We start from the raw sequence: 1,153,433 nt of genomic DNA on the forward strand, positions 1-1,153,433 counted from the left end.
AACACATATTTCTGGGATTATTAGGGAGGTTTCTGATGTACTCTGCCCATGACAGTGATGCTCAAAGAAGCCCAATTTCAAACTTCCCTAACATCTCTCCCTGTCCATAGTGCTGAGTGAGTCACTTCACTCCTCATGCAGGAAAACTGCCTATTTTCTTTTCCAGTGGAAAGGACCTACAACCACCACCTCACCAAGTGACTAGCAAAACAAACTGGTCAGCATGAAAAGGAGGGAAGAGAAGTCTCTTAAATGGTGCCTTGCTTTAGAGGCACCATTTGACCTCTCTGTCAATGACTTACTCTGAGTTCTCAGAATGATTTATGGGCCTAAGGATACCTACATACCTTAATTTTCTAGGGGAAAAAACCCACAAACTAGATGACGAAAGCATTCACATCACAACTTTTCTTTCTCTCCTGCATTTTTTCCTGTTCACTCTGGCCTTACCACTGGCACACCTACCAAGAAGTCAGAAATGTAGGTACATCTTTTGATGACTTAAACTCGTATTTCCCCCAATGGCATATTTCAAAACACACCTGAGAGGTTCTTCTCTATTCTTGATGAAGTTCCACCTTTTATTTACACACTGGTGGCCAGAGGAAGGAGACAAAGCTCCTTCTGCAAATGCAGTGTCTCAAAAATCCCCCTGAAAGGAGCACTCTGCCTTCTCCTCCCCTCTCTGGGGGCTATGCCTATGTTTTCCCCCAGCAGTTGCCTCAAGACATCTGTATAATGCAGAGACAGGGCTGTGCCCACATTTCACCTGCATGAGAGTGACCTACCTGTTGCAGAGTTCTGCTCTTCCTCCCCTCCCACATTCAGTGAATCAAAAAATGCATGAATAATTAGCTCAAAGTCATGTGTGGATGCCACCTCACTGTGCTCATGTCTGTCTCTTGCTGGCCCTGTGAGTCACAGATCATTTCCATGTAAACCTCATGAGAAGGGAGGGACAAGCCTTCCCTGTGATTCCTACACATACCAACTCCTGTTTAGTCTTCCCTACTGACTGACAGGTTAGACACTGGGGAAAAACAGTGTTGGATCCCTCCAGGCAAAGGAGAGGGAAATAAAGCACCTCTTCTCTCATCATCTCACCCTTGGTGAAAGCTCCAGCTGGATAACAGAGATGGATTCAACAGAACTGACTGTACATATTTCAAAGGAAACCAGTGATTATGAGTTCATTTTGTGCAGGGCCTGAGTGTGCAGCTGATTGGCATGTGGCTACACTGATGGAGGGAACACCTCACCTGTGAATCCCACCAGCAATGAGACATCCCTTCAGTCCTGAGCCACGTCATCCATGTGCCCAGCCATGCCTCAAAGCAGAACTGAGCACCTCATGAGCTTGAAGGTCAGGAATGCAACCACCACCAGCAGACACATCAAACACAATATACATTTTATTGGTTTAATTTCCAAGGCAGTTAAAAACCAGATGAAAAAAAGATTTACATAGCATAATCTCTACAATTTATGAAGAATAATCACATTTTTATGCAGTCCTTTGTCTTGATTTTCTTGACAGAAAGATGACCTAAAATTTTTAGTATACTTTGAAGGACATCATTGAAAGTATATAAATTGTAAACTAATCTGAAATATCTCAGTCATATCAGAAAACACAGAGCTCAGAAACTTATCCTAAAAATGCTGATTTCTGTTTTGTGATTTCAGTCTCCTGGCTATTTTTAGAGCTTTTAACAGTCACCATTTTTACCTTGGGATTTGAGAAGGGGCTAAGTCTCATAGATAATGGAATGTGTCTGAATAATTAATTGCAAGTAAATAAGCATTTGGTTTTCAAACATATAGAGGACTTTCTAGATATAAAACTCTGGAAATACGGTATTAAGTACATTTATTATCCATATAAGGCAAACATATATCTGCAATTATTATTTAATTATTAAAAGGTTAATTTGGCAGTAATTGGAGTATTTAGATCAGAGCCTACATTCATATAAAGTGGTCTTATTTTCTATATACTTGGAAAGTTAAGAAATAAACCCTTATAGAACATACAATTTTTTAATATAGTGTTTCAAAGTGTTTATGTCCCTTTTGTATCTGCAGTCCTTGGGGTTGCAGTATGCTAAATGTCTTCTTCCTCTGAGTTATTTTTTCACATTATTGGAGGCTTGTTCTTTCTGCAAACGTATAGTGCATGCCACTTAAAAGTGACTTTTTGTACTTCAAGATTTTCCACAGAGTTTTGTCGCTGAGAAGAATTTGCCTTCATCGATGGAAAGACATATCAGTTCTGGCAGGAACATTCCACTTACTAGAAGGGAAATATTATCTTTTATTTAGCTGAAAGATTCCTTACGTATCTTCCATCAATCTGAAGTGTTGTGACATTTCCTACCACTGTACCACAAGGATGTTCCTTCTGGGAAATGCACAGACTATATTAATGACTGTGTTCATACATCAGACAAAATCTTTCTTTTCCCCCTGTAAAATGGCAAAATTATTCTTGATCTAATATAACCAAGCCACAGTAGAGAGAATGTGTAATTGACTGTAAATAATAGGTCAAAATGACCAAGCATGACATTTTAAAAGTTCAAATCCTCTCATCCATAGTTATCATACATTGCATTATGGATATTCACAAACAGTATTTGTCAAGCTACCGTGTACCAAAGTGACTTATTTTGTACTAAATGCAAAAATGAGTGAAACAGAACATTTTGAGGTTGCTTTCAATTTCCTTTTCTAACTTTTGTGCCATTTTAAACAAATTACACAGTGGTGAGGTGAAGAGGACAGAGCAGAGCACTGGAGATCACCAAAGGTCAGCATACAACAGGTCTCTTCATATTAAATCTGTCAGAGCTATGCTGGCCTTCTACCCAACAAAGCAATACTCTGCATAACAGAAAGTGAAGCAGTTAAGAGATTTAGATACCAGGAAACTGCTTTTCAAGGTTCCAAAAGAGCCTGCTCATTACAACCTCAGATAATTGACTTTTAGAGAGATAAACTCAAAGCAGGCATCAAGGAGCAGACCTTGGGCTCTGAAGTGGAAGGTACAACTCTCAAAACTGATTTTCAGTTTACATACATATGAAAAACCTCTCTCTTCCCATGTATTTTATGGCAGATGGTAAGAAACAGATAATGTTTCTTCTCATTTCCATTACAAAGCTCTGCTGAGAGACTGTTCCAGCTGAAGTGAGTAAAACCAGTTCTTCAAAAGAACAAAAGAAAAAAGAAACCATACATTAAAAAAAAGGAGGAAAAAAAGGAAAGAGAAAAAGAAGAGAGAGCATTTTTGAATTCTGATTTGTGCAGTGGGTGATGAGCTTCCTTTTCCCATTCTCTGCTGCTCTGTGGTAGTCGCTCTTCTTTCAGAATGACTGTTTGACCAACTCTTTCACAGAGCCGCCTGCCTCCCTCCGGGGATATGCTCAAACAACTCAAGGATTGCTTCAGCCAGAAGCGCTTTCACACAGCTGGAGCCAAAATTGCCCCTAAATCATACTGGATGAGAGTTTTGACGGTGCTTTTAGCGGGGTCAAAATTTCGCTTCCCAGATGGCAATAGAGCAGCCAGTCTAGGAGAATTTTGCCTTCCAGGAGGACTTCCTGGAAGCATGAAATCATCCCATAGCTAGCTGGACACATGTTGAGGGTCATAAAACACCTGGCCTCAATGTATTCAGTCTTGATTTACATCAACTTTCCACATGGATTTTCTTCTTTGCTCCATGTCTTCCTTTATTTATTTTTTGTAATTTTCGCAGTAATTGATACTTCAGACTAAGGTTTCAGACATTTGCTCTCATAAATCAGAAAGCATGAGTTTTTTTTAGGAGATGCCAACAGCTGTTTAAGAAGGGCACTATGAAATGAACAAAGGGTAAGAAAAAAGAATGCTTTGACCTGTTTGTGATGGAGAGCAGTCAAACTCTCAAGAGTTCCCTCAAGTGGCCATTAGAGATTGCTGAGGACAAACAAAGTTTGTATAGAAAATGACTGTATTACTTGAAAAATCTCTAATTAGAGGTAATGTGTCAGCATCCACAAATGTAAAAGGAAACAAGAGTGTGGAACTCATAGAGCCATGAAATGACTTGGGTGGGAAGGGACCTTAAAGACCATTTAGCTCCAACTCCTCTTCCATAGGCAGGGACATCATTACATAAAAAATCCTAGGGAAGACATCACATAAAATAAATCAGATGGAAAAGTAACAAAGGGAAGAGAAAGAAGTTGAGAACAAATGGATGGAATTCCTTCACAGGGAACGTGTATTGCAAATGAGTCCTCATTATCTTTGTGCTGTGTTAATGTTCTCATACACTACTCACACAGACTTCTCAATAATCCCCCCTTTTCCATTGCTTTCACGCTGTCTACACATCACCTTCAGTTTCCTTTTGGAAAAGCTGAATGCACTACTACTCTCATGCCACTCTTCCACTGTTCTCTTCCCACCCACATTGTTTCTAAAATATGTCTTGCATCCTCTTCTAATTGGGGTTTTGACAAAGCAGTAGAAGGAAGCAGTGTATTGTTGTGTTTACTTTCCTTCATTGAGATGTGGCTTTCTGACAACAAACTTGGGCTTGTTTTGGGAGTCATCCACCAGTAAGACTTGATCAAACCTGTTGAACCCTGAAGCAATTGTGCAAAATAGAGTTATGGCTGCTGCAACATAATCACAAGCAAATACATGTAGGTGAGCTGTAATTATCAACAGTTTTGCCATCTGATAACATTTACAGCAAACAGAAAATTACCAGAAGCAAATGAGTGGAAGCTTTTTCTTTTTTTTTTTTTTTTTTTTGCATAACTGACTACTGACTTTTCCCTGTAGTTGCATAAAAATTTCATCTCCACCAGAGAGTCTATCCTGAACATTTTTCTTCACTGGATGTTGGAGGTTGAATTTCTGTATTCTCCTTCAGCACTGGAAGTACTTGAGACCCAACTGATAAAGTATTTGAAAAGGATGAGGAAAAGGGCTGGTTCATCAGGTATATGCCAAAGTTTGTCTGAAAAAAAGCAAAATATTTATTAAGATGCAATATGTGTTAAAGTAATCAAATCTATAGAGGATCCCACAACCTAGATATGTTTAGAAGAAATATATTGCTTTAAGAATAAGGAGGTATGCACTATGTCCATGTAATTAACAACATTCTTAACTCATTAATTATAATAGACTGGTAAACAGAAGCTAATGCCATGCTATTCAAGAAGAATAACTTAAGTAAGGGGACAGTATTTCATCATGAGCTGCATAGTATCGTGTATGTAATTCACACTCCCTCACAATCCTGTTATTTAATGTCTGCTCTGGCTCCTTGACAAATGCAGTTAATGTATTGTCACAAACAAAGGCTCTGCAGCATGGGAACACTGGTATGTTCCAACAGTAAAGAAGTCTTGCATCTCACACCATGAATGATTCACTTTGTTAGCAGAACTTTATTCTGCCTAGCTTCTGTGAGTTTCCCTTCATTTGTTTTTATGAATATTCTAGTATGTTTTACAGAAAATATTCAGAAAATTCATTTTAGTGTTGCTTCCACTTGTTAAGTGTCATTATCTGTGAATCCATCCTGCATAAATATTAGAAATACTTAGAATATCTCTTTGGGATACTGAGTAATATAGAAAAGAAAAACTGACTATCCACTTTGCCCACTGGCCATGCAACTCTCACAGGCACCAAAGACCTGATCTGAGTGCCTGCATTCTTATATGAGGTCTTGATCTCAAGGAGTTGAGTGTTACAATTGTGGGTGTGATCTGGAAATGTCACAGGAAGAGACTGGTGTGGTTCTGTGGTTTTGTTTTCAAGCAGTGGATAATTTAGAAACATGCAAGAAAAAGTTTAGTCATCTCATGACAATATTTTCCAAAGAATTAGATAATAGTTAATCAAAAAATACGTAAAGTAGGAAAAAAAAAAGGAACACTGAAGACCTTGTTAAATTGATAACAGATTTTGAGACCTCAGAAAGTCTTTGCTCTTTAAACCAAGGACCTTGGAAACCTGATATTAATTTTCTTGTCTCTTCTTGCAGGTTTCAAAAAAAGTATTTTGATTTGGTAGACTACAGCCAAAATGTACAAGTAAATAAATAAGCAAACTAAATACAAAATTCTATTATCCTTTTCTATTTCCTGATCACATTTACCGCCATTGTTCAGATCAATGATTCTGCAATTGAGTGAATTACATTTAGAGCAGGTTAAAAAAATAGTAGGCAAAAGAGATTTCAATAAAGAAAAAAAAAATAGATGAATTTAAAGGGGCATATTTCACAGATTAAATATGAAGGCAGTATGTTGTCTCCTATTCTTGCACTGTGTAATTAAAGAAAGATGAAGCAATGAGGTAACAGAGAACATCTCCTTAGTGGTAAGAGAAAGGTAAGTTTGAGACCTACCCCCAAGTAAGAGAGATGCTGTAAAGCAGACATCTATCCAAACATGGCCTCAAACCCTGAATTTGGCTATTTCTGCTTCATTTGTAATCCTAAACATCAATGAGAAAAACGGCCCCTAAGCTTAGATATTTTTGGCCACCTCTGCTATTCCTCCATCCCACTGGCATGTGACATCAGAGGGCACCAGCTGGACCTCTCAGGCCTATCCCACTGCTGGCACTTTCTGGGTACCAGTGGCTGTGTTGGTGTCAATGCTTGGTGCACACCTTGGCAAATCCTTGTGGTCAATGTTCTAAAATTGCTGCTGAGGAATGACTGCAGCACTGTAAGATCCCATCCCTCTAGCACAGTGATTCTGTTGGACCAATCGTGATGCTGTAATGGTGTCAGTAACTGTTTCATGTGAAATATTAAAGTTCATAGTCTAATTTTTCCATTTTTGCTTTCCTCTCATTCATTGGCAAGTTTCTCTATTGGCATAAATGTTGTGTTCTTCAGCCTTGTGGTTGATAAGCTGGATTCAATTCCTATATCCTAATACAAAAATGACAGTTGCCATGATTTTGTTTGTTTTTTTTAAATCAGGCCATTATAAAACAAATATAGTAAAATTAATACTAGTTCATGCTACACCACATTTCACACAGGAAGGAATTTTTTAACTCATCCATGTAAATGAGCTTATTTGATGCGTGAGAAGTTTTTTATTTATATTTACTGTATTGTCATCTTGATGTATCTTAAAATAAGACTAAAATAAATCTGGGCAGATTGTTCACTGTGAAGAACTTAATTTACCAATTTTTGTTATTGAAAATCATTTAGCAGGATTTTTTTTTTAACGCACCTTAAAACATCTAGATTTACTTAAGAAAATGCATGTCTGAATGCATCTTTTCTTCAGGAGTTCTCAAATGCTGTTTTAATACTGGTCCTTAGTATTTTCTTTCTCTGACTGGGCATCTCAAGTCTCAGTGTTTTTCTCAGTGAGTAATGCCTAAGGAGTTTCCAAGGTGATGATACACTGATGGTGTATCACACATATTTTAGTACTAATGCCTGTTTGGAATCACCAACCTCTTTTTTTCTTGTGAATGTTATTAAAACCAAAATTTAGCCTGTAATTGACAGAAGTGGATTTAAGATCTTTTAAGTAAATTTCCCTGCTTTTTTCAATAATTACAAATAATGACTCAGCAAGTACTGATAACAGTAATCACACACACACCCCTGACAAGCAGCCACAAAAGCTTCATCTGCCACTTCAGCTCTCTTTCAAGAGGAAGATAAAACGCAGAAATCCTCACATTTCTGATGAAAAATGAGGCTTTCAGATACAGAGATTACAGCTTGCAGAGTTATTACAGTGAACCTCATAATCTCTGCCTGCTACCTTTTCCTGACTTCAAGGACATTTTATTCTGCATATAATCTTCTCAGAACACTCCAAGAACTGGGCAGGGAGTGCAGGACCATGAGCACCATGGCTTTATCTGGCAGTCAAGACTCTTCCCATCAATGTAAAATGTTACAGGAACAAAAAAAATTAAAGCTTCTTGATTAGGAAAAAGTAAACCACTTCACTGCTGGGAGAAAGAGAAAAAAACATACATATTCTTGCCAACAGTGAATCATATGATAGTCATCACACTCACTTAAAGGAGGAGCTATGAAATGCTGTCATTCTTGCATGTTGTTTCAAGTTCATTTACTGGATCAAGAGTAATATGTTCTACTCAGAAATTCACTGACAAATACCCTGTGTACACTATCACCTTCTGCAAGACAGAAATGTGAGGGGCTTCATCGGACAAAGGCCTGAGGTGAGATGTCTTTGAGCTACGACTCCTAAAGAATCAGTTAACACAGACTGGAACCTGGTAGAGAAATATTTTGCTAGAATGTGTAACAAGCACATAAATCATACTGCATGCTAACACTTAGCTTTGGATGGATGAGTTCTGGATTTTACCTCTCAGCTGCCATATTCCAATAGATAAATTTACCTGTCCAGGTCTTTTCATTTGTTCATACAAAATAACATAAACTCCCTCTCATCCAAAGATTTGGTAGATGCAATTATCAAAATTGATTTTTTTCATGTAATAATGTTTTATTAGCTTTGGATTTACCAGAATGTAAAGCCTTACAAAATAGGAGAAGAAGTACTCACTTCTGACCTGCTGATTTTTTATATTGGAAAAAGGCAAAATTTTAAGCTGGCATAAATAAAACCCCATATTGCTCTGTTGAAAATATCTGGACTGTAGAATGCTTCCTTAAGAACTGCTATTCCTTTGCTCTACCTTAACTAAATGCATTTTCCAGTTCAGTCACTGATGAGAAAAGAGAACCATATTATTTCAGAGGCCTATTAATTACAACAATCACTGTTCTCAAATGTTCCAGATATTTGAATGAAAAGCATTGCATGGTGTAAAGCCCTGTGTTACTGTGAAAATGATAATGATGCATCAGATATGAGAGGTAATTTGCTATCCTTGCTAACATTTCACTAAGCAATCCAAAGGCATGGCATCTAATTCTGCAGGAAAAGAAGCTCTCCCAAGGCACAATGAGATACATAAAGGAGGATCAACAGGCCCCACAAAAAAAGACAGCTTTTTAGTGTACGAAGGCATGTGCAAACATAATGGATTTCCCTTGATGTACTGTTATCCATACATTTAGACCAGGGCAGACTGCTAATGCAATAATTCCCTTTGCTACCTCGCCAGCAAGTCCCAGCTTATAGCACTGCTGCAAATCTACCCACAGGGCTTCCACTACCATTAGTGCTAAACTGCATCTGCAAAACACCAAAGAGAGGCAGGAATGTTGTGTTCTCCCTTTCCCATCCATGTGTGTTTTGTGTCAGGTGGTGAGGCATGTGAAACAGCATGTGGCCATTTGCTTAATGGAGTTATCTAGTCTTTCCTCATCTCCTGCAGTAACAGAGAGCACTCTGTCGCAGGAGGAGAGCTCATCTTTCCTTTCCAGTCAAGAATTACAGAAGGAATCCTTTATGAGTGTTTCTTCAGAAAGCAGAGCTCAAGTTTACTTTATAGAGGTGTTTACATTTTGTGTCAAACAATGACATAAAAGGTTTCATAAAAATCAGCTGGCAAGGCTTCAGCACCATGCTTTGCATTTATCTGGAAAGATGCAAATTGCTTGGGTGGCTAGTTACAGTAGCTGGTCCTGACTTTCAGCTGCAATCCATCTACGCAAAGGCTCCATCTTTCAATTTGAAGCACTAGCTTCTAAGAGTCTCAGAGGAATGAAGAAAAATAGGATTTTAGAAATAAATATTGAACTACCTCCTACCAGCCTTACATTATTTAGCTCATTATTGAAGTTCATTGGCAGTGCTGCTATTTGGACTACGTGTTTGATAAATTTCAATATAATTTTTTCAGGTTGGTGTTCTTAGAAAAAACAATCTAAAATGGTAAATATTGACATCTGGGTCTCTTTTCTATCTGCAGCATCTTTAATGTTTTGGCAATCAACTTGCTACAGCAGCTTTCCAAAGACCTGGGAAACGATCTTAAATCTTATTTTTCTGCAATAGTTTTTTTGTATTTTGAATCAGATTATTGACAGATGGGAGCACACACTGCTGATTTCCTTCACTAAATCTGCATCTGATTTAAAAAAAAAAAAAGAAAATTAAGTGTATTAGATGACTCCTTAGCAGAAAAGCACATGGTAGAGAAATGAGTCACCAAAGGATCAGCTCTGCGATTTAACACAGTCACATGAACTTGATGTTCTTTCTCTCTCCCCACTGTGAGCTGTGAAAGGTTTGGATCAGTGTCCTCTGTTAGGTCTGCTGAGCACACTAAAAATGCCACAGTCCTTCCTGGGTGCTGCTCAGAGATAATCAGCTAGTGCCCATCACCACTGGGGCGACCTGCAGAAGGAATGGGCTCGGAGATCTCCTCAGAACAGACCAGGCAAATCTACCAGCTCAAACTCTCCCTTTCAATTGTCAGCTAAGCTCACCCTCCTGCAGAGCAGGGCATGCTCACATCTGCCAGCAGCGCTGAAGGCTGGGAAAAAACAAAAAAGGCTGAATGCCCGTGACTGTGCAGCATGAATATGGGCACAGCTGAGGCAGAGAGAGCTCTCCCCCGCGGTGATCAGCAGCGCCTGCCTCCTCTCGCAGCGCGGCTTTTATCAGGTGCCAGCTCCTTCTGGAAAGGCTGGATTGCTCCCTTTGCCTTAGTCCTGTTTGAATGAGCCACTTGGTTCTAGCAGTGCATCATGAAAATCTCTTCATAGCTGAGTTAATCAGAATGAGAGAGGAGCTCATCTTTGCTGTGGGAAACATGCAGAAGATGCTGTGCCTCTCCTGAGAATCTACATCCTGAGTAAGGTTTTTTTTGCCATTTTCTCACTGAGTACAGAGTGCTATTTACAGAGGTTTCAAGTCATAACCCAGTAAAACCCATATGGGCATAAAAAGTCCTCTGCATACTCCACCTCATGTGGCAGCAGGGAGCATCCCTGTCCCGAGTGTCCCAGATGCAGCAGCTGTGGCTCACCATTACTCGTAAAGGGCCCCTGTCCTCAGGCTACCCACTGTGGCCAGGACTTCATCTCGCACAGGCTCATGTACTGTGGGGACCTGGAGCAGAGCCTGCTGTGCAAGCCTAAGTCACCTCAGGTCAGCGGGAAGCTGTGCCTCGACAGCCGGCCCTGCTCCGACATGGAGCCACAGGAGCTATTCACCAAGGACAACAGCCAACGAAAAGAAAGCCTTTTGTCTGCTTAATGAGTCACTGAGACGAATCAATTTTTTTTTTTTTTGTCCAGACATAGAATGCAGTATTTGTAACTTGTTTGTGCATTGTCTGGTTGAATGATTTTCAGCCTATTTGTTATTGCTCTGTGCTGGTGCTGTGCCCCGTCTCTGGTGTTTGGCGGGTACTGGCAAAGCTCCCGAGCCCTACTGCTTGAGACACTTTAACAACAGGAGCTTAACCAACAGGAAGCAATGAATTTTGAATAAGGATTTTCAGCTAAATAAATACGTAGGAGGAGATTTGTGGAGCCTTTGGGATGCCGAACTGTCTAGCCATCATCTGAGTGCTCTCAATTCCAAGAAGCAACACAACCTAAGGAAGCAGGACCTCAAATAAACACCTGTATTTCTCACTTACTTTTTGGTCTCTTTGCTAAGCAATTACTCTCTACTTTGACTATATTCACATCTCCTCTGTTTTTCCTACTAACTAATTTCTCAGGGTCAGAATAAAGTTTAGTCTTATACACCAACTGTATAAGTTCAAACACTTTCTGATTTTTCAGCCTATTTCTTTTCTTAAATACATCAGTGCATCAGCTTGTGTTTTTAAGACCAAAATAAACACACTGTAAAGAAATACATATGAAATAAAAGCAAGCACAGTTAAAAATAATGCATATTAATAGTCCATTTCTAATTAAAAATCTATTAAGCATTTTATAGAAATAAACCATGCCATATCTGGGTTGTAAGTGCATCCTCTTTTTGCAGAAAAAATCCAAAGGGTAACAACTTAGCTATGAATATTCGCTCAGCAGATATTTCACTACCCATGCAATAAAGTCACTACATCTTTCATTACAGCTATTCTGAAGTACTGTACTGACCTTTCTACCTCTGGCAGCAGACAGGGACTGCAGAATTTCTTTGTTTCGTTCCCCAGACTGTTGATCAATGCAGATTATTTGACATCTGCTACATGGACCCACAACCTGAAATTTGAGTTAAAGAAAGTTCATGGCTGTTTATCAAAGCAGTACAGCATTGAACAGTTTCTGACTATCATAATATATTAAACACATACCTTTTGCATACCTTTTCTGTGGTTTTTGAAGCTTTCATTATGTAAAAGGTCAAGTCTGTTCACCTAATGTAGTAAGTCTAAAGGCAAAAGTCTCAGTGAATTTTTAATTCACTTTTTTCTTTTTTTAAGGAAAACTTTCTCAGAGACAGAATCTGAGAAATACCAGACATTTACATATTTGTATTTCCTGATGGCTCCACTTCTTCTGTGGGTTAGCAGGGCTGCTTGCCCAAAGAACTGAATACAAAATTAGGCCAATGCCTCAGGATTCAACCCAAGGAGGATTTTCTTGGGACTGGGAAATGCACAACATGTTTCTTATATGCATGGCACTTTTAGATACTCAGAATGTAAAATATTTAAATATACAAGTTTACCTAATCAGAAGAAATAATTTATCCTCTATTCATCCTCTATTACACTTGATGTTAACATCATATGTAGTTGTTCTTAAAGCTAATTGTTGTTTGAACTAAAGTATGTTTTTAGGGGGGAAAAACCCCAACCCTGCAACAAATTTCTTCTTAGAGCTTTAAAATGGAGAAAGACAATATATTGCACTTTCACTTAACATCGTATCTCTAACTTTAGCAAAGCTGTACATTACAGAAATTGTGTCTTACAGTATATACCAGTATACATATTCTACTTTTGTAAAATGTGCCATAAATTTCAAATAGGGTAAATAATTTAACTGTACACTTAGAACATTTTATGTACTGATCTGAAGTGGCATTTCAGGTTTTTGAGATGCATCTAGACTGCTCGTATAACTCTTCAGCATAATCATCAACATCAAACATCAGCTCTTTTAGAAAATCATTTTCCACAGCTCCATTTTTTAAATTAAAAGAACAAGACAGAGAAGGAAATTTTTTTCCTGCTTTACTTTGTTCAACAGCTTCTACCATTTTTGTGGCATAAAGAAACATTAACATAATTTCTACTGTTACTACATCAGTATCTGGAAAAGGACCTAGCAGAGATGGGAAAAGACAATGCAAGTTACATAAGCCTTTCTATTTTTGCCTTGTATTCCTAAAGTATATCAATGCCAGAAATAGGCATGCCTTTTATTTTGCAGTTTTACAGTAACTTATCAACAGGATCCTCAGCTGAACTCCCCAATGTAACTGCAGCCTCCAACAAGCTATACACCATGGATTTTGTTCTTTTTGTTCCTCATTTCTTACTTGTAGCAATTTTTCCTCAATTTTCTGTAACTTATATTGCAACTTACTGATCAAAGTACACATAAGAAGAGAGCAGATAAGCAATATTTTCCACCCTTGCTAAAAAAGTTTTTTATAGCATGCTGACTAGAAAAAAAAGAGTGATGCCTATCACATCTTCTAGATTTGACCTCAGTACTCCTGTCATTCACACTTAAATTATAATCTCTAAGAAAACAACAAATAAGCCACTTTCACAACCTAGGCAAAGCATCTTCAAATACATATTTCATATCTCTTGGCCAGACAAATTCAGCAGAACATTTAATACATGTGTGCATCATTCCCTTAGGTGTCATGTAGCTTTTACAGATTCTTTGTTAAGAGCTTTTCTTGAAAGAATGTATTTACAAACAAGGTCTGCCTCCGTAGCATTTTCCTTACAGTACCAAGGACATTATGTTGTGAGCTATGAGGATAGCAAAAAACCCTACCAGGCTAGAATTAGAAACATTCCTTGAGTGAAGACTAGGATAAGATGTATACAACAGAGGGCAATAGACCATGATTGTTCACTTGTGTTCATGTTCAGTCTTGGGCCATCAGTTGCTTGATTTGCAGTGACGTGAGGTTATATTTGCACTACTGTGCAAAACAGCCACAAGTATTCTCTGCTGATGTGCTGGCTAAATATGTGCTGTAAATTCTGCCTAAAAAAACTGATTATTATTCAGTTCAGATAGATAAAGATAAGAAATGCTATGAATTATGAAATTCAATAGAGGTGTGGAGAAATATGGCAAAACCTCTTAAATATATTGAAGTATGTTTGTCACAGGACACATCACTTTTTTTTTCCCCACAGTTCATAAATTTTGCCTGCACAAAGTGTACTGCCCATATTCTTTGATTCAGGAATCAAAGCCTTGTAAAAATTGGTTTGTCTCCAGGAATCAAAATGCTTTGTGATACACTGGGGCACAGCCAAGAGAGAAAAGGTCACACCTGGAATTGCAGAGCACCTATTGAAATTTCAGTCCACTCCTCCTCTTCAAAGGACTCTGGTGCACTGATGACAATGTTGGCACGGAAACGCCGGATCAATTCCTCTATTTCCAATGGCTCCTTCAATCTGTCTCACAGAGTTGACAGAGCAAAAGAAAAATTAAGATTATTAACTAATTTTGCACCAGATGTTTCTGCTGTAAGACTCTGGTGGTTCATGTGATTAGCAAACACTTCTCCAGAATAACCTGGACCAAGTTTTATTACAAAGGCTGTGGGAATGGCACAAGGTACTCAACTAAAGTTTTTAACCTCTCAGCCATAATATATAACCTTCTAGGTGGCTTCTTCAGAAGTGTAATCTGCAACTATAGGTATGAAAACATGTAGAGAGGTGATTGTGAACCATGCATATGAGAAAATTCCCAAATTGTTATCATATGTAAGGCTAATGGTAACAAGTGAAAAGATCTTTTTAGTTAGTAATCATTTGACTTGTTAAATATTGCAAAAATAGAAGCTTCTAGAACCAAAGGCATATAAAATTTTATTCTGCACATGCTGCAATGAGAGAAGGGACAAAACCAGTAGTTGCTGAAGGTGAAAAAGGCCAGTAAAATAATTTTATGAGAGATATATCCCTCATATTATTATTATTTGCCTTTGGGAGGCAGCAGATTGCACCAAACGATAGGTGTTTTAAAAAAAAATTAATCTCTGTGTGGTGATATCTCCCCCTCTTTACAAGCATTTGAGCTGCCAGAGTGTAGATTTGTGTCAGTGTGGAGAATGTATATGAGACGGAAAGAGGAGCAGACTGTATACAAATATCAGAAATCTTGCAATCTTGCTGCATCTTTGAATTGCCATTCTTCACTCTTCTTCTAAAGGAGAACTTGAACAGGAGCAGAAAAAGAAAGACAGTGTAAATTTGACAGAGGGCTCTCTCAGTGCCACAGTTAGTGGCACTGAGAGAAGAAACTTCTTTTTGCATTAGCTGTTAAGGACATGAACCATTTTTGATACTCCATAAACTGTACTCTGACAACTTAGGGATATGACATCCTACAGCAGAGGCAGAAACCTGGGTAAGAAGTGAAGAGAGGTATTTCTGTTCCAAAAGAAAAAAAATGAAGAAAAAAGTAAGGACATACAGCTTAAAATGTATTTTAGTTAGAGAAAAAACATGCAAAATCAAAGTACAGGGAAAACTTCACATCAAGCAGTCTTGGCAGAGGTGGCCTGTTAGGTGAAAAAAAAGTGCTTGGTTTTATTTAAAAAAGTCTGGATGATCTTTTCTAGCAGACAAATCTGCGTGAGGATAAACAGCCTGTGCAGTTTCAGTCAGACCACAGGAGCCCAGCTCCACCAAGCCCCAGTGTTACAAGGGCTCCAGCAGCCTGGGGGTAGAAGGTGGGATGAGAAGCTGCAAGGCTACAGGTTTTCCCTCAAGATCCCACAGTTAATCCCATGGCTGAGACACAATTGGTAATGAATGCAGGAGGTGGGAGCCAACAGGAAGCGTAGATTATGCCAGTGCTCATACAAACAAGAAGGAAAACAGCAGTTACTTGTGGACACATTCAATTATGCTGCTGTGCTTCCCAGCTTTGCTGTGGTCTCTTGGAGTTTGGCTGCAGTGGAGCCTCTAGTTTTGACTGTGTTTTGCAAAATCTAAGTGCCTGACACCCAGCCATCACTGGGGGCATCAAAATCCCAGTAACCTCAGAGCTGGGCCTGCAGTGTCCTGAGACAGCTGCTTAAAAAACTTCAAGCTTCTGCTTATCTACCCCTTGCTGCTGAACTCAAAGACTGCAATGCCCCTACCCCGACCTCTCTGCCTTCAACCTGCTCGGACTCACATCCAGAATACCTCACCTCTCTTGCACCTCCCCCAGCCCTCAGAAATGCTTGTAATTACTTGGCAACACGTATCTGAGTAAATTTCCATTCTTTCTTCTCCCACAAAACATGCATTGGTTGGATGGAGTGGCAGGTACCTTCATCCTGCAAATCCTAACACGGACCTGCTTTGAACATCAGTGTAATATGCCAAAGTCAGCCTAGGTGCTTTGGATTTTCACAGCAGTGGGCTCTGCAAGAATACATTGCCTATATTTAACAGGCAAACTTGAAAATTAATATTTATATCCTCAGGGTTACAGTTCTAACAAGAACATTTGAGTACTAGGCCGGGCCATAGGGATTTGCACGGAGGTGACCTGTAATGGAAACAGCAGAGAGACAAATGTCTGCAGGTACATGTAGCCCTCCAACAGTACACTGGATTCTAATTTTTAATTGAATTACTGTTTCTGTTTTAGATCACCTCTAAAATGCCAAGTGCAAACTGAAGATTAGTTTTTACTTATGGAAGATACAAAGTGAAATTAAAAAAATTTAATTGAAAATTGAAGTTGTTTTGCAAAATTTAGCAGGTTTCATTTAAGCAAAACCAAACTCAAATGCCAAGAAGCTAAATAATACTTCTAAAAACCCTCCAATATTTAATAAAGACCCAGAAGTGCAGTTCTTAAAAGTACATTGGATAGTTCAATATTTGGGAAGTCCATACTCCATGATTTAGTAACAGTGCAGAATAAGGATGCTGTATATCTGAATTTATTTCTCCACAGTACGCAGGGAAAGCACTGCATGGCAAAATGCATGGAAGGGAGGAAACTTCCAACTCGGACTGCAGAGTGGGAAGCCAGATGCTTCTCAGTCACCATTGCAGCTCTGGTCACATTTGAGGAAGAGGAGATTATAAGCCTAGTTGTGCTGGAAGAAATTAGGTGTAAAATCAGTGATTGATCTGATGTTGAATGTCTTATTGAAGTTCATTCTTCTCCTGTGTCCTCACTTGCTGCTTCTTACTCTTCATCTTTGCACTCAAATCCCATATCTGAAAGGTTCCTCACTGAGTCTTATCATGGAAAAAGCCCATCCTGAGTAAGGGATGTCTGCAAGAAGTGCCCTCCCAAGGAGATGCAACCCAGCCAGTCAAGCCTCACAAGAAGACATTAATTGTCACTGAGAAAGGGTAGTCAAAACACTGAGACATTGACAGCTTCAAACCTTTTCTACAATAATTTCCCATGATATTCTAAAATTGCTCAATAGTCTGCTCCTGAAGAAGGAAAATCCTCAGACAATGCAAGCCCCAGTGATCTTGGTGATTCGTTCAGTCAGTGGATTTTAAATCCTGAAGCTATATACATATCCTCCTGCAGATATGTATACAGATACATATATCCTCTTCTACTCAAAGCAGGAATTTTCAGTGCAGGGGATGTGTTTGGTGGGTGACTAAGAGAAGAGAAGATGACTCCAGGAAGAAGCAAAAGTTTTAAGAGACAGGAAAAGAGGGCTCAGATACAATTGCTGGGATTGTGAGATGCACAGACATAATGCAGGACTTGAGGGAAGATTTCTTGTGGAATTTGAACCTTTCCTAGTTACAGTCAAGAAACAAAAATTTTCTGTAGTCAGTATATGAAAATTTGTTTGGTAATGGGTTTGTAAACTTTGAATTATGGACTGACTCAGTGTTTTATTTCCTGCTTCTATCTCCCACTTTTGTATAAGTAAAGCCAAATTAAATTAAGAAATAAAATTATTCCAGTCCTGAAAATACTTTCAAAGTATTTCTGTTGTGCATATTTACTCTAAATCTTAATAGTTCCCATGGGAGAGAAATAGTTCAGCCAGACTTTATATTTTTACCTGCCAGACAATTTATGTTGAGAAAACCTCTTTATCCTTGTTCTTCTGACAAACAGAAGTTGGCTGGTTCTCAGTATTTTTTCACCAAATCATTTGTCAAAAATTTCATTTAAATTTTCCTAAAGATGACTGGTGGACAGATGATGCTCATGCATTTAATCCAAATTCTTAAAAATCATAAAATAATTAGTAATTATAGCAGTTTAGTAGCTGTATTTTTTTGAATGTAGAAAAGTAACTATCTCTACATTTCCACATAAAACACCTATATTGGCATCTTATGCAAGATCCTGGAATGAAAGATCACTGAGAGACATTTGGAGGCAGAAGCATCTTACCTTGCAGAAATGTGTTCTTTCAGCTGCAGAATGCTTGCTACATTTATCAGGAGGTATTGTGCTTCATTCACAAGAGACAGTGAGAGGTTTGTAGCAGATGACAGACCTAAAAAAAAATAAAAATCAATCCAACATTCTAAAATCATCATAAAAATTAGTAATTTCACCTCATCTTTCTTTGACTTTTTACTCATTCTCATTGCTTGTTTATTCATTTGGTTCCAGGCACTAAGGAAATATTCCAAGGATGCCCTCCAACCTGCAAATGGTTATGATGCAATGCAGTTAGAAACTGAGATAGACGTGAGACTTTACCAAATTTGTAAAATAGTTTACAAGAGCAATATCTATGCATTTTCAATACTCTTTCAATTATTTTTGTAATGAAATTTAATCTCTGAATAAATTATTTGATTCTTCACAATCATTTTTCTAAATGGTCTCTTTGTGTTTCCAGGCAAAATCATGGTCATGATAATAACTTCCCCCCAATACTGGTTCCTCTGTACATTTTCACCAAATTTAACAAGTAGAAGGGAATTAAAAAGTCAGTTTGGGTATAACATAACACCTAGATCTATACTGGATAACCCTTTATCATACCTGTACACTCAATGTGAAGTCCATGAGCCTGATTTTTGCATAGGGAATCACAAATATTTTTAAGGATGACAACATACCTTTTGTATTTTTATGATGTGACTTGCTTTTCATGTCTGAACTTTGTCTTATCAAGCGACAAGGACGACCAAGAAACGCAGAGAGCCAGCCAGCAATTCTTTCTCCACAGTCATATGTTTTTACTCTATTACAAGAAGAGAGGAAGTTTAAATTTGATTGGCCAAACATTAATTTGCAAACCAGAAGTCAAATTGTGAAGACGTTTATTCTGCTTCCTTCAATACGAAGTACAGAATCCATACTGTCTGATGAATTTCTGATGTGAAGATCTGCATGACTCTAATCCCTCATTTCTTCAAGTTTACTCCTTTCCTCTTGAAATTGACTTTCACAAGATCTAATCTAGTTTAGTATGGAAAATTACTATAGAATAAAGGATTAATCATGACATTGAAGACACTGACTCTGAAATACAATAAGTGGTTGCCCATATAACACTATTACAAAACAGTATTATGAAATAGTCACACTCTAAAACAGAGAGGAATGATCTAAGTTCAATTTAAGACTGCTCTGCTGTGTGTAATTTTTAGTGATCCCATCAGGTACAATGATGTTACCTCTCCAATTTAAATCATGTTTGTACTAACATTTCATATTAAAACATAGCTCCACTAACAGAGGCCAAGCATCTCTCTAAAGATGACTTCCATTACTTGTAAAATGTCTAGTGAGTCATGCAAGCTGGCAATAGAATTGCCTTCTTTACCTGGATGTAGTCTTTCCTAGAGGGACTTTGAAATCATCTCTCTCAATCCAAGAAGGCCACTGATGCTGTTTGACATTAGGTTCCTCAGCCCTGAGTAAACTTAATGTCGTTTAAATCTCCCAGACATCTCATTTAAATCAGTTGTCTGGTTTTCACTCACAGATAATGGAAAGAAATAAGTAGTTCCCATCTATATTAGACGTCAGGATGGGACGACTCTCACTGTGGGAATGTTCAACTCTCTAGTGACCACATAAAGAGATTTGACTGATACCTAACTCTAAATGTAAGATGAATGTGACTTCCTATGCTGACCTAGGAAACATACCTATAGCAAGGAAAGCGAAGTAGTTGCGTTCCTATTCTCACCCTGATGTCTATCCAGCCTAAGCAGTTGATCTGCATGGAAACCATCTGCTTTGTGAAACAAGAAAACAGCTAATCACAGCAAAAGGGGCTAAATCCCAGGACTGAGAGGAAATTGGCTCAGCTTTACAAACTGCTCTGTTGTTTTCAAATGAATTTCACAGGTACAAAGCCAGCAGAAGTGAAACCAAGGAGATTTTATAATCCTGCATGGATCTGGTATCTCTTCAGTGCTTATTCTGGATTTTGAATTATGGTGCAGCTCTGCATCCCTCTCCCCACTCAGAGTGGACAGATGTCAACCAGAGCTGCATCTAGCCAGTGATGCCCTAGAACTGGAATGGTGTTCTGGTATGAGTATGAGATGCAGGCACCGTGTCAAGAAAGAGGCCAAAAGGTGAGTGTCCACATGAGATTTCAGTCTGAACTGTGTTAGGGAGAAGGCTGTTCATGAGAACACATGACTCTTCCATGGTAACAGTGCAGGTGAAACAAATTCCTCCAATATTTTTTTCCACCTTCACAGAGGTTCTAGGGGTGTTTAAAATCTCTCTTGAGCCAATTGCCTCTCGCAGCGTGTTGGAAATTAATACTGTATAAATCAGGAAGAAAGTTTTGCCCTCTCTGTATACACTTATTGTTTTGAGTCACACTGGCTGAGTTAGAGATTCACACCATCCTTGATATTTCATCAAATGCCACTGTGTACTTTTTGTACTCCAAATCACGTGTTTTCAAATTGCTTTCCCTTATTGTCAGACCATTTTCTGAGCAAGTACCATCATCTCTTCAAGGTCTTAGTCAAAGTCATTCTGTTGTAGCTCAATTCGACTTGTTTTCTGCTTGTGTTTATTTTTGTGGAGTATAACTTTACATCTGTCAGCATTACATTTCATTTGGCACATGTCAGGCAATTTATAAAAGAGAGCCTATTTCTCTCTTATTTCACTTGCTGTTTGCCTTGAGTTTCCCACTCATCTTTCTATTATGTCATTTAGCTTCAGTGCATTACAACTGGTCCCTCTAGCAGGGTAATTTACAGAACAAGAAACAAGGACAGATGAAGTCTGAATATTGATCCCATGGGATATAATACAACAGGCTCAGTTCACCTTGTTCTTAACTACATCTTTGTCTTCTACCACTGCTACACTTCCCTTGATCTCTTTGATTTTGCAACCTGTCAAAGAGGAGGTTGTGTCCCTCCTTATTTCAGTAGAGCAGCAACCTTCAGAATTTAGGGTCTTCTTCAGCATCAATCCTATCAACATTGCTTCTACTTTCATCATTTATGTCACTGGTAGACATTGTACCAGAAAGCCAGGTCCCTCTGATGTGAGCAGCCCCCTCTGGGATGAAGGCTAACGCTGATGAATTGCTTCAGAAGGGAAATTTGGGCTCATTAAACTTCCGCGGCTGCTGCGAAATTAAACTTCTTCACATGACTGCTTGCAGATTCTACATCATGTGCTTTTCTCAGTTATCTCAGTCTAAATTCAGAGTAAGCCAACAGAACTGGGTGAAATAACAGCATCAGAGCACAGAACTAATAAATAGAAAATACATTCACTGGGCATTTCCTTCTAATAAAAGCCTTTTAACAAAGACTTTTGGCCCCACTGCTCACCTTAAACATGTTGCAGAAAAGACCCCGACCACAAATCACCTCCTGTCCTCTTGCAAAGCACTGTTTTTCTCATTATTTTTGGCCCTGGAGGCTCCTCTGCTGAAACACTGGAAACTGGAATAAATGGCTATTGGGTCTCTGAGCAGTTTCAGAGCCTCATCAGTGTTGTTCAACTCATCCTGCTTTACTTCTTTTCTTGTTTATTTGCTAGTCACAGTCCACTCCTTGCAATTTGCTTTCACAACCCCTTTCTTTTTCATTCTGTTCTTTCCTTCCTTCACAGAACTCTTAAGAAAGTTTCCCATGAAAACTTCCAATTTGATACAATAAAAATGACATAGTCAGTTACATGAAAGAGAAGCTACAATAAACAGTATGGCAAAAAATTTTATGCACACAGAGAGAAAGATAACTCAGGCTGTTTTATGGCTTGTAATAGATGGGCTTACCATGGGGAGGCTAGGGATGAGTCAACACTAAGGGAAGTGGGACAGATGGTTAAAACAAATGACTCTTGGGTGGGTTCCACTACCTGAGGAAAATACACTTCTGAGGAAAAGATCCTCTTTATCATCTGAATAGCTAGTCGAAAAGAAGGAGAAGATAATTTTCTGCATGGCTCCATGGGGAAATTGCCGGGTCTTCTGCTTGTTAGTTTATGTGTTACTCAGAGAAGCAAATGTAGAGGGCTACAAAAAATTAGTATACCTTGGTGAAAGGAAGACATAAATCTTTAAGTGCCTCTTTTAGTTGGACTTACCAAGAGACTCATTGAAAAGAAACACAGTAGATAATGCAAATGTACTTTAGGAAGGCACTTGATACACTGCCACTCAGAAAACTTAATGAGACTGCAGGAAGTTCTTAGAAAATATGATGAATAAACACTTAAGTTTATGGATAGGAAATAATTTTATTCCTAATGTTATATTCACTGAAGTGGTATGTCTACTGATTAGAATTAATGTTATTTAACTTACGTACCTGCAGTCAAGATTGTTAAGGGGACACTGAACAACATGGGTGGTCAAAACAAAATTAAAAAGGATTGCAAATATGGAAAGCTGTTTATAACTTTAGAAGGTTCTAGCAGTTTTAAATCCATGCGGTATGAAATGGGCAAAGCTGCTAACACCATCACTATTAAATGTGGGAACTGAATTCAAGTCCTTCTGAGAGGTAACTGGGGACACCTCCTTTTCTCATGCTTGGAGCAAGTAAATAAAAAGATCTCACAAAGTCAGTTTACTGTACTGTCGTTCCTCTCCTTTTTTCATGTCTCAAAATTTTTTACTATTTTCTATCAGACATGTTGGGCATCCCAACTTATTTAAATAGGACCACTCTCCTTGTTCACTAATCATTCATTGCTTTCCACCAGTTTTTCAAGGACTTCAGTCTGTGTGTACATTCTGTCTATGTTCACATCCTGAGTGCCACTACAGTGATTTTCAGCTTCAGTACCTCTCTGCTCTCCCTTACCTGTGTGAACAGACCTTACTCTCACAGGTCACAGCCTCTTTTCCAGTATTATCTTCTAGTGGCACAGATATGGGGTCCATGCCTAGGTGGGAAGACAGAAAGTCATATTTAAATAAAAAAATTATGAAGAATGATAGGATCATGAAAAACTTGCTATTTTTGCTTCTTTGCACAGTCACAGCAGCTTCACTAACAGCAAATTAAAAAAAAAAATCTTTTTTCTTTTTGCTAGAATTATATTCTCTGCCGGCAGGTGGCTCCAAATGATAAAATAAAGTGCCAAGGCTGCAGATGACCTTGGCACTCAAAGTATATTTAAAAAATACACAGTTTCAGCTTTGAGTAATTTCCTTCTCTGTTTATCTCAGGCAGCAAAACTGGCACGGAATTATGGCCTCAGTCACGGTTTCTGTTGAAAGGATGGTTCCTCTGACAAGTCAGGAGATGATGTTAAACACTGTCATGTTGGAGTAGAGGGATTGAGTGATCTGAAAGATGAAAGATGGAGGAGGAGGGGAAGAAAAAAAGAGGCACAGTCTTTTCAAAAAAGAAATATACTGTGAGACAAAACTATGATAATTTAAAGACAAGACAAAATGTATGGAAAACTGCAAATGAGACAATTATTCCCATCTATTCATCTCCAAGTTTAAACCAGCTGAGGATTCCCTGGTAATGATCTATTTTAACTTCTCCCACATTCTTCCCATCTTGAACAGAATGAGCCAAAGATACGGAAAGAATACTGTAGTTTGCTAGAACCAAAAAGAAAAGCTGTACTACTTTTCTTTCTGTTAATTGAAAACAATAATCTTAAATGAAGAACAAAGTGTTTTACTGGGTGACTGCAATAAATCCAGCTTTTCCATTACACTGCAACATTGCAACATATATTAACCAAAACTTTTACTACCCCCCATTTCCCAGAATTATAACTACATATTTTGATATTATACAACATTGTAAAACAAAAAAGAAATCATGCTCTACCAGCTCTGTGATACGGTGAAATCAAGTTGGCTTATTTTCTTCTGAAGAGTAATAAAATGTAGTTCAGATTAATTGTAACACCACTATCAGCTCTGTTTCATGCATGTTTTACAAAATAGAAAGTGGTCTACCTCTTCTTTTGTTAATTATGTTAGTATATGTCATAAGTGACGACAGAGGGGCGAAAAGTTGGGTTCACTTAAGAAAATAATGCATGTAAAAAATGCTTTGAACTACCCTGTAACAACCTGAAAAAAAGCCAATGTTATTATCTTATCAACTAGAACCCTTGGGCTTTGAAACAATTAAACATTAGAATCATTCCTTCTGGAAAAGACGAGTTTGAAATATTTCATCCTGCAGCACTTTTAACTGTTACATCTTTCAAATACTTCCTAAGAAAGTCATACTCACAAAATTTCCTAAAATAGAATTTCAGGGCTTTAAAAAGGCTTTTATACACCAGCAAGTGTATCACATTTTTATTGAACAGTACACATTTTATACTGATGTTTAGGTCAGTTAAACATTGTTAATTACAATTTTATTCTGTCTTTAAGGCAAAAAAATAAAGTAGAATATTGCCAGTTACTAAAGTGCAAAAGCTGTCATTCTCCATGGTAATTTGCTTGATAATAAAATTCACAGATGTGCTCACAGTATTAATATAAAAAAATCTTATCGTTATAGCTCCTATTTTCAGCCAATGAGAAAAATTAGAGATCTGTTATTTCAATAGACTGAAATATAAACCATTCATGTATATTCTTTCATCAGTGTATGCACTTAATTCCCATTATTTTTATTGGCAGTAACACATGACTATTTGAAGGCACAATAAACTCCATAAAGTGCAATTAGCTGCTCAGTTTTGCTAGCATCTTTCTACTCCAATATTTTAAGATGCCTCCTCAACACTCAGAATTTCTCCCACTGCGCAGTGACAAACTAATGCTCAACTTGCCAGATTAATGCTTTTTGTTAGCTAAAATGGAAAGAGAGAAATTAGTCTTTTCCAGAAATATATTCTCAGCTGAATTCTGTTTGGCTACACATTTGTGTAGGTCAGGAACAAGTGCGATGTAATCTGTGCTCCCATGTATTTGATGGAGGAGGACACTGAGATTTCCCTTGATTCTCACTCCAGTAATAGGGTTTCTGGAAATGAAGGCACTTGCTCCTGCTCACCTTTCAGTTACTGGGAGCCAAACCTCTAATAACTTCATTCAATACACATGAAATTCTTTCTCTCCATGAAGTCTGATTTAGAGTTAGGTACACTGATTTTCTCAAAGTGGGTTCTGTGATAGCAAGGCTTTGTTACACTCTGAACAGTAAACAAAATAGGGAATGCCTGTTAACAACCACATTGCCTAAGAAAATAATTCTGACAAAATTAATAAATGCAGTTTCTCAAAATTAAAATCTCACTCTCTTTGAGGAAGAAAAGTACAGCCAGTGAGAGAGCACGCACAAGCCCTTCCTCTCCCTCTGCTCTCACTTAACCCCTTTGTCAGAGATCCGGGAAACACCTGGAGCTCTCCAGCTGCCATGCAAGCCAACTAATTTTGCAGGCATGCCAGGCAAAGATCCTAAGCCTTCAGGCAGCTTTGGGCTTGTGTAGAGCCTCACTCTGCCATCCTTGCTGCCCACAGTGGACGGGTGGCACGATTGCACATCTGGGTTGGTCAGACAGCAAGGTCTGCCCTCCACAGCTGGGGCTACAGAGACACCCAACATGCAGGGGTTAAAGAACAGCCCTGAAAAGGGTGTCTCAGCACAGAGAATTCAGCAAAAGGTGTTAAAGTAGTTACAGTCACACTAAATCATGCTGACAAATTTTTGTTGGACAGAGAAGACAGAGAATAATTAGCCACATTGAAATAAAATAGCCATAAACAAATTTTCTGGTAATGAAAAGTTCTAGAGGGAGAAGAACACGTGTGCCTGGAGGGGAAGAGAGAACAGACTCATTATGTTTTAAAAGTGGCACAGATAAAGCATTCACCATAATCTAACAGTGTAACAGCAAAACGCTCCTAAAAACCTCTGTGTGCTCCAGCTACGCGGGATCCGGCACACTTGGCTTTGGGCACTTACCAGAGCCCCTATTCCAGTAGCACACTTGCCTTAGGCTCTCTCTTTTGGAGAGAGCCCCTCCAGCCAGCAAAGCTTGCCCAGGGCAGAGGTGTGAGCCACAGGCTGTGCTCCCAACAGGAAAAGCATGGATAGCAGCGGGGCTGGCAGGGAAAGCACCGCGGGTACGGCTCCTTGCAGAGGCAGGCAGCTGGACTGCGCTGTCACCATCACCTGCAGCACTGGGCCTGCACAGTCACCGAAGCAAGGGCATGGCAGAAATGGAGAGAACAGAGAATCACAGAATCACAGAAGTTCAAGGCTGGAAGAGACCTATAAGATCATCAAGTCCAGCCCATGTTCTAACTATTCAACTAGATGATGGCAGCAAGTGCCACATCCAGTCTTTTTTTGAACTCTTCAAGGGATGATGACTCCACCACCTCACTGGGTAAATGATTCCAGTATCTGACCACTCCTTCTGTAAAATATTTCCTTCTTAATTCTAACTTACATCTCGCTTGACGCAGCTTGAGACTGTGTCTTCTTGTTCTATCTGTTGTCGCACAACAGAAACTCAGCACAGGGACTGTGAGGGCAGGGGGAGGAGAGTTGGAGGGAACAAAGCTCAGCTTGGAAAGATGCATGCAGCTGTGGCTGAGTAAAGGCGGTTCGGGTGGGTGGCCTTCCATGTGGATGAAGGAGCGAAGCAGGAGGAGACCTGGAGGCAGCTGTCAGTCACCAGGCCAAGAGCTACAGATCTGAAATAGCATCGGCCACCAACACAGGCAGCCAAGGTTCTGAGCTTCAGAATAACCAGCTTGGCTCAAGTGGGTTCCACTGCTCCCCACCACATAGATCACTGCTCACAGGCTGTGCTTCACAACAACTGGCCTGGCTCCAGTGAGTTCCAGTGCTCCCCACCCCATGGATCACTGCTCTCAGGCAGCATTCAGCTTCAGGCCCCACATTTGCAACCAACTACAGACAGGCTGGAGGTGTGGTGACAAAAACAGCAGGGATTAACGTGGGATTTGTGAGGAAAGAGTCAATTTATTAAATTAAATTTGTCTGCCATGAAATTATTTAAGTGGAAGACATAACACTGACCCATGTTTGTGAAGGGATAAAAGATAAAGATTAAAAATTTAACACCAACAAACAAATAATGGATTTGGACTGCAGGTAAGAAGAAAGAAAACCTAATAAATATTGGAACAACTTCCTACAGTTTTATGTGCTCAGCCTTATCCTGCTGGTTTGTGTGTGCTCCCATCATTGTGCCATATTAGGAGCAGTAAGCTCTGGAATAGACTCCCCAAGGAAAAGACTCCCATTATCTCACTGTCAAGAACTTTAAAAAATGCCACAGATTGCAAGACCAATCAGCAGGACTACTAGAAAAGAGGCCCCAGATCACCTCATGGGCTGGGACTTTGGTAGCTGGAGTCATTATACAAAGAATAAAATTACTCCATTCTTACACACTGGCTGTACCAAAGCAGGCTGTAAATAAATGGCAATGACATTGCCATTAGAGCACACTGATCAATTACTTTTGGGTAGAAAAATGATCGATGGACTTGGACAATCACTTCTGTGGGGAAATGGTTCTCACTTTCATAGGAAGGAAAGGCAAATGACAGTGAAAATTCCAAAAAAGACACACAGCAAAATGTAGAATTTAAAGGCAAATTTCACCCCAGCACTAACTGTGGCAAGAGACTGTAAATCTCAGTGTGAAATGCGTGCCTTGACTGTCATTTTTGTCTGGGAAAACTTCCTCCTGACTCCCTGAAGTATGACAGGTGTTACTGACAGGTGTTATTGACAGGTGAACATACTAATGGGTAGGCACTTGTCTGAACGAGTGCTAGCAAGGAAAAAAAAATGAAGAACAGACTCAGAATGGTCAGAAAGGAAGTGAGATGGTAAGGTGGTAAGGAAACAAATCTCTAGAAATAATTAGTTCTGAAGCACACGATAAATTAAAAGTTGTGGGAGAAGGCGGTCTGTGCAAGTCTACTACAGAAATTTGAGGTGCAAGGTGCTCCATGTAGAATTGAAATGAATTAATGATAGATTTTCAAGGAAATAGGGCCAAGGAAAGAGAGGAAAGCAGCAGTGTATGTGTCAGTGAGCAAGTCTGGGATCCCTAAGAAGAGACTAGTTTGTGTTTGGGATTGGAAACAGAAAATAGCAAATAGAAAATTAGTTGAAGTATCAAAATGTACATTTGAGAAATCTATTTCAGAGAAAAAGAATCAACAGGTCAGACTTAATTCTATGGAGAGTGCTCAGACAGTTGGAGATGACAGCAACCCTAATTTACACACAGAAAGGAGACTGTGGTTACAGATCCTCTCGTATGGCTTTCTAAAAAAGGGTGAAAAATCTGAAGATAGGTTCCCTTGTTTTGCTCTGGCTGCTGAAAATGTGGGCACGTGTATTACTAGTGGTTAAGACATTATGGGCTGAGTAAATGTGGGACCCCAGGGAAATGATGAACACCATTCAGACACAAGCAAACTCAGCATTAGTAATGACTTCTGTCAATTCAAACCTGTTCCAGTGTTCAGAGGCAATGGCACTGTTATGAAAATAAATAATTTTCACCCCTGAGTAGTAAAGGGCTTTCTGTAACACTTTACATATTTTTTCATGTTTTTCTCCTCAGCAGTGAATAAAAAGGATTTTGATAATTCACAGGAAGCTCAAACACCATAAAATATTTGCCTGCTAGTGCAAGTATTTAATTGAGTTAAATAATGTCTGGTCCTTATTTTAATTCATACTAATTTCCACTGAAGACTTTACCCCTCTAATCCCACAGCTGGAAGGAGGAAGAGAGATCCAAAATGGGAAGGTTTTTGTCCAAGTTGTTTAATGTTAAGACTCCTATTCCTTTACCTTTGCAGGATTAACAATCCCTTCAGGCTATGGGACTTCATGCTGTGGAGAGACACCAGTCAGTAAATTTCCATACCTGTCTGTTCCTTTCTCCATCCTGGAGCATTCACTTAGTGATTGCACATAGGGAGTCACCGTCTATTCTCTGCCTGCCCAACAATAAATTAGGAAGCCTCCCAGGGCTGCATCTAACAGGTTGGGCTTTGTTGCCCTCAGCTGGCACAGAACTTGTCCCTGAAGTCACAAGTAAGCATGCACAGCATTCAGTAGTTTGGTGGGAGCATGCAGGTGTCCCTGCCTAGAAATCCAACACTAATAATGAAGGCAAGGGAAGGATATTGTTTACCAACCTTCTGCCTGAATGACCATAATTTTTTGCTTCAGATCAATTGAAGGGTTCACAAGACACAACCTTGGCTCCTGCTTCTGAGTCATGCAGACTCCATTCTGGTTTACAACCATCCAGTTGCGGTCATACAGCAAACCCTGGTTTCCTACTGGCCATTCTGTAACCTGGGAAAGCATTAGGAGGGGGTACAAGGGTTTAAAAGAATGTTTGCTGCATTAATAGATTCATGCTGAAAGGAAAAGAGAAGGAAAAGAATCCATTCATCAAAGATAAAGATATCACTGCACAATGCTGACAAAAAAAATCAAATTACTGAAAGTTTTACATATTATCATACAGTTTAACAGAGCTATAAAAATAAACAGTCCAAGAAACACTCTGAAAACTGTCTTCAATTTTATAACTCATCCATTTTTAGGACCTATTCCTCCAGAAATTTTCATTTAACTTACAAAGCACAGAAATTTTATGGGTATTTTATGAATTGAGGCAAAACCAAACAAACAGAAAGCAGGAAAACGGTGAAATTCAAAATTCTGAAAAAAATTGTTTTTCATAAAATGGGACCACTTTACAATTAATCCATTTGAGAAAATCTCTGTCACTGAAGCTTTTGCTTTTACTGGGAGAATAATAGTTTCTTTAAATTCCCTTACAACAAAACACATTGTCTTCTTTGCTATCTGTTGTTCCATTATGTCTATAACAGCCTTTACATTGAATAGCCCATACAAGAAGATTGTCCTTGCTTTCACATACATTTTTCTGGTGAAAAGAACATCTCTTTCTGATGCTACACAGATGGTAATCTTGAAATCCAAAAAGAGAGCAATTTTAGTAATGCCTTTGGGTGACATTAATATCTGCTTTCTTCTCCAGAATGTTAAAATATTAATACCATTCTTGTAATATAAAGCTGGCCACCAACATATTCTTCAGCTCACGTATGCTTTCTAGTCACAGTTGAATGGGGAGAAAAGTTTACAGCTGAACTTTGATGAATTCTTATAGAAAAGCTGAGCACATCTCACATGAATTAGCCAACAAAAGACTTCAGAAAAACCCTATTGAGTAAAAGATATGTCAAGCACAGCCTGATGCCATGAAGAACAGCATGTCTGGAGGCACTAGTTAGATTAATTAAAAATCATATTTTTGTTTATCATGTGATCAACCCAAAACTTGACAGAACCTAAAATATCTCATATAAACTTGTCCTGTTTTTATAGAAGCCTGCAGCAGCAGTTTGACACTGACTGCCTGACTATAGAAAGCTAAGGGCAGGCATGGGAGAACTGAAAACTTAAAGCATCAAAACTGAAATAAAAACAATTTCACCACAGCGCAGTCAACTATACTGAACACAGAAAATAGAAAAATAAAAATTAGGAGAAGAAGTATGTTCTATCAACCCCCTTGATTTATAATATTATTTGCCATTCTTTTATGCAACTGTGAATGAAAATTCTGTGATAAGAGAAATTTTAGGTCTGACAATGTCGTCTGAAATCACATTATCCAAGTACCTCAAACTGTCAGCACCTCAGCTATGTGAACCTTTGCCCTGTCTTTTTTAGGAGAGGAATCAGCCCAAACACTGCAATATCAGCTGAAGAATACACTTTTGTTCTTAGTGGAAATTATTCTTTGGAGAGACAGCATTTTTGGTTATCCTGTATAATTAGACTACAAAATGCATTTGAACAGCTGGTGATCATCTGAGAGCTGCAAGAATTTCCTGCTAACAAATGTCCCTTCCAAAAAAGAAGATCATTAATTGGTAATACATCCTCCCATGAATCCAACAGATCTCTACAGGATTTGATTGATATAGAGAGCAGAATAAACTAAAAAAGCAGAAAAACAGAAGAAGACCACAAAGTTTCTCAGTTCCCTATTGCAACATTCAGTTGTTTTGGTTCCACTTCAGGACAGCAATCTTATTCAGGAAGTAGCTTAAGTGTTTGCTTACCCTTCACTGAAGGCAAGAGGCTTTATGAGGAAAATAAATCTTCTCTTTAATCAGAGCTCCAGGAAGTTCTTGCATGCTGACAGGCATTAAAGGATAAGCCTAGCTAACTAGCAGATATTTGGAAATAATCAACACCTTCCACTCAAGATATTTCTGACAGGTCCAAATTAATGGCAACTAACACCATGCTACACTCAAACCACAAATGTGATGCAGTCCATGACTACAGGTCCTCAACCCATTTTTCCCTCTTCCTCTGGGTATTTGCCATTGTGGTGCGAGTCACACACTGTGCCCTGCAGTGAGTCCCTGCCCTGTGATGGATATTCTCTGTGCACTATCAGGTGCCCAGCTTCCTCTCCACTTTTCAGCTCACTGTATTGCACATGTTGCTGGCAAAGGAAGTTGCAATAACAAAATAACTGTGGCTGCATCAGATGGAGAGTCCCAGACAGCTCTGAACAGCCAGAGCTTTTTTTGCTGCTAATATTGACACTGGAGATGAGCAAGGAAGAACACATTCATTTCTTCTCTCAGCACTTAGGCCTGTGCAGAGCACATCCTGCCCTTATTTCACAGGGGCTGAAGGGATTGTTAAAAAAAGTAAAACAGAGCAGTTAGCATACGTGGCAGTGAGCAGTAGTGCGTTGTATAGCCTGTAATGTGATTCCCTGAAGTTGCCTGGCCATCTCTGGCTACTGGGACAAATTAAAATGAGAGGACAGAAGGAAAGCAGGGAGTGCATGGTTTTACTGATGGATACCAGCACACACCTTCATTCCAAGCATGCCAGGTGATTATGCATCCCAGGTTCATTCAATGTTGGTCTCCTCTACCTGTCATAAGGATCATTGCATAATACAGCCAGTACTTGGTATTCTCCCATCTGCTTTAGTCCATCTTTTCCTATCACAAAATGAAAATATCCACTGCAAAAACGTGTGGTGTTGTTTGGTTTTTTCTTTATTTCAGATTTTTCTGAAAAATATTTTGTGTTGCACTTCTCCCATAGTTCACAGTAATGTCATCATGAAGGCCAACACAGTTTTTGAACACATTAAAGGAATCACTGAAAAGGCTTTAAATTATCTAAGTTTAAAAAAATTAATGGTCTTACATATGATTTATCCACTGACCACTAGGAACATGCATTGTATTTTAAATTAAAAGCTAGTTCATCTTCTCTGTTGAGATGCAATTTTTTATACTCTGAAATCTACTGTAAGAATAATAAAGTTATTAATTAGTTATTAGTTTAAATTGCTAACCTCTTTCACTGGGCACATTGCATTATATAATTATGCAAAAGTCATCAACATGAGAGATGTTCCTGTTTAAAAATGCATGTTTAAAACACATTTTTATGCTGGAAAAAATAAAGTGGCCTGGGATAGAGGTCACAACTCCTCTGCTTTTCTCTATTTAATAAAATAATTGTAGGAAAAAACCCCAAATTTGAGAAGCTGAGCTAGAAAACTCTGCCCTCTGCTTCCTGCACCATGTGTACAGAATCCATGAGATAACAATGGCCAGGAACACTCCATACAATTCTGCAGAAACCACCTGACCTGCAGCGAGCTGACAATCTTCATGCCAAGTTTCATCCTCCCAGCTGCCAAAGCACTCTGCACTCTCATTTTCTCTGGAGGTCAAGAACCTCTCATACTAAACCACTTAGAATAGAACAGAGAAATCAGAGTTTAGGAGAGGAGGAGATTATGTGACTCTAAAGAGGAGATCAAACAGCTGTGAGTTCGCACTCACATCCTCCTCAAGTTTGTCCTCCTGCCTCTAATCATCTATCCTGCAACCAGCAACTCTGTGGGCAGATTTCAGTGGCAGATGGGCTGAGTCCTGCTCACAGTTATCTGGAATTTTCCACTGCACACATTATTTTAGGAAAACTCAAGTAATCATGTAGTTACAATAAGCCCTAGTTACAGCACATGCTAAAGGTCTGACCTCCCATACCAGCAGGACGCTTCCACTTGAACCCACAAATCCATGAGCTTCTGATCTCAAGTATCAAAGTATTGGAAGGTGAATGAATTTACTACAGCTCAGCATTTGAACCACTTCTACCTTTTCACATCAGCTAACTGAGTTACCCTATAACTGATAAACATGGAGATCAAGGTTTTAATTGGGAAAATACTGCTCTACATTTCCAGCAACTACAAAGCATCTAAAGCTATTTCAGATGATTCGCAATTCTTGGATTCCAATCAATGACTAAGGCTACATGATTACTTTAGAATTACTTCAGAAGTTTATGCATTTCCTGAAGTAAGGAGATAATAAAATGTTAAGTGTGAAGTCTATGAAAAAAACACACTAAACAAATAGCAAAAGAATAGATTCAGTCTTTTCAAGATAAATAAAATCAATATTTTAGAAAGCAAAATTATTTCCAGGACTTGATTCCATTTAATTGTGGTAAGGTTTCTTTAGCATGTCTTGCTTCACACTCCAGTGCATGTGACATACATTGTTTTCCTGTTTCAAGGTGATACAGGCTGAAGCTGCAGTAATGACATATAAAAACATATATATATAGATACATATTGGAAGTTCGTGCACTCTGCAGGGTCTGGGTCCTGGCAGCCATTACTTTCTATTCTACTCTTTCTCATTGGGAGAAGACTAAGCCACTTTGTGATTTAGAGTGGGATAATTGAGCTTTAAAGTTCCTTTTACAAATGGTGGTCTGTAAGATGGTATTTTTATCTCTTCTATAGGCAGACAGTGAGACTGGCAGATCTTTCACAGGCTGCTTATAAATGTATGACAGGTCTAGAAGTGCCAGTCAGACTTTTAGGAAGAAAAACCAAGAAGAATATCTGGTGGACAGGAAAAGTCACAAAAGCAAACATATTTTTTGCAGGGATTTACTTCAATATAAAAACCCCATCAAAATCAAAATACTCTTTTGACTTCAACTCCTGGCCTGCTCCCCCAATGCAGTGAAAGCCCTTTCCCAGTGGATAACATCAAATTCCCAGTTGTTAGGTCGATTTCTACTGTCCTTTTGCATGCACTCAGGTACCTTATATAAACCACATGGAAATCATGTGGAAATGCACAAAAAATACTGTTTAAGTAGAGGAGAAGAAAAGCTAATGCTCTTTATAGTCAAATTCCAGTCCCTTCCAATACCATACACTAAATCATCTATTTATTTAATTTTCTGTAACTCTTTGGTAATACAGGCTCTGACAGTGCTTAGATTACAGGCCTTTATTGTGGCTGAGGCTTTGTCATAAAAAAATCAAAACAGACTTCAAAAATTACTCTAGACATGCAAAATTAAACCTCATTATGTAGTTGCAGTTTTTATATCTGTTTTTAAATTATTCAGATCAGCTAGTGCTAGCTGCATAATCAAAGTTGCCTTGGATTCCTCTTGCAGTCAATGAAAAGAAACAGAAATATCTGGGAAGATTTATTTCTCCTACTGCAGATGCCTACTTTATGCTAAAATGACTAAGCAGGTATCCATCTCTCACTCCTTACAGAACAGCGCTGAGCTGTAGAGGTGGAAGCTGAGTTGAGTCCTGTTTTCACTCTGGGCTCATTAACTCATGCCTGGCACAAGCACTATGCATGAGGCATGGGGGCTTCCCCCCTCCATGGAGAACTGCAGTCCTGTCTGCAGGGGAGTACCAGGTTCCTGCAAATTTATCACCTAAAGCTGTTTCCCCTCACAGAGCTTGAAGAGGAGAAATCTGGCTCAGCTTGTGGAGAAACATAAACTGTTTTTCATGCTGAGGTATGTCTTACCTGCTCCTGGGCACAATCACTTCAAAGCCTTCCTAGTGCTGAATGTTGCGGCATGTATCTCACAACACCAGCCTGCATGTCAAAAACAGAACTTAACCCCACAGGCGCATGAGTACTGCCAACATATTTCAGCAGCTTCCATACTGGGCTTCTCTAATACAGCTATGAAAACTGCAACACTTCAACAAAGGTTAAAAAATTTTCACATTAAATGGGCAATTAATTTGATTTTCTAAACAGTTTGATCTAGTGGGAGGTTAATAAGGGGTGGAAATTGTTTGTTCAGGTCCCATTTGATGCTCAGGATTGTGTCTCTGAATTAAAGACATCCTAAGCCAACCCAAATTTAAAAATACAGATGTTTGGTTGATCATTTAATAGTGTTTAATTGTCCAACCCCTCTGCACTGAGAAAGAAAAAAAAAACCAAAACATGATCAAATCAGCTGAGAAGCCCTGTTTGAAATTCAGGAGATTCGTTACTGGATTTGACCCCAATTTTCTCTCAGATGTCAGACACTGACCTACACCAGTAAGTTTTCGTAGGGAAAGTTATACCATTATTGACATTCATTAAATCACTTCCCAGTATGGTACTAAGCAGAGTGACATCCTAGGTCATGTGTGGGCCATACACCTATTTCATCATGCATTATTAAAAAAAAAAAAAAGTCACAGCTAAGGTGATGATATTATTAACTTGGTAAAAAAGCAATTAAAATCTTCAAAGAGTGAACTTTCAAATAGCACAGCAACACTTAAATGTCATATTTCTGTTGCAAATGTATTTTTAATGATAACATTTCTTTGTAATGTAAATCAGCCGCCTCTCAATTATAACATGTTAATCAAGTTACTTCTCAATTGCTGCCTACCCTTCAATGCCTACAAGTCCATCACATGTCATTCTGTAAAAGCATACTAATTATTTGATTATAATTTAGTCAAGTTTTGCAAATCCAACTATTTTCTTCAACTCACATTAAGTGCAGATTTGCCTATTGTGGGGGAGGGTAGAGCAGAAGACACATTTAACCCTCCCCTGTAACTTCAGCCTAATCCAAAATCCTTCAAGGTAGCCTAACATGTGGGACTTGATCCCAGAACCTGGAAAAAAGGAAACATGGGTACCCACACCCGTCTTCCTAGTATCTCATACACATGGGTCTGATGAAAAACACAAGGCTGAGCTGCACAAGTACTTCCAAATGGTTCAAAGCACATACCTCAAACGCAGAGCAGGATTTGATTGGGTAGAGGTAAATTTTGGCAACAGTGATGGGCTTGCCGCCTTTTCTACACGTTGGCACTGCAGTCTCAGAAACAGCTGCCCTCATGCTTTCTGCCTCAGGCTCTGGTGGCCAGCTGCCAGTTGTCTCTGCCTCAGACGGAATATTCCTGAGTCCTCTGTCAGGGATTTGCAGAATTGGAGACAATTTATCTGCCTTGTTAAAAGAAAGGTGGTCATCTGGAACAGACTCTGTCGGCAGCTTCGTAACAGACTGGAGAGGAATCTCAGCATCCGAGTTGGAGAGTCTGGTGGCTATGATGAAATTCAAAAAAGTCTGTGCATCTTCAAAAGAAGACATGTAGCCAAAGGATATTCTCACAGAACCAGTGGGACGTCCATCAAGTAGGTCTATGTTATCTCCACAGACATGGCCAGCCTAGTTTGAAATAGGAAGAAAACCAGAGAGCTGTCACGATACTTTGCTTTATTTCTCTCTAATTTTACCTGGTTATTAATGAGTCTCTTAATTCTAACCTGAAAAACTGTTATAAAAAAATAGAAGGTTAACTCATCAATACAATGAGAAAATGAAGAAAATACCCTCAATCATCTTATGATTTACTTAGACCATGAAGATAATTTTGAGCTGCTTGTCCTATTCTACTCTAGAGGAAGAGATACTTCCCAAAACCATATAAAGAATCCCTTAAAGGTTGTGTGTCCCATGATGGTCAGCTCAGACAATCTCCAGGGATACTCCAGTCTCACCTGCATAGTTCACTGGGACTCAAAGTGTGATGTTATGTTCAGATAAGAAAATAAACCATGAGATGGTTGATTTTTTGGGGGAAGTTTTCTTGATATTCACTAGTCAGAAAAGCACCATTTTATACCAGTGGCTTTATCATGGCTTGTGTTTAATAGTCCAAACAGGAGAGAACTAACTCATTTGGCATAGCAGCAAAGCAGAGACTTGAATCTAGAGCTCAGACATCCTAAGTGACATAGGAATATCCAACAAATCTGTCTTGCTGATCCAGTCAACATATTGATTTTAGGATAAAGAGAACTAGTCTTCCCTCCAACACTTCCTCCTTTGAAGAGCACAAGTTTCCACTTGAAAAAATCTTGATGAAAAATTGTTTGAATATCCTATAGTGACCTCCATGTTGATACCCATCTGATAGGTCTCTCAGACAAGATTTTATGGAAATATCTCCCTTAAGGGCAAAAGTTTCTCATTCTTTAAGTGAGTCATTAAGTGCTGCAAGCTAGAGTCCCCCTTTGTTCCTCCACTTAATAGTAGGTCACCAATGGACTTAAGATTTAGTCCAAACTCAGCATCCTATTCCCTAAGTGCAGTAGCTGTTGGGTATTTTCTCTCAGAATTTAATTTATTTACACATTTCTGTCATATTAAAAATGGACAATTGAATAGTTTATTTACATGAGGTCTGTTTTTTTAAGCAAGAAATGTCACAGGACAGTGAACAAAGATGCCATTTAAGCAAGGAGAAATAAAAACCCCACATTATGTCAAAGCATGCAACACAATAGTAAATATTTTAATGCAGTGTGAAGTAGTTTTTATCCTTGACAACAGAGCAGAAGCAATATTTTCAAAATTAGGTTGCATCTGTTAATATACCCTTCTGCAACCCTTCTGCCAGGTATTGCTTGATTGGCTGAGGAGAGAAGTTCCTACTGTGCAAATAAGTAAGCGAGCTCCTACATAACATTCTAAGAAAACTAACCACACTTCTCCAGGGACACTTGAAGACAGAAAGTCCTCCCTCACAGGCATTTTATCATGTACAACTTCATCAGGGAAGGAAGAATACAGCCAGCACCCTGGGAAAAGACGAAACTGAAGTATATGTGCAAATAATGTGATAAAAGATGCCTCCCTCTACACAGTAATGTTGTCAGTAACTCATCCTGACCCTTCTCAAAGCACTGATGGGAATGGAATGTCCCCAGATAATGACTGTGTAACTGTACCACCTCATTATACAACCTTTGGTGATTAAGTGTCTCTCCACAAATTTAACTTTGGCCTATCCCCATTTAAGTGACACAGACCTAAAAGAAGTCACTCACTCCTTAGCAAAATCCTCCTTGTATAAGGAGATCCAGGAGCATTGCAGCTGGTTATTTGGCATTTTTCACTTCAACAAAAGGGTAGACTGTTTTTTGTTTCCTCAGAGGAGAGCGCATCCAATGCAAGTGAAAGCACCATTTGCCCAAGGAAGGTATCAAAGAGCTGCAGAAGCCTTTAAGAACTGGTGCTATCAGTCCTGCATGTAAATGTGCTTGCAAAATTATCTATATGTCTCTGGGAGCTATAATATCATTATAGCCATTAGATTTTTTTTTACCTTTGAAAGAACACCATTAATAAAGTTTTTGATTGTTCTGAATTGATTTACTGCAATTTCAAACTCTGACAAATATGCAGACAGGAAGCCTCCTCCACTTCAGTGTAATATATCCTGCTATACATCTTTTAATGACAGCTTATGGAAAACATTAGTAATCTTGAAAACAATCTTTACATTCATATTCCAAAATTCTAACACACCAGTAATCTAAGTAGATTTCATCTAAATTTGCTTCATTCTCTGAGATTAACTGCATATTTGCCTTTACTGTTTCCTGTCCAATTTGTGTATGTATTTTAAATTGTAACATCCAACAGCAACAGGTCTACAATTCTTGAGGATTAGTATGTACAATAATTAATTAGGATACTTAAAGAAAAACATGAGAGAAATTGTCCAGGAAATTCTATTCTGCTGGAAGTCTTGATATCATGCAATTCCAAAACCAAACAATTGGTTTTCTATTCTCCAGTGAAATAATAACAAGCAACACATACTTCTCTGCAACCATCAAATGATTTTGTTTCAATACCTCATTTCAATGAGCCGAGTTTCAATCATTAGTTCCTTAACAAGGCAAAGCAGTTGAATGCTTAAAAAACCAAGTCAAATTTAACTTCATTTTTAAAGTCACAGGGACTCAAAACCATGGAATGTGATGCACTTTAGGTCTTAACTTCTAACCACATTCAAAGACTAACCTGCAGGTTCCTTTGGATGTCCTCATTGCTTATGCCCAGATGCATCTGGCAGGCTCCAGTGTTACAGAAGCAGCCTGTGCGAACGTGTATGTTGTGGAGACTCGCCATGCTGTCCACCTTCCCAGCAGAAGACACAGGAGAAGAATGAAAAACAGACATTTTAAAGTTGTGGTCAACAAGATACAGTGTTTTAAAGGTAGAAATCCATGGAAGTAAATTATTTGTCTAAACAATTAACAACGTACTGCAGCTTTTACCATTCCCATACAAATTTTGCATTTTTCAACTTTGTTACTTCAGCCAGAAGAAAGCAGTGGTAGGAGCAGAGATGTTTACCTTAGCATTGAGCAACTACTCCACAAAAAACACACACAATCAGGTCAACTAGGTCCTGAGCCTATGAATGCCAGTACATCTGCTGAATTTTAAAGCTGCGAACAGGTTTATTCACATCAGTGCTGCTAATTACAGACCTGCAGCCAGGTGTTACTCGGTGTCTTGACAGAGCCACTACCTGCAACTGCCTCTGAAGAGACTGAAGAGAAGCCTGGGGCACCTTTTCAGGTAGCTAAAGAAAGCCCTGTGCTTCAAGGATCCAAAACTGCAAGTTCTTATTACAGAAACTGATGGCATCTATGGGATTTTGGCACACAGCTGCTGGAAGGATCATCCCCTCAGTAAGCAGTAACATTTGCCAGGACAGGGAATGAACTGGAATGTCTCATTGAGTTTTGTACATACAACCCCCAATCTCCCAAGTCCCCGGTGCATTTCTTCCTCATGCTGTTCGGTATTACACCATTACTTTATCATCCACTGAATAATGAATGGGCAGAAATAAAATACTTGATGACAAACTGGCATGAATAAATTATGGGAAGGAATGAAAATGATGTGCAAAGACAACAGAAGAATGTGCTCATATGTGCCTCATATGGAGACATATATATGCAGGCACTGGGAGGACAGCACTGCAAGGGATACAGATTGTCAGGGTTTCAGAGCACACCTAAGAAACACTACAGGGATCCTCTTAGCACAGCTAAGAAACCATGGAACCTCACTGCAAAAACCTGGAAATGCTTTATATTGATCTCAAAAAGCAAGAGCAGCAGCTGATAAGATTAGCTGAGCTACCACCAGCTATTTCTTTGATGAAAAATGATGAGCATTCCTGGTCAGGACTGCAAGAAAGGACAGCAAATAAATGAATGAAATCTGACCCCCACCTCTACCACAGACTCCCAAAACAACCTCGCACAACTTGCATTAACCCCTTTTGTTCCTTTTATTGAAAAGGAGAGCTGAGAGCCCTGCCAATGACCACGCTGCAGACTCAGGGGACTCTGCTGTACCAGGGTCAGAATCCTCCATGCAGGAAGCTCAGGCTCAGCTGGATGCACAGCAACAGCTCAGCCTAAAGGGGCAGGAAAGGGAGTGTCAACCAACTCACACTAACCACTTCCCTAACTGTGAGATCATGCTTCATCTGAGGTAACAGTACAAATCTTCAACCCAGCTTTTGTAGCTGGCTAAATCTCTACTGGCTTTTATTATTTTTAACATAAATTCCCTCTGTACAGAACAATGGCCCAGCACACATACCAAACACTTTCTGGTATAATTCAGTCTATTTTCTGTCTTGATATGTCAATCTTCTATCTTCTGATATCTCTGAGTTTCACTGTGTGCACCAAGCACCTTTAAAGTCACTATGTCAGTGGCTAGAAAACCCAAGCCTTCTGTTAGAACTTACTCCATGCTGAAATAATTCAACCTAAATAGTATTTAACTCTGCTAAAAGCAGTTAAGAATTATTGGGGTTTTTTTCATATGTGGGACATAAGGGTCTCTGCACAAAAATGTGCTGTATACAAAAAAATTCTACATTGCTATAGCATACAAGTTCTCAAGTTCACATTTCAATGTGTTCTGTGCCACTAGTTCAGTTCAAAATTGTTTGAATTTCCAACACAGACATAATCAAAATAACTCCATATATACAGACCTGGAAAGTAGAGAATACAGTCAGCCCCAAGATCCCTATTGATGATTAATGCCTTGGAGAATATCTTGTGTTTAAAACATTTTTCTCAAATTTAAGTTTTAGTAAGAGGCATCTGTTGAGAGAGACTGTTGTGGTGTCGCTAGCTTTGTTTTGTCAGAAGACTTCAATATGGCAACAGTGACATTTTCTTGATGTCTTTTTTAATTTAGATGAGAAAAGTTGTCATTCTGCCATAGCATGGGTTTGTCATGGTGCTAGTGACTTGTGGGCGGATCTGTCATTCTGTTAATCATGACAAGCAAGGCAAAAATCATGACATACTTCACTGCTGAAATTGTGCAGTGTTTGGGCTTATTTATCAGTATACAAAAACCTTCAAAATACAGAATCTTTTTACTATTCATACTTTTTAAAAGGAATGTTCCTGGGGCAGCCTTGTCAATCAAAATGTACGTAGTGTAATACAGTTTTCATGACACATCTTCAAGGAATTCCAAACAGGATCTTTAATTTTTTTAACATTTTGTCAAATGAATTATTCCTGCTCTTTAATGAACAGCAATTTCACTTAAGCCATGCAATCCAATCCTTACCTACAATGATACTTTAGTTGTAGTATATATCAATCTGTATACTGGACCAGGATTACTGAGACATAAAAACATGATCATTAGAGGAATATGGGAATTGTGATTCAGGAGAAAAAAAGTAAGTTATGAATAGCTTTAGTATTAACTGAAGTTCATGATCACCAATGTGATAAAGTGCACAGATCTTGGGAATGTGTTGCACACTTTTCACTGGAAACAATGGCACCATGTAAAGAACCAGTAAAGTCAGCACTGCAAAAATATCTGTCCCTTGAATAGATGCTTGGTTTTCCCTTGGACATATGTTTTGATTTCTTCTCATTTATTTTCACCCTAGAAATACACTACTTGGGGAGTTAATTTAATCTCTCTCTGCAGTGCTATCACATAGCAAAACAAATAGAACATAAAACATCTGTTACAGTTATTTTGATGAAGAAAAGCTTCCTTAAATAAAACAAATCTTTAAAATTGCCATAAGGAGCAATAATGGATATTGAACTCAGGGTTATGAAATATAGAATGTCACTTGCAGCTCTGTCTGTAACAGCAGAGGGTGACCTTTGGGAGCCAGGAATGAATTCATCAATGAAGGCACAGAAGCATGAATGGTACTAATGGTAAGTACACAGCCTCATGTACTTGGATTGTCAGTTTTGGTGATTCCCTGGATCTGATACTTGGAATTATTGTGCCTTGGTTTTTAAGAGATTAAAGACTACAATTAAACTGCAAAACAAATGCAGAAATCTTGCAGCATTTTACTGATTTCAGTCAATGAGGACATGGTAATCAAGCCGTCATGCTATCTTGGCGTCCCTTCTGTCTCTCAGAGCCCCTTGGCATTCATTACTTTTTTTGAAGCTCTTTACTGTGGGCCTGGCCCTGTAGACTTCTTCACACCCCAACACTTCTGATGTCACATTGTCTTGATTTTTGACAAGCAAAATGTGATTTTCACACTTCCAAGTCATGGTCTTCAAATTTAACAAAGATACGTAAAGGAAGTTTGCCTAAACCAATTTTTTAAAACAGTTAATTTTTTTCCATTAATGAGCTTTTCTTTAGTGTTCCCAGATTGATCAATTTGGGTTTTTTTTCAGAGTGCTCTGTCTGATAAATACAATTTTTTTTTTTTAAATATAAAAAATATTGAAGTGGAGAGCTTTCAGTTTAATGCATTGCCCTACAGCAGTCCCCTCTTGGAAATCTGGTATTTCAGTTGATACTCATCAGCTGGAAAGCTCTGAGAAGAAATAAGATTCTGGTCTGTTCTGCTTTCCCATTTCCTGTCACAATGCACTGGTGACTTCTCTGTGTTTGCTAAATGACTGACTCTGCCAACAATTCACTTCAGGGCTTCTGAGGCACTCAGTGAAAGCTGGAAGTTTTTCTTGGGCATCAGTTTCATTACAATAAGTCTGAGAATGATACTCGCTGTAGGTATGTAAATGCTAAATGAGAGTAAAGATTTACAAATAGCACATAATTGTGCATTATTCCTAATCAACGAAGTCTAACTCTTTCACCAAGAATGATGAATGCTTTATAAACCCCTGCTGAAGTCATTCCCATAGGATGCAGTTCTGTAGTTGTTATTCAAGCAAGTACTTATTTGTGTAAGTTATCACAAGAATTATTCACATGAATAAAGGAACTTTTTATAACATATCATGAAGTGTTCTGAAAAAAAAATCATATAATTCAATACTGGTAAGTACTGTCCTTCAGGAATTGGGATTAGGACTTCTCATTCTGCTTTCTACAATGCCAATGCCCAAACCAGAGCAGTTTGTCTGTCTGATGGATTTGCTCATTACAAGAATTTCATTGCATACCACTGATGGCTGGTTATAAAACAGGCTTCAAGATGCTGTTCTCCACATTCACTGGTAAATTAATTCACTGATTCATGGCATGGAATTGGAGAGAAAGTAAGCTAGCTCTTTCTGTCATCCAGCGTTTGACTGTGAAACGCTGTTGCTGATGCAAATGCATACTTAATCTTGTTAAATGCAATTTAATAAGAAGTAGGTCAGAAGGAAAAAAAAAATCAGCACTTGTTTCCAAACCATTTAGTGTGGGGGTAGGGGGGAGAAGGAGGAATTTTACTTGAGTTACAGTATCATTAACTGTTTTAACTGCATAGTTTTCTACAACAAAGGCATTTTTTTTCCATCTCAGAGAAATAACTTCTATGTGGGCAGATTCTCTCAGTATTGAGTAATCTCATCCTCTCCTTTTTGCCTCTCTAGTTGTTGACAGTGGTTTAAATTAACCAAAGAGAGGACGTATATCTCTTCTTAGTCTTCATCCATTCATCATTTTGACCAAAATCCCTTTGGTAGAAGGCAGTGAAGTATTAGACAGAGATATTGAAATGTATTAATATTGTCAAGTTCAGTGTCCTGAATATACTTGTTCAGTATAAATGCTGTCTTATCAGGAACTTTACAGACAATGTGATAATTTTCTCAGCTAGTTTTAAAGACAGTCAAATAGCAGGTAAGATTGCATGGGAGAGAAGCAAGCTGGAAATATTGACATAATTCAAAATATGTGGTTTGTCACTCTGCAGGAATTCTCACTTAGGAGATGGCATACACATAGTGAACTGCAGGTTCTTCATGCATAAAGGAGTAACAATAATTTTACATTTCTGACAACCAGAATCTAGAAGATTTCTTGAGGATAGGGTGGCTATAAAAACAAAATGAAACAATGAAACACAGTCCTGTTAATGGATGACCTAACATTTTTTTCAACTTTTTTTTTTTTCTTTCCTGCTGATTATGCAAGTGAATTTGAATCCAGCTATTTGAAACAGAACAGACTGATGAGTAAGCTAAACATCTTGGTTTTCTTTTTTTGGTTTGGTGCCCTAATGACCACAGGTCTCTCCAACCAATGACACCTTCTCTTCTGGTTTTTTGGGGTTTTTTTTTCCCCCTCCAGTTCAAACTGCATTCACTGACAATGAAAACCTGGTTCACTAAAATGATATCAGGGAAAGGATAGATTTCAGGAAGAAAGCAAAGCAAAGGAACTCAAGCCCTCAGTGGCTTCATAACTGACTTCAACAAAGCATCCTCTTGTGAGCCATAGAAAAACATCTGTATCTCTCCATCCCATTGAGCATCCCCAGGTATTTTGTAGGCTAAAGGCTTTCAGTCAAATTGCTGCTAGTCAGAAATGTTGAAGCCAGAGGAAAACTACACAGAAGACTAAGCTATAACTAATATCAAGAGGGATAAAGGGGAATGTAGCAGACATCTACAAGTGGAAACAATGCCTAGGAATAAAAATGTGCAGTGCATGCTACTGAAAGTCCAGTGACATAGGTTTAATTCACGTCACAGTCAAAATCTTCTCTACCATTTCCTATTTATTTTAAGGCTCTTAAATCCTCTTCTGTCTGTATTTAACCCCTGAAAACGGGATAATAGAACATAGGGAGGTTGTGGGGTCAAATTCCCATATTACTTTAGTTAGGGTCAAAGGATCCTATACAGTGGTGGGGTGGGGAAGAGGGATGTGGGGGCAGGAAGATGCAAACAAGGAAGCAGAATAACAGAGAAGGTGGGGCCAGTCTCTTTTTGTCTTGAAAGGCTTCAGATGGTGGACTGAAACTAGACACTGCATGCATTCAAAGGCAGCTGATGTGCCTTTACCGACATCAAGGACAAGGGAATCCAGTGTAAGCTCTCAAAAGTGCAGTTCTTTTCCTGGTACCATGTGGGTTTTTCCCACATTTCTCCCATGTGACAAGGTCTGTAGTTTAGAGTCACAGTTTGGCCCTGTTACCAAACAGAAAATGTTTAGCCTCCCTCATTCATCTTGGATTCTTTCATCTGAACAACTATGAGCATCTTTCTTTTATCTCTTTTCGTTTCCTTAGCAACGTGCAAGGACACTCCAGAGAAACAGTGTCAGACAACACCTTCAGTCTAGTCTTTCATGAGGCTTTCTAACCTTTATCAGCTATGATGTGCAGTTTAATAGTAGGCAATTTCAGGCACACTAACTCACATGTGTCTTTGTCCCCCTGCAATGAGATAAAACAGAAAGAACTCAGCCTGTACTCTGCCACTACTACCTCAGCAGGAAGAGAGTTTCATTACCTGCTAACCAGATTTGCATTTCTCACATTGAGCCTCTGAAGTACAGCACCTCCTTATGTTCAGTCAGTGATCAACTATTATGATTATGTTCAGACCTAGATCAATGAAGCTGCCTCCTATATTGTGAGCTCCTTTTTGCAAGGGTTGTCTTTGAGCACCCAGTGCCATGTCACAAAAGCAAAGATCTAGATTGTAAGGATTTCTTGCCAGTTTGAAGAAACAAGGTGCCATTTATTGACACGTCAGTGTGGTTTACTGCATTGCTGCTATCTTCCTGGTCCAAGACATCCACAATACAATTGGAAACTAATTGGAACCAAGGAAATCAGTATATGTTCAACAGGAATCTTCACAACAATCTTTTTGTCCTTATAATCTTGTTTGCATTCTATTGTGCAGGTCCATCTGCCATTCCTGGCTTCCTGAAATCAATGGCTAAATCCATAGCTAAAATCAATAGTGAGTAATCAACTCAGCAATTTTTAGGTAGCTGTTGGGAAGATGGCCAAAAACCCCATTAAGCAAGTTAGAGAACATTTTTCTTTCCCTGAGTCATCAAAATTAATATAATGAGTGGTTATGCTTCTAAAAGCATTAGTGTAACTAGCTCAGAGTCATATGACCATTTCTGCAAAGCCATTCTTAGTTGGAATTAAAAATTGCTGGATTTCCATTTTCTGTGGCCCAGATGAAAAAATGCTGCACTTACAAAACTGAATGATTGTTTTACACGGAAGTAAAAAGAAATAGATGGGGAAAAAATGCTAAAAAGACTAAATATAAAGAGCAACAAAAATGTCTTGATTAATAACTTTCTGTGAAGATTTATTTCAAATAGGTTAAATGTAGTAGGAGGTTTCCCTCCTCATTGTCCATTTTCTCCTGCAGGGATGTGGTATGAATTTCCAGACAAGTACTGATAAGTAGTAACAGGCTCTGGTCAGTCTGATCCAAATGATTTGGTATTAACTTCCTGTACATGGGAAATGCTTTAGCCCATTTTTTTCCTCACTCCTGTAATTCACATGTTGCCATTGCTCTAATTCTGTACACCATGTGTACAGTGGGCTCGAGATGATCTTCCAGTAAAACTAAAAATATTGTCTAAGACACAAACAGCAATTACTTTAAGAACTCAACCCACTTCAGGTATTGCCTGGTCCCTTTTATCAGGTAACGATAAGCAGTGATATGAATATGCATTGAACCAGCTGTGTGTATATACAAATGCATCCGCCACTTGGTATCTGAAGATTTGACAGTATTTAACATATTTTCTCTCCACTCCTGTGAGGTGAGTGTAAATTGGGAAGATAAGGCATTGAATCCCTCAAGGTGACACTGAAAACCTATAACAGAGGGAGGGCATTTCTCCTGGCTGTTGCCAGGTCCTGGTTACTAATCTAAGTCCAGCTGAACAATTCCTTAAGATATTACTAAAGGAACAGGAAGCTTTAAAAGAGAAGGTTGTGAAACCAAAGCAGTGTACTTACAGTATGAAAGCACTTCCAGAACTGGCTATCACCATGATGTTTACCTAGAGCAGCTACTTTTTTGTGCATTTCCCATCCTGCCTCACACCACTTTGTCCTGTGTTACTTTTGTTTGCAGACCTGTCCAAATATAAGCAGATGGAATAAGTTCTACCTGCATACACTGCTCTGTCTCTTCCCTTGTCACACCTCACCCATACAACACTGCTTCATGCTTCTGGTCCAATTCTTCCCCTGTCTTGGATTTCTGAAATCCTCTATTTCTGCTTTTCTGTCCAAACTGGTGTCTCTTTCTTTGCCCAATACATGTAATAATGGAGTCATTCTGCAGTGAGAAAAATTGAGTTTAAATACTTGGAAATATTTTGCAGTAGTGAACGTTGTACTGCATGTAAAATGTAAAAATTGCTGCCATCTCTGAGAGTGTAATTATGGTGTGGTTGATTGTTTCTTGCTTTAATGAAGTCCCAGAACAAATTGCCTCTGATAAGAAAAGTTTAAGTAAAGATGACCATGCAATTCTAAGATATATTTTTCTCCCTCTGCATCTCAAACCACAGGGTTGAATTTAGCTCGGCTGCTAAGCTGCTTATGAGAAAATTCACTAACATAGAATGCTTTGGATAGAGAAGGAAAATTGAGACTAAAAAGAAAATGAAACTTTGTTTATCGGTGGATTCTCATTCTGATTTTGCCTTCTTTGCCTTCTTCAAGCAAGGTGCTAATAACACCAAGGTTGTGGGTTTTATTCTGTATGGGCCATTTACTTAGGGTTGGACTTGATGATCCTTGCAGGTCCCTTCCAACTCAGAATATTCTGTGATCTGGAACTAAAGATTATACTCCTAACATACACTGCTAGCAGAAAGAGGCTACCAGAGTACAGAAGGTGTCACAGTGAGTGGTTGGATGTAAGTGATTTGAGGCCACAAATTCCAATGGAAGACCCTGGTCTTCACTATTGAATGATAGAAAGCAAGGGAGAAAAGGAAAAACCCAGTGGGTCATCAAGTCAATCCTTACTTTACATTAACTTAAGGGTAGCTGAGATGGAGGAAAGCGGTCATCAAACTGTTTTATAGATTTAGACTGAAGGGATGCACACTAGAAGTTGTCTCTTGAGAAATGTTGATTTTTTTCCTTTTAATTGAGAAGTGGGTGAAGAAAGTCAACTCAAAGTCTAGACCTCCCTTCACTCTATCTGGATTGATGAGGGTGAGCCAGGACATGCTAATGTATGCTCCTAGGCAAAACTGATTATAATATATGTGAGCAGGGTTCTCAGTCTCAAGAGGTAAAACTCATTCATATGCAACACTGCAGAAGAGCCTTCCTTAGGCAAACCAAAATGTTTACATTCTCTGTCTCTGGCAGCTATTCCTGTTTTAGCAGTTTGTCTATCACACACAAGTGTGAAGTGGTAGGCAAGAAGGCTGAGACTGCTAATGGACTGATGCTCATTCCCTTCCTGACAGGATCCTAGGGGACATGGCAAGCATATATGTACACTAAGGGAACTTTTGGAAGTGAGCCTATCACAGCAAGTTACTTGTGCTTTAGGTTCAGGCTCCAAGCTAAGGAGTGATGAAATTGCAGAGTAGAGATGGATGCTGGAAATCCACAGCTGAAATGTGAAATGCTGATCATTTTTCAAAAGACAGTCATGATGGTTTGCTCACTTTTTAAAGCCCATTACTGGCTCTATTATGCACAGGAGGAGAAAAAAAATATTGTCTCAGAAGATCAGAGTGGAAAAAGAAAAAGTTTGGTAAAGGAAGGGCTATTTTTCACTACTAGCATAACACTGAACTGAAAGTCGTGGCTGGGCAAGAGCTCTCCAGTGTATACAATTCAACAAATATTTCAGGTAAACTTCCATCTGGCCATCTGTCACCTCTTTACCTTCTTCTGGCTTCCAAACTGACTTTACAGAATAAAATGTGAAGAGATTATAAAATCACTCTGAAATTATCTACTGAATATACAAAGAGAACTTCACAGATCTCATCTCTCTTCTCTTCAAAACAAAGAGAAGATTTCATAAATTATATTAGCATAAAAGGTCTCCCAGAGCAGAGATGGTGATGTTTCTTCACATCTGCGAGTGTGAAGAGAACATACAACATTTGCACTTTGACCCAGTTTATAAGAAATTCCCTTTTTTTGCATATGATTGTTGTTTCAAATCTATGTTGTTTTCTTATGACTGTTTCCATTTCTTTGACATTCAAATCAGGTTGGACTTCATAGAGTCCTATGCAAGTTTTTGCTGAAAAAAAAAAAGATGGCAAGGATGCAAACTGAAGCTGAGTCATTGCTGTCAGTGTTCAAGAGGCTGGAAAGGACTTGGGGATGGCAGAACACATGACATTCATATATGCTGAAAGCTGCAGATATTCACTGTTAATGAATGAGCTGATGATTCTCTGTGCGAAGAGTTTGCTGCATTAGCTCAGCACCAGATATAAATGTGTAACACCATCTTTTGTTACATCACAAGCCCTCTTTCAAGTCTAGGGCTGATTGCTTCTCTTGTTCTGGTAGCCCCACAAGGAGGCAGAAGATTGACAGTGTGCTGCTTTAATGTCGACTCTTCTGCTTCTATCCTGCAGAGGTCCTTCATCTCTAGCCCTGCGCTTTCGCACCTTTCCAAATTACCAGTCTGTCATCCGTCCACACTTCATTAGCAGCAAAAACTCTAATGCTGGGGAATTATCCATTCTTGACTAGACAACTATAGATGAAGAAGCCATTTGGCAAAAAGGCCATCTTTATGTCCTGGACCTGTCAAGTACTCGCCATAACTCAATCCGTGATCACAACAGGGGCTTTTTGATGCTGCAGTGCAAATAAACATTAAACAAAATGACAGAGGTGCTACTGCAGAGGACAGGCATCTTGTGTGAAAAGAATACAGGTCTCCTCCCAAGTGATTTCAAGAACAAATTACTACCAATAGTAGTCTGTGAGACAGCTTTACTGAAGGAAATAATTTTCATGGAAAGTATGTGGTGCAGCTCAAAGGAGGAAATTTAATGCAGTTTTAGTGCTCAAAGATGAGAGGTTTATGGAAATTTCAAAATGGTAGTAGTTTAATTCCTAGATAAAGAAATGTTTCATGAAAAATCTAAATTAAAACCATAGCTTCTGAGTGACTATTGTTGTTTGGGGTCCACAAGTCCCTCTTATTTAATTGTTTTAATTACCATTTGGAGTAAAAAACTCTAAACTAGTAATTAACTGTCAATTAAATAATGATACATATAGGATACAGGACAAGTTTATTCCAAGTATAATATTCTACGACAGTATTACCCTTCAACAGTCACAAAGAAACACTTAAATGAAAAAGCAATAGCAATTCAACCAACTTCCATAGTTATTTCACTCCTACCCTATCATTTCTTAACATCCAAATATTCTATATAATCTATATTGGGACAGGAGGCTGTAAAAATTGTTGCCATCTCTGAGAATGCAATCATGGTGTGGTTATTTGTTTTTCACTTTAATGAAATGCCTTCATTTGCTCTTCAGAGCTGCAATGAAGGTTTTACTCAAAGATGAACCTGAGATTGTGGCTGTTTCCTCTTGGTGCAATTGACCCTGTGTATGTAATTCAAGAGTGTTTGTGTTTACTGGCACAATCTTGTTAGCTCTGGTAATTAAGCTGATAACACTGACAAATGGATTTCAACCATATGAGCAGGTAAGAATAACTTTCTTCCCCATTGCTACACAGACGAAAGACATAATTTTTTCTCTGTTCTCATTTTTCAGCAGTGGTATTACATGTCATGTATTTCACTACACGCCTTTCACATGTTAAATATCTTGGGCTTAGTTCAGAGTTTTGAATATCATGCCAATTATGCAAATCTTGAGGCTTAAATGTAAGCTTGGTGTCCTCTGAAGACAGTGTCTACTTATGAAGTCTTTCTTGCCAATCTCAAGTGTTCAAATAAACTGCTCCAAGCCTCCTCATAATATTTTCTCTGGAATCAGTTGGCCATATTGTCCTTTTCAAGCTACCAAATGCTAATGCCTAGTCACACTGTGCCCTACAATAGGCAATGGGCACATAACAATTGCCTGTCAGAGAGGCAAATAGAACTGGTTTGATGCCTGATTATAAGTAATGAATTATAGATGGGATATCATCCATAAAGTAATAGGACATTAGGTCTTTTCTTTCTCTTTTAATGTGCAAAGATAACCCAAGTCATTAACTGGTGTCCACTCGTAGTAGGCAAATGCCATGCAATTTTCCCTTCATAAAAAATTTCCCAAAATGTTTTCTGGGAGCCTTCTCAAATTGTGTTCTGCTGACTCCGCTGGATTGATTGTGGATGCCCTGTGAATCCACATGAATATTCAGGCCATAGACACCTCCAAAGCAGAGGCCACTATTTCATTTCCAAACAATTAACAAAAGTACTGGATTTAACTTTGATTTGAATAAACCTATATGAATTTAGACATGCATGCAGGTATAAAGAGATTACATAGTCAGTTTGATGAAGCTTACTTTCTGTTGTATGTATTTTCTTTGTAATCATAAAAAAGAGGCAGCAAAGGTTTTTTCTCCCCCATAACTTCTATAAGGTGTTTATGAAAGAATTTCATTCCATAAGAAAGAAGCCAATTATATATATATCACACATGTCATAGCTTTGGAAAGAATAGTGCTTGTTAATTTCTAAAAGTCATTAAATTGCACATTATTTTAATTAAACAAAGTACTCTAACAGGCACTGCAGACGAGACGAGGACGCATTTCAAAATTTTATAGCTCTTCATTCCACATATGTTAGAAATCTTCAGAATCTGGTGAACAGCACAATCCAGATGATACAGATCAATAAAGAAGCTTTTTATGAGCAGCCACTGTAGCAAACAGGCACAATGGATTCATAAGACTATGAAAGAATTTTTAACTTGTGGATACGGTTGAGTTTTAAAAAGTGAAACATGGATCAGCCAATTTTACTAAGAAGTTGTGAAAATAAGAAATCAGAATAGAGGTTTTGATTTTAATCAAAAAACAGAAGCAACACTGAAGTGTTTGGGGAGTTTTACAAACCCAGTTGTGTTAATATCTCCAATCTTTTCTGAACATTGTCACACATATTGAGGGCTACATAAATGACTAATTAATTCCTAAAATGTGGACTGCTTTGAAATGAAATGTGGTGAACATTTGCTGCTTTTTGATAGCATTGGCTAAAAAAGATGTGTATGAAGAAGAACTTATTGAGTACTCTACATGTGACCATCCCATGTTCATCAGGTAAATGCCTTACAAAAATGTAAAACTCCACACTTTCAACTACAAAACAAATGCTTCATTCCTGTTCTCTCTAGTGAAAAATGGATCTCTTCCTGTATTCTTGTAGACATGTCTCCATGTTCTCCTCATTATCTTATTCTCTCAGGAAGCCAAGGGAAAAAAAAAAAAAAAGAAGCAAGCAAAACAAGAGCACTGTGGTTTCTCTGCCTTCTGCTGATGAGCAAGTGAGCAACTGTCCCCTGAGTGACCCGCTGCATACACGGTGCACAGCCACGCACTCTCTGCTGAAGGGAGAAAAGCCTAATGAAGCTTCATCTCAAAAATACTTGCTGTTCTTAATGGATAAAGGCTACAAAAAGCTGCTGAGAAAGACAGCATTTAAGAATTTCTTGAGCTTGAATCTCACTCTTTACACTGATCATTCAACTTTATTCCATGATTGCTCAGAAATATTACAAGAATGTAATTGTTACAACTGAAGGGAAAAGAGAACTCTTTCATTTGTGACTGCAATATTCTGAGATCTAATTTCACGTGTATGTCAAAGCTCCAAGGCAGTCTCTTTATCAGCTTTTCCAGACTTGCTCTTCAATTCCCGATTTTGAGTACTCTAGAGAAGGAAGCCAGCAAAATATCAAACTGCCTAGTCAATGTATCCTGTTAAAACAGCCTACTTCCAAACTTCCTACTTGTGGAGTAATAAATCTGTAAGATATTGCCTCTGGCTATTACGTATTTTGTATTGTGCTAGCACTATTTATTGGATTCTTTTCTACTGCTTTAAAAATGGTGTGTATTTGTGGTGCAGAGCTATGGAGAAACACTCAAAACCTCAGAAAGGAGTACTGTGAATAAAAAATTTATTTTAGGACAAGGAATTCATTGTGAGCATGCTTAAATGAAAGTACAACTGTAAACTCAGGTTAAGACAAGAGAAAAACATACCTGTGCAAAGCCGAGCACTTGTCCATTTTCATCGAGCACATTAAAATTGATGATTGGACCTTGGGCATCAGGATTGCTGAAATCTGTGTCACTGTAAATACGGACTACAGGAGTCCCATTGGCATATTTCAAGTTAGACAGCACAGTGTAGGTGTAGTGAGCTAATGCAAAGGTATGCTGCTTTATTTTCTCCATTCCACCTGCAAAAGAAAAGTGCACATATATGTCAGGTGTAATATTTTTATGGCAATGTAAAAAGAAGGATGATTTTTCAGAATGGCGTGGTGAGAAGTAATTAGTACAAAGTTGATATTTTCATTTTTCTTTAAATGCATATACAATTTTTAAGTCTTTCTTTCCTTATGTAGAAGTTTTAGAAGTGGTGTTGCACCAAGGACTTATCTATGGTTAATCTACTGTAGAAAGCTAAAGTTTCACTCAAATGGTTTACAGAAATGACAAGATTTATACTTCCAGTCTATACTTAAAACTAAGATGTTCTGGTGCAAATTAATTGAAAAACAAGTTTTTCTCCAGACCTAACTCTGGAGATCATGGGAACACAGTACAGAAAGCAAACTGTTATGTCTGAGATAAAAATAATAAAATTCTAAATGTAATGACAAAATATAAAAAAAGTCATTTTACAAGGAATTTACTTGAATAATGAAGAATTATTCTTCCAAGACTTCTTTATGTAGAAGAAAAAGGGCAGTGTGAATTCTTGGCCTGGGAAAAGCATAAAGAGTAATTTTTTTTTTTTTTTTGCTACACTGTGCAGTCTGGAAAAGAGATCTGCAGAGAATTCCTGACAGATGAAGATCTCCAAAATCTCTGCTCTTTGAGGAGAGGTTGTGTCTTTGCTAGATGTACCTATTGAAGGAACTTCCATTATGCAGACTGTGAACTGCACTATGGTGGGTGTAAACCATGTGGAAAGAGTAAAAACAGGTGAAGAATCAGCAAAGACCTCTTGAGGTAGCAGAGTATTTTTCTTTCTGAGTTTTGGACCCAGAGTGTTTTCTGTAATGCTGAGTATCCTATTTGAGGCTAGTGAGCATGTTTCACATTTTATTTTACCTTTTTTTATTAATCTTTGTAACTATCAATCTCACACTTACTTCTGTGCATATTACTTTTATATCTGAGTGTCTGGAAAGTTCCACACTTGAAAATTCATAATCTTGTTGACTTTTCTGCCTTTATTAATAAAAAGACTGTAATTTATAAATGTATATAAAGGAAAAAAGTAAGACACATTTCTTCTGGCATGCAGAAAAACTGCAGCAGCATCTGTTATTTAGCTTTTTTTTGAGTTTCTCTATTATGTGCTATTTCCTTTAGATAAGCTGGGAGGTCATATATTAAAAGCATAGTAACAGATTAGATATAAGGTAGAAACACATTTTTTTGGTGCTGAATAATAATAAAGAGGAATAAGATATTTAATTAGACACTAACATGCAAAGCACTTGCAAGGAAGCATGCCAGAAGTGAATCAGTGCAATTTCTAGATGTTAGCCACAGTAAACTTGGTAAGCATCTCTAGAACATTTTGGTCTGAAAAATGATTTGTATTTTTAGAGTCTCTGAGAATAAGGATGGACTAGTCAGAAATGTCCTAGTCATTGCTGGGTAGAAGTTAAGAGTCTTGAAACAGCAAAAAAGGAAATCAAAACCACACACACACACACAAAGTTATTTCTGAGCATTTTCCAGAAAGTAGCTGTCTTAAGAGAAGTGACTGCCTTGTCAGCTTCTGAGATGTGTCTAATCTCCTGATTCAGAGCTTTTCCAAACTGACAGGAATCTTTTAATAGAAGATTAAACTACTGTCCTTCTGCCTGGTTGAAAAAATCACTTATTCAGAAATTTCAGTCACTCATTCACAGCAATCATCCCTGCTATCATTTCTATGTTGTTTTCAGCTATTTTCTTTTAAAGTTTCTTAATCACATTTCCTTGTTCATTAGCGAAAAGCTGATGAGCCTGTTAATTATTTATTCTGACAAATCCAAATGCAATAGCCTGCAGTTGCCTTTCTGCCGTGTGATTGGAGAAAGGAAGCTGTGTTGCCAGGGTCCCATATTTTTAAGTAGCAGAATAGGTGGTAATTAGGTCTGATGTCACAGAAAACCTTGTGGAAAAACTGCCAACAATCTGAAATTTATTCTGACAGAAAAAGGATCTATTCAGAAAATAGCTGTGATTTATTTTTATTTTGTTCAACAAAATTATCTGTACTGTGTATTTTATAAATACAGTGCTTACCTCATCTCCCTTCTAGGAGTAAGAATGTAAGGAAGAGAAAATAAAAGCCAGAAAAAATCTCTGTTTGAGAATAAAAGTAGTAACACATGATAAGCCTTTTGTAAGACTTACAATTCAGAGAAATCATCGATACTTCACCTCAAGAAGGTGCTAGGAAAGACTCAAGTGCCCTGAATTTTTCTCAGTTTAGTGTTTTTATTCCCTACATCTGCATTATTTCATTAAGGGGAATTGTCTCTAGTTGCTTCCATTTTTTTAAATTATGAACAATTTAGGCATTCTGTAATTTGGATCAGAATTAATCCCACATCTAAATTACTTTAGATGAAGTCTATCTAATACCATCCACAGTATTTATGTGTGTAATTTGTGTAGGAACACATTCAGCACAGAGAATGCTCACAGACCACAACCTGCACTCATCAGGAACTTCGTGGTAAACTTTTTGAGCAGAAGAGAGTGACAGAGCAAGCTTCTACTTGCTTTTGTGAACAAACCTCCTTGCCAAAGTATTCTAGCAAACCTGTGGAGATGTTGGTACACCTCATATTGCTGATGTATGTTTGTACACTACAGCATTCTGATAGCTCAGCACCATCTCAGACCTACCAAATTATACCTCAGACTGGATATTTTTATGGAAAATAATACTGTTCAAGTATGGAACATTCAGAGTGCCACTCCACTGAATAGCCCACAGATAAATTTATAGTGTCAGCTCTTCCACAGGAATTGCATGTATGCATATGCCTCTCCACAGAGACTGTGGGACAGTTAAGTCATATTTAACAGAAGGAGAAGTTATGCCACACTTACAAGAGGGTACAAACTGTGTGCATTCAAAGTATTCACAATTGTTATCATGGTGTAGGAAATCCACTGCTTGTCTTGCTTGCTGATAACATCTTGTATTTGCATAACCTCTGTCTTGTTAGCTGCTTATTCTGTGCAAAATAGAGTAAGATATTTTTTTTTTCCAGTGGAATTTTATCTAATCAGATAAGTCTGAGATATACAGATGTCCAATAAATATTCAGAAAAGAATTATTCTGGGTTAGCATGGACCTCGTTTTGCATTACATAATGGCACACATATAATGGCATATTATCTCCTTTCTGAAAGAACCAGGATTTCAGCAGCCCAAATGTCCAAATGTTAGCTCTTCCTGAAAGAGCTGTAGACAAATAAGCATATGTCAACACCTATAAAAGATTTTGAAGATTTTGAATAAATAGATTAAGATAAAACAGAGACTGGAAAGGAGCCTCTAGAATGAAAGATCTGGTGCTTAAGGTTTTCAGGCTGTACTCAGAAACCTCTGTGATCTGCATTCAAATACATTTTTTGTCTCTCTTATTATGAGAAGCTAAATACTGGAGATAAAGAAGATGAGAGATATAAAACAAATTCACAGTTATTGTTCTAACTCAGTGTGAAAAAGCTACAGAAATTGAGGTTTAAGGGGGACGAATTTTCTATCACTCCAGTAAATCCAAGCTCACATATATGTTTGGATAAGAGAAAGATCAATGTGATTCACTATCTGTCAGCATCACCTAATAGATAAATGCAAGGCAGAGAAATAATGAGCTGAAATCTCAGCAAACCAATCAGCAGGGAGTGAAACCATGATGTACCACCTTCTGCTGAATCCCAAATGAGGCAGATCACCATGCAGGACCAGTGAGTCAATGTGCTAATGAAGCCATGGAACCTGGAAATCCTGTCAAACATTTGGAGTCTTTCCTTCACTTCCTTCAAGAAGCGTACATTAGGATTAATTTCTGAGGTTTTTTTTGGTGTTCTTTTCTGCATAGGACTGGATGTCTCTGACTGAGGTCTGTCACCTATTTAGTGCTATTCTTCCCACTAAAAAACTTCTTGAGGATGAACTTGGTAATTTTTGGTGAATTTGAGTGTTTTAGCTTAAAACCACATTAAACAATGTATTCTAACCACTGCTATTCTTTAGCACTCCTGTTTTAAATAAAATGCTGCAAAGATGAAAATGAAATATTCTTAAGATGATCCAACTCCCTGTCCCCAAAGTGCAATGCTGAAATGTTAAAAATAGAATACAAGAAAAGAAAATGAAGAGAAGAAAATATAATCAATCAGCTTTGTAGAGCTTCCACATTTATAAAAAGTAAAAATTAAATATACTCACTCCTGGTGAGTTTTTTCCCCTAAATTATGAGAATAGTTGCCCTAAGAAAGACCAAATCTAGCTACAGCCTGTTTCCCAGAGTGAGGAGTAACAGATGCATAGAGGAAAAAAAATATGAAAAAGGTATGTAATTTCTCATCAGTTACAATGAAGTAAACAAAATATATATATATATTTTAAAAAATCTCAAGATATTAAAATGTCCTTATGGGTTGTCTAACAGAACCAAACTGAATTAAAAAACTAAACAGTTTTTGAAACAGAACTAGGGGTAGAAAAACCACTCGGAATTTGAACATTACAATTAATACGTTAACACTTCCTTAGTGTCAACAGAAAAAAGCTCCTCTGATGTAAAAAAACTGAAATATTGGTCATAACTGTTACCAAAATCTCATTAATTTAATCCAAAATAAACCACTGTAAATGGCTTACCTGCCAATTAATAAAAATATCTATCATCCACACCCACAGAAAAGGCACAAGGCATGGACAGATTGCAAACCCCTCTTTCACTCTGACTCACATGACCAGTTCAATCAACTTGATCCATAAAACAAGTGTAATAAAAATTATTTTGGGGAACACAAAGTGGGGTGGATCATGACTGTTTCTGCAGCTAACGTGACTGCATTTGAGAGCAAGAAGGGTAAAATCTGTGTCCCCAGTTGTCATTGGTACCTCAAAAAAAAATAATGCAGGCTTATTTCTAAAGTTAAGAGGTAACAAAAAGAATTACATAAAAAGAAAATTTTGGTTATGAAACAATGTGGGTTTTTTCCCTGAAAAGTACATAGTATGGTTTGAAAGTACATAATCAACTGGCAAGAATCCATATCACAAGATCAGTGTCCAGACTGAAACTTTAGCTGGACTCCTGAAACCTAATTATGTACTTTCTGTGTGTCCAACATAGAGAGCTGTGTTACACTCTCAACACAGCTAAATCCATGCAGAATTCAATGGGTAATAGGGGGACCTTTTACTCTCTCAACACTAATTCTTTGCATAATAGCCTAAATCCTTTTATTCTCCTCCTTCTCCCACACCATCTCAATAGTTTAAGACTGTGGGAAGCAACTGCTTAATCGTCTATTCAGAATGTTATACTGAAACCAAACATGAAACACATATTCAGTGTTTATCTTAATGAACAGAAGGCTCTTTGATGCCCCATCTCCCACTTCTTTAGAGCAGCAAATTCAAGCTCTGTTTTCACACAGTGAGGGGAGTTCGAAGTCTCTGTTCTAAAAAAAATGAGCAGTGCATTCTGAAATAAGAAGCTCCTTATTTCCAAACATCATAATAAGAAATACTTTGCTTTTAAAAAAAAACATTGTGGGAGTTGCATGAAAGCAGGGAAGTTGTACATGCCAGCTGTCTGACCCAATTCTAGTATAAATATTTTAATTACAGGTACAATTAAATTTCAGTTAACTGCTTCTTAGACTAATAGCTATCTAAGAATTCAAATAAGCTTAAAAATGTAAGATACATTTAGTTTACTGTTTGAGCGTATTTCTGTTCATCCTTTCTTTCCTTCCATGTGGCCATGCCTTACTCTCAGCAAAGGTAGTAATTTCAAGATTACTTTTCAAACCATAAAACCAGCAACATAAAAGATGACTGGGGAGTCTCTCTCAAAAAGGCAGAGTGCCTTACACACCTCATGGAAGCAGCATTCCTACTGTACCTCCAGAGTGCTGGATGACATGAGCCCACAGAGATTTCTGTGAGAACAGCAGGATCATCCCTAAAAGTATGTATTTATGTGATACTCACATTTTACCTCTAAAGGCTTTATCTCCCAAGGTTTTTCTCAGTCCAGCAGAATAACTTCTGCACATGATTCTGTCATCTTAAGGACGAAATGCAAGAGAAGCTTGTACTATAAAAGCACATGAATTCTCCTGGCAGCTGTTAGAAACCTGAATGTTACATCCAGGCCTGTTTTCTTCTTTATTATGAAATGTCTCTGTCCTTTGTTTAATGGAGCCTTCTGTACACAATTCCTTGAAGTCAGCACGGGGAAGCTTAACTGCTGCTTGTTCCCTGGAATTTTTAACTCTCCACAATTAGTCTGCTAATACAATGCAGAGCATAAAGCTCTTTCTTTGTCTCACAGCTATATAAAGGGAATTTAGAAAATGTAAGATGAGGCAGTAAGTCTTAGGTTTTCAAGCCAATAAGACTGATTTGACCCTGATTTTGCATGAACAATTATTTATTAATTTTTAACTTACTTGTTCAAGTCAGGAGCAACTTTCTGATCACTGTAACATAGCTGGAGGAGAATCTTTGTCATCTGCTCAGCTAAACTGATACTATCATCAGATCTGCAGTTAAGTTGAATTCTTCCAAAAAATAACTTTCCTATAAGATCCAGCCACCAGTGCTACTTGATAGTATCATGATTTTCTAACATCTTCAGTTTTGTGAGTTGTTTGTTTTCGTTTTCCCCTGAGGGGAGGTGCAGACCAATGGATACAAACAACTTGCACCAAAAATAGACTGAATATAAAGAGAAATCCAAATATTGGGGGGTGGGAGTTGTGGGAGGAAATTTTTCCCTCAGCATCAAGAGAACCCTTTGAAATATTCTGAAAACCCTGACAGCTTCCTTCTTTTCCTTCCTAAGATGACAGTTCCTAATCTAAAGCCTTGCTAGGATATAAATCAGTTCTGCTTCAAAGCTCACCCTGCCTGCATTAGGTGAAGAAGAAGAATGGCCAACGCTGTGCCCAGAACTCACACCTCAGAACCCCTTGGTTTGACTCTACCTTCCTACAGGTTTTGTATTAGCAAAACATTTAACATACCATTTTTGGAATCTCTCTGTTAGTGAAATACTTTAGTGTTCACTGCAGCATATTGATTTCTGTACAGCTTTTACCTTACTTGTAATTTTGGTTGGATGCCTTTCCTCTTTTTCTCTGACAATCTATGACCCAAGGCTTTTCCTGCCAATATATGAAGTAGAGGGAGGCTCCATCCCTGCTTTTGTGCAGCCTTTTTATCCTGCTCTTTCTAAGGCTCCACAGAACTTTCCCATCACGATGAAACAGAAAATACCACAAGTTTGTTTAATTATAAGAATCACAATACACTGAAAGAAAAGTTTCCAGAGAAAAAATCTTAAAGCATGATGCTGAATAGTGATGGAACAAGAAAAAAGATCAATTTCCTCATTCTCAATTTGTGAAATTCAGGAATACAGGAAATTAGTAAAATAATTTCTATCATTTTTTTTCTGAAAAGAACAAAATTTTTCTTAGTGAAATTTTTGATTTATTGTTATTAATACTTTTTAATAGCCTTAAAGGATGCTTTGCTATTTGTTTTGCATTCTCAGACCAGGTCTCTGCTGGTACTGTAATAATAGCAATAATAACAATAACAACAACAATAACAATACTACTACTACTACTACTACTAATAATAACAACAACAATAACTACCATGGAAGGAAGGGTGTCATTGACGAAACAATGGTAATAAAGCAAATAAAATGAATAATAAAAATTTATTAAGAAGTGTTCTGAATTCTGGACCCTCATGCTAAACTGAATCACACCAGGTCTTCTCCCAGGCTTTTTGACCAGGCTAACGTTGTTTTAACAATTATTTACACTAACACCACCAGAGAGACCTATAGTTTACATATAATCTGCCCTGAGGTCACAGCATGAAGTCTGTTGTATATCAGTCACTGTTTTTTTGAGGACCAAAAGGTGACCCACCAACATACCTTGCCTCCTGCGGCTGTCTCTTCTGACTGCACGTGGCAGGCTCAGACCTCTTGAAGTTCATTGCTGAGTTTGTGAACACACAAAACATTCCACAGATAGCAAAAGGAAAAACTGAGAGCAAAAAGTGGCTACTTTGGCACAGTGTTACACACTCTCAACGCACAGGTTTCAGCAATGACTGTATAGTTCCAGCCTCACTTCTCAAGAGTTCATGCAATAAAAGTGAGATGCCAGTTCTTCTTACAGTATAACCATTGCTGGGGGATGCTCAGGAATTGCTCTGTAAAACAGCACCAGGTTTTTTTATAAGCAGAATGTCCTGCAGTGTTGGCTGACACAAATTAACTTTTGGGAGGTTTTTATTACACTGTTCATTCCTCTCAGCTTCTGAAACCCACTGCACCTAGAAGATTGTGTGGTCTCTGTCAAGGGGCTGATGAGCAATAAGGAAGTGTGCTGGATCAAGACTGAACATTTGTAATTTTGCAAGCACGGAATAGGTATTTTACTCAATTGTAAGTTCAATGAGCAGATCTACTAAACAGAAGACTAGAAGAGCAATCTAAGGTAGAAAATGTTGATATTATAAATTAATTTATTGCAGTTTTTGCTTAGTTATGAAGACTGTAGGTAGTGTGCTTGTGAAAAAAAAAACACTCTTGGCCTTATATCAGCTTCAATAAGCTGTAGAGCCACAAATCAGTCAAAATCCATTCTTCAGATTCAGTTTAGAAGAGTTGAAGTATTGAAGACATGAGCAATTCCTACGTGCACCACTTGCTGTAAATCAAGCTCCACTGTGACCCCGGGAACTGCCTCTGAAGAGAGACTTGGGCAAGTTAAAAGAAAACACTGATGCGAGCAAGGCGCTGGTGAAGGATGAGTGCTGCCAGCACAGAGGGAGCCCCTGACAGGGAAAAGAAGCAAGGCAGCAAGCACTGAGGAAGCCCTGGCCTCTTCCCATGGCAACCCATTACATTATGAGCTCTGCAGAAGGAAGGGAAAAGGAGTAGATGCTGCTGCAGCTCTGTCAAATGAAGGACTTTGCAGATAAGCTGTAAACAAATAGCTTGAAAAAAGACATTTTCCTCATAATTTCAGTTTCAAGTATTTTTTACAACAGCAATGCTTTAGAAATGAAGGTCCAGTTCAAGGTACTATTCACGAAATTCCATTTTTAGGTAACAAGGAAAAGGCAAAACAGCAAAGGTTTCCTTCCTACAAGGTAGGGATGAAGCTACAACACTCATGACATGTGGAGGGGCCCAAATTCACTTATGTCTTCCCTCGAGAGGCTTCACACTCTAGTTTGTCACTACCCATAACAACAAAAAAACATCTTTTACTTCCCTGGTTTCTTTGGAGCTCTCAGTTTTTGGAATGCTTTTTCTTAGATCCACCAAAGTGTTAATAGTAGCTACTGCTCTTCAGACTGTTCTATGAGATTCAGATTTTAAAATGTTAAAGAAGACTATTAGGGCAAATGAAGGAAAACAACAGAAACAACAGCTCTTCTTGTGGCTTTTTTTTTTTTTTTTGTTATTCAGTATTACCTGCCATGCATTTCTTCCTTTCTTTTATGCAGCATATTTTACAAAGACATCTACAATGCTTTTATTTGTAAATGGAAATATTCAGGAGAGAATCAATTGAAGGAAAGAAGGACACAGATAATCCTTATTATTTTCCTTTTCATTCTTGCCCCACCAAGTGCAGTCTTGCTATTGTAAATGACCACAAAAAGAACTTCTTATTTGAAGCACCATGAAAAGAAAGCGCTCAGAAATGACTCACATTGTGTATGGCCATTATGCCTAACAGGCACTGAGGGTTACTACTGTTGGCAAAGAAAGTTGGCACACACTTAGCTCCATGACCTTTGGTCACACAGAGGTGCGGCACAACACGAGATATGCAAATGCCATACTCACAGCAAAGGATCTCTTTTCATACCTTAGCCTTGAATGACAAAACTTGATGAAATATGTTCATATTTCTCTTTTTTTTTTTCCTTCTTGAAAGATGCTTAATACATGAGATAACTTAAATGGCTGCAGTGGCAAACAAGGCACCCTTGTAGAAAACGCTGTCTTGGTTTGGAGTCTCTAGCTGACCAGTCAGAAGCCCTGGCTTGCAGTTGAAATTACTTACACCTATTAAAGATTATTATTATTTAGTCTATTTCATTTATTAAGTGCAACAGATATTCTTATCTGAAATGAACTAATCAGAATGGCTGTCTCAGGCTGCCCAAGCTTCTTATACTTCTCTTGACCCAAACTCTCTAATATGTCATTGACTCAACCTTTCTGGCCTCACCACAGCTCTGGTAGTCTTACATACCCAGGTGACAGTCCTACAAGAATTCCATCACCCTGCCGAAGTACTTTGCAGGAGAGAGAAGATGCCTAATTCAAACAGCAAATTTGAGACCAATTAGAAGTGGGGAGAATAATCAAACTGTTCAAACATTTGACTGCAAACCCAACAGGAAAACTTGTATAACTAAGAGGTGTAAATTTAAATGCATGGCATGCATTCAAAGGCTGTATGTACCAAACATTAGTGTGGCTGGCATTTCATGCAGAGCTGGTACATTAATTTATCTCTCCAAAACCCTTCTGCCTTCTTGGATATGGTAGGATAAAGGGCAAACAATATGCAAGCACTCAGCCCTGTTTCCTTTCACAAGGGCAGTAATAGTCCCACAATTTTGTGGGTTCCCATCTGCAACATCTTTTACTAGTACTCAGTAGCATTCTTCCATGAAACTCCTCAATAATTTTTAAGAGTTCAAGAACATCTTCAATGTTTCTTAAAAATGGTTTGAATTTACTGAGCAGTAAATTTTCAACAGTGAAATTTCACTAAATTGGTGAGACCAAAAGGCAACTGCAAGGACATCAACCATAGTGTGTTACTCTATTCTAGGGTGACCAAAAGTGACAGCAGGATCAGATGAAGCATTTATCACATAGTATTAGCTTGGACTGTGATATGGCATCTAAACCCTTTCCCCTTTCATTATAATACCTGTTGTAACTCTCACCAGGGAGCCTTCTCAAAGGAGAAGGCATCAACACAAACTATGAAGGGAGGTCAGAAGATGCAGGATGAGCTGGCCTTTTATGGCAATGGGAGGCAGTGACCTTAAACTCCCAGGAGAGACAAAGCAGCAGCGACAGCTGCACTACAAGTCCCCCTTCAGCAAGCTGCTCAAACTTCAGCAGTCCGGAACTGGCCTGGGAGGTTTTTTTTACAGCAGTTAGCAATTTTCCTTTTTCTTGTCTTCTCACATACTTTGACAACCACACTCTCCAGAGTACGAGGAAGCTTATGTGACATATCTCTTGCTTTCAAGTCTTTGTAACAATATTGTGTTCTGTCCGTTTTTCTTAATTTCTTCCTAGTTACTCTGATACAAAAAAATTCCACATAGTGTTGAGAAGTGATAGAAAAGCCTACATTTTGATATAAAGAGAGACTCTCTAATGTCTCAGACAGTTCTATTCTCTCACATGCCATCAGAAGATAGAAGTTTCACAGGATTAAAATAAATAAATTGATAAGTAAAGAAATGATGGCTCAAGCACTTCTTTCCTTCTCTATGTCTGATCATGCAAGAAATAAATTGATTAACATCCTGAAGTCATCTATGATGAATCACGGAATTTTTAAGATCAGTAGAAGCTGTGTTGAATCATTTCACCTATCTTAGACACAGAAGAGAAAAGGAAAAAGGAAAGTACTATAAATTGAAGGGTCAGAAAAATTAGTTTTATGGTCCTGCAGAGACTTGACTCACCTATAAGGTCAGACCAATCAATCAAAAAAATAAAAACCTTTCTTTTTGAGGACTTGACAACGTGAGTCCTGCCAAACGTACTCATTACAGCTCTTCCCTTTTTTCTTTCTTTATCAGAATGATGCTGTCAAGTTCAGTATGTGATCTAATATAAAAGCTTAGATCCTTCTTTATCAGAGCAGATAACAAGAAGTGTTGGTAGCAAGACAGCATGTTGATTATTTCTGACTAAAAGCTGAACTTTGAAGGCTCGCTTTGCTCAATAGCCAGAGACAGCAACTGTAGTCTTTATTTTCTTCTGAAACTACCAAGCTTTGACTTAAGTCATACCACACTTTCTTATAACATATGATGAGCTCTGTTACAAAGGATTAATTTGTTTCCCGCATCTCATACAGTTCTTTTTTTCCCCCTCATTTCCACAACTCTTTATGGATAATATTTAAGGTATGTGTGATATGTTTGTAATTTTATCTGGAAATACTCAGATAAAATAAACACATCACTATACTGCTCAGCTCTTTTGGCTTTTTGGCTATGCTGCTATTACTTTCCTGCAGACTTTGTCTCTTCATCTATAGGCACAGAAGAGATGAAGGAGGGTGTCAGGGGCATCAGCACTTTAATGTCAGCTGCTTGTAAGCCAGGTTAGTCAGTAATGTATTCAGAGCCTATTAAAGCTGACAGGATCCTCCACAGATGTAAAGCTCTCCTGCAGTAACCAGCAAGAACATTTTTCCTCTGTGATGCTGAGATGCAGATCCCTCCTTCAAAATGTTTTGAAATTCTTCCATGCTAACTGAATGCACCCCATTGGACTTCATCTCTTTAGTTTTAATATTTTGTTTGCAGCAGAGACAGTGAGTATTTGACCCAAAGAGGCTGGATCAGTCTGTTTCACACAGCTGCTTGTCAAGCTGACATTTATTCAAAACTCTTCCCATCAGAAGAAAATGATCTAGTACCACCACAAAATGGCAAAATGCCAAGAGACAGATTTGAGAATTTTGACAATCTGCTTCCATGAACAGGAAGATATTATCAAGAATAATTTATGAAAAGGAGAGCAAAATCTATCTTTAAAACCACTTAACACAACCATAAAAATATATTGCTTTTAAATGCCTATGATGTTATTCAATTAATGAATTGCTATCAATACCCTCAATTTAAAAATTCCTATTTATAAGATTCTCAGGCTCTATTTTACACCCTTTTTATTTCCATGCTCCCCCTTTCACTCACCTCCAACTCTTCTGAATCATTAAAGAAAATAATGAATTTCACCAGAACCACAGGACACCTATGCTAGGAGCAGGGCCTGGGATGTGCTGCCAGGGCTTGGAGATGCCCAGAGACCACCATGACACTGCAGGACTGGCACCCTTGTCCTGGGGGTACTGAAGGTGCACAGAGCCCTGGGGTGCCCAGCTCCCAGGAGAACAGCTCCCTCTCTCAGGAGGCAGCACTTGGCAGAGGATGCCAAAGACAGCCATGGAGATCCTTTTGGAGAACACCAACTCCCAGCCTGCTGAGGGGCTGCCAAGCCTCCAGAGGAGGTACCAGGAGAAGGATGGGGCAGGAGGGAGAGGCCACTGATGGCATGGGGCCTCACTGAGCTCTCTGGATGCTCAGGCCAGGCATGCCAGCACTGGGGGGGCACGCTGTGCCAAGGCAGCCACTTTCACCCCACGCCTCTTCCCACACATGGGCCAGGGGCAGCAACATGCAGTGCCTCAGGACAGCCATGGCCAGGCCTCATCCCCGCAAGGGGACAGGCTGCCACTGCTCCCAAAGACAGAAAACTTGCAGGTACCTAAGCTGAGAGAAAGCACAGGTTTAACTCTCAGAAAGTATTTTTATTATCTCTAAGCAGGTGACAGCCACTGCAGGTATAAGAACTATTATCCTTTCTTGACTCCAGCTTTCAGTCATCTTTAAATTTCCTAAGCTTTGAAATGAAGATCTTCTTAATACCAGAGAAAGAGGCTTTGCATATGAAACAAATTATTAAACTCACATGAGATGCATCCATTTTGGAGATGAGGGATTGCATGAAAGAGAGACACACTGTCATCTTTTCCTTCTTGTCACTTTCATATTAAAACAAACGCTGTATCATTATTGGGACCGGTTTGTCCAAGGTCACTCAATTGTTCAGCATTTACAAGCTGGCAGCTCATCACAGGCAGAAGCAGCACATATAATCATTATTGATGCTGGCAGTCTCCACCCTTGCTAATACTACTCGTTCTGTCAGCCAGTCCCTGGCTTGTCGCAGGCAAATGGAATTATTCTTTGAGCTGTGCCTCAGATCTGCAGCTCAAGGGAGCTGTTTGATGCTAGACCACAATTAAGTACCAAATGGTGTCATACCTATTTATGGAACATGCCAGGTCAACAGCTACTGATCAATTAGGCTCAACTCCTCCCATCCACAGCTCAACACGAATGTCATGTCGTGTGGTGGGCATCTCTGAGGGAAAGCCCCTCACCTCCTCCCACGTGTGAAATGGCTGAAGAGCTGCCTTCTGATGCCATTGTAGTCCCCAGAGGGGACTCTCCCTTGGATGGCATTGATCCCATCTTCCAGCTTTGGGTGAACGACTCCATTACTCAGTTCCCACTGTGAGGCAGAATTTTACAAGCTATAGGAATTCCTGGCTCCAGAGCCTTGCAGAAAATGCCCTCTGCTCTGTAAACTTCCACAACTTTTCCCCTGATTTTATTAATCCTCCTCAAAATTTGTATTTGTAATTGGAACTGCTGAAATTTGACACTATGTAAATTACAATTGTATTTATTAACATGAAACAAGGTATTTGAGTTTTCAGCCCAAAACTTTAACTAACTTTAAAGCATGATCTTTTTGGAGATGACAAAGAATTCTGCTTAAAACTCCAGAGATAAATGATTCAATAATATTTTTTAAATTACTGAATGCTATTTTAGTTTGTGTAGCTCACTAAATATGCCAAAGTGGCAAACACACAGATGATACAGAGAGAGAACAAAATATATATTGCTGAACTTGCTTGTTTGCTAGGAACTGCTGTTCCATCAAAAAAAAAAATCCCATGAAGTTCACTTTCTAATGTTAGTAGAACACAGAAAAGCCATCGACTACTAAAATGCCATAGCTATGCTTCTCTTTGGTACCTTGACAATTCAAAATTACCATTGATCTAAACCACTTCTTGCTAAGAACCAATACATAAAACATATCTCTGTGAGTATTTCTTTTTGCTGAGGGAAACACTAAAATCCAATAACAGATGAAAGCACTTGTTTTGTGAAGATCTGCTGGGCTTCTGTTAGAGAAACACTTTTTAGAAAAAGAATTTGGGAAAGGGACATAAGCATATTTATGTAGATGTACATAAGAAATTTTAAGTTTGATGGAAAAACAGGGGTGTATTGCAGATAAAGTTTCTATAAGTTCACTCTAAAATGAAGATATTCTGTTTAAAGAAATTACTGCATCAGCACTAGCCTCTTAAATTGCTTGAAAATAAAAACTTCATTAGGACCTCAATCCTGGCAGTAACTAATTAAACATCATTAATAACTATATGCCTATAAGAGACTACTTACATAAAAACCTAGCAAAGTAAAATCTCTTTGGCTACCCTGCAGTTACTGTCAAAGTCCAGATAGTTTAAGAGAAAATTTTTCCTTTTTAGAGGGAGGCATTTCAGGCTTTCATATGGGATTCCATATCGAGTTCATTTTTGTCTTCTAATTACTAGTGTATGGTTACAAATGCAATAGAAAAGCTTTTATTTTCTATTAAATCCTTGATAGCTTTTTCAGGAAGGGCTAAACTCTAAATATTTAGGATTAGTTTAAATGATAATTTTTTACTACACCCATAAAGAGCTTACAGGCTCCATCTTCTTCCCTTGCTACCATTCCCATAGGTATAGCATAGATTGATTCTTCTCTGAATGGTACAATGATCTCATGTACCACAAAAATAATCCACTTCCTGATTCTGTGCTCATGGAAATAAATGAGAAATTTTGGTAGCAATTTAAATTATTCCTTAAAGATACATAGTCTACATACTCAAATGCCTGTTATTACCCAGTTGCTGATGTCCTTGTCCAGCTTTTCAGAAATGCTCCCCAGCACAGCTAGGATTAGTGATTGCAAAAATTAGGGTTTAACCTTACAAGAAAAATTCAACTTGAGGTACAAAAATCAGGTTTCAAGCATTACCTTCTTCAAGCTCAGAAGTGGTCCATCCCAGCAAGCAGGAAACATAGTTAAGGCAGCAGACTTACAAGGAGCTCCCCACTAAACTAAACCAAACCACAAGAAGTAGAAAAGTAAAAACAGGAGCAGGTGACCCAGGAGGAACACAGAACCATGGTTCAAACATGCATGGATGCAATCAGGAATTTGGTAAGGAATGTAACTGGTTACAAGAAGCATTTCTACAAGCAGAATTCTCATCGAGCAAGGACACAGAAATGGGTAAAGGTCTCAACATCTTCCATTACTCATTTTTTACTGGTGAGCCTTCCTTTGGGAATCCCAGGCCTTCAGCTCAGAGGAAAAGCCTAGTCCAAGGACAACATACCATCAGTGGTACAGGATCATCTTACAGAAAATAAACAGGGCATAAACAACTTCATGGGCCCTGATGGGATGCTCCCACAAGTGCCAATGGAGCTGGTTGCTATTGCTATTGCAAGGCCAATCCTGATAATCCTTCAAAGAGCACGGTGATTGAGAGAATTTCCTAAAGACTGGGACTGGAGGAAAGCAAATGTCATTCCTATTCTCAAGAAGGGCAAGAAGGAAGATTCAAGGAATTATAGGTGGTCAGCCTTACCTCTGCCTCGGTGAAGGTAATAAAGCAAATGAGTCCAGAAATCATTTTCATACATGAAGGACAAGAAGGTGATCAGGAATAGTCATCAAAGATTTACAAAGAGTGAAACGTGCTTAACCAACCTCAAAGCCTTCTTCAATGAGATGACCAGTGTGGCAAATGAGGGAAGAACAGCAGATGCTATTTATCTTGACTTTATTATTTTTTGACACTCTCTCCCATAAAACCCTCACAGAACATCTGATGAAGTATAGGTTAGATAAATTTACAATGAAGTGGAACTGAAAAATGGCTTAACTTCCAGGCCTGAGAGTAGTGATCAATGGCACAAAGTCCACCCCAGGTGTTGATACTGAGTCCTTTGCCATTGAAAAACTTTATTAATGACTTGGACAATGGTGCAGCATGCATAGTCAACAAATTTCCAGATGACACAACTAATGATTGCACAGCCAACCGAGGGATCTAAACAAGATGAAGAATTATAAAGAGAAATTAATGAAGCTCAATGAAGAGAAATGCAAAATCCTACGTTTGGTTAGGAACAAACCCAGGCAGCAGAATTAGTTAGGGCCTGACTGGCTGGAAAGAAGCAGCTTTGCTAGAAAAGGGTCTGTGTGTCCCAGTGGACAGCAAGCTGATCACCTCATGGCAAAGGAGGTTAATGGTATCCTGAGCCGCATTAATTGAGGTTATCCCTCCCCTCTATTCAGTGCTGGTGAGGTCACCTCTGCAGTGCTGTGTCCAGTCCTGAGCTCGTGTCTTAGGTTGGAAATGGGGATGGGTATTCTATTCCTACCTGTTAGAGGCGGGGCAGCTCCACAGTCCAAGATGTAGTGGAGTGAGTCTAGTGAAGGATTACAAATGTGAATAAGGGACTACACCATCTCTAATATGAGAAGCTGAGAGAGATGGAACTGTTCAGTCTGGAGGATAGATATTTCAGGTGGGATCTTTTTGATATGCATAAATATCCAAAGGGAAGGTTGTAAAAAAGATGAAGCCAGGCTCTTCTCAGTGGTGCCCAGTGACAGGACAAAAGGCAATGGGCACAAACTGAAAAAGTGGAAATTCTGCATACAAAAAAAACTTGCCAGAAAGCATTCAACCTTGCACTGGGAGAGATCTTTTTCTTCATTCCATTGAGCAAAACATTTAGTCCCTCTGTGGATCTAGAAGAGACATATGGACTCATTCAAGCAAAAAGGCCTGCCTAGTTATGCTGCTAGTTTAGTTTTTCAGTGATAGATTCATTCTTCTCTTATATGGACACAGTGACTAACAGTTTTAATAACCTGTGAGCAGCCAGACTTGATTATGACTCTCTTCATTGCATTATAAAATCCAGTCTCTCTGAAGGGAAAGCAGGGTTTCTACACAACTGTTCAAGAAATGAAATTCCTGTTATATATGAAACTCTAATATATTAAAAAGTGGTTCTGATTTGAAATGCAAATATAAAGTGATGAAATTCCTGTAAAGTGAAAATTTTCAAAAATCACCACAAAGTTAATGCCCATGAACAAATATCTTCTCTTATAAACAAGTTTTAAAGAAGTAGTTGCTGGAGTTGCTGAAGATGTAGAACTCATTGTCCTAGAGATATCTTTCCACCACGTACCTTCTGAGTGATGTAACTGAAAAACTCACCATGTTGGTTAGTTCTGACTTCTGAAAACTTCTAAAGTTAAAAAACTCCACATCTCATTAATATTTGACAGCATTTACCAAGATGTATTAAAAAATAGCATCTTTAAAAATACAGGAAAATCTATGACAAATTAAAATATTTTCATTTTCTGGGTACACAATCCACATTTTCTAGGTACAAAATCAATGAGATTTCTTTGAAAAGAAAAACAAACCCAAAAGCTCAGAAATGTACATTTCCAAAAAGGGTTTAAATTTCATAAAAATTAAATGTCAGAAAATAATTTGGTTAATAAATATATTGCTATCCGATACATCTGCAAGCAAAGGCTGTGTCAATGTCATCAAGGATCTTTGCAGAAGACTCAGCTCTTTCTAGAGTTACCACTCTGAGATTTGGTAGACTCTTAGTCGGCCTCAACATACTAACAGAAGGAAAATCCATTTCAGGATTTAACAGTTGAAGCAATGGTCTACAATTCCTCGGGACTTGTCACAAACCATCATGGGCTTGAGGAACAAGGAAGACTACTGTCAACTTTTCCTTCCTGACTACTGCCAACTTCTCCTTCTGGCTGTAACCTATGTGGCTCATCAAACAGGAACAAAGCTCATGTGTGAGCACATAAGGACTTCACATGAACTTCCTGGGAGGAGGGACTCACAGTGTAAGATGCCATTTCATAACATTTCATGTGGCCCTTGAGAATTTTCCACATTTACTGAAAGAATAGCTTCAGTGCACAGAGGTTGCTTGGACACCTAAATTCATTATTGCTGACTTAAAGGGGAAGGTTTGTAAAGGGACTTCTGGAGGAAAACATTAGTAGGTCCCATTAAAGCCAGGAAAAAAAAAATCTGAGACTAATAAAATTTCTTCCTTTTCAGAGGAGTTCTCCCCTATGATGAACGATAGAGTAACATCTCTATTTTCTGGTTAAATCTTCCAGTAAAATCTTCTCATAAAGATCTGTAGGCTATAGATAAGTGGATATAAACTATGCTAGCTCCAAGGCTATATAAGTTGTAATGAATTCTGCACAGCCTCAAAATAAAGGTGTCCTAATCTCATTTGTTCCTTCATTTTTAATTTTTTTACTTTCATATGCTTTAAATTCAGTACTAAGCACAGGTCACCCAGACTTGCATTCCACCTGCATCAGCTCATGAAACCCATCCTGAGGTTTGTTATTTGGCTTGTTATTTATAAATTCATTTACTCAAATAAGTAGTAACCTATTCAAAGTATCATGAAATCTTGGTGTTAAGCAGGCTTAATTAAGCTTTGAATACCCAATTATCATTATTTGGAGGAGGCAGTTATAATTTACCTGCAACAGTATAGTATGGTAAATTCAAAAATTTCTGCTACTGCTAGTCAAATTACATTGATATACTAATAATTAATAAGACCAGAGGAAAAGAAACCCAACAGTAAGAACAACAACAACAAATTCTCCCTAAAGGTAGTGTCAGAAGTTCCAGCAATAGGAAGACAAATCTCAGCACTTCTAACTACTTAAAAGTAATGTCAGCCTCTGCCATCAGACAGTGATAACAGAGCCTAGTGCTGCCCTCAGCAACCTCAGCTTGAACATTCTCTCAAAGGTCCTTACAAAATTTAAATGCTTATTCCATCATCACTAGCTGCTAGACACAGAAAACTAACAAAATCTGCTGAAAAATCAATCCCCTGATCACAGACTGTTGATGCACATCCCCAAAATATCTGCCCAATAAAAAACCACATCCACACAGACTAATACAGAGCAGGCAATGCTTATTCCTGTTGTTTTTCCCAAACGTGCACCCTTCATCCCCAGAACCACAGGACCCACACAATTATTAAAACCTGCCATTTTACATGCTTTATGCCGCTCCTACCTACCCTCTCACAAACATCAGTAGATCCAATCCAGGTGTCTCAGACTATATCCATTCCTTTTCAAGGATGCAGAGAAAGCAAGTGAGGAGACAGAAACTCAACAGCTCATCTGGGTGAAAGAAATTCTGCAGCAACTTAAGAGAACACTTCTGCCAGGTAAATGGTTTTGGGAATGTTGGGATAAGGAGTTCAAAGCAGCCCTTTTGTCAGATATATGAAGGCACCATTCTTCCCTACTCCTGGTTTGTCTATTGGTTTTTCCTGGTTTTGTTTGGGATTTTTTTTGTTTGTTTTGTTTTTCATTTTTGAGGGTTTTTTTAAAGTATGTAGTGTTACATTGGCTTTTAGGTAGAAGGAAAGAATTGATGATGTTGCCAATCTTTTAATTTTCTTCCCCTTGGCCTCCAAGGCCTCAATTCCCTTTAAAATTTGAGGCCAGGAAAATCTTGCAAAAGCTGCTCCTAACTTCCTTCTGATGTGATTATATGTCACAAACACAAAAAGGTAGTCAAAGATTGTTAGCAGGGAAAATGGCAAGCAATGTCTAAGTGTCTCTTCCATCCTGTGCTGTAAAGCAGCTCTGGATGATTTCTTTAAATCTCAAGGCATTAACACTGCTTCATAGCCATTCTGCCAGTTTCATTAATTGCACTTCTATTCCAATCATTTCATAAGCGGACTGTACTTATAATCTGGCTATTTATCCTAATGTTTGATGTTTCTGAGTCACATAAATACATTATGTTTGAATGCAGAGAAGTACTTTGCATGACAAATTTGAGATTTCTGCCGGAAATGTTTGACTGAAATTTATTTTTGCTATCCATAGGGAATAAGCCTCTGCATTATTTGATTGTTATTCACATTTTGGTAATCGCATTACAAACCTCTACAAAGAAATGAAATGGCAATGTGCCTCTTTTTTTTTCCTCTAAGAGCAAACGTCTCCCTCTCCCTTCCAGATGCACAGACCTTGAAAAGGCATTAGAAAATTAAAAAGCCAACAGAAATGAAATAATGTATCTATGTTTGAATATTCATTAAAATACGACATTGCTTAGTCACTGCTCGCCATTTGGATGGTGCAGGGTGCTTAGGCAAGCTTAATGCAACAATGGGAATTCAGTCTTGTTTTTAAAGGGTGGGTGGAGACTTCAGTGGACAGATTCCTAATGGTGCTCAGCTGTACTAATTCCATTAATATTTTTAGGCCATAGATCACCTTACATCAGTTGGTGATCTGACTTTATGTTGTAAATAAGACTTCATCAAAACAGTAATAGATCTCATTTCTGGGAGCTATTCAGATCCATCCTAATACTTCCCATTCTCTCCAGCAGCTGCTCTACCAACAGTGCTTTATACTGAAGGCCACATGTTTTGTCTAATGGAGTTTTTTGCCCTTTGTTACTGTGGTATTACATATGCTCTTCTCTCCCAGAAACTTCTAGCAACTCCCACACTGCCAAAAAATTTACCACACTTTATCTCATTCTGTCTAGCCATTATCAAACATCACAAGCACAAGAAAGGATGACAAAAAAACATCATTGGGTACTAAAACCCATGAGCCAAATTTATTTCTTGTTTCACCTCACAAATTGCAGCAATCTGTTAATTGTGTCCCCCAGTGCTTTTAGATTTTATGAGCATCAAATCACAGCAAGTTTTTTTCCACTGGAATTTGATGGAAAAAAAAAAAAAGAAAAAAAAAAAAACAAACCACAAACCAAAAAATAGAACAATAGAACAAACAAAATTAAACAAAAATGCTGCCTCTTCTCTTACACTTTCTAACATAAATTTTCTAATTGGAATGTCTGATGTACTTCCCAGCCCCTAGCCCTTTGGCAGCACTTCAGAATCTCCTCTGTTCTGTTACACTGCCCTGAAACTCCTACTGCCGGTGCTTCCACCAAGTAACTAGCAGGAACCCTCATCTTCTGTACTTGCAAAAAACAGGAAGACAAGTTATGGTGGAATGGAGACTCAGGAGAACACGCAGCCTCCCACCCCAAGCACAGCTGCTCTGCTGAACCAGTTGTGCCTGTGCTCAGGGTGAAGAGGAAGGAACTGCACAACACCATGGGCACGTTTTCAAGCTGTGACCCAGCACCTCAGGCTCAGCCCTACCCCAGGACAGCACGTGACAGATGTAGGTCCTTGAAAGACATCATCTCATTTATAATATTTATACCACAAATCAGGAAGCCAGCCACATACCCTTCTCACAATTCCTTATGCTAAACATACAGCATGACTTGAGATCTTTCATATTGGACAGGGAAATAATTTGGAGGCCAGTCAAAGTCAGCCCTCTGAAAATTGCCAGTTATATTTTAGCTTGTTGCAAGGTAAAACACAGCTGCAAACTCCACACAACATAGACACACAAAATTACCTATATAGAACTGCAATTTTATAGGAGCAAAAATCTCAGAACATAATGAAAAAGTTAAGGTTTCTTCTCAAAATCTCATGATGTTGGGTCAAATCGTGCACCCCTTAATGGGGGTGCTCAAGTCACAGTGAGGCTGATTCAACCTTTTGCATTGTCAGTATGTGATGGAGGTAGAGAGCTATCTAGTTTGCTTAGCTGATACTTCCTGAAAAGGGTAAGAATTCCTTCCAGACTTGCTAACAACGTAATGGCCACTAGTCGTGTAGTGTGTATTAATGCCAAAGACAGATAAGTGGCTTAGTAATTTAATGAAAGTGATTAATAGAAACATGCCAACCCATTTAACTGAGTAATGATTATCTTCACATCATGTTTCTCGCAATTAAACTTGCACAATCCAAACATCCACATGCATTACCCACATCAAGAAAAAGATATTCTGGAGTTTGAACTTCATTGTTTTCCTTAATAATTGGATGTACCTAGCAGTTTAACTGCCCAGATCAACAGTGCCTTTTTGCTAGCTCAAGGCCCTCTCATCGATCTTCTGCACACATGGTAAATTATTCAGACAATAACAGCTTGCAGACCCCAAATCCTTTTAACGTTATTGTTCTTATTGAATCAAGTGGCATTGGAACAATTGGATTGTCCTCATAGTTTCTTTTCCTGATTCCACCCTCTGTTTCTTGAACACTGGCCTAATTCTGCTGGTGACTTTCTTCTAAGAATACCAAATGCTCTGTGGAACAGCAGGAACAGGAGGCATTATGGGAATGCTCTAAACATGGCAAATGCTATGAAACCAAAGATATGTGGGAAAACATGGAGACTTGTGTTCTGCTAAACAGTGTTTTCAGTCCATAGAGGCTTCCCTTTTTTTTTTTTATAAGAGAGCCACATCCCTAAAGGATGCCATTGATTATTTTAGTCTCTGTTCATGTGAGCACTCATTTGTGCTGCTGCTTATTGCTGAGCACCCTCCAGTTCTGTGGATGTACTTGTGTGGTGAGGCAATCAAGACTGCATTACACATTTTAGATTATAAGAAACATCTGATTTATAGGGTGGCACCTAAGTATCTTCCACATTATTCTCCAAGATAGCCCATGGAACCTCTGTTCTCCACCCACACTTCGTGAATATATAATTACCAGGGGCTTTATGTCTCTACTGCCTTTGGAGCTCACTCTTTTTTTTTAGCTTCTACTGACATAAAATTCAAACCTCTGCCTCACAGCCTCTTTCAGCCTACGCAGCACTCTGGTTACAGAAAACAAAATTCTGGCACCCACAGCCCTAACAAGGATTGTGAATTCAAGCATTCGGCTGGAGAGTTTAGTGATTTTTATTTTTGGAGACAGAGGTGGATGAAACTTCAGTTAGTAGGTTGGGCTGCCACCTGTCTGAGCTCACAGTAGGTACACTGACTACTCAGCCTCTAGACATCACATCTGGCCAAGATTCAGAGGGGAGGGCAGTGGGTGGGGGGTGTCTGGGAACAGAAATTTCTTAATCACTTAATCAGCAGTGATGACAGTGAATTAGCAGCTTGTGCAAACCAGAGCCTAAGTAAAATCTGAGTTCTCTCTAGAAGACCTTATTTATCTGAAAATAAAAATAAAAAGCAGATATTCTCACACCAGACAATAAAAACAGGAGAAGAAAGAAATTACAACAAAAAAAATTTCTAATGATACTTTTTCCAATTGAAACTGGGTTGAAAAAACAGTTGAAGACATCTCCAATAACAGATGTGGTATCATTTCCAAAATCTTACAAAAACAGCAACAATGAAACTTCCACTAATGTCAAGAGGGAAAAATAAATGTAAAAAATTTAAGAAGGTGCCTGGAAGCACACTGAAAAGGCACTGGCCTGTTGTTTTCAGTTGTCTATATAACAATTTTTGGTATACTTCAGAAAGTAAATTACCCACACTTGGGCCTTTACCTCTACTAATTAGAAACTGAGTTTCACAGCTTAACATAGAGCCACAAGAAGGAAAATGAATTATAATTTTCATGATTATGTGAACTACATTGAAAAAAAAACCCTTTTAAGGCAGACTTCCACCTCTCTCCCAAAACAGGCTCAAACACAAATGTGTGAGCACCCAACCTACCCTGTTGTCTACTCATTCACCTAGAATCAATTTGATCCAATTTTTCTTTAGTATAGAAGAAAGATCGTACCACTGTAGAGAGTTGCCAAAATTTATGGAAACTTATTTTTACAAATAAAACCAGCTCAATAACTCTGATCCCCAGCCTTGCTCTCTAATTTCTAGGATGAAGTTATTTTAAGGTATGAACAAGCCATGTCCAAGGAGCAAAACTAGTTCAACTGTTACAGGACCGTACTCTGAAGATATCTGTCAAACCCACCTGTAAATGATAGCTTTGCAAGCAACACCTCCATGTACATTGCCAAAGATTATTGGGTAGGTGGCATCAACTACCACGTCTCCAATAAACACCAATAAACTTTGGCAGTTTATATCATACAATCATAGAACCTCATCATTTTATTGCAAAACTCTCATACCTTCTTGGTGATTTCTCATGTGCAACTGCTCACAGCACTGACTCCCTCTTATCCACAACTCAACCAACAAACTCCAACTCTCTCCTCACCCAGCTCACCCACTCTTTTGTAGCACTCCTCTTCTTATTGGACACAGCTGTGGCCTCTTAAGGGCAGGCCTGTTCCTAATCTTTGGTGATTAGTACAGCTGCAACTCCTCAGGTGTGAGACTACCTTCTGCATTATTTTCTTACATTCTATCCCTCCACAGAACCATTAAGGTTGGAAAAGGTCTTCAAGACTGACTACAACCATCAGCCCATCACTGCCAAATCCATCACCAAACCATGTTCCTAAGCACCGCACCTGTCTTTTTTGAATACTTCCAGGGACAGTGATTACAAAACTTCCCTAAGCAGCCTGTTGAAATGCTTCAACATCATGACTGAAACACTGAGTTTTGCTGCTGGACACTCAGAAGCAAATAGCTTTTTTTCCTTGAAGGTCTTGCCAGTGTAGTTATGGTAGCAAAGTCCTCCTAACATATAGTTCAACCAGCTCCTGTGACAATACTCGACCTAGTCTGCTTGGGGAAACAACTAAGGAAAGGAGAAAGGAGGGAAAAACAACCAAAAAATATTTTTCCAGCTATTACAGAATTGCAACAATTGCAATTAAAGCAGCTTACAAATGGAGATTCTTTGCCCAGTAAAGTCTTCCTTTCATGGAAATTGGGATGTGGATGAAAATGGAAAAATAGGGGGTGTGATATGGATGAACAGATGTGTGGATCTCTGATCTGGAATTAGGCAGGTACACACAGAGTCATGAAAACATAACAGAGCTGAAATGGCATTTCAAATGTATATAAACTTAGAGTAATATAAAATGAATGCTTGTAGGATTGTAGCACACAAATGTCCAAAGTAGGTTCAGTAGGATGAGTAGGTTCAGAGAATAAGTACATTTTACTTGAATTAAGCTAATCTGAATAAAATTCACTTATTTGAGCACCTCAAATAAGACCTTTAAATATATTTTACTAGTAGTGATTGTGAGAAAAGGAACACACTCCAACTGGATGGATGAGATGCTACTTAGTGTCTTGAATCCACAGGTTACCCAAAAAGGCAAAGTCTAATTTTGAAATATTAAAGCCCGTTTGTTGGGATCATGTAATCAATCATTTGTGTCTTTTCAGTTCTGCTTTTGCACCTCTGCAAGGCTATGCCTGTCCCAAGGTATGTGAGTGTCTCCCAGGGGGGGTAGCAAGGCTGGACTGCAGAAGCTGCCAGGTGCGTTCCCAGGGGTTCCTTGAGGACCTAAGCCCAAGGGGGACTTGCTGGTAGCTCTGTTTGTGTGAGCCTTGTTCCACCCTGACGGCCTCTGGGTGCTTAAACCACAACTAGAGCAGGTAGCGCATAAGAGCCGAACCCTCGCCTGGAATGGTTCTATTGAGAGCCATTAACAACTGGGCAAAGGTGACAGCTGAGGCAGATCTGTATTGAAAAAATAAACTGCGAGTGTGGAGCAAGCATTAGACATGAAACCAGTCCCTGTAGGCAAAACAGCTCTCCCAATTATACCCTGTGGTTTCCTTCTTTCCATTTTATATTGACTGAATCTAAATCAATGGAGACTGATAACAATTATTAGGTGATTTAAAATGTTCTGTTCATCTATAATGGATCATAAACTCATTTTCTCTGATATGCACATTTCTGCTAAAAGTAGCTGGTTGTTCAACAGGAAGCAATATTAGTGAGAAAATAGGAAAAAATTATTTTGCTGTTATTGATTTTGTATCTGTGGATACCCTACTTAACGCTTCTTCCAAAATAATACATTTAATGCTGCAGCACATCTAAAAGCTTCAATGTAGTCATTTCCATATTAGCAAGTCTCTCCTTCAGAGATGTAAGAAATGGCATTGTAGGACCTGAGGAGGAGAATGCCAGTTAGCAATTTGCCAGTAGATGTCTCTGCTAAACACACTGAAGGGAAAATACTCAGTTTGAAACTCCAGTGAAATGCAAGTGGAAGTTTGCATACTTCAGGTGAAGAGCAGGCTTGGACCAACTAGGTCACTAGTCCTTTCTGAAGACTATTTTTACATAGTCACAACAAAAATGGCATTTACTTAAAACTCAGTGACTCTCAACTTAGTTAAATATTGAATTTGTCTCCTGATATTATCTCACTCAGTAAGGAGACTCAAGAAAGGCTAAGCTTATACATAAACATTCATGACAGAAATTATGAGTGTAGAGTCATCTGGAAAAACATTTTTATCATTTAAATCCTAACTTTTGTGAAAACGAGCAGTCCTTCCTACTTCCAACAGAGAACTTCTTTATTAAATATTTTTGCATCAAGCTAAAGTACCATTATATGGAAAAAAAATTAGTTTTAGGCTGAAACAGCGCAATGCATGGTAGAATAATTGTGTCCCTGATGGAAAACATTCAGAGGTTCTCATATTTTCTTTACATCTATATGTTATTTGGCAATGGTCTTATTTGCAAAAGCAGAGCTTCTAAGCAAAGAAACTAAGATTAGTTTCTCATAATTGGCACTTGCCGTTAACATACAGCATGATTTTCTGATTAATAATGAAAAAAAAAAGATCTCAAAAGGCACAGATCAGCTGGAAAAGCATCTGCTTAAAATACACACACATAATTAGGAGAGGACGTCAAACAGACTTGATTACATATTTCATGGGTATGTGTCAAAGAGTGTAAAGCATTTGACTTAACCCCAGGGTGACTTCAAGAGGATTTACTCTGTCTAGTGTTTGTGATTAGCACCATATAATCTGGATCTGCTGAACAAGTGGAGTTTTACATGATATGCAAATTTCATTTCACTTTAATTTAGCCCCTTTGGATTTAGCATAAAATCTCTGTGTTGCATGAAGGGCTGAAACAGCTGGATCCAGTTAACTAGGAAATTAAAAATGCACTAAATGAAATAAGATAATCCTTGCCATGGTAGCCAGCACACACTAGAGTGGAACCCTGAGATCTCTGAGGGGTGACTGAAGGGAGCACTGCTAACACCAGCCAGATCATTTCCACAAACACCAAAACACTGATCCTTCTCTAGTCCCAATGTGCTCTAATTTTTCATAAAACTGAATTATTTCACCACCATGCAAAGGTTCATTTTCCAGGTGCATGTAAGTAAGGAAATCGTTCACCTTATCAGTAAAGGAAATTAGCACCCACTAAGTAACATTTTATTTCCTTGTTAGCATATCAAGATGTGGCAAAAAATAATTAGCAATACATTACCCTGTTTAAAATTAAATGGAATTAATTTATTTGTAATTTAATTTGCCATTCCCTTCCAGGTTTTGGTTGGAGCTACACAAAGAGAATTCTTGAATATTTCACATGCATGTTTTAAGAATACAGCTGAACAAGACTTTTTTTCCCCATTTCAAAAGAGTATTCTAAGAATAACAAGGTCCCTCACCTAATCTACCACTTGAGGCATCAAAAAGTCTTTGGAAGATCTTCACCCATGTCTAAAAGCTGCCACTTCTGTTCTCCTTTGAAAAAGATGGTTTCATAGTACTTTATCTCTTAGCAGTGATAATGACAACTTTGTAATGAAAATGACAAGTCCTTCAGGTCCTAACTGTATCTGACACAGAAAATGATCTTGGGAAAAAGTTATTACAGACAGAAAGTGCTTCTTATCCAAGATATCCTTTGGCCATATGTAGGCAATGCTGCATCATTGCACTGCAATGAGTAGATCTGTTTCATTACACTTCACTGCTGCTAATATTCCTGTGGCTTTTATTGAAGACTTGGTCTTATTGTCTCTCAAAGGGGGGTACAGCAATTTCTCCTGCTTTATTTCCTGTAAGTGATGGATTTCACCAGGTTACTTTAGGCAGAACTGGGAACAGATTTTGTATCTATGGTATAAAAAGTAGCCCCCATCTATTAATCCAAACTTGCCTTCCAAACACATTGTATGTGCTTGGCTGTATTTCTAGGCAGTTGCACAAGATGCCTCACCTCCTTGCTCATTTTGTAATACTGCCTCTGTAATTGTTTTAATTTCATCCATAGCCATTAGTAAATGCATGCTCACTTAAGCATGTTCTTTCTAATAAATTAACCACAGTCTCAACAATGGCATCTTTTGATGCAAAAGAACCAACTGAGCTTTCTTTCCTCCTAATCGGCTATAACCAGTCACTTGAATATTAAAATCACCACAGACTTCTGAAATCAGATGTACACACACATTCTTCATATAAGACATCTTTTTTTCACCACAACAGGCACATTTGCATCCTGGAGACAGAATCTATTTTGCCTTTGCACGATAGTTTGCTGTCAGACTGTGAGCCTTTCTCCCTCAGAGAAAGCAACATCTACCTGAATAAACCTGGATTTGAAGCATGAAATATATGTTGGGAATCAGAAATCACTCCTAGAGTAATGGACAGATAAAGGCTTCACAAACAGAAAGCCTCCCCTCAGGGTTCTTCCAGAACATTTCCTGTCATGCTTTACTGGTTTATTTCAGTCACAGGAAATGTAGAACCTGCCCTGCTCAAAAGAAGCTGCAGATCTAAGGGAAGTAAAAAAAATCCCAAAACACTATTTCCACCTTAACTAATCTGGTAGTTCAGCTTGCTAGTTCCAAAGGGATCATTAGCAGAAAAGTTATATAAAATTAAAGAAATGCCCTATACCACACTAAGCTAATCATCTAAGCTCCTTTAATAGACAAAGAAAAGAGCTGATATTGCTGGCTTTAACTCCTCTCATTCTAAACTTCAAAGAATTTAGAGGGATCAGGCTGGTGAAGTAACTGTCTGTTCCACTGATTTCAGTGGGAATCAAAATGGTAGCTCAGACATAATTTGTTGACAGCAAGATAAGGTAAATGACATCCAGATTTTAAATGCAGATCTGAAAACATATTTGGTTACCTAACTCCCTGCTCCCCTTAAGATTAGTATTTATGTGATTTAATAAATGTCAAGTAAATTTTGTGCCCAAGGAAAGGAACTCAAGTATCCCAATTCCTCGCCTATCTCCCACATTAGACTTTCCATGGCCCCACTGACTTCAGTGGAAGCATTCAGCAGTGTCCACACAGATGAAACACAAGTGAAAGTCCTCACAGTGAAACACAATCTCATGTTGCAAATCTAAAAGGGAACAAGTGCAGGCAACTCCTCTGTAGAGGTTCTGACTCATCAGTAGGCCATGGCTGAGTTTTACAGCAGCCATCTGATGTAAGGCAGGAAACTCACCATTTTGATTATAATCCCACATGTAGAAAGAAAGATACACATGCTTGCAAAATATTTAGACTGTACAGTTGGTATTCACATTAGTGAACCCCCAAATCCATTACAACTATGAATGAAGCCAGCACTAAGGATGAAAGCAGTAAAATACACAAGCAACATGGTCCAAGTTCAGGTGATGTGACCAGACAAGAGTAGGATGAAGCCACAAACTCTACACAAAAGAAATCCCAGAAATCCCTGACAATTGTACTTAGAAGACCATTGGTTTTTTCTGGCCCCTAAACTGGATGACTTATATAACCTTAAGTGTTTAAACACAATACACCTGAGAATCTGTGCAGTACTATTAAATGCAGGCTGCCAAACATCCCATCACTGACTGCAAACAGTCCTTAATGGAGCAGAGCAAAATACAGCAAAAGTTCCAAAGACACAGTTAAAAAACTAAGTTACCATCACCATTTGACATCTTGCACTACATTATGCTTTGGCTGTTTTGTGGTGCAATTGTCTTTATGAAAGCCAAAGAAACCTTTACTCTAACAGCCAATCAAGCATATGCTGAATTAGAAGCAACTTTCAATTCATCATCCTTAGGAGACTTAGACTGCATTTTAAAATTTTTTCCCATACACATTATATTTTCTTCTGAAGTGAATTAATGTTTCCTGAACAGACATTATATAATCAAAGTAAACCTTATAACAGTAAGGCACAAATGATGTGTCTTAGTTTCATTTTTAAAGCAGATGAAAATTTACTAATAAAAATACATACCATAAAACAAAAGTTTAAAAATCATATAGACATAAGACCTCTGGGAATGGTTTAAATACACATGCACATCATTATGCAATTCTTGCAGGAAATTGTTCTAAATGGAAGTTGAGACAGGTCAAGGATGTATTCAGATGATATCAGAGTGAGAAACTGATCTGTATGTTTCACAACACTGACTAACACTGAAACTCTGAGTTACTTTCCATTAGTGATTTTCTTCCCTATCTTCAATAATTACACCAGAATACTCCAGCTAGAGCATATCCCCAAAGAACTTCAGCAGTGCTTTTATTACACATTAGGACACGATTAATAATAACATAACTTTGTTTATTTTGCTTGTTTCTACTCTAGGCTGTTTCCAGTCCAGAATGAGAATCATTGTTTGTGTTTGGGGAGTGCAAAGCAAGTGCTCCAGTAGCTGCAGCAAAGTGAGATTCAAAAGTGACTCACATTTGACAGTGCATTTTGCCACTGAAAACTCTGACAGTTGAAGTGGAAGAAATATGCATAAAGAGGCTTAAAACAAATCTGCAGTCCTTATGGACTACGAAGTGCTTCTACAGCATGCAACGGCTTTGTTGTATACACCCAAGTGCTAATAATCTCTGTTCAAAGGGAACACTGTGCCTTTGACAGAAATTAAATAATCTGCAAAACTCCATGTTGTCAATGATATTCAGGGGAGAAAAGGATGGTGAGAGGAAATGGCAACTGCAAATCCCTGAATTTCTTGTTGCATCAGTTGTGCCAGGAACATTGAATGTCCACACAAATTGAAGAGCAGGGTCCCCAAAACCTTTGTCTCACAGCCAGAAGAGCCAAGAGACCTGATATTGCTGAGCCACCCTTCACATCAGCTTTGAAAAGTTGACGCATAAAAATGCATTTTATGATGGAAAAAATCCAAACATCACCATAGTTTGGCTATGTTCTACTATCGCCTTTGAGTGGCTTGTTTCATTTCCCTTCTGTATGATTAAATTCTAATTAACAAAAACATATCACATGGAAATTTTTGTGATTATGTAAGCATAATCACAAAGGTTTTAACATGAACATGTTTCAAGTTCCTACTTATCTGGAACAAAAGCTCAATTCATCTTTGGTCATGGAAAATGGTCTAGGACCAGCCTAACTTTGCAGAAAATTCTTGGATCATGTGGTGATTAAAATCCTTTCTAGAATTCCATTTTTTCTTCCACTATGGATTTCTCCAATCTCTTATATCTGTAAAGAGGCAGTGCTGGCACTTCTGCTTTTCAATGTGGCACTCCAGAATTTGACTGGAGACTACTAAAGTACCTAGACTGTACCAGCAGTGCTGAAGTTTTAAAATTATGGTATTTGTCAAAACCATTTTTTATTTAATTTTTCAATTTTCTCCTCTCCAATACAGGTTTCTTCTTGTTTGCTCTTTTAGTTGATGTTTTCCCATCTTTCTACATTTTAGCACTGTAGGAAAAAATGTTTTTAAATTTTTAAAATAAAAATATTCCCAAATTTTTGATTTTCATTCTTTATGAAAGGATTGTAAGTATGAAAATTTGAGCCAGTTCATATTTTTGATAACTGAAAGACCTCAACACTATTTTTTTATGCCACTCTTCTATTGTGTCATCCGTTGATACCCACTTCATTCAGATTCAGGGCTAAGTGTTCCCCTCAGTCTAGTATTAAGAGAATTTTCAATTGTTTAGCTAAAATTGGCACCAATAAGATGGATGAGAAATGCAACAGAGGAGGTGCTATCATAAAATCTCACATTCATGGCAGGCAATGCTCCTACACATTAAACCAAAGCCCTCTTCACAAGTGAACATGTTTTTTTTTAAGAGTGCACATTTTTGAGAAGCATTCTGTACTACAAGAACATATACTAAAGGCTGGTTACTGATCCCTGGTCTCCATGTTGAGCAACATAAAATAAAACATCCTTACTTGTTGGATTTAGTCAGGCTATTGATGTGGATGAAAACTGCTATTGATTTCCACATGAACTAGACCTGAAGCTTCTAACAGAAGAAGCCTTGCACTGGGAGGAAGAAGAAACCAGAATCCTTCAGATTAATCATGACAATAAACCTCCACAGACACTAGCTGAAATTACACTAACCTGAAAAGTACATAGCCAGTGTCTCTCTGGACTCGGGCATCTTTTACATCATTATGCACTTTATGACTTTATATAGGAAATCGAAGAGTGCACTGGAGAAGGAAGGTTCAGACATTACACATTAAGTAATACACGTACTTGATCAAAAAACCATTTCAGGAACATCCTTTGTTAACCTGGCACATTGTACATGTGGAAACATGCCACAGTACATCTGCACAGCCTGTGGTGCCAGCTTCCCTGCCCTGTTCAGGAGAGTCCCTGCCCCATGGCAGCAAACACAGAGAGATTGTGCTTTTGGGGTGCTGAGCCAGACAAGAGCAGTCTGTCCTAGAGGGAATGTGCCTTCTCACAGCACATGAGTACCACCCTTCACATACAGGTTCTGGCTTGAAGTTTTATTTGGGACTTCAGCATTGGCTCCAGGGGCTTCAAAGGTTGACTCAAACAGTGTGAGTCACTCAGCCACTTTTTAGCGTTACTTTCCTATTGCATCTTTGTCAGTGTGAGGCAGATGAGATGTTCTCAAATCTTGCATATCCAGAACAGTCTGGACCCTTTTTTTCCTTTCAAAACCAGGCCAATAGGGAGCATGTGAATAAGCCAGTTACACTGAAGTCTCATCTTCACAATGATGAACATAGATAGTAAAACTAGAAAGGAAAATTAAGGTAGAGCCATAAGAAATATGATCAGACCTGTGCCCTGAGCATAAATCCAGAACTGCAGTCTTCAGTATTAGAGTTATATTAACTGACCTGTGAGTTTTTCCAGAACATCAAATCCATGCTTCAGAGCAATGATATCAAGAAAAGAGACTGTGCCATCTTCAAACCTAAAGAATGGAATAAATGAGCACAGTAAATACAACATGCAGCTATGGTATTGATTTTAAATCTATTTTAAGAGTTACTATTTTTATATTCAGTGATTCTAACGTGCAGAGTGGGAACTCTTCCCTTAGAAATTAATCTGCCAGTCTTGTAGTGTCCTGTGGCAGAAAAATATTTTCTTCAAAGCAATAGAGGTTCACATAAACAGTTGCTTGCACATAGAAGTATATAATTTTCTCCTACATAGAGTAACTATGTACTAACCTACATTAAAGTAATGGTTGACAGTTATGTGTCATGAGCTAATGTCAAAACCCTAATTTACCTTCTGAGAATTTAGGGAATAGGTGGAGATGTGTCCAGCCCCCCACCACCCAATGTAATTACACAGTTGAGTCAGAAGGCTCCAGGAATCTGGTGCCAAGAAGAATCAGACAGAGATCACTAACAAATCTCCCTCTGTGTGCTTCTCCTGGAAATTAATTTTTAACTGACCTGCAACTAGAGCATTATACATGGATGGGGGGAGGGGTACACTCCATACCATCATCTTTTAAAGGAAACACCAAATAGAAGCAAAGCCACTGAATTTTATGAACTACTCCAGCCATTCCCACAGTCCCAGAGGCAAAAGTGAAGCTCTGAGGTGAGATTGTACTCAGGAATTGATGCACAAAAGTATTCAAGGGACCAGAAGAGACACCAGGGAAGCATCAAAATGTTTAATTTAGGCTTTGTGTGCACCACAGTCCACAAGAAGTTTTAAGGAGAAATCATTCATTTTGCTTCACCACAAAGAAGAATGCAGAATAATGCAACTGATGAAGTCAGAACTGTACAGAACTCAATACTTTGCAAGGCTGAACCTGGGGTCACAGCAAGTCTCTCAGGAAGGAGCTATGCCCAAAACTGTAACAGTTAATGCTGGAAATGAACCCACCCTAAATCTCATCATTCAAGTTTAAAATTAAATTTCAACCATGAGGATGAGACCTCCAGAGGGACCTGGTGTTCCTTGGATATTTCTTGGAAAGATCAGATGATATCTACATTGAAGAATTAGTGGACAAGGTGGAACATAAGACACACGCTTTTGGGCAAAAATACTTTAAATACATGTTTTATACCAGAAAATAGGGGATTACATTTTTTTTTTTGGGTGCATAATTTTTCATACTGCATGTTAAAAGCTTTTTGTGCCACAATTAAATATGTCTTGTGAAAAGGCTCAAAGTTTAAAAATGTCATCTATCAAATGCCTTTTCTTTAATAAAATAAACATCAATAGAATAAAATAATAGCTCTCACTTCTATCATAACTTTTCTTACTTCCTATTTTATTTTTCTATAGTTATCAAATATTTTCAACACTGCAAGTGACATCAGCAGGTGAAGAACATATTAACCTTCCAAAAATCTTTGGTAAAGGGCCACACAAAAGAAAAATGCAAGAGTATTGTGTATATACGATAATTCGTTCAGCAGCAACAAAAGAAGATAGAGGCAGCAAATAATTATAAACTATGTGATAAGAGAAAAGTGGTGCAGCACTACAAGGATGAATGATCCAAAAGAGAGCACTTATGTTCACATATTTTAACATAGCATACGCCAAAGAATCCATCCTAGAAATGTCTGAATCTTCCCTACTAATTATTAATAATTGATATTGAACTTTAGAAGAAATCTTGCTGGTTGTCAGTGATGAAATGTAAAAGGGTCATTTGTGATTCGATAGAGGCCTAACACCAGGAATATTATCACAGAGACCTGTGGACCAGTATCTGAGGGAAGCATTACTCTGCCAAAAAAGCCATAAAATATCTGGGAGGATGAGGAAGAAAAGATAAGGCAGAGGCTAACAGTTGTTTTGGAATTGAGCACAGAAACCTTTTGCTCTGGTTGCAGAAAAGGTCACAGCGGTCCCACATGTCTGCCAAGGAGAGATTACAGAGACGGTCCCTGAGGGGGAACTGACCTGCTCTGCTCAGTTACTCACAGTGGCCAGCAAAGCAAACAAAACACTGGGAACTGGACCAGAGCAGAGACACTGGCACTGCGCCCATCAAGGAGACTGCACAATTCCCAACAATTTTATCACTATCATAGTGGTAAAATTGTAGAAAAGCACTTGAAAGGGCAACAAACGTGCCAACCTAGATTATCAAAGACATCTGAGTTGCACCCATAGCAAAAGAGGAGACAACAATTGTATTTCTGTATATCAGATTTGATTATTAGCTAAGCAGACAACTGAAGTACATCCAATGCTACACAATAGGAGATATGCATGGACCATGTCACTTCACTCTTCTAAGATCTTAAATATTTTTATGAAAATAATTCAGAGCTTAGGAGTCTTTTCTCAAATTAAAGAAAGTAAACAGAGCTGTGGGCTTTTGGTCAAACCTTATGCTCCAGAACAGGCCAATTGTTGTGGCATGATATACATCCTGCATTTAGTCCTTCCATATCACAAACAAAAGTATCTCCTGAGACCTCCATGGCAAGCACCAGAAGACACAAAAGAAATGAAAATAATGCTAAAAATATCTGCTCAAAGATACGGGCAAGTCATCTCTCTTTCTACAATTTAGACATGGACTATTTTGCAACATTCCTCTCTTCTGTTTTGTTTGTTCATAGGGCCCCCTCTATTCTTACATTACCAGCTTTCCTGTTCTGATTAACAAAGCAAGAATATGTTGTTATTCCTATAATATGTATATCTACACTACTTCCAGTGCACTTGACTCTCATAAATCCTCCAGATTTAGTGAATACCTGGTGTTCAGCTTCATGTCAAAATTTTCAGGAATACTGTATCAATTCTGATATTCAGCACATTAAGCCTTAAGTGCTATAGCAGTAGTGCCATGGCCAAACATGATGCTATGAAGGGCAGCTGCTCCCTTCTTGGGACACAAAGAGCTCTCCCTCAAAATATTTAACTGTATTAAAGATTGAGAGGAAACATGCTCCTTAAATTGCAAAACACTGTCTTCAGTGGTTTTTTCCTGTTTGGTGCAATTGATGCTTCAAATGAACTGTTTCCCCACTCAGTGGCAGTTGCAGTGTTAGAATAATCAGTTCAGGATGAAGTTCATTTGAATGCTAGTCTGGAAGCCACTTCCTGTAGTAATCAAGATTTTGCAGCTGATGATGTATAAAGGATACTTACAAAGGCTAATACTGTGGAATACCAACCCAAGGAACAAGAAGCTTACCTCTCTTATCTAGTTCTTATTATAATTGATCTCACTTAATCATGTCTGGGATGAGCTCAGTTGCTTAGCTGATTGTGTTTGTGAAGCGCTAATAGCATTTCACATCCAATTGCTATCTGACAAACTGACTAAGCAACTCGCGGCATAACAAGGAACAGAGCAGCGTGCCTAACATCTGTCCAGGAGTTATGAAGCTGATGAGCTGCTCTCCCTTTCCAAGTCACACAAAAAATCTGCTTTTGGAAGAAAAATTTTTTGAGTCACAAGAGGAAAGTATTGCTATACAGTGAGCAGTCCTGCCTTTAGGATCCTCTTAGGGATGGAGATGGGCTAATCTTTCTTTGAATCTTTATTCAACTGGTTATTATTACTTCTCTGTTACACTTCTGCATATAAATGCTATTTTCTAATGTCACCATCCCACACTTCAGGGTAACTGAAACACAGAAGGAAACTGTGACATCTTGGGCAGTTTCAATTAATCCTGCCCTTAGCCAGGGCACCTTTATGCAGAAATAGAATGACAAGAATTCTGGCCTGGACAGATGTGATTTGAAATAAACTGCTGAAGGGCTAAAAGAAACCCTTCATGTTTGAAAATAGGACTTAGAGGAAATTTGTTGGAAGGCAAAAATATTACCCTGGAGTTTTACAGCACTGACTTAAGACTTCAGAAATTCCCTCAAGACCAATCAACCAATGCTAAGGTGGTGAAATATCTTTCATAATATAAGGTATTCTGCATATAAGAAGTATACAAGGGCTGGCTTTTAGGTGTTTTGGTTGGAAGCATCTGCTTCTGGACTGGGAATGCTGACTTGAGTGACTGAGTTGTTTGAGGGTTTTTTTTTGTTTTGGGCTTTTTTCAATTCATTTGTGCAGATAGAGTAAATCTAGATGTATAGACATTCTATCTGTGCACAGTCACAGATTCACAGAATACCATGTTAGCGGGAACCTCAAGAATCATCTGGTCCAACCTTTTTTTGCAAAAGCGTGGTCTAGACAAAATGGCACATTTTGTGCACTACATCTTAAAAGTGTGCAATGTTGGGGAATTCATCACTTCCCTGAGGAGACTATTCCAATGGCTGATTGTTTTCATTGGGAATGTCCAGTCAGAATCTCCTCAGGAGTAGCTTGTACTCATTATGCCCCATATTTCCCATGTGATTCCTTGAACAAAAGGGAGTTTCCATCTTCTTTGAACCCACCCTTTAAATACTGGAATAGAGTGATAAGGTTTCCCTTCTAAAATCTAACCATTTGTCTTACTAGTCACCTTCAGCATGCTCAGCAGGATCCCAAACTCCCCAATACTGTGATCAAAAAAACATTGCTAACTGAGATATAAATGAAAGCAGTTTTTCTTGGTTTTTGTGGAGCAAATCCAGCAGTGCCTCTTTGCCAGCAGGCACAGCTAACATATGTATAAAGAAGTGGTTCTCCACACATTTCCAAAACTTGATAAATGATATGTTAGCTATTGTTCTTCCAATAAATGTTTAGGGTGTTGAAGTCACCCATAAGAACAGGGTTCTTGGTGATTTGAAGCTCATTTAGGCAACCCAAATATTGCTTTGTTGGCCTTACTGCCTTGGTTTGGAGGTGAATAGCGGAGACCTCCTGTGAGATCCCCCTCGAAGATGACTCCTGTGATCTTGAGCCAGAGGCATTAGATAAGGCTTCCATAATCACTGCTTCTGTCCATTCAAGGCTCTCTTTAACTTGGAGTGTGACTCCTCCTCCTCTTCCCTGCCTGTCTTTATGAAAGAGCCTTCAACTATCAATTACAATACTCTGCTCATGCCAGTTGTCCCACCATGTTCGAGTTATTCCTACAATATCATAACTTTCTGACTGGGCATGCAGCTCCAGTTCCTCCTGTCTGTCTCCCAGGCTGCACGCACTGATATGTATACACTTGGTACATGGTGTTCTAGTTCTCACCTTGGGAGGCAGCTAAGGAACACTTCCATATGTGCAGTTCCTATCCAGAACACAGGCCAGAGCACTGAAACTTTGATAAAAATCCCATCACAAGGTCAAAAACAATCCTGCTCATTTGAGAGCATTGCTGAGTCAATGCAAAGTGCAGCGAAGGAGCGCGGGGGGAACATCACTGTCAGCCAGCTGCCACTTTCCCTTACACCAGGGTAATGACTCCATTCAGGTCAAATGAACAGAAGTCATTCCCGAGTTTCTACAGCAGGTAAAAGAGAAACCAAATCCATAGAGAATGCATATTTCTTGAATAAGCTGCTTTTCTTTCTTATTTTTTTCTTTTTCTTTTTTTTAAACACTCCTCAAGAGTGGAGCTGCCCTTTGAAGTGAAATGTTACATGAGTTCCTTTCATCTTTTCAATTCATTTATTTTCATCTAATTAAAAAATACAACAATGCAGAGAGGTTCTTGGTATGCTTTTAAAAGTAGTTCATTCAGATGCTAGTTTTCAGCTCTAACAGACACTCCATATCACCACCACATGAAACATCTGTCCCGGCAAATTCAATTTTTACATTTTATATTTTTTCATGTTTATTATAAAGCCACATTTTCTGGAATTACAACAGCACCAAGGTTATACAGTATGAAGCTCATGGCTGTAGGAACAGACTTTTTTCAGTCATATTCATGTTCTTAGGTTAGTAATTGCCATCTCTGATATTAGCAGGGGAACAGATTTTAATTGGTCTCACTGCTTTCCAACATCAAAACCAACATTTGCAGAAGGACCGATATTTGTTTTGCTTTTCTTTAATTCAAAATATATCATTACTAGGCTACAAAACCTTTAGGGCCCTGCTCTGCTCTTTAGAACTTTCATCAACTCCTCCAGAGACAAAGTTCTCAGGTACTTTTCCAGGGTATTTGTGTGTCTCCAGAGGACAGGATTCCCTTTGCCTGGCTTTGTCTCCCACAGGTGATACTCTTCATTTTTAGCAATTTGCTAATTGACTGTATCAGTCACTTTCTTAATTGAGGGAAATCCTGGTCACATTAACACTAAGAATTGAACTTTAAGGCAGCATCTCTCAAGCCCAAGCATTTGTCTGTGGGCTTTTTGATCCTCTACTAATAAAATCTTTGGAATATGATATGACCAACAGATGACTAACCTCAGGTACACACTCAATTTTGACTAAATACTTGTTGCTTCAATGGCATTCACTTTGTTTCACACAGTGAATGCCACTGAAGCAAGTAAATAAAATTAGGAGGTAGCCTGTTGTTACAGACACATATGCTACCATTAAACCATTCTTTCGTAATTATCTAACATTTGTTTCATTACCTGCACTGGAGCATACTATAGAAAGCCAAGAATTTAAATGGTAGGAGGGCAGTAATAGATGTTAGACCTCTGAATAATACACCTATCTCACCACTTCAGCAGCCCCCTTTTTACCTCTGTTAGTGGCACATTACACAATCATGAACAGTGATTTCTTCTCATTCAATGAAAGGAGATCCAGTGCCCTAAAACCAGCCACTTGTGGAGGAGAAAATTGAATTAATAAATCAATCCATTTTTATTTTTCACATGTCTCTGTGCATCTCTCCCTTACGTACAATTTGATAAACTCCTAGCTGGTAACTTTGCTCACTATATATATCTAGAAAAATCTTCCCCATTTGCACTGAAAAGATTAGCAATCCTTAAGCCTGTTACTCAAATTGGTCTGAGCGACACACTGTGATTTTGTAGATTATCAGCTCCTCAGAGCTCTGAAACAATGAATAAATTATATCTCAGGGATAACATACTCCCCCTGGCAACCCCTACAAGGACCCTCCAAAGTAAAATAATGACAAAATTACTTTCTTTTTTCCTCACTAGAAGTCATTCGTTGCAAATCAACCAAGGCACTGCATGTCACAGGCCAAAAGTTCTGTTCCAAGTTCACAAAATGGGCCAATATATTTTCATTGCATTGCTGTGGCAGATGGGGAGAAACAAAAATAATCTTTCTCTTGTAAATTCCATTATACAAAAGGATATTTCCTTGAGGTATATTAAATTTAAGTCTTTAGGAACATGAGGCCTGCTGGTTAACTACCCTCAAAGAATAATATGTTCAACTATCAGCTTGTTAGCTAGCAATTTATATTCATTCATCTTGACTTGTAACTTATTAATGTCAACAAGAACCCCATTAAGGTGCAATTCAGTGTGAGCAGGCGTATTGCAAATGATTTCTGTATCTGTCTGAGTATTTAACATTTGATATGCATTATACTCCCATGATTATATATCAATAATCCAAATGTTCACACCTCTGCTTCCCATGGGAAAGTAATATCCACATATAACCCCAAGTAATAGTTAAAGTGAGCAATTTGCAAAGTGTATTTGCATAAACTGTTCACTGATCAGCTATGAGTAATGAATCATTAATAAAAATTCAAAGCCCCTTCTTTGATTTTCTCCTTAGGAGTTAGGAAAGGATGAAAGAAATTCTGGAAGTAAATTTTTCATAGGCAAGAATCTGACCAGCCGTAACAATTTTTCTATGTACATTATAAACAGATTTGTTTATTTCCTCATGAAGATTGAGATGTAATCTTTCATCCTTAAACAGGTAGATTTGGGATAAAGAATAACTTTGTAATTAACTGCTAAAGATTTAAATTGAAGTATCAGTTTAAAAATTGGCAGACAAAAATGGATCCACTTGAACATAAATTCAGTCTTAAAAACCTACACCTAAAAATACGACTGTGTAATGGTGAGTGCCAGTGAGGCAGGCCCAGAGCAGTGACCTTGGATAAGGTTAGCAGTAACTTATCCTCTGATAATGGAGAAAAATCCCTGTGAGTGCTTTCCAATGGGTGGTCTCCATTCCGTACAAAGGTCTGTGCCTCGAAGAAGGGGTTGCTGAGATGTATGAACTTTATTTTGGCTTCAGATATAAGTGAATTCAGCAAGACTTCTGAAGCATTTTATTTGCTCAGTTGGGGAGTGTGTTACTGATAAATAAAGCTTTATAAAGCCTTACTTATTGGTAACATGTACGGGTGGGTGCGGGTGTAAAAAAACTTCTCTGATGTCATCCACTTCTTTCTCTAGCAAAAAAATTCTTTCCAGAGGTAATTTTCACAGCCATTGCATAGCCAAGATTAGCAGAATGCATTGGGAGCTGTGAATTAGGACCATCATGTTAAATCACTCTGTGTTGAGCACATTTGGGAAAGATGTGCTTGTCTTTTGTGGCAACCCAAAAACTAATGTAAGGAACTTCAAATGTTGTTACTGTCTGTAAGACAGAGGCCCAATGTGTGCTCAGCAATGTGAGGGACCTGGATAGGCCAATTGTACAAGATTTAACAGGGTGAAACAGCGAGCCCTGTGGCCCTGTGCTAGGGTCACAACAAACCCAGGCAGTGCTACAGGCTGGGGGCAGACTGGTTGGAAAGTAGCCAGTGGAAAAGGTGGGGATCAGGGATTGTTTAGCCTGGAGAAAAGGAGGTGTTGGGGGAATCTTGCTGCTCTTTACAGCTTACCTGAAAGGAGGTTGTGGCCAGGTGGGGGGTCAGTCTCCTCTCCCAAGGAACAAACAACAGGACAAGAGGAAAGAGCCTCAAGTTGCACAATGGGAGGTTTCGATTGGATATTGGAAAAATTGCTTTATGGAATGGGTTGTCAAGCTTAGGCACAGGTTGCTCAGGGAAGGAGTGGAGTCACCGTCCCTGTTATTTAAAAGCTGTCTAGATGTGGCAGAGAGTGGCATGGTTCAGTGGTGGACTTGGAGGTGCTAGACTAATTCAGATAAAGTACAAGCAGGAAATAATTTTTGTTTTTGCAAAATAGAACGAGTTAGGTGGATTTCAGAAGCTTTCATGAATGTGCTGAATATTTCATAGGTGTCAGCAAGAATAATGCTATCAGTGCTTTTGTCTTTTACTTCTGATTTGAACATGCATGTATGTGAAATTATTGTAGTTGGTGGCATACAGCAACTACAAGTACTAACAAGTGAGCACTAATCAGCTAAAGTCAGTTTAACGTAGGCTATATATGTAGGAACAACACTGTGTATCCAGAAAGGCTGGCAGCTTGACAGAACTGGCATTATTAAATTACTGCTATGAAACAGCTTAGGTTCAGAATACGGTTTTACTGGCTAGTTTGCATTTTGAGACCTTTGTGGTAACAGTGAAATCATCAAAGAAGAATGGGACAAGACAAATACAAGGAAGACTTTAGCTAATAAAACATTCTAAGGTGTATGAGTAGCCTTATTATGCCTAGGAGATACAATCAACTAAGACTTTCACAAGTAAAAACCCTTACTGCTTCTGCACCTCTTTCATGCTTGAAAAAAATTAAAGAATTGTATAGTAAGGTCTGCTACACCAAATCAGGTGCATCCTGGTAACTACCTGGTTTACTGCAAGCTGTTTTTCCTCTTTGGGACTATAATATTCAGATTTCTTCCAGTGTTTTTTTTATTTTTCAGCATTGCTGTGAGGCCTGCTAATACTTCGTACTACCTTGTAGTACCTCAGGTAGTCAACAGGTAGTACCTCAGTGATGAAGACTGGAAAGTTAAGAAGTAAGCAACTTTTCTTTCCAAGGATCAACTTTAACTGATTTTCCAAGCATGGACTGGGTATTGGGAGGTACAAATTTCCAGAAAATTGAATTCACAGCAGTGATACTGTTTTAGAAAGTACTCCTAATTTCTTACTGTTTTAAGCAGTTTGCAGTTTATACTGAATAAAGTCAAGAACCCTTTCCATGCCCCTCCTCCAACAGAAGCACAGTGATGGAGACCCCAGGAATTTCATGTCCTCATATAATCAAAGTTGTCCTGGACCTGCATTGATAAGGTCAGTAACTGGAGGAAGTTCTGAAAATCCCCCAGTCATCCTAATCCAGAAGAAAGCATCATCCGAACTAACAATTCCTTCAAGAAGCCAGGAAAATTCTGGCATGTTACCAGGCATTGCTGATGCTTGAGGAAGGGAGCCCAGGGAGATGACTCCTGTCCCTGACTTTGACAGAAAAGAGCATGAGTCACGCAGATGAGGAAACAACAGGGTAAAGGAACAGCAGAGGGCTAGGAGTGTGTGCATCAAAAGAGAAATAAAAATCTTAATATTCATAGAAGCATTTGTTATGCAAGCAATGTCATCCCCAGCTATCACCCAAACAGAAAACAGGATAATGAGCGAGTAAAAACGGCAGAGATGTTTATATGCTACAACAAAATACATGGGCTACAAAATGGAGGGATTACAGCCACTCTAGGACACAACCTTATTAGCATGGGGTAGAAAAACAATCACAAAAAGAAATCATGCTAAAGAAAACACAGATAAATACAGGAGAGACAGTGATGAACAAAACGGAAATGTTTTGAATTGAAATGCCTTTGGTGAGATGTTCAAAACAAGAAGGGCTAGTAGCTAAGATTCTGCTATAGGCTATGTAGATATATAGGAAAAAAAGTTTTTGGGTCCAAGAGATACTTTTTTATCACTCTCACAGAAATAAAATCATTTTTATTAAAGCAAAACCAAGATAACAGAAATGGTCACATTCAAATACTGTTTAATATCAGAGCAAAACCCAAAAACCCCCTTCTAAAACAAATTAATTACCTGAAAATGGCTTTTACAAACTGTTATACAATACACAATAGGAGACTTTGACTTATTGAAACCTTTGTCAGAGGAATTACTGGCTTATGTGTAACAGATGGATAAACAATCTCAAATAATATTTTGAATGGGACGGGGGCAAAATGAGACATTAATGAAGCTACTTGGCCAGGAAAACAGAACTGAAATAATCAAATACTTAGATAAAGAGGAGATTTACAGTTACTTGATGTTGAGGTTAAAAAATAGATAGAATTTGCATCCCAAAAGTATGAAAGAAATAAAGAAAATGAACTTTTACAGAAAGCCTCCAGTAATAACCTGCACAAAAAAAACCCCCTCTTATAAGAAATGTTAGTACTTCTTATTAATGATGACATGAAATCAGAAGTGCTGCTCAGGGAAGGAAGCTACTGTTGGAAAGACAGAAAAAATAGGGATAAAGTGAGAATTCCCAGGAGCCAAGCCCTGACAAAACAAATCTAATTGTACAGTGAACTATTCTTTATATGCAAACAATGGAAAATATTAAGGATTTATAATAACATATAAATATATTAAAAAAAAAGAAAAAGAAAAAGAAAATTATTATGATTGTTATTCAAGAAGCAAAGAGCTGGTGGAAAAGTCTGAAAACTACCTGAGTACTTGGACTCAGATTTTAAGAAGGACTGATGAAAAGCAGGTCAGGAGAGGGTGACTCATGGCTGAAAGTGCGTGGAAAGTATCAAAACTGAAGTTATTGCAACTGGTGTGGAAACTCATTTCAAAGGTTTTAATGTAGTTGAATACAGGCAGACAGATGAACTATGTCCCAGAATTATAAAAAATTGCCATGAAGAAGTCCCTAAGACAACACAGGCCCGTAAGCAAATTTTTCAGACCAAGAATGGAAACCAGAAAACACAATATTTCTACCGAAGAAAGGGAAGCAGAGTTATCCAGGGTACAATACATCTGTTAGCTTGAACTCAGTGTTATGTACTTTCTGAAAACAAGTCCTGAATGAAAGCACAATTAAATGAGTAAATAAAAGCATGTTAAAATGTATCATGGATTGTGCCAATGGAAAATAAATCTCAGAGAGGCTGCCATTTTAAAAGCACATTAATTTTCTAGGTAAAGATTTTTTTAGGTAAAATGCAGAACCAATTTATCTGGATTTCAGTAAAACATTACCTCTAGTGTCATATGATGAACTGTTATAGAACAAAGAATATTAGAAGAGTGGAACAGTAGGCCAAGAAATTGTGCTGAAAGGGGTACTATTATGCTTGGAAAAGGTTTCCCATTTAATTCCTTGAGCACTGGCTTTGGGACAAGTATCTCTTTTAGTAGTCTCAGTCATGATCCTGGCATATAAGGCTGGAATGTGAAAATAAATTGGGCTGCTGAAGTCAAATCTGGAGGCTGTCAGTGCTGGAGATGGGGGCTGTATAATGGGTGCAGTAGGAAACAGATAATGCTGAAAACCCTAAAAACAGAAATGGGATTAAATGTATAATATGCTATAATGTATGATAAGTACATCATCATGCATAAGCCCTATTATGCACCGAGGGATTACTGACATTAACTTCTGCCATGAACTGGAGGACTGTCATCCAAAATATTAGATTTGTCAGTCTATCAGATCAGCTATCAGCTATCAGGATGACAAACAGGAAAACATGCTAGGACTTATGGATAGAAAAATAAGAACACCAATGATAAAGATTTGATAAGATTTTCTGTGGCAGGCTGTATATGATGAACAGAGAAAAGGAAAGCACATCTTAGAGAAGTGTTTGGTTCACTTATTATGGAAATTCAAATCTAAGTAGAATTGCTTGGTAGATCTAAAGATGGAAAAGGTGGGTAGTAACCAGGAAGGAAAAACAGCTAAAAAATGTAGTTAAGTGACCAAACTGTCCACAAGGTAGTGTAGACTGCAAACTGAAAATTTGTAAACATCCAAGACATGAGATCATAGAACCATTTCCGAAGATAAGAAGCGGGACCAAACCAAAACCAACATATCCTCCTTCCCCTCTTCCATCCCCCTCATTCGGCACACAAGCTCAGTATAAAGAGGGGATTATATAGTGTGCATGTATTTGACCATGAATAGGTTGATTACATGACCCATAAAGTTTTTGCCCCCCTCCGAGAATCCAAAAAAAGAAAATGCCAAAATAGCAACTCCTTTTACTGTCTGAAATTGCATATGAAAATAACAACTGCACAAGTTTGTTACTTTGGGAACCCCTGAAAACCCTGGAGTCATCCCTCTTGATGGTTTTCCTGTGACCAAATCAATTCCATTTGACATGCAATTAGGGTGACACCATCTTGCTCAACATCAGCTGTGTAAGAGACTACTGAGATAAGAGCAAAAGAAATGCTCGTACTGACAGGGCTTCCCTTCTTATAAATTTGTGTGCAGATTCTGCCAGCCTGAGAGTGTGGTGTATTGACTAGTTCCCTATGCTTCCATAAGGAGGGTCTCTGCTGATGGTGGTGAGGAATAAATAGATAATTTTATTTACATTGATCATCACAGAAGTAAAAGGTGATCTTGACAGCTGTACAATTTTATAAGATTATGTTAACACAGTAAACGTGGAAATACACACTTGCATTCATGTTTTCTTTCACTTAAGAGTACAGGAAATCTCTCTGCTTCATTCAGACACAACAGACTCATGAAGAATGAAAAATTGTAAAGTGACATTGTAATATAAAACACTCATTTCAAAAACTCAGCATGCACCAATACAGTGAGTCATCTATTGCTTCTTATGAACAGAAGCACTTTTAAAATTCAGCTCTCAATGAGTCTATAATTCTCCTGGACAAAAATATATTGAGGTTTTGTAAATGCTATAGGCAGTGTTGCAGTAAGTGTAAGAGAAAATATTTGCATGCAAGTTTCACCAAATTGCACCCACCACCAGAGAAAAATTGGTATGTTTTCTGTAAAAAAACCTTCTCATAGTTCATTTACAACCAAAGACTAAGCAGGGCTGAAATGAACCTACTTTCCCTTCCACTAGTTTGATTTTTCAGATAGAGCATACAGATATTTCAGGGAAATGCAGCCAGATAACTGATGCTTGTAAAAGAATAGGCAGTGAAGATATTTGGTGTGAGTAGAAATACCCAATAGGAGAACCAGGTGACATTGCTCCAAATACAGTACATATAGTTGACAAAATGTACATATCTTCTCGTCAGACTTGCTAACCACTGGAAATGGTAGAAAGCAGGTAACTTTGTATGCAGGGAATTCCTAATATACAGAGGAAAGTATACTCGGAATTGAAAGTATGCTTAGTACTACACAAGAAATAAAGTACTTTGCTAAAACAGAGTCTTAAAAAGATAGCAAAGAGAGCAAAAAATTCATTCTGGAGTTGCCATGAGCTCTGACTGGGCCAATAGGGTGCTGTGGTGGTGCGCCAGAGCACAATGGGAAGCAGCACAAAGCATTACTACCCTCAGCTTAGTTATCAGACTCCCAGATTGCCCAACACAAAGGAAAAGAGTTTGCACCAGCAGAATGGGAACTCCCCAAAGGCAGCAAGTTCTGCCGTGAAAAATAAATGTGAATTTGGAGTGAAAAGGTACACAGAGTTGCTATTCAAAAATAAAATATAAAATTTTTAGGGAAATACAGGAAACTTATTAGTATGAAGGCTGAAATACCACCCAGAGAGTATGTTTGGTAGTCAGAAGGATCCCTGATTTAAAATTTAGTTCAACACTAGTCTTCTATGTAAGACAGCAGAAATCTGGAACGTCATATGTTACCTTAAAATGACACAACCAGTAGGTCTCTGAAAAGTTTTGCCTTTAAAATGATTATTCACATAATGAATTCCAAATGTATTTCAGATTTTTAATCTCTTAATATATGTAAAAAACCCCATATAAAAACCTAATAAGACTGTCAGCCCATTCAGTATTTTGATATATCAGCTATGCCTTCAGAAGACTTCTTTCCTTCACCCTCCCTTCCCCGAGTATGTTAATGTTTGCTTTACTGGTTATAATTACTGAAAAAAATCCAGTTGAGATTAGATTTCAGTTATAATTAATGATGAATGTGTCAAAGTATTATGATGTTGTTTATCACACTGCTTGCAATGTAATTTAGTGCAATAATACTAAGGCTTGCTATGTGACAGTTATTTAGCATTTAAGTCTTCTTAAGATGCTCTGCAGAGTATCCTGAATGTTAACTATGGAAAGATTATTTTATACAAAAGCAGCTTCAGGCAAAATGTAGCGACAACTTGCTAGAGCCCAGCAAAAGCTCTTAAATCTTATGTCATCTACAAGCTGAAACATAATAATTAAATAATCTAGACATGTTGTAAAGCTAATGAGAAATCCAAAGGATAAAATTAAAAACTGACATTAATAGGGCAGCTTAACCATATGAGGGAATAAACAGTCTTTGTTCTTTCTGGTACAATTTCTGAAGAAATATCTTTCTTTTCAATGTGTACATACACACAAAAGATTGAAACCTCAGATCCTGGGGGAAAGAAAAAATTAATAACTTTGGATGCCATAGACAGACAGCTCAGGGTATTTTAAGGCAAGTCTTAGCCGTTCTAGTTTGTTGTGTTGGGGGTGTTTTTGTTGGTTTGTTTTTGTTTGGCTTGTTTTTTTCTCTTTGTAGCCACTACATTAATTTTCTTTTCACTTCAGACGTGGTCCGAAGAATTTTCTACTGTCAGGGGGTCCCCGTTGTGTATTTACTTGAATGCTTGTGAATCTTGTCACTGGCAACGAATGTGCACGCTTGCCCTGAGGAGCTGTGTCCCAGCACAGCACAGAGCTGCTGTACATGACCTCAGATTGAAAAGGAAAGCAGTAGTTTTACATATATGGACTGTGATAACCTTAAACAAAGGTAACTAACTGCTACGTGCTTTTACCAGGGAAATATCAGGCATGGTGGGAAACAAGAATATGTTAATTATTTTCATGGTTAGCATAGCTAAAATGAAAAAGTCTCAACATTCAGTCCAAATCTAGATGCAAGGTCTAGTTTAAGAAAACCTGTACACACACATAGAAAATCAGTTCACTTGGGGAAATTGTTTTCAAGCTGCAGCATGCTGAAAACATCTATAAAATTCAAACTTCTCAACAGAATTTATTTACTTTGTTTTGGTTTCTCACTGTGCCATATTGTATTCTGTGTACATATGACAATGCACATAAAATTTACTAACATGTTGTAATCTTATCCTCCTAAACCCAAACACACTTGAGGGCACAGTTATAGGCTCTGATTAAAAAAAAACAGTTGTCCACAAATTCTTCTGAAAACAAACCTAATGCTGAAAGTGCTGCCATTCTTGTAGAAAAAAATCTAAATTGTCCTTGCTTTGGTATAAACCTAGAAATAAATATTACTAATATCTTACTGACATATGTGAACTACAAAAAATCTAAAATTTCTTTTTGACTTGTAGCTTATGAAAATAATTGTTTTCATAGCAACCATACTCTCTAGCTTTTATGGTATTTAGCAAACTACTGCTCTTTAGGCTATTTTCTGGCTAATACTTTATATTTTTGGGGGAAGGGACACATCTGATAATACACTGTTAAGAACATTATAACTAATGTAATTTTGCATTTGCTAATGTTTCTAAAGCTACATTTGTTATTGGAATTCAGCTCTGCAGACATGACGTTTAATACTACTAGACTAAAGTATTTGTTCAATTAACCAACATAGCATCCATTAAAATTCTGGTGTTCAAACTCAGCAGAGCCATTTCAAAGACTCCCTTGAGAAAACCAGAATAAATTAGTGAGATAAGTGGAAGATTTTTGAGAGGTACAACGTTTGATATAGGCACATTCATCATCGACAAAAAAAACGTGGGAAATTTTAAGCTATGCTAAAGGAACTTTTTTTCCACCTTCTGTTACCATAATAACAAACACCAATGATGGAACTGAAGACAACTACCCACAGAGATGGATATTGATTGACAAGAGAGATCCTGGCAAAATTCCACTCTTAAGAAGCACTTGGCCACAGGCCTGGAGAGTCTGGCCACTAATTTTAAGTGGAGCCTTTGAGCTTTTGAATTGTTCTAATGACACTCCTGCTAGCAGCAACAATTTCTGTGGACAAATTTATCATGGACTGTAATCAGAATTTGTGACTCCTTTTTCCCTTCCTTCCTCCCTCTGCACGCAGGGAGATGTTGCCAAGAAGAGTGCGCAGGTAGGTTGAGAAAAAGCACCACGCTGCCTTTTTCTGCTCATAACACCCATGATCACAGAGGGAGAAGGTGCCTGGGGAATTTTCTGGAGAGACTGGCAGATACAAATTACTGGCTGCTACCACGAGATGTTCTCATGGAATACTGATGCCTTCGTCTAAGTTCACTGTTCTTCAGAAATTGCACTTCTCCTTGGTCTAACAGGTGCCATCTGCTGTGCTGCCTTTACTTGCACTTTTTTCTCCAAAAGATTGAAGCTATTTTTTAATTTTAAAAAATAACATAAAAATGAAGTTTTTCATTGAAGTTATGGGAGTCCTATTGACTTCCCTGCTTTTGGGCAGATACATGGCACTTTGCTCAGTTTCCAAGTTAAATCATGCAGATCATTCATTGATGTGAAGAAATGTGAGTTGAGTAATTTCAGATTTCTTTCCTATATACCTGGGAGATATAAGTCATCAATGTTTATCCTGATCAGAATAAATTGGGCACTTTCCAAACAATTGCTCACCAGCACCAGCTCAGGAACACATTCAACCATTCAGCTCCTCCAGCAACCTCACATCACTCTGCATGGTGGATCAGCTCTGTGCTAACCATTGTGAGCAGGTTATAAATTAATACCTTGTGTCCTTCCACAACACCTTTCATTAGCATAGATGCTAATGAAATACAAGCAATGTACATTAACCTAAATGCTACTGTAAATTTATCTTCATTTACATTTTCCTCAGCCACTAAATAAAATCAAATCTTAGTGAAGCTCAGACTGACCTTTTTGAATACACTTACCAAAAATAAATACTGCTCTCCTGCTTTACAAAAGTGAACTGGAGCTTAAGCAGACAAGAGCTGCAGTTTCAATTTTGAGATACAAAAATGGGAGCTGCATTTGGGTTCTGTTTTCAAATGCTGGGAGTAGCTACTGTTCTGCCAACTGACCAATGATGGATTTCAGAGTTTAACAAAGGCATTGTTAAACACATTAAACACATAACAGTTTGGGGAAAATAAAATCTGTGTCCAGTTTCAAAATCTATGTTAAGCAGCAAGGATACATATCCTAAAGTACAACAAAAAATTTATGGAAATTGAAAAATAGAGATTAGCATATACACAAATCAATTCTAAGTATTTCCTTTAGACACAAAATGATAGAACCATAATGGTTGGAAAAACCTCTGAGATCACGTCCAACTGCTAACCCAGCACTGCCATGTTCACCACTAAAACATACCCCCAAGTGTCACATCCACCACTGTGACACTTGATGCCTTTTGAACACTACCAGGGTTGGTGATCCACCACTTCCCTGGGCAGCCTATCTCAATGCCTGGCCAACATTTCAGTGAAGAAATGTTTCCCAATTATTAATCTAAACCTCCTCCAGAACAACCTGAGGCCATTTCCTCTCATCCTGTTGCCTGTTACCTGGGAGAAATCACACTGAATCACACGCTATTAGTCCTTTACAGAGTCACAGCACACCGGCAGATTGCAGACTGAATAATGAAGAACAAATAATCAGTATTGTGTACATCTAAGACACAAAGCTGCACAGAGCGACTGTCTAAAAACAGAATGTCATCTGGAAAAGGACAAGAATTCCCTAAAGTGAGTAGAGAAATGAAAATATTTAGTCTCAGAGCCTCTGAAAAGCACAAATTAACATGACTGCTTAACATACGCGAGGAATGCTTAAAGTATCAAGGGACTATTTGAAGGCAACATGAAGAAGATACCAAATAAATGCATTATAAACAACAATAGCACCACACACACTCTGCTGTATGTAGCCTTTTTTGTCAGCAAAACTGTACCATTTGAGAGGCCCGTGAGCAGGTAACATGGTCTTGCTAATATAATTTGAGCACTTTGAGTCAGACACAGAGGCAACGGATGACCACAGAGCATTTCTTGACATAAAATGAAAAAGTAAACAATCCTCTTTTTTCTACTTGCTTCTCCACTTTTTCTTTTCAGAAATGAATCCTTCCAAAGCAAGACAGTGCAGGTGCAGCTCTTGTGAACAGCAGGTATGTACATACTTGCTCTTAGCAAACAAAGCAAGCTGGCATATCTTAGCTGTTCTACCTCCTCAGGTGCCTTGGTACATACTGATTAGCCTAAGGCTAATATTTATGCTAAATAAGGGCATAATGCTAAGTAAGTCTCTGCACTGTTCCCTCTCAGAGACAATGGGTCCTCACTCCGTGTTCTGGAAGACTGTGCTTCTCTGGAAAAGCATCCACTGTATTTAGTCAATCCAGCAGCCATAAATCTCTTTTATTGCACAAGTACAAATTAACTATGCTTGCCCAGGAAAAATAATTTATATTTAAGGAAGTAGCATTTTTAGGAGTGAACAGTCTTTCTAACTCGATGAAGGGTAAACTCCACACACACGCAAAATTCTCATCTAGGAGGCTGCTTTGAAGTTGAATCACCTGAACTGTATTATTTTCTGGTGATAAAACTCTTCTTTCAAAGGACATACATTGTAAATGACAGAAAAATCCATGTTTACTTCCAACACAGTGAGCTAAAATCTCATTCTTCAATAATGAACACATTATGGCAAGAGGAGGTTAGAGATAAACTAAATTGAATATACTGTAATTATATATAATTGTAATTGTAATGGTAATTATTTTTCTTAATTTGCGTCTTTATCAAATGGCTGAGGAAATATTTATAATGTAATTGTTATGCACACTGGCAGAATCATAATTTACACTGTAAATACAGAGCATTCTCTGAAGCTTTTCTTAAGAGTGAAGTATAATCAGGGGATTGCAAAACAAAACCAGAAAAAACAATGGAGTGAAAACAGAATAATGAGCCAACAGTTCCTTAGAATAATCTTACAAGGAAGATCATAAAAATGTAATTTATAAAAAAACCCTGCAAAACAGTCACACTTAGTCTGAATGTTGACATTTTCTACCCATGCAGGGTTTCTGCAAACAGGATTATTACTGATGCATCTCATACATGCCAAGGAGGTCTTATTCTCTTAGGATGCTGCTATAAGGCAATGCTGAAAGCGAGAAGACAAACTTTGAACTTCTCAGTCATAAAGAAATCCTCATTTTAAATGGTAATCAAATTGCCAGGATCAAAAGGATTCAGGGTTTTATCACTCCATTGACTATATTTTTCCTGCAATCAGGAAAGCAATTGAAATAAAAATATTAAGACAGAATGATGGAAATAGTACAAGGTAACACTGTCTTTTCAGATCTGCTGAGAGACTGAAAGAAGACCCAGGAGGGACCTCAGCTTCCAAATCTAATTGGGGCTGTAGATATATACATCATTAAACAAATAAAGAAAACACGACTGACACCATGCCTCACTGATTTTTAGTTGCCTGAGGTTGCAGAACCCAGTTCATCTTTGAATGAAAAATGGTGTCTAAAAATTGAAGTACATGGAAATTAAAAACCCAAAAATCATAGATCTAAATACTACTGCTATTTTTCTTCTTCCTTTTAGGATTAGGGTTTATTCTGCAGTATCTTATAAAGGAGATTATCTTTCTTTTACTGTGCAATTTAGTTTAAGTCATGCAAAGAGTATTTTAAAGGATGTTTTTCCTTTTTTTCTTCTGCAAACTGAAACAGATGCCAAAGATATTTTCCCCTATGGAAATCTGAAAAATGGTACTGTCATTGCTTTACTTTTTCCTGCAGATCAGTAATGCATATAGCGATTATATCACCATGGGTTGTCAAATCACTGAGGTATATAAAGCCATAAAGTCTCTGTTGCAATTGATAACTATATGTTCCAGTAAAAAGGTAGTTATACTGTTCTTTCTTTCAAATTTAAGAACCAGATTTCATCCCCTCCAATAAGACTGTTCTCTAGAAATCAAACATTGTTAGAGTTTTTGTTTTGACTTAGAGAGAAATGGACAAGGAGCAGAGGATAAGCATCAGGATGTCTGTGATGTCTGTGTACTTTCAGTAGAGCACCAGCAAACACTGCCTGATTTAATGGTGTCTAAAGCTTGTAATGCAAGTTTTATAGAAAGAGATAAACAGATTTCCCAGCTGTAGTGGCTAGTCCCATTAATAAGGTTACTTCAACTCATGAGTCTTGCCTCACTTGCATTTTAGACACTGTGACTGCAGCAACTCTCATGACCTCGGAGCCTCGGGGGCAAGAATTTGGCTGAACACTTCTAATTACAGCACTGTGCACTGCCTGAACCACAGGAGCAGGCTTAAAACTTGCTCCTCCTTTTGAAAAGGAAAGAGATGTGTTCAATGTTTGGGTTTTCCCTTTTCCCTAAAAGAAAACATTGTATTAGAGGATTTTTCATGTATTTAGCTTTAGAATAGACATGGAACAGACACAAGAAAAATCCTGCATTAATATTTAAGTTATCTTGTATTAATGCTTAAAAAAATAGCAGTGTATGCCTGAAAAGTTAGCAGTTTGAAATGATTAATCAGCTGTTATTACAGATACAGTGAAGATTCACGTTATTTATTCTCAGGGCAGCACCACCCAGATTTTCTGGATCACAAAGAGCCCTAAAAGCATCAAGCATCAACCACCACCAGTTTACAGAGTAGATATGCTGATGTTTTCTTTAACATCAAGTTCTTCTGACATTTTCAAACCTTTATTCTGTAGCTATAATCAGCAGGTACCTCAGCATAGCCCAGAGAAAAGGTGAGAAGAGACTTGGCTTCTGTTTTTACCTTCTGTACAGTTAAGCCTACAGACACGCTGACAGCAAGGCAGAGCAAATCAGCAAGATAAAAAATAGTTAGGAAGAGACTATTGTAGCTATTGCTCATCCTCTGATGGTGCACTGATCAGCCTTGTTTGCCAGGTCACTGCCTCAGACACAGTTTGGCTAGACAGAATTCAAAGGCAAAGGATGTCAGACAAGGCTCACGCACAGAACCGTGTGGAATTGAGAAATTAACCTGTCACGAGACAGAGGGTCCCACTTCTCTGTTACTCTGAGTGCTGGCTACAGTCTTGGCTCTCTAGTAGTCTCGGAAGAAGAATGAGTTCTGAATGTAAGATGGAAGAAGAAATACTTGTCATGCAATATGCTGCATCCATCCCTATGGCTTAGACTTTCTTTGGCAAGTAGTTCCATGAAAAAGCTAGTGGCATGCTCTCCTTGTTTGTATGTATACCGTTTTCCTTTCCATACATGTCATTTGCACCTGGAAAATGAATTGTTAGTGTAATTTGCAGACATAAATATAGTGAATATTCTTCCTCCACCCCCTTCAGAACATCCACACAAAAGCAAAGTTCACAGGCTTGTCAAGTGCTTTCACATCTTTTGTTAGGCCACTATGGATTAAAAAATGTCTCTGATTGAACCTCGTATGATATTTAATGATGATTGGGCTTTCCTTGATAAATTCTTTGTGTACCTGAGGAAAAAATAATTCAGAAATGTTAAATTAATGGATTATTAATTGTTAGCTTGGGAAAGCAGCAGAGATAAATTTACTTAAATAAGATGTTCTGCTGAGAATTCTTATGATTGGATGAATTTCTAATACTCCTGAAGTCACCTAAACAGCTGAAGGTAGATCTCCCTGGTTGTTATTACTGCTTCATTAACTACAAAATGGCTTCAAGATTCACATTCCCACCTTTGGACCATAATTTAAATAAACCAGTCTAGGATATGAAATCTTTATCTTTGACTCACAGATGTGATTGCCAAGCATTTGTGTTCATCAGACTAGAAGGGAGATTAAATGAGAACTTATTCCATCAACCCTGCACGAAAGAAGTATATGTAAATTTACATTTTCTTGCACAGGGAAAACTGAAATAGACCTATATTTGCTATACTTCAACCTTAGTTATACACTAAGTTTGATTTGTCAAATAATCTGAGTTTCTGAAAATTCCATATAGTTCATCTTAGAGGTGCACATCCACTAAGGTGTGCATAGTATCACTTGTAGGATTTAGTGACAATATTAACAGCATGAAGGTATTAGAGAAATTTTTAGGGAACACAAAATTAATATATCTACAGTCCTATGTACAGTTCAAATGAATGAAGCCAACAGTTCCTTAGACCCGCCTGCAGGTGGGTTTATACTGTGGACATTAATCTAAATTTCTTTACAGAAAAATCTTTCTTAATCATAATTTGTTTACAGAAAATATTTAGGATGTCTGCTACAAACTGGCACACAAACAATTTTGAAGACTATTCTCCTTCAGCAAGAGAAGAATAGTACAATTTGATTAACATTTTTTATGGAAGCTGAACACAGTCATATGTCCACACATGACTGAAGGTAAAATTTTGGCTGAAGGTAAAATTTTATAGCAGTTTCATCCATAATGTTTATCTGTGCTCTGCTGTGGACTTAGATAAGCAGCACAAGATAAAGAATACAAACAAGAAAATGACAAAGGAACTCAACCTTCTTGAAAATGAAATCATGTTATTAAGCTAAAACAGGCTTCATTATATCTTACTGTTTAAAACATTTTGCATGCCATGTCCCTTACCAAGTTTTGCTTAGCAACACCACAGCATCTAGCCTCCACTAAAATTTAAAATTGCACCTTGCTCTTCTGTGTGTAAAACTCATTATAAATCCCACCAGTTGGTATCAGAGAACAAGAAGAGTTACAGCTGCATGAACTTTTTACATGTAGAATGTACACTCACATGCAGTCACAGTTTGGAGTTCCCATGGTTATTTGTCTACTGGTGAGTCAACTATAGTTTTGGGTTATGTATGCCCTTAGAGATATATATACACTCATATACATAAAATGACAAATTCTTCAGAAAAATCAGATGCACGGTCCTGCTTATTTTTGTCCTAATTTAAACACCACATTAAATGCCAGGACTGCAATTCCTATAAAGAGTTAGAGAGGTGATATTTCTGTTCATCAACAATTCTGCAGCAATCTGCCTAGGGAAATCATCTAGAAATGTCTAGATAGAGAATTGCTGAGATCCATGTACTTTTAAAAAATCTATTCACTTGATTGAAATTGACTAAATTTGGCATAAGAAATGTAACCAGAGGTCTCTTGTTGAATTGGGTCAACAGGCCTGCACACAGCAGTTCTGTCACTCCTCCCAGACAGCTTATGCTATTCACACTTACTGTGTCATGTTTTTGAATGCCAGCAAAGGCTCTTCCTGGGCTTTTAGCACAACAGGGCACAACCTTTCTGGGGCTACATGTACTGTCCTAGCAAAGAGCCATACTAATGTATGTGATGTGTAAAACCTTATTTTGAAAGATTTTTGCCACACAGAGAGGGGATTTGAATTATACTAGAAAAATGTTACAAATATTTATCATTAAAATGATTAGAGATAACTTGATGTCTACACACAGGTATTTGGCAGTGAAGGATGGGTTGTGCAGGACTCTGTTTTAGGTCCTGTGCCCTTCAATATCTTTATAAGTTACTTGGACGAAGGACTGGAAGGGATACTAAGCAAGTTGAGAGATGACACAAAATTGGAAGGAGCTGTTGACTCCCATGAAGGCAGGAAGGCCCTGCAGAGAGATCTCAGCAACTCAGAGGACTGGGCAATCACCAACTGTATGAAGTTTAAAAATCCAGAAAAGTGCTAGATTCTACGCTGGACATGGGACAACTGTGGATGTACAGACAGACTGGGGAAGGAGATGCTGGGAAGCAGTGCCAAGGAAAGGGACCTGGGGGTCCTGATCAAAGGCAAATTGACCATGAGTCAGCAGTGCTCTGGTGGCCAGGAGGGCCAAGCATGTCCTGGGGTGCATCGGGCACAGGATCAGCCAGGCAAGGGAGGGGATTGTCCTGCTCTGCTCTGCACTGGGGCAGCCTCACACTGAACTCTGAGTGCAGTTTTGGGTAAAAAAATATTAAAAAGATATTAAGTTTTTTGAGACCGTCCAAAAGAGGGCAACAAAGATGGTGAAGGGCCTTGAGAGGAAGCCAAATGAGGAGTGGCTGAGGTCATTTGGTTTGAGGTCACTTGAAGGAGACTGAGGAGACACATCATGGTTACAAATTCCTCATGAGGGGAAGAGGAGGGGCAGACACTGATCTCTTCTCTGCGGTGACCAGTGACAGAACCTGAGGGAATGGCCTGAAGTTGTGTCTGGGAAGGTTTAGGTTGGATATTAGTAAAAAGTTCTTCACTCAGAGGGTGGCTGGACACTGGAACAGTCTCCCCAGGGAAGTGGTCACAGCACCAAGGCTGAGAGAGTTCAAAAAGCATTTGAACAATGCTCTCAAGAATATGTCACAGGATCAGGAGACGGACTTGATCATTCTTGTGAGTCTCTTTCAACTCAGCCTATTCTGTGATTCTTGATTTCTTATATGTATACACATGCTTTACTTAACTGGATAAAAGCTCATGCAAGGTTTATAATTTATCTTTCTCAAGACAAAGTCAAAAAATCTAGGGCTAACAATGGCTATTTATTTTGAAACTGTTCTTCTAAACTAACCTGTTATGATAAAACACAGAAAAATGTATATACAGAAAACCCAAGACCTAAATATGGTATTACATGAACAACACCCTTTTTTAATATGGATGGAAACTTCAAAGCACTTGCCTTCATTCATATACTGACAGCAGAAAACTCAAAAAACATACTCTATTTTCTAGGAAGAGTTAACTGAGTTCCTGTTACTTGGCATCAATTTATTGATTTGCTTAAGAGGACAGACTTTGCCAGATCTGTCAGTGACAAAATCATCACACCATTTTTCCCACTTAAACTGGACATATATTAGTGTAGCTAACTTAAGATCAATCAAGATACTTCTAATATAAAGCCAAAATGAGTGATAAGAAGAGTTAGATTCATACTAACCACTTGTTAGAAGTGAATGTTACGGGGAAAATCCATCCAATCTATATCACTGAACTTAAAGACTGTTGGCATCAGCAACAATTAAAAAAAAAAAATAGAAAGGGCCACTTCAGAGTACAACTGAAAACATAATGGTAAAATGTCTGCCATAAAGTATGAAATAGGAGATACAATCCTTTCAGCATATATACTTTCCCTGCTGTAACTTTAAAACTTTTTATCATTAAATTCACTAAAAATAAAGCTGTTACAATCATTTGACACAGTTATTAAGCCATAGCAGATGTTACTTGATAATATAAATGCATAGATATTAAAAAGTAGATTATTATAATGCTAGAGAATCCCTCTGAATTTTTTAATTGAACATGAACAGACACTAATGTGACAGCCAAGTGTTTAATCAAATCTGTGTATTTCCATTTTTGGAAACCATTGCTTATATGTGAAAGTTAAGGAAGACTGTAAAATCCCTTTTTCTCAAGAGCATCAATATTTTCCTTTTTCTTCTCAATTAAATCTGTTTGAGAAGCCTGTAGACGTTTCTTTCGCGGGTTCCCAAGAGCACAACAGCCAGATGCACTCTTGCATATATTTGACTAGTAAGAAGATGAAAAAAAAGAACCTAGACCAAACCCATGCTTGTACTTGTAACATTCAAATATTAGGTTGAGTGTTGTCATCCAAACATGTAAACTACTCTATTTCTACACATCTCTTTTTTACCACTAGGAAGATAGTGAACACTAAGCTTTTTTAAAAAAGTGACTCCCTGTAGCTTAGCTACAAATAAAATATAAAACAATATGGGTATCAAATAAGAAGCCACATACTCTGAGTACTAAAATTAAGATAGTTCTGTAGGTTTTTTGCTATGAACAGACACATCTTTATGGCATTTCATCTTGCTCTCTTGCATTCTGATGTTGTTTAGACTAGAAAAACATATCCTTTTCTTAAATGATAAGACGCCTCTGCTGATACTGAAAAGAATAAGTCTGATTATGAATACCATTCCAAAAACAGATTTTAGAAGCATGATTATGAGGGGAAGAAAGTCACCAAACTGGAAAAAAAAATCAGTGAAGGTGAAGAGCTCTTTCAAAAGGTCAAATCTGCAATTGCCACATGATATGCCACATGGAGATGTCTCAGTTTCCTTTGCTGGAGCCTTTACAGTGAGTTCATGGATCTCAAGGGATCCATGCACATCACGCTGAAACCCACTGATTTTTAGTCCTTTCCTGCTGGGCAAGCAAGAAATGGGCAAATAAAACTAAGCAAGAATGATTAACATCAATTCACGATATTACAATGTATATTACATTATAGTAGAGGAGATGTTTCGTCATTCATGGTCAGGCATTTCTTGACATAACCTTAGCAGCACTTTCTATTAGAGGAGCATACTTCTTCATTATGCAATGATTATTTCCATTAAGGACAAAATGTTAAAGGAAACTACCTTGTCCCATCCCATTTTGGAAAAACTAAATTTGGAAGGCATTCAGTCAGGGATTTTAAATGCCAGGCACTTTACCATGCCTTCCTCTGCCCACTGTCCACAAAAAAAAAATTAAACTAAATCCATACAAGTAGTATGGGGACAGGAATTTCTGTGAGAAGGGAGAATATAAGTATTTCTTAAAAGTTTTGATTCCAAAAGGATCAATACAGAAATACACCAATGCAATTAGTATAAACTTATTTGACTTAAAGTATAAGCTGACACCTCTGCTGAAGCTCAAGAAGTTTTTGAACCAGAGACTGATTGAAATAAATAAGCCTCAGTGCTTTTTTGAATTGGAGAACAGATTCCCCTCCCCACAATTTTCACTGCTGTGCATTACTCTTTTTAAAACCCAACACAGCACTATCTCCTAAGCCTAAGAGTTGTTTCAACTGCAAAATGACACAACTGCTGAAACCAAGAAGGTTTAAAATGAAGGGTTTGTGCAGCCAGACAACCTTGCTCCTGGGGTGTGTGTCTCTGGAGAGGCACCCCTGGTCTGTCACAGGGCTGCACTTGCAAAGGCACCAGCTCACCATCAGACCTAGCAAATGGATTGGTGTGGGGCTCACAGTCTTGGTTACTTTGCTCTACCTGGACACTGAGAGTGCCATGTGGCATTCAGCTCTCATCCACGAGTGGGAAATTAAACTACATCTTCACAGATGTGAGCATGCACGTGTGAGTCTGGAATCCCCGTGTGGGCCCGCGTGTCCTATTCTGCAGCGCAAAGTGAACCCAGCTGGCAGAAGGACTGGGTGGCACGGCAGCCATGCACAGCAGGATCCTGCAGTTTGGACTCATTTATTCATCAAAACAGAAAATCTAGGAAACCACAGATTACAATGGCTTCTTGGAAGCCCATGATGGCAGCATCCACGCAGAAGACATGCCAGGAGCTTTGGCACATGCTGAAGGAAAAGGCCTTCATCCAAAGCTCATGACAGCTTCCAACAGGCCCACACCACTCATCTGTGGGTCAGAGATGCATGAGGAGACAGAGACATTGAGCTGCATTTCTTGGATTTCCCCATCTGCTCCTAACATCCCAAGCCCTCCCTATCCTGCCTAGAAGAGCCCCCTCATGTGGATGGGTCAGCTCCCAGGGCAGATTTGCCTCTCCCCATTCAGAGCTGCCACCCTCGCAGCAGCAACCTCACATCACCAAATCTGGGGCTTGGGGCTGGCACCCTTACAGACACATTGCTTCAACATTTCCTGCATTTTTTCCATGTCCATTCTGCTTGTTCTTATTTCTATTAGCTCACACCTTTCTCCTGCCCACATAATCTCATGTTTTATAAAGTTGTAAAATAGAAGATATAAACACTTTGTCATAGTCATTTCTTGCCCTGATGACCTTCCTTCTTAGGAAGGAACATGGAAAAATGCACACACACACACACACACACACACACCCCCCCCACACACACACATGAAAACCATTCTTCCTTCCCTGTTCTCCTCAGAAACTAAGAGAAAAAAACTAAGGCTTTCCTGTGATAGGAGGAAAGATTTGAGAAGGATTCCTTCCTGTTTGGGAGGTTCTGAAGAGGTCCAGGGACATGCTCTGTGCAGGACTAGACCTGTGGGCAGGCACATGCTGCTGCCCAGACCTGGTGCTTTCTGCACATCTCAGGCTGCACCATGTAAAATGAGACCTAACTCACTCCAAAGAAGCCAAAAAAGTTTCAGCAGCCAATTCAGAACAATTTCAGCATTGCCTTGGAAAGTATTTAAGTGCACACACAGATGCCAGAGGATTCAGGGCACATAAAAACTAGGTTAAAATAATGTTAAATATCTAAATTGACCCCCTGATAGCAGTTACAGCTCTTCCATATGTCTGCCTTAGCTCATGCTTTTGTCTCTGAGACTTCAGGAGTCAAATAAAGAGCATTATACTAATTATGTACTATACCATGGAGTATTTACAGCAATTCCTGTTACTAAGAACTGCCTGAGGTAAAGAGAGAGAAAAAGCTTTAATTCCTGCACTTTGAAGTAAATCAATCCCTTAACATTAATTAAATACAACTTGTATATTGCAAATACTGTCTGGGTCAAAAAGCCAGTCTCACCCTTTTACATCCAGCATTGCGACATTTTAAGCAGACAGTACAAATGGCAAAGAAAAAAATGTGATTTTTTTGTGCCAAACAAGTTATCATTATATATACTCATATATCAAACAGGCTAATTAATCACAAATATAAAATCTACAAAGCATAATTAAAAATGTGCCATAAATTTATGAGTAGAAAACCAATTCTGTAAAGTCACAATAGCTGGTGCTAGAAATTTACAAAGCCTTTTAGAGAAGTATTAGGGAAAAGGTTTGATTCTAAATAGGAGCAGAAGAACTCCATAGGGTAAAACTATGTTATGTCACTTTGTTAGCCACAATGACTTCAAAGATACATCCTGGTTCAAGCAAAATTTTTACTGTATTTGATCAAAGGCAAAATCAAATTCTGATAGAGACCACAATTCCGTTTTTCCTTGCTATCATCCCAAAACACTTTATATTTTAAGAAAAATGCATTTTACATTGAGCACCACATTTTTCTTTTTAAAAAAATGAATGTGCTGTATCTCTCTAGCAGTTTATAAGGTTTATTTCATAAATTAATAATTTGGTTTCTATTCATACAGTGGGATGGAGTTTCCCAACAAGAGATTGGTGCTTGCTGTGATTTACATGTGCCTCTCTGTGGTAGGCATGTGGCTACACTGGGCCCATGATTTCTACTGGCTTTCAATGGCACTTGCAAAACAAAATATGAAACATGACTAGTTAGATCAGCCTACTTCCAAGTAAGAGAATCTATAGTACAGTTAAAAAATTCTTTGTATTTCTGGGTTTTATTGATTTCATTATGCTGAACATTTCTAAAAAGCATGCAAGATCCACGGCTTCCCCTGCCTGAGGAAAACACCTCCTGTATTTGTTTCCACACTGTAGATAGCACCCTGGTATTTGGACACTCCAGGAGTGTGCAAATGAATAGAGGTGGGGCTGGCTGTATAACAGAAGCCACCTCTGCCAACTCTATTGCCTCTTCAAAGTTTTACCTATATTATTGCTTCTGTTTGGGCGATTATCCACTAACCTAAGTCAAAAAACATGTTTTCAAGTGACTGGTTGTGCTCTACAAGCATTTATCAGGTGCACTGCTTTCAGTTTATCCCAGATTCAGCATATTTAAGGTGAATCCCATAGTGAATCAAGATCAAAAGTGATCCCCTGAGGATAGCATTTGGGTCATTGATGTAGAATTTTCAGTTTATTCTGACTACGCTGGGGAATGAAACAACTTCAGTATTGAAAAAAATCACCCAGAGGATTAGACTGCAAAATGATACACGGATGCCTTCATAATCATGGGACTTGGAGTAAAAAAAAAAATGAGCAAAACTTCCCTTTGCATCAAATACTGAAGAATTTGGCTGGCTGCAGTGATGGCTGGCAGAAAAACACAGCAAATGTCAGCTGCCACTTTGGATGTCCTGAGAGGTAACAAAACAGACTGCACGAAGCTTGCCAGCAGATACTTAACACTTCAGCAGAGAAGGGAAAGAGTAACTGGTTAGTTGAACCTTCTTACAGTTACCCTTTTATTTTTCCACAGCTCTTGTCTTGAAACACAGTTATAAAAGTTGTCAGAATTAATTTCTATCAGTTAAATGAAAGGACTTTGCCTTTCAGACACAGGGAGCAACTAGTGAGAGTGCTATGTAATTCTTCTCAAGGACCTCTGACCTCTCATCTCTGCAGGACAGGGTGGCACTGGGAGCTGAGAGGAAGGAAAAGACTTGTTCACTGTCTTGATCCCTGTTACAAGTCTCTATTAGGAGCTGCAACATGTCTGCCAGGTGCAGAAGCCATTCTCATGGTGCAAACACCCATTAAAAATTAGATGAAGATCCTGTCGCTTCCGAAGTATCTAATCTGAAATCCATCACTGCAATTTGAAAGGGTGCTTGTTCAGAAAATTCTCCCATAAGTGGCCCTGGAAATTCTCCCATAAGTGGCTCTGGTTGGAGATCTCTAAACATTACAAAAATGCAGAAGCAGCATAGCAAAATGCTTAAACAAAACGTGGTTTTGACAGGGTGACACTTAGTCCACTTACCACATTAAAGTAATTATGGGCAGATGGCCAGAGTCCTCATGTGTGGAGCCAATGAGCATGTGCCAGACTACAAGGTGAGCTTGCACACAAAGACTGTGCTCTTCTCAGCACAGTCCAGGCCCTGGGTGATTTCTCAGCACTATGAAGAACTTTGGTGGAATAAGCCAGCACCCGTCAGTATATTCTTTCTTTCTAGGCTGACAGAAACGATCATGCTAAAGAGATTGCTTCAGGCAGATCAGCTTTATTTGCCAAAGGATTCTCAAGCTGCTGCATCCCCACCACCCAGCCTCAGGATTTTGTCTCAGCTCCAGCTCTTGGGACCCTAGTTTTCATCCCTAGCTTTCTGCCTCTATTTTCCATTCCTTGCTTCCTTCCCTTCTCCTCAGCACACACAAACCCAGAATGCAACTGAGGACCCAAACCATGTCAGTATACACTACATAAGCATGTACAGAGTTGTCCCAGAGATCTCTAGCCACAGCACCAAGAATTAAGAAACTTCATTTGGCTAAGTGCAATGCGTAATAGACTACAAAAGTGTAGGTGCTGTTTTGGGATTGTTAAATTATTCAAGTAGCAGAGGTGAGAGTCACTAAAACTTGTCAGGGACAAAGTCGTGTCACCTGGATTTCCAAAGTTTTGAAAGTGAATTTGGAAATGAACAACATACAACACCTAATGCTCTAGATATTTCACACTGCTAGACTCAGATGCAGATACCCAATTTGGAGATAACACAATAGCTCCTTTTCCCTTAGTCATAAATTCCAGCATGATCAGATTCTGAATAGCACTCCCAGATACAAAAGAAAAATAGGGCAGATGATGAATATTTTATCGCTGAATTCCTGCTATCCATAATCATATTATTTTATTATCTCATGCTATGCAGAAAAAAAAAGGGAAATGAGGCTAGATTTGTGAATGATAATAGTAATTTGTCAAGCTGTTTGATACAAGGATGAAAATACAATAAACATGATTTTAAAAGTTGAGATGGGAAGATTGGCTACTGACATGAAATGGAAAAATGTGGAAGTGATTCAAGGGTATTAAAGAAATGTAAAAGAGAGTGTGGTACATTAATTTATATAGCAGGAACAACAAAGTACAAGGAACACTAGCAAAAGCTGTATCTATTAAGAAAAATGGCAACCATTTTGACAGTCCTGGGATGGAAAGATGGATAAACTGTATCCCCTTACATGTTTCCACTTATGTTTCACCTTGACTTCGAAAAAGCTATTTTCTTAGTACACTGCTCTTGGATTATGTGTGAATGGGGAATACCTTCTGCTAGCGGCACTCAGACACATATATTCAAATCTCCTTTTCCAATGACATTTGCTAGAGTTCAAGTTTTCTTATGAATTACCACATGAAATGACATGTTTTAGCGTATTCAAGCCAAATACTAATCACACACTGTAAAAAAGCATTTTCAAAAAAGAAGAAAATTAAAAATAAAACCTTTTGGAATTACAAAGACACCTCTGAAGAGACAATGCAGATGGGAGAGGTGCACAAAATCAATCACAGAAGCACAGAGGCTGGAAAGGACCCTTGGGAATCTCAAATCAACCCCCGGCATAAAGCATGTCCAGTGGGAGCAGGTTGCTCAGGGCTTTTGCCAGTTGGGTTTGGATGCCTACAAGGACAGAGGTCCCTTACTGCGATATGGCAGGGATAAAACCTGACTAGAGCTGCTGTTCATGTGACAAATAATTACCCAAGTGTTTCAGCCACTAGCAAAGAAATGGAAATATGGCCCACAGATAAGGTAATCACATTAACTCTGGCTATGGTGACCTGGCATTTCATTTGAAGTGTAGTAGTTCTGTTCCTAACTGCTCTGCCTGTATTTCATTATTGGGAAAACAGAACAAAGCAAAACCCATAGCAGCTAAGAGAAAAAAAAAATAAAAAGGTGATATAGCTTGAATCACATTGATTGAGAATGTCAATGCAACACGTTGTTTTTACTCTTCAAGAAAGTTGTCCTCATTCCTGACCTACGTTTGAAAACATCAAGCTTCCCCAGGCAGAACTTTAAGTCTTCACAGTTATGGACTGCATCAGTAATGCCCTAAACATGAACTTCTAAATATTGGCTTTTCAAATAACAACCAAAGGATCAGATGATGCCAAGTATAAATATTGACCTATGAACAATGACTTAGACTGTCTGCATGACACTTTGGTGTTTAATGGGAGCTAGTATCCAGCTGTCAGTTTTGATTATTTTAGTTTTAATCCCTCATACCAAAGATTACACATTGTGTACCCAGAAGCAGAAGCCAATTTCCTTTGTTTCTAACTCTGTAGTAGAAGACGGGTAAAGCAGGCCTTTCTTCTGAACTCAGTAAAAAAGCCCTTGAAACAGTGGGAGCCACAGATACATGAAAGATTTATAATTAGTCAACTTTTGAAAACTCTTGTAAAAGATACAGAAATAGAGTACCCCTCCAGGTTCCCACACACCTTTCCCTTCCTAATTAGAGAAAGTATAAAAGCACAACTGAGATCTAAAACAGATTTCAGATGTTTTCATCTGCTATGCAGTCTCAGGAGTCATGTATCAATTACCTCTAGAAAAGCTGCTTGGAAACTAGAGCCTGCCCAGGTGAAATTAAAGGGAGTTTTATCCTTGGCTCGCAGATGATGCAGGAGCACCCTGGGATCCCATGATTTCTACGCCCTGTTATCCTGAATTTCAGTGAGAGTTGTGCTTCAAAGCCTTTATGGTTTGAAAAGTCAGAAACAGAGGTCTGAATGGCAATGTTTCCCTGTTCTTTTTATTTCTATATTAAAAGATTAACTGGACATTCACTGTACCAACATCCAATTCAGAAATAATGCATGGTCTCATCTAGCAAGAGCCAGGTGAATGCAGCCAGCCTCTGCATTTACCAGTCCAGAACCAGAGCCCCCCAGCAGCATTCACCAGAAGAGGTGCAATACATGAAGCATCATTTTGCACACAGTGAAAGGTCAGATATTCACATCATGGGAGATGCAGGGCATCGTGCTTCTGAATACACATCCATAAACAACTGAAAGGAATGAAGGGCTTTTTTTACCACTTCCTCTATTCACCTCTAGCCTTTCCCAAGGGCTATGATTTTATATGTATCTATTTATCAATATATATATATCATATTTGTTACAATACTGTGGGATAAAGCCCTGGCAGGAAGAGTGAGGCAAGAGAGCTGGTTAAGATTCAAGGGTCATCTATTCCAAGCTTAGGAATGATGCATTTTAATAAAGAGGAAGTCAGGCAAAAATGCCAGGAGGCCTGCATGGATAACAAGGAGCCTCTGAACAAACAAAAACACAGAAAGGAAGGCTGCAGGGGGTGGAAGCAAAAACAGGTAACCTGGGAGGAATACAGAGGGGTTGTCTGAGCCGCTAGACATCAGGCTAGGAAAGGTAGAGCCCTGAGAGAATTAAATTTTGACAGGGACATCAAAGGAAACAAGAAAAACTGTACATTAGTAGTAAAAGGAAGAATGTGGGCTCTCACCAGAAGGGATCAGGACACCTGGTTACCCAGGATATGGACAAGGCTTTTATTCAATGACTTTTTTGCCTCTGTCTTGACTGGCAAGTACTCCAGCCACACTGCCCAAGTTACAGAATGAAAAGGCAAGAACTGGAGAAATGAGGAAAACTGTAGGAAAATAACAGATTTGAGACCATCCAAGGAATCTGAAGGTGACCAAGTTCATGGCATCTGATGAGATGCATCTGTGGGTCCTGAAGGAACTGGTGGATGAAGTGGCTAAGCCACTCTTCATTGTATTTGAGAAGTCATGGCGGCCAGGTGAAGTTCCCAGTGACTGGAACCCCCACCTTTAAAAACGGAGGAAAGGAATACTTGGGGAGCTACATGTTGGTTAGTCTCACCTTGGTGTCCAGCCAGAACATGGAGCAATCACACTGGCAATTATGCTAAGGCCCAAGTTAAATAAGAGGGTGATTTCTGCCAGCCAACATGGTTTCACCAAGGGCAAACCATGTCCAACATTTTTAGGTGGCCTATTATGATGGTGCTACAGCTTTGGTGGATAAGGGACAAGCAAGTGACCTCATCTACCTGGACTTGTGGAAAGCACTTGACACTGTCTTGCATGACACTCTTGCTCCTAAACTGAACAGGCATGGGTTTGACAGATGGAGCCCCCAGTGGATGAGTGAATGGGTTGGCTGGATGATGACATGTAAAAAGCTGCCACCAATAGCTCGATGTCCAAGTGGAAATCAGTGATAGGAGTTGTTCCTCAGGGGTTGATATGGGGACTGGCACTGTTCCCCATCTTTGTCAGCGACGTAGGCAGTGGAACCGAGTGCAGCCTCAGCAAGTCTGCCAATGACACCAAGCTGTGTGGTGCAGCTGACACACTGGAGGGAAGGGATGCCACAGGGCCCTTGGCAGGCTTGAGAGGTGGACATGCGTGAATATCATAAATCTCAACAATGTCATGTAAAAGGTCCTGCACATGGTTCAGGGCAGTCCCAAACACAAATACAGGCTGGGTGGAGAATGAACTGGTATCAGCCTTGGGGAGAAGGACTTGGATGTGTTGATTGATGAGAAGTTCAACATGAACCAGCAATGAGTGTGCTGGCAGCCCAGAAAGACAGCCATGTCCTGGGATTCATCCAGAGCAGTGTGGCCAGCAGGTTGAGAAGGGGATACTGCCCCTCTGCTCTGCTCTCATGAGACCCCCCCCCAGAATGCTGCATCCAACTCTGAGGCATGCAACATGGAAAGGAAATGGATCTGTTTGAGTGAGTCCAGAAGAGGGTCATGAAAATGCTCAGAGGACTGGAGTACCTCTCTTACAAAGACCGGCTGAGAGAGCTGGGGCTGTTCAGCATGGAAAAGAGAAGGTTCAGGGAAGACCTTACAGCAGTCTCCCTTACCTGAAGGAGGCCTACAAGAGAACTGGAGAGAGACTTTTTACAAGGGTGTATACTGACAGGACAAAGGGAAATTCAAATGGAAAGGGGGAAGGTTTAGATCAGATATGAGGAAGAATTTTTTTACTGTAAGAGTAGTGAGGCAGTGGAAAAGGTTGCCCAGAGAAGTTCCTCAATGCCTCATCCCTGCAAGTGTTCAAGGCCAGGCTGGAGGGGCCTCTGAGTAATCTGGTCTAGTGGAAGGTGTCTTGGCCCACAGCAGGGTGCATGGAACTAGACAATCTTTAAGGTCCTTTCCAACACAAACTGTTCTATGATCCTGTGATGAAATGCTGATCTCTAGCATTTCCTTTGTGCAGATGTGAGACAGGTAGAAAGACCCTTAACTGCAAGTTGTTGCTGACACGAAGGAGAGGGGCAGAGAGACCAAGCATCACTAAGAGTGGCACTTCAGTGTGTTCAGGAACTGGTGAAGCTTACCTTACTTCAGCGTGTTCAGGAACTTAAGGTGAAGCTTGCCTTATTGCCCTGCATTTTCTTATGTGTGAATGTTTGACCTCCTTTAGGTGTTCTCTATTTTCTGTAGGAGAGCTTCGGAGCTATTTCAGAACCTCAGCCAAGGAATAAGAGCACTGCAAGCGTTCATTGTAGGTAATGTATTTTACAGAATTTTTTATTCTGATAAAGCTTGTCTTGAAGGTAAAGCACTGCACATTTCCAGTGAAATACATAGAACTAACTTTGCAATTTCACTGAGGGTAGTTACGCTGTGTGATAAACCTTGCTCTGGCTGCTTTGGGTGAGGAGTTTCAAAAACAATCAAGTTTCTACTGAGGTACCTTAAATTCAAATTAAAAAATGCATGGATTGACCTTTATGTCACTGAATGAAGCCTAAAATGTCACAGAATGAAGCCTTATATTTTTAGCAGTTTTGGCAAACTAGATCAGGAAAGGAAGGTAGATATTTCAGATGATGTTCTTTAGCTAAGAAAAAAGAATAATAAGACAAACCGTGTCAGATGTGAGATACCTATCCAACTGCATAAAAAGAACATGCATCATAGCCCAGTGCATATGCCAAGCCTGAGACATTTGTCTAATGCAAATGATACTGCAAATAATATCAGTAAAAAATCAAAAGCAAAAAATTTGTTTTGTTAAACAAAGTCTTACCTTTCTGCTATGGATTTCCTGGGGAAATAAAAATCCTGTCCTGCGAGATAGGCAGCTGCAGTTCCACCTCCGAAATAGATTTTCCTCAAGAGGGGAGCAATCCTGTTGTTTACCAATAATGCTCCTAAACCAGTTGGGAATCCAAAGATTTTATAGAATGAGATGGGGATAAAGTCAGCTTGGTGAACTCCCAGGTCTAATGGAGAAGTGCTCACGTACGAGGCTGCATCTAGTAGAACAAACCACTTCCCTGGTAGTTTGATGGGGCAGAGTCTTCCAGATTTTATGTCCTGTATCCATGAAAGGGGATATTTGGTACCAGAGAAATTGCTCTGAGCTGGGTAAGAGAATAGATGAGGTGTTGTGCAGTTTTGTTCTTCAGCTGGTAACCTGCTTTCTGCTACCAAAATTTCCTTTGGTTTTATTGGAACAGACAAGACATTCATTGAAGCAGTTATGCCCCTCATACCAACTACAGATGTGTGGCTGTCAGTTAGGTAACAAAATCGACTGCTGGGCTGCTTTGTGCCTTCAGGTATCCAAGGGAATGATTCTGCTATCAGTTTAAGTGCAGCTGTGCATCCAGATGTGAAAATGATGGTGTAATCCTCAGCAGTAGTGTGAAAGTGTTGCAATATTCTGAAAAATAAAAAGAAAAATATCTATTTATTTTGTGATTTTTGTCTTTTATTGCTATGTGATATATTTTGGCATTCCTCACCCTAAGTTCTACTCAGACATTAGATATGAATAGAAGTAGACAAGTTTTGCCAAACTGTACAATAAACTTCAACAAGGATACCTGAATCATTCTGCCCACAAGAGACTCTTTTTAGTGCTGAAGTGAACGTGGCTGTGTTCTTAAGAAGCCAATTTGCCTGGCTCCAAATAGAATGGCCAGTCTGGTCCCTCAGTGGGATCACAATCAAGCCTGCATATAATTAAAATTACACTGTCCTTCAGAGAGACCAGTTTTATTTGCAAACTGTGAGGGTTTCCAGTTTACAAAATATTTACAAACAAAATATGTTTCAGTTAAAATAATCTACTTAAGTAGTGGACATCCAAATTAAGGGTCACAGTATTCAACAGGGAAACCTTAGCAAACAGCTTTGCTCCTTGCTTGTGTTGTTAACAATAGAAACAGAAGGTAGCAAGAAGCAACCACAGATTTCCATGGGCCTTATGCACATAAAGCTGTAATCTCTGTACTCCACAAAGGTAGTGCAAAGCAGAAGAAATCTGATGTTTTCCAATGAGCCAGTCTATGAAAAGCAAACTGGCCTCTGGAGGCATGTCTGGGCTACACATTCTTTGATGTCTTGACAGCACCTTGCTGGCCCTAAACCACCTTTTGTGAACACCATCTAACACAGATGTGGCACCCATGCTAGGTTGTGCATCTACTACAGCTTTGCAGTGAGCAAGATGAATCATTACAGAGATTGAGGAACAGCTTCAATTCAGTCACCTTTCTCACCTTTTTCACTTGATGCACTTTCTCTGAATTAACTTTATAAAACTCCTACTAAAATAAACAGAAAATGTAACAAATATCTGAGAGACATCCGCTTTAGTGAATAAAGCAGAGCAAAGAAAATTGAACCAGAGCATACATGTTACTGCTCAGAAATGCTTTCCAAGCAGCTGGCATTTGATCTATTGAATTCCAAGATAAAGACCAGCATTTACAATCTATGAACTCTGGTTTCCAATGGGTATCATTAAAAGTTTGCATGTTTTATACAACAGAATATTCCCTTGCTAGAAGACGCAGAAAATTAAGATTGAAGTGCATTTAAATATAAGTTGCACAAAAGATTATGTGACAAATTTGAGTTAAAAATCCTGATAGGACAGTGATGAAATTCCTTAAAATTTTATTCATCCACTCTGAAACACAAATGCTACAGGCAAAGGATTTTAGAACTGGGTGGTGGGTGCAGCAAATATTAAACACTGGAAAAGAAACAATTGCAATGGCTTTGATGATGTGCACTAAAAAACTACCCTAAAAAGGCCTAATGAAATGATATTATGAATACTTTTTCTCAGTTGAAAAAAACTCTTAAGGTACTGGGAAGTACAGGATGCAACAGATGGATTCATAGGCCCAAATGAGACTCAGCTTTCTTCAAACTTAAATTTTTGAGAACTGATGAAAATGGTAGGTATTTTATGTCTTCTAGAAATGAAGAAAAAACTGCAGCTGTTATGAAGAAGCAGGTCATGGATTTAGGCTTTAAACATTCCAAGAAACAATTTGAAAGAATTCATAAGAATCTTTCTGAAACAAACTTGCCAGGGGATAGTTGCTGCAAGCATTCACAGCTCTGGACATAAATTTTAAAGACCGTCTTCATAGAAACCAAATTTTCCCTTAGAGTTTAGAAGTCCCATAAGGGACAGGAACAATCACTGACTTTTTTGTATCAGGTATTGAGGTGATATATATCAGCCTGCCTCATTCATTGCTGTGACCTGAATCCCTCCCCTTTCCCCCTACACAGAGCCGTGCAGCCTTTCCCTCCACCTCCTGCTTTGCAGCATGTGTATGTCACATAGGACACCTGAAACCCTTAACCCAGGCGGCTCCAGGGCTAACGCTCAGAACCATGCCCTGAACTTCAGCCCTGATATCATTCTGCCTTTATTCTTCTTTCCTTCCATTTACCTAGATACAGAAAATGTGGAAAGCAGAAAAGGAAAGAGTCCTAATTTCATCTTCAGGGACAGAGAAGGAAAGCATTATACCTCTGTTTTTAGGGGAAAGGAATGGTGGGAAGTGGATTAGAAAGGAAGTTGGGTCTTTGTGGTTGTGGGCATAATTTTCTATGTATTATATGATGTGGCTTATTTTTGTATGCTCTACAGTCATCTAGGATAGATTTTTGGAATATATCATCACACTGATATAAACAAAACTGCAAAAAGGTAGTGCACTTCCAAGAAAAATCAACAACAACAAAGTATCCAACTTGGTCTATTTTTACCTCTGTGAGCTGTAGGACAAGTTGTGTATTCACATGCATGTGTACATACAGAATACATTTTGAGCTAAAAAACTTGATTACAGGAGCAAATTCTTAATATGCAACATCTTGTCATAAGAGTCAGCTAAAAAGAGCAACAACAAAAAGCAAGCTGAAGGCTATTATCAAGTCTGCTCCTCTTTTACTCTCGAAATGTCTCTGTTCCCCTCCCCACTTAACCTCTTTGTGCCACACAGGCTCAATGCAGGGTGAGACACAGCGGGTAAAAAGTGAAATCTTGCATAATAATGGCACCTGGAATTCTCCACTGGAATTGTACTGGCTTACCACAGAACTTAATTTGACCAAAAGACTATAAATGAGTATAGCTGGAATGCAACAATGGTGGAATGGGATTTAATAACGGGATGCTGTCATCCAACCATGAAAATCAGAGCCAGTGAGTACTTTTATTAAACATTTTAAGAATTCTACAAAACAATAAATACTATTTTGGATTGTTTAGGCTCACAAATAGTGACAGCTCTATGTTTAATTCATAAATGAGTGAGACAAAGCTCATTGGTATTTTAACTATATTTAGATTTAGTTCATTCAAATTCAGAAATAACAGAACAGTTCTGAAATAAAATCTCTGACACAACACTGTTGCATTATCTATTCAGTTCAGTACTAAAAATTGACTTTCACACGAAAAAATTCAAGCTTTATGGTTAATTTTCAGAAGTTTCCAAATAAATTAGAGGCTTTTTTTTTAAAGCTATTTCAGTTCCTAGAGTTAGAAAACAACGAACTTACATTTCTAATTTACTTAGATAGGAAATAGATTCTTTGGTGACTCAAATTAGCTACCTATTGAATTTTGAGTCTCCAAATGCCTTATAAAATTGCTGTGACTCCAGTACTTGCAAAAGAGGTGGAATTTTTCAGGTCAGACTTACATTTTGATTGAACTATTTCTAACCTTGAAAAGAAAAATAAATAAATAAAGCAATAGCAATGAGTTCAGGGATTTTTTTCCTCCAGAATGACTTCTGACATGCAGACCAGAAAAGCTGCAAGAACCTCAGAATAAGGTTTATAAAATGAATACCACAAACTCTTGAACTAGAGCAGCACTGCCATGATAAAATCAGAGTACTCTGGGATAGAAAACTGCAATATGTCTCAATGACTTCTGCAGCCCACAGTCCTACATCCTCTGTTTTGACATGGATATTGGGAAGCACTGGCTATTACACACAAAATTCCTAATGCTGTCTGTCTTTGTGCAAGACTTTCCCCATTACAGTGAAATGCAGTGCACCTTTATTACACTCCAGGAAGATTTATAGCCATATATAAGGTCGCCGTTGGCAGCAGGACTAAAGACTCGCAGTGGTAAACTGATAACTTGATCTACTACAGCTGACAGCTGCAAAGAGCAGTAGCATTTTACAGTATTACAAATTCCCACTTTTCAAAGGACTCTTTGGAGGAAATGACTAAGAGGGTAATTGTTTCATGAAACCTATGGATACCACTGTGCCATCACTTGTGAGATGGCAGAAAGGCTGAGGAACCAGTCCCTTGCTGTCTTACTGGCAAGGTGAGGGAGGAAGCTGCAAGCTCCTGTTCTCCTTGTTTTCTCAATGTTCCCAGGAGCACAGATTGTGGCACAGATCATGCAACCTGTCCAGAGAGAAGGCACAGAAAATGCCCTCAACTTGACCACACTTCGCTGTGTATGTTTGTATTCTGAGACCTCTCTGTTTGCTGGTGTATAATCATTTGTAAAAGTTGCCAGGAGAGTTTTGTATCGTTACAACAACAGCTGAGCCAAAATGCCTTTCCTCTTCAAAGCAAACACTGGCAAAGAAAGTCAATTTTCAACACAACCAAGCCTGCTGTCTCATTTTATATGCTCCATACACACAAAATTAGTAATGAGTTCTATACTTAAAGATTTCTATAATCAAGTCATATATTTAGATGGAATAGCCACATCATCTAACTCATCTAATCCAAAAGCCCAAACTAATAGTTTAATTAGAACTATCACTCCACAGCGCCACTGGCAGCTCTGCAGAAGGTAAAGGACACTATTTGTTCAGCTACCTTAGGGACAGAGTGACACCCAAAGTTAGATGAAAGAGATGCTCTCCAAAGCTGCTGCCTGGCTGCCCTTCCCTCATGCAAGAAGCCCCACGTTCCTCCTTGCCATCAGCTCTTTGTAGCTTCCAGCAGATCAGTAGCAAACAAACTTATTCCCATACTACACCATTTCCATTACAGACTCCCAAAATTCAGCTCATTGACATGGCTTTTCTTCCATGCTGCTAGGCTTAAAATAGTTCTAAAAAAAGTTATACATCAATTTCTCTCTATACAAATCTACCTTTCGAAAACAGCTGTAAAAAGCTGAAAAGCAACTTATATTGTTAGGTTTTCTTCTCTCCATACTTTAATTCCAATTGATACAAACATTTCTATCTCTAGTTAGAAATTTCAAAATACAGTCAATGAATTTGTGGTTTATATCTTTTATATTTGTATTCACAATTTTATTTAGATAGTATGAGTTTTCATAAATATGAGTACAATGCTTCTCTAGTCAGTAGCTGATCTATATAAAAAACCCTTATAAAAATTTACATATGACAATTTTAACAGGAGATTCAGAGTCAAAGACAGAAGCATAGTTACCTATTCAAGTTTAGGTAGCCCTTCATAAAGGAAATTTTCCAGCTGCACATTTACATCTAATTTTTTTTTATTTTAGTATTTTTTCAGTGTCATGCTATCCAGACTCACAAATCCAGTTTGGACTTTTATTGAGAGATGCTTACCTTGGACCTTAGAAATACCATCATATTGTTTTCTGCTTTATGGAAACTCTGAAAAGATGTAACATGCTATTGTTCAATAAATAGGTTTTGTAAGAATGAAATTTAAAAATTACTTCAGAGTCATAAAATACTCTTTTTTTGTTTAATTTTGTTTAAATGTACCTTTTTTTAATTTAAATTCTGTAACTGGCATTTTAAGCCTTTCTGCACAGAAGTGCAAGTCGAAGTGGAGAGTGGCTGAATCTACATTTCTGAGTAAGAATGTTTTAACATTCCCCATTTATTAAACAAGAGTCAGATGCAGCTAACAAAGCAGTCAATGGAATAGCTCCCACCAACTTTTGTGAGAGCTCCTAAGGTCCTGTAAACTGCTGTGCCTGTTACAGACACTCTGAGGCTTAACCCCTGCTTTCAGGCTTAACTTCACATGCAGCTGTATGTATTTTCCTCTCTACATATACAGAGAAAAAAGGAAAAGAAAGTGTGGCTGTCTTCATTCAAGCCATCACAGAAGGATACCACAGAAAATATTCCAGTTTATGAATTAAGAAGACAGGGTTTGCAGGTAGGAAATATTTTTTATCTTATTTCATAAAGACAAGGTCTAAATCCAGTATGTCACAGCACCAAGTTATATTCTTAATGTCAATTCTGAATTCAAATAAAAGCAAACTAAAATCCATAAATTCTTTAAAGAATCATATATATTCAAGTAAGGAAAAAATTACCTAGCCTGTCTCCCTTCAGAAAAACATAACTTAATGGAAAAAATAAAACCCTTTTAAAGGTTCAGGTTTGGGGTTTTTTTGTTTGGTTTGTTCCTTTATTTATTTTTCTTACATCAGTGTTTTCATCAGAAATCTATACCATATAATCTGCAACCTGGGTAGCTAATCCAGTGGAGATCCACCAAATTGAAGGATCTCCCTATGGATTAATACCAGCATGAGAAAGAGCAGTGGGATAAATAATCTTTTACAGTTCTCTCTCAGAGTTTCCTCAGTCAGTCCCCATTTCTGTTTCAGTTTTCTTTCTCATACTGACAGTGTACAAATTTAGATTTTTCAGAGTACATGCTAACTGTGAAATAGTTGCACATTGCCTTGTTTATCCTCAGTAGTTACATACACATAAACTTCTTTTCTGACCATTTTACTTGAAAGGCACTCATTCTGAACCCAGCTTCTTCTCATTACTGCTTGCAGAAGAGTGTTTAGGATCCTACCCATTGACATGACTGTTGTTTATTTGCTTGTTGGAGACAAAAAAAAAATTATTAGATGGAATGCACCTCATAAGTTTCACTTGGCATAGGCAGGTGATGGAAAAATCCCCCCTTCTATTGGAAAGCATTACTTTCTGTAGGCATTCACACTCAGCCATCTGAAATGAAGCATTATAATCCCTTACACTTATTCCCCTGTCCAGTTCACTGGAGACACACAGGAAATACCCGTTTGCTTACAAAGGGTCATAGCCAACAAATCCCCTCTCCAGCTGCACCAAGCTGGCAGCTCAGCAGAACGCCTGGAGTTTCCCCTCACATAACAGTTTTAGGAGAGCAGGGGATCTTTTTTGTGGCCACAAAACATCTTCCTGCAGGAAAAGATGCTTTGATGAACAAAGCCTATGAGAAGCACACACCCTGACTGAGAGGTGTTGACCCTCATTACTCATTTCAAAGTGCACATCCAGAAGGTGTTCAGTGTCACACCTGACACCCTGGCAGAGCAAACTACAAATAAGGGTGGTATTATGGCTCTGCATGTAATCAAAAGAGCAAAACAGTCAGAAGGACTCATGAAACTCACAAAATCCGATGCTGCAAGCGCCCTGTTGGTAGAGTTTGTTCTTACACACAACTGTATCTCCTCTCACTGACAGAAATCTCTAACGCCTGTAACTTTCTCAATGTGGCAGAAACCCCATGGTAACTGTTTTCTTTGAAATTAACTGCTATTTTTCTGTGTAGAGAGGGAAGATCAATAGCTACATGATTTTAAAACCACTTTGTGGATATTTTTTCTGAGAAAGATCAGCCAGATCTGTTTACTTCAGTACTTGAACAAGTGCCAAAGATTTGTAAAAACACCCATGAAAACCTAGTATTTTCATTAATTACAACACAAATGACTGAAAATTTAACCATAGGTTCTTTCAAGGAAAATTCACCACCTGGTATTCAAGTAACTAGGAAAGAAATGTAAAAAATAACCGGTATTTTAGGCAACCATTTAAGGAGGACTAGCCATAAACACCAAACAGGTCATGAAAATACATTTCAAACTGTATTTGCACAAACTAATTTCCCAATTGAAAAAATAAAAATTAAAATGAATCAGTTTTGAAATCATTCACGTCCTAGAATTCAAGCTATTTCTGCAGGAAATCTTAGGAGTCACTAGGAGGAAGCTAAAAACAAACACAAGAAGGTTTTGTGCATGGACTAGCATTTCACCTCAGCTGGTGGTCTAGGCAACTCCACCATGAGATGTTTTCAATACAGTATTTTCTTCATAGGTTACACCAAACACCCATAAAAAAATTACTGTATTTTCCTCTTACCTAGCACAGAGCATAAGTTTGATATTTAGGCATCCCTTGAACAGAAACAAACACAACAAGATTTGCTTCAATGGTGAACATTCAAGACAGCACAATACCAGCCAGAGGTGCATTTCTACCATGAATATGTGCAATATCCTATTGACAGGCTACAGGAACAAATTAAAGGTGTGCATATGGAAATTTACATCACCGAAAGACATCTACACTGTGGATACCAGAGCAAATCCCTCTTTAAAGCCACCCAAAGACCACAGGCTCTGCATCAAGAAGCTCATCTGACCTAAGCTAGAGATCTGCCTTAGTCTCACCCTGGGCATTACCAAACCCTTCCACTGCATGCCAAAGGCACCAAAATGCCTTGTGCACCATACACAGTTATGCTCACCCAGCTTAACCTCAGCATCTTTGGAGTGCAAACATCCCTCTTGCCAATCTTACTTAGTAAGCTCTGATCTCTGACCTTTCCACATGTTCTGAGCTCCTGCTGGGACACTCAGTGTTGCAGTGCTGAATTAATGCTGCTACTGCCAGCAAGCATCACTGTCACAAGGCCTGCCTACCTGCCACAGAGATATTTGCTGGTAACTGGTCAGAAGTTACTGCACATTTTCTTTTCTGATTCTTGGAAACTGGAGCATAACACTTGGCTACTTTCAGCAGCATAACAAATAAAAATTTGTAAAGGTTTTTTCAGAAAAAAACCCAGCCCACTCAGGTGTTCTGATGGTTCCACACTCTCAGGTTTTCACAGTGGCTAACCTTTTAAGTAACGTCAGATAAGAAATTAAATATTCTTCACTGTGCTAAAAAAACTTTATAAGCTAGCCTTTTTTCCCCCTTAAATAACATACAATTGCTTTCAGTCTTTTTTAAACATTATTCTTTGTTTAACTTTCATTTAGTGGAATTTGTTTCCAGATCAGATTTGGCCTTTAAACTGTATACATCTGTGATCTCTTCAGATATGGTTTGTTCTTTCTTCTGTAGTAGTTTTGTAGCCATTTTAAAGACTGCAGCAATTTTTTTCCTGAAACAGTGTGTCACATAACCCAGACACTCTGACACTGGCCAATCTCTTTTTCCTGTAAGTGCCAGAGAATGGACATGTGACAATGAGTCCATGACCAGTTTACAAAATGGATTCGCTGTCAAGTAAGCTTGACTTGCACGTTTCCTGATATTTTAGACTGTAAGCCATGAGTAACGAAGCACAGCTGCAAAAGTATAACCCAGCAGCTCTCACACTCTCCAGCAACAGTTTGGCTTATTCTGTGGCGTGTGAGTCAAGCACAGGCTTATGTTCACTGAGTCTGCCATTACTTATTTAGCCTTTTTGGGCTGATGTTGCCTGGGACTAAGGTAGGTTTGAAATGCAGGAGAGCAGGTGTGTAGACAAGCCTGTGCCTCTCCCACATACCACAGTTTCTCCACACCTGCTCCAAGCAAGTCCATCCCTGAGCCTTCCTGAGTGCCAGGGATCTAAGCACAACAGTTGTGACAAGGTGTGTGGGTCCCCAGCACTCCCACATGGCTAACAACCTTCTTCCACCATCTTCCATCAGAAGGTTGAGGAGTCAATCACTCTGATTTGTGGTTATCAGAAAATGGATACACTTGAGTCTGTAGCTTGTGAAGAATACAGCTGCTGACCTTCCTGGTAGGATGAACCACTTGGAAGACACCTTCCCAATGCTGACATCTATTTGATGGTTTCTACTCCAATTCCTCCTCTGAAACCAGGCCTTGATCCTAATCTTGAAACATATAAACTACAAATAAAGTATGATCATATCAGAGATCACACATGCATTGCCAATTCTTTAACATTAATATGTTTCTCTGGAGTAATTGCAAAACACAACATGAAAGGAAACAAAGACAAAACGCTTTCATGTTAAAATGAGTCAACTACATAAAATGTACCCATAGTGGTGATGAAGTACTCTGATTCCAAAATTCCAGAAGCTCAGAAACTGACTGTTTCCAGCATAAACCCTTGGAACCACCTCTACAATATATTGTCACAGTGTGATTGATGGTCTAACTACAAAAAATCATCAGACCCCCTGCCAGAGCTTTCTTGCTCAAAAGGAAAAAAGAATTATGAAGAAAGGATAAATTTTTGCATTTCATAAAAGTGAGTTCACATTTACTTGAAAAATGTGGCCCAGAACTTTGGAGGTACTCAGGTGCTTAAGAGGGAATTACATGATTTTGTGAATCTGGGTCTCAGTTACTATGGTGACAGCATTTGGTAAGTGCTTACAAATATATAGATCTTATTTCATCAAGGGTAGTTTTTCAAGTACTGTGCTTTTGTCTGGAAATTACTTTACATGAATATGTTACTCTGAAATCACCTCAGTCTGCTTTCAAAATACATAGGACTTACATATATCTATTCATGTATTTCAACAGTATTTTACTTTATGTGGCATAGTATCCCAGCAAATTTGGACTTATCCTCCATAGCAGTTTGTACTTCACCTTGTTGTGGGTGAAAAGCCACAAGTGAAGCCTGGAAGAAGGCTGGCCACCATTTATTTGCCATTTGTTCTTCATGTGATATGATGTCCCACTTCAGCAGCATTGCTCTGATTCTGCTTCCTAGGAAGAGCATTGAGGCATTTTACACAAAGCTGCAGACACTTCCTCAAGGGCAGTGACAATAATATGAAGAGAACAGGCAGTAAGTCTCGGCACATGAACTCCTGAAACCTGCAAGGTGCATACTTTGGTAAAACACTGGACTATCTGATTGCTTGTGAGTTAGAAACAGCACAGTGTCACAAATTCTTAGTGAAACCATCTTGGTGACTCTAATTACAGAAATATTCAAGAGTGAAAGGCTTTTCTGCTTGTTTGATGCATGCTGCTCCCACATTCTTGTGTTGGCTCAGACAGCCCCAAGATTTCCCAGAAACTATGAATGGAGGTTTCCTCATATGGGAAACATCATTTCTGCCTGTCAAGGCTCTCTTCATTCACCTTAAATTCTCACAATTGAGCTTCCAGTGCTCCTGGCAGTTGACAGAGAAACTGTTTGACACATGATGGATGCAACAAGGCATAAACGGCTGTTGAGGGATAGCCTTAAAACAAAGTTGGTGGCAATCTAAAACAGCAGGGAAAAAGGAACAATAAAAGCATTTTAAGGAGGTCACAACTGACATTTTTAGAATCATAAAATAAAAGCAGTTAACAGGAAACTTAAAACCCATAGGATTGCAAAACATCCATATAAAAGCCATTGCTTTATTAATTGAAGACAAAATATGAATAAAAACTCAGGAGTCAGATCCTGCATATGTGAGAGAGAGCTAAGAGAAGTATTTTGTGACTTGCTGCAATCCTTCCCATCTTTTCTGAGGATCATTCTGTTCAAACCAAAACGAACGTGACAATTATAACCTGAAACTAATGTTGTTTGAAGTGTCCCATTAGCTAATCCTGATATAAATTTAAGACACTACTGATTGGAAAATTCACACCAGAAGATGCATATGAAATAACCCTTCCTTTTTGAATACCTTAAGACACAAAAGGTGACTAAAAACATGTACTAACAGCCACAATTTTATATAATCCTTTGACACTTCAATCTCATATTGTAGAGCTTCTAGGCAGAAAATTTGAGTCAGAAAATGTAGTGGCTGCCCTGAATTTCTCTTTTTGTCACTATCTAGCCTCTAGGAGGTAGAAACCTGACTCAGGAGGCCAGGAAATCCAGATGTGAAATGGTTGATTCATATATGAAAATACACACCTATGTTGACTATATTCTGGGAAACATTCTGAAAGGAAATTCATCACTGAATTACAATCTAAATTGTAATTTAGAGCAAATTACAAGAAGAAGTAATACTTAGGAATGTATTTATGGCATTCCAAGTGTGCCACCCTGCATGCCACCCTGCATAGCAAAGCCACAAAAAAACCCCCAAAAAACCCACAAAACACCAAAACCCAAAAATAACCCAAACAAACAAACAAATAAAAAATTAGTTAGGGAAAAATTCTCAAAATGAGCAGAGGACTATGCACATGTGTAGGATATTACACAAGATGGCACACCATGCTGAGCTGAAACAAAATACTCAGCATCTTGTGGGAAAAGAGCCACAGATCACACCTGCAAAATAGTGATTATGTTGACTTTTCAAGTCAAGTTTCTTTTTGTTTCTTTCATAACAAAAGTAGAAAGAAACCAAAAGCTCAGTATGGAAAAACCTCAGCATGTTTAACTTCTTTTAAGTGCTATTTTAAATGGAATGATTAACAGTTTAAAACTTTTGCAAAATTTTCTCTTTCCTATTCCAGATATCAATGACCTGAAAAAAAAAACCCAAAATAATGTGTTGCAACTGACAACTGAAATCTGCACTTGAGTTGACATCTTATGCTGAGCTAGAAAAGCAGGAATACCCATTCTTCTTGAATACATGTAGATACACTGAAATTGCCTCATTCAAACTTGGATAATTTCACAGTACTGTCCATGTTCATGCACTGACAAAAGATTTGTTCCTCACTACATTATTTCCTAGTTTTGCCGTTCAGGGAAGGGGTTAATTAGTCTCATTTTCATTGGTAAATATGTGGTCATTTTAGCAGAACTAATGGTTGTGACAGCACTGATGCAATTCCTGTCAATGTATGCATGTGTAGGGCCAGGTGTGTTGTTACATGTTAACAGCTGCATAAAAGGAAGCCCTCTACCCTTGATTATATTTCAAGGTAAACTATGGTCTAGAATTTATTGCTACTGGGATCCAAAAGTTCTGAAAGTGTATTCAAGCTAAAACAAAAGCCTGGGTACATTCATGTATTATCTTATAAAGTGATGAAACCCTTTTGGGAAAAATGTAATTAAGTGAATAAATCTTTCACTAGACATAGATTTAACCTATAACCCTTTTGCATTAGGGAATATAGGCATTCTATAAATTCACCAAAATTGGAAAGCTTTATTAATGGCTGGAAAAAATACACTCCACAACAAACAGAAATTGCAACAGCCTCTGTGTTACCCTGCACCACCACATTACCGTAAATTAGTTATTGTGAAAGTGATCTCTTCTCAAATACAAACCAGAGGGGATGGGAGCAGTAAGATCTGATCAGGGTTTTAGAGATCTACTAAAGCTGTTCTCCACAACCCTCAGATCAAATTCCAGCAGGATCAAGTAACATTTCATGTTTGAAGCAGGAGAACAAAATTAAAAGTTGTTTAATAAGTTTACTCAGTTAAAATCTACTCTCTTTCTGGTCTGTACTTTTAAACTCTACCTATCATAATTTCAATACCATTTTGGCAGATTTGACACACCTTTGATGCTTTGATATTAGCTTTGGTAACATCTAATATCACGAGGAGCAGAATGAAAAGTGAATATATTTGATGAATATTTATTCAAAGTTCTAAGGACACTCATGGTGTGTATGTCTCTGCCCTTTGTACATGGCTTTCTGCAAACATTCCAGCAAATGCACAGCAAGCATAAATGATTACAAAATGTTCTAGGAAGGTAAATACTCAACTTGTAATTGTACATTAGAACTCTGATTCTAAGAGCTATGTTCTAAAGGCCAAAGGCAGAAGCTTACACACAGGCTGTATCTCATTAAAAGGTTCAAATTTTGAATTAAAAGACCTCAAAATTAATTTCTAGCAAGCAAGAAGCTTGTCAGCAAATTATGTCATGAATAACAAACCATGCTGAAGAACAGTCTTATTTTTATGGACAATTTCCAGAGTAAATGATAAGAAATTCCCAACACAGAATAAATAATTATATTTTTTGCCCAGCTCATGGTCACCAGCTCACTAGGAATTTGTCCAGAAATAGTATCAAAAGGCAACCTTTTTTCAGAAGCCATACTTAAAGACAATTAAATCCCAGAAGGATGTGTGAAAGTCCATTGTACTGCAGTAGGTATTTTTAGCTATCACACTTCAGATTTCATTAAGTGTTTGTTCAATGTGACAGAGCACCAGGAGGTAAGTGCTCTGGTGTATCATTTCACACTTTTTAATCATCGTCTAGACCATCTGGCTGCAACTCAAAACTGCATGTCCCTAAAACAAAGGTAGATGCATGAATTGTCAAGAGACGCCATCAAAGTAAAGTTACCTACGAGTATTAGCAGAAGAAGTCAGAAACAGAAGTGGTCTGCTATAAAAAGCAGAAGGGCTCATTCCAAATGTACTTTGCTTGTGATTCAAAGACAATTAAATGTGAAGGGTACAAGATACTTTATGTGTTGGTGCTCATTCGCATTAAAGTTTATTGGGCTCTTTTTCATTATGCATAATTTTTCAACAAAGAAAAGGGCAAGAATTCCATAGATATTTTCAAACTTAGAGTTTGATTGTTTTGAAACGCTGACATTTCTCTATGTACCAATATTTTCATAGCTATATAAAATAAAGGTATAGTTACAGCCTCTTGCACAAAAGCTTCAAGAAAGCAAATTTGATCAAATTATTAGGCAAGACCTTGCTCTGTTGAGATTGGGCAGCTATCAATCAGGCTTTTATTCAAGAGGAGCAGATGTTGATTGCTATGCCAGTGGTCATTACGGTATGTTTGGCACTGCATGTTTTGCTACATATTTAGACAGGCTGAGTTGATGGGCTGGGGACAATGGCATGAGGTTCAGCAAAGTGAAGCGCCAGGTCCTGCACTTCAGTCTCAAAAACCCTGTGCAGTGTTACAGGCTGGGGACAGAGTGGCTGGAAAACTGCCCAGCTGAAAAGAACTTGGGGGTGCTGGTCGACAGCAGCTGAACATGAGCCAGCATGTGCCCAGCTGGCCAAGCAGGCCAATGGCATCTGGCCTGTACCAAAATCAGTGTGGCCAGCAAGACAAGGGCAGTGATTGTCCCCCTGTACACAGCACTGCTGAGGCTGCATCTCAAGTCCCGTGGCCAGTTCTGGGCCAAAGACATTGAGGTGCTGGAACATGCCCAGAGAAGGGTAAGGGAGCTGGTGAAGGGTCTAGAGAGTGAATCACATGAAGAGTAGCTGAGGGAGCTGGGGTTGTTTAGCCTGGAGAGAAGGAAGCTCAGGGGTGACCTTACAGCTCTCTACAACCACCAGATAGGAGATTGTAGCCAGGTCAGTCTCTTCTCCCAGGCAACCAGTGACAGGACAAAAGGAAATGGCCTCAGGCTGTGACACGGGAGGTTCTTGTAAGACATCAGGTATAATTTATTCACTGAAAGATGCTTAAGCATTGCAACAGGCTACCCAGGGAAGTGGTGGAGTCACCATCCCTGGAAGTGTTCAAGAAATGACTGGACATACAACTTAGTGCTATGGTTTAGTTGACAAGGTGCTTTTCAGTCAAAGATTGGACCTGATGATCTTAGAAGTCTCTTCCACCCTTAATGCTTTTGTGATTCTCTAAGTCTGTATGGCTCAGAGTAGATTTGGCCACTTTACTTCTGGTCCTCAACTCTTGCTACTCATTAGAGAGCTGCTATCAAGCTCACCAGCAAAATGTTAGAGCTGGGCAAAGGCACTCAGTGATTCATTCACCTGTCTTACCATTTTGTGTATACCACTGTCCCTATAGAAATATCCATTCTGGTTGGGCTCCTACAGTTAGAGGCAGGAAGCTAAGAGCCCTTGCTCTGTGCTCCCAAAATGTCCTATTCTAAAAGATCCTAGTTGTGTTTTTGTTCACCTTGTCTTTCCCACTAGACAAAATCAATAGTTAACTTTACAACAAAACAGCAGAAACTATGAAGAGTGGGATACATTTGGTGGACAGTCCTGCTCCAGGGTGTTGCACTTCCCAGGGAGCTTCTGAGGTTAAAAATGTGTTTCTGCGCACTGTCATGAACTGTGCAATTTCTGTACTCTACTGAGACCTCCCTCCCAACCATTTACTCCTGCTGAAACAACCACCACCACTTCTAGTGTACTCACTGCACATTTTGGCTAGAGGTCTGGTTGTATCAATGTCACATTGCTAGTAGCAACCCAGAAATAAGATCATTACAGAAGAATATGAAAGATAGAAAGCTCTGTTGATATTTATTGACTCTTGAGTTACTGCTTCATGTAGGGGTGCAGTGCCAGTGATACACCACCTTTGTACCATATAAAGAACTTCAAAAGCTCTCAGAATACACTTCTGAAGGCAATACACCCACAATGGTTGGCAATAAAGTAGATTCTGCTGCAGCATGTCAGTTTTCGTCTGACAGATGTTGGGCAGGTTTTCCAATTCCCTGCATAGAGTTACTGATTGATTTGTTTCTTTTCTTGAAGCAGGAAGGTTACTGCTTCCTCTGCTGCTGTCTTCCCCTCCTCCCTCTCATTTGGCAGCTATTACAGAAAACTCCTGCAGCAACAGCTATCACTTCAAATCCTGTCTATTTTTCACTGGAAGCAGCAGATGTACCCATAACACTTCACTAAAGTTAGAAAGGGAGGGTTGACATGACATATCTGTACTGCAAGTGCACTGCAGGTTTATTGGGTGCTTAAGCCTTGGTAAGGAGAGTATTTAAGCATGTTTTTAACTCTCCATGTTTACCCATTGTTTTCAATTTGTCTGCAATTACACACATACCTAAGAACCTTCTTGAACAGAGACATTACACAGTAAATTTTTCACATTCATCCTTCTTCCTCAACCCCCACAAATGATTCAAATGCCATAAATATCATAACATTTTTATAGGCTATTCAACAGTTCTCTACTCAATGTTGAGCCATACTGACTATTTTTGTTTAACCACAGGGTCAAGCAGGAAAACGAAAGTACTCTGCCCTCTTACTGCTTGTAGGCTGGCAGAAGAGGGGGAGATATTGAGCAGACTTGTAATGGATTTTGGCATAGCCTTTTTTATTCTTTTTTCACATGAATGTTCTGTTCTGGAGGTCTCTGAGAAAGAGATTCTAGATAAAGAATTAGATTCTAGATAAATAATTGGTTTATAATATTCCATCAAGCTGCAGTGCAGATGTCTTCAAAGATCTCTGTGACTACACATTTCTTTAAATGTAAGTGGGAAGGTTAATTTTTTATTATAATAACTCCACATAATAAGCAATAATGACAATTATAATAATTTATTATTGTTTTATAACTAATGAAATATTTCAATTAATATTTTTCATATTATTGCACTTTTAGTGCAAATTTTAGCAAATCTGTAACTGTTTCCATTGCCTTCATGCTTCACTTAACATGTGATGGTGAGATTAAAAGATAAGGACTGAGCTTAAAAAAAAAAAATCCCCAATACCATCACCCAGAATTTCAGTTCCTCTTACCATGAGCTTGGAGTACAGACACACAATTGGTCACTGTTGTTTAATTATTTGCATTCTGTTACTACACAAGAAGCTCGGCTCACCCACAGGATGCTGCTGTGAGAGATGCTGTATTCACACAGAACAAACTAAATTCCCCAAGGAACTTCAGGATGGCTCTGATTGCCTTCTAAAAGCTTGTGTGTGCTGCAGAATTGGCAAGGTTTACAGCACAGCCTTGAAAAACACTTTACAACCAGGCAGACTGCATAAAGCAAAATCAAACACAAATTGTGTTTTGCTTAGATACACATCTGTGTATATGCACAGACCAAAAAAAAATCCCTTTAAGCTAGGGGAAAAAACATGTAAATAAAAAGAAAATTATTCCAGAATAGTTGTAAAGCTTTACAAGATCTTAAAAGCTATGCAAAGGAATAGAGCTTCTGTGTGCTCCCCAGATAAAGCTAATTGACTGTCGATTTAAGAGAAAGAAAAAGCCTTACAGTCTTGTGATATCAACTTCATTCACTGCATAAGACTTCTTATGGACATATGGAGACCATTTGTGACTTTATTGTCCTTATTGTTCTCCTGAGGATTAAGCTTTTTGTGATTCTCAGATATTGCTCAGCCATATTACAAAGGAAGAAAAAAATATACATCTGCCACAAGCTTGCATTCCTTTACGACCAACAGAGGTACTGTTATTTTACTCTGAATGAGAAATCAAAGAGAAATTAGCTTTTAAGTCATGATACATAGGTGCTAAAAAGGTTTATATTTTGTACAATAACTCAAGAAGCATTTTTACTTATTATATTGAGTAAAAACTGAGCCATGAGGGAATTTAAAAACTTAGGAGATTTTTTTCCTCCCCTTGATCTCTCTTTTCCCTTTGTGCCTTTGCAGAATACATGGTATCTGATGCTCAGAAACCCAGGTCAGAAAAGGACAAGCACTGCAATGTTCTTGTACATATCCTGTTGCTCTTTTGCAACCACTGCTCTGTGCAGCAATTGAGGTACACTGCACTTTGATCCTCTGCTATTCTTGGAAAGCTACAGGCTGAGGCCCTGGCATGAGCTAAAGTCTTTGCCATTTCTCTGTAACGTTTAGACACTTACATGATTAAGTGTTGTATCTCAGATGTTACCAACTGACATTCTTGCTAGCAATTCCATGAAATTTTTGCCAAATAAACGCTGCTTAGATAAGAAAATGTTGACAAGTCTGAACATTTATTTCTGTAAGGCTTCTCATAACTTTCTCTAATGTGTTCCAGACACATTACCAGCATTATTTAATTTCAAACATTTCTTTCAATAAAGTGTTTCAAAGAGAAATAAATAAGTAATTAACTGCTTTGAACCCTCAAAGCATTAACTAAACTACACTTACACAACCTTGTAATGTCCCAAGGCATGCCTGTTTCCATGTGTCCACCAGGACAAAATATCTAATGTAACTCACTTAGCATGCTCTTCTCTGCCTTGGACATCACTTCTTTCCCCCATTCCCTGCTAGTTCAAATTGTCCTGCAAGAAACACTTCTCCCTTTGACACTTTGACCAACTCACTGTCCCCAGGTACCTCTCTCCATCTCAACTGAAACAAAAAGGGAATTTTCTTCTCCACTGCCAAGGTTTTGATTCTTGACTCTGTGCCACAAACCTCACCACTTTAGCATTTTCAAACAGCCTCATTCCTGCTCTAGCAAAAGCTTGTAGCAAGCACCTACTAGCAGAATATCCATGTACGGATATTTGATTACAATTCTCCCTTGTTGCCTTCCACCTTCACTATCCTCCAAAATAAATTTTCTTTCAACAAGTGGGGTATTACCACTGTTACTTCTTATGTTGATTTCTCTTGTCTGCTGGGTCTACTATGGTCCCTTAAACATCTGTGCCCACCTGCAGTTCCTGCTCTTAAAACTAGATAATAATTTTTTCAGGAAAGAGACTACCTTCCCCAGACACTACCTAATACATCAAGCACCACTGTATGCATCAGATATTTTATGCACTATCAGAGCAAAAAGAAAAGAAGATGCATGGTAAACATTTGTATCCTAAATGTTGAATACAATCCAAAATTCACAAATAGCATGAAGATTTTGGATGCCTGATTTGGTAGCTCTTCTGAAATTAAGGCTTAAGTAACACACCTATAACACCTACTAATGATGATAACAGTTTGTCACTCTCAACTATCTTTTAATTAATAGCTGACTGTATTTTAAACTGATTGTACTTTAGCTGATAATTTTATTGAAATTATTCATCCAAGAAATCAGACAGAGGATGTGTGAAAATCTCCTCTTTTCAAATTACTACATAAAGCCAACTTCCATCAGCAGTACAATCTGAAATGTTTTGCAATCAACATTGCGAAAGGGGTACTTATTAGTACCCATAAAAAAAATAAAACATTTTTATTTGAAAGTTACCTGGAAACCTATTTTTTAAACCATGAAACTTAGCTGCATCTCTGCTCTCAATGTCAGAAAGCAAGAGATATATGAATGGGCACAACCAGAAACTATGAAGATAAAATATTTTGCAAGAATATTTTGCAAGCATTAATAAAACATGAGTAACTGACCAAAAAGTCACACACAGACACACAGAAAGGAAAAGGTTCACTAAAGAAGCATTTTTTTGAGATTACGGTATAGTGGTTTCAAGTGTTCAAGAAAATAATACATTACAACAAAATGTACTGCTAGAATGAAACATCCACAAGGAAAATGAAGCTTACTAATGACAAATCACTGTTATATAAAAGCAACCAGATTAAAAGAATACTCTGCTAAAAGATACACTTAATTTTTCCTGCTACAACAAAAATACCATCAGAATAAACATTCTGCAGTACAGAAAACCCTATCTCTTCCAAGAAGCCTCTGAAATGCTAAACTATTATTTCTAGACACCAGATGTAATTAGAGTACAACCACTTTAAGTGCAGTCTAAGCTGGATTAATCAATAATGCATCAACTCCATGCTCAAAATAGCAGGCCACTGTCACCGGGGATTAGCAGGTATCACATCTGGGAAAAAGTGCACACAGAGCATTTACAATTCACCAAATATATGACAGATCAAAGCACACAGCCTTTACAGATCCCAAGATAAGCTACATCTAGTAGGAGAGTAATGGAGCACTTTGAGTGAGGCCAAGCAATTCTGCCAAGTGTAAGCAGTAACCCAGCTCCTGCCTTGGGGGCTTGGTTAGCTCCATAACGTTTTGGCAAGTGAGTAAAATTCCCTTTTAGATATGCGTACACAAAAGGGAATATGGGCCTGACAGCCAAGAAGGCAAGCAGTATCCTGGGCTGGATTACCTAAAGCACAGCCCACCATCCTCTTCCATGAAGCAATCAGCAGGAGCACTGAGGTTTCAGGCCTGCAGCACAGAAAAGACAGTGATCAAGTGCAGCAAGTTCAGTGGAGGAACATCAAGGCTGAGCACATGACCTGCAGGGGTTCTAGCCTCTCAAGGTGAGGACTTAGGGGGATCTAACAGCAGCCTTCCCTTACCTGTGAGGAGGTTGTTAAGAAGACAGAGACAAGCTCTTCACAATGGCACAGCGTGAGGATGTGCGGCAAAGATATTAAATGAAATGAGAGAGGATCAATTTGGATAGAAGAAAAAGCTTTTCCTATGGGGACAGCAAAGCAATGAAACTTTGCCAAGAAGTATTATACAGACTGGAGTTCTCAGAGGTTTACAAATGGATGTGGCTTTCAAGAACTGTATGGTTTTCACCATGTACCAAACACTTTCTCCTTCCATTCTCAAGGTCCTCTACATTTAAAGCACAAGGGATGACTGATATCTTTGGCACTGTTTTCTTTTGCACTTTTCAGAAACAAGAAAGCCAGAAGTAGAGCAAAAACGCCTTCCAAAGTAGATAATTTTGTTGTTGCAAGTGTGAAAATGGGTTTGATATATGTCACACAACAAGTAAAATAAAAATAGTTAAGTCTTAAATAATTAAGAACTTGAAGTCTGGCTGCTAACTCTAACTGGATGTGCTGCTGTTTTGTTTTATTTTTTTCCAAAGCTGACAGTGCAAACCACTTGTCTAAAAATATTTAGTTTACAAGAACATAAAAAAAACGAGCTAGAAATAAAAAACAACACCAAAAACCAAACACCCCCATGCTGTTATTTTTTGTGCTCCTGTAATTAAAAATAAAGCCTGATAAAAAAAAAAAAAAAGCCCTGTTCTGAACAGCAGTTAAACACATACCTAGTTTTAAATGTGGGCTTGTGTCCCACTAGAGACTTAAGATTTTAATGGATGCTTATGCGTTAGTCCAGACAGTAAGAGAAAAATGGAATTATCTTCTGGAGTGGAGGCCTGACATTGTTTACCAGAAGGGAAGTTTAAGTTGACTAAGAGCAGGTTATTAAAATCTGTCCATGTCTGTGTGGGTCCTTCTGGCACCTACCACCAGAGCTATCTGCAAGTCCTACAGAAGAAAAGACAAGGCAGCAAAAAGGCCAGTGGCTCTAGCTTTCCAAACCAAAGCATTTAAAATCATAATTTACTTTTTGTTCACCTCTTTCCCTTCTGATTGCTTCAGCTCTGTCTGCCAAACACAAAATCCAAGGTAAAGGGTTTTCTATGGCCTGAGGTCCATGCGTGAGTATATATTTCTTCCTCAGTCAGTCCTTCAGAGGAAATATTGTTTTGAACAAATAAAATTATGAAGAAAATATGCTACCAATCCACATTTTGTACAACAGCTCCTTAGTGTATTTTTTTGCTTAGTTTCCCAGGTTTCTTTGTATCACCTTGGTGTGCAAGTATTGTAAAAATTTGAATCCAAATACAAAATATGTGGTAGTTTTTGCATGTGCAAGGTGAGGAGTTCTGATAGCAAATGAAAATTTAAACACAGACCATCGCAGATTTGCAAAAGCCAGAAAAATTGGTTACTTTGTGTAGTTTGCAGGAAGATTAAAATATCACATCCTAATCAGTCTCTGAAATACAATTTTTACAGTTTTTAACTGTCTTTTCAAGGAAAAAAAAGGATGTTTTTACTGCACTTTGCACAGTTTTCTGTGAAACATCTCACCAGTAGGCATGATTGACTGAATTGGCTTGTTGCTGCTTAAACAAACTGAGAATTGACTGGCTGATTTTAATTCCTAATACCACTCTAAAAAGTCCTGGCTAATTACAGTTTTGCAAATGTAGAAAAACCTCATGCAGAGTTCCACAGACATTAAGTTGAAACCTGATGGCACCAATGGTTTATTGATTAGGCAAATGTCTTACACAAAAAATATATCTGTATGTAGGAGAGAGCCCTAAAAGAAATATTGCATGTTCTTTCAATAGAAATAGGAGGGAAGCAGCCAAGAAAATAGCACGGTATATGAAGAAAAACTATACAAGAGATGGCACAAAAAAGATTTATTTTTAAATGCCTAGAGCAAATACCACATATTCTTAATCCCCAAGCCACCTCCACTTTACAGACTGTTATACAATCAAAGTATTTTGTACTTTTTGTTTATAGGGATTCAACCAATGAAGTATTTACATGTGATTAAAAATGTCATTTTTCAGACTCACAAATTTTACCTAAGGTCAGGACCACTCTTGATGGAAATCATGCAGGTCCATCCCTCAGATCCAGCAAGTTAAGCACAAGTTGTTGGATATAAACCCCACCAAAAACAGACACTGACATCACTTGAGGATGAGGCTTTGGTTTGCACAGGTAAGCAAGAGGAGAGGGATTCTGCAAGCATCCTCATTATGAAGGAGATGCATTAAACAGCCCCACTAGCACAGGGTAAGCTGTGCCTTCCGAGTTTCAAAAAGGTTTGACAGCTAGGAAGTCAAGGAAGAAGACAGTTTAGCTGTACACATTTTCACATTTGGATCATATTATTTGTTTTCATTAGGTAAAAAGTTTTTCAACACTTACAGAGATAGCTTGACATAGCAATAAATTCAGAACCACTAAAAGTCTCCCTTGATTTCACCTTGAGATGGAAGGGGGTAAACCACTAAGTACTTCACAAAGGACTTTGGCTGCTGGACTTGCTGGGAGATACAGAAATACAGGATCTCACAAAAAAGTTCAGCACAGAGAGACAACATTTCCTTCTTTGGCAGCATTAGCTGTATAATGGATATCAAAGGTCTGCATTTATTTAAAAAGGTGTTGTTGATGCATCAAAAGTTTTTATTAACAATAACATGGCTTGGAAAGTAATGTGTTAAAAATTTAAAATTATTCCACTGCTTTCTTCCATGGCTTACCTACAATCAGCACTGCTATTTACCCATGTTTAACCAATTGGTAGTCCTATTCAGAAATGTCAGCAAGAAATATGATTACTTGAAAGGAATCACATTTGTATAACATTAAATCAACAGCTAATTAATGTAGCAAATAACCACTGCATTTTTATTATAATCATTCTAAGTGTAATGGTTATAACAACAGTAAATTTTATTACACAGATATATCTCTGTTTTGATAATGTTGTTAAAACATAAGTATCTGACTGACTGTTTCCTGTATTAGAATATGCAAAAGCCTAATATCGTGTTCTTCCACCTGTTTGGGTTATGATATTAATTTGTTTGAGTGTTGAGATGCACCCCTGAAATTATCATGAGCATTAGCTGATAAAGAAAGAGAAAAAGACATATTAATGGAAGACACAGTAATGCAGTGCCACAGCATGCTCATGCATAATGCAAACAGCCATTTATTTCCCTCAAGTAATAATAAAAAGGTTCATAAAGATGCTAAGCTCTGCTATTGTGCCTGTAGAGCCCCATTGTAGCACGTGTACATGTAGCCAAGAGGCATGGAAAACCTCCAGAGCAACCAAACAGGCCAAAAAATTAAGAGTCCTAGAAATAAATACCTTATCATGTACAGGCCACCTTCTCCAAAAGAACAAGCTATGGTCTTGTCTCTCTCTGGTACTGACCAGCACTGAGACCCACTGCACTCTCTGGTAAACCTCTTTTATTTGTCCAGAACACCAGGAATATCTAAACTCATGCCAAAATATCTCCATATCTCTAAGGTCCTCAGAACTGTGGGCATCTATCCATTACCCTGTCCAAATGCAGAGGGATATAACATCCTCCCACTGCTCACAGTGGTATTTCTCCCGAGAAAGAAAGAAAATGAAAAACACAATTTCAATCTGCCCATATGTAGAAGCCTAGAAGATAAGAGGGCTAATGCATTTGTCTCAAACACCAATGGCCAGATACTTGTGGAGCCAACCCAGAACTATTGGTAATAACAGTGTGAGAAAGAACAGGATGTGACTGGAGAGGGTGATCATATGGAGGTAGGGCTGCACTTTTCTGGTACCAACATCCTTGTTCTGGCTTCTGAAGACAAGCGCAGCACAATACAATACAAGAGAAGCAGGCATGGACTGTCAACCAATAGCTGATCCAGTAGGGGGGAATCAAGATCACTGAAGACCCCTGAGGCTCTCCAACCCATTTCCACAAATGTCTAGAGGAACGGACAGTGCATGATAGCTAATTTGCACAGAAAGCAAGACACTAACCTCCAGCTGAGTGTGTGCAACCAGTGCATTTGTGTGGAATTCCGGACATATACTGCACAGTAATATTAGCAGCATGAATACAGGTCCAGTGATTATTCCTATTGCCCAGCACTCAAAGGATGTTTGGATTTCTGTGTTCAGTTTTGTGTCTTCGGTATTTGTAGACTGCATTGAGTCCAGCAGTGGCCCACTAAAATGGCTAGGAAGTTGAAGCACCTGTCCTATAAAGAAAGACTGAAAGATGGTATTCTCTCAGCCTGGAGAAGAGGAGAGACACTTCAGGAAATCTCATTACCATCTTCATTAATTAAAGAGAGAGGAGTTAAAGACAAAATAAAGCCAGACTCTTCTCAGATATACACGGTACAGAATAAGAGGCAACAATCACAGATGCAGGAAGGAAAATTTGGATCAAAGATAAAGAAGAAAGTATTTCCCAAGAGGGCAGCCAATCACTACAACAGGTTTCTCAGAGAGTCTGTGTCATCTCCATCCTTGGGGATAACTCAAAACTAGTCTGGACACAGTCCTGAACAACCTATCCTATATTGAAAGGTAGCCCTGTTTGGTGCCACATGCCATTCCAGAGATCCCTTCTAATCTGAATTATTATATGAATCTGCATGTCATAAGGGAAACTAGGGAAAAATCATTATGAAATGCTCTAAGGTGGGACATTGCTGCTCCTTTGTAGAACAATAAAAACTGAACTGATGCTGGGGAGAAGGAAAGAAGGCTGTGTAAAAAATCTGGATTTGTAGAACACTGTTTAAAAAATGGCAGGATAAAAACTGCACAGATGTTTGAGAATAAACAGGTTACAAAAACACTGTGGCCACAACAACAGAATTCCTGCCAAAAAACAACCTCCAACTAGGAAAAAAACTGAGAGGACTCAAGAGCCAAAGGAATTGGGGAGGCTTGCAGAAAATCAGCTCCTTGCATGGTAAAGGCATTAAAAGTCATTGAGGTCAGTTTAAAATTGATCCATTGTCACTTTATGGGCAGCAAGTGACAGGACCGCTGGGTGGCTGCAATGTGATCGCAGCCGCTCGGTCCCGTGAGCAGCGTGAGGCTGCACTCTGCCACGGCTGCAAGCAGCAGGCAGCCTCTTGCTGGAAACCCTACTAAGAGAAAATTGCCGCTGTTGATCCTCATGCTGCTGTTCAATTTGATGGGAATTTTTACTGCATAAATGACTGCAGGACCATAGCCTACATTAAAAAAGCATAAACATAATAAAACATGCTTTAATTTCACAATCATATGGCTCCCACTTGTTTATAACCAACAGGAAATCTGTGTCAAAGGGCAAATTTGGCTCCCAGCTTACTGTTGCGTTACCTAGTTGCTCTTATAAAAATGAGGAAACAAAGGAAAAAAGGAAAACGTCATATACAATCATGGATACATTTCCATTTCTGACTTGGAGATGACCTTTTATTCTGATAAATTTCTGGGCTGTCAAATACTGGTAACAATATATTTATTACATAGAAACTGATGTGCTGGCAACACCTTTTTCAAAAAACCTCTGTCCCAGCCAAATGTCAAAGTCTGTTATTTCATGTTAAATGAATTTATTCAATTCTCTTGCAAGTCAGTGCACAGCCTGACCTTAGGCAGCAACTGCAATAAGGAAGCTTGTACAAGGAAATAATCTGCATTACATAGCTAGTCTAGTACCAAGGGTACAATAAGTTCATAACTAACTTTCATCACCATTTATCAACAAACATGCTGATAAATCTCTAATGAATATTCTACTAATATTCAACTTCAGTGAGAATTCTAGGCGCTAAAACACTTTTCTGCTGCTTTTTTTGTATGCAGCAATGGAAAGGAGAAAACAAGAAAAGTTGGCACACACACAACTCTCCCCTTGAAGGCAGCTCAGCTACATGCACAGTACTCAGCTGTGCTGAGCTTCCCTTGATAGATCTAGTCATCTAATTATTGGGAACATTTCCTCTCATCCTACATGGAAATTTAAAAATTAGCTATCTGTTTTCTTGGGTGCTGTTGCAATATCAAAGAAGGTGACAGATCTTGTCACACTTCTTCAGACATTGTTCTGACATTGGGAGTAGAAGGAAAAAGAAGAAATGAGAGATTTTGCTGTTCATTACGGTTTTTTTGCCTCCTCTGGTGCCTCTGTTCCATCACTATCCTTGAGGGAAAACATCTGTTACCTTACCAAGAATTTGCCTTCCTTCTTAGATCTGTTTCCCTCTGAAACATCTTTAATTTTGCTGCACTGGCATTTTATATGTCCTTTATTCTTTCTCTCCTTTCAATATGCTTAGGTTTTAACCTGCACAACTTTATTTTTCACCTTCATCCTAAAAAATAGTACAGAAAGAGCTGTGAAATGTCTTCTTAGGGGCAAGAACTGTATTTTTTTTCCTAGTCAGCGGAAGGATTTCTATCAGCATCTAGAGAGATTTCATGCAAGGTATGCATGTACATATGCTACATGCAAGTTGTACATTTCTTGTTGCAAAAGAGCTCACTCAGCTTTTTACCTGGGCATATATTTAAAAATACTTTGCTCTGTTTTTATTCCAAGCTTAAAATCTACTCCACCAATAACCAGAAAAGTTGAAATAAGGGGCAAAACTTTACAACTGCTTTTAATATCTAAACTAGATATTAAAAGTGAACAGGTGCCTCTGATAACCAAGAGCTTGGGACAGAAGACTGAAAAAGCCAAGCCCCAAGGATGATTTTGACTTTTATGGTGAATTTTAGTTCTAAGCTATAGTTGTATCAAGTCCTTCAAAGTTATTAAAAGTTGCTCCTCTTAATCAAAAGCATTAATTTATTAATTATATTTTGCCACCAGCATTGATAGCTATCCTAGCCAAATCTAAAGGCTCAGTCATTTTGCTTCAAAGCTGTAAGGTTCTTATATTGTGAAATCAATTTGTCTTACTTGTAGATAATTATATAGTAGCAAGTGACATAAACTAGACAAGATGTATTGATTCCAATAGGATAAAAACTCAGCCATGTTCTCTGTGATTGTTCAATATACAAAAACCTCTCACAAGGCCACCATCATCTTGCAGCTTGAAAATTATGGTAAATGTTAAAATGAGGTCAAGGGTGATATACACATCAATACTTCTCTCTTTAGAAAAAGACTTTAGACCTATAAATAGTTCCAAGGACAACCATAACTGTTAAATGGGTAAGGACAATGGCACAAACTTCAGCCAAAGTGCCAGATTCAAAAATTACTAAAGTTTATGTTACTAACAAAAGGCATTTTTATTAACCCCCAAATTATAAAATATCTCAATCCTTGGATTACTGTGAAAAGTGAGCAAAGTGTCTTGACAGCCATTGCAAGTCTATGTGGCAAAACTAAGTCCCTGGAAATGCCACCTGCAACTCTGAGCTCTTATTGACAGCTCAGTAAAAAGAATACAGAACTTTTCAACATCCAGTACTCTTATCGCCAGCAACTAGATTTCAGTGTTCCATGAAGATGGAGATGTATCTGTTCCTTGCAGAAAGAGATCATTGCTGTAAATAAATAAAAAACTGTTGATAGACATAAAATGTAATCTCATTACATGGGTAAGTCTTAAAGTTAGCTCTTCAAATTTCAAACATATTTTATCTTTTCTTTGCTACTTAGACAATGAATCACATATATATATATTGGTTATGACTGAACATGGAATTCACAATCACTGTTCCCAAATACAGAAGAACTAAAAATTCTTTCAAGGAAATAGAAGTCCTGTATCATTCTGAGCAGACATGTCCACATAGTGATTGAATGATGTTTTTAATTACAGCTGAGCTAACAGGAATCCTTCTTAGGTATCAAAAGACACTGACTACTTACAGCACCTGATGCAATAGGAAAAAGAATGATTTTCATGACAGGTAATTTGTACATGACATAAGGTGTAAATTATAAAACCCATCTCATGTAAAGAGACCTTATTAGAAAACAGAAACATTTTAATGGATATGGGACAACTTAATTTGCAAAGATGACAATTTCTTACCTTATTGCTTAAAGACATTAAAAGTCAAAATGTACAGAAATTCAAACAATTCCCCTTTCCCTTCCCATGTCTTCTTTTTGTCCTGAATTATTCCATTATGCTACCCAGAGAGGCACTTCCAGCAGTTTGTTAAAAAATAAGAGAAAATCTTACTGATCATAGCTGGTTAAGAGGGAAAATATTTCCTAAGAATGCGCTGTGACCTGTCACCTTCCATGCAAAGGGAAGAGCTATGATATTCTCAAGACCCTAAACAATGGTTTCAGGGTGTTATTTGAAGCTGATTTCCCCACTTATTTACTTTTCTATATAAAAAGCATGTCAGGTCAAGCCTGAAGTCTTACAGAGGTACATTGTTTTAGAGTAGAAAAGTGACCATAACATCCAAGGCATTAAGAAAAACAACTTGTCAGCTGCCACAGAATGCTACAGGGCATTCAGTGGTCACCAATTTATTTTTTTCTTCTGTCAACAGCCATCTGCAGATGGTCTTACTAAAACCAGAAGCTTTTCTTTACTTTCAGAATATATCAATCATACCACAACAGACAGAGAGTATCTTTCCCGGTGAAAAAGATTTTTCGTTGATGGCCATATGAAAACTATCAATTTCCAGCTGAATCCCTACAAATCTATAGGACCCGATGGGATTCATCCAAGAATCCTCAAGGAACTGGTTGATGGCACCACAAAGCCTCTCTCAATGATTTTTGAGTGGTCTTGGCAATCCAGAGTGGTCCCAGCTTACTGAAAATCATATAAGTGTTGTCCCAGTTCTCAAGGAGAGCAAAAAGCAGGACCCTGGAAACTACAGGCCTGTCAGTGGCACTTCAGTACTTGTTAAAGTTATGGAGGAGATTATTCTGGAACATATTGAAAAACACCACTCATTGGCCACAGCCAGCATGGGTTCATGAAAGAAAGTTCTGCTTCTCAAACCTGATTTCCTTTTATAACAGGATAACCAACCTAGATGATCAAGGGAAGCCAGTTGATGTAAACTTTCTGGATTTCTGTAAAGTGTTTGATACCATCTCTCATGACATCCTCAAGGACAAACACACAGCACACATCTGGATAAAAATATCATGCAATGGATGAGCAACTGGTTCACAGGTTGGGCTCAAAGGGTCACAGTGAACGGGGAGATGTTAGACCGGGGACCTGTCACTAGTGGGGTTCCACAGAGTGCTCGCTTAGGGCCTGTGCTCTTCAACATCTTCATAAATTACTTGGACACAGAATTAAGGGACACTGAGCAAGTTTGCAGACACTACAAAACTGGGAGGAGCTGCTGATTCCCTTGGAGACAGGGAGGCTCTGCAGGGAGACCCCAAAAAATTAAGAAGTCTGGGCAATCACCAACTGCATGAAGTACAGCAAGGGAACTGCTGGATTCTGCACCTGGGATGGAGCAACCCTGGATGCATGGACAGACTGGAGAAGGAGATGCTGGGAAGCAGCATCATGGAAAGGGACCTGGGGGTTCTGATCAAAGGCAATTTGAACACGAGTCAGCAGTGAACTGGCAGCCAGGAGGGCCAAGCATGTCCTTGAGGGGATCAGGCACAGCATCAGCCAGGCAAGGGAGGGGATTGTCCCTCTCTCCTCTGCAATGGCGCAGCCACGAGTGCTGTGTGCAGTTTTGGGTGTCACAATACAAAAAAAGATATTAAGCTATCAGAGAGCATCCAAAGGAGGGCAATGAAGAGGATGAAGTGCCTTGAAGGGAAGCCAAATGAGGAGCAGCTGAGGTCACTTGGTCTGTTCAGCCTGGAGGAGAGTGCGGAGAGACCTCATCATGGTTACAAATTCCTCATCAGGGGAAGATGAGAGGCAGGCACTCGTGGCTTCTCTGTGACAGAGCCCAAGGGAATGGCCTGAAGTTGGGTCAGAGGAGGTTTAGGTTGGATATTAGTAAAAAGTTCTTTACCCAGAGAGTAGCTGGACACTGGAACAGGCTCCCCAGGGAAGTGGTCACAGCACCAAGCCTGAAAGAGTTCAAGAAGCATTTGGCCAACACTTTCAGACACATGGTGTGACTCTTGGGGATGGTCCTGTGCAGGAATGAGTTGGACTTGATGATCCTTGTGGGTCCCTTCTAACTCAGAATATGTGGTAATTCTGTGATTCTGCAATAAATTTCAGAGGACTGATTTTCAGCACTATGGTATATTTATATATACACTAATTAATGTAATTCAAAGAAAAATATTAGAAGAAATTAATTATTATAAAGATTCTTTTGATAAGAGGCTTAAGTAGGAGATTTGAGATTTTGACTTTTTCAGTAAACTTGCAAACAAGCTTTGCACATTTCACTGTTTGATGTGACACATTTCATACAGTGTGGATTATGCTTCAGGTGAACATTATCTTTCTTCATATGCATTTTCCTTGATTTCTGTGGAAACCAAAATCCACTGAATTCCACTATTATTGTAAGAAAACAGTAAAAAACAGGTGTCAGGGTCTCTAAGCTATCTCCCCATCTCAGAAATCTGTTCTGTGTTCTATAGGAGAATCTTCACTACTTATTGTAAAAGTTTTAACTTATTTTAGTCCATAGTTCCTTTGCCTCTCAGATACAGCCTGTAAACTCAAGGTCTTTCCTGCTATTCAATTGTCTACATTGAAAACAAACAAAAGTGTAGACTACAGTTTTTTTACATGCATCTTTTCTTTCTGGTACATGCACATGTCAGTTTTCCTCAATTGGCTGAACAATCTCTTTTGACTAAAATCCCCCGCTTATTTATGCTAGCAGCAGAAGTGCAGCATATGTCAGTTATATCCCTGCATCTCAAGCCTTTTTGAGTCACTCATTCCAAATTACAGGCCTTTATTCTGTAGAAAGAAAATCTGCTTTTCATGTCTGGGTGCAAAACTTTTAAAACATAAATGAAAACAAGAACTGTGCAGTGCTAAATCAAATGCCTATCAAAAATCTCATATGTCAAGGGCTCTTTCTTCCAATTAAACTCAGAAAATGGTCTCAAGCAAACAAAATTTGTTTACCATGAGTTTGATTTGCACATAGATTTACATTAAGAAAGTTGCTATCCTTTAATACTGTACTGATTGAATCTTTCAGATAGATATCAGAGGAGATGTCAAGCTTTATGGGTACAAAGTTGTTAAAGTTTCACAGGAGAAAATAATACTTTTGAACAAAGCCTGGGCATTGCAAATGACACACCTGGAGTCCCCCAACAAGCTACATAAATGGTAGAATGGTTCTGTATATATTTTCCTCTTCAATAAGGTTGTTATTAGGTTCACTTTTTATCTACCCGAGCCATCTGCGAGTTGAAGAACTTAGTTCCTAATGTGTGTAATTTGAAATCCATCATTTTTCACAATGTGAGCAATCAGACTTGAATTATTTAGAAATTATCAAATGCAAGCTGCCTCAATGCTTTGAAGAGTAAGAACAAGAAAGGAGAAGAAAGCATATCCAATCACTGGACTAAGTAGGCAAAATCAAAGGTACACAAGGTCATGGTGACTAAACGCTGATCTCATTTCATTGCCCAGACCAAAATGCCCAGGTCACAGAGACAGTGCAAATTAGCTCACAAAAAATCCATTGTTACTTGCAATGTGGTTGTCAATCATTAACTTGTATCACTCTTCATAACCCCAAGTTTTCATAGGTATTTCCCAACTAACTGTGTGCTCTTCCCCCCACCATATAAGAGTGGAAAAGAGAACAAAAAGTTAAAATGTAGACCTATTGCAGACTGGGGTTTTTTACCCTCTTAACAGCTATAAAAAAGATGTAATGCAGTTCAGCAGCACAAGGAACAAGAATGATCCTCAGCATCACTGTTACCTAGCAAACTCCATAAAGTCAAATAATTTATACATATAGAGAACAGTAGGCACAAATTTCACAGTTAGGAAAACACCATCAATGCTTTGCATATATTGTCCTACTAAAAGTATACAGGTATAAATATAGTTATTGTAAAGGTTTAATTAAAATTAAGTAAAACCTTTATACACTTTGCTAGCTTAAAGACAAAATGTGGGGAAGAAGGTCTAAGAGTTCAACCACTGGTTAGGAACTCAGAAAATAGCAGTTCATTTCCATAAACCTCATGCATCACAGTCTTAGTAACTTCAGACAGTTATTTCAGAAGGGCTATTATGATGGCAAAAGCATTACTGCTTGTGAACTCTCCTTCCCCACAGATTTCATGAGAACAAACAATAGAAACATCAATACAAACTGAGCTTAAACATCAACTGTATGTGTCACGCTTTGCAAGGACATAGCACACTCTCAAATGACTTAGAGAGCAATTCTGAGTACTGACAAGGCCCTAGGTCTTGTTAACTGCACTTGTGTATAGACTTTACAGAATTTTAGGAACATTTATTTCACAGCAAACCATCAAAAGCAGTATGGGCTACTTGTATAAGCATAAGATATTTATTATTATAAAACATCAATCTGTAACCTTGGTCTTGAACTGCCCAAAGATGAAAGAGACACTCCTTCCATAACACTTGTTGTGATATAGTTTGGCTGTACATATTTTTAAAATTAAATCTAATATATTATTTTCCACTCAAGTATCTTACAATGATAAGAAGTATCCCCTTATTAAGCTTCAAAATACCTCTCTAACTCAGTGAGATATTATCTTCACATTTTACACATAGGAAAAAAGGTTCCAAGAAGCTGAAACAGAGCCCTAGCATCACATAATTCGGTGTATCAAGAAGAATTCTAATTGCTGCAAACTCCAAATCTATGATTAGCTCTCTAACTTTTAATGTGAGTGATTTTTTAATGTTGCTAATCAATAATCTCACAGAAGATTTGAAATACCTGGAATATAACAAAATCTAGAAACTGCAAACTTTTAAGATATATTATCAATGACAGTAATGATCAACTGAGTATCTTGTGCTACATCTCAGGGACAATGTAATATAAAAATCTCAAAAAGGTCTGAAGGAACAGGTTACTTCAAAGTAATTTGACCTAGCAAGCTACAGAATGCAAAGCAGCTTCAATACAGAAACCTCACTTAAGACTACAAGATAGTGTTTTAATTATGTAGCACAATGGCTATACAGGTTTGGAGGATTTAATGTAACAGAATTAAATTTCAGTAACTCATTGAAGTGTACACTTGCTGAATTAAAACAGGTTATCCAGAGAAGCTGTGGATACCCCAGGGCCCAGGAACTGTTCAAAGCCAAGCTGTACGGGGCTTGCATCACCTGTTCCAGAAGGTGCCCCTGCCCATGGCAGGAGGGTAGGAACTGGGTGACCTTTAAATGCCCTTCCAACCCAAACCATTCTAAGATTCTATGATTCTATATTGAGTTTCTTTTGCACTGCTGTGTTGAGTATATTATCTACAGTATCATATTTCTGGTTTGTATCTCAACTTCACACATACCCTAAACCTGCACTGGTGGATCACCACCAATGCCACAACACTCTGCCACTACCATATTTTACCACTAGAAGAAACACCTTAGGCAGATGTATGTTAATGAGACTACAACCAACATACTCCCCTTCCTCTCCAGTACTTATTATTCACTGAAGTGCATTCCTGCTTTACAATGTTTTTAAGTATATTAAATGTACTAACAATGCAGCTGGCACATTAGTAGCTGTCCCAAGGATGAATTTAATTCTGAGTGTGAACAGCAAAGTATACACAAGGGAAGGTTGTATTTACATGCACAAACACACCTAATGCTAATTAGGCAGAATACTGGAGAGACTATAATTCCTTGCAACATTTTGTATTCTACATTTTGCCAGTGTAGCTGGGGCTCCTTCACACTCATATGTGTAAATACTTTCCTTTAATAACTGGGGGGTTGTAGGTAAGAAATATATTCCCTCTTTTAATTTTCTTCCCAGACTTCTCAAAAAATGAAATCTTTTTAAATAGATCCAAACAGAGATAGAAAATTATTCATTAGATATATCAATTTCTTTGCTTCTGATAAGAGGACTGTCCTTTGCAAATCAGAGATTTCGCTGAAGCTTTCCCTATTTAATTAGCACTGGCTGAGGTGTAGCCCTAAGACAATGCGAGGAACTCCAGTACAGGTGAGGTTATCTTTCCTCTTTCCCATACCCACTGTCTTCATTTGTAGTGAGGAAGGTGTTTGTGAAAATAAGAAGTGAGCAGATAGACCTCTAGGTTTAATCTTTAACACCAAAGTCCATCTTGCACTGTTGAGAGCTGGGGCAAAATTTTACCCTTTCATGGCTTGTACAGCTAAGGGTAACTGCAAAATTACAGCCCTTTGCCTCATCTTATACCACCACTTACAAAGCTATCTAGGACATTCTCTTAAGGGAAGAACATTTTAAAATATCCTAAACTCTTGCCACAATTCTAATATGTGGGAAAGCTTTACAGCTATATGTTACTGCATATGAAAATAACAGTGTCTGATTGTCTAACAAGTTTCTTTCTACTATATGCATTCAATAAACAGCTTTATTTCTCCAATGATTTTAATTGTTAAAAAAAAATCTTTAAATTCAAAAGAAGCTAAGGAACACCCTTTTAACACATAGATATGATGCTGTCATCACTTGTTCTTCCCTGAAGTGGCTACAGCACAGAAAAAAACCCAATGAACAGGCTTCTGCAACTAAGAGCTCTTCTCATTTTCACTTATTCAGCAGAGGGATGCATGGTACCACCATATATTCCCATCTCACTACGTAAACCATCAGCTTTGCACTGAGAATTATATTTTCTCTGACTAACTGGTATTTCATAGCCTCTGAAAAAGAAAGCTCTAAGTAGCTGTGTGAAGGGGAACAAAACTAGTTTTAGACCTTCTTTGTTACACCCTGGTTTTTTGTGAGCAAAAGGCTGGACTCCCAATTTTCTGAGCAAAAGGTTTTTTAAGGTTGGACTCCAAACTGAATAATGTGGCAATTGTGTAACATTTGAAGGACAGAGAGTGCACTATGTTTTGTCTCCACTCATATGTACTATAGTTATTAAGATTAAACGTAACATAGCTGTTTGTACTTATGGAAAACTTACTGTCCCAGAGTTGGAAGGGAAAGAAATGCAGTGACAAAGAACAGCCCTGTTTTCCCCCTCTCCTCCCCCATGAATCATAGGGGGCATGGGTAGTCCTAAATCTACCAACTTCTTACGGTTTCCATTGACTGCAATGAATTGTCTTTGATCCTGAACAAGCAGTAATGGTGCTTGAGATGACTGTGTCCCACAAACACAGACAAGCTTTGCATTGAATATTCTACATTTTCTTGTTTTTCTCAGAAGTAGACTGTTTTACACAAGTCATTCCTCCCTCAGGTTACTGCAACACAGTACAGTGACTATTTTTGCCACTTTTAGAAGTACAACAGTAAAAACAGCTGTCAATATCAATCTTGGTTCAATCATTTCTACCTGTCATTGGAAAAAAAATCCTTTCTTATATTCTTTTTCTTCTTTTGCTCTAAAGTTCTGCATAACAAAGGTTACCAAATTCTGGATCAGACATTTAATAAAATGTCTGGTTTTTTTCTATAAATAGAATTATAGCATCAGAAATGCATGCAGTAAATAATGCTTTTTGGATTCTGGGACTGGAATCACTTCACCTAAGTTTAACATCTAAACATAAACTAGTCATCCCTAAAAAAGTAGATTTATGCTACCTACCTTAGATACCATTCTCAACCTGAGATAGTCAAAATAAGGTAACTAAACTGACCAACTTGTAGAGTACAAAAACTCAGGTCAGGACTGACATTGAAGTGTTGGAGCAAGTCCAGAGAAGGGCAGTAAAGGGTCCAGAGGGTAAGTCCTATGAGGAGCTTACAAAAGATAAGGAGAGCAGAGGAAAACGATATTGGTACTGGCAACATACCTTCATGCATCCCAAAATGCATAACACCTGCACAGATTGCAGTGCAAAAGTCAAATTGAATAGTCTACCTCTTACAGCATGTCCAAACTACATGCTTTGTAGAAATACTTTCTGACAACTGAAGTTAGCAAAAGAAATCAGAGTCCACTTGCAGCAGCAGAGATTCTCTGGCCTTGTGCATGTGGAACAGACTATAAAACCAAAGTGAACATTTCTCATGAAGGATGTTGATCCCTCATAATTCATATACACAGACTAATGGCTATTACAAAATTATGTAAACAGTGCAATTGCTACCATCCAATCCTTTGTGCTCAAAGCTGCATGGCATTTATTTTGTGTGATCAATCGGAGATGCTTACATGTAGATAATTAAATTCAAAATCGGTGATAAAAGGAAGAAAAGTCCAGATCAATTCCCACTGGATAAAAACCCAGACACCACATCAATTTATTTATCCACTATGAAAAACAGTTTTAGATATTACAGACATTTGTGGCATAAAATATTCTACCAGAACAGTGCACTGTGCTTGGCAGCAAAGCAATTCCAGTGACTTAAGCAGAAGAAAATTGACATTGATACTGCAATTGCTGCAAATGGGTACAACTCTCTCATAGTATTATGAGTCTGTGCAATTACTACAGTACGAAAACTTCACAGGTAACTGTTCCAAATGCTGAAAAGGAAAGGTTTGGGGAGAATGGATTTTCTTGAACACACACTGGTTAGATTGTTTGTGGCTTTGTTTTCCATGTTTCACAAAGGATAAGACCAAACACCCTAGGAAAGATGAAAGGAATCCCCAGAACAGCTAAAACCCCATTAAAAAATGAACCACAGTTTCTTATTATGCAAGACAGAGACCAGGAAGCTCATGCTAACTCCAGTATCACATAAACTAGCTGAAAGACACAATGTGCCTCTTCTTTCTCCACTTAGTACTTCTTTTCCATATAACTAATAATAATTGGATAAAAGAGGTGTTTAGGGACCAAGTCTCTTTACCAATGGTTAGTGGCACCCTCAGGGAAAAAAAAAAAGTGAAGTTTCAAACCCATGGGCCAAATCAGGTAGAAAAGACTGCTTAGGAAAATATACTTGGCGACTACATGCTAGACACACTTGCATAGGATGTACTTCATATTTTTCTACTTCATACATTCCCTTGCCTCTGATTATCCAACCTCAATTCTCTGCGGTTGGTGTAGCTTTTCTGTCCTGTTGTTAGAAGCAAATCAGCACAATAAAAACTCACAAAGGATCATAAAGACAAACCCCAGTGGTAATTACAGCCTTTTGGGGGGATAGGGAGAACTTTATGCCATGTCACAACCTCTGGCAGGATCTCTACCTCAAGCTCTTCCTGACGATGCTGTCAAATTTCAGATCAGTACAACTGAGGGAAAAAGGTCTCAGAGACTGCTGGAACAGGAAAAAATAAATATTGAGTTTCTCAGCTGCAGTTGAAATAGACTCACATAACTACATCCAGTGAGAAAAAAGTGAGCAAGATGCTGCTATATGTCAACCCTTAGGAGCCAAGCCAGGCAGTCAAGCAAAATGCTCATTTGAGCCTAATAACAAGCTACAGTGCTCTTTACTAGTAGTTGTCAATCCAGAAGCATTCAAAACCAAAAAGGGGGATACCACAAGTCTCCTAATATTTACAGAGACTGTGTCAGGTTTTCTCTTGGGAGTGGAAGTCACAGCTGTGGGCTTTAACACCCACAATCTCACAATTTCACAGTCAATACAAGCACCATTCCTCTTGTACCCAAGAGACACAAGTTTTTTTGCAGACATAAGACAGAGAGCCACATGCAAGACCCCAGAGACCCATGGAGGCAAAAAAAGCTGGAATCCTAAATTCTGTTCCAGTGTTTTAGTTTGTCTTGTTATTACTAGGTTAGCAGTTTATGCAGAGTACTTTTGAACATCTGCTGCCATGGCACAATTCTCATGTCCAAAGCAAGCTTTTCAATTTTTTTCAAGGCAGGCACCAGGTAAGAACTTGAAGGCTGCTGCTTTTCTAGCAGCTCTTCAGAAGAAGCAAGGCTGATCTGACAATCTATTTTACATAGACAATGTCAGGATATAAGTGAGCTCATAGAGTTGTTTTTTGTTTTAACTGGAAAATATGTTGTGAAGTGCCTGACAGCGAAATCAGTGAAGAGGGGCCAAGGAGTTAAAACAGTCAGGTAAAACCAATGCAGTCTATGAAATGAGAAAATAATACTTTGGATACCAAACAAGCAGGAAAAAGACTGAAGACCATAGAAAACAGTGATGAATGGCACTATATCTTTACTTCTTAAAGTGTAACTCTTCTCTGGGCAATAATAGTATGAGATCAGTCTTCTCTCATGTCATGAAGTAAGAGGACAGAAAAGAATGTCCTAAGTCCTAAAATGTGGAGCCCAGCATTAAGAGGATGTGAAAATGGCTGAAAAACTTCTCAACCAGATTTTCTTATAAAACTTGGGTTTAAAAGGTGTGCTAGTGAAATGGAGAAAAATATAACCAATAAAAATAAAATCATGGCAGCCACATAGCACTATAGAAGCCCTCGGGGTTTTCAAAATTATTTTAGGGCCTCTCATCTCAGTCTGCTCCTATTTCTGCTCTCAGAAATAGAATTGCATATGTAAAGACCAAAGAGTTTTATTTCTCAGTAGCCTACCACCCACAGATTTGAATTTGCTGGGTTTTTTTCCCCTTTACATTACCAGCCTTCTAGGCACACCACACACATTACACAGGTATAAAAGAGCACAAAACCAGGGTTCTGCATATAATGCTGCTCTGCCTTACAAAGCTCTTTCCTGTAGTCAAATCACCTGCCTACAGCAGTAGAAAGAAAACATAATAATCCCTTTGCATTGTTATGAAATCAGCAGACAAACCCGTAAGAACATATCTAGAGTGGAGAGCCTGAGGAAAAGGGAGGAAACACTCATATCAAGAAATGTAGAAAATATATGATTAAATTTGTTAGAATCCTACTTCTAGTCCATTAGTCAATTTGGCTCAGTACAAACTGCTGCTGGGATCCAGAAAAAAGTACAGAAACTCACTGTTGAATTTTTGCATCTGACTAGCAGTTCTTCTCTCCTGACTTGCATCAATTTCTCTCTTTTTAGTTTTGTTTCAGAGAATTCAGCTATATGCTTTTGTGGTCATTTTTATCAGCAGCCCTAGCTTACTGTATTCACTGCAGGTAGCTTATGCAATTTATGTTTTTAATTTTTCTGCAAAGCACCTAGTACAATGGTGAGAGGCTCCATTTAAAATTACCTACATAAATAAGCAAATATACCACCATTAGCATAACAGATTGCGCTCAACAAGTCATAAACACTGTAAGTTCAGAAAGTTTAGTGGCAGTGAGACTACCAATGCATGGAGGTACATGTATTCCTTTTCTAATAGGTCTAACGAACCTTAAGTTGTTGCATAACTCAATAATAATCTTCTCACAATTTTCTAGGAAGAATTTAGGATTCTCATTTTCTTCTTTACATTCTATCAGTAGCTTTTCCTCAGAAACACACTTGCTTCTGCTAGACCCAAAAGCTTTGAAGCTACAAATAGCCGAAATCCATCTACCACAACTCCTCTGGCACAATTAACAGTGAGAATAATGTATGGGACCAGCCAAGAACAAAATTTCCTTATGCACAGCCTTTAGAAAGCTGATCTCTACCAAGTGATAGCCAGAATGTTGGATTTTCCAGCCCCAGATCCTCAAATCAGTGCAAGCCTCAAGCAATTTGAACATCCAGTCCGAGCACTGACAGAAGGCCACGTTCCAGGGCAGTACTCACCATCTTACAGCTCCACTCTCAGAGACAGGAGCCCAGCCTAGCAGGGACCTGAGCCATGCCACGTGCCACAGGCATTATTATCATGAGCTGCTGCAAGTCTGGTTTTCAACACATCCATTTGCCTGCCTTGCCGCCTGCCCAAAATGACCTGTTTTCACCACAGCTGGTATTGTGCACATGTGTGTGTCCCCACTGCTCCAGCTCCACATTTGGCATTTGGTGGGGTCCAAATGACTGCCAGCAGCTCCAGTCTGCTGGTTCCAGAGGTGTACCTCCGGAAAAGGCACGGAAGGAGCCCATGGGAGACAGTAACAGCACGTGACCAAAGCTGGTAGAGCTTTATTTACGTGACAACTCATCTCCCAGTTCCCTTAAAAGCTGTCTTCAAACACAGAATGCCCCATCAGGTAAGTCTGCTGACCTCTGCTCACCAAATAATGCTTTGCTGTTTTTTTTCCTTTCCTTCTAAAAAGTGACACTGATCTGTATGCTACAAAGAATAAATCATGAGGGCAATTCTTTCACTGTAGTTGTAAAAACAAGTTTAATAACACTTATATTTTGCTGTGATTAAACCTTCACAGAGAGTTGCCATTCACAAATTTTAAATTACTTACAATATGCTGTGAACCTCAGTGACTATATTCTAAGCCATCAAGTTCACACTCGCTCTCCTTCTGTAGCAACCCACGTATGCTTGAGAGAAATTGCTTCTGAACATGCCTAATTTCAAAGTCTTCATTTTATACACTGCATGTAATCAAAATTTTTATTAAACATTGCCAAGCAATCTGTCTCATTTAAAATGAACATCTCAGAAAATGTAAAGGTCCATTAAGCTGTTAATTGTGCAGTATAACTCCGAATTCTTGAAAAGTTACTTTGAATATTGTTTTCCCAAACGCTTGATTTCATATTTAGCTAGTTCTACTGCCATAGTTACTATATTGGTCAGGTATATGATGAGAAGTCAGTATAGCCACATGAGCAAAATTCTTACATCTAGAAAGAGGGAACAAAAAGAGAGTGTTTAATTTCCATTTCTCTTGTTTGAGTTTTATACAGGGAATTTCACTATATAGGTACAAAACACAAATCTGTTAATGTAGAAATATAAGTATACCCTAAAGGCATAGTGATTCTGCTACAGTAATGGTTTTAGTGATTTGATAGCTCAAATTCTTTGCAAGTAAACGTCAATTAGACTTGAAAATGAAAGTCAAGCAAGTGACATATCAAATATATATATGCTGCTGGTTTTAAATTACTTATAATGGAGATGAAAAAATACTTTAGGCTGTGAAAATAAAACTGAGATGACTCCAAAACACATAAACCACATATAAACATATTCAAAAAGATTGCTCCCTATTATAAATGGTTTTGAAACAGTTTGAATGCAGGTCTTTGTGTGCAAAAAAACCCCTCCAGTGAAACATTCAAATTTGACTATTCCAAACTCAAGAAGCAGCAACTCTTTTTTTACATAACAGCTAATTAATTAGATCTTGCTTCCTATCATGTATTTTTGCCAAATAAAATTGTATTTCTTATCCTTAAAGGACTCTATCCATCTTCGCCTTTTGTTTGTAGCAATGTGAATCATATGATACTGAAAGTTAAGGAGAAAAAGGATGAAGCACATACTAATTTTTCTAAAAGACTTGTAACTCAAAGCACAGTATTCAATATTACATGAATGTTGACAGTTATTTTTCCTCTTTCTCTGTTCCTATTCAATTTGGTGTACACACCTTCTCACAACACTGAAAATGAAGTAATTAGCACTGCTAAGTGTGAATTTATTACATCTTGAAGAAGACTTTGTCCGGGGACTCTCCCTCCTCTAAGCCTTATGACCCTTCTATAGGAACTTAGTCAGCCAACTGGCTTTCTAGCATCTTATCACAGCTACATAGTTTAAAAATGGCAGGACACCCAGCCAGAATTTGTGATCAATCCCTCTCCACTTGGCAAGGCCTGTGACAGCTCTGAATTGCCAGGCATGAATTCCTCATTTACAGCAACACACTTCGTTGCATTGTCCACAGGGTGCAGCCAGAAGCAAAATCCTTCTCGGTATTCCAGATTCCAGCAGCAGATACCAGGTGCTTTAGCCCTATTGTTGATGCTCAAGTGTTTACAGCTCTGATTTTCTTGGCCAACAACCAGGGGGAAGTTTACCTCAGCTCTTTTTCACACAATTGAAAAAGAAATACCTGAGGAAATCAATAGGGCCCGAAATTTACCAAAGAAAACAACAGGAGTATTTTGTTGAACACAAAAAGTTTTGAAATATATCAGCACTATCTTTCAAATTATAATAGTTGTTCAGGGCCTGAGACTTCAGATTAAGAGAATTAAATTTCCAAAATTCAGTGGAGTGTGTGCTTATTTAATTAAAAGCAGACAGAATTTCATTTGCACTTCATTGTTAAGAATACCACCTATAATACCACATTTTAACAATGCAGCTTAACTCCAATTTATACTAAAAGCATACTTCATCAAATTCATTCTGAAGTTCATTAGAAAAGCTAAATGCCAGTACTATTTGCTATGGCAATCCCATCCAATTTAGATGTTTAAACAGGCAAACACGGTCAGATAAACTCACAGCAGAGTGCGAATGTTCTATGGTTTTTCAGATGAAGTCTTCTGTATCTGAACCTCTACTGCGAGCTGCATGATATAACCTTGATTTTAAATTTTCACAGGTAAGGCTCAAGGCATTGAAAAACTATCTTGCTTGTGTGTGTGCCTATAAAGTAAACCAGTTTATTTTATTTTCCTCTCAGAAATGAAGCAGCATTAACTCATCACTGTGGCTATGTCCCACACAGCAAGGAGAGAAAGTTACCCTTGTGCACCGCCTTCAGACAATGCATATGTAGGGTTAACACAGAACTTTCCCCCACCCAAAGGGCAGAGAAGGAGACCTAAAACAAGCAAGAGCATACCATTTACTATGACAGTCACTCAAGACAGCTGACAAGTGTTCCTGGAATGCTGGAGGCCTCCCTCCTTCATCTAAGCCATTTTATCAGCCAAGTAGGAGGGAGGAGAGGCACTGCCCCTACCTATTTTGGTTAAGGCATGTGTGGTTAGCTGAATTATACTATGGTTTTGTAGGTTATTTCCTCGGCTGAGGTAACCTGCTGCTGAAAGATTTACGAACTCCTTTCAGCTGACCTGCAACACACTGAGCTCATCACAAACACAGGCAGTTTGTGCTGGAGTCATGGACAGTAATGCAGAAATAACCTGCTGGTAGCACATTCTTTACATAGCTGGAACATGACCGAGAAGAGTTAGAAGGTCTGTTTCAATCTAGGCTCTGCCTAGTCACTGCCTTCATACACTGTCTCAGCCACAACACTTCAGAGGACCATCAACTGGTCTCATTCCAGCTTCAAAGCATGGTAACACCGACATTACTAACCAGGCAGGCTGCAATAACAATTATTGTATGTTGTAGTGTGTTTGTTAAGTTTATTGTATTGCTCCCCCATTTTGTATTGTTCCCCCCGTTTTATGTAAATGGTTTTGCCCTTCCCAGTTTTCCCGCCATTGGCATTAACTGTCAGTTAAGTTATATAATTCCTCCTCCCCCTTTATTTCCTTATATGTGGACTTTCTCTCCTCCCTGGGCCCAGTCAATCACCCCCCACTCCTCCTAGCTTTCCAGAATCTTCTCCTCTCTGGGGGTTGTGGTTGGCTGAGGTCCCGGGGCCCCTCCCTTGCCTTATGCTTATTGGTTCTTTTACGCTGTGTTTCATGATAAGTTCACTCCCTAGTCTCCCCCTATTGGTTACTTGTATACCCCTCCTTCGTACACCCACCCCCTTTATAACCTTGTTTCACCCCTCCCCATTTGGGGCGTGTGACTTGTTGTCGTCTTGGGTCGCGCATTAAACCTGACTTGACGCCATCGAGAGTCCAGCTCCTTATTCCCCGTCGCGTTGGCACCGAGATCGGTCCGCAGGCGAGCACAGCCCGAGGCCCACAGACGCCGAGGGGTGCTCGCATTGGATTGCAGCTGGGTGTCGGCCTACCCTCTGCTAGCCGAACACTGACCCCCCAGGCCAGATACACGCTTGCCGCAATTGCAAATGTCTTATTAAATGATGGCAGATAAAATTCAAATTATCAAAACTGTCCATAAATACCTTTTGCTGGGAAGGAACCATTCCTCAAGCATGTTACTGAATTATTACATTGTGTACAGGATATTGATGGAGTTCGCATTAAGTATTTTAGCATAAAGTTTTACATACGTGGCTGGCTGTTTGTTCCTTGGAAGGCCAGACAGGCACTTCCCAGCAAACTTGTACATGGGGACTTTGGGGTTTGCAGTGCATTGGTGTGGGACTAAAGGCTTTACAGCCCGGCAAGATGAGCACGGCAGCTATTGTTCAACAGAACATTTTGGATTCTTGTTTTCACCTTCCACAAGAAGACAGATAAGTGTGAAATAAAATAACTTTCAGCTTTTATGATTTTACAGCAAGACTGTATGCATCTTGGGACAAGCTCTTACCAGCAGGCTGATCTCTTTCTCCTTTTGCAAGTTAGCTGGACAGTCATTGAACTGGAAGTTTCACACCCAGCTTACCAGAGAGTCACACTCTTAAAAGAAGATGTAATTCAACACATACAAGATTTTGGCACCAGGATTTTGGAACCAACAGGTCAGCAACAATTTTTTTAGCAGGGGAAAAGTAACTAGGATTGTGCCTCACACCTCTGCTGCAGAGTGCTTCCCTTGTTAGTACAGAAGCCTCAGCCCTATATTCTAGAGGTCAGTTTTAATATTGTTCTTATCTTCCATCCTTTTGTGGTTTTGTGTTAATTTTTTTTCCTTCTTGTAAAGCAATACTGTTTTCATACATAGTTTACTCACAAGTCAGAAATACCTGGTCTGTGACCACTGACAGATATTGCAAAAAAGTGTTTCATGTGTCTAAAATCTCCTTTTTATCACATGACAGGTTTGGCAAAAAAAAAAGTATTGAAAATTTAAATTCTTTTATTAAGGTAAAAACAGACAAACTAAAAGAAGCGGTGAGTGGATGGCTGAGAAAACCTGTGTGTTGGAAAGATCATTTGAGAAACATTGTCTGCGATCACTGGATTCATTACAAGACTAAGGCATCTCCATAAAACCCAAAGTACATACATCAAAGTCCTCTAAACAGTCTCACTATCCAAAAGCTTGAAATAAATTCTAAATTATTCACAACATGGTATTGAGCTGGCGCTCAATAATATCAATGATGCAATTTTCTTCTGCCTTGACACAAACCAAATACACTAATAAAACCTAGCAAATTAAACCTGGATTCACTAAGTGTTATTAACCTTAATATAAAGGACACAGTTCTCTTAAAAGTCTTGCTTTGTTTATCATTCATATTCTTTGTTTATCATTCATATTTTACCATGACTCGTGCTGCTTCTTAAAGGCAGTCTTCAATTTCAAGGACACCATCTTTGCTTACAACCTTCAAACCAGAAATAAAGTTTAAAACAGGTAAGAAACTTGAATCAATGCAATCAGCAGAAAAACAATAGAAAGAATAATGAAAGTTAGAAGGAACTGATTAATATTGCCAGCATACACTACAAAGCTCTACGTGAGTTTTAGGTACTTATTTGCTATTATTTCAAATTACCAATTAAAGTTAGTGCATTTAGCTTCAAAGAACAGAATGCTTAAAGTGATCAAGTTTAATCAAATTATTTTCTCTTCTTTAAGTCATTGTGGTACCCCTAAACAAAAACTGTCTGTACAAAATCTCACAATCTTCTTTGATTTTTGCTCCATTCTTGTAAGTATCAACCAGTTTATGGACCACATTATCACTTCCAGCCTAGCATGAAGTTTCATAACAAAAACAAACAAGAAAGCTCACGTTCCAACAAATTTATTACACTCTAGAAGAATTCCCAGAAAGATGTGCTTTCTTTCTGTCTGGAAATCCATTGTGCCACCAGATTTCCTCTATTTGTTTGAAATGCTCATGCCATTTTCTTAGCTTTACAGCACTTTTGTTCTTCCCATAGCACCCAGAACACTTGTTGAGGTCACACTACAATTTCAAGAATCTTTCATTCCATCTCAATTACCAAACCCTCAATTGCCAGGCTACAAGATTTACTTCAACAACCCCATTCTATTTTGTCACACACTTCAGACAGATTAGGGTAATTTGGATCAAGCCCAAGGACAAAGTCATTGAGATTGGCATGGGGGATGAAAATTGCATTTTGGAAGTAGCATCTAGAGGAGTTTACCTTGTTCAGCTTATGAAAACAGGTCTCCACTACTCAAATACATCAGAAGGGGTTAATAGTAGAACAGACCACAAAAGCCTACAAGCAACACAAAATTTGGGTGTAGGAACAAAAGGACATTGGTTTCTCAAGACCCACTGTAAGATGGAGAATTCTGCTCCTCATAATGGGGAAAGATCATCAACAGTAGATGAAAAGTACTCTGTAATAGCTGGAGATGAAACACAAAATCCTGAAGGTTACATGCATTCCCATACTCTTTAACCATATCAGCTGGGATATGTTTCTGACCTGGCTTTCCTGAAACCTGGCACCCTAAAACCCCTACTGGGCACACACAGACTCATTCCATCCCTGTCCAGGTCAAGGTGGCTAGGTTATACCACACCCTCACCTCCTGACAGTCACTGCTCATCTTTCCAAACTTCTCAGTTTTTTTCTGCTGCTGCAGTGCTCGTTGGCTCTGCTCCCTGTGGTGTTTAACACATCCCCTGGGTAGCCTGGAAGCTGTGCAGCTGTCTGCCTTTTGCCACAGAAAAGTTTTCATCAGGGCAGCCATGACCTCAGCAACAGGCTGTTACACATTTAATGAACAGAGCTAGCTGGCACTGCCTGCGGCCAGGTGCAGTCTCAGTGCTGGGGGGAGGAAAAAACTGCTAAGAGACATGGGATATTAACTGAGAATTTCAGCAAGACAGCACGTCGGAGAGGGCAGCAAAATAAAATAAAAAAAAACAAAAACAAAAAACCAAAAACAATAAAGAAATGCAACAGCTTTAGGACTACAGCATCAAGCATGGCTGCTGTAAACAACCTGCTCATTAGAGAAGGGGAGCTGAAGGCTTGTGCCGTCATTTGACAAAGTAAATGTGTCTGCTTGGTGTATAAGAAGATCAGATGAGCTACAGATAGTCTGGAACAATGCAGAGAGGAAATTGGCATTATCACAGATGAGAAGGCAGCCATAGTTACACTTGATGTATCAGGGGCAGAAGATAATTCTAAGGTTACATCAGAAAAAAGAGTAAAAAGAAATGTGATGAAATCATTCAAACACTGCAGAGGCACCTACCCCAAAGTTACTACTACTTGCACATCATATCTGCTTCTGGAGAAAAAAAAAATAGCAGAAGATCCTGAATACATTGCTATATTCAGGAGATGAAAAGTTCACTAGTAGTTAAAATATATATATATTCATAATTTAAATAGTAAGTCATTAATTAGTTATCCCCCATTCATAATAATAAAAACATAGGCAACACTAATAGCTATGGACTTAGGTGAACTTTAAAATATAACTACTTCAGTGGATATCAGTGTTTAAAGTATTCGAAGTCCTGATCACTAAGGATCATGCAGTGGGGGCAACAAAAACAGTACCAAAGTGCCAAGGGAACAGAACAGTAAGTAGAGTCAGAACAGGGAGTCAGAATTTTGAATGGGAGCAAAAAGATCATAGTGCAAATGATGACTTTTTAAGGACTCAAATCTGCTATCAAAAGTGCAGCAAGGAGGGGCTCAGATGGAAAATAAAGGATGAGTGCAAAACACTGTCTGGCAGCAGCAATGACACCAGGAATTTCAGATGGATTGAGACACATATGGCAGGAACCATGGAAGCCCTTGGGAATGTTTTAGTGTGTCCTCAACAGCTTAATTATAACAATAAATGAAATACTCATATTGCTTTGCAAGTGGAATGAATAAGATTCAAAATGGAGCTCAAAACTGGGTTTGCTAACTTCTCAGAAAGATTATTAGAGACTATTTTAAAAGGCCCAGAAATAAATTATCTCTGTGTTTCTAAAAATATAGATGAATTAGTATTTCCCAAAGTTATGATTTTAAACATGAAAATAAGGTATGAACAGCACAAGTTAAAATTTTTCAGTCATGCACTTCTTGCTGCAGGATCATTGAGTCAGTTTCAGATGGAGCAAAACAGAAAGTGTCCATAGGCTTCAAAAAAATAAGACATGAAAAAAATCAGCCGAATTTTGAATAACATACATAATTGAAGATGGATTTCCAAATTTCTTGACTTCAGTCAGATGGAGCACCTCTCCAATGCTACATAACTTGTGCTGAGAAACAGCAATGCACTGAAGCCAAAACAAAGTTGTCAAGCATAACAGGTGCACACAGGGGATGGCAGAAATTATATTTGTGCTAAATATCTGGTCTTCCAAAAGCCTCACTTGAAATACAAATAATAATGTAAGCCCCTAATGAAGTTGTCAGGCTCCCCTGGAGTTGGCAAAGGAGCTGCTAGTGCTCCCAGCAGCCAGGAAGGACAATGTTACTGCTCCTTGAACATCCAAGGCAATGCAAACATCACCAGAAACGTCATCCACTGGTGTCTCACAATGCTGCTTCCTAGGAAAAGCAGCTGCACACCCAGAAGAGGCAGGAACACTATATTTCTTCTGTAAGTATTGTATAGCCTTGGGAGGGGAAAAAAAGCTTCCATATAAATCCTGAAAAAGACAAAGAGACTGATAAAATAAAAAAAAAAGGAATTTGCATTGGAGAAATTTCACTATTTTTTTCAGTGTTTTGTTCCAGTTGGACTATCTCATTCATCAGCTCATGTGCCCTTTCAAAGACCTCCCCATGGGCACAGAGGCCATTGGGTCCCTGCCAGAAAAGCAGCTGAGGATGCATCAAGGCTGTGTGCATTTAAAAAAATGAGAACTAAACAAGCACCTGAATCCAAGTAAGCCTGTACCACTCTCCCTACTCTGAATGTTATCTAGAGAGCAATGGCACAAAAAGATCTCATTTAAACTTAGTCTTCATAACTGCTTAGTCACAAACATATTATAAAAGCAGAGTCCTGAGGGTTTTTTTTCTGAATCAGAAAGAAATTAAAAAGGTTGCATCCAGTCCTTTTCAGACCTCAATGTAAAACATTTTAGCCACCCATACTAATAAAACTCAGAATTTCCCAGAAGCATTTAATCCTTTTTCTTCATAAACTAGCAATCTTGACCTCCAGCTTTTAATTTATTTTACTGAAGAATTTGTTTCTTTCAATAAATGAAGAATTCCAGATTTGACTCTTTATGCAACAAAGATTAGTCAGGGAGCATGACAGTGCATGTATCAATTTTATTTGCTACTCTCCATATATATGAAGGTATATAGCTGACTACCAGAAGAGTAACAGAAGGCACTAGCAATTCCTTTCTAAAGCTTCAGGTCATCAAGTTAATGATTAATGAATTTATTAAAATAGAGCTGAAAATCCGGGAGCAAAGTTCCAAAGTAAAACAAAGTAATTTTACTTGTTCTTAAAACAGTCTCCTAGCTCATTCAAAAATGACCAGTTACCCTGACCAGAAGCTTTTTGCTACCTTGCAGAAGACTGCAAAGAGTAAACCCTCCAAAAGTAATAGATTGACTCATGGAAACAACTGTTTATAAAATGGAGTCCTTTGCAGAAAAGGCTAGGTGTGGCTGAGGGAAAAACAAGAAGGATTTGCACCAAAGCCCCTGCTGTGGTGTCACTCAGCACATGACAGAGCCCACAGTGGGGTCATCAGACACTCACTAGGGGCACACTTGGAGTGTTTAATTGCACGCCTAAATAATTTCGTGAACCACAAGGAAAAGATCAGTCCTTTTGCCTAAACTCTTCCAAAAAACCTATCCATTATTCCTAATTATCTTCTAATGCCTCTCTCATTTGCATGTACAGCATCACTGCAGTGAGCACGGTGACCTTTTGCTGGACTTCTGCAACTGTGGTGCTTCAGAGTTGTCCCACTGAGCAGTGGGATCAGGAAAAGCAGTGATTGCAAATGGTGTTCTAAAAGAAGCACACAAAGGGGCTGAACCACCCTAGATTGGAAATAAGGTTTTCAAGCTGATGGGTGTCACTAAGGAGGACAAGATGCACTGCTCAGATGTCACTCATCCATACGGTCTCCCGTCAATGACCTTTGCAAGAAGAACAAATCAATACTAAGAAGATACTGTATCTACTGCTTCTTACTGTGCAGGAAAGGTCAAGCCATTTTCATGTATGTTTTAGTTCCAACATTACTGTTTTCAGATATGGAACTGCTTAAACTCAGGAATTAAAAAAAAAAAATCTCTATCTTGAACAAAGCACCATTTCAAAATGTGTTAACTTAAGGAAAGGCTTGGAAGGGAAACATTTCTTAAGCAAGGTATGATGCTTGCAGAAGAAATGTAAAGTTCTATCTTGCTATCATGAAATGTTCTCAAAAATACAATGCAAATGAAATTATAAAGAGCACTTATGAGACTGCTTCCTTAGCATAATCTGGTACCACTTGTGTGTTTTACCACAGAAACAAATATATTTTTAAAACACTGAGCCATTTACAGTCGTTTTGTGCATGCCCATGTTTTTGATTCCATGTACTGATTAATCTCTTCTTACAGCTCACTAGATAGCATATTTTGAGAGAAGCTCTTACAGAAAGACATGTTTTGGCCCTATATTTTAACTTGATCCCATTTATCTCCTTTTAGCTTCAGTGACAAAATTCTATAATTTACATTTTGCCATGGTCTAGGAGATGCTTGATAGCAAAATCATAACTGAAATTTCTGGCCTTTTTAAAAAATATATATTTGAATTCCCAAAGCATTATTCAGCTTAACACTTCATAGGACCTGAAAGTTCAAGGATGAACATCAAAATTCTATTACAACACTGTGCATACATGAAAAAGTATCCTGTTATATATCTTAAACATACCACAGATTTCAAATTCAGTTGGGTTCTGGTTAGAGGACACTGATGACTATTTGATATCGCAAGCGCAAGATCCACAAGGACAATGTGTTAAAATATTCAGAAATCTAGTATTTTAAAATGCTTGCATATGGGAAAAGGGTCATTTAATACTCAGTGTAATGAATTTCTGAGTTACATTAACTGCAGCATCATACAGAGATATTGTACTCCTGTTCTCTAGCTGTGTGGAAGTGGAGCAATGGCAGTGCCATACATCCATAAGCAAAGTAATAAAAAAGGATCTATAATCTTTGGACACATACATGTAATGCATTTATTTAAGGTTTATTATATTTCTTGTTTCCTCTTTCAGCACCACTCATGGTTAATGTTGAGTATGCACAATGCTTAAAATCACTCAGCTGCCCACATTAAGAAAAGAGAAGCAATATTTTAAAGAATAAAATAGTTATTTCTAATTTTATTGCACTTGAATTGGTTAAGAGGTAAAGCATCTTTTTATAATTTTGTAAATCAGAGAAAACATCCATTGACTCAGTTATTTATTCATGTTATTCTATTGCAAAGCCACATTCTAAGAATGGTTTCTCTCTGTCAAGCAGATATGAAGGTAAAACCAAATCCCTCAGCTTTGCACCATTGAACAGCATACACTGACAGATGAGGAAAGTCTATTCTAATGCTGCTGTTACCCATATCAGCAAATATAAATCTGAAATTAGGTTTGGTGTTAATTTTTAATTAGTTGATTGTGCAATCACTTTGGAAAATCAAATTTAAAAAATAATTTAAAAAAAACCAACATTGTCTTGGAATCAAACACTGAAAAAAGCTATACTTCAGACTGCAACATGTGCCAAAACCAAATTACAAGCTAGCAACTAATTTTAAGATTTCCAAAACTACCTGCTGAATTTCACTGAGGAAATCCAATCCACTGTGATGCAGGACAGAGCTGCCTGTCTCCCTGTCTTGTCATACTGCTTATTTTGATTAGTTGCAATGGCATAGAGGTATAGATTTTTAATATACTTTTATTGCATTTTGGATAGCTGACTTATTGACAGTAGGTTTGGGGCATTTTCTTCCTGAATTTTTATGACTATATCTTTTTGACAACTATGCTTTTAAATTTTTTATTGGGAGTTTAAAAATGGCTGCATTTCTTTAGGGACCAGTGAAAAATTTTATTAGGTGTAATATCAAAAAATGTTCATTCAGATGCAGAGGACATTTTAAAAAAACCAAACACACAAAAACCCCCTCAATACTAACATTGGTATGTTCTTGTCATCTCCCATTCCGCCCTTAAAGAGTCTCAAGCTCTTTTAAAGCAGCATCCAAAATAAAACATGCTGAAGATGGAAGTTATTTTCAAGTGATCTAGGTTTTTACACAGTGAAAGCCTATTTCCTTACTCTCTAACAACAAAGCACACACAGTACAATAGTAATTATTCTAAAAACAGTTCCACTTCCTACTGTGCCTTCATAAGCAGAACTGTGAAACAGCAACATTGCAAGAGCACTCAGTAAATGGAAATCAGAATGCTAACTCTGCATGCGAGCACACAGGTCTGATCAAAAGACTCTGCAGACTGTGGGTATTGCTGTAACTGGCTGTAAGTGTCTGCTTCTGAAGACAGCAATTCCTCATGTATTCCAGCGACCTGAGTGGGTCGCTGGGGTGGTGAGAGAGAAGGGCGAGAATCTTGTTTCTTGATCAGAAGGCTGGATTTATTGATATATGATATATAATACATTATTACTGTACTAATAGGAATAAAGAGAGAAGTTTCAGAGGCTGCAAAGCTAAGCTAAGAATAGAAAGAATCTAAAAACAAGAGAATTCTCTGTCCCTGTGTTCCAGAGAGTTTGCCCTGTGATTGGCTCTAATATTGTACACATGGAACATGAACCAATCACAGGTGCATCCTATTGCATTCCACAGCAGCTGATAACAATTGTTTACATTCTCTTTCTGGGGCCCTTGCTTCCCAGAAAATGCAGAAATCTGAAAGAAAGGATTTCTGTGAAAAATGTCTGCGACACTCATGGATAGTCTCTTTCATTTCATTTGGCCATACATTAATAGGTTGTCATCCTGCACAGCATTAAGAGAGGGCTGTGGCAGAAGCAAAAAGAAATGCTTTCTCCAGAAAGTTGGTGATGGGAAGGGGGAAACAGATTGTAGCCAGCAGCAGCATCCAACCAGAAATTCTTGAGTTTTTTACACTGCCATACAAACAGTCAGAGAAAATGCAGCAGAAAGGTATAAAACAGATTTTCTTCATTACAACTATGAACACTACAATGCTATTGATCTGAATTCTGTGATGTATTTTGGAGAAATACTTACTTTCAAGGAAGACGATAAAATAGGAATCCATTACATTCTTTACTTGCCTTAAGTGCGTCATTAAAAGCAGGGAAATAAACTCAAAGCATCCATATTCTGTGATATAAATATATTTTACAAAGTAGCAAGAGTTTTCTGAAACAAATCCCTAAAACCAGTAACCAAGTGCCTAAGTGGTATATTTCATCATGGTGTCAATCATGACAAATCACTTGCAAGGTGTGTACCTTCAGCACACTCCATCGTGAGCTTTCAAAGGAATACTTTGTTTAGAAAATCAGTTCATTTTCTTGCCCGTACCCAGAAGCCCCAACACTCAATTTTACCTTTTTTTCTTTCTACTCTTAAAAGTTATACTGAAAATGCTTTAAAAGGTATTTTATTACTCCAATGGAAGTAAGTACCTGCTGTAAAACAACGTACACATTCCCATAAGGTTTTTGCAAATTCCCACAAGCCATTACACCCTATTTAGTTTTATCTGAATTTTAACATGTCTTTGCACCTAGTCCCACCTTACTATCTTACCATACCATCTTACTAATAATCACTTCTGAAATTCCAAGTCCTACATCTTAATTAAAACTGTGGACTTGTATTACAGCACTAAATTAACTACAGGACTTTGAGGATTTGGGCATCTGGGAGGAAAATAATTGATATGATCCAAGACTTGATTGGATCATACCCAAATACCTTGTATTTTAAGAGTGAGGTGTTTCCTTTAGGTATTACAGATGATCCTTAGAAAATGGTATCACATCGAAGTCATCAAAACAATGCAGGCCTAACCAAAATGAAAACTATCAAGTGCATCATACAACATCTGAAATAAAGATTATTCTACCTGTATCGAACATGCTCAATTGTGTCATATGTCAGCTTGCTGCTGATATTCTGACTATGAGGGTTGCCTAGGAGACAAAAGAGATACAGAAATTAATCATTAATCACAATTTTGCTATTAAATTTCTCTTTCATCAAAGTATTACACCAAGAGAGCCTAAAAGATGATAAAGATTCAGTGCATACTTCACAGCAATTCCCTGTAGCCCCTCAGGGAAGAGAAGGGACATACAACAGGACAAAGCAACTATGACAGACCTAGAAACTTCAGCTGGATCTCTTACTAATATTTAGGCAGTTCCCCTAAAAAGAAAATGAAACTGCATATGCACAAACATACTAGAAAAACTACAGACAGAATGCACATTCATAAACGTATCTGTGCAGTAGGTAAGAAGCAAAAGACAGGATCTGGAGATAACAGACAATCATGATGAGAGAGAAGAACTAATCCTTGGGTTTTAGTGTCTGAAATTCAAATAATTCATTGAAATATAAATTTTATTGCAAAATTAGTAGCCACCTTAGCCCAGCTCAGCACAAGCATATATACCAATTAAGACAGAATGATTTTATCTTCTTGAGCAAAAATGATTAAAGCAATATTCAGCCAGACACAGCACACTTTCCTATTAGCAAATACTTAGAGAACATGTAAAAACAGTTTGGAAAGGGAATAAGGAAAAAGTTGCTGTACTAACACAGTGTCTGCAGTAGGCTCCAATATTAGCTACTCTTTTCAAAATCTAAAAGTTACGCTATTGAAAGTTGTTGAGTGAAGGTGTTGAAAATAATAACTTTAGAGTTCAAATCCAAAACTTAGATTTTTCATGTCAATGATGTTCCATTTCTGTAATTTCCAATTCAAATATTTTCAATTTAGAAGTGAGACTATATCTTACTTATATTACTTTCCCTTATTTACACATGCAACAGCTAAACTGCAGTTCTTTGGGCCTGTGGATTGTCACCAAGAAAATAAAAAACCTGCAAGTCAAACTCCCCCTTCATTCACATCTGTATTTGTTAAATGACTCTTCCTATACTGTCCTTAGACAGCATTTACTGTCCTTAGAGTGTGAGAGGTAACTGGGAAAAAAAAATATTGACCATGCTGGAGCTCTTGTTATAATTTTAGATTAAAATACCAATAAAAATATACAATTTTTTTCTCCTATAGCATTATAGGTACTATGCAAATCTGCTCCAAATTGGCAGTACTACTATTTCTATTCACAAACATTCAGTTGGTTCACAAATTATTTTCTTTTTTGACACAGATGGTACTTATTAAAAGGGTTGATCCCAATGTTTGAAATAACTAAGATCAGAGTGCAGACATTTCACTTTACAATGTCTGTGGTGACAGAACGTTAATTTTTGTATCACTGGCATGCACTTGAATAGGAGACCTTCAATGTAATCAAATCAATGTATTTTATTATAACAGAAAAAAAAAGCCCCTATCTCTATAAAGAATAAAACTTATTTGTAGTGGAACTCAAATTTATGCTCTGGATCCCAGCCTTGCCAACATTCAGGAAAGAATAGGGGGAAATGACAAAATGGCACATGGAGAATGAAAACTACCCAAAACTCTCAAGTGGCTTGCCCAGGTGACAAACACACGTGCACCAGTACTGAAGTGAACAAACATTTTCTTGTAAAGCAGTGGTACCTAGTTCCCAAGTGAGGAATCCCTTTGTTCCACGTATCAGGGAGCACCAGAAACACACAAAACTAGGAAAAAGGACACATGACCCACATATAGTAACACACCATAGGAAATTTGATTACTTCAGTGGGACTTCTCACAGCATAATACTGTACAGTATATTTTTTTTCTGGTTGAGCATGACTCACTTTAATGTAAATTGTCTCACACAGTATCAGTATTTCTTATACAACGGATGCTGCTGACTTTGTATAAAAATCACTCAGTGTGTGATTCTCGGCTAGATAAGAACATGAGAGAGAAATGAAAGGTTTAGGCAGAGGATCTGGGGATGAAGTACTTACAGGTGGTGCTGCAATAGTCAAATCTCAACCCAGATATTACACAATTCTGTAGATACTTTTACTCATATTGCTTTGCACAGGATTGCTTTGGCAATCGTTTTTCTGAGTAGGCACCCAAGTCTGTCAGAGCAGAGCAAAGTCTAATAGTACCTATTCTGTGCCTAAATTCACTCAGGATCTTTGAGCTATGCTTTCTTTTTAATAAAATTCTTAGACAGAGTCACAGTATAAGTTCTTTGTGATGACTCTGTCTGAAACGGAGGTTGGTTCTGGATTCTGGTCCTTGTATAAGAAACTAGGTTTGCATTTTTGTGTGGAGATAAACCACAAAGAATGAACAGTGCTTATATCTAAAATGTATATCTTTATCCCAAGCCTGGCGCCCTAACAGAGCCATGCAACAGAGCCATGTTTGCTTTGATCTTTCTTCTTTACCAATATAGACAGGTCTTTGGCCACCAGAGAATGAAGCCAGGGGTGACACAAAAAGCCTATGCCTCCTTTGTAAAAACACCGGTCTTTCAACTACCCTACAGCAGCATTAAAAAGCCTGCAGAAGGTCTCTTCCAAGAAGCTCAGTTTTGAATGATTTAGATGGAAAGTTGAGAAGACTCATGGGAACGTTGCTTTGCACTTACCATAAACATTGTTTCTGAGGTCATCAGTAAAAGCTTTAAGTAGACTCTCCGGGAAAAGTGCTGAACCAGCATGGTCGAGGTAAGTAATCCCTAAAATACAAACACAATTACTAGTTTCAATTTTTAAAAGATTTTCAATGCCGTTTTCTCACATAGATTACATTGTGAAGTGCACCATCCAAATACCTCTTTTCATCCACTAGCAGAAAATTTTTAAAAAGGATGAAACAATAGAAGGCAAACATTTTGATTACCTGTGTGTAATTTTTAATCAAAACCAAAGAGGTCCTTCCTTTCATGCTTAGATTACACAATCCTTGGAAGATAAAAATCTTTTGCTTGGCCTGTACAAAAATGAGCAAGTTCTTGTCTTCAGCCATAGTACCTTGCTACTTCTAGGCACTATGTATTATGAAAACTACTATTACCACAATACTAATAATTATTATTAACAGCAACACTGATAGTGACATCTCCTTGCTGACAGGTGATGCAACTCTCTCTTAAGAACTGACAAGACGTAAATCGTTTCTGAAGACCAAAGACAGGACTAGTAGAAGTTTTAATGTATTTAATCATGTCTCTCCACTCTGCTACACTCAACATTCAATTAATTTTTAAAACCTACTTTTATATTATTAAGTTATTGTAAAACTTTTAAATAAATGCTTATTGGAAATGAAGGCTTTTTTATGTTTGGCCATTTTAGATTTCTTAAAGTTTAGCAATTATTCTTCCATTTCTCCAGTGTGTTTCATGCTCTTTATTAGTTTTCTTATTTCACTTACCTTAAGTACTTCAACCTATTTCAAATTTTAATAATGATGAATATGATTAAGATTAGAATTTATTAAGTATTTTAAAGGTCTTCCCTTTCCACATGGATTTAAAATTGAGTTAAGCTTTAAATGAAACATCTCGACACTTGGAAATATATAATATTATATATTATGTCACTCTACCAGTGATCCAGTGGGTAAAGCTGTGAGGCAGGGCTAATAATAAAACCAATCCAGACATCCACCCTTTATTTTCAAAAAAGAAGAATCCTCTCCTGCCTTAAGATTTCCTCACTTTGAGTACCTAGCAGAAGTAGAATTCTTAATGATGGCTTGAAGTCAGTCAAGTGTTTAAGGTGCATGGACAAAACCAAGGGTCAAAAAAAATAAGGGTCAACTTATAGCTGTACAGGTTTTTGAGGTTTTTACTTATTTAAAAAAGATGAATCCTAGGAAGATTCTCCCAAGCAGTATGAAGCAGCACACAAGCATTCAGGGGTCAAAACGCATATGGAGGTCTGTCCCGCTCAGTTCCCAACAGCTGCTCAGCTCTCTGCAGGAATGCAGGGCTTTGGAGGGAGAGAGCACACGGCCCTCCAGCAGGACACATGCTCACCATGGCCACCAGTAGCTGAGGCAGGTCCTGAGATGGAGCTAAAGCATGGAGCAGCAGCCCTGACCTCCACCAGCTGCCACAGCAGCAGTCAGGGCAACAGGCAGCCCATGGTCACTGGCTACAGCTGGGAGAGGTGGGAAAGGCAGGGCAGGGGCTGAGAATGGGAAGAGGCAGCCCTGAGCCAGACACAGGTGGAAGAACTGCTGTTCTGGAGGGGAACACCCTGGCTAACAGACTTCCAACAAAGCCTCCACAGAGGCGCCATTTGGCTCTCATGGGCACCAGGAGCACAGCCAGGTGATGCTCCTCTGGGAGCAGCTTCTGTGTTTGGGCCTTTCCAGCTCCCAGGATGGAAACAGCACTGAAGTCATTATACAGTTCTACAGCATGAGCAAAAAAACAGGCAACCAGCTGAGGCTCCTCAAACACAAACCATCCACTGACAAAGGACAGGAACTTCCCATCCTGACCAACATTCCTGTGAGACAATGTGGACTAAAAGACGTCTAGGTAAAGGCCCCTTAAGTGGTTTCTCAAGTTTGATTCCTTATGCAGCTCATGATGAAGGACAATATTGCAGTTCTGTGAAATGGAAGTATAAAAAGCAGCTAGTAATTTTTTAAACTCCTCCTCTGGGTATAATACTTTTAAAATCTGTGAGGAAATTTGGCTGAGGAAGGAAATATTATTAATTCTTAAACTTTTATATTTAATGCTGCTGTTTAATTGAAAACATAGAACAGCATTTAATACTCTCTCCCACTGCCCAAAAAAAGAAATGGGCTCCCTCATCTTTTGAGGCTGCACTGAAACAAATATCTTCATTGCTATTGCACTTTTATGATGTAGTTTTTCCTTGCTGTCTTATTTCAACCAAATTGTATTTTTAAAGAAAAGAAAAAAGTGGCACATGTATAACACAACAGAAAAAAACATATTAATAACTTTCATTGTGTTTTTCCCCTGGTTTAATAACATTTGCTATTTTATCTTTATTGAGTGCACATTAAGCAGAGATTTGTCAGTATATAGAGAACAATACAGTTCCCATTGTTTCACTGTGGTATTTAGTATATAGGCTGTCAGCAGTATGAAATGATACTGTTTATGGGAAATAACAGGAAAAAGAAAATATAATATGATCAACCAAAAGAACATTAAAATGCAATATCCATCAGGACATCGTTTCATTGCTCAGGGAAAATGCAAAATTAACTTTTAGTTTAATTTACATACTATTATGTTTGGAGTGTGTAACTGACTTCACCAGTCTAATAATATACCAACTATTTGATAAAATCATATTTCAGAAGTAGGGTTTTTTAATACAAGTATCAAAAACCATGCAATGTGTTAGCATTAGTCATGGAGAGTTATTCAGCCAGAGTATGGGTTCATAAGCTGCAATATTCATATGCTAATATCCTTGCAGATTAATTTTACATGGGGAACTCTTTAGGAACCAATACAAGCCAGTCTGTCCTGCTGGAAAAGTCCTAGCCCAGCTCTCTGATCTCCTTATGTGCTACAATTCACCTCTTAACACAGCATGTACCATATCTGTGTGCTCTTGGCCCCTTGCAAAAAACCTTCTTCACACACCTACATACAGCCTTATAAAAGCCAGTTTTATTGAACATTTCTATCTCTTAAAAGAAAAAAAGATAATTTAATTTGGAGCATTTCAATAGTAGAGTTTAAGGCCAAGCAAGAACACTCAACTGGCATGAAAGTCTGAAAACCTGAAAAACATACAAGGAAAAGAGAAACTACCAGATCAATCTTTGTGAGCCAAATGTCTGCTTCTGACAAAAGCACACTTGCCTAAAATGTGACTTCACGCAGCTTAGAAGAAATTGAAAGATGTCATTTGATGAACTGAAAGTTGAACTAAATCTTTTAGTAACTACTAAGCTGTGTAAATGTCTCCCCAGAGGACAGTCTCGAGAGGAAGCACAGAGAGCCACCTTGGAGGCAGGGTAGCCACCCTTCCTACCCCACAGGTAGCCACCCTTCCTGCAATGGCCTGGTGCCACAGGGCACCAAGTGACTAAGCTGTCTCCTACTTCACAACCTACCCATAAACCCATGTCTAGTCACCCAGCTCCTCTCTGGCTAAATGATTACTACTTTGGTATTATGAAATATGTTCTTTTAATCCTTGAAACTGTTATTGGTGCTACACATTTCTGAACTTTGTCTACGTATCACTTCCAAAAATAACCAATTTACCTACGCACCACCTGGACACTCTGTGTTCACCTCCTTAACCTTTTGTTATTCTGTGGTTCTACTACAGTCACCAAAACAAGCCCGCCTGAGCTCCACAGGTTATTTCTCACAGTCTTGACACTTCAAAATTCCTGCACTCCAGCTGATTATAGGCTGCCAGTTATATTGCCCAAAGTCTCATAATAAAGAATGAAATGTGTAGTTACAAGGCAGCAACTCTACAGAGTCATAAATTTTGATTGGTGGATATAATTGCTATTCAGTAAGATTACATACACAATATTACTTGGAAAGCAGATACAGAAAATGCCCTAGGGAGAGAATATATATCTTAAGTATGGCAATATTAACAAAACCAATATGAAATAAACACAAGCTGAAGGCAAAATTAAACATTATCTGTCAAAAGATAAATATCACATTTCCATACACCAAGCCATAAGTGGGAGAAAAACAAGTGACAAAATAGGGAGAAGTGGGCTCTCTACAGAGGTTGTAGACAAGTGTGATTTCATTTGGACACAGAGAGGTTTTAACAGATAGGATCACATCTAGGAGTACCTCAGACTCCTAGAATCACAGAACGGTTTGGGCTAGAAGGGACCTTAAAGATCATCTCGTTCCAACCTGCTATGAGCAGGGACACCTTCCATTAGCCCAGGTTGCCTGAAGTCCCATCCAACCTGATTTTGAACACTTCAAGGGATGGGGCATCCATGACATCCCTAGGCAATCTGTTCCAGTGCCTCATCATCCTCACATTAAAGAATTTCTTCCTAATATATAATCTAAACCTAACTCTCTTCCAGTTTCAAGCCATTTCCCCTTGTCCTGCCTGTTTTAGGTTGGGAATGGGGGTTTGTATTCTATTCCTATCTGTTAGAGGTGGGGCAGTCATCTTCTGTTAATTGGGCAGTTTTCTTTATTCCTTCTACAACCAATCCTCCCTCAGGAAAGATATCTTCTGTTAATGGGCCATTGAGTCTCACTGCATGACAGACAAAATTACATCATCCTATTGCGAGAAGCTCCACCCAGAGGAGGAGCCAAGCATTCCTAACTGGATATAATCATCGATTTTGGGATACCAGAGCAGCCTTTCTCACTGGATTCCCAGAGGAAGACTAGGCCCATCTACACCACTGCCAGACCTTCAGAGGAAGACTACACCTTTCTACAGCATCACTGCTCCAACAGAAGCACACCTGGCACTCCAGGAGGACTGCCGCCACCATTCTCATTGGAGTGTTACCAACACCCTGACCAACAGGGTATCAGGGTATCTGAATCTGTCAGTGTTGTTCTGTAGTACTTTTTTATTGTTAATTTTATTTTTTATTTTCTCCCCCAATAAAGTACTGTTATTCCTGTTCCCATATCTTTGCCTGAGAGCTCCCCCTTAAAATCAAATTTATAACAATTCAGATGGTGCGGGTTTACATTTTCCATTTCAGGGGAGGCTCCTGCCTTTCTTAGCAGATACCTGTCTTTTCAAACCAAGACACTGTCACTACATGCTCTTACAAAAAGTTCCTCTCATATTTCTTGTAGGCTTCAAATACCAGAAGGCTGCAATTACATCACCCCAAAGCCTTCTCTTCTCCAGGCTGAACAATCCCAATTCTCTCAGCCTTTCCTTATGGGAGAGGTACTCCAGTCCTCCAGTCATCTCGGTGGCCTCCTCTAGGTTGCACTAACAGGTCAGTGCCCTTCCTGTGTTGAGGACTCCAGAGCTGGATGCAGAACTGCAGGGGGGGGGGTCTCAACAGAGCAGAGCAGAGGGGCAGAATCACCTCTGTCACCCTGCTGGCCTCGCTGCTTTGGATGCAGCCTGGGATACAGCTGGCCTTCCAGGCTGTCAGCACACGTGGCCGGGTCACGTCCAGCCGCCAGGTTATTTTAGTAATCTAAGTCAGATACCCTTTGGAGTCAGCTCCTTCTTTCCAGTCACTGTGTAAGACTTAGCTCCGCCAAGGGATGCTCCTAAATTAAATAGCACAAAGTAGCTTTAACTATGTAATGTAGTACATACAGCATTTCTAAAAGTGCCGGAAGTTCCTGACACAGGGCATGGTATGACACAGGGTATGATATGCCTACACACTGTATGGACAGACAGACAAAGATCCTCATTATGCAAAACCATTAATAAAGTGCATTAACAGAAAACAAAAGTGGCTTGAGATTTGCCTTTTCTGGATATTTTCTGGATTAAACGTTTAATTAATATTTTTACCTGCACCTTCAGTTCCTTTTTGGCATCGATTTAGACAAAAACTATTACTTCAGAGTATGTTTTCTTAATAAAAACATGCCTCTCATCTAAATAGTCCTGTTCTGCTAGACAAGGTAATGTTTTATTTCCCTTGCTTAAGGCCAAGGAGCTCTTCAAAAGACCACAAAAGCATAGTGCTTGATGAACAAGGCCATAGATGCTCAAAGCCTGAATAGTTAGTATGCAGTTAAAGGAGTTCCTCAGCATGACTTGACTTAATTGCTGCAGGCCTGGTGAAGTAACGCAGCAGTCAGCCCACAGTCATGGGGCACATTCTGCCAGTCCACCAAATTCATCAATTCAAGTAATCACAGCTTGACCTGACTGCCAAATGCTGCTCCACACTAGGCTCTGACCAATCTGGATAATGGTACCAATATTCTAAGGACTGCTATCCAGTTACAGAATTCTGTGGGAAAATGGTGTTTAAATAATGTGTTTGAGTGTTTTACTTGATGGACTCATTACAAAAAGCAAAGCATGAAATTTGCAATTACATTTATCCATAATAAGCTCCCATTATTTTTTCCATGTGCTACTGGCTTGCATTATTTGCTCTCACTGCATTATTACCTACAGCAAAGTAGGCAGAACATCAAAACCCTTTACAGAGAATACCAGACACTCTCTTTGCTTGCTGTACTCCCCAGCAGGGGCTATACCAACTCTACAAAAGCTCTTCAGGTGGATGAGGTTATTCAGTGTCATTATGCACTGACACTGCTCTATGCATGAGTCTCTACTTGTAGGTTTCAGTTTACAGCCTACTGAGGAAGAGGGGAGCACAAAAGAAAGCAATGATTTCACATTTACTAAGAAATCACATCCAAACCTATGTATTCTTCACAGCTACAGGAAAAAAAAATAGAAATAAAAACTGCAAGCCATCAAATTTCATCATTTGCCAGCCTGTGTTAAGTAAGACTGCAGGAAAGGGATCAACCAGCACTCTCCTTCATCCTTACAGGCCTACCTGTAAGGCATAGCTTTACTCAGGGCATCACTGGGGCAGGAATAAATATTGACTGCACTCAGTGATGTTATTTCCACGGACAGCTTTAATGGGTTATGTGAGGCTGGTTGAAGTCTTATTTGTGGGCATGAACCAGAGGTATCCCAGCTTCATACAAATAACCTACTGCAGCCTGTTTCTCTGTCTTTGGATGAAATATACATCACAAGTGATTCATATTCATGCATTTCTTCAAACAACTACAATCTGCTCAGACAAAAAACAGCATTCACACCTCCCTAGAGAAGATATGATCATCTTTCAGTCTCTTTCTTTTTTCCCTTTCTCTCTGATGAAATTGATCATATGAAAGAAGAGTTGAAAGAGAGCATATTCCCCATTCTTCTATTACCAGAAAATGCTTTTGTTGGTTTTCCAGAAAATTTTACAGAAACATTCACATTTGTGTAGGAAAGAGGCAGTTTTGTGTAGGAAAGAGACTTCCCTCTTGAGATGAAAACACAATGGCAAAAAACAATGTTTAAGGTATCATAATAATTGTTTATAATAGCGGTCATTACCTAAACATTCTAGTAGCATACTCCTGCTTTTTTTCCTTCCTTTTCTTCCCATGAAACAGCCACAGACTTTTAAAAATGTTTAAAACTGACTTTTCTAGTCAGTTCTGTTTCTTGCTCTGTGACCTGAAATAATGGGCTTCATATGAAATCGGGGACAAAACAGTGACTCAATATTCTCTCCAAAATATATAAAATTAATTTTGAAGATATACAGAAAGCCTTTAAAATTATTTTATGTGTTCCAAAAGTACTAGAAGATAAAGTAAGTTCAAAACAAAAACCAACGAGTAACCCTTTGCCCTTAAAACTCATTTAATTACACAGAAATAATTCTTTATGAGCTTCTGGCAGCTGGAGCCTTGGGTTGAACTTCCAACCATAGCAATAATTAAAAACCCACATGAGAAGTGATACACACAATGAACACTCAATGAGAGAAAGCAAAAATCAATTGTTCCCACTGTTGAGGCCCTGCAGAAGTACTTCCTGGCCATCATTCCTTCCCAATGACAAGACCACATTAATGCCTTGTTTGGCAAATGTACCCCTACTTCTCTCTGCTGCATTTTCTGGCAAAGAAGCAAGGCTGCTAATGCAAACCAGTGGTAAATTATTCTCCAGTGGAAGTTCTTCATACAAGGCTCCCCACAGACATTTAGAGCCCTTCATTTCCTTCTACCATCCAGCAAAAAGTCCAGGAACAAATAGTGAAGATGAAGTTCAGGGATTTAAGAATAAGTAAAGCATAAATTTCTGTTCAGCATAAGGAAAATATGTAAAATCAAATGACCACATTACCAAGAGGAACTGTGCATAAATTCAAAGACTGCGGAATGAAGAGTGTGAGTGAGGACTTTAGCAAAAGCCACACTCATAAGATGAGAGGTCTAAAAAGTTTCTCCTGGTCCAAAAAGTTTCTCCTGGCCCACAATGGGCAGTCCTCTGCTACAACAGTCTTCAGTTAAGGTACGTCCATATTAAAAACAAGCAAGTTGGTTGTTAGTCTCTTTGCTCAAACCAGAACAGAGCTCCAGAATTGCATCTTCCTAGTAAGAAACTGCATCTCAACCTCTAGACTGTTTTTCCATGACCAGTGTATTCTCATAGCTCCTATGTCAGCATTGCTGTGATTTAATACTTATCTTCAGCCATTCAGCCTTAACAGGTATTTCTCCCTTGAAAACCCAGTAGCATCTCTCCACCTGCTCTGGCTAAAACTGCCGTGTTCTTTTATTCTTAATAAATGGTAATTCCAAAAACTCATTTCAATTCCAGCCATATCTCTTCCAGCTGGAAGCCCTTTCTCTGGGAACAACAGGGGATTGGAGAGCAGGAGTGGGGGAGCAGAACAGGCATTCCAGAAGATGATGTCAGAATTTTGGAAACCTAGAGCAGGTGTCCTTAACTTTTACTGGAAAAATACCTCGTTAGACCAACACATCCAGATTTCTTGGGTTACACTCCTAATTGTTATTCCTGATTTACACTCCTAAATGATTGTCGTGTAGTCAGAAAAAACAGCATTATTCAACCAGGGAGAGGTTTCAATGCTTGAAATGCCCACATAATGCATGACCAAGATCTCCTGTATCTCCTTTTACCCAGTGAGCAGCCCTCAACCAAAAGTGAAACCACAAACATGACACAGCAAGAATGGTGTGTAAAAATATTAAGCGTAGGAGTTTCAGTATCACTACTGAGTAAATACTTAAGACTTAATAGAAACAGTTTACTTTTAATGAGGCAGAAAAAATACTGAGATTTCATTAGGGAGATAGTAAGTATGCATGAAAAACTATGTATAAGCTTTTCTTCTGCATATGAATTGGGTTAATCTAGATATTTTTCCATCATAAACCTTTTGGCTCCGAGTGTCCACAGATTAATTTATACTTTATAGTAATTTAATCCAAACTGCTCTCTCGGGTGAAACTATTCAACTATAAATAGACCCACCTAAAAGGTAAGATTATACTCAATTGCTTTACCTCTATTGAAGTTAATTGACCACATGAGATACGCAGATATCAATAACAGAACTCATTAAATAACCTTATTTCTTATTTAGGGATTTTTTAAAATAAGAATTATTTTGTATATTTTTTGAGGACTGACTGTAATTTCTTGATACCTCCACAAAATTCTAATAAATCAGTAGAAAAAGCATCTCCTAATTGGAAAATAAAATTGTTTCCACTAAAAAAAAAATCTAACAGACACAAGTTTCTCTAAATAAAATTTAATAGGTATGCAATTAAATATTGGCATAAATGTTCTGTTACTACTTTATTTTACTCAACCTAAATTAGTTTCCACATGTTCCATTTTTAGGGGTATTCCCAAGCATAGATTCAAATACCCAACAACCATTTTCAGAAATGTTCTAGGAACGAAAAAACACATTTATCAAAAAATACTGTTATAGGAAACCAAAGGTTTTAATTCTGAAACAGTTTAGCAACTATAGAGATTTGTTAACTACTTCTGACAAAAATACCAGCTTGCTAATGAGTAGGTCTGAAAAGAGCAGTATATGATAGAAATGCTACTTAACAGACCTGCTTTAAATACAAATAATAGCATGCATCTTCCAGGTACTTAATTTATTTTAAAGTTCCTTGATGTCCGTATTAAACATTTCTAAAAGAAAACTAAAAATCTCTTGAGCTATTGGCACAAACGTGTAATTTACAACCATCTTCCTTAAAGAATGGCTAGCATGTGATACAACTTTTGGAAGTTTGGTGATCACTCTGAATCTGACTTTGGGCAGCAACAATCCACTGTTGCACACAGCCATAACGCTGTTTAGAAGGAGGAGTTTGTGGCCCTTCAAGAGACGCCACATTGCACAGGGTACTGATACTGCGCTTTCAGAGGATAGGCTCTCTGTACTCAAAGGGCTGCAACCCAACAAAAAAGGTCTTTTGCAAGGTCCAGTGACTTGAAAGGACCCCATGAAGAGTCTGATTGAATTTCTGCTGTACTACAGTGAATAACCGAAGCAGAACTTTGCCTTAAGGTCACAGAGACCTCAACTCTACAAAGAGAAACAAACTCCATTCAAACATGAAAACACATGGCAAGGTTTCCAGAGCCTTTGAAATAATTATGAGTAAATCTGAGCTAAACCATTAACAAATACACTATAACCAGCACTTCCTAAAAATACTGCACTGATCGCCTTTCTGGTTTTAGGCCAAGTTAAAGAGCTGGGTTACAATTTTTGCAGAAGCCCAAATGACCTTTGAAACAAGTGAAATTTTCTTTTCTTTAATCAAAAGCATTGGACTGCTTATACAGCTGCATCTTCATCTGGCACCTACAGAACACTTTCAGTCTCTAGAGTATGCGTGGACTCTCTAAAAGTCCAGATACCAATTTTAAAAGTGCAACATTTGTAATAACCCATAGGCAAGAGGAGTAGAAGTGCTATAATAACAGGCTAAAGTAACAGAATCTCAAAATCACACAAATCAATTTACTAGAGTCAGTTATATCAAATGAAGAACTGCTCCAGAGGTGTGTTTAAACATCCGGGTGATTCTTTATTTCCTCCTAGCACATATTGTACATATCTTATTTAAAAATATGCACAAATGTGCCTGTGTACGCAGTGCTGAGATGGGTATATGAATATATGTAAATAAGTATCCCCTTTAGAGGATAATTAGTGTTTTCCTGTTGCTTCTCGTAGCAGAGCATAAGGAAAAGCAGATGTGAGCCTGAAGACTCCCTTCCCTTACAGCTCTTTTTCCACTTTCTTTTCTCTAGCGCTTCTCCAATTGTACATTTTGATATTTTTGGCAAAGTCATAACGTAGAAGCCATCACATCTGCTTTCAATTAAAATCAACATCTACAGAACATCATCAACACTCAACAAAAACAACACCGACTTTCAGTAACAATATGCTAACCACAGTTACCAGTGAGTATCCTTGCACACTCAGGCACACTTCTAATTTGAATAAATTTGCATCCACTATAGAACTCCAGTACTGGGGACTGAGCTCAAATACTGCTCAGCTCAATGCAATTCTACTCAGTCAACTACTCCTTTGTATCTTTGTTTATCAGAATGCTCTATGTTTAAATGAAAGTAATATTTGGGACACCAGTGAAGTTAGTCCAATTTAAGTTATTACCAAGAGATATAAATAGCTGAGCATCATAAAAAACCCAATGACTACTGATGTAAACACACAGAATTTCATTTTTGGTAGCAACCTTACATTGGATACCTTTGACTACAAAAATGAGTTTCACCATTTTTCATTTTTAATTTTTTTAATGGACCAAGCAATAAAGCAATTACTACATCATGCCAGTTTTGATCAGCTTCACTAGGTCATAATATAATTTCTCTCAATCACAGGGCTTCTTTCAATACTAATGACTTTCAAAATTAAAGAGAATTATCATTTCATCATAAACAATTCAAAGTACTAAATACAAGTGGCCTCATTAACACTAGACTAGCTTTGAAAATGAGTAAAATATTATACATGGAAAAACAAATATTCCAGCTTCCCTAATCTCTGAAGTCTGAGCTTAAATTCACAACTCTGCCCCAACACCAGCTATTACACTTTGCCTCAGAGCATCTAAGAAAACATGATATATTTAAAAATCAAGGTCTTCCCCCACAAACTGCATAATTCTTGAATAAATGACAAGACCAGACACAACATTCATATAATATATCTTACTCAATTTCTGAGACAAGATACTTGAAAATGCTACCTAGATAAAACTACAGATGTCATATAGGCTTCCAGAAGTGACTACAGTCACATGGATTCCAAGTATGGGTAGAAATTCCCTCTGTGGTGCCTTCTCCATAACTAGCACAGTCACATGGAAGTGCTAGACCTGCTGGAATTCCTTAGGCAGGCCAAAGGCTGCTCTTCCTCTACAGACCATTTCTACAAATGCTGTACAACCCAGATGGCTGAACATGGCTGGTGACACATGAACAATTACACAAGCGAAGAAATTCAGGAACTGAATCCATAACGTGAAATGAGGATTGAGAGGTATTTTAAGTGAGGTGAGAATTATTTATGACAATTAATTATCTAATGAATAATGAACAGTATTACCATAATTGGAAAAGTAATAGTAATTTACTTTTATTTCAAAGCTAACTTATGCACTGTTAATTTTCAAATACATCCTCAGACTAGACTAGAGTTATATGGAGTTGCTATAACTAGAGGTAACATCTCAGAATAGTACTGAGCTTCTGTAATGAGTTCTTTTTATATCCTCAAAATTTCTACTTTTTGTTGAATTTGTGCTTGCAGAGATTTTTTTACCATATTCCCCCAAAGCAAGTATGTTTAAGGCAACAATAGCACATTTGGTTTCCATAACTTGCATTCTAAAGCTCCTTATTAAGATGAAATAAACTTCTGTTTAAAATAAAATAAAAAATAAAATTCTGTTTATTTTTAGCAAAACCGCATGAATATGTTTCACCAGGAAAAACCTAAATGCATCAACACCACTTTCTGAAATAGTGAGTAAAGGTCCCTAGTGGAGCACAGAAAGGCCAAGGTAGGGCTCAGGGCTTTGGAAACAGCCCTAAAAGGGGAGAGGAGTACACCTCTAAGCAAAGGAACAACAAAATCAAACTGGTTGAATAAAAATTTGTATGTTAGCATGCCCTCATTTGTGTCCTTAGTTACAGCTACCTCAAGAGGGATCCAATTTCTAAGGAACTGTAAGATCACAACTATTGTAAATCTGGTTGAGTAAGATATCTCAGTCTGCCCACCACATTTCAAATTAGACTACTAAAAATTCAAACAGTTATTGGGAAAAAAAGTATGGGTCACAATACTCTGAAACAGTGGTAACTCAAAGAATGCTTCTAACTCAGTGCATACAACAATTGGATTTACATGTTTCATTCCAGATCTACTTACTTTCCAAAACTTCTCTCCAAACTTATGCCATAAATACTGGAATGCAAGTAATCCCTATTATGTCATATAATCACCACCATAACAAAATAAATGTAATAATTAATCCCCAATAGTAAACCAAGAATGAGCCCAGGCAATCAGCTGTACAGAATGCTGGTTTCATGTGAGATAACTGCACTGAGGAAGTTTGTTTCCACATGGAAAGCAAGTATTCCTCAATATTTTGTACAGACACCAGATATCTGGTACTTTGCCTCCCCAGAAAATCAGGATAAAGTGAACCTTGTCAGATCAGCCATTGCACAGTGTACACAGAGTATTTTATTTTTTACTACAGAATAAACTACAGGGCTTGTCTTTCCCATTTCTTCTGACTGAGAGACAAGAAGAAAGGTATTAAGGGCAAATTTTTTTCCCTTGCCTACTCTGTGCTCTTTTTCTCCTACTCCCCCCTTCCAATTTGAAACAGTTTTCTTCCTTCTCCTATGAAAGATGATGCTTTGGGTTCTCACCACAGTGACAGTAAAATTCACAGATTTAGAGAGACACTCATCTATTTATATTTTTGTCTACATTTGTATATATACACGCATTGTAATGACTGCTCAGTGGAAAGACAATAAGAAACAATCAGTTTTGATAGAAATAGATTCTTCCCCACATAATTTTTTTCCTGTAGTGTTTCTTTTTTTTTTCTAATATACTACTGTCTACCAGCCAGGAACCCCAGCCAACATATATCCAGAGACTATATGTTAGACTAGACTGCTGTTTTCTTCTGAATCATTCCACATGGAATACACAGTGCAGTGAAGCAGACTCAACATATGCAACCCTGGCTATATCTCACTTGAATTAAAAACCTAAACAGTAAAGTTCCTCCTGTAGATTCAGCTATTTCTGCTCTACAACTAAGGGGAAATTCAATCTACAGTAAAAAAAAAACAAACAAAAAAACCAAACCAACCAACCATCCACTCCGCCCCCCCCCCGCCCCCCAAAAAAGAAGAAAAATAAAAGAATACCCAAACAAAAAAAAACAAACAAAAAAAGGAGACATGTTGTGACTAGAATGACCCCAAGTTCTGTAGCTGGATTCAACCAATCAAACAAACACCACATACACGCAGAATCTCTTATACTAAAGTAAAAGACCCAAGAGATTCCCTTCTATGCTTCAGCCCTCATACCTAGATTTTTATATTTTTAATATAAATATCAGTTTTACGTATTTGAGAAATTCTCATGCTATTTCAATACATGTAACAATCCAGATAATTTTAAAGACACAATACATTCTCTAAACATAAAATTTAGGAAGCAGTTGAAGAAGTGGGAACTAGGCAAAGACAGGTGTTCCCCAAAATTTCTGCATACCCCACTCTTTTTAAATCATTTCACATGCAAGACTGAGGAGAAATCATTGTAAATTAACAGCTACTTGATTAGGTTAGTGCCTAATTACATTCCTACAACTGGAATAAATGAAAACAAAAGTGATGGCTACTAGAGGCTGAATGCAACCACAAGGTATCCAGCATTCAGATTTGAAGATCTGATCAGACACTTTTGGATACATGACAGCTGTCATGAGATTATTTGGTACTGTTTCTCCCACTTCAGTGGGACTGAAGTTTATCCAGAAAGCATTGCAGTGTAATCCTTGTGACACTTTACAAGTACACCTATTCTTCTGTGTACTTGCAGAAATGAAAGAAAAACCGAATAAAGTTCTGATGGTAACAGCCCTTTAATCTCACAGGAGCCGTCACGCTCAGTGATGCAAAGCCTGGATAATCGACTGAGCGCCTTCAAACAAGTGTTACACACTGCGAACTTGACATCCAAAGGAAAGGAGGTTTTCATAGTTTTTTTTTTTTTTTTTTAATGGGTAACTTTAGCAGCCATGACCTAAAAAGCCTGATTTGCCTTTCATTATTGCTAATCAGGATATAAATATTCCAACAAAAGCTGGTGTTTTTAAATTTGACACTGGGGAGGCTGAAAGGGGAAGACTTATCCAAACCTTGAAAAACACCAGACTGAAAGGAAACTCACAAGAATAAAGTCTTGAACTAACTCATTGAATTTATACTTTTTCATCATTCATGAAGTACTCAACCTCATACTATTACAAGCTTCTAAGGACAACCAAGAGGATGAGTTGTAAGAGAGAGAAGTAGATGGCTTCAGTCCCTAGAGAGCATTTTACTGGAGTAGCCTCATCCTCTGGGCAAGATGATATTGAAAAACAAGGAATGGAGGGATGATTTATTTTTACACAGCCTACATCTCAAGGAGGCTGCCCTCAGTGCCACATGAAGGGTTTCTCTCCTGTCCTCCAGTCTCTCCCAGTGGATCAGCAGAAGCTGGGGCCAAGTCAGTGCTCCCTGGAAGGCAGCCCTGGTTCCACAGCCCTGTGGTGCTGTGATGCTTCCTGTGCTCTGCAGATGAGCTTCACCAAGCCTCAACATGAGGCAGCTCCTAACAATCCCATCATGACTTTCTCACTCATTCACAGAAGTTTGGTTTCTTTCCAATCCATAGTTCATGACTAAAGATCAGTTTAAATTCTATTTTCCAAACAAATATGCTTAGGCCTCTACAGAAATAAAGGATGGAAAGTTTAAAGTTCAACTTTAAAATAAGCTTTTGAACTTACTGTTGACACAGCTCTTTGTGACAGGAATAATGAATATTTTAAAGCTTATTTTTTGACCAAGACATCTGCCCCGTTCCCTCTTCTTCATGCCCTACCCCTTTCTTCAGCTCAGGGTTTTTACAGAGGCTTGGAGGAATGTAACTGAAGTGACTCAAACTCTTGATGAACCCTTTTGAAGGAAAATATTTAACAGCAACAAATTCTAATTGTTAGTATCTGAAAGGAAAAAAAGGTGCTTCCCAAGGAATAGACTTTCTTTATGTTGGAATTACAGTTGCAGTGTTCTGTTACAGGAGAACCACTTCAATGCATGGTAGTCTCCTCCATGCTGTAGAGCCATTAGCTATGTTTGAGTACATCAACAGCTGCTATTCTAATTGATGAAAAGCTAAATTTCCATGTAACCCAAAATCAGAACCTTTTCTCTTTCTGCAGAAGAAAAACAAATCATTAACGTTCTGATCATTAGACAAGTTAACCTATTACTCTGAAAGTGACCCTGAAGGACAAAGGACAGATAAAGATACTGGTGCTATGACTTTTAAATAAAATTCCAGTTTAGAGAGTTTCACCTGAGCATGAATTTTGAATAGCTTTACTGAAATCCACAACTCATTTATCAAAAACCCCTCAGATTTATGGCTGTGGTTTCAAGAAGACCTATATCAAAGACAATGGGGAAGGGAAGGGAAGGGAAGGGAAGGGAAGGGAAGGGAAGGGAAGGGAAGGGAAGGGAAGGGAAGGGAAGGGAAGGGAAGGGAAGGGAAGGGAAGGGAAGGGAAGGGAAGGGAAGGGAAGGGAAGGGAAGGGAAGGGAAGGGAAGGGAAGGGAAGGGAAGGGAAGGGAAGGGAAGGGAAGGGAAGGGAAGGGAGACTGATTCTTACCAAGACTCCAGCTTTGCAATTTAAGATTGGGTTTGGGGATATTTAATATATACAGAAAGTGACTTTCCTTTTACAACAGTTTTCTCCCTTCTGTATTTCTGATCTTGGTGAGTTTGGAGTGATACTAAGACAAGTCACAGAAGATATGTTGACTAAAACAGTAACGACTTGTAAAAAGAGGGCTTCATTTCGTTACCAGAAAATAATCTGTCAGGGACATGCACCTCAGTCACACCAGAAATGGAAAAAACTAAATGGAAAGGAGTTTGTGGGTCCCAATCACATGGGCTGCTCTGTCCCCAGAAAAAGTGAGCTGCAGTGTAGTTCAGAGGTGTCACACACTTATTTCCTTAGTCTCTCTTAAAAGTACACCTTCTGAGTTATCCCTTAAAGGTTATTTTTGCATTTTAATGTCTCTTGCATGCAATTTCATGCTACCCAAATCATAGCTCACATGGTTTTTAGTTTACTTCTTATGTAGTCCAAGTCGTCCAAGTCACTTCTGATGAATTTAAATGACACATATTTTCATGCACTTATAGTGGTATTAAATAATCTCCTTTTTAGAAGGGCAAAGAATCCTCCTGCATTTGTGATATCAGGCTGTCTTGGCAGCATTGTACCTGCCACTAAATATCCATGTTAAGGAAGTAAGAACAGGAACATTATCATATTGCTACACTTCATGACAACCTTCCATGATATCAAAGAACAATAGAGTTTTTAAGGCTGGAAAAGACATCCAAGATCATTGACTCCAAACTGTGACCAATCCCCACTTTGTGAACTAAAGCACAGCACTGTGCCACAATCCTGTCATTTCTTCAACACCTCCAAGGATGGTGACTCTGCCACCTCCCTGAGCAGCCAATTCCAGTTCTTCGGGAATTAACTCATTCATCAAACGCTTCATTTGTTGTGAACACAAACTCTATGACCAACAACAGAGTGCAATTACCTACATACAGTTTTGTCTGAACATTAGTTTGGTGAGCTTCCCAGCTAGGCATTACCAGCAAGTTTGTGTGTGGGGAGGAGAAAGCAACATGTCTGTGGATGATAAAAGCTTCTTTTTCATGCAGTCTTTCATTCTGGGCCATTCAGTCTGCTAGGTAGGGAATTCTTGCTAGGTATCCACTTGCATTTAGCTTTTTTTATCCAGTCTCATGAGAAGGCAAGGTGCATTATCAAAGCAAATTGTCCATCACAGCTGAGACTGGGGAAGGTAATATGAAAAGAAATGCCACTCTGGTCACTGGGCTTACACACGCCTAAATTGATTAAATATATAAGAAATATTTTCCTAGTGTGTGATGAATCAAAGATGATGACAGATTTAAAGAAAGTTGCATTCTGCCAGAGCAGCCAAGTAACATTTTGTTTTTAGACAATTCTAACTGTTTAACATTAAAATAAATTATAGGCAGGCATACAAATAATAAAAATGCAACTCAGAAACACATTTAATAAGATACACTCCTCAATAAATTGGGAAATGTATGGCACAGCAGATGAAGAGAGTATTTTACTCAACAGCAGTACAAAGTTTTTTTCTTCCTTTTTTTCTAATGAAAGGCAACATATGCTGGAACCCGTTGCTGATATCATCAGTTCCAAATTACTGAATTATGACATCTTTAATGTGCTGTGTGACATGAACATAAACATTTGAAAAATCTTGGGCTTCAATTTCTTCCTCCGGAAGAAATTAGAGGAGAAATTTTCTGATGACTGTGTAACTTCCCCTGACCCATTCATAAGTTTGCAAAGGGGTACACACAGTGATATTTGGTGTTTAATTGTGCAGTAATGAAATTAATTCACACACCATTAATTTAATTAATGAATATTTCTTCAAATAAGCTTCCTGTCATCTTTCCAAATTTTAATTTGGAACATTATTCTGCACATTGGCAGAAGAAATAAGCTTAGTTGTATAATCATCCCTCACAGCTAACGATGTCACCAAAATATCACATCCTTGTGATCACATCTCTCTTTTTTAAGAAAACCGTGACAAAACCCCTGTCCAGTCATGCTCTTAGATTTCTTTTAAAAGCATTTTAGATCCTGGTGCTCCAGGGACTAATCTGAATGAGCACAGAAAGATCTGTTTCTTACTTCTCATGTGAGAGCCATATTCCCGTGGCTGCTACAAGGAACCGTGAGTGAGTCAGGACGATGCTGAAAGCAAGAAGGAGAAATAAAAGACTGTGGAGGAGTAAGCCTTGCCTCCCAGCTTAATACATGTATTTCACATACTGGGGGGAAAAAGAGCAACTTTACACTTTCCTGCGTGCCACTCTCTCAAGAGCTGCCTAGCTGGGGTCACATCCCCACTGCAGGCATCTCACAGACCATCACTTCTCTACAGCAGAGCAGAAGGTGAAGGGGCAAAGAGCACAAAGGCACAGGATCTATCTGGGCTGATAGAAATAATGGCAGGAGCCTAACAACTTGACTCACTAGCAATTAAACTAATTAAGTCTGACTTTTAAATGCTTTGTGGCCTGTCTTTACACCTCCCTGCCCTACTATACCTGTTTATCTGTAACTGTGACCTCACTGTCCCACACCTTCAGTCTTGACACCATCCTTTTCCTAATTGTGACAGAAACCAGTCAGTGGTTCTCAATATGCAGATGTGGTAACACTAATAGCATGATTAACTTCAGAAGAGAAAATAATTATACCAACTCCAAGCTGACATATTCCTAAAAAGAATTTTATTTTGTTTCAGTCCCCTTTTCAAGTTCAGTAAGCAAAAAAAAAAAAAAAAAAAAAAACAAAAAACAAAAACCCCACCCCTTCAAAGTATTTTAGTGTCACACAAAGTAAAAGATCTGCATTGATGGCTTGGGCCAAGAACCACGAGTTATAAAAAGCCTGAGGCATTTGGACACTCATCCTACTTCCTAAATATCCTCTCAGAGTTAAGCATCCTACTGGCTTCCCGTTCTCCAAACATACTGGGCTGTCTACACATTTATCAATCTCATATCACCGCTTTTTACTATGCAGTGTTCTGCAGTATGGCTTTGCTAAATTCAATGACAGTGTCTTCACATCCAAGGAATGCCTCTGCAGCATTCCTCTGATCCCAGGCATGCAATGAATCAAGCTGATCAACAAAAGCTGACCTCTCACCTCTCCATTTGTCTGTTTGTCCTTACACAGGGAACACCCCTGAATTCTAACAAGCACTGCAGAAATGGGAATTCCTACCCTAACATCTTATGGAAATTTCAAGGGCATCAGATTCCAGGTTCTGATTTGGAAGAAGAAATTCCAGTATAAGTGCAGGAACACCAGAAGCAGATCACTTCTGCTGGAAACATTCATAAACACACTCTTTAATTAATAATCTTATATTTAACACTAAAAGAAAAAGTTAAAAATCCGTGATCACACAGAAACATATAGAAATAGGCTAAAAAGAAATCAATACACATCTCACATACAGCAACATCACAACAATCCAAGAGGACAAACAGGAGAATTTAAGAGGACGCAAAGGCAACAAGAGGAAGAAAGGTGCCGGTACAAACAGTAGAGCCACAAGCAACACCAGAGAAGACTCCGAGCACCTGCAGCCCTTTATTATTCTTCAATCCAGCCTTTGATACCCTTCACCTTACATGCCTTACACCTGTGTGCCCTCTGCACCCTTTGGCGATTGGTCAGCACACCTGGGCACTCCATGTCCCGTTACCTTCAGTGCTGCTCACCTGTCCTGCACACCTGCAGCACATTGGGGATGAGGCTACACCCCAGCCCCACTCCCAATTAACACAAACTGTGTGCCTTCAGCAGAAAGCACCACTGATGTGGGATTGTGCAGGAAAAAGACACTGGTGCTCTTCCAATTTTTAAGTAAGAGATAAAAAGTATCTTGTGCTCTTCTAAGTAGAACATCTGCCTGTTTCAATACTTTCAAATATTAATATACATCTTGTACAGGCATTAATTTAGAAGATAATGTATCTTTTAATTAAAAGTGCAACTTTTTAGGAAATGGGTGGCTGATACCCTGCAGCATATATGGAGTTCCATAAATTATCTTCCCAAATCTAATATTTTTTCACATCTACATATTGACTTAAAAAAAATCTCATGTCTATATATGATTATTCATTCTTGTAAAGAATCTAGTCCCAACTGATTAACTATTTATTTCTAAAATACCACTGAATATTTGGAATTCATGTCACCTGTATCAAGTTTAGAGAGTTTGGGGCTTTGCTTTCCTGCTCCACATTTCTTTTTTTTTCCACTGACTGAACTTGAAAGTAACTAAAACTGTTTTCCATGCTGAAATATTACAACGACAATATCATTGACTACTCTTCATTTAGAGCTATGTCCATCATTAACAGCAACTGAAAGATCAGTCCTGCACAGAGTAGACCATCTTATGAACCCTGAAATGCAACATAAGGAATTCCTTAACACTACTTGTTACTTCTGTGTAGGCAGAGGAAAACATCTGAAACTAACACACAGATATTGTTACTGCATTTGGGAATAAACACGCTTTATGCTCAACACATGCTTCCTCTTTGACAGCAGTTCTATAGATAAGAGCTAATGTAGATAATTGCGGCTGACCTGAAATCACCAGGAAGCATTAAGGCTTTACATGAGTATACATATTTTTATTTTTACAAAAAAATTTTCATTAGTTTTGCAGCTACACTTCCCATACTACCGCTTCTTTTCACAATTACCTTCTCCACCCACTGAATGTATCTTCCCAGATGCCTTCTAGCATTTCAGACTGTCCAACAGCAGCTTCCTTTGATAATTTTTTTCTTTCTTTTCCCCTCCAAATAAAAATAAATAGGCATTTCACAAAATCAAATCATATTCTGGTAGAGAGGCTACAGAGAATAGGAGCAGGTTACCAGAGATCTCACAGCCACTGAGGAGAGCGAAAGGGCCTCAACAGTGGTAGGAAGAGGAGTTCTCAGCTTTAAACATCAAATGGAAAGGTCTAGAAGATTTTCTCTCTGTTCAGGATGAGCTAGAGATGAGGAAATTCAGACTTTTTCTCCAGAACAGTTAGCATCTCTTCTAGGCTACATGGGATCTTCCAGTGAGACAGCAAGAAGCAGTCTCATCCTTCCCTACACATTGCTTTTGCTGCCTTTCTGTGGGAGATGCAAGCACTGGATTAACATTAACATATGCCAGTATCTGTATGTGGGAGAAATAATTTGTCCTTTCTGGAGATGCTGTCTCCACACTGGCCAGCAATGGGTGGGTGTGCTTCAGGGAACTCACAGTAAGCACTGCTCCTGACCATAAAATGGCACAGGCCCTGTTTCTGGTTTACGATAGTCTTCAAACAAAACTTAATTAAAATAAACTTATCCGTCACTATCAAACTGGTTTTTACAGAATAAGATCAAATTTGCCTCCTTGGTCAAAGCCCAGTACTGCTCAAAGAACTCAAAGGTTTGCTGAAAACTCAGTCACTTAGTATTCAAGAATAAGAAAAAACTGAGATTAAAAGGAAAAGATTCATCCACAGATAAAAATTATTAATAGTTAAGAAATCAGCAGAGTAACACATATAGAAGATAGCTACCAGATTGAACAGAATGGTCTTACAAAAAGCAAAACAAAACAAAACAAACAAGCAAACCAACCCCCCAAAAATAAGTCATTTTAGGATGCAAAAGATGTTCTTTATTTCTCCAAAATAAAGAAAAAGCCTCAGGCACAAGACTGGTATAATTTCTGGTTGACAAGGCAAGCCTACATTTGCAATCAAGAGGTGAGCACGACTCTCGAGGCTCACAGTCCACTCATCTTCACAAGTTTCATAAAGTGTGAGCACCAGTTACCTATCAACAGAATTACTCTGAGTTGACACACCAGAATGCATTTCTTAGTTTTGAAGTTCACCCAAAAAAACCTAGATTACCCTAAAGGTGACAAAACAGAATTTTCTATTCTCAGAGGACAAAGATGAACTTTGCTAACTGAGCTGCTGAGGACTTAACTGCAGCACACAGAGATCTGCTTTTCACATTCTTTTACTCAGAGGAAAAGTCACCATACAAATAATTACCAGCCATATGAGTAAAAAAGACCTATTTTTGTGTAAGGTCAGATCCAAAACCCAGCTGTTTCTCAACTGAAGAGTACAATAAGCCCTCGTACAGGTGACCAGTTCATGGGACATCATTGGAGTCTCAAAGACACAAAGGCCAATTCTGTTACTCAAAGCTCAGTTTGCCTTTCCTTTCTGTTTAACAGACAAATTTCATTATTATTGTTAGTTGTATGTAATCATACATATCACAAATGTTCATACTATTAAGGTAAGGCATGATGTTGAAGTACAGGCCAGTGACCAATTTGACATTAAATGGGACAGTCCATCTCAAGCTCACCTAAAGACAACCTTCAAATAGCCAGTATCCCTTAAAGAATACCTGATTCCTATTACATCCTGTTTTTTATTTGGAGAATGGATATCCACTGCTTAGTGCTCTTGGAAAGCTCCCACTCAACTACCACAGCTATATTAGACAAGAATACTGGCACAGAACTTAAAATGGAAAGGTATCTTGTGATTAAATGCTGTGTCCAAATCACATGTCAGCTTTTTCTTTTTTAAAACCATGATACAAACTGAAGCTGGTATTTTCCTTGCTCTGATAAACATCACAGAAGCATATTCATCCCCATTACTTAACAACAGAACCTATAAACTCCTGCTGATTTCTCTATCCGTTTCTAAAGCACAATTTAAAATCCTACACTGCAGATAAGGGTATACTGCTCACAAGATTAAAGTCAAGGTCACATATTGCACATACGCTGCTGCCTGTGAAACAGCGATCTGTTTCACAGACTCCACATATATTTTTAGAAAGGGCTGCTCTAGTCATCAGCTAACAGCCTTTGAATTACAGAAGCAAAGATAAACTTTGGCTTAAAAGGGAAAATGTAAGTCTTCTGTGCCAAAACAGACAGACCCCTGCTGATTTAAGGAAGTAAAGTAGTTCTTTTTATCTCTTCACAAAACCTGAAGGGGAAATCCCCAACACACTGAGAATGAACCTTACTTTCCTTCTGATGGAGCTAAGAATGAAACTCCCCAAGACATGATGCAACCACAGGTGGACCACCTTTGAGAAATGCTGGCTTCACAGTAGGCCTGGTAGCTAAGCTGGTGCTCCCTCCAGACATCTGTTGCACCTTCTGCTCAACAGGCACCTGTGCAGTTATTCATACTAAAGCTATAACAGAAGCACCAGCACCATGTAAGAAATGGTCTCTAACACAGAAAAGATTTCTGCCTCCCCCAGAGAACACCATTTGCACAGTATGTCATTAGTGGATGCCACAAAATATTAGTAATCAGAAAAAGTGAATACATTGATATGCAATAATTATTACCACATGAGGCTCATAAAAAGATGACACTTCTTAAATCAAACATTAGGCTTAATTCATGGGTATCTAGAAGGGGACTCAAAAAATTCTGTTCACACAAAACGTGAGCAGCAAAATCTGGATTTTTAACCAGCTTTAATGACCAAAAGATGTTTAAGGTATGCCCCAAATAAACAGGGCACAGGCTGAGAGTGTGAGGCTGTTCAGCCTGGAGAAGAGAAGGCTCCAGGGAGACCTTGTAGCCCCTTCCAGTACCTAAAGGAGGATTACAGGAGAGGTGGAGAGGGCATGTACTCACAGAACAAGGAGGAATGGATTCAAACTGGAAGAGAGAAGGTTTAGATTAGCTGTTTGGAAGAAATTCTTTACTATAAGGGGAGTGAGGGACTGAAACAGGTTGCCTGGAGATGTTGTGGACTCCCCATCCCTGGAGGTGTTCATGGCCAGCCTGGGTGGGGCTTTGGGTGACCTGATCGAGTGGAAGGTATCCCTGTCCATGGCAGGAGGTTGGAACTAGATGATCTTTAAGGTCCCTTCCAACTCAAACCATTCTATGATTCTATGATTCCTGTTAACTCCCTAAGATAGCACATGTTCTCTTTTGCCCAGGGGAACTAGTTAAGATTGCTCTTTACTAGAAGGGACAAAACTACAGCAGCTTTGTGCAGTAGGGAGACACAGAGCAGAGATCAATACCATGAATAGGTAGAAGTTCATAAAGTGAATCACTTTTTGTACAATCAGGACTTAGCCAAAGAGTTGATCCAAGGCCACCAGAGGTGTAAAACTTCTGCCTCATCGTACAACCTGCATGTTCTGGCAGGCCACTAAAAATGCTTGGGCAGCTAAATGCTAATTTTTGTAAGTCACTCAGAGAAGATTCATTTATTTACTATTGCTGCCACCAACCTGCACATTAGCCACCCTTTGCCTTTTTTCTGCAAGACAACAAAATTGAGAGCTTTAGAAGACTTTTCATTACATCAACATCAGTGTGTTGAGGCCTTTGGTAAGTGGGGGTACACAGCTAAATAAAAGGAGGCCAATAAATAAATAAAATCAGCATGCTTCTTGTCCAGCTCTGCTGTCAGCCAGCTCCTGAGCTCCTGGAGTCTGTCCTGGACTAGTACAATTAGTCAGCTTTGAGACCAAGAGACATGTTAGGCAGAGGACACTTGGTCTAGGAACCTGTCCCTGGGCACCTTTCATTTAGCACTGCTGGCATCACTTGAAGGCACCAGTTCCTGACCAGAGACGTGCCACTGTTTTTCAGACAAGAGGTCCCAGACAGGACACCACATGCATGCACAGCAATCAGTTACATTTCCTCACAGACACCAAGTTTCCTCACAGAGGCAACAAGCTTGCAAGATGAATGGATGGCAATTCATTAATTGGCTAACACGTTAAAATTCCAAGGGGGAAATCAGAAGGAATTTGCAACCTAGGTCACCTTAACATAGGTGATCACATGATTATGTCGTTTCAATTAGCTAACATTACTGAAGATTCTATTTTATACCCTGTATTTGTTCATCTCTTTCTCGAAATATACTAAGTTATCTACATCTTATTTCAGCAGGCTGCAGAACTCAGAAGACTACATGAGCAAAAACATTTTTAAATGGAGAAAAATTCCTAATGCTCTGCCTTTGCAGTAACCTCCCTTTGGGAACTAGACTAACCTATCGGACATTATTCATTAACAGATACACTTTATTTCAAAACCAGGGAGCCTCTGAGAAACAAGCCTGATTCTCGGGAGTTTTAAAAACTCATCTGCTTAAAGGCCTAAACAATATTTCAGTAACAAAATCGCCACTTTTCAGAATTTACGCCTAAATTTTGGAGAAGAAACTTCTGGTGTTCAAACTTTCACTGATGTAGCTACTACGTGTAATAATACACTGTGACACTGACTTACTAAATCTTCAAGTTCTTTAAAGTGCTGCTGAAGTTTTTTTCACATTCCTCTAGAAGCCAAGTATACCTCCATTCAATCTAAACACCTGCGCATGAGAAAGCCCACTCCTGTATCCAATCACCAAAATTCAGTGAAATTACAAAAATAAAAAGAGCAGCAACACAAACCTCTCAAGAGAAAGAGTGGCCTAAATAACAGTTATAGGGCATCCAAACTGATGCTAGTTACTCCACTCTCTACCTGGGGCTTTTTGTCGTAAGATTTTTGAAGTGCCAATACCATAAACTGTCACAGACATGTTTTATGAAAAATCGTTTCCATAGGATTTTTTCCTCCTGAGAAGCTGAGAGGCCTCATGAACAAAAAGTAAACAATGATTATCTGCTGCTGTGGAATGCAACAGGTGGATTATGTCATTGTTTCTAATTAATGGTGGATCACAGTCCAGCTGTCTTGGACTGTCTCAATCAGTCACAAGCCTTTGTTATCATTTCTTTTTCTATTCTTAGCTAGCCTTCCGATGAAATCCTTTCTTCTATTATTTTAGTATAGTTGTAATATAATGTGTATCATAAAATAATAAATCAGACCTTCTGAAACATGGAGTCAACATTCTCATCTCTTCTCTCATCCTAAGAACCTCTGCGAACACCATCACTATAAGCATTGATACTTCTTTAAACCAGACAAATTACTGTCATATAATCATATAACCATCACGATTATATTTGAAGTAGTATGCACAAGGATGTTTAATGCTGGGGGGATAGTAACCTATAAGAGTAAAAGTAGCTCACAAACACCTGTCTAACTATAAGCTTTCACTAGAAATGGGTTGATGTACTATTATAATGTCTCTCCTTCACCTCCGAACTCCCCTCTTCATATCCATATCGAAATCCTATTACTGAATCCATGGCACCTTTGAGGCATTTGTGCCGGAGGGAGGAGGACAGGGACGATCGGGAGGAGAAGGAGGAGAGCGAGAGCTGCCCCTCGTCTCCTCCCCGAGCCGCAGAAATCACTGCAGCGAGCTGAGCCTAGCACTCGCTGCCAGCGTCCCCGCCCCTGCCGCCGCTCCGTCACTCCAGAGCGCTCCGTCCCGCCCGGCGCCGATCCGAGCCGGGACTGGCCCGGGCCTCCCCGCCCCCGGCCCGCCCCCGGCCGGCCGGCCCGCCCGCGGTACCTCGCAGCCGGGGGAACTCGCGGTCCCGCAGCGCCCGGAGCCCGTCCCCGTGCCCGTAGCCGTACTCGCAGCCGGCGGGGCGGGCGTCGAGGAAGGCGCGGAAGGAGAGCGGCTCCCCGGCCATGGCTCTGGGCGTGCAGGGCCCGGCGCGGAGAGCAGCGCGGCTCCCGCCCCAGCGCAGCCTCCGCGGGCGCTGCGCTCTGGGCCCGCTCGGCACGGCCCGGCCCGGCCGGTCTGCTCCGCTCCGCCCGCCTCCCGCCCCGCCTGCCCCACATGAGCCGGGGCCGGTCCGGCCGCTGCTGAACCGGGCACTGGGGCGGCGCAGGGAGGAGTTTCCCGTAAGGAAGAAGTTTCCGAGGCGTTCACAGATCTGTTTGGAGGTGGCAGCAACAAGTGTGCCCTCCTGTTGAGGCATGCTGTTTAAAATACTTCATGGAAATCTCTCTCCCCTAAAATTTTCCAATTCAAGCTCAGATTTTCCTCGATGTCTCTTCCATTGCTGATAATAGCAGAGGTCGCTTTCTCACACCTTGCACTTGGGGTACAATACTCGTGCATCACGTCGAGCTGGCTCATTTGGCCATGGATGCTGTGTGGCCAATGCAAAGTACCACGGCCCAAAGCCAAAGGTGTGGAGTGGGCTGGTCACCAGGAGTAGAGAGAACAGGACTATTCTCCCGTGTAAAAACCATTCCTGAAAAATCCTCTGCTTTGTCAGATACACCATAACCATATACATAATCAAAAAACATCATAGCCAAAGGAATGTGTTTGTTGAGAGTTTTTTGTTTGTTTGTTTGCTTTGATTGTTGTTTCATTGTTGGGTTTTGTTTGGGTTTTTGTTGTTGTTTTGTTATTAATTTTTTCCTGACATACTACTCACAATGAATTTTTCTACTTCCTGTTCTGCAATCTGCAGAGCATTAAATGACCTCCAATGTTAGTCCAATACCAAAATAAAACTGCACATATTAGGATGGACCTACATCCAAAAACTGGTAAGGCAGACTCTCATTAGATTGCTTGAAATGCTACTACTGGGATGTCAGTGAAGTGGGAAACTACACAGAACAAACTTCAGCCCAAACTGACCTGTAAAGATTTTCACTCACAAAGTGGTATTGAAATAAAACCATGCAGAAAATTATAAAATAAGCCTGACATGAAATATAGCATGCTAACGTGCTCCCTGCTTTATATACTAGGAATTTTTGTCTAATTTAAACACATAGCCCTGGCTTCAGGGCATATATTTCTATAACACCATAAAAGTGTGTTTGTCCCTTTCTATTCATGATTGGGGCAGGTATATAGTGTATGACATCCCATTCAAAGGTGAAACTGTACACCTTTCAGCCAGCTGATGATTTTACCAAAACTAATTGCCAAATAAGGTATACCTTGAACATTTCTTTCCAGATGAACAAAGCATCATTGACAAAAAAAGACAGTTGCTATCAAATGGAGCAATGTTCTTGGCTGATCTCCTGAAGTCACTTTAAAAAAAACCAAAAACAAACAACAAAACAACAACCAAACCAAAACCTTGCACCAAACAGCTTTTTAAATTTTTTTCTGATACTATGCATTGCAATTTAGGAGAACCTAGGTGATCAGTATGATTTATTTTTTATTGCAAGTACATGTAGAAAATATTTGCTATATGTTTTTCTTAATATTTCTAGCTTCCTGTTATCAGTTTACAGAGCAATTTATTCACATTGATTGCTATGCATAGTTTCCTCACCACTTGCATATATTGTTTACATCAAATAGTTGTTTGCAATTCCCTATTGAAACTAGTTTTCCCCATCAAAACAGATGACAAAACACAGCTTTCTGATCTTACAATAAATGTGTCTTGAAGACCTAATTTCCATTCACATTTTTATATAAAATATGGTCCCTCACAACTGATTTGTGTCTCTTTTCTTTGTCCTGATTTTTGAAGATTTGCCCTTTGGAAGTAACACACACATGGAGACTACTAATTGGGAATGTGCTCTGTTTGCATACTGTAAGTAACCTCGTGATGAGCGCTGATTATTGGGTTTCCAATGAAGTGCTTAGTTAATCCATCATAAAGGCCGACCAGAGTCTTTAAACAATAGGAGGCATTCAGGCCACTCAATGTCAGTATAGAAGTTTTTGTGTTTGAAGATTAGTATAACTTCTAGAAAACTGACTAGGCTTTACTGTTAACTCTATTTCTGAGTTAAAAACTGGAGATTTCATAGAATTTCAACATGAAGCCACAACTTTCAGCTCTGAACTTGGTCACACCCAGCTTGCCTAACCACAACAGGACTATCCCAAGGCTTTGACAAAGCTTTTCTGACAAGGCTGCTATAAAATTCACAGGGTAATGCTGTAGAAAGCCCAGAGATAGGGCTTTGTCTCTGCCTTGGTCTACTGTATGAGCAGAAGAGGGTATCCTTCCCTTGTAGTGTCCTTACATATTAATTCTTGAAAACTGTGAGTCAGAGCTAATGGGCATGATTGGATATTGCATTAAAGAGTTGAGCAGTTTGGAACCATGTAACAGGAAGCACGCAGAATAATAAGAGCCAACATAATGCAGTAAATGTGAAAACTGCAAAATGGGTCTTGGAAGGGAGGGGCATTGCTCTCAGGCAGAACTTTTGCCAGCAGAAAGCCAGGTTCTCTTTGATCCTCCACTGACACTGAAAGCATTAGTGGAAATGAATGCTACAGCCATTAAATGATTGCACTGAGGTCAGCACAGCCTCACCTTTGTGCTTCTATGTTAGGAAAGGCATTTTTAACTCATTGCAGCCCAGATAACACTTGTTACATGTTCAGGACTGACATAATCCTTCTCGTTTATTCATTATACACAAAATTTAGTTCACCCTGCTATATTCTTTTGCACATTGCATCATGGAACAATAAAATACTGTTTTGCTCATTGTAGAGACAATGGGCAAAATGTATGCACTCAGTGCTCCAGTCTCTGATTAACTGCTTGATCTGAAAAAATGTGCAGGATCAGAACTCTGATGCTGTTGCTTCCTAACTGTAAACAGTTTGATTTGCGGCTTTGTTGACTATAAAGAAAACTTTATCTAACTCAGAACATGCTTGGAGTTAGTTACAGAAATTCCACTTATTATATAGCTCTTTGAGACCACCAGTTGTAAAAAAGCTACTATGGCACACAGAGCAAAAGCCAAGATTGTAACTGTTAGTTTATTCCTGGGGGGGGGGGGGGGGGGGAAAGCCAAACAAACAAACAAAAAAAAAACCAACTAAACCCACAAAACCACAAAAACCAAACTACGCTCAAGGAAAATACAAGACTTCTTCAACTTCTTCACTTACACCTGGTATTCTATTTTGCCCATAAATGGCTGTCTTTAATAATGAAAATGGCCAAATTTCTCATCAGGATTAGAGATGTCATTGTCAACTGTTTAGACACTTGGTCTGTGGCAATCTTCCACGCAGGGAAAAAGAAGTGAAAATCAGGACCTTACATACACAACCCGTCAGCAATTGTATTGCAGTTGTAGCAAAAGCAAGCATGAAAATACAGTTTTGCTGGCTTCAGTGGAAGGAGTCTGTTAATTTGAAGAACAGAAAATGCTTCAGCAGTCAAAAGACTGACTCCAGCTCTGAAGTAGGCTCATAAAGACACTACCGTGAGACTTGGGGTTTATTCCTAAATAACTTATTAGCAGAGCAATCACTGAGAAAGCTGTCCCTGCTTGATGGCTTGCTGCATGTCTCCCAACATTACCACTAAAAGCAACCATAGGTGCTTAGTGCCACCTCAGTAGCTGAGGAGAAGCACTGCAGGAAGGGAATGTGAGGGCAGACAGGGAAGCGACCCCTCACAGCACTGCAGGGTGCAGTAGGAAGGACACAGAGCTGGCAGAGTCATAATGACCCTGTAAGCCTCTGCATCCTCCAGTCCATTGTGGCCAACCACTTCCAGGACTGTACAGCCACATGCCTTAATCATTCCCCTATGAGGGCCAGCATTTCTAAACAAGTCCAGATCAACAGATTGAGAAGACTCCCGAGGCAGCAGGGCAGGTCATACCAGAAGCTTGAGCAGAAACTCAGGTGCCACAATGATTTGGTGGGGCAGGTAGGATGGGTTGTCTCTCAGTTCCCTGCCCTTTTTGCCCTCCCATTCCACTAATGCTCACCATTTCCTCACAGCTTCAGGCTACATGTGCTTCCTGCTTCTTCTTCCAGTCTATTTGCAGCACACCTTCTCTTTTAGTTGTCTTTAAATTTGGCTAATCTTTGCCTACCGATGGTGAATCCTGAGACAGATCCCCATTCCTGAAAAAAGTAGCAACTATTAAGACATGGGAAAAAAACCCTTAATAGTACAGGTGACATATTTTGCCCCATTTCCCCACTCCTCTTCAGGCCTGTGTTCTGAAACTTTAAGCTCTGGAACAGAGCCCGTTTTTCTACTGCTACTGACTACGTCTGTTCAGTGTTTGTTGCAATCAGCCCCTGTTCTGAGGCAAACCCCAGTCCCAGCTTAGGTAGCAGGTGATGAACATCTAACGGGTTTAGGCCATAAGCACTCACGCTTGATGGAAGTATTTAATTCCTGCAAATGTTATTATTAAATTTTATGTTCAAAGGTTTTAACAGCTGCTAAATATGAATTTTTGCAACAGCATGACAAAGCTTTGTGCTTCTAAAGGGAATCCAAAAGTTCAAAGGAAGACTTGATGACATAAGCCTCTGCTTTTAAAAGACTGATTGTGTTGCAAATATGACTGCATGGGTTTGACAAACAGTAGCTAGGCCATCTTTCATTAGTCATTCTGACTAAAGCAGACTTCACTAGAAACACATCTGCATGCAGCCCTTGTCATCCTAAAAGTCAGGCAGGGCACACTAGATAGACATGTGAGAAAAACAGGACCGAATGAAACACAAATTGAAACATGTTTTAACATGTTTAAAACATGTTTTAATACCTGATGTTTTTGGCAAACCTCCTATCCCATATGGAGATCAGAAATGAATATGTTTGGGATTCAGGTTTTCCTACTTGTCCTCACCCGTAACACCTGTCCAGACAGGGCAGTTTTATCACAAGTTACCTGTTACAGTACTGTCCACAGAAATCAACATGAGTGATAATGCAGGGTTAGGTTCAAAATTATGGTCTTCGTTTCATAACACATCCACCATGACTAGATTTGCAAATGCTTGCAGCATACAAATACTTTTTGCTTTTAATGTAATGTATCCAGAAAATATAAACACTTTCTATCTCTGACAGGGCTACAAGCTTCGTGGAGATATTTTACACTGAATTATTAATGTGGATTGGAGAGTATAATCTTGCTGGTTGAGGCTTAGTGATACCGACTTTAAATGACAAAATGGCTTTTTACAGTTACAAAATCCAAAACATTTCATATATATACACGAAAAAGTGCAAAGAAGATTTCTCTTCTGCATAGTAAATGCAACACATCCACATACAGGTTGTTTATAACCATGAAACTTATAATTTATACCTGTTATCACAAGCTACCAAAAGTCATTCCCAGCAGGTTAACTTTAACACACTGGCAACTTTGTAAAAGATTTAATTCTCTATCTCTTTGAAATAACATTAGAGATTTAAAAATATACCTAAATATGCAATAATGTTTCTCGTGCAACCTCCCATTTTTAAACTTTCCATTATCATTTGATTGTTCAGCTTTTAAGATTCAGAATTTTTGTGCAGACTAAAAACCAATATGAAACAAATATGTGATGAGCTACTGTTACCAGTTGAGCTTCATTACTTTCAGTATATTGCTTTATTTTTAGGGTATGCTCTGTGTCTGTAGGTAATACATTTGACATCTCTCTTCAAATACAAATTAAAGTATATTTTATGCTGTTGAACAACTGTCAGAGTTTAACCTAGGCTAGAAACTAAAGTTCAAACAGCCACTTGCTCTCTCCCTGCAGTGGGATGGGGAAGAGACTCAGAAGAGGAACATCAAGAAAACTTGTGGGTTGAGATAAAGACAGTTTAATGGGTAAAGCAAAAGCCATGCACACAAGCAGTGTGCACACAAAACAAGGTGTGCATTCACAATTTCCCATGAGCAGGCAAGCATTCAACCACCTCCAGGAAAGCAGAGCTCCATCATGTTTGATGGTAACTTGGGAAAACAAACCCCATCACTCTGAACATCCCCCACTTCTTCTGTCTTCCCCCTGCCTTATCTGCTGAACATGACATCAGCACAAGTCTCTGGGGCTGGATGGGGTGCACCCAAGGGATCCCAGGAGTGCTCACCAAAGCACTTTCCATCATTTACAAAATCACACAATAATCTGAGTTGGAAAAAGTGCAGAAGGATCATCAACTCTTTAAGTGAATGGCCCACATGGGGACTGAACCCATGAACCCCGGCATTATTTACTAGCAGCTTTGGCTAGCCAGGAAGTTCACAGGTGACAGGAAGTTAGCAAGTGCAACACTTATCTACAAGAAGGGTTGGAAAGAGGATGCAGGGAATTACAGGCCTGTCAGTGCCTGGGGAGGCCCTAGAGCAGATCTTCCTGAATGCCATCACATGGCACACACAGGACAATTAAGGGATCAGGCCCAGCCAGTGTGGGTTTGTACAAGGCAGATTGACTTGACAAACTGGATCTCCGTCTATGACAGTGTAACCTGACTGGAAGATCAGGGAAAGGCTGTGGAAAAGCTAGACTTTACTAAAGACTGCGGCATAATTTCCAACTGCATTCTCATGGAGAAATGGGCTACGTGTGAGTTAGACAGGTGCCCTCCTTACTTGGCAAAATAACTGTCTGGATGGCCGGATCTAGGAAAGGAAGTGACTGGAGTTACATTCACCTGGTGCCCGTCACCAGTGGTGCTCCCCAGTGCTTGGACCAGTTCTGTTTAAATCTTTATCCATGACCTGTGTGAGGGTATCATCAGTTGGAAAATGACACCAGGCTGGGAAGGTGTATTGATCTGCTGAAGGATGGAAAGGCTATAGAGAGGAATCTGGATAGGCTGGATAACGTGCCAAATGAGTTTCAACAAGATGACATGCCAGGTCCTGCACTTGGGTCACGATAACCCCATGCAGGGCTACAGGCTGGGGACAGAATGGCTGGAAAACAGCCCAGTGGAGAAGCACCTGGGGGTGCTTGTTGATAGCAGCTGAGCATGATCCAACAGTGTGCCCAGGTGGCCAAGAACACCAAAGGCATCCTGGCCTGCATCAGAAATAGTGTGGCCATCAGGACCAGGTAAGTGGCCATCGTGCTGTACTCGGCCCTGGTGAACCCACATCTCAAATCCTGTGTTCAGTTTTGGGCCACTCACTACAAGAATGACATTGAGGTGCTGGAGCATATCCATAGAAGGGTGATGAAGCAGGTTAAGGGGCTGAAGCACGAGTTTTATGTGGAGCAGCTGAGGGGCCTGGGGTTATTTAGCCTGGAAAAAAGGAGGCTCAAGCAGGATGTTACTGCTCTACACAACTGCCTTAAAAGAGGATGTGGACAGGTGGGGGTTAGTCTCTTGTCCCAGGTAAAAAGTTATAGGACAAGAGGAAATGGACTCATGTTGCACAAGAAAAGGTTTAGACTGGATATTAGGAAAAATTTCTTCAATAGAAGGTTATCCGATACTGGAACAGGCAGCCCAGGGAAGGGATTGAATCACTATCCCTCAAGGTATCACAAAGACAAAGTGTAGATGTGGCACTGAGGGACACAGGTCAGTGGTGGATTTGGCAGTGCTGGATTTATAGTTTGGTTAATGGTCTTGAAGGTCTTTTCATAACTAAATAATATTATGATAAAGTGTAAGCCCCGCTCAGCAGTAGCAAAAACATCTCTGTTATCAATACTGTTTCCAGGACAAATCCAAAATATAACTCCACAGTAGCTAATGAAGAAAATTATTTTAATCCCAGCCAAAACTAATTTTGGCATTTCTGGCAGCACACTGAGGTATTGTGAATAGTGGTTTTGGCCACAATTTTTTGCTATACATAATACTACTCCTAAAAATACTAATTTTCAAACAGAAGGGCCTTCATTTCAAAGACACCGTTGCTCTTTCTTTCTGAAGTGCAAATGGGTGGTGGGAAAAATGAAGATTACTTTTTTTAATTTAAAATAATCTTATTCTTAATGAATTTTGACAGTCTTTTTTGTGCATGCAGATGGTTTTCAAGCTATAGCAGACAGTTAACTAAGTAAAAATACCCTTTGCACTCACAGAATCCGACATTAGATCTAGCGGTTTGGGTTTTTTTCTTGAAAATGTTGGAAACACATTGTAAGAAGATATTGCCTCCAGTTTGGGTCTAGGAGCTTCATTTAAGTAATTATTGTTGATCTTTTGTCATTTTGGCCTTTTTCAAAGTGATTTTTACTATCCAGCAATTAAAGAAAAAATAAAAATCCATCTTGCATTTGATAGAATCTCAACTACCTAAAATTCTTCTGTACTAAATTCTGAGAAGCACTGCTGACATCATTCATAGCTTTAGAAATATTGCTTAGGAGTCTTATATTATGTAAGAGAGTAATTATGCCATCAGCAACGACCAGGAAGTTAGATGTGATACAACGATCAGTAGCCAGGTTTTCACACACCTATAAGCAATCTATTAGCTCAAACTGAGCTGGGAGAAAGAAACTATCAGATTAGTATGTATCTGTGATTCTGCAGCAGGGTGAAACAAATCCCATTAGAGAAAGGAGAGTCCCCTGGGCTTGAGAAAGTAATTATAAGACCAGAAAAAGGAAGGTCTTAGGTTGCTGTTGTGGCTTAACCCAGTAGGCAGCTGAGCACCATGCAGATGTTTGCTCAGTCCCCACCATGTGGGATGGGGGAAAGAATCAGGAAAAAAATTATAGTTGGTGGGTTGAGATACCGATATTTTCATGAGACAGAAGAGGAAAATACTTATTATAAAAGAATATACAGCACAAGTAGTGCAGAATCCAGTTGCTTACCACCCCCTGACCAGTGCACAGCCAGGCCATGAGCAGGGGGTTGCCACCCCCAGGCCAATCTCTTCCAGTTTTATTGCTGACCACGACGCTCTATGGAATGGAAGAGCAACTCATTTGCTGCTGGCACAGAAGTTTGACTCCCAGGGGTGTTTTAACACAAAGCAGTGCAGCATCTCAGGCTTCTGCCACTTAGAAGCAGTCATCTCCACAGGCCCTTTTCTCTAACCTGTGAGCAGATTAAGAAATGAGCCACAGAAATCAGCTCATCAGGAAGCAATATAAACTAATAGAAACAAACCACAGACAAATAAGCTTATAAGGAGGTACATTCTGTTCAGATAATCTGTTGGTCTCAAGTCTGGCTGAAAATAAACTGCTTCCTGCAGCTGGTGTTATGAACAAGTGCACTGACAAGTGATAAATCCTGAAAGTTGGTGCTTATAGGGTTGCATAACTGTGTCCAAATCCCCAATTCAAAAGAGGAACTTGAAATCCTACTGCACAAGGATGCTATTAACACAGTTCACAGGGTCTTCTGCAGTATAGGTTCCCTTAGTGCTTATAATCTCTTGCCAGAGTACATGCAATAAAAAAAATGTTGAGTTTCAGGGGACTTATCCAACCTGACCAATCTGACTCCAGAGTATTGTGCATCCTGAACCTTCTTCCCACTCTGTATTCACTATCAAATACATTTTAACTTAGCCTATTGTCTATTTCTGGATAAAAAAAAAGACTGTACCATTTCACAGAATCACAGAATTGTTTGAGTTGGAAGGGATCTTTGAAGCTCATCTTGTCTTCATCTTGAACCAGTCATCTGTCAAGTAGATCAGAATGTTCAGAATGCCATCCAACCTGGCCTTGGACAGTTCTAGGGATGGGGCATTTACTACATCTCTGAGCAACCTGTTCCAGTGTTCTACCACTCTCGTTTATGACAAAAGAGCTGCCTCTCAACACCACTGGTATCAGGGAGGGACACTAGAAGCACTTTCTTGGACTCCAAAGATTTCAGAGTTCAATTCATGTCTGTGGTTTGTAATATTCAAGAAATACATTGCCTAGCCAAAGAAAGGAATAATCACATTGACTCTGAGAAGCTGATAATGGAATTGAAATTAAATTACTGCACAATGAAACTTGTGCCAATTTACAGCTTGGAGTTTGGAGTCAGTTGTGCTACAACAACACGCCAAATCTTAAATTTCAAGCTATACCCTTTAAAAGTTTTCACTTAAATTTTTTATGCTTCCCTTTATAAAAAATTAAAAGAGAGGGAGTTTTTCTGCAATTAAGAAATACTCCATGAACTTTTAGGAGGGACTACGTGTTTCAAAAAGTTGGGAGGTAGCATTCTGTAATTGGAGTTGACACTTGGCATAGTGAACGTGCACACTTGACCCTGCCAGAGTGTCCCTCATCGTGCACGGGGAGACATCCTTCTACAGCATCTGACTGGCAGGCAGCAGCCCTAAGACAGCTCTCCAGCTTACTGAAATAGGTGGGTAGAGGAGCAGAAATAGTCAGAATTTATAGTGCACAACAAAGAATCAAGGGATTTGTGAAAAGGAAATGAAAAAGGAATTATTTCTGGATTTTGTCAAATTCATAGAAAACATTAACACCATGAGGAAATAGGAGAATTTTGCATAAAAGCAAAAGGGCAGGTAAAGAACAAAGCAAGCACCTTTTCAAGCAACAAAGTGACACTGACCTTCCAACTGTCATATAATGAAAAGGAGTTAATGTCAGACCTTGACAGGCTGATCTGAGAAACTTGTTATGCTGAAAGTGCTCAGATTTGGGGTTGGTATTTTTTGGTCTTTGCAAGGCCTCTTAGGCAGTAGCAGCTGAAGAAATAGAGGGAAAGGGAAGCTCTGTAAATAAAACAAAAAAGACAAATCAATCTAATAAATGCTGTGGTAGGGATATAATGAATATAAATGCAAATCTATCACCTACAGCAACAAGAAGTTGCTTCTGGGATTTCCCTTTGAATGGCTTAAAGTATCTCAACTTTTCCATATCTAGCCAAAACTCTGGTTAGGTGAATCTTTGTGTGCTGGCAATCTTGGTAGATTTGCTGTGTGGGCTTGGCAGCAGTGCTCTCACAGCCTTGTGCTGACATGTAAAGTTCACCATTTCTAAGAATCAGAGATTCTTGAATTTATAATGAGAAGTTACTTTCACTTTGGAAAAAATTTTGCTATACAGCTTCAAATTTTTCAGCAGCCAAGTCATCTGAAGTAACCCTGTTGTACATCATGTGAGTTCTTCAGTCAGAAGTCTGTGGCCAGTTAGTGACTGGAAAGATAATCTATTTGGCTCAATGAAATGCAACCAAGGCTTTTTGGGCTAATTTGTACTCTAACAATTTCTTGCTAGCAGCAATTTTTAATATTAACAAAAGCATTGATATGCAACTGCCTGCACCTAGTCAGAACGAACACCATGCAACAACCATAAATTACAACAAGTTACGTTTTTGTTCATTAAAATTTCATGTAAATAAAGAAATGTCACTTGTCTACATCCCAGTTTTATTGTGGTTAATAAAAAGAAATACTAGCTTGCAGCAAAAGAGAAAGTACCATGTCAATGTTTGTAAAATCGTTGTTGGCAAAGTAAATCATTTATTTGCAGTAATGCTCAACATTTTTGTCTCAGGATACATATCCAAAAATTGAAGAAAATAATGTGCAGAATGTCACATTTTTCTTATGAACAATTTGAAATATTACACAAGGAGACAAGTAAAACTCTATTAAATGGATACCGAGGCCTGTCTGAGATTTTGAAATTCCCAGATCAGTTTACTCTTTGGTAATTTCATTATCAAAGAGTACTTTGGTAATAACAAAATACAAGCTTGGGATCCTTATAGCAAGAAATTTTTAACATGTTTCAAGAGTCAGAGAAATCTTCAGGGTAGTTATAGATGAAGCCAGCCCCTTTCTTCACTTCACATACTTTCTCCCTTTTTACTCAGGAGAGAGAGAGATAGTTGCTCTTGTCTCTGGGAGAGAGAAGAAAATCTGTCTTGCTGTTAGAATTCAAAAAGTGAAATTCTTGGAATTTTTACTTCTTCAAACAAGACTTTGAAAAAATTAATAAAGATTCCAAACCTGTCATTCCAGGTTGCATAAACCCTTCTAGGCCTATGGCTGACAGATATTACACCTGCAATATTTATATTTCTTGACATGTAAGAGCACTGTATAATAAAGCCATTAATAACAACAGTTCTTTGGCTTACATACTGCTTCTCAACTGAAGTTTTTATTAAAAACAGTCCACAAAGCTTAACATTCACAAGGGATTTAAAGCCTCAGTACTCCACAGTGTAAACCAGCCCTACTATGAGGCAAAAAGAATAGCAGGGGTAAAATTCTAAATTATTTCAAAATATCATTGATTTAGTTTCCTTTTGCCTTTCTGTGGAGCATATATATATATATATATATATGTATATATATAAAACTTGTCTTTCTCAAGGACCAACCAGTGTTGTGGTCAGTAAGATAATGATTTTTGTTCCTACTCTGTTTTTCAGACAGAAAAGCCATGAGGTATGGCTGAGATACCATTGTATATTACCAAGCTGCCTTTGAGTTGATCAGATAGAATGATTTAGACACCAGCACAAACACAGACCTGCAGTATAAATTTTCCCTTCTCAGTCCTATACTTTGACCAGTAGATCACACTTGTGCTCCCTGGAGCCTAATGCCTTCAGCATTTTCACAGCTGTTGTGTAAAATATGGTAACCAAGACCACTTGTAGCACAGAAAGAAATGAAGTATTGCTACATGTATACCTCAAAGATGTGTACATTATTCTCTTTTATTATAATCTTTCACAACACAGCTAGTGGTGCTTCTTTGTATTGTGTTTTGAAAGAGGTTACATTTTTAAAGTAGAAAACTGATGCAAAGAAAAAATTTGGAGTATATTTCATATGGAAATTTCTGAAATCAGAAAACCACTTGTTTTTTAAAATTACTGGTGTTCATTGCTTCATTGCAAGAAAGTGAACGATTAAGGACATTTGTCAACTTCTATTGAGAATTAAATCTCTTCAAATAACAAGAGACTTGGTTGCCACAGTATCTGTCATAACTATTACACTACATCCTAACAGAATAATGAGCAACAATCATCTTCAGCTTGCACACAGGCAATAGTTATCCCTGAAAGCTTTCCAAATCTCAGTGCAGGTGGTGCCAGCAGAAAGGATCAGAAAGTGATGAGCGATGCGAGAGGATGCAGAGGAGTTATACTGGCAGACAGTCAGAGGATTTTGAACAGAGCTTTATCCCCATCATGTACAGCTTTGTCCTAAGTTTCTAAGCTGTGTACTGCAGCCAGGATAAAGCCACTCATTTAGGAAACGTTGCAGAAAATTTGAACACTGTGAACGAACTCCTTTCATAAATCCACTGGCACTAGAACCCCAACCAGGACTTCAAATCTTGTGTGAGCCTTGGCATTCATGAACCAACAACATTAATACATTTGTGCTACCACATATGACTTGCTAAATTAACATTATGGTATTTATTACAGTAAAGTAACTCCAGTCCTCATTGTTCCTTAACAGCAAAGCTATGTCTGAAAAGCATTTGTGGCAAAACTGTACACACTAACATTATAATATCTATTGCTGAGCAAGCTACTTAATTTAGGTTTTTGAGGGAATAACTCTGGTATAGTCTGTTTTTCTATTTTTAATGCTATTCCTTCATTTTTACTTTAAAGCACAACTCCTACCACTCTTAAGTGTTCACATTCCTGACACACAGCTCTCCTTACCTGCAAGCTATTGCCCTGCCTTCCACATGTGCTCACTGCACACACAGAATCTTGCAACTAATTTGAAGCTCCTTCCCTTTAAAGAGATGAAGAACAGATTGAGGACAAGAACACTCTTACTTCCAATGAGATGTAGTGTAAAGCAGAAGGCTTAGTCCTTACTCAGAAAGGCCCACAGGGCCTGAAGCAGAAAGCAAAATTCAGGCCTGAAAGTACAAGATCCAAATCTGAAAAGCCTTAATAACATATATTTCTTTACAGACTAAATATTTGTAAGATTGACAAAATCAGCATTCTACCGCATGCTGCCACGTACTGGCAAAGTCAGTTAATAATGCTGGAAGACAGAGAGAAATCAGCCAAAGGACAAAGGCCATACATGCAGTACATCCTCCATGAGGAGCTGCTGGCATGGCTGCCAGTGCTGCTGCGCTGGAGAACATGTCCCACTGCATGCTCTAACCCACATCCCTTCCCAGCAGAACAGCTGGGTGACCTGGTGACAGAAAGCACCAATTGCTTGGCCTCCTCAAGTGGTGTGCATATACAATCTAGAAGAAAGCCTTTATTTTTTTGGTAGCCTAAGTTCCTCGTGCAATACTTGAAGATGTCATTAGCAGTTCCTCTGAACTCATCTGTACTGAATTGTAAAAAAAGTCTCAATATTTTTTGCATTTCTGTCTGACAATAATTGGGGTTAATTGATGATAATGGTAAGGTAATTTGTTTTAACAGGCACTAAGGCCCATAACCCAAGCCTCTTATGACGGAAATGGAACAGCAGTCAAAATGTGGCATGAGAAATAACATGGCATCATCCAGTCATCTGCAAATGCCAGGGGTGGAGATTACATAAGTATTTGTATGCACTTCCTTGTGACTGCATGCAAACTATTTTAAATAAGGTGAGATCTTGTGCACTTATTACATTTTTGTTATTGACATTGCCCAAAATACAGCAACTTAGGATTTGCCAACAAACACTCCAGCATCAGGTTGGGAAGTTGGACCTCTTTGTCCAGGAAGGAACAACTCCTTAAACTATTGTTTAACACTAGATGAAGGGGTTGGTGACAAGTTAAATCTTTTACTTTTCTGTAGGTTCCTCCCCCCCCCTCCCCCGCCCTCTCCAAGATTTATGAAGCATCCCATCTGAGAATAGAAAGCAAAGTCAAAAGCAGAAGTTACCATTCTTCAGACTAGTACAGCAGCTTGAAATCTTGCAAAAATTAAATACTCTGTCTCACTTAGTCTTTCCACACAGCCCTCTCATTGCCTCCCCCATGAAGGGTTTCCTCATTGTAAGCCTGGAGCCTCTTGGGCTGAAATCAGGCTTTTTAGGGTTTGCCTCCCCAACAGTGAATTGAGGTGACCCATGACAGCTGCACCCACCAGCCACCACCCATGTTCCTGCTGATCAGCTGAGACTGGCCTACACATGGTGTGCTGGGAGCCACTTCCACACATTATTAAAAGTACTATTTTACTGCAATACTGGGGTGTGTGGGGGAGGAAGTGGAATCACCAAAAATCAGTATTAGTTCAGTTTTTAATGCAAGTACAGTAAAGTATAGAAATGGGTGAAACTATTAGTCTTTGAAATTCATCAGGGTGTAGGGAAAATCACATATTCTATTTGAACCTTAAGAGCAGCTTTAATTGTAGAGTCAGCACAGAGCAACCATCTCATACTAAGGTTAATGAAATCCACATTTTTAAAATCAACTTGTTCCAGAAAGCCTGACAAATATTTGAGATTGAGACACAAATATTTGAGAAGAAACAAGATTGTATTCTAAGGCTGAAGGGAAGATGAGTGTTCCTAGGACTACAGCATAGCAGTAACTTTTGAAATTCTTGGCTAGGCTGACAGAAGGTGACTGGGGGTGTAATCACAGTGTGACAAGGAAAGTTTACGGCTCGATGGCATAAAAGCCTGATCTTAAATTTTCCTAAAGTCTTTAAAACAGATATTAAAATAATAATGCAGGCAGCAAGCACTTGTAATCCCACTGAGCTCAATTACTTTTGAATGTGCTCAGCACTTTTGAACACTAAGCTATTTATTTACTTGTCTGTGTGCATGTACAGACACATTTCTGTATCTTGTTTTAGACAAGCAAACACAGGGTTTAATCTTTCCACTGTCTTACCCTAAAATGCTATTATATATCCTTTTAAAGGAATAGGCCTCCTTCATTTATTTTTTCATGGGAATAATCTGCATTTCAAACAGCAAGACAAACCAGAGACATCATTTTACAATTGCAGTGTCACCTACTTGAGCCTAGAGCATCAAAGCTGGATAGCCACTTCACATAGTTACAGACCCAACATGAGTGAAAGGTGATTGTAAGTCCAGTTTAGCCTTGAGACTGAGAAATGGGGTGACTCTTAGCAAGGTGCCCTATCTCTCACCCATTTTCCCCAAAGAGCTTTCAATGCACTGGTAACTGGACATAACTAAGTTGAATTGTTATGCAGCTATGTTACACCCCTGCCCTACTTACAGGAACACTGACTTCAGTCCAAGGATTTGTAAGTCTTGTGTGAATGCTGACACTGTTGCCCTGTAAAAGGAATTGGACGTCGCTACCATACAACACATTTCAAAGTCGCCAGGGAACTTTTTGGGAGGCATGGGTACACTGTCAATTGTTAGGTTCATCTAATATACTGTAAATTAATAGGCCATAAGACCAAAAGGAACTGGCTATAATCCTGTACCCACACTGTGCAATGCATATTAGACGAATCCCCTGAATTAATTTATGTCTAAATAAGGTTTTGGTGGAAAAACGGCCCCACAATCTTGATACGCCAATTTCCAGTTTTGTGCAATCCAAAAAAATCTCAGGCAAGCTGCTCCAATTTGCAATGACCTCTTGGCTAAAAATTAAAGAACATATCAGCTTTATCATAATAGATTATAATCAAGTATTATCATTGTTTTCCAAAATACACACAGGAATGCTAATAACCTAATATATTCAATACAATTTCTGTGTTTATATATACATATCTATCTAAAACATAATTTTCCAATGAAAACATCATAAATACAAAGTTTCATTAGAAACTGTGAGATGATATTCAGGCAAATTCTCTACATAGCTTAGTGTCATTTATGCTGCAGGAAGACCTTTAGCCTTATTGCTTGGGAAAAACCAGACATGAGCAATCAGAATCCTTAGAAAATGTCATCTTGATGCTGCCTCTTAACATTCCATCTAGCACATCATTCATCTTTCAACTCACTTTAGAGGCTACTCTGTAAGAAATATTTTCCAGAAATTTTGTGGATAGAAGATAATATACAATAGTGACTCTATTAATATTTATGGTTCCAGGAAACTCGTGGCAGAAGAGGTTTCCAAATTAAGCCAAATGTCTCCTTGAACCAGGCATCAAGAACATCAGCAGAAATGCTAATATGAACCCTTGCCAGTGGCACAGTCATGAATCTCCAGGCTTAGATTGAAGAGAATGAGCCCTTTTAGTATATTTAGAAACACCGAGTGTTGTGGCAAGTTTAAAACCAAAACCCCTTTCTCCTTGCTGTGTGAATAAAGTCTTTCCTTTTGCTGTTTATTTCTGGTTTTCAGTCAGGGAAGAACATCCCTGCAGCCTCTGATTTCAGTGTTTTTCAGAGCCTTTAGGAGCTGGAGGATTTAATTTTTATCACCAGCTCCAAACAGTGCCTGGCAGGAGGCATCTGCCGTGACAAGCTCTCTATCAGGAAAGCCCAAAGCACCCAAATTGTTCTTTGTATCTTCACTTTTGAGGGCCAGCTTTAATGTTAAAATAGAGTGCCACTTAAAAACTAAGTTGAAGACACTGACTTCCTCTGGGAATGGTTCAGATCTGCAGGTGTCCTTAAAAGGAATTCTTGATGCATTTTTACCAAGTCTGGTATTTCTTCATCTCCTTTGATTCTGAGGGTAAAACAGGCTGCTAAGGTGGGCTGGGTGGGGACAGGCAAGGAGATGGGTTCAAGTTCCCTGATTGTGATGAGATGGGCACTCACTATGCAGAGAAGGATGTAAGAAACTGAAAACATTTATTGTGCACTATTTCATCTGCAAGTTGATTAAACAGTTTCCAGGAAGTAGTTTTCTACTGAAAGATGCCAAGTCAGTGAAATTTAAATGTGTTTTGTAATATTATTATAAAATGCTGACAAAAAGTTATCACAGCATCTTGATACAGTAGCAACAGTTTGTTTTTAAACACACAAAAGCCAAATGTGCACTTAGAAGATGATATTTTCACTTTGATTGGTATTGTTTAAATTTCTCATCCTAATCTAGAAAAAAATTAAATTTTGATAAATCCTGCCATTAAAAAAAAAACAAAAAACATTCTGTTGTTTGACTAACTCAATTTAGTGTATCTCCATAAACACATCACAGATTTGTCTGGTTTGCAAATAATCTCTCCTTATGCCTTTCCTTATCCAATTCTTCATAATCCCAATGGGTTCTTTTTCAAGAATACTCATTAGTCAAGTGTTTTTTGCTAAATTTCATCCTGAGCTATCCTGCTTAGCCTAAAGGTTTCTGATTGTGCTTTATGTGACAGTTATCCTCTCCTTTGCCTTTGAAATGTTCTATGAATGGTTCTTAACAAACAATTCTGTTGATAAAGTACAAGAAAAAGAAATCAAAGCATTTCTCAGCAGTGGTACCTCTGCAGGGCAAACAGGAATAAAGCTCAGTGAAAATGTATTCATGTCACTCAAATTAGAAGATGGGAATCTGGAAGTGCTCTTTACAAGATATTGTGAGAAAAGCCACCAGTTTGGCATAATTTCATTTCAGGAAAGCACTATATTCCACAAGAAATAACTATCCCAGTAAAAGCAGATTTTGAGATCTAAATTACTATCTTCTGGCTTGTGAAAGTTGCTCTTATATTAATAGGTTGAATTTTTTAAAGAACATGTAGAAGTACAGAAAAAAAGTAGAAATATGGATAAACAATTTCTCTGACTAGAGCTTGCGTTGATACTAAATACTGAAAAGCCAATTATGTCTGGAGTAAATAGCTGCCTTTTTGAAAAGCTTAATCAATATGAGTAAAAATTTAGGGCCATTATCTTTGAGATATCTGAGTGTTACTGGTAAAAAAAATATATTGAATATGGCACCAACATCTTATTTGGTATAAAAATTTGAATTCTGTCCTAAAAACAATAGATTAAGAGGAAGAAATAGTCCAGTTGATAATCCTAGAAGGGTAATCTGAGTTTTTTAGCAAGCAGCTCACCTCTTCATGTTGTTTACAATCTGTAAGGAATGCTTCATTTCATTTTCAGCCTCACCACCTCAGTCCTGGGACATCTGAACAGGTGTCTGGCAACAAGCATGCTGTAAAGCTGAACTACAGCAATTCTGACCAATATTATTTCAGATATAATCTATCTTTATAGAGTATTAAACTAGGAAAATAGCAAAACTGAATTATATTCATTCACACGCTGATCCACTCTGGTTAGTCTTCAGGTTTTAATATTGTTTGATTTAACACATCTGATACCATCAACACATCACCGTTGTGCTGCAGAAAAACACAATACACAGGCAATATTTTAACTGACTGATATCAAGCTTAGGTTGTAAATTGGCTGTACCACAAGTTCCATGGAGAAAAAAAAAGTCACTAGTTTGACGCTGAGGTAATGGTTAAGAAGCAGAGAATGCCACAGGTACACAGTAAGGCCTGTTTTGTTCAGCAGATTTGATAGCAAGAGCACACCTCAGCAGATCTCTAGGGAGGTTCAGTCTAGAAAGACCTGATAAACTTGTGGACTGATCTGTGAGAGACCAAAATGTTAGAGGTGAATGGCTCAAGCAATCTGCCATTTGCAAAAGCAGTGGGTGCTTGGCTGATGATGTGCAAGGAAACAGCCCAGGTACAAGGGCAGGCGCAGCAGAGGATGACAATGATAAAGAAACCTTTCTTTAGCAACAAGCTGGTTTTGAGGAAGATGAGCCAGTAAGAGGCTGTTTGACACAGAGGCCAGTAAGCTTCTGTGAGGTGGGATAGTGCTTTTTGTCGTGCCAATGTCCTCCCCTACACAACTGGCTCAGATGTGAAAACTGCCCCTCCTGTTTACACACAAGCATGAGACTGTTCATCCCTTCTGATGGGGCATAATTGGCATTACTACTGTGACCTGACAGGCAGCTATAATGTCATGGAGGGTGTCATAATTCATCGAAGACTCCCAAAGTGTCCTCAGACTCATTTCCAGGGCTTTCTACTGGAGGACTGTACATGATCCATGGTGCTACATCAGACAATGTTAAACTCACCCCTAGGGGAGATATCTGGGTGTTTCCACATAGCCTGAGTATATATTAACACATTGAACTTCTCTTATCCTTTTTTCTTTCTCTTTTATCTCCTAGATTCTCCTTCTTGAATTATAATGTAAGCCAGACTAAAGAATTCCAGTCATTGCCTTAATAAGTGCCTTAAATTGTCTGGATAAATTGAAGTTCGCTATGTTAAAGCTTATAAAATAGCTTACTTTAGATGTTGTTTTAAAATTTGCTAAGTACCTTATTCTATCTTAATTTTCTAAAGTTTGCAAGTGAAAGTTTGTTATTGAAGCTCCTGAGAATTTTTTATTGTCTCCTGTGCACCACCCAGGGTGAATCAAACAACCTTCCCCTAAACCCGCTGAGCATATTGAGGTATAACATGAGCCAACAAATGCCTCAAGAAGCTCAGCAAAAAACCTAGAGAATTACACTGGAAATCAGGGAATCCCATCTGTCAGCCCAGCTGGAAGAGAACTGGATGAGGAGCAGACCTGCTAAAATGGGCTGGGGTATTTCAGTCAACACTAGGTAAAACATGAGCCAACTCTGTGCTCCCTATCAGTGCAGGAAACTGGTGCTGGACTGCATCAGGTGGAGCTTTCCTCTTTGCCATGGAGACTGCAGTTGGAATTTTGTGTGCTGGTTTCAGCATCCCTGTTAAAAAAATGGTGCTGAGGAGCTAAAGGAGGGTGCAATAGGTTGCTGTCAGGATGTCTGGGGACTAGAGCTGCTCCTCAGAAGCTGTGTGCCCAAACACACAGCTTAGTCTGGTGAAAAGAAGACTAAGGTTAATTTGCTAATAGCCCACAACTGCATGAAAGAGTTAAACGCCAATGGAACCGACCTCTTCCCAGCAATGGCAGAAATGTACAAAATTAGGGGAAATGGCCAAGGCCTTCAGCTTGAGGAGTCCAAATGGCACAACAGGAAAAATTTCTTCATGGGGAGAATAGCACAGCACAGGAACGAGTTAATTTTGGAAATGATGATGACTTTTGAAGGATTTTCTTCCTTGGCTAGAGAAAATCTTTGCTAAAAACATGTGGAGAACACATGCTCTGAAGTGGTTGAAGTAGGTGGTGCTTTGGGCAGCAGTTGCAGCAGACAGCCCATAACAGCCAGCACTTCTGTGGCTGTGCCATCAGCTGCTGATGGTCTGTCTGCAGCTCTTGTCAAGGACACAGGGCTGCCTTAACCCAGTTCTCCTCCCTCTTTTCCAGCTGAAAGAACTGTCATAACAGACAACTCTTCTTTCATCTCTCAAGACTGATCTAATTTTTCCAACACTAACACCAACCTACTTTGAGAGCATGTGAGGCAACACTTAAGGAGTGCCTCAAAGCAATCCTTGAAAAGCTCCCCGTCAGCAAAACAACTGCGCATCTATTCCTGCCACCTTCATTAATATGCTCTAGATTTAGTGAATTCTTGCTGATTTTAACAGGAGTGTTCATCATAGATCTAGGGTAGTAAGAAGGCCTTAATATAGATGGCCTCTATTTCCACCTCCGGGAAGAGTGAATGAAGGTTTTCACATATATAGCATTTAAATGTCATAGTAAAGACTGCTCCAGAAGCAGTTATTTTAGAAAAAAATTTGAAAGCATCTTTAGTTCTGTTCAGCTATGATTTTCCCTGGAGGAATCTTAATAGTCATAAAAATGTTCAAGAAAAATTTTGTTTCTTTTAAAGTTTCAGACTTCTTGAGTCTGCTTTTTGGACACTTTTCCAGGGAACAAGTTTCCTTAACAGGAAGGCAAAGAGGGGATTAATATACACTAAAGAGAAATTCTCTCTTCAAAATATAAAATAATTTCTGGTTTTGAAGTTTTCATTTATTTCTTTAAGGGATGACATAAAAATGCAGGACTAAACTTAACACAGATGTTTCAGTTGATACATTCTGAAGTATTCTTTATGGATAGAAATTTCACACAGGGTCTCTTGTTACCAACATGAGACAAGTATATCATTCAATCCTCTCATTGCTGTCATTAGTCAGAAAGTTATCCTCACACAAGATAATCCTACTTCATTCCACTTCAAAATTTCAAGCTCATGTTCAAAATCTTAAAAAAGTAACATTTATGCACAGCAATATATAATTGCTAATTTTTAGAAAATAGAAGGGATTTACTATAAGCTTTTTTTTCTGTATTAATTTCTATTTTTCATTACATGAAGTCTTGTCAAATATATCTGATCAGAAGTGGAAATATACAGTGCAAGCAATACCATTACTCCTTTTTCTTCCTGTTTTTAGAATATCCCTTCCTCCTTTGAGATTTGAGAAAGTGATGGCCTTACAGGTCCTATCAGCCATAAGTCTGCAAGGTTTTAGTATACAGTGTTCCAAACCAAAATGGAGGGGGAAAAGTTCAGTTATTCACTGTGCATAAGCTTAGAAATGCTTCTCTGCTGTGGTTTGACCCCAGCCAGACACCATGCCTTGCACAGATTCTTGCTCATTCTTCTAGCAACAGCTCCAGGGAGAGAATAAGAAAAGGTAGAAAGCACAGGGATTGAGATAAAGACGGTTTAGTAGGGAAAGCAAAAGGTGTGTACACAAGCAAAGCAAAACAAGGAATAAATTCACTGCTTTCCATGGGCAGGCAGGTGTTCAGCCATCTCAAAAAGAGCAAGGCCCCATCATGTATAACCGTGACTTGGGAAGACAAACTCCATCACTCCAAATGTTCCCCCTTTCCTCCTTCTTCTCCCCAGCTTTACATACTGAGCATGATGTCATATAACCTGGAATATCACTTTGGTCAGTTTGGGTCACCTCTCCTGGCTGTGTCTCCTCCCAGTTTCCCATTCACCCCAACTTCCTCACCAGTGTGGCAGCACAGAAAGCAGCAAAGGCCTTGGCTCTGTGTGAGCCCTGCTCAGCAATAACAAAAACATCTCTGCATTATCAACCCTGTGTCCAGCACAAATCCAAAACATGACATAAATTTACATTTAAAATCAGTTAACCTTAGTTTAATGACAAATTTTGGTCATTTTTCCACAAAAATAAACATAATTTTAATGAACTAGACATCAGCTGGTACAGTGCCTCAATTATTGAAACTTTGAACAATTACTCTGTTCTATTCCTTTCCTATTCTTCTTGAAAGAATTGCATTATTAGAAAATACTATGCTTTTCATTAAATATATCCTGAAAAGGGAAAGCTGGACCTCAAAGTGTGCCAATAGAGTAATTTGCCCCCCTTTTAAGTTCCACTTGCTTCTATGAAAGTGGAATCATACCTTCCTATTAAAAAAAGTCTAAATAGTTACTTGCGCTGTTTTCAAAAGACATAACAAAGTCAAAGAATTACAGCCACAAAGCATTCCTTTGCCCTCTGTAACACCTCTCAGTCCACTACAGCAAGTCTCAAATGGACTCACAGTGTCTGATATTCAGCATCTGCACTGGGCAGGGGAATTCAGAGTGTTGCAGGGAGCTTATGCCATTACCATGCAGAAGCAGGGAGGAACATTTGATCCAGCATTATTTCGGTTGTACAATTACCTTCTGCTAAGCTTGGTGTGTGGACGATAAAGGTATTTTAATCTGTTTTTAATTCCTTTGTTTCTTGCTTTATTTTAAGCTATTCAAGCTAAAACTATTTGAAGTAGTAAAGGCCAGCTACTATTAGTATTACATGCTTGTTAGGCCAGTATATCAAGTGCCTGCTGTATTCCTTTATCTGTGAACACAATACTTTGTGGAGTTTCAGTTGCTGAAACACCACTCCATAATTATGATGTTCAATCAATATTATGGATTGAAAAAAGAAGTAGCTTTTCTTCTGTTCCTTATCTTGTAATCAGAATAATGTTCAATTTTTATATATAGATGTGCTCTTGGTATTTGTGAGGCTTTTCTTCTTTCTTTCATTACTACATGCCAGAGTGTCACAGGATCATTCCAGTTTCATTCAAGGTGAAAAAATGCTGATCTCATAAGAAAACAAAATTGCAACCAGAAAAACAAAACAACAAAAAAAAACCTCTAAACAAACAAACAAAACACCAAATGAACTGAGTCAACAGAAAAAGCCATATATATTAAAGCTCAGCTGGGAACAGCACAAAATAGCTTTTATCCCCCATGATACTGTGGAGCCAGGTTTCTTGAAGACTGTAGACTTCAGGATAAAGGGGTGAAATATATACCTGCTCTTTGCTGTATTTTCTCACTACTCTGAGAGCATATATTTTGGTCCAGAGCAGATCTGTATCTCCCCACGGGCAAAACACAGTCCCATTACACCTCAGAAAGCCATGCTCCTTTCCTGTCACCCACAGGTCCCTCAGCTCACCTGGCTGCTGTTGTAAGTCTTATGCTAGTGAAGGTGTTGTCCAGAGATTGATTCCCCCAGTTTCTTTAACTAGAAGTTCTATTTGCTGCATATATCCAGCTGAACATGAGAGCAGGCTCTGCCTAATCAGAGGGGCCACCACTGTAACCAGGAAGGGAAGGTGAAAGCTTCCACCTTCACTTGAATAGGAAAGAAGTAATTCAGTGAGCATTGTAAAATGATACATGAGATTCTAGTAGAATACCTATTATTCTGTTATTGATTCATAGGTAGCACATCATAGGTAGGAAAATCAGGAAGGGGAGGTAAATCAAGAAGGAAGCAGCACTGGACAAGGATCAGGAGCTGTGCACCAAAGACTGCATTCAGCCAAGAGTTTAGTCCAGTCTGACTAAAGATCAAGTGAAATACAGCTTTATGAAAAGTGTTGAAGAAACTTTGTCATCAATTGTATAAATGCTCTTTTGTCCTACAGAAACTTGTTGGGTAAACATTACTAGGACAGCACTGATTTCTTTATCCTCATTATCATCTGTGTGCTCATAAATCCAGAATGGTGCCATAAAATAAAGATTTTAATAGTGATGCAAACACAATTGTATATGAAGGTTATGAAACAAAGATCCCACTTTCTCATGGAACAGAAGGTAGCTACTTTTGAAAACCTGAAATAACTAGGCACACTCTACTGTAGCTTGGAGTTTTGAAATAATGAGGAAAATCTGTAACACTGTCCCTAAATAAAGGGTAATACAGGACTCCTCACATAACTGGGACTTTTGTGTAGGCAACTGAATAGATAAAATATTTAGGGGTTGGAATAAAAAGAAACCTAAATAAGAGAGTCAGATTTATTTTAGAAACAGGGGTGAGTATAAAAATGGATATGGGCAGATGGAAGTGACTGAAAATCTCTCTAGGGAAAGGGTAATACTGTTAAAATAAATATTCTAAACTACTCTATATTTTTAGCACCTTTACTTCCAGTAATGTGGTGCAGTCGGTTGACTCTCCACTTTGGTTCTTTCTAAAGAGATTTCAAGATACAGCATTGCCAAAAGTATGTTCTGTCTCAGAAAACGATTAGTGACTTCTTTATTTGTGTCAAAATGATTCCTTGCAATGCTTGCAATCAAAAAAGGACACCACTATGACGGAATAATAATGATAGCTCTTTAGTTATTTTACCTAAGTAAAAGAAAAATAAATGGATTGGGTTTTTTTCTATTCACTGCATGAGGCATCTAACCATTAGAAATAGTTAGCAAGTAGGAAAAGGTAATCAATAGCAATGGTACAAGACATTATTAAAATTTGTTGAAATTGTTATTTTGAGGAAGTTTTAGTAATGCTGTTGCAAACTTCTCCATTTTATATTCACCTTCTCTAGGCATTGTCTGTAAGAATGTAAAAGCCTTTCAAAAAGAGAGAGTAAGGTTCCTAACTGGGAAGTGACGAAAGAAATGCCTAAAAGGTAACTACTGACAAAAGTCTAGTCCTTATTTCTCAGAGACATTAAGTTCTTGCCCCACCCCATCCCACTTGGGGTTTCTCCACTGAAGGTTTTAGCAAGTTCTCTGAATGTTGCATCTGGCCCTGCTGGGAGCAGCTAATGCAGGCAGAGCCTGTGGCATGCCCGTCTGAGCATCATTTGTCTGTAATCTGTGTAAGCAGGGTGTTATGGTTTGGGCCTGGCAAAGCCAGAGCCCCCATGAGTATACCTTCTCCCTGATGTCTGCTGTGAGATGTGACCGGGAAATAAGCAAAGCAGGCTCCAACTTAAACATAAAAAAAAGTTTATTAACTAAACTACACGCACAGTTACTAAACTACACACACACAAAAAAAAAAGAAACACAAGGAGAATGAAAACTACACAGAACCACTTCCCCCTCCTCCTCCAGATCCCCAGTACAATTCATTTCCCAAAATTATCCACACTCGGTCTGGCACCACCCTTTAGAAAAAATCAAATCTTCAGCTCATGAAGAGTAGACAGAGTCCTTCCTTGTACCACGGACTTCTTGTCACATTAGCACCACCCGGAGTCCTGCTATCTCGTGACATCTCCTTTCCATGCCAAGGTGCTCTCACCACCAGGCATGGGATGGGGCAGAGGCCTGCTTTCAGGGTGGGCCTTTTTAAGGATGCCTCGTCTCGTTCCAAGCAGAGCACACTCTCATCTCTGGGACCTTTGTCCCCCCCATTTCTTCTACACCCCCTGGGGCCAAGGGTTCTCAACACCAAACTCTCCTGGCTCCGAGCCTCCGCTTCCCCCTGCAATGCAGCCTCTGTATCACCAGGAAACAGTCCATGAATATACAACAAAAGAGTCCAGCAAAATTGCCACTCCATCTTCCTCCATTCCTTCAACATCTCTCTTTCTCTCTGCCAGACCCCCTTACTGGCCTATTTCTTCCTTCATCTTCCACTCTTATCCCTTTCCTAGGAAAGGTTATGTTCCGTGAAGTTCTCACTATCCACAAGGGTTAAAGGCTCTCCCAGGCCGCTGGGCTGCTCGCTGTCCCCCCATTCTCCTCCCAGCCGTGCTGCCGGCACATGACATCAAGTTTCAAGGTAACAGCACAGGCTGCATTCTCTCTCCGTCTCCAAAAAGGGGGGGCGGGGGGTAAACAGGTCGCTCGATGCTCCCCCACCCTTCCACCGAATCCGGGCCTACCGCAGATGGGCCACGTGGCTTTCCCCTCCCCCAGCCCAGCCAGCAACTGGGCCGGGGGACAGACCCAACGCCTTCCCGCCGGGAATCCCAAGAGGGCTCTGAAGGACAAGAGCCCTGCTTTTAACTCCTTGGGTTTGTGGTCTCAAGAGGCGGATCCAATGCCCCACTGGTCAAACCAGGTGCTCATCTTAAAATCTGACCACCCATTGGTAACCACAGCAAAAACAACATATCCCAGATGTCCCATTCCCGGTCAAACCATGACACAGGTTTTCCTTCTTTTCCAGATTCTTTAGGAGCAAATAGGAAAAGGATTTATTCCTTTAACACATGTAGCATAAAAAGTATTTGATGGAACCCCTGACAACTGATATCCCTGACATCCCCAATATGGCCTTACTCAAACCAGAGGTTTTGGATTCTGCTATGGAATTCCATAGGTCTTTGTCTTTTCCCAATATGCTTCCAGAGAACAGAGCTTCCGTCAAAGTCAAATCCAAATGCAGAGATGTACCTGAAGTTAAATTTGGCCTTAAATGCTTTCCTGTCTGGAGAAGGCAAATAGAAGCAGCATGGCAGTACAAAGGTTTGGCCGATGAAGTCAAAGCACACAGGAGACAGTAACTGTGATCTCTAATACTAGAATCTGTGTATTCATACAGTTGTGTTTGTGAGGAATTACTCCTGCTTTACACCTGTGACTAGTCTTAAAGCACATTCCAAACCAGGTATACAAACTGTGGACCCACTTCACCACTGTATTGCTCTACTTTGACATCTGTATCTACACCAAGAGACTGAGGTGAGCACTATGAGAAAATACACTAATTAAGCTCTGGGAATCTAACTTTGCTTTCCACTCTCATTTGTTGTTTTCCTAGAGAAAAAAAGACTGATGAAGCTTGAGATCATCCAGCTTCTTAAAGTCTGAAGAGTTTTGCAGACAAGATAGTGGTTTGGTCTGCCTATATTCTGAGTTTTGGTTTTGTTTTGCTCATAAAATGTGAAAATAAGTTTCTAAACAGGCAAATACAGATTTTTCCCACTATTTCCAATGTTGTTCATATGCTTTCTACTCTATTAATATTTCCCAGTTAAAGAAATAACCTATCACTGATCTGCTTGTATTTTAAAATTGGGTTACAGCTTATAGTCTGGTTTTATATAACACTACTTTTTACTTGTTTGGTAATGCAAGTCTTTCCACTTTCTCAGTAACTCCAGAGTTGAGTGAACCATGCAGCAAATTGTGATCACCCAAACACGTTACTGCCTGTTTGGAGAAATAGTTGCCATAAGTACCCCCTGAAAAATCACACTTTATTAGGTACATGTATAATGCACTAAACCAGATTATATAAACATGCCCTTTTAGTAAGGGACTTAAAAATCATCAGATTACATGCCTACAGAAGCAGGCATCCAAAATCATCATTTTCATCACAACAAAATTGTGCCTAAACTTGGCAGCAATATGTTAATCAAAAATCACCTGCTACACAGAGCAGAAAGCTCATGAAGTCTGTATTATCCAAATCATCACAGGATAAAATGCAGTTAATTCTCTATTTCTGTCCTTTGCTAAACATATTTCTATCACCCTCCAGAGTGGAACTTGCCCTTGTCCTGTCTGTCAGAGCTTTACAAAAAGCATCGTGCTTGCACCTTACATTTCAGTGAGACAAGCTCAGAATGAACCTGCTGACCAAACATTTATGCCCAAGGTAAAGAAAAACAGACTTCATATTCACAAAGTCACTGTCTAAAGGTGTTCAGATATTTCTGTTGCTCTTAATTTCCTGCTGAAGGAAACAGTCGTTTCATTGAAGCCTAAGGAAAACAAAAGATGTGTTTTGTCTTGAGATATCACTAGGATAAACATGATTAAATTATTTACCTGGCCACCAGAATTTAAGACATAATTTATAAGATAGCTTGATTGACTTGTGATAAGCAAAGTATTATATTTCTCTACATATTTGTATCACTACAAAATGTGCATGCCTTTGGGAGAGAAATAATTCTTGAGTTTAGTTACTCTTATTTATATTAAAATATGTAGATTTAAAGAGTTTATGTGGAATTTAAAGATAAATTGCATCAGATACTCCAGATGCTGGAAATAACTTACTTTGCCTGTCCTACAGCATTACTATTTGTTTATCATTTCAAAGTTCACAAGGTAATGGCTTCATTATCCCTTTATCTAATTTCACAGAGAAATGACAATTCCTAGCTGCTGAGGTCATGGCCCATCAAAAATTATACTGCCTCTAATTTTATATCCAATCTCTGGTAGATCTTAATTTGCTTATCTCAGTTCTCATATATTGACTAAATTGCTGAATTCCATTAAAATTTCTACCAGCTGTCCAAGATTTAAGACTGAACTACTGAATTGAGACTTATTGAATTAAGACATTATTGCCAATGTGAGCCAGTAAAACAATGATTAAAATATACAAGATGAATGTGCTTTTTAGTTTCCTGTACACCATTTGAATTCATCCTGAATGTGGCTTCGTACACTGTACATATGATATCTGATCACGTCAGTTAGTAAGGCAAAATCATCTCTCTATTTTTCCTTTGATCAAGATTTTTTTTCCTTTATACATTTACTGACCTCAGCTGCAAGAGCTGTAAGAAACAGAGGTAATATTAAAATTATTGTGCAAATTTTCATGAGTGGATTAGTGCAGTATTTTTCATGTTCTATTTTTCTGTATAATGCTTCAAACTGAACCATCTGAAATGTTATTCTGCAGTGCATACTGAAGACCATTCCTTCTGAAGAGTTATACTTAGTACAGAATTTAGCTTCCTGCTCTAACCTCCAAGTGTGCTCATATTCCCTACACAAAGAGAATGGCAGATACTCTGGTGACTGGTCAATCTCAGATCCACGTTTTCCATTTTGGCTGCTGCTGTCATATTTCTGTTATTAGAGGAGAGAAGGAGCTTGCACAAGCAGCAAATGCAGTGTTTCATAAAACCCAGTTGAATATTTATTGATTGGAGAAATGGGAGTATGGGGAAATGTGACATCTTCACGTCTTTTTTCATCCTGCATTCTTGCTGAGAGAGACTGTGGAACCTTAGGAGATCCTGCTTGAATAGATAACTCGCCAGAAGTTTTGTCTTACTCTGCTATCTTAGCACACTGCTAAGAGCTGCACTTATCTACTTCTCTTCCCAGAGAACTCTGGTTTCTGACAGCAGTTTCACTTCCAGCACCACTGGATTCCCATCAAGTAAGAGGACTATCAGCATAAGTTAAGAGGCAGTGATAGTTGCTGCCTCTTCTTTACTACCTACAAATCTCTGTATTTGCAAACAAATGTGTTGCAGCTAGATTTGTGGTCTCAGTGCCTGTTGACCAGCACCTGGGCTTCAGCACTTCATCGCAGCAAACCTAAGCTAAAGCACATGTCTGAAAGATCATTTCCATTCTCAAGAGCAGGTTCCAAAGGGGACATGCAGCCTTATTTTGTACTAGGGCATGAAGGTAGCTTCTGAAGGAAAGATGTAACAGAGAAAACAGATTTTCAAAGTATGCCCAGAAAGACTGATTCTTCACTTGAAGACTTAACTTCTCATTACCATTTTTCTTACATGGCAGAAATACACTGAAAGTCAAAGAATTTTGTAGCATTCATCAAAGAGAAAAAAAAAAACCAAACAAAAAACCACAAAATATACTTACCATCACCTCCCACAGTGCTGCTGCCTGTGTAAGCCTAAGACTCCAGAGATGATTAATCACAGGCCTTAAAAATCAGGTTATCATAAACTGTTTTAGATATCCTTGGTACTTCATCATCAGTGTGGTTTGGTTCAGCAGAGAGAGAATTTGGCATCAGAAAACAAACCCTGAGGTCACTTGCTTCTCATTGCCAGAGGTAGAACTTTGATTGCTTCTGTTCTTGTAACTCATTTGGTAGTTTGTTCAAAGTCTAGTAATGCATCACTTTCTGTCTGTGACTTCTGTCTGTGTCCAGTGACAGCCTCAGAAGTATCCTGTAATGATGCTTCCCACTGAACTATTTTAAGAAAGCGAGATCTTGCTACATGCTGACTTGGGTGACCAGGAAGAAAAGGAGGGAAAAACCACAGATGAGTAAAATATACTGCATATTTTAGCAGTATACTAAAGTCCAGCATACTGTATTGCTTATGCCCTTCTGTGTTGCTTCTCCAACTCATATCAGGATGTTTGAAGTCCCCCATAAGGACTTGGGCTTGTGAAGAGGAAGTTGCTCCTACTTGTCTATGAAGGGATTAACCTGCTCTGTCTTCCTTGTCAGGTGGCCCGCAGCAGAGCCCACTGTGTCACCTGTCCCTGCCCTCCCTTCAGTCCTGACCCATGAGCTCTCAGTCAGCTCCTCATCCATCGCCAGGTGGAGCTCCATATACTCCAGCTGGTCATCAACATTGACACAGAGAGTGAAACCCCTCCTCATCTCCCTTGATTGTCCATCCTGAAGAGCCTACATCCATCCATTCCAACACTCCAGTCCTGAGGGCCATCCCATTACACCTCTGTGATGCCAGTAACATCATATGCACATGCTTGCAGGGCTGTCTCTAACGCTTCTTATTTCCCAGGCTGGTGTGTTTGCTCTCATGAGCACCAGCTTCCAAGGCAGCTAACAAGAAACTCATTCCATGCAAGTATTTAATTAAAACAGAGTGTATGTTGTCCAGAAAATAATTTGTTTTTTGCTTCAAACTGACCATGAACAAGTAATCATTTATATTAGCAAATTCCTTAATGGAAAGCACTTGCCAACTAGTTTGGACATACCATATCTGATGTCAAACTGTTCCATTTTGTCTGCTTGCTGTTAATGGTTCACAACTAGTCCTAAGTTACCAGACAGTATTTGTAGATGTAAAATATATTTCTAATTTAAATATATTTAAACAAAAAGACGACAAAACAAATAGCAAATACTGAATTAATGAATAATGAACACCACATTTCTAGTAAGAACTGTTTGATGAAAAATCACTTGCACTAAGGAATCATGAATCATCATCCAGAACTCATTAACTCTTTTAAAAGTATCTGGTAATTCTTATCAACATCAAATAATACAACTAAAACCAGCTGGAGAATGAAGCAAGGCTATTTATTCAGATTGTCTTGATGAACCTACATTAATCCACTATTTATTGTCCCATAAGGATCTTCCTCCCCACTGCTACAAAAAGTTTTGGAATATCTTCTCTACTCGTGCTCAGGCCCCAGACAATTACAAACAAACATAATGTTATGCCTAGCACAACACAATTATTCAGAATCTGCTTTTAGACGTGAATAATCTGTTACAGGGCTCGCCAGAAACATGCAACATGTTTATTGAGGTTTTGAGTCTGTTCAGCAGCTACCTCAGCAAGCAGCTAGTCAGGATTTAAGTCATGTGCTGTTTACACCAAGGGCAGTGGTTTGCAGGCTGATGAAAACACTTCTGATTGTGTTGGGAACTTAAAAGCACAGGCATGCGACTTCAGCACATGCTGTCTGCTCCCTACTTCACTTTTACCTTCCATTTCACATCATCTGGTGGTTCTTTTCCTGTCACAGTTCATAGATGTTGAGAATACATATTCTTACATAGATTTTTTTTTTTGCTTTCCCCAAAATATCTTTTCATAACATAGATTTTTCTGCCCTGAAATTTTGCATTGGAAATGAGGGATCATAAGAATACAAAAAACCTTAAGAAAACCCATAGTGAGTTAGATAAAAGTTATAGGTAGCCTAGCACCAGCCTCCAGTCATATACTAATAACTCATGCCCAAGGAAGAATTGAGGGAGGCACATAGCAACAATTACCCAGCATCCTCCCTTAACCTCAGGTGCTAACTGCTTTAAGAGCTTCCTGAAGCAGAGATGGTGCCTTAAATATTTAATAACCTTAATTAGTCTGTCATCCCACAACATGCCCAATGCCTTTTCAAACTTTGAGGATTTTACTCTCTATTGCACTCTGTGGCAAGCTCAGCCACAGGCTTTGCCATGGGCAAATCTTTGGTATTAATCTGGTCCATGCTGGTTTTATTTGATGCCCTATAGCCCTTGTGTACACAAATCTTTTATTCATGTAAATATTTATATTCATTTTAATATATGTATATGCATAAACAAAAAAACTAGTATCACATCAAAATTTACTTTGTCAATGAGATGACTGTCATCTCTGTATCCAAAGGCAGATAGACTGGACAGAGATGATAGCAGGGCTCCAGCCGAGATCCCGCCTGCTGCTCTACCATGAGGACTGTAATCATCACTTTCTAGCATCACTCATGCCTATGGCCAAAGACAGTCTCCAGAACATTGCCTGTCCCCTCAAAGCTGCAGAATTCCAAGCCCTGTTTAAAAACTCATTCATTTATCCACTTAATAGAGCACCAGGCTATCTCAGGTCCTTTCAGGGTGACTCTGGATGCCTGTCAGACTGGAAAGCTCTGCAGGAGCACAGTGTGCTCCTTGCAGGGGAGGCAGGGCAGCGCCACCGCAGCCCACCCGCAGCCCACTTATATACTGGCACAGATGCATCTGTAAAACCCTCTGGGCAGCAAATCTGAAGATCAGATCCTGCTCTGCCATTACAAGTTAAAGCATTAGCTATGAAGTAGTGCAGATACCAAAAACACTTTTCTAGGATTGTGCAAGTGACGAAGTGAAAGCTATGCTGTGCTTTTCACAGGGCTCTCATCTGTCAAGGCCTGAATATGTGCAAAATATATTCAGGTCTGGGTCAGCATACCCCTCCCATGTTTGAAGACTCCCAGACACATCCTCTGACAAAATAAAGTATCAAATAAGGTTATTCAACTTAAGATCTGAAATTGAAAATACCCAAGGTTAAGTTTTTAAAATCTGCAAAGTAACATTTTTGAAATTAAAAATCTCACAAAAAACCTAGAGCTGGCTGCAGCACATTCAGGATACTGTCAATGGGCAAAGCCAAATGCTCTACCACAGCAGAGCCAGTAGCCATATGATTAGGCTACAGCAAAAGCCTTGGCATTTGGCCCAGTTCTGAACTGGGGAGGAGACTTTAACCAGCATTTACATAGCAGCCAGCACATTGCTTGCTCTGTGAACAGAAGCTCTGTTACTGACGATTGCTTTTCAGGAGATGCTGAGAAGATTTTGCTCAAAAGAGAGCAAGCGGGCTAAGATTGAACGAGAAAACAAGTTTATAACTTGCACTTCCATAAAGTCACTCAGGCTTAAATACTTCCCTTATTCTTGGAAAAAAAAAAAAACCCAAACACTTTTCTGTGTGCGTTTTAACTAGTAAGACATCAAAAGAAGATACTCCTAAATAAACACATGCCAGACTTTTAAGTTGTATATCAAATAAAGCAGTTCTCACTATGTGTAATATTGCAGAAAAAGTGTCAAGGGATGGAGAGCCTACCAAACACCATTATGTCCCTGTGATGAGCACTCTCCTGTCTAATTCCTCTGGGATTCTGTTGCTGGAAATACTGCTCTGATTAGGCCTGTTTACATGTTATCCATTTTCTGCAGATCCAAAGAGGAATACATTTTGAAAGTCTATGATTAAAGCTATTTTCTTTAACTTAGATGTTGATTCTACTTGTGATCTATTGCCTGCCATCCTTCTAAGGTACTTCCTGCAGAGATAGATTTGGAGGAAACGAGTATTTTATCTAGTTTGCCATGGAGAGTTATAAATGCATAAAAAGCAATCTTTGCAGCTTAAACTATATGAACAGGGAGGCATTCTAATTCTATACAGTCATGTAGAATTTGTTTTTATGTAGATTACACTACCTTGTTAACTACTATCATGTAAACAACATCATTAGTATTCTGGAGTATTTTCCTAGTAAAACTAGATCATATTCTGTTGCTTTTTCATGAGAAACAGCTATAATTTAATTTCATATGGGAGTGCAACAGTTGCTGCCATGTTAGTATACTTGGAACAAATTCTGCTGCCCCCTTGGACTTGGAAATAGTTCCACTAGCCTGGCTGGAAATGGTATAGAAAGGATTTTGTATTTGGACAAATACCACTTTGGTCAGAAGGAAAGAATAACTAAATATTTTAGTGCCATCTCTGAAGCTAAAAGGCACTTCAGTGCCCAGGCATATGATTCTGCTCTTTGGGGAAGGTGGAATCAGATAAATCAAATGTATAAATTCAGGAGCTCTTCTCAGGCAATTCACATTAACAGGTCCTATCCCACTACAGGAAGCCAGAAAAGCATGCTCTAGGTCTGCACAGAGCTAATGGTTTCCAGCAAGTTCAACGCATTTCTCATTTTGAACAAATCTCTGAAGTCTCATAAATCTAGGTTTACCATGTTTATAAAGCTGCAGACCTCCCAATTTGTTCTCTAATTAGGTTTTGTTATTGTTATCAGCTTATTCTTGCTATGAATGTTTTTGTATCACTTGAAATTGATGCTAATGCCCCCTGACATATGGCCTGACATGTATTAAGAATGCAGAAAACGAAATGACAGAACTAATTAAAAAACCATCTGTTCAGTTAATTTAGAGGTGTGCCAAACAGTTCAAATGAGACTTGGTCAGCAGTAAATCACATCCACCTGTACCATTTGCTTAGCAGTTAGAGTCACTAGTCATGTTATTTCCCTAGAAAAACTTCTACTATTCAATCCAGAGACTGCACACTGAGTAGTGGGAGCATGAAATCACAGCTAATAGTCTTGAACAAAAATGGTACACAAAAACGTAGTGTAAGCCTGCTAAATGAAAAAAAAGACCTACGACAAAATGCTGTACATCATGGAGACTCAGTCCATTAATTGTAATGACTGTGCCTACAAGACACGGAACAAATCACATCAGTATTACCTGTAGAGATATTGCAGCTCTTGACACAGGAAGAATTTCCCCCTTAATACCAATGGGCTGTACCTTTCTCTCCTGTAATCCAATCAAAGTTAACAGAGTTGTACCAAGAATACATTTGGTCCAATCTGATTATGGCACACTGAGCATGATATCTTATTGCCTGATGGCTATGTTCTTACCTTATTTTTCCAAAAGGCAATTTGAAAGAGAGGGGAAAAGAGAAGAGGGGCAAGGGTCTTAACTTCCTTTTCCAAAAGGCAATTTGAATTGGAAGGGAAGAGAAAAAGGGGCAAGGGTCTTACCTTCCATTTACAGATGTGTCGTTCTACTTGAGAGGAGGAGAGAAGACGGGCAAGGTTCTTAACTTCCTTTTCCAAATGGCAATTTGTACTAGAGGCTAAGATAGAAGAGGTGCAAGGGTGTTACCTTGCTTTTCCAAACGGCAATGTGTACTCGAGGGGAAGAGAGAAGAGAGGCAAGGTTCTTACCTGCCTTTTCCAAATGGCAATTTGTACTTTAGGGGAAGAGGGAAGAGGAGCAAGGATCTTCACTTCTGTTTTCAAACGTCTCATTATACTTAACGGGAGGCGAGAAGAGGGGCAAGGGTCTTACCTTCCTTTTCCAAATGGCGATTAGTACTTGAGGGGAAGACAAAAAAGGGGCAAAGATCTTACCTTTCATTTCCAAATGGAAATTTGTACTTGAGGGGAAGAGGGGCAAGGGTCTTAGACTCTGTTTTCAAACGTCTCGTTATACTTAACGGAAGGGGAGAAGAGGGGCAAGGGGTCTCTACCTTGCATTCTCAAATATCTTGCCGTACTTGAGGGAAAGAGAGAAGAGGGGCAAGGGTCTTGCCTTCCTTTTCCAAAAGGCAATTTGAATTGGAAGGGAAGAGAAAAAGGGGCAAGGGTCTAACCTTCCATTTACAAATGTGTCGTTCTACTTAAGAGGAGGAGAGAAGATGGGCAAGGTTCTTAACTTCCTTTCCCAAATGGCAATTTGTACTAGAGGCTAAGATAGAAGAGGTGCAAGGGTGTTATCTTGCTTTTCCGAATGGCAATGTGTACTTGAGGGGAAGAGAGAAGAGGAGCAGGGGTCTTACCTTCCTTTTCCAAATGGCAATTTGAACTTGGGAAGAAGAGAAAAGAGGCGCAAGAGTCCTATGTTCCTTTTCCAAATGGCATTTTGTACTTGAGGGGAAGAGAGAAGAGAGGCAACAGTCTTACCTTCTGTTTTTAAACATCTCGTCGTACTTAAGGGAGGAGAGAAGATGGGCAAGGGGTCTTAGCTTGCATTCTCAAATATCTCGTCATACTTGAGGGGAAGAGAGAAAAGAGGCGAGGGTCTTACCTTCCATTTCTAAATGGCAATTTGAACGTGTGGGAAAGAAAGAAGAGGGGCACGGGTCTTACCTTCCTTTTCCAAATACCAATATGTACTTGAAGGGAATAGAGAACAGGGGCAAGGGTTTTACCTTCCATTTCCAAATGACACTGTGTACTTGAGGGGAAGAGAAAAAAGGTGCAAGGTTCTTACCTGCCTTTTCCAAATTGCTATTTGTATGTGAGGGAAAGAGAGAAAAGGAGCAAGTATATTACCCTCCATTTTCAAATGTCTCATTGTACTAAACAGGAGGAGAGAAGAGGGGCAAGGTTCTTACCTTCCTTTTCCAAAGGGGTATTTGTACGTAAGGGGAAGAGAGAAGAGGGGCAAGGGTCTTACCTTCCTTTTCCAAATGGCAATGTGTACTCTAGGGGAAGAGAGAACAGGGTCAAGGATTTTACCTTCCTTTTCCAAATGGCAATTTGTACTTCAGAGGAAGAGAGAAAGGGGGCAAGGGTCTTACATTCCTTTCCCAAATGGCAATTTGAAATTGAGGGGAAGAGAGAAGAGGGTCGAGAGTCTTACCCTCCTTTCCCAAAAGGCAATTTGAACTTGTCTGAAAGAGAGAAGAGGGGCAAGGGGTCTTACCTTGCATTGTCAAATATCTCGTCGTACTTGAGGGGAAGAGAGAAGAGGGGCAAGGGTCTTACCTTCCTTTTCCAAATGGTGGTTAGTACTTGAGGGGAAGAGAAAAAAGGGGCAAGGGTCTTACCTTCCATTTCCAAATGGCAATTTGAACTTGAGGGGAAGAGAGAAGAAGGGCATGGACCTTACCTTCCTTTCCAAATGGCAATTTAAACTTGAGTGGAAGAGAGAAGAGGGGCAAGGGTCTTACCTTCCTTTTCCAAATGGCGATTAGTATTGAGGGGAAGAGACAAAAGAGGCAATAATCTTACCTTTCTTTCCCAAATGGCAATTTGAACTTGAGGGGAAGAGAAAAAAGGGGCAAAGATCTTACCTTCCATTTCCAAATGGCAATTTGTACTTTAGGGGAAGGGGGAAGAGGAACAAGGGTCTTCACTTCTGTTTTCAAACGTCTCGTAATACTTAACGGGAGGCGAGAAGAGGGGCAAGGGGTCTCTACCTTGCATTCTCAAATATCTCACCGTTCTTGAGGGGAAGAGAGAAGAGGGGCAAGGGTCTTACCTTCCTTTTCCAAAAGGCAATTTTAATTGGAAGGGAAGAGAAAAAGGGGCAAGGGTCTTGCCTTCCATTTTCAAATGTCTCGTCATACTTAGGGAGAAGAGAAAAAAGGGGCAAGGGTCTAACCTTCCATTTACAAATGTGTCGTTCTACTTAAGAGGAGGAGAGAAGACGGGCAAGGTTCTTAACATCCTTTTCCAAAAGGCAATCTGTAGTAGAGGCTAAGATAGAAGAGGTGCAAGAGTGTTACCTTGCTTTTCCAAATGGCAATGTTTACTTGAGTGGAAGAGAGAAGAGGGGAAAGGGTATTACCTTCTTCTTCCAAATGGCAATTTGAACTATTTGGGAAGAGAGAAGAGAGGCAACAGTCTTACCTTCTGTTTTCAAACATCTCGTCGTACTTAAGGGAAGAGAGAAGACGGGCAAGGGGTCTTACCCTGCATTCTCAAATATCTCGTCATACTTGAGGGGAAGGGAGAAGAGGGGCAAGGGACTTACCTTCCTTTTCCTAACGGTAATTTGAACTTGAGAGGAAGAGACAAAAGTGGCAAGCGTCTTACCTTGCTTTCCCAAGTGGCAATTTGAACTTGAGGGGAAGCGAGAAGAGGGGCATGGGTCTTACCTTCCTTTTCCAAATACCAATATGTACTTGAAGGGAATAGAGAACCGGGGCAAGGGTCTTACCTTCCATTTTCAAATGTCTCGTTGTACTGAACAGGAGGAGAGGAGAGCAGCAAGGTTCTTACCTTCCTTTTCCAAAGATCCATATGTACTTGAAGGGAATAGAGAACAGGGGCAAGGGTTTTACCTTCCATTTCCAAATGGCACTGTGTACTTGAGGGGAAGAGAAAAAAGGTGCAAGGTTCTTACCTGCCTTTTCCAAATTGCTATTTGTACATGAGGGAAAGAGAGAAAAGGAGCAAGTATATTACCTTCCATTTTCAAATGTCTCATTGTACTAAACAGGACGAGAGAAGAGGGGCAATGTTCTTACCTTTCTTTTCCATAGGAGTATTTGTACTTAAGGGGAAGAGAGAAGAGGGTCAAGGGTTTCACCTTCCTTTCCCAAATGGCAATTTCAAGTAGAGGGGAAGAGGGAAGAGGGGCGAGGGTCTTACCTTCCTTTCCGAAATGGCAATTTGAACTTGAGGGGAAGAGAGAAGAGGGGCGAGGGTCTTACCTGTCATTTTCAAATATCTCAGTGTACTTAACAGGAGGAGAGAAGAGGTGCAAGGGTCTTACCTTCCTTTTCCAAATGGCAATGTGTACTTGAAGGGAAGAGAAACAATGTGCAAGGGTCTTACCTTCCTTTTCCAAATGGCAATGTGTACTTGAAGGGAAGAGAAACAATGTGCAAGGATCTTACCTGCCTTTTCCAAATTGCAATTTGTACTTCAGAGGAAGAGAGAAAAGGGGCAAGGGTCTTACCTTTCATTTCCAAATGGCAATTTGAACTTGAGGGGAGGAGGGAACAGGGGCAAGGGTCTTACCTTCCTTTTCCAAATGGTAGTTTCAACTTGAGGGGAAGAGAGAAGAGGGGCGAGGGTCTTACCTTCAATTTTCAAATGCCTCATTGTACTTAACAGGAGGAGAGAAGAGGGGCAAGGGTCTTACCTTCCTTTTCCAAATGGCGATTAGTACTTGAGGGGAAGAGAAAAAAGGGGCAAAGATCTTACCTTTCATTTCCAAATGGCAATTTGTACTTGAGGGGAAGAGGGAAGAGGAGCAAGGGTCTTCACTTCTGTTTTCAAACGTCTCGTAATACTTGACGGGAGGCGAGAAGAGGGGCAAGGGGTCTCTACCTTGCATTCTCAAATATCTCACCGTTCTTGAGGGGAAGAGAGAAGAGGGGCAGGGGTCTTACCTTCCTTTTCCAAAAGGCAATTTTAATTGGAAGGGAAGAGAAAAAGGGGCAAGGGTCTTGCCTTCCATTTTCAAATGTCTCGTCATACTTAGGGAGAAGAGAAAAAAGGGGCAAGGGTCTAACCTTCCATTTACAAATGTGTCGTTCTACTTAAGAGGAGGAGAGAAGACGGGCAAGGTTCTTAACATCCTTTTCCAAAAGGCAATCTGTAGTAGAGGCTAAGATAGAAGAGGTGCAAGAGTGTTACCTTGCTTTTCCAAATGGCAATGTTTACTTGAGTGGAAGAGAGAAGAGGGGAAAGGGTATTACCTTCTTCTTCCAAATGGCAATTTGAACTATTTGGGAAGAGAGAAGAGAGGCAACAGTCTTACCTTCTGTTTTCAAACATCTCGTCGTACTTAAGGGAAGAGAGAAGACGGGCAAGGGGTCTTACCCTGCATTCTCAAATATCTCGTCATACTTGAGGGGAAGGGAGAAGAGGGGCGAGGGTCTTACCTTCCTTTTCCAAATACCAATATATATTGAAGGGAATAGAGAACAGGGGCAAGGGTTTTACCTTCCATTTCCAAATGGCACTGTGTACTTGAGGGGAAGAGAAAAAAGGTGCAAGGTTCTTACCTGCCTTTTCCAAATTGCTATTTGTACATGAGGGAAAGAGAGAAAAGGAGCAAGTATATTACCTTCCATTTTCAAATGTCTCGTTGTACTAGACAGGAGGAGAGAAGAGGGTCAAGGTTCTTACCTTTCTTTTCCAAAGGGGTATTTGTACTTAAGGGGAAGGGAGAAGAGGGGCAAGGGTCTTACCTTCCTTTTCCAAATGGCAATGTGTACTTGAGGGGAAGAGAGAAGAGGGGCGAGGGTCTTCCGTTCTTTTTACAAATGGCAATTTCAACTTGAGGGGAAGTGAGAAGAGGGGCAAGGGTCTTACCTTCCATTTTCAAATGCCTCGTTGTACTTAACAGGAGGAGAGGAGAGGGGCGAGGGTCTTACCTTCCTCTTCCAAATGGTGATCAGTACTTGAGGGGAAGAGAAAAAAATCGGGCAAAGGTCTCACCTTTGATTTCCAAATGTCAATTTGTACTTGAGGGGAAGAGGGGCAAGGGTCTTAGACTCTGTTTTCAAACGTCTCGTTATACTTAACGGAGCGGGAGAGGAGGGGCAAGGTGTCTCTACATTGCATTCTCAAATATCTCATAGTACTTGAGGGGAAGAGAGAAAAGGGGCAAGGGTCTTACATTCCTTTTCCAAACAGCAATTTGAACTTGAGGGGAAGAGAGAAGAGGGGCGAGGCTCTTACCTTCCTTTTGCAAATGGCAATGTGTACTTGAGGGGCAAGGGTCTTACCTGCTATTTTCCTATTGCTTGTTGTACTTGAGGGGAAGAACGAGGAAGGGCAGGTGTCTTACCTTCCTGCTCTAAAAGGCAATTTGAAATTAATGGGAAGAGAGAAGAGAGTCAATGGTCTTCCCTTCCATTTTCAAATGAGTCGTCGTACTTAAGGGGAAGAGAGAAAAGGGGCAAGGTTCGTACCTTTCATTTCCAAACGGCAATTTGAACTTGTGGGACAGAGAGAAGAGGGGCAAGGGGTCTCTACCTTGCATTCTCAAATATCTCGTCATACTTGAGGGGAGGAGAGAACAGGGCAAGGGTCTTACCTTCCTTTCCAAATTGGCAATTTGTACTTCAGAGGAAGAGAGAAGCGGGGCAAGGGTCTTCCGTTTCTTTTCCAAATGGCAATTTCATCTTGAGGGGAAGTGGGAAGAGAGGCGAGGGTCTTACCTTCCATTTTCAAATGCCTCGTTGTACTTAACAGGAGGAGAGGAGAGGGGTGAGGGTCTTACCTTCCTTTTCCAAATGGCAATTAGTACTTGAGGGGATGAGAAAAAACGGGCAAGGGTCTTACTTTCCTCTTCCAAATGGTGATCAGTACTTGAGGGGAAGAGAAAAAATAGGAAAAGGTCTTACCTTTCATTTCCAAATGTCAATTTGTACTTGAGGGGAAGAGGGGCAATAGTCTTAGACTCTGTTTTCAAATGTCTCGTTATACTTAATGGAAGGGGAGAAGAGGGGCAAGGGGTCTCTACCTTGCATTCTCAAATATCTCGTCGTACTTGAGGGAAAGAGAGAAGAGGGGCAAGGCTCTAACCTTCCTTTTCCAAATGGCAATTTGAACTTGAGGGGAAGAGAGAAGAGGGCCTAGGGTCTTACCTTCCTTTTCCAAATATCTTGTCATACTTGAGGGGAAGAGATAAGAGGGGCATTTTCTGCTTTACAGGCAGAAAACATACTAATTTAAAATCATTCATCTGGTTCGTTACATCTTTTTTATTTTATAAATAAATTAAAATATGCATGTCTCAGTCTCATGAGTAGCAGTCTGTCGTGTGTCTGAACTATAGTATCCCACATTAGGTATATTTCCTCTGCACCAAAGAAATTTTGCTAGAATAAGAAAAGCACCTATATGTAAAATAAGCTACTTGGACTTTTCTTCCTGTTCGTTCTGCAGCCAGCTTCCTGTCAGCATGTACCACTTTCATTTGCATTCCAGACTGCTGTTCACAGGGGGACTCCCTTAGCCAGGCACTTTGACTCTTGAAAGCTTCAACCAGTGGGCAGCTTGAAAGAGTTTAAAGCCAACAGCTCCAATGGGAAACAAAGTAGACAGCAGCCACCTGCTTTGAGCATGAATATAATACAACAGCCACTAATAAACAACAATACATCAGATAAAAATATATGAACTCATTATTTCTCACCATGGTTCCAGGCCAAGATTTTTATTACTTTTCACCAACTTCTGATTTTTCTTTACACAGTGTCATTTTGGAATGCTTGGGAATTTAACCATCTATAAGCAAATGAATAAAGTGCAAAAGTGCATAAACACTACAAGGTGCATAGAGCCAGAAAGGGGAGGTCCACCAGAAGTGGGATATCAGTGTGCAAGTTCCACAGACAGGGAACTTCAATATTACTTCCCTAAACATGGGCATTAGGAGGTACTCTCATGGATGCACATCCACACTTTTCTACGTTGCTACAATCAGGAGAATGGGCAGTGGGGAAGGGCACAGAAACCATATTTTCTTATTTTACTGTGATACTGGTTGTTGTATGTTCAAGTGATGTCTGGAATAAAAGCAGCTGGCTACGCACAGGGGTGTAAAAGAGTCTAGTAAGAAATTCAGTATTGATCCCAGAACGCGGGATCTGATTAGCACTTTAGCTATTTTCCATTGTTCACAGAAATAATAATTTATCATCCTTTTCAGTGACAGCAATTCACTGAGAGACAAAAGAAAATTTATGTCTCACTAGAACAAATCTGAGCTCTAGGAAGCAGCTTGGGAGTGGGGGGCATCACTGTTATTGACTAAAAAAAGGACAGGTTACTAAAACTGTAGGTTTCAAAAACTGTAATGATCTGTCAGTCATCTGAAAAGTAGCATCTCATCTTGCTATCTGTGTGTAACGTGACTTTTTGGATTGAAAGGGAGAGATTTACTAGATACTGCTTTCTTTTGGACCACTATGTTAGACAGACCTATGGGAATGATCTGAAGTTACAATTTTACCTTTGGTGTTTCTGGTCCAAGCCATCACTTCTACTATATAATCAAGTATCCTTAGGATTTTAAAATTGGACCCTGAATAATCTTTTCTGAGCTTTGTCTGCACACTTTTGGGGCACAGCTGACCCCAACCTATTCTTAAACACCTGGCCTGTGTTTTTGGCTGGCCTGTGGGAGATTTCCTTTGGAGCAGTCTTCACCATAAGCGCTGAAATTCAGAGAGGAGCTCTTTAATCATGAAGAAACAGGGAGAGCACAGAATTTGCACTCTCAGTCCCCAATGTAGAAGTCTTCCATATTCATGCATCATGTTGATGAGCTTGAGCAGGAAAAAGGAAACCAATTCTGCTTTGGTGGTGGGGTAGATCCAGTCTCCTGGCATCTGACCAGGGAATTTGAGCTTTGCTCAATATGAGACTGACCAAGTCCGTAGGAGAGACCAAGTCACCAGGGCCTTGATGGAGCACTGCAGCCAGATGATTGGGGTGTAAATAGATGTTTGTCTTGGATTCACATCCCAAAGAGAGGTTAAAAAGCAGGGCAGCACAGGAGATTGCTCTTCTGCCTTCTGGATGAAAGGCTTTAACATGGGAGCCCTTGCTGGGCTTTGTGCAAGGCTCCTGTCAGCAGCTGGGCTCCCACTTAGCCCTCACAGGTGCTTAGCACTCTGGTTCGGGGACCTTCATGTGAATTTAACTGCTGAGGTGTTTATGTCCAGCAGCAAATGTGGAGAAATATGGGTGCTTTAGGAATTAAGTTGATTCCAGGCCTTGGAGCTGTAACTAGTGGTAACTACCAGCCTATCTGACTGAAAGCCTTGTTCAGACACAAGTGGGATGGGGAAAATAATTTTATGCTTTAGAAGGTAAACTAATTAGTAGAGGTACAAGGAGAGAGAATGGGACAGCTCAGTCAAGATTAAAGTGAAGATCACTGAGCTTTCTTATGAGTTCAGTTACATTTCTCTATTATCACCTTACAAAAAAAGTTCTCCATCCCTAAAAAATAGAGTCATTTAACAATATATATGCTACTTTCCCACAATGATAGCATTTTGGTCATTTCTTATCAACTCTAGGAAAAGACTTGCACTATGACAGATTTATAGTGTCTATGTGGCCTGGAGGAAATTAGCATGCCATTACAATTTATGTTAATATTTGTTTCAATTCCCAAATATTTGCTGGGTTTTGGTTTGTTTTTGTTTTGTTTATCTGGGATAAATTAACTCTAATCAAATCAATAGCATGGGTGCTGAACTGTTTTGTAGCTTTCAGATCACTGTCATGATGACTCTTATCTAGAAATTCACAACTGACAAAGTTGTGAAGCTGAAGGGCTGCACTCATAATAGATCCAGTTCCTGTACTCCTTGGGCTCACAGCACTGGGTAGGGAATCACTATCTGATGAAACTTGAACATTTCCCTCATACAAAAGCAACATCCATACTCACTGCTAGGAAAAGACTCCATTCAGTAAGCTTGTACTCCAGTAAAAAAGCTACCAAGAATTAAAGTTTTTCCTCTGCAACCATGGTCAGGTCAAGGCTATCCACACCCACTGCCCCATCTGATCTTAAATGCCATTTTCAATGCTTTCCAGGTTTGCATGCCAAGACTGTTGAATTCTGACACTGTTTGAAACCCACTTAGAGAAGCCCCAAGAAGCTGAAACCGTCACAATTTTAGCCTAAACAATATTGGTAGACTTACAGTGGTTGTAAACCCATAAAACATTCTGAAAAGGCAGATTCAAGCCAGCTAAGTGAAGAATTCTGCTTGGAGTTCATTTAGCATTTTACTTTCTGCAAAATATTTCAAAATATTTTAATTATCTAGGAAAAGTTATGTCCTGTAAACTGCTGGAAAGCACTTTGTGGTTTTGAAGCAGAAGTATATCATCTGCATATTTCCAGCCTTTGTACATTGTTGACATTGCTTTACATTTCTACACCCCATGATGGACTAAAATCCAAGTTGCTCATTTTGGCTATCAATATGTTTATACTTTAAAGTTTAAAAAAAATTATGTTACTGTTATTAAATGTTAGATCCAATTTAACATTTACTCTCTGTAACATATTTATAGCAGCAAATAGGGGTATTTTTATTCATTTATGCATCATTTTGCCTAATGAGCTAAAACTTACTGACTCATTTTATTTTACTGAACGAAGATATTCATATGCAACAAGACTCATTTTGTTAAAAGAGTAAGCCTGGTAACCAAGAGTCACTGAGCCAAGAACTAAAAGCTGTGTGTGCAGCAGTATAATTCAGCATTTGGACAATGGATATATGATCCAAGCAAGTTATCCATTCTGAAGATAGCAAAGAGTTTGGTAAGGCAGGAAAAACAGTGTTCTGTATTTTCACATGTACCTTCTTATGTTTCTTTTCTGGCAGTTACATTCCTGACTGTAGCACATACTGTATATTGAATTATAACCAGAAAACCTGAATTTCCTGATCTAAAATTCTTTCTTCAATACTAAAAAAGCCTAATGAAAAATGTAGAAGGGCAAAGACAGAAAAAATACTGAAAGACTAGAAAACATGTAATTCAGTGAAAGACCTCTATCAGTTTATACTATCAGAAAGTACCATAAGACATGGCTTCATAAAAATCTTGTCTCCTTTGCAGGGAAAAAACAAAGGTTTAGGTGGTGGTTCTGCTAATACCTGAAAGATGATACTCAACAAATTTATATTTGAACCAAGATGTTTGAAAATTGGTCAACTACTGGAATAAGTTTCAAGGAGACATGACTTCCCCCCTTCTCTTTTCATCACTGTCAGGCAGAACTGGGCTGGTCAGGGATAATGTCTGGAGACCCTGCAGTGCCCACCACTCTCTGGAGAGCACACGGGCCACCCCCACAGTGGCCTCCATTTGCAGCCACTCACCCTGGCAGATGAGGCGGTGCCAAGCTAGGAATCTGAAAGCTTTGCTGGATTTCTCCAAAACTAAAGCTGCCAGCAACTGGGACCCTGCAAGCCCTTAGAGCCCCAAAAGCCACCTTTAATCTGATACCCAGACCCTGGAGAAATGACTTACTTCTTTTTCCCATGGAGAATGGCCTCCATTTGCAGCCACTGCTGCTGCCCTAAAGCACACCTTGGCTCCCTGCTCCTGTGAGGCAGACTCACCTACAACAATTCCAAAGCATGGGGAGAACACTCTCCAGCCTGCTGCTCAACAAAGCACCTATGTATCTTTCATCAAACATGAGTTACTCAGCTCAGTGCAGCTAAAGGAACCCAGACAAAAGAGAGCACTGATATTCAGAGGTCAGGCAGATGGGTTTGCTGTCAGCCTCAGTGCACAGCCAGTAGCTGCCATATCCTACCTCCTTCAGAGCAGTGTGGCCTCTGGTACAGACAAATATGCCACCCACCACTTCCACACAGGCTGCAAAACACTTGAGAGTAGCTTAGCCAAAGTCATGATGCCTAAACCAAGTATTTACAAAAACATATTCTAATCCCAGTGCAGAGAAGTCAGCCCTAGAAGCACAGTGTCATGACTATGATACAGAAACACTAAACACACGGAGGATGAGCAAGCCAATTCCTTGGGAATCATCTGCTGAGGCTTTTCCTCTGGGTAAGTTTCTGCCCAATTCTTTCTGCTCCATAGACTATTTAAGTGGAAACTGGCTTATTTGCAGAACCTGACTGCAAATGTAAGTTTTATTTTATTTTTTATTTAACGATGATGGAAGATTAAAAGTTTGAGAACACTCTGCCAGACCCATAAGGGATGGAAGTTCACTATAATTGCTGACTTGGAGAGCTATAATAAAGAGAAATTGAAGTCTAGATTGGGGGCTTTTTCAATTCACTGTGATGTGAAAAAGGCAGTTCATTTACTGTGCTAAAGATACATTCAGCTGTCTCAGTTGCAGTTCGAGCTTTGCAAAAGCCCAGAATAAACCTCAGTAACCACAGACAGGTACTATTTTGCATTACCCCATAAACCTTCACGTTCCGGGATTTGATATAATGGAAGGGAAAGACAAAAAATTCTCAAATTTTGCTTTCATCTGAGACTACCTTATGTTTAAGTTCGGGCAACACACTTGAAACAAAACATTGGTCCTAAGCTAGGCTCCCAGGCCTATTTTTTCTAAAAAGCACATTATAATGTTTAAAGATTTTGTGAGATTCAGACAAAGTTTGCTTAAAGTATTCTGGGATCCTCAGTAAACTGACTCTAGGGAAGAATACCCTATCATTCTTTAGTCTCATTTTGGTAATTTTTAACCTTTCATTCATTTCATACTATTCAAAAATACATATCCCCAGTGCTCTTATTGTTAAATATTTAGCCTAGCTGAATATTTTTAGCTCATTGATCATTTTACAGTACTGAAAGAGAAATTAACAACATCAAATGGCAGCCCCAAATGCTTTATCCATTTGAATAACTGACCACATTCATGCTTATTACAGAGGCAGATTTTTTCATCCCCCAGTTTCATTGTTGTGAAAATATGTATTTCATTTTAATCTTACTGGCTATTTTCATAAATAGGTAGGGAATTTTAACCTGGAATTCCCAACTATTAGACCACTGGATTTTTGCATACTCTCAGAATAGCCCATGGACCACTATGCAGCACCATCTGAATTATAATTTAGAAAAATATTTTTTTCTGTTCTGCAGGGTTTCAAAAGCCATAAGCTGCTACCTCAGCCTGATGGCTCTTGAAGTCCTATGAGTAAGATATATTTTTGAACAACTTTCAGGGTTTTGCTCCAAAAAGGCAAGGAGAGAAGGTTTTCGCAATACAGGGTGTTTCTCCTTGGATTGATGCTTCCTCATAATGGTCCATGTGCTTCTTTCTTTGTGACTCTCTTCCCTTATTTTTTCTAGCCAGTAATAATAAAGAAATAAAAGCTACACAGCAATAATAAAAAGATAGGCTATGCAAAATCCTTGAGGTACTCTTCAGATACATCCCCCGCTCTTTTTTTCTCTTGCCAATTATGATGTACTTAAGATTAAAGTGTGATTTTTTTCTTTGAAGAAGAGATGAATGTGTTTTCCCACTTTACTAATTACAACATGATATATGAGGCAGAAAGCTTTGCAAGAGGTAGCAGAGCATGCAAGCACAGATGAATAATAATTAGGCTCACATGTTTTAGAAATTGAGATTTTATTAGAAGGCTGTTATTTGAAAGTTTTAATGCTGTGTGTAAGTGCAGTTACTATAAGTGGGTTTTTTAAAATCCAATCAACCAAGTGCTGCTGATAATGTAGGGGCCTCTACTAACTCTCAGTAAATTCAAAGACTTCCACTCACTTCAAAGAGAGTTGACTCAAGCCCTAGTAAAAGAATTTGTTAAAGTGATTAGTGTCAGAGCTTTGTTTTAGACCTAAATTGTAACTAATCAGAAAAAATGTTTTTATAATAAAGATTTAATACACATCTGGGAATAAGAATTTCTCTCTCAGTTACTGCAAGAAATCCAACACTGAGGGACAAAGGATGGTCTTATTGCTTTGTTACAACCCATGGTATCTTCATTGTTGAAAAGTTTGTGCTGCATTCAGAAATGCAACATAAAAGAACAGTAATTGTGCTACCAATGTGTGCATCTCTAGGGACATGCTGGGAAAGCAGCTCCGGAAAGATGACTAACAAATTATACAAACCCATCTTTTCCAGCAGGGTATAAGACAATACATATCCTTAACTCCACTCACCTAACATTAAAAAGAAAAATAACCCATAAAATGTTGCTGGCCCCAAGTGAAATCACCTTTATTCTTACACATAGTGTTTCCTTGAATTATGAAGCTATTCAGCATGGCAGATTACACCAAGTAGGAGCACTGCACCCTTGGTTTGGCTGTGCCAATCTGAATTGCCCTTCTAGCTTTTAGTGGCCTATTCTCTGAATGCATTATTTAATCCAACTGGAGTTAGATGTTCGTCAGTGATGAACAGAATCATCCCAGTGCCTATTTCAGGCACTGCATCTCTTGCCTTCCCATTCTCCTTCTATGTTGTGTAGATCCAGCCAAAGCCTCAGTATTATTTTAATCCCTTTACCCTGCACACAAATCACTAGCCACAGGGAAACATGCAGGTCTCCATGAAGATCTGAGGGTCCACCAACACTGGCTAAATTTTAAAACCAGGGCCTCCAATATTTATTGCTTTAGGCCAAGCCTACCTTTTAGAATTACAGAACCAGTTGGTTGGCATGTCAGTTAAGCAACCGACATCCAGAAACATAGAAAATACTAATGCTGAAGAGAACTTAAAAAAAAAGCAGCCAAGAACACATTTGTGGTTATGGAATCACAATAATCGCAAGCTATGATTTATGGCTGTAATCAGTGTAAGCTTAAATTGCTAGTATGGACATATTCAGTTTGCAACCTATGGAGCAAACTCCTGCAAGCCTTTTATACAAACCCAACCAAAAACTAAGGAGGTCAGGCACCAACACTGGTGTAATAGTGGCAGCACAGAGCTCAGTGTGTTCTTTGCAGATCACAGAAAATCCTGGGATGAGACATGCAGTGTTGCAGGCATCCACCCTAGTCTAAAACTAGGTATGGGCACACAGCATCTTTCACATCTGCCCAGGTACAGCAACTGGAAATATACAAAAAAGTGCAACTCCACCAGTTCTTTCTTTATTCTGTGAGCATTCTCAAGTGTTTAGGGCTTTAAGAATAAAGAAAAGTCTGGAAATAAATAATAGCAATTTCTAAAACCCCCAAAAAACTCCAAACCAACAAAAAGCAACAAAAAAACCCAAACAAACAAAAAAAACCCCACCACACAAAACAAATAAAAAACCTCAAACCACAAAAAAAAACCCAGCCGAAAAGCACTGATTGTAGATATGTGCTTTAGTTACTGCGCTCAAATCCAAGCTACAGCCTTCTCAAATTCTGGTGGAAATTTGCTTTGGGATATAGTTCAGCCTGAGAGAGAGACCCAGAAGTGGAGCCTGGTGGAGCTGAGCAGAGACCTGCAGCTACAGTGTGAGAGGACCTGTACACCTGTGAGCACCAAGTAGTGGGCAGGATGAAACATTTGGGGTTGAACCCAAAAATGGAGATGATGCCCACAGCTCTGTATTTGGTTTTGTTGTAAAACCAGATCATCATAGTAGTTCCCAAAAGCATTTCTTCCTAAGAGGAACTCCCAGAACAGCAATGACACTGACAATTCTGCTGACATACAAGAGCTCTCTATTCCACCACCACCCCCACCTCTCTACAAGGAGATGTTTAACTCTGTTGGCAATCAAGGGCCACTCTGTATCTGTTTGCTGTAGGTTATCTATTGATTTTAACTGCTTAAAGTTTAACAGAGCTTTAGTAAATTTCATATTGATCTATTCAACTTAATCATGATTGGTTTTATGGGTTCTGTTAAAACATATAGTGGTCTGGTGTCCCAGTCAATATCTATATACTGTTTTCAATTAACTCACTTCAAAGGGGGAAAAAAAGTCTATGGAACATATACCCCTGGTTATTTATTTTGCTAGTCCAGGTCTCCACTACTTATGCAACTGACCAAATCAATTTTTAAAGCAATGTAATACAGATGCAAACTATCACTGAAATTCAGGAGAACTATTCTAGTATTAACTGCTTAAGGTTGCACTAAACATACAAAGCAATACAAACACCAATAATCTGTTTTAGTTCATTCTCAGTTCCATTTTCTCATAAGATTATGGTGCACACTTTTGTTTGCACTGCATTCTGGACCCCTCATAAAAAGAGTTCTGAGCTTACCAAGAGGACCAAAAGGAATTAAAAGATGGTGTTACACAGTACAACAGCTCTGCCAATAACAGGAAAGAGAAGATTTTTCTCAGTATATAAAAGGACTGCATAGCATGAGGGAAAGGAATCTTAATTTTTAAAGACTCAATGCCAAAGTATTTTTTTTAGATACCACATATCTTTGCTAGTTTTCATAGAAAATATTTTTCTTTTTTTATAAAGATGTGAAAAAAAAATTCTCTTCTCTCATTCAGGACCACACTAGTATTGTCAAAGACCTTTTTTTGGGTTTATTTCAACCAGTGAAAGTGTGGCCTGCCAGTTTCACATCAAGCTTATCACAGCTGGTACAAATCATTCCTGTCCATCACAGCTGCAGTACACTTCTGTCATCCTCTGAAATTTACAGAGAATGCTTTAATCATTTTACTGGCTTGTTCTGGTGTTCTGACAGTACAGAACTATTAAAAAAAAAGGAAAAGTTCTAAAACTAGGTCAGATGTATTGTTGGCATAATAAATCAGTTTGTTTAAAACCTGTTTTTATTCTGCTTTGCAGTTTTGGAAAGTGCTAATGGTATATAATTCAGAAATAAGCATTTAAGAAGAAACTCCTGATATTTTTCTCATTTCCTTCTTCCAGATTATAAATATTTTGAGTTCCATGATGCAAATTGCCACAGGCTGCTTCATAATTGGATACCACTTCTATTCAGAAGCATTACTTGGACAACTGTAGTGAAGAAAATCTAACATAATCCTAACCTAGATTTTAAAATAGCTAGTTTCCAGAAGACTCTTGTATTCACAGGTAAAGTGGTCAGTACATTTAATTTAGTTTGTGATTTCTGTATTTTCAATTTATTTTAAACACAGTTTATCTGTTCAAATATTGAGAATAACACTTTTAACCACATGAGTAAAACAAATCCAATTTTAAAACTACAACTCTTTTTGCAAGGGAGAGAGATATCAATTTGGCTTATAAGCCTTGAGGCAAACCTTACCCCTGCTAAAACACAGAAAGAATACTTAAGTTACATGAAAAAGTTTGTGTTGCCAGCATAAGGAATGAACCATTATGGAGCATCCATTTCTTCAGTAAGTCATGGAAAGAAAAGTCCAAAAGAGCCACAGAGCTGACAGGTAGCCCATTAAAACAGGGGTTTAGCAGAGATTTTTTTTGAAGGGATGAGTTCCTAGTTTTGATTGCAAATGCATCAGACACACATTCCAGTAAATTCATTCTGTTTAATTTCTGTAGTGAGAAAATGGACAGAACAAGAGCTAGAGGTTTTCTTATTTCTATTCAGTGTTAAACTCCTGGGTTTTGTTGTATTTTGTGCACATTTTATAATATCTGTTCCTCAGCTGGCTTTCTTAGGTGCTGTGTGATATTTTTATTTTCATTTAATTAGGAGTTAAAGTGAACAGAATTACAGAAGTTTCATCCCTCCATGTTTCCTATAGAGAGAAGTTGACCATACTGCACAGATCAGGAAGCTATGAAGTCAAACTGATAGGAGAGCCATTATCACTCAGAGCTCTTGTCTATCAGGTTTTTTGGCTTTCTTCTGGAAGTGAAAACTCAACTCTCTTATTACATTCTAAAGAGTTCAGAAAAGTGCATGTATTTTTGTAACTTGAACATCAACCTCCCTAAAACCATTAAAATTGCTTGCCAGAAAAGGGCTAAGGTTTTCCATGGAAGATCTAGGAAGCAATAAATATCACTGCCTAAATTCCTGTTAATGTAGCACACCCATTATTAAGGCTGTACAACCTGCTGATTTCATAGAATTATTTCTTTCAGCTTGATTTTTAAAATCTTATAAGTAAAACTTTTTTTCAAAATACATGAAAAGACATTTCAAATTAGCATTCCTAAAAAAAACCCAAACAAGCAGCAGGGAAATAAAAGCGCAAAGTAAATTCTCCAAGAGGAAGACAAAGCACGACAGTGTTGACTAATATGAGAAAAAGGACACTTCTTTATCTTATAGGTTTCGACTCAAAATAAGAAAAATATATCTAAACTTATAAAACCCCTATGGGAGTCAGATATGAAGGATGTGAACTGGCTGTTGTGGAAAGAGCCTTAAATATTACAACCACAGCAGACTATTTATGTCTTTTTCAAACACAAAACTTCCAAATCTTGTGAAACTCGCAGGTTGTTGTGGGGTTTTTTTTAAGAAAACCAACCAAACCAGTAATCCCTCATGATGAACCTATCAAGATCACAGAAGCTCCTGCAGGAAATGCAGGACAGGCTGAAGAAGTTTCTGCGGAAAGAGTCTGGAGAAATTTTAATGAAAGATTCCTTTGACAAAAATCTCATTCTAAAACCCTTTTAGACAAAGGTAGTCACAGGGCAACAATAAATATATGAGATAGAGGATGTGTAATTGATGACTCAGAAAAACTTCAAGCCAGGCTAAGGCTCTAAATCACAAGGGAAACCATACTGCAGGCACAAGAAAAAATACTGTCAGTTGTGGAAAAGGGGATTTGAGGTCTCATTGATAAGGTGTTGAAAATGAACTACTCAATTACCAGGCTCTTTTCACCTACTCTTTTCATAGCTAGATATCTTGTGAATACAAATCAACAGATGTGCATTTCTTGATTTAACAACAAAAAAGTGGCAATAAGCTTATGCCCTATTCTTCCTCCTTTCACATCTTCTCACATGCTCTTTTTAATGGCATAACCAGTTCCAGGAATCAAAACTTTTTGCTCAGAACTGAGACAAGATCAGGCATATTTTCTCTTAAAGTTTTAAAGGGTTTTACAGACATCCAGATGGAAGATCAGGCATATAAATTAGATGATCTTTGTCCTATTTCAGAAAACAGTGACTCAGTCTATCATAGAGCGACTCCTCAGATTATTTATCGGGATGCTTGTCTCCTAAGAAAAATGTCAGCAAGCTTCTACAATTACATTAGGTTCAGCAGAAAAAAAGTTGTAGGCTGTCCTGAGCAAGACGGCAGCTGAATTCTGCTCTACATTTAGCAACAACGACCCACAAAAAAAAAAAAAAAAAAACAAAAACTAAAAAAACCACTCACTTCTGCCTCCTAAACAAGACTAAAATATCTTAATGCAGATTACAAACTTTGTTAAGGAGACATTATTTACCATAAACGTAGCTGATGTGCTTGTTTTTCACAGCATGCACCACCCATCACAGTTGAGATGGTCACCATACACAAACTATCACAATACAATTTCAGAATGCTTCAAGCACATGCTCTCTCTTGCTCTTCAGCCCAACCTTTTATACTCTCCACCTTACATGCCTTACACCTGTGTGCCCTCTGCACCCTTTGGTGATTGGTCAGCACACCTCAGCACTCCATGTCCCGTTACCTTCAGTGCTGCTCACCTGTCCTGCAGCACATTGGGAATGAGGCTACACCGCAGCCCCACTCCCAATTAACACAAACTGTGTGCCTACACTTCTTATCCAAGGTGGCTCCTGCTGAGTCCCTTCTGAAGGACAGTGCCACCTCTCCCAAAGAAGGCAAGTCCGTCTCCCACCAGTCTGGATTGTGGCCTGGAGGTGTGGGACAGGCACTCTGTGGCTGTGCTCCCACCGGGACTGCATCCCCCGCCTGGAAAGGCTGAACCCAAGGGAGCCTCACTACAAGCCACAATCCACCTCTGCAACCTGGCACTACCTCTGATACCATTCCAAGGTCTCCATCACACACTCCTCAAAAGATGCTATGAGACTGTTGAAATATTTTTGACATGTTACATGTACATAAAATATTCAACAATAAATAAAAGAAATCCTAAACCTCCAGAACACAAAAGCCTCTCCCCTTCATTATAGGCATCTCCTTCAATCTCACAAATTATTCCCTAATAAACCAGGTGAATATGATTTAGATTTTTTTTTTTTTTTTTTTTACAGTATGAAAATCTTCAAGAGGAAACAGACAAGCAGTAATATCACCTGCAAATCCCTGACATGCTGAGAGAAACTCTTGGGACTGTGAGTAGCTCATATTGTGCCACCCAAATAAACTGAGTCATCCTCTCTCTAGACACTGTTATCTAATTCAGCCTGCATGATTTGACCTTGGAGTTCATAAAAGTGCATTGGAAAAGAAAAGATCTCAGCCTATAAACCCAACAAAAAAGCTGTCAGAAAATTTCTGAGAACTTTGAAGAGAAAATGCCTTTTTCTCTCTGGAGAGGAAATAGAATAGTTGGTCTGAGTCTTGTGTTTGCATACAATTGCTGCCACACTAAGTTTTTACCTTACTTATAGATGTACATCTACAGGTGTGCATTGTGTTTTACCAGCAAAGAGCTAGATGTCCTCTACTACAGCCCTGAACTCTGACACAGCATTACGTGCAAGATGCTTGAATACCAAAAGGGAAGGAAGAGTGCTGGAGGAGCAACAAGGCTGAGCACATGATATACAACACCACAACTTAGATTCAAACCATTCATTTGCAATCTAAAAATGCTTCCTTCAGCACAAAATATTTACCCCTAGTTAATTCTTTGCATAACCTTTAACAGCTTGTTTGTAACAATCTCTACAGCTGAAGTGCACAGCCACCTGATTAGGAAAATCCACATTCATTCCTCTTCATCACAAATCTCAGCATCACCTGTCTTGCTCCTGCTCTTCCTATCTTCATTCAAAAGGTCAAGAGGACCCAGTGGAAGGGGGTCTATACATCTTTGGGGCATTCACATTTTGTGGTTCTCTCCTGTCCTTACAGGATTTATTTTCCACTCTGCTGTAGCTGGCTGTTGCCATACAGACCTGAAGCACCATTTGTTGTATGACTCAGGGTTTCAAGCCTATATAAAGCAAAAAGCTAGACAGAAACTTGTTTTCCATAATGGCAAGAAAGGACACTAGGACAGCATTATGCAGCATTCAGAATACATATGGCCTTTTGCTTTAACTTGACACAGGCCAGACTTCTGCTTTTTCAGAAAGATTAATGGAGATAAGCTTCAGGGCTAGAAAGACTGTGCTAATGAGCTAAAAGTTCACAGCAGTTTAAATGAAAGCATAGTCCAGCTAGTTTACATTAGTTTTTTATGTAAACAAGCTTTCAATGCACAGAGGTAACATCTGAGATATCTGAAACCCTGTCAATAATTTATGCAAAGGCTATTAACCAGTTCCTCTGTTGTGTTCTAAGTTGTTATGTGTATTTCAATTATGGCATCACATTTTTATCTATGTATTTTTCTTCAATGAGAGCACATTTCTCTGTATTCTTCTTTTAAAAAGTTTATCTGAAACTCAGAAGCGTGACAGCAGCATACAACATAGGTCACAAAGCTCAAGCAGAATCAGAAAACTTGAAGTCATGCATGAAGACACTATTATCTTTTTCCTGTAAGTTTGTTGAAGTCAGGCAATAATTAACAAGGAAAAATATTTGGGAGGATAATTATTACCTTCTAAAGGAGGACAAAAATCCCAGCAGTAAACCAAATATTATCCAGGTAGGCAGCTGGTGTGCTAAGGAAAGACAGAGCAACAATTTCATCCAAATAACACAAAACTTAATGCCAGATGCACAGAGCTGGAAAGGTAAAGGAGAGCACCACCAGCATGTATAATGCTCTTTCAGGCATCTGCATTTTACAAAAGCTCAGAAGATGGTCAGGTGTGATCTGTCAACAAGGCTGTCTGTAGTTAAACACCATAAAGCAACTTCAGAAATTGCTATTGGTCCTGTCCATTAACTGCTGCATGTTCTTTTTAAGTTTAGGTGTTTTCTGTTCATTGGAATGTCACAGGTTCTTGCACACCTATAGAGAGAATCTTCTAATTTCTTAAGCGTTACAGATCCTGATACTTAATCCTATGCTAAACAGAGCTAGTGGCTTATATTAAGACAAAAACTTAAGATATGTTACTTGTAAGGATTATTGATGAGAACCTTTTGGTAGAAGACTGGGGTTTGGGTCATCCTCCTAAACTGCAGGTATGATTCAGTTCTCCTTAACTGATACTAAATGTTGGGAATTTAGCTGCTAGAGACTGGAAAAATACAAAACCGTGCCTAATTCCAAGTTCTGCACCTGCTAGATAGTGTGTCCTTGGGCCTAGCTGTAGTATAATAACAAATAGTGAAAGAGACATGAGAAAAGAGAGATGTAACCCCTAAGGAATGAGGAAGAGTTCATGGTATAGTTTAACCAATAGATTGCCTGGCATACAGAATATTCATAAGCTTATTATTTGCTGTATAAGTGTTTGATGCTTTCTTCAATAAACTGGACCTGTGATGAACCATCTGGTGTCCTGGTCCCCTTCCTACGACAATTAAATAGATCAGAGTCTCTCATCTGACCTTGAGCTTCTGCAATGATAGATATTATGCAGTCTTTCCTAAAAGTTTATCCTTTGTCAAATTTGCTTTGTACTGGGAAGTTTTCCCTGATATTGAAGTTACATTTTCCCTCTCTGCTTGAAGCTTTGGTTTCTTATCTTCCTCTCTAAATTAATCAACCATGACTGTAACATGCTTAATGTAGAAATTATATTTTGATCAACTAATTTCCTGACCAGACATGCCTAACTCTGATTTTTTCCTTGTACAATCTTATTTTACTCTTTATTGATACTTTGCTATCTCTAAATTGTTTTCAAATTGTCTGTCTTTCAAAATGTGGTACCCATAATCAAGCAAGGAAATCTGTGAGAGTAATGAGTTCTTACTCATAAAAGTGACAGGGTAGGGTAATATCACTCTTGCTTTCATATAATGCTGACAAAGAATTAATGTGTTGTTTAGATCCATTATCATCCTCACTGCTCAAACATCTTGTCACTATATCTTATGGCTGATTGAAAGTCAAAAGGTATCAAATGTGTGCTGCAGGTAGAGCTGTCAGAGCAACTGGTAGTCAGGATTTGATTCTAGAGAGTGCACACAGTCTCTGTCTTGTAAGTGAACTGAAAGGGTGGTAGAAAAACTAAGGCAGTTCTTCAAGAACCATGAAGGTGTGGGAGGCCCTTCTAACTGTGAGATTGGTCTGGAAGGAAGTAGGAAAGACAGGTGAAGAAGGAAGGGTAAAACCCAATGGAAAAAATAAAGTTTAAATAAATCTAAGCCAGGTGAAAAACGAAAATTTAGTTTGGGATATAAGATGCAAATTATACAGGCTCTTCCCCAGAACTTCCATCCAAATTTGCCAATATCCCTTCTCACTCCTGTATTTACATAGATAAATAAGATTGTTCCTGTGGAGTTCAGAGTTCATGCACTTGTAAAATAAACCCCAAACATGGCATGGGAGACGTCTGTGTTTATTTTCTCTCAATTTATATTTTTGGGCTCTCATATTACTGGTATTAAATCCCAGTCCTGTAAAGCCAGTCAGCTTTCCAACCAAGTGGTTTCCAACCAAGGAAATTTAACTTGTGTGGAATAAATTGGGATGTTTGTTATATCCACAGAGTTTCCATTATCTTCAATTTATGTTCTAAGTGACACTGAGCAAAATTTACAGCTGAAACTAAGTCAATGAGTCTTGTTGACATGCAGTGTAGCCCAGCCCAAGTAGACTATTATGGGAATAAAGCAATTTTATTTTTGCTAGTGAAGAGAACTGATAGAGACTGCAATGCAAAGATCTGCATTCACATCCAGGGAAGAGAGAGTACTTTAGGCTCCTATTTTTCCAAATAAAAATACACTTAGAGATTTTATTTCACTTTCATTTTACTTTATCTTACAGGTTGTATTTAAGTCATTCCCAGAACATGTTGCACTCTTTGATGTGTATTCTGTCTGTATTCAGCCCTCATTCTGTTCTCCAACTTGGTGTTTCAGTAAGATGCTGCTGAAATTGAGGGGCTGTGTGTTTTTCTCTCAGTGTTTTCTCTTCAACTTTGGTGTTGTTTTAACAGAGAGACACCCAGTATCTTCGTTTTGATGATGCTAATAAAACCGGAGTTCATTTTCTGTCATCTTTGCACTCTCTATTCTGCACAGTGGATGTCAGAGCATCTGGGCACTCTGCTCACTGCTCAGGTGTGCCAACATGAAGAGTCACACCTCAGATCCTTTGGCTATCCACCATGTGTGTTTAGATAATAGAGTTTGCTGGTAGTGTTTCCTGCAGGTAAAGTCACAGTAACAGACTGTCAGTGCCTGGAGACTCACCACCTCATACAGCATGAGTTATCTGTGTCAGCAAAAAGAGGATTAGTAAGAGCAGGTCTTTTTAAAGTTCAAATTAAAGGTTATTGGAAATAATCTTTCCATAAAATTCCTGAAAGCCTCAACACACGAGGGAGAGATTGAGACCTATGCTTTTATATCTGCTTCTTGTTAAGGATCATTTGTCATGACCTATTACCATGTCACAGATAATGCACTATGGGGAAATATTGTCTCCTATGGTGCTGTAGTGTGGCTAAGGACTTCAACCAACATATCCCTGCTGAGCTTCTTTGGCAGCTCATGTATATAATGCCAATGATTTACTGATATTTACTCGACATGCTCAGATTAGAGACAGATTTTAGGGATCACACTTAGCATCTGGTACCACCTATCAGTAGTCATCAAGCATCACAGCTTGTGCCATTATAATTGAGACAACTGGTTTTGTTTGCTTTCATTTTTCTTTTTTAAGTACTCCCTTTGCCCAGGTAGCTCTGTCTGAGCAGTTCTTTGCCAGGACAATTGATGCCCATTTTGGGCTGCACTGTTGCTCTGAGGTCAGCACAGTGGTGGGGCACTGAAGGCAGTTTTCAGAAATGACTGAGACCATGATAGAGCTGGAAGTCACAGGGTTTTGTAAGAAAGTTTCCACCTGAGGACATTCAAGCTGTAATTGCTGACAGTGCAGGTTGGATAAACTGAAAAAAAAATTTTTGGTGGCTTTTGGAAGAGACATGGATTTCCATGACTTTTTCAGAAATTTGGGAAACAGGGTTGCAGAATGTTATTGCATGTTCCTATGGTTTTCATGGTCTTGAGGAGAGAATTTAAGAGTTATATAAAAGAGTAAAGTTATTCCAAGAACCTCACCTAGAAATTCTTTTAGGAAATACCTCAGCCTCTGATTTGAAAGACTAGGAGTTGAACATGCCTATGCTGTTCTCAGTGAAAATCTTTTCACTGCTCCAATGGGCCAAAGATTGTGCCAGAAATAAAAAATTGTGTTGAAACATGGGTGATATGAGTTTGATACTATTGATAAAGGGGTCATTGGAGCTCCGATGAAAGCTTACTGCAGATCTTTAATTCTATAATTGTCCTTTACATTCTCCTATTGAAGTAGTATTCTTGTGTACAAATAATATATTCTTTAGAGACTATTTGACAATCACAGTAATTTAGAAGACAACATGGTATGAGGACTGTAAGGTAGTGAGGGTGACTCATTTTCTGCACATTCCCCTCCCCACATGGATATAGAAATAAATGTTCTGCACTGGAGTACTTGGCATGTACAATTATGCTGTTTGCTCAAGTACACTCTGTCTTGCAGTTGCAACTGTTAAGCCATTTTTCTCTTGATGGTTCCTTCAGTACATTTACCTTTCTTTAAAAACTGTGTGTGTTGTCAGGCTTGCAGCTGTAGACACTCTTTTCCTCCTTGAAATATTCTGGTCAGCATTTTTAACATATCTTTAAGAATTGGGCCCCCAATATGAAAAACAAAGAGAACTGCATACCTCACTTTCTTAAGCACATTTGAATATCCCATTCTTCTCTCATGCAAGGTCAGGACTAAAAGGGTAAAAAAATTATACTTTCAGGCCATCATCTTGCAAGAATTTCTTTATACCAGGTGAATTAAATATATGCAGGAACATTTGAAGTATGTGGATTTAAATGCAGATTTAATTGGGAAAAGACCTTTATACATGCAATGAAATGCCATTTTTAAGGAACATTTTAATACACTGGTTTTCCTGGCTTTCCCAGATATTTAGCAACAGAAAAAGCCAAACTTTTTAGCTCCGGTATAGCTTTGGATTAGTAAGCAGGCCCTGGACATACATTGTATTTTATATACCATGAACAGTTTCCTCTTTATTAATACAGCATGCAAGGCTTTCATTTCTTACTGAGGCCCATTTTTTTATTTCTCGCAGATTTTAAAATCTGTTGTGTTGGCACTTCACTTCTTGGAGACCACTGGTGTCATTTTCTCCAAATTGTTAGCGTAAACAGTCTGTAACTTGAGTAAGCCAAATGTGGGTGTATTAATCTTCCTAGTGCCAGCTAAGCAAGCCTGGCAAGACACACTTTAATTCTGATTTCAGAAGAGCAGTAAATAATAATCACTTTTTCCCCCCTTTTCAGTGCTGAAAGACCCAGATCCTTGTAAGTATGTTTGGCTCTTGTAAGTTAAAAGATGAATAGAAGATGAAGGAAATTCTTTCTATAATCATATACAGGAGCAAGGACGAGTGAGTTAGGATAGGAAAAGAGCAGCGTGGAATATTTTAAATAGTGGTCAAAAAGTAGACTGGCATACACAGTTGGCATCAGCGGTGTTAGTTAAAAGCTAACTGCACCACATCAAATAAAGCAAAACATGACTTAATGAGTATTCTGCAAGGTTAAAAAGTTAAAATCTGGGTACCGTTAGACATCAGTCAAGATATCTGCCGCTGTCCTTGGTGAGAAGCCTGTCTCACAAGCCTCTACATCAGCTTCAGCATATGGTTGCCTTGTGAGACATCCTCCTGTACAGTGCCCATGGGGTAGTCCAGGTCAGCTTCCTGCAGGACACTTAAGCCTGGCTTTCAGGACAGAGGGTGTAATTCAAGCCTCAGAGCTCTCTCTGTGTTAGCAGAAGGTGTGGTGACAGATTTCCCACTTCTTGAGTTGAATGTCAAGAGCTGTTACTTCCACAGCAATGTTCCCCTTCCCCCGCAGCCCATGGATAGAGCTCACTGGGTTTCTGGATCAGGATAGATGGCACAGAGATACAGGAGAGCAGGAGGCAGGGTGATGCCAAGGGAAGCATCCAAACTGTCCTGGCAGCAGTGTGCTTCAAACAAGGAAAATATGGAGAGTATTTGCTGTAATTTGCAAGGACATTGCTGGTGCTTCAGGAGCGTACATGGGCAACGTGCTACCCCCAAAACATTTGAAACCTCCAGGGAGATTATCAGCACTCTGGAGCCAATTTCATGCCTTCTCCTAGGAGGACAAATATCTCTCCTTGCATTTGTTACCAGGAAGCAGAGAGATCCCATCACATGCCCATTCCAGCAAAGCTCACACGTAACCTGAATCCCCATGGAATTACTAAGTCAAGCACTGTCTTTATGGATTTTATGCTCATATTCCACACTGTGTTTCAATGCTTTGCTGGGAGGGGGCCAGTGCTCCCTGCCATCTGAGCATGGTTACCAGGAAAAGCACAGCCTAACCTAACACCAGCTTTAGCCCCATAAAAACGTCATGGATCAATTCACCTACAGGCTTCAGTATGACCTCAAATAAATCAACTAAAGCTTTTCAGATCCAAGCACTCTTAATTACTGTTGATGTGAACAGTGAAATGGGTTGCTTGGTATCCTACACCTTCCCCAAAGTTTCAGTATTAACATCTATGGAAGAGGTTTGCAGACACACAGAGCCCTTGATTTTTATAATATGTTTTCCTTGACAGGAGATAATAAAATTCCTTGGGAAAATAGGGTTGAGTAATCTGTCCCAGAAGCTTTACACATAATAATTTACTACTGTAAATTATTTCAGGTTTCTCTGGCACATGCAGTACTCCACATCACGGAAGAGAACTGATGCACTCTATCAGGGCACTGGTGTTGGCATATGAGGTCAACAACCTATCTTAGGCTCTGAAATCATTGTTTTGCTTTTTGGTGAGAGGGTGCATCCTCCTTGGTCTGCAGCATCCATTCTCTTCCTAGCAAAACAAAATCCAGCTCCTTCTTTTTGGGCATGGTCAGCCAGCTCAAACCTTCTGCTCTCTGAATGCCATAGCTGCTGCTTTTCTATGGCCAACAGAAAAGCAAAGAGTGGGAAAGCTACTGCTGAGCCCTAGGAAAAGAATTTCTGGCAGGTAGGTAAACACACACTCTTTAAAATGTTGCTTTAAAATTTAACTGTAGCTACAGAGAGGTTTGTGTTTAAAAGAAAGCATTACCTTTTGCTGCTTGAAATCAATATTTAGCACTGCATTTCTCTGACATTCCTGAAAGGAATGCAAATAATCATGTATACACAAGCAAGAATGATCTGTCAATCACAGCTCATCCCTACTTTTTCTGGAAGTGAGCAAGGCCAGAATATGGGACAAGAGCCAATAAGAAAAATAATACTCCAGGAATCTTTAATGCTTACTGTAACCACAGCCTGAAGCATCAGCATTTCAGATATCAATAATTTACAGGAATAGATAATGACAATAGCTCGATTCAACTTCTCATATGCCCCACAGGAAACAAATCAACGCAGGTAAGTGGAGATACACTGCAGTGATTCTGAAATGCCAGATTTTGTAAATTTGGGTCTAGTACTGTTTCTGAAGCTTCTAAGAGATGTGAGGGGTGGGCTCAAATCTGTTGATGTGAAGTAGAGTCTTGCCATTTATTTCAACAGGCCTTTTAATGAGGCCCTTTGTGACATTTCTCAAGAGGCTTAAAGTACCCAAACCAAATCATCAGTTTAGTCTCCACTTTGTCCTTTTGCAAAACTCAGATACCTGGGGCATGTCAAGCAGCATACATTAAACCCAGACAAGACACGTTCCACTGAAATAAATGGGCATTTCATCATTGGTTTTGAGACTAATTTCCTGTGGTGGTGACATACAAACACAGGAACAAGAGGAGGATCCATAGGTGATTTAAGGAAAGTCTATATCCACTCTTCTTAAATGGAGAGTAAAACCTACTTTAAAACTGACAAATTCTGTCATTGATAGAGAAGTACATCAGCAGAAGGCTAATGTAATTGCATTTTTCTACAATGGCAATGTATTTTAAAATATCTTCAATTCATTCTCTTTTAAATAAAATACAGTGAAATAATAGAACAAGAGCAAAATTCTATCAAATTATGATGAAACTAGCCACTTTAATCTGCAGGTGACAGAACCAATAACACCTTCATGCTTTATTGAAATGTATTATATAGATGGCCTCAATTTCTTTATTCCCTCCGCTTCAGGACAGTTCACTGTTTAAGACTAAGAAGTAACAGCATGGTTCATGTTGGATTGATACTGGACAAAGTCATTAGAACAAGACAGAAAATTAATAATAAACAGTCTATTTTATGCCATTGTTTTCCACGTCTGACATGGGCATCGCTTTGTACTAATTTAATAGCTGTGTTGTCATCATTCTGAAATAGAATTATTTCTAATTCCTAGGTATCGTCTCTTGATTTGTGTGACACCTTGCTTAGGACCCAAGTAAATTCCAGCCTTGTACATTCAAATGCCAAGGGATTCAAATTAGTCATGAGATGGTTTTTGAAATCATGAGAATATAAATCAACTAAAACCCAGGGGGTTAAAATACATTTAAGTGGGCATTTGTATGCACTTGTGTGGCTACTGGGGCTTTATGAAACACCAGCAATATCATGAGCCCAGGCAACATCATGAAGCACTTAACAAACCTTAAGCTATTAAGACAAGGCCCGTTGCAAGAGAATCCCTATCTTAATAAACACACTCTGCCTGTTTGGGGACTTTGAGCTAGATTTTAAGATTTTCCTGTCCAAAACTAATAGGTGTTCTGGTTCATACTTAAGATACATTCACATGTTTACTGAAAAAGAAAGTATTTATCAAGAAGAAAATCAGAGAAAACCTCAAGAAGGCAGGACAGACTATTTGACATTTCAGAACTTCACCAGCTTTTATTTCTGTACTGAAACCATTACCACTGTGGCACTTCCACGGGGACGTAGCCAATGGAAGTGAGCAGGGGACAAGGCATCCCTGACAACCTGAATCAGGTCATTCTCAACCGGTGCCTCAGTGGTATGAAAGGGACTGATATTACTCTGTGTCCATGAGCTGCTGTAGACCCTAGGCTGGGGTGGACAAGGAAACAGAAGCAGTGGGACTGACTACACACGATTCTTTCTACTTATGCAGCCCAGCCTACCCAAAAGTAGCTGTTATCCCACCAGGATCCTGGCACATGATGGTCACACTGGGGGGAATGAGTCTCCCAGACACATTTTGGGTCTTTTTGCTTCCTACTTCTCTTCCCTGTGGCTAAAGCAGATGCCCAAAGGTGTCTAGGTGCTCTCTATTAGATTTGACTGTCCATCAAACAGAAAGTAGCTCATGAACAGCCACATGGACCAGAAACACACCTGAACCATCGGGTCTGACTTGAAACACAGGCTGTGCATGCTCCTATTACACACCAGGGGAGAGAGTATTTGAAAATCTAGGAAGAAGCAGCAGACTACAGAGCTCAGCACAGCAAAGATGTGCATCCTTGGGACTGGGCAACACCCTCTTAACTCCATGCTTGTTCCCATCTCCACATGTTGTCTGTCACCACAATTGAAAGCAATGAGATAGAAAGACCTGTGAAAGAGCCATTCTCTCTTAGTTGTTCTGAAATACTATGAAAAATGTGCCTCTAACAAAAAATACAAGTCCTTTGAAAAATATAGTGCAAAGCAAATAAGGAGCACTGTCCCACAGTGTCTCCATGGGAAAAGTCAAGAAAAATTGTGATGGGGAAAGAGGTTTCACCCAGCTATTTTTTTATCAATCACAAAGGTATCTCCTAATAAATCAAGGTAATTCAAACACAGTGAATTTACATTTCACTTCATTTCCTTTCAAAGTTGTTACCAGCAATGTAACAACATGGTCATTGTTTTAACTCCACAGGGATGTTGTCAAGGCAGTGTATCACAATACATAAAGTTAAAGACCCCATGTTGCCAAATTTATATCATCATGCAATTTAGTTCCCAGTGCCATAAATTTCAGGTGACAAGTTTAGCATTTTGAACAATTCATCTGGAAAAATGACAGTATGTTTACTTCTACCTTATTTCTCCTCTGAGTTCACATAATAGAAGTAACTGGAAAGCTATATCAGACTTGTAATGTAATAAACACGCCACTGCATAAGGTGTTTGGAAGCCTTTGACAAGGCAAACCCATAAATGTAGTCCTCAATAAATCTCAGGTCTGGTATAGCACCTGTTGACCGATGTCATTTCCTCTGCTTAAGTATTGTGCAAATGAGTTCTGGGGCAGATTTACAGGCAAAAGGAGAGAATTGAGAAAGGGGTTTTAGTCCCAGCCATTAATCTCAGTGCTGCAATGCCCTCTCTCTCTTTTCCAAATGACTCAGGGTAAGTCCAAAGCTGCTTAACCAGTTATACTGAGGCTCTGCCTTCCTCTGGCATGTGATGTGCATATAGACACATGTATTGTAGGCACCTTGTTCAGTGGCAGCTCTTATTTGTGAAAAATGCAAGTGGTACACATATATATTCAGTTCTTTTTGCTGGGTGATATAAACTGACCCTCAGTAATTTGTTATTAAGAAGCTCTAGCTTCACAGAACTGACATTATGACACACATAATATTTTCATAAACTGTGAAGGCTAATAAGTGTTATTATGGAGTAAGCACTTCTGTCTTTTCATGAAGTGCTTGGTAGGATTGGAGCTTCTCTAGAGGTAGGATATGATTAATATAACCTCAGCCTCAGATCTAAGAATACTTTGATTATTTGCCCAGATAATTAAAGCTGTTTACTTGTGCAATGAAAGGCCAATTTAAACAGATTGTGAACCTTAGCCTAGGGAGCATTCAAGAGTTCTGCAGCTTGTTACTGGCAAAGGATGAATTTTAATACTGACATAATTATTTCATCATAATGAACATACTGAGATTGGTTAAGATGCTTCCTAAAATTGGGATTATGATCTAAGTGTGCTGCAGATATACAGAAAGCTGTCAGCTATGTCTTGTGTCTAGAAATAAATCATTCTGTAAAGAAACGTGGAACACTAACTATAACCTTTAAAGAGCTCAGGGAATTATGTTAACAAATAGGAACATGAACCTGTGTGCAGCAAAACAGAGGGACCAAGTTACAATCATTTAGGGCATGCGCACATTAAACTGTATGATTACTTTTTTTCACAGGTTTTTGTCTTAGTACTGAGTTCATCCATATTCTCTTAGACCTCACGGGAGAATGAATTATTAGAGGCAGGCATGATAGCCAAAAGGCACAGGGTGTAAAATCTTTGCACAGGGCTGGCAGGAAAAGAAGAGGATGTGTTACAGGGCCATGTCTGTGTCAGGAGGTCATGCCTTTATCAGGTACAATGGAAATTTAACTTGCATTATTTCTGTTCCTTTGACTCTCTCTGCAGGCATTCATATTCAGAAGTAAGAGAGAATTTTTTTGGCATGGGATTAACCAGAAGAGCTGCTGGGGGTTGAGGGGGAGTGATATGGGCTGCCACTGCTCCTGAGAAGGATGCTGTGAGCTGCAAGGAGGGCTTGCATTAACAGACTGAGTGGATGCTCTTAATCCTCTTCAGTGCAATTGCCAAGGTTAGGGGAAGTGACCATTAAGCAACATCTCCTGCCTTCACGTGGGTCACAAATTCAAGGTTTTCTCTGTGTGTGCAGAATTTGCCATTGCCTTAAAATAAGTAAATAAGTGAATAAATAAATATTGCTGCAAGACTATGGAGAGGTCCAAGATGTCTCTCTGCACATTCGAACCACTGCTTATTTCTTGTGCCCTGTGAGGACTTCTATTTTTCACTGGCAGTGCAAGTCAACAGATATTGCATGGAAGGGTTTTTTCCCAGTTTCTATTTTGTTATTAATTCACACAAGCATTTAACTGATTTTGTTTTAAAGGCAAGAAAAGAGTGGAGGGAATCCTGACTGCAGTCCGTGTGCAGTTCCAATAAGACCTTTCATTTTCCCCCTCTAATTGTAGGCATAACCTGCAAAATGGGATCTCTACCCAGTGGCAGGGAAAGGTGTTCTGTGAAACAATATACTGCCATAGAGGGAAATTGCACAGAAAAAGGAAGATGGAAACAATAATCAGTAACATATAAAATTGTGGAAAAGTAGCAAAAATACATTTGGAAAGGAATATGTGAATTCTTGTGAGGACTATTTGATGTAGTTTACACATCCAGTGATTTTTAACAGGATGTACTTCTGATTGATTACTGTAATACAAAATTCCACCCAAGCACCATGTCGATTTATTATTTTTTTCACATAAAAAGACATTGCAGGAAATAGTTTTAAAATGTTCCTAACTTCAAGACACTGAATTTGCTCTTAGAAAATGTTACAAATGAACTTGCTGATGTAATATTTTGACCTTCTTACCACTCCTTTCTCCATATTCTTCATCTGGCTATAGGCCAGATGAAGCATACTCAGCTAGATTCTTTCCATTCTTGACAGCAGGAACCAAAGCAGCAGAGAGAATAAAAGCAAACAAACAAAAAACAAAACAAAATCAAAACCTGAGCTGTTAAGCGAATCAAGAAATATTTACTAAATGAGTCAGCAAGGTCTAGATCCTTGCTCTTCACAAAATCACGTGCTAAAATTACTCTGTTACAAGAAATCCTGTTAAAGAATTACATTTTTAGGTAGAAGTGTGAAAATCAAATATAGGGTTTTAAAGCCATTTGATCTCCCCTCCAAAATACTCTAATACTTTGCTAGAGAGCACTGACATGCTGAGATGCCATCCCCTTTGATTTTAAAATAAATGGGTAATGAGAAAAACAGAAAGCATCCCTAACCTCTAATTGCAAAATTCACTTTTCCTATTGTTCAGTTATTTAACGAAAAATTAAAAATCAGAGTGAACTTCTTATACATTAAATGTTTTAATTAGAGTAGGCTAAAGAGGTATCTGTCCTCAGAAGACCATATGGCTTAGAAGTAAGTAATTCCACATCACTGGTTTGCTGGCAATAATGGAGTGAGGCGGAAGAATGAATTCATTTTAAATCACATCCATAAGGGAATGAATTGTTCAGAATGTTCTTTGTGCCACACAATGACTGTAATTTTAAACTGCTAATACCTTACAATAAGACCCATAAATGGGTTATTTCTTGCTTTTCATGGGGCCAAATTCTGCTCTATTGATATTCTTGTGTAGCTGTTATTAAGATCAGTGAAAGTCGAGCCAACTTTTACAAGTGGGGTATTTGTTTGAAATCTTTTTGGATGTAGTCAGATAAAATTGGGCTGCCCAGCTCAGCAGTTCCTCTCTGTGTGCCACAGAGCACTTGCAGCATTGGGATGTGCAAAAAGGGGGTTCCTGCCTAACCACTCTCTTGTAATGAGCCTTTTGGGTCAGGGATTTTTCTTCAATTTCTTTTTTGCAGATCTGGTTAGCTCAATGGGTGTCTCCCTGTCACAGGTTGCCTGTGCTGGGCGCAGCTTGCCTGATGAGCAACTTTCCTGGAAAACAAAATGTGAGGATGTGTCTTTGAAGGATAAGATGCATCTGGCAAAGCTGAAAATAAAATTATTGATTTAAATAGTTCAAAGTGTTGCACATTCATTACCTAGAGAGAAAAACTATTGTTGTTGTTCCATGTTACTCATGGTACAGCCAAGCTGGAGGCCTTGATCTGCACGATCAAGAGGAAATTAAAATTCCCACTGTGTCTGGAGTTACGTTATCCACTAACAGCATCTACCCTGTTGGCTGATTTGGCTGGTTTATGCATGGGAGCAGGGATATGGGTACTCAAATACATTGAACTACAACAACCAGAGCTTTGAAGGACTGAAGCTTAAGGGACAGCACTGCACAGTTTCAGAATTTGCTTCCTAGTTTCAAGCCTGCCTGGATGGAGAGGGACCCTGAGGGCAGCTGGGCAGAGGGTGTGAGCTCATACCCTCATACTCACCCGGGGACAAGCTGCCCTGATGTGATGGCTGCCCACAAGCTCAGCAGGAACAGCCCGCCCCAGGGTACAGCCTGGATGTGAGAACATGTCCTAAATCCCACTGGGGTCACCAGTGAGTGAGCCCCTCAAGGTCTAGGTGCTGTTCAATCTGCAAAAGGGTCTGCCAAGCACCTACAGCTGTTAACTGATGCTCCTCACATTCTGCTTGGGTTGGTAACTCACCAGCCCAGAGGTGCTCAGCTTCTCTCTGGCAAAGGTCCCACAAACCCCCAGCCGTGGCCTGAGCAGCCCCAATCTGCGAGCCTGGATTCTCCGTACAGAATGAGGGGGGATGTCAGGCACCTCTACATTTGGGGAAAACAGCTCTACAGCTAAAAAATTTGAACGTAGGAGACCTCAGTTAAATTCAGTCCTCTTTCTGGAGGGATCTGAGTCCACCTCTAAGAACCTGTGAGCCATTATACCAAAAAGTAGACAATCAGAGAGCCATTAGTCATCTTCCCTGGCAGGACTGCTCCCTGGCATGTGACATAAAGAAAATACCTAGGCTGCAATGGCTGCTGTTTTAACTCTAAAAGCTACACTGTTTCGCTCAGTTTTCAACTAAATAAAGCCTTCACTGGGGTGGGTAGTGGCACTCAGGTTTCCATGGTTTACATTGCTAAAAAACAGGACCAGGTCTGACCCCCTTAGTAAACTGAATATTCAGTTTTTCTGTGCCAAGTGTAGAAGCTCATATGAGAACAACTTTGAGGTAATCAACTACTGTCAGGGGACAGAACCATTCCTTTTGTACCACTGCAGGAAACTTTTTCAGGGGGAAGTACTTTGGCTAAACCCTGCTAATGAATCAGCTGTGCCTCTGTGCAGGCATGGCCTTGAGATCTCCCTTCTACAAAAGATAAATGAGAGATCAGGATTATTAACTGTATTAATGTAGAGAAGCGGGCAGAGAAAGATGGCATGACCTAAAGGGGGGAGGTCCATAAGGATCTGAAAGAAATTATACTGATGTTTTCCTCCATCATTAATATTTGTTGTGTTCAGGTGTATTCTCCTTTGGAAGGATTCATACACCATGCAAATGTAATTTTTTTTCTCATATGGAAGCAGAAAACGTACATTATTTTTTTTTTCCTCTATTGTTTTCCATAAAATACATTTGTAAAAAAGTAGAATTGACTAGAAGAGCTCTGCAATGCTGTTAGTTCAGAGATAAGCGTCCTACTCAATTCCTTTCTGTAGCTAGACATGTCAAAATGATGGAAAGAGGCAGAAGAACAGTGGCAGAAATAGAAGTTTGATGGGCTAAAGTAACAGAACAGAAAAATTGGAAGAGGCTAAAAAACATTCAGTGATCTTTGTATACATATAGGCAGTTTAGAAACACTGTCCTACTTATAATATATCCATTGGAGCCTAATCAGCCCCTGAAATTCTGTTAAGAACAGCCCAAAACAACAGCTATGTTGTAAGAATTTGAGATAAGTTCATTTTTTTTTTAGTCCTTACAGAGACTGAAACTTTAGCTCATGTTCCACAGACCAAAGAATCTAAACTACCCTGGGAGGCTGCTCAAAAATGAGCAATACTTTTCTTCTTACGAGTGCTAAGCTCCATCAGGAATTGCAAACAAGCAGCTCTTCAGAAAGGGATCCCGAATGAAGCCTAGCCCAGTGACAGCAAGGATGGGCGCCTGGGTGGGCAGATGAGAGCCTGGCATGCCAGGAGCCCATATCTGAGCCAGGACAAGCTCAGCTCACAGAACAGTACCTGCCCTGTGCTTAGAAGTGACTGACCTTGATTCCAGCGCCTTTGTGGGGCACCCTCCTTTTTCTGCTCCCTGCCTCCACAGCTCCCATGTGAGAGACAAAGCACTGGGGCCAGAAGCAGCTACTGTTTGTGTCAGTTGGTGGAAATTGCCAAAGGAGGGGGCAAGTTTTGGATCCTCTGTTTCTCCCTCACCTATCCCTGCTTCACTGACTTGTTAGATTTCCCTGGAACTGTAATAAAGATTCACCTTAGTGATGGCTCCAGCCCAGTTTTAGTGAGAGAACCCTTCAGTTGCTAGTCACCTTTGCAAAAAATTACTTCAGCCAGACCAAACTATGTGGGGAAAAAAAGAATCACTTGGTCTTAACCAGTTCTCCTTGTTCACAGTGATGACTACAGAGCCTTCTCTTGGCAGAAAGAGAAGTCCCCTTTTTTTTGCCAGAATCATTGAGGTACATGAAGACTTCCCAAAAATAAGTGAGAGTCACAAAGGCACTGTCAGAGACAGAGGGAATGACCCTCATTCTCATTTGCCCTGAGGTTGATCTATATTCTGCTTCATGTGTGATGGACATCAGAGTGCACCTGAAAAAAATAAATGTGTTCATACCTTCCTAGCAGTGCTGGGCTGCTACACTGGGTCCTTGTGTGAATTGAAACAGCCCATCCGCCTCTCATCTGGAACTTGCACTGTGTTTTGCTTTTACTGGGCACAGGTGGTGGCCTAATGGAAGAAAATTTCAATACAACTGCGATGAACAGCTCATGGAGGAACACAGACCCTCACTGAAACTGGAACAAAATGTCTAAAGTCTGGGTCTCAGAAGTGCACCCTGTATCCTCTGCCAGGGCTTACTTGACAGAAAAACTGCCAACCATAGCAGTCAAATGTGCAGTACTTTGTCTTGCAGGAGCTGTTGCTGCCACACTCTGCAAACACACTCTCCCCAGGCAGCAATTGCAGTAGGTATTGTACAAATGCAGCAGTCAGCCCTAACATTCTGTGCCCAGATACAATTATTCAGCTTTGTCCTGCTCTGCCATCATTTTACGTAAGAAACCACTGGGAAGTTCAAATCTTCTGAAACTAGCCAGTGGTAGAGTGGAGTGATAGAGTGAGGATAAATAAAAGTGGTGGCTCTTGTACAGCCTTGATTCTGTCCCTGACCTTGACTTATTTTGGGATTGTCATTTTATTACTTTGTGCGTTTTCTGCCTGCAAACACTGCCTTTTCCTTGATGCTCTTTGGATGTTCTTCTTTCCAAATGAGTCTGCACCTCTGGGTCCTTGCAAAAAAAACATGATAAACAAACAACAGTAATAAATCGTGTACCTTGGAAAGTGTTTTAGCAACTCAGGAGTGGATTGGATAAATCCAGGCTCCCCTGTGCACTTTTTCCAGGGGAACAGTACGTACAAAGTAAGACAGATCTTGACCACATCAGTGAATCGGGATGGCTCCATCACCTGAGAAAGGATGAGCAACCTCCTTAACTCTGCAACATTAGTCAGCCCTGGAGATGATGGGGAGTATATTTAATAGTACTGAGCATCAATTTCCCAGAAGAGATAAACACTTCCAAGGAGGAGTGCAGCCACCACATGGTTCCCTCCTGGCTGATGGGAGCTGAAGAGCTGGCCCTCACTGTTGCTGCAGTAACGCAGCTGCTCTGAGTTGTTACTGACTTTTACCTGGTACCAGGAGTGCTGACACAAACCCAAAAGAGATTTTTAAAAGCCAACCAGAAAGATACAGCAGACGAAAAAGATAAGGGCTGGGAGCTAAGTCAGAAGCAATCAGGCCTCCAGCTTCATTGCTTTTTGTAGAAAATATGGGCTGTCATTGGAAAAGCTTAAAGTTGTATCTCAGAAATTTGTGCAACCGAGAAGCCTGATAAACACAAATTAGCCTTGCTTCTTACGATTTGAGAGTCAAAATTGATAGTTTTAATGCATTACACAGGTGGAATAAGAAGAAAAATTATGGCAATGGCATTTGGTATAATTTATTTTTATCAACCCACAGAAGCTTTTATTTGGGTGGAAATAAAATGCTGAAATGTTTTTTTCATGTTTCAGGTTTACATATTCTCAAAGAATAGATTCTTAACTTCCATTGTTAGGCATCTGGAAGGTTTTTATTTCATATTTAAGTAAAATATTTTATTTGCAATGTCTTCTGCAATTTTGTCTTTCTGCATCTATAAACCTAATTGAAGAATAAAGGTCATGAGTGTTAGTCACTCATGGAGAATGATTAACCATTATGCAATAGGTTCTTATATCCATTCTTAATATTCCTGTAAATTTGTTCATTTTATGGTAAATTTAAGAAGCACCTACATCCTGTTACCTTTTTCTTTTTTAAATGCTCTATAAACAGGCAAGGCTATAAAGCTAGTTGAAGTCTACACTGTTTGGTCTCAAAAATTCAATATGCTGCAGTAAGCAGGAAAGATTAAATTACTTGAGTTCAGTAGTTTAAAAATATTTTCCAATTCTCCTCTCTGAGAGGTTCAAGATTGTTCACATGACTTTCTCCTGCTGAATTATGACCACAGAATGAAAGCAATTACTCTTTCCTACCCAGTCCAGAAAAGAGAACTTGCACTGGAAGCAAACTGCTGAAGATGTACAGTCCAGCACTCCAGCAGTGAGAGGCAGACATCATCACATTTGCCACACGTGAGCATCACTGTATCAGTATCACCCTTTTACAGATGGGAAATCCTAGCACAGAGAGATTAAGGTAAAAAGTATCCTCTAATTCTGGTTGCTCTGTTTGAAATACCTTGAACCTACTTTTTCAAAGGATTTACTGTATACAGCAACTGTATCAAAAGACAGTTTCCATGGATTTCAGCAGCATTTGAAAGTTATCACTCTTTCTGCAAATGAGACCCTGAGGTATCAAATCAGATATCCAGAAAATGAAGAAAACACAGTAAAAAAGACCACAAGTGAAATACCTGCTTTATAGGATTTTTAATGCCTTTTTCTGCATTTTCCTTCTGTGATGCCTTTTTTCATTAGCTGCACCTCTTCCAAATCCTGCTTGTCTCCCAAATTCTGTGAGTGCTATCCTACAGAAAAGGAAGCTTCATTCCCAAAAAATTGCACACCACCAGCAAACTGAAAACTGAATATAAAATTAGTTTGATGCTTTCCTATATGAGCATTTTTTTCTTCTAAATTGGTGATGTAATAAAAGAAAATAATTTTGAGGAATGTGCTGGCATGAATGCTTGGAATTTATTTTTTTCTTAACTACAAAATGTTAGCTTATAATAGCTTTAGAATAATACAGTTATACCTGTAATTCAAAGTCACTTTTTTAGATTATGGGGTAAAAATGCTTAAAGAGATAAATGTCAAAATTTACATTCAATTTTTGAACATTATGAATAAGAAACATGCCACCTGACTTTTTTTCTTTTTTCACAATTTAGTCTGCAAAATGTTTATGTTTGGTTGGTTTTTTTAAAATCTTTGGTTTCCTTTGCCTTTTCAGAACATACCCTTCAGTCCCAATCATGGAATTCTACAATTTTATACAACCTGGTAAAACTATATCTTGCAAATGTCACGAGGCACTTTAAGACATGTATATGGTCTGTTTTTCAAGTTGGGCAGTGTGAGCTTTTTCTGTTTCTTTGCTCATAAATTTCCACTTTTCTCACTGTATTTATTTTCCAGCCCCCTACACCTTCTTTGTCCACTTCTGTTGGTCTTTGTTCCCAGGTTTTTTTGCCTTCCCTCTCTTTGCATCTTTTTCTCCCGTTGCTTACCAACCTCCACTCCTATTTCTCTTTCCTAAGGAGCTCCTGGACAAAGTCTCCTTTTTTTCCCACAGGCTTGTTTTCTTCTTCTCTTTCTCTGAGAGGAAGCAGATTTTTTCTTTTCCTGGGCTCCATCATAATAGCATGGAGAGCTTGAAAACAACCTTGTTACTCATAGTCCAGTTGCCAAATGAAGATGAGAATGCTGCTGCTTACAGCTGCTAGATGTTGTATGGCATCCCACTGGATTGTACTCAACAGATAGGAAGTTTGGGGAATTTTATCCATGAGCAATCACCATATTTTAAGAGTCTTTTTAAACAGCTTAGTCCTTGTACACAAACAGGCTTTACCTCCCTGTCCTAACAGTCTCTCCTCACCAAACTTCTTGACCTTACTTCAGGTAATGTGGAAAAGCAAATAAAAAATTACTGGTGCTTAAAGCAAAGGACTATCTGGTACCATTTGTTTTTCAACATGTGTGGAAAAAAAAAGGTTCTCAGGCATTATTCTATAAAACAGCTGGAATGTATTGAAAATTTATACCTAAATAAACCCAACAAAAGCAGAGAGAGTCAGACACCTTATCAGCATGAAATTTTGAAGATCAGTAGTTTAAAACTTAGACAAAGTTATAAGAAACTAAGGAGAGTTTCAAGGGCAACATTCACCAGTTTTAATAGCAGGCAGTGCTATCTGTTCCACTGCTAATAAAATATAAAGTGAAATAACCCATGAGTAAAGCAGTATGTTAGCAACGGTGTTAGCAGATATTAGTCTCCCTCTAGTCAAATCCTTCTGGTGCAACATTAAACCTACAAGGTAGTAGAAAAAAAGTTGACAACATGCTTTGGGATTGAATTAGAGGATTCTAGCTTCTAAAGTTACCTTGCCCTTTTTCCACTCAAATCACACAAGTGTATGATCGAGTTTCCAGTGGTAATGTGAGCCTGTTTCAACCTGAGCTGACCTGTACAGAGCCAGGCTAAAATGCCTAGGTATTGATGTTACAATTTATAAAGAAAATCCCGATAAAACATCACCCAAGGAGATGAAGAAACTGGCTATACTGACACTGCCAGTGAGCAGAACACACTATAAAATAGTTTGTGTCATGTGGCATCTGGACAGAGTTCATGAAAGATGCTTTAAGAGGTGCCAACACAGTATTACTCCTCAGCAATTATTAAAAAGAAAAAAAAAAATTAAAGAGGGAAAGGTTGTGGCTTAGGTACAGTTTACATGAGGTTTGCTGAGAATATTCCCTTTCAGCATCACAAAAGTGACTGATAATGACAAAAATCTTGTGTCTTTTGTGGCAGCATTTGGCTTTATTTGCATCAATCATCAGAGTTCATTCAGTCTATTTTATTGGCTTGGGCTGTAGCGAATACAAAACGGCTGGCAGGAAACTTGGTGTACTCTGGAGGAACAAACTGTGTGGGCTTAGTCTCATCAAAGCCATTGTGCTGATCATGGCTATGAGACAATGGTTAACAGCTGTTCAGAAAAAAAAAACCCAAAAACCAAAACATTTTTATTCCTTTTTTGGTCGTTTTATTTTTAAAGAAGAAAGAATAAAAGAAGTTCTTTTTAAAATTGGCTGAAATGGGGATATATTGGGGTTTCTTGCGTGAGGTTCTCTGTGTGCACTCTTCACACTGAGCTAATTACAGATCTAGGATAGCTCTTAATGCAGTATTTGACTCTGGACTAATGCAGTCATCAGTGCCTGTGCCCTTGAGATCATTGTGGTGTGTTTTGGGATGTCAGTACATTTTGACAAAGTGGTGCATCCTCTCTGATTTGTGAGCTCCACACAAATCCATGCACAAAGCAGCTGCAGCCCAGCCTCCAGCCCAAGCTCCTGTTAATGTTAGTTGTATAGTCTGATATTGGCTGTTTATAAATTGCCACCAATATTTATCAGCTAGTATGCTCAATGGAGGAAGAAAAGCATCACAAAACTAGACAAAAGCTGTCAAATGACAAAATGCAACAGCAAAATATTGTACTAATTCATCTAGAATTTTCTGCAGATACAACCGACTCTTGGAAGGTAAGATTCATTTAGGCAAGAATTTGTTTTCTTCTAAAAAGAGATTATACTATTGAAAGGCATAGGGACATATCTATTCTAATATATGGGGGTCAGACAAATTATATTTGCAGGATCTAGGGCATGCATTTCAATCACCAGCCTAAAAGTTAGTGAAAGAGAACAAACCATGGTACAGATATAGAAAATACTCCATTCCCAGAAAGTACAACTTGTTTTCAAGATAATTGGCTTCATATGTGAAATGGAAAAAAAAAAAATTGAAGCATTTATAGCAGACTTCAGTTTGGCAAGTCTGACATGCTCTTTTTTGGGTTTGTACAATCTCTAATGTAAAATCAGATTGTGGTGGGCCTCGGAGACATGGAACAGAGATAAAAAATACTTCTGAAAATAGCATTAAATATAACAGAATAAGAAACTGAAATTTTCCAGCCTGCAGAACATACTCAGATCAGATTACAAGTTTTGATTTCTCTTTTTTAGGCTCCTTAGTGCCGTATCAGACTAGGTTTAAAAGCAAAATAAAACCCAGGAATATTTGGAAGGAAAATAAAGGTGAACCTGCAAGAGACTGGAAAAAAGAATGTCAAGAGGACAGTGATAAAACCACAGAACTGAGCACTCACCAGCATTTGGCAGAGTTGCTCTCTCTCTAAAGAAATAAAGCCATTACCACACAGCCTCAGTGACAGCACCAAAGGGAAAAAAGGCACATGTCTAAGGAACTGCATTAGTTTGTTGTAGAAATTGCTCGAAACAGAGTCACATCCATTGTCTGGAATACTGTCTAGAAGCTTTGACACTCCAGGGACTTCACAAGTGAGTGTGGTATCTTAAGTCAGAGTGAAAGATTTAGAGAGAAAATGCAGGCATAAGGAAAGATATAACAATGATGCATTGCAGAAATTATTCTGAGAGTGGGTGGATGTGGATGGGTCATATAGGAAAGACATATTCTTCAAAACAAAAAGGTTGGAATTGTTTCAAAATTGTTAGGCTGAACACATATATTACCCTGACTACCAATTACACTTTATTTCATAGAAGGGAAGGCAGCCAATAAGGCGGCAAACATGGATATTCAAATTTATAAAAGGGAAAGAATAGCCATGATTTCAGCAACTAGCCTTATAAAGGAAAACAGCTTTCTCAACTTTCAGAAAGCATGGTAACAAAGAAAACATTATGGAAAAGCATGGTAACAAAGAAAACATTATGGAAATATATGAAAAAAATATACAAAACAGTATCACTTTGATACAATTCATCTAAATAAAATGAAAAAAATATTGGTTGGTATCAGATTGGTTTGAACCTCTTAGTGCTGCATCATTTGTGGGCCACTTGTTAATTCATATTCCCATTACACAGAAGTAGCACTGAAACCCCTTGTATTTCCCCATCTATGCAACAAAGCATCATTTGTTGCAGACATTTTCTGGAATTTTTATTGAATTTTTCATCTTTTGTGAATTTTCCACTTTTAAATTCTCATGTTTTGCCTGGCCTTTCACCTTCCTCTAGATTAAATGAGGGAACTGCATTTGTGTGAGACAAGCAACAATTCTGGAAGCAGCCTGGTACTGACCAGTAAAAATTTCTGTTAGGCACCACCTAATTGTTACTTTTCACTAAAATATTTGTGCCACCCTAAACTGTCAACAGTCACATTTTTAATAATTGGTAGGTCACAGATGAGAAAGATCATTTTGCTTCTAGACACAAAAGGCCTGCTAGCCCCTAAAAATCATGAAAATGTTGCATTATTTTATGAAAGAAGAGGGGAAGACAAAAAAGCCATAAAAAGATAAAACTTCTAAATCTTTAATCAGATGATCAGATTCACTGATGGAGAAATGAATGAGCAGGGAATTTATGCTCAGTATCAAGAGCGAGCCTACTCTGCACAAAAAAAGTCTTTTGAAAAATCCTAGTAGTCACAGAGAAAAGATCACTGGCCCCTTATAAATACTTACAACCTGTTTATTATGAGGAGATTTTTACAGAGACCACATAAATATAAGCAACAGATGTTAGAGATCTCTTTGTAGGGAACTCAAGGTAATCTTTGATAAAGCAAGGTACAACTAATAAACATAATTGAGGAAATAAATATTGACCACAGCTTTGAGGTTGGTCTGTCCAGGCTTTCATCTCCAATGAACTCTTCCTCCAAGATAAAAGCCTTTAAAGTCAGACAAGTCAGGTTTCACTGTAGTATTAACTAAGATCCATAACTTGTCTGAAAAGAAAAAATCTGAAGTGACTATGCCAGATGGAGTCTAAATATCAACAATTAAATTAAAAGGCTCATAAATAACTCATCCTTCCCACTGTGTCCTTGCAGGTGAGTCATTTCCTCAAACCTGCTTTCAATGACAGCTCAGAGACTCTCTGAATTGCAGCAAAATCCACCTAGCAACTCCTGGTCTCTGGGATATTTTTCAGGAGAGCTTGGCTCCCAGCTCTGTACTTGCATCCTCTTTTCTGCCACTCACAGTGGGCCCAAATATTTCAGTCCCAGAGACAGGTTCAGTTCTCCACAACGCTATATCAAACTCCTCTTCCTCCTGGGAATTTCACTCAGTTCAGGCTTTTAATGTAAACATAAAGCTCTTGCAAATAAATAATTAAGTAAATAAATAAGTTAATAAAATTTATTTTTATATTTTATATTTGTACATACATATACGTAATATATGTGTAAATATATACAGACACAATAATAATATTATTGTGTATAACTGGTGTATCTGATGTCATGAAACAAGGCTGATACAAGTTTGATGTAAACAAACCAAAGGAGATATCTCTTCCCACAAAATGCATCAGAGCACTCAAACTTTTTCTAAAAGACCAATCCATTTTGTATGCCAAAAAATTTACATGGATACAAGCAGAAGATATATGAGTATTTGAATAAAACTCCACTGAAGGCGACTAACTGTCACAGACATCTTTTTCACTAAAAATCCTTTCTTTAGGATTTTTCCTTCTGGGAAGCTGAGGCCCCAGGAAAAGAATGTAAGCAATGGTTATCTGCTGCTGTGGAATGCAACAGGTGGATCTTTGATTGGGCCATCTTGGATGTTTATAATTAATGGCCAATCAAGGACCAAGCTATCTCGGACAGAGTCCGAGAGAGCTGGCTTTGTTATCATTCTTTTCTTTTCTATTCTTAGCTTAGCCTTCTGAGGAAACCTTTTCCTTCTATTTCTTTTTACTATAGTTATAATGCAATATATATATTATAAAATAATGAATCAAGCCTTCTGAACATGGAGTCAACATTCTCGTCTCTTCCTTCACCTGAAAACCCCTGTGACAGCTGTCACAACTAAGCTTATGAAATCTTCAGAGCTGCAAGTAGTTGGCTGCTGGTTATGTCTGAGGGTAAATGTCATGTGCTTGCCCTGTTCTTTGCCCTAGGAATCAACCAATGTTCACTGCTGGGACAGCACTCTGGTCTGACTCAGCACAGGTCTTCTTCATAAACTTTGGAGTAATGAGAAAAGCCTACAAAGCATTGTTTTTCTAAAGCAAAGATATGGATGCTTACAAGCTAAGCATATGGGGACTCTTGTGCTTCTCAGCACACATACAGATCTCACAATGACCCTATTGCCACAGTACAGATTATTGACACATCACTGCAGCAGAATCTCATGAAGAAATCCAGCTAGATGTATCTGCATGTGCACACGTGACTGTGTGTATTTATGTATGCATGCATATCTGCATATAAATAAATATCTGTGCATGTATGCATGTGCCTGTCTCCCTCTCTCTACCTACCCATTTTTAGCCCATCCTTTTTTTTTCTGAAATATGTATTCCTTCCTCTGTTTATCCAAACCAGCATCAATCTCAGAGTGCAGAATGCATTAAACACCAATTACGGCTCTTTATTCTCCAGGTGAGCTTACTTGTTTAGTTTTGTTTTCTTTCCAGTCATGGCCCATTTGCTGCTTTTGTTCCTCAGAATACCTAGCTTGGATTATTTTTCCTTCAGTTAAGGTTTGCTACACATAAAAGCCGACTGCAAACATATCATTTTTAGATGAGCCACCTGGATATTTTCATTGCTGTTATCATTTCCCATTTTTGTGCCATTGCATTTCTTTCTTTACAAAATGTTTACAAAGTCTCTGTGGATCACCTTTCTTATAATTTGCTGACATATTGAGCACCAAACTGATTTAATTATATCAGGGCTAGTCACTTCTTTTTTTCTCTAGCACTTCAGACAGTAGTCAACCCGTAAGGGATGGCTTGACAGTTTGGAAATTTCTCAATATGTGATCTTTCTCCCAGTGTATCAGCAACTCCACATTAGGTTTAGGCCCCAAAGAGGAGAGGAAACCATAATGAAATGAGCGTTATTTTTGAGAATATTCTTTATATGTTTCATAAATATCGTGATGGATCAGATGAGGAAGTTTCACTATCATGTGCAACAAAGCACAGACTTCTACTATGTTGTGTTTATTTTTATTATTTATTTTTAAAAATTTATTTAAGTTCCAGTACCTTTGGAAAGGGTAAACCTCATAGTTGCATGCCAAGATCCTGACACCCTTGCAGAGACACTGGTCTCTATGACAATAAGAAAGCTGGCTTGACTGTCAATATGGAGTGTTAATATTAGGAACTATATGAAACAAAAAAAAAAGGCAAAAGAGCGGCCAACACTCAAATACCAGGTGATTGAATCAACACTGCAGGATTTAGGACAAGGAACAAACACAAAGTCAGGTACAAATTTTCAGTCCGAAGGCACAGACAAGCACCATCTAGGCAATGCCTACCTGGATCAGGTTTACCTACACTCAACTATTTGGGAGAAGACAGCCAAGGCTTGCTACCACCATCCCCAGGAGCCAGTGATCTGGATAGGAACATAGATTGACTAAGGCTCCTCTTGAGGTGTCAACTGCAGAAGCTTCCAAACTCCAAACAGACCAAATAGTCCAAAAGTAGTGCTGCTGTACTTACTGCTTGTTCACAGAAGCACACAACAGGGAGGACTGGAAGGATGACTGGAGCTCATCTAGTCCAACCTGCCTGCCCAAGCAGGCTCCCCCAGAGCGTGGTACTCACAGGTCTTTGAATACAGCTCAGTTCACATGGGCCTTGTAAGATGGTGTCATTAAGCTGTGCAAATGGTACAAATACTGAATTTCATGGAAATCTGTCTTTTGTTGCACTGAATTTACTCATTATGATCAGCAGTTTGAAGCTCAGGAGCTAGGGAGATATTTAGTGTCCCAACTACCTAACTATGACAGAAACCAGAGTCAGCCAAGGTTTTGCAAGGAAGCTGCTTCAACCTTTTCTTTATAATGAGATCCCCAAAGAAGATTGAAAAACTTGGAAACTCAGAAAGCAATTTTTTATTAGATCTTGAATCAAAACCTAAAGATTGAAAAGAAAAAGCACAAAATTACCAATTCAAGCAGATTAAAAATAAAGAAGGTTGCCTAAATATGTCTTCCTTGGTTACAGGTTTGCTTTTGGTCAACTCAGTGTCTTTCTTAGTTTGTCACAAACTTGACTAATCCCCTCTCATCCTAGGTAGTCTTTTCCACCACCATCTGAAATCGGTCTGTCTGCTCCTCCTGAGATGCAGGATCCCAGTTCTCTGCTGTAGCTCTTCTACACTCAGCTGTCTTGCAAAATTTTTCCACCCACGTATGCCCAGCTGCTGGATAGACAGGAACCATCTGCTTTACCCTCCAAGGGGCTGCACCTGACCTAGCCTTCATAAAGGGACATACTACAACTGTGAACAAAGGATAAAAAAAAGAAATTAATGTCCAGTATGCAAATCTTTAATGATTTGATGATAACCTGCTCATGGTTTTTAGTAGAAAGGGAAATGCTAACACTAATAGATGCAGCACCAGTCTAAAATTAGTTTTTCTGAAGTATAACACAGACAAAAACAACACTGTTACTAACCATATCCAGATATATTTGACAGCAAGGAGGAATATGTTAGTCATAGCCTTTTTAAAGATCTGATAAAGGAAGAGGGGCCATAGAGCAGAAGCAATTAGATTTTACATTTTCTGAAGTTGACACAACACAAAATAAGATCTCTTCTTTAAATGCTAAAACAGTAAATACATAAATGTCTCAGATATCACCGCTGTGGTACTGGAACAGAAAGTGATACCTGAATGAAATGTCTTAGAATAGCAGAAGACACCAAAACACTGGGAGAAGAAAACATTGGAAAGTTTTGAATATGGGTATAAGATGGTTATGTGAAAGTGAGGTTGATGGCTGTACACAGGCTAACCATGGTGGCTCCTCTGGTTCAGCATGAAGTATGAAGGATGAGAGCTCTACAAAGGCATAGAAAATCATGGTGCCAGAGTTTAACCCCAACCTGCCACCAAGAAAATCATGGTGCCAGAGTTTAACCCCAACCTGCCACCAAGCACTGAGCAGCCGCTCACTCACTCCCCCACCAGCAGGACTGGGGAGACAATAGGAAGGGGAAAAGCTGAACAACTTGTGGCTTAAGACAAAGTGTAATGCACAAAGCAAAACCATGCACACAAATAAAGCAAAACAAGGAATTCACTGCTTTCCATGGGCAGACAGGTATCCACCTATTCCCAGGAAAGCAGGGCTCCATTACATGGTACAGTTACTTGGGAAGACAAACGTCATCATTCCAAACACATCCCTGTGCTTCCTCTTTCCCCCCCCCCCTGTTTATATGCTAGGTGTGATGTCATATGTTCTGGAATGCTCCTTTGGTCAGTTTGAGTCACCTCTCCTGGATGTGGCTCCTCTCAACACCCCATACAGCCCCAACTTCCTCATCAACAGTGGGGAAACCAATGAAGGGCCTTGGCTCTAAGTTCTGCTCATTGATACAAAATCATCTCTATTTTATCAATCCTGTGTCCAGCACGAATACAAAGCATAGCCCCATACCATCCACTGTGAAGAAAATGAACCAAAACCCCAACCAAAACCAGCACACATGACCATGAGAGATAAAGAAGAAGGACAAAAGGACCTGGGTCTCATATGGAATCAGCCCCAAGCATCTTGCCCTTGCCTTATGCAAACGTGTTATTATCAAGCTTAATGCCAGTGCCAAAATCCATAGCACAAACCAGTCTGTCAGGATTCTGCACAGGATTTTGCAGATATGATGCTAATAGGAAGGCTGTGTGCCTTCCCACTACATGATGACTTTTGGGATCAGGGTGGGTCTGGCATGACAAAAGCATGAGATGAGCTATGACTTGGTAAGGTTCTGCCTCTTGCATATCCTTTAGCTTTAGCTTGGGGAAGACTAAAAGGAAAATGCAGCATTACACAACAGCCAACATTGTATAACCCACCTGCATGACTGTCAAGACTGGGAAACCAGTGGGTTCAAATGGCAAAGATCCAAAGGAATAGCTAAAGGCCCTTAATTTGCCAGTCTTCTATGAATTACACAAGTAACATTATGTTCCTACTGAAATAGTATCAAGCTAATTTACTCAATTTCACTAAGAAAATTTAAAAAATCAAACAATTAAAATCATGCCACGGTGTAAAAGAATTAGGCATATCCATGGGCTTGAATTTTAAATCACCAAATCAGTATAACATGCATTCAGATTCATGACAAACCCTTCTTGAAACCTGACAATGGCAGCACCCTTTAAAAGCAGGTACATTTGCAAGATTATGCAAGTGACAGAATCCCTGCATGAGGCTGGAGTATGCTTGGTTTTATGATCTGAAGATAGGGCTCTCCACAGCCAGTCAAGATTTGGCAATAATATTGAATTAAACATGCCTTGTGGTTGGCTCACTGAGAAATTTCATTTCAGCAGAATTGGTATGTTCACTGATGACTGAAACCTTATTATTTTTGTTAAAATTATCCAGTATTTGACTTCATTTGCTTCAGTCGTGGGAGCTCATTCAGTCTTTCTTTTTGATTAGTTTGGGATATAAGGGCAGGCAAGAGCTCTGTCAGCTCTGGAGGAACAAACTGTGTGGGCTGAATCTTGTCAGATTCACTGATGTTATGCTGATCATGTTTAATATCTGTTCAGGGATGTAAAAACTTTTTTCCAGGAGTGAAAATGTACTGGCTGTGCCCAGTACCTATGAAAGAAAGCTAATCTAAGGGCAACTGAGGGAATACTATTCACTTGTTAAAAATTCCTATTTTAAACAGATTCCAAAGTTAGCTCTAAGCAAAGACACTTTTCCCAGATTAATAAACCTCTCCTTTCTCAGAATACTGAGCAGATTTACGTAGAGCACTAAAGTTAGTTCATAAAACGTGTTCAAACTGGCATGAGAAAATTTTACGATAGAAGAAATTTCACTATTTCTTAACCTATACAAAAATGTACTCAATATTTCTATTATGTATGGGAGCACAAACCTATGGATATGTTTGTTATTTACCGCCTCCTTCCTGTTAAAATATATATTTTAAATGCAGCCCTTCTTTATTCTCAAACTGCCAAAAGAGATGCCTCTTTTTAAGCCTGTTCTTTAAACAAAATAAATCAAGAGGCTAGAAGAGTGTCATATAACAATTCATTCACAGCTCTGAATTTCCAAAAGATGTAAAATCAAAATGAGCCTGTGACTCGCATATACAGGTTCTTGAAAAAGTGAATATCTAAACCTGCTTTCTCCTTTTCATGTGCTTGCAGAGAACCTCTGCTGTTGCTCTTCCTGATCTTCTCACTGTCAGGTCTCCAGCTGCCAACCTTTCTCCTTTAGTTTCTTTGCCACTGTGGCACATGTGTATTGTGGGGGGATAGAATGTTAGAAAATAAAGATAGTGCAGAAGGCAGTCTCACACCTGAGGAGTTGCAGCTGTACTAATCACCAAAGATTAGGAACAGGCCTGCCCTTAACAGGCCACAGCTGTGTCCAATGAGGATGAGTGCCATAAAAGAGTGGGTGAGGAGAGAGTTGGGGCTTGTTGGCTGTGCTGTGAATAAGGAGTCAGTGCTGTGAGGAGATGCCTGTGAGAACTCACCAAGAAGGTAAGGAACTTTTGCAATAACATGACAACAGTGTAGCTCCTCTGCCATCACAGTTTCCTTACATCTGCCAAGGATCTTTCTTGGTTTCAGCCATCCCCTCAGCCCACCTGCTTAGTTGCCCACCCCAGCAGATGCCTGGGAGTGAGGGACTCAGAGCTGCTGATGGGCAGTCAGCCTCACTAACCTGCTATGAGACCTCCCAAGTCCTGCTGAACCTATCCTGCTGCCCAAGTCTTAATGAGAAAAGACTTCCTGGATGGGGCAGAAGGAAAGCTGAACCATGGATAAGGCATGAGAACATAAAAGGTGTGACTTCCAACATCCCAAATGCTCCTTATGAGGCACAGGGTGCCCTTTTTGAGCTGCCCTCTATGGAATGTTGAATGTGTTCAGTAACTTTTTGGGTCAGAGATATACTGCAGCTAAAACTTCTGAGCCTGTTAGGATAACTCATTTAACAGAACTAGAATCCCAAGTGATTAGTTTTCTGAGGAAAATCTTCTACTGAAATATTCTGTGTCACATTCCTCCTATCCTTTAATCTATAGGCAGTGCCTTGAAAACTTATTTGGAGGTAATTTGAATTTAAAAGAGGAAATAAATCCACCCAAATCATCCCAACAGCAGCTGACTTCACTAATCAAGAAAGATTTTTACATAGCCAGGGATCTGTCATCAAAGACATGAGGAAACCTTCAGTGGAGTCACTCAGGACTTGGCAGGATATTATAAAGCATCTTTCATTCAAGCCCTGTCTAAAATTCATTATTAAACTAAGACTGTCAGAAAATGAGGATGACATTGGGCAAGACTTGTGTGAACGTATGAGGCTGTGGTCTTTCACAGAGCCTCAAACAATCCCAGCACTCGTACTCTGGGTCTCATATGGAGTATGAGATATCCCCTGTGGGCAACCCTAGAGGATGGGGCCTACTGCCCTCAGCTGTGCTCAGTCATGCTTACTCATTTATGGCACAAACTCTGTGTGCTGTGAGGTGGCAATGTGTCCTCTCATCCCTAATTTTCATACCCATCATACTGAGTTAATGAAATAAAGAGTTGCCTTAGTTGATGTTTTCTGTTTGCTTTTGATTGTGGACCTTTTCTCTGTGGCAGACAGAACTGCCTTGGTTTCTAGAGTAAAATCTCAGAAATATCTCACTGAGTGGGATGATTTTAGCTTGATCTCCCACTGAAATGAAGCTTGTTTCATCACTCATTCTGCACATGTATGTACAAGCGGATTTCTAATCCGTTGCTGAATTTCAATCAGATTTGACAAAGATTCTCTGAGTTTGGTGAAAACAAAGTGAGAAGATAAAGGGCTGTTAGTTCCCACTGCAAAAGAAGACAAATAAAATGACAATTTTATTTTTCTTGGGTAATCAGAGACTCAAAGAGTTAAGAGAGTGAAAGAGTGGAAGAAAGATATGTTGAAATTTAGGCTTTTTGTTTCCTCTGCCCAAGGAACAGCTTGTTCCTTTGTTAACTTCTATTCCTGAAGGCAGGAGCTCCATCATTCTGGCCGCACCAGCTATTGCAATTCCAAGGTTTATAGGGAACACAGTATTTCCTGGTTTCCAAAATTTTCTTCTTATTTATTTTTAAATTTTTTTATGTGTAGTTGGAGAAATTATCTGTGGAGGATTCAAGAGCTGAAAGAAAGGGAATCTGTTAGTGCTTATGAACTGAAATGATGGGACTTGCTGAAGTTTTCCTGCTGACACCTTATATATCAGCAGTCACTGAGTGTGATTTATTGACAGTTTCTGCTCTACACTATGTTGTTCCCATCCATTGGCTCTGTAAATAGTGTGGCAGGTGACAAACTGCATGGTTCAATGCTCAGCTCTTACTAACCAAAGGGCTTCCAGGAAACACCAAGCTGCCCTGAGACCTTGCTGTGAGGCAAGTATGAATCATATTTGACAAAAAAACCTACCCAAACCTTGATTAATAGAACAAATGTGATTTTTTTTTTCTGCTTATTGTTCAGGGTAATCCTTTGTGTCCTTGATTTAGGAAGGCCAATGTCATGCCAGCTGTATTGGCATGCTTTAAAATTCAGCCTTTAGCAGAGAATAATGATGAAACTTGGCTTTGTAGGAGAAAATCTGATTGAACTCCAAAGATGAAAATATACCCCCCCAAAATAGAAATAATGTTAGTAATTAGCTAAAAAAAATGAGATTCAATGACTTAATAGCACCATTCACAGTTTTAAGCTCTTTATAATTAAGAAAAAGTTTAGAAGAACAGATTATGAACTCTCCTGTTATGAATGGAGGTAGTTTGCTAGGGGTGTTCTGGCAGCAGAGTAATTCCCAAAATAGAGCACTGGATTCACTCCCAGCTAAAAGAAGCAAAACTTGCAGATGTTGCTAATGCAGACAAAAACCAGAACATATACATGTGACCAGATGCTGCAATTCTAAGATTTGCATCTGGCACAGAACATGTGGCTGTTTTAGCATGGCACCAAGAAGTGTTAATCAGTCTTTATGTACTATATCTTTCAGAAGGCAAGCATTTTAAATTAAATATATAAGTAGTCCCTGTGGAATTATTCAGATGCACAGGGACATGTTTGAGCAACCTTCTTAATCAAAATCCTCAACAACCTGGTCTGAGTCAACTGACTAACAATAATCACTGCTTTTTCCTGGAGACAAAAGACCTTTTATTTTTTCTTTTTATTTGCCTCACTCTATTTCCTTCAGATTTATTTCTTCTCTTGGGTTTTGGATTTCCTGCTTCCTATTGTTATTCTTCATCAAATATTTCATGTACAAGTGCTTTCCAAAACAGGGCAATCAATCCAGAGCAACATATTTCCAGTAATATATAATTAACTGAGTACTTTTGCTGTCATGCAATTGCTTTAGGATTTACAAAATTATTTTCTGCATGCATTTATGCTGATAAGCTAGAAAAGTAAATAAAATTTCATGCAAAAGCCTAAAGAGAGCAATAGATGATAGCTATGTGGCCTCACATTATGCATAACCACATTTTGGATTTTCAATTATATCCACAACATGATGAGGAGCTGTTGGGAAATTATCCACTTCACTACTTTCTTTTTCAGCTTCTTTCTTCAGCTCTGGATTTTCCCATCTGTCTTGCATTCATGAATTTTCTGTCTCAGGACTACCAGAGTTGGTGCAATGCAAAGCCTTGAGGGCATTGACTGGTCATGGAAAATAGCAGATGACAAAGATGCCTCAAATAAATGAGAAAGTACAATACACAGTTTCCTGCTTCTAGCAAAGGAGGTAAGAGATCTGTTGGTAAAATATTATAAAAATATTTCTTTTATATATTCTTACCATATTTCCCTATTTATCCATCATTCCTTTCAACACTAAGACCGCTCACCCCCATCAGTGCAAAGGAAGCAACTGAAAAGTGTTATTTTTTCCCCATCACCATAAAGAACTGACTGGGAGACACATTCAGAAGGGGCATTGTCTTCTTGTCCACTATTGGCCCTGCTTTCCCTACTCCCTGGCCTCTCTCCTGACTGCCCAGATCAACCATTCCCCCTTGTGCCAGCTCTGGCACTCTTCACTCTTTTCCATGAGTCACTGTAACCTGCTCACGCAGCACTCAGCCAGCCAGAGCTGTTCTCTGCTTTTGCTTTCTGCTCCCAGGCAGGTCTGTGGCAGCTCACAGACAGGCCTGGCAATCACCAGAGCCAGCCCAAAAGGAGAGGTGGGAATGTATGGCCATGAGCAGGGTGGTTTCTGGGAGGGGGAAGTGGGAAGTCCCTCACTGAACATCATGCAATTCATTAACTTATCCAGCAAGCTGTACGCTTAAGATGATGCAGTTTTACCAAATAACTTGAACAAGAACCACTGGCAGTATCCATTTTGGATATATGAAATTTCTGTACGTGGTCAAGGGATCATAGAGTGCCACGTGTCCTAAGGAAGAGCATGAGAAATCCCACTTCCACATGTCATGGAAACAGTGCAGTGGAGAGATGGGGACTGGAAGGAAAAAAGCAAACATCGAAGTGACTTGGAAATAGTTTACAGGCAAAATGGGGTCTAATTTTTTAAACTGTTGGTAGTGAGTTTTTTAGCTAGCTCTAATGCTTTACCTCCAAGAACATTTTGAGGAATAGCTTTTATGTGTGAGGTGTTTTATGGATGAAAGTGCTAAATGTCCAGAAGGGAGGCCACTCTCACCAGTTGTTTTCTGGCATTCTACAGTGTATATGCAAGGGAAAGCAATTACTTTAAACAGATATTATAGAAGTAACTTGATTGGAAAAAGAAAACACTCCTGAAAATGCTCAAAGACAAAGCTTCTTGTACAAAGGAAAAAAAAAAAAAGACAGTTCATTTAATCTCTCTGGTGCAGAGGGACACAGCAGCCCTTGCCATCTAAATAATATGCTTAAAATCTTCTAGGGGTGTGAGAGAACTCACCAGACACAGCAATGCAGTGAAATCCTTCTTCTGAGAACTAAAAAGCAGCAGATATGAGTTAGGGATTTCCTGATGCCTCCTGGAAGACAGCCCTTTCAAAGCTGAGCAGAGGGGTCACTAGGCTGCTTGCCCTGGGAGCAGGTCACCTAATTAAGCTCTATTGAGGAGAACAGAGTAATTTGCTTCTGAAGTAAAAGGTGCTTGTTCAGATAAAATCTAGCTGTTGAAAACTTTGAGATTTACCTCTTTGTAGTCATTAACCTTCATCAGACCTAATTAAGGCCTGTGGGTAAAGTACAAGCAGTGAGAGATTTTATACCCATGTCATATTTTCTCAAGGGAGTCTAAGCACAATGTCCTCCACTCCTTTATTTTTGTGAAGTGGAAATTCTTTCATCCATTGGGTTTCCACAAATAGTGGATAACATCAGAGAATACTCTCTCTGGAGTAACCTACATTTCTGCAGTTCACATGGAACATTAAGTACCAACACTTACTTTGGGAACCCTGATTATTGCTGCCATATAAGTCTGTTTACTGTGAGTGTTCCGTGTAAATCCTCCATCTGCGCTAAATATAGGACCAAGTGTGAGAAGCTCCCTGCTTTAGAGACAGAAGGCACAGGCTCAAATACTTTGTTCAGTGTCTCAGCAAGCAGAGCACATCTCTATATCAATTTATTTGGATAACCATTGTCAAAGCACCGATGGGTACTGAACTACTGACATGGTAGAGCCATGCATGACCTAAACATCAATTCTGCAGCAGTTTTCATACACTTCAATTGTTTGATTGGAAAGGTGTTTAAAAAGAGACTTGATCCTTTAAGATTCACAACTGAGTCACACATAGCTGAGGTGAAGCTAATGTGAGAGATTCATTGGGGAGCTCTGTTACAAGAAAAACCTGTGAGAGCTGTGACTGGTCTGTCTTTACAAAAATAGGGAAACATTTTTAAAGAATTATGCTGTGTCGCAAAAACTGTACAGACTGAAAAATGACGGAGTATGGGATTTTTTTTTTTTATTCCTGCAGTTCCTGCGTAGATTTCTCCAGTCCCTGGAGGTTTTACCATGTTACAGTGATTCACTTAGAAATCCCTTGTTTGCAAGTGGCATGAGTTCAGTATCAAAACCTACAATGGTGATTTTCAAACTATAGTATTTTTTGTCTGTAGGGAGACAATTAGATCCATGATATTGCTGGCAAGAATGCCTGGAAGCACAGAACTGGAACTGCTGCTGCTGGGACTGCTGCATTAGAGAGCCATCCTCTAGAGAGCCCAGCAGGCAGAAGCATCACCAGAAATTCAGGACAGGAGAACAGGAACTACTGCTGCTGTAGAAAAAGCCACTGCACAGGACTTGCTATGCTCACCACCAGGAGCATAAATTAGTACAAACAGCAGCAGTTCCTTCAGCAGTAGCTCTAACTTCTCATTGAACAAGTGAGAGTCATTCTGTCACTTAAGGCCAGAAAGCAGAGTTGCTTTGAAACCCCTCTGAGATGGCAAGAAAAGCTCACATCTTTGCTGAAGATGTCAGTCTTTCAGAGCCTTCCCCTGAGGTTCAGTGTAACCTCACTCAGTGCTTGCCAAACAAAACAGGGAGCTTTGTTCACTGAGTGGGAAGTTAGAAATGTTTCCAGGAGCACTGTCATCACTATCATCTTCACCTACAGGTTCAGAGATGACTCAGTGTGTCTGAGGATGCCACTTTAGGAAACCAAGCTGAGTGTGTTGCTCGTGCCAGAGCCAAGGCTGATGTCAGGCTTACTAAACAGGCGTAGCATTAGCCTTAGCAGCCATACATTAGTTTTAGGTGCTGGGGTTATTTGACTTCTTTAATTGAAGGGTAAGTGGGGCTGTCAATTATAGTTCTGTGGGTAAAGTCACTAAAAATTAGCTTAACCAGATCTGGTTGTGAATCAGTAGTCATAAATTGTGTAAGTATTTAAGTCAAATTATGTGAATGCATTATGGGAAAGCGTTTGAATGATCATGCACTTTATTTTCAAAGACTGATATGTAAAATCTCTGCAGTATCTTCAGGCTTCAGTGAGGGACATAAAAAAGCTACAGGTTTTCTTTGAATGCAATACTGTTTCCATTGATAACATGATACTATCTCAAACAGAGGAAAATTGGTTTCATTTCAGCTTAATTGACCTTATTTCTTTCATATATGTCTTCATCTTCATAAATATACCTGCTATTTCTAATCATCATTCATGATCACTTTAAAGTGATCTTCATAAAGATACGTCTTCATGAAGGTACCTGCTATTTCTAATAATCACTCATGATCACTTTAAAAAAAATTAGAAACCAAGCACATTTTTAAATAAAACCTCATTTTTCCTGATTGAATCTCAAATGCTATTGCTGACCTACAGACAGGAAAAATCAGCATGAACTGCTCCACTGGGGCAGCAGAAGAAATCTCCTGGGCAAGATTTGCTAATACCAGATTGGGTGGCATGGTACATTCCAAGTGTTTAAAAATAACAGTATGACATTACTGTATCAATGGTGGAAAATCAAAGGACCGCTGTCCTGGTTTGTAGGTCAGAAGTCTGGCATTCACTGCTATTTTAAGTGGTAGTAAATTCTGCATGGTGACAGTATAATCAGGAAAAAGTTTCTAAAGAATGTTGGTCTATTGCACCAGTGACTGAAGAAGAATTTCAACTGCAGGGCTGCCTGTTCATTGCAGGTTGAATCTGTCCTACTTGCTATGTATTTATTCTGGCAAAAGAAAAAAATGCCCATGTAAATGTTCACAAGCAAGGTGAACGTGAGAAGAGGTGCACAGCAAATGACTTGAGGAAAATCCAGTGAGCTGGAGCAAGATAGCACTACTTGTATCTAGTAACTATCACTTGACTCTGGGACCAAAGTGAGATGATCATGGAATTGGCTGCCAGAGTAATTATTCAATATTTATTACTGAATTTTAATACAAGTGAAATTAAAAAGCTTATAAAAGTAGGAGCCTGCTTTGTCAAGCATATCTGAATGAGCAGTCCATGCAGGTTTATGTTTTGTTGTCCTACATACATATCAAATCCCTTGGAATTTTCAAAGGTAGGAAAATCCATCACCCATCTTCAAAGATCTTAACCTAAACTTTAGAAGTCTTCTTTCCTTGTTGCCAGTATGGACAAATTTCTCTCGTCAAGAGAGATTTCATTGTCAGAATTTTGTGAACAAAACTAATTTCCTGTCAAAGTTTTGCTGTTAGTTAAATATAGAAATGGCAAACTAACTCTCTGAGTGGATCATTTTAAGTTTTCTAAGAGGATTAAAATATCTGATTCAGAGACACAGCCATTAGAGGGATGACTTTTCAGAGTGAAGCAAAGCTCATCCCTGCTCTGATGCTTATCCTGAAACTTCTACACATATTAGAGTTTACTTTGAAGGTATGTTACCAGTGTGTTGGTTCTGTATTTCACTAATACTGAGTGTGATTGCTTATACTTAAAGTGATTTTTACTTTATACATAAGGCATAAGAAGCTATAAATATATAAATAAGGAATGAGATTTTTTTTTTTTAGCTATGCTCGCTATTGGCTTAAGTTTACTGGGACTTTTGAAAGTCTTGCTTGATGCTCTCCTTTAGGATCAGACTTGGAAAATAACTGGACTTTTTCACATTCTAGACCTGAAGTTATAATGCCAAAAGGAAGAGTATTGCTGCTGCTGTTCATACTGCATTGCTGTGTGGAGCTCAGAGCTGCCCCTCATGCCCAGCACAGTGCAAAACCTCAGCATGGAACGTCGCTCATCTAACAGTTCGTCTTGTCCAGGTGAAAGATGATGTATCAAAGTAACATCTGTCATTTATGTGTTTTCTCCAGTAGGGATGGCCATCATTTTGCCCAAGCACCTTGTTGATGCTACATCAATTACTAAAAAATGGGGTCAAGAACTTTATATTACTCCTAACTAGTAGCAAGCTAAATTAGCTGTTGAACTTCCAGGGTTATTTCCACTTCAGCAATGAACCGCAGCATATTGTCCTCCTGAACTGTGTGCTATGTCCTTCCGTAGAAAGATAGATAGTCAGAAAAATAGCTTCATGTGGTTAAAAGCATCATTCCAGATTTTGAGACACAACCCAAGTATGCCAGCATGCCTGGGCTGTCTGTCTGCTACTTTTTCAATTTTTGCAAAAATTAAAGCAAGAGGGTAAAATCTAAATATGCAAGACAGAGTTGGACACCCTTAGTCACCTGGGACTCAGTAACAAATTAGACTCTGATCCAAAACCAAGCACTGCTCCAGAAGTCTTAAGAAGCTCTTTGCTAAACTCCTATCAAACTAAGATAGAACTTTGTAAGCTCTGGCCTGGAGCACAATTTAAATTAAAATTGTGGCAGAATTTATGATTAAAAAATAAATGAGAGGTCACCTCTTTTGAATTATTTGGGAATAAATCATTACAGTCTTGGAAGTGACAGCTGGAAGAGTCTTCAGACTCTATTCAGACCATGACATGCTCCTTATGGCTTTCCACAGAGATGTGACATTACAGTTTATCAGAGAATGAGTTGAACGTGGCAACTGTACTGCATGAACACAGGACACTGCTATTGTGTGTGGACAGCTGAAACTGGTAAATAATTCATGGTGCTGCAACTACACTGGGAGTATCTGACTCGCTTGGGATCAGTATTTCTTTTTCCTTATAGAAAATTATTTCTTTTCTCCTTTTACCTTAGAGAACCATGGTCTTGCCAAGGTGCAGGGTTCTTCAGCTGAAGATATCTAATCCAAGACTGGCTTGTCATGCGGTTTTCTCAAAAGCATTTAGCCTAACAAAAATAGACTTTAAGTGTTGAGGTGAATTTACCAAGCTACACCACTGCTTTGATATGCATTCATTCATAAATTCATTAAATCAGCTCTTTAAGTTACTAAGTTACTTGCATGAACTTCAGTAATTTAGTTTATAAACACAGCATCCAACAGTTTACTAGCTACACTGAAAAAAAGGGGCAATCTCGTAGGGAGCCTCATGTTTTAAAATATCTGCTCTCTGTTTTGTGGACTCTTTTAGGACTGAAAAGACGTTTCAAGTCTGAAACAGCAGAAATTAATTTCGTGAATTTGTTTCTTAGAGGGCATAGATGGAAATGAGATTAAGTTTTTTTTCTCAAGTATGTCTTTTAGCCAGGCAAGGGTCAAGCTAAATGCTGTTAAGGCTTTCAAATTCTGAGGCATGTCTTGAGGCAGATGCTTAGGATTCAGCCCTTGCAGATGAAGTTGGATTCCATAAAATGTGTGTCTGTGAGCACGCCTGTCACTCCTTGCTCTGCTTCTGTTCAGGACTTTTCAAGAGGAGATTCTCTAAATACTGAAGGAGGATGGAGAGAGTCCTTCCATCTCTGTCACTAACTTCCTGAATTACCGCTGCTTCCTCCAGTCAGACCCGGCCATGTGTGCTGGATGAACAGTGGAACAGATCCCTGACTGCTAAAAAACAGCCCCTGATGGCATTTTACTGATGGCCATACTGAGAGTCTGTCCTACTCCAGTGGGTGTCTGGCGAGGTGTATTGCAGAATGAATGCATGTGAATCTGCAATTTATATATAAAACATTTTGTTAACGCTTACTTTCTCTAGGTATATTAATCTTACTGTCTCCAGGTTTTTATGGTTCATGGCATGCACTAAAGAGTGTGCTCATATGAATAAGAAGCATTGAAAGCAGCTGAGTTATTGAAGGTTTTTGTCTTTTTACAACATCACTGTGCTAAACGGCCAGATGCATGTGATGCTCTGTTTATTTAACACGCCCCTGTTTATTCCAGAAAAAAGCCAAGTCATCTCTTCTAAATTTGTGGTCTGATCTCCGACATAATACAGGCCCCAACATTTCTAAAGTTATTAGAGTTAAAATTTTTAACTCATATAATATTAGGAAATTAGGTTCAGGTTAAATAACATAAAAATGTAGATCAATATTAAAAGCAAGAAAATGAGACCATTAAAAAGAAATGGAAGTAAAAATACTCATTCAATACCACTATCCTCAAAGGTCCTCCACTGCACTGAAATTTATATTTTGAATCTAAGAATAGGGTTCATGTGTACTATTTGCTTCAAAAACAAGAATAATTTTGACCAAAAAAACCCCAGAACTTCACAGTGGCTAATTGCATTTCCATACCACATGTGATTACAGAGACTAGTAGTGATAAGGGTATCTTTTGACATCACTACCTATTCCATCCCATTCTTTTCATTAATACTTCTTTAAACAGTTGGACACTCACAGGGTTTAATTTTACCAAACTCATTCTATCTATGTGCAGAATAGAAGTAGTGATTAATTTTTTGAAAGGCTTTGTTAAATCTTTCAGTGTTGAAAAATTAGGCAACAGGAATGATAACACAAAACAGATTGTTGCTGTTGTCTCTATAATGCTTTCTTTTTTACTGGATTTCACCAACTGATGAGTCTAAATACTACATAGATATTGGCACCTGTTGAGCTGAACATCAAATTTTTTTTTAAACTGAAGAATAAATATTGCTAGAATTGAAGTTTTTGCCAATAATTACCTTGTTAGGATATATATTTTTCTTCTGATCAGTCATCAGATACACAGAAATTTTTATATGCTTTTTCTGTTACTGTTTTTGTAACATTGCATAAGTAGAATTTTGTGCAGCAAGCAATGGAATGCACCAGGGAAGAGGGCTCACCACCTCTTTCAGAGGTGATCCGCTCTCCCAGGCCTTCCTTGGGAACAGTACTGGTTTTTCACCCCAAATTACCATGCACAACTAGAAATGGGAAAAATAGGAATCATGGCTGTAGCAAATCACTAAGCACCAGAGCCACGGGCACGGTGAGCAGAAGACAATTCCCCTTCCCATCCAATTTTCTGTGCCTTTGGCACTGTCTGTAAATACTTATGCTGAATCTCATGACCTAAACACAGAAGGGGTATCTTTACTTTTTAATCACCTCACTGTAGAATGAAGATGTGGTTGAAAGCAGCACAATCTAGTGCCAGGAATAAGAAATTTTAGGAACTGGTCTTGCTTCTTGGAGTCAATGACACAATTAATGTCCTGCTCTTAAACCACTGAATATTGTAGCCATAAGAAAACAAAATAAAGAGAGAGAGGAACCCAAGCAACTCTGTATTACACAGTGTTTCCAAGCTATATGGATTTAGTACACAGGCATAAATACTCAGAGCAAGACGGGGCAGAGCAGGGAAAGTTACTTCAAAAAAAGCTTCCAATTTCTCATTCAGTTTTCAGGCTGAAGGCAACTAAACAGACCCTATCTGTTTGGCACAGGCCACACTAAAGAAGATACAGGCTAGCAAGCAAAGTGCAAGTCTAAGTTTTGTGAGAGGTTTATATTCAGTTTGCCAAGCCACAGAGCAAGCCCTTACAGTACATTGTTACTACTGCCTGCATCCCCTGAACCAGAGCTCACATGGGCATGTCTACTTGCTATGCCATTACACCTCTATTTCCTACACTTATTTTCAACATGAAGCATGAAAATATAATTCCAAAAGAAAAGCAGAATAGATGCCTATTTTGTTTCCTAACCCTGTCTCTTCCCTCCTCTCTATATTTAAGACCTTATGTAATAAATTCATTGACATATCTGCAGGATTTTGCCTCTAGTTATGTTTGTGCCACTCACAGGATATCACAGGTATCCCACCTTTGGTAACAATCTTCAGGAATAACACTACCCTGGGCCCCCTATGGCATTCTGTGACCCTTTAGCACCACACTTGCAAGCACACTTTATTCCTTTCTGTGCTAACTCCGATGTCAGATGTCTGCTGTCTCTCCGTTTAGCGTGCATAAAAGCAGCAATGGTTTTGATCCACCCTTTGATCCTTTGAGTTTTACCTTGCTTTAATCAAAGGCTGAAAAAGCCATTCTAGCAAGACTGCATGAGAGCAGGTGTCCAAGAGAAATACAAGTGTACAGTGTGGTCTCTGTGTTCAGCAGTATCAAAATAGCGTCTCTCTCCATAAAGATAAGTTTGAAGAAAAAAAGGATAACAGATAGGCCCTTTTTATGTAAAACAGGGACACCCATAATGTTTCTCTAATCACAGAAAGGTAATGTGGATACCTATGGCAACTAGATATTCTCATTCTGCTCCAGGTAATCATTTAGAAAACTTAAAACCATCTCACATAAGTATGTGAAGATTACTAAAATGGAAGGCAACAGTGCAAAGATAGAAATAGAAGTAAAATAAAATTATTTTTAAATACACCCTCTATGCAAGATGTCAAGTCCTAGTCAGATTATAAAGGGGATTAAGTAACTTCAAAGGAAAATTAATACATAAAGTTGATTCTTAATATCAGAACCTGGTCTGCCTGAGCACAAATGCTAGAATTCCTTTAGATCTCAAAAATGGCAATTTCTTTCTGCCCTCTAACAGAAAATTGCCTTGCTGGGTGAAGTGCCCATGGACATAGGGCCATCTCATCAGTTTTACCTGGCTAAAGCCTCTGTGTTTCTTTACAGGACAGAAAATAAAAGGAAGGTAGATGATGGCATATGATAAACTGTCATCATTTTACTGGAGATATTCAGTAATTCTCCTGTGGCTATTTCTAGTCATGCTGAAATTTAGAAAGATTTACCAACCTTCTGATATTGCCTTCCCTGTGGCGACAAAACCCAACTTCCTTACACTTCTCAAAATTTTTCTAAAGCAGTGAATAAAAATGCAGTAAAAACTGAATGTTCAGAATTTTTACAGCATATTTTTGTCTCTCCAATTATCTCATTTTTATATTGAATCTTGGGCATTTTGTGTTGCAGCAGGTTTGTGCACAATCCTGAACTAAGTTGCAGGTGACCTTATTCTTTGCCAGAGTTCAGACTTTTGGGTCACCTATAGAACTTAACTGCCCCATGAAAATTGTGCAGGTTTTAATTGAAATTGGTTTTGGAGCCCCAAACTAAGGACATAATGTAGGGCTCAAGAAATCTAAATATTAAATAGTGCAAATAAAACCTAGATAATTTTAGTGGAGTGTTTTTCTTCGAAAACAAAATAGTAACAAAAATGTCAAGCCCTCTTAGTCTTGTAGAAAATATCCTAAACTAACATAATTACAATTAAGAATAAAGTGATATTTTCCACAGTTCATTATTTAAACCAAAATTAACTGAGAGTTATTTTTCTTATATCTGATTTTCCCCAGCCTCCAGGATTTTTTCAGAGGTTCCTGAATTTAGAGCAACTGAAATAACTATTCACTGGGTCACTACAGGTTTTCTAGTGTCAATTTCTAATGTGAGCCTCCTGTTAGCTTTTGTTGGGATTTTGTATCAGCCAGATAAATCTTTTTAAACATAAGCATTGTGGTAACAGCTGTGGTCACCACTTGGGAGAGGATAATGAGGGCTGTTGCCCAGATCTCTGGGTTTAAGGGAGTATTAGATACAGACCTGCGTGTCCAGCATAAAGCAACACGAGGTTTCATGGATATTTTGCATCAACAGAAGAATGGCACGATTCAGGAATCACTGGTTCTTTTCTGGGCTCTGAGGAGAGCTGATCTACACTGGCCATAGTTTATTCTCTCTTGGTCCCTGTTTCCTTCCCCTGTCTTGTTCTTTGTTTATTTTCTTTCTTCAGGTTGCTCATTGACATCCTCATTCCACACAACCAGTGTTGTCATCTCAATTTTTCTCCATACCTCCAGGATCCGACCTTCCATGTGTTGTTACATCTATACAGGTGCTGTATTTCCCTATTTAACTTTTCCAGCACCTCACAAAAATATCCCTCCTAAAGCCTTGTGAGAAGTCCTTGCCTTCCCAGACTAAATCTTGATGTTCTGCAATCCCAAACTAGGCATCCTACAGGATTTTATATCTAATGTTCTTCCCACAGGAACAAAAGAAAGGAATCTTTCAGCCCAGATGACATTCTTATTTTTAGTGTAGGAAACTGCTTCCGAAACCAGAAGAAACTTCAGACAAAAAAAAAAAAATATTTTCTTCTCTAGATGTCCTTTAACTTCCAGACCAAATTTAAGCAGATACAATTTATAAGATTATGCCCCTTTCCTTTGCGCCAGTATTCCACAGCCCATGTTAGCTGATTTACCTACAAAGTTCAAGAATGTCCTCTTTTTTATTTTTACTAAACTAAATCATATATGCTCTAAACTAAATAAATTTTGCTCTTCTAATCCCCTTCCTCCAGCTAAAGTTTTCCATTACCCACTGATTTTAATTCTCCTGTTCTCCACCTGTTTGTCTGGATTCATCTCAATTAAACAGAATCACCCAGAATAGAACAAAATATTGCAGACATGGCCTTAGACATTAGCACTAATACTTTCTTTTCTGTACTAGAGATGCTACATCTTAAGTTTTCACACACATTTTTAAGGCTGTGCCTGTCAGACTGATGTCTCATATATTCCAGTAATAGACTTAGAATTCCTGTTGCTTTAGCCTCATCAATTTTTAAGAGTTGACAGGTTCCAAATTCATCAATGAAATTTGTGTTATTCATTGCTAAACCCACTTCCAGCCACAGTACTGAACTCTACTTTTGCCACTCCAGTTGTCAGCGATACTCTGAAGTGTACCCTGAATTATATTGTAACTTGTCTTGAATACTGTCAGTGCCTCACAACTGCTTGTTATCACATTTAGCACAGTGCCACTTTTGGTGTCAAGGTCATTAATAAAAATATTTAATGAGTTCTGTCTCAAGGCTGATCTTTGAGGAGTTATCACTCTATAGCCAGATAAATGCTTTTTCAGCATATCCTAGAGCTCTTTCTCTGTTTTTTTCCTTACTAATCTTATCATTCTTCTATAAAAATTGCATCTTCTACAGTTAAACTAAAGTTGCCTACATGACACCAGAGTGAAGAAAAGACAAAGAATATGCAGTATCTCTTGTCTGTAAAATAAATTCCCTAACAAAGAAGGGTCTGAAGCCAGTATGGTGTGAGACATTTTCAGCAGAATCAAGTCATATTTTATCACATTTTTACTTACTTTATGCTTCTAGCTATTTTCCCCACAAACATTTCTGCAAAGTCATACCATGCCTAGGAGGCCAAACACATGGACTCTGTTGTAATGCCCATCCTCCCCAAGACCTCTCAAATATTTTTATTGTGCTTGTTGCCATTTTGTCGGATGGTCCAAACCCACAATAATTCTGTTCAAACCCCTTGCTATGAACCTTTCAAACACGTGTCAGGCCATTCTGTATTCTGCAACCCATGGTGTATCCAACCACTGTGGCTCATGCACCCTGCGCTCTTTGCAAACTGTTTCTAGGTGAGATGAGCTTATCTGAAGTTCTAAACTATCACCTCTTTTGCACTTCCTGACTTCATCCCTGTACTAAACACCCTATCCTTCTTACAGAGGCTGATATCTATTAGCTAGCTCTGCTGACATTCAAAATCAACAGCCACTAATTCACCTGCTGCACCAAATATTCAGCACATCTGCAAAAAAGGATACAATAGGATCTGAAGAAGGGAATAACCCCAGCTGGCAATCATTTCCACACAGAAGGAGAGAGAATCCCACTCCCAAGGGCAGATATATTAATTATTTAACTTCTCCTCAACCCAAGATTCTCAGCCCAAGGTTCTGTGTGCCCCCACATGGCCCAGCTCTCCTGCTAGTCTTGCCTGTTGTTCTTTGATGCACACTGGCTCCAGGGCTCCAAACAAGTTAGGTACACCCAGTCCACCACTAATTTGCTGTGCATAGGAATGGCTTGCAGGGATGTTTCAAAGCAAGTGGTAGACAGGCTAGCAGCACTGCAGCTGGGAAGGATGTGGGTTTCAGCTCTGGCCCTCTAGGGTGGCTTCTCCATCTGGCACTTAAGAGAAACCAGATGAAACTGAGGACAAGAAGATGCTTTGAAAAGTAAGTTCAAGGCAGCAGGATGCATCTTCCACGTGTGATTTAAGGAGACACCAATGCTATCATGTTAATTTGGGGCCAGGACACACACCAGAGCCACAACCTGCTGAGCACCCACACCAACTGATTTGCAATCCAGCCCATGCCAGCTGGCTCTCCAAGAAGGGAGCAGGGCTGGGATGTGCTGCAAGTCTGACAGCTGAACTGGCAAGCAGTTGGCACTGGCCATGCTCAAAAGGAGATTTCCTCTGAGAGAAGCTCAAGCCTACCTCCCTGCACAGCCAACAGAGGAACATCTCACACCTCTGGACTCCTTTAAAACCACAAATTGAATAAAAATACTGCTGATGTCTTGGTCATTGCGAAGCAGTACAGCAGGCTCTGACTACAGATGATTTGTTCAAAGTCAAGTAGGAAACCTGTTGGCACAAAAAAGGAAAAAAAGCTCAGTTTTTCCAAATTTCAGAGATAATTTCAGCCATATTTTTTCACGCTTTAAAAGAAAAATTAAAGCTTTACAGTTCAAAATGGATGAACTATTCATAGCAAATAATGTAGCCATCAAACAGAGACTTTTAGTCACTTGATGTATTATCGATGAATAGACTGATTTTTATGAATATGCTCATTAGCTGTAATTGTTTAACAAATGATTTATCTGAAAAAGTTTCATCCCCTGAGTTGTCTCTGATCTACTTGCTTTTTGATTATTCAGTAGATGTGGTACATTATTACTTTGTTCCCTCATAGAATAAGTGAAATATTAGCAGTATCTGTGAACACTTGCAGCATGAATATTCATTTGTGAATGCACGTTATATGACTTGTCATTAAAGGCATCCATTATCGCCCTATGAAGAGTACTTTGACTCTTTTAAAAAATAAATGTAATTTATTGTGGCATCTATTAATTATCAAGGTTACTCTAAAATACAACTAAGTAATTACCTTTAAATGATAATTCATCCCTTGCTGCAAATATTTTTTCTTTTAAATACAACTTTTAAATGCTGCTGTAAACAGAGAAATGGACTTAACTCTTGCACTACCAAGCATGGGTTATTTTCAGAGAATGAGCATGTCTACACCGGTACCCATCATATTATAACAATTTGCATTCACACATACACTATGTGTCGCTGAAATAATTTACACTGTAAGAGGCTGAGAAAGTTAAGGCATCCAAAAGTTAAAGACAAAAAAAAAAAGGAGAGAAGGGAAGAAATATGAGACATTCACAAGAAAAACTAAATTCCTCAGAAAACAACAAAAATGTCGTAAAGTATACAAATTGAAGCGCTGTGGTACAGTTAAAAAACTTGACAGAATGTAACAATAAATGACTCAAGAGAGGAGGACATTGAAGATGGAAATTCTGCTTGCAATTTGAACATATTAAAGGAAACCTGATTTGTGTAAAGGGCTGGCAATCATTTATTTGCTTACACTGGAAAATTTTATACATTGTTTTGAAATTAATTCTCTTTATCCAGAAATAGCACTCTGAGTGCTACTGCTGTGCTGTTGCAATAGCTTCTCACATGTAAAATCAATATCTGCTAAATATGGCATACCAAGTGAGGTAGTGACAAATAATGGACCACAATATGATTTGTTAGGAGTTCTTCTGATGTTCTGCTAAAGAATAAGGTTTTAAACACTCCAGTGTCTGGTGTACCCACAGTGAATTGCCCTTATAAAAGCTCTGCTGAATATTTTTAAAAACACAGCTTCAAAAGCCTTAGAAAGAAATTCACATCCCTGCCTGATGACACAGAGTTTCAGGGAATGGTTGCAATAATTGCAGAGAAATGTTTTCATACAGTTCAGTAGGAAGTTGACAATCTCCTAGGTTGTCACCACTGCTAATGAGAATATAGATATTTCTTATTAGCTGTGAGAAAATGAAGCAGATTATGTTATGGAAGGTAAAGGAAGTTAAAGCTCCTTCATCCATAAAACACTAAATATAAAAAGATCAGCAAAACATGGGTGCAGAAGGCAATTGTCTCTCTAGAAGGTGTTACCTGTTTACTGCAGGAACTGAAAGTGTTCAGAATCTACCACTGGAGAACTACTCTTGGTACCTGGAAACAGAAAAACAGAAGCAAAGACAGTAAAACAGAGCATCAGCTAAGGAATACAATGTGTTTAGAGCACTTAAAACTGCAGAAGTAAAAAGGGAAAGGTCCAAACGAGAATCTGGGATCTTTGTGGTGGTGGGTAGAGACGCAGCAATGAATGATAATTTGTTTTAATATGCAAAATGAAAACAGGGCAGACCCAGAGTGTGGAAGAAAACACAGACCAAAACAGAAATTTGTTTTTGAACAGCATTGCTATATTAGTTAGAAACAAAATAATTTTCCAAAAGAGACTAAACAAGAAAAAAATGGACTGATAAGAACAGCTGTGTATGTATTTTCAAGAAAGAAAAGTATTCAGGAACAATCAAGATCATTATAGTAGCATCACTAAGGATTTCTAGTGGAAGAATTACATCCAATAACTTGACTAGTACCTCGAATATAAATAGAGCATGTGTTAATTTCAAATTGGATGGCAGACACTAAGTCCAGTTACACATTAAAATTACTATTAAATACTGAAAAGAAAACAAAGTCATGTGGAACACAGGTGGTAAATCCAACATTTTACATTGAAAAGCCTACTTCTAGTGGGAACACCTGAGATCTGGTAATTAAGTGAAACGAAATTCTGTCAGGTTATATAAATTGGCTCTGGTCTTCCTTTCCATGCCCCAACCTATGTAACTAAATTTGGTTTTAGTACTAATATCTTCAAAATTGTGCTGCTTATGATGGTTAGCATACCAAAGGTAAGGCAAGCTATTCAAATGTTTCACAGCAAATTATTCTTTTCTTGTTCTTCTGTCCTAATATAGATGTTACAAATTTCTAAAATATAGCTAAAGCTATGCTGGCTATGCCTATCTTTTTATGGATATATTATTCATACAACACAGATTGAAGACAAATTGCCTCAATAAATTGTGTTATTTGATGCAACCACGGTAATAATGTTCTTCTTGTTGTGTTGGCATCATTGGAAAGATATTTCATTGTTGTAATGCCATAGAGATTTTTATTTTTCATTCAGTTTAGCACCATGCAGTTTATTGCTTTTAGCTGATCTTTTGATTTTTATTCTCATACCACCAGATTTTCCATTTAAAAATCATAATCATATTACTTCCTTTATGTTGAATGAATTCTACCTTGTAAAAATCCCTAGTAGAATTTAATTGAATTCATTGGAGTTTTCAGCAATTCATTCCACCCTGAATAAGAACAGACACGAATTTCTCCCTCTCTAAACAAGTGGTGAAAACACTCTATTCCTAAGTCTCACATTATAAAAGAACTTTCTTAGATTCCCACTTGAAATACTGTACCACTGGTTCCCAGAATCTTCCTGGTATAAAAATTTTTAAGGCCTCTCAGGTTTAAGAAAAATTTCATCTGAAATCTGCCTGCTTTGTTAATTGATTAATTTTGTCCAAAATGGTGATGCAGTAGAAGAACTGAATGAGTAAAATTGGGAATTCCCTATATTTTGGCTAAATATCTTCAAAAATATTTATCTGTAGCCAGTGTGTTGAGTGTCTTCACTGATACTGTGTTTTTGTGTGGATATAGTTCAATGAACAGGATTCAAAAATGAAAAATATTTCAAGATTTGAAAGCACTTGTGCATTTTTCTCCTAGCGTCAGCATACAACCCAAAATGCATGGTGACACCCTCTCTAAAATAATTTCTTGCCTTTCTTGTGAGTTTCCAAATATACGACAAAAGAGAGCGAGAAAAAAAGAGACAAATATAGATGCTGATAATTATAGGAAAAGCCTTCTGGCACGTCCAGAAATAGAAAGCAAACTTCTGACTCATAGGTCTGCATCCTGCCCACTGCACCACACTGCTTTTCCTAGAGACTTATTTTTATGGAGTAAATGCATATTTCATAAATACTAAGATTGATATATATTGTAAAATTGTCACGAAACTCTCATTTTGAGTAATGTTAAGAATTTACTGTGCTTATACACATTTTAAAATAATGCCCCACAAGAAGGCCCCCAGACTGCAAGATGTTACATAATTTCACTACAAATGCTTAATATTTTCTAAATCAACAATGTTAATCTATCTGAGCTGAGCTATGAAAATCTTTCAAGCATAAGTAATTGGAATTTTGCAAGGATCTTTATTGTATGAAGAAATGCAAAAATGCCAAATGATTAAGGTGTTTTCATGAACAGAGACAGTATGCTATTGTGAATTAAATTAGTTTTAGCTTAACATTTTTTCAACATAGAGGAACACTGTGTGTGTCTCTGATCTTCATTATCCATTCTCACTGACTTCATTGCTTTTAGGAAGACATCTTGTATACCATTTGAAGGATAATTTAATTAAAAAATCTCAAGTATAAAACATTCTGGTTTCTAAGAAATATATGAGCTTAGTATCTTAAATTTGCTCTCCATCTAGTATACTGTCTTAAATGTGTGCCCCTTTTGTGTGGTATTTTCTGAGACCCCCACTGAAGGAAGGAAATGAAGAATCTGACTCCATGTTCTTAGGAGGCTAATTTATTATTTTATGATCTATATTATATTGAAGAATGCTATACCAAAACCATACTACAGAATAGAGAAAGGATACAGAGAGAAGGCTAAAAGATACTAAAGAAAACACGTGACTCCTTCCAGTAAACAATCTCCAAACACATTCCAAAGCAGCAAAACACAGGAGAAGCAAACGAGATAATATTGTTTTCCTTTTTCTCTGAGGTTTCTCAGCTTCCCAGGAGAAAATCCTGGGCAAACAGATTTTTCAGAAAATATGACAGTGATAGCTTTTGCTCAGTTCACTGAATTCCAGAAGCTCAGTTTGTACTTTTTGCATAGAACTATCCCCCTGTTTCTTAGATACATAAATTATAAGGAGAGAGTCCACTACCTGAAGGGAGCCTACAAGAAAGATAGAGAGGGAATTTTTACAAGGGCATGTAGCAACAGGACATGGGGGAATGGCTTCAAACTGAGAGAGAGTAGTTTGAGATTAATTATTATGAAAAAATGCTTTACTGTGAAAGTGCTGACGCACTGGAATAAGGTGCCCAGAGAAGCTGTGGATGCCTCATCCCTGGAGGTGTTCAAGGCCAGGCTGGATGGGGCTCAGAGCAATCTGGTCTAGGGAAAAGTGTCCCTGGCCATGGCAGGGGGTTGGAACTGGATGACCTTTAAATTAAGGTTCTTTCAAACCCAGGCCGTTCTATAACTCTATGATTCTACAATACAGATTTGGGAAGCACAGTAAGTTCAGATCTAAAGTCACACATTTATGCAGATGAGTAAAAATAATATACATATACACCAACATACTTTATATTTATGACTTTTGGGCAAACCAGCACTAATTACTTTAACGTATTTTAATATATGGGAAAGGAGAAGGTTTGGGGTTTATGGAGCACTGTCTTCCCTTTTATATGCACAGGCAACCAAGCAGTCAGGATGGTCTGCTTGGCACAGGAAACTATCTTCAAGAGAATAGTCTAGCTACAGCCACTGGTGGTACGTGGGCAGCAAAAGAAGACAGAAATTAAATCAGGTCCTATCTTGTTCAAAATCTAAATGCTGAGGAAAGAATAAATCAAAAGACCAGAAGACATGAAGACTCTTTATATGCTGATGTATGGGCAATAGGTGAGAGATATTCAGACTGCTTCCTTCCATATTTAATTTATTTACTGAAGCAGGAAGGGGGCATATTAATAATTTTTTTTAAAACTTGATATGTTCTAATATATTTCTTCTAAGGAATGCAACAGCAAAAGCCAGAGAGGAAGGATGATCTTGCTCATCCAGCACTCCCAAGTCATTGAATGCCTGAAACCAAAAGGTTTTCACTCGTTGTGTACCACTATTCCAACAGAAAAATCACAATATGGATAGAGTGCTTATGTTTCCTTCCATCAAATCTGAGTGCAGAGTAAGCTCCAAAAGAAATATTTAATAACATGCAGGGAGGAAAGTTAATTACCATGGGTTCTTTCTCTCCATCTGACAGATGTTTCAGCAAAAACTACACTTCTGCCCCTGGAACCTGTGAAACTATAGGTGAATATTCCCTGACCTGTAACAGTGTTTGACCCTGAGGACATGGTACACTACAGAAATTCCTTGATTATCAGGCTAGTGTTGCCTAATTCAGTGGGAGTGATGAAGTCTGATTTGAATTTCTTATGTGGAAACAGAATATATAACTGTGTAACCAGCGTACTCTAGACTTGGTGCTTTAATGGGCCAACTTAGAAATGCTGAAAATAACTATTGGTCAAATCAGCTGAAAAAAAAATATAAACAGAAGCATCTGAGAGATGACTGGAATTATTTCACATTATATTCAAAATCTAAAGTCTAAAAAAGTGGAAAAATATCCACACCACTTAAAAAGCAACTTAATAAGGGAAAAAAGCAGGAGCAAAATTATATTTAGTTTATCTATGTATGTATATACATTTTTAAAATGAAGTGAGGAGTTTATCCATAAATGTTCAAAGTGTTCTGACTGTGGTTCATTATTTTAAAATGTGTATAAACATGGGGTAAACTCTCAACATAGTGCTCATAATAAGCTTTTGATGAGAATACTCTTCATTCCTTGTTTAATATTTATGAAATAAGCATTTACTTAGTGAAAGTAAGCCTTTAAGTGAGGCACATTTCTCTGTGACCAGAATGAAATGAATATAAATAAGTTAGAAAGTAAGAGTTACAGGAAATATATAGAAGGGAGAAACAGAAACATGATGAAAAACCTCTAATCAGCAGAGTTAAAAACAATGCAAATCAGACTTTAAAGTAAACTAGGAACAAAAGAAACCCTGAAAACAGTGCCACTCCATTGTTTATAGATAGAAGCTCCAGTCTCTGTCTTGGCTCAACTCAAAATTCCACTGCAACAGTCTCCGTGCTGGAGGAGGTGGTAGACTTATTCCACTTAAGTGAGGAAAGAAAGGCAAAGTGGTCTGTCAGAAATCTTCTCTTCCAGCTGTGGGGTGATGCAGCTAAGCCCAGTGGTGATGAGGGCCCTGGGATAGTTCCCATGTCACACTCTGGTCACTTCTACTTCACTGCTTTAAAGGAGCACATCCATGTAACTGTACATTTTAGACAGCAGCTGATTTTTTGTTGTTCCATTGGGTTTGTACAGCCAAGCTTTCGTTGGCCATGTGGGCTATGCCCACCAAGGTGGGGCACTTATAGGAGTGGCTTCTGTGAGAAGCTGCCAGAAGCTTTCTCCATGTCCAGCAGAGCCAATCCCTGGCAGTCCCAAAACTGGACATGCAGCTGTCAAGGTTGGGTCAATCAGAGCTGGCGGCAACTACTCTATGATAACATATTTAAGAAGAAGGAAAAACAGATATTGCACAATTGTAATTTTGGCAAGAGAACAGTGGGGTGAGAACATGTGAGAAAAACCCTGCAGACACCAAGGTCAGTGGAGAAGGAGGTGCTGGGATTCCTCTGCAGCCCCTGGTGAAGACCAAGGTGAAGCTGTGCCCTTGCAGCCCCTGGAGACCCACAGGTGTGCAGAGAACCACCCACAGTCCATGAAAGAGCAATCCAGGTTGCAGCAGTTTGTAGAGAGCTGTTGCCTGTAGGATGGACTTATGATGCAGAAGTTCATGGTGAACTGTCTCCCACGGGAGGGACCCCATGTTGGAGCAGGAGGACTCCTCTCCCTGAGCAGAAGGAAAAATAATGTGCAATGAGCTGACCATGATCCCAACTCCCTGCTCCCCTGCATCCCTGGGGGAGGAGGCATAGCTGGGAAAAGGGGGAGTGAGGTGGGGAGAAGGCGTTTTTAAGGTTTTATTTTACTTCTCATTATCCTGCTCTGATTTTGTTAGTAATAAATTCAATTATTATCTCTAATTTGAGCCTGTTTTGCCCGTGATGACAGTATTTGGTGAGTGCTTTCTCACAGTCCTTAACTCATGAAACAGTGGTTATATTTTCTCTCCCCTGTTAAGCTCTGAGGAGAGTGAGAGAGAGGCTTTGTTGCCTGGAATCCAGCCAGGGTCAACCTTGTACAATTGTCTTCATCTTCCTACTGGGAGATAAGTATTAACCTTTTGTTAGTTTGTTTGTTAGCTCTGAAGACTCCATGGAAGGCTGTGTGAAGAGGACCTCACGTCATCTACGGCACGCTGGTCAGGCAGCTGCCAAAGAGCATTCATCACCTGCCAACAAAATGATGGAGGGGCAGAATCTCGGAAGCTCAAAGATGACTGGCCTGCAAATTCCTCAACACCTTTTGCCATGCAAACTCTCTGGGGAATCGAAGTCTGCTAATGAGCTAAGAGAAGCAAGGGCCTCAGGGGCTTCAGTTAAGGGTCAGTGAGTTACATGAACTGCTCCAGAGCCATGATTCTTGGCCTTTCCTTTTCCAAAACGACTTCATCTGTCAGGGCTTTGACTGCTTACTCTGAAAGCAAATATATTGCAAATCATCTACACAGGTCCTGATATCAGCTACAGGAAGAGGAAGCCTTGGACACTTTATATTAATGGAGATGACTTAAGCTCTAGCTTCTCTATGGGGGAAGACGAGGGGAAAAAACATCCTAGCACAGGACAAAAAGGAGTTTCAGGGAGCGTGAGGTGGAAGAAAACAGCATATCAAAAGTGTGCTATTGAAGATGGGAAAATACAGTGTGAGTGGTATTCCTAGTCCCACAGACAGGAGCATCTATGGATGTTAATGCACTCATCCAGGTCACTATGCCCCAGACAATTTTTCAGTCAGGCTGGAGCTCTGGGGTCACCCATTGGATCATCAATCGGTATGGCAGCACCATTTGTGTGGGAATGGCAAAGTGCTTACAGAATAACAGGAGAAACAGGAGGTCAGAGGGGTTTCTGCAGGATCTGTAGCCAGAGGAAGGCACTGCCTGGAAATTCTGGACAGGGACTTGGGAGCAGGTCTCCAAAGCCATCACAGTTATCACACTGTACCTACCAACATACTCTTCAGACATACCCTATATCCCACAATAATAAGGTCTTGAGACCTTTCCCTTTTGATAGATGCTACACATAAATAAATGGTAGAAGGATTTCTCTATCCAAAGAAGTTTGGTAGACACAAAAAAAAAAAAAAAAAATCACCAAATAGAAGCCAGCTATTTTTTTATGTTCTTTCTGGTCCACAGCTTTTTGAAATGACTTTTATGGAAACGGTCTGTTCCTTCTCCTGAATGATATTGCTCCTATGATTTTGCTTAGTCCCATATCAAAGTTTCAGTCCCTCAGTCAGTGCAGCTATACCCACCTGTAGGCAATGCTTCTTGTGATTTGGGAATGATCAGCACCTTTTCAAGTCATTCCTTTTCTCAGAACTTCTTCCAACCACACAAAGTCAATTGTCACACCACTGTGAGCCCCATGCCAGAGGTAAGTTTTCAGCACAGTTCCTCATAATCTGCCTGACTAAAACTCACAGTACAGTCTTCCAAAAAAACACACCATCCCAGCTTTGCTGTGGCATTCTTAATTCTCTTAAAGCCCAGGGCATTTCAGCAATGCTGGACTGGAAAATCAGTGCAGTTCTACATTGCATCGAAGGTCACATCTGAAGGTTTTTATGTTAAGCAATCATAGACCTGTGCTTCCAAAAGCAAAGTTATTTTGGAAATTTCAGTTTTACAGGTGCTTAATCAAAAAGGCCGTAAAGAATTATTTTTCTCTGAAACTCCTGAGGATTTGCTATAGAAATCAACTCTTACAAAAAGAAGAAACTATTAAAGAAAAAAAAAATAAGAGCCAATATCAGATTGTTTTCCCTACAGTAACACTTTCTCCCATTTTAAAAACAAATTGATTTTATTTTTAGAGAATGCATCAAATCTCCCTTTCCTTTTCTATCTCTCTTTTGAAATATGGTTTCAACCAATTCTTCAGACACATGTATTTCAACTATTTACTTTAAATTGTGATTTGCATACTGCCAAGTATTTAAATGTAGCTGTAGTTACAATGGTTGGGAGTGACAAACACCAGGAGATCATCTATCAAGCTAATTTATCTCCCTATCTGTATCAGTATCAATCTACTCACTGTTCTTCCTTTACAGTATCTGAGATAATATGGTATTTACAATGTTATGTGCTTGCCAGATGCATGTTAATTAAGCAAGAGGAGATTTAAATTTGTCTTTGGCTGGTTTCTTCATTCAACTGTCTTGAGAAATACTCAAAAGTAATTTCCATTAACTGCTGTGCTATTTACTGGTGAGGAGAAATGGTCATTAGTGACTCCCTGCTGCTGAGTGCAGTCTTTCACTTCATCACAATTCTTGGGGAAGGTTTGCTTCAACACTAAAAGAAACTCAGTGTATCATTGTTCCAAAACCACTGCCTTGTTGCAAGTGCCAGTATAGACTGATATTTAAACATTAGAATGTGAGTTTTCACAGCTGAAACAAAATCTATGCATCAGCACAGGGAACACATTTTTAAACAAACTTCAGGAAAAGAGGAAAAGATCAGTTCTGAGTCCAATTAATCTGGTATTCTCATAAAAACCTAGGCCTGGGCCTTCAACAGCTCAGACCAGGAAAGGTTTTTGGAAGATTTCTTTTACACCTCTTCTGTTTCCTTCTTTGTGCCAATACAATGTGCAAAACTGTCTGGAATAAGATGGGGTGGTGTCACTGCCAGTTAAAGACAAAGAAATGACTTGCTGCTTACTCATGCCCTGTGCCATTCGGTGCTCTACCCTCCCTAGGGCTCATTTTTTTTAACAAATTATTTTAGCATGCACAGACCTTGCTTTTTAGGCCTTCCTGTGTCATATTTTCACATAGATGAACTATTCTTGAAGTTTCTCCATTCTATAGGGCAAAAAATAGACTTTTCTTTAATAGCAGACAACTACTGTACATATCCTTGTCCTACCCAGCTATTCAACAACAGGTGTATTTACTGCACAATTTACTGCACAATCATTCCACATTTATTGTGAAATTTGGGAGAAAATGTCACTTGGGATTATTTTTATAGTTCTCATATTTTTCTCTCACTATCTTGTGGTTTAGCAGAATAGAATCTCATTCCTCACCAACGCTGTGACACACAAAAAAAAGTAATAAGTGGCCATTGGTTTGGTTTTGTTGGTTTGGTTCTTTTGGTTTTTTTTTTTTTTTGTTTTGTTTTTTTTGTTTTTTTGTTTTTTTTTTGTTTTTTTTTGTTTTTTTTTGTTTTTTGGGGTTTTTTTGGTTGGTTAGCTTTTCTGTAAGGTTTTTTTTTCCCTATAGTATTTTTTACTTTCCCCACAGCATTTTGACTGTTTAAGAATGTGATAAATCTTGTGGGGAACTAGAGGATGATTTTTTGGTGGAGTTTAGTCCTACTTGAGACATACTATGTGAATACACAGAAGGCATTAATTTTCAAACATCTTAATTAACAGGCTTAAAACCATCAGTAAATCAATCCATGGAAATTCATGGTAGGGTAAAAAAGTAATACAAGCTATTTCCATGAATCACTGCACTTTTGGCAATTTCATGTGCTTAATCATTATGGAGAGCTGTCTCTTTTAGGTACACTGTCCTGCAAAGGTACCAAATGATCTTTCACTCCATTCAAAATTCCCTTTTAGTCTTTTAAACAGGCTCTCCCCCCCAAAAAAGAGCAAATGAAATATCCCTTTAATTAAACAGGCACCTAAACCTACGCATAAATTGATGCTAATATGCATATCAAAGATTTTCTGCAGAGCCATACAATGCCAGAAGCACTTTTCTGTTTCATAAAAATCTTAATGAAGCTTAAAACAGCAACTTCTAACATCTTTACTTAGAGATATAAAACCTTGTAGGTTTTTTTAATAAATACACTCACTGATTTCTTTAATTACATGCAATAAAGTATGCAGGTTTATATACACATCGAATGAATAAAATGTTATCTAGACAAATTATATTCTCGTGCACAGAGAATACCTATTAAAATGAGAATGAGGACCCATGCTGAGTGCATGAACTCTGACTGCTTTGAGAAGAACACTATGATTTATGACTTACTAGGGAGCTGTCCTCTCCACCAAGAAACTGCTTCTATTCCCTTCCCATTTGGGTAAATTTTCACCATTTTTCAGCACTTAAGGTTAGGGAGTACTGGCCAGGTATGGGTTACAGACAACTGAAAAATAGAGGAAAATTCCATTTCACACCCACACAATTGTGACCAGTGGGGAGGTTTGTGGTTTGCAATTATTAAAGGAAATGCATGGTCTTTGCAAGTATAGGGTCTTACTTATTTCCTTTCTTTGAGGAATGATAATGCAGTAAATCATACCTATGAAGTTTCATTAAATATTTATCATAAAGATTTTCCAGCCTTATTAGTTTCACCTCTCCCAGCAGAAGAGATTTCACAAAATGGAATGGGATTTCTATTATCCACTTCTCAGCCTTTGACTACAATGCATTAAGAAAAATACAGTGACTTATTTTTCCAGATGTGTTTTTCTTTCTTTGAGCATAATTTTCTCACTGCTTTTGTTTAATTTTACACTTGACTGAGGTTTATAAACTGAGGGAGCTGAGGTAACTTCTGGAAAATATATATGTGGATTAAAAAAAAAGTTCAAATCATCATTTTGACAAAAAAAAAACCCTCCAAAATTAATTGCAGCAATAACATAGTTATCTGGAGCCTGAATGGAATTTGCATAAGAAAACCCATGACCCATAAGAGTGGCACCGCAGTGATGTAAGAAATATTACTCCCAGCTTAGATCAAGTGATGGACTGAAGATAGCTTGAGGTGAAGTTAGAAATGAAGCACCTTTCTGATCCATGTCACAGCTCAAGCAAGGCCATCTAGAGCTGGGTATCCAGGACTGTGTCCAGATGGCTTTGCAACATCTCAAAGGATGGAGACTCCACAGCTTCTCTGTTGAATACCATTCCAGTGTAAAATCACCTTTACCAAAATAAAAAAAAAGTATTTTCTGATGTCCAGGAGGGTTTTCATATGTTTCAGTTTGTGCCCCTTGCCTCACATCCTCAAGACAAGGGGATCATGAGGATAGAGGGACCTCACCTTCCATTAGAAAGTGAAAAACCAGATGAGGAAAAAAAAGACCTTGAAAATGCCTCACATTATGCATATTTAGCAATTATGCTAAGTATGAAGTAACATCAATGAGTCAGAATGGGAGTGTGGATTGCTTTTATGATGCAGGTAGTCAGTTTGCTATTTTAGGTCAAAATCATAGTTATGTACTGCCCTGTGCAATGGGAGACCTGCTTCCTGCCTGGATCTGTCCATCCTCCTCCAGCAACCTAACAAGATTTCAGGTTTTTTTTCAGATTTGATGGGCACTTCTGGCATTTTCTAAATTAAATCAGCGCTGAATTATTAACTAAAGCCATTCTTGATGTTAATAACCTGATATGTGGCCCTAGCCTTGCAAGCTGTGCTCCCCACAACATTGTGTCTGAGCCCTTCTGTTTGCTGCCAATAACTGCTCCAAAGTGATCTGTCCCAGATGTGCCACCTCTGGGCTCCTCCTCAGCTCCATGACTGTGTCCTCCACTGACTTGCCAAAAGATTGACCACAGGACTGGCTCACATCTGAGCACAGACAGGTGCAGTAGAAGCCTGCTGAGTTTCCACCAGCCCATTTGTAACTGGAAGCCATGTGGTCTGCATCCCTCCTATGTACAGGCCACATGCACCTTCACTCACATCTTGGGATTGTTCTCGCATTGACTCCTTCTGTGGTGGCAATAGGTTTGAGGCTTGATTTCAGCTTACATGAAGGAATATTTGGTCCTGTTTTGAATTTATTCATAGATTTTGCTGTCAGACTATAAAGGGTTTATAAAACCCTATTCATGATTAAAACATTTGTTTACAAAACACCTGGAAAGCAACGTTAAAGGCATATACCACTAATTTTGCAAAAGAAAATGATGCTGACTAAAAAAATGTTTGTCTTGACAAAGACCTTATGCCATTTCCTACACACTGAAGTAGCTGTAAATACTCCCTTTTTCTAGATCCCCCCATCCTTAGAAAGAAATATGGCATGATGTGCAGAAGGGGAGAAGCAGCCCTGGTTGTGTCCATCGACCCAAGAAAGGCATCCAGGTAAAGCCACTGATCTAAAGGTGATAGAAGCTGTGAGAGTTTCCCTTGCAATGACCTTGCTTATCTACTGGCCTTGATTTTTATTTCCTACTGCCCAGCCCCATGCCACCTCCTTGGGCTTTGCACTTACCAGAGCAGGAACACAACTATTCCAACTTTAGCAATTACCCAGTAGCTCCCAAGGCTGTGGCAAACACCAGTCTGTATCAAACCAACTTAAGGTCAAAGGTCTTGAGATGTTTTAGTGCCAAAAAAGCCCCAAACAAAACAGACCAAAACCAACCCAAATCAAAAACAAAGCAAAAAAGACCACAAAAAACCCCAACCAAACAAACAAAAGAAGAAAAAATCCTGCTGTACAAAAACATTAGAGTTCTTGTGCGATACCTTGCTCATAACAAATTCAGGCATAAGCTAAGGGATCATGTCTTTTTTATTAAAGAAGGCATATTAAGTTTTCCTTGTAATATTAAAATCTGTATCTTTGAGAATTTTTTACCCGTACATCCAGGAAAAAAAAAAAATATCACTTAGCAACATAATCCTCCTTCCCTAAGTCTTTAATTTCACTTCCTTACCTTCTGCTACCTATGGCTTTTCCTCCAGTTGGGGAGTAACTGTTTCTGACAGCTCATTAATTGGTCTCCTGTATTGCAGTTAGGAATAAGAAATGTCCCATTTGCTTTCAGCTCGTGCTGCTCTTTTGGTATTTATTTGTGAAGTCTCTCTTTGAGGTTTTCATGCCTTTCTAGCTGAACCCTCCGTTCCTTTAATGTTTTGAATTTTCTGTCATGTCCAGATTGCAAACCATCCACAAATTAAAGGCTTGTATTACATTGCTTGTTTTGATTGGTGAATTCTATTTGCTTTAATCATAGCTTAATTCTGTGTCTCCTCTTTTCAAGATCTGTTCTCTTATTCAAGATACAGGTACTGAAAATTGCAAGCCTAGCTCTACAGTCTTGTATCAGTCAGAAGCTCCTCTATGTTTTTCTCCCATTCACACAATCTCTGCCAAAATCCATCTTTTTCTGTACATATTCATATGTTTTCAGGTGGGACAAAATACTCCTCAGATTTCTGTAATATAGTTTGATAGTCAGCTTCCTCTTTCTGGGATACCTAAAAACTGAAAAAAATTTGCTGCTTCAGAATCTGCTATTACAAGAAACAGAGTACCTCCACCTGTCTACCTGCCTTCGACTGCTGGTGGGCACTTTTTAAATCCCTCTTATCTCTGACACCACGTGCAGTCCATCATGAGCCAAGGATTTTAACAAAGAAGTTTTTCATACCACATCCAAATTCCAACAAGTCAGCACTTATAATATTATGGACTTTGATATAAAACAACAGCACTCTGACCAATTAACACCAGAAACTTCCAAGGGTCCCTACAAGCTCTGTAGTAGAGGAGCTCCTGCATTTTTACTGCCTTTTTTTTTCCCCCCGAAACTATTCTGAATTGATCTCTATGCTGTTTGGATGTGCTTTTTAAAGCAGTAAAACAGCTTCACCTCAAATACTACTCTCTCAATTGATACCACTAATATATTTCCTATAGGAAAGGCATGGAAACTTCACAGAAAAATGTGTCTTAAGAAAACTTCCAAATCAGTTTGTCCTATTGCTACCTCGTGGCTTCCCCCTCCCCACTTCCTGTAATAGCTTTCATTTATATATTCAGAAAATTCAAAAATGGTTTTTCCACATAAGAAATTGTCACTGCAATTCAAGGCTGAGGTGTTGCTTGTTCTCAGAGGCTTTTGATGTTTTGCCACCCTTGATTTTCCCAAAGAAGGGAGATAGCTAACATCTCTTTTTTATTACCCCACACAGAGCAAGAGAAAAGAATACCCCTACTACTTGCTGAGAAAGGACTAAAGGCAAATTAGAATGGTGAGTCCATTTTCAAAGTTTCACCAAATTTGGTAAATTAAATGCTGATTATGGTTTATATTTATCTGCAGTAATTTTGAGACTCTGTTGGGCTTCCTGTTTCTTATCTCTGAAACTGGATGTCAAAATCCCACAGGGCAGATTCATTAACCCTAGTACAATTTAAGGTAAGGAGAGAGGAGCCATTCCATGCTATCCAGAAGTTTGCACAACTGCACTGCACCAACCTGAATTCACTGGCTTACTACCAAACAAACTTTAGATCCCTCTTTGGCCTAAAAGGAAGGATCTATCCCTCACTAACACTCACTGTGAGGCAATGCCTCCCTGTCAGAGGTTGCTACAACCAGTAATCTGGAGGAGGAAAAGTTCACAGGCTCTACCTCACTGAAAAGAAAATGTATTTAAACTGTGTGCATTAACCCAGCTGATCAAGCCTGAAGCAAACTGGGAGCATTCACCGCTGCTGCTGGTGGCTGTGGCTCCTCACCCATCCCCTGTCACCCCCAACTGGAGATGCCCCAGGCTCAGGGCCAGGGTGAAATAATTCTGGGACAGGTTTGGAAGACTATTAGTGCAAACAAGACTCTTGAAAGCACTCCTAAGTGATCTGGGACAATCCCTGTGTCAAGGGACACTGGAGTTTTGATTCATCTGCCTGAGGCATGTTTGTGCTCAGGAGCCACCAAAAAGTTGGTATTGAGTGCCAGGAAAAAACCTCCTGAAGAAGGTCAGATTGATGACTTAAGGTTCTTGTAAAATGGGGCTTGGGATGAAAAGATTCTTGAAATATTGATAGGATTTGATATGTCAAATGGGAAACAAATTATTTTCATTGTTGGTTGAAGCAAAACCACAGAAGAATCAAATTATTCACAGAAGGAGCCTGCTTCTTCCTAGTTGACATAATCAAATAATACAAATGAATACATGCACTAATTCAATTAATTTGGCAAATTCCCTGTTCAACACTCAATATTTAACAATTTCAAGTAATAAATATAATTTCCTCTTATTAAAATTAAAGTAACTTGAGTATGGGCCCCGTTTCCGTACTAAAGGACTACATCTTGTCTGATCCTGTTATCACATAGCAGAAACAGTAAAACACCTTCTACGTGTCAGTTTAAAAAATAAAAAGGCATGTTTTTTTTCCTGACAACTTTTACATTAGACTTGATTTAAACTATATAGGTCAGTTCAATAAATCTGATGCTTCATGTATTACTTTCTGAAAGGAGAAATTAATTGTGGTAATTGAGATTATCAAATATGTCAGATCATTCATGAATTTAAATATAAAAGTGAGAGCAAATTGGATTACAGGCCAGATTTATAAGCATAAGGGTAAACTACACTTAATAAAGTTGAATTGACTCTGATTAATTCACACATAACTATCTCTTTCCAAATACAGTCAGAAGTTACCATCCACAATATAACTACACAACAATGGAGTAATATGTATGTTTCATTGAAATATTTCTTATTGTCTTTTGTATTTTCACTTCACTTGTCCTGGTAAGTAACATTTTCATTCATGCTGTGGTTCAGTTATTCTGAAAGCAGGATGCGAAATCCATTGCAAAAAGAATCAGAGCTACAATTGTAAAAGACTTGGCAAGTTTTCTACTTTTTTCCCCTATATTCTGGTCATTAATTGAATTAAAACCATGAAACATGAAAAAGGTAAAACTGTGAAATATTAAAGGACTGTGGAATATTTTAATACAACAAAGTAATAGGAATTTACATTTATCTTAAAAAAATACTCCCGAATGTGCAAGCATAAAATGATATTACATTTGGTTCTCATTTTGCGAAATTGTTCATCAGTCCAAGGTTGACAAGGACAATGAGAACTGTGCCTAAATCTATGATTAAGAAGCAAGAGAAAAATGACAGCAAGAAAATCTGAGTTGACAGAGAAATATCAGAAGAACTGATAATTGAAGGGCTAAAGACACATGAAATTAGAAGCAGTATCATTAAGGTGAAAGAAGCATTTTTGACATGGGTTGAAAAAATGTTAGACACAACTAATGATGATCTGATCTAATCTCTCCTGGTGTAAATCTACACTCACATTGCTGTAAATTCAAATTCCAAATCAATGGAACATTGTCATCTTATTGCAGGGGTTCCATACTGTTGTCTCCTCATCACTAAAGTTTCATACCTTCTTGGTGTTTCTCATGGACATCTCCTCAGAGCACTGACTCTTTCTTCTTCACAAAGCAGCCAACTGACCCCAGTTCCCTTCTCAATCCACCAACCCACTCATTTATAGCACTCTTCTCTTTTATAGCACTGTAATTGGTTACAGCTGTGGCCTGTTAAAGTCAGGCCTGCTCCTAATCTTTGCTCATTAACCCAGCTGCAACGCATTAGGGGTAAGATTACTTTCTGCAGTATCTTTATTTTCTTATATTCTATCCCCCTACAATGGAAGTAGTCCCTTCCTTATAAAGTAAACAGGGAACTAAATACATACCTAAGGAAAGAGAGCAAGAAATGGTCAGCTATGGACCTGATGCTACTTAGGTGATAGGAAATTGATGGCACAGGTCAGGTTACAGACAGAAGTTGGAAAACAAAAAGTAGAAACAAAGGGAAAAAAATAGACATCTTCATAGGAAATCCTACAGACACCCATGGCAAGTAGAGATACTTTCATCAGAGCAGAATAAGATGTAAAGTAAAAATGAAGGAAACTTGAAGGAGAGAATAAAGAGATGAAATATAATGATTTTATAAGATGTTGGGCACAGTCATAAGGGCAAAGCTCCAGCTGCCACAAAATAGATAGAATAAACACATACACTCAAGCTTTTTTCCTTGCTTCCATAGAAGTGCTATTGTTCTATAACTGCATTATGCTTATGGGAGCCACAATTTTCCTCATTACTCTTTTGTTCCATCCTTTCTTTTCTCTTTTCAGTTCTCACACAGATTGCTTTTGTTTCCTTTTTCTCTAGCTTGTAATCACCCATCCCCTCCATCCTCCTCTTTTTCTTATTTGTAACCTGGCTTATTACTACACATCTAGTTTGCATCTCTACACATCTAGTTTGCATCTCCTCTCTTTTTCTGTGCCTCCTCCTGTCAGCATAAAACAGACAAAGAAGGGAGCAGAGATAATTCCCTTGTTTCTTTCACCATCACTTCACCAACATCTCTTGGCTCTGAATGCATTAATAAGCCTTAGTGGCACTAACCAGCTTTATCAGGGCCTTTGACTCACACCACTTCCCATGGACACACTGGCTTGTTTAAACTCTTAATCTCTTTCTTGGCTATGCTTTGGGAGATTTGCAGTCTGAATTTCCAGCTTAATCTCAGATCTCCTCTGTCACAATGGATGTGCCCAGAAATCACTGGAGTTGATCTTGCCCCTGACTTGTAGATTGATTTCACACAAACTTGTCTGATGATCTGGATTTTCTCTTGAACCTGACAATGAATTCCAGTCTTGCTTTGTTCATCTTACTTGGATGTTGTGAGATGAGATCCAGAGTAGGGCTATGGAAAAGATTACAGGACTGGAGAATCTGTCTGATGAGGAGGAAAGGCTGAGGAGCTGGGCCTGTTTAATCAGGAGAAGAGATGACTGAGAAGTGATCTTGTCAATACACGCAAATATCTTAAGGACAGGTGTCAAGAGGATGGGGCCAGACTTTCTTTCAGTGATGCCCAGTGACAGGACAATGGGCACATGGGGCAATGGGCACAATGAAATGCAGGAAGTTCCATCTGAGTATGAAGAAAAACTAACATGATGGTGACAGAGCACTGGAACAGGCTGCCCAAAGTCTCATTTTCTGGAGATACTCAAACCCTGGATGTGATCCTGTGTAACCAGTTCTAGGTGAACCTGCAGGGGTTGGACTAGGTGATCTCCAGAGGCCTCTTTGATCACTAACCATGCTGTGATAGATTCTGTGATTCTGAGTGTTAATATGCCTGGGACACAAAAAATTTGAGAAGCTCACTGGAATTCAAAAGAATCAGCTGATTCCTTAAGAGAATCCTGCTGACGCTTTTTTGCATGCACAATGGCAGAAGACGTCATGTCTTTCTGTCACAAGCATCAGAGACAAGAGAGACCAAGAAGACAAAGCTTGGGTAGCTGTGAATGGAGCAGGACTCTTGTATATGTTGCTGTTCTATTTTCCTGGCTTGATCTTGCCAATGGTGTCCTGCAGCATAGCTACATGCTATGAGCTATGTACATGCACTATAGAGTCAAGCAATCTCATTCTTACTGTTCACAATGTATTTGCTATAAGTAGTTGAGATGAGTTGTAATCTCTGACTCATTGTATATGATGGGAAAGACAGATTTGACAAATGAAGAGGAAGCTTTGACTTTTTTTCTGACAAATGAAGAACATGGACTGACAGCAAATGAGAAATCCATTCTAGTCTCCTTTTAAAATGAATGAACCTGTCAGTAATCTTCTTGGTCAGATAAGAATTACCGATAAGTCTGAACAGATAGCCTACAAAAGTTTAATAAATAAGCTAATAGCATGGGGGAAGAGCCAGTGTCATTCAGATCCATTGGAAAGAGCTTGTAAAGGTCAGCCTTGTGTGTATGGTGCCAGGTGCCGAAATAAGCAGCATGCTCTCATGCTCATGGGTAAAGAGGGTGTGGTGCATTATCCAGGGCATGGTGCAGCGCTTCACACAGGCAGGGCAAGCAGGAAAGGCACTGGGGCAATGCAGCTCAAGCAGCCAGTTTAGGTGGAGGCCATTGCCCTTGGCAAGAGAGCTCGGGTACGGTGTCCACTTGAAGGGGAGACAGGACATTTACACTCACCAAAAAGGACACATGTAGTGACCCAGGCACAGCTCCCAGAAAAACGTGGAGCTGTTCAGGTTTCAGGCTGTGGGGAGTACCTGAGCCTTTCACTGGACTAGCTGCTGTGTCAAATGTCAGCAGGTGCATGACTTGCTCATGGTATCAGTTACAGTATGAGGTAGAAAGGTTAAGGAATATTAGAGAATCAAAAAGGGAGATAGACTGGTGTAATCAAGCTCTGGCCTCCCTGAGACAGAAGCAGACACGAGAAATAATTCAGGATCAAGGGGTCCTTTCTTCATCCCCCAGCAAGGAGAAGATAGAAGTTGTAAAGAAAGGTGTACATGGAGGGTAGTCCATGTTCACTCTGGGTGGCAAGTGAAATCCTTTTTCACCCACTTCACTCCCCAGGTGCCTCGACACAAAATGCATGAGGCTCTGTGCATGGAAGGCCAGCCAAAGGAGGAAGAGGATGAAGGTCCAGTTACACCAGAGGGGTCACCACAATCAGGAAGGTTAACCCACCTCATTACAACCACTTCCAAGAGTAGGAAAAGGTGGGTTGAAATAGCTGTAGGCGATTCCATCCAAAGGGGAATGAAGGGAATATGCTGACCAGACCAAACCCACAGGGAGCTCTGCTGCCTCCCTAGGACTGGGGTTAAGGACATCACCAGGAAACTTCCTAGCCCAGTGCAGCCCTCAGACTACTACCCATTACTGCTCTGCCATGTAGAGGACAATGAAGTAGCAACACATAGTCCAAGAATGATCAAGAAGGACTTCAGGGCCTTGGGACTGTTGCTAAAGGAATCTAGGACACAAGGTTTTTTTCCTCTATACTTCCAGTCGAAGGCAGAGACATTGAAAGCAATGGGCGGACCAAGTCTGTTAACACATGGCTCCACAGCTGCTGTCACCACCAAAATGTTGTGGGGTTTGACAATGGGATAGCCTACGCAGCACTGGGCATGCTGGCATCAGGCAGAACTCCCCTTCTCAGTGAGGGAGCAGAGTCTTTGCTCCATAACTAGTGGGGCTCATTGGCAGAGCTTTAAACTAGATGTGATGGGAGAGGGGAACTGCACCAGGCTTGTCCCTGGCAAGCTCTGGGATGGCATGCAAATGTTAGAAGGACAGGGTGCTAGCAAGGCCAGGCTGGATGGGGCACTGAGCTACCTGGTCTAGTGAAAGTTGTCTCCGCTCATGGCAGGAGGGTTGGAATTGGAAGACCTTTAAGGTCCCTCCCAAACCAAGCCATTCTTGATTATATTACTCACTTTCTAAAATGCGATCGTCATTTAATAAATAATTGAAATGGAATGTAATTTTGAGAACTTGCTGATTGTTTTCTGGAAGAAGTATGTGTGGTGGCAAGAGACAAATCCCCTTGCATTGCTGCTGCTGAGTGTGTGACATACCTGCTGAAACACAAAAAGTGATTGGGAGTAGTGCAACTTTCACAAAAGTCAAATAGTCCTGGTCTGTGTGACATCCTCGCAAGGATGCAGGAAATAGACTCAATAACAAAAAGCAATTAATTGGTGGGAGTATAGGAGCTGGAAGTGCTCATCACCATCATCTGAAGACACATATTTACTAATTTGTCCTAGAAAGGACTGATGGGATAGCAGTTTAAATGAATATTGAAAGTTTAGGTATGACAACCCTCCACAACCCCCCATACAAGCCAAAGTATCACAAGTAATCCTTAGTAGTTTAAGCAGTTTTGACAGGAAGCAGACACTCAAATACAGCTGTGACTCTGGGCTAGTGATCGCAACAGGCATTTTCTCTGATAGAGGGTAGAAGCTTTCATTTTAATAAGGAACTTAAGATAACAGCTGCTTCTCTGCTGAAGGAGAAGGGATTTCTCTCCATAACTCCATCATTTGTCTGCTTGAGTTCCAGCTCAACTGCTCTGCCTCAGTCTGGAACAAAAGATTTGCTCATAAGTGCACATTATTAGCCTGGTTTATGTTAATTCAAATTATGTAAAATCGCATCCAGATCTATCACAATGCTAATAATTTTAGAGCAAAAATATGACAGTGCATGTCATATTTCTATTAATATGTAGTTAGATATTTAAAATTGCTGTCACAATCAAACTGCAATCAACTAGCAAACAACTCACTCAGCACTACACAGAATTAGGAATGTTTATAATTTTAAGGACATGTAGGCTAGAATAATAGCATTTTAAAAGAAGCCTTTGATTATAATTGGCAAATGCATAAAAATTTTAACAAAACAATCAATAAGCTGTTGTAAGACTATTCAGGTTGGTGATCTAGTCCGAAGACTAGACTAGACTAGTTCCATTTCAATGTTGTTTCCTATTTTATTTTTTTTAAATTCAAGAGCCTATTTTAGCTTTTATTCCGTGGTCTCATTTTCAGAATTCTAACATCACTTGCTTGTGAAATACCTTCTTTCATAAATGCAGTAAATCTTACTAGTAAAACCCAAGGAGCTCATGCTTCTATTGTGTTGTACAAGAGAAAGTAAAGTCACAAGGCTACACCCCTCACACAATAATAGGTAATGGGAAGGTGATTTCTTAAAGGGCATAGTCTAAAGTAATTGGTATATCTGTGATCTCTTGGGACTTCCTAATAATTTCAAGTACTACTGCTTGCACATCCACACTAAATTTGAGGCTGTACATTAAATGAAGGTTTTGACATGCTCTGTGAAAAGTTCCCAAGAATGTCCATAATCTGTGAAGTGGTTATCACACCTGGGCATGACTGACAGACCTTACCTTACTCAGGTGAAGCAGATAAAAGCCTAGACATCAGGGACAGTCAGAGAATCCCAAACTGACTGAAACAATAAATATGTATATTTCCATTTATGTGCAATAATATTATTTTAAAAATCTACTTATTGGCCTGAAATTCCCTTTCTAACTTACACTGATAAAACAAGCATCTGCACATACCAACAGCAAGGACAGAAAGACTGGCATCATGCCTCTTTCAGACATCTCACTAATATGCACCATTCAATTGATCCTTGATGATTTAGAAAGAATTTTTTTATTACAAAGAGAAGAGAGGAGAGGAGAGGAGAGGAGAGGAGAGGAGAGGAGAGGAGAGGAGAGGAGAGGAGAGGAGAGGAGAGGAGAGGAGAGGAGAGGAGAGGAGAGGAGAGGAGAGGAGAGGAGAGGAGAGGAGAGGAGAGGAGAGGAGAGGAGAGGAGAGGAGAGGAGAGGAGAGGAGAGGAGAGGAGAGGAGAGGAGAGGAGAGGAGAGGAGAGGAGAGGAGAGAAGAAGATTTCATTTTGAATGGACTTACAATGACCATGTGGTCCAACTGTCTGACCAGTTGAGGGATGACCAAAAGTTAAAGCATGTTATTAAGGACATTGTCAAAATACCTCTTAAACATTGACAGGCTTGGAGCATTGCCCACCCCTACTGGAAGCCTGTTCCAGTGTTTGACCATGCTCTCAGTGAAGAAATTATTCCTATTTTCCAGTCTAAACCTCCCTTGCCACAGTTTTGAACCATTGCCATGTCTCCTATCACTGGGTACCCAGGAGAAGAGCTGAGCACCTCCCTCCCAAGGAAGCTTCCCTCCCAAGTCCTTCCTGAGGAAGCTGTAGAGACCAATGAGGCTTCCCCTCAGCCTTCTTTTCTCCAAACTAAAAAAATCTGAAATCCTCAATTGCTCCTCACAGGATAGGTGTTCCAGCTCCTTCACCAGCTTTGTTGCCCTCCTCTGGATGCATTCCAGGACCTTTGCATCCTTCTTAAAAGCTGGAGCCGAGAATCACACGCAGTAGTCAAGGTGATGCTGCACCAAAGGTTCACCTCATGTTGTCTGCAGCATGGCTTTGAGGGAGCAGTACCGACAGCAGTGGAGATCTGCAGGCATCTACAACAGGTTCAATGGAAGCAAGGTGCTTTGTGGCTGGGTCTACCCTGCAGAAGATCAAATTTCTGCCAATGGGTACTAGAGACTCACAAGGGGTCATGGTGACCTGGTTCATATCTCTTAGCAGCACAAGGACATCAAATACAGTACCCAAACTGAAGTTTTTATCTCTCTGCTTTGCTGCTCTGTCAGCATACAAGATTTGTGTGTTTCATAATGAACAAAACAGAAAGTCTGTCTTGCTCTGGACAGCATGAATGAAAACCAGAGGAAAGCTGCCTGGCAGCAACTGTTTGCAGCAACAGTGACACCCTGAAGCAATATAGTGACCTGTGAGGAAGGATTTTGTTTGTGTCAGTTTAGATGTTCTGTCTTGTTCTCTCAATAACCTTTCTGACTACCTTTGGGTTATTTGAGCAATTTAGACAATTATCTCTAATGCAGACATATTGTCTTCTGGAAAACAAGAAATTCTACAGAAGTTCTATAGATATTAAAAAATCCCTGATTTTAACCTTTGTCATCATTTCCATCCACTTAAATGTATGTTTAAGCTGTAAAACTGTTTCCCAGCATGCAAAAGGCTTAAGTGCCAAGTTATGCTTGCAAATCAGACATTAAATATGCAGATCCTGTGACATGGAAACTGAAACGTACATTTTACAAAGATATGCTGGCATTTGAACATTTTGTATTTGGGTGATCTTGAACATCACCAGTGTGTGTGCTTTTCATCATTCAACTATAAAGCCATTCATCAAAAGGGGGTTTTGGTTTTGTTAGCTTTTTGGTTTTGTTTTTAGTTGGAATAAAAAATAATAGCTCTGTGCAAATTTGGGAAAGTCAATAGGGACACAGAGTTATAATTGACAATAAGTGCTACCCTGATATTGCTGGGCATAGGGCAGCTAAGGGAGTTGGTAATGGTCACAGCCTCACACTGCATGCTGAATGGACCTGTGGTTTACAGTAAACTGATGCTTTTGTAACAGTGCAAGATGATTCATAAATATTAAAAAGCTATGAGAGTTCATGTAAATACATGCTAACTGAGATGCAGTTTCTTGAAAATGAACTGAAATTAAAGAAAATATTTACTAGCAAAATGTATAAAACATTACCCTCACTTTAACGTATAAAATGTTTTCCCAACTTAGTTATTGTGGAAATCAAGACCCAAAGTATAACCAAGTTTATTTCCAATGTCTACTCCCTTTAGTGTGGCTAGGAATAATCCTGTATATATTTAGTTTTTTTAAAAAAGGGAGACATGGTCCAAAACCTGTAAACTCTTGGTTTCATCCTTTATACTCCTGAACAATTTGGCGCAAGAAGAAACCAGAGAAGAAATGGGAAGAAATTGAGCCCACAACAAGACAGAAGAGGATCTTCTTCCTCTGATTCCTCTGAGAAGCTCACTTAAGTAACTACAAGCTCTTATTTTATTTCTATTTCATATGAGAGGTTTGGAAAGTTCATTATTCTTTCAGTTCCTCCTTCCTGTAAATCCAGAGCAAGCACCTTTAATCTGGAGGGGGAAAAGAGAGTTAAAATACAGAATAATAAATTTTTTGGTCCATTCTGAGGATGTATTATTTTTTTATTTTATTTAGCAAGGATATTCTGGTTCTAACCAAGACTTGGGTTCAAAATATTTTACCTCCTCCTCTATTTCAGCTGATAGTGAGTGGTAAGCCAGAGCACAGAGGTAACTACTGTATTTCTGAGAGCTCCTGTGGGAGTGCTCCAAAGGCACCTGTGAGGCCAGAGCCACGCTGAACAGCAAATAAAACTAGGCACTCCACATCCCTTGATGATGGTTTGGTTCCCCACCATTTGGCCACCATCACCTGCTCATCAAGGCTGCCTGCAGACCCCCCACAGGCAGCTGGCTCACACAGCGTCCTCTCGGTGGGTACCCAGGACAGGGTTTAGGAGCAACCACTTCATACCCTGGTACCTCCACATTCTAGATACCTCTATCTACTGCCAGCTATCAACAGCCAACACTAGTGTGAGTAAGCATCGTTCTTAGCATCAGTTTACATCCTGGAACATACCCTTTTACTATTTACTACATCTATTTACTATATGCGCTTATGGAGTAAGTATGTACACTTACAGAGTTTGCATATTGGAGCATATCCTTCTACTATTTACTACATATGCTTATCTCAGTGCAGCAGTGGTGCTGAAGCACAGCTTGTAGATCAGTTGCAGGTTGTGGATCCAACAGCTTGGTCTGCATTTGCTCTCATCATTTATGGGACAATGCCAATTCAAAATCACAAGTCATAAACAGACATATTTACTTGCAGTTTCCAATAGTGCTGTAGATAGAAATAAAGTACTTTTAGAAGCTCATTCACTTATCTGCACTGAAGTTCTCCTTTTTTTTTTTTTTTTTTTGGTTCTTTTCTATTTCATTCAGTCTAAGGAATGAAAATGTAAAAAGGTGACCAGAGTTTTGGGGTTTTTTTAATATTTATCTGCTTAAAAACAACTTTAACAGGATTTATTTTTAGTTGCAAAGTACTCCTGAGGGCATCAAGTCCGGTAAAAATCTTCCTTCAGTGACATGTACATGTTTTCTGGATTCTGTCAGCTGTTTGAGATAAATGTGACCCGCCGATGGTCCCCATCAGCAGAATGCTGCGAGTAGCTTCCATTTGGACCAGGAAGGAAAATCATCTGCTGGCGTCGCTCTCTGTGAGCCACGCTTCCGCGTTAAAGGCACGGCTGAACGCGGTTTTACTACTTTTGATACGAATGAGCGCAGTCCTCAGCTCCCGGCTCTTACAGATGCTCTCCCCAACGACACCGAGCGATCGCTGATAGATAAGCGGCGTTCAGCTGTCAAAACGCCGGCTGCCCTTCAGCATGCCCAACTTTCGCTCCCCAGCCCTGAGCTCCCTTTCCCCGCCGGGCGCCGCGGGAGGGGGGCACCGCGGCCCGGAGGGCGAGCCCGGGTCCCGCACGGATCCCGCGGGCGGGCACCGCGGTTCCCCCGGCCCCGCACGGGCACTGCTCCCGGCGCAGCGGCTCGGCTCGGCTCGGCTCGGCCGCGGGGAGGCACAGCCCCCGCCCCGCCGCCGTCCCGCCCGCCCGGCGCGCCCCGGCGCGGCCCTCAGCGCCCCGGCCCTCAGCGCTGGCGGCGGGGGGCGCCCGCGGGCGGCGGCGGCGGGAGCGCGGGCGCGGGGGTGGCCGAGGAGCGGCGGCGGCGGCGGCGTGAACGCGGCTGCAGAGCCCCAGCGAGCCGCGGGAGCGCCGCGCCCGCCGCAGCCGCCGGAGCCGGGCGAGGAGCGAGCGCGGCCGGCCGGAGCCGCCCGGAGCCCCGCGGGGAGGCAGCGAGGGGCCCTCGGCGAAAGCGCGAACAGAGCACCCCCCACACCCCCGCCCCGCCGCCTCCGCCCGCCCCCAGCGAAGAGAAACAAAACACAACCCCGGCACCGCCACGCTCTCCCTCCTTCTCCTCTCGGCTTTTGGTGGTTGTTTTTTGGGGTGTTTTTTTAAATTTATTTTTTCTTTTAATTTTTTTTTTCTTGGGGATTCTCCTCTCTCCTGCCAGACTGACTTACACGTTCTTGATAATTTCTCTTCCCCTCATTTTTTATACTCTTCTCCCTGCTTCCAAACCCTGTGTCTGTGTGTTTCAATACTATCACAACCTCTGCTAAAAATAGATCTTTTTATACCCTTCCTCCTCTCTGACCCCATCCAACACCCCTTGTTAAGGTGAGTTGTGTCTTTTCATCACTTTTTTCCTTGTGTGTTGGTTTTGTTTTTTCTTTTTGGTTTTGGTTGTTTTTTTGGTATTTTGATTTCGTTTCTTTTTCCTTTTTTTGTTGTTTGTTTTGCTTTTTTCCCCATTTAGGGCAGGTTTTAGGGAGGAGGGGATGTGGAAGAGAGAATTTCACGGGGAGTCAGGCAAAGCCTTGTTTTGCCTTCTGCAGCCTCAGCATCATTCCGGACTGCTCCCTTTTATCCCAAGGATGTAGCTAGCTGATGAAAGTGGGGAACTACTCTTCCTTAGCGCTGCATGCTTGGGAGCCACAGCAACAGCAGGAAAAAAAAAAAAAACAACAAGCTTCTCCTTTACCTTTCGTCCTACCCCCCCACTCCCTTCCTCATTCCCTCCTCCTTGCTGTGTCGTTTAATTGTTTGGTTTTTTTTATTTTATTTTATTTTGGTGGGATGTTTGGTTGGGATTTGGTGGTGGGTGGGTTTTTTGGGTTGTTGGGGTTTTTTTGGTTTTTTTTTTTTCTTTCTGTGTGTGTGCTTGGTTTCTGTTTTGAAGCAATACACAGGGGACTTGGAATGAATTGCATGTAGTGCCAGGGGAGCTCTGTGTGTGTGTGCACGTGTGTCTTGAGAGCTCGTGAGCGTGTGGGTGAGTGTGCAAAGTGCATTTGTATTTCGTGTTCCTGGGGTGATGAGTGTTAAAGCCACCAAACAGTTCCTGAACATGGAGCAAGGAGCACAGCAGGGGCTGCTGAGGGAGAAGCTGGTCAGGGATGCAGGAAAGCTACAGAGCTCTCCACAGAGTTCAGTCCCCTGTGCTCCAGAACATCTTTCCATAGATCATTGCTGGCACCTTCAAGGTGATGGCTCCCATTCCTCTCCTGGCTTCTCAGTAGAGGAGGGCAGGAAAGGAAAACTTTACAGCTAATGAGGAGGGATAGCATTTCTGTTCCTCCAGCAGCCCGAGACAGTGTTATTCCAGGGATGAGTGGGGAAAATAAGAGTTGTGATCCAGAGCAAATGGATCGTTTGCTGTTACATATTAGTGTTCAGTGAGAAAAAGAGACGTGAAACATTATCAGTTTGGTCAGCCAGCAGGAGCATTGGAGTCCAGCTTACTTCCCAATTCCAAAGTTGTTTTAGACTGTTTTTCATTCTTCAGAAAACTGTGCCTATTGAGTGCAGAAATGTGCTTTTACGGTAAAACAGTCTATTATAAATTGCTGGGGAACGATTTATTATTCAGAGGCAATCAAGTAATTTATATGTTTCATGGATTTCCCCCAAGTCTTTTAGTGTGCCTTCAATTATGTATTTTACCTTTGTGTATGAAGCGGGTAATATAGATTTTAGTTGCATTTTAACAAGGTGTTAAGGCATAACTTGCAGGGTGCCATTTGCCAAGTGTCACTTAATATGAAACAAAATAACAGCCTCTAGCTCTTTTTCATGGATTTTTCACATCTCTCTTGTTTGTTTCAAAACAAGCGGTGATTTTGCTTAAGAACTTGTAAGGAAAACTGGCTTCACAATGGTACACATTTTCAGATATTAGCTCAAAAGTATTAACACTTGTCTGGCTGTGAGACCTGAATTTACTTATAAAATACAAATACAAAGTGAAAGAGCACTTGGTATACATGGTTTTCTAACAGGTTGAATCATTTTTGTATCTAAAAGTTTACAAATGAGCTAAAATGGTTGTTGTGATCTGTGTTTGGAGGCCTTAATGGGTACAGGAACATTAATGTTTCCTGTCTAGTTAATGCAATTCCAAAATATCCTGGTTTTCCTCGTGCTGCGTAGATAGCACTCAGTAAAAATGAGCAGTCATGGAAATAGTCTTGTGCTATCAAGGGACATTTCATCATTTCTTGTTAGCCAAAATTAAAATATTTTACACAAGTTTGCCTTGGAATTTTTTTTTTCTGCTGTGGCTGGCTGATTGTGAAAGTGGGAAGCCTGCTTTGAGTGAGATGTGACATTCCTGATGCTTGATAGCTGTGAGGGGAGAGACACCTGATGTGCTGTGTACATCATTCCTGAAGGGATGCAGGGTAAGAAAAAGGGATGGAAAACGAGCACATTGCACTGGCAGTTTAGATAAATAAATATGGGTGATGCATGTTAGCTTGTCATCTGCGGTTCTGCTGAACCCTGACTGCTGGCTAAACATATTTTCTTGGTAAGCACTGCAATGTGATACAATTTTTCTGGTTTGATAGAGTTTGCTGTTAAAATCACATGTAGCACAGAACAGTTCTTGTTCTGCAGATAAAAATCGTGCCACCTCATTTTAATCCACTGAAATATCCACTACTCCTACTGAAGTCACCGGGAGTTACCTGTGATCAGCACTCTTCATGGTTTTTTATCTCACCATATCAGGATTTAGGATATTTCCAGAGGATGCTATTGACAGCAGATCTCGTTTTGTTTAGATTTTACTTTAGGTGCATATTGTGTGTTTACAGGTAGACACTATCTTTTACCACAACAACACTAAAATATATCAGGAAATGGAAAACTCTTAACATTGTTTTTCTCAGGACCTTTTAAAGAGAATTCTCCCAATGTCCTTTAACTGCTTCAGGAAAAGCAGTGCTCACTTCAAAATCTACACACTAGGAACCTTTAGTTGGTTGCTTAGCTGTTGGTGAAAAAAAAGAATGTTTGTACGCAAAAAGAGCAAGTTGTGTTTGGGGTTTTTTTATGACAACTGAAAGACAGGAGTGCTTTCAGCTGGGCATGACAGTGTTGAAGTAAGGTTGATGTTGAGTTTGATCTGGGGGTTGTTCCCACTGGCATGAGTGACAACACACCAACACTTAGCTTATTCTGTCATGTACTAACCTAGATTAAACATCTCTAACTTATATTTTGAGATTTGGATATGGCATCAAACCTTGGATTTATTCACTTCTAAAGCCTTTTTTGTTTGTTTGTTTTGTTTTTGAAACAAGTCTTTTAAAGCTGTGAACTCCTATAAATAAAATAATGGAGTGTTCATAAGTCACTCCAAGTTTGTGGATCTTATTGCTGTGAAAGTAAGGTGGGATTTCTCTCTACTGCTCACCAACTGAAATTATTTTCTTGTATTATTGCACCTTGTTATTCTGCAATGTGAGTCTAAAACGCTTAGTCAAAGCAGTTTTTATTCTGTGGATGTGGTGGTTCCACAAAAGAAGAACATTTTTGTCTTGTCCTAAATTGCAACTACCCATCAGGTTCAGTGACATTTTGTTGCAGGGCAAAGTTGCTGTTTCATTTGGGTGTAGTTATTGAGGAAACCGTATTGATGACAGACTTTCTTAGAGTTTAAACAAAGTAAATGAGAACTGTTACAGGGCTGCCTGGTAATTTTGGGGCTGGGGTGCAGTGGTTTTATCTGTATCCATGCAGAATGCAATTACAGTATACATTAAAAATCAGTAGCATCTGAAAATCCATTTTTCTCTTTAGATACGTCTTTGTTTACTAGTTTAAAGTGGTACTATAAATTTATGCGATTCTGTCTGAGTGTATATTTGTAATTTTAACGCGTTTAGATGAATGATGTTACCTTAAGCAAAGACGACTATTTATTTGCATTTTGTCTGCTGGAAATACGGTCTTTATAATAAAATAGGTATTTTTCTTCTGTTGTACTTGCTTATGCATAGAAGAAAATTAGTATTTTCCTCCTGAGAAATGTGTTACTCTGAAGAACCAGATGCTGAACAGAGCCTACTCGCAATTCCCTTCCCATTCTTGGTGCATGTGGATGAGTGTCAGAGGTAACAAGTGCTCAGGCATGGCAGGGACAGGAGGAGGGTGGCTCTCTGCAAAGCAGGAGGTCTGATGATCTTGTGCTGCAGTGGCTGAGATGTTCAGGGCTAAGAGAGCAAAGCGCTCCCTCACCCTTAACAGTGATATACTCCTTTGTCTTACGGCTTGCGTTCATCAGTCTACTTGGTTTTCCTTTTATTAGTTAGGGAAGATTACAGTCTCGCAATGCTAACACAGTTAGCATTAGTCCTACAATGGTTTGTAGGACGTCAAGTGAAAGGTAATTCTGTAGAGGGGTCTCCAGCTACGGTGTTTCTTTGCGGTGTGTTTTTATTTACTCCAGTTTTCCCTGGATTTGCATCCAGCTATTCTACCCTACTTGCCGGCGTAGGCTGGAGGTTGTTTTGTGTGCAGAAAGTGTTTGTAGGAATGGGGAAAGAATGTTATTGTTAACTTTAGGCAGCACAGTGTAACTGTTCCACCAATTCCAACCAAATGCAAGAAGAGCTGTGGCACTAGAGCTAAAATGCTCAGAATTTGCTTGATATAAATATGATATTTCATGTCTCATGAGGAGAGACACCTTTTTAAACATAATTCAAAGGGAATGCATTTTTCGGAATGACTTTTATTGTAAGTCCCAGTGATCACTCATGTCCCAAAGAATCTGCTAGGAGCAGCCCAAGTGATTACAGGATTACAGGTTAAAGTGGGGTGAGGCAGCTCCTCCTGCTCCATCCACTGCTGCAGCTCCATGCTGGTAGATGGTACCTGTGCCAGCACTGTCATTATATCAGTGAAAAAACTTAAATTTTGTTTGTAGGGCGGTATACATAATGCACTATTGATTCCTGCTAGCCTGCAAGGCTTTTAACAGAGTATGAATCCAATAATTTTGATTATGGATCTTGCAATATCTGACTTTCTTGTCTATGCATTAGATATATTTAGATGCTGTGAACACTTAATCCAAAGGAGCAAAATGCTTGTCTTCTGTAAATGACAGAAAAAATACTTAATTAGTTCATTCATTTGGCCTTTTGAGGTGTGGATGGCTCAGGACTATACATTTCTTGATTACAATTTGGCTCTTGGTTTACTTAAAAATAGTTGCAGAAGGATTTACTATTAATAATTTTTGACAAGCTCTTTTGTGTGCATTTTAAAAAGTGGTTAGTTTTATAGCAAGGTTTTAGGGCCAACCTCAAAAGTCTGATGAGAAATTAGTCCTCTTATTTAATAATAGTTAATATTAAATTTCATTAATTAAATGACATGTTGTGGTTTAACCCCAGATGGCAACCAAGCCCCACACAGCCACTTTCTCACTGCCCCACCAGCAGGAGGGGACAGAGAATCCAAAGAGTAAAAGTAAAAACTCATGGGTTGAGCCAAAGACAGTTTAACAGGTAAAGCAAAAGCCATACACACAAGAAAAACAAAATGAGGAATTCTTTCATCACTTCCTCTGATGTGGCAGGTGTTCAGTCATCCCCAGGAAAGCCTGGCTCTGTCTGCTCTAACAGTGACTTGGGAAGAGAAACATCATCATTCTGAACATCCCTCCCCCCAGCTCTATATGCTGCACATGGTGCCGTAGGCTAAGGAATATCTCTTGGATCAGTTGAGGTCAGCTCTCCCTGCTGTGTCCCCTCCCAGCTTCTTGTGAACCTCCAGCATCCTCACTGGTGGGGTGGGGTGGGCTGAGAGGCAGGAAAGGCCTCAACACTGTGCCAGCGCTGATCAGCAGTAACGAAAATATCCCTGCCTTATCACCACTGTTTCCAGGAAGGATCCACACCTCAGCCCCATACTGGCTCCTGTGAAGAAAATTAGTTCTATCCCAGTTAAAACCAGCACAAGTATATAGTGGCACAGTCTGTTTCAAAGATACTGGCACTTTACATACAACAGTATCTTTTATAATGAGGCATCTGCAGCTCCCATAAAGATTTTTTAATCTGCAATCAAAATTTGAAAATTTGTACAAATCAAAGTGATAGAGTTCTTTGAGCTCTAGTAGAATAAAGCACTGTGACTGTATGATTCTCTTACCAGTCATACCATTGTCATTCTTTCACCCGGTGAATTCATAAAACATCTACAAGCCAGCCTTAGCAGTTTCAAGCACTATCTTTAGGTAATGATGGCTGCCTCAGTAACCTTGAGTACATCAGTATTCAGAGACAATGTGGTGAAAGACAGGGAACATGAACTGGGAAGGAAATAGGATCCTGAGATGGGGTTAGAAAGCCTTTCAGGATAAACAAAAAAATAAACAGAAAAGCCTGTCTTTCTGAAGGAGAAGACAAGTAAGTACCTGGCCATGATGTTCTTCCAAGCTTCTTTGGATTTCTTTGCTGGATAAAATCAGAGTGTTTATCAGCAGTGCGGAAACTTAATGAAATTTTGTAGAATCATAGAACCATAGAATGACTTGGGATTGAAAAGGATGTTAAAGATCGTCTGGTTCCAAGCCCTGTGATGGCCACCTTCCAGGCACAGCTCAGAGCAGATCAGGTTTCAAATTTGTATAACCCAGCTGAGGCTGTAACAGGAACGGAAAGGTAGAACTTAGCAAATGTAAATACTTGTATTTAAATAAGGATGTGAATGGTTCCTTCTCCTGTTGTGATATCAATGGAGAAGTGTGTTCTGTTTCATTTGTGTGCCTTTTGAAAAGGTTTATACATTTTGCCTTATAGTATCCAACGGGGAGCCACTTAGGTTGTAAAAGTATGGAAGTTCAAAGTTAAGTTTATCTTTCACTTAACCATTACAGAGGCATGGTCAGGGTCCCAGGAGTTCTCATTGCAGGTCTTAGAAACATCTCCTAAAGTGGCACTGAATGTGGGGTTTATGTGATGCTGTTCCTACCTGTAAAACAGGATAGCAGAGCTATGGCTAAATTCAGCAATTCCTATTCCTGTTAAATAATTTCTTAACTTCAGTAGGATTTCTTGCCTAAGTGAGAGACTCCAAACAGGCTGGTAGAACACTGACAACAGGGAAGGTGTGAAGTATCTATTATTATTACTTCAGAGAATCTTATCTTGTATGAGATGGCTCGTGTTTCAGGCAGTCTGCATAGCTAAACCAAAACTCCTTGGCACTTTCATTTGATTTCTGCAACACGACACTGCTTGATTCCATGAATAATGAAATAAATTGAGAGTTCTTTCTAAAATCTGAGGTCTAAATAAAGCACATGTTAAGTGTAGGAATCTTTTAAATATATTAATTCTGTATGATAAAAAATACAGTCTTTTACCTTTATGTTTCTGGTTGTCCATCTACGTGCAAAAAATTATTTTGTCTGTATTTGGATTTTCATCTAATATAAAAATATTTTATGAATTCTAGAAGCAGGTGGATACTTCATTGGTTACTCTTTACATGTCAGAGACGAGACACTGGTAAGGCACTGGAACAGGCTATGCATAGAAGTTGTGGATGTCCCACCCTTGGAAGTGTTTGAAGCCTGGTTGGATGGGTCTTTAAACATTCCAGCCCATGGCACAAGGATTAGAACTAGATGATCTTAAAGATCCCTTCTAACCCAAACCATTCTATGTTTCTGTGTCACAGACATCAACTAATTAGTCATCTCAGCAACCCCACCCTTGAGTTTTGTAGTGCACAGACAAAATATTAAGCAGCAATGATAGTAAAATAAAAGACCAGGAGAAGGTAATTTATTTTCCTTCTCTTTTTACAGTTAGTTTTCAGTGGTAATGTGGGGTAGAGACTAGAAAAGAATTGTAAATGTGACTGTTCCTAGCCACCAGTTTAGTTTTAAAGCTGTATTTTGAGGGGGGATAGGTGCCTGTGTTAGCATTTGGAATTGGCAGAATTCTCCTGCCTGGCAATACGGAAGAATCTGGGAAGAGGAGGGTTTTGATTCTTTCAAGTCTGAAGGTGAAATCTGCAGTGCCATATGGATAATATCAGATCCTTCACTCCTGTGAGATCTTCCCAGTATGTATTGCAAAGGCAAACTCACGCTTGATCATCAAGGCTGAAATCTTAAAAGCAGGTTCTAAATTTGCACTCTCATGCAGATTTTGCTTGTGTGTGACACATACAAGTACAGTCTAGAGGTGTAAGCAATGTGAGGCAGAATGAGAGATAGTAGAATATAAGGAACCAAAGAAATTTTTAAACGAAAGGGTAACAAAGTACCTGCATAAGCAAAAATTAAAAAAAAAAGTAAGTGTGGGGGAGTCTTTAAGAGAAGATGGAAGAGAGAAAAGCATTGCTCTGGGATGGGATTAATAAGATTTAACAGAATGTGAGATAAAAGGCACATAACAAATATCAGAGATTGGAGGCTGGATTGGAAGAAAGCACAACTAATGTTAGAGGGCGAAATTGCAGGCTGAAAGGGAGCTGTACACTGACAGTTTAAACTATAGTTTCAAGATCAGCTTAAGTTGGTCTAAATTCCAACTGCTTCTGCACAATCCTCCTTCTTTCCTCTGAATAGTGTGCTGCAACTGGTAATATAAAAAAAAATAAAATATTTAGCCAAGTCAGGTCCTTGATCCATCTGACTAACTGCTCATATTAACACTACAGCTGCCTCAAGGCACAGTGGAGGAGAGGCGTAGGAAAAGGCAGCATAAAATTGACTTAGGCTGACGATGGATCTGTGCTCTTGGTCTGAAAGTCCTGGTGAGATTCTGACTTATAAATTATTTAGAAGAGAGTCTGGCTAGGAAGACATGGAGTGGTAGCACAATGGAAGGAAGAAGCCACCTGGGACAGTACTTAGAGTGAGCAGTTAAAATGGCTGCATGCAAAGGAAAAAAGATGTTAAAAACATCTAAGAGGCAAAATAAAGCATTTAAAAGTCACAAAAAGAGAGTATTTATGTTGTCTTTGTATTGAATTCATGGGCACACCTGCTGTGCAGTCTTTAATTACATGATCAAGCGGGGCATTTTTCCTACTCCTCACAATTAGCTGCCCTGTCCCTCATGAGCAGAGGGTTGTGCAGAGCAGTGCCTGTGACCTGGGGCTTGCTTCACCTCCTTCTGTTATGAATGACAGAGTCCAGAGCTCAGCAGTCCTGCTGGAAGCTTCAGGCTTCCATCTCACATCCTTCATGTGCCTCCCCGTCAGAGGCCCCCAGCATATTCCATCCTGACTTTTTATTAACCCAGCGTTTATGGCTCCCAAACAAAACATTTTTCTGCCCCTTTTATCTCAGAGCTGCACCTGCAGTCTGCCATACATGTGCAGAATATGTTACGCTTACTTTTAAATGGTAATGCATGATTCAAGTTTCTCTTGCAATAAGAAAATATATAGAAGGATAAAAGTAAATTCAGAATAAAATGCCTTCAGAGAAAAGGATGAAAAGATTAGAATATGTTTTGTAATGAATGAAATAGAAAGCTCCCAGGTCTTACTGGTTATCTTTTCAATGATTTGTTTTAAAATATTAAATGGGGACATTAGATTATGCAGGAATACACAGACACATGCTAAACCGCATTATAGATTCCATTCTTTAGAAGAGAGGGTTGAAAAAAAGCAATGTATCCAGCCCTGTGAGAAATAAGATGCGGGCAGATGATGTCATGCTGTCTAGACTGGAATAAAAGATGTATTTTTAAAAATTTTAGCTAACTTACTTAAATAAAATATTTTGAAAGTCTAAGAAATAAGTGCTAGATGATTCTCTTAGATTTTGCTTTGATCATGTTCTATGGGTTCTGGTGCCTTTTCATAACATTTTTAAAACCTTTATTTTCTCCCTTTAAACATACCTATAGAGAATTGCATGCTCATAAGAAGATATGACTGATTCTTCTGGGTTATGCAGTTCAGTCCCTTGCTTTTGCAGCCAAGATGTCATATAATTCCTTTCATGTACTGATCAAACTCCTTCTTACAACTATTTAGGGAGTTTTTTACTTCCCATACTCCATTTGGAGGCTGTTCCAGTTTTCTGGTTTCTTTTCCCCTTAAATATGTTCATGGCCTGCTTTTATTACTTTGTTTTTGGACTACTTGAGCTGTTATACTTGAGCTTCAATGTAAGATATTTACTGACTCAGAGCGTGGAGCAGTCCTGCTCACTGCTGGACTTTAAAAGCAAAGTTCTTGCTGGACAGAGGCCAGCTATAGTGATGACTCCTGAGTTCTTGTGAAGGATAGATGATGGTGTAGAGTTAGGCACAATAGGTTTCTGGTCATGCTCCTCATTTATGGATGACTAACCTTAAACCAGATTTCACTATTGACCTTCAGAGTCTAAATGATATGTCAAGAGCCTTAGCCACATTTCTCTTTTGGGAGGTTTGATCTTCCAGTGCACAGTGCTCCACGGGGTTTTTTGCAGACTCATTTTCATTTGGCTTAGTTCTGGTTTCTCACTATAAATAGTTCAAGTAAAACAGAAAGAATCTTTGTTTGTAGTTCGAAAAAAAGTCCTGCTCCCCTTTTGGATTAAATTTCAGTTGGTGAGAGTTGAGTTCTTAACATTTACACAGATGCAATATTCTAAGCATTAGTCAGTCTTTCAAATAGGAGGTAGCCATTATGCTCTAAGCAAAGTTATTTTAATATTGGACTATCTAATATTCTTAATCAAGAATGCATTGGATTTCATGTAGCTTTGGCACTCTGTTACCAATAAGTACTTCATTTGGGAGGCCAGAAATTACTAACTTTTGATTATGAGCACATCTTCTGGTTTTAAAATTACTGGTAAAGGGAAGATGTATTTTTTATTTGTGATCCTTGAAGTATAATGCAAATAGAGGGCAGGAAATTCAAGTGGCTGGCATTTTTATGTTTCAAAAATTTATTTCAAATAGCTTTCAAAAAGCTGTGAGTACCAATGTCGGCATACCCTCACCCTGAGCACTGTGTGCTGGGGGTTCTGGGCCCTGCAGTTTAAGAAGAATGTGAAGGTTTTTGACTGTGTCTAGATGAGGGCATCAAAGCTAGAAGATCTGTCCTGTGAGGAGCAGCTGAGGACTTTGGGCTTGTCTAATTTGGAGAAGAGGAGGTTGAAGTGTGACTTTCCTACAGCTTCCTAAGAGAGAACATGAGGAGGGAGGTGCTCAGCTCTTCTCCTGGGTATCCAGTGATGAGACACATGGGAATGGTTTAAAACTGGACTGGCAAAGGTTCAGACTAGATATGAAGAAGCATTTCTTTACTGAGAGGATGGTCAAACATTGAAACAGGCTCCTTGTAGAGGTGATTGATGCCCCAAGCCTGTTTTTAAGAGGTATTTTGACAATAATGTGCTTGAACTTTTGGTCAGCCCTGAATTAGTCAGGCAGTTGGACTAGATGATCATTTTTGATTTCTTCCAAGTGAAATATTCTGTCCATATACAATATTTTCAGTTTTCTATTTCTGTTCTTTTTTAAAAATCAAGGAGTAAAGTCGTGATATCGAAGCTTTACGTCATTTGCAACTTTAAAGTCATAGTCCCCTATGTGTGAAATATTTTAAGCAATTGTATATATTATTATGTCATACAGGTAGTTGGTGTTTACCTAAAATGGAATTATTTCATTTATCAGTTATAAAAAACTACTTCTTCGCATATTATTTGTCATTATTTTTCTGTTGGAAATTTGACATGGATGGATAAGATACAGTTCTATTTTTCAGATATTTTTTAAAGACCACAATAAGTAGTATTTACTATGTCAGTGCTATAATACTACAACAAGAAGCAGGATCTGAAACAGTAAAATTCCACAGTGAATGAAGCAGCTGGAACTGTAACTCATATTATCTGCCCAACACCAAAAACTCCTTTGAGCTTTCTCCTGGGGCCGTTGACATTTGCCTTGCCTGCAGAATGACTATGCATGTTATCTGCAAGGCATTAATCCATTAGTAATGAGCCACCTTTAATCCTGGTGTAGATGTCCTCTTCCTGGAAAAGGGTGTGTGTCACAGCATAAAGATTTCTGTATACCTGTGTGGGCAAATAACTTCCCTCGTTGGATTTGTCCCATTTAACCTAGCAGGACTGCGGTTTGGAGTGTTTGTAGGAGTCAGCTCTGAGTCATATTTGTCCTGCAGACGTGGGCATGGAAGGGATTCAAAATCCATGTAGGGGAATAGATTTCCAGTGTGTGCGTGCACTAAGGTTGGGGCTGGGAAGGAGCCTAGAGCCCTTAGCACTAACTCTGTTCATCACTCCAGGATGTTTATGCTGGCTTAGAAGAATGCAGCAGTGCACACAGAAGTGTTGTTTACATTGCTATTATTAAAGAAAAAAAAAACAGGAAAAAGCCCACATGATTTTTTTCTTAAAAATTAATTATAGATCTGGAAAAAAATATAATAATTATATGTCATGGCAGTGTCTGACCTGTTTTCCTGGGATGCTTCGGATGCTTTTTTATTTCAAATTTCTTTTTCCACATACTGTTGCTATGGTAAGAATCAGCACATCAGGGAGAGGTGTCATAGGAAATAACGTAATAAAAAATAACTATAAGAGCTTTGTATTTCATGGGACAGCATAGGGACCATAGTTTGGAGTTATTACTGAAGCCTTGTCAAAAGAGTTTTCAACTGTGAGTGGCACCTCATTATTCAGGGATTGTTTTTACATGACCAAAGCAAATAAAAAAATTCAACCATTTTATCAATAAAATTACATTAACTACAAATTAATTCTTACTTTCTTTAGAAAATACTAGGTTTTCTAGAAATCAAGAAGGGAAAATAAAATAAAAAAATATTAAAAAAACCAAAAGGAAATATGATAGGTCCATAGAGATGAAGGTAAGCAAAGCAAAATCAGAGATTTTCAGCTTTTCTGGGGAGTATGGGGGGGAGGAGGAGCAGAGAGGGATGATGCAAACCAAGGTTTTCTCAACTTGACTTTTAGTAATCAAGTCATGATAGAATTGGATGAGTACGAGAACATGGAAATACCAGCTGTGGCATGCCAAGCTCCTATGTAGTAAAGATTGATCAAAGTAGTTGAGTATTGAAAAACAGGTGACATCTTCAGATGGTTCCAGACCTTATTGCTGCAACTCCATTACCAAGAGTACTTGTGTACCACAGCCTGCTAAACAGAGAGCCTGTTGAAGAGAATTGAATTTACTGAACAGAAGTTACCTATGTTTTAAAATGAGGTGAAATAAGCTTATCATGAGATGAGGCTGTACTTTTAAAATAGCAGCTGTAGGTACAGATTAATTAAATGCATGAGAAGAGGTGGAGAGGGGATTAGAGACTCCAAGTTCTCTGAGTAGCCAAAGACATGGGATGCAAGACTCTATTGGAAGGTCAGGAGATCAAAGGGAATCCTTATATTCAGTGTTAGAAGAGAGTGAGCTTGCCACACAACAATTCTAACTTCAATTCCTGCAACAAGACACTGGAGAAAAATCCATGAGTGGGCTTCTGATCCCCTCCGTAGTTTTGGCCTTTGGATATAGGAGACTCTAACCCAACTTCCCCATTTGATAGGCAGAAATAGGGAGACTGACCAAGGGAATTTAATCCAAATTAAATATTTATCACCATAAAACTGAGGGGGTTTTTTTTAATATGAATGGTTCCATCAATCCAAATGTTGCTCTAAACTGCCACCTAAATGCTATGTAGAAGAGTAGCTCTGTAATATTAAACCATTTGAAATGGAAAGTATAAAAATATGTTTAGTTAGGGGTTTAGTTAATTCTTCAGACTACAATGACTTCAGTTATTTTTTGAGCAGATACCTCCTCAGTTCCAGTCAGTGGCCTCATGCCAAGCCCAGCATCCATTTGGAATCATGCAGAGTTTGCACTTCAGTAGTGTTTTAGCAATGTGACAGGCTTGCCTCCAAATGTCCTGGCTGCAATTTGCTCACAGTAACCTCATTCAGACCCACCCATGTGTTTCAAGGGTTGGCTTTCTGCTGTTTAGCTGATGTTTTGATCCAACATACCAGATCTCACTTGCAGGATGGGTTTTAGACCCACAGAGCAGCAAAGTTGTGGTGAAGGTGCCTTCTTGGCAGCAGAGGAACTGGTTTTCTCCTGAGGAATGCTGCTGCTTGTTTGGTCCTCCTGCCTGTAAGAATAAGTGCTCTCACACAGTGTGATGACAGTGGAGTTCAATAACAGCCATAGTTGAGGAAGCAGGAGGATAAGCTGTCCGAAAACTTTGACTTCTTGGAAAATCCCATTCTAGCATCACTCACTAACTTCCATCAGTATTAAAGAGGATTTTGCACCAAAGACCTCTCTGAAAATCCTGCTAAGCTTCTGTCTTTGTCAGTCCTAGGTGTGGATATTTCAGATCAGAGAGCAGAATTACTATTATTTTTAGACAGTTTTTCCGAAACACTGTTGGCAATGTGCTTCTTGCCTTCCTCCTCCCATCCCCTGTAACTCTTGTGTACATTCACTGATGTACATCAGCCACATCTGCCAGGAGAATGTGAAGTTCAAAACATAATCCACTCCCTAGAAATTCTTTCAGATGTGTGCCTGTACAGATGAGGAGATGCAGACTGTTTGTGATGGGCTCCAAGGCGTGACAGCTCCAGACCTTTGTCATATTCCAACTAGAGGGGTCAGACAAGGGATGGACCTTCTTAGACAGCTGAGAGACTTGCAATCAACAGAAGCTTGTAGACCCTCTCTGTAGGGCTTTTGTTCATAACCCTGACATGATAACCATGCACATCCTTCATGGCTAACCATGCCATTCAGGGATGCTTGGCACTGTGCTTGGCACTTTGTTGTCTGCTGCAACTTTTCTTAGAATTGTGCTAATTTGCATTGTTATTACAGCTTCTGGTGAGTTTTGGATAGCCATATATTTCACCAAATAGTTTATTTTAAATGCTTCTCTGAGAAGGGTGTTATTTTGAGGTTTAAAATGTGGACAGTCTGAATGAAAAGGAATGTTCTTCTTTCTAGTCCTGTTTTGAGGATGTCTTCTGACACATGAAACTTTCATTATCCTTTAATTATTGATAGGAAGCGTTTTCTTACCAGCATAGCACTTACAAACAGTAAAGTCACTTTTCAGGAGAAATTACTGCAAGCAGTTTTTGGATGAGTTTCAGTTTTGCAAATTGCTTAGGTTTTTTTTCCCTCTCTTTTTTCTTAGTATCCCATAAATTAAGTCACAAATTATAAGCAAGATCGTTATGCTGTCACGAATCACTCAAGTACTAATGGCCTAATGCACTAAGCCTTAATTAGTAATATCGTATTTTTAAAAAGACAATATTGTGAATGAAACCTGAGCGTGCACTCTTTTATAACTGGGCTTCCCAGAAGATTTTAAATGGATTCCTCTTCTTAGTATGTTTTTAAATAATTGATACGGCCACTTCAAACCCTTGCTAGACAAACGAATTATTGGCTGCTGGTGACAAAATTTGGTTTGGGCATAATAACTTCACAGAGACATGGCACTGCATACATCTGCTGCTCTAATTAGAAAGTTTGCCTAGGGTGCTTGTATCAGAAAGAGTGGGAAAAAATAGTGCTCCACAATCTGTTGTAACAGAGTGATTCCTGCAAAATTTGATTTATACAAGATGTCTGTTTAACTCTTTCACTTCTGCTGGAACAATCTGATACCATTTCAGCAAATTTTATACAGGCAGGACAGTACTGGCCTTACCTGAATGGGCTGCCTACTTGCAAATGCCACTTTAGTCTGCCACATTTAGGGCCTGCAAGTGCATTGTTCCACAGTGCAAAAAACCATCTTATTGTCTTCTGTAGAGCAGACCCTTGTGACCATTGCTGCTGTCTCCTACAGGAGTCTGCCAAGAGGCTTTCAGTAGCTCCAACCACAGAGAATAGCCAGCAGCCCTAGTGCTAAGTCACTTTATTCCAGGTAGGCTCTCAAGTTATGATTTTTTAACAGAGAAAGTGAAAATCAGGACTAACAGCTTAAAATGAGTTTTGGTGGCCCAGTGATAGCTGTATATTTTTGGAGGGAATCTTGTTAAGCTGGGACTAAAAGCAGTTGCTGTGAGACAATGATCAAGCACATCTTGTTGAACCAGGGAACAAACAGCACTGGAAACCAAGCCCCTTCTTACTGAAGTGGTTGGAATTAGTCCAGTTGAACAGCATTCTGCTCAAAAAAAAAAAAATAGCTGTTGTTATGGGAAGAATTAACTGGAAGTGTACAAGTAAAATTGGCATTTCTCGTTGCTGATTTTAATTTATCTATTCACTGAATATTTCCTGGAAAATTATTAGTTTCAACAAATATCATGTGTGTTCTTCCATGACAACACACAGCAGGAGTTTGGTGTCATGGAACTATAATTTATTGCAGCTTTCTGAAGAAAGTTACTAGGCTTGGTGGAGAGTGTAGAGAGTGACATCTTGTTCTCCTTAGACCTCATTTAAGTCAATAAATAATTCCAGTACAAGGAACTTTAAGGGCCCTGAAAATAAAGCAAAGTGGAATTTAACTTAAAGAAAAGAAAAGAAATCATGCCAAAAATATTTGTGCTTTGAAGGAAGTGAAATGTAGTCAGGCACATGAAATTCCCTGTTATCAACCAATCAGAATGTTTCAGAGAATAGATAAATGTCTTAAAGCCAGGTAGAAGTGTTGTGGTAGATGAAACTCTATTTCACATATCCAATTATCTGTTCATACTATGCTATTGTTGAACAGCAAAGAGGCAGAGCAGGTCTTCAGATATGCTGATGAAATGTTTATGAAAGCAAAATCCAATATCAGAAATTGGAGAAGTGTAGCAACCTGAGATGAAGGTGTACTTCCTAATATCTGTGGTTATTTTGAATTTTCCTTATCCAAATCTTTACAAAGAAATTAGGAAGCATTATGGTGCTGACATACATTTATAGACACACAGCCTGACTTACCACTGGAAATAATTTTATTTCTTCTACAATGTTATGCTTTACCTAACTCAAGTATTTATGTAGGCTGTTAACTCAATGGTCAGTGTAACTACAAAAGTATTTTTCTTGTTTTCAAGACCACAAATGATGATGGTAGAATAGTATATAGAATATTTATACATATTCACAAATTTGTGGATAGAAAGCATAAAGTCTTTATATTATTTCCAGCAAATATTAGGAATTTTCTAAATGATCAAAAGAAAGTGATTTTGTTCCAGGATGTAGGGAGGAATTAGAAAGGAAAAAAGGAGAGGAACCTACAAGTTGTTGCCATTTGTTTGTTCCCCCAGCAGCAAATACCAAAAATCAGAGAAATCTGATTGGAATGATGAGAGACTTTAGATCACCTGGAGCTGAAGTTAAGTTTATTTTCCCTAGCAGGCATCCTTATAGTGCTCTATTTATGGCTATTTGAGGGGGGTTTTAAAGTTTAATTTCTGCTGAACTGAAATATATTGTTCTAGGGAGGATCTCGTAAGGGAGAACTATATAAAATTCCTTTCTTATCCTTCTAGATGATTTTTCCTTTTCAGTGGGTCATTGGTTTTTATGCAGTGTGCTGCATTCATTTGTGGACTAACTTTTGACATATGCATTATTCATGTTGGGACTGGTACAAGTTTTATCAATGATTGCAGTGTCCAAAAGAACATTAGGAAGAATGAGGAACATTTTGAATGCACTGGTACTCTACAGACTTGTTCATGTTGGGCATACACCAAGACTTTTTGCATATCCTTTCTCAATCACTCTTGATACACAAACAAAATTGAATTAAGTACAGAGTGGTATTTCAGCAGCAAAGATGCATTCCATTCTCATTGGTCCTGCTTGCCTCATCAGCCCAAAAGGCCATATATACAGGCAATTTCTTTTCTGCCCTTCTCAAGTCCCCAGGCAATGATACTACACCAAAAGCATAACAGGAGGCAGTTTTCATGCTCAAATCACTTCCTTGTTTCAGAAATAATCACTCTTCAAAAATAAAATCTGAAGAAAAGAAAAACAAGAAAAAAAGAATCAGAAGCTGATGGTCAAAAAGTGCAAAGGTGGCTAAAATCTAAAATGTGACAACTTAGAGATATTTCCATGGTATCTCGTTTCCATGGGAGTTCAGGGGGCTTACATCTTTCTATGAACTTGACTTCCTGACCAACCTATATAAGGTATAAGGAGAAGCCTTTTTCCTTATCTAGGGGATCATGGGAATCTGATGGCAAATAACATCATGGAAGATCTTGTCAAGCCAGAGAAATTAATACATTTCACATCGCATGTGGGAAAAACTGTCCCTTCCAAGTGCAAGTTTGCAAGCTTTGATTAACACTGGAAAGGCTTCTTGGTCAGATATTTTCATGAGAGGCAGGTTTTTCTGCCAGCATGGGGTGAAAAAAAAGCAACGAATTTCTGAAACCAAGTATTCAATCTTGTGCCACAGCACCACATGAGCAGGATGTGGCAGAATGTTGTCATAGCACTACATGATCAGCATAAGAAGGAGGAGCAGCCAAAAGCCCAGCTACACATATTTTTGGGCACCTGTTAGTAGACACCAAAAGTTCCTTGGATCTTATCTCTAGCTGTGACAGAGAGCTGAATGAAATACAAGGCTTGCAAACAATAAGGAAAAAAAAGCACTAAATATTTTGAGTGTAATAGAACTATATGCCAGCAGGCAGCGGGGACTCACAGAATGAGAATCTCATTAAGTTATTATGTATGTGTTCATACAGAGAGATATATGGAAAAAATTCAAGAACATAGATTTTATGTGGTGTTCTAGGCAGAAAAGAAGACAGTGCTTATTAAAAAAATAAGGTAATTATTTTTTATGCCAGATGACCTAATGGTTGGATGAAGAAAAATAAAAGTGCTGTCAGGTGACTGAAAGGATGCTACAATACTTATTTTTTAGGCATGCTGTCTTAACCAGTACCAATTTTGAAGCTACTGATTTTTGATAATTCTTTGAAAGTGCCCAGTGACAGAGCTTTGTTAAAGCTCTGTCACTTTTTTGCAGTGCAACTTATTGCAGGCTACAGAGCTGGACTACAGACTGGAATAATCTCTAAGAAAAAGGCTAAGATCTCAGTAAAGTAGGTCTCAAACAGAAATAGTAGAAGGAGATGCAGGGGGATCACTCAAAAAACCTAGTTGCCTTATTCTATTTTGTTGTTATTGTTATTTACACACCTGCTGCTAATTATACCTAGACTGAGTTTGTACAATTTGAGACCTGCCCTGGTCTCAACTATTTGTTGTGTAATAAACATCATTTTCTGAAATGTACCTCCTTTTCTTTGGTATAAGAATACAGTTGTGTATGGAAGAGTATGGAAGACATTTCAATATATTTTCATTATCATTTCTTTCAAGGAGAGCTGCTATCCTGCCTGGGCTCCTACAGACTCCCTCCCATATTTGAAGCATATTTTCTGCTGGTTGGAGAATAGGTTGGGTAGCCACATTCACATGAATTGGGGACTTAATGAATAAGAGTGCCTCATACAGATGCTTAAAGAAATTTTTCCTCTTGACTTGCTCTTGTGAGATTTATTATGAGGAAGACTAAAGACTGTTCCAGGCCAGTATTTGCTAAGTGCTTAGTTACAACTGAGATTTTTTTAATCTGCTGTCTGCCTAGATATTCAGAGTTTCCACAAAACTCAACCCAAAGAAATGCACGTAGGTGTGTAGTCACAGTGTGCTTTATTTTTCTGCAGTGATATTGCATGGAATGCATCTGTGTATTCTGTGTAGAGAATCAGGTTTGAATTTCCTTATTCCAGGCCCAGTGTAGTTACAGTCCTCTGTGGTTTTGACTTCACTGTAGAACTTCTCACAGACAGCTTTACTGGTGTTTTATTATGAGTCATGGTAGTCTGCTAGTCTCATCTGTTTCTGCCTAATTTCATCTGAAAATTTTAAAGTAATATTGACCTTCCTTTTTATTGAAAGTTTAACCTGCAGGATAAAATATAAAACATTTCTAAGATATTGCCATTCAACATGATTCAGTCTAGCATTTATATTTTCTTCAAAATCCACCCCAATAGCTAACATTCAGAAGCACTGAGGTTTCTGACTCTGTGGGTAAGCTCAGTGTTGAAATCCCTCTTATTTATTTCACCATTTTGAACACTAACATATTCCACCACAAGGTCTCTTGCTGCACAGAAATATTTTAAATAGTTCTGTTAGAGCAGGTTCAAAGGATGATCTCTCTGACATGCATTCTTCAAAGCAAGACTACATTTCTCTGCAACAAAAAAAAAGTGTCTTACCTCTTCCCCTTCCTACTGTGAGTTGTGCCAGAGCTGTCATTTTTTCAGTAGGGATTGTTTATAAGAAGGACCTATATTCTGCTGTTCAGCACAGTAGAAACCCTTGAGTTTTCAGTTTCAGTGTATAAATATTGATTTTTGTATCTCACCGGTTTTGTTAGTTAACTCAGAGGTTATAGCATTTTTTGTTGAATGAATGTCTTTAAGGAAGTAAAATATGGCACCTTCCTGAAGACTAAGTGCTTGTTTCAGGAAGTGACCATTTAATCCCAGCAGCTAACTAAGGTTTGTTTGGGGTGTTCTGTCTTGGATCTGATGGGTTTTGTTGCTTAAGAAAGCCCTTTTCAAAAATGACCACAGATGGCTGTTTGTGAGCAAGCGGTGAAAAATTTACATATAGATTCAAGTAAAAGTTATCAAAGCTCTTGATTCTTGTTAGATGTGTATAGCTGTTCTCAATACATTTCCTACAGCAGTTTGCTTAATTCTTTTGACATATCTTTAGATTAAACAGAAGTATTATTACTCATTAGAAAGCACTCAATTTTGCAGGACCCTCTTGATTTCACATTTCTGTTTTCAGTACTTCAAGAAGTTAAGAACAGAGGATAAGTTAGAACTGGGAATGGTCCCAAACTTTGATCCAGTGAAAGTGCTCTTCATAAAAAAGCCTTTATAGCTAGTTATCCATGGAAAAGCTGCACTTTGAACCTCAGGCTCATGCTGTGGGATTTGATTCCTAGAAGTCGTATTCATGGCTCAGTGACCAACCTTTGCTCTCTCTCCTGTGAACCTGACTTCAGAACTCCAGCCAGTTGGAAAGCACTTCTGTAACCAGAAAGAGAACAGCCTCAGGCTTGCAAAGATTACAGATAGAGGATACTTGGCAATGTAAAAAATCATCCTCACTGGTGTATATTTCAACACTCCTCTGAAAGCTCAGTTTTGCACGTTGTTGTGCATTGCTCAGTCACCATCAAATTTCTTCTGAAACCAGTGGATCAAACCCTCAGCTTCATAAATCAGGGAAACTGCTGCTGTCCCAAAGATATGCTTGATTGCTACAAAAAAAAGTCACAGCAAGCCTGAAGATGGTCTGAATTTTCAGGTCTGTATATTTTAATTCTTCAGTTCTACCCAATGCTTTTTGATACTAGGAAAACTTTCTCATCAAATAGATTTGTGGGGGGCTTTAATGCATAGATTAGGAAGTTCCTTTATTTTTTTTCTTTTCAGAGAGTAGGGTTTTTTTATTTTTCCCCATAAGCACTGTATGTCTCATTCCTCATTAGTAAGATGTGAAAAGCCACGTCTGACTTACAGTTTTTCTTTCAAGTACCTTCAGATGACATTTGCTGAGTAGCACCAGTTGTGCAATATAAAGAGGTGGCAGGTAGTCTCTGCCTCAGACTTGATGAATTGAAGTCTTGGTGGTGTTCCCCAGCAAATACAACAAACAGATCTTCATTGCATTTAGGAGACTGTGGAGAAAATTGAGGGAAAGTGAACACAGCAATTCCCATAACTCAGTAACACCTGCTTTTGTCAAAAATTCCACAAGTTCGACTAACACAAACAAGAGCAAAGAGGGAATGGGACATGAAAGGATAACAAGTACTCTTGTGTTTGCACTTGTCCTCATCCTACAGTTTTTCAGAGAGCCTCCCAAAGTGCTCCACACCAAGTGAGGTTTTTCACCCTCTGAGCCCTGGCAGCTCACCCTTAGGGTTTCCCAAAAACTCCTATGCCTACATGGAGAACGACAGCTCAAGGCTTTTTGTCATGAGGCTTTTTGTGTGTTAGTGAACCAGAATTTCAGTATTGCAAGAAGGCATTCTGTGCTCAGAATCACTACTTTCTAAATGCTGTTCCTTTCATATTTAATTTTGAAGCTATTCAGCAGGGCAGCCACTCATAGCTCTCTCCTTCCTCTGCCAGGCTTTCATTCCTTCCTTTTCCATCATCAGCATGAAGGAGGTATTTCACACTTAGCTGCAGTGAGCAGCACAACTGCAGATTTTGTTTGGGGCAGCAATCTGACTCTGGTTGTAGAAATCTGTCTTCACAGGTGCAGTGGTGGCAATTTTATCTGCCTCTTAGTGCATAGGTAGGAGCAAATGTTCTTGCTATACTATTTATTTAGCTAGAATCTGAGTATTACATCTTTCCCTTTGAATTGTACCTGAACATAAAGAAGGCTCAACTTTTCACAGCTCTTTTACAGTTTAATGTGCTTCAGTTTCTTTGGTCACTGAAAGTGTCAACTTTACTATAAGGAAAAAAACACCTTGTAAGCTGTCTCAATGAAGATATTGCCTCTCCATAACTGTCTTCCTAATCCTTTAAGCCTTTCCCAGCCCAAATTCCTGTGAATATCATAGGAATGCAAGAAATCTAGGACAACAACTTAAAACAATTACTGAGATCAGTCTCTGTTTGAATAATGCAATAGTTGTATAAATATTGAAGTTAGGACTCTGCATTTCTGTTTGCATTATTTCTGGCAACTAATCCTTCAAGAAGCCAGGGGGTTCATAAGTGAGAACTGCTGATAGCTTACATAACTTTGTTTTGATGCTTGTTTTCATTGTGAATCCTTGCCTGGATATAGACCAAAAAAATTGCAGCTAAAATTCCGTTCGCTACATATTAATTTTTAAAAATTTTTAATTGGTCTTTTATAGGTGGCATGATAGCTAGCAAAGAAGCTACATCTGCATATATTATTCGAGATAACTTTCTATTTTTAAGGTAGGGACTGTGAAAAAATTATTTGCATAAGGACTGTTGGGGTATGGCAGTGCTACACAAATCTTGTCAATAGAAGTGTCAATAGAACTAGGAGGAAGAAAAACAATTGAGAGAGCTCATTAGCACTCCAAAGTATATATTGTTAGTTCCACAAGAAAATACTTACTGAGCTGACAAACACTGGGAAAGGTTTTCCTTGCTGCAGATAGAGTGCAGCTTCTCATTCCCATTTTAGAACAATATTTGCAATTAAATGTCTAATCAATACAAATAGGTGCAAAAAGCAGATTTACTGATAACTATTTACTTAAGCATGTGTGCACCCCAGTCTCCTTCTTTCCAGAGTCTTTGCTTGTACTGCTCAGCATCCATTTCCTGCTATGTATTGGTGCTCAGCATCTCTGGGAATCTGGGGGGGAAAGACTTTGAGAAAGAGAGCACTTTTCTCCTTTTACAAAAAGAAGCAATTGTTAAAAAACTCAACCCAAACTTAAGGCTTAAAAATGAGTAGTTTGGGACATGGGGCACTGACAAATGCTATAGCCTTCCATACCCTTGCTCTTGCCCTGTGCTCCTCCCAGGTAGAGTTCCTAGCAGAATTTTCACAAAGGATGTGCCATGAGCAGTCAAGCTGCCGTTCTGAAACTGGTGTCCAGGCAGCAATATTCTTGACTAATTTTGAATCTTCTGATACAAAATACACTGCTTGCTTTTTGATTAACCTAATGTCTACAGGAATCTGTGTGAATCTGTGTTAAACATAACCCATGTGAGAAATTTCTGTATTTGCCCCTCTAGAGTGACCTAAGGAGGATGTGCACAGGACCCAGTCTCTCAAAGGCACCAAACTTCCACAGTGTTTTCTGTGAATCTTCACATGAGTACCTTTGAGGATCTCTGTCTTGCCCTTTTGATAATCCTACCTGATGTATCTAAGCCTTGAAGCAACTACTGCACCGAAATGTTATTTTGTGAATCAACATCTATCATAATAAGGCTTCTTTTAGTTTCAATCAGATATGAATTTTAGGATGACAAGCATCTTCACAGAGCCATTGACTATAAATACCATGCATTTCCCTTTAAGCTCTTGAGCATCTCCCTTGAGCATACCTGTTAGTCAATGTAGAGAGCTGGGAATTTCCAGAGGGCCATTCAGCTACTAGATGGATCAAGGTTCCCTTAGTTTTAAGAGGACAATCACCCCCTTGTAAATGAAGTGTTTTAATTTGTCCTGAAAAGACTTAAGAAATACTTCTGTAGGAACATAAATAATAATTGTTGCAAGCATCATAATGGTTTTCAGCTCTGGTCTTACAGACCCCCAGGCATCCCTCCTTAGAGATCAGTGAAAGGTAATTAACAATAACAACTCACTATTAAAAATTTTAATTTTGTTATCTAGGCATCCATGCATTCATCATAAAATTATTGGGGAATATAAACGGAAAAAAAACCTGAAAAACACAGAGAGCTGCTTTGTCACAGCCAAATGATTTTGGCATGCCAGATTATGATACAATCAAAGATACTTCTTAAATATCCCAAAATCATAAGGGTTTCTGTTGATACATCTAGAGACAACAGTTATCTTACACCACTTCCTCCTGGGATCTCCATTTTCCATGTGACTGTATTTTCACAGGACGCACTGAAGCTTCATTTCTCCTAAAAGCAATCATCCTGAAATAGGTCTGTGTTTCTGAGTCAGTTCTTCCAGTCTTATATTTGTGAGTGAGAAAGGGATGTTTGAAGTGCAGTGCTGTCGTTGTCCGTGTGCCTGTCTGTAATGTCTGCTTGCCCAGTAGGTGTAGCCCCACATTTCTCTTCACAGAGAAAAGCAAGGCACAATTCTTCCCAAGAATATTCTTATCTTATTTGCTGTGCCCGTGTTTATGCAAAAGTAGAATGCAATATGGAGATTGTTTACCCAAAGTGATGGTGCTTTGTTTCCTTGGCCTATCAGGGCCAAGAGTGTGTGTGTGTGTCAGGACTGTCAGGTGACAGTCGCGAGATTCAGTGCAGTGTTGTGCAGTTGTGTGTAGGGTTGAGCGCTTGGCAGATTCAGTTTTAGATGTAAGAATAATATAGTATAATAAAGTAATTAATTAGCCTTCTGATAAGATGGAGTCAGATGCATCATTCTCTCCCCTCGTCGGGGCCATCACAGCACTGCTATAAGTAGGTAAAGAGTGAGATCTTGCAAGAATCCAATTCTTGGGGCTCTTTCTCTTCACACTGATGGCAAAGAACACAAATAGAAAGCCATGTAAAAAGACAGAGGCAGTTCACCTCCAAAGACCACATCCAGTGAAAGCAACAGGATCATTTACACAGATGCTGGAGGAGTTTTTGTGTTGTGGGCGTACTGTTGGAGAGGGGATCACTGATTCACCCTTGTTTACTGCCCAACAGCATTTGAAGAGTATTTCCCTTTCTCCTACTTGTATTCATTCAGATCTGTGCAAATTACCCTGCCTGAGGTTCTCATGACTGAGCAAGAGGGACAATTTACAGACCAAAAGACCCCAAGCCTTTTAACTGAATTTATTCATTCATGGTGAATTCTGCCAGGGCAGGCCCACAGGCTCTTTTTCTAGGTGCTCTGGAGGGTAGTATGCCCAGACCTAATATCTGTAGTGTTTGAGTATGAAAAATGCTAATTTTGAAAAGGTCTGTGATTCTTTTTTCCTCTTTTTTTTCTTCAGGAACATGAAAACATTTTCTGATCTGATTTTCATTGTCGTAAGAAGTCAAACACCTAGTAACTGGAAAATGGGAAATGTTTGATATGGTAGTTTGTGTCAGGCTTTGAGTCAGGCTGTGTAAATGGCGATTTAGTTGTGCAGAAATAAATAAAGACTTCAAATTAGTATCTTGTCTTATTAGCACATGAAAATTCCATTCAAATTATGCAAAAAGACCAATACTGCCTTGTCCATAAAATGCTCTTAGGGCATGATAATCTGATAATAACCAAACACCATGGAGTAGTCTTGTTATTTTTTATAAAGTCTAGTTAGTTATGTGAATAAAAGTATGTAGAAAAAGATTAAAGATGAGATTGCTCATTTGGAACAGCTTCTCTTCTGGTTAATCATCTCTTCCCTTAAATGTTGATCAGCTACTCTGAGTTCCTCAGTGAAATCACTTCTGGGAGTAAACCTGCATTATCTGTGAGCAGTATGACTTTTGATGGAGGTAAGGAGAATGATGCAAACTTCAAATTTTCTTAACATAAAGAGTGACAGGGAGATTTCTCATTTTGGTGGTGATGTTTTTCATCTTCCCTTTTGCCATGAAAATTTTGCCATCAGGTAGGCCTGAATTTTGAGCAAGTTGTTAATAAGTCAAGGGGTGCATGTGTGTGTTTGTGTCAGAGTATTTAAGTGTATGTGGTCAGTTTTTCAAAGGAGTTTAAGACCTAAAACCCCCTCATGTGTCACAGGCTAAGATCAGGGCTCACTCTGGTGAGCTTTTATATAAAAAGCTGGACATAAAAGTGAGGAGTAGAACTCAGGTCTCACATGGTATGAAATCATGTTCTGTAGATTGATTCTGCAGAACAAGATGCAGGAAAATTTCAGGAGGCAGATCTTCCCTCTAGGGTAGCCCTTTAACAACCCATTAGGTTTTCATGAAAGTGATTTCTGTTAGCTATTAAATCAGTGGACTCTTCTTGGCCAATATGCCTTCTCAGTTCTCTGGAGCATCAATATATAATACTGGAATAAAAAGGAGTCAGTGAAGTCAGAGTTCATGTCACTCACTTCCTCTCTATCCCTATGTTTACAGAATGGGATCTCTTTGAAGTAATTTGTTATTTCCCCTGAAATTTTCTGTAATCTCCATACTTGTGAGATAATTTTCTAGGTTTCTATCCTATAAAAATGTTTGTATGGCCATGCTGCTACACTGGAGTGCTGATAGGTAAAAATATATAGTGATCTCTGCCACATGTTGATCTTTACATATGCAAGGAGTTCCACATTCAGGTTCAAAACTGAAACTGGGCTGCTGGTATTCAGCTTTTGTGGAAGCAATTGCAAGCTTTCAGGTGACATCAGGAGTATGCTAACATTTTGAATAATGAACCTACCTGTTCATCCATCGTTCAAAAATCCCTATTCTTGAGCAAATCCTACTCTGGTTTGGGATCTAGAGTCTCCTTTGAGACCCATGTGTGCTTTGTATGTAAGTGTGATTAAAGTCAATGAGCATCTTAAAGGATGAGATTTTTCTTTCGTTTTTGGAATTGGTTTCACCCAAAGGGAAGGCTCACTATAGACCAAACAACTAATACAAATATTTCAATCAAGTGAGGCACTTCAGTCAGCAGTTCCAAGAGTCACTGAATTAAGGTCATTGTCAATGCTAATTAACATTAACCATTAGAGCATTAAATCTTTCCACCTGTAGAGAAGTTCTTCATGAATTAAGTTTCAACATTAGAAATCTTTAGAAGTGAATTATGATAGTGGCAGTGCTTCTGCTTCTTTAGTGGAGAGAAGGTACATCAGGGGTATGTCATAAATAACCAGAGATGGTTTCATGGTTCAGACCCTGAAATTTGGCATGTGTGATTACTGGTCTGAGCTCTACCCTTGTCACAGGTTGTTGTTTGCCTTTTTTTTATGAGCATCATGTCTTAGTTTTCTAGCAGTAAAACAATAATTCGCATTTTTTAACTGAAAGTGTTATCAAGCGCTTGGAACAGGCTTCCCAGGGAAGTTCTTGAGTCGCCATTTGAAAGTGTTGTTAATGTGACACTGAGGGACATTGCTTAGGGGTGGACTTGGCAGAATTAGGTTAATGATTAGATTCTCTCATCTTAAGGGACTTTTCCAATCTAAATATTTCTGTGATTCTATGATGTATTTTTAGGGGGAAAGACTGGTTTAAAGTAGTTACCAAAATCTATGTAATTATTTATAGTAAGTTTAAGAAACCGATTGGGGAAATTAATGAAGAAAGGCAGTATTTCTGTCCTTAGTTCTACATGAACATTGTAGAGTTTATCTTCCAATACATTCAGCACAATATTTAAAATAGTATATTCAGAAAATTATTGCTCAATCATTATTATTCAGCAATCTTCAAATAAATTCATGTTGGTTCTCATTTAGTACTTTTACACTTTATTCTCATTTTAGATCATAAGAACCATGAATTTATTCAACCTGGTAAAACAAACATGTAAGAAGAAAATGACACCTACATTACATACTTAATATTACCTAGAAAGGCTTCTGTTTGTTCTTTCATAGTATTTTGTAAAAAGAAAATTTATCGTAAAGTCAAGGCTGATGAATACTTTTGCACCTTGAAATAGTGTACATACATAAAGTTAGAAGTTTTGAAACTTTTTTCCAAGAGAAGGGTTAAAGCTTTTGTCTTGAAGTCTTTGAAGGGTAATATAGATCATAAAGAGAACAGAGCTAGGCAGACATCTGGTTAAATATGTTTTGAAGTGGCCTGTAGAAGATGTATATGGGCCTTGATGCTTTTTTTGTTTGGGTTTGGGTAGGTTTTTTTGAGTTTTCTTTTTTTTTTTTTTTTTTTTTTTTTTTTGCTTTACATCAGAACATCATACTTTCACATGTTCAATTCTGTATAATTGAGATAGTTCAGGTTTGTGGGGCACCAAAGCTGCATATACACTCCTGAACTGTCAGTCAAATTGATAAGTATGTGTCCTGTTGACTGCTACTGTCAAAAAAAGATGATGATGGAAATCATTACTTTTTTTTTCACTAAGTAACATTAAAAATATTTCATTGACTTGAATAACATTTTTCCTGCTCATAAACTTCTAATTTTTAGCATCTAGGAAGAGCCTAATTTGACTGAATGTAAATATAAGTTGGATTTTCAATTCCCAAAGTAACCCTTCAGCAATTCTGCAACAAGGGCTTTCTCCTCCACCTTTTGTACCACTATTTCTTAAAAATAATGTCTTTCTCATAGTCCAGCTAGGTATTATTTGGTCCTGAACTTCTGTCCATTCTCTGTTCAAAGGAGAAGTAGCTGTTCTTCATAACTACATTTCCCAAGTTTTTACTTACAGAGTGTATTAGTACACCACTTTGACCATGAATAATTAATACCAGCATCCTTTCTTTTGGTTTACATTTGACTTGGGAGAACGATTCAGTAATAGGGATGCTAAGGCTAGATTTTACTGACAGTTCAAGAAGAACTATTGGATATGCATTTTAGGGTACTGAAGAACATTCAGTTTTATTTAACTTCTGGTCCGGTATCACACCTGAGTTTTCACAACGTGTCTCCCTCCTGCATTAGTCTTGTGCTGCCAAATACCATTCCAGTGACTCCAAAGAAATTTTGCACCCTACAGGAGTTTAATATAATAGGATATCAGGTCCTGCTAAGTATGAAGATGAAGATTTGGGGTAAAGTGTAGAAACATAGAGTGTCTTCAACTTGAAAGACTTTTTATGAATTATTTTTATATGTATTTATGCTTTTAATGTTTTATTGGATATAGTGATGGTATCAATTACCTAAGGTGTGTTTGTAGGTTAAGAATCAGCTTTTGCTAGTTATAATCTAAGAACTATGAAGCAATACTTTAGGTTGAATGATTTAGCCTGGAAACAGTATTTTAGATGAACCACAGGGTGGAACAGAGTGATGATAAATGAGCTGATGCACTGACCTCTTTCATGTGGCTAGCTGATAATGCCCCTGTGTTGGTTCACATTAGCTCCCCTAACAAATGCATCCAGGTAGGGTTACTGTTTTCATGTGGTTTTGCTTTGATTTTCTTCTTTCTTTTTTCACCTTTTTATGAGAAATAATGAAAATTTTATACTGGAGCTAAGACTTGTATGAGGAAGATGGTATCCTTAGACAAGTTTGTCAAAAGTACAAAAGTTAACTATTAAACAGGTGTTTGAAGTTCTGACACAAGCTGTATCAAGCTCTTTTTTTTTTCCTGCCTGCTCTGCTCAAGTTATTACAAATGTCCTCTGCTTTGAATGATCTAGAAAGTGTGGTATTTTCTTGAAGGAACCCTCTGTGAGATTTATTATTGGATAGAGTGTTGACTGATTTAGGAGTTTCAATATCTTTATCTGAAACCTTAACATTCTGCTGAAATGAATGACCGAACGTTAACCATAGCCCCCCTTTAATCCTTCATCTCCTATCTCTTTGCTTCCTGATGGTTTTTTTACACTAATTTGGAGCACTTCTTCTACCATGCTGAGAAACTCCTAACTCATCAGTGACACTTTTGAAACTCAGGAGCATCACAGTGCAGTGTAGTTAATAACAACACCTTTCCATCTCATGGATTTAGTACTTTTACTGTAACCACTAGCAACTTAGTTTGCTAGGTGTACAGCATAACATAAACTCTACCTCTCTGTTGGTTTGTCCCGAAATTAATGTTCCCAGCTGGATTGATTAGGAGCATGCAGCAGTCCTTGATGTCACACATGAGAGAGTGTCTTTGGAGATCTGAAGAGTACCTTGGGAGAAACAGAACAACATTAAATTCTCTATTTTCTTTTTTCTTTCCCTCTAACTCTAATTAATCAGTGTATTTGAATAATGTTTCAATTTCCTATGTATTTTCTATTTGTAAAACATGGAATTTTGGCTTGGATACAATCTATGCTATGGCTAGAACATTGCAGGAGACATGTTTTCTTTGGCTGGTTGGACTAAATCTGGCCCATCAATCAGTGCATTTGGGTAAGGAGTCAGGAAGCAAGTTCTGATTTTGCACTCACCATTTCCCAAGGAGCAGAGGGAAAGTTCCTCCTCTCTAGCACAGTCATCCTCACCTTGGTGAAGGCAGTGCATCCCAGCACATTTCACCAACAGCTCCTCTCTTCCATGGTTTTCCAGAGCGGAAGCCTTGCCCTTGCCTCCTCTTGTTTTGGTGCACTTTCCCTCCTGCCTCTCATGCTACCTGCCTGTGGCCACAGCAGGGCACTAACTCCATACTAACTTCTAAGATGACAAGCCATGCAGTTTATGACCTCCTGTTCTGGTCCATGTGCCACTTGCTGGCAACCCAGATGCCCAGACACGTGTCTGGAGGATGGATGATTCACAGGTGTCACATAGAGCAACAAGATCCATTCCGTTTCCCTAATGGCTTCTTTGCTTTTCTTTTTGGAAACAATGATGCTGGTATTTTCCATCAAAAACTTCTGAATAAACACTTTTCCTTGATCAATGTTCTTTTGCCCTTCTTTTGTTTTCCACCTGTTTTTCTTATATGTATGGTACAACTCCCTTCTCCCACAAACAAATCTCAGATCCAAAAATCAGGCAAATATTTTCAGTTTACTTTTTGTCACCATCATTTGTGTGGTTATCTATAACACAATTTTATACTGTGGAATGTGGAGACTAGTCATTGGTTAACTAATTTTGAACAGAAGAATGTTCTGTAGGAGAACTGGTATAATAGTTGGCATGTGCAGTGACTGTTGTTAAAATACTTTGGAATTTAGTAGTAGTAGTAGTAATGGAACAGGAAGTGGATAAATATTTTCAGTTTATAGCCCCTGATGTTTGAATTCAGCTTCATTGTGACTAGCAGAAAATGGGTCATATTCACAGCTCCACTACGAAAATTTCCCTTCTCGCTGTGACAAAGAGAAAATGAAAAAATGTTAGGAGGAAAGATAAAAAGAAAATTTCACTGCAGTATTAGGCACCAAGAATAGTGAGGTACTATTTTGAAGAAAAATGCTGCAAATGCTGTGGCAACTGGCATTATCTTTGAATCAGTATTCATGAAGTTCATAATTATTTAGAATGTGCTGTTACTCTTGCAGCTGAATTTTAACTCTACAGCATTTTAGCACGCTCTTTTTTCTTTGACCTAAATCCGTCTAATTTTTTTGTCTTCGTTAAAAGTGCAGAACAAAAGCACTATTGTGTCTTGTGCTGTGCTCAAGCAGATCAAGTAAGTTTGCATTGCTAAGCAAAGCCATATACATTTTAGTCAACCCACAAATGTATGACCCCGACACAATTAAATGAGTGTCCATGTGATGCAAATGTTAACTGTTTTTGCTTAAACCCCTTTGTAAAACAGACAGTCCAATAGTGGAACAAAAGAGAGGGACAAATCTGAAAATGTTATCAGGCATATTAACACTTGAGTGTAGAGAGGAGAAAAGCATTTCATTTGTGGACGTAAATGAAATATCATTATGATTCAGTGTCTTCAAGAGAGTTCTTCATTTACATTGGTTATTGGTAGCATTTCTTAAGGATGATTTAATAAATATATTCAAAAGCTTTTTTTTAAACTGGGAGATGATTCAGAAGAACATGGCTGCATTCTTGCAGATGTAATACGATCCACACTTCCCAGTCCTGTGATTTAACTTTCTATGCTAATCAGAAGAAAATGGAATATATTTAAAAATGCTGTGAAAAATAACAGAACACCCTATGTGCTATCACATTCAAGACAATTGCTCGTGGTATTATTAGATTCTGTTTTGTTATTTGGAAGTTAGTTTTATTTACTCTCTTAAAAAGACTTGATTTTTGAAAACTTTCGGGGTTTGTTGGGGATTTTTTGCGATGAAAGCAATGATCTTTGATCTGTTGGTAGGGTAGGATCACCAGCTGCCTTACAAGCCTTTGTGCAGGCATGTCTGTGCTGGTGCCTCATGGCTCCAAGTGCAAGAAATTGTCCTTGCAGCCCCATAGGCACGTGTCACCATGTGCTCACAAGGCTGTTCCTCCACATAAGCCATAAGCCTGAAGTTCATGCAGCGCCAAGCCAGGACAAGATGCTGCTGCCTGCTAAGAAATGGGCTGGCCACCAATGTTTTTAATGTGGCTGAAGAGCTGGGACTCTAGGACAGAGGCTGGCGTAAAGATTTGAGTATTTCTCATCAGGAGCATCAAGCAAACAGGAGGAACAAAACTAAATAAAAGGAATTTTGAAGGCTTTGGAATACAGCAGATCCTGCAAACTACATTGCCTACTGCAATGTTTATTGAAGAACCTTCAGTCTACAGCATAGACCTCTAGTTCACATCTTTTGCAAGATGCAATACTTGGATCCATCTCTCAATAAAAAAAAAAAATTCCAGTATATTTTAATTTTTTTAAAAATGATAATTTTTTTCTATCTTTGGACTTGTACATGTACCTGCATTTTTTTCTGGAAAGGTTTCGCAACACTGGATCTACAATTCACTGTCAAATGTACATACAGCAGTTCCCTAGAGAAATTTTCTGAGAGTAGCCACTGGACAGCTACGTTCTGGGTTTTGTTCACTTACTACCCTCCTACAGATAAACCTGTGGACAAATAAAACATCATTGAAATGTGATGAGCATCAGAAGGCAGAATTGTGCATAAGAACAATTGCATATTCAGGATCTCACGGCAAAGAGAAGATACATAGCAAGCTATAAATCCTGCTCTTGGTGTCTTTCCTTCTCCCATCTGGACCACTTTCTGTGGACTGATATACAGAGGTAGAGATTTCCTTTTATTTCTAGGAGAAGTATTTTCCAGGCAGATTGAAGAAGGATATAACTCCAGACTGAACTTTTTTGGTATCTTGGCTGTATTCACAAACCACTGGTGTTGCTATACTGAAGCAAAATCCATGAGGTGGATTATTTCTGAAGGTAGACAAAGAGAAAGCAAGGTCTGTTCACCTTATTTCAGGATTATCACATCTTTATTCCTGAGTGAAAAATGTGTTTATACTCATATGGCTTTAAACTGTGACCTAGATAAAAAGAGGTATGTGTCATCTTACCATACCTAAGCCACTCAGTCTCCTTTTCATAGCTTTTGTTATTTTCTTGAACACATTCCACCTTCCTCCATGACATTTCCTAGGTTTAGACATTTTAGAAGCATATTGGTTTTTTGACAGCTGAGTTTCAGGTGTGCTGATGATCAAGTAGCCCAATTTTAAATGTTGGCAGTGTTATTTCAAATGGGATTGTATATTTGTCAGGAATGTATGTAATTATGCTCTATATTTTGTCCTTTTTTAAACTTTAAATTGTCTGATGGCTTTGTCATCTGGCAATTCCTTTTTTAAAATTTGCTTTCAGACAGTCCCTGGAGGTTTTTCTAGAGTCAGCCAAGCACAGGCAAGTTGACATTACCTTGTGTTAGTGATAGTCCTTGTTATGAGTGGGAGGCTAAAGTAGATGACCTCCAAGGTTTTTTTCCAACCATTATTTCTATGGTTCATCATGTATTAGTCATTCTTTTTACTGTGTATCACAGGTGTCCTTAACTTTATATGCTTCCTGTGACTTCTTAACGAGTTTGAGATGGAGTGAGAAGTCATTTCCTGCAGTTCCACAGCAGACTGAGATCTCAAGAGAGTCACAAACTCCTGTGAGTGGCAGGCAATGCCAGATTCAGATGGCATGTGCTGTTAGTAAAATCTGAGTTCTTCTGTAGTTGGTGCTCTGATCTTTCCCTCATGGAAGAATCATTGCACGCTTGCAGTGGTGGGGGAGACCTCAGAAACTGAGTGTTCTGATTTATTTCAGTAGCTGTCTGAAAAGCTTCACATTTTGTGCCCAGATCTGTGAGGGTGGAGTTTGATCAGATTGATTTGACCTAGCTGGGATGTAGCAATAGACAGCACACACTGAACTTAATTCACTGGGGTTTCTTCTGTACTGTGCCAGCTGCAGTGTTGACAAAGGAGTGTAGTTAGTTGACCTAGACCCTTGATATTTGTTTGAAAAGACATGTGCAGAACTGTAAATGTGCTACATGTGTTGCTGTATTTGTTAGGCCAAGGTGTGGTATCTCACGGAAAACTCCAGCAGACCCTGTACCCGTGCACTTTCACACAGCAGGAAATAAATAGATTGGTGGTGAGGAATGGCAAAGTAGGAATCAGTTGAGGAATGACAGAGGTTGTATAATGAGCTGAAGATAAAAAATGAATAAAATTTAAATGTGTATCTTGGCTAAGTGAGAGACAGATGGAGGAAATCTACAAATTTTGAGGGTGTGAAAGCTCTCCTGGAAAATGCAGCTCTGTTGAAATCAAAATACTTTACAAAGCAGGTCAACTGCAGTAGACTTTTGCTTCAAAAAAAAATAGAAATAGACTGTCAGACAGAACACATTTTAATATTTTGGAATACATTTTTTTGAATTCTTAGTTTTGAAGTGATCCTTTGGATTAATTTTTTTAATCTATTTTGATTTATTTAGAAATAAGTGCGAACAATAAACAAATAATCAAAGGAGACATGGAATTTTCCTTCCAAGATTATTTGAAGTGTTCCAGTTTTGATGTAATTTGGAGCAAAGCCAGAGCATAAAATCCTTGGAAATTGCTGTCACCCATTCAGTTCTCAGGGGGCCTGAGAAGGACTCTGTTCTGTAGCGCACTTCAGCTGCTATCTCTGGAGAGGCAGAAGCACCAGTAATTGCCAGTAGCTGCACCAGAGCTCATTTGCTTTGCACTCTGCAGTGCAAGGGATTGAATGTGCAAGTGGTTCCAATCCAACACCCCACTATGCCTGATATCCAGCTCTAGTAGTTCCACTTCTCCTGTCACATGGCTCTGAAAAGTAGAAACCTTGCTTTTTTCTCCCATGCTACACCGAATCTCTTTCAGAATCAAAACAATTTCCTAAGGGAAGATTTTCCTATTAACACTTTCTGGGGACTGTATAAGAGATTTAATAAACCTTTCCTTTCTCTGCCTTCCTTTTTCCATAAAATCTAGTATGAGGTGACTGAGATAAGTGCTGACTGGTATGTCTTGCAAGAAACAGCTCAATTCTGGTATTGGCTATTAACTAATTGTTGTGTGCCATTGAGAGATTCTTCTTGTGCTTGTACGTGGAGAGTTCTGTGATACAATCTGGTGTCCGAGTGTTTATGGTATCATTTAGTGCTGAAGAAGTTATTGTTCTTGTGGGAATTCACAGCAAAAGTGTTTGGAAAAGTAGGCAGTAGACTGCCTACTTAACAGTCTATTATAAATCTATTTCATTACAGTAAGCTGGTTTGGTTGGTAGTTTTTTGATATTTTTTTTCTGGTTTTGTTTTTGAGAGACAAATTTCCTTGCCTTTCATTATGTCTCCTAGGTATATTTAAAGAAACATATAGGTAGGTAGGACCTCATTTAGAAGTCAAACAATCGAATGAGCTTCTCAATCGAGCGTGAAAACTGGAAAAAACAGGACCTGTAATTTTCATCCTGTTTCTGGTCCTGCAAAGCAACCTTTGGATTCATCTGGTGTGAGAAATTTGCCACAATCCATTCAGCACTTTTCTGCCCACTTTGATGCAGTGCTGTCATTACTGTGAAATCCATGTTCAGGGCCTTTTTTCCTTTCAGGCATGCACATCGCTCCTGCTGTGGATAATTGGTTATGTATGGTAGCATGGGAAGAAGACTAGTTTCTAAAGTGCTTACAAAGACACTGCTCTGCAGACCTGCAGTAAATAGCTACTTTAGCAGTGGTTTTTAAAACTAATTTATTAGTTTGTCCTTTTTAGACATGCCAACCTTTATACTAGCAAATACAAATTGCTTTATGGTTTAAAGACATCATCTGTCATTTTCAACTGCTACTCAAGAGCTCTGTGCGCATTCAAGATCAGTGGCTAATGTGCTTTGGGGAATGGAGGAGCTAGGTGTTCCACCCAGCTATCTTTTCAGCAGACTCCTTACTAGAAAATAAAGTAAATTTGTCCCTGTTAAAACTTTGGTTCTTGTGTTTCATTCTCTGTGGAACCAACTTTGCTCTGCTCAATAGGTAATGTCACTCCCATCTGCATCACAGCTGGGAGAGGGTAGTCAGAAAGTCTGTGGATCCTATGTGTGAAATTGAGACTGTTCAGTTTTTCAACAGAAACAGCTTTCTAGGACAGAAAAAACTTGCACGCTTGTGCTTTGTACCGCTTAAACTGCCATTTACTGTGTTTCAAGCAAAAGGTTTTTGTTATAAACCATAAAGAGAATGATTTTAGTAGAGTTAAATATTTTGGAATGATAAAGTGCTTTTAAAATTTGAATAAATTAATTTAGGGTGGAAAAGGAAAAGAAAGATTTATCATTTCTATATCTATTCAAGGAATGTACTTAAGGGCTATTGTGTCTTTAACAGATAATTAGCATAAATAACATGGAAATTTGGGAAAGTGACAGGCTGCATTGCAAAGTCACAATTAGAGCTACCACTGTAAATAGCACAAAAACTGGAGCTTCTTCAAAATAAGACATTAAGAAGTTCAGATTTTTGGGTTTGTTCTTTTGATTTGATTTGGTTGGTAAATGGAAAAGACTAAGCTGGATATGAAATAAAAAGCATTATGCACAAAAAGCATCTAATAGCTTTGCATAGTATCTCTTGTGTGAATGGCTTAGGGGTGTATTTTGGTGTCAAACTTCATCTCTTTGTGCATGACAAAGAGATTTTCTAATAGCTGATACAAAGGAGTAGCCAGGAATCTATGACAATCAAATGACAAAGCAGGTTACGAGCTCTCTTCATTTAGGACTGAGATCAGTGTAATACCAAGTGGAGGGCCATCAAGGTTTAATTAATTTATCTAACATTACCAGCCATATATATTTTAAAAAGTACACATATTATTTAAGAAATATGTAAAATCTGAAGCTAGTTTGCTTTCAAAGGCTTCTGTGAAAATTAGTGCTTTATGATGATTTCATAAAGCCATTAAATGGCTAGACCAAATGTTATTATTAAAATGCTTAAGGATATATTTCATACAGCAGCAGGAAGCAATGTGTGTTCCTGTTGCGATGTTTTTCCACTCATGAGAGAAAATGGGGTTTTTTAGTATGTAAATATGGAATTTACAAAATATATGTAGGAAGGAGGAGCTCTAGTTCAATGCTTAGCTTGTAGAAATATCTAAAGGACAGATGAGCCCTTTGGAAGCAGAAAAGAAGAACAATTGTGGTTTATCAAATATAGTCATAGAGGAGGTTCTTCAAAGTGATGGAGACACATGGCTCAGCTTCCTTCTGACCAGTAGGGTGTTTGTCAGAATTTAGCTGTCCTGAGGTGGTCATCTGGGGTGGGAAGGACTGTTTCTTGTCACTGTTGGAGAGGACCACTGCTATCTGACCATCCCAGGCAGACCTGGGAGCTGTCTGTGCTGAATCTCTCAAGGTGGCAAGGCTCAGGGCTGCTGAAATACATGCGAAGTCCTCACCCTTGGTCTTCTAGTACTAGTTGGTCCTGATCTAAAATCCCTTTACAGAGCAGACCATGGTGACTCAGAGTAACCTGGTGCTTGAAAATATCCTAGCCTTTCCTCGAAATGTATTTTGGTAACTCCATCAAAAACATGAGCCTCAGGTAGGCAGATGTAGGGGGATAAAATATAAGAAAAATGAAGATAGTGTAGAAAGTAATCTTACCCCTAAGGAGTTGCAGCTGAGCCAATGATTAAAGATTAGGAACAGGCCTAACTTTAACACGCCACAGCTGTGACCAATGAGAAGAAGATGCTATAAAAGAGTGGGGTGGCTGGGCGAGAAGGGACCTGGAGTCAGCTGGCTGCTTTGTGAAGAAGAAAGAGTCAGTGCTCTGAGGAGATTCCCATGAGAAACACCAAGAAAGTATGAAACTTTTGTGATAAGGAGACAACAGTATGGACCTGCTGCAATAAGATGATGATAGGCAGAGGTCAGGGTTGGTTGCAGATGTGTCATTCCTGACTGCTCATGATGGCTGGTCTTCAGAGCTAGGCTTGTTCAGGGGTAGTCTTATAAACAGCCATGGTCACAAACAGACCTGCGTTTCAAAGTACAGTGTGAAGATCAAGGTAAATACTTAATGTATATTCTCAAAAATTTAAAAAACCAATTAGTTATGGCATTTTGACCTTCTAGGTGACATAAAAAAACCCTCACGTTCTCTCAGTGATTGAGGATTCTCCTTTTTAAAACTGCATCTTCTGTATCTTGTGCTGATCTTTTCCATGAGTCATTTAATTGCTGCCTCACAGGAGCCTTTGTGGAGTGAGTCGAAACTGTGCAGCACTCCTGAAGCCCATGGATAAGCAGAGAGAGCATGCTGAGAGGTTATAATAACAGAGATACTAGCTGCTCTGCTAAAAATCTTGGTTTGCCCCTAAGTCAAAGATTTTTGCAGTATCTTGCCTCTTTTCAGTACCCCTAGACAAGCCATAGAAATTGCACTGAGTAAGCAGAATTCCTTTTCAATGCCTTGATAGACTTTCACTCTATTTTTGTACTAGAGAAGTTCTAAAAGGAGTGCTCAGAATTAATTGATTCTATTTTTTCCTGTAAAACATGTGGAGAGATTTTACTATATTTCAATAAGCTCATTTAGTTAATCATACAGATAGAACCCCATATTTCTGTCAGGGACATTTCCAGCTCAGTGGTCCAGCTTGGAGAGTAGGGAAGTATAAAAATAGATTTACTGGAATCTGTGTGAGTGACACAGGTATCCACTCCCAGGGAATATATCTCATAATGTCATCTTTATTGCATTTTGTGAGCATCAGACATACTTCAGGTCTCATACGTTGTGAAGACAGAACCATGGCAGGGGGAGGGGAAGAGGGTTTAAATAATTTCTGCTACTTTTAAAAATTTGAACATCACAATAATAGTAATATAGCTTGCTGGTTTTCTAATATGTTCCAAATATAGTAATTTTTGCTTATGTTCAGTGGATGTCCATGAATCAATGCTAATTTGTTAATGGGTTGAAAGGGCTAGAGTTTTCAGACATTAAAAAAAAATAAATTTTTAGGAGGCTGAAGAGTCAGCATTCTTTATGGGAACAGTAACCAGGGTTTTTTTCAAATTCAATTAATAATGACAATACTAATATAATTGTAGGAGGAACTTACCATCCCTTGGATATGATGGAATTCCATTCTTATTTCACTTGCTTCTTGGTGATTATGGAGCAGAGAAAAACCTAGACTTGTTGAGTTCTAGGTTTTCCAGAAGTGGTTAAAGCAGTAGTGGGTCAGATCAAGTTTGTTAACAAGACCTGTGTGTGCTGTGATTTACAGACTCTTTAGCTATTAAACTGCTAACAATTTCCTTCTTAGAGGATTAATTATTTTGTAAATGAGTGTGCTACTAATATAACTTATTGATACTAAGATAAGTGGACATATGAAATGAGTAAGGAGTTCAAACAATTGCTTTTAGCAAAAAAATAAAAAAAAATAAAGTAGCAACAAGTTAAAGTAATATTAACAAAAAAGTCATTAATTAATTAATCAAATTAATTCATTTTGTGATGAAAAACACTCCCTGAGTGTTTTGAAATTCCTGAGGTTCAAAACCCCTCACAAAAATTAACAAAAAATATGCGAGGGCCAGGCCATCATTTTGCTTTAGTTTTTTGACGAGGCAATTGTTCTTCACAGGATGAGGAGAATTCTTGTCTTTTTACATACAGAAGTGTCAGTTTTGGAAGCCATACAAAGAAAAGCAAGTGGATGATTGGGTCACCAAGTACATAACGTATTGCACTGCACACAGATTCTGTTAAAATACAGTGGCTTCCACTTGACTACAGCTATTCCTCATTTTACTGTTATGTTTACCTATTTCAGCTTGCATCATTCACACAATCTACAAAACAGCTATCTGTAAGGAGATTTTTTGCATTGGCTTGATGAAGAGAAATGAGGAATGACATGATAAAATGAGAACACAATAATCCTTTTATGGGGTGTGGCCAAGTGGTGTTATTTTTAGATAGGGTCAGCCAGGACTTTTTGTCCTAAACCCTTCTGTTACAGGTCCTGTAGAATTTGTGGGGGTTTTGACAAGAACTAGTCAGTTGTTCTGTAATAATGTAGATCATCCCTTCTAGGTTGGCAGAACTGAAATCCCCTTGTCAGAAGTGCTGTAGGAGCCATGAGAAGATGTTTTTCCTGACGTAACTTCCATTTTTCATACCTTAGTGTCATAAAAACAGCAGGAGAAAAAAATCACTCTCAAACAAAACAAATTGTCATGCAGCAAGATATATCCTCACCTACTACTTTAAAAAAATGAAGTACATGGCTTTTCTTACAAACCAAGGGGCAGCATCACTCCTACATTAATTTTTATCACTCTTTCTGTTCATGTTTCTATTGTTGTGGCAGTAAATCTTTGCCTGTGTGATCTGTCATGCTATGGGTTATCTTCTATAGCTTCTGGGATTTTGAAACTTACTATTGTCTTCACCCATGAATCAGAGGGCAGTGGGGCCTGTGCAGTGAACAGAGCTCTTTCACAACCATCACCAGCTGTGGTGAGTCACTGAGAAGGGCAGTACACACAATCCACTGTCCTCATGGGCAGGTGAACAGCAGTAATGCTGAGTATGGATTAAACAGTCAATTTTTTTTTCCCCAGTCCTCTATGAATGTTTTTTTTGTTCTTGAAGAATCCTCAGAGAAAGGCATTTCTCTGGCTGACGTAGCCTGTCCTTCATTTCCAAACATCTTCCACGCTGGAGAGTTCTCATGGTGTGCAGTCCCTTTGCTTGGTTATTTCTTTGAAAGCAGTGACCCTAGATCTGCAGTGCCTAAACATGCATATCTTGATTACAATAGACATTTCTAAGTGACACAGTTTCCCCACTGCTGGCTATTACAGCACTAGTACTTATGCTGTCAATTTCCTGATTCCAACAGCTAGGTAACATAAATAGCATTTGCCTTTCTTTACTCCAAGAGTTTTTTGGAAATCTGAAATTTTGTCCCTAATTTTTAGATTGACTCTATAATTCTACCCTTTTTAAAAATAGGTGTAAATCTTATTGAATTTTTTGAGGGACAGAACCTCTCAGTATGTTCTCCTGTCAATGAACATTTTTTCTTCCAGGTTGTCTGGTCTTCCGGTTCCTATGCATCAGTTGCACTTTTTTTTTATAAGTTCTGATGGAAAAAAACCCCAACAAAATGATGTAATATTGTAAAATTTTTTCTTTCTTTTTAGCTGTCTGTGTGGATGTTATCTGTCCACATTTTCTAATCAATGTCATTAGTGTGTACCAGTTATAGGGCTGGAGTGGCTAGATCCATGCAAAGCTACCCAGGATGATGCTTATTTGCTAGAGGCATGCTGTGATTGCTCTGATGTTGTGAGAACCACTTATTTAAAACATAGTCATGATGTGGTGTTCATTCACCTGAATAAAATGTTTTGATGACTCTGGTTCTAGTCAGAAGCAGAGTACTTGGTAAGTGTACCTTCAGAGGCAAATCTGCAGATCTGGGGTTCCCTGCAGGATTTCATCTTCAGGCTGGATCATTATGGCAGTTCAGTTCCTGCAGTGAAAATCTTGATCTTGTCTAAAAGTTTTGGAACTGCTAATCAGACTGGGATGAGGCAGTAAGGGCTGCTCTTGGTTAAACACTGCTGTCCTGCCCTGAAGCTGACAATATACGTTTTTCTCCCCAGGAGTATGATTGGATTGTAGGCTTTTGTAGCAAACTACAAAGTGGTCCAAATTTCCTCTCAATGAATTTCTACTAAGATTTTCATTTCAAACAACCAAAAGAATACAGAACATCAACCAATAAGGCAACGTGGTATGACCTTGCCCATGGAGAGCAGCTGACTGCTGCTGTCCAGGAAGTTTTACTTTAACAGTAAGCCTTTGAACATCAGAGATGCTGAGCTGTAGCAAAGCAGAGCCTCTCCAAAATATGTGAGATCTTTTGTGTGCTGAATACTGAAGTAGACTGTAGCAGTAGTAGTGCTGTTTTATATAAATGTTAAATATGTTGCTAAATAAAAACTACTCATAGGTTTATAAACATGGCTCTGTAGGAATGTGACAATACTTCTCTGAACACAACATTTTTTATTTGATGTTTCTCTTCTGTTGACAGATATATCAACTTAAAAGTAGCCATACGGTTCCTAGTTGAATATGAATTTTAGAGGACTGATGCATGTTGCTTAGTCTAAAAGTCTAAAATAAGTTACTCTAAAGCTATTTGCTCAAGTTGCCAGACTTTACAGGATATCCATAAATAACATTGTGTGAAACTTGAATCCACTGTCAAAGTTAAGCCATATGCCAATTTCAAGATCTCCAGCATAGGAGCATCAGACATATGCACCACTCCCTAATATTTTGGTGGAGCACATGCTTGATAGGAGACTACAGCTCATGTCTCCTGGGGGTTGAGTCGATTGAGTGATTTCTGTTTACCACCATAGACTTTTGCTCAGGCACCATCTGTTGGATTTTTCCCCATGTTGGTAGTAGATATCTGATTATTTGAGAATAGGATAATGTTTTACATAACATTATTTATTTAATGTGTATTTAAGGGACCATTAAAATGGGCAGAGTATAAGTGATTGATTGGGTAACAGTCTGAATAAAACCAAGAATGCAACATGTTGCATTAATAATACCACATTAATAATTAATCATGAAGGAGTAAACTGATTTCTCAGAGAAAAGCATTTCCTAAACAGATAGATCTGTCAGAAGAATGTAGGACTTGGAATAAAAAGTTCTGGAAAGGAATCTAAGAAAGGAGATGAAAGGACAGAAAGCCCTCTTTCCTTCTTTCCCCCATTTATTTTGTTTAGAGGGCCACAATGAATCACACGTCTCTTGCAACTTGCAGGAATGATCTTACTGTCCGAATGGCTTAAAGAGAGCTTCATTTGGAAAGAAAATAATCAATAGGATGAGATATTAAAAGGGAAGTTTTCCCCTTCTTACTCCATGCAGCACTGTCAACTCTCTATTGAATTTATGATCTACAGGAAATTAAACATTGACAGCATCACCCACAAAGATAAGCATATATTGCTTAGGGTTAATGACTTGCTGAATTTTCTAAATCAAGCTATGTATACATTAGTACCTCAGATTTTTATCAAGTGACTGTTGGCAAGTAACCATGGATAATGATAGCAAACGAGAATTCTTTTTCTAAATGACAGAGTCGTGCTGTTGCATTTTAAGCTCTGGCTTTCCAAATATCTGCCTACTGTCTTGGCATAACTAATTTACATGTGTGCAGTATTTTGTTTGCGTAACAGAATTGGTATGTTATCCACTTTTGCACATGCTTATGGAGCACTAAAAAAGGGATTGGAGATGCTGAAGCAGTTTGCAGTCCGGCAATGGAAACATGTGCCCATGGTGGATTCCAAATTCATAATTAAGCATCTAATTTAATGGCTCTATTTTAAAAAATGCTGGGCTATCAGGAGTCCCTTTATTTGCTTGAGATATACTGATCTTTAAATTAGGCCCCAGCTCATGATATCTGCAGCTGTAATCAGACTTTTTCTTAACTTTCCAGCTTCCCCAGGGCTGCAGGCTCCTTTGAGCTAGAGGAGTAAACAGATTGACTGAGCCCAGGAGTTTTTAGTTTGCTTCTGTTTTAAATCGCATAGTAGGGACAGGTCTGTATCCTTTTCCTTTTGGTGATCTAAAACACCAGATGCCTTTCCAGACTTGCCTCTCTTACCTACTGGAGGAAGGCTCCTTGATCACCAGGGCACGATGTCCTTTATGAAAGCTATGCCAGGAGACTGGTGATGATCACTGGGAACTGGTTGATAAGGACAGGGCTGTGTGATACATACACAAACAGAGCATTGCTGCTGTTGACATTTAAGTTATCTCTTTGGAAAAAAAAGAGGGAGAGAAGCTCCACACAATGTTCTGAATCATTTGGAGGAGCCTGTGCATTTCCACTGGCCCCAGAGGGAACCTCATTTGTCAATCTAAACTGGATATCTGAAATTCATGCAGCAATTCTCTAGTCTGGCAGAGTCAGAGTTAATGTAGATACTGTTTTCTTACTCTTTTCTGTGCACTACCTATGTGATCTATTCATTTTTCACTAAAATTGAAGGAGGCAGTTGTAAACAAAGTTTATTTTTTCTTTTAATGAGGAAATAGAGAGGCAGAGAAAAAGCAGTTTTGCCAAAACTGCAGGAAGAATTTCAGAGCAAAGAACATTCCCTTTGGGATGCATAATGATGGTACATGCATCTTCTTTAACTCTTCTTCCTTTAAAGACCTCTGACACAACTGACCAGTGCTTTGTGAGCTGAAAAGACAAAAGCCTAGATTTGGTGTGCTTGATTGGTGCTGGGGTTTTTTTTGTTTGCTTTTTTTTTTTTTTTTAAACTCTATTACTTGAAGCCTCAGGGGCTGACACAAGAGTAAGAGGAATAAAATCCAGGTCAAGTATATATATATACTTCTGATAAACATGGTGTTTGAGTAACATTTCCGTGGAAATTGCACAAAAAGGAAAAGTTTTACACTAAACCTATCACCCTCTTACTGCTTTGTATCCAAAATGTTTTGTGGCTTTATCTATCTTTGACCAAAAAAAAAAAAAAATGACAAATGTGAAAAGGAGTTGTCTGACCAAATATAGTTAATACAGACAAGAAATAGATCTTTCACTTTTATGCTTCTCACTCTCCACCACTCTCAGCCTCTCAAAGTCCTATCAGTCAAAACCACAAACAACCAAATAACTGAGATATAAGATTAAATAGAAGAAACATTGACCCTTCCCACTTTGAGGATGCTGAAGGCTTCTTGTGAAAGGCAAATGCCACAACTCTGACACAGGCACAAGCGCCATGGTAGTAACATTTCTTCCCAGCCAAGAGTTAACCATGTTGAAACTGTTTTGGTTTATCAGCTAGATGAAAAGCCAAAGCAATTCACTTTTCCAAAAGGAAGAATATCAGTCTGACCTCCTCATGTGTACCTACCTGTTAGTGAGCCTTTAAAGAAATCTCTCTGGTAAACTCAAATTTGGCATAATTTCAAGCCTGCAATTTGTCAGCATCACTGTTAGGGCACTTTGACTTTAAGTGAAGAACACATGATGAACAAAAATATATGAATCATTTTTCATGTAGCAGATTCAAAGTAGGTGAAAAGGCAGTATTTTATTGCAGTTGCATTTTTGGTGGTAGTTCAGATATAAGCAGTCTTCAAGAAGAATTGAGCATTTATGGAAATATGACCATCACAGTAAGAATGGTACTAACAAGAAAAGTAGTGATACTCATGCAAGTTCTCCTATTGCAGTCTTTGACTGTTTTCCCTCTGGGTTTTGACCAGGCTAAGTATATTTCTATTTAGAGGCCATTAAGGCAGATTCTTTCTTAAGAAAACAGAAGTACCTGTTTGCTGGATAACAAGGTATTAGTCATATTTCATATTAAATCTAGAATCCATTTAGCAAGACCGAGATTGATGTACCACTCTGATGCCTAAAAGCAAGGGGACTCAATCTCAGTCTCACAGAGAAATCCTGAGAATATGGAGGGGAGAAGAGGGTCTTTCATTGAGTTGTGGAAAAGCTGCTGTCTTTACTGTTGTGTCTCTGTGGTACCAGGGCTCCTTTTGCTTCTGAGCAGTGTCTGTGATAGGCCTCCCTTTTGCATGCTGCAACCTTCAGGGAAAGGCTTTCCTTCAGAATACATACATTGTTGGAGAGAGAAGTAATTTCTGTATATTTGGAAGCTGTGTGCGATAGACTAATCACTTGGAAACAGTGCATGTTGAATCTTGGATGACCAAGTTATGAAACACTAGTTTCATAACTAGTGTGTTTCATAACTTGGTCACAGTAGACAGGGAAAATTCCTATATTGTTCTTAAATGTATAATTTAAAAATAAGGGAAGCTCTTTTTGGAAGTATTCAAAGAAGATTTTCTAGATGTTCAGGATCAACTTCTCAGATAGGTGGGTGATCACTGAACTTTCACAGTCTAAGTCTGTGGAAGATCAACATCTAAAAATTTGTTTGTAGGGAAATTTCAAGTTGCAACCAGTCAGACTGTAAGGATGTGTTAAGTACTAGAGAAGCTGGAATGCCCATAATGAGAATCCAAAAGTACAACAGTCACAGAATTTAGTCTCCAAGTTAGGTATCTAAGTACTGCTAAAAATTCTAGCAAGTACCTACATGCTTCTTTTGGTATGGAATTAATGCATCTTAAAAGAATGCCTTTTTTTGAATAAATGCCTCTTAAAATAATTCCAGCAACTACAAAGGAGTGTCCTAAGTATCTATGAGAGAGACAAAAGAGAGAAATTTTGATACTCAAAGTTTTCAGAGATTAAGAACAAAGGGAAAGATTGTAGTACAGGAGAAAAATGGAATCACCTTAAGGGGTGAAGTAATATCAGTAGAATGGAATTTTACAGTGAGAATTGGAAGGTTATGCATTTAGGGCTTCATAAAAAGCTCTGATTTTTTCCTAAAGAGACATTTGGCTAAGTGGCAGGAAAGAGCTATATTCTATGAAGCAACTTAAAGATCATGGCTTCTTATTCCAGCAAAACAAATGCTAAGAGCACTTTTATTTTAACAGAGTATTATTCTCTGTTATAACACTAAGTAGGTAAACATTTGAGATGAATGAAGTAAGGGACTGCATTGGCACAAAGAAAAAGTGGGCACAAACATGAAACAAATGAAAAGGTTTTTAGCTATTAGAGGAATGTATTTCTGCAAAAGCTTTTCAATCTGGGCAGAAAAAATCCAGCAAGTTCTAACATAAAGATTATGGCATTTTTAGAAGACTTGATCTGGTGTTACTTGGCAGAACTGATGTCCTAGTAGGAGAGAAGTAAAAGTTTTTTTAGAGTCTGTAATGCTTGAAGACTTTTTAATACTTTACATGCTGTACTATAGGCTTTAAAATGCGTTAATAATGCCAGTTCTTAGGTAGTGTTTAAGGACAGTTTTGCTATCTTAATTTAAAAAAAAAAGAGATTTTTCCTGTTTCTGGTGGGGATTGTTGTTGTCATTATTATTATTATCATTATCAGCACCTTCATTATATTGAAGGCAACATGGATAATCAAAATGCATGAAAATTTCAGCTGGTGTATTTTTTAAGGAAAATTCCAAGGGGCTAAAACTAATTTTTCATATGTTACTTTTATCACATTTGCAGTTATTAAAGAGGAGTGAGTACTTCTGAATGTGATGAATGTCTGTATATGTACTCATCACTAGAATCTCTATAGATGGATAGAACTGAGGACTACTGACCTCAAGGTTTATCCTTGCCTGTTGTGTGATGATTATCTACCATGTTGCAAGGAAAATTATAAATGTAATTCAGGCCTCCAAAGTGTGCTTTTCTGGTGTGTGGCATCTGTGTCCTGTAAGTGTTTTAGTCACTGATCTCTCCAGTCATTGCTTGGCTGTCTCTACTGAATAAGCAATTTTGTGTTGGGCATGCTCAACATACCAGTGTTAGGAGCCCACTGGTTGTGGTAGGTACAACGCAACAAAATTGGTCTGTTCATCAGCTGAAAGATGCTATGAGATCCAGCAGATAAAATTATCTGGTTATTGCTCTGTTATGGCTTGGATATGCCTTGATTGTTTGCCTTGTAGTTGTTTGTTGATTGCACTTTTTAAATTATTCCTTCCCCCAATAAAATTTTGTGGGGTTTTCCAGGTTTTTACCCATGTTTTTTCTTTTTTCCTCCTTCTTCCTGGATGCACTGCTATTTATTCTCTTTCATTCATATATTGGAAGTAAGTAAACACTTGCTCAGGAACTACCTTAACACAATGGTATTTCATGTTGTATACCCAGTTTTTGACTATTTTCTCAAAAGTAAAAAGGATTTGTTGATTTAAGCAAGCTTTCAAGTATCGTTGGTAGATAAAAAAAAATCCTTTTATAGTCCAAGAAGATTACTGCAATTTTACTTAAACCTATGACTCAGAAGGGGAACGAAGTATCTTTTAGTTGTGTTACTGGTCCTCAGTCAAACAATGATTTCAGAAAGAGGACTGAAATTCTGAAGTGATTTATATTAATAACCTACTTCTTTTGGTAGTTACAAACCCTGCAGGTGTGAACAAATTGTGACAGAGAGAAAATAATAATTTTATTAAAAACTAAAAGAGAATATGTTCATACAATATGGAATGTACATATTGGACACCTAGTGAGAAATGCTGTCATTATGGTAGAGCCACAATCCAAAATCATCTACATTAATAACAAGGAAAAGATGAAGAAAAAAATATTTTGCAGTACTAAAAATCACAATATTATAAGTTTGTAAAAAGATGCATACAAAGAAAACACAAGCCAGTGCTCTATGTATGCCTATGAGTACTTGCCATTGTTATTTTTCTTCATCCCTCATTGTACAAGTCCCGAATGAAAAAAAGAGTGAGTTTACTTTGCATCAGAGTTGGTATCTATGAAGAGAATTTTGGATGTTCAGACTACAAAGCAATTGTTCCAAAATTTCTGGAAATTTGAGAAATCATCACTACAGCGACCTCTGGGAATATGATTTAAATTTTTGTTAATATTATGGGGGGAGGGAAGTTCTTTGGGGATTTAGGGGTTTTTTTTCCAAAATGATTGAGTAAAGAGATTGACATATCCACACTCCAACTAGCCCTCCACTCATGTACCTCCATAATAGTCTGGAGCATATTTGCTCTCTGGAATACTCTTAAAAACTCCTTGATTAATACAGATTTAGGAAACATGCTTATGTACTTTATTATGTTTAGAAGAGATCTGCAGAATTGCTGAGGGGCAGCAGCCTGATGTTGAATTAGGTAGAGACAGAAAGATCATGTCCTAGTGTATCGCAGACAATAATGGTCAAAATTACTCTTTGTGGCATATAGTGGGACAGATTCTTTCACTTGCTGAATCATTACATTATCTTGTACAAAGCCCACTGAAAAAAATGACATAAATTCTGTGTGCTGAAGTAAAAAAACATCTTTTATAACAGGGTAAGGGCTGAATACTAAACACTCTTTGTTGTATGCAATGAAGAGTGTAAGATAAGAAGTGAGGTGATACAACAGGGTCAAGAGAAGCTACTTTTGGAGGTCTCATCCATGGCCATCAGCTAAAAAGCCATGATAAGAAAAGGTTTTCTTTTGAGTTCTGTTTCCAATGGAAAATTTCAAAGGCAAAACATCACCTCAGCCCAGCGGATTTCTTTGTTTCTCACCTTTTTTTGTCTACCATTGACATAATGCAGAGGAAAAAAAAATTTCATTTTAATGCATCTAACTGTATTTTTAAATACTTTTCGTCCATGCCAAACATCTTATTTTTGCCTGTTTTATTCTGATTTTTTCTTCCTAATTTTCACTGTGTTACCATTTTCCTGCCTGCAGCTTTTGCCAAGGTACTGCATTGTTTGTTCTCCCCCCTTCCTGTTGACAACAGAGGTGTTTAAGTACTCTAAACTGACATAGTATCACCTTGTTTCGTTATTTTTCCTTTGACACCCATTTTAACATCAGGTTTCTTTAGAAAAAGGCACCACATTTTTGGCCATCTCTGTTACAGAAAAAAGTTTTGCCAAGCTGATTCCACATATATATTTTTTAAATTACCACAAAGTACCTCTATATCTATGATATTATATTAGATATCTATTAGATTTTTTGATGTTTTAGCAAGTAAAAAATGTCTTAACAGCTCAAAATATTATATTACTTTCTTTGTCTTTTTGCTATTTTAGAAGCATTATGGAGTGTCAAGGTGAATAATGTGTGAATCACAGTAATAACATTTCTGTATCTACAGAGATGAAGGTCCATAGCATTCCTGTCTTATTTTTTGGTTAATTTGTGCTACGTACTTATAGCAGTAGTCTGGGGTGACATACAGTCCAGGAAAATAACCAGAGGTCTTATCAGAAGTAGAGGATTCATAGTAGTAAATTGCCCTTTTTTTTAGTTACTGTTTTCCATAGCAACTCTGTTGAAATAGAACAGAGCTTCTGATGAAAGTGTGGAAGGCTGTGTCACATTCCCTTCCCCTCTCCAGCAGCAAGAGAAAATTAGGACAGGGTATTTTACACTGCTTATATTGCACAGCTCCGTGCTTCTGGATTATTGTAGAGCAGAATTGGATTATTAGAGCAGAAATCTAACCAGGTGGCCAGCACAGTCCTTCAAAGAAGATTGTCCATCTCTGTTAACTGTGGATGACTGCAGACAGCTGAGAGAATAGCCACCTGAAGCTTGAGTGTGTTGTATATCATCATCTCCCTCCCTCCCTTATTCCTAGCTACTTGCCTTGGAAGTTCATGCTGATCTAGGTGACAAATTACAGACCTGTGTAAGGGATTCTATTTTTTTACCAAATTGCCTCATCTCTTCATATATTACCAGTTTATCTTCCCCAGCACTAATTTGAGTGTTCAGGACTTTGGAGTTGCTTCAGATGACTGATTTTGTTTTCAAAGTAGCTAGCAGTCTAGCCCAGTGTTTCTTTCTGTTTAACCCACAGCCACTGTGTCTATATTCAACAGCAGCCAGAAAGCACCACTTGCTAATGATTTTCTGTCTGAAAGTGAGGCAGGTTGGGCTAGCAGCACACCCTGCACAGCTGGAAGGCCACAGCACAGCTGCTCACAAACAACTCATTCCCTGAGCCAGTCAGCGTCTTCCCATTCTCCTTCAGCGCTCCACCTCATTGATTTCAAACCGTCAGGATCTTTCCAGAAACGCCCCACTAGGGGATTTCCTACACTTAGATGGGAAACTCATTGTAAGGAATATCTTTGCTTTGCCATGCCATACCACTGGTTTTCAAGCAGCCTTCTCCATTGATCTCACTACAGGGTCTGCTGTAAACCAAAGGCATGTCTGGCTCTTTAGCAATAAGGTTTGCTCAAATAAGAGCAATCTCTGTTGCAGTGTCAAGAATGCTTCCACACTGAAGGAATAAACACACCTTTTATTTTGAGCTTGACTTTGAATTGCCATCTTGCTCATCTTGAAATAAAAGTTTCAACAACTCCATATTTCTTATTGCCTAACACTTTCGAGTGTAACTGGGATAAGATAGCATTGAAATGCGCAAGCCTGGGAAAAGGAGATGGTATTTTCTTTCTCAGAGCAACTGCAGTGTTTGTGCTGAGAAATACTTTGTGCCCCACCCTTAATCCCAGGAGATAGTGCTGCAGCTCTGTGTCATGAAGTCCTGCGTGCATCAGATAATTTGTGACTTATCTGAGTCTTTATAGCCCTCTATAAATACACATGTGAACAAAACAGTGCGTTCAGGAGATGGTTTCCATTGTTCTCTTTCACCACCCTGGCCCTCTGCACATACACCAGGTACCCTGGAGGCACAGATAAAAAAAAATTGCTATGGACATTTGTTCCCCATCCAAATGACAGGAATTAAGTGCTTTACTAGAGATACATGCTTTCAAAAGCAATAATCATAGAGGGATCACATAGTTTTATATAGATGGTGGCATGAAGTACTACTTCCAGCAGGATGTGTAAGATCCAGTGCAGTTCTTGAGTGAAGGGTACAACATACGGCAGCGCAGTGATGGAGAGGCAGGCAATCTGTTTGCAGCCTTATCTCAGCCTCAGCTCCTTATCAGGCAACCTTTTATAGACATGCCGATCCTGCAGAGAAAGGCATCATTAGTAGCTGTAATTGCTTCCTGTGCTGGAGTGGACCATTTAAAGAAATGCTCTATAGCAAATATAAATATCAGAGCTGAATCTGAAGAAGAATGGAGACAACCAGGGGCATCCTTTTCCATGGGCGGACTTTGACTTTATGTTTAGATTATGGAAAAATCAGTAATGTTCTGAAACGTATCATTGTGTGTATAGAGCAGTGCATACTAAGGTAGCTATTAGACAAGACAGAAAGGGTCAAAACTGACTATTCATGGTTTGCATTTGTAATTTTACTGGGAAGTCCTGTTTCACCTATGTTTGATTCTGGGTTTTTTTACTTGTTTATTTTTATTTTATTTTGCTGGTTTTGTTTGTCTTCCCTTTGCAGTGGCTTTGACTGGGATAGTAAAAACTTTAAACCAAATTTGCTTAATTGAGATGTGGTTTAAAAATAAACTATGTCTAAATTGTCTGTTGGATAAGCTCTGCCGATCTGTTTTACACAGTTTTTCAGATTGTAATATTTACTCACAGGGATAATTTTAGATAACCACCCAAACACAGTGATAATTGTAATAAGCAACTACTTCCTTAGGAGTTTCAGGGATAATTTTTCTTGTTACTCTCAGTTAGCAAAATGCTATTTATGTATTACCTAGTAAACCAGTGTGACATCTGACAAGCCTTTAATGAAGATCTTCAGAAAGCATTTAAATTAGTTCTGGTCAGCCTGCTCAAGGTGGCCCTGCTCGAGCAGGGAGTTAGATGAGATAACCTCTAGGGGTCCCTTCCCACCTCAGCCATTATGGGCCATTTGTGATTCTGCAGTGCTCTAATAGAATTCCCTTTATTCATTCCTGAGCATGTCACCACTTTACATCTAAAATGCTCTGACCTGCCAAAGTGTTTATTGCATAATGTTGAAATGTAAGGATGGTTTGATTGGAGTTTCTTAAATATTAAAACTACTGCATTGTCTTTTTTTAAATAGAGAACATAGATGGCTTCACTTCCTATGCATCTGCTGCTGATCTCAATCACACCAGCATAGCTCAGGAGTAACAGACTAATTTCTAGGACTGCAGTAGCCTGTAAAATGAAGGGTGATATAATAACTTGCCTGCTGTGCATATTTTTTTCTGTGTCATAATTAAAAAAAAACACACAAAACAAAAAGCTGTTTATTATTCAGTAAATCATTCAACTCCCTGCCATGTTTTTTTTTTTATTTTTTTCAGATTTCCAGATTTTCTTGGCTTGCCTTCAAAGCAAGAAAGAGTGTTGTCCTTCTTTACCTCATTTGGGAGTTTCTTTTGTATAAAACAACCAGATTATGCCTGCCTTATTATCCTGGGTGTTTTTTAGAGTTTTTAACTAGTTATTCACAGGTGAAAAAAGTTTATGTTGAGCAGCTTTGCCTGTAAGGGAGAGCTTGATTGGTGTGAAGACTTGAGCATATCTTTACCTTAGATTTCAGTGATATGCAGAGATACTAAAGTGAAATATTTAAATATCTAGTTTGATTAGTCAGTGCAGTCTTGTCACAAAAGCACAGAGCTCAGGGTCATAACTCCATTTTCAGAATATGTGGAGTTTCTGCTGCTTAGTACACCATCATCTGATGCCCAAAAAGCACATTTAAAGCAAAAGTGTAGCTGCACCAGAGCTTGTTGTAGAAGTCAGCGTCACAACTGCTGACACCATTCCCCAAAGGGAGAGCAGCTGACAGCCATTCAAGGAACTTCTCCCTCAAATACATTGATTAGAGTTGAGAGAGTCCTTCCCTGCAGCTCTCTGTGTCCATAGAATGGGGGAGTGGTCTACTCATAAATCTCGTCCTAGTGGTGATCTTTTGCTGTTATAAATCAAACTTTTGCTTCTTCAACAGGACATGGAACTGTATCTAGGGGGAAAAAATGACATTTTAGAGTGTTATGAAAATCTAGGAACAGAAATATTTATGTTCTGGTCTTGTGAGTCAGAGTTGGATTTTGCCAGGAATGTCAGAATATGGTGGGTATGGTGGCAGTATACTAAGTGTGACTTTAAGCTGAGAAAAATTTAACACTGGGTTGTGGCTGAGAATCAGATGGAAGTGTTGGTTTTCACTTACCTTTTTATCACAGAAGCAATACAAGGACACATTTCCCAGAGTGTGCCAAACTGGGCCCTCATTAGAGGGCAAAAAGAGAAAGATTCAGCAGTAAAATATACTGGACAGGAGTACAGAGAGGTGAGAGTATTTATAGAAGCCATAGATTACCATCCCTGGTTGATCTGAGAGTCCAGCCGTGTCAGTGGAGGAAGCCATGCGCTTCTGAACCCAGGCTGACAGTACAGCTTCAAGTCAGAAAGACAGCACTGTGCTTAACCTGCTGCTCTTTCTGCACAAACTTTCCTAAAAATAAGAGCTTCCCCAAATTGCCAAGGTATTTGGAGGTAGCAGCTTTGTATCTGTAAGCCATCAATCAATACCAGTATTCAGTGGGATGACAAGTCCCTGATGTTTCTAACATTTAGGTGTCCCATCACACTTATTCTGTGCTCTTCTCCAGTCTTTGCTTCAACTTTTAATACATTGTTTACTTTATTATAATGTTTACATTTTACTATGTACGTCATTGCCAACCTCTAAGCTGAAGGCAAATTTCAGCGCAGCCAACTTGACATCCCTGGATCCAAATTTTCCCATTTCTTCTCCAGTATGAGCAGATGTGACTCGAAGTTCTGGCTTCAAATTTATAAGTTTCAAAAGATCTGATATCCAGAATTTTTATCTGGAGCTTTGTTACAGAGCTTGTTTTTCCACTTTCACTTTGTGGTGCTTTGCATGAGCTATGAGGGATTTTTCAGGCATCTGTGAGGCTTAGTGGTACGAGCTGGATCCTAGTCCTAGGGAAATAGAAGAACCATGGGGTTATGTGCCAGTATTTTTGTTTCCTAAGCTGCTCCTTTGACCAGGACTAAGACTCCTCTTTGTACGTTCTCATCTCAAGCCCTTAAGGGAAATGGCCTATCATATCTTTGGCAGCTGCATTAAAGTAAAACCTTACTGTTTATCTGTTAGATGAAGGGATTAGTTAAATGGGAGCAATAGAGAGCTCAGCCAGCTCCTTGGATAAAGAGAGAGCTCTTCATAACTTGAGTCAGCAGTGTTCCTCTTTACCCCAGCATCTCCTGTTTCTTCCCCTCTGTTTCAGTATAACATTTAATGCAGTGCTACAGGGAAAGGCATATCTCTGTTCCTTTTATTAAGTCAATCCCTTTAGAAATAGTAATTATTTTCTGTGAGATTTCAGGGTGATGTGAGGCTGTAATCATAAATGCTGTGCCTCCAGATTTCCTGTGGTAAAACAGTAGGATCCCAGTTGATTCAAGGTTCTAGTTTTTTGTGGGTGACACTCAAATATTTTACTGGGGTGTGGAGGTGAAATATCAGGCACTTCCAGTCTTGAGTGCTGTTGCAAACAGTAGCTCTTGTGCTCACTGGTAATACACTGCAAGTGCACTTCTCCTTTCTTACATTTTGAAATCACTTTAAAAATTATTCTGCAAATTCCATGCACTGCAACTCCATTCTGGCAGGTCAGAATTTGTGAGAACATGGGAAAAATAATTTCCTGAACAAGGAGGAGAAGAGGAGGAGCCCAAACTATCTCAGTCCTACCAATAATTCCACATTTACTAAAATTGTAAGCTTAAGAATAGATGGATTTAGATATATTAGAAAGTTTTGGAGCATCAAGCCTGAGCAAGCACTTAAGACTGCCATGAGGAGGGTTTTATTAATTATTCTTTTCAATTGGCAGCAACCCCTCTCGATGTGAGGGTATTCAAAGCATTTGTGGTTGAAAGAAGGAATGAAAAGGAGAGATCAGCTGTTGGATCAGGGCCCCTGACCACTGGCATTAGAACTGAGCTGGATTTAGTATGCTAAGCACTAATAGAAGCCATTCCCTTAGTGGATGAGTTTAGCAGATTTTTGGGGTACTCACTTTTCCTGGGAGCACATTATTCACAGTTGTGCAACATATTCAACATGCAATGGCAAATTGGATGACTTACTCAGAAGATGGAGTGAGGCATAAAATTGTTTAAGAGGAGATTACTATTCCTTTTTATTATTTTTCTTTTCTTATTACTCCTTCCTTTACCTTTTCAGTGCCATTTCCATATGGATTTAATCCTCTTCCACATCCATTAGCCACTAGTGCTGTAATAATGTGGATTGGCCATATAAGATCCTCCCTGGAGTATGGTCTTAGCTCCCATGGCATGTATAACTGAAGCAACTTGGTTCTCCATGACTTCTCTCCTTCACTGCTAATGTATTTACCCACCCTGCCTACTTTTCTGAATGAGTTTTATCACTGGTTATACTAATGCTACCCCCAAATAGTGACTGGATTTGGAGATATGAAATACTGAAAATTGACCCTGAAAAGACCAGAAGCTGGAAACCAATGGAAAAACCTTGCTGAGAGGGGTGTGTTCTTCTTAAGAACTGTAATGCAGCACTATCTGAACATCAAAAAGAAAAATGGTGCTAGTAACTGTGTATTTAAGTGATCTTCAGAATCCTTTTTTCCTCCCTCAAGTAATTCATTCATACTACAAATTGTTTTGGTAACTCTGCAACTTGCATTTTATTTGACAATCCTGTTTTGTGAATGCGACAGTAGTACTTCAGCTTGAATAGTTTTTTTAATTTTATGAAAACAAAGTATTTGTTTACTTTTATATTGGTCTAGAGAATGCAATATAATATTTCCTCAGTATTCATATTGAGATTGTCAGATGTGCATGTGCGCTGTCAAAATCATTGTAGAATCTTAAATAAATAGTGACATCTGTAAGCAACCCACAATGACAAAAAAGGATGACTGTGGAGAATAAATGTAATGGCATGATAGATAGCCAAAGAAACATGTGAAATAATTTTCAAACATGCCTGTCTAGCTGTCAAAATGAGCTTGTGTATTTTAGGTATTGCATATTTGTCAGTGTGTAAAATACAGAGTAAACAGGTTCCACACAGGAAACAATGCCTCCTTTCAAGACGTTTATACTTTTAGGGAAGGAAAAATATTTGAGAAGGCATTGTTTATGTAAATATGCACACTTATCTCAGGATCACCGTAGCCTGGGCTGGATGTTTGTAGCCAGTTTGCTTGTTCTCTAGAGAGGAGACTGTACCAGGTCCCTCTGCTGAAGGGTCAGGGAGTAGCTGTGGGGGACAGAGACTGGGGACTGATTGTTTGTGACCTGTTTCTGGCTGGTCCTTTGCAGGGTTTCAGCCTTGTAGCTGCCTGGTGGGTGGGCACTGCTGCCCAGGGCTGACTACCGCAGCAGGATCCTGCTGGAGAGCACTGTGAGGCTCTCAGCAAAAGGGCCCCTGGAGGCCCTGAGGAAAAAAAAAAAAAAACAAACAAACAGGAAGCTTTAATTCAGGACATATTGTGGTCCAAATGCCATGAGAAAGCTATTTTGTTCAGTTTATGCTTCTAGTAGAGTTTTCCTAATAGAGGAACCCAGGGGAAAGCTAAAATGAAAGCAATTCTAGCAGGTGTTTTTTATAAGGGTGTTTACTACTAAACTAACCAAATCTAATGTGCATTTTAGCAGCTACTGTAAGTAGTTTCTTAATCTATGAACCACATTCTGGTTTATGTTATTACTGGACGGCATTCTGTTATCAAAATATTTCATGGAATTGGTAACCTCTTACATTTCCATATTGTAAAATTCGTCATGTACCTACAGTAGGAGACAATACCGATTATTCATATTTATATTTGTTTAACCTTCCCTACGTTGTGTGTAGTGCATCTGTTACTGCATCAGGGACATGGTTTTCTGTTGTTCATGGTCCTGAAATAAATGTTGAAATATTGTCACAAGGAATGAGATGAGTAAATTCCTTTCAATTCATGCAAGAGAAATGATCATTTAATCTTGCAAAACCTCCAACTCATATTCTTCCATGGATACAAAATCTTACCAAGGGCCAGAAGGCTCTCCTAGGAATTTTAGTACTGAAAAAAAAGTTAATTTCTCCTTTTTTCTTTTTTTTTTCTTTTTTTTTTTTTTTTCTGGAGGGGGGATGGGAAGTGATTGTGGAGTAGAGGGATGGGAGAGGAGGAGTAAAGTTGCTTGGTTATATCTTACTGTAGTATGTTCTCATTGCAAACAAAGGACAGAGAAAAGACTGTGACATTGTAGAGATAAAAGTAAAATAAATTACTTTTAGTCTGAAGCCATGGTCTCATAATGTAGAGGTAGGAACATTTTCTCTTTTTAAATATGCAGAGTGAATAACTGGAGGCTAATAGTAATAATTATTAAAATAAAATTCCATTGTGTTCTAACCACTGCAATCATTACACTCTTACAGATGAAATCCCAGACACTGAAGTCAATCATTAAATGCTTTGAATAGGGCAAAATTATTCCCAGGGAGTAGTTTGATCTCTAGCACCACTTTCTTCTCTGATATGGTATCTGGATCAAATTATTACTTATAATGTCTGGGTAACACTATGAAAACTTAGGTTATTGCTATGAAAGGTTTCAAACAGCACTAGATGTACTTAGTAGCCAGGAATGTGGCCTTGAGCATTTTTGCATGAATGGTAGAAGGTTGATATTTTCAGACAGGTATTGATCGGATAGAATATGGGTCATACTTGTGGGAGGCTGTGGAAGAATTGTCTCTACCAGTCAAAGCCTCACAGAGCAGACTGTTTGTTAAGGTTACACGAAGCTGGTTTTTATTCTCTTTTATGAAAAATGACTCCTACTGTCACGAGGTCAGGTCCTTTGCAGTGCCATCTGCAATATATTCAGTGTTCCCTGTAGTCACTGAGAGGGCTTTCTCTGCTCATTGCACCTAAGTAAAAAAAATCCTTTTGAGTTGAAGCTTAAGCGTGGCCTGGGAACCTCTGTTTGAAATATTTACATTTGATTCATTCAGCTCATGAATTAGAGTTCTTGTTTTTATCTTTTCCCTGTAAGACCTTTCAGATGCATAACAGAGCTCCAGCGTTGTGGAACTGAAGATACATGACATATAGGAAAAAAAATTATAATTTTATATATACCAGAAGGCAAAAGAAGATTTGACTTGGAGATGTTCTCAATCAGATCTGAAGAGCAAAGTAAATGCAGAGGATCAGCAGTATCAGGAAGTAATGAATAGCAAATTAAATATAGTTGTCATAAAGCAAGGTTTAAGCTCTTCTGGCTGAAATAGGATCATGTGGCTTAGTAAATGAAAATGCAGAATAATATCATTAATTTATATGCCATTTTTCAAATTTCTATCACATTCATTGCTTTACATTGCTCAGTCTGTCCTTTCAAGTTTCCTCAAATTCAGCCACATTACAGACAGGCAGTAGGCAACAGTTTCATAGCACACTGCAAAACAGTGTGAAAGAGGAGGAATTTTGCCAAAGATATTGACATAAACCTCTCAAGAAAAATGATGCAGAGCAAGCAAGGAATGCGGGTTTTAATACATATGGATGCATTCACACATGGGCAGGCTCTGTGTAATCTATTTTATCTGTAGTAAGCTGGTAGGATGAAAAGCTATGATTTTACTGATTCTTGGCATCTCAGTCCTGATGCATGCAACCCTTACATCTTCCTTCTGGTGAAGCAGAGGCTTTAGAGAAAACTGCTTTTAGGGCAAAGAAATTTTTAAAGGTAGGGAATATGTAACCTAGAGGGCTTAAATTTACAGATGAAACTGTTATAGCTGGATATGGAAGAATAACCTGCAGACAAAAACAGTGTTTGCAGCCTGGCATTTCAAACGTACCACAATGCTTGTTATTTTTTCAAAATGTGGGGCTATAGCCAAGTGCCAAGTTTAACTGCAGTCAAAATTTATTATCAGTATGGAAGTAGATGATGAATTTTTCACTCAAGGTCTTCAGCAGTCAGTAAACTGGTAAGTTGGATTTGCAGTGCATTCTCATGTATTTATTTTAAACTTGCAGATCTCTAAATTTCTTTGCTTTTTCAATTGAAAATGATGATGACTTTTGTTCAGTTCTTTTTTGCTTTTACTGTGTCTCTTACCAGAGAGGAGCAAGGCAATAAAAGAAAGTATAAATGAAGAAGCATCCACTGACATTTCATGTTTTCAGTGATTCAACTGAAATCTAAGGATCTAAGAATATTGTTTAGCCCCTTCAGAACAAGTTCCATTCATTAAATAAGGAATTTTAACTTATTTTTTTCTCAAGTCCTGTTCACTTTTCTTCCATGGTTTACTGTGAGGTTGGGCTTAGTGCCATAAAATATTCCAGAAATGCCTTCATTCCTTTCCTATAATAGATCATTAAAGACTGAAACACTGTGTTAAGAATTGCTGTGTTTTTCCTCCACCTGAATTGGGTGTGATGATAGTACATACATTATGGAAAAAACAGGCGACTTAATACATAGCTTGGCATTTTGCCATGGCATAAATGGGCATACACCAAATTTGCTGAATATTTGTATTGGCTTGTGGTGGTGGCAGTGGGTGTTGGTATCATTTTGAGCAATCAAAGGCAGAATATCAAATTAATTTTGTCTGGTTTACTTTAATCTTGGTTGAATAAACAATGACTCAGTAGGTTCAGCATAACAGTGATTGTTGGAAGCTACTTCAGTTTGCACTTTGCCATATGAATCTGTATTCAGAGATGAATAATCACATTTCATATGGATACTCCACAAAACTGAGATTTTTTTGTAGTCCTGACCTTCAGGTCTATGCAAAAGCCTTCACCTTGAGAACTGTCATTTTGTTGCAAATTACAGTGGTTTTAAGGAATTGCTGCTAAGTAGGCAATTCCAGAAGGTATTTTTTAGGATAATTTAAAAGATCATTTACAAGATCATAATTTGCCCCTTTAAATGTGATATAGATATTTTAAAGACTTCACTGGAAAACATAATGTGTGTGGAAAACGGCTGTTTTCCTACATTACCAGAACAAATAAAACCATAGGCACTTGTTTCCCTTGGCCTGACTAAAAGCCTCACAAGGGAAGTATTGCATTCGTATTTGAGAGTGGGAGGTGCACGATCTTAATTGGGTGACCATTCTTTGGTCACCATTCTTCTTTGGGAAGAACATCTGTACTTTTTGGATGTGTCAAAGAAATACTTCTTATTACTTACTGATGTTCAGCTTAATCACTTCATATTTTCCCCTGTTTTCAAATGTTCATTCATGTATCATTAGAGATGAGTTATGAACAGGATAAATTGAGTCATTTAGTTATATTTCCACTTAACATATTGCCTGTTTTAAAAGAGCCTGCTGTAATAATTATTATTTGACAAAGTATTCAGATATTGACAATGACAATTTAGAATCTAATTCTGCTATAGCTGTGTTACTCTAAGGATCAGAAGTCAGATGAAATTCAAGGTGTTCTGTGCATTTTGCTGGAAATCCATTTCTAGGCTAACATAACAAATGCATTATTTCTTTACTGTAAATGCTCACACAGTACAAGGTTACCATCTGGTGATTTTTAGCCATTTGAACTTTTTCCTCTCTTTGTTTTCTTGCAGTGAATAGGATAGATTGGAAAAGTTCTTTGAAATGTTGAAATTTTTTGCACTTTTTCAAAATAAGGAATGTTGGAAGCACCTGTTCTGATTCTTATTTTTAGAATACTCCCTGGAATTCTTAAAGATGTAAATCGTGATTTGTCACACTTAGGCCGAGACAAAAGTGTTAGCAAAAAATCTCTTGTCCTGTGAACTGTCAGTCACTGTAGTTGCAGAAATTTTAAAGAAAAAAATATTTTTTTGTGTCTAACAGGAACAGCAAATTCTTTTATTTACCCAGCTTTTCTTTCCTGTTCTCCATGCTGTCCTTTTTTGATGAGTTACCTTCTCATTGTGGTTTACTGAGGTAAGCGATATTTGAATTTTAAGTGTCAAAAAGGAAAGTAAAGATCCTTCTTCATAAAAAAAGATAAAAAACCCAAAACAAACAAAAACCAACAAAAAAGCCACCACCACAAAACCAAAAAGAAAACACAAAATATTTTCACCTCTTTTATTTGTTGCACAAGGCAAAGAAACAGGAAAAAATGTCAGTTCTGGTTCCATGTTCTTTGCTCACCCTCTTGACGGTCGTCCAGAATGACTTTGAATCCTATTTTAAGAGTTCTGCACAAAGCTTCCCTGCCCTCCTTGTGCATCCAGTTTAGTGTCTGAAAATGTGATGGATTTGGATTTATCACTTGCTTTTTGCCTCCCAGGTGACTCTGAGTGTTGGTTATGAACTGTTCTTTACTACACTGGTATCGAATAGAACACAAGAAAGTAATGATTTGTTCAAAATTATTTACCATTATTAATAATTCATATGAGATGAAATTTATACTGGAAAAACGAGTAGATGCTAATGTTGTAGATATTAACACAGACTACTATTACCCTAACTATTTTAAGGCTTTAAAGTTGATAAGGGAACATCTAGCAAACAATTTTGTGTTAAAAGCAAGAGAGAGTATTTCTAATAAATGATAATTTGAGTCTTTTACTTGCAGATATGAGGCAGGTAGTGCATAGTCTATTTGACCTATTTTTCCTAAAATGAAGAAAAGATAAAGCTGAAAAGAATAGCTCCATAGTGTTCATTGCCTGAGGATTGATTTAGATTTATGCAACATGGCATGTATTTCAGAAGATTAACTTATTTTTCTTAGTCTCAGAATTAGCTTTTTACCTAGCCACAGTTACAGTTTCATCTCTAGAAATAAAACCATCTCTATAACATGTTCTTCTACCTTTTCCCTTATTATATTGCAGCTTCAGTTAGATACCAACCAGTTTTTCTCACATACTTTGATCTTGCAGCAGTTTATTCCGATTTTGTGTCCTTTGCTCATCATTTTCCTGTGTTGTTCATCTTTCAATGGCTCCTTCTTTATGTTTTGCTTTTTAAATAGCATGACTCATCTGTACCTGTCACACCAATTTACTGAGAATGACATTTTGTCTTTAGAAAAAAAAGGCTTAGAGAAGTTGCGTGATGCAGAGGTCAAAGGCAGCAAGAGATTTCAGGTCTTAATTTGCACACACTGCCTGCCCACTCATTCTACTTAAGGCTACCATATAGTACTTACAATAACAGTGAAAATCAAGGGGTGAGAGGAAGATTCAGGAAGTAAAATCCTCTAACCCAGAACTGCATGCCTCTGTGTGTGATAAAATGGAATGCTATGGAGTAGAGTAATTAGGAAGAGGTGCAGCCTCCCTTAACCTTTAATAGTTTGCAAAAGATTCAGTGGAGATAACAGAATCAGGGTGGAAGGATGGGGTCAGATTAGTTTGGGATGGAAGTGGTGTCAGCATGCATTGATTTTTTTATTTAAAATTATGAATGGATGACATTAGTTGTGGCTAGTTGTAGCACTTCTAGTGTGTAGTAGCGTTTTTCTCAAAAGAGTGGTAAAATACCTCAGGTAGAAGTGACAACCTCTATGGCATCATATTGTGTGGTGATTTAAGGCACAAGCAAGAGTCCTGCAGGAAATGCCATCAGATCACTAGTCATTATCCTCATTTGGCTGATACTGTAACTGGAGGCATTTTTCCACCTAAAAAGCAACCAATTGCTGTCTGAGTCCAAATAGTCTTAATTACTTAGGCTTAAGTTGTAGCAGAAAAAAACTGTATATGCCAGAATATGTTTATGGATGCTCTTTGTGTCTTTCAAGGAAATTTGTTCTTCACGAAATTAGCTATGTCTTGTCATTTTACTTTAGTTCAGCACCTACCAGCAACCCCAAAGTAAGTCCTTATAGAAGAAGTAATCTATGGCTGGGCTGTGTAGAACTTTGGAACTACATTAGATTTTATGTTTTCACGCTTGTAATACCAGAATGATTCCTTTTGTGTGCTAAATTTATTTACAACTTGAATTTCAAACACAGCATTACCCATCTGGGTATTTTGAGACAACGACTTACTAAAAATTATGAGGTAGCTAGAGATGGGATTTATGGTCCCCATTCACTCTGTTGGCCAAGACATTTTTTCAGAGCTGTTCAACCTTCGTGTAATGTGCTATTTTATTCCATAGCAGACAGACAAAGATAAATACTATCATTTTAAGAGAGTGTATGAGGTATCCTACATTTTTATGAAAAAGATTTTGGGGATTTTTTTATGTTATGTTGCATGGTGGACCTTTTAAACTCATCAAGAGTTGCAAGTGTGGGTCCCATGGATCTTAACAAATGATATACCACAATCAAAACTTCACAAAATCATTGTTCAACACTTTGCAGAATGCAGAAAAATGTCTGTTTCACTCAAAGTCTAATCATTGTATTGCAGAATTTTGAGACACTAATAAGGATGTATTGAGCTTTTGCAAGCCTATTGCCAGTAGACAATGTATTACTCAATAAATCCCTCACCAATGATCAGATAGCTAATGGAAAGTGCTCCAGACTCCAAGTAACAATATTTGCTTTCTCTAATAGCTCAATGTTTACATTTAAAAGATCAATCAAAATATTTATTAGCACAATATCTACAAAAGAATACTCAGATTGATCCTGGATCATTGAAAAATAATGTATTTTACATCAGGCTTCAGAACAGTTCTCAGGACTTTGGTCTAGTTTTCTCCCTGGTTTTATTTTCAGGCCAACAATGTCCTTGTTTGGGTTTTTTCTATATCTAGGGGGTTTTTTCTACATCTATTGCTAATGAATATTAAATTTCTTTTCCAGCAATAAAAATCTGAAATTTGTCCTTTATGCATGCCTTCTAGACATCCTCTGCTTTCACAGTAGCTCTCTGCAGCTTATCTTCTGTGCCAGCAGCCCTAGTGTGGGGTCAACTCTCACATGGGGTTTCAGCAATGTACTGTCAAGACAGAGCTGGAGCCTGGGGCTGCTCTCTAAAGATGTGTGTGACTCCTCTGCGGAGACAAATGCACAGGGGTGTCATGGCATTGAAATCATGGCATTTTACTCATAGAGTTAGCATTCAGTTTCTATATATTGATAAGAAGATGGATTGCTTTGATTTTTCTTTTCCCCTACTAACCTTGAGCTCACAATTTCATTAACAGAAATACCACATGGCTACGAATAATTAAATGTTAAATCTTGAATTTCATTAGCTCTTGTTTACATTGGCAACCTTAACCCACGTAAAATTTAGAGCACAAATTAAAAAATAACTATTTGTTGTCCAGTTCTTTCATTAGGACATGGTTACATTTGGCATTAATCTGTTTTCTGCCTTGTCTCATCTTGCAGCAGGTAGCAGGAACAGAAAAGCTGGAGTCTAAAATTGCATTCAGCTGTTAATAGGTACTTTATATCTTAGCCTGCAGCAAAGATTGCTTCTATGTGAGAAGTGTTGGAACTTCTCTTGCCACTAAATTACTATGGATGTTTCTCATGCATTGTAAAGAAGACTATGTAAGTCTGTGCTATCTTTTGAAAGTTGTCCTGAGTCAGCATACAGTATTGCCAAATTATTTGTTGCTCCAGGCAAGGTCCTAGATATTTCCTGAGGAATATTTCCCTCCAGAGAGGATGGGTTCCAGAATATTCATGGACTTGAAGAGTACAACATCTACAACATTTCTTTCACTATGCCACAGTCTGCCTGTGGGTGGACTTTAAATAACTACTGACCTCCTTGCTACTTCTGAGACATAAATTCAGACTGTAACTGAAGCATGGTGACTTCTTCCCATGACTTCCCAATGACTGGGGATGGAGACTGACACAGAGATCCTCTCATGCCAGTATGTGAAAGTTTTGCAGAGAGGTGTTGCCAGATTGTCAAACTCAAAGAGCAGTGCATGCTATTTACTTACACATTACTGATAATTTTAGATGCTTAATATAACAGGTTTCTAACATTTTGAGCTCTCCTCTTCTTGTAAATATTCATTCCTTAGACAACAGAGATGGTAGGTGTCAAGAAGATGGATCTAGGCTCTGCTCAGTGGTGCTGAACAATAGGAAAAGAGGTAACAGTGAGAAACTGATGCACAGGAAATTCCACCTGAACATGAGGAAGAACTTTACTGTGCAGGGGACTGAGCACTGGAACAGGGTGCTCAGAGAGAGTGTGGGATCTCCTTCATTGGAGATTCTCAAGAAACCATCTGGACAAAATCCTGTGCCATGTGCTCTAGGATTACCTTGCTTGAACAGAGATTGGTGATCCACTATGGACCCTTCCCACCTTATCCATTCTGTGATTCCATGTTTTTTAAGACACCTTAAATATTAAATATTAGGACATGCTGTATTGCCAGACCTATAAGAAGGGTGGAAGTGGGTTTTACAAGGTTTCCCAAGATACCTGAGCACACAACATCTTGGAAGTTTGGAGAGATAGTAGACCTTATTACCTCGTATAGGATATAATTTGGTTTCCTCATATCCTACAGGCACTTGCTTTTAGGATGCCATTTATTTGCTAGGCAGTACTGAGAGACATAAGGGTTCAAATTCTTTCCTTGGAAATAAGAGCTTCTCCTGTCTGGATAATAACAGCCTTTTATTTCATTAGGGTACACCAAGTATCCTGCTGTCTGTCATTTCATTTGCCAGAGTTTTCAACATGCCATTAAAGGTAGTGCCAGTAACAATGGGAACAAAAATAAAAACAGGGATGAGAACAAAAGAACCCCATTGATAAAAAATGCAAGAGGAAGTAAATCTTTATGCTCAATGTATTACAACTCACTGAGTCACTGGGCTTGAAATGAGATCCCTGGATTTGTACTTCACTCTTGTGTCTTGTTCAGTTGAGATGTAAAAGCTTCCCCATCCTGAGTTAATTAAAGAACTGCCATTAATGCAAATTTGTTTGAAATTAGCTTTCATGCTGCATGCACAGGGAAGAAAAAGTTGGCAGATTTGAGTGGCAGAAATCTGTGCATACATCTGTGTGCCTCTTCAGGGTCCTAAGTCATCTTTGGAATCCAACTCTTTTGTTGGATTGTGGAACTCAATGTCATTGCTGAGATATAGGTCTGCCATGGAGTACTCATTTCAGTGAGGTCCTGGACTGCAAATCCATAAAAGCGGTTTCTTTTCAGACAGGACATCTACTGTCAACTTCAGAAGATGTAACAGTTTGCATTAGTTTGCTACTAGTTTCATTTGTCCCCTGTGCAAGGACTTCTCAAACCAGCTTGGTACGTTCCTAGACCGTATGGGTGATTTTCCTGCCTGCCATTTCTCATTCCTAATTTAATTCTTTCATGCTCTGTATAAGACCACCAAGATAGGATTTTCCTGCTGCCCCACAATGGGTGTTCCTACATGGATATTTATTGACTGCAGCTCCATGAGGAAGTGTGGTGACCTTACCAACTCCAGCGTCTTTGGTCAGGTAGAGTTTCATTTCACAAGATATGTCCAGCCATTTACCAAGATGAATTTGCCTTAGATTATCAGAAAATAAAGTGAGATGCAAATTATGGGCAAAAATACTGTCAGACCTCTGTTTGAAAACCAGACCTGTTTTCATTCTCAAGCTTAAATGGAGGGAAAGAGATTAGGTGTTGCCGCCCAGATGAGGATACAATTACTGGACAGCTTTAAAAACTGGACTGCTTTTTTTTTCCATCTTCCATTGTGTTGCTTCCTAGGGTTCCTCTCCTGGAATATATTGTGGGCATTATTTATGTTCACTGTGGGATATAAATTGCAAGCATACAGCAAACTGTGATGACCCAGATTGTTTTTGTATGCAAGAAAGCTTCCCGTTCAGGATTATCTGAATGTAAATATGATGTGTCATCTGATCGGAATAATGAAGACTTTGAAAATTCATTTATCTATTAAGTGTTGATAGAAAACCTACACCAGATAGAGATTTTTCATCACTTACATTTTAAAGTACTCTCTCTCAGAAAGATTACACTGCATCAAAAGATTTGCACTTAAGACATCATCTGAGTAAAGTAATGCTGCACAAAATCTTTGATTGAAAATCAAATTAGAAGAGGAAGCCATATTTTTTTCTCTAAAAAATGTGAAAGTTAACCATTTGTAGATAGCCTCCCAGATATCAAACTTTGGTTGTGTTGGCAAAATGCTGGGGAGCGCATGCTTGTCTTATTGAACCTAGATTACAGGCTTGTAAAAATGTTGTAGTGAAAGTTAATGGCTTGATAACTGAAAATGTTAACCTTTGCACTGCTGTTTCTGGGCTGAACATGCACCATTCAAGTTTTCTGTTGGCACTGACAGCTCTGGTACACACCCCCTCATCACTAGGAGAGCATTACATTTTCATTTCTTCAGTATAGCCTCTGATCAATGTCATAGCTGCCCTCAGCCCTTGAAAACGCATTCTGTAACTAAGAAAAATTATAAATTTGAGGTGAAATATGAACAAGCAAGCACTTTTCTCCTCTCAGAATAGGGAAGTAGGTTTCAGTGGGTGTACAGTGGCTGTAATGAAAGCAAAGTGAAGCCCTTTTTTTTGACAACTTGAATGAAAGTGTCCTTCACACAGTCACACCCTCAGAAGAATGAACTTGCTTTGGACACCAGGAGCATGAAATGCAAGGAGCTGAATGTGCTCTTCTGTAAAGTGGACCTGTGAGATCTGACACAGTTCTTTTGGTCTCTAGCAAAGAAATACCCAGACGATGGAAAGGGGATTATGACTAACTCTAACTCGTTCCCTTGTTAGCCTTCTTGCTAGGACCTGTGAGCATCCAGTGTTCTAAGGGGTCTGAATCTTCAGTTCTGCTCAAAGATGGGAGCTGGATTCCCTCTGCTTTGGTGTTATCTGATTTTCAGGTATCTAGCCCAAACATCTGTGCTAGCAAAAGGTATAATTAGGAAGAAGTTACTGGTATTTTGCATAGATAAATAGAGCATTGTTTACTGACTGACAGCAAAAGGCATAAATGAAACAGATCCAGTTTTTGCTGGATTTGGACTGGTCATAGAGATGGAGTAACCTGTTTCTGTCATTACTCTTGGTGTGTAAAAAGGGGAGGCTGCACCAAACACTGATACAAAACAAAAGCCAAGTTTTCTTCACTGATACTTGCTTACCGGCTTAGTTCTTAGTCATCACACTGATAAGCAATAAAATAAGGAAAGTAAATTAATGGATTAGAGCAAGTGAGTGAATATAATGCTTTAAGTATTGAATTATTTCAAAGAAAGTAGAAGATTAACTATGATGCTTTTATTTTCTTTCTTGAATCAAAAATCAAACTATTCTCTGAGCCACTAAATTAGACAAGCAGATTTATGTTTTGTTTCTTGTGTTTTATGAGTGGCGTTAATTACATGGGCATTGAACCACTTTGGAAATTAACTGAAAAAAAAAATACTGAATGAAAAATGTCTTTATTCCTGCTGAAATGAGCCAGAAAATAGTTCTTATATTGTATTGTAGAAATCTTGCAATGCTATCTAACCAATAGGAAGTAGCATCCCAAAGAGGGTAAATATTTTAACAAAACAAAAAAGCTTTTTGTTATTATCCTTTGACTAATTTTTTTTCTTTTCAATAATCTCAGTTGTTCCAGTAATTCTCAGTAGTGCAATATCCAGCAGTACCTTTCTGTTAAAACAGATGGCTATATTACTGTAGGTTTCTCTGCAATGTGGCTTAAAGATGCTGACTAATTTTGCAACACAGTGTTTGTTTCATGTTGCAAGAAAAAAAAAGCAAATATTATTCTAATATGATCTCATCATGTGGGCCATTGAGACTAATCAAATTATATTATAAAACCACGTTTTTTTCTCTTTTGCATTTCACTGTACAGCAGTTGGCTATCTGTGATGCTCATACATTGCCTTGAAAATTTTATCTTGGAGAAATCACTGTTGTTTCATAGGAATATCTTTATTTTCCTCAGGAGACTCGTCTCCCTAACAAAACAAAAAAAAAGCACATGTGTATGCACACGGTCTGTCTTGTGTTTGTAGTATTTTCTATTAATTTCTTTCTTCACTGAATATGAATAAATAGTATTTCGTGTCACACACATACGAAAAAAAATTAGGTCCATATACCCTGTTAAAAATTAGGAAAAAGGTTGGATGACTGATGAAAAGAAGATAAGAGCTTAAGAATAATTGATGTTGTCAGTGGCTGAGTATGTTTGGCAGAGTTTGGGAGAAATTGCAGTCAGTATGAATTTGATATGTCCTGTCATCTTGGTTAGCTCAACTTGTAATTCTTTTTTTTTTGCTTTCTGAGGAGTCATAATTTCATGGTGATCTGTGCCTGCAGCAAACTATACTATGTTCAAGCAAGTACATTTCCTCAAAATGTTAGTTGAAAGCAAAGTGCAACCCATTTGTCAATACTTACTCAAGTCCTTGCCAGCAGGTCAAGTCTTCCTCAAGCCAGGGACTTTTCCTCTTTTTGGAGGGTTCCATCACAAACTGTAAGATACAATTGCTCCAGCTGTAGGTTTTAGTGCTTAAAATAACAAATCAAATGGGGTCACAAGTGGATCAAGCTCTTCTGGATCCCGCTCCATCAGTGTAAAAGGTTACAGCATCCTGTGGGCTGTGCCATCCATCCTCCAGCTGAGCAGGCCCTGGAGCAGAAATAACAGAAGAGAGCATGTATCAGCTTCTTGACTGCAAATCACAGCCCAGCACATCTACTTCAACTGCCTCTGCATTCATATTCCAGGCTGTCAGCTGGAGCCTCTAAGGAACAGCCAGCTTGCTGCAGGAAGATTAACGTCCAGGGAAAGTGGGAAAAGAGAGAGGGTTCAACCAGCTGATGGTTGCATCTTAAATCTCGGTTGTTCCTCTTTTCTTGAGCTTTTGGTAGAAGACCGAAGACTAAAATAAGCCTGGTGCTGAAATTTAGTTGTATGATTGATGTCCTGTTTCCTCTTTTTTTCCTTCCCTATTTTTGCTTCTGCACAAGAAAGGCTGACTAACAGGTTTTGGATTATCATGACTTCTGCTTGTTTAGAAAGAAAATCCGATGCCACAAGAATCTTTTGTGTTTTTTTCATATACAGCTAGAGGAGAACTAGTCTTTAAGGCTGCAAAATGCACTCATCAGGGATAACTAAATTGTAATATCTATCAAGTGCAATAATTCCCACAAGCATGAAAAGTGCATAATAAAGCAACAAATCTTTTACAATAGAAAATGTGAGTCCATTATGCTTTAAGAGAGGAGAATTTATATATTAATGCTGAATGCAGTGACAATTTATTTTTACAGTGAATATACTGTAAAATACTCCCACTATCTGCCAATCCAAGCATTGTACCCAGGACATACATAGTATTGGGCAGCAGGTTTTTTACAAAACATCAGATGTTAATGACACAATTTAGCTTTTCTTAAATATTTCCTTAAATCTTTATCTTACCTGTATGATATTACTCAATAAATGTATGAGGATTTGAAAATCCATTCTGGAACTCTTATGTTAGCCTTCAGATTCACTGCATTAGCCTGCTTGAGTAAAATGATAATGCAATGATGTTTTCTCTGTCAAATTCACCAAAGGCAGGATTTTTTTTTTTTTTTTCCATTTTGTGAATACCAGCATGCTGATCTTTGTTCCCGGATGTTGACACCATGACAAGATTTGTGAAAATGCTGTTTCTAAAATACTGCTAAGCTTTGTGACTGAAAAGCTTACAGGCCGTATAGCGTCCCTTGAGTGAGCTCAGAATCTTCAATGGAAAAATCAGTAGATTCCTCACATGTAATTATGGAAAGGTTCCTCTAAAGAATATGTTCAGATGAGATTTTCCAAGGAGTCTAAAGGAATGAAGTGCCTTGTTGATTTATCTGTATAAAATTATATTGTCAATCAGTATTTTCATCCCCATAGCTGTTGGAGAAGAGAGCAAAGCTCCTCTTTAATGCATAAATGCTCTGTAACTTAAATCACGCTTTGTTGGAACACGTATGTCAGGCAGGCATGGCTGATCAAATTACTGAGCACATTGGCTCTGTGCGCCTTTTCCCTTTTAAAACTTACTATTAAGAAAAAATATCTATGTCCTCTCCTTTTCTATTGCATTTTCAGGGTGAGAGTGAAAGGTGAAGGATGTAAGAGAGAACTTCCCTTGGAGTTCAGCAGCCCTTGGATTTGGCACTGGATGCTTTTCACTCTGCTAATATTTTTTTCATAGAATACAATCGCTAAAACCTTGTGTGTGCTGGATTAGTAAGGCAGCCCTGCACAGCCCTGTCAAAAAAATCTCTTCTATGTGATTCTCTTGTTTCAGTCCCCTCTCTGTTTTCTCTGATGTTGCCAAGACAGAAACGATGACAATTATGGGGGAGTAGGAAAGGGTAGGTGGAAAAGTAGATAGAAGATTGCAAAAAAACCTCAACAAACAGTAATTCTGAGATATTTATATAGTAGAAACATATATTTAGTCCTGAAATTATTTAAACCACCTAGTAAAACTCAATTTAAAATGTCCCATTCCCATTTATGTTAATGAAGAATGATGTTTGTCTGATGTTCCATCTCTTAGCTGTCCTGTTCCTCTCTTCTTCTCCCCCTCCTACTCATTTCATTACTGACTGATTATTTGAAGGTCCTGCAAGTTAGCAGGTGTGGATGAGACTAGCACTGACAAGTGCATGTAACTGGCCTTTTCATTTTTGTTTCTGAGTGCGTGTGGACTAGCTGTCACTCTTTCTGGTATTTATACCACTGCCTTCGATGAAGGTACTGGGCTTACTACTTGAAAGCTTTTCCATTTAGGGAAGAAACATGAGTGTTTCTTTTAAACACTCTAACAATGCTGTTTTCTGCTAATAAAATAAGCAAACAAGAGCCTTAGTAACTACAGTAAAAGCAATTATCCAAGTACAAACAATAATCCAAAGATAATTTCTATTTCTGTGTCCCTCCACTTCTGTGCTGCTAGATGGGAAAATTATTTGATTCCTGTGCTAATCCACATGAGCCAGAAGGCGTTTTCCATTGAGCTCTACAGTGCACATTTTTTTCACCTTTGGGCACCTCTGTGAAGAAGGCAGGGTGCTGGGGTCCAAATAAAGCAGCCCAATTTATACAGGCAGCTTCTTGAGTGCAACTGTCTTGTTGCACAGCCACAGCTCAGTTATATGAGTTACAGAATACAGCCTGTTCTGTAAATATTTAGGAGGACTACTTGACTGCAGTATGTTAATTTTTTTTATTTCACAGTGTTCAGTCAAAGCTGCTTAAGTTCTCACCAAAAATATTTTTTGCTTTCTACTGGTTGCAGCCACACATTGCATTATGAAAAAATATATACATGTTTACAAGTAGGTGTTTATCCAAGCCTATATCTATGTGTAGTCATACAGAGATTATTGGTAAGTTTAAGAATAAAATTTTCTGTATTTGATTATTGGCCATGTTTAATGGCAGCTAATGAGGTTTGGTTTTGAGGGAATATTATAGCTTGGGATTTTTCCATGCATCACCGAAGTGAAGGAGATTCAATCACCCCACTGAAATAAGTGGACATATAAAATTATCTTATCACTTGTGTAAGTGCAAAAAGCTGTCTTGTGCTTTGCTTATAACATTAAAATTTTTTTAAAAAGAAGGAATACTGAAGGACATACCTGGTTTATGGCAATACATATGCAGACTTTTATTTCACAGAATCGTTGAATTGAGGTTGAAGGGAGCATCTTGGGATCATACTGTACACCCCTCCTCCTCAAGCAGGCTCAACTAGAGCAAGCTGACAAGGGCCCTGTCTAGTTGGGTTTTGAGTATCTCCCCAGAATGAGACCCTGCAACCTCTCTAGCAGCCAATTCCAGTGCTCTTAGCAATTCCCATGCTAGGAATTGTTAAATAATGTAGTACAACTTATGGCTTAAGAGTGAAGATAAGTTTTAAGGATTTTTTTTGAACTTAAGAAATAGTCTTCAAATGCATACAAGATCATTTGATGGAAATGAGACATAAAAACCTGCAGATGTGAACATTACCTTGATCTAAAAAAACATATTATAGAGTATAATAAAAGTACAGATCATTGTTTTCTTTCACATTTTCTACATTTCATGTTGTTGTGAAGCTTGGGTTTTGCTCCTGGTTGGTACACATAATAGCTCTAAATATTTCTTTGAAAATAAAATGGGATTTAGAATAAGAGAGAGGTTTTTTGTCTGTGTGAAGGTTTGAGTTTCCCCCCCCTAGTATTTACGTTGGGTTTTCACATATCATATTTCTTTCACTATGTGAATAAACAATTCACATGATATGTGCACTATAAGGAATTCTTTGATGGCAAGCAGTTTTCCATATCCCACAATTCCTATGGACATTGGGATGTTTGAGAATTTTTCATGGGTTTTTAACATTTTCTGGAGTTTTTAACTTCATTAACAGTATCCACAAATATTTTTCTATGATAGATATATAGGCTATATTGTTCTTGCAGCAAATAAGAAAATGAAATTTAATTTAAAATAGCTTGTGCAATAATTTTATTTTATTCTTTGTGTTCATATATGAACATGTCAAAGTGGAAATTGGTAACAAAAACATACATAGAATTTTGCAGGGGACCAGATGTGTTGTGTGTGACATGAAAAACCGAGCTTTTGGGTGATTCAAGAAGATGTAGACAGATAGAGATTAAACTCAGAGGGAATTCATTGCCAGCCATTAGGCAGGCATTCTAGGATATTCCAGTGCAATTGTGCACCTATGCACTAGCGTGTGGATGTACAAAGCAATATTTCTCAGTGGAAGCAAGAATAAACAGCCCCTCATGCAGCTAAACAATGCTCGTGGAAGCCTTGACCTGACATTCTGGGCAGAATGAATGGGTAGTTAGACAGAAACTACCCAGACTGCAGCCCATGCTTGGTAGCAGAAATGCCAGTTGCAGTTTATGGAAAAAAATGGTCTGAGAATCTGTGGCTGACTCTCAGAAACAAGAAGAGGGAAGACTTCTTGGACACAGAGCTTGCTGTAACAGAAAACCTAATCAAACCAAAGACAACTCTTTGTTTTTCTTCATGTCTTTCTGCAGCATTCAGAGAAACAGGACTTAGCTTTTAATTTTTTCCCATTTGTGTGTATGTAAGCAGCATTACACTCACACCAAATTGCTTACTTTAGGAGATAAAGCATTATAAAGGCCCCCGTTTTGGGTAATGTACTATTTTTGTGTCCACTGCACATCTGTGAACATCTGTTTTATGGTCAGATCTGAATAGCCTGTATTGAATGAAGTTAGAATTTTACTGAAGAAAATGGAACCAGTTCTTCCTTCTAGGAGTAAGCCTCTGAGGTGAGGGATGTCTATACAATAGCTAAACCCCAAGGGCTGCATTTGAAAAACTTTGGCTGAAAAATGTTAGCTTCTAAATAGTGTCACTGACTGTAGATGCTGCTCAGTGATTGTAAGTTAGCTAGCCTTTGGGCCAAGATGAAAACTGTGAAGACCCAATATTTATTTGTATATAACTCTAAGTTCCTTAAATATATTCTTTAATCTTCCTGAATAATTGGAGTATAGATCTGTGCCAAGCATTGTGCCCCACTTTGAAAGGAATACTCTGATATTAACAGAACACATCTGAAAAAAAGGTCCAGAGCTTTGTGGTTGTTCACTAGCAGCTCACACCCCTCCAGATTCGTCAGGAAGGCTTTTTATATCCTTTGGACCTTGTGGTGAAATGTTATGATAAGGTAAGGTGGCAAAAGACCTCTCTCAAATCCTGCCAGGGTAACCATTGGTAACTGTTCTCTTTGGGCATTGAGTCTATTTGGGAGAACACAAGCAGATTACATTTCATTCAGAAACATGAGCCAAAACAGAGAAATGTCCATCCACAGATGCACTAATCCAGTGGGATTGGGTTGAGGAGAGTATGAAAGTACAGTGTGCATTTCTATTGAGTAGAACTGGATGTCTGGAAAGGCAAATGCCCAAAATGAATAGTTCAAGAACAGCGCTTATGAGCCAGGATGACTTTTGTTGTGTTCCTCTAGGGTAGATGACAACTCAAATTCAGTAGCTTCTTTCCTGTCAGACCATTGTAAAATGGAGCCAAATCAATTTTGCTTTGTTTAAGAGCAGTGCTAAGAATGCTTGATCAATATTCACTTCCTCTTTTTTGTCTCTTTGTATGGCTAAGTGATTTGTACCTTTGTTCTGTTACATAGCATCTGTTACCGACTTCATTGTGCAGTGTTTATCACCTGAGAAGTTCATTACTTAGAAAAACACTTTATTTGATCCACATGGGACTGTCAACTTAAGGATGTTTTTTCTTCAGAGTGAGGAAACATCTTCTTTATTTTATAAAATAACCATGTTAAATTGCACAGAGGAGAGATGTCCAATTTACCATTAGCAAGTTAATATATTTTTTTGCCCTGGAATGCAAATGAGAGGGAAAGGACCATCCTTTCTCTTATAGTAAAGTACACCTAATCTATCTCCTATATTCTTGTCTATCCTTGTACAGTCTTTGGCCCTCAACAATGATATACCACTGTCTACAGTCACTTTGGGTAGAAAGCAAGAAGAACACCTAAATAATTGTTTAAAATCTCAGAGAGTTGTGAAAGCTTATCTCTAGCTACTGAAGTGTCAAGTGGCGCAAAGTGGATTCACTTGCTCCATTCAAAAGTAAGGAGCAATTTAAGCTTCACAAAGCCCCCAGGGTTTAGCTAGGAAAAGCTCTTGTGACTCAAGCTTATGCCAGCTAACGAAGTCTTTCACAATTCACACAGAGCTAGGAACTTCTATTGTCTTATCTTTGAAGCATTGCTCACAGTGCAAACACCTCTCTCCCTTTCTCCCAGAATCATGTGATATGCTAATGAGACTTTTTGCACTTGGCCCCTTTGAACTTCATGAGGTTTGTAAGGCATCGGCATCGCCTCCCAAGCCTGTCCAGGCCCATCTGGCTACCACCCCTTCCCATCAGTGTATCAGCTGGGTGGTGACACTGGCAGACTTGCTGAGGATGCCCTCAATACCACTGTCCCTGCTGCCAGCATTCAAGTTGTTCATCAAAAGATGTTGAACAAAGATGGTCGTGATGCCTATCCCTGAGGATAGCACTCATCAGTGGATTCCACTTGGACATGGAGATATTAACAGATGTAAGGGGACAGAATATAAGAAAATACAGATAGTGTAGAAATTAATCTTACCCCTAAGGAGTTGCAGCTGGACCAATGATCAAAGATTAGGAGCAGGCCTGACTTTACCAGGCCACGGCTGTGACCAATGAGAAGAAGATGCTATAAAAGAGTGGGTGGCTGGGTGAGAAGGGACCTGGAGTTAGTTGGCTGCTTTGTGAAGAAGAAAGAGTCAGTGCTCTGAGGAGCTGTTCATGAGAAAACATCAAGAAGATGTGAAACTTTTCTGATAGGAGAAAACAGTATGGAACTCCTGCAATGAGATGGCAACAAAGAGCAAGTCTTTGAGTTTGCTGTTGGTTGTAAGCCAATTCTTTATCAGTGAATAGCCTGTCTGTCAAATCCCTGTCTTTCCAGTTTAGAACAGGATGTCATGTGGAATAGTGATATTCTTTGCACAATTCCTGTTAGATGATGTCAGTAACTCTTCCCTCATCCACCAATACTTTATTCCCATCAGGGAAGGTCACCAACTTTGTCAGACTTGACTTGCCCTTAGAAAACCGTGCAGGCTGTCATAAATCACCTTACTTTCTATGTGCCTTAGCATAGTTTTCAGGAGAATCTTTTGGAGGTATCAAATTCTGGACTATCAAAATTTTCAGTTCCCTTTAGTAAATGGCCAGGGTTTTTTTTCTGTCACATGTCAAAGAAAAGATGATGTTGAGTTCCTGCACCTTGTTGAATCTCTCTGATAAAAAAGATTCTCAAAGGGCTTCTCTATATATTTCCATCTGTAACATATGTTTATGGTGTTTGTATTAGTATTTACTTAACTGAAAGGATACTGTGGATAAATATATGTGCAGAATCTCTTCCACTTATTATACATTATTCTAGCATCTAATGCATCATCTATATTTTTAAATTAACAAATTTATTCCAGAAAGCAGAGGAGTACCTCATAAGCATACTTTTCCCATCTTCTTTTTTTTTTTTTTCTTCCTTTCTTTGGCTTCTGTAAAATTCATTAATGAACTTCGGAGCTGATCTCCTGCTAACAATTACAGACACTTAAAGCCTAAGCAAAAGTCTTGATCCAGTTCATCTTCTTTCAAAGTCAAATTTTCTGAAATGGGATGCTTTTGTTCAGAAAATCTTACCTGTATACTACTGTGCTTCTCAAATAAATGACTCTTTTGAGATGGAAGGGGAAGATAATATAATGAAAACTGCCTTTGAAATTTCACAATTCCCAGGATTTTGAGGGTAGAGTTACTCATGCAGAACATTCATTTTATCATTGCTCTTCATGGTGTCTTTCAGACCAAAGTCTTTGCTGGTTTAGCTGCTGTGTCAGACTAAGAAATTTATGTGGCAGTAGCAATTCTGTGTTGAACTGCTCTATAGCAGACTTCTTTACCAATGTGACTTGGCTATTGATGCTGTCAATATAAGCTTGATACATGGCATTTCTTATAAATCATTATTTTCTAAGATTGTATTTCTGTCTAAAGTCAGTATATCACTTCTTGAAGGGAGCAGTTTAGTTATGCACCAGAAGAGAAACACTAAAATCTTTGAAAGGCAGGTTCTTTGCTAAACCAGAATAATGCAGTGCTTTTCCATAAATCTTTAGATGCCACTTAAAACCTGCCTTTTGAAGTGGCCCAGCTGTAGCAGTCTGTTCTCTAGCTAGTATGACTACAGGCATTTATCCTCGCAGTTTTCAGGTCTTGGTCATAGGCCAGGTTTTTTTCCACAAGACCAGAAGGCTAGACATTATTCTCATTGTTGTGAATCAAAGATATTTCCCATAGAAAATTATGTACTGAGAAACTCCAGAGAATTATTTTCTTTCTTGTAAGGAGAATTTTTTTCATTCAAGTAGTATGTCTTCTGGACTTTCAGGTTGGGGGTTTTTTGGCTTACTGTGGGAGGTTTTCAAAGACAGAAGGATGAATTAGACCTCTCTGATTTTCAATGAGATGATGTATCCAATGAATAGGCTCCTGAGTTTCCTCTAGGTCTTTGAAAACCTTCCACGTGATTATTTTCATTTTTTTTGTGCATCCATTTCTCTGTCTCTGCTGCTTTTCAAGCCTCTATAGAAGCACTCCTGGGAACCTGGAGGAGGTATGTGCTCTACAGTCAACTCCTAATTGCCCTACTGGGTCCATCTCATTACATGTTATGTCTTATTATCCATCTGTATCTTGGCCTTCAAACATTAAACGTGACCTTGGGCTATGATCCATCTACTAACTAGCCAAGATCAGATTTCACTACAGCTTCCACAAGAGATCTTCAAGGGGAATCTAAAGTATCCAAAAAAGGTTTTTAATGATTGGGTAGGTGACCTCAGGGAGCCACAGCATCAAAGAACCTGATATGTGCTGTCTCACCGTTTTGTGAAAGAAATAGCTGCATTTTATGCCAGTTCTGACCATTAAAGGCTGGATGCCATTTTTTTCAGGAATTGGTTAACAAAGAATATAAGCTTTACCTCTGCACATCAAAGCACTCAAACCATGTGCAATGAACCCAATTGTCATTCTGTCCCTTCAGGAGAAGTAAAGCCAGTGACTAGGTTCCATAATTGCTATGGTTGTGGTAATCATAAATTAGTAAAAATTATCTGGTGAAAGAAAGTTCCTCCACTGGATAAACAGTAGCCCCAAAAACCTTTGTTGACAGCAGCGTCAACTATTTCTCCTTGGGTTTGGCCATATGAAATGCTCACTACATGTAATTGTTCACATGGAATACCTTCATGGTATTCTAATGAATATATTTTTGGCTTCAGGAGACTTAAAATACGTACAATTATTATTTTTTAAAAATTCTGACTTTTTTATCAAATACTTACTAATGAATAATAACTCCTTCCTCCAAGTGACATACTAAACATGATATTGCCCCTTTACACAAGTGACAAGACTGACAGAGCTAGAAAAATGCCTCCACTGTGACTTCTATTTTAAGAATTGTCATTACTTTAAACTTATGAAATATTGCCGTATTAAAAAAGCATGTTGATAACCTAGGCTAACAACATAAGTTTTAAGAACAGTATTTATTGTTATATATAAATGCATACACAGATGCAGACCTGCGTACAGACAAACTTATACAAACATAAACACAATAGCTGTCTAAATGAAAACAAAATGGAGCAATCAATTATAATAATGATAATCAATTATCAGTTGAGGAGTAGACCTTGGGAGTTAGGGGAAAAAAAATCACAGATGTGGCGTGCCATGGTTGAAGAGTAATGAAGCACAATAAACTGATTTTCTTTTCCTCTTGAATCAACTAGCCAAAACATGCTGTTAAGCCACAAACATGACACTCATTAAAAATAATGCTCCAGAAATAAAATATTCCCTGTGCTACTCAGCATAGGAGGTAATAACAGCAGAAGAAAAAGGAATGGTGCACTAAGTCTTACAGTAGATCATTCATTAATTACTCCTGTAGTTCTGCAACACTATAGACTCAGAGTCATACAGAAGAGAACTATGTGAAGCTGGACTAGATTGGCAGGATTTGTCCATACCTTTCCCATGGTGGTTAGGTCAGACACCTGCAGAAATCCTCAATATTTTATTACACACTGTAATCATCATGGATGATATAGTAAAACTGCTTTTTTTCTCTGCCTCTTAGACCTTTCTTCACTTAGTTGCCTTTAAAGGTAAGAACTGATTCTGTCAGAAATCATGTATTGTAGGGAACTGCAAAATGTGTTAATGAAGGCGTGGTGGGAAAATTCTGCTTGAAAGGTGAATGAAGCATTCTCTACAGTGGATACTTTACAGTTGGCTTCTTGAATTCAGCAAAGTAGGGGATGTTCCCAAAATAGCATTTAGATCTTAAAAGATACAACTGGTCCAATTCAGAGGTGACATAAATAGGAGCAGACAGAGGGAGTAAGCAACACTCCTGGTGTTCGTGCTAGAGTTTACAGTGGCATCACTTAAGTAGCAAAGCAATTGGAGAACAGAGCTGAAACAGGCAGGCTGATTTGTGAGAAGAAAAATGCAGAGTGCAGGACTGTTTCTGAGGGACAGGCAGATGGGAAAGAATATATGCTCTATTTAGGCCAGGGACCAATCCTTCAAATGTTTGTGTGTTCAAGGCCAGGTCAGATGGGATTTTAAATAACCTGGTCTAGCAGAAGATGTCCCTTCCCTTGACAGTGGGGTTAGAACAAGATGATCTTTAAGGTTTCTTCAAACCCAAACTATTCTGTGATTTTGTGATGAGTATCTCCATAGGTTCTTACAAGTTCATCTTTGTATAAGCAGTGATTGTAACAGGGGCCATTTTCCCACAGATCAAATTTGACTTATGGGCCAAAGAAGAAGCCTGGCACAAGGATATGAAAACCTGTCTTTGTGTTACCTAGATGGAGGTGCTTATGGGGCCAGTCACTGCTCCCTTCTGGAAATACTGAAAGAGCCTTCCTGTTTTATTGAGGATGAAGGCCAGATTTTTTTCTTCTGTTTTCTGGAGCTGAGATCTACAACTGTTTCCAAATTAATGTATGCACATCCCTGGTCACAATCTGCACCCCTGCTAAGTTTGGAACTTAAAAATTATCTACATGTGAGAAGAAAAAACCCAGTGAATAGCGTTTTTTATCATGCTTAAAAATTGCATGGGGAGTGCTTTAATTTGGTGCAGTATTGCTTCTGACAGCCAAAATTGAATCTGCCTGTAGTGGATTGTTGCCTGTTACTGGATAGAAACATTTGTTAGGTCAAGTACATGCTGCTTCAACAGACAATGAAAAAGATAAACAATTGATTGCAATCAGAAGCCAAAACAAAAGCATTGCAATAATGTTGCATATTTGCATAGTTATCATGAATCTGGGGACAATATTAAAAAATCTCTTTTAATGCATATACAGATGAGAATTAATTTAAGAAAAGGGCCTGGGGAGACAGATACCAAACACTATCAGATTGTGCAGTGACTTTTGACTGCTTTTCTACTGGATATGAAAATCATCCAAGGCCTGGAAAAGCCAGAAGAGGAATCTTTATTTTAAACTTGATGTTGAGTGGGCAACTACTTTTGGGTAAAAATGTCAGTTTGTGCTCAGATGAGGTCTTGGTGGAGTTCCTACATGCAATTCTGCCTCTCTAGTAATTCTTTTTCCAACACAACTGGCTGGCAGTAACAGTCCAAGGCAAAGCCTTCATGGCACTTACTCCTCTCCAGAATGCTTTGGAAACTGTAATATCAGTTTCACAGTAATTCCAATATATTCAATTGGAATTAAATTTCTAAAACAGAGTATAACACCAAGCATTTTGTCATTCTGTCCCTAAAACAAATCTGGTGGAAGAAGGAGTGCACAGAAATATTTATATAAATAAATACTTAATCTTTTTCTGTTCACGACCATCTCTGGGTTTAGTATGTAAATATCCCTGTATGTTGCTGTGCAATGGAAGTGTTCAGATGAGCTGATCACTTTCTACCTGTATTCATCAGGACTAAAGGATATAATTCTGGAAAACTAAACCTGTCCCATCTCAATCCTGTCGGGTTTTTTTTCCTACTAGTATCAGTGTTGAATGACTTCAGTGGAAGCAGCACTGAGACCTAAATTCCCTAAAATGTTAAATTTAAATGAAACTCCATAAAAAATGCTTCACCTCCTCCTGTTCCCAGAATGGAATAATACATTGTTTTCAAAGCCATAGTCTGGAGAATAAATCACAGATTAAGTTTGAGGGGTTTTGGAGAAAGGAATTAGAAGTGCATCTGTGGGAAAACAGTTTAGACAAATTGTTTATGTTGTCTGTCAACAACTGCTTGGTTTTTGTAATTCAGCCTTACTGATGTTGCTAACTTAGAATTATATATTGTAAAATGACATTACATCTGTTTTGTGGGGAGAGAGGAATGCTGATGTGAGAGCACCTCTTAATGAGGAGCAGTTGATATATATATGGGCAGTTTTATAGTTTTGTCAAACAACATAAAAGTGTTATTTTGGATTTACTAGCAGGAAATAAAATCCAAATTGAAATTAGATTTTTAAATGGCACAAAATTCCAATGTTTTTTATGTCACTACTAAAAAACCCCCACATCCTGTTAAATAGGAAGCCTTAAAGCTCTAGTAGTATATTGAAGGCAAAATCAGGGATATTAGTTACTCAAGCAAAACTTTTTTCTGTGTTACTGCCATTGGAAAATGAATAAGTATTATTCATTTTGTCTTTTTTATAAGCTGGTTGAAGTTATTGATAGAAACACTGATTTCACCATATCCCATTAAATATGACTGTGAGGGGTTCAATTCTGACACCTTTTCTTGCCATACTTCCATCCTGAAATCTCAGTGAGGTTTTATCTCTGTAAAAATTCACTTGCAGTTTGAGGCAGTTTCAGGACATTTATATCAAATCTTAGAAGCATAATCCTGAACATTGTCATAGGTGAAATTATGGTTATTGACTTTTGAAATAGAGGTAATAAATGTTGTTAGTTTTTTCTGTTTTGGAATGTAATATTTATGACCTAACTCAACTTCTCCTTCTTATTTGATCCATATCATCAACTTTAATGGGAAGCAACAGAAATGGTTTAATCAGTGGCCACATAATGTTGAAAAGTGGACAATTCCACCTTTATCATAGTTCACACTTTTGCTTCATGTCTGCTGGGCAGTCAGTTTTTTGCACTCAACTTTCATGGTCCACCATTGCTTGTAGCTTCATATAGTCCATTTTTTGTTTTTTGAAAGATAAATTTCTCTCTCAGGGCTTACTCTTTATCTGTCACACTTTCTCTTGCTTTCACTAATTATATGACAAAGAAAGGTGATGCAGTCAGTAACCTTTTTAGAAGCAGGTATGTTTGTTTGATATGTTGCTTGTTTCTCTGTGGAAAAGTAAATCTACTTCAAAGGAAGAAAAATCCCTCTTTTCCTCTTCCTCATTAATATAGAAGAGAACATCTTAGTAGAGTGTGAGGTGCTTGGGACAAGATAAATGATGTTTTTATTAAAATTAACCAAGCAAACCATTTTCTGCAGGTTGGGTTGCATTGAAATATATTTTTCTTCCTAAAACGCAAGTGCAGCGGCTCCCTAACCTAGAATTAAAATAATTTTAGATATTGCTGGCATATTATCAACAGACATAGAAGAGAGCTTGTTTGCCAGCTTGTGAAAAGAATCTGAAAGTGAAGAAGTGGGACGTGGTCTCTTTGCTGACAAGCAGGAGGTCACTGACTTTAGCATGTAAATCCCAAACGCTTCAGAGGATCACCTCTTGTCTTGGAAGAAGGGCTCAGAATGACTGCAAAACTGAGTTACAGTGCAGTATTTAGAATAATTTATCTAAATCACATTGTAGGTGTTCTTCTCCCCTTGTGCAGCAAAATGTATTTAGAGAGAATGAACGAGAAGCTGCATTTAACCTAACACTGCCCTGCTGTGATATCCCACATCCTGGGACCAAAGGCTAGCTTGTATCCTGCTCTCCTTTCTGTCCCTTAATACAAAAAGGAAGGAAATTAACAATTCCCTGGTGTTTCCCTCTGTTGTAGGAGGAGGAAGTAAGCTCAGCCCATGGAAGAAGGGTAGAACTGAATTTGAAGCAAATTTGTTGGCTAAGAGAGCATGGCATGATATGATTTGAGGCGAGAAAAAGCAAGAGTTTACACTCCAGAGCATTGAGTGATCTGCTGTAAGTATTGGTAACCAAAAAGGTATTTGTAACTGGAATAGAGCAAAATTTTGTGATCTCAAAACAAAGCGAGGACTGTCAGGCAGGAAAATCTGATTAGAACAATTTACTTATATATCAGACAGCGGTCTGAGTCCAGGTATGATTTCTGATAGCCGTGGCCAAGTTAGCCTGTTGTCTTGCTCCAGCCTCAGGTTGCCAGAGAAGGCAAGTGCTGAAGAAAAAGCACAGCCAAACAACAAAAAACTGGGAGATCTGGGGAACTGTACTATTTTCTCTTCCAAATGGTGCACTCCCAGACAGTGTGCCACCACATTATTTCATACGGTCATTTCTTGCTGTGCAGCAAGACTGGATTGAATTGTGCTAGAAACTGCAAAGAACCAGCTCAGGAGTCAGAGAAGTAAGAGTGCTCCCACTCAGATTCTTTACTTCATATGTTCCTCTGATTTATGGATGGAGTGAGGGGATTGACCTTATCATGTTTGAAAACATGAAATCCCATAAGAAATGTCAGAATACTGAGTTGTAAACAGGCCAGGATGAGGTAGAATTTTAGATGCTGTAGATTTCTGTATGCATGCAGGTAGGATCTGTCCTGAAAAGAGATTAGCTCCTGGAGTTGTGGATAAAGGAACCAAACTAATCTATGTACTAAGGCATTTAACTTGCACTGATCAGAATTTTATCACTTTGATAATGCAGTTTTGAATGCAGAAACCTTTCAACATTCACAATATGGTGTCCTAGTTGAAATGTGAAAGTAAAATAGCTAGAAATACTGCACATTAACCATGCATGCATTTTCATATGCTAGCATTTCAGGTCTGATAAACTGATTGTGTATGATCTGAATGAACCCGTTGTTTTAGAGTAATCAAGCCTGATTATAATTTTCCCTTTTTAGTCTCCTTACAAACAACTCTAAACCCAAACAAAAATAACAATTTTTTTTGTCTTCTGGGGTAACATGCAAATGAACTGCTGACTCATAAGTCCTTGTGTTAGGCACAGATTGCCAGCTTGAGAAAAAATGATGAGAGAATGTAGCATTTTGTAGTTTTTTAATTTTATGGATGGTGTTTGCCAATATGTACACAGGGTTGATGTTAGTGGAAAAGTCGGTATTTTATCCTCTAGGCCTTCCATTTAAAAAATTAGCTTGTGATTAATTGCTGTGTGCTTCCATTACTGCAACGTAGATGGATTTTAAAAGCCATTTGACAAAAAAAATGCACCTTGGAGTATTTTAAGTGCAGCAGCTGTAGAGCACTCAGTAATTTTATTTTGTGTTTTTTATATTCATAGTGACTGGAAAAAAAACTTGACTTAGGATCACAGTATAATAACATCAGTTCTGTTCTTCTCCAAAGTTTAATATTCTGTTTGTGTTTAAGAAGCTAACAACCATATCTGAAACTCATTGATTATCTGCTTATAATAGCTCATCATCTCAATGAAATAGATCAACAAACCTTTTCCATTTTGTCAATTGTATGCCAAATAACAACAAAATGGGGGCAAAGGTATTTGAAACTGTATTAGAATAATGCTAATCTGGTTTATTTATTCTGAAAAAAATTATTTAAAGAATAATTTGTGATCAATTTAAATGGATCCTAATTTCAGATTAAATGAGTTGTTCTCTTCATTTTTCTAAAGAGTATATTTATCTATCCTATATTTATGTAGAATATAGGATATAGTATATTTATTTATTCTATCACTGACTCATAATTTCATTTTTTTACAAGTGAGAAGAACATCTTAAAGCAATGCATGCATTCAATTAACATTAATTATTCTATTGATTCTAAGGTTTTCTGTCCTAGATTTTAAAAAAATCTTGTAAAATCCATTGTCCAATGCACCAATATTTGCTACTTCTACATTAAATCTCACCAGATTAACATTGTTATTCAAGTGTGTGGAGTTGGATGGTTGGATGGCTCTCTTTTTTTTTTTTGTCTTTGTATTTAAAGTCCGGATAATCTGCTGGATATTCTTGCTCCAGTTCCTTGGCCTATTCAAACATACCAGAAAACAGAAATGTATCCCTTCTATGATGAAACCAAGGCAACCCAAAGAATATCTTTGCTGAAGTTCACAATTGACTGTCACAAATGAAAACAAATTGATAAATTACAGTTTGCAAATGACTACAATAGGAAATTAAGTGGTTTGTAATAAAAGCAAATTTCAGCACTTTTAGACAATTGCTTAAACCATCTGCAAAAAAAAAATCTGTTTCTTTTTCATTGAATATACAGAGATTTTGTATTAACAGAATTGAGTCCTTTCAAGAATCAGCCCTTGATCACAGGAGAATGAAATGATACTTCACAATGGATCTGATAAATGAGACCTTTATATATGAACAGGCACGTTGATTGACCTCTGATTTTTTAAGGACTTTCAAAAAGCAAACCTGAAAGAAGTTTAATTCTTTGCTATTTATTTTGGGAAGCAAGTGGTTGAGCCATGTGCTGTAATGACTCAAATCTGGATTTGAATTTCTTATCAATATTTTGACAGAATGATTGTAATGCACAGCCTTAAAGAAAGTCGTGTATCATCCTAAAATACTGCTATTTGATTTTGGTACTTCACTACAGGAAAAAAAAAAAAAGGCAGGAAATCTAGACGTTCAATGTTAGCAATATGTAAAAACCTAAGGATATTTTGATATCAGTACTTCTGCCCCGCATTAGTTCATAAAACATTTAGAATAGGAACCTATTGCTGAAATTAAACCAGTTGACATTGTTACTTTGATCCCAATGGAGATATGTGTTATGGCTGTCCTGTCCTGCACCCTTCTTGCTGTGGCTGAGCAACTTAGCTGTCCTTAGCTACCTGTGAGTTTGTGTGACAGGGAAAATGAACCAACCAGAGCTCTGCTCTGATGGGGCAGCATTGCAGCATCGTGTTCTTATCTGTTTGCTACCAACAAAATGCATGCAAGCTCATCTTTCACTTTTAAATGAGTCAGGTTTCCCTTGGAGCCTTTCAGTTAGAAGAAAGAAATAAACACTTAGCAAAGGTTACTGACAAAATCTACACTTTTACTACTTTTTTTTTATTATTATTATTTTTAATAGGAAAATGTGCAAGCTTCCTTCTAGCAAAAAGATGTAAATTGTGGATTTTAAGAAAAAAATCCTGCTGCACAGCAGGTTTAGACAGGCTGCTACTGTCAGGGCCTTAAGGCATTCTGTGGCTTCCCTGTGGTAAGCCATGGTTCTCATTTGTAAAGCCAGGAGAATTCCCACTGTTGCTGTAATCATATGCATGATCCTTCTTCCATCTCAGTGCTTCAAGCATCAGTTAAAAAAGGAAAAATAGGGCAAATGGTGGTTGTCATGTAGTCAGCTGTCCAAGAGCTCAGAAATTTCATTTATTTTGTGGGATTTAATTTTGTCGTCAGGAAAAGAATTAAGCTTTTTAGTGGAAATCTTATTAAAAAATACTACTAAAAGAAAGGAAAGAGAAAAAAAAGCCAAAAACAAACAAGCAAAAAAAAAAACACAGAGAAAAAAACAAACAACAAAAACAACAACACCAAAACGTGTCTTGATTCAGACATGGCAGTGAAGACATCAGAATTAATTTTTTTTAATGTAAAATGAGAATCCTTTTTCCAATTTACTTCTGTTTTCCAAATATGTAAAATCCTTTTCAGAAAAGGCCTGAGTCCATCCCATGAACCTTGTCGTATAATCTCTGTGTTCTGTCACTTCTGCATTTGGTGACATCCTGTCCAGTGTTTGATTCTGCAGCTTTCCTATTAACAGCCTTGATGGACTAGTTTTAGCATGTCTTTTTGATTCCCTTTATTCTTTTGATACTCAAAAAATATAAATCAGTGTGTTTCACAGGTCAGTTATGTTTTGTGGGTAAAAGTACTTTGGTGTCTTTCAAGCCTTCCCTTTGAAAATTTCATTTTATATCCCCTCCTTCCTGTACTGTGAAAAGGCTGAGTTTCTGTTCCCTACTTATCTTCTCTGGGTCTTTCATGATCCTGTAAACCTCAGTCTCCCCTCTTTCTGTCTTCTGTCTTTTCATTGTTAAAAAGTGCTGGTCTGCTACTTCTTGCCTGCTGTGGAAGCTGCTTCAGAAATTTCATTGCGCCTGCTGCCCTCCCATCTAGCAGCAGGGAAAATTCTAGATTGGAAGGAGCCTCTGAGGTCATCTTAGCCCACCTATAGCTGACAGCAGGGGTTTGGATGAAGTTATCCATTGGTCCAACAAGACAAGTCTTGAATTACTTCCACTAAGGGAGATTCCACAACTTCTCTAGACAACCTGTTCCAATGTATGGTTGTTCTCACAGCAAAGAACTTCTTCCTGTAGTCTGATGAAATTGCCTTTTGAAGCAAGTGATGCTCATTGCTTCTTTTCCTCTTGCTGTGTCCTTGTGAAAAGATTATCTCTATTTTCTCCATAGCTATCTCCCTCTCTAAATATTATAATCACATATTGAAAGTGTGTGATTAGACTCTCCCCTCCCTTCCAGTTAATTAAGCTGAATTCCATTTACCTTTCAACAGGCATCAGCTAAGGGGCCCTTCACTGAACCATCTCCAGTTCTTCAATGTCTCTTTTGAGGTGGGAGTCCAGAACTGGACACAATATTCCAAGTGTGACCTAACAAATACCAAACAAAGCAGTGACAAACTTTCACCTGCTGGGTTTACTTTGGCTGCTGCAGTCAAGGCCCCAGGTTGGTTTCATTGCTGCAAGGATGCACAGCTCAGTCTTTGGACTGCTATTCAGGATTATTCCATCACAGATGCAGGATCCTATAAAGATCTTTGTTAAATATGATTCAATTCCTGTTGGCCCAGTCTTACAACTTGTTGAAATCCCTGTTTGTTGTAGTGTATAATATATACCTTGTTGTGTCTTACTCTGTTTTATCTCACAGAATGTAGAGCAGAACTCTGAATCAGTGGAGGCATGGAGCCGTGCTATTTGCTTACATTAGCATAGTAACAACAACAAATAATAACAATAACAACAACAATAATAATATAAATATTAATACTATTACAAAATTATTTTATATCATTTTATATTATCTTTATTATTAATATTATTCTTAGTTTATTGTTTCTTTATTATTAGTTGATAAAATCTGTTTTCTGGGTTTTTTTCTGTTCCTTTGCAGGTTGTCAATACTGATCTATTTGCTTTTTTGATCAACACTGAAACTAACTAGATGTTTTCACTAAAATGTCCATGCTGATTTTGAGATCTGTTTCATCAACAGTGATAGCTAGTTCAAACCTAGCAGAGTATTTGTAGAGTAAAAAGGGCATTTTCTTTTCTGTACATATTAATTTGAATTTATTGACACTGAATATCACCTATTATTTTATTGCCTAGTTTTTCACCTACCTTCAAAAAAAGAAAACTGAAATATGATGTGATTGAATATGAAATTGCATTGTTAAAGATAGCCAAGTATTCAGTGTTTTTGATAACACAAGAAACAGAAGTCATGAAAAGAAGTTGCAAAATTTTTAGAACATACAGAAATACTCTAATTTCTACACTATTTTAGCTGCTGAAAGTATGTATGGTTTCAATGCTTATTTTAAAAATATATTTTAAAGTGATGTATCAAGACTGAATAAGAATAAAACAGTCCAGGCTCAGAAAGTCCCAAACACAAGGGTTACACAATTTCTATATTTGACTGATTCTTAATTGTTTTATCACCATGAATATCTGTTGTTACCTTTTATCAAAGACAGAGTACCGAACTATACATTGTGACCAAGTACAGCCATTTCACATTAAACTTCTGAAGAAACCATCCACTGCTCAGTCCATCTTAGATTGGAGTTTCCTGAATAAATCTTTTGTGTATACTTCCTTCTGTTTCTAAAGGTGGCCAGAGGAAAAAACTGTTTTTCTTAACTGTAGAACGTGACCCTAGAATCCTGATGAATACAATATAATCTGTTTTATAGTAATTCATAGTGAGAAAGTTAATTGCAAATAGTCAAAGGAATGTGCAAAGAAATGCATTGGAAAGATTCATAAACAGCTGCTCCTGAACAAGTGCGTGTGAGTGTAGAAGTGATCAGGCTGTGTATAAGGAGCAAGCTTTTCAAACTCACTGAAGTTTGAAATTAATACTAGATATTTACATAATTTTGAAGATAAACCCTTGGTAGAGTACACAGACTGTATTTCTGAGAAGTATATGGTAAAAGAACTTGTAATGACTAGTAATGACATGACTGTGTTTCATTTTTGGGATGTTACACCTAGGAGATTTGCACCTTGTATCTCCATTTTTTGTTTCTGCACAGCACAACTCCATTTTTAAAATTGCCTTATCTTCTCACATAGTTCTCCTTATTTACCAGATATTTGTTACTTATCCTTTGGCATGCTTTCCTCTAAGAAGGGCTTCAATTCTAAAATGTTTGTTGCTATGATTTCTGACAAGGTGTCATATTTTCTTCTTTCACTAGCAAATAATTGGGAGTACACTCTTGGTTGGTTGTGGCAAATAATTCTGGAATGTAGAATGAAGAGTTCCCCTGCTTTTGGGTTTGCTTGCTTTTCTGCTTCTAGGGGAGAGGGTGGACGTGAGATCAAGAACTTTAAACTTCTACTGCCACTGAAGGATGAGATCCTGCCCTCCTTCCACCCAACAGCTTTATTTCTTAGCCTGTATTTTCTCTGGTGTTACCACAAGTGTTTCTGGAAGGAGCCAGCCTGGGTTACACCCACAAAGGCAGCAATGTTAGCTGAGACATCCAGGGCTACATTTGGTAGCAGCATCTGTTCATGCCAGCTTTAAGTGTTGACACTTTAGCTTAAACAGGCTTTATTTGCTAATATTTGCAACATCGATGAACAGCTTTTACACTTCCAAATGGCTGTATAAATGGGTAATCACACATATCTACATCACAGCTAATCCCTTGAAGGGACCTGCTACAAAAGGTTTTGGTTTTTTTTTAAATTTTGCCTTTGATAGAGAAATTTTTAAAAAAGAAATATTTTAACAGAAGACCCTGTAAGACCCAAAAAAAGTAGCATGTAATAGGTTAATTTATTATTTTTACCCATTAAATTGCTTGAATGTTCCTCATTGAGCTACTTGGTAGTGTAGAAGTCAACTTCTCACTAAATAGAATGGTGTCAGTAATCCTTGTTAACTGAAGAGATGTCCTGTAACTGCACATTTTTGTTAATTTTAGCAACTATTCCGACAAATTCTCACCTCCTCCCCTTCACAGATATGTTCTAATTCTCTAGGAAGAAGGCATAAAAAAAGCCTGAAAATGATGTTTCCAATTAGTGTGGCTTTCTCATATTTAAGTTCTGTGTGGCTCTGCCAGATAATTGAATGAAATGTGATACATTCTTTTGATCTTTGTTGAGATGATGTAGCCTGTTAAATATTGTTTCCTTTTACCGTTTGTGTTGACGTAGATTGCATTGTGCCGCTTATAGCAGCTTTGGCACAGCTCTGGAATCGAGTGTTCAGCAATGATTAATGACCAAGCATACACAGGCCTACTGTTGAGTCTAAGAGCTCTCTAATCTCTGCTCCCGTTCCTTCCCTCAATTTCCAGCATTAGCTAATATGACTTCTGTTAGCACAGCAGTTCTGGTGTCTCATCATACAGCTTGTACTGCCACCAGTTAGCATAGCATAGAGCTAATGGTCATTAAATTCTCAGTTTTCTTAATTCTTGCTTATGATTGCATCTTTGGTGCCCTTTCTCACAGTTGCAATTTTTTATTTAGTGTTTAATAGAGAAAAGGCTTTTAAACCTGTGCTAGACCCTTTTTTTTTTAGTCCTTGCACACTGTAGAATCATTTAATATCCTTTGATATGTTATACCAATTAAGTGATATGTGTGTTAACATAAATATTTAATTGTTAAAAGAGAGATCGCTTTGGCCTAAAGCTTTAATTGAATTAGATGCTTTTCAGATGATTGTCAAGATTAAACAGTCCATTATGAACATTTGCCACTGCAGGAGATTTCTGCTTATTGAAAGACAAAAGGGTAATTTCATCTAGCATTGCTGTAAACTGTACGGGTCCTTCATACTGATAAGGGAATTCTCCCTCTTTTAACCTTGATATGTACTGTAGTAATGAATTTATGAATCTTTAAATTCAGGCACATCATTAAAGTGGGGATATGATATTAGCACTGCCAAGTAAATTAAAAGGATGAAAATTTATCTACATAACAGCTAAAGAGATCAGAGTCAATACCAATTTGTCAATAATTACCATTGCTTTAAAAAGCAAAACTAATACAATAAAAGGAGGCAGCTATGGATCTTTATTGCATACTAACAGGAGTTTGATTAATTCCAGTGACAGACTTCACATGGCAAACTGGAGTTTTAGGGAAGCTAATTTTCCTTGACACTGGGCTGCTGAGGCACCTAAACTATCACACTCACAAAATATGCTTGTGTTAATATGGAATCCAACTGTTTCATTATCAGCCCAAAATATTTCTGGTTTGGGGCAAAATGTTCCTGTATTGCAGTTTTGCCTAATTATGTGAATGTCTTCCACAGATCAGAATCCTGTTTTCTTGATATGCTGTGGACTGTAGTCATGCATATATCTCACACTGAAAACACGTCACAGCAGTTTCCTTCAAAATATAGTACAGCTATGCATAATGCATGATAAGACTAGAGAGATGTGCAATGTGAATCAAAGTTTTAATGTCCTAGTTTTCCAGATATTATTATCTATTCACTGTGTTTTTAAAGGAGCTCTGATTAAGAATCATCTCAGCAGTGACAAGCCATAAAGCCAAGCACGACATTCAGTGAGAACCTGAAAAAACTCTCTCTGAACAAGTTTTTATATTGAACTCATCATTGGGGAACTTTGTTCTTATTTTGCCAGTTGCTGGCAACATTTTGTCACCAAAGGTCAAAGAGCAAAGACATTCAAAGCACAATACCTTTCCTCTTTGAGTCTGACACACCTGTCCTTACTCAAATGGTTGGTGTGTATTCGCTCCTTTATATTTGTTGACCAGGTCTTCAAAAGAGCAGATGCAAAATTTCAACCATCCTTTCTGTCTTGGGACATGGCTGTAAAGTAACTGAGTGCCTGGCTTGACTTGAATTCATATCTGACCCCTTGGTCTGCAAAGCATCCAAATGTCAAAAAAGCTGTTTGAATGTAAAATGTACAGCTCAGCTTCACATCTGAGTGCAATCCTGTTCTGGGACTGCACATTCTCAGGTCAGCTGTTTTTTCACATACACAATATGAGACTACTGGAGTCTACCTGAGATTTTATGCTAAATGCAGTTCTTACAAAGGCTTCAGGCTTATGGGCAGTCCAGCCACACCCTGAGATTCTTATTGTCTGGAGTAAACAGCATGAAAGAGTCAACAGTGTGACTGATGCTAAGGTTGTGTCTGTACAAGTGAAGGATGTAATATCTAGAGTAAAATGGAGTGAAAATCAAACATCTTGCTACTTCTGCAGGACTGCTGGGGAGCATTCCCTCATTAATGTGAGAAGCTCTTCTCATTTTGCTGTAGGGCAAGTGCTTGCTTAAGCAGGCAGGAGGGTTTTCTCTTGTTCCTTGTTAAGTGTCCAAGATAGTGAAGGGCTTTTAGGGTCCCAGTCATGTAACAGGTCTAAAATGAATTATTTCAAGTACTTGGATAATTCTACTGTCATTATGTTTTCTTTAATAAAAACTATGTACCGAGAAGTGTATTATTGTGTGTATTTACTGAGTCATAAGCAAAATTAATTTGATAATTTCTATGTATTTATGGTTGATGGTAGCTGGGAAAAAAAAAAAAAAGTAGTGTAAAACTGCTTTCTATACTTGGAATGATTGAGAACTGATTCTGTTTTATTTAAGAATTTTAAGCATCATTAAAGCATTAGGCTAGAGAGGGTGCTGTTTGCCTGAGTGCTTTACTAGCCACTGGAAGGGAGGTGATAAATTTGTATTGAAATATCATTTGAAAACCTAATACACAGAATGAATTCTTACTGGGTTATGGATGCTCATTGATCTCTTTTCTAGTTTTATTTCTTTACTCTACTGCAGACAGTAAAAGGAGAAAAGGACTGGTGGGAGTGTAGGAATATGAGTGTCACTACGAGGAGCAGTATGAGGTCGAGAAAGTGGGAAGAAATCAGACCAGTGAGGGGAAATGCAAATATTTACTCACACATATGTTGGTACAGATAGGAGGGCAAGTGCTGGAGGATGCTGCAGTAAGAGGTGCCTACAAAATTGTCTTGGTTTGAAAAGACAGGTGTCTGCTAATGAAGGGAGGAGCCTCCCCTGAACTGGAAACTGTAAATCCCCTCCCTCTGAATTGTTATAAATTTGAAATTAAGGGGGGACTCTCAGGCAAAGATATGGGAGCAGGAATAACAGTACTTTATTAGGGAAGAAAATAAAAAAATAAAATAAACAATGCAGTAATACAAAACAACACTGCCAGAATCAGAACATAACCTGTCACCCTGTTGGTCAGGGTGTTGGTAGCAGTCCAATTGGATGGTGGCTGTCCTCCTGCAGTGTCAAGTGTGGTTCTGTTGGAGCAGGGATCCAGTAGAAAGGTGTCTCCCTCTGAAGATCCAGTAGAAAAGGCAGCTGTTCCTCTAGGAATCCAGTGGAAAGGCTGTTCTGGTGTTCCAAAATCTCAGATTATATCCAGTTAGGAATGCTTGGCTCCTCCCTCTGGGCAGAGCATCTCACAATGGCATGCTGTAATTTTTACCAGTCATGCAGTGACATTCAATAGCCCATTAACAGCAGATGTCTCCCTGGGGGGTGGATTGGTTTGTGGAAGAGATAAAGAAAAACTGCCCAATTAACAGAAGATAACTGCCACACCTCTAACAGATGGCAAAGAGAATACACATGGCCTTCTAGGACAAAAATAAAGGAGCAGACTCACCCAGTGAGAAGGCATTAAGAAAATCAGGCAATTCTTTATTCGTTGTTTCTCATTGGTAAAGATGGGCTTTGCAGCCATGTCTCTGTCCTTGCTGAGTGGTGTGACTGGACCTGAGGCAGAATTGACAAGAGCAAGAGGGCCAAGGAAAACCCTTCCAGCTTCCCTTCCTCCTGCTGCCCTTGTCCATGTCTGCCCTTACCAATGGAAGTAAAGCTGAAGGTCAAGGCACGTGCGTTCACTGGAGGAGGTGAACCTTACATATCAGCAGCAGCATTGTAAGGCTGGTTTAGTCAGAGAAATTGCACCGTGGGAACAGAGCTGGGCAAGACCAGCCCACAGCAGTCATTGAATCTAACTTCAGACAAGACCACATGTGACAGCCTGTGGAGAAGATTCCCCCAGGCCACTAAAAATGCCATTAACTTGGACATCTCCTTTACAGATGACCTCAGCTGCTAGAGGCAATACTAATCTTCAAAAACCATGCCTGCCCATAGCATGTGAAAGGCTGCATGGACCTGCAGTAGGATTGCTTTGGATGCCTTCTGCCAATGAAGGGGGAGGCACAGTGCACAGTCTGAGTGTGCCACTTTTGCTTTCCCTCTGCACTCCTCTCCAGGATGCTGACACTCAGCAAAGCACCATGAGGGTTAGAGATGCGGATTCAGTGAGCTGTCATTACAGGCTCCAAACTGAGTGGAAATGCCCCTACCCAGGGAATACTCTGCGTAGGAATGGCTCATGGCCTTCTTTCTTACACCATATTGTCCTGGGGCTGTACACAACATCACGAGCACACATACACTGCTTTTAGCTCAATGCAGAATCTAATGCTAACTGTCCTGCACTATGTAATCGTGAAATGTGGGGAAAATAAAGTGCTTTTTGTGTTCAAAATTCAAGTTAGAACTTCAGCCAGCTGAAACAAGTGACTTCTTTGAGAATGAGCTTGTGATCCTAAAGTGGTCTTACATAACCACATAGAGAATTGGAGTAACCTAACTAAAGCAAAAAACACAGCTCTGAAGAGAGATGATATTTGGGATTTACAACCATTATTCCTGCAATGTAGTTCCACAAAGAAGAGGCTTTGTGAATACAGTTTTTGCAAATAACTTTAAAATTCTTCTTTGTTTGCAAATTTGGAAGTCAGATTTAAGCAAAATTCAGCCTTAAGCAAATTTCTTCTTGGCTGTGTAGTAAAAACTGTCTGGTAGCCTATAGATGTGCGATAAAGAAGCTCAGGCAGAACACTGACCTGCACTGACAGCATTCGTGTTTTTTCTAGTTACCTCTTTGCTTGCCCTGTGATTTAGTGTTATGTGGGTGAGATATTTGTACTAATACACAGGAAACCCTTGAACGTGGAAAATTGTACTTCCTAAAATAGATAGCATTCTCAAGGGGGAAACAGCAAAATTACATGAGATTCATAGAATAAGGAATAACTAAAATTGCCCAATTATTTAAACTGAGGTATTTTTCTATCAATAGAATATCTTGCTGAGCTTGTGGAGCATAATTTAGAGTAGGCATTTTGCCTGCAGATCACAATATAAATATTTTATACGATCTCCCAGACTATTAGAATAATAGAGGTAGTGTTATTTAATCCACTCCTGGCAAAGCAGATGCTTGCCAGAATGCATAAAGCACTCAAGGACCTGGTTTTGTTATCACGGAAACTGATGGGTAGAATGATTTATCGAAGGTTTGATTCCTCATTGTGGAAGTGGATTTGATTTTGCTTGTGAGACACAATTTAAGGTTGCATTGAAGCCTCATTAAAAAAAGAAAAGTGTTTGTGATGGAAATATTTGCAATATGAGGATGAAAAAACTCCTTAAATGTAAGCAGGTAAAGCAGGAGTCATATCTGGGTTGGGAGGAAGGCTGGGTGAGACTGCATTTCTGCAAATTATTTGATTTAGACTTAATAGAAATTGTGACCAAAAAAAGTGAATTTGAATACACCTCTTAAAACAGCTGCTAGCAAAGAAACTAAAAGTGCTGCTATATCTTCATAGTGGTCTCATAAAGTGGGTTGCAAGTCAGCAGGGGCAGAGAAGTTCAAAGTTTAATAAAACTTTTCCTAAAAACACAACCTCCAGAGTGTAATTTAATGCCTCTCTTGACAGTCATTGTTTTTCTTATTTTTTACTGGCAACACACGTTTCAGTTTTGGTATCTGATATGTCCTGACTACAGTCCTTGGGCCTGAGGTGGGTATTTGGGTGTTGCAGGATTTAGGGTAGGTGGTCCAAATACTTCTCCTCCTTTTCTACAAAGTGGATGGGAGATGAGTATTGATTTCTAATCACCATAATTTTGCACACTTGAGCAGGCTTTAGTAACCAGAATGCTAAAATCCTATGGAAAACATTTAAATCTATGTCCTTTCCCTGAGGTGATTGTGCCTAAAGATGATATGCATAGGGAATGATGAAAAGATGACCATTGTTTTGTACATTTGTCTGAGATATACTATGTTATTGAGCACTTCCTCTGTTTATGCTTTGTTTTTTATGCTTACTGTAGCTTTTATTGATGTGTTTGATAATATGGCATCAGCTGCAAGGCAGAAATGTTTACTCTGTCGGGTTTTTTTTTTTAAACTTTTCAATGTAGATTAAAAAACTTCAGCAGCTCCTGGATGGATATTTACATGTGAGTAACAAATATTATAGTGCAGATGAGCCAGACACAGAAAAGGAAATTCATAATAAGGGACTGCTCTGGCAATATTAATCTGCCTCATGTAGATTGTGTGATGAATCATCCCATGTCGCCACAAGGACTGCTGCTGCTGCTACTGAGCTCTGCCAGCAAGTGGGACAGTAAAAAGTGTGCATGGAAGAGTGGAGGGCAGGGCACACACAAGGGAAGAGGAAAGGGATAAAAAAAGAACAGCTATTTAAAACTGGACATGTCAAGCCAGGCCAATAGCTCATGTCATATATAATTCAGCCAATTCATTGGGTAAATCATTTCATATGCTCCACGAAATGCAATTTGCTTCCATGGCCAAGCATGACAAAGCTTTCACAGAATTGCAGTTGGCAAAGAGCTCTTCTAGGATAGTTAATTCAGGGCCTGTGAGATTGCTGAGGCATCTTGTCAGAACATTAAATAATCACACAATGTCATGAGGGAATATCTAATTAAGGGTCCAATTTCTCAAGGGTCTGAGTACCTGTTACAATGTGCTGAGAACCCTTAATTCCCACTGACAAGAGCCGCAGCTTAGGGTGTTCCCAGCAGGCATTTAATAGGATTGTGCCCTTACTTCATTTGGCTGGGATAAGTCCAGGCCAGTCAGGTGAAGCAACAGTAATGAAACAAGACAAGATAATGACACATAGGGTTACATTCCAGCAGGAATATTATTACTTGCAGATGATGAAATATATTCAGGTGTGAAGTCCCTGTGAAATACAGGAAAAGATATAAGAATGCTTTCTTAGGGGTTAAATTTTTGCCTTTGAGAAAGATCTGTCTGTATTCATCCCATGCAAAAAGAGCTGTAAAAGGCAACACAAACACTTTATCACTCCAGACCTCTATCCTGTATGAAGTGACAGAATTCCCATCCATGGTTTGGTTACCAAGAACTTTAGTGATTTAAACAACCCTGTGAGGGTTGTCTGCCTTACAAAGGCAAGCAGATTTTCATCCAGTGTTTGGGAAAGCTTGGGTAGGGGAAATGTGGCTGCTGAATTTCCCTGAGCACCATTCTTGGTGTGACCCAAGAAATAGAACAAAATTTGAGGTGGACAGATGAAGCCTTACCAGTAAGACTTTTCCCTTCTTCTTGTATACCTGCAGTTATATAAAGGAGAAGAATGTTAGATGCAGCAGAAGAGAAGAAGCATTGAATTTTGATTTATTCTCAGAGATGAAAGTAGAAATAACATTCTTTTCTTTGTCCTGAAGAACTGTTACAAAAAGGACTAAATGAGTAGGGAGCATGGCATTATGTTAAGCACTTTTGGAAGAGTGAAAAGTTAAAATTAATCTTTGTGTTGTCAGGCTCTTAAGTGAGGAATGATGCCTTAGACAACCTGATTTTATTTGATTTGTTGGGAAACCAGAGCTGCAGTGTTGTTTCTTGAACAGAATTACAGGCTTCATTTAAAGAGAGAGGCAAAGCGCACACATCACTCTGGAGTAGATCAGCATAAGCATTTTCTATATCATGAGTAATGTTTACTGGAAGAAATCAAATTACTGTTACACAGACCATCTGTTTTCTTTGCATGCAATCATGTAAGTGTTTTAGGACAAGCCATCCTTTTTAATCAGTTGTAAATCTCTTATGGCAAGGCACTGTTTTCTGTAATAAAATCTATTTTTATGATAAATGTAAGAGTTTTAAATACTGGTTTCTCCTGGATAAATACAGTGTACATATTGTTCATAACATAAAAAGTAGGGGTGTACAGCATTAGTTATTATGTGTCAAGAACTTAATTTTAGGGCTTTTTGCATAGCCATTTTTGGATTTTTGTTGGATCTGCAAGTCACTGGTGTTCAACTATTATAGCAAATAACATAATGAGTAATACTGTCCATTTATAGCCCAAGAAGTTGATTCCTATATAAATTTAGTAAATGGAGTATAATAGGGCCTCTATTTTGTAGCATAACTGCTATGATAAAAGTGATTACTGTGGAAGATGACTGTCTATTCTCTAAATTCTTGCCCTTGGAAATACTGAAGAAAACAAGGCATGGCTTATTAAAAAATGAGCCTGTGGAATGACATAATGACATTAAGGAGACTTGAATTTATGGTCCAAGAAGGAGTCAACAATAGAGTGTGATATTTACTTCATGTTTAAGGGCAGCTCATTCACAGATGTAATTGTCCCATTCATTTTAATGGGTGCTGAATTGAGCCTACTATTTTATTTTTTTATCACTGTCAGCTGTCAACCTCCCTGATTCATGTATTGTCTTTGGGTGCTCTTGAATTCAGAGGAAGCTGAAGGTCTGCCTGTTTAGCAAAGTTTCCTCTGATTTCAAAAGCAGCTGTGTGGTTGCTTTGCCAGAATTTGCTCTGTATTGCATAAAATGACCCTGAAATAAAAGAAAGAAACAAGAACTGTAAGTAACACAATTGGAAATTCCCTCAGCAGGTTGGCTGTCCTTCTCAATGAGGTTGGCAAGCCTGAATTTCATTTGTTCGGACACTTTCAAATCAATGCTATTTTGTCTGAATAATTAAGCTGCTTACTCAGGCTTGAAAAGTGTATGGTGCTAAACTCTTGCGCTTTTTTGGGTAAACATGAAGAGGCAAAGAGGCAGAAACAGATGGACCATGCACCTGGAAAAATTATAGTGCCTACAGTCTGGTGCCACCCCATGGTACAGTGGAAGTTTTCTGCTCAGGGAAATATCAGATGAAACCAAGGGCTCCTACAAGTCCTATTGTGAAGGCTGGACTCAAAATATCCATGTCCTGTGTATTGCCACTTAGTTTCAGTGAAAGGGAAAAAGCAGAACAGGGTGAAGGGCTTACAGAATCATACAGGTGATAGAGAGTGAAAGAGAAAATAAATCTGTATTTGTAGCGGTTTAATAATTTGTTTGCATTTTTTTGTTGTTCAAATTCAGTATTCTTTCTTTGAGATAATTATTAAAGATGAGATAAATTTTACTTTTTATTCCCTCTTGCTTTTCTTCTTATGTTTGCCCTTCTTTTATTCACAGGGAAGAAAACTGCAGGCAAATTAAATAATGTCATTGAATCACAGCAATTTGTTTGTTAGAATAGACTTCTGGAGGGTGCTGGAGGGTATCATCAATGTCCTAGTCTAAGCAAGAAAAAATTAGATAACATCACTCACAGCCTTGTTCTGTTGAATTTGGAGTATCTACAAGGATGGAGATTTGCCAGCCCCTCCCAACAACCTATTTCTCAGACTTCCTTTTGTTCCCCTACAAGCTCATCTGGTTGTTTCTCATGTTCCTCACCAGTTTCAAATCCAGCTGAGGTCTGGCTTGCCCAGTTTCATCCAAGCAGTCCAGAACAAGGAAGTTCTGCATTGTTCCCAAGTATCCCTCCCAACCTCTCCATCCTGTGCTGTCCATCTGCTGTGCCTGCATGACATCCCAAATGGCAACCTGGGAAGGCCCAGTGCACTGGGGGAGCTGTTTTCACCAAGCAGCATCCTCTTCTGGGCCCCTCTTGCTGTCTTGGGTTTCAGGAGACACATTTCAGTTGGAGCTGTCAAAAAAGTTGATGCAAATATTTGTTTTATATTTTTCATGTCATTCTTCCTACTCCCATCTTCATATTCCCAAATCTTTTTCAGCAAGATAGATAAGGTGAAAGATATCAAACCAATCTATTTCCACAAGGGACTTTTTAGCATGATTTTTCATTTGCATGTAGGTAAAATTACTACAGTATTTTGATTTTTTTAATCTTATTTTTGTTGCGGTATTTTGCCCAGAACTTTGGAACAGTTACCACATGAGTTCTTCAGTAGCTTCAGTAGAATAGACACTATATTTTCCAGCTGTATAGTCTGTTTTTATCCAAGAAAGATATTTTGATGTATTTACAATTGTCAAAGAAGACACTGGCCTAGGTCTAAGAACAGTAAATGCAAAAACTACTGCTTGCAAATTATCACATTTTTTCCATCAAGAAACAATTCAGCCAAATTACTTAATTTGCTTAGTGGTAAAGACTGTGGTAAATTATGAATTACTGTTGTCATAGCTACACTGTATTTTGATACAGTACATTTGTTCATTGAAATGATAATAAAATAATTTGCTGTACAGCAAGCATGATGCATATCTTAAATTACAATGAATTACTTATTGTAATGAATATCTTAAAATATAAATACAGAGCTCCTGACTCTGTATTTAAGTGCAGTAAGTAGAGAATACTGCTGTTTATTTTAGGAATTTCCTGTGTCTGCAGTGCTGATTACACTGAAGTGGGAATCAATGACAATGTGCCATATAGGAGACTTTATTTATAGTAGCTTTATAACTGATCTAAAGTGAGACGATAGATTTTGATACCCATGACCTTTAATAGAAAACTCTCTGAAGAGAAGTTTCCAATTTTACCTCCAAAGTAACCCCTAGTGAAAGTCCTTTGTATTTTAGACTTGGTGAGACAATTAAATAATGACCTATTCTTGGTTCCTTTCTCCCTCAGTTGCTTCTGTATCTTGGCTATTCAGTTGACAAAACAGAAAAATTATTCAGGGGAGCTCTATAAAGCTAGACATTTCCCCATTTCTGCTTTTTAGAGTGTTCTTAAGTGCAGCATGTTTGGGGTTTGCATGTTTGCTTTTCTCTCCTTGACCTATTGAGGTCCAGTGGCTGTAGAGGATATGATCTGTTCATGCGTTCCAAAGTCTCCTCTTCCACCTCTTTACCAGATATATTTTTGAAGGAAATGGAGCAGGAAATAGAGCAGGACATAGATGATGATCATGTTTGGCTTTGAACTGGTGTCTCTCAGCTCACTTGGTGATACAAGGAGGAAAAGAGTGGAACAGAAATGCTTGGTCACAGTTTTAAAATATATTTAGGTCTGAGTAGTTCATCCTTGAAGAGGAAAAGTCTATAGGTATTAAAAAAAAAGCCATAATACCAGTGAATAATCTTCATTCTGGACATTCTGGAGTGAAAACCAGTAGAAAAAATAGCTAAGAGAAACTACAGGGAAGAGAATATGTGTCGAATGGTGAGACTGAATATTTCAGAACAAATCATTGTAGTATCTGAACAGTGGGATAGAAACTAAAAGTAAATGCATCTAACTAAATGTATCTATTTGAAATTTGATCTGTTAACCAGTAGAATTAACTGAAAACTCTCCTCATACATATAACTTCTTTACAACTAAAAAAGGCAGCGTAAAAAATTGGGAATCTTAATAAACAGTAATTCCTCCAGGCTGCTTATTTTTAAATCAACTCTTGGGGTTTTTATTCCTCAATATTGGCGACTATTGAAGGCGGGAGGTAAGAATTACCTGAATTACGGAAATTATTGTTCCAAGTGCCTTCATACTCCACATTTGGTGTCTTTATCCTCTCTGTCACAGGTAACTATCTTATACCCAGAGCAAGAAAAGTAAATTCCCTTGGCTGTCCCATATCTCTAAGGAACCTGATGCATGAGTGGACTAGAGAAGAGGCAGAGAGAAAAACTCCCAAGACCTACAGATCATCTGGCTGGCAGGGTGAGTAAATGTCCTGTCATCTCAGTCATATGTTGTCAGGTACACAAGGAGTGAGCCTGCCTTGAGCATTGCCTCAGGAATTATTTATTCAATAATTGTTGGGGGAAAGAGGATCAAAATTTGTCATGTTTCCAGGACTCTGACGTTGGTGCCTCACATGCATTCAGAAGTACTAAGCCAAACACCTCCCATATTTTCAGTTTAAGCCCTCTATGTGGATTTTATAGGTAGGCAGTTCTATATAGGGAGGAGGGGGTTAATGTGTGCTGTGCTGTCAAAGCTATTTTCAAATGTGGTAGGTGAAACAGCAATATCTATTACTGAATCAGTCCAAACTCCTCATGATTCATAAATAGATCCAAAAAAGAAAAGAAAGGAAGAAAACTCATTTTCCCAGTGCCAATTGTACTTAGATTGCTATGGATGTGGGCCTGTGCTCCCTGCTTCTCATAAGTAACTTCTTGTTTACAAAACACAATAAAAACAAACAAAAAATTACCTAGCATAGAAGCAAACATGCAGTAGCCTTATGTAATAGTCAGAACCTGATTAAATTATGCCCTTTTCCTTCTGGCTTTGCCTGTTCCAAAAGGTGGCAGAAGCAGAGTCTGTAGCAGGTTCTGGAGCATTTCCTCCAGTTCACAGCAGTGAGTCAGAGGTTCTGTCAAGTACCAGCAACCAACTTAAGGGAATCAAGATCCACATGTACAGAGGATGACTTATTTTTCAAAAGGATGATGCAAACAGAAATAGACAAACACGGAAGAAAATATGACCTAAAGATTACCTCAGAGTTCTCTGTCTGGTGGTTTTTGTCTCCACAAAAGACAATAAAAATGTTGCCCTCCTCCATTGGAGTAGCTGATACTTCCCCTCTGTATTTGGTCCTGTGCATATCTGCACCCTAAACACTGGCCAGGCCCCATGTGCTCTGGTCCCCTCTGCTGGGGTGAAAATCGTGAGTAGAGCAAACCCATCTTCCCTGCAACCCAGGCTCAGTTTGTTCTTAGAAAGGAAAAAAAAGCAGTTGAATTACAGTTTTGTCTGTGTGAAGATCCACCCTGGCTAGGAAACATAAGACAAAAATTTACCAATTTACCAAAGCCTACAACATGACAAAACAAAATAAAAGGCACACCAGGGTTTTTCCTTCAACTCCAATTGCTCTCTTCTGGGGGAAGCAAAACTTAGCAGTACAACAGTGCCCTTGCAATTCATATTAAGTGATGTCTTCAGTATATTGGGCTGTTTTTCTTAGCATATAAGCAATATTCTGACTTTGGTGAAAGTCTGCATTTTCTGACTCCACATTCTTTGAGGGCATCTGTCTAAATGCAAATGTTGTCTGGACTTTGCCTTATTTTCCAGTTAGAAGAAGGAGACTTCTGCTATTTTTGCTATTTTTGTTTTGCTTTGGGTTACCTTGTTTTTAGTAAGTACTCTTCTGAGTGTGCTGGAAGATGACTTTGGTACACAGAATTTTTACAGAATTCAGGTAATTCCCTCGGCCATTCTGAACCCAGCAGCAACAACCAGCCCTGCTCTCTGTTTCTGGGCCCTGAAATCCATAGGAAAAGGTGTTCAGATGCTGATGAGACACTTCTGCTCTAGCAGCTGCTTCCTGCCTCCTTGTGAAAAGGCAGTGGAGCAGATACAGCCTGGGGGCACAGGTTTATCCATACTTCACAAATAACAGTGTCTTCTTCCACAATGGTATTACACTCTCTTGTTTTAATACCGTATTTTAAGTATATATTTTAATATAGCTTTTTAAGTAACCACTTATTTGCCCCTTAATTTTCTACTTTATTTTATATCACGTCTGTGCAATAGAGGTGGGTTTGATGTGTTTTGACACAGTGATGTGTCAAAATGACACAAATGAGGGCTAGTGTGACTGAGAGCAATAAAGGCATTCAGTAAGATGTCAGCACAGCTGAAGATTAAAGTTAATACTTTTTTTGAGTCTTTAAACCATTTCTATTTGCATTGCTTTTGCAGTTCACACATAAAATAAGTCTCAAATTCAAATCTTGTTGAAGCTTCATGAACATTGCTTCAAGAAAATAAGACGTTGGCAAATGATTAAATGTGTAATTAGAGGTTTCACACTCAATCTTGTCACTGTAGTGATTTATGGTTTATTATTTTGTCTAAGTAATGCACTTCTTTTCTAGTGTTTTTTCTTCCCTTCATTGTTGTTGGTGTCTGTATTATTACAGTAAGGAAATTTGTCACAGGGACAGTACTTTTGTTCTCAGCTGCAAGATACAGAGGAGAGTTAAATCAAAGCACAGAAGATGCAATACACTTCCCACTGCAGTTGGTGGGAGAAGTGTGATGTGTTTACATTGTTGGGCCAGCAGTGCTTTAGTGGTGAGAACAAAGGGCAGGATGTGGCCTCTGTGCTTCTCTGTGTCATATTTAGGGCTGAAACAGGTGTCTTCAGTAGCTAGTCCCAGGAAGGCTCAATTAAGTCATGGAGCTGGGACACCCAATCTCCCTCTGTAGTGCATGCCAGAATTGGGTGGAAACCTGCAAACGCAGCAGAAACAGCCTTGAAATAGCCCTTAGCAAAGGCTGACCAGAGTCCAGCGCCTACAGGCTGTGGAGTCCGGGCCCTGCTCCAGAGGTAGGTCCCCATAGCAGAATTTTTTTAAAAGGACTCATCAGGATTTGTGCTCACCACAGCTGCCCAGCAGAAATGTGGGACCTTGTTGCTTCTGTGAAACTGATGGTTCTTCCCTCCCTTTCCAAGTTGCTCAGCCACTGGGCTATGCTACCCTCTCTCTCCTTTCTTCCACCTGCATGAAATTTGCAACTTCACTCTGGCCAGGCTGTAGTATGTCTAGTAAAACAGTCCCAGATCCTGTTTTCCAAAACAGCTTGTAGTTCTGCTGGAAAGGCGGTGTCCACACTGCCTGAATATGGGAAGAGCCTGGAAGTGGGATTCCTCACACTCAAGTGAGTGTTCCAAGTTATGCTTGTGTAGTACAGGATATTACTTCTTCCAGCTGCACCATAGAAAATAAGTCAGATCTGAGATTTTGGGACTTAGGTGCTGTTTCAGGCTTACAAGGGCCCTTGAACTTGGAACGACTGGTTGCTGAGGTGGAGTTGTTTGTGGGACTTCAAAGACAGAGTGAGAATTGAATTTTTTTGGTGGCAGTTTTCATAGGTAGATGTGTAAATTTTTATGTGCTACTAACTTCCTCTTGATCAAGGACCAACTTAAAGAAATAAGATTTATTCTCTTACTAACATATGGTACTAAGAGTTTTGTCTTACAGTAACTTCACACAAGTGTTGTTTCCTGAGTATTGCACGATGAAAATAGCTTAGATTTTAATTCTGGTTGGGAGTTTGAGTTCACATTCATGTTTAACTTCACCTAGTACTGTTACCGTGAGCAGAAAAAAATATGTTGACATCTTCACTGTTTTAACCTAACTATGACTTAGAGATGTTCTTTACAGCAATGTTTAACACAGTTTAATTATGCTCTGGAAAGTATTGTATTTTACATTCTCTTCACCATTTTGTAATATTGTGTTTCTTCATATTCTTTGTTTCATTGAAAACACTGGGGCCATTTCTTTTAACGCTCTGCAATGATTACAGTAGAAAATTCCATGAGATCTTTACAAAATTGTAGCTGAATAAAAATTGTAAAAATATTTTTTCTTAAGAAATGGTTCTGTAAAAAACGGACTTCTGTCTTGTCTTTTGTTTTTAGTATGTCTCTTTGTCTTTTAAGCAAATTTTTCATTGCCGTAATATTTTTCAGCTCTTATTGCTTCTTTTTCATTGCCGTTTTTTGTTTGTTTGGGTTTTTTTGGTTTTGGTTTTGGTTTGGTTTGGAGTTTGGGTCTTGTTGGTTCGTTTTTAAGGTTGGTAACCAGTGAGAAAATGCTGTTCCAGGAAGTTATAAGAAGCCATAACTCCAGTACTACCTTTCCTAATAGTTTTTGAGGCTGATATTGATGTCTTTTGAGCCGATGTGCATTTGTTTTAGGAAAGGAGTTGTTGTGATTTTTCCCTGAGTTATAATAGCTAGTTTAAGATCTGGCAATCCACATGAGAAGTTCTTGTTGCTCTACTTAATCACCAGACCTTTAATTGGCTGTCTGGCATTTTTCCCTGCTATTGCAGTCCCCATTGGAATCAGAGGTCACTCAAAATTTCAGAACAGCTTTTGTCATATCTGACTTAATTAGTGATTGGTTATTATCTTCTCTTCAGAATTATCATTAAATATGTGCAATAAATCTAGGCCTACAGAAGTACTGTGTTGTACCGTCTTATGCTCATGATACAGAACTGGGGGGAGTGGCAGATACACCTGAGGGCTGTGCTGCCATTCAAAGGCTGGAGAGTTGGGCAGAGACAAACCCGATGAGGTTCAGCAAGGGCCAGTGCAGGGTCCTGCATCTGGGGAGGAAAACCCCAAGTCCCAGCAGAGTCTGGGCTGTGACCCTCTGGAGAGCAGCTCTGCAGAGAAGGACCTGTCAGCCTTGCTGGATGGCAAGCTGGCCATGGGCCAGCAGAGCCCTTGTGGCCAGGAGGGCCAGGAGGATCCTGGGGTGCTTTGGGAAGAGTGTGGCCAGCAGGTCAAGGGAGGTGATCCTGTCCCTCTGCTTGGCTCCAGTGAGGCACATCTGGAATGCTGTGTCCAGCTCTGGGCTCCTCAGCACAAGACAAGGAGGTAATGGAGAGGGTCCAGCAGATGCCACAAAGATGATTTGGGGTCTGGAGCATCTCTCTCATGAGGAGAGACTGAGGGAGCTGGGGATGTTTAATTTTGAAAAGAAAGGACTGGGAGAGGATCTCATCAGTGTATATAAGTATCTCAAAAGTGGGTGTCAAGAGAATGATACCAGTCTCTTTTCAGTGGTTCCCATTGACAGGATGAGGAGCAATGGCCATAAATAAAATCACAAGAAGAGCCACCTCAACATGAAGGGGAATTTCTTTACATTGGGGGTGTCAGAGCACCCTCTGCCCAGGGAACAGACTTCCCATGGAGGCTGTGAAGTCGCCCCATTTGGAGATGTTCCAAACCCACTGAATGCATTCCTGCGTAACCTGTTAAGGTGACCCTGCCTTGGCAGGGGCTTGGACTGGATGGTCTCCAAAGGTCCCTTCCAACTTTAACAATTCTGTGATTCACATCTTGCTGTTATTTAAAGTCTCTTGCTGTAACTCATTTTACGAGTACAAAAAATGTGTGGTATCAGCTACCCCTTATGATGCTTGAGATTTCTAGTCTTGCACTGTGAAGCAGAGGTAGAGATCCCCCACAGCAAGGTGAATGGTCCTGGTGGCTTCCGTGGGTTTTTAGCTTTGCATGAGTCACAGTTTAAAGATTTCAGGTCTTGCTTTCTTTATGAGAAGCTTCTAGAGAAGCACTGCTATAGGCTGCCATCCATAATATTTAGCTCTGTGCTTAGAAGAGAGTAATTTATATTTTGGAACCCTCATATACATGCATATTTTGACAACACTATTTGTTTGTTTTTATTATATTTTAGATAAATTCCTGCTTTTCACAGTAGATTGAACACCTTTGCTTCTTCTGAGCCATAGAAATCTAGTGTGTAAATTCATTTGAGCTTGAGGATTACTACTACCCTTTTAGTGTTTATAATCAAAAGTGTTAGCAAGACCCTTGGGGCAAACTCCTTACTGGAATGAAAGAGCATGGGCTATTTGAAGTCAACTGGTTGAGCCATCCCAATATACAGTAGAAAGGAAAGTGGCCTCTGGTCCTTATGCCAGCAGAATGTACTGGAGTTTTTACATACAGTACTAGCATATAAAAGAGTACAAAATTTGGAGGCAGAGTATACTTTCTGCTATCTGCCTGACTCAGTATTAGAATCACAGAATCATTTATGTTGTAAAAGACATTTGAGGCTGTTCAATCCAACCATTAACGCAGCACTGCCAAGTCCACCACTAAACCATGTCCCTCAGAACCCCATCTACATGTCTTTTAAATACCTCTAGGGATGGTGACTTCCCTGGGCAACTTCCACCAGTGTTTTCAGTGAAAAAATGTTCCTAGTGTACAACGTAAACCAACCCTGCTATATTCTATAAGTGCTTGGGTGGTCTATAACAGAATCCCACCAGGATATCTGCCCTGTTGGCCTTCCCTCTAAACACTCGTAAACATTTAACCCATCATAAAGGTCTAGACAGTCAAAACACTTCCTGTCATACAGGACTACCCCGACTACCTCTCCTTCCTTGCCTATCCCTTCTTAGGAGTTTATAGCCATATTGTTTGCCCTCCCTAGGTGCTACAGTGTTACATATGCCATATTTAAACTTCAGAGCTAGAACAGATATTTTCATTGACTAGGAAATGCTGTGTGAAGTTTGAGGCCTGTAATGTAGATGCAAAAAATTACAACTGAGATCCCTGAAAATGCAAGTTCAAAGCAAACTTCGCAGCTCAGATTGAAGTCCTTTTGAAATGGTCCTTTTTTATTCTCATTGTACATATTTTTGCTTTTTTAGCATGGAAGTGTTATGTTATACTACAGCCATTCCTTCAGAAAACTTGGGCAAAAACTGCTTCCTCTAGGTTCCAAGGAAGAATAGCCACAAGGGAAATGGTGCATGTTTTCTAAAATGCATATATTCTGTTGTGCATTGCTGAGAGCAGGGGGCAAGCAGTTAGGAAGAGCTGATTCACTGAGATGTTGATGTAGAGGAGAGTTAGCACTGTGAAGTGAATTAATGTGAAAATTTTTATTGCTTACTTGTTTCCAGGCTGGCTTTCTCCATCACTAGAACCTCAAGGCACAAAAGCCTCAGGGCCCAAAGCAGACAGTTTTTCTGAGAGGGGATCATCGCTTTATTTGATCACTGAGTTCTTTAGGAACTTGGATAGGTATCACATAAAGCTGCTGGGTGAAGCAGAGCATGTGCCATTTGACTGGATAGGCAGAGACACACAGGGAGCTGGGCTGTGCCCTACACCTCTGGCATGGCATCAGGCAGACCTGGTCCCAGGGTGAAATATTCACAGCTGGCTTCTGCCACTTCAAGCACAAGACAACAATGCAGAAAACCTGAAGCTGTTGCTCTAGTTTGCTCCTGTTCTACTGTTCTGTGTCTAGATGATATAATTTATATGATTATACATATATAATAAATATATAGCATATATTGCTACAAAGGAATAAAATGCCATTCCCAAGAGCTGCTGTAGTCAGACTGTCCTGGAATTCATAGCAAGGACCAACTTTTTTGTAGTACTATAACAGAACCAAGGCTGAGGACTTTTAGCAGAATGGGATGCACTCGGAGAGCAAAATAAGTGGTGTTAACTTTAAAGATTGTGTGAAGTACCTTGAATCTCATGTCCAGATTTTCAATAAAAACCCTATTAAAAATATTGTAAACACTTCACAAATATTATTGAGTTAATCTGGATTTAGGGAGGAAGCCCAAGTGTACTGGAACTTACCAAAAGGTCACATACCTTTTGATGTAACAGAAAGGCAACGTTTCTCTTTCTAACCACCTACTCCATACAAGAGAAGACTAAATTTATTTCCCACAAACCACTAACAGCTACTTCTTCTTGCTTACCTCCCACTGCATCTACTTTGATGAAATAATTGCACTCACTCTTGCTAAAATATTAGCATGAAATAAGTAATATTTGCATTTAAAGCAGTGTGTGCGTGAGCTTTGTAGTTAATAGTGTGTTAAGGTGGAAAATGTGATTTCATTCACTGTTTTTGGCAGCCCAATGTTGTGCACAGAACTGAAGTTTATTAAGCTGCTCTTCCAATTGTGAGCAACAGCAATGTTTCTGTTTTGCAAGACACATAGTTAACTTAGGGTACCATTGTTTAGTATCTTTTGAAGATTGACAGCAAGTTAGCAATTTCTCTATGATATTTTTAAGTTTTAATATATATAATAATGGTTTTTTTAATGCATATGAACAGAAACTCAAAAGGATGGTAGCTTTTTTAGTGAGGCTCCTTTTTTCCTGTTAGACACTTTTTTGGAGTGGAAAGTGGGAAGTAGGTAGGGTAAATGGAAATCCCTATGGAATTTTTGAGGCTGAATGAAAGAAAAACAATTCTGGTGAACTTCATAGGACAATGACTGGTTTTCTCACTTGTGTGATTGCCTTTGGCTGTTGTATTTAGCAGGCAGTAAACTTATAAACAAGCAAAAATAATCATTTGGAGCAATAAAGATTGGAGGTTAATGAAAACGAGAAGCAGCTTAAGTAAATGAGGAAAGCCAGTGGGAAGGGCCAGAGTGACTGAAGAAATATTCAAGTGAAAAACATAAATTTGGGAGATGGGAAGAAAGAAAATTGGTATGATGGGACTGATAATACTTTTGTTCCCACAGTCTTTGGCATTTATTCACTCTTTTGTCTTTATGCACATAAACAAGCCTCCCACCAGCCTGTGTCTCAGTGTATCTGACCCCACTTAATGCATTAAATTTTTCTCCATGATTACCAAAACGTTTTGAGAAAAATACTCTAAATTGAAACCCAAAGTAATTTAAATAGTTTTTTGTTAAAATGGACAGCTCCTTAAATAAGCAAATGAAATATTAAATCTATATATTCAATGTTCCCTAGTCTTTTGGCTTTCTTTTTCCTCAAGCAACCCAGGACTAACCTAGGAGATCTTACTGACTTTAAATGCATTAAATATATTGATCTTTAGAAAGCTTTGGCGCCAGGCTGTCCGTAGCCTGTGTCATACTGTCAGAAAGGAAATGCTCCTGATTTTGTCTACAGAAAAAGCCAAAATGAAAAACATTATACTAGGTTCAGATTACTGTGAGAGCTGGTGGGGCCAGGGGAATTGGCTAATAGCAGCTGTATTGCAAATAGGGAGGAAGAACTTGTATTAGAACAGCAATGATTCCTTTTAGCCTCTCAGAAAACATTAAATGTGTAATTTTTGAAAAATCATTCGTTCAGAAATAGCCTATGTATTCACTGTACACCTACTCACCAGGCTCAGCAACATTTTGGAGGGGATACTTTCCATATCCTTTCCTATTTATAACATCATATTCTTTCTTCATAATGAGATTCACTTGATGTCAGTACAGTCTTCTTTGAGTTCTGGACTAGTTTCAAACTGTGAGTGGATCATATAAAGCCACTCCTATTCATCTTTTCTATTTTGGCAAGTTGCTTGTGTTCAGTGATTTGCCCCCATGAACCTCTTAGTGAGAGGTTAGTTATCCAAACACACTCCCCCTGCAATTACAGCTCACACAAACATTCCACCACCATCTCCTCACAGCAGCACTGAGTCAAGGCTTCAGCTACAAAACGGGTTGAATCTTTGTTGCTTTCTGCCATAGAGTTTAGCTAAAAGTGATGTGACCTTCGTTGGTCAGTGAAATCAATCTGCGTTCACCCAAAATAGTTAAAATATATGACTGCTGTCCTGAGTCACTTCCTACTCCGTTGAATAATGAATTTTCCCATCAGCAATTGCCTGAAGAAAGTTGCCCTTCAGTCAAATGGGAAGTCCAAACACTCTAAACATTTAGCTGCACTGCTCAAACACATCCCCTTGGTGGTGGTGTCCACCACCTTAACACCGCACAAACTACTGTTCCCACCAGCAGCCCCCCACAATGCCCTGGTCCCATCACACTCTGGTCTTCCCCACTAGACCATCGCTGAGTTATTTTCTGCATTTTGCCATACAGAAGAACATCTTCCACCCCTGTTACCAGCAACCCTTGCATGTGCATCTCCCTGTGCAGGTTTCATGCAGCCACAGGCACCTCCAGCCCCTGACTCTTCCCTCTTGAGCAGAGTGCAGGGAGTACCAAGAGGAGTGGCAGTGGCATGGCAGCCCTCTCCCGAGTTAACCACATTGGATCTGAAGATTAGGCATGCTTCTGGGTGCTGTCTTCTCTTCAGATATGGGAGTAGGTTTGAGGTTTCTGGGGTTTAAAAAAAAAAGTTGCTGTACGAACATTCATCCTTTTTATTTTTTAACATTTTTGTATTACTACTCTTATAGTAGTCCAGACCTCAGTGCAAAGATTGCAGCTGTTTTATATATTGTTTTTACTTAGGTAACATATACTCTTATACAGTATACAGTCTTGCCTAGAAAATTTCCTTAGTGATCCATTTTTCTGAATGTCAGTGCCACCTTCACAGGTGCTGCTGCTTTGCTTTCATTAATTCTGATCCTTGATTATCCTCCCAAAGAGGAGAAGAACCTCCCTGTATGGCCCAGGTGAAATGTGTCTTCTCATTTCAGCCAGTTCTTAGCTGGTCCTACCAGGCAGCACTGGGTTTTTATGCTGTGCAGCTCTGCTCAAGGGAGACAAGCAAACTCTTCTGCTAAGGTAAACCTGCATTGCAAATGAAACTAGTGTGTTTCCTAGATTATATCTGATTGCTAGTTATGGTAAATATATATAATAGTGTATAGTTTCCTAAAGGAACTGTTTTACCAGGGTTGTCTGTGTTGTCCTTCAGCTTTGAAATAAGGTATCATGTAGTGCCTTAGCAAGGGTTGTGCTGGGAGGTATTTAAGTTATTTTCTGTTGTGTGGCTGTATAGCATTCTTTCTGTGTTAAATGAAGGAATAGGGATTGGAAGCTGTCTTCTTCATTTTTTCTATTAGGACAGAGGTGATTTAATTGCAGAAAAACAACAGGTCTGCTTAGTCCCCCTGGCACTAGTGTCCTAGGGTATGGTGAGGGCAGAGGGGCTTGAGATGGGGAAAGAAAAGGAGAGATTTGAAGTTGTTCAAGAATTACTTGAATGTTTTAGTCCTGGATGCTGTCCCTCTTTGATCAGTTTGAACTCTGCTCTTTAGTAGAAACTCAAATTAGGAGCATAGGATTGGAAGGGACCTCCTTAGTAATCCTGCCTTTTCTCTTGCCAATACAGCTCCTGTAATATACAAATCTCTGAGAAGGTTGTTATAATATATCTTCAATTTAACAGGGTTCTTTGCCCTTTTATAGGCTGGCTATTCTGTAGATGAGTTTCTGTCAAAATTGGACACCTTCTAATTTTTTTTACTAAGGCAAGTTCAAAGACAGTTTATTCATATTTATTTTACTGCTGATATTGCCTTTTATCTTAAATGGTTTTGCCTCTTTGTTGCATGTGGAACTTTCTTAAGTTTTATTTTTGTGAGAGTTGACAAACTAAGGTCTTTGTAATGTGTCTTTTCAGGTAAGTGAGGTGGAGAGGTAGGTTTTGTTGCTTGGCAATTTCAATTAGGTGTTCTGTCTACTTTCTTCATTTGTTAAATTGTTCTTGTTTTAGGCTGTGTAAAACTATTACCACTCAGCATTTCAAAATGGGTTTTCCAAGAGTTTCTACAGTATTGATGCTTCCTAATATAAAAACATTTATTGGTACATCTTGGGCTCTCCTATGGAGACAGAGATTATTGGACTTGTAGACTTGAGCTTGTTAGTGTGTAAATTTCTTGAGTAAGGGGAGTTTCATCTTTCTTCCTGTATCCGTGTTGGAAGTGGCCACCTTGGGCTGTCTCTATTGTCACTAGAGAGAAACAGGTAGAGAAACAGACTTATTTTAGTCATTCAATTTCAGATAAAAGGAATTGCACCCTAAATCTCAGAACCATTGAAGCCTAAGGTGGTTTGCGTTGAGGAGAACTTCTGTATTTTATCAGAATAATCCTAGTTCTTCTGAATGGCAGATTAGCTCCTGGTTTATAGTGGTAATTCCTGTTGATGTCTATGGCTGCATGGGAACCCACAAGAATACAATCTTACTACATTTCAGGTTTTAATGTATGACAAAGGCTAAGACCTGCTTGTACTAAATGCACTTATTTTTCATATATTTCTGAATCTGTAGCTTTGGAGGGCTTATTCTGCTCTTAATCTCGCAAAAGATAAATAACCTTGAATTTCTCGAAGACTTGAAGGTGGGAGTTCAATGTTGGCAAAAGGAATCTCTCAGAAATCTATTTGGGTGTTTTTATGACCTCTATTAGATGTCAGACAGGGCAGTGGGACTTGGCTGCTGTCAAGGAATTGGGAGGCAGATGGAGGGCCCCAGACAGCATTAAACTTTCTCTTTAATGATTTTAGTAGAAAAGTGCTTTCTGTTATCTCACCTACTAGATAATATCCAAGTAATATTATTGAGGATATAGAGCAGCTCAAGAATTTTCAAGCTTGGTCAGTGCTCTGCAGACCTTGAAGAAAGTACAAAGGTGTTCAAAATGCTCAAAGCCTGGTTTTCAATCTCACATTGAAGCTAAGGATAAGCTTGGACTTGTATTGATTTAATGTTCTCCATCAGTCTTTTTTCTAAGGAGGCAACAATGTCTGTAAAGTCTTACTGAATGACAGTTACTCAGAATTATTTGTAACAGCCTGCTTGGAAATGCTTCACAGCTGTCTGCAAGCCTTGTAAGCACTATATCAGGGAAGATGCTCAAAGCTGACACGAAGCTGTGAAAAGTGCCTTCTGCAACAAATGTCCTGGTAGTCAGTGGTGATCATAGGACCTAATGAGTCTACTTGTACTTTGAAATTTGTCTAGCCTGCCACTCTTCCCCTCCCCAAAGTGGAATTCCTTGCCCAGAGGAATGACTGGTCCTTAATTCAAAAAATATTAGTACTTTAGGGCTAGAGGGCAGTTCAGGCTAGGCTACACTTTTCACTTTGCTGGGGAAAGGGAAAGCGTGTTCCTTCATTTGCAGACAATGTCTGTTCAGAGCTGCTCAGATACAGAGAGACAAGATGGATAAGAGGAGCAAATGCAGCTGAGACAGCCCAGAGCCTATGACCCAAGATGGGACAGACAATTCTGTGGTAGGTGCATTCAAAATGCATGCAAATGCTGTTATTGCCATGAAATGTAAAGGGAATGAAGTTCCATGGCCAGTGTTGAAAGACCTTAGGGTTAGATATTTTGTCTTGCTCACACCATCCCATGTAAGTCGAGGTCCCACTGATAGGTTTGTCTGCCAAGGTACAAATGAAGTGTTGTCATGCCACATTGTAGGTTCTGAAATATTGATTTGTTTATTTCTGAGGCAGAGTTGCACTTTCTGAAATAATGATAACTTTCATCTAATTTACATCTGCTGATATGACAGCTAAACATCATCTTGATGGCTTATGAATGGGCAAAGCCAACTTTATTATTGAGTCATCCTAACTCACAAGTCACTCTGCTGTTTGACTTGGCATGCATAGGCTTTGCTGTGCAATTGTTTTTGTGGGGTCAGAGCTGATGGATGCCATTCAGAGTCTGTGTTCCCACTTAGAGGCAGCTGCCAGAGCTTTCTCATGTCACTGCTGCATTTCTCTGCTTCTTTATCCTTGTTGTTCCCATAGTTGTAGAACTGAGGAATTATTTTTAGGGTAGTGTGGTTCATATAATATTATGTTTCTGCTCAATTTGTAGACCCTGTGTAGGATCTTGTTAATTACCATCACCACCCATGTAGTCTAATGATGTTGTACCAAATTCACATGAGTCTTTTCACTATCATTCAAATCACATTTCACTATCACTTCATACCACACTTGTAACAGTCATTCTATTGGCAGCTTACTTAATGACTTTTAAGCCAACTAAAAATAATGAGAGGTCATTTTGTCTTATTTGGCTGTCCCTGCATGAAATCTTTATGGGTTGCTGAGGAGTAACTGTTCAGCAACTGCCAGAGAGAACTGTTTAATTCATTTATAACTTAGGCTTGTGGGATTTCAGTGCTATTGTGTCTTTTACCTTGGGAATAATATCTGTTGTAATCATGAGTGACGTAAGGATTGGAATCTTCCAGGGTCATAATGCTGGTGTTATCCATCTTTTTTCTAGTGTTACCTATATTGCAGTCAAAGCATCTACCCTTCAGAAGACCACCTTTGAGGTTTGTCTTTGATAAGACAAGCCTTGACCTTGAAGCCCTTTTCCAGACCTAGAACACTGTGTTAGAAACATACTGGCTTTGTTTTGCTGGACTTTAAACAACTCAGGGAAGGATTGCATTTATTAGTGAACTTGTTTGGTGTGTTTTAAAACAAGCTCTAGACTCTGAGTTAGAATCATCCTACTCATTGTGAATCCAACTTATGGTTGTGTGCTGGTTTGTGTGATTCTGCCTTGACCAGCCAAGGTGAAATGCTTTCCTTGCTTTATGTAGATCAGCCCTATCATGCGATTTTGTCATACCCCTTCTCCTATGGTGTGCCAAAAGGGGCTTCCTTCTCACCCCATGGACAAATATAACAATTTGGGCTTCTTGTGTATTGGAATCACCACAAATTCTATGCATCCATGTAAAGTCACTTAAAGAGGAAAAAAATTCACACAGCAGATATCTGAAAAAGGGAATTGGCTACTATCAAAGCTGAAAATGTATACTTCAGGATGTACTTATATAGGTTCTATAGTACTGCCTAATTTCAAACTTTTGGGATTTCAACAATTTAAAATATTCTCTGCAGGTTATGCGTATGTAAGTTCAGAATCATGTGTCGGTATACACATATGTAAAAACACAGGCTAGAAATGTGACCTGATGCATCTTTTACTTGAAGATCTCTGAAGACATCCCAAGTCTGACCATGTGAGTTTCTTTTTTTAGTCCTTTAGCAGCTTCCCCACAAACAATGTGCTCTGTTTCTCTCTTCTGGACTCATTTTCTTCCCTTTGAATAGCTGGAAAGGTGCTGATACTCCTCAGGCAATACTCAGACAAAAACATTGTGAAAACTAATGCAGCTATGAAGGAGGAAGGAAGCCAATCCACAGAGTCATTCTTTTACAAAATATAAGTAATAATTTCTTACTGAAAGAGATGAGAACAAGGAATGAAGATAGCTACTTCAGGTGTAAAATATTTTGACTACTGAAGATTTTAAGTGATGAGTTGAAGGAGATGTAATAGAAAAAATATTTGCAACAAGGTCTCCAGACATTTTATGGTGGAGTAGTGTGGATGATTATAGTTGAGTTCTATGAAACCATTAGATGTTTTGAAATATGCCATTTTGTGCTCAAAGAAAAACAAACCTTTGGACAGTTCAGAATTAGTTCATGTCAATTATTTTCTGTCCTGAGTCCTATTGATTAAATATAAAAGATGTTTGTCAAAGTATTATAATATTACTGAAGTATTTCAGCTTTTGTAAAACTGAAATACTTCAGTATTTCATTTTATGCTTGGCAGAATATTTATTGCAAAATTTCTACCCAGATCCTCGTGGTTATAAGATGAACTATCTAATGTGAGATAACTGTTGCTAACAGTCTAGGCTGATTAGACTACATGCTACTCAGATTATTTTGATTGATTTACAAATGTAAATAAATGTTAATCCCTGTTTTTAATGCATATATAAAAATACTTTTTCTTTTTAAGTGTTAGTTTGGATATCAAAAATAATTTAACTTTTAAACGGATTTAATATTTATAAACTGTACATCAGCTGAGAACAATATGAGTCCCTTGCTGAAAAGGTACATTAAGTATTGATAAGAAAAATACATTTTTAAAGTAAGTATAATATCAAAGTAAAAGATAAGGTCTGGGTTATTTGTAGTACATGAAACTGCCATGTGTACTCTCAAGTTTCTGAGAGATCACCACATGGGAGACTGCTTATGAAATTGTGGTGTAACTATTGTTTTACACTTCTTTCCTATTTGTTGTGAAGGGTTTTTTTATCTCCTCAAGATGAATTGGAGTGTGGGATCTACCTATGAAAACTTCCAAACAAGAATAGTGCTTCCTTACTAAAATATATATCTGCTACTTGCTTGTTATAATCAAGGCATCACAAATTTGGAAATGTTAAATGCAGGTTTTATCAGAGTAACATTACAAGATTTTTGCCAGAATCTTGTTGTGATTTAATCCCAGCTGTCAATTAAGCCCCACCCAGCCACTCACTCGCCCTCAGTGGATTGGGGAGACAATTTATGAGACAAAAAATAGACCTCACTTCAAACTTATAAAGGCTGCTGCAGCATAGTGTGTATATATATATATATATATGTATTATATATACACTATGCTGCATAGTGTATATATAATATATATAAGTATATATATACTTATAAAGGCTGATGCAGTATAGTGTATATTTATTTTTTGAGCCATAGAAGCCCTCAAAATGTGTATTTTTTGCTTTTAGGACAGGTAGAAGGTGTTTTCTGAAGTTTCACAACCTGCATATGTCCTTGCCTAGATCAGTCAAAGCCATACTTGCACAAACAAAAGCTGTAATATTTTTCTGTTCCTTTGGAAGACCCGTGACCCACACTTAGGAGCTGGAGTTCTCATTTTTTTTTGTCAGTTCACAAGAAAAGGTGATATCTTGAGAATGTATGTACCAGGCAGTGGGAAGTTAGCACCTGGCTCTCTCTACAATTAATACAGCGTGCACTGTTAATGTAAGGGAAGACTTTTCCAACAGTTCCAAGTCTTTGTGACCCTAGGGACTGTGAGAGTTTTGGTTCATAAATGTTGTTGTATGAACAATTCCTCTATGTTGTGTGGTCTGGTTCTATGCCAGTTTTAAATTTCAAACCTGTACTTTTGGAAATGGTTTTTAAATTACAGTCTGCTGAATAGAAATAGATTCACATTGCTTTGCTAGGAAGAAGAGAAACATTGATACGTCTGCTTCATTGCAGAACCTGGAGCCACCTTTTGCTCTTAGAGCTGGAAATGTAAATCTCTTTCAGCTACTTAGGATGCCTTTGTTTCATGTTTGCACAGGATCAAATATTGTGGGGTCTGGGCCTGTGATTAGGATGCCTAAATGCTGTGGTATATAAACAAAAATGGTTTGAGTGGAAATTCCCAAATTGGCTGCAGCTTAGCCTCATTCCTAGTGGCTTGGTGCATTGAAAGTGTTCATCCTTGAGATTCTGAAGTCCAAACATGTGATTCATATGTTGCTTAGGTCATAACAGTGAGTGACTGGCTCAGTGCCAATCAACAGACCTTAAGCAAAGGAGACCTCCTATGAGAGCAGGCTTCCAGCTCTTTCAGACCAAACAGGCAGTCTGGGGCCTTTCTCAAACTAGCCACTGCCTGTTTCCTTACACTGAGGGAATGAGAGGCCTCAACAAGTAAGTTGTTTTTTTGTTTTTTTTTTTTAATATACAAATTCCAGCCATTCTGCCACATCTTTGCCTTTTCAATGAGGAGCTTGGGACATGATGTTAATGTTAAATGTATTACATTTTTCCTAGAGGACCCTGAAAGAAGACAGAAGGAGAAAAAAGCAGATCTATTTCAACCTTAGTTAAGACAGCAATTCTTACCAAGCATGTGGACAGGTTGTGGAAATAAAAGGATGGGTATTTTTGATTTCTTTTGGTTTTGTTTTTCTAACAGGTGCTATATAGTATACTTCAGGGCCTCAAAGTGTTCGCATTTCTACTTTTGTTCCTATTTTGAAATACCAAGAAAACAATTGCAATCTTTTTCCGACTTCCCTTCTGGCATTATAATAAATTTCCTGGGCAACCTCTGAGATAAATGTAACAAGTGTTAGCACATAGCTATTAAATCTTCTAAGACTGGAAATAGCTGTTCCTGTCTGGACATTTTCAGCCTTGTAATAGAGCATGTTTTAACTACGAAATCTATCAGAGGTATAGAAAGGTTCTCACATTCTATTTTCCCATAGTATTCCCTGTTAAGCCTCAATGTACAAAATAACATCAATGTCAGCTCTAACTCTAGATTCACATATGCACAATTAAGAGCATAACAGATTTTTTTTCTTCTGGTTTTAGAATAGGACTAAATTGATACCATCTTTGCTGTTCCATGCTAATTTTGATACTTGTCTAGGGGACAGGTGTTTTCTATCATGTTTTGTATCTGGTATTGTAAATTATTATTTGCTTTGGTTTAAGCTTAGACTTTGTTCCACATTGTGCTGTTTAAAGCCTATTCTATCTGTAGGATCTGTTCTGCACTTGCACTCAGCACATCTCTACCACAAGCAACTTGTTATTTCTAGCCCATTACTCTGCATAATGCAATGAATGTGATTATGACATTTTGGAGACAGGAAACAATCTAATACTTGTTTGAGGCTCTTCTGTTGGTGAGGTTTTTCCCTTCCATTAATTCTACTACAGTGATGTGATTTTCAAAGCAGTACAATGAGGATGTAGATGAGGAATTTAGTCCTGCTTTATCTTCAAACACTGCATATCCATTATTCACTTAAGCATTTTCCAAAAAAGCATGGTCCACTAAAATATGTCCCTAGCAAACATGAACATCTCTGCTAATTTTTTTTAATTGAAGTCCCTAAGACTTTGGGTTTTTTCATCTTGCATCTTCAGATTCACAGATGTTTTATTACAATGCTTTAGTTCCTTAGGGCAAGCTGAACAGTTGTATTCAATGTTATCTCCCAGATTTTCTTGCTTTCCTGTTCCCTTCAGCCTCTATAATTGAGAAAAAAGATACTTGCTGAATTTCTCCAAGGGAAACTTTTATTTTACTAATAATCCCCATTTCAGGAAGCTTTAAAGCTACCCTTACTGTTTTGTAAAGAAGTAATGCAAGTATTACTGAAACCAAATAAACTATTTTTCTAAATTGAATTTCTCAAGTTAGTGTTCCATTAGTAAATTGAGTAATTCCACACTACCTTTTGCCTTTTTCTAATGCATTTTTTAAGGCCAGATTTTGTGTGGAGTGGGATGCTGTCATTCCTTAAGAAAGTAATTGTATTCTTGATTCACTTCATTGGATGAATTTCTAGAGTCCTACCACTATAGACTCTTCCCTCTTCTCCCCTCAGTAGCTGTATCTGCTCTAGACAGACGTGCAGCACTGCTGCCCCTGCAGAGATCTGAGCCATCTGCTCTGTGTCACTTGGACATACCATCACTTCTTAAATAATTATGTGGTCTTAACAATAATTTTAAGATACAGTGTTTGATGTAAGCTGCAGCGAAAATAGGTTTCAGGCTGTGATTTTTGTGTAGAGTTTTTGACTCCTTTATAACCATAGCAGTCAATTACTTCTCCAGTGAACTTGATATTTAAAATTCCAGTGAAAGAACAAGTGTGTGCTTCTCACACAAACACAAAGGCAAGAAAAAGCCTGGCTTTTATCCACTCACTTTCCATCCTCATTCTTCTTAAAGGGCTTAGCCCTAGAGTAACAGCCTGATTCTGCCTTCAGCTGTGAGCACAAGGCCTGGGTTGGGGTTCAGTGGGATTATAAATCACAATAGCTATTTATCTTGCTCTTCTTGCCTCTCTTGTAGCTGGCATGGGATGTCAGATGTTTTACGGACCTACAACAAGTCTCACTGATGAGCAGAGTGTTTGTTTCCATCTCAAACAGGGAGAAAAATATTGGTTCCTTAGCGCTGCAATGTTGCAATTTCCAGAAAAGTAATTTTGAACCATTTCAGCGAATATAACAATGTATTAGTACAAACCTCTTGACAAATTGTAGCTTGGGTGCTTGCAGAATAGGAGACAAAAAACCACTAGATTATAAAGAACAAAATAGTGCTGATGTTGAAGTGTTTTTCTGTTGTTGCAAATAAATTATTTGGAAACACTTCTGGAATGGAATATATCAATCTTGATTTTGCTCCTGTGGTGTTGTGGGTCCACAGATTTGTTTAATCTCAATGTTTTTGAGTATACCCTCTTGTTTATTGCAGACCTGAGCAATGAAAGAGCCTCAATGTGGTCTGAATTGTGACACTCATTGGAGTGCCAAAATTCACCCCTATAACTTGCTTCTAACTTTGATGACTTTAATTGTAGCTAATGAGGTGTTCTTAGTCATCTTATTTGTCCAGTATGGCCCTACAACCTGAATAAAACCTCTAGGTGTGACTGATGATATTGTTCAAATTTATTTTGCAAACAGCAAAATAAAGCCGATGCTAGTTGACCTCTGCTCACATAGAGCCTCACAGAAGAGTTGAGGCTGGAAGAAACTTCTTGAGATCTTTTGTTCCAATTCCCTGGCTCAAGCAAAGTTTGTAGGAGCAGGTAGCCAGCTCTGCTCACACCTTTAAGCAGGACAGGATGCTGTTGGAATTTTTGCCATGAGGGTACACTGCTGGCTTGTGGTTCACCGCAGCCCCAAGGCTGTCCTCTGCAAATCCGCTGTCCAGACACTTTGTCTCCAGCATGCACTGGTGGAGTTATGCCTCTGCAAATGCAGGACTTTATGCCCTGCCTTGTTGAGGTTGATTTGATTCCTCTTTGTCCAGGTGCTGCTGAATGGCAGCACATTCCTGCTGAATAGCAGACTAACGGTGTGCCAGACACTCCTCCCAGTTTAGTACTGGCCACAGACTTCCTGAGAGTACACTGAATTTTGTTATCCAGGCTATTACTGAAGGTGTTGACTCTAATGGCTCCAGGGTAAACCTGTGGGGTACATTATTGCTAGTGGCATTCCTCCTGCTGGACTTTGTGCCACTCATCAGAACTCTCTGGCACTGGAAGCTCCACCAGGTTCCCACCTACCCCACTGCCTGCTTTCCTAACCCACACCTTGTCAACATGTCTAAGGATGTCATGGGAGACTGTGTCAAAAGCCTCACTAAGGTCAAGGCAAACAGCATCCACTGCTCAAACAAAATCCACTGAACTGGTCACCTCACAGAAGGTGATGAGATGGTTAGCATAATTTCCTCTGCATAAATAGAGGCTGACCACCTTCCTGCCCTTTGTCTGTTTGGAAATGGTTTCCAAGATGTTGCTCTGTCACCTTCCCAAGTGAAGCTGACTAGCCTGAGCCCAAGTCCATTCCCAAGTGTGTTAAATATTTCCTTCTCTATGCAAAGCACAGATAACACCAAGTGTTTTGACATAAGAATAGTAATAACCATCAAGTATTTAGGTGTATTTGTTTTTCTAGCTAGGTGACTCTGCTCTGAGACACAGCACTGCAGACCAATCTGGTTTGGCAGCAGGTAGGCACTCTGCAGAGGGAATTATGGTTGTTCCTATCATTTGCCAGCATATATGAGAAGCAGGCAGATTTCATCAGTGATAAAAGGTGTTATTCATGTCTTCATTATGACATGTTCCTCTTCCAAGAGAAAAGAACAGTAACAGGTTGTTCTGACACTCTGGCCCTATGTGGTGTTACCTCTAAGCACGCAGATAATCTCTGCTGCAGAGATGGCAATGGGTCAGTGAAGTTTCTTTTTCCCCTCTTTGTTTCTGGCTCCCATATCTCAGTCTTGAATGTTTTCTGCAACTGTAATTGGTAAGTTGATGTACTTGAAGGAAGCTTCCCTTCAGGAGGAGCGTTGTGCCTCATTATAATTCATTTCTAGCCCATTGCAGCTGTTCTTTGTCTTAAAAATATAGAATTTAGTAGTCTTCTGGAGAATTGTGCTTCTTATACAATGAGGGGCAGGTGGGGGTGGGGAGAAGCTTTTAAAGGCAGCTATTTCATCTGTGCTCACAGTTTTACCACAGCAGCATGCTGGAACATAAAATTTGAGAGGTCAGTAAACAACTTGGCAGTAACTAAGCAATTTAAACAAAAGCTTCTCCTCAGTATTTGATGATTGGAGGGAGAGGAGGAGAATAAGGATTCTATTGTTTAATGTGTTGCCACAGTTGCTCCATTTTTAAAGAGTTGTGTTTAATAAGGATAGTGATTCTAGCATTAAAATAGCAGGCTTTTTTTCCAGATCATTGTCACAATTCTTTTTTGAAATTGATTGTTGACTCATTGCCTCTAATGAGTTCTGTATCCTCCAACAAATGTAAAAATTGTGTGTCTGCACTGGGGAATTTACAACTGAGTCGGTTATGCCCCACTTTTTAACAATTAGCATCAGGAAGATCTATGATCTGCATGCAACTAATGAAGGTACTGATTAATATTATTTTTCTCTTTAAGGCCTTTATGTGCTCTTTTCCTGACCTATAAATATTTTACAGCATCCAGTCTATGATAAAACTTGCTTTCCTTAGAGGACCACCACTAATAAAATGATCTGGCTTATTCTATGCAAAAAACCCCTCCTGCATATTAATTATTAGACGCGTGGTTGTCTTGTTTGTCTGTACTACATGGTCAAGACTTTATTGGATAATGCTGTAATTGTCTAACAGATGGATGGTAGATTAACAAAGTACATGGATCTGAATTCATTTATTTGCATCTTTGCCTACAGAGGTGAATTTCTAGTTGCTATTTAACCATATTCAAGTAAAATTTAAAATCAGTTTCATATTCTGATTATAATTTAATCAGTTGGATAATTTTTCTATAATAAATGAATCCATACCAATAATAGATTTGAATTTCGGCATAATAGACCATATTTGTTTTTCGTAATTTGGGTAGAAAGACTAGCAAACATCATGGACCAAAGTAAATATCACTGGATTTGGAAACAACCATAGGAACTGTTCCCAGTGAAACTGAAAATTCAGAGATGTTTGACTCTAAGGATCCTGGTCTGACCCTTACCTGCTGTTTCACATTGGTGTGCAAGTGTAGGGATTTGGGGCAGCATCTGCTAGAGCAGGGCTGAACATGGAGACAGCACCACGACAGAAAAGATGAGGGGCTCAGTCAGGGCAGGCATTGCAGCAGCACCACACCCAGCCAGTGGCTGTGCACAGCCTGCACAATATCCTACATGCACACCAGGCCTTCATCTTCTCCCCGCTGGGAGCACCGTGGGGCCCTGCGCAGAAGGGCCCGTCAGTGATATGGGGCAGGCTCACAGCCATTGATTTCAATTGGCTTTTCCAGCTCTAGATTTTGAGAGAACAATTTTCCTGCCAAGTTGCTCAGGAAAGTAGTTAGTGTTTTTGCTTTATTTCATATATATATGTGTGTGTATATATATATATATATATATATATATCTACACACTTTAAGTGTCATACCTGCTGTTGTCTCTAATGATTTTTGTTATATGATTGAAAAAAAGCAAAATAATATACTTTGCAGTTGTTTTTTTTTCAAAATACCTTTATCATTGGAACTTGTTGGCCCTTAACATGTACCATTTACAGTCTTTGTGTGTCTATTTGCACAAAATGATACAGCTGTGGGGGGCTGACCTGGGTCAACAGCCACCCAGCCACCTGCTCATTTTCCACTCCTTCAGAAAATAGAAGGAAGGCAAGAAGACTCCTGGATATGGAAAATGGCAGTTTAATAGGGAAAGTGAAAGCTGTGTGTACAACCATAACAAGAGGAGAAGTTAATCCGCTGCTTCCCATTGCTGGGCACATGTCCATTCACTTAATGAGAATGGACATGTGCCTCAGGATGTATAGCATCTGCTCAGGAGGAAAATTACCACAACTGTGAATGTATGTGTGTCCCCTTTGTCCTCCTTTCTACCTGCTTCTGTTGCTGAGTTCTTTAGGCACACACTGAATTCCTTCATCCTCCTGCGTTTCCTACCAAGTGCACCTGGGTTTTTGACAGAAGGCAATTCTAGGAATGGACTTGGCTTTTCCCAGGAGAGGAGAAACCCATGCTGCTTTTTGGAGTTGTTTCCTTATATGCACTATGAGATCGCTGTGTTCCCACAGTATATAAGCACTTTGCTTGGGTAGCTGTTTGGATCTCTCCTCCAGTAGCCTGAAGTTTTACACTTAAACAGCAGTGAAACCTATGATTTGTGAGGTGAAGCTGAAGAGAGGAAGTACAATAGTGTCTCTTCCAAGCATCTGTTTCTGAAAGAAATGTGGCAGTGGCCTAGGAAAGCAGATGTCATTTGTCAAGGCTTGGGGGTTCCCAAACCAGAGCAAAAGTTTGGGGGAATTGGGGTCCCACCAAAACAAAAGATGTTTGAATATCCCCATCTTGTCTTCACTTATAATTGTTTACAAAGCAGTTTTCATGTATGCAGACACGATTATTTGAAGCAAGGCTGTACATAAAACACTTCTTTCCAAGTGTGGTTCAACCTCTAGTGAGGATGCAAGACACTGGTGGTCTCTTTCAGCAGCTTGGTACTGCTTCTGCATTGGGAGCACCTATCCAGGGAACCAGGCAAAATGTAGTCTCAAGTCAAATACACCACCTGCAGATAGATGTTGTGTCTTTGATGGCAATTGCTTCAATGTACTAATCTGTTCCTCTTGCAGTAATTTTCTTTGAACAAACCTAGGGAGCACTACAGAGATTGCCAGGAGGTTTAGATTTTGACATGGTCTGCGAGCTGGGGCTTTTCCCGGAGGCCTGTGGAAGCAGCTTATTTCAAGTAGATGAGCCCTTGGAGCAGGATTCAACTGTTCTCTGTGAAGCACTCCAACCTGAGTCCTCAAAGGACTGAAGAGTGCTGCACTGACAGTTCTTAATTTCTGTGTGATGATAATGCACTTGCTGCTGTGTGCCTTGGATGCTAATTGCATGACTGTTGGACTCACTTGAACTAGCTAATCACAGCAAATCCAGAACTAATGGTGATTATGCTTTGGATGGGTCTGATACCTATTTAAATATTGTTCTTCACATAGGGAGGGTACATCATGTTCAAATAGACCTACAGAATTGCTCTAGCCAAGTCCTGCAGGCAGGAGGCCTAGGAGAAGAGAGGATGTGTAAGCATTGTAAGAAGGGTTTTTCCAGGCATGACGCTGAAGGGAAAGGGTACAGCTCTAAAGGCTGAAGTTAAATCCTTTGAAAGGCAGAAGTGTTTGTGGACTGAAGGGCTGGCTAAGCATGCAGGAGTTGTGGATAGGGCAGCTGTGACCTGCCAAGGCACACGAAGCTGCTAGCAGGAAAGGTGCATGCTTATCTGGAGGAGAGGCTACCTAGTGTTCCTTTGTGTTAACTCAAATGCAAGAATGGGGAGGCTTTAAAAAAATATCGTTTTGCAACCACTGGTAAACAAATCTGTACAAAGCCTTACTCTGAAAAGCCTTTTTTGGCCTGTGTGTGGAGTACCGTGCTGGGTGGCTGTAATGTGATCACTGCAGCTCTGTCCCCATGGCCAACTCACTGGTGGCATGCCACATCTACTGTGCGTGGCAGGAAAACCCTGTAAGGAAACTCAATACAGAGAGAATTACAATAGCTGGTCTTTGTGGCTGCAGGGGCAGGTGTTCTGCTGTTGCGAGGCTGAACAGGGATAAATAAGGTGACAACCTGTTCAAGCTATGCAACTGCATGAACTCTTTTCATGCTGCATCTGATGCCAAGCCTTTTTGGTGGAATAGCCAAGGTCAGAAGCATTGTGAGTGTTCCTGAACTGCCATGTTGCTTTCACATATCCTGAGTGGCAGGCATGGTGTTTCATGTCACAATTCCAGGGACAGGGTGTCCCTCCACTGAAGAGAGCTTCCTCTTGTTATGGAGATGTCTTTTGGCAAAACAACTCAGTGGAAATTGACCCAAGTTAAGCAAGTAGTTCAGAAAAAGGAATGTCTAATTTTTATACTGATTATACAAAAGATAATCTGAAAATGAGCTTATTTACAGGCTTTCCATGATTCTAAAAAATAATGGTTTTACTGGGAGGTGGGTGTGTTACTTTAGTGCCATAAGTTCTTGTTTTGTGAAAGGGAATTTCACAGGCATCAAACAAAACAATCTGGTGCTTCAAAATAAGATCCACAGTAACTGGTAGCCAGATTTATTTTTGTATTTATTTTTAACCTGAAATTCAGGAAAAAATTGTTTATCTGTGAAAAGAATCAGTTTTAAGCTTGAAATTTCTGCTGAAATGGAAAAAACACTGAGAGTTTCCATTGGCGTTCTCTTCTTCTCAGCTCTGTGGCTTTTCCCTGCCCAAGCAGAACGTACACAGCACATCATAAGCAGGTGATTATTGTCAAGAGTTGCAGATTGCTCTGTTTAGTCAAAAGGGATGAATGTTGCTGTAGAATTGGTCCCCTTCACTGTAAGGCACTGTTAGCATTAGCTTTCATTACCTTTGCTTTTTCTCTAATACTCTGACATTTCTTTTCCATCGCTGTTGAGAAGAGTGCTGTTGAGAGAGCACTGCCATGCTGAATCTGACTACTGACAATATAAGGCCTTTTGCAGGTCATTTAGATCTTCTATTTCTTTCCCTACCCTCATTTTTTTAAATTTCATAAATTATTTCTACATATTTTTTGGCCCTGGTTAGTACAATCTCTGTTCCAGCATTTCTCATGTATGATAAGAAGGAGCAGGAGAAATTAAGCAAAGTCTAGAATAGTATGAGTAATTTTCTTCATGGGTGCAAATCTTATTTTTTAGTTTCATGATATTCTGTGAGGGGTAGGAGGTCCTTAGGGTCCTTAGAGCCTCATCTCAAACAAATGTAAACTTTTCCCTGTTCAGAGAGTTTGCTATTAAAGCACCTCTGTTTCATTCCCATTGTGGGTGAGATTTGATGAGGGAGTACTTAACCTCCAGAGTGCTTTAGGGAACAAGAAGACTGCATGAGGTCAAATATTGATATCTGAAGATGAGAGAAATCATTCAATGCAGACACAATTTCCTATTTTTCTCCCATGTACAACACAATACATGCTCTGGCACGGCCAAATGGTACTGACCTGTTAATGTAGACTGATATTTACAGTTATGTACCTTGTACTGTCATTGCTGTTTGAAGCTTGTATGTGCCTGTGGTGATGAGTTAAAGCCTTTGTATAAAAATGAATTTTATGGCTTGCTTTCCTCTTGATATTGGTCATACTAATTATCCTTCAGTTCCCAAGGGCCATTTGAAATAACTAAAGGGCATAAGAGAGTTCAGTTTTAATTATGCAAAAACTGTTTCTCTTTGAATGATGATCTGATGCTCAAATAATTGTAGATTAGGGATTGAATAGGAGAATATGCCTTACTTTGTTGTACTGCAACTATAACTGATGGTCTGAAGGGACTGAGGTTCTGTCCAAATTAAAGAGGATAAGTAGATATATGGAAGTTTCAGCACTCCAACATTCACTTACTGAGGACAGAATACGAAGTGAGCATAGGAAAAGTACTGTATCTCTATAAAGCCATAAATATTAACCTTTATTCTCTTCTGAGCCTTAAAACTTGGTTTAACCACTGACAGATGGAAATTGTTTTGCTCAGTTTTGCCTAACTTGCCTTGTGGTTTAGGAGTGATACTGCATGACACCGTTCTCCCACTGGCTCTCCAAACCACTCTCTCCCCTTCACCTCCCCTGTGGTGGAACACAAAGCAAAATTGGAGGCACAAAAAGTTAAGACTACCATTGTTGAGATAAGAACAATTCACAGGAAACAGCAGTGACAAAAGCAACAAACTAAACTGCACAACAACAATCCTAATGGGAGAGGGTGCAAGGAAGAGGCAAACGATTCACACAGAAACCCCCTCAACAACAGACAGTACCTGACCACTCCCTCTGCCACACAACACCCAGGCAGAAGGAAACCACCTCCCTGGAAGACATTCCCTTGCTACTGCCCCAGAAAATTATGAGGGCTGATACGGAATAACCTCTGTCCTAGCCATGCTCCCTCCTGGCTACTGTGAAAATTAACCCTGTCCTGGCTGCAACCAGGACATTTGCTTCTTAAGTTCCTCTGCAGAAACCCCACTATCAAGCTTATTGTTCTTAGTATGAAAATCCATTTTAATGGCTGCTTGCTAATGCTTCTGCTCTTGCAAATCTTCAGGTTTCATTTGCTTATATGAAGAAACATTAAATATGCAATTATGGCATTGTGGACTTTGTAGATCTGTGATTTCCATCTTCATCTCTGAACTTCAAGACTTTAACTTTCCCCAATAATATAATTTTAAAGAAGTGAAATGCCCTGCTGCCTGCTCTCTCAATACTTGGAGAAAAGAGAAAGAGAAGATATATTGCTTATCTTTGACTTAATGGATGCAAAGTCAGTTCAGGAGTCTGAACACTTGCTGAATGACTTGTGTTTTACCTCTAAAGTCAGACTGAATGTATCCCAATTTTGGCTCAGAGGAAATGCAGGACGCCTATTTTTGGAAGTGTGGAGGGAGATATTTTTGTTTGTTTGTTTTCACAAACAATATCTGGATTATGAGACTGTTCCCTTCTGAGTTGCATAAGATATTATCTGAAATAATGTTTTTCTCCTAAAAGATGTGAATCTGTCTTCTGTCTGTGGACTTCAAGGATGGCATAGCTTTCCAGTTCTGCAGCTCTGTCACCCAAAGCTAAGATAGTTATCAAGCAAGTAAGCAAGTGTATGTTGTTTGAAAGACTGAAGATTTTGATTCACACATCTGTTCCAGTGCATGTATAATAGCAGAACTAGCAATTCTGTCTTAAGTTTTATGCCACTCTAGAAAAACTGATGTGCTAGCAGTGAGATTTCTCCTGCAATATAATGGGTTTAACTTACCTATGACTAAAGAAATGCTCTATCCAATAGGACATTGGTTAAAATAGAACATTGGATGCTTTCTACTTCTGTATTTATGTGAATCCTTCATATTTTTCTATATTTAATTTATGTATATTTAATTTTTGTTAGATTTGTTAGAAACTTGCGTTTGAGATGAATACAAACAAAAATATTGTGATTTGTACTTTCATGCTTGCTTTTGTTCAATGGTCAAGCCAAGAAATGTTATCTATGCAGCCTTACATTTGACTTTCTCTGCAGGGACAGTCATGAAATACAGGGGAAATGTGAGAGCTCTCTCACTGCAGTCTTTCACTACCAGCCACAGGTACAGGACATCTTAAGCTAGTGCAACACATCCCTTGTTTTTGTGTGGATCCAGATAAGGGCAGGATAGCTTGTGGGACAAAAGGTGGCTTAGATCCATGTTACATTAAGGACAAGGGCATGAACTTTAACAATAATTTTATTACATCTTAAAAATATGTAATTGGACAGCTTGTCTAAGGCATACTTTATCTGCAAGGACAGGAAGTATGACTTCATGATAAACCTGTAAACACTAATCTTCAATTTGCATTTTAGAATATACTGTTGTAAGGAAAATGCCCAGAGTAACTCTTTGTGAATGAGAAGTTGCTTTGGTCCTCAATTCCAAAGTGTAACTGTCAAATTGCTGGTGAAATGTTTTGCTCTCAAGGCTTGTTGTATAGAGTTTGTCAGTTTGCTAAAGAGCCTTTAATAACTTGCCTGATTTTAGATCATTCTGATTCCAAATTGTGGATACTCAGAGAGAATAGTGGGATGGGTAAATCCAAGTCATTTCTCAGTCAGAGTCATCCAGAACAAAAGGATCCTTTTGTGTTATGTTTTTGGGAAGATGTTGAATGGTAACTCTTGAAGCAGTTTGGACTACTCTGTAAGCCTGAAGTATCTTTGAACTGGCTTCCATGCATTGGGAATATAAAAATAGTTTATAAAAGAGGATACAGCAAAGCTGATGTGAGTATTGGAGCAAAGAACCACTTAAAGTTCATATTTATGCTCACTGAATGGTGTTCTCAATTTCAATCAAGTATTTTTGTTTCATGGAGATGTTACAGAGCTTTCTTCAACCACATCCCCTCTGTTCTGCAATTTGCCACTCAATTGATGCAAGAGTCTCCTAATTATCAGTGGTGGAAGGAGACAGAGCAGGGAAGGACAGTGACACGTGTGGCTGTGGAAAGCAAATATAGATAGTACAAAACACATGGAAATTATACTATAAAATTGTGACTTTTACTTACACTGAGATGAGATGTCAGACAGCTAATACTCACTTGAGCCAGTTGGACACTGGCCATGTGAGCCCAGTTCTGTGGGTTCTGAGTCCAAGCTGGCCATGCCTGCAGCCAGCACAGATGCCTCTGTACCTGCAGCCTGTGTAGTCCAGCACCTGAGTACTCTGCTTGTGGTAAACTCAGTTGACTGAGTTTTATGCAAACATATTTTCTCAAACTTTACCAGGTCCTTTTGCATGATATTTTTGCCCTTAGCTGAGTGTTTTTAATCCACTCTTTAGCCTATAAAACCCTTCCTCTTTGGTAGAGGATTTCCTGTCTTTGAATTGAAATTTGTGGCTTTTCAAAGAATGCCATGGCATTGCTTTCTACAGGATGGTGATATCCTAAGATTTCAATTTTGAATAGATATGAGGATCTATTCTGTATATAAGAACTATTTGGAGGAAACTGAGGAAATGAACCCATGAACAGTGTTTTCAGATTGTGTAGGAAAGTTAATTAAATAAAATAAATCGGAGAGATGCCAGAAGAGTAAGTGAGATCATAACTAATTGCTTTTTAAAAAATTTCTGAATTCCTCATTTTAGTTGGATGTGAACATAGTTGTTCATCAAATTGTCATTAATAATATGTAGATCCCCATAGATGATTTTAGTAGAATAAGATAAGTCTTCTAAACTGAACAAAACAAAAGCAGTCCTTTAATGATAAACCAAGGCCAAGCAAGAATTAGCTGTGATCATGAGTATATGTCTTTCTGTAGTGTTAAATATTCCATATAGATTCTTGACTGAAGTGAACTGAAATGTGGGATGGAGGCAATGCATCCCTTCTCTCCAGCATCTGCTGCAAACTGCTGGATTGCTGCCAAGCATGGACATCCTTTGACCACTACAGACACTTTTTACTGTTTAGTTTTTCTCATAGTAAGCTGTCTTCCACCACAGTTTTGGAGCAGATGGATGGTAGCATGCATGATGCTCTGAGTGGTCAGTCCCTCACTTGTAGACGTAATGGCCTTTCCACAATTAGATAAACCGGGATGAGATTTTCGCACAAGTAAGGCACAATGCCTTTGAACTCATGCCTTTGAACTGCAGCAAATGTCCATCTGTTGTTTGAAGGCCATTTGGAATGCTTAACCCTTGCCAAATCCTGTTGTCTTTGAAGTTCGTGGGAGTCTTGCCACTGACTCCAGTTGGGATAGAATTTAGATGACAACATTTCTGTTTACCTTTTTTTCACATAATTTTTATGGGAACTCGAACAGACTGATCTATACATGATCAGGGCTGGATGAGGGAAGATGGAATTTGTAAGCAAAATGTCTCTCTGGCCTAGTGGTGGAGAATATTCTAGTTCAGTGATTTTCAGAGGTTAAGTTTTGATGATGTTGTCTTTTCTAATTCCCTTTTAGGAATCATTTACTGGTGGTATGTCTTGACAAAAGGAGATTTAATTACATGAACTTGGACATCATACCAATTATTTAAAAATCAATTATTCATAGAGTGCTGCTTTCCTGAACAGTGAAAAAAATACTTACCCTTGTTAGGAAAGGCAGATGAATGACTCCAGACACTCATTATAGTAAGGGGTTGTATGAAATATTTAATATTTTGGTAATATGTGATTCCACACTTGTGGAATTTATGATGTTTTATTTCTGGGTCACTTACATACTTGTGATGTGTAGTAGGCTCTTAAGCATCTGCTTAAGTATTGGCTGCTCTTAATATTTTCGGGATCTGTGATTATACCATATGCTGCCATGGAGAGGATTATACTGTCAGCGTTGTGTCAGAGTAGCATGGAAATGCAGTCTGATGTATAATTAGAAGGATATATTCAGGAATGTTTCTTAGGTGACTGAATTTATATTGATTATTCAGAAGAAGTGCACATCAAATTACAGACTTTGCATCTATGTAAGAAGCATACATACACTTCAAACGCCACAGGCTGGTAGGGCACCGAGAAAAATATGAAAGGATGAGCAGAAATGGATGCAGACCAGATCAAGTGCTCAGAACAGATTAGGGAGAGGTGTTTTGTGCAAAGTGATTTTGTGCTTAGTGGCTCCTCATCTTTCTTAGTGCCAGACTGTTCCTGTCACACAGATTAGCAATGGCTGGAGGGAGGATTCAGAGAGCTCTGAAAGGCCTTTGCAGCAGCAAGCACCTATGAGACACAGCAGCATCTCTCTGGTGCTGGGATAAGCAAGGAGAGGCAGCTTTCATGGAGAATATGCTGCAGATGGGAAGACACTACACTGTTCTGGTGTGTGCCAGAGTTATCCATGGTAGGATACATCAAAGCAGCCCTAGAGCTTCAGGAAAACTGGCCCTATTAGCTGCTGCAGTTCTGGTGCTGGACAAGGAGGATGAAAGGGTCCAAATTGCCCAAAATAAAGGCTGCTTCTCTTTCTGCTGAGTGAAGAAAAAAACATGGCTAAATAAAGTCTTCCTTTTGCCTTTGTTTTTTTTTTCAACCCATAAATGTAATTGATAATAAATAATGTGGGTTTTCTCCAGCATCTCCAGCTGTTGTTTTAAGGATACCTTGTGTTCATAGGCTCATATTGGAAACCTAATAGGTAATGTGAAATAGATGTTTCTATGTTATGTGAAACTCTAGCTTATTGTTTAGGGTCCTGCAGAGTTTAACATGAGATCTATAAATACTTCCAAGTGCTGTAGTTCAATGCCCAGGGGTCTGTACCTTGCCAGAGAGATGCAAATCCCTATAACTAAAGAGCTTGTTCATATATTTCTTCTACCAGATGCAAAAGAGGAGTTTCAGGTGTTTATCAATGTGCAGTTTAACCAAGAAGGAAATATATGTCTTGAGGAGGAATTGTAAATGTAGAAACAATAACTTTTACTAATTCACAATGGATTGTTTATACCAGATGCATTGTCAGACTCTTGCTTGACTTTTGTATCACTGTGAAGCTGTGGAACTCGCTGGAGTTTCTGATTTGCTTCTCTCTGTAAATTTGTGTGTAAGAATGAACACAGGACTTGTTTTGATTGTCCTTTGCAGCTACTAAATATTGTATATGAATTGCTATTTTGAGTATTCCATTAATTATTTAAAGCTTAACATGGTTTCTCTTTATGACATATGAGATTTGTGAGTAGCAAAGGCTAAAGTGTAGAGAATACTTTTGCCAAAACTATTTATTTTTTGAAGTAATCTGCTAAAATCAGATATATTTGAGCAGTCATTTAGGTAAGATTTATCTTAGATAAAAACCAGTCATTTTAACAGGGGTTTATGAGTGACCATTTAGACCAGCTTTGTGGCCTGTAATAGTCCGTGTCCTGTCACTGCTCCTAGCTGCTCAGATTTTTTCCAAGGAAGGTTTAATAAATCTATCTATAGAATTGAGATTTTTTTTTAATAGTGTAGTTAAAATTAATTCATCAAAGTAATGTCATCAGTTCTCCTTTATCTCCATATAGTGCTGACGAATTTCAGCTGTGTTTTATGCTGCTGAAGCTATAAGTAAATAACACCGTTTCTATTTATTGGAAATGTACACTTAAAAAAATATAAGCTATTGAAGTACCATCTATGAGACACCTACATGCAAAAACACCTGACATTTTAATTCTGAGAAATTTGAGTTTTTTCGGTCCACACAGGAAACAACTTCAGGGGGACCTTCCAGTACCCAAATGGGGCTACAAAAGAGCTGGAGGGGGATTTTTTACAAGGGTGTGAGGATGAGGAGGAATGGCTTCATACTGAAAGAGGGTTGGTTTAGATTAGATATACTGAAGAAATTTTTTTGCAGTGAAGATAGTGAGACACTGGAACAGGTGACCCAGAAAAGTGGTAGATGGCACAAACCAGAAAATATTCAAGGTCAGGTTGGATGAGGCTCTAGCAACCTGATCTACTTAAAGATGTCCCTATTCTTTGCAGAAAGGTTGGTCTGACTGGGCTTCAAAGGCTCACTCCAACCCAAACTATTCTATGATTCAATTCAGTCCTAGAAGTCCACCTTTTGGTCTTTTTTTAGCTGTCTTTTACTGGCAACCTCCTACATTAACCACATCACAGGTTGCATTATGTTGTTGCTTTTTAATTCTGGTGACAGTGTTTTCAGATTATTACCCCAGTTAATTTAAAACTAGGGCACTTGCAACACTTGCTTTTTATACCTTTTAAATCATGCAAGAAAATAGCTAAAGTTTTCATTCTCTTGATCATTTTGCTTTGTGCTACATACTTTTTCTGGTTTAAGAAATGTGGGGGCTTTTCCTTGATAAAAAAAAAAAAGAAAAGCAAGATGGTAGTAGTATACCTAATGATGTTTAGAATTCTGTTCAAGGATATTTTCAATCTTATCTAGAATTTATGTGAATAATTCAGGTTTGGGATGCTGCAGTTAAATTCATATTTGAGACTTGTGGGAGAGTGTGGCTCTGGTTTTAATATGTTATACCAGAGCTTGTAAAACTCATTCTTTACTGTCACAGTCAGTGATACTTGGATGTAAAATTAAACTAAGAAGCATTATTGCATCAACACATTTCTGTTTCTTCAGTGGAGCTTACATTTATGTCCCTATTGCATCATAGATAATGATTATGGGTAGGTCTGGTCCCCCTGAGCTGTGTATAGGATCTGTGACCTTGCTGCAATAGAGCAAAAAGAAACAGGGATGCTGCACCAAACCAAAGAAATTCTGTGGGTCTGTCACTCTGCATCTGAGTGGCACTTAACAGCTTGTGGAAGTGGGTGGCCAGACTCCTGGGGTCTTGCCTTTCCCTGCCTGCCTTGGCTGCAGGCTCTCTCCTGCCAGGGGGCACGTTGGTCCTTTTGTTATCCCAAAAAAAGAGCGCCCTATCTTTCTTTTGGATAGGCCTGTGTCTGCTTAGATTAATTTTCAAAGTGATTGTATCTATGAGTTAGAATCCTTAAGTTTAATATTATAATCTCTCAACTTTTGTAGTTGTAATGTTGCTTTTGTTGGTTAGGAACAGTAGCTGAAAGATTGCAAAGTTTAAGTAAAGCACGAGATGCTTCTAACCTTTTCTTCATGCATGTTTCCTAAGCTTGAAAGAGCATGTATGGACTCCACAAGATTCCTGTGCACATAATTTGTACCAGAAAAATAGCTAGTCATGAATATTTATTCATTAGTGTAAAAATGTACAGTAGTTGTCTGTTAATCTCTTTTTTTCCCCTGAAAATATTTGGGAACAGTTGTAATTTAAAGGATATATTTGTTGTAGTATTTTTAAGAGGAGCTTAGAAGAAAAAAGATTGCTTGAATTATATTTTTTTCTTGTAGCTGGAGGAGCCATATGCCTTTTTTTCTTAGGCAATGGTGGTGCATGCTGCTTCTCGGGGCTGCTGGGTGATGGGGTGTTTCCTCTCTAATAGCTTGAGTCTGAGGTTTTTAGTAACTTTTCTAGAAAAGCTGCTGAAATATGTGAATATGAACTCTTTAAAAGCCTCTACATCTTTCCTGCCCTACTTTTGAAGACTTTGGCAAAGACTTGTGCCTGCATACTGTTCTTGGGATTCAATGGTACTGTCTTGCACTTGGTTTGTTTCATTCAAAGTGTAGAAGTCCTTCTATGAGCAGGGAATTCTTCATTTTGCTGTGATTCATCCAAGCATGCTCAGTGATAGTGAAGTGGTTCTGATGGCAAAATGTGGTGTCTGGGGGTGTTTTCTGAGGACACAGGGTTGCTGCCAGTTCTGTCGGTGTTTTATTGGAAGATTTTCTGTGCAGGGAGGATGTGAGCCATCTAAAGCTTTCGTACACCATAGTAACAGAGTCTGGTTTTCAATATTAAAGTGAGATTTTTGCAAAAAGTTTGGGTTTATGTGTCAAAGTGTGTATATCTGACAGCCTTTAAGATTTAATCCTTACTTCATGTAGAAACTATCCCCATGGTGCTTGCAGCTCCTGCATAGTCCTGTGGGAAAAAAAGAGGACATTTTCCACATCTTTGTCCTCTGCCTTTTCTACTTTCTTTTCTTTTCCACTTGCTAGTCTAGGCTTTTTCTGCCTTTATGCCTGTGATATTTCTTTCCCTTTCTTCAATCTGTATCACTTCTTCCACAGGTTGCCTGCTAGCTGCTATTTGCTTTTGAGGATGGGGCATCTGTATGTGAGACAGATGAATCTACTGTGTGTTCCCATTCTAATATAAATGTCTTAGGAGTAAGAAGCAAAGCTATTCTTGTTTGTATTGGCTTTATAAATGGTTCCTTCAGGGTCAGGAACATGAAAATACTTTTGCTCCTTTTGTGTTATGCTGCAGAACAGGGCACAGAGTAAAAACTGATTCTGATTTGGGTTGAATATTATTTCTTGCCTACAAAACTCCTTGCAGCAATCCCTTTGCTGAGGACTTAAAAATCTTCTCACTTTGCTTTCTTCTCTTCCCTTCTCCTTTCCTGGGAGGACTTGGATACAGCAAAAGGTACCCACACTGGAAGTGATGTTGGCAGAAACCCAGGAGGGACTTCTTTCCTAAAAAGCAGGGAAGGTGTGGATTGAGAGCTGTACAGTGGGGATAAAGTCTAACACAATTAGCCAGTTTTCTCTTACCTCTCAGGTTAGGAATTCATTAAGCCTTGCCCCAGAAGCACCAGCTGCAGTGCTGTGCTGCTCGCTTTTTGGAGCACAGCGTGCATCAAGTCTTCCTTTGCCTGGTTGCACTTGATGTTTCCTTTGTTATTTACAGATGGCTGGAAACAGATAATTCCAAATGTGAATGTATTGAGCGTATCTCATGCCTAACACTAGCTGTGTTTTGTGCTGTCAGTGTGGATGGTGGGCTGCTTTTTGGGTTTTGGAGGCATCTTATTCTGCTGCCCCAGATAATTGTGTTGGCTAAGTGCCGTCTTTTGTGGAGGATTGTGCCAGGATTTAATAGCAGTAGGGCATTCCCTGTTGGGTGCTGGGGATACATCAATTTAGGCCTTGCACAAACACATCTAAACCATCCGTGATGCTAACAGGAGTTCCATCACTGACTTGCCAAGTCCAGGATTTTCTATGTGGCTCTAAAGAGAGATCTGACTTTGTTCTCTTTGTACTTAGCTTGTGCACGACACCTGAGTGCTCTTGATATCAATATTTCTGTAAAAGCTCTCTGGTTTCCTATGTCTCGGTTTGTGTGCTTAATCAGGAGGAGGATTTTTAAACAATTCTTTAGTAGGCATAAGAAAGAAGTGTGCTTAACATAACAGCAAGTGTGAAATAAGCAACCTTCTGCTGAAAGTTCACATGCCAAACACAGCTAATCCACCATATGTGTGACCTAAAAAGTACAGACATATGGATATTCTTCCCTCCCCCTGTTTCTCAGCCTTTTCATGGCTGCTGCAATTGTAAGTAGCCCAGTAACACTATATGCTTGATCAATGTATGGGATCTGTGATGGTATTTTGCAGTTGGGATTACTGCATTGCATAGCATGCCTCAAAGTAAAATGAAAGGAATACCATAAGCTTTTCAGCTGTGACAAGTCACCTCGGCAGTCGTGTGCCTTTTGAAAATACACAGGAGTGACAGTTTTTCAGTAGCCCAGGGAGAATGACGTGTAACAGCAAATACTCTGGTTTTGATTCTTGTTTAAGTGGTTTGTACATTCCTGATGACTCTCCTGTATAAGGAACATGTATCTTTTCTTGCCCTCTGACAGCATCTGCTGCAGCCCCTGGAGTTACCTGGCTCTGGCATGGAGAGAATAAGACGAATGGTAGGGGGAAAATAATAGGATTACATATTCTTAGAAAAGGATCTATTTCTTGGCCATAGCATAGGGAATATGTAGCTGTCATACCCTTGGGATTTGTTTACTTGCCTTCATAGACCAGTAACAAAAGATGAAGCAGTGGCCAGGGCTGCAACCTCCGAAATCACTTGAGGCTTGATCCTGAACAGACATCACATAAGTGGCAGACTTTTTACTCCTTTTCAGGTAGGCTGGTACTGCTCATGGGTCCAGTTTTGTGACACATAACTCATGTCACTCATTGTGTTGCTGTATGCTGTGGTATGTCACCCATTTAGGTCGAGGTAAGAAAAACAAGCAAAGAACAACCCACTTCATAGCCCAAGTGTGAGCACGTGCTTCACAGCTCTGTTGTAGACAGAGCACAGTTTGGCCAAAGTGAATATAATCAGTTCATTTGTATGCAGAGCTAAAATTACTGAAGAGTAGCTTCCAGATAAGGATTCATTTAGGGAACTGTGGCGACTGCATAATTACCTATAGGTATGGCTTTAATTGCAGTCTGTAGCCAATAAAGAATGTGTTTGGTCTATAGAAAGAAGCAAAGGAATAGAACATGTGCACGAGGCAGTTTAATGTTTAAAGTACTGTTTGCAAATACAAGCTATTAAAAAAGTGAATCACGCTGGAAAATGGTCCCAAGCCATAAAATATTAATTGATCATTAAGTCTTTGTAAGAGGCACTGATATATACTTTGTATCTAAATGTGTCCCCTTTTAACTTCCATCTGCTTTGTGTACACCAGTGAGGGGGAAAAAGGCACATTTTTTAGGGATCAGAATGTAAAAATATTTGCATTTTACATAGCATAGGGTGTCCATAGACTGACTAATATTTCACCAATGAGAGATTTTGTTCTAATTGAATGATTATGTTAATATTTTTGGTTTTCAAATCAGGAGAAGAGAGAGAACCATGTCTCTTTTGGGAAAGGAGTAGGTATGGAATATGGAATTACTAATTTTATATTAAAGCTCTAACTAATATTCTAGTGTAAGAGAATAAACATACAATATAGATATATAATTTAGAGACAACTTGAATCTTTGTCCACCTTGGGACTGAGTCTGGAGAAATTTTTATCTTGCAGGCAGAGAGCTGGAGTGATGATGGTTGCAAGGTCTGGGTTGGGGACAGTTCTTCAAGAGACAGCAGAATACAGGATAACACATGTGCCTGTCAGGGCAAGAACGTCAGCTGATGGAGAGTATCTGAGGGATGTACCAGCAGATAGAGGACTTGATAATTATTTGGCAATGTAATGATTATTCTTTACAGAACCCTAGAATGATCCATGTTAAAAGGGACCTTAAAGATCACCTAGCTCCAACCTCCAGCCACAGGCAGGGACAATTTTCACTCAACCAGAGTGCTCAGAACTCCATCCATCTTAGCCTCAAATGTTACCAGAGATGGGACATCCACAGCTTCTCTGAGCAACCTGCTCCTGTGCTTCATCACCCTCAGTGTAGGATTTCATCCTGATATCTAATCTAAAACTGTGCCTTCAGGTTGAAGCCATTACCCCTTATCCTATCATTATATGCCCTTGTCAAAGCTTGCTCTCCAGCTTTCCTTCACTTTAGGTGCTGGAAGGCTGATATAAGGTCTTCCTGCAGGCTTTTCTTTTCCAGGCTGAACAGTCGCAATTCTCTCAGCACAACTTGAAAGGAGACGTCCTCCAGCCCTCTGATAATCTTCTTGGTCCTCCTCTGGATTTGCTCCAACAGGGCCAAGTCCTTATGTTGCGAGCCTCAGAGCTGGATGCAGCCCTCCAGCTGGGACTCACTGGAGCAGAGGGGCAGAATCCCCTCCCTTTACTTGCTGGCCATGCTGCTTTTGCTGCAGCCCAGGATACTCTTGGCTTTCTGGACTGTGAGAACACATTGCCAGGTCACACTGAGCTTCTCATCAACAACCAAGTCCTTCTCCCTGAGGCTGCTCTTAATCCACTCTCTGCCCAGGCTGTGTTTGTGTATGGAATTGCCCAGACACCTGTGTGGGGCCTTACCCTTGGCCGTGTGGAACTACATGGTGTTCATGGAGGTCCACCTCCCAAAGTCCCTCTGGATGGCATCCCTTCCCTCCAGTGTATCACCTGCACTGCACAACTGAGTGTCTGAAGCAAAGTGGCTGAGGAAGCACTCAGTCCCACTGTCCACATCGCCAGTGGAGAGGCTGAACACTGATGGTCCCAATATCAACCCCTGAGAAACATTTCCTCTTGCTGGTCTCCACTTGGACCACTTCACATGAAGAAAAAAATCTTCCAACTGAAAATTTCACTTTATCCTGTTGTTTAAGCAGCCAGGGAGGACAAGCTAGGTGGATGCAAAAGGAAGGAGTCAGTTAACCAATACACATTGGGGGTCTGTAGTATGCAATACATGCATATATATGAGGAAAAACAGCAGAGCACACACTGAAGTCTGCTAGACTTTCCTTTTTCTTATTGTTTTGTGTCTATACTTGACAAGTGCCTTCTGGGAAAATTTGAGTTTGATAACAAACAGTCTGCTGTGAATGCAGAGGATGATATCTGCATTACTTAAATATTTAACGTGCTAAAGCAGCACTAAAATGCTACCTGACAGTACTATATATACTGTATTTCTGTACATTTTCCAAAACTGAAGTCTGATGGCCATATGTTAAAATAAAGGAACATGGTTTTCCCTGGAAGGTAATATTTTTTACTTCTAACAACAGATGCATGTAGTGCTCTCTGCCAGAGAGAGAAAGATGTCACAGTTAGGAAAGGGGCTGAAACTGGGTCTTAGTTGCCTGCTCAGAGAACTAGATTTCTCTCTAAACTTTTTCATTTATGATTTTTCTGAATACAGATGAATAATTTCTGATGCATTTTACTTCCAGTGGGACTTCCTGGTATTGTTGATCCTTCCATTGAAAAGAAAACCTTGACAAACTGTTCTATTGTGAATAATTGACCCAGAGAATTTGAAAATCCATATTTTCAAACTAATGCCTTAATTTTCTAAAATACAGTGTACCCACCATTTCAAAATAGTCTCTTAGTCTTGGGGGAGGAAGAGTGGTTGTTCAGTATCTCTCCCAGAATGTCTTGGTGACTGCTTGTACCGCAGTGGAGAAGGGAATGTCTGTAAGGACTGTTTTCTCCTTTTTTTTTTTTTTTTTTAGCAGGGCATGCAGATGTACCATATTTAACTTGCTGTATGGTATGCACCAGGCAGTGTCAAAAATGGTGCAGTGAATAGTGACACCAGAACTTCTCCTGTTCTTCTTTGAACCAAGTACCAAGAAGTACCCATGGTACTTCTCTGTAGGTCTCACTAGTTTTCCACAAATAAATCAGCCACTCTGTGCTCTCAACTACATTAATGGCACCCATGTGTTATAAATTAAAACTTGTAAAACACATGGATTCCTTTATTTCTTTGGCTTGTTTATACCAATAGTTGTAGGCAGTCCCTTTCATCACTACAGTCATATCAGTCCTCATCCAGTCCTCTACAATCACGGGGAATTCTGCAGTGCTGTGAAGCCCACATTAGGTATTCCACGTGGGTAATACACAAGCAGCCATAAAACATCTATTTTGTAACAAATTTAATTTGTAGTAAAGGTGAAACCCAACAGTTTCTGCTCTTTTTCTCCCCACAACAGAGCCATAGCCCAGAGATGCTGTGAGGAATCATGAGTGCATTATTCACACTCAGTCCTGGTGCTCTAGCACAACAAGACTTGGTTACACTAAAACTGCTTGCTTTGTACTCATACACACTTTGTGTTCATACACAAATGAGCCTGCTTAGAGCTCCTGTCAAGGCCTGAAAGGAACAGGGAAGGGTCCTGAGGAAGTTTACCCCATGCAGATATTCAAGGTGGGATGTTTGGGGACTTTATTGTCCAGTACTTTGTGTCGGAAGGACTGGTAGGACTGACTTTCTCTGGAATTTGAAAGTAGCCTGTAACTCCCTTTCATGGTCAAGTAGGGGTGGTTGTTGAACATTTCTAACTTGTCCAGTAGCTGGAAGGACTGATGTCATGGGATCAGAAATCTGGTGGAAAACAGCAGGGAAACTGGAAGGCTGAACACAGAGAATTGGATCCTTTCTCCACAGACTTTCTGCTTTGTGAGAATTACTGGTGTTCTGGTATTCTTACTAAGAGCAGGTTTTTAGAATGCAGTGACTGAAGCTGTCATCCATTTAGTGGCACACAGAGAAAGAAGGATGATTTATGCCATGAAATGCTGACAATTGCAGGCAGAAAAAAATCACAAAAGCTCCACTTTGCAAATTTTAATGCATCTACTGATAATTTAACTGTTACTTAACTAAATTCTACACCTGGTAAAAATTATATATCCTCAGAGATAAAAAGTTGGAATAACATTTTGAAATTTCCTCCTAGTTTGTACCCGGTTAAATAAAGCACTATGGCTTAATTTTTGCCTTTTATATCTCTTTTAAGCTGAATGCTTACTTGTTCATCAAAAGTTTGGGGGTTATAATTTTCTGTTTGTTTTTGGGTTTTGTCTGGGGACAGGTACCCTAAAGTTGTAAAATATTTAATCCTTTATTTTTGCTGGAAAACCGCTCTTGCAAAGAAATTAATAAAAGGAACTAGTTTTCAAGCCAGCTAATTGCATTCTAGCCCATAACTTTGCTTCTGAGACCCCAGCTAGACACAACGCACACTTTTTGCTAATCAGAGAGAGAGATCCTAATGAAGGACTAAGGAAATAACCCAGGTAGTTCATGTACTGGCATCACAGCTGCCATCTAAAATAGTGCTTCAACATGTTTAATTGATGCATCTGTTAGCTCTCAGACAAGTAACATTAGCTGTAGGTCAAGTTATTTTATCTACCTTGATGAAATTCCTGTTCTCTGTTGAAGGGGAATACTTTTCTGCTCTCTACTCTATGTTTGGGCTCTTGTTCTGAAACGTGAAGGTGCACAGGAGTCCCTGCTGCAAATTAATCTTCTGTGGTCTTCTTTCAAGTGAAACTAACTCCCATGCTTGTCTCTTCTGTGCAGCTGTCAAGCCGTTTGGAGACTTATTGATCCTTGCCACAATAGAACAGTGACTCTTGAGCAACAACAAACTGGTTTTGAATGTTTTCTGATGTATTGCAGGCATTAATGCTATTCAGGTTAGCACTTGGGCCAGATATGTTGTTTTATTTCACTTGCTGTTGCTCTGTTCTTTGTTTGTTGCCTCCAAATATGGATATGCTTACAATCTAATTTACACAGCAACCTAGAAACAGAGCTCCATTTTTTAAAGTAGGCTGTTGTTTACTACCATTGTTTTTGCAAATAGAGAAGCAAATAAGCTCTAGCATTGCAGTTTGTTCCAGTGTTGAAAAAGGAGAGGAAGAATTGCTGGAATCTGTGTTACGCATGAAGCCAAGACTGCTGAACTGTATGGGGTGGCTGGAATTCTCTAACATGACTGGGCACATGGATGCAGGGCAAGAATGGGTATATGCTTGGTTTTGTGGAGGAAATAGGTAATGGGAGCCATATGGCTGCACTGATCTTCAGACAGGAATAAATTGAAAGAAAGATTTGGAACAACTGAGACCCATGACCAACTTGTGGTAATGTAGAGAAGCAGAACATTGCAGAGCTTGTTTCACACTCCCTGTTTGGAGATGATTTTATTGAACTGTACTGAAAGATGCATGAAAGATTCAAGAAGGTTTTGTGGTAAAGGGTAGAGTATGTTCAGTAATAGCAGAATGCATATGACAGCAGGAACAGTGGGACAGTTGTTGTACTTGATTGCTGGTATCAATCCTTTCCAGGGAAAGAAGCTGCATAATGTATCAAACTACAGGGGGGAAAAAAAAAGAGGATAAAAATGCAATGTGTAGAAATAGGACACAACTCGAAAACACTCCAGTTGGAGACAGATGAACTTTATTCTGATGTGTCCAATATACTGATGCTTTTATGCATAACCCTGTAGGCTCTCTGGAATTTCAATTCAAAATTTCATGGGGTTTAGGTGTGATTGTTTGCATATTGCAAACATTTCTAAAGGGCCTTTGGGGGAATCTTGAGGTCACAGACAAGTATCTAGGTGTACATAGTACCTACTCTGAAACTTATGTGAGAGACTTGAAACCTTTTTTAGAAAAGAAAGCATTGATAAAATCCCATTTGAAAAGCCATTTGTAAGAAGGGTAGCAGTCACAAATGTCAGGTGTTTGAAGCAGCTATTTTTGCACGGCCTGTGGTAAAGGTACTGAGTAATACTTTTAATAACTAATCTACTGTCCCTCCAGATGTACAAGAAAAGTATCTTTTGTTTTATGCCCAGGACTGGGAACAGTCTCAGAGATGCAATTTGGTGAAGAGGAGATAGGTGAGAGTCTCAGCATCTCCTCCAAAGGCTACTCAGAAATGCTGTCTGCTGTCTCTCTCTCCACAGCTGGTAGCCCTATAAATAGCATCAGTTTGACAACAGCTTTTTTCATGGGAAATGGTTGTGGAGGGAAGAGGTTGGGAAGCGAAAGAGGGTGCAAGCTCTGCTGTGTGACAGCTGAGCACAGGTTAGAGGGTTTATTGAGGACTTTTCCTGAGGCCAAGGTGAGGCATTGTAACAGGAGGGAAGAGGACCAGGCATTTTAGAAGGGAACAGAAGGTGATGTGACAAAGGAGGAGTCTTTGAAGGGTTCTGAAGATGGATGTTCCAAAAACGTAAAAGTATGTTCTATCCATCCTATTTTGTTTGTTTTACATTTCTGTGTCTCTATCAACATATGACAAAAAGATGAGCAACATGATTAATTGTTCCTGGGTTGTGACAAAGCAGATTGCTTAATCTTCTAATGAAGTTGTAATACAGATTTGTTATTTCGCCTTCCATTATGCTGAAAAACTTGGAAAAGTGACAATCCTAGGGAATTTCTTGTGTCAAAGGAAAATTTCAGGTTTGTATTTTTCAGTCTATGGCAGTCAAGTGTGTATCCTGTACTGGTGTGTGACAGACTGTCAGAGAATGAGTACTTTGTTAAGTACTAGTTAATTTATTGTGACATTCATCTCTTTGCAGTGATTAGGTTTTTGACAGATGTTTTTCCCTTTTCAATTAACACCTGTGCAAGGAAAAACCTCATCTAGGCAGGTTATTTATTTGAGCCAGCTTAGACCCAGTTTTCCCCCATGCATGCAGGAATACCTACAGTACACTGAAACTGAGCTCTGCCTCTGAGTCAAGGAAGCAAATACTCTTTCTGAAGCTAAGGCAACCCTCCTCTGCTGTCTGCCTGAATCTTTTCTACTGCTTCCTTTGCCAGAAACTCTGACTCTGACACCACTCTCCTGAGCAGCATTGCCTACAAAATGGTGCAGTATTCCTACAGTGTGGTCTGATGGATTATTCTATTCTTGCTATCAAAAATAAAGCTTCTTTGATATTGCCCTAATCAGCTTTAAAAATAAATGTGTTTTCTGCAAATATATTTCCATAGAGTTCTGATTTTAAGATAGAAATAAAAATTTTTGAAATAGCCCTTTTGGGGAATATTCAAATCTAAAATCTCTATCAATGTCCAATTGATTATTTATTTGAACAAATTAAGAAATCTGTTTCAGTCTTGGACCAAAGACCCAGGAGTACTGAGATTTATGGAAGTCCATAAAGCTTGCTTTTCTTGGAAAATGAAGTTGTTCAAGCTAACAAACTTTTGGGTTGAAATATATATGTCCAGAAAAAATGGCTGAGAGATCAGAAAGATTTGAATGTGCTGAAAGACAATTTGGTAGAGAAGAAGATTGGACTGGCTGAGCTGGGAGATTTCACAGGAATTAAAGTAAAAAAGCAGGGTGTATCATCTTTGGAAAAAGGGTCACACAACTCAGGAAGTGTACAAAGACGTCATTAGATATGTAGAAAGAAAACTGTAAAGATGAATGCTCAGAACTTAATCTGGCCAGTTAAGTCTTATGTCACCTGTGTTGGTAATAAAGTGGAAAAGAAAAAATCTGAATATGTAGGACTATAATGCATGTGAGATGAACATCACTTTGGGGATAGTAATCTGCTAAATTCCAAATTCATTCCTGAAGCTGCGCCCACCAGGACACGCTTGCGAGATGAGGGAATTGCAGCTGTGGCCTGGCTGGGCCAGAGGGGAGCTGGTGTCTGCATTTGATGTCCTGTTGCTGATGGGCAGCCAGCACAGTGTGGTCCTCCAGCCCCTTCAGGAGTGTAGGGGTCAGACCATGGATGGAGGCCCTGCTTGGCGATATGAAGGAGCAGGGAGGTGAGAGGGTCTCTGTCTCCCACAGCCTGAATAAAGAATTCCCTTTACACTCCTTAAAACTCAAATACTGTTTTAGCTCTGCTAGGAAGGATCCTGCAGGCACCAAGCTCAGGGAAGGTGCTTAACAAGTAATAAAGAACAGCAATAACAACTGATTAGGTCTGGGCAGGTAAGAAGAAGGGGAATACTTTGTGATTATTTAAAATCTTAAAATGTATTGCAAGCAGGTCCCTCCATGCACTGCTGTTAATTACCTAGACAACAGAAGCTGTGCAATCAACTTCAATCACAGACTTCTATTTAATAAGCTTATTGTAATGTATTGCAATTAACACACTCCTAACAGTTTGTGCAAATTTTCAGCTTTTTCTCCCAGAATAGCATTGTAAATCAAGCAATAAAATCCATTGGTAAATCTACTTTCCCCCTGTTAAGGTAAGTGGATGAAAATATGTGGTGACAGAGCTGAAAGTGGCACCCTGGGTAACAGAGTGGGATTGCCAGGCAGGGCTGGACAGCTGCAGCTGTGCCCCCAGTGTGTGTGGGTCCCACAATTAATTGTGAAAACTCTGGGGAAGATCTCCCAAATCCACTAGAAATATTTGCACAATCACACTGTTTAAAATACTTTCAGTGTCAGAAACAGAATCCTATTTCTCTCTCATCCATAGCTAAATCAGGCAAAATTCCTTCTCTTTTGCACCAGCTCTATTCAGGGCAACAGTCAATTAGAAGTTGTTCCAACTGACATCAGAAAAATGAGAGCAAACTTCATCCTAAAAAATATTTCCTCTTAGTTTGTCTGTGTATGGATTTGGCTGAATTTGTTTCTTAGATGTATCTGCAACATCTGGATGTGTGTGTGTGCGCTTGTGAGAGTCTGCTGGCAGACAGCTCTGGTGTGTGTGCTGCTAACAGTCACAAAAATAAAGCAATGAGAGGGAACACTTGAGAAGGATTCTGCAGGGATGATACTGCCCAGGAAGCAATTCTTTACAGGCAGAATAATACTGTTTAGGATATAAATCCTTGGCTATTTCTGATCTTAGTGATACTTTTCTATTCCAGGTTACATTTAGGCAGTGCACTAGAATGCTGAAATAAAAGAAACAGAGCAGTATTATTACAGACACACCCCCAACAATAAGCATTAAATTCTGAGAGATGTTTCTCTTTTCCTCATAAGTTTAGACTATTTACAGGTTTGCAAAGTATTTATGGAGATGAAATATCTGCAACAGAGTTATCAATGACCAGATTTTTCTGGTAAAGGGTAGGGTATGTTCAGTAGCCCCAATTATGGATATGCTTACAATCTAATTTACACAGCAACCTAGAAACAGAGCAACAAAGTCCAGCCACAGAAATATCTTCTGTAAGTCGCACCTGTGTGGCTCGTGTAATTTTAACATTTTTTCTGGGCTAATATCATGTTGTTTGATCACTGAGCTTTTTTCCCCTGTGCCCTTCATCATGCATGTTGTTCGAAGAATACCTAGGTGATGATTTCCTTTTCTTGTTTTGCTTAAAAGAAAAAAAACAACAAACAAGTTTTTCATGATGTGAACAGGAAATGTAAGTTATACATTAATTAGGAAGGCTTTTTTCTGTCTCATGAGAAATTTTTGTTGTAATATGTCTGCTCCCCAACAGAGTCTCCAGTGGAGTTAACACAACTTCATTCAGTGATATTTGTTTAGAGGTTTCAAGGGAAAGTTTAATTAAAGGATGTTATCAAAGGTTAGAGGTATCACTTCCAAAGCATCTATGCAGATGTGACCACTACAGTCAGCCTTCACATCTGCACAATAAAACTCTTCCTCAATCCATTTTTTCTTTCCTTTTTTTTCTTTTATTTTGTTGGGGGGGGAGGGTGTTGTGTTTTTTGAGAGCAGAAAAGGCAAATATTTTTATTTTTTGTAGGTGTATAAAACTAGGCATGATTCAAACACTCTATAGATTTGGGAAGGAGAGGGATGACTAGCACTTATTACTGCTTTATCCTAGGCCATTGATTAAACCTGTTTCTTTGCAAGTTTTGGGGTTTTTGCAGTAGAGCTGCAGTACATTTTGCCTTTTCTCTTGCATAAATATTTTCTCTCTAATACAGATAAGTCATACATAAGATGATACAACTTCTGTGAGAGACAAGACATATTTGGCAAGAAGAAAACATCTATCAGGGAGTCATAAAAATTCTCAGATTTCAATGACAGATCTTTCAAGTTCTTTCATCTTCCAGTTTCTGATTTAGTTGAGAAACAATGGTCATGAGGTACAGACTGTATGTCTGTATCCCAGAACAGTAACAACTGATATGTGTTAAAATTGGTGTCCTAAGATAGAGAGAAAAACTTTCACAACTCTCATATGCAAGGGTTGGAAGTACGGGATTTGATTACTGTCAATATTTAACAGATGACTGTTCAATTTATGTATATGCAAAGTCCTTGGGATCCTGCACATAAATATAGAATGCTTTGCTGCTTAACAGAAAAATAAAATCTGGCATTATGTAGGTTTTTAGGACATCTCTCTTGATACTTAACAGAAATTCGGATTTCTGAAAAATGCTGAAATCATTTTGATTGTGCATTCTTGCTGAAACCAAATAAATGGACAAAAATGTTTTGCGGAGTCCTATCTGGGAAGTGTATGAAAATGTAAGAAAGGCTGCCATGTTTATTTTTGTGGTGCAGAACTGTCCTTGAAGCCAAGTGAAGGAAATTGGCCTACACTAACTCCTTCCATACTGTTCTTCACAAGCTTATTTACAGCTGAAAAGATGAAACAATATTGAGAATGATGCTTGCCTGGCCTGTGGGATGTCATGGTTCTTTATAGGTGACTTTGCTTAAAAGATCTTGCACAGTTAACTCTAAGTGAAATGGTGCTTTGATACTGGAATCACTTTGGAAATTGCTTTAAAGCTAAACCTCTGGGTAGCTGCACAGAGAGGTGGTGCTGGAGAGCAAGCTCTGTATCATCAGGAAAAAGCAAGGTCTGGCTACTGGAAGCTGAGGAAACTTCAGACTGGGAATGCATTCTAATTTCTCAATAGTGAGGGTGGGCTGCAAGTAGAATGCAGAAGTGTGTGGGTAACTTGGCGCTTCTAGATTTTTGGCCCTTTTTTAGGTCAGTGTCAGATAGTTTGGGGAAAGACACTTTTCGTTCTATTGAACCTTTTTATTCAAAAGGAAGTCTTGTTAAGAGTATTAAGGTTGAACAGAAAAATTAGGAAATGGCATTCTCTGATATTACATTCAGAAAGGATGACTAGATAATTTCAGTGATACAATGAATTTTTAGCTTCATCAAAAGGTGTTGTAAGGAGCTTTGATTTGCTTTACAGTTTAATGGTGGTTTTCCATACTATATTGTAGGGTGTACATTAACTTATTTCATGCTTGAGAGTTGGAGATGTCTTTTTTGCACAATGCCATTGGTCCTGTTAGCATCTTTGCCTATTGCATCCCAGGCTGTTTTCTTAGGAAGGCTTTGGCAGAGGTTTTAGGTTTTCACTCAGCCCTAAAGATGTAATTTCTGCAGCCACTGATACCAGAAGCCAAATGTTCTAGACATAGAACAGAGGCAAATGTCAATGAGTTTTTGTACTTCTGTCACTGCTCCAAATACAGCACCATTCATGAAAAATCTTTTCTGTATTATTCTTTCTAAGGCAAAGGTATTCATCCAGATACTGAAACTTCCTACATATTTTGAATACAATTAGTGATAGCAGATGTTTTATTTTCAAAAGATTCAGCTCTTGAGCACAGAGCACAAACTTTAGGTAGTGCAGAAAGGCTAAAAGTCCTTGTGTCTCCATTATAACAAATATCCTCTTACTTTTCTGTCCTTTTGGGAATGGAGATGGGCTAAATCTGCTCTCTTGGCTAAAGGCAGAGTCTTCTGTTTCTGAGAGTCATGAGTTTTGTTGCCTTACTCAATTTCTGTGAACTCCCCACTTCAGAACTCAGATGACAAGAACTGGTTCAGGGTAAGATAATTCCTGTAAACATTTTAATGCCTCTAAAGTCTTGCATGTGTTCTTAAAGTATCTATTTGACTACAATCTGAAAGGGACAAAAATTATTGTGATGCTTTGTGAATGCTCATGCAGTTTAACAGATTCTTTGTGTGTAGTACCAAATACTTGATTATATTAAAAAATTAGATAAATCATCAAAATAAAACAAAGCATGCACATGAAATAATGCTATAATTTATGTCAAAACTTATACTGAAAATATGCATTATAGCACCAAGTAAATATCTTTTCAGATTTATTATGCCCAGAAATTTGTTTTGCAATCTATGTTTTCAGTCAAACGTGATGAAGGAACACTGGAAACATAGGAGGTGCAAAGCTTAACTTACATTTTCAGGAATTAGCCAAATATACTGGGGGACCATGAAAACAAAATAATTTCTGTTTATCTTCTTTTTAATTTGTAATAAAAGCCCTGAGTCTGTGTTTCCTGAAGGTATGCATCTTGAATGCTTCTGAGAATCCTTACTATCATTATATAATGAGGCCTCAACAGGTTTGGGGAGATCATTACACTTGATCTGTCATCCTGCATGGAATTAACTGTAGGTAAGGATGAAAGACCAGGGTTTGAGTTTCTAGGTGTGCCAGAGTGAACTGGCTCATATCTGGGCTTGCTACAATAAATTCAGCTTAAATTTTGGGGAAGGGAGATGCAGGTGCTTATAGGGAAGCTGGGAGAAACAGATGCAGATATAAACAGAGATCAGTTTGCTGCAGTATCAGAGAGCCCAGTGACTAAAGAATCCTCATTTTGGTGATGAGGGATTTCTGTCAGGGTTTCTACTGAACATCCACGTTGGCCTGATGGCACAAGATCATCATCAAATTGCACTTTTCCCTGGCTCTGAACTGGGAAGAAGGAGAAGCTTCAGATACTGAAGTTTTAGAACAGAGAGAAGGAAATGTAAAATGGATGTGTGTTTTTGTGAGTGAATTGAAATATCTGAGATCAATAAAAGTAACCCAAGCCTTTATTTTATTATCTATTAGAAGAAAATGGGGAGATTTTTGGTTTTAGTGCCTGATAATTGGGTCATGTTTTATGGAAGATGTGGACCCCTTTAAAAGTCACATTTTCATTTAAGCTAGTGGAATTTGGTGTGGGGGAAAGTCGTCTTAGAAGTCCTCTTTTTGTTCATGGAGGTTTTATGTTGATTTTGGGGGTCTTTTATCTCTTCAAAATAACATATATCCAGTATTGTAAAACTTTATGCCTTACAGCCAATTTCAGGAACTTGTTTAGTTTTATATCTAGCAGGCTATCTGTAGGCATCACAAAGACAAGGTTCCTGTGAAAAACTGAAAATGAAGACATTTATCTTCACCTGTCAAGTTTGCTTTTTCTTTTTGCGGAGAGAAGTGTTTCTAAAAATTGCATATATGTCTAGAAGACAGCCTAAAGTCCACTTAAGCAGCGTGGAATTAATCTCAATTCCTTTGTTTTCATAAAGATATTTATTGCTCCATGAACACAGCTATAAATATCAAACAACGTGAATAAAATATTTTTGCAGTTGAAAACTCATTTGCATATTATTGTAATAATTTATTTCAGATACCAGTTAATCTGCTTTAAGTGGAAGCATGCTTTTACACCATCCATACACTAATGAATTATTTATTAATCTATTTGTTTTAAATGTATCATAGTAATTTTATTTTTTTAATTGCCATCTTTTAAAAAATATGTAAATCCCCCCAGTAATTAACAGCAGAAACAATGATTGTGGTATCTCAAATTCCTCTCCCAATTTCAAAGCATCTTCATCTTTGTACTACAACATATATTTCTAGAGAACATGCAGGTTAGAACCGAGACAGACTCACTGGCCATGCAATTCTGGGATGGGCCAGAGACTCCCAGCTGTCAGAGGATTTTTTGTGTAGTTCCCCTTCATGTAAGTCTGAGGTCAGAAGAGATCTGGAAGCACAAGGAGGGAAATAAATAAAATAATATTTAGCAGAAGTTCCATTAAGGATTTTTGCTTTCCTGGGGATATTGAATGTCACCTGTGGCCTGCTATGGTCAATTTAAAGTATTTGAGCCATGATCCCTTAAGCTTTTGTGCAACTTAAGTAAGAACTGGCTTACAGTAGTGAAAAGATCAGACTAAGCCTCTTCAGGTGGTACAGCAAGACATTTGTGTAATGAAGTTTTAGCAAGCCAGCAAAATTAGAAGCTTATCCTTCCCAGAACAGGAATTCTATACTTCTTATGGGCTTTGGATGTGACAGAAAAACAGGAATTTGTTTGTGTCTGGTCAATTCTAAATTTATACTAGCAAGGGCATGACTTAAAAATGGGACTTAAAAAAAAAATCTGCAGGCTCTGATGCCCTCAATTTTTGCAAGAGGTTTACGAAGTGAGAGGTTTAAAAATGAAGCTTACCTTAACTCATTTATTCATCAGAAGAATTCAAATTTATTTTTTTCTCCTACTCTTCCTTTCCCTGCCGCTTGCTCAATTGTCATGGAAGGATAATTACTGAGATACTTGACCTACAAATGTATTCACAAAGTATTTCAATTAAAATCAACTACTCTGCTTTACACTAATATTTTGTCTCTATTATGAGTTTTGGGGGTTGTGTAGGGAGTTTTGGTTTCTTTGTATCTTGGTTGTTTGGCATTTTGTTGCCAAAATGCCAACAACTGGGGGGAATTGGGGACTGGAATTCGTTGGGAAGGGTAGGGCTCTTTTCAGTATAAAGTCGGGTTGAGATGCTTATCTTTTAAAAGCAATAGTTGCCAACATCTCTGACAGGGTCAATTGAAAATATGTGAATATGGGAAGGCAGCTCTGCTGAAATGAATGAACAACTTGTTCCAACTGAAGATTTGCTCTAGTATTTTGTTTTCAAAATTCTATAAGCCTGCATGAAAATATGCTTATTTTTACAACCCAAAATAAACCTTTTTGCTGATGCTCTGCAGGCTCATAAACAGCTTAAAAGCAATTCTGAGAGCTGATGTTATTAGCAACTGGAACTCTGTTTTGATTGACTGGGAGTATTAAACCAAGAGCTCTCCAATGAACCTTGTAGCATTACATCAGTAACTCTGAGTAAAAATGAGATCATGCCATCATCCTTCTGCAATCTGAGCTTTGTATTGTACCCACTGCACAATTCTAGTTGGGTTAAAATTGTCATCCTGTTGCTTTCATGGGAAGTGATTTCACTAATAGGTTTAATGTACAGTAATGGTGCAGACTGTTTTCCATTGCCTCGTGGGTTTGGGGTTTTTTTATTTGCTACATGAACTGTGCAGTGTGAAGCTAAGACTATAATATAGTGAACAGGGAGTGAAGAATGAGCTTCTGATTTTATTTACTTTATTTTAGAAAGATCTAACAGTCCTCTGATCCCCTCTTAGCATTCAGATTTGTTGGGGGAGAGTAGGATGATTCAGTAATCATGACACAACAGGCTGACTCAAAGTCAAGGTTCATTTCTTACTTCTGCCATCAGTGTTATTTTGAGATTCTTAATCCTTATGCTCTCAGTTCCCTTGCGTATATAATGTGCATAGCAAGGCTCTCATGGCGAGGTGATTTTAGGGTAAGTTGATTTATTTCTGTAATGTTTTGTTTGCAGCATTTTGGTTCACAGATGAAACTGTAGCAAGGAATTTAAAGGAGAAATGTATGTAACAGACGATGAAGGGTAAAAAGGTGCCAAACCATCATGTAGTTGTCACCTGTAAAAATAATACCCTTTACATTGTTTTTCTCTTTTACATATGCTCAACATCTACCTTTCCTGTGCCTAGTGCCTTCATTGCCTGGAGTTTTTCTCTTGTAACACCTGTCAAGAAAGAGTAAAGTATTTGCCACGACACATTTTGTTGACACCATGCCTTCGTTCCTCTGGCACGATGATGTGCCTAAGTCTCCCACAGAGGCAGCTACTCTCAGATTTGGAGTATTTCACACCACAGCAACTCTGAGAAGATGGTGAAGTGTAAATAGAGGATAAAAAAGTCCTGGCAGGAATTTTTGGCCTTTATTTCTACCTATTCAGATGACAGAGATATCATGACTAGTGTGTCATATATACAATGGCAGTATTTTAGGATGGAAGTCGTTGATATTTATATTTAGAAGACTTGTAGAGGAGAGATAGAGCTAACATACAGCGCTTTTTATCTGGTGTTAATTTTGACTGTCTCAGTAATTAAGAGTGTTTGTGATCCTCTAAGGAAGTAATTTTTAACAAACCTGATGATTGATTATAATGTTGAAAAGCCATTTATTTTGCTCACAAATGAGCAAGGATCAGTGAAAACTGTGTTTGTAATTTAGACTAAGTTGGACAAACAGATCTCCTATCTTTAAAATCATTGTTAATTTTTCCCGTGACTTTCAAGGAGGGTTTAGATCTTGAGGTTTTGTGTTATGGCTTTGGGATAATTTTGACAAAATGTGTACTTTGTGATTTGCAAAAGGAAACTTTGTTTTCGTATTCCTTGCAATTTTGAAACTGAAGAGTTGCTGAGCATAAGACATGTTATGCTCAGCAACGGGAAGTATTAGGTGGAAATTCAAAGGTTCTGTATGAGCCAAATGGTGTGCCTAGAAAAAGCTGATTTGGGAAATAGAGGAGCATAAGATCCAACAGATGCTTGTATCTAAAGGCTGGTTTGATTTGCAGTCACTGGATTAAGGAATCACCAGAATTGGGGCAGACAGTAGGAAATCAGCCTGCTTGAACCCTGTCCCATTTTCACTTTCCATGGGACTTCAGCAGCAACATCTGAGAGACCTGTAGGAATGTGTCATTTGTTGTGTGACTCCATTGCTTCTTTCTTTTTAAACTACAAAGCAATATAAAAAGATTTTTTCCACAAAGTATTGATTTTTTTTCGCATTGGCTCTCAGTATCCCCACCCCCCAAGTTAAATGCAGGGGACATCACAATTTCAGATTACAAAAAAAGAAAAAAAAAAAAACTTGTTTGATGCTGAAATAATGCTCAAGGCTCTTAAGTGTTCTGGTAGTTCTTCATTCCAAGAATTTATTTTGGCATGTGGGAAAATGTGAGTTTGGCATTGCAGAATACAGGGTATAACTAAGCCTCTTCAAAGTAATAGGATTTATATTTGTCTGTTGTCTTTTTTTCTAAAAGTTCATATCAAGGGAAAATACCAAAAGCCTTATACTTTAATTTATAATTCTTTTCCATACAAGTGTTCTGTGTTGTCCTGGGTTTCTTAATTTTCATTCCCTCTTCTGTGATCTTACTGCTTTTTTTCCCCCCACCAGATTAGAGGACAGTATCTTCTTGTTGATGTTTAAGTTCTCAAGGATAAGAATCAGACTTAAAAAACCAGTGGGTGTTCTTTTATGTTATGCCAAAAGCTACCCAAAATAACTTTTTCTGGATGCCTTCATTGGTAATGGTCTTGGTACCAAGTTTGATGCTAAGGGAATAGAAAGAGAAACCAGGCAAGTTGTTATGCTTTCTAAAGTAAGTTTGTCACACCATATGAAAAATATTTTTCGCCAAATTTAAGTCCAGGTGCTTGATTCTCACTATATCTTCCTGTACCTCAACAATTTCAATGAATTCAGTATTGGATTGCATCTGCTGTACAACAATAAAACATAATGTACGGATTGATTTTTTTTGTCCCCAAAGAGCTGTACACTATATTTGGGAGTCCTCCATAATAGTCTTTTTTAGTTCAGTTTCTTCTGTTGCTGGTACACTTTTTTTTTTCTGCTTTTGCATAGTGTCTATGACCATTTTTAATATGGTAGAAGGAACCACAGTATTTCTACATTAATGTTCATTGGGGATCATTTCCTAAGCTGAGATTGTTGGAGAGACTTTGCTAGTGAATAACATTTGAGGCTCAGGTAATTCCGCTGGTGATGAACAAATGGCTTGTTCATTGACAAATGGTACAGCTGGAGAAGTTGTAATCCTTACAGCCTTAGCTGCCCACAGTGCCTTTTTTCTGGAGGCTGTCTGATGGCAGCTTTCTGTCAGAGGGGGTTCAGTGATCCTTACATCCAGTCCCTAGGCCCTACAATTTATCACCTCGTGGTTGAGAGAAAACTTCTGTTGCTGTCAGTGCACATGAGCACAGCGTGATAGCTGGTGGCTGTCCTCTGAGGTAGCTCTGCTCTGAGGAAGGCAGTCTCTCACACGTTTGTAACCTCTTTTCCTAGGTTGGTTAGCAGCGCTACAAGACATCGGTCAGCACTGTTCAGGCCTCAATATGCTGCTAACACAGCTCAGCTATTTTGTTCTTGTAGCTCCTCAGTGGAAGCAGTTGCCACCATTTAGCAGCGTGCAGGGATGCTGTCCCAGCGTGCCTGGTCTGCACTGCTGCCTGTGGTCCATTCCCTGCACTCTGGGGTGGAGGTTTTTTGACTGCATAAGAGCTCAAAGTAACCTTTAGTAAAACTTCAGGGGTCTGCTGTGGCCGTGCTTCTCTCTTGCAAGTTTTGGAGAAAAAAATCGCTTCAGACTATTCCTGTGGTGAAAGGGAGTAGGAAGCAGTCCTGAGACAATGCAGGGCTTCACCAGTCCTAGGAGGAACTTAAACTCATGCCTAAAACCAGAGAGAACTTTTAGGTGCCTTCTACACTAAGGAGAATTCAGGAACATTATGCATTTGGTGACCCTCTTTGGGATAATCAGAGAAAATGGACAACAAGGACATACAAGGAGAGGTGAAGTTGTTTGAGCTCTTTTTATTTCCATGGAAGCAGCAACATTAGGGCACCACTTTTTTCTTTTATTTTTTTTTTAATCACTTCCAAAATATTCCCCAATCAGACTTTTGTTCTATTGTTTTCTGTTTGAACAAAGAAGAAAGCTGTCCTGTAACATTACCATTTTAGGAGCTCTGATTAATTTGTTTTCATTTTTGAGATAGTAAAATAAAGGTTTTGGGGTAACTGCAATTTTTTTTTCTTACTTTCATGCAGTACTTACTTTCAGGCACTCACTTAATAAAGCAAATATTTTCAACTGGCACCTGTTTATACTATCCTAATGGAACTAGGAATATTATCTAAAGCTTTTATTTTGAGGTTTCTTATTCAAATATTTGTTTCTCCTAAAGAAGAGTCTCTAATTAATGATCACTCACTGCATGCTGGTTTTGATTAGCATATTGTATCCATCATCCTGGATAGGTTGGTTAATGTCAATTAAGGAATCCAGTATTTTTAATTTTTTATTAATAAATACCCCAGTAACATGGCTCATCACAGTTATTTATGTTCCTGAGTGTACAGCTTCAGCTCTTTGTCAAGTTGATCCTCTTGTCATCAAGTGGGAGAGGAATTTTGGATGTGGAGTCAGTCTGCATATACTCCCTTACCCAAAAATAAGCGGCAGAAGCACTTGCTTATGCAGGGTTCCTGGCAAATGCCTGCTATCTACTCATGCAAAATAAACATATCATTTCCATAAGCACTCTAGGTATGCAGCTTCTACCCTGTTTGAGATGCATGGCATTTTAATATGAAGGGAAGAGGCATAAATCAATCTTCACTTTTAGGAGCATGCCTCTCTTCCTGATAGATACTTTTGGGGTGTGCTCAGTTGACATGCAACAGGTTATATATACTACACTCTAAATGGGAATGTTTCACACCAGAACATGGCACTGGACCAAAATGAATCTATTTGAAAGGCAACCAGGAGACTTGCTAGCATTAGACTGAGGGGATGGTCTGCTCTAAGAGCAAATGAAGGGGAATGAACCTGGATTGCATTTACAAACAGCAGAAGTCAACTATTTGTGTCAACATTTCAAACCTTGCTCTTTTCTAAAGGAGTAAAATAGAAGAAAATGATGGCCCTTGGAAACTGATATGAGAATCATCAGCAGAACACTAGCTATTGTAATGTGCAGAGCTATAATTAACTTCAAAGGCAATGAATTCTGTGCATCTGTTGGCAGCAAGACAGGAGCTTTGCCTTTTAGAATAAAATAGCACAGAGGTGGGCTTTCTATTCACATTTCTAATGTGATTAGAGCCCCTCCCATTTCTCTGTGTTCCATAACCTTTCTTATCTTTACATACCATTTTAACTGTCATTAAACACATATTGGGAAGCATTATTTTTCATAAAACTGCTACATATAGTTTGCTTTCCCCTTGCCCTTTGTATTTTCTAGCTTAAGCAACACAAATTTTTTGCCACTTGCCTTTCAGCAGTCGACTGGGATTTATTATGTAAGTGTAATCAGGCATGATAAAACTGGTAATTAGCAGTAACCCCTTCTTCCATTCTGAGAGATTTATATCTCAAGAACTCACTACTGTCTTGCAGGTTTTCCAGAAACGTGTGTATACCTATATACATATTTTTTTAGTTTTAAAATAAAATACAGTTACCCATGTTTTAAACTGATGTATAGCAAGTTGTATTTGAAAAGGATCTATGAAAAATACTATGAAAAGTAAACTTTTTTGTTTTGCTTGTTGAAAAGAAATAACCTGTCAGTCTGGTTATTTCTTCTGTCTAGTGAGATCTATATATAACTTTTTTTTTAATACTCAAGAACTTGGGATTAGGTGAAGGTTGCTGTTAAAACTTCTGAATTTCTCTCATACTTTTTCTTGTGATACAGATTTCCTCTTGAATGTGTCGTTTGCATTAGAAGTACTGTGATGGGATTTTTTTTTCTTCATGCTGTGTTTAATGTCTTTGGTAACAAAAATTTTAACACCTCACTCTTGTGTTCAACTTTTTGAATATCAAAATTACTTCTTCATTTATTTCCCCATGTTTCCAGCATATTTGTGTTAGAGACAATAATGAAAATTCTACATAAGAACTTCATTGAAATGTGTATAGAGTCATGAAATATCTCATGTTGAAAGACATCCATAAGACATTCATCCAGCTCCCTGCTCCTCAAAGGGCTGCCTAAAGCTAAACTAAGATCATCATTTAGACATCTCTTAAGTCTGGCAGGACTGGGGCTCTGATCGCTTTCCTGAGGAGTCTGTTCCAGTGATCAACCATCCTTTCAGTGAAAAACCTTTCCAAATGTCCCATCTGAACCACCCCTGACATGGCTTCATTCCATTAGAATGTGTTTAGACAACTGAAGGACTATGCTGACAGCTTTAAAACATTCTTCACTTTCCAATTGCCTTTGTACGTTTTCCTTATACATGGCCAAACTTTGCAGGTCTTTTTCCTGCAAATAAAAATCTCAGTTGTAAACTTACCATTTAAATGTCTTTCACCTGTTTCAATGATTTAAAATTCTGAAATATCTGATATTTATGTGTTTCATACTTTTGAAAATTCAGTACATAGAGAAGCTCTCAGCTTCAGGGATGTTTGGATTTTGCTGGGGGTTTTATATATATATATATTTATATATATATTTTATATTCAGATGTATTGTGAGAGTGTTTGAGCAGGCTTGATATCTCTCTTCCATTTATGTGCTGGTGTACTCCATACAGATATAAGAAAAAGCCTGTTTTTTTACAGGCTAGTCGAAAGATGTCCTTTATTATTTTTCTCATTTCTGTAAGTGTTGAATTGAAGTGTTGAAGTGTGCCTAATGTGAAATTAATTTTATTTCTCAAACTTGTTCTGTGCCCAGATTTAAAAAGAAAAAATTTAAAATTAAAAGGACATTATTTAAATGAATTTTTTTCTATGCAATTTTGAAATGAAAGATAAATCAGCAGAAGGCACGTTCTTTAAAAGTGCACAGAGGGGTCAAGAGATCGCCATGCCTTTGCTAGTCCTGCAGAGGTTAAGCCAGCTTCCTAACCTTTTCTGGGTGACATTTCAACAGTGACACTCAAGAAGCAGCCCCTACTGTTTGAAGTAGCTTCTCAGGTTGCAAAAACTTACTGATCTAATCTAACAGCTGGCTGTCATCTAAACTGGTAATCCTGTTTACACTTCTATCCCAAGCTGGCTATCTGGCCTTATCTTCTCGCTTTGACTCTGCTACTTGCTGTTCAGCCAGCATGCTTTGCCAGCAAACCAGACAATGATGGCTTTTATTCTTTCCTCAAAAACCAAACCAAAAACTGTTTCTTGCCAATTTATTGAGGTAAAATGACCAGGCTTTGGCTCAGATAAATGCATATGTCAGAGATGAGGATGCAGGGTAACAGCTTGCGGGTGGGCTGGTCTATCCCCCTTGGAACTGCAGCATTTCCCAGGATTTGAACACAGAAAATTCTGTCCTACTTCAAAAGTGCTGATCTCCCCCAAAAGAGACCTTTAACATTTTTTAAGTCCTCTTTTGCCTACTGCTTGTCCTGTTAGCTTGATCTACCAAACTTTACATTCTGATTTGCAACACATCCTTGAGATGGATGCTGGTAATATTTCAACTACCATAATTCAAGAGAGCCCATCTTAGTCAGATTTCTTCAGATGCAGCTTGTGAGCCACCCTCTTTGCACCTTAATTATGCAGAATTCCTTGGGATTTCAGCAGGAGCTTTGACTGTGCAAGTGATGCTGAATAAGGTCTCAAGTTTACAGGACTAATTACCCCATACTTTGATTTGGCTCAAAGAGTGCAATTACTGCAGGAGAAAGTAGTACTTGAAGAAACCATCTCAAGGCAAAATTTGTTTAATTAATATCTTTATAATTAAAGCAAGTGAATCTTTGCTCTGTTTCTTACTATGCTTCTTACACTATCCCAAGACAAAATTTGTAACCAAAGTGGTGTGAAACAGATGAAAAGAATCTGTGCTTTATGCTGCAACATTTGGCTCTGTGTTTTTGTTCACAAATGTTATCTGTAGCTGCCAACGAGTGTTGTCATGAGACATTTTTTTTTTTCTGTTATATGTTGGCTTTCCCAGTAGATTTTACTTTTGGTTCTCCCAGAAGGTTTCAGTGTCTTTTTTAGTATCACTAGCAATAAAAAGATCTCCCAGAAGGACAGATTTTACTTACAGCTGGGTTCTACAAGTGACTTGAAAAGTCTTAATAACTCATGCAGAAAGCGGCTTATATTCCCAGGGAATTACTTAAATTACTCCTTTTCTTACTTCAACTCTGAGTTCAAAGGGGATTCGTATGACACCCACACCACCAATTCTGCCTTTAATTCAGAGGCCAAAATGACATCAAACAGGAATGAAAGCCCCTGTGCTGTCCTCGCCAGCTGCGCAGTGAGCTTTTAGCTCGGGGGAACTGTGATACCCAAAAACCTTCTAAGAGGCCACTTGTTCAGCAGCTCTTTCAGCTGCCTGCAGGAGCAGCCTGCAGAGCACTGCTGCTGGATGCTGGAGAAGTCCCATTATGATAAATTATGCATGATAGAGGTACCTGCTGCTCCCATCTCTGATGCACTTTGAATTCAGCTTGAGTTTATTTGAGGAAGTCAGTACCTCTTGCAAACCGCACTTTCATAAATTATTACTAATTAAAAATAGCTTAATGTTCAGTGGTGCTTAGAACCACAATTCCCATCGAAGTTGGTGAGTGTGCTTACAGCATTAAGTAGGTCTTACAGCAAAACTTGCGGACCAGGTACCAGATTCAGATTTAATTCCTGTATGTTTTTTGCCTTCGTGAATAGGCATGCTGGTGTAAGAAACATATTTTGTTTTCAATTGTTTTATGACCTTGTTTTTAAAAAGTATTAAATGTGCTGTCTTTTTATGTAATCAGTAAATGCTCTTTTCCTCCTCATTTCAAGTAAGTGACAGTAGGTGCAAGTAGCTCCTATAAGGGACTCGTGTTGGAGTAACTAAGAATTCAGCAGATAAATGTTGTAAACTGAAGCAGCTAACAAAGGTTGTGATCTTTATCTTTAGAATTTTCAAGAATAGGCTCTTTAGCAAATATTTATTTTTCCTCTTTTTCCTGCTTAAAAAAATGCAAGTTGTGAATTTCCTTATGCCTTCAATTCTACCCCTAGATATCAATGATAGGTCTTAATATTCTTAGAAAATGCAAAATTGATTTTGTCTTTTTTAGTTTCTTCCTCTCAAAACTCAGGGCAGGAGGACATCCTTTGTTGATCATGTCTTCCTCTTTTTAGTCTTAGCAAACTTGACTCTTGCACCATGCTTTATATAGAACTCTTACAATAGAAAAATTGTGATGTTGACACATGGAGTATCTAGATGCCTAGTAAGTTACACTTATTTTACTGGTCTGATTCAATTTAGATAAAAAACTGTGCTCCCTGAAGAATATAACATGTGATGTGTTACCTAGTGCAACTGACTTCTACAAAATTGAGAACAGAAACATATACAATTTGAATTTTTCCATACTTATTTTTCTTTTACTCTGTCTGTCCAACAATCTGTTGCTGTTGAACAGTGGATGAAATAGAAGTGATGGCTGTGATGTGGTTGATAAGTTAAATGCTATTTTAAAGACTACTCAACTCTGCATTGTTTTTCTGGTCAGCTGTTCCTGTCATTTAAATTATGATTACAGTAGATGTTAAAACAATCCCCCAAATACTGCAGCTCCCTTGATATATTTAACTTGATTTATTGTGGTTCATTGTCAGGATGCTTTGAGGGACACTTACAGATAGATCTCCTTAGCCTTTTTTAAAAACTTGAAAATGTATTCATTGTCTTCAAAGAATTCAGCTAGAATTTCCAGCTCTATTGCAGTTAGTTATTGAGGAATAGTCTGGAAATTCATTTTAAATGCTCTTTTCTCTTGAGCCTGATGAAAAGCTAATGGATCTTCACCAGCAGGACCAAACCCAAGGATTTATCTTTTCAGTTTTGATTTTGTTTATTTTTCCCATCTCATGTCTGCGTGTTTTGGCATAACATGGGATAGGCAAAGCCCATGAAAGAGTCAATCTCTGTGCATCTGCACTCCTGGCAATGCAAGGGCAGGCGCTGGCTGGCTGGGGGATGCTGCTGCTGTTTTACCTCATTCCTCAAGGCTTCTAATTTCCATTTCTCTCAGGTACCATAGAGAAAATTAAACACTTTTAAGATTGTTTTGTTGTGGGGTTTTTTTTTGGTTTTTTTTTTTTTTTTTTTTTTTTTTTTTCTGAATGTCAACACATTTCCCTTTTCAAATAGAAAGGACATGACTCTCAGTTTAGGGAATAGAATCTTGGTCTGTGTGGTAAGGGCTGTTTGGTAGGATATCGGGTGCCTCCCCTCAGGTTTTCTTTCTGTTCAATTCAAAATAGTTTTGCATCCTCTGTCATTCACTGAGACAGAGCTCAAGCACTTGAAGCTGGGCTTCCCTCTTCCTAGCCTATGATATTTGTCTTAGTTTGCTCTTCTTGTTGTTAAAGAACAATTTTACTGAAAGCACTCTCAAAATGGAAGTGTTTGTATGAAACATGTTGAGTTTGATGAGTTAGCACATATTTGACATACTTTTCAGATCAATCTTAGTGCCTAAAGTTGGCAGGAGTGAGAAAATGCATAAAAATACTTGCAAAGAGACTACAATGGAGTGAATGCTGAACAGGGATTTTTGCAGAGAGTGAGGGAGGTGCTGTTTATTTTGAGCCAACTCATGCTTTGTTAATTCCGTTACTGGCAACTTGTCTGGGAATTGAGTCTCTCCATTTTGACTCATGAAAACTTAATCTTGCCTGACAAAAATGCAGAATGATGAGTATGTGTTTCCAATTTTGAGAAGGCTGTTAAGGAGGATCCAGTCCTGTGCTAATGGAAGTCCTGCTGCTACTGTTGTGTAGAGGGAAAAGCAAAACTTGAAGGGCTGCACAAATAAGTGCTCCACTTAGCATTACATAGGGGATAGCATTTCAGCTAATGTGCCAGGCTCATTTCCTGCCAATTCCCACTCCTGTTCTTGGTTTGTTCTCCCATTTCCCCTCTTGGTACACTGAGGGAAGGCTTCAGAGACTTTTATTGCTAGTGACTATGGTCTAAGCCCACTCCTTGGCCTTCCTTGCTCTTGGTTACCCTGTGCTGGTACTGGCATGCAGAAACTAGAAAATGGGCTTATTCCATTAGCTCATAAAGATTACTGGAGTCCCTGGAATCCTTGCCACTAAGGAATGGGGAAAACAGTGATATTGCAGTATACCCAAAATTTAATATTCTTATATTTGAGTCTTGCATCTGTTGCTGAACTGGAGGGGCTTATCTTCTTTAATATACTTGAACCATGTTATGAGTTGGTGTACTTTTGAGGACTTTTTCTACACTTTGTTTTGCATTTCTAGCTATTTCAACTTCTATAAAATTGAGAGTTTCAAAATCAGGTAATTACTATGCAAAACAGCTCTGTCATAAAATGTGTCAATATTGTAAATGGTGTACGGGTAAACAAAAGGGGAAACTTTTTTAACCTGGTATTTACATATTTTAGAAGAGCACTGTATGTATTTATTTGAGCCAGTAATGTTGAAAAAAAATTTAACTGCATGCAGAAAAATCTTGTAAAAATAACAGCAACAACAAGACTGGATGCTGAATTTTGGGAGTACAGCTTGAGGGATGCTGCTCTCTGAGGGCTGTTTTGCAATTCCAGTTTTGAATGTCACAGTTTTGTTTTTAAATTTGAGTCTCCTGGAACCTCCAGGACTTTCACCTTTTCACTTCCCAGCTGCCATGATTGTTTTCCCGTGTTTTCTTTACCTTTTTGGAGGCATTGACTTGCCCACTCACTGCTACAGAACTAATCAAGCAGTCTGCTCAGGAAACACCCTGCAGTGTGCATTCCCTCAGTGTGGCTTTCTCCCTTTGCACTGGCCAGTGTGCAGTGGATTGCTACGCATCCCTTCTGCTGCTGGTTCTGTGGCTATGCCCACCCTGGGATTCATTCATTGTTTCTGTCAAAAATGATGCTGAAACTTCTGTGAAATGTTTAGAAACTTTTCAGAAGTATGCAAGAAATGAGAAATCATTAACTTGATTCTGTTCTCTGCTGGCTTCTCTTGCACTTGCTGTTCTGATTTCCCTGGCCCTCACTGTTTCTATTTTACTTACATAAGCTCCAAGTTTTTACTTTTTGTGTAGTTCATATTTTTCCCAATCACTCATTAGAATAATACTTCTGGACATCTGCACCATCAAAATGGGACCATGCATGTGTCCACTAATCCCTAGTGGATACAAGCTTTGTGAACCATTTCAGGCACTCGGGGAAAAAAAAAGTAATGCAGTCATATGCACTTCAAAATCCTCACCAAGAGACATACCCTGGTCCTATTTGTGTTGGTCTGAATCCAGGATCTCTTTATATCTATTAGTGGCTTTAATATAGATTAACCCTGTTTTTAAATGGAATCAGGATTGGGCCCGTTGCACATTGACTTTACATCTTAAATGGTGCTACTAGATTAATAGGAATTTCACAGGTGCTCAGTTTTCTCAGGTGGGAACACTCCGACCACATTTGCGTTATGAACTTCAAAACTGACAATGTACAACATTCCTTTAGGTTGCAGCCGGCTGATCCTGCTTTTGGAACTATGATCCCAGCTTATGTACCTTGTGAAGTTGCATTAGCCCACACACTAAATTTTGCTCCCAGCTGTGCTCAGATAGCAATGTAGAGGAGTAACTTCTAACAATATTTGGATCCATTCTTGAGAGACAACAATGGGTATAATTTGGAGCAGAACCTGAGATGTACTGTCCTATGACTAAGACCGAGAAACTTATTTTAATAAATGCCATTTGAAATATTTAACAAATTATCTGTAAGCTTTGTGACATATAATGGGTTATATTTTGTGTGTGTAAACAATAAAATAATAATTATTTAAATGCCTGTTCAGGTTTGAAAAGTTAAATATTAGCAATTAACAATAAAGAGGATTTCACTTCTCAATGAGAGAGCATATTATTTGATGAAGCTTATGTTTCTAATGGCTTTACTCCTATCTGGTATCAGTGAATGAAACAAACACAAGGGCTGTTTATCTAGTTCTGCTCATGGTATATGGCCCCCTAAAGAACACAGTACTGCTGCTGTAAAGTTAGGATAAATGGAAATGGAGACTTGGTTAGTAGTGCCTGTGTTTGGTCTAGGGGGAGGGTGATCCTGGTAATGTTTGCAGGAAACAGGCTTAATCTAGGTGAGGACAAGGAAAGAAAGGAGTTCCTGGGAGATTTGGTTGCTTCTGTGAGCAGATTATCAGCATGGTCAGTTACAAGTACTCTGATGATGTAACTTGGAGTGAGAATAGCCCACCTTTTCAGTCAGCTATGTGTCATTCTGCAAATACTCCTCAGTGGCTTTGACCCTCTGTAGGCATTTCAATTAAAAGCTGCTGTGCTAGCTTTTGATGTAGGGCTAGAGCAGGTTCTGGAGAGGGAATGAGAGCGAGTGCAGCGAGCATTCATCCCACAAAAGGCAGGGCTGGATAGGGATTCTTGGGCTCCACCTACAGTCAAATCAATGCCGTGCCTAAGCGCAGGGAGCATTATGCGAGCACCATTCCCACAGCTCAAGTTGCTGGCACATTTTCCCAGCCTGATTATGTTAGGGTGGTGCTCTGGGGGCTGCTATTCGCTGTTTGTTAGCATAGTCTTGAGTGTTGTGCTGATAACTTTATAGTGCTGGGAGTGTTGCTGCTGGCATGTTCAAGTCTACCTTGGCTATCTGAACTCTCTCATCTGACTCTCTTACATATGGATGTGCCCAGCTTTGACTGGCTTGTACTGGGAGCAGATGCAGTTTGAGAAGCTGTGATGGACAGACCACTTAATTTTTTTTTTCCCCCTGCCTTTCTTGTGTGTGAGTTGAAAATAATGCTTTTGAAATTGCTTTGAAAATTTTAGCCCAAAGGGTGCTACATAGTGTGGTATCAGCATATTGAAATGGACTAGTTTATATGGTGAGGAGGGTGGAGATAGAAGTCTAATGTCCAGCTGAACTATATCCGACTAGAATGACAAGCCTCTGAATCTAGAGGAACTATTATTTGGGAGGGACATGGCTTTTCTTTTTAAATTGAATGGTGTTCTTAGACATAGTCTTAAAGGCTCATAATGCAGTTGGGCTTTAAATTTCTGTCAGTTTTCTTCTTCCCTCTACATGCTTTTGAATGAGTTTCCTTTCTCTTCTCCATTCCCAGCACATGCATGTATACCTAGCAATAGTCAGACAAGACCAAAAAGAAATAAAAAAACTGAAATTTTTGCCCCTGTCTTCTTCTCAGGCTGATATAAAATGCATCCAGGACATATTTTATGCCCTCTGCTACTTCTTACCCTACTGAGATAAGTAAGAGTTGTCTTCCTGCTATGGGTCCCCCTAGACCACTGGAAAAAGGATGGATTAGTGATTCCTTCTTCTCAATGTCACTAGAAGGTGTTGCTCCTCTAAGGGACAGAGGAAGGGTGGGAGACAAGAGGGGTTATCCAAGGAGTTGTTTGCTCACTAAGTGCGCCAGCTGCTGTCCTATCATCTGCTTCATCTTAGCAGATGTTGGATTACTATTCTAAGACTTCGGAGGATTGTCACCTTCTTTCCCCACCTTCTCTCTCACCCTCCCACACTATGGTGCTTTACACCTCACCCTTGTCTTTTTCCTGCCCTGGTGTTTAAAGATAAGCTGAGCAACATGACTCCAGAAGAGAGAATTTGAAGATTCAGCTTGCATTGTTGGGATCTTCTGCTATAGATGCTGGAAATACCACAGTTTTGACTTTTATTTTTCAGATTTGTTTAGTTGCTCTGAAACATATGCTTAAAATAGACTGCTATCTCCAAGACTTGTTCTCTGTTAATCAGCAGCAAACAAAGTAAGCCAATGTGCACCATGTGTGTAGAAAAAAAATCAAATGGATGAAGACATAATCAGAGCTATTCTTCTACTCAGAGTAAATATTAACAACAGTGTTTTATGATAAACTATAATTGAGGACATTAACTTACTGGGGAAAATAATCTTCCTTGATAAACAGGCATATGTTGCTGTTGAATCAGGTGCTGACAGAAGCAATATTATCTAGATTTCAGTAAGTCTGCCTACATGAGTGTCTGTCTATAAAAGGGTATTTTTTGATGCAAAAGAATATTTTTGTGGAAGTGTTCCTGATTCCAATTTGATTTTCCCACTTGCTTTCTCGTCTCACAGAGTTAAATAGGTTTCAGTTCTATTCGCATTTTTGCAGCTACAAGAATAGCCTATATACATATTTATCTGTACCCATGCATATTTAGCTAGATGTGCTTTCCCAATTGCAATACTATCAGAAGCTTTTATGCAAAGGTAAGCCTCATTTTTGGTCCAAATTTATATTTAGTTTATTCTGTCTGTTATTCTTGTACATCTGAACCTGTGTAATTCTGTTTGCGTCAGTGGCACTGCATATCAGATTCACAGTTGAAATAGAGACAAAGGCTATGCACCTTAATCTGTTTTACTGTTGTGTTATATTTGTAATAGAGAAAAGAACTTTAGTCCAGATTACAGCAGTAGAAATAGAAATGTGAATTTCATGTAAAAAAAAACCAACAAACCCCCCCACCCCCAAAGAAACACACACAGTTCATTAATAGCAATGGAAGAAGATTAGAAAGCATTGGTTCCATTTAGGATTATACAGTAGGAAAGCATTGGTTCCATTTAGGATTATACAGAAAAAAAAAATTGTCTGTGTGATTTTTGGAGACTTTTTGTTTGTCTGCTGTTTGTTTTCCAGTAGAACTTGCTGTATGCATGGAAATTAAATTGTTGGATAGAGAAGCAACAAAAGCAGGAACTGATCACTGTGAATTCATGCACTATCAGAAAAAAAAAAACAAACAGAAAAACATATTCAGTAGATTGATGCAAAGATGGAAATGGGCAAGAGCCTTGATTCAGAAAAGAAATCCCAGATATCTTCAATTTTATTTTGGCTGTGGTGATTCATATCTCTTCAGAAGTTTCTCAACAGCAGCAACTGTTGTATGCTACCTTTGAAACCCACATGCTCCCACTGAAGTAGGGTTTGAATCAGCACGGAATTTGGCTTATCAGACTGTGTCTGGGAAGCCAGCAGTTTTATTCATGCCAGATTGCATCTAGATTAAAAACTGAAGAAAAATGTAGTGACACATTGTGAAAAGAAAAAGACAGGCTTTATTGGCTTCAGTGAAATCTCATAATCAGATAAATGCTTCATACTTTGGATATAATAGTTATTTAAGCAGTAATTATATTCATTAAATGTGCTTTAAAGTTAATGTTGCTGGAGATATTTCAAGTATTAGAGATGTTCACATAAGTCACTTTTCATATTTAGAAATACTTTGATCCTCATAAGAATTTCACGCTTTTTGATGTGTTTATATGAAAATCAGAATGGAAGAACAGACTATTTTGTCTGGAAGTCACAAGCACATAAGAGTTTTGTTTGTGATCATGTCTTAAGAAGACACTCATGCAACATCCTAGAGCAGTATGATTTAATTGAGCAGTGGCTTTTTTGTCTTAGTCTGAAAACACCTGAATGTTCTTTAGGTGTACATTAGTAATCTGGGCAGAAAATCAGAAAATAAAAGTTCCTATCTTTATTTAGGAGGTTAAGTCAGCTGAAATTGATTCTCTTTCCTAAATGGAGTCTGATCAGCAGTCCTGTTCTCACCAAGGGTAGAGAGCACATTGGTGCCTGCAAATTGAATGATAACCTAGAAGAAACTGTATGATTGCCAACACCCTCTCCTGAACATTTGTCAAAAGCATAGCTGTGGAAATTAGCTATTTCTAGCTAATCATAGCTAGATTATAAGGAATGTCAGTTTGATGGAGGTGAGGAAAGGAAGGGGCAGGAATGGGACTGTCAGAGTTAATTCTGCAAAATGATATCTGGCAAAAAAAGCAATTAGGGTTATTTGGACAGCTTGCCCAGAACAGCATATTTCTCACCTTTGTCATTCATAGAAGTAGTAGCTGCCTGTAATAGATACATTTTTCTGTAAAGCTCAAAAAAATATAGGTCATGTTTAAGCAAGCTGTTGTAAAGTTTAAAACTAAAAGGGTAATCCAAATATAACAAGTAGTTGGGTTGCTCACTACAGTACTAAGGTTATTTTTTTTTTTTAAGTGACATATCAATCGGTGTTTTGTGTTAAAACACAGTATAAGGCAAATAAAATCAAATTTTATCACTGCCTGTGCTAAGTGCACTGGAAGAATGAAGGCTGAGGTGTTTTGACTCTGAGAAAAGCGTGTCAGCTTTGCAAGAGTCTTGCAGATATGAAGAAAGATGGAGAAAGAAAAAATATAAACTCACAGTAATCTGAAATCTCAGCAGTTTGCCCCAGTTTTACAATATAACAGAACAGAATGAGGTGACCGACTCTCACAGCATGCCACCACCAGAGTTAATACATTGCTGGCTGATGACAGTGATTATGTTAAAAAATGCCTATATAAGGCACCCTTAGGATTAATTATCAGGTAAAATTATGAAAATTCATTTCTGTAAATATTGCTGGGAAATGCAGATGAAAATACTGACTTCTGCATGGGCTTTTGGAAAGGACTGGTTGATAGAGGTGGAATAACAGCTCACATGGCATAGAATGGTCTGCAACAATGGAGGAAGGTCTCCCTTGGTTTCCTCACCACCAACCAATTCCTGAGCTTAGCTGGCCTAGCCACATGCATTTAGGTTCCTTCACCAGTTAAAGGATTTGCTCTGCGATTTTCCTGTAGCTCTGAAGCTCTTCTGAGGCTTTCTGTAAATAACAGTAAAGTCCATCAGGCTCTTACTCAATTTTTCAGGAATATGGTGACTATTGGGATGCACAGGCTTCTGGATTTGTCTCCCACTAACATGAGCTCTAATGTGAGACAGGGCAAACAGAGGTCATCATCTAACACTAGCACAGTTACAGGGTTTGGGATATGTTTTCTTAGCTTTTTTTTCAGATGCCCTATCCTTTTTCCTTGCAGTAAGAATAGATTTTCCTTCCACTTTCCCAGTAAACAGATGGTACTGCAGTCACAGAGCATGCAGGCTCACATGGGGTTAAATGGTTTTCTCCGTTTCAGATTTTGTGCCAAACAGATTTAAATTCAACATTGTTTGTTTAGGATTCTGTACTCAGCATTTTGTATTAGATGAGAAGAAGCCCTGCATTTAAATTATTCAGTCTTTAGGACTGATGAAAATTGTCAATCACCTTCTCACATATTTAACTTATCCTAAAGGATGCTTACAGGTGCAAAAATTCACATCCAGTTGCATTTATATATTCTTGGTTTATTTTGTCACTGAGAGACTATCCTCCTTGCCTTCTGATGTATTGTTGTGTTGCTCTACAGAAAGTGGGCAGAAATCAGGTTTTGGGTACAAAAATAATAAATTCAATTTTCCTCAAATTGATAAGACTGATAGAGAAACAAATAACATGGAAATGTTACACATTCCATGACATTAAATAACCATGGCTGGCATATCCTGCCTAAAGTAGGAGAAATGCCACTACAGCAGGTTATTTTCTTGGTACTAACTGCAGTAAATATTATAATTATTTCTGATATTTACATTTTGTCCGGGCATCAGAAGAGATGGTGGTAACTATGAAATGAAAACAGGGCTGAAATGAAGGGGCAATGGGACATGCAATGTGGGAGGGTGTGTGCGACAGACACGAACCAGACAACCGCCCTTCCCATCCCACAGTGTCAAAATGCTTCCACCCCACATCAGGATCATAATGTTTCATTTAAAAAAATTAATAAGTAAATAGTTGGCAAGATCATTCCAGGACCAATGTTTTCAGAAGCCACGCTGGCGTGCAAGGCCCAGGCCTGCTTGGAGTGGGAGAGAGGCGTAGGTTTGGCTACCTGTGATGGCATGTCCCAAGTGTCCAGTCATCATGGGGGCATGGGAATGGCAGGGACAAGGGATGAGGCCCCAGGCTGGCACCTCCTGGGTGCCCAGGGTGCAAGGAGAAGCATGGACAGTGTGGGCTGCCAGGTAAAATATCTCCTCATGGAGGAGCTGGAGGCAGCGCTGCCCCTGAAATGGAGCGGCTGTGGAGGGCTGACAGGCACTGCCTTTGCTGGCTTGGGGCTTGGGGTGAGCTGGGAGTTCTTCCTGACATGGATGTGGTTTCATTAGGAAAATCCCACTCTGCCATTTGAGAAAAAGTTGGTCAGGGCTGCTGTATTCTCCCTCCTGAAACCTCATGGGCATGGTTATTGGTTTCTTTGGGTCTGGATTGAAGGAGAAAGAAAAAAAAGCATAGAGAAGAAACTTAAAATTATTCTCTATGCCCTTTATCTTACTTTTATCTACCACATACTAAAAATCTTGAAACTTAAATTTCTCACTAAGTGATTTAAATTTCTCACTACACTTACATTACTCTCTATAATCTATTTTACACTTTTATAAATTCTAGTCTATCTTAAAGTCTAAGAAACTTTCTCCATAAATAAGAGTTAAAGTCAGTACTCCCCTAGGAGTCAAGACACTCTAAGAAAACCAAAAAATATTCTCAGTACCCTAAATTTCCACACATGGCAAGGTAACCCCACAGTGGGAGAGGTTTGTGCTGTTGAGCTTGTTCTGGGTTTGTGGCTACTTCAAGCAAAATAGACTGTCCCAGAGAATTGGCTGGTAGGCTGAAATTCATGTTCATTCATTTCACATTTGCCTTTCTGCAGATGAAGGTCATCAATCAATAGAAAACAGTTGTCTTTATGCCACATTCCAGTCTTGAAACAAGATGAAAGCCAGTTGGTGATCTCCAAATGGTAACAGACTTTAGTAAAAAGATGTTTCAAAGAATAGTGATGGTTAAAGCCTCACCACTGAGAAGTGGTTACTGAGCCAACACTTTGCAACTCTTTAAAGCCATCTGAGGGAAATTGCCACATCCAGTGCCCCTCAGAGTGGACAATGACTTCATACAGCTTCATGCAGGACTGTTTTTACTGAGCTTGTGGTTACTCTGTCCTTTTAAGGTGAAATGAATTTTTGTGAGAACCTCCTTATGGACTTTAAAAATACCCAAACATAATAATGAGGAGGTAGAAATACCAACCTCTGAGCAGACCTGTAGGCATATGCTCCCAGAAGGACAGTGTAGATAGCATGTTTTATTTTTTCATATTTAGAAGCTTTCCCTAATGCTACTGAGCAAGGCACTCATACTCAAAGCTATATATTTTTTTACTGCATCCTGCAGGTCTCCGTACTCCTTTTTTCCTTCTTGTGCATCTGGATAATTTTTTTTGAAATATCATTTTCTGCCTGACTCAGCAGTTGTCTCTATGATAAATCTGAGGGACGGGAGAGGGGACAGGCTCTTTATCTAGCAAAAATTTAATGAGATATGTGTTTCTTTCAGCTCTTAGTGGGAATAAAACTCTCTTTGTAAAAACCCCTGAGAAATTTATCCAACTGAGGGTTGTCGGATTTACGTGGGCTTTTTTATTCATTTGCTAGCTTAAAAAAAGAAAAATCAGGCCTAGCAGTCAGGTGTACCATGTAGGTGTGCAATACACCCTAGAGGACTATGAAGCTGATGAATAACTATCTTCCTATAATGCCAAGTATCTAATCCATGATATATAATAATACTAATTTTTTAATGCTTTCAGAAATTCCCATGTAAAGGAACTCTGCAAAAGCAAAGAATACACTTTACATGCATTAAAAAGCATCAAAACACTTTGGTTAGACCTCTGTTTTTCTTGCTTTATGATAAATAGTTTGGAGTAATTACTTTTATTTTATATAATTATTTATGATGTTTCCAATTGAAGAAGGTTTCTAAGTACATAATTTGAATGTAAAATTGTGGCTTCCTCATCAATGTTCAGTCCTAAAGAATTTTTTTGATGACTTTTAAGTGTATCAGGTAAAAATAAAAAAAAAATATGGGATTGAATCTTTAAATTAGCATGATGTCTTGGGAGGAATAACTGGCTAATGAAAGTCAACGGCAGCGTGTGAAATAATCATTTATTGGAGCTACAGGAGGCCAGCTGTCAGATGGGTTTCCACTGAAATACTTGCCCATTTCTGAAGATCTTTCATTTTGTTGTTGTTTTACTCATTTGAGGTGAAGGGATCATGCTGTCATTTTCATCACTGCAACTTTTACTTACTTGTAAGTTTGGAGTGGGCATAGGAATCATAAAAGGAATAAATCCTTGCAATTTGCTAAGAACTTGAAACCCTCACTTCTGGTAATCTGCCTGTCATTTGCAACCAGGGAGATGTTAAATATGAAGGCAGGTTTTTTCAAAGGGCTTGGGAAAGAGAATAAATTCCCATCACTTGTCCAGCTGCTGTGTGCAGTCACCAAACTCTGAAGACACCTACACTGTTTAAAAATCTGTTTGTGACATTTCTGTGGTTTTGGAGGAATGCCCAAATCAAATAAATGGGTAAGCTTTTACACAAGCCATCTTATCAATTGTGTATTTCATAGTTAACTCTCCTACCATCCTCATCCTACTGTAATATGTCCTTTCTAGGCCTTGATACTTACATACATTCCCTAATTTCATCATTGCTCTTCCCAACACAAATGTATATACTCCCACTTTCTACCTTTTTTGAGGTGTAGCAATGTTAACACCGACTCTTAATATTCAAAGGCTGATACCTATCTGCTATATTTACTCTTCAAATTACTAGATTTTAAGAATTGGATGTATCATTTCATCACATTGTCTGTTTTATACCTGCTTACTCCTCTGCCAAGGCCTCATTGTGTTATCCACACTGGCCTCAGCATGAACATGTATTCTGGGGCAAGGTCAGAAGAACCAGATCTGTGAGGGAGTAGTGCCCTGTTGTGAGTTAAAGCCTAAGATGGAAGGTGAAAAATGCTGCAAGGACTCCCATGAGGCCTGAAGAAACAATGGTGTCTTGGGGAAGGTGTTTGTGTGTTTGCAGGCTGTTTCAGTATTAGAGCTGGTATGTCAGGATGGTGGGACTGTGTAACTAAAGGAGCTGAATGCTGAATTGGGGTCCTTGCAGTGGTTCTCTAGGTACTCCTGTAAGTGGTAGAGTTTACCCCCTTGTTACTCCTGATAATCTGCTAAATATAGAGATTCAAGTTTCTCCCCACTCCTGTATTTATCAGCTTCATCAGCACCACAAGGCAGAAAATGGTCGTTTGATTTTTACAAAGGTCCTGAACAACATCTGTGACTGACACATGGTCAACTTTCAGAACTGGAACAGAGTGAACAAAAAACTTTTCCATGTTCCTGATTGTCTTGCAGTCAGTTTTGATGGGAAATAGGAATAGGATGCTTGGTCTGCATGAAAACTGAAAACACACATACAAGCTGTGGGCATTTCTCTGCTCAGCACAAACTTGCCTTACTGCTCAGCTGCAGGCAAAATGCATCAGTGAAAAGCAGCACATCAAAGATATTCTAGCTGTGTCTGCACAATCCAGCTCCATGGAGGAATGAGTATCAGCTAGGGCAGGCTGGGGCTGTCATCTAGCAGCAGCAGTGCCTGCTGTCCCCTGTAAAGTAGCTGGGGTTTTCTGGCAGAGCTCTGCTGCTCGCTCTAAGCTTTGCTGCAGTGGTAGTTTGGCTACTCATACCTGACTTAGGCTAAGTATGTCCACAGATGACATTGGTTGCTCTTTTGGGACACAGTCAAACCACATTTACACATTTGTTTGTGTCTTTGCATTTGTGTGAGAGCAATTTGCTGCAGCAAATTACAGGTGGACTAATTTATTTTTAGTCCAGGCTGCCAGCATCTCAGGATCCAGTCAAACTTCTGATTTTGTCTCAGAGGTACTCTCAGCATCTCTGTTCAGGAATGTATTGAGGATGGTAAGAGATATTTATGGAGCTTTGATTCTGTGTTGTCACACAGGAGTGAATGACATTTTCAGGACTGAAGAGTTTAGTTGAACTGAACATTGACACTTTTAAAAGTGTTAATCTCCTGCAGCTCACTCGTGCTGTGATGATTCAACTCTAGTTGTTGCTGCTTTGCTGACTACAAGATGATACTGTAATACCATGGCATTAATTACTACTGCAATAACTCAGGAAGGGCATGGCTAAAATATTTAATTCTTACTGTTTCCTGTTTCTTACCTCAGAAGAATAGTATTTCAGAAGGCATTTAGGAACAATTTAAGCCCACTGTCCTTCAGAGTGGTTTTGTTCTGTTTGCTCAAAGATGCCAGTTTGTACTTGCAGTTTTTGAACTAGGGTAAATTACAAATGTATCTCCTATTTTCATTTACTCTTTTAAAGTAATGGAAAATTTGTGACAAAAGGTGTGACTTGCATGGGAGATGTACTTAGGGCCTTGATGCATCCAAAGAGACTTGAAACATTTTGGCTTCTACAGTGGAGATGTAGTCATGAAATTGAAACAACCAAATTAATCATCTCCTTAATTTTGTTTGCCTGGAGTATTTTTATTTCAATACTGAAAGCAAAAATATACGAGAGCAGCATAGTATAAAAGCATATAAATGTTTCTATTTCTTTCAGAATAATACAGAGGTAGTTGTGTTGCTGATGCACAGTGCTTGCAGCCTGTTTTGCTTCTCACCCCACCCCAGCAGAGGGGAGGTTGGGGGTGCACAAGGAGCTGGGAGGGAACCCAGCTGACCAAAGGGACATTGCATACACACAGCATTATGCTACAGCCTACAGAGCTGGGGGGAGAATATGGGAGGAGGGGATGTTCAGAGTGACAGCATTTTTCTTCCCAAGTCACCATTGGGTGTGATGGTGTCCAGCTCTCCTGTGGATGGAGCACCTGCCTTCCCATGGGAAGTGGTGAATGAATTCCTTGTTTTACTTCCCTTATTAAACTGTCTTTATTTCAACCCACCAGCTGTCTCACTTCCACTCTTCCAATTCTCTCCCCCATCCCACCCAGGGGAAGAGAATGAGTGACTGCAAGGGGCCTCGTTGCTGTCTGGAGTTAAGCCATAAGTGCTCCCTTCCTGCCTTTATGCAGCTGGGGCTACAGAGCAAGGCTGACAGACAAGTCCAAGTGCGAAATGGATTGTGGCAGGGTGATTTCTTTGGAAATGGTCTCCTTTGCTTTGCTCCTTTGGACTACGGGAAAAGAACATTGTCCAGTCGAACCTGGTGTTGGTGATGACTGTGACTGCAGTGAAGTGGCAAGATCTTCCACCAGAATGCATAAATGTTCCCTTTGGGGCTGTATTTTAATTTTAAGTCTCAGTTCTATCACATAGAGTAATCAGTGGGACAATTTGATTCCATACTGAAGTGTTCAAATGGTTTAAAATGTTTGGGGCTGAAGTAATTCGGAATAATTTCCAGTGGTTTGCTTGACATGTTTTTAAGATTTTTTTAAAGTAGATATGGTGAATTTTTTTCTCATTTAATAGGAATCACAAGAAAAGACAAACTAGTCATAACTTAATTTTTTCTGAATAATAATTTGAATTTACATGGAATTAGGGAAGTTTATGTGTGTCTATTTCATTTTTTCTGAAGTAAAAAATATTTAAATCAAGAACTTAGGAAAAATGAGCAGATTTCAGATGCGCTGGAAAACATGAAAAAACAATAACATTTTTTCAACAAGAACACTAATGCTACATAATCAAAGGACAACAAATGTTTATTGTCTTGAGGTAGAACTAGATAGATGCCCAGTGATGATTTGTAAGCGCCTGAACCAGAATATCCACAATGGGTTTACCTGTTTCAGAATTTACTCTGTATGTTCACACTGTGTTCATTCTTATGACTCCCATTCCAATTAATGTCTTTGTTTGTTTGTTGGGGTTTTTGTTGTTTTGTTGTTGTTTGTTTAATGAATAATCTATTACTCTGAGGTTCTCCTTAGCAACACAGAACATAAGCTGTGGTTTGTTGAATGATCCTTGCAAATTCAGACCTTTCCTAGTAGCATCACACACATTGTTTGATTTCCCTTCCGCTATGCATGTCTTTGAAGTTTTAATGGAAACCTGCCAGAAATTGTGACGAGGTAAAGAACTGCATATTTTCAACCTCTCCCATCTCCATGCTTAATTTATAGATAGATCTTCATGTTTGGGCTGGGAGAGTCTGTCTTAAAGTTTATGGAATGGGATTTGACAATAAAAACCTACAACTCTGTATCCCAAAGCAAGTGAGCACTGTGAGGTTGAACAAAATGTTGAAATTCACCCAGGACACTGCCAGAAAGCAGTGAAATGTCTTGGTGTTCCCAACTCAGGTTTTATCATCATGATCTCATTGCTCTGCAGCAATGGTGGGTTATGCACTTACCAGGAACTGACATGGGATTCGTTCACAAGCTAAAAGTTGAAAATGTGTGTTAGGGGGATAAAAGGGGGGTTAGAAAACACTAATTATAATCGAACACTTTTAACTATGGAAAGTCTTTCTAATGTCCATCTTGTAGCTGTCTAAAATGACACCAAATAGAATAGTATTTTTGTCACCAAGGCTATTATAATTGAGGTTTTCACCTACAATTTTCAAAATGCATAAGATCAAAATCCACCTAATTTTCACAAACATGTCTGTGACCTCTCAAAGTTTTTGTGAAGGTTTCTCTTACAGGAGATATTTTATGAGATTTATAACTATTATTTATGGTGCATCTATGTAGTTCTTCTGAGAGAGAATTTATAGAGTTGTAGACCTTAGGCTTGGAAAGATTTCTGATTTTTCTCTTCTTTTTCTATACTAACCAATGCAAATGTAAGCTAGAGAATAGATAGGACAGAGGAAAAGATTGAACTAACTTTAAATAAAAGTAATGATATTTTTATGGCACCATAAATAGTAGTAGTAATCATCATCACTAATCACCTCAGAAATCAGATTAGGAAAATAGTGGACAAGGGCCCTGTGGATTTGAAGAATTTGGTTTTGTAAACTGAGAACAGAAGCATCCTTCTATTCCTGTATTCTATCCTTCATCCTTGTATTCTATCCAAAGTCCTCTTTCACTTAGAAAGGATATACAACCTATAAGATATTATAAATTTTTAAAAAATCATTGCATTACATATGTTGCCTATGGTTTGTCAACTTTTGTTCCCTTTTTCGCCAATCTCAGAAAAAACAGAGATCAAAACTATAATTTTTGACAATGGGATTTGAGCAACTAAATTGTTATGTGGATAAGGAAAACAGATACCTCTTATTCTAACAGTTTCAATATTGATCTCATTAATTGGTTTATAATACACTGTCATCTCAGTTTAAAAAGCAAACAAAAAAGTCTGTTCTGATGTTAAAGATTCAACTTTGCTTTTTAAATAACATTCATGTGGCAGGTCATCATACAGGTTAAAGCACCTTCATCTTTAATCCAAGGTACAAGGTTTTATGTTAATGATGCCAGATTTTCTTCATCATTCATTCCTAGAATGAATTTCTTTTGGAAAGGATAGTGAGAAATTCCTGACATTGTATAGGTCTTGTTTCCAAATTTTGTCTTGCTAAAGATTATCTTAATAATCATCTTCTTGAAGAAGACGGTGTGGGGCCAGCAAAACTATTCCATCAAGAAACATCCTGATATATAAGCATTTGAGACACATGAAACCTTGTTTGTCTTAGAACTTGTGTGTTAAAATAAATGTGATCCATTTATGTGTTTCAAAATAGAATTAATTAGGTTGATACATGAAGTGTAGGGGGAAAAACATGTTTTTAGGGGATTCAGAATCCCCTTAAGCCAAGACATTTAAAAAAAACCCCAAAGATACTTGTATTTAGAATTTCTAAGTGTACTGTAACTGTGCTACATTATCCTGCATCATCATATTCCATTTAGTTTGCCTCAATACACAGAATATCTGGCCCTATTTTGTAATAAATTAATGAGTACTATGGCGTCAGCAGACCATTTCATATTTTCTTTCTCTGAATGTTCATAGAGAAAAAATACAAGATACAAAGGACTGAACTCCCCCTCATCCTGCTTTCCTCTTGGAAATATGGGACTTGGAACTGAAGCATCAGTGTGGGTGTAGTTTCAGTTCCAATAATTTTGATGATGTTCTCCCACCACCAAGGCTGAGAATAAGTGCACATCCCCACTCTTGCTAATCTGTCAATGGCATGGGATTGTGTTCCCCCAGGGAGGCAATGCTGCCCACTGGCACCATTGCCCAGAGCAGGCAACAGGAGCCAGCTCCCATTAGACAGATCCCATTCAAATATGTGTGGAAATGGACAGAATGCTTCCAGGGCCAGCTCTGGGGTGGGTCTTGCAGTCTGAAGTCTGGGGAAATAAATGTCCCTGGGCCCCAGGCTGGTTCCATGCACATCCGTGGCAGGCGTGTCTGTGCTGCGCTTGCTTTCAGAAGTCAGCACAGGCTGAGGTGGCTTTCTGTGGAGAGAGCCATGGTCCTGTGCAGCCCTTGCCCACCCCAGCTGCTTGACTGGACCCAGTCTTATTCCTAAAGACCTATTTCAGTACACAGGCATAATCTTTCCTAGCTTTGCTGGTCCTTGCTAATTTATTTGATTCATGGAATCAGTTATACTGTGGGTATATGGGACACCTCAATTCCTATGCAAAACCAGGCTGCATCCCCTGGTTGTTAGCTCAGGAGATGCAGTGCAGTTAGAAAAAAAGGAAAAATGAAGTGTCCTATTTCATACAAGGGAATCCTGCTAAGAAGTCCAAGCAGAATTCATAAGACCTCAGGCAGGGAAGCATTTGTATGAGGGGGCAGAGCTAAAAACTGAATCTGTACTATTAAAATGAGAAAAGGAAGGGGAAAAAAAATCAGATGAATGGTTTTAGTAGGCTGGTGAAAAAGAAGTATGAGAATTTAACAACTTCTGGAAAGTAAGAGACAGTTAAGGCAAATGCCTCTTTTTTTTTCATATTATCTTGTGCTTTTAGAGCTGGTTGACAGCCCAGAGAATTACTGGCAGGCCCAGAAGGGAAACTCTGCCTGTCTTAACTGTGACAAAATCTTTGAAAGAAGACACAGCCATAATGTCAGCATTTCCATAAAGGAGAGCAACACCCCAGAGTCCTGAAAATTCTTCAGAGAAGCTTCCCAGCGGGGCTTTGTGAGGAGTTCAAAGGGGCCATGTGAATTCACAGAAAGTAACTAGGTTGTCCTGTCTCCTTTCTGCCAGGTAGGGAGTTACCTGTTCTCCCACTGAGCCAATAAATTGCTTTTAGAGTGGAATAAATAACATGATGGGAGAGAAAAGCATTCAGGAGTGGATCTCAGTTTCTGCAAGAGCAAGCACTTCCTCCAAAAAGCAGAAGATCCTTTTGGGCATAGGTTCCAGGCATATGGCCATTGGCATTTTGGGCTCTTGAATAGCTGCCAGATGATGCAAGATCTGATGGCATAGGTGAAGCTTGAAATTACTCTTAAAACCTTCTAAGAGCAATCATTGCCCTTTGAAGTAATCTTCCTTGTTCATGGTACAAGCAGAGGGCTCAAAAAGCACAGCCAAAGAACAGCCCTTCCTAGTGCTTCAGAGGCAGGAGAGAGTCCCTCTTTCCTATTAGGTAACAGAAGTAAAATATGCCACTGTGGAATATGGAGATTCTAGAATGCCAATGCTGACAAGCTTTGAGCCTTCTTGCAGATGAATCCCATGTGGAAAGCAAGCTGATCCTGATATCAGTGTACCACCCAGGAATTCAGGCTTTGGAATCAGCCATGTATTTTACATGGGATGGGAAAGCTGTTCACTTTCAAGTTCTACAATATTTGAACCTATTCCTGCCTGACATGCCCAGTCAAAATGTGTGTGACCAATGGATGAACTATGTAATATTATATCTGTGATATCATGAATGACTGCCTGATACTCCATAGCCTTAAAAATTATGCTAATAACATTTTCACTGGGTAATGAAACTATTTTTTCAAGGAAAGAAAGGATTATGGAGAGAAAGCATGGAGAGAAGGGCATTTTCAGCAGGTGTAAAATTATTTTATAAAGAAGATATGAACATTTAAATTCCTGATGTGGACTTGTAGTGTTTGATCAAGGGATATATATATTGGTTACCTGCAGTAATATATTTACCTGTCAGCAAGGACATGAACCTCAGTACAGAACAAAATCTAATATTAATGGAAAAACTCCTAACTTTGACATTTTTTAATTAATTTCAATTTCTTTTAGGAAACATTTTAGTGTGTTCTGTTAAAATGTACCTCATTTATTTTACCTTTTCTTTTTTTTCTTTTTTTTTTCTTTCCCCTATGCCATTATGCACTCCAATACATTGTAGCATCTACAGGCTCTTTTCTGAATCAGATTAAAGCATACCGTGTTCGATGAACCCATAAATAAAGACTTCTATTTTCACTTCTGTTTCAATCAATGTATATCCACCAAATAGAGGAAGAAAACAGAATATATTTTCCCTTCAGTTGTTCTGGGTCACCTGAAAGTTAGAGACAGAAAAATGTGCTTGAAAACTGTTTTAATTTATCCAGTTTTAAAAAAAATCTATGGTGCAAATTTTTGGAACAAGACGTTTCAAGGAGAGGGGGAGTAAGAAATTTAAATTCACATGCACTAACATAATTTTTTTTCCTTAAATAGAGATTGACTTTTGATTAAGGTGTTGAAGCAAGAGTATTTTACCCTCTTGTAATACTTCAATATTGTGCAGGAAGGTAACATATATAAAGTTTGCTAACAGCTGTGTGAAAGCACTTTTTCAAAGGTTGTTTCAGATGGAAGTCAAAGTAACCAACAGCTCTTTGTCAGCAATACAGTTGTTGGGTACAGAACTATATGAAGTCTTTCAGTTGTGCATTTTAACCCCCATAGTCTAGGAAAAATAATGAATTATAGAAGGCTTTTGTTGCTCAGACTTCTTTTAAGCTTTTACAAATTCAGGACTTAAAGTACATACAGTTTGACATGCTAAACGTACATTTTCCTGGACTTTTGCATATTGAAAAGGAAGATTTTTTTCCTGAAGTAACTAGAAAAGCCAACCTGAAAATTGCGGTGTCTGGTAGCAGCGCCTGTGGAAGCAACAGGTCACAAATGCATATATAGTAAGATGAGATCCATTTGAAGTGTTTGCTGTGTCTATCATCTATAGAGTACCGGGATTTCTATTTCTCAGTAAAAATTTTAATATCTAAAGCATATTCTTTTAAGGTGCTTTCTTATCTATGGTCAATTTGTACCTTTGAGTGGGGGAAAATGGCCTTTATCAATGGTTAGGACATGAAGACACATTCTTTTCTCTCAAATTTGATGTATTTGTCTGCTTTTTTTTTTTCTTACCTTCTGTATTTGAAGTGTACATTCTTATTTAAACATTCTTCCTTACAAACACTTTTTATATTTTTAAGCCCTGACTACTTCAGTAAATGACACCACTTCTCCAGAGAGGGGTTCTAAAAAAAAATAACATTAAAAAAAAGGGAAATAAAAGGAAAATTTATCTTCTGAAGCAGTTAATCTACAGCAGACAATTTCCTATATTACATGGATATTCTGAAAATGCAAAACAGCATCAATTCAGTAGTTTCTGGAGTCCAAGGAGCCCATGTCTAGCAGTCAGGAAAACAACCTTTAAAGAACGTGGAAAAAACCCAAATCGCTATGACAGTTCTGAATTTGCAAAAGTACAGATACATCTACTGAAAAAGCCTTTTAAAGGTAACGTTTAAATGTGTGAAAGAAAACCCATCAAAAATTTAAGATATAGCCTGCTTTGGTTTGGGTTTTTTTCCTCATATCTATATTTTCCTTTGCTGGTAACAAATTTTTACCTGTTTTGTTCTGCCTCCCCTGCCAGTTTTAAATTTGCCCCTGCCCTACATTCCCATCTCCTACCAAATGCTTCCTCTCCCTTTTGCTGAGACCTAATTTTCTGCTTGAAAACAAGCCAGGTGAAGAGTTCAGATGCCTGTTTATTTAAAATACTGAAGCACATGGGGTATCATAATTTCATGCAGCAGGCACTGATCATGAGCAGTGGGCTCTTATGGAGCTGCTCCCAGGTAACATCCTCAAGGTTCCACACTCAGAATGGTCATTTGTCCTTAATGCAGATCATACAAGACTCTCCCTCCCTCCCCTGCAGCAAAATCCAAAAAGGATGAGGAGGACACTTGAAACCTTTCTACTTATTCAAAGAAACCAAAACCTGCAGCCATTATTTTTGCAGAGGAAAGCTTGTAAATGTAGAAGAGCAAATCCCAGAGGAAAGCAGATGGCGAATAAAAGTGCTCTGAATTTTAGAAGTACCCTATTTTATTTAACAGCTTTAACAATTTAAGATGTATTTAGGTTCTCAGATTTTAGCAGAAAGTGTCTCTTCTATGAGCATTATCATTCCTGCAATGAGCGCCAGGGTACAAGGCAAGGTGCAGATGCTCACCTAGGAAGAGGCTGAACACTTGGGAAGGAAACTGCTGGTTATTTTAGCTAGGGCAGCACAGCAGCTGGAAATAGGGTCAAAACATCTGAGTAGTTTTGGAGATCTGGAAGCTGTGGAGGTCTCTGTGCTGGGAACAAAAGTGGTCCTATGTCCTTTGCTGACAGCACATTGCTTTTCCCTGTGGCCTCCTCATCAGCCCAGCGGGTGTAGTGGCCAAGAGGAGCAGTGACTGGGGGACACTGTGAGGGCTGGTGCTTCTTCGCTGCACCTTTCCCTTCTGCCCTTGGATGGTTCCTTTGCTTGGCTCCTGCTTGGATTCTGTTCAACAAGTTTGCTTGGCTGTTAGAAATTATCTGCTAAATCTAAATGCTTGTTAATATTGGTGTGTCTGTCTTTAATGTGGGATGTCCTACTGTGACAACCAGTTTTACAAAACTGTGAGACAGTGATCATGTTTTCCACTACCTGATGTTTTTCTATTTAAACCAATACAACCCTTTGAATTAAGATCAGTTTGAGGAATCTTTATAAGAAATGTCATATCAAAGTGGGTTGTTTGATAAAAAATGGTGAAACATTTCCTCAAGACTGAAGAAGATGATGCCGTTATTATTTTAATATAACTACATTATTATAATTCCATGTTTATTTTTAATTTAGTCTACAGTTCCCAAGCACCATCTAAGCTGAAGAGAAGTTCAGATCCCTTGCTTTTCTGTAGTCATTGACTCTAGTTAAGGGACTGTTTAGGAGCTGATGAGCTATATTGAAGTTAATAGACCTAAAAAGGGGTTTGCAGTAATTTTATTGATAATGCAGAAAAAATTAATCCTAGTTTTAAAACAGCTTCCCCCAATTTAGTAAATTGTTGAAGTTGTTAGAATAAAAATAGCAATGGATTTCAAAAGACAATGATTTGAATCACCAAGCACAGGGAGAGGCATCTTGCTGTACAAGTGCCTGCAAGTGCAGTAATTCTAAAGATGAGGGAGGAGGACAAACAGCAGTAGTTTAGAAGATGTGAAGCCCTACACACAAAGTCCCCTTTTAAGGGCTAAACTACTAGCCACAGAATGACTCAAATGTTGAAAAGATCAAAGTTTCAGATTGTCAAAATTCAGTGTATTGATTTGGAGTAAAACAAAGCTGCAAGCTTCAAAAGTCAGCACAGGCCAGTTCCAAATTCTTGTTGCTTTACAGGCAGCCAAGAGCAAAGAGAAGAGAGGGTGAATGTAGCAGGGAGTTGTGTGCTGATGGGAGCCCTTCTGACAGGGGGTTGCAGGATTGGAGCTTCTGATTTCAAGGCCAGGTGGTATGGATGTAAAAACTAAAGGACTAAAGAGAAAAGAAGAAATTCCTGTGTGGAGAGTGTGCTTGGAGAGAGGAAGGAGACAGAGGTCTTTGACCCACATTTAAAAACAAGAATTATATTACTTTGGAAGGTGTGTATAACAACGCTTCTTAAAACAAAGAATAGGCATCCTTATTAAGTCAAAATGGAGTTTTAGAATGACTGGGGCCTAAATTTCTGTGGCAGGAGTTATAATTACATGCTGAATACTAGTGTATTAATTGCTGATTGGAAGTTGGGTTAGTTCTCAAGTGATGGAAGAAAAAGCACAAATTTTGTTCTTTGAATTTAGAGAAAGATGAGATGTTGTGTAGGTATCTAACAGCATAATGGTTTGTTTGCTAATAAGATTTTTGCTAATTTTAGTGGCATTATAGCAAATGCTGCAGTATACATATAAGAGTAAGAATAATACAAAGAACATTACCTGCTAATGTTAACTGCTTTGCACTTGTTCTCATGAGTATTTTGGATAGGCACAATATCTGGAAGCATCTGCCAACAAGAAGCACCCTCAGAAGCAGAATTCACAAACAGGATATAGAGTTTTTAACTAGTTAATTGTTTTCCTTTTTGTTTCTTCCTTGTATAGACACTACCTTTCTTTCCCCTTTCATCTTTGTGAGCTGACCACTTCTATTACTTTCTTATTTCTGCTGAGGCTGGTAAGCTGGTTTGATGCATTCAGCAGTCAAAAGTGCAGTTCTCTGTGCATTTGTGTTGGCTGACTAAGCAAAGTGAAAGAGGCTGACTGTGAAAGTGAAAAGGTGATTTACGCTGGTGTCATAGTGTTGTGCAGTAATAAAACTCAGGGATTGTTGGACACACATTATATTGTACAATTATATAATTATAAACAATATAATTGGAGGCAGTTGAGCTTGAATGCAGCAGGCTGTTATTTAGCAATCATCTCTTTCAAGGCTCATTAAACACAGATTTATATAGAAAACCAAAGCTTTGCTCTATAAAGGCTAACTGTGTGGTGGCATTTATTCCCTAAAATGTAATGCATAGATCTAAAGCTGTCAACGTCTGTAATGGATTTACTCAGTGATTGTGAATGAGGTTTTTCAGCAGATATGACAATCCCAAGCCCTTTGCCTTTATTTGAGGCATTTTTTCTGAGAGTTTATTTGTATGTCTGGTTTGGAAAGCTAAAGAGCCTACACACACGTACATCTGTCATCTGAGATTTTGAAATCTGACAAGCAGGGACAATAGAAATGGTAAAGTGTTTGGAAGCGTAACAAAGATCTCTTGAAGTCATTTATATTTTGTTTTTACTTTAGCCCTTTAATATTTTGTAGTCCTGAAATGATGATTTTATGGGGAAGAAAATTAAGAAGCAAAAAATTTTGTTGCTCCTACCCCAAGGAATTTAGTTTTATTACCTGATATAAGTTTTATTTAAAAATGTAAATGTATAAGAATTTTATGAATAAAGAAGAAAAGCCACAGAACTAATAACATCCTACCATGAGGAGATCTACAACACATGTGTTGGTCCAGTCTTACTCAACCTTTTAAGAGTTGGCAGAAATTTGTAACATAAAGTTGTATTTAAATATTTCTATATATAAACTGAAATTTAGGTGTTTAAATATTTTTCTCAGGTTTTTTAGTATCTAGAAGTCTATCTGATTTTTATACAGAGTTGTTAAAGTACTATATAAAAAACTAAGACATGTACTTGAAAGGAGAGCCTGCAGACCACCTCTCTGGGTGCAGCCCTGTGAGAGCGCAGCTTCGCACTACCAAGTATCTGGCCCACATGTGCTCAAGAGAGTTTTGCATTTGTTATCATTTCACACATGAATTTTTAAATGCTTCATTTTAATGGTGTCCCTGACATTCAGTGTGTTTCATTGCTGTTCCTTCTCTCAGTGATCTGGGGGGTCTGACAGGTGCAAGGCTCCTGTGAGTTTTGTCATGCCTCTGATTGCACAAATCTCTGCCATGGTGCTGGTGCTGCATCCCTGTTCCCAGAATGCAGTACCTGACCTCAGCAGCTTGTGGCTGCCAGCCTTTTGGTAGCTTACTGCATTTTGCATCACTGGCTTTCACTTTGCTGGGTCAGAAACACGTCTGCGCAATAATTGCAGTTTACTTCAATTCACCTACGATACTGGAAAATGTTAATTATTCAAGTATCGGTTATTGTAGATAGATGTTTGGAATGCATGTAAAGCATTGTGCAGTTGATACCTTTAGCAAATATATCTTAGTTTTAGCCTTTAGTAACTATGATATAGAGTTGTGCTTCAAAGCTCTTTTCCTTCCCCCACTTCAGACTTGTTTGCTCATTTATCTAAATGTGTTAACTTGCAAGGTTTCTCAGGTTCACATTCCTGAATTAACAAGGTCCAACTTCTTGTAGCACTATTTTTAAAGTTTAGAAGATAGTGTTTCAAAATGCCAGCCATAATAGTCAACGTTTCTTGGTAGATTAATATTTTTTGCTTTTCATTAAAAAAAGAAAAGTATATTTTCTTAGGAGCATAAGGAGCATAGAAGCAGTCTTCACTGGCTCCATTGAAAAATGGTCTCACAACATTATGACAGTGGTTTGATAGAAATGTTTTTGCTTTTTTCCCCTCTCCTTTATGCAAATCTACCCAATCTAACTAGGTAATCTAAGTAGTTGACTTGGTTTGTGCATTGTGTTATGGATTCAGTATTCCATGGTTTCAGAAGTCCATAGATAATGAACCTTAGCTGGAAACAGACTTGGAAAAGCTGAACTGCTCCTGTTAATTCTGTATCTTCTGAGTACACAAGCAGTGCATAACTCAGGTCCCCAAACTTTCAATTTCTCAGTTACATTAAACTGTTTTTAAAAGAAAATGCTGAGTTATGTTAATTAACACTGCCTTTTTTGTTTCTATCTTAAGTCCTCTCAAAAATAAATTGCCAGTGGTCTCCTGGTGCTCTGGATGAAAGAAGCAATCCTTATCTCATGCTTTACAGAAGTTCCTGGCTAGAAAAGAGTGCAATGTGGAAATTTATCTTGGTTAATCACTATAGTATAGTGTGCAGGCTTCTATGATTTACAAAATATTGAATTTAGACCCCAAATCAAGAGCTCATCTTTCTACACGTGGTTTGGCTTTGAGGTACTCTTTGATGTACTACAGCTATGAAACAGGAATTGCTGTATCACAGGGATTGATCGCCCTATGGATGGCAGAAAAGAGAAGCAGTATCATGGGATTTCCCTTAAAATTTGTGTTGGCAACATCTTCCCGTGGTTCCTGGTTCCTTGGGAGCCACAGACACAGCATCTCCACCACAGGGATCCCACATTGTCTTTGTCTTGCATGACTTTTGCTGTCTGTGTGTCCTTCCCATGAAGGTGAGCAGATTATTCTTCAGGACATGGAGTTTTGCTCTGCTTATCCCATCATGGCTGGCTCATTGGGAAGCTCTGCACAGGCAAAGAGCAGTAGCCAAACAAGCCTTCATCTTAAGAGGCACTGTGATACCTGAGCTCTTGTTCTTTCCCATACTTGAAACAATAAATTTTTATCTTGCCTCAGACATTAGGGAGTAATAACTTAGAGCTGAGGGTCTTAAAATTGTTACTTGAGGGAGAATTAAACAATATGTAACAACATATATATGGTAAGTGTAAAACAACCTTAAGAGGAAAACAGAATTACACTCCATGCCAAATAGTTTGCTCACTGAGAAAATTGCAATTTTTTTGAAGCTTTAACTCTTTTGAGAAATTGGATATTGGTTTGTGTGACTTGCACATTTTTCCAATTGTATTTGTATCAGTTTTCATATAGTGCATTTCCTACTCTGACAGGTTAGTCCAAAGAGAAAATATTCCCTATTGTAAACAGCCATATTGCAGACAAACAGCACAGAGCACAACTAATAGGATTCACTCACAGATCTTTTCCATCATTAGTATTGCATAACTGTTTTGTGCACTGAAAGGTGATGGTCTTTTGAAAGAACGAAGCAAAGAGAAAAGTGAGATATGAACTCCATCTTGATGTAAAAAAGAAATGCTTTCAGCTCTACATATAAGGAAATACGTTTGAAATTGAAAAAAGAAAAACACTGTGTATTAAATCTGGTGAATCTTCAAGCTAATTTTTAAAAATCTAGATAAACATATGTATCAATGATTGAATATATTGCTGATATATTTCCATTACACTGATTTTGATTCAAAAATCTTCCTCTAAGCAAAAATGCAAATAAAGAGAAAGACATTATAGATTTAAAACATAAAGAGTAAAATTCTCAAAGAAATTATGGATCTTGCAGCATAAATTATTTCTTTTCCATTCAGATTTTGGCAAATATATTATAAAGATGAGATAAATATGCCAGTGTTTATCCTGCCACTCACCTTTAAAATGTTTTCAGATCCTCATAGAAAGAGGCTGTGAAAGCCTTTCTCAGTCATGGCTTTTCCTATGGCAGAGCCAGCTCAAGCGCCTGGACCACCCACAGGACCTGGGCACCTTCAGGGAAATGTAGAGGGATCCTTCTGAGATCAGCAGGGCCCTGCCTGAAGGAGCTGGTTTCATTTATTATTGCTAATAGTTTCAAAGACAGAGGTTGGACTGCTTCTGAGGAACTAATGCAAATATTACTTCAAAGATATTGAAGGCACAGGAAATGTAAAGCAAAGTGAAGTGTAATTCACAGGGGTGGGGGTGGAGAATCAGCTTTGGCTTGTTCATTTGAAAGCAGTGGATACATTTAATCTGAACTGCAGAGCCCTGTCCAACTGGTTTAAACCTCATCTCTTTTAATTACTGAAGTGTTCCCTAGAAAACTGTTCTAATAGCAAACAAGTGCTGCAAATCAGCACAAAGGAATGTGTAACTCTTCTCTCGTGTAAGCGCATGACAAATCAATTTGCTTGCAGGCCATAGCAGAAAGTTGGTGGTCTGCATCTCTTACCTCTTCATACCAAGTATGCTGTGACAGAATTATTCCTGAGGAAATTTCCTGATGCATTATAAGGCCAGACTGCTGGTTTGAACCTTGCAGCATCTAACAGTGTTAAATTTTACTTTCTTGTTTGCACTTAGCTACGTGCAAACATGGCTCACCACAAAACAAACAAACAAACCATGGAAATAATGTCGCCGTCTCAACTCTCCCAAAAACTATATTTTAAAAATTTTTTTCCTCCCTCTTATATCCTAAAATATTGATGGATATCTTTCTAGCCCAAGGCAAGAAAAGGGGGTCTGGAGGATATCTTTTGCCCTTCAGTAACTGCTCTAACTCCCTATCAAGTTAATGGAAGTTCTGCAACTCAATTGAGTAGAAATGGGATTAAGCCTTTGCTTACTGATCCCATTCTGATGGAGTCAAGTTTCCTGCATCCGTATCACATACAGAAAAACAGGAAGGCCAACATTAATGGATATTGCTTAAAAAAACTGTATTAGGTGTCATAGGTTAAATGATCCTGACTTGTGTATCTTTTCATAGCCTACTCTGAAACAAGATTTCTTGTGCTGCTTAAGTGGAGTCAGTGAAACAAAACAAGTCAGCAATGGTGGATTCATGTTTTGTTTCTCACTTGAGAACTTACATTTCTGTTCATCAAAAGATGGAAATTGTGTGCTGTATCCTCTCAAGCTCACACTTATACTGCTTTCATGCTGGTAGAGAGTTGAAGCTGCTTTCTTTTCAAGAATATCAGCACTATAAATATGTTCTACGCACATTTATGAGTGTTGGACACCTCTAATTTCTGCTTGCTTTCCAGTGAATGCAGGCTGATAGGGAGTATTGTTTGTCTTGCTTTATAGCTCAAGAAATTTCAGCAAAATTGTTCAAGATCTTAGGCTGAATATATGAGGACTAAATACTTGACGGCTATGATTTTTAAAGAGCTGATTTTATAAAAATGCAGTGGATATAAGGGTACTGTTGGCAGAAAAGAACCCCTTGTCTCCCTGACAGTCCTTATTGTCTCTTTTCATTTCCCTTTTGCACCCCCTTCTTTTGGTTTTTCTCTGAGAGAGAGAATATGTAGAATGGAGCAAAGATGAAAAGTGGAAGTAAAATCCTTCACCAAGGATTTTTCTCCTGGAAAGCTGAGAGGCCTCAGAAAAAAGGAAAACAATTCTAATCTCATTTGCTTCTCCTGTGTTGTGCTAATTTGGAATGTGTTTGGACATTGTTTATGGCGATTACCTAATTAGATTCTGGTGTGAGTTGTTTTGACTCATTGGCCAATTGGGGCCAAGCTGTGTCGGGACTCTGGAAAGAATCATGAGTTTTCAGTATTATCTTTTTAGCATTCAGTAAGTATCCTTTCTGTATTCTTTAGTATAGTATAGTATTCTTTAATATAATACAGTATAATAAAGTTATAAATTAGCCTTCTGATACAATGGAGTCAGATGCATTATTCTTGCCATCATTGGTGCATCCCTGCAAATTCAATATAAAGGAAGAAAAATGTGGGGTTTTTTCTGATCTTTGAAGATTTATTCAAAGGGCTTCATAAGAATTTGTGCACACCAATTCTAATTTTTCAGTAACTCTAGCAGGTTTTGTACATCTTTCTGAGATACTTCTTAGAGCCCAATGCTAGACCCCAGTAAGCACCACTGCATAAATATTTAAAAAAGCTAAATCACTGATTGGCAAATCAGTGATTTATCAGTTCATATTTGAATTGTAACAGAAAGTGAAAAGAAAGTTTTGGGATCCTAAGTTGTCTGTGGTGCTAAACTGCTTTTCATCCTTCCCCAAATCCATGGTTTGTTAGCCTCTTCTAAAGAGGGCAAGACTTTATCATGAGTGAAACTGTTTTCTTCATATTCAACAGGTCAAGTTTTCTCTGGATTGAGGTGGAACTGTGGCTTATGGACATCTGATGTGATAAGTAAGTTGAATTTTATGTATCTTATTGCATTATTACCAATGACAAATATTTATCTTGATTATGCTAGTATAAGTGCAATTTATTATCTTTCTTATTTTGCATTTTCACCAGTAGCAGTGAAATGAAAATTTGCCTTTCTTTCCATTTCTCCCAAATGACACTTCAAAAGCAAGGTTTAAATTGTTAGAAATGACTATTTTGTTTAGAAACAATACACATCAGGAGCTGTTTAACAAAAAAAAAAAAAAAAAACTTCAACAAACCTTATTTCTTGAAATAAGATGTTAAGATATTCTATTGTGAAAAAGGATATTTGGGCTTGTGAGAAGACAGTTCAGAAAATCTGGTGTAATTGATGTACAGCCCATGTGCTCATACACTAATAGACAATTGTTTGGGTGAAGTAATGGTCAACAGCACGACATTACTTAATGGCACTGTAAAGTTTTATCTTGTGATCTTTGCTGAATTTTATTATTCACAATAATTGTTTAATACTTGAGGCATGCATTTACAGATCTGTTTGAACTTATGAAACAGTGGTGGGACCAAGCAGGAGTTTTGCTTACCTTGAATTATGTGAGGCTGCCCCAGTGCTAGAGAAATAGTGAAGAAAATGTAAAAGGATTTGAGTTAAGGTTGCATAAGGCTCTAGAAACACTTTGTCACAGGAACATCCACTATGGAAGTGATTCCTGGAAGAGTTTTGGCAGTCAGAAGCAGTTAGGCAAATGGTGTCCTGCTCTGTTTGTGTCAATCAAATTGATGCATTGTAGAAAAGTGTATTTAATTGTGGAGAGTTGAGCTGAAAAAGTTGGGACTGCAACTTAAAGTTGCAATAAAAATTTCTAGATATAAAAGAAAAAAAGGGAAATTATAAATAGCTAAAAGTTTGCCATTTCTGAAAACCAGTTTAGGAGACTACTTAATGATGTAATTTTTCAAGTTGCAAGGTAACTTTTTCTGAAGTAATCTTGACAAGATATATATATATATATATTCTTGTTAGGATTTTCAGTCCTATTTACAGTATGTATTGTTTATTATTGTTTACATTAAATTTTTTATAGTTAGGATTTAGAAATGAAGGTAGGGAAAAAAATGTCTGTTTTCATTCAAATTGATACAGACCATCAGAGGCAAACTGGTAGCACCAGACTAGCACTGGGATGATGAAATGACAGTAAATTAAATGACAGGGAAGGTAAAATATATGATAATATTTTTAGCACCAGAACAGTTTGCCACCCAGACCTATATATCACACATGAATTGAGCAGCTTCTAAAATGTCAGTACATTGTGATTTACAGCTCAGAAATTTGTCCTTTCCCAGATAAAATGAAGTTTATTTTGTGTGCATGTAATACCTTGCAATTTATTATACAGGCAGGCACTTAATGGGGTCTGAGCATGAATGCCTCAAGTGAGAGGTGCACTCATACTGCAGGAGTGCTTAAGAGAAATCAGTGTTGCACACGTGTGTATGTAAATGTGATTGAGAACACTGGATCAAATGGCTATATTTTTCCATTGCTATGTTGCCCTTTATCATGGATTGGATGAATCCATTCTTGCTTGTGGGAAGCAGGAAAAGGAAAAAATGGTGCTGCAGGAATATGTGGATCTCTCCCTCCTTGCAGAATGAGAAGGATTCATATCAGAGAACTGCATGAACTCACCTTTTCAGTAGAGATTTGCTTCCTGGTGTTTGTGTGTGTGTATGAGTATCTGTTATGTAGCAGAAAAGATCAATGCATTTCATAGATAAGATCTTTCCTTAAAAGAGGACAAATCTAAGATCTAAGACTGACAGGAGCAAGTGTCCAATGTTCTGGAAGGTCTGATCCTGAGGAAATCGAATATAGATTGTACCACAGGTTTAAACCAGAAACAGTGTGACAGAATTACAGTCTGTAAAACACAGACAATGTTGTCAAGCCACAAACACATTGAAAGTTTTTTCATAGTAAAATAATTAATGTCCTAAAATCCACCAGGAAAACAGATGGCAGACGGTGGATTTGATGTGTATACTGTTCATTATGTGCGTAGAAGGATAGTGAGACTTTTATTCTTGCAGGAGGAGCAGCACTTTGCTGAGAAAGAGAGGCAGGCACACAGGCAGCTGTTTCAGGAGATGACGTTCCAGCAAGTTGGAAATATGGACCTGAGAGGGAAATGGAGAGCACAAAAGTGAGAGTTCAGTGGCAGAGGTTAGAGTGGAGGAGCTACAGTGAGAAGCTGAACAAATACAGTTAAAAACATCCTTCATTATCCCTGGTTCAGTACCTTGGGTTTCTCTCATTGCTAGTGCTTAGTTACTTGTTGTGATGGCAACTCCCCACCTTGGTTCATTCTGCTTTAATTATCAGTTGCATGGCTTGAACACAGCAAAAGTACAAAGGAGATGAAATTGGAGTCATAATGGCCAGGTTCAGACAGGTCCTCTAAGGTTGGCAGAAGAGAATAAAATCTGCAGAAAGTATTTGGGAAAAGCTGCTTTTCTGTTAAGAAATAATGCCAGTAACTGATGTGTAAAGAAAATGAAGGAGTACCATCCACATGTAGTTTACAAGTACAGGAGAGGTAAACTGTGCAGTGAACATGGACTATATGTTAAAGAACTCAAGCAAACACCTTTAAAAATCAGTCATCATATTGCTTTGCTTTTAAATTAATTAATATAATTATTTAGACAAGTGATAGCATTATGTGTGGTTCAGCATTGAATAAGATTCCCCCCGAAGATGAATTTGGAGTTGAAAAAAATCGAAAATAAACTTTCAGTGGAGACAGAGCTGAAAATGAAGCTATTTCTGTTCTGACAGCGTTCTTTCTAATAGAGGGTACTGCAACGTGCAGAGGCTCAGAGAGATGTCAGTGAAAATAACAACCTGACATTATATGTGCAGTAAATACTGAAGACTGGAGGCTGGTTTATTACTTTTTCTTTTTTTTAAAATGTGTAGGTTGTTTGTTTCAGTTTTAGTTCATGCTAATCTGTTTGATAGCTCATTATCTTTCTCCTTTGGTTTCATGGCAGTCTACCAGTTTATGTTAATGGCTGTTTCTTTATCCAGTCTCATAAGGTCATCATTTGAAATGGTAACTTAGGGTAGATGTTTACATAAGTTAATATCTCTTTTCATTTTATATGGGTACACTGAAAAACTGAAAATCACTTACTTTCAACAAATTGTACTAATAAAATGCAGTCTTTTGAGACTAAAACGCAAAATTCGAAGTCTATTAGATTGGCTATCTAATTAGAGTTCATGACAACAATATAATTGTTTTTGTTTTAAAAAAAAAGAAATGCAGACAAAAAAAAAACAAAAAAATCATGACCAGTGAGGATTTGTCCAGTTAAAGAAAAGCAAAAGCGCTTCTTCATCTCAAGAAATCTCGAGCTAGAAGTGGCACCAGTATGCTCCCTGCTGCAAATATTGAGGTACATAAGTCTTAAAAAGCTGTATTGTAGTAAACACTGGACTACATGCTTTAAAAAATGTGTGGGTGGATGGGAAGTGGAAATGGTTGCTGAATTACTCAGGTGGCTTTGAGTGACTCCATGAGCAAGTGTATGATTTATATGGCAGATTTTGGCTGACTCTTGGATATAAGTGAGGAATCCTTACCCCATGAATGAGCCACACAGTTCTGGCTGAGTTGCAGTGGCAGGAAGCTCACTGTCAGACCTTGGCTAAGGTCAGGAGCCATGGTGTCAGCTCTCAGTCCATTTATTGAGCAGAACTGAAAAACAGTAACACCTCACCAGTAGCTGGATTGCTCTTGTGCTGTAGCTCTGGAAAAGGGGAAGAGTGGAGTGCAGAAAGAAAGAGAAAAAGATATAAAGTGATTCTTGCATGACTGGGTTTGTGCATGAAATTTCTGTGTGTCTTCTCAGCAGTATCTCATCCTGTGGAGTAACATACTAAACTAGGTGATCATCAGCCAGGAGGGATTCCTTGCTATTCTTCCTACTTTGTGGCATCAAACATCGATTTTGGAGCACGGCCAGGGTTAGATATTAATAAACAAGTGGAGTTGTCAGTATTTTCTACAATGAGGGCATCTACAGTACTTTTGTCTCTCATCATGTTGGCTAGGAGAACATATTTGACTGTGGCTTTTCTCTGATAAATTCTTACACGTGTCCCTGCACTCAGATCTACACTTGTAGATATTTGTACTATACTGAATTAGCTAAGAGTCACGTTTGAATACAGTAATTGTACTATACTGAATTAGCAAGAGGTCCCCTATGAAACTTTGTTGTGTCCTCTAGCAGTAATTTTAAAGGGAAGAAATAACATCAGATCTTGTAGATTATTTCATTTCCATCTACATTCACCAAAGTGCTAGAGAAATCTTCCTGAGTAGTGGAGATAGTGAATTTCACCTTTTCTCAGTGTCCACTCTGCTGCCTTGGTACTGTGGTTATTCTGAAGATCCTTTGAGTTCAGCTGGTTGCTCATGCCATGGTTCAGCAAACCAAAAGGCTCTCATTCTTAAAACCTTAATGAGACTTAAACATGTGCTGAAATGTCTTTTGGTGAAAAATCACAGAAGCACAAGCAAAGATTGTAATGTGGCCTTAACTGGTATCGTAAAACTTAACTTTGTGTTAAATATTCTGATTTTGAAAATTGAGAACATTTTAAAAGCTCTAGCATAAATTTACACGTATATGTTCCACGCATACATCATGAAGAAATGTCATTTTACAAGTTGCTACCACCCCTTGATCATTAATTATCCTTCTTGTGCTCTTTCATTAGTTCGTGGCAGGAAAAAAAATATCATGTGCTATGACATTTTGGTGTAATTTGAGAAATCAGAATATGCAAATAGATATATTACTTGTTTTCTGTAACTGCATTGAAATTTGCTTTCTGCAGCTGGGGAAGAAGAGAGCAACTGTGGGAGCATATGTGTTTGAAAATGTGTAATTTCACAGTGTGTCAGATTTGGCATGTAACAGGAGGGTCTCTCCCAGAGTGGTTGTTCCTGTGAATAAGGCTTTCCTTGACCTGCTGCTTCTCCTGAATGCCAACTCGCTTTGCAGACCTCAGAGTAAGGGATGGGGGAACTGGAAGCTCAGGTCCTTCTGAGCTTGTGGCATTTATATTGTGAGACAGTTGAGATCGAGTTCATTTTGCTAAGCTGCTCACCCATAATGGATCTGCCACATAAACTTGACAACATATTTGTATCCATTTTGGACAACATTTGCTGCTCAGCTCTCTCCCTGTGCAAGTTTCCAGCCGACCACTCTGATTTACTGTTGGTAACCCTTCCTCTCCCCCTCAGAATACAGCTATCTTTTCCATAGGTTGGGATCGCCTGATCATCCTTCCCACAGGCTTCACAGGCAGTCATCTGTTCCAGCCATGCTTTACCTTTGAATTGGTAGAGAATTTTGAATTTGAGAGCACCTCTCAATTTGATGCCAATTTTCTCTTCTTCAGCTGGCATAAAGATGGCCCAGCCAAATAATGGAAAAAATGGTGGTTTATGCCAGAAACTCTATTGGTTTTTTTCTTCTGAATTCAAAATTTGTTTGACTTTCTGTTTGTTGGTAATTTTCAAAGAGTTGCTGTTTTTTTTTCTGATGTAAATATGTGGCAGGGCTGGTGGACAGGAAAATAATGGTATCTCATAAACTGAAAATCTGACTTTCCTGCCAACTGTGTCTGGGAAACCAAGTTATCTTTCAGAGACCGGAGCTGCTAACAAATGGAGAAATAAATGACTGCTTTTTTGTATCCAACAACTAATGCTGAAATTATACAAGTGTATTTGCCTCCAAGTTCTGATTCAAAATTGGGTGTCTTATTCTACTGAAGACTTAGTTGAATCTGAAATATAATTTCAGTCTTTGTGGCACAGGAGGATATTTTACCCTCTCTCTTTCTCTTCCCCCAACAAGAGAAAATTTTCGAGTTCAAATCACTGAATAAACCTGCAGGAAGACATCCATTTCTAAATATAGTAAGCTGAGCTATAGGCAGTACCAAGGCCTGGAGAGACAAGTGAAAATCAAACCACTGACTCTTCTCTACTAATTCATCCCCTGGGTCTCTCCTTTCCAGATTTCTTTTTCTTCCTTTCTCTCCTTCTTCTCCGCTTTTCTCCTTCAGTGCTACTTTTTCCGTAATAGTTATATAATGACATCTTTCCTTCAGGATGCATCCTATATAGTATAGCTTATATATGTCTTAGTAGCTCTGTTCAAATCCATATCCTTTCAGTTCACTTTAGAGACTTTTTCCAAGCTTGAGTTCAAACCAGCAGTGGTTTTCCCAGAGAGGGCCAGCTCTCACAGCATTGCCCTGGTTCCAGGTCAGTGCATGGAGTTTAGGTTTAATAGCATGTCCAAGTATTTTCCTTCTTTGACCTACACAGCCCTATCTCTAATAAGACAGCATCAAAACTGCTTTTTCTGTGTTTCCTGAGGCAGATAGAAATAATAATACTGGTCAAAGGGTAATGCTTGAAGGCACATTTCTTTTAAAAACAGAGATGGGTTCAATGAATTCTGCCACCAAAGGGTGGCAGTTGCAAGTTAACTATCAAGAGAGAGTGAAGCTCGCTTCATTCTCAACAAGGTCCATTTAGCAAAGCTGATCTTTTTCACTGGCATAACTTACTGCAATAAATAAATAAGTAAATTCTGTATCTGGTACTTCTTTGTGACATGTCTTTTTTTTTTTTTTAGCACTCTCTCCTAAAGCTGTTGATGGCTTTCTGATACTTGCTGTTGGTCTTCCATTACCTCCCCTTGAAAATCCATGTGGGAGACAGCCAGAGCACTTGACAAATCCACTGCTCTTCAGAGGCCTTTCCAGCTTTTCCAGTGTGCATGTTAATTGTAAAAGCTGAAATGAAATACCTTGGGCTGCACTGACCTCATAATCTGTTTTTTAAATAGCGTCTCCATTCCATAAATCCTCTTAGAGATAAATTAAAAATGCCTGTAGAAGAGATATAGCCTGAATGTAATAACTAAGCAGGTGCTAAGAAGCAACCTATTATTCATGTATCTGGGTTTTGTATGATAAAACAAATTCTAAAAAGTTATTACTGCTTGAAGAGAGACTTGATCGATCATCATCTCCAGCTGCCCAAGCACAGAACTGAGTAAATGGAGAAAAATCTTATGAAAGAACCAACCATCATCAGAGCAGAAGTTTTCTTCTAATCAAATCAGTTTTAGGAGTAGCTTCTTCCTTGCTAGGCAGTACCACTTACATTTTTTGTCTGAATGCATCCTGAAGGGGCAAATACCTTCTTTGAGTGAAAGGTGTAGGTGAAAACAGCATTGCTTCTACACCAGTGCCATTTAAAATCCATTTTTGCTTATGCCTGGAGGATAAGTGGTATTTAACCACAAGCCAGTGGTAAGCAGCCGTGTATCAGAGGCTGTTGTTCACAGATCATTCAAACTGAAGATTATCAGTCAAGCCCAACCTTGCAAATGAACAAGAATTCAAAAATTCTGATACCATTTTTAAAATGGAAAGTAGAGGCAAAACTAGGACATTTCTGTAGTGTGGCACTGAATTCAGATATTTAGTAAGCAACTTCTGTAGTAAGTTTACTATTTTCTACATAGGGAAAGTAGCCAACTGGGATTTTATTTTGTTTGGGTTTTTATTTTTTTCCCTTTCTAAACTGCTTCTCATGAAATTATGATCACTTGCAATTTGGGAGCAGAAATACCACACAGGGAATAAAAAGCCTCAGCTGCTTTTTCAAAATGAAATAGCTGTGTCTAAAAGGACTCTGCTAGACAGCTTCCAGAGCATGCTGGCTCTGTGTGTGCTGTGCCGCAGAGAGAAGAGCCTGGAGGCTGGGTAACGTGGGCTTTCCTGAAAACTCGGTGGCTGGAGAGACTTCAAATTCTTAATTGTCTTCAGAATAAAACCTTTATGCATGGCATTGATAAATATTACTTTAAAGCCGTGTGTGAAATCATGACAACATCACTGGAGAAGGGCCTGGCTGACGGCTGTGATTGCGCTATCACCCGTCGGCCGCGTGTCCCTGCTGAAGCAATTGGGCGCAGATAAAACGTGTGCCATTGTGTTTTGTACTGTGCCTGGCACAATGAGGCCCCACTGCTACCTGGCTCTGCTGGCCACTGTCAGTCTGGGAGCATTATAACAGCTTGGAAATGTGTAAAATGCACAGACAAGATGTTCAGATAAAAAAGGGTACTGGAGCGGTGTGAAATTGAAAAAGCTTTTGAGAGATTTCTCGGTTAAGCATTCGCTACTCTTCTGTGCTGTTTTGTTACTCTTTTGTGATGTTTCCTCCTCCCAAAAATGTACTTTCTCATAAAAATAAAAAAGTATGCATTTTTTTCTTTCTGTAGAGAGTAAACATGAATGCAAAGTCACAGTCAGGCCTCGTTCAAGGTGGACATTTTTCCCCTTTCAAATTTTCACATTGTTGAAGATATCATTTTAGTTCAGTATTATGTAATGTGTTAAAAGCGACAAAAAAGAAACATCCTTGAGCAGTTTTTTATTTACAAAATGTATCCTTTCAGATTTATTTTTTTCAGAATCTAGTTATGTCATTCTTGATTTTATGAGTGGAGTCTCAAACACTCTAGAAGGCTTTTTTTGGTTTTCTTTTCTGTGAAAATAAGAGGTGGAAATTCAAAGGTGGATAATTGTTTAAATTACTCCAATGTTTCTTTTAAATCTTGAAATACTTAGCATTGTCATCAGTACGTTAATGAGCTTCTTCATTTTGAAAATGTTGCCTTTATTTATAAAACAAGAACTATTTTTTTATTGTTCAGATTAGCTTTTGCCAAAAAATATATTAAAAATTAAAGCATGAGAACAGTATAACTTTTTCCTTGCTATCTATCAGGAATTTCCATTTTATCAGTCTCTTGAACTTGCAATGTAGAAGTTTTCTCCACTGGTATCATAGTGCAAATCTGTGAGGCGGCAATTAAAAATAGTTTCAGTATTTTCCATGTACAATGTCTACATGTTGGTGACTGTCTTTCCCATATGTAGCTCTTCTGGTTGCCTGAGCATTTGAATAAGAGCTAAGTCCTTTAACTCTCCCATAGTGACACCCATTGACTTGAGTGGGACCACAGTAGCAGTCTTGAAAAACCTTTTTACAGTGACTGGCAATGAAGCAGTGTAAGGATTTGAGGAAGGCCGAGGGCACTGATAAATTTGATTTGCAGGAGAAAAAAGTTTGAAGTAAAGTTTGATAAAATTGAGTGGTTGACAGCAGTTATTTGATTTCCTTAGTTAAGTTTCTGACATCTTTGGGTGAGGATGATGCTGGAAGCATAAGTCAAGCCTAATTGCTTGTAGCACTCACCTAAGACTAATGCAATGGGAGAAGAAGAACATAACCCATCCCATCCCATCCCATCCCATCAGTATGAATATCTGTGTCTTTTCTTCTGACTTGGGTACCTGCAGAGGAGCACCTGCAGAAACCCCATATCTGGGAATGATCAGTGTAGGGGAAGCAACAGTTGCCTGTCTGAAGAAGGGTTGTATTGTACCTTAACTGTAGTTAAATGTATGCTTGCCTTTACCAGGAGCATTTCTCTTAGCTGGAGTTGTCTCGCACAGGTACTGCAAAAGCTGGAGATATTTCAGGGTGTGGCACGTTTTTTTGAAATATCTGTAGAGCTGCTCTAAGGAAAAAAAAAAAAAAAAGAAAGCAATATTTAAGTATATCAATTATTTCAATGCATGTAAAATATTTTTAAAGCCTGCCTTTCACAGTCAGTGTTGTTTTGTATACACCAAAATAGTTGGCAGAACTGAATGTGAACATTTTTGTTTGAAGTGATGGAGAGGTTGAATACCCTCCTTTCTCTGCCTTCCAAAAGACTACATTGCTTTTAATTAGCTCTAGTCTTTTTGCTAAGTAGAATGAAATTTCCCAGCTGTGTAGGAGATGTGGACCAGCAGAAGGTGTTGGAAGCTGGGAGCACTGAGACTGTTTCCAACAAAAGCATTCATGAGCCAATCTCATGTTGTGAGTAAAATAGCAGTGAAGTGTTTAGCTCTGTTTGCAGATCTGGACTGCAACCACATCATTCTCTGGCCAAAATGTGCTGTTTCTAGCTTTTAAACTTAACTGTAATAAAACATTATTATTGAGAATTTTCATATTTCCCAGTGCAATTACACACTGTGATCTGAGCAGCAGTGCCATTCCTGTATTTACCAGGAATACCAGCTAGTGTTTCAGCTTGATCCTTCCCTGGTGCTTGCTTGGCGGGTTAATTTGGATCTTTCTCTAGAATTATTTGTGGGAGACCAAATGGCAGAATCAGTGAGGCCCCTTCTGCAAGCTGATGGCTTTTACTGTGTGCATCAATTAAATTCTCTGTTCTGTTGCGTGCTAGAGCTGCACTCAGACTGACACCACCCGGTCTCCACATGCTCACAGCTGATTTTACTGTGTGTTGTAACTCACACATAAGTGGACTGCATGTTTACCTTCTCAGTTGCTTTTTGCCATCTAGGACTTCATTTGGAAACATAAGTTGGAAAAATGCGTGGAGAGTGATATAGCTTCTAAATTTAATTTCTGAATTATGATTAGATTTTTTTTTCTCCTTTTTTGGTAGAGCATAGTTGGTTCACCTGGTCAAAATAGCCACATGCAGTTATTTAGCACTTCTGCACAGAAGGAGATGTCTCTTTAGTACTAAAATCCACAAACACATTCTCTAAGGTGTGCAATCCCATCATGGCAGAAACAAGATAAATGCTTCATTTCAGAGTAGGAAAAGAGCAGCATGGAGCCAATTCTTTAATATTCTTCTTAGCACATAAACCACAAGGATTGAATGCTCAGAGGTTTATTTAATATGAATGTATATATGATCCTACAGTAAAAGACAGGTACACTATTCTGCTGATTTAATAGTTCTATGAGCATTAGAAATATTATTTTAATTTACCTTCTGCATATCTACTTATGCAGGATTAAGTACTCTATGACTTTAAGCAAATCACTGGAAAATATTATTCTCAGTTTTTCCTGTTTTTCTTAGTTGTAAAAGTACTGTAGTCCTAAAAAATGAGTGGTTTTCTTACTGTACAGTTTGAGTGGCAGAAATCAGGTGCTGGCATGTCAAAGACAAAAGAAAATCATTCTTATATATGTTATCGGAATGTTTAGTACTCTAGTTCTTTTTTTTTAGTTCTCTAGTTCAAGCCTTAATGATTTTTTTTTTTCGCTACATTCATTAAAGTTTTAAAATCAGTGGATTGCACAGAAACTGGCCAAATGATTGGACCAAATGATTAAGAGCAGTGAGAGCTAACTCTTGTGGCAAAAAGGTCTAGGAAAACTTGATGTTATAGAGTGATCTTTCAGAAAAATAGCAGATGAAATTTCAGATTCAAATAATAAAAAACTTCATACTTGGAACCAACCTAGACTACACATTTTGCATTAATGATACTGAAATTAGCCATTAGCATTTAGATAGTAGGTCTTGGAGCTGTATATCATTCATTGAAAATTTCTCTTCAAATTTAGTAACAGTCAAAATTAAGCACTGTTAAGAAAGAATAATGAATGGAAAATGTCTTATGGTGCTGCATATCCAGTTGCAAAATCCATGGTGTGTTCACGTGTACTGAAGTTTGCATGCTGGTCTGGATTTCTTTCTCAAAAGAGAAAGATGGATGTTAAAAAGAGAAAAAAGGCCAGCAATGAAGAGTACAGCAGAACTTGCATTTATGAGGAGATGAAGTTCACTGACAGATTTCACATTAGGAGAAACATATCTGAACAATATCCCAGAGTTTTATATAACCTTGAACAGTGTGGAAAAGAGTGCAGACTGTTTATTCTGTTTCTTATTGTGCAAGGAATCAGGTATCAAACACAATTTTTCAACCTGAAAGATTCCAAAAAATTTTAAAGCTGTTGGACATTCTTTTACACAAGCAGCCTGTGAAATCATTTAATTTATTCTTGGCAAAATCCCCCTGAAGCGCTATCAGAGCAAAGGTATAGACACAGACTTTGACTTGGGAAGTCCCTTGGCTGTTGAGGAAATATTGCTGCCTTGCTTATTTACTCTTTCCTTAAGCATCCGTTGGTTATAGTGGTAGTCAGAGGCAGAGCAGTGAAAAATAGACATTGCATCTGACTGATGTATTCCCTACCAATATCATGGCCCATGCAGATATAAGTCTTTTAAAATAAAAATGTTTTTTAAGGGCTGTTTGCAGTGCTTATGTGCTTGATTTAGTAGATGAAGGGAACTGGTTTTGTTTAAAATATAAAATCTGTATATGTCTCATGAAAAATTATTAAAATCAGAAGTACACTGAAAGTGTATGTCCAGACAGAAGTTATATGTTATTGTCTGGACAATAACATATAGGGAATATGTGTAATTAGTCTGCCAGTCTAGGTGCTGATATTTTTTATTATCAGCTTCGCTATCCTAGTTTCACCTTTGGAGCACACAGGGACCAGCAGTTCTGATGAAAAGGGTGAAATTGCATGGGATACAGAAGGAGCTCATTCAATTTCAGGTTGCACAAGGCTGTGATTGCTATCCTTTCTGAGAGAAACAATCATGTTTTACAAGACTGATTTTTAATTGCATCCCTTACTTGGGTGTAGAGCCATCTCTGGAGGATGCCTTTTCCCTTCTTAAAATAAAAAACAACAAAAAAAAAAAGGCAGTGCAAAATTATCATGTTCAAGGTAGAAGCAGTGTATGTTAGGAACTCGCTTGCTGGCTTATCCACCTTGTTAATTTTTAACTGAAGAAATACTGTCTGTGAGACAACCTTGTAAGAAAACAGTGGGTTTTAAAGAGATCTTTCAGTATTAGAGGATAGGAATTTTTTTTTATTCTAGTTCTACAAAGCAAATAATCAAGATTATGGTTTCATAGCTTCAAAGTGAGGTAACTGAAGTTTTATTCTGATTTGGGAGCAATTGGATAAAGAAATTGCATGTATCATAGAAAAATATTTTATTTCATTAGTAGTATAACTACAGTACATTTGAAATTAATAAACAACAGAACACATATGACAAGGCTTGAAAGCAAAAATACTTCTAATTCACTGGGATTGTGTTTCATTATATACCTTGCATGGAGATCCACGAGCTACTACTAAAGCCTAAATGAAAACATCATGTTTCTTGTCAATTAGTTTGAACTCACAATGTTTCTGCTGGGGAATTTTTAAAGGTTTTTAATCTCAAAATGGTTGGAAAAATTGAGTTGGGCACCTTCTGTCTTCAGCTGTTTTTTGCCAGTGACAAAGTTCTGTTAGACAAGAAGTAGCAAAGGGGTTCTCTGTTTCTCTGTGCATCCTCACCCATCTTGGACTTGGTGGGGTACAGTGCCAGCAAGTCACATATGGCATCACTGATTCTTTGTTTTGAAATATTTCACTACTAATCAGGGATGTTTCCAGTGCCTGATCTGACCTGAAACAGGAGCAGTAAATGCATTAAAATTTTGTATGGTGTGGGTCGCCTACACCAGAGTGTAGGTGTGGATTGGCAGCTCTTGGTGAAAGATGATGCTGCAGCTGAGAGGCAGCAGATCGTGGAGCTCCACTGTGGGTGCTGATGTCTCGTGAATTTGCTGAAGACCTGCCCCACCTTCTCTTGATGATGGTGATTTGCCTCTTTGCAAATATTCCTGTCAGGTACAGATGCTATTCAGAAGTTAACTTTGTTCCTTTTACTGATCATTTTCAGGGTGTAAGATGGTGGGCTGGTTATATCTTTTATTTCATCCAATCAGATTTTGTCAACTTGGAGTTATGTTCTGCGTAGTGCAGCAGAAGGAAAAATTTTTCTCCAGCTATCCACATATGACTTGTTGTCCTGTGGGTGTTTACTTATTTGGGAAGTTGTTGGATGGTATTTGAGTTGAAAGTTGGAGGTGGCTCCAGCAGTTTTGTTCCATTGCACTGGTAAAAACCCTAATTTTTGGGGGGGTTTGAGAGGAAAAGGAAAGAAACACAGAATTTATGGTAGTGATTATTCTTCTCTGAGAATTCAGCTTATGGCTGGAAGATTATTTAGTGGCTTATGCCAAGTGGAATAGCTGCAGTGGAAGACAGAGAAACAAGTAGAATATTGATCAAACCAAAGCAGCCTGGAAGGTACTGTTTCATAAAAATTTCTTGTGTGAGAAAATATGTTTGGATATTTCCCCCTGGAAGGTGTCAAGGGACAGAGAGAAAGGTTGTTTGTTAATGTTTTTTCTCTCCTTTGGAAAAAAGTTTTGATAGGAAGCTGAAAAGTATTTTGAAGGAAAAACCTCCTAGCTGAGTTTGATAACTGATGTGTGAGGACAGTAGTTCAAAATTGTGCCTCTCTGTCCAGACATTTGAGGCTTTCAATTTGGATCATATAATAGTTTGGGTTAAAAGGACATTTAAAGGTCATCTAGTCCCACCCCTGTGCAAGGACCAAGATCAACTAAATCAGAAGGTGCTCAGAGTGCCTTCCAGTCTGATTTTGACAGTTTCCAGGGAAACCTTCCCTCTCTGGGCCACCTGTTCCAGTGTCTTACCACCCTCCTTGTAAAAACCTTCTTCCTTATAACTAATTAAATGGATCTAATTTGGTACATTTAAGTCTGAAAGCTAAAGGCAGAAGTCCTGAAGGATACCATAAGAATTGTCTTTATAAAAAGTTAGTACCAAAAATGTAAATGCTTGCAACATTTTGCAAAATACCAACTTGTAACTCTTACGGGAAACAAATGCCTCCCATGCAGTTTTGCCAATGCTCATGTATCTTTTGGCTGTCATTTTTCAGGTACTGCTATATTTGTAAGCCTGATAATGCTACAGCTTATGTGGTGTTATGAATTACTCATTCTATAAATTTTTGCGACAGAAGAAAAACATGGATACCTGATCCTGAGTATGTTATTCAGTCCAAGATGGTTCCCCTCAGTTGTATTTATAAGGACTCCTATAAGGTTATAAGCCTCCTTGCAGGTTACAAACTCCCTGTTTCTGTCTGTGGTGTGGTATGAGGAGATGAAAGCACAGCACTGTCCAGCTGCTAGGTTATGCTACAATGCACATTATTGATATTAAGCAAGAGTTGAATGTGCAGCTAATATTTTCCCAGTTCTGCCCTTTCTTGTGTTAAATGGATGAGGTCAGCTTTCCCTGCTGAGGCAGGCTCTTTGAAAAGTCAGAATGGTGTTGCCCGAGTAAGGAAGAAAGAACATCAGAACTCTGTTCCTGTTCTGCAGAACACTAACAGAGAAAACATAATATGCCATTACAGGAAGACCTTGTGGCTGATGCTCAGAAAATCAAAGTAGGTTGAAAATTACACAGATGCAACCTGACAGTCTTATTTTTTAAAAGCAGGGCTGTCTGAGAGTCTGTTGAGTGTGCCAGATTTAGAAGGGAAACAGCAACAAAAACAAAATAAATAGGCAGTTTTTTTGATTCTAATAAAGGCTACATTTGAGATTTCACCTATTGTTTTAAGGAAAGAATAAATAAGTACATAGAAATTTAATTTGTTTCATAGTACTGGTTCTCAACCTATCAAGTTTTGTGTCTGAACTTTATAATCCATTAGAAACTTAAGTGCTGTAAGAGACCATTAAAGATATTAAAAGTATTTAATGGTTGCTAGATAGTATGATCTGTATTTACTGCAAATATTCAATTGCAATTAAAATAAAAGGCATTTTTTAGAAACAGGAGGTGTTAGCAAAAATACAAGTTGTGAAAGCTATTATTATTTTTTCTTTCTGTTAATGTCTTATCTATAAGGATATACAATATGACTTAATGAAATTCCTCTGATATATGAAACTGGAGATGGAATGCTTTTTAGATCTAATTCCAGTTTTTCACTGTGGTATGTAGCATTCAGAAAAGAATTTTTGCAAGCTTAGAAATTTTAGTAGTAATCTTCTATAATTTGGTTTCCTTCTGATTGCTCTTATTGGAATATTTGTACATTTTCAGGAAGGATTTAGTATGATGGAAAAAACCCTCCCACTAAACTTAATTAATCAGTCCTTTAGGTAACTAATTAGACATGCTGAATTTTCAGTGAGGTGTATTGTTTCACTCTAGGTCTTCACACCTGTCTTACCCAGCTGATATCTGTAAACTGAAAGAGGATGTTGCTACAGTGCATGGTTCCTAATAAAATTCTAATTAAATAATCACCTCAATTATAGATTAAAAACTCAGGTTCAACAATTATCCAACGAGCTTCATTGAAAACCCACAGTCATGTAACTACTCCTTTCTCTTTCTGCCTGAATTTATAGCTCTCTCACACAGACATAATTTAGATTTAGTTTAAATGGTGCCATTAGTTGTTTCCATTATCTCAGCCTGGAGCAACCTGTGTCTATTCCTGGAATATGATTTCATTATTCTTGAACTGTGTTACCTGCAGTGTAGGCTATCTTTTCTACACTGAACATTTTCCAGGAAAAGCTTTTTCAGTTCCTGTTGGTGCTTAGACCTTTGAGTCAGTTAAATGTGGAAGGAGGAGGACTGTGTCTGATGTATTCATTCCAGTTATAGCAATTGTCCTTGAAGAACATTCTTATTTATTCACAGATTGTACCAAGTTTTTGGGATGTCCAATCTAATATTTATAGTACAGAATTATACTATATTATGTAAATTAAGATGGGTACTGGTATTGGGTGGAAGAAGGAACAGCTGAAAGCTTTTCATATTCCTGAGTCACTGTCACTACAAGAATACCTATTTACTGGGATGACTTTTCTGGTGAAAACGTTCAGGTTTTCAGAGACTTGATCAAAAAACACATGGAAATTCCTTTCTTACAAAGGCATTTCATTTTTCTTGTCAAATACCCCTGTGTCTTACATGATTTACCCTTTCGTGATTCACGCTCATTTTGATTTGCTGCTGTTATCTGGAAAGTCAGATTTCTATAAAATAATGGGAATTCTTTCTCCATGCTTGTCCAAAAATGCATCTATTTGAGGGCTGCAACTATGCAGGAACTCTGGATAGAAGCCTTTGGAGTAAGAAGCTAATTTGTATGGCAGAAGAAGAGTAAACAACATATTAGGATCACAGATTATTCACATAATAACCACCTGAAATCAGGGAGTACTTTTACTAGAAAAAAACTTCTGAATTGTGGTTTTCCTTTGTATTTTGTGCCATAGTGTTTTGAGAATTTGTAGGTACAGGTGAAGTGCTAGATATCTGCTACTGATAATGTGTCTAATGGAAAAAGTGTGTACTGGCTTCTGGGTGCTTTTAGAAGAAAATTTTTCCTTGGATTTCAGTGGAGGTACAATGCTAGCAGTGCCTTTAGACTGAAAAATCAACATATTGATCCACAGTGCAGGCATAAATTCCTGTAGTTTGGGTTGGAAGGGACCTTTAAAGGTCATGTAGTCCAACCCTGCTGCTATGGACATGAAGATATTTAACTAGGTCAGGTTGCTCAGAGCCCCCATCCAACCTGTCCCCATCCCTTGAAATTTCCAGGGATGGGGCATCCACAACCTTTCTAGGTGGCCTATTCCAGTTTCTCACTATACTTCTAATAAAGAATTTCTTCATAATATGTAATCTAAACCTACCCTCCTCCAGGTTCATTCCCCCTTGTCCTATCACTTCATGCCTTTGTGAAAAATCCATCCCCAGCTCACTTGTAGGTACTGGAAGGTGCCATAAGGTCTCCCCAGAGCTGACTCTTCTCTAGGGTGAACAAACTCTCAGCCTTTCCTCATAGAAGAGGTACTCCATCCCCTCATGGCTCTGCTCTGGACTCACACCCACATGTCCTTGTCAGATTTCACAGATTAGCTCAACTGGGCAGAGAATGGTGCTAACAGCACTGAGGTCATGGGCTTGATCCCCATATGGGCCAGTCACATAGGAGCCAGACTTGATGATCCCTGTGGGTCCTTTACAGCTCTGAATATTCTGTGATTCTATGTCCCTCCTATGCCGGGGGCCCCAAAGCTGGAGGAAATTCTCCAGGTGGGATCTCACAAGTATGGAGTGGAGGGGTCTCCAAGGGATTGCCAAAGCTTTGGGCCCACTGGTCAAAGGTGAAGTGCTGAGGCTGGAGCAGCTTCTGAGGCTGAGACCAAGCTCAGGAGAATGCAATTAAGAAAAGGCTGAAGGGCTAATTTGATGTTCTGTCTGCAGCTGGTGCCTCGAGTCTCTGTTGGTACAGGCAGTAGGAACAGGAGTGAGAAAGGAGGGGGTTAGCACCATCTATCAAGGGGATAGTACAGTTAATTGGAAATTAATTGACAGGCAGTGCTAGCAGTCCATCACTGCTGCCATCTGCATAAGTGACAGGCCAGATCATTCAAGGCAGAGAGAATTACTTATCCTGGGGCCAGGAGGCAGAGTGCAAATGTGAGACTCATCCTCTCTCTTTCCTAACCAGACAATCCTACAGAAGCTATAGTGTTTTCCAAGTGTCCCTGGAATTTCAGATCTGATCTCCTCCATACCTCTTGGAGGTTGCTTCCTCTCCCACTTCAGAGAAGGCTGGGCAAAGAAGCATGTGGCATCAGGAGGGGTCAAGAGGCAGGGGCAGGGCCTGGCACTGTAGAGTTGCTGCTGTTGGGTTTTTCAAACACAAATTGCCCAGGGGTAGGGGGCTTTGCACATGGAGCTGAAAAGATTTAAGAGCTGGTGGAGTTCATAGTGCTAACACAGAAACTGGTGTTTTATTGTGTGACTGTGTGATTTCCAAAACCCTTTAAGCTTAAGATGTGAAACCTCTTAAGCTACCCAGCATGATGTGCTGTTTGTAAAGATTTATTAGCTTTTCAAAGTTTCCACGCTCTCCCACCATGACTCCTTAAGGATTTTGAAAGAGCAGAGTCAGTGCAACTCAAGAGTGGACAGGCAAACCTCTTTGCCTTACCACCAAAGAAGCAGAAGTGATGGTTGTGCCTGAAATAAATGAACCTGGAATTCTGTCATCTTTGAAACATATATTTGTAGATGCGTTTTATGTGCGTCTCTCATGGGAATGTGGGAAGTCTTATAGCTGGCATCTACTCTCAAGCTGCTTGCCATATATATGGTTTTGTGGGGTTAACCAGTTAGAAATGGCCCATTTATAGGAAGGCAGGCAGAGCCCCAGTACCTCCTCACATGCTGCATTTACTTCACTGTTGGTTTGAGCCATGATGCAACACCAGAGACCCAGCTTCAGGGGCTGCTCAGGTCCTCGTGCCCTGCTGACCGTGAAGGCAGTATCGAATTAATACTGGGCATGCACACGTGCACTTTGCTGAATTAGACTAATTGATTAAAAGCTGTGTGGGGTGCTTAGATGTATTTACATTGAATTCCTTCTACCTCACTGTCAAATTACAGGGGTTTTTGTTGTTCACTGAAAGTTGTTACTCCTTTTTTTACCAAGGCTTCTGATTATTACACAGATTTTTGTATTTTATTATTGCTATTACTATTTATTTGGCTTACTAGGAAATAGAAAGGGTTATTTGGGATTTTGGCTGAGAAGAAAAACAATTACTCTAAATGCAGGAAAATATTCTCTTTCCCTGATACATTTGAAATGTAATTTTGTCTGGCAATTAGAGCCTATGAGAGACTTACTGGCTGGGTGTATCAGGTAATAGCCATGATCAGAGAGAGTCCACTTTAATTAATCTGATTATTGTACATTTTGTGGTACTCTAAAATTGTTTTGATTCCCTGACATTTATTAAGAATAAACTTCTCTTTTACCTAGGGATGATTGCATGATGCAGAATTATTAATGGTTAGTCATAAGAAACTAATCAAGTTAGAGGCAACATGAAGTGAGGGAATGAGCACTGAAGCAGCAGCTAAATTCTTATGTTAATTTGATACGTGGTTTTGGAAAAAATCACTTACTGCTCATCACAGTCTCCTGATTTTCCTGCAGCTAAAGAAATATTAATATTCATCTCCCTACTTTACCAGTTTGAGAAGAATTAGCTAATGCACATGTTTATAGATAAAATGTTAGTGCTTCAAAAATGTAAATTTTGTTTAATCAAATGTTTATATATGTATAAATATGTGTGTATGCGTTTGTGTGCATCCAAATAATTAATAATGAAACTAGAGACCTGATTATGCTATTTCTATCTGTAGTTGCCAATCCATCAAATAGGTAGGAACATTATTTATTATGTACTTAAATGGCTTTTGTCACCAACAGGAGAACTAAGGAAAACTTCAAGGAGAATCAATTGTTTTTTCAGGCTTTAGGTATACATGTAATTCATAATTTTATTTGCTCCTAACTGCTCACTGATTTATTTAGAGTGACAAAAAATTCAAATCTATTGAAATATTGATGTTTTGATTTTATTTTTTAAAGTAGTTTGCTTAAGATGACACAGTCCAGAAAGAGTCTAGGAACAAAATTTTTTTCTTCTTTATTCCATGTAATTTTAAGGCTCTGTGAGTGTTAAATAATTTTAGTTCACCTGTAGTGTATTTAAATTAAAGGCTCAAGCTCTGGGATAAACCTTTTTTATTTGTATAAAAACTCATGTGTTTTCATTGCAGTGAAGTACTGTAATCTTTTGACCATAGGAATTCTTTCCTCCAGGATGTGAAATGCTCTTTGAACAAAACACTGAGCCTTGAAACAAGACAAGGCCTCAGTTGGGTTGTGTGCTCCCTATTAAGTAATTGCACTTTTGTGCAGCAAAAAAAAATTGCAATTTTGTGGCAGCAAATATTAAAAATCACAGAGTCATAGAATTATTTAAGATAGGAGGGACCTCTGAATGCCATCTGGTCCAAGCCACTGTCCCCCTCAGCACCTGCTCTAAACAAGGCTAACTTCAAAGCTGGTACTAATTTCAGACTTACACTGTGTTACTCAGACCATCTACAAAATGTCTATTATTTCTGTCTTCTTCAAAATTTATTGTGGTGGATTTCTTGTCTAACATCATCTGGATGATGACCACGTTGTCATCTACTAGTCCCAGGAATGGTGTCATCCAGATGAGTCCATCCTTGATCATCTTGTCAAGATTTTCCTGGACACCAAGCTTTCTCAATATGTTTTGGAGGTAAAATCTGGGCAAGAGACAAAATAATAAGGAAATATTTTCCTGAACAGTGCCTAGACCATTTGACTGAGTTCCAAATAGCAACATCTGCAATATTGTTTTACTATAATGCAATCAAAACCAGAGTTTAGTATCCTATTTTGAAATAATGTTAGTGCTCAGAAAAATAATGTTTATATTCTGTCTGGGAAAAAAAATAAAAAAAAATCAAAAGAAAAACCCAAAAATGAATGAAGCAAGCAAAAACCCTCAAACCAAATATATTCCAAGACTATTTTAGACCCTTTTTTCTTATAGTTTTTAATTTTCTGAGCTATGTCAGCTTACTGTGCATGCATTGGAAATACAGGTTTATCACTTACATAAAATTTTGTAGATTATAAACTTTTCCTTATCCTGCTTGACTTTGCTTTTCCTTCTGCATTATTTAATTTAAATTTGTGTTGTATGCACTCAAAATATAGATTTGGTGAAAATTAGTGCATTTGGCATCCATTTCTTACCTCACAATTTACCACTTGTCTAAATTTGAGCTTGAATCTTCTTCCAGAGTCTTTAATGCATTGTGGCTTTATCTAGACAACAGTTCAATTGTTAGCTGTAGAAAAGGGATAAAGCTTTCCCATTTTTGAAGACTCAACAGCAGGCTGACAGGTCAGGACAATCAGAACATACTGAATATCAGTCACAGCAGCTATCTGTAGGTTTACTGAGGTCTTCTTCCAGTGTCATTCCTTGGGCTGCACCTTCCTTAGCAGGGGGGTGCACTAGACACTTGTGGAGCACATATTTTGGTTTACAGAGTAATTTAGGCTGGAAAAGACCCTCAACCATTAAACCTAACACTGCCAAGTCCAACTCTATGGACCATGTCCAGAAGTGCCACATCTGCACGTCCTTTAAACATCTATAGGTATGGGGGCCCAAGTGCCTCCCTGGGCAGCCTGTGCCTGTGCTTGGCAATCTCTTTGGTGAAGAAATCTTTCTTAATATACAATCTAAACTTTCCCTCATGCAATTTGGGCCATTTCGTCTCATCCTATATCTTCTTCCTTTGGAAAAAAGACTGACCTCCATCTCACTACATCCTCCTTTCAGGTAGTTGTAGAGAGCCATAAGCCCTGTTAGCCTCCATTTCTCCAGGCTGGACCTGGTTATCTCGACCCTTAACCAGCTTCATTGCTCTTCTTTGGATGCAAAGACCAAGAATCCAGCTCAGGACTTCTGAGGTCCTTTTGTGATATGAACCAAGTACAAACTGGAGATTTGCTTCAGGAGTTTCTGTCACCATAGGACATGAAAGAACACAAGCTCACACTGCTGTTCTCAAGGTGAAGAAAAAAGGGAAGTTTATTTTCTGACTCCAACATTTATAGTTTTCCAAAAGTGACAGCGGATTGGAGGGTGACAGTGACACCTCTCCAATGACACTGGTCAAACCAACAGTCCATCAACTCTCTCCTCCTCCATAAAGGAATGCAAATCAAAGACTTATTTACAGAAAGTGTGTGAGAAAGTTCACTACAAGAATGTCAACATCAGAAGGCTTAGAAAATCTTAAAAAAACAGGGTGACAAGTTTCAGATCAAGACATTTTTGTAGGTCCGTCTCAGACACTTAACGGATTCATTTGAAAGGTCCCTAAGTACTTGCCCATCAGGTAGTCTTAGGAGTGGTCATGAGATAAACTAAGGTGATGTATGGAAAGAGTCCCCCCTAGATTTTTGTTAGCATAAGTATCATCAGAAGCAGGCCCTTTACGTTTGCTATTATACCAGATCAGAACTGAGGGAAACAGTGCAAAGGAAAGCAAAGTAAATAACTCTTTCTAAAAATTGGGACGAACCTTTTAGTTAAAATTGAACTGAAAGTTGTGCCAGAAATGCTCAATAAAACTGGTACAGAATATCTCTTTCTGTCTTCTGCCAGATCAAGCCCAGTGCAACCACATGACATGTTTTCTAAACTCAGTTAGATCAGCTCACAAAACATTGACAGGAGCTTTGTTCCAGCAGGCTTCATGCCTCATTGTGTATCATCTGTTCTTGTGCAGCCAGCATAAACACATCCACAGTGCACAGTGTGCCTTGGTGAATTTCAGGGCAGTCAGTGCTGCAGCCTCAGTGCTGCCTGATTTGGAACATGCTCCTACTGCTGAGAAAACCAACGGTGCACACATCCAGCTCCTAGGACCGTGGCATTTTGACTGTGGGACGCTTGCATAAATCTGCTTCCATTCTTTGCTCATGCTGCTTATTAAATGTAGAATCCTAATTTCTCATAATAATGTTTGTTAAAGTAAATTTTAATGACACCGGGGTGGGCTTTTCTTTCCAATTTTTCCTTCTGTGGCATTTGCAAAATGGCTTTTTAATGACTTCTAAGACAGGAAACTATTATCAGTATTAGTAGTTCATACTCTCAGAAAACGAATTTTTTTCCTGAACAGACGATATGCAGCTTTCCTTAGGTGTGAAAAGGCACGCAAAATACTCTGCTTTCAAAGCATAAAATTATTTCTGCTCTAAAACAAAAAAAGCAGGAGGCAGACATAATTACCAATTTGAATGTTGAATAGTTTATAGAGTGAATAAAATTAACATTTAAATGCATTTTCTGAGCTGGGCTTTTTCTGAAGGTATGGTTTCAGTCTGAGCTGTTAAAATATCGAGTATATATATTAATCTGTTTGGACAAATTACCTTCTTTTCCCCACACATACTGGTTTTACTTAGTTGCATGGATACACAAAAACATATTTTAGAATCACCTATTATTTATGTTGGAAATAAAAGTTTTTGTATTTTCTGAGGACCCTTATAAGACAATAATTGTGGTACAGATAATACAATGGCATCTTTCAGTGGTGATGAGTGGTGATTTTGATAAGTATCTTCCCTGAAACCAATGCAATAAGTTACTTCTTTAAAAGTACATTAATATATCTGCTGTCTCTTTGGACATTGACCTGTGAGCCCTCAATAATCCTGTGCAATGTTATTAGGCTTTTTCAAAGAATTCCATGAGCTATTTACTCGTACACTCTATCACAGTTGCACGTGGTGTAATAAAAAATGATGCTACTGAAAACATTTTATGAATATTAAAAAACTTACCTAGAATATATATATATATTTTTACTGACCTCTTAAAAATCAAGTATTTGTTTTCTTACTTCATAAGCAGCAGGAAACAAAAAAATAAATCTGAGATTAAAATATGTTTCATCTCTCTTAAATGATACACATTGAAAGAAATGGAACATAAGCAAAAATAACTTTTCTTCCCCCTTGTTGCATAGGTTTATTTAGTCTAGTATTCCCTTAGGAGTAATTGTAATACTTCCAATTAGATAGTGAAATGACAGCTGAAAATAGAGGCAGTGAGCAACTGAAAATAGAGGCAGTGAGTTCAAGGGAAAGCTCAAACTTTGGGCAAATTTGAATCCCTCCCAAAATGAAAGCCTGATGCATCTGAAGCACAGTAGTGTGGATGTGTGATTCACTTGCCTCTGCTTTACAGAAATGTAGCCACTTTCTGACAGTCTGGTCACTGTGTATGGTTTTGTACCTGTACTGTCTGAAGAGTCTACAAATATACAGTCAGGATTCAGAGTCAGAAAATCAGAAATTCTCTGTAGTGTTTCATTCTAACTATATCTCTCGTCTTTTTTTTCCCTTTTATTTTTCCTCCTTTTTTTAAAAATAATCTTTTCCCCTTCTTCAACCTATTTTCCTAAGGAAACAAGACTCTTATGACCATTCTCTGGATGTGTCTGAAAGCTGTTTCCTTTTTAAAACAGCTTAAGGCAAATTTAATAGGGAGCTGGATTTCTAAAGCTCTTGAGTAACAGTGACTGCCACAAGAAAAGGCAGCCAGGCTATGTTTGTGCCCTCACTGAGTAAAAACAACTAAAAAAGATCAATCTGTATTGAGCACTAGGTAATGCACATTCACCTCGAGAAATCTATGCTTATTGGTAGTGATTCCCCTGATTATTTTGGGTTTTTATTAACTGCATTGGACATTTTCTTCTTGATGCAGACAAACTGCCAGTTTTACACCAGTCTTGGGTATGTGTTATACATATATAGTATTTTATATTTGCATACATAGATGTGTATATATGTCTCCTAACCAAATCAGGAGAACTCATCCTATTTCCCCTGTGACTTCAGACACTCTTAATTAATTTTCTAGTTTCCAGGCTGAAAGGAAGCTAATGAGCTCTCCCTGAGCTCACTGGGTAACCCAATACTAGGCCCAACTGCTTTGAGTAGAAAATGCTTATTTTCACCACCCATATTTAAGTCTAGTTCCATGTGAAGAGCTCTGACAGATGTTGTTACAATGACTGAAGTATTGTGTTCTTGGCAAGTGGGGCTAATAACAGAAATATTCACAGAAAAAAAAGTGCTGGTGGTAGGAAAAAAAAGAAAAAAAACCACCACCAACACTTAAATTTGGACAGACTGCCCTTACTACTTCATTCAGATGTGGAAGTACTGCCTAAACAGTTACAGGGATGGCAGTATTTATTGCAACTTCTTTCATTTCAACCATTGAAAAACTGTTCTCACTCAGTAAAGACTTTACTGAACGGCAGAGAATTCTTGGAAGCCTTACAGAGTTTTTTAGCTGAAATAATTGTTGTCTTTCAGCAGTTCTGGTAGAATTAACTCGGTACTGTGTTGGTGCTGAGGTTGAAAGGTAATTAATAATCTTTAAGAATAGATGTGAGCTCCATTAGAACAGTCACCTGAAAATTCCTCGTTTGCAGCCTGTCAGGAACAACGCATGTTCAGGAACAGACTGTTGTTATTTATCATTTGTATTTGTAGCAATGCACTGGGCTCCTTGTTCGGAAAAAAGAACTCTCTGGAACTGTCGCCAAGAAACGTCCCCAAGATCTTTTGTGGAGGAGCCTCCCTTGATGTCTAACAGGAGGTTTGCATGCGGTGGCACACCAAGCTGTATTCCTGCCTGTTAGGTTCCCGGCTCTGGATTGAATCTCAGCAACAGTCTGTTTCTGTTTTCCCTTGGCCTATTGCTGAGCACAGTTAATGCTCTCCTTGCCGTGTCCAAAGTGCTCATGCTGGCACCATCTTGGGAGCTGCGTGTGCAGCCATGGACTGAAGGAGGCGAGAACTGTGCAAGCAGCTCAATGACCTGAGTCTGTTAACTGCAGAGGTGTCGATCAGGATCAAAATAGTTAGATGTGGTTGGGTTCTGCTCTTGACACTCCTGGCTAGAGCAAGGGAATGTGTGCCAGGCTGCATTTGCAAGTATAAAAGCGGGATGCTTGAAATGGGGACAGGGGCTGGCAGTCAGGCCAGCTGGAAAACCCTCTGCAAGATGCACAGACACATAGAAATACGCTTAGAAACATTGGACAGGGGAAGAATCACATGCACATCCTCTGGATCTCGGATAGAAGATGGATGCATCGGTTGTGTGGTACCTACTGTGACTGTCTGGTCTGCAAGCACAGCTCAGGGCACTGAGTGGAGACAGACCTGAGTGGCTTGTTTTTTGGCAGCAGTCCTGTGGCAGTAATGCTAATATTAGGTAATGTTCTCCAGTGATATTTTTTCTAAAAGAAAAACTCTGGTTTTAAATTCCAGCTGATTATAAACTGACATAATTTCTTTACCTCAGAACCAGTTTGTGAAAAGTGATGATACAGCCCAGGGGTAGTATTTTCAGGACCAAGATTTCTAAAAAGAGTAGGAACTTGTTTGTGTGAATTGCCAGGCAAGTGTGCCAAATATAGGAAGAAAAGTGTTCTGGAAAAGGCTGAGAGTTCAAATATGCTGCTTTTTTTTTTTTTTTTTTTTTTTTTTACTTGTTAATCAGTGATGTGTATTCAGTCAGGAAGTCGTGTTTCTGTGAAAAGAAATATGAGACTTGACAGACTTCAAACTATTTGGGTGATTGGTGGGTGGAACAGTTTGAGTTACTTTTGTATAATTTTAAAAATTGTTTTTGTGTGTGCATACACAAAGACTATATTTTTGTTTTTATGGTAAAGTAAGCAGAGCAAATATTAATGTTCTTGTTTGTAGAAAAAAAAATTAAAAGGTTGTAACACTGAAAATGGCTTCAAAAACCTTTCAATTTTCAGCATTGTTGCATCCCTGGTTTACAGCTGATTCATGGCAGATGTTTTCCAAGGAAAGTAAGCAGGTTCATGCATGCATGGATATTGGTTGGGTTTTACAAGCAAATGTAAAACCGCAGTGATTTGTGTGTTCCTGAAATGTTTCATGACTTTGTCACCTTCTAGCAACTTGAACTAAAGTGTAATACAGAAGATTGCATGAGAAGTATAAACTTGGGCAGAATTTGATATGTTTTAGACATGGAATTTACTTCTCCCACTTTGCCTCATAATTCTCCCATCTAAGTAATCACAGCAATTGCTCAGTTGCTTTGTGTAGGGCAAAAAATCACTGTCTAAAAGTATCCAAAATGAAAAGGTTATAAATGAGGTGAAATTTTACAAGAGAGAAGAAAAGCACCAAGTTTACTGAGGAAGGTCTGGTATCTGTCAAAGCATGGAGTAGTTGGAATTATGTTACATGTTTTTTTATTCATTGAAAAGCATATGTGAAAGATATCAAAGGGCATGGGAACATCTGCTGCAGTGAACAAAGTAGTTCTAGCATATATCTCTCTTATTTGTAATTAATTAACAATGGAAGATCATGGTTGAAGTTTTTTTTAACAGTTTCTGAAGTTTCTGGCTGAACGAGACGACACTTAACAATGTTAAGTCAGTGTTCTTGCATTAATGAGTGGTAGAGTTGCTTTACAAGATTTCTGACTGTGACTTCCATTAGTGCTGCCCCAGACAGAAATGAAAGGGTTTGGCTGTACCTGTTATATCTCTTAAGTTAGAGGCATTGCTTTTCTGGGATTGTGCCCACACTCAGGGCAACCAGTATGTGTGGAATAGGGAGGGGGTGTTATTTTACATAGCTTTGGTTGAATCCTTCTTGCAGAACCAGAAATTTCAAGGTCTGCAAAAAATGATTGGTAGTTTTTAAAGAAGTTCGTGCCCTGGTATGGTGAAGCAAACAGTCTATGTCTCCAAACACAATACAGATTCACAAGCTATAATGTGATCTCCGTGACACTGATTTCAAACTTACAGTTTAAAGTAACATTAGACAATAACTAGTCTTTTTCATGTACAGAACAGTTTCCTCAACTTGCTGTGCCTGAAACAATCTCATCCTCTCTCAGGACCACTTTCTCCTTTTCTGCATGCAGGAGCAAGCACTGCCACGCTCAGCACTTGCACTTAGAACTCCAAGAGCAGGTGAACAGAGCCCTGCAGAGCTGATGCAAATACCAGTGGAAAAATCAGGCTGTCGAGGGAATGTTGAGCAACACGAAGGCAGTGGGTTCATCTTCTCCACAGATCTGCTGCCTTCCCTGGCACAGGATAACAGCTTGATATTTGCTCTCCAGTTCAAGCTTCCATCTTGTCAAGTAGTGTGCAGCCTCTGAGCCTCTGGGGCAGCTGTCTGACAGACTGCACACATCAGGCTTGCACAGCTGTTTCTTACAGGTGTTTCTTTACAGGAAGTAAAGTTTTTCCTAAGTATGCCACCTCATACGTTCTATAATTGTGGTTCTATAATTGTGGCACTCCCTGTTGACTGTTTTTTTAATAATTGCTCAGCAGGAATTATTTAAAAAGCAGCAAGGTTTTGAGCCATGGATAGAGATACTCCTTTTTAATGTAAGAATAGCACCAATATATGTTTAAATGACTTGAAACCTGATTACTTTAGATGATGTTATACTCTGTTTTAAACTATTCCTTTCTGGGATATGGAGTAGTAGCATAGCCACCTGAAAACTGGTTTTTGTTTCAAGATTCAAATTAGGATTTACCAAAAATGTTTGGTAATCTAAATATTTGTTTAAATTTTATAAGGTTGTCTCCTCATTCTGACATTATCTTGTCCTTTCCTGTCACTTCTAGTACCTTCCTATATAGAGAGCAGTTGAGGTGTCAGGATAGCCAGGGAAGTGCCAGGTTGATATGAAGGCAGCTGGGGAAATCTCTTGTCTCTGAAAGGCACTGATGGTGGGTGAGGATGCTCAACCAGATGAGCTGAGTATGTGGAAAGATTTCTGGGGAGCAGAAATTCCTCAGACTCTGGGGAGTGAATCTGGAATAACAGATGGGCCTGGCTTCCCCAACCGGATGCAGGTCAAATCTTTGGCTACGGAGAGGGAAGGGCTGATGAAGCAGGACTGCAAGTTGTGCCTGCTGTATTCTCAATTTATGGAGTTGTGACTATGGTACTAGGATGCTGCAGTGGGCTTTTTGATATAGAGCTCCCTTTCCCACGAGCTGCCTTAGGATGAATTTCCAAAAGACATTTTGGAAGTATGAGTTTTCAGACGTGAAATGTCTCTCCATTCCCCAACCTGATCTCTCATCTAACTGGGTTGCTATTGTTACTCACACTTCTAGAGAATTTCTTAGCCCAACCATTTCCTGGGTTAGCTACGCATAAATTTTCTTTGCTCTTGTGAGGCTTCTCACAATGAATCTCTCATTGCAGGATTTGTTCATCTCTTTATTCTGCTGAGACTGCCCTCTCCTTTTCCTAGCTCGCTGTTACATGACACCACACTTCCACTGAAGCATATCATTCCAACCAGGCATGGGTTCTGAACTGGATGCCTTGCTCTGTCTTACCCAGTATTTCACTTCATGTGACACAGTAGATGTTCAGGTGATTATTTGGGAAAAGCAAGTGCAGTATTTTCCCCACTGCCTTTGTTCAACAGATGAGTTACTGTCTTTTTTCTAGTTTTTAGCCTGTTATATGCAAAATTACCTACAGGCAGACAGTTTTCATTTCAATAGTAGTTAATTCTTACATGCATTTTAGAGATTCCCATTCAAGATTTGAAACATCTGTAGTGGATTCTTTTCAAGGTTACAATAGATTTATTGTACACCTTGTTTGTGGTCACAGCTGGAACGTGATGTGATCAGAATGACTCTGCTGAGATGTAACAGTAGCAACAGTTCCTGTGCCTTTGAGCATGGTGCCATCACTGTCACTTGTCCCAGGCACCTCCCAGTTTGACCAGAGAAACACAAACCATTTCATCAGCAGGATAAAAAGAAATTAAATGTGTGCTGATCAAGTGCTAAAGATACTGTGGTCCCTGTTTGGTTTTTATGGTAACACATTGGCCTCACTTCCAGACTGCTAAAGCAGTGATTCTGAATAAGCCCTGAACCCAAATTATTGCTGGTTCCTAATTTCAATTAATGAAGCCTCACTAAGATAGTGAGCTTCCTTTGCAACTCTCTGAAAAATTACATGAGTAAATACTGTAGAAGAGTTGGACGATTTTGGTTTTATTTTGGAAAACATTGTCACTGTTTTGATAGAATATTTTTTTTCCTTTCCTACCTACTTTACTTGCTCTCCTGCTATGATTTTCTCTGAAAAGCAATATTGTGTTTACCTAGTAACAGTGAAGGATAAGTTGTTCTCAGCTGTCAAATAGGAAACTACAATTTGTGTGTGACCTCGAAAGATTTAATGGTAACGTCATTTTCAGTGTCGGATTGGAAGGTTTGGGAAGCTGGGAGCAATCTGTGAGATTTTCAAAGGGAGCTGCTTCTCAATGCATGGAAAAATAAAATTGTGTGGGAGGGAAAATAGATCTTTCATTACTTGATAGGAAGCAATAGGGAAAAATAGAACTTTCTTTTCTTCAACTGGTAAAAAGATTTATAAAAGCAAAGTAACATAAGATATGTATGAGATATGAGTACCAGATATTGCTTTTTCTCCTAAGTGGACTACCTAGGAACTACTGTATGAAATTTTTTTCTCTCTGCAGATCAATTTATGGGGGATAGTAAATTCTATGCTTGCAATTCCAGCTGGGTGGCTGAGGTTACTACACCCTCTCCCTTAGATCTGTGGGTGCAGAGATGCCCCAGTCACTCATGAATCACTTTACCATATTGAACAAGTCTATCAGCCCTTTGGTCAGGCAGGCATTGCTGGATATTAGCACCCCAGATAATTATGTATTGCTGTCCGTTCTTGGTTTGAGTGAGTACAGAGGGAAGGTTAAAGTCGTACCTTATTACATGGCAACAGATTTGGTTTCAGTATAGTAATACTTCTTCAACATTTCATTAATTTTTCTCTTTATACCATGAAGTGCCATATATTTATTAAAGTTGTACCTGAACATGAAGAACGATAAATAGTCTGCTTTTCTTGCTTTGATCATGAGTGCTGTTGTGTAATGCTGCAGAGCAGAATTGCTAGGACTCTTGACTGTAATAAAGGGTGAATCTTGTGGACCTGATGTTGCTAAGACATACTAGTTGACTGCACTAACTTCTGCACATAAGCTTTCATAGTCTGCTGAGTGCTTATTCCTCTTTAACATTAACGTTAAGCATCTGTTAGATTCACTTTGTTGTAGTTAATAACTGTGGGGGCCTGAATATATGTATTGTTATGGAGAGAGTCCCTGTTAAGATCTATGTATTGTAAGATCTGTGTGGGTCCGAGTTGCTCCAAACGAGCTACAGCTGCAAAGTCCTTAGTTGGGCAGCAGCTGTAGCTGGTGAAGGTAACTGGAATAAATAGGGGCGGGTCGAGAGCCCAGGAGGAGCCCCTGAGAAGACAGGAAGGGCTGTGATGCAGAGAATGGAGAAGAGCCCCAGCTGAGAGGCAAGAACAGCACTGCAGTGAAGATTACAACAAATAACCTGGTTTTATACTGATATATAATTAAATAGCATAAAATATTTGGGTTGTTTTCTTATATTTTTGAAGTTTCCTGGTAATATAAATATCAATGCCTCTGGTTGTGTGGGCCCTTTGTATTTGATTGTGAGAATTTTAGGACTTATTACACTCTGATACTTCAGGGCATCCATAGAATTCTCTTCTTTTTCAAGACTATGAACTTTATACTCTTTTCATTATACCAAATTGAGGGTTTGTGCCTGTAGACATAGACTTATATTACATAGATACAGATATCATTACAGGAGTTTTGTATTTTTTGTTCATTGAAAGGCTTTTGTCTTAAAATGCAGAAGCTGTTCAACGGATATTCTCAAAAGACTAGTCAGTCTCTCAGACAAGGTATCTGATTTTTTTACAATGCCATTGACTGGACATGAATAATGCATGATTATGTCAGTCCACCTCTAGTATTACTTGAAGGCTGAAGTACTTAGAAAATCTATTTAATGACATTTTTAGCCAAGCTGCACTGAATCCCGTTGTGGATGATGTAATGGTTCTTGATAGCATTTGGAAAGTTGATATTGTTAATTTATGTTTGTACAGCTTCCAGCCAGCCAGTATGTTTAAGCCAGCTTGGTTATCTTACAGCTGGGACTTCTGGCAAACCATAACAATCAGGATTTCCAGATGTAGTGCCAGCAAACTCTGATTCCATTGACACATATTTGAGTAGAATAACTCTAGATTTCCTTTGAGATGCTCTCCACATATCATATGACTGAAATCTGACTCCACTAACCCTGGCACTTTATTCAAATAAACAGCAATAATTGTAATGCAATTCAAGCTGGAATTTTTTTATCTGTATGGCACAAAGTCTGAAGAAAAGTAGTGATTAGATCTAGTGTTTGCTTTAGGGATTCTTTCTAGATTTTACTGGAACTCTGTGAGCAATAAATGATACACCTATATCTTCAAAGCAGAGCTACATTATGAAGGGAAAACTATTTTTTATTAGTTTTGAACTGAGGGCATATAAACAGGACAACTTTAAAATGTTAACAATTTTAAAAGAATGGTGGCATTCAAAATGATAGGTATTTGGTAAACTGGTATTGACAGTAAAATGAGTGCCAGAAGATCTTCCTATCTTCTACAGAAGTGATAGGAACTATTATGTGAGCTTTTGAAAATAATTGAGGGATAAGTAGTTATTAATGAAGATAGACTGAGTTTTCATTGCTGCTGAAGATTTAAAGGTATTTATCCTGAACAGGGCAATTAATTTAAAAGAATGCTATAGTTGCTGTTGACAAAGTTCTGTTCTGGAGCTTTGCACAGCATGCATGGGCATAAAGAGTTCTTAGAATGGTAATAGTAGAGAGGACAGTTTGTTTAATAAGACTGAGGAAGAAGCAGGGGATTTGGCAGTCTCCAATGTCCTGAATAAAGAATCTTCATTATGTTTGTCATAACCAAGTCATATTCCTCCTGCTGCAACTTGCATACATCTAATCACACAAGGAGATAGGAGATTTACCCTGCTCATTTCCTTCTTCACTCAAAAGCAATTTGGTCTGAGATGATGATGATTCACAATGCACTTTATTAGAAACATTAAATAGAAAAAAGACAAATTTGTGTCCCTGTATACAGAGGCCATTAGCAACTGACTCTTCAGGAGCCCATGAAAAGATACACAGGAACAGAATAGAAAATTCAGGAAGATCTCTGAAGTGAGAGAAGTCTGACACAGTACAGTAAGGTGCAGATGCACTCAATATATGCTATGTGCACTGAAGGTGAAAATATTTGGAATTAATTTCTCTTCACTAAAAGGATGAGATCTGAATAATGGTGGCCTTCTTGCAGAAGATAATGTAATTCTGAGGCTGGACGTAACCAGTAAATGGACATGCTTTTAAGAGAGCATGCAGAGACTTGGGAAGAATGTGGAAGTCTCTGAAGAAAGCCATGCAATCAAATAGGTATTTTGAGTTCAGTAAGTAAGAAAAGCCACATAAGAAATTGCCTGTTTGCTATGACCTTAAACAAGGACCTTTCAGATGAAAGCCCACTTTGATACCATCAACCCACTTTGGGTTTAGCTTAGCTTTAACCTAGCAGAAATGGAATATTCAGTACTGTCTTTGTGCAGGTCACAAGGTTTTAGAAGTCCTAAAAGATCTAAGTAAGAGTCTGAGACTTACAATATGATAAAATCAATGCTGAACCCTCCAGTCCTACAAAGTGTTCTTTACTACTAGCAGACAGATACACAGTGATTGTCTAAGCAACAAAATTTTCTTATGTAAGGAAAAACTCCTATGTAGCATTGCTTTTGATCAACCTGAGGATTCTTAAAATTGCATTCATTAAAGATGACCAGGGCCAGGGAGTTTGAGATGCCTGGACCTCTGAATTGGTGATGTTAAGTTAAACAGTTTTATTACCTTCCCTCCTCAATGCCTTTTGTGTTTATTTAGAGCTCTCAAAAGAAAAAAAAAAGGTCAATAGATCCCAGTTTCAGCATAATAATTCTGTGGCATGCTGAGTGAATGAGGGTTTTTTTTCCTCCTTGTCCTGTTGAAACAGCTGAAATATTCAACTACTGTTTGCTATAAGGTCTTAAGAGTAATTGTCAGTAGAAAAAGAACATCAATACTGAAGATTAAAATAAGGAACTATTTATCTGGTTTCCCTCCTTTGTAGTTAGTGTAGCTTATTTTTCTTATGGTTGGATATAGGTGTTATTTTACTTCTTGCACCTCTCTTCCATTGAAAATATGGATCAAATTAATCTATCATTTATGTCTTTTTTTTAACCTGCCTGGGACTGAGATATGCTTTCATTGTTTAAGTATAGGATTTGAATGGCTGTAGTAGAGATATTTGACATAGTATATTTAAACTATTTGTGATCCCCTTTAGGAAATCACTTGGTTTGCTACCTTTCTGCTGTTCTTGGCACGGCTTTCAGTAGCACCAAACTTTCAGCCTGTGTTCTTGGAAGACGCTATTAGCATTGAAAGGAATAGAGGAGGACTAAGCAATATGTGACTGATCAAAATTCTGGGGGAGAGGAAGCTGCTTGTGAGTCAGCAGCGTGCCATGGCAGCAATGAAGTCAGGTAATATGTGGGTACACATTAACAGGACTGCAGTTAGGTCAAAGGAGGAGATTATTCCTGTGTTTCTTGGGCTGCTAATAAAAGGAAAATTACAAACCAGAGAACATTCAGTGAAGAATCACCAGGATGGCTGGGAAACTGGTGCATTTGCTGAGGCATTTGTTCACCCTGGGGAAGAGTGGAAAGCTAACCCTGACCAGTCAACACCTATTGAGGAGGTTAGCAAGGAAACACAGCCAGGCTCTTCACTGAGATATATGGTAGGAAAATGAAGGGCAAGAACTGTGAACTGAAAAGGGAAGATTTAGACTGATAGATATAGCAAAAATCTATTTCACCTAGAAAACAGCTAAGCATGGGAACACCATTGCTGGGAAGTATTCATTGTAGGAGGATTTCAAGGCCTGCCTAGAAGAAGCCTTGAGAAACCCAGTCTGACCTTATGGCTGACCCTGCTCTGAGCAGGGGATTGGTCCAAAAGCCTCCTGAGGTCCCTCCCAGCTGGACTGGTCCTATGAGCCTGTAAAATAGAAGATTTCTGGAGGCAGTCTTAAAACGTCCTGTGAGCCATCTTGCGGCAGACTGGGTCCCCTTTCCATATTCTACTCTTGCCACATTTAAGATAATCTAAAAATGTAGACAGATAAACTTGAAAATGTACACTTGAACAAAAGCTATATGAACAAAAGCTGGATGATCGAGGTACTATATTTTCTGGCTGCTTCCTAAAGGCAATTTATGCAGAAGTAGACAAAGTTTGGGTCGAATTCATATTCCTTGCTTGCTGTCCAGTCCTTTTGAGACAGAAGGGGACCAAACACAGTAACATATAACAGTGATGCACTGAAATAGCACACTGATGCACCAGTCCTCACAGGGATCAGGTTACTTGGGATGTCAGTGGACTGAGGATTTTTAAATGTGACCAGGTTTGAAATGGAAAAAATGTGATTAAACAGACCAGGTGTCAATTTTGGGACCACACTTTTCTAGCTGGCTATTAATGTGTTGTAAGCCAAAATGTGAAACTATGAGTTACACAAAATTGTAAGTTTGCAACTGAGCGATTAACTGACTACTACCCTACCTCAACAGAAAATACAACTTTGGAAGGTTGTTTCAGAGAAGCTTGATACTGATTTAAAAAGACTCCATACTTTTGCACTTTTTTGGTATTTCTCTATAGTCTTAGAGTACTACTGTGTCCACACTTACTGCTTTGTCCTTCTCTAACATTTGCTGTCTTGCTGACTGCATCTTCATATTATCTTTTTTAATTCTTTACTTTTTAGCAGAGAATTATTTTATCAGAAAAAACTCACATAATTTTCATCCTATTAAGAAACACTGAACTCATTCTTTATGGTTGGTACAATAGTGACAATCATTTTCATTTGCACAGGAATTCATTTCAAAGCATTTGACAAATTGGTGTATGGTGACAGGTGAAGAACTGTAATTTCATTACTAAATTGCAGTCATTTCAAAGGGTCAAAATAAGCATCTGTTTAATAACCTTGCTCTTGCAGAAAGCAATGTGAAAAGTTTGAAAGAGAGCAATTTTAAGTGTTTCCTTTTTAATGCATCCTAATATAAGAAAATAATCTTTGACTAAATTATAGTTTTCAGAATCCTTATGCAGTTATGATTAAGTCCTAGCAGGATATAATAATGCCATGCTGCATAGGTATTTGCTGGAGATATTAATGTATCTGTCTTGCATTGCACTTGGAAAAGTAGTCACCCAGCATCCCCAGGTATCATGGCTTCTGTGCGTAATCCCTTCAGTCATGTGTGGGCAGACTCAGGGAATCTAAATGGACTAACTGAGGAGACATGAAGATGGCCTGTTTGTTCATCATCTTCACTCAGAAAGGAATTAAAAGCAGATGGTAAATCAGAGGTTTTCTTTGTCTAGTCACTGGGAAATTATGCTCAGGAGTGATGTTTTGAAGATGCACTTATAATCAGAATGATGTTTCATTTCATCTGCTGAAAGTTTGATTACAAAGTAAGTACAGGGATGGAAAGAATAGATAATTACCTTAAACCAGTGAGTAATACATCAAATTTTCTCTCTGAGCCAGCTCAAGTCTTTGAGAAAGAGTAGACAGAGCTCCTGATGCTGTCAAGGGCAAGGTGCCAGCTGCAGTTGCCTAGTGGGACCTTTCCTCTCTCACAGTATCCATGTTCTCCAACTCAGCCTTCCCCTCTGAGGCAGCAGCAGAGCTGAAGGGCTGTTCAGGGGAGAGAAGCTTCATGGGATGCTGACACTGCTGGATCCCTTCTCCAGCTGCAAATGTCTCAGCATTCTGCTGTCAGAGACTTTTACTTATCCCTCCTGTCTCCAGGCTGGCTGTTGTAAAACCAGTGTGGACTCTGCACCATGGAAAAATTAGAATAGATAGTTGCTCCCTTGAGGATATCTGTTTCAAAGGCACTTCCTGTGAAGTTTTTTTCCCTATTAGATTTCTCTGGTTTTGTGTGAACTGAAATGCCTCCATGGAATTCCAAGGCATGAAGGGGAACAAGTGACTCAATTTATAAAGTAAATCTTGTTGTGGCAGGTCAGCTTTCAGACACAGAGAAGCAGACATTGTTAGTGAAGTTGGTGCTGCAGGAACCTAAATATCTCAGTGTGATTTTCTTTTTAAGTCTCCAATATAAATGCTTCAAAAACCTAAATACAATGGGAAAAGTCTAAGAAAGAGCTTATCAAGCAGAAGACATCCAATAAATTCTTATGACTTGTCTCCTAGTGAGTGTCATTTCTCAGAGCTTTACTAAGCAGTTTGTATGTTAAAATGATAGATAAGTAAGCCACTTTTCTTCCCTCCATGTTGTATTGAACCCTGAATATTCTTCTGTTTCTCACATCAATAGATATTGGTCCAGCAGAATCATAAACTGTTTAGTTTGATTGAAGTTCAATTTCCTATAAAACTAAAGAAGTCCTAGTTCTGGAGATTAACTGCCTTTAGATATTGTTCTAGCACAATGCTAATTGTATACTAGCCAGCTGATTTAGAAAGCAACTTTTGTCTCAGACAATAAAAGAAACTACTTCATATTTCTTACTAATTTCAGGATAAATAATAGATTTTGTTCAGAGTTCTCTGCATGTCTGCTTATTCATACTTATTTGAAATCAATATACAAATTTGATTTATGTGGTTGAAGAAATCCTCAGGATGATAGAGTTACCTCTCCATTCCCTCTCTTGCTCTATTTCCTCCAAGGAAAGACTACTGGTCTTTCTTTAGACCAGCTGATGTAAAGGCTTTAGGCTTTAATTCAGGCTCTCATGAGACTCTGAGGCATTAGCTTGGGTTTAAATGTGTATAACATCTACATTTTCAGATGCATTGTTTTAGAGCTTTGAACTAGAGCAAATGATAAGCTGTACATTAGGAGGAAGCAGTTGGGCAAATGTATCTGGTGCTTCTTACACTTTTTGAAAGCTGAACACTTCGCAGCTGCTCATGAATGCACCATGTTTCTATTTCAGTGTACACCTCCTGGCTATTAAAATAGCTGCAGAGCGTGCCCAACACAAAGTTCAAAGCCTTTGAGCTTTGCTAGGTCAGAAGTCTTTCAAAAGACCATGGGAGCTAAGCAAGAACCATGTGCTTGGGCAAGGAGCATTTCTCACATCCCACATTGTTTTGAAGTAGCCTTGATGAAAAAGAGAATGTACAGTCTGGTGTTCTCTTTCATATAGAAACAGATGGTGGATTTATTTTTTTTTTAAGTGTCCCCTAAAGGTATGGATTTTATATCTTAAGCTCCATTATGCAGCCTCTCAGCTCAACAAAGTTTGTTTTGTCTTTAGTTGTGAGGGGTGTGTTGTACCTGGCAGCGCATTGAGGGTGGAGGCAGAAACTGAAGAGAGACGCTGCAAACTGTGTCGCTCCACTGAACTTCTGAGGAGTTGTGTTTCCTATTGAGGAGGATGTGACATCGCATTTTAGGAAAAATTTTGTTTTCTTTTTTCCAAATTTCAGCTCCATAAAGAAGTCATAAATATTAAAGCCATGTTTCCTTTCAGCAGGGATGCAGCTCAGTCTTATTCTATATTTAGTCAATTCAGAAGGATAAAACACAACTCCACTTGTCTTTTATGTATAACTGAGGTCCACACATGCTCCAGCACAAGATGTAGTTACTGCTCATTATAAAAATCTGAGAGAGCACTCAAAGCAGGCCAAGGATGAAAACTTTTGCATTTACAGTTTTGCTAGTTGTTTCTTTACATGGATTCAGACTGAAGAAATCAATGGAAGAACATCAAGGTTTTCCAAACAGAAGATAACACCTTTGGCTTGGGGTGTCCTTGAGTTACTGGAGTCCAGGAGAATTATTTTTGGCCTTTACTCACAATATTCTAGACAGCTACTGCTGACAGCGTAGCAAGCTTTGTTTAACTTTTGTAAAACTACTTGCAAAATTGCTAATTATACCAAGCACAGAAGAACTGAACCTTTTTCAGGTCATAAGTATATCCTATTCAGATGTACACAGCAGTGAGTAACTCCTGCTGTAGCATTTGGAGAACACAGTATGCCAGGCTGAAAAATTATGCCTTCATTGAAACACACTGCTCAATTTTTAGCAAAGCAAACCAGAAATAGCCAGAGACTTAGCCCCAGGCGGTCCTTGGGATGTCCAGAGGACAATCACAAACTGAGATGCTGACATTTCTACTGCGCACAAGAACAGAAGTTTGGGGTACTGCTTCTAAGGCAGGATAGAAAACATTCACCTCTTTAAGTGAGTGGTTATCTTCTTTACCAAATGTATAGGAAATTAAAAACAAATGGAGTGTCTTTTAAAGAGGTTGCCAAGAAAGGAATAGGGCAGTGGTATATGTACCTCTAAAGAAATTGTGTCAGTCTAAGAATTAAGGTGGATTTGGAATTCATAACTAAATGAAGGCATGAATGTAATAGTGAATGTCCACATCTCACTGTAAAGGACACAATCAAATAGACACTAATGCCAAATATTTGTGCAAGATTTAATGTTAATATAAGTGAAAGGAGATAAGATTTTAATTATGGTAGTCGATTCACTACTGCAATTTATAACATTAGAATTAATGTGGACTGAAATTCCAGGTGTGGACAGGAAGAATATATTACTTTAGCTTCATTAATGACTTCTTGACCAGAATGGTAGAATGTACAACTCCTGAATGGAGGATGTTACAAATGCAAAATGTAGACTTGACCAGAAATTGGAAAATCCCTCAGACAAGAGACCTGTCAGAGATTGCTTTTGTTGACATTTTGGTCATTACATCGGCTCTGCTGTGTCTCAGCATGGATTATCAGCATTTTGCAGAGTACATCCTTCATTATTTATACACTTCACCACAAGTTTAAAAATTTCCTCCTGCTTTATAAAACTGGAAGAAGAACTCCACATAGCATGATGTTGAACTAGTGACGATCAGACTGATGACTGATTTTAAAAGAAACTGCTCAAAGCAAGAAGTTTTCCTGTAGGAGACAAAATGAAAGCTCTCCAATTTACATCTCTTAATAACCTTCTGTGGGATGATGTAAAGTGCTGTTTCATTTATAATGTGGTAAATATGATGGTTCAGATTCTTAGTCCTCATTGAAAAAAAATTTCTGTATTTGAATGTAGTAGAAACAGATCAAAACCTAATATTCCATTTTTTATCTTCTATATAATTGTAATGTGCTAAAAAGTATTTGTATAATTTTGGATCTGGGAAACAACTGACATTTTGAGGTTTTAAAGGGCATTTTTAAGCAGAATAAAGTTGTATATGGTACAACTAGAAAAACAAATTCATTATCTTTCAAATAAATTTTAGCTGTTATTATGATTGAGAATAGCTTAATCTTGCCAAAACAGGAGGACCAAATGAATTCATTTAAAATTGAGTAAATCAGGAAATGCAGTAACAGTTTCTGAGAAAAAATGTGCAGAAATATCAAAAGCAAATATAAAATATGATGATTTGGATCTAGGGGTGAGGGAGTTGTCAAAAGTCTCAGAAAAAAACACATGTTGACACTGAGTTGAGAAATTATAGGACTTTTTATGGGTGGCTGATAAAATTCTAATACCAGTAACTTCCTGAAAAAATCCTTACACTAAACCAGCCACAATAACAACTGTGACTGCTGTGTTATAAAGAAATGGAGTTCCTTATGGGGGACCTGCAGTTCCTTATGCACCATGCAGGGGATTTGAGGTGGGGGGTTTTGGGGAGTTTTTTTTGTGAAATCAAAGCTGTGTCCTCACAGCACCTTAGAAGTGCAGGTTCTGCATAGAACCTGTAGCATACAATCAGATCCACTTATAAAGAATATAATTTTTTTACTTCAAGTGTATCACATAAAGTTTTCTTGGGGTTACAGCACCACTTGTTTTCTTGCAGCTTTGTCTCGATTCTCCTGAGTTATTAATGTGCTTTTTAACAAGGTCCTTTTCTTTTTCACAGATTCAAATTTCCATTTACTCATATCCATATCTTAGGAGGTCTGTAGTTCCCAGAAGGAGTTCTTTTTATAATGTTTGTCTCTGTGCTCTTTCATTGGCATTTTTATGTCTAAGCAAAATTTAATAATGGAAATTAGGGGAATAGAATGCTGCAGTGTGGGAGGAAGAAGGAGAAAGACAGTGTTCTATTCTGAAAAGGAAAAATTTCTTTGTTGTCACTAAAAGAATGTGGGGGAAGCATGTTTTTATTCATAGGCCTCTTTCTATCCCTGGTGCTATAAAGAAGGTGTCTGCCTACAACCCTTCCATTTCTTGTACCAGTGACAGTCAGTAGCTTCTTAACAGTGGCTTGGCCTGTCATATGCATCGATAAACTTCTATTCTTTAGCCAAAATTTCTGTAGATAAAAGAAAAAAAAAGAAAAAAAAGGAAAGAGAAGGGAAAATAAAAGAAAGGGAAAGAAAAAGAAGGGGAGGAAGAAGTAAGGAGCATAAGGAAGCAATGATGCCCTATAAGAAAAAATCACCTTCTGTGTAAGATTTTCTTCACTGTTTTGTTTTGGATTTTTTTTTTTTTTTTTTTTTATCCCCAGCCTACACTCTGTTTCCCACACTCTCATTGCCATGTACTGACTTACATGATCTTGGTCTATAGCCCCGGTGGTTGTAAAAAGCAATTTTTAAAGCAATTACAGAAACTCAAAACCCAGATGCAGCTACAAAGGATTCTCAATGCATTATTTAAAAGGCAGGAGAAGCTTTAATTTTTAATTAGTTATTAGACTTGAAAATACCTATTTAGAGGAAGCCTCAGGTTTTGACTTCCCAAGGGTGTCAATGTTGGAAACTAGTGAAACTAGTCTAGAATCCCTCCCTCATACTAAACAGCAGCTGAAAAGAAGAACCAATGAAACAATCCTCCCATGTGAAAAAAGTTACTTCACCTGTTAAGTCTGTGTATGCAAACATTGATCTAGTGAAAGGAGTTTGAATAATTGATTTGAAGCCTTATCTTTGCAAGGGAGTTCAGAAAGATTTTGCTTGATGCAGAATTCTTTCCATCATGTCAGAGTGTTTTGTACTTCAAAAATTTCAACCGTTGTCTGATTCCCAAAAAGCTCTCTGTGATTAAGAAATTTTACACAAAACTTCTTCTCAGATGTAGGAAAATGAATGGAAAAAATACCTTAACAAAAAAAAAATAAAAAACAGACGCTCATAGTCTTTCTTTTACACCAGTAAGGTACTAAAGTTCTTTGTAAATGTTGCCCAAATCACTTAGAAGCCTTGGATAGTAAAAGATACCAAGAAATACATTGGGTAGATGGGGAAAATATGTAGTTACCCTAACTTCCCCAGCAAGGCATTGATAGAGATAAGAAAAGAAGGGCATCCAATTTCTGCAGACTTACTGAAACAGGGACTGCTACTCTAAGTCAAATGTTTGTTGTAGGCCCCTTTGGTTTTATCTGCACATATTTTAATTTTATTTTTTTTAGTGATTACTGCTTAGATACAAGAAATATATTGATTCCTATCAGAAGACATTTTAATGGAGAAAAGAAAATTTTGCATAATTTTCAAATTTTCCTGTTCTCTAAATATGTTCTCTAATAATTATTCATACACTTTTTGCCTGAACATGCAGGAGCACCAACACTTTCTGCTTGTCAACATTTACACAAAGACCATTTTATCAAGCTGAAATACTGATTTGTACTATTCAGGCTGATTCTGTTTTGCATAAATCTCATGACAAAACTTCTCTCATCTGTAGTGGAAAGATTAGGATTCATAATCTAGTTCTCTGATAATGTAATGATGCAGGAGTTATGATTACAATTCTTTCATAATAGCAGAGAGTGAGTTAATTCAGCCTTTTCTGAGATACTGAAATGACAAATATATCTCTTTATTCAAAATATGGCTACAAAGACTCACTGCTGGCATGGCTCATAAATACGCAGCATCTCTTTGACTTTCACGGGGTTATCAATGTTTGCTATACAGCACTTCCGTTCTTGTCACATTGTGTGTGGCATTAATATTTTAATTTTAAAAAATTATTAAAATTAAAAACATTATTTTTTTTAATTTAGTTTAGTTTTTTGCTAACAAGTAATCAGGGAGTATTTGTTGCACTAAGCATTTTATTTACTGAATATGAATATTTTCTTCCAATCTTTTCAGACTTCTGACCTCTGCACATTAGTGTGTTTCTACAGCATTGAGAAAAGTAAATCAGATATTCTAATATTATAATATGCTTTACTATCATCTCATCAGTTTTTAATTCTGTCACTTACTGTAAGCCCAAATTGAATTTCCAGCACTAGAATGGATGACCTCAAAAACGATCCCAGTGCTCCAAATCTGAAAATATTGTATTCACAGATTGAGATCAAGGGTTAGCAATATGAAGCACATTAACAAAATGCCAGTAGAAGCAAACCTTTCCTCCTTTCCTATGACTTCAACATCTTGATCAGTCCACAATCGTTTAGTCAGCCTGAATGATTACCATCATTGCCAGTGGGGATCCAGAAATTTTTGGTTTATAATCAATGCTGGAAACAAGTTCTATAAAAAATTTGGGCATAAAAATCTTGCAGGGAAGATGTAGCCATCATGCCTCATTCAGTCCAGAAAATTTTAGTAGTAATAGTTACAGGAACAGTAATCAAAGGATGCCATGGAAGCAGGCATCATACACAAGGGAACAGACACAACCTGCCATTTTCCCAGAGGCTGGGGGCTGCTTGTTGTCTGGCTGCTCAGGTGGCTGCTGGTTAGCATGTGTGAATTTCCACGTGGTGCAGGGATGTGTGTACACAGTGTGCTCTGAGCCGTGCCATTTCCATTCTCAACAACGTGTGGAAACACGCATCCAACATCCACACAGTTCTCAGGGAGAGCCACAGTGATGGATAAGCTTTAGGGTGTTCGGGACTCCCTATTGCCAGTGTGGCTTAGAGCCTGGAAGAAGGGAAGGGTTTTGATGTACTGCTCTGCCCTGGGTCTGTGCCTCAACATGTGGAGAGACATTGTCTGGGCTCCAGCAAAGGCTTGAGGGTGTATTACAGACTCATAGTATGAAGAAATAGTGTAAACTCTTTAATAGGCTATTCTCAGACAACAGCAGGAAGAAAACATTATGTTAAGCTTAGTTTGATGATACAAAATTCTTTTGGAAGAATTCTATGGCTTATTATTTAAAAAAAATAATAATAACAATATTCCTGTTGTCTGTTTTTTCATAGAGGTGAATCTCACCATGTACTTTATCATCTTTTCCCAGAAACATCTCTTGTTTTCTGTTGCTTTGTGTTGTTAGGGCAAACTTTTAAATTCCATTCACTGCATCTTTGCTTTCATTTCACTTTGCAGCTATTCCCTCTTTTCATGAGCCTTGAATATAAAAAAGAACTTTAATACTGTAGAGTTGCATTTAAATCAAAGAAAGAAAAAGATTTTAAAAAAAGAAAAGAAGACATTTGGAACACCAAGACAAATGAGTATTTATTTGACCGTTCCTGCAACCATATTTCTTGAATGCTATGCTCTGCCTTCACTGCATATGGAAAAAAATATTCAATTTTCTCTTTTTTCAAGTGAAATGGAGTGGTTTAAGCAGGAGGAGTGAGTAAGGTGACTTCACTTCTGACATGAAGGCATGCCTTGCTGATCACCTGTGTCCCTAGCCTGGGAGGCACCCCAAGGAATGTGGGAAGGAAATGTCCCATAAGTCCTTTCTCTAAAGTAGAGATACAGCACCTTGGCTGCCAGGATGCAGCAAGAGCAGCTTGGGGGGCTGCTGGGGAAATCTTCTGCTGCACTTCTCCCTGCTTCAGCCCTTGCCTGCCGCCCCTTCAGTCCTGCCCCTAGGCCTTGTGGAAGAAGTCTCTGATAGGCAATGTTGTGCAGGCAGTTTTGGTTTCAGAGTAGCTGTTAGTAGGTCTGCAGTGTGCACAGAGCCTGTCAGAAACTGCAAAGGAATAAGCAGACACATTCAAGGAGTTCAGAGATAAACATGGTTTCATCCTCTTTTGGCCATTGTTCAGTCACGCATCTTACTCAAGCCAAGGCTTGAGTATCAACCTATAGGCTGGTGTCCCTTCCTGCCTGTGTATGTAAAAATAATTTGATAGGCTGAACTAATCTGGTCTACAAAAATCAGTATGCATCTCTTGACGAATGGCAGGACATTCACTGAATCCCTGTCTCTCACATAGGGTACCGATCTGTCAGAAAATAGAAATGTGTTGGCTGTGTTAAGTCTGTATAAGCAGAGGGAAGATGAGCAGAAGAATGGGAAGCACCTTGAGTTTTAAATATTGACTTGTTCTTTGAAGTTCTGTTGCTCTCTTTAAGAATTTCATTTCAGACAGCTGGCCTGAACAGCTCTCTTTTGTTTCTGAATTATTTGCTGAATAGGAAAAAAGTATCGTGAGTTTCATATAAATAAGAAAAAAAATGGATTTTTGCATTAAGTATTACTGAGCTGTATTAGAAGAAGGCTACTTTTTTTGCTCTTTTCCAGAAGATGAAGCATTTTTACAGGAGGCATTCATCCCCATTTCTATGAAGCCAATTCACAAACAAAGCACCTAATTTTTTGCATTTTCCTACTGCTGAGATGATGTACTCTTTTAGCCTTTCCGTAAGTCAGACTTAATAAGCCAGCCTGGTAGGTTCATTGGCATATGCTCACCAGCCAAAATCCTTGGCGGTAATGGCTGGTTATTCCATTTGTCAAACAATTCTGTAAGTGCTCTGTGGGAGAAAAAGGTTCTTCTCTCCAGGGCTGCTAAGGAAGCTAAAATGTTTCTCTCTTCGTCTTGGTTTAATTTTTCATTCATTTAATGAAATAATTGAGAATCAGGCCTTAAGAATATGATTGCTTTATTAATAATGGATGGGGCAGCATTAGAAAGGGCTAATCAACCTGTTAGACTATTTTTTAAATAACATGTGTAACATAATGGTAGCATTGTAAAGCTCTCATTTGAAGGGATATTTTCCCCAGCTGGTTGCATTTTCATTACTACTGATTCATCAAGTGAAAGAGTGATGATTTTAAATCCATTTCTCAACTTATCATTGCTATCAACTGAAATATATTGGACTGGGTTCTCAACAGGCATAAGGTAATATAGCTTTATTTAAGTGAGATAAATACACTGATTTCTATTACCCAGAACCTTAAGCTGCAGTTCAGGCCAGGTCTCAGCAGGACTTGGGATCACTCAAGCTGTCTCCAGGGTATTCCTCACATCCTGTGTGCCCACTCCCTCTCCTCCACTGCCTGACCTGCAGAGGCACTGCCTTTGTCTTGTACAGCCACTGGCATAGCTCTGCTGGTTTTCTCTCTAGCCTTCATTTCAGTTTGTGTAACTAAGCTGAGCATGGTGCCAGCTCAAATTTAGTTATAATCTCAGCCCAAGACTGGCTTCTCAAATTCTTTTTTCCTGTGTGCTCTTGTGTCAGCCTCTAGCACACAGCAGTAGTTTTGGAATTCTGTATATAATCAGCAGTTTGGAGAAGGAGCGTTGTAAAATAGTAAAATTGAACAGGACTTTATGATGTGTTTATTAACTGTAGTGAGAGCTGGATGGCATTCCACAGATCTCCACACCCTTCCCCTTAATGTAATTTTTTAAAATAAACAATGCATGTCAGTTATACCCCATGTTGGAAGAGCATAAGCTGGGTCATGCCTTTAAGTAGAAATATGTCAAATGGAAAAACAGGATGAAAGACAGAATGGGCTGAAAGATGCTTGGTAATGGATTTGTGTTTTGTCGGTCTCATTTTTTATTTGCAACAGTAGTTGGAAGAGACCTGGTCAAGTTATATGCTGTAAATGTGCTGGTAACCTCATGATTTCCTGTCATTTCTGCTCTAAATTGCACCCTAAAGTTCTGGCAACGTAGCTCACCTATAATAAAGCCTCATTTTATTTTATATAAATATGTATATAACAGGTGTAATTAGACACACACACAGAGTAATGTGTGCAATACATATGCACACATGTACATTCGCTGTACGTGTGTTTATAAATACCTTTCCAATAAATACAGTAATTGCAAGAAAATCTGCAAATCCAATATGTCAAATTTTGGCAAGATTTTTAGAACAATTTTCTTAGTATTTGTATTTTTCTTTGTGGTGTTCTTTGGCCACTGGGAAGAAGCTGTTCCTAGAGATGTCTGTGCCAATGGACCAGGTTTTTTTCAGCTCCTCGGAGTGCTCTGATAAAGACCTGCAAGATCTCATACAGTACTGTCCAAGAAAGGGAAACCAAGACACCTTCATTCAATCAGTGTTTCAGCTGCCAAAGCAAAGTCAGCAGTGATATTAATGTGTACACCCATGTGTGATGTTGGACCTTACAAGAGCCTGGGAGAATCCCAAGTATAGGGCCCTGTCCATGTGTGCAGAGTGAACAGCAGAGCAGAAAAGTCAAGTGCCTCCTGTCAGTATGTCAGTATCTGAAAGAAGGAATTCTTTGTGAGCTTTTCAGATTGCACTCTGAAATTTTACTTTCTTTAATCTTGGCCACATCACCTCTCTGATCTGCCCATGATGTGAGCATGAAGGTTTCTTTACCCTTGAGATCAGAGATGGAGTGAAGACTGAATACTGGAAACCTCAGGTTTCCAATACAAGGTGTACTACACACAAAAAAAAAAAAAAAAAGAAAAAAAAGAAAGAAAGTCATTTAGCTACCAACAGTTATAAATCTTGGTTTAGGCTGGGTGACCTTCTACTCTATCTGCACACTCACTTTGATGTTAAATGTTGGGAAAAACACTTGACAGGCTGCAGAAGAAATTCTGAATTCACATGAAAATGTGCTTTGCACAGAGTTCGGTTAGAACAATGAAGGAAAGCTTTTCACACCTTTTACAAAAGAATATATTTTGCCTGTATTAACATTCCACTTTTGCCCTTGCCTTCTGACTTAACCTTTTCTTAGGCTGTATAAGACAGTCTTTTGTTGAAGCAGATAGTGGAAACCTTTAGATCAAAAGATAGTACCACAGTATGATACAGTGCTCTGCCTGGCCCTAATTTCATTCTACTTACCTTTTCTTTCCTTCATGTATTTTCATTTCTTTCTTACCTCTATCGCTGCTGCTTCTCCCATTCTTTTATCATTACACTGGCTGAATATATGAATTGTACAGGCTAGTAAAATAACTTTTTCAAAATCTTTTTCATATTTCAATTTTATTCTTTAAACCTCAACAAAGAAAAAAAAAAAAAAAACCTAGACAGCCCCACAACTGAACAAAAACCAACAAGAATATAAAATTACTTATTACACAAAATAAAGCTAGTTGTGGATGGTTTATTCTGTTTGCAAACACCATTCTTCTCTCCCTTTCTTTCCTTTTCTACACAGATTCTGCAATTGCACCTGCAACAGTAGCAGGAAAACAAAGTTTTCTTTTCTCCTATTAATTGTTTTTAAGATATTGCCGGGAGAGGTTTCCCTTGTGACATAGTGCAGAACACAATTAACACTGCTAATAATTAAGGTTGTTCTAGAAAATCTGCATTTCTCACCTGTTATGAAATCCTATCACAGTACAGTGCCAGTCCTGCCTGGCCTTCCAGTAAAACACACTGTGGATGTGTGTGCAGGAGGCTTTTGTCCCTCTGGAGGTCTCTGCATATTGCTCAGCCAGGAGCAGCTGGCTGTAGCCTGAAATGCCCTATGGACTGCTCCCTGTCTCTGTTTGTTCCTGCATTTTCTGGGCACAACACATCTGTGAGGCTTCAGCTTGAGGCAGGGAGATAAGGATGGCTGGTACAAGGAAGGGTTTCCAGGGCCTGGAATGTGTGCCTGTGGTGGAGCCAGAAACACTTCGACAACGCCACCCAGACGAAGCAGCCAGACTCCTCCTGACTACCCAACTAGGGCCCTTGACAAGCAAAACTCATTGAAGAATCCCTGTAATGATGTAGAAGAGCTGAAATAACACCTGTATTTTTAGTGAAGGTTAAAAGGTGTAACATACAGAAAGATATATTTGAATATTATCATGATTTTCTGTCTTCATACAGTTTGAAAAGCAATCCTCCAGTAAGGCTAATTTAATCTTATGCCTCTTAGGTGCTTCTGACTTCTGCCTTGTCCAAGAATAGGCATTTAAAATCTGAAAAATCAGAATATGATTCTGTGTCCATTCATTTACCCTGACATGGTATCTCTGGTTTCAGTGCCTCTACATGAGTCGAATGCAACAGCAGAACATCCCCTTCCTAGCTGTAGCTGAGTGCTAAATGATTTCCACCTGATTTCGTCCCTTTTCTCCCATCCCCACCCTGCACACCTGATGGGCACCAGCAGCTCCCAGTATCTGTCCCTGCAGTTCTCCTGCAATGGTTTTCCTCCATTTAAAAAAAAAAAAAACCAGTTTCTCTTTCTATTCCAGAGCTTGCTTGTTATTGATGACCTGCTCCTTCCCAGCTTACCTGGTCATCACAAGCTGTGATTCTTCTCTCAACTTACAGTAAAAAGTCCATTAGCTATAATTGGAAAATTGAACCTCTTCCAACTGTGGGTAGCTTATTTAGCCAAGATAGGTTTTGCATGTAAATGGAGCATATTACATGTCAATTGAATTGAAAAGTGACTCTTAAAACTCTGTTTACCTTTTATTAAGTTTCAAAATGATTATGCCCTCTGCCTAAATTAAGTTTAGAAGCATTTCATTTTCATTTTTGTTTATCTTGCTATGTAGTCTCATTTAGCTAATTAATGTCTTTTTTGCTTATTTGGCATTCTCAGCAATACCTTCTCATGCAAAATATAATTGAAAAATGAAAAACTAAAATTTCAATTAAAGATAATTATTAACCTTCTTCACCTATTATTCTCTGAATTTACATATTTGTGGGATTTTTTTACCAATTTAAGCAAAATAACTTGTGCCTATAATCATAAATGTATGAGAATTTTTTTGTATTTATAGAAGTCAAAAGTGATGCTCTGTAAAATCTTGGTGTTATCTTTCTGGCTTTTATGCTGGAGTAGCTACATAGAGAATTTTTAGAGCTTTGCAGATTATCACTTAAGGGTGTGGAAACCTTGGATTGTTAGTGCTTTATCGCATCTTCTGGGAGCTTCAAACAGTAATTAATTAAAGCAGCTTCAGTACTGGCCCTGTGTCTATGTTGTAGTTGGTGACATCATTAGTTGATTAGTGTAATAAGATTCTCTAAAAGAGTCTTGAGCTTGGTTGTGGTTATAAAATTAAGATGAACCTAAGAAATTTTGAATATTTTCTCATTTTGGCATCTGAATTTACTGTAACAAAGGGGAATTTAAAAAATAAAAGCATTGTCACAATACAGTCTGGGGTTATAGTTAAACAGGTTCAAATTTGCTCATTCTGACAGTCTGATTTTAAAATCAGGAGTTCATTTTGATATGTTTCTGAACTATTCTTGCTGTGACTTGATTCCTCTCCCTTGAAAACTTCAATGTGCCTACTTGCTAAAAAAATGGGACTGGTTCCATTTAGATATCATGTGATTTCATTTAGGATTGTAGATGAGCTTGAAGTGCTGAATAGCTGATGGTCTCACTAGGGACATGTTCTGAAGCCATATTGATTGAAACATTTAAATAATTATTGAAAAATTTTGTGGTAAATATCCATTGCAGGAGTTTTTATACTAGTTTCTCCTTCAAAGGAAGTTGGTATTTAAGCCTATTAAAGGTTATTTATATGGCTTTTTTTTCTAAATTAAAACAGAATGCTTAAGTGGAATTGAAGTTGGAATACATTAGTGAAAATATAAAGCATAACAGAAGATGTGCATCCATAGTGATATCACACAGGTATTTTATGTTTCATAGAAACTGCAGATGTTGATTGAACATACCTAATATCAAAGAGATTATCTAATATCTTAGACTGCAAAAAGAAACCTTTGCTGTTTCTGTGAATTAAACTACTATGGTTATCCAAGGGGTGTACACTGCATATATATGTATTTATAATTCCTTACAAATTAGAGGACTGGGCAATCACCAGTCTCATGAAGTTTACCAAAGGAACATGCCACATTCTGCAGCTGGGGTGAGGAGCCCTGGATGTACAGACAGACTGGGGAAGGAGATGCTGGGAAGCAGTGCCATGGAAAGGCACCTGGGGGCTCTGGGTGAGGGAAATTTGACCATGAGTCAGCAGTGCCCTGGCAGCCAGGAGGGCCAAGCATGTCCTGGAGGGCATCAGGCCCAAAATCACTGGGGAAGGGAGGGGATTGTCCTTCTCTGCTCTGCTCTGCACTGGGGTGGCCTCACCCCAGATTCTGGGGCAAGTTTTAGATACCACAATATAAGAAAAAACATTAAACTATTGGAGAGTATCCAAAGGAGGGCAACAAAGATGGTGAAGGGTCCAGAGAGAAAATTGAATGAGAAGCAGCTGAGGTCACTTGGTCTGTCCAGCCTGGGGCAGATGGAGGAAAGATCTCATTGCAGTCTGCAACTTCCTCACTAAGAGAAGAGGAGGGGCAGACACTGATGGCTTCTCTGTGGTGACCAGTGACTGGACCCAAGGGAATGGCCTGAAGCTCTGTCAGGGGAGATTTAGGTCGGATATTAGAAAAAGGCTTTTTTTTTCCCTCAGAGTATGGCTGGGCACTGGAACAGGCTCCCCAGGGGAGTGGTCACAGCACCAGCCTGACAGAGTTCAAGTGTTTGGACACTGCTCTCAGGCACATGGGGCGACTCTTGGGTCTTGCAGGGGTAGGACTTGGACTTTGATGATCCTTGTCAATCCCTTCCAGTTCAGCATAGTCTCTGATTCTGTGGTTTGGGGAGATTTTAGTTGCAAATATTCCCTTAAGTCTTCCTTCTGGGAACTGGCAGTAACACACATGTGCACTAATCAGAGTTCTGCATAGTTTGGTTTTGTCCTAACTTGGGGTAATATCTGAACACAGAAATGGTTTATCTGACAATGTTGAAATGGTGTAGCTGGTGCCGTTGTTATACTTGACCCTAACCATCTGTTTACTTAAGGTGCTACTGTAGTATAGTGATATTTTCATTTACACCTTCAGGAAAGTCCTTTTCATATTCCTAATGGCTTTTAACATTGTCCACACTATTTGGGGGTCATGTTTTGTAGCTCTCATCATCTCCTTAAATGTTAATATTTTTATTTTTCACTTGAGAGCTGATCTTCAAGCCTACTAAAAGTTCACCTTATTTTTCTTAATTTTCTTTTAAAACTGTTTTTGAACCATACTTTTGCATTACTTTTTTATTCCGTATTTCCATTTTTAATGTTTTGTTTAATTCCCTAAAATGTCAGTTCTGTTCTGTTCACCTACTTCCTACAACATCTCTTGTTTTAATTTAAATCTTGACTTTCAAATAGGTACAGTCCCTGAAGCTTTTCCTCTTTTTTTGTGTCCTGAGTTGCTTCTCTTGTGGAGCTGTGCAGTCAGTCATGTTTTCAGCTATCACTTGACCTCTGCATGATCATTTTTTTCACTTGGTTCCCCATGTTTTTCAGCTTCCTAATGTTTATGTTTATAAACCCAAAGTTACTTCAAAGGAAACATCTTCCTCCCTGCAATACAGAGGTTATACAAAGGTTATACAGAGGTTGAACTTCTTGTTGCGCTATTATATAAATCTTAGGCTTTATATCAACAAAAGTAGAGTTGAGTCAGAGCAGCATGCACATACAAGAGCAGATAAAAAGCTATGGGGAAAAATGTTCTCAGAAATGAAAGTTCTCTAGAATCCGATAGTCAGAAGAAACCCACGTATATCTATACCAGTTCTTGCATTTGACAAGTTTATGAACTCTGGGAATCTTTTATTTTGTGTTTGACAGAGGATACAAACTGCACTAGTAAATTGAACACTTCATAATATCTAGAAATACTTAATTTCAGGGATCACAGATTTTAAAGGATCCATGAAGAAAGTAGATGAGTTAGTATTTTATATAACTCTGTCTTGCATCCATTATCACTGGGTCTTGTAACTTCTTCTAAAATATAATTCCTAAGGTCACTGATCTTGAGGGAAATTGTTGAATTAAAGTTCTATTATATAAACAGTTTTCCTGGTACTTCCAGTGTTTGCCACTCTGAATATTACTTGAGAGTTCTGGATAATCAGAAAATGTCCAATGCAACAGTCATAGACTGAAACTATCACAGGCTAAGTCATGAAGCCCAATCTGGAGTTTTTCAAAGCTCTTTCAAGTTTGTTTTGTTTTGTTTTGGGCTTATTTAAACTTTTTTTTCCCCTAAATCAGTGACACTGGTAACATTTACAAGTTCTGATCATACAGTTGAGACATACTGTAATACATGTGAGAGAAAGATCCAAAGTTCATGTAAGACAGCCAAACACTTTCATGTGACTTACTGTTGTTCACTGTGAATATTTAGGGATGCTTCTGTGTGATGCTTACTAGTGCAACATTTCAGTGCTATATTGTCCCAAATTTGCTCTGAACCAGAACAAATATTTACATTAATGTTTTTATTTTTTAGTCTACAGGAGAAGAGGTAAGTTCTATGTATTTATTTTTGAATTATGTGAACAGTGCAGATGAAATGAGATGCTCCAGGGCTCACAAGAAACCCTTTGGTAGTGCTGGGAATGAAACCTTGCTCTTTCCAAGTTCCCCTTCTCATGGGACACTGTTAAAACTATGAGCAGCCCACAGACATGTGCCCAAAGGCAGTCAGATGTAGAAACTGAGCCTGAGGAGGTAAGAGGAGGTTGTGACCACAGGAATGTTTTCTCTTTTCATACACGAGAGAATTTCTTCTCTGAATTCTTCTGGACAAGTGTCAGCAACAGGAATCAACCATCTTGTTTCAGATATTGCTTCTAAGAGAATGTAAATGCTTTGTCCAAATTCACTCACAAGTTTCTACTCATTCCCACATTTCAGAGCTTTAAAAATCTGTCAATCACCTTGAAAGAATTTTTTCCTCCTGCTTGATAAAACTTGTTTCCTCTTTCATTTAAATTGAAAAGTAGCGCAAGCCAGGTAGTGCATTTTGGGTGGCACAGCCATTCCTTCAGCCCTGGCTTTAGCTGTGCAGATCTACACACGACAGTTCTCCCTCCAGAGTTTCCACAGATCTAGTCCAGAAATGCTCAGGGATGGGCAAATCACTCCTCCTCTGCTGGACGCTGACCTCAGTTTAGCAGTGCTCATAGGGAAATCCTCCTCCTCAACCACGTGCTTCAGTTTCATGAGATGACCTTTATCAATGAAGCTGATGCCTCATGTTGTCTACTCAGAACCTGTTGCATCCCTGCCGATCATGTTTGGCAGAACCAATCTTCGTGAGTGAAGGAAGAGATCTATCCAGAAAAAAACTGGAGACCGAAAGCAAAACACAGTGGTTAAGCAACTTTCTGCTTTTTCCAAGAGAGACCCTGAGATTTGCCCTGCCCAATGTAGTTGACCACTAAGTGGGGGATATTTGTCCATATTTTGTGGGTGAATCAATAATATGGCTATATATTAGGAAATCATTTTTATTCATAGAATTATGTCAAATGATCCGAATAATGCATGACAGCACATACTTCAGTAACAAAAAATATAATTAAAGTGTCTAGAGAGAAACTTCTTTGTTCTGTAGAGGAAAACAGGCAGTTGTTTGGGGGCTTATGTTTCTCCTCTTGCATTCACAGAGGAAATCTGTTTGCGTTTGTCATATCTGTCTTCTTCCTGTGCATCCTTCAGGAAATATATTTTTGAAGACTAGGAAAAAATAAAACTAAATATGGCACAATAACATCCTCTTTTAAGCTCAACACAGTAATTTATATCTACTATCAAGCATATATTATTTTAAATACCAGAAAAATTATACCCTAGAATGAGCTGCGCTGCACATTGAGTTTTAATCTTCTCTCCCTAGCAACAAGCAAAAGAAACAATAAGGGCAATAAATAGACAAATAAGGCATAAGAAATGAATAAAAATAGTGTCTCTGTTTGGGGAAATGGATCTTTAATCACTTCTTCTCTGATGTCCCTAAAATTGAAGGTTAGAACAATTAACAGTTTCAAATAGCAGTTTCAAAATAGCCTCAGAAATGGTCTTAGTCTCCAGAACAATAGGCCTTTTCTAAAATAAACATGATAATACCCAGGGGATCTTGCTGACTTCAGGAAGTTCAAAAGACATCCATGCTCCCACACAGAGAGGAGGGAGAAGCAGCAGCCTCAGGCCGTGTCTCCACTGAAAAAAGGGATGTCTTTACACTGCATTAAATTTAGATGGTGGAGGTGTTGCTTTACTATGACAGTGGGGGCAAGAGGAAGGTAGTTTTAGCTTTTCCATGGGCTATATGAGGTCATCCTTGGGCTAGGGTACAAAGACAACCTTTATGAGGCTCAGTAATCGTTTAAAGCTAGGGATTACCTAGTTTTAATGGCTATCCTGGGTTATTTATTAAATGGAAAAGGACTGTGGCTGAAATTTTTAAATTTTAATCTTAATTTTGGTAAATGTGAGAGCAATAGGAGTCAACTGTCATGTATCACTTTTACTTGACTATAGAATGAGTCTAGGAAAACTAAATGTCAGCACCAGTTGGCTGGCATCACATGGCCCAAACACGAGCTACTCTCCAAGTGAACTGCAGAGTTACGGGCATCATTTTACCACTCTGAGTAAACAGGACAGTGTTGTGCCTCCCAAAAGTTTAATCTTCAGTCTCTCAGACTGGTGACTTTTTATTTTTTCCCCACAAAAGCTCATAGCAGCTCACAAGAGTCAGTGGAAGTTTTTCCACCGACATACAACAGGAGCTTTTCAAAGCCCCGCTCTGGCTTACCCACCTGACAGTGACAACTTGCAAAGTTTAATTCAAATATATGAGGATGCAGTTAACTCCTCAGGAGCACCAACTCCAGTGCTGTTTTCTGCCTAAATGAAGTATTCATTGTGTGGGTTTTATCCTGGTCTATGGATGGGGATCAATGCTGTAATTAACTGCACAGGTTATTTGGACTACCAGTCCAACCCAAAGGTGCTGCATCATTGGGCTTCCAGTGGGCACCAGGGAGGATGAAGTTTTCAAAATTGGACAGTGGGAGCTAGGTACTAGTTGAATCTTGAATAATTTTTTTTGCTTGCTTCAATAATTTTTGTCTCTAATTTTTGCATTTTTAATTATTATTTTCTCAAATTTAAAAATAAATGGGTCAGTAGATTTATGGTAATAGAAAAAAAAAATAAGATTTCATGCTTATTAAGAAATACAGTTAACAGAAAATCACTATGGCTGCTTTCAAAACACAAAATTCTGGTTCCAAAGATTCTGAAATCTTTAGGAGATTTCTTACCCTTAAAATAATGTAGAACTAAAAAGATTTTTTCAAGGAGAAATTTTCACCAGACGCAATTTTTGTAATATTTTAGTAATATTTTGTGGGCTCTTTAAGAAACTCAGCGCTTTCCAGCATGAGAAAAAGTGTAAATAAAACCAAGAATTATAATTTTTAGCTCATCTTTTTAGAGAATCTGCCCTCATTTGTCGTTCTGAACTCAATTTGTACAATTTGGTTTTTTTTCTTTGTTTTTAATTTAGTCTGGAAGTTTGCAGGAGAAATCTGACACAGAGAACACTCCCCTAGATTGCTATTTTGCCCATTGGCTAACTTGATGAGTTAGCATGTGCATTTATATTACGAGGTGTGAGCCTCAACATTTTCTGAAAAAGAGCAGTGTGGTGCAGACAAGTGCCCTGTTGAGAGATCTTTCCTTATCTATTATTACCCCAGATTTGCTTATGGTTATAATCATTCAATTATTGCTAATTTTTGTGCATTAAGGGAAAATATTTTCTCTCCCATTTCATTGCTCATGACATTCCAATACTTGAAATTGATTTTCATACCCCCTATCTCCATAGCTTTAATTTAACTATGCATTAATCTTTTAATCTTTACTCATAAATCACAATGTTCTGTTCTTTAAAAATCTGTTCCTCTTTTCTAAAAATTCTCTGTATTTTTTATGATACAGACTTTTCAGAAACAGAAACACAATATTTTAGATGTTGTCTCAGTGGTGTACTCATTGGGGTTTTGTTGTGCTGGAGGTAAATAAATCTTTGTTCTACTATAAAATGTTATTTGTAGTGTGCAGCTAAAATGAGTGTTTTGTTACTTCTTTTCTTGTTAGCACTGGATGCTTATGATATAAAATAGATCCTGCTGACAGAATCCAGCATGGTCTTCAGCTGTGAACCATTGTGATAGGGAAACTTCTCTTTCCTCCACCAGCCACTGGTGAAGCCGGCACACTGCACTTGTTTTTGGAGAGCTTGCTGTCCCCTGAGCATCATTTTGCCTCACTTCTCTCTGCCCAAATGACTGCAAAAGAAGATGATTTGAGTCTGTATGTTAGCTGTGTGTAGATAGCTGTAAAGATACAACTCTGTATCTTTAGATACCTGTCCATGGAAATCTCCAATAGCACCTGCAAGTCAATTGAACATCAGCGATGATCCACAGATCATCATTTTTTAATTTTGTTAAGTTTTCCTTCAAAGAAGTTCATTAGAAACATGCAACATGTTGTTTTCAACATGCACAATTGGTTTTACCAATTGTGCATGTTGCATATTATCTCCTTAGGCAGAGATTTGAAACAATGAACACACCATGCACAACATTTGCAATCAAATATTTATAGCTACCTTTACAAAGAGCAACTTTGCTGCCAGAGGTGGAAAAGGGCACACATTTTTGCTTAAATTCGGCCTTTCTTCTCTATTGTGAATAATTTTTAGTCAGAACTGCATTTCTCTAAACTTCTTTGTTACTAAAGATTGTGTCAGAAGCCCCTTCTGGGTATGTACTGTAGCTCTGTGGCAGCAATTTGTGTTCCAAAAAAGTGAAATTTTAAGCATTTTAGTGTGACTACATTGCTATGGGAATATATAAATGCTTCTACAAACTAGGGAAAGAGTGGCTTGAGAGCTCTTTGGCAGAAAGGGACCTGGGCATGCTGGTTGACATTCAGCTCAGTATGAGCCAGCAGTGTGCCCAGGTGGCCAAGAAGCCAATGGCATCCTGGCCTGTATCAGCAATGGTGTGGCCAGCAGGAGCAGGGAAGTGTCCATGCCCCTGGTCATGGCACTGGTGGGGCTGCACATTGAGTGCTGCATTCAGCTCTGGGCCCCTCACTTTATAAAGGACATTGAGGAGCTAGACCATGTCCAGCAAAGGGCCACAAGGCTGATGAAGGGACTAGAGGGTGTTTTATGGGGAACAGCTGAGGAACCTGGGTTCGTTCAGCCTCAGAAGAGGAGGCTCAGGGAGGACCTCATCACCCTCTACAACTAAAGGGAGGTTGTAGTGAGGTGGGGCCCATCTCTTCTGCCGTGTCTGCAGTGAGAGGACAAGAAAAAATTACCTTAAACCGAGACGGGGGAAATTCAGATTAGGTATTGGGGGGGGGGGGGGGGGGAAATCACCATTAGGGTGGCCAGGCATTAGAATGGGCCTTCTGGAGATGTGGTGGAGTAACCATTCCTGAAGGTGTTCCATCTGGATCTGGCACTGGGAGATATGGTTTAGTGATTTAGGGGTTACAGTGATTGTGCTGGGTGAATGTTGGACTTGATGATCTTAAAGGTCTCTTCCAACCTTGACAACTCTATGATTCCATGGTGCTCAGTACATCAGTGACCAAGGTCCTTGATGCACACAGAGGACTTGTCATAAATGCATTCACTCTTGTTAGCCCTTCAGAAAACTCAGACTTCTTCTCACTAAGCACACACTTTTCACAGAAGCTATGCTCCTGATGGAAATTATGCTTCATCTATCACATCTTCCAGTCTTCACCTCTTCTTTTTCTCATCTTTTTCAAAAGTCATCTTTACCTCTGAATAAACGATGTTTACTTGGCTAGCTAGCCCCACCCAAATTGTTCACACTTTGTTCTCCTTTTGTCCCTTGTAAGCATCACTAAACTCTAGCACACAAATACTTTGCATACGGGTTTGGAGTTGTTTAAAAAGCTAAGAGGGAAGAGGGTAATTACAGACAGGTACTGTTGAGGAAAACTTCTTTGTCTGGGTTTCCAGAGAGCAATCCTGATACCACGCAGCAGATTCAGAGCTTTTGAGGAAGTGGAGGTCTTTCCATTCAACAAATGCATTCCTATAGTCCTGTTGAGATGGTCAGTGTGATGGTGCAATGAGGGTTGACAGATGCCCAGTGCCTCCCAAAGCAATGATTTTGTTTCATCTAAAGAGATAAAAAGCGATACTGCCTGACACAGCAAGGTCTTTGGAGCCCTTCTTAGCAGGATACATCTTTCTACGCTTTGCTCCTAAACACTCAGTATCCCATGGCAACCTCTTTTCTTCAGGGAGCTTTAGATTTTGACATATCATTAATACATGAGTTGAGGAAGCAACGCCGCAAAGCTGGAGATTGGTTCATGGATTTAGCTGAAGTAAATAGTGAGGAAATTTAAAGGCAGGCTGAAACCAATTTTATGGTACTTCCTGTGGGATTAATGCCTAAATTTGTTTGTCTGGTAATGAAGAAAAGTTATCGCCTGCAGGTGCAGGTAGAAATTGCAGAGGAGAAGTGTTTTTAAAAAGGAGAGCTGCAAGATGACACCAAACACTTTTTTAAAAACTCTTGTATTTTAAAGCATTAGCTGCTAATTGAAGAAGAGGGCTAGTGAAATTCATTCAGTATGGAGGTACTGTGATCTGCTTGACTACAGAATAGATATTATTGAGAGGACAAAGAGACTACTGGGGAAAAAATATGTAGGGTGAAGTATAAGCTACATATATTCATTTACACTTTGGTATATAACAGACTGAAACATTTCAAAATACAACTGGCTCAGTTCATCCTTTTAGTATGTTGAGTCTTCATCTCCTGGAGGGTAGTTGTTTACTTTTTGGCTACCACTTGCTCTAGCAGAGGGCAAAATATGAGATAAAAATTAAAAAATATAATATGGGGATGATGAAGAGCAACCAATACACATGCTGACTGTACTACTCAGGAACACTCATTGACTAACCTCAAACTTTAATTTCTGTAATGCTCAGAATATGATGATTGACCACCAGTATCCAAACCCCCTTTCCTCTAGAATACACAGGCTTTGCTTAGCAAGAAAGATGCAAGTGTGTTAGCACCTCTGTATGCTTATTGGCTGTCTATAATGGGTTATATTAATGTTTGGATTATATGAGGAGGAAAGGTGCATGGATACAGGCATGGAACCAGATTCTTCTTTTATTTATGAGATGCAGAATCTTAGTTTCCCACAAGATGCTGATTCACCTGAAGGCAATTTCTGAAGTAAGAAACAGATCAACAAAGGAATACAGGGAGATAAAATACATTCATGAATTTTATTTGCTGCTGTCCCTTGGTGCAAATTTGGAAGAATATTCCTTCAGATTTAAAAGATAATATTTGGGGTTGTGGGTAGAAGGAACTCAGGATGAAACTCAAGAACTTTGAAAAGCAATACCTTGTGGAATAATTTTACATTGTGTTGGTAGAAGTTCATTTATTCCAGAGTAGACATGAAAAGGAACCTGTATGCTTCATCTGGAGAGAATAGAGGATGGGTTGCATAAATACTTTACTCTTATGTCTTATTTTACCAGCTCTGACAAAAAACAAGGTATCTGAATGCATTTTTCAAGGACAAGCTTCTTCTGTTCATACTTTATTGCAAGGACACCTCTGAAGTTGCTGATCTAGTAAATCAAGCAGAAGGTCCTGCTTCGTTATTTGTGATTAATAGTTGAAATGTAAAATGATGATCATTTGGATTGACATTGGTGACTTCAGTTAGGAACTAGCATTAGCAAAGACCATTCTCTCTGAATGCACTTGAGCCACAGAACATCTGAGAAATGATAAAAATAACATTTTAGATATTGAACTTTCTAAATTAGATCTGACATTTTGCATTAGTTCTTCAGCCTTAAATTTTATAAATGCATCTAGAAGATTCTGGGAGATAAATGTCATCATATGTTTTGATCTCTTGCCCAGTTTAATTTTCCTTAGGACAAAATCATGTTTTAGACAGGAGCATAGTTAATTTGTCCATGTCCAGCCTGAAATCTCAACTTTCAAACTTTCAGATGGTAGGGAAAGAGCATAGGGTGCTACTTCCTGGAGTATTGAAGAAGCCTGTTGGAAAAAAATAAAATCAACAGTACTAAAAGGGAATTTCTGTATGAAAAGCCTTACCTAAGCTAGCATTTGGCTTTATTGATCCTGAAAAAATGATGTGTATAGTCAGAGAAATGCCTCCAGCAGACATGAGATCTCCTCTAGAAGCTGTGGAAATGCTGTGGCTCTTCAGAAAGTGGCCCTAGCTTTGGAAGTGCTGGGCACTTATACAGAGGAAGGGTTACTGCCAGTTTTTCTTCAGTTCACCACATCTGTGTATCTGGTGCACCATTTAGAACACTGAACACGTTTTTTGCACAGCGTTTTCTATTTATATGGCCACAGTGACACAGCGTGACTTGTTCATCCCTCATACCCAAACTTTTAGTGATTAAATCTGCTGATTCTGGGAGGGTTTACTGCAAGACATGTAGTTGTAGTTTTTCCTTAAATCTGTAGTTCTTGTAAGAAGCCAATAGAAGAAATTTGATTGTCTTCATGATTGCAGGGGAAAGTGGAAAAATATGGCCTTGCTTGGTTTTGGAGGTTCAAAGCCATATTTAAAACTTCCTATTTTATCATTAGACAACTTATGTTTCGCTATTAATTATTGTGCTGTTTGGAGCTGATGATGGAAATGAGAGCCTCAGCTGCAGATGGGGGCTATAACTGCAACTTTGAAATAAGCAATGACAGCTTATTGGCAATCCAATCCATGGCAATCGTGGTCCAGCAATTACCCTTTTTTCCATGTTTTCCAAGGTCACTACTTCTCACAAAGCAGATGGAAAAAGATACAAATCCTTCCACCTTTGGGGAATGGCAGCTTTTCTGTCCACAAATGGAATGTTCAGGCCTGACCTAATGGGGGAAAGACAGACTTCACAGAGACTCTGGATTGCTTGGGTGCATGTGAAAGATGTGAGACTAAAATGAAGAAGATTGACTTAGATCTTGATTTATAAAAATGTGCTCTGGTATACTTTAATATGTCACTAAAATACATTCCTCGGGTACTTTATTCAGCAGGACTTCCTGCTGTTGAAAGATATGTAAATGATAAAAGGCCCAGAAAAATTGCAACAACTGAAAAAAATCAGTGTAAGTAGTTTTGCCAACCCATCAATATGAATTGTCTGTAGAGGAGAAGCTTTTTTGCTTTTTATGAGAGTGGTAACGAGCAACCTCCTACAGGCCTTGATCACATTAACATCAAACAATCACAAGCTATTGGGGATAAAGAAGGTGCAGCTGTGGGCGAGTAGTGCATTTCATATCTTATTTTTTTTTTAAGAATCAGGCTCCACATCAGAAACAGCACAAACAACAACAAAAAAGGGGTTCTCAGCTGTGACCAGGCTTAGGTGAACTGAATGGCTGCAGATGTCCTGATAAATAAGGAAACAAATAAGTGATAAAAGCATCTTTAACTATCCTTTCTGTATAAAGAGACATATACTTGAATGGGTCTTGCTGTCTTTATTAATTTTAGTGTCCCAGACAGTATGAAAATTTCACAGTGGTTGAAACTCCCTTGTGATATTTAATTTTTAATTTTAAATTAATTTTAAAGGTACTGAAATGCAAGCACATAGAAGGGATGAGAATGATGATGTGTCACCTACTTTTCTTCATCCCTCACCATTTCCTACCATTGGAGATTCTCAAATAAATGTTGTTACATTAATACCTGTAATTGGTGCTATTTTTCATTTGATTGAAAGATGCTTACACAGACTAAGCAGAATAAAGATGCTGATGCTTATTTCTCACACAGAAGTGGCAGCTGGAAGATGCCATGTGACTCCATACATGCCCAGAAAGAGGGAAAGGCTGATGATTCAAGCATGTCCTGCCATGATCTTGCTTTACTTCCCTGGGCCTCAGAACCTGATCCATTTGGAGCAGTTAAGCAAGCACCTAACTGTTAATATCTTCTGTATGCTTTCTCCACCCTCAACAATTCAAATTTCCGTTCTGATACTTCTGTGAGGCAAAAGGGAACATGTGCTGTGTGTGGTGTAGCACTTCATCAGCTGGGACTGTCCCTCCAGTGGATTCCCATTTGGGTAACAGCCCGAGGCTCACTGTCTCTCAGATGTTTTTGCAGCAAAGCGCAACTAGATCAAAGCAAGATAGCAAAAGAGAGTCGTAGGTGTAAAAGTTATCTTCATTGGTTCTAGAAATCCTTCTGATGTCTCTGAACTGCTCAAATGTTACAGGACTTCATAGTACTCCTCCTTCTCAGATGCTCTTCTCCTTGTGCTGTCTGAGCAGTGAGAAGACAAGAGAGATATTTTCTGCACTGACCACAGGATGTGTGTGGCCTTTCTCTGTGGATGAACATGCTCATGATATCTATCTATTATTATTTTAGTCCCCAAGTCTGAAGTAAGCTCAGAAACTAGGAAAAAAATATTTGAAACTATTCAAAATACCTAAATATTTAAATTTGGGGTGGCTGCTACATTGGGTCTTGAACATTTTGCATTTTTTTCAAGCAAGTAAGCTTGAAAGTATGCTTGTGGCACAGATCAGTAATGCAAGGTGTCCAGGCAGGGTTAGTATCTTCTATTAAATCACTAATAAAGTCAGAAGAATGGACAGGATTTTGGCAGCTTGGTCTTTTATGTACGTCAAATATACAAATGAGTGGGCAATAAGAAGTGCATTTAGCAAGATGTGTTATGCTTTAGTTTTATCTTTTTCTATCATTTTAGTAGGCTAAGATTTAAGTGAAAGTAGAAGACAGTCCTATTTCAGTCTGACAGAACCTCATCCTCTAATAGCTTCATTTTTTCAATACCCTCTTCAACATATGTGTCCCCTACATGTTTATGATTTTACCTATAACATGATTGTGCTACCTGTGCATATAACAGCACCCCAGTGAAATTTTACAGAATTCTGATAGTTATCAAAATATGCCTACAATTTATAGCCTGTTTGCAGGAAAGGTATAATTTTATCTATATCTTAGATCACAGAACCAGAAATGTAAATAGAATTTTAAAAAAGGAAGCCTGTAACTATTTTCTTAAATACATATAATTGAAAAACAGGCTTAGGCTCAAGTGTTGATTTGAATGGGGTATGTAGCGTCATCAGAAAGGCCCTAGCAGTTAAACCATTTTATGCTCTGATGTTCTTCAGTGGTCAGAGTCAATCCATGATCCAGACCAAGGCAAAGAGGAAGAGGTATGCAGAAGGGAAATAACATTATCTTCATGCGTCTAGTCATTCCTTTCTCTCAAAGGTGTCATTGAGCAGGATCATCTTCATTATTCTTCATATACTTTTAATATTAGAACAGTTGTCACAAAAAGACTTTTAAATTATACTCTATCTGATACTGCATCTTTTTTTCTTAAATGATGTTCACTGTCTCAAGCTATCAGGTAGTTTTGCAGAAGATATTTTTCATGTCTGATCTTTTCAATGACTTTATCATTTACCTTCACCCTCTCACAAAGGTCTTTGAAGTACTCACAGTTAAACATGCTTAGGATTTCTCAGAGTTCAGGAGAAAGGAGACAAGTAACAGAATTAAAACAGCAATGAGAAATCAATATTACAGTGCTGGACTACTGAAGATCTATGGACAAGGGAGTCAGGAATTCTCAGAGGTGCTGTGCAAACACTGCACTCCTTCCTCACATGTGCTCTGCCCTGTAGCTTCCCCAAAGAGCTGGATGGGAAACAAAGCCAGAAGGTCATGTTCTGCTGTCCTGCAGGCATGAAGGCATTCAGCACAGGGCCAGGGCTTTGTCTGTGTTGTGTCAGCACTTCATCACATTTCATTTCTTTCCCTGTCTCTCCTACATATGTGTGTGGTCAGAAGTATTTGGAAAAAATAAAGCTTTTGCTTTCTGACTCTTGTCCTCAAGCATGGCAGATGGCAGCTCAGTTTCAGAGCGTGCTCTAGCAGACTTTGATTAACAGTTAGCAAGCAGGGGCTTTCAGGCTTTGCTTCCAGTCCTTTGGCAGTTCCCCATTATTAATTGTTGCTGTTTACACTAAAGTCCTTTTGCTGAATCGGCCAAAGAAAATTCCACGGTGACAGACTTACAAGTGTAGAATATAGCTTTAAATAGAAAATAGTAGGATCCTGGTATGTATCACAGATAATTTAACATCTGTTGGTGTATTCTATCTATGGTAATTACCTTTTGTTAACCAAAGTCTTAGTTTTTGAGACAAATAATTGCATCACCATTGGAAAATAATGTCTTTAGCATGCTTTACTCCTAGTCCAGTTCCAGTTTCTTTAGAAGCACCCTGTGACACCCCATAAAACTGATTTTCTGGGTGGTTATAAGATGGTGTTGACAGCCTTCTGAGAGTCCTCCTTCAAGCTCTGCAGAGTAGTTGCAGATAGTTTTATGAAAGTAAAAGGGACAGTGTAAGACTGGGAGAAAATCAGGGAGCCATAAAGTTATTCTTGAGATTCACTGGACCTCTAGAATGAGCACAAGTAATGCCAGAAATATTACCCAGGAGGTCATTTAACATCCTTCCTGCCTTAAAGACTCAACACTTGCTCATTCTTCATAAAGCTATTTATCTCTCTGTGGGGTTTAATAGCTCTAGGGTTTATGGTTATTTTTAGAGAAAACATAAAGCAAATGTCACCTGCTTTCTCTCCCTTACTCCTCACCAGTATTTCTCTCCAATGCACTGTGCCACTGATTGCAAAGCTTAATGTGGATGGATACTTGTGGAGTCCAATGTGGTTTCCTACCCATTTTTACCAAAGCTATTCCCATTCAGAGGAATGGGCTGACAGAAGTGTCCTCCTGCAGTTCCTCCAAGTTATATGGCAGCAGTTGTGGTGAAATTCTCATCAGAAAAGTGGTATTTGTTGTGGGGTTTCTCATGCCAGGAGCATGGCAAGCTCCAGCAGTGACATCTTTGCTGCTGAGGATTTTGCAAACCACTCCCAGCTTTCTCCTCTGGATTCATCGCACAGAGGTTGTGAGGGACAATGTGAACCTCAAAAGTTTCTGGTTTTCTTACATGCAGGACTTAACATTTTGTGGTTCCTAGATGAGTGGAAGGTATAAATGAGTGGTTTGGTTTGGTTTAGCCCAAGGATTTGAGCAAAAATCTGTTTTTACCTAGTGAAGAGTGGGCAAAATGGAAGGAGAAAAACACAGGGGGTATGTTTGAAGAGGTGGTTTAAACCAGAGTCCTGGGAACTGCCAGTGGTATGTGATAAATGAGACAAATGCAAGAACAGTGTCCCAGGGGGGATTGCTATAAATTAATTGGAGGCAGAGCTTGAGGATTGGGCTCTGGGATAGGCCTCCCTCTGGCTGAAGCATTTGGCAGGGCTCAATGGCTCAGGTCATACCATGGCTCTCATCTGGACTGGCTCTCCAAGGGCTGGGGGCTCTGCACAGCTGCAGTGTGAGAATCCCAAACATGGATCCTGATAAAAGATCATAGAACTCTGAAGGCACTGAAGCATAGCTTCTTGCAAGGTTCTTGTCATCAATACTGTAATCCCTTTGAGAATCATGATTCTAAGGCAGTGACTTGTCTGATCAGCATTATTGAGGGAGCAGCACTGCTCACCTGGCTCAAATGGTTTGGCCTGTATGGCTAAAGCACTTCCCAAGTATTTACTGATGTTTATATTTTTGAAGCAATTGAGTAAATGTTAATGTATCTCATTTAAAGTGCCCATTACTTGAGATATCATTATTTTCTCCTACTTGTAAAAAAAATTATGTATAATGTATTGTTTTAATGAGCATTCTCATATATAACTTCTAGGAATAGTCTTTAAAGTAATGGAATATCAAATTCTGCTTGTAAGAGGATCCACATAAATACTTCCATCAAAGTCTGGGAGTTAAGTCTTGTTTCATCTTATGTAACTAAAAGAAATGAACAGAGAATAATTTGCCTTTGCTCTAGAACTGTTTTTTTTTTTCTTCTCCTAAGCTGTGCATTCAGGTTTGCAAGATAAAACAGCCTGTAAATATATTATTGGGAAAGATATAAAGTCAAACACTTCTTACTCAGTTTTGAAACTCACATTCCATTTAAATTTATAGAGCATTTTAACTTCATATTCAGAAAGTAGTAATCCTCAGGTCTCAGTTTTCTATTAGGTATAAATCAGCTAAAATATTTTAGACTACCCTATCATGCTTATATTCATGAAATTTCATATGCATGTCAGATTAGACAGTTTGAAACCTGGAAGTATTTTCAGGATGTTATTTTCCTTGATCATTGCCATTTGCACCTTTGCCTCCAAGTTTGGGCAATACCTTGGTGTGGGAAATAGTCAAGGAAAAAGGATTTCCAGAAAGCTGGGAAAAGCAGGCCTTAGAAACAGAAAGAGCAGAGAAATGTAGAACTAGCTGTAACTGCAAAGTCTGAAAGCAGAAAAAGTTACAATGGTATAGCAAGCCATTAACAATAGCTTGAGTTTTAGGCTTGGCTAAGATAGACCTTAAGACTGCAGGAAAATATGCTTAGCAAGATAGTAGCAGGTTTTAAGCCTAATAATGTAGTATTGTGTACTGGTAAGACAAGCAAGCTTTGTGTGAAGCAGGTGTATGTGTGCTTTTAGTGACTGGCTAAAACAATTGTCTGTAAGCTTTAGCAATATGCTATTGTCTAGGAAGTTTTTGAAGTGCTCTGTAACAAGGAAATCTTTGGCTGCTGCTGGCTGAGCTTTGCCATCTTCCTATTGTCTCAACCATGTAATGAGGCTGATCCTGCAATTAAAGCTCAAGGAATGTACCCCAGCAGTCCCAGCCCATTCATGAATGAAAGAGAAAAAATAACCACACCAACACACCTTGGTGTTTCTGAAGTGAGTTATTGCAGCTCTTCTTTCAATTAAAATGGTGTGGGATTCCATCTCAAAAACTTTTATTGTTACTGAACAGAAGTTCTGCTTATTGGTCAGTTCAACTCAAAATACAGCTATTTGGATATAGCTTCAGATTGTCTCTTCTTACTTTTAAATGTATGAAGAGTCACTTGACTTAACAGACAATGAGATATAATGAACCTATACCCCAAATATCATCCTATAACAGCAATGCTTCTCATGCTGTCATTTTCTTATATTTCTCATATAGTAATAGTACGGGCTCACTCTGAGAAAATGTCAGTAGTTTGGATGAGATGGGATATTTCTGGACCATCCCATAAAGATATAAGTAATTAAGTGTAGCTAGATGTCAGGATGACAGATGCATTCACCATGTAATGACTGTGATTCCATCTTGCTGAGAGCATTGTCACTCCTGACTGTCTTGCTGAATGTAAGTATTCAAAATGCATTATTTTCTCATATTTGAGTCTACACTTGTAGCTGTTACAGAAATAAGATATTGAGGAATACAAGTTGTTATAGGCTGAAAACTGAATTAAGATTGCAGACTGGGGCTCTTATATTTCATCACCATGTGTGTGTTTATGTATCTTTCAAAGACATAGAAGTCATGCATTCAGCTTGTTCCTTATTAATAAATTTCTGTGCTGGCCATAAGTCCAGTCACTTTATCTCACAGGATGCTCCCCTTTTCATCTCAGCTAAATTCTTACTATTTTCATTTTTTGTCTATGACGGAAAAGTTAGAGTTTCAATGGAATAACAATGTCAATGAGAGTACTTCAGAGAATTGAACAAGAATTGTGGAATTGGGTCAGTTTTACTCAAGACACTGATTTATATGCTCTGATTGGTGCAGTGTTCATGGACCTGGGCTTGGAAAGGACAATGAAAGCTCCTTCCTAGTGCAGCACCAGCAGCCTGGTGGGCATGACTGGATGAACATGCAACATGTCATTCGGCTGACAGGCAATTCTACCTCTAGAAGAACCTACCAAGGACTTGCAGCTCCTCTGCTGTGATGGTCAAACACACCCATCCTCTTCTTTCCTTTCAGTTCAAGCCCTGATAAGAACTTCTCAATTTCTGAACAATCCCACTACCACACCATTAATGACAGGAAGCAATTTTCCTTAAAATTTGCTTTTCTTATGGTTGCTTGTCATTCTGCTGGGTTTGGGGAAGCATTTCTACTAAGAATCACAGTAGGAGACCATAGAAGAATGACTGAGCAATGAGAAGTTTTCTGGGCCCTTTTAATCAATAAAAGGCTGAGGATACTGAATCAGGCAAGTTGTGAATTGAGGGGGCTTAAATATGTACTGGGCAACCATAAGCTTAAATTTAAATTTTTGCTACAAATTTTTGTGTCACTTCATCTAAAGAAATTAATCTTCAGAATAAATCTAGTTATGAAAATTCCCTGTAGCAATTAGTTTCTCTTTTGTGTAGTCTCACAAAAAAAACCAACCAACCAGGATGTTTTTTCCCTTGTTCTTTTCATTGAACATATATAGCTAACAAGTGATCTGATTACATGATTCCTCTTTTGACTAGCTTGTGGCAATTCAATATCTATTTCAGCATTGCAATTCAGACTAGAACAAAAATCCAAACTCTTGAAAATCAATAAATAGAACATAGGGCTTCAATTTGATTCTTCAATGGTACAAGCTATGCCAAGTGCAAATTAAAACTGTAGCTTCTACTAGCTTTGCTGAGAATTTGAAATCAAATTCAAAATTACAATCATTTTCTCTTGCATTGATGCCCTGGAGGCATTTGGGATGCTCCATCCTAGGACAATAACCTGTCTCAAACAGTGTATCTTATTGTTTCTTTGTGATGCAATTTCTCACTCCTTTGAAATCAAAGTAGATAACTTGCCCTATCATGAACAAATACAAGAGCCACACAATTTTTTTGAAAGCAACAGATTAACTGCGTATTACTTGCAATATTTATCTAAATTTAAAACCAAAAAAGAAAAATATAAGTAGTTTACGTTATTTTTATTTCCCTGTTTCTATTTGTTTATTTGTAATGAATGAGAATGTACATTCCATGTTTTTAAATCTTTGATTAAAAGCAAAAGGTGTTTTTGATTAGTATTTGGACCCATTTCCAAAATCTTCTTAATCACTGGTTGAGTAACATTGTTTGGCAATATGGGTGAAGTGGATGAAATGGATGAAATAGAATTTGGAAGAAAACAGTTCTTGGCTGATCTTTCTTAAGAAGTGACAATGATCACAGTCTTATCATTCTCAACTCCAGATACAGACACGTGTCTTTGGCACCACTTTTGCTAATGAAAAAATATTGAATTCTATGCCTGTTGTACTATTATTATCTAAAGCAAGAAAAACTGTTTCTGAGCTGGGGACCCCTTTGTGCTGGGAAGATGATAAGTTAATGAAAAGCATATATAAGATGTTATTTAATCCACTGTAGGAAAGTGTTGGCAGCATGTTTTGCAATGTTTTTTAATTCATTTCAGAGTCAAGTTATTTGAAACTAAATTTTTAATTGATTTTTTTAAAAAAACAAAGCAGGTTATCACTGACAATCAGTACTGGATGATACCTGTGTCAGATCTTATTGTACATAGCAAGAATCATAACTTTAAAGAAGGACTGTACGTTTGCTCTCATTTCTCATTGCACCTGAGTTCCCTCTTGGCCTGCAGTGCCAAACACGGACACCAAGCTTCCGATTTTCTTTTTCTGTCCTACATACAGGAATAAAGTAGCAATTTAAATAAAATATTCTTTCTGTATGAAAATCTGGTTGTTTCAATCCACATATGAAATCAGAAATGAATGATCTACCTGAACTCCCTGTAATATTTATGGCCACTGTCAAGAAAGTCTTTAGCAGAGTTGTGGATGAGAACAACAAAATAGTTAATTTTAAATCATGTTTTAAACTTTAGATTTCAGAATTATGGTAGAAGTCTCCTTATATACTGTGCTGCCATGGTTAAATCTTTTGCCAAATTCAGCTGTGGAATGGGGATGGTTTCTGTTTGCTGTAGAAAACAATGAGTATGTGAACCTGAGAATTACACTTGCTTGCCTTGTGGTATTAAAGTCTGGGTTCTGTGCACTTGCATGGCACACACCATATATATATAAGACAAGAAATACTGAGTCATAGTTGCCACTGAACCAAAGGAAGTGACAACAGGTGTAAGACATGTCCCTGAGAACTGCCAAAAAATCAAAATTCACCTGGAAGAAGGGATTAAATTTTTAGAAGAGCGCATGGAGTCAGGATGATCATCCTTCCCTAGGAAAAAGGAAGTGGCAGTGCTGTAATATGACATAAAGGCGCTGAGTAGACAATCCTGCAGACCAGGTGCTGGCTGCTATGGCTGTTACAAATCTGTGTGATAGCATGGGGATTCTGGCATTGGAATGGCCACTGGCAGTTAGCTGGAAATTTGCAATAACATTGAGAGAGCACCACTGTTAGTGGTGCAGGGTGCCTGTCTGCAAGGGTAGGGTGCTAATACAGGCAAACAGATCTTTTGTCTAAAACGAGGTGCAAGGTAGTGACACTTCAATGAATCCTTGTTCATTAATCAACAAAACTGAATTTAAGATGTTTGTTTGTGACATGACATTAGTGATGGAAATCAAACACTTTTTGTAAATAATCTGAATTTATTTCCCGCTCTGAACTGAGCTAGGCACCAGGAGGCTGCTCTGTGATAGCTGGAGCAGCATGGAACAAGCTGTCAGTAGTCTCAAATATCACAGATCATCAAGTGCAGGAAACTCCTGAGGGTTTTTTAATTAATTATTGCTAAAATGGTCAAGGAAAGACTGTGGCTGGGAAAGCTTGAGGTGAGAGCATGTGAAAGTAAATATTTGGACTGCAAGGCTCACGATGGTGAAGAGGGGAGCGCAGCAGTGTAAGTGAAACTCCAGAATGGTAGTAAAACCCCTGTAAAAAGAAATGCCTTCGAACCACAGGGTCAACTAATTCCAGTGTTTTCATGAACTTGCAGCTGCCACAGAAGCAAAACCAGGTTGATGAATGTGTAAATTATGGATGGGGATAGCAAACAAAAGGTGACACCAGTGTAAATTCTTAATGCCTTCAGCATTTCTTGATTTCAGATCTTAAGCAAGTTCTGCTGTAGTTTGTCTTGTGGCGGTAACTGTTGAAATTGCTCAAGTCAAGGGGCTTTACTTTTATTTACTGGTTTTTAATGCTAGGTAGCTGGGAAATATGAACAAGTTTTGTTAGTGAATGGACTGCTGTTTAAGCAGGTGATAAAAACCCCAGTTTTTTTCTGGTTTCTTCATGAAGGCTTTGCAGTTCTCCTCAACATAAATGTTATGATGATAATAGGAGATGGTGGACTATGAGGTCCAAAAAACATATTTTTATTCTCGCTGAAATATGTGACACTTTTTCTAAGAACTCTCTCCCTTGAGAAGGACCCCTGCATATGTGATAGAATTGAAATGTGTGCTGGTTTAGCCTCCCCATGCTCTGTTCTGATGTCATTGTAGGTAATGCCTTGTGCTCGCTTGAGGTGTTGTGCATGGGAAATTATCTATCCAAAACTGGGTCGGGATTAACAATTTAACATATCTGAAAAAGAGAGTGGCTGTGAGGTATGAACATGTGGCAAAAACTGATGCAAAACCAGTTTACTTTATATAAGCTCTGCCATTAGCAATAATACTAACATAATAGTTTTTAAAGCATTCAGAGAAAATAAAGAGCTGCTTATGAGGCATATGTCAGTGTATTTTACAGTTATCCATTATTTATTGCACAGAGCAAACTTAAGACATAAGCTTGGTTATTTGCTTGTTCCAGGTCAATACAGGAATGCCTTAGCAGAAAATGGCCATTGTGTATTGCTTATGATAATACAGCTGCATTTTACTGGTTTTTATAAAAGCAGCAGAGGAAAACACCAACCTGTTTTGCCACTGTCTTTCAAATTCTTCTTATAAGGGCAAGTATAACTCTATGGGGAGTGGAAGGAATTGATTCATGGGAGTCTGAGAGAAACAACTAGCTTGACATCAACGTTTTTTATTGTAATTAAATTTATGATATATGTTATCCCCCTCTGTCTTTAGGTACACATGTGCACATACACTTGCTTTTATAGACTCAGTAAAAAAGCAAAATGAAAGCAAAATATTTCTTTTTAGCATATAAAGAAACACTACTCCACTGAAGTCATATTCACCATAGAACTCACATGTCTGCTAGAACATGTTTTACTTATTTATATAGTTTTCATCTCGTGACCTCAAATTCTTCAACGGATTTATCTTCACAATAGATCCTAAATATAGTGAAAAACACACATTTTCACTTCACAAGTGGGAATTAACTAGACAAAGGCTATCAGAGAAATTAGTCCTAGTCTTTTTCTAAGCCCCAGTCAGTGTTCTCCTCCTACCAGAGTCTCTCATCAAGCTAGAAGAAAAGTAGAAAAAGTCAGATACTTGGGTTCACTTCCTGCTGTGCAACACAACTGGTATTTGGGGAGGGGTGCTTTGAATCTCTAATGTTGAGTAGTTTATTGAGTAGTAACACCCTCCAGGCACCATAAAAAAGGGTACCTGGAAGATTGTCATGAAGAGCACGAGTTTTATAATGAGATTCAAATAAACCTCCAGCAACATTACTTTTTGTTCATTACCCATATTTAAGTCCACCAGCTTCTGTGGGCTGAGTGGTGGAGATGAAGAGGTAGAGCCCTCACTTACACTGTCCTGCATTGCTGCAGCCCAAGGGGATGAGGAAGTTTATCCCTCTCTCTCTCCCTGGTGAAGCAGTGTGAGTTCTGCAAGGCAGGTGATTGGTGGTGAGTTCAGTCATAGAGAGGGACAGGGAACAAATGGCGCTTTCCTAGCAAGAACAAGAGCTCCAGGCATTTTATCCAGCTCTGAGAAACCTCCTCTAAGTGCATAAGCATTTTCCTAACAGTAGTTCCCATTTTCATAGTTTGGCCAACTTTGGGATCATTTGCATAAGAATAAGGAGCATATTTCTGACACAAAATCTTACCCACCAATCTTCCAAATTGCAACTTACTCTTTCGGTGCATGAGGTGCTGCAATTTCTCAGGGAACAATCACCTGAATTGTCTGAAATTGCAGAACACCGGGCTTTTTAACTTCTTTCATGGAAATGTCTGAGCAGTTGTGTCTGAAATTGGGTGATGTGATCATGTACAGGAAATCCAGACTGTCAGGAAATAACAACCCCATTATTTATTTTCCCTTCATGGCTCTGTAAGAAGACTGGCAAAGCCATGAGTTCTGCCAGTGATAATGTTATTGATACAGCTACCAATGTTGTTGACTTTCTAGCAAGGCACACTGGCTAAAAATTACTGGTGCTCTTCTTTCTGTGTTGTCAGGATTCAGTGTGGGGTATTTTAACTCCTAACCAAAGACCAGTCTTCATAATGCCCAAAATATAGCATCTGGCACACAAATTTGTTACTCACATTAGTAATAATGGTGGAAGTTGAAAGTTTTGTTTATTTTGTATGTATGTGAACAATTAATATATCCCCTCTCATGATATAGTTTGCTTCTTTGTACTGGGATGCACATGAGAGTTATTCTAGAAAAATGCAGGAAAGCAGAGTTTGTCAACTACTGCAAGTGGAAAATTTAAACGTGATTCAGCTTTTAATGAAGAGAGTAATTCTCTTTCATCTCTGAGCTAGACATATAATTCTAGCTGGTCCTTCATTAGTACAGCTTTCATCAGTATGAAGATAAAGCTGTGTTTAAGAAATTACTTAAGATTAGAGTTCAGTATGAATTTTGTTTGCTATCTAAAAATGTGTTGCATTTTTCAAACTGGAGTTTGAATATGTCACAGAAAACGTGCTTCTTCTGCTTTTTTAGCTTTTTGTAGGATTTTTTTTTCTTTTTTTTCTTTTTTTTTTTTTTTTGAGGGTAGTATTCTGAATGCCAGAGCCACTGTGAAACTCTTCAAATTGACATGATGTCTGTCACACATAGTTATGAATTAGTGACTTAGTGAAGGAAAGGTTCAGGGTAAATTGCATTAGCAGAGGTGCATGTAGTATTACATAATTAATTGCAAGCAGTGTTTTGTAAAATTAATATAAAATCTAACATAGTCTTTAAAGGTTTAAAGTGAAAAGACTAATTGCGTCAGATCCATTTTGTCCTGTTTCCTGCTTACTGAATTCCAGCTGACAGCCTAGGAAACCCACACCTCATTACCATATTTTGAAACATCTGTTAAGGAAAACAGATCTGCTTGCCAGAATTCATCTTCCTTTCAGAAGTGCCAAGTATGTGAACAGAACCATTATTCCTTAGGCAGAAAAAGACCATATTCAGCTTTGCTGTCATCAGCCACATTAAGGCTTTATTTGGTTCAGAATGTATGTAATTAATTGAGGAAAGCTATTCATACAATGTCACTGTAATTACTGAAACATGAATATTCCTCCCTTGTATTTCATCTGAGAAATAATCCTTAGGTATCAGCCACATTTATTTTAATTCTACATTTTAACAGCTTGCTACCTGTTAATGCTGTAATTATGACATCAGAGCTACTGCTCTGTAAATGAGCTGCCATCAGGAACCAGATGCTGAAGCTGTGTTTTACATGAAGGGAGATGGTGTCCTTCAGTCCATGGTTCTGGACCAGTGGCTCAGATACCTCCTGTACACTGTAACTACCTGTCTCTCAAAATACCCCTTGCAAGAACAGTATCTCTCTTAATTGTAGTCATTAAAGATTCCAGTAAGTCTTGTAAAAGCTACTTATTTAAGACCTGTTTCACAAAACCAGTGAAATGTTAGCCTTTTATATTTGCATACTTTTTTCTTTTCTTTTTTTTTTTTTTTCCTCTAGCCTTGCTTATTCAAAGTCTCTGTGGCCTTAAAGGGATTCAGTTATTGACATGTAGGTGAGTAGAAGATGATAAGATTCTGGAGGACATCAGTTTTCTCCTTATTTCCTAGAGTAGACAGCTGTGTAAGCACACCATGCCTATGTACTGCTTTCCATTTCATCCTTTGGCTTCAGTTTCCTAATTAGAACAGTTTGCTCTGAATGAAAATGAAAAGCAAAATAATTAAATGCAACTTTCTCTTAATGAGGCAGTGGCAAGTGTTAACAAGGCAGAGAGCCACTACTCCATAACTGGCCAGCTCTTCTGGACTCAAAGACCTGCTTTCTGGAGTCCAGGACAGAGGGCACAGTTTGGTGCTGTGGATGTGTTGTAGGGTAGCAGGGTAATTGGTGCTCTGAACTCATCCAAGTACAATTGATCACGATACCATGTGGTCTGTTAGATTCAGGGAGGGATCCAGCTGAAATTAAAGAAGGGAGTGGCCTCACTTTTCAACGGGATCAGTCATTGTTCAGGTTCATCACACTGCTGGTGCTGTTATGAGGAGAAGGAGGGCAAGGCATTAGCACCTGAAAGTTTACTTTGGTGGGAAAAGCTTCATGGTACACAAAGGTTAGTTTTCAGATGTTCTTTCTACTTTCCCCTTTGTGTGTATTTACACTGTTGTAATGCTTTTCTCTTTGCTATTTCCCTTTACACTTTCATCTCTTTCCTCCACTTCTTGATCAGTCCTCGTACAGATATATATGATCAGTTTCTTGTACAGGTATACATCTGTAGTCTGAATTTCTCCCATTAGCTCTGCATGTATCTCTAGTTCCTGCTAGAATTAGGGTACCTTTCTTTATACTGCATGTTAAATTCACGCCCAGACACGTAGATTACTAGCCCTCTCCTGACCTTTTCCCACCTGCTTAAAACCAGGCATCACCTGCTCTGGAGCCCTGAAACGGGCTCAACTCAGTGAGACAAGTCAAACCCTTACATTGTAATGGGAGCATATTTGAAGGTGTGAACAGAAATAAGCCTTGAGCTGATCTAACAACTTCCCACAGCCACTGAGAAAGGATGTGATTGTATCTCTTCCCATCATCTTCCCTGGCTCTCCTGGTAACACAGTTCTGTTCAGTACCTTGGGCCAGCTCTAGTGCCTGATCAGCCTCTCCTGGAAATGCTTTGTTTCTCTGACCTGTTAGGATATTCACCCATCAAAGGGAAGGTAGACAGACAGAGTCCAAGGAAAGGAGAGAAGTCTTGGGACTGGCTGTGGAATAGATGAAAGCAGGGGAAGAGAGATAGGAAGCAAAACCTTACAATTTTGACAGCAGTGAGGTTTGAACATCCTTGTTTCCAGACTGACCTCACTTCTGGGGTGCCATCTGACAAATTATCAGCTGAGTGCTGAAGCAATCTAGTGCCCAACAACTGTGCTACATACATTGGTGCTGACTGTTAGACCACAGCCAAGCCTAACCTATTTGTAACCGTGCAGATATTGGTGAGATGTTTTTCTATTGCTCTTAGGAAAACTAATGACACTCAGAGTTGTCACTAATCCTTGAAAAGGCCAGCACAGTGTAACACAGAAGTCCCCTGCCCAACCTCTTCATGTCCTCAATGAAGTAGTTACACTGCCCTTTCCTTTCCTTCCCACTTTTCCCACTGCTGGCTGAGTAATTGCTGCCTCTCTTAACTCAGCCAGTGGTCTCTCAGGTGAAGCACTAAAGCAGGTAGTAGTCACAAGATAGTTTTCTATCACTCACTCATTCTGATGAGTGCTGCTCATCAGTCACCTGTAAATTATTGTTCAAACACCCAGTGCGTATCTGTGTGTGTTTGTCTAACTCTGCCTCTGTGGTTTGGATCCAAAGGACCTGATACCATCAGCAGAGTTTAAGAGAAGGTATCCTGCAAATCATGTGGGCCAAGGTCAAGGCTCCTGGCCTGAATTTGAAGTGCCATGTCATCACATCCACCAAGCTGTTTTTCAAAGCTCTGTGTTTGGACTTACAAGTCTTTGATCTCTGTAACAAATCCAGGGAGAGGCTGCTAATCTCAGATATGCTCTATGTGTGCAAACCAAGCATTCTGAGTGGTTTAGCAACATATTGTCATGACATGTCTTTATGCTTTGGTTTACAGTTGTAAAAAAAATTTTCCTTCCTTTGTGATCCTCTTCTGTAGACTTTCCTGCTATGATACTGGTAATGAGCTGCTGCTCCTGTGACATCCAGAGCCGCAGGAAAGACACTCCAGTGCATTGTATCAGATTGGTTTCCCTCACTTTTCTGGATTTGTAACTTGCTTTGACATATTATTACTATCTCTATTTCACTAACAGATGTGAACTGAATCATCTCTGGTAGCATCTTCAACATTCAAATATCAAAAGCAGCCAAGATGGGGCAACATTCATGCATCTTTCTTTCTTCTCTATTAGTGGTGGCCAATGTCACTTGTAACTCTGAGCTTATAGTAAAGATAGGTCACTTTATTACTTTTCTTCAAAAGGTACAAAACACATTGTTTGTTTCAGAGAAATGTACCTCAATAAGATGAATGAAAAAAAGGGAGATAAGGAGAGAATGTGCCACAGGCAAGGGACTTGGAATTAGATCCTTTCCAATCCAGAAAATTCTCTGATTTTTTCATACTTACCCCTGCTCAGATATGGGATGTAGGGAGATGAAATGAGATGGCAATTTCCAGATGAGCATTTACCTTGTAAGAAAAGGTGGGTAAAAGGAGCTGGTTTGCTTACTTATCTGATTATAAGAAAAATAAGACATGCTGTTTTGGCCATGGAGCTGGAATCAGAAAAACATGACTCACCAAGACCCATGTTTTTCCAAATCTTTTTTCCAATGGCAGTCAATTCTTCATCTCTCTGTGCCTGTGGGAGCAATTATTCTTCATTTGTCTGCCTTTTTGTGTTGAAAATTCTTCCTTTAGTGACAGCTATCTGTTACTTTTGCAATTTACTCAAAAATGGGACTCCTACTTCAAGAGGGACTCATTAGTGAGACTTCTTTTTAAATACAAGATAGGATTAATAAAATCAGTGTTATGGAGGATGTATGTGAAGGCTGGTGGAATTTCAATAGCTTGATCTCAGCTGTCTCAAAAACATAGAGAATCTAAATGTTCAAGTTCATAAGTGAAAAAAAATGAAGCAATCACTTCCCTATGTCAATGTAATCCTGGCATCTGGGAGTGCCAGAATTTGTTATTCATGCCTTTTTGAGCATTTTTATGTTTTTTGGTGAAAAAATCCTGCTCATTATCTCTTCCTCTGCATCACAGTCTCACCTTTGAGAACTTTCTCTGCCTTCCTGTGCATCTGTGAGGAACATATTGCATGGAGGGCATACATGGCTGACAACTTTAGCACATAATATTCACCACGAGTAAGATAAAAACAGGCTTAGATGCATCAGTCCAACCTACCTTGGATCTATTCCTTGCACCTATAGGTAAGGTGGCAAATTTTGCCCAAGAAGATGATTTCCATTGCTATCATGGCTCCCATTTGATATTTCAGAGGCTGAACTTCCTGAGAAATTCTCTTTTATTCCTTCCTTCTTACTTGGATGCCCGAAAAAAGTTTAGCAGTAAAATGTTGTTAGTCCTTTTACTTTGTCCCCCATTTCACATTCATGTTACCTCTTTGTCCCCTCTTCTTGCTTCTCTCTCTAAAGGTTGGGAGTATCTAAAGTAATTTATGCTCCTGCATTTTGAATTTTTCTGAACTGTTTAATGAGATTGCCAAATGCTTTTGTGACTGAAAGAAACTACAGAGAACCCAAGGGTGTAATATAAAACACTCCAAGTGACTTGAAACCAGAAAGAAGTTGGGTTCAATTTACTATCAAGATTTGACCTTTCTGTAATTTTACAGGACTGTGAAGGTCTACTGGGACAGAAACATTTTCAAAAAAATAAATTCTGTTAGTAATCCAGTCAGCACACTAGGGTGCAAGTCCATTCCTGAGTATACTGCAGCTCAAACAATAATCACAACCTGTGTTTGTATGTGTCTAACCTGCAGGTTATCTGCTTGAAAAGCAGAATGTCATCCAGCAGCAGAGTAGGTTGTATATGTGTGTGAGTAAAAAAAGGAAGAAAATTTTTCCTTGGAGTCCCTCCATTGTCTGTCCCCTCTCCCCCACCTTCACCTTCCTTACCTTTGTATTTTTGTTATCCCAGGGTGCAAAGTGTATTTTAAGGAGTAGTGCTTTTAGAGATGTGTGTGGTTATCTGAGCACAGGAGCTTTACATATGAAAATACAGTACTACTGATGATATTGTCTGAGTTTGTTTTAATCTAGTGCAATGAACTATTAAATTCACTTTAAGAAAAAAATATATCATCCCTCTCTCAATTGGACTGAAAGCAAGAGGGGTTGAATTCTTAGCTGTGGCAAAGGAGAATTACTCTGAGCAAATTTTCATTACCTGCTTAATTAGTGATACTTTTGAAATCATATTTTAACAGCTAGCATTTGTCTGCCCTGTGCAATAAAAGTCACATGGTTGTGCAGTACTACAGGACACCCTGTGGTAAACTACATCAGTGAACATACCATAGCTATGTCCCTACTTTTCTTTCTGTGGAAGTGAAAGGGAGTTTCTCACTGTCTCTCTCACCCTGTGGAGCCATAAGGAGTGGGCTTCTCTGTAGTGGAGCAAAGCAGTGAGCCAGATTACTTTATTTGGGTATAAGATTTGGCTTCAAATCAAAATATGTACAGTTTCTGCCAACATGTTGAGTGTTGAGTTAGTGCAAGATCCCAGTGGCCTGTGGTAAAAGAAAACCTTGCCACTATTCTTTTGGGATTAATTCGTAGGTAAGGAGAGCAGAGAAGTATTAAGATTTTTATCTAATCTCTGCAAAATGTTATTGCCTAAGGGATCTTCAGAGTGTCTCACACCTTGTCTAAACTCCATGAACTCTCTAAATTTAGATGCTTAAACTTTTTTGGGGTTGGAGATCGTTAAAGTTCAGCTGTACATACCGTGAGAGCAAACAATATAAATGTGTTGTAAAACCCTTTATTCCTCCTCTGGGGAAGTTTTCAGAGACTTTAGGCTTCAGAGGGATGGTCTGAGCCGGATTAAGCTACAGCAGTAAGGACATTACTGCTTCCAGGTGTCCACAGCCTGAGCCGACAGAGATCGGCAGGTGCGTGGTGGAGTGGCAGAAGGGAATTCTGTTCTCCTCAGCATCCTGCTGAGGACTGGTCAAATGCTGCAGCTAAATCCAAAAGACTGAGTGTAGTTTAAACTAATTCACCGAACTTGTGAACTCCAGCATCCAGAGAGCCATTGCCTTTTTTTTTCATGCTGTTTCTGCTGTCCTTGCTGTGAAGACAGTAATTGCTAAGAGGGTGGATGTCCAAGAATGTAGTATCTTAAACCTCAGCACTTTAATCCCACAGAATAAGTCTGTGGGAACACTGCAGGAGATCATATTCTCTGTTTGGAAACATTGGTCAATTTTTTTCTTTTGCTTATAAGATCATGACGAAACATTTATATCCTTTGGGATATGTTTGTTTTTATTTTAATTTTCACACTGGATATATAACTTAGTGTGCAACTCTATGATTGCTTTCTCTTAAAACACATTCAGTATGTTTGCTGTGAATACAAATATACAATGCAGAAAATAAGTGCCATAGCAGACAACAAAACCTATCTATCATAATTTATTCACTCAGCAAAGCTATAAAAAATTTTAGTACATAATATATTAAAGCTATTCCTTTTGCTCCACCATTTGTTTTAACTGAGTTATATCGGGGTAAATGTGAACCAATAAATCTGTGTAATAGATCCTCACCTGCTACAATGCAACACAATCCAAAAATTATTCAGATGTGTTTCAGTTGATGATTCTGGGCTTTGCTGTCTCCTACTGTGATTCTTTCAGAACTGTCTGATCACGCTTTATTTAGTTTCATGAAGCCAAATGACAACTAGTTTTATGTTACTGCTTCCATTGTTATAGATCTTTTTATGGCTACTGGCTTACATGTTAATGCAAGATTAAATAAACCATTAAACTACAGGGACATCTATACCAAAGATTACACCAGAGGAGCTAAACCTTGAACTAAGGCATCCTTCTCCATTTGAATGCATTTCAGCTGTGATCAGACTCAGAGAGAGTTGTGTAGCACAGCTGTTATCCAAAGAAACCTTATTTCAGCACTGTGTGCACTCCTGGAATATCCCACGTATATGCCACCAGGATGGGGTTAGTACAGATAGCAAGTGTTTAGAGAGAAGGATTGAGGGGTATTCAAGAATTAACATAACAGGCACTGTAGAAGAGCTTGTGATGCCACTTTGCATTGTTTCTGTTCTGTAGAAAAATCAGAAGGGGGATTTATGCCAATGTGTTTGCAAATCCTGGCGGCAGTACATCCTATTCTTTCAGAGCCATCTAGACACCAGCCGTGTGCATCCAAGATGTTGTGATTGTTTTTCCTTCACTGCTTACTTGGAAGCAGAGATCCCTAATTTTATCTTCACTTCATGCAGGAATTCAAGATTATCTTCCATTTTCTCCATTATGAAAATCGGGACATTCTGAAATGAATATTTTGCCAGTATTCATGATCCTTTCAGACATCAATCTTGGCATGCACCTTTTGTCTGTATTCTTGCCTAGGATAACAGACACTTTATGAAGCTGTAGAGGCTTGTGGCAATGAAATAAAAGAAGTTAAGAATCAAAACCAAAGCATTACTCTTTTCAAAAGACAAAATTTTCATGTGGGAAATTCTTCCTTTCAGATATCTTTTAGTGTTTGTTGGGAATACATGAATGGCTGATAGTCTATCAGGTACCAACTGAAATATCTAGTTCCATTTTTGTAGGCACCCACCAGTTGGTATACTAAAGCTTATCTTATTATAGTTTTGTTACTCTGTGCATGACACTTAGCTTAATAAGGTAGGAGGGTGCATTTTTCTTCACAGAGTATTTTATTCAGAGACAAAGCCTCTTTGTGTTGTGGGTCTCCCTACTCAACTTTTGTGAGGGTTGAATGTGAATAAACTTAATCTGAACTGATCTAATAGAGAGCACAGTGCTAACACCTCTATGTGAACTCAAAGCCAATACAAAGATCCCTCTGACTCGATAGTTCCTGATGTTACTTTACCTCTTGGACCTCAGGACCTGTAAGGCAATCCTTTTGAGTACACGAAATTATAATGGGTTATCAAATCAAAGCCCAGATAGTCAGAAAAGGAGAAGTCAAACTAAAGCTGACATACTGCAGCCTCCAAACTATATTGTAAGCTATAACCTTGCTGTAGATAATAAAACCATACTAGGAATAAATGAGGCCCATTACTTCCTTTTTTCTCCATTGTCAATATGAAATTCTGATGATAGTCACTTTATTGCTCTGCATGAAGCTGCATATATTATTTAACCAGTATGAAAGATTTCCATCTATTCAGCTACGTGGGCAGCTTTCATGTGATAAAGTTTTATTCTGGCAGGGGACTACTGCCAAGCTTTACTTTGGTTAAGTACATTAAAAGAAATTCTATCATCCATGTGAGTCTGCATTGTAAAATTCTGGTTTGCTCCCTGGATATTATTTTCACTAAGGTTATCAATGCGAGAAACCTTTTCAGTAATCTTTAGCACATGTTTGCTATGTAAATCAAATTATAAGTAGCAGATAAAACCTTGCTATGGCTTCTGAAACTGCAGGTGTAAAATGGATTTGAATTCAACACTAAGTCTAACTTAGAGAATGAAGAGCTTTGCTGTCTTGCAAAATTCTGACTATACAGCTGTTAAATCTGAAGTTCCTGCCACATTCTGTTTTGGTGACCTTGTCACAAATACTTCAGGTGTGGTCTTCTCTCCCGTACGAATCAGTAGCATATGATTTTTTGTCTTTATTACAGTAAAATAACACTGAGGCACTACCACAGTGAAAATGAAAAGCAGGAAGCAGCATTTCAGGAAACAAAGAGTTTACATTGCTTTCTTATGAGTTTCTAGGAGGCAGAACTGTTCATCCTTTTAAAATCCTACTCTACACCCTGGAAGAGGCTGACAATGGCACAGAATGGCTCATTTTGAGCTTGGGATTGAGACTTGCCTTGATTGCAGTGGCATAGTTTTTGGTACTTTTGATCAGATAGCTTTCTGAAAAATTGAGGAGTTCAAAGGCACCCATTCCATTCTTTCTTGTCATGATAGCTGCTTTGGAAATCATGGTGGCATGGCTCAATAATTCTCAGATCTGCTAGATCTACAGATATAATAGATTTGATACATCGCAAGTCCTTTTGCACTCTTTCCATCGCTGTCTTCCAGAACTACTTTAGGTTCAGAGATCTGATAGATCTTTTCAGTATGGTCCAGTTATCACCAAGATCCTATGCATTCTTTGAGAGGGGCTGTGCTTACCTCCATCAGAATTTGATTCCACTCAGCCTCAACCATGTTGCATCTGCTTTTCCATCACTTTTCCTCAGATCACTCACACAGCTTCACAGCTGCTTCTTCTCTACATTGTCTTCAGCCCCTTTCTTCATCACGTCTTTTCTTAGTTTGTCTTCCTATCTTTGGTTTCTTCTCTTGCCATCACTGTTTTCTTCTGTTCCTGCAGCTGCCCATCAGCCCTAGAATGTGCCTCTGGGCTTATCTTTGTTTTATATCTTTATCTTATCTCTATAGAGCAGCTGCTCTAACAGTGCCTGCTGCTTCTCAGTGCTGAGCCCTAATGGATTGTGTCTCTGAACTTCTGGTAACACATTATTTTCAGACACTCACTCTGCAGGTCCTTGTTTTCCCACATGTGATTAAGGGTCAAGCTTTACTCTTTAAATGGTTGCCAAGAAGTAAGAAGAGCAGTGGTGAGTCAGAAGCTCTATAAAGCCAGCTGCATAATAAAGTTTAAGTGTTCAGTGAATTAGAACAATGGGAACAGTCATAAAGCCTTCAGTGCCAAAATGGTCTTTTTGTTTATAAACACCTGCACAGTGGGATTTCCCATTGCATGACTGTAGTGCTTTGGCTCTTTTTCATTAAAAGATAATAATTTTTGAAAATAGCACAAGCACTCAGGATGAAGACTGAGAGAGTCCATGAGGAAATTGCATTTAGATAAGGAATCCCAGCTAGGTAACACACGCTCATATTGTTTTTCTTTTTCCTGTTTGGCATTCTCTTTCAGACTTAATGGGGATGAAATAAGAGAAGAGAAGCGGGTAAATTTTAGGGAGTTATTGTTTTATTTCTGAAATAGATGCTTATCTCTTGCTCTAGACTGTTTAGAGACCTGGATTATGTCAATCCATGACACTGGACAATAAATCAAGGCATGCCAGATTCTCTAATTTTTCTACAAATGTTGGCTGCACAGCATAACATTAATTTCTGTACATATCCCTGTGCTTTTTTAAATAGAATGAGCAATGGAAAAAAATGCTTCAAGAATGTGCTACACTTCAGATAATATTGATGGCTTAAGCCCTTTGAACAGTGGTGAGGTTACACTCACAGCACTCCATTTTTGGTTATTTCCCTATACTTTTCTAAAACAGGCATTAAAGCTGTTTTAAAGAGCATAATAGGCATGCCAAAAGGAGGGTTTGGCATTTCCAAGGAGCTCCTAATTTTACTGAGAAAGTAGAAAAAGTAGAAAGAAAGCACTTCAAAATAAAAAAGCACATTTTAAAAGCTTCAAATTTTATGCAAATCTATTTATTATCAGTATCAGGAAGAGATAAAACATTCAAAGGCAACATACAGTTGTGACTCTGCCTTTCCAAACTTCAGGCATGCACTTAGTAAATCTCCTTGAGAACCATGCATAGGATTTTTCTAGGATCTGAATGAAGAAATTTGTAAGGGGCTATTGCAGACAGTGAAGAAGCAAGAAGTAAAAATATTAGTATGTTGAAATTCCTTAGATCACTCTCTGAATTTTTCCTAATTTACTTCTGCTGCAGGTTTTCAGTTCAGCGTCTTATGGTTCTCTTTTACTGGTATGTTTTTATGTGTAATACTGGCAAGCAGCTATAGATAGAAATCAATAACTATGTGAATGCTGAGGAAGCAGCTGAAGGCTGGAGCTGTTACAGAGATGAGGAAATGTCCTATACAAGTACCAGGGAGGCAAGATGAGACAGAGGAAAGTAAGCATCTTTCATCTGATCAACAAAATACAAACAAACTTGAAGAAAAACTCTTCTTTCTAAGCTGAAAACAGACATAACAGCACCAAGTGCAGATTAGGAGCAATTTATGTTGATTTAAATTAATTCTACTGTTTATTAAGATCATTTAAAAGACAAAAATGACTGGTGCCTGTGCAGCAAAATGATAATATGACAGTGATTATTCTTTCTGGAAGGGACTGGAAGACAAGTGTTTGCCACTTTCAGAACAAGATCTGGATAGAGAGATATTGGAAAGCAAAACATGCTCCTTATGGAGGCACACTCATTCCCAGTTATTTTGCTCTTAGATCCATTTCCTGTGTCTTCCTAGAGGGTCAGAACTAAGCCAGAACTGGAGCTCTATGGCAGTGGTGTGGTATGATATTGCTGTCCTCTGTCAATTGTGAATTCATTCTGATGTGTAGAGATAGTTTATTTTTGCACACGTTTTCTTTGAAGGCAGCTTGGTGAATAATAAGGACATTAGATTTGGGAACACTGATATAAGGTGAATGAGAGCACTGAGTCCTTCCCATCTCCATATTCTATGAAGTATTTACAGTGATCAATTTATGTAACTTAAAACACCTTAAATTCACATAGAATCTCATTCCAAAGCTCTACTCAGTACAGTTTAAGCCACATAAAATCAATCACAAACTGCTTTACCTCTTTCAGTGCTAATTCCATGAAGGGACATCAAATTTTTCGTTTTTTTTTTTTCATAGTTTTCCTTGTTCTCCCATGGAGAAGGTCTTGCTATTTTATTTGTGAACAGTTCTGTGAATATATAATTTTAAAAATAATTCCTATCATTAAAAGACTATTAAATCAAATTAAAATATGCACAGTCAGAGAGAGCACTGAATCCTTTTCACACTGGCTGCAAGCTATCTGCACCTGTAAGGCATGTCTGCTTCACAGACCCAAGCATCTGCTGGAGCTTCCAGCAGGCCCTCCAGTCTTTGCCCTGGTGTAAACCAGCCTGCAATCAGAGTAAGGAGGCAAAAGCACATGCAAACATCTGTTCTAAATTTGTTTGACCTTGACCCACAAACTAGTCATGACTAATAGAAAGAAAATCATCTTTACCATTGAGTGTATATTGCAAGTAAACAGTTGTGCAGAACACACATGCTTAGAAATCTTGTCTCACATCATCCTGGATTAGCATAGGGTTTTGCCTCTGTGGAAGGCCACTCAGAAAAAGCCCATAACTTTCTGACCATGGTTTTGTGGGAGAGGCAGCTACACATGGAAGTGATATATTTTCATTTGCTGATGATTGGTGGTTGCATTTAAACTTCCCTGGCACTGTAACTCCTCAGCTTTCCTGAAAAGTGTGACAGAGGAAAGAGAAAAGTGAGATGGAGGAAAGAGAATTTCACCCTGTAGCACAAGCATGGTTTGGTGAGATGGGATATGTCTACATTAACCTTTTAGTTCAAATTAGAAGGGCATTTTTCAATGCAACACTCCCAACTATCCCCACACTATCCCTACACAACTATCTCTGTTCTTTGGTTTGTGGTGCAGAGCTGTCTCAAAATATGTGAGATGCTTTCTTTTAGAAGGAAACAAAGTTGTAAGAATTTCTCCAGAGGTGTTTGTAGTATGTTCCAGCTGAAAACAAGTATTCAGCTAGTGGAATCAGATCAGGGATACTCTGCAGTGAAAAGCTGCAAATTGGGAAAATTGCAGATGTGGGATCTCCAGTAACAACTGTTTTGCTCCAAAGAGCTACTTTTGCTGGTGTGCACAACAGGATAAGGTGGGTCAGCCTTTGTGATCTCAGGTGTGCAGCATGTACCTGTGGGCAGAGATTCCCCCAATTTCCACTGAGTATTAGAAAATTATTAACTCCCACATGTGCTGGGATAAAGGACATATAGACATATATAGGCATATATTGACATTAAAAGCTGCCTATAGGCTAAGGAAGACTTGCAGTATGGTTTGTTTGAAGTGCACTTTTAAAAAACAAATATGTGCTGTAGGGAGCTACCTGTCCTGGTTTGACATAAATGAATCATTCCAAGCACTGGAGGCATCAGAAGACACCTAATCCTAGAGAGTCAGTTCAGCAAAATTACGACCTAGTTATTAAGTGTAATCACCAATGTTTATAGAGCAGATTACTGCTTTTGGGTGCTGCTGATGTAGATATCTGATATACCACCATTGACGTACCAAGTGAGAACTTGATTTTTCAAGGTTCATTATGTAATTAGTTCATTTTTTTTGCTAGATGTTTCTTACTATAATGTCTTCATATCATCTGCAAAATCTTTAACATAATTTTCACAGATAAATTATTGGTGCAGAAATTCTGCCATGCTAATTAAATGTGAGAAGTGTACTCATTGCATTTGTGAATATGCATATTATTTCATACAAGTTTGCTAGCAAATGTATTAAAGGAATTTCTGTAACTAAGAATGTAATTTTTGTGAGTAATTATGTTTTGGAAAATTTACAGTTGTTTTTACTATGTTCTTACGCTTCTTTTTCTGTAAATGTGGGGATGCATTACACATGTGAGGAAAAAGTTATTTATTCATATGAGGGTGAATTCCTCTACTCCCTCAAGCCTCCAGACAGAAGGTAGTTCACCAAAATCCAGATTAATTAATCCTGGACTTCATATTCTGGCTCTTCTTTGGTCTGTGCCTGTTTCTTTCTGCGCTTTATTTGGGGAGGGGAAAGGGTGTGGCACAAGGGGGGCCTGGTATGAAGTGGACTCTGACAAATCCCCTTGGGCTTGACCTCCAGGTTGACTGTAATCATGTAGCTCATTTACTCTGAGTTAATAGAGTCTGTGTTTAACGTTTATTGTATTTGATTAATGAAGGTTTTGCTGTTCCTTTGCTGAAGGGAAGGACAGATGTGTTTGCGGTCCACTGCTTCCACTTAAACAAACGCAAAATCAGATCTCAAATCTTACTCAAGGGTGTACTTCATCATGGGGACAATACACAGCCTTCAATCTGAAATCAGCTGTCAGAAGCAAAAAGTACTATGTGTTTTTTTTAATCATAGGTGAGAGAGCAGCTGTCTTTGAGCATCTAGTGTCCATACCACTGAATACCACCCAGTATTCAGGGACAGTGGAAGAAACACCAGGCCTGGAAATCCAAGGCTGGTTTGGCTTTTGTATTCCTCATGTCCCACATTCCCTGCTTCAGGTTCCCTTTCAGATGCCCAGTGCCCACAGCAGAGTCTGCCTAATCTAACTGATAACTATCATGTCATGTTCAGTTTGATGTACAGTACTCTCAGAAACTAAATGTCATTTAGAGAAAATCAAGCCCTGTATACCAAATATGCAAAAGTTTTAGTCCACTCCTCTCTTAATCTACTGTATTTACTCTGTTCAATTAGGGACAGTAGAGATCTCAGTCATTGTCTGTACATCTGTCCATTTGCCATAAGGACAGCAGTGGTTCTTTGACACTCAGTCTTGTTTGTCCATTCAGAGCAAAATCAGAGGATAGCATGGTTGCTCACTGTAAGATTGACTTAAAAGTAAGAAACTTGGTTTGAAGCAATAAGATGTGGGTTTGTTTAGGGAAGAATAACAGGGTGATGGAGTATTTTAGTAAACATGAAGCACATCTCAAAAGCAAAATATCTTTGTTATCAGATATGTCCCATGTGTAAAAGCTGAGTATTGTAATGTAGAAGCTTTGTACAGTAATGAAATAAAATGTGGTGTGATTTGTGTTGCTTGTAGGCAGATGTCCCCATTGGCAACACTTGAAAATCTTACAGCAATGCTCTCTTACATTTGTAGCTCCTCTAGCAAGTACAGACACTGTCACTAAAGTAGCATCTTCAACATATTTGTTTAATTTGCTACCTCTAGAGCAAGCTGCTTAAGCTGAAGAAGTTCTGATTTGATTTACAAGGACATAGGCAGTATCCACGATAGTGATGCTGCTGTGACTCTTCTTGCTGATGGTGATGGTCTGCTGATAACAGAACATTTTGATGTAAATGTTTTTTTAGGTCTCTAAGACGTTCTGTGCTATAAACTGGAAATGACAATTACCTGGCATTTTTTGGGTATTATTACTAATGAAAAATGGCAGAAGAGTGACTTCTTGCGGGTTTGTGCTGGGTGGTGTGCCTTAGTCTCTCTGCAGAGATCACCTACCAGTTTGTTCAGCCAAGGCAGTGAAACAATGTCCATTCCTTATGTATGCCTGGAGAAGGGGCAGCTTATCCAGGTCCAGAATTTCCAGGTCAAGAGATTGACCTGGAAGTTCCAGAGAAATGAAGTTACTTAAACAGTTCTTATCAGTAGCAGCTTTTCTCACAGATTTTGACTGATAGCAGTTCCTCCTTGGTCTTATCTCAACAGAGTATTACTCATGCAGTCGTGTGAGGCTAATGGGGCCTGCACCTTCCTCCACCGAGCCAAATCTATCACTGGCTTCCTGTTGTTGAAAGGAAAAACAAGCTTTCAATGCTTTATCCAAGATGGCATTTTTCTCCTGAAAAGAAGATTGTGTAAAAGATTTTCCTAGAAAAAAATAGTAAGACCTACATTCTAGATGTGCCCAAGGGCTTTCACTTCACTTCACTTTAAGGTAAATGTGCTTAAACAATCTTAAATCTATTTCAATACAGTAGGGAACATGTTATAGACACACAACCTTAGTGCCTCAACAGATTGTTCTGGGTATATATAAGTGCCAGTTCAGGTTTGCACTAAACTTCTCAAATCATTTCAACAGCTGCTAAAGCATAGTAATGGATTTATTTAGGAAAAGGAGCCTATTTTCCCTTTATATGTGCTTACAAGAATCCTTATCATAGGGGAATCAGGTAGGGAACTTTCTGATGACATCTTTATGCTAGAAAACAGCTGACAGTAACTAACATATCTAAGAAATAGCCTTGGTGTGTTACTGCATTACATATCAAAAGTCATTCACCAGCAGAAGAATCAGCAAAAAAATGCAAAACATTATATGCAGCTTTATTTTCATCATGAATTTGCCAAGTCAAAGTCTTTACAGGAAATCCATTAAAAGCATAAACCACCATATGTAATAAACCTAATACATGGCATTTCTGCTTTAGGCTACTTTTCCAGTGATAGTTTCATGGGATTCATTGAATTGTAATGGCTTCTTTATTCTGTTCTGCTTTTTCTAATTTCTAATGATGAACCCCAGCAGAAACTGAGGTGTAGAGAGACAGATAGTGTATGATGTAATATGCTAATGAATCTGGTAAACTGCTTTCTGTGCTAAATATGGTTAGACCTGGACAGAAATGATTAGCAAACGTTCTGTTTCCAGGACTCCTGCCAATTTTCAATATGCATGACAGCTGAGAACTGCCTGTTCTTGAACATGAATGCTGCCGCAGTCGTTGTTTCCTGTTTCTGGCAGGAATATCATGTCTGTTCTGAATCTGCAGGCCATTATCTTATTTTACCACAATGCCAAATTCCAGAGGTTCATAACAGGACTCCCAACTGCTTTTGGTGCTTGGAGCACTGCTATACATCCAAAGCAGACCTCCACCCAGCAGCTCTTATCGCAGCCTGTGGAATAGCAGGACGGCCTGCACAGAAAGATGGGTTTGTGTGAATGTCTAAGAACCTGCTGCATTACCACAGCAGTACGTGCTGCAGACATCATGTGCTTCTTGCTGGAACTATCTATATATATCTATATACCTCTATTATATAGAGGTATAACTTGAGTCTACCTGTGAAGGTGTTCTTGTCTTTAAACAGTAAGCCCAGACGCAGTGCTGAAACAAGGCCACTTAGATTTCTCCAGTTCTATATAGCCTGTCTTAGGAGAAGAGGACCAGAATCAAGTTCATTTCCCTGTTGTGGTAGACAAGACAGTTTTTTGTCTCTTCCTTGAGCATTGCTCTTTTCCCTAGTGTCCCAATACACTGTGCTTCTGCTTGCCTTCTGCAGGATGCCCTACTGTAGTAGAATTCTTTAAATTTTTCCTGAGAATCTTTATGATACATCCATGCTCCATATATGTTTGGTATCTATATCAACCTCACCAGGAAGGGAGAGGAACTTTTCCAGCTGCATAAAACATTTTGAATCAGGAACTGTGATACAGCACAGGTATTTCTACAGATAACCTGAATGCAGGAAAATCCAGTGCAGGACAACCTTCACATTTACATTTTCAGTAAGTGTATTGGAGTAGTCTGGTGTTCCAGAGGCTGGTATGCAAATCAGGTCCTGTGATGCAAAAATCCTAAAAGAATTAGGATTGCTGCTAAAGTAAATTTTTACTGATAAAGAAGATTTAAGACGAAGCTGCTAAAGTAAATTTTTAGTTTGGTTAGCATTTCTCCTGAGGGGAGCTTGTCTTTGGGCCTAAAAGCATCTCACTTTGAAGCAGAGGTCGATTATCAGCCTTCCACTTCAGCACGTAGCACAGAACCCACTGTACAGACCAATGAAATGGTCACTGCGTGGCTCCAGACTCAGAGTGTGTTTGCAAAGCACCTGACAGATGTGTGGGCAGGGTGAAAAGAGGTTAAGTGTCATGAAAGTGCTTTGATGGCACTGGAGAAGCTCATTCATCTGTTTCTTAGTCCTTGTCATATTTCTTTAACCAATTTATGAGAATGTTCTGGGGTTTTACCTGCTTTTCGTAGGGGACAAAATATCTTAACAGGTGTGACCAGAAGGACCTTAGTGCTTGGGCAATTAAAATAAGTAAACTATAAAATATTCATAGCACATGATACTGCTGTGATTTTCTGGCAGATTGATTGCTTCAGTCAGGCTGAGGGGACTGGCTGCCAAGGATTTACACTGGCTAGCAAAAAGCACTCATGATAATGGGTCCTACTGGTAAAAATGACAAAACCTGGGGGTCAAAGCTCATAGAACAAGAAGTGAAGTAAAAACTACTCTGTTGTGACTATTCTGATGTAGGTGGCAGCAGCAAGTTCAGCATGCTAAAACACCTGGCAAATGTTTGGTTGTTTTTCCCAGTGCAGCACTCCATTAGGAATAGGGACAAAGCTCTCATTTTAAAATGAAACACTGATAAGGAAGTACTAGAAAAAAGGTTATAAGGTTATGCTAAAAGCTACTTGATGGAACTTGTTCTTATTAAAGAATTAGTTTAAATTGCATACACTCAAGCTAATGCCCCTTAAGTTAATGTGGCTTAAATGAGAAAAGCCACCCTGTAAATTAACACCATAGCAATGCAGAATAGCTGAGCTGATCAGCTCAGGAGATCAGTTTCCTGAGCTGATTTCCACTGTTGGGTAAGATGACTCCTGTTGAAAGTGTAACTATTCTTGAATGAGAGTTACTGGTTTGTTGGTGGGTATTTTTTTATAATTTTAATACTGGTGGGTATTTTTTTCATGAATGGGACCTGAGTTATCAACAACACAAACATTAACTGAAGCTAACTCTGCAGTGAAAAAAGTCATGTCTCCATGCACCTCTTCACAGGCTGGGAGAGAATTGTCTCTGTCTGTGGCCAAAGGCAGATTTTGGTAAGGATGTTCCTCTGAAATTTGCTGTGTGTCTCCTTTGTGCTGAGGACATCTACAGTTGGAAATTTAGCAAATGGATTTCCATCTCTTACTGAAATTCACAAGAGGTTTGCCCAAGTAAAATGAAAAGACACAGCTTCTACTTTGCAGATAAGCCTGTGATTATATTAGATGCAAGGGAAAGATATGCTTAAATAAAAGAATGGCTGTCACAGAAATGACAAAAGACAGACTGGTGTATGACACAAAGGAGGAACCAGCAAGTGAGATATTAGCTACTGCCATAAAATAGAAAACAAGGGCACTGCTGAGGCACTGAAGGACAGAGTGGTATTTTCCATTTCTTTCTCTCAGTGGCTACTGAGGAGTAGCAGTTGAAGATTTAAATTCTCTTTTAAAATCATTTATGAAATGATAAAAATTGAAAATATTTGCCTGTGAAGATGAAATACCTTTTTTGGATGCAGCTATATCTCTGGAGTAAATACACTGTTAGGCAGTTGTTTAAAATGTGCACAATATTCCCTCATAGCTGCACAACTCTGACGGTTAGAAACAAGTTTACAAGCAGATTAAGGGCATTGCTTTATAAATTAGATTTAAAATAAACTTTAAAAAGGACAGAAGGGAATCTCCCCTGTTGCATTTCCATGTTCAACTTAATTCAAGGCAGGCCAAGTTTCCACATCAATTCAGATCACAGAAGATCATAAGCTTCTTTTTTGTAATGACCAGATAGCCAGACTATCACATGGGCAAGGTCAGAAGTAATTTCCTTCTTTCTGAAATACTGACAATCTCTGTCTCTGCTTGGGACAGCATGGGGACCACAGTTTGCTTTAATCCAGCTAGTGGCTTAGTCTTTCATTTCCTTTTCTCCTTTTCTTTTGTATTGCTCTCAGAAATTAAGTAGCCACGGTTGTATTTTATATCCTTTAAAAGACCTGGGACAGACCTGTGTGAGTGTAGAAAATCTAGGAGAAAGAAAATACAGACAAAGCTAATCACTAAGATCTGGTGATTTTTTCCTATTGCTGCTACTTCAGTTGAGCACAAGGACTTTGCGGGGGGTGGGGGGAATTTTTTTTCATTTGGATCAAAATCTTTTTACTTGGAAAACTCTTACATTCTATTGATATGAAACTCCCTAAAGCCAACACAATGTATTCCCCACCCCAATAAGGTCCAGTGCTGGTCATTTCAGCAATTTCATACTGATATATTCTTCTCCACTGATCAAACTGCTTTAATAGGTACAACCATCAATTATATGTATAAATACCTTTATTATGCTGATCATATATCATAAATATTCAGAGCTGAGCCTTGGTCAGCTATGCATGTGTAAATCAGGTGTAGCACCAGTAAACACAAGAGAAATATTTCCCCTTGCACGTTTCTTTGCTGGAAGTAGTACGTGAGCCTATGAGGTGTTGCTGGATCTTTGGGTGGTATCATATTTATATATCACTTCCAGTGTGTGAGGTTACCTTTCTACTCTGAATTACCTTTGATGTCCTAACTCACAAGAATGAAAATAGAAAAATTACAATTTCCCTCCAGTCCTGTCTTACTATTTATAGCTATGGAGATATCACGCTGGCAAAAACTTTATTGTTGGCCATTTTATGATTTAATTACTGCAGTTAGTGCTTAGTTAGGTATTGGAGTGGTTCTATCAGAACCTTGATTTAGAGGATTAACTAACTATTTTAGTTGATGAGTTCTATGAAAGTCTCTGCTGTCTTTTGGCAGTGATAGGGTGTATTGGGTTTGTGTGGCCAGGTTTTGGTAGTGGGGGGGGGCTACAGGGGTGGCTCCTGTGAGAAGCTGCCAGAAGCTTGCTCATGTCCAGTGGAACCAATCCCTGGTAGCCACAAAGCTGGACATGCTGGTGGTCAAGGCTGGGCCAATTAGAAATGGTAGTAATGCCTCTGTGATGACAGGAAAAAATAAGTTACTGTATAGAAGTAATTGTAGCCAGAGAATAGTAGGGTGAGAATGTGTGAGAGGAACAGCCCTGCACCCACCAAGGTCATTGGAGAAGGAAAGGGAGGAGGTGCTCCAGGCACCAGAGCTGAGATTCCTCTGCAGCCCATGGTGAGGCAGCTGTGCCCCTGCAGCCCATGGGAATCCAGAGGGAGGCAGATCTCCACCTGCAGCCTGTGGAGGATCCCATGCCTGAGCAGGTGGATGCTCGAGAGGAGGCTGTGAGCGTGTGGGAGGCCCGTGCTGGGGCAGGCTCCCACACAGGCCTGCAGACCCACGTAGAGAGGAGTCCACACTGGAGCAGGTTTTCTGGCAGGACTCATCACCCTGTGGGGGTCCCACCCTGGAGCTGGCTGTACCTGAGGAACTGAACCCCGTGAAAAAGTGACCAACATTGGAGCAGTTTGTGAACTCTTGCCTGTGGGATGGACTCACATTGGAGAAGTTCATGGAGAACAGTCTCCCTTGGGAGGGACCCCACACTGAAGCAGGAGAAGGACCCCCCTCCCTGAGCAGCAGGACAAACTATGTGATGAACTGACCATAACCCCCATTCCCCATCTTCCTGCACCACTACAGGAGAGGAGGTACAGCAAGGAGGGAAGAGTGGCAGAAAGTGTCTTTAAGATTTTACTTCTTGCTATCCTGCTGTGATTTTGTTAATAACAAATTCAATTACTATCCCACATTCAAGCCCTTTTTGCCCATGACAGTATTTTATGAGTGATCTTTCCCTGTCCCTATTAAACTCATGAACCCTTGGTTATATTTTCTCTCCTCTGTCCACTTATAAAGCAGAGTGAAAGAGTAGCTTTTGGTGGGTGCCTGGAATTCAGCCAGGGCTAACCCACTACATAAAATAACCAATTTCACAGATTTCCATCCCCAGTACAGAGAAAATACTGTTCAAATTGCAGCTGAACACCCAGTTTGGACATATGACAACCTCAATACATTTTTAAGTTCTCCATGCCCAACTGACAAACCATCATTGACAATTCTGCACAAAACCACACAGAATGGATACACTGTGTATCAATAACCTGGTACTACACCCACAAGAGCATTTTTGCATCTCTCACCTTGAATATTTTGGTGCTGAGGGACCATAAACATTGGTGGAACAAATACTGGAAATGTAAGAAAGATGTCATCTTTCTTGTTCTCAGTATCCTTTGGTAGCAGTTCTTGCTCTTCCAGAAAGCTCAAATTTCTTCCCACTTTTTAAGGAATAGAGTTTGGTAGATTGGTGGTTTGAAGGGCTTTTCTTATTTCTGTACTTCAGGATACATAAAACTAAATGACCTTAATCTGGCAATCATAGTCAAAAGACCTCCCTAATTTGTTGTCTGTTGTCCCTTTAAGATGACTTGTTGCCTAGGAAGGAAAAAAAACTCCTGTAATTTCAAATAGTGGAAATTGAGAGCATGAAACTCCAGGATAAGTAATTTCCCAGTATCATTTTCTGGTCTGGAAAAAGGAAGGGCTCCAGTGCTCTGCTGTGAGCTCTGAACTTTCAAATGTATTTGCCAGTTGAAACACAAAATGGATTTCTGTGTTAGGTCTTTCACACTGATGTTTTTCTTCTCTTTGTGAGACAAATATTTCTGTATCACATTTCACCTGTCCTCTAACAGTTCCCAGTGGCTGGTGAGAGAATCTCATTATCATTTCAGAGTGCTTTAACTTATGGAACTTCTGCAGGTGATTGTTTTAAGTTGGTAGCATGGCAAAGTTGGAAAAGATTCAGTTGCTTTATATCTATTCTTGCAGAGCTACAAGTTGTGTTTCTTTTGGGGGGCAGAAGCTCTCAACGTTCTTTTTAGCATTTTATGAAAGTTTAACAAGTCAGTACAATAAAAATCAATTAACCTGTATACTTTTTTCTTTTACGAAACTGATTACAAGAGACTAGTACAATTAACTAATCAAATTTGTAGTTGGAGATGCATTGATTGTGCTTAGTTGATTAAATTGATTGTTAATGAATTAGTATCTGTGTGAAATTAAATCAACAGCATCTAGTTGTGGATGGAAGGAAGATTCAAATTATGAAGTTGCGCAGCACAGCTAGAGAACTGCAAGGAATTCAACAACCTTCCAACTCTTCGAGACACAGTTCTGACAATCAGATTGGCTTCATGAATTGCTTTTTTCTTTTCTTTTTTCCCTCTTTTTTTTTGTTCTGCTTTAGAGAAGGTGAGATTCACAATGCCAAAATAAATGTTTACAGTGTAAACAGTGACATAGCCAAGCTTCTCAGTTAGCACCTTTTTAGTTCATAGAAAGTAATATGCACTTGTCAAATGTCCATTTTAAATTATGTGTTTAAAAATGGTCACATAAATTATATAGTCCAAATTTTTACTTCTCTTTATTGACTCTAATGAAAGTGCAGGGTATTAGTTTGACTGTAGACATCTTCATCGCACATCTAAAATATTAGGTGGAAATTATCTTATCAAAATGGCTCAATTTCATTTTTCCAGAAGATTAGTTCCACACAAACACACTCTTGCTCTCTCCAATGAAGCATGCTTATTGAAAGCAACATTTGCTAAAATGTAGATACTGCAGTGTTAGCATTTCTTATGCCCACAGATGTGTATTCACACTTTGAGAAGTGTTACATCAAAATCAGTAATTGGGAGACAGAAAACCCCAATACTATAAAATACAGAAGAGAAGGTATTTGAGAAGAAAGGAGAAGCTCTTCTGCTTGCATGGAATTGAGCTCTTCAGAAGTGGTAACACAGATGAGGGAGGCTCCAAGTAAGCCTCTGGTTTGCAAAGCAAACTTGCAGTTTTCTCACTGCATAAAACTACCAAGCTACTGATCATTTTTCACCATAGAGGTCTAGAAGCAATGCACTGTCTTTGGAGCAGCTGGACACATATTTCCTTCTTAAAGAGGAGCTAAGAATAAATCATGTTATCTGGTAAAGTGGCCCAGTTTGGAATAAGAGTTAAGAATATAACTTTTAGTTAAGGAATTTCCTCTACTTTCTTCTCTCTGTAAATTACATATCATACACTGGGTTTGGGGTTTTTTTGTGATATACATACATTCCAATAATCATCATAATCAAAGAAGTAGGAAAGGATAGTCCTAGCAGTAGGAATTCACAAGTAATACAAATCCCTCCTTAGAGAGGGCAGTGGGAGTGTCACAAGTTCAGTTTCTTTGCTTTCTGGTTTTGGTACAGCCAGTTACTTTTCCATCCTTTTGTTCATTTACAGTTACCTTTTTCATTTATCCTTGTTTTGTAAGTGGGAGACTTGATAGATTCCTGCTAACTTACCAAGCAGCAGAGATACCCCTCTAAGAGTGCAGCCCCTGTGGTGCTTGCACCCTGGGAGGAGATTCCATGGGAACTCATGGATGAAAACTCATACTTTCTTAGTGAGCCAGCCTAGTGCCTCAGGTCCAGAGACCACATTGTCCTGGTCTCTTTGCTCATGGAGCTCCTTGTGCTGAGACCCCGTATCTCTGTCGAGGTTTTACCAGGCCCACCCAGCAAGAGCACAAGGAGCAGAGGAGGAGGCCTCTCTGGTAATTTCCCCAGGAGCAGGAGTTCTGGCATGCAGCAGTGAGTCTAGCAGAAAAAGAGATGCTCCCACATTTTCTTTTGTGTGACTTGATGTACTGACTGTCAGCTCCACTGGTAGAAGGCTGCTTTGCCAGTTCAGCTGTGCCTCCACAAGGGAAGGCTTACAAGCTGTATCAGTGTTTTGTCAAATCTTAAATTATTGGAATAAATGTATGTAAATCTTCAGATACATTCAAGAGCTCCAGAGTATTTGTCACTCTTAAGATTAAGGAATCTAATAATGTTTTATAAAAGATACACTCTTGAACTCTAGCTGTTTCTTATCTGGTAAAATAACTTTGTAAATGATTCTGAATAGGAGGTTCTCATTCATTTGGTTAATGCACTCTCTCTGATACAACCATCCTTTGTGAAGGATGCTTACATTTACATTTTCTTGACTGTAATTCAGCTGGTCAGCAGATAACTTTCTTTTACTAGCATTCTCTCAAATTTTCCAAACAGAAATTACTCATAACTAAATTGTATGCTTCAATTTAGTGCTGCTCTGACATCTTTTTTTCATGCAGCTGAGAGCTAGTGGCAACACCTTCCCGCTGAAGTGTTTTTGTTTCAGGAAAAATAATCCAGAGAGAAAAACAGGATAAAATAACAGAACATCTGAATCCTTCAGATCTCAAGTACAATTTAATTCACATAGACAAACTTCATTAAAGGAATATAAGTGTTGTAAGCTAAGAACATGAAAGGGTTAGGGATAGAACTAAGAAGGGAAACACAGGAAAAATTTAAATAGCAAACGATTATGCATGACAGATCATGCAGGTTTTCCATAATTCCTTGGCATTTGAGATGCATCCATTGGTAGTTTTAGTAGTTTTAGGCCTAATGATAAATCATAGTATTTATAATTTAGATGGGGATGCTTGAGTTTTAATTTGTTTTACAAGTTTCACCTTAAACATAAAACAATTGGGACCAGAACTGTCTTCCAATAAAGAAACTTGATCTGCCTGCTCCACCAGGATTTTAATGCTGCTCTGAGCTTGTAGAATGTTCCTGTGTCGTGTTCCCTCTCCTCTTGTGAAGCAGAGATCCCATTATACCTCTGTTGAATCGTGTAATGAGGAGCTAAAAAAAACTCCTACTGTGAGTTAAAATAAGAGTAAGATTTCTGAGAAGGACAAGACCTTCTTTTAAATTACAGAAAAACATCCTGCCATGTTTCTTATTTTTAAAATAAAGCTCTCTGCCAAAAAAGTAGGGAAAACAAACAGTAATATATTGAAAGCTAATATATGTGCGTTTACATACTCTGCCCTGTTTAATTAAAAAAAAAGGACTGCAGGTCTCTACCCTTTATATATATTATGTATACTCTTCCTTTACAGTCTTTTCTACTTTTTATTCCTGCATAGGAATGAATGGAAACCTTACAGAGAAAATCTCCCAATGAAATAATTTTTACTCCCTACCAGTGTATTTTCCCTCTACCACTATATCATTATATTTCCTTCAGTAACAGCTCTACGGTGCAGTATCTCCAAGTGTTCAATTTTTAGAATATTGAAGTTTTAGAAAAATTTAAACAGGTCTTTGTAGTATCCAAGAATTCCTTCAAAGGAAAAAAAAAAAAAAAAAAAAAAAAAAAAAAAAAAAAAACCAAAGAAAACCCCAACAAATTGATGTGCTGTTTTTCTGCTTTTCTAATAGCAAAACAAGGCATTTGAGGTTGTTTCAAGTTGGTTAGGAGGATTGCAAATTGTGTCCCCAGAAAAATAGCTTTAACAGAGGATGGCAATAATGTATTCCTCTGTGTTTATAAGCCAGCCTGCAGAGCAGGCTGTCACTTGGGAAATTTCTACCTGTTGTTCCATTAACAAGCAAGGAAATAACAGATCATTACAAGAAGAGGAAATATTCAGAAAAGGTTATAGGTAAGACTTCCAATTAACTCAGCTAACACAGGTATTACTGAAATTTGGAATCTTTGGCAGTTTTTCCCATTGGAGTTAAATGCAGTATATCAATATTCAGCTTCTTCACAGTGTATTTTCAGATACATTTTTTGCTAGGTAGTAGCTGGTTTATTCTCTGTAATGAGGCTTCCTGTGAGCACACTATTCATGAGACTTTGGCTTTAACAAGTAATATGGTGTGCTGCCGCACACATACCCAGCTTGCCCCTCTTGGCACAAAAATTTGTATGTGGGCTTTTTATTGACTATAATCTAGTAATCATGGTTTTCAAAGCATTTGTTTGAGGACAGTAGTTGTAATATCTCCACTACAAATGATTAAAAATCAACAACTTGATGTTAAATTTGCATATTTTTGTAACTTGGTGGGGAAAGAATTTAAGACCTGTGATGTTGTTGCATCTTATGCAACTTGGATGAGCATGTCTCTTTGCTGTGTGGCAATGTATGCAGTGTCATCCAGTCACACATTTTCGTCCCTGGGCCCCAATTCATACTGACTTCACATTTTTCCTTCTACAGAAGTATGTCTCAGTGTACATTACAGATGCTGTGGCTTAACAGGATTTTCTGGTTGCTATTGCTAGGTAGGGCTAAACAGAAACCTCTAAAAAAATCTTGCAATGAAATGCTTATTTCTCTTTAACTGTTTATCTGCCAGATCACATTCCTATGCTATGGCTCTGCCACATGGCACCTCTGAGCTGACTGTATTCCCTTGCTTTGGCTCTGGTGTTCCTTGAATGGTTCAGGAGGACCCCTCAGTTCCCCTAAACAACAGGAAAAAAAAAATTCCTCTTGACTGAGTTTCAGGGTATGACTTCATCTGTTTTTATAGTGCCCAGATGCAGAGTTTCATTTCTTGCCCCTCAAAGCCTGATGTCTTGCTTACACCACCCACCTTCTGCCAACTTGAGTGCCATCTACAGCAAACCAGTTCAGATCACTGAAATGGAACAAAAATAACTTGGTAAAATATGGTTAGGCACACCTTGCAACTTCACCCTTTGCACAGTAAGTATCGCTCTGTGAACAAAACATCAGAAAAAGGTTCCTGACCCTTGGTGAGTTGCCTTGTTCACCTTGCCCTGATGCTGAGGAGCTGAGTTGTGCCCACAATAATTGGTGAGAAAAAAAATAGCTCAATATGGCAAGACAGGAAAATGTAAGCATTTGTCCCAAGCCTACCTGAAGATAAAAGTCTGCAAGAGTCTATCTAATGTAAAAATATTCTGAATTCGCCTTATGTTTCAAAAATATAGCTCAGAATAATATAGAGAATCTGTGTCATCATTTGTTATTGTCCTCTGAACTTCCAATAATAAGCTTGATCCTCAAGGCTTATAGTATTGCATCCCACTGATTTAAGCAGTTTAGAGATATACAAACATACACCTCCCAAGCTGTAAAACATTAAACCTGTAAAGCTCTTAGTGCTACTGCCTAGGATCAATGTTTCATTTCCTAAGCTCTGTAGTAATCTGTATTTTTATTTTTTTTTTTACTAACCTGGATTGATGCAGATTGCTCTGAGAATACTGGCTGCTTTAATGTCTCTCTTGATAAGACTATCCTATTATTAGTATGTGGAAAAACAAAGGGATTTAAACTTTCCTAAAAAGATATAATCAATAGACAGGAATTGCCTAAAAAGAAACACAATATGTTGAAAAGAAGAAAAAGGACTCTCCTTCAGAACATGGACATGTTTTAGGAGTTTTAGTTGGTTTTGACCATGTTTTAGTTGGTTTATATCTGTCTGAATGCTTTGGACAAGCATTGCATGGGCTGAATTTGTTTAAACTACATGCAGTCATGCCCATCTCTGCAAGCTCATCTGGGGCATGGACCTGCACCATGAACCTCTTCTGAGCCCTAGGACATCATGTCCATTCCCTTTCCTTTTGGAAAGGCTCTGGAGACTCAAATAGAGCATCAGCCCTAGGCAGTGCTGGGTTGCAATGTTATTGTCCTGCTGCTCATGGCACCTTTCTGCTCACTAATCCTGTGATCCCAGCTCACAGGACAAAAGAATCTTGCTCTCACCTTTAACTCTAAGACAATGCTGAAAATACTGCAAGCATTCAACAACCTATGCCTGCTAAAATGAGAGATAATGTATTTGTATTGTATTTTTAGATTATTTTCCCAGGGCAACAAAGTGTGAAGCCAAATCGCTTGGTGAATTAAGAAAGTGGTAGGCTGTCTGTAGTAAAATCCACTTTTTGTATGTCAAGGCAGCATGAATCTGACTCCTGACTGACAACCATTTCTCCAAGCCTGACACACAAAAGGAATAGACAGTTCTGCAGTCAATATTTTCAGGTTCTGATAAGCAGACAACAAAAGTCAATCTGAATAAGAAACAGGCAGATTTTGGCATACCTCCAGGTTAATATTAAGGCCTGTCAGATTACTGTAATGTTTTCTTTGGTCTACTAAAATGTTGTTTACTAGCTAATATGTTGTAAAGGATACACTTTGTTATTTATGAAATTTAGGCCTGCAGGTAATTGGTGAAGGTGAAGGCATTTACAAGGGAGTTTTATTTTAGGATTAGAGCAATAGCTGTTCAATTTTTATGTTGTATTTTCCCAGTAATGTCAGACATGTTCAGAAGCTTATCTGTCAGACAGCTATGGACAATGATTCAACTCTGAGGCATTCATTCTTATCATCATCCTTATCAGAGTCACATTCATCCACTTGGACATTGCAAATCAATAACTGGGAATTATTTGGGGAGCATTGTGGCAAAAGAGTCTCTCAGAATATAGCGCTTAATGAAGTAGACATTGTGTGTGTTTTTTGCAGTTGGCGTAATTCACATTTTACCTACAAGTTGCTGGTAGTTATGTCCTTTTAGTAATTCAGTTTTCTGTAGGCATCTTTTTAAAATCAGGTTTAGGCAGAAGTAGTTTTGAATTAAAGGACCTACATTCAGAAATCTCTTCAGTACAATATGTTGGTGGCATTGTTTCTGTAAGTACACTCTGTGTTATTTAAATCATTCAAGAAAAAACACAACCTATATGCAATAGCTGTACTTGAACTACAATGCAGTTTTTTAGAAAAGCATCAATCTTGATTTGACATTACAGACAAAATGTAGCACACTTTTTTTTTTGTTTTCCTCAGAAGTTTACAGTTCCTGGTTAAAATGAAATACACTAGTAAACAAGCCTGCCTCTGTCTTTTCTGAATCTGAATGTATTTATACACAACTTTCAACCACTGGACCTCTGAAAATTAGGTAAAAGAAAAACTCTTTCACTGTCAAACTTCTGCTTCTCATATTAGATGTGAGACTATGATTAAGACCCAACCCTTCACCTTCTCTTTGATGAGCTAAGTAGATTAACCTTCTGGAGTCTTTCACTAGAAGGCACTTCTTCTAATTCTGTAATCATTCCCTAGGCTCTGCTATGAACCTTGCCCAATTTCTCAGCATCCTTCTTGAAATTTGGATGCTTGAAATAGGCACAGTGTTCCAGCCACAGTTACTCTGGTGCCAAATACAGAAGTAATATATTGTCCTTCTGTCCCCCTCAATCAAGCCTGACGAGTAAATTGGGAGTTGGGCTGCCTCATTTTATACAGATGAAACACAGTGACACTGTCTTACCCTTGAGACTTACTGTCATCCTTTTTGTCATGCTAGGTCTGTGGTAGCATCCAAATTGTGCTCTTCTGCAGGCTTCCTGGGAAGGGGCTTGGTGTGTTTGGCAGGCTTAAAGCTAGCTTTCACATAGAACTCTCCACTCTGAAAAACACATGGATTTTTTTCCCTTTGATGACATTCCATTCTAAAGACCTATAACCAGCTCTGGCAGTTGAGGTGACATTTTATATTGTCACACTGGGCTTCTCTCGAATAGCAAGAAGTGTGTGAGCTAAGGGAAGAGAGCACCCCAAGCTGTTTGCAGCTTTGTTCCTGCCCCCAGTGTGTTCCTGGATGGGGACAGCAGGAAAACACAATTGCTGAGTGTTGGACCTCTGTCAGCCTCATACTTCAAAAGAGAGGAGCAACTAAATCAGCTCTTGGAGTGGCACACAGAAACAGACCAGAGTTCATATTTTACACTTTATTTTCTTTCTAAGTTCTTAAAGAGATGGCAGTGGTTTGTGGTGCTCTTTTCCAATAGTGCCTCATATTTTTTAGTGATTTCTCTTCCCATAGTATTCTTACCACTCACAGATCTGTCAGCATAGAGAATTATTTAAGGGGTACATTTTAATTCCTGTTGTTGCCACTTGGCCCCTTTATACTCTGGGCCAAATTCCCAAGTTGCTTTATAAGTCTGAGGGTGAAATTAAAGTTTGAGAAAGTCAGAAGGAAGTCTGCTGTCAGTATGGCCAGGGCTAGGCTCTTCCCTCAGGCTTTCTCTGCTGGTTTTTAATGGCATTTAAGTAACTAACTGCCTTTGGCTCTTTTTTATGTTTTTTTCCTGTGCATTTTAAAATTGAAGGCAATATTTTCAGTGTACATCTTTCAGGGCAGTGATGTCACTCAATGCAGTACAATAGAGCATTTTACTGACTGTTGACAAATAAGAATGCGTAGTTTCAGAGAGAGCTCAAAGAAGGTCAGTCCTTGGCTTCGTGCACCAACAAAGAATTGTTCCCATTGAAAGACAAGGATAGAGTAACTTGCATCAAGCTTACATGAATCTGGCATCATAGAAGAGCCTTTCTTCAAAGCTCTGCAGATAGGATCCAAGTAAAAATACCAGCACAATTGAAAAAATTATGAGCACATGAGGAATATTACAAATAATTTTGTTACAAGTTGCATTGAGGTAGCATTTTCTTTAATTTACTTTAACACAGGAAAGTGTTCCCTGAGCTTCTAACATGTAATGCAGATTTTCTATATACATTTGTGCAGTTGTACAAATGACCTTTCAAAGTTTTGTGAAAACATGTTCTAGTTTTGAGGTTGGATATTATCCATGACAGAAAATTTAAAAGAAATCAAATAATGATCAGAACCATAAAGCTGGAAAATGCTGTTGAAGACACAGGTAATCAAGTGCATTTATTTTGTCAAGCTTGGAATTGTGAGAATGAATGAATGCATCCATGACCAGTAACACACACACAAAGGGAACAGACACTGAATTTTTAGATGTATTTTGGAAGGATAACAGGAAATTCTAAAGGAGTTTCACAGATAAGAAATATTGCTATTTTTTTTTCCTTATTCTCATTTCTATATATGGATCATGTTCACATTTACTGTACATCTTAGACATGTTATGTTTTATAGAAATGTATCTGCCTGACTTGAATTCCTCACCACTTTTCATTAGGAGCAAAGCATCAATATTTCTGTGTGGTTTATTTTACTATTTTCTTCTTTCAATAGTAATTGTTTATGAGAAAAGAAAAAAAAAAAACACAAGAATTTATCACTGTTCATGAGCTCTGTATGGACCAAAACTAGTATTTGCAAGTGGGAATGGTCAATAGTTTTACAGAAAAGAAGTCCACATATATGATAATGAACTTTTGATTAGGCCACGTTATTAACTGTGCAATCATTGTATCTTAAAAATTATTTCATGGTTCAGATACTAATAAAACATTTTAATTAGTATTGCTATTAGAGTTAACACTGTCACATTTGTAAGGTACTCCAGCAAGGGGCAGTGCAGGACACAGAAAGCACATCTTGACAGTAAATCAACTCCTCCCTACTGAGGTTTGAAACATGTTTCTTTCAGTTCTTTTCTTGTGTTTATTTATTGTAGAAGTTCAAGCAAATCAAAATACTTTTAAATTGACCCAACACTCTTGTTATTGGTCTATGTTCAATTTCTGAAATGGTGTTAAAAAGGCAAAAAAATCTTCATTGAAGTCAATTAATGACTGTGTACCATTCCTTGGAATTATCTATATTAAGTATAAGACAATGGAACTCAAGGTCAGGGCTGCAAAATTGGACCTGTATCTTACTTCTTACCTTTTAAAAAGCAGCTTTTCTTCCAGATAGATGAAATTCATAAAATACCCAGTTAAATATATCCTGTATATATATCCTGTTACAAGCAGAAGACAGGCAATGATTTGCAGCTTCAAGCAAGTCAACAGAAAACAACAATCAGACCAAAATGTCATTTAAAAGAATTTATGGAATTAACGAAGATCTGTGAAGAGGTTTTTATTGAACAAAGTTATTTTCTATACTGGAAAAAATCTCAGCCTTTTTCTTATTCTTCTGTTGATTACATCAGTGTGACAGAAAAGGGCATTAAAGAGTGCAAAAGTTGTTTCAGATTATTTTGCACCTTGGTTTACATTTACCTCCAGAGCAACAATTAACCTGATGATTGATAGTGAATTGAAACACAGGTGTCAGAATCAGAACTGTATTTCTCTGCTAAATTCTGAGCTTGACAAAGCCACTTTTTAAAAGTAGCAACCTATTTGCTAATGGCACAGCAGTCTGTGAAATGTCATCAGATTGAAAAGATGGAACAGAAAAATATAAGCATGTTTTGAGGTAAATTTGACATCCTGGAAAGCTTGGATAAATTCACCTTGTCAGAACCAGTAATGTTGCTACCCTGGGAATCTAATTCTACTTGTCTCCTGTATATATAGCTATACTTCTTTTACTTTATTCTACTTTAAAGAAGTAAAGCAAAGATTCTGCATTCCTCAATTCCCATTTAAGTGAGCCTTGTCTTTTCTTAACCCACGAGCTTGCATTTTCCTTTTGAGAAACACAAGTGGTGTGAGTTTAGTGTAGTTCCAGGAGAGACTAATCAGGTGTCTTATTTATTGAGGATGTGGAAGCTATTTTAAAGCATTTGGGTGTTTTGTATCAATTGTTTGGAAATTTGAGAAAAAAATAGTCCATCAATTAGCTTGTTCCTCATTAAACTTCACTTGTTTGAATTAAATACTTTGCAATGTTTAGGTTTTAATATGAAGTGTGAATGTCCTCGACAGGGTGGGGTTTAGTCCTGTGTGTTGATATGGTAGGTTTGCACTCTCTTGTGCAGTCACTAATGGGTAGAGGAGTCTTTCTAGTAGCAAAGCATTAACACCACTAAGTTCTTCTGACCCCAAAAAAGAAAAAATAACAAAAGTCAATTAAATTTATTCTGAGCATTGTGTCAGATCACTGACACTTCATATTTAAATAGATATTGAAGACCACCTAATATATAAATCCTTAATGGATTCAGTTAGGCAAGCTCCAGGCCTCTGCCACGCTTGTACAAAGTTGTCTCACTCCCACAGTTTTATTAAAATAAAACACAACCTGCAGTGGAGCTGACAGCTGAGCAACCTGGTTACAAATCAGGCTGTGAAGGTAGGGCACACCAAATGAATATTGCCATGCAGCTTATCAAAGGCAGGGTGAAAAGCAGTGATGAATGGTGGAGCTTGGTCTGTAGCATGAGGGACCCTGGCCCACAGCACCTTCAAAAATATGAGCTGAGGGAAGAGAGCACCCCAAGCTGTTTGCAGCTCTGTTCCTGCCCAATGTGTTCCTGGATGGGGACAGGAGGAAAACACAATTGCTGAGTGTTGGACTTCTGCCAGTCTCATACTTCAAAAGAGAGGCTAAATCAACACCTGGAATGGCACACAGAAATAGACCAAAGTTAATATTTTTACTTTTTTTTCTTTCTAAGTTCTTAAAGAGACATGATCATGTGTATTTTCACATCTCATGTGGACTTGAGGCTTTCATTAACAAAAATATTCTGGAAGTCAGATTCTGGATGTTCAAAAGGAGAGATATTTAAGTAATACCTGTAACAGTGCCAAGCAGTGACTGAAAAGTGCATTGAACCAAGACCATGAGCTTTTTCTTCCAGCATGTGAGTTAATGGGCAGATGACAGCCTGTCTGAATTAAACTGGTGCATGGAGTGGTAACTAGAAGGATCATTTTAACCAACAGTCTTTTGCCGTGATCAGTAAATGCTGATAAAATGAGTTCTCAGCACCTATTTGGATCAAGGGATAGGTGATCCCTTTGAGTGATTTTAGGATGTAATTCTGTCTTTCCGTCTCTGCAGCCTTGCCTGGTAAATATAATTGTCAGGGTAGTAACAGTGTCTTCTGATTTTGCTTTCTTGTCTTGATACATGCCCACAGAAGGTGCTCTGGAATAATATTTTGACTCTCAGAGTGTGAAAAATAATAAATGGTTTTGCGAAGTTAGATACCTTAAAATTTATTGTCAGGGATATACAGGACTATTTTTCAGATCAAGATGCTTCACATACAGAACTGCAGCTCTTCACAACAGTAGTAAATGTTGTCACTGAAAATAAGAGCAGATACAGGTTAGAATAAAGGTATCAGCACTGTGGAGTATGATCTGGGGCTTTTCTTTTTTAATTAAGGTTACTGGAAAGCTACATAATTATTACATCCACGCAGAAGGAGGAAGATCAATGTATGCTATAGAGTAGTTCAAGAAAATAATCTGTCTTTAGAAGCTATAAACGTACAGCAATTTAAAGAAAAAATGAACAGCAGTGGAGAACAGTGGTGAAGCAATTATGAGAGTCGCTGCAGAAGAGTGTAAGAGATGTGCACTATTGGCCTTGGTTTCTCTAACTTTTAGCATTTGCGGTGGCTCGGAGATAATTAAAATGCAAATGTGTATTTCTGCCTGGCAAGAGAATCGCAATGTCTGCTGTGAGCTGTGGCTGCAGGCAGGTAACCCAGGGTGGGCACCCAGCAGCCCTGCAGGGCCACCTTCCTCACTCTGTGCCCGCTCCCTGCTCCTGCCAACAAGATGCCATCAGACCTCTTGGGCTTCAAATCAGACGAGCCAGCTTTGTCCTGGTTTGCAGCCCAGGCCTGTGATCTCTGCCACCACTGTTCTCATGTTTGCCAGTGCACCTGGAAACTGGCACACGCAATGGAAACATCTAAAACCCTCTGTTCCTCAGAATAATTATTGTAGTATCAATACCAGTCGCCAAAGTGGTTTTGTCTGCCTCCACTTGACTGCCATCTTCATAGAGGAAGGAGATGCTTTAACAATATCTTAACAGAAGAATATTTTAAAGGAAGGTCAATAAATAGAAATATTGATGGACCTGTGTCCCTTTAGCTAGGACACTGTAGCCTTTCTATCATGTCCTTAATAAAAATCATTGTACTTGAATAGGTTAGAGCTATTTCTATGTTGTTTTGCACATATGCATGCCTGCACATATATATCTATTTATCTATTTATATATCTATTATACATATCAATATATCTATCTATCTATCTATCTATCTATCTATCTATCTATCTATCTATCTATCCTCTAAACTAAGTACGTGTTCTATGATAATTATTTAGTTGGCCTGAAGATGCCATAATATAAGATGAATGGAATTTCATTCTGGTTGAGATTTCCTTGATATTTCTGAATACACGTCAACAGTTCAGAGATGGTACAATAATGTTTTATTAAAACTCTGATCAGAAAAAAATGTATTTCAATTCTATACTATCCATTTAATTCCTCAGAGCTGTAAGATACTAAACCTTAGTACCTTCAACCCTTTCAACATGATCCACTCAGAAGAAAATTACATGTTTGTATTAGTTTTTTTAGGATGAGGTGTAAGAATAAAAAATGGGATTTTGGTGCAGTTGTTAGATGACATGTGAGTCAAACATACAGCATACTTTATAAATAAACACAGAAAGTAATGCTTTTGATTGCACAGACTGTTAAATGAAATTCCTCATTTAATTCCTCATTTGTAAGGAGACTTTTGTACAACTTTAGTTTAAATGCTGGAATGGATTGAAAGTAGGAAATAACGTGTTTAAAGCCTATGGAGGTTGATACTTAGTGAAATGTAGGTCAGTCAGATTACACCATACACTCTCAGCTGCTGTGTTTTGTCATCTGCCTGTAATAAGAAGAACCAACATAGGTAGCTGTTATACTCAAGAAATGTCTTTTTCTCCTAAGGAGAACAGGGTGTTTGATAGGAATGCAGCCATGCTGAATTGGAGTCTAATGTTGATGCTGAGCTCTGAAAAACAAGGAATAGTGAGTGACACAGGTCAGTGAATGAATAGACAAAATAACACCGGTTTCCTTTTCTCCTCCAAATATCCTGCATCACAAAACTTATTTTCTATGACTTAGAGAAAAACATAGACGGATCGGGAGGTAAAAAACTGAACTCACAAAACCAAGGAAACAATCCTTCCTTCCCCAACACAATTTCTGCTTCTGAATATTCAGTCTCTCACGTGCCATGAGAGCACTGGGCTCTGATGCTGTCAGGCTCTGCACCAATACCCACATGCAACATCTTCCTTCTCTCTGAGGTTCATTGGTAATTTTCCTCAGTAAGGTGGGTGGACACCACCACAAAAGACACAGCAGCTGATAGGTGCTATTTTATATTGTGCTATCTTAGGTGTAATGTTCCCCATCAACAAAAGCATTTAACTCATAAATTAGAATGGCTGTTATTAAAATGTTTCTGAAGTTATATCAGAGCTAATTAATTTGTGATTATAGCTGCTGAATATGGAGTTGTCTTTTTCTGTATTGCATGCTGTCACTTTTCCTTAAACCTGACAGTTACATGTGTTGAACCTTAATACATAGTTAATTTATGACTATTTAGGGATTTATATTTTTTTTTATTTTAATGAGTGGGAGGTTGTATGTGCACTTGCTAATAAAAATAACTTCTTGAGAGCCACTCAGAATTTTTGGACTCTCACAAGATTCACTTGATTTTTCTCACATGGCTTTCTACAAGTCAAATATATAATTTTGGTTATAATTATTCAAGAAGAATTCAGCAGCTGAATCTGTGTTTAAAAAGGTAAGCTGCTCGCTATATTCCTCCAAACAGTGTGGGAAAGGCTGATGTTTATCTCTGGGAAGGAATTTAAATGGTGTTCACGTGGGTTCACATGAGCCTAGAGGAGTCTGAAGGAGGGAGATACTGGACATAGTGAAATCTGTGGTGCAGGTGGAAGGGAATGTGATGCCACAGATGGTGCTGAATCTTTTTACAGTAAGCTGAAGGGTAAGGAAGAGCTCAGGGGGGACTGACTTTCCATAGGAGAGAACTTGCAGTGGTGTGAGAGGTTTTCTAAGGCTCAGGTTGTGCAGTCAGTGCTTCCAGTAAGTCCATGGCTCTACAGGCACCAGTGTGTACTCCACAGATCCTCTGTGGGGCAGGATGGTTTGATTAAATGCTGTGTTTAAAGGTGTGATTTCACCTCACTTTTGCTGTAGCCTTCCTGGGAACAGGGAACAGCTCACCTGTCTGTCATCTCTGCTGATAAATTTTTCTCCCCTTGGCAGCTTTGCTTTCCCTGCGCCTGCCCCCTTTTGAAAAGAAGTTGAAGGAGTTTGCCTTATTCCACAGCTCTCTGCTGGTACTGTGTACCTCCTCTTGTTGGCTGCTCACGAGCTGGGAGCAAGAGGACTGACAGGTTCCTGATGTGAGACTCAATGTAAGGCATTTCCTACATCTCCCTCTGAGCAGTCCGGCTGCAGGGGCCACCACTGCTGCTGACAAGTGTTTGGGTGTTGCACAAGGGACGTGACAATTGGCAGCTGTCTCAATTTAAACAAAAAGGGGCTTCCTGCTGCAAACAGATGCATGTAAAGATAAACACTTCATGATGGTACCAATTCATATCACAGGAAATTCCCAGCCTTGTTCCTGAAATGGGCACTTCTAAAGGAGAAAATTATAGTATCAAGCCTGTGTGTTATCTCCAGGGACTGGGACAAGTTATTCCTTCATTACACATTTATCAGATTGATTATTCATCTGCTAATTTGTCTAGGAGTGCAAATGCCCATTTACTTAGTTGGTGTCTCAAGGCATTAAAACTCTCTAACAACATAGTTACAGGGAACTTAATTGTCTTATAAGCTCTATTAGTAACAGAAATATGTTTCAACGCTTTCTTTACTTTTGTGTACCATGGAATTCATTGGGGATACAACTGAACAGAGGTTTTTACAGTCTGTAAAGGGACTCAAATGATGAGGAAGCCCATGTTAGTTGCAGATTATTTGGTAACATTTCTGATGGACAAATCCTCTGTCCCAGATCTTTTCTTGAAAGAAAGATTTTCTTTGTTTCTAAGTTGAATCCACCTTGTTGTGGTCTATGTTCATTGTTTCCTGTCCTACCTGTTGTGCGCATGAAGAACCAATTTTGTTTTATACCCTCATCTGAGTCTTCCTGAACTGGGAGAAGCCAAAGGATACTTTCAATTCTCTTGCAATCTGTTCCTATGCTATGTGTCTCCAGACAGAATTTGCCTTTCTTACAGCAGAGTGAAAATCAACGGCAATCTTTTATGAGTCTTATACCCTTCTTCCAGTGTTTTCTTGCATAGGCATAGTTTTCCACACTGCTGTTGCATAGACACTCAGGGAGAGTGATTGATAAATTTAAAAAATTGTGAGGATCTCATCATAGAGGGGTGTCTTGGCTTGAAAAGACAGGTGTCTGCTAAGGAAGGCAGGAACCTCCCCTGAAATGGAAAAATGTAAAATCCCTCTCTCCAAATTGTTGTAATTTTTAAATTAAGGGGGGCTCTCAGGCAAAGATATCGGAGCAGGAGTAACAGTACTTTATTAGGGAAGAAAATAAAAAAAGATAAAATAAACAGCACTGTCAGAGTCAGAACAGAACATGACTCCCTGTTGTTCAGGGTGTTGGTGGCAGTCCAATTGGAATAGAAGCTGCAGTCGTCCTGGAGTGTCAGGTAGTGTTCTGTTGGAGCAGGGATCCTGTAGAAGTGTGTAGCCTTCCTCTGAAGGTCCAGTGGAAGAGGCAGCTGCTCCTCTGGGAAATCCAGTGGAGAAAGCCAGGCTGGTGTTCCAGATTATATCTGGGTAGGAATGTTTGGCTCCTCCCTCTGGGCAGAGCATCTCACAATGGGATGCTGTAGTTCTTATCAGTCTTGCAGTGACATTGAATAGCCTGTTATCAGCAGATGTCTCCTTGGAGGGAGGAGTAGTTTTGGAAAAGATAAGGAAAACTGCCCACTTAACAGAAGACAGCTGCCATACAAATAGAATAGAATTTGCTTGGCCATCCAGGACAAGGGGGATCAAATCTCCTTAGCAAAGTTGTTGGTGTTTATCTGGTAGTGACTGGAGTCTCTGCTGTAAAGGCACTTGCAGCAGCATTTTCAGCTGTATGGGATGAGCCCTTGAACCCCTCCTCTGCTCACTTCTTGTAATCCAGGCACCATCCAGCACTTGTTTAATTCATTGCTACTTCTATATCTTAAGTACATAAGAAACTCCTCTTAAATATCTTACCTGCACATAAAATACTGTCCCGCCTGACCATTTACACAGGAACAATTTATACTGATTACTTTAAAATTACTTATTTATGCAAAATTCTGCAGCAGCAACCAGCAAGAGCAGTCTTTGGGACACAGGGTGTTAACACAACCAGCTATACAAACAGGACTAGGCACAATGTGACCTGGGAGGAGGGAATAATTTCTAGAAGTGTAAATTCTTACTAGAAAGGCTCCTGCAACTCTTGTGACTAATAGAATGGGAAGTCTTTAAAATATTTTCCTTTGGAATATTAACATTTAATATTTTGTGCTTAAGGTAATGCCATCTTGAAAAAAAAAGTTTCTTTTTAAAGTGACTCATATTACTTAATTTCTAACTTTTCAGGTGTATTACATAAATTAATTTCTTTCTGTTTGAACAGAGGTATGATGACAGTTCGTTTTCCTTTGATATTCCTTTGCAGAAGCTATAATTTCCTTCCTTGCTCGCCCCTGAATTCCTTTTCAGGCTCTGCGTATCTCTCATGGCACTGGCATCAAACTGACCTTAGTGAGCAAGGCATGTACCTTGAAGTACCTGGTAGAATCTCTGCTGTGCAGGAAGAGTTCACTGTTTCACTGAAGCTTGATTATTTGCTCTTTTTTTTTTTTTTTTTTTTTTTTTTTTTTAAGGAATGTGAGCATGGAAACTTTCATATGATCACAGGACGAAAATAAAACATGGCTTAGATATGGATTCAGTACCTTAGAAATAAGGTACAGGAGAAAAAAGGTTAAATGTTTCAAATGTTCTGTGGAAAGAAGCGCTAATTCTGATTTTCTGGTCTGTCCTGAAGGATTTGCTCTGATAGCTGGAGATTTATTGATTGAATCTGCATCATTCAAAGAAGCAAATTAATGCTTTGCTGTCAGATTCTGAGAGTTCCATGCTGTGATTTGATCATTTAAGCAATAATTGTTTTTTTTTTACATTCTTTTCTTATTTGTTTTACTCCTGATGCACAGGAGTAATCTTCCCACCTTGTTTACAGCAGTGCTTCAACACATTCATTGTTCAAATTATAGAAAAAGATCAATTATAAGGGACATGCTTGCTTCATTTGTGCTGTAGACAAATTACAAGTTTATAGAAAAGACTGTATCTTGGTTTCTGTTAGCCAGATTTGAGCACTAGTTGAAGTCCCTGGAAATGTCAGTGACTAGGGGTTGTGTGGGCAAGGGGGGGACCATGGCTCTGGTGGTCAAAACTTGTGTGGGTCCTGATTCTGCCCTCAGCTGGGCTGGTGTGGCACCACGTTATGGCTCCAGCAGGGAATCCTCAGTAGAAAATGCTGGTACCAAACCACTATTCTGGGCAACCAAAACAATCTTTGTGAAAGGCATTGCGGTTTTACTTGCCAGCAGGGGTGTTCATTTCCAAATGTACCTTGATATAGATAGATGCATTTCTGATAATTCTTTCTTGATCTTGTAAATTGAGCAAAGCTAGACAGATCAAGATCTTACTTTAATCAATATATGTCTTGATACATTTATCAGGGCCAATAATTTCTTAATATTAAGCATCCCTAAAATGTGACCTCTGTCAAAATCTTACACCTACAACTGAGGAAAGAAAGGAGCATTGTGGCTTCTTGAAATGTTATGGGAGACAAATTATATTGGAGTGAATGGAGGAAGCCAATAACAGAAAAACAGAGCCTGTTCTTACAGATGATGTCAAATTCACTTGGCCTTGTTTCTCATTAGTGCAACCAAGACTATGGCCTGTGCTGGATATAAGTAAATTTATCGGCAGTGAAAAATAGCCCTATCACAGAATTTAAAATTAATATTTTAAATTGACAAGGGTTAAAAGAAAGACCATTAGAGCTGAATAAGTATTTGAGAATGTTAGTCCATAGCTCAGTACACCTCCCAGAAAAATCAGTGCCCAAAATTGTTGAAAAAATATTCTTCTTTTTGCTCCCATTTGTTTTTCATGGGGGGCAAAAAGATGTTTTTAATACTCTTTTTGCTTTCTCAATAATTTTAATCTCAAATGTTTTTTAAATAATTCTTTTAGAAGATTTTATACTATCTCAGGGTTGATGTTCCTTGGTGCTCAAAAAGCTGCCCTGTTAAATACTGGGAAGGCTGAAGGCATCACTTAATCCCTTTACCCAATGTGTTTACATCTGGGGAGAGGCAGTGGAAGCTATCCCAGATTGTCCTGCCAGTGTGCACAGTCCATGCTGTGGAGAGACAGAGCAGCTCCAGAACTGCACACCAGCTGAATTGCTCAGATTCTCTAAGAGTGCAGCTTGTATAATGCTAGCAACCCCATATCATTGTTTTCACAATTTGTTTTATAAAATATGCAAACCACCAAAACTGAGCAATGTGGGAGCCTAGCACTGGATGTTTTTTTTCCTTGTGCTACATCACAAGCAGGGCAACAGCCAGTGTAGCTCTGATATTAATGGTCTTAAGGTTATTTCTACCAATTAAAGATGTGACTCAGTGTGTTCAGCTATATCTTGACCATGCAGTTCAAAATCTCTTTTATTTATCTGCCCACTTTGTCTGGTTTTGAGTCCCTCACTTTAGTGCATTGCTTCATATCTTCTGCTCCACTGTAAAGTTAGAATACAGTATTAGGGGGCAGCTGATCAGCACCCAAAAAATCATAGTTATATCCTACTGAAGGTGGGCTAGGCTCTGTTTGAAAAGTTGCATTTAGGAAATTCAAACAGTTGAGAAAATAATATGAAAGCTGCCTTCTGATGAACATCCTACCAGGAGAGCAGCTGGAAGGAACACAAGAAGGTTTTCTCTGGCCCTTTGTTTTTATAGCTCTTATGTTCTTGGCTCTGAATGTGCAAAGGGAAATAATAGTATAGGAAAGAAACTTCTGTGCATGCTAGGAGGCCACAGTTGTATGTAGGGAGACTGCTTGGTTTCTGTTTGGTATATGTTCCTTGTATGAAGAACTGGTTTCAGTTCAGGTAAGATTCTTTTTGAAGTTTTGTTGGTTTTTTCAGTTCAGTTCATCCAATCATAAAAGTGCATTTCAGAATTACCTTTATGCAACTGCTACAGCAGGAATCAACTTTCACTTGGTGCATGGTGAACGTACTGAGCTGCTTCTTCAGCTTAGTACCCAACATTTAAAACTGAGCGTTGTGAACCTGGATGGACAGCAATATCCTCACTTATGTGTAAAGCTCAACGTGTGCAGTAGCACAAATAAACAAAATAAGCTCACTCAATAGGGGAAGTGTGAGTCAACAAAACAAACCAAGGCACTACGCTGAAACAGAACCAAAGTGTGCCTTGCCTGTTGCATTCCAAAGCCAGTTTTTCCAGGTTCTCAGAGTACTGGAGAATAATGGAACTCACGGTGCCTTTCTGGCTTCTATTTATTTTAAAAGACCAGAGAGTAATTAATTACCTTTTTTTCAATTAGGTTGACAATACCTTAAAAGAAGCCATGACATTACACATGGAATATCTGCATCTATTTTCAGATGGATAACCATGCTGTTTAAAACCTAAAAACTGAAGCTCTTTGGTTATGTTCATGCTCCATAGATGTGGCTTCTTCCATGCAGTTAAAAGTAGATGTTTTCACTGCTTTTAATTGGCATCTTTCTGTTTGTTCTGTACTTTCCTAATCTACTCTCCTAAGTGGTATGTCAGCCACATGGAACTCTTAAGTAGGTATTTGATATTTGCAGTTTGTATTCTTTTAAGGGATGCTCTTCCATATGACCATAAAGTCATACAAGTAAAAAATACAGTAAATACTTTTTTTAAAGTATCATTTTACTCAAATTAATATATATTTTTACTCAATGTATTTTTGCAATATTTGCTTAAGTGTAGTACAGTGTTCTACACGCAGATGCATACCCAGGTACCTGATCTTTATTCTTGACCTTCAGATTTCCCTTTTTATATCACCGTTAAACACCAATTTGTTACTAATGCATACTTTGCAATTAAAAATTTATTGCTTTAAAAGCAAAGGCAGTTTCCTGCCTAGTCCTTAATGAATCTTTATTTAAGACACTTAAATATTTATAGTGACTTACTTCTTTTTTTCATTATAAACTCTGCAGTGCTTCAAAGAACTTTTATGGTTTTGAAGAGTTTTCACTATAACTGCAATGGCTACTCATAAAAAAAAAATTCAGCACCTGTCTCAGTCCATAGACTGCGACGTTATTGCAGATGTAGGCACAAAGATGTGAGGTTTAATGGTGGCAGATTGGTACAGAAAGGGTCAGGTTTCCCTTATGCCTCATTCTCCCTCAGTGAAAAGTTGAACAAAGAGCAGGTAAACTATCACTGTGTCTGCTAGACATAAGCAAGGTCCAGCTGACTTCAGTGCATGCCAACTGCACAGCTAAGGGAGAAAAGAAATACTGGATCTATTGCTTAACCTTCTGCTGCATCAGCATTCATCGTGCCAGAGCAGCACCCTGCTCTCCCAAAGGACAGCAGCAGGGAGTGGCAGGGGCTGTTTTGCCACACTAAGGCATGGTGTTTCCTGGCTCCTGTGCTTAATGAAAGCCACTGTCCAGTATCTGCACAGAGGGTTGGGTTGTGCTTCCACCCTCAGCCTACCAACTGACTGGGCTGCAGACCACTTGGCCCAATCCCCAGGACAATATTTTAGGCTATCTCAAATTTGCTGAACCCCTGCTTATCTTGCAGATTTTCCCAGGAGTGCCTGGACCTGAAATCATTGACTGAGCCCTATTCAGTATGCAACTTTTCAATTCCCCCAACTATTTAGTGCTTTTGGTAATGATGTTGCTGTAGGTGGAATAGATTCCGCCTCCTTTTTTTACAGACAAACCTACCCTGGAGCTGGATGGGAGAACTGGCCAGCATTAATTCCACAGCACACTTTCTCTGACCTTCTTTCAGTCTGTAGAGCCTGAAAGAATTTTTTCTCTATCAGCTTTTCTTTTTCTTTTCTGTTTCCTCTTTAGAGAAGAAGGGAAAGCCCAATTTATAAGAGGAATCCTATTTTCATACACTAAAACAAAACAGCTTTGCTGTTGAAAAGCAAGATAGAGGTGAGAAGGGAGTAGTTTAGTCTCATAGTCAGGGATTTGCAGACTGAATGGGATTCTGTATCACATATTCTGCAGGAGGTCACACTTAGTGATCAAAGAGGACCCATAAAAAGGTCTTAAGCAATGGAAACAGCCATGCCTTTCATTCTGGCACAAGGAAGGGTAAGGTGGACTTCTGTGTGCAAGTTAAATTAGAGAAACATCACTGTGCTTCTGCATGGTCAATTTGCCTTAAACAATGGGATCACCACAGTGTTCTGGGAAACACAGCAGGTAAAATTGCAAAGCAGATATGAGAAAACTGAAATTGAATTGCAGTATAAGGAAATGACCTGCTGCTATAAACTGTACCCTTACAGATTTGCTTGCTGATTGCAACATGCTTTTTATTATGTGTATAAGCTGTAGATTGATCAAGATTATTTGTTTCCATTTATATCTTGTTGGAAAGCAATGGGAGTTCACTGTTTGAATGAGACAGATTACTGCCAATCATTCTCATATATGAAATGAGGAATTTGAATAAGCATTATTCTTATTACTTTCAGCTGAGTTATTTAACTGAAACCATAGCTTAAAAAGTGGGATTTTTCACACTGTTTAACTGGAATTATTTAATGTAGCCAGAGATCAATACTGATGCTTGAAAGGATGAAATATCATTTTAGGTATTGCAGTGCTGAGTAAGGATAACATAACAATATAATTGGTGATGTGTGGTATGCATCAGGAATGTCAGATGACCATATTAAGTGAAATCTTCCTCATCTTAATCGTGTGAATTATTTCAAGGATGTCACTGGATGAGATTCTTCTATAAAGCAAGACCATTTTAATATATAAATGAAATGGGATTGTGCCCACAGATTCTTTTAACAAGGTATTCATTTATTCTAGTCCTGCAATAAAAACAGCTGATTAGATTGATACTATGTTAACAGTTTTTTCTTCCTATATCTCCTGCACAGTGTGTTCTCTGTGCAAATTGCAAGTTGTTATGATTGTCCTGTTTTGCTTTGCTGGAGAGTGGTACTTTAATGGAGAGTGTTACTTTTGTGATGCTAGCAGTAACTTTCAGCAGTTCACAGTGGGACTTTTATTTTCTGTTGCCTTCTGATAGCATCACCATTTCATTAGCCTTAGCTTATTCCAGAGGCAGAGCAATTTATCAGATAATGAAGGTTGAGTAAGCCTCACCTATGTGACATGTGGCAAGTTCTGTCATTTCTCTGCCCTCACCTGTTGGATGTGCCGTCAGTCTGCAGTGATGCTGCTTGCACAGCACCTAGGTCAGCTGACATAAATTTTACTTCCAGTTCTACCCCTTTCATTGCAAGACCTGAGGCAGTGGGACAGCCTCTTTGTGCTTGCACAATACTGCATCTCAAATAGTAAAGGAATTTGATACCTACTGTGGAGAAGAATGATCACTCTGGAAGTCTTTAATATTCCCACTGAGAAGTAAGGCTCAATAAGCATGCCAAATTGAGATGGTGCATGAACTAGACAGTCTCTCAGAGATTTCCTGTTCTTAACCATTACTGATCAGTGTCTACTGCATAGAGAAGAGGCTATCTCCTAGAGAGTGTGGCAGGGAAACAACCTTTGTTCTTTGCTATCCGCACAGTTTTCCCTAAGTGTCAGTCTAAGCTTGTCAAACAAGGATACCGTACTGACCACCACACTCTTTTTTGTCCATCCCTCCCAAGACAATGCTTACTCACACACATCTTTGTGTTGCATGTGTCCTTATGAAACTAAGCTGAGGCAATTAGGAAACGTTATTCATTTAAGTATCGCTTCTTGACACACCATGGAAATCTTCAATAAAAAAACAGCTTGCTGCTGGATAAGGTAGCACAGTGTCTGCTGCCTCTAGAAGAAGAGCACATCAGAAGTAGGTGGGAGATTTCTCTAGCACAGCAGCCACAAGAAATCTCAGAGCATTATGGACAGTGGGGACCAACAGAGCAATCAGTATCGAATTAGGGAGGGGACAGCTGGGAGGACTTGAAATCTTTTGCACTCTTGTCATAGATACTGTGATATTGCCTGTCTCTCTAAATGAAATAACAATAGGGAAGCCTCAGGGCAGATTGTCTGCTTCCCCTCTCTTGGGGAGTATGCCTTATTTTGCTCAGCATATTAGAGGTGGCAGATCCATTGTAATGCAATGTCAAAGGCCTTTGGGATCTAAAAAATGTTGTGTGTGCGGTATTGGAAGGCCAAAGAAAAAGCATTGACCCTACCAGATGTGATCTTTTCAGGTAGTATATATGCACTTTGGTTGACCAAGCTTAAAGAAAATTAAATCATTCCAGATGATTGTCCAAACTTAGAGCAAATATAATTATTTTAATTGATTGCATAGCTCCATAGCTTTTAATCAAAATTCCTTGAGGAATATGGCAACCTTTCCATTACAGATTATATGATGGTCCAATAAACTTGTTTTCTTAAAGTCTGATTAACTTCTGGTTTAACATGTGACAAAAATGTTTGTTAGATCCAAACAGCTATTTGAGAAATGCTCACCTGTGTGAGGAAGTACTTTGCCATGCTGAATGTTTTGTACTCACAAAAAATTAAACAAACAACAAATACAGGTGCAAACTAGCATGGTAATTTTTTTCTGTTTGTTATTCAGTTATTTTTAACTTGCCTATACCTTGCAGAAAGTTGTTTTCATCTGTTCAACAAGAAGAAACATTCTGCTTAGTCTGAGGTGGCCATTCATGAGCAGTATCATTCTTCCTCCAACATAAGGCAATAAGGCAAAAGTAGAAACAATTGTTAACAATGCATGGCCAATAGAAAACAGCTGACAAACCACCCTCATGCTAAAAGTGCCTTGTCCAAGCAATTCAATGCATAATTAACAAATGTGTCTGCAGAAATCTGCCCATTAACAATGTCCAAGTGGAAAATAGGGCTGGATCATGCATTTTCAGACTGTCTGTAGGATGTAGTAGGAGAGTAGGGCTGCATCCTTGTGCTCCTAGAGAACAGAATCATTCTTTGTCTATATAAGGGTTCTCAGAGCAGTTCAGTTTAAGTTAACTGAAGGTATGGAATTGGTGAGTATAACGGAGGTGCAACAAACCCAGTCTGGACATTTTCACTGAAAACAAAGTTGCTTAAATATGTTGCCTGCTCCATTGGGTTGATCTTGGCCAGTGGCTAGGCACCATCTAGCTGCTCTCTCAATCCCTCTCCTCAAAAGAGGAACTCAAAAATCTCATGACTCAGAATGAATTAGATCATTTACCAATTACTGTCACAGAGAAAATAAACTCAGCTCGGGGACTTGAGTCCCTTGCACTAGACCAACACAACCCTGCTAGCTGAAACACCAATCAACCTGAGCTGTGACCTTTTAGAGTGGACAGGTGTTGGAGTAAGTACATGCCTGCATAGGAAAGTCTTTTTGCTTGAGCAGAATAACAATTTCGTGTTAATTGAGGTAAATTTTGAAAGAACTTATGCAGGCACACTGATTTGTATGTAAACCTCATTTGTTTCCCATCAGTTTTGAACAGCTACTATTTCTCAGTATAGAATATAAATTTTAAGAGCAGTCACTGTTCCAATGCAGGTAGTTAGAAGTAGCTCTTTCTGCAATATCTCTTGAGTCTGGTTTCTCTTTTTTTGGGCAAGGCTCTTAGGAACTGTTCTAGCTGGTGTGCAAGAAAATTTTTGAGGGCAGAAAATTCTGAGTTTCACTGGTACATTTGTATAACTTCACAGTCTAGGATAATTAAAATAAACAAAAGGTTTTGTTTTCAGAGTTCTTTACAAGACCATCTATATTTTAGGAAATAAAAAATTAATACAATGATAATTGTAATAATCCTCTGTACAGATCTGATAACCTTTTTGTGTTTTGGAATTTTGCATAAATTAGTTACTAAAAATATCTACATGAGGTCAGATGGGTCTGTGTCCTAAACCAGTGTCCCACCTAAAACAGCCAAAATACCAAGTCAGCTTAGCCTAGCATGACATATTCAGCTTTCAGGATATTTAACACTCCAAGAAGCCATGCAAACATTTTCTGTCCTGAACAGACATTGAGTAACCACTATGAAAGTACTGGAAGAAAATTCTCCTCAGGTTTTCTGGTTCACTCCCCAGTGACTGGGGTCACACCAAGCTATGCCCCATCCCTCCTCCCACATCCTGGTTTTCAATGAAATAACATGGGTAAGTAGCAGAAGGGAACAGTGATAGCAACCAAGGTTAGTGATCTGGGCAACCAAGAGTTGTAGGGCCAGACATACCCTACAACTTAGGGTACGCCAACTACACAACTAGAGATCTAGTCTGCCAAAATCAGTCAGAACTCATTTCCACCAAAGTCCTCTAAAAGTGTTTCCATGGCCTTTTATCTGATCAGAAGCATCAGCCATCCCATGGTGGAAGTCACAAGCCGTTCACTTGTAGCACAAGCGTCCCAGAGAGAAGTCTTTAATAGATCTTCATCAGATGAACAGAAGATGGACACAGAGTTCAAGGAACCTTGCTTAGTCACTAAAATAATAGTATTTTATCACCACAATAAACATAAAGTGACAACTCCATATATCCTATATCTATCTGTGTGTCTGGGAAAATCTCTGTGCCTCCCATTATGAGACACATGAAACAGTTAAGATGAAGACCACTAACTACACCGGAATGGTATTACCATTTTCTTCTTTTTTGAGGGAAGAAAATTCAGTATCATCTCTTTTTTTCATAAAATGAGAGTTTTCTTTACCAATCCCTTTAGTCTTCAGTAGCAGTTGGATGCTTGGATGCCAGACCTGAGGATCCTCAGAAAATCCTAGCCTAAAGCCTGCCTGCCTGAGTAGGCTGCACTATTTGAACTTAAAATGGTCCATAAGCCCCTGTCTAGATATGTTTATAGAAATATAAAATCACATATTTGCACTAATGCTCTCTAACATTTGCCTGTTGCAAGAGATGACTAAGAACTCAGAAAAAAAGCAAAATTAATGACAAGAATTGCAACAGCTGTATTTAAACCAGACCAAAGGACAACCTCCCTTGGTAACACCCTACAGCACTCTGTAAAGCTTCTTAACCTGAAAGTTTATAGCATGCAGCTTTGGGTAAAACACGGACTAGTACTGGTCAATGTTTCTTTCACCATTACAGTGACTTGCTTTTTGAAGCCCACACATGTTTGGAGCTTCCCACCACATCCTGTGACAATGAGTTCCCACCCTTTAATTATGATCCTTGTGGAAAGCATCCTCTCTTGGATTTCATGTTTTAAACTTACTAACTACTAATTTTATTGTGACTGCTTCCTTTGCTATGAAATAAAGTGAAAACCATTCTTTATTCACTTTCTCAGTTCTCTTCATTATTGTCCTGGGGCTCTGTCACAATCCTTTTCCTCATTTGTCCCTCTTCCATATGAAAATCCTAAAGCCTTTCTTTTTTCTTTCCTAGTACAGAAACCATTAAATACCTTTGATCATCCTGTCACCATTTTCTTTATCCTCCTATTGCTATCCTGTCATTTTTGAGATGAGATGACTGGAACTGTATTCAATATTCAACATACTAGGTGGGCAATGGATTTCTTTGGCAGCATTATCGTATTTCTTCTTCTTCTGTTTTCTGATCTATTCCTAGTATTTCCTAATATACTGCTTTATTTTTTTTGACAGTTGATGAGGATTTAGGTGACATTTTCATAAGGCTGTCTCCAAGCTCTCTTTCCCAACTAGTAGTTAATTTCACTGTGTGTTTATAGATTTCCCAGGGTACAGGTAGAACAGCTTAGTCATTTAGCCTTGAAAACACAACTAAATTACAAGAAGTGTTGGGCTGTAAATGGGAGATTGTTGATAGAATTTTGTACTTGCTCAGTTCTGCTGGCAACTTTTATTCTTCTAGGTTTTGTTATACCAGAGGTTTCTCTCATGTATGTGAGGCAGTGTAAATGTTTGCCATGGATCTCACAATTTCAGTGGGCTGTTGATTATTTTAACAGAACATTAATTCTAACAAAAAACTCATTCAGGAAAGCGTTCACTCCATGACTTTTAGAGAGGGTTTTGCTGATTTTGCCGCTGTAAGGCATATCCTGAGCAAAAGCAAGGGAATCCAAACAAATGCATAATCCTCTGCAGTATTGACTCGATGGAGATTTTATCCCACACCCTTCAATATCAGGTAGAGATGCATAGCATTTCAATCTTTTTCATAGCTGAAATGTGCTATCAGTATCATAATGATTGCTAAAATGGAGTTCTGGAGCCTAATGAAATCTGAAATTAAATAAATCACTTTAGGACTGTAAAAACCTAGCTGTGAAAGAACTTTAAATAGTTGTTTCTAAAAGAGTGCTGACAGAATAAATATATTGCTGCAAGTTGATCAGTCTCATCTCTGACTTTAAAAAAATTGCTATGTTATATTTCAATTATTGTTGTCAAAAATTCCTTAATGGGCCAAAGACACCTCAGTATCATATCACAAGTAGACATCTTTTTAAAATGAGGTTTTCAACTGTCTCCTTTCATGGAGTAGTAGTCATTTGACTTTGTCCTTGTAACTATAAGCTTTGATTTTCAAATTTGTGACTGTACTACAGTAGAGAAGGTAGAGATCTATGAAGTTTTCCTGTTACTGAAATTTTCTCTGAGCAACATTTCTGCTCCTTACTAATTCTGTTTATTCCTATGTGTTATAGGCAGAGTTTTATTAGTATGGATTTTATATCTCCATTCCAGTCTAAGTCCTGGAGATCTTAGAAAGATTGACAGTGGAAACATTATTTCATAGCTGTGGTGGACTGACTTTGGCCAGCAGCCAGGCACCCATCCATCTAGTCTCTCACTTCCTCCTGAAAAATACAATAGAAAATCCTACAGATTGGAATATAGACAAGAAGATAATTCTTGATTACCATAATAGGGAAAAAAAAACCTGATTGTCATAATATGTGGCATTCAAATTCTCTGAAAAAGTTCTTTCACCCAAGATTTTTCTCTCGGGAAGCTGAGAAGCCTCAGAGAAAAGGAAAACAATTCATATCTCATTTGCCTCTCCTCTGTTTTGCTCATGTGGAATGTGTTTGGAGCTTGTTTACCCAAAGGTGATTGCATGATTGGATTCTGGTGTGAGTTATTTTGACTCATTGGCCAATTGGGGCCAAGCTGTGTTGGGACTCTGGAAGAGTCACGAGCTTTCATTATTATCTTTTTAGCATTCAGTAAGTATCCTTTCTGTATTCTTTAGTTTAGTATAGTATTCTTTATTATAATAAAGTATAATAAAGTAATAAATTAGCCTCCTGAGAACATGGAGTCAGATGCATCATTCCTGCCTTCATCGGGGCATTCCCTGCAAATATAATAATAATAGGCAAAAAAAATCCCCAGAGATGACTTTGGGAAAACCAATTTAATTTTTTGCCAATTAAAAATAGCATAGGAAAGTGAGAAACAAAGACAACACTAAATCCACTTTCCCTCTAACATTCTTTTTCATAGGGTCAACTCCACTCCCTAATTCCCAACTCCCATAACTCCTTCCACCACAGCCTGCATAGATGGAAGCACTCATCCCAGTCTTTCAGTTTCATTTTGATTTTGAGATACGAGAGCTTCTTGATACAATCAACTCCCCTGTCTGTTAAAGACAATTGGAAATTACAAAGCTAGACTTTAATGTAGAGTAGTGTTTCAGTACAAAGGGATAGTCTCAGCTACTAGACCACAAATTAGGAGGCCAAATACATTAGCTAGTCCAAAAGATAGCAAATGAACTTGTAGTTGTTTTTTTTGAAAGACATTTAGGGACTTGATTTTCTGGGCTTGTTTTGGTAAGTCATTTACTCCAGCATATTGTTTTTTTAAACAATAAAAGGTTCAGACTTCTTTCATTTTCACTGCTCTCTCTCAACTGTAAGAGTTTGTAAATGTAGGTATGCAAGATAATAAATTATATAATTGTTCTTCTCATTGTTCTGACTCCCTAGGCACTCCAGGAAGTTTGATCTGAGCAGTTAAACATCTGGAAGCCCATGAAATCTCTACAAATCCAGCAGGGAAATAAAAACATATTTTATGAATTAATAACCTCATAAAATGGGAAAGCAATCTATGTTGGACAAGTTTTGGTTTAGTATTTGATGGGTGACAAAATTACTAAATCCTTGATCATTTTCCTTTCCAGACCATACTCAACACTTTTAGATACCTTGGGACTGCAAAAGCTGACCACCGACAGCAGGTTTTTAAATATCGCTGCTTTTCTGATAAGTAAGTTCTCCATTCCAGATTTTTTTTCCTCTCTAATATTCCTGACTTGTATTTTATTCTTGTATTTATTATATGGACTATCACATTAATTTTCTGAGCCAAGTAAACATGAGTGCAAATTGAATAGTATGGAACTGCTCTTAAATTTCCCAGCTAGAATGAAACCTATCAATATTACAGATAGAGATGAGATAAAGCACTGACTCACCTATTTATCCCAACTTGAAGGGCCAATGCACCTCTGGTGACATCTCTGGATGTTTTGGGAAACCCTTTTCTCTAAAATATTTTTAGAATGGAAAAATTAAATCATTAAATATTTGTATGTTTTTGCTGGACTTAGGGAAAGGAAGCTAGAAGAATTTGGAAACTTCTGGAAATAATAGTGTCTGAGGATACACCCTTCATTTAGAGGAAAGAGTGTTAGAAGAACTAGAAAGGATTAAGAAAGGTGGAGAGGAAAAAGGTTTACATTGGAATGAGGAGGAAGAGGGTCCTTACTAAGAGGAATAGAAAAGAAAGTTCCTTTCTGTTCAGCTCTAGTTGAGGGAGAGCTTCAGAACGTATTAAAATTTTAGTTTTCCTGTGCATAAAGTTTAACTTTCATGAGACTGAATTTTAAAACAGAAAGTTATTCTAAACAATGAAGTTCACTTATCCTAACTTCTTAAGTGAGATATCTTATATATCCAGAGGCTGCTGCTCCAAAAATATCAATGGCAATTCTTACAGCACTACTAAATTTCATCTTTCTTTCTATTTTCATAAAATTACTGTAAATACTATGTTATTTGCTACATCTTGGAATATATTTCACTTATTTCACTTCTGTGTATCCAGTAGATTTTTTGAAATGCAGTTCTTGGTTACAGGTTGGTTGAGTTTTGACAATCATGTTTTATTACTCTGTGGATGATTGGTATTGAAATTTTAGGACTTTCTTTCTTTGTTGCCACTGCATATTTCTGAGATAAAGAAGTGAATACATTGAATTTAGTTCATACAGCATCAAATATTTCATGACCTTGTATATCATAATTAAGCATGTTTAGCTACCAGCAGTCTCCAAAACAAAAGTCTTCTGATGTAGTACTTCTTATAAATGAAGAAAAAAGTGATATAAAGAATATGCACAATTTAATAACTGCCCATGGGAATAAAAATCTTTGGATTTATATTTATAAAACAGCTTCCTTCTTTCTTATTGCTTGTTTGGTTGCTTTTCCGGCATTTTAGCTATAAGCACACAGCCCAAGTTTTGAGTCTAATTTGGGGTCTTAAAGGATCCCAGGGACATGGCTTCTATTTCTCTCTTCCCAGGAAACAGAAGTACTGAATATGTCACTTGTCACTAAGTGATCCATCCACCTGTCTGCACCTCTGTGTGTTTCACTTTCCTATTTGGGACAGAACACACCAGAGATGTGGACAACAATACAAGCTTCCATACCTACTTTAGTGACCACTCAGCTGTATTTTGCTAAGAGGACAGACAGGCTAGAGCCAGCAGCTTCCATTCTTCTTGGGTTTGTCAGTGAGATGCAGTTTTGAAGCTCTGTCCTGTTTACCCTGAAAAGCAGACCGTAAGGAAAATGAGGCTGTTTGGCACAATGAATCCAAGCTTAATAATTGAATTACTGAATCTCTGTGGCATTAAGCATGTCAGGACTGTGCACGAAACTGATTTATCGGTTCATCAACCCAGGAAATAAATAATAAACTGTGAGTCAGTCTGAATGGAGAAAATGGAGGGTTTAATTTTGAGATGAAACAGAGGGGGCAAGTTCTAAGGAAGAGGCTCCATTTCTGCTTAGACAAATTCCCTTGTTTTCATTAACAGCATTGTGTTTTGAGGCAAATGCTACAAAAGCAAAGGAGAAGGACAGGCCTATGGGTGAAGCAGTGGTGGTGGTATCTCCTTTTATTTTGTAGTATGACATTGTAATAGTCACAGGGTAAATCCCCTCTTCTACTAAATAATATTGGAACACAAATCCCTCACCTCTGATCACAGTTTCTATCAGCTTCCTTGGTTCTACAGTATGACCAGCAAAGTATTTATTAGAGTTTACTTCAAACTATTCAGTGTTCTCATAAAACATTATCCCTACACAATACGAATGGAGCACTTGCTAAATGACAGTAACATAGAAAATACTGGGCAAGAGGAGTCATAATTGAGGGAGAGTTCTTGCTGAAGATTTCAGCAAGGTTCACAATTAGATGTCTTCGGTATTTTGTGGACAACCTGGAAGCTGACAGAATTTCCTTGTCAATGAAATTTGCAAATGATACCAACAGTCCAGACCACTTGCTCCATCAAGCACCTGGGTTGCTTGGTAACCTCAGCCCATCCATGCATAGCAACATACTGAATTTAGGGCTGAAGAGTTTCTCTCTTCATCGAGAGAAAGAGGAATTGTGTTCTAAGGGGTCCTAATCTTTGAGGGAAATATATCAGCAATCACAGCAGATAGGCAAGTTCACTGTAAAAATTGATAACATAGAGCACGGGTTGTTGTTTTGGTTGTAAGTCTGACTTTGGTGAGACTGATACCAGAAGGCTGTGTTTTGGTGCTTCTGCTTTAAGAAAGGGTGCTGTAAAAAACATAGAGGGTCAGAAGAAATTATCACTCCATCTTTCTTCTGTGCATTTACTTTGTAATTAGTTTTCTGGAAAAGGGTTTGTTCCCCTCAGTTGGTGTTATTAAAGTATTCTGGCTTTCTGCCAAAGTGTAGAAGTAAATAAAATGGTGGTTGACCTCGCTAGTTTGATAATCTAAACTGGGAAGAACAGTATTACCACAAAAAAAAAAAAAAGTGCGTAGCCTCCTTTTACATCATCTTCTCCCTGGTTACTGTATTGTTGACTGGCAGTATAATTCCTGTAGTCAAAATACTGATGGGGAGAAAAACCTTTGATCACTATAATCACTCCTGTTCCACTGCTGTGAGTATACCATAGGGCAGATCAGTTTGACAGATACTTGTTTACATTAGGTACTTATATTAGTAAAACTGGAACCTATATTGTCGCATTTAGGGAATTACATAGAAGTTCCTGATATATTTATTCAGATTCTTGATATTTGCTTTTTGTTTTCTTAGAAACCAATGAATGACATTTCATATTTTTATGTTTATTTATTTATTACATATATTAAGGTGATTTATTGGTCAAATTAGCCATTCTTTGTACTGAGTAAACAGATCAGTGTGATTTTTTCTGTGCCCTGAAAGTTTTTAGAATTAGCAAATTTCAGTCTCTGCCATGGAGCTTTTCCCTTCAGTAGAAAGTAAGATTTTCTGCCTTTATCAGCTCTCAAGAGATAACTGTGCATGAACTAGATATTGCATAAAGCTAACCTGAATAAAGTGAAGAAAATACCTCCTTTGAACATGCAGACAAATCTACAGATATCAAACTTGGACTAAGCACTTCTGTCAGAGGCTGTTTTCTCTAGTCTCTTAAACTCTCCCAGTTCAGTGGTTTGATGGTCAGCAAATATTTACCAACAGACACATAATACTTGAGTATTGCATGTTATTTAATGTAAATCCAAGTTTGGAACCACATTGGTAAAAATTCGTTTTTAATTTTAAATTATCTAGTTTGAAATGAAAGGATAATTTAAAATAAAAATATATATTTAAATTGAAAAATTGCACCTATTTAAAAAAAAATGCAAACAGCAGTTTCAGCAAAATCCATTCTTGTATTAAAAAATTATGCATGACTTCCTTTGCAGGCTGCCTACAGTACAATAGAAAATGAAGCAAGCAGCTCTATTTTGTATGGCTATTTGGAAACCCTTGAGCTGTAAAAGAAGTGAAATAGTGGCTTGCCTAAGGCAACAACTGTGTTAAACTTAGATGTTGATTTGTTTATTTAACAAGCATAACAAAAAGGCAAAATACTAAATGAAATATCTTAGTGAAAATAAACAGAATTATTGCCATAAATAAAACTAATATTATTTCTTATTTAGGGAATTTCAGAACTAGATGAAATGGACACTGAGATGTAAAGGGAACATATATTTTTTGTTTCAGCTTTTAAAGATAGCATCCAGGCAAATATATTTGAGTTCTCTTTGGTAGTTATACAATATGAAGAAAAAAGAAGCTAAATGTGTATTTGATCTTTGATTTCTTCCTAGAAATGCACCTTGAGTCTTAGGCACTACCACAGCTCCCTAATGTAAAATTCTGTTCCAATGAGTGTAATGTATTTACTTTCAGATACTTTTTCTCAGATTGCTAGCAGAATTTCTGCAGTAGAAGCCAAATGGTACCGAATTCTTTGCTGCAGAAAAAGGCACAGGAAAATTCAGATGAGTGTAGAAAGACTATAAATAAAAAACATTAGCCTCTGACCCAACAATTGTCCAGAAACAAGCACAATTATGTAGACAAATGGTGCTGATCACAATTCTCTTTCCCCACAGTGTGGCAATTGCCCAGCACAGAGCAACACTGAATAAATAGATGTGCTTTTGACACCAGCAGGATGGAATATGCCTGCCCACAGTGAGATAGAGCAGGCATTGACTGGGCTGACAGCTATAACAAATAAAGATCTTGGCTCAACAGGAGATGTTGAGCACCTATGACACTTGTCTTTGCTAATTCAGACTTTTGCAGTTGAATGCAAGAGTGAATATGAAGGGTCACAGTCACCTGGCTGGGGGTGGGGTGGGCAGCAGAGGGGCTGTCTGAATGAGGAAATCAGTTTTAGGGAGCCTCTAATCAGTCAAGAAATGCCTGTGGCACCAGACACAAAAAAAAGCAAAAGTTCAGATTTCAAATTGTATTCTGTGCCCTCAAGATTTTGTTCTGGAGCAGGTTTTTCCTGCCTTTGCCACCTCATGCTGAACCCACAAGCAGTACCTTCCCTCCCTGCAGCAGTGGAAGCTTTTCACAGCCCTCCCTTCCTCCCCAGAAACGTGTTTGTGGCCCCGGGCCTGATGCTGATCCCTCAAGGGGACCCTTTGAGGCGACCCTTGCGTAATCCCGCCTTTGAGGGGGCACTCTGCAGGGTGCACGTGGCAACAGGAGGAGTTCAGTGGGCAGGCCCTGCTGGGATATTGGTGCCATAGTCTCTGCTCTCATCCTCATGGATTCTCAGTCCTCAAAAATCCCTTGAACACAGGTCTGTCTAACTTCTGGCATCTGATTGATGGTCCTAAGTCATGCCACCATCTCACACTCTTCCAGCCAACACAGAGGAGGGGGGCAAGACCTTGAGGGATTCTGGTCCTTTCAAGGGCTGAGTGAGCCTTCCAACATGTCTAGTTTCTTCATGTGGTTGGCCAAAAGCAACTGTTCTCCAGAACTGGGAGCTTTGGATAAGTGCCTAAACATAGGCAGGATCACTGTGAACTTCAGTCCTCCTTGCTGTAAGTGAAGAGTGGCCTCAGCCGCTTACAGGGCCCTGGAGGAGGATGCTGCTCTGCTCCTGCTGCTGCTGCTGCTCTGTTCCTCTGTTCCTCTGTTCTTGCTCTCCAGTGGGCAGAGGCAGCTGAGCCTCCCCCGTCTGGGCTCTCCCAGACCTCCTTCCTTCCACCACCTCCCCTTTCACCACTTCCTTCCTTCCGCCATTTTCTTCTGCCACTTCCTTCCGCACAAATCCTGGATGGCCCAGCAGCAGCCCTTCCAGTGAGCACAGGATTCTGGGCTGAAGGGCTCTGCAGGGCCAGCGTGCCTGTGCCAGCCCTTTGGCTGAAGAACGGCGCTGCAGCACTCGCGACATTAAAAATAGAGGAAATCGATGTCGCTGCAGCTGGGATCACTGGGGCTACGGAGTGTGTCTGTGACACCCTGCCCACAGCAGCTCCTCCTGGGGCTCTGCCAAAGGGCTGCAAGTTCCTGACAGACCAAAGAATCTGGGGCAGAGAGGGGGTGTTTGGTGTCCTTTTAAGCAGGAGGGCCATTTTTGATATATGATTTCTCCATTCTGATAGGACAGGGCAGGTTCAGTCCAGCTTAAGAGCAGTTTGGCTAAATGCAGTCCTGTGTAGCTCAACATGCACAGTATTTTTATATTATAGTAGCAATAACCAGTTAAAAGACAACATTTATTAGGCTGATACAGACACATTATTTGCCGGTCTTGTCAGGGTAGAAATGAGCAAAAAGCCAGAAGTACAGTTCATTAGGAAGGAACTAAGCCATATAATTATCCTAAGAAAATTGTCTTTGTAATTTTTTTTCTTTCTCTCTCTCTCTTTTTTTTTTCCTAATGTTCTTACAATTCACGAAGATTTATATATTGAATAGAAAGGAAAAAGAAAATATGTGAGTGTAATAGTATGAATTATTTTATGCTGCCGTATGGAGTTCAACTGGTTTTAAAAAAATTGAGAAGATTTTCATTTCAATGCTATTTGTTTTATAATAGAAACTTTCCTTTTCTTCATCCTCCTACTTCCAGAAGGGTCTTATTCAGTGTATTCAATCCTAGCTAAAAGGTCACTGTTGTCCTACAAGAGAGACTCCTCCCTTTCCTGTCACTCCTGCATGCTGTGAATAGGGTTCTGTTTCTCTGAGGCTGAGATGTGTCAATGGGAAGGTGCACTGGGAGCAGCTGAGTATTGCCCTCCCCTCCTGGAGGTCAAGTGTGCCACCCCTGGGTGCTGCAGAAATTGTGGGAGGAGAGCTGTGGGCAGCCCCACCAGCCCTGCTGGCTCTGACCCTGCAGCACTCAGCATCCTGCTAACCCTTCCACTGCACTGTGCCATTAATGTAAATTAATTCAGTCTCTTTGATAAATAGTTCCCTAGATACATAATCTTTACTTTATATTAAATTTCTTAGCCTAGGCATTTAACATTTGTATTTGTATACGCATTTTTCTTCATGTAATCCTGACTTTGACAAGGCATTGATGAAGTAACACATCTTGCAACTAAGCAGTGAAGTAGTAGCCCTTTGAAGCAGTCAAAGGGCTGCTCATTCCAACTGAATTCTGACATTTCTAATCACAGTAATTACACTTCATTTTAGTTTTGTCTTATGGTATTCAGTAGGAGTTCTTATTGAGTGAAACTCAAGTCTATGTGAATAATGCTCTGGGCTGTTTTCTGTGATATTGGGAGAGGACATGCAGGAAGGCTGTTGCCATTCCAGCTTGTGCTGTGAAGAAATAAGAGACTAATTAACCAGTATGAAATGGAGACAGGGCTCTACTTGGTGATTTCATTGGTTTGCGAGCAGAGGCTGCACTGGATGGTTTGAGCCAGAGTAGAACAAAGAGCAGCAAGCCCAACACTAGAGGAGGATTTGAGCTCTAGGAGGAGCACACAGTCTCAGACCCCCTGGCAGTCTCATTTATGAAGCGATGGCCTGTACTGCAAGAAACGGCTGTGAGGGCATAAAGGGACTTTTTTCTGCTTGTATTTTCATACTTCCTAAATTAAACTGTGCCTGTGTGCCTTTACAAGTATCTCTCTCTCTCTCTCTTAACTTGCTTATAAAAACTCAGACCAGCTCCAAGATCTTCCTATTAATGGGAAACAGTAAGCATATTTGAAGAAAAGAAACAAGAAAGACTTATTACCTGCATGTAAGAGCTCAGAGGGAATAGGATATAAACAGCACAGGAGAAATCTTTAGAGAGTCTATCTGCTAGTGCTTGGCATGCTTTTGCTCAGTGTCTGTAAAAGGAGATTTGGGGCAAAGCTGAAAACACTCAAGAGGCAGAGCAGAGATTGCACATGTAGCATCAGGGAGCTCCTGTCAAAATTAGAAGAGTTTCTGAGGAAAAAGGAATAAGAATAGATAAATACTGTTTTGCAAAACAGCTACATCAGTTTAATTGTAGCCTTTCAAAACACCTAACTTCAAAAAGACTAGGAGCCTCAGAGGTTTCATACTGACGATTTGAAAGTATGATAAGGTTGCCAACAATCTGTTCATTTTGGCTTAACTGTAGTCTTTTTTATCCTTAATTACTGGTAATATTTCCCATGTATTGTCACAGAAAAGGACAGACTAGAGACTCCTAAAACGGGACTCTTGTAAGGCAGTGAGAGTGTACCTATCAAAATGACCAGAAAGGGACAAGATGAGTCCCCAGCAAATTAAGAATGTGTATTTACTATGCTTGTAATAATGATAGTATGTTTTACAACATTACATTTAAGCAATTGTTATTTCAGTCTTATGGAGCAAAGAGTGCAATCACTGAGATTTAAATAGTGGACTTAATTGACACTGCTTGAAGAATATTCACAGCCCTTCAATAGTTGATATTATCTCTCCCCTTCTCCTACATGATTGTTTTAATTCAAACTAGCTCCCTGCTTTGTGCATAGAATTATTGATGAAAATATTTCTTTCTTCTGCAAATGATTAGCTAAATCGTCCTTTTATTTACAAGCAATACTGTGTCCCTGTGCCCTAAATCTTGCTAGTTGGAAGAGTGGGAGGGGAAGGAATTTAATTAAGTTAACTTTATTGACACACTGGAGCTGTTGTTTAATAGCATGTCTCCTTGGAGTGTAGTGCAGGTAAATTGAATGAATGCCACAGAATATCACTTCCCTGCATTGCATATTTCAAACCTCTGCCAGGCAGTTTGGGATGAGCAGCCAATCAGGAAAAAGGTTTTCCCAGCCTTGCTGGTGCGGCTGGCATTTCCCGTTGCGCTCCGAACGAGGTGCCGAGTGTTCCCCATGCGTTCCCCTGAGTGTATTGAGAGGGATAACTCTGGGACTGTGTGATGTGCTCAGCTGCTGCATTTGGAAGGCAACTTCGTGGATTGGCTCTTCAGCCATGTATCCAAAATGCCTTTTTATGAAGGAGGAAAACTAGCATGTGAGTCTGAATGAAATGAAAGTGCTGTGAGTAAACTATTTAATATTAAAACCTCAATACACTTATTCTGCATGAAAAATCAGACTCTAGAAGGATAAGATATATTTTCTGGAGCTGTGCTTTTCATTAAATACTTAGGAATAAAAAGAAAAATGGCAAAACTTCTTTGTTTAGAAGTTTTTTGATAAAACAAAAGCTGCAAAGGCTTCCACTGTGTATACAATTGTGCCTGGTACTATTTCAGTTACTGTTTCTGTTGTTAAAATCTTTGTCCTAATGTCTTATTGGTATATAAAATGAGTACAACTGCTCTTCTGCAGCTGAGTGGAACACACACCCTTTTCTGCTCTGTTCTTCAACAGTGCCCACTGAATGATAAAAGACAGTATCTCAGTCTGTTGCACTTTCAATCACTTCTTTTAAAAGTCAAGCCAGATACGTAATTCTGCAATGTAACAGCAACTTCCTACAACTTTTAACCCTTAAAAAGTTTAATTTTCCTTGATTAAGGCTGAGACCTAAACACCCAGTTTTACAGTTTTGCATGAAGAATTAAATACAGCCACACAGCTAGTTTACGTTTCACTATGGAAAATAATAAGAGGTAGAACTTTAATTACAATTCATGCTTTTCTCATACTGATTCAATTCAATGTTTGAAAAGGTTTTTGTGTAATTTTTTATCTAGAAACAGCTTTTGTCTTTACATCAAATGCTGGTTTTAATTTTATATGATGGTGAGATGACAGAGCTGGGTTGTAGGGGAGGGGCACTGTTCTTTCTGGTGTGAACCAGAGCTAGTTTAGAGACACAGGCAAGTTTCAAGCATGTAAGTCCTTCTTTAGATCAGACTTGTGCACCTTCTAACAATCACATTTAAAGAGTTGCACTGATTTTTGCCCCCATGGCAGGCTGATTATGAGACTGGCTGTCCTTTAGAATGTCATTTCTCATGGCACACTGACACTTTTGGGGGTGGATGGCCCTTGGGGCAATCATTGTCAGTTCCTCTCCTGACCTTTATGCCCTAATATGCCACAGACATCCTCAGAAGTGCTGCCAGGTGCTTTTAATATAGAAACCCAAGCTGTGGTGCAGCCTAGTGAAACTCTAGGCACTCAGAATCTGGCTCTGAGCTCTGGCCCATGATGTGAAGTCCAGAAGGTTAAACTGCTTTTAATTCAATGTTAGATTAACATGGCTTTTGACTGGCACTGTGTGTTTGTGTGTTTGCAGAAAATGATGCTGTCTTGCATGAGTAACCCTGAGCAATTTACTAGCTGATATTCTTCAGTGCTCTCTTACTTTACTTTCATTAATCGTGTGCTTTGGCAGCCATTGCTTGAAGTCCATATTCCATATTTGTGCAGAAAACTGCAGTTTCTATGCTGATGATTGTGTCTGAAATAAAAATATTCTGAAAGCCTTATTGTATGTCTAATAGAATGAGAAGAAAACATATTTCCATTATGCCACCCTACAGTTCCTTCCAAGTGCAACAGAAAAATCACAGTGACTGTCATAAGTGACTGTTTTCCTGCATAAGAATGCATTTTATACTTTTAGGTGAAGTTCTTTAAAGGTGTTAAAATACAAATACCTGATAAATGTCTTCATTTTACTTTTACTTCATTACAGTTTATAGGACTATTAAATCAAGGTTTCTAATTCTATTTATTTAGTATGTTTAATTTTTAATTTATAATTATTTGAGGTATGTGCATATTAGTACTAATATAAATAAATATCTGCTAATTGATGGTTCTGGGTGGGGCACAGAACTCATGCTGAACACTGTTTTCTGTAGACTTCTCTGTGTATATTTTTTGGTGGCAAAATTCAACTTAAGTACTTCCCACTCCTCCCCACAGCCTTCCACCTATCTCTGCCCCTTTCCTTCCCTTTGTGCTGGCATAGTTTTTTGTAGGACTGAATTGTGAACTGGGTTAGTAACCTTGGAAGGCTCCCCATCTCCTTTCTTTTTCTCAAGATCCTTTATAAGGCAGAGCAAAGTGCTTGTCTGGTTTGCACTGTAGCCTCCAAATCATTGCTCTAGTGCAACTGAACAAGCATCCTGGGGAAGTGAGCTGACTCAGTTCAGGCAGGCCAGGGAAAAATGCCCATCAAACCATCACTGGATTTTCAGACATGCCATTTGCTTGATGCTTTAGCTGTTAACTCTACACAGACACACTTAAGTAATAGTAATGGTGTTTTTTCTGAACTAAATTTTTGCTGAAAACTTTTGCCAGTACAGAAACAACATTTAGAGTTAGATTTAGTTTTTGAAATTTGAAGGTTTTTATGAGTTTGGAGAATTTTAATGCCAAAGACGGGGAAAAAGCTTATGTCATGAAAAAAACAGTTTTGGTTTTATTTCAAGTACAGTTTTTTTTCAGTTACAGTGTGTTACTTCTATCCCACTTCTATCAAATGGATAGAAGTAACACACTGTAACATTTACCCCAGATACCAAAAGACATTTTTCTTGTGGATGGCCTTCCCAACACCTAAGGGACACTGAGGCAGAAATTTTTACAGCTGCAGAGGGATGGCATCTTCTATGCTCCAGCTGTTCTGCCTAAAGATGTTCCTGCTTTCCTGTGTCACAGCCACCCAGCAGCTGGCAGTGCTGCCCCTCTGGTTGTGCTAGTGGAGTGGCTTGCATAACTACTCCTTAGCCTGAAACCTGCCAACTCAGCCAAGCCAGTTCAGATCCACAGTTCACACTGCTTTAAATAATCTGGCTCGTTTTGCCTTGAGCATTTTAGAGAGCGTTCATGCAAACCCCTCTGTTGGCACAGCTGTGGGGCAGGGTGTGAAAAACAGGAAGAAGTAATGTTGTCAAACCACTGATAAATTTGCTATTCCCTAAGTCTGAATCACTTTAAACGCAAGAGAAGGTGACAGAAGTGGCTGCAGATTGCTTGTGTCCAGCAGACTTGCATTCAGGCATGATGCTGAGCATGCAGCAATAAGTAAACCTTCTTAAGACTAGAGCTGGCTTATGCCTTCATTTTGAGGTTGGTTTTCTTTACTTCACATTAATTGATTGTTCATTTATTTGAGTAAGTAGAGATCAATGATGATGCGTCAAACTGCTGCTACTCAGGAGACAAAACTTTGATTTAGACCACAACATCATCTCAACCAGTTAGAAACATAAAAGTTGATTAGGAGGTGCTCTCAGCAGCTCATGAAGCTTAACCTGGCAGCAGACAGCTAATGCTCCATAATCCCAGCTATGGAAAGGCCGAAGGAGTTTGAAGAGTTCAGTTTGGTATTTACTAGGAAATCCCTAATCATTCCTCCAGAAGAAAAATTAAGTATATGGAGAAGATAACATGGCCTGGACACCCAGGAGGAACCTAGATGCTGAACAGGATTGATTAGTTTCATTGACCTCAGTCAGAATCCTGTTGTTGCAATATCTAAGTCGATTGTCTGCCTTATTGTGTATTACCACGGAAGGATGTCAGCACCAGTGTCACAACAAGAAGATCCATTCTCTGCTGCCAGGTGTATCATCAACAAAATTTCTGTTTAAATTCTCTACCAATAGATGACAATAACCTTTAGGAGTAGAATTAACAGGAGAAGCAGGAGAAGAAATGTAGTTTCTCAGCTTGGAAGTAATATATGACAATTAATTAAACCCACTGGGTTTTGATCTTAAATAAGAGAGGTTAAATAAAATCATTGAGACGAACCTTGTTCCCTTGCATTGTAGCATTTCAAAAACCCTGCCCACAGGAGAGAGGAAAATATCGTAAGAAGAAACCTTGTCATTAAAAATTCCAGGAAGTTTGAAGGTAGTACACTACACCTCTGCAGTACACTGGCAGTGGAGGTATTCTGATTCAAGAAACTTCTTCAAAAGCACATCCATCAAGTCAAACATGGTATTTTAAATACTTTTATTGAAGCACAAAAGGCTGGCAACAACCAATATCATAATTTCTGCCAGAGAATAGGAATTAAATAGCCATTTCAGTATTATTTATTTTATGATCATCATTAACTGTCTTCTGAACCCAGGTTATTAGATATCCCTTAGCTGTCGTCTGCATCCACAGAATCACAGAATCAATTACGTTGGAAAAGACCTCTGAGATCATTGAGTTCAATTCTTGGCTGAACACTACCACCATGTCAACTAGGCCAAGGCACTGAGTTCTGCATCCAGTCTTTCCTTAAACGCTTTCAGGGACACTGACTCCACCACCTCCCTGGGCAGTACATTCCAATCTTTAATACCCTCTTTGTGAAAAAAAGGTTAATTGGACACAAAGAGAGCTGCTGGGTTGTTCTTAAAACCTGTCCCATTCCTTGGCCTTGAGAAGAGGCTGAGAGAAGGAGTTGGGGGAAGAAAATCATATTCAGATGGCCTAATTTCCATGTAAATTCCTGTGTCAGGTGTTACCTAAAGTTTTAAAGTCAATTAAGAGGAAAGAATTAGATGCAGAAGCTAGTGTTCTAATATAGACTCTGTGACAATGGCTGATGGCTGGTATAAAGAATAATATCTAAATGCAAGCCAGTGTCACTCAGCTACCTTCCTCTTGGACTGGTTTATTAATGGAAGACATGGGAAATGTAGGAATATCAGTGGTGCCACTTTAGTACAGCAAATTCACAGCTTTATTTGTATTTTAGATTACCAGTCACAGACTGTCATGGTGCTCTGACTGAAAACACAAAGTGTCTTGTTAGTCTGTGTGTGCTGATAAATTTTCTGTGTTGCAGAACAGGAATATAATCTTAAATAATTCTGCTCTCGTAATGTGTATAATTTCTACTCTAAGTAACTAATTATTTTAGCAATAATTATTGATATTTTTAAAGATTGAGGTTATAACTGATATTTGGGAGTTATAATTAGTTATTGAAAAAAAGAATCCACTGAAATATGTAGTCGTAAGTACTTTATACATTTCCATGTGGAGTGGATGCAATAGCCATAATTCTAGTTAAGTTAGAGGTTGCCTATATACTGGTCTATTTAATGGGTTTTAAATCTAAGAGTAAACAAAAAGAAAAACTTAATGTTCTGTCTCTAGATTTTCTGCTTTTTATTTCAGATTCCACTCTATGGCTCCATTGTGGCAGAAAAGGGATGCTTTTATGCCTGTGCTATAAGTGTATTCTGAAGCCCCAGGCCTTGTTCAGTAGAACTAGTTCTGATGCTTCAATAACTTAAAACCAAATCTAGCACTGGCAGAGGAGGGGAAAAACACTTTTTGTGAAGTTTGACCCCAAATATGCATCAATCAGTCTGGAAGAGTTTTAGGGATGAGCAAGACCCACTGTTTACCATGGAGCTGCAGTTGTGCATGTCACTTACAGGATGTGTTCTTGGCTAGAATAGTTCTGTAGGTTATGGGACAATCAAAAGAATGCTGACCCTTTGCTTCTGGGGCACCTGCTGAGCAGACATTACTGTAGACTGTGTTTAGATCATATTTAATTATGAAATAATAGAATATGCTGGGTTGAATGGTACCCAACAAGATCAAGTCCCACTCCCAGCCCTACACAGGACACCTTAAGAATCCCACCATGTGTGATTCTTACATGACAAGGATTTTCCCTACATGAAGTACTGAAAAATATAAAAGTTGTTGTTTTTCACCCTTGTGTATATGCTCCATCAAAAGGAACAGCATAAGCAGAGTCTGGATGGCATTAAAAGGAGAAGCATGGAATGACTGGCAGTGCTGTGTGGAAGTAGCATAGCAGAGACTATGGGAAGAGAGAAGATGAACAGGAGGGAGGGCAACTATATGAGTAGCCCTCAAAGAGGAGAAAAGAGATCAATAGACTGGGGCAAGGGAAACACGCAATGATAGAAGGGCCAGAAAACTGTTAATGGAAAAATGAGAACAGAGAAGAAAAAGAGATGGCACATTTTGTGATTTAATGTAAGGCCTAATGTGCCAGGTAATCAGAAGAATTTTTAATCTAAATACGGCAACTGAGTCATCTTCTTAACCTGAATTCTCTAAGCATTCCCTTATATCCAGATGAATGTATGTGTCATCTCATAATGTGATTATGACAGAAGATGCAAGCAAAGCAGGTTTGAACCCAGTATCTGTAGCATATAGGGACAGTTTGTAGGAAAGATGGGAACAGATGGAAAGTCAGTGAACATACCCAACTTTTAAAGCAGAATGCTTGAGAAAGCTGCTTTTTTGTTTGAAATACTACTAAAAGATCAGCACACGCATACACACAAACACACACACACACACACAGAGCCCCTTTCACTTTCCAGCTCAAAGAGGGAGAATTGATAGCTTAGTCCTCTGGGTTTATTCACATTTCAGCTCAAGCAGCTATGCAGATCTAGATCCTGTAATAATGTTTTAGCCATAAAGGATACTTTGCCTACTCACCTAATAAGCAGCTGGGTGCAGCACAGATATTATTCAGTCAATTTTTCTGCAGAGAAAAAAATCATAAATTCCTGAAAATGAGCAAAAAGAACTTAAGGCAGCATCCATTTACTTGTGTTCATTTAGTGTGGCTTTATAAGACGCTGTACAATATTGCAGCTTGTTGCTCCTCAGTAATGTTTCATATCTCATTTATGTTGTAGGGGTGAATTTGATTTCTCTATCTGCTACCCTCCCCCTGCACCCATGTGTGACATTTAACTGCATTGCTTTGGCCAAAATTACCAAAGTAATTTCTGTAATACAGTCCTTAATGGCACTCTCAGATTTAAGGTGAGATTGTTTCTAAAAATACTTTTATATAACTTGAAAAAGAAAATTTTATAGAAACTGAAATTTTTACTATAGTCCCTACAGGTTTCCTTACTTTAGGGCACACATGCTGCACTGTTTGCTTTTCATGCAAAAAATACTGTGAGAAGTATAGGCACAGATTAGTTCAAATCATTTTATTCATCAGCTATGTGTGGAAACACAGGATACTGAAAGAGCCATCAGTAGGCTAAGAGATTATTTAAAGTGATACTGCCAAATTCTCAAGTGCCACTTCAGTATGTTAGTGGATTAGTGTTTAATCATTACTTTAAAATGTGTTGCAGATTTCAAAGTGGTCTGCTTTACAAGGGGAGCATTTTGAAAAACTGGAAATGGAAAGGCTAGATAAGAACGCTGCCTAGATGCTGTACAGGTTGCAGCTCAATTCAGAATCTGAAATGAGAGCTGCTCCCCTTCTATGACCAATAAGGTTTGTGTGCCTGTGTGATATAACAATATGTAGTGAACTATAATGTCTGGGAAGCTAAAGTGACAAATTATTGGCTATTGTGATTCAAAAGTCTGTTGATCTTGCTCCCTGCCCAAGATGGGGATGGCAATGTGAGCTATTATCAATGTAACATCTACTGGGAAAAAGCAGGGCTAGGGGGAGTTAAAATTAGAGCTGTCTTCAGTTTTTGCAATATTAAAATATAGACGATGAATCACAGTCAGTGTAGATAAAATACTACCTTCATAATGCTGATGTAGGATGGGAGCAAAAGCTCTCCATTCAAATATCCTGTTGGATGCCTGTATCCTATCCGACAGGCAGTAATCAGGGCAAAGCACTACTGAAATTAATTCCTATAATACTGAGGGGTTTAATGAAAATCCTGATGACAAATTGTCTTTGTTGTTCTGCTCACCGTTTTCTCTCTTGTATCCTAGGTTAATTACAGGGCATTTTAAGAGAAGATTTTGAGCATACTATAGTTGCAGAAGGAAAAGTAAAATGCTGTCAGTTTCTGAAACATACCCAGACTCTCACAAACACATATGAATTTAATTCCAATCGTATTTTAATCTGAGGGTTCATCATTTATATTTTTACCTGTCAAACACTCATTTAGCTTCTCTTAGCATAACAGGTGGGAGCAAAAAAACAGTATTCTCCCTCTTGCTTGTCTTTTGTAAATAAAATGAAAGAAGCAGTAATTGCACATCTCACAACCCCATTTAGGACTAAAAACCACAATCACAGAATGTTTAAATTAGGCACTGCTGTGAGGTGCAAAGCAGGCAAGACAAGGTTGCTGAAAAGTGAAACAGATGTTGATAGGCAGCAAGCAAAATTCATGGGATGCTGAGTTGGGAGGGTTCTTTGAAATCTCTCTTGATTTTATTTTCCAGCCATATTGTCAGACTTATTAATGGATCATTATTTACCAATTAGTATTTAATATTATAAATAATCTAAATTATTTATAGTCAATAAGCATTTAGCATCTCTACTCCATTACTTTTCATTTCACCTTAGTGAATGAACACAATTAAGTGACTATGGCTCCTTGTAAAAGTTCAGTTGCATCTAAATTTACTTTGATAGAGAAAAAAGTTTCATTTTAATTTTTTTTACACTTTATTTTTTTGAGAATCTTTTGTCTGAAATGAATAAATACTTTGATCAAAACCTCAAAGTTTTCAGAATGATAACAGCAAATGAAAATAGAGGGTTCAACAGCTCATTCTGGGAGCTATTCAGCAAGTTCCCATGGGAGACTGTATGGAAGGGGAAGGGGAAGGGGAAGGGGAAGGGGAAGGGGAAGGGGAAGGGGAAGGGGAAGGGGAAGGGGAAGGAAATCATGCAAGGATGCTGCTCTGTGAGGACAATGTTCCCAGACCTGGGCTCAGCCCAGCCCACAGCCCATGAGTCACACAGGCGCAACAGACAGGCAGGGAGCTCCATCTTCTCTCAAGTGCAAAAGGCAGTGGAGGCCAAAGAGGGCTACTCAGGAGCAGGGCATTGTTGGTCATGTAGGCAGGGAATTAGGGAAGTCAGAACTCAGACGGCATTGAAATTGGTGAGGAATGGAAATGGCAACAAGAAGAATTTATAGAAGTAGAAGCAAAAGGACGTCTAAGGAAGATGAGGGGCTATGAAGCAAGGCAGCAGACTTGAAGCACACAGAAAAAGCTGAGCAACTCAGCATCTTCTCCTTGGTCTTTCATGGCCAGTTCTGTCCCTGCATCTCCCAGAAGAATCTGGGAATATCTCATTAGTGACCAAGTAAGCAAACTGGACACACACAGAAGTCCATGGGACAAGAGAGAATGTATCCAAGGATATGGAGAGAAGAAACTGAGGCCATTGGAAGGACTGCTTTTTATCTTCTACAAAAAGTCCCTAGGAATCAGGAGAGGATCCTGAAGGCTGGCAAGTGTTACATGTATATTGGCATGAAGGCAGATCTGGGGAACTATTTGCTGATAGAGCTCCCTTCAGCTTCCACCAGGATTTTGGAGGAAACCCTTGTGAAAACCCTGTGCAGTCACAAGGAGGACAAGAGGGAAATTTGAAACAGCATGGATTCACAAACCACTAATTGTGGCTGAATAGTCTGAGTGCTTGCTCTGAGGAGATGTCTGGCTTGAAGGATGAAAGATGACGTAACTTGGCTTGGCTTCTGCAAGGCCTGTTACATGGTATTCCTACAGCCAAAGTGGTGAGGCAGTGACTTGAGCAGTGGACTACAAGGTGAACGCACTATTGGCCATATCCTGAGGCTGCAAGAGTTGTGATCAGCTGTAAAAAGTCCAACTGATGGGTGACTTCTAGTACCATCTTTCAGGAACCAACACAAGAGTGGACATTCATTCATGCTTTCACTACAGATGTATCCAGTGGGATGAAATAAAGCCCTGAGCAAGTTCACAGATGATACCTGATTAAGGGAGCAATTAATGTGCAGGGCTATAATTCAGAGCATTCTCAACAAGCTGGAGTATAAATCTGACAGAAACTTTTTTAAGTTCAGCACAGGCCAATGCAAATTTCTGATCATGAAGAAGGACAGGCTGGGCACCAACTGGCTCCAGAGCAGCACTGCATAAAAGTCCTGGGTGTCCCAGTAGACAAAAAAACCCCAATATCAGTCAGCAGTGCATCCTGAAGGTCAGCACCATCCTGGGCTCCACAAGCAAGGGAGTAGCCAGCAAGTTGAGAAAAGTGATTCTTTGCCCTCTCTTTGACACTAGTAAGACTACCCGGAGGACTGTGCTCTGTTTTGGATTCCCCTGTACGAGATGGACACTGACATAGTGGAATGAGTCCTTTGGAGCATCATGTGTCCAGAGCACATGACATACAAGGAGAAGCTGACAGAAAGTGTCCTTCTGGCTGAAGATGAGAAGAAGGGGAGAACCTAACTGTTTTCACCTACCCATTGGCAATTTACAGATGAGATGAAGTCAAACACTTCTAGGTAGTGCAACACAATGGGACTAGAGGCAGCAGCCTCAAGTCACAAGATAGGAAATTTTGTCTAAATATCAGAAAAATCTTTCCTTTCTTGTGTGTATATGTGTGTGTATATATGTGTATGAAATACTGGCAGGTATCAAGAGACTCTGCGGCATTTCCATTCTTGGAGATCAGACAAAGCTCTCTGTGCAAGCTCCTGGGCAACCTTTGAACTTGGATGTGACTTCAAAGCTAACCTTGTTTGGGTAGGCCCAGATGAGCCCCAAAGACATATTTCAACCTGCTACTTCCATCAGAATTTGGTTTTGCTCGCTTAAATGGCTGCTTGAATAATTTAAACAATATTCCTGGGATACTTTGTATTTTGAAGAAAAAGAACAGTGAAAACGCAGATCATTATTATTACAAAAATGTATGTCATTACTGCTAAGAAATATTGTAGGAGTGATCATGTACACCAGGATGCTAGGATAGATTGTGGGTTTTTATTAAACAGAACAAAAAATGTCAGTTATCCCAACTGACTTATTGTTCCTTACAGAGATACCATCCCTTACCATTAATTATCTTTTCCGTAGATCCTTGTTTATATGTTTTTACTTCAGGTGAGTTCCTTGGGGCTTAGAAGATAAGGTGTATTTTCTTTGTGACCTTATAATCTCTCTTCCATTTCATTTTCCTAATTATTCATAATATTCCTTTTACAGTAGGCTGGTGTTTTTATAGAATGGTACATAGTTTCACCAGTGGCAGCAGCCATATTTCAGATTTGTAGCAGCTCACTTACAGCTCATCACTGTGTATGTATAGTTAGGATTCTTTGGGATTTTTTGTTCCAGACTGAATATTTATCAGCCTTATTCTTGGTCCACACTTTTATCACCAATCACAAAGAATTGAGATTATTCTACAATTTTTCAGACATCTTTGGCTTTTATTACATTAAATAATCGGTATGATTTAATCTCACCTCACTATTCAGCCTTAACCAAACTACTGAGGACTATGCTGAACAGTGCATTTCCCTACACTCAAAATCTCTCTGAATTGTGAAGAGTGACCATTTGATTTTCTGCTCTGTGTTTCCTACTGTCTAACCAGTAAGGAGGTTGTGCCCTGTAAAGAAAGTTTCAGTCTGGAAATCTCCAAAGTCTATTCCATAGTGCTCTTTACACCTATATAAAGAATTCTTTTCACTTTGCTGAAGTAGAGTTTGATCTTATTTGGGTTCCCCTTTCATATCCAAGTTACTTATCAGCCCTACAGACATTCTGGCAGACTTCCTGTTTTGGAAGTGCTTTAAAAATATTTTATTATTAGTTTTATGCCTTTGGAAACTTGCTCTTCAAAGTAATTTTTTTTGGCTGAACATACTAAATTTACTTTTCCAGAGTTGATATTCTTTGATATTCTTGATATTTTTCTGGTTGGGAAACTTCCATTTTCAGAAGACCTTCTAATAATCACCATTACTGTGCTGTGTATTGAAATGGTGTAGAATAAATGAGAACTCTGGGGAGTTTCTCTTTCCACATTTCCTGCCTTTCCCTCCAAAATGACCTGACATTAACTGAAAGAAGATTTTGATTAGATATAAGGAAAAAATTCTCTACTGTCAGGGTGGTGAGGCACTGGCACAGGTTGCCCAGAGAAGCTGTGGATGCCCTGTCCATGGTTGTGTTTAACAACAAGTTGGATCATGCTCTGAGCAGCCTGGTTTAGTGGTGTAGGCCAGCCCACAGCAGGAGGTTTGAAACCATATGGTCTTTGAGGCCCTTCCAACCCATTTTATGATTCTATGATTTTATGTAGTTAAAATAATTAATTTTTTACTGTTCTTTTTCTGAATTGCTTTCTCTCTATTTAGTGCCTCCTCAGAAAAGGCCCTAAAACATGCAGGGGATGCTCATAAAATTCAAGCCATGGGAAAAAAGAAAAAGAGAAAACATTTGCAAAAATGAATAGAAAAGGGAGCAGAATGAAGAAAGAAAAAGTTGGGAAAACTTAGATAAATAAAAAAAGTGATCATACCAAAATAATAATCCCTTCTGAAATGCTAACAATTTCAAGTGCATCTTGCTTTACAGTTCAGTGAGATGAGTCCTAGAAATATTCTGAAACTATGAAATTGTGCCTTCTGAAAATTGTACCCACATATAGATAGAAGTGTATATAGGATATATGCATGTGTGTATGCATGTTCTGCCTCAGAAGTGAGGAAGACTGAGACAGCAAGGTTTCCACTGGCTTTGATGGGATTTGAATAGCAAGCAGAACCCCCAAATTAGAGGCAAACTTCATCCTTGAGCACCTGTGAGGCTTCATCAGCAGTTTCCAAGCAGTGGGATCTGTCTCCTGCAAACAGGTGTGTACAGATGTGATTCCTGGCTAAATTCTGGCAACAGCCCAGCACTGCACGCTTGCAGAAGAAGCCAAGGATGGTACCAGATTATGTCAGTGCCTTTGTAGGACTGAGTCCTTCAAGCTTTTCCTCATGAGCCACTCCAGGAGAGTTGCTGATTTCTCCCTGAGGCAGCTGCTCTGCACAAAAATGCTGGGTCTGTTTAGAGTTGTAACTCTAAGGTAAGGCCTTCCAGCAATTTATTGGCAACTTCAGTGTTTCTCCAGATTTGCAGGGAGAAGATGCCTTACCTTTTGGAACTGAGCAATTATCAAATATATTTAGAAATGCCCCTAGCAGCCCTTGAAGGGAAGTAATACAAAAATGAATATCATTCTATGTATAAATAACATACATATCCATTCTTACCCTGGAGTTCTGCTGGATTCAGAGTTCTTATTTGAAAGGCCAAGTTGCAGCTGCAGTTGTAAACACTTTTTTTTTTAACTAGGCTTAACAATGAGACTTTTAATTTATGTCTCTAAGAACAGATCTAGGTCCTCCAAATGATTGAAATCAAGGTAATGACAGCACTGGTTGGTTCTGTCTTGCACTTCTTGAGAACCCACAGCACAGGATAAGGGAACAAGCAGCTGGGAGGCATCAGCAGCTGGGCTGCAATCACTCCATAAACCACGTGTTTTGTTGCATGCAACAGCTTTGAGTTTGTTTCCCAATCGAGTTCAAGATGTAAAATTTAACCTGTAAAGCCTCCTGGGGTTGAGCTGTAGCAATTTGAAGGCCTCTGCAAGGTTAGCAACTTCTCTGTGCACTGAGCACTGGAGAAGCCCTTATTTCAGGCAGATACAATCCCTACCCTGAAGCACTCATTATCTCTGAGGTGTTTTACACATCACTAAAGGCCTTCATGTATCCGGAATAAAAGCTCTCTGATCATTCCCTCTTTCTGATTTCCCTGTCTCCTCATCAATGAATGCTTGCGGGTGTAGTGCTCTCCTTTACCCCTATAAAGGGAGACAATTCCTTCAGGAGCCAAAGCTCCTGAAGATGGTTCACAGGCAGGAAATTAAAGGCTCAGAGTAAGAAGAGGGATACAAAAACCCAACTAAGTTTGAGAATAGTTACCTATTCTCAATCTAGAGAGACTGGCAATATATATGAGAAATATGAAGATTGCAACAGTGGAGAAAAGAAACATTGACAGAAACCTCATCGCAGTTAGATGACACAGAAAAGTGACTGAAACAAGAAGGAGACTATACCAGGAGACACAACACAGTACACAGCAAAACAAGGTGATGGAAGTTAGAAAACAAAATGGAAAAAAAAATGATCAGGAGACAAATTTAGGTTTTGTGGTTTTGTTTTTAAAAAAAAGTTCAGTGGAAAATGTACGCATAGAATGGTACATACAGAAAGCATTTTTCTCCCATAGTGCTGTAATGCTATAGAATATAAATGGGCTGTGCTCATAGGAGTTCTGTGAGGCAGGCAAGACTATTATTTTATGTTCTTGGAACAAAGCACTGAAAAAGTGAATCTCAAGAGGGCACAGTGGAAATCTGCAGGTGTAGAATGGGTCTGAATTTGCTGGCCATCACTGAATTATTTCCTCCTTAGAAAAGTTTCATATTTAAAAAAAATATAATGGAATTTAAATATTGGGTTTGATATAAAAAAGTCATTATGGTGTAGCAATGTATGACTTTATGTTGAACAAAATTATTGTTCTAATTATTTTCCTGTTGTTGCTTCTCTACTGGGCAACAACAGTATTTTCAACTGCCCTGATACAGTATAATCTGTCAGAAAAGTTGCAGCAAATAAACCTCCATGAGGATTTAATAACTTCAGCTTTAAACACTAATAGTTACTGAAATTTGAGTGTTATAACCAATATTGATGCAACACATGGTCCAATGGTCCTGTAGAAGGAAAAACTGCCAATACACATTTCAAAGCTGTTTCTGATTTTACATCTATCATTTACGCTACAGCTCTCCACAGTAGTTTCCTGATCAAGCTAGTCATGCTCTACCCTGACACACTGATAACTCTGATAACTCTTATGTTGCACCAGCATATTGAAATATCTCACAGTAGCTTTTTACATCAAGAATTTCACTGCAATTTCACTTTCATAAGGAACTTGAACAGCACAATATGGACAGCATGTTAAAAATATTCTTAATCATTAGAGATGAACTATTTGCTTTTTTGAGCATAATTTTATCCTGATGACTCTGGAGATGGAATTAAGATTGACAAAAGGTGGATTTCATACCAGGGTCAAGGCCCCTGACTCTCAGAAGCATTATGAAACCAGTGAACATAAGTTTTGCTGAATCTTCTGAGAATGCAGAAGAAGCACTGAGTTTTCAGCTTTCAGCAGCAAACTGGACTGGCTGTGAGCACAAGCAAAGCAGTAATTGTCTAAGGTGGCAGGCTCCTGGAAAGACAAAGTGCACACCCCTAAGCATCTGTCCACCCTAATTTTGTCCATATTAGGACAGGGAAAACCAGGTTGTCTGAAAGCGCTGCTGCCCCTAAAGTAGGAGTGGAAACTACTGGTAGAATGCCCAGTGCCAGCAGCTGTGATAGGTGACTGCTATCAGTCCCTGGAGGCAGCCAGATTAACAGCATGAATCCTCCGCATCTCTCCATTGCAATTCCCCACTTCTCTGTGGCAGGCAGAGGTGGCCCTGTCCCATCTGTTATTTTAGGAGGATTGACTGTCAGTTTTGTCTGAGCTGTTGAAAAGTCTTGTGCTGGCTCTAGAATAAAAGGCATTTCAAACGTTTATAGTGAGGAATATTTTAAATGAGGAATAATTGTGGCATTACTTTTATTTAGAAATACAGGGAGCGTCCTTGGTCTCAATATAGCATGCTAGTCATTCCAAAATGCAGATGACTTTATCAGTGTTTGATTCTCCATCTCTGACTATCTACACTTCTTCTTTTTCTACCAAAGTTCTTTGTGAATTCAGCAGTGTAATATTAAAACCAATTTTCGTTCAGAATGGATGGATGGATGGATGGAGGAATTGGATGGATGGATGGATGGATGGATGGATGGATGGATGGATGGATGGATGGATGGATGGATGGATGGATGGATGGATGGATGGTCTACCATCACTGTCTGCTTTTGAAATTTGAATCACAAAGGTTCAGGTTTGACTTTCAAAATTCCCTGTGTTTGGAAGATTTTGGTAATTTCCATACCTTCTACCAATGGAATTTCCAGACATTACCAATTTGGTAGCTAAAGTAGAAATTGTACGTGGAACTTCCCAAGTCTCTTCCAGACTGTCTGATTGAGTTTTGTGCCCTGGAGCTTTGTTCCTTCAAACTGACCCTCAGACTTCAAGAGATGGAAGTGAACCATTCCTTTAGATTTCTGAATTGTTCTCTTGGTCTATTCTGGGCTTGTGCTATCCCCTCATGTTGCATATAGTGTTTTTCATAGTGGCAGAATTTTTGAAAATAGCCGCTTCTCAAGTTTCACAAATCAAGATAACTTTTTGTTTAATTAATTACTTTTTATAATTGTTCATAAGCATCACAGTGAACACATTACCGCATATTATAAAACCTCTTTTTTTATCTCTATTAAGTCAAGGATTGTATTATGAGGCTCATGAGGATCAGTTTTCTCACTCCTTATTTCATTCTCCTTATGGCTTTTTCCTCTTTCGTATACTACTGCCCTAGGAGAGAGGAGAAACTTTCTGTGAGTTTTGCTCAGGCTCCGTCTAGGACTGCACTCTAGCCACTTCACAGGCTTCCTTGTTCTTCCTGTTTCTGGCATAATTCTGGTTATTTGCAGGTTTTTTTCCCAGATGGAACTTATTCCAAGAGTAAGCAAGCTCTGATGTTTGTATGCACAGATCCCTGCCCTTCTTTGTGAAAAGCCTTTAAGCACTGTGGCTGGAGGCTTACTTCAGCTTTTTTAGTTGGAGAGTGGCTCCCATTATTTCAGTTGTCATTACTGTCAAGGAGCTTGATTAGTTTTTATATTAGTCCCCAGTAAAGACTGGATACTTGCTGTTCCAATGAACTACTAGGAAGCCACTCCAAAAAAGAATACTTTTTTGAGATTTTAAAGAAGAAAATGGTAGGTGATTTTAAATTATTTTTAGGTCTGAGATTAGTAGTGTATAAATGTTATTTTAACTTCATGCAATAAAACAGTAATTTCTTCTTTGTACCAGACAACTAGCAACTCCCCTTACACCTGCTGGTATACTTAGTCACTTTTTTGCAAATCAGCACAAGCAAACTTCCCAAGGGCAGATTTGATGAAATGGCACACTCCCATGCATGTGAAAAATGACCTGCTACCTTCCCTGTAATAACCAAACACAGTGAGAGGCTGTTTGAAAACCCAAGGCTCACCCAGAACTGTGGAGTGTTGCTTTGCCAGCATGCAGGAGAAGAATTAGTTCATGGCTGTTAGAGATAATCCTTTCCCTGCTAGTAAAGTCATCCCAAGCCAGTGACCCTTTAAAAATAGGAAGGAATACTTGCCAGCTCTGGTCTTCTATGACCCTGCTGGAAAAGAAATTCATGTCTCTAGACACCCTGTGCACCCTTCTTTGTTTTCTACTGATAATCTGCTGGTTTCACTCTGTTTCATCTTGTCTCTCCACTTCACCAGGCTGGCTGGGTGGTGAGACACTGCAAAATTATGTTAAGCAAGACCTAAGGGCAGACATCCAATGCAAGACTGAGAGCAAAAGGGTATAAATAAAGCAATGACAAATTTGCTTCCAGAGTATGCTTAACCATTACTCCACTTCCAAGTATCCCATGAGGGATTTCTTTTGCACTGCTCTACAGTGAGAGCAGAAGATGGTGGATTCATAGTCAGTTTTCTCCCCAGGTGATGAGCTCACTTCTGCATGGCTTCCATCCCTACATGCCCTGTATTCCTTTGGGACTTTGCTTCTGGATGCACAGGCAAATACTGATCATATCCTGTCTTGAGAGGGACACCTCAGACACTTAAAATGTTATTTCCATCTGAGCCTGGCAGGGAACTGTTAGTGAAATACTGCTGATTTTGCCTCCTGAGATTAGAACATGCACCAAGAGTGCACGTTCTCCTTTTACCCTTTGTCAGTCTGCTGACAAGCTGCCCCTGCCCATGAGATCCTTTAATTCTCATCATGCTCCACTGAGGTTATTTATACAATCATCATACCTCTATTATGAGATATCAGTTGTGTGTGAGTGTGTGTGTGTGTGTGTTCTGCAAGGTTCATGACCACTGTTACCTTAGTGACATTCTACGCACCTCACACTTTAATAACATGGATATCTGATGCTGTGAAATTCACATGGTATGAGGGTTAATGCAACTTGTACCCAGTGTTTCAGATAGTGTCCTTTTGGAAGATCAGCTCCTCTCTGCTTTGCTGTATGTATATGTAGAAAGTGCATTTTCTACTGATGTAACAGCATGAGAATTCCAGGCAAAGAATATCACTTGTATAGAGCTATACCATAACTCCATTAAAAAAAAAAAAAAACAACTTGGTTTTATCTTATCTTCCGTGTACAGTGCTCCTGGTTCCCTGCAGATACAGTCTCCCTTGATACAGAATCCCAGACACTGATTTTGAAGATAGAGTTCATTTTGGACTTTATTGAGGCAATAGACCTTGGTTTTGGCTGCCTTCAGAGGGCAGAATTTCATTGAAGCAGAGCTGATGTTGTAATCTTGGATGATGATGGCATTTGTGATTGTTCAGTGAACCTTCCAAGGGATCAGCCTACTGCTCTGGGTTTGGACACAATTATTTTCATTCTGACAAAATTACTCATGGTGTGGAAGGAGATCACAACTATAGCTGGGGTAGATTTACATATTTCCTACCCATAAGATGTTTTATTGTTTGCATCATGTCCTGCATTTTTAGAATTTTTTAAGTCAGTGGAGTAAAAGGCCTGATTTTCTTTTCAGAATGGTGTATGAGATCAGCTGTCCAGAGATATTTTTCTCTTTGTAGCAGTTGTAGGAAAACTGGCAAATGTGTAGAATTTTAAAATTGTGCTAAAACAGACATCATAATGAGATTAAAATTTTAGAAAAAAAACTGGCTATGAATGAAAGACTTCTCCTCTCTTCCCTTCCCTAATTCATTTTTAAAAACCCATTTTTGGTACTTTTTTCTCCTGAAATGATACCTGTTCTCTCTTTATCTGTACAAGATAGCTGTAAACCAAAATTATTCAATTAATTGAATAATGTGATGCAAATGCTGTATATGTGGGCTTTTATCCCCTTTCTCCCTCCTGCTAATAAGGAAAAGAATTCTATGTTTAGGGGATTATACCACTAGGATCATGAGTTTAATGTGAAGATCAAATAATTGGCATTGACAGTTTTATCAAACAAGAACAGAATTAGAATGGTAAAGTAAATGCAACCTAGAGAAATGAGACAGAAGGCAGAAACTGAGGTGCAGGTTTTCTCCACTGTTAGTGTTTTTGTAATTGGTGGCCACAAAAGCATCTTTGTGAGATATTCTGCTTGGTGTGGTGGGCTGACCAAAGCAGGAGAGAGGTAGTAGGATCAAAAGCTTGCTCAGGCTTCCCAGTGACAGATATTTTCTGATGAAGAGGGCTCCTAGCCACTCAATAGAGCTGTATGCTTTATGCCTCACTTACCACACTTTCTATTACAATCTCTGGTTTATTCACATCTAGTGAACTTGATTGTGCTTTCATTTTTTGGAGAACTAAATTTTTAGTGTTTATCTATTTGAAAGCAAGCCCTTGTAACTTATGGTATGGAGTCAATTGAACATGGGCTTTTAGAACAGAGTATTGATTATTCTTTCTTCAAACATTAGACTTTATTTCCAAATTTTGGATAGCTTTTTGTGCTTTTCTTTCTCTTTTTTTTTTTTTTTTAATCTAGTGCATGGTGCTACCGCATTTGCAGTGTTTGATCCAGAAGAATCGAAGCCCATGCTTAAGGAAAAGAATGGCATGAGGTTCATGAACCCCATAATTAGTTCCCTTTCCTAGCTCTAAGCAGTAATTAAATCTGTCACTTCTGCTCTGCTGATTCATTTATTTAGCTATTTAATTGCTCAGCTCAATACGTCTTTATCTCCGGAACTGCAACATTTTATTCAGGCTAAGGAATAGCATAACCCATTATTATTTTTTTGTCCAAGGGCAGGGACATGTAAAAGAAAAGAACACTAATACTGGATGATTTGGTGGTGTTGTCAGTTTTCACTTATCAAATAAAACAGTATTTAAGGGAAAACTTCAACCAGTGCTTGAGGATAGCTTTCCGTACACAGGTTTCCTCCTCCAGGAAATTATGTCAAATGCAAGGACCCAATGTATCTGATTCAGGTTTTTATTTCCATAATGAGTTAACTTAAAGCACTTCCAGATAATGCATAATTCTCCATAAAATGAGTGCTTTGTTGGTAGAATATTTTATGACAGTTTAAAATTGCAAATCTACATTAAATTGTTTATAAACTAAATAGTATCTTTGCTTTGTACATTTTAGTTTTGGGACATTGCTCAGTCAAGGAGATTTCTGTCATCTGTCTCTTAGGTTTATCATAAAATGGAGCATTTTGATCTGAAAAGCAAATGGCATTTGGAATACTTTCACACTTGCAAAGACAACCCTTCTGAATATCCCTTTGTGAGGCATATATCCATACATGCAGTTTTTCTTATGCTACATTTTCATCAGTCCTTAAGGGAGGTTGTAAGATTCCTCCACCATTTCTATCCATAGGTTGGAAAAGCTGGTGTAGGAAAGCAGCATGCAAAATGAAAAGGAGCAGATCAAGACAGATCAATACAAACAGAGTGTTTTGTTGAAAGGAGAATTTTTTTTGTATTTTTATAACCCTTTTTATTTTCCCTCTTTGAACTTGGGAATGGCATACACAAAAATTAAAGATACAAAACTCACCCAGAATTCAGAGACAATCATCTTTTTCTGTCACTTCTAGCATCAGTAACTCAATTCCACCAATTTGTTCATCTGCCTGGCTGGCTAAATTTTTATACCATGCACACAGGCTTGCATTTCACTCCATTAGTGATTTATTTTTGCTGTCTTGTTATTCAGTCACAACTATGCAGTTATTTAAGTCATTGCTCATGTTTTTGCCAAGTAAGCTTATTATTCTAAAAATCTTTTTCCTGCTTACCTGGAGGGGTGTTTGTTGTTGAGGATTATGTTGGGGGTTTTTATTCCTTCAGTGAGACTTCTGTCCACTCTTTTGCAGCACAACACTTGTTTGTACTGCTGCTGTGGCCAACTCACTCAGTTGGCCCTGGCTGAAATAGAGGCAGGAGCCTGTGTAAAGACTAGCCAGTGCAACTGGCAGGGTTAATTAGCCATATTGCATGGAACACCTTGGAAATTCAGCTGGATGTATTTCCATTACCCTGGCTGGGCTGGGCTGCACAGACCTGCACCACACCATGCCTGTGCCAGAGTGGGGACCTCTGCTCCCCTGTCCCTCATCATCAGGGAGGGCTTTGTCAGCCCATGGGCTGGCAGCCTTGGCCCAACAATGCTCAGTCTGTGTTGTACGCGTTGGTGTTGTTGTTTTGCATCTGTGCACTCGGGGTTGCTCACAACTCTTTGTTGAAATAAAGAATATTTCTCTCTCTGCTGAATCTAGGAAGTCTGGAAATCTTGTGGGCAGTTTTGTTCTTGCAAGCCTGCATATGAGATTTTTGGACTAGGGTTTCATATGAGCTTCACTTAAATATTCTCTCTTTTAAATCAAGTGATCTTCTAAAAGTACACTCTTTGTTACATTGGGCACATGCTCAAATTCAGGGAATTAATAAAGCAGCAAAAATCCTCTGTGACCATCCTTTGTGGATAAAGGTGCTTTGAGAATAAATCTGTATGTGAATTGGTTTAGTTTGAGAAAGGAGTGTTCACTACAGCATGACAAACAAGTGTGATCAGAAGAGGGCATGGGAATGAAATGGAAAAAATAACATGTATTTGTAGGAGAAGTTGATTTTTTAGTTGATGGAGACCTAACAGAGGAAATACAGGGTTAATTTCAGATGGCCATTATCTCGGTTCTAAAAGAGCATGCGGTTGGTCAATAGGATTAACTACTTTTACACAGATTTGTACATAAACATTGAGGCACGAGACTTGGACATGAGCTGAGTGCCCTCCCTTTGCAATGATTTCATTCTTGAACGTCTGGAGAGAGAATTAGGTGACAGTGGCTATTGGCTTCCCCTCAGATGAACCTAGCTGTTGTCATCCGGCCATCAACAGACTGGAAATTACTATCTCGAAGGCACTGCAGAGTTTACAAGCAGTGCTGTGGGACCGAAACCACTCCCTTCTCCAACTCTGCCCTCCCCATGCCAGCTACGTGCACAGTGTGAACTGGACATTTGTGAAGCAATTCAAAAGCCCAAGGTCCAGGCACTGCTGATAGAGACATTGAGCTTAACCAAGTGTGTGTTGGCTTTTTGTGAGTTTTGTTGTTTGTTTGGTTTTTGGGTTTTTTTAGTTAGTTTTCAGCTCTAGTTCACTGTATAGTTAGAAACCTCAGGTTGTGGTTTCTCCTCACTCACAGCACTGGAATAATGTTAGTGTAAAATGTGTCTAAATCAAATTACATTAAATCCTCCAGTCCTCATATAAACACACCCCTGTCTGTACTGTATTAATATATTGGTTTACTTATTGGTGTATTGGGAACTTCTTGTTAATGTTTTAATTAACAAGGTAAGCCACCGCCTGTACTATTTGTGTGAGGCACCATATCTGTGGGGTTGGAGTCTACCTCTGCCCAGCCCTGGTCAGTGGACTTGGTTATATAAGGTGCACAGACTTGGGTACCTATAAATATTAGCGAGCAGCTGCCACAAAGGGATTGTGAACGAGCTGCTCTGGACCTCGAAAACATAATAGCTTGGCACCCAGAAATACACAACTTTGGTAACATACTGCAAGGTCACGTACTGGGGGGAGAGGGTAAGGAGGTGGCGACTGCTTTTAATCTTTGTCTCTTTTATCAAAAACAACCTGATTTTCTTGCTTTGTGTTGCTGGTATACATTGGATATTTACAATTTTTATCACATTAGGATATGACATTCCTGGCCTGGCCAGTGCTTTTGTTAGGATATTTATAGCAGCTTCTGGTCATTGTTGAGCAAAGGCGATTGCCCTGCCCTCTGGCCCTTTCTTAAGCAGATTTTGGGCAGAAGCTCCTCTCGTGTGGCACTAATTGAAGTGACTGGTGGAGGGGGTGTTGTGAGTGCACTTGTGCTCATCTGCCAGGGTCTAAGCCAAGGGAGGAAGAGAGGATAAAACAGGGAGAAGGGAGGAAAGGGAGAAGGGAGGAAAGAGGAAGGAAAAGAAAAAAAAAAAAAAAAAAAAAGGAGAGGAAGGAAAAAAAAAAAAAAAAGCCGGACTTTGCCAGGCTCCGGCAGAGCGGAGGGCTGCAGGGCTGCCGGCCATCTGCCCGCGGAGGACGGCACGGCGGGAGCAGCGCCGGGGAGGCGGGAGCGGAGCCGCTCCGCAGGTGGGTGCGGGCCCCGCGGGGGGCGCGGGCCGGCGCTGCAGGGTGGGCGCGGGGGGGGCTCTTTGTGCGCGGCCGCGGCGGCGGGAGCCGAGCGGGCCGCGCCGCCGGGCCGGGCCGGGCCGGGCAGCGCCGGGCCAAGTCGGGAAAACTCCAGCTGCACAAGCGCGGACACAACAAGTTGCGGTGGAAGTGCTCCGTGCGGAGATGGGGCTGGGTTATCCGCCGCACGAGTGAGCGGCGCTGAGGGAGATCCGTCAGGGACTGTCAGTCGGGAAGTGTGGGCTTCCCTCGGGTGAGTAACCCCGCCTGAGCCGGGGCTCCGGCGCTCGAAGGCGATGACATTAGCGGGAGCCTGCTCGCTGTGTGCCCCCGGTTCTTGGTTTCCTGCAAGTTTAACGTGAAGCGCGGAGAGGCCGAGGAAGACCACAGGGGTTGCGGAGGGATTAGGAAGGCAGAGGTTAGTAAGTTTCTGACGTGCTGTAAACCAGCATCACCCTCAGAGGCAACTAGTTTGGAATATTGTCCCATATTTTGGAATTTGTATTGGCATTGGAAGTTTTCGCGTTTCGTTAAAGTGTTAATGTTTCTGGAGGCTTTTCTTGCTGTTGTTTTTAAGTTGCTGTGTAAACTGCTTGAGTAAACAACCGGGTCGTCGCTCAGCGAGTTGTGCAGTGGGGGAAAAGTGAACTTCGAAGTGTGTGTTTCCTAAAGAAAAGTTCGAAAATATACAGTAGTCTTAAATAACAGTAATAATGGAGGAGTCTGGGCTTCATACCTCATCACTATGATCATTAATATTATTATTTTTGAAGATGAAAGAAAAATTGTTCCTGTGCGCCTAAAATGATGTTTTAATGTCCTTTATGCGTCTGTTAGAATGTCCTGTTAGTGAATATGGTTATGTTTAGTGTACAGCTTGTGTTTGTGTTTCTGATAACCTTCCTAGTGCTACAGGAAAAATAAACACTCAGTTAACGCACATTACCTAAACATATTTTTTTAACAGCTCAGGCGTAAATTATATGCAAAATGCAGGCATAACTAAGATAGACTTTGCATGTCTATCTTAAAGTGTTATAAATAAATAAATATCTGTTAGATGTATGCGTACCCTTCAGTCTAGCTGTAGTCCCTGTTTGTTTCTTTTGTATATGCCTCTAGAAGTAGAACAATAGTGAAAAGTGGAGTTGAACAGCTGGTAATCCATTTGTCCATTGCTTATCCCTAAAAAGATTCCTGGTGCAAAGTTCATGAACTATCACTGAGAATGGTTCAAAGCTGAGGCCAGGAATTGGCCTTGCTGAAATCTGTCAAGAGTTTATAAAAATGAGCAGAAAAGCTGAGGTTTGCTTCCTCATAAACCTCTTAAGAAATATGTCCTCTATCTAGTATGCTACTCCCTGTATCCAAGGTAAGGGTAAACCTTGGCAATATGTGGATATTGCTCCATACCATCCTTAACTATAATCATGCGAACAAAAATATTTTTATTTCTTTATTCTGGAATAGCTGGTTTCTTACAGAAGACCTTGCCTTCTGTCTTTCTCTCAGCTGTGTCCTTGCTGCAAAAAAACAAGTCCTCAAGAATATAAGCATTTGTTTCATTGGTTATATTCCTTATCTCTCCTGCCTTCCAATTTATGCTGGTTTGAATATTTCTGTAATATTGAAGTCAGTTGCCATTACTTCCTTCAAGGACCCTGTTTAAACACATTTGTAGAGTGTGTGCGCTATGATAACGTGTAGCGCCGTGGATATATTTAATTTTATTCTTACATGGTTCCATCTATTTCTCTTGTTACTTCAGAGAAGCAAGAAACATGATGAATGCTCCATTAGTGGTATTGGTAAGGAATACATTAACATGAGTGCACGGTCAGTAGGAAAGTGTTTTTATTTGAAAGCCTTCTCGTACCAGACAGCGTACTAATAATCATAACCTGTGCCACATATCTTTAGTGCTAGATTGCATTTGCTTTTAGATTGTTTATAAATACAGCTTTTATTTAGAATAGCTGCATTTTCACCAAATGCCCGGGCTCCTTGCTCCTGTTCAGCCTTCGCAGCCTTGGAATGCTGCAGGAATTTGCTGGGCAAAGGACTGGGTGTCCGTGGGATAGGCAGTTCAGGATGCAGCACTTCTCAGAAGCCAGCCTCGGTGTTGTAGGACACTGAGGTCTGATAATAAAGTCAAGTGAAATGTGGTATTAAAAATATAAGTCAAATCCGAAGACTGCTGTGTTGGTTGGGTACCCAAGAGCAAGCTGGAATAGCCACTCTGACAGATAAGTGAAAATGCAAGGAGCGACTTTTGCAAGCCATGAGGGAAAGCGCTCAACTCTCTGCGTGGGAAGCCGCTTTCCACAGATCCATCCCAGGGGAAGGGGCTGTCCTGGTGAAAGGACAGGGGTTCACATCCCTCATGCTCAGCACCCAGGGAGAAGGACAGGACATGGGGAAGCAGAGGGTGAGGTGGCCCTCCTATTAGGAGCGCTCGGAGCCTGTCCAGGCCTGCTTGGCAGGGACAATTCCAGAGGGACCCTGCAGCAGGACGAGGGTGTATCACTGCAGTTGGAAAGTTGTGGAGCAGCTAGCAAAGTTAATGGGGGACGTGACTGCGGCCACAGTTGTGTGGCAGAAAGGGAAAAGAGGTATTTGTGGGAGGGAAGGGTTTTGGAGTGTCAGATGTTGTGGCAAAACACATGGTGGTCATGGTGTCATGTTTTTAAGGTGGAAGAGAGATCAGAGGTCTGGTGGAGCAAGCAGTAAAGGCAGGCAGATGACACCAGCAGCCAAAGGTCTTAATGCTGCCACAGGGAGGCTTTGCAGCTGGATGGATGACCCAGTTTGGGTGCTTTGGAAAGAGTGAGTCGGGAGCTGGGAAGAACCATTGAGGATCCATCCTGTTTGTCATCATGGACCAAGGAGGAAGCATTGGGCAGCTGAGCTGAGGGCAGATGACATGCAGTAATTATAACTGGGGTGCAGCACAAGGGCTGACAGCCAGGAGACAGGGGCACAGTGAATAATCTTTAGCCTTTTCTGTGGCATATGTGAAATTGGGAAGACAAACTTAGAGTTCTGCCAACTGCTAAAAAAAGCAAAACTTAAGGATAGCAACCAAAATGATTCTGTAGCACTGAAGCTTTTTACTCTCTTTGTTTTTCTCTCAGTTAGTGGGATCTCCGTCTTCTGATGTTTGTAACAATATCGTGATTGGGGATTGTAGAATGCACAGAAATTAATTTTCATAGACTTTTCCAGATAATTTTCCTTTAAAAGGGACCTAGTTGCACTTTTAATAACAGATGCAGTCTGTTGTAATCATTTGCTAAGCAACAGGCTCACTGTGCTGCCCATGAAGCACAAAAGCAAGGGAGGCTTTGACACGTCACGTAAAGCTTACATAAAGTTTGTGAGCAGCAGCAGAAAGAGTGAGTGATGAATGCTTTTGGTTTTGTTCCTTACGTGAAAATAGTTTATAGTTGGGTATTTTTCTCTGCTGGCTGCCATCAGCAATAGAAGTATCAACAGGAGAAAAATGGGTCGCTTGGGTTTTAGCATTAAGCAGCAAATCCAGGGCCAATAGGATTTAGCTGGGATGTTAAGGTTTATTCAGTGCATTTAGTTAATGAAGTTGGGGAGGGGAGGAAGAAGGAAAAAGTCGGTGTCTGGGCTTGGGGGAAGGGATGAAATAGCCTGCTGCCACCGAGTGCATCCTGCGGTGACTCCTCCTGATTGATAGACGCTCCACAAGACAAAAACAACTCAGCAAAGGAGGTTTTAATTAAAAAACAGCAGCTCAATGCCAGCTCTTTTGGATTAAAATCAAGCAGAAAATCTTTGTAACAGATGTCTACTTGGTCTTAAGGGTGTGTGTTTTTACCCCTAAAGGTGTAGTGTCCATCAGCTGGGTGGGAGGGAAGATGGAGATAATAATACGTGCAAGCATCCTTGAAGTGGCCATAGAGCCATGGGGATATTCAGCAAGAGCAATTGTGTGTTAATATTCATCAGTGAGGCACAGAAGTCAAGTTCAGGCTAAGAAACTCCCTTTTGAGCATTCTGCCAGATTTCTAGCAGACAGCCCATCATCCCCTACGCACACGGGTGGCCCTTCGCTGTGCTCACCCGTATTCTGAAGCCTTTGTGTCCCCTGCCAGAGGCTGTCATCTTGTGTACACACATGCTGTTCAGCATCTTGACTTGCTTTCTGAGCCCTGAAAGCCTTCAGCACAGAGACACAAAAAACAATTAGCCCAGAAAGTCATTGTTATTTAAAATAGAAAGGGCTATTATCTATATGTCCAAAAAAAAAAAAAAAATTTGCAAACCTACGTGAATTGATCTCTTCCCCCAAGAGAGTTAGTTTGTTGGGTTTTTTAACTCTGGTTCTCCGATTCTGGCTCCCCCTTGGATCAGACCTTCTTTTCCCCAAAGCTGTAATGGTCATTTAGAGTCGGATGAAGTTTCTTTCTCCCGTGCACCTCCTCGGATGTCTGTGCTTGACCATAGCATCTCAACACTGCTGGGAGTCAGTGAGCAGCAATTCACACAGTCAGGGCTCAGCCACTGACCTCAGCAGACTTTCCTCCTATGGAGGATGTGGGCATCGGTAGCAGGATCTGACTAACAGTATAAAATAAATAAGCAGCAGGTTTGCAAAATTAATAAATGTACCTGTTGTTCTTGGCATAATTTAGTTGCTCAGACAGCCTATAAATGCAATTCTGTGAGAAGGGTGCTGCAATATTTCTTATCAGGATTTATTGCAGTGACACCTGAAAACTTTCACAAAATGGTCTGGAGAAAAACTTGAATGTGTGATTTTTGTTGTGAGGTTTTTTTGGGGATTTTTTTGATCTAACAAACATTTTAAGATAAATATTTTAAAATCCTAATTTAAAAATGAAGTAGTGAAAATGCTTAGGAAAACACTGTATGGAATAGTTTAGGCACATATCTGTAATAAGAAAGAAAGAATTTGATTTCATAAAAATTAAGCAATCCAACAGAAGGACTTGACTGTGATGCTTACAGCAGGGCTTTATGAATGTTCAGCCCACTTTTAGAAAATGAGGGTGGCTGTGTCAGAACAGCAGTCCCAGGCACGGCAGCAGGAGTCTGGGCAGCTCCACACAGAGAATGTGGAGGTCTAGGAAAACACTTCTGTCATCTTTTATATACAAATAAGTATATGTTTGTTGCTAAACAAATACAGATGTTATTGCTGATCTTAGGATTTTATTAAATGAAATCTCAACAGTCTGATTGTCTCAGTGGCAACAAGGGAAGCATATTATCCCACGTGCAGAACATGCTACAGAAAAGTGCGGAGGGATACATCCCCCCAAAAATGAATACTTTTAGATGTATCTACATGGTAATGAAGTGTTTGGTGCAATGTCCACATCATCTAGTCCTGTATTTATGGTGGCCTATTAGCTTTACCTCTGTTGGCATATATTTTCTTGTCAGTGGGCAATAAAGCACCTATTCAGCATTTGAGCCTAAACAACTAGAAGGACAGAATCTGAGACTTGAAGACCAGAAAATGTCTTTTATGTGATTTTATTCAGTTAATGAAACCGTGTGCATACCTTAAGGATCTCATTAGCATAGTTCTAGCTACATGCCAGCATCAACCCAGAAGAGCAAACAGAAAATCACTGGCTGTGTTTTAATATTAAACATTCTATACAGTAACAGCAGAGATTTTACTGTGAAACACTGGGGGCTAATGCAACGTTTGTAAATGCTGCAATCCCACTCAATAATTACTATATAGGCTCAATAATTGCCATATAGTACTGGATTAAATACTGAAGGTCTTTGATCTGCATGGATCTGGTGGAGATTTCCTTACATATGATCAAAGTGATTTAAAAAACTGTTCTCTTTCTTTATAAGTGTATGCTGTACCTGTGAGAGTAAATTAAAATGTTTTGCTCCTGCAGATAGGAAGATGTGAGAGTTCTACCTTTTTTCTACTAGACAGGTTTATAGTATTCATTCACAGTGGTGAGAATCAGCTTTGGAGTTCCAAGTCTTTTTAATTCAGAGAAGTTTAGATAGGTGGATTTTGATTGAGCAGTAGGGAACATCAAAAGTTACGCTGTTAGATTTCTCTGTGAAGAACAAGGGCTCTGTGCAGACACCAAGAGAGAGATGCACTTTGTTTCCCCCTTCCTCCTTTTCCCATCAGCATTCACAGTGCACAAGTGGAGATGCCTGCTAGGTATTGAAGAGGCTGTCACTGTTAATTTACTGTGAGCATCCCACAGTGGCTGGGGTGGGGCGGAGGAAGCTGAATAAAAATTATAAGTGCTATTGAAACTGGCTTGTAACAAAAATGTCCCTTCAGTGTTCCTAATGTCAGATAAGTAAGATTTCCAGAATCTGAACCTATGTTTTGAAATGCTGCCTAAATTTTGGAAGCTTTTCTTTTTTCTGTAGGAATGATATTTTTCTGACAAAAGACTCCAGCATAAGCCATGATAGTGAAACCTCCTAAAGCTGTTATTTTTCCATTGACCAGAGCAGATCCCCAAGCAGCCCCCAGTCCTGACAGAAATGGGGCTGCACTTGGAGGTGTCTTTCCCACACTTCCAACCAGTGTTGCTGTTGGCCTCCTGTTTGCTTACAGGAACCTGAATTGCCAGTATATCTCTACGAGCTTCAGTACCAATTAATCTGTTGGCGTGTCCTGTTACAGCTTAATATGTGACATCGTGGTATTCCTCCTCTTACTGGTAGCTAATTTGCATTTCTGAGTGATTTCCCCCATGTCTTGAATAGCATGCTTTTAGAAAGCACTGATCTTGAGCTGTGGCACAGTAACTTCAGGGATACCTATTCCTGTTCCTGGCTGTAGAGCAGAATGCATCAGCTTAAACACTGGAAGTGCAAATTGCTTCTCTCTGCAGCTATTAAGACTGTCATGACTGAGTGTAAGAGTAGTTCACCTGTTTTGTTCTGTGTTGCTGCGGAGTAGGATCACATCCATGGCCAGTTGCTGAGTTCCAGCTAATGAGTGATACCTCTCAGTGCTACTTCCTAGCTAGTGGGTGAAAAAAGATCCTTGTAGTGTGAACGTATTTTATTGTGCTTGGATGACACTTTCTGATTTCTCAGAACCATCCCTCCTCTCTTCCTGGTTTCTAGTTTCAGTGAGAAGATGATAAAAGGCAGAAGTATGACCATTTAAGTGTCCTATCCTGATATTTCCATGTTTTCTGTTATTACCCTTTTTCGGTCAATGGTAGCCTTAGCTACATTTACTTTGTTTACTTTGGTTTTTGACTGAGCAATTGTATGAACACCACTTGTGGTGGATTACATTTATACGTGTACATATACATATATATACACATGTATATATCCAGTTTTGTTGGTAGTTACTTCGTGACCCCAGACTTGCTAGCAGGAGATTGCTGACACACAGTTTGGACTTTGGGCTGTGCCTTGTCATTCCTGGCTTTCCTTTTAGGGTGATCCCCTAACCAGGACCTATTCACTTTTAATCCTGTTTATCATCTGAAAAGAAATCTCCCAGCACCGTGACCTTTCCTTGCCTGTTTTACTTCTGGTTAAGAAACAACCCCAATCATGTTTTGAGTGGGTGTGTGGAGTTACTGGGCTGCTGGCAATAAAATGCAAGAGAGGCCTTACAAAAAAAGTGTACAGGAATCTATTTTACTGTGCTTTTATTAAACACAGATTATTCTGCACAGATGGATGGGCTTTTACTTGGCTCAGGTGTAAAGGGCCCGCCAATATACGTCTAAACCTTTCTAAAGCAACTTGAATTTCCCTAGGAGAAATGCATTAAAGTTCCTAGCAAAATGGAGTTTTTTTTACCTTGTGACCTTTCTGATTTCCCATCCCTAGACATGAATGATCCAGTCTCCAGTGATCATTATTATTATTAATATTATTATTAGTCAATAAAGTTAAAAGCAGATCATGTATATATTGAGAGATAAATAAAAATGTAAGTGGCTATAATGAGGGTTGCCTATGGCTACTAATAAAATGTCACCTACATTTTAGTTCTGAATGCTTCTGAGATCATACTTAAAAATACATCAAAATGCAATTCTCTCAATTAAAACATAGCTGAGCTGCCAGGAAAATAATGTTATTTCTAAATAATATATTTAAAATATACAATATAAGCTTGAAAGATTGCAGATACACCTTAAATCAGTTTAAGTTCTAGTTCCTATGCTCCTAATGCAATTCACATTTTTCAGATATGTTTATTTTATTACATGAGGGGATTATCTTATGAAGAGTGTGAGCTTTTTGCACAATCCTTTCTTGCTTGTGTTGATTTCAAATATATTAATTCTTACTCAATTGAAAAAAATTAACTGGAATCTTTAACTACAACTTTCTCAATTTTATACTGCATTAAATTTTTCACATGCTTTTGTTTCTAGCATGTGGGCAAATTGGGCAAAATGTTGTCTTATGTTTGCCCTAGTTTAAAAGGAAACTAATTTTCACTGTTACTAGTGCTTTCTGAAAAAAAGTTTGAGAAACTTTGTTGCTTGGAATAACCACAGAAATGTTTCAGTTTAAGTTGTTTTGGATCGGTACTTTTATTTTCCAAATAGTAATTGCAGTTTTTGGGGGGTTGGGAATAGCCACAGAATAAAACCAGTTTGTCCCCGCAAATATGTCTAAAGCTAAGGGCAAAGACTTTTTTTAAAATCACATCAGCATAGATTCAGTCTAGTGATGAGTTTTGCTCAGCATGTCTTCTGCTGCAAACCTTATTTCAAGAGATTATTAGTCAAATTTGAAAAGTGTGCAGACATCTCTTGCAGAAAACTGATAATCTGCCTAATGAGCCTCAGCACTCTGGGTAAAGCCAATGAACAGGGTGTGTACTTGAATGCTTTTCATTAAGAACATTTATTAGGGTGGATGTCAAATGGATAGGCTATGGTAATAAACAAAAATGGGGTTGTGGCTCATGTTTGAGGCAAGCTTTCATGTCTGCAGCCCTGAATAGCTGCTGCCTGTAAAAGTCTCTCTATAATTCTCATACAGAAGAAGGGCTTACAGACATGTGTTTGTTCAAATAAATACGTTTTTTAATTTATGATGTGTAATCAGCAAGGTATGACATCGTCTATATTAATTATAACCTTATATTGTTCAGTTAATACTTGGTCAAATTCAATAGTTTTGTACAAGCACTGAGCACCTAATTTTCATACCTACCTATGGTTTGTATATATGCATAGTGACTTTGTGACAAAAATGGTATTAAAGGAGATTCTGAGTCATAAATATCTTCCTTTTATTGTCAATCTGAAGTGTCATTGATCTGTATTCCTAGCCAGAAATGATCTTGTGCTTGTAACTAGTTCTGTTTTAATATGGTTTACCTGGTTAGTTTTTGCAAATTGAAACAGCTATTTCAGTGTATTCCGTTGATTTGCTGCCTTACATCTTTGGAACAGACTGTGAAGGTTTTCCTGAATTTTAACATGTGTACAGAAGATCAAGCATGATAAAAGTCTTGCCCAGTTGTAGCCAGGTAGCCTTGCCCAGTTGTAACAAACAAGAAAGATGCTGAGGATGAGATGTCCACAAAATCCCTGGCAGAATTTCTCCTTGATTAATCTGTTGAAGCAGTAGAATGAGAACAGATTGCTGTCTAATCCCTGAGGATTTCTGGGATCTTCTGTCCTCCTACATCCAGTTTTTATGATGACACAATGATGTTCCCAGACTCTGCTACTGACTTTGGCTACAAAATGGCATCTCATTGTGAAAGTGATGTGTAATTCTGCTCTACCTTGTATCTGCATAAGAACTTTTTCTCCAAGTAAAAAGTGATTGGACGAGAGGAATCAGCTTCTGTTGTGCCAGGAGAGGTTTAGATTAGCTACCAGGAAAAAAGTTACTTACTGAAAGGGTTATCTGGCACTGGAACATGCTGCCCAGGGAAGGGCTTTTGTCACCACCCTTGGAGGTACTTAAATGCCATGTAGATGTGACACTGAGGGACATGGTCTTGGCAATCCTGTGTTAATGGTTGGACACAATGATCTTAAGAATCTTTTCCAGCCTTATGGATTCTGTGTTTCTATTGTCCGTGGAAATTGTGTTTTCATAGGCTTTGTCTTCTCCATCCATTTCTCCTAACTTTCACTGCCCTCTTCAGAGCTTCTGAGTTTTAAACCTGGATGGCTCCTTCTGTTGGGGTAAAAGGAGAAAGGATCGAGTTTGCAAAGATACAGTGTCTCAGTGGAAAGTGAGTGTGGTATGTCCATGAGATTGGAAATGGAGAGTTAAAATCTTTGCAGTATGTGTGGATAGAAAAAGCTTACCTTGGTGTGTGGATTTTTTTCCACATCCCTGACAGGAGATAATATTTTTATTGATGTAAGAAACTTTAGTGGTTAGTACAGGAACACTATTGTGTCCATCATCACTTTGCTTCAGTAGGAATAAACTTTTCAAAACTTGTGTATTTTCATTTCAACCATTTGGAATGTTCAGCAGTGAAATAACTAAAAGATCGTATTCTAGGCAGACTTTTCCCCTCATTCCCCATTCATAGCAGCCTTCTGGACCTCATGTTAATCATAAGGCCAGCTTCTTGTCATTTTGTAGATCTCAGGTGGTCTGTTGAATGTATTAGAAAAGTCACATTGGAGATTGAAGATTATTTTGGAAGCCTGATGTGTTTACAGGAGAAGCTGATCTTTTGTGGGCATGTATCCACTTTTTTCAGTTTTGAGGTAAATCTCAACTTACTCATTGTGATTGATATGAGAATGTATGTCTTATATTGATGCTATTTGAAAATCTGCAAGTTGGAATAATTGGGAGCAAGTCTTTTCTTGCTGTTTGAGGCACATCCTGGGCACCCAATGTACCCAGTCTTAAAGTGCTATGATGGGTCATTTTCCATGTTAATGCCATTTTTTCTGTCTGTGGTTAGTTTTAACCACCTGCCTCCCGTAAGGTGGAGGAGGAAATAAAATTACTTCTTGTAGACACCTGTTTTCTAAGTTTATACTCAACTTCGATGTCTCCTTTGAATTAATCTCTGTTTTTGGGCACCCAGAAGCCAAAACAAACCCCAGTTCATTTGGCAGATGGCCACAGGACTGGGTTGTGTCCTGTGAGGCTGAAGACTCTCCTGTTTTACTTGGAACTGCCACATGTGTGCAGTGACTCCACCTTGGTTAAATGCAATCATTTTGCATACTGCTGTGGGGTATTGAGTTTTGCAAATGTCTGGCCTACATTCTTCTGTTCAGTTTTTCCTTCTTTAGCTCAAGGAAGTTGCTTGTCATCTTACCCTGTACCAGGACTCTCAATAATTCACTTCTTTCATCTATATTGTTACCTGTAGGTTATTTATAGACTATGATCATATTCTGCTCAATCCTCTTTTCTGGATTATAGAACTTTAGCTTCCTTAGTCTGCCTTCATATTGAGTGTCTTATCCTCCAATTCCTATATCATTTAAGTTAGCCTTCTTTGTACATGCCTAGTTATTTTATATCTTTTTTTGCAATATGTGAAGATAAGAGCTGCATGTGACATTCCATTTGTGGTCACATCATGACTTTGTACTCTGGAATGATTACCTCCTTGGATTTATATGAGATACATGCACATCAAAGACCAGCAGTTGCTTCTCCTGCAAACAGATCAAATTTGCAAAATAATCTTCAATCTCCAATCAAATATTGAACCTTTTTTCAGATGGCATCATGTGCTTCTAAACATTTGATATCACTTATATTCCAGTGTAAAGCAAGAATAGCTTTACTTATTGTGAGTAAACATTTCCTTGTTTTCTGCTTCCACACATTTCAAATGTCTGTGGATTACTGTTCTCTTGTAGACAAAGACAAATCAAATGAGAAGGTGGAAAATATTTCCCCCAAAGTTCATGAGCTTAATGCTTAAAAAAAAAAAATCATCTTTACTGGAAATATGTTTGGGTTTTGGTTAATTATCATATGTAGTTGTCCTTTTTTTTTTTATTTCAAGAGAGCAACAAAATAATAGTTCTAAAATAGAAAGAAATTAATTGCATATAAGACCAGCTGCTGGTAGGACTCCCACAAAATCAACTTCAGTTTCTGTGCTTAGGAGGCCTCTAAATTTTTAGATGCTTGGTTGATTTGGTTCCTCATTCCACACTTATGCCCTCAGTGCATCAAACCTCTGAACTGTCTAATTTATCTTATCTTGAATTCAAAATGTTTTCAGTTTGTATGAACCAACAATGAATTACATTCTTAAATCAAATTACATAGAAATGCCATGTGGTTTTATTAATGACATCTCTAGTAACTTTTATACTTAAAAAATCTTTATTTTAGCTTACTGTACTTTACTCGTAGTGTACATTTTCCAATTCAGTAGTCTTTTTCAGCTAAATTTATCCTACTTGTCTAATTCTTTCTCTACAGCTACTGCTCCTCCCTTGAGTAACATTTAGAAACTTTTACTTCCTTCCAGAGCTGCTTATCTGTGGAAAAGCTCACACTACTGGCATCTTGTATACTTGCTTGAGTGAATCCTAGAATTTCAGAACTAGTAGAAAATCAGTTTGTTGCTTGATTATCAAATTCATCTACCTATTCAGGTGTAAACTCTTAAAAGATTATGTGTCAATTATATCACCACTGGTTTCTTATTCTTCCCATCCAGGCTTAGCATTGTCCTAAGTGGTCTCATTTCTTATTTTCTTTCATACTAGTCTGTGCCAGAGATTAATTTGTTTCATCATCTTCAATTGAAAAAAAATAAATATTGCTGTAGTATTTAAGAAATGTTTTGCTGCAGGGATGACTCTTGTTTTAACTCAAGGGAAGGTTGAGTAAGGCAGGCTGTCTTTAAAATGTGCTTGCTTCCTCCTGTGGTGGAGGTCCTTGCCAATTCTGGCAAATCCATTTTGACTGCTAGGTTATACTGGTTATTTAATATAGTAGTTTAAAAAGTTTTAAATACTTAAAGTGCTTTAAGATTAGTGCCAGGATGAATGTCATTAAGTAGTCTAATGAATCCACTGTGTTCCCTTTTGAAGTTTGCAGTCACTGAGATCTGTGAGAATAGTGTTAGTATTGCAAAGTTGAAATGCAGTCCAAAGGAAGCCCAAGGAAAAGGGAAGTACTGCAAAAATTGAACTGGAATTAGAAAGTAACAGGATTTAGGGAGAAAATTTAAGCCATTTGGAGAAAGTTTTCAAACCCCAGTACTGGAGTCTTATACCTTATTGCCACTGAATCTGCAGAGACATGGCTTCGATTACCATCTGCTCAGTAAATGAGTGGCTGCTTCCTAAAGTCTGTCTTGGGCTATTGGATGGGAGTTTGTCTTGCCAGACTGTGCTGGGAGCCAAGGGGCTCAGGATGGTTATTCCTGGTTTGCTTCCCTGATCTGTAGAACAGGGCTCTTGAATGCCCATGGCATTGCTGTTAACAGAAGGGTGGGGAGGGGCATTCCAGAGGATGAGTGCATTCATGAGTGCCTGGGTTTGGGATATTGAAGGGGCTAGTTATTTATTTCATGTATCTACTTGACGTCGTTTCAGATTAATGACCTGCCTAGGAGGTTTGTGCTGTAGTACGTAAATAGCAGAAGAAAAATGTGTGGTGAAAGACAGACATGTAGAGAGATAACAGGTTCTCCAGATCAAAAGAAGCCATTTGGTTTCTACTTGTACAGCTGAAACTCCCTGTATTGTTTGGTTTCCGAAACAATTGATGCTGCCATGTTACTGTGGCCGGGGGCAAAAGCCTGGGAGTGTCCTTCCAGCCCTGCAGGTCTGTCTGGCATCTGGAGATGAGGCCAGGGAGCAGAAAGTGTGAGTGTGTTCCACACCACAAGTGTGCATCCCCATGGTATTTATAGGCGCTTACAGCACTGTTAGGAGGCAAGGCATGGGTGGGGAGCATGTGACCATGCTGCTTGTGGCTGAATTGCCAGAGAGAGAGAATAGGGGTGTATTTTGGAGCTTCTTATTTTGTGGGTTTTGGTTGGGTTTTGGTTTGGTTGGGTTTTCGTTTTTCTGCATTTTGGGGCTTTTAAAATTTTTTCTCTCCTTTTTCTTTCTTTTTTTTTTTTTTTTTTTTTAACAAAACCACGTTGCTTGGTTAGTCTGCTGACAGCAGGCAGTTGTGCTGCATGGACTGGTTGTTGTCTTATGTCTGTACCTTCTGGGATGAGCAGAAGTGGCCATTCCACAGCTTCACCTCACAGGCACTGGAAATCCAACTACGTCTGCTCCTGAGTCAGCATTTGTTTTTTGGGGAGGATTACTTTGCAAACAAACCAGACTTTGGAGATCTGAGCAGTAATTTGTAGTAGGTTCGCTTGCATTGTACTCAGCTACCCTTGCAAGGTTAAATATGAAAACAAGCTCCTAGTCACAGAGTTTCCTTGGGAGCAGGGGGAAGTCTGTACCCATTAGAGGATCCAGAGATGAGGTGGGCATAGGACATGAGTGACTGCTGCATGTAACACTCCCCTTTCTGTTCCCTCAGCTGAGCCTGTGCCTCCTCATTCACAGGCTGAGGAATGAATCCCAGGCTGAGCTGGGACCCAGCTGCATTTGGGACATGAAGTCCCTAAACGTTGCTGGCGCTGGGCTGGGAGTAAGGCAGCTGGGACCCACTGACTGTGCATTAATTCATTTTGACAGGGAATCAGAACTGGAAAAGGATGATTTTCTGAAGAGCTAGGGCATCAGAAGGTGATACCGCAGCACCACTGTGGACTTAAAGTTGTTGTATCCTGACTGCTTTTTGTGTCTGGGTAATCCTTGCACCTTAATTGCTTCGTCCTTTGGATTGCAATGAACGCGACCACCAGGGTGCTTGTCAAAAATCTGTCTTTAAATTGGAATGGCACAGGGAATGCTTAGAGAGGCAGGAGCTGTTCTGTCCCTTCCTTGTCCTCTCTTTCCCCTCCCCTGCCCCTGCCTCCCTGCTTTTTACCCCCACCCTTCTTTTTTTTTTTTTTTTTGGTTTTTTTTTGCCTTGTCTGCCAAAGAAAATGTAACACACAAATCAGTAACAATCATTTTGTGCACTTAAGATATCAGAAAAGTGACCAGCTCAGGAGAGTTAAGTTGCAAAGTGCTGTGGAACAGTCAGTTGCACAACAGTTTAGGACCAATGGAACGTGTACTAGTTCATACTGCTGGGAGGGCTGTGTGGCTGGGGTTCACTCTCTATTTCTTCTCTGTGCCCACCGATCAGGCAGCTACCAATGGTAAGGAGGCCCTTTCTGGTGTGATCTGAGTTACTTTATGTGTGGCAGTATTCTTTGCAAAGGCAAGCCTTTATATTTCAACTTGACTTTATTATTGTAAAGCAAGGGTAATAAATTTTAGTGCAAGTTTCAATAGCGTGTTTCTTTTGTTGTTTTATTTTTTAGTAGTTTTATTAACATGACTTTTGATCTTCTCTAGCTAAGCAGCCCAATTGCCAAGTAACAAAGATACTCAATAAGTTTTCATGGCCACAAAAAGGAAAGTCATACATTTTATTTCATCCAAAAATCAGAAAGATTTTTTTCTGAAGTAGTCAATTATTCCTTGAAGCCACTCTGGACCAGATTCCTAGAGTCAAATTTTTATTTGAGTTCTTTGCAGATTTATAGTAATACAAATATGAACACTAGATGTTTTAGGATGTTATAGCTTGTTGGGGGGAAAAAGTGTACCAGTCTCTGTTCTGCATCTTTTGTTCTCAATGAAGATTTCTGGTGTTATTTCATGTACTTGATCAGGATGTCTCTGATGTCATGGCTGCACCCAGTTGCAAGTGAGAGATGTTGACTCAGCCACAATGTTAGTCAGTCAGACAGAGACTAAAAGAAAACAATTTTATTTTTCTTGATCAAGTGCAAGAGTAGATGCATACGGCTTTCCTGGTTGATGCGCTCATGAATTCCTCTCCCCCCACTTCTGATCCATTTTTGATCCTCACAAAGAATCTTGAATGTGAGCCAGATTTCTCTGGGAAATTGTCCCCTTGATGGTGATATTTGCCAAGAAAGGGATTTCCACAGTGTGTTAGCAAGGGAAAGAACTGTTAACACTCTGTAGATGGGGGAATGGCTAACATGAAAATCACCGTGGAAAAAATGAGATTATTCTTGCCTGCATCATATAAACACATAAGAATTCTTTCTGGTGATTCTGTCAACCTATCAAGGTTTTTTTCATGTTTTCTATCAAATTTTACTATCTCAACATAGGAATTTTTCTGAGTATTTTTTGAATTATTATTTTCTGTATAAAATATTAAGGGGAGGTGTTTCTGTTATTTTAAAGAGCCTGCATATCTAGGTTGGGCCTGCATATCTAGGTTGGGCCTTCACCAGTGCCTGGTGACTGTATTGTCCGTTCCTCTCTGTAGTAGAGTATATCACCAGCAGCCATGAGGTGCCTTTGACAATCACCAGAGTTAGAGCTGGAGCTCAAACCTTTAGTCAGAATTTGGAAAGGGATTAGGAAAGAGGAAGTACATAGCCAGGAAGAATCCTGTTCAAATTATTGTTTCTTTTAAATGCCTTCACCAAGAACTCTCTATGAAGAGCAGTAGGGATGCATGCCTTCAAAAACAAAATGTGTACAAAACATGGATTGAACTAAATGTTCCAGGAACTTCAATGCTTAGTGGGCAGAAAGATGCTTTTGTTTCCAAGTGCCTGAGGGGGCATCTGTCATGTAGAAGAGTCTCCTCATAGACCACATAACCCCGGCAGGCCCCTTTTTGTGAGTCGTATCTGTGGCTAAATAGGTGCATGAGATTCTCCCAAAGGAAATATGGAGAGGATATACATCTGTCAGAGCAGCAGGCCCTGGCTCCAGTGGAACTGAGGGAAGGAAGAAATTCTGCAGGCAACTAAAATAAAAATAAGTGTTCTATTGGTTGGTTCCACGTGTGGTAATTCTTGAACAAATGGAGGTGATGCTCAGGACGCTCACATACGCAGGACTTCTCCAGGGTAGCAGGTCTGTGTCTCCCTGGGCCCTCGATTGTGTATTGGCATTTCACTTGGTGTGTAAATTAGGTCCAGACATTCTGGCTCTGCACCAGGACCAGGTGCAGATCTCACGTGCTGAAGGTCAGTCTCGGATAGACAGACACCGGTGCTGTGCTGTGTAAGGGAAGGCTGATAAACTACACAATAAAGGTTTGCAATGCAGTTTGTAGCTAAACCCATCCATGGCAAAGAGACCTGAAAATGTAAGCATCTGTGGCTTTAGTTCAAAGAAATCTTGTCTGCAGAACCACGAGTAAGGTGTCTCTTCCTTCCCCTTCCTTTTGAGGAAGGCTGTGATAGAAGTATTCTAAGCAAAACAGGTAAATTCTGATAAAAACATTCTTTGAAAAAATGTTTTTCAGCCAACCCATATGTGAACCGTATCTCAGAAACCCATGGCAGGTAAAGATGAAAAGCAAGCATTTTGCCTTGGGCTTAATGTTGCTATTGAAAGGTCTACATATCTGCTGGAAAATATTTAGGGATCTGTGAATTGAAAACAGTTGAAAATCACTGACCTGAAAATATATTTCCTTGTTTTCAGAAAACCAGCGAGACTGAGTTAGCAGAACATTTCTCTATGGTGATGTTGATGTCTTTCCCTCCTGCCCCCATCCCACTAATGGATCACATGATTTGTAACCAGAGTATAGCCGGTCATTTCTTATGGTCCTTCTCTAATGAGATCTTTCTGTGTTAAAACATCAGCATGGAGCTTTCCTAGACTGCTTGCATAATTATCCAATGTACTGCAAATTTAAATGCAAATGAAAAGTTTGATTAGTTAAAAAAAATTATGTTTTCCACTTAATTTTAAATGATCAGTCTTGCCAAAGAGATCTCCCATTATAATTAAGATGTCTTGTAGTTCTGGGATCAAGGTTTATTTGTATTTATACTCAAAAAAACCCCAAAATTGACCACTGTAAATGGAACAGATGTGCCTACCCTAGATGTCATAATTATCCATGACAGTGTAGGCTGCCTTTGGAACACATGTGCTACAGGCACAGCATTCAAATATTCCGGACCTCTGACCTTAAGCAGATGTCATTATTTTAGTCATATGGACAAGCCAGAAGGAAGGTCAGAGCTCATTCATACATGTTTATAGTCTTTTATTTTATGTATACATGTGATATTTTTGCTTGAAGGTTTATAGGAAGAGGTCAGCACTAAGACATGTTAAGGGTGAAATTTGGCTTTTTTGTGACAGAACACAGTGGTTTTGGTGATGTGGCATTGTTGGTTTTTTTTTATTTGGGATTCCCTGCTGTCTTTTTTTTTTTTTTTTCACATGGAGCTCGTAGGAGGTTGCTGTTACCTGAATTATGCACTGAAATCACTGGGATTGCCTGGAGTGGACATCAGCCCAGACTTTTGTTTCCCTCAAAGTAGCTGTCATCTCAAGTAACTGTCATCTTCATGGAATATGCTCATGTCTGATCATAGCCTTTGGCAGCAGTCTTGAGCAGGAAAACATTATTTCAGTTCAGGTGACTGGGGCTTGTAGGCGTCGCAGACCACTCTGAATGCAGGTAGGGAAGCTGCAGCTCATGGAGTTTAATTGTACTGCATTTTACTGGAGCACTGCTGTGATATTGGGGACCTTCCTCCTTTCATTTTACTGAAACCATATAATTTCATTTTGTGATGTTGCCTGAAGCCAGCAGGTTATCTAAATAACTTAAATAATGCCAGCCTCAAAGCAAAACTGTCCCCTTTTCCTAAAGATCCTTTCACTACTACCCCCAGCAATCTATCTTTTTTTTCTGGGGGGAGTGGGGGGGAAGCCATGCTAACCTCAAATCATTTTGGAATTGCTAACACAGCAAGTGAGTCTTATAAAAATAAAAGGACAGCTGAGCAACAAATTAAAGGAAAGACCCTGAAAGGAAATGAATAGATGAATTCCTTAGTGAAAATCACCTTTTCCTTACATTATATGTATAGGGTTGACAGCAGCATTTTAGCTGAGTAATTAAACTCTGGGGTACATGCTTATGATGCCAGGAGAGCAGAATGACTGAGGCTGAGAATTTCTCACAGTTAAATCACAGACCTATTAGAGCTGGAGCAGCAGCCAGGTGATGCCATGTTACTGTGATGCACTGTGATGCCATATTACTGGTAAGAATAGTCAGAGGGATTCCTGACAACTTACTCCCGTGAATTTATTGACACAAATGTTGCTTTCAGCTCTTTCATGAAAGCACCTGCCTTTAAGCAGTGGTCAGAAGATGCTTATTGGTAATGAGAGGTACTTCTTCAACTGTATACTTTCCTATCCCTACAGAAGGATATACAGCATCAATATGACCCACAAGCCACAGGTGAAAAACTGTTTCCTGTATGTATGACCTTAGTTTTGAAAAGCACTCATGGAAGAGCATGGTTGCAGCAGTCAGTGTGTTGGAGCTGATCCCACCCATCGCCCTGTAAAAAGTCTGGGACTGCTTTGCCCTCTCCAGCCTGGTCCTCCTGGGACTGCTTGGTCCTTTGCCATCTGCTCCTCCTGGGCTCAGTGCTCAGGCAGAAACCCAGGTGAGAATGGCTGAGCTGACACCAAGCTGCAGCTGCCCTCTGTCCTTCTTACAGTCTGTGCTTTTTGATGCTCCTCATAAAGGCAGAGTAGGCAAGACTAGCTTATTTATAAAAGGTTCATTTCTTTATTATTTCTATTTTAGGGAGAAAAAAAAATCCTTAAAGCCTTGGAAACTGTAGAAACTGGCAGCTCAAATCCTCCTTTTACCAAAACTCTCCTGTTTCTTGAATTGTCCACCCTCCTGTTGTGCTTTGGGGCTGAAAAGTACCAAATAAAGCTAAGGGCAAACATTTTTACTGTCTCTGTCCTTAAAGGAGCTAAATGAACTGTGCTGGATTAAGATCTGCTTTATTGTATTTTTGGCATGGTCCTGTAGAGCTGCATTTTGTAAGGCTTAAAGCTGTTTAAGTTTAAAGAAAAATAGATGAATTATGGAGAAGACACATGAGAGTTCACTTAGAGTTACTTGGCACCTGTTTCCAGCCACAGGTGGAAGGCAGCATAATTTGGCAAAAAGATACACAGAAATAACCCCAGGCATTGTTGCTGTGTGACGCTAGACCACATCAAAATTACTTAGGCCATGACAATATTTCGATCAAAGCATTAAAGCTGAAAGGTCATCCAAACCTTATTGCACCTAAAAAAGATCAAGTAATCCTTGCAAAAGCTTTGGCACAGCATTGTTTTGGTGGGAGGTAGAGATAACTCTTGAAAAAACCCAAGGTTTGCATTGATTGAAAGTAAAATTGAGATTTGCAGGTTGGTAAAAGCCACTTTTAAGGGATGAAATTGCATTGTCTCTTTTTTTATAGAGAGAAGATTAGTAACCTGATAGGAAAATGTCATTTAGCTTCTTTGTACAATATGTGAGTAAACAAGTGTGCTCTATGAGTTAGCCTTGCAATATGCAGCATTGCTTGTACTGCTGGGTATAAGTAATTTAGGTTCCAGAACTTTGTGGGGGCCAGAGTAAAACATGTTTGAAAATCACTGGGGTTCTAAAAGCCCGTTTTCTTCCCAGTTCATGCAGCTCAAGTTTTTAACACCAAAGCAGTGGAAGTTTAGGGCATGGTTTGTGTTCTTTCATAAGTGTGTTACACATCACAATTGCATCTAAAACTGAAGAGATCCTTGGGTGGAGGGAAGCTTTTGACTTTCTAAGGCCCTTGCTGGTAAGAAACTGTCCCTCAGTAGTCAACACCCTCATTAAAGAAAAGAAGATTTTAACTGGGGATTTGCCTGCGCATGGGGGTTTAAGAATTCTGTTTGTTTTTCTGTAACTTGGCTTTTTAAGAGTATCTTACTAGATTGACCCAATAGAGTAGCAGGTGATGTTTGATCTATAGGAAAAATAAAGAAATTATAGGAGACGAGCCAGTAAGTTGAAATGGGATAAATCCTTTGAACAGTTTTCAGCTTTAATTTCTGTGTTTGCCTGTAGAGGGACATGCCCCTGTGTCTCTACTGTAAACCTTGCAATATTGAAGCAAAAAATTTGTCTTCTGGGCCACATTGGAAGAGCCCTAAATTTTGCTTTGAATTTAAAGCCAGCTACAGTCTGCAGAGACGACGATACACTTCTATGAAGCATGCTAAAGTGGGAAGGATCAAAACAATATGACTTCAGTTCCAATTTCTTGTTGATGTCCAGACTGTAACAGATTTTGGACTGACTCCGCAAGATAGGTATAAAATCATGCTGATACAAATTGGTGATGTTTTGCTCTCTTTTTGCAATGTTACACTGCAAGAGAAAAAAGCCAAACAAGTTCTGTTATCTGTGCTGCCAGTAGGGAGATTTTCACTGACTGAAGACAACTGCTGTAAAAGCTTTAGCTGGTGGTAAACCCATCACAGGACTGAAGGAAAACCGTTTTTATCCTCACTTTGGCACAGATGCCATTCTTTTCATGGAGAAGAGCATGGGGAATCTCTTGGCAAGTAAATTCTGTGGATGTTGCACCTCTTAAGATTTCTGTCATTTCTATAAATCTCACAGAACAAGGTTTTTTTTCTCTGAAAGGGGATTTATCACTGCTATCTCTTAACTGCCTGTAAACAGTGTATACTTTAAATATTTTATAGCTACATGAAGAGATTAGGGCTCAGAGCACTATGGTTTTATGCAACTTATCTGTCAAATGGCTGTTATACCTTTAGTTTCATAATATGTTTTACCAAGAAGTGTGATTATCAGGACACATTTTAATAGATAACTCCTTTACACCAGGAACAAAAAGTGAATACATAAATTTAAAAATAAATTCCTCATGAGTCTTTACAGGTTTGACCCTTGTTTGGTTTTGGGTCATGGAAACCTTTAGCAATGCATGAGAATAATCTGATTTAATGACAGCAATGAAGAACTAGCTCTCTGTTTTCCAAAGTTGCAGCGGATGTAGAGAGAATTATAAATAATTTTCCAAACCTAGTGTATAAATTCTTAGCAGTGACATCTTGATCTCAGATGAAAAACACAGCATATAGATACTAAACAGAGCAGTTCACTCTAACCAGATGCTGGCTCATCCATTAGGAATACTTTATCTGATTAGTATTGTTAATGGAAGGGCTTATCCGGCCATTCCATAAAAGCAGATCTGCTGTAGATCATGATTTCTTGTCAATACAATCATCGAGGCTCTCATGGTTGTGGCAGCACAGTATTAACCTAGCAGATAGAACTGGGCAGGATAATATACCAAGCAGTCAGGGAAACAGAGACCCTTCCATTGATTTCTCTTCCATGCACAGCATTGCCCCCTGCGCCTCTCCTTTTCTGTCATTCCACTTGGCAAGACAGATTACTTCAGCATCTTTCTTTACTCCACTTCTGATATATTCAATGGCTTTATTGTGATAATTTATAGTAGTTTTGATTTTTGTATTCATCATGGCCTTGATAAATGGAAAGGTAGTACAGAAAGGGCCTATTTCTGGAACTGATGGAAGTACCGTAGTTATATTGTAGATTATTCTAAAACATGTAAATTAGGAAACAAACCAAAAACTCATTCTTCTACCTGAAAAAGGAATGATCTTGAGATTGGGATATCCTACATTAACTTTGAAGATGACTATCTAATATTTTAATTCTGTATAACACACTTCTGTTGTTTGTTGAAGTATTTCTGACAATTATCACAGTGTTTAATGGTCCATCTTCATTATAAATAGCATGTTTAGATATTGACATCTGTATTCATTATAAATTTTATGTTTATATATTAACAACTAAGGATAATTTTAATCAAATAGAATTTATGTAGACATCAGTTCAATAGGTTATATTTTGTTTGAAGTTATCTGTACTTTTGAGTTGGTCTTTGAACCCACTCTACAGTTAAAATATACTGGATTTCTTGTTTATTTTTAATAACCTGGGAAAAAGAAATATTCTGTTTGGAGGTAAGGTACATGTTTTTAAACAAAACAGGTTTTCCTTAGCTTTTTGTCTAGCTCTGAGGAGAAAAAAATTATTTTTAATGTATGATACTGATAGACTTAAAAAGCTGTTACCATTGTAAATTCCTTGGAAGATAATCCTCAACCAAGTGAGGCCTGCTGTGACTGGCACGTGTGGTAACAAACACAAGAAGTAGCTGTGCTGTAACAGAGCTCTAAAACCTCAGCACTTCTCTCAGTGCTGATCATGATCCCAGTGCTGCCCTGCTTTGCAGCTCCCATGTGAGATCTGGCAGCAGGGAGTCAGCTCTTTGTTGCCATGGTTGTAGAGCTGCACCACTGACTTGGAATAGCTGATCAAACCAAGCCCATTCCTTCCCTGTTTTCAAGAAAAAGATAAGGATTAGTAAAAACTTGAGAAATATTTTGAATTTTATATACCTTCTGCTAAGACAAAGTGATTTTCATTGACATTTCATTGTATTAGGGGTTTGTATTTCTTTTCCTAAAATTGTAACTGAGCTTACCCACCTAATCTTAGGGGTTTTAAAATATCCTTTTAAGTTTCAAATATTTCCCCCGCTATTATTTTTTTTCTTTTTCTGTTTCAGCCTTTACTGCATACAGTTTTCATTCCTTTATTCTTGTCTTCTAACTGTGCTTGAATTTCTTAGAATTCTTTGTCCTTTTCTTTACTTCCATATCTTTCTTATCTTCTGACTTTCTGTTTTTTCCTTTCCATGTTTTCCTGCCCTCATGGGATAAAGGACTTGATGTCTCGTGCACTTGGTGTGGCTGAATCTGTCCCTTCCTGTTCACCTGCCTGCCTCTTTCACTGCTGAGGTAGGGGTAGGGAGTGAAATGTGAATGATCTGAAGAAGGGTCCGTCATAAACACAAGAAGATACCAATTCTTGAAATCCTGAGTGTACTGAGAGCTGTAAAAACTAGCAAAAATACCACACCAAAAAAAAAAAAAAAAAAAACCTCACCAAAAAGAAGATAGTAAAAGCCTTTAGTGAAAAGACAGACTACAAGAGGTTAAAAATGGAAATGGAGGGTTTGAAACAGTATTTGTAAAAATGCTTGTGGGAAGTGGGATATCTGGCAATTCCCATACTTTGTAATGAGGGAGAAGGACTAGTAAATTCAGAGTGAAAAAAGTGGAAAAGAAGGATGATCTTCAACTGCATGCACAGAGGCAAAGGAATGTAAGAGTAAATTTCTAACAGGCAAAAAGTCATCAGGGTTCATGACCTGAAAATCAGTGAGACTTCTAATATCAGGGAGGAGCGGTTGCTGCTCTGTTTTGGCTGAGATCAGAAGATGGAGAAGGCTGGGGAAGAGAAGACTCTGGGGAGACTTAGGCCTTCCAGTACCTAAAGGACTACTAGTGATCTGGAGTGGGACTTCTCACAAGGCTGTGTGGTGATACTACACTTATGGAGGGTAGGTCTAGATTAAATGTAAGGAAAAACTTCTTTACAGTGAGGGTGGTGACACCCTGGAACCCAGGTTCCAATGGTTACCCAGAGAGGTTACCCAGAGAAGTTGTGGATGCCTCATCCCAGGCTGGATAGTGCTCTGGGAAGCCTGTTCTAGTTTTGTTCTCATTCATGGAAGGTGTCCCTGCCCATGGAAGGGGGATTGAAACTACATGGTCTTTGATGTGTCTTTCAGCCAAACTGTGTACTAATTCTGTGGATGAACAATGATCAAACATAGCAGACAGAAACGAACAAGAAGTTAACAGAGGAAAGCAAAGGGAAAATAGCAATTGGATCTATTGTAAGGAAAGAATAAAGGAAACAGATGCTCTGAGGCAGTAAGGGTTGTGATGAGAGCCCTAGGAGAGTAGCAGATGGACTGGGATTTTTAAAAAAAGCAACAAACAAAAAAAACCTAAAAGCCAAACTCCAACAAAATAAAACAACAGCAAAACCCATTAATGATATTCAGGGAATTCGTGGGCTACCTTCAGGAAGAAAAACTCATAAACAGCTAGGATATCATAGTCAAATGGATAAAATGTCAATAGTTGTAAAGTGCATGGGTAGACTTGGATGCAGAAAAGTAAAAGGTAACTGGCACTGAAATTTTAGCTTGGCACAGCTCTTCCTGTTACCAGAGTGCATATGACTTGCTAGAGCCTTAAAACTGAAGAGCAGCAAATCTGAGTTTCTGTGCTGCAGAAGATGTGCAGAATGAGCCTAAGCTCATGCAAAATGCCTTTTGTATCTAGCACCTCTCATGTCTTGTATCCTTTGTGCCTTTTCTGCGTTTAGCTTCATATCTGAACACGTCAAACCAGAGTTCCCAAGTGGATTCTCTGAAAATTTATCCATGAGGTGAGAATTTTACACACTTAGCACAGTATCTCCTTGCATCTGGAGTTGCTCAAGATCTAATCAATGGAATACACTGAACTTCTAAGTCATCTGTTTATAATCAAATCAGGAGATACCAACGCAGTCAGAACTGGTGTGCTTTTGATGACTATGCTCTGAATTTGCACTAATGTGCTTCAGAACAGAATCCAGCCACTTGGTCTGCCTGAATGTACAAGCTTAGGAATTTTTCTTAGTGAATGAATTACGTATTCCTTGCTAGACACACTGAGATACCAATTTATTTGAGGTCTTTGTATTGTAAGCTTAAGGGACTGAAAGTGACACAGCAGTCATCCATGCCGAATTATATACATAGTACAGCACAATAGCAGTGACACCAGTGCATCCTCTAATGTGTGCTTAACCATCCTGATGCCATATTTGACTTAAAAGCAATTGTTGTCCTGTTACTGGGAATGATAGCTGCACTTCCTCTCCCTACCCAGAAGCTTGACTGCACAAGCCACTGAGTGGAATATGCTCTAAGTGGCCATATTTTATATTAAAATTTGATTAAATCCATTCTGTAGGCCACTCCACTGTGAATCATAATTATATTATTCTGTCAGTAACTGAGGTAATATGATAAGAAGAATGTCACATTCTCTGGACTGCTTTTAATGGAGTATATATTATAGCTCTGTGCTTCACGTATTCAGCAATCCTCACTTAAGAAAGAAATTTGATACTAAATGGCAGCTTAAAGCTGTAATACTTGGTGGGTCACACTCTTCCAGCTCATGCATTAGCATCATTGGGAGTAATAGAAATTGTGCAAGATGAAAGTCCAGTGAAGGATTTAAAAAGAAGTGAGGGTGGTGATAAAGCTTCCTCATATTATTAAACATTTTTCATACACACTCCTTGTTATTGCAAGGCAAGTGGGGGCACTTTACTATCTTGGTTGACTTCCTCTGTGACTTATTTTCAGCTGACCTACCTTAATAGATGAGAATGGACGTGGCTTTCTGTGGCAGTTTGTCTTACTGCAGCAGAGCTGGCAATAACATTTCATAGCCTTCCCTTGGAGAGTTCAGCTCCTCACATACCGACAGTCTTGTGTGGCTCTGTGTTTTCAGCCCTCTAACACACTTCTGGTTTTAATGAGCGTCCTTAAAAGAATAAAAGGGGAAAGATCTTAGTGAGAAACTAGAGATCTGAGAACAAGGTAAGCAGTTAGCACCTGTTTGTCAGGTTAAAGAATATAGTTTCCAAGTAGGAATTCTGTGTCGTGGCTTCATCGAGCTGCAGATTATAGCAATCTGTTTCAAAATAATGATTTGCAGTTGGTTATCTGATGCCAAATGGCCTGAAAATCAAATCTACAGTTGTGGGTTCCTACATGTACAGCATACAGTTGTAGGAAAACAGAGCTTAAAAAAGTTAACTCCTTGGGAAAATGTATTGAATTTAGGGAGTCAGCTGCTCAGATGAGCAGTAGGGTTATTGCAGATGCCAGATTTAGAATTTCCTTTACTATGCTGCTGTTTCTGGGAGGTCATTTTGTCCTAGTCCTCTCCACACCGTTGTTCTCTTTTCGTTGAGCACTTACAACAATAATATGCATTATACAATCATTCTTAGACAAACTTTCAAGAATAAAGGTTTGTGCGTTGTATCCAAAGATGAATTGCTCAAGTCCATTGCAATTAAGCTGTGATGGGTGAAGCACTGGAAGTAACAAAGGAGGTTAGTGGGGCTCTTCCCAACTGAAGAAATCAATTTTCTGTGTAATACCAGTCAATGTATCTGGCTTCTGCTAGGTTTGGAGCTCTCTGTGCAAGAATTAACAGCTACGCTCTGAGATCTGATGAAAAATGTAGTATGTTAGTGTTGATTTGTGTTTTCATATCTGTGCCAAACAAGCTAAAGCTGTCAGACAAAAAAAAAAATTAGTGACCTTGTCCTGCTAAGTCTTGAAATGGCATTGGAGCAGCAGCTGACTTTGGCCAAGTTCTCTTGTAAAAACACCCTCAGCAACATTGCAACATGTGAATAAACAGTAAATGTTGTTCTAATAACAACACAAAAGTTGAATATAAAAGTAAATAAAATCAAGGATAAAAACTGCTGACCTGAAGCCCAGTTCACAATCACAGAAGTCAAGGGACTTTCAGCATGTTCCAAAGCAAGCAGCATGTCAAGCTGACCGTGCTTTGTATTTTTCCTGGTCCCACTTGTATTTGCTCTCAATGCAGTCTTACAATTATCAGTGTTTACAATGTGATCAAACATTATTAGCTCTACTAGATGTGTGTCTTCTTTCACTGATATTTGGAAGTGCAAATTTTTAGTTGTAGGGAGTTTTATTTTCACCTCAGTAGTAGGATCACCTTTTGCAATAATGAAATTGTCTCATCGTGCTAGCTGGTGCTTCTTGTGGCCGTGTCTCTTCTTGTTGGGCTGGGTTCTAAATGGGGGATGTCATGGAATTCATTAATACATGGAAATGATTCATTTAAGGGAGGTTTCTTTCCCCTCTGTACATGCCTGCTAATTAGCAGACGAATTTTGATGTTCTAATTGATCTGCTGCAGAGAGACAGCTGTGTGCCCCAGCTGTCCCCCGCTCCGGTGGGCCTCCTCTGCAGTAGGGAGGCAGCAGCCCCGCTCCTGACAAATTGATTTAACTGGAGTGCCGTGCCTTGGGGGAGCCGTGCTCCACGCTGTCGCTGCAGATGACTGCAGCCTTTGCGGATGGCAAACGCCGGAGCGCTGTAATTGCCCAACAATGTCCTTTCCATTGCCTTGCTGAAATTCAATTGTTCACGCCTCACCAAGTTTTCCAGTCCTCCTTCCTGCCCCTAGTGTGGAAATACTGTATTCTGCCCGACTGCCATTTTAGGTAGAAATTCAGATGCTTGACAACAGGGCTTAAATTGTACTTAATATGCTAATACTAGGTAATGTAATGTGCTCAGTCACATATCAAAGTATTTGCATTTAATTAATAGGAAATTGTTCTCTAATGGCATTGTATTTCGCAGGTAGTCATTGCTAGGAACCTTTCACACTAATCTTAGTGCATCAGTGTTCTTCCCAGTACTGTACGGCTTGTGTAGGAATGATGGCTGTGGTGCTCTTTAAACAATTGCTCTTTCAATTTTAAGTATAGATTTTTAAGGCTTCATGTCCACTTACACCCTATTTTGTCAAATCTGGTAAGCACTTCTGCTGTAACAGGTGCCTCTCCACAAAAATGACAACTGTGGCCCCAGAAAGTGCAGCTATCTAATACATCTTTCATGTCACTCTCCCTCATGAATGGATTTCCAAGCTGTGCACAGCATCATCTACCCTTTCTGGAGGCCATTGATTTGGCCTAAATATACCTCTGGGGGGTAAAAAAAGAAACAGCACCACAAAAAGTGCAGTAATGAATTCTAATGTGTGCCACACCATTGCCTTTATGCATATCTGATAGATAACCAAGCACATCCAGCACATTTCTGGGTGTGCAGCTTTATGGACTACTAGTAGGTAGCAGCTGTTCTGGACATTCACAGGTTTTGTGTGGAGGAGGATACAGAGGTTTCCTCAGAAATGGCTGTCCATTGTGTTTGCAGAAATGTAATGTCATTACTTATTATTATTACTATTATTTTTTCTCAGTATGTACCTCTTTGTGTAAAGGTGTGCAAGTGACAGGGAATCAGCAGAAAGGAAGAAATATAGGGATTTATACCAGTGTTAAGGTAAGACCAGCATATATATGTATGCAGGTATTAAGCCATAAGGCTGTTAAAGATTTTGTCAAACTGACCATATGTTCAGACATAAGTGACAGCCACTAAAAGTTTTGAGAAAAATACCTTTCTGAATTGCACTGAGCTTTAGTCCCAAAGAGCAGCAGAAGTTACACTGAGGGTGAGAAGTCAGTATTTCATCTATGTTGTATGCCACTGTTCTCCATCCCTGCACACACAAACAGAACAGTATGGGTTAAGCTTAAGCAAATATTATTTAGGTAAATGAGTATTCCTTGATGGGAGACAGACAGTTTCCCTAATTGGCAGTGCTTTTCTCAAAACTCTCTATCTTCTGGATAAATACCTCTCTCTCCTAAGGTCAGGCCCTGTACCACATGGTACCATTATTTTCATCCTTCAATAGCCTTTCTTGTTTTATTTGTTGTATTTCCAGTGAGATATAATGTAAGTAATTAGGCATTTTTCCCTCAGAGAATGGCAGAAGCATATCCTGCATAATGAGTAAGATGTTTTGTCGTTAAGAATAGTGCTTATTGGTCATTTTATTTCATTTTATAGCAGCAGCTGAAGATTTACTGAGTACTGCTTGGTGATGCTATATGAAATTCATGGGCTGAGGAAGCAACCTGAACTCTTAATCTTTGTCAGTATTTAAAAAAGTGATGCCCAGTGGACCATCACCAGTAGAACTGGATTATGCTGAGCTCATTTATAAGCCTTAATGGGTAGAAGGATATTCTTAGGTATAAGGTGTGTTGTAGCTCCAAGGGGTGTAGAAGAAGGTGTGTGTTCTCCTGACATGGCCGAGATCTCTAAAATCTGAATTGCTCCTTGGGGACTTCTGTGTTGATGCCTGTGCCTGCAGATGGCTGCAAGTCACAGTTGCTGTTTCCCTGGAGTGGGAATGGTGTGGATGCTGTATTGGCTCACCTTTGTCCAACCATCTTGTGCAGGGCATCACCCTGCCAGCCTGCTTGTGGCTTCATACCAGCACTGCAGTTATGGCTGGTAACAGAAAGCAGGAGGCCACGGTAGGGGGACAAAGGAAAAGGAAAGGAAAAGTTCCTGTATCCTCTCTGAATACTGTGAGGCAGTTTTATCCCAGAAAGGCCTGTATGAGTAAGGCAGAGAGGCACCCTTTGGCACATGGCTCAGGATAAAAGTTCTCATGCTCTGACCACGTCTGGCTCTTTGAGCACCATGTGCTCATCAGTCACATACGCTGACTCGAGGTTGTTGCAGTACAAGGTATTACTTGTTGCATGAAGTACTGCAGGTCTTGAGGTCTCCATGGATGGTCAGATGTTTATCCTGCTGTATGTGCAACTCTTTTTCACTGCCCTATGTCAGAGGGGAAAGCATGCTAGTAATCATGGCTTTTTGTTAATACTGTGCACATGTGCCCCTCCACAACCCATATTCTAGATTCTGTTATTGGGAAAAGACAGTCCTTCCCTCCCTCTCTTCCTGCTCTCCAGTTGGGATGAAAAGCCAGCAGCTGCCTCTGGCTAATGCTAAACCTCCATTTGCTTTAGTATACACTAACAAGGCAGGCTGTTTCAGCGGAACATTGGAAATTGGAAAATGTGGGGGTTTTACTGCTTTAAGGATTAATTTTCTGGGATGGGATTTTTTTTTTCCCAACAGCCAAGATGGTTTATATTGAGCATTTTAGGCTGTCACATCACTACAAGGAGGTACTTAGCTACCAGCAGGGTGCTGAAGATTGCCCATCCTCTCCTACATCTCCATGATAATGCTTGGCCATTTTGTATCAGAGAGGTGTTTGTTCCAGCATATGTTGCAAAGTACCATTTTGTGCTGCCGTTATTTAGTTTTGTTTCACAAGAAGTGAACAAAATGGTAAAGGTACACCTGTAATAAAGCTTCCACAGTGTAATATCACAGCTAAGGCATTAAGGAACTGCCACTTCAAGCAGGCAAATGAGTACAGACATGAAAGAAAATGCAGTGCTTAGCTCTTTTATTTTGACCAGTGTAATGTAATTACTTATACTAATCTTCCATTATATTTCCTTGACTAGCAGAGACAGGGACCTAATTGTGTCTCTAGCTGTTGCTACTGCAAAGTACCTTTTAAATCATATTAACATCCATACTTGATCTTCCTACTGGTTTTGACGTGTAGATCACAATATCCTGTTAAATTACTCAGCAAGAGTGGCTGGCTTGCGGTGTATCCAAGCCACAGCATAGCAATGTTTCTAGTGTGAGTGATTTGGTGGAAGTAGAACAGGCACTGACCCCTTTTCTCTGGGAAAGCACTTGACCTTCCTTTTTCAAAGCATTATGAGTTCTGTGCAGCATTCTAATCTAGCTCGTACTTCAACACCAAGATGCCAGAAATAGTCAGAAATTAATTATTCTGCTTCTGGCTCTTGAAGAAACTATGCTCCCTTTTCTTTGGCGTCGATCTAGCGGTAGTGATGAACACGTTCTGCACTACCAGGCTGGATTATTGTAACTCACTGAAGCTGAAGATAAAAGCTCCACAGAAACTTGAGCTACCGCAGAGCACAGCAGCCTAGCTCATTAGTAGGTGCAGCACCGCGAGCGCACAGCGCCGGTGCTGCGCTTCATCAGCTGGCATCCCACTTACTTCAGCAGCCAGCTGTGGGCTCATTCAGCACATAAGGTCACCAGAACACTGGTATGGATGCTGTTTGTCTACACATTGCCACATTGCCTCTGGTACAGGGCTGCCCATCATGCACAGAATTAAAACTCCCTGGAACTGGACATGACCAGTTTTGGCCAAAGGCCTTTTCCACAAAATGAAAGGCAGCTACAAAAAAAACCCCAAAAGATCTCTTCTCAATGTATAGCCCTTATGTTCTTTTGAAGGAATCCCTCCTCCTGCAGTAGCAGCAGATACATTTAAAGATGTGTACGTTTGAAAGGAAGGATTGTAAAACTTGGGAACAGAGTAGAATTCACCCTAGAGAAGTCCACGAACTTCCGGTTATGACATTGACATTCTAGTGATGTAGTAAAAAATGTCGCAGAAGTGCTTTAGCTTGTTTTTACTGATCAATACACCATAGTGTACCATGGGTGGGTCTCAGTCTTGCTGTCAGGATAGGTATGAAGAGGTCATCTAGCTCCTCTGTGTAGCCTGGTTCCTACAGGAGCTGGAGACTGCTCCCCACAGTCCAAAGGAAGCTGTTGTCCATACAAAGATTTGAGAAGGCTTGGGAGGCCATGGCAGAGGGTCGCAGCAAAGGCTGCAGGGAGGATCAGGAGGGCTGCAGGAAGGCAGCTCTAGGAAATGGCAGGTGGCTTTTGGATGATGTGCTGACAGAGGGACTTCTGAAGAAATTACGTTGTTTGACTCTGCTGTGTGCAAGGAAAGGGAAATTCTGTCATTCAGCTCTGTTAGGCTGCCCTATCTTGTCAGTCTCAGAAATACAAGACTGGAGGGTAGAGAAGTTGTGAGAGTGACTCCTCTAGGCCCTTGGATGGGAGCACCAACCTCTACCAGTCCTTCTTCATCTGGGATGGAAAGCCATGCTACAGAAGGAGAGGGGCTCATCTCTTCCCATTTGCCTTGAGGACCACCATGCTTCTTACACTGCTTCTGCTAGAAGGGCTCTCTAAAGGTCATCTACTTCTGCTAGGATGAATTATTTATGGCTACCTTATCTCTTACAGAATTTTTTCCTTAAAGATCTGCAGTGAAGTGGATTGCATGCACTGGTCTGTTTCTCTGTTTTGTGATCCTTTTAGTTGGAAGGTCTGCTCTCTTACTAATCAGAATTACAGCATTATTCCTTTTTCCTCTTTTTTACCCTTTTTTTTTTAATTTCCAGTTAAATCAATGATTTTTTTTTTTTTGTCCAGATACAGAGAAAACCAGCACTGTCCTCATTTATAAAAATCTTTTTCTCTCGGAAAACTCTCATCTTTAATAAGGCAAGGAAAACCCATATTTCAGTCTCTCCTTCTCAATGAGGCCTTCAGGAGCTCTCTTACATATGTTGCTTTCTTATACATTCTCTTCAGTTTCTCCACACCTCCTGCAAGTGCAATGCACCAAAATGTGGCCTCCTCAGTGCTGAGCAGAGCACACTAATTGCTGCCTGTTTTTTTCTGCTGAAATGTCACAGAATGAGAATTGTCCCTCTATCAATGAAGCCTTACAGCGTTGGTTCTTATGCCAGTCATAATTCATTGTCAGTTGCACAGCCAAGGTTCTTTGTGGATTTGGGGTTTTTGGGGTTTCCTTTTGTTTTCTGGTTATACCCCATTGTGCATCTCTTGTATTTTGTACCAAACGTGAAGGTGTCTGCATCTAAGGATGTCAGACTTCATTGCGAACTTTTTGTTCTAATGAAAGTAGTCCTCTGAATCTTGATGTATTGTTAAGGTCAAAAAGGGATATCAATAATTTTTCATGAGGTATAGTGGTCTTAATTTGATGAATAACACAGTCATCACAGCATCTGGCTTTAAAATTGGTGAAAAGAAGGATTGATTCTAGTGTTTGGGCCATGGTACATGTTAGGGTAGAAACAAATGAGGATCAGCTGTTGTTTTCCATATGAAACCAAACTGTGGCAATGAGTCAGAAAGCCTGACAGAGTTCAAGCAAATTGTGTGGGGGTCCTGCTGAAATAAGTGGCATGCCCTGCAACATATGACATGTCTTCCTCTGACCTAGGACACCTTGCTTTTAGCAGCATTCATCTCTGCAATTTATACAGGCATTCATATTTCACTTTCTCCATTTAATCCTAATAACCAGCTTTTAGAAGAACATGACAGCATAACATATGGGTGGTAAAACTGCTCATAAACCATAATAACATGGCCAAAAAAAGCTTAGATAGATAGATGCACTATGCTTATTGTGACATTCTCTGATTAAGAGGTATAGCTACTTATTACAGCCATTAGCTTGGTGACTTGGAAGCAGACTGAAGCCATTATTTGAAAAACAGGTTGTAAATCCAAATTTTAAACAACTGTGTACTTACTACATGTAAGAGATATAATTATGTTAGCAATTCTGTTCTTCAGTGTGCAGATGGTAATTTTGTTCATTTGTGGTTTGCACACTGATAATGTTTGCTGTAGAACTGGCCTTGGCAGGATTAAGTGTGTGTTAACAGTAAGTAGGCAGTCTGTAATACATGGTTATAATTTTGTTGATAGGGTTCTGGTGGGATGAAAACCAACCAGAAACATTAGTCTAAATAATTTCTTATTGTAGACAGGTTTTCTCTGTCTGTGTGTGTGCATATGTTTTTGCACCTTATTATTTGTTTTTATTGTATGAAGAATTGTTTCTTTTTTTTCTTCTCATTTGGAAACTTTTATGTTAGCTTCATTTTCAGTGTAGGCAGTATCTGCAAGTTTGTGCCTTTAGGAATAAAAATTCAATTTTTACTCAAAGTGATTTGAAGGTTCCTATTAGTTTTAGGGGTTGACATATGTAATATACATTTATGAATGTGTATATGAGGGAGATATAAAAAATAAACTATTAAAGGTACCCTTTTGATTTCATATTTTCTCAAGTGTTATTCAACAGATGTTTGAGAACAATTAACAGTGTATTTTCAACAGCTACTCCATTTTTCCAGATTGAAAAAGGAACAGATAAATATGCAGATAAAGTCTGTAAAATGCTTTTATGATATTGAGGTTAGGCATTAGATTGTTGTGGTGCAGTACGCCTATTTGTACAGTTCATTGTTCAGGTTTTCCCCTTTTAGAATTGTGTGACACTCTCACTTTAATTAAATAGATGTAAAAGAGGAAAAAAAATAGTTACATAGCAAGCCCAAGATGCATAATAAATAAATTACATCTTCTATTGTTTCCTCTTGTTTAGCCAGTACAAAGAGTTTTGCTGTGTCCTAAGGAAAAATGGCATAGTACAGCATACTGTATATATGTACATTAAATATATTACATACTATATAAATTATATACAAGTGTACTTATAAAAAATAGACTGCATATTACAATTATCTGTGCATGTTTACATGTTAAAAATTCTATATAATAACCACAATTTTTATGGCTAAAAAGTAAAAAGTGCCATAGGATGTATTGTCTTAGAATGGCCCAAATGGTATAAATTCTCAGAATAAATGAAAAAATCTTAGTCTGGGTTTCTATATTATGCTCTAGCAACTCAAACAAGATTTTGCCAAAAGCATCATAGCTACCAGTGCCGCATAAAGCAAATATGATTAAAAGATCTCATTTAGTATCACCAAAAGCCCTGACTACTTAATGTTCTTTTATTATTCGGTGCATCCCTAAGTTTGTGAGAGCAGTGCTACGGGTAAATGAGGGTGTTTCATCTCAGTTGGCCACGCTCACAGGAGAAGACTTTGTGCCCTTTGTATCCTGACCAACCCTAAAGGCTCTTCCCTTTTTCCTGTGACCCGTGGGCTGCAGCCCGGTGTGGGCAGGCCCTGCTGCACGTGAGGCTGCGGGTGGCGCGTGGGGAGAACACGCTCTGTGACCGCGCTGCGCACGGGTGGGCTCGGTAACGCGTGTGCCGCGCTCCTGCTGGCTTTCTGCTCTCGCTCTTCTCTCCGAACACCGCCGCCTGCCAAGGCAAGGATTTCATCTCTTCTGTAGAGAGCTTAGTACGGCTGCTGGCAGTGTAAATATAAAAGGAATATTAAAGAACACTTATATTAATGTGAGCAAATGTACTCAGAACTTAATCAAAACTAATTCTTTCTGAGACTGAAATGGTTACTGTGATTTTAAAGGAATATATTATTGTTCAGGGAATGTTAGACCCTTTGGCTTTTGATTCCAGATGTGTTAATAAGTCCTTCATTAGGTATTATTAACAGCAGTTTATTATATGCTTTACAGATATAACCATTACACTTAGAATATGTTTAGGTATTTTTAACTTTTGTAAGCCAGTATAGCATCAACTATCTGTGAATCAAAAAAAAAAAAAAAAAAAGAAAAAACAAAACCCTGTGAATTAACCTAAAATATTCTGAAAAATCCACTTTTTTTAAGAAAATGAGTGTTAATTTTGTAACTGAGAAAAAAATTACACTTTAATATGGTGTAGTTAAACATTTGAATATGATCAATAGCACACAACACACATTTGTTTTCTGGTCTGTAAATAAACTTGCCTTTCATTGCCCCTTGTTGATCTAATTATTGATGTAAGGCTGTTGATACTTCCTTAAATTGTTACAGCTTTGGGCAAATATTCCTAATAGAGTCTTTTTACTTCCACCAAACAGCAGCAAGGTGTCTGTCCTGTATTTGTCCCCAGAGAGTTACAGCATTAAAAATATATCCCTAAACATATACTGCAAGTAATATTTTCTTCTCCTTCCATCCTGGAGTCTTCTGAAATTAAACAAACCAGCCTGCCTGTCATGCAGGCCACCCTGCAATGTAGCAGCTTTGGAAGGCATAAGCCACAACCCTCCTTATTTATTCCTATGCATTTTTGCTCCTCTGAGTCGCTTGCCTTCCCAATTTTAAATCCTAGATAATGCTGTCTTTCTGCCCTTTTATTCCTCCCTCACTGTTGCCTCTTTTTGCAAGAGCAGTCTTTTTTTCACACTAGGTATGCAAACATCTGACTCACTGGGATTTTGATTGCAGAGAAGGATGTTGCCTCAAAAAAACCCAAACAGGATGTTATAATCTGTTTTCAGACTGTCAGAAGAGATATGGCTGATTCTGAATCAGTCAGCAAAAACTGACTTTGGCCATCTCTGAGACCTTAAAATGTTCCTTGAGAAATACTGATTATTAAAAGAAAATATAAACTTCATGAGGCAGCAGATGTTTATGCACGAAAAAAAAAAATCATGTAAGTCTGCAGATTTGTATAGCATGTTTTTTATATAATCATTAGCAACCATCTCCTGTACAGTAGGTTGCTTTGTAAGGCAGTGTAAGTGAAATGTTGGAAAGCATATCTGATTTATTAGCCACCAGCTAATAAGTGTTGCTTTTTGCCCCTGTTTACCTGTGAGTAAAATTTGAAACAGTCATGGAAAATAATCTGAATTGTGTGTTAGTGACCAGATGAGATAGATAACCTTGTGTAAATAACAAATTAACAGGCCAGTAATACTGAGTGTAATACCTGGGAATGCAAGCTCTGCCACAAATGCTGCCCAATAAATGGGGCTTTGCAAGCAGAGTGCTACAGGGCACCCCAAAAGGGCATCTAGTGCAGCCCCTCTGTCAGAAGGATCATCTTTCCTTAATCATACCCTGAAGGTCATCATGTTCCAGTTTGTTGGAAAAATTTGCTCCCTGTTGTGGTCTACAGTTTGTTGCCCTCATGAAAAGCCTGGGAATTGCTATCCTAGGGGGTTTTTGTACAACATTGCAAATCTACTCTGTAGCTATGGCAAAAAGGTACAGGAAGAGGGACAGTCACTTGAATGCATCAGACCTGGCTCAAAGTTAGTGGAGAAGGAAGGGGGATGAGATTTGGATTTACTGCATTTTGTGACAGAAGAATACCTTTTTCCCCAATTCCCAAAGCTGGGCTGAGCAGTTGTCTGATGCCTGTTCATAACTTCATATACAATAACCAACATCTCAAGCTCTGCCTGCAGCGTAATGCAGACTTCCAGTCTTTGGTGTGCTCAGTTGGCATGTTGCTTTTCTCCACACTGACAGAAAGGCAATGATACCTGCCAGAGTCCCACTGTTGCTGGAGGTGGTGAAGCCAGGGGCACGAGTAGCAAGGCTGGTGTATCTGGAAGGAAAAGCTTCATCAGCTCAGGAGCATGGGGTGTGAGGTTGTCCAGAACAGTGATGTAATGTGGTAATGTACCAGCAGGTGGATGGGGAAGAAGGAAGTAAATAAATCTAAAAGTTCATAAATGCCCAGCACACACTGGCAGTGGGACACAACCTGTTTTCCCTCAGTTGGTAAGGTGGGTGGAGAGCTTTTGTATGGTGGAGTGGAGGGCAGGGCACTGACCACTGTGTTGCACATGTGCTGTTCTTCTTCGGGCACTGCCTTGGGGAGTAGCAACCTCCTGTCTCCTAATGCGCATTATCCATAAGTGCTCGTAGCTAAACTCAAGGAGTTGTCCTCTCTGCACTGTGGTGGTGCCCACAGGTGCTCTGTGGATCAGGACTCTGTGGTGCTTTGGCGCTTAGGGGAACCCCTTGGGCAGCTGCAGTCGCATGCAGATGTGCAAGAGACTGTGGTGCCTTCGGGGAATGCTGCTATCCAGCCTGCAGTACCTTGGGAGAGCACCTGGTCCTCCCTGTGACCTTCTTGGTGCCGATTGTTCCTTGTTAGAAGGCTCAACTGGAATTGTGTCATGCAAGAGACAAAGTTCATTCATGATCTCGGCTGATGCACTTTTGGGTAAAGATGGACACAGCGTGCGTGACGAGCGGAGATGGTGAGGACTGCGAGACTGGAAAGGACTGGTACTGAGAGCGAATCCTCCTGTTGCTCTCTGAGTCAGACTCCTCAGGGCAAATGCACTGAATTGCTTCACTCAGCTGTGCCCTGTACCACAGGCTGATTTCTGTTTGGGTGCGTGATGTGTGAGTGACTAACCACCATCCTCCATGAAGATCTTGTGCATTCCTGTGGAAAAGGCTGGAATCTGCAGTTCCCAGCTGAAGGGACAGTTAACTGCATTCCTTTGATGTGAGTTACATCACCTCAGCATGGAGGGGGAACATTGTTGTTGCTCCCCAGCTCCAAGGCTTTGTACACCGCCAGGTACTCCAAGTAGCCTTGTAGTAGTTCCTGGTTTCTGTCTCTCAGGTGGGCACTGCACACCTAATGGAAAAAATTATATTGGAAAGAAACAGGATGGAAATAGTCATTTAGTCAGAGAACTGTTTAGTTGTTCTCTTTCCCCTTTTATTGGGATTTTGAACACTTTCCTGAAAATAGAATTTTGCACAAGTAATTTCTAGCTTTTTTTTTCCTACAGAGGGTTTTGTTTTTTTCTCTTAGTTCTGCCTTCTCAGATGTTTTCTGATGTGCTTTCATCTTGGTGGTTGCCATACACTTGCTTGTGAATTAGAATGCATTAAAGAAATTATATGGACATGCTGTCTTTAGTATGTAAGAGGTCTTTATCCCCTGCAGAAGCGAAGTGACCTGTGATAGTTAATACATTTCTTACAAAGACTCCAGGGAAGAGCAATCTATCAGCTTGTAAAATAGATAAGTGAATTCATTTGACAAAGATCAAGCAAAAAGTCTTTGGGAGAGGGGACATAAAGCAAGGTTTCTTACAAGCCTGGTTTGGTAATGGCTGTTTGCTAGACCAGCCACTGTCTCTGATGAGGGCAGTCAGAAGCATTCAAAGGGATGCTTAATTTTGGCAGCTGCAAAGGTAATTTCTTGGAAGCTGGTGTTGTCTGTGTCAATTACTTTATCTTCTTATATTTCTATCCCTCGTTTGCTTTTGATCACAGTTCATTCTTTTTGGGGTTATATTGCTTTGAGGGGGAGTTAATTTCATGATATGAAATGGTAGTGCTTCATCCAAAGAAGGGCTGAATTCTGAATTCTAAGGTCTGTAGTGCCTTTCATAACAAAAGTAGCATCACATCTCCAGTTAATGTAGATCACAGGGAAGCTTCAGAATTCCAATTGAACTGGGTTGCATCCTCATGGCAGACCTTTGTTGCATTTTACCTTTGCAACAAGCTGTCAGTGCAAAATACTTGTTTTTCAATGCGAACGTGATGGGCTTGTAGCTGTTCAGACCTGTCAAACACTGATGGTTGTCTCAGAGGCATCACCCAAGGACCTGCCAGCCCAGCAAGCTCACACTTGGTAGGTTTTGCACTCCTTGTGCTTGGCTCAGTGAATCCAAGGGGAATCAGGAGAGCCTGAGGTTTCAGTGCATTGTTACACACCAGCTGCAGAATCCCATCAGGGAGGTACAGTAGAAATAAAAAGGGCCCCAGCAAGGGTTAATGTACGGGAACAACTGAAATGATGACTGTTGATAAATACTTTATGTAATTAGTATAATACTTTCTTCTGTTAATGAGCTGAAGCTGGGGTGGGGTGCAGCTGCTTGGGGGCAGGGAGCACTGAGGGGGGATTTGAGACTGACGGCGCACTCAGCCTCTAATAATCTACTGGGCCATTTTTAATTCACAATAGTTTTTCAGAATATTTGATGTAGTCCTTTTTTTGTGCTTATTGAAAGTGCCCCTAATGTTTTAATTCCCACCCCAATGGAACAGAAAGTGAATAAACAAGGAAATGAATGGAGATGTATGAAATTATGATCTTAAACTTAACAAGCCTGTTTGTTTTTTCAAGCTGCTGAATAAATCCTCTGTGATTTGTGCTGCAGAGGTCAATGTTCTGCTGTAGGAAATGACTGGTTACATGTCAGTATTCTCCAAGAGTTCATCTCAATTACTGGATTTGTCAAACATGACAAGCCTGAATGACTCTGTGGTGAAAATAGCACACAGTTTGACTATTAAAGTAATTGGAGCATTGACATTTAACCAAACTGCAAGAGAATTGCAGTAATAAGTCTGAGGAGCACTACCACAAGCAAAACAGAGACCAGTATTTTTATATAATAAAATATTTTATATTTTACCGGTTAAACTGGTGCTTTTTTGTGTTTTGATTGAGGTATATTTCAGTATATTTTTAATTTAAATCATACAATTAAAAGGAAATGGTAATTCCTTCTTGCTACTTTTTTTTGAAGAAGTACTAAGATTTGTATAATTAAAAATAATAATGTATAAATAAATAATGTGTAAATAAAAATAATCCATTAATTTGATGCACATTCAATTAAATTCAGTTTTAATATTGGTTCAATTTTAATATTGTTATGAATAATTCATGTATGTATTTTTAATGTCCTCTTAAAGTACACACATTATAAAATTAAAAATCTATGTATGTATATACATATATGTGGAGATCATCATGTGATGATCATCACAGAATTAGGTTATAAATGTGTTTATTACTTGATCTCCACTTGCTACTCTACCTTGCTAAAGAAGTATTTCGTGGCTTTCAAGCCTGAGGTGTGGATATTAAAACTCATTGCTTTAGTAAATGCAAAAGAGCTTTTCTAAAATCATTTGAAAGTCATTTACTTGTCTCCATCTGCAATGAGATTTTATTTTTTTTTAAGATATTATTTCTGATAGTAAATTCTACGTATATAAACTTTTTCAATATAAAGGATTTTGAGAACAATACAACTGTCAGTCACTGTGGCTAATTTGGATTTATACCTGTGGATCAGACGAGATTTTACAGTCACCAAAATTGTGTTTCAGACAATGGCTTAAACGACAGCCTCTTCCAGTGTCTGGAGTAGGGACTGAAGTAATGATGATTTATGACAGTAGTCTGAGGGGGCTCATCCTCAGGTGAGTTACCTGCATTTTGGCACATTAATTTTACCTTATCTGAACTTGAAAATCTGTTCTCTCCCAATTACGGGAGCAATTCTTCATGTGGAAATTGGGACTCATCTGTTCCTGGTGAAGTAAATCAGACAAAATAATCCCAAAAGACAGGGTCGGGAGCATGATGCAACCAACAATATGTCTGAAGTACCTCAATTACATTAACTTATATTTTTTGTGGGGTACAGAGTAAGATTTGCCACTTCTGCAGCCACATCTTAATTATTGTGCTATCACAGCAGCAGAGAGCAGTACTTATGGATTTAATATGTTACTTGCCTTGACTTGCTTAAGTCCCATCTCCGAAGAGCTGTTGAACATAATGCTTAAGTCTGTATCTCTTGTGTAAAAGTATGTGTTTAAATTCATCTGGTTTCAATGAGACTCATACATATAGGTGAGTTTTTAGCTCAGCAGTAAAAATATAAATTGAATATATAAATTGAAAATATAAATTGAACTGCTTTACTGAATTTGGGGCTTGCATGATCCAAAGAATCACCTAGTCACAGCCTAAGTACAGATTTTGGGAAGTCTTTGTAAGGACAGACTTTCCTGTATTTCCCAACGGAAAAAACAAAGGAGAATTCAAGGAAATGCAGATGATGTTTGGCTATCTGTTTGCTGACCTTCGTGTGAAAACTAGCTATTTGTTAGGACCAGAACAAAATCTTTGGATAAACAAAAGGTGCGGGTGAGAGTTGTAGTTTTGGTTTGTTTGTTTTCCCCCTGAATTACATCCTAGAGGTCAGGGCGGGCTCAGGGTTGGGGAGAAGAGACTTAGAGGCTGCTTCAGTTTTTTAGGTACATTCTATAAAACCAGTCATCATCTCCTCTGTCACTGATGTAAATCCATTCCATCCAACGTCCTCACGTTGCTCCTGATTTTCCCCTCGTGTGTTAGAGATCAGATACACTTTCCCAAAGAACAAGCTCCTGTTCCAGAGCTGAAATGGCACTCTCCTTACCTAATATAATTCCATTTACTTGGAGTGTTATGGCATATTGGACTTGCCCATCTTTTAGTGCTCTTGTCAGTTTCACCTGTAAATTAGCTTTGAAGATCTTAAGTCATACTGAAGTGTTCCTCACAGAAGTGCCTCAAGTGAAATGAAGTAAATAATTATAAAGGAACGGCAAGCTGTGCTCTTTTCTGGAGCTCGAGAGTCTTAAAGCGGAAACCTCATATTCATGCATGAAAGAAGAAACTTCCTTATTAAGCATTAAATAGTTTGGACAGTTTCAGCTACAAAGGTTAATGTAGAGCCCAAATCAGCTATTTGGAACATCAGGAAGGGAGGAATGATTTTTTCTGTACTATACAGTGGAGAAACATCCATCAGTTACCTCCAGAAGAAACACCCGTCTAGGAAAAAAGCATCGTGATTCTGAATGAACAGTAAAACAGGAAAATGGTTTGGAACAGTTTTTTTTCCAAAGCTTCTGGAGTAGAAAGAAATCAGGTAAAAACTGGGAGCAACGTTACCTTTCCGCTCTTGGGCAGGGGGATGAAGGCAGCGTGCACTCTGACATTAGGAAAGCAGCATAGCCTGTGTTAGCCATCCAGCCTGTTAACCATGTTTTGAACTTCCAGATGATGGAAACTATGCAGAAATGCCAGATACCAAACACAGTAAATCAGCATCCAGCAAAAGGCTGCTGCCAAGAGATTTCCGAAGCAACAGGAGGACCTTGTAGCAATTTTACCTAACATGTAGACCTAAAGTCTGAACACAGTGAAATAATGTATGGTTCTGGGTGGTAAGAATGAAAATGCTAGGGAGATTTTGCAGATGACTGCCAGGGAATAGCCGTCACTAGAGACACCTGAACAGGTGCCAGTTGATGTTAGGACTTTTGAAACAATCTGCATAAATGCCAGGTGGAAGAGCGCTCATTCCAAAATACCGAGTTTTTCTCTAGATTACTGGCCCTGCAAGATGACAGTTTTTGAGGGCTCATAATAGCAGCTCTAAAATGCAAGAGTGCAGTTACAAAGTGCACACAAAGTTCTTTCAGTCAGATTTCATTCTGATGGTTCTGCAAATTTGCCTAAGATCCAAAGCCATCTACGTTGCTGCTTTACTGAGCAGAACTGTCTGTCCAAGAAGTTTCATCGGCTTGGTGAAACTGAGTTATAAAAAGTTTAATTCAAGAGATTTGTCAGTGATTTGGCCAACAAAAGAAAGCAAATCCCAATATACTTTAGCAAATCCTATTGTAGGTGACTTACATGGAGCAGATGGGGAACTAGGCTGGGTTTTGCTCTGTGGACTGTGATTGAAGAGCTCCATTGATCAGGCTGAGGCAGCTTAAGAAGTTACTGCCATCTAGTTTGCCCTGCCTCTGTTGGAATTTCTTATCCTTGAGGTAAAAATAGCAAAAAGCAGTGTGCCTGCTCCCCAGCCACTGCAGCTCCCAGCTTGAGGGCAGTGTGATTCACCTTCAGGTTTTATTTGGTATTGAAGCAGCTGTAAGCTGAGGCGGCGGGGAACTTGGAGTCACTAACTCATCAGATTTAACTGTGGCAGCGGAGTGGTGTGGGAATTGGATGGGAGGACCAGCGACCTCTTCAGTCACCACTGTTAAATCCAGTAGGAATTGCTTTGCAGAGGGCCTAAAGTCCCGAGAGGAGAAGTTGCAGTGAACCATTCCTTTCCTGCAGCATGGTTGACCCGTGCTTTGCTATCTTCAGGGAATGCAGGAGCCCTCTGTTAGCTGGTAACTGTAGTCATCTTCTTATTGAGCTCCTTTAATGAGTTTGTTAAGAAAACCTTGATGATTAATTAGAAAGCTAATACTAAATACAAGCAGTAAATAAATAACAACAAATATGGAGCACACTCATTTACCGACATTGTTTTAGTGTTTTCTAAGAGATAATATCTTAGTTTTGCTCCTGTAACTGATTCAGGGCAAAAGTATATACTCTCATATGACAAATGACTAACCATGCAGCTGTAAAGGAGTTGTACAATTCAAAGGTGCTTCTGAAGTAATCTTTAAGAAATTGTCAAACTTGTCAAATGTGGTAAGCATGAAGGTATGTTTTTGTTCTGTAATTCTTCCCCTTTTTTAGCAAATTGTGAACTAGAGATCTGATTATTGTTTTTGTTGGTTTGGGAGAGTATCTTTCAGATTTCCAGAGGACCTTCTGCAGGGATCTAAAGTTTTGAATTTACTACAAGGTATTTTGTGATGCATCATGTTATTTTTAGAGAAAAAAATAATCTGTAAGTCCATGAATCTCATCCTTATTCATGCTTATACAAAAGTAAAGCATTTAAAATAAACCATCTCTACTTGCAAGGTTAATATAGACTTGATGTAGAAAGGCATTTTGGCATTAGTGTAGTGCTTAAGCACATGCTTAACTTTGAGTCCAGAAGCTGAAATGGAGCAGTAACCTGGGGCTTTATTCAGCACAACTTAGAAACTTTCTCAAGGAGTAAAGGACTTGATTTTCCTTTCTTCCCTGTGAGGAGACACACCCAAGATTCCTTTTCTAAGGATTTTTACTGTAGCACTCAGGGAGAAGCAGGGAAGTAGCAAAGGACGTTTCCTAGCACATTCTGATACACTGCTACCTTGAGACAGCATAACTTAATCATCATATTTTTTCACTAAAATGATGTGGAAATACTTTAGGTTTATAGTATGGAAACTTTGAGACTTAGTTGAGTTCTGCTTTTGTATTTGGTATCCCACAGCACTTAGGTCTGTGAGCTTGTCACCTCCACTCATAGCCAAAGACAGTGTTCACTTATATAAAACCCTACAAAGTCAGAGCTCTTTTTTGTATTCTGACTTATTATTAACTTCTTCTTAATAGCAGAACTCACAGCTTTCTTTGTTGTTATTTTTATGTTAAGGGAAAAAATAAAGTTGCTTTCATTTTTACATAAGTTCAGTTATTTAATCTGAGTGTGACACTCAGGCTTCAAAGAATTCTGTGCAGTGCATTTTTAATCTGTTATTTTTAATGAATTCTAGTCACTAAGAAATACTGTTATCTAGGTCAAATTTTTTGAATATTATTTTACTGTGGCTACACATCCTGCTGTGCTTTCTCTAAATGAGCTCCCCAATGAGGTCTTGCTGTTTCACTTTCTCACAGCTTTGTGGAGTAACTTTTCTTACTGTAAATGTAGGTTGTGCTTTGTTTTTCAATACAAATGTATTCTTAACTGAACCATCATCCACCCATCTAAGACTCAGTCTTAAACTTTCTTGGGGCACAATGGAAGAGGACATAAAATACTTTTAAATTTTATCATTGATATTTTGATCCTTCCTGGCTGGAAGGAAAGGAAATGAGATGATTGACCCAAAATTTATTACTTCATTTCAAAGATGTTGATATAACTGCTTGTCTGTTGGTCAGAGCAAAATGGCCTCGACCAGGAGGCAGAGCAAGACATCACTTGATGTCATGGAGAGACTTTGAGATTTCTGAGCATTTCTCTTTCTGACCCTTTGTTGTAACATCTCCATCTTTACCCTAACTTACCTCTTAGTATGTGTCCCTAAGAGATTTCTCCGTCCCTTGAACAGAAAAGTCTGGTAGCCATGCCTACAGGAGGGGACATTGAGCAGTGGTCACCTTAGATCACCTAGATCAGTGACAGAGTAAAATTGCAGCAGATTTCCTTCAGTTGGCTTTCCTACCCTTTTCTGACATCATGTTTTCTTCAACATGTATGGATTGGGCACAAACCTTTGTGCTCATTGGTAGAATATCACCATTGTTTCTTTATTTAGTTGAAATCTTTCTTCACTCCTTATGGAATGATTACTTACATAAAGATATTTCCAGGTACATGTCCTAACAAAGCAGTTAATCTCTCAGGATTGTTTTCTTCATCAAAGAAATATTAAAGCTTATAATTGTGATGATTTTCTATGTGGAATGTGAATTTCTGACAGTGATGTCAGATCAGCTTATAGGTAGCTGAAAAGAAAAGCCAGTTTTGTAATCTAAATGGGTAAGAAGAGAAAAGCAGAGGAATAACGTGGAGTTTATAGCAGAAGGAGGATGCTGAAACTGAAAAGATTAGAAGAAAACTGGATGACGGCCAGGTGAAAGCACTTCTGAGGCAGCTCACTCGGTGCTCCCTGTTCTGGAGCTCAGATGTTAGGGTTCTGAATTTCCCATCTCACTGAGGTTTGTGGCAGACCTCAGTACTCTGAAAACAGGGGCTGTAACAGGGCACTCAAGGAGCAGTTGCCCTTAGAAGTTTGGGCTTAAGAAATTCTGGGTAGAGTCACTGGTGCCAAAGCTAAATAAAACTGACTGATCCCAAGGAGTTCTGAGCTCTGAATGCTAGCTTGGATTAAAAACTTATTTTTAATCAATAATTAATTAATTAAATACAATACTGCAGCTTTACTAGAAGTTTGCAGCTAGCATTGACATACAGCCAAAAAAGAAAAAAGGAGATGTGGACCTCAGCCAACAAGAAATTCAGCCATTTCAAGTGACCTGACCTGGTGTAATTTCATTTTCAAGTAACACAAGAAGGACTTCAAAAGGCCCTTGAATAGATGGTGGATAATTGACTCCTAGCAATGAGTGCTGAATATGGAGGTGCCTGTGCTGGTTATTATTAGATGTATTGTCAGCCTTTGACACCACTGATCACAAGGCTTGCTGACACGTGTGCTGTATGATCTACCTCATGCCTAAGTTAAGCATTCAGGCAGGTGGTCAGCGTAACAACAATACCTCTCCCAAGTCTCATTTAAACCCTAGTTTAAAAGTTCAAGAGGGAGTTAAAGTTGGCTTGCTCTCTGCAAAAAGGGAAATTACTGAGGTGAATTTTGCTGCCTGAAAGAGCCACTGGATGTGGATTTGTGTTTCTGTAGGCACCTGTCTCTGATTAGATCTTCCAGCGCTCATTACTGAAAAGGTAGTGCATTGGGACACATCTATGGAAATGGAGGCTTTTTTAGTAGCAGTTTGAAGGTAAAGCAGTCTTTTTCAATCCTTTGCCAGGTCCATAAACATCCAATTCTGCTTTTGTAATGTAAATTAGGTGTCATTAAAGACCATCTGTGGTGCTGGGTTTGTTTTTGTTTATATATATTATATTAGTGCTGAAGACATATATCCTTAGAAAGTACTTGTACCTTTTTATTAAAGGTTAAAATTCTTCTGAAGCATATTTATTTGGACATCTCTGACCAGTGACATTTTGAGATCAAGACCTTTGAGGTTCAGCGTATGGAACAAAATGTTACAATTCTTTTATTTCTGCCATCCCATTCATTCATTGAGATGGCTGAAAGTGTGCCCAGTGAATTCACAAAGAGCTGTATCTTGCCCTCTTCAAAACTGGTGGGCAGGAATGGGAGAGGACAGGAGGGTGGCATTTAGAGAAATACTTTTTTTTTCTCCACAGTGTTGGTTATTTTCCCTATGTAGGTTTGGTGATGCCGCTAATAGCAGAGATAGTACTGATAATGGGCCTGGTTTCCTACAGGAAAAGGTGGGTTCTCGTTCTTTACTTTCTGCTCCTGTATCTATGTAATCATGCAGTGGGAACAGTCTGTCACTGTTGGTTAAGCAGGAGGACTGGGATTCATGAGGACAATGACGGCCCAGAGTCATCCAGAGAAGTTTTAGTGAATTTCAGAAGTGTGTCAAACCCAGCAGCAGGTCGGGGTCCCTCTTCACACTGGGCTGTCACACACTCCATCCGAGCTGGCAGGGAGGGCACTTCCCCCAAGTGCAGCAGCCTGGGCTGACACGGCCCTTCTTTGAGGTGTGGGAGTGGGAGCTGACAGGCATCCCGGCTTTCTGCGAGTTCCCAAAACCTATTGCCCTTTTTTTGGAGGTGGTGGAAACACCTAGATCTAGAACAAGATGAAACAGCATGTGCCTCTGAAAGGGAGCAAACAATAAAACTTCTACGAATCGAGATGATTCATTGCTCAGTGCTGCTCGCTGGGGAAGGGACCAGAGAAGAAAGCAGGACAAAAGACATTGGCACACAATGTTTACGCAAAAATGCTCAGTCCTGCTGCTGAGTTCTTTAATACATCCTAAAGCAGCAATAGGGACATAGCTTTTTGCTTAGCAGTTCATCTTTAAATGAGAAAAACAGCTGATTAAAGTGTGTATCTTATTTGAGCGTTGTGATGGCAGGCTGATGCTCACACACAGAGGCTGACTAACAGTAGCCTAAAGGTAAATGTCTTTACTTGTGTAAGAACGCCAGAAGCAATCTTACATTTAATGCATCTTAATTGACAGTGATGGATTTACTCTAACTTTTTATTTCACTAATGGACTCTGTAACACCTAACATCTACATTGTAACAAATCAATCTTATCTTGACTTCTTTTTTTACAATAAAGGCATGTTTGTAGGCAATTAATTTACCTACAATTTCCATTACCATTGATGTGGCTACCATTTTGATGTGGCTACCATTTATTCTTATGGCTGAGTTCTTGGTGCTTTCCACTGGAGCAGTCTTGGGGGTTTAATCCATGTTTTTGAAATCTAAATTTGCAAGAAGGTGTGGATTTAGAGGAACTCTTAAAATATATTTCTTTTCTTTTAAAATGAGATTCTATTTTTAAAATGCCTACAGCAAGTGTATTTGACTATTTTTAGTACTGTAAATTGGAGCCTAATCTGCCTTTCCCATCCCTATGCAGTAATACCAATAAGATAAATTAATTTACTCTAGACTTTTATTGGTCCCAGTGAAAACAATATCTAGTGAGATTGAGGTAGTAAAGGCTTTGTATATGTAATTTGGATATGTATTTTCAGGAAAGAAATGTAAAAAAACAATTCTGCTGGCTTTGTTTGACCAAATTTGTGTACAAATACAACTAGCAGATTAACAATGCATAATGTGCTCTGTGGGTGTGAACTTCTGAAGAGCCCTCGGCTCTCGATGCGTGACATTTTCAGAGAAGGCAACACCTCCAACAGGCAACATCATATCATCATGTCTGTTCATCTGTTGAAATTGGTTTTAAAGGTATTAATGCCATATTTCATTGAAAAAAGGCTTATCCAACATTGTTTCAGGAGACAATGTTTTCTTTTCAAGACCTGGTTCAGAAAGTGCCATACTGTTTGGATGACAGCTGGATATATTTTTAGGTTGATGTGTTATTTTTGAGAACTGTGACTCATTGTAAATTGGTTTGGGGCTCTCTTCTTCCTTTGTGTTCTTTTCTCCTTGCTTTGTTAACTTACTCCTCATGCACTCCAGAGATTCTCTTCATGCAGTGGCCTGGTTTATGTCTTTTACTTAATATTGTACAATCTCCCACCACTTACATATGGTCAAAAATTGCATCATCAATTTTATTCTTGTTATAATATTACCCTAGAATCTTCCAAGCAGATTATCATACGTTATCAGTGTAGCAGCAATGTCCCTGGGGCATCTCTTCCCAGGCAGTATCCTAATGGAGTGTTCTCCACAGCATCTTTTCTCGCTCTTTCTCTGTGTGGCAGTGGACAACTGTTCTGAAGAGTGCTTCTTCCCAGACCTGCAGGTCCAGTCCCCTGCTAATTTGTTTAGCAACACAATCAGTGCTGCTGTTCCTAGCAAGATGAATTTCACTGCTCTGTGGATACAAAAATACAAGCCACAGATGCCTAGCTCTATTGGAAAGTGAAATCTTAATTCAATAGGAAACACAAACTTTCCTTACTTTGACTGAACATTTAAAATGTCTTTATAAAAAAAAATTCATCTCATTGAAGCAGTTTCACACTGGTTTTATGCTAAAGCTTGCCAATTTCCCAGCTGCCTGCTATTCAGTAAAAGACAGGTAGCATCCTCTGTTGTGCTTTTTTGACCCAGATTCTTTATTCACTTACGTCAGTGTTTGCAGTAAACAGGAATTTGCAATAACCAAGTGCTGAATCCTGTTGTCTTGTGACTGAACTTTTCAATCTTTGAATAAGTACCCAGCAGCAGAATAAAAATGAAGCAGAGGAATAAAGCCTGAAATACTCAATAAAAATACAAGTGAGGATCATTTCAAAAAATGGTTTATAGGAAGCTATACTGGAGGATTTGCATATGTTGCAATTTACAATCACATCTGCTTTGCACAGTCCACTGTCACTTCTGTATCCTATTCCCATCATAGCCAATGCACACAAGCCTAAATGTGGAAAAAAACAGACTTCTGAAGAAATTTTCTTCCCTGCCCCCTCCTCTCTGCATTTTTATGACACTGTTAACCTAACTGGGTTATGTGTAACTTGGTAAAGTGTATCGGAGTGTCATCACTGTTTTTGAGCTGGATTTGTGCAAGTTGGCAAAAGTAAAACAAATTCTACTTTTTCAAAGTTGTAATAACAGCAACAAAAGGAAATCAACTCAGAAGCCTTTAACTAATTCAGAGTAAGCTCATATATCTCCCTGGGAGGCAAAGCTGCGATTAGCATGTTTGAATGCCTTACTACAAGTGATACTTTGTGGAAATGCAGCACTTTTTGTGGGAATGAAAAGTGCAGTTGGGAAGCAGGCTGTTGATTAACAGAAGAGTTAGTGTAGTGTTTGCTGTGATTTCATCCTAGCTTAACAGAGCAGAACCAAACTGAACAGCCAAAAAATCAGGCAACCAAGAGCCTTGTTGTTGTTTTTTACATCCTGAGAATTTGACTTTATACATTATTCTAGTTCCCTGTTGTCCTGGAAACAGGGGGCTTGAGGGGCAGAAAATACTGGTGCTGGTTTTAATTCAAGCTTCCAAATGTTACGGAATAGGTTCCTCAATTTTTCTGACATTATTACTAGCTGTTACAAAGCTTGGAAGTGAACAAAGCAGTTTTATGTAGTGGAAATTTTATCCATGTTTTAGTCTGAGCAGAAGAAATAGGAAGGAAAGAGAGTCTCCATAGAGTAAAGGCATCATGTTAAACCTCTCTTGTACATGCACAAGCAAACTCATGTGCAAATGCTCACCTGACACACACTCTGTGACACACTTGGATTTGTGCTTCAGGTCTAACTGAGTGGACACTACTTTGCCACTGACCCAACAAAGGTTGTTGTGGTCTGCATGTTCTCAAGGTTTTACAGAAATACTGTGAACAAATTAGGTGCATTCTGACATTGATAGACAACATCGCTAAATACATACACTCAGTGAAAATTAGTATTAACAATGCCAGAAAAACACATCTAGTCCTTCAGATAGGCAGTCCTTTCCAAGTTTTTTATTGATACCCTATTTTCTTACATGTAAAAAGCAATATTACCACAACCTGTTGTCAGATGAGGGTAACTGATGGATGAAGTTTGCTTTTAGTGTTAAACTGTATGATAATGCAGGGTGACAAAAAGTGAATTATAGATCAGTGAAAGATGAAAAGTGCTTCTTCCATAGAGTCATTGATATTGTGATATGGCAAAAAGACTCTCTCTGCATGTGCTGCTTTATGAAATTATTTGCATTGCTTGCTGTTCCTGAGCTACTGAGCCACTTTGGTGCCTCACATCATATATGCTCATGTTCCAGCAGAGAACAAGACAATACCTTCACATCCTGGGAACCTTAAAGCAGACTCTTAGCACAGATCCTTGGGAAGAGGATTGGGGAATTCTTCCTGCCTCTCCAGCCTCAGATCCCCATGTTTGCCCAGCAGTAACTTGGTAAAGGCAGTGATAGCTGTTTTTCTTTGATTCTAGCATTAATGAAGATGGTGGTTCATTTTGGTCAAAGAACACATAATACTGTTCCCAGGTTTTGGTGTCTTACTAAAAAACCCTCAACAGCAAAAAATCTATGGGGGATTTTGCCTCATCTTCTAGAGTGACTTGATGTATTCATGTCTCTGTTTCATTTTTTCTTAAGCAAAGTACACTTTGTAAACTAACTTTCCTTAGCTGAAGGCCTATTTATAAGTGGGTACTTAAACCTGCATGACTGCAGATGAAGACACCCTGTGCTGCTGAAATGCCCAGGGTTGTCCCAGGTCTGGTCTGAGGCCAGAGAGCTCTTTTGGCGGCAGCAGCACACTGTGATGTCTCCCAAGGTTGGAGTAGGTCTTCTCTGCCCCCAGCTGTATCACTCATGACACAAATCTGCCCTGAGAGCATGGTTTCTGTGAGGCAGCCTTGCCTTATGCTATGGAGGACATCATGCTGTGTCCAAAATGCAAAAGTAAAAGGCTGCTGGGGGCAGGTCTGGGATGTGGCTTGCACTCTGAACTGGCTGTGAAGGGGCACAGCTGCACAATGTGTAAACCATCACCCACTGCCTGTGGCTGGCACCACTTGGCATCTGAAACACCAAGAAACACTGTACAAAAAACAGGCTTCCAGACCCATAAAGACATGTCACTTGTATTGCAGCTGTATATTAATTGTGCAGCTCTAAACATTAGCAAGAAAAGATGGTTTCATTACTAATATTGGTGAAAAATCAAGTGATGTCTTTGTGACCACTCTGAACAGGACTGTGGTTGTAAGCCCAAAAAAATGCAAACTACAAAGCTTTCTTGTTTCCTGTGATCAAGTTATATTCTCACATGAATGTGCATAGCAACAACTTCAGAAAACAAAGAGTATTTGTTCAAAATAAATTATTATTCAGTCCTTTTTAATTTTGCATAGAGTGACCCTTTATATTGAGAAGCTCAAACATATCTGTGAATTTTTTGAGTGCCTAAAATTCTCAGCATATTTAAATTGCACTTATTAGAAAGGGAAACAGTGAGCATAGCAGTTGCAAGGCTTGCAAGGAAGAAGAGGGAAGAACCAAAGGTAGTGCTGCCTTTTTTTTTTTTTTGCATTGGTCTTTTGCATGCAGCTCTGACTCTCATTTTAAAAACTCTTGGTGTGTGATGTTATGTGATGGTAATTGTAAAGCAGAACAAAAGTGGATGTGCTATTGATTAGAATTATGAAGCTTAATGAAGTAAATGCTAGGGCATAGCCTCCATACTGAGGAGGCTTACAGTGCAAGTTTTTGCTCAGAAGGAAAACCAAAGTAATCCAGACTGTGTTTATGAATGAAGGCTGGTTGAACACTAGGGATTTAATATCTATGCTGCAAGAGCTGCCACACTTGATTGGTAACAATATAGACGTAAGTTGTGTTTAGCTTTATTTCCAGATGAAGGAATTCTTGTGTGTCCCCTAGTACTGGTTCAGGGTTGTGATGCCTGTAGATTTCCCTTGGCTGGTTGTGGGAGGTGATCATGAGGTTCTTTGAGACCACAGGGTTTCAGTCTCGTTTCTTTCTGCATCTATTTTTGCTTGAAAGGATATTTCTCAAGACAGAGGCTCTCTTTATATCTGTTTTCACTGTGGCATTAACCCACTGTCAGTGCTTAACAACGAGTATGTAGCATTGCCCTGAAAACCAACATGAAAAGAACTTTAAAGTGGCAGAAACAAGCTCTTAGAAGTTAGGAAAAGCCAGATGTGTGGCTTCTTCTGTGCCTCCGATTTGCCTTATTATTCATACATATTGTGTTACAGTCCCAAATTACGTCATTGCAGCCGTTTTTCCAGAGGACCAGCATTCCCTTTGAGCATGAGATGAGCAGTGTTCAGGACATGAATCAGTTTGGTCTAATGAATGAGGATGTTGTCAGAGAAGTTAATCTAGGGATTGCAAATGGTGTGATGAAGAGCAAGGATGGCTTCAGGAAAGGAAATGACAGTCTTGTGTGTAAATCAGATGAACTGGAGGCAGGAGACTGTGCTGCTGGCACTGCCCCAGGGTGGCAGGGAGAAGGATAGCACTGGGATCAGGAACTGACTCTGAGCAGTGTGAGAAGGAACAAGTGCAGCCAGGCTTGTCTATCCCTCTTGGCTACTGGCCATGGGCAAGCCAGACTGCTCTGGTCCCCAGGGTTCCCAACACTGTGACAGCAGCAAGCAGGGTTGGGGGGCAGCTTCGGATGTTTTGTTGTCCCAAGTCTGGAGGGTGCAAGCCAGTGGTGGATAATGATCATTCTCTGGTTTGTTGTGCAGGGAGAGGCAGTGACTGTCCAGGTTTGAAGATGTGGAAAAATTCATGTTGGTCCAGAGGTAGTGTTGGCAGAAGGCCACCAGGCTACCATGCCTGCCAAAGGCAGCACGGGAAAGTTTGGAGCCACGAGCTGGGAACAAGTGTCAATGCAGGTTTTGTTTGAGTGGGCAGGATGTGGGCCATGAGGCTGGATCAGAGGGCTGCTGAGGACAGCAGGACCACTGGGAGATGTTAGGAGCGTGCAATCCTTAGCTGCTTAGATCTTTGTGGCTTTGTGGTTACTGGCATGTGCTCTCCAACTGGCCATAGTAACACTCCATTCCTGGTCTAGCAATGCTTAGTGAGGAGCTAACAAACATTTTGCAGAGCCTTATTTGCAATGGGAAAGGCACTGAAAATTATTGAAATATAGTCCTGGTGATTATATTGTTTGATGGAGAATAAAAATAGAAATAAAGTTAAGGCCCACGTTTGAAGCTTAAATCTTTCTGTTGGGCTTCTAATTGTCAGCAGAGTTAGGAAGAAGCAACATTTCCAAGTTCGGCATTCCCAGTTCAGGTCATGATTTCAACCCATTTCTAAAAATCACATTAGCAAAATTGTTGGAATAAGATGGTTGTGCAAGGACATGCTGGGATACTGGCATAGAAACAGGGTGGTAAAGTTTGCTTTTGGGTCTTTGGGAAAAGCAGGAAACCTGCTGCTGGTACTTGTTCCTTGCCACACACTTCAATGTAAGTATCATCTTTATTCATTCCAGGAGCATCTAAACTAATCAGATTACTCTTGTGTGGTTCTTCCTGCAGGACAGAAATGGGTTTAAATCCTTTCCAGGTGAGCCAGGAGAATTCAGTTAATAACACTGAGCCATTTACACTGGAGTGCCAGCAGATCACTAAAATAAATTCAAGTTACTTGGCATGCCTTTGATAGGACATCTGCTGCTGAATTTCACCTGCTAACATCTGGGTCTAAGTCCTTTTCTAAAATAGGGGAAAAAAGTTGTCTTGGAGAAAGTGTTGGCATTTCTACTGCATTAAAATTCACTTTAAGCATTTTGTGTACCATTTCTCTAAGGATGAGCAGGTGGTAATTTTAACAGCAAGGCTTACACTTTGTCTTCTTCCTGGGGATCTTGAAACATTTTTGAAATGTGAAGGAACATTTTCATTCAGTAATCAAAATGTGTTTGCAATAAAGCTTTCATTTTCTTAGAGAGCTGTAATTAATATATAAGAAAGCACTGAAAATATGTTTTTCTTTTCTTGACTTTTCAGCCCATATTGTTCATTTAGCTGTCACAGCTTACTGGAAAACAATGTATGCTGCTCTTTTTAAAAGAAAAGAGATCACACCGATGTTTTGATGTGTGAATTGCTGAAGAAAATCTGCAGGTTAATTTAGCCTTGTGATTTGATGGATCTTTCCAATTGGGTTAATGGTGATCACTGCAGCTCTAAGAGTGATGAAGGTGGCAGTGGTAAGAAATGACCACTCCTTGTTTTGCCAGCAGAAAGGCAGGTCATGGCACATTGCTGAGACATTCAGCTCCAGAATGTCCTCCCCCATTCATGGAGGGCGTCAGCATGATTGAGAACCAGCAAGGAATTACAAACAGATAGCAAGCTGTTGTGTGGTCACATGAAAACAGCAGAAAATTTTAACCCTGGCCAGCTAGAAATGGGCCAAATGACTAGGGAAAAATATACCATCTGATTCTTCACTACCATCCATTCTGAATAGACAAGTGTAGTTACACCAGTGTTTTCTCAGCCAGCAAAGCTATTTTAATGAGGCACCATTCTTGCACTGTTTTCCACCCACTTCCACTGTGGGTGAATAATGTACTGGATGATTAATTGTAGGGTTGTCCTCCAAACCAGACCCAGAATTTGTGTTTATTTTTTGGTTTGGTTTGGTTTTCTAATCATCTTTTCTCACTTCAGTACAGTTTTGTTCAGTACAGTTTGTTTGTATAGTGTATGGTTGCATCAGCATGACTGAGGGGATGGAGGACTGCATGAAAGAAGCAGAAAAAGAAAGAAAAAAGTGTGAAGACTTCTTAAAACTACATTTGTCATCACATGACATGTTTCTGTATCTCTGCTTTCATTTTTGCAGAGTGAAGGTGTGCAGTGCCACTGTTCTGATGTGACAGCACCTTTTTAGGAGTTTTCTAATGAAAGAGGAAGGGGAATTGTCAGAAAAAAAAAAAAAACATTATCTGTCACTTCCCAAATAGTATATGGAAACAAAGCAGTTTCTTGTAATGAAATATTCCTTGTTGTCTGTCAGGTTATGGAAGGGGTCTGCTGAGGATGTGAAAGTAATAGCATGTATACAGGAGATAAGGATATACAATGTGCACGTGGACTTGTGGACTTGCCTGCTCTGGCACCAGGAGATTGGGAGTCTGAGCTGGAAGTAGCTCAGGGTCACTTACAGTTAAAAAAAAAAATATATATATATATAGAGAGAGAGAGAGAGTATAGAGAGAGAGAGAGAGAGAATGTGTATATATATATATACACATATATATACACATATAACTAGAGGGGGTGCGTTTGATTAATTTGAAATTATTTTTTATTCTGTAGCTATGGAAATTTTAATTCAGCTTCATGGCCACATTTAAAGAGTTATCAGTGTTTAGAAGGGTAATTACATTATGCATGAAGCCATAGTTTGAAACCAGCAACTTCTAAACAAACTGTTAAATTAGAAACTTTTTTTTTTGATCTCTCAGTGCTTCAGGTACATATAAACCAGGTTGTATTAAACTGATTAATACTGTTTTGTAATGTTAATTCAAGACAGATTGCCCTATGATGGGATAAACCATCAAGTTGGGTGCACACATAGCCATCTTTGAATGCCAGATGCTGTATGTTGTCCAGTCAGTTTGTTACTCACTGTGAACAGTTCAGGATAAACCTGGAGCTAGATAAATCAAACCCAGTGTGCCAGAGAATGGCAAACACACTTGGAAAAAGTTTATTTTCTTTACAGACCAACAGGACAAAAACCTGGTGTTTGTCTAACTGCTGACAAGCAGTGGTTGATCTAGATCCATTTTTCACAGTGATCCTTTAACTTCTCCAGAACTGCAAGGTTTTGGATTAATCTTCTTTGGTGCCAGTATATGATAAATTGTAACTCTGTCACAAAAAATGTGCAACACTTTTGTATCAAAATAAAGCCCCTTAAAGCAGGGATGTGTACAAAAATAAGTGGATTAGCTTTTTACATACCAAGAACAAAAAGGACACGGAATCCTCAAAATTAAATTTGTTTGAAAAACAAACTCAAATGAAGCCAGCACTTTTAATCTACTAAAGATGTAAATGGCTGCTCACCTTGCAGAGTTCAAGGTGATATTACAAGGATAAGACCTAGTTCTGTATACTTCCAGTCATAGTGAAACTAAGGGCACCTGCTGTGTTTACAGCTTTGAATATCAAGTGAACACATTATAGCTTGTACACAGTAAGCACAGTGAACTCCTTCTGGTTGGTGTGTGGCTCTGGCCATATATTGGCCTGGAAGGTTGCATTGGCAGAGCTTTAGCACCCAAGAGCTGCATATTCCTGTCCCTCCATAGCCCATGCTGGCTGCAACCTGCAGTATTGATCTAGTTAACCCTTGCTAGAAGGCAGACTAATGCTCTCACTGCTAAGCCTACTTATAGGACTTGCTGTAGTTTCCATTTGCTTTGACCCTGTGTAGCTGTGGAGGCCTTGGTGCCCTTGGTCTGAGCTCAGTAAGTCCCCAGGTGGTCTGTGGGATGGTACTGTCTTCATTGGCTGCAGAATTTGCAACACAGGGCTGTTAGTTTTTTGAGTCTTGAGCTGGCAATGATAGGATGTATAGGTCTAAATAGCAGGCCTGGGCTTGGCCAGAATTCCTGCAGGATCTGGGGGACAGCAGCAATGTAGGAAATGGCATAGCTGGTTGGTGACTTCCCTCACCTGAGAGCTTGGACTGGTTTCTGTGTGTTCTGGCTGCACCCAGCAGAGGAAACACCGGGCATGGGCTTTTGTCCATCTGAACCTGGCCTGGGCAACTCTGCCTTTTTCTGTAATGTACAGGGCTTTGTACCTGTCTTCAGTCATTGCTAGCTGTGGGGTGAAGGGACGGGGGACAGTGTCCCTCTTCCACATGGAGACACAATTCATTCCTCTCACAGTCCAGAGAAGTGCATTTACGTTCAAGCAAGGAGAGAACAGGCCAAGGAAAGGGACTTGTCCCTCAAAGCTCAGACTGAAACTGCTCTGGGCAAGATCTGAAAAGAGAAAGGGGAGATAGCATGGCCATGGGTTCCTGCTTTGGTATTCTACCAGCTACATGATATTTGCTAGCTGCCACTTCATCCAGCAAAGACCTCTCTCTGGGAAGAGCCATTGTTATTCTAATACATGCTGCAAAACTGTTTTGTGATTAAAATTGGAAAGTGGGATTTGGAATGTCCTTCCTGCAAAAAATAAGACTCTTGTTTAAAATTGTAAAGGAAACAGCAATAGAATAACTCAGTTTTCCATGAAAGAGCTGTTTTCATGAAAATCTTGCAAGCAGCCTGTCTCAGTTACTTAAGGGAGAGACCAACAAGATGCCTTTTGTAATAGGCTGTGCACAAATTTGCTTCCAGCCAAACCTACATGTCTCAGTTAAAAGCCTATATTTTCCTAGAATATGTGAGTCATTTTATCCTCCACTACATAGATTCCTAATTTTTTTGTAAGTATGTCATCTGAAAGGAAGTTCATAGCCACAAGTAAGAAACTGGTCTGATGACACTGGTGACAAAATTAATAACCGTGGATCTCATTTTCTGAAAGAATGCAGCTGTTAGTGTATTCAGTCTGCACTTAAAAGTCAAACCAGTTAGATTGTGTTAATAGTCCATTGGTAAGGAGGAGGTAAGATCCACTGAGTTTTGCATTTACTTCCAAAAGTTAGATGGCAAAGCAGTAATTTTCAGAAGTGCCAGGATGTCAACAAGCAACAGGGGAGTGATGTGAGGGTTTGTATGGGGGAGGGAGGAGAGCATGGAAGCTGTAAATATTCCTCTACATCAGCTTCTGTGAATTCAGAGAATAAAAACACTTGGATTATGTGTTTGCATGACCTGAAAAGTACTGCTTCTTAAGTATTTAGTCAGCTTTGCATTTCTCTGTTGTTTTGCTATTATTTTTGCTATTACTATTAAGAGTACAGTAACATTTCAGTATTGCAGTTATCTTGGTTGTCTGTACTCCTTGAAAAACTGGCTTCCACTGTTTTTCAGCTGCAATTGATATTTGACATATTTTTAGGTAACAGAAACAGGACTTTTAGACTAGATTTTCCTTTAGGAATTCTTAACAAAGCACCTTGCAGAAATTTGGAATATTTGGCTTTGAGTGCCTTGAACTAGCTGGCAGAGTCCTAGAGCAGGGAAGAAGGCAGGCAGCATGGCTCAGAGTGAGGAGAGTTTGCCTGGGGCTTGGGGATGTCATCACAGATATCCCTCTATTAACAAATATCCACCTCATATAAAATATGGTGCCTCAAACTATATCCTTGAAGAAATACTCTGGGAGGCAGTGATGTGATTTTGGAGGTTTTGGGGGTTTTTGTTTCGCTAGCCATAATAACAAACTACCTGCGTAATTTTTTTCCAAGGTCCTAATGTTTCAACAGAATTTATGCCTCTCAGACTGCAGGGAAAAAAAAAGCCAAGAAACACACAAAATTATTAAAATTATTAGGTTCAACATCTCCAGACTGTCTCCATAGTTTTTCTTCAATTTTGCCATTAACCAAATATGTCACAATTAGAAATTGTGTAGTAGAGCCTTGAGGAGGCTATCAGAAAAGCCCAGTAAATCCTTCAGACTGGTTCACCACCTTTCCCATTTAGAACACAGGGAAATCAAGGGAAACAGAAGGAAACAATTAACACATCAGGTATCTCTGATATATTCTTTCCTATATTGCCTTGGTTTTCACCCTCTTATTTCACAGACATCTACCATCAGCCTTTCATTATCAACAGGTTGCTGTAGAAACTGTAAAGGAGTGTTTCTCTGTAGAAGTCAGCCACCAAGTGTTGTGCTATTCTCCTTTACATGGTTTTTAGATGCCTGATATCCTCTTGAAAGATCCAGTTTGTGCCCAGAAAAGCCATCCCTGTGACCTCTCAGTCTGCACTCACTTGTGCTCACAGATAAGGGAAGCTTGATCATTAATTTTATATATCCACAGAAACTGTGCTTCTGCAGCAGTGCTGCCCTGCTTTTGTTTGGTGCTGCAGTTTAGGGGTCAAAAGTGCATGGGCTTAATATTTTATTTGTGCCTCTTCCATGGCAGAAAGGCAAGACACGTGTACCCTTGCCTGTTCCTGTGGCAAAGGCTTTTCATCCTGTGAGGTGCTGAGAATTTGTGCCTCAGCTCCATAGGGGACCCAGAAAAATCTGGGGCACGTCTGCAGCCTATGGCCGATCCAAACTGACATTTGCATTGGGAAGAACAATACATAATCTGACATTTGTGTATAGAATGACTGTGTGAGGAAATAGTGGTTGCTGCTGCATTTTATGTGATCAGAATAATATCTCTGAGCGCTGGAGGAGTGTTGGGGCTGATACAAGCAGTTTTGTGTGTGTAGGACTCTGTCAGAATGAGCAGATATATATGTATATGTGTATTGCATGGCTGATCTCTCAATTATCTTGATTTTACATTACACTACAGTCTGGGAAGACTCTCTAGATAGCGTGACTGAATGCTGTTGCAAAGACAGAGCTTCCACTTTACGGAAGCAATTGAAAACTTAGATGATCTGCTTGGGGCTGTTGCAGTCTGGGAAAATCGTGATTTGTGTTATAAAGTAATGCAGACTAGTTCCTCTTGGCTATGTTTTGGTGCCGTATTCCAATTTGTAGAAGATACATCAACCCTGTTGCCAAGTGCACATTGGTTCTACAAGCACATGTGTGGACATGAGGGTGCACACTGCTGTGTTTCTCATATGGAACATCAGCTAATTAAGCAGAGTACAGTAAAGTCTCCCACACAGATCATTTTCCTTTTGTATTTTATCACTTCTCCTCTCCTGAGCTGAAGAATAGCCACAGACAGAAACTAGGTCTGCCTCTGACAAACAGGGTCCATTTTCATTTCAATCACTTTTAAATGATTTCACTTCAAGGAGGTACAAGTAGGATCCTTGTAGATGAAAATCCATTGCATCAGAAAGCAGTTTTAAGTAGATTTTCTTAAATGCCACCAAAAAAATGGTTAATTTTGATAGAGCATGTCAAGGGGGAAGGGATGAGGAACAGTTGGTATGCTGTAGAGAGGCCCTCCTTTGGTGCTGGCCTAAGAGCAATAACATGGAGCAGCTCTTCTGATGCATTATTGGGTGTACCTAGTGATTCCAGAGAACCTTGGGCAGTGTCTGTGGGCAGCTGCTGGGAGGTAACTGTCCTATACATAAGATAGAATGACTGAACATTTTCTGTCTTTCAGTACTGAAAGATAGAATAGCTACAACATTTTGTTTCATGACAGCTAGATTTCATGTCTGTGTCCACACTGGGCAGGCTCCAGGATCCTTTATGTGCTTGAAATGAGGAGCCTCAATCACTCCATTTTACAGTCAGCTAAGTAGCTAAAGACCTGCCAGTATCAAGATGCTCAGGAGGCATCTCTGCTGTTGCTGCTGCCACACGAAGATTTCACTCTTGGAGAAGCTATTCCCTGTTATAGTGAAGCCTTTGTAGCGTCTTCAGAAAATTGCTTCTGTGCTTTGCCTAAGACAGGATTGGTGAGTTAAAGGCAGGCTGTGCTTCTGCATAAACTGAATTCCTCTTGTTGCTGGAGTTCAGTGGAAATGTCTTAGAGCATGAGCTGTTCTTCCTGCCACTCCCTGAGATAAGTCTCAAGTGCTCTGGATAGGAACCTCTGGTCACAGGAGGAGAACTCTTCCCTGGTGAGGACTGTTGGTCACTGTTGGGACTGTGATAAGACCCAAACCAATTTCCACTGAATTTCCACTCTTTCCAAGCTGGTTATTCAAATTTGCTCAAAACTAAAGTTCTACCTCGTAAAAAATTGGTTTTAAGAGGGCAGACTGGCATCACCACATGCAACAAGCTGACACCTCTATTGTTCTCTTAAGTAACCTGATAAAGAGCCACTTGCCCCCATGCTGCCCTGTCCTGACTTGACCCTGACCTTATAAACTGCTTAAGGGAGTGCGTTGGCTTCTCTCTCTTCAGTTGCTGCCAGTGGTTTGAAAGCTTCATTCCCAGTTCATGTGGCTGAGCTAAGGTAAGTGTTCAAACACTCACCTTGTCCTTAAGAGCATTTTTTTAATGGAAGAGTTGCTGCTGAGCCACATCTGACCAGCAGCACAGCACAGGCATCTATTCATTGTCCAGGAGTGGTCACTAGCTGGTGCTTCAGAGGAAAACCAGTTTTCACCTTGGCTGTTAAACAGTACATCCTTACAAATTCTTTAGGGAGAATTGCTAATTAAGCATGATGGCTTTTGTTCTTTGGTAACACTGGCAAGACAACAAAGTCTTGTCAGACTCTCTGTCTCTTATGCTGTGTACATTTTACACTGAAGCTCTAGAAAAGCAATGAGTAATTTCTTTGCATGGCTACTGGCCCTGTGCAACTGCTGTGTTACAGCCAAATGTTGTGAGATGGAAAATGAAGGGAGGAATTAAATTTGTCTAAATTAAAAGGAAAAAATAAGAAACAAAATAATTGTTAATAGCCTCTTAATAGGACTTTCACAGCATGCTCTGTCACTGGAACTTATCTCTCTTCAGGGCAGCTTCCCTACCTGATTAGCTGATTACAAAATTTCCATGAATAGCTAATATGCTCTATCAAATCTTCACCTCATCCTCAGACATCAGCGATGATCAGGGACCTTGGTTAGGAAGGAGCAGAGAGAACCTTGTTCTACTGGGTTTCAAGTAATTCATCAGCAAAATACACTTATGATTCTTTTCCTTTTTGCTAACTGCAAATTTTTGGTTTGGTCTGTTTCCTTCCAAAAGTTTGAGTTGTTTACTTTGGGGATTATGTCTTTTATGAAAATAACCAGGATGCCAAATGCAGATTGTCAAGCTTGCCAAGTTACTAGCACACTGGTTGCCAGAGGAGTTTTGCTTCCTGTATTGCCTGTAAGTAGATCAACAATGTGGAAACTGATTTTTTTCATGTCCTTAGCTCACCTGTTGTGTTTTGCTGAGGAAAGGCAAGGCAGTGCAATACAGAAGAAAGAGAAGGCATTTTTTGTCTTTCCCCTTTATGATCTTCTCAAAGGGACAACAGCAAAGAGCATGGCCACCACTTAACAGCATGTCCAGCTATTGTGTGTTTGCGTGATACCTGTTACTTCTGGGGATGATGATTTTTCTTTGTTGTTTTCCTGAGAACAGCAGGGCCTCTCTTGGAGTTGTCTTAAAGTAATTCCTAGGAAATATATGTGTCAAAACCAGTTAATTTCTGATGTGCTTGCTGCAGCAATATAGCCCAGAAGGCCAGCAAATAACAGAAAAAAACTCCAAAAAGAATGGAGCATAAGACAGGCAAGATTTGAAACTCTCAACAGTAAGACAATGCTAGGAATTGTTCTGCTTGTTATCCTTATGGTCTAGCACTCTAGCACTTAGAATTTTAGTGGGCTTTGTCCCTAAAGCCTTGCTGTCTGCTTCTGTTGCAAGAGCTGCCTTCCTGCAGCATTCTTAGGGAAGCAGTGGATGTGTCTTGTATATGTTCACCTTCCACAAAAAACCAGGCAAAGGGAACCAAAAAATGAAATAAAACCTGGCCAGCACCTGTGATCTTTTAGAGGGCACGTCTTTAACTGCTTTAAATGGTTTGTGGGTTAACAAATCCATCTATAATGCAAAAGTAAACAGGAGTCAACAGTGCTGGTTTCCATTGTGTTGAATCAAAACTCAGGCAGGCATGGGCATGTTTCAGATGCCTTGAACTTGGTCATCTGATACACAGGTGACCCAGTTCACGAGTGCTGATATTTGGGAAGTTATGCTGGGCTGTGTGCCCAGCCCATAGCTGTGCAGTGGCACTCGGCAACAGGTGTTGGCTGTGGCTGCCTTTGGAAGGATGTCAGGTCAGGCTGGAGCCTGGATTTGGCTCATTTATTACAAGGACTTTTGTCAACTGCTACGGATCATTTCAGACTGCATTGTGATTCTCAGTGGATGAGGTTGCAAATGTAATTCATGAAAATTTTATTAAACTGATCAAACACAGCACGAAGCTTTAGCTAGAATGTATTGCATCTATGAGCTGCCCCCAAACATTAAAAGGAACTGACTTAGTGACTCATCTTTTCATGTATCATATCATCCATCAGATAACAACATTTGCAGAAGCACAGGAAGAGGAGAGATTATTTTGATGTCTTCTGCAGCATGCGGCATAGATCTGCTTTCTCTTTTTCCCCGGTCTCTTCCCTGTCTCCAACTCCGACTCTGTGTCTCTCTCTTTTCCAATTTATCTGGATTAAACAAGTCTCTGATTATTCTTTATGCCACTGCAAATAAAGTCATTTTCAGAAACAGATGTCGAAAGAGCCCAGTGAAATAATCCTGGAGGCAGATGCAGTCTTCCATAAGCTGCCAAGTGCATGGTGCAATCAAAGTGATGAAACAAAATGGAACAGGCTGCAGAAAAAGTAATTAAATTATAGTTCCATTGTAGAAGCACATTTTAAAATTACTGAGATTCAGAGCCCATAATGCTGGTATTATAGTTGAAAGAATACTTGCCATGGGTCATGAGCATTTTTTTTAACAGTTATTAATCATGCTTGACTGGAAAGACATGTGTAACCTACAACAAGCAGTGGCTGTAGTTGTGCCAAAGGAAGCTTTTGTTCCCTGAAGAGAATTGTATCAAAGGCCAGTGTGTCCTATTATTACGTGTGCAATAGCAACGTGCAGAATCTGAAACGGGCTTTTCAGATTTCAATGCAGAGCACTGGAGGGGAAAAAAGAAAACAAGTATTGTATCTCTTTGAATACTATATGACCTCCTTTTCTCTTACCAAGTTAACTTGCTTATTAACTAAATAATAGTAAAAAAATTTCTAAAATATCCCTCCCCAACTTCAGTAAAAATAATTCCAGTGCTCTAGTATAAATGAAAAAGAAACAGAAAATGTACTAAGTCTTGGAGAACTGGAGATTAATAAGACTTCATGGGTTCATTTGCCTCTGTTTCTTTTACATTAGACTGAACAGTAGCTAGGATCCACCTCCATCTTTCTGTCAGTTTTAGTAAGTAGGTTTTTTTTCTTTTCTCCTGTTAATGAACTCCTTTTTCTTTTTTCATTTTCTTTTTTCTTTTGTTTGTGTTTTTGGATTGCATTGGATTGAGGGTTTTTGGGTTGCTTTGGTTATGCACTGTCCTGTGCAAATACAAAATTGGAGTTGGTTGTGAGAACGTAGATGCTTCCTACTCCCCTGCTTCAAAGTACAAGTTTTAAATCTTTAATTTGAAGCCTGGGTCATCCCCAGGTCTTTTGTATCATCAGGGCTTTCCAGATGTGACTCATTTATAAGAACTGGGTTTCTCCGTTGTTGTATTTGTATTATTGCTTGTATTGTAGATTTATTGTCACTTTTTTCCACTGTGTTACTTTTTGGATTATTGTCTTTCTGCTCCTATTTGAGCTCTTCTCTTTTTAGTGTCTGCAGTCCGTCCAAGTGACAGTCATTGATGTGATGGTAGTACCTTCTTCTAGTTATTGATGTAGACAGTACCAAAACTTTAGTAATGCTTTTTATTATTTTATTTTATTTTGGGTTGTTTGTTTGTTTGTTTGTTTGTTTGTTTGTTTGTTTGTTTATTAGTAACCCACTCCTGGGTGTAAATCCACAGTATATATCTGGTGTTTCTGCAATAAGTCAGCAATTATCTTCTCTTGACCTTTACTTTTTTCTTTTGAATGAGCTAATGGATCACTTTGTGGTCCCAAGCCAAAGGTGGGAAGGTAGGGGCACCATAAAATCATTCACATTAGCAAAGGTCCTGCCTTGTTTTCTTAAAGAAAGTAGAGCACTAAATGACACAACTGGCAATATTGATGAAAATCTGTTAAAGGTAGCGGGACTGTGTATGAGCCACAAGGCTACTGGAGCAGCTGTGAGAAAAAAAAAAGGAATGTGTGTCCTGTGTCTGCTTAAAGCACCTCTTGTTGGGAATTTCTCTGAATCTGGGAGCTTTTAAAGTTATTGTATTAGTTCATTTTCAGAGTCCCCTCCTTCCACTTTGCTCACTCAAGGCTATCGCTGAGAGAAGAAGCTCCCAGTGGCCTGCAGTGGAACCATGACCTTTCACCTTCCTAGCAATGAAACTTGTGTGAACCTGACACTTTGACAGCCCTGTTAACTCTTCAAAATGTTGAAAGTGTTGGGGAGGCTTGTTTACATTCATGGACGTATATGCAGGTACATGTGTATGCATGTGTTTGTACAGAAAGAGACTGAAGGATGGACAAAATGACAGACATTTCATGAAGCACTGTTTCAGCTGAGCAGCTTGGTGAAAAAATGAGTTGTTTCTTCAAAAGGAGGCTCTTTGCTTTCTAAAGGTTCCACAAAAGTAACAAATGGATGGCTAGGGCCAAATGCAGTGCTAGGGCAAGATATAGTGGCTCACTTTACAACTGGCACTTTTAAGTCACTTATAAACTATTTTATGTTTTTCTTTGCTTTTGAATACTTCATTACTTAGACTGGCTTTTGAGCTTTAAAGATTCTCCTGGTTTAAATCAGTGACAGAAATATTGATTTAAGTGGCTTAAATCTTGGGATATGTTTGGCTCTTTAGTCTGAGTATTGACTGCCCATAAAAGAGTCATTTATTGTGGGCTGAGTTTTGGGTTTTTTGATTGGGTGGGGGGTTTTTTGTTAAATCTTTTTTCAGATGAGGCTCTGGAACTTACTGGATTTTCATACCTACTCCATAGTCATTAATTTCACAGTGAAATCTGTGTAATGCTGCATGTTTTCACTAACAATCAGTGGCTGAGAACTTAAATATTCAGGTTGTGGCTTTTGAAGGCAACAATTCCAATGCCTTGGCAGGACATTGCAACATTGCTTTTTGTCTTCCTCTGTTATCCCATGAACGATAAGTCTTTGCAGCTCTCATATTTGCAGCTGTTACAGCTGTGCTGCTGTTGGACTGATGTCTAAAACAATTCCCTCTTTGCCTCAAGCGAGCACAAGTGTGGCATCCCAGGAGGGAGCCTGCCTCACACTCCAGAGGCTGGTACCCATCCCCTTGCGACTGAAGGACTGGAGCTCATCCTCTTCCCTTTCTGAGAGGCTGTGTGAGTTTCCCTTACTTTAAATAAGTATTTCTTTTATTCATCTGGGAAGCTTGAATGGCTTTTCAAATCACAGCCTTGTAAATAACATCATGAAGGTGATGACAAAAGGGATATTTTTGTTTGTTTGTGTCAGAGGTTCGGTTTTATCAGTATGTAATATTTTTATGTCTAATGAAGTTAAATGTATCATCATTATTATTAGCCTCATTTCACTGACCAACAGCCATGTTTGTGGTTTGAGTGAAACAATTGACTTTTCAAACCAGATATGTCTTGAAAGCATTTAATTTACAAATAAGTTGGACAAAGATACATTCTAGGACAGATATAATTTCAACACCAATGGAAATATAAAACCGCAAATATATTTAAATATCTGTTTGTTCTGTGCCCAGTGGGAACATACTTGATGGGTTAATGTTTCCTATTAAAGAAGCTTCTGTATTTCCTTAACTATTCTTCTGGTTTGGGGAATTTTTTCCTTTGATCAATAAGAAGCTATCCTTACTCCTTTATGTACTGGCAAAGAAAATTACAGATCTCTATGTCTGTGAGACTGTTTTTATTGAAGATAAGAACCTCATTTAAAAATCATTCTGTTCTTAATATTTGTTTATTAGATTACACCCCAGCAATGTGGTTCATAATGTTTTAAAATTTGTCCACATCTGTCATGTAAAAAATTATACCTTACTTGCTTGTCATTATTTAACCATATTCTGTACATATATACATACTATGTTGAAACGTATTTTTTTTTTCATGTATGTACATAAATCTTACTTTAAATAGATTGGAAATAGACTGTGTCTATTTCTCTGTTCTCTTATACATTTTAAAAAATGGGAAAGAGACTTAGGCTTGACTTGTACTTCTTACAAGTACATTTACTTTTAAATCAACAAGCAAAGCTGTTGCTTTATTTGTTTTAAATTATGTTAAGGTAAATTTAAAATGTAAACGTTATTGCAGAATGAAATTATGTATTGAGGAAATGTCAGAATCGTGCATTTGACTTTAGAGGGCAGAGATTATTTAACAAATATACCACACATTCACAATGTTTAGGTCATCAGAACATAGATTTATTTTTTTTTCAGGAATAGGTGTGGACCAAAAATCTCTTCTTATATGATAGGCCATTCTTGTAAGCAACTCTGTGCTGGACAGACCACTTGGGCTACTTGTACTACTTGTACCTTCCCTGGGACTTACGTATACATTTCTTTATTAGATTTATTATCTCACACCATATGGAGTGATTAATCCAAGTTAGATGGAGTGACTGTTTCTTAGTCAAACATAAGCGAGTAAGGCAAAATTTCCATTTGAAACAAGCAGCATAAAAAGTCCCAGAGGTCTGAGCAATGTGGTGCTTTACTTGAGCGTTTGGAGCCAAGGGATAAAGTGGCAGTAAAAGCTGATTTTATGCTTAAAGCTATGATTAGAGCTTTAGAGTCTGGTGAATAACTGGTCTACCATATGCATAAATTGTCTTCCCTGATGTTGCAAACTGGCAGGTTCGTGATGAAGCTTGCAGTTCCTTTCATTGCTGCCATTAGGAAAGGAAAGAAAGCACCTTCTGCTCTGTCCTCCTGCTCATCCTCAAATCCTTTTGGAGAATATTTGTACAGAGTAATTTATAGTGAGCTGCCACAGCTTCCTTGTGGAAGCATTTATGTTGCATTAGTCCAGCATGTCAGCTTCTGTCTACAGGAGCTTTTATCTGCCTGGCTTTTGCACAGATGCAGAAGCACTAGTTGGCTGCTGGGCTTGTACAAAGTATTGGCATGCTCGCTCCGCTGCTCGTCTTGTAGTTCATGGGGAATTGTAAAGATTCTGCATTTCTGCCAGGGTAGTTCTTTCTGGAATAATTGCAGAAAGAAGGGGAAAAAATTAGAAAGATGGAAGATATCTTTGGCAAAAGAATCACTGTGTTTTCCATTTTTTACTGTGTTATTCCATTATTTACTTCCATCAGGTCCCAGATCTGTTTGGCATTTGCTGAATATCATTATGTAGCTTTTCTAGATTTCTTGATGCTTCATTTCCAGACTTTTTGATAGCATTTATTACCTGTTTGGCATGTGATGCTTTCTAATGGGATAACTTTCAATATTTTGGCAGTGTGTAGCTGCCTATTCACACACAGAATAATATTTTGACATTAATTTATGTTAAATAAGTAATTTGTCATTAAATGCTGATAGTAGAAAATTTGTGAACAAGACAATAGTCTTTATTGTGCTTCTATGATTTTTCTTCCTGCAACAAATCCACAGCATCTTATTGTTTATTCAAAAGGCTTTACAAAAAAACATTATTAGCAGAAGAGTCAATAAATATGTTGCTGTTTACTTCCTTTAATAAATCAAAAAGGGAACAACCAGTGTAATTGCCTAAAGCTCATGCTTATTGACTAGCATGAGGAAAAGTGGTCCATTTTAAGAGCAGGACTCATATACATCAAGTTCAGTAGCTGAACATTCATAAGTTGAGAACAGAAAAAAAATCAGTCTCTAATCTTTTGCTGTTCTCTTCAAAGATTATTTGACATGCAGTGATCTTCAGCAAATGAGATGTCAGTTGTGCAGGGTGAGGGCATTTCTTGTTTTAGGGAGAGCACAAAGGCAGCTGCAGGGAGAACACAAGGCAGCTTCTTCTATAGATAGGATAGGTTCTTCCTCAGGCAAAACATCATCAAACATATCAAGGAAAAACTACTGTCACTTCACATACTTCATAAAATTACATTCAAAAGGCAGCATGCCTGGAGTCTTGCCAGTTTTTATACTTTCAATTGCCTATAAAAGTTGTCCTGTTATTTTTTCATCCTGTTCTTGCCTTATCAGTTTCACATCTTTGGCAAAACCACTACTTCCAGCCATCTGTAGTAACTACACAGCTTAGCATATGACAGATAAAGAGATTTTTACAATAATTGGTAAAAGCACAGGGCCTGCTAAGCTGTGTGACTGCTTTTTGTTAGTGGATGTTAACTGGTGGAAGAATGTGTTGCTCTTTAATCCCCTTTGACTTTTGAGCTAATATTTTACCACTTAAATGACCCCCCACAAACATGTATTTTCTGTATCTGTTTGTGTACTTAAATTACTGCTCTCTTAGTAGCCCATATTCAGCTTACTTTTATTAGGTGTTATCTCCTTGAGCATGTAATTTATGAATTTCCTTAATCCTTCTTCTCTCTAGTGTTTAAATTTCATTCTTGAGCTGTTGTTTTATCTTATTTTACCTTTTTAGCAAAAACCCATTGTGCCAACTGACACATGCAGGCTTTGTTCTGGTAACACAAGTAATTAATTTTCTCATTTCTGGATTTTTGGATTCACACCAACTATCCCTCTACTTAAGATGGGCCATGATACAACAATTTAAGGGAGCCAGGATCTGCAGATCTTGTTCTCGTCATGAAAGAGTTAGAGATTAGCATTAAATCTATTTTGGGGATATAAATTATAAGGATGTGAATAAAATGTATAATCTTATTCCTTTGTGTAGAGTCCTCTCTAGTAATTTGCGAGATGGAAGGGATAAAGTAGCAAGGTTGATACTGCACCTGCTTCTTTAGCTATTGTTTATTAATCAGGTTCTCCTGGTGAGGCTTCTGTGCAAAACTGGAGTGCTCCAAAGCCTGATTTCTCCTTTTGCAAGTAGTTATTACTGGGTGAAAAATCCTTTGAAGAACTGTCATTATTATTACTGTTATGTTATTGTGGGCTTCCTTTGAGCATTTTTAGTAACCTCATAACAATATGGTTTAGTAACAGTGGATGTCTTTATCCTTCAGTTGACACAGAAAGTGAAGAAGTGTATGTTTAGCAAATATCCAGTTGTCTTCTTTTGCTTCAGCTGAGACTGTAAATATTGTCAGATCATTATCTCTTTTAATAATTTTTGAAAAAACGTTAGTTGAAACAAATCAAGACGACTGCAGCTGAGCTGGTTTTGCTCTGGATTTCACCTGTAGCTGTGGTTGTTGGTTTTTGGCCAGTGGGGGGGGTGAGGTGGTTTGCTTTTGCTGGGTTTTTTTTTGGGTAATTACAGTGTTTAGTCCTTTGACATCCAGAGATGTTAGTTTCAAGTGAAAAGCCATAGATAACAGCTGCCTAGCTTATCAAAGAGCTTGTAAGCAAAGCAGTCATCTCCTTGTTTGATAGCACCAACCCGTCTGTGGCAGAAAACTTATTCCTAATTTTAAACCTTACTGTATGGCCAAATATGTCGACTCTGCTGATAATGTCATCAGTTCTTGTCCTGTGGCAATTTTCTTACGTTCCTTATCCCCTCCTGTATTCCCTCCAGTTTAAATGAAAGACTGAAATCATGTCAGTAGCATAAATCTGCCTCCAAAGAACTGTGCTCTGCTGAAAGCACAGGTTGTTTCTTCTCATCGTGATCCCTGGCAGTGTGTTTCTTCAGATTCCTGGGAGTTCTCTCTCCACCTAAAGTCTTCTGATCAAGATGACTTAGCTACAGCCTTTTCATGACTTCCTGTGCTTCAGTTTTCTCTGTTCTTTTTTATTCACTCTTGCTACCTTATTTTTCTTTTTTTTTTTTTTTTTTTTTTTGGTAGTACTGTTTTACTGAGTTCATGCTAAATAGATGAAACTCTGAGCTACTTCTTCATAAGTGGTGTGTTTCTGTCCAGTTTTCAGTTCTCCATAAGTCATGATAAATCTCTTTGTTCATCTTTACACTACTCTGCTGATGTCTTAGTCTTCTTTTTCATGCCCTCATGTCTATGGCTTGCTATCTGCCTAGTTACCCCTCCTTTGGGATAGTTCCTTATATTGTGAAAATCACATGTTTACTGTGGGAGACTGGATTTTCTCATGTTTCCTTTAAGAAAAAGAAGTTATCTTTTTCTAAACCTACAGATACATGGAAACTATATGACTGAGCTTAACCATCCTCATGTGAATTAGAAGTAGAGTCTCCTGAATGTCAATCACTATCATTCCCCATTCTTTTACCTTTTTTTTTTCTTCCAGTAGAACAGCTGGAATTTTTTTCAATTTTATCAGTGAATTCTTCCTTGCTTTCTTCATGATTGCATTTTTCAGTTCATAGTGATGAAGCATCATAATTAGGTTCAAGAGATTTTGAGGCCCAAACACAGAGAATGCTGTGCTGGGTGCTCTGGCCAGTTTCTTCTTTCCCAACAGCTCAGATTTAACAACTGTAAAATCAAGATTTAACATAGCAGAGCAGGCTTCCTCCTTTAATATTTCCAGTAGGTTCTTACTTCCACATTGATTTTTCTCACGCTGTTCCCTGTATCAGCTATCTGAAGCTAAATTTCTCCCTTCCTCCTTCCCTTCTCTCTGCATCTCTTTGCTTTCAGCACGCCTCTGTGACTGTGCAGCTCCACGCCACCTCACCCTGTGCACACTCTCCTTCTCTCGCTTCTCCCTTGCATCCCTCTGGATCTTTGAGATGAGTAGCTCTCTTGGCAGATTCACAGAAGTCAAATAATTTATTTGGGCTTTAAACTCAGAGATCAATTGCCTGATGTCTACCTCGGTACTATGTTGATTTTATTCATCTTTGGCATCCCTGCCTGCTGCTTTCTTACCCTGCATGCCTGAAGTGGTTGCCTTAACATGGATATCTTTTATAAAGCACCGTGCAGCCATATTCTCTGCAGCGGCCTGCCTATTTTCTTGGAGGGAATTAGCAGGCTTGAGGGGTAGGAAGAAAGGGGGTCAGGAGGTTGGCCTTCCATGTCTCAGGCTTCAGGCAGCCATCTCACACTATGCCCTCAGCCACAAGGATTCCTGACCTCCGTGTGCGCGTGTGTGGGGGTTGTGACACTGCCCTTCAGCTTATAGTTCATCTTGTAGCTTTTATTAATTCAGCTTTTATTAATTCACTGGAACCCCCAAGGACTGTGTTGGGCTTTTGTAGTAGTCCGATGAACGTGCGGCTGAGCTGCTTGTTGTTTTATTTGCCTAATCTACCCACAATTACAGAAAAGCCATGTTAAAAAATCGTCTGTAATAAATATTGAGCATGTAGGACCTGTGGGTACATGCCAGCTTGAGATAGCTAATATTAAAAATGTATAGAAGCATATGCTTACAGATAAAAAGCATTTGCATATGACTCCACATCCATTTTGTTGGAGTTTTAAAAAGGTTGTGGTTTTTAAAATGCATTTGGATGTATTTTTCTACCTGAAGAAAAATGTTTGCTTTTTACGTGATAAACAGCAGTGGAAATGTCCACAGGACAATGGAAAAGCCCCAAAGGAAGTAAAGATCTGCAGTTTGCTGGGAACTACCTGATGTGAGCTACTTTCCTTTCTTCTGTGGGCATGATATTTTTCACTTGTTACCTGGAGCTGTAGAGCCCCAGATCTTGGGCTTTGTGCATTCTGGTCCAGAGTCCCAAGGTCAGGAAGAGGATCTTGTCCAGCTGTCCTCCTGTCACTGCCAGCACTCTGCTGAAGACAGGCTAAAATGCAAATACCCTCACTCTTAACGTTTAGCTGTGCCACACTCTGCTCACCTGTGGAGTCCTCTGACTTTCTTCTGGTGTCAGGAAAACTGTGGAACACTGATTTATTTTTTTTTTCAGTCTGAGACTCAGGTCTCCCAGCCCCCAGGGTAGCCATGGGGCCTCACTCTACAGAGCTTGAGAAAGGAAAGCTGCCTGTGTTCACTCACAGAGAGGCACACACAAGGCTGGAACATAGTAAATTGTTCAAAATGCTGACTCTGCAAAGGAGAGGGAAATTATTTTACCAATTAAATATTCACAATGCACTTGTATATGACAGCAGTAGGTTTATAAATACATGGATGTCTCGCTGTCTGGTAGGAGGCTCTGTGGAGGGAGCCATTCTCTTCCTTGTGAATGTGATGATCTGACATCTGCATGTACACAGAGATCAGCATGTTTGCAACATTGTCTGCAGAAAAAAATTGCTTTAAAAGTAAAAATCAATTCCTTTAAAGTTAAAAGTAATGAAGTACAACAACACATTTTGTTTTAATCTGTCTTTAAAACCAAAACACCCAGGTCATTAACAGTGCTGTAAGTTTACTTTGTAAAGCTGTAAATGTTTTACCCAGAATACTTGTGCTCTCCGGACAACTGAGGTAGATGTGATTGACCTGGCATAGTAAAAAGTCTTCTCTCTTTGTGGTGTATGTGTAGCTTTTAAATATTCTTCCTTAGCATGTGAGACTGCCTTTCTGAATTAATTCCCTTTGTGTCTCACACAGCTGCCTAACTCCTTGCAGGCACCCACACTCCCAGCCCTCCCCCAGACATCTGTTCTGATTCTCAGTGCCAGGTGCCAGAGTTTAAGCTTGTTGGGAGGAGGGACAGTGACAAAATCCTTCATAAAATCAAATAGCTGTGGCTTTTTTAACAATATTTGTGGTGGAATTTCATTTCTAATCTCTGGGTTTTTGAAAAGAACCCAAAAGGTGTTAGCCTTTACTACTGATTTTTTTCAGGTTTTATCTGGAAAAGGTCAGGCTTGGGTGGAGATTGGTTTCTTGTTGGGGTAAAGATTTTCCTCCGTTTTTCTTTTCCAAAGTGATGCTGCAGCATTCCAGTAGTAAGAGGCCATGGCACCTGTAAACCTATTTCTAGTCTGGAATTATTTTTCCCACATGGGAATACATCTCATTAGAAACAACTGTACCTTCATCACTGAATTTTGATCTACAGAGGTCTTACATACCTCGCTTCTACTTGAAACACAGCTGTTCTTGAAATCTTCTAAGCCTGCCCTAAAGCTGCCATCGGTTTCTAGAGGTCTCAAAGGGCCAGTGTTGCTCTCGTACAGTCCAGGATGACAAGGTCTAGGCTGCTGTTTATGTGCCAAAGTGCTCCTGTTTGGCACTTAGGGTTTGCTTGGGTTATCTTTGGCAGATCAGAAAATGCTGGGCTGTCAGAGCCAGGACATTTGCCTCAGCAAGGAGCAGGTGCAGAGCAGCATGAGACTATTTCCTGTCTCAGCCTGGGAACAACCGCAGTCATCTCCTCTGCTCCACACTCTGAACTTCTCAGAAGGGGCTGTCATGGTCATCCAGTTGCAGGTTTTCCCCTGAGTCCTGGTCTAATCTTAAACAAGTGGAGTACAGCTGATACCCTTCTCTGCCATTCCCTGAGATCTGCCTTGGAACGTTTTCCGGTCACCTTCTTGCACTCATGGTGCATCAGAGACATGGCCAGGCTGCTTCTGTTTTCTGCCTTCTCACCCAGGCACCTGGCTTCTTGTTTCCCTTTCCCCAGTGTGAAAGGGAATATATAGTGTAAGGGAAAAGCCTAGAAGTGTGAAATAAATGGATTTATATCAGCAGCTGTGGTCTGGGTGGTGGAGGACATGGTACTAAATACTCTTAGTCCGTGCTGGGTTGGGGGAAATCAGGAGGGTGGAATGAGGAGTTTAAGCTGCTCTTTCTCACTCTTTCTTTTCATCTCTCCTTAGGCATGTCTGCCACTTACTCTTGCAGTCACTGAAGGCACAGGAGCTCTCTGTGGCCCTACTAGTCCTGTAGAGGCTTGAGAGAAAACTCTTCCAATGTATTTCCCAGGGGCAAAAAAATAAGGAGTGGCTTGGTCACTCACAGGCCCTGGCTGAAATGAGAAGTTTCTGCTTCAGAGAAGTGACTTGATGTGGCAGTCTTCAGATAACACACAAAGGGCAAAATGTGTAACAAGGGGAAATATCAGTGAGCAAATTTAAGCCACGAAGAGTGGAGAACATTTTTCCACACTAATATTAAATGTGTGAGACCACCACTTTTGGAGACCAGATGTATGGATTCAAGAAGGCACTTAAACAAATTCATGAAGCTGTCCAGCAATGGCTATGGGAAATGCAGGTCTGGAGGCAATCTCCCAGAGTGCCATGAATCACTGATTGCTGGCAGCTCAGCAAGTCCATCAGCAATCTCTCCACCCTTTTCTTGGGCTCTTCCTTTAAGAACTGCTGTTGATGTCTCTCACACATAACATGTTCAGCCAATGTGGGCTTCACTTTGGTCTAGTAAAGTGCTTAGTGGCTCTTAGGACAGAGCTTAATCAAATGGTGAAAAAGCCTCACGATACTTCCTCCAGAGTTTTTAGGAGAATGATCCCATAGGCCCTTCCAATTGTCTAGTCCCATGCCTGAGCAATCTTGGTGAGGGGAGAGCAGCCTGACACTCCAAAACACAAAATGGGAGTGCTCATTAGCCAGTGCCCTATTTATATATAGTGCAAGGTAAATATTTGGGAAGCCTGAAAATGCAAAGCTAATAGGGTTGTTACAGAGGATGGGTAACAAAAAAAGGATGGTTACTGAGAGGCATAATGTCTAAGGATTTTATGCTCTCTAAGATAAGCCTGAAAAGGACAAAACTAAATAAGGAGTCACTAAGCCTGTTCTACTACAGAATTTGTCTGCCCTTGGTAATATTCCTTCCTGCTCACATTTTTGTATGTGCTGATAAATGTCCTTGCATTAATAAACTCATAATGCAGCTTGTTTATCCCTTCAAAGCCAGCCCTTGCAGCTTTCATTAGCATTTTAGGATATTTATGGCTTTGTAAATGACTAGAAATCTGCAATTTGTCATTAGGAATTAAGAAAAATCTTCCTTCCACTTAGGGCTGAAGCTCAGCTTTGGCCTTTGAGGGACTGAGCCACCTCTGGGCCTCATAGACAAAAACAAAGTCAGACAGTGCCCAGATTTACAACAGCAAGTGGCTCTTAGTTATTCAGATGTCTTTGATAATGTGTCATCCGCTGTTGCTGGCAGGGATCAGTGTTTAGGCTCAGAATTAATTTCTCTCTAGCTGGAGAGAAAACAAAAATATCTCTTCTGCAAGAGCAAAAAGAGAAAGATGTAGTAACAAGGAGAGAAATAAAAACAGCAGCAGGCATGTGTAAAAAAATGCATGTATAGATATATGTATGTAGCATATACACACTGCAGAGGTTAACAAAGTGCTCTTCAGAAGAAAATGTTGTACTTCACTCTGCTGTGCTCTGTACTTTCAACTTTGAAATGCAAGAAGTTAAGAAAATTTTAAAGGTTTCAAAAGGGAGTTTATCTTGTAATTGGTGAAGGGCTAAAGAGTTGGATGGGGAGGGATAATAATCAAAGGAGCCTTTTCAGCACTAAGCTGTAGTCCAGAAAATCAAAGGGGAAGGAATGTTAATTGGTTTGTACAACATGATATTCTGAGTTCAGAGTAGCTTCAGCCACTCAATGGTACTTTTTCTTTTTTTTCTTTCTCTCTCCCTTTAGGTTGATTAAGTGAATAGAAGAAAAAAATAAAAAAAACGAAGCTACTTTCAAGTATTGAAGATACAAGGCCAGGATGAACACGAAGGACGGAAAAGTGTCCGAAGGAGGTCTCAATGTCACTCTTACCATACGCCTTCTCATGCATGGCAAGGTGAAGCATTTCCTGTTGCCTGTGTGTTGAGTGTGTGTGCAGCTACCAGCAGAGCCTGGCACTAACATCGACAGAGGGTCTGCTCCCCCTCCACCTTGAGTCAAAAGCACCATTGCCACGGCCCAAAAATCACCCCCTGCCTTGCAGGGAGTCCTGCTGAAGTTCATGCTGCAGCCCAAGCTCATTGAAACAAGCCCTGCCCGTAACAAACCCATTTTGAGCGGATCCGGCGGCAAAAAAAAAAGGAGTTCTTCCATTGATAGTGAGCCAAATTGGGCAGACCCTTGCAGGAGGCTGACCTGCATACAGCTTGCCTTTCTCAGCATTTGCTGGGTTTTGCAGAGCTTTTTTAGGATACCAGAACATTGTCTCGTGTGAAATAATTGCCACGAAGCTGGTGTCTATTTCTGTTGAATGCAAATGGGGTCCAGTTCTTCATTATTCTGCTGTAACATCTCATCAGAGTGAGCCCCCTGACATGCCGGGGGTTTGCCCGGGTCCCTCTGGGTTTGGGTCGGAAGATTGACTCTCATTTCCTTTCTGTCCAGTGCAGCACTTAAAGCATGCAGATAAGTGGGAAATCTGTGCCACAGACAAAGTGCCAGTTCAGTATTGTCAGATTTAACAGTCTGGCTGCTGCCTATTTCACATCAACAGATCATAAAGTGGGCTTTTAATTAAAAAACACATTTCATAGGTTTGTTTGTATTATTTGCATCAGGCAACTCCAGGTATTTTTAGGCTTAATGAATGAATGTTATAGAAAGGAAGCGGTTAAGTCTCATCCTTAACAGGGAACAGTGAATATATAATGCATATTATTCTGGAGATCAAATTTGTATATATAAATCTAAAAAAATATTTTTGCTCCTAGTTTAATTTCACCACTAAAATACTTATACATTTTAACATAGTGGATGTTTTCAAACTATGGTATGAACACGCATATGATAAACCCATAGCACAAATAGGACACTAAGGTATCTCCCATTCTATTTTACTTATGGAGAAGTGTGAGGGGGTACAGCTTAAGTTTGCAAATTAAAACCCTCAGAAATTAGGTTATGTCAGATCAAATTATCTTTTTTCTCAGAAATGATCTAACCATTTTGATTTTTTTTCCCCCTGAAATATTCAGCTTCAGGCAGGCATCTGGTGTGTAAATCTGCATCTTAAATAGGGATCTGTCAAACAAATTTAATAACACTCTCTCTTACAAAACCCACCTAAAATCTGTACACGTGTCTGTGCTCAAAATTAGGTCTTCAGGGTTGATTCTACTGGTTTCTGGTCGCAGTGCATGAAAGCATTTGAGCACATACTTATCCCAGTGGGTATAAGCAGCCCTACTGGTTGCAGTCACATTCCCATGTGCTTAAGTGATGGTGTTTTGGGCTTTTTTAATCATTGTCAGACAGCTCTACTTGTTTCAGAATCATGCCTTTAAAGCAAAAATGAAGTGTCTGTAATTTTCAGGACATTTTATTTAAACTGTGGGCTCGGATTATTGAAGTTTTTTAAATCAGAAATGAAATCAGATAAAGTTCATTTTCTCTGTTAAACATCATTGATTTTGTGTGCAACTACTTTTAACAATAATGCATGTTATGTGTCCAGCCTTCAGTGCATATGTAGCCCCAAGGGTCTAAATTAAAGCCACAAAAGCTACAAAGTTCAAATTTTACCTGGATCTATACCATGCATCCTCAGTTAACAAGGCACGATGGGTATTCTGTTAGCTCCACTATGCTTTAATCATGTATCCTATTGTGCCTAAGTATTGGAAAGAGTACATTAAATCAGAATTTATTTTGGTGATAAAAGTCAGACGCTTTCCGTTTCTTTGATGTCATTTCTGTGATTTAAAAATAATACAGAGGAATGAAGGATGTCTGAATCAATATGAACTCAATGTGAGAAAGCATTCTGAAAGCTGTATGTGCCTCTGGAAAAGAGGAAACACATTTCTAGGCTCTTCCTTGAGATTTGTTGTGGTAAAGACATCAGTGGAAATTGTTGTTCTCTAATTAATATTCCTAGACAAAAGAGTTTGTCAAGAAGCAGAAGTTGGTCTGTAAATAATTGGTAATAACTTCAGAGAGAAGAGGAGGAATAAAAAGGTTTTTAAAATAGCAGGAGCAAACTGGATTCAGTTATTTTTAAAGTAAAATAATTTTAATGTTATTTATTACTGCATTGCATGGAAAAATGAGGACCTCTCCCTACTAACTTTAACTCTCTATGTCTAAACCATTATTACCAGTGTACCTTTGCATAGGGAAGGCCAATGTGCTTTGAGTTGTTTGCATGCATTTTGATTGTAAATCCATAAATTGTGCTACTGTGCTTGCTTATCTTGCCTGTAAGTCCTGCAGACTTAGGAAATTTTCAGCATGTACTTTTAACGTGATTTATATAGAGGCTTTAAGTCAAGAATGGCAACCTTAATGAGGCTATTAAGGTAAATTCTATATCTGCAGAAAAATGAGGATTTGTATGAGTGGCCAGACCTCTTCAAGATGGTAATGAATAAAAAAAAACCACCACAACAAACAAATTGTGTTGCAAAAACAAAAGACATTATCATGTGGTGAAAAGAAAAGAAGTAGGAAGAGTCCTGAGCCTGGGAGAACCAGGGCCAGTGTCTCCCCAGTGCAGGTAGGACACCCCTGATCAGCACCTTTTGCTTTATCTTGCTTTGGGGAAAGGAGTGTCTGTGCATCCAGCTGAGCTCCTGCCAGGCTTTTGCAGCCTCTGGCTGAGGAGGCTGGGACAGCCCCTGGGAGCACAGCCACTCAGCCACAGCATAGCAAGGTCTGGGAGCGGCCAGCTGGCAGCAAGGCAAGGCACTGCCTTGATGTTCTCATGGCAGAAAACGTGGTGTTAAGGGAGGGCAGCAATTTTTTTACCAGTGATAGTGGAAAAAGAATTTGTGCAGGCCCTGCAAAAAGGCAACCACTGCGAGGTATGAAAGGTTAACCTCAGGGTAACCTCAGTGTTTCCAGGGCCTGGTATGAAAGGTGTCCTCCTGAGGTGGGACTTTCAGAGATTTTGTGATGATGTAAAATGAAAGGCCTAATTTTCATCTTGTGCCATGTAAAATGAAAGGCCTAATTTTCATCTTTTGCCATGTAGAATGAAAGGCCTAATTTTCATCTTGTGCCATGTTACATCAGTGAAAAAGCTACAATGGTGCTACAGCCCTGAGGAGAAATCATGAGCAACACAAAACATTTGTCACATTTTCTGGTGACAAATTATAGGGCAGGTGTTGGTGAGGATGTTGTAAGGGCAGTGCTTAGGCATTCCTTGCATCCACAGAGGAGCAACCGTCAGTGTCTGTGGGAAATCTCAAAAGCAAGATTAGGAAAAACTTGTTACGAGGATGTGTGAGGAGGGATGGAGGCTGCCTGGGCGTGCTGCACCATCCATCACTGAAGGTTTCTAAGGACAAGTCAGACAAAACTGAATTCATCCTGTGAAGCTGTGCTTCACAGGCACTGCAGCCTCTGCTGCTCAGCACCTTTCTGACCAAGTTACCTGAATGCTGATCCAGAGGGGTCAGAAACAGAAGAGTCTTGTGAAGGACATGCAGTTAGAAATATAGAATATGTTAAATAATGCAGATACGCATTTTCATCCTTTATTAATGAGAAAGATGCACCACATTAAGAAATAAAGCTGTTTAATACATTTCAGTAGAGAAAAACAGGGAATATGAGTTGAGGCTGTTTACAGTGCCCTACTTTTGTATTTTCCATCTGATTCTTGCTGTTTCTTGAAGTAAAATAAGTAAAATCACTGTGTAGGAAAGAGACGTAAATGGATGTGGGTATTTTATTATCTTTCTCTACTTCAAAACTGTAATTTCTGGACAAGATTGGAGTACTGTAAGGATTGCAAGATTTCTGCTTCCAGCAAAGGCAAGAATAGCACTATTTGCCCAGACCACATCACTGGTTTTGAAGGGCATAAGGAAGACAAATGAAGTGTATGTGCATTCATGGGCAAACAGCCCCCAGCCATCAGAGCCCTCTGTATGGAGAAGCAAAGCTCAAGCCCCAAAAGAACTGTATCTCTTACTTTTTCTTCCTTTCTAAATTTTTGTCAAGATAAAAATTATTTTGGCTCTTTGCGTGTCATAGTGTATAGGTGTAGACCTCCATGTTTCTTACCATTCCTTGCTCATATTTTGCTGAATTTTCTATTCCCATGACTTGTGGCTGATTTTTCCTGCCTTACTGCCTCAGGTAGTGAGGTTGAAAGAATGAAAATTGTAGCCTTGCCCACAGGTATCTGCCAACATATTAATGTATGACACTTGACATCTGCAGTGGTCTTGAACTAGGTTTGGTCAGTTCATGCTCAGGAAGAAATAACTTCATAAAGTGCCTATTTTAACTATATTGGATAATGATTACATGATTTTGGACTAGTTTGGTTCTGTATACAGCCAGTGTTAAGAGGCTGATTAAGACTCTGGAGACTCAGCATTTAAGTTTAATTTTAGATGTGGATAGTGAAGAGACTGTGGCAGTAGAAAGGTCTTAAATCTCAGGAAAGCAGCTTAATGGAGATTTACAAGCCAGGTCTATGAGGTGGAACAGGAGAGAATGTTTAAATGGGCCAGCCTAGAAAGGGCAGCAGGTCACAAATCCACTATGAGATCCACCTCCATCTCATAGTGGCGGTGCAAGGATCTCTGCTTCCTGCTTCCTCCCTCCAGTACAAACCTGCAGGAGAAATAATGCACTATTTCCAAAGGTGCTGTGTGAACGTGTGCATTGATGAAATCATATTGGGTGCAGTGAAGTCTGCAAGAAGCCAAAGTAGAATACAGTAATGTATTGAGCCTGAGGAATCTTTTAGAGAAAGAGAATGGAGTTTCAGCAATAAAAACCAAAATGGATTAATGAAGTCAGATGGTTAGGAAGAACAAGGAAATAATTTACAGGTGGGATGAAGGAGTGAAGGGAAAACTGGCAGGAAAGTAGGACTCTTGCCAAATACTGAGAGGTGTAAATTGGAGAGGTGAGGCAATTAACTGGAGAAGGTAATTTAGAAGATACATGTTCAGTGACAGAGGGAAATCTGGAAAGCATAAAAGGCTAAAAAGCATCAGATGTGTCAGTGTCTAGAGAGTGGCACATTTGGGATATGCTGCGTTGGAGAGGAAAGCTATTTCAGCAAAAGTGTGTGCAATTTTGGATGTATGGTATTGGTGCATCACGGGGCAAGGAGAAGGTAATTACCTTGCTGTTCTTCTGGCAGAATCACACCTGCAGTTCTGTGCTCAGCAGCAGGTGCCACGTGTGTGAGTGATGGTGAAGACTGACAGAGGGGGAATTCACAGAAAAATAACAAAAGTTTTAGGAGACTGAGGAGACTATGCCTAGCTGTCTTCAAACATTCTCATAAATACATATTATAAATACAAATGTTATGGTATTTTGAATGCCACAAGTGCTTGTGGCTGGAAATAATGATATAAAATACTACTTTGAAAATAAATCTAATAAGGGAATCCCAAGAAAAAAATCTGGTATAGACACTTTTGTTATGTTCTATATGTCTCTTATGCAATTTTTAAACATGTCCAGTAACGAGTAGCACATGTATTATTAGATTGTATTATCTGCATTGATGGAGGAAAGATACGATGACTGAGTGGAGCTTTTCTTTCCCTGATACCATTTGCTCAATGATGCATTTCTCATTCAGCAGCAGTGAATTAGAAAGATGTATCTGCAGTCAAATGTTTGGGTTTGGACAAAACCCTATGAGTGCCTTAGTACTTACAGCGTAATTTTAAATTCCCTGAGGAACTCAAGGTATCTGAGTTTGAAATTATTTCAGCAGGATCAATGAGGGGCTTGTGGCACTGGAAGCACTGGTTACAGTGACCTACATCCAGCTTCAGTGGTGGCTTTCAGACATGTTGGTGATTACTTTGTGATGCTACATACAGAATTTTTACAAGAAAAAGAAAATTTAGACTCATAAAGTAATGACTTACACTTAACAGCTCAAATACAGAATAAAATCATTAAGAAAAATTGCCTTTTTCATTAGTTCAGATAATACCATTTTAGCATCAGGGATTTCTGTTAGTGGCCACTTTTTTGGTGCCTGCTTAATTGCCTCCCTGAAAGACCGTAAAGCAAGTACAGAAATTAATTTTCCCCATCTTAAAGGTAATGACCTTCCTTTTCCATTTTTTATTTTTTACTTATTGAAATACAGAATGCAACAAAGTAACTTTAAGAATCACCTTGTCAGTAATACAATCTAAGCCGTAAAATGCCAATCAAACCAATGTTTGTTCTGTTCTTTCCAGTTTCCACAAACACTGTCAGGGTATTATGAGGATTGACTGTCCTGCCTATTGCTATTATAGTTCCTGTTTTGTTTGCTTGCATTGCTGTGATACCTGAGAGCCCTGGTCATGGAACAAAGCTCTGCATGCAGATGCACCACACAGGACGGACCTCTTCTCAGCGTTTTTGTAGGGGCAGCCAAGATGCTCTCACTAGCCTCAAAAATCAGCAGAAAGGGAGAGAGAGTTCCCCCAGCCCCTGGACACTCTCTATTCCCAAAACCAGTCTCCATAGCTGAGTGTTCCCACTTCTACCAAACAAAATCTCCTCATCAGTGCGTGACTAATGAACTAAGCTTGCAGAAGGTACACGCCCTACTCAGTACTGCTGCTTCAGCATCACAGGTGCAGGGACAAGCACAGGGACAGAACTGAGTTTTGGGTTGGTTTTAGCAGGGAAAGCTGAGAGCTTAGGTGTGAAACTGAATGTAAGCTGGCTACCCATCTGCTGTCAAAAAGCAAAGGAAAAATGCCCATTGGCACAGATGCCCAAAAAAATGTTAGATGTACTTGCAGAAGATACATAATACTGGAATCTCCATCAGAAAAACCATAATTTTCAGATTTCCTCGTACACTACCATATTTGTTAGCAAAAGATGTGCCTCAGTAAGGAAGGCCAGGGACCGCAATGCCTTTCTAATTTAGGGCTGTGGGCATCAGACATTGACTACTGAAGCATCACCTAGGAACATGAGATCTCCCATGGCAGTGAGGCTAATCCCACCTAATCCCAGAACACAAATCAGATTCTCAGTTTACCCAAGGTGGCCTTTTTTTTCTCTGAGGCTGACAGATTTCTCTGAGGCTGTCATGTTCCCAAAAACTGACTTTTCTTCCAGTCTTTGAAAAATGCAGATGCCCCACATGCTCCACGCAAGCGCATTGCTCAGAACAGCTTTGTGGAACATAATCTTGGGGTCTTCCAGGCAAGCATATTCATGAGCTTAGGTGACTGTTGGCAACTCCGTCCTCAGGTTAAGGTGAGGAGAGAGAGAGAGTTATGTTATGCCTCCTTATGGATGGGAGGAAGACAACTGGCCAGGGTTTAGAAAACTTTATCAGCACAGCTGTTGTGTGCTGTTGCCAGGACCCCTCCTTGTCCCATGACGGGTGTTTCCCCACCATGGAAGGCTGTATTCCTTTCCTTTCAAAGCTCTTTTGTTTGTAGACTCCAGCCCTACTGGTTCCACCTAGTCCTTGCTTTATAGAAAGCAGGTTAGCACGTGCAATCAGAGCATTGCCTGAAGGAATTTCAGGCTTTAGGATGGAGCCTGTGCTTTGTTGAATGTTTTGAGGTGAAAGCATATATTCCTATATTATTTCTTAAATGTATTTTCCTTCTAGACATGGCTTTATCTCAGGGATCCTATGAAGTTTTTGTTCCATTTCCCCCATAGCACTGATAATAAAAGCTGCATGATAATAGAGCAAGATCTGTGTGTTTCTATGGTCCCACAACAGCTACCTGTTTTTGTTTTGATTTTCCAGGACTCAGTAATTATTAAACCAACCTCACACTCAGAAAAAGTAATGGAATTTCACACTTTATGTTTACAGATCAAAGGTTAATCTTTAAACCGAGGTTTGTTGTCATTTGTTAAGCCTCTTGTTTTCTTAATATGACTGATTTCTTTCTCTTGCTATTCAAAGGACACACGAGATAATTGATTAGGAAATAGGTTTCTTCTACAACTAGTTTTATATCTTTGTTTAGTCATTCTTACCATCAAGAGCCCTGCAAAAGCCTTGACTCACAGGAATTTTTGCTGCCCCTTTTGTGCTGCCTTGTCTTCACCACAGATGATGCACAATCTGCAGAAATAGCTTCTTAGGCTATAAATAGAGCACTTCCCAAGTGTTCATTAAGAACAAAATTCATCACATTCTTGTGAATAAGGTATGCAAATAATATTATATGCTACATTTCACCGTGAAAGAAGCCATCCCCTGTTTTTACCATTGCTTTTCCTCAAGTCATCTGCAATGAATTGGCTGATTGGTTAGCAATATGCTTTACTGATGCTGGGCAGTCTCCCAGGGTTTGTTGGTGAGGTCCAGCTCTTGTTTTATCTACTTGATTAGAAATTTCCTACTTAAGAAAATCATAATGACCACTCTGTCCCCCAGGCTTGAGAATTATCTTCAAGTTATCTGAAATCAGCTTCTGGATTTCAAAATATCCTCCATTATCTCTCCCTGGACTGCAGTGAGGGTTGGTTGCCTGACTTACGCTGAACCCCAAACTTGTAATGAGCCAATGCAGGTGACAGACATCTTATGCACTTAACTACAGCACATTTGATGTCTGGCAGATCTGGAAACATTTTCTGAAGAAGGTAAAGCCATTAAAGTAACCTTGGATAGAAATAATGCTAAAACTTGAGGGTCATAAAAATGGTGTTAGGTATCTCATTTAGCAGTAAACTTATTTCATGGTGATATGAGAAACTGTATGAAACAAATACTGGACTGTATAAAGAAACATTAAAGGTTTGTTGAAGTAGCTTTGGTAGTTTGAAGAATGAGGTGAAAAGAGTCTCTTGATTTAACGTGTGGCTGTAATGGATTTCTCATCATAGTTTAAGACATGATCTGTTGTCACCAGTACTTTCTAGGGGCTTTCCTAGAAAAAGCTAAGGCCCCAGAAAAGTTTGAAGTGACCCATTTAAAACCATTCTGTTGTTTTGGGTTTTTTCCCAGTAATTTGTATAAAGCAAAACTCTGTAAAAATTCTGAAATATCTGTGTAAAGTTTGTGCTTCTCTCTGCCCCTGTGATCTTACCTCACATGGCCAAGCAGAATCCCATCTCCCAGAGTAGAGGGAGAGGTGGCATTGGCTTGGATGTTTTGTAACTGGTTTATAAAATAAGCTCTAAAGTCACCCTTTGATGAGGGGGAGATTTGAAATAGTCCATATGATTACAGTGCCATTTGCTGGCATGTTCCAAGGAACTGGTCACCAGTCTTAGTGAAACATTTTTTTCTCAGTGGTATACACACAGTTCTTCCACTCATCTCTTTGGTAGCTTGTGCTCTTTGTTAATAAATAACAAGGTAATGCTTGGTCATGTAGAATCCTGTCCCCACCGAAATGCAAAGAAAAACTCACAGAGAATTCAGTGAAACAATCAGCTTGAGAATCTTTTTATTCTATGCTCTCCTTTGCTTGTTTAAATTCTCCTAATTTCTGTGTTAGAAATGGACCATCTTTTTTACCAATGCTACAAACAGTACATGGCTTTTCTGTTCATAAACCAAAGTATGTTCTCCTATTTCCAAGGAAGATATTTTTGCATTTATTACCCATAACCCATCCATTCGTTTCTGAAAGAACAACATCTTTCATTAAGACTCAAAATGATCAAATGGATTGGGACAAATTTGTATTTATTTTATACTGACAGAGCCTTGGAGGTTCAAGACTAGGCCTACATATTCTAATGAAACTTCAGATATACAAAACCTGAAGTTGTACCATGGACTGAAATATAGTTGCTTGCCCATAGCAACTGAAACAGAATACTCTCACCCCTAGCAAAAGGTCCTTCTAAGAATTTGTTTTGTGGAAGTAATTATTTCTGAAAGCTAGAACTGAGAAGAATGGAAGTAGTTTTTAAGATAAAACTGCCAGACGTGCTAAGTGATCAGATAGGAACTACTGGACATGGGAGATTCCCAAGCCTTGTCATCACTGTGAGCCTTGCTCCCAGTAGTGCCCTTTCAGCAATTACTGTGAGATTGACAGTTACAATGAAAATGTAAAAAACAGTAAGATCTTAAAAATCTGGGGGGATGGGTGTCCCAGATTTGTGTCACTGCTGACAAAAAAGCTGCATCTCATTTGGGAACCTACACATCATGCTGGTATGGCTGTCTCAGCCACAGGAAGAGGGGTGACCTAAACCTGCATATTAAGAGAATATTACAATAATTTTGTTACAAGACAGAAAACTGCAGTGAGCCCTTCCTCTTGCAGAGATGCCCATTCTCACAGAGCTGCTTCTCTACATTGTATGTACAGAGGTGCAGATATCTCATAGTCCCAAATGGACACAAGCAGCTTTGCCAAAAGCACTCACACAGCTGTGTCAAGTGTAAAGGTCTACTCAACACTGGCCAGAAGAACTGTAGGTTTGTAAAGCACATACCACTGGAGGATTTGCACTCCTCTCTGGACAGTATCTGTTCTCAGGTCAGTGTGTGCAAGAGTGCAGAATGCCGTCTTGAAAGAGCAGTTGGAAGAGAAATAAAAAAGGGAAATGAGATACAGGAAAAGCACAATTTGAAAATAAACCTGGGAAGGGGCCTCACAGGATTGAGGAACTTTGTGGCTATTAAGGCACTGACTTCACTGGGAATAAGGCTGTGACTGAAGAATAACAGACCAATGAATGTTGGAAGGGACCCACAAAAGTCTCCAGTCTCACCTCCTGAATCAAGCAGATTGCATTGGAGCAGATTACACAGGGCCTTGCCCAGGCTGGGTTCTGACACTTTTAAGGATGGTGATTCTCTGGGTGCCTCTTTCAATGTCCAGCCATCCCCATGGTAATTTTTTTTTTTCCTCACATTGAGTAGGAATTTGATATTGTAGCTTGCTTTCTTTATTGTACACTACAGTAAGACTTCCCTGTCAAGTCTTTTCTTCTTAAGAACAAATGTAGTTCTCTCATCTCTCCTCATGTGTCCTGTGCTCTGGTCCCCTGACCAGCTTGGTGGCCCTGCATTGAATTCACCTCAGTGTGTCCCTGTCTGTCTTGTACTAGGAGCCCAAAAGAGGCCACAACCCTGCAGGCATGCTCTCACAGACAGGATGACAAAGAGCCATTTGCCCCAGCCTGCTGGCTGCCCTCCTGCTAATACAGTCCAGCCTTTGATTGAGCAGGGTGCACTGCTGATCTACTCATTTATTTAGGTTGAAGTTTTGAGTTAGGACCACTGGGACTTTTTCTGCAAAGTCACTTTTAATGTAGGAAGGTTTTGTCCAGCTTGTCCTGCTGCATGGGCTTTTTCCATCACAGACATGGGGCTTTTCTTCTGACTTCATTCTACTCCCTGGGCTTTCTCCCAGCCCAGTTTTCCAGCCTGTCCAGCAGCGTATTGACTGTTCTCCTCAGTCAGGTGTTGTGTGCAGACTTGCAGAGAGCATAGAGGAACGGTGTGCCAGAGTTCTTGAAGTAGGTAACTTTGTCTCACTGGAAAGTCTTCATGTCTGGTGTGCAGGATGTGATGAGTTGCAAGCACAAACAGCTTCGTGTTTTGAGCTTATAAACAACTGGCAAAAATAACTCAAGGTCACTGCAGGTAGTTCTTTCCTGCAGAGTGAAGTCAGTACCACTTTATCACGAGTCCATCACTGAATAGAGTGTTGGAGGACAAAAATTTCAAAAATTCTACACTTTGGACTGTGTTCCAGGATGGATCACACTGAAGTGTATGGGCTGGGTGGGGGGAAGTGTTGTATCATACATCTGAGACAGCTCAGCCATCTGAGGCAGTCTTTAACTGTAGAATTAGTTTTCACAATCTTAGTATAGAAGAGGAGTTTATTTTCCTTTAGCTGGTCTCTCCATCACATGATTTCCAGTCTGATGTCGCAGATGCATGATTTGTGTAACATGTCCAGACTATTCACTTTGGTGTTAATAGTTTCATTTTTGCTATCTTTTGGTTTTATTCACCAAGATTTTAACCCTTGGGATGTTGCCAGAACTGCCACATTGTTCCCCTACTGTATGTTCACAGCCACACTTCTCAGTAGTTTCTTTCCTTTGGTGGAAGATTGTAGGAGGCCAGTAGCAATTCCCAAATCCTTAAAAAGTGATTAGCAATTATTGTTCTCTAAGTGCTTAATAGGGAGATTAAGACAGGCCACCAGGTGTTTACACAATAACACTTGGTAGCGTGAAAATTCAGCTCTCACTGTTACAAGGAATAAAGAGGGTAAATACCTGCCCTTGGAGAAACCAGCAATTATTTTGATGCTTATATTACACCTCATTTTCTCCACTAGCTTGTGCAGTTCTGTTATTTCTTAACTTTTCATTCTCTGATAGGGATTTGTCTGTGTTTATAGTAGAGGGATGGATCTGTAACCACGAGATCGGTTTCTGTTAAAATTGTTTTCTTGCACGATCACTTGGCTGCAAAGCTGCATTTTTAGTCCATCCCTTTGTATCTAACGTGGCATATTTGTATACAGCAACAATGGAAGGGAGCTATGCTTCACACTGAAGGTTTGAAATAAATGATAGTGAAATACCTTAGGAACAGCACAAATGCTCTTCTGTAACAAATCGTATCATTCACGGTGTCTCTTTTTTTTCTGTTGCAGGAGGTTGGAAGCATTATCGGAAAGGTCAGAAAATAACTTTATATTTATATGTCAAACTATTGTATATCTTTTCTTAGCCCAGCCTAACGGGTTTTTTTTTATGCTTCTTTAACAGAAAGGTGAGACAGTGAAGAAGATGAGGGAGGAGGTAAGACAAGCTTTGATGTCTTCACTTGCTTCCTTTCCAGCTCAGAAACAGTGAGTTCAGCATGTGCAGACCGATGCTGCCATCAAGTGGGCCGATCGTTCAACATCCCTGTTCTTTGCAAGCACTGGGGTATAAATATGCTGGCCTAAATTAAACATTGTTGTTAATGTAACCTCCTTATCGCTGCAGCAGTCTGGAGTCTTTCATTCCCCTAGCGATGTGCCTGCTGCTGCCTTATCTCAGAACAGCTCACAACATGGTTCTGTGCATCAGACCCACTGCATCTTTCATTAGCATATCAACATCAGTCTTGCACATGGCTTGGCCTCCTGGTAGAGTTTCCAAAAATCTGAAACCCAGTGTTAGACTGACACACGTCAAGTTTGAGGGTAGATACAAGCTTCAGCAGAGCTGGAGCCAGACGTGTATAAGCCAGAGCATCTCTCAGCCGTGTCTTGGCAAAGCCTTAGCTTTTCCTCATTTGCAGCTGTGAGTAGCATGTGGGCAGAGCAGACCTGCACACCTACCATTCCAATCCATTGAAAAGGCTAAAGACAAATAGAATTTAAACAGGGCACTGCATAAATCTCAGCCTCCCCAATGTCCTGCCACAGAGCAAGCTGTGCTATCTTCAGAGGAGTGTGCCCAGGTGGAAGCTGCAGACCCACACTGGTCTGGCAAGGCAGCGCATCCTACCTGGAGATCCATGTAATTTTTCTGCTTTGAAGCCACCACTAAAAGTATAAGTCAGAAGAGAAATCCTACTGTTTTAAACTTTAGGAGTGCAGTGTATAGAGGATGCCTCAAGGAAAGTCAGTTTGGCTCTAGTAAAGCTGCAGTACATTACTGTGTCAGCTACTTCGTTGTTTTCTATTCTGATAGAAGGTCTGGGGCAGGGAAATTTCAAAGTATTTTAGTAAAGAAAGTTGCAGACATCCATCTTTAAATATACACAATATGGATTTCATTGTCAGGCTGACTGAGTTCTGAGCTCCTTTTTTGATTACATGTTTTCACCCACATTTTCACGTTTCCTAAGACTTAAAGAAAAAATATAAGAAAAAAATTTTGCAGTGTACTAGGTGAACTTAATTAAACACATTTTAGTGTAATTATTAATTATGATCATGAGCATATATCTTTGTATATAAATTGTATGCACAGAAGGGAAGCCATCATTGGAGAGTGCTCCTGACTTCTGAGTAAAACATCTTAGAGAATACCTATGATTCTTGGTCTGTCTTTCAAGATAAATATCAAATGTTCTTCCAATCTTGCACCCCTGCTGTCATGGATCCATGGTCAAAAGACACTTTATTGTTTTGGGGGTTTTTTTTAAATAATGGAATTGTATGCATCTTTGTATCAGCACAGGACTAAGAGGCTGTATCTCCACATGATGGAAACGTGGTCACTCTTTAAATTATTACCTTTTTCAGTACTTCTTTTAAAGCAAAATGCAACTTTTATTTTGACTTCCCTGGCAGATGTGGTAGCGTGCACGCCATCTTTATGGTGTGAAATGTAGCTCTGTCTTTGGGGAAATGTCAGAGACAATTCTGTTATTGAGGAAATGTCAGAGACAACTTCAGGCCTACAGAAAAGTACAGAACTCTCAGTTCTGTGCCCAGGTCTGTGGCAGGAAAATTTCTCTATCAGTAGTGTTGAGCCTTGGTTTTTTCCATGCTGTGTGGGGGTGCTGCCATGTGGGGAAGCACAGTCTCTTGCAGTAGAGCAGCAGCATGGGGTGGGTAAGGGCTGGACACAGCACATCAGCAGCTGAGAGGTGACCCTGCAGGCAAAGGGCCAAACTAACCCAGCTTGTCTCACACTGGCTTCAGGCCCTGATCCCCAAGAAGGTCAGTGCCTGTGGGTGAGTTGAGGCTCCAGAGTCTTGTTAGGCTGCATTCACACATTTCCAGGACTGAAATCTCAGAGAATGCGTAGGGTGGCTCTTATGTGAAGCTGATTTGATAATTACTACACTAAAGATCCTCTTCAATATATATTAAATATGTATATAAATTTCTAAATATATAAAACCCCCTGGTAGAGACATTTTCTCTGCACTACCACAGTGACATAGAGAACCGAGTATACTTGAGAGCGGCCTGACTTCTCTAAGTCACTTCTGGTTTTCTGACTCCATCCAACAGGCCCCTTGCCCTATGGACACAGTACTGTTGGTGTTTCCTGTCCTACCACTAGTCCTTTAAAGGGATGCTTAGTGCATATTGCCTGGCTGCCTTCACATGAGGCGCATCTGCAAGGAGCAAGGCCCCAGCAGAGAGGCAGAGAAGCCAAGCCTCACCTTTGGGGCTCCAAACCAGAGAGGTTCATCACTCCTGGGAAATGCTGGTGCTCCCTGGAGACAGCCACCTTCTCTTAAATTCTGCAGCTCCAGTCCTACTTAAGGTTAATCCTGAAGGAAAGAAGGAAAAAGGCTTGATTATGCAATTATTTGCAACTTTGAGTTACAGAGGTGCTATTTGCATGCTGCAAAGAAGGCTACAGAAGTATTTACCCAGACAGAATCCGGCTTCCTGCAGTTACATGAATTTTTGGAATGTGATCAGGTTATGCTGAAATTATATGATGTTGGGTCTGCAGTTGCAAGGGAGGGAATTAGATGCCTCAAGGTATTCCTTCCCAAACTATATTCCTAATCCTACTTTGTTTGCTCCCTGGGAAGTATAACTTTGAAAAATATTTGTTCCTTTTGACAGAGTGGTGCTCGAATCAATATTTCAGAAGGCACTTGTCCAGAGAGAATTGTGACAATAACAGGCCCAACAGATGCAATTTTTAAAGCTTTTTCTATGATTGCACTAAAATTTGAAGAGGTAAGCAAATATTTTTTTTTTTCTCTCTTCAAGTTGAAATACAAACACTGTTTGAATTTTCTCATGTTTGCTTTAATGTTAAATAGGATTTGTTTAATGTTCTATTTAATAGCAATGAAAGTGGTTATATTTTTATAAATGCTTTTGGCAGCAATGCTGAAGAAAAATAATGGGTAAATTTACAAGATGTTTGATCATTTCTTTTGCTTTTTGGAGGCTTCAGGGAAAAGCAATTGCTTCTAGTAATGTGTGCTAATGGTAGGAAAAATGTCTTGGAAAAATTCTATTCCCACTGTGGGTTTGATTTGAAAAGAATAATTGCCTAACTTTTAACTCTGTTTGTATGAATCCAGTTGGTATTGATGTAAATGTTATATATGTCAAAATGAATATATAACTCATTTAACTAGAATTTTTTTTTTAAACAAGCTATATGATTACCAATTACTACATTTAAGGCTTGTCCTTTAAAACCAATTAAAGGCACTCAGAGTAAGTAATGCAGGAGTTCAATTCACTCTGTGTGAATATAAGTGTTCTGTGCAGATCTGTATCTAAATTGCTGAGATTTCCTTCAGTTTCATGGACCAGCTACAATTAGATATGGTCACCATTTTAAAAGAGAACCTCGCAGAAAAGGCAGCAGAGAACAGAACATGAACCCTGGTCACTCTGGAGAGGATTTAACTCCCTCTACTTTCGAAAACCATATGTCTAGTCCAGGCAGCTCTCCTGTCCTTTCTGGAGAGGCAGATGCCCCTGCAGGAAGCAGTTCCCCTTCTCCTAATGGAGGAGCTTGCCGACAGGTAGACCGAGTCACCTGCAGCTGAAGCAAAGGGCAGGGTCTCTCCAGGATGGATTGAACCAGAGGGATGTCAATCCCTTTCTTAAGAGTTCTCATTTCTCCAAGTCAGCAAGGTTAGTCTCCACATCTCCCCATAGCACAGGGAGATGGTGGAATTGATGAGAATTGTCAACATGTGCCTTTATTTACACATGGCAAATGTTCAAATTTAGAGCAACACAACTAGAAGAGAGCTCATAAGTCACCAGATGCAGTTATCTTCTAGAATCAGCTATATGGCTTGGACTTGTAACTTCACAGCATGATCAAAAACTAGTCGTTTTCCTGATACTGGTCCACAATTTCAGGTCTCTGATAATCAAACACCTTCTTTTTGCTCCTCACCTGACTTTATTCATGAACAGCTCATGCAGCTTTGTTTCAATGCCAGTTCTGGCCATTAGTTTAGATAATTCTTGCCTTTCCATCCCTGAGGTTTCCCTTTCTAGATATGTATTTAGAAGCTGATTTTATCCCCACATACCTTTGCTTTTGCCAGAGAGAGTGATCCAAGCCCAGTCTTTCAGAGGATGTATTCCCCACCCCTCTCATTACTCTAGTAGTCCCTTTTCACCTTTTTCCAGTTACATTTTATCTTGAATGTCTGTGTTAATTGTGGACAGGTTGCAAATGAAGTTCCACAAAGGCTTATTTAACAGTATTAACAGTCCCCTATCCTACTTATCACACTGTCATATCCCTGCCACTGCTGGAAATGGCTCACCTCCTCCTAGTTTAATTCTTTGCACACACCCGTGCTTTGCCTGGTGGGTGTCCCCAGCTCCTGCTGAGGAGTTTCCACCTCTTCAGTCTTGGCAAACATTCCTGTCAGGCTCCAGACAAATGACTTTTTTTAATGCTGCAGGTGTTAATCCCGTTTATATTTCTTCAGTCCTTCATGGGTTTTCAGATCTTCCTGCGTGATATTCCAAACTTTCAGTATGTTGATAAAATGTCTTACTTTTGTGGCACGGCACATTTTTTAAGAATGCTTGGAGAGGTTTTTGCCAGTTATTAATGAAATAGTAATGATTTTGAGGTTTAAGCTTGCAGAACCACAAGTAATTCTATCTAACCCAATTTAGAAACCTCCTATTGTCATCTCTTTCTCCTCTTCATCTCCTACCCATCGTGGATCAATCCCTTTTTCTCCTAGTTTAAGAGGTAGCTTGGTGCACAGTGCCATACCCTCCAGTCCAGAGAATCCTGGAGAGAGCAGTGTCTCTGCTCTCTACAGGAAAAACATGTTCCTCATCCTGTAAAATGCTGAGAGAATCATTAGCACAGATAATCCCTGCCAGTTCCCACCAAAATGAGTAACCAGTGGAAATAATGATGCATGTTTCATTCAAACATCAAACACTGCATGGCATCAGATCCCCAGCCCACCACCCAACACCACGTAGTCTTTCAAAGTGTTGTAGGTAGCAATAGGCAAAGAAAGCTGAAATTCAGGTGTCTGGCTGTATTTTGCACTTATTTGCCCTTGCAGGTTTTAGAGGGTAGCCTGGGCCCTTCAAATGAGCATTAGCAAAGGAGTATTGGCAATCTCTGCAGATCAAGTACGGCTCTGAAATATCTGTATTTAGTTTTAACATAGTTGGTTTGTGGTTTATTTAAAAGAACAGCAGTAAAGAAATATGTATATATAATACATATTGTATATATAATACATTATATATATATATATATATATAAAATATATATATATATATAAAATATATATATATATAAAAAATCAGTTAGGTTTCCTATAAATCTTCCTGCCAATAAAATGAGGTAACTGTAATGCTCTGCAGGCAAAATAAAGTGCTGTTTCAAAAATTACAAATTAGCTAGCTACCAAGTGCTGTTTTTCATGCATATGCTGGAGATTTCTTCAGTATATGAAGATTCAGTCCAGCTCTGGTTACTGCAGCTATGTTGAAACAGAAGAAAAAAGGTGCATGTGTGAGACTGCTGCTTTGAGGGACTGTTTTGGTATTTGTCATGCACACCCACATGAGACCTTGAACCCTTAATTTCCACCCTATAGCTGTATACCTAGAGATAAGCAGGTGTAGGAAATCCTGGAATGCTTTTGTAATGTTAGTAAAAATTTCAAAATATGTCAGAGAGATAAAAAAATGAGAAAGGTTGGGTTTATCTTCTGTTTTTTCTGTAGCCTTATATGACTCTGCTTTGACAGCCTTCATAATGGAAGTTGCTTTTCAAGCAGTCTTATGATGAATTTACAAGCTAAGTAGGTATTTAAATGAATACCTAAAGTGTTCACTGCAGGGCAAAGAGTTGTTAGAAAATGACATTAACCCAGGCAGACCCCTGGAACTGCAAGAGGGGACATTTTAGTGCAGTCATTTTCGGACTGGAGGCTGAGACCCAAGAAATGTAGCTGTAACTTCACTGGTGAAGCTGTAACTTCAGTGGGGCAGCTCTAGCTTTGCTTGTAGGTCTGCATAATCCTCTGAAAGCACATGATACTGAAGCACTGGAAAAGCCAGCAGGCACAGCTCGGTAGTCAGACCTTCTCCAGATGAGTAAGAAAAGGAATTTTGGAATCCTTGTTCCTCTGTAAACATCTATGAAGCACTTGTTTGGCTCTAGGAAGAAGAAGAAGAGAAAAGGTGATAAAAGCAGTTAGGGTGATACCTTTCTGACAAACATAAATTCCTGCCAGTACAACTGTGATCAATGCTGTGCTGGTCATCTCCAAGGGAGAAGCCACCTCACAGAATCCTCCTTGCTGTGGAAATTGGACAGTTTAACATTTTCTTTGAAACCAGAAAAAAAGATTTTTTTTTTCCTTGGAGGTGTGGTAGAATTCTGAGCTGCCAGGTTAGTTTTGGGAAACCTTATGTGCTATGACCTGGGGATGCCAAGAGCTTCTGCTGGCTCTTCAGCACTTCCAGGCTCCCAGTTAGTCTGTCTTGGCTGAGGAGCAGCCCACCAAGCCGGGAGAAAGCCACACAAGGTCCAGCTCTAGTGTCTGCCTGAGCCCTGGAGGAATGGATGCAATGTCACAAAAAGTTAAGGGTTAAATAAATAAGAATCTCCCACTTTGAAAGATGACTGTTCTTTGGGAAAGTCCTGAGCCATCCCTACTCAGAAGCCTACAGTTCTGAGGAGGATTTTTTTTCTGCTTGTTTCTCCTTTGTCATGTTTTTAAGCTGGAATAATTCCTGTATACACTCCATGCTGCTGAGCCCCCATGTTTAGATGTTGCTTTTCTTAAATAGTGAGGACAAAATAAAGAGAGCAGTGGTTTCCAGTTCCTGCAAAGTGCTTTTGAAGGCAGAAATTTCAGTGAAGGCTTTGAGGCCAGGCTGCCTATGATATGGAAGTAGGAGACATTATTAAGTTTCGTGCTGTGTGGCTGAACAGAATTATTCACCTACACGTGCCTCCACCTGACACAAACATGATACAGAGATGTCATCTTCCAGCTGAAAAATCAGCGTAACTTCATCTCAGATACATGGGTACTGCAAAATTCTGTTATCCCTCTGGCTTTATTTTGGATTGCAGTCTCTCACTGGCACAGCCACTAAACAGAGTATGAGTTACTACTGACTGGCAGAGGAATGATTTAGTAGCTGTCTTGTCACTTGCAGCAATGCCTTGTTCCATTCAAGATTTTATTTTCTTCTCTTTTAAGCTAATTAAGGTCATACTAAGCCTTTTCTTGGATGGAAGAGTGCTGCCATCAAAACTGGGAACATACCGTAGGAGTCAGTGTTGGTGTCACAGGGCTCCCACACTGGTTCAGTGAGATGTGCAAGAGTTGCTTGAAGTGCTGAGTAGTTGTGTTGTAGATTGTTTTTTTTTATCATTTGGAGTCCTGATTGCACAATATTGGCAGTTTTGGTTGGTTGGTTGGGGTTTTTATGGTTTTGGTTTTTTGTTTTTTGTTAAAGTGATAGTCTTTATAAGCATAGGAAATCACATCAGATCTGTCTGACAGAGCTCTTGTTGCATCATAAGTGACTTAATAGGAAATGCATGTTTTCTCATCCCTGTCCTAATCTTTGGTAACATTCCTGTGGAGAGTATAATAGCTGTGCCGTGCCACCTCACAGATGAGTCTTCTCAGCTCATAGCTAGTGTTACCAAAACTCTCTGAAATTCTCATGAGTTGTTGAGCAGCTGCAGTGCAGCTTGTGGCTTTTTACTTTTTCATCCTAGGTTCCCTCAAAACATCCCACTGATCAGTGGAAAGATAAAATTTATTTTTTCCTCTGTGATAAAATCTTTAGAGGGATTACTTTGTCTTGCCTACTAGATTTTGAACAAACAAAATATATTTGAAACAATTTAAACCTTGCAACAAGTTGAAGTGCTTATGGGAATGTGTAATGTAGTCTTATTGGACATTGGGATACATGGGTGTGTTTCATTACCTGGACACAGGCAATTACTGTTCTGCTGAGCTTTTTGTACTTTGGTTACATAACCATGATGGAAAATATTTTAGAAATTGTGTAGTACAATACATAAATATTGTATACAAATATTTATGGACCTGCTACAAAAGAGAATTTAAATTTAGAGGATGGCAGAAGATTTATCAAAATCATCTGATTTTCTCTGCTTCAGATTACTCACATGTTCTTTGTCATTCCTTGTTTTAACCATTTTCCTTTGAATCCAATCTGGGAAGAGACATGAAATGTAGAGATATATTACACAGTATAAATTTTCTAACTGAGGTGGTGGAAAAGAGACCAAAACAGACCGAAACAGGTTTTGGAAACCTGTGAGTCCAAAAGCCTCTTTGCCTTTTCCATCTGTTTTGACTGGTTTAGTGGCAGACCCCACCTCCTCCTCCTAGTCCTGCCCTCTGGTGCCACAGCAAGGATCTTACAATGCCAGACATCCGAAGGGTTCCTCTGGCACAGGCAGGTTCAAGCCTACAGTGTAGCACCGGCAGAGCTGTGGTGGGCTTTCCTTACCACAAAAACCAGCCACAGCTGGTTGCACACTCCCCAGGTCTCCACAGACAGCCTGGGCATTTGCTGTGAGCCCTTCAGTGCTCACCAGGAGTGACAAATGCCCCGCTAATGCTGGCTGGCACTGTGATTACAGGACATCAACGCTTCGATGACAAACAGCTCAGTGACAAGCAAACCGCCCGTAACACTGCGGCTCGTCGTCCCAGCAAGTCAGTGTGGATCCCTCATAGGAAAAGGAGGTTCCAAAATCAAGGAAATCAGGGAGGTAAGTCTTGGGATGTGTGCTGGGGACACTGGCTAGCTCAGCATCCTGCTGCAGTGTGCCCTGCCAGCATCACCCACTGCACTTTGCTGATCACACCAACATGAGCATGTGTCAAAAAGCCTTGGTCTGGGAGAAGCAGGGGGTCCAGCACAGCTGCATTTGTACTTTTCTTGACACTAAAGACCACATGTGAAATAGAGAAACAGCTTTACAGTGTATAAAGTCTTTCATGCACAATTAAGCAAAACAACAGTGGCAAATGGCTTTTCAAGTTTCTTTTCCAGCACAGGTCCCTGCCCAGCAATACTCAGGGGACCCCAAGTCAAAGAGTTGCAGCCATTTCCAAGTTAGTTACCACCCTTACAGTCGGAGAAAAGCCCAAGCAGCACTGGGGATTCCAATCTAATAGACCTACTTTCTAGAAAAGTGTGATTTTCGTGCTCCTTCTCTGTTTCTCCTTAATGTCACTGGGCCACAGGTGACCTGATTTGATGCATTCCAAACACATGCAGAATTTTTCTTAGTCCAGAATTTATCTAGAGGTATTCATTCAGTGTGCTAGGAGCCACTTTTTTGTCTAACCAAAAAATGCAAAAAGTACCATACAGTGCCTGTTTTAACTCTTCCATGCATGATTGTTAACAATATAGCCCATGCCAAGCCAAGGATCTGGTGTTTGTAACCACTCATACAAGAAAATCAGGTACATGCTCAGTTTTATAGAGAAAATCTGAATAGGACATTTCAGAAAAATGGATTGTTATTCTGGAGGATAATATTCCTTCTAAATTTGAATTCATTCCAACATGGGATGAAGTGTTGAATACTAAGATAACATGTTGATCACTTTTTTTTTTAATTTGCATCAAAATGTATTATTAATTTATTAATTAATTAATTCATGTCAAAACAAAAGCTTTTGACAGGTTCTACGAAGTTGAAACTCTGGTTTTTTTAAAGTAAAATGTGGATCCAAGACAGTAGGTTTTAAGGAGCTTTTAAGTTGATTTCTTAGTTATGTTAAAATAGAAGCAGGCATGAGTGTGAACTGTGTGCTAGTGATTGCTTAGCTCTAGGTTTAACAGCTGTCCATACTTTGGATTTTATATTAAATATTGGTAACTTCACTCAGAGCTTCACTGTGAGAATGTGCCCAAAACATAGGTTTTTAAAGGTGAGATTGGTCTGTTGGCTAAATAAGTGACTGAAGTGATTGTCCTGGTGAGCATAGTTTCAGGAGCAATTGCCTGTAGTCTGGTACAAGGAAGTAAAAGGATAGTTTTTGGCCAAATAGGTGTTTTGATAAGGTTAATGTAGCAAGAAGTCACACTGCACATCTTCCTAAGCATAAGGATAATGGACAAAATATTACTTGTTTTTTGCTACTGATAAATTACCAAAGTCAGAGAATAAACAAGATCAGCACTGGGAGTAAATGCATAAATCACTCTGGTACTTGGCAGTCTTTTGTGCTGGATGCACAGATACCCAGGAATGTGCATTAAAAAGCAAATACCAGGAAAGAGGGGGAAATCAAGGAGCATCTAGCCCAAGATGTGATCTAATGTAATCATCACGCAACATACTGAACAGTTGCAAAAGGAGGGGTCTTTTGTGTTCAGTCATGCACCCAGAAACAGTAGGGTTGCAGTACTGTTTTTGAGATAAGATTATGAAAAAAAAAAGAAAGTAAAAGCATGAGGGATTAATCAAATTACAGTGAAATTCCAAAATCTGTTATGGGGCAGAAGATGAAATCAGTACATTAATCAGTCTTTGGAAAGAAGGATAACACGTGTTGTGTATAACTAGCAGGAAAACAAATTAACTCCTTGCTGACTGACACAAAGGCAATGGTTACTGAAAATACTTGTATTTTAAAGCCCAAATGCTGCATTGCATAACAGTCAGGAATAGATCTTTTGTGCAATATGTTAAAGAGCTTGGTCAACATCAAATGCCTGTGTTTTTCTCTATTCACTGAAAAGGTCTTCTGTGTTTGTTTAGTAATGTCAAGGGTTGTTTGGGCTTCCTTTTTTTTTTTTTCTTTAAACTAAAACACACTAGTGCCAAGATGAAATTTAAAAAACAGTGCAAAAAAGAATCCCAAAAGTGGCTCATTACTTTCTTGGTTTCATTAATGAGCTAAAAGTTAATTTAATCAACACTAATTATGATTTAGAAGTGCTTCTGTACCATATAGCATAAGGAAGCCTGAGTTTCAATAAGAGACACAAGTCAGCCATCAGTAGATTAAAGAGCCATTTATCAGGAGATTAAAGAGTGACTCATTTGATTAGCTGAGCTTCTTCAATTATTGGGGTTTGTTTCTTCTTATTTTTTTATTGTTGAAGAGTACTTCATTTCACCCTTTTCACTTTTTAGTCAGCATTGAAACTGTCAGTCTTTGAGAGGGTTAAAATGCTTCCCATGAAGTTTAGGTCTCCTCTGCTGAGGACTAACCTCCCTGGGGTGGTAGTGTTGGCAAGCCGGCTTGAACGACCAAATCCATGTCCAGGGTAGGAGTTTCCATACGGGCTCTACCACATCCAGCAAAGAAAGGACAAAAAGTTTAGGGGTGCACCCCCTCTGTTGTCTCAGTGAATGACTGGAGAGGCGCCATTGCCTGCATGGCAGTGACAGTGTCTTTGCCCTGTCTCTGCTCAAGTCCACAGGAGCGCAGGTGCAGGTGGCAGGGGACATGCTGCCCAACTCGACGGAGCGCGCCGTGACCATCTCCGGCACTCCCGACGCCATCATCCAGTGCGTCAAGCAGATCTGCGTGGTGATGCTGGAGGTGAGTGGGCACCCTGCGCGTCCCTTCTCACTCAGGAGATGCTCAAACACATTATTAATAATTGCCAAGTGCCATGGGTTCCCCTGAGGTGCTGCTTGCCCTTCCTGAGCCAGGGATTTCCAGAGGCTCAGTTAAACTCTGCTTTTCCTGGTGTTTGAGGGCCTCTTGCAGCAAGATTTAGCAGTCAAAGGCTGTCATGATATTGTTGAACAACAACCAGGTCCAGAACAGAGCTGCAGGCATTCTGAAAGAAACACATTTTGTTCTGATGTAGAATAGGGCAGAAAACATCCAGGTCTTGTTTAAAATAAAAATTATTCTGACCTGCCAGGACTTTTTGCTTCCTTAGGGTCAGGTCATTGCATCAGACCAATAAGTTTCATGTTGATGGCAATTTTTTAGCCCTTAGATTAAATGATACACAAAATAAATTTATATAAAAATCTGGGCCTTTTAACCCTTACTGAAAATGCCCATAATTTCCAAGGCATCGACCATGCCCCTCTTTCATGAAATGCCTTAACATGTGTAATGAAGCTTCATAGCTTCATCTGACAGTGGCAGTAATGAAACCACAGATGTCACCATTGCCTCTTTTGGCCATGCACTCGGGTCCTCAACTCCTCCCTTGAAGCCCAGACAGGAGGCCTCTAGCGTGCTTTTGGTCTGATGGGGTGGGGGGCAGGCTGGGCTGGGTGGGTTACCTGCATGCCTTGTTGTCTGAGGTGACCAGTGTTTATAAAAAGAGACATCGTTTTAATACAAGCTCTGCTTTGTTTTACATTTTGACCACTTTGTGTTTTTGTCTGCAGTCCCCACCCAAAGGTGCCACCATCCCCTACCGTCCCAAACCTGCCTCTGCACCTATCATTTTTGCAGGTGGCCAGGTAAGAGCAGACACCATTTTGGCTTCAGCTGGAAACCACACCGTCCTGGCCCAGCCTCAGCCAGCGCCTGTTAGTTTTCAACTTTTACTCTTTCTTGCCTGGTATAGTATGGATGTGCTTTGTCTGCTGTGTGTGCTTACTGTTTGCAGGACAGGAGAACACTGCATTGCAAACTCTACACAAAATTGTGACGACCTGGCATTTTACCAAGATTTAACATTGACTTCTGTAATTAAGAAAGGTTTTCCCTTCTGCAGATTGAGAGGTGTCCAGATCAGGAGCTCACTGAGTGGGGCAACCCTGCTTATTGTAGTGGTTGGGGTTTTTTTTTGCTCCTTAACTTGCAGCTTCACTAGCAGTATAAGCAGTTTTGTCAATTTTGAGATGACGAAACAGCGAGACATTTCTGCTAATGAAAAGTGTAATTTTTTTCTCATAGTTTTCATACTTTTTGGGACCAAATAGTGCTTTTTGCAGTAAGGATTTACACACACATAATTTCCACTGCTTGTAGTCCCTCAGGACCAAGTAGCAATGGAATTCCAAAGTGGCTGCAACTACTTACATGGAAGCGTAGACCTTCCCAGCAATGGTGAGGAACAGCCTGATTGATAACCCAAGAACACCATTCCTGTTTCTTTTTCATGTAAAGAAGTTTTGATGATTCCTCCTTCACCTTTAGCTGTATCATTCAGGCTGTATCTCATCTGCCTTTAAAAACCCACATGCAATTGGTTCTTCTGTGTCTTTTAGTAATGTCTGAAATGGGTCTGCAGTGTGTGACAGAAGCATAGCAGGATTGCTCTGCCGTCATCTATTGCAGGGGGAATGCAGCTTTCACTGAAGAGCCAATGATAAATAGAGCTGATAAACCCCCTAAAAACACCATGGGAGGGTCGCAAGGGGACCTGTGTGGCCACCAAGCTTCAAGCAGTGGTGGAGGAGTGAGACGCTGCAAGCCCTGCATGACTCAAGGGGAAATCAACCCCATAAACCCAGCCTGGAGGAAGGCAGACATCTACTCAGGATTAGCATATGTAAAGCCCCTCTGGCAGCAAGGCACCCCCACCCAACCAGATCTTTTCCCCAAGGTGATGCCAAGGTCTCTTTTTAAGCAATTACCCAATTACCTGCACAGTGGAACACCTGCAGGCAGGGCCCCCCTCCCACTCCATCAGCCCATCCAAGGCCATCACCCTGTCACAGGGTGTGGGCTGGTGGCACAGACTGTGTCCCACCTCAGGCAATTTGGAGATCATATGAGAAGCTGGACATGGAGTTCCTGGTGGGGCTGAGTGCCCAAGGTGCTGCTGGCATTGTTGGTGTGACAACCTGTGCCACCACAATCTGCTGGTGTGTAAGGAAGCTCTTGCACAGGAGCACACACCTCCCGAGCAAATGCCAAAATGCTTCTGACAGCCCTTGTCATGAGCTGTCTCTGATTTTTTCTGTCTCAGAGTTTTACTTTCTATTCTCTAATGATTTGTTCTGATGGATATCCAGATTTTTATAATCTGGATGTAGTCGCTTTCATTGTGTTTGAGCCTACTTCTGTTACTTGTTGTCATCAAAATAAGAAATCTGCTTCCTTGGTGACCAGAGCTGAATGGAAATGTAAAATAATGTGCCAGAAACTGGTCTATGACTGAAAGTACAGAATAATTTACTCCATATATGTAAGTTTACACTGCAGTGCTTTCCTTTAAGAAATATGTGTGTGTATATATATGCAGCAGCCCATTCTATCAGTGCTGTAATTGCCACTGCCTTCAAAGGCTGTATATGATTACTCAAAATCATTGAAACTGTTTGCTAGAGGGTGCTGAGCAGTTCATATAAATAATTGAACGTATCCTATTTTCAGGTCTAATCGCTCTTGTCATCTTCAGTTTTATCAGTTTAAAGTGTTCTCACTTTTTTAATGCAACCTTGTTGATGTGAGAAGGAATAGAAGAGGCAGACACCTTCCGTGTGCTTTGAATTTCTCTGCTCTGACTAAGCAGAATTTTTAAGAAAATGCTTAAGGTGTGTTTGGACACCAGTATGGAAAGCCACTTTAACCAGGTTTCATAAGTGGAACTTAATACCAAAAATAAAATTTTATTAGCACTGTTAGTTCCATTCAACGTTTCAGCTAAGCTATCAGGAGTTATTTTTCTATTCTAAATTACATCGTGGCTATCTTGGAAGGATTTTGTTTGTTTAACACTTAGTAAAATAAGTAACATTAGCAAAATATAATCTCTAGTTTTTCTTAAGAAGATGGGGTTCTTCCACTCTACGTATTGCTTTTAATTCTCTTGTGCTTCTTTGATACTGCATTGCATAACAAAACTAAAAGGAAACTGAACACTGCCCTGCTCTTCTCCTATTGTTATTTATCATGTGCAATGGTTAAATTGGACATTTCTACCCTGTGTGCTGCACTGGTGGTACTGAGAGGGTGCAGCTTTGCTTTATGTCTCTCACCATTATGATGGGTTAAATTGAGGGAGGTGTGCTGACCAGGTCATCCCTGCTGTTGCTTACGTTAGTAGGGAAGTTGCCCTTGACTGTGATGGAAGCAGAACCATAGCCCATGCGCTCAGTGGAACATTACAGGACAGATGTCTCAGCAGCCTCTAATCAGGCCTGAGCTCAGCAAGCCCCAGCCCTCAGCCCCAAAAACACGATTCCCCTGACAAAGGGTAAAGCAGATACTGTTTTCTCAAGCTAAATCGATCAAATAACCTTTTGGCAGCCTAAGAAATGAAAACCTTTCTTTCTCTTTTTTTTTTTTTTTTTTTCTGGGGAAGAAAATTCAAGGCTCATCATGTCCATTCTAGTTTGATAGTTTTCATGGACTACCAAGCAACCAAGTAAACCTGGTCTGAGCACTAAATATTCATTGTTTTTATTACCTCTCCAGTTTTTTTGCTTCCTCCTATGTACACATGGAAGTATGAGGGAGCAGAATGATGAGGGAAGGGCTGGCTTCTGTTGGTTTGCTGGTGGCTTTTTGTGATGGGTTCTTCCTGGTTTACCGACCACTGCTTGGAAAACAGCCATGTAAAAGATGTTCTCTCAGCTGGGTTTGAAGTACAGCTGAGACCAGAAAAGACACTTGTGACCCAGCACAGAGGCTCAGACACCAAAGCATGGTTTCCAAACCCACTGTTTGCCCACAGTCCCAGCTGTAACCTCCCTGAAGCTGCTGCTGGGCTTGGCTGAGCACAGAGCACCCCCACCACCACCACTCCTTCCCACTGAGGTTGTCCTCATTTGGTGAAACAGTTTAAAAAGTTTCGCTTGCTTGAATACATGTTTTCTTTAGACCCACTGATGACGGTGATCACTTGTTTTTGTGGAATAGAACCTTTCTTAGTGATATACAACTCATCAGTGATGCCCATTCCCTGTAGATGCACATGCATGTTTGCCCATGAGCCTCCCATTGAGCCTGGTACACACAGTTTTCTCCCTGAAAACTGCTCATGTGCATAATGTTTTCCAGATTATGGCCTGGCTTTATAACTAATTTAAAAACTAAATTAAATGTTTCTTCTCCAGAAGGGAAATTCTGCTACAGAAATGTGCATCATGCAGTTGAAACATTAAAGGTTTTAATATCCGAACTCCATTAAATGAATTGTTTTATCATTTGCAGAGGATTCATTACTTTCTAAGAGGCCTTTTGTCAAATAAGCATTTTGCAAACTAAGCTAATCAGCTCTGTTCCTGTTTATAATTCTCCCCCTACAAATATTTATGTTATAATTTGTCCTTCTGCTTTCCTGCCTGTCTAAGCACAAGCACATTAATTTTTTTTCTGACATGCCATTCCTTTCATACATAATAGAAAATCATAAACTCTCTGTAGTTTTTTTTTTTGTAGGCCACTGCAGAGAGTTGAACAGGACCAGCAGGAGAGACAAAGGGCTGTGCTAACTGGTGCCAGGCATGCCACCATATCCCTCCTCACTCATGTGCTTTTTTACCCCCACACCTCACCCCGGTGCTGCCAGAAATGATGCCAGACACTTGCAAGGGACTTACATCCCTTGCGCTGCTCTTGTGGTGCAGAGTGGCTGGATTTGGAGAGAGGAGATCTGGCTTGTTGTGGAAGATAAGACCACCCACTGTGCTGGGGGTCTCCATGATGCTCCTGTCTCCAAACTGGCCTGCTGGCCCTGTGCCCAGGCACTGCAGGACAGGCTGCCATCAGCACACAGGCTCAGCTGCCCACTGGCACGGCAGCCTGGGCATGAACTCCATGAGATGCCCCTTGAGGTATCTGTTGCTGTCAGATGAGGTGTCTCAGAGCTGGCTGGCACGTGGCTCTGCACACACGTGGTGGTCAGGAGCTGGAGGACAGGGCAGGGCATCCCCTGAGCAGCCCTGTCCCCTCCTCGCTGTGCCTCTGGCTGCTCTGGCATCAGCATCTCCCCCGGTGCCTTGGTGTCACTGGCCACCCCCTGTGCTCCTTGAGCCCCTCTGTGTCCTCAGCCCTGCTCCCAGCAGACAGAGCTGGCCTAAAGAGAGCTCCTGAGGGCCGAGAGCATCAGGGCTCGGGCAGTGGCGCTTGGGGTTCTCTGCTTGCAGGGGTACATGTGCAGCCTGACAGAGACCTTTCTGTGCCGTGCCAGGGGTTATCAAGCAGCACAAGACAATTAAACCTCACTCAGTGTGGAAAGCAATGCAGGTGGCATTTGCTGGGGGGGGGCATGAGAAGCTTTTGTGATGAGAACTGGAATGCTGCTTGTCCCACCGGACTAACCCTGTCTTAACTGTGCTTGTTGTTCCCAGGCATTCACGATTCAGGGGCAGTATGCCATCCCTCATCCAGACGTGAGTCCAGCACATGTAAATTATTCCCTTTTTGTTCCTCTCCCTCTTATTTGTTCTGGGCAGCATTGGCTTTCTACAGTTAGCAATAAAGACATGGCCTAAGGGCACCTTTCCTGACCAACATGATCTATAGCCAAGTGTTAGCCCAGCTACATCTCTTACCTTGTGTAATAATTGCTAGAAAGTACAATGGCCCAGGAACAAATGACAGTTATCTTGGTCTTTTTGCATGTGATATATTTGAGTTCTTTTAATATGTAATTCTACAGTAATTAGTTAATATTAACAATAGCCATTACATGTAATAACAGTAGAGATGTCATTTATAACCAGTTTGTTTTGTTTTTTTTTCTCTACGGTAGATTAGAATGAATGATTAAACCTTTTATTTTTCAATATAATTTTAATTAATCCAGTTTTAGAAGACGTAAGATGGTTTCTCTGCTCTGAAATAATTCCATTTGATTGGTTAGTTCTAATTTCCCATCCTGCCCTGCAGTTGACCAAGCTTCACCAGTTGGCTATGCAGCATCCCCCCTTTACTCCCCTTGGGCAGACCACCCCTGGTTTCCCTGGTACGTACCCATGACCCCCTGGAGATGTCCTTCTTCTTAACAGCTTTGTTTCCCGTGGTCATTACATCATTTTAATAATAAATGTGGTCAATGACCAGCAATCCTTCTGTTTTTACACATTAATCTCTCTTCTTCCCTCCCGTACCTCTGTTACCGTTCCTTTCATCATTACTAAAACGTGCTTTGTTTGTTACTTTTATTAATCACAACTGCTTCATTTGTGCCCTTGGCTAAAAGCCCTGAGTTTCTTCTGTTCAGTCCTTGCAAAGTTATTGTGGACCATACAGTATGTACCAGTTGGTTCTGAGGGAAGTGCCTGGGTGTGCTTCTTGTCCATGCTTTGGTGACATGGATCAGAGAGAAGCAAACGTGGGAAAACCGTTTGTGCTCATGGCGCAGAAACACCAATTAAAGAAACCATGGCATGCTGAAAGCTGAGTTCTTGTAGAGCCAAATGTCTTGAGAGCCTCTGCAATCATCACTGCTGGGACAAGTGCCTCACTTCCTACTAGATAACTCAGATATAGCTACAAAATGCCATGGAAATTTAGTTAAGGACTTAAAATTTGCTCCCTACTTAATAAAGGTGAGGCTGAAATATTGATTGAAGAGTGAGATAAGCCTGCAAATGAACATTTATACTGTGCTTCACAACATACATGCTTGGCATCTAAAAACTTCACAGAAGTGCATCTGTACTGGTACATGCTTTGTATGGCAAATAACATTTTATCACATACATCACAAATTCTCTGAGCAACTTGACTACTTGATAATCAGTGTGAAACAAGCTTGTGCAATTCATAATTGAATATAAACAAATACAATTAGTCACTTTATTTATTTTTGTATATTCTAGTTAGAAATTACTATTTTTGGCATATCTTTACAGATAATACAATAAACACCAATAAAAGAGAAAATAAGATAAAGATTCATGACATCAAAACATACTTTTGTTTCTTTGTGATGTATCTGATAAAATACCTACAAGTAATACTAAATGGCTTTTCCTAGCTTTGTGTTTTCCTTATTCTTGTCATTAACATCCTGCTCCTTAATCTTTTCCTGGATATATTTGTGAGATGTACGTTTCTGTAATGTTACTGTGTGTTAGAACAGTAATTCCATTTTTCCTGAGCATTTTCCTTTTGTCCACCCAATTTACAAACAAATGTATGTAGCTTAGAGTACTTTGTCCATTGCCCTTCCAAAATTACCCTTCCCGACATTTCTTTAGCAACTAATCCCACATATAATTTCCAGATTTTCTTAGGTTAATTTCTTTGTCCTTTTTTTTTTTTTTTTTTTGTTATTTTTCATGAACATGTACTCTGTTCAGCTAATTGTTCATTTGACACCCACTTTAATTTTCCATATTCTAGAGTTCCTAGTAGACAGGTCTAATTTCAGCCATACATTAATTTCTCGATTGATGTGTTTAGAACAAGATTTGAAGACTTGTTTTTAGAGGAAGCCCTTCATTTTCTAGAAGCTTTTTGTGATGACTCTCTGGAATCTCATGTGACATTTGTTTCTTTGATGGGTTAAAGGTTAATTAAAATAAGACTCATTTAAAATTAGCCCAGCCCTCTGAGTTTTGCATCCTTTGCTTTCTTTTCTGTTTCACTATCAGTTCTCTATTTTTCTTTGCTCTTTTCTCTTTTTTTTTTTCCCTCTCCTTTCTGTATGTTTCCTTCTTTAAATTTTCATTTTTGTGTCTTGCCCTTCTTGCAAACAGCTGGCGTAACATTTTCCCTCTGTCCCCTGAATAGGACTGGATGCCACTACTCCAACCAGTTCCCATGAACTTACAATTCCCAATGATGTAAGTGGACCAATAGTCCGTATCTCTTTCTCTTCTCTCGCTCCTCTGCCGCCAGAGGGGACACGTCTGACCTTGGCTGATGTGCAAACACCAGCCCCAGGATAGACTGCACAGCACTCAGCCTGTGGGGAGGGGCCTGAGGGGCTGCTGAAATGCTGGATGGCAGGGCAGGAGTGGCTGTCCCCTCTTGGTGACAGTGCCACGGGGCTGCACTGGCTTCAGGAAAGCCTGGGCTCCCAAAATTCATCTCTCAGGTGGCACTGGCACGGGTGGTCTCAGCGGAGGGGCCAAAGGGGCTGGAACAATGTGCAGCCCTGTGTGCTGTGTGTTGGGCTGGAGTCCTCCATGGCCATCTCCACTGAACCACACATTTACCCAAGATGGCATTTTTCCTGAGCCAGAAAGCTGCTTTGGAAATGTAAAGGTGCAGTATAAGGGTTTATTTAAAAAACAAGGGCTAGGAACATTCCTGCTCCAGCAGCTCTGGGTTGGTTGTGATCAACAGGGCCAGTGTCCATGAGCAACATGGTGCTGAACCTTAAAACAGTTCAAATGCCCAGCTGATATGCTGGGCATCACATAAAAAAGCCTTCCCATTTAATTTGATTTCATTGCAAACAGGGTTGGGGTCTTTTTTCCATTTTCATTACAAATGAGTCACTTGGAAAATGGAAGTATTCCCCTCCAGTAAAAAAAGCTTTGAAGCATGGGTGGGATCACCAATAGCAATTATATTACTTAAGAGATACTTGCAATATTGTGCAAGCCCTATTAAACTCAGTGGCAATGATTTACAGTAAGAGAAAGATACAGAACCACAAAGTGGAGGTGTGAGTGCTGTGATTCATTAAACTTTCTGTTACATAAAAAATTCCCTGCTGATTTATCAGTTCCTGCTTCACAACCAAATTCATACTAAGTTGAGAATTTTTTAGGAGCACCTTCTTTATCCTTACAGCACAAGTTTCATAATTTCCATTTCAGACAAATGTTCTTGCTATCAGAGTTGTAAATCCAAGGTCACTCTTCTGACTTCTTTTCTTTTGGGGTTCATGGCAGAAGAAGGGAGGGAGAAGGTTGGCCCTGGGTTCTGTAGTGCCATACAAAATTTTTTAAAACCATCAGTTTCTCAACCATGAGGTGTGAAATGCCCAGCTCTGCACTCTCCATGAACAGCAAACACGAATCTGCCTGATGATTCTCATAGAAGGTTTTTATGGCTACACAGCGCGTGTCTTGCTGTTGCTGCTAAAGGAGCAAAGCCAAGGCTAAAATGGGGTCAGGCTTAGGAAGAGCCTGCAGGAGCTCTCCAGGTGGTGAGAGGAGTTCTGATGTGTGTATGGTGTCAAGGTGAGCATTAGAGGACCAGGTCAGTGCTGCCACCTGAGCCCTGTGTCCCCCTCTCTGTGTGTGCATGCCCAGGGCTGCAGAGCAGAGGGGAGAACTGGCTCTTGTCCTGTCAGGTAGCAGGAGCTGCTTGGGAATTTCACAGGTGCCTTCCCTGGGGTCTCCCAGTGTGGCCATGCATACTGTGCCCCATCACAGCTGCACAAGGGCTGCTCTCCAGGCAGCCCAGTGCCAAAAATGTATTTCTTTTTGTCAGCAGTGGTGTGACCAGCAGGACCAGGGCAGTGAATGTCCCCCTGTGCTTGGCTCTGGTGAAGCCACACCTCAAATGCTGTGTTCAGTTTTAGACCCCACAGTTCAGGAAAGACACAGTTCAGAAATTGAGGTGCTGGAGCAAGTCCAGAGAAGGGCAATGAAACTCGTGAAGGGTCTGAGCACAAATCCCATGAGGAGCTGCTGATGGAGCTGGGGTTGTTCAGCCTGAAGAGAGGAGGCTCAGAAGGGACCTGATTGTTCTCTGTAACCACTTGAAAGGAGACTGTGGGTGAGTAGAGGTTGTTCTCTTCTCCCAAGTGGATGATAGGAAAAGAGGAAGTGGTCTTAGGATGCTGTACCAGAGAAGGTTTAGACTGGATATTAGGAGAAATGTCTTCACTGGAGGGATGGTCAGACATTGGAACAGGCTGCCCAGGGAAGTGGTGGAATTACCATCCCTGGAAGTGGTCAAAAGGACATCTGGAATTGTTCAAATGGACATTGTGGCTGTGGCATTTGAGGACTTGGTTTAGGATGAAATGATGGTGCTGGGTTAATCATTGGGCTCCATGATGTTAGAGGTGATGTACGGCCTTAATGATTCAAAGAGAAATGAGGATATGAGGGAGACAGAGAGAAATGAGGCATGAGGGAGCAGGGTGGGAAGGCACAGGCACCATCAGTCAGATGCTGTGTGTGGAGGGAGGTCAGGGTGGGAGAGGCAACAGCAGCTGTGCACAAAGCCTGCGTGGGCAATTCGACTTTGCTTTCCCAATAAACATCTCCTAGTCCAGTTTTGATGGACAGGCTGTCAGCATGGCACAGGGATTGTTTATCTGGCTGAAGGTGAAGGAAGCTGCAGGCCCTGGCCCAGAGCTGCAGTGCAGTCCTGAAGCTGCCTGGGGTTTGTCCCCTGCCTGCTCCAGCTCCAGGGATCCCCTGTGCTGCACGAGTTCCACAGCTTTCTTACCATTGTGCTTATCTGTGTAAAAGTCCAGCACACATGAGAACACCATGGGACCTGCAAATACCCACATGCTCTGCTGCTACCAGAGAAACCAGTGTATAGCTACGTGTGCTACACACTTTTATATACTTTTAAAGACCAAGATAATGATAAGCATACCTCAGTAAGAATATGATTGAGCAAAATCAGATATAAAGGCAATGAGGAGATGGGAGTTTAGCCTAGTGTACAGCAAATAGATATTAATACCCTTTTACAATCACTTCATATTAAAACAAATTTTCCTCATTCCCTCTGGCATTTAGGCAGTGACAGAAATTTATTTTTCTGTTATTAATAATTTCTGTAAAAACATCATGCTGCTTTCTTCATGCAATATGCTGGCAATTGCAATTAACCTGTTGCTCAATAACAAAGAGATACTGGAGAACAAAAAAAGTTTACAGAAAGTTATTTTTCACGTGATAAAAGCTGAGGCCTCCCCTCCAAATAATGAATTCAGAAGATTTGCTTTTCTAGGTTTTTTCATAACTTCTGTGTAACTCCAAAAAGAGAACAAAGAGGACACTTCTCCCAGTCCATCTCAGAAGTCACCTTGGTCTTTATAGCATCTCATTTTGATCATCAAAGCCTCTTACAGGGGCATTTGATTGCCTTTCTTTCCTTGCTGGGATCTTGTCTGTCCTTCCATTGCTGCCCAAGTTACACAGTGTAAGTGTGTTTCACCTAAATCGCAGAATAAAGTGGCATAAACAAGTCCTTAAAAGAAAGAAGAGATGACACCCTTGGGTGTAGATAACAAGTGTGTCTTAAGATTTCATAAGTCAATACCCCAAAACATCCATTGGGAGTAAATGAGCAGACCAATAATAATTTAAAAATCCATCTCATAAAAATTAGGCACATTTTGCATATATGTGGGAAAGGCAGGGACAAGCAACAGGAAAGCAACTTAACCCCACAGAAAGCACTAAGAACATTTTAGGGCAGCTGTAAATCTGATCACTATGCCATAGAAACAGAAGTGTCAATCCATCCAAGATGGATATGGCAGACTTGAAGAATTGCCTTTATTTCCCTATGGTACCTCCAATACTTCCCTGCCAATGAGCGGGACCCACATGTGCAAAATGTTCTCAGAGCTGCCCAGGTTTTCTCAGTTTTCTATATGGCTTATTGCAAAGTCTGTGCAATTATTATGGTCCAGATTTTGCATTGTTGTGGCAAGGAGATTTCTTAAAGTTATTATTGTTTTGTTCTCAAGAGATACAGAGTATTTAGACTTCTTTTTCCAGGCCCTGCTGCAAGTTTGTAAAGAACTATAATCTGCCTCAGGAGATATTTCCCCCTGTAGAGTACTCTGCCCCAGACCTTCTAGTTAAAAAACAGAAAACAGACCAACCCAAACCTGAAACCAAGAGTTTCAGCCTGTATCTTTCTGAGAAGAGATTGAAGAGTCTCATTCCTGATGAGCACCTGCTTGCTTAGCTAATGCAGAGGCTTTGCCAAAGCAAATGGACTGGCTGTGTTGGCAGCAGGGAACCAGGGGGATCCATGAGTACCTGTGGTCAAGCCCTCTGCTCCTGACAGCAGATACCAAGTTACAGAGGCTAATTCTTGGCCCTTTTTACAAGCACTGCATTATAAGAAAGGAAACTGATTCTTTTTCACCAGTGCTTAAAATCTTCATGTCATTTCCTGTGGCAGTCAATGCTCTGCAGCATTGAACTCTTTCATTAGACTCTGTCAGTACTTCAGCATTAGAGGAAAATTTATTTATTTATTTATATATATATATATATGTAAAGCATTTATATTTAGCATTATGGGGAAAATAAAATAATAGAAGAGAGGTAGCTGAACCAGAGATGCCATAGCATATTGGGAGAAACTATCAGCATCAGTAATTTGGAGGTGAGACGAATTATAGGAGACCTTCGAATCCCACCCTTTAAGAGTCCAGACTCCTGACTCAGTTCTGTTTCCATTTGTGCCAGCAGAACTTTATATCAAAGAACAGAGCAAAGCTAGAAAAAAGCAAAAAGCAGAACGTATGTTTTAGGGTTGGTTGGTTTGGAGTTTTTTTGGCACAAGGAGAAATGAGGTGTGTTGAGTTTGGGGAAGACAGACAGAGGTGGTGTAGAGAAAGTGGAAAGGGAACCATTTTTACTTGATGCTCACAGATCAAGAAGGAGGGTACACCAGCTGAAATTTTTGGGTGTAAAAACAAATGGTGATACTTAACACATCAGCAAGCTCTGGAGGTCACTGCCATGGCCCTTGGACAGCAAAAGGAGAAACAGGTTCAAAAAGAAATTGTCAGGCAAATGGACTATGGAGCATAAAGGTAGAGATAGCACCTACTGCTCAGATGGTCTGTAAGCCTTGAGAGGGAATTTGAAATACCAGCAGAAATTTTATTTTATACCTCACACTGGTTTTACCTTTTTTTTTTTCTTGTAAGGGTGGGTTACTGCCACAGTCAGAGACAGACTACTGGGCTTGATGCACATCTATGTGAGCTCTTCCACCCAAGTCTTGAGAGAGTCAAAATATCAATGCATGTACATGTACATACTGTGTGTGTGTGTGTATGTACATATGTTTCTATTATAGATATTTAAAATACAAGTATTCCCAGAGTGGGTGAATCTCAGAGTGGGTCAGGTTGCAGGGACCACAGGGCCATCTGGTCCAACCTCCCTGCTCCAGCAGGGTCATCTTAGAGCAAATGGCACAGGATTGTGTCTAGATGGTTCATGAACATCTTCAGTGAGGGAGACTCCACAACCTCTCTGGACAACCTGTCCCAGTGCTTGGTCACCCACACAGTGAAAAAGCTCTTCCTCACATCCTGGTGGAACTTCCTGCACATCAGTTTTTGCCCGTTGATTGCTTCTTGTCCTATTGCTCAGCACCACCAAGAAAAGCCTGGATCCACCCTCTTGGCACTCTCCCTTCAGATTCTGATATTCATGAGGTCCCCCCTCAGTTGTCTCTTCTTGAGGCTGAACAGGCTGAGTTCCCTCAGCTTTTCCTCATAAGAGAGGTGCTTCAGTCCTTCACTCATCTTTGTGGCCCTGCACTGGACCTGCTCCAGGAGCTCCATGTCTCTCTTGTCCAGAGTAGTCCAGAACTGGACACAGCGCTCCAGACTTGGCCTCACCAGGGCTGAGTAGAGGGGCAGGATGACTTCCCTTGATCTGGGCAGTGTTATTTATTCCTAATGCTCCCCAGGATCTCATTGTCCTTCTTGGCCACCAGGACACACTGCTGGGTCATAGACAGCTTGTTGTTCACCAAGACCCCCAGGTCCTTCACTACAGAGCTGCTTTCCAGCAGCACAGCCCCCACATTTGTTGAATTTCAGACAGTTCCCCTCTGCCCATCTCCACCCTGTCGAGAGGGTCTGAAGGGCTGCACAGCCCCCTAGAGTATTGCCCAGTCCTCCCAGCTCTGTGTCATCAGGGAACTTGCTGAGCAGAACTCTGCCCCTTCATCTGAGTCGTTGATGAACATGTTAACACTGGCTCCAGTGTTGAACCTTGGGGGACACCACAAGTGACAGGCCTCCAACAGGACCCTGTGCCACTGCTGATTGCATTTATTAGTTGATACAGTATTAGACTACAGTGTGTAGTAGCCTTGGTATAGTTTGTGGTAGGTTTGGCTCCTCTCCCAAATGCACCAGAGGTGTTTGGTTGGATGCAGTTTGATGATTCCATCTCAGAGCAAGGCATCTCAGGCAGGTCTCTTTATATAAAACAAAATCCCCATAACTAAATGTCCCTTGAACTTCTTCTAGAACACATCAGCTCTTGAATACTCAGATACTGTTCAAATTTCAGTGTAATAACATGTAATGAGAAAGGCACCCCAGAGAGAGCCCAAGCCCCCAGCACTGCTATCCTTCTCACATGGCAGACGAGATGGAGTTGTGTGTTCTGCACGAGCTGCAGGCCGTGTCACAGCTTGCAGAGGGTGTCCAAACATCCTGTTGTCACAGCAATGAAGAGTGACTTTGGAGAGCTTCAGGCCAAAGGTTACCAAACCTCTCTTCCAGACACCAGCATCACCGGTGTCCTTGACCAGTGTGGACTGAATCCTCACTACTTAACTCAAACTCAGCTAGGAGATGGCACGTTCTTTGCACTGACCCACCTGGGTGACAGTCTGGGCGTCACTGAGGACCCCCAGCACATACAAGTGGCAATACACTTGCTGAGTGACCCCAGCAGGTGCCTGCTCTGGTGCTCTCCTCTCCTGCACCAGCTTCACTCCCTGCAGACCGTGGAGGCCAGTGAGACTGAGGCATCAGAAGCAGAGGCTTAGGGATCCCTGTGCTGCCCACAGACAGCCAGTGCGGGCACATTGGTGTGCACACAGACAGACCAGAGGCTTCCTGGAGAAACACACACCAGTCCTCTGCACTGGCATGTAGTCACACACTCAGAGAGATTCCTTGGGATGAGGACAGGGAGCTCAAGGCCCTCCTGTTGTCGCAGGATGGGAAATCCTGTGTGCATTTCCTGCCACCCCATTTTTCCCCCCTCATGGTTGCTCCTCTTGTGCTTGTCAAAATTTGGTCTTTGTTTCAGCCACCTGGGTATCCACTTTGGCTTTCTGTTTGTCCCTGAGTGTGAAGCAAGGATTGCATTGGGAGGTTTTTCTTCTCTTGGTAAAACATGTGGACAACTGTGAATCTGTTTCTGGCCAGTTACTCCAAGTGCTACAGTTCCCCATAAGGGTATTCAACACATCAGGGCCTGAAGCAGCAGGGAGAGTGGCAGTCTCTGTATCCTGGCATATCATTCTGCAAAACTGGCAACATTATCCCAGCATCAACACACCTGCAGATCAAAGTTTCCATTTTCTACTCACTCTGGCCATGGCTGAGCTTCTCGGGGCCCATCCTTCCTTAACAAAGAACAAAACTCCCCTCCTCACCCTTACAGAAACCAAAACATCTCAGCCTCAGCTGCTGGCTCGGTGCCCACTTGCTTCTGGGGGCTCCCCATGCTGGAGCAGAAACACCCTGGGACACACATGCACACACACACAGAGCTCAGGCTCAGTTCTGTTCACAAACAAAAGAGTTTTGGTAAGTTTCTGTAAAGGAAGGCAGACAAATTTCAGTATCTTCTTATGCCTGCTTCTGCCTGCAGTCAGAGAGCTGTAAATCCCACTGACTTTAATGCACAGTACCTGTCCAAGCAAGAGCCGCGTGTATCCAGGGAGATGTAGGGCTGTCAGTGCTCTGGAAAGGTGCAGAGCCACACACAGCAGCTCTGGATGGTCAGCCTGGCTTCCAGCTGCTGCTCTTGGCTTGCTGCTGCCACTGGCAAGTGGTTTGGTTTTCTCAGCATCACAGCACGCTGCCGTTTTCTGCCATGGAGACAGTGAAATATTCTTGAAACGGCAGAAATAAGATTCTGACTTAACCATGTAGCAGCAAAACTGGATCTAGAGGCATATGACTATAGAGACCATAGATTGCACTAGAGATTCCTTCCAAACAGCAGAGCGAGAATCTTTTTGTTTAGCTACTGAGCTGCTCATAACCATCTTTTTAGCAATACTACAGATTGCAGTTAAGTGGTTTTTGCTTGTGTCTGTGGCACTAATCTCAGTCTTTGTCCCGCTCCAGTTAATAGGCTGCATTATTGGCAGACAAGGCAGTAAGATAAATGAAATCAGGCAGATGTCAGGAGCGCAGATCAAGATTGCTAATGCCACAGAAGGCTCCGCAGAACGACAAGTTACAATCACAGGATCCCCTGCAAACATCAGCTTAGCACAGTACCTCATTAATGCAAGGTAAGTTGGCTTTGTAAGTGATCATGCTTCTGCGAGATTGCTCTGTCTGCTCTCCAGCAAATGTCTGTCCTGGGTAGATCCAGAAAGTTGCTTTGCAGTGTCCATTTTGCATAGTATTACTCAATTCCTAATGGTTTGTAAAGCCTGAATCATTAGAACCCAGGTTTGATGTTGGCTTACATGAAAAGGAGCTTAATCCAGTGCAATTCCAGCTACATGTTGAATGAAAAAGCTGCAAAATCTGAATATTCATATTATCATCCACCTAAAATATCAGTGGATAAATTAAATTAAATGAAAATCATAAATTGTTTAGAGGAAAAACACTTTTCACAGACCCATTTTACTATCCTGAATGGCAAATATAGTGAAACAGATTGCAAAATACATTTAATTTACCAGGTGGAAATTGCCATTCAGAGTTGATAAACTGACATTAGGTTGCTGAAGAGGCACAGGATTTACTTCTTCAGAAACAGCACCACAAATCTGTAAGAAGCATTCCCTAATGAGACAGGGTGAGACTATCTGCTTCTCCACTTCCTGGTCCCAGAATTAATGAAAGCACTGGCTGTTTACCTAAGCCATGGTGATGGCTTAGGTCTCTTAACAGTTTTTATATTATTATTTAGAAAAATATTAAAATTGATCCCACTTTTATTTGCAATTATGTAGAGAAGAAAGTGTAATGGATATAGTGCTGTCTCATAGATCTCCCTGTAAATGCTGGACTGAAGCAACATATGGTGGGGGAGGGGAATAGCTATGTGTTTTATGGCTTTATTTTATTTTATTTTATTTTTTCCCCCCACAAAATTGCTTTGATATGAATCAAGCTTTGTGTTTAACTATGTTTGCTGTTAAGGTAGTACAAAGCATGTGATTTATGTGGGAGCTGCAGTCACAGCAGGTCTGTGGCTTCCTGTGGTCCAGCCTCCTCTCCATCCCAGTTTTGTAGAGCACCACTGCAATGGTTGGAGTGGAGGAATGGGATGTTTGTGCAGCTCTGTGTTACAGCAGACAAAAACACTGCTTTTCCTAATTTAGCCTGAAAGCAGCTTCCTAGGAAAAGATACATGTAGGGGTGGCACTGTGAAAACTAAGATAAACCATTTCCAGAATCTTAAAACAACAACCTACAGCTCTTTTGATTTATATTCTTTGTAGCAAATATAAGTCACTTCCGTAAGCCCTGTAATCAAATAAAAATGTGTTCCCTCCTTTAACCCTTAAGGATATGTTCTTCTCTTGGTGTTCAGGGATTCCCCACACATCGAGACGAGAATAGACCCCTTCATTTTTAGTTGCACAAACACCATATGGCATGCATCTGGATCTCGGAAGATAACAATTTAGGATCTTGAAGACAGCTAAAGCATGCAAATAAAATAATGTACTTATTAATGGAGTTGCAGTGAGCTGCTCACCAGAGACAGAAACTCTAGTGAACAAAACTGTTCGACTCATTTTAGAAAAATCTGTGAACTCTCACACTTCTGTTGATCACTGTTTAATGGTTCTTGTGGTGGAATGGGATCTATATGAGGTCTTTTAACATACTTTCGCAAAGAAGAAAACTCCTCAGCAGTCACATACCACGGATCTCTATCTATACCCTGTGAAACCAGAAACAAAGTATTCTGTTCCTGTTAAATTTCTAGATAGAAGTCATATGTTACCATCATCTACAATAAACCATCATATATTACTATGTACCATGTGTTGGAACTGTATTTAGATGAAGTGACTTCATTTGTAAATGAAGACTCCTAAAGTAATGTGTACTAAATTAAGCTGTAAGCTAACATAGGCAATTAAGGTGGCTTTTCCATTTTAAAAAGCGACACTGTTCCAGACCTGTCCTTTCACATGAGACATTGCTGTCCAGCCAGGTGCCACCACAGCAGCAGTGTGAGTTCAGTCGCACTGGAGGAGGGCTGAGCAGCTGAGAGGCAGGCGGGAGCTTTGCTCTAGTGAGGTTTAGGGGCTGGGGCAGGACAGAGGTGCAGAGCCAGGCTGCTGCTGCTGCTGCTGCCTCTGTGTGCTGGGAGCCACCTCCTAAACCTGCCACAGGTGATCCTGTCTCTTTTAAAGACAGTGGCATAAAACAGCTTTGGGAAGAGACGAATACAGCACCCAGACTGCCCAAAGTGTGGACTCGTATGTGAAAATAATAATTACAAGAAATAACAGCTATATAAGCATTCAGCATAAGGTAGATCTTCTTCTCCCCTGCAAGATCTATTGTTTGTGGGAATTGGTTTCCAGGGCCAGTATTTCTGCATAAACCCATGTCTTTCAGCAACATAAGATGTAAAAAAACAAAATTATCTATCCACAGTATTCCTGAAACATATTGTGTGTATCTTTAAGCTATCCTCCAACCAAAGTTGCTGTCTATAGAATAATTTATCAGCTTGCTTTAAGACTTTTATTGCAATCTGGTGTTGGATATGTACATAGTATATTCTAAATTATAGATATATAAATATATTGATATCTTATCAAGACAGAGATTTAAATCTTATAAAGTATTGGTTTGATTCTGTATTGCTTACCCGAGCGCTGGCCTCTGTATGAATAGAGCGTGTCTTAGCTTGTTTGCAGTTGAAATGTCTTTTTTTCTGTAAAGCCTTCTGTCTCTTTAACTGGTCTCCACTGTAGTAACAAGATTTTCATTACCCAATTCCATCTTCTTGCTTTTATTAAGATTGAACTGCAGTTTAGTTTTTCTGTGTACTATCTGACTTTGGATTATAAATTAATTTAGTCAGCAGCACTTGCTCCTTGTTGAAGGGCAGTTTCCTGAAGGTATTTTTTTATGAGAAGTTCATTCACAGACCCAACAGGACTGCCAAAGCCACACCTGCTCTCTTGTCTTCACCAGTTTCAGGTAATGCAGGATGTGGCCTTCAGTGTATATATTCAGAAGGTGCAGGCCTGCAGAGGGACAGTGTAAAATTGTCACTGTGAAATTCTCTATGAAGGCTGCCTCACCCCCCTCATCCCCTTTCATATGCAATGTTGCTGCATCCACAGTTGGTTTGGGAAATTGCCGCTGGTACGGGAGAGATGATAGCTAACCTGATGAACTCCCACCTTATGAGTTGTCACAAGTAATAGATGGGAAAGAAGGCAAATTACTGCTACAGTCATACCTATGAGAGTAAGCCAGAGACAGGGAGTTGGAATGGCTGCTACCAACACCAGCTTTTTGGCCTGTGGGATCTGTTCTCCCTGCTAGTGCAGGAAAAAGCTTAGGCTCAAACACCGCCCCCCCTCCATACCAGTAAGGATTTTTTTGGTTTTTTAAAATGCACAGTAGACAAATTTGGAGTCACTGAAACACAGTCCTGCAGTACCTTTCTATGGACCTCCATCCCAGAATAATACTGAGTAATACTAAAAAATCCAACTGTATAAACTGAGTTTTTCAAAACGTACTAAGGTATCACATGTAGTTCCTACACCCCCAAGCTGAGGATGTACAGTGGAGTTGGAGTCTCTGATTGACATAAGCCCCTGTGTGAGTAGATGGCAAGCAGCACAAGGGTGCACTTCTCTCTGCTTAGAAAAGCTGAGTTTCTCATCCATGGGGACAGATAAAGACTTCAGGGTAGGAAAATCAAAACTTCACCTCCCTCAAAGGAGTCTGAATTTCATACACTCTCCCTCCTTCCCTCCCAGCTCCTCACAGAAGATGTGCTCCTTCCAGCTTCCCAGCAAAAGCTGCTGAGGTGTTTATGCTCCAAGAGCCCTATTTTCTTTGTGGAGGAGAGAGGAGCTCGGTGCTCAAATGTCTCCCTCTCTCCTCCACACTCCTCTCCCTATCTCAGACCCACTTCAGGTGTCCTTCAGACTCACCATCATCAGCAGTGCTTTGGGAAGCTCTAGTCCAGTGTCCCCATTGCCTGTGTATCCTGGTAGATCCTTGCATCCTTGCATGAGGCAGGCAGCATGCTGGTCATTGCCTTTCTCTGGCAGTGGATGGCCATGGGGCTGTTACCCTCAAAACTGTTTTAAGGTGAGAAAAAGAGAAGCCTTTCCAAGCCCTGTGTGGGGTGACCATGTTTCCTTCCATGTAAGCTGCTCTCCGAGCCTGCTTACCCAGCTCCCAACAGGGACCAGCACAAACCCTGTGCTGGGAAGCCTTCCTGAGCCTGATGGGGTGTGGGAAGAAAGCACCAAGTCCTCTGCATGGTCAGTCAGCAGCTTGCTGGCGCTTCACTCTGGAAGCAAGGAGCTGCTACAGCTCCTCAGCTCACCTCAGGAGAAAGCCCAGGAGCCTGACAAGTTAGTAACTGCCAAAAAGACAACCCCAAACTGACTAGGAATACACATGCAATCACAGCTAGCAAAGATTTTCTAACCCATAGTCCTATTGCTATGCTAGGCTGCCATAGCTCCCAGCTGGTCACCTGCAAAAAGCATCCTGAAATTAGTATTTGTGTCATTTGCCAACCCAAAAGCCAGTGCACAAGCTGCAACAGGCAAATGGGCAAAGGGAGGATTTATCTAGGCAAACATTTTGGCATACGAAGACAACAGTGTGTCCTTGGAATTATTGTATTTTAATGTCTGAAAATGTACAGAAAAGCAGAAGTATATGGACCAAACTCACCTTGCCTGCTGATGGGTGGAGTTAGATTAAAGTGAGAGTAGTTTGATTCCTACACCCTCCCAAGAGCCCATCACTGCCCTGGGCTTGGAGGTCAGATCAGTCTGGAAGTTCCTGGTGCTGGTGGGGTCTGTCTGGGGATGTGTCTGTTGTATCCATGTGGTACCTTGTGTGTCAGCTGGAAAGCTTTGTCATGTTCACTGTAACCACTGTGCAGGCTCAGGAAGGATACCACTGCTGTGCAAGCTGGGGTGTTCTTCAGTGTTCCTTTTTACCAATTTACTTATGATTAGATTGCATAAATATTTTGTTGTGGTATTAAAAAAAAAGTCTGGGGAAAGTATAAAGTGAAGTGAACACACTGGCTAATCTGGTTTGTTTTATATGAAAAATGCACATTGACCTCACAGTGAATGAAATGAAAAACTAACTCACTTAAAAAACAAAAAACCAAAACAACCAAAACTTTATGCCTTAAATGGAAGCAGCAAATTGTTGCTCAGTCTCCTCTCATCCTAGCAAAATGATTAAGTGTACTATTTGTGTCACAAAACCGACAAATTGAAAAAAATTACCAAAACCCCCCGCGTCCCCCTTTCAAAAATACCCTAATTTTGAAAAGCAAAATTCACCATACCAGTGCTGGGGAGTAAACTTCATAGTTATTTTAAGTTTTCTTTTAAGTTTCATTTTTCCATCTTTTTACCATTACCTGCATTCCTTAGATTTCTTTTTTTCATATGTGAAATGAACTAGCAACACCCCCATACCCTCTTCCTTTTTCTTTTTTTTCTGTTCTGAAAGAACTTTAGTCTCAGTAATGTTTTCCCATCAAATCATGGAAAACCCTTTTGTTATTTCTCTTCTTTAACACATAACATGTTCCTCCTTTGACCCTCATTTTCCCTTTTTTTCTCTCTCTCCCCTTTCTCCCTCCCACTCGTCTGTCCCCCTCGTCCACCAATCTAATCCTGGATCCTGCCCTTTCGTGGTTGCTGTCCTTCCCTCCCTCCTTCCCTCCCTCCTCCTCCTCCTCCTCCTCCCTCTCCCGGCCCCACCGCCCTGGCTGAACCCTCCCAACCTGTTTGTTCCTCTTCCTCTCTTCGTTTGCAGCTTAGAGATGGCTAAAGTCAGCACCCAGACCGCTTCCGTCACGACCCCTGTTGACCTCAACATGAACCTCTCTCAGTCTGCCACCCCTACCTCCACCCCCACCTCCATGGCCGTGCTGGCGGCCGCCTCCGCCGCCTCCGTCAGTACCCCCCCTCCCCTACCAACTCTGCCAACCACCCACTATGCCGTTCCTGTCTCCAGTCTGCTTGGCATGAAAACTGTCCCACTCCTGGCACTAAATGCCGCGGCCGCCGCGGGGGCCACGGGGAGTTTGTCCGCTTACACTGCCAAAATTCCTTCGACGAGCGGGGTTAAGAAATCTGACCGCCAGAAGTTTGCTCCATATTGAAGGGATGAGACACAATGCAAGCTTTGCCAGCTCTGCCAAGAGTCTGTGGTAGATCCTAGTTATCAAGGAAACAATACGGCATCTTTTATTTTCTGTTCGATTGCTAGTGTTAACTGTTGCTGACTCAAGTCGTCTTCCACTCTCCATAACACCTAACACCAGGCACCACCTTCCAACTAGTTCCAACAGCCAGCAGGTGCCAGCCCGGGCTCCTTCTCCCCGGATGCTGTCCCAGGGCTGGCCCTCAGCAGCCCCACGGCAAGGCAGGGCTGCCCCCAGCCCACCAAGGGAGATACAGTGAGAAGGGAAAAAACATAAATGCGGCAAAATGGTGACAGCCGGGTCCTGCTCCGGCAATGCTGCCCGGCCTAAAAATACACCTAGATCCATGTGCAGGGATCCCTCCAACTGCAGAACAATTCCTCATGGCAAACTGGCGTCTCTGATGCATTTTTTCTATTGCCAGCACATGCAAATCCGGCACTTTTCAGTGCCCCTGCAATGCCCTGTGAAGTGCTGCTGGCCCCCTCAGTCATTCTGCTGCTCCCAAAAGGCCTGGAGACCCCCATCCCCCATCCCAAAATCCTCCCACGAGCAGGAGATGGCAGTTAGGAGGTACCAACTTCAGGTACCTGTGCATACAACAAATGAAGCTTTCTGGTCTGAGAAAAACTGCTAAATTAAAATTACTGTAAATCAGTAAGGAAAAAATACCAGGTACCTGTGCCTTTCCACATGATTCTTTTAAAGGGTGCAACCATTTTTCTCTACTTTGGAAAAACGTAATTTTAAGAACTCTGCTTTAGGGAGGAGGGAGGGAGGGAGAGAGAGAGAGAGAGGAGGCTCCTCCCTTTGCACTCAGATGTTTTACATACACCAACACAGTACTTATTCCTGTAAGTACTTCAGAGCAAGTACAAGCCAGATGCCGTCACTATCTCATATTTCCTCTCATGTATGTTTTATTCAGCCAAAATGACCATTTTTCATTAGATTTCTCTACAAAATACATCCCTGTTTAACTCCCCACTAATCATGCAGTCAGGTTGTATGGTAATCATGAAAAACATGTAGCATTTTAGAGGTCATTCAAAGGCTGCTGCCTGGACAGATCCCATCCCTTTACCAAGTACTTCAGGATGCTCAGATTAACTAAAACGAGACAAGTAATGGCAGCCAAAGACGAGAGCTGGGGAATGGAGTGGCTGGTTGCCAGCTGTTGGAACTAGTTCTTAACTGCATTTTATGTTTGTCCATCCACCTTCTTTTTAATTTCTGTTGCATAACTCAGTAATGCAATATTGTTTTCCTCACCACTTCCAAAACCAGATTCCCATTAGCCCGCCATGTTCATCCACTCTGCACTCCTTGGACACAAAGCTTTAACAATTGAACTGTATTCAGTGCATTTTAATATAAACTAAAAACACAATGCAAATGCAATACTTTTTAAAACATGGTATTTCAAAGTGTGTTATTGTATAGGGCTAAGTACTATCTCAGTATTTTGTGTCATTTCTGTATTCTGTGGGCTTTTCTTCACCTTAGCACCTTTGCACTAAGTTTTGTCACTGTAACTATTTGTAGAACTGCCATTGTTACAATTTGCACTTATCCAAATGGGGTTTTTGGTTGGTTTTGTTGGGTTTTTTTTGGTTTTGTGGTTTTTTTGTTCGTTTGTGGCTTCCTTTCTTTTTTTTTTTCTTTTTTTTTTTTTCTGGTTGCATATACTGAAGGAAAAACTGGGAATAATGTCAAGGTACCACAGCTATTTAAAAGCTCTAGAAAACTGCTGTAAAATTGTTCTGGATTATTGTAACTGTTTCAATAATTGACATTTAAGGAAAAAAAAAAATCCACCAACCTCTGTGTGAGAAAAATTGCCTGCACTGAAATGCTGTTCTATGCTGGTTGTACTCAAGTGGTATTTTTTTAATAGTGAGAAGATTTTTTTTCTTTTTTTTGCCTTTTTTTTTCCTTTTCTTTTCCTCGTTTTTGTTCCTACATTTTAGGCTGTCTTCAGAAGTTACTGGCCTGGGGGCTCTGTAATGTATCTCATCATGCCCTAGTGCATTAGCCACCAGACAGGACTTTTCCAAAGCCCCATGAGACAATGCTTTCTATGGACTAATCTACAGAAGAGTTTCTGCCATTTCTAATTTTCTTATTATTCTGAGACATCAAAAGAAAACACTTCCTTTACTCTTTAAGCAACTGTGCTTCCTAACTCTTGTGTTGCTTTCATTACTGTTCCAGTTTTAACACTATTGTGGCTCATAACATAAAGCAGAGACAAGTTATTTTCGGGGGTTGATTTTCATTGATGTTCATGCTTTGGCTAATCTGTATAAAAGCATGGGCCGTTAGTGTTCTAAACCACTGTATTATTCAGCTAGAGACTCGACAGTAAGTTAAATGAGACGTTTTTATAAATAAATTTTTTTCCTGATTAAAAAACAAACAAAAAAAAGACGTGGTAGCTTTGTGCATACAACTGTTGTGTTGTTTAAACTTTGTTCTTTGTAACCGAGTTGCTAACTTGTCATTGAAGAAGCACTATTTTATGGATTGTCAAACTGAGATCACAGACAAATTGCTTGTTTTCAATTAATGATTAAAGGTTTCATATCATCACGCTTAAGGTCCCAGTGCTCATTGGGAAACAGTGTAACATCTGTGCAAGACTGGCAGCCTTAGTAAGGATGTTAGCTCATTGTCAGGCATGATGAGTATCTTCAGGACTAGAGGGAGCCAGATTGTGCAATTAGTAGAGTCAGCAGTATTTCTACAAAACTTGATTTGGTTTTTAACAAAGCTGCTCATTGAGAACTTCTCACACTGCATAGAAAAGACAAATTTGGCTTCATGTTACAAGCAGCCACTGATTTGTATCTCTGGTCTTTTCCCAGACTGAGCTATAGATCAGATACTGGGGAAAGGAAAACAGGAATGAAAGAATGAACTTGGATGCTGAGTACTGTATTACTGAGGCCCTTTGTAATACATTCCCAGCAGCACTGCCCAGAGGCTTCCAGCCTGCACCTTCCACCCTGCCAGGAGCCAGCCCAGGCCCTGGAGGAGCACGGCAGTGTGCAGCAGGACGGGGAATGGAGAGCTGAGCAGGCCCAGGAGCTGTCTCCTGCTGCCCTGACACTCTGCTCCAGCTGTTCAAACCCTCCTTTGGATCTGCTGAAGCGCTGCAGTCACAGCCCTGAGTTCTCCCTTCACACACAAGCAAAAGGAAGGGGCTGGCCCCAAGCTGTTGCTGCCTTACAGCCTCCCTGGCTGTGCTCTGGCCACCTCTGCTCTTAGAGCACTGGCAGTGCTGTCACAGGCACTGCTCTGGCCTCATGAGAAAGCAGCTTTTCTGGCAGCAACCTCCATCTCCCTACTCTGTTAAAGGTCCCTACCTGCTTTCAGGGCTTGAGCCTGGGGTCCTGCTTCCCCTCCCTGCCCCTCTGAGCTTACACGACGATTTATCCTCCGTGGTCTCCAGGGTACAGAGAGCTCTCCAGTGCCTGGAATCGGGGCACGACCAGGACGTACGTGCAGACTGGGAGACCTGTAGAAATCAACAGCTTCCTCAATACAGATGCAGCCACACAACACCCCCTGATGATGAAGGGTGCCAAGGGGTATCCTTACAGAACAGCTCACTGCACCCCAGCACCCAGGAGGCCTGACCCAATGTTGACAATTAGCTATTCCAGCTCTTAGAAAAACTATAGGCTGTGATACTAATTTGATAAAATTGTCTGTTATTATTACTTAAAATACATTTTTATTACTTGAAATGTATTTAACTTCTCATTCTTTAAAGGAGATCTGAAGCTGCTTTCACAGCAGAGACCTCCATAAGTCTTCATTTCTTCAACACCAAAAGCTATTTCTATGGCTAGCCTGGCTACTGTAAATGAAAAAAAATATATATTATTGCAGCTCAACACTAAGTAGGTCAAAGCTTTGCTCTCCCAGTAAAGCTGCCAGGCAAAGGGCAGCAGCAGCTCTGGGGTGTGTAGTATCTTTCACATGAATAATTCACATGTGGCTTGCAGAAGTGAAAGATTTAAACAAACTAGTGCAGGGGCACATTTGTGTGAGGAATGAGGAGAGGTAAATAAAGACATATATACTAAGAAGGAAGTATTCTGAGAGGGTTTTTGCAAAAATGCAGGCAGAAATGTGATAAAATCTAAGCTTGTTTTAATTTCATTAGTTTAGTTGGAAAATATTTCTGAATGGCAAGAAAAAGCTCCTAATATCTTTAATATACAAAACAGACAAACAAAAGACAAGATGGTAAAGAAAAAAGGGGGGGGGGGGAAAGGGTAATGAATAATAGTAAGAAAAGTAGAAATAGAAAAGTAAACCACTCATGCCCAAAGGTAGATAAGAGGAAGCATGTATTCACTGTGAAAAGGTCACTGCCCACACAAATGTGAGTTTCCAGATGAAAGACAGCACAAATTCGGCTTTTGCGTCATCAAATTGGAATTAGGTTCTGGAAGCATCTCAAAAGAATTCAAGCAGCTCTGTTGTGTTTCTCAAGTGAAAAAACACTGACAGCATGAATGCTAGCTGAAACCAGAAGGAAAATAAACAAAGTTAGTCTTCTGCTAATACAGAGTGGTTTCTGTTCTCAGGCATAGCCAGAGGGCATGTGTGGGCCCCAAGGTTCACATTTGGGCCAGTCAGGCTCCCAGGCAGCAGCAGAGTCTCAGTGGTGCCATGAACAGAGGCACCTGGGAAGTGCCTCAGCCTCAGAGGTCTGCACAGGCAAGGTGCTGTTTGTCAGGTTTCACAAAACAGTCTGAAAATGCAGTTTCTTCCACAGCCTTAACACCAGCTGAATGTGTTTCAGCACTGTTTGTATTATTGGGACAGGACCTTCCCCTTCTGGAGTGAGTGTCATGATTATCTAAAAGTCACAGTGCTCACTGCTCCAGGGGCTCAACAGTGGCACAGCTTCTGCAGGGAGCACTGTCATTGTCAGGCTGCTCAGCTGGGTGACACAAAGGGTGTGTTTATTAAAGGACAGCATCCAAAGCAGGGATTTGAACAGAGATCTCTCCTATCCCCTGTAACTTCTGCAGCCACCAATGGTGCAAGGTATTAGTGGCTCCACTGTATTTTTGGAAGAAAGACCTGGTTTAGATGTCTACACAAAGGAACTGCTCACATTTGTTTTCTCAGCTATCGGGCCAGGATAATTCTAATGAACTGATGAACAGAAGATCAAATGAAGGCAGACCCTGAAAACCTGCTTCACACCTGAAATTTCCATCTCTTGGCCCGAGCCACGCTTTCTAGGGGTGTAAGTACACACTGCCCTTCTTGGCACTGAAGTGTACTTAATTCCTTGGTTCCAGGAATCCAGGTTGATTAAATCAGTTTCTGCATCAGAGCATGTGTCCTGTCCCCCTACAGACTGGCATGTGTCTTAGGACAGTAACTGAAATTAAAGAGTCAAAGTCATTTGATGGTACCTAACAAAAGGGAATTTCTGTACCATTACATACTCACACTGTGGTTTCTAATGACACCTGCTACATGATTCATGCAGGCTGAATGTCTGATTTTCTAGAACAACCTTTATGGATTATAAGAAAATAAGTATTTTTAAGTGCTCAAAATATTTTAGTAATATGGCTTTTCTCATTTCTAGCTCAGTGTTTTTAAGATGATAAAATGCAGAGAATAATTATAGTGGAATGTAATAAGCAAAATTTGTCTCTCTTCAAATTGAATTTATTGGCAGGGGGCCTGGCCAAAGCTGACGTCAATGTTCTTTTCAATCAGTATTTGCAATTTGAAGCAAATTTTAAAATTAAATGCTGTAGTGGAGGAAAAACAATCATGTTAGCAAATGAGAACATTGGTTTGCTGTTATTTGGGTTTGTTGGTTTTGTATGGTCACTTTTGGGCTCCTCTGTACCAAATACAGACCTTGTTCCACATTTAAGCCATGCCAGCAGCAGCTTATTTCTTCAGGGCAGGAGAGAAGTTAGCACAGCAGTCACCACTGGGCACTGCCTGCCTTGCCAGGGGAGAGCTCACTACCAGCAGCAGCTGTAGCAATGGTGAGCTGCCCCCTGGAACTCCATTTCAAACATGCAGACACACACATTCTGCCCCTTGAAGTCACTTACCAGCTCCAAAACCACTGAGCTGAGGAATCTCAACTACTTTTTGGTGGCATGAAATTCCACAATTCCTAAGTTTGGACAAGTTTCCATTATTATATGAGTAAATAAGGATTACAAATGTCTTCCTCCCTAACTCTGGTATTTCAGTTTTCTGCAAGTCCTGAAGATCAGAGAATTAAAATAGTCTTCCTAATTCCAGTTAAAATTTCATTTTTAATAGTGGTTATTGACATAGCTAGTTATTAGGATTACTTTCATCTTTATTGTTAAGAAACAGAATTTAAGGAAGTTAAGAAGTGAGAAAGAAATTAAGTACACATTTTTAAAAACAAGCATTTCCTCTGGTTAATAAGCTATCTGAATAGCTCATCAGAAGTACATAAAATTGTTTTCTAAAACTGAAGACATGTTTAAGATTACAAATTAATTATCCCAATGTTTTTCTAAGATACAGGAGATTATTTCCCTTAATAAATTGGCCTGACTACTAAATTAGGTTAGGATACTCCTCTCTTATAGCCATGCTACTTTCATTGCTAAAAAAGCAGGATGATTTCTTGCTCTCTTGACATGACAGCACATGCACGTCAGTGGTCACAAGGGACAAAGACACTCCCATTATCTTCACAAAGCTCTCTAAAAGCTTTGTTTCAAAAGCTGAAGAAAGGTACTGTTGTATGCAGTAAGGTGTAAAACACTTGAATAAAACTGTTTGGAGATCTGTGAGATTGCTCCAAGGAAAAGAGCACCAACTCCTAAACAAAACACAACCAAGAGGGATGGATGCTGTCACTTCCCCAGCAATGCACACGCCCCCTGGCTGGTCCATGTTTCCCTTTCAGCAAGTTATGCAAGGAGAACAAATAGAATGATGAGTGATCTGGTGTTTATTCCTGCCATCTTCTCATAACAATGGGGTGCACTGGTTTGGATTTGAATGTCCAAGATCCTGCACTGTAACTAAACTCACTGCCTTTAGAGATACCTCTAAAGATGAAGGCAACTGGACTAAAACAGATGAACTGTTTTAATGCTCAGTTAATTTCCTACTCATCCACAGCTGAAACCATGATTTGCAGATTTCTGTGCAAGACGAAAGTAAAATTACGGAAAAATGTGCAAAAAGGAAGTGTAATTTACAGACTCAAAGATTAGCATTTTTATACTGTCAAAACATGCATGTCCATGATGTTCAGTGTAACCTGATATTCATTACATCTGTTTCTCTGAAATTAAGCCAAATGCAGAGTGGTTCTGAAGTTTAAGTGTTAACAAGCTTGTGTGCTTTGGTGAGTGGGGTCAGTGAAAAGCAAAGAACAAAAGAACAATCAGGAACTTGGCTTAGCTTTTCTCAGAGAGAAATTGAGGGACTGTGCTTTGGTTTGTTTTGAAAAAGACTGTCCTGTTAATACTGCACCACCCTCTCAGCTGCAAGTTCTCTTTACAGGGATAAATGGATCTAGAGATCTTACAGTGCAGCATGACAGGCACCTTAGACATTGATGTTCCAATGTTTCATGTATACAAAGACATTTTATTTCAGTTTTGGTCCAACGGAGTTTTCTCCAACTTGTGCAAACATTCATTATTTATTTCAATATTCTCTGAACACTGATTCTGTATTTCAATACTCTCTGAATGCTGCTATCTCAGTGACAGTCCTAATTCATGTAAGACTTCAGTGTCACATCAAACATTTCAGCAGCAACAGCTACTTACAATTCCTCTTACTAACAGTTGTAAGCCAGCACATGTGAGCAGGAAAGTGTGGATGCAATAAAACACTGAATTTTGACAGCTTTATAAATAGAAAGAGCTGAACCTAAGGACCACAAAAATTGGGAGTGATAAAAAAGCATCTCACTATAAGGATAGGGCTTCTGCCATATCAGATATTTCCCCAAAAACAGGCAAATCAAACATCTAAATTTTGTTCTAATCTTTACTGCTTGGTTGATAATAATCTCTGAGGCAAGGAACTGGAATGCTTTCATAAGAGCAAAGCTTGTTTTTCCCCTTTAAAATCTCACTAGTTTTAAATCTAGAGTATTTTAAAGAAAGGTTAACCTGTTCTTAACAACTTTAGTTTTTGATATCAATCAAGCCACACGTCCCTCTTATTTTCAACAAGTCATCAGTAAATCTGTATTTGAAGATTCACAAAAGTTAAAAAAAGACACTTACCAAAGGTAGTTCTGCCTTCCATGTCCCAGTCTTGTCAAGTTTGTTGGTTCTTGATTTTACCTAATCTGTGTTTATCAGAACAGAATCAATTTAAGATGCTTTCTGTGCCTAAAATAATATTTTAAGAAAATTTCCAGTATTTGCAATTATTATTTTACCTCCTCAGTTTTCAGTGCAGCACCTTTCTCGCAGGCATTTTGTCACCCTTTCATTAAGTGATGCAGATATGTAACCATGCCTTCTCATCCCTCTGGTTCAAGAAGTGTGAGATATGCTACATGATGGCTGCACTAAGCAAAACAGGAGACCATAAAGAAAAATATCCAGCAATGCTATGGCACATTACAGGCTATACACTGTGGAGAAGCTGTATCTCAGCCTTTCTGAGCTTAGTCCTTATATACACAGAGAAACTGTAACAGACCCTAAAAAAAATGCACATATTTTATTAGGAGCTGGGGCAATGGACAGAAGGCCACCTACAAATTTTAAGAAAACATAAATGAATAGTATTTCCCTTTCCCTAAACCCTCAATCTGGGAAAAATCTGTAGACTATGTACTTCTATAGACAATAAGCCAACTCTCAAAATTACCAAACTGAGCTAATGCTTCCAAAAACCTACAGATTCTTTACAGATTAATTAATCCCACTAAAATACTTCTGGTAGGAAACCAGTCATTTTAATAGGAAAGGTGCATCCAGTATTGTAAAACATTTGCAATATACAGTTTTTACAACAAGTAATACACTACTGTAGATCTACAAAAATTTTTTTAATAAGCTTGGTTCTTTAGCTTACGATCCTCTTTAAATAAATATTTAACAAAAGAATCTCCCTTCTAACAATGGAACCAAGACCACAGATAAAAAGAGTGTCAACCACATTGCAAAAATGCTACAACAAAGCCCCTTTCACCCTCCAGTCTTGTGACAGCAAATCCTGCAGTTCTTCTTCATCTTCACTCCCAACATCCTCCTCCTCTTTCTCTTGTGCTGCTTTTAATCTCATGGCTTCCTTTAACTTCTCCTTTATCTCGTCCTGGCGGTTCCGCAAAAGCTCCACACGGCGGTAGCACTCACTGTTGGAAAGTGAAACACTGTTAACATCTGGGGCCTTTCCACGTTAATGTCATCACCTCCAGTGCTGGATTTTGCTTCTACAACTTTGGATAAAGAAGCTTTACAGCTTCCCAACAGTGAAAAAGAAATAAGCTTTCAAGATGCTAGTGCACCTTCTCAGTATTCTTCAAGTGAAAACAGACTGAGGAGAGGCTTGGTCAATTCTCTAGCAGTGAGACCTGATCCAAATACTTAACAACTGCAATACAGTCACAAACCATTTTTCAAAAAGCACAGAACCAATATCCACTTCCACACAAAAAGGAACGCCATTCTTTGCTCCATTTATGGTTTTCAAGAGGGAAAGGTGTGACATCAGTTATCAATTTTGATAATCTAGTGGTGGCATCTCTGAAAATAAAAAAAGCAGTCCAAAGTGTTCAGATTCTTTATCTGCTTCCTCTCTGCTGTAACGGAACATTTTAAGTAAACACAATCCAAAAGTTTCAGGTTACTATTCACTTTAAAAGTTCTGTCCTTGAATTGTGTTTTATAACCATTCTAGCTACTTCAAATAGGATTTTTTTTTGAAAATGCCAAGTAGTACCAGCCTGATTTAAATTCTCCTTTGCCCCTTTCATTCTTATTTGCTCGGAAGGGTCAACATGGAGGGGTTACTGTCTAGATCCTGTCTGCACTGGCATATTACCAATATGATTCTTACATAGCTGAAGATTTGAAGGCCAAGGAATTTATTTCATTTTCAACTTAATTTGAAATAGCCTGCATTTGAATACACTCAGAAGTCAAACGTTACAAAACGTTTTTAAAAATGTGTTTGGAACTTTCATTTTGGGGAAAAATGATTACAATTAAAACTTGAAGTATTCTACAAATTTCTGAATTTGGTTCTATGTACTTACAACAGCCTTAGTTAGTGAGAAAAATAAGTCCTTAAAGAGAGGCAATTTAGCTCAAGCCCTCTTCAGAATTACACTAACATTGTTAAAAGGCATTCCTGTAATAGCAAAGTTCAGTTTGAACCCAATGCTGTTGTTACCACACACTGATTATGTGCAGCATGTAAATCTGCCCAGAGGGTTGAAGTGAAATTTCTAGTGCCTTTCTTTCTGAGTTGCTACCATTGCCATTATTGCTGTTAATATCAGTGTGTTGAGCTACAGGAAAATGGTAACAAACTGTTCCACTGAGCTGTATTTCAGGTTGCTTGAGTTTAAACCACTGCCCATCCAACCACCACACTCCCCATTTCAGCTAAACAAAACCAAACAAACTGCTTCATGTAATGAAGTGCATCACTCCACAAAACCTTAAACTTCTACTAGAATTAAAGAGGGTTTGCCACAACACAGGACATTTTCAGTACAGGAAATGTTCCTTTAAAATGTTCACACATATTCTACATCAATCAAAACTCCCAGGGAAATACAAATTAAGACATTAAGCCACCTGACAGGGGAAGAGGACAGTTTGTTCCAAGAATTTGCCTTGGGTACCTTCAGTGATTCCAGTGCAATCTCTCTTTGGAGAAAGTTACAAAACTTTGTGTCAAAATCCGTGTCTTTATTAGGTATCATTCTGCAATTTGAGGGAGTTTGTCCTTCAAATACTCAGATGATTAATGAAAGGTAGTATCGCAGATTAGAAGCGTTTTTATCACTCCAGTCAAAGAGCAATCCATTACTGCTAGAGGACAGAGAATTTGAGGAAAAATTGATCTACTTACATCTGCTCATCAATTTCTCCAATCTGGCGATCTAGTCGTCCCTCCTCATCATCTTCTGCCACTATTGCTTCTGAAATCTAAACCAGAAAAGCACTGAGAAAATTCACCTTCATCCTGAATTCCACTTCCACTCCTTTACAATGTCTGTGTCCTCCCCTGCTCCCCTCCACCTGAAGTTAGTGTCAATCTCCTCTATGTATATTCCCATCTTTAAAAGGGCAAATACAGAAAAAAAAAAAAAGTCGGGTTTAATTTGACATGGAAATGCTTTTTCTTAAAATCAAAAGACTTTTGGCTGCTTTGGGGTTATCTTTAGAAATTTTTAATACTCTATGATTTGAAACTGAGCATAAGCAAACGACACATACCCACAGTCTGAGGCTGAAACAAGAGCTCTATCCCAGTGCTTGGGACTTAAATACACACCACTTATTGAACATACTGTTTAAATATTCCCACTGGATCCCGAAGTGTTTCTAACCTGTTATTTTTTTCAGCATATACTTTCTCAAATCTGAATGTCTGGGAGATGCTATGCAATCAATGGTCCACGCATAACTGAGAAGATTCCTCCTAAGCTGAAGAATTATCTGAATGGCTTATGCTAGCAAAATGTATCCACCACTGCTTTTGTATGAACATTTGCTCTGTTTATAGTGCTGACTGCTTTAAAATGAGCAATGAAACATTTTTCTGCACCACCTTCTCAGCAGTTGACATATGAGTAACTATTTACAATTAAAATAATTAAAAGGATAGCAAATATTCTAGGGGAAGACTGAGAACACAGGTAATCTTTAAATTGTACACAAGGGCAGATAAACACCTGCTGCATGAAGACTTTCCATGCAATGGTAAACAGTAAAAAATTGAAGTACAGAAAAACTGGCCAATTTACGTGTCTCAAAACTCTTTCGTCACCTTCCCAGATTTTGGAGTTCCTTTCCAGTGCATTTAAATTAAACATGAAATCCAGGTTACCTACACTTTATAGATACTTTTCTAAAAAGACAGACAAATGGGTAGTGTTTTTAAAAGTTTGAATATAGAGCTAAAGAAGAGCCCACAGTTGTGTCCTGTTTGAATACAGGACACTGATCTGAGGTATATGTTAGCTAAACAGTATTTAAATAAAATACAGTGTAACAAATGTAACTAGATACATATGACTGGATCTTGATTAAAAGTTCTCATCTTAATTTCATTTAAGTGGAAAATACAAAGAACCCTTTGCTCATTTATAAAGTGCATTTAACCACACACTGCATTGAAACAACCAGCTGACAAATGCAGATGTCAGCCATTCTGCAGAGCTGCATGAAACTGTTGTTTTCCTTATTGTGTATAGTATTTAGAATCAATAAATATAGATTCCATTACTTACTGTGTTGACCTGTCGCATTGCCTTTTGAAATTCATCCCATTCTTTGTCCATCTGATCCTTTGGAGCATCAACTTTTCTCACCTAAAGAACATGAAAATGTATAAATTAACAATTTAAGTCTAATGACTCTTTGGGGCACTGTAAAAAAAAAAACAGGAGAAATATGAAAAATTATGCTGTGTTATCAGAGAAGTCTGGTTGATGTATCTCAGTTTAAGTAATGGATATGAGTGAGAGAGTGCAGCTGCACAGTGGTTTTGGAAGAAAAATCTGACTCTGCTCCTGGATTAAACAACATCCATGACTGCAGCTTTAAAGAATAATTATTGATTAAAAGTGGCTGGTGTGGAATGTCTGGAGTAACAGAAGTGAGTTTGATGGTCTGCCATTTCACTGTGTCAGGTGATAACTATTGAATTCTTCTGTAAGCTGCCTGTACAATTGCATAGAGTAGCCATTTCAAGCCAAAAAGCAGTGAATTGTTTGCCTTTGGCATAACATAAAATATCAAACCTTTCAGTCACTAGTCTGCTGGTGTTAAATAGCCTGACTGTATTTCAAATCTAGTCGAATTTTGTTGGCTAACAGAAGAAACTGTACAGCTACAAACCAATTTTAATGACATGCAAAGCTTTTTATTCTGTGGTAGATGGCATTTAGTACTAAGAGATGAAGTCTGAAAAAGTAGTCGTGGTAAGAATGTGTTTAAGATCTACAGCCAAGGTAATCAAAGCCAGATTGTGCTTTTAATGCAAATAAATAAACAAGGTAGTCTACCTGTGTAATTGAAACCTACACAATTCAGGACTGGAAGATGTGGCATATAATGTATTTTAGAGGACAGATTATGCCTGACTCAGGACTGGGTAGAAATTATATAGCTAGGAGAACTAAGCAGTTTGAACATAATAAGTCATGATACCATCTTTTTGCATTAGTTTTATTTTCCCTTTATTCATTCTGCTCTTTTGGTGACATGTCAGTCATCACCTTAGTAAAGACAACAGTTTGGTGTGTTTTGTTCCTGAGTGATTATACAAAATCAAGTAGTATGAATTAAGTTTATAGAATAAATTAGAAGCTTCCAAGCAAACTCATACTGGGAAGTAATAGTCATCATTTCATTTTTCTGTTCTGTTATTATTTCTATCATATGTGTATGTACTGTGTTATTATGCATTGTGGTTGTCTTTTGTAATTCATAATTATTTGTATTTCTTACAATAAATTTAAACACTAAAGTTATTATTTTTCTTGAAATATTTATCTAAGCCAGAATTTATGTGCTCTAAGTACCTGATGCAAATAACAAGCATTTTTCACACCCACAATCTCCCTTTCAAACACACAGTTAATTCTTCAAATAATTATTTTGTGTATGATTCCAACACAGAACCACTGCAGCCACCTCAACATAAGTGATGTCACAAACATTTTCCTCCCTCTGAGTATTAGTTACACTCAGAAAGGGCTCATTAAAAGGAAGAGCCTCTCCAAGCAATTCAATGGAAAAAGTAATCACTTGTAAATTTATCAGTGGAGGCAATAACCAGAACAAAGGTCACTAACCAGTGTCCTCACAGATAAAAGCAGATTCTCCTTTCCTGCTAGGCATTCCTGCATTCCCTACTTATGATGAAACTAAGTATTTGAAAAATTTACTACTTCAATTAGACAAAAACACAAACAAAACAAAAAAACCCACAAAAAATCAGCCAAAGGATGGCTTTTTCAGCTACATGTTTCAATATTCAAAATATCATTATTCAAAACTATTCACATATAGCAACACCTGGGCATGAGTAGTGCCAAAAGAGTCTTGCCAGAGCAAATAAAACACCTAAGCTTGTTAGCTGGGCCAGTGGGACTAAATGAAGATGAAGGAGCATTATTTGGAAGGTCTCCAAATTAGATGTCATGTCTTGGCCTCACAATGCCATTTAAATATACCAGCAGCCTTCCACTGTGTGAACAAGAAAATATACTCAAAGAAAATAAAAAAGACTTAGGCCTACAGCACTGTGTTTTAATAAAGAAAGCAAGAAAGCCATCAAATCTGTGGCAAATTTGACAAAATGAAACAAAAAAAGGTTTGTATTTCAAATACCAGCGTTTTATTTTGGTCATCATTTAGCACCGTGCAAGCTGAAGGAAGCACGAATGGTTTTGGATTTCAAGATTTTTTGTTGTGGGGGGGGGTTTGAGAAAGTTTGAGAATTTGAAGGTGAATAGTCACATTTCTTTTCTGAGCATCATAAAACCCCCAGGTGGTAAAAGACAAGAGGGCTGAAGACCAGGTTCCCTCTTGTGGTGTAAGCAGCACTGGAGATGACAGGGTGTGCCACACAGAGCTGCTTTCATTCCAACAGGATGCACCCCATCAGTCACACAGTGACTCAACACTTTTCAGCAGGATCTCACAAAGGACATTCAAGAACTATTATATCCCCAATTCCAAAGCAAAACTGAATGTACAAATTAAGCGAACTGCTTTTCCTGCGATGACTCACAGAAATAAAGGTACATTGTCCAAATGTCAGTTCAGTATTCCAACCAACAAATGACATTTCTTTAAGAGTCACATAGGAACCATAATCAAAAATACTTTTCAAGAGATGGCCTTAACAAGCTCTTCCTGCCCACCTCCATCCCTTTTCATGTTTTCTCATTCACACAGAATGAATGTTTAAAGCTGCACCAGGGGAGGGTCAGACTGGGCAGTAGGAAGAAGCATTTCTTTACCCAGAGGGTGGGCAAACACTGGAACAGCCTTCCTGGAGAGGTGGCCAATGCCCCAAGCCTGTCAGTGCTTAAAAGGCATTTGGACAGAGCCCTTAGGAACGAGTTTTAGCTTCTGTTCAGCCCTGAAGTTTTCAGGCAGTTGGACTAGATGATTATTATAGGTCACTTCCAACTGAAATAGTTTATTCTAGTCTAAATAGTTCAGTCATTTTCTTACATTCCAGTATGACTGATTACCTGGAAAAGCCTGGTAAAAAATTACCTTACTACTCAACAAATCATTACAACTGGCAGAAATAAATCCAGTAGCATAAAACAAGGAGATCACTTACTTTTGCATCCACTTCAGGATCATCAAAGAAACCTTCTGGCAAAGCTTCAGCAGTGTTTTCTTTTCTGAAACATTTGATTACTATTAGCCCAAGTTAATACTTTACAATCTGCTTCATTGCAGAGTTAAAAATAGTCAAAAATGAAATTCATAATCCTTTGTGTAAGTATGCAGAAACACAGCAGGTTTTTTTAGCCATTAGTTTTTTTTATCTACAACCATCAAAACCTCCTCGTTCAGCTTGATCCTTCCTTGCTTTGAAGGAACTGCACAGAAAGGTTTAAATCTCACTGTTAAAACAAGAGCTGTAGCTTATGCTTCTTAAACTGTTCTTTCCATTGTGCTGAACACCTAAACATTGTAACAGCACAGCTGCTACTTCTGAAAGACTACAGCACAGTCAGAAGGAGTGCTCAGGTGAGCTGAACCATTACCACACAACAAGCACTTTCCTTTAAACAGGAAAGCAGTGGTTGCATGAAGCTCCCACAGTACCCTGTGTTAAAATTTGCAAAGAGATGTCAAACAGACTCTGTATGACACTGCTCCATCTCTTCTCCTGTCCCTAGGGTGCAAGATACCTCTCTGAAATAATGCCTGAGGCTCACATATATACAAACTATTCTGAATGCAAGATAACAATAGGTTCTAAGGGATCACAGTCTCTATTTCCTGGAAGACAAATGTTTGCTTACAATTGCTAAGACTATCAATATTTGATTCGACTGCTTACCTTTCAATTACCTTCTCATGTATCTCTGCTTTCTGTATGGATCCTGAATGGGAAACTATAGGAGCAGCTGGAGTTTTGGTGTCAAAAAAGTCTATAGGAAAGGACAGAAGTCTATGACAAAAAGAACAGCTGTTCAGGCATTTTCTAAAATTCCTACTACACAGGAATTTCAGTTAGTACCTTACTGAATCAAGGGAAGAACAGACCTATGTTACTTCCCTTGGCAGCCTCAAACAACTAGAACATAAAATCAATGAGCAATCACCACACAATAACATGAGATTCTTTGCTAGTTTATCTCTACTTTCAGTATTACACACCCTCACCATCACCTAATGCAATAATTAGAAAAATAAAATAAAACCTTTCATCATCAGTTACATCACAGTTTCTCCTTACAGAGAATTACTATTAATTACTAAGAATTACTAATTACTATTTCAGTCAGCATTACCTGCAGGCAGAGAATTAGCTATGACTTCTTGAGTTGGAGGTGGAATTTCAGTTTTACGCACAACAGAAGATTTGCTTGTTTGTTCTTGTTCCTCCTCTTCTTCATCATCGTCATCATCGTAATTCCCTGACAATAAACTGGGACCTGGGCCCTTGGAAAGCTGTACACTGGCACTGTCTGGCTGTGCTTCATCAAAAAAATCTGCTGGCAGCCTGGTAAAGAGCCCACAACACAAGTGTCAGAAACGTCACAGCAGTGACTCCAGCCCAGCAGCAGCAGCCCAGGCCCTCTGTGAGAGCCTGAGCAACGCCCTGAACGGCACAGCTGCCAACACAGCCACTGTCTGAAGGCAGCACACGCCTGGGGCTCTCATTTGAAGTTCCCCAGAAATGCCCAGGTTAATTCTGAAAACATATTTTAGATCCATTTTTCCATTTGCATATTCACATTAATAAAAATAACCCATAACAAATTGGAATGGTGGTTAAAGTAATTCTTTTTCCACCTACTAAGTAATTTGCTACTTATTTTGGGTACCTAGTGCTGTCCAGGACTGCAATTTAGAACAGCCACACAGGCTCAGCAATGAGAAAACACAGATTTGCTGGAGTAATAGTCAAACATTTTTCCACCTTGTATTTTAAACTAATTATACCAACAAGTTCAAAAATGGACGAACCTCTCAAGTGTTAATTTTGCACACAAACTCAAACTCGTACAAGGAAACAGCAAGTGGTACCTATGAAAGGTAGTAATTTATCCTGTGAAGTGCAGAGGAGACCCACAAGTGTCACCTGACATCTGCCCACCCCACAAAGATGTCTGAATACCATCAGAAACTTTTAGGGGCAATTGAGATGCTTAACCCAACCCCTTGAAGTCAAATACAGCCCTATACTTGTACAAGTTCAACTGCAGCATATGCACCTACACGAATTCTAGGTGACAAAAACCATCCTAATAAAGATCTATCACTTGTTAGTAGTTTTTGTTAATAAATATCATTGAATTATACATTGAAAATTTGTCTTAATTTCAGACTGACACCTCTTCTTTAGGATGTCAGCATTATTAGAATACATGCTACAATCTGGTTATGTTCAAGCTGTGTAGTAGCACCACGTGTCAATCCTTTAACGTCTGTCAGTGACAGTAAAATAATTCCTGTTTTCTCAGGGAATCTTCAGAGTTGATACAATTATCTCCACCCAGGAAGATGCTGCCATGTTCAGGACTATACAACTGTGCTAGGGAACAGGAAGAAGCAGGGATCTGCTGACTCTCTGAACCTTTGCCCTTGTACAGAAAGCAGAGACAAGGAAGAGATGGATGAGAATGCAGCCATTGATAGTTAGAAAAAATTCCTAGGTAATAACAAGATCTACTTACCCTGATGAAGACGTGTGTGGCTTTTCATCTGTACCTGTACAACAGCCAAGAGAACTTCTTAAAATCCATGCTTTTAAAAGAAACATCCCTAAGGCTTCTATGACAGCACCAAGTCCCCAAATGCATACATATTTAACATATATATTTACATGTCTGGTAGCACCAAGGGAAAAAATTAACTGTCTTTCCTTTGGCAAGAATTTTGGTGCATGGTTTGAGGAAACCCAGTGACTTGATTCCACTGAAAAGGAGTAACACCACTTCTGGGCAAGTGCTCTTACTGCTTAATTTACACTGCTTCCCTGGGCCAAGCCCACAGTTCCATGACATAATTTAACCCAATAAACCAGAAGAAAACCAGGTAAACTTCCAAAAGCACTGTTTTCTCCTGACACAGAACTCACAGAGAAAAAACAAACAAACTTTTCCCCTTTTCAGCAGCAATGGGCTGACATTAACTGAACAGTCTGGTGTATTCATTAACTGTTCATTTACTCAACAGTCTGGTATATTCATACTCACTTCCACAAGAACAAAACAAACCAAAAACATTCAAGGTGTAAAATGGACGGATTCTGGCAAGCATTTCCCTCTCATTACCTTTTACTCTCTTTAGGTCTGTATTTTCTGTCTCAACTGTTTTTCTCTTGACAGGATGAGAGGATGTGCCAGCAGCTGAGCCAGTGGCTGTCTGCTTTGTGCCTTTTAATTCTGCAACTCTCTGTAAAGAAATAAAAATTCGGGGCACGTTACTAGCAGTAACTTCTGGATTGCAGCTTAAAATACAGAATGAACTTTTACAACAGCTCATCAAAGTGAGCTGATACCTTTTTAGAACAGTATCACTGAAATAGACACCAGAGGTACCAAAACAAAGACCAGTGTTTCTGTCAGCCTCTGGAATGATGTGACATGGAAGAAGAGGAACTGACATTCACACAAGGGAGGCTGTACCAGTAGAAAAAGCAGAGCAGTGACACTGACAGCAGTAAAGCACTGGAGAGAAGAGCAGGAGGGCTGGATTTATTCTAAAGTCCTGGAATATTAAGTGTTTTAAAATAAAACATGACATTTTAACATCATGAAAGACATCACCCTGCCTTGCCACAGTCATCTCGTCTGAATACAGGCAATGAACTGGAACCCCTCTGTTCCTTTGGTCTTTTCCTCAGTACTTGTAAAATTAAACACAGTCTTTCAGTTTTTGCTAAGAAGTAGCAACAGAACTTTAAAGGATAAGAAAAAAAATTGGGTCACATCCAAGTTACAAACTCCCTGACTTGCTTCACAAGTTCTTTATCTTTACTGCTGAATTACAAAGAGGAAAAAGAAGGTGCATTTTCTTAACCCCGCATTAGCTGTCACTGGACAGCTCACAGATGCCCGAGCAAGCCCGGGGAGGCGGAGGGGACGGGTCCAAGTCCGAGCTGCAGACAAGTGACGGCCAAAAGCTGTCGCTACGGTGGGAACTGCTTCACCGGAGGAGCGGACCCCTGAAGGACACGGGACCCCCATTCTAGGGGCTGGCCTTCAACCCCCACCCGGGCTTTAAGAGAACAGAGGCCAGACGGAACAGCCAGGCGGGCTCCCCCCTCATCCCGGCGGGCTCCCCGCCGCTCCCGCTGCCGCACCGAGCCCGGAGCAGCGAACCGCAGGCCCCGTTCCGGCGGCGCGGCCTCTCCCAGCGCCTCCCCTTCCCAAGCGCTGTCCCGGCGCTCCCCAACCGCAAAGCCCGGCCGAGACCCTCCGCAGCGCTCTCACCTCCCGGTGCTGCTTGCCCAGGACGTGGGTCTGCCACAGCAGCTCGCTCTTCACGGGCGCGTTGCACAGGGAGCAGCTCAGGTGCCCCAGGCTGTTGTACGTGCCGGCCGCGTTAAGGGAAGCACCGAGCGGGGCGCGGACCCCCTCCCGCCACCCATCCCTCCCAGCCGAGCTCTAGGGTGCCGAGGATATTTGGCGAAGGGCGAGTCGATGCGCTTCTTGCCGGCGTTCTGGCGCTGCTTCTCCCTCATGAGGCGCCGCAGCTCCTCCTGCCGCACCTGCTTCCGCCCCGCGCCCGCCCCGGCCGCCGCCATCTTCCCCCGGCGCAAGGGCGGGGCCGGCGCGCACCGTGACGCTACCGGGAGCGCAGGGAAGGGAGGGGCGGGAAGGGATCCGTGTCCTGCCTCCGGATGTTCTTCAGTGTGTTACTAAAGAACATTGTGGATGTTCTTTAGTTAAGCCTTTGGAGCACCAACAGAGCTCCACGGACACAGCAGGCCAGCTGTGGGACACGGCTCTGAGTAAGCTGCCTGAAACGTACCCCACCCCTCACGCCAAACCACCCAGATAAGTAAAAGATAATAAACATTGCATCCCATACGTCCAGATCCAGAAAAAACAATCACGGGGTGAGTCAGGTTGGAAGGCATCACAGTGGGTCATTTGGTCCAACCTGCCTGTGTCCAACACAGGACTGTGTCCAGATGGCTCTTTAATATCTTCAATGAGGAAAACTCCACAGCCTCTCTGGACAACCTGTTCCAGTGCAAGGTGTGCAACACAACCGTGTAAAGTACTTCATGTTATTAAAAAAAAAAAAAAAAAAAAAAAAAAAAAACAACAAAAAAAACCCCACAGCTTTTTAAAAATTCGGTGCCATTGCCAATCCTGGGAACACTGGAGGCCCCAAATCAGGCATCCTCCAGTATAGTTTTTATGAAGATCCCCCAATCCAGGGAAGAATGATGCATCTGACTCCATGGATTCAGAGGGCTAATTAATTACTATACTATACTACACTACACTATACTATACTATAGAGATACATACTGTACTACATCATACTTTCTTCTTCTAACTTACTTCTAACTACTACTTACTTTTACTACTACTCTGCTCGAGAGTCCTGACCCACACACGTGGATCCAATTGGTCACCTCGGGTAAACAATCTCCAGAATACATTCCACTTGCACACAAACACAGGAGCAGCAAATGAGGTAAGAATTGGTTTGATCACTCTTTTCTCTGCTTCTTCAGGAAAAACCCTGAGAGAGAGAGAATTGTCTCTCTGTTCAGAGAATGTGAATCCCATACTCCAGGAGGCCCCGCTCACTGTCCCGCACAGCACACACGGCAGCACCAGCCAGAGCCCTGTGTGCCTTCTCCACTAAAATACAGCCCAAATACAGAATTTAGTGACTACAACATCACCAAGGACAGCAGAGAACTTTCCATATTTTATTTTTATCTTTTCATTTATCACAGTACAATAACGTGAGTTAACCAAAAAAAGGAAAAAAAAAATCTAGTGCCAACTTCCACGGTGTCAAGTGCTCCACTCCAAACCATGAGTGTCCTTTAGAAGTCAAAAAGTGTTGCTCCAGGCTTGCAGTGACATTACCTTCCAGAGGACTTGGTCATGGAGGTTGCCACTATAATTTTGTGCTGTTTCCAGAGAGCAACTCATCCCATGGCTCCAGACTCCACATTTCCCTGAGTCGGGTTTGGTTCTTCTCACACAAGCCCACGGGATCTGGGAGAGAAAAGGGGCCACGGGCATGTGCAATTCAATTTCCATTTTGATAAAAGACAAGTCCTATGGTACATTTTGCCAGGATGGCAAATCCAAGGTCTGTAAACACAGCCAGAGCAACACAGCAACTGGAGGAAGACGATGGGATAAGTGCAACTAAGGCAAAAGGGAGTAACTTCTGTTTTGACACGATCATGGCAGATTGTTGGGCTGAGGAAACGATTCAGTAGCAAAACAGGTATCACAGTACACCTGAACTACAGAATCGGTGAGACTATTGCTTAAGCTTGATTATTTATACTTACAAACTCTGAAGAATATTTTAAATCACATCTTCCTTCCCCTTCCTCCCACAACTGCAGTCTGCTGCACTTTTGAAAAGCACAGACGCTGGCTTTTACTGAATTTAAGGCTATTCTGACAAAAAAATGTTTTCGACTCCCCTCTCCAAAACTAAGTATAAAAGTCAATTCACTCTAGAATGTCTTGGATAATTCTAAATACAACCATCTGTTCTCCAAAACAAATCAGCTCATTTTTATATTTGGAAGACAAAGCAATTTATACTGCAGAAGTTGGTCATCATACACATACTTCTGTCCTGGAGACCAAACCGCTCAGCACTGCAAGGTAAACGTGGCTCAGGACACCCACCCTCTGCTGAATACAGATGTGCTGGTGGGAGAGGTTCACCATAACCCTCTCTGCCTCAGAGTACCAGACCATCAAAAGATCTGCTCTGGAACATCCTGAAGTTAATCCACCTTGCTCTGAGACAGGCTGAGGATGTACTCACACAAGCACATCCAAGGAAGCAGCAATTTCTGGGAAAGACTATTGGGAAGACAATGTCTGCCTGTAAATGTTCTCACCCAAGAGAGAAATCTACACAGGAACAGCAGAAATGGACACAGTCCTGGCCATGACCACAGCTCTCAGCTCTCTCCATGGGCACAGGGGGATTCTTGCTTATTGTACGTACACCTGTGAAAGCTCAATGCATTAGAGAGCCCACATTTGGGAGGGTGAGGATCCTTTCCATCATAGGAAAGTGGTTGATTTTGCATTCCCTGAATTAGGCAAGTGTTGCTGGTAGTTTAAGAGTCAGCTGAATCTGGTCCAGAAGCAGCCACAGGATAGGCAGGGCTTCACAAAAATGACTGCAACTGATGCTTCCTCCTCTTAACCCTAAAGTGCTGGGAAAATGCAGCATGACAGACTAGTCAGCCTAGGGAAAAAATCTTCCACAGTCCCACCATTACCAAATCCTAACATGACAGATAAGGTTCCTAGGAGTTTAGACTATGAAATCCTCCACAGATGCTGATAAGAGAATTTAGTAAGGAAAAAAATATAAGCTTGGAGTAACTGGTTAACAGCAAAAAACATGGCAACTCAAATCTTGGTATGGTCAACCAGCATATAAGCGACCCTTTGTAATGCACAGCTATCACTTCATTTGGTCAATGGCATTTTTCACTAAAAAAAATGTTCCTCCAATTACGAACATCAAAGACAATACTAATAATATGTAATAATAACACTTCAGGTATTATTTAAGCTTTATAGCTTATCAGAAGTTAAGATCTTTTTACATACATCTCCTATTTTTATCTTGAAAGGACAGCTAACCTTAAAACATATGGATAATGACTCACTACCTAAGGGCCAATTCTAAACATTCTCAGTCTGACTCATTTGGGATAAAGAGTTTATTTCTTGCACAGAAAGAGGTTCCTTCCCAGTCCCTGCTTTGCTGGCTGCTGTGTATCTGGCTGACCTCCCAATGAGGAGCATCAGTGAAAAAGCAGCTCCTGTACATTTATGTTACCTACAGGCTGACATGCTCCACAGTCTGCTCAGAACCTCTGAGCAACCACTGCAAAGTTGGCTGCACCCACTCAAATTTGTGTCTCCTGCAAAAGCTAACTCCTCACCTAGCAGAGAAGGTTAAGCACGGTGCATATGTGACTGCAAGACTCAGCCATAACCCTCACACAGATGGCATTGCTAAAATAAACCTGTGTCTCTTTGCAACATGTTATAAAAATTCACTGATTGCCTTAACAGACTGGAATAATCACTGCATTTTCCCATTAAATATAGCATCATGAATTCAGAAAAAAGTATTAAAAAACCCTTTCAAAATAGCTCCTCAGTTATACCTTGCTTGAACTGAACCCCTGGTATTTGAGCAGCATGAGTAATCTCATTTCATTTCTCAACTCAAGACAGAACACAAATAATAAAAATACAAATAATCTATAAAAACCACAGTACATCAGAAATCTGTGTAAAAAACATACATCTGTATCAAGGAGCTCAGTAACAACTTAAAGCACCACTCAAAATTAAGTACCATACATGTTACAGTACATTCCATTTATTATGACAATTTAAGGCTAAAATAGGTACGACTCCCTTATAGTCAAGCTTTCTTATATTTATAAATGCATACAAACATTAAGTAGATACAAATGTGTAGGGGTTTTTTATTGCTCTGAACTGTCTACTAGAATGTTCAGCTTTCCCAGATGTTGTCTCAGTTTGCCTTTTTCAATCTAGCTGTAGTCCTACAACTGCAACTTACGGCACTTGTTCGATTATAGACCTTCTTTGATTTGAGCTGTAAATAAATTCAAAGATATATCAGACAAAACTGCCCACCACTGAAAACTTCATAACTTAGTTAACTAAACTATCTTATTGTCCATAAGATACACAATTCACAAAGATTAGCTCAGCCATTCTTCAGGAAGGATTTCTTTTCAAAATAATAGTTCTAACCAAGCGGCAAACGACAACCAGCAAGAAATGATTGACTGGTGCCAGTCTAACAGACTGGGCTTTGAGGAAAAAAAAAAAAGGAAGCTGGATATGTGCTCCAAAACAAAGAGCAAACTTTTCTTCTTGCTCATAGAGCAATTATGTTTCCTAATTATGTAAGGCGACGCCTCATTCTGCCAGTGCCAAATTCTTTGACTGCAGCTTGTCCATTTCTTGGCCAATGTTCCCTTCAATGGTATCACACTGGGCAAGAAAAACCTGAGAATAAAAAACAAACAAATATTATTGGATACAAATTGGCACAGGGAGGTGTTTCTGAAGAACTGAAAGTGCAGTTTCTATAGTGAATTTGAAGATGTCAACTCAACAGCCACTTTCCAGTTGTTTTGGTAATAGCTTATGCACACCTGGATTTACCCGGAACCCAACAGAAACATGACACTGGATAAGGCTAATAAGGATAACAGCATGGCTGCCCACCATCACCAGTCCGGATCTGAGGAATTTTCACTTCATCCAAAGTTCATGAACAACAATAGGAAACACAAAGGTTCAGACAACTTAGTCCTTCATTCAGTTTGGAACATGACTTCTAAGCTCCTCTCTAACACATCCTTTTGAGGCCAAGGCTGGCACAAACCTGCTCAGTCAAATTTAAAACAAGCTTTCATTAAACCAAGATCTTTTCTACTTCTTAAGACTACAAGGCATCATTGAACCTTCATCTTCATCAGTAGCTGGTGTTCCTCAAAAGACAGAAGGCTCCATTCCAAAAAAAGGAGTCCACAGAACCTTACGCTTTCTTAGAACCTGCCCACGAGTTCTCACAAGTAGAGTAACACACAGAGAGGAACTGGCAGCCAGCAGCCCCTGGTCACTTTGCTCAGCCTGTACACAGCACAACATGACAACACTTTAAGTCAGTAACCTGTTTTAGGTCAGCCCCAAGGTATGCAAGTACAGTGCACTTCCTGAGAAAGATTCTCCCATTAGCTCTTCATGTCTCGCCTTTGTTTTTGCTACGTCTGCACCAGACTCTGACAGTCAAACGAGACATTTCATGTTATTAAATTGACAGTAAGAAAGCACTTTCCTTCTAGAGCAGCAAACTGCTGTGCCATGTGAATGTTCCTCAACCATCACACTGCTTTGAATCATCTGTTTACAACCAATCCCTCGAGCTATCCATCAACTCACGTCTGTAATAACTTGATTGATGAAAAAGTGAAAGTGGTAACAAACTGCAGTTGAGGGCTGCTACTCTTTCATATTTATCTTCCCACCCTGAAGATGCCATCAGTAGAAGGCAGTTAATAGCTCCCCCTTGCTTTCATGGATACTTCAGAATAATAAGCCTAACTTGCCACTGTTTTCTTGTTCTTGCTCTGGAAAAATAAACTGCTGTTGACAGCTCTGGTCTTAAACCCCTTAGGACTCTTCTGGAGTCCTCAAAAGGTTCATAACCCAGAGCTGCACAATGCTGTGCACATAAAAGCACATAAATAATTCTGATCTCTGCTCAACAGAACCCCTTTCATGCTTTAACAGCAATTCTTAAACAAAGCCCCACTTTTGCTGTAACTTCACCCAAGAGTGGAGATCCCGTAGCTTCCACAAAGTTGATAGCCACCACTCTATTACAAGTTTTGCTGCCTTGGTTAGGCACATGGAATCAGGAGTGTGTTCAGAACCCCCACATAATACAGCCACACCAGCAACCACCTTCATTGCCATTTGCATTACCCAAACTTATCTCAATAACTGAGTACAAAGTGCTTTGTCCCTGAAGCTGTAACTAAAACCATTTCTCCTATAAAGTATTTCTTGGTGGGCCTTCCTCTAAAATAGATGGCTATTCTAAATGGGTGGTATTTAATAAGGGAGGTATTTAATAAGGTTACAGTAAAAGACAAAATCATTCAACTCTATATATGAATGCAAAGTAGTTCCACAAACAATTTTTAGGAGCCCATCCTGGCACTAACGTTAGCACAACAGAAATAAAAACAGTAATACATGTAGCATTACCATTCATCTATGTAAGTTTGAGTGGAGGGAGCTGAATTCCAGTATTTACTAACAAACCTTCAGTTCAAGGTCTCTAAGAAAACAATGCCTAGGAATTTACAAGCATCATACCATAGCAAAGCCATTAAATCCTCCATGCCCAGCACAGCTACTCTGCTGTACAGATCTCAAAGACCTACTCTCCAAAGAAAGTTGGTGCATTGCAGTATAAGCTAAATTTTCCAAAGAACACCTCTGGCAAGGTCAGGAGTAGGTCAGCAGGAGTTACAGTTAGCTGCATCCTTGTGCCCAGACCTCAGTCATTACTCCAGTCCATCAAGATTCAAAAAAGGAGGAATGATCAATCCCATTGTCTTTACAAGTTATCAGGATTATTTCATATCATCAGACAGCCATAAGACAAACCATTAATGTAAATGACAAAGATTATCTGAAAACAGCATGACCTATGAAAATCTGTATTTTGTGTGCTATTTTATAAAGATATTAAATACCTCTCAAAGGGAGGTCATACACAATACCGATGTAAGAGCAAACACTGAAAAAAAATCTAAGCAGCTCACTTTCACAAACTCTTGGTATACAAGTGCCCAGCATTTATGGAAGGAAAAAAAAAGAAAGAAAACTCACCTGGACCCTCTTCACTAACCCCTTCTTTTTCAGTTTGCAGTCACTGAAATTCTCTGGCAGATTCTGCAGTAAAATAAGCAAACAAGTTGATGCAGGTTAATGCTGAAATGAACAAATTAGACTTACAGCAAGAACTGGAATTATCAAAGAATCCTCTGAATGGGTATCCTGCAAATTCCATGCCTGCTCAGTAAGGATGATTACACAGCAAAGAATATATAAGAAAAAGTTATCAAAAAGCCAGGGATGCAGCATGCTGACTGCAAAGAACAGAGACAGCAAACCTACCATGTGTCTTTAGGGAATATACAGCAACAGACTACACACACTGCTTTTTCTGCTGTGGTGTGTGTTAACTGTTCTTCAAAGCTTTTTCAGAGATTATAACATGAACAAATTTCTTACAAATACATTCACTCAATCACTTGCCATCACTGGAATGTATCATTAGTAATGCAGCCATTGCCAGGCTGAGCTGTACATCTGATCATCCCTGCAATGTACTGAGGGAAGGCAACAGATGTGAAGTGTTACACAATGTCAGCTTTTCACTAAATTCAAACTGCATCATTGTCTGTACTCCTGCCACCCATTATGTTCATGTATGTCATCCTGGCAAGTGCTACATGCTTTGTACTTTTTGAGCTATGTGAAACTGGGGTGTTGCTGAGGAATGGTGCTCAGCTTTATGATTTTTTTCTTAACATGTAAAACACCTGTGCAGATGAATATCATTACATGAAGTTTATGTGAACATTCTTATAAACACTGTGTTCTCACTGGTGAAAATGCATAAAAATCTTGTGAGTTTCTCACTAGTTTACCTTTTATTTTCCATCCTAACTCCAGACCAAGAACACAGGGAAACAAAGAACAGGTTTCCCTAACCTAATCTGTTTCATTTCACCAAAATGTGAACACAGCTGCAAGGTTTAGATACATAAGCCTTTGTAAAAATCAAAATACAAACAACAACAACAACAAAAGGTACTCTTTTCTTTTATTGTTCAGACAAATGGATTCTACTCTCCCTGTTTGCTGCCCATGCTGTGTGCACTGGTGTGAGGCACTTCAGCTGAGCTGTGGGCTGTGTCACCTCCCTGTGGGAACTCTCCTTATCTCCTCAGAGGTATTCCACTGGTGTTTCCCTCTTGAGCCCTAACAGCATGATGGCTAGAGTACAAAGCTACTACAACCTAGTTTCCATTACTGAAACTGGGTAGGAAAGTAACAAAAAACTGTAGTCAGCACAGAGACTAAGGGGGGATGAAGTGGAGGATGGAGCAGGGTGGAAAGTATGGAAAATTATAGGGAGAAAATGCAGTTGCTGCTCCCTGGATGGAATATGGACAGCATGCCTGACTTCCCACAAATGATACACACTAAGGGGGCCCAAAGAGAGGGTGGACTGGAGACACCATGGCCAGGGTCTGTCCAAAAGGATTTTGGGGGAAGAAAGGATTTGGGGGCAAGAGGGGGAACATGGTGATACCTTGTAGCTGATAAGCCACACAACAGCTGTCAGCCAAGGAAGGAAAAAGATTTCCTGCTGTTGAACCAGCAACTGTGGCAAAACCACAGACGCCCACCTCCATTCCAAAGTTTACCTTGGATGCAAGACTGATGTATGGCTCCAGCCTCAAAGGTCACCTCAGACGTAATACTGACATTACCCACCTCCAAATGCAACCACCCGCCACTGAACATGATGCATGACTAGAGTCACTCTAGCTCCACCTGAACATAAAAATAGTGTAAGAGTAAGTTAAAAATGGCATAAATAGAGGGAAGACTCCATTATTGGGGATTAGAGCTGGTTAGTATATTGTTTTAAGTACATTTTTGCAGCCAGATACTACCACCAGCAATCCTGTCAAGAGTTTTCTATTGTATTAATAAAGGAGGGCTATTCCATAAACTGGTAAAGTGAGTCCTTCAAGGGCACTTAGAGTCACTGGCAGCAGGTTACATATTTGACTGTGGATAACCAGGAGGGGGTCCCTGTTATGCTGTTGTGTCCTGAATTTGTCCCTGAATCCAGGGGTCCAGGAGGGGCCTCTCTGTTGGCATGTGACCCCAAGCAGGTCAGCTGAACCACCCTCCCATCAAGTGGGCTGCTCAGGGAAGGGTAACAGGGCACTGACAGACTGGTGGGGCACAAGGGTCTCAGGTAACCTGGGGCACTGACACACAAATCAGACTGAAAGGGCTGGAGGAAACCTCCCCTTTCACGTGACAATGCTCCTTGAGCTTTAGAAATACCTTTCTCTGAAGATCTGATTTCATGTTTACAATTCATACTAAGAGATGAAAGTATTATAGTAAGAAATGCTTATCACATTTTTATTGATTCAGATAAATTCGAAAAGTTTAGTAATAGGATCTCATCTTATTGTAAGTGGAAAAACTTCCCAGATGTCTGGAAAATATTTGTTACAGGAAGAGTGGTGGGGTTTTTTTCAGAATACTTCTTTCTTTTAATCCCTGAAATGTTAATTTCATATGGATTTATCCAATAACAAGTATAGCAGAGACAAGGTGACAGTTAAATTTCATCAGAACACCTTGTTAATTTAAGTAAATTCTGCAGAGGAATTTTAAAAAATCTTCAGGAAAGGAGGATGGGCCACCAGAGCACAACTATGAGTCAGTAGTGCTATCAATGTCTTCAATACTGATAGATGCAATTTGACAGATTTGTTGTGAATTTATGTTAACAAAATCAGTGACTGGTATTTCAGAAGAGAAAGCTTTTTTCAATTCTTAGAACAATCTGTTCTCTGCAATATTGTCTTTCTAGATTAAAAAATCTGCCATTTAATAGGAGACCATCTTGAGGACAAAGTGAGTGCTCACACTGCAATATTGGTGAAAACAGAGCTGGTTCACAGGTACATACTGTCATGACTGTGGATTCAAATTTTCCAACTGATCTCAGAAAAACTTTGTTTTTTCTTGAAAAAGCCTTTCAGGTATTTAAAAAACTGGTCCAGATGACCAAATAAAGCATTACTTGTATTCTTCTCACTGAGATTTGTAATAAGTAATGTACTTTGACTTCTGTTCCTGGACCAGTTGTTTTAACTGATGAAATAAATAGCACATCTGTGAATGCACACAAACAAATTTTCGAGTATTGAACAAGACTCAACTGCCTTCTTCCTGAAGAAAGCTTCTAAGATCTGTGGCTTATGGTAATTTCTGACTGTGTCAGACAAATTAAAATTTTGTAAGATGCCATGAAAGCAATAGCTATTTAAACACATTTATGTTACAATACTTAAGCTACAGATGCTCTACCCAAAAGCATCCCTTAAGGATGTTTCTTTCACACCTCTGGCAGTGACAACATTATGTTTTTTCTCTCACAACCCCCTACTGTATGATTATAAAGTTACTTCTCCACCTTCTAAATCCCATCTTTTAAATTCACAATTGTTGAAGGCATGGTGTCTAGTAAAAGTATTTAGTTCCAAACTCAGCTCCTCTAATTAATGAGCTTGTCTGCTACCAGTAAGAGTCATATTCCTAGAACAGAAAGAAAACAATATGCAGGTTTCCTCACCCTAATCTCTCTGTAAGCAACCAAATCTCATTTTGCATATGTGAGTGATCCAAATAACACACAGCAGCTGAGACACCTTAATGAGTTGTGACAATTCTGCCAAAGAAAAAAGCTGGAATATTTATAGTGCGAGCTTGCTGGTATGTTTGACTTCTACAATGCATCATCCATTCTTCTCAGTCAGTCACATTTTTCCCTCTGAATTTTTTAACATGCTGTTGACTCAATCAACAGCACCTCTACATGTTCAGTAGCATTTCACAGATGTGTCACAACTAGCTTTTTACTTGGCTGCTGGAAAGAATGCTAATTACTTGTATAAACCAATTTTACAATAAGATAAAATACTGCTTTGCATTTCTATTTGCCATTTTCTACTTCAGTGGATGTCATTTCCTGCTCATACACATCCCTCACTACCAGTCTGTACTGCTGCCTCCATACAGTGCACAACCACAGTGCAGCTGAGGGCTGCCTCAGTAAGTTGGTGGCTTGTTCATCTGACCTGGTGTGACACCAGCACTCTGAACTCCCACGTTTTATGTAAAGATTCCATCCACCTACAGGTATTTCATCTGCAAGATTGCACATTAGTCCAGTTTTCATGACAAGTCTCACAGTCAGCTTTGTATATTAAAAGAAATAAATATGTGCAATGTAACGGCAATCACTGGCAATCCAAACCTTTACTTCTTAAAAAAAAACCCAAAAAACAACCCAACTTTTCAATGTAAAATGTCAGATGCTCTTATTCAATACAGTAACAAACAATTACTACAGATTTTGGAAGAAATTACTTGTAATTAGTCTTAGCTGTGGCTGCTCCACTTTCTCAAGAAATGAAGTACAAGAACTCCATTATTTCCCAAATCTAAACACCAAGTCACTGACTATAAGTCTTCTAAAACATGGCACTAGACCTAAAATTCCTTGTTCAGTACTATTTAGGGTATTTTGGATAAGGAGATACAGCACAGCATGCTTTCTGTTTAAACCACACAAAAAGGTAACAGAAGGAAAAGTAAACTTGGGAAATTGAGTTTGGATTATTCAGAAAGCAGTGAAACAGTTTTACAAGGCTGCCTGCTGTGTTCCAGAGCTGCAACCTCAATACAAGTACTTTTTTTCTGAATAGGATTTGGTATCAAAACTTGAAGGGATCAGAAATAAGCTTTAACTCCATCCAATTGAGACAGTTCAGTTGTTGTCACCTTACCGATATTTTCATGACAACACATCTGACCTGCCACTTCAAGCAGGAAATCAGTTATATGAAGTCTTTATGTCTAACAGCATTCAGTAACTGTCAGCATAATATTCTCCTTTATGTGAGGCACAAAAGGAAACAAATTTGAAGACTTAAAAATACTTAGAATACAGCAATTTTTTAAAAAGTATTTAGAACTGTTGGCTATAACAAGCAGCAAAGACTATATTATCATCATAGGCTCACAATACAAAAGCAGGAAATTAATTAGTAAGCTTCCCACCATTCCCAGGAACACATCCATATTACATAGCATTTGATGATGGCCAGTTCAAATTATCACTCCGATTTAGTCCACTGCTGAACTTTTTTACAAAGAGTCCATCAAGTTAAATTACATTTGTTTCATCAGTTATAGGTATTTGCATAGCATATTTCTAAAAAAAAACCAACCTAACAGAAAGTCACTGTACTAAGGAGGAGACCCAAAGCCACCACTACCACAGAAAAGCAGCATTCTCCTTCATAGCAGACTATTATGATCTTGATATGCAACATAATTATATAATGAGGCTTACAGAGAACAACCAGCAGACAGAGAAACCAAGTAAGGAAATACACTGGCTGGGGCAATTTTCTATTTATCTCTGTACCTTATTCTCACCTAGCTCTGAGCTACTACATGACACAGGAAGATGTATATTGTACTCTGGAAATGTAATGTAAGGTTATGATCCACTAATGACTGTGAAGCATTTGGATAGTCAAAAAGAAATTTCTTAGTACATTAAAATATCCAGTAAGTTTCTGTTGGGATTTGACTCTCTTCTGTGGTTAGTTACTTACAATGGCATCAATCTGTTCAAGGGTCTTCATGAACTGCTCTGCAGTTCCTTTTATCCTCTTGTCCAGCTGTTTTAGTGCTTCTGCTTGGAGATCCTTTGCTAAAAATCCCTGAAGAAGAAAAAGCAAAATTATTCTATACCCTACACAATACTCATCTAAGAAAAACTGTCAATCCACAAGAGCAGAAAACATATTTTACTATTTCTGTACTTCCAAGCATGATAGGGACTCCAATCTTAATCTGTATTCTTCTGTATTTTATCAATTCTTGACACAGTAAATGTAAGATCTGTTAGGTTTACTAAAATGATAAACATCTAATAGACCTTCTTATTCCAGATATATGTAAGTTATCCCATATGAAACAATATTTACTTTTTTCCAAACATTGCCATGTCTCTATTTTGCAATCTCATAAATGGCATTTGGAATTCACTAAGAATTATTACTGACTCTGGGACATTTAGGACGGGCAGCAATTACTGACTACTCAAAACCTCCAAATTGTTTTGTTTGGGTTTTTTTTACATAGAAATACCTACTAAATTGCTTTGTAAAGATATAAAGTGATACAAAACTGGCATACCTTCTGGATACTTGTGAACTCTTTATTAACTTCCTCTAACTTATTAGCTATTTGCTCCACTGACTTCTCCAAATCTTTTAACTTCTTTAATTCAGCCTCTTCTTCTGGACTATTCTGTGTATTCAAAAGTACAACATTCACAACTAAGGAACAAATAAAGATACAATGCAGCTAAAAACCAGCAGTGCTGATACAGACATAAAGGTTTCTGAGGGTTCAGAATACACACTACACTGTGGCTATTCTTTCCATATTTAAATAACTACCAAATCTGCTTCTTCCAAAGCTTAATTACAAATACATTTCAATCAGCAATGTATATAAACACAATTAATGAGATTAATTTGAAGGAAAAAGGAGAAGTGCAATTTTTGTTTCTTTTTGTCAACTTATAATTTCTAAAGTATAGGCAATATTTACATCATAAGATTATTAGCTCATCCTCAATTTGCAAAACCAGCAACAAATCATGTCACAAGAAATAACCTAGAGGATCAAGGCTCAGTAGCTACAGTTGGGAAAGTGTTTTTTAAACCAGAAAAATAAGATGAGCAGATAATGTCATCAGTGCACAGAAAGCTCATGAGCACTGACCACAGATTAGGCAGAGTCCTGTCAATAATGTAAAGCAGAAGGCAGTCAATAATGTAATCTCAGAAAAGTACAAACTGCAGTTGTTTGCAGTGTAATATGAGACTGAACTCAATTTTGTGGATAGGTATACAAAATTAAGTTAATGCTCCAGGCTTGTTTCTGTGTCCAGCAGCTGACTTAGTGACAAAAATGATGATAGCTTAAGGGGAAAAAAGGTCCAAAAGCATGCTTACCCTTTTCCCAATCAACATGACTTTGCAACCATTTTTAACACCAAGCGCTGATAATGGTTGTTCCAATTCTTTCAGAGACTTTCCTAAATGAAGAACAAGGGAGGAAAAAACAGTTTAAGTACAGTTGGTGGCATAAGAATTTTTTTAAGACATCAAAACATGGACACCTGATGAAAGCTCATCATCTATAAGAAACACGGCAGATTTAGAAGTTACCTTTGTATATCAGTTTCTGAAAAGGAACTGGAACCCCAGTGACTTGTTCAATAAGTACAGCCATGTCTTGTAGTGTAGGTTCACCACCTTCTCGTTGGGAAGCAACCTGAATACTGTGCTTTTCATTGCCTAGTAGAAAAACAGAGTAACAGTAACACTTATTGTAACCTAGAAAATATTCCAGAGAGAATCCATCTCTAATACTTATTACCATTAATGCAGAAAGTTCTCAAAGGACAGGCTCTCATGTAGAATCATAATTTTCAATCAAATTATTCTACCACACTCTTGAAGTGACTGACCTCAGCTGAAAATTTTGGTTTACCTGAAGAGTTCAATGGGGTGTATTTTACTGGCGTAATTTAGGTCCTGCTAAATATTATTCCCTATTTCTTTTTAAGAGTACAGATGGTGTCCAGACATCTCACAAGCTAAAGCATGAAAGCCCACACCATCCTGATGTATCCCATTTCCTACTTGAGTCTTTGGTATCTGAGACAATTATCACTTCCTTTGCTCCCTACTTCTCAAACATGAGAAACAAGCAATCATTGTCTACCCTGTTTCATCTCCACCACCAAGCAGAGAGAATTCTCAGAGTACAAAAACTGCTTCTCCTCATATACTACTGATAAGCAGACATAACCACTTGTAGAAGTCCCAGCTTATCTGTCACCTTCCACTTCCTATTCAGACTCCCAAAGATTAACTTGCATGCAAACAGGAGGTAGTTCTTAGGGGAAGAAAGGAGTATGCCTATTAATCTCTGCTTTGCAACAGACCCTTTCTACCACCCTCTGCTCCCACACACATCAAGTCTGTCAATCTGAAAGCACCCACAGGAATCAACCACCTCTGGCTGCAAGGGAAATCAAAACAGACATTTTTTACTCAGCAGGAAGAGAGAACTTAACACATACAACAGAAGAAAAACCATACTCACACCACTAATTTAAAATGCACATGTCTTTTACAAAGGAAAGTGCTAGAAAAATTGATTTTAAAATGCTCCAGGCTCCCACAGTCACATGACAAGTGACACTATATCCTCAAATATTTTAAAGCTTCAACAAAATTTGTTATTCCAAGACAATTTTAAGCTTAAAATCACATTATGCCCCTCTCACCCAAGCACTTTCCACAAACAGCCCTTCTTATCAGTTTGTTTTGGGGAAAAAAAAAAAAAACAAACCACAACCTCAATACATTTCAAAAGGTCATTTTGATTTATACAACTGCTTTGTATAAGGGCTCTGCCCATGAGCAATTGAAAGAAAAAAGAAAAAAAACAAACACTAACTGAGGGAAAAAACAGATGAAGCTTGTGTAACAATAGAACCAGTTTAATTACAAATTATGAGCACCACTTTGTACAGACTGTAAACAAATTTTACTGTAAATTCACAGCAGAGTGAAATCACCATAAGAAACAACTCATGGGTTGCTCCAGGTGCCAGAGCTGAGATTCCCCTGCAGCCCACAGGGAAGCCCATGGTGAAGCAGCTGTGCCCCTGCAACCCACGGAGGATCCCACAGCAGAGAACGTGGATGCCTGAAGGAGGCTGTGACCCTGTGGGAAGCCTGTGCTGGGGACCTGCAGAGCCACGGAGAAAGGAGCCCATGCTGAAGCAGGTTTATTGGTAGGACTTGTCACCCTGTGGGGGATGCACACTGGAGCAGTCTGTTCCTGAAGCACTGCAATCCATAAGAGGAACGCATGCTGGAGCAGGGGAAAAGTGTGAGGAGCCCTCCCCCTGGGGAGGAAGAGCAGCAGAGACAAAGTGTGATGAACTGACCAGAGCCCCATTCCCCTGCACTGCTCAGGCAGGAGGAATCCGAGAATTCAGGAGGAAAGTTAAGCCCAGGGGAAAAGTCATTTTTTCTCTTTTAGTGCTCATTGTTCTACTCTGATTTGAATGTTAATAAACTACACGTCCCCAAGTTAAGTCTGTTCTGCTCATGACCTGGTGAGTGTTCTCTCCCTGCCCTTCTCTCAAGCCGCAAGCCTTCTGTTGTCTTTTCTGTCCCCTGCCCAGCTGAGGAGGGCAGTGACAGAATGGACAGAAAGTGTGGTGTGACATCTGCCCACCTCACTTGCAGACTGTCAAGTCACACATGTGGGTCTACTGTCAGTTCTGTTTCTCAGCCCTAAATCCCATCTTTCCCCACTTCCACACGTGCACACAAAACTTTACTAAAAATGTTCTGTGCAAAGTGGTCAAGCCCCACATCTGACGGCTGCAGGTGTAAATCACACAGATGAAGCCCAAGCTGAACAAAGGCTTCTGTTTGCTGTCAGTTAATGACAAAGTCATTATCAGCTAAGAAAGCAATTGGAAAGACAAAAACATTCTCAGACTGTTGCCAAACAGCAAGACATTGCAATTATAAATATGTCAAACCATTAAACTGCTGACATTGCAAAATGAAAGCCCCTCAGATCAAATGGAACTCTCTGAAGGCACAAGTGAGCACATGAATCATGATGACTCAAACAAATTATTCCACAAAATTCCTCACCAAAGGCTCTTAAATAAAACTACCAGGTGATAAAGGAAACATTTTAACAAAACAATTTGAAACACAATTTGAAAACACAAATGAGCAATCAGAAATAAACAATAAGCTTTAGAGATAGAAACAACATTACCAACATAGTGCAAAAGAAACAAAGGCAGAATTTATTATTCAATTTTTTAAATACAATGAAAAATTACTAAGTTTTGCTAAGAAAACTCAGCAGAACATCTTGCTGATTTAATACCTTACTATCTTCTTCATTCCTCCTACTGTCTCACTTAGATCCACTTCAAAATTTAACCACGGTCCTTCCCATCTTATTTTTAAGAACTGCACAGTCCAAGCTATTCTCAGCCCTTTACAGTAAGGTTTTATATTTGTTTATAGACACATCTTCCCCCCCCACCTTCTTCTCCCTCCTCTGGTTTTTCTTTTCAAGGGGGGGAAGAAAGCCACCTCAGCTGGCCTTTGAGTGACCCATTCCATCAGGTCAGCACCCACCTGTCCTACCAAAGAAACCACTCTCTGTTGCAGCCTCGCAGCTCACCAGGTGCCAACATCCAAGCCGCTTCAACAAACCAGAAGACAGACTTGGGTAGCACCTGCTTTTAACATGCTGTGCTGACTCCAGCAATATATTTCATCTAAATGAAGATTACCCAAACAGCAGAATCACAGTATGGATCAGCTTGAAGGGATAACCCACAGTGGGTCATCTGGCTCAACTTCCCTGCCAAGCAGGGTCATCCTAGAGCACATGGCACAGGATTGTATCCAGAGAGTTCTTGAATACCTCCAGTGAGGGAGACTGTACAACCTTTCTGGGCTAGTTGTACCAAGGCACAGTCACTCCAACAATAAAGAAGTTCTTCCTCATGTTCAGGTGGAACTTCGTGTGCATCAGTTTCTGCCCATTGCCTCTTGTGCTATTGCCGAGCACCACCGACAAGAGCCTGACTCCATCTTCTCGGCATCCCCCCTTCAGATATTCATTCACATCAACGAGGTCCCCTCTGCCATCTCCCCTCGAGGCTGAACAGGCCCGGCTCCCTCACCTCCTCCTTTTAGGAGAGATGCTGCTGCAGCTCTCCCAAGATCCGACCTGTGCGAGGGCCGCCGTGCCACCTGTTCCCCCACCACCCTCGCAGCCCACCTACGCCCGCGCTCCGGCTGGAGCAGACCCTGGCAGGCCGTGCCCAGTAAGGAGCGAAGCCTCACGGCACAGCCCGGACGGACCCCGGGCTGAGCGGGCCCGGGCCGCGCCCCGCCGAGGCCGCCCCCGCCCGCCCCCACCGCCGGTGCGGCCGGGCCCGCCCGCCCGCAGTGCCCGGTGCCGCTCCGGGCCGGGCCGGGATGGCGGGCAGAGGGGCGGGGAAGGGCCGGGAGCGGCCCAGCGGCCGGAGCTGCAGCCCCGCCCGCTGCCCCTGCCCCGGGCGCTTACTGTAAGTGACGGTGACGGTCACCGGGGCTCCGGGCGCCGCCATCTCGCCCCGCCGCAGGAACCGTCGGCGGCGCTGCCGGGGCGCGCCCGGAGCGCGTCACTTCCGCAGCAGGAGCACGGGAATGCCGCACGGGAATCCCGGCCGCGCTCCCCGCCCCACCGCCCCGCCGCTCCCGGCAGCAGCGGCAGGGACACGGACACGGCCGAGGCGAGAACGGGACCGGCCCTTCCCCGTCCCCAACCAGGCCCCGCCTCTGGAGAGCCCGCGCACGTGACGCCGATCACCTGCCCCGCGCTCCGGACCGGATTCATCGCCAAAAACGCCACACAAAGGGAGCTGCTAATCTACGTGATTTTATGTCTCCATGGAATACATGATAATGATAACCCGAGCAGTTTTCAAGGTTACAAGTACAATCGCATAAAAGTCTCAGGACTGCAGTAGTTTTAAAAATTGATTTCAGTTCTTTTATCAAACAGGCGTAGTAGTAATAAGGGAGCTATTTTACAGAGCAAGCAGCAACGTATAGTCTTAGTTTCAAGAAAGAGAAGCATAATACAAAGTCAAAATAAGCCTCAGCTATCGACAGCCACCACTAGTCTTCACGTTTTACTTTGTCAATAAGATACCGAAATCAAAACCTATTAGACTGACTGCTTCCACTGAAGGGAACTGGGATGAATTTTCCATTAACAGAATTCAGTAGTAAAACAACTTTCTCCAAAGAAAGAGCACCACCAGCCACTCATATTGCATTCTAGGATGTAGTGATATTAAAGTTACACTGGAAAGACAAGTTCTCCAGAATTTTAAAATAAAAAAGATTCTTAATACAATTTGAAAAGTATAGTTCCATTGTATCCATTGTGCTTTTGAAACGTTTATGTTGCAGGGATCTTTGGCAACCCAAATTCATCCACCAATACGCCATCCTGTAGGAAAGAAAAAGAAGTGATGGGTTAACAACTCTCCAACAACCAGAACATTTTGCTTCCTTACTACTCCTATAAAGCTAAGAAAGCTTCCATAAGCTTCCTTACTACTTCTATAAAGTGTCTCTATCTGCAATTGCCACTGTGTGACAGCTGGAATCACAACAAGAGCATCAGTTCTCCCTCACTACAAAGCTCTATTAAAGCCCCAAAAGCAAACATACAGAAGCTTTTGTTATGGTTTTAAGACTGGAGCTGTAATGGTACACTTAAATTCCACTGGCAGTCCAACAGTGTTTGATAGGAGTGATAAAATGTCATTCTAGTGATTTTAAACATAGTTAAGAGCATTCAGTACACTGTATTCTCAAATTCTCTGTATTTAGCATCCATACATATAATACATAAATAGCATACATAACATTAAGCACACTTTTTTGTTCAAAATATTAAGGATCCTAAATATCAAGCAACCAACACAAATGTGATTAACCCAAACCAAACAAAAATGTATTTTGCTGTTAAAGAGCAAAGGACTCACTTTGTTTTTTGTGTCTGTAGGAGTGACCTCTGGGATTGCTGGAGCAGATGCAGCTTCATCTAAGTAGGAATTGTCTTCATCAGCTAAAAGCTCATCGCCTAACGCATCCAGTTCTGAAATTGAATTGTGTTGGCTGAAACATTACACAAGAAGTTCCTTTTGCAAGAGAAAAGCTGCTCTTACAGAAACTCATGATTCTTACTGAATGCTTACATTCAGATTCACCTCACATCAGACATCAGACATCAGTCAGAAATACACACACACACACACACACACACACACACAGGAGAGAACCTTCTTCCCTGCCTTGTAGCATTCCATTGGAATCTCATCTTTGTCTATGCTCTCTTAAAGGAAATGCAGCTTTAATGTTTAAAAAAAAGCTATCAAATATTTTTAAAACATTTAAAGCATTTGACCAAGGAAATTTAAAAAATCACTGCATGACAGTACTATGGTTTTTATGTTCAGTACCATAAAAAAATCATCTTCCCCCTTCCTAACCTGCTTCCAAATCATCTTCATCAATCTCTGGTGTTCCATAGCTACGACTCAGTGCCTCCTGGACTTCATTGGCTTCTTCCATCATATCTTCCAATTGATCTTGTATGTCCTGAAGAATAATTTTCAATTGGTCCATATTTACTCAAATTCAATTCAGTAATTCCAAAATACAAAGCACTCCATTGTTTTAATTCTTTTTCAATAAACCATTTTTTTTTGAAGCAGTATTAATAGAAGTCAAAGCACATACATTCAGGACAGGAGTACTTGAAAAGCAGAAAATTTATGAAATTTAGACAAAGCTACCATCTGGAAAATAAGCACTAACCTGAGTTGTGCCACAGCAGAATTTAGAAGATACATTAGCATATTTACTGGCACTGTACTTGAGTACAGGTAAGGAAACAATACTTGCCTAAAGGTTTACAATGCAGGCTATTTATAAATAAGACAGAATAGGAAAGAGAACTTAAAGGAGTTCAGCACTGGCATTGAGTAAGAGCTTAACTGCAGCATACTTGAAATTATATGTTTAGCTAGTGGATTGGTTTTTTGTTTGCTTTGTTGTTTTTTGCTGTTGTCTGGGCTGGGTTTTTTGCTTTTTTTTTTTTTGTTTTGTTCTTTTTCATCAGGCACTATGATGAATGGGGGGGAGTGGCAGGTAAAGGACTAGTCTGCATGTTACTAGTATAAGGAAACAAAAAAGGACAAAAAAAGTCATAGCAGGAAGTATCCACTAACATTTATGCTGAAGTGCAAGGAAAGGAGAGATTAAAGATTAGCTCAGCAAGGAAACAATAATCATGACAATAAGGAAAACCCCTAATTGTGCAGTACCAGAAAAATCAGGAAGGAATTATGATGGTGGTCCCATAAAAAAAGGCAGACAAACTCATGTAAACAAAAATAGTCATCTTGCCTTGAAACTCATAGTCCATTCACCATTATTTCAGTACTTTTTTTTTTTGTTATTTATTTAACTATAAAAGCTCACCTCAATTTGATCAATCTTGACTTGCTTATAAGCTTTCTTCATTTCTTTCACCCCCAGTTTCATTGCATCCACCTGGAAGAGTCAAACATCAGGCTTGTATCTGATGTAGCACAGATTAAACAAATTAAACAAGTGTGAGATAAACAAACTGGTACCGTTGTCTTTGTATCCTTCAGTGCCTGAATTGTGTAATTAGCTTGTTCCATATTAAAAGACTGCTGTGACAGATTATCCCTCTGTTGTTCATACCTGTTTAAAAAAAAAAGGCAAATAATGGCTTTAAAAGACTACATTATTTATTACCACAAACATTCTTAATTTATAAAGAGTTGAAAAACCAGCAGCAGTAGTCTAAAGACAGGAACAGATATGTTGAGTTCCTTTTTTTCACTTATTATACACAACTGCAGAATAAACAGCTTCATAAAAATCTAGCCATTATGCATTTCTGTGCACTTGAAGCTGACAAAGCTATTCCTGAACTAAGTTTTGTTTTACATGACAGCAACACCATATTTGCCTGGGCTGACAAAGTAGGTGAGGATACAGCACAAGTTTAGTCACCATAAGGCAGACATGCATGCCATGCTCACTGATGCTGTAAAGAGAATGGAAGAGCTGGCAGATTATCCAAACCACAGTGACTCCACACTGGAGTTTTTCAGGGCAAGGAGGAGGAGGAGGATAGGATACCTAAATGGAAACCTTTAAGACTAGACAGAGAAAAGAGAGACTTTAAAAATTAAGAAATCATCTTTCTCAAAGCTAAACTTGTATCAAATCAAGAATGTAAACTATGTCAAGTTAAGCAAAATAATGAAAGCATAAAAATGAACCATGAGTCCTTCTAACATGCAAAGCAGGAGGTCTGAAAGAAAAGGAGGATCCACATGCAAAACCTTCTGGACAAGTAATGAGTGCATCTGTTTCTGTTCCACAGGGTCAGAAAGAAATGACTGAGGGATATGACAATAGCCTATTATGAGGGGCCCAGTAATCCCACCAAGAAAGATTAGCAGGCAGCATAGTCAAAAACCTGGAAAAAAAAACTCTAAAGCCAGAATCAAGCAGACCTCCTCCCAACATCTAACTGAAGTACCACGCTCCTTGCCATATGATATTTTGCATTGTAAAAGTTTACTAACACTTAACTGTTGCCATGTATCACAGTGCACCAAGTCACAGTTAACAAGTAATTGAGTGAGTCCATAAAGGTACAATTCATCTGAGGGACGTGAAATACAAAATGATGGGAGCTTTGGCTCAGACAGCTTCTAACATTTGCAGTTCATAGACTATGAGACATTCCAATGAAACATTCCTGAACACTTGCCCTGTTCTTTCCTTTGGATCTGTTGCTGGACACTTTCAAGATGGTACCCTAGACAAGAGCAGAGACCACAGGATCATCTATCCTGTCCATTTGGAGATTTCTGCATAGACACAATAACCTGCACTACATCTGCTCAAGTCCTCAAAGGTGCCCATAGAGAACAGGTAAATTTCCAGTAAACCAGAGCAAGGTCATCAAATACAAAATTTACAGTAATCAATTAATAATGTAAAATGAGGCAATCTCTCAGAAAGTTTAGGAGCCAAACACATTTGTAATAATGAGCAGATTCAGGTCATCTTGCACCAATCCAAATTTATATATTGGAATATCAATCATAAATATGCTGTTGCAAAATATGTAAGGAGATTCTTCCTTCTGAAAGGGCTCTTCAGCATTTTGCTTTAAAGAGTGCTCAGGAGAATACTGGAATGAGAAATAAAAGTGTGCCACCACCTCCTAAAGAGAAGAACCTTTTATTAACCACAAACTGAGAAAGATTTCAACTTACATTCGCTTCTGCTTTAACACTCTTAATGCTTTCTGCTTTACTGTATTCTGAAAGACACAATAGTGTTGCATTAGATAAAATATCTGACTTTACACTCGATTATGCTGTTTAAACCTAATGCATTGGATTTAAGTTTTCCAAAAGATTCCTCAGTTACTAGTGCCAAGAGTTTAACAATAGTTACATTCAGCATTTGGCCTGCATTAATGATTAACAAAACAGGAGAGTACACAAAGCTTCTCATAGAAAATACTTTCAGTTTCTAGCTTCTGATATATGTTTTCAGTAAGGAGAACAAAACATCAAACTTAGTCCATCAGAACTACCTTTCATTAACACATATTAATGGTCAGCATAAAATAATACTGCAACAGGTACTTGAACAATGCTGTTTATATCATATATGTTTATTTTCAAGTACATTTTATATTCTAAGTTTATCCCCTTAAAAAACAGGTTGCCTTGATCCCTTTAGGCATAGTGTGGAGCTTTTTATTTTGGATGAGAAACAAAACAGTGTCTCTGCCAGACTTAATTCAGGTAATGAGCAGGAAGGGAAACAAGTTACTTCTCACAGAAGAATTACATTACACCCTGGAACAAATAAAAACCAATAAAACCCTGTTCAAAGACGTATGTCTAATAAAAATAATCCAGCAGGATCTTATCTCTCATCCGTAGGGCAAGATGGAGTTTTAAGAACCTGATGAACTGGCTGAATCACATGACAAGAAGTGTGAGTCACATCCTCATGTGAGCATGTTCAAATTCCACAGAAGATTCTTACCTTTGCAGGTCCCTCTCTCATCTTCTTCATTTGATCCTTATACTTCACTAGTTCTGCATCGAGCCTAGCAATCTTCTTGTCAATTGACTCAGCTCTGCTATCCACCTTTCATACATGAGGGGGAAAACAAAGAAAACAACATTCATTGAGGTTTTATTCAGGTATGAAACAAAAAAAGAACAGCCTCTGTTTTGTTGTGTTTCTAACTGAATTGTTTATTCACTCATTGGTTTTTTAAACAATTTAGATTTTGCGAGAATCCAGAGCCAGAGCCAAGTGAAAAAACTTCTACAAGGAGCACAGGAAACAACCCAGAGGCTGCAGGAAGCTCTGCCATTGTAACATGTTCTCATCACTCTGAGAAGCTCCCTTGCAAAGCCACGCAAGCAAGTTCTCCATTCCAGAACTTCTGGTCATATGCAGTGCCAGGGACTAAAGTGGAATGGAAAACTTCTAGCTGTACCCTCCTGGCACTCCACAGAGCTCTCATTTGGAATATATTTTAACCCTTCATCATAAGAGGGTTAAATATGACAATTACATAACCAAGCATGGGCACAGGTAGTTCTAACAGCATACACAAATTCATAAAAAGCCTTTTTAAAATGAACTGACTACCCTAGCATTTCTCTGGAAGCGACAAAATAAAGCTTATTAACTTCTCATTCCAAAAAGCTTCCCTAGGGATTAGATTGTAATGACATTCCAATTATAGCATAAGACAGATCAGTGCAAATTTACAATTCTGCCTTGTTAATGGTGTGGCTAAGCATGTACAATTATGTGGATTTTGATTTCAGTGACCCTTTTAACACCCTGCTCTATGACAGGAACATGCATTTGCCAGAGGCATCCTGAGTGGAGCATCTGATATGAACGTTCCACACAAGACATTAAAGTGCCTGGGCACAGCTGGCTTTGAAAAATTTGTATTAAGCTTTCTATTATCCAAATATTTTACTAATAGCAAGAAAGAGAAAAATTTGCAATGTTAGGACTCCTGTAAATTTAAAGCATGGCACCTCCTCAAGATCTTTATTAGGTAACTGCATCTTTCAGATCAGCCTCCACAGGGGAAAAAAGTATTTGGTTTATTTATATAATGATTCTTTCAAGCAGTATTAACAGGAAACAGAGACAGAACCTCCCACATTGACTAACTATGTAAAAATTTCACACACACATGACACAGGACCTCAGCTCTTAAAAATGACACTGGACAGAAGAGGGGAGAATGGATCCAATCTATCCAAAAAACAAGAATATCCCCTGCATTAGGACCTGAAGAGCTTCTGTCTATTACTCACAAATAAGGCACAGTGAGGAACATTTCATTGCTACAGAAGAGCCCCAACTGACACAAAAGAAAGGGAATTTGAGTGTTTACACTGTTCTCACAACTATTAGCCTTTTGTTCCTATGTTTCCTATTTCCTACTCTGAAAAAAAAATAAGTATTTTTTCAAAGAAGAAAATTTAAAAACACTCTTAATGCTTTACTTCCTGGTGCATCCTTCGTCCTACAGGCCTTGTGACAGCCTTGAGTCATCTCACTGTGCTCTGCCAGCAAGCATAAAAACCATGCCTTTAAATGCAATGAATTTTAGCTAACTAAACTTTTCTACACAGGAAAGAACATCCAAAACACAGGCATGATTACTGCCTAAGAGTTGTCTATGCTTTTAACAAATGTTGCATTAATCACCGCTCACCTAATAAATTTCCAAACTGCTCTTTAATAGCTAATTACCACTGAACTAACATGGTTAAGAGATCTTACAAAGCAATTTGGCTCTTTCAAAAGGTAGAGCAAAATGTGTCTAAGACAGAAAACACCCCAGAAGCAACAGTAGTTGAGCCTCCAAAATGTTGGATTTAACATTGTAAAGAAATAATAAAAGCTTTTTCATATCTCATACAGCTCTCTTGAATAATAATTCACATGTAATTTAAAATAATCTAATCATGTCTGTAGTTTCAGCAGGACCTATCCTAGAAATTCCACTATTGTGAAAAGTCTTCCATAAATCAGACACATTACTACATATACCTTGGCACAAAGAGTCAATTCATAAACTTCAAATTACTCAAAGAAAGCATTTCTCCCCACGCTTACTAGTAACCACCCTGTAACTCACCACTGGTTGCCAAAGTCATCACATGGATAAAATAAATCCAAAATTCTTCTTTTCAGTTAATTTGCTGTCTTGCACAGTCAAACTTTCAGACAGGGCAATTACAAACAACTACAAGAGGATCAAAACTGTGTTCAGCAGGAGTTTTTGAACAAAAAAAAAAAGAAAAAATCCCTGGTGTTGCCAATCAAAACATCTGTTTAAATTACACTTTTATATCCCAAAACTCCTCTAAGATTGAACAAGCTCTTAGCAGAAGACAGACTGCTGACCTATGTTTTGGAAAAAAAATTTTCTTTTGATTTACCTGCCCATTAGAAAATGGACATTAACTTGGAACTGGCAAAAGCAGCATGAAAAATCTAACAGACTGATAAGTCTCAGTTGTTGTGAGGGAACCAAGGCTTCATGCTCTTCCACTTATATTGCCAAAATAGCAAATTTAAGCACTTAGTATCTCGGGTGGATTTTGGAGTTCAAGTCATCCACCAAATTTACTGTTGTTTACTGGCAACAATGGGAAAATTAATCCTGATTTTCAATCAGACGCTTTATTCACTGTTCTAACAAAATATATTTAGAGTTGTCTGGGCTTAATACTGCTAAAAAGCAATACAGATTTTTGTCAGAAATATAAACTACCAGGACAAACATTATGAGCACTTCTCTTTCCCCATACCAGCCAGTGGCATACACAAGACACTGATGTGTAGGTAGCACTGATAAATATTAGGTGTTTCATTTAGAGAGTCCCTCCGAGTAGGTATTTAATTTACTGAGCAGCAAAATAAATCTTCTGAGAGGAAAACTGTGATTTTTCCATGGAAACTGTTCGTTGTCAGGTTCCAATGATAAAGCTTAGTCACACAACATTTACTGACTTTTGTTTACTGACAGAAATACTCAAGAAGCTCCATTTCCTTTCCTCATTTCTTAAAATTAGCTTACAACAAAAGGAGCTGCAAAACCATGCTACAGTTTTCTTCATCAACTTTAAAGTCAAAAAAAGACTATGAAATTACCATAAATCTTAACACGTTTTCTTAACCCTCTCAGTAGGCAGGGCAACACAACAACAGTTGTAAAGTGCTTTGCCACGTGTTTCCTGAGCATTTCTTACTTGGTCTGAGCCTGCTCATCTGTCCATCTGCACACACCTTTGGCATCGACCCTAGAGCGACCCTGCTCCCCGCGAAGGGACAGAACATTCTCCTGTATTGGACAGCAAGACTGATCTCCTTGCTCCTTGCCCCTGCCTTGCTATAACTTGTCACGGCAGGAGTTAGATAGTGCAACCGGAGAAGTCCCCAGATGGAAATGCGGAGAACTATAAGGATGTAAGGAGAGCCATGCCTTCCACAGGCTCCCTGTGCACACAGTGAGCGCTCATTCATGGGATTTACACGTTTGTGGGATGCGCTCCCAGGCACAGGACACAAACGCAGGTATGGGTGTACGCAGGTACACACAAAGGTACATCCCTGTGTACGTGTGCGGACACCCCAACACGCTCACCACAACACTCCGTATCCCCGGACATGACAGCTCAGGGACAGGCCGGGTGTGGCCGGGAGTGACCTGCTCCAGTGGAAGGTGCCCATGGCACCGGGGTTGGAGCTGGGTTAAGATCCCCTCCAGCCCAAGCCATTCCGTGGTTCCGTGACATCCACACCCACACACGGACCCGCAGGCTGTGCCCAGCAGGGCAGTGTCCCCACACACGCTCACACACAGCGATACACCGCTGCCGAGGCGGCGGCCGGGCCGCGCAGCGCCCAGCGGGCCCGGCCGCCCCGGGGCGGGCGCTCACCTTCCCGATGCAGTCGGTGAGGCTGGGCGGCGGCTCCTTCGGCTTCGCCTTGCCGAAGAAGCGGTTCATGGCGGCGGTGTCTCCGAGTGCCTCCCTGCCTCGGTAACAGCGGCGGCGGCGGCGACGCTCCCGGCCGACCCGGAACCGCAGGGCCAGCTCCGCCCCGCGGAGGAAGGGCCGAGGGAAGCAGGAAGCGCTGTGCCGGCGGCGCAGCCGAGTTGCCGGCCCCGCCGAGCTGCCAACCTCGCTGAGCTGCCCGTCCCGCCGAGCTGCCGACCACGCTGGCTGGCGCCGAGCTTCAGCGGCCCTGGGCCGCACGGAGCCGCACGGAGCCGCAGCAGCCCCGCTCACGGACACGCTGTCCTCCCTCAGCACAGCCCGTAGGCAGCCGCTGGGCCTGCACCGCCTGCTGGCAATGTAGGATCACCCCCATAAGGTTCATCATCAGGTCAGCTGATCTGTCAAAAATGGCAGGAAAACATACAAAGTGTACCAACACCGCGCTATGAATCGGGAATAGTGGGGCCAGCAGGGTAAGGGCAGGGATTGTCTCCCATGGACTCGGCCCTGCTGAGGCCACAGCTGGAGTGCCATGTCCAGTTCTGGGGTGCTCAATTCAGGACGGACATGGAGGTGCTGGAGCAAGCCCACAGAAAGGCAACAAAGCCGATGAAGGGTCTGCAGCACAGGTGCCATGAGCCGCTGAGGGAGCTAGGGGTGCTGAGCCTGGCAAAAACGAGGCTCAGGAGAGACCTTTAATCACTCTCTACAACCACGTGAAAGTGGGGTTTAGCCAGGTGGGAGTTGGGCTCTTCTCCCAGGTAAGAGGTGACAGGACAAAAGGGCACAGTCTTAAGGTGCACCAGGGGAGGTTTAGGCTGGACATTACAATGATTTCTTCACAGAAAGGATGCTTAGATATGGGAATGGACCATCCAGGGAGGTAGTAGAGATGGCTTGTTTTAGCTTTTGTATTTTTCAGATGCTGTACTGCCTTAAGTGTGTAACTCAGTAACACTTTATATGAAGTTCAGAGTTCTCTTCATTTTAGTTCAACAAAACAATCCTTTTCCGGCAAGATCCAAGGACACTGTTGGACACTGTTGCAGCTTCAGCCCCAAAAAGTAAAAACAGAGATGAGGAGAGCAATTTGGGAGGACAGGACATCATAACCTGAAGGTGTAATTGGACAACTGACCCCAATGTGTAAATGGACCAAAACTTATAAAACTGTGAAAACTCATGATTGGTTGCCCTTCGTGTGTCCAACTTGGGTCCATCTTGGGCAGAGCCGTGGCCAGGCTCTTGTACAGCCCAAAGTGTATCCTTTGAAGGCCTTTTAATAAATAGCTACTTCATTCCTTCTTAATTCTGTCTAGCCTCTGTTCCAGGTGAGCCTCTTGAGGCATTATCAGTTCAGTCACTGTCCATGGAGGTGTTTAAGGGAAGACAGGATGTGGCACTCAGTGCCATCATCTAGCTGACACACTGGCGCTCAGTCATAGGTTGGGCTCAGTCATCTCAGAGGATTTTTCCAACTAATGGATTATATTATATCATATTTATTTATTTTTCTATATTAAGAACACTTTTTTTTTTTTTTAACAGAAGTTACTGAGGACCTAACATGTCTTTAGGCTTCACCCACTGATCAAACTGCTCTGATGTAAGGAATCCCAGCTTTATAGCAGCTTCTTTTAACGTTGTCCCTTCTTTGTGCGCTGTTTTGGCGATCTTGGCTGCTTTATCATATCCTGTTACAAAACAAAACCAACAAATTATCCATTTGCAATTTTAGATGATTCATCAGAGGTGAGAGAAAAGTGGGACACAGTCTTTGGAAAATTATTTACTAGGCATTACTATTACTGCTTAACTCAATTTGCAGGAAATGCACACAAAATGTTTACTCCTTACTTGAACTGAAAGTAGATTTGTTACTCTTGTCTTCATTAATTTAGATCAAAGATATACGGGAACTTCTCATTTAATAAAACCTCCTATTGTAATCTTTCACTCAACCTCTAATAATGATAATTTAGGAAAACAGGGACATAAATTCTCCCAGTCTCCTTTGGACTCTGATCAGTTATTTTTCTAACACCCTGGCCTGGCCACTGCAAGGAGAACACAGCTTTTACAACATCAACTGGTGATGCTCAAGTAAGTTAACTTTTGACCTGACTTGGCCTTACAAACATTGTGACAACACAAATGAAGTGTACAAAATACTGTTACCACAAAATATTTTGGTATGTTCTGGGAAGTTTTTGAGCCTTAAACCTACCTATATGTGGGTTCAGTGCTGTTACCAACATCAGAGATTCATTCATCAGTTTGTTGATCCTATCCGTATTGGCTTGGATTCCAACTACACAGTTGTCAGTGAAAGAAACACACACATCTCCTAGAAGTCTTGCAGAGTTTAAAACATTTTTAATCTAACAAGACAAAGAAAGAAATACCAATTATTTAATTCAGATACTGCTAGTTGCACATTCTGGCACCTTTGCTCATAACCAGTACCCTCCCTGCAATTTCAATTTATTTAACAGGTTTTTTTCCTTCCAGTATCTGAAGGAGGCCCACAGGGAAGGCAGAGAGGGACTCTTTGTCAGGACCTGTAGTGATAGGACAAGGAGCAGTGGATATAGACTGGAAGAGGGGTAATTAGGCTCAGTATCAGGAAGAAATTCTTTACTATGAGGGTAGTAAGACACTGGAACAGTATCTGAGGGATGCTGCGGATGCCCCAACCTTGGCAGTGTTCACTGAGGGCTTTTTCTGTCTGTAAGCTATCTGACTGTACAAACAGTTACTTAAAAACTCCTAGATATGTAAAACTTTATGAACTTACCATCATGGGCTTAAAGACATTCAGTTCAAAGTGTCCATTGCTTCCTCCTACAGTAACAGCAACATGATTTCCCATAACCTGGGCTGCCACCATAGTCACAGCCTCACACTGCGTAGGGTTCACTTTTCCTGGTTGTGAAAGGGAGAGAAAAAGGTTACCAAAGGAGAAGGATGGGGAAAAGCCAACCAATCAACAAGGCCAGCAGCCTTTTACTGAATCACATTCAATAGAAAATGTTTTGTAAAAGGTAACTTGTCTTACTCCTCTGTATCTGTGCACCACAGAAAATAAAGTTATTTCCACAAATAATATTAAATTGAATGTACTATTCCAGTATTTTCAGCAAGGAGTTGTAAAACAGCTATGGCTGCTTCAGCAGTCTCCCAAGACACTGACAGCTTGAGGATGAGCTCAACAGCTCAATGTGCATGAGCTGAAGAGCTGTTCATTACCACAGTTCTTAACAGTCAAGAGATTATCACCAGTCTTTACATGTGCAAGTTGGCATTTCTGGGAGACCCCTACCAAATCCTACTCAGCTCAAGGAAAGTATTACTGATGTGTTAGAATTACTTTGTGACAAAGTTAGTACACTCTGTCAGAAAAAAAGGCAAAACAGAAAAACCCAAAAATCAATCCCCTGCCAAACCAAACACACCAAGTTAGAGTGGTCTCCAAGCAAATTTGTTTTATGGTTTTATCATTTAATTTTTAGACACAATCCTAGTAAGAACATTCACTGTCTGCCTTTTTGGAGACAGGTATGTTCATGACCTATTTCTTTTATAGTTTATGATGTAAAGGAGGAACAACTTAGAATAGTTTTGGATATACAATATTCATATGTACAGATATACAATAATCACATGTACATACTTTTTTAGGAGAGGAATGATTACTATTATTATTCCTTTCTTCCTTATCCTCCCATACAATGAGATCATTGCAGAAGGGAAAATACAAGTGCATAACACTAATTATACCAGGAAGTAGAGACCAAAGTCAAGTTACACGACAGTATTGCTACAATTCACAGATTAAAGATTATTTCAGAAAAGCCTTTACCTAAAAATTGTAGAGATCTTGCAATTCTAAAAGAAAGCTCTGGGAAGTACGCTTGTGTTAATAAAGCCATATTCTTACAGATACTACACTCCCCCATACACTTGCCAGCACACAGCTGTGCAAGCATTTTTATGAACAGGGGTTTTGGTAAAATAGGGCAGTAGATAAAACCTGAGAGAATCACAGACTGACTGACATTTGTGAGAGTGTTTGGTAAACATCTGTTAAAAGACAGTGGTCTAAAAAAAAAAAAAAAAGAAAAAAGGAACATGTCCTTTTTCTCTGCATGTATTCTCTGTACCTGGCATGATGCTGCTCCCTGGCTCATTTTCAGGCAGGATGAGCTCCCCCAGCCCAGAGCGTGGCCCCGAGCCCAGGAAGCGAATGTCATTGGCAATTTTCATCAGACTGCACGCCACTGTGTTCATGGCTCCACTGAGCTCCACCAGGGCATCGTGAGCTGCAAGAGCTTCAAACTTATTGGGAGCAGTGACAAAAGGCAAACCTACAGGGACACAGAGGGTGTAAACATTAAACCAGTGAAGCACTTCCTTGCAGACATAAACCAGACAATCAAACACGTAACTGGCTTAATAAAAAATTAAAAATTAACAACCCTGTAAGATCATCTCTTTCCACTAGAGCTTTCTTCATAAACATATTTCTTAAAGTAAATTAAATACAAAAAGACATAATGAAAGTCATTAAAATACAGAAGAGTATAAAATTTGAGCATCCACCTACAACAAAGGTACAAATTTCAACCCTTCATAGTGTGTTGCATTCTAAGCACTGCTTCTGCACCACAGTGCTTTGTGGATGTCAATAACCTTTCGAAAGTTACCCCAACTTAGGCATTTCTTGCATTAAATCAAGTTAGACACTTTAGATTGTTAATTACTGTGATGCTTTCAGCAATAAAAATAGATGTTTCTGCAGCATAGTGAAGGCACTAGGATAAGTAAGAAGTAATCACAATGGAGGGAACAATAAACCAGCCAGAACATGGGAAAGCTGGATCAGACTTGGGAGGATGCCTGGCAACAGCAAGAGCACAGGAGTACAGCAATGGAAGAACAGATCTGTTTATGTTAATTAAATGCCTGAGATGTAAGCCTAGGTTCCATGATGAAAAACATTCCTTCAGGACTTTGCCCTGAAGGGGCAGTCCCAGCAGAATGAGACTGTAAAAAATTACAGACATCACTAAGGACTGACTGTGGGCTGGATTTCTGTCCCCCAGAACGACTGATCTGAGCTTTCAGCACCAGTTCAAAGGAGAGCAGCATGATTCCTGTAACTTCCAGTGTTTTGCACTTCCTGCCAAACACCGAATCCCACCCAGATTGCATGGACTTGTGAACTGCACAGCTGCCTTCTGTTAGTTAGAGAGGTCTATCCAAACTCCTCCTTTTGTTTTTGCCAATAGCCACCCTCTATAAGAGCATAAGGAACTTCAGGAGTCTGCCCTACTCATACAATTTGCCCATACAGGATCCAAAACACCCACTGACATGGGAGAGCTTCCTAACACCACCAAAACATGCCCTGTACTGCTCCTGACAGCTGTTGTTTACAGCTAGTTACTTCTCTTTCAGGGTACAAGACAGTCTTGACCCTCTGGAACACAGTGAATAATAAACCCATTAAATCAAAAATACTGTCACTAAGCAACTTCAGATTTTACAGCAAATGTAAATGACAGATGTACACATTTGTAGGGGGGGGCATTTTGAAAACTGATACTGTAACACAAAAGATCTGGTTTAGAGATCAAAAATCTCAAGTGCATGGTAAATTAAGTTGTAAGATCTATAAAGACACAATTAAAAAAAAAATCAGTTAACTTTTACTCTTTCATATGAAAAAAACAGAGTGGCTTTGGAAGCATTTTTTTCCTTCTTTTGCACCAAGTTGCTGTAAATTAAGAGAGCCAGAGGAGCAAAGATCAAGACAGAAGCATTATAGTTGGGCTAATAATAGAAGTCTGAAACTGTATCCATATCCAGAGAGCCTTGCTTGCATAAACACCATCACTTCAGTCACTTTCAATGCACTGAGTACACTTTAAAAAAATTACACAAAAAGCACAAAGTAGAAGGCATGTAACACATGGCATTAACAAAAGCTTCACATTAAAATATAAATAGAGTTTAAGCTTATGAGAAGTATGAAACTGGGCAGATTTAGCTTGAATCTGACTGCATATCACACACACTGCTTTACTGATACCTCACTCCCACATATTGTTTCTCACCCGTCAGTTCAGCCACTTTAGCAGCAACTTTCTCAGCAAAGCCAACCCTTGTGTTCAAGCCCGTGCCGACTGCAGTGCCGCCAGCTGCCAGCTGGTACACCCTTGGCATGCTGGATTCAATCCTGGCCACGCCGTACTTGATTTGCTGCACATAGCCACTAAACTCCTTTGAAAGAAAGGAGGACAAGTTTAAGGAACAAAGGCAACAAGCAAGAATAAGCATCCAGATTATTTAGATTTTTAACGTGATTTGACTAATTCCTTTAAAAACCTGAAAGCATTGAGCTTCACCCAAATGCTAAACCTAAGCATGTTTTCATTAAGAGGGAAAGTATGCACCTATTAAAGGACTGGTCCCATGCACCAAAAAATTATACATTAAACCAATCTTAATATAGAAAGACATAATATACACAATTATACATAATGCATCCTTCTCTCACTTTTTATCTTAGTTGCGTACTTAGCAGGATCTGATTCCATAGTAAATCAGCTCCAACATTACATTAATGTTCTCAAAGAACAAATAGAGAAATGGATCTTGGGCTTTGATCACTTAATTTTAGTTAGGAAAAACCCCACCTGTGCATTCTTGGAAAAAGTCCATAAATTCTACTGCTGTTCTATTGATTCAGTTTAATTAATTACTAAATTACTGTAATATAAGCCATTCTTGACAAAATTATATCATTTGCCATCTTTTGTATATATATATGCATATTTATACACAGAAGTTTATGCATTGAAAATTTTCATTCACAATATGTAGTAGTTTTGTGTATTGGCAAAACATAACTTACATAAATTTACAGATTACAGACAACAACTACCTGTTCCCTGCAAAGTCAGTGAAACAGAAAAACTATGCTGTGCATCTGGTAATGAAACATAATTTAAAAATAATTTATATTTTATTACTGTTAGAAATAAAATACATATGGGGAAAAATTAATAAAAATTATGATGCATATATTACAGTTCAGCATATTCAGCAAACTCCAGTACACACTGAAAATACTCAGGCTGAGATTCAGACATTTTCCTATATTTTATCCTAAACTATCAATTTAATTTAGGCATCCTTAAGTTTAAATTTCCCAAAGAAAGGCATAATTTAAAATTTTTTTTTACCTGCCCAAGTGTAAGTGGAACAGCATCTTGTGTATGAGTGCGCCCTATTTTAATGATTTGGGAAAACTCTTTGGATTTCCCTTCAAGTGCATTCTGTAGCTTCTTTAATCCAGGTAACAAGACCTCATTAACCTCCTGGGCAGCAGCAATATGCATTGCTGTTGGGAAAGTGTCATTTGAACTCTGTGGAAAAAAATCAAGAATGTTAATTTACAAGCTCTTCTCACCATTGCTGCTGTAAGAGGTACATGTGTGGCTTTATTCTCGTTATCTCATAAATTATTAGGAACTAAACTAAGAGTAAGCAACTTAGGGGCGTTCCACAAGGTCAGTTTCTTCTTGATAAATCAACTTTTTACGAATACACCCACAGAAAGTTAAATTTAATACATTATTCATAACAACCTTGGGACAAAAAAAAAAGAACTACTATAGTAGTAATGAGAGATGGCTAACAAATGGACAGATGATTTTGAAGGAGTTGTAGGTGACTTTAAAACACACATGTTGCTTTGATAATGTTAAATCCATCATTCACAGAATACTGAGTAAGCACAAAGGATCAGGAAGGGAAACAACCAAGTCAGTGGCTTAACCTTTCCTTCAAAGTAGATGACGTTTAAGAGAGAAGCATAATAAAAATGCTTACCATGATCCAACTTTTAGAAACTGGACGTATATTTAACATCTTTAAGACTGTAGCAGTGGTTCTCACAAGGCAACCACTGCCTAATACATTATGCATGAATTTAACTATCATGAATTAATTAGAAGTTTTTAATCTGAAAAGCTCATACTGTCACTGAAAAACGTCTTAAAGTTCATTTGAACTGAAAAAAAACAGAAAATTGTTATCAACGTCGTCCATCAAACATTTTTTAACATAAACAGTGGATACAAGAAAACTCAAAATTCACAATTTAAAGACACAAAACTTTTGAAACTAAAAGCAGTATAAAACAAGTCTAACAACCTGGCTTTTGTTAACATGATCATTTGGATGCACTGGCATTTTGCTTCCCAGTGTCCCTCCCATTATCTCAATAGCTCTGTTGCTGATGACTTCATTGACATTCATATTGGTTTGAGTTCCAGACCCAGTCTGCCACACCACCAAAGGGAAGTGATCATTTAATTTTCCTTCAGCTACCTATAATCAAAAAAAACAGAAAAAAATGTTCCACTGGAATAAAAAAACCAACAAAACTTGAAAATTTTATTGCCATGATTAAAATTATGCTCTCAGTTATATTTTTTTCATTTACATATAGCAATTAGTGAATTTACACTAGAATAATTAAGATGTTTTTATGTAATACCAGATAATAGAAGATAAAAAAACACTTGCTATGCTTTTTGAAGATTGAATTGTGAAATATATAGAGATATACAGAATTTGATTTCATGATCTACAGACAAAGTATTTTTGAAAGGTACTTTTGGTTACATTTTCTCTCTCAGTAACTGGACTCTGGTATCTCTCAATAAAGAAATTTCATGCAGGGAAGTTCTTACACCTCTTACACCTGCAGACATTACTTGCTGCATCAATGAAGCCAGCAGATGGCTGTCAGTCTCAAACACCTCCTTTTTGTAAGGCATTCTCGTTTTTGATCAATATTTTCTGGAGCCTGTTGAATCTTAAGACACATTCAGAGTGTTTTCTAAACATTGTTTGTCATAGTACCAAAATCTGTGCTCAGAAGTATCACCCCACACATATTATCCTCAGAAAAAGGAGCTGTTGTCACAAAGGAGTTGTAGTCACAACTCTGAGGCTTGACAGTCAGATTACCAGGATACATCAGTCCTCCTGGAGTCATGTTCAAGAAAGGATCTTCTGTATTTCCCATCATATACAGGAGCAACGTTCCCACCTCCAAGAGTAACGTGATTCCTCTTTTTATTTAAGTCGTGTTAGAGAATTATTTTGGAGGTGAGGAAAAGTGTATCTCAGCAAGGGTGTTTTTAGAATACAATAAAGAAAGCCATAAACAACTTTCAGAATTTATGGATCTAAACTAAGGAGCCTTAATCCACCAAATCTTCTAATGCACCCTTCTAATTCCCCTTTAACTAGGGGAATCTTCTAATCTTCTAATTACCCTTTAACTAGAGGAACCCTAAAAATCAGAAGAGCATGGATATATTCTGGAGTTCCCCAAAGCTACTGGGCGTTCGGACTTTAGGTGATACAGCTGTTAGGAAAAGGATACAGCTTCTGCCACCACTGAAATATTTTTAAGCTAGTCAGGACAAGAAAACTCTGTTAAAAATGCTTCTCGATAAACAAATCTGTTTGATTTGATTTATTCAAAGCAAAACACCTGTTATTATCACACCTCAAATAACTATCACTCACAATTCTGCACTTGGGCGGCATTTATCAACATGCATTTGAACATTCTATCATTTCTTTACATGCAAGAAAGAAAATAGTAACATATCATATTGAGTAAATTATCTCTGGAGAACAAGATTTACTAACAGGAAATGCTTTCCTCTAACAATCTGAGCAATGCAATCCCCCACCCTCCTGAGAAAAGCTCAACACAAACACAGTGGCAGTTGCAGCATTTTGAACAGCTCATTCCTACCTCATTTGCTGCCTGCACAATGGCTTTAGCAATCTTGGGGTCGAGACCATAGTCTTGATTTACTTCAGCAGCTGCTCTCTTCAAGATGCCAAAAGCCCTTATGACCTGGACCTGAGACACAAGGGTAAGTTTAAACACACGGTTTCTGTCCCCCCAAAGGATATGTCATCAATTTATAGTGCATGTCTAGTTCTAAACCAAACTGCTGCTGATCTTAAACCCAGCAGCAATCCATCAGCCAAGCCAGAGAGCAATCAGCTCATCTGGGATTATGTTCCCACCAACAGCAACACTGACCCAAACAGCCCCGAGGGCAGCACACAGCTCCTTCTGCAAGGCCAGGCATGCTCTGTGTGTCAAAAGTCATGTGCATTCGAATTGAACTGGTTCCATTTCTAAAACAGCCCTTTGAAGGAAAACTGACAAATTTCAGTACATGGAGATTCAGTATATGACAAAGCATGTGCACATTAATGGCCTATGCACAGCTACACATGACAAATTAAGTTTATATCAACTTGTGCTATACTAGACTACTTCAATAACAAACTAGATAACTTCATTTGCTTTTTCAGCCTTGTAAAGATGAAAGACAGATTTCTATTCATCCTGGTTATTAAAAAATAAAGCAACACCATAAAATTATTCAAGATTTAATTTATTTAAACACAACAAGAAATACTTCCACCACAATAATATATTGCTATAAAATTTCTACCTTTAACTAAAATTCAAAGTTGTTCACACTTCCAGCAAAAGCCTGAGAAGAAGGTATTTAGAGGGTATTCACTTTCACATACAAAACATACTCTAGAAAAGAAGAGAACACAGATTTGAATTACTTACTGGCATCCTTTCTGAAACACCTCCAATCTTGAAGTTCATTGTAGATCTCACGGTTTGGGCACCATAGTATTTGTCACTTGGGACCTTCAGTTCACCAAAGGTATCATATTCTATCCTGAAAGCCTCTTGAGAAGACTATAGAAAAGGGGAAAAAAATTTTAAAAAACTCAGGCAATCAGTATATCCTATTTGAAAGCAAGTAGTCAAGAGAAAGAAGATGGAAAAAACTGCAAAGCCAAGACATGCAGCTAGTCACAGGTGTCCCTAATTACATCTGGAAAGTTGACACTGTCCTAGTTTGAGCAGCTGTCTCAGCAGAATTCACAAGTACAAACCATGTACCATTGTCACGTCCTGCTGCAGTGAGGGGCACAACAACTGCCCGGGCCCCAAGGCTCAGACCCCAGGCAGCCACCGACCGCCAGCAGGGAAAGGAAGGCAACAGGATGTGCCTTGGTTTACCAAAATCCAGGGTCCTCCATTATGCCAGGGACCAAGACAAGAATGAGGGAATACGGCCAAGGGTTTTATATGGGTGGAGTTTAGGGTCGGGGTCCAATAGTAAAAGGAGCAGGAGACTCCAAAGGGGTGGATCGGGGAAGACAACCAATGCAAAAGCCAAGGCGGGAACATTGCAGGGGGATTGAAACCAATGAGGGTCCGGGAACAGAAGAACATTCTGGGGCCATTCCTCATTTGACAAAATGGGGCGGAGCGTCTTTCCCCGGGCTTGTGGAGGCACTCCGCACAGGGTGGAGGGGCAGAACCTTCTTCAAATCTTCTTCAAATCTTCTTTAAATCTTCTTCAAATCTTCTTTAAATCACGCCCCTCGCCCGATGCTGTCTGTCTGGGTAGAATCCTTACCTCCTGGGGCAGGGACGCTCCACAATTCCCCCTTTTTTATTTCTTTTTGAAACAGGGAATAATCTTTAAGTTAGGGCCCTAGAATATTCTTAAACTTAAATTACTTAATACTTATGGGATAACTTATAGAGGGACTGCCACAACTCATAAAGGAGCTCATAGAGACATAATAACGAACAGTAAAATACAATTGACAATGACAATTATAGAACTAATAATTTTAGCTAAACTTGTGACTTCAACCAATCTCAATGGGAAGATTAAATGTGAAAGGGACACAAATAAGAAATTCATTTTGACATATGTAAAGAGTAGAAGGTATAGGCAAAAGTAAGTTTAACATAATGATTAATGCAACACTTAATTAAAGCCTTCTCTTTCATCGCTCTGTTTTCAACTTAATACCCTTATTCTTAGTAAACCACTCCTCCTTTTTGCTCACTCTCTCACTGTCCCCCTTCTCTTTTTCCTTCTTCCTCCTCCCCTTCTCTTCCCTTCAACAGTCTTTCAAGAACTCTATATTATCACCCCTCCTGATATATATCTACTACATCTATAGGTATAGTAGATATACTATGCCTAAGTGTTATTTTATGTAATATTTATGTATGGTAACATTTCTATGTCATGTATCCACCTAGCATCTGTTATTATCTAACACAGGCACGGCTAAATTCATTTTACCTGACAGTAATTTATTACTTTTTGTAGAACAGCCCAATAATTTGTGATGATGTAATCACATTCATATGCAGCTCTACAAAGATTATGGAACTGACAAGAAGTGAGAACAGTTTACTCTTCCTCTTTCCACACCTTGGTTTAAAAAGTCCCAATTTTCTGTGAGAAAGGTATTAATCCTTTCCCAGGAGAGGAAGTTACCTTCTTTCAGAGTCCTCAGGAAGGGGGAGAAGTCTTTATTTATTTCTTTATCATGGATAGAGTAAAACAATCTCAGCCCTGTAGGCAGGGAATATACATTTACAATGCTGGGTCCCTGACATAACCAGGGGTGACTGACATGACTCAGGGCTGAGTCTTTGGGAAACAAACCTCTTATCAATAAAGTCAAGTCAGTCTTCCAGTGCAGTGAAAGAAGAAAATCAAATGCCAGGAACTATCAAGAAAAGCAGAGGATACAAAGAGAAACACTGCTGTGCCACCATGATTCATTGCCAGTCTGAGGTCTTTGTGCAGATTTCATTCTTTCATCCCCAAAATATGTATTACTGGAAACAGTTCAAAGGCAATAAAGTTGACAAAAGGTAGGGAACAGCTTTCTTAAGACAAGTGACTTTTTTGTTCAGAAAAAAAGATAACCTGGGGACTGAAGGAAACTGAGGTATAACCAGTATTAACTGCTCACGGTCTCTTCCAATACAAAATACAGGAGCCCTAACATGCTTCTAGGAGTCAGGTTCAAGCCCTAACGTGCTTGTAGGAGTCAGGTTCAAGGCAAGGGAAAGGGAGCAGCCCTTCACACAAGTCACAGACTGAGACAACTCCTTGCCAGCTGATGCTGAGGATGCAAGAAGTCCACCAGACTTCAGGGAAGATGAGACAAACCCTCAGAAGAAAGATCTAAACTGGGTTATCCCACAGACTCAGGAAACTCCCTGATGTGAAAATCATAGAATCATTAAGGTGGGAAAAGTCCCCCTAGATCATTAAGTCCAATCTCTGACCAAACATCCCCATGTCAACCAAACCACAGCACTAAGAGCCATATCCACTTATTTAATGAACAATTCCAGGGACAGTGATTCCACCACTTCCTGGGCAGCCTGCTCCAATGTCTGATCATCCTTCCAGTGAACAAGTTCTTCCTGATGTCCAACATGAACCTTCCCTGGGGTGCAGCCTGAGGCCATTTCCAGTCATTGAGGGAGAAGAGGCCAACCCCCATCTGGCTGCAGCCTCCTTTCAGGAGCTGTAGAGAGTGATAAGGTCTCCCCAAGACCCCTTTTCTCCAGGTTAAACACCCCCAGCTCCCTCAGCTGCTCCTCACAGGACTCGTGCTCAGAGCCTTCACCAGCTTCACTGCCCTTCTCTGGACTCACTCCAGCACCTCAATGTCCTTCCAGAATTGAGAGGCCCAGAACTGGACACAGGACTCAAGGTGTGACCTTAGCAGTGCTGAGTACACAAAGAGTTTGGGTGAGAAAATGGGGAAAGCATCATCTATGTTCACACAATTCTTACTCTTCCTCAGGAGTCCACTTCTGAAGTCAGACTATTCCTCTCTCTTCTTTGCTCATTTTACTTGCTCCTTCTTTAGTGAACACTTTAGAGAACACTCTCTCAGTGCTCTTGGACAGAAGCACAGCTGGGTATTGGCCAGAACACCCTCTGACCTTCTTGTTTGCATCACCACGGATGGCAAGCTGCAGCAGAGAGAGGAAAATGTCCCAGCCTCTCTACTGTCATTCCCAGATGGAGACACTCTGCCATCAGGTATCATCAGTGACATACCAGAGACACGAGCCCTGCTCACTTAGAGTACTTTGGACGAGGTGGTGCCTGTGAACTGGGGGAAACTGCAGCCCAGCTCAAAACAAGGGTTAGCTCTCACATGGCTATCCTGCTCCCCACATCTTGTGTGTTGGCTGATGCTCACCCAGGCACTGACTCCTCAAGAACAGAAAGCTTACTGTGGAAGAGTAACTAATTCCTATGTTATTTAATCCTCTTTGTCCTGCTTGAGTCACTTAGCATTCATTTACATGCTACCAAGAAACAGAACACAGTAAATGCTTCTTTAGTATATCACTACCAAAAATGTTTAATCGGGATATCTGTGGGTCTTCATGTCAGCACATTAGTATTCCATCGGTTGGGATCATTGACTGTCTTCAAAATCCCTGCTTTTGACATTTGGACACCTTGTAAAAGCAGACAATGCAAAGCTTTCACAGAGCTGGATAAGCAGAAGCCATTCAGCTCCAAACCCAGCTCCCAAGATCATCAGTGGTTTAATAACCCAAAGTATTCACCCTCAAACAACATAAAAAGTTTAATCGCTGTAACCTTTTAGACAAAAAAAGCTAGCAGTTGCACAACTGATTCCTCAAACTTACATAATTCCAATGTCAACAATGATGAAACAAAGATAAATAGGATCAGTACATCCTTGTACAAGTACCTTTCAACAATGAAATCATTATTAAAAAAAAAAAGACAAAACCAACTTTCCTAGCCAATTCCACACTCATAAATTTCAATGAACAGGGCAAGGTGCTTTAAGAAGAATGTCACTTGCTGATTCTTGTTGTAACAGGTGCTATTGGGCAAAAGAGCAAAGTGATGTTTTTAATGCAGACTGAAGAACTGAGCTGCAGCATTACCCTCAGCCTGCAGCAGTGACTGTAACAAACATGATTCCCTCGCTCCTTGGGCAGAATTCAACTCCTTGAGCAGTTTTATGAGCTGAAGGTCCCAGCTCCTGTGTGTAAAGAGGTTTCTGAAGTCACCCCCTGACCCATGGACCAGCTGTAAAATGGGGCATCAGTGGCAGACTCCATCATCCCTGGGCCTCAGAAGAAGCCAAAAGGAGACTTGGAAACTCTGCCAGTAGCCAAAGCAAACTCCTGTGCTCACCTAATTTCTAACCTTGCTACAAGCAAGGCTCTGCTCACAATTACTATTCACCACATTTATAAAACTTTTTTTTTTCCTTAGAAGGCCTGACAAGGTGTGGTCAGCCCTCCAAAATCCCTAGAACCCAAACACAGTCCAAAGCTTACAGTTAGGCAAACAGAACTGTACTTTTGCCTTGCTGCGGGGCACCGATCAGAACTGATTGCACCATAACACACCAGCGAGACTCAAACAGCAGAACCACTGCAGTAATGCTTCCTGTGGAAAATTACATTCATTTATGGATGCAGCAACTTTTGCACATAAGTATTTCAATTCAAAGAAACATCAATTTTAGCATGTCAAAAGCAGTCTTTGAGGCCATCAGCATGGGGAATTTATGTTTTACTGCTCCCCTTCAGCAGATGAACAATATTTCCATTTTTAAGCATCATCTCTCTTTTGTAACATAATTTCAGTCACAAATTCTGAAATTTACCCTTTACAACCCAAACCTTTTACAATGTTCAGCTACAGAAGGACCACTATGACAATTCCATTTACAACATCTTGTGCAATTTAGCTCCAAGTAAAGGCAAGACAATAAACATACCAGGACAGCATGACTATTTGGTTGTATCTACATACACAATGTGTTTTAAAACAACTCTTGCTACTGAGAAAATCTCTACAAACATCAAAAACTGATGTCTTGGGTTTGTTGGGTGGCTGTTTTTTTAAATTTAAATATTGGTTAGTACATTTTTTTGGTGGTTCCTCTTTTACCTAAAAACATACAGAACTTTTCCTGTAAGAATTCAACAGCTGCTTGACTTCCTAGTCCACTGAGGGATGTTTTAAGCAGTGCTGTTATTTAAACTCCAGAAACTCACAACACACACAGGACTGGTCACATTTCTGACCCGCAAAGAGCAAAATACATCTCATTCTTGTAAGATTGCAAACCAGACTTATAAACGCCAGATTTTCAGCAAATGAACGAAGGCCATGATTTACAATGTTTTTCTCAGATAATGCCAAATGGCAAAATAGAAAAAGGGAACTATCCAACAGGTCAGTGGTTTGAGTTACATATTCTGCTCTGACACTGGGTTTTCTTATTTAGTTAAGTGTCACCCACCACAAAGGTTTTTCACTCACGGGAAAGCTTGTTTTTATCAAATGCTACTTTCTACAACTTCATCCACATTACAGATTGGAAACTGCTGTTCTAGATAAATTAACTAATTTAGTAATTTAGTACATTTAGTAAACTAAGGAATCGATAAAATCCTTAACACAGCACCTTCTGCTGAAATTCTTCTCACAGTTCACATTAACTCGTTTTAAGGAGTGAACTCACAAAGATACACCAGAGACTAAGGCTTCCATGCAACATCCAGCGCGTTAGAACCGAGACTTGAAGTTCTGTATCCAAACAGTGTTTCTGTTTCTATGCTGAACCGCTTGCAACAATCGAGTCCCACTCGCGTCCGAGCGGGACAATCAACTGATTATACACGAACATCTCCTGATGATGCTCGCTAGAAGCACCGGGCAGTTCTCAGCTGAAAGCCCCCTAGTTTTCAGGCAGCCCCAAAACTATTCTAATGACGAATATTCCCATTCCTGTGAGGATACAGCTTTTTATTATCTGCACCTTAACAGCTCCAAGAAAGCGCCAAGAACTCCCGTGGAAGCAGCGCCGCACAGCGCGGCTCTGCGGAGCGGGTCCCGCACCAACACCTTTGCTGCCCGGCGGCTCAGGGCCGTGCTCAGGGCCTCACTCTGCCCCGGGCCGGCGCCACGGCAGAGGGAGAGCTGCGCGCTGCACATCCCGGCCCGCCCAGCCGAGCCGAGCCGGGCCGGGCCGGGCCGGCCCGCAGGAAGGATGCGGGAAATGGCCGCAAAAGCCCGGCAGAGGATGGCGGACTCGTCTTCCCGGTGCCGGCGCGCTCCCGACGGAGCAGCACGCGGGATTACAGCCCGGACGCAGCCGGCGGCCGCGGTTCCCGCTGTCACCGCCCGCTCCCGCTGCCCGCGGGGCGGGGCGGAGCGAGGGCGGCCGGCGGTGGCGCTTAGAGGTCACGGTCCCCGCTCCCCTGCCCACGGGGCTCACCATGGCGGCGCGGGGCGGCGCCGGGATCCAGCGGCCGGCGGCAGGCAGCGGGGGCGGCGGGCAGGACAGGAGGAGGCCGGCGGAGCGGCCGAGGCGGCGGCAGGCGCGGAGTGAGCGATGCATGGTGGCGGGGGCCGGGAGCACCGCGGGGGCGGGAGGCGCGGCGGGACCGCCCCGGACGAGCGTCACGGAGCCCGCCGTGCCCGGCCCCGGAGGCTCCGCCGCGCCAATCGGCGGCTCCCGGAGCGGCGGCGGGCGCTGAGTGCGGGCCCGGGGCGGGTCCGCCCGGCCTGGGAAAAGCCGGGAAACCCCGCCTGCCCCGGGCGAAGGGCAGCGGGAGGAGCGCTGAAGCAGCGATTTCTGCACGGGGAGCGGGTGGGGGGAGAAGTATGAGCTCGTTCTGGTATACTGTAGTCCTCTTAAAGATTATAAAACCTTATTCTCGCCTTCGTAAGGACAGTCAAGGCTCCTTTAATAAAAAATGCTAAGTCAAGGTGCAGCCCCCTCCTTACTTCCCGCCCAAGAAGGCAGAGCGCTCCGACGTGCTACATCCCGGTGCAAAGGGCAGAAACCCTTCCAGAGCGAAAGAAGGTATGTTCCATTTTCCCACCCACCAGCAGCAACATTCTAACACTTCAGGTTTTCCAACATTTTTTTTCCCAAGAGCAGCCAACATTCAGCTGTTAAGAAAACAATTTTTTTGCCTAACATGGAGAATGCTTCACTCCATTGCAACCTGCATAGGTACCCTTCAGTCCTACAAGAACTGTGTTATTCACAGAAATGCTGCCAGAAGCTGCTCTATTAATGCCTTACAAGTTACATCCTGGCACTAAAAGCACACTGAATTTGAGTCTTGCAAGCTTCAATTTTTAGGCAAATCTTCTGCCCCTTGGCTCCTCTGAGAAGAGACAGTTTAGGAAATACACAGGGCATGCCACGAAAATGGCTTCAGAAATTCCAGAGACAATACAGATTGGGTAACAATATTATTATTTAGATTATTCTATAACAGAGGAAGTAAGTGAAAGTCTCTTTTTTCAGTCACTAAAACAGTATGAGAATGAAAAGTTGTAACTACTACTATAATATCATTCTTTAAGTATTACTTTAAGTCAGCAACTAAGATGCTTAAGTCCCCACATGACAAAATTCAGCATCTCCATCTTGTCTAAAACTTCTGCAATGAATAGCTGGGGTTAGAAGGCATCTCTGGAAGTCACCTAGTCCAATCCCCCTGTGCCAGCAGGTTCACCTGCAGCAGGTTGCACAGGATCACATCCAGGCAGGCTTTTAGTATCTCCAGAGGAGATTCCACAACCTTTTTGGACAGCCTGTTCCAGTGCTCCACCACTCTCAAAATAAAAATCATCTGCCCCATAATTAGATGGAAGTTCCTGTGCTTCAGTTTGTGCCCACTGCCTCTTGTCCTCTCACTGAGCACATTTTTTACTCTTAAAATATGGAAATAACTATGCATTCACAATAAGAGCTTTGTAATTATATAAAGATCAGCATATTGAAATACAAGACTTGCAATGACTTTATTTAGACACATTTTGTGTTTTTGCTGTCCCTTTTGACAGATGAGTGAAAGAACATAAGCTGTTGTACATTCCACTTTTAATAAACGTACAGTAAGCCACAGCAGAATACAAGCTGGGGAAAAGTTTTGTCAGCATTTTCCATTCAGTGCTAACACTATTTTGGTTTGCTTGTGCTATGCTTATGTACACTGGCCCCTCTGGGAGAGGGCTTCAAGTGCAATGGAAGCTGCTAGTATGAGCGGATGGCTGGTGGGACAGTCTGGCAATCTTCCTCATTCAAAGTCTTGTCAATCACCGGTCTGTACTTCAAGGTAACCTGAAGTGAAAGGGAATAAAGAAATTCAGGACAACAAGATTAAAGAATGAGATCCAAAAAACCCCAACAGTTAAGATTTCTACAGGGTCAGAATTCAGTTCTATCTTTGACATACCATAAAGTTGCTCCACTAAACACCCAACAACACGTTTTGTCACCATTAAAAGAAAAAAACTTTTGAACTAGTCTGACACAAGGGGAAACACAATTCCAGCTCAAATAGCAAAGTCACTTCCCAATGATCAACAGTGCAGGATTATCACAATTTCCAAGGCTGTTTATGAGAACAGCTGTTAACAGCAAAAAAGATCCTCAAGCACCAAGCTCAAAGTACCTTCCCAGTTGGGATATCCACGTATGACAGGGTGTGCTTTCTCCAGTGCTCCTCAATTGGCTTCCGCTTTTGGCCTTCGAGTGGCTTAGAATAGTCAAACTCATCCACCCGTAACTAGGGAGAAAATGAGATTAGTACACACCAGAAGCTCTATCTGCAAATCACTCTACAACCATGAGATCAGCTGCATTTCAATTCAACCTGTAACCCAGCATGTCTCTGAACAGACAGCAAGCTTTCTCTTCACACTGCCCATGTCCAATTTGAAATGCTCAGCTTAACACGGGCTCTAAGGTAACTTTCCTTGCAGAGGACAATTATTCTGTTTATGCATCTTTACATCCTGCCTATGCATCCATGATATTATTACTATAGTCTTGATTTAGAGGTCTCTAATCACTCGTATGTGCACACAGAGCAACTCTTTTCAAGATCATTCCCAGTGTTCCAGGTGTTGGTCCTTTTATAAATAACAAAAAAGAGACAGAGCAGAACAAATAGGACCCAAAACAAATACTACATTAATCTTAACACTGAAGACTGTATTTGAAGATGTTACAACTTTAAAATAATCCATCTGAGGGCACATAACAAGGAGATTCAATCCTCCATTCAGGCCACAGAAAACATTTATACCTTATAATCCTCTCTGGCATGGGCACCCCGGGACTCTTTGCGAGCCTCAGCACCGTAAATGGTTTGCAGAGCACAAAGCATCAGGTTCTGCAGCTCCAGGGTCTCCACCAAGTCAGTGTTCCACACAATACCTGGTAAAATATTAAAACACTATGGAAGATGGTCTACAAACAAGAGAAATGGTGTGAGCGAACCATAGGTGCATCATCAGTTGCACTTAAATAACCAAGTTCTCTTAAGATCAACAGAATCTGTTGGCAGTATCTGTCTGCATTGTGATCTGCTCAGCTGGAGAATGAAAACCAAGTGTTCAGCCTACAAATAGTTTTGCTATCTCTCTGCAACTCCCAGCTCTCAGAAGATTCTGACAAAGTTCATCATTCTTCCTGGTATTTGGATAAGTTCACATCATGTTCTGAGGGCAGTTTGTACCCTACACATGTAAATCCAATGTCAGTCTCTGCTTCTTTGAAAGATTTTTCAACCAGAAAACAACTGCAAAGGTTAAGTATTTTACCTGACTACCATGTTTAGTAAGAAGGTCTCCAGAAAATATTTTGAAAGATTCAAAATGGTCAAAATTTTCAGCCAAAACTTCAAGAAACACGTTAGGTTTACAGAAAAAAAAAAAAAAAAGCCACCAACACTCTTCCTGGAGTACTCTGGGCAAGGTGTGTTCTTTGCTATCAAATTACCTCTGTCAAAAGTCTTTAGATGAGCCAGATCACCATAAATCTGGCTAAGCTTCTCACAGCCTTCTTGGAGTACAGAACCAGTACGAAATACAGCAGCATGGTTTTGCATTGCCTGCAACACAGTCAAACAAAATCAGTTTGATATGCTGCATATGAAAGCATGTAACCTCCTTAGCTCCAGGAGAGCTTGATACAGAGCTGTTCTGAGCTCAAACTTGTCTGCAGCCTGAAAACCCCACATTCTTCCATTCACCCCAAACAACTGAAACACCACTCTATTATACAGCAGGTAAACTACTCAAGGGAATGACATGAAGGGAAGAAGGAATAAACAAGTGATATAACCTTTGCTGCACACAGAATCTTCTCACCCACTTTTTTTTCTGCATGGCAAAGTGCACTTTGGCAAGTCACCAAACCCCAGAGCTGCCTGCAGCTCGTCCCACCCTATCCCTGAGAGCTTCCCCAGGCTTACCCTCTGCATGTTCAGTCGCACTTCTGAAGTCCTGATGCTTCCATTAGCAAACCTTAACTTGTCAAGATTAGCAACTGACTCTTCACCAGCATTTGGTTTAATGGGGGGAACTGGCTCTCCTAAATAAGAAAATTTCAGTAAGTTCGGTAGTCAGGCCTGGGTTTGGTTTCTGGCAGTTTCAGACACTATCAATTACTAAAAATCAGATTTAAGTAAAACATAATCTGTTTTCTTCCTCTGAGGTGCACATTAAGTGTAACTTTCCTGAAGTCCCACCAACTGTATCCATATATTTAAAGTTCTCAGTGGAATATGAATCCCTTTCTTTCCTACAACAATCATTAAAGATTTTATAGGTTTGGCAAAATTCTGCTGTTCATTCCTTCAAAGCAGCATGAAAATTCTTCTAAACTATGGAATAAGCCCATGATCCTTACCACCTACTGCTGTGCTTTCCTTGTCTCCTCAGTCTCAAACCTCCCACCTTTTCTTGGATGTGTAAGGGACCAGGAGCAGTCAATAAGCCTGGCAGTTAGACATGGGCTCTGCATCTTGCCTCTAATACTGGAAGCCACAAGTTACTGGGCAACAAAGCAAACACAGCATCGTACCAGCACAGTTCACCTCACATGTAGCTCTGCACTCAGATTAATAAACCCTCTCCTACAATTTCTAACTCTAAAGAGCCACAGAAGGATTAAAAAAAAAATGTCGGCACAAAGCCAGACCAAATAGGCACCGCAAGATCTAGGCTGATTCCATGAGGAATCATCAATCTCAGCAGCTGGTGCAGTTTGGACATTAAGCAGTAAGAAAACAGATGACTATTTGTGAACTCCAGCTGCTCTGGCAACGTAACTGCCACATCCAGTATTTTGTTGGGGGTTGGAAGGGAGGGCTTGCTTCTTTGTTTTCTCAGGTCAACAATTGTGTCTGAACCAGATTATTTTAAAATATATAAGATTCAGCAATGAGAATCCAGTGAATGAGATATTGCAGTTTTTAGTATTCCTCTCTCACCACTTGCACATCAGTCCTTCTTATAAATAAGTCAGCAAGGTGGCAGCAAATTTCACTACACAAAAGTGCCAAGTGTAAGACAGATTACATTTTGATGTAGAAGATGGTGCAGTATGTAGAAAATATAGTCTTCACATTCAATAGTCTGTGTTAATTTGTCAAAAATCATAACTGCTGTTGCCAACAGCACTGGCCCAATTCTAGTTTTCAAAGGATCAATTACAAAGCAAATAGTAACATCAAAACATTTGCCTGGCACAGAACATGCCTACCAAAAGCATAAACACCGATTTCTTCCTTTTCTAACAAGTAAGAGCCTATGAGTATCACTCTAAATTTGAATCAGGCAGAAACATCTCTTTGTTGGGCAGAAATTACATCGTAAAGGCAAATGTCTCTAGCAAAGTGAGACTTACCAGGCTTGCATGTACTTGCAATAGTGAGGGCACAAGCACGACCGAAGACCACCAGGTCCAGGAGGGAGTTTGCTCCGAGTCGATTTGCGCCATGGACGGACGCAGAGGCCGCCTCCCCGCAGGCGTACAGGCCAGGCACCACCTTGTCCTGTCCATCCACGTGTGTGATCACCTGCCACGGCACACACGCTGTACTCAGCCATGGAAAACACCTGGACACAGCGCTAACCTCCTCATCTGCAAGGGCCACGTGCATGGAAGGGTGGGACACAGCCACCTAAAGTTTCTTCTGCCTCTAAACATGGAATTACCTTAGCTCTAAAGGGCAAGGAGAAATGTATGCAAATACATAGATTTACATCTGTATGCAAATACAGACAGGGCTAAACCCCAAGGTTTCCTTACATATTCTTATGAAGAGTGCATAGTTCTGTTTCACCACAATTCTGCTGCAAGTCAGAAATGCAGTTTGATCTGCACATGCTTCTAAGGCAAAATTTTACACTGAAATTTAACAAGTACACGAAGAGAAGAATTCAGGTGACACCACCACATTGATTTCCAACTACTGTCAGTTGGAGAATCTGCTTTGGTGTTTAGATTACATGAACTACAGAGAAATAATACACATTAACTCATGCTACAGAATGCAACAGAAGCCTACTTTGATCAATGCTCAATTCTATTATTCTCAGTTCAACTAACAGAGAATTATTGTCAGTAATTTCATTTTAGATGTTTCTTGGAACTCCCATCTCTAGATGGACTGGAACATAGTTATCAAGTTATTCTAAAAAACCAAAAAGATTGTGTGTTTTAAGTACTCTGACATCATTATTATATTATTATTAAAAATTGTACTAATCATCCTCACATTTATAAAAAAAACATTCTTAATGCTTTTCTACTTGGAAAGGAATTTCCTAGTATGATGATGAAAATACAGCCCAAAAGTGACGTGTATTCCTCACCTGTCCCTTGTAGTTAGTGGGAATCCCTCCCATATTGTAGTGCACAGTAGGCAGGACAGGGATAGGCTCTTTAGTGACGTCGACTCCAGCGAATATCATGGCTGTTTCAGAAATGCCTGGCAGACGGGTGGCCAGCTGCTGCGGGGGCAAGTGGTGCAACTGCAAGTACACATGGTCCTTTTCAGGACCACAGCCCCTAGCAAAAAAAACCCACTGGAATACGTAACAGGAATTTACAAACACTAGTAGCATTTCTAATCCGCTTTGTTCCATTTGTGAAAATAAACAGGTCCTTTTTCAAATGTTATCTGACAAAAATTAATATCTAGCATATTTAATTAGACTGTGGCACTTGGATGAATTGAGGCCATTTTCCAACCCTCAGCTTCCTTTTCACAGAATTGACATTATTTAAGATTTTCAACTATTACATCTCTGCAGAAAGATGTAAAACTTGGTAATCAGCCAAGAGAACAGCACCACATTATTTTGTTTGTAGTAAGAGCATATACATTAAGCTTGTCTGAGCAAGTGTCTCTAGACACACTGAATTCAAACAGGAGACTCTTAACATCATCTGTTCTCTGTCAGTATCATTAGGAATTAACAAGAAAGATTTTCTGCCTTACACACAGAGATCAGCTTAACAGTCATTAAAGCTCACTCTCAAGAATTACCATGTGCTTATCAAATGAACTATTGCACTTCACAGTCTAGCATGACTAAGAGTTCATTCTGCAGCTTTGTGAAGAGCATTTAACTAACCTTCCTTCACGGATTTCTATGGTCATGGAACGAGACACTACATCCCTGGAAGCCAGATCCTTGGCAACAGGTGCATATCTCTCCATGAATCTTTCACCTTGACTGTTGATCAGAATACCTCCCTCTCCACGACATCCTTCTGTGATAAGGCAGCCAGCCCCATAGATACCTGTTCAAGAATGAAAACACCATCAAAGGAGGTTTCTCCACACAGCTTCACAATCAGGATGAACACTGAATAAACAAGGTCTTCTCAAAGCCCCTGTTTTATTTTATTCCACCATAATCATACATCTAGGAACTGTCCCTCAAATGCTGTTACTCCTTTTAAACACTCTTTCCAAAAGGTAAGCAAGTTGATTTGAAACACCCACAGAATTTCAAATATTAAAACTGGAAGTGATCTGCACTTATCAATATATCAGGAGAATTTTATTAAGACCTTGCAGACTTTCAGCAATTATTTTAAGATTTTTAATAAACCAGAAGTTAATTATTTCAAGGTCCATTTGCTCATTGTTGTTCCCTCTTCTGTGTTGAAGTAGTACAAGACAAGGTGGCTTCAAATCCCACGGAACATAAGAGCTTACTTGGCATCCTTTTATTTTAGAGAAGGAAGGCCTGTCTGTTATTCTGCAGCATTGGTCATCACAGAAAACAAAAATGCAAACTTAACTCGTGCACTTCACTTGATAATTATCTTAAAAGCTACAGAATTATCATACAAGCAGTGAAGCTTATTTAACCAGAAAAACTTTAAGACCAAGGGAACATTGGATCTCTATGATATAACAGTAACATTGTAAAATTATACAAACCATTTACAAAAATTGCATCATGAGTTAAAATGAAGCATTTAATTAGCTACAAATCTAGTTTGTGATCACTGTTATCTACAGTTCAGATAATGATCACATGCTAGAAAACCACAATTCTATATATATACATTAACTTCAACTACCTCACTTCACTGAAGGTGCTAGTATATAATTCCCTAACATTTGCACCTATCCCATTGCTATTGTTTCTAACATGAAACCCCTTAAAATATTAAGGACAATGGAAATGTAAGTTTAAGAGGTAGTTTCAGCTTGTAATCATAAAACCTCTTCCTTAGTATTGTAAGGACAACACCTCAAAATATTACACACTGGTCTTTAAATTAGAACAGTTGAGACCTTTCCCACATTACAGGTCTTACTTTCGAATTTATATTCAACAACAGCTGCAGGCAAGTCTAAGCACATGTCACAAGCAACTTCTCAAATGCTGCAGAAAAGTGGAAACTGACTTGAGCCCATCATGCTTGAGGTGACATCATGCTGGTAACCTGTCTCTAAGTGGGGCTCCACAGGGCTCTGTCTTGGGGCCTGTGCTCTTCAACATCTTCATAAATGACTGGGACACAGGACTCTAAGGGATACTGAGCAAGTCTGCACACACTGCAAAACTCAGAGAAGTTGTTGATTCCATCAGAGGCAGGGAGGCCCTGCAGGGAGACCCCAACAAATTAAGAGGGCTGGGCAATCACCAGCTGCATGAAGTACAGCAAGGGAACTGCTGGATTCTGCACCTGGGATGGAGCAACCCTGGATGCATGGACAGACTGGGGAAGGAGATGCTGGGAAGCAGCATCATGGAAAGGGACCTGGGGGTTCTGATCAAAGGCAATTTGAACATGAGTCAGCAGTGAACTGGCAGCCAGGAGGGCCAAGCATGTCCTTGAGGGGATCAGGCACAGCATCAGCCAGGCAAGGGAGGGGATTGTCCCTCTCTGCTCTGCAATGGGGTGGCCTCACCTCCAGTGCTGGGGGTGTTTTTGGGTGCTACAATATGAGAAATACATTAAACTATTGGAGAGCGTCCAAAGGAAAGCAACATGGATGGTGAAGGGCCTTGAGGGGAAGTTGAATGAGAAGCAGTTGAGGTCACTTGGTCTGTTCAGCCTGCAGGAGACTGAAGGGAGACCTCAGTGCAGTCTGCAAGTTCCGTGTGAGGGGAAGAGGAGGGGCAGACACACTCATGGCTTCCCTGTGGTGATCAATGGTAGGAACCAAGAGAATGGCCTGAAGTTGTGTCAGGGGAGGTTTAGATTGGATATAAGAAAAAGGTTCTTCACCCAGAGGGTGGCTGGACACTGGAACAGGCTCCCCAGGGGAGTGGTTACAGCACCAAGCCAGATAAAGTTCAAGAAGTGTTTGGGCACTGCTCTCAGGCACATGGTGTGATTCTTGGGGTGTCCTGTGCAGGGCCAGGAGTTGGACTCGATGCACCTGATGGGTCCCTTCCAACTCAGCATATTGTGTAATTCTGTGACATTTTAAAACAACATAAAAAATCTGTTCAACTCATTAAAAATAATGTTGTAAGCACTATTTCATAGTCGATACCTGTAGGGTGAAACTGCACAAATTCTAAGTCCTGGCAAGGGAGCCCAGCTCGTGTGACCATGGCAGTGCCATCACCAGTACTGGTATGAGCAGATGTGCAGCTGAAGTAAGTGCGGCCATACCCACTGCAGAACACAGAAGTTAAAAAAGAATTAACAGGGAGAAAAATTAAAACATCACTACAACATATAACTAGCTATGCTGTTTGCACAATAGTGGAAAGGGTTAATAAGAAAAGAGCTTAAGTTTTATCATCTCCTGTAGTATTTCAGCCAAAAGAAAACAAAACTGGTTTAGCTCAGTTTTGCTCAACCATACTTGAAGAATGGCTGGTGATAGAAGGTTGAAGAAAAAGAAAACCAATGCCAAAGCAGGATTGTAAGGTTAATATCAGAAGCCTTTCTGCCAGAAAAAAAAAGTATTATCTCAGAAAGTTCTCTCAATCCATACCATTCAGTTTCATTTGAACAATCACTAGCAGTTTTATAAAAATAGCTTATAAGGATGGTTTAGATTGTCCATATGGTCCTGGTTTTATATTCTTAGATTTAAAAACTTGGTTGTCACATATTCCATGTACCTCAAAGTACACAAGCATGAAAAATACATCAGAAAGACAAATTATGCAGGCAACCTTTTATAAATTAATTTATAAGTATGTTTTTCACAGATGCATTTATAAATATTTTTCATATTGAAATAGACAGGAGAGTGCCATAAGAAGCAGAAGACTAATGCATATAGCATTCTAACAAACATATACAAACTTTGCAACCCAGTAATGTTAAGTTACACTCATAATAAGATAATTTTATCCTAAAACAGTTAGAATTACAGTGGCAGTACTTTAATGAAATAGAATCTCTGGAATTTTGACAAAAGCTGTTTCCTCCAGGAAATTCAGAACTCTACAGACAGACATGTTGGCAGCATTGCCAAAACGTCTGTTTTAAACAGCATGTTTTAAAAATTGAAAACCATCTGAATCATGTATATTACTGTTACACATTCTTACTTAACATCATTGTTCTAGAATTCAAAGTTAGACCTCATACCAAATTTATACTTGGTCACAAAATTAACATGTGCCTTTTTCAGAGGGAATGACTGAATTCAGTTATATTCCTCTCAGTGTAGGGGGAATGAACCTACACATTATGTTCTGACATTGCATCTTCTCCACACTGAATCCAAACACATGTCCAAGCACAAGCACACAAACTTCCAGCTGCTACCACTCCCCAGTTTTGGTCCTTCACCACAAACGTTACATTACCCAGTGGCAATGACCGTGTTCTTTGCCCTAAAACGATGAATGGTTCCATCTTCAATGCAGAGGGCAATAACACCACGGCATTCTCCATTCTCCATGAGCAAGTCCAAGGCAAAATACTCAACAAAGTAGCTTGTATCGTATCGTAGAGACTGGAGGAAAATTACAGAAGAACTTTTACTGAGGAAACCTCTCTTCAAAACTGTCAATGCACATGGGCTCTATCAAGATAAAAAACATCCCCACCAACTCTCAAGGAACACAGTTTCCTCATAACAGTTTATTAAAGAATTTGTTAATTAATCTGTTCTAGCTTTAAAAGACACAAGTAGTGGCAAAAGCACTGAATTTTGAGCAGTCAGGAGCTAGGCAGCAGGACTTGTCATTTCAGTCTACACTTGGCAACACATCAGCCAGCAGCAGTGCTGCACTTCAGCTCTCCCAGAGAAATGAGAAACACCTCCAGGAGCCCAATAAACCAGCAGGAGCAGCAGGCACCGAGTCAAGCATTCTTTCATGCCCTCAGGGATCAGAGCAGTGTTTGGCAGCACAGAGCATTTGTATTGCAGCAGCACACACACCGCCAGCCTGGAGGAGAGCAATTAGCTGGCTACCAAGTAAATAAAAAACAGTAGCTACCAGGTACTTGGATTGCTGGTTGCAAGCAGCTCACCAACATTTTCAAGCAGCCAGCACTTCCCTCAATTATGGTTTGTAGAATTAACAGGCAGACATGCTGGAACACTAGTCACTTATTTGCCACAGAATAAGCTCAGGAATGCACAGGAGGCCTTAATTCATTTACACCTTGTTTCCCCCTCCTCCCAGTTTGAAGATGAGTGAAAAAAAAATGCTAGCTTGTACCTCTTTCAGAGTTCCCCAATGCTGCTGGGTCAAATTTTTGAAAAAAAAGGGCTTTGGGGCAAAGTTTACATAAATTCTCATTGGGTCTAGTCAACAGACAAAAAGTACTAACAGTGCAGAACTAGTCCGGACCACAAAGGTGACACTGTACTAATGTACTAATTAGCATCTATTGTCTTCATCCCTCCACATTGCCTCAGGAAGGAAGATAACCCAGAACTCCTATAAGCCATTCCCTGGAATCCTCACTTGTATGTGACCAGTTACATGTTTGGTTTAGGTTTATCTTTTTTCAAACTTTGGGGGGAGAAGGGGAAAAAAAAAATCAGTAAATGTAAACATAAAAACCCTAACCAAGTTAACTTCACAACTGCTTACCCTGCCATACAGAGTATGTAAGAGTGAATGTCCAGTCCTGTCTGCAACACAACAGCATCTGTGGGCCTGTCCTCCTTTTCCAAACTGAAGACTCTGTCCACCAAATGCACGCTGATAGATTTTTCCTTCTTCAGTTCTGCTGAAGGGCATCCCGTAATTTTCCAGCTGTTGAACGCAAATACAAGCATCAGAAACTCTTGGGCACCACAACAAACGAGTTATTTTAAGGAGATCTCCTTGGAAGCCAGCCTGTGTTATTTATAACTACAGCTGACATCAAATCCCACGAGTCTCACCTCTATCACTGCAGCTGGGGCTTGCTCAGTCATGTAGTGTATGGCATCCTGGTCACCCAGCCAGTCCGACCCCTTCACCGTGTCATAGAAATGCCACCTCCAGTTATCATCCTCCATGTTCCCCAGAGCAGCATTGATACCTCCCTGAAAATGAAAACCCATTTTCCTGGAATTACATTACTCAAATACAGCTTTTGTAGATTTACCACATTTCCATTAAAAACCACATACCAGATATGCTCCTGTGTACAAGAACTATAGTCAAGCCAGATTTACTGTGGCTGTGAAACTCCTCAGTTTCACAATGGCTTGTCCTTCTTTTTTTCTGTAATGCAGTGAATCACAGCCACACTTCAGGCAGAGAAGCAGCACTGCATTTTGGTAATGTTTAGAAATGGGGAAGAAAAAAGAGGCAGTATAATGAAATAAAAACATAAGGGGAAATAAAGGTTTTAAGAACAACTGCAAGTGAGATTAAAAAAATGTGTCTTGCAATGGCATTAGTTTGGAAGCAAAATGAAATGTACCTGCTACCTAATATGAAGTCTGGCAGTTACAAGTTCATGGTTAAGCTCTTATGATCCTGGAGGTCTTTCCCAAACTTACAGATCCTGTGATTTTATTAAATACTACCCTCTAAAAATGTTTCAACTAAATATGAGATATTTATAAATAAGGAGCATGGCCTTGAAACAAGATGTTCAGGTGTCCCATTCCTAGAAGTTTTTAAAGACAGGTTGGATAGGCTCCTGAGCAATCTAATCTAATGTGTGGAATCCCTGCCCATGCCAGGGCCATTGGAACTGGGTAACACCTAAGGTCCCTTCCAACCCAAACCATTTTATGATTACATCCAAATCAGCTTTCTGACAGCAGGCATTTTTTAAACATTGCTCTGCCTCATTTCTCACCTGTGCAGCAACAGTATGGGAGCGGGTGGGGAACAGCTTGGTAACACAGGCTGTGTTAAACCCAGCTTCTGACAAACCAAAGGCAGCCCGCAGACCTGCTCCTCCTGCACCCACAACAACTGCATCAAACTCATGGTCCACTACTGGGTATTGTGTAGAGATCTGGAAAAATAAATCACTTTGTTATGATCAAAATAGTTCAAGGTAAGTCAAAAAAGTTTCATAAAAACACAAGCAGGATAGGTATAATGTTGTCAACAGAGTTTTGCAGCAATTGCCACATCTGAAATACTCTCTTGCTTGGAAACTGTCATTAAAAAGAGCCACACACTTCAGCACCTCAGTCTCACAAAGCACCTGAACACAGCACTCCAGTAAAAGCCTCATGCCTGTGAAGCACTGAGTGCTTGAGTGAATCACAACACGAGCAGCACAGACGTACCGAGTCAGACACCTTGGTGGAGGCGTTTTTCTTCCCATACACTGTGAAGTGCAAGGTCCGTGCGGGAGCCTGGCACGCTGCTGGCCACTACGGAGAGAAACCAAGAGAACATCATGGAACAAATGTTTCCACAGGACAGACTTACAGCACTCTCAGCTACCCCACACTTATGACAAATCTACACTCACCCCTGGTAGCACACACACAAGAGTATTAATGGATTTTACAGCTACCTGCACTGCAGTTCTGGCTTTCCTATAATCATGCTATATAATCAAAAAAAGGTTTGACTGATGAGAGAACAGCCTGCAGTTAACAAGGTGTTCCAGACTATCCATTATGGACTCCAGCAACAGTGACCAGCACCTCAGACCTGCCTCAGGCTGCATCCACAGAAGAATGTGTCTGCAATTAATGCTGAAGTATTCTCGCGGTTCTTTCATAATTAAGCAAAGATGAAGCTTTGTGGGAGCCATGGGAAGTAATGGAAAATTATTCTCCTGTCAACTAATCCTCAGAATTTGAATTATTTCAGGTGGTCATAGTACTGAAAATTAAAAAAGGCTGTAGGGAATGCTCTTCCAGCTGACTGTTGCTTCAAAAGTCCGAAAAATATTTCTCTTATTCTTTATGAAATTAGTGGCCAATTTAGAACTACTTATTAATACATAAACTTAGCACAAGGATGCAAGTTTTACCCTTCCTGATGTCACTTCCTACCCCCTGACTTGCTCAAAACCAAACCAACAAACACCACACCCAAACCTACTGAGTATGCAGTCTTTGCTTTGATAAGAATTAGTCTCCACCTCTCCAAGGTATCAGAATCTGGTATTCCTTCTTCACACAGTTCAAAAAACAAGCCTAACTCAGCATGTATGATTACTGAGAGCAGCAACACACAGCCACATCAGGGACCTGTCCAGTGACATCAGCACGTCCCTATTTGAAATATAACCTAAAAGGCACTGGAGTGATATCTGCAGCTGTTACATTCATGGTCCCCACTCTACAATATGCTTACAAGTGCCTCTTCCCTCCCCAAATGTGCACCTCTTCCAGAATCTCTGAAGTGAACTCCAGTACACTTTCCTCAACCTAGTTTTATCATTTCTCATACCAACTTCCTCAAAGTTATCTTCTTGCATAACAGCAAATCTACTGCGTCATCACACTTGCTATCTCTGGTTTCTGCAATCACCTTGGAAGGAGATCAGTTCCTATCACCTATTCACAAGGAGCTCCACCAGTACTCTGCTCCAGGCAGCTGCTCTCTCCCTGCTCCACACTGCTGAGCTACCAGGCTTTTCAAACAAAAACCCACAAAGCAGAAAAAGATGTCACACTACGTCTGAAGGAAACACTGACTGCAGTAATCCTGATTTTTTTAGGCCATCAGGAAGATCATGGCCGTTTTAGAAACAAAGGTTCAATAAAGGCCAGCTCACTGCCACTTAAAATATGGAGACACTCTTTAAAGCTTTCCCTCTCTCTGCAATTGTCTTTTCTGCACTTGCTTTGTAACACAAGTATAATTACAGCCCACTTTTGTAATCCCAAGCTTGTTATGGGCATGCAGGATGAGAACAGTGGGAAGAAACTGAAAACTCCCACCTGACCATGGAGAAGAAGAAGCCTTCATGCACAACTTCCATTTCCTAACACAAACCTGCCAGACTCCTCAGCAGCCCTTTCTGGGCACAATCACCAGCCCGGTTCAAGCAACTCAGATATACAGTGAGTATACTCAGTGGGAAGTATACTTCCCACACACGTCCAGAATCACAGAATGCATTAGGCTGGAAAATGTCTCTGAGACCATCGAGTCCAAGCAATGACCAGACAGCAGCACGTAAACTAGACCATGGCACTAAGTGTCACATCCATCCTTTCCTCAAACACTTCCAGGAATGGTAACTCCACCACCTTCCTGGGCAGCCCATTCCAATGTCTAGTCACCCTCGCTGTGAAAAAATTCTTCCTGATGGCCAACCTGAACGTCCCCTGGTGCAGCTTGAGGCCATTTCCTCCCTTCCTGTCACCTCTGCCCAGGCAGTTGTAGGGAGTGATAAACCCTATAATCCCCCCTAAACCTCCTCCCATCTTCCAGGCTTAACACCCCCGGCTCCCTCAGTTGCCCCTCACAGGACTCGTGCTCAGAGCCTTCACCAGCTTCACTGCCCTTCTCCGGACTCGCTCCAGCACCTCAATGTCCTTCGTGAAGTGAAAGCCCAGAACTGAACACAGCACTCGAGGTGTGGCCTCAGCAGGGCCGAGTACAGGAGGAGCACAATCACTTCCCTGGTCTCCCTGTGCGCACTTTTGCCCATACAGAATAAGTCTGCGGCGAGCTTTCCATGCCGGAGCTCGGACCGCACCTGCGAGGCTCCCGCAGGGCGCTTCCCCAGCACATCCCATTCCCGCTGCCTCCCTCAAAACCCCGCCAGGGCCTCAGGCTACGGCGCTCGCTTCCCGAGCCGGGAGGCGCGGCCCAGCCATGCCCACAGCCACCTACTCCCAGGAACCTGCCTGCCCCCCGGACACGAAATGCGCGGTCGGTGCCGCTCCAAAATAGCACTGGAGGAACCGAACCTGCCGGGGGTGGGAAGATCACCGGGCGAGTCAAGGTCACGGAGGAGACAGCGGAGCCGGGCCGCCGCCGGCGGGGAAGTAGGACAGGAATAAGGGCAAGGACAGGGACAAGGACATGGACAGGGAAGAAGGCATGGACAGGAGAAAGGACAGGGAAAAGGGCAGGGACAAGGACTCACCGCACGGGAAGCCGCGGCCGGGCGCAGCCAGCGCTTCGCCAGCCCCCGCGCAGCCGCCGCCGCCGCCGCCATCACGCACCGCAGACTCGGTGTGGGGAGGGGGGAGCGGGCGTGAAGGGCGCACGCGCGGGGCTCGGCGGGACAGACCAACAGTGCCGCGAGGGGGAGCCCCGCAGAGCGATCCCACCCCGCCCAAGAGCTGCGTGATGGAAGATTAATAAACAGCTCCTGTTTCGAGGGTAAAGAACGTTTTTTAAAACTCGAAAACTACAATTGTGTTACTGCCGTTATTTCTCCCTGGTGATCAACAATACTGTAAGATTCAGCCTCTTTGACTCTCTGACAGCGCCTGAAAGTTTGCGTAATAAACAGGCCAGAATCATGAAGTTGTGGGAAAGACCATTTGGTTGACACGAGATTCGGACAGAAGGGTGAAGGAAAGACCGTACTGTCCCTCTAGGACAGAAAGCCCGCTCGGCAGCTCCAGACGGCGGAATTCAGATGCTGCTCACGGCTGCCTCTGGCCCTCGGCGTTAATGGAATAAAAAGCGCCCGGCAGGGGCGGGGACGGACGTCCGGCAGCACTCCAGGCTCGGGCCAGCCCCGTTGTTGTCCACCCCCTTTTTCTCCCGGCTGATGGGCCGGGCCGGGAGGGGGCGGGGCCGACAGGTGAGTGGCAGCGCCAGGGGCTCGCGCACTCCCGGGCTCCTTCGTGGGGGTCCCGCCGTGGGGGGAGCGGGACGGGAACGGGAACGGGAATGGGAAAGGGCACGGGAGTCGGAGCGGGGATGGGCCCGGCGCGGTGTGTCGCGGCCGGGGCTGCCACTCATGGCGCGGCCAAGCCCCCAAGTGTCGGGGCCGCCGTTCGAGGGGCTGGGGCACAATTCCCAGTCCCCCAGCGGGAGGAGGCGGTGGCGGCGGGAGCGGCCCCCGCCCCTCTGCGCGCTGCTGAGGCCGCGTCTTCCCTCTGTGCATCGCAGGTGCCTTCATGAATAACTTAAATGACCCTCCCAACTGGAACATCCTGCCCAATCGGCGCGATCCCGGCGGTGACGGCAGCCGCTGGAACTACGCCCTGCTGGTGCCCATGCTGGGCCTGGCCGCCTTCCGTGAGTAGCGCTGGGAGCCCGGCCCCAGGGGCTCCTGGAGCCATGCCCCGCCTGGGCACCGCCCCTCCTTGCCTGTAGCGCTGTACGCAGCCTGCGCTGTGGGTAGCGCTAAGGGATAGACCGCCTTTCACTCTGAGAAAAATGCGTATTTTGTGATTGACTTTTCGCAAATACTAAAATGAATGTTATATGCGTTGTGTTAGAAAGTAACGCTGTATTAATTCTCTTAAGTAGTGCGTTAAATATAGTTTTAGGTTATAAAAAATGTTAAAATGGAAACTATGCTGTGCAGGATACTTATTTTAAAGAAAGGACTTGCAGCGAGATGGCAGCCCCAGGACAACTAAATCTTTCAGAGAAAGAGAATTCATTGCTCTCTTATCAGAAGAAACTAACTTCTTCCCGCCTCGAAGGCGCTGTTAGGATTCAGAGGAAGAAGCTGACAATGACCAGACAGAATCCTGTATTTGAATGAATTTATGCATCATGTATGAAGTGTATGAATATGCTAACAGGCTATTGTTTTTAAGGGTTAATCCTCTGTTAATGTGGATCCTGATCCTCTAGTCCTTTTTCGGGTTTGTGATGCCCTGAAAAAGGTACCTGGACATCCGTAACTCTTTGTCTCTATTGTCTCATATTGTCCTAATTCAAATTGTCCAAATTACTATGTCCAAATTACTATTACTCTAATTGTATTACTATTTTTATAGCCATTTTATTACTATTAAACTTTTAAAATTTTAAAAACAAGTGATTGGCGTTTTTCACAACACACAGAGATGAATCCATATTTAATAATATGGATTAATAATATTTAATATCCAGTATACAAAGCTCTCTCAAGGAAAATGGACGCAGGATGTGCTGGAGAGCCCAGAGATAACAACACCAGATGTTGGTGATGTATTTATTTACTGGGCCTGGAAAGTTCTCCATGCAGTATCCACATCGGAAACCTCCAGTTTGTTTCTCCATTACTTTATTTTCCTTCTCTAATCTAAGTAGTGCCAGTGTAGACGATAAAAGAGTAGAGGTATTTTATTTCACAGAAAGCATGATCATGTAAAGTGACTCACTGTGAAATAGGGACCATAGAAATACATTTTGTGGGGACATGTAAATAGAAGCGAAGGGCAGGAAAGAAAGTCTTTTTACCACTTAGTAGCTTCATTTCAGGCACAGCTAATTAATCACACCCCTCACTGTTACATGTTACACTTGCATCTGAAATATTATTTATGTGTGATAGGTTGGATCTGGACCAGAGAATGTCAGAAAGAAATAGAAAAAGAGAAAGAAGAGTACTACAGGAAAGAGTCAGCTTTACAACGAGACCTTGAAGGCAAATACCGGGATATAATCACGGAGAACCGCCGCGCTGTGGCTCACCTGGAGGTGGAGCTGGAGAAGGAACGCAACAGGACCCTGAGCTACCGGGAAGCGCTCGTGTCCCAGAGCCGCAAACTGGTGGAAGAGAGGAGGCTCCTAGAGCAGGAGCAGGAGAAGTTGGAGAGAGAAAAACAAGTCTTTTTGCACTCTGGAGCAGAAGGTTCCTTGTACCAGAGTTGCCTGGCAAAGGAAGAAGAGTGGCAGCAGAGAGCCAATATTTTACTGAAAGAATTTGAAGAGGGACTGAAGGAAAGACAGGACATCTACTGTAGTCTTGTAGTACCCAGAAGTCAGAGACTAGAAATAGAGAAAAATCTGCTAGTTAAAGCAGCAACTAATCCTGTTGCTGTGTCTTTACATGTGGAGAGTGGCTTACAAGATATTTTCAAACATGATAACTACTGTGGCAGTGTGCTGAACAGAACCAGAAGTCAAAATGGAAAGCTTATGTGGCTGTATCTGAGATACTGGGAACTAGCTGTTGAGCTGCAGAAGTACAAGAGGGTGGAAAAGGCCTTGCTAGGAAAACGCTAAGTAGGGGAAGCAGAGGGATTCCATGTGATCCCCATGCATGGTAGGGACAATCACAGTTGTAGTCCGAAGCTGTTAAACTCTTCTGCTGTGTTGCCGTCTCTCCTCCTTGCACTTGTGTTTGCATGGGATGTGTGCTGTGCTGGTGCCTTTCCTCTCACTAACAGCAGATGCTCTGGTGAGCTGTGCATGCTCCTGAACTCCCTGAGAGTGTGTGTGTTGCAGTACAGAGATATGCCAACTCCCCACGTGTCAGAAGCAGCAAAACAGAACTCAAATTAGAGGGATTTGCCTCGTTGATGGTCACACTCAAGCAACAGAGAATGGTCATTTGTCTCCCCAAGTGTGGTAGCGTGTTGTGCTCCTTATCTCTGACATTTTACATGGTGTCTCAACACTGTCTTTTTTATTACTATTATTTTCTAAAAATGTGTTTAAGCAAGACTGATTTTGAGGCAGGTGTTTGGGACAGATGGTGCTGGAGCCACCTGCGTGACATGTAAATCTTTCATGTCTGTGGGTTCAAATATATAAATATATATATATAAATATATACATATATATATATATATACACACATATATGTGTGTGAATGTATGTGAGTGTGTAAGTGTATGTGGAAGTATTCTGAGGGTGGAATAGATTGATCATGTTTCAGACTAGTCAGTCTTGCATTGTCTTCCAGCTTGATATACAAATAGTGCTTTATGAATGAAACATCCAAAAGATGCTAGTTCAAATAACACATAAAGAAACAGATTGATGTCTCATTGGCACTTGGGATTCATTATCAAATTCTAGGGAATGTATAAACTGAAAGTTATATTTTCATATATTGGATATACCTTAAGAATACTTCTTTTTTTCCTCAGTCAAGATTTTAGTTGTAACCCAAGCATGTGCCACCATTATGGATGTCCCTGTGCTGCTGCTTCTGCCTCTCAGGGCACTGGCTGCCTCCTGGGTTGCTTGCAGGAACCTCCTTGCACCTGGCTCTGTTCCTTGGGCAGATCCTGTTTGTTATTTGCAGATGGGAACATAAATGCAGCCTGCACTGGTAGCCACTGCTCTCTCTCCACCTGCCTCCCTTCTCCCAGAAGTGAAGTACATATCCTTTTCTGCAGCTCTGGAATTTTGTGCTTGTGGTTCACCACTTTACATACACATGGCCATGAAAGCCTACAGATACACAAGCTTTGTGAGCTTTTAAGAAAGGGAGCTTTTCAATTTAGCTAGTAAAATAAAAGAATTTGGTAAAAAATAAAATTATAAGTACAGTGAAATAATAGATTTAAAAATAAACATTAAGATTAAAAAATCCCACAACAAACAAAGCTTTAAAACCAAGTGCATTTCAATTTCTTAGAACTTTGAGTATGCTTTGGGTCCTTTAGCAGTAGGAATCACCTTTTTTCAAACGTGCCATGTATTCAAAATAGTAAGAACTTTTTTCTTCTCCCTTTCTAATCCTGTCTTAGACCTCAAAGGGGCAGTGTTTACCCTTGTGTTTATAACATCTAGTCTTCTCTGTTACTTGACTTTGATTAGTGCTGGTAGGTTGTCAGCTCATTAATTAGCAGTTTATTATTTACTGAGGGCTGGACTTGACAAATGTGTTTGCACTAGGCAATCATGCAGAACCATGGCTTGGAAGCAATCCAAGCTAAGTGAATGCCCATCTTCCTGCAGTTGTGGAGTTTTCTCTTACTGTTTTCTCCTGGTTTCATTTTAGTCTGAGCACAGAAGACAGCAGATAAATCTTTTGAAACAGTATGCACAACTTAATCCAGTTCCTAAGTAGAAATACCTAACATGAAACAAAATTCCTGAGCAGAATAGATGATTCCCAACTACTCGGTTTTCCAGTTGAGGTTTTGCTCACCTTGATAGTACTAATTGTACTGTTGTGTTGACTTATTAATCCTTTTTTCATTATGATCTTTTAATGCAGTTTTAGGAGACAAATTTGGAGGAAAAAAGAGAGATCACAAACACCAGAATGTTGTTGGCCACAGTTTGTCAGGGTACCAAGCATATTTGGGTTGGGAGATGAGAACACAACTGAGTTGCTAATCATGTGTGATGCCCTGAGCCGAGCTGCTGCAGCTGGACACAGGCACACAGTCTGATTGCCCAGGAGAACAAACTAGTTTGGATAACAGCCCATGTGTAATTCCTTCAGGATGTGGGCTGTGGCACACTTCACACGTCCCTGCAGGCAGTTGAGCTGCTCAGCTGACTGAGAGCAGACAGTGAATCAGTGCCAGTGTATTTGAGATTGATGCCTTGAATTTGTGTAAGTTAGCCTTAAAAGATCAAAAGTGTTATGCTTTTTCATTTTTTCATAGTTTGTTATGCATTTCACTCAAAATGTTTAAAGAAAATGTAATCAAGGGTAAAATACTGGTTTTTCAGTATGAATATGTACATTCAAGCCTTGCACACTTGAATGCACAGGGCTGGATGCAATGTAGTAAAGGTTTGGTATTCACTTTCTCTTTTTTAGATGTGTCACTTATTTGTACAGCTAATTGAACTATTGTTCATGGACACTTTGAAGATCATTGTGTCAAGACAGACGGGTAATTTCAGAAGGCTTTTTAAAAGTGTATAACTGATTTAGAATCACTGGTCTTGTTAGTGTCTTCCAAAACTCATGTTTATGGAAATGCAGTTTATTTTTGAAATGTTCCCCCTTTGTAGGTTGTTATTCTGAAAATTCTAATGTAAGTTTTGTCTTGCCCAGCACTTGTTCTGAATTGATTAATAGTTTGGAACTGCCCATATACATATGCAGAATGCAAGAATAATTTGTTTTCAAAGTATTTAATGAACTTATTTTTATTATAAAATTGTCACTCAGCTATTAAACAATAACAATTAATAAAAACCTTTAAATATTTCTGCACTGTTTTATAACTTGGGCAAGGTGGGTGGAAGAACTGGAATTTACTACTTTATTCAGACTTTCCAAATTGTAAATTTTTTAAATTGGCATGTAAAAAGTTTTGGTCTTGGTGCTGAGAAAAGAATATGTTATGAAGTTTTTTTCTTAGGAAAGGACACTGTTAAACAGGTAAGTGCTGAGCATTAACTAAAGATGTGGGGTTAAAGGTGACCATCCCTCTGAAAGACTGGGGACATTCCTTCAACAGAATATTGTGTAGGATATTCTGCCCTCCTGCAGAATCCCTCAGATGTCTCATTCTGCATGTCAGCTGCTTTTCATTTCCATCACCTTCCTGCTCTCTGTGAAGAACTGCAATCCAGCTGCTCTAGGACAGCGTTCAGACACTCTGGAAATCCATCCTTGTTCTGTAATAAAGGATTCTCAGTCTATCTGTATTTGGCACATTCTTCCCCATCCTCTGGCTCTATAAAGCCTGGGTTTGAGCACTCCTGTGTGAGGATGAAAAAACTGAGTGTTCCTCTATGGAGGATACAAGGCAGAAACAGTGGTCAAGGGTTCAGGTACTGTGGTGAAATCAAAGATATTTGAGTTATTGCTGTGAAAAGAGGACGCAAGTTTATAGTTGCAGTTGTGATGCAGCTGGATATGAAGGCTTTGCTGGTTTGCATGCCAAGGGCCACATTTAGTGGGCATTAATTTAATGCCTGGTCCAGGAGCTTTCCCTGGTCACTGCCTATCTGAGACAGCAGATGGATGTGCTAAGTGACTCACTGAAATTTAGCATAGCCCAGCAATGAGGCAGGGGCCACTTCACAGCAAAACAGCTGAGTGATTGCTGCAACAAAAACTGAAGGTAAACTGAAAGTAAATGTGCTTCTGGAAACAAGGAGTCTGTGGATGAAGAGTTTGGGGAGGGCTGGTGGATTGTGAGATCAGTGATGTCAGCTGTTGACAGTCATGCACCCCAACAGCGCTGTGCCGAGATCACCGGGCTGTCCAGCTGCTGGGAAAATGCCCCTTCACTCTTGTGTTCATAACAGGTTTATATTTGTGAGATACCTCACCTCTAAACTTACCGCAGTCAGAGCAAAATGCTCGGCTGCTGTGGTTGGTGTTCGTGTCGCTGGATGCTGCTTCCCCCTTGTGGCTGACGGCTCTTCCAGCCAGCAGCTGCATCCTCTGTTCCCATGGCTGCGCTGGAGCAGCGCATCTCCTAATGCTCCACCTCAGAGCTCTCTGGCCCAAACACCTCTGGGGGTAATAAAAGAAAGGTGAGCAAAGCCGAGGTGTTCGGTGACCAAAGGAATGAACTTGTCTCCACTGAGCTGGGTGCTGCGGCAGATCTCTGTGCGAAGGCAGGAGGCACAGGGGGTTGGGTGTAGTTCAGTAACCTATTAGTACCTCATCGTATATTGCAGCACTGGAAATGAAAACCGTAACAAACTCGATTAAAGAAGGCTGTTCATTGTTTAATGAAGATGGCAAGAAGCAATCTACAACTGTCAACATATTCTGCTGCCTGCGGGAGCAGACACACTTGAGGTGTGACAGATCCCAAGCAATAGCACTTCACTGACTAAGAAATTTAGGGGGACACTGACATCTACAGAATGGTTTGGGTTGGAAGCACAACCTTTAAAACTTATCTAGTCCAACTCACCCGCATTGAGCAAGGATATCTCCAAACAGACCAGGTTGCTCAGAGCCCCATCCAACGTGACCTTGAATATTTCCAGGAATGAAACACCTTCCACCTCTCTGGGCAACCTATGCCAGTGTTTCAAAACCCTTGTTGTAAAAAAATCCTAACTTATGTCTAGTCTAAACCAACTCTCTTTTCGCATAACGCCATTATCCCTTGTCCTATCACAACAGGCCGTGCTAAAAATTTATTCCTACTCATAATAAGCCCCCTTGAAGTACTGAAAGGCTAGAGTAAGGTCTCCCCAAATATTTTCTTTTCCAGGCTGAACATCCCCAGTTTCTCAGCCTGTCTTCATAGAAGAAGCATTCCAGCCCTCTGATCATGAGATCAATTTGGTGCTGTCCACAAAAGTATTTCTACTCCTGTGCTCCTTAGCTGTATTTCCTCCCAAAGTTATTCCAAAGGTGAGATGTGTCCAAAGGTGGAAACAATATTTTAGTGATCTTCTGACTGCATATAGTGAAATATTAAAGACAGCACATTTATCTCCCTGATGTCAAAAAGAAGAACAAAACAACAAAGGATGCTGCTGCTGGAGCTGACATTGCTTCAGTTAAATATTTATATATACACTGAAGTAAATATTAGGCAAACTACCAGTATAGACAAACATAAAGATTGTGCCTCTTTCTGGGAGATAAAAAGGAGAAAAAGGACACATGGGCATCAGTGTCAGCTCAGTTCTGAATGAACTACACCAGACATGCTGTTCATAGCTTGTTCCCTTTTATTTTTCTGTGGCTAGGGACACTGCCACTTTTATCATAAACATAAACTGAAAGTTTCTCAGAATGTTAGATTGCTGAAGAAAACTTCTTGACACCATTAAACTACTCCAGAATGGGATGCATGTGGAAGTCACTGTGTGTGACATCCTACCTCTGCTGTGTTCCCAGTAGTCTGGGACAGAGTTCCAACAGCTCAGTGCTGCCTTATTTCTCCCTTGCAATGATACTTGTTGGCACAAGTTGGAACTTCTCTCCAATCTGTAGAAGTTTACAATCTCATGGGAAGAAATTTAGGCTCCAAAGTCTTTAGGTATTCCTGCTTGAACTGCTGTGGGCTGGTGGCAGCAGCTTTCAAGCACTCACATAGGTAATCCAATCATGCCAGCTGAGGAGCTGTGAGAGCTGTGCCTTTTGGTTACTTATCAGGAAGAGTTTGAGAACAACAGAGCATAAAACTTAGATCCAGTTAAAGATTTACAGATCATTTATTGGCAAGATAAACTGCATGACCACCTGTGATTGTTTACTACCCTTAAAACTAAGCAACTCTGAAATATCTTGCCTGTGTATCTCCCTTTCTAAAATGGTCATCATCATCCCCTAGGCTGCAGATTTTGAGTCTGCTCTTGAGCCTGGGGCCCCTTTTTTGCACACCTGTTCAAGAATGTTACTCATGGGCAGTTTGTAAAAGGACTTTTCATTTTTACCACCTATTTTAAAGGATGGGCTGTCACAGACACTATTTCATTTAACTTCTCTTCCTTCTCCTTCTCCTTCTCCTTCTCCTTCTCCTTCTCCTTCTCCTTCTCCTTCTCCTTCTCCTTCTCCTTCTCCTTCTCCTTCTCCTTCTCCACTATCTTTATATTTCCATCCTTTTCCAGTTTAGGCTCATTACACAAGCAAGAGTAATTGTATTGCGCTATATGAGGCTTTGACTACTAAGTAGAAGCTGACTGGAAAGAAAATGGGATTAGGGTTGGTAAGATATTGCTATAGAATTAAGAGATTTCACTCCAGTATCTGCTGCAATACTAAAAAGGACAGAAAATAATGTAGTTAATCCTAACAGCCTGGTATATTGCAAGCAACGATGAAAATACCTGGAGAGTTACAGATTTGTCCTATGTCATAGCAGGCATGACAGACTCACAATGAGAGGATCATATTGCATTTCATGCCTGAAACTGTTGATTGCAACCTGAAACCTAGTTGCAAACAATGTGTATTGCCAGTGGCCTCTGCTTTTATGAGTGGCTTTACATGAAAGGACTTTTTTTTCCAAAAGAATAGTCCTGTCCTTCTTCTTCCTATTTGTCCTCCCCTTCACAGGATCCAGATTAAAAAACTTGCCCCAAGGCAGCCTGTAATGGAGGGCAGAAAAATCATAGAATCATAGAATATCTTGAATTGGAAGGAGCACAGAATGACTTCCAACTCCCTGCTCCTCACAGGAGCATAGTTGCACACAGCTTTACATAACTGTACAAGATTTCAGTTGGCTTTTAAATTATCTCAAAAGTTTTATTGTGACAATAGATAGGAACAATCAATACACTATTATGAAACTGTGCAGAGGAAGTTGATCTGAAAGCTGTTGCACAAGGTATCTGCTGAATCTTTTGGGACCCAAAGCTTCAAACTTCAGTTTTTAGAAATGGATTCCAGTCTTTTGTTTAATTTATTTTTGCTGCTAACTCTGGTGATCCACGTGTATCAGGATGTTCCAAAAGCCTGCTAATTCTGTCAGGTGTTCTGATTTTGTCCTTGTCAGCAGATGGATTTGCACCTAAAAGAAGACAAGCTGCATAAGCCCTTGTTTTCTGTTCAAATCCTCCTTTACAGTATGATGAAATACTACAAGTTCCAGAGGTGGAAACTGTACATGGAGCAGTTGCCACCTCAATTCCAGCTGCTGCCACAGTTCTGGCCAGCCCTGGTCTGTCTTGGCTCAGCTCTGCCCGCACCTGCGGGGTTCCTGGCACCCTTGGCACCACCGTGCATATCCTGGAGGTGGCTGTGGTTCCTTCCATGGTGGGGAAGGCGAGGGTCAGGCACTGCAGACAAGCACTTCAGCCAGGTCCTTCAGCCTGCCACCTCCACTCCCTCATGAAAGAGAAGAACCCATCCTTGGAATCACAGAATCGTGGAATCACTGAGGTTGGAAAAGACCCCTGTGATCATTGAGTCCAATCATTTTCCCAAACAGGTTCACCACCTTTCTGTGTCCCCACGTGCCACATTCACACACCTTTTGAGCACTTCCAAGACTGGTGATTCCACCACTTCCCAGGGCAGCCTGTTCCAAAGGTTGGCCACCTTCTCCAGGAAGCAACTTTCCCTACTATCTATCCAAAACTCCTCTGGCACAACTTGAGTCTATTTCCTCTGGGTCCTGTAACTTGTTACTTGGAAGAAGAGATCACCTCCCACCTCATTGCAAGCACCTTTCAGCCCTTCTCCGTATGGGATATCTTCCTGAAGGGCTGGGAGGAAGCTGTGCTGGCCCAGGGGTGCCTGTGCTGTCACAGGGAGGTCACAGCAGGAGCAGCTGCCCAGCAGGTAAAGTGTGTCAGGCTGCACCTGAGCTCCAGGGGAGGAAGGACAGCTTCTCTCCCAGCTGGAACATCCTTGTGAGCCAGCCTGCCATGGCATTCTGGGGGCTGCCTGTGGTCAGGTGTCCCTTGGCCCAGCTGGTACCACACTATGATCAGACCTGGCCCTACAAAAGGAAACAAGTGGCTCCATCCTTCCTTTGGCCTTGATTAATATCCCAAATAACTTTCTGCTACCATTTCTTTTATTTATTGCCACCGTCTCATACTCTTTCATAACATCATCATCACCATCATCATCATCATCATCCTGTGAGATGAAAGACATATTCATCTAAGAAAAGGAGTATGCCCACATTCTTCCACAAATGCCTGTGTATGTATGTTCCAGCAAAATATAGGATTTTTATAACATTTTTATAATATTTCCCTTTTAATCGGGTTTTTGTAAAATTGTGTGTTATTTACAGACAGGTTGGCTTACTTTTTTTATAGCCCTTTTTAACTTTTGAAAAAGTAGTACATTAAAAATGTGGGAGTAGGAGACAAAAAAAACCAAATGTGCCATTAGAAATATTTTAACACAAGTAATCCAATCTAAATGTATGATCCATTTTATCCTACATTTATAATTAGCAGTATGCAATACATTTCTTGTGTAGTCACCTATATCATGAAAGGATGAATTTCATAGAGATTTATTGGCCCTAATAGACCTGTGGGACCTGCCAAACATAAGCCTAGCATCTCTTGAAGGAGGAGCACAGGAAAGGGCTCTGTTGAATAAATAAGTGACTGTGACAGGGCAGGGCAGCCCCAATTGCCTGTTCCAGTCCACAGGGTGGCAATGTAGACAACACCTCCGAGCACCTGAGGATCACCCTGTAGCTGGTGCTGTCAGTCCTTCAGAAAAAGGCACAGTGCCTTCCAAGGTCATTAGCCATGCTATTACACTGATAAAGACTTCTGAGCTAGATGCTGGACCAGCGTATTTGCTTCTGCAAATATTTAACAACTGATAGATAACTAACAACCACTGGCACCTTGCATTACCAGAGCAAGATAAAATTCTTCGAAAGGAGGATTTTCTCAATGTAAGGCAATCAGGACTGAATTTTTGGATCCTGATAGAAGCTGCTTGCTCATGAAACTTAGAAGAGAGAAATTTTCAGTAGACCAGTTGCCACGTGACCACAACTAGATGTATTAATTGAACTAAATAGAAGATATAGCATGAACACAGTGTTGCGATTGACACAACAGAAGGATGGGATGCCATCTATGGGGACCTGGACAAGCTTGAGAAGTGGGCACATGAGAGCATAATGGGGTTCAGCTAGTCCAAGGGAAAGGTGCCGCACCTGGATCAGGGCAGTCCCAAGCACTAATATAGGCTGTATTTGTGCTTGGAACTGCACAATGAATGGTCTGGGAGCGCCCCTGCAGAGAAGGGATGTTGATGGACAAAAACCTGGATGTGAACCAACAATGTGCATTTACAGCCCAGGAGATGAATCAACCAAATTCTGCATCAAAAAAGGCGTGACCAGCAGGCCAAGGGAGGTGACTCTCCTCTGTACTCTGCGCTCGTAAGTCACCACCTGGAATCCTGCATCCAGCTCTGGGGCACTGCACAAGGAAGATGTGGACCTGTTGGAGCAAGTCCAGAGGTGTCCACAAAGATGATCAGAGGGATGGACCTCTTCTATGAAGACAGGCTGAGAGAGTTGAGACTGTTCAGCTTGGAGAAGAGCAGGCTCCAGGGAGACCTTAGAGCACCTTCCAGTACCTGAAGGGTCTTCAAAGAAGCCAGAGAGGGACTTTTGGCAGGGCGTGCAGTGATAGGACAAGTGGCAATGGCTTCAAAATTGAAGAGAGTAGGTGTAGATTAGATAATAGGAAGAAAATCTTCACTACAAAGGTGGTGAGACACTGGGACAGGTTGCACAGAGAAGTTGTGGATGACCCATCCACAAGCTGGGTGGGGACTGTGAGCAGCTTGGTCTAGTGGAATGTCCCCTGCCAATGGCTGGGAGGTTGGAACTAAATTACCTTTAAGGTGCCTTCCAAAGCATTCTGTGATTCTGTGATGACTCCAGGAACAAAGAACTAGGTAAAAATCTAATTAGGATAGTAAGCTCTGCTTGAGAGAAGAAAAGATGGTCTAAGGGGAGGCTGCTAAGGCAGATCCTGAAGGATCAGTTTAGGAAGAATGTTTTGTCGTTCTTCTACTAATGACTAAGGACAAAAAAACAGTAGCATGGTAATTAAATATTCCTGACACATTCTCAGAAGGATTGGGAATGCTGTAATAGTATCATTCAGGAAGAGCTGTGCAGCTTAATGCATTGGAGTAGCAGAAACAGAGTGAAATTAAACATATGCTTTCAGCAGCTTAGAAAAGGAAGTTCTGCCAAGCTAGGAAGTCCTTAGCAGAATCAGTAAAGGAGAAGCAAGTTGCTGCTCCAGTGGTTAATCAGGAGATAGCACATCCACAGACCTGACAGGGTCCTGAAAAAGGCAGACTGAGACATATTTCAGCTCACATTAGGGAAATAGTAATACCTATTGCAAGACCCAGGAAAAATCCATATGGGCTACTGTATGCAATTGTCCTCGTGAAGGATGAAGATTTTTGGTTTTGTAGCTTTTCTATCCAAAGATATCGAACAGCCTCTGGAATCAACTTTGAACAAACATGACAAGATTGCAAAGGGATGCTGTGGTGTGTTCACCTCTTTTTCCAGGGCCTGGACTTACAAGACCTCTCCTAGCTCTGTACTTTGACCACCCTGTATCACTGCAATGAGCCTGCAGCTGGCAACATTTCTTATTACATATACAGTGTTAGATTTTACATATAGTCTTCAGTGACAAGTAACTTATCTTTTGAAAACAACAAGGTTCAAAGGGAACAATGTTGTTATGATTGTGCTGAAATAAAGAGGATAGGAGAAGTATCTGTGATATTTGTTAAGTAGTGGGTTGTTTTTTTTTTTTTGACCACTATATCTAGGGTCACTGAAAAGGTGAAGGGACCTTTGATTTCAAGCCCGTTTATAAAAAAGACGTTCTTCAGACCTTGTTCTGTACTGATTAGAAGTGTTGGGGTAAGCAGATTATGCTTATGATTTTAAAGGTCAGATTTTATAATCCCTAATTTTATACTCCATCCTTTTGGTCAGAACGTTTAGTAGGGTACAATCTGTTACAGAGGAACATTCATTATGAAACATACAATTCTGTAGGCATACACAATTGGAAACTGAACGTGATGATGAGTCACAATCAGTTTATCTTCCCTGTAAAACATGATATGAAATCTCCATATTTAGTCTGAGGCCAGTGGAATCCCACTATTCCTCATTTGCTAGAGCTATATTTGTATTTAAGTGAGTTTAAACAGGGGAGTGGCAAGGGGTGTTACATATCCTTACAGGTGATTAAGGTTTATAGTCAAATTATCTCCTGAATTACATTAGCTGAAATCAATGTATTCCACTGGATGAACAGACTGTTCCATAAAACCTTGGCAGATAAAGCATTAATAAGTGTCAGAGCTGACTTGGTCAATTGAATGATTTGCTGACGCTTCTTTTTAGCACAAGCCTGCACTTACAAGTCCAGTGCCAAAGGTTCAGTATATATAGCTAAAGGCAGCAAATAGATGCTCTCTTTTTGAGCAGGGTTCTGACAAGCTGCCTTTCTCATTACCCCTCACTGGCAGCACTTTCAGGCAGGGAATTTAAAACATGGTAAAGCTGAAGCTGCCCAATCCTGGCCTGGAGGACAGGATACCCTCCCATGCTGAACTTGAGGTCCTGGAGAAAGAAGAGGCAGACTCCAGACCAAAATGGGACAACAAGGCACAGTATATGCTGACCTGTGTAGGGTTTTGTGTGGGCTTGGGAAATGTCTGGAGGTTCCCCTATCTCTGTCAGAGCCATGGAGGAGGTAGGTCTTTAACACATCTTAACTAACTTTGGGTATAAACCAGGTTTCATCTCTCTTTTGGCAAGCAAATAGTGGAATATGTTTAGAACTGTTCAGGTGCTGTGAGAACAGGGATGATCTCTCTAGGAGACTGTATAGCACAGAAGGTAATTTCACAGGTTGTGATCACGCTCTGAAGTCACGATACTGATGGAAGGAAAGGAAGGGTCTGTTTTTATTTCAGGACACAGGATTGAACAAGGGAGTCTTCCACTGTCATGTACATAGTTTAGCTTCTCATTCTAAACCAAATAACCCAATGTTGCTTTCCACAGATAGATAGACAGATAGATAGATATAGATAGATACTGTATTTAAAATATTAATAAACTTGGGACTGTTATTCTGCTCATGATACCAAATGATCTTTTTAGAATAGGTTTGGAATAGGTTTTTCATTGGGCTTGGACTGATCCCTGTAGAGTGAGTGTTTGTATAATTTGTTCTAGGATTAACAGCCTGAATGAAGTCAACATTAAAAATCTTTGTTTAGTTGGTGTTACTAAATCATTTAAAATCCAAGCATATATTATTTACTGCATAATTTATTGGAACTCCTTAAGGTTTAGGTAAGGACTGAATGGCCATGTTAGAAATTTTGTTTTCTTTTGCTGTTTGTTTTGAAAGGTAACTTTGAGCTGAACCATTGCTTAAATATTATGCAACAATATAAATTTTCATTTTCTTACTGACTTTTTTGTCTGCTATCTGGTTATTGTCCATTTTCACTCTGGGATATGTGTAAAATATATTTGTTCCTTTGCAATATTTGGTCTTGAATGAAAATTTTTGGCTTAAGGAACAGTATTTCAAAGTAATATTTTTTGCATGGTGAGATATTTAGAAATTGCTTTCCTTGTTAGAGTAGGGACAACTCAGGGCTCTGTGGGGAGTTGCTCACACAGACTCAGGGACAACAGCAGTTGCAAGAAGAGATGCTGTTATCATTAAGATTTCTCTAGCATGGGCTGATGTTTAAAGTTTGCAGTGCAAACTGGAGGTCATTTGCAGCAGAGTCAGGTCTTGTAGCAAAAAAAGTTACAGCACACACACAATTAGAAATGTTTCTATATTTGACAATTTAATTTGAAAAAAGTGGATGTATATCTCCAGAACTGATGGCACACATTGGCTTCTCAGGGTTTTAAACTTAGTTTTAGAAAGTGGACATGCCTGGATTTCCAGGGTACATTTATAGGCACTTCCTATCTTTTTGGTCTTTCTTTCCATTGTCATGTGAAACGCAGCTGCAAAGCAAGCACCCAGCAAATGCAAAGAACTTGGTATGGATCATGGTTTCATCACTGATGTCAGTGAAGATTTATGAATTGCTTGTGTGTGTGTCAGTCCTCTGGCAGCAATTCTCTTTCTTTCTCATCATCCTGTAACTTGTTCTTTGTCAGGAAACACTGTCAGGAACACTGACAGCAGTTAACCCTGGGTTCTTTCTGCCCTGGGACTCTCTTTCTCAAAGGGAGCACATAGCAAAGGAATTACAAGCTAGTACACAGACGTGTGTCCTTCTAGCTAGACTTGCTACCTTCTCTAATATTCTTCTGCACAGCACCAAATGCTGTGATTCATATCAATAAACACAAGGAATGCCTTCCTTTTAGAAAGGATTCCCTAATTTCATCGCACGTAAGGATGGAGAGCTGTTGTGCAATCCCTCCTCCTCCTCCTCTGCTGTACACCTCAGCCTCTCATGGTGGGTCTAAATCCAGCTCTTGCCACCACTGTCCTCCTCCCATGACAATTTCTCTTGTCAAACTTCTCCCTTAAATCAGAAAAAAAAAAAGACTGCCTGCTTTTTGGATGGATGCCTTTGAATTTGAACACGTGATTATTTGTATTGTAAAAACAGAACTCAAAGTTTTATTTCTGAAGACATTTTGGTGTTGGGACAGTTTCTGCCTCATGAGGTTTTGTGGCTCCTGCATCTCTAATTCCCATTCAGCCGTGTTTGCAGCATACCAAGCACCCAGTGGAGGCAGCACTGCAACATCTGGGATTGCAGCTGTCAGATTGCTGAAGGAAACTCCCTGACACCATAAAACCACTCCAGAATAGGATGCTTGTGGTAGTCACTGTGTATGACACCCAGCCTCAGTTGTGCTCCCTCTAACCAGCTTCACCCACATCCAGTTGGAAATGGTATTTACTGGGCATTGAAATGGTATTTACTGGGCATTTTGGGCAAGCTTTGCCTTAGTCTTTGCCCCTCAGCATGGTGGCCAAGGTGATTCATTCATCTTTAGATTTGTGTGGTCCAATCAGGGGCACAGATGTGCCTCTATAACAGAGCAGGGTAAAACTGTAACATTATGCACCTTTTTCCAAATTATCCACTAGAAAGCAAACATGAGTTCACTGAGGAAACTCCATTCTGCCACAGTAGTTCAAGTGCCTTTATTCTGGATGGTGTTGGTCCCCATTCTTTGTGTCTTCAAGATATGTCTTCACTCAATCCTGAGTGCAGAGCAGCAGGAATCCCTGTTCCTGCTCTCCCACTGGATACAGGGATTATGTTCCTCCTTGGATTGTTCCTGGAGTGATTATTTTAGAGTCCTAAAGCTCAAATTGGATATGATGGTGGATTATGGTTGTCAATTAAGAGATTAAAAAAAAAAAAAACCAAACCAACCAGCTATATTTTGTGCAGAAAATATCTGCGGTGGGTGTGAAAAAGTCCTGTGTGACCACATCTCAGATATTAGATATGTGCAGAATCAAGGTTACATAGACTGTCTCCTGAAAATTGTTTCTAATTTCTAAAGATTGGCTTTGCTATCTTAACTTCTTTCTTTTTCACTATATGGATGAATGTTTGGATCATTTTGGATGGGTGAGGTCTGGTATCAATTGTGTGGAGAGTACCTCAGCCAAGGACACTCCTGAATGAGATTGGGTGTCCACCTACTTTGTGAACCAGTGGTTGTACATGTTACATCCCTTATGAAACATAAATGGACTACAGTAAAGCATAAAATTTACCTTTGTGTGGTATTTGGACTTCAAAAAAGGTGGATTTTTTTTCTCTGCAAATTGTCCGCAGTGAAGGTAGTTAGGAACACTGTGTTTATAAGTAATGCTTATTTTCAGATGGTAAACTTAAATCTGGAATTATTTAAGAGCTGCTTCTTCCTAAGCACAGCACTATGACAGTGTTGTCACACTGAGATACCCAAATACACATAAAAAATTAGGTGGTTACATAATTTACTTACTTTTGTTATCATAGATAATGAGTTTATATTTTTTAAAATAGAAAATTTGCTCCAGTGAAATTTAGTGGCGCAAAGCACATTTTATCCTTTAATGTCTTAAAAGTTGTCAAATCCATCATTACCAAAGGCAAAATAGAGTTCAATATGCACACTATGTAAAAGGTGTGGTGTTTGCCTCAGTGATTTCACCAGCTTAATGAGATTGAAATTTCCCTTCATTTGATAGCTATCTCTGACATTGCTCATAGCTTTTGTTTAATCTTTATTGAGCAACATGTCATTTAATCAACTGTTAAACATTTTCATTTTATCCCTGATGACCATTATAAAAAAGAGGATGCATATTTAATGTTTAAACCATTGATTTTTTAAAACGTCTCTAACTCTACAGCTCGCATATGGAAAATTTGCCACTGCACGAGGCAGAACTTTTTTATCTCTCTGCATGCCACACTGAAAGAAGGGACAGCAATGACATCAGCAATTCCTCACCTAGCAGTTGATGAAATAACATGTTGCTACAGCTGAGGTCTCAGAATATGTTAGTACAGTAAAACATCTCCATCTGAAACCTGCCTGCCTTCCCGTCATGATGAACTGTGTGCAAGCAATAATGATTTTTTAAAATTTGTCATAAGCAGCTCTTAGATTAGAGAGGGAAAAACAGCTCTACAGATGTTCAAACCAAATATTATTTGTTTTGAAATACAGTATTGAAACAGGATGAGAATCTAATAGCTCAGTTGTAAGGTTTTCAGACTAGAATATCAGTCGTTTGTGTGCATATATATGGTGTCTGATTTCAGATCATTGGTTCGTTTGTTAGGATGGTAAAATTGTGGCAGCTTGAAAAGTATTTTAGTTTATTATTATTAGTTTATTTTTTTGTGTCCCATGTGTACCTGAAAGTGTTCTAGAGGTGTGGGGGTGTGGGACCTGGGGACAGGGTGCAGTGGTGGGCGCTGTGGTTGGTGATTGGGCTCCATGATCTTAGAGGTCTTTTCCAACCATAATAACTCTATGATTCTATATGGCAGCTTTGCCAAGTCAAATTATTGTTTTGCCATTATGGCTTCTTTCAGAAAACTTGAGGAGAAATTGAGAGAAAGAGAAAATGCAGCAGAGATGGATTTCTGAGATGGCAGCTAAAATTGAACCCTAGAAACCAAAGAACCCAAGAAAGAGAAAAGTGTTATATATCATACAGAGCTATAATTTTATTTCTCTTGAAAATATAAAAATATTCCTACAGCTAAATATTGGTAATTTCAAATACATAAAATGCTATTCAAAATGCTGAGTCCTTTGTGGCACATGCCACACATCAGTGTGAATGACTAATCACTGAAAAGTGATTAGTGCACCAAAAAAGATATTTTTATTGAAGCCAGTTGCCAAAGGTAGCTCTACAGACATGGTACTCTCAGACTTCTATATAGCATGTCATTTAGCCACACACAAAAAACCTTACTAAAAAATTATCAATTTTTAAAATCAGTATGGTTCATGTTACTTGCATTAAAACCTAGTTACTACTGTAAAAATGTAGACTGACAAACTAAAAACATTTCAGAGGAAAGCCAGAAGAAAAACTGAGACATACTTTTTGTTAGTCAAAGACTGAAGAACTCATTATTATTTATTTGTAGAGATGTTTGTTAAACTTCCAACTTTGCTGACTGTTCCTCTCTTTCTTCTGTGTCAGTCTATCTCTTCAGGAAAAGGATTCTGTGGACATCATCTCCAAGAAGAAGAATATCTCATTTATTTTCTTCCTCACTTCTCCCATCTCAGCTACATGCCCCTCCTCAGGAGACCATCTAGTCCTTGCAAGAACAGCCTTGCATTAGTGGGGAGCAGCTCTGGGTGGATCTGGGAGCCTCAGGCTGCTGCTGTCTCACTTTGGAGAGAAGTGGCTCTTTTGTAATGCCAGGAAGGAGGGAACTATGGTGATCCACCCTGGTTTTGAGGAAAGTGAACTCCCCTAGTTGCAGATTCAAATTTAGCATTGTGGTCTTAGTTGAGATATTGTTACAAATGGTCTCAGTGCTGAAGCAGACAATTCCTGACTCACGTCTTTCTGACTGTGTATTTCCGTGTCACAAACCTGTGAAACATACAGGGCTTACTCCAATTTTTGAGTACCTAGGATCTCCTCCAAAACAAGGCTCTTTCCTCTGTTTCCCACCACTCCAAGGACTTCTAAAATGTACTGACTGCAGGAGGTACTGCTGTCAGATGTAACAGGGCAGCCCTCTGTCCATGCTTTGCTGACTGTCACCTGGAAGGCATCTAAGCCAGAAATGGCAATGGACTCCCCATCCACCTGTGCCTGGCATCACTGCTGACAGTGCAAAGGTGTTGCCCACGTTGGCAGAAGGTCCGGGACTCACTGAAACTGTGTCAGACTCAGTCACTGCTAAGAACTGACTGTCTGTCCTTTCAGTTTCTAAAGGCTTGTCCCATTTTGTCTTTATGGACTTCCTTAGCTGTGCTGGAACATGCAGTGATGTGCACTTAAGGGCCCCTGTTCATCTGATTAGATGTGCAATGCATGCAAATTTGGCTTCAAATAGTTTGTTCTCTGCTGATTCTCCACCCTCTTTCTGTGAATAACACTTCTCATAACTGTTTTACTTTCATTTTCATAGTAAGCAAGATTGTTGCAGTGCATGCAATGAGATCTCCCTCGCTGCCGCATTCCATCCCCTTACATCCTGATGGCTTCCTTTCCATCCTCCCCCTCCTGATGGGAGGCTCAGTGGGACAACTTCCACACACGGAGTCTCAGGCTTTTCACAGAGTTACTTACAGTGCATGGAAGTGCCAGCAGCCATAAATGTGCCCTGGCTCCAGCCCCATGCCAGGCTGACACAGGTTCCTTCATGTCACACTCTGACCAGGAGCTCTCATGAGGGTAAAATCAGAGCAGCACACAATCACTGTGTTTATGCCAGCAGTTTTAAATTCCAGAGCATTCTCTCTGTCTCAAGCAAGAGACCTCATGAGAGTGTGAAACCTGACCCTGCAGAGTTTGTGTGGATGGCTCATCTGGGTCTTTTCTTGTTACCTGCTCTTTCGGATGCCGTATGGTCTCTGCTACACCACACTCTCAATTCTCTCTGGTAAAGCCCTTCTTGAGCAACAGTAACAGTCAAGTCCAGAAGATGGATCTGTACAGCTACCTGATTCAAACACTCCCCATTTACACTGAGGATAAGTCCTTGTCACCCTTCGAAACTCAGCTTGCAGTGATTTTAGATCACACCTTGAAACCTCAGCATGGACTGGCAGGTAGTTCAGCTGAGTGCTCCTAATGGAGTCACATCACCTTTTTGGGTCAGGTCACAGCAAGATCACTTGAGGACTTGATTAGAAATTATGTCCCTGGTCAAAGATCTTATTGAAGAAGGAAGTATACAATCTTTATAGTCTTTTCAAGCTATGACCAATTGCTCCTTATCATACCTATCAAAGAAAAATCTTTTTTCATAGCTGTCATCTCTGTTGGCAGAAGACCAGGCTGTTTCTGAGCAGCTTTAGAGAGCATTCAAAGGTAGTCTGAACCTTTTGGTTTCAGCAGACAGCAGCCAGGCTGATATTCTGACTTAGGATCCATTTTTTCTTACTAAAGTGCACAGTTCACCTCCACTCACACAGTTCCAGCAGTCTGGGCAGTCATGGCTCTCCCTCCAAGTCAGGGAGATTCAGCAGCAGCACAGTCCCAACACCACAGCTCTCCCTGTTGACAGCACAGTGGGTAAGATTTGCTGCAGGACTCTCAGAGTTGAGCCATCTTCTGTGGTGGACATGGCAAGAGTGTTGTCAGCCTCAGGGGATTTCCTCCAGGTGCTTATGGAGTTCCCTTTATTAAGATGCTGCAGAAGAAGTCTTTAAGTATGACATATCCATGACAGAGCAGTCAGATAAAGGGGTCCCATGACTCTCTTGGCACAGACACAAAAAGAAGAAAGGAAAAAATCTAAAAAGGTGTGCTCTGTGTTCACAGCTCACCAGCTTGCTTGATAGCTTGGAACCCCAGGAAGTAAATTTCAGTTTCTGGAATGGTTTTCAGTCTTCAGATTTCCTCTTTCACTTGTTATCTGATTTTCATTGCACACATGAGGAAAAAGTCAGTAAATACTCAGACCTGAACCCTTAACATTCTGGTCTGCATTCTTTTCATTGCTTTCAGATTAATTGCTCCTATCTAGATTAGGGAGATAAAGCCATTTTGTGATGACAGATAACAATAATTCTAATGTGCAGCAATATTCAGGCATTTGTCTCTGCACGTTTACAGTGCAGTGTGCCGCTCTGGGGTACCTCCCATATCCAAGGTACACCTTGTTCAGGAAAAAACTAAGAATACTTGTCCTATACTAACCAACTTTATCATCATTAACAGGGTTTGAACCCTGCACTACAGATGTCTTCTAATCAAACCCAAACATTGTTGAGAACAGATGCCAAGAACTTCTTGTTGTTTCAGGCACACAGCCCAAGGCTCCTGCCTAATATTTAGGGGTACTTTGCTTAGTTCATTCAGCTATTTCATACACTTTGCATGAGTCACAGCTATAAACCCATAATTTTTTGCAGGAAAAAAAAAAAGGAGAAGTCATTCCAGGACAGTAGCTATCTTTCCCTCACTTGCCATACAAAGGTAGCTTTTTCAAATTTTAACCTTGAGAGTGTATAATTTCTGTTTATGTGTGTCACTTGGGAAGAATAAGAATTGCTACCTAAAACAACAGATGTAACTGAGTGCCCTGCCTGGGCAATCAGGAAAAGCATTGCTCAGAAAGCAGGGAAGGGTTTCCACAAAGGGTTTACGGTTGCTTATCATGTCAAAAGTGCTTACAGGCTGCTTACAGGTCTGCTTATCACATCTCACAAGCCTAATGGTTTTGTTTTGTTTTACTACTTCACTTTTACTACTTCACTACTTCACTGATTGGAATTGTTATTTTTCTTATCCATTCCAGGAGCCTTCATGATCCCTTTCCTGATTTTGCTGGTCCTGGAGGGTATCCCCCTGCTGCATCTTGAGTTTGCCATTGGTCAAAGGCTGAGGAAAGGCAGCGTGGGCGTATGGAGCTCTATCCACCCTACCCTGAAAGGGGTTGGTGAGTCAAAAAGCTGCCTGAGAAAGCACAAGTCTCTGAACTGATGATCTAAAAAACAAATCTACTGGGTTTTATTTTGGTGTGTCATAAGAGATTTCAGGATCTATTAGTTTTCCCCTCTTCGTAGCTCTCCATTGATAGGTCAAACTAATCACGATAAAGCAAAATGACAATTTTGTGTTCACATTCCCAAGTCCTGTGGGTCCTGTTAAAACTTTTCCCTAATCTGAGACCAATTTCAGGCCTCAGAGATATTTTCTGTATTATCCATACTGAGTATGGTTAATACAGAAAATATGGGTTTTACCATTAGGATGAATCTTTAGGTGGGCCAAAAATTGTTCTGTAACTGTTCTTTGGATAAATATTACTTGAATCTTTATCTGATAGTCTTCAGCTCCACTTAATTTTACTTTTTTGCTTTTGAGAGTTGCCATTCCATAAGCCACAGAAACAGTATTTTGCAGGAAACACTTCTTCACCAGGGTACCAAACTTCTGAGTACAACAGTCCGTTTGATAATGTTGTAAAAGCAGCATTGTGCACACGACATGAAAACCTCCACAGCTGCCTCCTTACACAGGAGGTGCCTCTGAACACCAGGAAATATGGTGAGGGTGGGCAGACACTGGCATGGGCTGCCCAGGGAGGCTCTGGGGTCTCCAGCCTCAGAGATACTCAAAGCCTGCCTGGACATGGTCTGGGCAACCACCTTTGGTGGACCAGGTGACCTCCAGAGATCCCTTCCAACCTCAACCACACACTTGAAAGGGAGGGAACAGGGCTGCTTTGGCACCCACTGCATTTGTAAATCAGTTACAAAAGATAATTGTTCATTGCATCTGGAATTTTTCAAGAGTCTTTAGAACATGGGAGCTCTCAGGAGCTAATGATTAGCATTTACTGTCTACCAGAGAAGTCACCAGAGGTTGATTACTTGGGAACAGGCAGAGAAGGACAGATACCAGGGTGAATTCTGTACCTGATCACAGACTGTGACTCCTGGCAGCCATCCATCCTGTACAACACCACCCCTGCTGACTTTGCAGGGACCTCGTGGGAGAAGGAGATATTTCAGTCTCATTTAACCAAAATTCCAAGTCAGCTGAGCTTTACATGTGCCCAGCATCCCAAACTCCCTGGATATCAGCTGGCAAGGCTGTGAGCAGGATTGTGTGCTGTCTGTAGGGAATTTGTCCTCTCCTGAAGTTGGCTCTGAAGCGGGCATCACCTTCAGTCTCAGAGAGAGTTTTTAGGATGTAACTTTACGTAGGACTCACCTGTCCAACCTTTAGGAAAAAATTCACAGTGATAAACCTACATCCAAAATGTGCCAGATTTTTTCCATCCAAAATGAGAAGGGAAATGTTGGGTTTGATACTGTGTGCTTTGATATATCTTGAAGACAAGAGTGTTGCAATTCACACAGTCTTCTGATTTTTTTTTCAGGCATAGCATCAATGTTTGTGTCTTTCCTGGTGGGCTTATATTATAATACTATTATTGCCTGGGTGATGTGGTATTTCTTCAACTCCTTCCAAGAACCTCTGCCATGGAGTAACTGTCCTCTCAATGACAACAGAACAGGTATATTTCATAAAACATTTTATTTTGTTGCACAGCACAGATTTTTGTTTCTATCAGTTACTGTAAATGAGCCTTTCTGTGAAACAGCAGTCAGGCATGGCAATCCTGTGAGGCACATTGCACTATTTGATACTTGTGTTTTGTACAAATTCACATTAAATGAAATGTGGCCAGCATGTAATCTTTGAGGCAAATTTTGGTTTCTTTTATGAAACATCCTGGTAGATTTTGACAGATGTGTTCATATTCAGAATATTCACTAAGTGCAGACCTAGTATAAACATTAACATTTTCCAGATTTAAGCAATGTCTGTCATCCATCTCTTCAACAGCTCTCCATTAGCACATTGAAAAAGGACCAAAAAAAGGATAATCCATTTGAAACACCTGTACCTCTCAGTATGACAAGTCTACATCTCCTTGGAGACTGCTTGGTGACAGCAGCTTTGTTTTCCATAGTCAGCCCTGCATGACACTGTGTGAAGCAGGTTTTCCTGCTGGGTCTGTGGGTAGCTGTTCAGAGTGCTCAGCCCCTCTCCTCCCACAACAGGCATGGAAAGCCTCATATGAGGGCAGGCCAGGGCAGAATATTGCACAGGCCAGCACAGGGCAGGGAGCTGGGGATTCAACTTGAGCTGACAAGACCTTGAACAATGCCCCAAAGAACAGAAGAAAAGATATTGCTGAAGGAGGTGTGGGAGGAGAAGAACTACTATATTAAAATACCTATTAAACAGCTATCTTTTAAATATCTTATTTTGCCATGAAACTAGGCTCCAAAAATCTGAAATTTTGCCAACAACAAATTCATTGGCATGAAGTGGAACAATTTAAAACACTGATATTAATTATTTAGCTTCTTTTTCCCCAAGTAAATAAAAGACGTACAGAATGACAAGCATTTTTTTGTTACAGATTATATAGAAGAGTGTTCCAAGAGCTCTCCTGTAGATTACTTCTGGTACAGAGAAACACTGAACATCTCCACTTCCATTGATGATTCTGGCAGCATCCAGTGGTGGCTGTTGCTGTGTTTAACATGTGCATGGGGTGTGCTCTACGTGTGCACAATCAGAGGCATTGAAACCACAGGAAAGGTACTCTGTCTTGGGGGAACTTTTTATGACATGATATTAATCCTACAATTGTGATCCCTTATTTATACAGAATTAATAATGCTGTAGAAGCTGTCTGGTTTCTGAGTGAAAGCATGTCCAAAATTTTGTGTCATCACTGGGACTGCTTTTTGAAGAATGAAGGTGAATGAAATGGAATCTAGCTTGATTTATGTAGAGATTTTTGTGATCAACTTTTTGTGTGTCTTCCTTGTCTTTACAGGTCCTAGTAACACATTTTTAGGTATTATCACTTCAAAACTAATATTAATCTTTAATGCAAGATCAAGGGACTCTCTTTTTATTATGGCTATTCTCTTCAAAACATACCTATACAGATTTATTTGTGTTTGTGCAAGTCCTAAATATTATTTCCACAAGAGAGGGACCAACATTCAGCAAAGTCCTGAGAGACCATCCTTGAATCAGTCTGGTCTCAGAGTGTACATTATTTTGATGCTGCTTTTGAATGATCTGAGTTGAATTTCAACAATGACAATTTCTCTTAAATAGGCCACTATTGCTAAAAAAAGTGTTTATTATCCATGTGTACTACAAATATCACTTCATTGAACATTTTTAGTGTAGTATGCTAATTGTGGCTCACTTGAAACTTGCCATTATTGTTACTGAGGAAACCTTGATTATTTCTCTATTTTCTTTACTTTAAAAAAAAAAAAATCAAGTGTTTTGTTTCATTTGAATGGTTTATTGACTTTTTTTTTTTTGGTGCAGGCCGTGTATGTGACATCAACTCTCCCGTACGTGGTGCTCACCATTTTCCTGATCCGCGGCTTGACGCTGAAGGGATCGACCAACGGAATTGTGTATCTCTTCACCCCTAATGTAAGCCACTGCTTGGGCCATTGCTCAGTGAAACATGCTGTGGTCCTCTCTGTGATTAACAACTGATTGAAAATTAGTCCTCCCCACTGGTGCTTCTCTAACTATCCCTCAGGCACCTTAAAAAACCTTGATTCTGTGAGGCGAATCCTCTGCATTGGATATGAAGAGGATACATACGCACAAATACTTTCTCTGTCTCTCCATCCTCCATCAAGAGCTGTTCTAATGAGTTGAATGATCATCACAGAGCAGTGGGGTTGTAATTTATTTGGCTTGATTTATTTTCTTGTATTCTACCTAAGAACCAGCCTAAATTTAAAGCATAAATCATGTATTTGGGAGTAGAACCCACCTAACTGCCATATGAACAAAACATATGAACAAAAAAAAAACAAAACTAAGAGAAAGGTTTAATAATATAACAGTATTTAAACAAAATTAAAACAGGGATCATTTCCATAAGCAGATCTCTGAATGATTAATAATAAACACCTTTTCTAAAACCAGGCATGGCAGCTGTCAGCTATGCAAAGCATTTTTTTAATCAATTTTCAAAATACATAAAAACTTCAGATAGGTTTTCTTTTATATAAAAAAAGTAAGTTTGACAAAAATATTGACCTATTTGTTGAAATTCTTCAAGAACAGTGAGTTTTGCATGGTTAATGTTCTTGTTTTAATTGTTGTTTTAAATCTCTCATTCTTAGTTTAAATAGCAATGTTGGATGTGCTTAAAGCTGTGTGTCTGATGCCTCAGGTCAGTGAGCTGGCGAACCCAGTGACGTGGCTGGATGCAGGAGCTCAGGTGTTTTACTCCTTCTCCCTGGCCTTTGGAGGCCTCATTTCATTCTCCAGCTACAACTCTGTTCAGTAAGTAGCTAGTGAAAACCAAAATTTTATATGACTATTTAATTTTTTCAAATGAAACATCTTTGTTTTGCCCTGCTGTTGTGCTTCTTGGGTCTGTGCCAGCCTCCCCTCACAGATATAAGGTGCATCTCCTCTGACTGCTCCTAGCCCTCCCAAAACAAGATTTCAGGTCCCTGCTCTGGCTGACTTCCTAGAGAAAGATGTGGTGATGCAGGATAGGAAGAAGGGGACTGGCTGCCCAGCACCAGCTGATGAGCAGGAATTTCCTCTCTGGGAGCGCTCAGTGCATGGTGATGCCCTTGGTCTCAGAGCAGGTGGTAAAGCACATCTTTCAAATCAATTCACAGAACACAGTTTAAAACTTTAGCTTTGAGATGAAGAGATATATCTAATCTTGAAATTTAAATTCCGTTCCTTTATATGTGTGCTTTGGGCCAGGGAGTGAGAAATCTCATCACCCAGAGACTGATTCAGCCTGCAAATTATGATGCAATGCTATATTCTACATTCTCTCATAAAATATTGCAGCAACTACCAATGCCTCTTGGTGCCTACCATCCCTTCAGAACTCTTGAAAGCAAAACTGTCTGGAATTCACTAAGTGTAATATTTTTGATAAACATCTGTCATGGTTTGACGCTGGCGCAATGCCAGTGCCCCCATGAAAATATATTCTCCCCAGTGTCTACTGTGAGATGTGACCAAATCTTAGCACCTATTGGTTTGACCATCAAACTCCCAAAATCTCACTTCCTTTTCAAAACAGGACAACATCTCTGAATTAAGTTTTGGATATGTGGTTTGGTCATGCATTCAGAGATCTGTGTTTCAGTTTTGTCTTGGATTCAATTACCCACAGCAGCATTTCAGTCCCTGAGGAAGTTCTTTGCCACCGCTCTTGATTTCAGGTGATTTTGAAAAGATCACCTGGAATTTTTGGTGTCTACAAGTCTCAATGTGAGATGTCAAATCCTGCCTAAGGTCCAAGTCAATGTCCCACAGCCATGGGGTCAGACCTGGGAGCATCCACCTTTCCAAAAGACACAAAGAAAAGGAGCAGTGTCCTCTGGGTTTTCCAACACACTGGGCAGTTGCGTTCAGGCCATGTTCATTCAATGCTCAATGATTCGTGACTTAAGGAGGGAACTGAACAAAGTCACCAAACTCCCAATGAATATAAGTAAGAACATTCCCATGCAAATTCCACAGTGTTACCCTGTGGTGTTGGGCCACCTGCAATCCAGCACCAGCTGCACCAGGTGTCAGTGAGTCTGCCCCTAGATGGTTTGGGAGTACAAAAACATCAGAAAATACAATAAGGTTTCAATGCTATCAAGGATTCAATAATTCACAATGAGAAGGAGCTTGAGCATCTGACTTTCTCTAAAAAGAAGAAATGTTTTTTACTCTTGTCATTGAGAATCTCATGTTACATTGCAAAAACTGACACAAGACTACAGCAAGGAATTTCCATGCAATGTCCTACATCCAGGAGATATAGGCAGGAGATGCCTATTTCCAATGCTATAAATGGGGAAAGGACACAGTGTGATAGGTCTTGATTGGACAAGCTTGTCTCTCCTCTTGAACATGCTCAGAAAAACAATATCAAGTTTATCTCAATAGTCCTCTCTTGCCCAGAAAAAATGAGTTATCTACAGTTTTACAGTCTTCTCTTGCAATGATTAACTAATTTAATATTGATATTTTATCTTGTCCCTCAGATGAAAGTCTGTTTCTGGCTCTGCAAATTCTTTGCATTAGCACAGGCACACTAGCAAGAAGTGCCTGCAGCAGAGGCATTTCTACAAAGAGTTTTTCTGTCCATCTATTCAGCATATTGTTACATTGTTCTTCCAAAACTTGGGAACATTTTGAACCATCTTTTTTTCAAGGGTCAAATAAAACTGTTCCCAAGTGCTCTTGGCTGCTGCAATTTCACCATACCCAAGTGCTATGAAAAGTAAACTTGTGCTCACTTTTCATGTCTGATATTTGGATTCAAGCCCAAACCTTTCACCTTGCAGCACAATACACCAGCAGTGAAGGCACAGCCCGTGGCAATGTGTTTCTGCACACATCCACAACAAGCTTGAAAAGGAGGAGACTCTTTTGCCCCTCATACTTTTCTTCCCATGGACCAAACATGACAACAGCTCAGGCAATTATTCCTTATGAACGGGTTATTTGAAGAGGAAAAAAAAAAACACCAAAAGCACCGAAAGAAACCAAACCCATAGCTATTAAATTGCTTAAGGCACAAAGTTTCAATTTACTAAATCTAACAGCACTACTTGTGTGCTTTTAAAGAGCATACTTATGTACCTATGCATCCTAGACTACTTTTTTCTTAAGTCTTGGTAGCCAGTTTTACTATTAATTTTAGGAATGTGTTTTACTATTAATTTTAGGAATGTGTAAATTTAGGAATCCATTCTTTCTTCTCTTTGAATTGCAGCAACAACTGTGAGAAAGATGCTGTGATCGTTTCAGTGATCAACGGTTTCACATCCATCTATGCTGCCACTGTCATATACTCCATCATTGGGTTCAGAGCCACAGCAAGATATGATGACTGCTTTGACAAGTGAGTTATTGGGGGAAAAAAACCCACAGAATATGCAGGTGTTTGTTTGTCTGAGGCAGCTCTGTTAGCCTGCTGACAATGGATTTATCATTTATTGCAGCTCTTGACTCACATGGCATCAGAATTACTCATTACTCATAAAAATACAGAATCTTGTGGAACAAACCCCATAGAAAGTGATAATTGTTTAAGTCACCTTATTTCCTACATAAATATGTTTTTCATTATTCTCCATGCTGACATAGGGCATGAATGTAATATTCCCTGGTTCCTGTGTTAGCTCTGTGTTTAGGTTCCCTCCTGGAGAGCTCAAAAGCTCAGGTCTCATCAGAGGTGCCTCATTTTACCCAGGCAGTCAGACTCTGTGGTTTCCAGTCTAGTTCCTCCACATTCAGCTGTGAAACTGCATGATTCACAGCTGCTGACAACTTAGACATTCCCATAAACCACCCAGTCTAGGGACTGGTGTTCAGTTTGCAATGCTAACACAAGCACCTAAATCCTGCATGGGTTTCTAGAGTGTCCATGCATTTAAAATCATCTATGCCATGAGAGACAGTGTTATATTCACCTTGGAAGAAAGAAAATTGCACATGCACATCTGATGGACTTTCCAATGTCAAATCCAATCTTGATATTGTACTCTTAGTAACTTGTTTGATGATGTAAACGAATCCTGATGATGCTTACAAATTAATAATTTCAAATTCCTTACATTTCACTTTTTCAGGAATATTCTTACTCTGATGAATGCATTCGATTTGCCAGAAGGTAACGTAACCCAAGATAACTTTGAACAAATGCAGCAGCTGTGCAACATGACTGATCCAGCAACTTTTGCAACCCTCAAGTTTGAAACCTGTGATCTGGAAACTTTCCTGAATGATGTAAGTTTAACAACCTAACAGATATTGATACCTTAAATATGGTGGGCATGCATAGCAACTATTTAATTGCCAAGTCTAGTGACTACCAATGTAAATTTAAGTGCTGTGTGATGTTAATGATCCTAAATCTTCCCCAGGGAGCTGAAGGAACTGGCCTAGCCTTTATTGTCTTCACTGAAGCAATCACCAAAATGCCTGTCTCACCTTTGTGGTCCATCCTCTTCTTCATCATGCTCTTCTGCTTGGGTTTGTCATCTATGTTTGGAAACATGGAAGGTGTGCTTGTACCTTTACAAGATCTCAAGATTATATCCCCCAGAGTGCCTAAGGAACTTATTACTGGTAAGTGCATTTTTAGACACTAGTGACCTCCCCACCCTCCCCAGAAAGCAGCTTGTGTGCTGAAAAAGCAGCCCACCCCACTGCTACCTTCTGATCTGGAATGGTATAAGACTCCCAGATAACCTACTGAAGATTTTCTCATGTTCCCCAGTGGGGCAGCTCGTGTGAGGTTCCTTCTGAGCCTGCAGGCAGCTGTTAACCCTTAGGCCTGCCCATCAGCCTGCTCTTGATGACCACTGCAGCCTCCATTGGGAAGCTGAAGGACCTGAGTCCTTCATCCAGGCAGGATTTCTCTCAGAGCAACATTATCCCATCATCTATGGAGAAGAGAACCTGTTTTCTCTCCTCAGCCTTCTCCCTTTTTGTTTGCCACATCTGCCACCTGTGTAATGTTAGGAGAGTTTTACCCAAACAGAAGCCAGCCTCCCCAGAGTGCCATTAAAAAATAAAGTGGTGGCCTTCAGGCTGCAAGAGTTACTCTTTAAGCTTTATAGCTAGTGGGGAAATACTTTTCTTTCCCATTTTGCTTTAACTTTCACACCTAAGTGTGCTGTTGTTTTTGGTTTTTTTCCCACAGGTCTCGTTTGTTTGGTGTGTTATTTGATAGCTTTCATTTTTGTGCTGAACTCTGGTAATTACTGGCTGAGTCTGTTTGATGGTTATGCTGGCTCTATTCCCCTGCTGATAATTGCATTTTGTGAGATGTTTTCAGTCGTCTACATTTATGGAATAGACAGGTATGAAATACAGCTTAACCATCACTTGATATCAATGCATAAAGTGATTATTGTTGTATAGCTACAATCTCACTGCATCTCTGCACACAGAATTTCTGTTATAGAAATCAATGAAATTATGCAGCTACAATTTAGGGTTCTTATATGTTTCAGGTTTTTTAAAGAGTTCTCAGCGAAAAGAAATAATGCTTGCCAAGTATTTGTATGTGAAAGCTTTCCACCAAATTAATACATTATAATAAATAATGCTTTTTAACAACTAGTTCAAATAAAGGTATCCCTAAGATATTGCAAGAGAATATTAAGCATCAATGGAGTGCATTAATAGGAATGCAAATAATTTATTTTTAAAGTAGGCATCAGAATGTAGATATTTGCAACAGTTACATAAGAGCCACTATAGATCATTTGCCTTTTAAATATGGTGACATTTATAATAACTCTTCTTCAGGATAATTGCATCAAACGTTTAATTAGCAGAAGCAAAGTACACACACACTGGCACCGAGCTGAAAGTTTAACCCAGAGTTATATGCCAGGAGTGTTTACAGGGAGTGCTAAATGATGCTCTCCAGTACAGGGATCTCCAGACGGGCTGCAGACATTAGTTTACAGCAGCTTGCAAATCCAGGCTACTGAGATACGTTCTTAGCTGATAAATCCAGGACTTTATCAGTTGGAGCAGTGAGAAATTATCCTCTCAACTTTCTACAGGTGTAATAAATCCAGTTTCAACATCTTCATGTTTGTAATAAAAACACAAGAAATGTGAAATAAAGTACAGGGAATTCAATCACCCACAAGTTTTACTTGAACTTGTGCCAGATTCAGCTACTGCTCCTGGCAGTGGGGTGAATGCCCTTGTGACCCATTTTCCCATACTTTTATGCTACTTAAGGAAGCATGAATCAGGTAAGGTAAATTAGATGGTGTACTCTTGAGAAAGAAGGCTTATTTTAATTTGTTAAGGCCAGAAAAAGCTATGTAGATCACTTTTCCTTCCCTTTAAAATCTCTGAACTCCCTATAAAGTAAATTAAAATAATTCCCAGGACACAAGCATGGGTTGAGTCCCTAAAGTGGGGGCAAGGTGTGTGTTTGTGTTTGATTCAGAAAAATGCCTCATACCAAACTTTAATGTTCCTGGCCAGTACACACCACTGTAGCCCTCTTTGAGAGCAGAGCTTTTCAGGGCTGCCCAAGTGTGGTGTTACCTGCTCCAGATGAGTTTCTGTGACCTTTTTCTGAGAAAGGGTCATTGTTAGAAAGATGGCTCTGTTGCTTGAAGGAGAACGTGTGTGTCATCCATGACACTCGTAACTACACCTGAACATGCGCTGCAGTCAGGACATGGGGCTCCATGGCTTTTAAGACACTCAGATCTCAGAAGTTAGAGATGAAAAGATAAAATAAATTTCCATAGTAATTGAGATTCTAGTGGATTCAGTGTGTTGTTCATAGTTGAAGGACCAACTGATTAGTTCCCTCAGGGTTATTCCCATAGGACATGCAGGAAATCCAGACAAAAGGACTAAAGCAGAAACCTGAAACTTCCAAACTATTTTTTAAGATGTGTGTGCACAAGGTGTTGCATTATATGTAGAAGACATAAATTGGTTCGGGAATGATGCAGACATTACCACACTCAAGGCAGGGCTTTTTTCTTCTTGTGGAAATATTTTTGCCCCACTGACCACTCCACGTTCCATGAATTATCCAAATAACACAATGTAGATGTTTTTAATAATGTGTACAGTTAAAAAATGTTTCATTATTCAGCCTGAGAAAACTGGTAGATATCCAAATTTAGACAAACACTGTATTATACTCTAATTATTAAATTATTTTATTTGCTTTTGTTCTTTTTAAATATTGTATCACTCCCTTTAATTTATGCAGTTCTGAGATACTTATCAAAAAATTGTGAAGCAATATGTTCTGGGGAAAATCCATCTGCACTGACTCTTTTCTGTTGAAGCTATTTCACATATGCCTCACAGATATCTCCAAGATAGTACATCTCCAAAAATAATTTTCCAAACTTGCAATGATATGTGCCTTAATTTGAACTAGTGAGGTCTAACTCCTGATCTTGTAAATTCTGGTCTCAAACTGACATTAGCAAATTCCTGGGAACCACAGTAAGGGGTAGTTTGGATTTTCCCATTTATGAGCAGGCATTCTCTTATCCGGGCCAGCTTTGTAGTCTGAACCTCCTGCTTTTTGTTTCTAGGTTTAACAAGGATATTGAGTTCATGATTGGACATAAGCCAAACATTTTCTGGCAGGTTACCTGGAGACTCGTCAGTCCTCTCATTATGTTAGTTATCTTTTTCTTTTATTTTGTGGTGAAAGTCAACCAAGAACTGCTCTACAGTGTTTGGGACCCTAACTATGTAAGTGTGTAAACCAAAATATTTATTTAGAATTATTTTAAGTATTCTTCTTTAATGTAATAGTCATTGTCAGTTATATTCATCTTCCATCTAAAACAGTTTTCTGGCAAACTTGCCACAAGATATGGAAATGGGACTGCTTTCTTTTCTCCTCTTTTGCAACCTCACTTCCCTCTTATTAATGTTTTAACCCTCCCTCACCCTTTGATTTCAGCCTTCCCACAAAAAGGCTGATTGGCCATAAGGCCCTGGTGGCCTCTCAGGCCCCCCATGCCCACGTTCCTTTCTGCCAAGGAAGAGTTCCAGTCCCCCGTCTCCCTTCCTGGCTCTTACTGCTTTCATGCCATTTTCTTTACATCACTTGAAAGTAAAAATAAGCCCAAAACAGCTGAGGCTGGAAACCCTTGAGCTGAAAGCTGCTGTGGAATTGGCAGACTGTTGTGCCATTATGGCTGGCCAATGTCCTCATTACATTTTTGATCTGTTGAATTACTGAATGTGTGCATGGTCCCAGATATTTGCTCCTCATGACTTTCTACAACTTGGTTGTTTGCTCTTTCAGGAGGAGTTCCCCAAAACAGAGAAGGTTGAATATCCCCCCTGGGTGTATGCTATCATTGTAATCCTTTCTGGAGTGCCCAGTTTGACCATCCCTATCTTTGCCATCTACAAAGCCATCAGGAGCCACTGTCAGAAAAAAAATGATCGTGCTGGCCTTATCGCTACGTCTGAGACTTCCATTAATGGAAACTTGAAGTATACATCATAAACCTTTTGTTTTTTCAAATGTGGAAGGATGCCCTGTCAGTGAGGAAAGTAAAAAAAATATATTTTTATGAATCTGGAGTTAATTTTATTTTCATTGAAGGGTAACCATGTGTTGTTTCCAGGTAAACATTTGCATAACAAGGCAATGAACTGTGAAGAGATGATGGCCTGGCTTCTGGAAGCAAAAAAACGTGACATTTGCAAGTGATTGGGGCACCAGGACAAATAATTTGTCCCTTTCTGGTTCTGAAGCCAACTTGCTTGAAACTGGCTTCTATCCCCTGTGCTTGGGGATGCACTGTGCATGAAGTGACTCTTCCATGTGTAATCATTCTTGGGTTGGGTGGCCAATATGAAGGGTAACTTAATGCTGTCCTCTCTTGCACATTAAATTGTTTTTACTTTACATACCACTGTGTTGCACAAAGCTACTAATATTATTTGTTTCATAGAGAAGTTTAAATATTTAATAAAAACATTTCTAAGTATGAGAATGACAACTTGATTAATTTGGAATTCTATATATTTTATAAATTGCCTATAACTTCCAAGTTCCTAGCAGATAGTGCTGCATTTGCTGATGACAGGAGAGGTAATCTTGCAATGGGGCAGCAGCAGCTCAGGACACAGCAAAATCTGCCTTCTGTGGCACCTGTGAGCAAGGGGTGCACCACTTGCCTGGGGAATCCGTGCTGATGGGAGATCCAAGGCACACCAAGGTGCAAATCTTGCTCCCTGTTGCCATCAAGGTAGGTGGCTCTGGTTCATGTTCATGTACATACACAAACACACACACCTGACAACTATTTGAATTTTTTAACTTCCTTCCATGTGACCCAGTGGAGCTCAGTGAGGGATCCCATTCCTCATGTGGCCACCAGAGAGGAAAGGGGCACTGTTAGAGCACGCAGGCAGAGTGCCTGGAGCAGTGTCCATGTCCCCTCTGGATGGGGGATCCTCTCCATCCAACTGTCTGTGTACATGGACAGTCATACACTTGTATAACATTGCAGCAGTTCCTACACACACCTTTTGAAACCAGAATGGATCCAGTTTAGATCCTCATACTGGTTGTAATCAATGTACTCTATTAAAAGGAATAGGTACACTTAGGGTATATTAACTCAAGAATGTATCTTTAGGGCAGTCTACCTCCTCTAAATTGAGAGTAAAGTGCATTGCATTGAAAATTGAGAGTAAAGTACACATTGCATGTGTACTTCATGGAATCATAGAATCAATGGTTTGGGTTGGAAAATTCCTTGAAGATTATCCAATTCCAACCCCCCCTGCCATGGGCAGGGACACCTTCCACTTGGCCAGGTTTCTCCAAGCCTATCCAGCCTGGACATGAAGACGTGCAGGGATGGGGCATCCACAGCTTCTCTGGGCAACCCATGCCACAGAATCTGAATGATTAAATTAATTTACATTTAATTTTCATTTTTTTAAAAAATTACATTAATGTAAGTAACTATTGAAACTATTTGAAGATGTGACTCATTAATGGGAGGAACACTTTTTGTCAGAACGAGTAACACCATGTGTGAGGTGGCTGGCTGTGGTGCCAGGTGTGGAATTTGGGGTGTTGCTGGAAGGGCCCAAGCCCAGCCCAAGGCATCTCCTGATCAGAAGAGCAGCAGGGAAAGGAGTGATGGTGGTGTGTGCCCTGGGACCATTGACATTGTGCAAGGGCTGCCAAACCACCCTGCGTGTCCAGAAGTTTTTACTGCTACTGAGGTACCAAATGGAAGCAGGAAGCAGGAAACTGCAGCTCTGAGACAGCCCTGGACAAGACACTGGGAAGTTGAGTTGCTCTATCTGTGAGCCGGGATATTTGCAGGCGTGTAAGCAGATGACCTGTGACAGCCCAGGGAGAATCATGCAGCCTTGATCTCAAACTGGCTTCTGGCTGGATGATCTGCAACCTGATCCCATTTGTGTGCTTAGCAGCAGAGCAGGGGAATTTTTGGGGAAAACAATTCACCTTTACTTAGAAACTCTTCCCATTTGGAGAGGGGAATCCAGGCATAAACTGTTTGTTGATTTACTGAGGGCAAGCAAGCTGACTGGCTGCTCTGTTTAGTGTGAACTGATTTGGCATGCACACCAGCAAAACCCTGGTATGACTGAAAGAAAACAGAAAAATATTCTCACATATTTTCAATTGAAGGAAAGCATTGGGCTCTTGCATTCATCAGTAACTATTTAATGAATAATAAAAATAGTCACTGGGGATTCATTGACAGGTGGGAAGTGATTAACTTCTAGCAACTATTGTGGAAATGGACCAAATTCTAATGTCTGAACACACAACATCTAATTTTTCTTGTTTTTTCTTTTTTATAATTGAATTTTTGTATTTGGAAAAGATGAGTTCATTTATTTACTTCTATTAATAAACTAAGACAGGAAATGCCAATGTTTTATTCACAGATTTTTACAGGTATTTTGCAATTTTAATTAGTTCGCTGCAAAAGTTTTTTTTTAATTATATTCAGTGTCACACTTCTCTGACAGAGAACAGAAAATAAGGAGAACAGAAAATAAAAACCTGTTTGATCCTGAGTTACCCATTAACAACATATTCCCAAGCTGTCTAACTATAGAAGGAGCTGCAAAAAAGGCAAGAGTGGTAACTCCCTATATAGCAATAATTCCTGGTTTTGTCTTTAAACTGCATCCTTGGCAATGACACAGCACCTTGCATCAGATGAAAAGAAAGCTCCACCTTTCTTCCAAGATCCTTCTGTCACCCTGCATAAAACCTGTGGGAGAGACAGGTTTTGAAGCATCTTCCCATTTTTAGGGAAAGGGGCTGAGAAGCCACAGATATTTCATTATAATGCCACAGGATTTATCAGCAACACCTGAAACCCCCAAAGAAGATGGCAGACCCAAGTGGGACAATAAATTCCAGTACATTTTGAGCTGTATCGGATTTGCCGTTGGCCTGGGGAACGTGTGGCGCTTTCCATACTTGTGTCAGATACACGGAGGCGGTAAGAGTGGAACGGGACTTCGCCAAAATACTGCACTGCAATTCTCATGCAGCTATACTAATCCTCTGATGGGCGTGGATATTACATACTTTATATCAGTTATATCTCTTTTTAAAAAATACTGATTGTCATTAATGTCTTGCACCAGTTAATTAGCTCTTTCCATAGAAATATATTTAATTATAAAATGATACGTTCGATTAGGAAGACCAGATTGATGCTGACCTGACTGATGATAGAACAAATCTACGTGTAAGTTTTTATACTGCTATTGAGGTCCCAATGGAAGCAGGAAACTGAATCTGCAGCTGGCTACCTTAAGGAGAAATGAGAAGTCCTTGGGAGGCCTGAGGGAACTGGCCCCTAGACAAATGGCCACTGGACTTCCCTTTGGGATGGTGAGGGAGCCATTCCCCACCCGTGCTCTTAGGAGCTACCTCATCCTCTGGAATTGTCCCTGCACAAAACTAAATTGTGCTTTTGGCTGTCTGTGAGGTTGTTTAAAATGCTCAGCTGATGGAGCAGCAACAGGAGCCTGCCAGGTGTCATGGACAGCTGCCTAAGCCTGTGCCTGGGCACCAGTTCCACAAGGAATTGCTTTGGAAGCAATTTGGTAAATATAAATGGATCTGAAAAGAGCGCTTGGTAACTCACCATTCACAGAAGCTTTTGAAATCTGCCACAGTAAGCTGTCTAAATAAGAGTGAGTAAATTGTTTCAGCCCAGTATTATTTGTTATCTTTCAATTAATTAGAGAAACCAAAAATTCACACCTGGAAAAAATGTTAAGTAACATTTAAGAAATGTTAAGAAACATTAAGAAAATTTTATCACAACCAAGTTTGTTTTACTGAGGTGTCTGTATTGATGAACTACTTCTATTTCAATCAACAAAGGAACCAAGAATAGATGTAGCCTGTAAAGGAAGGTGTTTCAGGGAGAAGTAGCCACTTAGATAGGGACTTTGTAAGTAGCTCAATGAATGAGCTATAGCAGGTTGTATCAAGAGAAAGAACCTTGGCAGATGTAAGCAGAACACTTGGAAGTAGGCAGAGATATTGCTGCCCGTGGTTAGACAACTTCTGAGTCTCTGGCTTGTTCTAAAAGTCCACTTTTTAAAGTCAACTTTAAAAATTAGACAAAATTTTTAAAGACAAAATAAAGAAAAGTCCCAGCAATTATGCAAGGGTTAGAAAACTTCTGTGACACAAACAGCTTAAGAATTCAATCTATTTAGGTAATGAAACTGAAAATTAAAGAGTATGTTTTTCATGGCCTATAAACAAGAAAATGGAAATTATTTTGGTGGCAAGGAGCTTTTTAAGGCTGAATATGCAACAGCTGAGAGTTACACAAATGGAGATAAGACAAGAAGCAGTAGGTAAGATTCCTCCCAGGACACGAGATGGTTTCTATGATTTATTTTTAAAATGTGAAACTCCTGCAGAAAAGTACCATCACTGGGTGGCTAGAAAGTCAGGAGTACACACTGTTTCTCTGTATTTGTCCATGGAAATTATTGGGGGAAAACCTGTCAATTCAGTTAATGATACTGGCATTAATGAGACATGATTAACATCTTTAGAGAGACATCCCCTAGCAGATATGGCATGAGACCTGCAAGGAAAATATTCTTATGGAGCAGGAGCCGTAGGTCAAATCCTCTGCAGCATCCCAGGTGATCTTTCTATCTTGGAAAGCAAAGGGAAAAGCATTCAGGATTAACAAACAACATAATAAAGCAAACATAATGTGATGTTTTTATAATGTAGTGAATGATTAACACAAAGTGCTCAGTGGAAAGTTTGAAAATCCCAGGCAGGATGATAGCAAGATGCAGCTCCTCCACACATTTCATTGCACAGAGCAGCTTCTGGAGCCACCAGCTGCAAGAGGCTGCACAAAATTTGTGTAAGGTTGAGATTGAGATGAAATATTGTTCTACTGCCCATAAAAAGGCTCTCACACTTTCCTATAAAGCGCCAATTGTTGTTTACCCGTGGCCAGCTGTGGCCAGTGGTGTTTCAGATCCCAGCCTCACTTCAGAAGATAGCAGTGCTCATCTGCCCCTGAGGTTTGATCTCTCCCCTCCATCCTCCCCTCCATCCCTGTCCTCACTGCCCCAGGAGAAGCATGAGTCTGACTGCAAGGAGCTCATCTGTCTAATGGACTTAGCAGTGCTCAGAAAGTCTGCTTGCTTGTGCATCCAGCTCCAGAACTCCACTATTTCCCACAGGAACTTGTAGGGACAAAAAAGACAGGGGGTAGAGCAGGTTTAAAGAGAGTAAAAACCAGAGAAATGCTGCAGGGGCAAGGGCTGAGTTGCTCCTTTGCTCCCTGAGTAGTAATGCTGCCAGTGAGAAACCAGCTTAAAACAGCCACCAGACTCACTAATGGCAAACAGCCACTTTGCATCACCACCAAGAGTGGCACAAGACAGTGGTGAATTAAGGTCAATGTATGGATGGACAGCCAGTGTTTGGTCATTATTGGCCCCTTCAACAAAGGGCTCAAAGAGCTCAATAGCAGGATGGACTCTGTAACAGAATGCTGTGAGGTTTGTGAATAATCTGTCATAGAAAGCTGGCATTGGAAAAGTTGAGTGAGTTATGAAGATCACTGAGAAGACAGAGCTCCTGCATTTACATCTGTGTGTAAGGTAGCTGCATTTTTCTTCTGTTAATTTAAAGCAGTGACGTGGCTTGGGTTTGCATTTTTGAAAGCAAACAACTCAGGTGCAAAAGCCCAACAGATTTTCAGGGGTACTGGAGCATAAATCCTGCGTGTGTGCCTGTGAAGATGTGCACATGGGAGAGACCAGCAGCACTGTGTTTAACTGGGAGCCCTGAGAGGTGCCATGGCTTTCTGCATGCAGCCATAATCACAAGCATGGAGAAGCCAGGTATGGATATGGCACAGACATGCTTGAAGGCTGGATGGCTTCTGGGGTAGTTTTACAGCTGGTTCAGATGATATCATTGTTTCTGCATCTTTGCAAAAACAAGAGATGAAAACAAGTGCTTGTACATTTGTCTCATGTCAGCTGTTCCCGTCAGACCTCTGGCCCTGATTCATTGCACATTAGTGTTACTCAGTAACTCAGATCTAATATAATATCAGTTCTGCTGACATTTATCACCTGCTGCCGTTACTGATTATTTGGGTTTATTGCCTGAGTTAAGTTAGCTATTTACTTTTCATGACTAATGGGTATGAAGGTTGTTTGCCACAGTTGGTAGAGACAAACACAAACGTTCCCAGGCAACTGGGATTGGAAAGAATTCTCTAAACAGCCCAGTACAGAGTTTGTCACTTAAAACTGAGACACTAACAAGTCATACATCCATATGTTTACACAGGGAGCCATCTGAGCACATTTAAAGAACCCAATTCAATTCTAGCTGGAACTAATTGCAGTGGTTTACTTTGGATTATAGGTAGTGTGTATATATATATATATATATATATATATATATATATATGTATATATGCTTGCTTAACCCATGGGTACTAAAAATGTGTATAGAGCCTGGGCCTATAAAAATACTGAAAATATCTCTAATATAAAATTATGTGTATTTCTTTTCCTAGAAAATTTATTTTCTAGGAAAAGAAATACACATAAACACTACTATAGGTAGCAGCAACCATATCTAAACCCCACACTGCTACACACTACAGTCATGCTACAAGGGGAGAACTGTTTGCTTCTGGGACAACCATTTACAGACTTTCTTAACCCATGGCCTACTTGACCTTTTGCTCAAATTTGAACTACAACGTGTTGTGATATGCCTGGTTCACTGTGTCCTCAAAAAGAAAACAAAACCTAGGAGGAACAAATTGTATAACTGAAAAATACTGGGGAGAAAAAAAAAAAAAGCAAAACCCAAAACCAGCCCAAACAAACCCAGTATGTTGGGAAGAGCAGAACTATTCACTGTCTGACAGAAAAATTGGATTACAGCTAAAACTTCATTTTCCGGTCTATTGCTATATCCTGCCTAAACCCTTGGTGAAAAGCTGTGACATGTGGAGTCAATTATTTCATAATTTATTATATCTGATTGTCCTTTATATCTCAGGTTGGTGCATGCTCGTATTTGAAAGCTGCCTGCTTGCATCCTTCACATTTCACAGGGGAGTTCGCCAAGTTTAAGAGTTTTCTGTGAGTGTTACCCATCTTCATTTGAAATGGCCATTGACTGTCCCTTTGGTTTTCTGGACATGGCTTTGGCTCCCTCACTGTCTCTCAAGGGGATACAGTCATTTATGTGGGAAATCCAACTCTGCCAAGTTTCAGTCAGTAAGGTGTGTAATGTGGCCTGCAAGGCTCTATCAGTGCCATCATAAGTGTGCTGTACAAATACAATGTTTAAAGTAACTCATACTTTTCATCTGGATTGAGGCATGTGAGAAAACATAAAAGAGGTCATGGAGTGCTATTTTCTAGAGAGAGGGCTGAGTGTGATTAAGTTCCTTTTTTTCCTATCTGATGTCTTGATGTAAATTCCTTGCTGTGTTGACTATACCACACTGCTTAGCCACTGAAGTGCCATGGAGAGAATGGGACAGGTCTGAAAATCCCCTTTGAATAGCTAATATCTTTGTATCTGTATCTGAACAAGTAGCTCCCACCTATTGCATAAAATTGCATAAATTATCTCAGCTATCTTGCCATTAAATTCTTAGTCTTTTGGAAAAGTGCACCCATCCCCGTTCCTCCTATGTACCAACAGAACTAATGAAGTGGATCTCCGAATGCTTGCTGCATTTTATCACATTGAGATGTGCTTTCTGAATTTTTCAGACCCTACAGATGCATTTCCTTCAAAACTACTGTTTTGCCACTTTCCAGGTCATTTGAGTTTTTATTCTATTTCTTTTTTTTACTCCCAAAGCTCTGTCTGAAGGAAAGGCATTATTCATGTTCTGGTACTTCAAATGTTGTTCTGTCTTTGAATCATCATTTCAAGTCACTTGCTTTTCTTCTGCTAGCTGATTCACAGGCACTGGTAAGATGCAAGACTGAATCATGGATCAGTCCTTCCTGATTTTTGATCAGTATTTCTCCACCATTTAGGAAGCTGTAGTATCCCAATATCAAGCACACCTACTGGTCTTTTTCTCTGCTTCTCACTAAGGCACATCAATTTCTGCAGGTCTTAGTACACGTAGATTTGGAGGTTGCCCAGCTGATACTTCAAACTGCTTTACATTTCCACCAGCCAAATCTGCTGGCCTCTGTTTCCAAGTGACAAGCCCAATTTGGTTGTTTCACTCTGCTTTGCTGGTTGCTGAGAGCCAGCTTTAGACTGCACTCCTTCCGGAGCCTCCTGGTCTCTCTGTCCCGTGGAGCACTGGCAGCTCTCCCCAGGCTGCCCAGAGGCTCATGCACTTTCCCCCAGACTGTCACGTGCAGGTGACACAACAAAGGTTGTGCCCTTCAAGTGTCATTTTGCTGGATATGGTCGGGCAGTTGCTGTCCTGACCTGACTTGCCTGTGCACTGCCATCGAGGGGTCAGGTTTGAAAACCCTCTGTGGATCTGAGTGCACCTGCTCCTTCCTTTCCTACTGCTGTGGCTGTGGAGCTGTCCCCAGCCCAATGGTCCTTCAGCAATCTTGTTACACACTGGTGCACCCCAACACTTGGGACTCTCTTGTAAATGACCCCAGCTTACCAGTAGTGCAGTATTTGCAGTTTTTGATAGCTTGATTTGAAAAAGCTTTTGTAGCCTTCTGTGCCTTCTCATGTGCAGGGGATTGTTCCATGGCTTGTGTTATCCTTGTGCAGGATTCCTTCCAAAATAACTTTTGACTCTTGCAAGTTTTGGGTTTTTTCCCTCAACCTTCTTTTAGTACCACATGTTTCTACTTGCAGGATCAGTGCTTTATGAATCTTCAGTGTCTTTCTGACAGAAGGAATGTTGTAAACTAAAATTTTCCTAAGTCACACCCCAGGGATGCAACTATATCATGCTTTGGCAATACTTTTTATTTTTATGGGCATTTCTCCAGGCTTTTAAAGTATTTTAAAATGCTTCACCACTATATAATTTTCTTTTTTCACTTTTCCAGAAGAAAAAAACCCCCTAAACTCTCTTTTTTTTTTTTTCGTAGGTACAATGTACAGATACAAGATAATTTGTTGCTTGTGCTTTATGATATTTTCTGCTATAGTTTCCTTTTCCCATCCGCCATGGAAGCCTACATGGAAATCTACAGAGTTCTGCTGTGCTTGGGCTTAACATCACATGGGTTCTGCTGAGGTTTTGCTGTGCTTATGTTTGAATGCTCTAATTTGTGATACCTGCTGTGTCTTAGGTTCTCTGCTTCTTGGATTTTCTGCTTGCTTTCTTCATGATGAGATTTCTTGTGGCATTTTTTAAAATGGGTAGTTATTTTTTACCTTCTGGCACATCCTCCTCTATCTATTAATCAGAGCCCTCAACTATAGATTGCTTGAGGGTTCTTACTCACTATTCTGTATCTGATAGCTTACTGTTAATGTTTCTCCATGTTTTTCTAGAGGTGGGGGATTTTATTGTGGAAGAGTAAGCTTCAAGTGCTTCAGCAGACTGTTCTTTTTCTCTTTCCTTTTTGACTAAAAATATTGTAATGCAAAGGAATGAATAACTAAAAACTTACTTTACACTACAAGCCTTTTACTTGAATTAGGTTTGAGAAAGGTTAGATTCATAAACTATTTATTTTTAAACCATTCCTTTGCCATATTTTCATATCTGCAGATAGCAGATTATTTCATATAATTCTCATGGAAAACCAGTATTTTTTTCCAAGTGTGACATGATGTTTTGCCATTCTGTAAATATGCTTGAAGATACACACAAGCCAGCACAAAGTAAACATGCTTTTATCAGCAGAATGTCTAAACACGGTCTGCTGCCAGTGGTTCAACTAGCAAACAGAAAAGGGGAGAGAGATAACAGTTTGCACTAATTATTACCCAGTTATTTCCCAGGAGATATGATATGGCAGATAGGCTGGTCTCTTATGGAGCGCTCTGCCAGCGAGGGCTCAGCAGGGATTGCAGCACGGATTGCAGCTGCTCCCAGAGCTGGTGGAGAACCAGGCAGATGGATGAAGAAGTAGAGCACTCCATACTGCAGTGCTCTGGTCACTTGCCTCAATAGTTTGCTCTTCTCAGGAGACAGTCCAAGGCATGAGACTGCCAGAAGGGCTGGGCTGGCACCCTCAGATGTGCTGTGGAGAGGGATACTGCAGCAGGTTTGAAACAGACCACAGGACCAAGCATGGCAAGAGGTTACTGGGTTCTTCTTGAAGGGACCTCAAACTGAGGATTCAACATACTGGGAATTAACTGTGAGATTTGTTTTTCAAATTTGCTTCCCAGTTAAAAGCATTTCAAGAATAGAGACCTTAAGGTGAGACATTTATTTCCAAGTTTGGCAGTTTATGAACAGTTCTTTGCTGAGAAGAGCTTTGTGATTTTTGTTTCTATGCATAACTTGATAAAAGGCTAAACCATACAACAACACACCTTCTCTGGGTGATGTATGGATTTATTGCAGCATGTAACAAGAGGTAGCAAAGTTATTGCAATACAACACTAACTCAAGAGATTAGATTTTATCTGCCCAGCCTTTCTAAATAGCCACTGATTGCAGAACCTAGGCGCCATTCCAGGTGGAGACCAGAAATCCTTGTGCATTCCCCCACCACTCTCTCAGGGCCGAAGACAGAGCATAAAGAAAGTTTCCTGAGCTGGAAGGGCAGAGCTGAGCAGACCTAGATATGAGGTCTGGAGGCAAATCAGAAATTATAGAACAAGGTACAGGTTTATTGACAAAGCTATGAGGAACAGAGAATCTGTTCACATTTGAAGGAGGATGGGGAGGTGGCTGAGGCAGAATTTCTGTCTTTGTCTCCCTGGAGAAAAGAGACTTTGTGGTCACAGTGGCTGTTGCTCATGGCAATTAACTTCAATCTATTCCACCATTTCAATTTAACTGGACATTTGGGCAGGTGGTACAAACACACTGAAGAAACTTCTTGTCTCATGAAAACAGCATCTGTGCAAAAGAAGGGAGACCCAAATGTGTGTTCTTTGTGGGGGAAGGTGGGGGAAGAGAGGCATTGCACACAGTCTAGCAGGAATCAGCCAGGCTGTTGGTAGGACTGGTCCCTGCCCACAGGCAACCAACAGGACACACTGCTTCCGGCCCAAGGGAGATGTTTGGAGGAAAACAGACAAATGTAAACGACACAAACTGGGAAGAAATGAAGTTTCATGGCTCAAATGTCTCAGACAACAACTTCAGCCTTGCTTCCAGTTTTTCATGAGCTAGAGGCTCTGATGTCTGAGCAGAGCTTCATGCAATAAAATACCATGGTCTCTGGGGGGTATACAGCACATAATCCTGCTTTTCCAGAGTAGGATGGAGGAGCACAGGCCTGAGAACCTTTAGAAATGAAACAAGGTAATGCACTGAAGGGAAAACAGATGGAATAGGGGACAGGCAAACCCCTGTGCTTTATGAGGAGGACAAAAGATGCTTAAAAGAAAGGGAAATTGATGAAATAGTGAGATTACCTATAATGGGCTGTAGCAATGCCTGAGGGAAGTGTCCTGCAGCACTAAGCATCCCAGTGCCTCCTCCTCCATCTTCACTACCAAAGTTACCAGCAACAGATGTTACTTGTAGGTGTCCCTAGCAATGATCCCTCTCTCAACACATCCTACAAGGACTTTGTTAGGCTGATAAAGCAGATTAATTATAAACCAGTAATTTCAGTGAGATGCAGAAAAATCATGTGGCTTAATCACACTTAAATGTCTTTTCAGGGGCTTTCCTGATCCCATACTTCATCGCTCTTGTCTTTGAAGGAATCCCACTGCTACACCTCGAGCTGGCCCTTGGGCAGTGCCTGAGGAAAGGCAGCATTGGAGCCTGGAACACCATCTCTCCTTACCTTGGAGGCATTGGTACGTCCCTTCAGTCCCAGCTCAAGGAACTGCAGACAGCTCCTACCCAGCACTCACTTCCCACAGACCTGTGCCTGATGTGTTTTAGGATATAAAAAGAAATGAGTGTTAGGATTAAAAAGGAATATTTTGTAATGAGGGTGGTGAGATATTTAGGGGTGGTTTCCCTAGAAACATTCAAGGCCATGTTGGATGGGGTTCTGAGCAACCTGGTATAGTTGAAATGTCCCCATCCATGCCAAGGGGGTGGCACTAAATAATCTTTAATGTCCCTTCCAACTCAAACCCTTCTGTGATTCTGTAATTGTGTATTGCTCTCACCGGACATTACTCCAGGCACATTTCAGGATCATTTGAAGAACCTCAAATGCAAACCTAATAACCTTTTCTGTGGGGAGCATAATGAAATGGGCTCTGTTCCTCAACACTGCCCCATTCCAACCATACCTTGGTGCTCAACAAGAGCTGCCTGCCCACAGTGCTTCTTGTTCCTCCCTCACAGCCTCTCAGGGATCCAGTCTTCTCTGTCCATAAATAGCAGACTTGAGGAAGGACAGAAAGACAGGAAATCAAGGATCCTGGTACCTCCTAATGAGTCCAAAGCACATGGGAAGGTTTCCCTCCACAAGAGGGTGGGGTTGCTGAAAGGACTTTATCAACACAGCTGGACATGAGGGACAATCCACACAGCACAGCGCATCAGACTGGCGTGCAGTCCTCTACTGCCAGCTCTTTTCTACTTATTTAATATCTGAAAAAACACATCTGGTGCCCTGTGTCCACCACTGTTAGGCTGCAAAAAGTGATCCAGAATAGCCACCAGAAGGAGGTTAAGGCATTGACTCTCCTGGGTAATTGAGATAACACCCTTGTGCCTGCAGGGCAAGGGGAAACTCCTGCATGCTTCAGCCAGCTCTGCTGGATCATGACCTGCTTTAAGCAGGTGCCTGAAATGGGCTTGGCACTGATGGCCCTGCCTGTGGGGCTGTGTGGGAGGAGAAGGGGAGCATAAGAGGAGTCATCTAAAGGCCAGAGGGCAACAAGAAAGAAATACCAAGCTGCAGGTGGTGCTTCCAGCTAAACCCATCTCCTACAAACAGGCGTGTTCATACTCCCTTGCAAAAATGCAAGCAAGCAGAAACTGTGGTGTTGATATTCTCCCCTCCTCATCACAGGAGTAAAAAAGTGCCCAATTTAGGGCACCTGTGCATGATTTGGGACAAGAGTCTCATGCAGCTACAGCACACTATAGAACTTTGGTCTCTTTTGCTCTCTGCAATTACAGTTGTCCAGTATTGTAGAAAACAATGGACTACATACTAGAGCAAAGATTTCAACCCTAACCTTCTATGTAAGTAGAGAGTCTCAGAATTCCTGGAGCAGGGCTGGTGATCTGGGGGATTGTGCACCAGTGTTTGGCTACTGAGGACACACAATGCCCATCTTTCATTGGAAAATCTCAGGATGGGGTCAGGGGGATGGAGAAGAAAATCTTGAAAAACTAGGAAATGAGAGCTTCAAACAGCTAGTGCAGTGACTGACTGATAACTTTTTCCAAAACTTTTCTGAAGTGAGATCTTGTGCTTTCTGTAGGAGTTGGTTCATGGATGGTGTCGATTCTGGTGAGCTTATTCTACAACACTGTTTTGACTTGGGTGATGTGGTATTTCATAAACTCCTTCCAAGAACCTCTTCCTTGGAGTGTTTGTCCTCTAAATGAAAACAGAACAGGTAAGTACACCTCCATGAGCACTGCTAGCAAAACATCAGACTCTGGGCTAATCAAGAAATCACACTTTATTTTGCCCTGAATTATGAAAAAGTCCTGGTTTGAATTGCTGTTAAAAAGATACAAGAGTCATGCTAGCTTACCCAAACTCATCATCCTCATAGGAACAACAATAGCCAGAAAGTCCATGAGTCCTTTTGCTTGACTTTAAAATGGGAAACAAAATAAAGAGCAAGTCCTGTTATCCATTACCAAACCTTTACTAAGACTAAAGAGAGACAGTGTACACAAGCAGAATAAGGAAGAATGCTCTCAGGTTTTTAAAACTATTTTTCAGCTTCTGTTTTTTCTCAGAGCATGAGAGAGAACAAGTTCTAGGGCACAGCAAGAAATACCACCTGAGTAAAAGACTAAGAAAAAAGACAAAACAAAGCGGAATTAAACTTTCTTTTGGAGGCCTTAGGGCTGGCTAGAGTAGGAAGACAAATAGACATCAAAGGTTGTGGTATACACAACGTTGCCAGTTCCCTTTTCTTCAGGGACGGAGCCTGGCTGGGGAATGCCCACTCCCCTGCATGCAGATGCCTGAAGCTGCTGTTCACAGAAGTCCTGGAAACTCAAACCAAAGAGGTCAATGCCTGGGTCTTTCCCCACCATAGGACCATGATATAGCCAGGGGAGCCTCGACTTAGATGTGTTCTCAGGTGCCTGAAGTTTGCTATGGCTCCACCAGTTTGTAGCTATACAGCTAGAAAAATTCATTGTTTTCACTACAATTAGTTTAGATTTTACCTTGCACTGAGTACAACACTGCTTCTAATCAGGAAGTTATCCCCTGTGTAAAATGCTGGTGGTGCTCTGGTGAGTGTCTCACATAAGTGTCAGTCTCAGCCTGCTGTGAGAGTTTGTCCTGCTGCACATTACAGAAGTGCAGAAAGTCCATCTCTGTATTAGATTTTGCAGCCCACAATTTATTCTGACACTAGCCACTTTTTTTTTTTTTTTCCAGGGTTTAATGAAGAATGTTATGAAAGCACTGCAGTAAATTATTTCTGGTACAGGAAAACTTTGAACATAACACCTGATATTGCTGAGAGTGGCACGTTCCAGTGGTGGCTTATTTTGTGCTTAGCAGCTTGCTGGGCAATTGTCTATCTCTGCACCATCCGAGGAATTGAAACCACAGGGAAGGTATGGAAAGGGTAGAGAAGTGATTATGCTGCAGTTTGAAATCCTGCCCTCCAGACACCGAGGTTTTACCATAAGGAAAATCCCATTTACCCCATTTACCACACTGGCACCATTCAGTATGCTCCCTGTCCAACAAATTGAGAACAGCAGTACAAGTGGCTTAAAATGATGCTTCTCTCTTTTTCCATTGCAAACACTTCTGCCCTACCAGCCTTCCCTCACACAGTTTTAAGAGCCATTTTGTTACAAATATATTCTACAAAAGTACACCCTGCTTATTTGAAAGATGGCTGTATTCATCTGTAGCTGTCTGATCTAATATTATTATTTATTAAATGTTGCAATAATTTAAATAGAATTGACTGAATTAACTGCCAGTAACTCTCTGTCTTCTGACCTCCTTACTTTAGGCAATTTATGTCACAGCAATATTTCCATATCTGGTCCTGACTATATTCCTTATTCAAGGACTCACTCTACCAGGAGCCACTGAAGGTCTGATTTACCTCTTCACCCCTAAAGTAAGTATCAATTTTCCTTTTACTCCTCCTCAGATTTCATACCATCTGCCAACAACTCCTGGTTTAGATGTCTATCAAAGAGCTCAGCTAAGCTCTTTTTCTGAAATGAAGTGACTTAATTATTTTAATATATTTTCACAAGAAAATAAGCAGCAAAGAATTTAACAGTTCAGTAGTAAGCCTATCAGAAAATACTGGAAAATTAAGTTTAAGAATGTAATGGGTGCCTCAGTCTTTACTGTGTAAGTGAAACTGATGTACTTCACAAGTACATGAGGAAGATGGAGTTTCCCTGCCACTGCTACAGAATTTACACAGCTTTAATCTTTTAAGAATTCACAAAGACAACAACTGAGAATTTACACTGTAAAGTGATGGTTTTTTTGAAGGTTTAAAGTAATTTTCCCCTGCCCCTGCTTCTTCATAGTATTTCTCCCTTCCCCCATATCTCTTCCTAAAAGACAGAATTGCTGGACAACAGCCCCTCTCCCATTTTTCTTAACTTCTCATATGGACAGGAGTTCCAGATCCCTCCACATGCTGCCCATTTCAGAAGCACCTTTCCTACACTGTCCTTGGCAGCATTCCCAAATGCAAAGTCAAACTGTCCTACTAAGTGGTCGCTACCCACTAGAGGCTCCTACAACTCTGCCTTCATGGCTAAAAAGCTCCCTGAAGTGGTGGGTGTAGAGGAGGAACAGCAGCACTCACAGACACATTCTCAAGCATCTGCTGCTTCCACAGCCACAGAAGTGCTTCAAACACTGGAGCACTGGATTTTTCCTTTCCTTTCCTTTCCTACAACAAGAACACAGATATTAAAGAAAACATAAGCCAAGATGTTCAGAGATACTTTACATGCCATGCTGGAAAGGGACAAGAGCAAGAGAAAGCTCAGATGAGACTGTTTTATCCCTCTTTCTACAAGCCCAGTGGCACAGACACCCATCTAAATGCTGCCAGAGCTCAAGGACAAGCTTGGTTTTTACAGATTAGGATATTCACTTACATTTTTGAAGGGCCAGACAGGATTATAAGAGGTTGGTGCAATGTCTTAGGGAAGAAAGCAGCTTTGACAACACAAACAAAACACGCCTCGGCCTGCCATCAGTTGGTCTCAGCTAGGCTGTCAGGTTTCTCTGGAACAGCTCAGGCATTTTTGGAATTTAGTTTGCAATGATCCTGAACTGAATTCAGGAAGCTAGATTTGTGTGTACTCACAAAGCCTGGAGGTATTGCAGTGCTGAGGAGGAGCAGATCATCGTAAAAGAGCCGGATGGATTTGTACACTGGCAACAGAAGTCAGAATGAAAATCCACCTGCAGAGAGCCTGCAGCTGATGGTTTGCTGGTTTGAGGATGCAGATCCTGAGGACATCCTTGAAAAGTCATCTGAAGATGGTTTTAGTGATGTGCTTACCTACAAATGTGGAAAAGCTGATGGAACAGGCTGGTAAGTGATACCTGCTATCGGTGTTGCCATTGCACAGAAAGTTAGTGTAAGACAGATGGCTTTGTTAAACCAACCTTCCAATTGCTACACAGGGTTGTGGCACTTTGAGGACTTCAAAAGCACAGTAAGCACACAGCTTCAATACTGCCCTTCTCTCTTCATCCCCTTACCCCACAACTGCAGTACCAGTACTGCCTTTGCTGCTAGGCTATTCCCACCCTCCCCATGAGCAAACACTGGTTTTTCTTTCACACTTCTCCACAGGGGATGCCTCAAAGTGAGTTGTACAGGAGGGCTGTTAGGCAGAGATTTACTTGGCCCACCCAGACCCCATCAGTTTACAAAATTGTAAAGCATATTTCTCAAATGTGTGCTTTTTTCTTCTTCTTTTCCCGTCTTTTTGCAGAAAAAGTTTTAGCAAATTAAAGAAGTAAATCACCTACTGTCTGTTTTGCTTACTTTTAAAATACATAAAACCAACCTTCTTGACATTCTTCCCTGATTGGAGGCAATATTTTCCAACTTCTTTCCAACTCTGCAGTGCAGCAGAAATTGTAGTTTCTCTGTAACAGCTGCTACATCCATTATCTCATAACTGTGACACCTCACTGTTGTTTGTGAAAGTCTGTGAAAGTAACACCTAGCACAAAAAGTCCCATCTTACCTAGTTTCCACATCATAATCACCTAACTGAATTTAATTTATTTTCTAAACCACAATTTTTAAAAGTTTATTCACTTTCCAAGTTTGAATTTTAGCTCTTGTTAATAAGTACCACAAATAATAAAAGCATGCATATGGATTTTAATTATGTGAGGCTGTGTTTTTATTTTCATGCAAAAATTCATAATCAGCTTTTGTCATCTGACACACTTTGCACCTTAAATTTCAGAATAAATAATGAATACTTCTTTTCATTGACTTTCAGATATAGAGAAGTCTGATGATTCATTCACCTTCTCAAAATTCTTGGTTACTTGGAAAATGAAGCTGCCAAGAAAACAAAAAAGTATCCTGAAGTGACACCTGAGGGGAAAGCAGAAAATGTACAACAATGAAGCCACACAGGAGCTGGAACAGACTTTTGGAAAGGATTTTGCAAAATAAATAACCAGAGGCAGCAGAAACAAGGAAACAAGATTACATCAAGCATCAGCAAGAGTCTGCATGGTTCAGCTTCAGGGGACACCTGTGTCACCTAAGGAATACAAATGTCTCCTTCTCCAGTCTCACATTTGAAAGAATTTCAGAGATTGTAAATATTTGGAGGTTCTCTAGCAATGAACAATTCCAAGAACTTGGTTGGGCAACTGTTGCCTGTGCCTAGAACTCAGCAGCTATTTTACAAAAAAAAGGAAAAAAAAAAAAAAAAGGAAAAAAAAAAAAGGCAGCACAGGCCCCCAGATCCTCTATTCACAAAACCAATAGCTGTTTTTACAGCAAAATTACACATCACAAGGACCCCAGTAATTTTTAATTCTGTTTCTGTCTGTGTTTCATATATTCAAAAATCCAAACATGCTACCACTCTTGAGAGAGCAATTATATTTACTTTCCTCCTTACAGGGAATGAACTGGGGACTATTCATTAACACTGATCGTACATCTTCATCCACATGTTTCTGGCATCAGCACATTTTTTTCTTCTGAACATATGCTTATAAAACCTGTATGCCATATAAATTTAAAGTAACATTTTCAACAATTTGCTGAAGACCAGATAATGACATTGCCATGCCTGCCTGTTATCTTTTCAAGTTTGGGGTTGATCAGTATCTTTTGGAGTCAATAAATGCACTGCACCTAGTACCAGTCTAAACTACCTCCAGACTCATTTGCCAAAGTTCCCAGTGAGAAAGCCAGACTTTTAGGAGTCGCATTTGTCAGCATCAACTGACTTGGCAGCACTTAATCAAAGTGTGAAGGCCACAGAGCCACGTGAGTGCCAAGTTTCTGCACTGCAGTGAGCACTCTGGCCTTTGAGGGCTTGACTGTGATCTTTCAAAATAAACCTCCAGAAGGGTTTGCCTTTGCTGAATCACTTCAGCCAGCAATGGTTCCATGAATCTGCTTGCTGTGTTGTGTTGTACAAGAGGTGACACAGTGGTCAAAGCACTGGGCTCCCTGAGGAAAGAGCACCTGCAGTAATGGCATTGCCTGGATCCATCCACACCGAGGTGGACCCATTGTTCTTGCTCCTCAAGCTCAGGCCAGCTTCAGAGAAACCCAAAAGGGTTGGGTTGAGGGTCTTTTGGCATACTTACCTCTCACTCCTACATATGTTCCCAGTCATGGGCTTGGATCACAAGCACAGGCACACGGACACAAAACACACAAGTTGTCCTGCATGACTGGGATGAAGATTTAACTCAGACTGTTGTAAAACAAAGTGAAATAGTCTACAGCCTCAGCATTACTTTTGAGCTATCTGGCTTTTAAAACATTCTCAGCAAAACATTCTTCTATTCCCTGTCCTTGATAATGATCAAGGATCAGAAAGCAATTCACATACTAGGGTATAACACACCACTTTGTAGTTTCTGCAAGAAAGTAATAGTCATGGATCACATTTACATTTTGTGCATTACTCATGTTCTATCTCTTTCTTTTATAAAGATTTCAACATCAAAACTCCTTAGTGAAGCTATTTAAAACTGCTTAATGTTCTCTGTAATTCACCAATCATTGCTTTTTAATTTACCTTCCTGTATCATACTGCCCTTACAAAAAAATACAAATTTCATTGTTGGTTTCTCCTTTTTTCTTGTATTACCTATGCTGACCTTCTATCTTTATTGCTGTTTTCACAGCACTTTGAACAGCAGATGCTACTCTTAATAACTGTTCTCTTCTTGCCTGCTTGTGCTTTTAGTCACTTCTATTAAATTAGTTTTTCAGCAAATGTGGGAAGCTAAAGAATCACTTTGTCTTAAAACAGTGAAGGTTTAGTATTTGTATATAGAGTTTTAGGAAGACAATATTCTTTAACTGCAGTTTAAGTACGTGAATTTAAAAAAAAAAAGAGAGCAATTGAGGAAAAATGTATTTTCTCTATTGTGTTCCTAGTGTTTATCACTTAGAACCACATATTCATCAGATAGACAAAGTGTACAATAAAAAAGATTCTACAATTCTTGCACACATTTAAATAGCCTCCATGATACTCTTAAAAACACCTGTTTTACTGACCTGTTTAGTACCTATTCCCATTTTCATAGTATTTAGATGGCAACACAGCTCAAAATTCCAGAATTGAAAGAACAGGTGAGCTATGAGAACTGCAAGAGAAAAAGAAATTTTAATGTAAGCCTAATACGTTTATTTCTTCCAATTATTTCAGCTGAACACTTTGAAAAATCCCCGTGTATGGCTTGATGCAGCTACACAGATTTTCTTCTCTCTCTCTTTGGCTTTTGGAGGGCTTATTGCATTTGCGAGCTACAATCCAGAAAAGTGAGTAGAACCACAACCTTTATTAGCTGGCTGAATTCTTGCTGCATTTTGTGCAATTTCTTAAATTTTAAAAATATTTTTCTTAATTTTCCTAATGGATCTTTAGAAAAGTATCTGTCTTTCTAAAAGACAGATTTTCTAACTAGATTTATTTTTTTCTAACTAGATTTATTTTTTCTCCACTAGAATTTCTAACAGAAGGGGGAAGGGGAGGGAGGAAGAGAAGAAATTTTAAAAAAAGTTTGCAGAAATAACTGCATCACAGATAAGAAAACCTGCCTAATCATTTAACTTATTTGAATGCTATCTCTAGAAATGACTGTGAAAAGGATGCTGTGACAGTAGCAATTGTGAACAGCATGACATCCCTCTACGCTTCCATCCCAGTCTTTTCTGTTTTGGGGTTTAAAGCAACCACAGCCTACTGGGACTGCTTGGACAGGTGAGAAAGCTGTGTTCCCAAAGTTATACTGTGGTTTCAGTGCCTAAATAGATAATGTGATAATGTGTTATTTGAAAGACATGTATTTAGAGAATTTATTTTCATTACAAAGGAAGAGCATCTGTATGGAGAAGTTTAATGTAAAAATATAAAGTACTATGGGACTGAGTCAAGGATGATAATTTGTAAGAATAAAGAAAAATTGCAGAACAACCCATTTCAAGTAGTGCATCAAGGTTTGCACCTTACTCTCAGGATAGCATTAGAAGTAGTAAAAATCCCCTCCTTTTTCTGTTTCACTAGAAATTTATTTCATTAACTTATTAAACACAAGTAGTAGAAATGGCCTGGAGACCTGATAAAAATCTTTTAGAGACTGAATCTGCATAAAGTACTCAGAGTTTCTGTCTGAGACAATGTTAAATAGTCTGAGTATTTTCTACTATTTTATATATAAGCTGTCAATTAATATTTTCCTTTATATTGTAAATAGCAGCACAGAAAGCAAACACAACTTTGAAGTAGATCCTGAATACACACCATAGCATTTCCAGCCACATCATCTGCAAACTTTTAAACTAAAGTTTAAATATGTTGGCTTCTCTGGCAGGAACATTATCCATATCATCAATGAATTTGATCTTCCAGAAGAAAGCATCATGCGACAGAACTATACATCCTGGATTAGTTTTTTGAATTCATCATATCCAGAAAAGATTGCTGGACTCAAACTGAAAAGCTGTGATCTTCAAGAATTTCTTGATCAGGTACCATAACTGCTTTCAACAGCTAATCCTTAAACAAAGTTATGTAGCAGGATTGGTATCTTCCTTTTTCTTATAAGTACATGTACTCTGTTCTACCTGCAATGATATATTACACATAATCATGCAACAAATCAATCCTTCAACATTTGAAATAACAATACTGCTGTAGGATAGTCTGAACGTATGCCTGTCTGTTATGGCAAACAAAACTACACATTATTACCACAAAACTGATCTTCCAGTGTGCTCCTACCAGAAGCCTACCATGGACAGTAGATTCAGTCCTTGTTCGGTTTGCAGAAATAAGCATAATGGGGGAACACACAACTAGACGAAAGATTATAGAAAAAGGATGCTGAATGGGAATTTTCTAAATCTGTATTTAGGAAAGTATCAAAAAATCCCTTACAATGTACACTGTTCACCACCAAAGTACGTCATGAGCCTCTCCTTATTTTCCAAACTTCCTGTAACATTTCCCCTACCACTAAACACAGATGTTTCTTGTCTGTTTTCTTGTCCTACCTCATGGCACTTGCTCCAGGGATGCTGTTTGGCACAGTCAGTGTGTGCTAATGCATGACAGCCCTAACATACAGTAATGGTAAAGTAGGCTATTTTACTCACATGATGGAGAAATCACAGGACAACATTCCAGCCCTGGTACTAGTCAGCTTCTTTTGTCTCACTTCTTCTGATGGCATCCATTTCTGATTTATATTTTGAAATATTTTACTTCCAAATTATAGCAACATTAGCATTTTTCAATGCTTAGATTTCAACATCCTTGTCCTTGGGAGACTACACCAAAAGAAATTTGGTTGAAATTGGTTTTTTCCCTATTAGTCTTTTCTGCCTTGGCCAGTATAGGGGATTTTGTGACCAATGATTCACAAATTCTCTTGGTGTTAAGAGAGATAATCATATTCTTATTTACACCTCTTTTTTTCCCAGAAGCTACTACATCATAGATTTTTTAAAAGCACATTTAGGATGGTATTAGCAAAACAATTTCTATTACAATTACAGCTCTCCAGTCTACTTTACTCTGAACCCATCTCTCTGTGCAGGCTAAAATTCTGCTCTGTGATTGTCTAGATATCCTTAGAATACTTAAAATTAAACTGTCTACTGCCCATTTTCTCAACTGCTGGCTGCCACAGAGGGCACAGGGTGACCAGCAACCTTGACTCCAGAAAAGGAGAGCACTGTGTTAGTTACTTTATGCATGAGAAATGACATTGTAATGTGTGTTTTTATCTGTTTGTGAATGCTGCAGAGTGTCTCAGGAACTGGCTTGGCTTTCATTGTTTTCACTCAAGCTATCATCCTCATGCCAGGCTCCCAAGCCTGGGCCATCCTGTTTTTCATCATGTTGTTCAGCTTGGGCCTTTCTTCCATGTTTGGAAACATTGAGGGTGTCTTCACTCCTCTTCTAGAGCTTCAAATTCTACCTAAATCAGCACCTAAAGAGCTATTATCTGGTAAGGTATTTGCTTTGTTCAAAGAAGGTGACTTCCTTATAGATGCACAAACTATTAACTGCTTAATTAATATCACAGAGGAATTAATATTTTTTAGCATTAATTTAGCTGAATGTCACAGTGTAAGTAAGGGCAGTGGATTGTGTTTGCAGAAGATAAGCAGAGAGATGAGGTAGCAGTTATGGCAGAAGCTGTCAGCTGACAATATTATAGTGCCTTGGCTGGTTTTTAATTAGTTTGCAAATTAAGCTGTTCCAGTCTGAGAAAGCTTGTTAAATTGCTATTCCTGGAGTCCAGTCCACTCTGAGCTGTTGCTGTCATCAGGAAGAGCCTTGCCTTCTCCCTTAAGCCTTTGGCACTGATACAAATCACTTTAAGGCACCCAGTGACATCAGCTAGTTTGCCATAACTACCTGCACTTGAACTTACCACTGTAAGAGAGGTCATTCACACCTATTTCACCCAGGTTTATGCTGCTACACATTCACATTTACTGTGAACATGTCAGAGTAGAAAATTACCACTTGAAAAATGAGGAATGAAGGTGTGTGATTCTGTTCTGCACCAAAATTGGAATCTTTTCAACCAGCCATAGTTATTGAACAAAACCTGCTCCATAAGAACCAGACTCAATGAGAGTCTGAGAGATCCTACTATGAAATTGGTCCAGAAATATCTATGACAATTGCGACTAATATTACTGCAATGTGCCCTTTTAAATTCTTATGGGAAATATTGCTGTTATGCCTTTTGTAGAGTCTTCCTATGGTATCAAAATTGTATCCCTAATTTTAAAATTTTTCATGTAAAAACATTTATTCCCAACTTGATGAGTTAAAAGTATTACTTTAAAACTGATTTTCCAATTGTGAACTTTAAAACATTTTAAAAAAGTCTGGAGCCAACATTTTACAGAATTGAACCAAAGGCCATCTCAGAGTTAGAAGCAATTAGCAACACATTAGAAAGAGGTACAAACTGAGTTGCAGCCAATGTCTATGCCCAGCAATACCTTTATTCGCTCCTTTCCTTCCCACTTGTTCTCTCAATTACCCCAAATCTAAATCTTGACTAAAGGGGAACTGGTTGTACAGAAGTGTGCTGAAACCCAAATGACACAGGCTGGAACATAAGGGACACACACATTTGTAGCTCTGGGCTCTTTGAGGAAATAGGGACAGAAATCCAGGGGGCCCTTGCAATTCCAAGGTGGCACCTGCCTGCAGTTTAACCCTATGTCTGCATGGAAATGGGCACCTGAAACTCACCACAGCAGTCAAAAATTAACACTGGCTCACAGCACAGCCCAGGCTGTCTGATGGAAGAAGCATGAACGACTGAAGTATGCTCTGAGTCACATGAATGCATTCCTCCTTCAATAGTGGTGCCCTGGGCCAACACACAGGGGAAAATTGAGTTTGGGAAGTGGTATTAGCTCTCCTAAGAAGAAAAGAGCTTGTTGTAACTTCACAGAGAGGGAGAGAATAAAAATTATTTGAAAAAGAACAAAGCAATTTAGAACAAAAATAAACCTACCACGATCAGTATTCCAGTAACAAAGATATCTTTTTTTCTTCAGGTATAATATGTCTAATTAGCTTCCTCATTGCTCTGTGTTTTACACTGGGTTCAGGGAGTTACTGGATTGACATTTTTGACAGATATGCAGCTTCAGTGCCTCTTCTAGTCATCGCTTTTTTTGAAGTGATTGGAGTTGTGTACATCTATAAAATTAAAAGGTATGTTGGAAAGAGATGGAATTTTTTCTTCTAAGACATAAATGCAGCTCAGGTTGCAGTAACCTTGACCCTGACCCAATTTGATTTGGTGCTGGTAACTGAGACATTTTCCTAGCATGCTGTTTGTTCCCTTGGCAATTTTGTCTTTTTATGTTAAATATCTGAATAGTTTACAGAACTGCTGCAATATTATCATCATTTATTTAAGCTTAGAAACCTTACACTAGATGCTCAGGTAATTAACTGACAATGTAAACTGGTCATCCATCTCTGGTATGGCTCAGTAAAGACCTACTTGGATGATATGATTATTTACTCAAGCAAGCAGTGTGTTATTAAAGAATGGTGTGGAATAGAAAAGATTTACAGTGCTGTGCTCTGTGTTTCCAACTTACAGGAAGCTATAAAACAGGGAAACTGTTACCACTCTAGCTCTGACATCATCATAAACATGCCCTCTTTTACAAGGTTCAGTGAAGATGTGGAATGGATGACCGGAAGAAAACTCAGTCTCTTCTGGCAGATCACATGGAGGTTTATTAGCCCTCTGCTCCTGCTAATTGTCTTCATGGCCTTTGTTACTCTTCAGATGCAGAAGCCACCAAGCTACACAGCCTGGAATCCTAAATATGTATGTGCTCAAATATTTTCAGCACTTAAAGGAAGAATTATCTATTTTCCTCCTTTACAAGATCCTTTAATATTATCGTTATCTACTGCTTACCCATTGAAAATAGCTTGAAGTAACAGAGTGCTCAGAATGAGAAGGCTCAAGTGTGCAAAGCGGTTACACATACTAAAACCTGTCTCCTCTTGAGGTGTCCTGCTTATCCCATGTTCCATATTTCTTATGGATGTGTGTAATGCTCAGAAGTGTTGAAGTGAACATGTCACAGACATTCAATACCCACAGGGCGTTCAGAGGTAGAACAAATGCCTGAGCAGAGCTTTAGAGCTGCATAACAGATGTCAGGGATGAAGGCATTTCTCAGTGAGAGCTACAAGCATCACTGGGGCCCTGGTGGATGTAGGATCATGTACTTTAGACAGGCAGACAGGGAGGCAGTGGTCTGAGTACAGTGTTGGTTAATTCAGCAAAAAGACATGTGCATGCTGAGAACATTTCATCTGGATGCTACTGTCTCACATCAACTGCAGTTTCTTTGACCCCTCTCAAGTACATCCTTGTGTGGGGGTTTGAAGACTGATTCTGTTCCTAAACTATATGAGGATTACACAGCAGCAGTGTCTCCCTCAAATGCCATCAAGTATCCATCTTCCCAAATAAAACTCATAGCCACAGACTTGCAGGAATTGCTCTATCATCATTCCCTCAAAATCTCTGATATACAACTTCCCTATTTGACAAAGAACATACTCAGTAATTGCTGAAACCAGTTAAGCTTTGAGTACAACAAGAACGAACATAATTTAATCAAGAGAGGGTGAAGATCTGATAACCCCTGGGCAATCCCCACATACTTAGGAATGTGTTGCAATTCCAGCTATACATCTTTGAAAGTGTAAAACATTTACAGCTGACTCTAGACCCACAAGAAGGGTTTGCAGAGGGCACAGCCACTGACTGCTACTGTAGACAGAGTAAAACTTGCTATCCTTACTAAGATAGCGTAAGAAAATAAAAATAGAAATCATAGCAAAATCTAAGTGTACCTACGAATTATTTCTTTTGCTTGCTTTTTTATCTCCACAGGAAGGCTTCCCCATGAAAGAGGAGAAAGTTTATCCACCTTGGGTACAGGCCATTTGTGTGCTGCTGGCTGCCCTTCCTTGTGTGTGTGTACCTCTGGTAGCGCTCTTCCACCTGGTCAAACAAAAGCGCAGGAGCAAGGAGCCAAGCCTTGTACCACCAGAAGTCTCCTTCTGTCAGGGGGCTAACAGCAACTTTTCTCATCCAAAAGAATAAACATGCATTGTACCTGTCTGTAAGCAAAAATAAGACAGCCTTTGTCTTATGACATTATTAGCTGTCATTTAGTATCATCCAACCAACCTGGGATACATAGTTCATAGGCTTACAGCAATCACTACACTCTGTAAACAATGCTGTTGTATTTCCTTCAATTTCAACCAATTTTTCAGCTTCATGTATCTCTCCAGCCAGAATTTCAACATGGAAAGCCTGTTAAGTCTTGTTGCTAGCTTCTGTCTTTCTTCACTTTTAAAACACTGGTCTATTCCCAAGGATCAGCAACATAAATTGGAACACAAGGACGCACAGTTTTATTCACTGCCCTCACTGCCCTGCCCCTCTGCTCCAGGAGATGGAGAATGGGAGCCCTCTAAGAATAAGGACTGCTCCTTACCAGTACACTCTAATTTTTGTAAATCCCTATGCACACTTAAACAGCAGTCATTTTGTGATTATTTCATATTCTCAAGCATTGCAAGGAGCAAAGATAAAGCATCAGCAGATAAAAGAATGTTAAGGAAATTTGAGCAATTAATTCTGCACAAATATCTTAGCAGATTCCAGAATTTATTGTAGTGGAAAATACTGTAAAAAAAAATCCCCATTTTGCCCCCCTTTATTTCTCATACTAAACACAATAGCTGAATAGCATAACAAAAATGCAGATGTATAGCAGCCTTTCAGTGAGCTGCAACCTTACAGGACATGACAACAAAATTAATGTTTACTGAAAAACAGGATTTCCTGTACTTGGCTGTAGATCCTGGCCACTCTCTAGTGCTGGGAGATGAGGATTTCTCTTGTCACAATACCTAAGGAATCAGCAGCCTCTGAAAAAATACGGAGAAAGTAAGTGAGGATAAAGTATGACATTGCCTTCAGGGTGAGTAACCGAGTCAAGGAAGAGAAAGGACTAAGGTTATAAAGTTGTAAATACATCAATAAGAATTTTTAACTAACTAAAGCATATGTTTTATATTCATGTTTCTGACTACACATCACTAAATGTTCATTAAAATCCTACAGGCAACTATATGCAGCAGGTTTAAGTAGTCAGAGTTCTGTTCTTAAACAAAAACACATCCAACTAATATAGAGAGAAGCTGAGAAAATAATTAAACTAGATCTAAAAGACTTTAAAATCTATAACTCCATCTTGAGTCACTGTCACGGTATCCAGACTTGACTTTGGAGCTGTCCCTTCCATTCAGCACAAGGAAGGCTTTATGGATCACCAGACATGCAGTTCAACCCAGGACAGGACTCTGGGGGAGGACATTTTCAGCTCCACTAACTACAAATGATGGCTGGGAAACACAAGCTGAAGTTACTGTTTAGCTCAAGTAGGCATGTAGAAAAATGTGTTGAGCAACTCTTGCATGAACACTGCTTTTCTGTTGTCAGTGCACTTCTGATATTACCTCTACCAAAATTCCAAAACTGTAACCTCATTCCAAAAAGTTAGTGCTACAGGTTCCCCTTCTTATTCATGAACAATAAGATGATATCCTATAGATACATTTTTCTCCTGAATAGCTTGACTGTGTTACTTGAGGGAGCATGCGTATGCAAACACCTTCCACTCACTCTTTTCCCAATCTTTTATCTCCATGTTCCATCAAATCTTCTTTGCTCTAATACCCTGCTGTAAACTCAATGTTCCAACAAACAAGACTTTCCTAGGATTGTCTAGGTTGCAAGAACCACCTGGGTTCTTTGGGGGTAAATCAGTAAAAGCTACAAACACAGCTATGGTGATGCTCAGCCTTAGCCAGAATCCACAGCCTTAAAACAAGGAGATAAATTGCCTATTAAAGGAAAAAGTCTCAGAAGGAGCATTGGAACAGCACTATAAATGAGGACACATCCAAATTATCATAATACAATAAACAGCTGCAGAAAGAAAAGCACAATCCTTCTGGAACAGAGAGGAGTTTCCTACATTGTGAAATTTGACACCTACCTCAACCTGAGATTCCCAGTCCATATCTCCTTCCCAAAAGGCAATAGTGGAGAGAAGGACTTGTTTGATGGAAGCATCCAAAATATTGTGATCTCCCCTAGAGGGGCTTCTGTCAAATTCCTTCCTTACAGCTCTGTAAACACACTAAAAACAATGTTCAGCCCTATTTCTCCCCCACCCCATTTAAAGCCTCCGGCAAGCTCAACTTCCTGAGTGGTTTGCAATGCTGCAGCGCAGGGAGTTACCTTCAGTGGTTTGGCTATCAATCCCTCTACTTACCTTCTCTTAAATACTGAGACCTTAACCCTCACCACAACTCTCAAAGATTTTGAAATTTTCCCAGCTGTACAATGATTGTTGAAAATCCACATTACAGATTCAGAACGCTCCTAAGGTAATTCATTTAATATTTCTAGATTCAAGTTATTCACTCTACCCAAATGTTTCCTGTCAGCAGTTGCTGTTTAACGCACTGCCTTGCTACTGCCAATTAAGTAGAATATATTTTACCACCACAACGGATCATACTATTTCTTCTAGAACAGTTCTGTGCCAGAATAGCTTTATGGAAAATTTCTACCTCCCCAACATTATAAACATGTATTTTTAGAGCAAAAAACTGTCTGCCTCTGCCACGGTTAAGCTATTCCATAGTATTTTCTTTCCAATTAACGTAAGCCACAGCAGCAACTTCAAGTTTCCAGTACAGACTGCCGGCTCTTCTTCAAACCTCCAAATTCTTCACTTATGAAAACACATACCAGTTTCACTTGACTTTCCCCTACCTTTTTGGGGGAAGGATATTTTTAATGAAATAATCTTCTCTTGTGATTTCTACACTGTACTTGTATCTGTTTACAAACAGCTACTCTTTAAAACTGATAACTCAGCCAGTAATTGTTGGGAAAGGTTCAAACATCAGCTCAGAGAATTGCAAGCATTACCCTGTTTTCACTTTTATGAAACACTTTCAGCTGAGACTACATCATAAGTTTATCTTCTCACAGAGAAAGATGGGCCAAGTTTACATTCCCTCATTCCCTCCTTTCTTCATGTTGGTGCATCTTGCTGTCTCTTCCTGCCACAGGATCCCATGAAATAAAGCTTTCTGCACTGCCAAGCCTCTCTTATGCAATGTTGTTCCTGATAGTGCTCCCTCATCCAGTATCACTCAGACCACTGAGGGGCATGGGGGTATTTAAATGTTTGAGCTGCTGGCTGGAGAGCAAGAGTGTTGTTCTTCGTCTCTAGTAGGAACAATTGCTCTGTGGCTTATTTAAAAATGTATTTTAAGAGTGCCACTTTGCAGACAGAAAAAACCCAAACCTGTATGACTGACTGTACATTTTGAACTGAGTTGTGATGTTAAAGGACAGACTGCAATACTGCAATTCAACCACCAGTCCCTGTGTAGTGGGGATTTGCCAGGGATGAGGCAACCGTGACTTCTCTGGGCAACCTCTTTCAGCAACTCAACACCATCACAGTAAACAATTTCTTCCTTATATTGAATGCAAACCAACTCCCAGTTTAAAGCCATTCTCCCTTTTTCTACCACTATATGTCCTTGTAAAAAATTTGGTTTTGGAGAGCCAAAGATATGCAAATAGAAAAGCAATATACTTGGTATATTATCTAGTCAAGAACTTTTCTTTTGTGGGTATAAATGCACCAGCATCATTCTGTACAACACTGTATTAAAAATATCCTAAGTATTCAAAATAAATAAAACATACACTAAACATAATCAGCTTGGACAGTGAAATTTTGACATACATTATTTGTGACCTGCAAAGCATAAAATTTCTAGCCTCTACAGCTTGCCATGAAATGCATTTGCCCTGTGCAGGTCACTGCTTTTTGTGACACAAACCAGCATATTAATTACTATAAAATAAAGGACCTGGAAACAAATATGTGTTATTGCAGTTAACCAGCCAATTTATTACAAAATTGACTGGAACACAGAGAAGTAAAAAACAGCCCTTCAAGACAACTCATTGAAACAAGAAAGTTAATATTTTTGTACAAAATATAGTTTAATGATTCCTTCATCAAGAAGATAAGAACTATGGAACAAAAATTACTGTGAATTTACAAAAAAAAACCCCACAAACAAAAAACCCCAAACAGGAAGGTATTAACAAAGCTATCTGCTCTTTTTATGTCCTTGTAGGGTACCTGAGAAACAGACACATAAAACTTCTGGGTGAACTTGCTCTTGGCCCACTCTACCAACATAAACTACAGAGAAGTCACCTAAAGACATAGCATTTATTTTCAAACCTGAGAAAACTATGAAATAAACCTCAATGAGTTAGTCCAGGATAGCTTTGAAATCTTGACAAAGAGATGGTTCTGTCACTGCCTGCAGTAGTGCCACAGTATCTTCTGGGATCCTCCTGATTAGCCTCCTCTTACCTACCAAAATATCAGAAACAATTAATTACAACTGCAAATAACTATTCATTCTGGTTTAGGGAAAATGCTAATGAAGCAATGAAATCAATACTAGCTAAAACCACCCAAAAAGCTGAAACACCTGAATTATGAGGAGAAAAAAGCTATAATAAAATATGCTACTGCTCTTCCACACTTAAATTAGGCTAACAAATAAAAAGGTTCAAAACTGTATGTGAAAATATTAACAAAGACAATCAAGGAGAAAATTCCTCCTCCTTTCTGTTTTTGTGACTTTTTTTTCAGATTTGAAAATTTCATTACATTTTGAAAAGTGTAAGCCCATTTGTTCAACAACTTCACCCACCAAATAAGGCCTTCTGTTAAACCACAGTTACTGTGAAAGACTGAATGTCCCATCAATAGAAATACAATAGACAGCAAAAAGGACTTCTTACAGATTAGGAAGAACATGTAAAATCCTAGCAACAGTTTAAGTCTGTCACTAAACAGTGTCAGCAAAATTGTCAATGATGCAGAAAGCCAGAAGTACTCAATAAACATTTGCCCTGTATCTGAAAAGGAGACAGATGATGTATTTATATCTTATCATGATAACGAAAGACTCTTGCTCCTTTCCCCACTGGTAATATAACAGGAGGGATGTTAAACAATAACCCTGTTTTAAATACTTAACTCTGAAGAATGATGACAACTCATGACAAGCCCCTGATGTTGACTTTCAATAGGTTTAGAAATAGTGGGGAGACCTCCTCCCCAAAACCTATGAGCTTGATTTAGATTCCCAGGGAGAGCAATGGAAAGGCACATGCAGGGACACAAGGGAAAACCACATTTATATCAAGTCCTGTCAACAACATAATCTTACAGAGGTAGTAAGTTTTATACAGCCAATACAAACTTCAAAATGACAACAGGAATTGCAGCTGTTAAGTCGACACAGGGGCTTTCACCAGCCTTGTTTATCTCTGTGCTAAAGATTACTGCAGCATGTAGAGATACTGAGCAAACTTCTAGGATCCCATCCCTGTCATGACTAATAACATCCACACAGGCTACCCGATTTCCAGAAGACAAAACTAAAAATACCATGTTAGAATTAGCTCTGACATCTCTACATAATGCTTAGCTCTCTAGTAACCTTTTCTACAAATGATGTTCTGATTACAATAACATTGCCCAGGACTAGATCTGGTGCAGGGCAAACAAAACTGATTTGTAACTGCATAGAAAACTATCAACATCTCTGTAAATGGATTTCAGTGCATGCCCAAAGGATCGGGACACTTAGTATCGTACCAAATTCAGAAGAAAACACAAATACAAACATCATGTACAATCAGGGACTGAGCAACAGTCTTCACCTATGACCAGAGGCCTTGGGGATACAAAGACAATGATGCCCATTCACACCAAGGGTATGCATGTGACTTGTCACCACAAGATGTCTTTGTACACCACCGATTATTGCATCAACCCTTGCTGCACTGGTGGAACAGGGCTAGTGCAAGTACAGGTAAGATTTTAAGCTGGCTATCAGCAAATGGAGAGAGACCATTTGAATTACTTGGACCCCAGTGATCTGTCAACCAATCACAGTGAAAGTTTCCATCTTAAAAGTTTCATAGTAAAGTCACAAGTCACAGCCTGCTAATTGTTCATGCAGCTGTTAAGCAAAGATTTCTGCAACCTTGATCTCTCAGTAGAGTACTTGAAGTCTCAGATATTTCCAAAAGAAACTGGAGTCCGTAGATAAGAAAAGTGGATTGTCTTAACACTATGGATGTGAAGAACAGATTCTGCCTCAGAGAAGGTAAGATTTATGAAAGAATAGCTGAAAATTACTCTTTTCAAGAGAACGCCACCATTGACTTTCTACAGACCTTTGGACTTTTCCTGCTCCACCTCCGCAATACTCAGGAAGTACAACATTAATAGGCTTCCCCAGGAATTTAGGAAGAAAGGGAATAACCTTTCTAAAGGGCAATTCTCACTGACAGAGAAGCCAGCTGACAGGTGGCCAGCTTTCTCTTCCTGGGTAAGAAACTGTTCACAGAGTTAGGCCTTGACCACGTGCAAGTTTCAGGTCAGTATTGCAGTCAGGCAAGTTAGGCACTTCTAGGGGTACAGCAGAAGGAACCTAGTGACAATTGCTATTCAAACTAAGAAAACTTCATCTCTACTTCCCAGCCCATTTTCCTGGCATCTGTGGTGGTGTGACTTTGTGGACAGCAGAGATCGCTCTTACTGATGCACACAGCCGTGGAAGGTGAAATTCCGCTGAGCAGTAAAGCTGTCTGGGGCTGTGTCTCCACCCTGGAAGTACTGTCAGATTAAACAGCAAAGCATGCACAGAGAAGGATGGAGGAACTTTGGCTTAGATTGTGGTCTGCCAGTCCAAGATCCCAAAAGTAAAACCTTCAGCATTAGAGATGAAAACTCAAATGTGGCCTATATGGATCTTAGAGAAGTGAGGCAGCTCCCAGAGAAGCCACTGTCCTACTGGTTCTATCTACTGCATTCTCTGCTTAGCTCTTCAGTCCCTGTCCCCTCCAAGTGAAGCAAGCAGCCCTGCCCTGGCGTCTCAGCAGATTCAGGGCCTCTGGTTTTGGTGTCAGTGTGTAACTCAGAGAAGGAGTTTCTCTGGGAAAGGCTGTTGGAATTCTGCTCCACTCAAAGTCCATAGCTCTCAAGAATGAGGCTATCAAGATCCCAACCATTGGTTTGCTTCCTGTGAAAGTGTCATCTTGATACATTCACACTGCACCACCAAAACTCAGGCTCTGCACTCAGGCGTTGTTGCAAGCCTTTGATATGGGAAGGAAATGCTTCCTTAAAAAAGAGCTGCTTTCTTTTTGGGACACTGGACCTCAGTGCAGCTATCAAAGGAAGCTTATGATATCTTTCAAATCAAATAGGTGTTACTCTGGAATGAGACCCAGGAATTTCTTGCTCTTGTATAACAAAACTGCCCAAGCAATGACTCATTCAGAGCACAAATTACAGAGTCAGCATCGAGAGTCTGGCCATGACCGCAGCTAAACTCATCACCAGCACTGGCTGCTTCAGGAAAACCTCTTGCTGTCCACTTTTAGTATCTTAAAACTGAAAATTCTATTATTTCTGGAGCTGGCCTGCAGGCAGACTGAACAACTGTTAAAGGAAAGAGCTCCTCAGGGCCCAGGGACACAGACAGCATCTTTCATCAAATGGAAGTGTCAGAGAAACACCAACATCACAACTGTGCAAGAATACAACTCTGCAAGAATACACATGCAGCGGAGCCAGTGCTTCTGTTTCCAAGTGACTCTGGTGGCACTTTTTTGGGTAAAAGTTTAAATTGTGGGAGGAGCTTTAGTTGCCAGTTAATCTACATTTTTTAAAATAGAAGCTTGAGTGTTTGTATTTCATTTAGTTAAACCTGCTGACAATACATACATGATTAACACAGTCTTATTAAGCCTTCTGAAATGCACAAGCTTACTGAGTGCCAAGCATCAACTGTCCTGTGAGAATAAGGCTCTAGAAAATGCAGTGCGGGAAAGCATTTTAAGTTTTTAGTAAATTTGAATAAAATCAGGAAGATCATTAATGTACATCTGAGAACAACATTTTAGGATTAGAAAACTTTAAAAATCCATTAGTTTATTCATTAAATAAGTTTAATTACAATGAACCATAGATAAAACTGTAAAAACAGCTGAATACTTACAGACTTTTAAGGATGTAAGCAGACATTTGTAAACAGCTTCATGATTTAACAACTTGACAGTGAAGGCATGGTAGCAGAGCCATTCTGCTACCTGAATAGGGAATATGCCAGATACATCTTTGCTATCTTTAGCAACCCCTAGAGATAGAAAAGGAAAATAATGTAACTGAAAATGATGAGCATTAACAAGTACATCTGGTCTCCTCCTTCTATAAAATCACCCCAGGACTTTTTACTAGAAACCTGTGCAGTCAGTGAAGTCTTGTGCATCAGCAGAAAACTAACAAACTGGTACTTGAAACACAATCTTCAGAAAACTGAGTTTTAGAAGAAAATGTACTGTGATACTTATGCATTTCTCAATATTAATACCTGATTTTTATCCCAAAATTACACCATTGAACTGCACATTCAAGATGTTCTATTTGTCTAAAAAACCCCCAAACAAATCCAAACCCACTGCTTCATTGCCATTAACATCCTATACCTGCATTTACTGTTTTCAGGATAGCATAGCAGCATGATGCAGTCTGAGAGATAATCCTTAGGAAGAAATCAGGATTTTTTCTAACTTGCTGGCTGAATGGAAGCTGGAGAACACAGGCATGGAACCTGTTCACAAAAACAGCCTCTTTAATAAAAAGTCATTTGCAATTTCAAGTGAAACTATGACTACATAGCTTAGACACTATACAACATGTAAATGCACACAACAGTCTTTAGCTGTATCAACACTGTCACTGCATGACACCTCTCCCATATATCCACAATCCTGGAATGTCACACGTAAATGATGCTTGTTTCTAAATTTTATGCTGAAAGAAGATCTTGAAGCCATCTGCCTTGGTAGCAGACTTCTCCTCTGAGGATAGCATGACTGTGTTATGTGCAGGGAAAACTAAACTACCCATTGTCACCAATTCCATATCACAGACTGTGCCACCAGAGGACACTCACATGAGAGAGAGTGAGAAGCAGCAGCAAAGCAAAACCCCACAATAAATTCTGTTGAGGTATGCAAGAAAATAGACTTCCAAATTATTTCACAGACCAGGACACTCACTCCTTTGACTATCTAGAAGCCAACTCAAGCCAAAAGTTTAAGAGCTGGACACATCAGTGCTGTACTAGACAAACCCAATTACACTTCTTGGACAAGGAATACAGCTTGAATGTGGACCAAGATGAACTTAAGAACAAAACCAAAATGTCCCTTCATAACAAGTGTGAGCATAGCAAAAGAACAACATCTGATTTCTGTGAACAGTGAAGAACTCCTTTCACATTTTTGTGTTAAAACAATAAAAACCCAATTACTTGCTGCTGCCAATCATTCCAAGTTTTCAATTTACATAATTTAGCATTTTCTTCCAACTTGCTTATCAGTTTTGATTTCTTTCCCTTATCTTTGTTTAAAACATTCACTTCCTCTACTGATCAAGCAACGGTCACAAATGCCAAGATATTACCAGCTAAGGTGCAACTAAAATGTTATCAGCAATAAGAAACTACAATTAACTTTGTATAATGAAACCTCTCTTCACCTGGAGTAATACTGGTCAAAGTTCTGTATGACTTTAACAGATACAAAGTTCTAAATATAAACTGCCTAATATTTAACTAATCTAAATATAAAATGGTTAATAAGGCTTCTTATCATACTCCTGAATCAAAACAGACAGGTTATCTTGAGGTCAGCTGTCAAAACCAAGACACTGAAAATCCATTTGGCAAAATATCACTTGAACACACAAATCAAATATATTTCTGTATCCTAAACCTAACAGTATTACCTAAGAACAGTGTTGAAACAAGAATAACTTGACCCACTATTGACATTTACTACTGCACACATTATATATATATATATATATATATATATATATACACACACACACACACACACTGCACACCTTCAAGGCACACTTGTTTTCTGATTCATAGCTCCTCCATGTGGCAAGAAAGAGCAATGAAATACTGACACTTCAGAAGACAGTCACTCACCTGTAAGCCTGGAGTAAAAATATCTTGTAGATGTTAATGAGAACTGTTCTAAGGCTGTTGATCTAGAACAGAACAGAAACAGAGCTATAAGAATATTTTAGTGGCATAATAGAATTTGTTGAAGATCTAGACAAAAACCATTTTATGTTAAACTTAAAAGATTTCTTTAATGCAACTAAGTTAACAATGTTGTGAAGGATTAGTTCTGAAACCCTACACTTTATCTGATGTCAACATTCCCAGATTATATGGATTTCCTCTCAAAATAAACTTGTATGTTAGAACTCAAAGCAGTTTTAATGCTCTTCATCACTAATCACTATATTGCCAAACATCCATTTTCATATTCCCACCTGTAAATCAAGAAATAAACTATGACATTTCAGTTTGAGGACTGCACTCAATTTGTATTTCATGTTTTTTCCAGCTGTTACACTTGAATTGAAGGAAAGACTTGATCTGATAGAAGTACAGCTGTAACTAGAAAAAAAAGTAAAAAAAGTAGTTAAACTTTATGGGCTAACAGACTAAATAAAATTCTGTAAAGTAAGCCTAAGCCTCATTTAACTTCCCATATTACAGAGATTTCCTGCTAATCAATGAACCAGTAGCTAAAAGATGACCATAATTAAATTAAATGTTGAAAGAGACTAGGCCCTGTGGCATTAAGGGTATTTAGCTAAGGGCTGACTTCAATATCTCAGGGCTGAAAAATTCAGCCTGCTAAAAAAAGCTAAATCGATAACCTTAAAAACAAACTAAATGTATTTCTTAAACACATTGTCTAGCCAGAACATTATTAATTACTCCAGTGACAATCATCTTATCTATATCTATGATCCATGCAATGTAGGAGCTTAGGCTTGAAGCCACCTTAGTTACTGGAACAACCCTAATGTTCCAGCTACTTAAGTCACACTTATCAAAAGCAAAGTCTTGAAACAAACACTGGTGGGCTTGGCAGTGCCGGGTAAATGGTTAGACTTGATCTTAAAGGTTTTTTCCAACATAAAGAATTCCCTGATTTTATGATTCTGATTAGTGCCTCCTAGACCAGTAGCATCAATACCCTTTTCAACATAAACTTTTTCTTTCAAGAACTCAGCTAGTGAATAAGTCTCTTTGGCTGTTGAGTTTGGCCCTTCGCTACGGGAAACCACGTCATATAAATTCCTTTCCTGAAGTGACCAAGCTTTTCTGTTTAGGAAGACTACTGAAGAACTTTACCACCCTATTGGTGGAAAATTTCCTCCTAATTTTCCACTTAAATGCTTAAGGGCTGTTTATACTAAAAATGGTCAATAATGAAACTAACGAAGCAACATTATCCTTGAGTTTAAACCAGTCTTTCTTTTTGTTCTTTAGAAAATCTCGTAGCTCAGGGTCTACAGAACTTTTCAGTAGGAAACATTATTTTCCTGTCTGGAGTTCTATGCCACATCAGATTGTTTTGTCTAAATGGTCAAGGTTGCTAGTTTAAAGAAAAGTTCCCCATCCCACACATTCTTGCCCATCTGAAGTGTATCAGAGGGAACACTTCTGATGTTGAAAGGATTGCTAGCCCCTGTAGTCTATACCAAATTAATCCCAATCTATTTTGCAATTAATTCAACTACACCATTCCCAACACACCCTTGTGCTTCTCCCACTGGAGTGCACAACTCTATTTACCTGGAGTAATCGCAGTAAACCTCAAGTGTTTTTGTATCTAATAACAAACCACACCATGGGATCAAACGACAATCTGGCAGCTGTTTAAATTTGGAACATCCTGGGATATCATCAACAGGAAAATTCACCACTGTCTTATTTGGGTTTATTAAAAGGCCGTACTCAGGAATACCTGTTGCTAGAGTCCTAAAACAGATATCAACAGTTAGGCTAAGCCCCCCCAGCAAAGCAGACAAAAACTGGCACCATGCTGCAAGACAGAAAATCTTGAACAAAAGCGCAGAAATCAAAGAATGAAGGGAACCACAGCCAACTCTTCAGGTTAAGGAACACAGCTAGAAATAAAGGAAGAGAAGACATTACAGGCAAATAAATATATAAAATAAACAAACTTGAGTATAATGGAGAAAAAATTTTACCAATTAATGCAAATTAAGCACATCAGCCATGCAATGCTTGAGACAAGCTGTATGAACTGTTGCCCGATTGATAGCTGACACAAAACTCGGATAAGCTTTGTGGGTGCTTTATTAAGGGCCCGGGGAGCTTGGTGGACTCACGTCCCTAAAACCCGAGCCCCCAAATTCACGTATGGGTGCTTCCCTCTTATACATGTGATTCACAACAAAGTCTCCAAGAAACAGTTCCCCGTTCCCCTTGCCTGGTCACAGACCCCTTGTGATACATTCCTTGGTTCACAAACAAGATCATTAATCCTCTGCTTATCTTATTCTAAGAGCATTGTATGCTGCCTCCAGACAGGTTAGCATTCTTACTTTCCTGCACTAGTTTAATTATTTATTAAATCCCTAAGACTACCTGCTAGGTTACACACAAAACCCAACACACTTTTCAACGGCTACAAAACTACTTTTTAACAAACCAGTTCACACACAACTCACTATAATTAAATATTTTGCTAAATTTCATTTCTTTTCCAACAGAACCACACTCACAGAAACCTCTGAAATAAAAATCACTGGTAAAAGATGACAAGTTCCTGTTTTTGGAAGTTAACAAAAGTTAACAAGGAGAATCCATATAACAGGAACCTCACTTATCTGATGAAAAGTGTTGAAGGGGAACATTTTCCCTAAGAATGTTTTCACTGCCAGATTACCTGCTACATACTGGATCAGCAGTGTCATGGACAAGAAGCAGTTTGCCTAACTTGGTAACGTACTTATGTGCAGGCTTTAAAGAGAGGAAGAGCTAGGCTCCTTTTCTTGGGGAGTCATAGTCTTAATGCTGTCTCCTCAAAATTAATTTACTGAGTCCCACAGTTCTAATACTACATTAGGAAAACCTGGTTCTCATAGGATCTGATCTGTAAACAGTTGTGAAAATCTCTCACAGAAAAGGCTACTTCTCTACAGAAAATCAACATATCTGGTAGAGAAGCTGATATAGAACAAAGATGCAGACAACTTCAAAGGGCAAGAAGGACAATATCTGCACTGCTACTCAGGTGACATTGTGCTGAAAAGATGTTATAAGAGATTAATAGCTCTAAGCCCTCACTGTTAGTTTGATTTATCTGTAAACCCACAGATCCCTAGAAATTGCTTTCTGTTCTGATAGGGAAATGAGGACAAATGAAGTCTTCAAAACACACTACCACTATTTCATACAATTCATACTGTACTTAACGGATTGCTCCATTACCTTTCAAGCTCACAACAGAGCTGCATCTTTGTGACTACTGAAAAGCATGATGCAACTGACAACACTGCAGATGCTAAGCTTTTCTTCAAGACCTGCCCTGTGGATCCTTTAAATTGATTTTGGCATCAGCAGAACTCCCCTAGGACTGACTGTACACTCCTATCTGCAGTAACCAGGAGCTTCTGGGATTCAATTTTTAAAGAAAAGGTAGTTCTGAACCACAACAAAGAATTACTGTTTTAAAACTTCAGTGTGAACTGCATACTACCATGCTATTGGTATCTTCAGATACTCATCATGGAATGTTAATGACCTGAAAATTCTTAGCAATATTGGATTGGACCAGAGCTGCATTCTTTCCTGGGAAACAGAAAACAGCAGCATGAGTTCCCAATAAAAATATTTTGAGAATGTAAATAAGGCATTTTAAAAAAATTGAAGGAAAATGGTTTTCAAAGACAACTGTCATCTGCTTTGGTTAGGCAACAATACTTATTTTTGCTTGAAGCTCCACCAAGGTTAGTAGGTAGGTCCCTAATTTAAACTTTAGCAGGAATTGCCCAGTATGTGAACTGCAAACCCAGTTTGTTAACTGGCAACCAAGAATGCAGTTTCAGGATTCTTCCCAAGCACAGGCTACTACCAAGGACTCCAAAATAGCCCTTGATTGTTAACTCATAAAACAAATACACCTATGTGCATAAAGATGAAAAACAATTACATAAAAGATAATAACACTAAATAATTTGCAGACTATGTCTCTAACAGCATACCTTAGAAAAGTTCTTGCCTTCATTAAATGTGGTGTAAGCAGCAAAAAATCATCAATGAGACGTATTAGGACTCTGTAATCAAGAAGAAACCAATTTTAGATTTTTTAATACGCAATCTTTTCAAGGTTTTCTCATACATTTCAGAGCAACAATGTGCCTGCCTATTTTAATTCACAAGATGGTAGAGGCCAATATGAACTCCAAATTGAGGCCCATTAAGAAATTCTCTGTTTTGCTTCTTTCCTAAACATGAATGAAAATAAATAAATAAAGGAAAAAAGCAATGAGACTGGCTAGACGAAACATGAAGGAATTTACAACATACAAACTATTCCACAATGGCTTCCCTGGATACAGGGCTTTACACTTTTCTAAGGGAGAATTTGCAGTATTTTTCTTGACAAGACAAGAGGTGCCAGACCAGGTACACAAGCAGATTCTTGGCGGGATCCAACTCTCTTCGTCTACCAAGTAATAACTTGTTTATGAAGCGATAGCTTGACTGTAAACCAGAGTACCATCTAGCACTGCAAAGGGTGAAATTTTCCAACAGAATTTAGACCCTAAGCATGCCCATATTTTTCTGGTAAATCCTGCCTAGCAGATCACAGAGAGGTAGCTCTGGAGATGATGATGTACAGTCTTGTCTTCAAAGCAAGAGTACTGCCATCACTATGACCAGATCAGCTGCACCTTGGCCCAGCCACATCAATAACTACCTTATTCTTCTGACTTAAAGGACAAATTAAATCATCAGGATCATTCAACAGACACTTAAACAACATTCTAAAATCTGCTCTACATAACGACAGTGGCTACATTAAAGAGTGCATTCTTCTGAATCAGTTTGATAATTTCCCCTTTCTAAACACCCTTTGGAATCAACAGACAGCTTTTCACACTCACATCAGAACACCCTCAAGTCTGTAAGAAGTACCACTTTTATAGGGAAATGTTTAAAATTCTGACACCCAGCAAGCCTCCCAAGAAGAGACACCAGACACATGTACTTATCTGGAATATTCCCACAGTTCTTTTTTATTTTTTTGAGGGGGGAAGAATTCACAGCAATGAAGGGAAATGTCTGAACACAAGGTTCAGGGTTCAGCTCATGACTATATGCCCTAACCCAGGATTCAGTTGGGGATCTGTTCATACAAAGGTAAAAGGAACCTCAAAATTTTTACAGCTAATAAATTTACAGCTAAAGTTTTTATCAGACTAGTTTTCTGTCAACTTCCTAAGGAGCAAGCACATGCAGGGCACAAAGACTGAGAAGACTTACCAAAAATCACACAGGGCTTTAAACAAGAACCAACATATAACATAAAAATCTGCTATAACACTCTGACCTTGATAAAATGTTAAGATTTACTGACAGTGGATTGGAAAGCCCTCAGGCAGAAGCCTGGAGTATCAGTATCAGAAAGTATGTAACAAACATCTCATCTTGTCTGAGGTGGAAAGACCACAGATGATGTGGGAAGGAATGAGACAAACTTCTCAGAAGTATAAGAGCAGCTTGTAAGACTCCTTACCGGTCCTTTCTAAGAATAAATCTCCTACCAAAGATAGAAAAAAGCTTCTCTGCATTTTCTTCTCAGTCTTGCAATGGGGAAATTCTCCCCAAAAAACAACCACAGTTTCACTGAAGCTGCAGAGATGTGCAGCATACTCCTAATGAAGTTGGAAATCCTTGAAATTCAAAACTAAATGTCAGAGAAAATTTCCAACAATATGTACTACATATTATGAATTACTGTAACAGGGCACAGCACAAAGCATCCCTACCCATCCTGCTTTATTCCAGCGAGCCATTTGTTTTCCATATCTCCATAGAATAAGCTGCAAAGTAAGGTTGACAAAATGGAGCCCTGTGGAATTCCACAACACTGTAAGTAGTACCTATCAAAGAATAAAAGAAAACAAAAAAATCAAATCATGTAACAAGATCACAATAGCTGTTAAATATTTTTTCCAAGTATAACATAAGAAATATGCTATATGTTTGCCAGTTAGCCTTAGTTTTTTTTTGTTCTTTCTTCTAAGAATCTACATAGAGATCTAGAAGTTTTAATTTTAACAGTGAAAAAAAGCCCACTAAATCACATATTTCGTATTAAACTCCAGGAGACAACTGCCATTAAAAAAAGAAATTGCATAACTGATCTCAAACCACGATGCTTTCTTCTGCTGCAGACACATCCTTCATTCAAGTTTTTTAATTCTTTATGTTACATGTTACTGTGACAGCTTCAAGAGAAGTCTTCTTATACACAAAACAAAGTGCACTGGAAGAATTTTCTATGCTGGCATCAACCAAATGGGTATGGCTCACAAAACCCAAGGGAATTATTTTCACAACACTTCTTTGAAGCAGTGAGATACTACAATGTCCATTTCCCCACTATTACACCCCACAGCCTGGTGAAGCTGAAGAGAATAAATTTAGACCACATACTACTTTTGAGCACTGATCCTACCTGTATTTTCAGTCATCTGAAAACACTCCTGGCAGTGATTTTATTTTCTTACAGACTTTTGTTAAATGTATCAAATTGTATTAAAAGATTGCTTAGATAATCAGCTCCATAATCAGCATTTTTCAAAACATCAAGTTAGTGTTGACTGTGATTTTTTCATGAGGAAAAGAGACATTTCTATTTATTTACTGAACATATGGGGTTTTTTTTGACAAACAAGAACAAGCTACTTAAAAGGACTAAGTTCATTTCAGGACAAACAGTATTTTTTCAGTCAAGTTGTGACAGAAATTGAAAGCGTGAAGGTGGTTTTGTCAGGGTGTGCTTTCTCTGAAACCACTAAAATTCCATGAAGCATACTCACGTTGGTTAGTCATTAATAAAGTATGCCACAAGAGCATTCTTACAATCCTGCCAAAGGGAGTGTAAGCATCAATGCTAGAAAAAAATATAAACATGCTTCTATGTGACTCTTTGAGAGCATTTCTCACTCTCCCTCAATCCTGTGAGATTTTAAAATAAGTGTGCTAAAACAAAGGTATTTTTTCCAGAGTTAGAAGCTATTCACTCTAACATAAATCACCCTGAATTTACAAGTAATGATCATGTAAGTACTTCCTTTTTTAGGCATGGTACACATTTGCCACCTGGAGGTAAAATATAAGTACCAAGACAGTATCTCTACCAACACAAGAAGAAATCCGCATTACTACTTTCTTAAACATGTGATTCTTAATTTTGGAGTTGCTAATAATTTAAATTCCTATTGCTACTGCCTTTTATTTTTATTTCAACTTGTCAAAGAGCAAAACCATTGCACTTCAGGGAAATTACTAACAAGGCTTTTGCATGATTGCTTGGATGTTACTCTTGCTTTTGCTCACCACTATGGATCCCACTATTTTAAAGTATATTCCTTTTGAATTACACTTGCAGTTTTAAATGAAGGTTATTGCATATGCTATTGAATAATATAAGTTATGAAGGTTATTCCCCATTCTATGGAATAATGCATTGTAAATAATTAACATCACCCAGGTAGGGAAGAGAAATAAAGCTGACTCCAAACTCTTCATGCTTTTTTGGAGCTTAAACTGATACACAATTTTTCACTAAGATGAAATTAAAAAATCTTTAAAAGACAGCTATTCAAAAGTCCCCGAAGTCAATTAAACATATCCTCTTAACAAGAAATAAACAAACAAACAAAGCATACTATAATAGAATAACAAATTTCTTTTTTACCTGTTCCTTATCTCCAGAATGCTGTTATGTATCATTTGAAGGAAAAAATTAAACAGGCTGGAACTTGTCTCATAAAAAGTTAAGCTCTAGAAATATGACAAAACAAAACAAGATTTGAAATGAAAAATACACTGTAACTTTGAAGATACATAGAAAGCTTTAAAAAAGTAGACTGTAGCAGCTCAAACCCCTATGTAAGTGAAAAGACAAACCCGAAACCCTAGATCTGAATATACATACTAAAAAGTTGCTCACATCCAACAAGTTAATTTTTGTTGGATGTTGGTTTATTTTTTTTGTTTTGTGTCAGCAGAAATCAAATATAACAACTAAACCCACTTTTTAAAGTGCTGGCATAATACATTGTATTATTACAAGGTACAACACCCTGCTCTTTTGGCCACTTTCTATCCTGTAGGACAATTCTGTATGTCACAATCTTTATGATTCCCGAAGTCTTGACACACTCACTTGCCCATTCTGCTGCAAAACACACACTTCATGTATTACAAACACTTCCATGCATTGCTGTCCACCCAATATTTAGGGAACATTTTATTAAAAATTATAAGATAAGAAATTCATTTACAACAATTTAAATACCCTTAACAATGACTTAACTCAAATTAAAATTACTTACTACTTGCACAGATTAGACAGCAGACAAAAGCACCCAGCCTTTGATAGACCATGCAAGATCATGGTTACTTGCATTGAAAAGATAAGGTGATGTACCAGTGGTACAGACACCCAGCCTGACATGACACTTTTCTCAAGATACATTGTTCTTTTAAGATAATGGCACACAAATTGTTTTCAAACAGAAAATATTTTTGAATAGAACACTGCTGCTCATGCAATATCTAGTCTAATTCTCTAAATCAGTTTGAAAAAGGTAAAATGTACTTATACATCAGCAATCCAGCTAGTTTCCCTTTTCATCCAGGTACTCATTAGACTTTATTTTTGTAGGATCCTGGAATTGTACACCAGCCACACCATATATTCTACTCCTATGTCCGCAGATACACAAGATCATTTCATGCGTATGTTAGAAATCGCCTTTTGCCAATCTTGTAATTTTCCACTGCCAGGTTTAGAGAAGAAAAATCTGAAGAGGAATTACTAGCCTGAAAGAACATACCTGTCTGCTCATTGGATGCTCAGGAAATCTTGTAGGTTGTTATTATGGAACACCATGATTACAAGCAAGGAAATGCATGATGACAAACTGTCTGAGCCTATCACCTACTTCTATGTCTTGAGAACAAACACTTCTATCACAAGAATGAAAACAGAAGGATGCTTGCTTCTTGCAACAAAGCATCAGCTGGAGTAAAGTTAAAATACGTGTAATTTTTAACCATATGTTAATTCACGAAAAGCAAGAAATCTCTTTAAACAAAAACTTGGAAGAGTTGATCTTGTTAGCTTTGCACTTAACTCTCCCCAAAGAAGAGTTCATTCTCATCCACCTTGACAGATAATCCTTAAAATAATTTTTTTAAAATTTTAATTAGGCACAAAATAAGATCTTAAACAATAGACAAAAAGTTGTGCAGTTTGCAAATCAAGATATCACATCCTTAGCTATCTGGCTTATAATTAATTTTACTCATTCTTACTTCCCTATGTTTTGGAGATAGGAAGTGTTGATACCCGCTTTTATAAATAATTAATTTCTCACTTGAGGACAGTTGCAAGAAACAATGAAATTAGGAAAGGAAAAAGAAAACACTGGTTGAAATAAAAGTTTGATAAAATAATGAGAATCTGAGAAAAGTCAAGAAGGACTTTTAGTCAGATTTCTGGTGCACTCCTCCCGCTGAACACTCAGAGCCTGTTACAAACATCAGAGAAGAGATGACAAAAGTCTTTCTACAGAAGAAAGAAGGTGCTGGTTAACTAGATGAGAAGTAATGGCACCACATAATATGAACATACAAGTAAAAATCCCAATCTTCCTCTAATTCTTCTGCAGCTTTCTTTTTCAGTTGAAAAGAAGCCTCACAATACTTACCTGTTCAACTACTATTGCATTTCGCAATGAGGCATTCTCCTGAAGCTGGGACACAAACTGCTTCATGTCTGGCATAAAGTCCTTGAAAGTAGAAACCTGTGTAATTGTTGAAATTGTAAAGAAACAAATGATAAAAGCAATAAAATGTTCAGTAACTGACTTCACTGTTCAGTGAAGATCAAAGAACGAGCCTTATTGCATTATTTTAATCCAACAATTCTTCTACCATTAAAATGAAATGTCTCACCCACAAATCTCTATTTCCACAACACATTTATCTTTATTTTTACTAAGAATGAGTAAAAACTTTAAAAGGTATGGAATAAAAACAAGCTTTTTCTACCCCTGGAAAATATCTGACAGCATTAAAAAATGTTTATTAAGTACTTAACCACTTCAAAGGGGGGCTAAAAAAAGCTATGAAGGCAAAACTTTCCTTGGACCAAAATATTCTTATAACAGCAAAGAGAAGAAATCAGGAAGTCATACATGTCTCTTATAGAGCCTCTTGGCTCTTCCACTTGGGGTAATCATAATGACAGCGTAGCGCCGTATGCAGTACACGGTTCTCTTCTCAGGCCTCAGGACCCGCGAAATCACTTCCACCAGTTTGTTGTGAGGAATGCTATCATAAGCCCTGGACACATCAGCCTGAAACACAAGAAATATCTTCCACTACATATTCAGCAATATTGCTTTAAACATTCTGGTAGCATAGTGGAAGTACCGTTGTAGTATGCCAGAAAGGCAGAAGGACAGATCACATGGGAGTAAAATTATTGCACCATTCAGGCCAAATTCCTGACAAAAAAAACCTCACTGCTTATCTGAAAGATCTTTCCCCATTCATCAAGTATTCCCTTAGAAAGGAATATCCAAATAATCAGTTTTAACATAATTCTTCTTATTAACACAAGATTATATACCACATGCAACCTTAATTCTAACACTAACCTCCAATCATTTAAGTAATAACTAGTATTTTTATGTTTCAATATTTTAAGAAACTTGCCTCACCATATGGCCATGGAGATGGCATTTTAGACTTCTGGAAAGCTACAAACCTACATATTTTACCTTTCCCTTCCTTTCCCTTCGTTTCCTTTTCATATTGGAAACCTAGCTCTGCTTTTACTTGTCCTAGTAAACTAGGAGAAACTTTCTGTTGAAGTTTCAGGAGTAAACTGAGAAAACTTTCTGTAGAAGCAACAATTTTAGGATTATTATAAAACAGATTATGTCAAGGACTTGATCCTTTGGCTAGAAAGGGTCAAGTCCTTGACTTGATAACAAGGCAAAATTATGAAAGTTATTTCAGGGCAGGATGACAAGTGACATATGAGAGATGAGAACACAGCCCCCCTGCAACACATACAAACCTGTCTAATTTACATATTTCTGTATACACTGCCCTAATTTAAAGCTATGAATTGAAATCAAACACAAAATGTTGCCTGCTAGACAGAACTGACAGAAGTGTGAAGATGAAGAACAAACTCCTTTAAAAATGGGCTACCACAAGCACTGATTTTTTTTCAAAGTGGGAGAGGAAACTTCTTGGAAAGACACCAACCAGAAGTCATGTGTTCATTTTCAACAGAAACTAATGATAGTGAGATAGAAGAAACAAAATTTTTAAGAGACATTGAATTTATTCAAAAGCACATCAAACATTGTTTTTCCACTTTTCATATGGCTCAAAAGGTTATCTGAGCTTCTATCTATCTGTCTCCCACTTTTATACCCAGCTAAATGTAACTGCAAAAAATTCAGTGTATGCATAGCAGCAGGAGCTCCTGCATGACAGAAAGATGGACAGAAAAACACCCAAGCAAAGGAAGCTCTACTGCAGGGTCACCCACCCACAAAAAACAATCAACCACCCCCACTGAAAAACTAACCAGAGTCTGGAAAGTATGCACAAAATTTTATTTAGAAAAAAATAATTATGCAGTCGTATTACAGCTAATATAGCTATAAAAGTACCCGCACAAGCTAGCTTTGAAAAGCTAGTTTGAATATGTAACTAAAAATACATACCTTTACACAGTAGAAATGAGGAATTTCACCACCAGATTCAAGAATCTTTGTAACAAATTGCTTCCATATCTTGTAGATATCATCTTTCCCAAACACTGAAGAGCCTATAAAACTGGTGTTTATTGTCCGTTCATAATTCAACACACTAAACAGATTTTTTAGTTGAGTGTTGTAGTGATTCATCTACAGAGATCAAAGAGAATCACCTTAAATTATGCTGAAACACATTAAATTCTTTGCAATACAAAGATTACAAATTTAAATGAAGTTTGAGATTAAATTGATGTATTTACTATATTATTTTGTTCAACTTTTTTCAGAAAGCCTGACTATCACTGCAGTAACTACTTCAAAGTGACAAAACAGTCTCAGAGATTTTTCTTTTGGTACAGTTAAATCCTATGGAAAATGTTTTTGCTCCTATACTTGAGTCTTGGAAATCAAGGTGTAACAGATACAGTGATAAATAGATTAATGCCAGCAAACAAATCCACTACTGATCTGAAAATAACTTCTTAAATATCATTAATTCTCTCTGCTGGAGATAATGACAGCAACAAAGAACAGCAAAGAGAAGTTGTGCTCTGAGATTTTATGCTAACTCCAGCTGCACCATCAGCTGGGCCTCTCAAGGTACTTTATTCAAGTAATTGAGCAAGGACTTAACTCAGCTGTGGGGACAGTCAAGTACATCAGAGCAGCACTGAAGCCATGCAGTTTGATTAGCTCTGTAAACACCATAATGCGCAATATTATGTGAAATAACACTCCACAGCTCAGAACAGCTTTTAGCTGATGCTCTTTTCACCTGGTTTGGGATCACATGGTCTGAACAGTCAGTGCTAAGAAGCTGTTGACACCTCACCCATTTGGGAAACATTCAATCTTGGGAACGAGACTCAGCCTTAAGGAAAAGCAATTAATTCAGCTGGGCAAGACAGTGAAACTGGGCTGTCACTATTCCTTCTGGCTAACTACCCTGTCAAACAGATTATTCTGTGCACTGAGATTATTCTGTGTTCTGTCTGTTCCCACACTGCATTTACTCTCAGCTTCCTTCCCAGCTCTCTACTGTGCTCGTTCCAGCTTCCCTGCCCTTCCTTAGACCCTCTTCCGTAACGCACCCAGCTCACCACTGTTCACTGGCACCACAGGCAACTTCACAAATCAACATGCACCATCAGTATTAAGGCAAATCCTAACAGGCCAGACTCACCCATATCAAAAAAACAGGATTACTTTACAAGCCATGTTATTCTATTGGGCTCATTTGCTTAAGGCAGCTTTGGAAACAGAAGTTTGTGATCCTGGAACCGGAGGCTTGTGGTAATTAAGCATTGGAAAGGGAGAAGCTAGGCTGCCACAGACCCATTCAGCCATTTTGATCAGAATGCTACAGTCCACCATGTTAAACCTAGTTTTAGGTAACAAAAATCCTTACTCCATTTATCAGTTACCTACATCAAATGCATATAAAACAATGAAGTAAATAAAAACCTTCTTTTCTCTGCTTTCCTTGCTGAGTGCTTGTGGTTTGACAACACCGCTCACTTTCACTATGGGTCTCAACCCATTTGGTTTTGGAATAAACCGGAGCTTTGATGCCATAGGAATGAATTTTTTTTGACGGATAGTTTCAATCTCCTCTGAAGACAGAGGCCGTAGCTGGACTTTGACAAAATGGTTTCTAAAATACAAATATACACTTAGTGTAAGCAATAGGAAAGACAGAAAAACTAAAACATTTAATGTCTTTAGAATAACTAAAGCCAAATATTTTTCTAAGATAATACAAATATCAACCTCTACAGAAAGTGACATGAAATTCTGAATTTCAAAACAACATCACAGCATCTTAATGACAATGTAATACAAAAAGAAACCATATATTTCTGCTTAATGCAAATAAAAACCCTTATTAACACAAATTAAAGTTTAAGCACAGACTCGAGGAGTACATATGAACATTTTGAAATATGTTTTATGCAAGAAATGGGAAGTTGGAAAGGCATTAACAGAGCTGAAAAGAACCTTCTGAAAACTACTCTAAGACAGCTCCTGGGAAGAACATACAAACTGTAATGGCTGTTCTACTCCTAAAAGTTAGGGGATCTACCACTTATTAGGTGCTGGAATACACTGACAACACAAGGGCTTTAGGTATCCAGGACTCTGATGAGCCAGTTGAAGCAAAGAGCAGAAAATAATGAAGAACCAAAGGCACCTGAGTCACAGGTTCTGGACTTCCCAAGTTCACCTTAATGGGAAATGTGTTTTCCTCTCAGATTCCCCCACTCAGGATTCATAGTTCCATGGAAAAACTAAACTCAATACTTTTCCATACAATGACTCAGGAAAATGGTGGTGGAGTAAAAACCCTTGTTTTTACTTAAGATGCAGAGTTAAAGTACCCTACCTGCAAAATAAAAGACCTGGATAAATCTCCTGCACTGCTGGTATTGTTCAGATGGACAAAATGTGCCATAGAGACTAATGGCTATGATATTACCCTGGGAAGTAAGGGAGGCAATTCAAGTCCTCACAAAAGACTGGACATCAATTTAAATTTGCATGAAGACTTTTTACATCCCATACAATCCAACAGGCTGCTTTAGCAAAAGGAGGCCATACTATTACAAAAGGGAGGGGGTGAATGGTGAAAACCTTGTAAAGATGCTCTAGGAGACACCTGAGAAGCCAAGAATGCAGGTAAGGGAGGTATACAACTACTTCTTTTGTATGCCTATACAACTCAAATAGAAGCTCATGATCTGTCTGCCTGGGACTCTCAGCATCTGAGGGATACAGGGCATGACACCCAGAAGTTATAGTGGCATGCAGGGCAGCTGAGTTGAGCTACTGAAAAGAGAGCTTTGAGCATTAATATTCAAATTTTCAAATTAAATTCCTGGTATAGATGCTGCCCAAAGGAAAGCAGAAATGATTGCTTTTCCACAGTGGGGGATCACTACTCTTTATAAAATTACATTCTTTGCTGAACACAACATCTACTATACTATTAAATGGATAACCAGGATAAAACAAGTCACTCCAATTCAACAGAAAAAACTTAATGATCAGATTTCCCTCCCTCCCGTTACAGCTCACACTCAACACTGGAAAGAAAAAAGCCCCAACTAACCTCTATCACTATATTAAAAAATATGGCTTCATTTGAAATTGAAGACAAAGGCCAGATATTGGCAAATCTTCATTACTCCCTCTGGCCAGCTGGAGATGTCTTTTTGCCTGCAGCAACATTCATTGTTTATTTTGTGGCACTTAGAGCAGTGCTGATGATTTTGAATGTGTGCTCATGTAGCAGCCACTGCAGCATGCTGCTCTCACTGGCACTCACAATGCTGTTAAGCACTGAAACTTGAAGGAACTTGAATAGATAGTCCTGTTGTCTTTTGAGATCTCACCTCAATCTGATGGGGAAAATTCAGACTTTCTGCAGGTTTTAATCCTCTGCAGCCACTGTGTGTGGCAAGGGCAGGGACAGCATGAGCTTTAGAAAAACAGATGTTCTCACCACAACACTGTGCTCATTATTTTAACACACAACTTTACATTCTGCAGGCTATCTAACTTGAAGCAACTGTATCACAAAATACTGATTATTTTTCTTGGCAAATCCTGCTTTTAATTTGGGGACTGAAGTTTGGTATAGCTTCAAAAATTAATAGAAAGCTGTCCATTCACAATGACAGCACACACTGATCTCCACCAATACAGCAAGGCTAATATACAGACCCAGGGTCCCTCTCAGAGCCCTGCTCCATATCCTTGAGTGGGATTCTGTCCAGGATCTTCTACTCAAAAGGACAGTCCTTCAATATGAGGATTTACTCCCTAATGACAATGCAGTCAATGCAAAGGTAAGCTCACACGTTAAGGTCCAGCCCCCCCAGTCCAGCCTGTTCCATCCATTCTCTTCCTCCAAAGGAGGATACAGAAGAACTCAACAGGAATCAGTGGCTACCAGTGCCTTCCTGCAAACCAGCTCAGAGCAACTGATTTGAGCAGCTCCAGCTGAGGAGAACCAGAACAACCACAGAACATCCATTAAGGCAGCAAATGAAGTCACCAGACACTCCTCCTCCAGAGAGGATGGAAGCAGCTCAACAGCCTTTGGCACGACTTCACCAGCAGTGCCAGGCTGGTTAAGAGCAGGCAGTGTCTGAACAGCCTCAAAATGGCCAAGGCTGTCCTAAACACCTTGTATCCCAGTATCTCCAAAGACCTATTCCAATTTCTTTCCTCCTATGTGAAACTGGCAGCTGGCCACCTCTATGAATGCAGGAAGCGGACTCGTGGCAGACCGCATGTAACAATCACACATGAAAGAGCAGTGCTGAAAGCCCTGTCAGTGAAGCTTAACTGCTGCTGTTGGAATGGGACTAAAGTCCTCATAAACTATGATTCCTGTAGCCAGAAGCAAACATCCTGTTCTTAGGACACGCCTTTGGCAAGCACGCAGCAGCATTTCCTTGGATTTTTCTCCAGCTTTCAACAACCTGCACTTTAGAGACCTTCCAAGGAAATGGTGAGAAGGGGCTTCCTGCATGGTAAGGAAATATGTGAGGAGGAAATCAGAAGAAACAAGACCCTAGATTAAGGTCTTCTGAGTTCAAAGCACCTTACACATTGAGTTTTTCTAGGAAGCTGGGAACACAAACAAAAGAGCTAAATCCCGAGTTGTTTGCTTTTAACCACAAACCTCACAAAAAATCCATTATTTACTACTTCTGTTATTTTTCATTGTATCTCTACTATGTGAAAGTCAGTACTTGATCATGTTTTGCGCCAAAAAATAGTCTTTAAGTACAGTGAAACTCCATAAAACACTAATTGCAACACTACAGCTGTTAGTTGGAAGACATGACAGAATGTGGGGGACTGAAAATTACGTTCTGCTACGATTCAAAGTGCATTTTCTGTGCTACAACTGCAAACAAGACTGAGACCCCATTAACTGCAAACACAAATGCAAAGAGTGGCACTGAGATATCAATGCTGAAATCAGGGAGTGATGGGGCAGGAGGGGAAAAATCACACATATAACACTGTGGACCAAAAAATCAGGGCAAAAGCAAAAGGTTCAACATTACAAAACAGCCACTAAAACACAAGACATTATGCTAATTTTTCACAGCTCCAGAGCTCTCTCAGATACCAGCAATTTATAATGAAAACCTGAAAGATGTGAACTAAGGAGATCGATGCACAACACTGTTCATTAAAATGGCCTTTTCTATTTTCTCACTTAAATTGTTTAAAATTTTGTCTTAAATAATGCTCTAACTTAAATGCTTGCATTTTTAAGACCAAAAAACCACCATGGAATCCCAGCCATACTAAAAAATGAGCTGGAGCTTCTGAAACCCTTAAACTTTCAAAAAAAAAAAACCCTAAACCCACTAGGCTACTCTCTGATTTTTATGAATAAAGTATTACAGCATTTCAGCAGAGCCTTGTTTTTTCTTTTTCTAAATTAAAGTAGTTGAAGGAAATTGACTATTTTTTAAATGAACTCTCATTTAAAAGGTTACTTTGGAATTCTATCACTAAGCTTTACTCATTGTTAAAAGGTATAAAAACTGAACTTATTATAAAATCCTCTTCATACTGGATTTTAGTATTGCAAAGATTTCTAATAAAGAAGTCTCAATTTGCATTAGTTTTCTCACACAAAATATTTCTGAAATTACTAACTGTGCATGCCACAATCACAGGCTGAATTTTCCTCTGAGAAATGAAGCAAATAAAATGAAGATAAATAGACAATAAATTAAAGCAGAAATTCACCTTTACACAACAAAACACATGATTTCTATCCATATCCATTAAAGGTTAATTAGTTTTCTAGTGTTACCTAATTCCAATGTTCTGTAACTTGCCCCAGACAAACTTTCGGTAGTAGAAGAGCATGTTTTTCTGGAACATGGTCTCGGTGATATAGAAAAATGATCTGAGCAACTCAACAACATAGGTACCCATCAGCCAGTACAGGAATTTGGCCAAAAGTTCTTCACGGAAACAATGTTCATCGGCAGGAACAAAGTGATCACCTTCAATAAATAATTCAAAGGTAGTTATAGTAACTATCAACTCTTAGCATGAGCAAAGAAACAGAACACGCAAACAACTTGGATAACATTCTTGCCCTAGCTTGAGGTCATGAGAAAGAAAAAAGGTAAGTACAAACAATTACAGAGGTGACGCTCCCAATTTTCAGGGCATTAAATAATGCAACTGACCCAAGCTTAAAGGATAAACACAGGAACTAATCTGCAGTGACAAACTGACATAGAGGATACAAATACATGCCACTGTAGCCCAAACACTTTCTTACCCCAACATCAATTGTGCAAGATCTTTAATGCACAAAGGCAAGATTATTGTGAAAGGAGAGGTAAAACGAAAAGAAACAAGTCTACTGCAATATAAAATTTAAAAAAAAAGGAAACAAAAGACTGAAACTAACATAAGCACACTATAAAAATTAACAAAACTAGGGTGATTTGGGGATAAGAATGATATTCAGATTTCCCAATTACATGAAAATTAACTAATTATACGGTTTTATAGGGTTAGGCTTTATTTCAGACATCCATATAAAACTTACTGTCACAGTCAAAGAAAAACAAAGAAAAAATACAAATCACCTGAAGTGCATCAGTACTTCCAACATTTAGATGAGACAATTATGAACCTATAGCACTCCTAATTAATGCTGAATTTAAGGTCACATATATCTGTAATTATGTCTAAATAATTTTTCAAAGATCGGATGTTCCAAATTACCATGAATCACACACATTTTCACAATAAAGCCTTTTAAAATATTTAACTCCTGAGCATTTTGGAAAGTGTGCTTTTGAACCACAGTATCTGAATAAAGAAATATTTTTTCCTAGAATTAAGAATTTCTTATGTAGTGCAACCTCCCTTACTTTTGACATCAGTTCTCAAACATCAGACTTTTGATCTTCCTCCAACACTTGAAAGAACCTGTAACAGCCTCAAAACTTATTGCACTTTTTAACAAAAGAATACCATTTTCAGCTCATATTACTGTAGGATCCAAGTACAATACCAGGTAAGAATAAACACTGTAAGCATACCAGTTAAGGGAGTGCAATCCATATTGCAAGAGATGAAGAACAGAAGCACAGAAAAATTAAAATATGCACTAGATCCTGCAGCAATCAACCCCAGAACAATGGCTTCAGCCTAGATTTAAATCCTGGGATAGATTCTGAAGAACAAGCTCAAGGAAAGGAAGATTCACCTGTCATTTGAAAAGAGGATTAAACAGAAATGGATTCATACACAATCTGGAGCAATCAGCTGTTGCCCTCATGAGAGCTTTTTAGCCAGGGACCGCTTAGCCTGGGGACTTCTGCACCACCAATTAGTGAGGCTGAAGCTGTGCTCAGTAAGACTCTCTTGATCCTAGAGAAGCGATCTAGAAAAGGCGACAGATGGTGACAGCCCTTTTCACATGGACATGTAATGATAGGACACGGGGGAAAGGTTTTAAACTGAAAAAAAGTAGGTTTAGATTACATGTTAAGAAGAAATCTTTTACTGTGAGGGTGGGAAAGCAGCTGGAACAGATTGCCCAGGTCTTCCAGCCCTGGAATATTCAAGGAGAGGCTGAATGGGGGTCTGAACAACCTGGTCTAGTGGAAGGTGTTCCTGAGCGTGGCAGGGAGGTTGGAACTAGATCTTTAAAGTCACTTCAAATTCAAACCATTCTGTGATTCTATAGTAGGCAATCCCTGTACTGAATAGGTCTCATATCTTTCTCACAGGGTTGATGTGAGGGAGTAAAAAACCCTGGGTTTTTTTTCACTCCCATAGCAGAGGAACTCATGCCACTGCAAGTGTCTAGATTTGCTTTTAACTTTCTGAACTCCTACAGTAACAAACAGATAGTGTTTATTCCTCTCCTTAGGTCACACTTCAACGAATTTTCTGAGTTACTGCAATTTGGATAGTAGGAGTGGACAGAAAGAGTTTTGGTTTTTGTTTAGCCCAGGTTCTGAATTCATGTTTATGAAAACATCATTCTATTAAACACAAACAGCACGAATGCAAACAAGTTTTGAAAGGACAACAAGCTCAAGGGTCCTTCCACCACCAGTTACAAACACTACCACAGTTTGCTCTCTCACCTATGGTTATTACCAATGAACTCAGCAATTCTGAGTCCAGATTCAATATCCTTAACCATAAACACCAATCATCTGACAGCCCCACCACCTAGTTCTGTAACATAAGAAGTACCTTTGCCTAGACGAAGCCACATGCAGTCATTCACTCTCATCCTCCACATCAACTCCTGCAACGAAACCTTAGCAAACCTCCCCCTGGAAATGAACACTTTGACATTTTTTAGAAACCGGCACTTGTTGTGGTTTGAACCCCAAAGCTCTTTAGGAATGACCTTCTCCAGGCAATCCCTCACAAACATGTACACCTGCCAGTGGCTGCTGTGCTGCTTGAGGAGCTCCATGAGGGCTGAATCGCGTGCCTCCCGCGGGTTTTGCTCCTCACTTGGTGGCAGCTCCCCACGCACAGATTCTGCCAGAGGAGCACCCAAGTTGTCTGGCACATCAGTGCGACCAGATTCACATCGGCTGCTTGGCACACACTTAGCAGGCTCTTTCCCAAACTGCTCTGCTTGTTTCTGAACCTCTGCTTCCCCAGGCAAAGCTGCCTGACAAAACAGCTTGATATTTTTCATACTGATTTCAGATATCCAAACGGGGCAATTTTTTCTCAAGAGAGCTAAGTAAGCACATTTCCCATGGTTGTTTATCAGTTCCTGAAACGTATCCCTCATCTGCCGGTAGCGTTTGGGCAACGTCTTCTTTCTCCGCTTGCACTTTGGCAGACTTTGGTTAAGCCTTTGCTCCACCTGATTTTGGTTTAAGAATATAGCTTCTATAAGCCGTCTTCCACCTGCCTCAGAGCCCTGCAAGCGATTCAATACAAATGATTTAGGAAAACATTCTTGGAAACCCCTGCAAGAATAGAGAAGAGACTTCCTCCCAATGTATGCTGCAGAACTCAGGAGTCTATTTGGTGACTTCTTTGATAAATGAGGTGGGGGACTTTCCTGCTCTCTGCATTTTGAAGCACCCTCCACAGGTTTGCTTTGTCCTGAAGCCAACTGAGATACATACGTACGAATCTCTACTCTTTTCCTACGGGATTCTGCTTGCAGTTCAGTGTTGGACTCTAAAGGTTTGTTACTCCGAAATCTCTGCAGAAGAGAGCCTGCCACAAACCTCCTCCTGCCACGAGATGTGTGAACTAAAGAAGGACCAGACACAGCACTGTTACTTCCTTCAGAAATGCGGGGGGTTTTAATGACGCTTTTAGAACGTGGTGCTACATACTCAGTTTCAGATCTCTCAGAACTACTTTGGTTTACATCAGGAACAAGACTACAAGCCTTTTCCTCTCTCACTTTCTCCCCTATTTTTGCCCTCTTGGCTGGAATTTCAGATTGCTCTCTATGAATCTTCCTTTTTAGAGATGGAGCTGTGGCTGAAACACATGAAGTGGAGCTACACTGTTTTTCCTGGTCTTCAGTAACCATTCTGATCTGTTTGCTTGCTTTAGAAACAGCTTTTGCAGAACACTGGTCAGTGGGCACTAAGCTTTGTCTCTTGTTCTTTCTTTCATTTCTCATTCTGGAGACATTAACTTCACATCTTTGTCTGTATGACTTTAAAAGATAATTTCTATGAAACATAAGCCTTTTTCGCATATATTTAAGCAAGCTAGTACATTTATACTTTGAGAACCTTTGTCTAACAAATACCAGGGATGAGTTCACACTATGTGAAATAAGTTCATAAATGGGTTGCCCACAAACTTGGTAACAATTACTAGGGGGAACCAGCATAAAGACTGCACAGTGTTCCAATAAATACATCATCACATCGTCCCCTATGCGGCTCAACAGTGTCTCCCAGAAGCCGCTGATGCAAAGAGTTTCTGTGGCAGTATTGGGTAGGTAGCTGTGTATCTTGGAAAGTGGCATGACTGGGAATTGAGAACTGTTCTCATCCGGTAAGGAGTATCCATATGCAAGGACATTCTTCTTCTTTTTTTCACACAGTCTCTGAACAACTCGCGCTGTGACTTCACTCTGACTAGATAACTGAAGAAACAAAGAAAAAAGAAAATTAGCTTTTTTCGCTCACTCCTCCATGAACCACAATATACCCTTTACATAAAAACACATGCTAAGATACATAGCCTTAAACACCAGTTTTCAAAGGAGGATTAATTATTCACAAGCATCATACCCAAAAATTAAGATTTTCCAAGCGTAATGCAAGATGTTCATATGTAGCAACGTAAGCCGACGACTTGAAGGAAGTCTTTTTAACATCTGCCCTTTTGATCCTGGCTTTTATGCCCAGGAAACGCCCTGCATTATTCCCGTTGAGTCCCTCAGCAGCTCAGACTCCACTGGCTCCAGTGAATCCGTGTTCGCAGATCCACATTTGCAGGCACGCATACGTGCTCGCGCAGGCTCCAACCTCCAGGGAACTAGCGCTAATTTTCTTGAGGCCTCCATTTCCTTTCATGTAAAAGAAAATTCAACGGAACGACTCGGCACACAACTCCAAAACCCATTTAACAAGTTGTCCTGGGTTCGCAAACTCTGCTTCCTACCACAGCACAGTTTAGCTCCTATGGCGCTAGAAAAAAAGCGGTCTTCCCTCTCTGAAAAGCTTTTCCTCCGCTTAAACACCGACTGGCAGCCCGTTCTACCCGCTTCTTCTTTAGTCTCTCAAGACTGGGGCACTCTTCATCGCCAGTCGCTCCCCGGCCACTTTCGGCTCGTTCATCCCTACCCACATGGGGTCAGGGAGCCGCAGGCACGCAGACCGCAGCGCTATCCGCCCGCCCTGCGCCCACACCTGGGCCTCGCTCTCCCACCCCCGACAAGCGGCAGGGAGTGCTTCCCACCGCTCCCCGCCGGCTCCGGGGCCGGGATGGAGCGCGGACGGCTGTGGGAGCCGGCCGGGCCCGCCCGGGGCAGCCACCCGGGGCCAAGGGCCGCCGCGCCACCCCCGCGCACGCACGGAGCGCGGGAAGCGCCGTCCCAGGGAAGCCCCGACAGGGCCCTCGCCCCCGGCCCCTTCCTACCTGCTGGAAGGTGAAGGGCCGCGGGATGGCGCGGGCGCCGCGGGGCACGCACACGAGGCACTGCCCCACGAAGTTGCGGTAGCCGGGCGCGTCGTCGGCCCGCAGCACCTGGGCGTCCCCGGCGCCGCCGTCCCCCAGCCGCCGGACGAAGGTCTCCAGCGGGAAGGCCTCCGCGTAGCAGCGGCGCAGCGCGGACAGCACGGCCGTGAAGGGCTCCCTGCCCGCCATGTTGCGGCCAAAGGGGGCACGGGTCTACCTGGCGCGGCCGCGGCGCCCCTCCGACCCCGCCGCTCGCCCGCCGGGCATCGCGGAGCGGCTGCTCAGCGATGAATTAATAAATAAATAAACGCACTGGCGAGGCAGGAGAAAAAGGAAGGGGCCACAGCATCCTTTTAAAGCGCGGCGCGGGCGCGGCGGACCGGTGCCCCCCGCGTGGCCCGGAGCAGCGGCGGGCGGGGCCGGGGCGGCCGGGGCGGGGCCGGAGGCCGCTGTCCAGCTCCGCCGCGGGGGCACGGCCGCAAGGCGCCTCTGAGAAGAACCCTATTTTCCCTCCATTGAGGATCTATCTGAGATAAGAGCAACTGCAGGAGAGATTGTGGTGGAGATGAACACACTAAGCCCTACAAATACCGAAGTGGTTCACCTCGTACTTTTTCATCAAACTCATGAATGAAGAAGCCAAATAGCTCGCGGTAGTGTGTAACCTCCTATTCCAAATTTGCCTTGGTATCTGAAGGCTTCATGATAGAATACTTGATCCCAGACTGTGAAAGAGATTGCAGTAGAGTCCTGGGGAAGTGCAGGTCTCTAGGCCCCGAATGAGTAGAAATCCTAGAATTACAGCATGGTTTGAGTTGGGACTTCAAAGGTCATCTAGTTCCAAACCCCTTGGCATGGGCAAGGACAATATATGTGAAATATCTGTGCAATAGCAGAATTAGGTGGTGCTGGAAGAAATACAAATTGCTCAGCCCATTTCTCCCATAAGGAATCCTGCCCTTGAGTTCAGTCAAGTGTTGGAAAGCTATGAGAATTATCTGGTCAACTGGCTGATATATGCTACTTGAATTTCCAAAAACCTTTGCAAGAAAATGTGGCATGACACATCACATAAATTCAACAAACCCAGGACTTTTGCATAAATGTTTGGGCAACATGGAGTTAGCACTCTACCACAGAGGGTGAGGTGACTGACTGTCTTTTACCCAGGCTTCATAGTTAGGTTGCTGTGAGTATCCCGCAGAAAAATAGCAGAGTTCTCTCCTTCCCAAAGATTAGAGAGTGCCTTATCTTTAAGAGGAATCATCCAACAGATCCCATTGTAGAGAAGGCTATTTTTCCAGGTGTGTCACTAGGTGAAGGGAGATGTTAGTGTCCCTGTGGTCATGGACAGTCTTGTCCCTGGCAGAGGTGGTGCCATGCAGTGGCAATTCTCACCAGTGGCAGGGACAGATGTGCAGAAGTTGTGGGTCTGCTGAGACAGAGCAATGTGTACCTTCCCTTCCTCTAGTGAGGCCTTTACAGACTAGGGAGTGAAGTCAGCGTCCCACCACTCATGGAGTACTGGCCTCCTTTCCTACTAAAACAATTAATTTCTTCCTGGGACCAAAGCAGCTCATTTCCTAACATCAGCATGGCTGAGGAGTCAAATCCCTGGCACCTTGTGACCTACAAGCTGAGGCTTGCCAGACTCTTTTAGCCCTTAACAGAGAAGGCACCAGCTGGCATTCCCAAGGGAGGCAGAGCAATAACACCAGGCTTCATGGCACCTCAGCAAGGCTGTACCTGAAATGCTGCACTGCCACTGCATACTGAGGGGCAGGACATTTGCAGACAGTCTGAGTCCATCAGCATCTGCACCTAGGGTAGTGATAAAGCTGATTCCCTTGGTCTGACCTCTGAAGGATCTATTTGACATGTATTTCCCCCCATATCTCTGTTGCTCCAAAGGTGACAGCACCCTTAAAGTAGAATGTTGCCTGTGGCAAACATAAGGTTCACCATTTCCTGTGAGAAGCATGTTCAGAAAGAAAGTAAGAGGAAAAGGAAGAAACAGGGATTCATTAATCTCCAGCAGGCAGGTCCCAGCCTGTGCCTCTTCCTGATGCCTGTTTGGTGGCAATAACCACAGCAGTGGTGGAGGGGGAGAGGGCTTCTGCAGCCAAGTTAAGGGGGGCTCTTTCCTCTTTCTTTTCACAGGTACCCCGTGTTTTTCTGTGTGCCTGCCATTGGGCTGGGGAGAGAATTCAGGAGGGGGAGTGAAGTAACATGGGAAAAGAGTAAGGTTGATTTTTTGGCTTTTGGGGGTTTTTTTGGAGAGGGGGCAGGATTAATAAGGAAAATAGGATCACAGAGACATAGAATAGCTGAGGCTGAAAGAGCTCTATAGAGGTATCTAGTCCACTCTGCTGCTCAAAGCAGGGTCACTTAGAGCAGATTGCCAAGTGCCATGTCAAATCAGGCTTTAATACCCTCAAGGATGGAGACTCTACAACCTCACTGGGCAACCTGCTCCAGTGCTTTATCACATTTAAAAAACAAAAAATCATGTTTAAATGGGATTTCTTCTATTTTAATTTTTGCCCACTGCCTCTTATACTGATATTGGATACCATTGGGAAGAATTTGGATCCATCTTGTATTTATTCACTTTGATATGATTCTCACTGAGCCTTTACTCCTTGGGCTAAACAATTCCTTTGATATGCTCCCCACTGAGCCTTTCCTCCAGCTGCCTCACAATCTCCTCATATGTCAGGTTGTCCCACTCCCTAATTACTTTAGTGACCCTCAGTGGAAAGTTCTGTGCTTACTACAATATCACTCTTTTACTGGGACCCCTGATGTGGACAAATAATGAGTCCACAGTTCTCAACAAAATTTGCTTCAAGGCATATTTTAACCTTATCCACATCCTGCTTTACAACCAAGTTCTGTGAAAGGGGGTTACCCTGGGAATGGATGATGATAGTGGAATGATAAAAATAAAGCACTGTTTTTATGGTCAAGCAACAAAGTTAAAGGAAATGAGATGTTATGTTTGGGTCCAGCTTCAGTAATGGCCATTTAAAGAGGCAAGCTTTCTGCAAATGTGCCTCTGTTTTCAAAGCTGCATTTGAGAAGGCTAAAGGAAACTCTTAGAAGAAATGTCACCAGATGAAGAAGTAAGGCATCTTTCAAAAACCTGAAGCTATGTTCAAATAGTAAAGTGAAAAATAAATCAAACAATATCAGATTAGTTTGATTAATAACTTCTCAAAGTTGAAAGAAACATGAAACATGAGAAGTGGAACAGCTTGCCAGGAAGTTTATCATGCAAAAATAGAGAAGGAACACTTAGGATAACTGTGGCAATACTGAGGAATTTCAGGGAGGCTCCTCTGTCAAATCTTTGCACACAGCATGAACAGTCTCAAGGTCAAAGTACTGTGAATTATGTTGTTCAAGAAAGAGGGAAAAAATACATAAATCAGCGAGTCGCTATAATTAGATGGTAATTACCAGTGAGTTTAAAGGAACTTGGGGATTACCCATGTGAAGACAGAAAGTTTCTGTATCACAGGCTATGAAAATATGTAACTTGACATCAAGAATCCCGAAGGATATCATGGGACTACCTAGCAGTAAATCTGAAAGCTCAGCTATGAAAGTTGACTAGCTCTGTAATAGAGAATGGATCTAGTGGACACGTGGATAACTATAGCACATTGGAGCAGTCAACATTACATTTGCTGAGGATGACATTATATGATAAAAGGGGACATCCTTTTGGTCAGTTCAGGTCAGTTGTCCCAGCTGTATCCACTCTCAGTTTCTTGCCCACCCCAGTCTACTCCTGTTGGGGGCAGAGTGGGAAAAAAGAAATCCCGATGCTGTTCCAAGTGCTGCTTAGCAATATCAAGATGTGGGCCTGTTGTCTGTTAGTCACAGGCCTGAAGAAGAGCACAAACAGGCTGCTTTGAAGATAGGTAACTCTGTCCTTGCCAGACCCAGTACAGTTTATCACAGTAAGACCCCTTTTTGGGCCATCACATCCATCAGTCATCACTGATGAGGGAACCTTCAGCCAATGTGGCTGGCCTTGGTGCCAGTCTCACCTGAGGCTACTGCTTGAGACAGATCATACAGCCATGTGTCAGGGCCATCCCTTCAGCCTAACCAGCTGCTCAGTGTAATCAATTTGAGAGTATCTGGCACATCCCATGGCTTCTATCTGCTGTGGAATGAAGCCTGTTGTGATAGTGACTTGCTCTCTTCTCTGTTGCCTTGCATCTGCAGTCTTTGTTTTCTTTACAGTGGTCTTGGTAAATGGAGACGTGATTTGGTTCTCTGGCTTGCCCTGTGCAGAGGGCATGTGGTGTGGGGAAACAAGCCCTTTTTAGTGCTATTATCACAATTACCAGACTTACATGGATCTGGCTCTTCCCACGGCTGTCCATTACAATCCTCTGGATTGGGACCCTCCTTCAGTGGTCCCTTCACCTCTTAAATGTTTTTTCCAGGCCACTGTGTGTTTCTCACACTGTGTGATGGTCCCTGAATGGCATCACTCTACTCACTAGCCCCAGACTTACTGTTTGATTCAGCTTCTCCCTACTTGACTATCACTCCTTAAAACAGATGTTTAGCCCTTCCTTTCCTCCCACATTTGCCTCCTTGAAGTCAGGTCTTTATTGCATCAGACATACTTTGTGCCCATCAAACACTGAGCTTTTCTATTCTGTTTAATAAATGCTCAGTGCTGCTTTTCATACATCAGTCCCAGTATTTCCTCCCCAAGCTCTTTGACCCTTATCTCAGACTCTTGGCTGGCAGCCAGCCACACCCAAGTTCATCACACTTCACTCTTCCTCAGATTTCAGGCTGCCTTTCAGTATTAGTGAGTTTGAGGGGAAATTAATTTTCCATGTGCTGGTTTTGGCTGGGGTAGAGTTAAATATCTTCGCACGAGTTATTACAGAGCTATTACAGTTACAGTTTTGAACTTGTGCTAGAGTCTTGATAACACAGATATGTTTTTTTTACTGCTGAGCAATGTTTACGGAGTGTCAGAGCCCTTTCTGCTCCCTTCAACACTCCACCAGTGAGGAGGCTGGAGGTGCACAGGAATCTGGGAGATGACACAGCTGGGAAAGCTGACCTCAACTGACCCAGGGGTATTCCATACCATATGGTGTCACGCTCAGCATAAAAAGCTGAGGAGAATTGGGGGTGAGGGGAGAAGGTGCTCAGGGAGAGGCTGGGCAGCAGTTGGTTGGTGGTGTAATTGCTTAAATTTGCATAATTTTTCTTTTTTTGGTATTATTTTCCTAATTTTATTTAATTTTTAAATTTTTTTAAAAAATTTTATTTTCTTCACTGACCTGCAACCTGTTCTAATCCCCTCTTTAATATCTCATGAGTGGGGAAACTGGCATTTTTCATTCCCAGTTGCTCCCTGGTCACATTTGGCTTGTGATTAACAGGACCAAAGAACGCAGATGAACCACACCAATGAAACGCCTACCTGGCTTTAGGCTGCTTGACACAGACTAACCTTGGGCTAGAGACTGCTACAGACAAATAATGCCTGCTAAAAATGTTCAGAATCAACTTTTCAAAGTCCAAAATAAGAGAAAGATAGTCCACAAGTCTTTGCAGGTGTGCAAGAAACAGAACAAATCATCATAAAAGAAACCATCAGAGCTCTCTCTTAATATGGATTGTGGAGCTGGAGATGAAAAAAAAGAACCTTAGGGGACAGAAACTGAGAGGCAACTATACCCAAACACATACATAGACTCAAAACAGCTTGCAAGACATTTTATGAGTACCATATGGCAAGGACTAAAAGGACAGAGTACCACTAAACAGAAACCTGGAAGCACCAGAGGAGAAGCTATCCTACTCTTTTGACCAGGCAGGTGTGAGCCACAATGCCCCAGTGTTAAAAGTGCCTTTTGAATCTATTTTGTTCCTTCTGATGAAGGAGGGGGGGAGGTTCTAAAAGGAATAATTAAAAAATCCAAATCAAACCAGGATTTTTAGGGACCCATGAAAAGGAGCAGTAAGAAACAGAATAGCTTAAAGAAATAGCTGAAGCAAACCGATTAGCTCCAGATATTCTTAAAAAGCAGACATCACAGTTCTTCCTTTATACTAAGAGAAAATTCTTAAATAGAATATGCTGAGTTGGAAGGGACCCAGCTAGATGATCAAATCCAACTCCTGGCCCTACGCAGCACCATTCCTAAGACTGACACCATGTGCCTGAGAGTATTGTCCAAACACTTCTTTAATTTTGTTAGGCTGGTGCTGTGACCACTTCCCTGGGGAACCTGTTCCCTTGCCCAGGCACCCTTTGGGTGAGACACTTTTCCCTAGTAAAATCCCGATCTAAATTCAGCTTCATGCTGTTTATTCAAGTCTTGTCAATGGTCATGAGAGTGAAGTGATCAGAATCTTCCCCTTTGCTTCCCCTTCACAAGGAATTTTTGGACTGCAATGAAGTCTCCCCTCAGTCTCCTTTTCTCCAGCCTGAACACACCAAGTGACCTCAAGCTGTTCCTCATAAAGCTTCCCCTACAGTCCCTTCACCATCCTCGTTCCTCTCCTTTGATGCTCTTTAACAGCTTAATGTCTTTTTTCTATCCTTCTGTAACCACTGGAAAAATGCATCAATCCTCACACAGGGCCAAACTTCTCTTAGTGGGAGATGGGGAACAGTCAGAGACTATCATTGGGCACCTGGGAAGGCTGGCTCTTTCTGGCTCCATTTCTCAATACCTACTGTTAGATTTACTCACTCAGAGGGCTTTACAAGGGACTATCAGGAAAGCATAATTAGTGTTATAAGAGGGGTAAGAGGCTGTGCTGGTAGCGGGCAGCCTCCTGAAATCCCATCTCATCCCCATTTAGATTGTATTATAAGGAAAGGCTGTAACATACAGGGTATTACCAATAAATTGCCACATTTTACTTCTTCAAGATGAGATTTATCTTCTGATGGAAAAAAACTTGAAAGCGTGGTGTTTGCAGACAAACTACAGAATTCTGTGACTTAATGCTTCTGTTGCTGAGCTGTATGTGCTGTAGCTGAGTTACTGGAGTGTCCTGTTAAAGGGAACACGGACTGGTGCTGAGGCTGCAGCTCCAGAGGGACAGAAGCACAGCAGAGCAGACTCCTTGAGCTCTGCTGGTAAGAAAAACCTGCCTGTGCTGCTGCTGTTTTGTAAATCCATTTGTCCTGTGGCTCCTGGGGAAAAAGTCCAAAGGGTGGAAGGTCACCTCCTGGAGAAGAGCAGCAGGAAATGATGAGCAGGAAGTAGCAGGGTATGGAAGTGAAGAGCTGTGCAGGAATGGAGCTCGGAGGCACTGCACCACGGGCCATCTGCACCCAGAGTCCAGCCAGCTGCCTTTTGTCACTTATGTCTTTGGAGAATCAGGACTGCAGTGCTAAATCCTGGGCAAGAGCATCTTCCAGAAGCATATGATGGTTTTCTGAATTAATTCTAAAACAGCCCCAACCCCAAATCACAGTAATCTTATAATTTTCAAACCCATTACAAGCCTAATGAAGATGAGAATGTGAGATGGTCACCTAGTTGCTTACAATAGTAAATCCCATTAGAAGAGAGGAAGTTTTTAAGTTACTCTTGGACTGTAGCCATATTTTCTGAAAAATCTTTTCCTTAGGATTTTTTCTCCTGAGAAGCTGCGAGGCCTCAGGAACAAAATGTAAACAATGGTTATCTGCTGCTGTGGAATGCAACAAGTGGATCTGTGATTGGTCTCATGTTGTTGTTTCTAATTAATGGCCAATCACAGTCAGCTGGCTCAGACTGTCTCGGTCAGTCACAAGCCTTTGTTATCATTTCTTTTTCTATTCTTAGCTAGCCTTCTGATGAAATCCTTGCTTCTATTCTTTTAGTATAGTTTTAATATAATATATATAATAAAATAATAAATCAAGCCTTCTGAAACATGGAGTCAACATTCTTGTCTCTTCCCTCATCCTAAGATCCCTGTGAACACCATCACATTGGACACTTAAACAGATTCTAAAATACTGATTATCTAGCATGAGCTGGTTCAAATACAGAATGTCATTATCACAACTAGAAAGTTCATAAATAATTAGTTAGTATATAATTTAGTTTCTCCAAAGCTACTACTTACAGTTTTTTTACCACCTTTCTTTTCAGTAACAAAAAGGTAACTCTTTATCCTGTATGCCAAGTCTTTTATTTGGAAATGGAATGCATAAAACAGTAACTTGAACAGGAAAGTCTTGCTCATCTTAAAGACTTAATATGTTCTAATTTTATATGCTTTATGACTACTGTATAGAATATCATGAGGTCAGTGTCAAGAAATGCAAGATAGAAGACCAGGAAACTCACAGTATGTAAAGGTGCAAGAGAAATCTTTCTGTGTACAAAAACGAGCCAGGAAACATCAGAAATACCCAAATACAGTATTCTGGACTTTGAGAAGCTACTCTAGAAGAACCAATGACTTGGTTGTTTTGAAATGGCACAAAAAGGGAATGTGCTATATGCATTCTTTACATCAGGAAAACTTTTCACACACATTTATCTTAATGTGAAATATTAGTTTGCTTAACAGTAAAGAGCTCACTCCAAATAAATTCAAAACAGGTACAAGATACAGCAAATGCAGTCCCAGTTTTGCATAGACTTACTTAGGTGTGTTTAATGCTAAAGTCAATAATCTGTAGTTACAATTAACAGCATAAAGAGACTTTAACATTAACAGGAGATAAATATTCACTTCAAGAGTCCTTTCCATTGCCAACAGTGTGTAAGGAGGATTTCAGTACAGGAAACGCTGTAGTCTGTAGCAAAACACAATAGTCAGGCAAACTTCTTTATCTTTTTGGACCCAAATATTTATACATTCAGACTTTTGCAGTACCAGTACTGGATAAAATCCACTTCACCAAGTAGTTACAGACCACAGGAGTCGACCTGTATGAATATTTTCAATTCATGACAAATTGAAGTTAAACAGTCTTGCACAAACAGCATGCAATTTAATAAACTTAAGAATCATTATGGTTTATTTGCAAACTTACTGACCAAAGCAAAACTAGAATTGGAAACTAGAATTCTGCCTTTTGGATTTTTTAAAGTTTATTTTTTTTGCTGTTGAAAGGAATGCACTCTATTTTCTTTACTTTTCTTTACTGTTACTAAGAAACTTGCTTTTAAAAATCTTTGGAGATTCAAAAAATTTTTCTAACCATTTTTGGAAGTGATTTCTAGATATAGCTGTGGAGTTTGTATTTTGGTATAATAATTCAACCTGATTATTTTCTACAAATTTGAAAGAAACAGATCAAAATACCACTCTTAATGAATTTCATTCCCATGGAATACAGATTTTAAATTGAAAGGTATGAATTGTTCTTTACCAGGTTATTTTTTTTCTCTGCATCATGTAGTTTGTTGAACCTGTACTTGAGCAAAATAATTCTATGTGAATGATGTGTGTTTCATCTAAAAAATAGGATGGGCAGGGAGGGAGAGAGGAAAAGACTGAGGAATTATTCCCTTTGAAACATGACAGAATTGGTCTAGTAGGCCACTGTGGTACCAAATGATGAAGAATTTAAGAAGCATTAAGAGACCTTCGCAGCACATAACAATGATTTGCATTACATGAATACCTACTATGCCAAGAAATCAGGTTTGTCAACAATGCAGAAGGATTTCTATAAACTTGCATACATATTAAAAGAAATAATGTTACAGTTTTTTCACACCTTCATTCACTTTAAGAAAACTGAAACCCTCTGCCATATTGTAGGCCAAGAACGTGGCAGAATTTGAAGTTTAACAATGCCACCTACCTTATCCTCTATTTCCAACAATACATCTTTTTAGCTAGGAATTCACAATTTCTACAATTTCCATTATCTCCATTATCAAATGAGAATGATTTGTAAGTAGAATATAATCCAATATTATACCTTTTATTTTTGACAGCCCTCAGTTTGGCAATAATCCTTGATTCTGCTGTAGCACAGTGTCTTGTTTTTTCAGTTTTCATAGCCTAGTGGCACAGGCACCACAGTTTCAGTTCATGAGTTGTCTTAAAAACACAGATTTGGATCTTAATTACAATGGTCAGGAAGCTTAGGTTTTCACTGAAGAGAAGTTGAAATGCAGGAAGTTTATATCATGTCATCTGGCAGACTGTAGACCTTGTGAGGATGAAGAGGGTCTTGAAAGAGGAGGGTATCAAAACTAGATTTTGGCAATATAGAAGATGTATTGTCCATGTAGTTCTGTCTTAAGCTTTAAAAATACTCTTATTAAATAAGTTTTTCCTTCCTTAAGACCAGGTAATACACAAAGCGAGGAAGAGTCCAGGGGTCAGAATTTTCTTCAGTTCTTAGTTATTCTCTATGAGCTTTTTTTTTTTAACTTTTCTTCATAAGATTCTCCATACTCATTTACTCTGCTCTTATCCACAGGATAAAGCCTGGCAGAAAAAAACCAAATCTTTAGTTACATTATAGCCTCCTATCTGAAGGAATTAAGTAGTTCTATGGTGCTTAATTTTAAAAGTTAATTTCTTTGTCATCATATTCTCTATTCCCATTTGTGGCAAACCCCAACATCTTTAAAGATTTGTACAGACATATCAGCTTTTTCACAATATGACTCAACCAGCTGTCTCATAACAGAACCTCTTAAGAGATGTACTAGCTCCCTTAAAGCTTGGCTGGAGTCTTTTCTCAAGCAATCCAGGACACCTCTCAAGCTTGAAACCAGTGCCCAGCCCCTATCAGAAGCTGCTGACCACTTAATTTCTACAAAAATAACAATAAACAAAAATGCTTATTCTTGGAAACAAAAATACACTTTCTGTAACTTCACTATGAACAATATTTCCTAAGTAGTACATATAGCTTTCTTCCCTACCTGATTTTAGTTACTCAAAGAATCTCAAACTCAACAGGTACTCAACTTCCAAGAGAACCTGATAACTTGTTTTTGCAAACCAGGTAAACAGAAAGGCAGAGCAGGGCAGTCCCCCATCACACAACACCCTTCACTCCTGCCCTGCAGAGCACCTTGGAGAACATGCCTCAGACATTGAACATATGGAGATGTGGCCCTCAGCAAGAGTTGGAAGCCCAAAACTGCTAAGGTGAATACAAACTTAGAAATTTCTCTCCTTTCCCTAACTTCAGGTATTTATGTCTCACATTTGATTTGTAGGTTTTTTTCTGTTTTGTTTTTGTGGGGCTTTTTTTGTAGGCTTTGCTTGGTTTTTCTTATTTTTTTATTTTTTTTGGGGGTGGGAGGATTTCCAACTTCCAAATTCAGTGAAAAGAAGGATGTTGTGGGGAGGGAAAAGGGGTAACTGACAAAAATTCTGAGTACTGTGAGAAGAGGAATCTTTTTATTACTCTGTGTCATGTCCAGGATTATTGTCAGTTATGGGAAAATGGTTTAGCTCCTCTTATTTGTATTGAGATCTCCTTTACAGGGTGCCCTGCTCACCATTCCCTTTACTAAGCATATACATAACTAACATGATCCAGCCCATACTATACTAGACATTATTATAGTGTAAAGCTTCTGCTCCAAGTCCAGCCCAATCTACAGCTCTTTACAGCAACAAAAGCAACCCTCTTAATGCAACCATCTATAGCACTGTAAAAACTGCAACAAATATTAAAGGAAGTCATACCATCTTTGGTAGAGATAGACCAGGAACACAACATCATCTCTAAAGCATGCCAGCCTATGAGATGTTGGCATAGTGATGATAAAAGCAAATATATCATCGATAAAGGTGTTGAATGCCTACAAATAAAAGAAAAGTATACTTCGGTTGGCTGTGAAGAAAGGAAGTCATCAGTTATACAAAGTTAGAAGCTTCCTATATTTTTCTGTGGGAACACAGACTTCCTCCATATTTATAATAAAATAATAAATCATGCCTTCTGAAACACGAAGTCAACGTTCTCATCTCTTCCCTCATCCTAAGACCCCTGTGAACACCATCATATTGGACACTTAAACAGATTCTAAAATACTGATTATCTAGCATGAGCTGGTTCAAATACAGAATGTCATTATCACAACTAGAAAGTTCATAAATAATTAGTTAATATATAATTTAGTTTCCATATTTATAACAACACTTAAAAGTTATGCTGCAAAACTAATTAATGCAAACTTTAAAATGCCTTCTTTTAATGAAGACATACTGTCTACTACAGACCAGAAGTTACAAGCAAAAAGGAAGTAGGACTGTTTCAGGTAAGTGAGAGTATTGTCATGGGAGGGGAAAAAACACATACTCAATTTCAGAGAAAACTTCAAAAGGAACTGGAAAAACCCCCAGACTTTGGTTCATCCATTACTCAAATGACAAGATGTACAAAATGTCACTTCACTTTCGTTTTCTGTAGAAATTTGTGTAAAAATTTGTTAATATATTGCTTTTAAGAAGATTAACTTAATAGCCTTGGAAAGACTTTAAAATATTTTCAGTGCTTTCCTGGAAGTAACCATGTCTTGAATAACGGATGGGTAATTTTCTACACCAATTCCAGTCAACTAGGTGTACTACAGGCTCTATTTCTGCAGCAATAATGAAAAGTAATTTAACCAAAAGACAACTCCTCTGGATCTGGCTCTTGGCTACAGGAAGGGTGTACAACTCTAACTGTGCACCAGCTCTAGTACTCATGTTCAATAAACTGTTTCAACTCACTGAAAACATCGGGAAACAAACCCAGCAAAGAATGTTCACTGTTAGGTTAACAAACTGAGTCAGTAACATGGCTCCTTTCAGTTCAGCAAGCTGTATGCTAATCCATACCATAAGAAGGGCGCAAGTGATGTAAGCACAAAACTCACTCTACAAAATGAACCAATGTTTATATGATAGAAGAAAATACCAGCAGAAAATGTTGGACAGGAGAGAGTTCTCTCTCCAGTTAGAGATTAGTTACGACAGGAGAGCTCTTTCTGTCAGGTCAAAACAAATCCATCAGTCTGAAGTGAATAAGGAATATGGCTGGCATTTCTCAAGTCCGTGCAAAGGTTTGTCATGGAACAAAAATAAAAACCTTGGCAAGCTGGAAAAGACAGCCTTTCCAAGTCAACACCCAAGTGAGTGATCCTACAATAATAATGGGAAGAAAAAGCTAAATGCTCCATCCTTCAGGCACACAGGCAGTCTTCACAAGGCACTGCAAGTGAATGCACCAAGGCAATCCATTCAATAGTGTTTGGACTGGATAATTTTCTTTTGAGATCACCCTACTTGAAGGTACTCTTTATTAACAATGAAACATAAAACCCACAGAAACTGGAAAGTCAGAGTTCAAATTAAGGAAAAAAGACAACAAAGCTCTCTAAAACAATGGTCACAGGTGAACCCTCAGACTCTTCTTTCCACTTGAAGCGAAGAAGAGAGCAAGCAAATGTCTAAATGAAACATAACTGAAAACAAAAATAGACTTCTTTCTCCACACACACAAGCCTTTGTTGTGGATAGCCTACGACATCTAAACACAAACTATAAATGCTCTGTAAGAAAAGGCAAGGTTGTACTGATTTAAAGGTAATTTGCTTGAATAACCTCCCTCTGTTGTTTATTTAACTGCTGATGTCTCTGCTCAGTTATTTTCTTTGGTGAAGTAAAATTGTGAAATTATTTCACTAATATAACTTTTGCTCCCTCCTCTTAAGAAACATGCTGATTTGCCTAGTATATGCCTGAAATCCTGTGTTTATTGTTATTTTTGTCTCTATTTCCACATCAAACACTGCTTAGTTGCTATTCTGCTACCAGCTACATTTCAATCTGTTTTCCTAGATGCACCCTGTTTCCTTAAAAACAGAAGGCACTAGAAAGTTGGACAATTGCTATAGCCTCATAGAAATGGAAAAGCCTTTGTAGTCTCTTTAGGTGTGTATGTTTTAGTTCTTTTGTCCCATATCTTCGGTTCAGAATTGGACACCATTTCTTGAGCAGTTTTTAACACTGCTCCTTTTAAAGTACAGATGTTCTGGACAATTGTAATGTATCAGCACAAGAAAAATGAAAGCACTTATGAGTGGATGCACAAGTAAAAAGGGTACATGGTGATGGCATCAGGGCCTTGATGATCCCAGCACATCCAGACAGGGTTTCTCAGGACACAAAGATCAGCAAAACAAAGCACAGTACAAAAACTCTAATGACTGGGATTGGTGGGAAATGATAGCCAAAACACTATCACCTCTTTAGGGGTACAAGAACAAAACTAGCATGGAGTTGCTAAATGAAGGAGAACATAGCGGATGTGGGAACTCGGCAGTGGGTGTCCCTTGTTATCCATATCTGTGCATGTGAGAGACACTGGGATACTTGTGTCCATCATCTTGGTGTCTGAGTACTATACAAACCACTTGGACACATGAGTGGGTGCTTGTGTGTATGCAGCTACCAAAGGGTTAGTGAGCTGATTTTGGTTTTAAATAAGCTCACCTTCCCCTCCAAGGTCTGCTACTGAGCTTGGCTGCAGCACGGCCCTGCCTTACCAGGGCAGTCTAGGCAGGGGGGACCCCACAGTGCAGCCGCTCCTCCCCCATGGAACAATCCCCCTCACATCTGCCCAGAAGCTCACAATTACCACCCTGGCACAGAACAGTGTGGACATTACTTCAGCTTCTGGTAGCTCCTGGAACTTGCCAAAATAAGGTCTTTTAGCATTCCTAACTGTTTCTTGGCAACTATTCCTTGTCAGTGATGCATTGACACCTTCTTAAAATAATGCATTTAACTGAGACTGATACATTTATCTGCAGGAGCAACATCTGCACTCATGCAAGATAGCTGACAGTACAAAAAGCAGTATTATCATAAAAACTAGGATGCAAGTATTCTCATCATATGGAAGTCATTATGAAAAACGAAAATCAGTGTGGTTTTTTATTTTAAGGATGGTTGCAAACAAGTTTAGTTCTTAAAACAAAAAAAGTACAGCCATCCTTAAGCTATTTATTATTAGGCTTTTTCTTACAGAAAATAATTTTCAAAATGACTGCACACAACTTTAAATTAGAGCTTTACTTACTTTGTATGTGAAAGCCTTCCATGGTAAGTGTGCAACAGATTTCATCTAGAAATAAAAAGTATCAAATTGTAATCAAGTCTGGAAGAAGAGACTAGAAAAGTAGACTTTCATCACTTTTCAATCTTACCTTGTAGTTTACAAATAGTTGGGGCAGCATAAACAGGAATCCAAAAGCATACACTCCTGAAGATGAAATATGGAAAACAAACAAATGCACAGATGTTAATCACACGACTGTACTTCCATAATTAGTAATTTTACTCATTTTTTCCCCCTGAAGAACAAAGATGCACCTAATTCTTTTGTTCACTTTTTCACTCACTGTGATAATTTAGTAATAAGTTGTTTATCTGTATTACACTGATCCAAATGACAGCAGTTAATATTCTACTTTTGAGTCCTGGCCTTCATCTAAAAAGATATGTATAGAAAAGAGAACAGAAGGGACTCACCATTGACAAAACTGTTAATCAACCAGGAGTACCAGCTACAAATAAAGAGAGTACAGTTATATTTCTCTTTAGCCACATCCTATACATCACTGTACACCACATGACTACTCCAAGAAATAGCTGTGTTATAAATTTCTCCATCACAAGAACTAAATACCTCACATCTTCCTTCTCTGGAGGGACTCCAGAGAAGGCAGTTTAAGCAAATGATACTTATCAGTCCATACAAGAAGATTTGACAGATTTATCAACTGGTTTTATACTTTTACACACCATTTTAAGACATCTGTGTTGATAATTAGATAACTTACATGAGATATGTGCACTGTGTGTGTAATATTGTTCACTGAAACCTGACTGTATTAAGGCCTGCCAAGATAACACTGTGTTCTAAATATTAAAGAGTCTCTTAATATGGCACAGTAAGGCCTTAACAAGTACCATTCAGTGCAAACCATAACAGTAGGTATTAAAAAAAAAAAAGTAAATACAAGGAATCTAGATTTTCCCCTCCTTACATCTAATAACCTTCCCAGATGTTCAATGGAGCACAATCCTAACAAAATAATGGTAGAGCTACAGACAATGACAGAATCCCATACTCCTGCTTGCAATTCTGAGAACAGCTAATAACTGTCACACTCTGGTTACATAATTTAAAATTAAACTTGCACTGCTGTGTTACTGTCACATTAATGGCAACATTACAGTTGTAGCAGCATTTCAGTAATCCACAAGTATTTAAAGAATGAATCAGAAAATGCCTCCAAGATTAAAGGATAATCCACTGCTAGAATTATTTGTTCTGGCACATTTCCTTACTGATTTAACAATGGCAAGACTTCTATAATATGAATTGCCTTCATTCCTGAAGCTGCAGCTCATAAAATATTTGAAATACAGTATTTTGAAATACTAAACAAATTCAAGAATTTTGTCAGAAAAGCAGAATTTTAAAATGCTGCATATTGGTTAGCTGCTTACTATGACAAGAACCTTTTGAAAAATATGCTTTTCTAATAGCCCAGAAATTGCCTCAGTTTCTAGTATGAGTGTTACAGCTCATGTATGCAGCAACAGCTTAAAATAACATTAGGAAAAACTACTACTGCTTGTTTTCTCCCATCCCATCTGGGCCTAAGGACTATTAAAAAATGCCTACATGGCCTCACCATGCTTGTGTTTGCAGGATTCTCCTACAACAAAGTCTCATTGCTACACACTTGCTTGCATCTCTCCAACAAAAAAATCAACCAGCTATTTTAAGTGAAAGGTGACAAGGGTTTAATTTGTTCATGAAATATTGAGTGTCCAGCTCTTGCTGAAGTATTACTATGCTGCAGGAAGTTCATGGCTCTAAAGGAATAAAGAGCCCTTTCTAAAAAATGCTTTTGCCTGCTTGCCATCATAGCTATCATATCTAGGAACAAAGAAGCCTCTTGTTCAAACCAACTAATTTTGTGAAGGTTTGTGCTTCTTTTTGCTATTGGACAGGTTCAACCACTGAATTCCTTTCATCTCTCCTATCACCAACTGGCCCTCTGAACATGAATGGCAGCTTTCTTCCTCCTCTTCTGATTGACATGTATGCAAGCTATTGAATTCTGTGCTAAAGTAATTATCAGGTAACCTGTGAAATACAACAGCCTGTTGCTTACAGGATGTTAAAAAAACATCTATATTCTTCAACTTTAGATAGGACAAGGAAGTTTCTAGTTCCTGGCCTATGCATCAAACTAACAACCGATTTCAATAACCATATAGAAAAAATGGGGAATGTTTCAATTCCTTGTAAGATCCTTTACAGAATTACAGTACCTTTTGTATTTGACATTCAGCAAGGAGTAACCCGCACCTCCAATACACAGTGGATAGAGCAAATATGACAAGTATTTCATAGCCTAATGGATAAGAAAAATAGTTTGTTAGTTCACATTCCATATGGACAAATTTTTCATGGCATTAAATAGCCATGAAAAGAAGACAGCCACATAAGTTTTTCCTGAAAATATTTTCCTATTCCCAAATGCCTGCTATAATTTCTACTATGCTTCCACTTCTAGTGGTGGTGGTGAAAATTCCAAAGCCCAACTCAGACAAACAATCACGTCAGAGTGCTGGCACCAAGAGACAGTGCAAAGATCAGTCTCTACAAGTAGCTTCCTACTTAACACCAATGTTGTCACTTATGCTCAATTCCTTTCAAAAAACAGGAACCATGTGAACTTACTTTCAGTAAAAATAACAAGTACATATATCAGCTTTCAAATTTTTGAGTGGTAATGCTTCTCAGAGCAATGTCTCAACCAGATTCAACAACCAAAAGAACTATTTCATAGTTTCCTTTCATAAATTATCAGAACGAATCTTCACTACCTGATCATCTACACAGTGATGATCCACTTGACAACTGTGAAGATGTGGAAAATACACTTGTAGAAAAAAAAAGCAAAACAAGTCAATCAACAGGTGACATATACAGACTTTGTAGATCACAAGTCATAGGATTCCCTCTTACCTGGGCATCGTATTCCTCGGTTTTCTTTTCAGAGTCATTGTACGCACCAAACTGCAACACATATGAAAATCATATTCACATCAGAACACTGGGGAAAGCATTTGCTCTCCAACTCTCTACATTAAGCAGGTAACAAAGCTTTTAAAAGCTTCTGTATAGGAGAGTCATATATTAGTCTTGTGCAGCATACTAAATATAGCGTAGGCAAAAAGATTAACTTTTAGCCTCATATTTTATACCAAACTTCCAGGACTTCTTTGCTTAGAGAAATGCCATTGAAACAGCAGAATTCACAAGGCAAGAGCAAAGTCAAGTAGCTAGAAATATGTCAGATACAGGAAGCATTTATGAAAAGCCATAACCATGAAGAGGTCATGGATTATCATTGTTATGGATTACCTCCACATGTCCAGAAATTCTGCCTGCTTCAACACAGTTCCTTGACATAGGAACAAGCAGAGCCACCAGTCACTCCAGACACAGACTTTAAGCAGCACAAACCCCCAGCACTTCTTGTGCAGAAACACTGAATATTAGACAATTGTTTCTTCTAACAGCAAGATAAACTTTCAGTGCAGACTGCACTTTGCCACTGCATGTTCTGCAATCTCAGCACTTCATTTTACTCAAAAGAATCATCTAAGAGTGTACTGTCCCCAGAACATTCCACATCTTCTGTTAGTTCCACAATGGAAAAGTCACACTACAGGTTCATGAAAAAGCCAGTTTCTTATTTCAAAACATGATGTCACTTAAGAGTGCCTTTCCAACACAGTGGCAGCAGCACAGGCCACCTATAAAGATTAAGCAGAACTGACAGAAAAGTTCTGAAATTTCTTGCACCACAAATACATACAAATAGCTGCTTCTTCTAAAGAACTCAAAGAAAGAAACAGGTTTGCAAATGCTCATCCTGCTATTGGATTAAGCCATTCATAGAGAGATGCACACAGGAAACTTTCATAATTAAAAAAAATTCTTCATTTCACTAGAAGTCAAGTTGCATGGTAACCTGGAAACAGATGGATGACTCAAGAGTATAATCATTAACAGAGCAATGTATACCATACCTGAAATTTGGGTCTCAAACCTTGCCACCTGATTGTCATTTTCAAGGCCTTCTTCACCTTCCAGAGCTGTGATTAGCAAAACCAAAAAATGCACATAAAAGATTATTATACAAAGGAACATCTTATGAAGGATTCCAGATTACCTATTTTAATCACCCACTGCATAAAGCAGTAGTATCCTGATTGCACACACTGCCTGTGTCTACACAAACCAAATGCCATGTAATCAAACAAGTACAACGTTGTGAGCCTGCACTATTAAGTCTCTTTATCAGATGATGTAATTTAAGGGAAGTAATGTAGTCATTCCAGGATATCTGAATGGTAGTGCCTAAGTGGGGTTAGCACCAAGATGAACCCCAGGTCAGGCATTTAGAAAATTCCAGTAGTCATTTGCCAAGCAAGTTTTTATGTGCCTTTGATGAAAGTGCCTCAGAACTCCTGACAGGAATTAAGTTGGCACTTATACAGTCATTACATTTCAGTAATGAACTACAAGCAAAAATCAGTGAATCTGCTGAATTATTTGGTTACTTACAGTACAGCTGTAACAGCCTGACCCTAAGGTAAACCTGAAGTTTCAGTTCACCTGAAAATTTACTCATGTACCCACACCGCTATACGGATTTGACAACTTAGACAAGGCAGGTCCCCAGGAGAGCTGCGCTCCCTGAAGATTTTTGTGGACAAAGTCAATTTGCTTAACTTTAGACACACCAATATTCTCTTCTTACCCACCTTATATTCCAGACAAAAAAAAAAAGGGAATCGTGTAACGACAATCCTTTACTGTTATCTTTGGTACAAGTGAGAAAATAATTTCTTACAGAATCAATGTCACTATTAGCACTGCATGAGAAACAGGAGTTAAATCCAAGCTGTGAAAAAGCTCTTCCTAGCAGACAAATTCCTCTGAGACGTACTGTCACTGAGAGTGCTGTCACCTTGAGACAGCTGTGCTACCTGCAACCCACTGACTAGATGCAGACTTTTGGAATCATGCACACAGGCAGCACTCTCCTCCTTGTCCTCCTTCCCCAGTCACCTCAGTCCTGGCACTGTGTGTGGGCACACAGCCTGCTCTGTGACAGTGCTTCCGTGCAGGCTTGTTGACATGGGTAAACTTGCTTGGCCAGGAGTGAGGGCTATTGGGTGATGTGATAAGTGGAACCTCAGCATCACTGTGTTTGGTTTTTGCAATATCAGCTGGTCCATCCCAGAAAAAACAGATACTTCCAGTTTAGTTCTTTGATCAAGGGACACCATCTCTTCTGTCACTGAAAGCCAAGGACACACAAGCTACAGCAGAATTTTCCAGTAACTGGTTTAGCATTATTTTTCTACTGTAAACTATGGATGTTGCTGCAAATACTGGTATCTGGTGCTACAGCTTTAAGAACTCACCTCAATCACTGCACCAATGCCTGCTGGGATCAGTACCAATAAACTTGTTTGTTCATCCAAAAGGAAAAGAAATATTACCACAGTACTAAAGCACCGCCAAAGCACTAGACAGAAAACATGAAAATGGAAGGCTTATTAATATTTAAATGAACAGCTGAGATGACAGAGGACTGATGGTCTATTTGGTACAATTCTGTCTTACACAATTTAGGTATGAATTTCTTCTGTGTACACCTTGATATATCTAGTAGTCCTAGAAACAGCCAATGATCTCTGGGCAAATAGGGAACAAGAACATTTTATGCAATCCTTATCACAGGAGATGAAAGAGAATTGGAACATTTAATGAAGATTTCTGTACTGAAGCAATTCAGCAATATGTGAGTACAATTAGGAGCTACATTCATGATGCTTGTCTCCTGGAAGCTGAAAGGCTGTGAGAGAACATAATGTCAGTATTTGAGACTCATGTATTGTTTGTAAATGTTAAAGTCTTTTGAATTTGACTTTACTAAGACTCAAATCTGGCAACTGACTCTTATTTCTGAAATTCCATGGACAGTTTTGAATTTTTATAAACATTTTGGCATACACATGCCAACAGCAGTACAACTGCTTTAAAAAAACAAATGCACTCATAAAAATGATAGATGGATTATCCACATGATAAAGCATGTTGTTCATCATAAATTAGAATGCCCTCTCCCCCCGGTACTGATATTCCTTACATGTTTTAATCTATCTGTAAGTATGATAGAATTAGGGATAGTCTCAGAGGTCAAGTGACTCCAGGTTTACAATTTTGCTTCATAATCAAGACTGGAAAAAAAGCAATTAATCTGTTTCTAGGAAGGCTTGGCAGGATGTCAGATCACTGTGTTTCTCTCATCTTTCCTATAAACAAATCAAGTCAACCCTCCCATGCTCTCCCCCTCCCCCTACCCCAGGAGCCTCCATTGCTCCTGTTTACATCAAAGCCCAAATCAAGCAAGAGCATTACAATACAGCACTTTCCACCCACAAATATTTTGGAACCTGCAGTTATCTACAAGGAACACAAGGGGCTTGCAGAACAGCATTACTCATGAAAGCACATTCTCTCCACCCACAGAACTTTTTCTGCTCTTCATTCTTTTCTCAAAGTACTTCTCTGTTCCTTCAGCAAGGAAAACATGGTAACTGACTCACTATTAATCTAATTCCCAACTCCAAGACAGTTAAACCTCAGTAGCGACACAAGTGCTTAAACTCAAGTGATACCTGAGCACAGAACTAACAAAGTTAGAACAAAGTTAGATGTAACTAACAGTTACATCTCTGTAGCCTGTTAGCCATCTTTTTGTACACAAACCATCTCATTTGGCTATTTCTATAAACCTACGAAGTGTTAACTTAGAGCAAGACTGAAAACACACACCATAAAATAGACAGCACATAGACAACACTTTTCCTTCTAGTCCATACCTGCTTTTGTAGACATCCCAATCATGCTCCTCTTTTTCTTCCAGAAACTGATGTCATTTTTAAATGCAAGGAAATCAAAGAGAAGCTGCAAATAGGAAGAAACATACTCATTTGCTCATTTGAGATATACACTAGTGAGAGACTGAAAATGCTAACAATGCATTCAACATGGTATTAAAAAAACCCCATTTTAGAAGCTTCAAAAATTAAGACTCACAAATAAAACCTAAAAAGAAAAGTAGAAGCCCAGGATCTAAAAGCAATGCAAAATGGCAGGATGAATTTCAAACACTACCATTGCAATGCTGCCCAGATTAGTGTCCTTAAAGCAAGCCAATACAGGGAAATTCATCATTGAGGGTGAAGAACAAGGGTGAAGGACCTTGAAGAACCACACACCACAGAGAAAAGCATAGTAAATTAAACTAAAAATGCTCAGTATTGGATAGTCAATTTACATTTGGTTAATATCAAAAGTTTAAGAAAAAAAATCCTACAATACAGCAAGCCAGGTTTCCTCTGTATTTTGTCACTAAGTTGACCTAAACTTCCAGGTCATTTTAGAATTCAATTTATTTGTAGGAAGCTTTTTTATTTTCTTCAGTATTTTCACTCAGTATAGTTTTTGGTATTTCCTTTAAGACTTCAGTGTCTAAAAAAAATCAAACACAGATTCCAGAAATTCTTGGGTCAGTAGATTTTAATGAGGAAATTTTCAGTTGTTTTTGTGGGGTTTGTTTGTTTGTGGAAGAGGGTTGTTGTTTGGGTTTTTTTTCTGTTTTTTTGGGGGCTTTTTTATTACTTGGGAAAATGATACACAAAAGAAAGAAGTATCAGAAAAATTTGTCCTAGTCTACAGATACCTTGCAATCTGATGATCAGAGTGGAAAAATTAAATTAATATGCCATGGAAGTCTAAGGCTTTCCAAACAAGTTAACTGTGTGCAATGTAAGTATAAAGAAACATAACATTCCAGGCAAGTTCTTATCTCTCCCAGAGTATGGGAAGTGTGTTGAGTATAACTGTAGATTACAAAAATATTCCCAGTGTCTAAAAAAAGTTGTTCCTTAAAAGTTGTTCATCAAGGTTCAGATTTAAGCCAGTGCTAAAAAAAGGGACAAACAAAAACAAAAAAATAATCACGAGCACTCCACACTTTACAGGAACATTTCTGGAAGCAATTTCAGAAAATATCATCTGATCTAAATTTCTGCATGGATTAGAAGTCAGAGACTCAAACCCTAATACAGGTGCCCCAGCTATGCTACTGCAGTGATAAACCTTGTGAGAAGTCAACAAAATTTAAACCAGTGTTGACAGGCATATTAATTCTAGGGTCTTTGGTTCAACTACAATGAAAAAAAAGTGATAATGATGGTAATGCTTTATATTTCAGTCAAGACTGTTAATTTCTGTATAATTATCTCAAATTTCTGCCTTATTTAAGGTTTTTATATTAACTCTGTATTGGAAATATAGCTGACTTTTGTACCAGATAATGCTTCCACTGCTCTACTGAAATTACTATTTTCAAGAATAATTCTTAATAAATGGAACACCTGAAAGTCAGACACACCTCCCCCGTTTTTTTTCCCCCAATATTATGTACTGCCTAAAAACTAAAACCACTTACATGGAACGCTGCTACGAAGAATGTCAAAGCCAGAAAGTACAAGTTAGTATCAACAAAAATTCCTTTTACTTCATCTGCATCCTTTTCTGAAAACCCTACAAAAAAGAACAAGTCATTGTGCAAGAAGTACCTGACAGTTCACTGCTGTTATGCTCAAGTCCAGTGTGAAAGCAATCTTATGTCACCTGCACAAGTGTTGTTAAGGAATCATAAATCCAAAACATGATGGAAGCTTTATAGGTAAAATCCTAATCTACCTGTATTTTGGCAAGTTATTTGTCTTGCCCAAACCCAAACCTCACCAGTTACAAGCCTTTGACTTATGTAATTATGATGTGTTTTGTAATGTGCCTTTAACATCTTGTGTAATTACAACCTAAGCTGACCACCTGACAGACAAATGGGAAGACACATTAAATCATTTTGGCCTGAGCAGAGAGTAAAAAAAAAAGGTTTTACAAATCGGCCTCTGAACTTTGGTTTGATACACAGGAAGAGTGAGCTTCACATCAAAAGCTGAACAATAAGAAAAGGACTACACAGTAACGGTCAACGAAAGTCAGTGAGAAACATGGCCACAGATGCAACATGATTGAAGTCCACAGCCCTCAGAAAATACACAATGTTGCGTTTATGGCAATGGTGCTTGAGTGCAGCATCAACTCACTTTGCCATCACAGCAAGTACATGGCCATTCTCAAGTGATTTTGGAGTTTTTCTACTAATCTGACTGCTCCAGAAATTACTCCAATAGGAAAATTTCAAACCTCATGTTTCACTATCTACATTTGTAGGGGGAACAAACAGCACCTTACACAGGCCTTTTTTCCAGGCACAGGAGGTACACTGGGGATGAGAGGTCTTGATATCTGTGTCTATCACACAACAACCAAGGCATGGAATATGAAAATTTTGATTCTGAGGAGGCTCACAAAAAATTATGAAGAGCTGATGGTGGACAACTGCCCTCCACAAACTCTGAGCAAGAAATTACTTGACTCTTTCACGACAATTATGTTTAGCAGACATTGTTTAGCAGACATAACTGTCTTTAATAAAGATTGACCTGAACTAAGGAGAAGCAGTTGGATTTTACTTAGTATGGCCTGCCTGTATTTCACTGCAGATATATGGCTACAGTGAGTAGCTGTGTATACTTTATATCAAAGCCTATGTACCACTGATCCAACTTTTCTGTTCCATGGATGACAGGGATAACCCAAGGTGAAAATGCTCTTATTGACTATGTCCTACAATGCTTTTACAGAGTACTATCCAAATAAAATTAATTTTAAACATGGTTAATTCACCTCTGTATTCCTGTTCCCTATCACATGTCAACATATATTTTTATCTTTAACTTAAGGTGAATCAACACAAGATTTGTAGCATCTTCACCAGCTATCAAAAGAAAAAAAGTATCAGCTATGTACATAAAAGAAACAAATTAAGGGGTTAGTTGTGGTTTCTTAGCCTAAAGTCATGAAAGGTAAGCATACCAAATTGCTGGAGGGAGTACACAGCATCCTGCATGTGGATCCAAAATCGGAGTTTTCCAAGAGATATTTTGTCATACGACACTGTAAGAGGTAGCTCTGTTGTTGAACGATTTATAACCTGCATTTCAAAAAGACATGTTTCATCTTAAAAGCAGAAAAATGGCAACAATTACTTCCATTAATATTTTTTAAAATAAAGAAAGTGATTGTATCACACTGTAATTTAATCACACAATTTTATTAACTCAGTTTGTCCTTAAAAGGGAATAAGATCTCAGACTTCTATATCATGCTTGAAGTCTTTGTGTTTCTTCCAAGAAATGTTAAATTAGCAGTTTGTTCTGTTCCAGTTCCTATAGCAACCTCACTGTTCCTGTATACAAATGCCTCTGAGATGGCAGCATAAAGTGGGAAACATGTGCTTAAGATAAGTCTTTTGACAGTTCTTCTCTGAATGTACATGCTAAGATTACCTAAACTAGAATATTATACAAAAACCCCAAAAAACCCAACAAGCAAATTGTATCCCAAAGGTCACAGTCAGAAATTTACTTCATTGAGGCTGATTTTGAGAGAAATTGAAAGGGTGGGGAAGAAAGATGATACCACTAGCTCAGACTAATGAAAACACCACACCTAAAGCTAAGTAAGATAACTTTGGGATCTGGAGTGTCACAAAAATTTTCTTACTGCACCCCAAAAATTACATCTCTGCTAATCCTACTGTATCATCTACATGTTACTTAAGCTGAAAAAACAAAAGTCTTAAATTGCCTCAGCTCCTTCTGCATTACAGCTATCCTTCCCCACCTCTCAAACAGGTTTAAAAAAAACCACAAAAACCCCCTTGTCCTCTAAGATGTTAGAATACTCAGCAAATATCTCAGAACACGTTCAGGCAGTCCGTTTTACATTTCCAAAGACAGCCCAGGATGACAGATTGGCAGGCACTATTTGCAAGAGTTCAAGATCTGCTGCTCCAGGCTCCTAATTACTCCCAATCATAATTCCCATCTCAGACCTGCTGCTCTACGCTGCATCTGTTTCTACAGCAATTAGTTAGCTGACACCTAACTGAGGTGAATGGGCTTCTGATTCCTGTAACACAAAACATGGTTTTAGGCTCCCCAGCTATCACTTACATGTGAACTGAGGGCTACATTCATTCTCCCATTCACTCTTTCCTCCAGTGAGTACAAACAAATCTCAATTTCACCACCCTCCCAAGACTCTCTAAGCTTTTCAGACAGGGGCAGAACATGCAGGCACATGAAGGACAAGCAGGGAAGCTGAGAAAGTTTTATGAATACAGCAGAGAGAAAAGCTTGAGAAACTAGAACAGTGTCAGGGATCTCTGAACTGAATGGAACAAAAAATCAAGTGTGGTTACAGCTGACTGTAGAGAACACTGACAAGATTCTACAGCCATTTACTGACAACCATATGAACATCTTCCACACTGCTTCTCCTTTTCAAAGGATTCCCATAATTCAGTGAGTCTAATTTCAATTTCTCAGTCTATCAAAGACAGTGTTAACATTTACAGCTGAAAGGGAAAAGAAATTTTATCTGCGGAGGATGGACAAGAAACAAAAATTTTGCAAATGCCTGGGTAAGCAGCATGTGGCAAATGTGGCACTCTCCACAGACAAAGAATTACTATGGAGGAATTAAGGGGACTGTAGGGAGGAAACTGGATTGCAACAGAAGACAGAGATTGGAATTGTCCAACCCCAAAAGCAAACTAAAATAAAGGTAAGATTAGAAGAATGAATTCTTTCTTAACAAACAACTTAAAACCCACAAGTGGTGCCTCACAACCTCAATGTGAGTGTGATGGTTGCTAAGCCTTTGAAAGCTAGAAATCCTTGCAATACATCTACTCCTGCAGTATGGCATCAGAGCATCATTACTTCTAGCACTCTACTTAATCAATACTACAAAACAATGTGCAAACACTGCAAATAAATTCAGTGGTATGAATTTTAAAATTATCTCTTTATTAAATTCTGGAAAATCCCAGACCCATGGCATTTAAGCACGTTAAGAACATGAGGAACACAATCTCTAAACTGCAGTACTCACCACAGAAGACCCACATCTTGATGAAAAGGAGAGTTAGTTAAGAATTTACACAGCCCAGCACAAGCAGGAAAAACACATCTTCAGCTCCATGATTTTAGGTCAGGCATAGAAAACAGATACTGTCTGTGCCCCTATTCACAGTCAAATAGTAACCTGGCTCCACAAAAGCTGTACCACCTTCTCTCCTTATTCATACCTGCTCTTCACTTACTACTTAGTCACTCACAGAATGTTTACTACAAAACCACTCTTTCTGCAGGGCTTGAGAGCACTTTGGCCAATCACCCTGAGACATCACATAAGCAGTGCTGACAGGGAAGTTTGCAGGTTTTAATGGAATAGTTTTTGCAGCACTTCCCAGGATCTTTAATGACTTTCTAAGGCAGTGAGTTACAACAGTATTAACTGTGGCATGCATGACAACTGCAGGAATGTCATTAGTAACATGGGAATGCTGAATTTATTTGTAAACAGGGTACATGACTTGACCAGTTAAAAGTTCACATGAATGTACTGAACTGGACCGGATGAGCTGTGATAAAACTTTAAACAAAGGACAATGGCCACTAATACAGAAATCACAAATACATATCTAAAAAAATACTGGACAAAACAATCTGCTGTCAAGACTTGTAACAAATGTTCAGGAGTTTATTTTACTGTACAAATCTGGGGTGGAAGGGACACAAATTTGTAAAGATTGTCTTGAACACTAAGTAACAAAACCCTTTCTCTGAGCTAAAGTAATGAATTGGAGAGACAATTTTAAAGGTTTGTGGGAAGTTTACAAATACAAAGGCTTCCAACTAGAAGATGCTTAATTCAGATGTGCTAATTTAAGTTTTGCGGCATTCCCCAAGACTGCTGTTCTCAGTAACTCCAAGTACCAAATTCCAGTCAGTGCAACTGAAAAGAACTGTAAGGCTTAACTAAGAGCGGCTAAGATAACATGATTTAGCTACATGGGACTGCCATATTCTTTTTTATTTTTTTTTTTTTACTGCTGGAGTGACTGAATACTAAAGCAGGTTGCCCGTACAGGCTGTGGCCTCTCCATCCTTGGATATAACCAAACCTCAACTGGAAAAGGTCTTGAAAAACTCACTCCAAGTGATCCTACTCTAAGAAGAGGCATTGGACTAGTAATCTCCAGAAATCTCATCCAACTTTTACTTAAGTTTCAAAGTACTGATTTATTTAAGTGCACAAAATCATTGGATGTATTGTGACACCAAACTTTCAGGTGCTCAAGTTAGTCTAACATGACAGACAGCAGTACCAAGAAATTTACTCTTAATTTTGAGGAGATAAGAGAATAGCTACTGACTTATCTCAAGTGTAGCTCCACTATCAGCTATGGATATTGTCAATATGCCTAGAAGGTATGAGAATCTACTCTGGGATGCTAACACAACTCCTTCATATTAGGGAGTCAAACTAGTGAAGAGACTGGTCCTGCCACTACTGCTGCTACAGTGATGTCCTCCATATCCACCCAAAAGGCAAAAGCAATGAAATCCAAACATCTTTGGTGGAATAGAAGACAGTGACTGACAGATACTTCTGCCAGAGAAGTCTCAAAACCCAGATCTAGCTTCTGCAATTAACACATTAGGTCACATTAAGTTAAATGATCATTGAGTCCTTTTGTGCATTTATACTTCTTCATTACATCAAACAACCTATGAGAAAATCTTAAAACAACATTGAAGATTACTGTTAAAACTATTAAATGTAATTAAAGGTATTCTATTACTCACCATCAAATCTTTCACTCTGTTGCTTAGCTGATCAATAAATAATATTGGAAGGTAATGCACTGTCTTCCCCAACTGAACCCTAGGATGTTTAAACATGGATTTTATAACTATAGCGATCTAAAAAGAAAACTACTTTTATTCAAATTAGCACTCAATCATCACTTTCCAATCTACCCATGTAGAAATGTCCCACCATCTTTTCAAGCACATTTTCTTTTAACACACAGCAAGAAATTAGCCACTAGTCCAGAATCAATTTTTCATTGAAAGATACAGGTACTGAAAAATTTTGTTTGTTTTCACCCTTCTGTAGAAAGACAGAATAAGCAAATAAAAATACAAATTAAATTGGTTGTGATGATGCTGAAGCTTTTGAATGACCAAGGGAAATTTAAAAGTCTGCAGAAGAGAAACATGCTGAAGTTTACTGCCATATATTTGTGTCCTTTGTTTCGAACATCCCCCTCCTACTGTGACCATGACACCCCTCCCCCATCTCCCCCCCTCACTGGTGCCTGGCAGGACATCAGTCTCATGCTCTCACCCACACGGGACTGTGGATGTGATGTTGGCTGATGCACAATTGAGAAGGTCAGACACTACTGCAGGGATTGTACAAGGAGCAGAAATCTTCTCTGCCATCTACAGAAGCTCTCATTTGGATTGCTATACCACCTGACCAACCTGCATGAATCCAATAAACACTTCCTAGCCTTCAAGCCCTCTATCAAATTGGTTACTGTAAAGTTATTTAGTAAATTATGACCTACATGCAGTTGCTATGTCAGCGTCTTAGAAAATTATTTAGCGCAATACCCTAACAGAGACAAATTCTTCAAGTCTTCACTAGAAAGGCAGTTAGGTATCTACACTGTGATGTTCTTGGTAAAAATCTATGGAGCAGCATCATGGAGATTCCTAAAGCCTGAAAGTTGAACTTGAACTGTTGACAAAAGAAGAGTCTCTATGCATGCTAAGAGACACAGACTAAACACACAATGTGCAACAGTAGCACAGAAAAGTACTAAATTGAGGCACAGAAACAGTGCTTGGTTATTTAACTGAAGTGATTTGATTTCTATGTAGTAACTATGATTAAAGCTATTGTTACTGAAATTGCAGCAGGTTATTTCATATCAAAACTCTTTACCTGTATAATGCCATAATTAAACAGCACTGATGCAAATCAACCAGAAAAAGCTTCCTCACCCATCAATACCAGTCCAACAACCCCTTCTTGTTATGGTTCTACCTATTCTGGCTGGAAAGCTACCCCAGAACCCTGGGATCTGCTGGTTAATACTTCTGGATTTAAGAGGGTACTGGTAGAGAAAGGCATCAACATACAGCAGCACAAGCCTACAGAGCATCACTTATATGCTTGATACTGGAAGTGACTGAAGCAAGCTGTGAGCAGAAGCTACTGCCTGCACCCAGAGGCCCAAAATCCCAGCCCTGTGTGTCAGAATTTTCTTGAGAAAAATGACATAACATAGGAACATGCCCTGTCAAAGCAAAATAAAATGAATCATAAAGGGAGGAAAACAGGTATCCTAGGAGATCAGCTGTACCACTTCAGCACTTCCAGTCTGTACAAGTAACTTGCACATGAAGGAAAACTGGAAAGGGTCAAGGGATGGCAACTGCTCTGAAGGCCAGAAGGACAACAGGACAACAAATAGGTTTGAGGTCTGTTATAGCATTTTACCTGTGTCTTTGTAGCCCTGCTTTGCCTTACTATAGTAGCTTCACACAGAAAAAGTATTGTAAGCTCTGAGCTGTCCAGGAACCAGGTGTCTGCAGTAAGGCTTTCTAGCACATAGTATCTTAGCAGCAATTTGTCACTACAAAATGCAAGCATTAAGAGCATCTGCTCTTGTCTCTAGGTGCCCATTTAAACACAAAATACTACAGAAGGTTAAGGGTTTTTGAAGAAATGTGACATAAGTTTATAAATACCATATCTGACAAAACAAAGTCATTGACTTACATTTTCATGTAGCGGTGAACATCAGCAGGGAGCGATGATCCATCAAACACAAAATCTTCCACCATGACATTTAAGGTGAGTCTTGACTTCCAGTGAGAGACTGGTTCATCCAGGGCATTGGGCTGCTTTTCTGCTTCAATTTGCTTAAAAAAAAAAAAAAAAAAATGCATACTGCTAACCAACACAATTTTGAACAAGGTAATAATCTTACTCACAGAATCCAGGGAGTCATTAACTATATCATAAACCAGAAGCCTGCTAAGAAACAATTTACCTTAATTTTGACCAGATCAAGTCTCTTGCTCAAATACAACAGAATGGATTTTAAAGGCCCACCACAATCTGTTACTGAAAAACTTCAGTGTCCATTCACTGAAGTTCAGCCTTGTTCATCAAGAAGGAATATTCATCTAATTAACCTTCATACCTTAGGATTGTGGATACTAGTGAGAAGAAATCACTTTGAAATCACGAGTATACAATAATCAGATGTTACTTCAAAACAGTCAAAAGGATGATCAACCAAACATTATCTGTCCTCACATCTTATGCTGCTATTTTACAACAGCAAAGCATATTATTTCAAATGAATTCAATTCACTACAGAAAGCAGCACCATGCTGTTCCAGAGCAATACAGTGTTTCTACCAAAAGCAATGAATCCTTGAAGCAATTACTGTTAACTAGGATGGTGTTTAAATAACTAGCCAGCATTTTAAAGAGCTCTGCCTCTGCTCTGCTGAGTGGTCTGCTATTAGCAAGATAATTAAGAAGAGAATTTTGATTTTTTTTTTCTGTTTTATCATCCTTAGTTTAAAGATGCAAGCATAGCAGATACTAACAACAGAAATGTCTATAAAATAAATTCCTTATTTTGCAGATGCTCTTCCATAGATGGGACACACACCTACCTGTGTGGCTGATTCACCAGTGAGCAAATTAACCTCTTCTGGTTTGGGGATCATGTACGTGGTCAGAGGGCTTACTATATGCACCTGCTTACCATCATGCCAAGGCAAAATGCCAGCATGGTGAAGAAATATGAATGCATATAACGTGCCATTATTTCGGGTTTTCTTTGGTACAGAGACATTCACTGTCCTAAAATACAAAATAAATATATTATGTGATGACAAAGCACATGCTGAAATATTTAGGTATTACTAGACACAATTACTTCTGGCTAACCTGTTCCATGGCCAGAGAGGTAATTTTTTATACAATATATCACAATATACGCATTTCCAAAGATTTACTATTATATTAAGATACTTTAACCTTTGTCCACTCCCAGCTTTATTGCCCTAGATAACACAGGACTGCATCATCAATTCTTTTGTTTCTTTCCTCTACTGATAGGTCACAGGGCCAAAATGATGACAGCACTTGTAAAAAACCAGCCTTCCTGTGCTGAAGATGCATCACAGATTGTATACATGATACAAAGTTTAAAAAGAAAATCACAAAGTTTTGCCTTGCACTTTGCATTAATAAAATATCTTCTCAGCTAAGGCATGCCAAGCAGAGAACTCTAAAACTGGAGCCCCAAACCATGAAGTCACTCCCCTTGTAGTAGCCAAGAAATCATCCTACTTGCACCCTTGCATAATGCCTCCTCTATTCCTGTAGTCTTGCTCAGCTTATTCTGCTCTGAATACTTTCAATAGCTTAGCAGACCCTGTCAGTAAAACAATTCTTATAAGGTCTGTCAGAGAAGAGGTTCAATATGACCTAAACTCTAACCAACGAGTTCTTTAGTCATAGAAAATGAAGAGAGTGAAGTAACCTTGGAGACTACGATAAGAGAGTCAAGAATTGGGCAATTATTTTAAACAAACAAAGAAACCAAAAGTGAGACGGCAAATCTGAAGAACGAAACAAGCAGTTCCAGTCATTTTTATTGTTCAGAGGCATTTGCAGAGTGCAGTGTTCTACTAAAAAATTTCTCTGAGGGCATAGTCTTGGCACCAATATTGCTTCAGAAGATCCCCAAACACTAGACTATCAGAAAATAAGGTTTTCCTATGTGACTTTTAGCAGAGAAATAGTTATGGAAGAGCATGTTGCTCAAATACATGAAAGGAGAACACGGTTTGATGTCGAAGTCCTGTTCCAGGTCTGAAGCCACAACAATTAAGAACAAAACAAAACATGTAGCCACTGTTCCTACCTATGTGATTAGAGGCAAGTCTCAAGCACTCCCAGGTACATTTGTCTTTAGATTTTCTCAATGGAAACTAATTTTTCCTATTATGAGCAAGGCACACTTCTACAAAACATCTGCCTACATGTCTTAGAACAGCACGCTGATCCAAGCTAATCAATAGTGAAATCCACCTTGGCTTCATGCACACTACCATCCATGTAACTCCTAGGTTGGATGCACACTTCAGAATTCAACAAAGAACTCTGATACCTTGGATACTACAAGTCCAGATCCTTACCTTTCAAATTTGGACTCAATATCAAAATCCTCCACATTCAGCACAAGATCTATATTACTCTCTGCACCAATGCTTGACCGGGTGGTAGTGTACACACTTAACTGAAAGCAAAACACAGCACAGAGAAATTAAGGGTATGGAAATAAATTCATGCATCTCTACGTTTACAGTACAGGTCTGTCTTTCAGCTTCACTAATTCTCCCAGTTGCAGGAAGGTTGTACACACAGGGAAAGAAAATTGTGTACTCAAAAAAAGTCTTTCAGCTCCTTTTGGGGGTAGAAACAAAGCCATTAAACACGTTTTAATGGGATGGCCTGTTCTGGAAGTTGAAGGAAGTGGATCCATTTCAGAGAACCAGAGATCCTGTCAATAAAGGAAAGGGTCTCTGTCAGGACTGGAAAGGACCTCTGGAGATCACCCTGTCCAATGCCCCTGCCAAGGCAGGGTGACCTAGAGCAGGTAACACAGGAACACATTTAGATGGGTTTGGAATGTCCCCAGACAGGTGCTCTGCAACCCTCAATACAACGAAGCTCTTTCTCACACTGAAGTGGGAGTTCTTGTGGTTTAGTTTGCGGACATTACTCCTCATCCTGTCGCCAGGCACCACTTAGCAGCCTGGCACCATCCCCTTGGCACCCATCCTCTGACATATTTATATGAATTAATGAAGACTTCTCCAGACTAAACAGGCCCAGCATTTCCTCCGCAACGCTGCTCTAACCAGTACGCGTGTGACAGCAGAGATAGGAAATCAATAAAACCACAGGAAGCCGAGTCCTGCCCGCGCAGCAGCCAAGGGAGCTCTCCGCAAGGCCCAGCGCTGCCCGGAAGGGAGCAGGGACCGGAGCGAAGCGGGGTCAGAGGGCACCGACAGGGACAGAGGGCAGGGACCGAGGGCAGGGGCGGTGCCAAGGGCGGCGTGCCCAGAGCCTCGGGCCGTGCCCGCCCCGCTCACCTGAAGCTTGGGCCTCCGAGCCAAGTAGGGCCACACGCATCCCCCGGCCGCGCCGTCCCCCGCCGCCGCCGCCGGGCAGGGCCGCGTGTAGACGATGCCGTACATGACCCAGCAGGTGTGCGCCACGTACACGGCGAACACGCCCACCACCAGGCTGGTGAAGGAGCTGCGGCTCAGCATGGTGACAGTGCCGATGGCGATGGCGGCGGCCGCCCCCGCCCCCCGCCGCAGCCCCGCTCGGGATCCGCCGCCGCCGCCGCCGCCGCTCGCGCATCCCCCACGCGCCGCCCGCCCCGGCGGCCCGTCCGTCACTTCCGGCGGCCGCGGGAGGCCCCGCCCCCTCATCCCCTCCCGCCCCGCCCCGCCCGGCCGCCGGCACCGGGAGGCGCTAGGGGGCGCTGTGTGCCGGGCCCGCCGCCGGGAGCGCCCCGGGCTTGGAGCGGGGGAGCCGCGCTCGGGGCCGGGGCTGCCGGAGCGAGTCCGCAGAGGGGCACTGGGGCTGGTGAAGGGTCAGGAGAGCAAATCCCATGCGGAGCAGCACCCAGACGGTGTTCATCCCGAGAAATGGGGTCTGGGGAGGGCTTTGTCGCTCTCTACAGCTCCCTGAAAGGAGGCTGCGGACCGGTGAGGGCTGGCCTCTTCTCCCAGGTAACGGGATGAGAGGACAGAGTCTTAAACTGCATGTGACGGTGTTCGCAGGGCTCTTAGGATGAGGGAAGAGACGAGAATGTTGACTCCATGTTTCAGAAGGCTTGATTTATTATTTTATGATATATATATATATTACTAAAACTATACTAAAAGAATAGAAGCAAGGATTTCATCAGAAGGCTAGCTAAGAATAGAAAAGGAATGATAACAAAGGCTTGTGACTGACCGAGACAGTCTGAGCCAGCTGACTGTGATTGGCCATTAATTAGAAACAACAACATGAGACCAATCACAGATCCACCTGTTGCATTCCACAGCAGCAGATAACCATTGTTTACATTTTGTTCCTGAGGCCTTGCAGCTTCTCAGGAGAAAAAAATCCTAAGGAAAGGATTTTTCATAAAATCCTGTGACAACTGCACATTAGGTTGTACTTCAGGAGGAGTTTCCTCCCAGAAAGGGTGATTTGATGTTGCAATGGGCTGCCCAGTGAGGTGGAGTTGGATGATGGATCCCTGTGAGGTGTTTAAGGAAAGCCAGGACCTGGTGCTTTGTGCCATGGTCTAGCTGATGCCATGGGTTGGATGATCTCAGAGGCCTGAATGGATTGTGTGACTCTATGGTAACTGATAAAAACGAGAGCAGGCTCCCGGTAGTAAAGTGATTTCAGCTTTTATTATAAAAAAAGAAAGGCCTAAAGCATGGGGGCCCACGGGTGGAGCAGCAGCAGCAGCGCTCCCATTGAGGATGCTGCAACACTGACGCTGGGTCTCCTGGAGCAGCCATGCAGCAATGTCCCAGATGGAGCAGCACAGATTCAGTGGGTCAGAAACCCCTTTTTATCCTGTTTTTTGTCCCTTTGGATTGGTTTCTTTTTGGATCCTGTGTTTGCATGAAGGTTTAAGGCCCTTGATTGGCCCATTACAGTTCTCGTTTCAGTTGGGGGGTGCTGCAGTTTACTTAGGTGTATTATGGTACCTTGAGTACTGTATTTCTTATAGTTACCCTTTTAACCTCTTTCACAATGTAATTACCAAACTACATGCTTAACAATCTAGCCACTATTTTACAACAGTTTCTAACCTATTTTTAACAATAACCATCATTATTATCATTATCACCATTATTACCATCAGTCACACTCTGCTCTCCTAGGCTTGAGCTGCCAAACATTATCCCTTAAGGGAGCTGGGAAGACTCTTCCAGCCCTGTGCTTGGATTGAAAAAGGAGCATTTCTTGTGGTTCTTCCTTGTCTGCTTGTGTGTGGGTAAACCAGAAGAAAGTGATGATGCAAGCACTTACCTCAAGTGCACTCAACTAGGAGGGTTGGTCAGAAGAGGCACAAGCACGAGTTACAGCCAACTGCCCCAGCAGCTCAGCTGCAAGGAGTTTCCTTGCAACACAGATGAGAGAAAACACATACCTGGGTAGGTGAAGGGCATTCAGGCCTGTCTTGGTTTCAGCTGGGATAGAGTTAATTTTCTTCCTAGCAGCTGGTACAGAGCTGTGTTTTGGGTTTGGCACGAGAATAAGCTGGTAGCACACTGATGATTTGGTTGTTTCTTAGCAGTGCTTACCCAAAGTCAAGGACTTTCAGCATTCCATGGTCTGCCAGTGAGGAGGTGCTGGGAGGTAGCACTGCTGGGACAGCTGACCCAATTTCCAAAGGGATATTCCATAGCACAGAATGTCATGCCCAGTATATAAACTGGGGGGGGGTTCCTGGGAGGGGCTGATCACTGCTCAGAACAGGGTCTGGCATCAGTCAGCACGTGGTGAGCGGCTGTATCATGCATCAGTTGTGTTTCTTGCGTTGTATTCCTCTTTCTCTTTTACTTGTATCAGTTATAACAATAATAACAACAACAACAACTACTACTACTTATCCCTGTAGTGGTATAGAATATAAGAAAATAAAAATAGTGTAGAAATTAATCTTACCCCTAAGGAGTTGCAGCTGGGTTAATTATCAAAGATTAGGAACAGGCCTGACTTTAACAGGCCACAGCTGTGACCAATGAGAAGATGCTATAAAAGAGTGGGGTGGCTGGGTGAGAGGGAGTTGGAGTCAGTTGGCTGCTTTGTGAAGAGGAAAGAGTCAGTGCTCTGAGGAGATGACCACAAGAAAACATCAAGAAGGCATGAAACTTTTGTGATAAGTAGACAATAGTATGGAACCCCTGCAATAAGATGACAACTTATCCCAATCCACAGGTTCTCCCTTTTTCTGACTCTCCTCCCCATCCCACTGGGGGAGAAGGAAGGGCTGTATGGTACTCAATTACTGGCCAGGGTTAATCTACAGCACTTCTTTTTAGCATCTGATATGGGGCCCAGCAATAAAGACAAATCTGGCTAGAATGCATTAGAACAAATACAAGTATTCATTATATTAATTTCATAGTTGCTGGTCACAATGTTGATTTGTTTGCTATCAGAGTCGGTGTGCTTTTTCTTAATGCTGCATTATGTGTTACCTTACTTGCAGGATTTCCAATTCCAAATAATCCCTTTTGCGCTGTTTATCACCCATGGCGACAGAGCCAAGGTTATAATTTTCCAGCTTTGGCTTATGATGTGATGGAATGGCTGGCTGTGGAACTAACCTGGTGTTTGTGCTCAGCACTGCTGTGAGCTCTGGTCTTTGGGAGCCATCTGTGGACAACTATTAATAATTACAGCTTTTACCTTTTCTCCTTGAACAATCAATCTGTGGAGGAGACACCTTTCGAAAATTTTGAATTGGTTGTTCGAACCAGTTCCTATTGCTAGGTCTCCTGCATGTGTTCCAGGTCTGGCCTAAAGTCAAACAGTTATTTAGGAATCCTACCTAAATCCCAGACACTTGCCGTGGGATTGGATGCTTCCCAAGTGGCAGGGTGTGGAGGTGTATGGGATTTGCATGGCCAAGCTTTGGTAGCAGCAGGGGGGCTGCAGGGGTGGCTTCTGTGAGAAGCTGCCAGAAGCTTCCTCCATGTCCAGCAGAGCCACTCCCTGGTGGTCCCAAAGCTGGACATGCTGCTGGTCAAGGCAGGGCTGAGTAGAAATGGCAGCACCTCTATGATAACATATTTAAGAAAAACAACAATAACAAAAAAGAGGTTTTGGCCAGTTGTAATTGCAGCCAGAGGATAGTGGGGTGAGAATGTGTTGGAGGAACAGCCCTGCAGACACCAAGGTTGCGGAGAAGGAAAGGGAGGTGCTCCAGGCACCAGAGCTGAGATTCCTCTGCAGCCCATGGAGATCTGCATCCACAGGGAGGCAGATCTCCACCTGCAGCCCATGGAGAAGTCCAATGCCGGAGCAGATGGATGCCTGAGAGGAAGCTGTTACTCTAGGGGAGGCCCATGGAGGGAGGAGCCCATGTTGGAGCAGCTTGTCCTGGAAGGACTGCACCCGAGTGACCCACATTGCAGCAGTTTTGGGATGATTGTTGCTCATGAGATGGATTCATGCTGGAGAAGTTTGTGGAGAATTGTCTCCTGGGAGGGACCCCATGGCAGAGCAAAGGAAGGGCTCCTCTCTCTGAGCAGCGGGACAATGTTGGGTGATGAACTGACCATTCCACCCATTCCTTGTTTCCCTGCACCACTGGGGGAGGAGCTAGAGCTGGGAGGGAGAGGTGGGGGAAAGGTGTTTTTAAGGTTTTATTTAACCTCTTATTAAACTGCTTTGACTTTGTTAGTGATAATTTTAATTAATATCTGTAATTCTAGCCTGTTTTGTCTGTGACAGTATTCCATGAGGGATCGCTCCCATTCTCATCTCAACTCATGAACCTTTTGTTACTGTCCAGTTGTGGAGGGGAGTGAGTGAAAGGCATTGGTGGGAGCCTGGAATCCATCCAGGCCAACCCACTACAGTGGAATAGCATGGGCAGATGCCCAGGACAGTGGGAACCTCCAGTGCATTGCAACTTCACCCTTGAACAAGTGCAGGTGGTGGAAAAACTAGTAAAACATCTGGAAAAAGTATGCTGGTGCCCTGGCTGCTCCAGAGAGACACAGATGATTGCAACATGCTGGGGCCTGGCCCAGGCCTGCTGGGTCCTCTTCAACCTTATTCATTACCCTCAAGGGGAGAAGAAGTCTTTGGATCTGATGACAAGAGAACAAGCCCTGCAGATACTCTGACCCCAGTGACAGGCACAGCACCTGGCCCTGAGAACCAACCCATGCTGGTGTCAGCTGCTCCTGTACAGGAGAAAACACAGATACAAAAGTCACCTTGTTCAGTAAAGGAGAACAAAGTGAGGTCACCACAAGAACGTGAGGAAGAGGCAGATCAAAGTGGGATCTTCCAACACTGGGATACACACTTAGCAAAGGCTATGTGGTTAATCAAGACCAGAGGATCTGCTACTTTGGCTGGCCATGCCCAATCAAAACTTCCAGGTACTTTCATGTGGAAGGTGATAAAGTTCCTGTAATGCATGTAAAAAATATGCTGGGGAAAGCAATCTGGGTTACTGCTCCCTCAGGCAAAGGCAAACCCATTTGTGGGATGAATTCCATGCTCTGCACAATAAGCTGGAAGGGGGCATGTCCAGGGCAGCTGCCCAGAACTGTCCAAAGGGATATTCTTTACCATAGAACATCATGCCCAGTATAGAAATTGAGGAGAATTGCTGGGAGCGGCTGATCACTGTTCAGTGAGGGGCTGGGCATTGGTCAGAGGCTGGTAAGTCATTATGTTGTACATAACTTGTTTCTTTGGGGTTTTATCCCTCTCTTTGTTGTCACCTTTTTCATTATTTTATTTCAACTATTAAACTGTTCTCATCTCAATCTCCAGGTTTTTCCTTGTTTTCCCCAGTTCTCCTCCTCTTCCCCAGGGGTGGGGGAGGAGTGAGCAAGTGGATACGTGGTACTTAGTTGCTAGCTGACAACTCCATCACTTGAAATTAGAGAATAACATTAAGTAAAACACTAACAAGTCTTCCCTTGAGGTCTTCATATCATCCTGAATGTCTGTCATTTCTCTGGTGAGCCTCCCCAGTGGTTCACGTTTATTCTTGATACTGTTCATATTAATGGTTCAGCTTACACCCACTAGACCTCAGAGGATGCCTTTTTTCCACCCTCCATTATCAATTTTTCAGGTATATAGGTGTCTGGAGTGTTGGATCCCTTCTTGTCTGCTTCCTGAATAAAAAAATGTAGCCAGAGCTAATTCAGTCTAATTTTGATCTTTCAGTATTTTTCTTTCAGCACACAAAATAGAACTGGAGACAATATTGCTGTCACAGAGGGACATTGTTTTTTCTCTTTTTTTTTTTTTTTTCCTCCCCTCCCTCCCCCTTTGAATCTCTGCATTTCATCCTCCCAGTTGTCAGGTAAACAAACACTGTTTTCCTACACACACTGACACAGAGAACACCCATCCACAAAGCATGCCTAAACGTATACAGACTCAGTCTTACTCACAGTTATGGTTTGTATCTTTTCCCTTATTGTAAGCCCTGTGGTTAAAAAAAGAAAATTGAAAAAAAAAATCCAGAGAAAACCAAGTATTTTTTGTTTCATTTTTTAATTTGGCTTCACGCTGAAAATTTAATTTACAAGCCATTCACGAGGAAAATGTCCAGTTGGGCAGAATGAGCCATGATTGTGTAACTGCACTCAACACTTGTAGTGTATCATTTAGGTCCCTTTCAGTAAATCATCACATGCCTTCTATAGCACAGTTTAAGCACCTATATCATATGCTCACTTCATCACACTCTATAGTCCATTTTAACCTATCAGACAAGCAACAAGAGAAGAATGCTCAAATTGAGGTATTTCCTTTAAATATTTACTGATCACTGGCATTCAGAGGTAATGTTAAATCATATAGTTTTAAACATTGAAAAAATGTACAAAAACCAAGTTCATTTTTAAAAAATATTATCCTTAGTCTTCCATGCATGTTAATAAAAAATATAAAAATCAAATTTATAACACTGAAGCTATACCTTTTGTTCTGCAAAAGTATTTCCACAATTGGAGCCACAAGGTATGGTCATCTTTAGTACAATACTTGTTTTTGCTTTTCGTTTTATGAAGTATAGTCAGTTCAGTGCAAAGGTAATAGTCTATGTACACATATCATTGGAGCCACATGAGGGAAATTTACAGCAGAAAATATGCATTTAGATCATTATTATCCAGTAGCACTATATATTGTTACAGATTTACACTGCACATCCAAGGGCTCTTACAATAAAAACCTTTTTTCTTTAAACACCAGCTCTGTTTGAGCAGCCTTGAAGTCAGCAAGAGAAGTTGTACCACTGATGGATCAACCATGTGATACCTCACAAGTGAGTCCCTACAAAACAGCTTCCTGCTCTGTCAACACAGGTTTCCAGCTAAAAGCATCCTTTTCATGGCAGTGCCTAACTTGGATTCAGTAGAAGTACAAGAAAATTCCAAAATATGATAATTTCAGTGTTAACTTTTTCGGTTGTGCATTTAAAGTTTCAAGTGTGTTCAAAATCATAGCAATCTTTTTTTTTTTTCCTCCCAAAGTATAAAAATGATATCCTCAATGCAAGTTCAACAACAGTGATCAAAATTTTTTTTTCTGAGTTATTTCTCAGCTTGCTGATTACTCAATTTTATTTTTCCAAAAAAAAATGAATTAGTATCTGTCATCAAATTAGAAATGTCTCACACACCTGGACAGATGCTGGGGATTACAAAAAGATTTAGAAAGTGGTCCCATTGAACAGATGTCAAATACTTTCAGCACAATGCTGCAACATTTAAGTAGTATAGTACATAATACAAGGTTAGCTGATGCTTACTCTTGGTCCTCTTCCATGAAACAAATTCTATCACTTCTAAAGAAATTTACTTCTGACTTCTATTTCTAACATTGCTGATTTACATGGACTCTTAATACCCTTAGAGCAATATGAAAAAGCAATATAAACAAATCACCAAACACAAACAACTATAGAGACAAGCAGCTGCAATGGGTTTGCTTTTTGTCTAAGTATATACAGTTGCTAAGGAGACATGTTTAACTTAAAGGAATTCTAATTCACATATTTAAAAATACAATTTCATTTTTAGATGTTGACTTTAAAACTGCTTTTGTTGTCTGGAAAATACAGCACTGGCTAACCTAAATGTCCTTTTTGAAATATAAGAAATATTTTGCTCGAAGTTCATTATAAAAGAAAACATAGGACAAAAAATATATACTTAGGCCATAAAAGATCTTTCAAAGTTTATTTCTTTAGCATTTAAAATACAAAATTGTCTTCATGCTGGATAGTGAATAAAAGACATGTATTTGGGTTTTCCCCATATACATTCATAGACTTAGAAACAACCTATTGTCAGATGAATTTCATTTCCAGTACCATGGTAGGATGAAAAGTATCTGAGCGTCAGCTTTCTTCGGTATCCATGAGGAGACTTTGTTTGCAATCACATTTATAGATCCTGCATGTGGAACATGGAAGTGAACAGGCTCACACTGAAAGTGATATAGATGTATATATAGCGAGTCAGGAGTCAATCCAATTTAAGGTTTCACTGTAAACTTCTAATACTTCTAAATTTAATGTCTTGTAGCTCACAGGAACAAGGACAATCTCATAAGCTCTTTCAGACCTGCTGTCACCTGGACACACCTGCAATGGTTGAAGTGTATAAAAAGAAAAAGCAGTTCTGTACCTAATGGCAGGCACGAACTAAAATAGTTTAGTTTTGGGTAGCAATACCAGAACAGGACTCAAATATTCACCTGCTGCTGCCGGCTCAGGGAGAAAAGTCCATGAACGTCACTTCAGCTTAGGAGGCAGCAGGGTCTCCCTCTGGCTGCAACAAACCTACAAAGAACAGACAGCACAAGCAAGAACTAGGGATACAGTAAACTGAATTCACCAGCCCAAGAGGCAGAAAAGATCCTTCTTTACTGTGGGAAAAGGCCAGCTGCCATGCTGGGCATGGATGGGATTTTCTACTTGCTGGTTTGGAATCAGGAGTTCAGCCTGATTTTTCTTCAGCTGACTTTGGCTCAGAACTGGCACTCTTAAATAACACCCCATTGACAGTATAAAAATAGAGTATTACAGAAGTCATGACTTCTTTCCCTTGCTTCTGACATTTTTGGTCAAAATGAAAAAACTGAAATGTAACACCCTACCAACAGATTATCATACAGCACCTTTTTTGAGATCCCCAAGCTATCTCAAGTGAGCGCTGATGTTCATATGGCTCTGTTCAACTTAGCTCAGAATAAAGCATGATAACTGTGATAATAAAAAAATATCCCAAAGAGCTAAGTTATGTAACAGGAATAACTGAGGTACAATCATGCTAAGGTGATTCTACTGGTTCTGACTGATCATTTTAAAACTGCAAATACATCTCTACCCCAAAGTTGGTCTGTACAGGAGTATTCTGCTCTGCCACCCTGCTAAGGAAAGTGGAATAAACAGCCACTGCCACCACACAACTAGTAAAAGGATTTTGCATAATGGACTTGCAAGACAATCCCTTCAGTAGTGTCAACTACTGTGCAGAAATGTGTCAGCATATCTCACAGAAACATAAACCCTCTATTTTATAAGCCTCTTATATCCTCTGCTCTCTTGGTATCACCCACCTCAGTTTAATCACGTTACACATGATAAAGCACGTCACACCATCTGGGGAAAAAGAACCTGCTTTCTGCAAAACAAATCAATTTCACTTGAAGTAGTCCAAGTAGTTAGTATCTTGAAAGAACCTGAAATGTTTCCCAGAGAAAGAAACTCTCTCAACTTGAGCACTATGAGACGCAGGAAATACTCACAGACCCAACAGCAAACACATCTAAAGGATGTCCTGTTTGCTGCTGTGTTCTCTCAGTAGTTTTAACTCAGGATTATCATTTAGACATGGTTTGACCACAAGGTGTTGGTGACCAGCGCTGTATATCCAGTTCACCACCATAACTATTCCACAAAACTAAAAAAAAAAAAAAAAGACAGGGTTCCTGTCATGTTTTGAATACTTTTTTCCATAATTCAAAGAAAAAAAGGCAGGGTGAGAAGATGAAATCTCCGCTGTCAGTGACCAAGACATTACTGGGATGTTGCAGTACCTTCAAGAAGTCACCCTCTGAGTAAAGACCACCTGGCTTAAATTCTACCTAGTCAGGACAGCAAAATTACCTGAATGTAAGCCTTCTTGCTCATATGTGAAACAGATCTTGCAGTTTTGCTGGGCTGATCAATTAATAATTTAATTAATTAGTAACTAATTACCAATGGCACTGATGACAACACTTACTTCCATTTTCTATTCTTCTGGGGCTTTTTTGTAGTGATTTATTCAGAATAATTTGTTAATTTAAGTCTTCCTAATCAGCTGAGGTTCAGATACCTGAAAAGCAGCCAACTACTTGAAATGCCTGATTCACAGGGAACTTCTGTGCCTCAATATAGCTTTAGGAGCCAGATCTGAATTTTGCTAATGTAGAACTCTTGGCTAGAGCATTTGTCATTTCCTGTTTCTAGAACACTCATGAAAGCTCTGCTAGTGAAAAAAACAGAGGGTTCACATTAGGTAAAATGCAACATTTCAGAAAGTATTATGACCCACACTCTGAGCTAAAGAAAAATTGAACTTAGTTGGTCAGAACTTCAAACCAGAATTTTGTTTTCTCTCCAGCCTAGTTTAGTCTCATAATATATGCAAAGCTGTGCTTACAGGTTTTTTCTGAGATCACAAAATCTACAGCACATGCTACTGGAGTTCTGCAACTAGTGTTTTTTTTTTTTTTTTTTAATTTGTCCTTTTATGAGGATGCTATTATTGAAGGAGCAGAGAGCAGAAGGTGACTAAAACAGTTAATATGAGAAGCTATAGGTACTACATGGCAATATAAAAATAGGAAGAATAATTTACTGGCAATACCAAAGATAAACTTATCAGGGAACTCATAAATATATAAAACCACACCTGCTTTATAAATTTATCAGATGTTGAAGTGCAGCAATGACTTTTACAGGAAAATGTTTACTGCATTTTGCGAACACAAAAAATACTTCAGCCAGCCCAATGCCTAAATTAGCTAACAAAGTTATTCAGCTTGCACGAAGATATTAATAAAGAGCTCTGTGTGACACTTAGCTGTTTACTTCTGGCAGCTATGTCACTAAAGAGGTTGCATCACTTCCTCACTGCACACGTGTCCTTTTCAACCCCTGTGACCTAAGGATTTATACCTTGAAAATGGGATTAGCAAACACACACACGTCTGGTTGCTATTTCTCACACCTAGATCATTCTAGCTACAATAAATGCATCTGAAACATATAGAGTAATTAATTAAGATAAAACTAAGAGTACAGCCTGGTTTCTCCATCAGGCTTATAAATTTCCTATGAAGTTTTTAAAATTTATCTGTTACAGCAACAGACTCCCCAAAAAATCTGTAATAACACTTGCCATACCATGCTAGAGACAGTGGTTTAAACATGATTTGCATCTAACAAGCATTTGTTTGGTTTTAGTAGGGTTCCATTATGTTTGAAAAAATAGACAAACAACAAAAAAACAAACAACGCCCCCCAAACTTCAGATGTTTTGGGTTTGGTGGTTTTCTGGGTAACTTTTAATACTTGTTCAGGCATATGAGAAGAGATACCCAGAGCCTTGGCTGGGTATTTCATACAGTATGTAAAAATTCAGGCTGATGCAAGAACTCTACTGGCAAGGGATGGCAGTATTACATAAGAGTACAAAAATGTTCATCAGAAATGTCAAATGCCTTCACATCACTGCATTTTTTGTGTAAGGATCATTTAAGTTAAATAGTTGCTAAGTCTGCTTATGTCCCCTTGTAAATTCAGGGGGTATTGATAGTACCTGTTAAAATATACCAATATGCCTATAAAATCAGTAATATTTAAATGGAAAGCATTTACATGTCAGTGTTTGGTGAAGGGGAAAGGAAGTTTTCACTTCTACTCTGACTTTGCATCAGGTCACTGAAACTTAACTGTCACAATCCAGCTGCTCCACAGTCAATGCCTCTAAAAAGGCTTTTCATCAGGAACTACTGAAACACTTCTGCAGCTGGGGTTTGATGGATGAGCTGTAACAAGAGCATGGCTGCAGTCATGTGATGTGTTACAGGCCTCTGCCCTCAAGAGCCTGAGTTCACCATCCTGTGGTGATGTGGCGTCCCTCTCACTACAGGGCAGTCTAATATGATATACTACAAATGCTAAAATTAATGGAATTATATTAATTAATCTCAACTTCTGTGACCTGATATGTGATCTAACAATGTTTCCATGCAGGCTGATCCTTCATCCTATCATTCCTCCTATTATGTCTTTATCTCATTCAGTAATTTCTCAGAAGAGGGAGATTCACATTTCCTTCCAGAATCTGTTGTTTTGTCTTATGCCTTTTTCTTTTTAATGATTTAATCCACCAATTTTTAAATGAGTTTTAATCCACCAAGAATACTTGCTTGTGCCTTGTGTTGGTCACAGCCTTCTCCAGCAGCAGCTCTGGACTGAGCTCACTGGTGCATGGGACTTTCAGTGCCTCTTTGGGGAGCCTGTTCAAGGGCCCCATCTGCTACAGGCTGCAATGCTCTCCAAGGCACTCTGTACAGCTTAGGTGCACACAAGAACAGCTATTGCACTCAACACAATTACAAAACACCTCACAAATAAAAAAAAAGGAAGTTGATGAACCTATGGGTTTTCATCAAACAGATCCTCGAGTCACTCACACCATACATGCAAATTAGACACACTTGTATTTATCCAACTTCAATCAGCTTTCTTTGCTCTTTCACAGATGTGGTCAATGGATCTCTTTCTTTGGAGCTTCTCTCACTTCAGAGTTGTCCACAGGATTCTAAGCTTACCTCTTTCTTCTTTCCAGACACATGTTGGGGAACTCTCTCATTCCCCGCATTCTGAAATTCTCTCATTTCCAAGCTCACATACAAAGGAAAAGATAACTACCTTAGCCAGCTTGAGCCACGTGCCATAGTCTTGTAGAGATACAATATGTCCAGACTACACCTGCCTTCCCTTACATACTGTGTAACTACAGAAAACAGACCTCAGGGACATCGCCTTGTAACTCTGGGGCATCATCAGCAAAATCAAGTGTCTCTACTGGAGTTCTCTGTCTTTTCTGTTTTCAAAAACTCCAGTTTCAAAAACTTCTTTCCTCCAGTGAAGGAAGGCAAGCTGTTCACCCCACCTGAAACCCTTCTCCTTGGCTATAAAGCATATTGTAAGAGACTTTTCCTAATGCTTGTCTTTTCAATTCATAGCTAGCATCTACCATCCTTGTGGAGAACAGTGTTCCTATTTCCTCTATAACAACTTTTTCCATATTCAAAGACTGTTCACATTCTTCCTTCAGTCTCCTCTTCTTTGGATTAAAGGGTACTTTAGATCTCTTTTTGAGTACTTTCTGTCCTCCAGACTTTATTAATTTACAGCCCATCTCTCTCAGGTGCCCCAATATGAACAGGTACCTCAGGTAAGACCTTATCACATCTTGGTAACAAAGAAATACCACCCTGCTTCAGGGTTGTATTTGCACAGGCCACATGCTGATGCACCCCTCCATCACAAGCATCTTTTCTGCAGCAAAGAGTTAACAGTGCTAAGTTTGACATATTCTGTGCCATCCTTGCCTCCAGATATAGCACAGTAATACTCACTCCTCCTCTGTGCAGCTGACTATTCCTACTTAAGTGTAGTTTCTCATACACCTTATTTTTTTCCAATCAATTTCTCCTATTTTTCATGATCAATTTTAATTCAAATCTTGCCAGTGAGTCTGTTGCTGCCCTGTGAGCTTGGCCTTTGTTACCTGGATAAATCAAAAATTTAATTATTACCTCCACATACCCCCATAAAGCATATTTTCTTCAATTTTTTTCCTCTTACCCTCTTTATTAAAGCCAGTTCCAGTTTGGAGACCTGCCACATACAGTTGAGGATTTCTAAGGACACATACCCTAACGAGCTTTAAAACACCTGCTATTTAAAAAAATAGTTATAAAAGCATTTGGTACGAACAGACATCCTTTGCTAAAATTCTTCCATTTCAAATCTAGTTTTAAATTCCTTCGTGGAAGACTCTAATCTCAATAGTTTTCCATGCACAAAACCCTATAAAACTGGTCAGAAATGACTTAAAAGATTTTTTTGTTTGGAAGCAGAGTTGCCATCACAGTTATTTTGTGCTAGAGTCCTCCCTCCTCTTACTCCTTGAGCCTTCAGTCACGTTTCCTAATCAATGAAGCTTTGTGGTTTTATAATAATCTAGATTTTTCTCTGAGACCTCCAGTAGCAGTTAAGGCATCTGGCTTTACAAAAGGAAACATATGTATTATTAATACAAGTGTGGTGGTTGTTTTAAACAGTTCTAAACTATTCTAAGCTTCACATACATTCTATGAAGTATATGTAATGTTGCTATAGAGATTTAACTAGCACTTCTTCAGGATGTTCTGCAACTTGCTGCTGGCTTGGTCTCTGAAGTGACTGCAACCTTTTCCAACTTGTGCTGATACACCAAAGTTTCCATGATGTATTCCATGCTATGTCATCTGTATAGGCTTGCTACAAAAGAAACCTGTGATTCCTGATAAATCTCAATCAAGTATAGCTCTGTATGCATCTCCCATAAAATGCTGTGTGGATGTGATTTGGATTGGTTATGAGAGAAAAGCACAAACAGTTCAGTTATGTATTTTCAAACAGTATGTGGCATGTCAGTTTGGAAAGAATTCATGTTTAATTGCATCCGGAAGATTACAGTAGAAAAGTGCTGGGGTGAGGGATAAGGAGCCTCTCCTTTTCATTCTACCATGGAAAGAGAAACAATTTTGTCATTCAGCAACAAAAATAAAAAGGAATCCTTAGCAAGTTTTTGTATTACTGTTTCCAAACTGTTCACTGAAACCAAAACAAAGGGCCAAAGTATGCTTGCCTTACTCAGGAGAATAATTCCCACCAAAATCAACAAGACTGACTATTCAGATATGGACAGCAAAGTTTGGCCCCAAATAAACATCCCCATAACTAGGGAAAACACTAATCACCAAAGTGCACTTTACACCATAGTAGCTACATTTTCTTTATACATGCACAGTTTGTGCGACACTCAGTACATGGAACTAGCCAATGGAATATAAATAAGTTGTGCCGCTTCCTTTTAAATATGAACATTAATAATGAAGCACATTCACATTTTTGCCTTTCAAAGACCTTTAAAAAAAAATAAAAAACACCTTTCCCAAAGTAACTTGGAACATGTTGTTAAACATAACACATATGATTCAAAGGATGGTATTCAGGTAGAACTTTCACACACAAAACTGGTATTTGCTGTATAATTGGAGTGACTTATGAAAATCCCAAGAAAATACAACCCTCTCACCAGGAGAGGAAGGTAACAGTTGTAGTGTTAAATCAGTTTCTTCTGCAAGGGCCTCCTTCTATCTCCAGCGCTGTCAGGGCTGAAGTCAGTACAGATACCATTAGCAGCAGAAAGAGATGAAGTCTTCAAGCCGCTCTCAGCTCCCATCTGATCAGCATAGAGATATTCCTCTGCAAAGTGTGGGTGCAACACAGCAAATGTGTAGAAGTCATCTAAAAAAAAAAAATAGTTGTTGCACAGAATCAGCTCTTTGAAACAGAAGGATGCTAAATTTGAATACTTACACATACATAATCACATGATTTCTTTGGAGGAAAATAGCAGCAGTTAACATAATGCTATCCCCAGCGCTTGTTTTAGCTTTCAGCCTAACTTTATCACATCTGCAGAGCTGAGATGCTGCAAAGAGTTATCTAAGCTCTCTGAAAACACTTCAGGCTTAGCTGTATGAAGGGGTAAACAGACTCAGATTTGCATTAAAATGCATGATGAGCACCACATGCCCTGACATAGCATTTCACTATTCACTGGGGAAGTACAGAAGCCCTCCAGCTGAAGATCACTGAACATCAAGAGCAGTCATTTCTTAAATTCTTAAAACTCTTTTGCAAACATGCCCTTTAATGCTTTGCACTCATAGTTTGCTTCAACCTAACAGCAGCTGTCACTGCTGCCTTCTGCTTTCAAGATTTCAGCATTTTACAAGTCCCAATATTTTAGAGAATAATATTGAGGAGGTAATTTATAACACAGGAAAGAGCTCCTGAATTTAATATTAGATAATAATACGATAATAAGAAAAGCCAGATTAGTTCTTGGTGGAGTGGGGAATCTTTAACATCAACAAGTAACATTCTGTGTTGAGAATCAGACACTGAAACTTTGTCTCAATTTGCCTACATGACTTTATCCAGACGTGATCTGAACACAGCTACTGCACAGGAACCAAGCAACAAGAAACTATTCTTATAATGTAAACTGACACTAGAAAAATCTGGATGTGAATGCTTTCACTAATTCAGTCACCTACAGTGTATCACACACCTCCCACTCCAATTCACTGTGCTGTCCCAGAAGAGCTCATGATCAGATGATGATGTGAATTCCCTGGTGTGCAGAGCAGATGACACCCAAAGAGCCTTTCAAAGGAGTGAAGCCCAGTTCCTCCTACAACTGGGCTGGTATGGAAGAAGGGGAACACTGCAGCTTTCCCTCTCTGACACTCTTTGAGATGACATGATTTTTCAATACTGCAAAGGGCAAGGGAGCAAGGGAATGCCATATGGCTCACAGGAGCACTGAAGTTGTAGGGCAACCCTGCCTCTGAACTGTTGCAAAGGGATAGGTGAGGAGAAGGCAATAAACATAACTTTATCCTTCCACTCACAAAAAAGTGGGTATCCTTTATCTACAGTCTATATGGATCTAGAGCATTGTGGACCTGTAACATCAACCAAAGTTGATGAAGTTTAGGTCATGAAAACCAACATTACCATCTATGTTGAAAAACTCTACATACAACAGGCTGATGGATCATATAAATTATAGTCTTCATGAGGAAAGGGCAATCCAAATTGAACAGAGTGACATTTTGGATACATCTCAGTAAGCTGACATTTTGGGTCCTGCTGAAATAAGTATTGAAAGTATTAAGGAATACTTATTGAAGTTGTAGTCAGCAGAGTGCAATGCAAAGTGCTTGGAATCCCATTTGCCTTATTCATCAGAAACGTGAAACAAGGTCATGTAGAAAGAACCAACTATTCCAGCATCTAATCACAGGTCTCATCTTGGAGTTCAAACTGAAAGCAACTGTGAAGCATTAGACTGAAGGAAAAGGTCACCTCAGTCATTGATTTGGGGAAAGAAGGTGATTTTGCTATAACCTCCATTAAAAACAAAGAGACGAATAAAGAACCCAAAGTGGAGTTAAGATTCGTGTCTATGTCTTTGCATTAAGTCTGCACATGTACTACAAGAACTTCAAGAGGTTTTTGTCCTACCCTTGAAGCACCCTGCTACCACTTGATATTCCTCCTGGAAGCTCTGTGCTCATTAATCTTCTCTAGTTTTTGTTTCCACTAAGCTAAATAACATTATAATCCTGTGGTTAATATATAATTATTTTAAGCAAATAATTTTTCCTTCCCTGATTCTTTATCCATACACATACTCCAAATATGGCCAATTCCCCCTTTTTTCTGGTTACAGCAAGCCAGGCAGTCATCAGAACATGTTCACAGTCTGAATTGTCTATCAAGAGCTGGTGGAGGGTTTCCTACAATTTGACATGCCCTCCTAGAGAACCTATTCAAACTCTCCAGAATCATGTCTTAAGACTGATAAATCTTGCCTCTGTCTATGCTAGACTAAAAGGAAAAGCACCACAATGAAAATGCAACTGAACAACTAAGCCAACTGCACACTGTACAAGAGAACTGATACATAAATCTTTGGCAACCAGAGTGCTTTCAACCATGCAACAAAAATTCAGATTTCCAATAATTCAGATTCACAACCTCAATTTTGCTCTTGATTATTCTGTTTACTTGCAACCTGAGCTTTACCTTTGAGATGAGATCTGTGTCTCCAAGGACTCTGCTGTGCATGCAGCAATTTAGGTTTGATACTTTAGGTATTTTATCTTTTGTTCTTACAAGTAAGGCTCAACTTAATATTCCTGCTTTAAATTCCAACACCCAAGAAAGGAGATTGGCAGTAGACTTCTGCTGTGTGTATCCAAAATAACATTAGCTCCATCAGATACAATGCTTTGATTTCTCGGAACTTGTCTGGACAGTATCCTCAGAACTGTGTGGTCTGCAAGTTTTTTCACCTCTCCTTTCTAGTAAGTAAGTGCAACAAATTGAGCATGTGTGAGGTTCCACATATTCTCAAGAAAGGCAAGAGGTTGAATATTTATAGCAGGAATTCTCAAGACAGAAATGCAATTCCAAAAGTTTATTTGCAACTTCTAATTCTGTAATCTAGTAACTTGGACATTTACTCCCACTATTAAACTTTCAGATATGTCAAAATGACAGGTTTCTATTATAAAATGAGCACTTCTCTCAGAAAAATCCCTAAGGAAAGTTTCAAAGAAATTATGTAAACATCATCCTGCTATCTGCTTTGTGTTCCACCACAAAAGACTATTCTTGACTGTAAGATATAAAATAGTGACAATGAGGGCCAAGCACTCCAGTGGTCACTGCTGTGGCTTGGTGGTCCAGATTTTCTTGTAATGGGAACATATGATGACCACTTAGGGAAAAAGTGCAGATGAAATGCAACAATTACAGATTAATGTTAAAACATTAATTCTTTGGCAACTCACATAACCTGGTCTGAGTTCACTTGTACATGACTATAAATTTAGCTATCCTCAAACAATGAAATGTGCCAAAATTAAAATTCTGCTGCACTTACCAGCTTAAGATTTGTGCTGGTATTTTTGAAGCTGGTGATTGGGAGGTAGAGGGAAGAGCTGAGTCACTGCACATTTTGAGTTGGAAGACAAGGAGCAACAGTGATAAGCAGGAAAAAGGCAATGGGCAGGATGGATGTGGAAATGCTGGGGATGTCACAGAGAGGCACAGAAAGGAAAGGGATAGTACAGCAGGAAGCAAGGAGAGAAGACAGTAGTCAGACAAAAAGGAAAGGACAGTGGCAATACTGTCCTGATACTGATTTCAGTAACTCTAAAATATTTGTGTATTTGAAGCTTTACATACATATTGTATGCTTGAAACAGAGGAATTACTAATGTAGAAACTACGATTTACTAACACTAATGTATTGTTCTGTAAGATTTTTACCAATTAAGTACATACTGATTATCCTGAGGGAAAACAATTAGAACAGGGTATGTCATAAGCACATCTACTGGAGATAGTTAATATGTTGGCTATCAACAACTCAGTTCATACTCAAATGATGCAACTAAATGTAGAACCTTACTGAATAAAACATAAATAATCTGAAGTAGCATGTAAATACTCTGACTCCCAGCACAATCTATTCACCCAGGTCTCAATTTTTCAAATGCAACTTTCTCGCCTCCATTCCACCTACAGTGCAGACTATAGAATAGGCAGCCTGGTTAACCCCCTCATTTCCTGCTCTCAGACACAAGACACAAAACAACAAGACAGAGCTAAGGCATGTTTCTTTAAAAATACACATTCACATACATGGAAGTCATAGAACAGAATACTTTGAAGGAGCTAATCCTCATATTATGTGACTTGATGAGGAGGGGAAAACTGAAAACACACAAACATGGCATTTGATACCAAAGATGAAACTCATTTTTTAAAATGTAAATTTACTTTATTTGCAGTGCTGTTGTCAGTACTGAAGCCACCAAGCCAACTAAAAGAGGTAGAGTTTAATAAAAATGTGATTGCTTTGTTTGTCAATATGAGTGCAAGCAACTTGGACATTTTGTGACAGTTCAGATGTCGTTAGAATACTTACCATATGTAATCTTTCCTTTTTCCTCTTCATCTACAGCTCTAAAAAGATGTGTAACATCAATTTGTGACACACCCATGGCAGTCTTCAGGATATGAGCTAAATCCTCTTCTGTTACAGTTCCGCCTTCTGACTGGTACAGCTATGAATCAAGACAGCAAGATAAATCATTGCAAAGCTGAATGCCAGCTCCTATAAACAGCACTACACTGAAGCAAAGCAAAACAAAAAGTTGGTATTAGAAATTCTAGTCACTCTCAGACTGATGTGATGTATCAAGGATTCCAGATTAGTCTGGGTAAAAAATATCATCAGTTCACATGTGTATGCTTAGAAAGGAAAGCTTGCTATTATCAGAAAAAAGTTCTATGTTTACATGTCTAACCACTGGAATCACCATGATACTCAGCAATAAGACTGTCTAACATGTTTTGCAAACATATAACTGAGAACAATATTCAGCCCATTGAGCTACATAGTCTGTAATATTGGGAGATATATTTAGGTCAGCCTAAATCAGATACCATTTCCACTTGCTCAGGTGTAAAACTCAAGATTCCTTTGACCAAAATCCAAGAGCAAGCTTGCATTAAATGTCTGTATTTAAATGGTACTAATCAGGAGAATCCTATCCCATACACCAGTGATGGGCATACAATTTTCTACAAGCATTTATTCTAGAAAACAATCATTTGCATACTCTTACATCCTAAAGAGCTACCTCAGAAAGAGTTAGCTTTACTACTGAAAGATTGATAATTATGAATAATTGCTCATAGTCTCATTCCATTTTTGCATACGTACAGTGTTTTACCCTGAGAAATGGACCTGAATACTTCAAAACATCTGTACCAAATACAGCTTCATTAAGGTTCCTTAAAATAACTCAATTTGCCTATACAATGTGAGGTGAGAGAAATGAGGTTTTGAAATATTTCTCTCTCCTTTTCAAGCATGACAACACTGAAAATACCAAACCATGTAAAAAGTGCCATTTAGGAAACTTCCTTTTAATTTCTCTATATCATTGACAAGGTGGAAACTGATGAGATTGAACAAAACAGGCATAAGTATCTATTTTTCACACAGGCAGAAGCAATTGCCACAAGACAGCACACCTTAGGGGATTGCCTCTCCAAAAGGGGAATAAAAATATTGAAATTCCATGGAAGAAAACATATGCTCAAATCAAGAATCTTGCCTTTTGCCCCCCTGGCACCTAACCTGCACACTGTTTCACAGGAATAGGGCAAAGACCAAGACATTTCTTTATTAAAACCTGCTACATTTTCACAGAACAAGTAGTGCAGGTAATATTGAGAGGCCAGTATAAAAACAATATTTATGAGATTTACCTTTATTTAGCAGTTTGGAAGGGAAAGTGTAGCACTTACACTGGAGTGCTGCTCTTAGTCCAAACCTCCTGCCAAGGCAGGGTCACCTAGAGCAGGGTACACCAAAGTGCATCCAGGTGTGTTTGGAATGTCTCTAGAAAGGGAGACTCACAACCTCCCTGGGCAGCCTGTGCCAGGGCTCTGACACCCTCAACATAAATAAGTTCTTCTTCATCTTGAGGTGGAACTTCTTGTTATTTAGTTTATGGCCACTGCTCCTCATTCTGTCACTGGGCACCACTGAAAAGACTTTGGCACCATTGTTCTGACACCCACCTTCGAGATATTTATATACACTAATGAGATCTCCTCTTAGTCTTCTCTTGTCCAAACTAAACATCCCCAGCTCCCTCAGTCTCTCCTCATGAGAGAGATGCTCCAGACCCCAAATCATCTTTGTGGCCTCTGCTGGAGCCTCTCCATTACCTCCTTGTCTTGTGCTGAGGAGCCCAGAGCTGGACACAGCATTCCAGATGTGCCTCACTGGAGCCAAGCAGAGGGACAGGATCACCTCCCTTGACCTGCTGGCCACACTCTTCCCAAAGCACCCCAGGATCCCACTGGCCCTCCTGGCCACAAGGGCTCTGCTGGCTCATGGCCAGCTTGCCATCCAGCAAGGCTGACAGGTCCTTCTCTGCAGAGCTGCTCTCCAGTGGGTCACAGCCCAGACTCTGCTGGGACTTGGGGTTTTCCTCCCCAGATGCAGGACCCTGCACTGGCCCTTGCTGAACCTCATCGGGTTTCTCCCCATCAAACCCTCCAGCCTATGGAGGTGCCATTGAATGGCAGCACAGCCCTCAGGTGTATCTCTCACTACCCCCAGTTTTGCAACAACTCCATATAATGATACTATTTTTCAAGTTCTTCAGTGATACACTAAACACTAACTTTGAAAACTTGTAGCTATATGAAATGTTGCACTTTTCCTGAAAGAAGTAGCACGTGGCAGAGGACAGCACCTGCTCAGAGTCATACACTCGTGAATTATCGAGGTCTTTCAATGGCTCCAGGTACGCTGTATTAATATCTTATTGTAGGTGAAGTCAGGACAGGAGGTAGAAAAGGATTAAAAAAGGTTCTCTTTCCTTATTTTTTAATCCCAGAAGAAGCAAAATTTCCTCAGCTTGACACTTTTCTTAACCCTTCCAATCATCACTAGCAGGATAAAATGAGCCATGCCTGCTTCCCCTTGCTGAGTACTTCCCCTTCTTAATACATGCATAAAGCTTCTCTGCAGTTTTACAGCTAACTTTATATTTTGTAATTAACAAAGTGACTCAAAATTATGTATTATGAGTCAGGGAGTGAAGCAGATAATGAAGAACAGAAATTTTCCAAAGACACAGTTTAATTAACTTCAAGTGCTTCCAGAAAGAAAATAACCATCCAATCTGAGCTTTTTTTCCTCTCAAATAATAAAATTATCTTGCATGTTATCAAGCATGACAGCTAAATTAAAAAATTTCCACAAAGCCCCCTTTACATTTACTTCAAATTTGTTCATTTTAGTATGAAGACACAGAGCTGACCAAACAGCATCTATTTTTCTATGCCATTTTATAGCTGAAATGGACTGAGTCAGGACAGAGACTTTTCTTTCTGCTTTTCCCTGAGAAGCAGCAATAAACAACAGCAGCTACTAATGGCAGATTTCCCACAACATTTGTAGGAAATAAATATTTTTGCTCCATCCTCCTTTGCAAAATTTATTGGATTCTAGCTGAAGGCTAAGAATGATACATGTGACACTAGGCATTCACAGGACAGGAGCCTCATTTCTTCAGCAGCACTTATCTAAAGTCACCATGCTGAAGAACCCGAATATAACTACACAGAAAATAAGGTTGCAATGTAGCACCATGCAACTGAATGCTCTGAGCTCCATGTATTCAATAGTGAAGACAGCATCAAGACTTAGCACTTCTCAGTTTCAGTAACACTGAAGACCATGTGAATTCAAGGCAAAGGGAAAAGATGATGCAGGATGCAGCAGAGTTTGCATGTTGAAACAGTAATATTAAAGAAATTAATTGAAAAGTAATAAATCAAGGTGTCAGAAACCCATTGGTTAAGCATTGCTGCTTCACTTTCCCAAAAAGCTTGCATTAACAATCTATGGTGATGCCACAACAAACCACTGAGGCTAGAGCAAGATCAGGAGCACTTCTGGGAAGCATCAAGTCTGGACAAAGACTGCAGGACCACCACACATACGTGGTAAGACTAAGAGGGAAGAAAATTTTAAAAAGAAGAAAAAAGGAGATAGTAAAATCTCTATTAACATGTAGGAAATTAAAAAAATTATTTATTAACTTGAAAAATTAGATTTGATCGAAACATTCTAAGAGTAGCAAGTACTACTCAACAGACTGTTTGTTTAGAGGAATCTGTACAATGGACTTGAAGTTTGAAACTTAATTTGCTAAAAAGGATTCTGCCAGAGTTTTACAGAGAATTTCAAACAGCAAGCGTTCATAATTTTACACAACTTACACTTGCAATGTATTCCCTGTTAACAAGAACTCAATCTAACTTTCCATTAATACTGTTTTAAAATGTAATCAAGTATCAAAAGGAAATTTGGAAACATCTATTGAGTCTAATGCCGGTATTAGTAATTTCTAAAAATAAGTAGACTACATAGACCAAGAAAATGCAGCTTACCTGAAATGCCAGCTGAATTGTTTCCAGAGTTTTGGATGGCTTACAGACAACTGACAGAGCAATGACAAATTCCCGAATGTCAATTACACCATTTTCATTCTGTGAAGAAAAACCTTTCATCAAAATAGTGCAGTTTGTCTGAGAAGTTTCATAAATAACTAACAGTTGCTAAAAATGCAGAATACTCAGAAAGATTGTTACATCCACCATGACCATAAAAACAGTCTCACTGAAATGAAATCACATGAGGACAAGAACCTGGGTAAAAGCTCTGCAGATTCTTTTCACAGTCTCAGTCAAAAGTCACAGTTTAAATATTCTCGAAAGACAGCACTAGTACTGTCACCCCTCACTCGCATATTTAGGATTTTTCCATCTGAATCACTGGGCTGAAATAAAAACCAGAGAACCAGAGGACAACATACCCTAATTTAAGCCCTGAATACATGACATCTGCTCCAAGAGAGAACACTGTGGACATATCCACCTCCTGGTCCAGACAGCACCTCATCCACACAAAGATATTCATCATTTCCCCATTCTGACTGATTGCCAGAGGAATGAAAAACTGGCTCACTTGCCAAGATCCCTCAGGTTTCAGGCTCGTAGAAGAACAAGTCGTTTATTTACAAGGTAAACGAAATATCAGCTAACAGACACTGCATTCATCTGCTATGAGCAGCAGCAGAGGTCTAGCCCAACCCTACCTTTCTTCCTCTTCATATTTTGCATCTAGAAAAGAGATAGTTTTTGTTCAGCTGATACTCCTTCTACGTTCTAGCTGAAGGAATGATTTTAGCTGATGATAGGTGTCCTTACCTTGTTAAAAGGGAAGTGCAGTAAGAAAATTTTATGGTAAAATGCTCAGAAATCAGACCTCAGTGAATTCAATTGAAACAGAAGCAGGCTAAAGTGGAGTTTACCAAAAGCACTAAAATTCTAAAACTTAATGTTTCTTACCTCATCAAAAAGTGCAAACATACTTTCTAATGTCTGAGAAACTGGAAATTCCAAGTAGGCTGAAAATTCTTTGAGATCAACCTTTTCATTCTTCATTTTCATGGCACTGGCAGCATATTTATCAAGGTCATCTTCAAGTGTTTCTGGCTTCAGCCTATAAAGCATAGTATTTTTGCATATTTTAAAAATCAACCCAGTTTTAACAATATGTATTTCAAAATATCAAATGAAAAAATGGATGATTATGGTGTGAAGCATTAAAAAGTCTGGTTTCAGAATTATTACACAACTTTATTATCAAATAATGTATTTATGTAGTTTTAAAGCTCCCATTAGTTCTCAAGCTGTATCAGGAATTACTGCAAGGGCTTAAGAACCCTGGACAAACTCATGTCGTTTAGTCTACCTTGATGACAAGCCACATGTGCAAGCAGTTCAACAGGAAGAAACACAGTCTAGAACCAGCTAATAAATTCCAAGCATGGAGAACTAGGTGGAATTTAGGTCACCTGAAAATGGCTGTATTGTAGGACACTAACATAAACCAATTATGTTTCCAAATTTACTAATGTCACTGAACAGGAAGGACATGATGCATCTTACCTAAAAAAAAAATAATCAGGGATTACATAATAGTGATTATACTGTTAATCCTGTTTATCAGTCCTCATTTTTCACATTCAGTCTTGAGTTGGACACCATTATGAGGTAACCCAAACAAAATTCTTGTAGTTCCTACAGCTACAGAATTTCCTTAGTCCTTCCCTATTGCAAAACCAGACATTGATGGATGAACAACTTTATACAGATATCTTTTATACCTCTATAGATATCTACTGTATGGCTGTTGGCTGGTTTTTTGCCTAAGTCAAGCTTCCCGTTTTGGGTTTGCAAAAAAAAAAAAAAAAAAAAGACAAAAAAAAAAAAAAAAAGCTAACAACAACAACAGAACAACCCCAAAACCAACCAAACAAAAAAGCCCTACTGAATAATCTTACTATGAATAAAATAAACGGTGCTGCAGGTACGATGTAAAGAAAAGCAGCTTTCCCCCCAAATATAACATCAAGCAGATCTGGATCAGGTCTCCTCTGAACTGATTCAGAGTAACTTGGGCATCTTTCCACTCAGGAGACAAAAAATGCCAGTAAAGTCTCCTCCTTCTGCAGTTGCCTGTTTTGCTGCTTGCTGCTGCAGACAAAGAGAAGCAGTTATTCATACAACTCAGAAGCTTCCACCAGAACTGTTCCCAGACTGCAGCTGGGACTCTTCAGCAGCTTCCTCTCAGCAACAAGAATGAATAAAATGCTTAATATCAGCATTCTGAGGAGCTTCTGAAAAAAGATAAGAGCATTTCTGCTAGGAAGATGATCTGATACATCAGCTCCAGAACTTGATTGCTTGCTGTAGTGACCCTTCCTAAAGATCACAACTCTTAAGTAAAAGTACAACTCCCATGGTTTTTGTCATGACCTATATGACTTATCAATATGTACTAACTAAACCATGCCAAGACCTGTATGTCTGAATTATAAGACTTGAACATGCAAGAATTCTTCCAGAAACCCATGACTCCTATAGAAAATTCACAAATTCTCCATCCTAGCTTTAAAGTACTTATCTCAAGATTTAGTTCTAAAGTGTGAAAAAAGAGTGAGACATCCTTCTGCAAGAATTAATTTTCCACGATCAAGTAGAAAAGTAGAAGGAACAATAACAAAAAAAAATCCATAGAGGATTTGAGATGCACACAGAACTCATCTTCTCACGTGTAGGATTATATGCAAGAAGTGTCCACTGATAACACATCCTAGAGTAGTGGCTGCACTGGATTTTAACAGTAGCATGAGGACAGCTGGCATCTAAATCCTCCCTTGAGATAAGCCCCCACTGACGCAGAATATGTAGTGTATCATGTGTCTCTAAATCAGAGATTTTGTTTGCAATTAATTGTCTCAAAATTCACCTAGAACTGAGGGAGCACTCATTTGGTGGGTAGCACCCAAGACTTGCAAGATCTCCTCTTCACCAGTAATTAAGACTGAACAGTTATAGAAGCTTGAAGGCAAAATCTTGTATGGAAAGTCACACAGCTCACCACAAATCTTACAGGCATCTTGTGGTTTATGTTTTTGTAAATATAGAAAGAGGTGTAAGGCAATCTCAAAAGCAGTATGTGGACCAGTGAGGCAAACTGCTTCAACTTGAGTATGACAGCATTGTGCTTCTGGTCATCCAACGTGGGCTCACTTCCCTCTAACCTTTCAAAATCAGGAAGTCATTAATATGTTGATGACCATAAGCTGCTAAACTGAACTCGTCAGAAGCCAAGTGCAAATCTCATAATAAGTTCTGAACCAATGTGAAAAGGTCCGAATGTCGCAATTGCTTTAAAATTGTTACTTTTATCCCAATGGAGGCCATAAATTATAGAAAGTCCACAACAACTGTCTTCCCTCATGAAATCATGTTTGTTGGCTTAATAGTTTCCATGCAGGATCTAGGCTTTATGACATATAAAATTATTTGCTGTTGTGGTGTTTTGATTCATTTTTTAGGTCAGTGCATACTAAAGAGAACAGGAAGTATTCCTGAGTCCATGAAGATGGAAAGGACATTCTTCAAGATTAACAGCTCTGAACATCAAATTTTTCACAGCAGACTTCACAAGGAAAACCAGATCCCTCAAGGTAGAATATTTTAGAGCATAATTATCACTATTTTTAGTAAGTATGCTAGTTTTAGCTATATTTGACTATTTGAAAATAAGCTTATTTCTTGCATGCTGGGAACCTGCCAAAAACCTTCAGAGAGCTGGAAGAACAGCTGGATTTTGTAGCTAGCTACTGGAAACTGCAAGCACAGAGAAACATGCCCTAAGCCAGAAAAGACATTCAACTTTATGTCTGCTGATGTACTTATGTGCAACTTCTTGCCATCACAGAGCAAGTATACTGAAAAACTGCAAAACTGACCCTCTTGAATATTCTTGGCACACCCTGCCTTGATCCACAAAAGCAGGGTCTGCCATGGCTGGTATTTGCTGTCATGCCTGATCCTTGATCACCTCCTGTATTGGAGAGCATTGCTTTTATTACAAATGCAGAAGGTAAACATCCTCCAGAGGTTTTTTTCCTTGTTATAGATGACATCTGAGCACTCTGAAGTCACAGCACAGGTAGTTAGCTGTGAGGGTTATTACTCTGGAGACAAAATTCTACCTACAGTCTGGCCCATTTCAGACACACATGGAGAGCAGAAATCTGCAGTGTAGTCTGGATGGTAGAGGCTGTTGAGCAAGAATAGACAGGCACCAGGCCTGAGGTCCTTGCAGATCTTGGTAGCTTACAGCTGCATTGAGTAAAAGGATCCTCATGGTCAACCCAATGAGGTCATATTGGCAATTAGAACAAACAGAAGCTTAAAACAACAGGAGCAAATAAATTCAAACCACAACTCAAGGATATCCTTGCAGGCACCTACCCAAAAGCAACTCATAAGAAGCATCTCATAAAAAGACATACTAGACTTAATTAACTGTATTAACACTTCCTGAAGGAGAAGATATTCAAAGAGGCTTTAGTAAGGCACAAAATCCAAACAAGATTCAATGTCCAGAACATGGCAATAGATTCAGTTCAAATAAAAACAGAGATTCACTTTACACAATAGGAACATCACTTACAGAATAAGTCATCAAATGAAGCAGAGGATTTACAATGTATGAAAAAAAAAGCTTTAACTTAGACTGCACATAGTTTAGCAATTAGCTTGTTGGTCAGACATAAACTATCAGACTGAAGAGAAACACGACTCCTTGAGGAGCAATAAATGCGCAATTTGAGAAGATAAGTCTATGATCAATTGATGTCATTGATAAAGCAGTCATTTTATCACAGAGTTTGGTACAAGGCAGCTGTACAGCCCAAGCTCTTCCTTAGATGAAGCATGAGAACTCATTGCTGTGCCTGCATGGATTCTGGACTGGATCCCATCCAGCTGAGCACAGGCTAAGCAAATTTTACAGACAACGATAATGAATCCTTAGACACAATGCGCACAGAAGTAACTCTTCAGTAGAGCAAACTGAGGTGTAAGTTGATTTCAAAAAATCAAAACCAAAAAGAACTCTGAATTTGCCTTACTATAGGAATTTTAAAACTGGATCTTACCTTGAAAGTATGTCATTGCTCAAAAATAAATGTTAAGACTGGATGAAAAATCCATTGGATAAAATTTACTTTTCCAGTTTATTTAGGGATGCTAGTGGATGATTTTAATGCCTCCCTGACCTCAAAACCTTTGAATAAACAGCAAAATGACTACATTATTATCAAATGTGCATTAGAGATGAAGTCAAATTACAATCTTCATCCAATTGTGCCAGAAAAATACCAGCATAATATCCTTCTTATTGGCACATGCCCAAATTCAGAGAGGATTATATTTTGCCAAGGATTAATTGCTCATACCAGAAAGAGAACTTCTGGGCTGCAGTGAACCTCCCTTACATATGCATGTAACTGTTTCAGAGGCCAAAACAAAAGCATAATTTGAAAGAACAGCTTTAAACTGAGCAGACAGAAGCCAGACAACTTAACAAGAGGATTAAACTGAATCCCAGGATTATCAACTGCATAATAAGAGACGTGGGTGGTTGGTTTGTTTTGTTTCACTTGTTTTTCTTCCTTAGTACTGTAAATTCAGAGCCTTTTAAACAAAGTGAGAATCTTTATTTTCCCCTATAAGTCTCTCCTATCCTAATGGAAGTTTTTCAGATGGAAGCCCTGACAATAGATTAGTACATGCTTGTCATCTGAATTCCTTGTCCTATTGAATGTCCTACATTCCTTATTATCCAACAGAGCTTTTTCTTTATTTTTATTTATGTACACAAGCTGAAGATGAAGGAAAAAATTAGTGAAAGGAAATAAAATACACAATGGAAACATTAGACTATGCTCTTTCAAGTAATGAGACAAGAAAATGAAAAAAGGTCTTGCATATTGAGAGTTAATAGGATGAGGCTGTACATTTAGCTCATAGTTGCTCAATAAGATCACCGGAAAGCAGGAGAAAAATTGAAAAACAGCAGCAAGTTCTACTACTTGGTTTAGTAATGTAAATTGTAGTAAATGTACAAATGTAGTAAAAATGTAAATTTTTCAGGTTTGCTGAGGCTTTTTTGAAAGGTAGATCTCACAGGAAATGACACTACGGGAAGAAAGAAGAGAGCATCCATGCTGCGTGCACTGAGCTACAGCTGCCTTAGAAAGTCCATCTGGCAGTGACCTGCTCAAAAGATCAACCACCACCTTGTCCTTCTCAGGAAAGGGTGACCCCTCTGTCCTCACTATTACAAGGTTAATCCAGCCGCAAGATTGCTGTTGGCAGCATTTGTTTTCCCTCCACAGATGTCACAGGAAAAGACAATTGACTCTCAACTGTATCAAATATTAGGAAACCCACAGTATTCCTGATCCTCTTCAGAAACTGTCTTCTAGCTCAGGAATGAATGCTTCAGACTCTGCTCACTTGTCAGATGGAAAATAAGAATTTTACAACCTCCTCTATTCATTAGGATTCAGGGGTGCTGCTTGCAAGTGGAGTACTGTTTTAACTTTACACTTGTGTTTCCCTGATTGTATGATGACAACACTCCATTTATACTCATAAATGCAATATTGTTACATGATGTGAAAAACTACAGATATATAATAAAGAAGCATATAAACATATGAATATGTTACATATAAATATTGTATATGCTCACCCAAGGCTTCTCACAAGCTTTGCAAATTCTAAAAGACATGTATCTGAAGGTAGACGAAGCTGTCCCTCAGCCAAAGCCAGCTGACAGTCTTCAAACGTGTAGTCTGTCACTGGAACTCCCAACGCCCTTGAATAAACCAAAGAAACACTGTAAACAAGACAGTAAGAAAACTGAGAAGAATAATCACTTTTTTCACAGCAAGAAATCCTGTAACAATTATGCTTTCAATTCTGGAAAACTATAAGGAAGAGACAATAAAGTTAGTTTATACAGAGAGAACGAAATATGGCACTTGATCTGTTGCAGAGCATCTGCTTTGACTGAGTCCATGAAAATATGCAAGAACACAAGTCAAAAATTAGGCAGTGCATAGACTTTCATAGACAAATTTTGTAAGTGAATATCTAGGGTTTCAAAATGTTTAATCTAGAACCCAAATATATATTTATTAACAAATGTGTCCAATATTTTTATTATTGATTTATTAATGTGTTAGCACAATCACCTGAGCAGAACAGCTATTACCTTCAGCTAATATTAATATTACACAAAAGGCAACATTTCTCTATAAAGAACAGCTAGAACACAACATATAAAAACAAGTAGAGTTAAACTCTAGGCAAACAAGTTATTTTTAAATATTTTCTACATTAAGGTAGGAAAAAATACTCCCAAGTCTTTATACACTAAACAATTCATTACTGGTTTTGGCTTCACTTCTAACTTGATGCTCCAAAAGATAATTGATGGAAATTCTGATATTGTAGCTGCCCCGTATTTGCTGCAGCAAAGTTGACAGAAAGAGGTGGTGTGAAAGAGGACTTTAAGAATTCAGTGTACAAACATAAGATGCAATTTAGAAAGCCAACATAGCTCCATATAAGCTACTCATCTGCCACATTTTTTATTATACTTGATTTTACTTATCATAGTAAGGAGCATTATGTCCTTTATGCAGCTTTTTCTAGTTTGATGAAATCTTCACAAAATTTGTTTAGTTACCTTAATTCTTTTCATCTACAGTTTGCCTACCATACCGCTAACAATCTTTTTCGTATGTGAAGTTCATATACACTAATGGCAAGACTGATGCAAAACCCTGAGGTCTGCCACACTAATTTTGGCTTTGATGAAAACTCTGCATTCAATTTTCTGCTTTACTATAAGCAGTTTGATCTGTAATGGCAGTTACCTCTTATGCAAACAATTTCTGTCAAACAGTCTCTTCCTCAGAATCTCATTCCAAGGCCTTTGAATAGCAAGGTAAATAACATAAGCCAGTTCTCTTCTGTCCAGGGACTCTGACATATAGGACATGCACCAGACCTTAAAGGTACTGATCAGGGCTTCTCTCTTCTCTTTGAGGCTGAGAAAGGCAAACATTTAGGAAGAACACCTCACTAATAAATATTCAAGCTCCAAAGTACCAAATGTGGTAAAAAAACAGATAGTACTTATAAGCTATTTTTGCACAAAACAAGGAATTAGAAGGTAGTGATCCTGGCTGAATAGCCTCCCCCTTCCTAAGAAGAAGAAACAAAGAGAAAGAAACAAAAGACAAAGCCCACTAAACCAAATTATTTAGGTACAGAGAAAAGTCATCTTACAAGCAGAATGCTGAAGATTAGATTGCCTCATACTGGTGATCTAAGCAATTGAATCCTGTTCCTCTAAAATTTTCTCTGCTTGATCTGTTCTTGTTTCACCAATCCACTCCCCCTATGAAGTGTCCAGCAGTATTTGTAAATCAGTAAACCACCTCAATAGAATGGGCAAGATTCTTGTGATACCTCACCCCACAGACTCATGGTAAAATACAGATGAAGAACTCCCCCATGCTGTGGGGATTTAAATCCATTTCCAAGTTCAACCTGAGTTAGAGATCAGGTATTGTGAGCATGTCAAGACTTCTGTTTTATAGTATTCCATACAGTATTATGAAAGATGCAATATATGATGTAATACATGTAATCTGTATTATAATAATCTGTATTAATATATGTAATCTGTATTATACAAGATGAAATCACTGGTATTTTACAACACAAAATTAATTTTCCTCAAAAGAAGAGAAAGAAGTGGATGAAAGAAGCAGAGTCTATCCAGCCAGCTGAGATTACTTCCTATTCCCATCTTTTGCACTCAATCATCCCTATAGACATCCATGTCAACTGTCTCCAGCAAGGACATGCTACAGACAGTACTACCCAGAGCAGTTCCATAAAAGAATGACACAAAGATCTAGCCCAGCCAAGCACATTACACCAAAATTCATCAGTTCTCCAGGCCACGCTAGATATAGCATGTAACAGAAATACAGGAACTTACAGGCAATCAGCTGAAGCACAGGGGAACTACATGCAAAAGGGGAAGCATGTTAAAAATAAGGAAACTGAAAGAGTAAAGTGTTCCTCTGTTGGACATATTAGGAAATCAGAGAAGTGGTGAGACACTTAAATTCTGAAAGGACAGAAAAAAATAGTGTAATTAAAAATGATTAAAGGTGGCGATTAAAATGGAGAGGCTTTAAAGAAACAGAAGAAACTCAAGCATTCTCTCAAGTGAAATAGAGAAGATGGATAAGCTAAAACATAACCATAAGGTGGCAAGCCAAAGCAAGAAACAATAGCTTGTTAAAACCAAAAGCAAGATGCTGTTCCAACACATTAAAAGAAAGATGACTAACAAAGATCAGGGCACTCAGCCTGGGGGGAGGGTTGAAGCCTGACTGACTGCCAGCCCAGCACCAATGCCAGATTTAAATAACTGCTAAATAATGGCCCTTGAATATGTTGAAGGAGCCTAGCCAAGAGAATTTTTTAAAAAAGCCCAAAACAAACAACAAAAAAATCAAAACCAAACTTAAGATAGAAAATAAATTCCAAACAAAAGCCAGGGTCATTTCAGACTCAGCCAAACCACAAGGGGAAACACAACCTGCATATTTTTATAGCTTTGTGCACCCCTTATAAAAGAGATGGTAGTTGGGCCAGAATTATATTGCTGCTATCAGTGAAGGAAAATCCCCACTACAATTAATACCTACATGTACGTTCAATGCCAACACAAACACGAAATGGGATTTAGAAAGACAAAAGCAGCTTCTTTTGTTTATCTGTTGTAATTTTCAAGCTGCTGGACTTAAAAAAAACCCAAATAAATGAACTTAAAGAGAGTACATATACATCCAGACTTTCACAATAACAAAGGTCAGAAGTGAGGAAGGAAAGAAACACTTTTGCTCAAAGCAAAGTTCAATCATAGAATCAGCCAAGGCCAGATAGAGTTCAAGGGGCTCTTGAGTTCAGAAGACAAATCACAAGCTGTATAGAGCTAGCAGCTTTAAAGGACCTTGATTTCAGCTCAGTTGAAGAAACTGAAACTGGGCAACATATAAAGTTCATTATTTATGCTAAGACTTGTGAAATTTTTAATTTCTTAGAATGAAGCCTGGCTTATTAGAGTTCACTGTAAGGCCTCGGTACAAGTGCAACTCACAGGATTTTCTACAGAACCAGTTATCAAACTATTCTAACTCATCCTCCAGGGCAATCTTCTTCTACTTCAACTGGGGAAAAAAAAGATCATTTCAATTTGAGATGCAAATCACACGTACAATCCCATATTCTTAATAAACTAAAAATAAAACAACTTTCCCCATATCTTCATTTGAAAGATTCCCCCCCCCCTCTTTTCTTCAAACTACCTCTACTTTCACACTCAGCTAATGTGAGCCTAGCCTTTTAAAAAGTCCAGCAGATTTAAATGGCCTGATATGAATGTGTCGCTTGACATACCTTGAGACTTTTTCCTTCCCTGCCCTCCCCAAGATGCTGGCTGTTTACCTATCATCACATCACACTACATCAAGTTTCCAAGTCAGCAAGTTGCTTGAAAATAATAAACTCAAATGAAACAAAACCCCAAAAGCTTTTCTGCAAACCCAATCTGAGAAACACAAGTTATACTTGTTATAACCTGATGTCTTATACCAAACAGCTCTCTATGTCTAACATTTGTGCAGTCATAATATAAGATGAATTATTAACTTCCTCATTTTCTGCATACCAATCCACTATGCATGCAAAATGCCAAACATAAAACAGAATGTGACTGCTGGAATATTATGTAAAGTGAGAAAAAATAGTACAGGCAATATTGTGACATTTGGAATCTACATTTCAACAAAAAGATTCTCAAAATGTTTTACATTGTTCATAAGCAGAACTATGAACTAATCAAGAGAACATTCCACAGGCTGCTCAGAAAAACTCCCTTAAATCAGCTATAATCTTTACCACGTGCTGAAAACATTAGGATTCTATCTAAAAGTACCAAATATGTAATTTGGTATTTTTCTTCATTACTGGATGTTCAGCAAAAAGACACACAAAACACAGTGGACAAATAACTCCAATTATTAGTAGTCATCTAATCTAGTCATCAGTAGTACACAAACTTCCTGAACCAGAGACCTTTTGTACCACTATGTTTTAGAATCACTCATTAACCACATGTTTTTCACCGTATATCTCAGCTCTGATGAAGTAATTTTATCTATCTGGTAATGAATGCCACAATTTTGCACATTTTAAAGACTTACTCTTTTTACTTTTAGCTGATCTACTGTTGAGTGCTTTCCATCTCTCCTGCTATGAAAACTAAGACTTCCTTTAGTATGCTTTTTCAGAACACTGGGATTTTCCTGACCTTCAAAACAACCCTCCACTCTCTTTTTTTCCCATCCTTTCCCAAGCTGAAGCGCTGCCAACTATTTAGTTTTGGAAGGCCAGAGAAGATAGTCCCTTTTCTCTCCTCAGACTACTACTTTGTGACATTCTCCAAGCAAAAGAAGGTCCAGTCATGAGTCTGAAGTTCACATAAGGAATCTATTATCTAATAACTGTTTAATTTTTAGACAGAAAAAGAAGTTGCCAATGACTGTATTTCTGCCTGGTGTTGTTTGAAATTGGGTCCTGTAATTGTTGATCTTGTAGACTTGCACATCACAAATCTTCAAGGGGTAAAAAACAGAGGAGGTTCTCCTTGTGTTGTCAGCATTCAAAGACCAGTGTGTTGCAGTTCAAACCAGAGTGTTGCAAAGTATTACTTAACATTTAAAAAATTTATTTCTTCCTTGAGAAACTAAATGTAGCAAGAAGGTGCACAGTTAACCCTGTTCTATGACTATGTTTTTCACTTGCCACACTCATAGTATTCACAAAAATGAACAGAGTGCACAATGTATCTCATCTCCATTTTTGTTTATGGCGTGAAACCCAAACAATGCACAGAATTTTTAGGTTGGGAAAAGACCTATGAGGTCAAGTCCAACCTTTGACTGATCACTGTCTTTCAACTAAACCATGGTGTCACGTCCAGTTGTTTCCTAAATATCTCCCTGGGCAGCCCATTCTGATATTTAACACTTTCCATGAAGAAATTCTTCCTGATGTTCAACCTGAACCTCCCCTAGAGCAGCTTGAGGCCATTTTCTCTCATCCTATCACTGGCTGTGCTGGACAAGAGGCAAATCTACAGCTTGGAATAACCTCCTTTCTGAGGCAGTTATAGATCCCCCTGAGCCTTCTTCTCTCCAGGCTATACAGCCCCAGCTCCCTCAGCCACTTCTCACCTTACTTACTCTCTAGACCCCTCACCATCAATGCTTCCAATGGATGCTTGTTAACTCCAGCACTACAGTAATTCCACTTATACTGATGCTTATGCCTTTAATGGTATAAAAATGCCAAAAGCCCAGTTTGGATTTCAAAGTTGAATGCTGAGCATCCAAACAGTACCTGTGCAGAATCACACAAGGAAATTTCAGACAGCACAGGCACAAAACACAGCAGTTTTTCCAAAGTTAGATTCAACAGGCTACTGAATTCAGCAAATAGCCATGAGTCAGACCAGTAAGCTACTGCAAACTCCCATCTTCAAGGCTACTCTTCTGCAATTAGCATTACCCTATCACATATTTTGATGTGCACATTTTGATGCTGCCAGAGCTTGCAAGAAAAAAAACCCTGATTTTGACTGTGTAGAAGATGACAAAAGGGAAGATGGACACAGAAGACTACTTCTGTTTTTTGCCTTCACCAGCATGCTGGATAAAAGTACTCATTTTTCAAAAGCAAAATGTAATGCTCATATGTCAAGCTGGTAAGTCAGTGCTTTAACTGTATAACATGCTCCAACACGGGGAAAGTGATCCTGGCAAGCACCTGACAGAAAACATCAGGAAGGCAGATGTTTCAAGTTCCATGTCTAACATGCTGCACTTTAATCAATTTCAGCAGCTACTGCAAATATAAAAATATGTCTTTAAATGTTTCTGTGAGGAAGATAGACAAAATTGCTGGAAAAATGCAAACTGGACTATAACATTTTGCTATTTCTACAGGAAGGCTGCCTTTCTGGGCTCACCAAAAATGAAACTTCAGAACTCCTGGACAGTGTCACACACATGTTATTACAGTGCTCAGTTTAACACTCAAAAGACCTAGGAAAACAAAATGCTCAAATCAGGAGTACTGAAAGAACTTAAGTTCTGAGGTGCTTACAGTTTTGAAAAACAAAGGGCCAAAGGTTTCTGGTTTCCATCAAGTTTCAGGCTTAACATCTGCCACATGCAAAAAAAATCTAACAAATTTGCAATAATTTGTCTTTCATTTTTTCTCCCAACTGTACCACCTAACCAAATTCTTCCCTATTTCGAAGACAGTCTTTAAGAGAAACTAAAACTAAAGGAAAATTGTGTTTGCATGTAATTAAGTGACCTGTGGGTCTGTGTATCATCATCTAGTCAGCTTATATCTGTAATTACAGCTGAGGTTACTTTAGACTTGCACAAAGAACCTGCAGTGCAGATTTTCACAATCCGCTGCCTTCACTACCACTGGCTTATCTATGTACAAAATGAATTTTTGCAGCTAACTAAAAGCTAAGCTGCTGACATACTTCTTTCAAACATATCTGAGTCCTAAAGAGCAGCAGGGTAACAAACTTGGTTTTCCCCTCAAAGTGGCAGTAAAAGTTATCTACTTTTTCCTTCAAACCAAATTTATATACCCTAAATAGTACTTTGAGTACAACTAAGAGATGTCTTTCAGAGTACAGCTGCTCATGAAAATTAGGCATTTAAGAACAGTAGCAAATGGGTAAAGCCCCACAATAAAAAGAGGCAACTAATGTATTTTCTTTAGGGAAAATACTCCAAACAAACCACAAAACAAGTAATTCTTTAAATAGCTATCAGTAAATTAAGAACTATGATGCAGCAAAACAACATAGAAAGGTAAAAATGCATAAAAACTTGAAGTTGATGCAGCTAAGAAGCGTAAGACTTTTTAATGCATAAGAGAAAATACAAAAAATAATGTAACCAACTACTAGCTAAGGATAGGAAAATTGTCATCAGGAAAAAAACTCTTCTGTCACGTGCAATATTACATTAGGAAACAATTAAGACAACAAATCTTATGAATAAAAGAAAGTATTTCCCAATGCACTAAGAGTGATAGAGATATTTCCTCTAGCACTGAGAAATTTTTAGACATAAATACTTGTGATTACAAGGTCAAGAGATTTGTTCCTAATAGTTCTGGAAAAGCTGGGATTGAAGTTTCAAGTGGCTGACAAGTTTACAACACTAACATAGTTCCAGTAAACTATTACTTATTAATTTGAAGATTAAAAAACCCCCCAAAAAAACCACAAGCCAGAATGTTTGACACTCCAGTAGAAAATATAGAGAAGAAACGGTGGAACTCAAGAAATTAACAGACCAAACACGGTTGGCTACCATCAACATAAGATGATAATAGGTTATGCACATGAAGACCAAAATGATGATTTTGTTTAAGTAATACAAAAGTAAGGCAATATAATATTTACCTACGTGGCATTACTTACTAGTAGGGTGGTTTCAGAGTTTTGTTAGAGCCAATAAAGAACACATGAAATGAATTAACAGTTTATGAAATGAATTAACACTTTATTTTTTGATTTTAAAGAACTAGTTGGGACAGATGCCATATTTAAAAGCACTCAACATTTTCAGTGATTTGAAAGCGACACTAAACACAGCTCCTGATAGCACCTGGTGGGTGACACGAGCATTGACTAAACTGAGTAGGAGCCAGAACAAGGCCAGAAAGCCCAAACAAGACAGACTCACTCAAAAATGAGTTTTATGAGAAAATTAAATGTGAAGCATATCATTAAGATATAAGTAGGGACAATATTTTAAACAGCAGATGAATCTATTCTGCACATACTTTTTATGCAAATTAAGTAAATGACCCAAAGGATGGCAAGCACGTTCAGCAACAGTGGCTCTCCTGTATTAATAATTCCAGTTCTGATACCACAGGCACACTTTGGCACTCACTTTTTGGGCAAGTAAATTTATCCAATGTGCAAGGTTTGCTAAAGAAGCAAACCTCCATGAATGACAGCACCTCCTTAACAAAATATTTAGTGTTCACTTACATATATATATACATATATATCAAAAATGAGTATTTAGAGACCACCATCACTCACATTTGTGGCCACCCACAGGAAAGCTAGTCAAATATGGATAAACCAAAAATTCTTCAGAGAGTCAAGAAGCAGAAGCAGCATAAGATACAGATGTCTTGTCAAATGCTGTGTTCAATGCTAAATAGAAGCTGTTCACAAATTAAGATTATTGTGAAGGCAAACAATTTCAAGAGGAGAAACTGTATCTATTGCTCACTCAGCAACTTCTATCAACTCCCTTTGAAACCAAGAGCAAGACACAAGGTTTCCACAACACTGGTTCTAGACTCACAAATACGTTATTACCTGGGAACGCCACCTTTGATGCTGTAAAATATCCAGTAGAATTAGGCACTTCTGCCTGAGAAAAATAATGGGGAGGAGGAGTAAGAAGACACCTAAAGAGATGCCAGAAGGATCTCTTGACAATAAGATGCTACACTGCCACTAAGTCAATCCTCAAAAAAATCTAGATGAAACAGTAATATTGTCCTTTATCCAGCAATGCAGAGTGCAATGCTACCACCAAACAGCACCCAAGGTACTTCAGCTGCAACTGCTACAGCTCCAGAAAGACTTGACAGCATTTGAGCTGGAATCTCCTGCACCAAAAGCTGCATGAGTAAGCCCAGAGAACTGACACAAGAAGGAGGTATCTGGAAGTGGTCAGAAGTAAACAATTTTTAACTATGTTGATGTGACTTGGTCTACAGTTATGATGGTATCCAGGCATCTACATTCTGGTTTATTCCCATCCGTATTTTGACTTCAAAACTTTAATATCCAAACACGTTTGTTTCCCCATTCACATTAACACAGCATCTACAGCCCCTGCTTCATTCCAAAGTCATTTTTGACATATCTCGTTCTGACAGTCTTCCTGTTAGATCTGCACTCCTCTTCTGTGACCACAAATGCTTAATTCTTCAGGGGTGGGAGGGAGAAACATAATCATGATTTTCCTCCTAAGCACACTTAGAGAGGAAGGCTTGCAACATGCCAGTTGTTGTAAACTTTTGTAGGCTTTCAAGAGTTTTCCTTATAGCACACAATCTCTGTTATGTGATTGGAGCAGAGTTCAGAATGAAGATTTAATAACCTGGCCTTCCACACAAACTCTGAGGACAGCACTTGCCAGGTGATGTCTTTAATTAACAACAAAAGTCTTTGAGGCCAGTGCCTCAAAGATTTTTGACTCCAAGACAGGATGATTCAAACAGGTCCTTTTGTTCTTTTCTCCTTTGAGGAATGTCCTTTTGTACAATGGATCTATTGTTATATTATTGTCTCAACATCCTTAAGGAAACTCACAGACCTGGGTTCAAGCAGACAAGAATTCTCAGTTACTACCTACAAACTGGCCTTTGGCTTAAATAGGAAACGGAAGAGAAATTACACAAAGGAAATTATGATTTCACAAGTTCTTTCAAAATCAGGATTAGGAAGATACATAAACCTCTCAAGAGTTATTAGTGATCACAAGCCTGAGGGTTCACTGTAAATATGGAAAGGAATTATCTACTGACTAATGGAAGATTTACTGAAAGAACAAAAAAATAAATGAAAAAGACATGAATAAAAATGCAACAAGAGTGAAAGTATTAAATGTTGCCTTTATAATACCCTATGGACAAGTGTTTTAACTGTCTTCACATAAACATTAACTTCAAATAATTTACATTGTATCAATTCTGTGTTTCCAATGGAAATAAAGCCACTTCACTGCATTTTACTGTTTGAAATACTACTGGCTAACAATGAATACATGAAACTATTCTTAACCTCATTAAAACAGTCACAGCTTAAAATGCAACCCCAATAGCAGAAAATTCAGTTACATAACTTTCCTAAAATTCCACCATGCCCTTTCCCCAAAAGACTAAATACCCACTGGAGCAAGCAGAACCGGCTTTTTATATGAAGGCATGTTAAAAACCCCCAAAAGAACCAACAGGAAAAAAAATATTCCAAACCCATCAACTCCAACAGTTCTTGCTGTATTTGTGGCTCCCTGGCTCTTCAGAGGGGAAAGTAACTGCTATGTAAAAGGTCTTGCAGACATTCCTGCAGACTACAAGGTTCTTTGTAGGCAGACAACCACACCAACTTGATTTCATGATATTTTCTAAATTTAAAATCACAGCTCTATTTTTACACAGAATTACAACATACTTACTCTGCCATTACACGCCTGACGTTATTGGCATACAACACTGGGTTTTTTCTTTCTTCTTCTGAAGGAATGTACACGGGTAGAAACTGCATACAGAGAACTGAATTATACCAAAATATTTAACATTTTAAACAATTTCTTACAGCACTATCGTGAAAATTGTATACAGTTTGTTGTTACTCAGAAAATTACATTAAGACTACAGAAAATATTAAAAATTAAACTTTTAAATGCTTAAGCATATGTCATACTTCTAGAAATTCATATAACACTGACTCTGCTCATTTCTCACCACACGGAATCCAAGCAGAGTTTTATCTTCATTTCCTAAGTGGGACTCAGAATTTTAAAATAATTTAGAAGCATTAGCACTTTCTTCCATAAACCTCACTTACCTTCTGTATTGTTCAGCTCTTTTCAGATAACCAAAAAAAGCACATGCTACAGGAATATTGTTTTAAAAATTAAGAATCCAAATTTTAAGGACATCAGGTATTTACTGTTCCCCTTGCACATTTTGAAATCATGTACGACTGCCTAATATACACAGGAAAAGTGTTTTTATTTTCTGCTGTTAGATGTTTTGAAACTTTTTTCCTTCTAATTGGACATAAGCCATTAACGCTCCATTGAAATAAAAAAATCTAAATGAATGCAGATGACCAGAGAACCACAGAATAGTTGATGTTGGAAAGTGGAAAATTAAACCAGAGCTGCTGGAGACCCACCACAGAAAGGGCAGCTTTCAGAATGGCATGGCCTACATTAAAATATCTTCCAGTATTTAAAGCTGTTTTTAAGTGTCCATTGAAAAATTATGTAAGCCCCAAGATCATGGCCAATCTCACCAATAAAAACCTTCAAAACATTTCCTTCTGCCAAATGACAAACTTCCCAGATGGGAGGAACAAGAGAGGATCACTCTGATCACCACTTCTAGTCAGTACCAGACACACAACTCTCTTAGTAGTGCAGCACAGTGAGATAATTTATGCACTAAGTGACCAAAATGCTCACAGTCCTGTGTAAAGCTTCTGTATTAGAAAAAAAACTGCAAGAAGCTTAGTTGCAGTACATATAATTACCTATGGGAAGGGAAAATGGAAATTATGACCCAGAAATTTCACACTGGTCTTTAAACCAGAAACTAACAACTGGGTAAAGTTGTTAGTCTTTATTTTAAAGTTCATAATCTCAGCAAAGACTTCTCAATAACCACAAAGCTAGCTGCGTTTTTAAAATTACTGTGTTTTAAAATTAGCTGTGTTTTTAAAGTTACTGATCATAACTGTATGATCAACAGTACCCAAACACTGCTGTTGGACATTCATCTGTTTCATGTAAAGGACAAATATTGAACTTATTTTGAGTTTTGGAGTTTTTCCTACGTGCACCACTGCAGCTGAAAACACATGACTCCTGTCTTTTAAGTTTACATTACAAGCAGGTACACCAGCCTCATGTAATACACAAAACCACAAAGACTGTGCAGTTAACAGAGATGGAAAGACTGCTCCTTCAACTTCCAAACCTCATTCCATTTATTTGAGTTGCAAACGGCTATTAAGTAATGTGTCCAAACACAGCAGAAGTTTGAATATGAGGTTATTTCAGAGGTGTTCTGCATGTCTGTGCCTAACTCAACATAAACAACATAATCATTTCAATATCACTAACAAAACCAAGAGAAGAACTCTCAGCTGCTGCAGACTGTCATGGATATACAAACACTGAAGTTGACAGGTCAGTAAAAAAAACAGACATGAGTCAAAACAAACTACATGTGCAGATGATCACACATCCTTTCTTCTTCACATTGCCAGCATGCCATTTTTAAGTACAAGATGGGAGGATGGGCAAATATTTACACAAACCTATTATAAAACTTACATAGATTTTATAGTGACACTGGATGACACACAGAACATGTCAGAACATATATTATATGCAGAGAAGCCCAGACTAGCTAAATTTGGATCCTGATTGCTGGCTGGTAAATCTTACTGGCTATCATTTAATCAAAAAAACCCCAAACCTCTGACGTTGTGTTTTGTTATAGGTCTCCCTGAGTTATTGAATCATCAGCAGTAACTCTGGTATCCAGGCTCCTAGGTTTTTGCCAGTATCTGTGCTGACTGAACAGAGCAGGAATATCCACCAACAAACTTCAGAGACCAGAGGAAAAATATGACTTTGAACACAAAACAACCAATTTTTCCCATATGTTACTAGTCCTCACTGCACTTCCTTGCAAAACCAGTTTCAACTGCTACAGCTCCAGAACAGTCTTGACAGCATTTGAGCTGGAATCTCCTGTACCAAAAGCTGCAAAACCTGGGAAAGTCTAGAGAACTGACACAAGAAGGAGGCATCTGGAAGTGGTCAGAAGTAAATAATTTTTAACTATGTTGATGCTAATTAGTCTACAGTTATCCAGGTAGTATCCATGTCATCCAGGCATCAACATTGTTTCACTCCCATCTGCATTTTAACTTCAAAACTTTGATACCCAAACACATTTGTTTTGCCATTCACATTAACACAGCCTCATACTTGCCTTGAGGCATTACTCTGCCTCATACTTGAGAGCAACCTTGCAAACAGGTCTACTCCTCTATCTTCTGCCAACTACTGCTTCAGTATGGAGTATTTCAGAAGGTCGCTAGTTAGTTTGCTTTTTTTCCCCCCAAGAACTACCAAAGATCATAGCTTGTTATGTAACAGCTACAGAAACCCAACATCTGTTAGCAGCTGCTGCCTCAAAAATCAAGAAAACTCCGCAGTGTTCACTCCTGTGTGAAAGAACCCATTTCACTTGCCTAGGGCAGAAAACCATGCTCCTGAGAAAGGGTAAAAATTCTGCCAACAAGCTGGTTTGTCTCAGCTCTGAGTGAGGAAGTCACTCCCTGGCCCTTCTGCAAAGCACAGGCCACTGCTCTGGAAATCACATTTGTTTTTGTCCAACTGAATTGATAACACAAACCACAAATTTCTACAATACATACAACTATTGAGTGGCTGGTGTTTTGCATATCCATTAATTTTGAGAATAATTGATTGCAAAAATAAGCAAACAGAGCAATGATCAGAGAACAGTGATCAGCGAACAGTGATCAGCATGCAATATATGTTACTGTTGTAACACAGTGTATGCAAACATGCAATAGTTCTTCCTACTGATTTACCCTGCCATCAGTTCCATCTGTCAGACCTAAATAGCTGCTTCATTATTCAAAAAGCAAAAGAATTGCAGAACATCTGTCAAATATCCTATATGACACACTTCAAATACTGTAATTGTCCACAAAAATGTAATTACTCTGTGTAAAATGCATTAGGGACAACAAGTTGAAAGGAAAGGCTATAATTGTTTCCATGTTTTCACTACAATAGTCTTCAGCTTCAAAATTACAGTATTTTCCTCAAAATAAAGTTAAGAATATAGATAGATTTTCTGTGTTTTCCTATTTCACATTCTGAACTGTGCAGCCTAATAAAAAAATTAGCCAGACATTCAATAACTTATATGGCCTGTAAGAAACCACCTCCAATTTTTCTCTACAAGACATTTCTTAGTTCATACATCAGCATTCACACACTTGAATGTCTAAAATACAAAGCTGGTACACTACTTGAAAGAGCAATCAGGCCATTAGAAGACAAGAAATTTGTTCACAAAAGACTTTTTAAAGTGAGCCAGAAATTTATCTACTCAATTCAAATCACTAAAAAAAAAATAAAGTCTTATGCCAACAGGAAAATTGTATTTTGCTATTCCATTTTTAGACTGTATTTTCAGATACAGAAGCCATTTGTATAAAATACAAGTAGTATCTTAGCCTGTTTTCACAGACAAACACACAAGTTATGAATACAAACTTTTACTGCAGAATTATGTACAATATTATGTATTCTACAACTGGTCAGAATACAATGGAGGTTTTTTTACTGACCTCGATTTCCACAGAATTGTGAAATTGACATAAAGTAAGCCACAGAATTTCAAACCTAAAAGGGGAAAAAGATAGGGAAGGATGGAGAAAAAAAAATATATACAGTGAAACTTTAATACATTATGCTCCAAAGTCTTCACATAGCATCCTACTTGTAGTATAATCATATGCAGATAAAAATTAACAGAAAAGGCCTTTGAAAGTACTTCTATATATTACATTCTGTAAGGTGGAACAAAAGTTTACACTGAATTGGCATCTTAAAAAATACTCAAAAACAGGAAGACAAACAGTGAAGTTATAACATGTTAAAGGAGGAGTAAGTCTGTTTTAGAAAATGCAGTATTCAGCTGGCAAGATTAATTATGCAACCACTGAGATTTTATCATTACCTCAGTTTGGAATCAAAGTTCATTATACTTCCAAAGTCTGTTAATGAAATGCAGTATGTGTGTTTTAATAGCCTAAGATACAAGATAACTGGAATCAACGTGACCTTAGAAAGCATTAAGGTTCAAATCCAGGAAAGGATTTAGTAAACCTAAATTAAGGAGCAGTGTCAAGTAGCCACATTTTCATACAGTATCTAGGTAGTTAGAGTAGTCAATCATTGTGAGGGGATGGCAGGCCAAAATCCTCTTACACAGATAAAGTGCAGCCCCGGGAGCAAAACCCTACTCATTTTGTAATACACCCATGTAGGGCTGCAAAACATTTCCCCCCTGCTTTCTTCTTATTGAGCTTCCAACACATCAAGGCAAAGAAAAGTCAGGAACAACAATGGAGTAATTTGAAGTTTATGTTCCTGAGAGAAACACGAAAGTCTGGTTTCTAGGTCCTTGTTCAAGAGCATTAAAAACCCCCAATAAGTTACAAGTAAACTTTTCTCTCTGCCATCTCTGTAATCCTCAAAGATTGAACACTGAATTTAAATGAAAATTTAAAACAGACAGAATCTGTATCTAGCTCAACTATGGTCATTGTTATCAAGGTAGACTCAGTTGATCTGTTCTGAACACTGCCAAGGCAGTAAAAACTTTACTTTCAATGACTAAATTTGCATGTGACAAGTTTTCAATCCATCTGACAGGCTACAGCACTTTTAAACAAACAGAATACTCCTAGATACAGAAACATTTCCAGATTTCTGTTTTAGTGTTAGCCAAAACATAAAGATATGTTTGCTGAGAAAAGGAAGCCTGTTATCAGTCTTAACAGCATTTTCTGCTAAGACATCACAAATACATTTTAGGTCACCCAGGAGAATTAATCCTAATTAAGCCAAGCTGTAATTTAAACTGACCCAGTCAATTTGCATAACATCACATGCTGCTGCAGATTCTGATTCAGCTTTAATTTAATTTAACTTCATTAGAAGAGATCAACACTTCGGAATAAGGGTTTTCTAGACACTGTAGTGAGCTGAGGCAAGACACCTACAGGTTTCTTCTGTCTTCCTCTGTGTTCTTGAGTCCTCAGTTAGGATACGAAGGTGGAAGTAAGCTGCTCACCTTTCTCCTCTATGGCTGAGTTACTTTTTCACATGAATTGCAGTGCAAATGCAAGGGAAGAGGCAGGAGCTCACGAGAACAGAAATCCCTTTATGCAGCAAATGCTGCAGTGTCTGTTTACATTATACACAACCATGGACTCATCTACATCCAAAGTGACAAATCATTTGTAAGCTGAACCTTTGCAAGTGAGCGATGACTTCCTCAAGTCCCAAAATCATGTCCTTAATTAGACCTGGTTCCTAAGTGCAAAACTTAATTGACAAAATTCTAGATTACTGGAATCTTGGTTAATTCCCATGGTTTCCTCATTATTACTGAAATATAGGTTGTCACATGGGACATTCAAAACAATACAAAGCATTAACCACAGAAGACAATACTCCTTTAATTAGGGTTCAAAATTTGCTGTTTTCCTCTTGATCTAAACATTTTGGAATTTTTATTCACATCCCAATGAGAAAATAAAGTTTAACATTTTTTTAAACAAGCAAGAACTGCCTTTTTAAATATCTTATATTGCATGAATTTGCTAAAAAACCTCTAGAACAACATTTTGTTTAAAAAAAAGGTTGAAATTATATTCAGACAAGATAATGGAAACAGTATCTCCAAATTTTTTGAGTGAGTCAACTGTACTTGTGAGAGTAGAACAATTTTAACCAACAGCCATAGATTTTATACAGTAAGATACCAAATCAACTTGCAAGCGTAAAGCAGAAGCAAGTTGTTTTACTTCAGGCAATTGGTTAAAAAAAATTTCAAATAAAAACCTAAAATTCTTTCTGCAAACCAAGAGAATCATAGCAGCTGAAGTACAATATTTACACCTGGATTCTGCTTAATGACTATTAGTATAATTGGAGAATAATAGATAAAAGATAAATTAATCCCAAAAAATAATCAAATAACCAGCGACTGGTTGACTATATATGCATATAAGTCGTATAAATAAACACGAAGTGAGGAAAGCAATGATAAAAGCAATAAAACATCAACCACTTACGCTCCTGGCCCCTGCCATGTCCATGTGATTGTGTCCTATGAAAAGAAGTGTGACATTTGCAATTAATTATTGTGCATTCAACTTTTTACACTGCACACAGCATAACTGACATTATATTACTAAGAAACTTTCATGGAAACTTCTATGCTCTCCTTGCAAAAGTTCTTAACCTTGTTAGGGATCAGCCCATCTTTTATACAGCTATATGGCCAAAATGAACACTGTGTGAAGCACTAAGAGAGGACAAATCACAGTAAAAGAAGTGAACAAGATGCAAATAGCAAAAAAGGGAACAGAGACCTGTAAAGCAATATATAACAGGTAGGAACATGACGGTAAAAATCATCCCATTTTTAACTAATATCAAGAAACGGCACAGGAAAAAGACTGCAGTACTTAGAGATGCGATTTAAATGTACAAAAAAGGACCTAAAACCTAAAAATTAGTTCTGTTCTAACTTGGAAAAAGAGTTCAAGTCATTATTGTAAAGACAAGAAGACACATTAAATTCAGGTTTCTGAAAAACCTGATCAGAAAAATATTTTTTCAACCTACTGAACATGTTCCAGTTCAGTTTTATGCTACCATCCAAACCCATTCTAGAGATTTCAGGTGATCACATGTGCCATGACCATGAAAAAAACAAGTTAACTCAAGTTTTAACTACCATTTAGAGCCACCTAAAGTAAAAATAAAAGGAAACAAACTTATCCATAAAAGGTGAAAAATGTGATTAATGATAGAACAACAGCTTAGAGAATAGGGTCAGCACGTCATAAAGATTCACTAAAAATTTAGAACTTGACGTTTAACAATTATTTTCAATCAAACAAAATACAATAAAGGATGAATCTATCTGTAGCAATCAATTAATCTGCATTAAAAAACCACATCTCCATGTAGTAATATTTTAGAACTATAATGTGGGTAGTTTTACTGTTACACAGTTTCTGGCTATTTTGATGTCTCTGATAATGCTGCAAGTAAATGTATTATGGGTTTTGTCTTTTTCCCACAAGGAGCTTTGATTACAAACCATGAGAAACCAGTGTAGATAGCCGATAACTTATCTAGAGACTAATTTGCCTTATAGAGCACCAGGCACTACACATCTCCAATCCAGCTCTCTAAATTGCAAAGGCACAGAGTGAGATAAAGAAAAATGTGATCTCCATGAAAGTGTCTGGGTCATTGAACAGGGCACAGGTATTTTCAGAATGCAGCCTTGTGCCGGCTAGCTGGCAAGTCAAACTCAAGTAAGCCATCAACAGTCCTGCAAGAAATTCCCAATGCAAATGTCATAGTTGACAGGCATGCTTTTTTTCGTTGAAGCATCAGGATGCATCAGGGATAACAGCCAGGGAAATGGATAGGGGAAAAAGGGATTCTGATCTGCAAGAGGCAGATCCATGTTATAAGAGACTTCTACCAGCATAACCAATATCTTTATGATAAAAGCATACAAAGGGAAGTAGGATTTTCCTTACATAACTAACTTACCTTTTATATTTACCACAGCTACCAGCTTGCGCTTCTGGACAACGTTCCCTTTGACAGCATTCTTTGAAAATACTGTATCCAAGTAATGAATACTTGAAATTGTGTGGAAGTACATAAAATGATACAATAGCTTGGTTGGAAGGGACCTTTTAAGGCTATCTATTCCAACTCCCCTGCAATAAGCAGGGACATCTTCAACTACATCCTGTTGGCCAGAGCTCCATCCAACCTGACCTTGAATGTTCTCCCCTCTGTTACTTCCCCTCAGCATGGGAGGAAACAGGCAGAAGAGCCATCTTCCATAGATTTTGTATTTGACACAAGAAGATATTGAGAGTCATATGCCAACCTTCAAACAGGAGACTGGCTGTGTTTTTACAGGTTCAGTTTACCCTGATATACCAAAACTGTAAAAGAGCTGCTGCTAAACTGCTTATCAAATAGCACAGTTATTCATGGAAGGCATATGGAAATAAAATGCATTTTAAAGGGCTCTGTGATATCTAAACAGGTATATAGTTTATATATTTTCATCATTTCATAAGTAACAGCACTCTGACAGAAAATTCAAATGAAGAAACAAGGGAAAGAAGTAAAAAATTGTAAAAAGGATTGCAGTAGAGAACCTATGGGTGAAGACATTAGAGCATTTATTCTAACTAGAATATAGGTAATAGCTCTCAGGTATCTAATATCTAAAATATTACCAATCTAGACAACCAGCAGCAAAATTTGGAATATCAGGCCTAAACAACATTTTAAGCCTTAAAAGTTCTTTCTGCTCATGCATCAAGAAGAGAAACGCATTAAAATATTACTACTAAAAATCACTGATACAGGACCAGATGTCATCTAATACAAAGAGTCACAAGCCCCAAGATGACTGCTATTCAGGGAGCAACTCTACAAAAATATAAAAACAGAGCTCTTCACAGCAACCAGAACTAGATTTATTTGCTAGCAAAAACCCCCTGAATTTACTTCTTCACTTTTGCCAAGTTTCAGCCCACTGCAGAACAGCCCACTGCTTTCCCTAGCTCTTCAACAGACTACAATGAAATAAACATTCCAGAGTGCAGACACCTACTACATTCACCCCAGGCTCTGATCTCCAAAAACCTATCAAAACAGCCAGGTGCACTCAAATCCAAGACTGTTCTCATCCATACTGTGGAACTCAAAGCTCTGAGCACAGATCAGAGCAGGCACTTCAAGCAAAACACAGTGGGGTGACTGCACACAATGTGTATCTGGAGTTCACTGGCTAAGCAAAGACCTTAAGAAGTTCCTTTCTAAATCTAAAATTATCATATGCATCAGTCAACCAAGGCAACAAGTAGAAAGCCAGAGAAATTTAAAGTTTGCTAAAAATGTCATCTTTGTGTATGAAAACCAATTCTCATTCCCTACTCTGTTCTTACATGTGTTGTGGTTTAATCCCAGCTGGCAACTAAGTACCACACAGCTGCTGCTCACTCACTCCTCCTCCCCCAGGGTGGGCAGGAGAATTGGGAAGAAAAGGTAAGCCTTGCCTTGTAGGTTGAGATAAGAACAGCTCGATAACTGAAACAAAACAATCTAATTCCATATTCCTAACCAAAATAAACCTCACCTTTGTGTACCACATCATATTCCTTCTGCCTCTCCTAACTCTGATGCAACTCTTCTGCAACCCCCAAGCTAACGTAAAAATAAAGCAGTAATACCAATTATCACTCCTGTCATTAATGCTTAGACCTCTGGAAGGTCTCTAGGAACTAGATCATAGGAAGCTAAATGACTCGGGCACTGAAAACAAAGTGTTTTACAGCAAGCAAAAGTAGTAGGAAAAACTTAAGTCCCATATACAAAGTCATGCCAGCTCACAATGGATATATATATATAAATAGTTAGAATTTCTTTTGACATTTTTGCAGTAACATAAAAATTATAAAAATTTTCATTTACATTTATATTGTTTTACTTCAACGTTAGAAGCTCACAAATTTCTGTTAGTACAGCGTTAGGAACATTCACTATCAGATTACAAACATTGAATATTATGTACTACAGGCAATAATGACATTTCAGTATGCACCTGGATTTTGAAGATATTTACAAATTAACATTTGATAGCTTTATATTGCTGTGGGCTTAACATTAACAAAAAGTTACAAGGCATATTAATATGACATAAGCCATGAGCATGTTTGCCATTTTAAATGGCAGTGACATCAAAACTTCAAACTATTTTTAGAAGAGAATCTTTCTTCCTGAAAATACAACAATTATGTAATGAAAAATCCCAGGCAGCCTGCTACAATGCACTTGATACTATGTAAGCATATCGGGCTGCTACTCTTGTCACAGCATCTGCCACGACAATTTTTGAGTTTGTTACTGCAAACTATTTGATTGCCATTCCACCTTGACTCAGCCAAGAGCAAATAGTGGTCTGTGTATATTAACTTTGCTTGGATCCTTTTTTTTAAATCAAGCATATGTTTTATGTTTCATCAGTAAATGACAGAAAGAACAGTGGATGGAAATATTTGTAACCTACTCAGGTACCAAGAAGAAACAAAATCCTTCCTTAGAACAAGGGGTTTTTAATGGACTAGTCAGAGATCTTCTGATGTGACATGCATCACTAAAAGAGACCAGGTCCTTATTTTACTTCTGACACTCTTCATACCCTCCCTAAGTAACTTCCACTTCAGGAGGGGACAAACTTCATTTATTGTAAATAAACATTCAATAATCTGCATTTTACCTGAACATAATTTAAATTGGAAGACTAGTCCAAACTAGCTAATTGCTTAGCCAAGGGCATGGTGAATGTAAAATGGACAAGATGAGACTTTATAAAGGTGCAGAGGTCCTCAACACATCATCCTACACCATTCATGCAGTCACAGTAATTCATGACTAACACCCCCAAAGGCAGGAGATGAAAAAACATCTTCCAGCAATAAATGACATTAGGAAAACTCTCCAGCAAACACTACAGGAACAGGGAGCACTTAGGAACACAGATCCTGGACAGAAATTGCCATTTGTCTCATTATTTGGCAAGTACTTCTTGTAACAACCTGAACAACTTTCAAAGCAGAAACATTTAAACTGTCTCAGTTAAAACTCCCTAATATTGCTTGAGGCTTAATGAATAAATGCTTAACTAACAATAACTTAGCAATGATTTTTTAATTTTTAAACCTTAAAGGTTGCATAATGCACTTCAATGAAAATGCCCTGAATTCCAAGGACACTGCAAGCTGAACTTACCAGTTTGTTTGGATAACGTAAAACCACTGGCTGCACAGGAACCCCAGGAATAAACGCTCCTAGAAGGCACATACAATACATAATTAATTTACAGTGCATTTGGTAGAGATGAAATTTACTGCAGCAAGAAAAAACTATACAGCTAACAGACTCATAGGAAGTAGTTGATGGTGAAAAAACAGGATCTGAAAGTAGCCTCAAAAGTAATCAAAAAAGCAAACCCTGGAGAATGATAATGTATATCCTCTAATTAAAAATGTTTGCTTACATTATCTAAATTATCCTCTACCACTTAGACATATTGTTATTTAAACAAGTCAAAGCTTAGTACCAAATTCAGCTCAACAAATGAATATAAAAAATATGAGCATGCACAAGATGGTTAAATTCATTTATTCCCTGTGGTCAACAATATTTTTGGTAAAGACCTTGGGCTTTCTTATATAAAAGAAGCTTTCTATTTTTATCTGAACAACAATAATTTATAAGCAATTTGTCATCTCTGAAATAACAGAATTATTGTCACTTCTATTCTGTAGCTATGGGAAAGCTAATAGTTAAAAATTGAACTAGAGCTATATTGAACTAGAGCTATTATTCAGAAGCATTGCTTCACTCCATGGGAAAATTACAGTTCTGATAAATACACAGCACAAGTTCTACGTCATTTGCTAAGCATTTTCTTGGTTTCTAATAAAAAGATTGGGTAATAAGTATCTTGCCCAAGACTTAACATCTCTTTCTCTCATGAAGAAATTAAGATTTTCACTCAAATTATGTTACTCTTGACAATTTACTACAGTCTCCCTAATATTCCAATTAAAATGAAGAACTGAATAATTGAAGTACACTGTATTTTCAGCATAACATTTGCTTTACAAAATAACTGTTGAAACTTTAAAGGAATAATTGTTTATGGAGTATAAACATCTTTAAATTAAGGTGGTCTGTACAGAATCCTTAAGAGATTTGGAGGCCAGCAGTACCTTCTGCTCGTTCTCAAAGAACAGTCTCAGCAACTTTAGAAATAATCCAAAGCTGACAAAAGCTGAGTGGTAGATGACAACACTACCATTTAAACACAAACCCAAAACTAAGAAAATGTACAGTAAGAGTAAGGAGCATAGGCCATGTTACCAGAAGGCAGAAAGGCATCCTGATAGAAATAACTTGAATACAGACCTAAAGTAACATGATGTAACATGATATAAGTGAGGAATTTTGAAGCAAAGGATTTCTGGAAGAGTGGATGGATACAGATGCAAGTTTCAGTAGTAAAAGTGAGACAGTCAAGAGGCAGACAGCAGCATGTACCAGACCAGAGCAGAGGAAGATAGAGTGAGAATGTAAGGATGACATACATGGCGTCTGGAATTTCTATGGCACAGAGGGAGGGCAGGAAATCAGGGCTTCACAAGAAGGATTCAGGCCAGCTTTCAAAGCATGGTCAGGATTCAGATGGAGAGAGAAGGAGAGCAAAGAGCTACAGAAGTAGGTGTTTCCCTAATCACCATTCTGTCATCTAAAAAGGTAAGAGCTGAGAGAAAAGTCTGAGATACCTTCAGCCAAATGAATCAGTGCAAGGAACCACAGTGCTGACTCACTGCATGATATTCTACGTGATATTTAAATTGCAAGCCAAACAAAACACAAAACACACAGTAAGACTAGAAACTAGGCAGAAAACTAAGAGGTCCAAAAACACATTCACAGCTGCCTTGCTCACTGAAGCTTCTTCACTGACCATCTCCCTACCTAGGGGACAAAGGCAAGTTTACATTAAAGATTAGTGGTTTACTGCAGTACTGGCATTTGTCCCTACTGGAAATGCAATTTACAGCTGCATCAATGTTCAGTGTTACACCCTCTACTAATCTGATAAACTAAAAGGGTGATCCTACTGAAAAGACCTTAGAACGTGGATGTTATGTAAAAAATGGCAGCCTGTGTAACAGTGTAACATGGGAAACATTTCCATGCACTTTTCACCAGAATGCAACTCCACAGAAGAGTTAGAGAGGGATCAGCCAGATACAACACAGCAACAAATGCTAGGCAGCCTGAAATAGGTACACTACAAAGCTTAAGGTAGCAGGAGTATCTAAATGCTGCATGACAGACCCAAAATAGGAAATGGAGGGGGCAAGGGAAAAAAAACAAAAGCAAAAAGACACAAACACAGATCCAGGAAGAAACATTATTCCTCCAGTTCATATGCATCTCAGAAGCCAAGAAAAAACCTGAATGATTGAAACTGTTTTGATCAATAGTAGAATTACAATCTTCCTGTAGCATCAAAATTTATATTCCAATTTCACCCCATTGCAAGGTTTTTAACTCAACTTCTGCAACAGCAAGCAAATTAAAATGCAACTGGTATTTCAGAAAATGAAGATACAAGGACATTCTGTAGAGAACAGAGAAATGAGCATAATACCTACCAGGTTTGAATGTAATTAGACAGGATCGGTTTGTGCAAGTGCCCTCTGGGAATATCATTATCTTGAAGTAAAAAAAAAGTTGACTTTTAAGAACTATTTCAATGTGAATTTATTTACAAATACATATTTTCAAAGCTGTTATTAACTGATTACAGCAAAAATGTTCTCAGGGAAAAACAGTTCAGTTAGAGTAAAAAAAATGTTGCTGAAGATGTCAAGTAAAGTTCTACCTTAATAGGAAAAACATTTTTCTTCATCTGTGATTTTGCCTCTTTTTTGCCCTCCAATAATAATTCTATTTATTGGAACACTGACAATGACCAGAAACACTTGTTAAGTATGAGTATTTTCACTGAAGATTTTGGTGCTAGAAACAGTATCATAGTCTGTAGTGTACCAGCACAAAACTCCGGCCTACAGGCTAAGAAAAGAGTTATTTTCTCTTTGCTATTACTTGGCATGTGCACAGATGCCCAAATGACAGAGACTGAAAATACCTGAACAGAATTCTAAAAAAAAAGAGCACAAACACTCAAGTTGAACCAATTCATCAGAAGAAAGTAGAAAAACAAACAAAGCCCTCCCCAAACCCCCCTCCCCCATCCATACTAGGACTAGGACTAACATTACTAGTTTTATTGCCCACTCTGTCCTAGCTTGCTTTGAAATCTAATGATCAAAGTCACAATGCAAAAGCTATAAATCACCTGCCACATTGTTTATAGCTGTTTATAACATTTTTGCAGTCCAGTAAGCAGAGGTATACCCACTGTTAGCAGCAATAATCCCATAAAAAATATACAGTGTCCTAATCTCAAAAAAACCCAAAAAACACCGGAATGCTTCAAATTTGCAAAATAATCACATGCTTCTAGGAATCTGAGATCTTCTACATCATCCTTTCCTTCCCATTGCTCTCTTTCAAGGCACATTATAAATAGCCACATTTAAGGTGCAGAAAAAAGCCCTGAGCCACTTGTTCTGTCCAGGTTTTCATCATGTGTTTTAACAGAGGTGGTTATTGGAACATCCAAATTTTTTTGGGCTGCCTTGCCCAGCATCTTCAATAATGGCAATGCCAACATCTTGCAAGGGGCAAGAACACACAGTACTTTCCCAGGTATTCGGCTGAGCACTTAATTTTTTTCCTCTTAGAGGACTTCCTCATCTGCTGTGGTCTGTCCATTTAGTACCAGCTAAGAGCTGTCTAGCCATGTACTTACCCAGTTTCCCTCAAAACACAAGGCAATAAGAGATACATGAGAATCTTACATTTTATCTTTTAGAAAGAGGATGTAGGGGAAATTTCACACACACACACACCACCCCAAACCACCTAAAGCCACCCACAAAGAAGAAAGCAAAATGCATATCCAAAGCCTAGAAATGCCAAATAGCATCTCAGAGAGCAGCAGAATACAGTACCTGTGGCCATTTACCATCAGACTGGGCACGCCTCTTTATCTCTTCAACAGTTTTCCTGCGAGAATCCTGGTCTGACCGAGATACAAATACTGGCCGGATATATTTGATCAGAGCTGAAGAGGAGGGAAAACAAAAACAAGGACCAGCCTTTATTTTCCCTTTGTTGGAAAAAGATCCCCCACTCCCTTCATACATCCCCATTCCCACCCCACCACCAATTAGTCCTCTAGACTAAAATTTTTGTTACAAGAACATAACTATATTACTCTGCGAAACTGAATACGCAGCTGAATTATTGCAGCTTCATTGAAGTATTTTCATAAGTTTCTCTGAGGAAAACAGTTTTCAAAATTTTGGCATTTTGCAGTTTTTCAGTTTTTAGTAGATCAATACATACAACACAGATCATGTAAAACATGATGGTACATATTATACAGCTTTCTGCAACAATGCAGCTGTGGCTTTCAATAGGCCATTTCCTCTCTCCACAAAAAATCAGAAAGTCTATAGCCACTCCCAAACCAGCAGGAATCTCTCTGCTACCTAAGTGCTTGTAAAAGACATCCTGACAGTCAAACTGTCTCTCTCTTTAGAGCTTTTGTCTTCTATGAGAGCTCAGCTCCACTAAAGGTACAGCACCCAGGATATTATATACACTGATGTTATTTTTTGTGAAGAATCAGTGTCAACAGAAAAGGCATGCTCATTTTCTCAGTTGTCACTTGTTTGCCTGTTCTTCATAGCAGATTAATTAGATCTCAGCCACGCTCTTTCTGGCTCAGTGGGAAACCTCTTGTATGTAGCCAGACACAAAATAAACACAAGCAAAAAATCAGAAATCAGTCCACAAGATACACTCCATGGATGTTTGTCACAAAGACACCAAAGAATACTTTCAAAATAATAAAAAGCCCAGACAGCCCTTTTGCAGTGTCCAAATGCACTATAAGAGTAGCATCTTCAAATATAGTGCTTCAGAACTTTATTTAAGCAGGTTGTCTTCCAAAACCTCTTAATAATTTTTTTATCATGTAATCTTGAAGGTTCAAGAGTCACTAAAACATCAGCTATTCTACTTGCCTCAAACACAGTTTTCATTTTTCCAGCCACTGTGAGAAGAGTTCACTGACACTGTATATAATCTGCTTTTGTCAGGGATAGACTTGCTACATTAACGGATCAGCCAGTGCTTAAAGTGTGAAGAAAAAAAACAGTGTAAGGAATTACAGCCCTGTATTCAGCAAAAGCTGCTGGTTATGGTGTTATCCCACTGGAAATTTAGCCACTAACTCACCAAAATTCTTCAGTTCTGAAGGTTCTGAGAAACTAATCTGTAAAACCTTACAGCAAGTTGCCAAACATTCAGCCAGCCTCTGAAATATTACTTTTGTCCCCCGAGTTGTCACAGCTCAGGAGACAGTGTATCAGGAAAGTTACCTTACTCTTGTATTTTTCCTACATGCCTGTTCTTAGACAGTATCTATAGAACAATGCTTGGCAAAGATCATCTTTGGCCAGCTGGGGTTACTGTCAAGGTGAGGTAAAAACAAAGAAGCCCCAAAATAAACCATAAAAAGACTAACACACAAAGAATAGGGGGGAAAAACCCCACAAACACAGAACAAGCAATAAAAATAACAAGGGAAACCATACTTGGTATCATAATTGTTTTCTTCTTAGTGATCCTACTCTTAAGTTTGCCCCACTTTTGCAATTTACTGCTCCACAGCAAAAACATAAAGTAAAGGAAAGCAAAAGATCAAACATCTCCAGCCTTGACTTGGAAGTTTCTTTTACATTAGGCCCAAATGACAGAAATTAGGTTACTTCAGGCCAAAGAATGAATAAGATAATTCCAGAACTCCCAGGCTCTTTTCTGAGGACATGCTGCAAGCAGGGTCTTATTTATCACGCATGAAATTAAGCAAGCAGACAGATTTTTCTTTGGGCAATGTGACAGAAAACATCAGACTACACTGATGTCATCAGTATCTGAGAACTGTACAGGCAAGATGGGCAAACTTGGGAGCTTTACTGTTACAACCTCCCCAAAAACAAGCTACTGTAATGTTACTAAGCTCCAGAGGAACATGAGGTGAGCTATCTTACAAATAACCAGCACCACAAACAGCAACACACCCCCGTGCAAAGAAAAATTACTCTGGTATGCTGAAAGGCAGAGGCAACTGAGAGCTTCCTATGGATTTGTCCTGCCTGTTGAACTAGCCTATGAGGGTAGTTACATTAAGCCTTACTTTCTTATACACTGGACTAAAATGCTGACAGAATTCTTGTTTTAATATTAAACAGAAACTGAAGATCCTGCGAGACACCAGCTACCAGGCCCTTAGTGGTTAAGTCCAACACTTTAGGTGAACTTGAAACTCTCAGTCATCAGTAAAAGGCTGAAAATACACACCAAGGGAAGGCTAAGTCTTACTTTTCTTAACCAGTTCTGAAAACAGAGCGCAAGGCTACACAGACCTTTACTTTCACCATATATTTTCATCACAAATCTGAAAATTCAAAGGCTGTACCAAGTTGACCTGTGCAAGAAAGTCAGGAGCAGGGCCAAAGGTCTGTAAAGAGAAGCTGAAAAACATACCAAATAGGCAGCCAAGATGAGACTGTGGTCAGAAGTCAAGTTGAAACACAGGGAGACAGTACCTAAGGTAGTGTGTGATGCAAGGAATAGGCAGGACTAGGGCAAAGTCAGGCCAGAAGTGAAAGCAGAAAATGCTTCAGACAGCTGGCACGCTGAGCAACTAAAGGAAACAAGTAAAACTCTGCAACATGTTCAATAAACAGAACATAATCATATCCTTCTCTGCTCAGCTATTTAACTGTCCAAGACTGGCTGTAACCAGATAGTGAAGACCACACCTCAAGTGTTCAGAGATTCTGAAAAATGTGCTTGCCCAGCTCCTCTCGCTCCATTAAAACCACCCTCGAATTATCAAATCTAGTGGGCAATGACAGAGAATCCATCAATTCACAAAATTGATCTTGTGAGTGCCATTATTCCAGCTTTTTCTCTAGCATGTCAGTCCCATTTCATCTAGTTCCTCTCATTCCCGATTTCAGATCATACAAGGAGTCCTGAGGACATTGACATGCTGTATTCTACCTTCTTAGCCAGGAATTTAATATGCAATTTAAATAGTGCTGCCAGTAAATCATTAAAACCTCTGCCTCTCAGGGCAGCCAGAATGCCACAGACATTCTAACCAACTGAAAGTTGCTTGAAACAGTCTTTTTAAAGAGAGCCTGCAAAACCTCAGTACTGCTTTAATTAATAGCAGGGTGGCAGCTCCAACTGATTTCAGGACTCTCATGCAATCAATTTCAGCACCAGCTCAATGCATAAGCAAAACCTATCATTCTTCCTGATAAGCTGAACACATACAGTCGGTGTCTTTAAACTTCTTGGGAAAACACCAGGGAAAAAATTATTTCCCATGTCTCTTTACAGGCAGGTATGCATGAGGAAACCTTGTTTCAATTCAAGACACAAAGTGCTGTGTAACACACAACAGCAGAAAGGACTGTAGCAAACCATTTATACCGGCACCAGAGAACACACAAAGCTATGGAACAGACACGGGGCACTACATACAGTTCTTCTAAAATGTATCCATACACACATTTTTGAGTGGGCAGTTACATTCTCACCACTGCAGAATCAGCAACAAACAAAGTGACAGCTGCAAAAGCAGAGAATGCTGAAGTTGAGGCTTTTACTTCGTCTCTCTCCCAAACAACACAAAACCCCACCACTACATTCCCCTGACACTCCAAGAGAATCTTTCAGAGGCAGCACAACTGGCTCTGCTTGCTTTTAACATTGGAGGTAAGCTGTACAAGTGGCCTGCAGTGGGATATCCACTTACAGTATTTACGCCACAGCTTTTCTCTAGTATGGAAAAAATACAGTTATTTTTCTAACAGCAGTCACCATGCTGTGCATTCTGTATCATGGAGGATAAAGGTTGAAAAGCTCTACATGCCCACAAAGTTCCAAACTCACAACTTTTCTAGTGAAGTAACATCTTATATGAAAACTGCTCTTTTCTGTAGAGAAAAGAAGAAAAGAAATCTGTAAGAAGCTCAAAAGTATTCTGAAAGTTATTGGGGAAGAAAATCATTAAGGTTTTCTTACAATTACTTCCTGTGCATACAGAGACCTCAAAAATGGAAAAACTCAAGAAACATAACACACACCAAATACAAAAAGGTGTATCAATGTACAAAGCTTAATTCAACCAAAATTAGGATCTTTTGCACTAGGAATTACATTGTTCTTACAAAAGAAGGGTTATTATAGTCACGATACTCTGTAAGAGATTTGTAAAGCTGGTGGTAATATCTTATTTTATATACAGACTTACATCTAATATATATTCTTATTTGACTCAAGTCTGAATCAACAACTGAAGATAAATGTATGTGAAGAAAACGTGTCCAAGTCTGACTAAATGCTTAGCAGATGGACCACCTGACTGCAGGCATGCCAAGTATTCATGGCACTAATGAATGGGAGGCAGCATTTAATGGGAAAGTTCTTCTCCCTGCTTCCAAAGAGAAAGGCAGGAAACAATGCAGCCTATAGGACAAGGAAAGGTCAGCAGTGGGAAGTAAATAATTGGTGTCCTCTTTAGCTGTAACAGAAGGAAGTTGTGGTATTTGGGTTGGTCTTTCAAAACGTGACCCACTTCCTTTAAGGACTCCTTGAGGGACAAAGACTTCTTTTTTACCTCAGAGACACCTGCAACACCTCTATGAGGACATGATTTAATGTTTTAGCTTTCTGCTGCCAATCTAAAAAGTATTTAAGGCAGGCAGCAGTATTGGTTTGAGGGTTTCCTATATACTGCAGTTTGTACCTTCAAAAAATGATATTAATGGTGGTGGTTTAAAAGCATTCCAGTAGCAGTTTAAATGAGAAGGAATTTTTACAGAATTTTCCAGGACTCCAAGGCAAATGATAAACACATACCTATAACACACAGGTGACAATGCAAGTATTTTAAATCTCTCTGAGACAGCTTCTGTGAGACTGAAATCTTGCAGGACCATCTGGGTGCCCCCAGTCTGAAGAAAACATTGAATTTTGAAACAGAGGGTTTTAAAGGAGAAGATGAAATGGATAAGCTTGGCAACAACTTCAAGATGCTGCTCAGAAATGGGGAGCTCAAGGTGTACTCAAGGCAGGCTACAATGCCAACACAGCATAGGATGCTGGCATTCATCCTGGTGACCTCAGCGTTCAAGCCCCAGATTTACAGTGTATAAAAGAGAAGAAATCTGTAATGCCTTCACCGTAGAACAGATTTTTCCATAAAGAGTTTAAGGACTGTTTTAGTTGATCTCCTAAGTGTTTAAATGTGGGATTCTCACAGAAGAACTGTGGGGTTACCACAGTTCTCTTCCTTGTGTTGTATGGAAGGGGTGGGGAGGCACTTGGGATGCAGGACTAAAGGATTAGGTCGCACAACAAGGCTGGTGGGTAATTTGGCACCTTTTAAGTTTTGAGATGAAAACATAGCCAGCTACCCAAGCATAAATGCTTTCCCCTGAATTACTTTCATTCTCATCTTTTAGTCATGATGCTTGAGAAAGGCCTATAATGCACTTTCAAAAAATGAGCTTGAACAAAATTTCATGAGTTTACTAGGTGCAGAAAAAACCATCTACAACAGAACTGATAGTTTTATAGCACTGTATGATTCTCCCTTTCTCTGTAGTTCTGCTGTGTTCTGCCAAACACAAATTACATCCTTCCCCTTTATAAACTTAAGGTAACATATCATCCTGTACATTTCACAGGTACCAATTCCCTCTCTTTCAGAGAGTGGTGTTAGAGATATTGAGAAGTTGCCTAAAGTTTAAATTAACTTTTCACTTACATTTAGTTTCTAAAAGTTCAGGCCACTGAAAATGCTCAAATCATAAAAGTGGTCACAAGTCTCCATCAATTCATATTTACTGATAAATTCCTTGTCCTTCTTACTGAAGCATCTCTGCAGCAGGACCAATCACTGCAGCAATGAAAAACTACTTTCATCCAGATTGCTTCAACTGCCAAAAATAAGACAGTGAACTATCCAAAATTTATGCACAAACCTTGTACTGAATTGAAGTGGGATTCAGCAGACAAAACAGGGATGTTTAAGGATCTGTACTGATAAATTGATCTGACTTCTTCAGACCATGTAAGGTATAACAGAATCCTACATGCCATTTTCCCACCGTAAGACTGAAGTGTTCCAGCAAAGTTTACATCTCAAATCTACCAAAACTCTGGCAAGTCATTGTATAGAAACATTCATCTTCCTTCAGCATCATGACATATTCCATCTGTTTGGCATTCTCTACTTCCAGATACTGGGGTGTTTTTTTTATGATCATTGAAATACTGTTTATATTTGGGCAAGCAGTTCCTTCCCAGAGTTTGTTAACCTTGTGTGTGTGCCAAATGGATAATTTTCTTCACTACTGACCACTGACTGAAGAGTTCACAACTCTTCTCCCAGAACCAAAGGGCATTTTTAAATCTGGTTTTCTTTGTTTTCCTTAAAAGGATGAAGATATCTGTAAGAGCCACAAGACACAAGTCTGCTTCTGAAATTGGACTTTACAAACCAGGAGAGCTGCCTTCAAGTTAGACAGCAATAAAACCCCCATACACAAATACAGTTGTGGAGTACTTCCAATCCCATAAAGAACAGGCTTTTAATCATCTGGACTTTCAAGTGGATCAGAAGCTTAATATTCCATGACTAACTAAGAGTACAATAATATAGGCAGCTGTTCCAGAAACCTATTAAAATGCTTGCAGAACCAATCTTAGTAACCATTTAGCAATCAGATCATTTTGTGCCTGCTAAAGCACCTGATCCCTCTGGTATACAGTGTACAATGTCTTAATAAACACTGTCATTACATTAAAAAGCCATTTATTTATATCATACTTGAATATACAGGATGAGGATGTACTCTTCACCCAAAGTCCTCATCCTTGGAAATTATCTTTAAATTCCCTCTGCTACTTAATTTTTTTACATATTTAAGTCTGCTCAGATACTTAAATGAATTTACTCTATTCAAAGCTTCCCAGAAGATTCAGAACAGCCATTCACAAGACTCAAGAGATAACAAGTTTAGGAACATCCAAAACCTTACTGAAGATGGTATACCAAGCTTGCAGGACTTACAAAACTAAAGAACACGTAATATGATTCTGACCTCTCTGGGATAATTCTGGATCAATGTCTAGAGTGTTGACAATTCACCAGGCAATCCAACAAAAACACGAGCATATTATCACATAAGAACAAGAGAAATATCAGTGGTCCAATAACATGAAATGTATTTTTTTATGTGTGTGCATGTAGAGAGGTGTTAATAACATTCGGATTAAAATACTAATCAACTGAGAGGATAGTCAGCACTATCTGCTTCACAGAAAACTTCTCAAAGCAGTAAAAGAGATTTAAAAAAAATCAGTTTCACTGGAATTAGTTTTCAAGCCAAACTAATCAATACAGTATTACTACCTCTCCGTTAAGGTCCATTTACCTAAAGAACACAAACTACTGTAATTAATGTTACTCATATAAAAGTCCACCCTTAAAAACAAAAATGGTTTTTGATCTCTCAATCCCAGTTATGACTTTTGGTATGCCACTTCTGTGGTATTTTTGTGAACATTTCACAAGTGACTACATAACTTCTGTGGTTGCACAGCATAAAGCAAATGCAGCTATACAAGACAAAACAATCATTTATATGACTGCACTGTACATTCCAGTAATATTACATCAAATCACTACATGTTCTCCTTTTCTGTAACTGGTTGTACTCACACATGAACTAAATGAAGTGAATAAATTTTAAAATGTATTGTAGGCAGTCTAGACTTTCAATGGAATGCTCTAAAAGTCACCTCAAAATTAAATTAGATATTTAGAAAACAATTTGATCTTCTTAATACACATTATTTGTGCTACATTCAGGAGAACTACAATCTCCATATCCCTACAGATTCTCCTGGTTCCCACTGACTCTGCTATGTGGGACACTTCAGTAGTCATCATAGCACTGTCAAATGCCATTCTGCCTTTTCATCCCATTGCAGTAGCACAACATGGACTGGAGTTACCCCATTTAATTTGGGTCCTCCAGACAGACCACCTTCAAATCAAAGGGAGCTCCACACAGACCACTTTTATTTTGCTGAGCCAGCAATTATTAAACAGTCAACTGAGTCACCTGAGAAAGAAGATAAATCAGCCCCTGCTTCTATGTCTGGACTGCTCCTAAAGCCCAAGCTGGCCTGGATACACCTGTGCTGTACAAGACTGCCAACATACTGTCTCACAACAGTATCTTCTTTCAGTACTGAACAAGGGAGTTCAGTTTCTTTTTGTTTTCACACAGTGTTGTTTGCATACACTTGTTTTCAGAAACACATGCCTGCCTGCACCCTTTTCCTTTTTTTTTTTCCAAAGCATCTATTCATTTTTACATAGATTTTTAACTGCCACAATTTTCTAAATGCCATTAGTAATATATTCAATGAAATTAAGATGCAACTATGGATCTGGCCTGAATTTTACCTCATACAGGCAGACCCTTTTATGACAAAATTCCATAAATCAAACTTCCATAGCCAACCACTCACCCTTTGTGGCCATGTCTCAGCTTCTGGTTTTGAATGTGACAATGTAAAAACACATTGTCAAATTAAATTTTAGAAGGATGTCAGCACCAATAGCCTGATTCCACTTAGTTGCAAAGGAGCTCAAAGCTTTTGTTTAGACTTTTACATTTAAGAGTCCTACCCATGGTTGAAGTAAAATCTTTTGTCACTTTCATATTACCAATAAAAATCTACATACTGAGACACAGGGATATTCTTTGAACTTTGCTGGTCACAAGACACAAGATGCTGGGTTTCTCCAAAATGCTCCCACACAGACTTTGGTTGGAAGTCCACAAGCCCACAAGATTACACAATTTTTGCCTGTCACAACTGCACCAAAAATCACAGGTGTCCCTCAAATATTTGTGAGAACATATATGAATAATTCCAAAGATAGTATTCAAGCACTACTGACTCAGGCATCTGCTTTTGTAATGACTAAACCCAAGTGCAAACCAATCTGCTTTTGTGCTCATCTCTCACACTCTGCCTGAAACAAACTTATTGATGTGTGAAGGATTAGCAGCACTCCCTCAAGGCAGGGTAGTGTTCAGAGCAGACCACATTCCTAAAACACATTTCTGGGAGGGCACCCCAGCTGGCACCAAGTCTTGGTAGACTTTCTCTCTAGCATAAGTCTTTGCTTCCATAGCCCCATCCTAATTTGCTTTTCCATCTGGCAGGTCTTAAAATGCTACAAGTTCACTGCAAATTAAACCATGAGTTTCGATGGGATTTGACTTCAGAGAAAGTGGAAAAACAACATTCCAACATTCCCCTCCTGCCCCAATTTTTTCTATTGGCATTCACAGTTGACCAGTTAGAAAAACAATTCTCACCATATATTATACCAAATTTTCCTTTCTGTTTCAATCCTTCTCATACACATCCAGTGAACTTCCTAAGCAATCTTTTTTAATTTGTTCTTGAAAAATGAAGTATCTACCCACTTACTTCCCCAAACAGGAATATCTTTGCTTTCTGCCTTCATCACAATGGAGGCGAAGGTCATGGTCACTGGAATGGCATCAAAGTAGGAAGAGTGGGGAGCCACTGTTAATATTGCTGCTTCTGCTGGCAATGCCCGTCTGCCTTTTACATTTATCCAGTGGAATCCACCAGCAAGCCACATCATTCTCATTATTGCCTTCAGCAAAATATCCACTATCCTGTAAAGAGTTGGGAAAACAGTTATGTTGCCACAGGAACACCTTAAATAATAAAATTAAAAATGACATACATGACAAAAGTTCAGATAGGATATAATACTTAAAACAGAGCTGGAGCACTGCACATACTTTGTTCTTATCTTTCTCAGCTGATTTAAAACCACTTTTTAGGTAAGATGCTGTTCAGCTTCATTTATACCTGAACACTAATTCATTCTAGTCTCCAAGATCATCATTTAGTTCATCATTAATTTCAATTCAGACTATGATTTAAGTTTCTTCTACACAATGCCTAATAAGGTTTTCTAAAAAACTCTAATAAATTCAGTCCCGAAATATGCTATTAGGTATTGCCAGAATGCACTTACCCTGGTTCTTGGTTTCAAGTTTACCCAAGTAAAACAGGACAAATGTAGGGAAAAAAGTCTCAAATACAGGGAGGCATACAGGATACATATGACAGCTCTGGAAATATCTTACTTTCTTCCCTTTCGTCATCTTCTTCTGAAGTGACTTGGATTTTTGTTTTTTGTGGATTTTTTTTTTTTTGCTGGGGTGGAGAAGGTTTTTTTGTGGAGTTTTGTTTGTCTTTTTAAACTATCTGACAGTCATGAAAAGAGAAACTTTGAATCAACAGAGTACAAAAACTGAATACCACAAATTGTAACACTAACAGGGATTGGAGGCTGGAGAGCAGGGTAACACTGAAAATTGGAATAAATAAGGAAGAAGAATCTAAAAAGATTCAAAATAACTGTATGCAAGACTGAAGGCAGCCAATTATTCCATTAGTTATTGTATTGATATCACTCCAAATGAAATGTAAAGTGGTTCTCAACCTCCTTCCCTCCTGTGATGCAAAAAACAATCAGCTTCCTTCATGCTAATGCCAGCTCCTATTTTTAAAGTTGTCTATAGAAAAGGTGACATGTCCCTCCTTTTCTACTCCTCAAATGACAGTTTTCATGGATGGGAAGACTACCTAAATTAACATTGCAATATCAAAGCAACCACAGATTTTCAATAAGCACCAAAGTATGGGCAAGCCCTCAGGGAATCAACACAAGTTTTGTCAGTTCATCACAGGGTAGAAGACAGTGGGGTGAAGCAGTTTAAAACAACAATTTAGAATATGAAATCTGGGCACATTCCACAGAGTCAATCTTCATAACCAGAAGTTGACATTACAGGAATAAATGCAATGGAAGATGCCACAATAAAGCTTCACACTACCTCCTCAATAAAGATAAGAAGGCAGAGTTTACCAGTGTAATTCTTGGACCACTTGGCAAATCAAAGAGTTGAGGAATTTCTAGTTTCCCAGCTGAGCAGAGTGTTTAATAATTTTTATATTTTTCTTTTGAAGAGAAGAGTAGATCTCTGAGACAGGTAAAAGGTATTTCCCACCCCCTCTATTCTGAACTGCTGAACTTTATAATGATCCTCTCAGTATCTCACCACACCAGTGACTCACTTTCGCCACCAGGAGAGGGGCTTTTCAAGCTCTTGCTCGTCAGATCCCATCGAAGCAATGAACGCAAAAGGCCAGGCCAGCAACATCATAAAAGCAGCAAAAAAGAGTCGGATAGGAAACAGAGTCAAGGTCATGAAGGCAATCTGCAAAATAAAAATAATAATAAAAAAACCATTATTCCAACACAATTTCAGACTGAAAAGGTCAGTGATTCCTAGAAACTGATACCATTTCTTAACTAAAAACTATCTAATGGTAGAAACAGCAGAATACCATTTAATTCCAGATATGCCAGATAAGGTTAGAAAAAAGCACACTTTTCAATATCACAATAGCTGGGCAAGGATGAGTAACAATGCATAAGGTGCTGCCTTTGTGCTTAATCTGATGCATCTCCAGGCTGCTCTGGAAAGATTAACTCACATTCTTCTCTTCCCCAATGCAGATCTAGTCATCATGCAGCTCACTCTCCACTTCCTCTCACTTCCCAAAACAGCTCAACAACCAACTCACTCTGTAGGTGCACAAATCTGTAAATCTAGGGTAGGTGCAGGGAACACACAGCAGGAGAAAAGCCCAAGATACCACTTTCAAGCCCTAAGCTACCAGCCCACTGCAGTTGGATTTTACAGTGCTGGTTCAGACTGGCACCATCGTCTCATAACAACCACAATCTCACTCTCCAGAAGAGGATTCCAGTCCCTATGTAGACTCTGCCTTAGTTTGCAGAACTGACAGAAAAAGGAATTCTTTTTTCTTAGATAGGCTAGTTTCCCAGATGAACCAGTAAAACTTCACACACTACAATGGTCAGATAAGCATCAAAGTTACACCAACTCACACAACTCTGCATCCACAGACAAGACCACCATGCCTGTCAGCAAATAAAGGAGCATTCTGGAGATGAGAGCAGCTGCCTTCTAAGTTTCTAAAATGAGAAGGACCAGCCACTAAGAAATAAGTGAAGTAAAATGCAGGTGAGGACACAGACCTTTGGGGTTCACACCCCTTCCCTCCCTCCCTCCCACTCCTCCAAGTCTTCTCCTAGCTCAGGGCAAAGCTGAATGGCAGGTGACTGGTAGTGAGGTATTCCATCCCTTGACTCTCTGTACCAATGATCATTTTAGTGCCACATCACAGAATGAAAGCAGAAGTTGCATCCATAATGCCATAGAAGATGGCATAAATGTGCAGAAAAGGCCTCTTGGTCTTCCAGAGACAGCAGGGATAGTAATGGCCAGCAAAAGCAAATGTACAGGGTCTGGCTGCGACACCAGCCTCTTTTTAGCAGGCAGTAGTTCAGTACCTGCTCACACAAGAAATTTGGCTGAAGAGAAAAGTATGTCTACCTCCTGAAGAAGGTTAGGAATCAAGAAAGGTGCTAACATGTGAAAAGTAGCTCAGTCTGTATCTACATTCAGACACCTTCCCAGGTAAGAAAGCTTCTATCCTGTAAAACCCATGTACAGCAAGTGTCAGTGTCAGACAAAGGAGGAGAAGATCCTGTCCCCACTGGCCACTGTCAGAGATCAGAATGCAGGAGAAATACACTCTGGCTCTGACCTTATGTGGACACTATTTTGGTGATCACATTCCTACATATTTGGGATGTTCACAGAGACATGTCTTCCATTGAAATTACGAAGTCTGTTTGGTAACAAGTAATGTGTGAACACCTGTGTTTTGAGATACATTTAAATACCCCTAAAGGTCCATCCAGAATTGTACTTTGAAGGGCTCAGCTCATGACTAAAGAAATCTCAAGAGGGGGTTGACTACAGCTTATTTAACATTTGCTGGTCGACAGCATCCAACTGAGTTTTTCAGAAACTGCAGGGCATACTGTGAAAGACCTATGCACAGCTTGTAATGGAAGGCTGCCCTGGGAAACTGATCTCCATTCTTCCATCAGACGGGCTTAAATCTGATGTAAGGCAAGTCACTTAAACTAAATAGGTATCATATGTTCCCCTTGTTTAGAGAGACTGCATTCAGATTTAAGTATGACCTCACAATGAAGGCACAAAATTTGAACTCAAGTTTCAAGTTCTCCAAAATATCTGGTGCTATGTATCTAAGCACTGAGCAAGAGAATCACAGAGTACCCTTGTTTCTACTTCTTAAGTCTGTTTCCTATCTTGAAAACCAGTATCATAGCTCTCATGCACAGGGAAGCTAAAAAAAAAAGCAACTTGGAAATTACCAATACCATAAGAAACATCACTAAAATCAGTTTATTCCCAACAAAATTTCCATGACTTGCTACAAAGTAGCAGTCACAACACTGAGAAAGGAAATACTATTTGACACAGTAGATGTTTTGATTTTTCTTTTACACTTATCAGATAGAAATTACATCTTACACTTCCTCACTATTATCACCCTATAGCTCAACTCGCCAAAGATGGCAGTGCAGGAGCTAGGAATTAATCCCTCAACCATTCCCTCACTACCCACTTCCCCTCTCTGCAAGTTCCCCAGCAGACACATCCACGGAGATAAATACAGCAGGATATATTTTCCTGTGCAGCTAAGCCAATCTAACAGATCGCTGCTGTGAAAGAGTGGTCCTGCTCACTCTCTCCTCAATCCTCCCCCTGAGTCAGCTCTAGCACTTATGTGAGCCACCAATGAGCCAATATAGCTCATTAGTGAGAAAAAACACAGCCATCCCAGCAAAAGAAAATAATCAGAACACAAAAACACAATGATATGCTGGTTTAATGAGCCAAATCAGCTCACCAAGGCACCAAATGAACACCAGCACTGGTGAAATAAAAGGGCCAGAAACACTGGAAGAAAGGAAAATGGCACTGTATTGTGTTTTGAAGCAGCAGGGAAAAAAGCTACAGATGCTTACTGACAGCTCCAGTAATGCTTCTGCCTGCTCTGCAGTGGTAACAAGAATCAAGAGATTGGACTTACATGACAGGTGCCCAGAAAATGTTAGTATGAATAAAATCCATGGTTAATAAAATCATGTCTGTCTTTCTCACAGAAAGAATATTTTTATTATAGTACTGAAATAAAACAGGTAGCTTCAAGAATAACCCCTACTGTTACCCTCAGATCAGAGTAAAATAGCCATAATTTCTACAGATGAGACTGTTCTGAAACAGCCTTACTGCTTTTATGCTCTTGAAATCTCCCAGTTTTCCTGAAGTCAATGAAAGATGACTTGAACAGCTCCTTGATGGTCAGAAGGATTGCTCTTTCTCCTCGTGCTTATTTACCCTCTCACTTTCTACCTTTCTTTCCCTTCCACAGTCTCGGGCTGGGACATGCTAAAAAGCATCTACTTCTGAGCGGCACTGATGAATAAAAAAGCTAATCTAACCTCTCGCAGAGTGCAGGAAGAGGTTGTAGCGAAGATAATGGGGCTATCTGGCACACCATCAGCAACAGACACCAGACCATGGGACAAAGCAGCCTTGTCTCCCAGTTCCCCAGGCTCCCTACTTTGTGTAGCTACATTCCTAACCTTCCTCGATAGCCTGTGCAATCCCAGGAACCCCGTTAGGTTCTCAGGACAGACAGAAAAGCCTGTGACACAATGTATGCCTGCAGCTGAACAGGAAGTGAGTTCAGCTGCAATAGTTCACACCGAGAGCTCCGTGGCTCTCCCAAGGCTGTTCGGAGGAGAATTCTCACTTCTGTAATTCACCTGGGGAGCACTTCTTCTCAAGTGGAGCGGTTCCACAGCTCTGCTTTAACAGCTTCTGCCTCAAGCACAACTTTTAATCAGTGAAGAGGCTGGAAAAGCATGACTAAGCCAAAGGAAAAAATCTACCACAGTTCTGTATTCCAGCTTATGGACTTTTTCCTGCATAAAACTGCAACAGTAAGACTGAAGGGAGGTTGGGTTAAAGAACTCTGTGCTGCTGTATGTCAGTGACAGACTGCTCACTTAAAAAGCAAGTGAGATACAGTCTGGTGAGGAGGCTGCTCCTTTGGCCTGTGCACTGTGACAAACTACATCAGCTTAAACACATCTCCTCATCTTCACTGAAAACAACAAATCCTTGAAATCCACTGGCAAAGCTCACATCTCACACCTAGGAACAGGGCAGCCCACACAGAAAGCAGGTGTGCTCTACAGCCAGACACTTCCCTGACGCAGCACCTCAAGGTCTGTCAGGACTAATATCAGCAATGCTAGCAGCTCCTGTGAGACTCAATACTGCAAAACCTGTCAAACAGAGTCTGCTCTCCTCTCCCAGCAGTATTTTTAAAATTTTTTATAAATAGCCAAGCAGAAAGCGACATTAGTTGTTATAACTGGAGACAATCCTAGTCCCTATGAACATGTGCTATCTTTGCTTCTCTTTGCTCCCTGAAAGACTTCTACCTCATTAACTGCATTAATCATGACTTCAGGAACAAAGTATGGTTTGGAAAGGACAGGAAATCTTTGCAACTATGCAATTTATTGAGGAAGCTCTAGATAAAAACTAAATTAAGTAGATGACACAAACCTTTTCTCCCTTTTCCAGTTCAAGCAACAATTAATGAGCAACCACTGAATACATACTGGGCAACTTAATAAGAAGTGAAAACCTTTTCTGCTTGAGTATACTATAAATTCCTTGGCTGTCCGATAAATGAGGCGCATTCTGATGTTTTTTAAGTCAGGCCATACATATCCTGTGTTAAGCATCTGGGCAGCAACAGGGCAATGCAACAACGAACTTCATTCAAATGCAAATCAAAGCTGGATCTAAAGTGCCTTGACCCAAGAGGTTTAATATTAGTGAATCACCATTTCCAATGTTAACAGGTACTGAAGGCTGTCTGTCAGACACCCAGAACAGCAGCATTATGAAGCATTACAATGATGGAAGTGGCAGAAATGGCCACATTCCCTCATTAGGTGAGCCTCTGACGGTATTTCTTCCTCCAGCCAGTGACCCAGATCTTACCGAAAGCCTAAGACAAGGGCCATGCCCTCTGAATTCCCAACCACTTACTGCTCACCGAGGTGCGAGGCGAGGCAGAGGCACGGAGGGGAGAAAAAAAAACCCTAAAACCAAACAATGAAATAAAACGCCACGCAACTGCAAATTTGCATTTTAATACCGCCTCCCGTAGTCTCACCGCTACCTGCACAATACAATACCTAAATTACGCCGCAGGGACTATTTACCCAGGGGCAAAACTTCAGCCGCACCGGGATGCCTCGGCCCAGGTTAATACCTACCTTAACTTAACACTAAAAAAGAGTGGCTCCGCAGGGCTGCTCCTCCGTCCCCCATTAAAAAAAACAAAACAAAAAAAAAAAAAAAAAACAAAACAAAACAAAAAAAAACACACAACACAAAAACCCCCCCGAAAACCAGAAAAACCGAAAAAAATTTCCCAAATCTCAAAACGTCAAGAAAGCCCATAAAAAGACCCCCAAAACAAACAAACAAAAAAACACCAACAGCTTTTTTTTTTCCTTTGAGGGAGGCATGGGAGCACAAGTTGAGGCGCACGCCCCGCACTCGAGCATCACGGCCGCCCCCAGACTCCCTCCCTCCCTCCCACCCGGCCCGGGCACGGCCGCCCCCGGCCGCCGCCTCGCACACGCCCAGCACCGCCCGCTGCCCGGCTCCGGGCTCACAAAGCGCCGCCGGCTGGAGCGGAGCCCCCGCCCGCCGCAGGACGCGGCCCGGCAGCCGGTGCGCCGCGGGGGACGCGCGGAAGGCGGCGGCGGTGAGGAAGGGCGGCCTGGCGGCCGCACGCCCCTACCCTGGCTTTCTGCAGGGGGCTGAAGCGCAGCTGGTGCACGAAGGGGCTCCGCGGCGGCGGCCCGCGCTCCCGGCTGCCGCCCGCGCAGCATCCCCGGCCGCGGCTGCTCAACTTCATGGTGGGGCAGGACGACGGGAGGACGCGGCGCGGGAGAGGGCGCGGGCTCTGCGCGGAGGTGGCCGCCGGTCCCGGCTAGCGGCGGCGGCGGCGGGCGGGAGCGCGGAGTGCGGGCGGCACCGGCGGCCGGAGCGCTCCCCGCTGAACGCCGGCCCCCGCCCTCCCGGCCGCCCGCGCATGCGCCCTGCGCGCCGGCAGCAGCGGCTCGGCTGCGCGCCGGTTTCCGCGTCGGGTGGGAATGGGAAGCGCCTGGGAATGGGAAGCAGCGCCGGCGGCGGGGTGGGCGCGCACTCTCCCGCCCTCCTTCCCTCCGCCCACCTACCCACCCTCGGAGCGTCCCCCTCGGGCATGCCGGGAGCGCGGCCCCGCCCGGCCGCATCAGGGGCGCCGCCCGCCCGCGCCTGGGGGCCACGTCCCTCGCGGCTGGGGGGGCAGTGGGGCGGGGGCGGCCCCGGGGAGGTGCCGGCAGCGCCGCGCAGGTGCTGGCACCCCGCTGGAACCCCGGACGGGGGCTCCGCTGGGCGTACGGCAGCCGAGGGGGGATTCAGAGGAAAAGGGGAGCGCTCCGGGCTGGAGACGGTGTGAGGCGCCGCGGCTGTAACGGAGCGCCCGTCGGTGGGGCTGGGTGGGCACCGCCGCCCTAGCTGGGAGAAGCCAGGGGTGCTGCTGGCATCACGCGGCTGGAGTTTGTGCGGTCCGTGGGGAAAGCTCTGTTCCAAGCAAACCTAGAGAGTTTTTAATGAAGTCTGGCTAATTTGCACCGTGGGATCTTGATAGAGTTGCTGAGGAAGTAGCTAAGTTTGGGGTTTAATAAATCTTAAAAATGAAAAGTAAGTTATTAAGAAGTAAAGAAAATCGTTCGTGTTCTGTCCATTTTCAAAAAATCAAGCTGGGTGTCCTGTACTGTTCTTTACTGTTTTAACATAAACCACAGGCAAAACATTAGAAAAAGAAACAAGAGAGATAAGTTTATCTCCTAATAAAGGGATGAGTAAGATATCCTTAGTGTCAATCACCTCGATCACCTCGGCTTATAAAACAATTCTGATAGCCTTATTCAGTAACACAGGTAAATTGATAAAAGTAATTGCAGAAACATCATGGCTTCTGTTTTTAGTCTAGTAGGCTTAGAACTGCAAAATGGTCTCTGAGTCTTTTGGTTAATACCCTATGTACTTCTAATGACTAATGCTGTTGAATGGTCAATGTGTTAAATAGAGAAATAGTTTTGAACTTATGAAAGATCAGAAGAGTTTTCAGAGGCTGGTCTTCGTGGTTTTGGGGGTGTTCAAGTTTCTGCAGCCTCAGCATTTTCAAGATTTTTATCAGAGACCCAAGATCAACTCACTGTTAATGAAATCTGTGGATGTGCTAAATGGTAACTTGGTAAACTACTGTGAGAGCAACTGCAATGTCATCTGGACTGCTTAATAAAATTAACACTTTCAAACAGCCAAATATGCAGGCCAAATTTCCTGCCAAATTTTCCAGGAATACAAGCCATGCCTCTGGAATGAGAGCTTATGTCTTAGAAAAAATTGTCTAAAAATTATGCCAAGCAAGCTGTTTTGGATAAGGTACGGCGTGTCCAGTCTGACTGTTGGATGTACTACCAGCATTACAGTGTGTATTAATGGGAACTGAGAGTAGAACAAGGTGTGTGGCTCTTGACATTAAACATCAAGTGATGCAGGAAAGACCTGGCAGAACATTGTAGTACTGGAGAAAAACTCTTATAATGATTACGTTCTGAACCCATTATCAATTTGTCAAAAAGATCTGCAAGATTTGCTGTGCTAAAGCTTTTTAGAATGGTAGAAGAGAAACAAAAAAAAAAAAAATCAGTGGTCAGGAGCTGAGATAACGTAATGCAAACGTAATGGTTTTAATCAAAAACAAGCTCCTTGGCTCAGTTTGGGATTGGTAGTAAGACTTACTGGCCTGTGGTCAGAGTATGTGATCCGATGATCCCTTTTAACCTTACACTCTCTGAAGTATTTTAGCTGCATTCCAAACAATTTGGCTGACCTCACCTTTTTTCCCTCTCCAGTAACTTAAAGCCGGTTGCTGGTTCAGCCATATGGGGCTGGTTTCGGTAATGAATGACAGATTTTTTGCAGAAGGAAGGAGAGACTCTAACAGGACCCACATGCCACGTAGCCAGGGAGTTCAGTGCAGCTTTCCTCAGGGCTCTTGAGGCTCTTCAGGCAGTAAGAGCTGTCCTGCAGGTCAGCAGGGAGGAGCTGGTGGCCTCTGGCTCCCAGCACATGGCCCGTCAGAGCGCTCCAGTGCACGCTCTTCTTCCCCGTCTGGTAGGTGTAGGACACAATGAGGGTATTGGAATGGGTTCAGCTGTGAGATGTAATCAGGCTTCTCCATTTCTGCTGGTTGTGTTTTATTTGTTTTCTAAAGCCAGCTTCTGAAAATGATTTATTATTATTATTCATATTCACTTTTGGTATTTGTAGCATCTTCCTTAGTTATAAACCCTAATAAAGTGTTAGGCACCTGTCTGGTCCTTTGCTATTAGAGCACTTGTTCTGTATTACTGAGTGAACGAGCAGTATTCTAACATTTTATTACTGCTTTCATGGGTTTAGTCAATTATTTTCTAATTAGCACATTAACACCTGACAGAGTTTCCAGGAGACTTTGTAGTTTTATAGAACTCACTTGTTCAGTAGGGATAATATAGCCTCTAAAGCAAGCTAGGAAGTGGTTATCAAATTACAATTCATGGAATATGTACATACATGAACTACTAGGATGTTAAGTTTCTGGTTCTCATTTGTTTTCTTCAAAATTCTGATTTGATCAGTATAACTGCAGACAGATAACTTAAAAAATGTACAACCTAGCAGTCTTAAACTTGCAGGAATGTGTTTCCCTCTCTCTGTAGTCCCTTTAATCTGAAATTGTAAAAAGATGAATGTAAGCTCTGTTTCTTGTGTAATAAAATCTGAGCAGCAAAGGAACTGAGCATGAGCCCCGGAAGAGGGGCAATCCCATGGCAGGACTTGAATGGGAAAGGCAGGCTAGGAATCTGGAAGCAAACCAGTTTGGCACGTGATAAAGAGAGGGGTGAAGGGACCAGCCTTCATGGCAGGGCAGAGTCAGCCACACACAACAGCACTGCTTACTTGGTAGTGAACTGGAAAATTTATTTGAATCCTTCCAGAGACGCATGATAAAAAACTTGTTCCTGGAATTTTATTATATGACCCTAGGAAGATGACCTTAAGACTCTTCAACATGCACAAAAAAGGGGCAGAATTTTATACTTATAATACACAGAACCATAGAATTATTTTAAAAAATCTGGATAATTTTTGTGATTTAATTTTATGCTTGAATAAAGTATGTCTGTAGTATTGGAGTTTGAGTACTACTTTTTTGTGCAAATCACTAAAGAGGCATAACTGTGCTGTTGCTTTCAAGGCTGGCACGTGCTACATAACTCAGTAATGCAGGCTTATAGGGACATAAGGAGAGGTGATGAATTTATTGCAGGATTTATGGAATCTACCTTGCAGCACAAGAGGTGTGATACATTATGTTGGATGTAAGTGTATTTTGAATTGGAAAAGGAAATGTTGAAGCTGGACTATCGTGAGAACAAATTGCAGTAAGCTCTCAAATAATCTCCTCAGGGAAACTGTGGAACCTGAAACCATTAAAATGAGACTGCACAACCATCTAAGAGCCATTCCACCCTGAAAAAGCTCTAATTGGTCCTTTCTGTCATTCATTTATGTGATTTATAAGGAGCTGTATAAATAAGAGGACTCATGCATAAATAGCATACAAATATTATGAAATCTGCTTCTGTGAACCTTGAAGTAGGAAAATGAGTATTCAATATTTAACAGCTAAACTGAAGTGGTTTTCTCAAAGATAAATAATCAAAGAGGTGTTCATAAAAAGCAAATACACTGACCACAGCTCTGAACTTTATTTCAAAATTTTTTAAAAAAATTATTGCCTAGGAAAAGTCCTTGCTTTGATTTTTATGATGGTCCTTGACCTTGATGGCCATTTGGTAGAATCAGCTGATACCTATTCAAGCATGATTCTGGTACACTTCCACCCTTAAAACAATTTTTCTACAGTTGATTTCACATGTTCTGTAGGGGTGTTTGTCTTTCTTATTTTTTCCCTTATGGCTTTCACCATAAATCTGTTTTATGTTTAAACTAGGAAAGGTTTTAAAAATATTTGTTAAAAAATGTATTTTGTGAAGGGAAAAATTAATGTTGAATTACTAGAAGTAGTACAAATTTTTGCAATGAAAATGCATGAACATTTTTCTTCTGCTTTGTGAAGAAACAGAATCCATCTGACTTTCCTGAATCAGAAAAGGAATGGCTGGAGTTAGTGGCAGGTCTATGGGAAGAAGAGCAGTTTCTTGCTTTGATAGTTAAAAAAAAGAAAAAGACCTCCCTCATTCAGAAATTATTAGGAAACATAGCTTAACATAATTCAGAATTTTCAAGAAATAATTGTTTTCTTAATACCCATGTTTTACCTCAGGATTCGCAGTATTATATTTCACACATGACCTTGGCTTCAGCATGGCAAACAAACTCTTTAGATCCCCTCCAATGATGGCCTCTCAGTAGAGGGGCAGGAGCAGGCTGATGTTTTGGGTGTCACAGACTCTGCCAGGTGCTGAGTTCTCCACACTTGGTGGACAAACCTGCCCCTGCACACTACTGGAAATACCCAGCCTCATGAGAGTGAGGGAATTTAAGGTGCAGTGTGTGCTGATTTCATCCTTTCCCCGTGGAGGAAAAGAAATTTTGGTCAGCAGGAGCTCTGCTCACCTCACTCAAAGGCTGATTTAAGACTGTGGAACGAATTGCTGTGCAATTTAAGATCTGCCTCATACTTGATCAATTGATCAATAGTATCCCAGTTTGTCCCATGTATTTTATTTCTCTCTTATTTTTTTTAAACTGAAACACAGAAAAGGGAGTCCATACTAGTTCTGATAATATCTCAGAGACATTTAAAATATTTGGGTTTTAGGGATGGTTTAGATCTAGACTGAACTTCTCTCAGTTCTTACTTGGAAAACCACATCCTTGTAAACAGCTGCACACACAAAGTGTAGAAAGTTGAAAACAGAGTCCAGATAAAGGGAATTAGGAGCAAAATAAAGTAGCAAATATTTTCAGTGCTTCACTATCGTTGTAGCCCTCTATATATATGTTCATTTCTTTCTCATGCTCATATACCTTCTCCCTCTTCTCTCTCTCAATGTCTTGGCTAAAAACATTTTATGTCTGTAGTTCTGTCAGGAAAGTGCAATACTCAGGAAATGAAAAAGTATGCCCTTGATATAAGATAATCTTGGAAGGTAGGGGATGAAATCCTTGACTGCTTATCTGTGCCTTCTCAGGTACTGCTGTCATTTGCAAGTAGACTATACATGCTCACCAAATTCTACAGATGCAGTTGTACTCAAAAGAAGGAGTATTTCTCTGCCCCCGTGTAAATCCCATGCCCAGGTATATAGCAGCTAAAGCTCAATGACTGTCATGATAATTTCTGCAGGTTAGGACACAGAGTAAATGCTTCCTCTCTTCCAGGTCACATTATACGAAGTACATAGGAACATCTAAAGTTTTCTGAGTACTCCACTTGTGTCTTTGTGCAAATATTGCAATATCTTATGAAAATACCTTTTGAATTCCAACACATTTGAGCTGTAGTTTGCACTTGTTCTCTTCCACCCACTTCCTATGATTTCTCATTTCTAAGTTATTGTACTTATTTACAGAAGTTTAGTATTAGGCAATGTTTATTGAAGGCGTATTACATTAAGATTATTCAGAAGAGGAGGAAAATGGTATCCAAAGATTTATTTTTGGAAGCTTTGTTCATTATTCACATCACAAATAGGAATAGAGATTGCTGATAAGATGAATCAAATTCACATAAATGATACCACCAGAAGCAGCCTTCATGAAATTAGTACCACAATCCAATTGCATTCAATACTGTTTTCCAATCACATGAATTCTTAATTTTTCTGAAATAGTGTGATATTTAATATGTTTTAAATATCTATTTACTATAAGCTAATAACAGTGGCTGGATATGCAAAGCATAATATACAAACATTTTATGCTTTTGGAAGTGCAAATAGGATGAGCTGCCAGAAGATCCCTGGGCAAAAATGTCCAGATTCAATCTGTTTCCTTGGATTTTAGGAAGGCAGACTCACAGCCTGAAGCCATAAGAAGCCCATATGGGAGTCACAGTGGTGCCAGCAGCCTTATGCCCAGCTCATGCCCCTGCCCCTGCCAGCTCCCTGGCAGCTGCAGCCCTCAGAGGGAGCAGGGCAGGGCAGAAACAGGCATCCACATCTTTCATACCTGTATATTCCCTTTGCTGTGCTGGAGAAAGGAGTGTGTGTGTGTGGATGTTGCTGAGGAGAGCAGGGCTGCACTAACTGCTCTCCAAATACTGATGGATGCGCAGATCTTCCATGGAGTCAGTAAAAATCCAGTAAAAATACAAAATATGCCTGTGCCACAGTGAGTGTTTTTGGCTTCCACGATTAAGAACCACAAAAGGCTGCACCTGTATGTCTGCAAGTGAGGATAGCCCAGAGGCAGGACAGGACACAGGGATAGCAGACAGTGGAGAACCAAGTAGGATGATGAAGAACTGCCAAATACAGATACATTGCCTTAGGATGCGTCATGGACTGCGTCATCCAGTGGAATAACCTATCTAAATCTAAGCATATTAAGTTCTCCAGTGAGTTTATTAATGTGGGCTAGCACCATCTGTTTGTGGATACAGGGCATTTTATCTCTCATTACCATGATACAGCAGTTAAATTTAGATAGGCTCTTCTATGAGCTCAGAATTACTTTGCTGTTCCTTATGCTATGAACAATTTCTTGGTGCTGGAGAAGAGAGGGGTTAGTTAATATTGTGCCTAACTTTTCTACAGCTTTTCTTAAATTCAAGATCATCTAGCCAATAAAAGGATGATTATCTGAATAGAACATTTTGTGTTAGTAACATTTCAAAAGAAATATTTTACAACAGTGAGCCATGATGAAAAACAGTAAGGTTGGCTATACAGAGTGCATTAATTTGATGTGAAAGCTTAAACCCTGTGAAGTAGTAAAAGTCGTTTGAAATGATTCAGTTGTAAATTGCACAGTCCTGTTCTATACTAATATTGTATAGATTAGATTTTAACACTTTTCATTGGCTTTTGCCAAAAGGTAATTGATTTTTTTTTAATGTCTGTTGTATAAAGTGGAAAAAGATGGCACTGAGTATCCAGCTTTCAGTTTGCAGGAGCTCCCTGCTAGTGACTTCTGATTCATTTCTAGTGTGCTATTGCTGGCTGGATCAGACAGTTTTCCCAGAACTTTGATAAAGATGGATAGATGTTAGAAAATCTACTCAGCGGCAGAGAAAAATAGTCATAGTGATGGTCCACAGAGCGGCGCCTGTTAAACAAAATGTCTTAAACCAGCTTTAAGCTCTTCTGTGTGACTTCACACAACTCCACCCACAACCAGCAGTAATCACAGGTCAGCCAGCAGAGGATTTGCAAAGGGAGCAGGGAAGATTATTGCTCCTGTGCCTTGCTACCAATACAGAGCTCCTCACATGCTGCCCCCAGGATGCAGAGGTAGTTGCATTGCCTGTGTGGTGGCTGCAGCCCTATCTGTGTCCTTTGATTCATGTGCTGTCATTCTGTGGCTCACATCACAGTGAGCCAGAGAGAAGGGAAACAGTATTCAGAGATGGTGAATTTATTAAGAGAGCAAGGAGATCAACAGCTCAGAATCAACTGATCCTCCCTACACAATGTTCAGGCTCCAACTCATGTCACAAGCATGTATTGACATGGCCCTCCTGTTTGGATTGAGCATGGGACATTCCTTTGCAGCTTGAGTGAGATTGGTACCAGAGGATTACAGCTTCATAAATGATGCTAGTGTTTAAGTGAGATTTGAGCCAGAAAACAAAAGAATATTCTGTGGTCTGGAAAAAAAGCCTGGCTGGTGAGAAAATTGAAGTCTGATGTATCCTATAGGATTCATAATTACAGGCACTTAAGGAGATTGCCAATGGTAGATGACTCTAACCCTGCAGAAAACAATATCATGACAAGATCCAGTGACTGGAAGAAAGCTGAAAGCATCCAGATTGAAATTAATTTGGAGAAGAGCAGATTTGGGAAAAGACTAGTGAAAAAATAAATTTAACATTCAAAGGTTTCCTTTCAGATGCTTACATTTCTCACATTAGTTGTTGTCGTAAATATTTTCATTTTCCATAATGGAATTGGAAGTTCATGCAAAAGTGGCTGTCTGGGATTTGGGGGCAGAAGTTACAGAGATCACTTTAGGCATCATGTGGTGTTCTGCCTGAATGGCCATTGCTCCAGAAGTGGACTTCACTTCTTTGACTAGTCAGTTAAACTAATGAGCTACACAGAAAATCTACCAGCAGGCAGGGACTTGGGCAATGGTTGCAGTATCGCAGACAAAAAGCAAAGTGTGACAGGTAGCCAAGCTGCAATATATTTCAAGGCTCATCTGCCCTAAAAATCTCAAATTCACTATCTGTAGCATGTGTGAGACTGTTTTTGTCGCGCAAAGTGTTTGTGAAAGTCAGGGAATGGAGGTTTCTCAGAAAACACCTTTTTCTTCAGATACGCTGCTGCTATTGTGTAAAGCATTTTTTCTCCTCCTTTTTAACTACTCTTTGGGATTTTTCAGAAAGCTTGAGAAAAGTTTATGCCCCTACTTGTGTCTCTTTTGAACCATTAACTTACTGCCTTCTGATATCTGACATGATGAAGAGAATCTTTTATACTGCTTTCCAAAACTGAACCATGCTAGAGTCCACAGTCCATGGGCACTCTCTTGGCTTGGCTCTCTCTCTTGTGATAAATGTCAAATTTTTAGTTATTGGCTTATTCTATGACTTGCAAGAAATATAGCTCAGTATTCTCCTGCTCAGGTCAGCAGAAGCTTGAATCTTTGCAATGGCATCATATTTATAAAAAGATACTAAACAGTAATGTAACAACAACAACAACAACAGCAATTTATATCTATTCATGCACACAGATGCATACACTGTACTTTCAGTCCTTGGTCTCACATAATTTACCATATAGGAACTGGTTGCATGCAGGTAATTTTTTGTCACAGACCACATACAAGAACTATAGTTTCATATCTCCTTTCAAAAGATACAGGTCAATTAACCCACAATGTCTTGTGCTCTTCTGTGAAATCCCCAAACCTCTGTTACACTGGCATGTTACTCTTCACTCAAGACTGCTGCTTAAGGCTCTTTCCTTAAAGAAAAGAATCCAAAGAGGGTCAGCTTCACTGTAGTTTGCAGTAAATACAATTTTGACAATTTGTACAGTAGGCACTAATTTTATTGGTAAATTTTGTAGCCAGTCTTTCTATTCAGCCATGTTTCATCTTAAGTCATGGAGTGTGCAGCTTTTGATAACCAAATCAAAACTGGTTTTCCTCCATTACCATTTAGGTTGGGGTAGTGTTATTCTTTAGCAATGAATGAAGGAGCTGAATTCTACATCTGCATGTGTAAACTCCTGAAAGGAGGAGATTCCAGAAAGGGTAACGCAGTGCATATATGTCCTTCTTGGATGGGTTTCAAGTAAGTGCCAATTCCAGTGAGCTGGCAGCAGTCATCAAGGAGGCTGCAAACCCACCCACACTGACCTGGTAGTCATGGGGGGAGGCTGCCTTGAGAGACCCTTGAGAGCACTTTCAGCTTCAGGAAAGTGTGGTAGGCTTATGCCATATTTTCATCACAGGTTCTTCAAACCAGGGTCAGTCAATCCAACAAGTGTATGTCTGGTGGAAGAAGACACATCAGAGAGCCCAATGCCTTTGTAAGTAATGGAATGAGTCCAAGGGCTTCTGCTCTGGAATAGAGACCAAAGTTGCCTCAAAACCCCTTTGCGAAGAGGTGAACATAAGACACCCCTGTTTGCCACAATGCAAGGTGTTTTATTGCCATCTCTGCAATCAGAAATATAGCACTGTAACAGTGGTTTCAATACCACTTCTGTTCCATAGGACAGGAGAATGCAGCCTATTTCTGTGAGGGTCATGTGGTGGAAAGGAACATCAGGACCCTCTGACCACTGCTATCACTTCTCCTTTCTCTACCAGGTGCTCTACAAGGTAGCACTGGGGCATGGGGCAGGAAAAGGCAGGCAAAGGAGGCGACACTTAATAGTGAGGGCCATCAATCTGGGAGAGAATGTGTAGATATTCTTATTTTGGGTAGTGTTCTCTGCACTCATTGTCCATGATGATTTCCTTTAAGGAATCATTTCCAGGTGCAGAGGTGGGCAGTCTCTAGCACGGAGTCAAGGCTCTACATGATAAGGCAAAGTGGGCTTCCCCCATCAGTCACAGAGTTTCACAGAAGGGACATCTGCAGTTCAAACTTCCAGCAGCTCTGTCTCTCTGTTTCTTCTCTATGTCTTGCTCATCCAGGAAAGGTTAAATGGATCTGTCAGACTCAGCCTCGTATTTCTCATTTGCCTGTCAGTACAGATTTCCCTGTTGATCTGCCTAGGGCCATGGTCAGCCATTCCTCTCTTCTAGCAAAGTAATTATTGAAGGGATTTGAAGCCTAGGGAGGAAAACAAACTGTCTTTCTATATTAAGAGTGATAAACCAGTCTTACTGTAACTAGACTTCTCTGTTACTCTATCAAACAACAGAGGAATATTTCTTTCCATGAGTGCACTCAGTGTATTGGATACATGAATGTCACCAGAAGCCCACATGACCATGTGGTCTTTCCAAAAGCATTGCAGCACTGTGGACTGCTCCTTCATGATGGCAGTGTGGACTACTGTCACAACAGCTGGTTTATCAGCAGTGTTCCAGTGACAGCAATTGTAAATGGTGATCTTCCAGATGTCACAGGAAAATCTTGCATCCTGAATAGAAATCTCACTTTAGTGGACCGTGGCAGTATGTTTCTGACACACAAATTGTGATGGTGCTGCCAGCTGCTGGGCTGTTCCACCCACCAGAGGAAGCTGGTTTGAACCAAAGACAGGCAGCACTTGCAGGGAGAAAAAAACCCAAGCAAAAAACCAAAAAACAAACAAACAAACAAAAAAAATCCCAAACTAAAAACAACCACAACCCACAACTCTCTTTGGGAAGGCTTCATATTCTGCTCAGTTTTAGCTTCTTCATCTTATGATGCACACGAACCCAACTCTGCTGCACACCAGTGCTAACTTGGACTGAACTATGTCTGTATTTTTGATTCTGTACTAATTGTTAACTTTCTTTTCCTACCTTGGGAAGTGATTGTACTTAAACACTTTTAAAGTGGACAGATTTGAACTTTTTGAATCTCTCACTAGGAGATACTTTTTCCTGTCTTTGATCATTTCAGCAACTCATCTCTGAAAAGTCTCCAGTATTTCAACATCCTTTTAGATATGTTGCTATTCTGAGGGGGCTGATGAAAAAGCTGCTCTGCTACCAGATGGAAGAGAATACAGGAGAAGATATCTCTAAGTGTTGCCCAAGTTAAAAGAATTAATGCCCGTTGGTGGGCAAGGAGAGGTGATGTGGATCTATACAATCTGCCAGTGACTGTATGTCAAGAGCATTATTTAGGATTTTATTTTCTTTTTTTACCTGTCAAAAATGAAGAAGATGGTAACCCTTAAGGAAATAATGGAGGAGATAAAAAGAATAGCAGTAAGAATGAAGATGATCAGATAAAGAGCTTGCATAATATGTGCATATAGATATTTTTTCCTAAAGCAGCTTTCTGAGAGATGTGGTTTCTGCACAAACCTGCTTTGCAGAAAATGTTTTAGAGGCATCTTTACAAGCTTTGTGAATTTTTGTGGGTGAAGACTGGGGCAGTCTCTGTGATGAGAAGACTGGAACATGAGAATGAAATGGAAAATATGCTTGTGAGTCCTTAGCAAGTATGAAGAAAGGACAAAATTACTGCCGCCTAGGGCTCTAGAAATGTGGATTGAGATCTGCAAGATGCCACTTTGCATTTGTTGGTTCACCAGCTCATGAAACAACTTGTTCCTCCCCACGCAGTGCAGCAGGTATGAACCTGTTTATGGCTTTCCCAAGGCTAGGAGCACCATCTAGCGGAAAGCTGTGCTGCTCCAGCAAATAAACCTGTTCTTCCAGGACAGCAGATATTTTGTCTTTACATTTGACGTATATACACTTGCTTTTGTCTCTGTCTACAAGCCCAGCAGATAAGTTTAGGTTTAACATCACAAATCAAATGAACTACAAAAATGTTTCTATTTTATCCTTATTCCTGTTGAGCCACTGTTACTATCAATTTCCATGGCCATCATAAGAATATAATATCACTTTAGACAGTCCTTTCCTTTAAGTGCTGTGGATAATTCCATTGCTATTCCATTACTTAGTGTTTGAGTTTTCATGTTCATATTACAGTACTCAGTGTCCTCACAGTTCCCTCAGAGTCGGCTCTTGTGCCTGTAAATATCTGAACTGTGACAGAGGGGCGCAGAAGAGTCTGGTACAAGGGTAGAGTCTGTATTCCATGAAAAATCAGCACAACAGAAGACCATAATAGGAATTGAAAATTATCTATAGAAATAAACATCCTTTAAATTCCTATGATTTATCTATAGTAAATGTTGACATTAAACTCTCAAAACTACCTCCTAAAATATGTTCTTTCTAACACTTTATGAAAATAATTTTGCACTGAGGGATGAAAATAAGTAGATGAACTGCTTCAGGCTAGAAAAGATCTGTATGAACGTATGGTAAAGATCTCCCAATTTTTACTGTTTTCTCATAATGTGGTTAGTAGAGCACTTTCAATGAAGGTGCCAAGTGACCTATTAAAAGTAACAAAGATGATGTGCCTTTATCCACAGTTTCTAAACAGAGTTTAAGATTATTGTTGCAAGATAATTTGGAGATCAGAAACAGGTTAAAAAATGAGATTAAGCATACTTTTGGAGGATAAGCCTGATGTGGCTGTCAAACTCATCAGTTTAGCTGCAGCCATCAAATATCCCAGCTGCTGCTAACTGTAAGCTGGTAGGACATATAAAACTTCAGAGGAGTGGCTAGATTGGTACAAATCATGGGCTAATTAATCCATTATCCTGTCTCCAACAGTGTCCAAATGCCTGTGGCTTGGGAGCAATAAAAACAAATCTATAAAATACTTCCCTTTTAAAACTTTCCCAGCTGAGGGTATTTCTTGAATCTGCTGTGGTCTCTTTTGCAACACTTAGGACCTTTTAAATCCTCCTGCAGACTCTCTTAGAGGCCTATCACATTTCTTGAAGCTGCAGCCTCTGAGTTGAGGAGTTTCTCATCTCTCCATCTGCCATGTGGTGAGCCACTTCCTTTTGTTTGTTTTGAGCATGGCTGCTACTAAATAAATTTTTTGGCTTTTGCTTCTGTAATGGACAAGACAGGGAACAATCAGTCTCTTTTCCATTCAGGATATTGCAAAACCATTCACTGTGAGCCCTTGCTGTTCCCACATGTTAGTGGAGGGCTGCTCCCAAGCTCTAACTCTCCTTGGTGTACAATGGCATGGTTAAATTCCAGCTGATTTCAGGGGCTACTGCTTGGGGCTACTGTGCTCCTTTTCTCTCCTCCTCTTCTTCCCTGATCCTGCTGCTGGCTGCAGGCTCCTGCCTCCTTGTATCAACATCAATGCCATTCAAGAGCTGTGCCTGTGATAGTACTGGGATGCTTTGAGTTGCATTGCTTGCATTTTCAGCTTTGGAAGTGTGGTGCAGGGATCCCCAGGCTGGGTTTTCTCAGAATGGGCTGAGACGAAACCAAATGGGCTTTAAACAAAAAAGCACAGATTGCCCAGGGCTGTTTCAGGTCAAAAACTCTTTAAGACCTGAGAGAACTCTGCAGGTGCTTTGCTTTCTCCCACAGAGGCTGCTGAGTGTGGGGTCCTGGGGAGGGGGCTGGGTGTGCACAGGCTGCCAGAAAGGCAGTGTGTGCCAATGTCACATCCCACACTTAAACAAGCAGGATGATAGAACATTTCTCTATTTTGCCATCTCTTTAAAAATTGGGCAACTGCTACTATCAAATAAGTTAGGTTTTCAGTAACCAAGAAATCTTCTATACCAAGAAGTTTGCTTGAGATAGGCTGGAAACCTCATCACCAGTATTTGTAAAATCCTTTTCTTCTTTTTTTTTTTTTTTTTGCTTTGCTTCTCTGTTGCTCATCCAGACTCTTTCTTTCCATAAACCTTCCTTAACTACAATTTGTTTCCTTCCAGCCTTATGGGTTTGCTTTGCTGTTATGTATGCAGCATGAAAGAGTGTGCTAAGGATGGGAAAGTCTATCTTTTGGTGAATTTGGTAAATCCATGTCATTGATGTTGTTGCAGCTGAGTTGGCTGTCTTGGGAATGGAGCAGTGCTATTTGAAACAGCAGCTGCTTTTGTCTGAGCCTCCAACCTTGTAAGTATGAATTGTGCCTGTGGCAGCAAAATTAATGGCTAACATAAAAGGAGAAATAGAAAGCAGGTGGCCTCTTGAAAAAACAGCCAGAGCTGCAGGACCACATTTGTACTGCAGAGCACATCATCAGCCATGCATTTTCTTTACCTGAAGTATTTTTGCGGCCCTTTTCTGTAACCTTACTCCCTACTTGACCTACAGTCCTCCCAGAGGCCCATCCATCAGCCTGGGGAACTTGATATTAAAGTATTATTAAGATGAATGTGTTCAGACCCCAGTAAAAGGACCCCGAAACCCTGCAATGTTGCACTTGTCTATTCATTTATATTTACTGCTCAGATGCTTTTATTTGTAAAAGCAATTGAGTCATGTACAGCCCTATTCTTGAAAGAATGTGGTTCCATCATGCAAGGCACTCAACATATTGTTGAAGTCTGCATCTTCCTTTCTAATTACATTGAGTGATGTCTCTTTGCTAATTCATCTCTATATTTCACTAAACTTGATCAAATATACTAAAAATCCCTTTTTCAGAGAGGAGTTGGAGGCACAGAGATCAGGGGGAGCTATGAATCTGCTTCCCAATATCTCCATTTTTCAAAATGGATCTGCAGTCTGATCCACTACCTCAGAGGATCCTTCCCTAACAGTGGCACGAAATATGAAATTTATATTTTAAAGACTTTTAAAAAAACCCTGCCTTTTAGGAGAGGCAAAGGGAGCTACCTCAGGGTCCTTATGTGAGTAAAAGCTGATAGACTGGGCAATCCATCTGAATGGGTGATTAATTCACCTAAGTCTACATTTTGTGATACACACTGATACTACAGAACAAATTATTTGTAACATTTTGTAAGTACTAAAATTAACCTTGTATGAATTTGTCATTTCAACAGAAAAGTTATAGATTTTGTGTATTATAATTTCATCTTGTTAATGTAAAAGAAGGAATTTTGCTTCTGCTGGCCTCTTGGGAAGCAAAAAATAGTGTATCCAATTATCTGAACACTCAGGAACATAAAAGAATAGCAAGTGGTGAAATTACAAATCTGTTGGAACAACTCCATGTTTTCTGATTAAACTCTATTTCTGGTGGCTCTCAGCAATCATGTTCCTCCTATGTTCATAGTAATTGCATGTGTCAAAGCTGAGGCCTTGTGTAAACTGTACCAAATGAGTTACAATTTTAATTTAGAAGGAGATAACTGTATTTGCCCCTGCAGGCAGATTGCATCGGGTCAGAAGTTTAAAAACGAATAAGAAAGAGAGTAGGGAGGAGGCTGGAGGGTCTCCAGGTTAATAATAAGTAGAAAATCTAATAAGGCTTTCATTACAGCAGTTGAATTTTAGGGGAGGGAAGGGAAGAAAAAATGCAATTTGCAAGCATGAAGCCAAACTCTGTTACTTGCATGTTATCCATGTGTATGAGTGCACATTTCTAACTGCATGTGGGTATGTTTGGCATGGTTAAGGACTATTTCTGTGTTTTACAGGTAAAGGCTACTGTGCACTTTGCCTCTATACAAAACTGATGAAAAATATTTGAAAAAAAAGTTTTCAAAAACTTGTGAACTCTCAAAACCAAGTATATTTTTACTATTTAAAAATATGTTCTCAATCTCTATTATTGCATTATCTTTCAGAATGCTTTTGGCCTAAGATATACAGCAGGTAGTTTTCTTAAAGCTATGTGGCATTTTTAAAAGGTTAGTGTCCTCATGAAACACAAAATGTTTTCTTTAATCTAAAATCTTCTTTTTTTTTAAAATTGTAATCAAGCAGAAGTAGAAATATGTTTGAATATGACTCAGAAGCTCCACTAATTCTGTGTATATTTGAAAGCAGTCAATTTAGCAATGATTAGATACTGTTAATAATTTTGCTTAGTACTGAGATATGAAGATTGTTTTTGCCTAACCTTCCATACAGAAGACCAGGCAGACCCAAAGGTTGTTTGAAAAAAATGAGGTCTTACTGCTACTTATAATTAAAGCTTAATTTAATTTGTCTACAGCCTTGCAAACCTTTCCCTTTAAGGAGCTTGCTTCAAACTGATTCCATGTTTGTGCATGTTTGATTTTCACCTGAAACAGTCTGGTCATTTCCCAGAGTGATATTACAAGAAGAAGCCTGTTTGGTACCTGTTAACATTTTCCTTATAATTACTTCATTAGGAAGCTGCACTTCCTTTGTGATTCAGTGCAGGATAGAACTGTAGAAGGGTTTGGATTAGAAGGGACTTTAAAGGTCATTCAGTTCCAGCCTCCCTGCCATGGGCAGGGACACCTTCCACTACAAGGGATTGCTCAAAGCTCCATCCAGCCTGGCATCCAGCACCTCCAGGGATGGGACATCCACAGCTTCTCTGGGCAACCTGTGCCAGTGCCTCACAACCCTCAGAGTAAAGAATTTTTCCTGAATATCTAATCTTTAACCTTCCAGCATAAAGCCATTCCCTCCTGTTCTATCAGTCCATGCCCCTGTAAAAACCCTGTCTCCAGCTTTCTTGCAGGCCACCTATAGGCACTGAAAGGTTCTGTAAGGTGTCCCCAAAGCCTTCCCTTCTCCAGGCTGAATAGCCCCAACTCTCTCAGCCTGACTCCACCACAGGGGTTTACCAGCCCTCTGGTCATCTTCATGACCCTCCTCTGGACTCACTCCAAGAGGTCCATGTCTTTGCTCTGCTAAGGGCCCCAGAGTACTCAGTACTTAGGTGGGATCCCAGGAGAGTGGAACAGGGGGGAATATCACCTCCCTTCCCTTGCTGCCCATGTTACTTTAGGTGCAGCCCAAGATATGGTTAATTTGAATAGTTAATTTAAAGACCATGAGAGATGGATAATCAGCTACTTCCTCTATTACCATTTTTCAGAGGTAAACTACTCTCCCCTTTAAAATATTCTGCCTGTTTAATAATGGGGATGACAAGTTTTAGCTTTCAACCTTGTTGTTGAAAGTTGCACTTTACACTGCTGGTTTCAAAAACTTCTTAATTCTTGTATTAGTATTTTTCCTTCATAGAGATGATTATACTGTGTAATCACCTCTCAGTCTTCTGTTTGTTATGTTATAGTGATTGAGGTCTTAAAGTCTTTCTCTCTCTATTCTTAGAGACATTTTTTGCTGTTCATGAATATTTTTTGAACCTTTTTGAAGCATCTGCACATGCCCTACTAATGACAGTGCAATACTCTCATTGCATTTCTTTGATTAGAAGGAAGTGTGGTCCTTGTGATTCTTTACTATCCATTTTAAGAATATCTTATAAAATGTTTTCTGCTCTCAATTCAGTTTGAGGTCTCTTTCTCACAGGTAACAGATCTCCCTGGTCTTTGTTGGCACCAGCACAAACAAGTCACCTTTTTTGCAAGGTGCAGTACTTCCATCCGTGCTGCAGATGCATGTCGTGGTAATACTGAACCCACTGTTCTGTGACAGTGTTTGTGCATTCAGAGTTCTGAGCAGGACCGCTCAGTCAAGACATGTAATGTTTTATTGAGAACCTTAGTACTGAACTCACGTGTTTGGGGTTTTGTGGGTTCATTTTTATGGGGTTATTTGTTTATTTTTTCTTCTCTCCACCCTGCCATTAACTTGTATTAATTATTAATTTCTTTGTTAGAGTAACCCGAATCATCTTCAGCAGTATGTAAGAAACAGGATCTGCAAGCAGTACAGGGCACAGTAACATCATTCTTCTCTCCACGAATGAACTTCATGCATCTTTTTTGGATAAGACTGGGAACTCAAGGGGATTGCACACAGTTCCTTTTTTTTTGAGAAAAAGCAGTTCTTCATTATTGTGAGGCCAGGTCTTTCATGTGCCAAATGTGAACCTCCAAAAACATGTTGGATCAGTAATAATTCCAAAATGCTAAAAAAAAAATAATCTAGAAACTAGCACATATAATTCAGATTATAATCTTCATTAGAGTTTTCTATGACTTGTATATGTCAGCCATGATTACAAATTTGAAAAAGCCTATGGATAACGGATAACTGAGCACATCTCCTACCAGCATATTTGCATAACTATATCGCGACTTATTTACTTATCATGTCTATTTATTTTTTGGTTTTGTGCGCCACTTTTGAGCAGGATGACCGAACAATCCATCAAGAATACCAAAGTCTATAACTTAATAGTTTAAAATTGATTGTGGTACTGATTTAATATTTGAAGAAGGAGGATAAGACAGTAAACAATGTGGGCAGACTCCAGCTCATTTCCAGAGAGAAGCTTTAATGTAGTTTTGTGCTAAAATGAGCCACAGATGTAAATGTGCTCATACATTTTAGATAAAGGAAAGTATTATTCAAACTGAGGGGAGTAAAATCAATTATAGGTTATATGTTCCTTAGCAAACAGTTCTATCATTTCCAATTCAGTCTCCTATAAAATAATTCCTAGGATAACTTCTCACTGGCTGAAGGCAGATGGAAATACTTTAGTCTTTTGACAAACAAAACTAGTTCACAGTAGAATCTCCTGCAGTGTTTTGTAAAGTGGTGGGTTTTGCTAAAGCAATATTGGTTCCCCAGAAAAATTTCCACCCTCTAATGTCTAGAGAAAAAAATTGTCTTTTTTTGCTCAAAAGAAAAAATGCCTTTAACATGAGAGTCAACATGCATTTATATAATCAAACAGTTTAGTGTGAAGTATTCAAAATAATGTGATAAATTGTAGCTTTGCTGATTCTCTTGGAGTTTCAAAATTACATAATTAAATGTTTATCCTGTTCCATGTGGTCTGTTAGCAAACATATTTCCAATGGATGTCCGACCTTGTGTCTTCTCAGAAATAAAGAGTATTTTAGTATTGAGAGACATTTATTAACAAATGTAAATAAGTGGCTGCAAAAGACCCCCTTTCTGTAGATTTTGACTTTCATTTATACACAGGAAAAACAATACATGGAACAGTCACATGCACAAACCTTCTCGTATGCAGTCAGTTACTGCTTATTTTGGTATGAGTAATTCTGAAAATGAGCATTAGGTTAATATACATGAGAAGTGAATTCTGATAAAAGACATTGGCCTTCAGTGGCCATAGGGACTTCACAAAAGTGACAAAAGTAATCACAGATTTACATAAGGCTTAAAAGAAAGTGGAATCTTTCTCAAAGTAATGCAGTGAGTTCCTTCATTTTGCTTAACCCCGTTTCACTGCAGCAGCTACTACACCTTGCATGCTGTTAATTGCTGTTAGTGAAGCATACTTGATTTCAATTGCTCCTCAGAGCCCCATTCCCTGATACCAAATGATTTTGTGCAAAGTGGAGATCTATGATGATTATTCACAGCAAACAAAACTATACTGTATCTACTTTGATTCTTGGCTTAAAATATTTGTTTCTTTTAACTTTGAACATTTATATGTTTACAGGTTTCTTTTTCTGGAAAACCATTGTAGAATTTCATCATTTGCATGAGTAAAAATAACGTTATTTTTTTTTTGCCAAAACATCATACAAAATTACATTAAAACAACCCCTATTTAAAATGTTGCAATATTTTTGTGTGTGGGGGGGGGTTTTTTGTTTGTTTGTTTGTTTGGTTTGGTTTGGTTTTTGGGTTTTGTTTGTTTTTGGTTTTTTTTAATATGTGGGGTTTTTTGGTTTTGCTTGTGTATTTTTTTTTAACTTCTTTGTATAGTATAATTGCACATATTTCTAATGTTTTAAATCACTGTGATATAGCCACAATATGCTATAATATTACCAGCTAAGGATTTAAAAGTCTCATTATTCTTTCAAGGTGCACTTGAGTGTTGCTGTTTTGACATCATTTCGTTACTGATAGCTCTGCCCTAAAATCTTACTAAAATCACAGAATATTCTGAGCTAGAAGGGACCTGTCAGGTTCATCTAGTCCAACTCCTGGCCCTGCACAGGACACCCCAAGAATCACACCATGTGCCTGAGAGCAGTGTCCAAACACTTCTTGAACTCTGTCAGGCTGGGGCTGCGACCACTCCCCTGGGGAGCCTGTTCCAGTGTGCATCCACCCTCCGGGTGAAGAACCTTTTTCTTATATCCAAACACACTTCCCCTGACCCAATTTCATGCTGTTCCTTTGAGTCCTGTCACAAGAGTGAACAGATCAGCAGCACCTGCCTCTCCACTTCCCCTTGTGAGGGTGTTGGAAAAGTCTCTGTCCTCTTCATACATCCTCCTTTGAGATTTGAGACCACCAGCAAGGAAAAGTGTTGCTAATTTTAGATGTCTTAGAAATATTGGGCCTTGAGGTTGAGATGGAAGTGACAATAAAGAAGAAGAAAGGTATCAGTGTTTCACATCCTCAGCAGCAGCTTTTTTTCCTTCAGCCCATCCCTTTTGTGCATACCCAGGGCCACTCTCAAGGCTGCCACCCTTCCCTTTGCTGCCCACACCATTCCTGCAGGCCGACCATGGTGGTGACTGCTGAAGGAGAAAGCCAAGAAGTCTGTCCTGGCCTTCTGCTTGGGAGAGCTCCAAGCAGCCACAAATGTGATCAGGGCTAAGAGATACATACAAATCCAGAGCTGGAGAGCACACTCCCAGTTTAAACACAGCCCTTTTCTCCTTGTTCCACCCTCTGACCCAGCAATTGTCCCCACTGTGTAAATGACTGCTCCTTTTCACTGCTGGTTGATCTTGGAGCTCCTTGCCCAGTTATAATCACCTGCATTTTCCTTCAGAACTGACATGGGAGTATTGAGGAACATTATACTGGCAGCTAATCCCTGAGAGAGTTTATCGGGAAAACGCTTATTATCAACAAGTCCTCATTAGTAATTATGTTTGGACAACCATCATTTAATGGCTTTACAACCAGTCTAATGTGAATAATGACTTCTCTAGTGATTTTTTACTTAAAATTATGTGCATTACTAAACAGAAATCTTTCAGGACAAAGCTTGTTTTTATAGTTATACTTAATGCTAGTACTAATAAAAATATAATGAAATTCAACGCAGATTGAAATTGGACAAAATCATTGTGTTGCAATAAAGTATAAGGCTAATTTCTCTGTCCTTTTTGTCGAAAATAGTCATTGGTACCAGAAATTGGATTTGTTCACCCTATAAAGAGTCGCCAAGATATAAAATTTGTGAGTGTGGGATTCTACATTTTTGTAAGGAAGTCCCCACTCAAAGTCACACTGCTCTAGGCGCAACACAAATATGATTTCATCATGCATGCCAAAGTGAAGGCTAATCCATTGTCATGACAAATTTTCACAATGATGTCAAATCCTGTTCCAAAGTGGATTCAGACCACTCTCTTGGATCTACCCCCAAGACCAAAATGAACTGACAGCCTAGAGTAAACCACAATGTTTGTAGCAGTGATAAGGATGGCAAAAAAAAAGCCTCCTCCTTTTTTTTTTTTTTTTTTTTTGCCTGAGACTTTTCACATACAGATTTCAAAGAGCCTAAAATTGAAGAAACTGCATTGCTGTGTTTTTCATAATGTGTATATTCACATTGCTATCAAGCAATGGAAAATAAAGACAAGGTTTTATGTACACAAGAGCCCTCCGTGCCCAAAAAACTAACTTTTTTTTTCAAATATGAGTTGGTCTAGTAAAGAATGATGATTACATATCTTGCCATTCTAATGTTCTTTGATTATAAAAGCAATATAATCTTTGTCTGAGATAAAACATTATGTCTATAAAGAAAAGTTGTTTGTCCAGCCTTTGTCTTTCAGTAACTGGCATCACTGACAAATGTACTCTTTTTCAAAATACATTAGCACAAATTTTCTCATTTTTCAAGACTTTTTAATGGTGTTTCTTTCTGAGAATCACCGAGCTCTACAATGGAGCATACTTGCTCATTGTTCTTAATTTTCATTAAATAAATTATGAAAGTCCTCATGATGTAATGCAACAGATGACAAAGCAACCAGCACAGACTGAAACATACAATAAAAAACGGTATTAGGAATCATCAGTCTCCTGATATAGCATACAAAGACACTTTCTCTAGAAGCTTTCACCAAAAAACCAAAATCTTTGTGCATGCCATTTATGGCACATACCTCCTCTTTGCAGAGACTCTTTCATCTGCATCAATGTAATCTAATATTTTCACTGACTGTCAAATGTTCAGGGTAGTTCTTTCAGTCCTATGATGGGATTTCCTTCACTGACACAAATAGTGCTGAGTGTTCATCTGGAGAGGGAGTTGACTCAACTTACAGCAGGTCTTATTACCTTATAAGAGTTTTTTTCTGGTGTAGGCATTGCTCCCTTCTTAGTGGCGTTAGTGTAGGCAGCCCTTGCACATCCTTCTTGTGTCTCTGGGAGTACGCCTGCTATTCCAGGATTATTCCCACAGAATTATGGGTTCTGTGCACTACCCAGCTTCAGCTATAATTTTCTAACAGTTTTCGCTATATGCTTTATTCTCTCTGGCAAGGTTTTGGCACTTTTTTAGCTTTCTAGAACTGACACCTAACATTGTCTTTTGGGCTCATGGTCCTTCAGGCAGCTGGAGGAGGCTGACAAAATATTTATTTTGCTCACAAATCAGCCAGCCATCTCTGTGGCTTTCTTCACTGATGTAGGTTAGACAACCAGTCTGCAAGATGATATCAAGGGGAGAGTTCTCAACCTTTTTAGATTCCTATGACAGCAAAAAGTAAGAAAAATACTCTTGTTTAAGTCTCAGCCACATTCAAGTTCATAATATTTTATTATTATCTGTGTCATAATGTTGAATCAGAAAAAGTATCCTGAGAAGCTGATTATAGCAGCCACAGCGAAGAAACTCTTCAGCCATATAGCTAACTTCAATGGCACAATATTTCCCTCAGGGAACAGGTATTTTTTACAAGAGACATGAGGAGACAGGAGTAGTCTGCTGTCAAATCAATCAAAATTCTAAGTTCAGGTGCAAACTCTTGAGTTCTAAATCCTGATCTGGTGTAGAGTGCCTGATAGGTAGCAATACAATATAGATAAACATAGAAGGTAGGCTTTTTTAATAAAGTTTGATATTTATGGGTTCCTGGTTGTAATTGTTAATTTCAATGTTTGAGTATAGCAGCACAATTAAGATGTATGGGTGTAGCCAAGCACTGATGTTTCAACATAAAATCATCAAGGATTATGTTTAGCAGTATCTCTGCTTCTGTTTCCCTTTGTTTGCCTCAGGAAATGGAATCTTATGAACAATTTTAATGAACAAACAAACAAAAAAAAAGCCAATTCAGTTCAAATGACATTTGTTTTGGGTTCAGTATTTCTGAGGTTAAGTTTTTTAGCCAGGCAGTGGTGTTTATTGCAACAAAGAATTGATTGGGTCATGTAGGGCATAGAGTACAAATAGCAGTGTCATTCACCAATAGGCACCACAATTTCCTCCAACATGTACTGAGCTCCTACTGGTCCTTCCAGCACCAGTGGAAGAGAAACAGGAGAGAATATGAGAAAAGCACACTTCGTTTTCATTTCTATATCTTAAATAAGCCTTGAGGCTAAGGCTCAAATGAGTGACAGGCTGGCTTATGTTGTTTTAGTCTACAAAAGTGTTTTATCAAATCGGCAGTGCTGTGTGTCAGTTATGTGTGACCTCTGCATGGAAAATGTTTACATGACATTATTAACTGTTTTGCTCCAGGGTTTCCTTATGAATCTGCTATATTCCCTGCATTAAGTGCATGGCAACCAAGCTTCCCAGATCTCCAAACAATTGTTTGAAAATATACTCCTACATATACTCAGATCAAGCACTTTCATCCAGATTTTTGGGGAAAAAGGTTATTATTAAATTTTAACTTGGGATTAACTCTGTTGCTTAATCGTGTTTCAGGCACTGAATACATTATTAGTTGCCAGTTCATTCTCCCCTACTCAACAGTAATAAACAAAGACAGATGATTATCCAATGCTGTGATAGAAACACATCCTTTTCCCAGATAAATTCTACGTGGTGTCTACCTTTTCTAGGAAAATAATTTTTCTTTTGAGTCACTCTCTAAAACTCCTTCAGATTCACACACTCCCCCTCTTCTTTTACAAGCACCACATCACCACCTTTTGAAGTTACGTTCTTCTCTCCTTCTTTACTTCCTGTCTCGCGAGACTTATTTTGCTTGGGTAAGGTTATTTTTCCAGACCCAGAAATAACAGTTCAAGAGTGATCTGTAATCTACACTTCCATACCCCAGAAAGGACTTGTATTTGAAAGATACCACCTGATCCTTCATATCCATAAATATACATGTGATCCTTCATACTCTGAAAGAGAAAACAAGGTGTTTCAGGTAGAGTCACTGCCTGAGGTGTCTTATGTTTTCTTATGAAACACTCTGCAGCCTTGTGGCTGGGTGATAGAACCAAATCTCTTCATCTAGACTGTGGTGGTTTTACCTGTGTCACTTGTTTTAGTCATTAGAGCTTTTTTTAAGGTCCTGACCCACAGCTCAGTGAAGCTGTATTCCCACTAACTGTGTGTTGCTGCCCAAGCAGCTGCCTGCTCCTTATTCTGACATGTTTACTGCTTGGTTTGCTCCAGGGCACCGGTTCTTTTGTGCCTTGTGCAGAATATACATACTCTTTGTCAACACTTTGTCCACTTGCAGAAGACCAATTCTCCACATTCCTCCCCACTCATGCCCACCAGGAATGAAGAAGGCTTTGATGTAGCTTCCTGTACCATGAAAACCCTGACAAGGACACTTCCACACAGCTACACCATCCCTCAGGTTTTTGCTAATCAGAAAGCTTATTAAAAAGTCCCTCCCTTCCCAGACAGACCTAGATAGCCAGCCAGGGGGCCACCACACGTAAACACACACATCCATTCACTCAGTCTCCCAACACAGAACAAATGCGCAACCACTGCCCAAATTCTTGCAGTTGCGAGACCACAAACTCATGCAGATGGAGCACAGACACATGATGAGAACTTCTAACTTTGGTACTTCCTTTTTGTCTTACCAAATTGAATTCAGACTTGGCAGAGTTATGAAATGGTACAAAAAGAATATTTCCTAGCTTGTATTCCCCAGGGAAATGCAGGTTGTCAGGGTAAATCAATAAATTCACATGCCAAAATGATTAGAAGTGTAGTTCTGGCTTGCTGTGCACAGGTTGGAAAATGCCCAATTTGCAGTTACTGTAAAGTTACTGTTACTTTTCAGCTCTGTTGCCCTTCTGACCTGTACAGTACAGGACATGGAAGTCATTCAGGAGAAGTTGCACATACTCACTTATAGAAAATCTGGTTTATTTGTCTCTGGGATGACTCATCACTATTGCCTTATTCTTTGTCTCTTACAATCCTTCTGATTTGTACATTTTAAAAATGGGTTATTTGTTACTTGTTAAAGAAGAACTTGTCATTACAGATATGCACACGTACTAAATAACAGTGGAATTTCCTCCCAATGAATTCTTGGTTGTTGGAAGACCAATATGTCAGCTTAACCATGGTTTACAGGCTGCAGACACATTGTGGATTTAAAGCCCCCATGTCAGTGGCCACGTTAAGTCAGATGGCAAGCAGTCAGCAGGCTGATATGAGCTAAAGACTTAACCTTTTAACAGCAACAATGATGAGTGGAAAGGTTTATCTAAGTCTGGCACTGAGCAAGAAATTGGAAGCTGAACAGGAGATACCCACAGATAAGCCATCTGATATATTGAAAGGATTTAGTGTGCTGAACATGTCCTTTAGTGGTCTTCTGAGAAGTTAGAAAAGCTTCCTGATGCTATGCTTGGGGCAAAACCAAGCAACATTTTGATCTGATTGGAAAAAAATGTGTATGGCGCTGAGAAATCCCATGGAGATGAGCTTCTTCAGGAGTTTGTGCAGGCTGGCCAGGTCTGCCAGTGAGGTTTCTTGTCCTGCTGCTGGCACCTTGTACTTTCACTGAGGCAGATTAATTTTGCTGAAGCAAGACCCTGGTGAACTCATAGGACTGCTGGAGGAGGAAGTGGTTCAAGGTTGGAAATGTTTCTTTCAGTCCTCCTTTAATTCATCCTGGGGAATATTTATGTTTCAGAAAAGACAGGTCTTATTTATAAAAATGTCAGCTAACAGTCAGGTGTCACTGAGAGATGAGGACCACATTGCTTCTCAGAGCATTTGTTGTTTGGCTTGTGCTGCTGCTGCATGGAGCAGTTTGGGACAGCCTGTGCTTCCCATGGTGGTTTTGTTAAACAAGGAGGGGAGATGGCTTCTGCCCCGAGGGCAGAGCAGGTGGACAGAGGGACAGGGTGAGGCAGGAAGCAGGGTGGAGAGAGGGATCTTCCCTGCAATGCTTCAGGGAACAAGAGACCTGTTTAAATATTTGTGAATTTACATCATTCCCTTAATAACATTTCTCTACCTGAAAAGTTACTCTGCACTAATATGCTGAATTCTAATAAATCCCTCTTTAAAAGCTGGAGGCAGATGGTATCTTCTGGTTTGCTCCCTTCAGAGTTATGTGGAGCAGTTGTACCTCAAGGCTTTGGTTGATTCAGTCCCACCATCACTACTGAGCACAGCAAACAACCACAGACTGCACTGGGTGAAACTGCAAAGCAACACTGCCCATCTGGGTAGGACAAGTGAATGAAAGCAGCTTGGGACCTGCAGAGAAAAGGATTTGCACTTGGAACAAGGAAAAGCTAAGTGCTTGCCCGTTTCTTACATTGAAAATAGAAAGTCCCAGTCTGGCAGCGCTGTCTGCACAGTTTGCTAACTTTCAGAGGTTCAGGTGCCTTCTCAGGAAATACAAGTGTAATTGTGGCTAATGATGCAACTTCTATGGCAAATATTAGTGCTTTGGTTTCTTTAATTACCATCTCACTCTACAGCCAGTAGATAGGAAGGGCTGCTGTGATCTTGTCAGCCAGCAGTGAAGAAAAATATTTTAACTGAGATCTTCCAGCTTTGGTAGGCAAGCAAACTCAAAAGCAGGCCTGGAGATTGTTGTGAGTATAACTGCCTACAGTTTGCATCCTGCTGGATTCACACAAGAGGATGGAGTATCTCCAAACAAGGACACTAACCTTGGTTTGCCAAGGAAATGAACTGAGTGTTACAGAGAGTGTGTCCATTTCTCTGCTCTAGTGACCAACACCTAAAATTCCACACAGCGACATTCAGTAATGCAAGCAGTCATTGTCTCTGGATACTGAAGTAAAAAACCTTCAGGAGAACACCTGGAACAGTTTTATTTCTGAGGCACGTCTATATAGCAGAAAAATGTTGTGTCAAAGCATAGAGATAACCCATTTTCTCTCTGCTGGTTGCCACAAATCTGAGAGAAGAGCTAACCTGCCCGTAGGTCATAGCAGCTGCAAGTAGCCCTGAATAGATGCAAAGAGTAATTTTAAATTATTGGTTTTGAAAATATTAATGCCTGCAATTTATTGGTTTTTAAATATCTGTTTCCTACTTTTCCTCTGATGAATTTTTAGGGACAGAGGAAATTACCTTAAAATTCTATTTTTTTTCCTCTGTGTCAGGGTGACACAAAATAAATCCTTGCAGGTAGCTCCCAAAGAAGAAAAGCATTGTTTTGCAACCTGTTTGCAGCTGGATTTATTCAACCACAGGCACCTTTTCAGCACTATTGGTAACTAAACAGCATGTTGGATAATGGTTTCTTTAAAAAAATCTTAGATCCATGCAAATGTATGTTTCCCAGGGAACAACAACTCCTTAAGTTCTGCTTGGAACTTCTCAAACTGTGATTGTATAAATGGAGAGTAGATAATAACATTTATTAATGTGATTATTAAAGAATACATTTATTCTGACAGAATAACTACTCTTAAAAGACTTTAAACATCTGCTTCAGTTACTTACAAGCCTCTCACAACCCTTAATCTGATGTCAGTACCATTCCTCACCTACAAGTACTTCCATCTGCACCTTTCTTTTAAGAAATCTGAAATGGTAGCTGAGAAATGAATGAGACGAAGATTTCTTTAAAATCCTTTTCTCATTCAAACCATTCAGCCTTTTGTCAATACCTACCAGAAAAATTCCCAAACACTGTTTCAGAAACAGAATTATAAAATATTGGTTTTGCTGCAATCAAGGGAATTGCCCAAGTCTGTGCTGCTTCTGCTTTAGATCTTCTTCCTCTAGTCTGGAAATCCCCTCCTTGGCAATTACAGAATCACAGAATCATCAGGGTTGGAAGAGATCTTCAAGATCATCTAGTCCAGCTGCCATCATAGCAGAACCATAAATTATATCCCCGAATGCCACATCCAGATGCCTTTTGGATACTTCCCAAGACAGTGATTTCACACCTTCCTGGGCAACCTACTCCAATGCCTAACCACGCAGTCCACTAAAGGTTTTTTTTAAATATCTAATCTGAACCTCTGCTGGTGCAACTTAATGCCATTTTCTCTCATCCTTCCTCTTGAGACATGGCAGAAGAGCCTGGCTCCACCTCACTACAACCTCCTTTCAGGTAGTTAGAGGGGGCAATGAGTTCCCCCTTGATCCTCCTTTTCTCCAGACTAATCCTGGCTCCCTCAGCTCTGTTCCCTCATAAGACATGTTTTCCAGACCCTTCACCCTCTCAGTTGCCTTTCTCTGAGCACAGTTCAGCACCTCAGGGTCCTTTTTGAAGTGAGGGGCCAAAACTGGACACTGTATTCAAGGTGGGGCCTCATCAGTGCCAAGTACAGGGGCAAAATCTCTCCCCTGGTCCTGCTGGCCCCACTATTCTTGATACAGGCCAGGATGCCATTGGCCTTCTTGGCCACCCATCTGGCTCATATCCAGCTGGCTGTTAACCAGCACCTCCAAGTCCCTTTCTGCTGAGCAGTTCTCAAGCTGCTGTTCCTGCAGCCTGTCATGCTGCCAGGGTTGTTGTAACCAAAGTGCAGGACATGGCATTTTACTTTATTGAACCTCATGCCATTTTCCTCAGCCCATCAATAGTTTGTTAATGGGGAGACCTTCTGTGGAGGTCTGTCTGTGGAGACCTTCCACCTTCAACACTTCAACACTCCCACCCAGCTTTGTTTCATCTGTGAACTTACTCAATTGCCCTGTCCAAATAATCCATAAAGATGTTAAACAGATGTTTGCCTTAGGTGGGAATCCCTCATGCAAACATGCTACACACAGAGGCTTTTTGTGTATTGAAGTCCCTTGATTCCTCTGTCCACCTTCAAATGCACTGGTTGGTTTCTGCTGAAAAGCCTCAGTATGGCCCTGAAGTAACTTCTGCAGCTTTTCCTTTGGTCCTGCAGTGCTCTTAAAACAACTTCCTTATTTTTTTATGTGCATGACAGAGACATATAGAATGCTATTGCATGTCACATGCAACCTGTCTTATTTCTGAACTTGTGACACTCAACAGATGAATTAAGCATTCACAGAAATGCCCAGCAGGAATAGAAATGTCAGTCACAACGTAAATGGTGACAATAATGTTCTTTTGGCAATCATTTTGCTTTTTGGAACAGAAGCCTTTGACCCTTCTTATTTTTTGGTCAGTACCCCTACATCTGGTTTAGTCACATGATCCAAAGAAAGAGAGGAATATATATTCTTTAAAGACTTTTTTGTGACTTGTCTTACTGTGCTGGATCAATCCCCAGGACTGGGTCACAACACCTCCTGTAAGAGGATAGCTGTGGGCCCTGTGATGTGCCAAGCACAGAGGGAGCAAAGGGAACAGGGCGTAGGCACCTCCCTGTAGGACTTTGGCAGTTCTCATCTGTGTTTACATTTTTATTGCTTTGTGTGAAGAAACACCCAGTTGTTACTGGAACCAGTGAGAGAGCTTTCCTTTCCTATGAACGTGACTTGTAGTTGAACCGAATTTTGTAATCTGCAGGTGTTAAAATCTACCATATTTTTCTGAATTATAGTTGACAAAGCCACAAATTAGTGACACAAGCTATTTTTCCTGAATGAACACACCTGACCAGTATAGCAACTCATGGTACAACAGCAGAATAAATCTCTGTTAATTTATATACCAATAATATACAAATAATCATATACAAATACATGTCTGGGTTTCCTCTCCTAATTCCCAAGAGATACTGTGCTATCAAAAACAAAGAGAGGCTGTCTCCTCCAGTAACATGCTGAACTCTGCATCTGTTTTAAACAGAAAATTTAGGGAAGTTAACTGCACCTGAGTTGGCAGCAAGCACTTCTTTTTCTATTTTCTCTTTAACTTTACTACTTATTCCATCTCTGTTAATATCATGAGATACTCATGAACAGAAGGACCAGCCAAAATATGCAGATGGTAATTCACACTTTTAAGGTTTGAAGTGTGCTGTATGGGTAGTATTGGTTGTCTGACCATCTTCTTGTGGAAAACTCCTGCATTTAGCACCTTGCCATCTTTTTGGGATTCTGTTAATACTCTTTGCCTGTGCCCAGCTGGGCTTGCTAGCCTTTCCCTGTGAGACCTGCTTTGCTGGACTCTCTCTCAGCACTCAGCCCAATCTGCCCTCCCAGCCCATGCTCTCCTGGTTTCACAGCCTTTTTGTTGTATAATCCCAAAACGGAGAGTATGTGTATTGAGCCTTTATGAATGGATGCTGCCTGTTTGCATTGTCAGACACAAGCAGACACCTATAAAAACTGTGTTTCAGACCACACCAGCCTCAAAGGTGTTGGTTTGAGTTAGGCTGCAGAATGGTTCATGGGGGGATTGTGTGTGGTGTGGTTATACAGGGACTAGAATAGTTTTCCTGGCCTGATGAGCCTGGCAGTGCTAAAGGTGCCTGAGCATTGCAAAGTATTCCCTGGAGCTCTAGCTTGTGAAACAGGGCATCTTTTCACTGTTTGTACAGGCAAGTTAGCAGAGCAAAGATTATAATGGAAGTGAAAAGTGCTGGATTAAAAATCAGGTACAGGAAATGCAGAATGCAGTTGTGATTTATCATTCCAAATCTCAAGCCATAAATCAGCTCAGTGACACTTAAATGAATGCGGTAGCAAAGAGGCATGACTTATAAATCAGGTTTGGACTTCATACATCAACTAGGCAGGATGTAAATCCATTGTTTGACAAGGTATGTCAACAATTCAAGACATAAATAGTATGATAAGTATTTTCTGACAAAGGTCATCTTGGCTGTAGCCAGTGCTCAGGAAGAACAAGGGGAGGAAAGAGCAGATGGTATTCCTGCATTTGCTGTACAGAAGATGCTGAGGGAAGAGTTGGTTTTGCCACCAGGAGAAGGAGGCAGTGCAGCCACCTCTGTGGGGAATGCCAGCCTTGCACAGCAGAGATCAACACACAGATCTCTTTGCTGGCCCTGATCCTGCTTGGCTGGGAGATGTGAGCTGTGCATGTGCAGTGCTGAGCTGAGCTAATTCGCTTCTGTGCTTGAATGTGGCCGGGGAATTCAGGTTTGTATTTTTGCAGAGAGCTCTGCTGCTCCACATAGGTGTGCTGGCTCCCTCCCAGGCAGATGGGTATCTCTGACAGTGCTCTGTGTTGTGCTGTGTACACATGCCCTCTGCCAGCTACATATCCATTACAAGTTCTTGTGGAAATGCCAGGACAACTTAACACTCTGGGTAAATAAATCATGACCAAATGACAGAGCCCAGCATGACTGAGCTGGGGAGCAGGGCTGGATCTGGGTGACTGGGCAGGATGTGGTGCCTCTGGAGTGGGGGCTAATCTCTTGCTGTAACTGAGCACTGTGACTTTTTCTGTTCTCTTAGATTTAGCAGGCATAAGGCTGTTTGCTGCAGTTACCAAAGAAACAATTACTCACTACCATACTTAGCTGCTCTGGAGCAACTTGCTGCATTATGAATTCACTTAAAATGTGCCTAATCCAAATGTTTTTTGAGCACTTCCAGTCATGGTGATTTAACCACTTCCCTGGGCAGCCTGCTTCAGTGCTTGACAAGTCTTTCAGTGAAGAAATTTTCCTAATATGCAATGTAAACCTCCCTGATGTAATCTGAGTTGCTTTTGTCTTGTCCTGTTGCTTACCTCAGAGAAGAGACTGATGTGGCCAAATGATAAGATTTTCCCTAATGTCAAACAAAGTAAGGAAACTGTCAGGGACATGACAGCACAGCCAACCCTGGATTTCCCTGCTCAGCCCCCTGCAGCTCTCCCAGCCTGCTCAGGACCCAGGCCAGACTCCAGCTCCCCACAGCCCCTCCCTGGCCCAGGGCAATGAATTACAGAAAGAAAAGCATTGGTACCAATACCTGTGAACCCCCTTATTAAAGCAATAAAATGAGTTACAAACAGTGTAGATTTGTCAGAAAGAATTTGTGGTAATTTGCTGAATTTCTTCAGCAAGATGAGAAATCTCTTGCACAGATGAGCAGCAGCTGGTGGCATTGGTTGCTGCCTCATGTCATGCAATGACAGCTGAGATAGGGAAGAGCATTCTGGACAAACTGCAGTTTGGAAATTCTTCAGAAAAGTATGCTCAAAGATTTTTTACAACTGATAGCACTGTCAAAACAGACAGAACCCACTTTGTGTCTACAGCTGCTCAGTATTTTTACAAGGGACCTAGAGTATGGGATAAAGAATATATCTGTGGGCATGGAAGAAAGAGCAAGGAGGAGAGGGCTATGAAGGCAGGCACAGTTTGAAATCATAAGGAAATTATCATGGGTCTGGAAAAAGTCCTCAGTGAAGGAAGGAAATCTGAACAAAGAGGGGTAGCCTGAAGTAAAGAATGCAGCATTAAATTTGGCTAGCAACTGTTAAATAAGATAAAGGTGGCTAGAGGGAAGATAGCAGACACATGGAGCACTGCTGAGGAATCACCATTCCTATTGTCCATCAGAAGACTCAGCTGAGACACCAGAAGAAGCTTCTGTGCCCTAAGGATGGTGAAACTGTGGAAGAGATTCTCCCAGTGCGCCAGTAAATCTCTCTCTTGGAAGGTATTTAGATTCAGACTATGCAAAATTCCATGAATTTGACACAGGCATCTCTAATTTTGGTTTGGGAGTGGGGAACATGCTAGAAGGCAATTCCAAAAACTTGCCAGTGCTGAGTTTTATGATCCTGCCAAGCAATCTGGATTACTGTGCAACTGGCTGGTCCTCAGTATCACCTATCACACTGCCAAGCTGTCACCACAGTTTTGTCATTGTTGATTTTCTTTTTTAAGCATATGACTATGTTAATTAGTATCAGACTTAGCAGTGATTCTTCTTTCACTTTACTGGGAGAACAGTAAATGTTTGACTATTTTCCCATTAATGACTGCTGAGGTCTAATGATAATTAGTCATTGTAAAAAGTAGTCATTGCACAAAGTAGTCATTGCTGCTGTGCATTTCAGCCCTGTGAGACAGACATGTGAAGCAGGTGCTAGTGTGGTTGAAGTCTGGATCAATGCTAGCATAGGTAGCATAAAAGGTGTGTGCATGTTCCATGATGAAGTAAAAACCTTTTGTTGTAGAACAACTAAAAATCTGGACTCCTGTCTCATGAAAAAGGAACTGTTGTATCCATATTATACATATAAAGTACATTAGCCTAGAGCCATTATAACTTCTGTATGTATATTTTTAGACTTCTCAAAATATTAGGGAATGCAATGGATTTAGCCTCAAAATGCTCTTCTGAAGTGTGTGATCAAATACTCTTGCTCCTAGCTGTTCAAACATGAAAGCTTAAGGCAGTGTGAGACTAGCACAGACCTTGAAATCACAGGTCCCTGATAGAGCTTTGCTCATATTATCTGTGTCCTGCTCCTTTCCTTATACTTATTATGAAGTTAGAAGACTAAAATAAAACCAACTAAAAGGGAACACACACATACACATACACACACATACACACAGAGTGACACTAGTCTGACTCTGTGGGACAATGAATTATCTCACAAAAAAAAAAAAAAAAAGAAAATAAAAAGATCATACTAGAAAACCTCAAACTGGAATTTTGTTCTGTTAAAATACGTATTCTTTTGTGTTCTAATGCTTGTGCAGTTTCTTTATGGATGATCAATATTAAAAAGCCAATGGCAATCTAAGGTGTGTCTAGCACACTCTTGTACATTGGTGGTATCTTCAGAGGATGGTCAGAGAGCTCTAAGTCCCCAGGTACAACAAGGTGCAGATGGGTCACTGCAGCTGTTTCCTTCCCAGAGCTTTCTTTAGTCCCTTCAGTGGGGAGTTGCTCCCCGGGGGAGGTGGCAGCTCTGAGCTCACGGGCACTGAGCTCTGCCAGCTGCTCTGTGCTGCCCTGTCTGTGTCCCAGCTGCCCTGCTGGGTGCTGCTCACAGGGGCTTGCCTCTGCTTCTGCTCTCCTCTTTGTCTGTACACAAATGCTTGAAACCAACACCTGGCAGCTTTATGTACTTTGTAGAAGTGTGCCTTTTATTTTCTGTTTCCTCAGAGGAAGGTATGGACAGCACCACCAGTAAGAAGGGAGATGGACTGACCATTGCAGAGCTGCGTTTGTAACTGCAGAGATAAGATTGGTTCATCATTCCATATTTATACTGCCTACCCTGAATCTTGTTGTTTGGGAGCTTTTCTTTTTGTATTCAGGACATTTCATCTTGAACCTAATCCACTTTCTGAGCATGACATATCTTAGTTACAGGTCAGGACTTGGCTTTTCTAATGCTATCATGTTAGTCGAGTGACTATTGTTGTTCAGTATCACCCAACACTTTGAGTTGTCGATGTCCCAAATATGATAACCTGCTTCCTTTTTCCTGCAGCATGTCACCCATTAGCATTCCAGCTGCATTACACACTGCCTTCAGGGACACAAAGTTAGGGCACCAGCTCCCCTAACATTAAACAACGGGACCGTCTCGTGTCCTTGAACACTCAGGGTTCAGCAAGAGGAGTTAATAGAGATGAACACTCATTTGAATAAAAGCTTTCAGCTGGTTAAATTTATAAAAATACACTCTCTTTAATTATCTTACTTGTCTCCTTAATTAATTTGTGATTTAAAAAACCTACATACTTAATAGAAATTGTGATTACTGAAATATTATTTACTCACTCCTTACATCTTACCTCTGTATTTATTGCAAGCCTTCAGCCAGCTCCTGGTTGCTACATGCACTGGACTTGTAACTTTGATTCTAAGGCTCCCCTCATATTAATTACCAAAGCAATCAGGATTTCGGTCATATAAAGTAATCCACTGGAATAGAATAATTAGTTATTCAGTGTGGATTTATATTTGTAAAATTGTTGCTTTGAAACAACAATGAAAGATAAGAGAAACCAGAATGGAAACTATTTTCTGAAATAAAAATTCCATCCATTTGCTGAAGTGAGACTCATAGTTTTCCTTGTACCTTTTCCAGTCCAATTTTAAAAATCCCAAGGGATATTAAGTAACAAATTAGACATGAGCTTCCAATATGTTGTGCCTGTGAAAGAAAGGTCAATGTGGTTTTGGGTTGCATCCACCAGGCACCCTATCATCCTGGATTGGAGCAGGAAGCTAATAATCTTTCTTTATGTGGTTTTAGGATGCAAAACATGCTCTTGCAATGCTGTGTTCAGTTATGGGCATCTTATTACCAGAAAGATATTGACAGATCATAAAAGCACAAGGGCTCAGGTCATTTTCATTTGTCACACAGTGTGACATTCCACCCTTCTCCTTCTCCCAAGAGGAAAAAAAAGCATAACAAAATTTGACTCCAGAAATATTCTGATTTATTTATTAGTAAGTTATGGTAATAAATGCATTGTTCTGATATTGTAGTATGCAAGTTTAAGTGACCTGCCAGTCTTGTGAGAGCAATTCTGAATCTTCACCATGTATAAAAAATGCAGAATACTGTGCTTGAAGGTCCAAATGAGAAATCTAGGATGATATTGCTATATATTTCCTGCACCAGAATGGTAAAACAATTTAGGTGCCCATGCAGATTCAAAAGCTGTTGGCATCTAGAAACCTTTCCAGGATTCCAGGAAGCCTTGGCACGCCCTTTAAAATGTGAAGAGTTTTTTTCCATTCTTATCACAGGAGTTACTATTATTTTAAAAATTTAGAAACCTGTAAGCACTCTTAAGCTAATCACACTTGTCTCCTTTATAGAGTATTATTAAAGTTTCTGAATTAGTAATGTATTACAATCTTTTGTGATTATATTGATATTTTAATTTTGTTTCATAACTCAATGCCCAAAGAAAGCATTTCTCATTTTATAAATTATGGAGCAGATAGTTCAGTAGGAGTATTCTCATTAATTTTCTTTGAAAAGCTTGTGCAATTCTTTGGAGTTTCTTCAGCTTCTCACTGGAGGAGGAGCAGATTTCCAAAAGCAGCACAATTTTTTGGGCTTTATTCTGAATTTGAAAATACTCTTTTTCAATCTCTCATTCATGGGGCTTCAGACATGCTTTCAATTATGTCATAAGAAGAATGAATAAATTAATTATTTATTCATGTCTCAAGGGAGACTGTCACCTGGAAAAGGACACAATCCTGGCCAGAGTGGGGATTCCCTTGGCACTGTGACCTCAGTCACAGCACAGGCAGCTGGAGCCTGGGGCAGCAGGATCAGTGCTGCCGGGCTCAGGCAGCCCCTCACCCCTGTAAATAAACCTGGGCTTTATAAATAGACATGACTCAAGGTGCTTGTGATCTTTATTTGAGGATTGACTCGAATAACATCTCCTGTTGCATATAACATGCAATACCTGAGGTAAACCATGATCTCTAAGTAGATTATGGTATCTATCCTTACACAGTAATATGCACAGAGCTGTATGCACACCTGCAGTGTCTAAGATGGATAGGAGTATGTTTGGTGTACAAAAGGAAAAGCTACTGAGGGCATGAAAACCTGTGACTCCTGTAGTGTGACCCAGGCCTGGTAAACATCACAGTTTTGTTGGTTGGTCAAATTTCTGGATTTGTGAGTGACTGCAGTGATGGTGCCTGGTGCTGGAGCTGTCTGAGGAGATCACTGCAGCAACTCCTGCTCTGCCATGAAAGTACAAAGTTATAAATGTAGGGTCCTGAAATACAGATGCACAAGACCTGGAAACACTGTGGAAAGGTAGAAAGTGCACTTTGGGTCCTCTATTCTGGAATGAATTTCTTCCTTATGTCTCAAAAGCAACCATTTCATTTACAAAATCTGTAGTTTGGTAATTATAACACTGTCAGGACTTTGGAAAACTGCTCAAAGCCTAACCTGGCATTTGCGTGTTATTTTTCAGTCACATTTACTGCCCCAGGGAGACTAATTTTACATTGTATGAGTCTGTTTACTGTGTGGGTGGTAAGCCACTGGAACAGGTTGTCCAGAGGATTTGTGGATGCCCCAACCCTAAAAGAATTCAAGGCCAGGGTGTGTGGGACTTGGAGCAAACTGGTCTAGTGAAAGGTGTCCAAGCTCACGGCAGGAGAGAGTGGAACTAGATGATCTTTGAGGTTCCTCCCAACTCAAGCCATTCTCTGATCCTATTCTGAGTTCACTCTTCCTTGGAAACAGTGCAACACTAGATTTGTGCTTATTTCTACTTAAAACATCATAGATTTCAGTTTCTGCAACCTGGACATTTTATTAAAGTCTGAATGGACTTGTAAAGAAAAAAAAAATCAGAAACATCTGCTGGCTTTTAATTTTTGCTCGATACAGACACTTGTGCTGGTTTCAAGAACAACATGTTTGGTTTCAAGGGTAGCCAAAAGATATTGAAAATCTTTAAACTTCTTGACTACAGTAATCAGCCTGGAGAACAAGGAAGTAGAAAAGGAGAAGAGAAAAAGATAGGAAGTTGTCTCCCCTGTGGGTTGTTTCTCTGAGGAGAAAAAGCCAAAGGTGTAATTATTAATTGTTTTGAGTAGATGACTCCCAAAGCACAAAGGTGCCTGCAATACTGAATACATAACCCAGACTGGTGTCCCAAACAGAGACATTGTCACATCATAAGCCCATCCTACAAAACACACCACAGAGAACCCTTAATGCAAATAAAGTATAATTGACTGGTATAATACAAACAAAATGCTGTGAGTATGAGAGAAAATAAGTCCAAATTGTAAGTAGCAGCTGTTAAACCAATGGGGTGAATGTTTGTAACAATTTTCTTTTAACACACTCTGGTTGGATCTGTCCTTATCTCAACCCTTCAGGCCCCACACTGGATGCCAAAAAGAACTGTCATGTTTTAAACCCAGCTGAAGACAAAACACCACACAGCCACTTGCTTAACCCACCCTTTCTTTCCCCCTCTGCTCACCCTGGTGGCATGGGGAGGAAAATTGATGTAAAACTTGTATGTTGAGGTAAGAACAGTTTCATAATTGAAAATAAAGTAAATTGGGTCAGTTCAGGTCATCTGTCCCAGATATGCTCCCTCACAGCTAGGGCTGGTTTTTTTTTTTTTTAATTTATTTACCTCCTCACTGGCATGAGACAAGGAAAAAAGTCCTTGACTTAGGACGAACATGACTTAGCAATAAACCAAAACATCAATGTGTTATCAACACCATTCTCATTCCAAACCCCCAAAATAGCACTGTAATAGCTACTGAGAAGAAAACAAATCTACCCTAGCTGAAAACAGGAAACTTCAAAATGCCATAGAACTGGGATATTCCCATTGGCACTGGTCTCTGTATGTCCCATGGTACCTCAGGCACGGCGGTGCCAGCAGCCTGTCCCTGTGTGACAGCGTGGTTCCACTCACTTGGTGCCAGGCAAGGATGGTGTTGAATCTTTCTTGAACCATGTGCTGCTTAGCCATGCACAAATCTCAGCACCCTTCTCCTCCTCTTCGGACTTTTGCACCCCCATTCGTCAGCGCTGTGAAAAATGAGACTCTGTCCTGCGGTGACGGCATCTTGGGAGCAGGAATTCTGCATCTCTCTGTTTATTGCCAGGGCAAGGCTAGCAAACGAGGATGCGCATCGTTTCTGACATGTCACCCTGCCCGGCAAACCTCGGCCTCCCTCTCCTTGTCTCGCCCTTGGCAGCGTACGGAAGGATGCACTGCTGCCGGCCAACAAATGGTGGAGCTCTTGCTTTGGGAAATGGGGACGATAATTTCACGGCTCCCAGTCCGTACCTGTGTTAACTGCGGGACTGCTGAAGGACCGGTTTTGTCTGTTAGATGGATGCCAGTGGAGAATAGGAATGCATTATGGCTAAAAAGACTAATTTTTTTTCCTTTATTTTTAAGAGCAGCTACCTTGGAGATGGTAGCTAAAAGATGCTCCTGATTCAACAATCTTCATTTTCTCAAAGAGGCATAAACAGAGTTAAACGTAGCTCATCTGACTTTTTTTATTTAGGAATTCTGTTTATGTACAGCAATTAAAGTTTTAATTTTTTAAAGGCAAAAATAGTCCATTTTATATTTTAGTATTAATCCTAAAAGGTAAAGAAAAAATAGGCTGTAGATTTTCTAATGCACTTTTTGTAATATTTTCAACACAACAATTCAGATCACTCACTAGAACGTTACAAAACAATGTCAGAAAAAAATGGTACAAATAATAACTTTCATAGGAATATTCCTATGGAATATTAACTTTATTAACTTTAAGAATATTAACTTTCATAGTAATATTCAAACCAGACTTTTTAGGTTTCCTAGGATTACTTTTTGTACAAATCTTTATTTGAATACTTTTCATAGATATGTTTCTAAGAAATATAATAGTTTGGGATTTTTTTTTCATTTCAAATGACACACACTCACTGGACTAAAAGAGTTAAAGAATAATTTGGCCCGCACAGACAAGTGTTAGAGAACATAGGCAATAATGTTTTATGTGACTGCTAGAGATATTTTTTATCTTTACACGTAAATGTTGCTAATACATATATTTGTGGGAAATACATGTGTGTGCCCAGCTTTGCATATACATCCAGTTATATCTTCCTGGTGTAGGAAAATATCCCAGATAAGCCTTTTCCCCATCATTGCAATACATACATTACAATGTCAGTGTCACAGCCCAAGTTCTGGCTTGTTCCCCCCCAGCTACTGATAGTCTTATAGATTTGGGGCCAAAATATCTTTCACATGCCTGTAAGTGATGCTTGGGATAGAAAACCACCATGTGATAGTTAGTAAGGCACTAATTACGTGGCAGATTAACTAGAATATCCCAGCCTTTGTGTTGCATATTATGCTTGATAAATTGACTGCAAGTTGTTCTGCAGAGCAGAACCCTAAAACAAAATAGAAGCTGCACAGACCCTCAAATCCAGCCATCCAACTTGCAAGAAAACTCCAAATAAAGTATTTCAGCACAATTTAGTTTGGAGGAGCTATATGGAAGTAGCTGGACAGCCAGGAAAGCTTTCCTCCTCCATTTTTTCCTCTGCCCTTCTGTTTTTCTCCAGGAGAGAGTGACTGCTTCTTGTCAAATAATGCCTTCCTCCATTATTTCTCATCAAGAGCAATGGAAGGGCTGTTAGCATTGTGTCTTCCCAGACCCTAAAGGATCTACCAATACAGCTTGCTGAAAAGCCATTCTATTTGAAGGAGCATTTAATTTGTGCTTTAGTCTTACTGCAGGCCATGAACACAGGTGTGGGGATTTTTTAAGGGCTCATTTTTAAAGGGGCTTCAGGGTTCACAGCACAGCAGCCTTTGCCAGTCAGATAGCAGTTTGCACACAGTGTATACCCCTGGAAGTGACTGCCTGGGTGATTTAGCCTGAACGCTGATCTGAAGGTGACTGGAATAGATATACTTGTTTGGGCCTGTAATTGACTTGCCACAAACCAGTTTTGATCAATCAATGCACTTTAATTGTTACTTCTGTGACTGTTTCCTGAAGCAAAGGGGGAAAAAATGTTCTATAAAAGTCGTGACAGGATTTTAAAAAAATGATCTGATGTTGCCAGCAAGCTGGGTGGGCAAATGTAGAACTTGAAAATTACTGATGAATCCTTTCTAAAAAAACTGGGTAGATTCAGAATGATGCTGCCACTCTTAAACTGAACTTGTGACAAAAGATTTTACATTATATCTCACACACAAAAGCAGCTTGGAAAGCATTTAAACTTCCCTTTTGCTAACCCTCCTTGTATTTGCAAACCTAATGCTACAGCAGAATTCCCAAGCAGCAATCCCAGGCTGGTCTTGGGAGCAGCAGATTTTGTGCTGGAGGAGGACTCTCAAGGGCTCTCCAGATTTCAGATGCTCCAAAATTTCTAATTTTTCAAAATCTTCTACTGGAGCAGACTGCACTATGGTTTTAATAACTTCTTTTGATCAGATAGTGTACTGCAGTGATAAAATGCCTCAATTAAATTTCTCATCTTTTATAAAAAATGACTGAAATGTAATTCAATATTATAACAGGAAGGTGCTAAGTTGGAAGTGGATTTGGGATGTTCATTAGAGTCAGTGGCTTGGAAGGAGGCATTTAGATCCATTCCATCAGTTTCCATCTCTGCTAATGTCAGAGAAAACTAGTCTAAATAGCTGTCTAGAAAGATTTTCCCCCTGTGTTGCTGTGCTTTAAATTAGGTGATTATGAAGTTTTCAATGCAGCTAAGTGCAATTTATATTAAACTGAAGTATGTCTTATTATTTCTGAGACTGTGTTGAGCTTTTGATTTCAGGTTGATGAATTATTTTAACAGTATTCTGCATATTAACTCACTTCCTGCAATGGATGCAAATGATTGAGAGATGGGACACAGCTGGTTAACTTGCCCACTGCAAGTTAACTGATACTGCAGTGCTACAAAGCAGAACAAGTAGATGTGAAAGCTGTTCAACTTTTGCCAGCCCAGTATCTCTGCAAATATCTTCATGTATTTCTCACATAGGAGTTCTCAGCCAGATCCATCTGCTGACAGCTGGTGGCCAGCACCAAAACATTTCTAGGCTATTAGGGTCCACAGAATCTTGAGACCGACAGCTACCTTGAATTGTTCAGTTCTCCTTAACAGCAGGCACAATTTCCATTTAAATTTCTATTAAGCTTTAATTTCTATGGTTATTTTAGATTTCAGGGTAATTTTCCCTCCCTGCAATGTTGGTTTTGCAGACTCTATCCATGTCTGTTCTGTCACAATAGATGCCTGCTGCTACTAAGCTAACTAGTTTGCAGCTGGCTTAGGTTTCTTTCCACCACAGGGCACTCCCTGGCTGTCACATTCATACTGACTGCAATATATATGTACTGATAGCTATAGACAAGCTGGCACCATGCTATTCTTATGAGTACCAGCTATACCCACTGCTAGTTAAACCAGACAAAATTTCTCTTCCATTTGCCTACAGAAAGATTCATTTGTGCTCTCCTTTCACATCTCCCCTGGGATCGTGCTGTTGGATCTCTTTATCTTCCCTTAAAATTTCTCTTTATTTGCTTTTACAGACACTTAACTTTTTTCCCCCTGTAACACTTAGGAGGAGAAAGGTAAAGCTCATGCAAAAGCTCATTCAAGGATGTTGATTTTGAAATCATCTACTTCTTGAGGGGATACCCTAGGCAAATTCCAGGAAAGTTAACCTGTCAAACCTCATTAGCTCTGCTTTTTCAAGCCCTGATACATCTTCCTCCAGTCTCTTCAACATTTATTAACATAATTCTCTTCATAATTTTTTTTCCTAAATAAAATATGCAGGGCTTGATCTTACACTGAGGCAAAGTGAGTAGCATGCTCCAGCTGAAAATGCAGCCCCATAGACTGCCAAAGAAGAGATTAATTGGCAAAGATTTCTACATGCAATATCAACACTGCAAAAATTTCTACATGCAATATCAACACTGAGGAGACATAAGCTAGCTTTATACATGTATCTAGTTTGTTTGCTC

At 39.4% G+C, this 1,153,433-nt stretch overlaps 13 protein-coding genes and 5 long non-coding RNA genes across 51 annotated transcripts; 5 read left to right on the forward strand and 13 right to left on the reverse strand.

Moving 5' to 3' along the window:
* Positions 1-1,394: 1,394 nt before the first annotated feature.
* On the reverse strand, positions 1,395-211,605 carry MOCOS (molybdenum cofactor sulfurase). 4 transcript variants are annotated; one of them, XM_063163847.1, is made up of 15 exons: positions 211,482-211,605; positions 184,049-184,138; positions 181,393-181,459; positions 126,180-126,818; positions 88,434-88,510; positions 54,198-54,397; positions 39,751-39,867; positions 36,664-37,104; positions 29,688-29,850; positions 23,362-23,443; positions 19,177-19,301; positions 18,497-18,602; positions 14,433-14,559; positions 12,059-12,163; positions 1,395-5,014 (listed from the first exon to the last, which is right to left on the reverse strand). In XM_063163847.1, the coding sequence occupies exons 1-15, from the start codon at positions 211,603-211,605 to the stop codon at positions 4,868-4,870; spliced, it is 2,610 nt and encodes an 869-aa protein (XP_063019917.1). In that variant the 3' UTR covers positions 1,395-4,867. The 4 variants fall into 4 exon arrangements, with proteins under 4 accessions (XP_063019917.1, XP_063019937.1, XP_063019947.1 ...); XM_063163867.1 differs by lacking the exons at positions 181,393-181,459; positions 184,049-184,138 and having other exon boundaries at positions 211,482-211,535; XM_063163877.1 differs by lacking the exons at positions 181,393-181,459; positions 184,049-184,138; positions 211,482-211,605 and adding an exon at positions 172,597-172,615.
* A 37,048-nt stretch (positions 211,606-248,653) lies between these two features.
* LOC134430060 (uncharacterized) lies at positions 248,654-253,801 on the reverse strand. The gene is made up of 3 exons (XR_010030714.1): positions 253,717-253,801; positions 253,531-253,618; positions 248,654-248,675 (listed from the first exon to the last, which is right to left on the reverse strand). It is a non-coding gene; the product is annotated as an uncharacterized LOC134430060 (long non-coding RNA).
* A 17,153-nt stretch (positions 253,802-270,954) lies between these two features.
* On the reverse strand, positions 270,955-274,074 carry LOC134430065 (uncharacterized). The gene is made up of 3 exons (XR_010030718.1): positions 273,824-274,074; positions 272,907-272,961; positions 270,955-271,336 (listed from the first exon to the last, which is right to left on the reverse strand). It is a non-coding gene; the product is annotated as an uncharacterized LOC134430065 (long non-coding RNA).
* A 69,246-nt stretch (positions 274,075-343,320) lies between these two features.
* LOC134422090 (poly(rC)-binding protein 3-like) lies at positions 343,321-839,313 on the forward strand. 24 transcript variants are annotated; one of them, XM_063163900.1, is made up of 17 exons: positions 343,323-343,653; positions 428,452-428,591; positions 447,620-447,757; positions 539,858-539,914; positions 668,098-668,183; positions 778,254-778,404; positions 791,117-791,140; positions 791,232-791,264; positions 793,991-794,107; positions 800,034-800,165; positions 802,834-802,962; positions 803,775-803,918; positions 808,635-808,691; positions 809,176-809,251; positions 811,027-811,079; positions 819,296-819,465; positions 825,197-827,551. In XM_063163900.1, the coding sequence occupies exons 6-17, from the start codon at positions 778,327-778,329 to the stop codon at positions 825,543-825,545; spliced, it is 1,362 nt and encodes a 453-aa protein (XP_063019970.1). In that variant the 5' UTR covers positions 343,323-343,653; positions 428,452-428,591; positions 447,620-447,757; positions 539,858-539,914; positions 668,098-668,183; positions 778,254-778,326; the 3' UTR covers positions 825,546-827,551. The 24 variants fall into 24 exon arrangements, with proteins under 24 accessions (XP_063020058.1, XP_063020067.1, XP_063019970.1 ...); XM_063163917.1 differs by lacking the exon at positions 428,452-428,591 and adding an exon at positions 723,887-723,962; XM_063163908.1 differs by lacking the exon at positions 428,452-428,591 and adding an exon at positions 741,512-741,604.
* On the reverse strand, positions 664,262-697,987 carry LOC134422185 (uncharacterized). Of its 2 annotated transcripts, none has more exons than XR_010028740.1 (5): positions 697,760-697,987; positions 683,399-683,444; positions 669,634-669,752; positions 668,392-668,462; positions 664,262-664,377 (listed from the first exon to the last, which is right to left on the reverse strand). It is a non-coding gene; the product is annotated as an uncharacterized LOC134422185 (long non-coding RNA). The 2 variants fall into 2 exon arrangements; XR_010028739.1 differs by lacking the exon at positions 664,262-664,377 and adding an exon at positions 666,440-666,763.
* LOC134422194 (uncharacterized) lies at positions 817,004-825,246 on the reverse strand. Its single transcript, XR_010028748.1, has 3 exons — positions 825,165-825,246; positions 822,024-822,405; positions 817,004-819,033 (listed from the first exon to the last, which is right to left on the reverse strand). It is a non-coding gene; the product is annotated as an uncharacterized LOC134422194 (long non-coding RNA).
* ZNF830 (zinc finger protein 830) lies at positions 833,205-845,792 on the reverse strand. Of its 2 annotated transcripts, XR_010028736.1 has the most exons (11): positions 845,671-845,792; positions 845,479-845,578; positions 844,318-844,438; positions 843,718-843,751; positions 842,329-842,540; positions 841,875-841,965; positions 841,143-841,206; positions 838,069-838,149; positions 836,685-836,761; positions 834,034-834,957; positions 833,205-833,940 (listed from the first exon to the last, which is right to left on the reverse strand). XR_010028736.1 is itself a non-coding variant. In XM_063164113.1 (10 exons), the coding sequence occupies exons 1-10, from the start codon at positions 845,790-845,792 to the stop codon at positions 834,774-834,776; spliced, it is 1,086 nt and encodes a 361-aa protein (XP_063020183.1). In that variant the 3' UTR covers positions 833,205-834,773. The 2 variants fall into 2 exon arrangements, 1 of the variants encoding a protein (XP_063020183.1); XM_063164113.1 differs by having other exon boundaries at positions 833,205-834,957.
* Positions 845,793-846,924: 1,132 nt separating this feature from the next.
* On the reverse strand, positions 846,925-863,994 carry BAG1 (BAG cochaperone 1). Its single transcript, XM_063164139.1, has 7 exons — positions 863,887-863,994; positions 859,926-860,054; positions 859,710-859,792; positions 858,883-858,996; positions 858,297-858,404; positions 852,679-852,741; positions 846,925-850,278 (listed from the first exon to the last, which is right to left on the reverse strand). The coding sequence occupies exons 1-7, from the start codon at positions 863,927-863,929 to the stop codon at positions 850,189-850,191; spliced, it is 630 nt and encodes a 209-aa protein (XP_063020209.1). The 5' UTR covers positions 863,930-863,994; the 3' UTR covers positions 846,925-850,188.
* A 230-nt stretch (positions 863,995-864,224) lies between these two features.
* Positions 864,225-873,593, reverse strand: CHMP5 (charged multivesicular body protein 5). Its single transcript, XM_063164166.1, has 8 exons — positions 873,437-873,593; positions 869,493-869,597; positions 868,706-868,752; positions 867,017-867,110; positions 866,862-866,933; positions 865,868-865,976; positions 865,361-865,473; positions 864,225-864,819 (listed from the first exon to the last, which is right to left on the reverse strand). The coding sequence occupies exons 1-8, from the start codon at positions 873,503-873,505 to the stop codon at positions 864,769-864,771; spliced, it is 660 nt and encodes a 219-aa protein (XP_063020236.1). The 5' UTR covers positions 873,506-873,593; the 3' UTR covers positions 864,225-864,768.
* Positions 873,594-873,651: 58 nt separating this feature from the next.
* LOC134422220 (uncharacterized) lies at positions 873,652-874,805 on the forward strand. The gene is made up of 2 exons (XR_010028753.1): positions 873,652-873,884; positions 874,488-874,805. It is a non-coding gene; the product is annotated as an uncharacterized LOC134422220 (long non-coding RNA).
* Positions 874,806-874,982: 177 nt separating this feature from the next.
* Positions 874,983-890,872, reverse strand: FH (fumarate hydratase). Its single transcript, XM_063164154.1, has 10 exons — positions 890,750-890,872; positions 884,190-884,324; positions 883,344-883,454; positions 881,720-881,896; positions 880,747-880,929; positions 879,616-879,781; positions 877,660-877,863; positions 876,294-876,421; positions 875,724-875,877; positions 874,983-875,190 (listed from the first exon to the last, which is right to left on the reverse strand). The coding sequence occupies exons 1-10, from the start codon at positions 890,870-890,872 to the stop codon at positions 875,048-875,050; spliced, it is 1,524 nt and encodes a 507-aa protein (XP_063020224.1). The 3' UTR covers positions 874,983-875,047.
* Positions 890,873-892,268: 1,396 nt separating this feature from the next.
* On the reverse strand, positions 892,269-907,336 carry SDHA (succinate dehydrogenase complex flavoprotein subunit A). Its single transcript, XM_063164186.1, has 15 exons — positions 907,250-907,336; positions 904,479-904,565; positions 904,037-904,198; positions 903,126-903,269; positions 902,830-902,994; positions 901,591-901,739; positions 900,315-900,439; positions 897,925-898,093; positions 897,160-897,355; positions 896,189-896,360; positions 894,753-894,871; positions 894,278-894,389; positions 893,583-893,713; positions 892,947-893,060; positions 892,269-892,612 (listed from the first exon to the last, which is right to left on the reverse strand). The coding sequence occupies exons 1-15, from the start codon at positions 907,319-907,321 to the stop codon at positions 892,526-892,528; spliced, it is 2,004 nt and encodes a 667-aa protein (XP_063020256.1). The 5' UTR covers positions 907,322-907,336; the 3' UTR covers positions 892,269-892,525.
* A 76-nt stretch (positions 907,337-907,412) lies between these two features.
* CCDC127 (coiled-coil domain containing 127) lies at positions 907,413-913,183 on the forward strand. Its single transcript, XM_063164199.1, has 3 exons — positions 907,413-907,918; positions 908,230-908,358; positions 909,611-913,183. Exons 2-3 carry the CDS (start codon positions 908,238-908,240, stop codon positions 910,282-910,284), a joined length of 795 nt encoding a protein of 264 aa, XP_063020269.1. The 5' UTR covers positions 907,413-907,918; positions 908,230-908,237; the 3' UTR covers positions 910,285-913,183.
* Positions 913,184-921,831: 8,648 nt separating this feature from the next.
* On the forward strand, positions 921,832-943,154 carry SLC6A19 (solute carrier family 6 member 19). The gene is made up of 12 exons (XM_063164213.1): positions 921,832-922,131; positions 930,386-930,526; positions 931,976-932,113; positions 933,029-933,210; positions 933,964-934,074; positions 934,832-934,944; positions 937,403-937,531; positions 938,262-938,418; positions 938,556-938,760; positions 939,338-939,497; positions 941,730-941,892; positions 942,455-943,154. The coding sequence occupies exons 1-12, from the start codon at positions 921,930-921,932 to the stop codon at positions 942,659-942,661; spliced, it is 1,908 nt and encodes a 635-aa protein (XP_063020283.1). The 5' UTR covers positions 921,832-921,929; the 3' UTR covers positions 942,662-943,154.
* A 2,138-nt stretch (positions 943,155-945,292) lies between these two features.
* LOC134422260 (sodium-dependent neutral amino acid transporter B(0)AT3-like) lies at positions 945,293-969,564 on the forward strand. Of its 2 annotated transcripts, XM_063164254.1 has the most exons (12): positions 945,294-945,662; positions 954,491-954,631; positions 956,225-956,362; positions 957,370-957,551; positions 957,962-958,072; positions 962,865-962,977; positions 963,291-963,419; positions 964,030-964,186; positions 965,466-965,670; positions 967,250-967,409; positions 967,878-968,040; positions 969,124-969,564. In XM_063164254.1, exons 1-12 carry the CDS (start codon positions 945,506-945,508, stop codon positions 969,334-969,336), a joined length of 1,869 nt encoding a protein of 622 aa, XP_063020324.1. In that variant the 5' UTR covers positions 945,294-945,505; the 3' UTR covers positions 969,337-969,564. The 2 variants fall into 2 exon arrangements, with proteins under 2 accessions (XP_063020328.1, XP_063020324.1); XM_063164258.1 differs by lacking the exon at positions 969,124-969,564 and having other exon boundaries at positions 945,293-945,662; positions 967,807-967,929.
* A 328-nt stretch (positions 969,565-969,892) lies between these two features.
* TERT (telomerase reverse transcriptase) lies at positions 969,893-1,002,751 on the reverse strand. 4 transcript variants are annotated; one of them, XR_010028756.1, is made up of 16 exons: positions 1,002,524-1,002,751; positions 999,638-1,001,525; positions 997,218-997,413; positions 992,837-993,026; positions 991,340-991,522; positions 989,789-989,950; positions 989,300-989,395; positions 987,280-987,365; positions 985,343-985,456; positions 983,552-983,623; positions 979,796-979,922; positions 979,443-979,504; positions 977,926-978,050; positions 977,439-977,576; positions 971,306-973,726; positions 969,893-970,172 (listed from the first exon to the last, which is right to left on the reverse strand). XR_010028756.1 is itself a non-coding variant. In XM_063164229.1 (15 exons), exons 1-15 carry the CDS (start codon positions 1,002,749-1,002,751, stop codon positions 973,623-973,625), a joined length of 3,771 nt encoding a protein of 1,256 aa, XP_063020299.1. In that variant the 3' UTR covers positions 969,893-973,622. The 4 variants fall into 4 exon arrangements, 2 of the variants coding, with proteins under 2 accessions (XP_063020299.1, XP_063020309.1); XM_063164229.1 differs by having other exon boundaries at positions 969,893-973,726; XR_010028758.1 differs by lacking the exons at positions 969,893-970,172; positions 971,306-973,726; positions 979,796-979,922 and having other exon boundaries at positions 977,441-977,576.
* A 7,972-nt stretch (positions 1,002,752-1,010,723) lies between these two features.
* Positions 1,010,724-1,037,104, reverse strand: CLPTM1L (CLPTM1 like). Its single transcript, XM_063164268.1, has 17 exons — positions 1,036,895-1,037,104; positions 1,035,935-1,036,035; positions 1,034,402-1,034,591; positions 1,033,491-1,033,633; positions 1,031,501-1,031,579; positions 1,027,656-1,027,773; positions 1,026,157-1,026,251; positions 1,024,523-1,024,607; positions 1,023,059-1,023,162; positions 1,021,655-1,021,720; positions 1,020,585-1,020,635; positions 1,019,885-1,019,967; positions 1,018,067-1,018,101; positions 1,017,742-1,017,797; positions 1,017,615-1,017,659; positions 1,014,230-1,014,345; positions 1,010,724-1,013,011 (listed from the first exon to the last, which is right to left on the reverse strand). Exons 1-17 carry the CDS (start codon positions 1,037,072-1,037,074, stop codon positions 1,012,933-1,012,935), a joined length of 1,626 nt encoding a protein of 541 aa, XP_063020338.1. The 5' UTR covers positions 1,037,075-1,037,104; the 3' UTR covers positions 1,010,724-1,012,932.
* Positions 1,037,105-1,043,056: 5,952 nt separating this feature from the next.
* Positions 1,043,057-1,110,236, reverse strand: LPCAT1 (lysophosphatidylcholine acyltransferase 1). 2 transcript variants are annotated; one of them, XM_063164282.1, is made up of 14 exons: positions 1,110,105-1,110,236; positions 1,104,375-1,104,517; positions 1,102,686-1,102,900; positions 1,093,028-1,093,140; positions 1,091,603-1,091,663; positions 1,089,162-1,089,220; positions 1,084,397-1,084,431; positions 1,081,880-1,081,934; positions 1,077,930-1,078,012; positions 1,067,225-1,067,350; positions 1,061,452-1,061,605; positions 1,060,492-1,060,590; positions 1,056,437-1,056,575; positions 1,043,057-1,052,169 (listed from the first exon to the last, which is right to left on the reverse strand). In XM_063164282.1, exons 1-14 carry the CDS (start codon positions 1,110,219-1,110,221, stop codon positions 1,051,985-1,051,987), a joined length of 1,584 nt encoding a protein of 527 aa, XP_063020352.1. In that variant the 5' UTR covers positions 1,110,222-1,110,236; the 3' UTR covers positions 1,043,057-1,051,984. The 2 variants fall into 2 exon arrangements, with proteins under 2 accessions (XP_063020352.1, XP_063020348.1); XM_063164278.1 differs by lacking the exon at positions 1,110,105-1,110,236 and adding an exon at positions 1,109,572-1,109,590.
* Between the last annotated feature and the right edge of the window lie 43,197 nt (positions 1,110,237-1,153,433).

Source organism: Melospiza melodia, chromosome 1 (genome assembly GCF_035770615.1).
Source record: "Melospiza melodia melodia isolate bMelMel2 chromosome 1, bMelMel2.pri, whole genome shotgun sequence".
Lineage (NCBI taxonomy): Eukaryota > Metazoa > Chordata > Aves > Passeriformes > Passerellidae > Melospiza > Melospiza melodia.

What these genes read in the sequence shown, in the direction of transcription:
- ZNF830 (XM_063164113.1), bottom strand. Translation starts at nt 845,792, where the DNA reads ATGGCGGCGGCCGGGGCGGGCGCGGGGCGGAAGCAGGTGCGGCAGGAG. An exon ending in ATCGACTCGCCCTTCGCCAA is followed by an intron (nt 845,579 to 845,670) that starts ATATCCTCGGCA and finishes CGCGGCCGGCAC; the next exon opens with GTACAACAGCCTGGGGCACC. An exon ending in CATGAGAAGGTAATTGAAAG is followed by an intron (nt 841,207 to 841,874) that starts GTAAGCAGTCGA and finishes CAAATGTTTCAG; the next exon opens with AAAAGAAAACACTGCTGAAG.
- CCDC127 (XM_063164199.1), top strand. Translation starts at nt 908,238, where the DNA reads ATGAATAACTTAAATGACCCTCCCAACTGGAACATCCTGCCCAATCGG. An exon ending in GCTGGGCCTGGCCGCCTTCC is followed by an intron (nt 908,359 to 909,610) that starts GTGAGTAGCGCT and finishes TATGTGTGATAG; the next exon opens with GTTGGATCTGGACCAGAGAA.
- SLC6A19 (XM_063164213.1), top strand. Translation starts at nt 921,930, where the DNA reads ATGGTAAAGCTGAAGCTGCCCAATCCTGGCCTGGAGGACAGGATACCC. An exon ending in CTGTCAGAGCCATGGAGGAG is followed by an intron (nt 922,132 to 930,385) that starts GTAGGTCTTTAA and finishes TATCCATTCCAG; the next exon opens with GAGCCTTCATGATCCCTTTC. An exon ending in GTGTTTGGGACCCTAACTAT is followed by an intron (nt 941,893 to 942,454) that starts GTAAGTGTGTAA and finishes TTGCTCTTTCAG; the next exon opens with GAGGAGTTCCCCAAAACAGA.
- FH (XM_063164154.1), bottom strand. Translation starts at nt 890,872, where the DNA reads ATGCATCGCTCACTCCGCGCCTGCCGCCGCCTCGGCCGCTCCGCCGGC. An exon ending in GTGTTTCAGAAAGGATGCCA is followed by an intron (nt 883,455 to 884,189) that starts GTAAGTAATTCA and finishes CTTGTGTCTCAG; the next exon opens with GTCCAGGTCATAAGGGCTTT. An exon ending in AGCACTGAACCCACATATAG is followed by an intron (nt 875,191 to 875,723) that starts GTAGGTTTAAGG and finishes GTTTTGTAACAG; the next exon opens with GATATGATAAAGCAGCCAAG.
- LPCAT1 (XM_063164282.1), bottom strand. Translation starts at nt 1,110,221, where the DNA reads ATGAAGTTGAGCAGCCGCGGCCGGGGATGCTGCGCGGGCGGCAGCCGG. An exon ending in CAATTCAGCTGGCATTTCAG is followed by an intron (nt 1,056,576 to 1,060,491) that starts GTAAGCTGCATT and finishes CTTGATTCATAG; the next exon opens with CTGTACCAGTCAGAAGGCGG. An exon ending in AAAAGGAAAGATTACATATG is followed by an intron (nt 1,052,170 to 1,056,436) that starts GTAAGTATTCTA and finishes TTTTTTTTTTAG; the next exon opens with ATGACTTCTACACATTTGCT.
- CHMP5 (XM_063164166.1), bottom strand. Translation starts at nt 873,505, where the DNA reads ATGAACCGCTTCTTCGGCAAGGCGAAGCCGAAGGAGCCGCCGCCCAGC. An exon ending in TGAAGATGATTTGGAAGCAG is followed by an intron (nt 865,474 to 865,867) that starts GTTAGGAAGGGG and finishes ATTCAATTTCAG; the next exon opens with AACTGGATGCGTTAGGCGAT. An exon ending in CTACAGACACAAAAAACAAA is followed by an intron (nt 864,820 to 865,360) that starts GTGAGTCCTTTG and finishes TCTTTCCTACAG; the next exon opens with GATGGCGTATTGGTGGATGA.
- LOC134422090 (XM_063163900.1), top strand. Translation starts at nt 778,327, where the DNA reads ATGAACACGAAGGACGGAAAAGTGTCCGAAGGAGGTCTCAATGTCACT. An exon ending in CCCAGCCTCAGCCAGCGCCT is followed by an intron (nt 803,919 to 808,634) that starts GTTAGTTTTCAA and finishes TGTTGTTCCCAG; the next exon opens with GCATTCACGATTCAGGGGCA. An exon ending in CAGACGTGAGTCCAGCACAT is followed by an intron (nt 808,692 to 809,175) that starts GTAAATTATTCC and finishes CCTGCCCTGCAG; the next exon opens with TTGACCAAGCTTCACCAGTT.
- CLPTM1L (XM_063164268.1), bottom strand. Translation starts at nt 1,037,074, where the DNA reads ATGCTGAGCCGCAGCTCCTTCACCAGCCTGGTGGTGGGCGTGTTCGCC. An exon ending in ACAGAGTGAAAGATTTGATG is followed by an intron (nt 1,027,774 to 1,031,500) that starts GTGAGTAATAGA and finishes TTTGAAATGCAG; the next exon opens with GTTATAAATCGTTCAACAAC. An exon ending in GTTTGAGACCCAAATTTCAG is followed by an intron (nt 1,020,636 to 1,021,654) that starts GTATGGTATACA and finishes TATGTGTTGCAG; the next exon opens with TTTGGTGCGTACAATGACTC.
- LOC134422260 (XM_063164254.1), top strand. Translation starts at nt 945,506, where the DNA reads ATGCCACAGGATTTATCAGCAACACCTGAAACCCCCAAAGAAGATGGC. An exon ending in TCTAAATGAAAACAGAACAG is followed by an intron (nt 956,363 to 957,369) that starts GTAAGTACACCT and finishes TTTTTTTTCCAG; the next exon opens with GGTTTAATGAAGAATGTTAT. An exon ending in TACATCTATAAAATTAAAAG is followed by an intron (nt 967,410 to 967,877) that starts GTATGTTGGAAA and finishes CTCTTTTACAAG; the next exon opens with GTTCAGTGAAGATGTGGAAT.
- MOCOS (XM_063163847.1), bottom strand. Translation starts at nt 211,605, where the DNA reads ATGGCCGGGGAGCCGCTCTCCTTCCGCGCCTTCCTCGACGCCCGCCCC. An exon ending in CCTCAGAAACAATGTTTATG is followed by an intron (nt 181,460 to 184,048) that starts GTAAGTGCAAAG and finishes TTTGTCTCCTAG; the next exon opens with GCAACCCTCATAGTCAGAAT. An exon ending in ACATCCAAAGGAACCTGCAG is followed by an intron (nt 37,105 to 39,750) that starts GTTAGTCTTTGA and finishes ATTTCAAACTAG; the next exon opens with GCTGGCCATGTCTGTGGAGA.
- BAG1 (XM_063164139.1), bottom strand. Translation starts at nt 863,929, where the DNA reads ATGGCGGCGCCCGGAGCCCCGGTGACCGTCACCGTCACTTACA. An exon ending in TCAGAAACTGATATACAAAG is followed by an intron (nt 859,793 to 859,925) that starts GTAACTTCTAAA and finishes TTCTTCATTTAG; the next exon opens with GAAAGTCTCTGAAAGAATTG. An exon ending in TCATGTTGATTGGGAAAAGG is followed by an intron (nt 858,997 to 859,709) that starts GTAAGCATGCTT and finishes TTGAATACACAG; the next exon opens with AATAGTCCAGAAGAAGAGGC.
- SDHA (XM_063164186.1), bottom strand. Translation starts at nt 907,321, where the DNA reads ATGGCGGCGGCGGCGGCGGCTGCGCGGGGGCTGGCGAAGCGCTGGCTG. An exon ending in TGTGCAGTTTCACCCTACAG is followed by an intron (nt 898,094 to 900,314) that starts GTATCGACTATG and finishes ATTCTTGAACAG; the next exon opens with GTATCTATGGGGCTGGCTGC. An exon ending in ATAGAAATCCGTGAAGGAAG is followed by an intron (nt 897,356 to 897,924) that starts GTTAGTTAAATG and finishes TTTTTTTGCTAG; the next exon opens with GGGCTGTGGTCCTGAAAAGG.
- TERT (XM_063164229.1), bottom strand. Translation starts at nt 1,002,751, where the DNA reads ATGGCGGGCAGGGAGCCCTTCACGGCCGTGCTGTCCGCGCTGCGCCGC. An exon ending in CCTGAAAACAGTAAATGCAG is followed by an intron (nt 977,577 to 977,925) that starts GTATAGGATGTT and finishes TTCTATCTCTAG; the next exon opens with GGGTTGCTAAAGATAGCAAA. An exon ending in GCTTACATCCTTAAAAGTCT is followed by an intron (nt 973,727 to 977,438) that starts GTAAGTATTCAG and finishes ATATTTTGGTAG; the next exon opens with GTAAGAGGAGGCTAATCAGG.